The following is a 979,386-nucleotide window of genomic DNA, read 5'->3' as shown; positions in this document are numbered from 1 at the left end:
TATTCGGTAATTAGAGTTGGATAAATAAATAATAATATTTTGTAGAATAGTCGACTTTTTATAACCTTTTATTATTAAATTATCTATCGACCTTTCGTCTTGAATTTTTAATTTATAAATATATTTAATATTAACGGAGATTTTTTTACTTCTATTCTTTAAAATAAAAGCTCTATTAATAAAAATATTATAATTAAGTAAAACCTTATTCCTAATTAATAATTATTTATTAATTTTATTTTTAGGTAAATCCTCCGGCTTCCTATTTAGTATATTGGGACGTACTTATAGTAATCCGGGGCGATATTTAATAATGAAATTAAAATAAGAGAGAAAATAAAATTAATATATATAATAGGGAATAAATTATTTATTAATTATAAAAGTCTTTAAACTCTTATAGTCGGTTAGAATTTCGAAAAGTTCTTAGGCTCCTTCTAATTCGGGGCGCCACTCTTTAAGGGCTTTAATAATAATTAGTAACTCCTTATTATAAATATTATAGTTATATTCAACTGAAGAGTGCTATTAATTAAAATAGGCAACCGGGTATAAAATACCCTCCTTATTATATTAAGATAGAATACTATTATAAATCTAATTTGAAGTATCCGTTTTAATAACGGTCTATTTCGACTAATTATAAATCCGGAGTATTAGGCTACTATTAAAAACTTTTTTAAAAATTTTAAAAGATTTTTAGTAGCGGTCGGTTTACTATTATTCCGCCGACTTCTTTATTAATTCGTATAATAGACCGGCGATAATTAAAAAATGTTTAATAAATTATTAATAGAAATTAATAAAACCTAAAAAACGCTATAGTGCCCTCTTAATTTCTAGAACCTCCCAAATTATAATAATAGATACTTTATTAGGATTTATTTTAAATCCTCCTAGGGTAATAATTAAATTAAAATATTTTATCCTTATAATATAGAATTCGTATTTATTAATATTAATTTGTAGCCCGGTTCGAATTATTTATTGTAGGACTTCCCTAATGTAGTTTTCGTAGTCTTTTTTATTATTTAAATAGACTAGAATATTATCGAGATATGTTATTATATATACATTAAAAATATTATATAGAATATTATTAATATAGTTTTAAAAGGTTCTTAGGGCCCCTTAGAGGCCGAACGGGTAGATAATAGATTCGTAGAAATTGAAATAGGTAATAAAAATAATAAATTATTTATATTCTTCCTTTATACGGATTTTATTAAATATAGTAATTATATTGAACTTAGTGAAAATCTTTACGTAGTAAATAGTATTATGGGTCTCTTTAATTAATAGGAGTAGGTAATACGTTTTTAGTATTATATTATTAATACTATAGTAATTAATATAAATACGAATACTACCGCCGGGCTTCTTTATTAAAAGGATAGGAAATACGGCCGTAAATTATAATAGGTGAATAAAATTCTTTTTTAAATTTTTATTAATCTACTTTTTAACGACGACGGTTTCGATTGGGGATATGCGGCGCGGGTGCGCGTTAGGAGGGGTTATTCCTAGCTAGAATTTAATTTTATAATTGTATGAATAATTAAGTGGGATTTCTTTAATTAATAATAGGAAGAAGGCTACTACCTTATTAATATATTATCGTCCCTCTAATTCTTTTAAAATAGTAAAAATCTTATCCTTTATTTTAATTAAACAGTCGGCCTTATTGAGAAATTTCTTTGTATTTTTATTAAAAACCTTAATTAAGTATATATAGTGGATTATTTCTTTGTAGAGTGGGGTATTTTCGTTGAGGTTTCCGGTAAAATAAATCGCTTTAATAAGGATTGTAGCTTTTTTAAATTCCTTAGGGGAGTAAGTATTAGCTAAGTTATTAATAAAATTATAAAGGAGTGGGGGAAGACTTTCTTTAAATTATTATCCGTTACCTTTTATTATATTAGTAATTATTTCCTTAATTAAATTTATATCCTAAATTTCTACTACGGCCGTTAGCCTTTCGATTTTAATATAATTTATAATATACGGCTATAATTACTAGAATTCGTAAATAAAATTAAAAGTAACTATATTGAATTTTTTAATATTATTGGATTTAATAGGAGAAGCGTTATTAGGGTTATAGTAATAGCGGGTTCGGGGGCGCTTTATATCCGCGGAGACGTATTGGCCGTTAAGGTAGATATAAGGTTTGTAGGGCGTTAGATTTTTAATTTTAATAAGAAGTGTAATTGTATTTGTAATACCGATCTTAGACCCGGCCCTACTAGTTATTAATATTTTAATAGGGGTAAAAGTAGATTAATAATTGGCTTCGAGAGCTTTTAATATAGGATTTAATAGCGTTAGTACTATTTAATTAGGGTTAGTAATTTTATTAATTGATATTAGCTTTAATGGTACCGTAGCTATTTTAGTAGGGGTAGTAGCTTTGTTCCTTAGGGTTAATTAAAGAGTTAAAATTAGTAGAGGAGTAGGAATAGTCCTACTATAGATAACCGCGATTGAGATTCGGTTAGTAAGAATTTTCGGGGCTGTTAATTAATTTTTAGTAAAATTAATAGGTAGGTAGCGGCCTTTATAAATAAAATTAGTAAAATATATTCCGCTTTAATCGTAGTCGATCTTAGGCTTATAATATTATATTTACGGGAAATTTAGAATAACTGGGTATTTCTTTGAGATATTATAAATTAAGAAGGTAATTATTTTATTATAGTACCCGATACGGAGCTTGGCTATTACTCCTTTAAAAATAATATTTTTAATAATTTTATTAGCGAAGATAAATTTTTTTACGTAGCGGAGGCGGAAATGGGGAAGGTTATATTTAATAATAAAAGAATAATTAATAAAAGTAAATATAAAGTAGCTAGTATTAATAAGGGAAATATAATAATCTTTGTATAATTTAGTTATAATGTAAAATAATAAGAGTATTAAATTTAGGGAAGTAGAATTATTTAATAATTATATTCTAACCTTTTTTAAACCTTCTAATTCCGAAGAGTTTGAAATTTATTTTTATAATAATAACCGGAAGGGCTTTTATATACGATTAGGTATAGAAGTTAAGCATTTTTTAGTTTATTATAATATTCGCTACTAGTAGCGGCGGCGGCGGGGGTTATAGCGGGAGTAGCGGGGGTAGTAACGGGCGTAGCCTTAATACCGCGGACTTCCTTTCTATTATAACGGCCTTTACTACGGCCCTTACTTTTATTCTTCTTACTTTTATTGTATTGGGGGCCCTAAGTATTATAATTAATAAAAGTAAGGTAATTACTAGTAATATAACTATTGTTATTATAATAATAGTATTTACTATTATAGGTATACTAGTTAAAAATATTTTTATAAATAAAAATAGTAAAGTTAATAGTATCGAAATTTATTTTATTACTACCCTAATTAACCGGGATATTATTAGTATTATAGGAATTAGAGGTACTACTTATATTAATATTATTATTGGAACTTCTATAAGCGGTGGGGGCGTTATTATTGAAAAGACGAGTATTTATCTTATAGCGGTGGTTAGTATCTTCTAGATTATTTACGATAATATAGTAGATTGCGAGCTACTTTTTAAAATCGTTGGCCTTAGGAAAGTCGTAATATATAAGGGTATTGCGGAAGTACTTATTAATTTTATTATATAAGTAGTAAACCTTTATAGAATTATTAAGGTCGTAGAGGTTTATTAGATTAGTAAGTTCTAACTTAAATTCTATAAAAAATATATTCTTTATAAAGAATTCTTCGAAACGATAGCCAACGTTTATCTTTAAATTAATATTTTAGAAATAAATAATTAAATACTCTATAAATTCGATACCGGTCTTTTAATACTAAGAATCTATATTTCCTCTATTTTAAATAATATTTAAATTATTCTAAATATTAAATAAAATTTTAAGACCTAATAGTATAATAATATAAATAATTTTAATATCTTTATTAATATAAAAGAAAAGGTCGTACTTCTATTAAGATAAAATACAGAAATGCTATACCTTAAAAATTTCGTATTTGCGGGCCGTACTAATATTCTCCTTATTAGTAAAGATCGGCGGATTTTCTATAATTTACTTTAAAAATAATATTTTACTAGTATTAATACTAATAATTTTATTAAAGTTATTGAATAAGGACCGGATATTAGTATTATAAAATTTAAGGGCGGCGTAATCTATGTTGAGGTTATTGTATTTCTTTTAAAAGTCGTTAAATTCGATTATTAAATTGAAATAGTTAAGGTTCTTCTAATTAAAATTATTTTAGGCTTTAGTAATTATTTTACAAATAATCTTTAATTTATCTTCGCTACGTTTAAAATTGATAGTAATATCTTCGTACTAAGTAAGGTTGTTGTAATAAAAGTAACCGAGCGGGGTAATAATTAATTAGAAAGTAGAGTTTTAAGTAATAATATTAGTTGTATCGAGGTAGGCGCGAAGGATGGTTTTCTTCTCCTCGTCGTTGCTAATACCAATAAGAAGGTTATTAATTACTATTGAAGGAAGGAGTTTAACGAGTGCAACTTAATAAATTACAATATTGGTAATACTAATAATTTTATTAAATACTTTATAAATATTATTTAAATTAAATAGTATATTCCTAGGAGGAGTACTAAGGTTAATAAAATTATTAGTACTATTAATAGGAGAGAAGGACGTATAATCGCTGCTCTTATTGTAAGATATAAGAAAGGTAATTATACGAAGCGGTTTTTTATTTTTTAAATAAAGAGTATTTACCTTTATTTATTAAATAAAGGGAGTGAAATTATAATTATAATTATTGTAATTTACGATTGTCGGTATTTAGGGTATTAGATTCGGCGATTCGACGAGTGAGGCGATTTTTGTACGCGCGCTAATTGAGAATTAATAATATAATAAAAGAAAATAGATTTGTGCTATAAATATAATAGTTAAAAGGTGTTATTAATTATTACGGGCAAAGGGTAGGTAGTAAATGTAATTATACGTAATTGTACGAAGGAGAAAGGAAGAGAAGTGTAGCCGAGTGTTTAGAAGGCTGGCCTTATGAAGGTAACCGCCGGCGGGTCTAACAAACCCGCGGCGGGCAGCGTTCTAACTAATTAGCTGCTAGTAATAGTCGGTTTGCCGGCGGTAATAATAGCGTACGGCAGTCTTGGAAGCTGCTGTACGCTGGCACTAGGCATAAGGCACACAGGCTAACCCTATAACAAAACTCTATAAATATTAGAGTAATCATCTATACCTTCTTATTACTCCGCTATACAATAGGGAAATTATTAATAAACCTTCTATTTTTACCGAATAAACGAGGGTTCTTTATATTACCTAGAACCTATAAATTAAATTTGTATATACCCGTTATATTAATATAAGGGAGTATAGTAATTCTTTCCTTCTTTTTTTTAATTCTACTTATAATTTAGTAGCTAATATAATGTTGGGAGTCATTAATTAGAAGAGAATGATCTCATTAGTATTATACGTATTATTAGAACTATATTATTCAATTAACTTTTTAATTTCCTCAATCCTCTCTTAGAACCCCGCAATATTAGCCGATCTACTTTTACCGGACTACTTATACTTTTTAATATAATAGTAGCGTTTAAATCCGTCGAACTAATTATTAAAAAAAAAGAGTACAACAAGGAACCGGAAATTAAACATCTTAAACTATAAAGATTTAGCCGCTTCTTTAATTATATCGCTAGAAATAGGAAATTAGTTATTCTCTATTCGAATAACCTACTTAAATAAAGCCTTCTCAAGGACAGGGAAGTCCGTTGAATAAATTTTAAAAATACTAATAATACCCCTTATAAATACCTTCTTATTTAAATAAACGAATTTAGGCTTTAGGGATTCGGATATAGTAAATTGGTTAACGGGGTAGTCCAATTCTTTAATAGCCTATACAATAACCTTACATTAAGTATATTTAAGATTATCGTAAATAAACGCGCAAATCTTCTAATATTGAAGTTTATTAATAGGGTAATAATAGTAATTTTTTTAAATAAGTATAATATTAATTTTAAAATCTAATATAAAAGAGGGCTCGTTTCTAATCGTAAGAGTAAACAAATAATTTTAAAATATAGTAATTTAAGTAAATTAATAAGAGGGACGAAACGGTTGGGCGGGGTATGCTAGCTAATATTAACTTCTAGAGGGTAAAATGTGTCGGCTGTTAAGGGGTTAATACTCCTATTAGTAGATGTTGGGAGCTGGCGGGAGCTGTTAGACGGTTGTAAAAATAACGATTTTGGTGTATTAGTCAGCAATAATCTTGATCTAAATCGTAAATCAGAGGTTGATCGTTATTACTATATTATTGCCATACAAATCTGCACTGTTCCCCATAATCTGAACGTTATAGACAGAATATCGTTATACCTCTAATCGCTAATTACAGGGTTACCAGTATCCCTGTTTATGCAATCCCGCCAAGCCATTTGACTTGCACTACACTACATGGTAGTTTTGCAATTTGAGGTGGGGGAGGGGGAAGAGACTCCACTCTTTACCACGCAGTCGATAAGGGGTTCTGACAGCCAGTGACAGCTTTGATAAGAGGTGACAGGGGGGGCCAGAACTCTCTGTCAGGCCACTGTTAGCTGTAAGTGTGTATTGCGGACCGGCTAGACGGCTTGCAATTAGTAGTTAGCAGGCACTTACATAGTAAAATGTTTCGCGCACGAGATTTCTCTGCATTACATCCAGATGAAGTTGCATAGGGTGCTTGTACAAGTAGAGGTAATCACCGTAGTGTAGTGGGTTGGTTTGCTTTTCCAGAAGCACTGATCGCGCCCCCAATACCCCATTTTACAGCGGACAATAGTTGTGGAGGGGTTTTGTTTTAGGACAACCGAACCGGAAGAGCCCCAGGGGCCAATTATGACGGGAGACAGCGTCGCGGCTGGATTTCGACATGTGCCAGGTGCACAATGTCCGCCATTTCTGGCCATGGTACCAACGGTATCTGTACCACAGTATCCAGGTAATAAATCGTTGCTGTCAGAGTCATCGCAACTTCACTACGGTACCGTCGTTCGTCCGAAGGCAAAATTCTGTCACAGGGTTGCCATCTATGTTGACTAGAGTCATACGTAAGCTGTGACTGTCGAGACCGGTGTCGGACGCCGATATAGCTCCGCAATATCTCTTGGCTTTTGAGCACGTTCTTCTAAAACGCCATTGACAATTGTTTCGTTGCGATGTCACTGTCCTCAGTTAGTCAGCAGTTGCGCCTCTGGTCGTCTCGAGTGTGCTCAGACCTGGTGACAAACCCCGGGATATAGCCGGCATTGTTGGGTCTGCGGCGGGTTTCCCTCTCGGGGTCCAATGGGGAACTACGGGACTCAAATCCCCCCTAGGATTCTATGGCAACCACAGTGGTGTAGGAAGGGCTTAGAAATGGCCTACAGCCGCGCCTAGACGGGATGGAACGGCCTGAACGGGGTCCCCGGAAGAGACATAGGCGAACTGGCCACTCAACGCGCACGCGATTGATTTTTTTTCGATATGATTCCACAGTCGTTTTGCTGCGCTGGAACTCGTGCGGCATGTCGAGACCACAACCCCACCGGGGTGGCCCCGGGCCTCGTCTTTCCGGGGCAACAGCCGAGCTAGAGGACGAAGGATACAATTGCACCATGATCCCGCCTGCCTGATCCTCCGATTTGATAGATGTAGACTAGTGCTCTGTGTATATCGTCCTTGCTTCCTTCCTTTCCCTCTTTTTCTTCCCCTCGTTGTTGTCAGTCGCTGCTGCTCTGCTCTCATCCTTCTCCCAATTTCCTCCTCTTCATCGTCCTCGCTACTTTTGAGAATCAACAACTTGAAGGTACGCATCAAAGTGACCTTTCCTCCACAAGACGTTGGTCTCCTGGTTCCCGTCAGTTCTCAGCCGTCTGCTCGTCGCTTCTAGTTCGGACACTGTCGAGCTTCGGTGACGCCAAGTGATGCGCGATCTCTTCCCATCTTAAACAACATAGAGGGACTCGCCATGATAAATATCGAGAGCGACGATGATGCTAACTGGTCTCCTTCCGCATAGATGGCCGCCTCCCGCACTGCCACCCGCACTCTCCGCGCTCTGCGCACCTCGACTCGTCCTGCGCTCACTGCCGCGCCCCGCGCTGCTTTCCGCCAGGGTGGTCGTCGTCTTTACTCTTCTGAGCCTGCCAAGTCCGGTGGCTCCAACATCTGGGCTTGGGCTATCGGTGCCGGTGCTCTCGGTGCCGGCGGTCTGTGGTATCTCAACCAGGACGGCGCTTCCGCCACCCCCAAGGTTTTCGCTCCCAAGTTCGACGACTACCAGGCCGTTTACAATGAGATTGCCTCTCGCCTCGAGGAGAAGGATGACTACGACGACGGCAGCTACGGCCCCGTCCTCGTCCGTCTCGCGTGGCACGCCAGCGGCACCTATGACAAGGAGACCGGCACTGGTGGCTCCAACGGTGCTACCATGCGCTTCGCTCCCGAGTCTGACCATGGTGCCAACGCCGGCCTGAAGGCTGCTCGTGACTTCCTCGAGCCTGTCAAGGGTAAGCTGCCACCATTCTTGAATTGTGGGATTTCAACTTACTGACGTCCTAAACAGCCAAGTTCCCTTGGATCACCTACTCCGATCTCTGGATCCTCGGCGGTGTTTGCGCCATCCAGGAGATGCTTGGCCCCCAGATCCCCTACCGCCCAGGTCGCCAGGACCGTGATGCTGCTGGTTGCACTCCCGATGGCCGTCTTCCTGATGCCTCCCAGGCTCAGGACCATCTCCGCAACATCTTCTACCGCATGGGCTTCAACGATCAGGAGATCGTTGCTCTTTCCGGTGCTCACGCTCTCGGCCGCTGCCACGCAGATCGCTCCGGCTTTGACGGCCCCTGGACTTTCTCCCCCACCGTTCTGACCAACGATTATTACAAGCTGCTCCTCGACGAGAAGTGGCAGTGGAAGAAGTGGAACGGCCCCAAGCAGTACGAGGACAAGAAGACCAAGTCCCTCATGATGCTCCCCGCCGATATGGCCCTCATCCAGGACAAGAAGTTCAAGCAATGGGTGGAGAAGTACGCCGCCGACAACGAGCTCTTCTTCAAGGACTTCTCCAATGTCATTGTCAAGCTCTTCGAGCTCGGTGTTCCTTTCGCCGAGAACTCCGAGCGCTGGGTCTTCAAGACCGTCAATGCTTAGGTCAGTTTTTCCAGCACCTAGCCACAAGCATGACGGACTAGAGGAAGACGCGCAATCGAGTCATACCATGACTTGGTCTTGGGGAGCGCTTGGAAAGAATTATTGGGTCAGCGATACAATCACGATCGTGCCCAGATGTTTGATGGATGGGGAAACAGTTATGATGAGCCTGCAGCAGAAAGAGGATTCTGGAAAAAAGTGTTGAGGGTTCAGATGAGGAAGGGCATAGACTTTCAAGCTACCTCCTCGTGTATATCATATCTCGGCATACTCACTTCCTTTTCCTCATGGGTTTGAGAGTTACTTACAGGCGCGTTTTGTGTTTTAGATGTTAGCGAGGACAAGATTTCGTGTCTTAATATCGATACCTTTTTCTTTTGCGATCTCGTTTCGTTCATCCTCCATTTGTGAGTGAATTGTTCAATGAGATGAGGAGTAGAATCATATCAAGGTGCGCCGCAAATAGCGACAGGATTGTTTTTTGAAGTCATCCTTGAGTTCAGATATCAACGTGTCCTTCGATACAGCTTGAGAGGAGAGAGGGGGGGGGAGGGGCTGAAAGTCAAGGTTGACTCGATCGGTTGGATCCTTGGGGACGGATAGGTCAGATCTAGTCGCCATCGTCCCGTCGATGGTTCATCGGTAGTCAATTGGTGAAAACCATCCCGTTGTGGTCCCAGGCTCTACAGGAAGCGGGGAAGGCAAATCGTGGGCCATGGTGACGAATGGGTGACCTGGGCAAGCGACAACCCGTACACGAGGTCCGTCCAATTCCAAGCAATCATATTAGCTTCCCCCGCATTCTCCATCTTCCACTTGGACCCTGGCAATCCTGACTCGCAGCCCACAGCCTCGCAGCCCTACCGGAACCCCATAATGTAGTGTATGTATGCATACCTTGATTTACGCGTGGGGAGAGGTTTTGAAAATCTTGTGGGGTTTGATAGTTAGTGAAGCACAGCATTATGCACCGCTTCACATCACGGCCCCTCTGGATTTCTGATTCCACGAGGCGAGTCAACTCAACTATCCCTAATGAAAGTGCACTGCACAATTAGAACCCTAGGAGAAACTGCATACGGCCTACATCTCAAGTGAGGGAATGAAGGGGGCGAGGTTATCTAAGGAGGTCAAGTTTGGGAAAGCTGTTGTATCCATTTGACTTCTCTAGTCAGTTGATCATCTCAGCGGCAGCGTATCGCCCGAGCATGGCGTCGTGATTGAGTTGATTGCGAGTGATGGCCCTATGTGGTGATTCTCTCAGCTTCACTGAAAGGTGCAGCTAAATCCCAGGGTTAGGGTCACATACTAGTATCTTCGGCTTTAACTTGACGTCAACTTTTCAGTGAACTTTTCCTCTTATAACTGAACCTCGGAACCGAGACTCCTCTAAAGAGCTTGCCATTTGCCGCGAATTAACCACCGCCATGGCCTCCCTTCGCACTGCGGGCATGCTTCGGCATCTCGCACACCCTTGCTCTCACGTCCGTACGCTGCGCGCCTCCAACCAACGACGATGGGCTCAAGTTCACGATGTGCGCTTCCTCGCCACGACGCAGCAACCGCGCAGTGTCATCGAGAAGTACCGCCAAAAGTTGGAGAACAAGGCCAAAGAGGAGGGCCTGCCTGATATCGACGCTCTCAAACAGGCATACAAGGACAAGATTGAGCGCCTGCGCAAGGAAACCGACGCTGCAACTAAACTACCGGGTGCTCCCGCTCCAGCTACCCCCACTGCTGCTGATGCTGCTGAGTTGGATGCTACCACAACAACCACAACCGAAGCTGCCAAACCTTCTTCCAATGCCACGCCAGAAACGCCGAAGAAACCAGTATATTCAGGCTCCGGCTCCGGCTCCGGCTCCGGTATCAAACCGCTATCCGAGATCCTCGATATGACCAAGGCCCGCGACTTACCCATCAAGGAACTCTCCGCCATCTGGCGTCTGCGCTACGCCACCAATCCACACTCTCTGTGCGCCGTCATCCCGTCAGAGACCTACTCAGCCATGGACACGCTGGCGCGCTCGCGCCCCCAGTTCGTGCTTCCTGTGCCGCACCCGGAACAGGGCGCGGAGATCCATTTCCTGCAATGGACCTGGGACGCGGCGACGGCGACGTCGACGGTGCTGTTCACGCAGCTGGCCGAGTACAAGAACCGCGGCGAGTTTGCGCAGCCGCACACGACAGTCACGCACTACATGGACTTTAGCGTCGACAAGGGCGTCGTGCTGATGCAGGGCCAGGTCATGGAGGATAGAGGCGTCAAGCCCGAGGATGCGCAGTGGTTGCTCATGTGCCTTCAGAGGTTCTACGGCGGTTGGGATGGTACTGGTGGTGAGCAGGGCCAGCAGAGGGCGAACGAGCGCAGGAATCTGTTGGATTGGTTCGCAAGTGGTGACCAGAGGTTTAGCGTGGAGAAGCTTATGGAGGAGGCGGAGAGAATGGGTTAGATGATGGTTGGATGGGATGGTGCGGTAAATGGGCAACAGGCCGTTCGTTGTAAGTGTTCAGGTACCATCGTGTATGATATTGTGGGTGAGCGCATTGTAAGAGCGTGCGCCTCCTGGTACGAATAGAAGGCTTCAGATACCCGCCTCTGGGTTGGCAGTACAGTATACAAAAACCTACCTACTGACATATCTTTCACGTAGGCATCGACATTACATCAACCCGAAGCCAGGACAGGGCAGATTCTACATATGTACGGTACTCAAAAATCGATCTTCTCAACAAACATATCTCAACTACATCCTTTTTAGAGCTTTGATCCCGCAGCACGCTCCTCCTGCTTCACTTTGTCTCTCAGCATCCTTCGAAGAATCTTTCCACTAGGCGACTTGGGCACCTCTGCAACAAATCGAACACCTCCGCGGAGCTTCTTATGAGGAGCAACTTGCTTTGCGACGTATTCCATGATCTCCTGCGCCTTGTTATCGCTGGCTTCGATGCCTGGCCTGAGAACGACGTACGCCCGAGGCACTTCGGTAGCCTGACTGCGGTCATCGACACCAATAACGCAGACATCCGTTACATCACTGTGGCCTAGGATGAGACCTTCGAGTTCGGCTGGTGGGACGGGGAAGCCCTCTGGGAGAAAAATAAAATCAGTGATCAGTCCACGTCTGTTCGGTCACGTACCGGGTGAGAAGAAGGAACGACTTACTATACTTGATCAATTCCTTGAGACGATCCACGCAGTACATGTTGCCGTGCTTATCGATGTGGAACATGTCTCCGGTCTTGAAGTAGCCATCTTCTGAAAAGGCCTCCTTTGTGCGCTCTGGATTCTTATAGTAACCCTTGAACACATTAGGTCCCTTGATCCACAGCTCGCCAACCTATCCAACATTGTCAGTTATACCAGGTTAATTTCACGTCATCTTATCAGTAAAGGTATGTCAGGACAAAAGTACACACCTCACCATCGGCAACCTCCCTGCCCTCCTCGTCCACCAGCTTCGCCTCCATATTCGGCATCATCTTGCCGCAAGAACCCATGAACTTGGCCCACTCATCCACAGTCTGGCAAGTCACCACGGGACTGGACTCGCTCAGCCCGTAGCCTTGCTTGACCGGGATCTTGAGACGCTGCCACACGGCCTCGGTGAGCTCGCTCGTCAGCGGTGCGGCGCCCGAGTGCATGACTTTAAGGGTGCTGAGATCGTACTTGTCCACCAGCGGGCTCTTGCCGAAGGCCAGCACGATCGGAGGAGAGACGTAGAAGGCGGTGATGCGCTGGTCTTGGATCGTTTGTAGGGCCTGTTCCAGGTCGAAGCGCTCGACGACGAACATCTCCCAGCCAAGGTAGAGACACATGAACAGGGCGCAGGTGAGACCCTGTAATAGTTGTTGTTACATTGGGTTAGATCCAATTTGGTTTTCGGGATCAAGACTCGACGGAGAGAGAGAGAACTCACATAGATGTGGAAAAACGGCAGCACGCCCAAGAATTTATCACCTTCACCATCCAGCCCGCCAGTCGCAGACCAATATCGCCCATCAACATCGGCCATCTGCAAGATGTTGGACACAACGTTCAGATGCGTCAAGCACACGCCCTTGGGCAAGCCCGTCGTGCCGGAGCTGTAGACTAAAAAAACGAGGTCCTTCTCCGGGTTGATTTTGGTCTTCCTGAAGCGGGTGGGGAAGTCAACGCATCTGATACTGCGGAAATGCTTGAACTTTCCCGAAGGGTCGCTCTGCTGGCCGACCAGAACGATGCGGTCGTTGGGGATGCCGGCCTTCTTTGCCGCTTCGACAGCCGTCTTGAGGAAGGGGGCTTGCGTGACGATAGCTTTGGCGCCCGAGTCTTTGAGTTGAAAGGTGAGTTCTTCGACGGTGTAGAGCGGGTTGGCGGGCGAGACGACGGCGCCGGCCCAGATGGCGCCGAGAGTGACGATTGGGGTCTTGGCGGTTGCGAGCTGATGTTAGCAAGCCTTCTTTTCCTTCTCTTTCTTTTTCTTTTCTTCCTAGACGCGAGGGAAGAAAATAGAGTACCGGCAACGGCTTACATCAATGCTATTTGGCGTATACAAGGCGAGAACTTCACCCTTCCTCCAACGCCAAATATCCTTCATGCCTTTGCCAAAGTCGACAGACGCCGCCTTTATATGGTCCCATGTGTGCGAAAGCGTGGTGTTTTCGGCGCATGTCATCGCCCTCTTGGAGGTCGGGAAGGGAACATTCTGCTGGTCAAACACGAGAGACCAAACGTCAATGTTAGTGGGGATGTCCAAATCCTTGAAGGGTGAATTGAAAGGCATCGTGATCGGCTAGCTGGGACTTGATGGGTAGTGAGGGGCGACACGACGAGATGAGGTTTTCACTTTAATTGTTACAAATAAAGGGAGAAGAGTGTAAGTGGCTATTTGCTTGGTGTCGAAAGGTTCAGATCAGACGGAAGGACCTCAATCGATATTTCCCCAAGAAAGGAAGGGATGGATCTATTTTAAAAAGGCACAATGAATTCGGATCTTGCCGCTGGGTTCACTCAGATAGATGCAGCTGGATAGATGGGTGGCCGGGCCGGGCTTGGGAACCAATAGCGAAACCAAGCTGCAGTCGACTAAATCAAAAAGGTATGTAGGATATTACGGACTGGCTATCTGACATTTTTGAAATGCTTTCCTCTTTCGTAGAGCATTTGGTCGCTCCAAGCAAGATGCCATGTTATCGAATCGGATATCAGCGGGCTTCTTGCAGTAAGAGGTTATTGGATGGATTTAGCAACCCCGAGAAGTTGGGGTAAAGTTGGGGTTGGATATGAAGTGCCGAGGCTCGTCGGACAGCATGGGCGGAAATGCATTTCCACCCAAAGATTCTTTCCTTATTTCTTTCTTTCTCTACATCACCCGGCTCCTCCGTTTTCGTGGTCTAGATGTTCGACACGTGGTTCAAATGCAAATACACTACTGAATCAGCCTGGCAATCGATCAGGGTTCCTCTTTTATCGGAGCGCGTTCCGTCAAGGTTTTGGCTCATGGCTCAATCCTTCCTCCTAATTACTTTGTCATTTTCCTCGCTTGCATCACCACTACCCTCTTACACTTCATCTATGTGATCCGCTATGATCATTAACTATGCGATAGAAAAGCTGTCTGTCTGAAATCTATCATGCTCTTTCTGGGATGATCGCGAGTAAAACAGGTGTCATGGACTGGAACCTGCTTTGTTCGTGTTTCTCGGTCAGATTGATCAATGTTTGGGCAACCGCCGTCAACTACGAGGGACCAGGGGATTACTTACAAACAATCCCATGAGAAAATCCAGAGACCAGGGAGCACCATGACGGATTCGAATCGGCTTTGGTTTTGCCCTTTACTATTTAGATGTACGTCCAAGCTGGAGCAGTTCAATCCTACCCTACAAGGCAATCTGGAACGCAACCGAAGGGGTCAACAACACCCCCATAACGCAGGGGTATGAGGCAGTCGTTCGCGTAGGTGCATCAGAGGGAGTTTAGAAAAGGTGCGACATTGTCGAGACATTGCTTGGCATCGTCAAGGGGTAATCGTCGGCTTTCACAACTGGGCAACCATGTCCAAAGTTACCCAGATGGCAACTCTAACCGCCCGCTCAGTACCGATATCATCAGGCCGATAAAGTGTAGCTGGGACCATAGGAAGACCGCTGACTGCGAATGAAACAAGTACCCAGGAAAACGCACCGGATCTTTCCTTCACCTTAACCCTCCCCTGACATCCTCCCTTGGAAAGGCTCTTTACGAGGTTTACCATGACATATGTGACGACTACGAACCATGAGTGCCATTCCGCGGAAAATGGTTCGAGGGGCAGGCATATGTTAAAATCGAGGAGGCTTTCAGTTGAAACTGGGAATCAAAGGTACCTAGATGATAATGGCCGGGTAGTGCTTCAAGCGGATGAACGTGTTGCAACCAAGGCGGTCATCAACACGCTCTTTAAGATGCCAGACCATCCTGCAAGAGAATGACCGATTTGTTTCCTTCATTCCCATTCCATTCTAATTCAAAGCTCTTCACTCAAAATAACATTCTCTTTCTGACTTACAGCTGTGCTGTCTTTTAGTTATATCTTCTTCATTCTCTACGTTCCATTCCCTTTCCATATCTATATCACCTCTACGCTCCACAATTTTTTTTCACCAGTCAAGATGCAATTCAAGTTCGCCTTTGTCTTCACTCTCCTTACCTCCGCCCTCGCTGCGCCCTGCGATGTTGACACTCGGGGCTTAAGCAAGCGAGCACTTTCTGCCCAAAGCTACTCCCAGTTCTCAGTCTCCAGCGGCGTTGGCGGTAACGCCCTGGCCGAAGTCCAGGCCAAGTTTCCCGCAAGTCATTCCTCACATCTTGCTTTTTCCCTCCCACAACACGCAGCTAACAGTTCCCACAAACAGGTCGACGAAAACAACCTGGCCTCCGTCTCCGCCGCCGACCTGGCCATTATCAAAGCCGCGCGCCAGACAGCCGAAGACGCTGAGACCAAGGCTGGCGGCTTCAATGAGGCTATCAAGGCCGCCGGCGGCACCAAGACCACGGCCGGCGCGGCGCTCCAGGTTGGCAAGATCAAGAACAAGGTCCTCAAGCTTAAGCTCTTCACTCTCGCCATGCAGATCGAGCAGGCCAAGGGAGGCAAGGACAACTCGGCCAAGATCGCTGAGGAGACCAAAAAGCTTAACAAGAACATTGAGCTTGACAAGGCGGCTGCCGGCCAGAAGAGTACTAGCGTCAACTTTCAGGGGACTAGCCAGCCTTAAATTGGGTGGTTAACGATTATGATGACGATTTAGGGGGTAGAGATTACGTGGATGACATGGAGAAAGGATCATGCAATGGGGACTTTGGTACCCGGAAAGAGAGATACCGACTACCCAGCGGGTGACGTAGAGTGGAAAGTTATTCTTTCTGGGGATGGAATCAATAAATAATACGATGTTGGGCTCATACCATTCTCCGATATCAACCGGTAATCGACGACCGTTGATGTCTTCGTGCTGAGGATCAACCCTAAAAGACCATTTGACCGGTCGTTGTGACTCCAATTGACCACCCATGGGTGTTTGAAGGCTCTCCTTCGTTAACACGCCGGCACCAAGTCCCGTGCTCTTATCTAGGTACTCTTAAAAACCACTTCTTATTGTCTCCTCTCATGAAAATGAGTGAATGGCGGGGACTTGAAATAACGAGTAGAATTTGCCATCCCGGCTTCCGATACCATGTCGCCTGAAAGGCGTTCAGCCAGAGGAGGTAGGGGTTCTTGCCTACGCAGTTTCAACCGACTATCAACATCCTCGCCAAATTTCTACATAAAACCCCCTCACATCTACTTGACAGCTCGAAACTGAACGTACCATTAGGTAAATTTGTCGAAAAAAAAATACCGCACGCGGTGGTATCCAGCTAAGAGTCCACAACTCGAGGGGTTTTTCGATAGGATTTCAAAGAAGCAGAAAGCTCGGGTTTGGCTTTTGATAATGTATATCATTCACTCCGTTCGCTGTGTATAAGAGTGCCTAGGTATTCTTCGCTGTTAACGATGGCTTGGCGTGGCCGGCACCAGTTCATGTCCTGTTAGCTTATATGGTGGTGTGCATCATGAGTTTAGCGGATACTATTAGACCTAGTTGACAACAGTAGGTAAGCAAAAGTTCATAGCGAGAGATGAAGTCAAGTAAAGTTTCAAGTGGGTGGAATGGGTGATAGATAAGGTAGGTAGGAAGACGACTAAAATTGACTGTGTTTGGAAGGAACGACCTGTTGTGCCGAACTTGAATCAGTCATTCAGATAGAGGTATGAAATCGGGATATGACCTCGCAGCTGCAGCGTTTCGACATGTCGCTCGTGTCGGTGAGTAGGTACTCAGAATATGACCAAATCAAAGTGACATCTATAATAACTCATTGATTGAAGTTCGGTGAAGGATGGTGTATAGCGCCAAAACCCCGGGAAGACATATGGCCATGGGGGGTCGGGAAGACAAGGTAAGGATAAAATTATTGGTCAATGGCCATATCTACAGTTTCTACACCGCTTTTAAACCTTGTTGAATGGATGAATGTAACATCCCATCAGCAGAGCACACTTAACTATGTATGTGCTCTGGGTCCAATCCAGAAGAGAACGGAGGCATTCAGATTTATACTTTTGGAGTAACATTTACCTAAATTAACTATTGCAGTGGTAGTATTCCCCTTGACTGCACGTCAAAGCTATTCTAACACTACCCTGCGTCACCTTGGGTCATCCTGGGTCACCGAATCGGGAGTCTAGAATTGTTTACCCGTCACACCTTCCATTCCCACTGATCATAAGACATGCGGTTCCTGCGAGCATGCAACAACAGGAACAGAAAACAAGAGTCAAAGAAACGTGGTACAACAGCTAGCGTATGTCAGCGAACCACATCGCCGGTACCCTTTGTTGCTACATACCCATGTTGGACAAGGTCATAGGTGTACCTACTCGTACCCGAGTCAAAGACGGGGAGTAAGTAGATGATATCGATGGTAAGGAGAAAATATAAGAAGTTTTAAAAACCCCTTCCTCTCTTGTTCGTAGGGATGTAATTAGGTCGGTATAAGGAAGGTCCTGGTAACCTTCTCATCGATATTGACTGTCTCTGCCACACACTCGCTCTCTTCAGTCACTCGCTCCCCTCTCACAGCCTTCGTCCTCCACTGTTCGACAGTTCGAAAACAGTAGTAAATGCTTTGCGCGAAGTCAGCCAACCACCAAGGAAAACACAGAAAATACCGAGAGGAAGTACGCATTTCATGGCAGGAGAGATAGCAATGACTGATGCTAACAGTGAAGATAGATAACAAAAGATCATCAATTCCATCATGGCCGATAAGCCCTGTGATCACCACGCGACACACGGGTGCAGGGCGGTAGTTCCAGGAACTCAGAGCCTATGCGCAAACTGTGCCAAGGGAAACTGCTAAGACGGAGGGATCCAGGGGAGATAGAGTGCACTACGTATTAGGAAGTTTGAGAGCCGCCAAAGTCCATCAAGTTTCCTCAATACATGTCCTCACCCTAGACAAAACAACACCATACCGGCGACTACGTTGGGTGTGTTGCTGTTGGGTTTGCGATGGCTTCAGTTACCACTGTGGATTGGAATTTGCGTTCGTGTATGTATGTACCTAGGTAATATTCGCACTGAGGCTGATCGAACATACAGTCTTTACTCTTGTGTTAATGGAACTCAAAATTCTGGCAGCGAAAATCTATCGCGATTAAGGAGAGTATTTGCAGAAACATCCAGCGCATTGACTCGAAGTAGGCGTTTAGGCCACTAGACATAGAGGATCGTCGACGGACCAGAGTGGAAAGTAGGTAGACTAGGTCAATGAGCCCCGATACAGGGGTATAAGTGTTCACTCCCACTATAACTTGACGCCTGGTAATGCAAATATTGATCTGGCCGTCACTGCTGCAACTACACGCAGTTAGCTGTCGCAGTACAGGCCTGTATATCTGGCGCTCAACTGGTTGTGCAATACGTAGGGTTTTAGCATGGAAAGAGGGAGGGGTTTGCAACTGCAGGGGTGAAGACTGTAGTGTACACTATGGTACACGAAAGAACGATCGACGACGTTAGTGTCCATCTCGTGGGCGGAGATCAGCCTTCTTCCTACACCACGTCAGTGAGATTATCACTAGTAGTGTACTTGAGTGAACTGATTTTATGATGGCATAGGCGGACTGAAATGAGACAAGGTCTCAAAAGCCTATTCTATCGTCCATCGGTATTTGCTCCACGATAATAAGGCTGAACTAAACATGAAACAAGAGGCTGAGACTAGTTACGTCAGTTGGGAGGAACATGGCCACACGTAAGAATCATTCAGTTCGTGACTTGTATATCCTATTCCATTTTCGGCGGCACATATCGTATGCGACATAAAATCTTTTTTCTATAGATACCATGTTTTGCCCGCCCACGATGCCGTTGGCTTAATAGATTCCTCGAAACCAACAAGCCCTTGGTGCCGAGTTCCCTTTTTCTAAAACCTTTCCAAGAATATGCCAACCAGTAGCCCCAATGAACAAATACGTGTCTGAGGATAAAAGAAACTACAGAAAGGTATTTCTTTTCTTTTTCTTGTATCAGTTTGCCCGGTTCGTGGTATCAAACAAAGAGGTTAATTCCCCATCAAAGAGCCCCAAGCCACATAACATCCCCCATTGTTTGAGAATTGAAAGATACGGGTATCATCCGTGAGTATTCAGAATCGAAAATCAAAAGTAGGACCAGAAAAGAAAGAAACTCGGATGCGGTCGTTAATACGCTCCAATAAATGGTACGCAGATGATGGTGGTTGTGATGATGATCATGCAACAGATGGCTCGTATGTACATGACCCAGCCACAGAGCGAGATCACGACACTTAAGCCAAGAGAGCGGCGCCCAAGGCGAGGGCGGACATCAAAAGTCCAGACTGGGCGGCAAAGCCGGCAGCACCAGCGGTAACGGGGGAAGAAGGACCAGCGGGCTGGCTGGCAGTGACAACGGCGCTCTGGGTCTGGGTGATGAAAGCCGAGGTGAGAGGCTGGCTGGCGGTAGGACCAGCAAGAGTGGTCGAGTTGACCTGAGGGAAGGACCAGGATAGTGTAGACGAAGAGCTGGTGCTGGGGATGACGACAATCGAGCTAGAAGAGCTAGTCTCGACCGGAGCCACCGATGAGGTGGTGAGGACGACACTGGAAGTCTCGATGGAGCTGGTGCTGGTGCTAGTGCTGGTAGCCGGAGCGTTGCCGGGGCAGTTGGAGACGGTGGGGTTGCAGGAGGTGATGGTGACAGTCAAAGTCATAGTGGCCGTGGAGGTCATGGTGCTGTCGGCGGCGTCGGCCTGAGCGGCAACCAGAGAGAGGCCAGTAGCCAAGACGGTGAGGATGCTCTTGAACTGCATTGTGAAAATGTTTGTTTGTGAAGGTGCTGTCGCTGTGCGTGTTGTAGGGCTGAGCTGTTTCGACGAAGCTGACGTTGGAGGTGTCGAAGGACGGACGGAGAGGGTAGATCCTCGGGATTCTCACTCGCTGATAATTGTGATGTGCTGTGAAGGAGCGTGGGGCTGAAGCCGGAGCGACAAGCAAAGGAGTGTGATGAGTGCTGGGATAGCGCTGGTTGAAGGGGAAAGAAAGCAGGAAGATCGAGAGAGCGGCATTAACTGGGGAAGGATGTGGAAACAGGCCCTTTTAAATCAAATCGATGGTCCCTTGGAGGGCAGCTTTCCAACGGGTGGCTTGGACGCAAAATCGATGAGCTAAATTGGCTTCCTTCCACCACTTCTTCAGGTGATTCGATTGGCCAGCCCCTGCGGCTGGTTAAAAAAGACTTTTTTCGGCACCGACCCCAGTGCCACTTGCCATGCGGCACTCAGCTGGATGTGTGCTCGCTCCGCTGTCACGCTGTGCCTGGCACTCAGAGGCCTTGTCACTCGACTATCGGAGGAGCCTGGGCTGACAACCCAAGCCTGGACCCGCCGCGGGACTGGGGGACCGCAATACACACATAAAATTTTGGTTCAAAGGCAAACCATCAGAAAGAGATGGCAGGGATCCTGTCCTGTTGCCCCGGGAATTGCCATCACCCTTGTCCCTTGTTGGGCGTCGAAGCTGGACGATGAAGAAGGCGGGACGATGTTGGAAGAAAGGCCGAGCGAACGCGCAAGCCGCTTGACCAGCGAGAATCGCAAAAAGGCGGGAACAGGAACCCCCTATCAGGTACCCTGCAACATGTGAAGCCGGTGCGGTCTGATTGGTTCGTACCTGAAAATATGCAAGGAACAGACATGGACGGGCAACTCAGACACCCGCACCACAGCCCACCGACCGCATCCAGCACATCATCCACCCTCCATCTTGAGGTGGCCCGTGTCCACCATCCAATACAGTGACACCTTCAATCCAGTTCCTTCCACTGCTGGCGATCCGGCCTCTTCCCTGACCATCGCAATTTAGCAAAATGAATGCCGGATATTTCTTGCTGACTATGGTAGTCGTACCATCTACTTGGCATGCATCGGCCAGGCTCTCGCCAGGCTCTCGCATGGTATTCAGCAGCCCAGACTCCCAAGCGAGCCCACAATCCTTTGCTTACCTCTAAAAAAGGTTTTTATTCTGGGTCCCCGGATGCGGTGAGGTTGCATCCGGCTCAGAGGACTCAACAGAAAATTGGAAGCATGTTGGTTGCCGTTGCGGTCGCCAGCCCTGCGAGAGCGTCACCGTCAAGACATGGAATGAGAGAAGGCATCCTTCACCATTGAATACGTGCCACGTCGGATGCCACCCCGCATGCTTGCTGCCGTGCTGTTGCCCCCCTGACTTCTCCTGTCTTCCACGCATTCGCAGCAGGATCAAACTCGATGCGGAGTGCGACGCCCATATTTTATGTAAATGACACCCTAGACTACATGACAAGCCGCGGATAAAGGGGACAAGGATTTCCTTTATATGCGCTTGGTCGTGGGCGGTCTGACTCAGGCCCTCAGCAGCCGTTCTGATGGACTGATGTCGCCGAGGGTTACCGGCGATCCAGACAGGCTGCTTGGTGTTCCACCTTTCTTGAAGCTGGCGACAGACTGACCTACTTGCAATTCGCCTGGGTGTCACGGGACATGACGTGCGTCCGTCACATCATCGATGGCATAGACGGCAAGGGAGAATGGCCCTCTCTGTTAGGAGCGGCGAGACGCGATTTTCAAGACATTCCAGAATATTGGAAGGAGGATTCGGTGTTCCGACCTCTGACTGGTACCTTCCCGTATCTGACGTTGCTGTGTTACTGTGTCGGACGATTATATGGACATTGTGCAAGAGCGCTTGTGGTACCTACCTGTAAATCTCTCCGAAGATTCAGCTCGGCAAAAATGTTATGCTCATGGAGTCACTAGACGGAAAGCAAAGCAAAGCCAAGCAACGCAAAAAAGAAAATCAATATCAAAGAGAGATAAAAACGCACAGTTTCCCTGGCGTGAAAAAGAGAAGTTGCAGAAGAGATACAGAAGATGCAAAAAGTAAAAGAAAAAAGGAATAGAACGACGCGAGCAGGATTTGAACCTGCGCCTCCGAAGAGATTTGATAGGTTACGAATGGGTAGTTCGAGTCAAACACCTTAGGCCACTCGGTCATCGCGCCTTGGATTTGGTTAACATTTTGTATTAGATGACTTACTTATATGGAACAGCCAAAGAGATTTGATAGGCCTCGAATGGGTAGTTCGAATCAAACACCTTAGGCCACTCGGTCATCGCGCCAATGGAAAGTTAGATACCCTAATGTGGATTTCGCTGTATCTATATAGTCCGACCTACTGCGCAATAGTTTCTTCAACTTGCACACCTTTGAGCGCAATGCATTCAGAATATACCATACCATATTCTGTGCGACTTGAACAATCCAGGAACAAAACAAAATCTCAAATGAACAATAGAAAAGCTCGAGTGGGCAAGCTGACTTCTATATTCAGGGATGGAATGACGTGAAAGCCGGTCACCTGCAAAGACCAAAAGGAACCAACACAATTCATTATCCTCTCGGCCCCTTCCAACTCTTCCGTGTGTCTCACGACCCCTTTTTCTTCCCTCAAACCTATTATAAACTGGAGCCACCGATTGTCGAAGATGCAAACTCTGCAAAATACAACCTCGAGAGATTTGATCAAAGTGGCTGTTTGCCCCGTTGTTTTCCCCCTCATAGAACGAAGCGAATTTAGTCAGATATGTAAAAGTCCTAGGGAAGCGGGTTGAGGTGTCTTGAGTTAACAAACCAGCCAGTCTTGGACTGTACATAATGTCCATACAACTGAGAAAAGACATCAACGGCCCTCGGTACCCAAGACGCGGTAAAGAGGCAGCGGGGACTCGTTGAAGCCAGGGTATGTAGACGAGGGGGTAGTTGCGTGGCCCTTTGGTCCGGCTGTTTCCAAGCAGGAGCTGTGTAATCGACGACGAAAGACTAGAGCGACCTTTACCGCAAGCGTGCTGTTTTCTCCAGTGGTAGTCGAACGAAACAAGAAACGCCCAATATATATTATATATGGTTGAGAAAAATAATTAAAAAAACAAGCGCTGTGCTGTGGAAGGAATGCTTTTGGAACATCACAAGAACCTATGCCACCCTAACAATCGTCCTTGCCTTCCTCCTCTCATCTTCACCAAGGACCCACAACATATCATCCTCCCCATCCTCCCCCCCGGCCCCATCTGTAACAATCAGCTCCTCCCACTCTTCATCCTCCATATTCGCCACCATCAATATCTGCAACGTCCTCCCAAACACCTCGCGCACCGCATAGTTGCCCTTGCTGATGGTGCCAATAATCCCACTAAAGTCTCTCTCCATCCTAATGGCGCCATACGGGCTCGCTCCCCTAGTCTGAGAACCCGCGTAGCTCCACACGCGCTTCTCCAGCCAGCGCGCCAGGTGCTGCGCCGTGTGGTCCAGGACGGTACTGAAAGTCTTGGACGTCATAAGGCGCGCAATGGGCTTCATGAGGGCGTCCCAGCCCTCCTCGAAGCGGCGCGTCACCTGCTCGAGCACGTCGTCCTCGTTTTCGTCGTTCGCAGCGCACAGGTCGAGGAGCTCTTCCTCCGTCATGGTGTAGTCGGCGTCGCGGAAGGTGTCGGAGAGAATAGGCCGCAGACGTGGTCGAACGACTTGGCTAAAAAGAACTTTGATTCCTTCGCCGAGCAGCTCTGTGGCCTTTGCTGTGAATGAGTGGTGGAGGTTGTTCAGGCGGGTTGTCACTTCTTTGAGGTCGTTCTTGAATGGGAACGAGTTCTTGAGGGAGTTGGCCTGCGAGGAAGCTCCGGTGCCGCCGTTGACTGATTGTTCTCCCGGAGTCAGGATACCGGTGATGATGCGGGAGAGGTATTCCTCGGCCATGTCGAGACTGTTGATGAGTACGATGAACTGGATGATTTTGTCTTCTGGTGGGAACCCGCCTTGAATCACAGGCTTGGGGTAGCACTCGTCGCGCATCTTGCGCTGAATCATACCGACAAAGTCCGAGCCCAATAAGCTCGATATTGTAGGGAGGACAGAATCGATAACGCCTCTTTGAGACGTAGAGATAGATCTGATGATCACGGTGTTCGCGATGTACATGACATCTTCAACTGCCGAGATGATGAATGGTGGACTGCTGTCGATAGGTTTGCTCATCCGCAAGGACAATCCGGTTGGCCACTCGTCCAACTGGAACGCTTTCTCAACAGATCGCCGGAAGAAGAAAGTGGTTAGAACATTATAGGGCATGACAAGTTTGCCTGAAACCTTTCGGTTCAGATTGGATTTGGTGAGCACCTCGGGCATGGTTAGTGGTGCATCTTCTGGAACTCCAGGCTCCTGGAAAGGCATCGAAATTAGCTCGGTTTCTCAGCGAAGAGCATGTGGAAAAACTTACCGTGCACTTTTGCGCAAGGAGATGGGAGTAGGCAGACCACCTGCTCAACATGATGGCAATCTCGCTGAGTAGAGCATCTACCTCCCTCATGTTGACACCCTCATCTTCGCTGTTGCGACCATCGGTGCCGGGAGCAGGCGAGTTCAGGCGTGGTGGAGCTCCAAACCCACGGTTCTGGGGTAGGAAGCTTTGCACAAGGAACGAGAATGGATAACTCTTCACATCCGTCAATGCTCGGTCAACACCGCGTTCATCACTCCAAGAGTCCACGATGATGCCGCCCTGCACATCTGCCTCGCCCTGCAACCGCTCAATAACCTTGATCATCTTGCCCCCGCCATAGTGCCTCTCCACCAGCCCGCCATGGCCATCGACGATCTGTGTAATATGTCCAAACAGCAGGTTCAATGCATTGGCATAGAAGATGCCGTCCTTCTTCGGCCGAAGCGTCGGCGGGGCATTAGCATTAGCCGCTCCTCCCACCGCCCCAACACCATCCTTCAAAATCGCCCTCGCCCTGTTCGCCACGCCCTGGCAGACATACTGCCCATACGCATCCAACCCGACATCACCCCGCCCAATCAACGGAAACAACTTGAAGAACCGCGTAATCTTGGCCGGATCATCTTCCTTCGCCGCCTTCCAAAACTCCCTCAAGAACAACACGCACAAGCTCTCCCTTGCGTTCTCCAACGTCACCCAAGGGGCATCAGGCACCTCAACAGTCGGCACCACCGCAGCCGCGAATCCTGATCTCACAATCTCCTCCGGGACCCTCGCGGCCCTCGCAATATACCCCGCAGCAGCCTCCCAGTCCTGCGGTGCGCCCATGCTGCCGACCACTCCGGCTACACATGCTTTCAACTCAGCCACCAGCTCGACCACGCGCAGGGTATCCTCGACGCGCTGCTTCTCGAGGTCGAGCTGGCGCACGCGGCTGGACAGGTGGCTGGCCGTGTCGGCGGCGCCGGCCAGCATGTTGTTGCTGACGCTGCGGGCGGCGATGACCTGGGAGCCGAGGCCGGCGCGCAAATTGTCAAGGCGAGAGAGCGAGCGGGCGAGGTCCTGGTGCGAGGCGAGGACGGAGGATAAGCGGCTCGTCAGGGACGATTCACGGACGTGCAGGGCGGCGAGCGCGGCGCGGATGTCGGACGAGGACGAGGCGGTGCGCAAGGCCGCGAGGACCGGGTCTGCTGCTGCTGTGGTCGGATTGCTGTTGCTGCCATTTTGGGGGTTGGTGATGCTCCTTAGTGGTAATCGAAGGGAGAGCGGTGCTGTGGTCTTATCGTGGGATTTGGTCGTAGCATTCGCGCTGTTTAAAGAGGGATTCGACGAGGAGGGGATGGTGGTGGTGATATTATTGCTGATGGCGCCTTTAGCTGCTGTACTTGTTGGAGCTGTGGAGGGCATCTTCGACGACGAAGCAGTGGTATCGACGCCATTGGAGAGGGCAGACATCGGTATTGCCGTATCGACGCTGGCAACGCATCGCTGCTTTGCACTAGATGCCCTTCGTGGTCGTGTACGTTGGGGCTTCGATGTTTCGAAGCTATAGATCTGGTGAAGGACGTTTGAGACTGGGTAGAGCGGGAGGGACAGATGTCACTGCGGGCAGTCTGGGGGCCACTAGAAACGACAGGCGGTGATTAAGCCCCACCGCAGGGGCGCCTCCCGGGATACACTACCTCTACATACCTCTACCTCTACCTACGCTAACACGTACCTAGGTACCTTACAGCTCGAAACAACAACCAAGTTCACCAACCGTTCACCAACCCTTGAACTATGTATGAACTTTCCACTTATGGAGAGTATTAGGTTTTTAATTATGTCGTCAAAGCCAATGTTGCCATTCGTATCTTGATTGAGATGTATATGAAATGTACGATGAAGCAGGCAGTAAAGTAGGTCTTAGGAACAGGGCTCGATTTCCCACCTACGTACCATCAGCCCCTACAAGGCGACTATAACCGATTTACTAACTACACTCTTCATTGCACACTTTTTTTTATCACCACTATAAACAATCATACAGACTCACAAAGCATCAGGGAAATCTCAAGTTTTGCGTTTGCTTGTGATACCCACCTACATACTGCCGTAACCCCAACACCGGCCACCCGGACTTGATGATGCCCCTGAAGTGGGAGAGCCCACGAGACACTTCATATAGAAAGCAGGAATTTCAATGAACAAGCACCATACGTATCCAAATCTGACCATTTTGAGGCCGACGGTATATTACTGGTTATAACCCAATATTGTAGTGTATCTATGAGTTCATCATAAAAGCCTGGTTCGTGACCACCTTTACTATGCCATCTTTATCTAGTCTAAGACATCCTGCCCTTCCTTCTTACACCGACCGGCCTTACTATACAGCCTGGCTATAGTTAACACCCATATGCCTCCTTGCACCGTACTTCCACCATTTTCTCAGCTCATCAGCAAAGAAAACCGTGCTACATAGCAACACCAGGTACACCAAATCAAGGAGTCCGAGCGCCTCGGTCTGGAACACCTCCTGCAGCCAGGGGAAGTAAATAACAAGCAACTGCCCTGCCAAGCTGAGCGAGACGGCCCAGTTGAAAAGGGTATTCGAGAACAGACCAATTTCGCCGCGGAGGATGGACTTAGACTCCGAGCGGCAGGCCAGGGCGTTGAACATATCGAAGAGGACGAAGCAGGTGAAGGTCATGGTAGTGTCGCGACGAGTGACCTGTCCGTCCCCAAGCATTTCGTGCTTGTAAACCAGCATTGTACCGACCATAATGATGAAAGCTTGGGTAAGCACACGGGCAATGAGAGGGTTGGTGAGAACTGCATCGCCTCTGCGGCGGGGAGGACGGTTCATGACGTCCTTATCGACAGACTCGACACCAAGAGACTGTGCAGGAGGGCCGTCCATGATGATGTCTGGAAAGAGGCAGTTAGCAGAGGTCGATAGAATGCAAGATGGAGGGAGAGTCTTACTAATCCAGAGAATTTGCATGGCATTGAGAGGTGACTTGTAACCCAAGCAAGTGCAGAGAAGCACGAGAGACAACCCGGCAGCGCTTGTGCTTAGCTGGAACGTCAAAAAGTTCTGGATGTTGTTGAAGATGGCCTTGCCCTCTTCGATGGCGTGAAGAATTGTGGAAAAGTCGTCGTCGGTCAGGATCATGTCGGCCGCCTCCTTGGCAACATCGGTTCCATGCTTGCCCATAGCAATGCCGATATCAGCTTTCTTGAGAGCAGGTGCATCGTTGACTCCGTCACCCGTCATCGCAACAATATCGCCACGGGACTGAAGAGCCTTGACAATCTTGAGCTTGTGGTCGGGGTTCGTGCGAGCGAAAATGGTGGTATGATCCATGGCCGCAGCCAGCTCTTCATCTGTCATGGCATCGATCTCATCTCCACGCAAGACAGATCTGACGCCTGATGTGTTGGCTGCGCCTGAGACCGGTGTAGTAACACTCATACCAAGCTGTTTTCCAATCGCAACGGCCGTAGTCTCAGCATCACCCGTGATCATGATCACCTTAACAGAGCCACGCATCAACTTCCTAATAGACCTCGAAACGCCGGGACGGGGCGGGTCGCTCATGCCAACCAAACCAGCAAAGGTGAGGCCCCTGTACTGTTCTTCGACAGTGCTCGTGGCAGGCGACTTGTTCTTGGCGGGTTTGGTGACAGGACCGCTGGCAAAGGCCAAAACACGTAGACCTCGCGAGGCCATCTTCTCGGCGGCGTCGATCGCTTCCTGACGTCTGTTGGTATCCATAACAAACTCCCGGCCATCCTTGGAAAGATAGGTATCGCAGGCATCAAGGACCTTGTCGATAGAACCCTTGATGTAGGCGAATTCCTTGTCCGATTTACCACCTTCCGAGCCGATAGTAACACCCATCCACTTGCGTTCGGAGCTAAAGGGAGTCTCGCTCACGCGAGGTCCAATGGAATCGCGAACATCGTGTTCCTTGAAGCGATCAAGCAAGTCGAGCATGGCAATGTCTGTAGGCTGGCCGACCCAGCGAGTATACGTGGAAGGGGCATTCTTTCCTTGAGTAGAGGAGAGAACGGCGCGGGCCCCGGCACCATTTTCGGTGTACTGCATAGCAAGACGGGCATTGTTGGCGATATTACCAATACGGAGGATTCTAAGCATGGCGGGGTCGGGTTTGGTCTCGGTAGCTTCATCATCGGAATCCACGTCCAAAGCGTCGTCGGTACCGAAAAACCACATCTTGACAGTAGTCATGTGGTTTGTGGTCAAGGTTCCTAGTCACAGTTAGTTTTAAAGCGTCTTTTGTGATGTCTTTTTGAGGCATACCGGTCTTGTCTGAGCACACAACATTGACAGATCCTAGAGTCTCAACCTTGGGCATCTTGCGCACGATGGCGTTATGCTTTGCCATGCGGTGCACTCCCAAAGCCAAAGTAACAGTGACAATGATGGGTAGGCCCTCGGGAATAGCCGCAACCGCTAAAGAAATGGAGATGGTGAATATTTCGAGTAGCTTCTTCCCTTGCAGCCACCCAACGAGGGAGATTAGACCGATAATGACAAAAGACATCTTGCTGAGCTGAGAGCCGAGATCGTCCATCGACAGTTGCAGAGGCGAGCGAGGGCTTTCAGTTCCAGATACACTAGTCGCAATAGTACCAAAGTGTGTGTTTCCTCCAGTAGCAAAGACAACCCCTTGCCCATATCCAGACTTCACCAATGTGCCCATGTATACAACGTTGGTCGAGTTATCTTTGTCGGCGGCAGGACCGGGGGCTCCGTGACGAGTTCGGGCTTCGGCAACAATTCTGACAGGCTCATTTTCTCCAGTAAGGTTGGAAGCATCAACTGTCAAATCTGTTGCCTTAGTAACTCGGACATCGGCAGGTATGCGATCACCGGTAGTAAACAAAACCAGATCTCCAGGCACCAGTTGCGCAGCCATGACCTTGGACGATTTCGCATCCAGAACATCCTCGGGTGGTGTAACCGAGCCAGCAACATCGCCAATATCGGACGAATCATCACCATCAACCGGTTTGGCCCCCGTATGTTTTCGTACCAGGTGCGCATGGTTAGGAACCAAATGGTTGAGTGCCTCGATGGACTTTTCGGAACGATATTCCTGAACAAAGCCTACGCTCACAACGATGGTAACCGCAACCGAAATGCTGACGGCATCGTCGACGTTTCCAACAAGTATAGACGCACCAGCAGAGGCGAGGAGAAGGAGGATCAAGGGCTCTTGGAACTGCTTGACGAATCGCAGCCAAAGGGGCTCGGGAGGATCGTGTGGGATCTCGTTCGGCCCGTAATCGTGTAGTCTCGAGAGGGCTTCGGCGGGAGTCAAGCCATGGGTCAGAGAGGTGTCGAGGTGGGTGGCGGCTTCGGCGGGGGTCATGTAGGAGAAGTCGTCAGCCACGCCCTGTTTGCTCGTCTGTCAGCGTCCCGGACTTTCACGATGGCGTGGAGCTTGCAGCCTACTCTTGATTCAGCAGAGGTAATGCGGTGTCGCGGTGTGTTACAGCCGGACCGCGACTGCTCGATTTCCTCGGGGGTCGCAAAGGTGCCCTGGCCGGGGGATTTTTGGTAGAAGGGAAGAACATCGTCATTGTCCTTCCACGCGCCGAGTCGGTCCATGATGGCGGAAACGGTTGTCGCCCGTGAGAGCTATGAGAAAGGCGGAAGAGAAGACGTGAAATGCGGAACTCAAGGTAGGAAGTCTGTAGTCCTAACAAGGCCCGGGCGCAAAGGGGCCCGAAAGGGATACGAAATCCAAGCCGAACGTCATGCACGGCTGCAGCGGCAGCACCCACTCGCAGACGGTGGTCAAGGTCGAGGAATAAGGAGCGTCCGAAGGGGTGGGCGAAAGGGAAAGGGCGGTTTACAACTAATACAGGCGAACAGAAAAGACGATCATGGCGGGGCCCTGAGAGTTGGAGACCGAAAGATTTTGGAAACGACGTACGGGATGGACTAGCTGGTATTATATTGATTGCAAGTATGCCTCCGGGCTTGTACACTAATCGGCACGTATGGGGTTCCCTTTTGCTGGATGGAGCTCGATCGAGGATCCAGACTCTCCAATTATTATCTAGACCAAGCCGATGAGGTGGCGGGTACGTACTCTCTGGCACCGCCCTGGACGCACTGCACTAGGGAGACGTGGAAGAGTGGGCGAACACTGCCGGTTCGAAGTGGTCATCCAAATGTCTCGGTACCCCACGACAGCGGCGCTTTGACCTTTCCTCCTGCTTGCTAAACTGTTTGCGGAGAAGCCCGCGCGGCTGGAAAGGGGCAACATTAAACAACAAGATTGGGATCTGGAAGCCTTTATAAAGGAGTTCCCGTCTGGATGTTGCTAGTAGCGGTACTAGCAGCTTGCGCCTCTTTGTTCCACTTGCGTACAAGAGGCAGTTTCTCCTCAAGATAGGTACCTTTTTGGATGAGATACTATCTGCTGGATGGATATCGAGCCCGCGGGTGCACCGGGCAGACATGCATGCTTGCCATAGAGGCAGCATGCACTCTCATCGAACCTCGTCCCTTTCCTTGCTGCATACTAGTACCCGGGTATGCTTTTACATCAGTACACTACATTTGCCTATACTTCCAATATACGACAGCTGGCGATATTTTCATGATGTAAGACGCTTGTCGCAGCTGGTACTCCCACCGTCCCTCGCTGCTCCACGGTTGATCCTCAAATTTGGGCATTTTCGAAAGCCGAACGATCGGCAGACAACGAATCCCCCTTTCACCAAAGTCAGGCATGGTGAGCTGGTGCGCAGTAGTGTAGTTGAGGTGACGAATACCTGGCCGGGGTGTACCATACCGAAGCTGGATCCCCTGCAGTGTATTACCTATGCAGTATGCCTTTCCCCAGTTTTAGCCACAACTAGAGGACGACTAAAGGTACGTACCCCCCATTCAGGCACACCGTTTCACCACGAACTACAGTCATCTTTCAGAACTGAATACCTTGAGCAGGTTGGAAAGATTAAAAGTCAAAGCCTGACCAATAAAATGGGTCGACTTAAGTGGACGGTTGGAGAGATTTCTTGACGTCGATGGCGTGCATACCTTGGCTCCTTGGTGGTTCCTGACATTATTACACTGCAGTAGTAAGTTGCCCTGTTCCGCAAGCAAGTCGAACAGTGAGTGAGATTCAGGTCCGGGTGTTATCAAGCCACTTCAAAACTGACCGTTTCCAAACGTGGCTGGTGAAACGGTTTCCTAGGACACCACTGCAGCCCAGCCTCTCAAATTTGGTAGCGGCGTCGGAATTTTGTTATGAATCCACTCCGTCGCTCGCCCGCAAGTACACTGCCCAGAACCCCGGTCTCAACCAGGTCGTCCAAACATGGCCCGTCCGTCAGAACCTAGAGCTTAGGTCGCTGCCGCTCTTGTGACAGATCCCCTCTTCTTCTCTTACATTATTCAGCCCGACAACAACACTAGCTTCATCATCGCCATCCAACCCTGCTGGTCGTCGCATCACAATCGCGTCCTTCGCGTTCGGTGCCTAAAGACCGTTGCTGTGCGATTCTTCGACAATTGACCCGTATGCGCTCTCTCTTTGCTGCCGCTGCACATGTGTACGAGTAGCACCCACGGCCCTCAGCTTGCAGTTTGTAATTTTAACGCGCCATTCCCTGCTGCGTTGCTGAGCTTTGGTTCCTGACGGAACGACGCGCTCTCGCTTGCCGTGTCCACACTACCCACTTCACCACCGCCACACCTATCATCAACACCACCACACCACCGCCTATCTGGGTATCGCGAAAAACCACGAGCAGCAACCGACGACGCACTGCTGCGCCATAGCTCGGTCGCTTATCAATACCGGCCTCGTCGCCAATTTGTCTCGTATACTTGCTGTTCCATTGCTACACCTAACAGCAAACTCTCGTCACCATGTTTTGGTCGGGCACCCTCCTCAGTGCCACCGGGCCATTGGCGAAAGCCTGGCTCTCGGCCAACCAAGAGCGCAAAGTCTCCAAAGTGCAGATTTTGCAGCACAACCTCCAAGACAGTGTCGATGCCATCATTGCCCCTAACGATGCACCGCTGGCCCTTCGGCTGAGCGGTCAGCTGCTTCTCGGTGTCGTTCGCATTTATAGTCGCAAGGCGAGGTACCTCCTCGATGACTGCAATGAAGCCTTGATGAAGATCAAGATGGTATGCCTAGTTTGTCTTGCTTGGGTTCCGCTCGCCTGCTAACTCGTCACAGGCCTTCCGATCTACCGGAAACCACGATATTCCCACTAACCTACATGTTCAAAACAGTGAATCTCTCATGCTTCCCGATCAGATCACGCCATACGATAACCTCGATCTACTACCACCCCCGAGCGCCGACTATTTGGCGTCACAGATCGAAGAGGTTACTGGCGCTCCTATCATGGCTCGCAAGGTGCAAGTCCGTGCGAGTCAGCGCGATATCAACCTCCAGGAAGACTTCAACAACAGCCAGTTTCTGAACAACACCATGATCGACGAGGAAGAGCTTGCCCTCGCCAACAACGACGACCTCGGCTTGGAACTGGACTTCGGTATGGATATTGACGAGAGGCCAAGCAAGTTTATGGACACGACGATCGAAATGGGCAGAGACGCACCTAATGCTAGAGCCGTTGAGGACGACATTTTTAGCGAGTTGAGTGCTGGGCCCGGGAAGCAGCGCGGGACCCGCGAGCCGTCACTAGGACTTGATTTGGACTACGGCGATGGCGTCCGGATCGCCGATGATGAGGGAGATATCCAAATGGGCGATGACGACCTCCAGTTCAACGTCGCGGACCACTCCGAAATTCCCGAAGGCCTTTCTACCCCAGGTGCTCCGGATATGGCTCGTACTCGCATCTCCGAGTCTCCCTTGTCGGACATCGATGACGAGTTTGCCAAGGAGGTTGAGATGGAATACAGCCGCCACAACAACTCAGACATGTACGAACCCGGCGAGGACCCAACTGCAAGCACGATAATCGCACCCCAGAGGTCGAAGAAGAGAAAGCTTCTTCAGCCTGATGAGCAGACCATGCTCTCAAATGCCCAGATCAAGGAGCAGCAGTCGAAGCGCGACAACATCCTTAAGCCGCAGTCTTTCGGTACCCAAGATCCCTACCTGATGGCTTTGCTCGACTTGCAAAAGAACGGAGCGTTTGTCAGCAGTGTTCTCCTCGAGAACCGGAGTGATAGCTGGGCTGACGAACTTTCGGACATGTTGTCTCTTAGCACTTTCCGCCCCTTTGATCTGAAGAGGAAGCGGGATAGTGCGATTGCTGACATGGAGGCGGATGACGAGGACGGCACGCGCAAGTCGCCCCGCCTCGAGCTTCCCGATGACGAATCTACGGTTGTCGGCCGTGCGGAGAGTATCAACGGCAATCAGAGTGAGACGGCCGAAGGCACGGAGATTGAACTAGCTGCAAACGACGATGGCGCTGTCTTCCATGATGAGGACCAGGAGCGACCTGGCTCAAGGAATGCCAACAGCCCGGTCCCCAATTTTGACGAGACCATTGCCCCCATTGTGCATCCCGCCGACAGCGGTCCGATTTCGATCGGGACCAAGCACGCGGTCCACATTCTCCGTGATCTCTTCGGCGCTGAGGCCGCTAACAACGCCGATAAGCGCAAGAAGACCGCTGTTGTGTTCCAGGATCTTTTGCCTGAGGGCAGGACGACCAAGGCCGATGCCACCAAGATGTTTTTTGAGTGCCTGGTGCTTGCGACCAAGGACGCCATCAAGGTCGAGCAGAAAGAGGGCGCGCTTGGCGGTCACATCCGTATCCGCGGCAAGCGCGGTCTCTGGGGTGACTGGGCTGAGCGCGAGGCTGGTGGTGAGATGGCTCAACAGTCCCAGCAACAACAGCCTATCAACCCCGACGAGCCCCAGCCTTCGATCGAGACCGCTGCTCAGCCGATCGAGGCCTCGGCTTAAATCCCGAACTTTGTAGAGTTGGTGTCGGTTTTGTCAAAGGTTTATGACCAACTTTTGAGGCACATACCCTGTACAAAAAAAATCATCATTTCTCTTGCTGTGGTGGTTACGATATCACTTTGTCAAGTCTTGTTGGTCAGTCATGGATGGGGGAGAGGAAGAGGAGGATGAGAGTACGAGAACGGAGAGGAAGAAGCGTGGCGGCTATTCTGTATTTCACTCTTTGTCTCTTGATGATGTCTTTCCTTTATACTTTTTTTGTTTTTGGTTCATCGTGTCGATTGCCTCTCTTCGTCTGGCATTTTATATCTCTCTTGTTTGGTCGTTGTCGTCAACAGCGACCAAGTGGCGTTTGTGGCGCTTCCGGATTTTTTTTTTCACGCTGGATACATTCCATCGTGATTACTTTATCTTCACCGGTCTGAAATGATACTCTTTTAGTTCAGTTGTGTCTTGCTGGGTTCCCTTGCTGTTTTTGGTTATGTGTCCGGAAAAGTTGGAGGGAGCGAGAGCGTACAGTTCAGATGGATAAAGTAGGAACGAACGATGAATGGTGCGATAGTTTCATGCCTTGTATGAAAAGCAGAAGGGAACATTGAATGAAATCATTTTGGCCAAAAATGCTTTGGGATTGAAGGCCCGTCTTACGCGTGTTTGTGTTGTGACTGCACCCACTGGCATCATGGAAAGTTTCCATATTATCGAAGCAGACGTTTACTACTGAGTCGTAGGCTATGAATTGCCACAGTCAAATTAAAAGGTTTTGGGTAATCGAAACGGACACCTGAGGCGTAGCTATGAATCGAGAACAAAAGCACTGATATGTGAAGTTTGAGATAAAGAGAAGCCTCTGGTGAAAATCGCATCCTTCTTGTGATTCGAGCCCTCCATTTGCTTCCATCAGGGGCATCTGACTACAGCATTGCTTCCTTCCCTCTTCTCATGTCGTTCCCTGCCCAAAGATATAATACGAGACCACTTCGTCTTACCGACAAGCGGCACCCTCGGTGTTCCCTAAGGTGTAGAACCACCTCTTTTTTGCACCAACCGGTATACTCAGGGGCTAGAAAGCCGGAATAAAAATAACAATAAAAAAGATAAAAAATCTGAAGTATGGTGCTTCGATGATCAAGTCAAATAGCGAGGAAAGAACAAGAAAGGCGACATTAGCAATGAATCGCCGAAGTACGAAGCACACTACGCTTAAGCTAGAGAAGAGAGGATAGACACCTTCTTCGAGTTAACAACGGCATCCAATCTCGAAGAAGCCGCAAAGCAAAACATTTCCGAGCTTCTGAGAGTGTATATGCACCCATCGTCAAGGGGTAGTTATTTTCCAACATCCGAGGTGCTCTTCCATTATTGTGCCAAACGTCTCGCTACTCAACCAAGGAATCAAATCACAATTACCACCCACCACCACCACCACCACCCAGCCAACCTCATATAGTCGTATACCTATGGACATGATCATGCTCACCAAAACAACAAAGCCGCTTCCTACATTGGCTTCTGCCTCTTATCCTCCACAACGGCTATCTCCTTTACTTCCTGCGTCTCCTTCTCCACGCCCGAGTACTTGTTAATCCATGCCAGGACTTGCTCATGCCAGACAAGACTATTCTCTGGCTTCAGAACCCACTTTTTTTGGTTTTCGGTCGCCGTTGGTTAGCATCAACGATTTCTTTTGCTGAGTTTGTTATCCCGTTGAGATTGAGAAATGAGCTGTGGGAGGTGAGGGAAAGTACTTGGGGGTAAGCGAAGGCAAAGCGCTTGCTTCACTTGCTTCATAACTCTAGGCTTCTTGAGCGCGTTGTAACGAGGAGGAGGAGGAGGAGGAGTGGTGGTCGCTGCTGGGATTTTGAAGGATCTAGATCTTGCCATTAAATTAAGGGAGTGACTGCCACTAGACTGCCACTAGACGGAAGTTTCGATTGAGTATCTGTTCATAATAGATGTTGCTTACGTGGTTCTCATCGGGAAACATGACTAATTTGCTAGGAATTCCCTTGGACTGGAGAATGTTGAAGGGCGCGAGGCCTTCGGTTATGGGGAGGCGATAATCGAGTTCGCTGTGGATGAGCTATTTCGGAAGGCATGTGTGGTTAGTATGAGTGCCAGGCAGCCCCAAGAAAATGATGATGATTGTTAAAGAGTTGAACTCACCAATTGCGGTGTGGCCCACTCGTTCACATGCTGAGCGGGATCCCACTTCTCGTATCCGGCGCGGTTATCGTAAATGGTCCCCTCGAAGTCGTGGATGGGGAAGAAAAGCTCCTCGGTGCCCCACTGATTCAGGGTGCTGAAGACACCGTCGTGACAGACGAGTGCCTTGAACTTGCGTCCGAGAGGGTGGCCTTGGATCCAATCTGTTTGCGACGAGATATTAGTACCCATCCACGGTCCTTCATCGCCTTTGGACATCCCCGGAGTAGCTCACTGATCATATAGCCACCATAACTAGCACCCAATGCGACCGCCCTGTCCGTATCTACGTACGGCATCTTCTCCTCAATGTGCTCAAACGCTTTGACCAGATCCTCATACGGCCTGCCACCCCACTGGCCCTTGATTCCGTTTTGGAGAGCCATGCCATAACCCGTACTTCCTGTCGGATTCGGGCTCACGACGACGTAGCCTTGCTCCGCAAAGACGGCCGGGTTCCAGCGGTTGCTCCATCCGTCTTGCCAGGCACCCTGGGGGCCGCCGTGAATCAGGAAACAAAGGGGGTACTTCTTCTCTTCATCGAAATTCGAGGGGCGGACCACGAGCGCATGAACGTCGTAATCACCAGCCCCCTTGAATGTGATGTCGCCAATGCTCGACCTGGACAGACCGAACGTCTTCCCTTGCTTAGAGTTCGACGAAACGATATCGGTGGTGTTGGCGGATGGGTCGACGATACTGTAGCAGCTATTATCAACGAGAGAGGTACTAGACACCAGGAGCTTTGACGAAGAGTCGGCCTCGCCGAGGAGTCTAATATCGTTAACGCTGCCGTCTGTGGTCTTGATTACCGAGGGAGTGTCCTTGGCATCAGCTGGGTTGGAAGGGACCTCCCATAGGTGGACACGGGCGTTCTTCTCGGCTGTCACATAGAGCGACTTGTCATCCGCGCTCCAGAGAATAGTTTCGGGGCGATAGTCCCACGCTCCTTCGCCGTCATCCGTTGCGAAGAATTCTTCAGTTTTGCTCAGATCGCCAATATCAGGTAAAAGCATCAGACGGGGCTTGTCGGATTCATATTGCTTGCTGCGCATCCGGGTGAACGCCACCTTGCGACCGCAGTGTGAAAAGACCGGACTGTTGGTGTAGCCTTCCAGGCCAGGTGTCTCGACAATCTGGGGCGAAGGTGGCTGCTCCTCGGTGAAGGTCTTGAGGGGAACATAGTACAGGTCGGTCTTGGTGTAGAGGGCAGGGTTGAGCTCGGGGTCCTTCGCAACAAATATCAATCCCGTGGGGCTGATATCAAAGTCACCAGTGCCTCCAAAGGGCGGTACTGGCGATTCAAGCTTCGACCCTGCCAGGGCGTTGACAAGACCGTGGCCCGTCAGCGTAAAGCGACCGTTCTTCTTCTCCAACGCAGTATACCAAAGCGAGTTCTTGTCCTCTCCTAGCCACTCGTCCCAATGGCGGACAAAAAGACTAGTATAGACCTTGGCGCTTGAATATGGCTTCTTCGCCGTGGCGGGATTGGAGAGCTGTCCATCAGGGGTAGCGGAAGCGGAGCACACAAAAGCGACGGTGCCGTTTGTGAGCTCTTTGATCTTGATGTTCGAGATCCGGGCCTTGATCGTGGTGACCTCGTATGCTCTAGATGCTATGTTTAGCAAATTGTGAACTTGTTCATCATCAAAGGGTTCTCCTACTGAGATCCTGGGCGCGCGATCTTGTCCACCAAGACGGTGGTGTTGCCCTTCTCACCACTCTTGAGATAGAGGAACTCGTCGTCGCCAATCCATGTCGGTTCGCTGGCGCTTAAGTCATCGACAAGGAGTGTTGACTGGCCAGATTCAATATCCAGAAGTCTGATCTGGGAAGTCTTCCTGTGTGTTTCGAACGAGTACGTGGTCACCTTTGTGTCGTCAAGGCTCTGGTCAGCGACGGGACTTACACACATCTCCCACCCACCATTTCTCAGATTCACATGTACTCCATCCACATTTTTGTTATGCGTTTCGCGACTCCATCTTGTACTCAACCCAACTTACTGTAAAGAGCGCCTTGGTGCCCTTGGCGTTGGGAATAGCTGGTGAACGGCGTGGCGCTGTCAGCAGTACCTCGGGCGTGAACTTGGTTGCTGTAAGAGTCATGTTTGATACTGCTATTGATATATCAGAGGCATCCGCGCCAGGAAAGGCTGATATGAGAAGGATGCAAGAAAGCACCAAGTTCCAAAAAGGGTGAAGAAGTAATAACGACCACATCCCCTCTTTTACGTCTAGGCATCTGCTACTTTATAAGGCATACACCGATGTAGCTTCTACAGAGACAAGGCGCCGTGAGGGTTGCAAGCGGGCTGCTTCCGCCGTGAGGGGTAGCCTCCGTCGCTGCCAAGGCATCGAGGGGAAGTTGTGACCCCACCCCACCATGGTGTAATTGACAGCGCTTAGTTTACCTCGCTCGTCATATACGTAATACACATGTTGTGCCTTTATTCATTCTGCAGTGATTCTCATCGGGAACTTCACCGGCCGGAAGCTTGCTAATGTGTTTTCAAGGCCCTTTCGTGAGCCGTGGTTGGCAGAAGGAAGTAGAGTTCCGGCGCGCTCGACGAACGACTATCGCTTGACGTCCAGGAGGCCCCATGGACAAAAGTGAACGAGACCATTGAGATCATCGCGACGCAGCGCAGACCACTTCCCAAGTTGAGCAGCAGGGGCAGCCAGCAGGTTGATGCCAACCAAGGATGCAGGAAAAGAACACAGTTGTAAATAGACGCGAAGCGAGACGGAGGGAAAACAAGCGCGCTTTGATGCAATGTTCAGGTACATTCTTCTTCACGCCCAGAGCCGAAGCCCAGAAGTCGCAATGAAAAAAAGTTTGATGGAAGCGCGTCAGACTTCCATCGACACCCACCCCGCCAAAGCGCCCGAAGGCAGACCTCTGGAAATCGGGGTACAGATCATCGCCACTCTCTATACAGTCGCCGTGAAGCGACCGCCACCTTTGCAGGCAGATCGAGAGTAAATAAGGACCTCACTGTTGGGCGCCGAGGATATTGATCATCAACCGCGGTGGGATCTGTGGCTCCTTTAGGGAACACAAAAGAGGACAAATACTATAGAAATGATTCTCCTGTAAAGCGCGGTGTGGTTAGTGTCATGCGTTGAAAAGTGCATCTCCCTAAGTCTCAAAGGTAGGGGGGGGCTTACTGAAGTATTGTCGACATGAAGAAAAAAAAGAAAAAGAAGAATGGAAAGGAGGGAGGGAGGACCATTCTTTATACCCTCCTAGGAGGTGCTGCACCCGGTCTGTGCGCACCTGCAAATTTTCATGGACTGCAATTTTCTGTGGGCCGTTTCAGTCCACCCAATCAGAGAACAGAGTGGGCGCCACCCAAACCCGCCGCAGCCTGCCGTCCCGTCAGGACCGATAACTCACATGCTGGCAGTTGGCAGGCCACATAGCTTCTGGCACTTGCACTCAGCTCTCATAGAAGACCTCACGATCTCGACATCAAGTGTGCAAAATAATGTTGCCATATCAAATGTCATCATCTCAACTTGGTCAAAAGATTTCACTAGCTTCCCCTGAAAGCTTACTTTACCGGGGCGTAATAGTGAGACCGCGAGGGTTCGTGGACAACGCATCTACTCTAGGCTTGGGATACAGAACCTGCAAATTGAGGGATGCTACAGTACCGTATGCGATGCTGTCCCAACTCCGGCTCCCGTTTTTTGCGCTCGCTTCCTCAAAAAGAAATCAAATTTTTTTTTTGACAGGTCATCAGCTACTGACAGATAATAAACTCGCTGTCTCGATGACTTATCTCGAATGTCGGATAAAATTGATATCAATGCCCGTCCCCAAACGCCGCGCTTTGCTTAATCCATTCAACCCATCCAGGCAATCCAAAAACGCCATGTACCATCCAATACTGCCTCCTATGCAGGATCGAGAAACCCTCACGCACAGAAACCCAACCGCAACCCAGATCGAACTCTTCTCACCCGTGGCCACAGCAGATTTACTTGCGAACAGCCCCAAAGTTCGTCCTCGCCTTCTTCGTCTCTCTCGAATCCGTCTCGCTATCTTCAACTCCCGCACCACCTGACGTCGCCGCTTTTTTCTTCTTGGAGTTCGCCTTACCGGCCGTGGCCGAAGTGGGCGTGGGCGCACTTGATGCGCCGTCCTTGTTATTGAACGATGTAGAAACCGGCGTCGGCGCGTGGGAAGCCGGGGCTGAAGAGGCTGGTGTTTGTGATTCTTGTTGCTGTGGATTTTCCAAACTAGTTAGCAAAGCAGAGTTCTCCTGTGATGGCCAGCCTCAATCAGGCGTATTCGAAATGTGAAGAGTGAATTGCATTACGGCAGGATGCGAACGAGAGGAAGAGGACGGTGATGGTGGACGGGAAAGCGTCTGTCTGGGTGGAAGGGTGGAGAAGGAGGGAAGAGAATACAGAACGACGCACAGCCGCCGGATTATACGATATCGAACTCCTGGAGAAAACACGGTTCGCGTCTGTCAATCCCGTCTTCCTGCGCTGTGCTGCGACGTTGGCGGTGCCTTTGGTGTAGTTGTCGAAGCCCGTAATGATGTTGCCCGCTGGCGTGTTTTCGAGATACTCGGTTTCTTTTTGGTAGATGGATTCTTCTTGCGCAAGCTGTTGTTTTGTTCTTGATCAGCGGGCGAGTCCGACGTTCGTGGCTGTGACCGACGGCAGTCCTACCAGACGTTTTTCCAAAAGCTTCTTCTTGTTCAGCAGCTCTTTGAGATGCTGTCGCTGCTTTTCGTAGTATGGGATACCAGCTGCGCCGTCTGCCGCGCCCATTTTGGGACCCGAGTTATCCATCATTGCAAGTGCGCCAACTCCAATCCGGTCACGGGTCGCTTGTTATGTGTGAAGTCTAATGATGTTTTTGGGGAAATGCCGTTGGTGTTGCGCAGTTCGGAGGGTGTTGCAGCGCGTTCGAGACGCTGCGATAATGGATAAGGTGGATAGCTCTTTAGCTCATGCAGGTAGGTGATGAAATGCAGGCTTGGCAGCAGGCGCACTGGCGCAAGCGGAACACAACCTGGAAGCCTTAAGGAAGTACTCTTGTACTCTTTTTGTTTACATTGACCACCAGCCCCTGAACAACGAACGACTGTTTCCATCCAAGAACTCAGTCCCCTCATCTCCAGCTGTTCATCTTCTCTTAACATCATTATTGGAACCTAATATAAAGGATTTCAATGTGGTTGAGAGTTGAGGCAGAGAGGTCTTTATTTTCAGACATATCACCTTTCTTCTACGTCCAAGAAAGGCATGGCATCAGACACTCTGGTAGGAGCGCGTTAGCAATGGCGGCACAGCTAACACTTTGACTACCAAAGAAGGTGTGGTCGGGGTACTTACACCAGGATACTCCCAATCGAAATCGACTCCATCGAGCCCGCACTCTTGGACAAAGGCAACCATGTTGTTCTTGAAGGTCTTGCGGTTTCGCAGGCAGGACAGCGTTGCCTGGGAGTGTGGTGCGGATTCTCAAACCCTCACCAATTTCCGCAGTAATCATCCCACTCCTCCTGTCCCTCAAACCACCGTGGTGGAAGCCACGCTACCAACGGCGCATCAGTGTTAGGGTTGATGCGCGCTCCCTCCTTTCTAAAGTCACTTCACAGCCCGTATCTCGTCCCATCTGGTATCAATCTCAAAGGATGTCTTCGTCTTGCCAGTTTCCCCATCGACCAGCAAAACCTTTTCCATGCTCAAGGGAAACCGGTCTCCTCCGCTCCATCCCAGTATTAGTTCTAAACCATCCAGACAGACCACGTGGGCCTCTCGGACATTGGCAAAGCTTCGAAGCTCCTTGGATTCGAAATGGAAAAAGCCTTCGTCGCGTTCGCGCGCAAACTTGATCGTTACCTTAGTACCAGATGTGGGACACATACCAGGGAAAGGAAAAAAAAAAAAAGAAAAAAAAAAGACCCGGATTGTTGGATTGACTACTACAGATCATAGAGGAAGTGGAAGTGCATATATAGCCTCAATGAACACGGTTCCGACCATTGTTTTCTTCACATACTTACATTTGTTACGTTCTCCCATGTAATGCGTGTATTTTCCACTATTCCTGACCTTGCCTGGGCTTTCCCTTGCGGAAAGATTCATTTTAAGTATGAACGATGAGTTGACGTATCCAAAGACGCTCCCGCGACCCGAGCAGTCTCCCAATTCAGAGTGTGTAGCATATTGGCATGTTTGGCCTGCTGATGCTGTCCTGACATGGACCACTCAGCAGGTAATGGTTCGGGTGCTGCACCCAATTCATGATCAAGTGTGAGAGCAGTTCAGATATTGCCATCTTTTCATCATGAAACAAGCTGGCTTGCCGTGGTCTAATTCAAAACCTGCCGGCATCTTACTGGACTCATGGTTGACGTTCTCGATCAGCTCTTTGCCTCGTGTTCTGGAATTCGGGGCTCCTCAGGACAAGTCGCAACCACTCTGCATCCTTTTGCGAGACCGCACTGGGCTTCCGTTCCAATGCTCTCGAAATCTTCATCCACCGCTGCATGGCTTCCAGGCTCATCGTAACAGGCTCGCCAGGCTCGGCGTATGAATCTCTGAACGATTCCCCTGGACCGAATCCCTCTCGGAGACGGGGGTCAAGAGGGGGATCGTTGGGTCGGAAGTCAGCCCCGCTTCGATCTTCCGGTTCGTCCCATAACGGGTCGAACTTTCGGCATATGGCGTCTATTTCTCTATCGTCTTCCATCATCTCTTCAAATTCCGAATCGACCCATTCCTCATCTTCTGGTTCTTCAAGAGATAACTCATTCAGCATAGGTCCCAGAAATCTGTCTTCGGGGTGAGAAAGCATTTTGTCGTAGTCCTGGATAGTTTCGAGGAAAATAGTCACGTCCTTGCGATAGGGTGCAACCGCCTCTTTGTACACTTTGGAAGCAAGGACCAGGAACTCTGTCATCTTGCTTTCTCCTCCCACGGGGTCGAGCACCGTAGAGAATATGTAGCCCACCACGAAGGGAAGCTGATGCTCCCTCTCTATCCAACCTGGGCCGGCGACTCGGCGAAAGTACGGGTCCACGGCGCCTTCGAGACTGCGCAAAAAGTCCCAGCATTGTCTGTGCATTGCAAGATAATCGACTGAAGTTTCACGGATTTCGGCTTCAATGTCAAGGGCCAGTTGGTGGATGAGTTGCGATGGCGTGGCCTGAGGTGTTTTCTGTGGATTCTGACTTTTCTTGTTGAGGATCGCTTGCACATCATCCACAGAAAGCTTAATTCCTTCCATGCTTGGCCTGTACTGATTATGAAACATGGAGGATACCTTACCTTGAGCCACAAGAGAGCGCGGGCCTGCTTTAGTGGGCACGAGCTTCCGTGTCTTGTTTCTGGTGCTTGCGATAAAGCTCGTTGCTGAGAAGCCCATCATCATGCAAAGCTGTTTGTGGTAGCTGTCCCGCTCTGTGGGTGCCGCGCCAACAAAAAATTTGTCTTTACCGCCTTGCAAACGATAGAAGAGATCCATGTCGTCCCATTTCGCAGCGTCGTCGATCAGGTCCTCGTTACATAAGGCATTGTAGAGATGGCCAGTGTAGAGGATCCCGCCCCAACAGCGCTCGAATTGGGTTGCAAGGAGGTGATAGGTTGTGCGGATGTAGTGAATCCAGAGACCGCAGAAAAGCGGATGCATCTTGAGAAAGGTGTGTTCTTTGTTGTTACGGGAGGTTAGGAGTCCTGTGGACTCGATAACTTTGTAGAGTGGGTTTTCAGTGAACCAGCGCGCCTCATTTTGGAGTTTGATAAGTTGTCTGTCGCCGTGCATTTGCTCCCAGCCCTCTGCCGTACACAGTTAGCAATGGCTTTGTAAGTTCTGGGGACTGAAAAGGCAGTTCGTACTGATGGTCAAGTTCTCGTAATACTCCAAATTTTGGGTGATACTGTCATCGATAGCCATATTGTACCGCATCATGGCCCAAAACGGCTTCTCAGACTGCCGTCCCAGGACGCGACGTACATCAAGATGAATGGTGGTGGCAAACGCGAGCCAGAAGGGTAGAACCTTCTCTTTCCTGGTAAGGAGAAGGCGAAGCCCGCGCAAGAGTTCGTCCTCAACGGGCATATCGGAATACAATCCTTCCGGGAGGGCATCAGGCGGGGTGGTGTTAAACCTTCCCATGAGATCGAATTGGGGCGCAACCTCCAAGAAAGCAGCTTTATCTTGCTGCCATTTGACGTCCGTCGGTGCCGAATCATAGTCGATCGTCAGATCATACCAGCCAAACTTGCCGTTATAAGTCACCACCTCGCTTGACGCCCTTGCCTGGCTGATCCATGCTTCGAGAAGAATGAAGGCAATGGTCATGGACTCGTCCAGCATGGGAAAGGCGCTGAGATTTATGTCACAGCCTGGAGTGCGCTCGGTAACATCAATGCCCTGACTACTGGTAGCCATTTGACAGTAAAACAGTGCCCAGTCTTTGGCGTTCTGTTTGTCTCTGTTTAAACGGACGCTATCAGCAGCATCTTCCTCCATAAATCGGGCAATATTGATGGCCGTGTTTGTAGCAACGGCCACGGAAGGCAAAGACAGCTCGCCCTTGGCATAGGCAGCCCATAGACTTCTGACCTGCATCCGGAGAGCGCGGACATCGCGGAAGAGGGTAGCAAAGGCGACGAGAGAGGACGCAGAGTCTTCAGCTTCATAATCAACAATGACGCCCTCATCGACGGGTTCCTTGCCCTTGGCCGCGTCCTTCGAGTTTCCTGTAGAGTCTCCTGCGAGGTCAAAATTGGGAGCATCATAGAATTCGAGAAGATCAAATGGGTTGGTGCTAGTTGTTGTCTTGGGTAGCTTGGGGAGAGCCCTCCTGACCCAAGAGTCTTTGAATAGAGGCTCGAGGATATGTCGAACCTTCTCTAAGACTGAGACGAAGTAGGAGTGGTTTTCGTTGGACTCTAGCTTCAGGGCGCGGCCATGCTCCTGGAGGAGCCGGGCAAAACCTTTGCGCACCGTGATGGCGCGCTCAATAGCAGCGGGAACAACGGCCGGAATCTCAACGACCCTTGCCTCACTCAACTTGGTACCGATGAATTCGGCGAGCGGCACAAAGTTTTTGAGCGCAAGCACATACTTCTGCCTCTCCGAGAGGCCTTTGGCCTGCCAGTGCGCTTCTGCAGCAGCATGAAGCTTTGCCGATTTTCGGGCTTTGCCCTTGAGGCGAGCGCTTTTGAGGTTGGGATTTGCGGGAGAGGCCGAGTTGGAAGCGATGAGTTCGGCGGTGCAGCCCAGCGTCTTTCCGGTCTGGGCTAGCCATGAGGCCACGACATCAGTGTCGTGCTTGTATTGGCGATATGTACTGTAAAGATTGCTTGGCAACATCATGACCTATCGGAGAAGTTGAGGTGGTCCGGCAGGTTCATGTTTGGTGGTGGCATTGGTGGCAGGCGAGATCCATCCCGAAAAGGCAGATGAAGAGTAAATACTGAGGTATACGCTAACAGCCACTAACAGACTCACATACAGGATACGCGGAGACCAGTTATTAGCTCTCTAGAGGTCGTGCATACCACCACCACTACCGGTACCACCTGCACGAGTCGCGACGAAGCTGCAGTGTTTTTTTTGTATCCAACTCTCCATCCTGGCACAGCAACCACTCTTGTGCAAACAAAACAACCACGTCCATCCGCGTGATTCACCACAAAATTTGCCATCTCAATCACATCCCTTTCACCTTGGACCCTTCTTGATCCCAGTCGACAGATATAGGTTCGTGGTTACCCGAAAACTTCTGGCCACCAAACCACAGTTCGAACCTTAAATCAGCCGGCGCTACAATCACTCTGACATCAAATTGACAGATGTAGAAAGTGACCCCGCGGGACCAGCAAGTTCCTCTCTTGTTGACTTTGACAAGCTGGTCTTGCTGGACTCCATTCAGATTGCTTTTCACCTCGCAGAGCTTATACGCTCCATCTGCAATGACTGTCAGCCAGGGATTGACTACATGACCGTGGTGGGTAGCGGATACCAACCTTGCTTCATGCTACTGGGTAACTGTGACGGAGCATTGTGAGAGATGACGATTTGAGAATTCCATGCCCTGGTCGTCTCCGTTGCGGCAAGCCGGATCTGAAAGGATTTGACCAAGAACGCGTTGGGGTTTACTTGGTCACCCTTTTTGATGAGCCACTGGATTTGGTTCAAAGCCCATTTCTTGCCCGGCTCAAATGGGTCGGGGCGGACGTCTTCGTTGAGATGCATGGCGGGTACATAAATCTCCTGGACAATGACGCCGTAACTTGCTCGAGCAATGCGGGTTGACAATACCGAGGTGGCTCCTCCCGATTCCCATCTCTGTTGCCGGTCAAGAAGAAGGCCTCTCACCACCACCAACTGAGGGTCATTGCATGGGATGACTGCCACTTGGTCGCTCGCATTGGGATGTTGGTGGACGAGGAACCGCTGCTGGAGCTGGTCACGGACGTAAGCTGAGCTGCCCAGGCCGCCCGAAAGGACCATGTAATGCACCTGGTGCAAGTGTCCCATGGTTCTGAGCCATTCTAGCTCGCCCATGATTCGGTTCACGATGCCCTCAATTTGCGGGTCAAACAATGATTGCATTTCTTGACTGTTCCGAGGTTAGCCGGTCATCCTTGGAATCACTAGACGGCTTTGCCCGACAAGAGATACTCACAGCGTGAAAACCATCCTCCCGTTCTCAATCCCCAGCCCGGCGTGGCTAAAGTTATAAGCCAACCCTTCGATTGGAATCCTGAACAGCTCTTGCATGTATGCCCTTTCGCCAAACTTGTGCTTCACTGTCCGAAACTGGTGGCTTCTCGCCAGGCGCAAGGGCAAATCAGGAGGTATATGAGCCGCAGCATCCGAACAAGCTTCCAGCCTCCGTTGCACCAAGCGCATAAACAACCGGTCGATCAGTGTAGCTCCTATCCCTACACCGTTGACGGCATGCAAGGAAGCCATCTGCGGGACTGCCATATTCAAGGAGGTAACCTGCATCAGAGCCAAATCCGTTGTTCCGCCACCGGCATCGACAGTGAGAAAGACACTCCCCATACCAAAGCTAACGGCACTCGTTTTGAGCGTGGCCACAGCCGCCGCCTCGGCTTCGGTCAGGTCGACCTGGGCTGAGTGCTTCGGGCCCTCAACCCCAAACCCTGCCTCTCTGATCACCTTCTTAAATGAGTTGACGATACTTTGACTCGTCCAGGTGGTGGGAACGCTAAACAGGAACTCGACTGCCAGGTCTGTCCAGCCGTTCCCTACCCCACGTCGTCCAACCTGCGTCTCGATGGACTCCCTGACGTGGACATAGACCTGCCGGAGAAAGTCGGTCACGAACTGTTGCGCTTCGTAGACACTTTGCGGTGCGCTGGTGAGGCCTTGCTGCTGCGCGTCTGCTAGCGTATCCGCGTCCATGAAGATCTTGAAGAATTCCCGGCGTAGTTTCGCGCCATCAGGAACCCCAGCTTCAAGCTCGTCGTCGGCACACATGAAACCCCATGACGAGAGAGTCCCATTGGCGTTGTAGACCAGCGTCGTTGGCACCTTGCGTTCGCCTCGGTCACCGCTGCCGGGCCAGTCACTGATCACTTGGATGGGGGTCTTGGGGGTCATCCATGCCACGCCCGTATATGTTGTGCCCAGGTCGACAGAGACAACAATATCCGGGCTATTTGGGTACATGTTGAGATGGATATGGTGGACTGCTTGGTGTTTGTCAAGGCAAGCTGTGCTGAAGACTGATTTTTGAGGTAAATGTACCTTTTGCATTGAACTTGGGTTTACGTTAGGCTCTTGAACTTAACGTGCGTGGAAGACGGCCTGAGCTAGCATGTAGTTCACGACCTGATATGGGAGGAAGCCAAAAGTCCGAGGGTACATGCATCACGGAGGCAAAGTTCCACACGTAACGGAACCAGCAGGAGCTTAACCCTGTATGTCTCCTTGAAGACAACAGAAAATGAAAGGTTGGGCGGCCAAAAGTGGTCTAGATCCGTTTCCGACATCATGACCGGCTGATGGGAGTGGTTGCCCAGGAATTGTCATGCACGTATCCGACAGAGACAAGGCCGCCAATCGCTGGATGAACAGATGCGACTGACCGTTCGCGAGGGTCTGCTCTACCTACGTATTGCCATGATTCCATTCTTGAACATGGGGAAGATGTGGCACGAATATTATCAGTCAGCTTTGTGGCTGTCCAGCTGAAATGCACCGGACAATACTATGCAGGTGTATCACACAGTGTGTGGATTTTCTCCTGGGTCGACGAGGCCCTGGGCAGGTGTTTCTTCCTGAAGATTTCCTATCTTATTGAAAGAAATCCATCCTCCGCCCGGTCATACCAGTTGCAAAGGATCAGTCACTCCTCGGAGTTCTTCTGGGCATTGTCCTCTTCATCTTTCACTATGGCACAGCCTTTAGTTACTACGGTAATTGTTACAACCACTCTCACGGACAAAAGCCAGGCGATCACATTCCTATCGACATTGACACCGGCACCGGTAGTAGTATTAGAGGCCGAATCCAACACTAGCTTTTCGCCAACCTGCAGTCCCGCTGTCAGTGGAAACAGCCCCGATCGTGATTCTCAATGCCAAACTACTCCAGCACCGGCTGAAGGACGAGGTGGAGTGGGCTCTGGTGCAGCGGCCGGCATAGCTATCGGCTGCCTCATCGTCGGTATTATTCTCGGTATCGCCGCCGCCTTTTGCTTCTTCTCAAGGAGAAGGCAAAGACACAGAGGTCATGGTGATGTTACCGAAGTTGCTATGACACCCTCCAAAGATGCTTCCTACGCACAGGTTGGGTCAGGGATGCAAAAGCAGGACGACAACGTCATGCCCCAACTGAAGAACTTTCTCCTCGATTCCCTCTCCGATCAGGAGCTCGCCGCCGAGCTTCGCGACCGACACCACCTCATCCAGCAACACGTCGAGAACCACTATCACTTCCACCCCTTGGATGCTACACGTATAAATCGCCAGAGCCTTGTTGCGGCCCTCTCCCAACTAGGCTTGGGTCAGGCTAGTACTGAAGGCCCCTCAGCCGAAACAATCGTCTCATTTGCCTTGGATCCGAACACAAGGCAGATAGCTCTCCAGCACGTCTTATCCACAGTCATCTTCACGAGCATTGATCCCAGCGCCCGGAGCCCGCTGTCCATGCTTCCCCCGTCCGTTGCGGCGTTTCTGCAGTCCATTCCCATGGATGAAGAGCACGGAGTCAGAAGACAGGTGCATTCTCAAGGTTCGTGTTTCCCCTTGTGCTTCCAGCATTATCGCCGCCCACAATCCGCTTTTTCGAAACCATCTTGGTAACAGAAATTCGAATAGCCTCCACCCTCGCCATTCACTGGTGGCGTGTGCTCTCCGCCTTCTTGTTGCACTCTCAACGCAGCCAGCGGACCGCCTTGACTCCAACAGACGCGGCGCTCGCGCCCCAAGCTGCTGCCATGGCGCAAGCGCTGAATAGCTTCCTGAGATACTTTGTCGAGGACTCGAACCCAGCCCGGTTCCAGCAGGAAAGTCATTTGCGGGAGGTTATCGTCGAGTGCGCCAAGTTTGGGTACCTGCTGTTTTCACAGCCGAGTGACTGGTGTATGTTGCACGTTGCTGGGCACGAGCAAGTGGCCAGCACAGTTCGCAGCTATCGGGAAGGGATAGTGTGCGCCGCTGGTCTGGTCAAGCTTACGGATAAAGATGGACGGCGGCTTGGTGGAAGTGCGCAGACAAGCGGGACGTTGGTTGTTCCGCCTGTGGTTGGGTGGCGGACTGAGTGAGCTTGTCACGCGTTCATCGACGGGAGATAGTTCGGCTTAGGTTGTGGGAATTTGGAAAGACACTGAGTACACATACGATGATAATGGACATTTCACTGGGTGCGTAATACATCTGCTCGGATAGCGAGAAACTGGCAGTTTTCAAGCAGGCAAATGGGGTTCTATCGTTAGCCAACCTCTACAGCAACATCTGATGGTCAACTTGCTGACCGCATCCAAACATGAAGTCCCTGTTTCCATCGGTTTCCACCTTCATATTTGGACGCTGGGCAATCTCTAAATCAACAAGGGACGATCACAAATTGCTCTATCTTGTTCCGGCTAAATTACTGCGATCCTCCTCATCGCATGTAACGGGCGAGGCTCTCACATGTGCGAACTAGCTGTCATCGACACTGTACCCCTTTCCCATGTACATAGGTAGTAAACACTGCGTGGCCGCAGACTTGCAGGGGCCTTGCATTGGTTTGAGTGTGAGACCCCCAAGTTGGAGGAAGGCAGCCATTAGACGCCGGTTGTGGCGTTTATAATAGGTTCCAGACTTTGTCACATCGTCACACAACTTTCTCATTCAATACCAAGAACGCCTTGAGGATGTCCGCCCCCTCCTGAAGTCGTCGTAAAAATAAACCGAGCATGGACAGTCCAGCACGGCTCGCTTTGACTAGGAAAGACCGTTACAAACCTGTGATATGGATCACAATAAATTGAAAACATATCGGCTAAAATCATCCAGACATTCTGCCATTCAAGAACTGCCTCAGAATCAGGCTTAAAGATATAATAAAGACGCTTGAAAGCGTCCTAAGTGTATACCCAAGGTGTAATGTACTGATCGCAACATGTTCGGTTTATTTTTATGACTATTCGCCTCCTCAAACTGAGGCTTATCAAAGATTTTGGTAGCTACCTACGTAGATGCTTCCACGAATGCCTTTATTACCTATGTGTCACCCCCTGTGTTACTATCCTTCTCAGCTGCTCTCGACTAAGAATTCCTAGCCAGATTAGATCAGGCTCTCAGGTCAACACCCTCAGAATGGGCCAATCAGTACACTAGAGGAGCTCATTGGCATTCATTGTCACTAGTCTGGCTACCACCTTCTCAGGTCGATAGTCAAAGACGGGTTCTGAACCACCCAGCTTTGAGCTTGGACTTGCAGCTGAAGTTGTCTTGGGCCAACCTGGCCGACCGTTCTTCCACGTTTCCCCGCTGTCTCGTTTTCATTTCCTTACACGACACAGTTGGTCCAAGGTCCGAGCATGTTTAATTTGACTCTCGCTTTATTTCCAGGGTCCAATCCTTGTTAACTTGCTGCGCCGAACCTCTTTCTTCGTTGCTTGCAAGAGGTACCTAGGCAATCCCAAATCATCAGCCCCTGGCGTCACTTTCACCACTTCCCGCCAGCCTAAAGGTTAGGTGTTTTTCTTCCACACCAGCATGGAAGCAATGAAAATACCCCCCGGCATCACATCCTCTCACAAAGCTCTCCTCTTCAATATCCCCCTCGACCACACCTCCACCGTAACCGCAGTCCGCCCCTGTCTCGAGCTGGCGCGAACCTGTGTCGTCGACCTCGAGGACTTGATCAAGCTCTGTAACGAAAACCTGCCTCTTCTGAGGACAAAACCGGCCATCTTTCAGCGGACCATCAACATCATCGAGAGCGCAAGAGGGAAAATAGCCCGAGTATGCCAATTGCTGGAGAAAATGACGACTTCCGGGCCGCCTGAGTCTTCTGGGTCTTTTGCTGAAGCGCGGGGGCATCATGACCATGACGGCGGCCAGATTCAGCTCTCTTTGAGAAACCGCTGGGGATGGCTGGTCGCCGACGCTCGCAACTTGGTCAACCGCGAACAACCACTTGTGGCGAAAGAGCATGGTGCTGTGGTCTCCGAGTTGAATTTTATAAGGCAGTTGTTGCTCATCGCTCCTACTATTGTCAAAGGACCAGGGCCAGGACTAGTACAGCAGGATGGGCAGTCAAACTCAAATTATCACGGCAGTAGCGGCCGGCGTTCCGAAACGACCGCATGGGAGAACATGGGTCTTCTGGACGAGATTATAGGCGGAGGCGGAAGCGAAAAGTCCAATCGAATAACAGAACAACGGCAGCCTCAGCAACAAACATATCCTAACCCCAGATCCGGATCTGGCGGGAACTACTTAGTACTACCACCGCCATATTCGGGCACGCCAGGATCCAAAGCAACTTCGCTCCCGCCCACACTGGGTCCCTCTCCTATGTCGTTGTCGATGTTGTCAAATGCTCCTCGACCGCCTACCAATGCCTCGAGCACGACTATATGGGATATGGGGGCGGGGTTCCAAGAGCTTCCAGCCTCGGCAAGTCAAAGTGTCTCTGCCAATGCATACACCAGGCCAAATGCCCTACACAAGTCGTTGTCATCAACGATGGTATTTGACACAGTCGGAGTGGGATTGCTTTGCGGCGATGGCCATGGTCACACAAAATCGTCGTCCCTGACATCGACGTCAACACAACGGTCGGAGCTACCTGGGCCTTTGGCTGCTGCCACTAGCAACACGCTTATCTATAATCAACATACACACCACCATAATTACCAGTGCTATCATCATCGCCATAATCATAACCAGATGGGAATCATGACACAACAGCAACGATCACAACTACAACAACAACACGGCGGCGGCCATATGATTTGCAACTGTGCCGGGGAAAAGAGTAGTAGCCATGTCCGAGTGGTAAGGGCTATCAATGAGGGGGAACCGCAGGAACTATCAAGTGTGGCGTTTGCTCCAGATCCTGTGGAATTGCCTTGAAGTGAAGGCTCATTTGTGGTACTAAGGCCTAGTTATAACAAGTTCGCTTGAAACTATATCGTGTATGTAGGGCCTAACTTAGATGGGCAATCGCTCTCAAAATATCGTCGGCACGTTGAGGGCAGAGACTCTGGAGTTGACGCAGTTCACCTGTAGGATCTGTGTATTGTAGGGATGCTTCGTAGCATTCACTCGGATGACCTCGAACACCAAAATGATTTGACCAGACCAAACTCACTGCTGATGAACATCATGAAAATACTATGCATCTGTATGTGTGTGTTATATCGGTGCTCATGCCATACAAGGTATTTAGTCTACATCGGACCTGAAGACTAGATATGATTTCAGACACTTGGAGCCATCAACGAGGGGATTTTAAGGGAAGGACCTCACAACACCTCGGCTGACCAATCCACCAAGGCTAAAATGACGCGGAAGGCTCAAATGATAGTGCGCGTGTGCTTGCGCCGACAAAAGAGCGATGCTCAGCAGCTGTGTTCATATCTTCAAAACGACTGGTTAGCCTTCATGATTCCCTTCTGCGCTTCTAGAGGACCTCATCTGCTTGATTTTTTTTTTTCCCCTTTCAACTCTCTCTAGCGCTGTTCGCAAGAGGCTTCGACATTCTGGAACGCCGGTCAGTGCCAGCCACCCCAAGCTTAGAGCCTCATTCAGGTGGTCTGACGTACCTCGTTTGCTTCGGCAGCTGCTCTAGTGTCTCGGGGAGAGCGGATTCTGTCTTGAGCGCCTGAATCATCAGCCAATCTGTCATGCGCAGAAGATTTTGCAGCCGCAGAAGAGGCCCTGCGGCTTCTACTGCCGGGCCTGGGCGTAGCATCTACGCTGCTGTCTCGGTCATCCCTTCTACGAGAGCGTCTGTGGGGGCTCCGTGAGCGGCGAGGGCTAATACTGCGGCTTCCGCTTCTGCTGCGTGATCGACGTCTAGAAGAACGGTGATGGGGAGAAATGCTGCGGCTACTACGACGCGTTCGCCTAACCGGGGTGCGGCTTCGCGATCGGGAAAGGCGAGAAGATCCAGTAGATGATACGGACCGACTGTAGCGCTTGCTTCGAGCCCTCGACAGGCTTCGGCTCCGACTCCGGCTCTGGGTTCGACTGCGACTAAGACTCCGAGTCAGGCTTCTACTGAGGCTTCGGGTGATGCTCCGGCTCCGACTTGGGCTGCGGCTCCGGGTGCGGCTACGGCTCCGACTAGGGGAAGTGGAGTAACGGCGGCGCTTAGGGGAGCGAGAGCCACGATCGGATGAAACCGAGCCAGTCCGAGATCGGGAGCGCCCCCGGTATCTGGGTCCGCGCCGTGGCGATGGTGACCTGACGCGCTTATGCGGTCCCCTGTGGGGGATCGGAGAGCGAGAACGAGTACGTGATCTTACCCGTCCCCGTCGTGGAGGAGGGCTAGGGGATCGAGTAACAGATCGCCGGCTTCCGTCAACGCTGGGTGTCCGCGAACGAGAGCGGGACCTCGACCGCACAGACGGCGACCTAGTTCGAGATCGCCGTCTCCTGTCGTCCCGTCGTCCTCCGCCACGTCTGAATGTCGGACTTCCTCGGGGAACATATGAATCTCTGAGTCCTCCTCTTGGTGGGCCACGGTCCCTTTGATCACGGAAACGCGGTGGTGAGCGAGATCGACCACCGCCACCTCGGCCTATGTTCCCTCGGGGGTCGCGGTCGTCACGGCGTCCTCCACGCCAGGAGTCGCCGCGGCCACCACCCATACCGCCTCCTCGGCCGCCGCGGCCCCTTTCAGGTCGACCTTCGAATTCTCGACGTTTCTGTCTTGCCTCTTCTGCGGCTTTGTCCGCTTCGAGCTGCCGGAAGCACTGTCAACCAACGCTCACCACAGGTTGCCAGATCGGAAAGGGAATGGAGGTGCGTACCTTCTCCTGGATCAATTCCATCTTCTTGGCCTCCAGAAGCTCCTTTGGCACACCTTGAGGACTAGTCTGCGCACTGAGTAGAAGCCTCCACAGGTCCCTGCAGAATGTCGGGGTATCTTTGTCGAGAAAGCCTGTGAGTTGGATCTGCATGGACTTGATGTCGGGCTGCCATCACCGTATCGTCAGTATCGTGTTGTGTAAAGGAACTGGGTAGTTGTAAGGATGGTCGGCGACTTACATAGCGGCCACTCTCAAGTAGGTTGAAAACCAGCTCGATAACAACATCATCCTCGTTGGCTAGGATCTCGGTGACCTTGCTGGCAATCCATCTGATCAGAGACGCGACGTGTTAGCAATTGCCTCGTAGTCATCCTCCCCTGGCAATCAAGTCCCCAGTGCATCACAGCGATGCGAGCTTGTTGGCGTAACAGTGACTGGGTGCACTTACTTCTTCATGACCTGAATGTTGACCTTTTGCATGTCCACCTTCTGATTGAATTCGGGAGGAAATTTGGTGCTCTTCAAGAGCTTGGCGTCCACTCCGGTCGCCATTGTGGGCAGTATGTTTCGATAATACTGCTGCAATATGTGGGTGAGATGGGGAGTCGATCAACGTCGAAACGGCAGAGGGGAGAAAGGATGTGGATGTTGAATTGGTTGCACCAGACTGCGAGCGACAGTTAACAGAAGATGATATCGTCGGGCGCGACGTTTTGTGGTGGATCCCCCACTAACTTACTGTGGAGCCAAACACACGCGCGCTGTCGGCAGTCCACTTGCAAGGGCCCGCTCCAGGGCCGGGGGTCGGGGTTGAAGTGGATGGACGGACGGTCGGGGCTGCATTACATATTCTAGAAACCGCAAGCCAATCACGCATATCGTCCTTCTGGAATCCGGATAATACGATCTGGATGGAAACTGATTGTGACTAGTATAATATCATACGACTGGAATTGTCCTGGAAATTGGTAGTCAAGATGGGCCATATTACACTCGGTAACCGTGGACAATCATCTGTTCTAAAGAGACTGTCCATGTTCATATTTCGCTATGACATCAACAGCTGTTGAATTCCAATGCCTCCGGAAGGACAACTTCGAGATCACAATTTTTTTGGTGGAGTTTAAGCAATTAGTCAAGGCGATGTTAAGCTTTCCCTGCAAAATATAGGAGATACTCACGGAGACATTGCAGTGGTGATGGCAGGGTGTGTCAGGTTTTTGCAAGAGTGAGTGGGTGTCAAGGCGTAAGCAAATCATAATTCAATGCTCAGTCTACTATGTATGTTCATACCCTCCACAAAGGACCGACATTCCCCCGTGCTTTTCAGAACACCGAATAGATTTTCCGGAAGACATTGCCGTTTGCCACCGGAGCCGTCGTAAGAATTCATCCTGCCCAAACGCCAAAGACGGATTCATGGGGAGAGGCACGTTCACATACCACAATGAGTGAATCTATCAGTAGGCTGAAAAGACGAGAAAAACCAAAGCCATACCCAAGCAAAACCATCTGAGCTTGTTCTCCTGGATTGCCATCGTGACTGTATATGGGTCATGAGAAATGCAACGATCTTGAGCTTTTAAAAAAGAGAAAAAAAAAAAAAAAAAAAAAAAGAAGAAGAAGAAGAAAAAAGGTAGGTTCGCGGAAGGGAACCTTGCTACACGGTGTGTTCACGAGGGTGGCGGCGATTGAGCCTTGGGATAGATGAAACGACTTAATTTGGCATCTGCGCCATCCTTCTTCTCCGTTTGGTAGCGGGATTGCAATGCGGTTATCTTGTCTCTGAGTTTATCGATGCTTGTGGTGTCTTGCTGCTTCAACTTCGTACGAATCTCGTATAATGCCATCAGGGAATGCGCTCGGTCAACGTCATCTTCGGGCTGTAGTTTTCTGAAGCTGTTAGTAACCCAGTCCTCCGATGGAACCACACATCGGGACATGAAACCTGACCTCAGATTCTCTTCGTGGAGTGCCGGGAATGGACCCATGGTTCGAGTGCGTACGGGTCATGGGGGGAGTTGTAAGGGGACGGCCGTATTTGTCATACCTGGCGGGCGAGGCCGTCCTAGAGAGTAGGGAGGTTGCGGAAGCGACACGTTGGTGATGGAGTTGATGCTGATTAGGGTGGATGGGAGGCTGCTCGGTTGATGGCTTCAGATGATGGGACAGTTCTGGAGCGGGCTGGCTGGCGCTCTTGTTTGCGTTGACGACCGCAAGTGCGGCCTGTGATTCTTGCTGTGGCGAGAGTGTCAGAGAGTAATGATCCAACATGAGCGGATCCCAACAGCAGTGCCATGCGCGCGACGCCGATAGGGGGGACTTGTTCGTCAAGTTCTGTGGGGACGGGAAAGGAGACATACAGCCGCATTTAGATCGCTAAGATCGGCCAACATCTGGGCAAGTTGGATGCTCTCCATTGTCGCGTGTGCACTCCTTGAACTCAATTAACGAATGCGGGTCGATTTGCGACCATCCAATGAATACGTGTCTAGAGTTGTAGGATAGGATGTGACTCCGAAATAAGGACACCTGGGAGTTTTAGTCGCCCTCGAGACGAATGGATCAGGGTCGAGAATGTATGTATGAATCTGGAACAAGTGGACGGTGTGCAAGAGGTGTCTCTTCTTTTGTTGCAGGTAAAAGCGGCAGAAAATCGGGAGATCCAGGAAGGAGACGAAGAGGAAGCGGCCGGGTGACCTAAAGTGGCCGCAGATGAGCGGCAGTGTTGCAATATGAAAGCCGCTTTCAAGTTCACGTCATAATGGTAATCCACCCCCAAATTGTTCGATTCCGCTTTGTCACCAGCCTGGTTGCAGACCGTCTGACCGAATGGATGGAAAGAATCCAGCGAGCGCAGAGGGTGTGTGGTGGCGGGGTGCGAGCGCGCGTATGTTATAAGGTACGACCTTGAAATGAGTGTCCGGTGAGGAGAAGGAAGCAGTGGGGGAACGGACTGTCGGTTTGCAACTGGGAGGTCTTTTCATAAAGGGATGCCCGACGGGGAGGGACGTCTCTTCCTGGCTGTGCTGGAGACATCCCAACGCGGTGCTAGCCAGGTAGAGGCAGGATGCGGTTTGGGGTAGTCGCGTGGGCGTTCTGGACATCCCTGGCATTGCCGGTAAACCACCGATTCGAGCGGGCTTCCCCACACTTTCAGTAGCGCTCCCCACTTCCCGCCCTTAGAGTTTCACTAAGTGTAATGGTTTAGGAAAGCGTATGATAAACAACTAGAGAGGTACGTTTGAACGATGCATGTCCTCCGTGTTCGGGGCCGAGACCCTTGTGTGAGCTGGCCGATCCCCGGCCTCCACTAGGTATCCTCAGGCTATTGCTGCCAAGACGATTCCTTGGCTGGTACTGTAGCTAGAGCTAGTAGTATTCAGCGCACTAGGTATAAGCTTTCGTCTCAGCGGTCGTCGTGCTTGTCTCGATAAACCCGTCGTACGTGTCCCGAATCCTCTCGGCGTTACGCAGAGCTTCAATCTAGATAGGCCCTTAGCTGTCAGCATTTAGAGCGAGGAGGTGAGTCCCAGCCAATAGCAGGGCAAGAAGGAGGTTGATCGGTTTTGTACGGGACATCTTTTCCAGCGTCACAGTCAAGATGGCCGCAAACTGCCTGCGTGCAGTTCAGCACGCAATGGAACCCCCCCCCCCCCCCCCCCAAGCCTGATACTGATAAGCAAAGTCTAGAAAGTCTCACAAGCTCTATATACCTCTAACCAGCCAAAAACCGGTCGCAACATGAGCCTCACATTCAGGAGAGGATTGACCACCATGGCCTCGCTCAAGAAGGCCTCCAAGGTTGTCTGCATTGGCCGCAACTATGCGTATGTGTGCATAAGTACGCCATAAACGCATCTGAACATAGCTGACTCATTTTCAATAGGGACCACATCACGGAGCTGAACAGCGCAAAGCCCAAGCAGCCTTTCTTCTTCCTTAAGCCTCCTTCGTCCATCATCCTTCCCGGAGAAGGACCCGTCATCCGGCCCCGTGGTGTTGATATGCACTACGAGGTTGAGCTTGCTCTTATCCTCGGCAAGCGTGTCAGAGACCATGACGCTTCGGACTTGAAGGGAGCTCTGGATGCCATTGATAGTGAGTTTTCCATACTCCATTATCCATAGTCAAAATACCAACCTTTCTCTTTTAGGCTATGCTCTCAGCATCGACATGACGGCACGCAATGTCCAGAATGAGGCCAAGAAGAAGGGCCTCCCCTGGGACATTGCCAAGGGATTCGACACGTTCCTGCCCATGAGCAAGCTTATTGAGAAGTCCCGTATTCAGGACCCTCACAATATCGAGCTCTATCTCAAGGTCAACGACGAGGTTCGTCAGAACGACTCCACCAACTTGATGCTCTTCCAGATTCCCCGCATCCTTAGCGATATCTCCAAGGTTATGACGCTCGAGGCCGGTGATATCGTCCTGACTGGCACTCCCAAGGGCGTTGGCCCAGTTGTCCCCGGTGATGTCATGCGCGCCGGTATCCGTGTGGATGGCAATGAGATTGAGGAAGCCAAGATCGAGATCGCGGTCGAGGAGTCTACCCGCTCGTACGAGTATGCTGAGACGTAAACACCGAACGAACATGGAAAATAGCCCACCCTTATATAACCTAGTGTAGTTCGATGTACATAGATTCTATACCACATACGCTCGCAGGGCGGACATTCGATAAGGCCATGAACCCCCAAGCCATGATGCAGACCCTTCCATTCACTGCACATTCGGATCCTGGATCGATCCAGGCTTGGGGCACCAATCTGCCAGCTCACCACACTTCTTACAAGTCCTCAGCTGCTCATCACCCTTAAAGGCTTCCACGGCCGCCTTGATCTGCGTTCCCAAATCGGTGCAGTGGAAACTCGCCTCGTGGACAATCTCCTTGCAGTTCTGGCAGTACCACCTCATGCGGTCGATGGTGTCGGCGGGACGCTTCTGTTCCAGCACGATACCGACCGTGTCGGCGAACCGCACCGGGTTGTGCGGGGTGTTGCCTGGCAGGAGGAACATCTCGCCCTCGCGGATAATTATATCTCTGAAGTTTCCGTCGTCGACCACCTTGAGCATCATGGCGCCCTTGTACTGGTAGAACCACTCGGGGGTTTGGTTGATGTGGTAATCTGTGCGGGCGTTGGGGCCACCAACGATCTGTGGGGGGGTTTTAGTGACGAACGGAATCAGAATTACCTGCAGTCGAGTTGCTACTTACCATGACGGTGAAATCATCATTGTAAACGCAGTAGTTGTTGATGGGCGGCTTCAGAAGGTGAGAGTTTTCTTCGAGCCTGTGTAAGCTGTGAGCGCAAGCTGATACGCTGAGGGGTTACATGTGGCTGATGGTGATGCATACCATTTCGGCAGGTTTACTGGTGAGGAAAGCATTGTTTAAGACCTGATTTGTGTTTGTGATCACTATGACTCGTTCTTCTTCTTTCTTTTATCGTTCTTTTCTCCTAAAATCAACCTCCAAGATCCTCAAGTTAGGTATGACGCTGACGATGGGATGATTCAAACTGCGAACAGCTGACTGCTTTGTCAGCTTATCCCGGCACTTTAACGATATAGGCAGGGGCCGGGAAAAACGCATACCCAGTTAACTGTACTCGAACTTTCGTGTTGACTGTAAAATGGGTTTGTACAAGACCATAGAAGTACGAATCCAGATATGTCTACTACCATACGCAGGTAATGGAAGTTTCGAACAACATGGAGCGCTAGAAACCATAAACTAAATTCCGGCAGGTATCCCAACAGTAGTAGTACCCCACTTGTCCGTTTGATGCCCCGCCAGATGATGCCCGCTGTCAGACGGAGGGGATACCAGGGCCTGCCGAACGAACTCCAGACGAGTCTGTTCCCCCCCTCAATGAGTGTTGTTGTTCGGATGCCAGACCCCTGTTTATCTTGCTCAAACTAGCTTGGTATAGCGAGTTTACGATATTCGTGCCAGCTGCAGGGCGTTGCAGGCGTATTCTCAGGTGCTCAATGTCTCCTCTGGCCGTGAACACAACGTGCGAAACTCCAGCTCCGACCTCGAGGTTCCACCAACGGAACACTTCAGTCCCCGGCCTCTTTCATCTGATGGGACACGAGGCGCTCACTCACAGCCACCTCTACCTTATAAGTCGTGATCCCCGATCAACAACTCCGCCATCTCACTTCAACTCCCTTCTTTTCTCTCCTATAGTCGAAGCAACAAACATCTCAAGGAGCAGCAAAACGAACCATGGATCACTCTGGCCACGACCACAGCACCCACATGGACCACTCCGGCCACGGCGACATGCACTCGGGTCATCCTGGGATGGGCGAAGGAGCGCCGAGGTGTAGCATGAACATGCTCTTCACCTGGAATACGGAGAACCTCTGCATCGTCTTCCGCCAATGGCACATCCACTCGACCTTCAGTCTCGTAGTCTCCCTTCTCGCCATCGTCGCGTTGGCGGCCGGATACGAGGCACTTCGCGAGGGCATTAGACAGTATGAGGCATGGACTAATAAGAGGGTGGAGACTACGCCTCGTAAGTTGTTCATCCTCACTTCCCCTTTTTGTGTCTCGGGCCCTTTAAAACCATTTTGCTTCTCTTTAATCCGATATTGCTATCTTTGCCTTGGCTTGCCATATCATCTCATTGCATCTCAAAATGTCACAACGTTACGTGGCATTAGACACACAAACACCGAATGCCTACTACATCTACCATGCGTTTGGTGTCGTATCGTATTGCTAAGATGACCATCTATCTGTGTTGGAGACCCTCGAGAACAGTATCGCGATGATGATGACGTTGAACCACAACTTGAGGATGAAGAACGTCTTGCTGAGACTACCATGCCGTGGTTACTAGGGCAAAATGTGGCTGCAGTCACCAAGCGGGCCCACGCCATCAAGTCGGTCTTGTATGGGATCCAGAACTTTTATGCGTTCATGATCATGTAAGAGATTGCCTTCTCCCCTTCCACCTTTTGCTTTCCAATTTCGTTTCCAAGCTTGCATGTTTTCTATTTCTGACCACACACACACAAAAGGCTCATCTTCATGACGTACAACGGCTGGGTCATGCTGGCTTGCTCTTTGGGAGCTGCGTTGGGATACTTCGTTTTTGGGTCCCGTACTACTGCTACCAAGGAAACTGCTTGCCATTAGGAGGTGTCATTGACGTGCTCATGAGTGCGCAATGCTCAAACGTGAGGAGAAAATTATATGGCTTGAGCGGCGAGGTGTTATGGCCACTTTGCATAGCGGCTGGTGAGAAGAGCGGCTAGAAGGGTCCGAGGAGTGCCTTCAGAGTGTTCCTAGATGTAATCGGCGGTTAATACGTTGGGACGTATGGGGTATGTATGTATATCCCCATGAGATAGGATCTAGTTGACAAGTTTTTTTTTACCGTATTATATATAATAACTGACGAATGGATGTGCATGGCTTTAAAACGATGAAGGGAAAGAAAGAAAAAAAAAAAATTAAATAAAAACTTAATTCGAAGTTTTGCGCCAGCCGCGAATCGAACGCGGGGCCCATCGATGGCAACGATGGATTTTACCACTAAACCACTGGCGCTCAGTGGCGTTAATATTAAATTTAGTGCATGACAAGTGCATATGAATCAACAACAAGATGTCTATTCTAACACCCTGTTTACCCACATTCAACCACATTACCTCCAGGTCCTCCTCTATCTACATCTTTGACGCCTCGCTAGCCTTCTTCGCCGCCTCACTCGCCTTCTTTAGATCCTCCTGCGTGAACACACTCTCCTTCTTCGTCTTCTCCCCCAACATGCCCAACTTATCCAACCCCATGATCATCCTCTCGTCTCCAAAATGGCTGTTATGCTCAAACTCGGGCTCCTCCCCATATGCCACCGTCGCCGCGTCCACCAGTATCCTTGCCGTCATTCCCCAGACCTTGTATCGCTCGCTTTCCTCCTCGTCCCCACGAGCGAGCGCTGCTGTCGGTGGCGGCAAGTCCTCGTCGTCTTCCGGGTTGATGATTGCGCTCTTGTTTGACGACTTTTCTTCGGCGGCCTTTAGCTGCTTCCGTGACCCCGGCTTGGCTACCTGCTGGTTGTTGACGGGCACGTAAAAGAAGTGTAACCGCCACCGCTCCTCGTGCCAGTTCGTCCAGCTGCCCTCGTACCACTTGCCTGGCGGCGGCTTTTCTTGCGAGCTGTCATCGTCGCTTTTCGGAAGTTCATCATTGGCTCGCAAAAAGTTGTGGAAGGGCGCGGAGAAGACGGCGGCGACTTCCTTGGCATTTAGGCGCGGAATCAGGGATTCGTCTGCCGCTGGTGCGACCTTGTCATCGGCGTGCAAAAAGGCAACACAGGGACGGACGACTAGCTCGGTGCGCGCGAGGTTCATGGGCAGATAGCAGAGGTGTTCGATGCGGAAGGGCGAGGGGAGCTTGTTGTCGTCCATGGGAAGACCGATTTCTTCCCAGGCTTCGCGGCGGGCGATTTGATCTGTGTGAAACAGTCCAAAGTTAGTGGTCTTTGGTCTCGTTACTGGTAGTCTATGTGAACGTGATAGCGGGACTTCATACATGGTGTTTCCTCTACACTATCTGCCTTCCCGCCGGGTAGTGCGGCATGCCCAGAGAAGCTGCGCATGCTCGCGGCGCGCATGGTGATGACGACACGGAGATCACCGCGCTTGTCTGCGAAAAGGAGCAACAGCACCGCGGCGCGGCGACTGATTGGTAGGCGGTCCCATAGCGGAAAGGGAGGGGGCTTAAAGGCTCTTAACCGGGCAATGGCAACCTGCAAGGTAAAATTGTGATAAGTGACATGAACGTTTTAATGATAGAATAATGATTCATATAAACTCGGAAGTCACGCAAGGGGCCGACCCGATTTCTACCTCAGGGCACCATGCAAGCCCGGGCCGGAGTCGGAGTACGAAGCCGGACACACGGCGCCGGAGCCATGCGGTCTTCCACGGGAGCAAACAGCCGACACGGAGTCAAAAAAAATGAGGTATAAGTACTAACCGCCGAGGCTGGACTAAGCGGTTTCATGGTCGAAGCATCCCAATAATGGGAAGCCTCGCTGTCGATAGCCTTCTCTTCCTCCTGATCCTTTGCGGTTTCCCCGTCTTCTTTATTATTCTCCTCCCGTCCCTCCGTTGGCAGTTCACCCGTTCCTGTTGACGTCGGAAATGAGATATCGGGATCCTGTACACCCTGAATACTCTGAGCAATGGTCTGGAACTCTTCGCGGTCTTGAGGGAAGTCGCCGGTGGTGTGTGCGCCCACTTCGTTCGAAGCGCTCATGGTATCAACCAGGATGTGCCGTAAAGAAATAGGTAGATACGAGAGTTAGGACGGGACTCAAGAACCGCGGCTGTTTGGACGGAGGTTGGGCGCAAAAGAAGAGGGTAGGCAGAACTGTGACTGGAACTAGCAGAACAACCTCAAGTTACTGTACGGTACCTCTATGACACAGTCTACGTATAAGTACACTAGAGGTACCTACCTTTGGGGATGTTGTGCGGAGAAATAGCGGGGAAGGAGGAGCGGTACCGATGGAAGCCGGAGTAATTTAGTGGGGGTCTCTTTGGGGAGATCTACTGACGTCAATGAGGAGGTTGAGGTTACCTATTTCCTCGAGTGCAGGGGCACTTGCAATTCTGTCTCTCCACCTCCAATAGGTACTTGGACAATTCCCTAATCAAATGCGAAATGGGTATTCTTCACTTTTATGTGTAGAGTATAGCTCCCATCACGCGCGTCAGTCAGTTCCACTACATACTCCAGTGTGCTGAAATGACAGTTTCACATTGCAACAGCGGTTCATCCTTTCCCCGACGGCCTCGCCCTGTGTCATGCTTGAAGCGCCAACCTACCTTTCTATGCCAGGGCTTCCCGGTGCCCTAGCATATCAAACTCGCAGCCGAACTTCCTTGACAACAACATCACAATGCAAACACCCTGTGGACAGGAACACGAGAGACCGATCGCATTGCACCACCAAACAGAGGGATTCCGTTATCCTAGGGTTGAGCATCATCACAGATTCCGCGACGCTCAAGTTAGCTCATTTGTGCAAAACAACGCCCTATCATATATTCTACAGGAGATGGCCCCTAATTGTTCGATTTCCACTCCTCATCACTTGGAATCCAGCCACCCTTTGACTTTCGCATACGTATTCTAAGTCAGCCTTACTGCACCCTTCACACAAGATCACTTCATAACCAACCCTGTCCCTCTTGCCGCGCCGGCCTCTCCGACAGCGACAACAAATCCATCCCCGTAACGAACTCAACCGGCGCTTCCACCCTGGCCCCATCACCCAGCACCCTAATGCTATTCTTCAAATCCTCCCTCTTTCTTCCCGGCTTGGTTTTCCGCGCCAATCGCCCGCCGACAAACAGCTCATTTGTCTTCTGCGCCAACGCGCTCTTCTTTAGAGTCTGAGGGAGCAGAAACCCGACGGCAGATGAGGTGGAGGAGGCGGTCGAAAAAGAGAAGGACGATGGCCCCGCAGCGTCGCGGCCATCGGCTGTGCGTGGCCGATGGACTGATGATGTTGTGCCGACGGCGGCAATAGTCTTGCAACTCTGATCGTGGTATCTCTCTGCGGCTGTTTGATATCTTATGGGGCCCCGTTCGGTGGCTGTGGCCGTCGATATGGTGGCGGGTGTGGACGTAGGTGTCGGAACTGAGGGTGATGCTCCTCCCCCTCCTCCTCCTCCTGGTGTTGATCCCGAGACGCGTCTAAAGACCTTGGAAACCAAAGAGCGTCGAAATAGAGATGTGTGATTCTCACCATCGCCGCCACCGGGGCTGTAATTGCCGTCGCTGTGGTTACGGATGTGATGACTGCCGTGCTTCGCGAATTTGGTAATCGAAGCCAAGTTATCTTCCAGTGCAAGCGGAAGCGGAGCGCCTATCTCAAGCTGCGGCGAGCCCGAGTCCCATTGCCTGCGCAGTTCGTTGTGGTGCCCGAAGGTGCTCACGCTGATGGTTTGCGCCCTGTTTCGGGGCCGCGTCTTGAGGGCGGCGTTTGGAGATGTTGCCAAGAAGGGTGATGGTGAAGAAGAGCCTGCGTGAGATTGATGGGATACCCGCGAGAATTGCGAACTGGATCGGGGGTTTGGTTCTCCTTCCTCCGTACGATCTAGATTTGGAGTCACCAATGTATCAGCCGCCGAGTCCCAGCGAGGCAGGACCAGTAGGAGCTCGTCCTCCCTCGGCGGTCGCACGGGTGGTGGCTGCTGACTTTCCCTTTTACTATCACCAGTTGTCTGTGGCGTGCCGTCCTCGCCAAGAAAGCGGGCATGACCCGGGCCTCCGGCAGTTTGAGATGATGGGATCCCGACGCTGCTTCCTGGGTGGGGGGGATGACTCAAGGCATTCGGATATGCCCAAGATCCTCCTCCTCCAGCTGCTGTGTAACGAGCAATTTGTGCGGTTGTCTCGTGATAGAGCTCACGGGCTTCAGTATTGCTGACGCCGCTGTGATCACTGTCTGTTGGGGGATTTGGCGACATGGTTCTTGCTGTCTTGTTGCTTCTTCCTTTGAGACTGCCTCTGATCTTACGTGGCTGTAAAGGTCGTGGGATAGGCGATGGTGCTTTTCTTACCATCAGTCGATTCTTGATAGTTGGATGTGGTTTTCCCCTGGGGAAGTATTCTGTCAATACGGGGCTGTCGTACCTGCGAGGTGGGCTGCTTCCGGCTAGGCTTGCTGAACCCGCCTCGGATACAGTGCTGTCTCGATATTGGCTGTAGAAACTACTGCGGCTACTGACGGGAGATATGTAACCTGTCGTATGTTTTTCCGTGGCGTTGTTCTCGCTGTTGCTGAAACGATCTTCCCGTCCGGGAAGAGAAACCGGCCCCGAGAGCTGTTTAACCTTTAAATTATGAATCTGCCCGATAGGTGATAGCGGTGGTGAGTCTGGATGCGACTTGTTGGGTCCGAAACTGCCGAGCTGGAGGATATTCGATATTGGTGATCGCGGTTGCGGTGAAATGATTTCTTGTGACAAACTCGACTTCAGAGTGCGTTCTGAGTCTGCTGGAGGGATATGTAAAGGCTTGGGTGTTCGCGGTGCCGGACACGCTGACGTTGATATTGGTGTTCCGCCCCTGGGGGTCAACTGCTTAGCAATGATGGAGTTTATCTCGGCCTCCTCCTTCTCCCAGTCAATGTCCCCCAAGTTTTGACGATAGTTGATCTTCTCAGGAGGACCGGCTCCTGTAATATTCGCCAACGTGTAAACGCTCTCTACGCTGTTCGGGTCCTTCTGGCTTAATGTAGAGGCTGCTGGCCTCCGCTTTGGCGGAATGGGCGGTAGGGGTTTTTTCTCGTAGACTGCTACGTCTTTCGGCTTTGGGGGGCTGAAACAAGACCCTGGGGGTGATGACGACGTGATGTTGGCCTCATCAGCAGAAGATGGACGTGGAGTATCGGCCCGACAGCAGGGTCGTTGGGGGGTTGTCGTCGTCTCGTCCATCTTTTTGGTATCTACTGACCGCTTCTTTTCTTCTGGAATACATGCGACTCCGCCAACCTGAAACAGCAACCTCTTCCCTCAAAAGTAGGGCATTCCCAGCCTGTGTTTATCATGCACGAGCAAATCGACGTTCGAGACCTCGAGTGTTGAATTATAAGCATTTCCACAACTCCACGACTTTGATATCTCTCCCGCGTTCTTCCGGGATAAGAAGGTTAGGTCCCAGCAGACAAAGGATTTCGTCCCTTTTGAGTGAAGATTTTCATGGGAAGTAAGCGAGCTTTCTTTCAACTTTATACTTACCGTGTCACCATCATGAGGTTGGCTTTTCCTTTGTTGAAATAGTATAACGGACAGGGACAAAGGCGAGAGAGCACATGTTAGGGATTTAAAGGGAAACGTCAGAAATGAATCAAAAGCCACTCCTCAACAAAACCTAATGGCTTGAGGAAGACGGCAGCTTTTGTCTAGAGGACAACGGGGCCTTTGCTCCGCAATACCACTTCAAGGTTTCTAGATGTCGGATAGAAGGAGAACTGAATCATACTGGTGTAACGACTACACGAGGACTTTTTGCGGTATTCGTTATCCCGTGTATCATGACGATTGGAATGGATTACAAGTGATACGCTGGAATTACGCGCCGTCCATCCTACTTGTAAACGTCTCTTCCAGATGCTGGGCTGTCATACAGACACACTAAGTAAGAATTTCGGGCAGCCTCTTGAGGGGCGGGATTGCCGTGATAGGTCCGGTACCAACGGGTGTATGAAGAGTTGTGTAGCCTCGGAAGCAACCCCGATGGGGACAAGGGTAGGATTGGAACACCGAAGAAAAAAGCAACGTGTTCTAGGATCCGAATCATTATTAGTCGTAGATTTTTGTGACCTTCCTTTGGAGAGTACATCTATATCACTGGGGTGGGTGAACCAAAAAACGACCCGAACGCCGATGTTGTAAACCAACCGTGTGACGGCGTATGATACTCGGATTTTCCAGCATTCCGTTTTCCATCCAAAACAAAAGCAAACGTCCGTAGCGGCAACACGCGGACATCCAGGTTCTGATGGTTAGTGCCGCAGAGGTATGGCAAGTGGGACTTAGTCCACGTACTCCTCGTCCTCGTTCCTGGTATTGAAGTTGCTCATCAAAATGTCGTCAACGCCGAGCCCGGTTGAAGTATTCCTGATCCATTCGGTCTCAACCCGGAAGAAGATCCACACCCACCGCCGGAACACTTCGCAAAACTCAATCAAGAAGATCGAACTCTCGAAGTCGCTAATGGTATTGAGATGGGGGTGCAGCTTGATCATCCATGTGCACCGTAGTGCCAGATCCAGTGCGATGACAAAGTAGTACACCACGGGCTTATGGATCAGCAAGCGGCGCCGCAGACCAAACGGATGATCGGGAGAATTGCGTTCCTGTGCCTCAGCAAAGAGGGTGAGATCCCAATCCTTGGCAACGTCCCAGTAAAAGCTGTAGAGTGAGTTGAGCAGACACGCAACAATCCATGCACGGTACAGGCTCATAGTTGGGGTGCCGTTGGTGTTTGCGTTACGCAACATGGCGTTCAAAATGATAACAGGAAACGCGGTCGAGTACTTGGCCGCGTTGGCAAGATGTTGTCCACCCCAGCCCGTGGACTCCTTGAAAGGGGAATTTCGCACGCGCAGATATTCGATAAGACACTGGCGCAGCCGAATAGCGCTTGGTATCGTCAGGAGAAGTGGTACGAGATAGGTGCCGCCGCAGCTGCGATCGGGTCGGTCAGTAGCAGACCCATTCCGCGTGAAGAACATGCAGAGACATATGAACAGGTCCCCAAGGACCTTGGCGTAGCTGGTGAGAACATCAGCCAGCAAGATATCCCCAAACTTTCCATCCTTGGCCTCAGCCAAACCTCCCACACTGACGCGGCGCAGAGTTGCGAGTAGTCGACGTCGACCGGAGTGCGAGACAGACAGTCTTCGCAGGGGTAGCACGAAGAGGGCTGCGGTCACTGCCAAGTTGGTCATGGGAATCCAGTCATAGTCGATAACGCGTTTTGGATCGCGCCTGGTAGACGACCAAAATGTGAGAATCGAAACAGCGGAGCTTAGCGAAAGAAGAGTCGCAAGACGGTATGTCGAGTGGTGGTGAGGGAGCTGGGTTGGGCTCGATCTTCCTGGGTACCGGATTAAGGAGGGGACGTCGATCTGGCGATTATGGAGGAACTGAAGGTTGAGGCCCCAGCCCCAAACAGCTAATCAACCAGAGATTGTCAGTTTACAACCGGGTATCCAAGAAGCAAACATACGGCAGGAAATTTGTATATACATACCTATGATCACGATGAAGGCAACCCGGTAGGGAAGAGGAAAGGTCAAGCTGAAGGAGTCGAGCTCCGGCTCAACCACGGGATCACCGTCCATTGCGCCAGGCAGCGGTCAATTTGCTGTCCGTCATGGAATGCGGAGAGGGAGAAGTAACAGATGGACGCAAAGAAGAGTTGATAAGCTTGGAATCAAATTCCCAGCAGTAACGCGTCTGGAGTTTGTCAAGTGTCAAGATGGAAATTTTAATTTCACCTGTACTGCGGTAGCTGTCGCAAAGAGACCCGAGTTGCCAAGCCCCTGTCGCGTGCACTCTTGTTGGCTTAGGGAGAAGACCCGACGTCAACCCCCTGGTCGCGGCCCCGTCCTGTGACAACCCGCTGCATCATCCCTGCCGCTAAAGCCTGGGCTACGACGTTCTGGGCGCCCCCCTGCCAATTCCTCAGCTCCTTGGAGAGGAACCACGCCTGGGGCGGCGCCGGGCGTGCTGCCCCCATTAACCCCAAGGACCGAGGTCCATCCGTTCCCGACTACCACTTTCATCTCAGCTTCAACTGCCGCCTGTCGATCTCGAGATAGTATCAAACAACAACTCGGATAATTTCAGACCGAAAAGATTTGATCCATTTACTGCCACAGCTTCGACGATTCGACTGTAGGCATACGAGCTCTCCTAGGATTCGAGAGTCCCCCCCTGAATACGTCGCCCGTGTAAACACAGCTTTTGACCCCCGACTTCGAGCCCACCCGACCCGAATCAAAACGACGACATCAATCACCATGTCATTGACGGCCACCAAGAAGCCACCTCCGCCGCTCACGAGCTCGCCATATCCATTCGCTGCAGCCCCCGACATTATCCGCGCGCATCAAAAAGATGCCTATTTCCAGGGCGTCCTCACTAACCAGCTGACCGACCTTCACCGGCGCGTTCGCGGTGCCCGCTCCGCCCACTCCTGGGCCACCGAAACCCGCACGGCTGCCGACCTGCTCTACCTATGCCTCACCACCCTCCTGGGCAACCGCACCCTAGGCGAGGAGTACTGCGACCTAGTCCAAGTCGAAGAGCCGAGTACGGGCGGCAACGGCAGGATACCAGACACCCAAAGCCCCGTCGAACCCAGCAGCGAAGCCGGCGGCCCCCGTCTGCCCTCGCTCCAGCGACGAGCCGGCTACATCGTCAGCAGCGTTCTTGTCCCCTACCTCTTCAGCCGCCTGCTGCCCTCCATCCGCGCCGCGCTCCGCAAGCGCCTCCAGGACCGTCTCACCGTGCTTGCCCGCCAGGGCCGCGGCGACACCAAGGGCGCCACCCCATCTACCTCCAACAACAAGGGCGGTGGTTTCTCAACAGTGTCAACGCTTGAGTACCGCGTGAAGCGCTACCTGCTCACACACCTGACTTCCATCACCAGCGGCGCGCACCTGCACGCCTTGACGCTGGCCGTATTCTACTTTTCGGGTGCTTACTACTCTTTCTCTAAGCGCCTCTTCGGGCTGCGTTATGTGTTCACGCGGCGCATCGAGGAGGGTCAAGGCGGTCGCGCGGGCTATGAAGTGCTCGGCGTGCTGCTGGTGGTGCAGATGCTCGTCCGGGGATACCTGCATGTGACGGCGCAGCTGTCGTCAACTTCGCCGCTTAGTGCCGAGGAGGCCAGTACCGAGGCAAGCATTCGGGAGCGCGCCTTCGGGCCGGGTGCTGCGGGCACACTGGATGTGTCGTTAGATGAGAATGCCTATAGCAGCAATAACGAGCTGCTGGTGGAGACGGGCACGCCTGGCGGCAAGTCGGGTAACCAGCGCAGTTTGGCGGAGATTGGACGGACGACGCACACCCCTGTGCCCAAGGGCGGGAGGGCGAACTACGACTTGGCGGCGAATGAGGAGGTCATGGGCTGGATCAAGGGGAGACAGCAGAGGATGTGCACGCTTTGCTTGGAAGAGCTGAAGGACCCGGCGGCGACTCAGTGCGGACACGTCTTCTGCTGGTCGTGTATTGGAGACTGGGTGCGCGAGAAGCCTGAGTGTCCGTTGTGCAGACGTGAGACGATGGTACAGCATATTCTGCCATTGAGGGTTGCTTAGAGCAGTCCTTTTATGGCGGTCCGGGGGACAAAATACTTAATATACGGGAGATATGACAAAAAGCAGGAGTCTTGCCACGTCCTCTCGAGAACACATTTTGGGTAGTATTTACCCATGACAAGGAGCGAACAGTCAACAACTGCGGTTTAGAGATAATTGTATATGCAGCAAGCATGTTGCCAGGAGAGAGAGAGCCTGTTTTCGTACATAGCCTAATGATTGAATGATCCGACATATTCTCAACAGGTCAGGGACTTTTGACAAGCTAATGGCCATATGTTGAAATATGAAATTGAATTATTCCTTGTCCTATATTAATATTTGGTATTTATTCTCCGAAAACTTCTCTTCCTTGATAGAATCATCGAGCCTCGTCCCGTTTGGGTCTTAATCAAGACCCGAGCAGCCTCGACATATGCCCAAAGGGTCATGAAATACATACATGAGGTGCGAAAGAGAAAATATGACACCTCAATGGAAGCCTCAAGTTCCGACCCATCTTCAAGCATCAAGCCACCAAGGTCGTGGTTGTCGTACTTGTGCTTCGCTGTCCCCCAACAGCTCGTGATCATGGACGCTTTCGCGTCATCAAGATCGTTGGCACATCATATGCCTCCCCTTCAACAGAAAGACCCAATTACCGCATGGAACGAGGAAAGAGCGACGGCGCGGATTTCGTTGTCGAATCAAGCTATTTCTTTTCGGAGTCTCCTGAGGAAACCCTTTGGATGAATTCTGCAATGGCCTCAAAGTAGCCCTCTTCGAGGACACTCGAGTTGTGGTCGCCGTTGGGAAGAGGCTTCCAGATCTTGATCGGGGCGTTGGAGAGATGATAAAGCTGCTTCATATGAGTGGGTCTAAGATGCGGGTGATGGAATTAGCAGACAGCTCTCATGCAACCCAACCGGTCACAACCACAGACCGTGGCTCAGAGTACCATATTGTGGGGTTACAATGAGAAAGGCCAGGACAAAAACTTACGGCACAATCTCGTCCTGGAGTCCACTCAAAAACAAAGTAGGTACCTTGACATTGCCGATCAAGGTGTCGGTAGCCCAGACCTGATGGCATAGGGATGCAAGGTACCGAGCAGGAGGGATGATGCTGGGTATCAGCTTGCGCATGCTGAGAAAGGTATTTTCCAGAATCAAGCCGACAATGTCGCCCTTGCCTTGGTTCTTGGACACGAGCTTAACACTAACTGCCCCACCAAGACTCTGGCCGTAGACGACATACTTGTGGTCCCGCGTCTCGGCACGATCGCGGAGATAGTCGAGGGCGGTTTGGGCGTCAATGTTGAGCCCAGATTCGTCAGGGTGGCCGGTGGAGATTCCGTAGCCACGGTATTCGAGCATAAAGATGTTGCAGCCCGCAGCTTGGAGCAACATGCGTGCGATGGGTAGACGGTGGCCAATATTACCAGCGTTTCCGTGAAACATGATCACGGTCACCTTAGAGTTGGACCCGCCCTTGGGGCCCCGAATGTAAAAGGCAGACAGCTTCTCGCCATCTTTGGTCGGGATAATAAGTTCTTCGTAGTCTTTGATGCGGTAGAAGCTGGGTCGAGGTATGTCCGTTCGAGAGCCGGGGGGCATGTGAGAGGGATAGATTAGAGCTCTGTAATACGGCAGCGCATTAATACAGGTGACGCGATTGGGATGGGAGATGTCAGATTGGGGACCACATACTTTTGCTTGAAGTAGAGCAGCCCAGTGAGGATGGCGGCGACTCCCTAGATAGGCAAAAGCCAAGGTCAGCGCATGAACATGAAGATTAGCACGACGTCTCCCCGGTAGAGATCACTTGATAGAGACGGGGAGGGAGAAAGCATTGGACTTGCCCCCTTGGCCAGTCGACGCGGACGGCTCAACAGCCATTCAGGCACCGGGCGGGAGAAACAGGAATGCCGGCTCATACAGTAGAGGCTATCACCGGCAGGCGCAAGTGGCTTGCGGCGCTGCTCAGCAGAGACACTATCTGCACCAGGAAAGAATTGCCATCAGGAGCCGGAGGCGTGACATTTGGAGATGACATGCTTGCCGAGGCGAGCGAGGGTTGAGGGCCGTGGGTGGACGCCTGACCGATCGGGTGCCGGCTTTGAGTGGACTTCTTTGGCTCTGTTGGCTTCCGGGCTGCAAGTCTGCGCAGATTGATTGATTGACGTTAGGTACCACGTCCAACGGAGTGACGGAGTGACGGCGTGACGGGGCTCCAGACAGGCGAGACAGGGCAACCTAGAGCAAATGGCGGTAGGGAAACAAGTCTGCAGGGAAGCTCAGCTCGGGGACCTCTTTGGCTTGACGCGGTCTGCAAGGTACGGACGGCTAAAAGAGACCCAAGCCAAAAGAACTCGTGGAAGTGGGAAGCTCCGGGATGGTCACCAACCCTCAATGCTTGCTTACAGGGAATATTATGGACGCCACGACGCCGACAGGGAAAAATGACAGTACGGAAAGGAGGGGGGTGCAACTTCCGGTCAATTGACCCGTCCATTATTTTACGAACGGATTTGGATTGTTAATGATCAATAAATGGTCGTTCTTTCCAACGTTGTAACTTTTCGACGTTTCGGAACTTCGTAGTTGACAGTACAACGCTTTCGGGCATTTTAGTTACATTTTGTAAAGTTTCTCAAAGCTATACAGTCATTTGACTGGACTTATATCGTAAGAGCTGCCTTGAACGCCCGGGTGTGTCGATCTGTTAGTGTAATCGACCAGAAGCTGCACCCCCCCTCTCCCCGTACGGAATGGAGATGTGGATGAGAGTGATGGGGCCAACAAAGGGGAGTCCAAGCTCCTAGAACTAGAAAGCGTCCCAGGGAGACGGGACCTGCGGCGGCAGGGCGCCAAAGACCATATCAAACTATACACTACAAAAAGACTCAAAATGTCAACCTCAACTCGGATAAAGACTCCTTATCCATGGGGGTCTGCTTTGTTGAATAACTTCTATCACCACCAAGTTCCTCTACTCATCACCATTGAGTAGAGACTTCACAATTCCTGTCCACAGGCTAGGGACTTCAAGGCGGGCTTTACTGTAATTGCGCTGCAGGGTTCTAGCTTCATGTTGACGTGCTGCTTATGTGCCTACAGCCCACATACCTACTCCATCAGTGGCGCCCCGCTGTCAATGTCGGCGAAGAAGGCGCGCGTGTCCCGTCGTGAAAAACCTCGAGCCATACTAGATTAGGCTAGTTCATTTCTCGCAGCGTAACCGACGGTCGAGTTGGGATAAGCTTCCGGGAGTATCATCACAACTTTTCACGAAGGCCAATGAGACAACCTGTGCCGTACTTCTGAATGCCCCGGCAGTTCATAGAGACTGACGATATTTTCAAACTATCCTTCCCTTGTAGTGTATATCCAATGCTGGGTCCTAAGTCCTATATCCCTCATTTCACCTCTGAAATTCAGTAAGAGAAGGATCGCCGACAAGGATCGCCGGCAAGGACCTCGTCAGATGGCGACGTGCTAAACCAGGCTCCCAGGTACCACTCGTACATACTACACCATGTAGACTACCTGGCGCTCATGCGGATCTGTATTGCCAAGCTCCATCAAGTCGACCCAAGATAGCTGTTTTGAATGTCATTCTCGATGACCAGCTTCCCCTTTGGACTACTAGTATTAACCTACATGTATGTCCCTCAATGCTCATTCTGACCAATCTCAGGGAAAACACATTGCACACATAGAGAAAAGAGAAATCGAGGCAGCTAAAGTCACGGTGTGCCCAGATAGAGTCACGGTATCTAAACCTAAAGGGGATGTCCCTTCATCCCGCCGTTATATACGCTGACCAGACCTCCAAAAAAATTCGGCGATTTGGCCTAGAACATCACCACATCGTTTGCGCTGGTACGAGATTGGAGTGTCTACTTTTAGTAGAATCCAATGTAGTCCTCGTTGTACCGCAGGTCAATTTATACTGGCGGTTCAAACCTGACGTTGTGAATTCAGTTCTCTCCAATCATTAACTAAAAAAATGTACCATCTGTAGCCCCATGTCGGGACATCCCCTTTAGGCTTAGATACCGTGACTTTATCTGGGTACACCGTGACTTTAGCTGCTTCGAGAGAAATAAGCCATCTCGTCCCCATATGGCCACGTTGGATTCCCTGTTCGTCTAAGCAGAGGCTTACCCCTTAACCCACTAGCTGAGTTTGGGACTCTCTGAGTATAACAATCAAGCATCGGCTGCGGCAAGAACCAGCCGGATGGAATGTCCCAAATAGTGGCCTTGAAACAGTTGAAAGATGGCACAGTCCAAGCGGCGGGTTGCCATGCGCAACACAGATGGGACACATGGAAGCCCATGGACAGAGCATCGAGGACCAACAGACATTTGCTCTTCTCTACTCATATCTATTGATGAAACACCATGCATGGACTGCAACTTCAATCCGCAGACCTCTTTGTCCAGATGCAAACTTGATGGCGTATGTACAACTCTAGAAAGGAACCATCCATGATCTATGCATGAGACGAACGGCTGTTGAACTCGTCAATACTTGGGTGTTGGTATGCAGAACATAGATGCACCCCTGATCAACCAGGTTCATGCCCCTGAATCGGCGGAGTCAGCTTAGACGTGAAGATGGTTACATACTTCTACCTGAAGGACCAACTGTATGCAGGGCGGGTTCTCTATCACACCAAAAATACTTACCACATTCCTTCGAAACAAGGACGGCGTCAATCATGTTATGGTTCGACGTGACTATATTCATTTATCTGGGTTTCAGTTGATTTCGGAGGGGAGGCGTGTGCGGTCAGCGACCGTGTCCGCACTTTCGAACTCTCCGTTACTGTGGCAGATGATATATCCCGTAATTATGTAGTTAGTACCTAATACTTATACTGCGCAGTTTCTTGGCGTGTCAGGTGAGCGGCTCTCTTCAAGTCTCGAGACCCCTCCTGCTCTGAGCCTGACCACACAGGAGAGATCATGCCTACAATCACGTCGCATGCTTCTGGTCCAAGAGGGTCATTGTAAGCCTTGACATAGGTGTTTTCGGTCTTTCGTCTTGGGTAGTTCCATCATTTCAAGACGAAGAAACCTGTTTCACAATACATATCAGAGTCTGATCACTCGTCTTGGCCGATGGGGTTAGGTTACATCTGGTTTTCCCCCTACCCCAGGGGTTGTTGTATCTACGAAGGCCGCTTTGACTTTCTTTTTTATATGAATTGAAACGCGCTTGGGGTGCCTCAACCAACCAGTAGCGCGCCTCATCCGTGTATTGTGTGTCCAGATGCTGTTAGGCGCCACAGCCTCTACACCTCCGCTCAGCGGCTGTCTGGCCCTGTCGGCTGGTTCACTTGGTTGCCCAATGCGGCCGGCATAATTCGGGAAGTCTTTCGATACAGCAACTGAAGCTGCTGTGCTCCGCACATAACAGAGGTGAGCAGCGCTAGGTACTGGTAACCCTGTAATTAGCGATCAGAGGTATAACGATATTCTGTCTATAACGTTCAGATTATGGGGAACAGTGCAGATTTGTATGGCGATAATATGGCAATAACGATCAACCTCTGATTTACGATTTAGATCAAGATTATTGCTGACTAATACACCAAAATCGTTATTTTTACAACCGTCTGACAGCTCCCGCCAGCTCTTCATCTAGCGATGCTTAGAAGGCGCCAGAAACTGTTGGTCTGGGATCAGTTGAGCGCCCGGGACGAGAAACGGCAGTCAACCATCGATTCGTACTTCACAAACAGCTCTACAGCGAAATTACTATAGTAAACAGTTATTCAATACAAGCACGTTGTTCTCCAGCCTTTTCAACCCCCCTGTCAGTAGAATTGTGGGCTCAAAATACCCCAACCTTACATTAGCGATATCCTGGCCATAACGATCAATCCACCAGAAACCGCCCTGATCGCTAATTACAGGGTTACCAGTAGAGGTATGTTGTGGTTGAGTGAGACGGACCCCCAGAGCAAGCCTCCCGTCAGGCTTTCGTTTTGCAGAAGTACTGACAGGTAAAGAGAATGTCCCGTCTGTAACAGGAACGCCCAAGGCTTGACGGTGAGGTTAATGGCCTTCAAGTATTCAGGTTGAGTTGGCATTTGGCTCTCAGCTTGGAACGCGAATCGGCAGGGAATTATTAGTAACGCCAACAAGGTGAAAGTGGAAGGGGAGCCACGAGCTAAAGACGGGCCCGGGCGGGACAGGTGGGCTACACTGTGGATTAGCGGGTGGGGCCTAAATTCCTGCAGCAACGGACCCGCTCGCGCTAAACATGCATCAACGCCTAGACTAAACTGCAGCCAATCCTCACCACCATCTGGGGCACTCGGGAAACTTTTTTTTTTTTTTTTTATCCAGTTCTTATCGGCACACAAAAATTCCGACAAGTCGCAACACCAGCCACGCAAGCGCAGAATCCCAACTAAAAGTTGTCAGACGCAAAGGCCACTCGCTCGTACATCTGTCGGCATTGGCGGGAGTTCTCAAAGTGTTAGTCCTGCCCTAGAGGTCCGTTCCGTCTGTCAGTTTCTGTGCTTCATCTCAGCTTTGGACCTGTTCGTCTGATTCGGCGCACCGAGCCACCATCCAGTCCCCTCTCATTGACTGTTGTCTTCTCAGCCCGTTTGCCTTCTGCTAGAGACGCACTCAGCCTCCTGCAGTCTTACAGCTCACTTGCGCCCCCATCTGAGTGCTGTTCGTTTCTGGCAAGATCTGCACCAGAAAGCATAGTCAAAGTTGCGTGAAGTCGCAATCGGCCTGTTGAGACTCTGCGTCCCAACATCTTATCGTCGACAAGCAACACCAAAGACGCATCGCTAGGTTCGCTTGAGCAGGCAAAGCCTTTCCTCAAGTTCAATTTAACCTTGCCAGGATTACCGACTCGCAACCTTTGATCCACTCAATCAGCCGTCAGACCAACAGATAATCCTACTCAGCCGCCCGCAATAGAGCACTTCGACGCCGGACCACACTGTGACTTGTTGACCTGAGCAAGTCGTCCTAACCTCTGCTTACTCTTCGCCAATTGGGATTAAACTTTGTTTCACCGTTAGAGACAACACACCAGACTGCAATCATGGTGTCCTTTTCTTGTGAAGTAAGTCGCAAACCATCACAATCCTAGCGTGGTAATCATGTGTCCTCGTCGATTAGCGCAGATGCATTTGTATGACATCTGTCCATGGCACGCTTCCCTCCTTCATCATGCGGAACATCCCATATAATGGTGGTTATACTACCTACATATGGTCGTCGGTCTATCACCCCTCCATCAATCCTTGACCTGCCTCCAGGTTTGACATAAAGTACATAGTACACCCCAATGCCCCAACTCTCTTCTCCCTGTCAGACATCTCGCCCCTTCTCATCCCCTTGCTGTCCGAGAAGGGCAATCTAAACTGACATCACACACATTCCCGCCCACCATCTCCCCGGGTAACCACCAACGAAAGGGTGTCCCTGTGCACCACTAACAACCACCCCTCTTCACCTTTCCGCACGCCCCTCGTTATCTAGAGCTGATCCGGCTGGTCTCCCTACCCGGCCCCGGCTCTTTCTCACCCCCTCACATCTTCTGTCGGCTTTCTGTCTGGCCTGCCTTGACTCAAACTTAGCTCATATCTTCTTGCTTTCTCTCTCAAACCTCAATTCCCGGTCACACGTATTGTTATCTAACCACTCATTTCTTGGGTTATCACAGGTTTGCGGCGACGTCTTGACCAAAAAGAAGCTCGACCCGCATCGCCAACGCTGCTGGGGTGCAAACTTCACCTGCATTGATTGTATGACCCACTTCCCGGGTACTGAATATCGCTCCCATACGGTAGGATCCCATCTAGCTCAAGTCGCGCGATGCCCAACGGTTGACGTCTCGGACTTGATCCCCGCTGACCGTTCTTTAGAGTTGTATGACGGAAGAGCAAAAATATCAGGGTGCTTTGTATCGACCCAAGAAAGGAAAAGGCGCACAAAATCAGAACCAGAATCCAAACCAGAACAGGAATCAGAATAACTCTCAAGCCATGGCGCAACCCGCGTATGTCGAGGAGGTTGCGGAGGACTTTGACACATGGCGCCAGTACGACAACAACGGCAATGCGCCTGCTCAGGCCCCCACTCCTCCTTCGGCAACTGAGGCTCCTGTCAACGTTTTCGACTACATGGTCAACCCTACGCCAACCGCCTCGCGCGTTTCCGTTGCGGAAGAGCAGCCTGAGCAGAAGGAGAGCAATGAAATGGTACGCTACGAGTCCAAGACCGAAGAGACCACAGAGAACGCTGTTGTTCACCACGAAACCCCGGCGCCAAAGAAGAAGTCCAAAGGTGGAGAGAAGGAGGTTAAGAAGGATAAGAAGAGGAAGAGGGAACTCCACATCGAGACAGACCATCCGATGACCGACGCGCCCCCTGTTTTGCATTCCGGATTGACTGGAGGAATCAGCCGCATGATGAGCAGACCCGATGTCTTCCCTCCCTCGCCAGAGTCCGCGGAGACGCCGGCTAGCCCACTCAAGAAGTCCAAGCACTCGAAGCACCACAAATCAGAGAGTCTTGGAAACAGTCTGATGGCTATGATTGCTGGTTCGAAGCTCAAGAAGAGCAAGTCCTCGAAGACGAAGGAATCGAAGGACACCAAGGAAGGGAAGGAGAAGAAGTCATCGACTGCGTCGCCGTCGTCCAAGAAGCACAAGCACAGTCACAACAAGTCGCTCGAAGTACCCAAGGAGCAAAAGATGATTGAGTACACGCCCGGTTCCAAGGACGGCGCCGTCGAAAAGGACAAGGATAACCAGGTCGTCATCTTCCAGCCTCGCGCCGAGCGCTTTCTGAGCTTCGTCAACAAGGGCCCCGAGAGCGATAAGGGTGTAAGCCTTAACAAGGCACTGAAGCGCTATCACCGCGAGCGCAGCGCGTCGGGAACTAGTGTGAGCAAGCTGGCGGAAGAGAAGGAGCTGTGGCGGTCATTGAGGATGAGGAGGAACGATAGGGGGGAAATTGTGTTGTTCTGTGTTTGAGTAGATGCCCGGGGTGGAAAAAGCACGAGGAATGTAAAACAAGGACAACAATGTAACAAAAAAGAAGGAACGAAGATGGTGTGCCACGGTGTTTGTTGGGGGGGGGGGGGGTGGGGGGGGGCACACCTGTCCATTCTTGTGTTGGAATTATACCATACCCATACCATGTGTTACTACTTTCCTATTCTGTTTACATTTCGAAAAGGGCAAATACTGGAACAACCAACAGATGCATCTTGGAGCTCATTTTCCTCATTACCCCCCTCGGCCACGGGTACAATATCCAACACCAAACGACCCCCCCCGGATGCGTGGTTCATAAATGACCCCAACTCACCAAGTATTCCATTTCCATCAATTGACAAGTGGGCATTGTGGTCGAGCGGTGCGGTGCGCCGAGTGAGCTCTCATTGCACTTTCCACCTCAGCTCACCCAGAGGGTTGCGCTACCACACGCCAGGACAGGAGTATCACCCCTGCCGCCGCACGTAGGGCACCTAGGCGACGGACGGGAGCCTAAACGCCTTCTGTGCGGGGGAAGTGCTTCCCTGGAAGTCAACTGTAAGGTGGTGTCTTCAGGCTACGCAAGATAGGGCTCTTCTACTCCCTTCCACCTAGGCAAGACGTCAGCCGTTCGATTCCTACCCTTGTCTCCATTTTTTTTGGCACTTGTTTTTTTTTTTTTTCAGCGGTGTGAGATAGTTGAGGGAAGTTTTTGGTTTGGTATGTATATATATTAAGAGGGAAAAAAAAAGAAACGGATGACGGTGATGAAGCTATCACCAGATCTTGGCGTTGACTAGCGTGTTAAATATACTGTGTCCCCTTGTCGAACGGTGGATTGTGTCTGGGTTCATCATCAGTGTGCAACGACCATCCTTGCGCGAAAACTTTGGTCGGATACAATCATGTATGTTTATCTTCTTCCTACCCATTTACCTGTGGCATATTATTTTGGCGCTTTGCTTGAGGACAAAGTGGATGTTTCTTGTACTAGTATTTGCTGATAGGAGATGTCCCTCCCTTTCGCTTTTGCACCTGGCTTTTTGATATTGGATTATTTTGTGACGGGTTCGGGCAAGGGTAGACTACTATGAAAACCAAAAAAAAGAAGAAGAAAAAAAAAAAAAAAGAGAAAAAAAAAAAAAAGAGAAAAAAAAAAAAAAGGCCATGTACAAGTAACATCTGACAGAGAAGTTCGAAACAAAGATCAAGCCTGTTATCTACAATAATCAAAATGTTATTTTGAGCGTGTCCTTCGCTAAATGATCCTTCACTAAATAATTCAAATGATCCTACACACTACAAGCAGGCGGCTCTAGTGTATAACTTCTAAGCAACCATCGTAGCCGTCACCATTTCAGTTTCGGTCTCTACCTGTTCTCCAGAGGCAGACGAACTTCCTCCATCCACCAACGACTGCTCGGGTTCCTTTTCTTCATGCACAGCAGTGCCGACACTCTGTTCTGTATCCGATGTCACCCCGTTCCCTTCCTGGACATCGCCATCTACACTGGCAATCTTGGACTGTCCTTCTGCTTCTCCTTCAGACACAGATCCCGATGTACCGCTCTTCTCCTTCTCCTGTTCCTGTTCCTCCTCCTTCTCTGCAGCAGTCTCCCAATCCTCCTCCACAACTTCCGGCCTCTTCTTCAGTTCCGCCACAGGCTTCTTCTCCATAATCTTTCTGAGCGTAACAAATGACCTCGTCAACGGAGCTGCCGCCTTCTCGGGCTCGGCTGTCGACGTCTTAGAACCGCCTCCAAGCCGTCTCCAAGACCCGCGGCTGGCAACCGCATTCCAGCCACCTGCACCTCCTCTTCCATTCTCGGCTTCTCTCCGAACCACATTCAACGAGTCATCAGCGTGGCAGAGCACCACACCGCCGGTAGCCAACTTGAAAAGAGACACTGTTTTGGTCACGGCGGATTTGAGCGTCATAAGAGCAGATTCGATGGCTTGTGGTGTTGGCGCGATGGAGGAGTTGGCGATGGCCGCTGCTGTAGAAGCAGGCACGGCTTTGATCAGGATTTCCTCCGTGGGGAGGAAGTTGGTGGTGAAACCGACGGCTGTCAAGCCGGATTTGGCCACGCTTCTGATATCGGCGGCGAGGGCCTGGTCTAATTCCTCGATGGTGAGGCCGAACCGGGGCTCCTTGAGGAGCAATGCGTTGAAGGCTTCCTGCTTGGGGGAAGCGACGACCGGGGCAGCTGCCACGGGCTTGAGGAGACTGGCGGTGGCCTTGGCGATACGGGCGCACTGCGCAAGTGTCTTGGAGGGCGCAGCGACGAACCGCGGGGTCTTGAAGATGCAGACGTGCCGATGAGGCTCGGGGTCTTGACTCTCGGAGTCGAGGCCGAAGTCCTCGGCTAGACTGTGCAGGAAGGCGCGTTGGGAGGAGGGCATGGGCTTAAATCTGAGACGCTTCTCGTCGGGCGAGGAGGCGAAGACGCGGAACTCCCGCTCCTGAGTCTGGGACCAGTTGACGTTCTCCTTGAACATCTTGAGGGTCTTGTCGGAGTAAGGGATGTGGTCGTCCGTGTGGGTGTCGTCGATCTTGAGGGCATTGGCTAGCTTGCGGTTCCGCTGCAGTCGGAGACATTCGTCGTCACATTTTAGCGAAGACTCCCGCGCCGACGACGGACTCAGCATCGTGGCCATGCAACGGACTTCCTGCTTGCGATTCTGGCATGGACAGGTGATGAAGGTTTTGGACTGGCAAGGCTTGTCCTCCTTGCAAGGATACGGAGCGTGACATTGATCTGCGCAAGTGTGTTCGCAAGACTTGCGTACTTTGCCGCAAGCCTGGGCGCAGTGGGAGCCAGGGATGCCGGCATCTTCGCAATCGCCTGGCTTGTGGCATGTCTTCTTGCACACATGTGATCCGCACTTAAGCTTCTTTCCACAAGGCAGCCCACAGTGAACTTCGTTGTTCCAGCACGGCCGATTCTTCATGATTTCCTTTCCGCAAATGCAAAGCTTGTCCATCAATGATGGACACTTCGGACAAGGAGTGTCATCTGGATGACAGGAATGAGGAACAGTAGGATGACCACATGGCTGGCGCCGTCTACACGGGAATCGACACTCGGGCGGCCTCGTTCCGCAGGGCTGAGGAGGGTAGAGGACAGTGCGCCCGCAACTGCAGCTGATCTCGTCGAAAACAGCTTCCACACATGACGGGCATTGACCCTTGTGGCAAAGTTGCTGACATGTGTGTTGACCACACTTTAGTGTGCGGCCACAAACCTGAAGACAGATGTGTTCCGCTTCATAATTCTCATTCGGACCCCGATTCTTCTTCTTGCGTCGTTCTGCGGCCTTCTTCTCGCCTGGACAACAACGCTCGCCGCACTCATGCCTGCCGCAGTTGAGTTGAACCCTGCAAACCCTGAAGCACATTGGATGTTCGATCGTGCCCTGGTGACAGGCTGACTGGGTCTCTGTCCTGCCGCAACGGCACGAGATCTCGACGACCTTCGAACACATCCCACAGGGGCCAATGTGGCATTTCTTCTCACACAAATGGCCGCAAGGAAGAACCTTCTGGCAAGGTTTATCGCAGTGAGGTATCGCGTCCTCGCATGATTGACGCGGAGGTACTGGCAACGACGTTAATGGGGTTTTTCCGCATGGGCAGTGAGTGACCACATCGGGAGAGAACGGGCAGTGTGTCGAATCTTCATCTTGTGGATGGCAAGGCTTCTGGCACGTGTGATGTCCACAGTCGTAAGTTCTGCCACAGATGCTGCTGCACCGGAATGAGCCTTCAAACCAGGAGTCCGACTCAGCTGTCTCTGCGGAATCTTGTAACTGTCCGTAATTGAAAGAATCCATGATCTCATCGCGTTGATCGCATGCTATTTCCTTCTGCTCCTTTCCGCAGTAGCATGTCGACAAGAGAGGAATCTCGCAAGCTCCGCACAGCCCAGGGTGACAGGTCTGAGAGCAGAAGTGCTCTCCACATGGGAGTAGATCGCCGCAAACCGCATCGCAACTGAAACCTTTGCCATACTCGGTCTCAATGCACCGTCTCGTCGAGGTATGCTTGCCGCAATAGCAAGTCTGAGAAGGCCCCATCAATGTACATGGCGGACAGGGTCCCGCATGACACATCGATGAACACGGATGGGGGCAAGTAGCCCGAGGCTTGGAACATGTTTGTCCACAGGTATGAGGAGGCAGTCCGGGGATAGGTTTCGGATCAATCTCCTTTTTACACCAACAGCGATCCGGTCCGGGCTTCTCGACAAGTTGCGAGTTGCAGCCTGGACACCTCCAAGACAATGGCTGGTCAGCACTTTGCTCCTGCTGCTCCGCATTTTTCTCTTGGTTGGCATGCCATTTCTTGACGCACGAAAGGTGAGTGACAGTCCAGCAGACGGAGCATGACCAGATTCGAGTATTGCGCGTCAGCTCGTTGGTGCATATTACGCATTCGTAAAGTCCTGAAGCAATATCCTCGTGGATTCGGGTGGTCAAATCAGGCGCCGAAGACTTGGAGGTATTGGATGGCGCAGGACGATGCTCCTTTTGACGTTTCGCGGCGGCAGCTCTAGGTTGTTGGGTTGGGACTGCAAGTGGTTGGCCGGGGACAAAAGCGGGAGCATCCGCGCTTAATCCGGCGCCTGATGCAGTGTCGTGCTCTTCCGCAGTGGACGGAGCCGCCGCTGTCGCTGGAGGTGGTGCCCGTCCTCGATGGGATACCACGATCGATCGTTGAGCAGATGAGACTCCTCTCCCGCGCCGAGGTCCACCTCCTCCACCTCCTGGCCTCCTTCGTCCTTCTCCTTCTTCCCTTGAATGTCCTGAGGGCGCACCCGGCGTAAGCACCGATGGTGGGGGCACGTTTGCATTCGCCGTTTCCAAGAGATTCCTTGAGGATTCGGCGGATTGCACTGGTTGACTGGCATCGCCACCGGTGTTTGGTCGCTCGGAACCATGATGACCTCTCCGCGGCCTGCCTCCACGTCCTCTGCCTCTGCCTCTGCCTCTGCCTCTGCCTCCCCTGCCTCCCCTGTCAGAACCGCCTTGATGGGTAGCGGGTTGAACGTCCGCCATGGTGATGTTTGAATTCGTCAGTCCTTGAATATTTGACGCCACTGCGATGTTGGACGACTCGTTGCGACTGTTTGCTAGGTGGCGTATCGTATCGTTGAATGCGCTTTTTGAAATACAGCGTCTTCAGAGAGTGGAAAAAAAAAAAAAAAGAGCACTGGGCTCAAGTGCACCCAAAGTACAAGCTCAAGATGAACTTGCAAAAGTGCAACAGTGAACGGGTTCCGAAGTGAGAAAAATACTTCAGTGGGCACGATTTTGAGAGAGCAATGTCGCGCTTTTTAAGCAAGCCGCAGCCGGGATAAGAACCTCCACTTGGTGAGCCTGAACTGGAGTGAAGCCTTTGAAGTTTTGAAGAGAAGGCGTGGACGGGTACGGTAAGATTACTAACGGGGACTGAAATGGCTCCAGGAGGGTAAGTTGGTGGCGTTTCCGGGCATTCTCCGCCTGTCGTTGCTGCCCGGTCCCACTAAAAGAGGGCTGCGGAATTGTCAAATTCAGCTTCCACGGCCCAAGCAGGCCAAGCAGGGAGGAGCTCCTCTCGCCACTGTGAGTCACGATTAATCATACCAGAATCATCCGCCTTCCACTTTTATGTTCGTGTACAGTCTAAACCAGGCAGAACTGCCTTATCAATTTTCGCCTTGCAACTTGCTCAACGCTAGGATACAGCCAGGCGGGTCGACTGTACACGGCATTGGATTTCTACGGAGTGGATGTAAATGGCCGACATCGACATGCAACCGCCTGTCAACAAATTGTCTGCCATTGACATAGAGCAATCATTTATCATGAAGCATCTGGGAATGCACAGTCTTACCTTTCTTCTCGCTCCTTACCCTTGCTCTTGGAGGGAGATTCCAGCATTGGGTATCAAGCTCCGTAATCGCGGTCATTCAGGTTCAGCATATCCGGAGTGGGCCCCGGCGGGTTCGACACCCGCATCTCGGCCTGGCCCCGTAGCATTGTGCCCTTCGGAACGGACATCCACTCGGGCGGGGAATCGGAGGGCGTGTGGACCCATATGCGCCAATCAGGAGAATCCCCGTTCTGCGTTTTTAACATGTGTGATCACCGGCCAACGAGATACTTCCATCACGGAGGCATACCTCTAGGCACAAAGTAAACTAATCTGAACCACTGACAAGTGCCGCACTCCATGCGCGGTCATCGCTGCCCTGGCATAATGGCAGGTTCATCATCATCCGTCGTGCATGACTTTCCGGTTCTTGCCAGTCATATACCGTATAGACTCGGGCCATCCGTTTTCAGCTAAGCATTGCAGACTGCGCAAATCTCTTCCAAAACCCAAACCCTAAGGCACGCCTGTTATGTTTCTGTAATCGCCATTGGTAAAGCTGCCAGTTAGGCCTTGGAACCTGAAAACGGATGGCCCGAGTCTATACGGTAATTGGACGGCGATTCAGACGACGTACACAATTCTGTGTAGTGTACACTACATAGTACATCTCTGCCCGGCGCCCGGTCGCGGGGGATATTTAGATCTTGTGTATTTACCCTTAGTGTAGAGCGGTGGCAAAAAGCAGGTCTTTAGTGTACAGAAGAATAGCAGTCATACAGCAAGAAATCCTAGTTTCGTGTAGGCTGCGTGTAACACTACCCCCCCTTTCTTTTTATCCTCCTTCCCAGCAGTGTGAAAAGCAAGCACAGCGATATAGTGGAGACCAATTGTGCATCGAGGCTATCGGATTTGGAGGTTTTGGGATGCAAAGGCCTGAATGGCTTCCCTGGTTTGTCAACACAAGTAGTGGCGCGCATGATTCAGTCCATTTGACTGGTGCCAGGTGCCATGGTCATCTGTCCCTCCATATTCCCAGCATGTGTTACTATGCTTTCACCGCTCGACCTTCAGGGGACATTATGCTTGCTTCATTGGAAAGCGTGATGGGGAAGACAGGTAATCAGTGGATGTACGGATTTTGCACGTGCATATTGTAGGGACTCGTCACAAGCCGATAATCCACAATGGTGATGGATTGGTTGATGGGACAAGTAGACGCACGTTTTCTCCCCTTGCCTCGACGGTTGAGTGGTTTCCACATCAACTGGTTAGACCGACGGCTATAGGCAAACACACCAGCAGTGGCTGCGTAATTGTAAATTGATAAAATGCCCCAGATCGAAGACATTGATGGCAACCCGGACGGGAGCAATGGAACAATGCCGTGCGGACCACCCTACGCACCGTCGGACCTGATTGATTGCACCTGGAATGTGATATCGAACTTGCCATCCAAAAGGGGTGTTGGTGAAAGGTGTACAAAAAGTGCTGTCTGATATCATGTCGCCCCACCACTTTCGGGATACCGGCGTGTCCTCCTATCAATAAAAGTCAGTAAAAGATTTTGAAGGTAATGTGCATATGAGCTTTTTTCAGCCGTGTCTCTTCTCCTTCTCTACTATTAAAGTAAGTACGTACTCAAGGCTGGTTGGGTTAGCCGATATGGCTTTGCATTTCAGGCTGTTATTGGCATCCTTCTGGGTTCAAGTGCTGCGTTCAACGTGAAAGCCGCCTGACCCGTTAGACCCGTCTCTCAAAGTGATGATCAACCCTGATTGAGAGGCGATGGTCCTTTGAACCGGAAAGCGGCTCCCACCGACGACCGTGAGTGTTGAAGATCCGTCACCCCCAAATGAAAGCCAAACCCCAAGAGCTGCGGTTTCGGGAGGCCGAATGGAATGTGCGAACAAGGTCGGGCGTTTTCAACTGGGTCCTGCTAGGGGTCAACAGACCCCTACGGAGAAATCATGCTGCCAGTCATTCTGTCGACAGCGCGCTAACACCTCGGGACACTTAGGCCGGGGCGTGGCAGGCTTGGTTCGCTTACGCCGTACCGGGACCGGCGCTAGGCCCAAGGGAGCGTCAATCGGGATCTCCGTCCTCCAGGGTTTTCACGTTGACGGCTTTCAGTTGGTCCAGTTGCGGCTTCCGGCTTTTGGACTACGAGGGCGCGCAAGAGCGACGGCGGCGGCAGAGGAGGAATTGGAAGGTGGTGTGCGACTGTCCGGATGTTCATGGGTTTTGCTTTGATGGGAGGATGGTGCGCTCCACTGAGCCATCATGGGCCAGTGCCAGGCCATTTGATTGGTGCATTCGACGTGTCGCTACCGGGTAAAAGACCCCGCCTCCTCCACCCCTCCACTCTGGTTCGCCGGCCTGGGGACCCGACTCCTCCTCCTGCTAGTGTACGTACCGGCCCGGGCATTGTCAGACTGTCAGATCAGACAAGTGCGTGGTGTAGTTCCATCACTCACTCAGCTACACTACCAGGCTGCCTCTAGATTTTTGTGGCCCGTTCATGCCATCGATTTGCTTCCGTACAAGCACGGGCATCGCTGCGCCATTCTTCACGATTCAAACTTTCAGGTTCATCTTAACCAAGGAAGTAGAAGCTGGCCATTCACATTCACGGGTTTACCCCAGTGGCCATCGTTTCCTTGCCCACTGAGCGCACTGCACTCGACACATTAAAGCCCAGTCTTGTCACTTGCAGTGCATTGCCCTGGCCATTGGATTTGCCCACTTTGCGGGCTAGCTTCCAGAACCGTCCCAGCTCTCCCGGTCTCTCAGCTGCAGGAATCGGCCCTGTCCTTTTTCAGGTTCTCATCCTGTCGTCTCCATTTGCCATCCGCTCTGCCAGTCGCAGCTGCAGGTGCCTGTCCCTTGAATACTTAGGTAGAGGTAGGTTCCAGGTCGTTGCGGGTTACCGTGCCGCAGCAAATAAACCACCTCCGCCCACCGCCTTTTTTTTTCCCAAGAGGTTTCCATTTTCTTTTTCTCACTGAGCACAGAAACTCAGTTTCTTACCATCACGTCAACAGAACCATCCCCCCGTCCTGTGTGCGACGCAGGCGTGGATTCACCGTCTCAAAAGCTCGCTCGCAGGCATTGTCGCGGGCACGGCACCTACCGCCAGGGCTTTCCATCGACGGGTACCGGATACATCGCCGGATACTGGAGACTGGAGACTGGATGCCCCATCCCCATTCCCATCCCAGTGACCGAGACCAGATCCAGGTCACCTAGCCCGCCAGGTACCTCAGTCCAGGCCAAAAAAGAAAACCACACCCTCGAATCCGACCCGACCCTGACCCGATTCCCAAGCATTGTTGTCGCGGAGGAAAAGACAAGGATATCTTGTTTGCTGCGCCCAGTGCAGTGTGTTGCGACAGCCTCCCGGGTTTAGGAATCACAGAAATACCTGTTGTATTTCGCTCGCGTCTTCCGTATTCCATCCTTTTCTGCGCCAGTCCATGATTTCTGTGTCAAGGTAACAACAGGTCGGGTTTTAAGAAAGCATCGACTGCCACGCCCATCACCATGGAACCCGTCCCAGAGACCGAGCGAATGGAGGAGTTCCGCCCCTCTCCTCTTCCCAGTCTGAGGGTCAACGCACCCGAGTTCGACTACTTGCGCAAGCCGCCCACCCTTCGCCGATCAACCGACCCCTCTCCAGCATCCCCCACCTCGCCATCTTGGTCGACTCCCACGCTTCCATATCGCCCTCGCGCCTCCTCCCCGCTGTCTACGCTTCATGTCAGGTCGAGGTCTGCAGTAAACCTAGCACCACCTATGGCGCGCACTCAGTCTATGCCCGGCGTAAACGGGTCCGGTCATCTTCTCTTCTCACCACATATCCGGCCACAAAGCCCTGCTCAGTCGCCGAGCCGGGTCCGTCCTTTGCGCAAACCAGTCGACGAAGTTTTCCCTTCCTCGCCAACTCGTGTCTCGGTCCATGACCTTGAAAGGCAGCTTTCCGAGAGAAACAGCTCGCCAAACCTCACCCTTGGGTCAACATCTACAGTAACTTCAACGGCCCGACTACGAAGACCTTCTTCACCTTTACGGCTTGTTCATCATGCCAGCACCACATCGTTGTCATCCGTACCATCAACTCCTTCTTCAGTCGCATCGTCGCCATCCTACCGAGCTCACGACTCGTTTTCCAGCAACTATTACACAACCTCCATGCCTTCAACACCTACTTCCATGAGATCCAGGAGCCCCAGTATTTCCAGTCTTGAAACCATCCCAGACACCCCAGATGCCGAGGAGGCCGCTCTAGAAGCCGAGAGAATCGCGCAACTGAAGGCCGCAGCGGAGGCGGCGGAAGATGGCGGTGATACCAAAAGCAAAGCGAATACGGATGCTTTGTCGCGAGGCAGGACATTAGGGTTTGTTTCCAGAGACAAGCGGAAGCGGTGGAGTGTCTGCGGTGCCGAGAGGAGACAGGATCTCGATTTGGAGACTATTTGGGAGGATTAAACCTTTCGGACCTGTTAGTGGTGTGTTTCTCTTGGTCCGGTACAGTACCAAGAAACGACGCCCGTCACAGTAGCGACACCCAGACAGGCAGATGCGCCCGGTGTTCCCGATCTGGGTACGAGGACGAGGTTTATCTTGTTTGCATACTGGGCGGCGGCTTTTTTTCAGTCTTTTCTTCTTTTTTTACCAAGCATATCGGCATCGAACTCTTTCAACCATTGGGAAATATGGGCGGCGTTTGGTGGGGATGGAATTGTTCCCTTCGATACCCTCTCTGCATGGGTGTCCGACAGTCGAAGGACGCCTATGGCAGCAGCCGTTCTTGTGCGTTGGGTAAAGCAAAGCACTTTGCGATGAATGTGGTGTGGGTTTTGTTTTCAGCCATCATCATGAATGAGGTCAATTTGTCGTTTTTTTTCGCGGCCTTCTTTTTCCTTCGCTCGTTTCGTTTAGCGACTATTGGTTGGGGCCTTGGAATGGAGTTGGACTGTATGTTACCATCGGATTTCCCTACGGCTTGAATTAGTTAGTCATAAGCGCTCTAAAGGATTTGCCTAGCCCTCTCCATATCATCATCAAACTGGATTGTGATTTGTTGTGGAATGTGCTTTTTGCTCCGTTGTGGCTTCCCTAGCGTACCCTCCTTGCTCATCCACGCTCGACAGGTTGACAAATAGCAATCTTATACGGGTACGGTGGTGGACATGCCGAAGATACAGACAAGCTTACATCGTAGGCACAGCGCATCTGAAAGGAACATGATGTCGTACAGTACTTCGTCCATTCACTCTTGCTATTCCCTCAGCCTCTGTTTACTCAAGATAACATACTCATTTCTCCACAATTCTGCTACCTGATTCATCGTCGAAGAAATCGAATACCCGGTCCAACCTAATGACAACCTATGACGGCGCAGTTACGCGGAAGTGTCAGACCCTAAAGTGAACTTTGTCTGGCTTTGATAACCTATCATACCGGCGTAAGACCTTTAGCGATATAGGATAGTTCGTGAGCATGTTAGTATGGCCATTGTAATTTTTGCGGCTTGATTATTACTCTTGATATAAAGAGTGACGTCGAGCAGATATAACACGAATATGATAAACATTACACTAAGATATAACATCGACCTCAGTCAAAAGGTATTCTTCTCAAACTCTCCACCTGTCCCCTCTTCCGCATTTCCTCCGCCGCCGCCAGACTACTCGGCACCTTGATACCGCAGCAATCGCCCCAGCCAGTCGGCTGATGAACATGCCTCTTGCCATCACTATCGTCGTACACCTCCACCTCGCCGCCCTCCTCTTCATTCTCCTCGCTACCCAAGGCATTGGGATCTTGTTCGCTCATACCCTCCGCCGCAGGAATTAGCGATCCGAACAAGAAATGCTGCATAACCGGTAACTTCTTCAGCACCTCCGAAACAAACATCCTCCTCATGCCGCCCTCAATTTTCTCCCAATTTTTGGCGCTACTGATATCATCCAGCATCGGACTATGCCACCTCAAACCTTTCACCGTCTTGGTGCTATTGACAAACGCCACCTGGCCCAGGTACAAAAAGTCATGCCCGAACTCCTCCAGCGTCAGCTCCTGATGGATCGCCCGTGGCGTGATAAAGTGGTGATGCAACAGCTGGCTGGCACCAAACAGAAATGGCAAGAACTGGTAGTCGTCCAGCCCCCACACGCCGTGCGAGCCTGCTGGCTCGAGATAGTACGTCATCTGAATCAGGCGCATAACTTCTAGGTAGCGGGCGAAGATGCGGAGCACGACGGCTTTGAAGTCAGATTGTTCGAGGACCGAGAGCTGGTACAGGCACAGCAGCCACATGATGAAGTTGAGCTCGTGACCCGAGCCGTAGTCGATGCGCGTGCGGTTGCCGAAGGACTGGTTGAGGTAGGCTGAGGCTTCAGTGACGGCAGCGTCGGGAAGTTTGCCTCCCAAAAAGGCGGCGTGCCATTGATGTCCGCGCTGCTTGACCTTGTCGAGAAAGAGACGGAAGGTCTTGTTGCCGAAGCGGGAGCCGCCTTGGTCGTCTGGTGGCGACTCTTTGCACAACGCTTCGGTCTCGTCAAGGATGCGAAGGATGGCCTTCACGGGCTCGCTTAGGTCAGAGTCCTTGATAGCCGAGATGGGCGTGTCGGCTACGGATTCGGAGAGGGAGAAGACGAAAGAGAGGATGAGATTGTAGGAGGGAGAGGCCAGGAAGAGCTCGTGGTCTTTTCGGAGAAGAATCCGCCGGACGGGCGTCTGGAACTCCAGAGTGGATGGGTTAGGGCGCGGAGGTAGGGCGGGGGTTTCTGGGACCGGAGTCGGGTTCGATGGTTCCTGCTTCCGTCGCCTGGGCTCTAGCTTGGGGATACGGTCTCGTAGATTCGGGATGGCCTGGCCGGCTTTGGAGATGGGTTGTCCTGGAGCTGCTGGCGATCCTTGGCCGGTGCCTATGCTTGACCTTCCTGTTGTCGCGGATGATTCCATGATGGATGAAAGCTGGATGTACTAAGCAGTGTGAAGGTGGGCTTCTCCGTGGTCGATATTGCAGTTGACCGTACTCGGTGTTTTATATAAGATGACTGATGGAAGCTGGGGAGATTGGTTCCGTGATGTAGGTGGAAGGGTCCGAGTGTGGATGTTGGAAGGGAAGTTTACCTACCTACCCTAACGTAGTGACGGGCAATCCCCTGGACGCTGTGAGCATTCTAGTCTACCCCGCCGTAGAGCCATCGTGGGGCAGGCAAAGTGCTGACGGCGGAAAGCGTAATGGCGTTCTTTGGCTGGGCTGCAGCTTTCTGAAAGCTTGGCAGGCACTGCGGGCCCGCCGCTGGAAAGGAACGGAGTGGGGTCACCTCAAAAGCTAGCGCCCGGGCTGCAGATCCCGTCGAGGAGGAACGACCCGCCTTCAACATCCCGCCTTCAAATCTTCACTCGCGCCTCAGAAACAAGCTCGCTCACCACTTGATTTCAACCGCCGTCCGTCAACCAAATTCTAAGCCCCGCCTACCGTCACACCGACCCAAATTCTACTCACATCATGGTCACCGTGGCACCTGAAGCGTCTCTCAACGCCCTGCCCCGGGCGGATGGATCGGCCAGATACTCATATGCTGGGTACACGGTCACGGCCTCTGTTAATGGACCCATCGAGGCTCAGCGTCGGGACGAACATGCTTACGAGGCTCACGTTGATGTAATCGTACGACCCTCTGCGGGGGTAGGAGGTGAGAACATCATAATGGCACCACCACCCACGCGAAGGACTACATCTCACCTACTTTACTTTTCTATATAGGAACACGAGAGCGCCATCTGGAATCAATTTTGCAGTCCTCTCTTTCTCAAATCATCCTTGTCAAGAACTTTCCCCGTTCCGTCATCCAAATTGTTCTTCAAGTTGAGAGCACGCCTGAAAATGCTTACGTCAACACAAAACTGGTCCAGGCCAGTTTGGTAAGAGAATTCGAACCATTTCTCCCTCTGTCGGTAGGCTATAACTAATCCTGGCAAAAGAACCTCCCCATCATACCGGCCTTGTTCCAGACTGCCGTTCTTGCTCTTCTATCGGCTGCTGTGCCAATGAAGGCAACCGCTACATCCACAGTCGTGGCGGTGGTATCCGACGACGGTTCGAAGAAGATCGTGGCTGATCCCTCCCCCAAGGATATCAGAGAGGCAACCTCGCTACACGTCCTTGCTTTTACCTCGCACGATGAACTTCTTCTTTCAGAAAGCGAAGGCGACTTCACCGTCAAGGAATGGGATGGCGTTTACGAAAATGCCCAAAAGATTTGCTGTCAGACTGCCTCAAAGCAGGACGGTATCGATATGATGCTTGACGATGACGCGTCCAGCCCAGATATGGGCCATTTCCTTCGGTCGACGCTGGAGACCAAAGTAGCATCCGACCTCCACTGGAAGTGAAGATACATTCGGTCTCGGACTGTCTGCTCGTATCTCGTGCGTTTCAAAAGCCGAAGGGTTGAACAGTCGGCTCATGATGTTTCCGGAATGAGAACTCATAGGCCTTTTCGCCGGTTGACGGGACAAGTGCAACTTGCAATGCGACTCGATAATCCTTATCCGCGGCAAAAAGCCTGTCTGGACGGATACGAACCAGACACGTTGCAAAGATAACCGCTACCCTCTCGGCACAATCACACATCACTCGGCAAAGTGGAGATTGTGATGGCGTTGGATATCAATCAGCGCAACGGAGTGGATAACGATCTCGAGCGAGATTTTACGTGGATTATGCACGGGTTCCTTTGACAAAACATCGCCACTTCAAACGCACAAGAGGTGGGTCCGACATAGGGGTTATGTTTGAATATTCCAGGCCAGGGCCAGACCCCTGTTTCATGTCGCCTTTCCCAGGCACTGATGTCACGGGGCATTAAGGTCTTGGTGTCCCGGGTGTGACTGAAGAACCAATCGACAAGATTAGAACGGATATTATGAGTGCTTTCAATAAGGCACTGGGGCTGTGGGAGTTATCTAATCCGAATGATGGAGCCACGCAGCTGTGAGCCTCGAGCTGATGGTTTGGTGCCCCTGCGTTGGGCTTTTCGAAAGCGTCTATTCTTCGCCTCCCTATGTGTCAGGCTTGATCTTATGCAACACGCAATTCTTAGTCCCATTCCGACTCCTTGACTATTGGTTGTGTTCGCCATCTTTCTAGCTGTCTACGCGGCTTGGACGGCATCAATGCACAACGGCCTTTGTCTGATTCGAGCGGGTCAAACAGAGCTTCACGGAACACCACATCGGGCTGTCATGAAGATGTGCAGTGTAAGTTTGTGCAGTGAGAATAGCGAAACGAAAGCGCTTGTGTTGTGATGCAGATGCTGAATACCGCAAAGGCATATTGATTGATGCAGAATCGAGCTTTGCTACCCTGCCTTGCCTGCGCCCTGGCCGGAGACGGACTGTCGGCGTCCTTCGGCAACCTGTGCCGGGAGATGCTGTCTGAGCGGCTGAGCTAGCGCCTGTACCCCGGACGTTCGCCTCCAAAACCCCAGCAGTACCAGGATACATGAGACGTAACTTAACACCTCGAATTTCAGTCTACCATGCTCTGGACCCCTCCTCGCATCACAATGGGAAAAGGGGTGGGAGGACTGATGAGAAGCTTCGAGGTACGCCAGAATCCCCGAGGACGCCTCTGTCACAAGCACTGGGACCATACAAGAGATTGGAGAAGCTGAAGGCACTAGTACATACACCGTGCTGTATCCATATTCTCCTGCAGATACACCCATCTTGACACACCTGCTTCCGCGTTTCGATACCCGCCATTGCAGCTCTTTGTATAATGCTGTAACCCAAAGGAAACCGCACAAGAACGTCCCCAAACTTGAGTCCCAAATTAGAACAGCTATACATATGTAATAGTGTACACATAAGTGTTTGGTGTACACATTCCGGGGTAGCCTAGGAGCTCCAACTCCACCCCTGTGCCGCATCCGGAATGCATCGAACAGCTCCGTCCTGATCTCACAGATTGCGACCCGCCGAAACGTCTACTACTAGGTAGTGTACACTACCTATCACCGGCGCCCCACTTCTCTCCCGGATTTGTCTCGTGGTATTAAATCACAAGCACGACTGATGTTAGTTATACTGCCTTCATCGTCTGCTCTTCATTCGTGTGCATATTTGCTACTTTCGCTGTCTATACCCTTGATTCGAGGACTTCCATTCTCTCTGCATCTGGATGCAGGCTACATTGTCAGAACTCTGGTAGTTCTCACTGTCCTATCTCTATCACTTCTTTTAATACTTCTACTGTTCACAGTTCTCCGTTGGATTCCCAGACGAGTTCGAGTCATTTGACGGTCCACTTACTGTCCTAATCACGTCGAAGAACTACCACGGCACAAGTCTATCGATTAATCTTGGAACTTCTATTCTCATACCCGCACCCAACTAAGACTATTGATAGCTGCATATCAAACCCAGGTACTTTTGCCCTTTCACCTTCTCTGCAGTCTCGGCCTTTCTCTCACATCAAGCGCCATGTTGGCTACAACTTGGGGATGATCGAAAGTCTGGGCGAGTCTCGACCAGGATACCCCGAAAACCAACGGACCCGCTAACTGCTCGTTCACAACTTACCAGATTTGCCTCTGTCCTCGACCCTTCTTTGGCCCATTGTGTAGATTGACAGCGCCATCACGTTAGAATTGATTACAAAGCCAAGCTTGCAGCGAATCTCGAGACGCAAGACAACCGCCGCCGCTGTTTGATCTGTTTCCCAGACACTTTGTACTTGCTCGTGTTTGCGTCCAGGCACAGACATCTCGCTTGGAACACAAGCAGCTAAACTATCTTGGGAACGTCGCAATTCGTTCCAGCGCCCGATTTCGCCGCGTTGCATTCACCGTTGCACCGATAAGATTGCGTTGCAGCAGGTCGCATCTCACACAGACCTTTGCCTTTGTTCTGGTTCCGTGCGATCCGATAAGTCAATCGGAACGGCCCTTGCACTAATCACACACTGTACGGACTACTCACTCCAACGGTGACTTTACCCCATACTCAACCCTACAATCGAAGGGGGGCGTTTTCCCAGTGCGGCCTTCCACTGGCTACTTGCGATCTCGAATCACTCACCAACTCGACCGGACTTTTTTTTCCAGCAGTGAGCTGAGCCGGCGCATTTCGTACCTGGCTACCGGACAAAGAACTGGCTAAACTTGGGCTGCGGCAAAGCAAAGCGGACGATCTGCCGAAAATAGACAACGACATCTTCCACTACGGTAGCACCTGCACCAGAGACAGCTCCCACCGATATCGATCGATCCACCCAACACAATGCCGTTCTCTAGCAGAGAACCTGTCAACATGCCGCTGCCGGCCCCAATCCTGTCACCCACAGCGATCCACCCCGCGCTGAGCGATTCGGCCACCTCGCCTGCGCCTGGGAGTGGGAGTGCTGGGACCTCTCATCCCAACGCCCAGAACCGTTCCTCTGACTCTCCTCACCCACCATCTTACCCACACCCGCTCCTCCTTCCGCTCCCACGCACCCGCCCGTCGTTCGCATCCTTGGATCAGTGTGCCTCCGATGGAGTTCCCCAGGCACGTTTCTCCGATGATGCTGACCGCCCAAAGAGTTCATATGCAACTCTAGGACGCGCATCAACTTTGGATTGCGCGATCTCCGACGCAGATACTGCAGCTGGAACCCCCAATCTCCGACATGAAGGCCTGGACTCTGTGACACCCAGACAGACTCCCAAACCTGCATTCGCTTCTCCCTTTATCTCGCTAGATACCCCCGTGCAGACGGACTACAACCCGGTGCGAACCGCGCTCTCTCCCGCTTCAGCGTCAGCCTCCACCTTCGCTCACTCGCAACCACCACCCCACGTTCCCGGACATAAGAAGAACGCCCTGTCGATTGAGTCTGTGCCCCGGCAGACTATTATGAAAGCATTGGCATCGGTGGCCCGCAACAACAGACCTGAGCCTCTCTCTCTTTCCGGCATGCTGTCCGCACACAACATGCCTCAGGACGGCGACAACCGTCCCTCCACTTCGTCGTCGCAGAAGCTGTGCGATGCCCTCAACGGCATTGCTCTCTCCGGCAGCACTTCGCTACAGTCACCATGCTTCTACCACAACCGCTTCGACGACGCGGTCGACATCGACAAGGTGCTGGAGGAGATCAAGAACGATGAGTGGATGTCGCATTCTCGTCTTGTTCAGACGGCCACTGGTGTACGAGAAGTGTCCAAGCAGCTTCAGCGACGGCCCATTCGACGAGCCGTCAAGAATGTTATGATTGTCACCAAGGCCCGCGACAACCAGCTGGTTGTCCTCACCCGTGAACTAGCCCTCTGGCTTCTCCGAACCCCCCGTTATGGCTCTGATCTGGGAGTAAACGTCTACGTTGACGCCAAGCTTCGAAATTCGAAACGCTTCAACGCTACGAGCATTACCGACGAGAATCCACGCTTCCAAACCATGCTCAAATATTGGTCACCGGACCTTTGCTGGAGTCAGCCCGAAAAGTTTGATCTGGTGCTCACTCTGGGCGGTGATGGCACCGTGCTCTTCACATCTTGGTTATTCCAGCGTATTGTCCCGCCAGTATTATCATTCAGCTTGGGGAGCCTGGGCTTCCTGACCAATTTCGAATTCGAGAGATACAAGGATCACCTAAATCGCATCATGGGTGACGAAGGTATGCGCGTCAACCTGCGCATGCGCTTCACATGCACGGTATACCGGGACGGGCCCCTCGGACAAGAAATGGAGGAAGGGGAGCAGTTCGAAGTTCTCAACGAGTTGGTCATTGACCGAGGACCGTCGCCTTATGTGTCCAACCTCGAACTGTACGGTGACAACGAGCTGTTGACCGTCGTCCAGGCGGACGGTTGCATCTTTTCTACTCCAACTGGTAAGTCCAACCACAGTGATGAGCACAAGCAAAGCAGATCTGGCGCTAACGTGATTCTTCTTAACCTAGGCTCAACAGCATACTCCCTCTCCGCCGGCGGCTCCCTCGTCCACCCCGACATCCCCGCCATCCTTCTCACGCCTATCTGCCCACACACGCTCTCCTTCCGACCCATGGTCCTCTCCGACACCATGCTCCTCCGCGTCACCATCCCGCGCAACAGCCGCGCAACCGCCTACTGTGCCTTCGATGGCAAGGGCCGCGTCGAGCTCCGCCAGGGTGATAGCGTCACCATTACTGCCTCCCAATACCCTTTCCCTACAGTCGTCCGCACCGACGCCGAGTGGTTCGACAGCGTCTCTAGAACATTGCGGTGGAACACGCGCGGCGCGATGCAAAAGGCCTTTGACGCTTCCTCAGGAGGGACTGGAAGCGATGCGGGTGGGGAACAGGAGGAGGAAGGGTGGGATATTGATACTGATTCGGCTTGTTATGCGAGCGAGGAAGGGAGCGTGAGTGCGAGTCCGTTGAGGAGGCAGATGAGTCTTTTGGGGATGTGAAGCACATGATTTTCTTTGTTGTATACAAAAGAGTGAAGAGGACGTTGGATTCTTTGGAAAGAAGCAATGTGTTTCGAGAAGGCATAAGCGATGGAATTTTTTCTCCTTCTTTTTATTCCCCCCCTTTTTCCATATCTCATCAATGGGGGACGAGATATTCTGACTGAGGAAAGACAACAAGAATAATGAAGCAGGAAAGAGATCAGGCATGGGGAGGATAGAGGCACATCAATGCACGTGTTAAGGGATTGGGTTGAAGTTCTTGAGCTGAATTACAGTACACAGCGCCCAACAGCTCTACATGCGCTTTGATTAGAAATCTTTGGAAGGCAATGGATATACAACTGGCGTCTACGGCGTTTTCTAGATCATTTCTTTTTTGGCCTATATCAAAGGAGTGGACAGAATAACAAGATTTTCCTGAACAATGAACCCCAACGGAAGATTTCAGTGATCTCTGAATTTCTGGTGCTTTAATAGCCAGATTATGTAATCTAGGTACGCATTCCGGCGCGCCACGCCTGGTATCGTTGGAAACCCTCATTACATTTTACTCATGCAAGCCAATACGTCAGGAAGCGTTCGGTCAGGCATGATGTGCGCGCGCGCATTTTCACTATTTGCTTTATTTTGTCGATCCTCACCGTACACCAATGTACCTCTGTACATCGTCAGGGGTCGCATTATCAAGCATATCTCTGGTATATCTGATTGGTTTACAAAGATATTCACATAGGGTTTCCCTTCCTCGTCCGTTTACTCTTATACAGGACCGAGTATATACAGACACGCGCCGGCTCAAATATGGTGCGTATGAATGCAATGAAAGAGCAGCGTCCTCCACTCCCATTCCTGTTATTGTGTCATGGCAACTGAACGCCGGGCAACCGGAAACTTGCAAAACGTGTTGTTGACACGAACTTGACATGTAATATAGCACAAAGGCACCAGATAAGTCCGCCAACAGCAACTTCGCTTAGCCGCCCGAAGCAAATCCGCACTGAAGCGTCGACTGGGAGATGTAATGAAGTTCGGCAGATCTCCAGACAGGCCGGAATCACCGCCAGTTCCCCTGACTCAATGAAAGCAGTCCGGCAACAGCATCCGCATCCCCCTTCTTACTCGGACTAATTTCGCCACGCATAAACCGCTCGACCTCGTCCGAGCCATCATCCTCGAAAGGAGGAGCACGACGGGAAGCGGTGGGAGTGTTATGTTGCGTCGTCGCAGCAAAGTCTTCGTAAATCCTCAGCTCAGAACCTCCTCCGCCACGTTTATCTCCTCCACGGCAGTGCTGTCCCCTACCACCACCGTCAAGAGGGCCGGTGTTGGTACGGTTTCCGGATAATGAAAACGATGGGCTGGACTCTATTAGAGCGTGGCGGGCCGGTGTTCGGCGGGGATTCGTCACCTTGTCGTGAATTGACGACGACAAGGGACCGGAAGGGAGGAGTCGCCGGTTTGTTGGTCGAATGGCGGATGAAGGTTGGTGGTAGGAAAAGCGAGGGTTTCCGTTCTCGTCTGGGCTCCAGTTCTCCTTGTCGGACTCGTTGCCTTGTGGGGAGATGAACAGGGATGAGGACTTGGGTTTGGTGTTGTGACTGAAATCCGCCGGCGTGTCTGCTGTAAAAGACTGTCTCTTTCCCGCCCAAGTGTTGTTATTGTTGGGCGTCACTAGCCTTCCGGTGGCATCCAGCCCTTTTGTCAGTCGGGGCTTCTTGGTCGAACTGTCCGCTCGGGGAGTTATCTGGCTAATACTGGCGTTACGCTTGTTGCTCCTGCTCAGTTGCAATGGGCTGCCGCCGGCGGTACTGGAAGTCGTCGACCGCAGCAGACTGATGGCTGCAATTGCTGAGCCACGACTCTCGTGCTTGGCTTGCACCGTCAGCGCGTCTTCGCAGTTTTCCGCGTCACAAGCGAACTCCCAGGCATGAACGTCGCGAGACCTTCCGCGTGCAAGGCGAGGCAGCAATGGGACAGCATTTTGAGATGAAGGAAGACTACTAGTAATGGTGGAAATGGGTGGTAAAGTAACTGGAGATTCACTGGGGCCACGTTGGTAGCTGGGCCGGCATGCCGAGTCAAATGATTGCAGCTCTGATGGCGGGAGGCTGGCAGGATTCTGTGGCGGGGAGGTGATAACTTCTGCCTTGCCGTCCAGACCCGTCGACAGGCGCGGACGGAGCGCAGAGGTCGAAGACGAACATGATGAAGGAGGGAAGTTGTTGAAGGAATCGTCTCCTCGGTCAAAGCTGATAGGCGTTGATAGAACGTGGGAGTGGGCTGGGTAGTTCCATCGGCTGGACAGATAGCCAACCGAGCTCGGCAAATGCTGAGACATTAGGAGGGAGTCGTCGTCACTGGCGTGTCTTTGCTTTTGGGCAGGAGTCGCGTATACAGGGTGAGGCAAGCTTTGTTGCTCCTCTTGAGGTTGGATTTGCGGTTCTGGTAGAGGGAGAGTGTCCTCCTGGAGCGTGTCTTCGTGGTTCTGCTCGGTCTCGTGGTCGTCGAGTTTGCTAGGCGAGGCAACCTCCCGAGGCGAGGAGTATTCCTGATCTAAACTTGAAACAGCCTGGATGGGCGAGGTATTCTCCGGCTCGGAGGTGTACACAGGAAGGGTGTTGTCTGAGGACAGTATTTGCATGCCGCCGTATCGAAGCGCGGCTATCTCCTGAGGGGACAAGGGACGTGATTTCCTGCGATCGTTTTGTCGGCGGTTTTGGAACCAAATCTGGCATGCGCGTTAGCTTAGCTCTGTTGCGCGCGGTGAACCTATTGGTGGTGACGTTATGGCTAACCTGAACTTCTTTTTCATTTAAGGAGACGCGGTTCACGATGTCTTGACGCGCTGCCTTGTCGGGTTTGGGGTTCGCATTGTAGGCTGCCTCGAGTATGGCTTTGTCTTTTGCTCTGCGAATCGCAGTCCGGTTAGTCCCACGTGTTGTCGCAAAGATGGGATGGAAGAGCTCGGCAGCCGGCCCCGAAGCCGGTTGGACCCAAACTTACGTAGTTCGTTTTCTCTTCCCCTTTGGATGTCTCTCCACTTCTCCGGACGGCTGTGACGAGAGCTGTGGTGCTGGAGTTTGCGATTCTCTCAGCAATGGGGATTCGAAGACTTGGTTTTGACTGGTACTCTGGGAGAGCTCTTCATGTTCCACCTCGTGGGCGAGGCCAGGTACAGCGGAGGAAAGCTGAGGAGAGGGCGTGGAGGGTGTTGGGGCGAGAGTGTCCATTTCGGTTGGCGAGTGCAGGCCAAAACAATATATGGTGAACCGATCAATGCATACTCCTGCTGGGAAACTGTTCACCGGTCTGCGTCACGTCGGTGACTTCGTATGGTGTCTGTTGGGATCAATGGCGTCGGTATAGGTATGTTCTCCGAAAACAACGAACCAACGTCAAAGGTAACACGATAGTCCCCTACTGGGTATAAGACGAGAAGACGTGTACCCAAGAAAGGGTATAGACCAAAAAGTAAAGTTTGAGAAAGTTGGAAAACTGCAAAAGGTAAGTAGAATGCAGCTAAAGGCGCAAGAAGACGGGTAATGGCAGTGCGTAGGGGGGTTGGAGGATGGTGATTAAAGACATGCAATAGTAGGTAGGTACTTGACGTAGAGGGAAACGGTTATGGGGAATCTTTAACGAACCGCACCGCGTCTTCAACGCGGCATGTCGTGTAGTCATCCGAAATAGGAAATTAAGTGAGCTGGGGGTTAGGGTTATCCCTCGACCACAAGCGCACCTTAGTCGCTAAGCCGTTTATTTTTTCCCCCGATTTCGCGCTTCACGCAAGGGGACTTCGGCGCTAGCTATAGTGTAAAGTGCATGTCAGATCAAATTTGCCCCATCCTGGACCATTTTAACGCGGCCTTTTTGATTCGACGCGCCTTTTCCCAATGTCCCGTTGTCCGGTTCGATATGTCCTTGCCCTTTTGCATCAGACCTTACGACAAAGTTGTTCCTAAAGTGCAAAACTCGAACTTTCATTATGCATTGAACACCTCGTAGCTGCTTGGCAGTAACACGAACCCCAAACCCGGCATTACTCTCAAGACATGTTCTCCATTGCAGCCAGTGAGCAGTGATGCTCTTTGTCACACCCAGCATCCGTCACTTGTCCCAACTAGAACCTCAACTAATCGGTAGATGGTATCCCAACCAGGTACAACAACAACAACAACAACAAAAAAAAAAAAAAAAAAAAAAAAAAAAAAAAAAAAAAAAAAAGCATAATTATGTATATAACTTCCCCGACACCTACAATACGTGTTCATATCTCCTCCAAGATCAAACTCTACCTAAGTCCCAACACCAGCGGCAGTAGAAACCTCCGCCATGGCAAGCAACCATTCCCTCCTCTGTGGATTTGCAACCTGCCGCCTAACCCTCAGTTTCCCACCTGTCCCCTCCTAGGCTCTACCCTCACCACCATCAACACAACCATCAACATCACCAAACAACTCCCCCAACCCATCCCTCAGCGCCCGGACTCTATTAACAGCGACTTTCCGTTCCCTCTCAAGCTCTTCGATCCTCGCCTTCAGCTCCACCTCCTTGGCTTCCCTAGCCTTGAGCGCTGCCCTCGTCATGTCGCGCCCCCGCTCGACGCCGCGCATGCGCAGTGCATACGTGTTAAGCTTGTCGCGGATGGCTTGGCGGGTTGCGTCTGAAACTCCTTTTTCGCTCGAAAGGAGGCTGAGGATTGAGGTGGTGATTTCATAGTCGTCGCATGACCCTGGCCCCGTCGTCGTCGTGGTGGGTCTACCGATACCGCCGCCTGTGGGGGTGGTTTGGTAAGAGCGGCCTTGGGTTTGGCTCAGATTTGTAGATGTTGTCAGATTTGTTGTTATTATTGATGGTGGTGGCGATGGCCCTCTGGTATCGGAGAGCCTGACGCGTTTTGCTGCACCGGGTTCAGATGCTGAGGTTGTGGTGTTCCCTCGTGAAGTTGGGGTCAGCATAGAGGCAGAGGCATCATATGTCCGCTGTGGGTTCGGGGTGCGAGTGCCGGGGTGTGGCATCGCCGTCCTCGTTATGTTGCTCGTTCGTGCTTGGGATAAGGCCGGCGCTGGGACGTTGGTCCCCCTGCGTTGCTGTTCTTGACTCGGATGGGGAGGATTTGATTCCAAAATTTGAACCAGCTGCCTTTCCTCGTCCGACTCAAGGTCGCCGTACTCCTTCTCTTCACACATCGTCGCCGTCGCCGTCGCCGGACGCTTCCTCTTGGAAGGCTTGATCGCCGATATCCCGCTTGCACTGCCGTCCATGTCTTCTTTCTTCACCTTCACACTGTCCAAATCGTCATCAACCGTAGTATCTGAAGCCCAGCCGTAGGCTTCCACTTCGTAGCAGCCGAAATAAGGTTCGTCGACAAAATGCAAACCTTCGCCGTAAGGGGGAAACCAAGGAAGTCTCGGCATCAGCTCTCTACTTGTAAAGTCCGGCACGTACTCCGAATGCTGTATCACCGGCCTCGATTCCGCCTTCTTCTCCCGCTCCTGCGCTGTCTCCTCCCAAAGAAAGAACCCACACTGGCCCGGAATCGCTCCAAGGTCCCGGGGCTCTCGACACGTGTAGAAGAACCTGCCCTGATTAGGTCCTTCCTTCTTGACTTGAAGTCGAATTGCCAACTGCGGCCCATTTATACAACTGCCTATTATGTGCAACGCGAGTTGTGAGCAAACATGTCTGTCAACCTGACCTACCGGCCGTACTTGGCTGGGATTCAAAAACTCACAGTACCATCTTCCTTGCTCTCGATTATAGAATCCGGGATGAGGATTCCTGAAGAATCCGTTACCTCTGCCCATGGTTAAGGGACGCTACACAGGTATTATCTCTCCCAGGTGAGGGGCTGGATGCCCCCAGATATCTGTTCTCAGTGTGCTCAGGTCTCTCGATGAACCTCGCCCCTTAAAGTAGTCTTCCTGGCGAAAATACCTCGCTGGGCTGTGAGTGATGTTCAGAGGTTAAGTCGCAGTGATTCAGAGAGCAGAATATAGCGATGTTTGAATGTAGCTAAGATGGCCCATCTTTCATTCCCGGTAGCCTGAAACGATCAATCGAAGGGTGTCGAGATGAGCTGAGGTCACGGTGACGCTACTAAAAGATTGACTGGCATGTGCATATGAGCCGCATCAAAGAGCAACCTCTTCGCTTTCCTGGCCAGTTAGCTGTCAGGTAGGTACGGGCGTAGCTCACGCAGAGTGGTTGGTGTTAGCAGTTGCTTTGCACTAACAGGTTTATCCGCACTCATAAGCTCCCGCCGCAGGATAAAGTACCTCTGTGTACAGTGCAGGGGCACGTGCGCCTGTCAGAGCTGACGGAAATCAGGGGCAAGCCCCACCGTTCCTGTCCTCCAGCTGATGATGTTTCTCCTTCGATCTACTATGTAGATCAGACCTTTGACAGCAAACTTTACATGCGTCATGCAAATCTTCCACGGTCATCATCTGCATGAATGCACTGGCGTAGGGAGGCCTTGTGGTCCAGAAAATTATCTTTTAGCAAATACTTCTATGATATAATACAGTATGATCAACCCTCAAACAAACCGAAAGCTCCGCGTGGAGTGAGAAGCAAGGTAGAATAATGTAGATAGAACAAGATAATATAAAAACGGGATCTTGGGTATAGTGACAAAGGTGATGTAAGCATGAAGAAAGAAGGTGGAACAAAACGGAGCGCGTTGGAGTTCCAACGGAGATGCCTGTGGACGAGAATGGGAATGACATCCGTCCAGTCCAGCATCAGATAAGACGGAATCTGGAAAAGACATGAAGGGGGACTTTGGAGGAAACGGAAACCGTCGACAAAGTCCAACCATTAGCTCAGATCTCATAGTAATAATCCTCATCCAGCCCCTCCCGACTAGGCACCTGACCAGCGCCCGGGACCGGTCCATTATCGACCGCCTCAGCCCTAACATTGAGCAGACGTATTTTGAGGCCGTACTCGCTCACCAGCGTGACGAGCTTGTTAGTCTCGGCCGTAATGGGTGCCTGGTTGAGGAGCATAAGCAGGCCATCGAGCCACTCCGATGCCAAACTGTGGTTGAGGGGATGGAGCGTCAGGATCGGCTGCTCCTTGGTCTTGCCTGCCGCGGCAAGGCTGGCCAGCTCTGGTGACACATTCTCGGAAAGGCTGTAGATGGTGATCTTCGTTGTCGATTTAGCCGTTGCCGACGCGGAATTGGCGTCCTTGGTGAGACTTGTCAAGCTTGACGACGCCTGGTTTCCGTTTTCTCCTGCTGCTGCAGCATCATCCGCGTTGGAGACGTTCGATACCACCGAGCTGGTGGAGAGCAAATCGATCTTCTCCGTCAAAGCTTCTAGACCAGGATCGTGTGCTGTCTGTTCGGCAAAGTCGGCGTAATGAAGATATCGCCTGTTGTGCGAAAGCTTTGCGAAACGCCAAGGCTGGTACAGTCGGCTACCCTTTTCTTGTCCGGGTTTGAGGCTTTCTGACCTAGAGTGATCTGATCGATGAGGCTGAGGCTTGGAGAACCACGAACCTTGCAAAAGACAACGAATACGCTGCTCTTTGACGAACTGCAGTGCTTCGTGCTTAAGTTCTTCACGAACCTGGAAGAGATGGGGACCCCATTGATCCTCGAATGAGAGCTCTAGTAGATCCATCTGCAGCTCTCGTAGCCTTCCGGAATCATACTCATGCAGTTCATCTTCAACCTCCAGCACGTCCTTGCTCCTGCTGGCTTGCCCAACCACTTGATCGATCAAGATCCGAACGAGCTCTGCTACCTTGTCGAAATCGTATCGAGTCGCCCCAGTCGCCTTCCACATCCGGAAGAAGGCATGTAGGCCCGCGGTGTGTAGTCGTGACCACTGAAGCAACAGTGGGCGGAAGAGTTTGTCATGGGCTTTGCCGCCTCCGTCGATAAGCTGGTAGTAGCCGCCGTTTCTGATATCGTCCAGATCGCATTTCTCAACCTCAAAGTGCTCATACAATATCATCGTCACGGCCAAACTAGCCCGCGCCACGGGGCATCGTTCGTTGAGCGGTCTGCTAGACTGCTCGAGCAGCAGCTTCTGGAAGCCATCCTCGTTTTTGCGCACGTAGTCTGTCAGGTCCATCATGCCTAGGAAGCCGGCCACTTCGAACTCGGATGCGGGTGATTCTGTTTCGAAGCCTAACCTCCTCCACTTCTCGGGGTTATGTCGTCGGCTTGATTTCCTCCCCGCTGCAGTCTCACCGCCGGTTTCCTTTTCTCCCTCTTCCCTGGCCACAATTGTCGCGGCCGTTGATGGTCTTCCTGTGGGGGACAAGGTCGTCATGCCTCCGTTAATCTGCCGTCTTTCCGGTGCGCTCGCAAGATGTAAACCCTTCAGCGCTCTCCTGTGCTCTGGCCGCTCCAAGTCCACCCGAACTGCCCTCCATTTTTGGAGCAGGATCTTTGTGAGTGTCTGAAATTCGAGTAACGAGTGCGCGAGGTCCTGCAACGACGAACTTTGCATGAGATTGTACACCGCCTTGATCAGTCCCAGATCCTGAAGCTTCTTGATAAATTTGGACCACTCCTCACCAGGAGGCACTGTCCCCTTTGTGCTTGACACGAGCAAGGTAGGCCCACTGTCGTTGGATACCGCATCCCGTATGAGCGCGTTGATCAGCATCAAGGCATTGGCGCAGAGGGCGTGGTCTGCCGATTGCAACTGCATGATGACCAGTCCGAAGAATTGCGGGTACACCGCGACCGCAGGCTTGAGCGCCCTGAAACCAAAGGTGCCTGGCGTACGTGGCGTGCCCCCGCGGGCTGTCGATTGCGAATGGCTGACAAGGCCAACCAAGATGGACATGGCGCCCCGTAGAATGTTGACGAGCGGGTTGGTAACAATAAGCTCGACCACACGCTCGACAAGCTCTCCCGCATCGGGGCCCTCAAAGATATCCCAGCCCATGTCGACTTCGAGCAGTCGACTCAAGCTTTGTAACGAATATGCCAGTGTGTTTCCGCCAGTGGTCATTATGAGGCGGCGTAGAACGACGAGGCCGCCCGAGGCGATGAAGACATCGGCGAAAGCCGGGTCGTTGATGGACGACTGGAGTTTGAACACTGCCATCTTGCGCGCCGCATCCTCATCACTAGCGAGGCGCGAGAGCAGCGCCGGTATATCGGCCTGATCCATCCTAGGCAATACAAGTTGTCTGATATCGGCGATGGTTCAGTGCAGGCGATTGGCGTTTGTATCGATTGCGATCGGCTTCACGATGTCGTGGAACACTGGGACGCTGGGAATACTCGAGGGCTTCGATACCGATGCTGTGAGTCGTGGTGCCGTTTCTCGATCCGGACGAAAACAGAGGTGATAGACAGGGCGCGACGTGCCAGGCTCTGATCCAAACGTTAGAAGAGGGCAAGGTCATGAAGAGGTCATGTTTACCGGACTGGGATGAAGCTCCAGTTCTTGAACACTTTCACAGTCCAGCTGGAACTGGAGTCTTTGAGGTTGCGGATTGCGATGCTGGCTGGGAATGGCGCTTGCCACTCGGGATTGTCCAGGACGTTACAGCGGAGTGCCCCTGTGGGTCGGGGGGGTGATCGGTAATGCCTGGGAGCCACTTCTGCAAGGGGCGCTAAGGAACTGCACCCTTTTAGGGGAGACCCCTCCTGCGGGACGGGAGCATGTGGATCGACCACCAACCACGGCAACTTCCCTTGGGTTGGAAGTAACCTACCATGTCACCTACCCTGTCACCCCCTGAAGAAGACGGGACTAAACACTAACAGCGACATGGCATCGCTTGGCATTTCCATTAGGTTTCTTATACATTTCGTCTGTTTAGCGTTGATTAAACGTTGAAAAGTACAATAAACCGGACCCAGACAAGCAAAAACAGAACAGAACTGTGGGGATGAAAGAGGATTTTGGCTTTTTTTTTACTTCCCAATTCCTTCCTGCCTCCATCCTGTCCATACGCCTGCCGTTTGCATCATATGCTCCAGGCGCAATTTCCGCATGAACTAGCGTTACAAAACCCACGTGTGATTCTACAATCCCGACCTGGTCCGTTTGTTATGTACTTCGGTACAGAAAAGCTAGAGCCTGAATAGACTTGGTAAAGCGGCCGCGATCCCCGAGAATCAATGCTGTAAATTGGGATTTTGACGTTTTGAAGAGGACGGAGAGATGCATCTACGACGTTGAAAGCTCTGGTCGTTGTGGAAATTTTACAAATGGAGGCGAGTGACTCTCTTTCCAAGGCCAATAAGGACTATCAAATAGGTTGCCTTTTATCCTGCCCCTGTTCTTCCCTAAAAGAAGAACCAAGCTAACAAACAAACCAGTAGTGATTTGTATTGTATGTTATCAAAGACCGTCAGAAGTCCTTGGTTCTGAGGTGGTAGCACTTATACATCGTCAAGGCAGATTGTACTGCAAAAAAGGTATCATTGCTGGCCAAAGTATCCTACGTTACTCGATACGCCCTAATTATCCCCAATCATCCCTTCAGACCTAGCCAAACTAAGCCACCGTATAATCAACGTGAACTCCTTCCAAACGACACAAGAGACGTACAAAACCAGATCAAGGACCATCGCGGCTAGGGGATCGAGCACCCTTGCTCAGGAAGCTCCTCCTCATACTAGAAGACTTGGGGCTCTGGTCGGGGCTAAGTGCGCTGGATGCGTCCTGGGCACTCTCGGACGGAGCGAACCCGCTCTTGATGTACACTGTTCCGCTTCCAACCTTCAGCGCCTTTTCCTGTCCGGAGTTTGATTCGTCAACAAAGTAGACGCTCTCCCCCAAGTGATCATCGCTTCCAAAGGTGTGATGCTCCTTCGCCTCAATCTTGAACTGCGAGTCAGGCGTGCACTGAATATTGAAGGTTTCGTCGAATTTGACAGTGCCGCTCGAAGACTTGCGATGCTTGGTCTTGCCAACCGCCTTTGACTTCCCATCCTTCATTTGTGTAATCGTGACGTACACATCTGTTGAAGGAGGATATCCAGAAGCAGACACAACCGTAAAAGAAGCCGTTCCTGATGATGCTCCAGGTAACATGGCGCTACGAACAGAGGATGCACCCACACTCCTTGTCCGCGCATGACGGAGCTCGTTGGTCGATGAGCCATCACCTTCGGTAATAACTGCCGATCGCTTCAGGCCCGAAGCAGCCTCTGGCGCATTAGTGACGATAGTAGGAAGCTCGACCGAACTACTGGTCATGCTATCCGAATCATCATCCCTCTTGGTGTGACTGCGGAAGCCACGCTTGATAAAGGACGCGCCCTTGCCAACACCGTGCCCAACGGCACCAGCAACCGCGGCGCCACCCTTTAGAGGAACGCCTGCGACACCTGTAACGATTTTCCCGGGAACCGAAAATGTACCAACCAGTGTTGACGTTCCTTGTCTGGTTCTGGTGACATAGTCGGGGCGGAAAAGGAGGCGAAGGCGGAGCACGCCCGACTTGCCATCGAGAGTAAGCCGTACTTCTTGTGCTCTAAAGGGCTCGAGCTGACCGAGGTTGATGTCCGCAGCACCGAGGAAGTCGGGCTTATCGGCAAAGTCCCAATCCCACACGGTAGCCTTGAAGGTAGCTGCGGTACGACTTGGAACCGGCACTTCGAAGAACTCGTTCCACGTGGGATTCAATGTCTTCTTCACGGTCTTGGACTTGAACACCTCCTGGCCGTTGAAATCGAACTTGACATAGGGGTCGCTCTTGCCGTTGGAGTCGGCGGACGGAAGGTTCTGGGCATCCAGGACATCGACACGAAGATGGCCCATGTTGTTGATGCTCTCACTGGGGTCGAGCTGCATCCGGACTGGAACGTACTTGAGGCTAACCTTGATCGAATAGACCTTACCATCCTCGTTCTTGAGTTTCAGGGTGGTTGGGTTGTTCTGTCATGTGACTGTTAGCCATGGCCTTAAATATCTGCATTTACCCGCAAGCGATGAGACTTACGAGACATTGTTTGAGTGTATCGAGGGTGTTTCCTGACAGACGAGCAAGCGTGTTCTCCTTGCCACCTTCCTCCTGCTTTTCGGACCGCTCGTTGATCTTGATTGTCAGCTTCGAGAATTCTAGCTCACGAATAAAGCAATCGCCAATCTCATCAAAAGCGTGAGTCTTCGTCCTTGAAGTCGAGGAGACATAAGACGGGAAAGCATAATCATCAACGCAAACCTCAACGCGGCAGTGGCTCTTCGGGAGTTCTGCATCCATGAGCTTGAAAATAACCAGACCGGATTCATACTGCAGCAGTTCCTGTGGGTTGAGGTGAAGCTTGGGCGGCTCCTTCTCATCCCTGGATCTCCTCGAAGCCGCGACAGAAGTGGGAGTGACCGGCGTCTTGGGTGTAATAGGCCTCGAAGTTCCGCCGTTCTCTGGCTTGATGCTGTTGGTTCTCTCCAGAGTGGAGGAGAACTGGCCAGCATCGGAGGATCTCGGAACATCCAAGGACTGCTTAGGCTCAGAGGACTGGTCGCTTTGTTCGTCCTTGTCATCATCCTCTGGATCAGCGACGTTGAGGCAAGGGTAGAAAGCAACCGTGTAGGAGAGAACACCCTTGGCAACGCCCTTTCCGTGCATGCGTAGACCATCTTGGTGAAGTTCCTTCTTCTCGTGAACCAGCCATTCACCAGTCTCGGGGTCCTTGTGCATGTAATCACCGGCGAAGATCTCGGTAAGGCCTAGACTCCTGTCTCTGCCCATGTTTTCGGCATCCATAACGTCGAGCTGGAGGCGCTCCTTCGCAGAATGAACAGGAATGTAGAGAACTTCGTCAAAGTCAGGGTTGAGATTATTCTTGTGAGTGACAGTGCGACCACGTTCAATACCAGAGAGCAGAACTCGAACATATGGGTCAGACTTGCCGAGCGCTTCCACGTTGCGTAGGGACCTGGCATTGATGAAGTGCAAGCGCAAGACACCGGCCGGCGTGGTGTAGCCTCCAGTGCCTGCAGCAGCACCAGAAATGGCAACCGGCCTCCACTGGGCCATCATCTTCACCCGACCAGTCTTGGCACCAGCGAGGTTATACCAGTCCTGGCCCTTGGCCATGAGCTCGAGCATATCATCTAGCTTGATCTGGTATGTGCCCAGAAGTTGATCTCCGGCAATATCGCGATCATCCTTCAGGGCAACACCAAGCTTAGCGTTCTTGCGGTCCGTAATCAAAATTTCCTTGGAGCCGTTAGGCCAGATAGGTTGGTTTGTGCGCTTCATCGTCTTCGTCTTGTGCACCTCCTTGCCGTTGAGTAGAAGGATTCCGTAGGGGTTGAGCTGGCCAACCATGCTCTTTGATGCGTCCAGTTCCTTGGCTTGTTCGACAGTGAAGCTCAGAATACCAGTGTTTGACTCTGGGGGAGGTTCCACAGTGCCATCGGAAAGCTTAGTCTCCTCAAGCACGGGGAAGAAACGGATATCACAGGACACAACGCCACGAGCCTTGCCATCGTACTTGAGCTCGAGTCTCTCGTTCTCAAATTCGTTGATCTCTTCAAGATTCTCAAGAGGGAAGGAGGCGGTACCAAGTTTCTTGTCTTTTCTGATCTCATTGAAGTCGAAAACATCAATGTCGAGGGAGTCATTGAAAGAGGAGATAATGATATAATGCGTTTCGTTCCAGCGAGGATTGTCGTTCTCTTTGATGACCTTAGTTTGTGCAAGAGGCTGCCTCTTGCTGAGAGAAAGGCTAGCATAGGGATCGGGGGTTCCAGAAAACTTGTCGGGGTTCTTGAGGCCTTGCGCACCATGCAAAGTGATGGCAACCACACCAATGGCTCTGTCGACGGGTGTGCCAGCGAGCATCTTCGCAACCTCGATAGGGAAGACATTGGGCGCATACATCATTGGTGCCAACGTAGCGTGAATCATCTCCTGAATGAAACTCTCAAGGCCGGGGATGAAGTTGATGTCAAAACCGAAGGTCTCGCCTCCGAGAGGCTTGCAAACATAATCGATTTTGGGTCTCTCCAGGAAGCACATCTCCACCTTTTCAATGTGAGGGAACGCCATCTGGAACTTGATTTTCAGGCGCATCAAACCAGAAAAGGACATGTCCTCAACGATAACATCGAGACCCTTGCTAATCATGGCTTTTCCAACTCGGATCTCCAGGACAACCTTGGGATTAACCTTGTTCTGAAGTTGGCGTGCAGTCATGTCGGCGGTATCATTGGGGGTGAAGCTGAACATCCAATCCATAATGACAACCTCATCTTCGGCTTTAGGATAGGTCTTGACGTGCTCCATACGAGGCGGTTTGGAGCCCAAAGTGAAGGTCTTCAACTTCAAGCTGTCAAGGAAAGCGGGGGTAGACATGCTGAGAACCTGGTCGACAGAGTTGATGACGGTCTGAGCGAGGACCGGCTGGTAGATGGGCCAGAACTTGACGAGGAATGAGTTAATCCATTCGACGGATTCATTATCAGTTTCCAGTTTCTTGAGGCCTAGCTCCCGCGTGATATCGTCTCGGAAGTTTCGGCGCACCCGGCGAATCGAGGTTCTGTAGTAAGTCGAGCAGCAAGCCATGATTATGAAGACCCAGGCAAGGCCGCCTCCCAACACTGCTACTAGCCAAGATGAGAGACAGGCAAAAACAATGACGGCCACGTTATGGTACCATTCTGTGGGATTACACATTAGAAAGCTAGAATATTTGAAAGGATACCAGTTGAAGCTCGTACGTACCGCCAAAATAGTTTTCGGAGAGGTTAGATTCTACCCATGTTGCATGGTCCAGCAGATCCTGTTCTTCTTCGGGGTCTTTGGGCCAGCCGAATCTTGGGGCCCAGCCGACCTTCTTGATCAAATCGGCCTCAATTTGTTCAGGGGTACGGCCATCCTCAATGACATTTCCATCGGCAGTGGTTGGGAGATCTAGGGCGCCGGCCTTTGAGGGTGGGGGGAGATCGATATCGGCCTTGGTTCCATCATCGAGATCGGAAGCGATAGCTAATCCTTTCGGTCGCCGAAGGCCATCTGGAATTGCCTGCAGCGGTGTCAGGTCGGAGCAGCAGTGATGTTGCTTGAGGGCTGGGAACGTACCTCTCTGGCTTGTGCTGCCTTCTCCGCCGCGCTAGCATTAGGGTCGAAGGTGAAGGCAGTGATGCCGAGCTGCTGGCTCTCGTCAACGATCTTCTTCTCGGCGTCTTCGGCCGTGACACTGCTGTTGAGATCCTGTGCAGCTTCAATTGCGCCCTGCTGCTTCAGCTCCTGTGCTGATTGCTGCGTTGCCATTGTGTCTGACGAGGAAGCCACGTCAGCAGCCGGACTTGTAGCGTCGCTGTCAACGTCTTCGCTCGAAATTCGCTGTGTGTCGTGGATATATCTGAGCTATCGAAGAGGTGTTGTCGATATAAAGCTGGAGGTCCGGTCAGAAAGGCGCAACGAACCGTGCTGTTCAGAACAGATGGCGTCACTGGTCGAGAGCGATTGGCGCTAGAGTAATCGAGTGGCTGCAGGTGCAGTGGCAGGGCAGCCAAAGTAAAATTCAAATAATGGAACCTATTATAGGGTGTAGAGAGCGGGAGAAATCGCAGAAAGGTGTTGGTTAGAAGAGAGAGTGGGGGGAGGAAACAAGGAAACCGAACCGGTCTCCTTGGAAGGTGTCACAGCAAAGGTACACAGAAGTTGGACCTGTGCTTCTGTGAGTAACTGGATGTTTGGGGGGAAAACAGAACGGAGACGAGGGACCGGAGATGAAGAGAGGGAATAAAAACAACAACAACAAAAAAAAACACTAGCGGACGGAGTGACGAGACGGAATGCTTTTGAGGATGGAAGCCGCGCAGCCCCCAGCTGGGAAATGGCTAAAAAGGGTCCCACGCAGCTCAAGTGTGGAGGTGTCCAAGCCTCTTTCAGCTTGCTGCTCGTGCTGGTGCAAGCTGCTATTGTTGCTCTCCACGGCCTCTCCACGCAGCCTCCCAACACTCCTATTGGCCGCGTCCTGGCGTTCTGGAACTGGAGATGCCTGCCAGCTACACTAGAACCTCAAGGGGCACCCGTGAATATCCCGGGCGCTCTGTCTAGAGGTACCTACCTCCATGTGGTGAGATGGCCAAGTAAAACCCGTGGGCCCGGTCGCTGACGATCGCTGACCTCACAGTGCCCTATACAAAGCCACGAAGGGGCTTCGTTTGCCGAGCTACCCTATGGCGGTTCGTGCTCGGTACTTGACGAAGGGGTTTTACTTTGGCTCGCAAGCACAGTACCACCTTCTAAGGAGAGCTTCCATTCACGCTTTGCCTCACAATTCACACTGCTTCGAATCGATATGGAGATGTGGTAGCCAGCCACCCAGCCAATTGGGAAACGACGGATCGAACGCTAGTAGGGACACAGTACGTCAGAAGGTCGAGCTCCGCTCCCATCGAATGAATGGCGGTCCACAAGCAATGGTACCGAAGTGTGAGCTTAAGGTGTGATCCTTGGAAGCGGCCTGGACGGCGGGTTGCGGCTGGGGGGAAGAGTGCAACGCTCAAAATTTGGAGATGCGCTCCAAGACTCCCAGCTTGTCTCGCTTGCGTGGCTTCATTGTCGTGCACCTAGATAGAGCCTAGAGGTAGCCCAAGTGGCAATTAGCCCATATTGTATACTTTCATTTCTCCTGTAGAATCACCAATATCCACGAGGTATTTTACCGGCAGTTGTGCCAGCTAGGTAAAGTGTTATATCATTGAGGTCTTGGCATTAATGGCCAAAATACCATGGGAGCTTAACGGCAGTGCTAACCCAAGAGCTTCCAGTCAGTGATGAAGGTACCTACCTACGCTGCCCCGCAGATCCCAGTCCACTTATCGCCGCGCTTGCACTTGCCGGCTGAAATGTGCATGCTTTAGGCCGTGACTTGCTCCGAGTCAACAGGATCGCCAAAGCGATCACAGGGGACAGCGAAGCGCTGACAGGTCAGAGATGAAAGTTCGGCGGGCAAAGGGAAGAAAACAGAGATATAATGCGGACAAGTATGCTTTGTCGATTTCCACAAAACGTGTGTGCTGCTGTAGCATCGTCAAGATGCGTATGTCTGTTTCCGAGACCCCTTACCGGCCACAGTATCATCCGTAGTACCTAGGTATTACACCTCACCTCTATCGAATCCACACGCCCCGAACCTGACGCCGACTTGATTCGGTCATCGAATCTACATCAAAGTTAATTTAAGTCCACGACCATCAAACCGCCAACAACCAAGGCTATCCAATCTCTCGATTTGCTTCTTCAAGCAGATCACGCTCGGACTTCATCACAGTTTGAACTCTGATTTTCTTGATTCCAGCGTGCGATAATCCACGGCCATCTAGGACCTTCACCCCTCGGGAGGCCACCGCATCGACAAATCGGCTGTTCACTAATAAACAGATCCCTGTCGCAAATCTCCCAACGCAGGGGTCTCAAAAGTGCCAGAGATAGATGAAGAGTTCCCCTTTCTGGGTTGCCAACATGTGAACAAGGATAAAACGACATCATCTCACCCAACGAGGGCACCACTACAACGAACCTCACGCGACAATTGACAAATGATCTCCGGGCCTATCACCCGACTTGATATCAAAACTTTGAGACTGGCCTGTAACCAAGGGTCTGACCACACAAAGACCATTCAGCCATCCTTGGGACCGTCAAGATCGGTGTTGGCTGTCCGGTAGCCAAAAGTCCAAACAACTACAACATGACAAAACCGGGACCCGTCACAAAAAAAAAGGTAATTGGACGACAACCTACCTCATGGCTGGTAGGCCACGTTCACATATTCAACAAAGTTAAACGCAGTAAAATTCAGCCGTGATGCACAGAAACGCAATCACTCCACGTGTGAGGTCGGACAAACGCTTACCAGTGGTTGCCCCCAACCGAGCCACGTCTCTTTAGTTTTCAGAATTCAACAGTACAATTTGCGCTCCCTGGATCAAGTCAGGCCTCGAGGATAACCGGAGATGGCAACTCCTTTTGACTGACTGTCATTGAGCAACTCGTCTGGATGGAAGGGGGGAGCAATTCATTTCCCACTGAGACTCGACACTTGACACCTACGTACGTTTTTGACCGAATGCTCAGGTGTGTCGTTGTTACAATGTTTCGTGTCCGGATCTTGTGTCGTACCCACAATCTCCTACCCGCACCCGACAATAACGGATCTAGTGCCAGGCTCCATATATTGGCGTCGGGCTTCACCGGCTTTCGGTTCGCTGTGACTTGACTGGCGACCAGCCCGGCCGTCCCCCGGAAGCATCGCCGATTTCAACAACCGATCTCGTGTCTCGAGCTTGCCGGTTGCCGGGTCTGCCATGATATTTCGGCGCCGATGAGTTTCTCGATGGCAACCGCTGAACGGGCAGAAACGTAGGATGACATCCGAGTATGTATGGTGATTTTACCTAGGCAATACTGCATGACGGGATTGCGCAGCAATCTGACGACGGCAAAGTATATGTTTGAAAGACTTGCGATATTGTTGTCCATGAATACTGTAGAGCGTAGACAGTGAAATTCGCGGATGACATATGCAGTATGGCGACTTTTACGGCCACTTTACCCGTAGCAACTTCTGGACGATGCCATGTGTATGTTCGACGACCAGACCCATTCACTTGTCAGCCTCACAGCCAAAGGCAATATTTACCATTGGTCAAAACTTTAGTCAGCCACACCCATGTGGCGAAAGCTAGACGCGACTGAGGCGACGCGGCTGGGTTCAGTTTTCTACGACAGATTGATTTCATGTGCGACAACGCCAATTCCCAAATTCATCAACATCGTAGCAACCAGGCGACCGGGACTATCCAGTACTTCTCGAAAACTGCCATTCGATCAACGATATTTTTCGAAACCTTTTTTTGTTTTTGCAAACGCAACCCAACGGTCTTGCTCACGAACGACGAAAGAATACCCTCGACATTCATCAAACCGAGCAGACTGAACGACCGACTTGACTTCTCGCCATCTCTCTCCTTCTGACAACGGACTATCGCATTCAGAGTTCTCTTAGCCTACCCAGCACACAACCTATCAAACATCCCCCATACGCAGCCTCGCCATCGCAGCGAGATAAAAAAAACAAGTCGACAAAATGGCCAACTTTCTCGCCTCCATCTTCGGCACCGAGCAAGACAAAGTCAACTGCTCGTTCTATTACAAGATCGGCGCCTGCCGCCACGGCGACCGGTGCTCCCGCAAACACGTCAAACCCAGTTACTCGCAAACGATCCTGATGCCGAACCTGTACCACAACCCCGCCTTCGACCCCAAGAACCGGATGAACGCATCGCAGCTGCAGAACCACTTCGACGCCTTCTACGAGGACATCTGGTGCGAGATGTGCAAGTACGGCGAGCTGGAGGAGCTGGTGGTGTGCGACAACAACAACGACCACCTGATCGGCAACGTGTACGCGCGGTTCAAGTACGAGGACTCAGCCCAAAAAGCGTGCGACGATCTGAACTCTCGCTGGTACGCTGCGAGGCCGATTTATTGCGAACTCAGCCCCGTGACGGATTTCCGCGAGGCCTGCTGCCGTTTGAACTCTGGCGAGGGTTGTGTCCGTGGAGGGTTTTGTAATTTTATACACCGTAAGAACCCCAGCCCGGAGCTGGACAGGGAGCTCGAGCTCAGCACCAAGAAGTGGCTCAAGATGAGACCGCGGAGCCGCAGCCCGACGCGCTCGCCCAGCCCGGAACCGACTAGGAGACGGTATTAGGAGTTGCGGTGTTTCATGCTGGACAGAGTTGACGGTGGAGGAGGGACGGCGATGCGAAACAGACATGGGGATATTGTAGTTTTTTTCCTCCACGAATCAGAGAGACGAGAAGAGGAGACAGGGGTCGGTTCTGGCTTAGTGACCGGAAGTCAACGTCAAGAGGCAGGTTGCACATTTCGCGCGGGGATAGAGGTGGAATGATACATGGTTTATGAATGAGAATATGGGGATATCGATTACAAGAAAGGCTCGGTCTGTCCCAATTTGCATAGCCGGGCCAAGGTCATCAAGTTAATCTTGGAGTAGGGGCGTTCTCGATTACTACTGGAATGTTGAAGTTATGGCTTCGGCTATACATCACGAGCCTCATTTCTGGATGTGTTATATGTATCTTAACAGTTTAATAAAGGTTCTCCAAAACCTTCCCCTCTCATCACGGGCATGTCTGCAGAGTGAATGGGTTCATGTGCTCTGCTCTGATCCTTACTTTGTCAACCAAGTCCTTAATATGGGCTTTGAAAATAGTGACCGCATAATATAGTGAACTTTGGCCCCGATTATCAACGTCTCAACTCGATCATCCAAACCCATGCTCCGAGTGCTTTGTTCTACGGATCCGTCATAATGCTCAACGCTAACGACCGCTGTTACTGTAAATAGATATGATAGAGGGTATCTCATGCTTCATACTCCGATCGAGAACAGCTTGAAGCTTATCCTCCAGATCTTTCGCGCACAGCCTCCCAACATTATCCAGCTCTCCCGTCGTCTCCTATTTCTTTGGTAATCTAGAGCCTTTCACAGGTGCCGGGAGACACAAGCCGAGCTTGTCACGCTCTGTGTATCACGTTAGCACGCTGTGATAAGTAGAAGAAAGTGCTTCTGAGAGGGGGATAGGGAAAGATAGCGTCTGAACTTACCCGCTTCATTATCAAACAATATGGTAATGTCATCATGCTCTCCCGGGAGCTCAGGTAGATCTAGACACAGGAATGCCGTGTCCGCAGCCGCCTGTGCGTCGGTCACATTCTGGGGCAAGACTTTGGGTAAGGGAAACTTGGCATCGGCAATCTTGAGCCCGGCCTTGCCGCCTCTGTTGAACGCCTCAAAGATGTCAGTTCCTTTTAGAGTGAATCCCATGCACTGGCCATGGGTGAAGTTCTCGAAGAAAGTTAACATCTGCGTAACCCCGTCTTGCTGCACGATCTGGATCCGGGTTGACCCTGCCTCCCATTTCTTGTGAATCGGAACCACCATACGGCGACGAGAAATCGCAAATGCGCTAGCAATCCCATCAAAGAGAATTTTGAAGCCGGTGATAGCTGATTCAAAGGCATGGAGTTCCCCGACACTAGGGAACATGTAGGTTCTGATGGTGGGAGATTGTTGCAGGACCTCCAGGCATTCGGCCATTCCTTCGGATAGTTCACGCGGAATCTTTGGATCCGTAACTGCCAGAGTTGCGTCTGCCTGGGGCTGGCGGAACACCATAATGCAACTTGGGTTACGTACGTCCAGTCTTAGACGCAGTTCGCCGGGCGCGACGTTGATCCTGTCAGTAAATGTGCCGTCCTGGAAGTCGTATACCGCACGAAGCTTATCAGCAAGAACACATGGTGGCCGGTCACCATCATTGTCGTCATTGATCACCTTGACTCTTTGCCAGCTCAACCCAGCCATCTGCTTGAGACCGTTGTGTGCCGAATCGCCGTATTTTTCCGAGAACCAGACGACCTTCAGCGGCACCTCACAAAAGACCTCTTCAGCCTTTTGTAGTGCTGACCCAATGAGGAGGCTGTGCATTTGCGACCTTTCCTGCTCATCCTTGAAGGACAACACCATGCTTCCCTTAAGACGGCCATTCTCGAATTTCAGGGAAAGGGCAGGGTCGTTTGCCTCATTGCGACAGGAACCGAGCTGGATGAGTGTTTGCGGAGTGTACACTTGATTGACGCCGCTTAGTGTCTTGACCTTTGGTCCTGTGACAACCGCAATTCGATATCCACGATGATAGGTTCGAGGCCCGGTTGCCGCGCCTTCTTTCTTAAGGCGCTCAAACAGGGCAAACTCGCATCCAGGCGTCGCCTCCCTCGGAAACTGTCTGGCCTGTGGGTCATTGTCGACGTACTGAAAAGCACGAAGAGTTGATCTGAAAAGGCACCTCTCGTCTGGCTTCGCGTAAAGGCTCGCATGGACCTTTGCGCTGAACTCATACATGCTTCGCAGCGTTTTGAAGCTACCTTGCGAGCATTGGAGAACCAGAGCAAACCCTCTGGGTAATCTAACATCGAGGGTGAGTGTTTCTGGGCGCCATCGTACGTCCTCCCACACGGGACCCAGGCTTTTATCACCAGATATTCTAAGCTGAACAGAATCATTTTGGCTTGCGATGACGAACATGATATCCGCTTGTTTCTGTGGCCTCAATATGGATAAGAAACATGGAAAGTGAAGTCTCTGCGATTCTCTCCCTTGTTCCATTAAGAATGCCTCGATGCGGAAACGCCCAAAGGAGAAGAAGTTGTCGGAGTCACCCAATGGAAGTGCGTCTAGCATCCCAATCCCAGGCTGGTGCTGCTGCGTTGAAGCGAGCGCTGAACTCGAAGACCCCCAAAGAAGGGAGATGATATCCTGAGTCAAGGAAGGATATTCTATCCATATCGACCTGTCTATCGCTTGAGGCAGGAGTGCTTCCTCGGGTGGCATGAAACCGTTCCTCTGCATCGATCCGGCCAATTTTCGCAGGTTGGACGCAAGAACCTTTCGCACCTCTTCTACCTCCGCATCTACCAGGGCGGATGTGCTGTTAGATACCTCCGGAACCATCTTTTCTGATAACCAATACGCTTTGGCAAGGTCTGCATGAGCTTGTTGCTTAGCCAAGCTATTTCTCTGCTCAGCTTCGAGACCCGCCGGCCGTTCGCGAACAGCATTTTCCAGGGCCATTCGGCCGGTGAGGAACCACCACAACGCTGCCCTTACGAGTTGTTCGGGTGTTGATGATAGCAAGGGTCGCACACTCTCGGAGTGTAGACGAAATAGCTCGAAGAGATGGGTACTCCGGGCAGCAAAAGTACTCAGGGCATCGTCTAATGCACTCTGGTCATGGTTCCATGCTGGGGTAGGTGGTTGCTGCGCTGCATTTGGTGAAAAATTCTCCCCCTCCAGGGATCGTCCCGACGATCTAAACGATCCAAACTGGTTGATGAAGCTGGTGGGTGGACTTTGTTCCAAACCGGGTGTCAGACCGGATGTCGGTAGCGGGCTCAGCTGCGGTTGCATATGCAGCGGCGAGTGTTGTGTCTCTGACGCTAGAGCCCCATTCCGTGGCAGTTGCAAAGTCCGAGGTGAATCAACAGCGTATGTCTGAGGAGAGCGAGGAGCCTGGGCGGGTATGGGAGAAGGCCCGAGCCTGGACCGGGGTGAAGTTGGAATTGTGGGCTGACTAAGAGAGTCCGATTGTGATGGCTGGTACAGTTGAGGAAGGTCAACATCTCTTGGAGACTCGGTATATTGTCCTCGACTCGTTGAATTGGTGGCCGAAAGGGGTGGCCGCTCGGAAGTTCGAGTAGCTTGCGAGGATATGCTTGCCGAGCGGACTGCATTGGCAAAGGCCTGTCCTTCTGCTTCCCGCATCTCAGCTTGATGCAGCTCGATGAACGAACGGCGCTTCTCGTCTGGGTTGGTTGCTGGGCTGCCCCTTGGCCTCGGCTGGGGACTGTTTTTTTCTGCTAGCTCTTGTTCCCCAGTACCGGGTATATTCGCAAACCCAGTTTGTGCACGTCGCAATGGTCCTGGTGTAAAGGATGGATCGTTCTTTTGTGCTGCACCCGGTGACCCAGTAGGTCTTCCACCACCATCCAGGGACCAAGCAGGCGCAGTTGTGGTCGGAGGCATGGGTGACCTGACTTGCTTCCTTTTCGAGATCTCGACCGTGGGCACATCGCACTCGTCGCCGCCATGCCCAATAACTTCGGGGTACGCGTCGGTAAACTTCACGCTCAGGCCTTTGTTTTTGCGGATTCGTGGGCTGTATGAGCGTGCTCGGATAGCCAAATCATGTCGAGAGTCGGTGGGACTCTGCACATTCAGAGAGTTGGGATATCGTGTACTGCCGGCAGTTTTTGTGTCGAGCTTTGCAAGCGTGGGAGGCCCTGGATGGGCAACTTGCAACTTGTCTGATGAGCCGTGGAAGAAATCATTCAGATCTCCAGACGCTCCCGTGTTGTTGTGAGAAGGCTTCCGGTCGCGTTCGCGGTCTTCCTTCACCCGGCCGAAGAGCTTCCCCATTATCCGGCCCCTTTTGGTACCCCGGCCATCCTCCTGTACCGAGATAATTGGCGGTTCGTTCTCCATTCTGTGAATCGATTGTCGTGTATAGCTGTGTGTTCGATGCGCGTCATGGGGCCCCGAGCTTCCTTAGTATAGACGTTATAGCGACAGTAGGCGCGGACCGAGCCCGTTCAGGGTCGAGTATGGGAACTTTGTGGTCATGCACACCCAACGCCGTAGTACGACCAAGGAACCGGCGGGCATGGACCTCGACAACGTGATATGGCGAAGGAACAACTGAGGGTTCGGGTTGCCGAGACAGGGTGCGGCAAGGTAGGTAGAGGTAGGTACCTAGGCAGTGGTGATGTTCGGGGGAGACCCGGGTAACTGAATGGAAGTAGAAGGTAAGCAAGATGCCGGCAGGACGGTAAATGCTGGAAGGGTGGATGGGTATTGTTGTTGGTGGCCGTAAAGGTGGTGTTCAAAACTGAATTCCAGCTATGTAGGTAGGTAGGTAGGTACGCAGACAGCCACTGCGGTGGCCCCGAGGATGTTGTCGTAACGCCCGGTGCGGTCGTTGAGATGACAGCAGGAGCAGGTGCGAGCCGGGCGCCGGACAGGCTAAGTGCTGCAACCTCCCTGCAACCTGGCGCTGCTGCCCGCAGCAGGCAGGAGAGGCGGGGGCAGATCAGTCAGGGGAATCGGGAGTCAAGCAGGGCAATCTGCTTGCCAGCAGACTGGAGGACCGACAAGAGAGCTGTGATCGTCTCACATTCGTGGATCAAGCAAGGACAAACTGGAGTCCTGGATTGCGGCAGTGCCTTGGCTGGAGCGCTGCCGGTTGCAGATGTTCGGTGGACAGGTCTGCGCCTGGATTATAAAGGAGGGAGACGGCGGGCCCGGCCCGGGATGACTGACCTCCAGCTGCAAAATACGAAGTAAGCTCGTAATGTAACGATAGCTCTGGAGAAGAAATTCCAACGACGGGACTGTCAACACTGTCTCTGTAGGCCAACGTGTCACAAGACAGCCAGTTCGATATGGCAGCGGAAACCGTTTGTTGTGGGGATCGAACAGTTGAGAGAAAGCTCAAGTCAACGCAAGGGACGGGAGACGGGATCGAACAGAATTGGACCGAGCGAGCATGCGGATAGGTGTTTCGGGCAGACAAATGGCCGTTCATGGAGGAATTGAACCTGAAATGGATATCGCCCGGGCAACCTCGCATCTGCACCCGTGTTGGTTATCATAGTGCCGTGCTAGCAGGACTGCTCCTTAGCTAAACTCGTATTTTCAGGCACGGATCCGTCCCATCTCCCCTGATGGCGTCACGCATCACCTTCCTCAACAGGCAATGGGCCTCGAGGTGCAGCATTCTCGATAGTCGATTTTCTTTCGTGTTTCAGGGTTCGCGAAGGGTCGCGAATGGTCACGGATCGATACTCCGAGACTCCCTCAGGTCTCCAGTGCCCGTGAGGAGTAATGTGTCTCCACTCTGCGCTTCAAGGGTCACAGTTTATGAGCTTGGCACGCTGGCAGCAGCAACCCGCCCTAGAGGGCCACTGCCAGTTTCGCTATTCCAGGGGCAGACCCAGGTTCGTGTTTCCAAGCAGCCGGCCTTCACATCCACATCTGCGCCGGCCGAGGTTGCAGATTTCCGTCGAGTGCCCTTTTCCACCACTTGGAGTTGTTCTTGAATAAGGTATGGAAGGGATTTGAAGGCTGGAGCAATCTTTCCAATCGCCAGCCTCTTCGGCCGTAGAACCAGCAACATGATCCGTGCAACGTCGTCCATGGCCGCGGCCCCGGCCCGGAGACAAGTGATCCCCCCTTCAAGTCAAAATGACAGCCCGTCTAGAGTTTCTAAGGGCCGGACCAAAAGGGTGGTAGTCAACTTATACGGCCTCTTGTGCTGGTGCTTCCATTGCGTGGTACCATACCCGCTCAGAGGTAGCACGTGTCGGCCACCATATGGTCTTCTAGCCTGGGTCGAATGAACCTGGAAAGTCTATTCATATCACAAAAACTCAAGGCCGCCGGCGTCTCTGTACAGATACCCAAGGCAAGTGGATGGATGTTATCTCCTATCGTTAATACTCTTTGCTCAAGCCCTCTTATATCCGCATTCAAGGAGCCAGAGCCACATTGACGCGTCCAGATGCCCGAAATACCTACCTCGATTCTGCAACGCGACTCAGCCTGAGCATGACCCCATGCACGGGTCTTCAAAACCGGGCAGCCTTTCCTTGTGTTGTTGAGGAAAAGCGACTCCACAGCAAAGGTCGCTGCCAGCGGCTTTCAGAGAGCCCCAATAACGGTGAATGATACTGGCTGCTGTCAGTTGCCAAGGTGATAGATGGAAGACGATGAGGAACGGGATCGCCAAGAATGTCTAAGCCACAATATCACCTATTTACCAATTAGGAAACTCACGAGGCTGGGGGGCATCGTGAAGCCATTACGATCGCGGTCATTGTATTTTTTTGATCACTGGAACTCCAATTTGCAGCCAAATATGGGTCGCGTATGCACGACAGTGACTATGTAAAGATGAAGTAGGGACATGGAATCCTCAGTAATAGTATTGCGTTGTGGCCTAGATGACACACGTACGACCAGTTAGTGACAGGCACACAAGCTACACCATACCTTTGCCGGAGAGCGACACCGGCGGAAGGTAAGGCGATTGTTGCTCATGGTATTATCAGACTTGGATCTCCGAGGGTCGTTAATGATGCCAGGCTGAAGTATTGTGGTCCTCATTATCATGAAAGATGGGCCGCCATCAAGTCTGGTTGTCGTGATGCATATCTCTATAGAGTACCTCTACTATTCGCTGAATGGCCAGTCCCTGGAGAAGATAGGATCTGGGCTGGGCTGGGCTGGGGTTGGGTCACCCACGTCATTTATTCAGGTCCCCTCCATCGTCCTCCGCCCTCCATGTCAGGCTGCCCCGCCCCGTTCAGCAAGCCGGCTTCGCGCTTGGGGAACCCTACGAATCCCGCCATCTGCCGGTGTCCCCCATCGTCGCCTGGAGCTTCCCAAATCCCAACATCCGCCAGCCCCGGGCCGTCATCAATCCACGCAGGCATCTCATTTCCCTAGGTCCCAACAGTCCCGCCGCAACTCGTGGGAAGAAGGGGACGTGAGTGGGAATTCCCGGCCCCTAAGGTTTTGATACATACCCGATACCACCCCGCCTAAAAAGTTCCTGGACAAGAGCACCCGCATTTGCATTTGCACTTGCACGCCAGTCGCATCTCCCTTCCGACCTACGGACCCAGCGTCGACCTCTACAATCTAAACATACCTTAGTCTACCCGCCCGTGATACCTCTGCCGCCGCAAAACGCGCCTCTTCTTTGTCGCCTCCACTCTGCCACGGCACCGAACCCGTAGTAAAGCTTCAACAAGATGATGGGCCTTGTAACTGGTCGCCGTAGGGCTACATCTACTGCTAGTGAGTAGCTGAGATGCTGCGCTGAACGCATCGCCCCCGAGCGCGAATTGTCCTTGTCTGTTGCTAACATGTGTTTGTCTTCCCGTCTAGGCAGCAAATCTTCTGGTGATGCCAACCAAGATGTCGCCGAGGACGATACACTCGTTGTTGAGCCCGATCAGGGAAACGGTCTGTCGACCCTCTAACCTGACAAGCGACGCCCATCCCGCCAACTGTTGCTGACCTTGTCGCCAGTCCTGTCGCATATCATCTCGCAGCTCAGACCCGGCGCCGATCTTAGCAGAGTCGTCTTGCCAACCTTCATCCTCGAACCTCGAAGCATGTTGGAACGGATAACAAAGTAGGGTTTGGTCAATCTTGGCTCCCATGGGCAGCGGACGGAATATACCTATTGACCGACTGCTACAGTTTCATGTGCCATCCCGAGATGCTCCTACCCATCCCCGAAATCGATGACCCGGTACAGAGGTTCGTGGCGGTAGTTAAGTTCTACCTAAGTGGCTGGCATATCCGCCCTCCGTAAGAGACCTACTTCCAGCATAGCGGCACCTTGCGCCGTAGCTTGTGACCATGTTTGCTGATATTTCCTCTAGGGGTGTCAAGAAGCCGCTGAACCCCGTCCTTGGCGAGATTTTCACCTGCTACTGGGACTTCCCCGACAAGACGCGAGGCTATTACATCTCCGAGCAAACATCACACCATCCTCCCAAGTCGAGCTACTTCTACATGGTTCCTGGCCATAACATCAGAGTTGATGGCACACTCAAGCCTCGAAGCAAATTCTTGGGCAACTCTGCGGCGAGTATGATGGAGGGTATCGCAATCTTGAGTCTTCTGAACCGAGGCAAGGATCCTCAGAGGGGAGAGCGATAGTGAGTATACCCACCCCAGGAGTGTTCCGATCTACTTACTCATCGCGTGCGCTTCAGCATTCTCACTCAGCCCAACATGTACGCAAGAGGAATATTGTTTGGCAAGATGAAATATGAATTGGGAGACCACAGTTATGTGCGATGCCCCGAACTCGACCTTGTGGCCGATGTCGAGTTCAAGACAAAGGGCTGGGTCAGCGGCACCTACAACGCCATCGGTGGAACTATTCGGAGGGAGAGTACCGGCGAAATCCTGTACGAGCTGTCGGGTCTATGGAGCGAAGAGATGTACTTGCGAGATGTCAAGGTAGGTTATACATACGAAGCCCATGACGGCAGCGAGCTAACAGAAAAAACAGACTGGGCACAAAGAGATGTTCTTCAACGCTTTGCACGCAAAATCTAGTCCTCCGATTGCACGCCCGATTGAAGAGCAAGAAGAACGGGAATCACAAAAGATTTGGGCTGCGACAGCCAAGGCGGTCAAGGAACGAAACCACGAACTGGCCACTATTGAGAAAACCAAAATCGAAGACCAACAGCGCGAGGAGGCCGCCAAGCGAATCAATGACGGCGTAGAATGGCATCCGCGCCTTTTCCGGATGGTCAGGGGAGGCCCTGGCGGCTCTGAAGAGGGCGAAGAGGACCTCGAGTGGATCATCAATGCAACAATGTCAGTGAGCGATATCATGAAATTGCTTTTGGCGAGGGCTAACAAAACACAGAGATGGGGATACTCCAGAGAAGCAGGCTGAGCAGATCATGGCGATTTATCCCATTTTGAAAGGTCAGCGGTTCGTTGAGAAGAACACCATCCCCCCTCGAACTCCCGTAGCGAGTCCCAGTAAAGAAGCCCATCCTCCCGTCCCAACGATAGACCACGAAAAGCTGGGTCACGAGGAAGCTGCTGCGGGGTCAGAGCTGGTAGATACGGCGCCAAAGGTGCATCCGCCGTTGGATCCTTCCCATGAAAGCACCACGGAGATTCAAACGCTGCTTGTCGCTACGGGTGCCGTCGCTAAAGAGGGACCTCTGATCGATTTCCACGATGACATGGCTAAAGATTTGCCTCCTATCAAGAAGGTCGACACGGACGATTCGCATGACGAGTTTGTGGATGCACAGAACTAAAGGTCTGTCAGTTCGCATGAATACCAACCGACATATTACTGGCCGTGCTGTGGGACAAACGTGTAATTTTATCCAAGATACCTCTGATCATTTGCATATCTGCTTTTCCCCTTCCCCTTTTTCGAAATGGCGAGTGTCTGGGTCACCCCATGAGGTCATATAGAGGTCTGTATAATCCTACCTCTGCCCTGATACTGAGGATAACACCGACTTGGTCACTCAGTCCCGGAATTACCTGTTTCCAATCATGATGCGGAAGAAGAGAATTGATGTCACTTGCCCTTCAGTATCGTGTACAATATTTACAGCAGCTGTAAAAGTGACTATGAGGTGATTGAATCTGCGTTCCGCCCAACAAGTCCGGAAACCTATCGGACCTTGACTTTCTCACCGCCAGAATCTGTACGTCCGGCACAAAATAAATGTGAAAAGGACAATTCTTTGAAGAAAACAACATTGCAATTGGATATGCCGGGGCTCACTAATCCCAGTCCGGCGGGATTAACTTTACCGGCGCCGTTCAGATCCCGTCCCGGCCGTACCGTCCGTCTGTCCGACCCCGAACCGGCGGTCATCATCTTCTTTCCTCAACACAAACCTCCGACTGGAGCAACACCGACACTGCAACATTGTTCTGTTAGTGTATATCTCAAAGTACTACTATTAGCCATTAACCTCCCGACAGGCCCGACGGCCGGGCTCCCCATAACGTGTGGGCAAAGCACCCGGGAAAGCACCCCACCTTGATTTTCCATCCTCGAATATTTAGACATATGTAACTTGGCACGCCATTCTTCCTTTTTCCAATCAAGCCGCCAAGCATTTTCCAGCTCGCTGTTCCTAAAGCCTTGTCCCCCACATCATAACCGCAGCCGCAACCAAACACACCCCCCTCCCCCACGCTGTAACCTTGAAACAGACTTGGGAGTGTCCGAGACCTCAACTTTGTTCAGTTTGCCAATACCCGCCAAGAAAAGAACTCCAAAAACTCATGGCTCTGCTGGGATATAACTTGTTAGCGTCGTTTTTTCGGGATGGCAAGGAGCCTTTAATCTTGGCTCAAGAAAAAGCCAGTTCGTCGTCAACCAGTCTCATGTTTCTTGTCGAGCTCACCGTACCGAGCTAACAAGTTACATCCCAGCAGGTGTACCAAGACGGACAACAAGACGAACGACAACCTGCGGAAAGTCCAACTTATCCCAACTTGTTCCAACTTATCAAACCACGTTGTGCGCGGCGTTGCCCAATCGGCTAACTCTCAAACACCCTGGCTCGCTGTGAACCTGGCACTGAGCTTTCCTATGTAGTGTAATCGGAAATCCCAAGTCACAAACTGGCATGGGATGTCGTGGCCGGGGGGGCGTGTAGTGTAGTGTAAGTCGCCGAGGTGGTGACTAAGCGTGACCTTTGTGTTTCTATTGGAAGATCGATCGCGGAGCATGGTTCACCCATCAGCCGAGTTAACCGAGCGAGTTAAAGTAGGTAGGTACCTATGTATATACATATTACGTGGATGGATTTGGAAAGCGAAACCTGGGATGTGACAAAGAGGCTGTCCTATCTGGGGTATCTTATCAAATTGGGATATGCCCCCAGCCGGTCGGTGGTCCAGACACCCAGCCTTAACGAGAAAGACCTTCAAATCACACCAGCTTTGGGCGCACACATCATCAACACAATGACATGACAGTACTAAATTGGTTGATATGCTAGTGTCGAACTTGAAACATACTATGATTCCGGAGGGAAGGAAGGAGAAGGGAAAAAAAAAAAAAAAAAAAAAAAAAGGGGGGGGGGATCCTTAAACTGAGCTGAGTTTGACACTGAGATGATGACACAGAATGTCATGTCGTGATCTGGACATTGATCTGGACATGGACGGAGTGCGAGAACAAGTTATACTTTTATAATTGCACTTACCTCGCACTTCGCCCTCGCATTCGCACGATAATATCAAGCACCAGATAAAGCCTGTGAGCGTGATACAACATCACTTTGTTCCGGGCCTCTCTCTGGTCTGTGATAGACGAGACTGCATGTTGCGTGAATGGTTGGTGAGTCGTTTGCCATCAAGGTTATGTTTTGCTTTGTTCAGATTTGGTCCTAGAGGCAAGTTGGAGCTTAATTTAACTTGTAGAGGAGAGAGTAATAGGTGTTCAAGTCTAACTCCAATCTCGTCGATGATTTGATGATTTATACAAACAGTGAGGGGAGAAAAGTCTAACCGAAAGCTTGATGCAGTTCGCAGAGAGGATAAGCTCGCAAAGAAACTTTTGGAAGCTGCACTGTGAGACAGAGACTGAGGTACTGATTTCAATAAACTGTTTAGCAATGTTTCACAAGAAACCATGCATACATAAAGTATCTACGATCCATTTGGCTAACATTGTAAATACGCCCATTTCTGCTTAATGTGTCCATGTTACAGCCTTAGACCACATGATATGGTTTGCTTCGGTTTTCTTCCAATGCCTGACTTGTAAGCTCAAGTGCGCGAAAATGCGAACACTCTAGTAAGTGACCAGTAAAACACTCCCACATACTGGACAAATTGAATCCCCAGACCCGGGAGTTGGGAAAGGACGAAACCTGGCAGTTTACGATCTGACCAGGCTCGGATTGTTGACCGCCTTCTTTTTTTTTTTTTTTTTTTTCTTTTTTTTTTTTCTTTTGGTTAGTTCTCTTAACTGGATCAGCGCATGACTCGTTGGGCCGCAAAACTGCAAGTACCAGAAAAAGAGAGTTGGGCTCATAGGTCCGTTACCGGTAGCTCGGAAATTGCGGGCATCAACAAGTGAGGCCATTAAAAATAAAATATGGAAATCGAAAACCAGATAACGAACATGGTGTGTACAAAGGTGGTACAAGGCTATCACCCAATCTAGGCTGGCAACCAACGGGAAATGGAAACAAGCACAACGGAGCAGATCTGAAGACCAAGAACAAAGGTCGGAAGACCAAGGACTTTGAACGCTGAATATGGCAGAAACATGCCTGCTTTCACATCGCCAGTTAGATGGGGTATTATACAAAAAAATAATATGCCAGCCCGGGCTTCATCATCCGGGGGATAAACTCGGTGTCCATCAAACACTGTGTGACGGTATCATCCGTTGAAATAAACAAACATAGAGATGAAAAAGCCTAAAAAGGAGGTATTGTTGGAAGCCCAAATCTACCCAGGCGCGCGCGCAGGCAAGAAACCCTTCCCCTCCCGCGCTTGGTTTCCTCAGTTTTCCACATTCTCTCATCCAAGGTCCCGTAAACTCAGAGTTCTATGCATTCCCAAAACCAAAACAGAAACAGAAACCCAAAATTCGCTTGTGAAGATAATTTCGTTGCGTGGTCGCATAATTCGACGTGGACATCTTTTGTGAGATTATTCCGAGGTCGAGCCCCTCTTCTCTCGCGGTTCCTCCTCTTCATGGTGTGGGAGTTCGGACATGGTGGGTCCGTGGCGAGAGCTGCTCAACAGCTCCTGATGCCCTTCGATGCCGTGCTGAGGGACGATGATGTCGCCGTCTTGCCTCTGCTCTTTCTCTGCTGGTGTCCATGCCAGGTAATCGCGGCGAACCTGTTGGAAACATTGTTAGCCCATGGAGGTAAATAAAGAACGATCCGAATTAAACGTACCTCAACGTAGTCGTAAGCAAACTCGCCATGCTGGTCATCATCCATGCCGAGGAGCTCGGCTTCTTCGGAAGCGCGAAGGTGTAGACCTGGGATCATGTCGACGCCCTTGGCGAGGATAGCAGACATGACGAAAGAATATCCCATTGTGGCGCAAACGTAGGCGATCTGAATGTACAACTGCTTATAGTTGTGGTTGAGGAAGCCGCCGGGGATTTCCTGGTTGACGCCATCCAAGCCAATGATGTAATCGGCAGCAAAGAAACCGTTGAAGATCAGACCCACAACGCCTCCAAGAGCGTGTTCAGCGAATATATCGAGAGCGTCGTCGATGCCGATCATGAACTTGATCTTGGTGCCGAAGTTACAAACAACTCCAGTAACGACTCCGAGAATGATGCTGGCCCAAGGAGGGATATAACCGGAAGCAGGAGTAGCGGCGACGAGACCCGAGATGGTACCGGAACACCAGCCGACGAGCGACCACTTCTTGGCCAGGCGGTAATCGAGAAGGGTCCAGGTCATGGCCGCAAACATGGCTGTGAGACACGAATTCCAGCACGCCATGGCGGCACGAAGGTTGGCGCCAAAAGCAGATCCGCCGTTGAAGCCGAGCCAGCCGAACCAGAGGAAGACCGTACCAATGGTAATCAGGGAGATGTTGTGTGGACGAAAGTTGAGCATCATCTTCTCGTTACGTCGGCCGAGAACCCAAGAATAAGCCAGAGCCGAGACACCGGATCCAATTTCGACGGGACCACCACCAGCATAATCCATCACTCCGTACTTGAAGGCCCAACCGTTGACGTTCCAAGCCCAGCAACAGAGAGGGCAGTAGACCAGTGTTGCCCAGATAAAGATGAAAACCATTGCTGGGACAACGCGACCGCGTTCGGCGGTAGCCCCAACAACAAGGGCTGCGGTGACGCCGACGAATTGCATCTGTCACGTCGGGGTTAGATAAACATACCCCTGAATCGGGAAGACCAGGCCCTTGGCTGAAGTGTCTGATAAAAATCGATAGTCATCTTACCTGGTAGAAAGCATAGAGTAGCTCAGGAATGAGTTGAGAGCCGGGAGAAGGTGCACCGAGTGTGTTCATGAGACCAAAGTGTCGAAGGTTGCCAATAAAGCCGTTGGTCGCTGTGCTGCTGAGCGCCAATGAGTAGCCCCAGAAGTACCATTGAAACATGACAACACTGGAAGACATCATGCACACCCAAATGAGTGATAGAGCTGACTTTCTACGGGCAAGGCCGGAGTAGAGGAAGGCGATGCCGGGAATCATGATGAGGACCATGCATGATGCAACTAGAATAAAAGCCTGGTCGCCTGATTGGTACCATTGGTTGAGGTTTTCGGAGGCTGTTGGCGATGAAACTTGTCAGTGAGTGTCGGAGGCATTGGGTGCATGTCGTCGAGCTTCCGAAAGGACTCACCGGAATCACCGCCGTTGGGCGTCGTGCCATTGAAAGGGGTAGGGGCCCCGAACCATGAATACGACATGGCTGCGGCAGGCTGGTGGAGTGCCTGCCGGAGGCTACGGGGGCGGAAGTGATGAAAAGACGACGACGATCGCGTAGTCGGGGTCGGAGTCGGAAGTCAGGACGGTAAATGACGGTGGTAGGCGGTGAATCCGGGATGTATTAGACTATAGGAAACTGTGCGTAATAGGAGACTCGGACCACGGCGCTTCGGTAGTCGATAATGGTATTAAGGGACGGGCCGTGTGTGGAAAAAAGGTCCGACGTAAGTTGGAGAGTAGATTTTGTTTTCTTTAGTCTCAGACTCCTTTACTGAGAGAACAGGACTTGAGGAGCAAAGCCGGTATTTAGGTGGGCCAGAGAGTCATGGCCGAAGAAGGAGGGCGGGACGAGGCATGGTCTATATAAGAGTCGAGAGGTGGAAGGTTGATAAAAAGCGATGGGCGTGTGGGCAAAGAAGTGGGATCCATCCGGGTGCAGCATCGCAGCATGTCGATACTATCCGATGTACCAGCAGAGTGGGGAGGAGCGACCCGAAGGTCCATCGAGTCCCATCTGACGCAGCCCGCGCAGGGTACGGATCGCAGGAACTTGTCCAACTTAGTGCGCCCTTGGAACGACGGCAGGCACCCACAAGTCTGCCTCTGCACGCCGAAGGCGGACTCGCCTAGCGCACACTCAGCACTCCTCTTGTCTGTTTAGCTCTGTTACCTTATTCTGCTACCGCGATCAGGAACGGAGCAAGGATGTTTTTGGAGGATTCCCTCAATTGGGCCCGTGGAAACCATTACAGGCAGACGGTGTCTGGTATCAATGCCTAGGAGGTTGTTCCGAGTCGCGTGAGCTTGATGCGCATCCGGAAGTCCATCTCTCTTCCAGCCCACCTGTATACTATCGTCTACTAACCTGTCCGTGAGAGGGCCTCCAAAAACCAGTTCGTCTCAATTCGCGCCGTATACACTGGTCCGATTCCCATCAACCTATCGGTAATACGCAGTACGTGGGATGGGGGTTCCATGCCAGACAAATGGGAATGCCCACGCCGCCCCAAACAGCTAGTGGGAGCCGTAATGGCTGCCATGGCTGGCTTCACCAATCCGCGGCTGTCCCTCGATTTGTGGTGTGGGTTATCCCCTGCTCTTCTCTTCCCACTACCACTCTATTTGCATGGATGGGACAAAAAATGTGGCGAGATGCCGTTCGCGAACCTAGGATGTCTTTGCTTGAGGCTGCCAATGCCTATGGACGCCAGAAAGGGGGTTGAGAACAGAAATGGGGGATGCCGGCTGTCATTTATACAGTCATGGCCAGCTGCCCGGAGAGGCTCAAAAGCAACCATCAGATGACACAAGTACCAACAACTTTAACTTTGGGCGGGACGGTATTTTGAGGCAAAGAATGGATACAGGCAAATGCGCACACAAGGTTTTGAACATGTGGAGGGCTTCAGCCCAGCTTCCCAGGTGGCTAAACTCTCTTCAGCCATGGAGCGAAAAGAAGATTGGCTGATTCACAAGGCGTTCCACATTCACTTACCTGAACAAATATGTCAATTACCATCAGGGTCGTTTTGTATTCCGTGCACGCGTGGGCAGAGAGGGTACAGCCTGTAAGTTTTGGGACATTGCATAGTGTACAGCCGCGGCGTGCTTAACGGACTTGCATTGTACACTAGGTACCTTATCTCTTCATGTCAGAACCGAACCGCCTTGCCTTGCATTCACTTGCAATGGCTTGATATGTACATTTGCATATCCGTCAACGCACGATTTTTTTTTTTTTTAGCTGATCAACAATTTTATTTCAAGCTCGCTACATGGGCTCCGAGGCTCGAAAAGATTGAGTGGCCCCGTGATTTTACCTTATCTTTCGGCCGTGATTTGCAGACAATCTGATACACAATCCACTGATAGGGAGCTCGGGAGTTCGTTTGAAATCATAAAAGAACTTTGTTCCTGGCCAGGTAGAGCCTGCTTCCAAAAAGCTTGCGGGATTGTCATCCCAACTCAGCCAATGATAATGCAGATGTAGTACGAGGTGACAAGGGCCCGACTCCGGGAATGTGCGGTGCTGTGCTACCAGCATGCCTCCGCCCTCCATGCTTTGCCGTTACCTAGGTCCGCTGTCCCGAACCCATTCTGGGGCGGCACATTGGGGAAAATCATGATGAGCCTGTGAATTCAATGTCTCTTTTTTTGTGACTCTCTGACTTGTGGACCGACTTGCGTTGTCTCACCATTTACGTGCGGTTCGTCGTATGGGGATTGGGTTTCGAGAGGTACTGTACGTACTTATTTTGCAATTCACATAACCTTAAAACCCCAAACTACTCAATGTATACACAGTATACTCAAAGGTGCCCGATGAATGCAGGGACACTGTCAATTACAGTAGACAGCCAATGCCCGTCGATGTGATGGGACGCTCTCGCCCGACAACGGAGTGAAGATCAGGCAGAGCAGTGGCCCATATGCTTTGCTGTGATCTTCACACATCTCCAGTTCCAATGTGGCGTTATCTTGTCGATTCCAGGGCCTCCCAATTCCGGGCTGCCAAGAAACAAGACATTAGACATAGCTGCACCGAACTCGTCAACCGACTTCACGATCTTTCAGTAGGACCTTGCGCGTACACGTGTGCTTGCTCCGCTTGCTTCCTGTCACCTTCCGTGCATGCACTATTGGAAGCTCCTAAAATGGTGATATCACCAAGATCCCTCTGAGTTCTAGCGGACCCAGATAGGTAGAGTTATATAGAAAAGGGCGTCGATGTCCTCCAAGACGTTCGTATCTGGAGACAATTCTCCTCCTCATAGCCCTCTATGCTGGTGCCTCCGGGCTAAAGCATACGCGGCCGAATTGAGACAAAGCCAACACATCCCATTTAAAGCCTGTGAAGCCGAGTATAGTATCGACCAAGACCCGAACGAGCTGGACGTCTACTCGTCTGACGCGGTGGGTATGATGGAAGATATTGGGTGGCCTCGGTACCGAACGCAAACTCCGACCAGGCGCATTCCCCCACGCGCACAAGTTGACACCCCGCCAAACCGAACATCCATCGATATAGACAACAGGGGTAGTTCTGGGTTCACTTGAACGCCAATTGGATGCAATGGGATATAATACGACTTCCCCCAGCTTCCGTCGTGTGTTCCTGGGGTTTCTGTGGCGTCGATTTTGGTTTTCTTCCGTGGAAACGAGCGGCGTGCTGCACCCCAGATGACGGAACTTGCGAACAAAAGAAGGCACGACGTTGGGAGGTTTTCACAGGCCACCCCCCTCGTGGGTGGCCACGCCCATTCTGCATCCCTGTTCTTGGGTCCAGAACTTTACAGCTCCATTACCGGGCAGCCCCTGCGCTCTTAGACTGCAGGGGTGCCAGGCCGCAGCCAAGTACGCCAAGAGATAGGTTATCAGGACTTGGGGACCAATGAGAAGCCCGAGTGTTGGACAAAGGTTTCTGTCAACGCTTCCAGGTTCGGACAGATTCGGCGACGGTCAGCCTCCTTCGGGCTCCGCTATCGCGGCAGGCCCCGCCTCCCTCTTCCGGTTTTACACGATGGCCGGATGCCTGCTCATTTCACCAGCTTCGGTTGCATGGTTTCAGTTTGACTTGGATCTCGAACCTCGACACTTTTTTCGATACCTCCATCTTCCGCGACACTGATACCCTCATCTCCAGCCGCAGCCGCAGCCGCTACACCTCTTTGCAGTTTGCAGTCCCCACGGCACGAGACCTCCTCCACGGCGGGCATGGCGGCGATCCCTCCTATCCACTCGTCGTCCACATCTTTAGCCCACTTCGAGAAGGCAAAACCCCACAGGCTCTTTATGGGTTGAAGAAGGAAAAAAAACCAAAAGAGAAAGAAAACTGCGTCGGCGATAGGCTCAATTCTGGGACGCACTTACGAGCGGAAAGCCGAGGCCAGTCATCAACAAAAAAAGTGTGGCCGAGTCTCGACTCGCGGCATTCGGGCCGCTGTAAGCCGCCTGGATTGGTGATGACTGAAAGGAAACTGGGGTGCAGGTCCAGGGGCATCGAAACCTAATTTTTTTCACCAGGGTGGGGAGCGGTCCTCATATTGCCATTGTGTGTCCGGGTGAGTATTCGACATCTTTTTGACCGATCGAAATCCCCAATTTAGCGTCAACAAAGCTTCAGCCAATTGTCAAATGGGAACAGTGCTACCTACCTAGCAATTCCCTTATCAGCTACCTTGTAGTTTACGTCCAGGTTGAGCTTGCAGGTCCCTATAAAAGTGCGCCAATAGATGCATATGTGCCAATTTGGCCGGCGAGTTAGTATGCAAATAGGTAGTAATTGTACAAATTCTCATACTGTAAATTCCTTATTACGGATGGCTAGCTGTAGGCATCCAAGGGATGTTATGGATTTTCGGGTGCATGATGCACTTTCAGGGGACATGACTGCAGTGACTACCTCTAGTCGCTCCGATTTTTTTTTGATTTCTTGTCTTGGTGGAGAGACACCGAAATGGACACCCAATTTCATCGGTCAAACATGTACATAGGTGATGCACAAGAGAGGAAACACGGCACATGATGCCAATTATTGTCAACGCCGCTGATGACGTTGACGAACGACTGTCAAAACCACTGCCGAGACCCCATCGGCTGCCAATCTTGCCCGCCGAGCTACTTGAAGTAGTGTACAGTACCGCACCCGCGTCCGCGGCCGGGACTGGGAGTCAAAGTTGCATCAGTCATCTTGGCAGCCCCAAAAGCAAAGTTGCCAAGAAGCATTGAGTGAAAAGTCCACTTCGATGCCTCTCTGATGTAAGGACCCTCATTGATGAAAGTCGACGTCAGCCTTATCTGCAAAGGCAGCTGAGAAATTCAGAAGGTAAGGTACGTACACATATGCCGGCAATGGAAGATGCGAATTCTACTATGTAGCTAGTGGTGTAGACTCCAAACTTCCCATAAGGAAAGGCGGGAAGAGGTACCTGGTGGAAGTACTACCTCCGAGAACCACAACAGGGACCAGACATGTTCCAAACCACCGAAATAGGGGCCGCCCAGCTTCAATCACCAAAATAAACTGACGAGCCTCACTAAGTGCAAAAGGACACCATGCAACGGCTCCAACTGAAGTCGGGAAAAGCGCCTACTTATTATCAGTAGTGTAGTTGAACAATGGCGGTGATGCCTTGTCGTGTTGCACATACCGGAATCCTGAGAACACACACCGAAAACATCACAAGACAGGTGTCGTAAGCCTCCACATTTACACCTAGTGAGCACCTAGTCTAGCACGACCATGGACCGTGACGCTACTCCTTAGTTCCAAAGAAAAGACAAGGAGATGCCACCGCAATTTGATGACGACTTTGTTAGAGACTGTCGGTAATGTACCGGAGTCTAGGCTCTCTTCCAACATATCAGTTACGATGTCAATAATTGACGCTCCAGTCTTACCCCTATTCGGATGGAGAATAGAAAGACCAGCACGTGTCACACCTACCGATGTAGAATCTATATACAAGTTATTGTCAGCAACGATAAGTGAAGATTGAAGCAAAGATTTTCTCTTTTTATTTACAGCAGAAAACACAAGAAGAAAACAAAACAACCATCGGAAACTATGTTCACTTTTAGGGACGGCTTTGTTACCGGAAGCGCATTCTGGGTGCAGACGGAACGTGTGATGTAAATGGCTCCGCAAATGCTTCGAGGTATATGGCTGTCTTGGATTATCAGAACCAAGCTCGTCAAGATTTGAACATGAATTCATCAAGCGTTGGCATCGGAATATTGTTGCGAACAAAAGCTTCGAGTCGGCAGCAGATAGATCTAGTAAGCTTTTGGCCCTTTCGCCAGATACAAATGTCCTCATCTAGATTTTTCTTCGTTTCATGTCACGCATTTCTCCTCCAGCGTGTCTGTTCATCATCATTACTCGTGAAAGTTCACCACCCATCCCAAACAGGCGTGCTTCCAAAAAACGTACCTTTACGAATTTCTTATAGAAATTCCCCCCCCCCTTAGAAACTCCCCTACGGACTCCCACCATCAGCAAAGCACACCTCCTTGTACCTCGCCAGCCCGGGCATCTTCTCCTGCACCTTCAAAAACGTCTCAAACTCACACCATCCATCCACCCTTTCCGCATCACACTCCGGATGGCTCCACCCCAACGGGACCGTCCGTTGATTCAGCACAAAATGGACATACTTCGTCTCCTCTCCCTCATCTTCATAGCCCGACCGATCAGCCTTCAACGGCTTTGGCGTTTTGATAATCTCGATATCGAGTCTCGCGCCAAAGGGCGTCATGTGCGACACCGTAAAGTTGTGTTCGCCCGGGTATTTATCGGCGGGAAGGTCCTCTTCGAACTGGGTTAATCCAAAAGCCGCAAGGATGGAGACAATGTTGGTGTCATGCGAGAAGTCGAGATACAGAGACTGGTTGAGCGGGAAAGTGACGGTATTGTTGTCGAGGGTCACGTTGACTTGGGTCTCGGAGTAGGGGATGGTGTGATTTTGAAGGCGGGCGAGGACTTCCTGCTGAAAACCGATGCCGATGGCGCGGCCGGTCTCGGAGCCGAAGGCGTTGTTGCCGTAGAATTGGAGGTCGTGGGAGTAGCCGAACCCGATCCATTCTTCATAGGTGAAAAGGGAGCAGAAGCGGCTGTAGCCGCTTGCGACCTACAGAAAATGTGAGTTTGATATGAACCAAGTGGTAGGAGAGAGGTGGCGCTTGACTCACTGTGTCGTAGGCGCATAAGGTCTGGGCGGCATAAGTGTCATCGAGCGTCCAGTTATAACCCGTAACGAGCTTGGAGAAACGCTCAGTTGCTGAAGTTGATGAAGTTAGCTGTGTGCAACTGATATTACTCAGGCCATTTATCATCCAGAATCCGCGTACCATTCTGCAAGTAGTGGCCGACCCACATATCGCGGGCCGCAGAGCCAAGGCCGTCTTCCCTTTCGTTGGGGCAGTTCATATAGCCTGCCAAGGAGTTGTTGAGATTGGAGCCTTCGATGATGACTTCGAGGGTGACGTTGTTGGGCCTGTACAAAATCAATATCTAGATCCAACCGTTCGCAACATCACATGGGGATGGGGCGTGGAGGGGAAATAACTTACCATTCCAGGCCGAACATACCAGCCAAGAAGTTCTCAGCAGATCTCAGCATGCGGTCTTGGGTCTATGTTTCTCTAGTTAGCACCCAATTTCAAACTTGTCTTTACGGACAGCGAGATGCATACCGTCGTACGAGCGATAATCTTGGTGTTGGGGTCATAGAGCGACGAATACATGTAAGCGTGCAGGACACCAGAGTCGAACAGTTCCTGGCGACCTCTGGGGACGAGAATCTCAGTGCCCATCTGATACTTCCAGTTGTTCAGGAACTCGAGTTCGCCCGTAGCGTTGAACTTGCCAGTCGCATTGGCAAGACGGGCACCGAAAGACTCCACGTTTGAGCCTCCAGTGGGATAGCGAGAGCCATGACGAGAGACCATCTAAAGCACGGCAAAAATGGTCAGCATTGATCGCGGTACTCCTAGTGCCGCGTTACTCTCTAGATCTCAGTGCGCCTACCTGAAGCCAAATAATCTCGGCACCATCAGGCAGCGGCCACTCGTCCACGCCAAACCCTGTCGAGGGCGTGTAAGGCGTCAGAAATCCCATCATGCCGAAAATGCTCAAATTGCCCGGGTGCCAGCCCTGAATCGGCACCTGTGTCTGCAGCGGCGCATTAGGTACGTAGGTAGCAGCATGGTCAAAGGTTCTGGTCTGGGCCATGAAAGGCGCTTTGCCCGTGGCCGTCTTTCCAATCCAGGGGCCTGGGCTGGTGTTGAAGTAATCGGGTACCGTGGATGTGGGCTTGCATGGGCAGTCTTCCTCGCCCGAAGATATCTGATCATCTCGGGCTTGGAGCGGTGTCGGGCTGGCGAGCTCAGATGGACGCGGCTTGATACCGAACAGGGTGCCGTTGCACGCAAGTATGTTGAACGCGAAGAGGACGGCGAGCGAGACGGCGCCAGAAGCCAGGAGGATAGACAGTTTGCGCTTCAGACGCTGCCCAGGACTGGGTTGCGTGTCATGAGCAAGAAGCGGGCGTAACACCAGCTCTTCCTTCTCAGCTAGGCCAACGGGATTGTAGCCGGGCGCTTGAGGATTGATCGGCGAACGCATCTTGACGGTTGTCTATGCGCCCCTTGGTGGTTCGAACTGCGGACGACCGAGGGTTGTTGGATTATGGCTTACGCGGCGAAGGAGGGTCAGCATTTTGAATAGCACGGCTGGAAACAAGATCCTGGCTTGTTTGACGGAAAATATGCCCGGAAAATGAACGGTGGTGACGTGTACAGGAAGTTGACCGGCTACGTAGTACCCGACCACGAGGGGACGGCATATAGTCGCACCGTGACCATGTTACCTCAGCTAGTCGCTTAGCAGTACACTAGAGAACTGCAGTAAACAAAGGGAAGGTGGTGAGGTCCGATGATAGGCAATACGACGGCAATTGGGATGACGGTGGAGGAGGTTGGTCTGTTGAAGTGAAATGGGACGATCGGAGACAAATTCGTGCCGATAGAGCTGCAGAGGTGGAATTAAGGTTGAGCTTGCCGGCAGGCGGTTGCCAAGCGCTAACTATAAACGGAAAGTAGTGTTACATGCCCTACGGTCGCGAGCCAATCGTATCACACATACGCCAACCCCGCACCGGGCCTGGACGATCACGGTCCTGCAAAGTGCCGAATCGCCGGATTGCCAGCTATCTTCATAGTATCGTTGGACACTGGCTTCCACGTTTGTAAGGTGGTTGTACCAAGAGCCTCGCATGAGCCTCAAAAAAGGTTGGGGCAACCAGTAGACGGCGCTTTCCCCAGAGATGACCTCATACATAATTTGTAAAAAAAAATTAAATAAATTCAACAGATTAACAGTCGGAATTGTACGCTACGTTGTTTCTAGAGAGTAAGCGAAGTTGAGCAATCCAACACTACACTAGTTTGTTGGTTAGTCTGGTTCTTTGGCAATGGGTTGAACAGGGTAGGGCAGTGAGGTCCTGTTGGCTTCAATTACACTCTTCGTTTGAAGCAACGGACAGTGACCACGGCGTGATACGCTACAGAAGCTTCTTTATACCCCCCTCTCCGTCTCCTTCAAGATCTCTGAAACTGCAAGATACCAGTCTATAGCACCCATCCATTGAGAGCCCGAAAGCCTCCCCGCTTTCAGTCAAGTTGGGTGCTTTTTGTACCTGACTAACAAACAAAGCTAGGGCGGGATTGTAGAGGCCCACAATATCTATATCTTTTAGACTATACATGTAGTATATTGTCGCTTTGTGACATGCAACAATTTTGTGTAAGCATACCCACCCCTGCACCCACGCTTGAACTTCATGGACGCTTTGCAATACGCAACCGCTCTTATTATCAGTTTTGAAGGTTTCTACACCCGCTTCTCTTCAGACAACGAGTAGGTCTTCGTCGTCTTTTGTTTTCATAATGATATATGTTAAAATCGTATGGTCCAGATAATGTAGTACCAGCCTCCATTTCTTCAACGCCGGTTCTTGGCCTTCATCGCCCTCTTTGTGCAACGAGATACCGTCCGTTTTTGGGTCAGGCATAGGGGAAATGGCAATGCCATGGAGAGTACACCACGGGCGCATCCGTTTATCCTCTTCTGACCGACGCGGCAAAACCATTTCCACGCGGAATCCACGGCGTACTGGTGCACCGTAAAAAAGCTTTGCCGTCTTTGTCAGACGTACTAAGGCAACACGGCCACAGAGTGATCCGAGGACTACGAGGTTGAGCTCTGGTACGTGGAGGAGCATACCGATTCGCTGCGAGTAGTCTCGGTGGAGGTCATATGGTGACTGATGCCGGTTAAGGTGGTTGTGATACGGAAGAACTTGCCTGCAAAGCACAGGCGTACCCTGGGGATCCATGTGTAGCAAGCAGACATCTGTCGAAGAGGTCAAGAGTATGGACATATTCTTTGTCGCATAGCGCGAAAAGAAATCGCATTTACTGAACGGGACCGCAGGGGTGCGCCAGCGCGAATATCGTTCGCGTCTAAGGCTTGATGAGTCTGGAACATGCGCAAATCTCGGTACGATGAACTGAGCCATATGGATGCCGTCGTGGGTATCATCCAGGTACGCCCGAGGAGCCTGACGAGGCCTGGGATGTTCACCGCTCAAGATAATGGACCGCCGGTCGGTAACCCCAAAATCAACGTTGGTCCATGGCCTAGCCGCATCCAAAATCTCCGTCTCTTCCTCCGCCCCGCTTTCTTCGTCCAAGTCTTCCTCAATAGGGAACCCGGCGATTCTCTCCGGGCCGATGAATGAAGAATTATGGGGCGCGGGAATGAGATATGAGAGAGGATTTGCCAGATCCCTCACATGGGAAAGGCTATTGGTTGTGTCCAGCCATAATTGCGCACTACGCAATGTTCCACCTGAAAACTCCGAAGGCGGAAGACCTAAGCACTCGTGTAAGGATGCTGTTTGCTTGAAAGATCTATCAGGCAAAATCATGACGCCCCAACCGATACTGAGATCCTTGAAGTCAGTCATAACAATTCAGCTGACGAGGACAAGAACAAGGAATCATGGGAACGTAAATGCACACTCACTGTGTCGGCGTAACGTAGTTCATCTTGGACGTCTCATGCATGATATCAACTGGAGGATATCCCAGTCGCCATATGTCAAGGAACCATGTCCGCTGCTTTATATCTTGAGCGACCACGTACTCCGCACAACCTTGCTCGTCATCACAGAAAGATATGTTCGGAATATTGCTTCCACGGGAATCGAGAGGTAGGATGATCTTCCACGTCCTAGTTCGAGTCTGGAAGTCTCTCTCCAGGCCAAGAGCTGTCTGGCCGGGCCAGATCTGGGGAGATGGATCTAAATAAGATGTAAGATCATCTTTCGGTTTCTGATGTCGATGCTGGCGGAGCGCAAAAGCAAATACCGTTACTTCAGCCCTGTTGGAGCTGACAGCAAGTAGGCGTGATTCTTGATGGATCGCAATTCCCCAAGCAGACTCGCCCACATTTTCATGAAAAAACTCTCTGGGTATCAATGAGCGGGGAGGAGGTCTGCCATTCGCTTCCCTTTGTCGACTTGCTGATACAATGTAGTGGGCAATTGTGTGCGTGTAGTAGGCTCCGACATCGCCGTCATCAAAGGCAAAAAAGAGAACTTCCAGGTGGCCTAAATCACCGATCATAAGGTGGTTGATCTGGTGGCCAAACGACTGGTCGATAGCCGGTCTGACGGGCCAGTCAGTCTTCAGTTTTTTAGGTTTCAGCACCAAGCAGGGCCCGGGAAGCAAGTTCGGGCCCTTCCGGGGGATGAACGCGTGTATCTTGTTCTGATAAGATGCAAAATAAAGCTGCGTCTCCTGTCAGCGAGCGCATTCCAACTATCACCAAGCAGCCGATATACGCACGTTGTATTTTTGTGACAGAGCAGTCAAATTCAACCGCAACCTCTGAGCTCGTGGAAACCTCTGCCGCCCCTGCTCCCGCCCCATTTCCTCCTGTTGCTGGAGCTGCTGGAGCTGGTTTTGCTGTTGCGGCAATTGTAACTGGGGCAAAAGATCATCAGCTACCCCCGGCGCCTGCAGCCCTATCGGCATTTGTGGTAGTAGTGTTGGAGGCATGGTAGCCGCAAACTGGGGAAGTGGTGCCGCTGCAAATGGTCCCCAGGTAGCGACCATATCAGGAGTCACCCCTATAGCCCAGTCGTGTTCATTGAGTTCGATACTATCAATCTCATCAGATAATTCATCCTCCGTGCTGTCGTCAGAGATGTCGTCATTTATATCGAAACTATGCCACGGCTCGTAAACAAAGCTTTTGATCTCTGGGCCGACGTCTGCACCGAACTGTCCAGTGTCTCAAATTAGCACAGGGATGGCAAAACCTCGAAGATAGTCCCGGCGCCCGTGCCGTTACGCAAGAGTCTCGGGAGGGTTGTTCACAGCTTACCCTGCTTTCTGCGGTCTGGACATGGCAAAAGCGACTGACGCTGAGGAAGTCTATCGAAGAACGAAAGGCGTCATCGGCCTCGCTATCGTCTTCGCTCATGTCCGAGCTGAGATATGGCCGTGGAGTGTCGATATGCGTATACGGCTCCATCATGGGCCAATGTCAAAGCTGATGCTTCTGATGTGTGGCGGCTCCATTAAGCATCAACAGTTCGTGTTGATGATGAAGAAGAAATTGATGGGAGAGGTGGTAAATGGCTGTCTTTGACAATGAAAATAGAATTCAAAAGGGCGATGATATTCGGCATGAAAGCACATGGCAGCCACGTTGTAAGGGCGTCAGTTGTAGAGGCCGGCACGGACTGAGGTGGACATTGCGTAGCCCGCAAGGAAAAATAAAAAGCACTCGAGCGATAGATAGTGGAGGCACACTCAAAAGGGTAATCAAACCGTTGAGGTTCGATGTAGGAGAGGGGGAAGGGGGGAGGGGGGGGGGGATCTACCAAGAGCTTCGTTGCTGCAATTGGATCTGGATGTCCGAAGCTGAAATCGCAGTTTGATTGTGCAGATTCCAAGTCTTTATACCTTCCTGGCTAAGCGCACAGCGCACCTTCCCAGAAGCAAGAGCCTGAGCTGAATGAGTGCGGATTGTCGTCACCGGTGTGGGTGAAGATGTCGGGTGCAGTGAGGGACGGGACGGAAGATGAAAACGTGATTTGGCAAAGGGATCAGTGGAGCTGGGGAGTAGGGTACGAAGCGCGCTAACAGCGGGAGGCTCCTACACAAGGCACAAAGACGTACCTCTGGTGCAACCTGCATGCCTGTCCCAGTGAGCCGTATGCTAGCGGGCACTCCCTGTATGGTTTGCTGGATAGGTACCTGTGTTATGTGTGGGTGGGCAAAGCGGGGTACCTATTTGGCCTGTAGTCCTGCGATCCTCCAGGCTCCCGTCTTGCGCCGCATCTCACGGCCCAGACACCGACAACCCGCCCGGGACCTGTCTTCCGGCGCTCTCGTGACAGCCGGGAAAACATAATGGTAGTCTTCGGAATGAGGCAGCAAACATACAAAACAGATGGCCCAAGAGTAACTGCAAATATATTCGCTTTTTCCGTTCAGCTATATTGCATCTTTTACGCTTTCCCCCTAACGCCATGATAAATACTCCCAAAGCATATCAACAAACCCGTCAACTAGTTCTAGCCAAGTGAGCCCGGAAAACTGCCTTCGGAAAGCTCGCTCGCACATCCGAGCAGATACCATATCCTCGAAATGCTTTCACGCCAAAAGATATCAGCATCACTCACTGTCTCATAAGCTCCGTCATGTCCTTCATACGATAATCCAGCACCGGCGTAACCCAATCATCCTCAACGAGCGAGTATGACTCTTTCTCGTTGTCCTTTGGCTTGCGCGGGTTAATGGCCCAGTATCCAAAGTCGGCGTCGATCGCCTTGAGATATCTCAGGAGATTCTGCCAGTAGTTCGCATCACCAATGCCAGGACGGTCGGGTGCCCCAAACTCTCCAATCCAAACAGGCGCCAGCTTCTCTTCCACCAGGTATCCCCAATTCTGACGCATGGCCTTGACGAAGGATGCATATGTGCGCTTCGAATACCGCCCACCCATGCTTCCCCAGCCGCTCCACGAATAGACATGTGCCGAATACACCAGTTTGTTTGCTACGTCAAGCTCGACCGGCCGACGTTTCACGCCCGTCAAGTCGTTACCGGACTCGGTCCCACCCACAATGATCAGCCAGTCCGAGTTCATCCTCAGCAAGGCGTTGCCTGCTCGTTCTGCCGCCGCGGCCCATCTCTCCCACGGCATGGTGCCCCAAAGCCCGCGCACCTCATTGCGCAAGTCGGCCCCAATCACCAGCGGATTGTCGACGAAGCGGGTCATCACCGTCACCCAGTGGTCGATCCACTGCGCCTCCGTCTGTCGTACCCGGCACAGCGAGCCAGGGAGGAAATCGTTTGCCCAGCCAGCATCGCACGGGTCAGCGCCGCAGCACCACGTCGCCGTGGTGATGTGATTGTTGACGATAACGGCTAACCCGGCGTCCGTCAAGGCGGTTACCGTCGCTTCAAACACATCCAGGGCGCGCTTGCCCACGAGGTCCCGATTCGCCGCCAACAGGCGCAGCGGGACTTCCGGGTTCGAAATGACCATTTCGTCGCTGTACGGCATGCGCACGCTATTGAAACCAAGCGAACGGATCGTGCTGGCAATGACGTCGCGGTGTTGCACGTCAAGCCCACCCGGAATAAAAAGCTCATCGCTGGCGCCGTACCAGTTGATTGACGAGAGCTTAAAGCGTTTGCCATTTTGGTCCACGATGTCCCGCCCCTTGGTTCGTAATGGAAGCTTATATCCGGCCGAGGACAGGAAGGTCTCGTTGGATGGCGGGGGGAGTGGTCTTTGGCTGAAGGCGAGGGAGCTGTCGTCAGGTTTCCAGGGCTTGCTTAAGGCCGCTTCGGCTTTCCACATGTAGTGGAGGAAGAAGCCCAGCAGCAGAGCTGAAAACAGGAGAATCATGCGACCAGCTTTTGTGTTTGGTGGAAGTGAAATAAGTCGGCGCCGGCGGGCGCAAGAGATGGGACTGGTGAGAGCGGTGTAAGTGGATGAGGTGTGGTTGGAGAGTGGAAGCACAAGGCGGCGACCGCGGTGCCAGCCATCGGTACCAATACCGGTGCCATTATTTCCGGGTTCGGGTTCGGGTTCTTTCGGCATCATCTGACCAGTTTGCTATCTCTGCTGCAGATTTGGATTTGAGCCGACAAACGTTGGGTCCCTGGCCATGTTTGCCTCCTATCCGTAAACCAAACGAAGGGCTAAGCCGATAGTTATGGAAATCGTACATCCAACTGATATAGCGAAGGACAGTTTCATTCCGTTTCTTTTTTTTGACAAAAGTGTCCGATTATGGGCGATGCTGACAAGACAAGGTATGGAAAACTTGTTCATGAATACTGCCAAGTGAATATCAACACGCTTGATTGGCCCAAACAAACGAACGGCATCAAACCGGCATTAAAATCCACTAAATTCGGACACAACTGAAAGCCCGGGCGAAGAGCTGAACAGATTCAGATTCACTCTGCGTCGCAGTGATCCAAACCTCCGGATTCCGGATGAACCGGAGACGAAGCAAGCCAATCCCGGCTTAGGGCGTCTGTGACCGGACATTCCTTCCTTTACTCGTGCCCTCCTTCCCCCTTTGTCGAAGTTGCCAAGGGAGATCATCAAGTTTGCGGCATGTAGAAAGCATCATGGAACTCCTCTTCATCCGGACGCAACTGAAGGGGCGGTGACTCGCGCCACCAACTTCCAGCTTGGGAACCATGCATACGATGGGAAAGAACGAGTTGTCAGGTGTATATCTGACTGCTGTCTTCCGAATCCATCACTCAACGGCATCTTCGGACTTTGGGCTTTCCGTTTGTCAATACACTACATACACTATGGTAGTGTAACTCAACTCGCCTTACACATCCCAACCATACCTCTACCGGGATCCCTTCCGGTGTCCGGCCCGCCGATGGCCCGCTGACCCAACCACTTCCGGGGGCCCCGCACGTCCCGTTCCGTCTTCGTTATTCCCATCTTCCGCCGAACTTTGTCTTGCTTCACTGGGAAGATTTATTCTGGCCCTTGGAGAGTCTCAATGTGAGCATTGATTACCGGGACTAGCTTTCAATGCTTTCATCGATATATCCTCAAATTCATGCATGGCTTCTCAACCAGCATTTGGTAAGCTTCGGAATACAGGACGTTGGTATGACAGGAGAAAAAGGTCGAACTAGATCAATGCGCTTCGTCTGCTGTCATCCAGACGGTGACGAAGTTATACTGTGTATCACCCGTACCGGGAGTTCCATCCACACAACTGAGCTTGCCATTGGTCCATTACCGGACTTTGTTGCATGCAAGCATGCAGGACGTAAGCTCTGAAAGATTACCTCGCCGTCTTTGCACGACCTTGGCGTCGTGGCGAAATCCGAGAGTTCTTGGGCCATTGAGAGCTGATATGAGGACCAAAGTATTTCGCATGTCCATAGGGATGAGATGAAAAGCTCACGTGGTTGGGGATAGAAGGTACGTAAACATGCGTGTGGCTATGGATTGGTGGAGTTATTTTACTTTTGTCGCCATTCACTTCAGGGAGATATTAATACTTTTTCTTCCCTCAACTTTGCGTATTATACACCTGTCATCATTCATCTCATATCCTGTTCATTCCCATAGGTTGTTGACCATACGCTCCTTGTACCTGCCCATACGGGCTTTCCTCCGGCAGCGGAGAAGCTCTAGCGTATGTATCTCTTGCGTCCCATGTTACCGTTGGTGGCGGTGACCGTGGTGGGCGAGGGCTCGAAAAAGACCTTGTTGGCACGTGGTAGCGTGCTGTGCTGCCGAAGTAATCGGGGGTTCGGCGACCTGAGCGGTTGCCGGTGTCGTGGTAGTTGCGAGGTCCCGGCGAAGTTGTGCCCTCACCAGGAGCATTATTCCTGGACAGCGAAGGGCTTCGGTAGCCGCCGTCGCCGCCGCTGCCATTGATGGGCGACCTCATGCTGTACGTGTTGTACGCGCTGTACGTGGGCGAAATCGGAGTCACTACGGAGGGTGTTACTGAGTCGTCCATTTTTTTCCCCGAGTTTTCCCGGGACAGCATCTCGTACGAACGTGTGTCTTTCTTGAGATCGTTCATCCGTGCGTCGACGGAGACGAATTCTCGCTTGTTCCGCTGAGGAACCGTCATTAGGAGGTCGCGCCATCCCGTCACCATCGACCATCGACCGAGGAGGAGCAAAAGCCACAAGCCGTTTATCTAGCACATAGTTTATCAGGTTAGAACGTTTTGTAATTGTTTGGTAATAAAACATGGTGGTTGGAAGCTTTACCGAGAGAAGCAGTAGAACTGCGCCAACAGTGGGCATGTCGACCACCAGTGGACCGGCCTTGTCCAAGCACTTGTTCTTGTCACCAGCCATCATCGCAAGGCAGGCAACCCATTCCAGGGCAGTGCTCGGATCTCTCCTAACGGCCTCCACCGTGTTGTCCTGGAAAACAAAGACGACTGAGAAAAGGACGACGTCGGTAACGATAATCAGAACAATCGCAATCCCCCTCCATTGAAGCTGGATGACTCGGCGTACACGTCTGTATGCCTGTTTGGGCGTCATGGTTCGGATGCTGTTGGTGTAGGAAGGCAAGTTTGAGTTTTCGGTGGAGGCGCTGTTGTCGGCAAGCGATGCAAGGTAGACCTTGATGCAATAACCAAACGTCGCAAACTGAATGAAGATGGTGAGTCCGGCAAAGATCAGCAAAGGGACCCAAAGGTCAGCCAAGCTATTCTGGTGGTTGATATGACACGTCGACCCAAAGCGGAAAGAAACGCCACTAAAAACAAGGGCCATGATGATGCCGATAATGGGGATTCCCCAGCCGGTAGCTTGGGAGAACCACATAAAGTTACGTCCGACAACAACCTGCCAACAGATTTGCAGATGCAATGATAGGGAGCGCAAAAACACCCACATCACTCCTCCCCAACCTCCAAAGATCAAGAATGCGCCAGATACTGCGCAAGGTGAGTTGGTTTGCATCGAATTGGGCGTGATCGCATCGTAGCATTCATCTGGCTGAGCGGCAAGAGGTATCACGAAACCGAGCTGTAAAGTATGTCAACGCTTCGAAATCCCACTTGGCAACAGGGAATAAGCGGCCAAGTACTTACATTCATAAACAAGACTGCCGTGGTCAAGCACAGACTTAGATAATGTCTGTGAGTCTTTTCGACGGGCAGAATGATCCAGGACAATAGAAGAAAGACACAACAGGCGGTGCCAGCAACTGCGACCCATTGTGCCACCTCTCCCAGGGTATTGAATTCGTCGGGATAGGCCCAATCGGTCATGGGGCAAGGCAGGCAGCACCTAAGCCCTTTGCCTACCTCCTGACATAACCTTCCATCCACAACTGGTCGTATGTTAGTTAGCAGCAACGCTCGTGATGACGAGGTTTCGGTTCCGGTAACTTACACCCCCCATCGTTAAAAAGCGCCTCGCTCAGAAAGGGCGCTGGACAAGAGTTCGTCGCGTTGGCCATCGTGTAGTCTTTCGAAGCTGCGTCCTTGGACTTTACTGTAGAACGACTTGTGAACCCTCCTGGCTCTGGGTATCGGCCGCTACCCGCTGATATGCTTCAGCTCCCTCCAAGAAAAGGCCGCGCTCTGGCACTGACCAGATACGTATGGGACGGCGGCTTTGAGGTCTCAATAGTCGACGTGTGACCCAAAGAATCGCTAATAGGAGGCGCACAAATTTAAAGTCGTCGTCGTGGCGTAGGAAAGAAGTATTAGTCGTCAAAACAAGACCCTAGGCCGAGATGGAATAGGGTGGAGACAATGGCAAATGATAGGTTGATAGAAAGGAGTGTTCGGGGACGTGGTCTACCCGCAAAGCTAAATCGAATACTTGACACAGAGTATGGTGGGTATAGAAGGGAATACAATACACTGAAAAGATGATATCACTCAACTGCAAGATAGGGAGTGTATCAGCATGAGCGATCAAGCGCTCATGATGTGCCAAAGAGGGAACGGGGAGAAAGGGACCAAAAAAAGAATTTCCGGAAAACGAGCACCATGTGGATGGCAGCGGGTGGTGGCACCCATATGTACAGGCAACTGGGCCGAGATGGTGTGCCCTTTTCTTTTCTGTTTTGCCTTTCGGCCCTCCTTGGGGTTCCTGAGGTAGTGTTGTATGTGGTCCTCTCTTCTGTAGAACACCACCAAGCCCACACGCCCTGCTCAGTAAGGCAAGACGAGCTTTCTAGGCTCTGTGACCAGAATCGGAGTGGAGCGGAAAACATGGAAACGGGGGGCCTTCATCTTTGGGGACTAAGCCAATTGGTACGGCCATGCCCATTCAGCGTGCAGTGTTGTACCATGCGGTTGCATCCAGTCACTTTCTTTGGCGATCTTAACCAACCATGGCGAAGCATTGAGGACCACTGTTACCAAGAGTGCTAAGTGCTGCGGGGACATGTCCCAGATTGCACGCCGCCTGAGGTAGTATCAGCATGGAAAGCGAGGGCTGATGGCAGTCCAAGCGCATTCGGGACCATCTGATTCGGGGTCCCTTGGTTCGCTTGTGATCCCGTAAGAAGGCAATGTTTCCTATGGATGGGACCAGGCCCAGGCCCCCAGGAGGCCGGGTCCAGTCACAGTGGGGACCGACCGGGGGTGCAACGACGAGCGCCCTAAGGAACGCCAAGTGTTGACGATATCGCATCCATGTTCCTGACTGTGTGGTTCGTCAAGGGAACGGTTCAGGGGCGTGACCAGAGCAGCCACGGGAATTGACGAGTTGGGACGACAATTTTTCGCACTGTGAAGATTGCCCATCCATCGATCATGAAACCACTAAACCAGTGCCGTCACATCTCATTCGAGCCAGTCAGGAAGTATACAAGAAGATCATCTCAAAGGCGAAGAAGACTCACTTAATGGCTTCCTCTAGTCTCCCGAAGCGCCGGTAATCTCTCCTTTCTTCTTTTCCAAAAAACGCCATCAGATGATGCTCATGACGATGATGGCCGACAGTGTCTCAGCCGGCAGACAGCTCGGTTCGTGCTCCGTGAGGCCCACATGTATATGGGGTAAGTCTAGACCCGCTGCCGCCTGGCAGCCTTGGAAGAGAAACCAGACAGGCGTTTTGTTGACATGAAAAAGCGATCGGTCGCGCAACAAATGTAGGTGACGGCCACCCGAAGGTGCTTTGAAAGGGATTGCGGATGGCCATGATGGTGTAGAGGTCCAGGTCTGCAAGCGAAATTGACAGTCAGCACATCCTTCCGTTGCTCGGCTGCCTTTCTGTACTAGAGATACCTACCTACCCGCCGTTCTCCATACCGGTTTGCGACTGCCCTACGCCGGGGCATGACTGTAGGTATATACCTAGAATGAAGCTGAGCAGAACCGTACTAAATCATCACCACAACATGGCATGGACGCTACCTACCTCTAGGGAGGGAGAACTTGCAATTGAGGACTTCCGAGGTGGAAGGAAGTGCTGACACTCGACGAAAACGTCCGGGAACGAAGTATATGCGTACGCTAGTAGTGACTGGCTGACAACCCAACATCATCCCATGGCTCTTCAATCATCCTATGCTCAGGTGGCGATCCTAAATTACCAGATAGCTGGGCTTCCATTTGTTCGGTGCTTTTCGCATCGGAAGCTGGCTGTTGAAGGAATCATGGCATTGGATTTCAGTCCACTGTTGTTGACCGGGACTGGAAGCCCAGGCTTCTTTACGCTATCCATGGTGCGAAGAGGTGCATGCCCTACTGACGCTAGGGACTACACAGTATCGTCTACTCCTACTACCTAGTTTAGTGGCGTGCTAATAAGGTGGAAGGTACGCAGTACACTACATACCTCTACCTTAGTAGGTATGTAGACGGCAGGTGGCCTGTGCAGCCGATCGACGACCTCATCCCCAAAATGAACGCGGGGTTAATTTTGACTCTGTCAACGGGGGCAACTCTTCTTTTCCTGCCCTGTCCATTTTTCCATCCGACAGCAACATGGATTACCAACACCATATTTCCTAAGCACTGCCTTTAGTCTCCAGCACTGGCTTTGTGACTCACATTTTCCATCCAAGAGCGACTACCTGGGAAGGGATTTGTATTGGTCTTTGAAAGGCAGCGGCTCATTCCTTGGATCAAGCAGCCTCTATCACACATGGACACCTAGGATCTCATTCATCATCGGTTGTCAAATAAACGCATTGCCCGATCCGCTCGGTCATCACACAGCTGTGACGGTGTACGCAGTGCAACGACAACGCCCAGCTCCCACAAAGTTTTGCTAAATACTGACATATCAACATTAACAGTACAACAGCAAGATACCGCAATCGGCCCGCCACTCGAGCCTTAGATGTTGCATTTTACGGACGCGACGTTCTCATGCAACCCGTCACTGAATTTGAAACTCCCCGTACATGAATCCCAATTGTGCGATATCCGTGGGTGTCCGTACTGCCCCATCACCTCCAGTCACGGAGTCACGGTGTTGATGTTAGATGTCTTTAAGCGATACGGATCTGGACAACTGCCGCTCCCTGTCTCTCCATCTGCGACGACTCGACATTCCAAAATGTTTGGAGTTTGGCCATCTGTCTCATCCACCGCACAATGTCATCACCATCGCGACATGTTGAGTGGGAGAGATACCCAACCAACATGGCTATCACACAGTTTTTGCTGCTTCCAGTGCGGCAGGTAATGTAACCCTACTAAATTTTCCTCGCCCTCCTACATAAGCACCCCCTTTTTCGGTACCGCATATTCGTTCTTTCACTCTGAACACCCACAGACCTCGAACACCGGGATCTGGAACCGCTCTGTTCTGCTCTTTTCGGTTTTAACTGCCCGGCTTTGTAGTTTTTGAAGAGGCTTCCCTCTAGGCTAGCTGGGACACCCCGACTATGTGGCCCATCGCGCGGTCACTTCCCGCTGGCATCTTATCTGTCCCCTCGCTTTGCTGGCTTTGTTGGTCAGTATGTCCCTTGGGTTGCACCTCCTCACAAGAATGGTCACGATTCCGAAATTTGAAGCGGCTTGAGAACGCCACTGCACCATTCGGGCTTCTGGAACCACAAGTTCCATCCAATGCCAAGCTTCAAGTTCCAAGCCACAACCATCCAATTTCGCTACTGCAACCTCCTCCCCTAGATCTCGTACTCAAGTCTGCCCTCGCTGTGGCAGCGTGGCTTCACATTGTTATGTTGGTAACGGCGTCTTTGAAGAGCCAATGCTTGCCCAGCACACGTTAGTGCGCATTCCTGGTTCCGGTGTCCCGGCGCCAACCCAACAATATCCAAACCATCACGAAGCCGTTTTTGGCCTAGAACAGGGCGCCGTGCCACATGGATTGGACCTTGGGTGGGGTGACGCTCTCCAACGGCTTTCGGCACCATGTCCGATTTTCCTTGATGGGCTTAAGGTTTGATTACGTAGATGTGATTCAGTTGTTTTTCTCCCCCTATCTCCCCGAACCCTCTCCTCTGTTTCGGAAGACCTTGACGTTTGCAACTCTCTTCCCTACCCTCTGGCAGTTCGGATATCTTGGGCTACAGTGGTCCTTCTGGGAGTGTATTTTTGTTGGAGGGTTGTTCCCGAATCAGCTTGGCACTCCAATAATCTGGATACGAAAGGACAAACACTTCCCATTGCGATCTTCAGGTGCGCCTGGCGAGGCCGTTACCTTGGAGAATATCTATTCCTGATTTACGAAGGCAGGGTAGCCCTAACAACAACATAAATGTACCCTGATAATGTCCAAAAGGACGACTGGAAGCCGTTTTCGGGATACTGTTGGTGGTTGGTTTTTTTCCAACTCAGCTCCTATCCCTCATCTCTCCTCGAGGTTTTTCCCCTTGTAGAAAGGGCTTCGTACAGGTTTCGCTTGGACGGGTTGGAGGACCTCAGAGAGCGGTGATGTGGCTTCTGTTGGACAAGAGCAGATGATGGTAGACATCATAACGATGGAACAACTGCTACTAGTACTGGATGATGGACGGATTTGAAGTTTCTGGTGCCGGAAAGATGGAAACCCTTTGTCTGGGCCAGATCTACAGCTGTCGTCCTTCAACGGAAAGCTCTTTCGGTGGTTTAGCACTGATCCAGCCCGCAGTGCGAGGCGAGGTGTGCAAAACAATAGTTGGAACACACGTACTAAAACATACCAGATAGTATTCGGTCTTTCCTTCGCACATCTCACGAGGCTTGTGGCCCTGGATGAATGCTAGGCTAAAATAGTTGACACACGAGATTGCAACCCGCAAGCTAAGACTAGTATCGTTTCGGCGGACTCGATGTAACAGAAAGGCCCGCGCGGACGGCTAGAACACGAGGAGCATGTTGAGAAGAAATGAAAAGCCCAGCAAAAACTCGGTGCGCCACTGGCATGCCAAAAGCTACCACATGGCTACCCAATTAATCAACTTCGAAGACCATGATTCGGGGAATGGCAAGTCAATGAGAACCAACTCTTGAGCATTACTCGGTAGTGAATGTACAACACTTAAACAGCTTATTCACCTATCATACCCCAAGTTATTCAAGGAATCAGACTATGGAAGGTCGTTCACCTGATGATCGATCTCTTCCAGGTCACACCTCATTATTCACTGAAAACACCCTCTCTGTTACTGGCTGAATTTGTATCAAGTTAATCAACACGTTCTGGCTATTCGTGCGCTCTATGCCTGAGCACACGACCAAGTGCTCTGACCACGTCTCTTCAGGGGCACACCTCACGCTACACAGTGCACATGGCAGGTGTTCGTGCTGCACGCATGCATGATCCTAGTAAAAAGAATTGTGTTCCTGCATGATACAACGACGCTATCACCAAACCCGTCATGGTCCGGTCTTAGTACTCTCCCACTGCAGCAGTTTCTATGGAAGACGGGCACGGGCTCAACGGGGGAAAGAGGGAGGTGGGGCGGGCGCACCGGCTAGCGTAGGCACACGAGTGGCTACCTCTATAACCAGAAAAAGTTTCAAGGTACCGCGTAGTGGCGTGCCGTTATAATAGTTCAAAGAACAGGCAGAAGATTAGGCCGATACAGTAAAAAGGTCTTGCTTTTGCAAACGAATCCGACAGCCAAGATTATTGCAAAGGGGTAGGGGTCTGCAATAGAGAGTAGCACCGGACTGTATCCTCAGCTATTTAGAGGGTTCGCGGACAGTCAAAATCTTTAGAAAAAGGGGGGGTTTTAGTATAAGGGGGCTTGCAAAAGCAGGAGTTTTTTTCTGTATGTTTTCGGAAAGCTACCTACCTACTTACGAAGCACCCTCCCATTCGGTTCCTTTACCAGTCGACACAGGAGGCAAGTGCTGCAACGGAAATCGCAAGACATTATTAAAACCGGACCGAAATCGCTGGCCAGAAGCCCGACTAAGGGAACGGGCCTTAGAAAACCCCGTGAAGTCTTTTAAGAGTTCCCAAACCTCCAAGAACAGCTACCTCTAGGCACACTATCACGAAGTCATACTGGATTGGCCAACTCGGTTCTTCTCGTTTATTTGGTGAAAGACCATTTTGTCTTGATGGAGGCATGTTTCTGGGCCCTTTTCTCCACCTGCCGTTTTTCAATCTTTTTCTCACCGGCCGTGGCTCTACCCCACGGGGACTGTCAGTCACTCATCCTGATCGATGGTCAATCTAGACAACAAACGGATGATAATTGAAGGAGTATGGCTTGGTCTGTAGGGAACAGTCCAGGGAGTTGTGAAGATATGCAAATGATGAATGGATTTCCCCCTAAATATGCCATTCACCTGACCAACATCATCTCAGTCTCTCTCAGTTCTACTACGAGTAGCAACAGCAGTGTTACGGACTCCTCAAAGATTTCGATCACAATACACTAATTCAATCTGAAAATCACGTGGCATCAAGACATATCTGAGACACTAGCATTATAAACCCTAACTCTCTCAGCAGTAGCAAAGAATCATAATATGAATATCTTTTCACAAGCGAATCCGCTTTCGCCCATCCACACACTACGAAAAGCGCCCGAGATTTAGATTTTTTCCCGAACATCCCCATGGTTCCGAAATTGTCGTTTTTGTTTCTCTACATATATAGACAGCTTCTGTCTCACAGCTCTAGCTGGCATCTCACAATTACAATTTTTTTTTTTTTTTTTTTTTTTTCCCCTCCTCTGGTGAATGTGTCTATCATTTGAATGCTCTTCTAAATACTCCCAACTAAACGAGCCAAGTTGAGCCAGTGGCGCATTGAACGCCACCAACAGTGGGATTAGGCCGAAGTGGAAACTCCAAAAAGCAAGTCAACGGGGAAAGTTGGGGGAAAACACTGGTGCGTAGGAAAAAAAAAAAAAAACACGATCAACGTGAAGCAGACAAAGAGCAGAGTCAAAGAGAGACACTATCGAATCGAGAAAGAATGTATCTTGTTATCAAATGTTGGAAACTTCTTAGCAAAAGAAGATAATGGAAAAAAAAAAAAAGTGGACGAATAAAAGGGGGGAAGTGCCGTACTGCTGTTTGTCTGCCACAAGCCAGTCGGACAGAGAGAACACTTTGATAACTAAACATTGACTATTGACAGGAAGCGCTCATCATAAACAATGACTTATTTTCGTAGAAATGACAGGGTGCGAGCGCTTATATTTAATTTTCTGGGTAGACTCCCGAAGTAAAGAATGAGACTAACTATGTAAGAACACAGAAAGGATGAAATACTCACGAATGGAGTTGGTGAAGTCGTGCAAATGCGAAAGCAAATCAGAAACCAGATTTTCCCTTGATCGAGTGTATCGTGCTACTCAACAAATTGCAAACTCCGTTTCTGAAAATCTTCAAGACGGTTGATAACCTCTTTGAGATTCGGTCGGTCAAAGTAGTTCTCGTCCCACTCACCACGCTCTTTCATCTCATGTCGCATCTGCAAAAAGTCTTCCGCAGCTTTGACCTCTGTAATCCACCAGTTCTTCGCGACTTGAATAATCTTTTCTTCTTCTTCCTCCTCATCAGTGACAGTACCATCAAGTAAACAAGACTCTTGAGGAGTGTCTTTCTCGCGCACCAAGACCAATTTACTGCCCCGCCGCGTGATCAGGCTCGACAGAATCCCCCTTCGTCCCCTGGTACACTGATCCACCAAGTCTCGCAGCCCAGCAGGGGTTTGTCTCATCGCTGGGAACTGCAAATCAGGCTCGCGAGCATAGGACTGCCAAAAAGCGGCCTTGTCCGGGCCACTCTGGCCTTCGAAGATGCACCAGAGTAGTTTTCCCAACATATATACCACCGCTGCCTCCTGTTCCACCTTTGAGAGGCATAGCCATGCGATGTTGAAGCTGGTGTGGCCTTCCGGCCGTTGGCTGTAGTTCTCACAGGTTTCTAGGGCTTCCCAGTCTGGCAACTCCCGCGTGAGCAGAGCGGCGTATCTCGCTATGATGTCCTCGGGTATGCAGAGGCCCAGATCATTGTCTTCGAGCAAGCTGTCACTGGCTAGGATGCGTACATAATCCAGGGCGTTCACCTCAGGCGCGCCAAATTCGCACCACAGCCCGCGCTGCTCGAAGTCTACCATGACTATGTCCCCGGCCTCGGAAAGGAGGATGTTGTCAAGACGGAAATCGGGATAGTACATCTGGCCTTTGTTAAGGATGTGTAACAGACCCTGAGCCAGCTGAATCGCCCATTTAAGTTGGTCCTTGAGCGCAGGCTGCCCGTGGATGCGAAGGAGCGGTAGGGTGTCTCTGAGGCCTCCACCTGAATGATAGGGTATAATGAATCCGACGACTGCGTTTTTGCCTCCAAATTGACACTGCTTGGTCACAAGACGTACCGGACGTGAGATGACATGGGGGTGGGGTGGCATCTGCAGCAGATTACGCAGTTCGGTGTAGAGGTATTTGGTGCCGCTGGTCAAGGCCTTCAAGATCCAGAGCTGCTTCTTCTTCTTCGCCCTTGTTCCGTTGGCGACGTCGTCTGTGGCCATGGCCATCCCATTATCATTATCATCGTCTTCTATGCAAACAAGGCACACACTCTCGGTAAGTTGGCGCACGATGTGGAGCTTGAAGATGTCTATCGGCTCCGGAAGATTATCCTGAGGCAGACCAAGCTGGGCCCCGAGCTTCGAAAGTCCAAGGAGCTGTCCCTCGAGGTGGAACGTTTGGGCAATAGTAATTTTGATGTTGCGGATATCAAACTCGAGATTCTCGAAGATGATTCGGGATCCAAAGGGCAAGTTCCTGCTATACATCTCAGCACAGCTATGCTTGTTGTCGCTCTGTTGACTTGATTGAGTCCACGCTTGCAATGTTCGCAGGATATGACGCGAAATGCCGAGCCTCTGTACTCGGACGGTATCCTTGGTGTGGAAAGCGGCATCCAGGTCGAGGAGGTCCCGTAGCCGTTGGCAGCTGCCCGCTTCCTGGGGGAGGAACACATCAAACCGAAGGGGCGGGATATGGTTTCCTAGGAACAGAGGCAATACACAAAACTGAGTTCCTTGGCCGGTACACCCATCGACTCTCCAAAGGGGATTTTCCAGTAACTCGAGACTATCGATTCGGTTCTTGGGGTTCAGTTGGGAGTGGAGCCACGACTGAGATTCTGGCTCGGTGGAAGGATGGCTTGAGAACTTTGGAACGCTCGGTATAAAGGCAGCTGTCGGGTGGATAACGTTACGGATGGATGCTGAAGTGAGCTTCATTGTGTCTTACTGACTTCCAAAGAAGTCTCGCCGAAGGGGTGGAAGATAAACTGCTTGAGGTATGGTGGCCGTGAACACTATGACTTGAGAATTGCGTTAGCAAAACGCGGACGAAGCACCCGATGGAGATACTAACAGTAAGGGTTTTGCTGGTAACGAGCAGTTGTCTCACGATGTCCTTCTCACCAACAACTGGGGCTAACTGTTCAACTACAGGTAGTTGATCGCGACCACTTTGGACTCTGACACCGCAAGAGATGCGAGAAAGTGGCTAAGGTGACCGCAATAGACAGCCACAGTTATCGATGCAGAAGTGACTCAACGCCAATCTGCAAGAATACAAGGATGACACGAAGATGCTGGAAAAGGGAGCTTATTTCAGCTAGTTAGCCCATATTCAATGTCCTCGATTTTCATTTGACATGACAGTACAGGCCAACAGAATGTCAAGATCAAGAGATGATGGCACCCGAGCAGGAAAGAGCCATTTGGCTGTCTCAAGGCTTGCTCTTTCTTCCCGGAAAAAAAAGAAGAAAAAGCCAAACACCCGACGTCGTCGTCACCCGGGAGTGGGAAAAAAGAGAAAGGACGTTGGGTTAGAGAACGAAAAGAAAGCTCTTGCCTATTTCTTTCGCAGTTGTGGGCATCAGGTGTAATCGGATCTGACCGTCAGAGGAAGGTGCGGCCGGGATTTACCACTGCAGGTCGAGTCGGAGTTGTATTGAGCTGGCCCGATTGACCGAGGACTGTCAACGACGCTGGAGTCGTAAGGTGTAAATATTTCAATATGTGAGTATGCCTCCTTTGGTACTCAATTCAGCACGGTATATTCAAAGGGCCAGTCTCCTTAGTTGCTGTCAGTCTCATAACCGAGGCGAGGCTCATATCCGTCAATAGCCCACTTGCTGCATGGCCGGTACGTGATGTGGACTATCGTGGCAAGGTCTCGACCCGCCCGAACTCTCACCGAGTGTTTGCTACAGTGGAAACCATGCAGGAGTATCCCAGAATGGATAAAAATGGCAGAACAGTTGTCGCTGATTGTGTTGTTGGCCCTCACGTTGACAGCTTGCTCGCGGATCAAGCTGGCCTTCGGATATCAATGTCCTTGCGGCCATTTGTTTCCATTGGCGGTTGACATGGACATATTTTCAACTCACCTAGTGATGACGCGCAATGGGCAATCGTACTGAACCAACAAAGCAATATGGCACTTGGCGGATTGAGCAACAAACACCAAAATGGGTGCTTGGCACACAGGGATTGCTACACTCGACCTCTATCCTCATCTGAGGTTCGTTTCATGAAGCCATCCAAAGAGCCAGTGTCATAGCTCGTTCAATGAGAGCAACAGACCGTGTTAGTACGCGTGCTACGGTTCTTCCTAGATGTGGGATAATGCTCATGTCCCAAGGCCTAGATCATGATATCTCTCATATTTCAGCGTACATACAGTAATTGGCACTCCCCACGTTGTGTCTTCATGATCTTCAACTCTTCGTGACTAATAGATCCTTCTAGAGACCAGTAGCAGTCCTGCTTGAGTCGAGGAAAGAGAGGGGTATCCTGATCGAGTGCGGTTCATGAGTATAGCATCAGTTGATGATATCCGCGCTTCGTTCTTGAGGCCGTAGAGGCCGTACGGCTCGCTGAGATCCGGTTGATTCGAAAGCATGTTAGAGTAGACCAGACTTGGGAATCGACACATGTCCCATACTGCGTGAAAGGCGTTAGAAGTTTTCTTCCTGAGCTACCTATTGGACATTCCCTCAGTCGTAGCCACTGTTTGATTCTTGAAAGCAGTTGAATGACCTTTCAAGATCTTTTACACAATACTCCAAGAACAAGAGTAGTTCAGTGTCGTCATGGGAAATCCAGGCCCCTGGTCTGGGGAAGAATGAACGACGTGAGTGTTGTCCAAGGACAAAGGCTTATGTTCCCAGCTGTTAGCGATATTTCTGAAATCCGTAACCAAACCACGCTGCAGGAAAAGATCGAATTACTGTCGAGCGTTGTCTTGACAATGATTTATGGCCGACCTTTCACGAACAATGTCCACCAAGTGGCAGAAAGGTACCGCATCTGTCGTCACTGTCCGGTGGTGGTCTCCCATAGCCGATGAGCTCGAGCGAAATGTAGCTGAATCCGATATCTACGTACATTCAACTTGATCAAACAGTAGGTTTTCCGCATACATGGAAGCTTTTTCAGCTGGAGGCTCTAGTCCGCCCTAACAAACACGTGGGCTTGGGAGCTTGGTGGTATTGCAGCGGTCTCAAATTGCTGCTCTGGCAACACTTGGCTCAGTCGCCTTGTGAGTATGAGATGTGTGACCTCGTTTTCATGTAGTGTGATATGTATATCTTTACCATGGGCTCTGAAAGACGTTTTATCGCCGCGTCAATGCTGCGATGATCTACGCCGCACCGTTCAAGCTACGTCCCATTGGATGTGTCTGGCATCGACGAAAACCACGATCGCAACTGGCCAATATTATCCAGCAGGCTCTCTCATGAGCGTATCACGAGACTCGATCCGTGATATCATTTCATATGCCCTTGGTGGTAAGAATCGACCTGTCACATATCGAGGTACCCGATGTGTAGCTGCCAACAGCGTATCGAGACAGAGTCAATGGTCCCCACAGAACGAACACCACTGGAGCATATCCACATACGAGCTTCCACTCTCCTTCAAGGCCAAACCGGTCTGACGGTAGGATCGACCAAGACAGACCGGAGGCTAGTGAAACGAGTCTAAGCATCAGGGTGGGAACAACGAGCCAATGCGTCGAGCGGACGGACCTTGAAAGAGACGAGAACAGAATGAGATGCGTTGGCGAATAGGACTGCATGCACTCATTTGCCAACGGTGTGTTTTGTATGTGATGACTTCGTTGCTTGATCCGAAAATAGTTCAGACTTCCAACTGTCCTGGACAGCGTGACAACGAACGATATGTTGACCGTGGACACTGCGATGTGGTCGTATGATAGAGATCATTGCGAATACTTGTCAAAAGAAGGGCCAAGATAAACAAAAAAACGAGGGGAATGTCGTCCTGGCGAGACCGCAAGCTGCGGTTATCGGAAATACATAGGTTGTTGGGGGTCTGATGTCGAATCAAGGAGAAGACTGCGGGAACTCGGTAGGAAACCCGATATGCTGGTTCAACGAGGAGGGACACTTTCACCTTGCAACCACAATTCACGCGACTTTTGTGTTGATCAATCAGTGCGAGGGGGTCGATGGACTCCTCCTGTTGTTGGAGGCGGTTCTGGCGGCTTGAAGGAAGTGAGCAGGAAATAATCCCTCCCAATCTTTGGGACAGCAGAGTAGTCGGGTCGGGGGTCGGGGTCCGGCGTCCAGCCTACCATGTGAGTGAGGCATCGGATACTGCCTGCCCTGCCCGTTCTCTAAGGTGGCCCCTGTTCTCTCCCCGCAATGTACCCCGCAGCCGACAGTGCTCTGGGCAGGCAACTACTGTACAGTATGCACTGGACTCTGTCCACGGTTGCCCGGGGGTACTACACTATTGGGGAGCCGGCAAAAAGTGGATCGATGTCGACTATCTCGACTCCACCAAACGCGTGGATAGAAATTGAGCAAAGGCCGGACGGCCGCCTTACTGGGCTCAGCCATCAAGGTTCCTACCAAGCATTTCATTAACATTACGAAAACACCATCTGCCATCCGTGTGTGATCGATAACAGATTTATCTCCTGCCAGACGTATATGTCAAGCCAGCCTGAGGCTCGATGACCACACCTGGCTACACCCCTGCATTCAGTGATCCGATAACTTTTACCTGTCTCCTTCCATGACAAAGTGGTAACAGCACGCGATTGTGGCATGTTGGCCTGCTTCGACTTTTATCCCATTGCCAACTCACGAGCTAGTATGCCGTATGCCCGTATCCCACCACCGACGAAGTGGCGACGATAGCAGCAACCCATCTATGACTCCAAAGGCAACAATTTCCACAAATGGTAATGTGAGCGAGTGTATCAAAGGACTCGGCATTGACGGGTTTGTGGCTCCCCAGTTTATCCATGCCCACGGCCTCCCGTTTGACAATCTTGTCCTCTATACTAGTAAGCACGACATACTATATCACGGCGATACGGAATTGCCTGCCGGTGCTCAGATATTTGGGTGACGACGACTGGTTATGCAGGTGATGCGATGCGACTCGCATTGTGTGGTGACGAATGACAGATTGAGGATGCTATTTCCAACCGATTTCCAAGTGGTCAGTCAGCTGTTCCGGTAAGCATTGTTTACCATGTCACCTCCAATCTCGTCGCTATCATCTTATCCTCGTCGTTGACAACGCCTGGAATATATGGCCGACAGCCCTGCATCGTGCTCGGATGCACAAAAACATTCTGAAGACTACACGTTACTGAATCCTCAATCAGGGTCCGCTATGCCCTGGCTCCTGGCTAGAAAAGCCTGGAAGGGAACATTCCTGTGCCAAAGATTCTGGTGCAATACGCCCTGCTTCCTGCCTCAAGCTAGTGTTGAGGTGTCCAGCAACCACCCTTGGCTTCTCAGGGTGCCATGCCACACCCGTTGATCGTCTGTCTGCGAAAAAAGCTATCTCGGGGCTCTTTCGCGACGGGGTACCAAAACCACATGCTTCTTTTGCATCTGTCAGATGGACGTTGCAAAGATGAGGCATATGGCGGATCTCATATAGCGTCTCAGCCTCCAGCCCTTGTGGGCATTTGGTGTTCGGAGAAGTGTGCAAGACTGAGACTCAAACGGCTACAGCCATCGGAGACGGTCTTCGGAAAATGGTCGTCCTGGAACCGGGAGGCGATCCTAATTTGTGCGACAGACGTGCAGCAGGCTAGAGGATGGGCCGGCTTCTGTTGGAGTGAGTGGTGAGATTAGACTGGATGGGGGAACAAAGTGTCTGAGCCACATCGTCAAGTCCAGGACCCTGGTCTACGCTGGTCTACCTGGGCTTGTTGCTACCTAGAGGTAGCATTGGACTGTCGGTGCCCATGGTGCCTTACCCCATATAAACCTTACTCTTTGCAACATCCAACGGCCTTGCGCAACCTGGATCATGGGCGCCGGCTTGCCTTCTACGGAGAACGTTTTTCCGCTCGACTCCGGTTTCCCTTTCCTTCACGTCCCAATTACCGACTTTCTCTCATTTTACTGTAGATAGGCCCCAGCCCAGCCTCCAGCGTCATCTAAGCTGTCCACCGATCTTGCCTATCCCGTGCCATACGTAGGTCGTGCCGGGAAGCTGGTTGGTTCTGCCGAGCGCCAGAAAACGTGGTCAACTCGTGTCTTCCCCGCGACCGGTGAATCTCTCTTCTCCCCCTCATCTCCTACAAACCTTCACCGATTTCATCCCTCACTGCCACTACGAGACAAAGACGTCCATTCAACCTGGAAAACCCCCGCCGTCGACTCTTGGTTCTCCACCGGATGACATTGCAACAAGTTTGGGGATTCAGCTTGGCCGACGCCCGTGAGACAAGCCGACCTAGGCGCCAAAAAAAGTTCCTCCCAAGTACCTTTCCTCCCATCTACCACTGTCTGCTACCTACTGCCCGACATAGTAGAGATAACACCCGAAACTCAGTTGGCAACTCCTCCCCTGTGAGGTCCCCGTTTGTTCTTCACCGTCCTGCGGCCAAGCCGTTTCTGGGTTGAACACCACAGCATAGCGCCTTCACCGGCCAATTTACCTCACGGCCACCGCACACATTGTCTCCATCTACTGTCGTCAGATCCATCAACCTGCCTGCGGGGTGACTGATCTATCCCGTCTGCTTACTCCGGGATTTTGCTTCCGCCTTCATCGTCACTCAAATCACTTCTGGAACTGGACAGCAGAGCAGTTCGGCTTGATTTTAGCTGCATATTCTGCTGTCGAAATCTGTTTTTGTCTGTTGGACGTCTCCATTGTCTGGATATCGTCGGCTCACAGGCTTGGCCACTCGCCCGCCATCTATCTGTTTGAGCTCTGCAGACATTGGCCTCTTTGCGACGGCACCTGGCCTCTTGATGGTAGGCCAAATCAAGTCGGAGAAGGAGAGCATTTTGTTACTCGGGCAAATTAGGCGTTGGGTTGGCGGCACTCGAGCGAGAAATCTGTGCTACCGTCCACAGACAGCTCGCTTCAAGGTTGCCTCCCTTCCGGTTCCTCACCGGCACCTCCACTCCTCACCATCAGCCTTCCTCTCTCCTCTCACCCCTCCCTCATTCTATCTCAACGGGTTACGGTTCTGACACCCACAGCTGCACTCTTCGCTCCTCTTTGTCACGCTGTCTGCAGCTCTCCATTGATTCATCGTTACGGCCTGCTCTCTCCGGGGCGATGGCGCTCCTGTGAGGATGCCCGGTCTCCGCAACAACCTCACTTCAGTCCCCAACGTCCCCTAGGTACACCTTGGTACTGAAGCGGCCCTCTCCTTGCTTACTTGCAGTCTACACAGCGGTACCGGGGTGTTCTAGTGCTGGATGTCATTTGTTTCCACCGTGCTTCTATTCCACCTACTACCCTACCTTACCTAATACGGCACACCTGGCGGTACCCTTCGACAAAGTACACCCACCCATCCTCGTTTGCCCGTGTTTCTCGCCCTGTCAGACATACCTCCACAGTCTTATTCCCTCCGCCATGGTAAGAGACACAATTTCTTTCTTCCCGGTCGCGGTAGGCTGCATGGCCCCAGAACGAAGATCTCCATATCTGATCATCTTCTGTGCCTGCTAGCTAGACCGTCGAATGTTTCCCAAACTTACACTCCCCCATCACATTCGCACACACATACATACATACATGCATACTTACATACATACATACGCCTTCACACTCTTCGCTTCTTCCGGGTCATCCTACCCATACCCCTACACCAGCCCTCCTCCCCAATTTCCATGTTTGCCATGGCCCGCCTCACCGGTCCTGGCGCACCACTTCTTTGAGCGCTCACTCTCTCATCTGCCCTTCTTGTTCATCCGATGTGCGGTGAATTGATGTTACTTGTATAGAACCCCAATTTAAGGAAGCGCCGGGCTTACTGTCCCGAGCAATCGCCTGCCGAGCCAGTACTTCAGGACTTCCCTCATCGATCATCGCCCGGATGTTTTGAGACCCCACCCCTGCCGCTCAACAACTACTTGCCGCTCAACAATCAGTATATACTTAGGCAGGCCCCCGACATCGAGGTGACTATCACAGTGTCTCTTTACGATCTGTTGAACTTGCATCGTCCAGAACAGCGACAGTTGTTGCTTGAGAAAGCCGCACCGAGTCTCGAGGTCCCAGTTGGCACTCTTCTGGAACTCACCAAGCTGCAGTCGTACTCCCAAAAGAGGCCACGTCTCAATCCACCCCTCACCATGTCAACATCATATACGGACGATGCATCTGGGCATGAGAAGAGCCAAGAGAAGTCGCCACCCAGAGGGCGATCAAATCATGATCCCAACAACGAGTTCCGCAAACCTTCTATTGCCTTTGCTGCTGAGCCTGGCTGTTTCTCGCCAAGTTGGAGTGGCGGGCCATTAGCAAGCTGCCTCGGAGATTACTTGTGCCCGCCATTCTCAAGCTTTATCGGCCCTTCAGGTAAGTTCACAGGTGTTGGGAGAGATGGTAAACCCGCAATTCTGACTGTGGCTGCAGAATACTCACCCCTCCCACCTACCACACAGCATGAGTATGGCGGTGTCAGACCAGCTATGGTTGATGGCGTGGCATCCTTTCAGCCTACCACCCCAGTCTCCATGAGCTCGACATCTGTACCATCAGATCCGATAAACCTATTCGGGAATGGTGGTGATCCAGAAATTAGGGATCCTTTCTTAGCCAGTTACCCGCCACTTCAGCCTACTCCACTAACTGGAATGCAGCCTTTGACAGCCAGAGAAGAGATGATTTATCCCACCACTTCGCCAATCGCTAACTACGATGGTTCGCCTGACAGCTCTCGTGCAGCAGTGAAGAGTGCTGGTGTCCGGCCGCCCCAGCCGCATCTTGGGAGTCCCACAGTTACATCACTCATCTCAAGCAGCTATCTAGCTGAACTTGACCCTTCAGTGTATGGACGGACGAGAAGTATGCCGGGCACACATCAAGGTTATAATATGACCGAGCAAGCTTTTGGCGTGAAGAATGATGCGATCAGATACGAAATGCAACAGCGATCCTCAGCATTTGACATGTTTCCCCAATCAAGAACCATCTCAGCCAGACGTGGCCCCTTCAAGAACCACGACCAGCGTGAACAGACAGCTCACACCAGGAAAATTGGAAGCTGTATCAGGTGCCGAATGCAGCGAATTCGGGTCAGTAGTACTTTCTGTTGCATTGGTCATTGGACCACCCCTCATTAATGCAATTTTGCTCTACGTAGTGCAACCTCGATCCTGAAAATGAAAAGGGACCCTGCCTGGGATGCAAGAAGATTGCGGCAAACACCACCAAGATCTACCGGTTGAACTGCCTGCGTTGGAAGATCATGGACATCAAGCTCTTCAAGCCTGGTCAAGTCAAGGACCACAAGTGGACCGAGCGCTGGAAAGACAGCGTGGTAGATGACATTGGAAACTGGGCCTCTTCGGAAGTGAGGACAATCAGAGTCACCGAAGGGTATACCGGTAAATGGATCGAGCTCCAGGTCCGTCAGTTCGAGCCGCAGCCTGGCGACAGCCTATACAGAAAGTGGGTTTCCAAGAACGGCGAGGTTAAGCGAGCCGAAGTCCCGGCCTTTGCTATCGTCGACATGGAATCCGCCAAGACCTCGTTCAACGAGTACATCAAGCGGGCCCTGGGAAACTGCTGCACCTATCTGCTGCGCAAGGAAAGGCTCCTCCAACGTACATACTCTCTTGCCATTAAGATCATGAAGCACTCATCCACGCACGAAACCGAACGCAGGCTGATCAAGAGCACTCTCGATCTCTGGATGTCAGTAAGGCTGACAACCAAGTCGTTCGAGATCGTCGGGGAGGAGAGGCTAGGCATGCCGCAGGATATTATCGATGACCCGGACAGTCCTTTATGCGGCAAGATCCCGCTGCCCCCGGTTATGGGAGCGCAGATTGATTCCATCCTGATCCACCAGGTCCAGCCCCAACTTCGCCGAGACACGCTGGAGGAGCTGCAGAAGATGACCCAGGAGAAGAAGCAGAGAACATGGCTTACCACGTATCTGGTGACGTTTATCCTGTTACACAACATCGCCCTCATCACCAAACACGACGCAGATTACGCCAAAAAACACAACCTGGGGAGGCGATTTGCCAGGGAAGACAGCGTCAGAGAGTACAACATTGGTGAGTTACTTGGCTGCCTACCGACTTGACTTGCCCAAATTTCGATCTCCCCCGGAGCGGGGCAAATCTAGAACCAGAGTGTCACGGTGCTGTTTGGTTATTTTCTGTTCCGGGTTTCCTTGTTCGTGGTTATTGGGCCATGTGACCATGCGATGCATATTTGACAGGCACGTCATTGACTGATGAAACAAAAAACAGGGGCGAATACACTTCTCGCCTACTTCCACTATTGCAACCGGGCAATCTACCCATTCTCTGAGGAATGCAAGGATCCAGACCTCCAAAGCCTGGCGGAGCTTGACGGAGACGCCATGCGATTCGTGCGCGAGACACGGAATTTGGTAGCTGAACATAGTGAGTTGTACTCTTACAATGCTGCAGATACATTTATACCTACCTACCTTGCCCCAAATATCAAACATAGGACACATGGCGGATGCGAGTTGGAGGCTAACTTTTGTTTTTCCTCTTTTCCTGGAACAGAATCAGATTGGGAACAAGTGTTGGCGAGAGAAGAGTACGAGGACCAGTACTACTATGTCAGTCAGCTTTATGAGCCAAACTGGCAACCTCGAGTCATGACCTAGACTCTGGGATGGATGCTGGTGGTGATGGGGCTCTTGGCTGTGCTGGTTGGTAACTGACCCAACGAACGGGTGGTGGTCCATATGTTGTCGTGTGCTATCACGGTCCGTCGACGAGTTGGTTCCAAGTTTACAGGTCGTGTCGTCTGCAAGTGAGCGGAAGTAGAAAATTGAGGAGGCTGTCTCGATGCCATGGCTGGATAACTGGATATTTGTTGCAGCTGGGGGCTAGGCCAATACCAGAGAAAGCACGCAGCCCACATTACAATCGCATGCCGCAGAAGCAGGAGCAGGACCGGCGGTCGTTGCGGACACCCCCGTGTGAGTGTATTAGAGGGATGAAGATGAGGCGCATCGAGAGTAAAAGAGGGAAAGAGGTGGGACAGGGCAGCGTTTGGATTGTCCTGTCCTGGCACATCCCGGCCAAAAATCCCCCTCTCTCGGCCAAAGGACGCATCCGGTTGGGGGCGTGTTGCGTGCTGTTAAGTTGCTTGGTGTGTGTAAGGGATGAGTCAAGAGCAACAAACTAGGTTCCTTGGCCAGGAAGAGGACGACAGAACGCTGGATTTTGGCTCTTTTGCTGAGAGTGGAAGCAGGGAATAGGGCGAATGAATGTGTGTGTAAATAGGTATGGATTCGCATGATTCGTTCAGTTTGGTGTTTGTCCATATGGAAGCATATGGTTCAATAATTCACTTTGGAAGAATCGTTTCTTTGCATGACTCGAGATTCTCCGTCCAATCGTGTTGGCATGCTGTAGACAACAGAAGTGGAAGTTACATGCCTACCTAGGTTTAAAGAAATACTTGCTCTGTCTACACAAATGTTCAATCCAGTCAGTAATGACGGAAAGTGATTCGTCCTTTGCTATTGGTTGCTCGCAGGACTCGGTCTGCAACCTGGCACCTTCCTTGCCGCTGTGAGCTTCAGCGAATGCAGGCGCATCTGCGATGTGTGTCACCACTTGTCCAAAGACGGATGATTGCGCGATGACGGCGGATATATTTCTGGAGGTATGTATCAGACCTTGTGGGTGCCATTCGAGGCCTGCCACCCACGAGTACAGTGAAGAGAAATGCATGAAGCCGGCCAAGTAGTTTACATACCAAGTACCTAGATATAGGAAAGGGGGGTAGAGGTGGTCTGTCGGCTGAACAACCCGACATCAGGCGAACCAGGTGGGTGGGCCCGCTGTAGGATGACGGGGAATGCGGCGAGGATCGTCGGCTGTCGCTGTGAACATCCCCGTCAACATGATCCATGATGTTCCACCTTGGTAGTAACCCCGGCTCGCTGGGGTCACTTCATCACAGCTCAAAACGGCAAGAGAACCACTTTTCAGAACTACACAGAAAATGTTCTTCCCAAATGATAGGCTAGTGTCTTCTCTTTTGCCGCTTTACACTACCAATAGTGTAGTTTGCTAGCTATCTACGAACAACAATGCCTGGAGCCGGGATGAACGGAACAGATGGCATCTGCCTCAATCAAAGAGAGAAGGATGGATTGCCGTCTCAAGTGAGCGCAAGCAAGCACCGAGCACTCATGCATTCTCCCGATGAAGCTGTCAAGCTAAAGCACCTCTACGTACATCAAGCCAGATACAGGACTCGCTAAGTTGCAAATATTTGTTGAGGTTGTTTGCTACATGTCTCACCTTCAGTGCGGCTCCTTGCGGCGACGTTCATCGCATGTCTTATGTACTCTACCCCAGCAAGGCGGCGGGTCTGGGGTGGTGTGGGTGCACGGGGCGGGGCGGGGCGGAGCGGCCGGGCGGGGGCGGGTCGTTTCTCAGACCTCCAGTGGGTCCTTCCATCCTAGAGGTAACTTCCATCCCTGCCTTTTGATGCGCGATGCCATCCAGGCTTTGACGACTACCTACCTCCCTACCTACCTACCTACCGTCACCACATATCATGGCAGGTACTACCCATGCCTTGTTTGCACATTCCTCTGGTCTCTCCAAGCTCTAGCATCCGGCCAGGTAAGATTGAAGGAATCATTTTGCGGCCTCCAACTGAATCCCATCGACCATTTCTACATGTACACCATCCCCAAATTCTACCTCACTCGGATCTTGCCCCGAGATCCTGCCCATCCAATGAAGCCGACTCTTCGAGTAGACAGGGACATATCCCAGCTGGACTTCAAACGCCATCCTGTGAGCTGCAATTCTGCGTCTGAAGTCTTATCTGCTGTACGCCTGCCAGCCTACCGCTGCCACATCTCTCACACTATAGGTCCTGGGACCTTGCTGCTCTTAATTCAGTTCAAATCCTCGAAGACATGAACCCAGCTACCTGAATATCACCATTTCAAGTTGCTAGAGAGCAACTTTCACTGACAAAGTCAACTTACCAGCTGGTACGATCTCGCCGGTTACCTTACCCCCCTTTTTTTTTACCTCGGGAACTAGGTAAGCGAACTCGGGGGGGGGAAGTGTCTCCTATTTCTTGATGGTGTGAGCAGAAGCCGGTCCGCCGCGGCTTGGCCACGCAGTCGGCCGATTCAACATGGCAGAAGCACCGTACCGCTGTCACCACTGTGTATGCTTCGATACGGCTCCACGCAAGATTGCCCAGATTGGGCTAGGTAGCAAGACGGGCACCTACTATACATTGGACACTCACTCTTTCCTGCTGCTTCTAGACTGACTGCGCATGGCGAGCTGCTAGCCCAACAAGTTTCAATATGTTCAACGGAAAACGTCCCGGCCTCTTCCGCCATGGATCTCACCAACCTTCATGGGTAAAATTGGGTGAATCCAAAACGACACACGATCAACCAGGCACCGGTTGTCCGGACATGCCCGCGAGTCGTCTCTCATCCGTTGCTCATTGCCGACTACTCTTTGCGAAAACCTATGAGATGCGAGCCATAAGGCATAACTCGTGTCATCGGCTGTCTTCAACGGGCCCCTGCAGTGACCCGTTGATCTGTGATCGCACCCTGTACTAACTACTCAGACCTAGTCGTCACTCGGTCAGTTGTTAGGCCAACCACTCAACATACTCTCGCCTACTGTGTGTTTGCTGGTTTTCGGAAAGTGCGAGTGTGGACAACTTGGTCTTGCCGTCTTCACACCCATGAAGGCTGAAGACCAACGAAGATTGACGTGGATTCTCCAGATTCTGAACTGCAATGACGTCCTCCTTTGTTAGCCACGAAACAGAATTTGGTCACCGGTTGGCACAGGTTGACCAGACAGGCACCGTGAGTGACACCAAGTCCGGTTGCTGCCCATCTCAAACAAACGATCACACACCAACACTTGCACATCCTTTCTTTATGTACGATGCAGGATATGGTACAAATCATCCTTAATTTGATTTCCTTCATTTCGGCTCTCAGCCATCGTCCTCAATTCCACTTGGCCACTGGACAGCCCCAAGCTGAGGCACCAGCATTGTCCGGGTATCGTTCTTAACCTGTTACCTTCGGTGAGCCTTTGCTTTCAACCATCTCCCATATTACAGCCCTAGTTGAAGTTCGCTCAGTCTCGCTCAGCTGTATTTTGGGTCACACAAGTCACACAACATGGCGGGAAGGCAATGGTCATCAAGTCCCCTCCATGGTCCCTTCATTTTCTCCCTCCTCCGGGACTGACGCCGAGTCAAACCGACAGGTTCGACAACTGGTTGTCGGGACACTCAGTTTTCGTCCTCATTCTTTCCTTGTCTTTGTTTCTCACCGACCGTCAATCTGCACCCAGCTGGGTCTCTCTTGCTTCAAGTTTGGCGATGTGGCAACTCTGCGTAGCCGGACTTGCGAATCACCGTGCGGCAGCAAGTGTGCATCGTGTAGTTGTGTGTTCAGCTTGTCGCTCGGGCTGGCGCAACGACCGTAGAGATTCGGCTGTCGTGTGCATCGTGCCTGCTGGTCGAATTTGTTCTCGGCTCTTTTTCGAAGGCCCATCACAGTTTCCGCCGGCCCTGTGATGTGAGACGTTCTACTTCCGGCTCGCCACCATCGACTACTTACCTAAGTATGCTAAGGTAGGTACAGCTGGCAAGTGGAAACTCTTATCCGGTCCCCGGCGAACTCTTCCTAGCAATGTTTGACGTGATGATCACCTTTGCAATGCCTGTTCTTGCATGTCACTTACGCTACTTTGTTGGGGACATGAAGCCCGGCCCCGTCTTTACCGGGTACTCCTATATCTAGTGTATCGCCTCGGGAGAGAGCCGCCAGGGCCGGTTCCTGCACGGTCCCCGATTCCGGGCTACACATTACCATGTAGCCTAGAGTGCTCTAGTCACCTTGCTGACATGTATTGCTCTTCTTTTCTTCTTTTTGGGAATGTTTGCTACACCTGAGCTACAACAAACCTCAAACCCATGCAATTCCTATCTGGCGCTGCATGTCCTTTCCAGCTGAGCCTAGCCCTTCCGTCACCGCGGATGCCAGAAAGGTGCCATGTCACCACCGACCATGTCCTGTGGTGGCCCAGGACCGGGGATGGGACGCCACTTTCGACATCAACCCGTAGGGCTTTCCTTGTCCCGCAATATCCCCAACCATGGCTCTGGGTTTGATATCTAAACAAGAAGTTACAGTGATGCTTCTGTCCTATCTAGGCTCCATGTTGTTGTGTACTATCTACTTCCCCCAGGTTACCTCACCTATCGGCCACCCATGCCCAGCTCACTGACATCAACATGGTCATTAGGTAGGTACCTTGCACGACCCTCTTGCAGGGGAAACTGTACACTCCCTGTCAGCAACTTCTTTCTCTTTCATTTCTTAGCGGCAGCTTAGAGATCCACTGCTGTCTCCAATTCCGGCAAGTTTGACTTCGACACCAACTCATATACTGTGCTTGTGGCATGAACTCGACCTTGACAGCTTCACCGGCCTGCACTTATCCTTCTGGTTCACAACATGTCGTCGGCAAGAAGCATCACGTTGATCAACGGTACCGTTCGTACCTGCACCATCGTCGACGGAAGCCATGACGAGACTCGTGTCTCTTTCCGTATTCGAGTTCAGAAAATCCTCCTGTCAAGCTCCTAAGCGCTAGCGCAGTCGACCGAGTCGAGACTGGTTTCCTTTTCGTTGACCTGGCAAGAGGACTTCAAGTTTGACCCGGAGCTGCCTATGTGTTACGTCTATCCAAAAGCCAGTCCGGTTTTTTGATAAAAGGCCAGACATCTCCTCAATCTTTTCTTTGTGATCTTGTCAACCAGCCGATCTCACCTCAACTTAAAAGTGACTTTCCAGCTTTCCAAGGTCTCGACAATCCGAGTCCTTGCTTCAGTTCATATATTCAACAACCCAGCATCCACCAGACCACCAAGTGAGTGCCATATTCCTGCCTTGGGAACCGTGAGTCGCAAGTCTTCCTCCTGCCTTATTGAGATAGACAGTGGCTCGCTGAGGTGAGTGGCATTTATTAGGAATGTATGCAAGGGCACCCCTGAAGCTAACATTTACCGCGCAGCTATACACGAAGCACCCCACCTATCAGACGACTACCTGCACGATGTCTTCAGTCAATTCTGGGCCTGTTCTCGCCGCGGCTATTGCTCCAATCGTTGGCAACAACGACTTCCCCTTTGCCGCCGCAACCAATGCCGAGGCCCCAGCTCTTCCTAGCGGCTTTCCGTCTGAACTGAGATCCAAGTTGGCTTGGACTGGGTCTGACTTTGCCGATGAATCCAAGTACATCTTGTGTTTGACCGGCACTGACTTGGCCGAAGTCAAGCAGGCTATTGCCGAATACAAATGTAGGTTGCTCCCCATTAGGTTCCTTGGTCATCACACTGACCGCGTACAGCTCTTGACCAGGATGGTTATCTCGTCGAGCCGAATTCCTTCCAGCTTCCCACGCTCGGTTTGAAGCTCAGAGCACTTGGACAGGATGTCCATTTCGGCAAGGGTTTTGGCGTAATTCGGGGCCTTGATCGCGCAGCTTTCTCTGTTGAGGACCTGACATTGGCCTACATGGGTCTCCAATCGTACATCGCGGAGCAACGCGGTCGACAAGACAAGCGCGGTAACATGCTCGGTTAGTCAAACGTTGTGGTGGCATTCATCATGCTCTGTGGCTGACATCTCGAATAGTGCACATTGTTGTGGATGACAGCACCAAACAGGCTGCTGAACATCATCGCCACTCGAACAAGTCCATAGTGAGTGGACAACGCAGTATTGACAGGCCATTGTAAATTTGACTAACCCTTTGTTGCAGACTTTCCACAATGAGGAGGCTGGCGATATTGTCAGCTGGTTGACGAGGAGCACAGCTGCAACTGGGGGCAAGTGTATTATTGCTTCTGCGTACACCATCTACAATGTCTTGGCTGCCACTCGACCCGACATCATTCGGACTTTGGCGCGCAGCGACTGGCCCTTCTCCATGTAAGTGATTACCATCACACAGGCCTATCTCACGTTATCAAGACTCCATTTAACATGTCCTACTCAGGCCCCGCTTTCAATGCCGTCCGGTGATATTTTACGAAGATTCGAAGCTCATCATGAACTTTGGCCGAGCGGCTCTTCTTGGGAACCAGGCCCATCCCCGTCCTCAGCATCTGCCATCCTTGACTGCTCGTCAGGTGGAGGCTTTGGATGCAATTGAGGCCATCGCGAAGGCGTCTCAGATGGAGATTCAAACCCAGGCTGGAGACATACATTTCATCAACAATCTGGCTGTTCTGCACCGTCGGGAGGGCTTTGTGAACGGAGAGGACGCATCTACTAAGCGCCATCTGGTTCGCATGCGTCTTCGAAGCACCGAGCATGGTTGGCCTATTCCCAAGGAACTAACTCAAGAGTGGGACGAGGCTTTCAAGAACAAGGGCATCAAGCGCTGGCATCTGGAGCCCATGCCAGCGTACTATTTCCCCCTCCGCCAGCAGCCCAACTGAGTCACGGTGATTTTAACGAAGACGTATACAATGACACGGTATCAAGTGGACGCGTTTCCTCTATCATTTCTGCAAAGAAACAAAATAACAAAAAAAAAGCTTATCGGTCTACGGGCGCGGAGCATAGCACTGGTCCGAGGGTCGGTTTTAGGACCTGAAAAGTATTGGCCATGGATTTTCTAGGCACTAACCACTTCTCACACTAAAGTATCTCTTTTTGTTGTAGGTTAGGGAATCTTGGGAATGATCTGTGTCAACAGCCTTAGCATACCGTTTTTTCCCACTGAACCTGGCAGTTTCGGTGCGAAAGAAGCATACATATGCACGGCGGGATTAGCTGTATGCGAGGAATCAGGCCAATGGGATCCCCTCATTCTTCATTCTTCCTAGCTAGTGCCTTTGGCAAATCTCTTACAGATACTAGAGCTACCTTCGGCATAGTGATCGGGCGAGCTTTATTCCTTGGAGTGTTCAACGCCAAGAGGGTGTCTCGGACGAGCAGGTTCGGGTATCATTACAGGTGTCATTGCTATACAGCTCATATGCATGGTTAGAGAATACAGCAGTTGAGCAATCGTGGTTTCCCATCTCAGATCTTCACTACGACCCCGAACGTATTTAATAGTGCCACGCTCAATATCCGCTTGGCGGCAATAACGCTATTTTGTAGTTTGGGTTATACTAGTGTACAAAAGAGATCCGATCAAGCCAAGATCAGACGCGCAGCACTTTGATAGGGCATGGACGGGACGATCACCCGCAACGGTAGAGGTACCGAGAATGATTGATGACCAGGGGATTGGGCTCCAGGGTTAGTGACACGCAGAAGGGCATCTACAGAGTGCAGCGCAATGAGCATGCATGCATACGTTCGGTTCGGTTTTGATAACACCAGGATGATGCGCGAGTGGGAACGGGTAACAGTTCTCTAAGTGTCCGCGGCGTGCTAATCCTACAGCGTTTCGACAGGCACATTTTACACACTTCATATATCTCTCTTACGCTGGACGGTGTTGTACGGAAATGAGGTAAACGTCGGGGACCAACGAGATAGTCATTCAGTTGTTTGCCGGCGTCGAGTTCATGTCTCACAGATGGATCCCCGGGCTATGGCTAGAGTTGCTAGTGCACTGCAAGGGCAATCATATGGGGAAATGAGTACGTATTTGAATCCTCCCAAACTTAACGACTTTGTGTACAATTGCTTGGTTGTCAGACTAAACTTAGCTTGATGGTGAAGAGAAGAATTAAAGATGCTAGTCTATTCTTGCTGTAAGTTCAATTTCTTATGAACCTATTATTCTTTTGCTTCCAGGTACAAACAAGTAGCTCGACTTTGAAGAAAAGTTACACAAATATATACTCTCCCTACTATTCTAAGTGGTTACGACTACTAGAGGCTTTTTACGGCACAGGATAGAATGTACCTAGTATCAAGAAGAAGCAAAGCAAGCGGCCTGATGGCTGGATGTAAGGTAGAGGGTGTTATTGTACAGACTTTAGTACTTCCAGTACTTGTTAAACAATGCGCCTGAGTACCTATGTTGAGCCCTTCCATGATGCGCGCGGACATAATTATGTTGATACTAGATTGTATGCACTATACGAGTAATTAAATATTCCAAGACACCATCAGGAGAAAATCTGTTGAAAGGCAATCTCTTGTATCAATCGATCCGCAAATTCATGTCATTTGCATTACATGGTCACGGTACCTCTGTCATCCGCTGTCCTCAGCTTCTTAGCGTGACGGACAACTCAAAAGACGGAACTTGAATGCCAAAGTGGCAGGAACTTCTTCATCATGATGACCATGAGTGCACGCAATGTAAGTACACCGCAGGGATATCTGTTAGAAGGGGTAGTAGAGCGATGAAATTTTACATAATTAAGGTCGAGTCCCACTAACAGATGTACATCTGCTTCAGTTTTTCTGGATCTTTGCTCCTTCGTTCCTTCCCTTACTAACTCCAATATTAGCTGGGGATAATGCCACGTGGGAACTGGACTCACAGTTGTCGAGTGGTTGCTCGACGGTTAGGAAGAAGTAACGATCGTTGCAGGGAATTGAATGAACAGTTTGTTTGCTCCACCGTTGGTAGCTGAGCTCACAACGCGGTGGTTTTTGGATGCACTCCTCTCGAAAGGAGCTGGGCTTAGCTGTTGATTCTCCGGTGCAGGTGTGCACGCATGGATGTCATGGAAAAGCTCCCACCAATTCAGTATTAAGTTCCGTCGCTTGATGCTGCAGTGCCTAGGGGATTCGGGGTTGCTGAGATGGCCATGTCAATAGTATCCTACCACTGACCGTCCGGCAACCATACCACACAGCTAACATATACTGTTAAGGTACGCTGAGGGCATTGCAACCGAAAAATCGCTACCCAATTTATCACCATCGCCTTCTTCACTTGTCCTTCGTGAGACAGCTACCGTAGACCGCGCATGGAGAATTGGACTCAATATTATACAGTACACTCACCTGACTGCACGGGTCAGAAGGTCACTCGCCGCAGACTTCCGGCCCTCGATGAGGATCTCCAGCTGAGGGCGACATCTCCGGAGGCGGCATGGGGCTTCTCGGCTATCCTACACAGTACGGAGAGGGGGAAGAGTAGTCGGGACCATGGTGCTGCACTGCAATGATGGCTGGGAGTGAACATCAACCGAAGTATCATCAGGCTCAGATTTCACTGGAAGCCAGAACTGCAACTGAAAAGCCGTGATATTGTTCGAGTGCCAGGCGTCTAACCGATCTGATCTTATCCATGACTCCGTACAGCAGTACTCGAACACAGAAACCTCATCATCCATCCATGACGAATCGAAAAAGTAGTCCAAATCCCAAGTGCACCAAAGAAGTCATGCCAGAATATGACCCGGCTTAGAAAAAAAGGAATCACCTTTGTCTCCTCGCCCTCATTCCCATGCTCATACCCATGCGATATATATCGTAGTATCCTTCACAACCCAAGTATGACCTTGCAAACCAGAAGAAAACGCCTCCAAAGACAAAACCTCTATGCCAGAGAGGCCGTCATGCATGAGAAAAAAATGAAGTGCTGATCATGCAAACGTGATGGTTAAAACAGTATGCTGCATCTCGCTCGCTGAATGCTCCAAGTTTGCTTGCTGCCACTGAGAAACCCAAGACTCCCAAAGGCATAACCCTATGCTCTTGAACGCACCTTTTCTTTTTGTATCTCAAATGAATCATGAAGCCAATGAATCGGAGCTTTCGTTTGTAACTCATCAAGTGAAGTATAGTCTCTTGACTCATGAGAATGGGGTCACATCCCACTTATTTTACGCATTGCCGATACAGCGGCCGGACTGGTTGTCGAGTTCCCTATACTCCCAACTCGTCCACTCGTCTTTCGAACACCAGCTTCTCTGACGCTCCCAGGTGGATGGCGTTTCGCACTAGTGTTGCCTCGTATCTTGGTCAAAACTCCAGACGCGGAACTAGTGCGTGGAGCGTGGTCGTGGGCCTTGATTCGTGCTGCGGCAGTACCAATGTTCTCGATATCGTTCGATGCATCATTATCCATGACTTGATAAACAGTCGTTTTCGTGGTAGCGGTTTGGTGGGTGACAGACCGTTCGGGGTGTTGTCCTGGTGAAGTTGGAGCGGCAGACTGTCTTCGCCGAGATCTTCGAAGATTCCATTCCTCCTCTGAACTCGGCCCTCTTGAGCTCTTGTGAACTGTAATCACCTCGGTTGTCACTTCTGTCATGGGAACGGGTTCTTCCTCCACAGTGGTCTGAATAGTTCCCCGGCCATATCCTTTCTGGCGATCTACTGCGCCCCGCTGCGTCTTCCTTGGCTGTCCTGGCGTAGGTGCGGGGAGGTAATCCTCTTGTACGCCGATGTGATTGTCACGCGCCGAGTCCCGGTCGATCTCGCCTAGCGGTGTCCGAACTGATCCTCTGTTAGAGGGTGTGGACACGCCGTTTTTGCTAGAGCTACGACCAATACTCGTCTTCGACACGGCACGGATAGGGGTGCTGGGATGCGCTGTCCCGTTAGCTTGAGCGGCGGCGGCGGCGGCGGCGGCTGCCATTTCTTTGCGCAGCCTCCGCTCAACCCGCTCCTCGATCCACCATTCCCGGAAGATGCCCTGGTTCAGATGTAACCAATGCTGCTGAGGCCCTACGACCATGCCTGGGCGCATAAAGCGCATGTAGGCAATGACCTCGTTTGCTGTAAATCCATGTCGGTAGATCAGGTAGGCGCCGATGAGGCAGCCTGTACGGCCGAGACCAGCTTTGCAATGAACAGCAATGCCCTTCTTCCTAGAGATGGTTTCATGGGCCATGCGGATAAATTTCCGTACGGTCGAAAGGGTAGGACATGTTCCGTCCTCAAAGATCATGTCGATGTGGTTGATTCCTAGGGCTTCGAAGTACGAGGGATTGTAGAGCTGCGAGTTCAGCCTAACGACAAGACCGATGTCTCGCTCCGAGAAATGCCTGAGGACATTTTTGAAGGGCTGCGGCAGCGTAGGATGTGCGTCGACGGCGGCTAGGGTCTTTGGCAGAAGTGACCACTGCTCGGTCCCCTCAGGGGTGGGAGCAACCGGGGTATGCTGAGGAGAGGCAAATGCCAGAAAGTTGGGTGTAATCCAGTTGAAGTCGCCGTGCTCAACTCTCTCAAACTTTTCGTACTCGTCAAGGTCGAATGTCTCCAACACGCAGCAGCCTTCCTCCTTGGCCTTCCAAACGCCGTACACAACGTCCTGAACCGTGATGCCGTAGTCGGCCTGGCTGTAGCCGGCGTCTCTGAACGGCATTAGAGGGGGGTCGACCTGGGCGACCGGCGCCAGAGCCAGATGCGGAGGCCACGATTGGATCAAAACCATGTAGCAAGCTAGTAGACAAGAGGCATTGGCACGACCTGAGGTAACATTGGTCAGCAATCATTGCTGTTCTCGAGGAGGCGGACTTAGATGACCTACTGCGTGGATCGGCCCTGCTCCAGAACACTACCGGCCTGTCTTTGTTCTCCTTGGCCCCAAGGATTTCGTGAAACTGCAGGGCGAAGCGGTAAAGGTGGCCGATGTGGAACGGGCCAAAATCGTGGTGGAAGGCATTATATAGAAGAGTATCGTCGACAGTAAAGTAGTATGGCTTCTTACGCTCCGCGACCTGGTCGATTGTTCGTTGAGAGCGCTTGCGCGGGGACCGTGGTTCAGGATCCGGGTAGGGAAACAAGGTATGCTCGGTAGGAGGTTCAGAGTAAGATGCGAGGTACAATCGGTCTGTAAAGGTTAGTATACTGTAAGGCAATTGCTGATATTGTAGAGGATATTCAAAGGTGCACATATTGGGACGGGCAGCTCCGTTGCGGAGCGGTGAACATGGGATGCGGGTGGATCATGAACATGGAGTTTTCGGACAACGGAGCCAGAAGCAAAACAAAAAAATGTAGCATCGATTAAGAGGACCGGAGCGGCGCACACATAGTTCACACGTACCGGGAATGTACTCGATGATTTGCCCCAGATTGCTGGAGTATCTGGAGGAAGGAGCCATGGCGTCGTGGCCTGGGAGGCTCAATAAGTCGACTGTTTATGTCGAGAGAGCGATTGGCGTTGCGACAATGCGCAGGCGCATGTACCGGGATAGTGATGCTGTGCAATGCAGTGAGCTATAGGAAGGCGGGAGCGAAGGATGTTAAAGTCCAATTCGATGTTTTGTCGTTAGGGGGCTACACTTTAGGTCGGCCAAAATTATGGTCGGATTGATTGACGGGAAGAAGGTGAGGTCGAGATCGCAGATCGTTTGCGAGCGATTGTGTGCCAACAAGGGAAACCAAGCAGCCAAGCTGGGCTAGGTAGGTATACCGCGAGGCAAGGGACTGTGTACTGCACTGCAGGGTGCGGGGTGGGATGAAAGGGCCAAAAACAAGAGCTAAAGCATCCAAAGAAGGACAAGAGGACACCGGCGGCGAGAATGCAATTCTTGTAAAGAACGAAGGCACCGGAGGCAGGAGAATTGAAGAAACAAAGGAGTGGGCAACTCGATGATGATGTGCGAGAGGAGGTCAGAAAAGACCGGTGGGTATGAGCTGGTTGCGGAGAACAGGTTTTGTAGCAGGTACGGCCTTTACCGGTACTTACCAAGAGCGGTGTTTTTGCTGGCAAGGTTGTATGTCGTGTGTGTATTGTCATTGGCAGGGACCCTGGCGAACTGGAGAACGAGCGAGGCCTTCACCTCACCTTCCATGCAGAGACCGCCTCCAAGTCGTAACTGATCTTGCCCGACCGCTGCCTGCGCCCGGGGTTTATTAGCGTGGGCCAGCGAAGAATTCGGGGGGCTTGGTATCTTCCAAAACAATTCACCGCCCAATAAGCGCGTTCAAAGCTCCATCTCACCCGCCGTTGTCCCGACAACCTTCTCTCTTGGCATCCGCAGTCGCGCCTGGACCAGTAACATCCAATCACTTCGCTCTGACGGGAGATCCCCCCCCCCCCCCAGAGCTCCACTTTCCAGCTGAGGTAGAGAGGGAGGTGTTGCCGGAGCTTGTCCTTTTTCTGTAAAGCCGCCATGATGCCTTTGCGCCCAGCACACGGCAACAACCGAATATCGAAACTCGCTCCCTGTTCAGCCAGCCTGCCGCCTACGACCTTGCGATAACTGTAGACGATAGTAACATCACTGCGGAATTGCCAGTGTGAGATACAGTTTGAGGTTCCTACAGAGTTTCGTACAAGGGCCTGTTATCGGTCATCACAGCCCAGGCACACTGTCGAAGAGCGCCTTTGGCAGACGCCGCGGCGGTTGGAATTTGACATTCGTCATCGGGTAGCGCTTACCACACAAACACCCCTAACAACCATTGAACGAGTGCCAGTTTGAAACCCTTGGTTCACGACAACATATTTCTTGCAAGTGTTTACTACGGGGTTATCAAAGACCGCAACCATGGCAACCGACGATAACTTCCCCTGCTCGCTGTAGGTCATTTGTTTTTGATTGTTACTTCATTCCTTCTTCTGATATGTTTTGATCATCTATTTATTTCCCAAACTTGATTTTTTTTTTCTATTTTTCATTTTGTACCACTCGTCTCATAAGACATCGTCACATCCTTGCTTCACTCAAACTCTGCATACCTTTCAAGATAATCGACACTGACACAGCAACCGACAAGAACACTTCGAGTGCCCTTCCCTGATGCTCGGTTAGCTTCTGTTGCCCTCCAGGCTTTGAGGGTGGACAAGGAGCTCTCCGGCCTCGTGAAGCGGGAACTTTCGACCGTTGCGTCTCCTGGCAGCGAATGTGCTGGGGAGACGGTCCTGCAAGTCGACTACAAGGCCACCACAAACCGCATGCTCCGCGTTGCCGTGAATTCCTTCATGGACAGCCTGGCGTTGGTGTTGGAGGTGCAGGAGGAGATGGATGTGGATGTCATTAAGTCTGAGAAAGCCAGCATCTGAGGGCTGCTTGTGTCGAGACTCTTACGGGTTCATTCCTGCTGCAGCAGACTCAATTCGCCCACTCTCCGCCCATTCTCATCTGAGGCAATAGATGATGCGACAGACATGGCGCCATGCCTCCGGACACCGAGCGGTTAGCAGGTAGAGGCAACAATGGTGGCTGATCACTAGAAGTACCTGTACGTATGCCTATCTCCTCGGGTATGAGGTGTTCCTACGACGCTTTGTCGGGACCTGCCATTTGGACTTGCTGTCTCTGGGCATCACATGACAATCCGCACCTGCTTCGAGTAGGCGTGTCATCTGTTCATAGACAGGCGGGTAAAGATACGAATCAATACAGTCACCAAAACAACGCAAGGAAGCTCCAAAGACATATCTATCCCTGCATTCAACCCTTAGCAGCGTTTGAATCATGGGATAAAGCTAGGTAAATGGGGTATCTGGTTTTGAGTGTGCTCTTACTTTCCTTGAAACAGTGGTCAGGTATCAGTCAACCTGTGCGCGATGCTATAGGTCATCGTCACCCATGGCTTCGTTGATCTCAATTCCTCTGCCATTGCCATGACCATTTGTCCCATCGATCGCACTGATGCCGTTCGGCTTGTCAAATTTTAACCGGCGTCCATGCTTTTTCCTCCGCACATTCTTGTAAACCTTGATAGTGCAATCCTGCCCAGAACTCACCATGGTGTCGCCGTTGACATCCACCCAGAAACAGACTCCCTCGTGGGCCTTCTCGATACGCTGTACGATTTGCTTGGATACCACATCCCACATCACAATATCTCCGTCTTCACTGGCTGACACGACAAATGGCTTGCCTATATTACCATGCCGGTAGTCGTCCTGTGTATCCTTGTTGTCGATCACCACGCCAAAACCTCCGCCTATAGAAAAGCCGCTGTTTTTATGGCCTTGGTATGTCTTCTTGACGGTTCCGGATACATAGTCCCAAAGACGAATGCTGTTATCGAGGTTAAAGGCGAGTACGAAGCGGCCGTTCGGGCTGAAACAGACATTGGTGACGGCGGGGTTGTCCTCGTGGACGAGCGTTCGGAGACATTGGCCGGTGGAGGTATCCCATATGCGACTGTGCACACACACAAAAATTAGCAACCATACACCATGAAGCTCGTGTTTTTTTTTTTTTTTTTTTTTTTTTTTTTTTTTTTTTCGGGCAGGGGAAAGCATACATGAGTCCATCCGTAGAGCAACTGACAACCAGTGTCCCATCACAGCAAAAGCCGATGCCGCTCACTGGGTCACTGTGAGCGGGCAAGCTTCGCATCAACCGACCAGCTCGCACATCCCACAGAAATACGGCCTCGTCATAACTCCCGCTGGCCAGAATATTCCCTTTTGGCGAAAAGGCGAGGCAGTAAACATAGTTATGATGTCCCAGTAGCGGACCCATTCCTGTTCTACCTCCGCGTGCTGTCCTAGCAAGCTGGCTGCCACCTCTAATGTACTCTCGTGGTCCTTGGCCACGGTTGCTTTCGTCCCCACAAGCGTGGGCGGGACTGGCGGTCACCCGGTCCCAGAGGCGGATGGCCTTGTCATCTGAACCGGTAGCCAAAGTGTTGCTGTCCGGTGCCCATGCCAAGCATGAGACTCCGGCCATGTGACCTATGAGGGTATCGAGGTTGTTGCCCGTGGTGGCGTCCCAGATCTTGACGCTGCCATCGGCGGAGGCGGAGGCGATCCATTTTCCGTCTGGTGATATTCGAACCTGGCTGATGGCAGCAGTGTGGCCGCTCAGCTCTAAGCGGGGTCGATAATTTGGTCGAAGCTGTTCGGCATGTGACTTGGACGGACGGCGGCCTTGGAAGCGAGAAGGCGATACGGAACGGGAGCGGTCGCGTATCGAGCTTGTTCGGGACCGTGACCGCGTGCGCGATCGAGAGCGAGGAGATCGGGATCGGGTTATGGAACGCGAGTACGAGCGACTCCTCGAGCGCGACGAGGTTCTGGACCGCGATTCGCGAGAGCTAGTTGCTGACCTGGAGCGGTATCGCCGTTGTTGTTCGTCTTCGTCAGAACGGGGACTGGTGCTTCTGGTTCTACTCCTCCCACTTCTGCTTCTGCTTCGACTTGCGCTTGCATCCCTGGTCCTGTTTGGGCTTGTAGGGAGACGGTCGCGGCGCGCTAACGGCCTGTGGGCACGAGATCGACCTTGGTATTCTGTTGTGTCTTCGTCGCGGTTCATTTCTTCGGCGGGTGAACTATATCGCGGCATCGAATTGGCGTCGTCGTTTGGAAGTCTACGGCGTTTGGGGTGAGGCGGCTCAGCAGCTGTGCCTGCGGGGGAAGCCCGGGCTTTGGGCATGTCGAGGGGAAGCTTTGCTTGAAAAGATGCCGTGCCGTCTAGGGACGAAAGACGCGGGCCTAGCTATTGATAGATGATGGAAGTCTGAGCTCGTGGGAACGCCAAGGTAATAGTAAAAGATAGAATATGTGGTTATAGATTCGTTTGTCGGGTTCTGTTGGCATCAGTCGGAGAGTGGAAGAAAGCTGAAAGTGGATGCGCGCGCACGCCAAGGTACCTTACCCGACTGTTTTGGGGGTGTAGGGGCGTGGGGCGGGCCACAAGTTCACTTGTTATCGGAGTCCATGTGCAAACCAAAGCCAACGGCGGGGCCTTTGTTACCATTCATAACCATGAATGGAAAGTCATTAATTTTGCTATAACTTGATGAGAGGAGCATGTTTCTTTGCCCAGATTGCAAGTTCGAGGTTTTTGTTTCTTTCATGTCCTCTGCTGTGAGATCCACCAAAGTCTGGATGTTCTTTTACGGAGGAGTCCGTATCAGAGGTACACTAATAAGACCACCTGTGTACATAATTGGTCAATCCGTCGGCTCCAGCCGTCGTTGAAGTTCCCGGGCCGTCTTGATCTCTCAAGATTTGTGGAGAGCCTCCACACCAACTCGGCAATATGTACGCCAAACCTAGAATGGTTTAGTTGGGCGTGTTCGAGGATCGAGAGATAGCCGCCGTGACCGTAATTTGGAAGGCGAGTGCACTTTGATTGTTTTCCAAAGTCTAACTAACACTCTGTATCATTATTGAAGAGCTTTGCTGACTTTCACTCATTCATTGCGGTGCATCCGTGTGGGCCTCTGATGAAGTTGCGGCTCCTCATTTGACATGCCATCTGACACGTCCTCTACTTATAAGAACACATCAACCGCATCAGACGACTTTGCTCATCAAGAACCATACGAACCCTCAGTCACGATGGCCGAGTTGCCCACCGAAATCTCCATCGTGACGCTCAACTGCTGGGGCTTGAAATACATATCCAAGCTTCGCCGCGAGCGTCTTACAGAAATCGGCCGCCAGCTCGCCATCGCTGACCCGCAGCCCCAGATAGTTGCGCTTCAGGAGTGTTTCTGCCACGAGGACTACCTAACCATCCGGCGCGAAACCCGCTACATCCTGCCATATGGCAAGTTCTACTTTGCCGGCGCCTTTGGCGGCGGTCTGGCCATCTTGTCCAAGTGGCCGCTTGAGGAGAGCACCATGTACCGCTACCCGTTAAACGGACGACCCACAGCTTTTTGGCGCGGCGACTGGTATGTTGGAAAGGGCGTTGCTTGTGCAAAGATCCGGTACGGCCCGGGGCCAAAACACATTATCGAGGTCTTTAACACACACACTCACGCCCCTTACGAATCCGGCCCCAAAGACTCATACATCTGCCACCGCACCTCTCAGTCCTGGGAGATCTCCAAACTCCTCCGCGGCGCCGCCGAACGGGGCCACCTCGTCCTCGGCCTGGGCGATTTCAACATGCTTCCCCTGTCCCTCGAGCACCAAATCGTCACCTCTCATGCGCCTGTGCAGGACGTCTGGCGCGTTCTCCATCCTGACAGTTCCGTCGGCCCAGCCTACCACCATGCCGAAAAGGCTCGGGGGCGGGCCGTCCCCACAGCCGAGTTTAACATCCTCGAGAACTGCGCCACCTCCGACGGGCCGTTCAACACGTGGCGCTGGCTGCCCAAGCAGCAGAAGCGGCTAGGTATCGGCAAGCCGGTGGTGACTGTCGACCCGAGCACGCCTGACCTGCGCGGAAAACGGCTGGATTACATATTTGCCGGAGCTGGGGACGTGACGGCTAATGGCGGGGGATGGGTGGTCAAGCGTGCGGCGGTTGGGATGATGATGCGGCATCCAGAGCTGGGGTGTTCGTTGAGTGATCACTTTGCTGTTGAGGCGACGCTCAAGTTTGTTCCTTTAAAACAGCAGCGTGATAACAACAACAATAACAACAGCCCTTTTAGCAACAGTCATCAAACCATCGAACCAACCACCACCCTCCTTAATGACGCCGACAACCATCTCATCCAAACGGGCACCTGCCTCCAGGAACCATCATCTCAAGGCACCAGTGTCGCCGAGGCCGATGCCGACACCGACACCGACGACAACCTCACCTACACAAAACAGCTCCTTGCCTTCAACTCCCCACCACCTCGCCTACCGCCCAGCGGCTACGACCAAATTCTCAGTCTAATCCACAAGTACGTAGCCCGCGAGCGGTCGCAGCTCAAGTGGCGAGCGTACCACTTCTTCTCATGGCTGGGAGTTTCGATCGGGTGTCTCGTCGCGGTATGGTTCGTCCCACGCAACTTTGTTGCCTTCATCCTCATGCTCGTCAGCACGCTGGGCTTGGTGGGCGGTACGCTAGACGGTCTGATGTCGCTTTTGTTTTTCAGGAGCGAGTTGCGGGCGCTGAAGGAGTATGAGTTCGAGATCTTGACGGCCAAGGCGCTGGCGGAGGGCAAGACGCCTGTCGTACAGCAGGTTGGCACTGGGGAAGATGTTGATGCCGGCAAGCAATGGTGACGGTTTCTGAGCCGGTGTGGCAACGCTGGCTACCAACAACTCCCAATGGATGAGTTCGAGCGTCTTCATTGAACGTCAGTCACTAGGGGAGCAGAAAGCAAGCGGCTCCCCAGCAACCAAGTTAGAATAACTACTAATGCTAATACTCTGTATTCCTATTTCTCTGACTTCGCACTTCTATCGGATATTCAGTTACGCAGTGTTACTAAAAAGCAAAACCTACCATGGCGTCTGATACTCGCGTTCGCCAACTCTACATCTCCCACTCTCCCCCGGCTGATCGCTCAGTCTTCTGAACAAATCGTCATCCAAACTAGAGCCAGCTCAGTCTTCCCTTGCGTAAAGCTTTCACAGCAGCGGCGCGATCCTCTTCCCACTCATAGCCAGCATGATTCGCATAAACACTTTCGGTATAACCACCGCTACCGCCAAATGCAACACCGTCAGCATCGAATGTGCCATCTTCGCCCCTGGGATTCCCATCGCTCGCAAAGGAACCAACGTTGGGCCAAATCCGTTCCAAGCCCTTTCTCACGGCCCCGTTACCGTCGTGGTTCATCCGTCGCCAAGTGTAGCCCATAAAGGCGGTCCTCTTCCTCACATCCATGACCACTGCCTTGGTGTTCTTGTCCCTCAACAGCTTGTCCCTGGGCCTCTTTCGATCTTTCTTTCCATAGACCCGCACAAACTGTTTCAACATCTCCCGATCTTCCGAAACCAGATCGGCAAACCTTTCATCAATTTGCGAGTCAAGATTGTGTAGGCGATTTCTGTCATACGGGGTTGCAATGGCCGTGAGAGCCCACTTCTCAACATCACGTCTGCAGCCTTGAAGAGCTTGCTTAGCCACAGAAGTCGTTTTATGTTTGGGGTTGGGGGGACGGCTGCCTATACTAAGGTCCTTGAGAGATCCAAGCATAGAGGGTGTTGTTGGACTGATGGGACTTGAGCTTCCGTATGGGTCTGAGGTGACCGGAGAGCTAAGATGTGTCGGTGAGGGATCCTCCGGCTCTGATTCCTCGCTGCTGTTGCTCCAATCGCTGATAGGATCCTCGTCGTCGAAATAATGAGTATCATCAGGGCCTCGTAGATGCGGTATGTATGGGGGATCAATCTCATGCAGCCTTTCCCAAGGAACTCCCCTGAACCACCTGTGCGCCTTGATGTCTTCAGCATCGTAAGGAAATACGTAACGGCCGGCGAAGTCTCGTGGGGCTACCGACTGGGGCTGCTGCTTCCGATAATGGCCACAAGAACTCGTCCCTATACTGGGTCCTCCTGTGGTTCCTAGATTGGCTGATTGGGCGGTGATAGACATGTTGATGAGATCTTTGAAGCGATAGCGTTTAGAGCAGAGCCTGTTTTCTCTGTTGTCTATAAGCGATGTGATCAATTGCTGACATCTAGCAGAGACAGCAGGTTGACGTGGAAAATGGAACGTCTCTTTGTATCTCTTGAACGTGAAACGCAGTCAGTGATTGTAACTTTGCCACGCTGGGTACCTGTACGGAGGATATGGGGGGGGGGGGGGGGTTCCAAATAACTTACGAGAATGTTCTGCTTCGTCATATGTCTACCGGCATCGGAAATAAACGGTGTACGACCGTAGAGACATTCGAAAAGAATAACGCCGATACTCCACTAGTCACACCGAGCATCGTACTTCTTCCCTTCAATGACTTCTGGCGCCATATACTGGCTAGTGCCGACAACACTCATAGCAGAAGTGCGGTTGCCGCATCGATTACGCCAGCTAAGAAGGGGCTCTCCATCATCTGTGATTTTTTTCTCGTGCTTGTCGATCCCCGTCATAATACCGCTTGCCCATTTCATTGTGGCCTGCAGACTGCGACCTTCGGCCTTGTCTTGGTCATCACCCTCGATGTGGATGCCCAACTTGTTGAGCAAGCTATATCGGTGACAGTTGAAGTATGAGGCGTCATGCGACCAGTGACCGTCGAATGCCAGCCCGAAGTCACTGATCTTCAGATGACCTGAGGCAGAGATGAGAAAGTTGTCCGGCTTGATATCTCGATGAATGATCTTGAGCGCATGTGCCGCCTCGACACATAGTATCATTTCGGCAACGTAGAATCGTGCTACAGACTCGTGTAGGATGTTCTCCCGAATTAGAAGTCCAAGAAAATCACCACCTGGCATATACTCCATGACAAGGTAGAGATTGGCAGCGTCCTGGAAGCTTGCGATGAGTGGTACAATCCTACGGCCTAGTCAGTATCGGCTCAAATTTCAGGATGCTACTTGGAGCACGTACCATTTTGAGCCCTCAGATGCAACAAGAAAGTCCCTTTCGGCTTTCAGATGACCCTCTTGGCTAGTCCGAAGCATGTCTGACTTTCGTATAACCTTCATGGCGTATACCTGTTTGCTGCTAGCTTCGGACGAACTATCAGAGCGGCCATTGGGACCTTCATCACGATATTGGGATTTTTCCCGAACGAGTCGTACCACCCCAAAGCTACCTTTACCCAGAATCTTCAAGACATCCCAATCCTTCTCAGCGCTGGCTTCAGGGGCACCCCGTTGCGCCACGAGTGCGAGGGTACTGCGGGCTTTCAGTACACGAGTCTTGCGTAGATGCTCGCTTTCTCGACGGAAAAAATCCGCACGCACAGCTTTTATCTCCGAAGGGCTCACTTTACCATCCAACGCACCGCAGTTGATCAGATGTGTCTCAAGCAAATGAAGACGAATAGACCGCGGGCTGGGCCCGGGATTCAGCAGCTCATCGAAGTAAGTTTCAAGGTAAATCTTGGCCGCGGCTGCCCGCTCGACAGTCAGTACGCTAGGAGACGCTTGATCTAGGGCAGTCTCTTGAATCGTAGTGAGATTGCTTTCAGGACTAGAGAGTGTATTGACGCCGCGGCGGGTGGCATGCGCACAATTCAGGACAGGGTGCTGATGACGTTGTAGATGCTTCTTCTCAGAAGCCCTTGTACTAACACTCTTAAAGCAAGAATTGCCGGGGGGTGATGAATAGAATCTGGAATCTAAGGAGCTCTGAGCGGTCGAGATCTCGGGAGACATACTTGGGTTGCTGTTGCTATTCGTAGGACTGTTCTTGCTGGATTCAGTATCCACGTCTCCTGTAATTGGTGATGCCGGTGGGGACTGAGGAAACTGTAGCAAAGTGGTCCTGTTGTCGTCTGCTGATTGGAATGCGTGGTTTACTGGGATTCGTCCCTTCGAATGTTTTCGATGAATGATTGTCGGTTCTGCTACTGCACGAAAAAGTGCTCCGGACATTTTGCCTATGCGCTGTGAAAGGGTCGTCGTCCTGGGTCTTGATAGGTCAAAGGTCAGCGACCTAATCTCGTTGTTGGAGACTGGTTTTTCTGTTTCAGAGACTGATCAGTATTTTCTTCTGTATCGGGGCAAACAGATAGCAATGATACATTCTCACTCAACTGACCGTTGTGGGTGAGTGCTCCTAAAGCCAGACCAAGCCTTGACCTCTTCCAGTGAGATCTCGATGGGCGATGGGCACCTTGACTGGGTGAAGAAGAAGCGAGAGACGACCTATGCGAGCAGTCGTCAGGCCTAGTGGGATGATAAACCGGGATGGTGGTACCCAAATGACTTGATGTCTGAGAAGAGCTCCTCTTCATGTCTCAAGCTCGGTCCTGTCCATTGAATGGTAGAAACCGCTACGGCGTCTAAGTTGGTCGATCGTAACGCACAAGGCCTAGTTTGGCGGCAGTCGGGAGTCGCGGCGGCTATGATGATATTGAAAGATACAATGATGATACCTAATGAGAGATGGAAGCAGAGCGGGGAGGTGGGAAGACGTGGATGGACTTTGTCAGTGTGTTGAAATACGACAAGGTGCAGTGAGAAGAGGACGACTCGGAGTAAGGCAGCTCCATACCTAGGTACCTATGCATCACCTGAACTACCCATCAGATGCGCCTCCCTTGCCCCAAGTCAACAACACTGACCTCTTGAGGCACAGACAGGGCAGGTACGACTACGATTCTGAAGAAGCCACAGTGTTTGTAGCCAACTGTCACGCTTTCCTGGAAGTTGTTACCGTCCGTCAATCACAGACACGTTCCTCGACAGCTTGAAACATCCAAGTTTGCTGAGTCCGAGTCGAGTGTAGGTAACGTAGAAATGTTGCGCCTTTGCAATTGATAGACGCAGTATAGAGTATATCGTGTCCCATGAACGATGTACAACCCAAAGTACAGAAAGAAATCCAGACCCAATACTTTTGACATTATGCTGTTGAAATGACATTCCCACTTCCTTGACCAAACCCAACATGAGCGCAAGGAAATATGTGCTGACCAAAGAAATCCCAAGACTTGCTAGCCATAGATCACGAAAGGTTGCGAATGACAACCGCCATAGAAATCGCAACGCTAGCCAAAGCCTTCCTACCCCACGCTTCGAAACGTCACAATCTACTTGATCTCAAGGAGCTTGACGTCGAAGATCAAAGTGCTGTTGGGGGGAATGCCGGGAAGGGCACGGCTGCCGTAGGCAAGGTGCGCGGGGATGGTGAGACGACGCTCACCACCAACAGCCATGCCAGCAACACCGATGTCCCAACCCTTGATCACCTCACCCTTGCCGAGCTTGAAGGAGAACGGGGCACCCTTCTTGTTGGCTGTATCGAATATTAGTCTCTAGTCAATACTGTGAAAGTGATGATATGGAAAAGTGAGACTTACAGTCGAAAACCTTGCCGTTCTGGAGCTTTCCAATGTAGCGCATGCCAACACGGTCACCGTTCTTGGCGGCACGGCCGGAACCAACCTTCCTGTCATCAATGGTGACGCCCTGGACAACCTTGACGGTAGAGGTAGGCTTCTTGTTCTCAAGCTTGTCCTTGGCAGGGCCAGTAGGGCCCTGCTCGAGATTCTTGGCGAACTGGACCTTCTTGTCGGACTTGGTCTCCTTCTTAGGCTCCTCCTTCTTGGCCTCCTCAACCTTCTGCTTCTTCTGTTGCTTCTTGCTGAGCTTCTTGTCGTCCTTGGAGATCATGGCATCGAGACCCTCGGCATCGTCCTCGGCGGGGCGCTTCTTGCCCTTCTTGCTGGTGTCGACAAGCTTGGGAGCCTCCTCCTCATCTTCCGAGGTGATCTCCTTGACACGGGGGGTGCCGTCGAGCTCGTCGAGCTCGTCGCTCATATCGTCGGAATCGTCATCCTCGCCACCAAGGGGAAAGTCGTAATCCTCGTCGTCGGACTCATCCTCATCATCCTCGCTGTCCTCCTCGTCATCCTCGGGAACAACGAAGTTACCGGTGAGATAGACAGAGTGGGTACCCTGGACGCAGAAAAAGACCTTCTCGCCCTCACCGATGGTGATGTTGATGGGCTGCTGGTAGTTCTGTATATGGGCAATCAGGTTAGCTCCAAGAACTCAAAAATGCGATCACCGAGTGGAAGGGGCTTCTTACGCGCTCGGTGTCAAGGGTGCAGACAACATAGTCCTCAAGCTGGAGGTCATCATCGCCGCAGCAGTCGCTCTCCTCGTCGCTCTCCTCCTCGTCGGACTCGCTGGCCTTGCCCTTTCCCTTGCCTTTCTTGCCGTTGGGCTTGGCATCCTCCATCTCCTCATCAGACTCCTCCTGGGTAGCAGCCATAAGCTTCTTGATGGCAGCCTCCTGCTTGGCCTTCTTGGACTTGGAAGGGTCGCTGGGACCACCATTGGCCTCGTCGTCAGAGTCGCCGCCGCCGAGGAGAGACTGGAGGTACTCATCCTCCTCCTCATCATCGTCGTCATGGTCGTGGCCAGTGGCCTTGATGATCTTCAGGGTCGAGCGGGGAAGCGCGGGAATGTTGCCTTGGCCGTCAGCCTCAGGAGCCTTGGTGGGATCGAGGGCAGCCATGGTGATGTGAATCTGGAATTCATGTCGTTAGCTCCGTGTAACCCAGTCCAGTGGAGCGCCATTGCCTGCGACCGAGAGGGCCAAAGGCTCCGAAAAGTGTGCACTTACGATAGCAGGGAACTCAGAGGCGGCGGGAATGAGGATCTCGCCAGGAGGAACCTCCAAGCCAAAAACGGCGACAGGCATAAGGGGGGCCATTGTGAAGATTGGGTGGTGCTTTGCGCCGGGGTATCAAAAAGTCTAGATTTTAAAGAAAATTAAAGGGACAGGAACTCGAAGTCGTCGTCGGAAGTATACACTTCTAAGATTGAAAGAAGATGAATGGGCTGGGTAGAAAAAGTCGGAAGATGGATGCGACCAGTTTGACTTGGGAAAGGCAGAGAATGCGATCGAGGACGAGGGCGGTCGACAGGAAAAGTTCAGGCGAACTGCACTTGGAATCCAGAAAAATTTCGGCACCCCACTGTCTGTACCGTCTGTTACTGTAGCGATAAGACTTCCTTATCGGATCACTGCCACTCTCCCGCTCCCCAGGCCAAGCTAGCAAGGGTATGTCGGTCAATGCAGGTCGGTCGGCTAACAAAAGCGGGGAAAAGTTCGACAAGCTCCGCGCTAACGTAGGTCGTGCGCGGACGCTTGATGTGCCTAGAGCTGGCATGGGAACCTTGCGACGACGGGATGTTCAAACTGCAACTCGTCATCACCAACTCGAGGTTTGAAGGTGGTCGCCGCGGGACTGCGATCTTTTGCCATCTGCAGGATTGATTGGTGCCAGAGCAAAGTGCATCAGGTGCGAGGTATGAGAATGAACACCATGCACCACAGGTACATGTCTGGAGTCTCCCGGCGTTGCCATCCCACATCACATCGGTCCCCCCGGCTCACGGTTCCCTCCACCTGAGTGAGAGGATTCACCGACGAAAGCATTTCTAAGGGATCAAAAGCAAGATTAGGTAAAACTCTGGCTGAACCTTCAGGCACACCTTGATAACCCAGCATGCCACAGTCATCCCATCATCAACGCAATAGTCTCTAGAGCTTGTCTCGATCTTCATGTCTCTGCGGCCTCTCATCCACCTTAACGAGCTTCAATCCCGACTTAGCCACTGGGCCCGGGAAGTGACGGCTCTGCCTCGCGTAAGCCGCAACGAGATCATTGCCGTTGGTTACGCCTTCTATAGGATTCATCGAATGTCAGCCCAGTCATCTGGGGCTAGTCAGGAAAGGATGAAAACAAACCACTAATGGAGCCAAAGATTCCCATCCCCCACCCACCTCAACTTCTCCGCCACCCGAATAACGTCCTGGTCCTCGAATCTCGTCCGCAGATCTTCTTGCAACCCTCGCGGTCCACAGGCTTTCTTGCTTTTGAGGATCCCGGCCGCACCGCAGAGGTACACTCTAGATGGCCGAGTAGACGCTTAGGATGTCTGTCATTTTCGTCTGGTTATTACTGGTGTTGTTCGCATGCCCTGCCAGCCACCACAAAGCGGCTGGGTCCTCTTGGAGGTCAAGCTAAGGATTCCGGTCCCGGAATCAAGACGATGTCAAGCTTTCCTGGTGCCACTTCAAAGAGGATGTTTATGGAGGCTATCAGAGGGATTGGGTGATAAATAGTTGGACTCTGCTGATGTTTTTTTCTTTTTTTTTGGGGGGGGGGGGGGGGGGGGGGGGGGCAGTCAGCTATCATTATCACTTCCTCTAGCGGTAGGTTTGTTGACCGCGGATCATCAACTGGAACCATTGAGTATCGCACGAAACTATGTAATAGAAGATCTCCACACTAGGCGCCAACATGGAAATAGGCAGGGGTACCATCCCCTCCCTTACCATTTCGAAGTACTCTCCGCTCATGGAGGCAAAGATGTCGATACATGCTGTGTCGAACAGTTGGGCGTTCTAGGGGGTGAAGACGCCTATGCGCACCACTTACAGTCGCTTGCGGCTGAAGGGTTGTTGTTCATCTTGGCTAGGACGCTTTAGGGAGGTAGCGCTGTATTGGCCCGAAGAGACTGGTCGAGTTGTGGTTGTGTTGAAGGTGAGTTCTCTATATTGTGATTATCACAGCTGGACATTACACGGGCTGTGTCGTGTGTGATATAGCGGATCTATGCTTCTGGTGTTCTTTCGGTCACTGCTGTGTCTCTGATCAAGCATCGATACTACCCGCGATCGTAACCATCTTCTTCACGATTACCCCCCTCCGAACCAATGCGGCATTGAGAGCCATTCGAAATTATTACACAGTTGAACACACTGATGGTCAATACAGCTCCATCAACCAGCCCAAGGTCTTAGCGACGCAAAGAGTCGTATCAGCCACTGGATGGCCGGTTTTGCAACCTCCGAGCGCGCCCAGAATTGAGATTCAATGGGGTCTAGTAAGCTTGAATATGAAAATTCTTATGCTGGAACAGGATGAAACTTGTTCATTTCTGGAGTCTGTGTACCTTGTCCCCAGTTACGGCTCAAACAGGTATGCAATGCGAATGTGTCATGGTTGTACAATTCGCTGCCCCGACTTGATCCGGTCTCTTCCTCCTGTTAGCACTACATGTCCTATGTTGGTGCGAGTATGCACATCATTCATGACATTCGCGGGCTCGACTGTCTGACTGTCTTCTCTAAGCGATGAACCAATGTTTCGATTTTGAACCATGGGAGAAGTACCAGATGCTGTCTGTTCCAGAAGTGGTTCTCAATGCTGAGTATAGATGCAGTTTTGAGTGTAAGCTACTCATAATAGATGAGCCCTTGTCAACTTGCAAATTTTTCCAAGCTTCCAGCCGCATCGTGGTGACTGAGGTCAAGGTCCCCCTTTTGTTCAGTGCAAGGTCCAATTCGATTCTCACGCCTGATGATGACCTTCCGTACTCCTCATGTTCCCTCCTTTTGGGCAAGAGACCAAATCCGGAAGAGTAATATTAACATTATCATTTAGCTTGCCTCAAGGTAAGTCGCTTCGTTTCCCAATTACCTCACCAGATCGATACCGAAACCCGACTTTCGAATCTAGATGCGAACTTCAGCTCCCAGCCATGCAGAGCAAAACCGCAACGTGACCTCTATGTACATTAAGCCGCCCCGTAACCCCTTGGAGCAGAAATTTGCCACCGGAAAAGTGTATAAGAAAAAGCATCATGGCGTAATTGTTGAACGCACTGAACAGAGGCAGCTGATCTGAGGCTCAAGCAGTCATTAAGTAGATAAAGTAAGAGTATGACTTGCTGCTTCGTCATCCATAGGGCTGTCAGGCGACAACGCTAGGAATCGGAAGAGATGAAGAGGAAAACCCCCGATGAATTGAACGACACCACAAATTTTCCCTCCTCGTCATACCATTGTCTCAACCTTCTTTTCTGGTGTTGATGAGACTGATTTTCCTCTCTGTCGGGTCACCTTTTTGCTCACGGTATAGACCAGGTCCAACGTCCAAAAGTGCCAGATCAGAGCTTGAGCGCAAGGAAGGGAGCCGTATGCCGTTGCAACTAGTGGGACCATGAAATAATCGATCCAGTTCTTCTTGGGCGCTCGGTGCGAGAAATGCATGCCTTTGGTGAGGCCGGCGTCGCTCATCTCCTTCTCGCGAGTTTCGACGCAAATCTTGTGGAACTTTTCGTAGAGGAAGAGGTATAGGCCAACCTCTATGAATCCCAGAGTGCGTAGGACGTTGCAAACACCAAATATCCATCCTATGCCAGGCGCATCAGCCGCCCCGTCTACCAGCCACAGGTACAGCGTAGAGCCGATCACCAGGATAGTCATCTGCACCGGCAAGAAATGGGCTTCGAATAGTCGATGAAACAACACAAAGATACGGGTGTAGTCTGGCCCTTCTAACGTATCGGTGACGATATCCGAGAAGAAGCCAGTACGGTTGGATATATCGAGTTGGGCTTGGGGGATGTAGCCATCGGAGCCGTCTCTAATTAGATTGGACTTATGTTAGCGTATCCTTTCCACGTACAAAAATGGATGCAGATAGTACTCACGGAGAAGTATGAAGCGGGCGGAATGCGCGCGATGTATGCTTCCTTTCCCTCCAAACCTCAGCCATCTTCCTCAATGCGTAGCCCGTATCCAAAGCGCCCCACATGTGACGTAGCGCTTGTTTATACCGGGCCCTCATGTCCATGCCGATTCCTCTGAGACCCTTGTCGCGCCCGCCGCCGGTAACGTTGGTCTGGCTGACGGGGCTCAAGACCGTTCGGACGGTAAGGTTTCCGTTGAGAGCGAAGAAGCACTTCAAATACATGTGAAGGTCCTCTCCAATGGCCTCTGAATCGCAATCCCAACCCCCAACCCTGTCGACCAATTCGAGTGGCAGAGAGTACACTGATGTAGGGGGCGCAACATACGACCCTTCATGTAATCCCGACATACCGGCGGCGGACCACATGATGTCCGCAACCCGGACTATAGCAGGCACGTTGTGAGCATTACGGTCGAAGATAATCGGCGCGGAATACAAGGTGGTCGTCGCCGTTCGGGGATGTGCCACGTGCATTGTAGTGACTAGCGTGAAATAATTGGCCAAGAGATGGCTGTCGGCTGCATTGTAGGCGTGGCTGGTTAGCGAATCATGATGCGCATTCAAGCTTGCAAGGAGCCAAGAGCGGAAGGCGTGGGATTTAGGAGCGGGAAGCCACCCTCCAATCGCGACGCCGCGGCACTTACCATCGATTCCAGTCACAATCACATCTTTCCGTTGAGCAGGTGTATATCTCTGGCTGAGCTGTCTCGCGGCCCACGCAAGGTTGCTCCCTTTTCCAGCCAATTCTCCCGGGATGCTTGACGGATGCACGGTAAAGCTGATGGACCGAAATCGTCTCATAAACTCGTTTACGAGCAACATGGCTTTGTTCTCCACATCGCTTTCCCGCTGTTCCATGGCTAGGTAGACCTGGTAAAGAGCCGTCAGTCAGAGTCCATAACTTCACTCTTTTCGCTTCGCTCCTTAAAGCCCTACTAACGGAGCCCCAGGGAATTATGCCATCGCCGGGAGAGACTTGAGTTAGGTACGGATCTGAGATGGGAAACTCACATCGTAGGTGGCTCGTGCTTGAGGGTGCGATGCCAAAACCTCGAGTGTTTCCCTTAGCGTGTCGTTTTCTTCTTTATAATTGGGGATGACGATGGCATGGATGATCATGTTGGGCGTCATTTCGGAGTCAACGCTGAGCTCGATGTCGGATTCTCCAGCTTCGCTGCACGAGCTTGAGGTCAACTCCCTGGAGGAGGTCAGAGTTTCGGCGCTGGATAATGAGGTCGAAGAACCGCGGCGCTGATGGGCCAAATCAAGGTCTCTGCTGGCGGTCGCAATGTGCGCCATCTTCTGAAGGCTCTTCGTGATAGTGAAAAGGGCCCAGTTCGAACGAAGTGGGAATATGGCGACGAGCAAGTGGATGAAAAGACAGTAGTAGGCGAACACGCGGACCCGGTTACTGGGGCCGAGGAGGTTGTTGGTAGGCGCATTAGAGGCAAGACTGTCGATTGATTCATTTTGTTTGTAGCCATGTAGTTGATGCCCGCGTTCTCCAGAGATAACCCAGTATGTTAACCATATCGTACCGGCCATAGCCAGGCCGCCGGCGCGCCGGGAACACCACGTAATGAGGAACATCTGGATATGAGAAGAGGCGACAAATGTTTCCAGGTAAAGAAAAGGAACAATAAGTGTCGTAAGAAAATGAAGTGGTGCAGTCGAACCAGGACTGAAGGTTGTGCCTTTGTGGTGGCCGGCGAGCAAGACAAAGGGAAAAGGTCGAAGGAAAGCCCAAAGATCCAGTCAGGATCAGCCGCGGCAACAGGCAAACGTGGATGGTCCGGAAAGTGGTTTTGAAATGGCAGATGTTCAAACAAGCGCGACCCTTGCAACAGGACTAACCCTAGAATTTTACTTTGCACGAGTATCATCATGTATTTCTTCTACGTTACGTACGGACACGACTGGAAGGGAGCATTGCCGGTCTGCCCCTCGTCGAATCCTTCTTGGGAGACTTCCACTTGAATCGGACCACACCACGCTGGGATCTCTTGGCCTCTGTCGTCCCTTCTTTTGATTTGGTAAAATTCCTTGGGCAAGTGCCCGAGTGCTCTGTCGCTGTCCCTGAGGCTGAGATTCTAGTGTATACGGTACCTCACCGCCGATAACGAACCACGGCTCATTTGTGGCTCAGGACACAACGGTTCTGCCTGGACATAGCGGGACTTGAGAGGAACTTCCTCGGACACGTTCCAAATCATTCAACGGGGATTGGTGCCCGGTCAAAAGGTACACGTGGAAGGAGCACGGGAATAGGAAGCTGTGGGAATGATGGGGAACTTCAAGGATAATCGACGTCTAACGACTGGGAAGACCCTCGGGGAGAAGAAAGGGAGTGGCGGTTCGGGAGGCGGTGCAGTTGGTTGTGCTGCTGGCTGCAACGGCGCCGAAGGTGGTTGGGTGGAAGTGTGGTAGCGGCGGCCGACTGAACGGTTCGTTGTACCTGGCCCAATCTGACTCGTAACGGTGAACCATTTCGACGGTGAGGAATTTGTACCGCTCTTGCGATGTACAGGAAAGATCAGACGACCGGATACCTCTGTTAATAAATGTCTCGCGGTGCGCACTTGATACACTGCAAGCTGACGGCGCTAAGTAGGTAGGTAGACATGGGGGTTAAGCGATGGCTTGGATGGAGCCTTCACCCCCAGTTTCAGAAACCTCATTTCGAAGCTAGGACCTCCCCCTGAAATTTCGTCAAATTTGGTCGCTCTTTGAAGGACACATTCAGAAGGGATCTTTCCGTCACCTCGCAAGACCGGACCAAAGGATATTGATCCAGCATACTGAGTCATTTAATCGACCGTTGCATCCAACGCCGAATTGATCACAATGGTTGGTTTATCCCAACACGTCTACTGACTCCTAGCCCACAGCAACCACCCGACTGCGCCTCTGTTCAATACTGTGGATACTTTGGATGGTCAGACTTGACCGGGCTTTGTGTTGGTATGAGATCTCTTCAGGTGATGAGAATGTCGGTTGTGTTTGATGTTCTTGTTTCACATGTCCCTATGCGTTCTGCGCGGTATGAGTGGGAAATTATCTTGACGGTTACTAGCCTGCAAGCATCCTGATGTTTTCTGCTCATGGACCCTTGAGATCTCATTGACCCTAGGTGTTGATCCTTCCACATTCGGTTTCTTTTGCTAAAGAGGGGGGGCTGAAAGGCCGTCACCCAACCCCTACTAAGTAACCCCCTTTTTGGTCCCTGCGTATGGAAAGCCTTGGCAGTCTAGATCTTCTACAATATGTAGCACTCTGGCACTGCTTCCACTTTCTTCGCTCAATGTGATCTTGCTTAACCAATCTTGTAACTGGATCATTTCAAATGAATCTTGTAACTACATGAACTTGCAAGAAGTGGATTCGTCAGAGCCAGAAATTGTCGCGCTGTAATTCATGTGGACGTTGCAGGGCGCCAAGTACCTACAGGTACACTTTGAATCAGACAAATCAAGCTTTCCCCCAGGAAAAACAAGCTTCGCCAAGGGCGGGAGGGAGAAACCTTCACCCAAGAAGCAGCGACGAACTCCACTCGACGGGACTTGCACGGTGCAGAGTGTAAGAAGTAGACTCAGCTCCGAGACCGCAAAATCTCACCCATAACGGAGATGCTTCTCACGCAGTAGGTAGATCGTGCCAGGACAATGAGACAATCCAACTGACAAGATGTTGCATTTGCAGATAAGAGATGGGCAAATCAATTGTCTGGACAAATCAACTGTGCGATTTTTTTGGCGGGCTTGTCCCAAGGTTACATAGTAGTTTGAGGGTTAGCGGTTAGGGTTTGGTGATAGGGCTAGTTCCGGGTGCATGATGTGATGCGAACGAGAGCTCAGCGTTCTGAAAAATGGTGGTTTTGAGCTCTCACTGTCGTATTTTTAACTGTGTCCTTTGGTGAGGACTTGGTGATGGTTGCTGTGCCAGAGTGATGCCTAAAATGCAAGCTTTGGGTTTTGGCCGCCTCTACTGTGAAAAGTTTGTGTGGGCTCCACACAATTGATTTACACCGTGACTTCTGCTGGGATGTAGTTCTTCCATCTCAGTACCGTAGCTTGACAACTACTATGCAGTAGGCAAGAGACTGACAACAGACTGGCTGTTTCTTGAGCCAAGATTCAACTTTGGCACTCCGAGGAAACAACGCCAACCAGCTACGCTATATCCCAGCAGAGGCGTACTGTATACGAAGTTAGAAAGCTCAAGCCTCTCACATACTAGAGGTAGTAGTATTTCTGTGTAGAGCGTCCGTTTCCTTTCCGACAGAGCATCTCCGTTACCTCTATCCGTTTACCTAACGGTCAGTGCAAAAGTTTTTAGCGTCCCCACTACATAGGTAGATACGCAGCAGGTATTCAGCGCCCTAGCTCGCCAGCTAAGGTAAGGAGCTCGTCAAGACTAGTTGCGAACGCTAACAATGCAATTCGAGCCCACCCGGATAAAGTGCTGTACATTATAGCCCTGGAAAGTTTGTTAGCGTGGTTCTTGCCCCACATTCTCTCAAGGGGGGGGAATTGAAAGGCGGGACAAGTCTATCTACGAGCGCTGATTGGCTGAAATTGCTTGATGTCAAGGTGAGAATCGGCTAACAGAAGGGATTCAAGCACACACACAAACCCGCTTTATACCGGCTCAGACTCGTAGAACCATTGGTTCCATACCCTGTCGCCTTCCCTGTCGAAGACCCCTGTATGTACCGAGCTAACGAACTTTCCAGGGCTCAAGTGTATGTACACCTGTGTGGGGCCATACGAGCTGAGAGCCAAGCTCAGCCAAGACCTTAACTGAAGCTTATACACTATTAAGTTCGCGCCAACTTCGCGACCGCAGGAATTCATTAGCGTACTACACAGTAATGGAGAATTATATCATCTTTAACTACCTAGGTAGGTAAGCAGCTAACGTACGACAACGAGACCCGAGTTCAAGAAGGCGTCGAGCTCTCATTTCACACGCGGGAGCCTCTCGCCAGCCTCCTGCCCCCCCCCCCCCCCCCAAAAAAAAAAAAACCAACCCTAACTGCAACCTTAACCACTACTGTAGTGTAGGTACTGTGGTAGAGGTGACTTTGACCTTGGATCCACACAGGCAGGCCCTTTGGAATCACGCACAGTCGTTTGTCCGGCTTCATTCGAGCTCTTGAGCCACTGCAGAGGTAGCATCATGCCGCGGCGCCAAGCAGTACTCTGCATGAATCTGAAATGATTGATTGGCCACAGCAAGTGTGGATGTGAAGTTACATCTGCATCGTCAAAGGGATGAGTGAGATTTTAGTGGTATCTAGCATCGTGATGTAAGTGAAACCACATTGAGTAAAAAATATAAAGAGAGAAGCGGTATGCCGTCCGTCGGTTCAGTTCGGTTCGGATGCGTGAAAACCAGATATGGATACGTAAGGATTGGGTATCTCTCGGTCGGGAGTCCCCATGTCCAATGTCTTGCCGCTTGAACATCGTTTTTTTTAATGCTTGGCCAATTGTGCGAGCCAATTGACACGGCCTTTACCATACATGTTACACAGTACCTGTGTACTGTAGACCGTCTTTCCCTGTGGTCCTGGGGCAGATCCGTCAAGGGCTTCTGTGGCTGGTGGGATTGAGGCCACGGTACAACAATTCGATACTGGTTGGTTTGTTAGTTTGGTTCTTCAGCCATGGGTTGAACAGGGGAAATCTGGAACTCTCACACTAGCCAGGGTTAAAAACGCCACAAAAGCCTTCTTATGCCTCTCTTCATCTTCAAGCAAGGCCTTCAAACCCCAAAAAGATATAAGACAGCAGTCCCCGACGGCACCCGTCCGCTCAAAAGTGAAATACCCTTCCATCCTAGTAGTACGAGAGTGGAAATAGGCGTTTCTTGTATCAAACCAACAAGCAAACCAGGGTTAAATTGTAAAGTCACTCGTATTTGGTTGAAGACCACAATGCGATCCGTGATGCTCTGGGTCCCTTTCTCTGCCAGGCCCAGGCCATGTCGGTTTGTACCCAACTGTGTCAGGCACTACATCTACACAGTACATGACTCCCTCACATGTGTTGTATGTAGGGCCTTGGAAACGGTTGAAGTCTCCATACATTGCCTCGCAGGTTGTTGCTCGGGCTGAAGCACTTATTGTACCGAGGACGTGGCCGAAGAGTCCTCAATTGAAGGTCTCTTTTGTTAGCATATCTAGACCTTGGGTGGTGATCTGATTTCGCTGTTGGCGATCTAGATGGATTGCAATAGAGGAAGAAAACACAGGATCCAGATGTTCACCAGATGTGATTACATACTCATAATGGTCTAACGCATTATAATACCATTGTGCATTCTCCGAGTCATGAGATCAACTGCCACTGTGCTATGGTAGTCGGTCGAGAATGCAGGTACGCAACGCTGTAACCACAGAATCGGACAGGTTACATCTGTACTGTTTGCTCCTGCTTGGCAATAGGCTTTTGGACGCACGTGGGCTGCTGCTCTTCAATCACAGGCTTTGAGACTTGACGATGGTCTGATCGAACACAACGGGCAAAATGACCAAAGAAAACCCAACAAAACGACTTGATGAGCGAGGAAAGTGCATAGTAAATCATGGTCAACTTAACAGTCCGCCTAGTCGGGGGAAACCGCGGTTGGTTTCGGGTCAATCCTCTGCGCCTTCAGAACTTCACTGAACCAGGTACTTGGCACACAATGATGGTCTGGGCTACCACACATGTCCCAAGGTGTAGTAATCTCTGCCGCGGAGAAATCGCGAGCTTGCAGAAACCATGTTATACCGCGTAAAACGGTTGTCAAACCATATATGCAGGTACTGGTAGAGATCACAGCCCTGGAAGATGAGAGGGGATGAAATTCAATGAGGACTTCGAGAACAAATCTCTCTTATGGGTCAAGCGTCATGTTGTAAACCGAAATGTTCATAGGGAAAGTTCAGTCCAATTCCTGTCCTCTTCCGCTTAATTCCGCGTACCAGGCTGGAACCCAGCTTACGGTGCAGACATCACCCAGATGTTGTGTTCTACTGTATCCAACCATATCCTTGCAGTTGGAACTTTAACGATACCTGCACCGGCGTGCTTATAATAATGGGCGCGCTTATTGTCCATTCCTCCCTTAATCCACGTAGCTCGTAAGGCTAGCGAGCACCGGTGTGATGACCGTCGTGGCTTTACTCCATATTTTCCCTGACGACAGGATTGACAAGTATGAGCTTCATCATTCTGTGTAGGCACGATTTCAATGTCGACGTAACCTTTCAGAAGACATCCTTCTTCGACATTGATAGAAGGGCCTACCGAGCGGGCAATCTCCATGGTAACATCAGGCCTGGTCATATCTTAGACTCGAGGCGTGCCCGGTCCCAACAAACAACCCAGCCATGTTTCTCCCTCGAAACCGGTGGGCGAGGAACAAACCATAGTAAGGCTGGCAACCTTGTGGCAATGCGGATCTGGCGTTAAACACTCGAGCTTGCATCTCATGCGATACTCGATGGCCATCGTCTTGTGTGGCGGTATTTAGCGAGTTTTAGCTGCTTTGAAGGCGTCTTTGCGGGTATAGACCTCGATGTGTCACGCATATCCTGCAAATGGCAAGGAGATGCTGATTGAAACAGCCATGTAACTCGTGCACAGCACTGAGGTGCGATGCATGATGGATTGCCGCCTCACACAACCTTCTCGAAGAGCTTTTGGATGGGTTTCGCGGCCTAGACTTGCGTTAGTCAAGCTTTCACGTCACAAATCTACAGAACGGGACCAGATTTGAGCTACCCACATCGATGAATTTCTCCAAATCCTTATCCAGATTAGCCAGATCGTCGCGTCGCTTTTTGTTGTCGGCAATCAGTTTCTGTTTGCGCTTCTGCAACTCGACCCTTTGCTGCTCAAGTGCTTCTCGCTCGGTTCTCTCATGATTGATGCGCGCCACCATGAGGTCGTTTTCATCGTCATCAGCATGCTCGGGATGTAGAGCTAGGAACTCCTCGACAGGAATCAGAGGAAGCTTTTGATAGGTATGCCTGAAAGGAGTTTTTGTTAGCGAATCACTGTTGCGCAGAACGATAACCAACAATGTTTAGAGGGTACTAACTCAAAGGACTCGCAAGCTGCAATTTCTCCCTCCAGATGCCTTTGTTCGTAGTAGAGATTTTGTAGTTGAAGATGGAGCACGTCGACCTCATGGCGTACCTCTGCTGTTTGACCTTTTGTCTCACGCGCCTTGAAATGAGCAGACCGGTGTAGACCGCGGAGCTGGGCGATATTGGTGTTGAGCAGTTTCTGTTGCTTTGAGATTTCCGCCTGGGCTTCCAAAGGTAGAGGCCCGTTGCCTGCAGCATCAAGAGCTTCTTGGATGCGATCAATGAGAACCACGGCTTGCTCGCGCGCGGCTCTCGACGTGTCAAGAACCGTAACGAGCAGGGGATCGGTGATGGATCCGTCGGCGGCCATGGTAATCGTCAGTATCGTCGTTGTTGTCGGTCGGTTGCGACGGCAACGTTGAAGTTGCTAAAGCTGTGAATGGCACGAATCTCGATAAGAACACGACTCAGCAGGTCCAACTGTCGTGGAAATGTGTAAGCCAAGATTGATTTAAAACAGCCCAGTTTCGACTGACGACAATATTCGAGAGAGGGTGAATGCAATTACCCAGAGTGGTTTAACGGGCAGAGGTTGTGAGGTCGCAGTTTGGTTGATTAGCCACCGTCAATCCTTCTGATTTCGCGGGGAAGATGATGTCGCTTGTGGTTTCTGGATGAAGCCATCTTTGGTCGATCGATTTTCGCCCTGGGCAGTAGAGGCAGGCACGAACAAAAGACACCTAGGCTTGGCGGACACTTCCCGTCGTTCGTTAGTGCGCCTTGGATCAGCGTCACAGGCTCGAAACAGCGCAGCAGAGGTGGGGGTCTGAGCGCGGTAGGGCCGTATTACCGCGACATCATTGGCCAGGAATCTTTACAGGTTTTCCCTGCTTGCGCTAGAACCATGTGCGGTTTAGGCGGTTCTAGGCGTTCCCCTTTCAGGAAGAGAACAAATGGAACTGAATGGTTCCTCCTGACGACCGCCAAATGCACCGCGATGATCGCCGCTCAATGAGATGCAACTGCCCATGAATGGCAGTTTACCAAAATGCCCGGTTTCTCCATTGCCTCTCACCCATCATGGCCCATTTCGACCTGCCTGCGAGAGAGACTTTAGCCTGCAAAAGGAAGACGGAAAAAAGTAAAGAAGAACGAAGGGAAGGTGGGAGAAGTTGTGGCCATTACTACAGGAGCCCATCAAAACAGCACACCCAGCAACGAAAAGAGGCCGGCGGCTGGGCACGCTCGGCGCGCTCTGCGGGCGACTAATAGGATGAGACGGCGAGGGAAAAAGTGGAAGCCTTCCACTTCCCTGGAACTTTTGGGAGTCCGAGCTATTTCTCTTGACCCTTTCCATTCGGTGTCTCCTGTGTCCGTGGTTTCTTCCCGCTTTCCCGTCTTGATCTCCACCCTGGTCTCCTTTCTAAAGTCTTGTTCTCGAAATCTTCTGCGCTGTTGTCTATAAAATCATTCAGAAGTTGCGCTGTCAACTATCACCAGACGGTATTTGCAAAGAAGCGTCGTGCGTCGAGATACCTGCAAGTCAAACCGATTTACCAACCAGATTGCAGTGCGGACCCACGCAAATTTTTGCCTTCTGGAATTCGCTGTCTTGTTTCCTCCGAGCAAATCGAAATCCCCTGAAGCGCGCGAAGCCAGTGGTCAATCGGTACGGCTAGTACGCTTCTGTCGGAACTCAGAGCCCCTCCCGTCCCGACATCCTTCCCACCTCTGTGGCAGACTTTGAACTTCGCCGACTCCTCTGTGTCACCACCCCCAGCTTCCGCTTCCGATACCGTGTCTTGACATCCTTCGTGCTGCACATGATAACAAGCTCACCGGTTGACGCCACGACTGTTCGAATTACAGGCCTGGATCACACAGCGTTTCGGGTAACGACCAGTCCGCACACGGCACTCGCCTCTTGCCAAACCTCGAGTAACCGACCGAACAACCGAACAACCGCACAACCATGGAGTGTGCTTCCCCCTTTTCCTTCGCCGCCCATGATGACAACACCGAGGCTCGGGCCTCGGGCGCGGCCAATGCCCCCGAAAGACCGGCCCTCCGGAATCGCCGGAAATCCCAGCTCAATGCCCGGCGGAAGTCGTTTGTCAACAGTATCGTGGATGGCGAAGAGGCCTTGCTGCTCAAGATGGATGCCTTCCTCGTCGAGCTAGAGAGCCGGCTGGAGTACTGGGAGAACTATGGAGAACTGACTCTCGACTCGTCGATCGAGGTGGCCCTGTCTACGCTGCAGGCCGTACGAACAAGATGTTCTCACGTTTCGGAGGAAGTGATGGGTGCCGGACGCAGACGTCTCCATGTTCTGGTCGAGACCCTAGAGACGAGCTATCACGAAGCCATGGCCGCCGCCGGATCGCTGAACGAAAAGGCCAAGGTCGGCATCGATCTGCTGGACGGGATGCTGGAAGACTTGGAGACCCAGGCCGCCAAGCTTCGTGAAAAGGGACTGGCCAATGCTGCCGAGAGTCTCATGGGCGAGGGCAAGAGAGTTATGGAGGAGGGTATTGAGAGGGCCATGCGTGCTGCCGAGAACCTCGAAGACCATATTCAGCGTGCCATTAATCAGGCGAGGGAGAAGGGCTTGATCAGCTACGAGGAGCTCCCAATCCCGTGGAGGATTAATCCCCATATTCAAAAAGGCTACCGGTTTTCCGAAAACAAGCTGGCCTGCATCAGGTCAGCTTTCACTTTCTCTAACGAGCTGATCAACATCTGGTCCCATGCCATAGGTCTCATTCTCGTCCTGGCTGTTGCTTTCTACTTCTACCCCACCAGCATCAACTTTTCGCAGAGCACCACGACCGACATCGCCATCGCCGCCATCTTCTTTTTCGCGGCTTGCCAATGCCTGGCCTGCAGCGTCATCTGGCATACCATGAACTCCGTCGCCGATGTCAACCTGATCTCCATGTTCGCCTGCGTCGACTACACCGGCATCTCGCTTCTCATCGCTGCTTCCATCATCACCACCGAATACACGGCCTTCTACTGCGAGCCCGTTAGCCGGTGGGTCTACATGATCGCGACAGCTTTCCTTGGTGTCGGCGGTGTCATCCTCCCGTGGCACCCTCGCTTTAACGGGCAGGATATGGCCTGGGTGAGAGTCGCTTTCTACATCGGTCTTTCCGCCAGCGGTTTCCTACCCATCTTCCAGATCTGGCTCACCCGCGGTGGCATGTCGGTGTGGGAGCACTACTCGCCTATACTCGAGTCGCTCTTCGTCTACTTCCTCGGTGCTCTTGTCTACGCCAGCAAGGTCCCTGAGAGGTGGTGCCCCGGCATGTTCGATTATGTTGGCGGCAGCCACAACCTCTGGCACATTGCTGTTCTCGGCGGCATCCTGTTCCACTACAATGCCATGCAAGAGTTCTTTTCAAATGCCTTCAGGCGCGCCCAGGATGCTTGCCCTATGTATTAGGTCGGATGACGGAGGAGAGAAAGGCCCCATAAGTTTCATTGGGGTACTATTAGAATTCAGGTTCTTGCCGTTTTTGGAACGAGAGCGGGCATATTTCCAGTCACATATCGCTACGTCAATGAAGTCTATCGCCACAACAAACGTTTCGCTCCGAATCATACAGAGACAGCGAGTGAAAACAAAGGACGGGGGATGATAGGCGCATTCGCCAACACTCCAAGAACATGACTATCTTGATACTAGGTTTCTCCCATCTCGTCATCTATTCAAAGGTCGGTGAGGCCGCCTTGGCGGCCTAGCCTAGCCGTCATCCCGCCATGGCTCAGTCAACCTTGAACAGTCGACCAGTTCCCTGGAATTCGCCGTGACGGTGGCAGAACGGCAACATCTTGCCCGGCCTGGATGCGGAGATGAAGAATATCTTTGAGGCCAGGAAGCGGAAAATCAGCAGATGAAGGAAGTCGCATAGAGTACGGAGTAGCGCTATTGACGATAGTGATTGTGTCTTGAAAGTAATTTTGGTGCTGAAAAGCACCGACGTACATCAAAGGAAGCGAGGGCAAAGCGATAAAACGGGAACTGAAGAATAATACGGCAACTGGTGCATAACAACAGCATTTAAGGCGCAGCGATACATGGTTTAATTTAGATGTTTATACGAGTTTTGGTGTATATATGAAGCCCGTGGCACAACGAAAGAACTGTGATGAAGGTGTTAATGCCAGTAGACGATCAATCCGGCATGTAGACCGGTTCTATTGAGGGTTTTCTGTTGAGATTTGCTGTACCAACGTTCTATCTGGAGTCATCTCGCTATCCTACGTTCGCTTTGAGCCAATTGCTAGTAAAGGCCTGAGGATCTATACCTCTTTCCCTTACTTTCTTTCCAGCTCCCTTATCCCTTTTGACCTGGGAATCCGCCACATCAACATCATTTTGCTATCTCCATTGTTTCTGAGGACTATGTCATCCTCTGGAAACCGCGACGAGCGTATTCTGCATTGGCCCGCCTCGTGTTGACGTTTGACGCTATATGAGCGGCCATCACCCCCGCGAGCGGGAACTCCGATGGCTTGGGCAGTCAAGAGATGATATATCCACACCCCACACTACACCTTGTATGCAGAACACCTGTTCCCAGGCCGCCAGTCTGTCGGAGTGATAGGTGGATCAAACCAAGCGATTCCAAGTTGTATTAGCAAGGTCAAGCTTGAGAGGACCGCGACTTCAAAATGCCTGCTGCAGAATTGAGGGGAATGCCAATTATCCGTCCCTTTTGCTGTATCTCCGCGGATGGAGTTCGCCCTTTCGGATCTCCAATCAGTCCTCTATCATCCCTTAACTGAACTTACTTCTCGAGTCTGAGAGAAGGCAGGCGCTGCGAGCTCTTTGATCTTGTTTCACAAAGAAAGTTTCGCAAGCCCACGCTAGACGCGCCCACATGATATACTCGGCGCGGCATTTACTGCTTATGCCAGCACTCAGCAACCCGCAAGTAAAAGGCACGAAACCCGGACAGCGGAGAGGCATGGCCGCTTCATCCGATCTTCGCCAGGTAGACTGTAGTCGTAAAGAGCATCACGACACGATTTGTTGTTTGTGCGAGTCAAGTTCGAGTGCAGGTTTACCACGCTTGGTGCCGCTCGACACTTCACGTCCATTTTCGCTCTCTGAAAGTCTTTTAGCGAAGATGCTGCATGCATATGAATTTCTGGAAGTTCCATCACTTGGCATGAACCACGATTTCAGCGTAGACATCGTCGGGTATCATTCGTATCACGGTCAAAGTGGTCCGCTTGATCAAATCAGCCTGAAGGGCAGGGAAAGATCGGAGGAGTTTGTTAGGACTGGGCAAAGACCAGCATGTCAGCATTTGAAAGTCCACTTCAGAAACGAGTTATCGATTGGAAGGATGTCATACCTAGGCGATTCCATGATCTTTGTGCGTATCATGATCAGCTGCGCAACGATGCACAAAATGTTAAGATGCGGACCGTATGCGAAGAGGAAGTCCCACAAGCGTAGGACCTCGGGCAGAGGTGGCGTGCATGCGCACAACGTCAGTACGGAGGGGAATGCATAGATCTCGGCGGAGAGGTTCTTGGACATCAGGTAGAGACTGAGTTTTGGATCCACGATCGATAACACCTTGTCAACCAACGCCAGCCCTTTGTGCACTCCGTCCATTGCGCCGCGAATGTAGCCGGGTAACTCTTGCGTAAGAAGCTGATGGAAGGCGACGAAGGCTTCGGCTTCGCTACGTGCAGCATACAGGAAAGGCGCGGCCAGCACGTTCATTCCTTGTACATAGGTACCCGGTTCAGAGGCGACACCACTGGCCTCGGAGCCTTCAGTGGTCAAGGTCAAGGCACGCGCTCGACTTTTCGATGCCGGCGAGCCAGTGATGCTGTCGTGACCACTAGTTCCCGGACGACTTCCGGGTTCTGATGGCGCCGAGCGTCGCGAAAGACTGACAATGCTATGGTCTCGGGTTCGGTCCCCGCGGACATCGTGTAACCTCCAGGCGACGGCGTTAAGTAATCGAATTAGACTGGCCTCGCTAACGCGGCGTCGAAAGAGAGGATCGGTCGTAAGTGTACGGAAAGTATCATTGCGGATTTTCGAGTAGGCAGGGGATGCGCCGCGATGAATGAGGGAAAGGTAGGTGTCGGTTTCGATGATTGGGGCGTCAAGCAAGATCAGCCATACGTATATGCGAAGGGAGGACTGTTTGGGATTGCTTGTTAGCGGTTGCGCGCGCAAGCCAAAGCGCCTTGATGAAGGCGAGTATGTGTCTCTTACCATGCCGTCGCTATCGGATTTGACGCCCTGATCGAGGATCTTGAGTCGTGTGCTTTCGAGCGCCGTATCAACATCGCCGTTCGGGGGGCCTTCGCGCAACAACTTTTCGAGGGACATAGTGCTGGCAGTGGACGAGCTTGTGCCGCGCATGGCGCGCCTATTTGCGGCTGCCATGGTGCTGTATTGATGGCCTAATGGAATCGGCACAGGCGGGGCGTCACTGTTGGCGCGACCTCTTTGTGGTGTCGATCGATAGTTGAAACTTGCATGTCTAGTATGAGGCGAAGGCAGGCCTGGGAGTAGGCAATGTTGATGTTGGGGCTGCTGCTGCGGTTGACGACGCGGTTGGGATTGCGGTTGCCCCTGGTGTTGCGGTTCCTGGTGCTGTTGCTGCTGCTGTTGTAACTGTAACCTCTGCTGGGAAATTAGGGACGGCTGAGGCAAGGCCTTTGCGCCGAGGCTGTGAGCCGATTGCAATCTCCTGAGCGACCTCTGGCCATTGAGGGTACTACCAACCGACAAAGTCGCAGTTTCATTGCCAGCAGCAGGGGATGGGGGTGGAAGGTGTGGAAGCGGGTGGAACGCACACATCGTCGTTGCCGAGGGGGCGGGTTGTTGTGGAGGCCCTGTCACTGGATTGCCTGGCGCCGTCGACAACAACGGCATCGCGTTTGTGCCTGGATCTCTACCTCTAGCGCTGCCCGAGCTGGTGTTCTTTGTCGATAAGTTCATGGTGTCAAGTCGCAGATCGTGTGGCAAGACACTCTGGTATGGTGCTGAAGCTTATTGCCCGGCAAATAAAGTTGGGATGTAGCGTGGAAGATGTGAAGAGGGGAGTGCGGACGCTGTTTGATTTTCGCCGTGCCTGGTTGCGCCTCGTTCCTACCTTGGCCGGGCAAGGTCTGTTCCAAGATTGCTGTTGGGCGTGCCAGAGAGGTTGGAGTGGTTGGGTGTTGCAGTTCGCAGCGTTGACAAGTTGATGTGGGAAGCGTACCTCCTTATTGGCGACCTGGAACTGGCACCTCAGATGGGCGAGTTACGCACGAAGCACGTTCCACGCAAGGTACCCGACGTATGCCTGGAGTATTTCCCAGCTGAACTGCGGGTGGTTCGCCGATGTGGTGTCACCAACCCAATACTTGAAATTGGGACGCTGGGTGAAGTCTGGGACTACGAGAGCTCTTCAAAATGACTATATGAGGAACCGATAATGTCTGCGCCTTATAGTCGGTATAGGAAAATATGATACCTAGGCCATCATGCCCGCAACGGTTTATAGCAACTATAGTACACTACACTACAAGTAGGCCAAGACGGGGTGGGGTAAGATCCGCGGAGGGCAAGGCCATGGTTTATAATTAGATACATCGATGTTGCTGAAATGGGGCTGTTGTAGTGTACACTAGGTACATGCGTAGCGTAGTTCGTTGGTGATATACACTACACTACATAGGTAGCATGAATATAGCATAGTACATTGTGTTGACCGGTGGGGGTTCGTTATTTGTTCGGGCTTACAGGAACGATGGCCCACCTCGGACGACAGCAGATCAGGCACTTCACCTCCTGTCCTTCTTGTCACAGCAGGGGTGGATGTTTATCTTTGAGGCATCAGTTGTTGAGGCTCTCACCTGTATATCATTTCATTGGTCCTGTCTCGAAGTTCCGTCTTGCCCCAGGCCATCTTGAACCGTGCCAATCGCGAGGGCTGGCTTCGGAGCTTCGTTTTCGTCCAATGCCGGGATGCGCAGGTAATAGCCCTAACCCTGCAAATGCCCCTAAGTTTGCTTCCGACTGACATTCCGCGTGCAGCGTTCCTTACGTTGACAAGTCGCCACCTTATCGGCTTATCGAGCTCGACTTCCTGAACCGGACGGGTGCTAACATGCTATTGGTCAGCACACAGCGGACCGTTCTTGATCCGATAACGTCATCTTGACAGGCGGCGGATGTGAATGAGGCTGCGGATTAACTCTGCTCGGAATTTTAAGCCGAGAGCCCTGGGCTTCCCTCGATTTCTGGCCCAATCCAGCTCACTGTGCGTTGCTGCCAAGTACGAAGCCCTCATGGAGTGAGGTCTGGCCGTACAAGTCACCGCACAATATGATTCAGTACAAGTGTACCAACAATACACCTTGACCGTTGCTCTACACTAGAAAAGAGGTCTTCCTATATCTCTCACATGATAAAATTTATCCTCTTTGTGAATGAACCATCTCCCAACGCAATAGGCTTTGTGATGGAGCTGGGTGAAGGTTCAGGGCGGCCGTTGTTTTTCCCAAGGGCGGAACCAGCCGAGTGGCAATCGTACCTCGAGTATCCATACCTACAAAGACTTGCGCTGTGAAGAACTTCCGACCAGTTGATCACCAGAAGCACACAGAGCTGAATACCAAGCTTGACAATTCAAGGTTTATTAAAATAGTGTTTGTGATGGTTGTCGATTTTGGTTGCGACACATTTTGAAGAAAAAGAAAGGAGAAAGAAAAATCCCCTCTGATGCTTTTGTAAGCAAGTCTTGGGGTTGCGTTGGATGTGGACGATCGGGAGCTAGGCACTTGTCACCGGCACAGAGACGTCCAACGGGAAGCTCACACTCGATCGACAAGCTTTGCGGCTGCAATTGCACCATCGATGGTCAAAGTTGCGTCTTCGCCTCTTGCAGGCGGCCCCTCCTTTCGAGGCTTCCACACAGTGTACTCTTGACATCCAGAACACCCCTAGCTCCGACAAACTCCCATGATCCATCACCATTTCCACCATCGCACATCTCCATGTCTTCACCCATTCTGGCACTTCTGGAAGGTTACATCTTGCATGGTTGTTGCTGATGGCTTCCGTGGGGTGCAGTGCAAGTGTCTCTTCCCGTCGTCTTTTACATCATCCCGCTGTGTGACCATGACATCCGGTGACCGGGGCACATATATACACGTGCGGAAGCCCAACTGCACGCAAAGCTTCCATCCTATCGCATGCCCTATTGGTGGGAAGACGTTCTATATCCACGTATGATTATCAACCGTTTGGTATGCCAAAGCAAGCACTGGTGTGATGAGGCACTGTTATCTCCATGGGAGAGAGATATAGGTCGATGAACATTATGTTAAAATCTCCAAGCAGACCGTCCCATGTGCGGGAGAGCGGGAGCTCCCATAAGCAGAATCCTCCCCGCAAACCTAGCGCGGTGAGAGTTAAGATGACCACTTTCAATCATCTTGATGTCTCAACTACCGGCGTCTCCCTTCTCCCGAATACCGACCGCGGAGACTTGGCAAACAGAAGACCGGTCTCTCCTGAGGTTGGCATGCCAGTTACAACCACTGGTACAGTGGCTGGAGTGGAAATCGGCAGCGGAACCGCGAGCAAAGCGTGTATAACATTTTCGATACTAGAGTTGAAAGGGCAAAGGCCGATCACGTCATCATGGGAGTGCCCACCTTTCTACGCCTCCTGAACTCCGCTTCCCTGCACTTTCTGCCTCTTCTGCAGATGTGAGCGTTAGTAAACAGATTCCGGGCACTTTCCTCCCTGCCTCACCCCGGCCCCCCACACCCCGGTTCCTTGGGTGACGCCGCAATGCCGCCCGTGTCGGCTTTTTCCTAGTGTAGCTTTACTTGCCCTTTTATAATTTTCCATGTTCCTGTTTTTGCTTTCCCTTACACTATTCGAATCATATCTTGTTTAACGGCGGCGGTCTACATCATCTCATCTGGCCCTTTGTTGCCATATCCAGCCTTTGGGCATACCGTATAGAGCGATCTTCAACATCGTCCTAGACTTCTCGACTTCGACTAGTTGCACTTCCTCTCTCAACGAGTCTCCAGCGCAACTATAGACTTTTACATTTTACGACACACATAAACGACGTTATTTTCCCATTGGATATCTTTCCGGATCAAGCATCTTTGAGAACAACCTCCACTCCAACCTTGGTCCATGCAACACATATTTGGCAAGCTAGGATCACCTTGATACAGCCGATACCAGCACGGACTATATCTCGAATCAGTCTGACGGCTTCAGGCATCATCCTCTTGTCAACAATCATCCCCATCGTTCTATTAGAAGGACCAAGCCGTCAACATGTCTACGGCTTGGGGGAAGGCCGGGCGCTTCACAGCTAAAGCACTTGGCATCAAACTCCAAGACAAAGACCCATACGATGAGGTTACTCGGGGCGAGTCCATCGTATCCAACCATACAACCAGTACCTTCGTGGAAGAACCACCTCATACAGTCGAGTTCCTGAGGGAAATTGTCCCTTCTGGACGGCAGTTGGGGGACTACGCTCTTTCCCTCTTCCCCTTCACATCTTGGATTGGTCACTATAACCTACAATGGCTCCTAGGCGACCTTGTAGCCGGTAAGATCACACATCTCTTGTCCATGTGCTTTTCAAATTCAGTATAGCTTACTCCTTGCCCAGGTATTACTATCGGTGCCATTGTCATTCCACAGGGCATGGCCTATGCTCAGCTTGCCAACCTTGAACCCCAGTTTGGTCTATACTCGTCATTCATGGGCGTCTTGATCTACTGGTTCTTTGCTACTTCGAAAGATATTACGATTGGTCCCGTCGCTGTCCTTTCCTCACTGACCGGCGATATCGTTGCCAACGTCATGGCCGAGCTTCCCAACGTTCCGGGCCATGCTATCGCTTCTGCTCTGTCTATCCTCGCCGGCGCTGTTGTGCTCTTCATTGGCCTGATTCGGTGCGGTTGGATTGTCGATATTATCTCGCTTACTTCTCTTTCCGCATTCATGACCGGCTCGGCCCTCAACATTGCCGTCGGACAGCTCCCGACCTTGATGGGCATCAAGGGCTTCTCAACCAGAGATCCGGCGTACCTGGTCTTTATCCACACCTTGCAAGGCTTGCCTCGTACCAAGCTGGATGCTGCAATGGGCTTGACAGCACTGTTCATGCTTTATGGTATCCGGTCGCTTTGCAACTATATTGCCAAGCGTTGGCCGCAACACCAGCGGGTCGCCTTCTTCCTTTCGACATTGAGAACCGTGTTTGTAATTCTCTTGTACACCATGATCAGTTGGTTGGCCAACAAGGACCTTCCTAGAGGAACTTCGAAGTTCAAGATTCTCTTTGACGTTCCCAGAGGTATTTCCCACTCACATATTTTCCATCAATGCACCAGTACTGACTACATTCAACAGGTTTCAAGAATGCTGCTGTTCCTGTGCTCGACAAGACACTCGCAAGCAAGCTCGCTGGTTCTCTTCCTGCCACTGTCATTGTCTTGTTGATCGAGCACATCGCCATTGCAAAGTCGTTCGGCCGTATCAACAACTACACTATCGACCCGTCCCAGGAAATGGTGGCCATTGGTGTCACGAACATGCTGGGCCCCTTCCTTGGTGCCTATGCTGCAACAGGCTCGTTCAGTCGTACCGCCGTCAAGTCTAAGGCGGGCGTGCGTACGCCCTTTGCCGGCGTCATCACTGCCATCGTAGTGTTGCTGGCTATTTACGCGTTACCTGCCGTGTTCTACTACATCCCGAACGCAGCTCTAGCTGCGGTCATTATCCATGCTGTCGGCGATTTGATCACACCCCCCAACACCGTCTACCAGTTCTGGCTCGTCTCGCCCCTCGAAGTTATCATCTTCTTCGTCGGTGTTTTTGTCACCATCTTCTCCACCATAGAGAATGGTATCTACTGCACAGTCTGCCTGTCGTTCGCCGTGCTTCTCTTCCGCATTCTTAAGGCCCAGGGCCGCTTCCTCGGCCGCGTCAAGGTTCACTCCGTTCTTGGCGACCACGTCATCGGCGACGATCCCAGGAAGCCCGTGGATGGAGGTTACGGCACCTTCGCCGGCAGTAGCTCATCAGATGCTCCCTACCGCAACATCTTCCTCCCCCTCACGCACGCGGACGGCTCCAACCCGGAAATTGAACTGGACAACCCTTACCCAGGCATCTTCATCTACCGCTTCTCCGAAGGCTTCAACTACCCCAACGCCAGCCACACACTCGAGTACATGGTCCGGTACATCCACAAGAACACGCGCCGCACCACGCTCTCGCACTTTGACCGGCCCGGCGACCGCCCCTGGAACGACCCCGGCCCCTCCAAACGCAAGCTCAAGGCCGCCACGCGCGCCGGTATCGACTCCAACGAAGTCGGCGTCGACTTGCACCTCCCCACCCTCAAGGCCATCATCCTCGACTTCAGCTCCGTCAACAACATCGACATCACCTCGGTCCAACAGCTCATAGACGTGCGCAACCAGCTCGACCGGTACGCGAGCCCGGACGTCGTCGACTGGCACGTCGCTTGCATCAGCAACCGCTGGACCAAGCGCGCCCTTGTCTCCGCCGGCTTTGGATACCCCTCAACTTTGCCGGACGGCCAGATCCGCAGGTGGAAGTCCATCTTCAGCGTGGCCGAGATAGGGGGCGAGCAGAGCGCTGCTGCCACAGCAGAGCAGGAGGTCAACGAGAAGGAATTCGGCCCTACCTTGTCCTCTCGCGGACGTGCTGCTCAACAACACCAACGTGGCTCGTCGATGGATATCGAATCCGGCTTCAACACCGATGACGCCGAAGCCGCAGGCAACCTCAAGGCCACGGCCTCGGGCTCCGAAAGGATACCCGCTGCTGCTGCCGCCGCTCGCTCGCGGTTCGGCGGTAATGGTGGTGGCCGCACCGTGGCCGTGCACGGCATTAACAGGCCGCTGTTTCACGTCGACTTGACGAGTGCGTTGCAGAGCGCCATCGCCAATGTGGAGGCTAGGGCGGAGTTTACCGCTACCAAGTCTTCTATCAAGGGCATGGAGCATCTTGCTACACCCACGCCTACGTCCCAGAGTCAAGAGAACATTCAGGGCGGCAACACTTCCGATGGATCGGCGACGACGAACTCGAGGTCGACGCCGGGGGCGTCGCTTCCTCCTTATGACATGGTTGATCCTCAGAAGGAAGGCTTGTCATCGGCATGATTTATGGAGCGGATGAGCGGAGTATGCTTTTTCTTTCATTTTTCCTTCTTCTTTAGACGTTTGTTTTGTTCTTTTTTTTCTTGGGTTGTTTTGAGTGTCGAAAAATGATGGTGCATTGAAAGCAAGCGTTGACTGTTAGAATTTATGTCATTCAAGGGGGGGGGGGGGGGGGGGGCGGCAAAATGGGACAGGATTGTATCTAATGTGGCTCGGATCATGGGTTTTCAAGGGGATCATGGGTAGACACCGAACTGGTCTGGATGTTGCTGGCATTTTTGTGGTTCACGGTCTAAAATACCCCTTTGCAGTTGCATGTTTTGGTTTTTATATACCATTATCTTACACCGATATAGAGAGAAAGATATAGAGGACTGTCAGGATATGTGATGATAAACCAGTGCAATATCTACCATGTGTTGCTCCGAGTCATGGCTGGTGGTAATGATTTGAAATAACGGAGAGTTGAGTACTCGCGTCTATCAATCTGAGTAAACCAAGTTCAAGCTTTCCAAAGTCCGTTGCTGTTCGCCTGTTTTTCCGCATACGTCTGGGTGTGAAACTGATGAATTATGATTGCGCAAGAGAGCCAACAAGAAAAAAAAAAGTTAAAAAAAAAAATTTTTTAAAAAAAAAAGAAAAGTTGGAGGCACTACCTCCTATATAGATAGTTCTGCTATCCATAAAAATGGTACATTAAAGCCATGGCAAGCACCCCTCCAATCCACCCTCATGTCTGTCATGTAAAGGATAACGCCATATAATGATACCCCATCCTGCCAGAAATAATGCATTGCACCCACAGCCACATTCACATCCACCGCTCGCTCCTTCCCCACATACCATATACACAACTTCCTCTTTTAAAGTGTCTCCCAGCCACCATTATTGATGTCCCCCTCAAGCTTACGGCTAATGAAGCTCTGAATACCATGGCTGAGCCACAGATTGCGCAACATGGAATCATACCGTTTCTGATGGAGATAAAGCAGCCGTCCGTGACGGAGACCGAGATCCACCTCGCCGTACTTGTCGATGTAGGGCGCGTTGCTGAAGGATCCTGAGAGGCGATGGAGGTAAAAGATGCAGCATCTTCGGATATTGAGGAAGAGACCTATGTTCTTTTGGCACCTGATGAAAAGGAGTAAAAGGTTGGCATTCGACCGAGTAGAATGAAGAGGGGTATATGGGGGGAAAGGGGGCAGTTCAAGTCAAAGCTGAATGTAGAACTTACTTTCTCATGTGTTGCTGGCAACCGCCAATCCTCATGGTTTTGCCTCTGCCTTCCCTATCCTCCACCGCGCAACAGATGCTTTGACCGCAGAACAGATCTCCGCAGAAGAGACAGAGCATAGGGTCAGAAAGGTCCTTGCCCTTGGTAGGACACTTCCTCCGCGTACACTCCTCAATGAGCGTGGCGTAGTTCTTGGGAAGGCCGACAAGCTCGAATATGCCCGGGTGGCTCAGCACTGCCGAAGGCGGCAACAACTTATTGTCGTCAGCGGCGAGGGTTGAATGTTCTGCGTCCCAGCAAGTCTGATGCTCTATCCAGCCAGATACGAGCTGGGAAATTCGCGAGTCCGGCGTGAGGGAAGCTAGCATTGCGTCGAATGAGGGAAGTTTCAGCGTCTCGGTGAGGCGCTCGAGCTCCTTCTGTTCAGGATTGGGCGACACGCGGCTGTTGAAATCGACATTGTACCTTGTGTAAAGCAGGATGGCGCACTTACGAAGGAACGTAAGTGCATAATTCCTGATGAACCGGTACCAACCCTCCCAGCTGTCCAATCCAGGCTGGTCGAACGCCTTGTTCTCCCCAGTAGAGCCTTGGACCCTGTACCTCTCGGAAAAGCCCAAGTCCATCCGTACAACTGTTTCGCAAAATGAAGCGAAGTTAGCCAGTTCAGGCGACATTTCGTCTTTGCGGTCGCTGAAAATCTTTGACATCCACATAGTGGCAGGCATGTTGCGGCCCATGTGGTAAACCACTTTGGTGATCTCGGCAAGGTAGCAAAGCCTCACGATGTGGGCGATTTCAAACCTTTGTGCTGGGACAACGCCAAAGACACATTCGCACAAGAAAACGAAAGGATCTTGGCTGAGAAGGGGAGGATACTCCTGATAAGGTTGTCTGGCGCTGTCGGTTTCGGCATCCTTATATTGTGCGATGAACAGCTGGCAATGCTGACGTTCGCTGTCTCTCCGAAACTCGGTGTCGATCCTGTTGTCTCCAGCCTCTCTGAGTCCGCCTACAGTGATGAAAGTCGTCACTGTCTCAGTCAGAATACGGAGGTGGGTAAGGACTTGCTCAGGAATCTTCTCGAGTAGGGTCATTCCATAGTCCACTTCCACCCCGCGCTGCTGAATTTCAATAGCTGCAATAGAAAAGCCCACCGAGCGAGCAAGAGCATCACTGCAAGCCAGCTCATCATCTCGCACAGTCTCCGGAAGGTCATGGTGCGAGTTGATGCCGTTTTTCCGCAATGTATCTCGAAGACGACGGTACGCAGAGACCAGCTCTCTCATCATGCTGCTCCCTTCGGCAGGAGTAGCCCCTCGGCTGCTAACCTCAGTAGCTGAGATGATCGAGAAGGAGTCACTGAATGGCGTCCCGCTTGACCTTGAACGGGCCCCTAGGTCTACCCAGGCATCGCCAAACAGCTGAGCTGAATCTTCAGCAAGACTGTGGACCATTGTCCTCGACGTGTACGTTGCAAACGAATGCTGGATTTGGTCTGGAGGCCTTGCCGCTCCCAGGACATAATATGCAGAATGCAGCTGTTTGTCCAGCCATGTGTTAAATAACTCACATGGTGATAATGGACCAGGATAGGATTCTTCTTGTCCTTTCCAGACGATGGGGAGGAATGCATTGCCTAAGGCCTTGCACAAGGGGCATACAAACTCCAGCCTATTCGTGTCCTCAGGCGGATGTCTTGCGATCTGCTGATTATGACGGCGTACAGTGGCATCGAAGTATGCTTCAAAGCATCCATAATGCATGATATGGCCGCACCCAGTCGAAACAGGGCCGGAACGAGACAGGTACGATGGGAAGCCTTTGCCAATAACGGAGCGCTCAGCCTCAAATATCTTTCCCTCCTGGTCAACCTTTTGAACAATCTGGCGGTTCTCATGAGCAAGTCCAAAGGGCCGGATACTCTCTGCAGACCTGTCCAAGTTTTCAGGTGTCATGAACGCTTCCCTCACGAAATCCGGATCTTGGAGATCAGTCTGCCGATAAATGTTGCTCTCAGTGAAGAAGGCGAAGGATCCGTAAAGGCGACGATCATCTGTATCTTCCTGGCACAGAATGCATGTTCCTGATGGATACTTCCAAAAGTTTTTATGCTCCTCGGCAGCTGGTATGTCCTCGTCCTCATCGATATCGTCCACATCACCCCAGTTGATTTCTCCTTGCTTCTCCATGAAACTCTTTTGCTGGGCCTGGAACTGTGCCATAACACGAGCTTGACGCGCTAGTGCAGCCTTCTTCTTCTTCTCGCGCTCCTCGTCAGTGTTTTGGCTGTCGGGCAAACCAGCGTCAATATGGTCTACTGAGAGACCAAGGCTATGGTAAGCAGACTCGAACTCATGGGGCCGCTGTTGCCGCATCTTCTTCAGAATCAAGTGGATCTTGGGGTGAATCGTCTTGAAAGCATCTTCGGCGGTAAGGAGGTTCAAGAGTGCCACGATGGTCTTTGCCGTAGGGTTCTCTGGCATGAAGTTGCTGCGTGCCTGGTGACTGAGACAACGAGAGATGAATGACGGTCGCTGACCATCCTCCTCACCCGTTTTATCTTCCTTGATGGCGATCAACACCAGATGCAGGACAACTTGAAGGAAGGTCTCAACTCGAGTCGTGGGCACCTGGGGTGTAAACTTGGAGGATGAGAGAGTGTAGAGCAGGGAATAGTAGATAATCTGCGCGAACATGCCTGTCCGGGTAAAATCAGACAGCCCGGCAAAGACTCCAGAAGTGATTGGACGAAGATTGGGCTCATACACGACATCTTCAATCGACTGCCCAGTCTTCTTAGCCATGCACTTGCGCCATGCCATTTCTGACTCTTCGCGTTGGTTCTTGTTGTAGTGCGCAATGTAAGGATCCACATCCTCAATGAACTCTGGCTTAAGCTCGAATGTGCCAACATCTGTCAGTCCCTCGGGTGCCTTATAGATGGTCATTTCGTCCAACAGCTTGTGGAAGTCCTCGTGTTCGTGAAACTTGTCCGGCAATTTGTTGCAGATTTCCGAAAACGACAACGGTTTAAAGCAAAGGACGTGCGTGAGGTCACGTCGCATGGCCGCGATGAGGGGGCTGGCTTTGAGACGCATGGCCGAGTTGAGGGGCCTAGCTTCATCCTCATCTTGAGTAAGAGATGTACGGTCACTTACGAGGACAACGAGCAGATGAAGCATATCTTCCACAACATCCAAATGTTGACCATCGTCTTGGGCCTTGGACTTTTGTTCAAAGAACCCTTTGATCCACATCTCCATGCCGTAGCGGTCAACGATCGAGGCAAGAACACGGCTTGGGTCGCAGACAACAAGAGCGGTCTGCAATAGAAATACGTCCCTATTGTGAGCAACATCTCTCTGGCTAACACCGCGGTAAGTCCCTCCTTGGTGACGCAAGCTCAACCCATTCCTCACCCACATGCCCGCCTTCATCTGCGCAAGCCAGGCACATACCCTGAGCGGAAAATCAAAGGCCACAAGGAGGTAATCTTCCGGTGTGAAGTTACCGCGAGGCATAGACTTTCGACCCATCGGCTGAGGTTTTGCTAGCAAATCGCAGGTTTCGAAAGTAAGGAGCTTGCGCAGGTCGTCAACGCTCATCGATTTGCCACACTCGATAAGCCACGACAAGGTGTAGTGAAGGGCATGATGAAAGCTGTTAGGTTGCTCTTCTACCACAAAATGGACGACCTTGAAGCTTCGCCCAGTTGGCTCAAACTCAAAATCTGTAAGGTTTCTGAAGGAAATCTCTTCCTTGATTTCTGACTGGTTAAATCGGTGACGTTCAGCACCAAGGGAGTTGATAATGGTAACCTTTGCAGCCAGTCTGATTGCATTGTTGACATATTGCAAACCGTGTTCCTTGACGTTCCGGAAGGATTGGGCGAACTGTCTGCAAAGTCTGTTGATCTCCCGTGTGACAAGAGACGCGCTGATCCAGCTATCTGTCTCATATTCGACGTGTTCGCCGACAGCCCTGACGTTCGGGCAGATACCTTGATGCAACTTGACAAGGTCGAGGAACTGCATCATATATCGCTCCTCTGTCCGAAGGCGTTCCTGAACGTGCGGAGACCCAAAGAGATACTTGAGATCTAAGAAGAAATGATACATGCGCCGGTTCGTAACCGAGCCTGAATCGAAGGACAAGACTGCGTTGCTTGCCACGTCCCAAGGGTGCCCCACTTGACGAGTGGTCAAAAATGTGTATAGAATGGCCATCAGACTGGTAAGGAAATTTCCCCGCTCAACGATTTCAGCAGTGATGGAGGGAGTTGTCAACATCTGTAAGGAGATGTTGATGATGGAGTGATCAGGCTCACGATCGCCGATGAGGTACAACTGAGCCAGAGTGGTGTAAAGGCCAGCAAACCGCAAGCCGAGTACACGTTTAAACTCGGGGATCGTAACGACGGTTGAGATGTATAATGACCGAAGATCACAGCGAACCTTCTTCCACATCCGCAAGTCAAATAATATCAGCCAGTCTAGACGGACTCGCTCGAAAAGGTCTTCGGCAACCGGAATGTTACTTTCCTCCACGTAGCCGGCAGGAGTCTGCAACCAGTAACGTCCAGGGTTCGGAGGCGATGTCTTGGCTTTCGGACTGCCTGGGGTCTTTGGAATGTCGAGGTGGGCCTTGGTGTAGATATTCGGCGCGATGAGCGGCTCGGCGGTATCGGAATCATCAGGAGTGTGCTCGCGTTCCCGAATGGCTCGTCGGTGAGCCGTAGCAGTAGTCGGTGCCGGAGGGGGAGGTGGCGGAAGAGGACGGCCACCAGCAGCGGCCGGGGCTACCTGCACCACCCTTACTTCTCGCCAATCCGTCATGGCAACATCATCCCCGGCTGCGTCGCCTTGTTCGTCAAGCATCATGACATCTTCGTCCCCCTCCTCATCTTCATCCATTTCTCCACCAGAGACAATGATGTCGTCCCCGTCTTCATCGTCTTCATCCCCTTCATCTTCGCCAGCCTCACGAGCCTCTGCCATCCTACGGGCAGCTTGACGTGCCTGAAGCAAAAGCCTGCCTTGCTGCTCGTAGAACCCGCTTGGTACGTTCTCTTCTTGGTCAATACGGTCTTCATCGTCAATGCCATCTTTGCCGACAATGGCATGTGCCGCAGGGCTACCTTTCCTCCAAGGCTTAAGCATTTCCTCGCACACGATGTTTCTCAAAAGCTGATGGTCGTGGCCAACTCGGCAGCCAGAGATATCTCTAAGCCACTCAATTATGGTGCCGCACATTTGCTCTCTGAAGGTATCCCTGGAAGAGCGAATGGTAACGGTAACCCTTATCCTCTCAAGTACCTCGGCTACTTCGAGTAGCTTTTCCAGACTGCTGTCGTACATCAGGATACTCCTACCAATGGCATCGGTCTCGTAAGCAGCTTTCAAGCCATTTGCAAGCGTGGTGTTGCACGCCCGAGCCACTTGGTCACGCACATCGACCACGGTGTGCTTTTCATCATTCCATAGCAGAACGGCATATTCCCCCGGCGAGTCAGTCTCTCCACCGCAGTAGGTTGATGATAACCTCGAGAGCCTCTCATCCTCCTGGATAGACTGAACAGTTTTGGTTTGGCGGAGCTGCTCGGGGGCGCAAGAGATGACGTCGCACATGTAGTCGAAGACGCGGCCGATGGTCATCCTGATATTCCTGACCAGATCCTCTGGAAGTTCTGTCGCTTTTCCCTTGCCCTTATCGCGGTCGCCCTCCCACATCGAATGTATTGTACAGAACATGGGCCGCTTCCACGCTTCCAAATCTCCGCAATCGCAACATCCGCTGTTTCCGGGCGAGATACTGATTCGCACCATATGGCCTGTGTGGTCGGTGGCTTCGAAGCACTTGCTGCACAGGCAGCAGGTGTCGTCTGCGCTACAGGTCTTGCACGCATACGATGCTTCTCCTTGTTTGAATATGTGACCGCAGGCCTTGCCACGCGCGGCTTCGGTGTATTCGGCGCCCTCGACCGCGCCTTGGGCATCCCTGAGCTTGAGAGAAGTGTTTCGTGGATCCCCTTGGGGAAAGAAGAGCTTCATGTATTCGTTTTTCCCACCAGCCATGGACCAGAACAGGGTGAGAAGAAGTTCCCGCGATGCCTCTTCGCTGTAGCGGTATCGGTATTTGCCAGGCATCGCCAGCAAGGCCTGGCAGAGCTGCTGCTCCTGTGTCGACATCTGGGCTTCCATGGTGGAAGAATCGTCGGTGTTCGGGTCTAGGTAGCGCTCGGTATAGACATCCAGGTGGCGTTATCAGGTTCTGAGGCGAAGACTTTGTCGATGTCAGAGTCGTGCATCACAAGTCGTCTAAGGATCGGTGTTTGGGAGGTGGATGCGATGGTGTCGGTGTCTTGAGGGTATGATGATGTTGTTGTTGCGCGAGACAGTAGAATCACTGACGGAGTGTAGCAGTATGTATCCAAGGATCCTATCTGAAGCGTCCACCGCTTGTTTGCGTTCGAAAATCGAGGAGGGTTCCAGACCGGTGACAAGATGGGCGAAAAAAGGGCCTGAGCTGAGAGCGATGACCAGCACGATAGAGGGGATCGCGGGGTAGACGGAGCCAGCGATAGGCAGGCACCCTGGTATTTATTAGCTTTGAATGGTTGGCGCCGCCTCAAAGAATGTGTGGTTCTGTGACGTGGTAGTTGGATTGTTAAAGTGTAGGTAGGTATGTTAGGTTATTCTGGACCTTTCTTCGCCTTCCCGCCCGTCCAATATGATTGTTGGCAGCCGAGGGCAGTCGGACTTTTGAATTTTGGGCCCTGTACCTGAGCGAGCTGGGCTGTTGGCTTGTTGTTGGTACCGAACAGCGGTTACAGGGCAGTTTTCCCTTTTCCGTGGGGCTGGCTTTGAAGACTATCGATTCTAGTTGAGTCAATTAGGTGGCGTTCTGTGACTCGTCGATGGATTGGCTTCTGTCGGTTAACCAACACCGTCAGGACCGTTCCTCCGAGTTCCTTCTGAATTGCAGATCCTGTGGGGGGGTTTTGTCGGGCTTCTATGGCCGCTGTTGATCCATTGCGAGTTCCGTTGGTGCCATTTGGCCTAACACCCAATTCAATACTCGTAGGCATGCCGTCGGAGCAATGTTACCCAGGTAGGTTTGCAGTCCTGATTGCACCGACACTTGAGACTCCATCAAAAGCTCCTACCATCTTTGACCATAGCTCATTCCCATTCATATCTTTACCTATCGACATTTGCGAGACAGATCCTGCAGCGAGCTTCGGTATTTTGCGAACAAAAAGGTGCACTGACGCTCGTAAAGGTACGTCAGTGGGGGGCCGCACTCCGGGCCTTTAAGTAGAGGTAGAGGTAGGTAGAGGGTACTGGGAAGAGTGAAGCCCGGTTCCCTTCTTGATGTACAGTTATGAATGGTACTGCTTATGGTAGGGAGCAACTAAACACTAAGTGTACAACTGGGCCACGCTTACCCTCAGAAGTACGCGTGTGCTTCCGCTATAACCGAGCAACTTGTTACAAACTGAATCTCCCGTCCTGTGTCGTCTGCACCGGGCATATACTGATAGTCATCATTGTGCATTGCACCGTGTTCCTCCCGATGTACCGGTAGAGGTACGGTAGGGACAGAACAAAAAGTTAGGTCATATGTAGAGGTCCCTCGCCGAATAATCACCATGTCGAGTACCAGCCGGCAGGTACCTCTATACTCTACTACCTCTACATACCACATACCACAGGCCACAGTGCCAGCTAACGTAGCTTGCTAGGGGCTGGCGCTTGGTGTGTAAAAATCCATGCCATCCGACCGACCCTCAAAGCCGCTGCGTAAAGACGTCAGATATTGCGAAGGTCAGCTCGAATTGCGCAGTTCATCGAACGCTTCAGCCTGCTACGCAACGCTGGGAAATTTAAAGCAGATATTGCCCACACATACACACGTCCGAAATCCAGGCTGGGCCGTTCGGTTGCCGGGCTTGCTTCATGTTGAGGTTCCTCAGATCCAAAAGCTGGCAGAGATAATTGCTAAATGCTCTTACTCTTCAGCCTCGTAGTCGGGCTATGGTCATTCGTCTATGTGTCTTTCGTCATGGTGAATATTGATTTTGTACAGTACGGTAGTAATAGGGGCTTGGTAGGCAGAAGCGTCAGGAAAAGTCGTCCATTCCTCTAGTAATCAATGGCCGTCGACCACGTCCCACTTTCTCCCAGAGGCTGTCGTCTGATCCTCATCGAGTCGGCGTTTCCATGTCTTGAAAAGTTGCTCCCAAGTCGTCATGTTTACTCCTCAGCCTCGACGTACTTGTGGCGGATGTCCTTCCATTGGCGCTGTTCTCCTCGTCAGCAACTGTTCCACGCCAGTGTCAATTCAGTCGTAGGCTCGTACCCCCTTGTTGATCTTGTCCCAGACCTTGTCCATGCCGTTGTCATAGGCCCTAGATGGTGCGATTGTTCAGCGACACATGATTTCCTGTTATATGTTTATCCGACTGTCGTGGGTACGTACAACTCGAAAGCGAAGGCACCAGCGAAGACAGCACCGACAAAGGCGGTGTTCCTGCGGAAGATGAGGCTGGGGTGTAGGTTAGCTATCGGTGCTCGATTTGGCTTTGGGCCGGGCAATGGGGTCGGGGCCGGTGCCGGGCCGATGGGGGTGGGAGGCGTGTGAGCATGCGCTCGGCGTTGCGGGGATACTTGCTTGTACAAAGCGGACTAAATTGGGAATGCGCGATTAGCATTGGCACGTTCTGAACCGACGTGAGGGCGGATAGATGCTCACCATTTTGGCAGATTTACCGAGGCTGTAAACGGTGGTTCAGCTGCGTCTCTGACGGTGACGTTGTGCGGGAGATGGGCGTCGCGAGCAATCACGATGTTTTTCGTTGCACTGGACAAAACCGACCCAGCGGAACCTAGAAGATCGCAGATGTCGCCGGCCGGAACCATCCGGAGCAAATGCAGCTCCCCTGATTGGTCGAAGCTATGACCCACTTTCTCCAAGTGCCTCCAAGGCTGCTGGCACCTCTCACAAGCGTGCCAAGCTGCAAGCGGGATCAACCTCGAAACTACAACGTCGTCCTCATTTTCCAATCTCTTACTTCTTTCTACAAGCTTACCGATTGACGTGTCCGACGGATGCGCATCAAACTGTGCGCATTACGAAAGCAACAATCTCGACACGCGAGTTTTAAGCTCCGGCGAATCAACCATTAAATATTTATACGAAACTCACTACTTCCGAGTCGTCGAACGGCATCGCCGTAACCCTAGCCGAACCCCTCATCGAACATCAACAATCCCACCACCATCTTGAACCATGTCTCAGCCAACAAACTCCGGCATCATAACTGACAAAAACGGCGAGCGTGTCATCCCAGAGTCTAAGAGAGCCGACGGGAGTACCAGAAAAGCTATCAAAGTCCGCCCCGGCTACCGCCCGCCTGAGGATGTCGAGGTGTACAAGAACCGCACCGCCGAGGGCTTTCGCCAGCGCGGCAAAGGCCCAGTGCCGGGCGCAGAGGGATTGAAGGAGGACAGGTCGGACCAGCAGCTCAGTGCGGCGACTAACAAAAACGCCAAACGTCGGGAAGCGCGCAAAAAAGCCAAGGCTGCTGGCGAAACAGAAGGCGTGGATCAGAACACAGCTGTTGCAGCGGTGCCTGCACTCAAGCCAGAAGAGCTCGACCCGGAAGCCGAGAAGGAGAAGAAGGCCCGGAATTTAAAGAAGAAGCTTCGCCAGGCCAAGGAGCTGAAGGACAAGAAGGATGGTGGAGAGTCGTTGTTGCCTGAACAGATCGCCAAGGTTATCAAGATCAACGAACTCATCCGGGAATTGGATGCCCTTGGTTTCGACTCTGAAGGGGAGCCAAAGACCGCAAAGGCTTCGTCTGAACCAAAAGAGGACTCCACCTGAAGCAGGAAAGTGACGATCGAGGATAAAGATCATTAGCATTCAGGTCCTGGCCGGCAATTGCCATGGCCAAGTTACAGGGACACTGCTCCGCCGGTTCAGTTGATACGCCACACTCGATTCACGACGATCTCTGAACAATCCTTCAGCATGAGCCTAAACCGGGAAGCCTCTCGACACTTTTTGCCACTGCATGCCGACCTTTGAGCCTTCTGCCGCTCCGCGCGCCCGCGTCGAGGGCCTGGGGGGTATGGGATAGCTGTATGAATATGTCATGACGGCAAGTGCTGCCGCCTTGAACGTTGGGATCGGGTAAAGGCGAATTATCCAAGGAGACCGTGGAGATGAAAGGGACGACGACGACGATAACGAGTAATGGCTTCGAATGCTGCTGGATGTTCAGGGTCTGTATAGTCAATCTACAGTTCCAAGACGAGAGAGATGTCCTGCCCTGGAGGGAAGGTAGGGTCAGATAACAGGGAGGCAACGGCCTGGCGAAAGTCACGTTAAGCGTCTAACAGCAACTTAGAAATATGCGCCTGTACATGTAATGTCAACTCTGACAGCGAATTTCGCCCAATGGCCGTCAAAAGAAAGGTTTGGGTATAGTTCTATTGTAGAGGCGTTTGGCCAGAAATATAAAAAGAAGCTAGCTTTCTGTCCCTCTTTTTCCAAGGTCTCCTCCAAGGTCCGGCGTCACGATGCATCATGGATGGCACTTCCTCATTGAGATGAGAAGACGAAAAGAAATAATAGTCATTCTCTGAACTGGAGGAGGTCTACAGCATAGGTACGGTCACTATTACGAGTGTGGCATATAAACATCCTTGGCGCTATATGCGTGGTGAGCCCGGTGGGAAAAGTTGGGCTTATATAGTGGGTTCGAAGGTCACAAAGGAAGGAGTGAGGCGGATCTGGAAAGAGCGAAAATAAGATTTAAGCAGGAAGCAAGAGGTAAACTACCAGTAGAGAAAAGTCTTTGACTCCAAACAGCGTAATGATATAGAACGTTGAAAAAGACGAACCTGGCTGTTCCACTTCAAGAAAATGTTGTAATCGAATTCATTGTACAGGATGATTAGGGAAAGAAACCCTATGCATGCCCTGTTATTTGACCCTCCCACTCCAGCGTGATCAAAAGTGTCGTCTAGAAAGACTGTACACTTCTTCGAGCCCGCTCATCGAGGCAACCCTTCTCTCCAAATATGATGTTCACTTCCGAGAATACGATGAACCATACATAGCCTTGACATGACGACAATGATAGCAAAGCGGATTCAATACTTCATTCAAACATGGCATCTAGGACGGGTTGCTATAATGGGTATCATTCTTTTTGTTCTTGAACAATGTCTTGTTATACAGCTCTTCGTACATGATTTCGTGCCAGGCCGTCCATCCTCGTTCATGCCGGAGACTTCATGCTGCCATCACTTGAAGGGTTTTCGGCCACAAAGGTCCGGGGAATCAAGCCCTCAGCCATTCTAATAGCACCTTCCATATCATTCTTGTTGAACTGGAACAGACCCTGAATAGCCGCCGTCGAGGTATGTCTCTTGGGGGCGTCGGGGTCCTGGTTGTTCTCGCCAAAGAGTCCGAGCTCATCTAGCCTGTTGAGGAACCTTTCGCGGCCGGAATGGTCTGCGTCAATGTCACCATAGTAGCGATCCCACATCTCGGCAGCCTGGTGCCTGGTTGCCTCGCCAATGCGCATCATCATGTCGACACGGCCAGGGCGGATCAGGGCCGGGTCCAAGCGATCGATGTGGTTGGTGGTGAGGAAGGCTATCCGGTTTTCGCCGGCAGCCAAACCGTCTAGGGCATTGAGAAGACCGGAAAATGTCACTGTGGCGCCGCTGTAGCCATCAGAATCCCTCGGTCTCCGGTTGACGAGCGCGGCGTCGACGTCTTCCAGAACCAAAATGCTCTTCTCGGGCTGCTGGGTCAACAGGTGAGCCAGCAAATCATCCGTGATGCCGACCTCGCTGAGGTTGATCATGGCAACGCTGTAATCCAACTCGCCCGCGAGCGCCTGGATAAAGGACGTTTTCCCAGTACCGGGCGGGCCATAGAGAAGGTAGCCACGACGGTAGGGCACGCCTCTGTCGGTGTACCACTGCTGAGCCGCCAAGAACTCCTTCACATCGTCTACGATGCTCTCTTTAACGCCCTTGTCGAGAATGACGCTACCAAGAGGCCGCTTAAGCCTGGGCTTGCCCAATGGCATCCACTCCATGCGCTTCGCCGTGTAGACGACCGTCTTGCCTTCGTGGAAGCGGTGCGCCATCTGGTGCGCCTCTGTAAAGATCTCGCCCAGCACATGTCGGTGCGGCCACAAGAGGGTGAGGGTCAGCGTCTCGTGCGGCTCGCCAGTTGCCGTCTGAGTCGTGCTCGCCTTCTCCCGGTTCACGGCGATGTACACGCCGGGTTTGTGCCGGATGATGTGGCGGCCAAAGCCGGGTTGCACGCGGAAATCTGCATGCGAGCTCCCTTCGTCCTTGCCGGGGTTGATAGACTTGGTGGTGGTAGAGACGGAGAGGTTGCGGAGCCGCGTCAGTCGCTGGGCGATGAAGCCGGTGTTGTCTCGCGGCAGCGCCAGCCAGGCAAGGACCCAGTTATAGGAAGGATCACGCTTGCTGATCTCGACATTGACCAGCATCTGACGTTTCAGTAATCCGGCACCACGGATGGCAGCCCGGCGACCAAAGGCGGCAGCGGCGCCAAGGCCGGCGAGGCCCATACCACCGGCGAAAACGGGATTGTTGAAGAGCACATCGAGGTTGAGAATTGATCCCGCTGTAAGCGGGGTTTGCGGATCGGTCGACATTGTGGTCGAAGTTCTCTATTCTACATGGCTTTGCGGAAGAGGTTGAAGGCCGAAATGGGTCGGCAAGAATTGAGAGGGCTCCGGGTCGGATGAGGTCTGGGATAAGGTGGAATTCATCCGAATTTGGTTAATGTTCGACGTTTAGCTCGCCGGGAGCCATGCCGACAATTGAAAATTTAAGTGGGTCCGACAGTACGGTTCTTGCCGGGCTGCCGGTAGATTCCCAAGAGGGACGCTACAGTATCGGAACGAAGGTAATCCAATAACTCGGTGTTCCTCGCCGTGATCTCCAACGCAATGGGACATCCGGAAGCTCACCTTTGGGCCATGTACAGCAACAAATACACATGACTCTGAGCCTCAATGCACCCTTTTAAATGTCATAAGAAATGAAGAGAACAGAACCTGGAAGCGGATCGGCATGCGGTCCCCTTCCGGGTATCCTAACATGCAATTCAATGACAGATTCTTTATTATACATGACATGTACACGACCGCCAGCCCATTGCTGCCAGCCAGGCTGTGACGGCTCCCCATCCAGTTCTGTCCCCAAGACCAGCTGCACTCGCTTAACCCAAACGTCTGGGCTTCTTGCTCCTTGTACCACCGAACTTGAGGCGTGTGGCATCGCTGACACGTACGATGGAGCTGCGCAACATCCTTCCTTCATTTCCAAGCAGGACCTTGATGACCGCCTCTCTGCCAGGGCCGAATCCTCGTAAGACCACCTCCATCTTCTTGATCTTATTGTGCAGGTTCATCTGATGCATCTTGTCTACCACGTAGGCGCCCAACTGATATGCCGAGTCGTAGTGTTTGCGATTAGACTTCTTGAAGCCAAGGTTGCCGCACGAAAGGGATATGAGAGCGTCGCGATTCGGCTTGGTGACGGTAATGTGAGTGTTGTGCTTGTGCGAGTAGATGTGGAAGTGGTATGGCTCGTCCTCGGTATCCCTCAATCCGATGTTGGTTGCAAGCTTGTCACCGGTCAAATCGGTGGGATCTGCGGCCATGCCGACAATGCCCCGAGTCAAAGACTCCATCAACTTGGCTGAGCTTTCGGAGTCGGCGTCCCTCCTTGCGGCGGTCTGTGAGAACGCCCGCGTCCATAGTGGCGTGGCGCTGGGGAAAACGGGCTTGTTGAAGGCCTGGAAGAGGTTCTGCGCCAGAAGGCGGCCGGTAGAGAAGCGGCTCATCTTTGCTGGCCAAATGCTCCTCGGAGCTGTCGCGACGGTGGGGTGGACGACAAAGGAAATGTGACCTTGAATGAGCGGGTGGAAGAGCAGTTGGCGCACACAATGCCGGAGTTGGGGGAAGCGAGTCGCACAGGTAGTGGAGAGGCCGTGGCTCCGTGGTACGCGGTGCGCGTGCGAATGCCGTGAGTGGGTGGCTCCCGTCCCGTTCGCCGACCGGAAGTTCAAAGGTCCTCGAAATTTTGAGTGGATGGCCGCGGGGCAGGCAACGCAAGCGGCAGCGCTGCAGAACCAAGGGCGACCATGAGACCGGTCGGCGGTGGGGCAGGAAGTGGTGAAAAAAATGGGGGGCGTCACTAACTACACGCTTGTCTTTTACTAGCAACCCCACCACACTACACCAACCACACCACATTACACCATACTTTCTAGAGTGCTGAGCTCGTCGTCGTCGTCGCATTTGAAGCTATCTATAGATTTATCGTTCAAATTGATCTTTATCTTCCTTATTGTCGTCGTTGTCGTTTTTCTTAGGAAGCTTCTCGCGCGCTACTATTCGACCTCCATTTTCAATTACGTTTTTATACCTTTGTTGGACCGATTGTATCTAGTCGTTGATAGTATTTTGATTTAATTCCTCCCAACCCTCCCTCGCTCTCTTAAATAATTCGTTAAATGTATTTGAGAATTTCGCCGTTGCATAAACGTATTAGTTCGGCTTCCTCTAATAGTTTTTAATAGGGGATAAATTAGGGGAGTAAGGGGGGTTGAAGAAGTATTGTAATCCTACGTCTCTCTTCTACCGTTTGATAATAAAATGGCGAGAAAACCACAACAATAACACCAACACTACCACGACTAGCACGATATATAAGGACCGTAGTTCTTAGCTATCTAATTAAATAGAGTAGTAAGTGATTTTTAAGTCTTTTCGGATAGTTAAGATGGGAGGTATTAAGTTAAATACGACTTATTAGAGTTACGTATTTATTAAATGGCTTAATATTCAGTTTTCGCCGGAAAATGAGGGTAAGTATCGGATCTTTCGGCATCTTTCTTTCGGACGTAAACAGGGATACGAATAAACATTTCCCTAAGAAGGATAAAGGATTACTTAATATATTAAATAAATAAAGATAAATAATTAGCGACTATTAAAAATTAATTTTATATAATTAAGAATTACTAAAGAGCTAGAAAAAACTAATTATTTAATTTAATGAAAAATTAATATTTTATTCATCTCCTATCCTATTTCCTTATATTCGATCTCCTTCTTTTTCTATTCTTTTTCTACACTAACTGTCTAAGTTTGTTTAATTTAGAAAGTACTTCCCTAATCCTATATACTTTAAAAATTTTTAAAAAAAATCACTACTAAAAACTAATATATATATTCCTATATACTACCCCAAATCAAATCTTCCCTTTAAATCTATAATAAATCCCCTAAATAGACTCACCTTTACATACATATATATATATAATTAGTACCTTCTTTTATTATTTCTATTACCCCTATATCCTCTCTTACCTTTCGCAATCAAATATTTTTTTCTAACGCCTTTAATAAAGAAATAGTTATTTATTCTCCAAATAATATTATTCTAGGTCGTTCTAATAAATTATAAAAGTCCCTATAATTTTAAATGAATATTTAAATTAAATCTTTCCTTAAATTCTATTTTAATTTGGGAAGGGTCATTAGGATTGTATTTAGGAAGGTTATCCAAATTATACTTTATATAGCGAATAGAATAGACTAAAGAATTTACTATAAATTTATAGGAATTAAAATTAAATAGTACTATTATCTATTATTAATTAATTATTAGACTTTAACTAGTAATAGGAATTTTTCTAGCTAAATAAAAGCTTTCAAATTTAAATACTAGGGATAATCCTTACCGTAATATAAGTATAGGGTTTAATAGTATACGTTTGTATTAAAAGGAATTAGAGGGAGTAAATGGGTTCGAAGGTTTCCTAAAATTTAAAGGGATTAATAATTAATTAATCTTCCTTATTTAAATAAATATTTATACTAAACTTATAGGTAATCCTAAGGCACTTAGTAGACTAATATTTCTTAGAACTAATAGAATTCTATTTTTTAATAATAGTTTAAGAGTTCCTATATTTCTTAATAGAAGAGGAATTTATAACTATATACAATTTATTAGAGTATTAATAGAAAGAGCCTCAATTTCCCTAGGAGGGTTGGATATAATTAGTATTAGGCTATAGCATATTTAATTATTAATAATTAATTAAATAGAAGCGTTTCGTCTCCTAATTAAGTAAGGATTAAAAAGTAACGATACTATTAGACGAAATAAAATTGGAGTAGAGGCCGGTTAATTTATTATCTTTAAACTTTGAAAATGAATTATAATTTATTAAGGCGGAATTGGGGTTAGAATTAAATTTCGGGAAGAATTTAAGGGTAAATAAATATTGCTTAAAGAAGAAGTTAATCTTCTAACCTCTTTTTATTATACTATAAAAGTAAGAGAGGAAAAATTAAATAATAAAAAACTAAATAATGAAGAACTTTCGTTATTATTTTCCTTAATAAATTTAATTAATATATATTAAAATAGAGGAAAGTTAATTATAGTATTAAGACTATTATATAATTAGTAGCGAGGAAAGATTTCTATACTTCCGAGCCTTTATAATCGGTTCTTTTCAATTTAAATAATATAATTTTTAAGCTATATAAAATATTAGGGCTTTTCTCTAGTACCGTATATATATTTACTTTATTAGGAGAGGATATTATTGGATCTACTATTTACTATAAATAATACTTCCTTTAAAGGATTCTTAAATAGGCCTTTAAATTACTATTACTTTATCCGTAAAGTATTATAAATTATTCTTTAATACTATTGTACTATAACGTTCTCTCTCTATTTTTATTTAAATATTGTATACTTTTTTAATATTATATTCTATTTCTAAGTTTTGGGTATAAGTATTTAAAAGTTTGGATTATATTCTATTAGTCTTATTCGTACAATTTCTATTACTATTAATCTACAAATCTAATTAGATTTTTAGGTAATAAAATCGATTTAACAAATAAGAAGGCCTAAGTTAGATTTTATTACCCCCCAAATGTTAAATCTTTAAAATAATAAAATTAAAATTAACTCTATATTCTTTAGTATAGAACTATATAAATTAAAATTATAATAATCCTATTAACCTACTAATTAATTAAAGATAATTACTAAGAAATATATATTTTATAGGTAGATAGGAATTACCTAAAACCTTTTTTCCTTTATAGGTAATTTAATATCGTTCGAATTAATTGTATATTTTAAAATTTTATTAATGTTATTTAATTGAGTATATTTATTTAATACGAAGATTATTCTAGACCCCTTTCTAATTACTTATAAAAATAGGGCAATTAAATTATTAGTATAAGTAAAGGTATATTTGTTGATACTATACTAAAAGTTAGCTAGGCGTACCGTAAGTCGCTTTTAATTATAAAAACTATTTTTATTTAATAGGAAGGCGCTTACTTAATTAAATTGCAATTTAGAGCAGAAGAATTTACTAAATAGTTTATTAGTATCCAATTCGTTATAAGGTAAATTAAAATCAAAGCGCTAATTTAATTAAGTATTATTTAATTAGAGATAATTAAGAGGTATATACCTATTCTTTGACTTCGGATTTCGAGGGGGGTTAAGATATATTTTATAAACCTTATACTTATTATTATACTTTAATATCCAATTACGTAATTAATTTATTCTTATAATACTCAACTATTTATTAATTATTTTTAATAAATTAGGGAAGAATTCCTAATAATTCTAAATATACTAATTAATAAAGTTTTAAAATATAGTCTTTAATAATTGGGGTATAGTATTAGTATTTAATTAAAGTATTCAATTAATAATATTCTAATTAAGCATTATTTTAAAAACTTCCTAAGTTTATTTAAATTAGAAGTTTAATAATAGTATAATTACTTATTTATTAAATTAATTAAGGATTGGCACTCTACTATACCCTTATAAAAGTTAAAGGCTACGAATAGGAGTAGGCTATTAGAGTTGTCTATTATTAATATTACTAGATTTTACTATTTTAATTAGGTTTAAAACAGTCTAAGGTTTTTTACCTTTAGCCTTATTAGATTTATTTATATTATTATTATTTAAAATAGCCTAAACCTTATTATAGAAAGAAGTACAGTTATTAAAAAATATATTAATAAAGTAATACTATAAGTAATTAATCTATAGGTATTAGAGGAAGAAAAAGCTGAGGTTGATATCTAATATTTTAAAATATATTGAACTATATATAGTGAAAGAATTAATAATATAGGTTATACTAAATTAAAATTACTTTAATAGAAAAGAAAAAGTTTTAAAAATTTTTAGGCTTTTTAATATTATTATTATAAGGAGAAGAAAAGGAAGGTAGGGAAAAAGTTAGAGGAAGAGGGTATTATATAGATAGTTCGTAAATTATCCAACTATTAAATTTAAATATTAGAAATATCTTTTCGAAACTATTACTCGCTTAGCTAGTAGTACAATACTTAACCTTATAGTATTTACTTCTAATATAGTCGATTTATCCTTTCTTTTAAAACGAATACTTAAGCAATAAAAGTAATAAATTATAAAGGTTTAAGGTAATAGGAATTTTTTATTTTTTCTTTTTCTAACGGTTATAGTAACTTTAATAATTACTTAGAACGGTAAAGTTTCTCTAAGTAATTACTTTCTCCTAAAATAGTAAATAATAAATTAAGTATTAATAATAATCTACTATTAGAGTATAAAAACTTGCTTCCCTCGGTCGGATTTCCCTTCTTACCTCCTTCCTTTTCCAATTAATTCCCTATTATTCTATTAATTTTCTTCTTTCTATATTAAATACCTATTATTAAAATATTTATTTATAATTCTAATTAATTTTAAAAACGCGTAAATCCCGTACAATTTCTTCCTCCCGCTATTATTAATTAGCTAATTAATATTCGTTAGAATGCTTATAAATATAATATTTATCGGCCGTAGTATAATAATATTTTTAAACTAATCTATCCCTATTCTATTTCTTATTAAATTTAATATAACGATCGCTCTAAAGTTTATAAATTTCTCTATTTACGAGTCTAGTAATAGATTAGGCTAGGACCTTTACTTATAAATACTATTTAGGGAGTTTATATATTAATAGAGGGTATAAAATTAGTTATTATTTATCTAAGAATCTATATTATATTCTACCCTCCTAAAGTATTATATTTTATTCTTTTATAGGGATTCCCTAACCGTTAGGAAGCGTTTTTATAAATATTCAGTAGTTTTGGAGCTAAGGGATAACTTCTAAATTAGGTTAAATAAATAATAGCTTCCCCTAATTTAGTATTAAATTCAATTTAGATCGACACTAAGGGTAGTTAACTATTTAATCACTATACCTATTATATAATTCAATAAAATAAGCGGTTGAAAGCATTAATTATTCAAATCTTTAATAAAAAGTACGTATTTCTATTTAATTAATTAATTCTCTACTAATTTTACTAGTAATTCGCTATAATATAATTATTGTATTTTAATATACTAAAAAGAATATATATTAATATTCCGCGGTGCCTCTAATAAATTTAAACGGGCTATAATTATAAGTCCTTTTACAGAATATCATTTATTTTTATTACCTAACTTTAAAAATAGTATTTATAATAACTATATATAGTATTATAAAATAGCCAAAAAGTACACTATAAATTCTATTTCTTTAGAGTTTATTTTTAAAGTAGGTAATTCTAGTAAATTGAAAGTTAGATAGTATAATAATCGGAAGGTTTAAACTATAATTAATATTCTTCTTTTACAATTTCGTACTAAATTATTCTTTAAGGGTGAAATTAGGCCTTAGATTAAATATCTTCAATAGGAAAGGGAATTACATATTAGGGGTCCAGGGTTGGATTCCTCTAGCATATAAAGGTCAATAAAATAATTAATATATTTGTATAGTATTCTAAGACGGGAATTCTAATATAGGAAATATATAAAAAATTTTTCTCTAAGGGTAATAGGGGTAGTTATTTCAAACGTTTTCAAACGTTTTAATTTTTCTTTTTAATTTCTTATATATTATTAATTAAGAATAAAGTGAATTTAATAGTATATAGAGAGATAGTAAATAAAGTCTATAAAGAATATTTCTTAGTATTATAATAATATATAATCCTTTTTATCTTTCTCTTCCCTTCGAAAGGAATAATAATATCTACTCGGTTCCTTTCGTACGAAATAGCAAATTAATTAAAATTCCTTACTTTCAAGCTTATATATCGGTTTCTAATTTTTAAACTTCCCCTTAAGTAAAATAATTTTAAATTTCCTATTATTCTATTATACTATCTAACGTATTTTCCTCCTACTATTTTATTTAATTATATAATTTATAGTTTTTCTAATAGTATTTTTATAAATTATAGGTTCCTCTAAAATTTCCTTTAAGTATAATAAAGGAAACGTTTCCTATTTAATTATATTACAATCTAGTTCTAACTGTATACTAGTATATAAAAAGTATTTTCTTAATTCTCTTAACCGGGTAAGGGTTCGTAATATTAATGCCGTCTAAAGTTTTTAAAAGATATTCGTATTTAAAAGTAATTTTTCTAATACAAAATAGGCTAAATTAATAATAAATAAATTTTCGGACTAAATTTATATCAATTCGTTAAATACAATTGTAAATTAATATAAAATCCCCTACCCGTAATTTTACAATATTAGGTCTAATCTTTCCTTTATTTATTATATTACGGTATTTTACAGCCTTCTACCATACTATAGAAATTCGTTCGGCTATAAGAGTAAATTTATATTTATTATCTTAAAATAAACGGATTCTAATAAATATTAAATCAAGCCGGGCTTTTAATAATTTATTATCCCGTATATTACCCTATTATATAATTCTCTAAGAAGGTAAATTAAATTTAATTAGTAAAATAGGATTATATCTATAACCGAAATAAAAAGGAATAAAACTATAACTTCCCTAAACTATAGTCCAATTTATAAATAGGACGTAAAATAATTAAAATTTCTAATTAAATCCTATACCGCCTATAATTTTTACTAGTATTACTATAATTGGGAAATACTTAATTTCATTCACCCTATTTACTTTAAAATTATAAAGTAAGATCCTAATAAAAGGAATATTAAATTTCTTTAATAATTCTTTATAATCTTTATAGAATTCCAATCTACTATTAATAATAATTAATAAGGGAAGGCCCTATCGATGAATAATTTATACTTTAATAAAGCGAACAACACATTTCGAATTCACTATAGGGAGGATATTTACTTCAATATAACTAATAAAATTATTTTATACTTTAATAATCCTTATCCTTTTTCTATTTTTACCCGGTATATACTAAATATCCAACATCCATTTACAAAATAATTATAATAACAAATTAATATACTAAAAAGTATTAATAAACTATTTAGGATTTTATTTCTAATAATCTAAGCAGGACTTAATATAGTTTTCCACATAGGAATAGATGCCCTTCTACTAATAAAAGTTAGTAATATAATAGTAAATTACTTTTCTTCCTTTATAGCCAATTTTATAATAATATTTGCGGAAGATAATATTGCGATTAATATCGTTGTTTATAAATCTATATAGCGCTTAATTAATATATATAGGTTGTAACTATAAAACTCCTTCTTAGAAGAAGAATTTTAAAATTTCTATTTTAAAGCGTCGTTATTCCTATTCGGTAATTAAATTAGTAGGTAGTTTTAGCGTTTAAAGGTATTTAATAATCCGTTAAGAGTTATAAATCTAATAATCCTTTAAAAGTTCCTAAATTTTCTTCCTTTAATCTAGTATTCTATTAAATTTAATTATATAAATTTATTAATATATATAATTATTAATATTTTCTTTATTAACCTTATTCTATTAATTTATTACTAAAGGAAGTATACGGGAAAGGCTATTAGCAACGATATTCTTTTTCCTAAGGATATATTTAACTTCGAAATTAAATAGTCGGATCTAAATAATCTAACGTATAATTATTATTATTAGGATATTAAACATTGTACTATTTAATTAATATACTATAACCTACATATTAATTTCAATAATAAAATAAATACCAAATAAATAGCGCTTTAACTACTTTAAAGTATAAAGCAGCCCTCGAAGTTCTTGTTTAATAGTATTATATTTTTTCTTAGTATCCGACTAAATATTACTCTTAAATCGATAAGGGTAGTATCGGCTATTTAAATCAATTTATTTAAGGACCGCTCCCTAGCCGATTAGTAATATATTTATTATAAGGAAAATTTCGTTATAGTAGGTATTATTATAAATAATAGGTATAAGATAAAGAGTAAATAAAATTTTATATTGTAAATATTCTAAGGTAAATTGTTTATTTTTAATTTATTATTATCTAGTATTTTTCTTAAATAGAGTATATAGGGGTTAAACGATAGTACTAAAATCCTTAATTTAAATTCAATAATACCTAATAATCCCTAAGAAAGCTCTTAATTATTAGAATTCTTTACCCTTCTATTTAATAAACTTACAATCTTCCTACTAAAGGATTCTAAATACTTTGAAGGGAGAAGGTCGTCGATTATTCTCTAAATAAAAGTATCTTATAAACTTAATTTCCGGTTAATATTATTTAAATTTTCTGGCTATAATAGTATAGCTACTAAGTTCGATATTGACTAAGACCTTATTAATATTTACTAAATAATTAAAAATATACTTTTATATTCTAGGTCTAACTTTAAATTCGTTATAATTTATAATTATTAATTTAATATAAATATTATTTAGGTAGGGCCGATAAATAATCGGAATTAAATTATATAATACCCTAATTATTATTCTTAAAAATTAAACAACGGAATTTATTCCTCCTTAAGGTAGTATAATTATTCTCTTTATTCCTATTATATTCTAGAAAGTAATTATATCCCTATTCTTTTTATTAAGAGGGATTTAATTATAGTTAAAAAAGAAGTCGAAGAGGAAAAGCATTTTAAATCCTCCGAATTCTTTACTAAATTCTTTATAATTAAGAAGGATATTAAAATCCCGTAAAGTAATAATATTAATCTATTAAATATTATTAATCAATCGAAAGCCACTATCTTTTTTAAAGACTAGGAACTAATTATTCTAGTAGGCGGTATAATTATCTTCTAACATTCTTCGCTAAATTTGATCCTTTAGCAATTCGTAAACTTTCTAGTAATTAGCCTTTAATATTAGAATTAATCTATATTACCATACTGAATATAGGACCGTCCTGATTTTTTAGGGAGGGAAAATATCGGGTTTAATTTTCCCTACGTAGTTAAAATCCTAAGTAAAAGCTATTTTATAATTATAAAGAATGTAAATAGATATTTTTTATTCCTTTTTAGTTAAATTATTATATAAATCGTTAAATATAATTTGAAGGCGCTCGGGGGTTAGCCGTTCTTCTTCAAATATTTTCGAGAAATATAATATAATAATTTTATTCTATAATAACGGATAAATCTTTTTTCGTTATTTCAATTTATTTTTTAAAATTATAAAACGCTATAACTTCTATTCTAAATTTCTTTTTAATTTTAATCTATTAGAAGGTATATTGTCGATTAGTAATACCTTCTAATCTTTTTATTTATATATAATATAAGTAGCGAAATTTTTAAAGGGTATTATATTATTTAGTAATAATTAATTAACCTTCCTATTAGTAAATACAAATTTATTACTTTTATAAATTTTCTTTCTTTAGTCTATATACTTCAATTATTGTACTGACGTTTAATATTAAATAAAATTATATATTTATTTTCTAAATTCCGTTATAAACTTCTTTTCTTTAATTATAGATTAGGGAATATTCTTTATAATTATTATATTAAGTATATTACTTAATTTATTATAATTAATATTATTAAAGTCCTTAAATAAAAGTTTTTCGAATTGTTTGATATTGAGTGGTTCGTCCTATAAAAGCTCTTAGAAGAATCTTAAGACGGCCTTTTTTAATAAGTAACGTTTTTTCTAAATATATTATAAATATTTTAATAATTTATTAATTATCGAATCTTCTATCTATTTAAGGATATTGTTTTAAGCTTCGCTATTATACTAAATAGGAGCTAATATATTAACTTTAAAATTAATCCCTAAATAATTAGCGAACCTATTTAAGAGAGACAGCTATTTAGCGAATTCCTAAGTATATAGTAATACCTATATATTTAACTTTGCTCTTTCTTTCGGAATTAGGGCAGTTTTAACGATTATTTCCTCTATTAATATATTTATTAATTTGATACTGCTAATTAAATAATTTAATTTTACTTAGGTATCTTTAAAAAAGGGCTGCTTAAATATAATATTATAATACGGTAGGCAAATAGTAATAATAAAGAAATATATTTCCTATAGAATATTAATTAATTATATTTAATTATATACTTCCCTAATAAAATCCCGTTTACCGCTATTACTATTTATATTTAATATTCTAGTATTAGTAATAATTAATTTATATTCCTTAGTTAAATTATAAGTAATTATATTTACTTTTACGTTAATATTAAGGAGGGTTCTAATTTTTAACCCTTTTTACTATAGGGAGATAAATAAGGTTAGTAGAATAAATATCCTAATTACATTCCCTAAATACAATAGGTAGGAGAGTTTGTATAAGTAGGCATATAATTGTATAAGAATAATTACCTCTATTATATAATTAAAAGCGGATTTCAATATATTTTCCCGAATAAGCTTAATTGTACCGTCTAATCTTTAATTTAAATAATAGATAGAGGTTTTAGTAGAATCCGAATTTTCTATACTATTGTTTAAGTTTCCTATAATAAATATACTATTAATTTTATATTGGGTTATAGGAATAACCTTATTTATTTCTTTAAATTAATTAATTATTACGCTACCTTTATAAGAAATTTTAATAATATTCTCCTTATTTAGGTTAACTTTATACTAGATTAGAATAATAAATATAATTACAAATTATTAATCTATATAATATAATTCCCTAATTTAATAAGGAATATTATAATTAGTAATTTTAGAAATAAAAGGGTATTATTCTTTTACCTATTAGATAGCCTCCTTCGTAATAACATTAGTATTAATTATTTTAATAGGCTTTATAAATAAAATATTAAATCTTATATTTTCTTTATTAAAATCGAGGGTTAGTAGATTAATTATTTTATTTTCTATAATTAATTTAAAAATCTTTATTGGCCGGTTTACTAGAAGTATTTAATTAATTTTTAAGGAAGGGGGTTAAAGCAGATTATTCTCAAATATAATAGTACTATTATTAATAATATCCAATTACTATAACTGCTTAATTAAATAGTTGGAGAAGGATACTTCTCCTATAAAATTTATAATTTATTTACTAAACCCTCTTATATTAATATTTTAATTAAATAGCCTCGGATTAATTATAATATTAATTAACTTCTAATAAGTATCCTTAATTTTATAATTTAAAGATTATATTCTTTAAAGGAATTATACTTAATCTACCTTAAACTTATATAATATTTTTACAAAAACTATAAAAGGATTTCGATATTTAAATTATATGGAGGAATTTATAGGGGCTTCTATATAGTGTAAGGAAGAAAGTATTTATTTAGTAAATATAATATCGTTTTCCAATTTCAATATATCTTTAAGGAACGTATTTAGTAAGTTATTAATTAAAAGTAATAATAGCCCTATAGTAGTAAAATTAGACTCTTCTAATACGTTCTCTATTTCTTTAAGTACTTATCCTTCAAATGATAATTAAATTAAATAATTTTTAATAATATAAGATTAATTTATAAAGTAATTACTAAGATTTTAGGGATATTCTACGGACGTTTAATAAATTGTAACGACTTTATATTCGATTAGAAATCTTTAGTATACTTTTTAAATAATATTTAATTTATTAATTATATAATAATAATTTAATAAATTAATATCCGTTATATTTATAAAGGTATTCGTACTATTATTCTATTACTATTATCGACTACGGGTATTATTAAGTAGTAAGGAGAATTCTAATTCGAAGTAATATTTTTCTTTAATATTTAAATATTTTTCTCCTAATAATTGAAAATAGCCTTATATTTAGGAAATATCCTATAAATTACTATTCAAAATTATATTAAAAATTTTAATTTCCTATCTTTAATAATTAATATTAATAATTTATTAGGAATAAAATTATTATAATCCTCTTTATTACTAATAGTAATAATTATTTAGGAAGTGTATATAGGATTCCGAAATTGAAAGACTACTAATTTACCCTTCTAAATATTATCTACTATCTTTTAATATTAGTTCTAATAATAATTACTACCGTACTAATAGTAACGGATCTAATAAGAATTTCTACGGCTTTAATTCCCTCCTCTATTACTTCTCTATTTACTTCTTATAAAGGAGCTGTTTATATATCCTCCTCCTTCGTTAGTAGTGCCTCCCTAATTAATTATTAATAAATAATTAATTTAAACTTCCTCCTTTTATTTCTTTACTAACTTTTTATTAAATTAAAATTATATAAACTTTATTTAACTAAATTCTTTAATTATTTTATTAATATCCAATTTCTTAATTAAATAGGAAATAATAAGTATTAAAATAGTAGTTTAATTTACTAAAAGAATTTTTTTACAAAAAAGTTAATTAGAATTGCTATTTAATCCAATTAAATTACCTCTCTTTTTAACGACTACTAATACTTTCTTTTCAATTTAATTTATATTAAGGCTATTATTTAATAAAATAACTACTTCATCGTCAATACGAATATTATTTTTAAAGTCGAAATACTCGTAAATAACCTTAATTATTTTAATATAAAATTATAATTAAATTATTTAATAGACCTTTTCTTTAAAGCTTATAATTATTATAATTATTCGCCTAGGCCTCTTCATAAATTTTTTATAGAAATTGTATACTATTATAAATTAAGTAAAATCCTTCTCCTTATCCAATTACTTTATTAAAAGTATTAAATACCGAAGTACTACTTTAACAATCTTCTCTCTATTATAGAGAACTAATTTACTATAAAAGACTTTCAACAAAGTAGTTTTACTATTTATTTAATTAAAGTCTAATACTAAGAATTCTCGTTTTAAAAAATAATAGAACTTTTTCTATATCTAAATACCCTTATTAATAGTATCCTTCGCTATTTTTCTACAAATCTTTCGAACGTCCAATATATACTACTAATACTAAGTATTTAATTTAACTTCGTTAGAAAAGCAATAATTTTAAACCCTATTATTAAATTCCTTTAAGTATATAAATATATTCTTCCCTTTAAATTGTATATTAAATATATAATCCTTTATAAAGGAAATTATAAAAGTCTTACCTATTAATATTTATATTAAATATATATTAAATAGACTTTTAAGCGGGTCTATACTTAAATTTTACTATAATTTATACTTAGGCTCTTACGGCTATTCGGACTATTTAAATATTATAATACTTAGTCCTAATAATCCTAAAGAAGGATATTAATAATTATTAAAAAAGGTAGAAGTAAAAGTAATAGAATAATAATTTTAGGAATTCGAAGGATACTATTTAAATTTAAAACCTTAGGAATAACTAATTTTTAATTTAATATAATAAAGTCCTAAAAATAATTAAATAAATCGTAAAAAAAATAATATAAAGAGGCGGAGGCCGGGTTCGAACGCTAAGTAAAGGGGTAAATAAAATATATAAATATAAAATACGAATAGAATTAAATAAGTTTAGTAGTAAATTTTAAATAGTAGGCTAATTATATCCGCTACTATCCCCGTAATAAAGGATCTAATAATAATCTTCTTTATTTAAATTAGGTAAAAAATTCCCTAAAAGGATCGGCAATAAGTTTCTTAATAGGATAAATAAAGGCGTCGGAGATTAATTAAATTTTAGAAAAGGAAAAAAAGTAATTTTTAATATAGGAATAGAAGAAAGAAGAATAGAATTTAGGAGAAATAATAAAAATAGTTTTAATACTAATATAGGAGCCTAATATAACGTTCCCTAATTAATATCTAAAATTAAGATTATAAAAATGTTCCGGTTATTTTAAATTTTATTAATATTATTTATACTATTTATATACTTATCTTTATTATATCTTTTATTTTACCCTCCTTTCTTTTCTTTTTCTCAATTAAGGATCTTTATTCCTCTTTTAATTATTTCTCTTCTAATAAAATATTTATATACCTTTTCTAATTAGAAATCTCTTATTAGCATTCTTCTTTTTATCCTTCTAATATCCCTTTTTTCTTTCTTTTCTTAAATAAAAGGAATTTCTTCAATTCTTATTTTCTATTCTTTTCCTTCTTATTATTTCTATTATTAATATTCGTAAAAGGTAATTCCTATTTATATTAATAATATTATTATTAAAGCCCTTCTAATAAAGATTTATAATAATTAATTACTTCCTCTCGGTTCTTTAAAACGTAATAATAATAATAATTACAATCCCGAAAATCTATTAATAATAATAGTCGATATATTCCGTAAAGGAGGAATTCAGAAATAATAATTAGTACCCTTCCTTTTAAAGAATTAATTATAAGCTTTCGAAGAAAAGGGTCTAAGGGCTATCTAATCTTTCTATATTTAAGTAAAGGTTATATACTACTAATTTAAAAATAGTAATCCTTAAAGGCCTAATATTAATATTTACTTTAATTATCGATAGATTCTTTTATTATTTATTATTCTCAAATAGTCTTTCAACTAAACTACCGCTTAAATAGCCTATTAATTATCTATTCTTATTATTATTTAAATATTATTAATTAAATATTCATTTATTTATTAAATTATATAATTAAACTACTACAATTTAGTAATTTATTTATCGTCTATATTTCCTTACATTCAATTATTATCGCTTAAATATTCGTTTATATATTTTTTTTATTAATTAATTATACTATTATTCGTACTCCGACATTATATCCGAATAGTAATTAGGTAATTATTAATTAGTTACGTTATTACTAATTGTAATATAGCTACTAATATAATTATATATCGGTTATTATCGAAGGCCCCGGACTATAATAAATATCTGGTACTAAGGATTTTTATTCTTTTTTAAAATAAGGCTATTCAAGTTTTTTTGTAATAATTAATCAAATATCGTTAATAAATATTAGGCAAACCTCAACGAAGATAGGAAATTATAAATTCCCTATATTCGTTTTAATTAATTTAGTATAGAGTTTTAATACTTATTTCATTCTTATTACTAATTTAAAATAGTAAGAAAATTATAATAATAATACTAATACTACTACGACCAATACGATGTATAAGGACTGTAATTCTTAGCTATTTAATTAAGTAAAATAGTAGGTAATTTTCAAATCTTTTTGGATGGTCGAAATAGGAGGTATTAAATTAAATACGATTTATTAGAATTATATATTTATTAAATAGCTTAATATTTAATTTTCGCCGGAAAACAAGGGTAACTATCGGATCTTTCAATATCTTTCTTTCAAACGTAAACGGAAATACGAATAAACATTTCCCTAAAAAGGATAAAGGATTACTCAACATACTAAACAAATAAAGATAAATAATTAGCGACTATCAAAAACTAATCTTATATAATTAAAAATTACTAAAGAACTAAAAAAAACTAATTATTCAATTTAACAAAAGGTTAATATTTTATTTATCTCCCATCCTATTTCCTCATATTCAATCTCCTTCTTTTTCCTTTCTTTTTCCACACTAACTGTCCAGGTTTACTCAATCTAGAAAGTACTTCCCTAATCCTATATACTTTGAAAATTTTTGAGAAAAATCACTGCTAAAAACCAATACATATGTTCCCATATACCACCCCAAATCAATAATATTATTACCCCTCCCTCTACTATAGCCGGAATTATTATCTTCCTCTAATTAGAAATCCCGATTGCTTTTATTTAATTATTTATTAATTACGGGGATTAAGATTTGATTTAAGTATATTTGTAAATTTATCTTCCTATTTTTATTCGTTGTTTAGTATCTAATTAATTTAAATTTAAACTCCAAATCGATAGTATCCTATACATATACTTTATTATTATTTTTAGTCTCGGGAGCTAGGCGTTTATAGATATTCTTAAGTTTATTTTGTTGACTTTGCTTCTTTAATATATATTAGCGACCTATAGTCTTTTGTTTCTAGCTAAAGTGTAATTCGTTAGAGTAATAAAAAGTAAAGAAGTTTTTTTAGTTAAATTATTTAAATATTCGTTTATATTGGCTAACCCGGACCTTATATTTTTTAGGAGAAATATATTCTTTTATTTTAATGATAAATTTTTTATATTTATACTAGTATTAATTAGGGTTTCCCGAATTTATTATTGGTATTTAGAATTAACGTTTTTCACTTACCCCTCTTCTTTTATCGCCTAGCGAATCGTAAGAATAGAAGCTTTAGTATTATAAATGTTGGCCAATTGGGTATCCTATGGCAAATCCGGTACTTCTTCTAGATATTTATCATACATTTGTATGATTTTATTGGTGTGCTTCCGGCTTAGCTTCCTCTTTCTACTGCGAGTTTCGCTATATGCGGTCGGAGTTGTACGTCGGTTGTTATTATTTCGAATGCGGGTTACTATCCTTCGACTATAACCAATATATATAGTTAGATACCGGTCTGTAAAGCTTATGCCCTTGGTTTCTTTAAGGAATTTAGCGAAGTCGATGACGCCTTTGGCGTGCGCCTTCGTTGGAGTATCGAAAAGATTAGGCATTTTAACGATAATGAAAAAGATCACGAAGTAGACAATGGAAAGAAGCTAGTATTTATATTACTAGAATCTATGACGCAGATTAGGTGGTGACGACGTGGCTGTTAAGCGAGCAGTAGCCCCACAAACCAAGCGTAACCGACGCCCCCCATTTTTTTCACCACCTGGGCAGGCACTTTTCTTGGCATCAGTAACAAGGGTGAGCCGACAGCGGGGGACTGAACGAAATGTTCTGGGGCAGTTTTGGAGCAGTTTTGCGGCCGAGCGGGGGCAAAGAAGCCAAAAGATTTCGGGGGACCCTCGGTGTCCAGCCGACCAATTCAGCGCGCATTGGATCGATTTGGCCATTGGCATTGCAGCAGAATTTCCACCGATCCATTTTCCCTAGGTTGCGCGCAAATTCTAAGTTCTGTCCTCGGCCCTTGATTGCCCTCCGTCCGCCAACTTTCCGCACTCCACTTCCGTGCTTCGACTTGTTGTCTGCATCAGCTTGAAGGCTGCGTCTCCCAGGTTTTTCCGCAGGACGGTCCAGCTGGGATAGCAAACATGAACGCATATAGGCATGTCCTAAGGACGTCGCCGGGGGCTCCGTTGAGAGCCGCGGCCGTTCCTCATACCACCCATGTCAGGTCACCGGCGACCAGCCGGCTCTTGTCCAGCCGCGCTTCCCGTGTCAACACCACCGAAATTCGCATCTCTCCCGCCACGCCCATCTCCGCGCAGGAGATTCCTCTACTAAGGTCGCCTTTTACCCCTAACGCGATACAAGCCCGCTCGTTCCACGCCTCGTTCCGCGCGCTGCAGCAACAGGAGCAGCCTAAGCAGCAAACGCCAGAGACCGAACCCAAGGCGCAAGAAGAGCCCACTGAAAAGAAAGAGTCCAAGTCTGAAGAAGCAAAGGAGGAGAGCGAGAATTCAGAGGGCGAGCCCAAGAAGGAAAAGAAGGAGGATGCGCCGCCTCCACCTCCCCACGGTGACAAGACACCCTGGCAGGTCTTCATGGAGACCATGCAGACCGAGTTCAAGCAGTCTCAGGAATGGAACGAGTCAACCAAGGCATTGGCCGCCTCCGCCAACCAGATCGCAGAGAGCGAGGCCATTCGCCGTGCACGACAGGCGTACGAAGCCACCTCTGGTACTGTTTCCTCTACGGCTGGCAAGGTTGTCAAGACCACCGCGACTGCCGTCGGCAAGGGTGCTCAGTGGACTTGGGAGACGCCAGTGATGAAGGGAGTGCGTAAGGGCGCCAACATCACCGGAGAGGTTCTGGACAAGGCGACGAAGCCTATCCGCGAGACTGAGGCTTACAAGAACGTGAAGGAGGTCATCGATGACGGAAGCAGCTCCAGATATGGCGGCTGGGCTGAGAAGGAGGAGCGTAGGAAACGCAGAGAGAAGTGGCTGAAGGAGTCAGCTGGCAAAGGCCCTCAGATCTTTGAGGAGGATCCCAAGTAAGAACAAGTCCTGCGGACATATCTGGTTGATTTGCTAACTGTTTTAGTGCCGGAACCCACGTCACTCTCCACAAAGATGCTGCTTGGAAGGAGGCATGGAGGGATTTCCGCGACTCCAACAAGTTCGTCCAGAATGTTTTCGGCTTGAAGACCGTCTACGAGGAGTCGGAAAACCCCCTCATCTCCACTGCTAGGAGTATCACCGACAAGATCGGCAGTTTCTTCGCCGAAAACGAGACCGCTCAGGTCATCAAGAAGCTTCGCGAATTGGACCCCGGCTTTAACATGGAGAATTTCCTTATGGAGTTGCGCGAGTACATCCTTCCTGAAGTCCTCGAGGCGTACGTCAAGGGCGATGTTGAAACACTGAAGCTCTGGCTCTCGGAGGCCCAGTACTCCGTCTATGAGGCTTTGACCAAGCAGTACCTCCAGGCTGGTCTCAAGTCCGACGGACGCATTCTCGACATCCGTGGTGTTGATGTTCTCAAGGCGCGGATGCTTGAGCCTGGTGACATTCCTGTTTTCGTCATCACGTGCAGGACTCAAGAAGTTCACGTTTACAAGAACGCCAAGACTGGAAAGTTGGCGGCCGGTATGGAGGACAAGGTTCAGCTTGTGACCTACGCCATCGGCATTACTCGTATTCCTGAGGATGTCAACAACCCCGAGACCAGGGGCTGGAGATTGATCGAGATGCAGAAGAGCGGGCGTGATTACATCTAAGCCCGCATTTTTCCCAACGAGCGTGTCTTTTAAGGTGAAGGAGCACGCTTTTGCCACATCACCACTCGGCGTCGAGCGCTTGTTTATGTTCACTACACTATTATCGGTTGCGGCAACCAAGAATAAATGTATCATACCAAAACTGGGATCTGGTCGCATGGGGGCCATTGGGAGTTTCGGAATCTTCGTCGCACATGTATAGAAAGGCAGGCTACGGAGCGGGCGCCTTGAGCATTTCCAGCATAAACACACCACTCTGAATAAGGGCATACGGATCAAAGATTGGTGCCATGACGAAATGGTCACACTGTACAATATAATAGCGGGACTGAGGGCAGTCACAAAAGAGCTGTGGAGCGAAACAGATATAGGCGTTTTGAAGCGATACCCGCTTTTGTACAGAACAATGACATTGGTTCTTTGGATAGGACGTTGGTATCGATCCTCTGCCTGTGCTTAAATCATCTCCCCCCTCCCGAGCCTCCTCCGTTGGTTTGTTTTTAAGCTGAGTAACCGCCTCCAATGGCCTTGTATAGTGCATGAAAAAATATTTCATTAAGCAATTATACGCAAAGGTACCGTGCGAATGTAGACCATAGCTGAGACTTGGTGTCGTTAATTCTCTCGATTCACCAGATCTCACATGTGATAAGCCCCAGTACATTGGTCGAGACTGTCAAGTGACCGGATCTCAGCAAGACAAAAACACGCGCACGCCGGGAAAAAAAAAAATCTCCAAAAAAAAATATTAAAAAGTCAAGGCATCTGGTACAATGTTGATGCAACGAAAACGAAAAGGCTTTCTGAGACTCAAAAAGTCAAAAGAATTGGATGCACCGCGGATCGAACGCGGGACCGTCTGTAGAGCAAGATAGAAATTTCAATGCAAAACAGAAATCATACCACTAGACCATGCACCCATGGTTATTAGATCATAATTCATTGATACCCTATATTGTACCAACACAATTCTCTCCTCAAACGGCACCATATGCTTGCCATTTTCGCCTCATGAACGAGCGCTTTTCTCGGCAGCATTCAACATCAACTGTCTATCTAGAGGTACATAACCGTGGGTGTGTGGTTGGGGCAAGAGAGTGGGTGTTGCGTGCTTCTACAGATATCCCCAACCACACACCCACGGTTACAATTCTTGAGGTGGTCTGCGTCGCGTTTGTCCCACCCGACCTGCATACCTATGCTACACAGCCCAGGTACTGGGCCGAAGGGCGCGGCAGGTATTGTCTCCGGCCTTGCCATGCTTGCCCATGAAACCCAGCATTGCCGGTCATTCATGTACGCCGCCTCCCTCCTACGAACGTTGTGTTGCCACACAATACGCCCATACCCATTCCCATCTGGCACGAGTGTCGTTCCAAACTGGGAGTAGGGCAAAGCCACTTTGCGCTTCGTCACTTCTATTTACGGGGTATGACGAATCGCTGATCTCGAGCGGTCTAGACAGACTGATGGCTTATATGAAGCATTCAAGAAAGTCGTTTCAGTCGCAGGCCGGGCAAATAAGAACACCGGTGATAGTGCCTAAATGAAAGAGATAGCCCACGATGGCGGGACCGAATAGGACCGAGCCGGACAGAAACCGAAGTCGAGATTATTCGGATCACCGCCGACGCCAAGGCCGGCTTCGGGGTGGAGCACGCGGAGCCGAAAACGACACGGGCTTCGAACCGGAACAAGCTTTTGACAGCGAGTTTCTCTCGTTTTGTTGAGAATTACCATAGGCTTGTAGTCTGAGACCCCCTTGACGGGCTGGTCGAGCACCGTCTCAAACACTGCAACACGGCGAAGCGGAAGTTTGCTCGGGACGACAGTTCGACAGGGTTTGATGGGTAACTGTCTTCCCTGCTGTGCACCAATTGCATACTCGGTGCAACGCGAAAAGGATGCTTGCCGTCCTACTTCTTATCGCATCGACTCCAGGCCCCTTGGCCAAGAGCATACACGTCCTCCCTATATACAACGCGAAGCATCGACAAAGCAGGGGATAACCATTATGCCTTCATTGTCATGTTGCTTGTTGAAGCACGACAATCTGCCACATGGAGCGATTATTGTTACTCTTGCAGGCTCGCTGGCAATGTAGCAATGGAGATCCATAAGACTGCTCTCGTTGCTTCTCCTTCCGTTTTCTGTGCGGGCCTCTCTCCGGCGGTCAGACTGTCTCAGTCCAGATTGACCAAGGTGTTAATCACTTTAGCCTCTTACAAACATGATCAGAAATACCTGTCGGAATGTATGATTCGAATGGTCCCGAAACCATCTCATGGAGTCAACAGCACAAATTTTGTCTTTGTGTTGATCAAAAGTGTGACGACAGATGCTCACCGAGACTATTAGATGCTTGGCGGAAATAACAGGGGTCAATTCGCAAGAGCAACAAGCATCCCAACCTCAAAGGCGCCACTAAACTATGCTGGAGGTCAGGAAGAAGGAAAAAGAGAATATGGCCATACCTACCAAGAGCTAACAAGTCCCGTCGATCGAGCATGGCCTCACAAGGCTCTCCTGCATTCAAGTCTGAAGACTCTGCCAATATGGGTGTCGACGCCCACATTGGGCGTGCCTAGGGTCCTTTGCACACCGTCTCTTTCTTTTCACGCGAAGCATGCCAGCTGGGAAGCCTAAGACACAACGGGCTGCTCCATCGCACCAGACGCCTCCATGTCCGACCCACGAGATGGTGTGGAACAAAAGCTTAGACGCCGCCGGGTTGGCTTAGTTGTGTAACGTACAATAACTTTGTGTCTTTTTTTCTTTCTTTCTTTCATTTGGCTAGTTGTCCCAACACCATCCTATCATATTCTCCTACTCGTTCGCGACGTGGCAGTATTCTTTTCTGGTTGCGCTACTCATGGTAAGCCTTTCCTGCTTCTGATGTCTTCGCAACAAACAGCCTTATTTCCAACTGTCAGATACCATGCATACTCCCACACATCCGCCGACTCTTCCTCTCCTCTTTGCACAATAAGCCAGTCTTCATTTATGCCGACCCTTAGTTCGACATCTTTCGATATCGAAGGACAAGCTAGGCTTGGACATACACGACATCAAACAGCTTCCCAACTTTCAAAGTTTGCGCATTGCAAGCTTACAGAGGATCCGACGTGGTACATTCATAGTACGCATCGGGACAACATATATAAGGCGTTTTTTGTGTCAAGCAGGCATAGTGAGGGCTTCATTTCTGCCGCGCTCTGTAACACACTATGCTCATTGTTAGCTCGGCAAGGAGAACCGACTCATAAGCGGCTTGTCCCGCATATATGGCAAGGTTCAAAGAGTCATCGATAACTCTCTAGATCCGAGCGGCTCGACGAGGCTTGAAAACCCAAGGAATCATCGACGTCAGCCAAAAAAAAAAAAAAAAAAAAAAAAAAAAAAAACAAGACATAGGGATATAAACGTGCTACCAGACAGAAAGGATCACTCTAGGAGGCACCAGCAACTGTTACAACAACACAGAACACGTGGAAAGGAAGCCACCACCAGAAGAAACGAGCAGAGCCCCAGGACAAGCTAGTAATCTTCCAGTTTGACAGGAATCAGATCACAGACAAGGCTGGACTTTTGCGATCTCTCTTGGGCCCGTTTTTTTGGCGAAGAAAGCATGGGTACGAGCAGTTTCCCAAACAGACATTTGGTTTGATCAGCTCAAAAGCCTGGAAACAGAGGATAGCCCAGTTTCTTTTCCGCTGAGGAAACAGTGGTTGGTCAAAGTTGGGAGTAGTTGTGTGCCAGGGCCATTCAGGTGTCTAGTGTACTCTCATCAAGGCGGCAAAAAGGTACAACGGCCAGAATCCTCAAGAGCAAATATCCGCCGCTTCGTATTTCGTCAGTTAGACAGGCAGCAACGGGAACTTTGCCAACCACTGATCACAGCCGTTGGGGGGCTCCTCAATTACATCACTGCCCCTGGTGCCTCTGGCTCAGCTGTTGAGGTCGCCCTTGCCTTCCTCAAACTCAGCCTTGCAACAGGATTACCGACATTTGGAAGCGTGCCTTCCCTCTCAACCAGCTGTTGTGTTATTGGCTGGACGACGGCTGTGCCTGGACTTCTTTGTTGCGGCCGCCTCGCGCAGTACTACACCTTCCCTTTCAAAGAAGAGTGACATAAACCTCCCGTTAGTTCCCCTTCACCCTAAACTCGGACGTATTCCCAAACCAACGAATTGGAAGCTCCCAGGCGGCGCTTTTATCCAACAATATTAGGGAAGGTACCGCTGCTTCCAAGTGAGCTCAACGTTGCCGTGGTCGATCCGTTTGAGACACAACTCCCATCGTCTTCCCCTCCATTTCTTCTTCGACTACCACCATTTCCGAACTTCTAGCCAGAAGCTGTCCGGTACCTCGACGTGAGTTTCAGGCGAAACCAGCTGGCCTTGTTGACCATCTTCCAACACTTATGATCTCAGAAACGAACTTGGGCCACCAGGTAAAGTCCCTTCCCCTAACAAGATCCTCATATGATTTTCATGAGCTGTTCTTTTGGGAAAAGCTAACGAAGGACAGCAGATTAGTTCTGCTTACCCACCAACATAACCCACCTTACTTGGCCGAATACACACCATTCATCCTTGACACGACAGCACTCAGCGGCATTGCTTACAGGAGCCTCTGAGCTGACGCTCGGCTGTTCATCAAAACGATGCCAAACTTTGAGGACAGCAGCTTGGCTCACGCCAGTTTTGATCCTCGGGTCAAACAGGCATTGTTATGTCTTCATTACGGTTATCCTACGGCCGTGTTTACCTACTACATTATTTCGACAACGCTAGCTGTGTGCACGCTGCAAACAAAATCAGCACAAGAAAACCATGGTCGTCGACGTTCTATACTCTGGCTGCTCGTATTCATCATCCTCACATACGTGTTGCAGCTCATCGATTTGGGTGTCAAATTCTTCATCCAACACGGATTCCCTGCCGAGCAAGACGTTACCATTGGCCTCCTTTCCAGTATTCTGGTGTTTGGCGTTGAGTTCGCTGGACTCGTACACTCAAAAGCCCCCGTGTGGTACCCCTTCATTGGATCGTTCGTCATGGCATTGCTTCTCGAGCCCCTAATTGCGGCCCTGTCTTTCCTTGCTCGATCATCACCCACCCTGAGTTATTCCGATATCTTCAGTATCTCCACCATTTCCGCCCGGTATCTTGCTCTTGCCCTAGCAGTAGCGGCTCACATCACAGCTACTTGCAGCTTCAGGCGGGAGAAGGGTAGTGATGCCGAGAGACAAGGGTTGCTGAAGGCATCAAATAGCAGTTCGACCACCGAGGTATTCGCTAATCAGGACGGTGACAACTCTACTAATGACTATGGATCTACCTCGACAAATTCAACCGACGAAAGCTCATCCCCTCCGAATGATCGCGTCGAATCCCCTTACGAACGACGACAGCGACAGGCAGCCGAGCTGATGGAGAAACGCTTGAAAGAGAAAGGAAACTGGGTAACCTACGCCAAGAGCTTCATGGTTCGTTTTCGAGGATTTCGCTTAAAGCCACATGCTCATAATGCTGATGATTCGTTTAGATTTTCTTTCCGTATGTCTGGCCCGTCGGCAACCGAGGGCTCCAGCTTCGAGTCTTTCTCGTTGGCTGCTGCTTGATGGCCATGAACTTTATCCATGTGCTGATTCCACGACAAATAGGAATTGTCATGGACAGTCTTGGGGGAGTCAATCACAAGGATCCGTGGACACAGGTTCTCATTTTTGCAGGCCTCAAACTTACTGCCTCCGAAGCTGGCATTTCGCTGTTACGCCAGTGGTTATGGATTCCAGTTGAGAGCTACTCCACGTCTCGCATCTCCACGGCTGCATATTCGCATGTTCTCAACTTATCATCCGATTTTCACGACTCCAAGAGCTGTTCAGATATAGAGATGGCGATCATGTCGGGTACCAGCATATCAAATATGCTTGAGTCTATTTGTTTTCAAGCTATTCCCATGCTCATTGACATGGGAGTTGCCTTTATCTACCTCTCGGTCACATTCGGCCCTTACGAGGGTTTCATCACCATTGCGACCGCAACCGTCTTCTGTTATATCACGGCGATCATGCTGTCAGGACTAAAGGAGGTTCGAAGGAGTCAAGTGAGCGCTTACTTTGAGGAACATTACGTCCGTCATGCCGGGATTCAGGGCTGGTCAACTGTCAGCTCTTTCAATCAGATCAGCCATGAGGAAACCCGCTATTCCGACGCTGTTAACAACAACGTGGGGCATTATCGGAAAGTCCTTCTGGGATACTATCTGGCTTATGCGTTCCAGTCGATGGTTTTACTTTGCGGTCTTCTAGCTGGGGCTTTCCTTGCTGTAAGCCAGATTACACAAGGGCAAGCGACTCCAGGCCAGTTCGTGATGTTGTTGACCTACTGGTCTCAGTTGGTTTCCCCGCTTACCTTCTTTGCTTCGCTTGGGAAGAGCATTTCGGGTGATCTAATTCGCGCTGAGTCCCTATTGGACATCATGCAAATGAAGCCGACTGTCCTCAGCAGAGAAGGGGCACCGCCACTCGACTTTCAAGGAGGACATGTTCAATTCGAGAACGTATCCTTTTCCTACGACAAGAAAAAACCGATATTGAAGAGCGTCAACTTTGAGGTAGATCCTGGAACAAGTGTGGCTTTCGTCGGGGCTACAGGAGCAGGAAAATCAACAATGCTCAAGCTTCTCGACCGCTTCTATGATGTAACCGGTGGCTCAATCAACATTGATGGGCAAGATATTCGGGACGTTAATCTGTTTAGGTAAGTATCCATAGAGGATATCTAATGGGCCGAGGAGCTAATACCAACGTGTAGCTTGCGAGCCCGAATCGGTGTCGTGCCGCAGAATCCTATTCTATTTGATGACACAATCATGAACAATGTTCGCTACGCAAAGCTTTCAGCCACTGACGAAGAGGTTCACGAAGCTTGCAAGGCAGCCAGTATCCACGAGCAAATCCTGACCTTCACAGACGGTGAGAAGATAATCTGGTCTGCGAAGTTGGATTCTTAAAGCTAATGGTGTCAAAGGCTATCAGACCCGTGTCGGCGAGCGTGGTGTCAAACTCTCCGGCGGCGAGTTGCAACGGGTGGCTATCGCGCGTGCCATCCTCAAGAGGCCTGCTATCGTATTGCTTGATGAAGCCACGTCTGCAGTCGATACCGAGACAGAGCAAAAGATTCAGGAAGCACTCGGTAAACTATGCAAGGGACGCACGACGTTCATTGTTGCGTATGTTTTGATAAAACCACCACCGTTGTGTGCCATACTAACAGAGATTTAGGCATCGACTATCCACTATTATGAACGCCGACAAGATCATGGTCGTTACCGGCGGAGAAATCGTGGAGGAGGGAAGCCACGAAGACCTGATCCGAGCAAATGGGAAGTATGCCGAGCTTTGGTCCAAGCAGATCTTCATCAAGCCGAAAGTGAAAGACGCTACTGAGGTCAAGCCAACGTCAGTAAAGAAGACCTCAGGCATTGTCAATGACTTAACCCCTGACAAAACCAAGTTGGAATTGGTGAAAGTCGAAAGCTCTACGGCGCTAAAGATTAGACCTGCTAACCAGCAGCAATCTCCGGCAACCGAGACAAAGAACACTCCAAGCCATCAGAAAGAGGTATAGATCGACCAATCATGTATTATCCTTACTTTAAGCTTGATACATGCTTGGCTGGTTCTAACCATCTTCCGATGTAGCATTTGAAGTTGAACCCAGCTGCTCCAACCTTCACACCTCGATCGGTCGCTGCATCATCTCCGCGGGTCACTATAAGTCCAATGAGGCTGAATTGCAACAGCGGAGAGTACATCGAGAACGTGTCGCCACTCAGTCCTGCTGGGATTGCTCCGGCCCAACTGATACAACACTTCCCTTCTCCGGTTATGATGGTCGCAGCGCCGTATCAGTTATTCCAGACTATACAGCCGCCCGCGAAAGCCGGGTGCAGTGCAGAACGATTTGCAAAGATTACAACCGCGACCGGCGAAGAGGAAACTAGCTCTCAGACTGGGCAATCCGGGGGAGCTGCTCCTAGTTATGGAGGACTAAAGTGCCCTGTTTATTCTCGAAGGATTCAATCAAGGAGCGAACCATTGGGACCAAGTGTCTCTCCAAGCGTCTGATTTTTAGAAAGGCGCTGTATCATTGTGCATTTTTTCTCGAACATGGGCACTGCATGCTCATTCCTTTTCATTGTACCTGACGGCGGCGTAGCATATTACCAGGTTTTCGTGACTAGCAATGAGCAGCACAATCATACATTCAATAGTCAATTCAGCACGGAGGGTTGTTAGTATGCACCTGGTCGATAGACGGTTTAGGTGGCTGTTATTCTCGTCCAACAGTCTTATGCCCAGATTTTCATAGCTCTCGTCCAATTAAACGACTTCTATTAACCCTAAGTCTCACGAAAGTGAAGACTCTTTTCGGCCATTTGATACATCAAATTGGCAAAACTGATATGCGTCGTCTCACTCGATCTATATAAAGTTCTTTGGAAGACTCAACGGCCGCACGTTTGCTGATCATACTATAAGCAAACCCTTTACCTGTTATTAAATAATAGCGGGTTTAGCTCAGTTGGGAGAGCGTCAGACTGAAGTCCACTTCACTCATAAATCTGAAGGTCGTGTGTTCGATCCACACAAACCGCAATTTTTTGCTTTCTCTTTCTTTTTATCTCTTTTCTTTTCTTGTTTTCGAAGGTCACTGGTCGTGTTTCTAGTGCCCTGTGTATATTTCCCTTCTTGAAGGCTCAAGGCAGGGGAGTGAGAATAGGTGGTGAATGGTGGTAGTTATAAGGATAAGGGATGGTAGGACTTCTCTTTGGACAGACGAACGGTTTATTTGACTGAGAATGTCTCCAACCCACTCATCTTTTTTGGGGGGTATTCTTTTTTCCTTTGTCCGAATATCCTCCCTTGACCATGTTGACCGAAGAAATGGATTTATGAATTTTTGGGTACCCCTTTTGGAAATAGCGGATTGGGGCAGCATGGAGGTTGTGTAGAATACTGGCACAAGTCCATGTCGGCGTTAAGACTAGCTTTCGATCAATCACCGTCGTTTCGTTATGATTGACCGTAGCGGCTTCAGCACTTGCATCTTGCTGAGGGTACTTCTTATATCGGAACCTAAGGCAGACGACGTTCTCGGGAGGCATGCCGATTCGACGGAGAAAATCCCCAATGAAACACCAACCAAGAAAACTGTAGACCCTAAATCTGTTGGCTTGCGCGGCCTTGTGTCTCGGACAGCGTTCTAGCTTACAGGATAACTCGATGAGACAACTCAGGAGGAGAGATGATATAAAAACTCCGGTCATCTCTTGTCAAACTAAGATATCTCAATCGTCTACATCAACTCCTAACTCCCAACTACTGTACCTGTTCCGTTATAGACGGAGATATATATTCATCCGCTGCCTCATCTTCAACGCCATCACCTACACCGCCCTCAGATAGCTCGGACACGATGTTACCATGGTCGAGAAGATGTGTCTCATGTCCCAAAGGGTTGGCCGGCACATACGTAGGAATAGGGTCATCGATCGGTACAATACCATGAACCGAGTCATTCCATTCTTGACATGTATCAATACGTTCCCTGTTTTTGGCCCAGCATAGAAGCCCTTCGTCATTAACCTTGAGCAACCTTGACAAGGTAGTGCTGTCGCTCCTCACAAGAAAGATACCGGATCCATTCACGCTCTAGCTGCTCCCGGGAACATGCCCTCAGATCATGCACCCGACTTTCGCCGCGATCAAGCCAGAAGAAAAGCTCTCATCCGTGTCGGATTGTTTCCAGGCCTCATGATACACGTTGGCGCCGTATCGGTGTTTCAGAATCACCATCTCGAGAAGGTACTGGAGCCTTATCATTCCTGAGGCAGCCTTTTGCCGCTCCTTGGCTTCGTTCAAAGTTTTGTGTGCTTTCTGTTTTCTCTGCCTCTTTTCTTGATAGAATTCTGTATCGGGCGATGGTGATGATGATGGCCGAGACGAGGAAGAGCAAGAGTCGCTGGAGTAACCATCATCATCAATATCCACACCTGCACGACGTGCAATAGTGGTTGCATTCTTCTTCCAGTTCAGCCGTGCTATCAATGAACGGCTATCGGAGGAAGAGCATGTTGCTCCAGACCTCCCATCACCCGGTCTGCTTTTCCAAATATCCAACCGTTCAAGGTTGCTTCGAGGGCGAGGCTTCACCAGCTTGCGCCATTGAGCCTCACGGACTGCGTGCTTCCATGTCGTAGAAGGGTCCAAGCCCAGACAGGCCTCTGAGCTGACGATGGGCACGGGAGTCCCGATAGGTTCGCTGGACCAAAGCAGCAGCGTTGGTACGAACGCTAGTACTACTGTCGGCTCTTTGGTGTGTAAGTCCTAAGCGGTCGGCGATGGAAAATGCTCCGGAGCGGCAAGATGATATAGGCGCAGACGGGTTGTTATGATCCTGTGGCGGCTGCAGAAATTTCGAGCGGAGTTGGGCCTGTTGTTCGAGACATCGCCGGCGGAGCTCGAGCTGCTTCCTTTGCGTTTCGGCTCCACGCTCAGCCTGGATCGTAGTTATATGATCGAATTCTGTATTCGTTGGAGGCACAAGAGAGCCCAGATAGCCCTGTCGAATGGCTGACCCTGGGAGTGAGAGGCTAGCCTTGGTACTGGTTGATCTGGTCCGAGAGGCATTAAATTTGGGCTCTGATCGTGATTGTGTTTTTGGATCCCGAGTCTCGGGCGGTGATGGCCCTAATACTTACGGCATGGGTGTCCCTGCCGGTGATGCGAATGTTGATGTTACTGCTTTGTGGTGGGCCATTCAGGAAACCAGAGCGTTGATTAAAACACATCTAGTTATACGGGACGGGTGCTATAATATGACCTTGAGCGAAAACTAATTCAACAGGTACACATTCCACTAGGAACGAGCCGACGCTCAAAGAAAGAGATCAGCAAACCGTTCACTTAAGACGCAAAGAGATTGATTATCCATAGAAGAACGATGTCTCCTGTCTTACCGCGCCCAACAGGAGTTCCTGCTCGGCGCTTTCGTCACAGCCTTACCAAGTCCCGGCATTGTGGGTTTATTACCTTAGCGCTGAGGAATGATGACCATAATATAATCTTAATGGGACGGACAACAAGCGACTCTTGTGCCAATGGACAAGGCGATAGGTGCGGCCGGTGTAAGTCACGTAAGCCCCTGTGCCGTCCACGCAATCCTTTGTATATTTGTTCAATGACCCCTGGTGCGAGGCCCAAAGTCGACAAGTTTTTGCTCATTGTTTGTCTGTTGATCACCAGGAGTGTCGATACAACCGACAAGTTTAGACAAACACGGACCACACGTAGGAATCCATCAACCTATACAGTTTCTTACCGAGGGCCTTTCTGCGGCGCAGACGGTCTTTCACTCGAGTGCCGCTGCCTGGTGTTGCGGACTCATCATTGTGTGGAAACCCAATGAAGAGTTGATGCATGCATCCAAGCAAGCCCCGACTCTCTTCATGCTGGATATCATCACAGCAAACACTTTTGCACAGCAATGTTTTACAAGGCCAATTTGATGTCCTGAAAAAAAAGTTTAATTAGTGACGACTCATGTGAGAAGGGGTGAAATTACAAACATACCTGTTAAGATCGTGGCAACGCGCCGACGTGTCCTTGATTTTGCTTTCTTTTGACGACACATCGGCTACTTGAGCGTAGTTCTTGGTTTACAGGTTGTCTCTACCTGAACCCGACTCTCTCTCCAATGCTCTTGTATCCTCTGTTCTCATCGATTCCCATCCATTTTGGCTATTGTCCGTTCGGTTGAGGACCAAGATAGCGCTGCAGCAAGCCTTGCTATTCCAGTATGATTCCACCCACCCTTGGAAAACTCCAGCTGGCTGGATACTCCTTGATGTTGTAGTTAGCGGGAATATAGCAGCCATATGCCCAGGCTTCAAAGGCATTTCCTTCCTCCCATCCCATTTTTCGCGTAAGACAAAGACGCATCGAGATGTTTTATCCCGTCATCACTCGTCCCTGCCAACGGGGCTGCGGCTCCTACTCCGACCACCCCTATTGCGGTTGCCAGGACCGTTGCGTCCGCCGCCGCCACCACCACCTCCACCACGGCCGCCGCCGCCGCCGGTCTTGCCTGGGGGTGGTCGCACAAAGGCAAAGTCCACCTGAATGGTCTGGTCGAGGAGCTTCGTCTCGTGGGCACCGTCGATGGCGGCGCGCGCCTCCTCAAGCGTCGGATACTCAATCAGTGCGTAGCCCTATTTGCGCATCACGGAGGGACATGATTAGTGACTCTTTTTTTTTTATTATTCCGAGAGCCTACGCTAATAGGTGATAGAAAATGAAAGCGCAGCCACAAACGAACCTTGACGTAACCGCTTCGCCTGTCCAAGTTAAGATGCAAATTCTTGATCTCGCCAAACTCGCCAAACTTGTCCTGGATGGCTTCCTCGTCGGCCTCCTCGTGTACGTTGGTCACCATGACGATCCAGCCTTCGATGGAGCGCACGGCAGTCGCCTTGGTGTGGGTTTGCATGGCCGCAACCTTGGCGGAGTTGGCGTTGACGCCGCCGGAGGCAGCAGCATCCTCCTGCTGAGGCGAGAGGGGCGCATTGTCAACTTCCATGTCGTCACCCATTTTAGCAGCTTCTACGTTCTCGGGTTTGTTGAGTGCAGGTGGTCGTAGATAATTTGATGTAGTACGTTTGGAATAAGCGCGCTGAAAGTTGAGGTATATGGTCGGAGTTAATGTTGGTGGGTGGGAGAAGTGTTTCGTTTGGCACGCTGAATGTAAAGTGGTTTCGATCTAATGGTGGATGCGCGTGCCTGGCGTAGGTACCTCAAGTCGTGAACTGGAACTGAAGTTCAGGCCGCGGGCCCTGCCGGTGGCAGCAAACTGTGTGTCGCTGCAGGTAGGCAGGCTTAGAGGTGGACAGCTGGCATCGGCCCGGTAGCAGCTTCTAGACGCCTGGCTCATCATGATCAGGAAAGGGGCTACGGACATAAACATAAACAAACAACAGCGAGCATGACTTTGGTGAAGCTGGCCATGTACGACATGCAACAATTTGACTCCAGTAACAACGGACTGTGGTGGGACCGTTTTCGCTATTGATTAATGCTCTCTTCAAAATGAAAGGCTACCAGACTACCTACAACCCATCAAACTTTCCATGCCCCTGCTTTCTAAGCTCCTGAAACAGAGTCGATGGATGGTTCGCGGACAACACAAAGGTATACGCAATCGTTGCGGTTCATCAGGAAGACTCAAACCTCTTTTAAACCCCAAAACGGATTTGTCAATTCTATTCGTAATCCTGTAGCCTTCCTATAATCCCTACATCAAATAACTCGAACCATGCTCCCGAGTTGCGACCGATACGACCACGGGGAAAGTCATACAACAAAATTATTCCTCATGAGAAAAAGACCTGACCAAATCCCATACCATAGCAAACAAGCGGAAACGCTTTTGTAACAATCCCTTCGCCTTGCTCGACATTAAGACGGAGAAAAGCAAACCAATTGCTCAACGCCGAGAAATAAAAGCAGACCCATGCAATGTGCTCCGAAGAAAATGCTAACGCCCCTGACGAAACTCATCATCACCAGTACCACCGTCTCGTCTGAGTTTACTCATCAAATCCATTCCATGAAGCTTCCCGATTGTTCTCAGTCGCGCCATTAACGCGAAGCAGATCACTCAAAATGGTGATATCAAGTTCAGAATCATCCATCAGCTGACCGGCATTCTTCTGTCCTTCAAGAACATCATGCAGCTTGTACAGCTGCCCGCTCTTTGTCTCAAGCTCGGCTTGCAGCTTCTTGATCTCTCCCATGACCCGCCTACGCTCGCGCTGTCCGGTAGACTTGTCCAGGCTGAAGTAAAGCTCATTCATATGCTTCAGCTCCATCTGAAGATGCTCAATTTCATCGCTAATCTCCTTGATTAATACCGCAAGCGCATCACCTGGCGCCATGGCGGGACGCATGGTTGGCTCCTCCTCATAATTACCATGGCCCTTGACTGCGCGGTCCGAGACAGGGACAGGTCTGTCCACGCGAACAGTCTTCTTCCCCTTTCTCATATCCTCGACAGTAATTGGAGCCTTGGTGGACGGGCTAACATGATGTCCGTTCGCCGCGATACGAACACAGACATTGCAGTTATCTGACTTGTGCTCGCAGATTTGATCCAGTACCCGGCGAGCCTCCTTGCTTAGCGCGGGAATCGAATGGCCAAGGCTAGACTGTTTGTCGGTCTGCGTGGTGATGGTGGGGTTGTCCGAGTTTCGCCGCACGCGAGATGCAGGTCGCGGAGTTTCCTGACCCTGAACACCCATCGATGAAGGCCGGCGGCTCTTGCTGGTAGTTGCAGTCTTTACAGACTCGTCTTCACTGTGGTGACTGGCAACGCTGAAACGGCCAGTATCTTCGTCGAACCCAAATCGACTCGACTTCTTAAGGATACCGACCGGTTGGTTCTTAGACTGGACAGCATCACCTGTTTGAGACGGTTGTGTGGTATTATCATTTTCGCTTTGTCGCAGCCGATCTTCGAGATCTCGGTAAGTTTGCCTCAAACTCGCAATCTCGTTATCCATGACGCTGGCAAAATCGGTCCCTTGGGTCAGGTTAAGTTCCCTTGTCGGGTCGTCGTCAACATTCATTGTACCGCTCTTGCCAGTCAAATCGTTCGCAGCATATCCAGTGCTAGTGCCATTTTTCGGCTCGATGATCCGAGTGACCTTTGTAGGCTTGCCCAAAAGTTCCCTTTGTGAAATCTCGTTGATCTGGGCTGTCAACTGTTTGACCTTCTTAATAGCTGCCTCCCGGCGCTCCAGCTTTTGACGGAGAGATGCCTCCTTATTCTTGAAGTCCTCCTCCAAGCGGACGCAGTCTTCGGTATTGTCGTTCATGGTCTTCAGGAACTCAGTGTTGTTCTTAGTGAGGAGTTGGTTGAGTCGAACCACCTTATGACGATCATCGATCCACTGGCCCTTCAGCTCCTCATACTCGGCGCGAAGCCGCTGGTTCTCTTCAAGGAGCTTCTGCTTCTGATATTCTAGCTCGAGATTCTGCTCTTTGAGCGCACGAATCCCGCTTTCTTTTGCGCTGATTGAGCCATCTCTATCATCAGTCCTGGTCGCTTGATTTTGCAGCTTCTGCTTCAAACGTTCGATTTCGGCCTCCAGCTCAGCATTGAGTTCAATGATTGCAGTGTTTGTTGTCAATCCCCCGATGTTGTCAATCATCTGGTCCCGAGTGTTGATTCCTCTCTTAAGATCGGCGATATGTTGATCCCTGGCGGCAATTTGCGCCTGAAGCTTCTTGGTCTCCTTGAAGTAGCTCTCATTGTTACGTTCCATGCTCGCATGGTCCTGAACGATAAGCTTCTTCTCCTCCAAAATAGCATCATACTTCTTGCGCAAAGAAGTAAGCTCCTCTTGGGTGGAAGCCAGGTCCTTTTGTGCCGATAGGTGCTCCCGTCGGAGTTTGTCGTACTTGTTGGAAAGTTCTTGGTTCGCTTGCGAGAGAGCTTCGTTCTTCAATTTAAGCTCCTCATTGATAGTGCGCAGAGTGATGTTCTCATTTTGTAGGGCGTCCTTGTCTTTGCGGTACTGAAGGGTGAACTCGAGATCTTTTTGCGTAGACTCAAGCTCAACCTGTAGTCGCTTCGCTCTTTCGCGAGCAAGTGACGCCTGATGCAAGGCTTCGTCACGTTCCGCCGCGAGTGCTGTGCTGTGGATGTCTTGTACTCCAACCTGCCTGCTGGCCTGATCGAGACGATTCTGTAGCTGAGCAATCTGAGTCTCAAGTTGGTATCCATTCGCCTGAGCATGTCTGCCAAAAGAACCATCGGAGTCTGATCCTATGGCACTGTCTGATGGTCTCCTAGTCTTGTAACGCTTAAGCTCAGACTGGAGCTGATTGACTTCTCGCTGAAGCTTCTCCGCTTCGCGCTGGAGCATGGCGTCATGATCATGGAGCTCGCGAACCTCCTCCTGGAGCTTATCCATGGAGACAAAGATTTGCTCATCCTCCTCAGGAATGCCGACAGCATTGATAGATTCGTGGTCGCCGGACTGACCGAGCCGTACGCCGTTCTTACCAGACTTGACGAAAACAGGGACACCATCCTTCATGGCATCAAATCTGAGGGCGCCTGATGTCCAGTCGGGCAGATGTCTGAAAGCCGGAAGAAAGAAAGATCGACCTTCAGTAGGGCCCACATTAGTCTGATCCGCAGCAAGGTCCGAGTTCAGGAAGGCGTTGAGACTGGCATGTATAGGCCGAGATTGTTTCGGTGGTAGCGCGCTTTGGGCTAACTGGTTTTTGTTGGCTTCCTTCTCGGTACGAATCTTGGAAACGATATCCTGGAGAGAGCGCTTGGGGACTTCTGGTGAAGCGGCTCTGTTTTCCATGTTGGCGTTGCTGAAACGAGAGCGACGAGCGCCCCGGCCAGGCGATCTGGACAGAATGGTTGAGCAGTCGGACTCGTTCTCAACTCGAGGTTGCATCTCCACACGGGTCTTCTTTTTAGGATCCAACCCGTAGTTGAGGAGGTGCTCCTCCGTTAGCTCGGTGATGGGGCGGACGTTCTCTTTGCGGTTCTTAACTTCGGGATATGGATTGTAGCCCATATTGGTGTCGAAGTTCTGTGTTGTTGGGGCCGTGTCGTTAATTGGGCCGGTCCATTCAGGAAAGGCGCGGCCGATGGCCGAGGTGTTTAGCATGGTGGCCTGTTGCTGTTCTTGTTGCTGCCGTGAGCCGAAACGGCCGGAGCGAGTAGCGTGTCGCTTGGTAGGGAGCCTGTAGTCCTCGCTGGCCTTGCGAGTGCCCTCGTCGTCGGGATTAAAGGAGAAGGCGGACAGGTTACGTGAGAGGTCCTCGGTGGTGGTGCTAACCGTGTCATGGTCGCCGGTGGATGAGGGCGGGGAGCCGAAAGGGTTGTTTTTGAGCCGTAGTTGGTACATCTCGCGTTTTAACCTAGAGATATGCTTCGGTTTGCTATTGTGGGATTTGGTATTTCTGTTGATGTCCATAGCAAGTTGGGAACCGAGGTCGGAGGGGCGCGTCGAGCGTGGTGTTGGCCAGCGTCCAGTCACGGTCGGTGGACGGATCCCTCTCTTAGCCAACCCGGAATCAGGGCAGGCGCAAGCAGCGACAACACACCGGCAAGACTTTCGCCGCTCGAGCGCGTTGCGCTTTCTTTTCAGCGGGTCGCAAGTAGCCGCAATGGAAGGGGTATCCGTGGGAATGGTCGAGTCGAAAAGGAAGCACAGCGATCAGGAACGAGCGCTTGATAATTCAGCTGAAAACCGATATACTGTGCGCATGCTGAATCGGGGAGCGAGATCGAGATGCGGCGCGATTGATTGAAGTTGCGAGTTCCCAAAGAGCCCAACGACAATGCTGTTACACCCGGCAGGGGACAGGGCCAAGCGGGTTTGGATGCGACTCGGTGGAAAGAAAACGGGATGTGTGGGTGCAAGTGGAAGTGGCAGGCTGGGAATTTGGAGAAAACGCGATCTGATGGAAACCGGAGCTCTCATTTGTCCATTTGCTGCTGCATTTGTTTACATCCACTATAAGGGAACTTGAAGGTGGGGCAGCCACGGTCGGCGTGTTCCTTGTGGTGGACACCCAACTCGGAACCTGCTCCGTTCACTGCCCTCAACACTAGTGTACCGCTGTTAGCGCTTCCCCTATCATTGACTGGATGGATCGCCTAACGTCTATCTGCTGGGTATGTACCACTTGCAGCTCCTCTTTGATGCCAAAGGAAACCTCTGCCGCCTTCCCCAAACACATGACGATTCTACATCGTGAATGCAGTTCGCACATTGAAGTATTTTGTATTAAATGAAGGCAAAAACCACCAAAATTGAAGAAGTCAGAGCATTGGAGACACCATCTCTCTTGCATTTTCGTTTCCGCCCGCCTATCGGGCACCAAGCACGGCAGCAAGGAACCATCGGCATAACCCGCACAGCATTCAGGTCCATCCACGTCTCACCTCGTTCCCGTTTGAGGTGACCGAAGCAACCAAAGAGACGAGGTTCAAATTGCGATCGTTGCCAGCCACCTCACTTTGTGACAATCCCGCGGTTCTTGACCATGGTAAATTTCCTAGATAAAAAGCAATTTTGGCCCATTGATGCTCCCTTACTTCCTTTGAAGCAGTCGTGGGATGGCCGATGTGCGGCATCATCAGACCTCACAGAGACAATCAAGCCGCCACCACCCTAGGCAACTTGGAATTTTGACCCGTTCTTGGTACATGGTCTGCATTTCTAGTTTTGCCTATCAAATCAGTCACGCTGTGGTATATATGGGTGATAATCTTGAGCATCCCCAGCCATTCTTAGCGTGCAACACAAGTCAGTCGCACATTGACCGCTTGCAGACGCCTAATTATGGAAGTATTCGTGCATCGATCTCCAAATGTGCATCTTTGCTGCTTAGCGTTCCCCCGCAAGACGTCTGCTCTGGACCTCTCCAAGAGCCTTAGTGCCGCTCAGCACGGTGACGATGCCCACCACGCCAGCAACAGGAAGGATCTGAAACAGGTTCCAGCTGGTATAATACATGAAAAACACACCCTCCATGGCCACGATGGAGCCAAAGAAGGTAATATGCGACAAGGGCGCGGCGCCGAGAGCCTTGGTCAGGTGGTTGAGGTTGGCGCCGAGCAAAAGCCACTGCCGAAGGAAAAAAAAATATTGTTAGCACCAGCAAGAACACTGCACGTGTTGACAGGTGGATAATGAACATAACAACTCACGCTGATGAAAAGAGCCGGAACTGTAGCAGCCACAGCAAGGGCGAAGAATAGCGAGATCACCTTGGGCGGGCTTTGCGGATCAGGGCGGAATATGTGGTGAATCTCAGGCTTCTTGCCGTAGCGGATAGGCGCTTCATACTTGGGCAGCGGGGTGTTGGGATCCGTCTGGATTTCGATATCAAAGACGGGGGTGTTGACAGCGCGAGCTTCACCGAACGAACCGATGACCACGGAGGCCTTGAGTGGCTTGGGCGACAAGAGAAATTGAACGGGGAGATCCTTCTGGGACTGTATTGCGCCGAACTGTTAATTCCAAGCTCTCAACGATCCGACGTTGCCTTTCGTGGAGTAACTCACAATCTGTACCACCGCCTTGCCGGTATCCTTAACTGTCAAAGGAAAAGGGGCCTCAAGGCCAGTTTCCTGTTCTTTGATGGTCACAAAGGCCTGGTGAGGCCGCTTCGCCTTGCCATCTTCCTTCGCAGTCAAGATGATCTTGACAGTATCGGTGCTTCCAAGTCCAACGGGTTTCGTAAGAGGGGTCTTTTGACTGAACCTGCGCAAACGGGTGTTAGTAATTGAGGTCTGTGGGAGGGGCATATAATCCCATGGTCTTCGGGCGCGAACCTACTTCTCCTTGATAGCATCACTGCCTTTCTTGGCAGCAACCGAGATACTGGCGTCGTCGAAGCTCCAAGACGATGCTGCCTGTGCAGCGCCCGCCGCAAGCAGCAAGATTGCCTGAGTTAATCGCATATTTCTTGATGTTTGCTAGGAGTTCTTTTGTCGAAACAGAACACAGTTTCGAGGGAGAAGCGCAATCGATTCGTAAATTCGTAGATGCGCCAGTGGTGAAACTTTGGTGCATTCAATGAACACGTTCAGCTTCCAGACGGCCAGAGCTCCCATCCATGCATAGGGAAAGGACGTACCGCACCCGCCAAGACAATTACGTGGAGGGTAATTACTTGATTCACGCCCGGGGTCCGCTCAAATACTCCCATCACTTACACATTCGATATGATCATACTTTCTTCTCAACTTCAAAACTCGTCGATACAGTCACTGTTACGGTGTATGTTTTCACGGTAATTATTTTTTGTCCATGAAAATTCAGCGTATAATTGTAGAGATTCTAGCCAGACCTAACTAGCCCTCCCGTATCACTAGAGCTCGTCTTTCTCCATGCTCCCCCTGTCTTTATTCTTCTGCGCAGCGCAGCTTTCCTGCGAAAGCACCCCATCGAGATCCATCCACTCAGCAACAAACGCCGTCATGATCTTAGCCCAATCCCTCACAGTCGGCAGATCAAGATGTTCCCCATCATCATCCATAGTATGCCACACGGGCGGGAACGGCGTGGGTATGATATGCAACACCTTGACACCACGTTCCATGAACGGAACATGATCATCCTGTATATACCCCCTCGTAAACCGGTTATACGGCTTCTCGCTATCCGGTAAGAATGGCGAAGCGGGTGCGGTTTCCAACCCCCCCAGCTTTCGTAGCCTGGTCTCGATCTTGGCCAAGTCTCTGTACGCCCCGTGCGTGTCCCAGAAGTAGGACGGAATCCGGGGGTTGCCCGCTCCCAGGAGATCCAGGAGCACGAGCAGGCTGATGGACTCTAGCTGGTTGGAGTGGGTTGATGAGGCCTCGTATGGAGATGATTGCCACGCTTCGGCCAGTGCTCTGCCGGGAAAAATAATGTGTTCATTAGTACGGATTCCAATGATTCCATCATCAACACAGCAGAGGACGACATCCATCCCACTACAGTAGTAGTAACCACATACCTAGAGCCATAAGTCGAATCCGTATTCGTCCACCTCTCCCAAGCTTCCTCGCCATCGAACAGCACAATCTGCACTCCCTTCTCCTCCTCCTCCTCCTCCCCGCCTTCCTCATCCTCCAACCCATCACCAGCATCCCGCTCCCCACCTGCCTCCCTCTTCTCCTTCGCGGCCATAACCCCTTCCCACCGTCTCCCCAACGCCCCATCCACCGCCCTCGCCACCGCCATCAAAATAGCACAAGGCGCCGCGCTATCCACAGCCCCGATAAACCCCTCCGGTCTAAACAAACTATCATAATGCGCCGCGAGCGTCAACCTCTTCACATTCCCGGCCTTTGCCCAAGGTGGGTCCCTTCGTAGAATCAAGTTCGCAAACGGGATGAGCTGGGACCCTGTTGCGGGCGTCGTGGAGGTTGAATTCTGCCACTCGAGCGTCCAGTCGGGTAGTTGGGAAGAAAAGAAATCGACAAAGTGCTGTTGGACGAGGCGAGAGCCTTCGGTGCCGGGGACGCGTGGGATTAGGATGGGGGCGAGGAGAGAGCTAGACCCGAAGCCATTGTGGATGTCGAAGTCGGAGGAGGGCCCGGAGGGGAGGTGTTGGAGGGTGCAGGTGGAAAGAGGGGTGTAGGCGTGTACACCCGTGGTGATGGTGGTTGTGAGAAGGAGGGCGGAGAGGAGATGGCGTGAGAGTGAGGTTGAAGAGCGGTGCCACTGGTGGTTGTTCGGGTCAAGCCCAATGTGCCGTGCCATCGTCACCATTTCCCTAGTCGTTCCGGACGCGTTGCAACTTGAGTTACGGTTGTGGTGCTGTTGACGAAACAAGTTGTCTTGCGAGTTTGTTTGGTTGGCCGGGTGACAGGTTGTCTAGTAGTCCATGGTTGGTATTAATTCTGCAGGCCAATGTTTATCTCTAAATCCCCCCGGAAACTCAAATGCAAGAACTCAAACACCGGCAAACTATCCGGATGGTACAATGGTCTAACTTCCACAACTTCATCCTACTGAATCAAGTGAGGTCTTTCCTGGCATAGAAATGAGATTTCAGACGCGCCGAAGAAAGGTGTTCTCGACGGACAGGGGTGGTCTAATTCCTGGTCCGGGTGTGCTCTACACTAACAGCCCCTAGAAGTGATGTGCGGGGAAAGGGGCCAGATCGCAGAATCCAAACATCTCGTTCAGTTGGTACCATCCAGATCATGGAACTGAGGGACCACGTTCTGTTAGTGCGGCTTATGAACTCCTACTTCAACTTCTGACGTCTCCAAACGTAGAATCGAATCAACGAAAGCGACATCGAAGCGCCCAAGGGAGTGTCGCTGTATTGACTATTAGCCCACAGCCTGATAGGTTCTGCCAGCCATTGTATATTTAGTGGAAGCCCTTCTTTCATGTGTTGACCAACTTCATTAATGAGCCATCTCGACTCTGTCATACTCATCCCTCATCCTTCATGAATCTATCCCGATTATTTGGTACATCCACACTGACAAACCCAACCAAAGAAAACTGTCCTGTCCACTGCTTTTCCAAAATGTGTTGCCCTTGATCCCGATGTTTCCACGCACTGGTTCCTGTTTTCGTTTTTCTTGATCTTTCCTGACATTAAACCCATAACCTTGAGGGTATCTGATATATATGTCGTGATACCGATGCATTCCGAGCTCTATATGCAAAAGGTAACGCTGCACACGCCAGTCTAGCCTTTTTGGCCGCTCTATGGTGTAATTCGATTCTAGTATCTCTAAGCTTCTATCCAAGCCAGATTCAAAATAGGTGCAAGAAAAGAACTTTCGGGTCTTTGCGTTGCTTTTGTGCTTACGCGCTATACTTAATCCTTCTTCGCTGGGCCCACGGGGACGGCGGCAGCAGCCTGCGCCGCGATCTCCCTGGCGATCTGTTTGTTGGCCATCTGCTTCTCGAGGGGGATGGTAAGGCAGTTGATGCCAAGGAAGTCGCAAATGCTCGTGGTGACCAACCAAGCCCAGCGAGAGTAGACGACGAAGGCAAACGCCAGGTAAGCCCACAGGTAAAGGTGCTCGAATTGCGCTGTGACAGCAGGAAGCCCGAAACGAGGGAGGTTTCCGATCAAGGCACCTCCGATCAAAGGCCAGAGCATGACGGTCCAGTAGGGGAAGGACTGCTTAGTGAGATGAGCGAGAATCATCTTGGTGGTCATGCGGCCAAAGACGAAGCTCATGGTAACACAGAAAAGCACCAGGTGGTTCTCATCCATCAATGTCGAGTATGGGCTATAGAGCCAAGTGCCAACGCTGAGCGTGAAAACGACTATAGGGGTCCACTCGAGGAAGACCGGAAGAAGAGGCTCGTTGCGCGACAGGCGGGCATTGACTACGTTGATGATGCAAAACGGAATGTGGAAGAACATGGCGCCAATGAGGAAGTAGACCCAAATGTCCTGAAAGGAGGTGTCGCCCAGGTTCTCTTCGTTCAACCCGAGGAAGCTGAACAGGTGGAGGTTATCGGCTAGTCTTTCGGACCAGATTTCAGGGCCATACCACCCGCTGATCGCCATCAGCAAGCAGGCGATCAGGATTCCTTCTGTAGGTCCGTTGATGTATCCAAGGTAGAGGGTGTGGGTGTGATATGTTTCCCAGGTCGAGAACCACATGGGCAGGCAGGGACATAGCGCAGTGAAGACACCGGCCTTGGTAGTGCCCAGGCCCATGGCGGCAGTTTCGAGCAAGCTAGCGAGTGTGCAGTTGAGACTGTCGATGCCATGGTCGAAGAGCTCTCCGAGGCCGCTAGAGGTTCCGGTGCGTCTCGCCTGTTTGCCGTCGACATTGTCCATGGTCTGGTACGCGAAGAGGCCGAAAGCGAAACTGAAGTATAGCCATGAAGGACCCTACCCGGTAAAATCATGTCATCGGTTAGCAACGAAACTGCTCTCGATGCCTTGGGTAGTTTCGAGGGTCTTACCGGGCCAACCAGATCTGGCATGAATATCAATAAGAGGCCGACATTAGCCACAATAAAGGAGAACCCAATCAGGGTTACCATGTTGGGGGCAACCCATAGTGGCAGGAACTCGACGAAGGCATTCCACTACCGCCTCAATCTTAGCATTTGATGTCTTTTGCAATGTTCACAGGCCTGTCGAGACGGAGGGAGGCGCTCGTGTTGGGGCAAACATACGTAGGGCTTAAGAATGTAATTGGAGACGGGCGACTTGTCGACGGCCGAATATTTGTACGTCTTGAGGTGGATAAGCGCATCGTCCGAGACGCATTCGGCGGCAGCTTTCTCTGCAGATATCGAATCCTTCATGTCAGCAAGCTGGAGGGAGGTAACGACCGACTTGAATTCCCTGGTGGACGATGCGACGGAGATGGCAATAACATAGACCACCCAGTGAGTGGAAACTCAAAGTAGTAACCCGTCTGCGGTCACGGTCGTGGTGACATGTGCCCCGGAGAGTGGGTCTTGGGCAGATGGCATTCGCGCGGGCAACTTCGGGTGAAGGGCAGGCAACTGCCTCGCCTGGACAATGGCCGACGGGGGGCAGGTTGGTTGGCAACAGGGCAGGTTTGTTAGGGGGCCAGGATTGTTACAGAAAAGGTAGCGCACTGTTACTTCTGAGCAAACTGGGAGTGGCCATTTTGCTCGATTCGCCTACCACGGCCAAAACAGCCAGGCAGACACAGGGTGGTCGGGTTGGTTTTTCGTAGTTCGTTTCCGCCGCCACTTGAGACCGAGTTATGCGGGAAACCGTGTCTGCAGTGGGTGGAAGTTTGTTGCGGGTGACGAGAGGCGGAGTGCGAGAGCGCGGGGCGCGATGTTGAAAGGAGTTGTACCAGGAAGGAATTCAAGGCTGCCAGATCGAACCACTACAACTCTTTGCATTTGGAGCAAGGCTACAAAATCCCGAGAGCCAAAAAAAACCGGGGGGCAAGTTTGGCGGTGACAGCACTCCAAACACAAAAACATTGGTTACGTGTATTACTCAAGGGCCCAAAAGGGTGGTGGGCGAGCTTCTGACTCTGGGCGCCAAGGCTCTCTTCCACCCTCTCCTCAGTATAGCCTTGGCACGCCTAGGAGCCGCACTCACCACCCTTGGGGCCTGATCGGCACGCGTGACCGTAACCTGAAAAACGTAACCTCTTTTTCCTGAAAGTAACTTGTGTGTGGAGTGCCAGTTGTCAGGGGTTGGAGCTCGTACCTAAATTTTAGTATGTGGAACTAACTAAAACCACCTAATCCAAATGAAAGTTAATCTACTAGAATACCACAAAGGTTACTAAGATTCTTTAAACTACTACTATAGATTATACCGCTATATAAGAGAGGGGTCGTAATTCTTTTTTAGTATTAAGGCTCTACTATAGATTTGAGGTCTTGATTAATAATATATTAATATCAATAATAAATTAGTACAATAATTAACAATCCGCCTAGCAACCCGCTAAAAATAACTACAACCAATACAACTCCTAATATAAGCCTTCTCTATACTTGTGAGAGCACGTAACGAACGAGGCAGGGCTGCAGCGTTGTTGACGTTCAACATAGAATTTACGACTAAAGAGTAAAACAAAAGGTAAGAGTTGTGCGCGCAGCTGGCGATGGGAGATATGCTCCCAGAGCCAGGTCTATTGCGGCCCACTCTTCCTTATCTAATCTATAACCAATTATATCAATCGTATCCGCGCGATGTCCTCCAGTGCAGGGCATAACCCATCCGACTGGGCCATAACATCACCCCCCCCCCTTAAAGAAGATTCTGCCCTCAAAATCTTAATAGTAAGAAAAAAAAACGAAAAAAAGAAATAATCCAAGCGTAATTCGAACCTATAGTCTTACAATCGCTTTCCAAGTAGAGGAGGGATACCTTCGGGGTAGCCTATAATACAATTTAGGGGCCCTCAATCCCGCCGCTATACTATTAAACCAATTCTTCGAATTACTTTTTTATTAAAGGAACTTTTTATTATAATTATTTATAAATTAACCTATAGACCTTCCTTATTTACATAAGCAATTAGACCTTTTTAACGGTTTATATCGAGTAATACCTTCTTCTAGCAGGTTATTATTATTATAATCCTCTAATACTAAATCCTTTATTTAGGCGCCTTTCTAAATCCGGAGGTGCTTTAGTAGACCGGGCTTATCCGGGTTGGTATTATAAAAAGCCTTAAATAAATTAAGGGAGTTTTTAAAATCCCCGGCCGGATACTAAATAGGGTTAAAATCTTATCCTTTCTAATCGGTTTAGTAGTATAACTTCCTATTAATTAACCGAACAATTATAATACCTTTTACTTCCTACTCTTTTTAATCTCCAACGAATTCTCCGGGGAAGTTTTTATTTATTTAGCCGGCGAACGGGTTATTCGGGCATTTCCGAAGATAATTAATATAATAAACTCTTGCCCCGCACTAAGTAGGAGGGAATTCGAATTTATACGAATATCCCTTTATTACTTTAATCGGGTAAGAAATACATATAAGGAGGAAATCGAATTTATCGCTAGGTTTATTGATTAATTATAATTTTTTAATAATAAATATTCTATCTTTTACCCTAAAATCGGAGTCTCGCTTATACTTATTTATTTAAATCGTTTATTTTTCTTAAACCTTAATTATTATAGCACGTACGGACTTTTAAAAACCGTATAGTATTCGTAGGACTTTTTATACTTTTTTATAAAAATATTATTCCTTTATTAGAATAGGGGTAGTATAGTAGTCCTAATAAAAGGATAATAGTATTAGAAATCCTATAATAGTTTTATAGGGGGATATCCTAATATTCTTATAATATAAGGAAGTTTAAATAATATTTAAAGTGGGGAAGGTAATAGATTAATTATTTTAATTATAATTAATAAATAGGTATAAACGTTAATTAATATACTAATTTATAATTTCAACCTATTCTACTATTTAGGAATATCCTAATAATAATAATTTCTATTTAATACTAAGGATTTTAAATATTTTATTAATAAAGGAGGAAATAAATTAAGGTCTTTAATTATTTACCACTTCCTTTAAATAATTATAAATGCGCTATAGTCCGTAGTAGTATAAATAAGCAGTTTATTTAGTAGTAATAGTATTTTTGTAAGGGATGTATTAAAATACTTTAAATAAACGATCTACTATAACTATTATATTATTATATCCCCTTTTATCCTTCGGTATACTTTTAAAATTAATAGTAATATATTGCTAAGTTCGATTGGGAATATTAAGCAGGTATAATTTACCGAGAGTTTTATTGCAAAGTACTTTCGAAGTTTTATATATTTAGCAATTATTAATAAAATAGTCGATATTATTAAATATACCAACTTACTAATATTATTAAAATACGAGACGTCGAATTTTATTCCTTCTAAAGTAACCAATAATTAATTGGGTGTAAGTTTTATAAATAAATATGTAATAGAAATTATTTTCTAAGACTATTAAATAATTCTCTTTCTTTAATAATAGTCCGTTATCCCGTAAATTAAACTCTATATCGCCTCTTTTTACTTTAAATTAATAAATAAATAAAAATAAATCTTTTTAGTTCGTTTTTAAAAAAACATCTACTAAATCTATTCCTAATAATATTAGAGGCTCCTTCTTATTGTTTAATAAATATAATTCGGCTATAAAACTTTCTATATTACTACTAAATATTTCGCCTTTATCCTTAACGAACGAATATATTCCCTTTCTTTTTTAATAAAATAATTATAAGGTATATTAATCTTCTTTTTTATCTTTTATTATTTAAAGATCTTCTAATTTCTTTAAAAGAGTATTAGTAATAATATTCTTTTTTCCCGGTCGGTACGTAAATTTAAAGGTATATTAGAATATTAACTCTACCTATTTAATTTATTAGGAATTAAATAATCGCTTAATTAAAAAGTATTCTAGGGCTTAATAGTCTATTATAATAACGAACGAATATACGCCGATTAATTCTACCTACTAAATTATTAAAATTTTTATAATTGTAAGTAACTTTTTATTATAAATAATATAATTTATTTCTATTAGGAGTATAGTTTCGGAAAAGAAGGCTACTAAATACTAATTGTTATTACTTTATTATAATTAGAATAAAATATTTATATAGATTCTATTTAAAATATCCGTTTCTACTTATATAGGTTTATTATAGTAGAAATATATTAAAATAAGTACTTTTAATAATCGGTCTTTTAATTTATTAAAAGATACTTAATATTCTTTAATCTATTAAAAGAGTATATCCTTCTTAATAAATTAGGTGAAGGGGCGGGCTACCCGGCCGAATTCCCTTACGAATTTACAATAGAAGTTGTAAAATCCTATAAAGGATTATACTCCTTTAATACTAATCGGTTCCTTCTAATTTTAGACTATAACGATTTTTTCGGGGTTTACTAATACCCCTTCGGTTAAGATAATAAATCCTAGGAATTTGGTCGAGGTAATATAGAATTTGTACTTCTTAATATTGGCTTAAAGTCCAGTATTTTAAAGCCGTTCTAGTACTTTCTTAATATAGATTTTATATTCTTCCTCTATCTCTAAGAAGATAAGAATATTATTGATATAAACGTTGTAGAAATTATTTAAATATCCTATTAAAATTTTATTAATAAATTATTAAAATATTATTAATTTATTAATTAGTCCGAAAAATAAGATTTTATATTTGTAAGTACTATAACGGGTACGGAAAATAGTTAAATCATCATCGTTTAAGAATATCCGAATATAGTAAAATATTTAACGGATATTGATTTTTATAAAGATCCTAGCCTTAAAAAAGCGAATAATAGTTTCTTTAATTAGGGGTAGGGAATAACAATCCTTCTTAAATAAAGTATTTAATTTTTAATAGTCTATATAAAAATAGAGTCCTCTATTCGCTTTTAGTGTAAATAAGATAGGTGTTGCCTAAGGTATAATATTAAGTTTAATAAATCCTTTGTTTAGATTTTTAATAATATAATTTCTATATACCTCCAATTTTTTAAAGAATATTTTATAGAGTAGATTATAATTCAAATCCTCCGGGCGAGCGCCTTTATTTAGAGGAATATAATAATTAATATTCGGACGTAGGTTAAGAAGGGCGTCCGACTTAATTTTATTAAAGATTTTAAGGAAGTTATAATAGTAATTAGGGACTTTTTTTAAAATCTATTATTTCAATTCCGCTTTATTAATTTCTAGGGACTCGCTATAAGCGACGTACCGTTCGTTAATAAAGCGGTCTAATTTATATAAATTAATTATACTAATATAAATCTTTTTTATTATTTTATAGAAGGGGTCTACGCTAATAAAGGCTAAATCGGCGGGACGATTTTTAATTTATTCTTAATTGTATTTTAAACGGTATCAGCCCTATATATTATATAATAAATAAGGATCTTAAATTGGCTCGGGACGAGATCGGCGGGGTTTAATTACTTTGGAGAATTCTTCTAGTTCTAATAGTATTTTATCTATTTATTCAAAGAATTATCGGTCTATACGGTTAAAATAATATTGAATTATATCTAAAAATAGGGAACGTATTAATTAATATTATAAAATAAAGAAAGGGCGTTAGGATAAAGCGGAGTTAATAAATTCCGGAAGGGAATATTCTAATTTAACGATTTTAAATAAAATTATTTATAAATTATTTCGGCCGTTCCGTCGTTACTTATCCTCTTTCTACATTAAAAGTTCTCGAACTTCAATATCTTTCTAATAATTTAAATATTTAAATAATTCAAAATCTTTACCCTTATTAACCTTAAAATCGCGGGAGAAGTCTTATTTTTATAAAATAGGAAAGAATAAACGCGAATAAGTAGAATTAGTAAGGATATTATTCTATACTAACTATATATTACCGATAATTATATTGTACTTTAAATTTGGGAGGACGATAATCTATTAATTAAGGATTTTATAATTTTAAATTTTAATATACCCTTTAAGGACAATTTTAATTAAATTGGATTTAGTTTTTTTATAAGGTATAACGTATTTAAGGTTAAAGTCGTTATATGTAAGTAATTTTAATAGCTTCCGTAGCTTTCGGACGAAAGAGAGGTTTATAATAATATAAGTATTAGCTCTAATATTAATAAGAGTATTAGAAGTAGTAATAGTAATTTTATTAAGAGTTATACTATATTTAATAAGAAAGGAGGACCTTCCTCTGAAATAATTACAAAGGTCGAAGTTTAGATATTAAATATTAGTAATATCGGTCGACCTACCCTAAGGGGAGATTTAACTTAGGGTATTTAATTTCCTTTATTAGTATTATCCTTTATATTTAAAGAAGATTCCTTATTAGAGGTTAGCGTATTAATTAATTCTTTAACGCTAGAGGAATCCTTACTTTAAATAGTATTAGCAATCGAATTTAAATAGGTATTAAACTATTTGGCGAGCTTCTTCTTATAAGGGTACTTATTATTTATATATCCCTTCTTATAGTAAGAGAAACAGCGACCCTTACAATTAAGCTTATATATTTCCTCGGGGGTTAAACGGTCGAAGGCCTTAGTAGTCTTAACGACGGGTTTAGAAATAACAACTTTTTTAATAGAGCCGGTAGTACAACGGAAACTTTATTTACCTTCGTACTAGCGGGTCTTTTAAACGTTTATATAATTACCCTCGTTTAAGGAATTAAAGAGAAGGATATAATCGTTGAATTATTTTAACGAATTTAAATAGGTTAATTCTATTATTTAATAGAGCTCTTTAGTAATCTTATAACGAAGGTCGCTTTTTTACTAATTATATAAGCGGCGGTACTAATTAGCTAAATATTAAAAAGTATTCTTAAAAATTTAAAAGTATTTATTATATTTTATTTCTAAATTGTTAAATTCAACGAAAGCTTTTTCGTAGGTACTATAATCGTAGTATTCGTCCTATAAGTATTTTAAGAGTTTATTAAAGGTAGTTAGGCGATTAGAATAATCGGGGTCTAGATATAGTAATAACGTTTAAGCGGCTTTACTTACTAAGCGGTTAGTAATATATCCGAATTTTTAGCAATTATTATTAAAATAATTAATATTAACCTCGAATTTAGTTTTAATCTAATAGTACTATATATTGAAGGTAACCTTATCTTCCTTTTCGTTATTATAAAACTTACCGGCACTCTCCTCTTTCGCTGAATACTTATTATCCGAGGATTGGATTGTAATAGTAATACTGGGAGTATTAAATTAAAAGCGACCGTTAGTACGGGGAGGGCCGTTTTTAAATCCCTTTAATATTTTAAATTTATTAGAATTTTTATTAGAATCGTCGGAATCTTTATTATTAAATATAATCTTACTTATAATATTTAATATAACTTTTAAAAAAGCTAATAAATATTTATTTTCTTTTTTAAAACGTTAATTTTCTACAAGCGCCTGTTAGAAGCTAGCATTTAAAGCGTAGAAAGACTAATCGGTAGGGGGATCTAAATTAGTACTAACAATTTTCTTAAATAAATTTATAGTAATGGAATTAAAGTAGTCGGTTTAGGTCTTTATAATTTAAAAATCTTTATCGATTTAATTAAATAATTTAATAAAATTATTAAATTAATCGATAGTAGCTATAAAGGAAGCGGTACGTATATATATTTCTAGGAATATAATTTCAAGGGTTTCTTAAAATAGGGTAATAAATTATTCGTAGGTTATAGGGCCGTTGAAGGTTTTAATTTTAGAATTACCCTTACCTTCGGCTATTATAGGAGTAAATAGTATAAAGGCGTTATTATTATAATATATATAATTAAGGAAGCTAAGGAAATATTCTTTTAAATTACGGATAAGGACTTTTTTATTAACGAAATAGTAAGTATAATAGGCGATAGATTAAATATAATTGAAGTAATATTTATATAATTCTTTAGGAGTTAGGTTTGATAGGTCGAATTTATTATTATTATTATCGATGTTAATAATATAGGAAACGGTTTTTTAAAAATTAGGACTATAAAAATCGTTAGGATCGAGGGATTTACATTTAACTTTAGAGGAGGGGAATTTACCTTCTTTTAGGGCATATTTCTTTAAAATATTAGGGTTAAAATAGACCTAGCGTAATTATATAGCTTCAATATTATTACGGGCTATCCTAGTAATTAAATAGTTCCTTCTTATTATTTAATTAATTGGTAACCTAATTAATAATCGCTTTAAACTCCTCTTTGGAAATCCTTTATAAAGGATAGGGGGGATCGCGATATATTGCGTGTCGGATCGTTTACTTATTTTAATTGTTAATTTTAGTCGTTAATTACTATATTGCTGCGTTGTAGCTTTTTTCAATAGTAGGATATTTAAAACCGTCCCCGGTAGAGAGATGAGTCGTAAATAGTGTGAGAGCACGTAATGGGCGAGGTAAGGCTGTAGTATTATTAATATTCAATATAGAATTTACGACTAAAGAGTAAAATAAAAGGTAAGAGTTGTGCGCGCAGCTGGCGATGGGAGATATGCTCCCAGAGCCAGGTCCACTGCGGCCTACTCTTCCTTATCTAATTTATAACCAATTATATTAATTGCATCCGCGCGATGTCCTCTAGTGCAGGGCATGACCCATCCGACTGGGCCATAATAATACTCCTAATAATAATAGTATAGGGGATTCTAATTATCGTAATATAGGAACTCCCAATATAGGAATCTACTATATATAGATTCCTCGCTACCTTAATATAGGATATAACTACCGCCTCTTATTAATAATTACCCGGTTGCTACATACAATATAATTACGCTATCGTCCTTATTATTTATTAACCGCCCGCTACCCTACTAATATACTATATAGAATATTATTAACGACTATATAGAATATAATTTCCCTAGTACGCCTATATTCTTTAATAATACTACGCCTTCGCTCGTCGATACTCCCTACCCGCCCAATTCCTATATAAGACCTATTAGGGTCAATAATAATAATAATAATAATATAATAAAAATAAAGAGCGAAGTATAGAAGTAATCTTAGTTATTTAATAATAGAAAAGTAATTAATTAATAACCTAATCGAAAAAAGAAAACTACTAATTTGAATATAAACTAAGGACTATATTATTAGTCTTTTAAGGTATACTACTAATTTATTCTTATTATTAAAGATTCTTATTTAGACGGGTTTTTAATTATAATAAAGGAGGGTAAAGGGTTTAAACGTAACTAATACAAACACTAGGTAGCAATATTAACCGACTAAGTTCGTGAAAATAAAAATAGTAATAGAATTATTATTTAAGAAATATATTAAAGTATATTTACCCGTTTTAAAATGCGTACTAAATATATAAAATAAATAGTTAAAGGTCGTACTAGTACGTCTTTTAATTACGAAACTAATAAAATCCAATATTCTAATACACATTAGGAACCCTTCGTTAAAGAATTTAATAATAAGGGTAACTAAATAAAATTAGATGCGTACGTACTTAATAATACCGATAATTACTCTATTTTAATAAATATCTTTACAAACAAGCAGGCGACTAAATTATTTATTTAATTAGTATATACTATAATTAACGATAATAATAAAGATTTATAATTGTTTACCCCGCCGGTAGAGCGCCGTAAATTAATTACTGTAGAAAAAAAGAAAATCCGTATAGAGTAAGCGCGAGAAAAGCGGACGGTAAAGCGCGCTTTATAATAGAAAACTATTAACTCCAATTTCTAAAGTAATAAAAATAATAGTAGCGAACCGGATAGAAAGGACAATAGTAGATTCTAAATCTTATTTTATATTCTATCGACGTAACCGACTAAGAAAATATCTATTAAGTAAGGTAATGCTCTAATTATAAAATTTATTAACAAAGTAATTAAATTAATTAATAATATAAAACTAATCGGTATAGTCGATATTAAAACGGCGGTATTAAACTTCCAAATTAATTTTACAAAGAATTTATCGCCGGAAATAATTATTAATATATTTTAAAAACTAATAAAGAAAGAAATTATCTTATGGAACGTAATAGATAATAAATTTAAATTTATTAAATTAAGGCGGTTAATAAGGGTAATTAAATTTAAGAAAAGGGTACGCAATAGTAATTTTAATAAATAGAATAGAATAGAATAAAGGGGGTTAATTACTTATATTTAGAAATATTAGAAATTCTAAAATTTCTACTAAATTTAAAAAATTGGATTTTTAATATATTAATATATAATTAAAGTCTATAAGAACTATTTCCCTGGATTATTTTTAAATATTTACTACTTTTAATAGCCCGTATACCCTCGATACGGCGTATTATATTAATCTAAAAACTTTAGCGTATATTAATTCCCGTTTTAGTAGGATAAATTAATATTATAATTCTTCTATATTCTAATGCTTTCTAGTATATCCTTCTATAAATCGAAAAATTAAAATTTAGAAGTAGATTATTAATATTTTATATACTTCTAATTAATTAATAAATTAATTCAAACTTACTCTCTTTTATACTCTTACCCCCTCCCTCCCTTCTTTTAGAAATACTATTACTATAACTTCTACAACCCGTTTACAATCCGGACGTATATAGTAATAGGATTATTAAAAAAGAATTTATTAATACGTTTCTTTACTAATACTAACAATTAGATAAATAATTCCTCCTCCTCTTTTATCGATTTATAACGCTAATAATAAATAAAATTATACAAACCTATTATAATATATATAAAATCAATCTACGTATTAATAGGGTATTTAAGCGCCGACTTTCGTATTAACTTTACTATCCTCTTCAACCAACCAAACACTTACTCAACCAACACACAATTCATACTATACCTCAAATTATACAATTCTTTTTTTATTATAGGCTGCCTATTACCCGGAGTATCCCTCTAATTTTAAAAATAATATTGTACTATTAAGAACGGAATTAAAATACCTCTCTATTAATTAAAGCCCGTATCGGTTAAATAAAATTACTTAAAAAGTATTTTAAATCTGTGAAATAAGGCAATACAAAGTAATTTCGCATTTTATATCGACCCCTCTATACTAGCTAATATATATAAGAAAGTGCTATTAAATCGGACTATAGTAAATATATTCTATAAGATAAATCCCTTTCTATTATACTAGCGGTTCTAGTCTTTTACTAGCACTTTAATATAAATATAGGTACTATTAATAATACTAATTGTATTACTAAACTGTTAATTACCCGCAACAAACTCAATCTCTAATACTATATAGTCATTATCTAATTGGACTATAAATTCGGTATAAAGTTTAATAAAGACTGGTATTATTTATGTAATAATATTCAATACTGTCGATTAGGCTATTATAAAGTAGTATACTATTTGCTATTAAATTTCGTTAAATATAATAGTTTAGATAAATATTATTAATTTAAGCTCAATAGTCTAATATTTAGTATTTTATACACTACCACTTTCCCGTATCCACCTCACTAAAACTATAAACTCTACTTTAATTATACGAAAAAATTTAAAGAATTATTTATTATACTTATTCAAAAAGTATTAAGCTTTCGCAATATTAGTTTTTAGGCCGCCTTCGTTAATAATTTTAAAATCGAAACCTTAATTCCGTCTAATCGAAGTAATAATAGTAACGATAATAACGAACGTAATAAAAAATAAAACTTTCTTTTAGTATATTTCTTCTCTACCCTCTCCCTCCTTACCCTCTACTATTTAAATATACTCTTTATCCTCTACTATAACCGCTAACGTATATTAATATAATCGTTTATCCTACTTTATTTCTTATACAAATTACTATTATTTAATAATAGTATAAACTATATATATAATAATACGTACGAACGGTCGTATAATTACGTAGAATAATTAATAAAACCCCGTAGTCTCCCTATGCCGCACTACAAATTATCTCTCAACCACCTACTTTCTAACGATTATATCTACTTTAAAAAAGGTTATAAGTTACGTAGAATACCTCAAAGGTATTCTATATAACCTCTTTATTAGGCGGGGTAATAGATCTATAAATAGAGGCATCTATACCGCTTTTAGTATGCGATAGCTGGTTGCTATACTATATAGGGACTAGCGCGCACTTGCTTAAGTACCTTTGATTTATTATTATATTAGTATAAAGCGATTTTGAAAAAAGGTTACGCATCTACTCTGTATAAAACGTAACCTCTTTTTAGATCTATTTGTGTGGGTTTTGCCCGTATATATAGGGATATTTGGATCTATATTAAGGTCTTGGCTTGTGTATAATAAAAGAGGTTACGTTTTTCAGGTTACGGTCACGCGTGCCGATCAGGCCCTTGAGTGAAGAAGACGACGGAAGATATCAAGCATGTATACTACTTACAGTAAGCAACTATATTCCACCTTTGCGGTCTCCAATCCCAAGTGCGGTCCCACACAAACGATTCGCAACCCGAAGCTTTACACTGAATTCTGGTATGGGGTTTCTCTTTTTTTTTTTTTTTTTTTCCTTTTTTTTTTTTTCCTCCCTCCACAATCCGCCTCCCTCACAAGCCGACTGCTCGCTGGGACTCAGGTAGGTAGCCCAGGCTTCATCCGAATAAGTCTGTGCCATGGAATCGTCGTAGAAGTCCCATCTCAGGCGTGGTTTGAAACGAAGCAAGACCAAGAGCAGGGCAGCCCCGGTCCTGCCAACTGCCTCTGCGAAAACGCAGTCCCTGAAGTGTACGCGCACGGCGGCTGGGCAGGATCTGCACCCCTTGTCCCAAAAGTTCGCTGGCGTAAACTGGCACGTGAAAACCCCCTGTCCATGATGGCTGCTTGAAGCAGTCACCGCCTAATCTCTGTGTCCATTGACTATGTGCTTGCATCTTCATCTACACTACCTGACGACCTGTTTCAGGTTGAGCTAACTTCTACCGAGTATACTATCAAGGTGTCTTTTACTCCAAAACTGACATACAACTAGGTACAGCCCGAAGTACAGCTGGCATTATAGGAGAGATTCAGCTCGTCGGATAGTATAGCCTAAACCGCCGCAGAACACTGAGGGCCAAGCAATTTCAGACAAGATAGGCGAAGTTGCACAAGGTGATCCGATGCCAAATCCAGAAACCGTTAATCATGATGTGACACAATAAACATTCCACAATTAGGCGTGTTAACCACAGTAGTCATGTACATAAAACTGAGAGAAACGCCCCGCAACCGCTTGACAAAATGATTTCCCCTTTCCATCCAAAATTCGCAAGATGCCATAGTGCTCCAGAAACGCCTTAAAAAAAGGAAGGACTGTCCATGCGCTTGTTGTAATATTAATGTAGTGTCGAGGATAGCGTGTCGTGGCTCCGTGAGGGCATGTGATCGATGACATCCTCCACTGCTTCATATCCTGAAAGCTCCCTTTTGGCCTCAACGGACTCTGCTGCCGTCCATCGGGCAGCAATTGATAGTCCGTCAGAAGGTCAATCTTTAACATTTAAGTCCCTCCCAAAAAGCTCGACGCACATCCGGTATGGTCGCAAACGTCAAAATAACGCTAGCCTAGAGCATGATGGCGAAACCAGCAAAGAGACTGCCGAAGATGAGGGTTGCGCTAATCGACTCCAGCATATGGGGAGCAGCGTTCTTTTTGTGGCCGCCATTGTTGCTCGAATCCGCGTCATCGGTGCTACCACCGGCAAGGCCGTTATAGACGCCAGTGCCTGTGCTGGAAGCGGTTGGGCTCGCGGTAGCAGAAGCAGTCGACGTCGTGGTCGCGTTGGATCTCTTGGGGTTCTTAGCACCGCATGGGTGGTCCTGGGCGCAGGCGCCCTGCGCAATGTTGTCGCCCATGTTGTCATTGATACATTCCTGAACCCACTCAACGCAGGTGTGGTAAGGAATTGTCAAAGTGTACTCAGTCAAGTTGGGAGTCTGGCCGTTGCCGCAAACGCAGGCGTATTCAAGGGTGTCCTGATTCAGACATTAGCAACTTTACAAGAGATAGGCCATTCGGCTTCGAGGAGGGCTTCTTTATTCACATACAGCATCGCAAAGGTTTTTGTCGACAGGACCAAGATCCTCCTGCTGGCAAATAAGGGGGCAGCTGGCCAATTCGTTCATGCACCAGTTTCCTGATTGCCCGGTTAGTCTGTGTTTACCGGTAACGCTCCGATGGACGACTTGATTGGTACGTACGCTTTGTGCCCATGTCGATGTTGCTTGTGTTGACCCAGTAATCGGCGGAGACAAGGGTCAAGGAGCTGGCAAGAGCCAGGAGAGTAGTGCTGTAGGCAACCATTATGAAAGATTGGACTTCAATTATCGTGTACCGGTGGATGAGTGGATGGATTTATTATGTTCGTTCACTGTGTACAAACTAATAGTGAGTAATCATGCATCGCCATGGAACGTCTTGGTGTAACAGAAACTGGAGTTTGATGATGGCGTTGTCCGGGAGCTCTATGAGATGAATGGACATGCCATTCAGCACCGAAAACTCAAGGCAACTGCTCAGATCTAGAAGAAACCAAGGCTTACTTACAGAAAAGTCGGAATGTACGGGGGAGCACGCGCAACGACAACGACGGTGGAGTGAAATAACGGTATTTCGACGGTCCTGAACTGAACTTGAGGAGATGCGAACGGAAACGAGAGCAAGGGGTCAGGCAGGTGAAGAGACCAGAGCGAGTGACAGCACCACTTGAGGACTTTAAGAGATCAGGAGAATATCCTAGAAGCGGGCGACAGTCCCAAGGGATCGGGAAGGAAACGACCAGACTATGGGGGAGATGAGAGGAAATCACTGGGGCAGTGGAGATAGAGGAAGGAGCGGAGAGAAAGCGTGGAGGACGAGGAGGAAAGGGAAAAGGAGGCTAGGGTACCCTGGTAGGCCAAGCATCAAATTGAACTGACGGATTTTGATGGCAAGATGGTTCTGGATGGATCATCAACGCCCGTGGCTGCTCCCGAGGCCCAGAACCCACTATTCGAGCTCTAAATGCCGAACAACTCACGTCCGTTGGTTGATAGGTTTAGATGGTTCCATCCCTGGAGTGTTGCATCGCGTCGACGGTAGCGAGCTTGCTGGGCAGGGATGAGCATGTCACCCTACTCCACAAGTTAGCCCGGACTTTCGCACCGCCCGGTTTGTCCAATCGCAGCCAGTCAATTCCGCCGCTCGGATGCTAGATGCCCAATTCTCGTGTGATGGGGATGGACTTTTGATCGATAGCTTCGATGGATACGGACTGCTGGAACCTTCACGGACGTCTTGTCACGTTCGGATGAACCTGGTGCTGTTCTTGGACACATCGTGTTCTTCCAGTTATATAGAGGCTGGTATGACTTGTCATGTTTATTTGACATGAGCATAGGCATCCGAGAGACTTGGGACGAACACCATAGGCAAGAGCAAGAAAACCCATGATATTGCCGTCTTAAATCTACCCTGCTTTAAACCAAATGGTAATTCAACTTACCCCGTCCAGATGCTTATCGTGTATTTTTTTTCATCTTCGAAATTACCGGGACCAGGGTAGCCAGCATCAACATCACGCATCCCCGTCCCGATAAGGTTTACGGCGATTGACGCTTCCTTCTGGAGGTGCACAACTGCATCGACCGGCATGCACTGAGCGGCGGCCGGTTTCCATGCTTGCATTTGCTGATGATTGCTGCTGTGCACTGTCGATCCGCAATAATTCTCCCGGATGAAACATCTCGGTCAACAAGCTCTTGACAACAACAACACCGAATTCCAGGCATAGAAACACAACAACCGGAGCGGATAACCAATAACTATGCGGCATCACAATGGTGGTCCCAAACATGAAAGTTTGTCTCTTGCAACCTACACATGTCTTGTTGGCAACAATGGTCTGCCTGCGTCTTGATCGTCTCGTCCCCTGTGTACAGAGAATGGTAAAAGCGGCAAGCAACTCTGCTATCGCATCCATCGGACGCAACTGGCCCGTTATGGGTAGGTTGCAGTGCATTCCTGAATGCATACTGCATAGAGGTACCTCTATCTATGTACACCTTTGACAAGAGGAGAGGGAAGACCGACTGACTGCTCGGAGGCAACTACATATCATTCATACGAGATCATAACAGTTTGTCCGAGTGATCTGAGTGAACTGAACACTTTGGACTGAAAATAAAACCCCGGGCCGAACGGGGACAACACGGGGTTACCTTCAAGGACCTCAAACCCCACGTCTCTCCCGACTGATACCTTTTCACACGGCACACTCGGGACACCTGATTTGCAACTTGTAAAGAAGCGCAGACCGACGGAACAGTTTTGATGTGCACCTGACGGTAGGATTACAACGGTTGTGCGTATCTGCATCGACCTCGTATTCGCTGTAGTGATGAGGCAGCAAGTGATTCAGTGGCGAAAGCGGAGAATGGCGGGGATCCTCATTCATGATGGCCGCCCACAAGAAACCTTTCCGCATTTTATCTCGTTTGGCCCTTCAACATTTGGTCATTCACCTTCCTTACTTTTTTGCTTTAGTTGAGGTGTTTTCGTATCGGTATTCCCGCCTGCATGTACATAGTATAGCCGACTCTCCACCGGAGCCCGAGAGGTCCGCCTCTGCTCAGAATACGGCAACGGCTGGATTTGCTGGGTCAGACAAGTCTCGGGGCTATTGAGACTTAATACTTAAACATTTCAATTGTAGAACTGGTCTGACTGCGTATAACCCTCAGCAGTTCCTCCCCCACAGCCAAAAGTCATAGTCATCACTCCGCGCTATGAACAGCGCATTGGGAACGTGGGGGCGAATTGGTCTCTCGACTTGCATTCTATAATAAAGCAGCAGAACCTCGATTTAGATCGATGGTCTACCCCATAATCCTATCCGTACTAAGATGCCATTCCACGTTTTAAGCACACCACTACACTATATCTTCTGCCCATTCACGGGGTCGATCTGCAAGCAAGCAGGCAAAAAGCGGCTGAGGATTTTTTTTCCTTCTTGATTGCCCAAGTAGTGTACAAGACGGGAAACGTCAAGAACTTTGGACATGTCAGCTGAGACCAACGGTGAAACTGGTTTTTGAACAAAGCAAACTGCCCAGAGCCGACTGCGACATTGGCCTACTGTGGATAGCTTCTTTTTCGGCGGCTCGATAACCTGGGCTTAGAAGGCGATATTGGGGGTGGTAGCTACATTGCAGGGGAAAGAGAAGAGGCCAAACCCATCTTCCATCATGGACCCGGAATCACAGCGAACTCCAGAAACTCTAACTATCTCAAACGTTTCAAGGTCAAACAGAGCAATGTCGATCTTGAAGACATATTGTATAAAACGTAAAACGGGTCCAGCCGCTTAGCATTGTTGCGACATGTCTCTCCACGCCCTAGTGTAGCTTCCAGTTCATCTGATTGCTTTGCTCACGAGAGTCTCGGTTCTCGGGCATCCCGTCCCAATCCAGCCAATAAGCCAAGGCGTCCGTGTCCCGTTCAAATCATCACCGTCATCATCGTCATCATCGTCATCGTAATCAGGCCATTATCCGTGATCTGGTCAGGAATTATTCACATATTACCATTGCCTCATCGTCGAAACTGGTAAACTTCGTTCATCCTCTGTTGCGTATTTTCCTTTTCTTCTTTTCTTTTTTCTTTTTCTTTTTCTTCTTTCACGGATGGTATCTTTACGAGAAGAGAAACTCCTTCAAAACAGGAGATCCAGAGAATTCTGGATTGAGTAAAATGCAGCTGTTGTTTTTCATAAGGGAGTTAGTACCGTATCTCTAGAGCTCTGAGGCGAGCTATTAAAGGAAGTCAGGTCATCCTGGAATGCGTACGTACTTTAAGAAATACTGTAGTCCGGCCCTCCTTTTTTCGAGAAACTTGGGCTGGAACCTGTGTAAGATGCTCTTGGGAGGTATTAGAGGTACAGCCGCCTCGAAGTTTGGAAAAGTCTGGACGAGACGTTTCCTGAGACTGTCGAACTCGGAATATCGTTTCCTTATGTTCATTCGCGAGCCCTATAAGAGAGAAGTTGCTGAGGGTTAGTCAAAGTCTCCAACTCCAAGGTGCAAAAAGTTACCAAGAAACTGTACGCACATTCAACGTCTCAACCTTGATATTCCAAACCACAAACGCCCCAATATTTGCCGTCCCCCCATTCACCAGTATATAGTCGACAATATCCACCTTCTTCGCCCAGCACGCCCGGTTGCGGTCCCGTCCATACACGTTCGCTCCGTCTGGCCCGTCATCGTGCTCATTATCCTGCAGCGTGATGGCTCCCGGTAGCAGATCGCTTTCCGCTGACATGCTTGACATCGTCCTTGCATGCCGCGTTCCCCCTGGCTATGCGTGGTGTGTCCGTGTGCCCAGTAGGGCGGCGACGTCACTGATGGAGAGGTTACTAGCTCGGAGCTGGCATCATCTTGGGAGGAGTCGTCCGCGGAACTAGTGCCTAGGGCGTTGTCTGAGGAACATTCGTCGTCATTGTTGGAATATAATGGTTGCGCTTGCGGTGGGCACGCGCCGGTGGTTGGTTTCGTCGACGGCGTCGTGGGTCGTGGAGGTAGGTCGTTTCCGTTTTCTGTTACTTCTTCCCCTTCGGTTCTGCCGATAAGAGCGAGCTCCCGCTGCTCCTCCTGCTGTGGTTCGTGTTGTGGTTCCGTGTCTGACGCCATTCAAGCCATCATCCGCGCAGGGCAGTTGTATGAGGTATGCTGGTGTTTCTTTGCGCCCAAGGTCGGTCCTGGACGTTACTTGCTTTGGATGCGCCTGCGCTGGAACGACGTCGTCGAACCGAAGAGTGATGGAAGACTGCGGTAGGTCGTGAATCCCGAAGCGGTTCGTATGGTCGCGATTGGGTTGATATACTTGACAGCCTAAAGATAATCAGTAGCCGAGAGTACGAGGAGTATACGGTCGAGGATTGATCGGCCGTGACGTCGGATGAGAGATTGAAGAGGTAAAGTAGATACGAAGTTGAACTGAATGCGACAATGAAGGTGAGAGCAGGATCAAGGACAGATTGCCGAACAGGAACAAGTTCCTGCCCGTCACATCAATGTTCGTCATATCGCATCCCCACTAAAAAGAACGATAGCAGCTTATCTAGCATATCGGCCTCTGTGGCCTTAACCAATCAGAAGCACCGGTTGCGTCTAGAAGAAGAACGAGAGATTCCTCGCCAACAGTGAACAAGCCTCGTGTAAAAAAAAAAAAAAAAAAAAAAAAAAGGACATGTCCATTCATCAATCGTCAAATCGTCATCTAGTAGCTACTTTATCCATCTGTACCTGCTTCACGTGTACTTTAGCTCAGGTACATAACTGCCTCAAACCCAATCCAAGACTAACGAATAGTGAAAAGCACATCCCACCCAAAATTAACCATAGCATTACACCCACTACATCCCGTCCCATGTCATCATTTCCTATCCTCATCGTCGCCCATTCCTTTTCAAACTAAGCAACCGTCTAAGCCCTCCACCACCACCAGTGATAGGCTTCTCCTCCATCCCCATCACCAATCCCATCTCCATCCCCATCTCCGTCTCCGTCTCCTCCCGCTGCCTAGACTCTAACGTCTGCACCTGCCCCGGGCTCGACGTACGCTCCTCCCCAACCATCGCATTCATCTCCGGATCGTGATCGTGGTCATGATCCTCGCCCTCATACTCATACGACAACTTGGGCACCAGCAGGCGGTACGGCACCGTGCTGCCTCCCGGATCGCGCGGGCTGATCTCCACGTTGAGGGTGACTTCCAGTGCGCCGTCGGCCATGATTTGAGGTATGGCGTCTCCGCGCTTTATGGTTCTTGTGTCACCGCCTGTTGTTCTGGAACGGCACATACTGCCGCCACTACGAGGTGAGGGTTGAGAAGGTGCAAAGTCCCGTTCTGGCAAGGAGGCGGATGTTGCTTGGGACTGGAACATGCCCATACCCATGCCCGTGGGACCACCACGGCCGGTATTACTGGAACCGGTCATTGGTGAAGAGGGGTATTCGCCACCGGTACCAACTCCACGATTGTGATCAGAGACCGGTTTGGCCGTAAAGTAGCTCTCGTCACCGGCAACAAACTCGTCACCACCAGTACCAACGGGCACGGGGGGAGTAGGATGGTATTCACCCCCTCCACCGCGCAAGCCCACACGAGCAGACATGCCATCACGAAGGCCACCGCGGATCTTAGGGATGTTATACTCATCTCCAACATGGGCATAGTCATCGTAAACAGCCTGTTCAGCGTCCGATTCCGGAACCCAAGTCCCGTTAATGCCCTCATCACCCACACGCGGCCGCTGGGAGCTGATGCTGTTACGACGGCGGAAGAAGTCGCCGACTTTACCGCTTATGGAGGAACCCGAGAGCGTCCTCTTCAACAATCCGGGGGGCTTTCCTGCTGCCGCTGGGCTTCCGCGGCCGCCAGGAACGACTTGATCAGCGCTTGCGCTTGGTCCGCGGCGGGAGAGAGTGCGGAGCAACGCGTTGGAGATGGGTGGGCGGGTTCGGTCGCGCACGCTGTCGGGGCCGCGGTATGTGGGGCCGGATTGGCTTCGTGTTTTGGAAAGTGAGAGGCGACGTAAAAGGCTGGGTCCGTTGGAAGGTAGTCCGTAGGCGTTGATACCAATTACAGACTGGCCGGGCGTGGAGTCTGGTGTGTTCCCGGGGTTATACAGCCGAATTGAGCACCAGTTGCGGCGTGGAAGCAGGTGCTTGTTGTTGCGTGGCTTGCCATCGACACCTTGTTGGAACATTGGGATCATGTCTTCGTCCGTGTCTCGGTCGAAATGATGCACCTTGTTACGTTTGTTGAGCACGTCGGCCAACATATCTGAAGGCGGAGCGTTGACGATAGCGGAGGAGATGACGTTTGGCATGTACCTGAAGTCCTTGTCCTTCGGGATGTTGAGCTTGGGGTTCGAGTAAAATTGCCCGATGGCTGCTAAGTGGACATCACCGCTGTAGAAGATGGTCAGCTTCGGGACGCTCACGGAGAGTGCTGGTTTTGCGGTGGACAATTGGTGCTTACCTGAGAATAGTAACTCTGACGGACTTGTCAGCTGCCAGGTCCTGTAGATCTTCGATCACAATTGCCCGCTCCTCCTTATGGCTTTTGGCTGTCCAGTGGTCGTCCAAATCATCCAGGACTTCAACGCCTCCATCGAAATGGTTCAGGAAGTTTTTGAAAAGGCCGGCTTTTCCAAGAGCCTTGACAGGATCCATCAGACGAGAGGTCAAGCTAACAAAAAACGGGGTTAGTAAAACAAGATTGTGTTTCCTGGAGATCAGAGCAACGCTTACATATTTTCCAGCCAGACCAGCCTCGGGTAAGCGACCGGCACACCAAGGAGGACCAGCAGATGCTCTACCTTCCCGTTTTCGATTTCACCATAACACCGGTCCATAATTCTCTTCCATGTATCTTCTCTGATGACTTCCTCTCGCGTTCGCTCAGTCCGTGCGTCAACCACCAGTAGTGCAACCTTTGCGCCCAAGAACATAAACATACTTCGACTGACCTCCTGGATGTACGGACCCGGTTTATCACCCAAGATCCAGCTTGGCTCGGATTTCTCTGTTTCATCCACCACGCTCTGATGCTGGAACAGCATATAGTACTTGAAAGCAACATTGCCAAGTCCCGAGAACACTGGGGACTTCATGAAATGATGGGGATACGAGCCAAAGCCGTCAATGATGTCGTGGTCATCATACATGTTGACCATGGGAATTTGTGAGGCTGCCATGCCAAACAAACCCTGCGAAAACCACATGGCGTATCGCTCCAGGTAGAAGCGCTCTAGCTCGTCTTGCATCTCCGCGCTGAAGGGAGTGTTATGCTTGTGCAATGGGTTCTTGATTAACAGCCATTCCTTGAAGAGTTGTGTCTCTTGCATGCACTTGTCGTTGTAAATTTGGTCACCACCACCGATCATCACATGGAACGGTTGGCTCTGGTGAGTGTTGAGCACGTCGCGCCACATAGGGTCGGGGCCGCTGAACTGGTTGGGATCGACGCTCAAGCTAAAGCCGTTGCAGCTGTGGAACATAATGTTCATTGCCTGTCCTTTGGCTGGGACCCAAAACCCCGTCGCCGGTCCCCTGTTGATCCGATAAGCGATGCGTTGTTGTTTTTCGCGGAGTTCGACTTCGATATTAAATCGCCAGAAAGTGTATCCTCGCTCGGCGTGAAGTCGGAAACCTCGGACGTCTTTGTACTTTCCTACTTTCTCACCATCAATCCTGGCGCGTTTCTTCCGGGCGTTGAACGAGCCGGGCGGGTCAATTACGCCGGCCGGAAGAGACTCTGGCGCGCTTCTCGACTTTTCGAATAATCCGTTGTCGGTCTCATCCCGGGAAAGATCTTTGCCTTCGTCCAGGTGGTCGACCGGTCTGACATAGAGAGTCTCGCCCTTGCGTCCTAATTTAGGATGGCCTGCGATGGGGTCAACATACTCTGCAGCTAAAGGCTCATCACCATGTATAATTTTTGGCGGAGGGGGTAAGAGTTCCACCGGTTGAGCAAATAGCCTTAGTGTCGGGGCAATATCGTATGATGAATCGGCGTCTGATGTGACGATCATGACTGAACCGCGCCATATCTCTTTCTCTAACACAGCCCCGGGTTTGGGGGAGCGGGTGGCCACACGGTCATGCCGGATACCGCAAAACCGAAGAAGAGGGCCACATTTGAGGTAGAGTGGCGGCTTGAATCTCGTGGGAGCTTCACAAAAAGGAGTGAGTTAGTAACTAGAAGCCGTTCATAGCACGCCATGATAAAGGGGAAAGTAAGAAGGAAGGAAAGAGGAAAAGTGAGATGGAAGATAGAAGAAGGAAGGAAGGAAGGAAAGGAAGAAAGAAAGAAAAGAAAGGAAAGGGACGATGCCAATTACTAGGTGACAAGGCTACTTGTGATGTTACTGTCATTTCGCGAACAAGTCAGGGAGCGATTACATACCATAAGTGTCATCATACTCCCCATCAAAAGCTTCACCTCTCCTTGGCCGCAGTCCCCCCGTACCTCGTCTCCGAAACTGGGGTGCGCCCTTATCTCCTGCAGGCGATACATTACCCAGGTCAAGAAGCGGGCCGCCAAGAGTACCGACTGTGCCATTCTTCCACTCTTCTAGGTATTTAGTCGGTTGAAACTCGCCCTGCCCGGGTTCGAGGTCATCCCGCGCATGGTACAAAATATTAGAGATGTGATGGCCAGGCTCAGCATCATCGCGGTCGCGTCTGAGATCTCTCCCTTGGTCGTCACGTCTAACATCTCTTCGTGCCTGGTGCTGGTGTTGGTGCTGGTAGTTAGGTGGGTGAGGATGGTTAGGCCCGCGCATGGGCATCCTTTCGGTTGTAGCCTGTAGGGTTTCGGCAGGAATGATGGGACTTTCGACGGGAGGTTGGGGGTCGGGCTCGGTCTGAACTTGGATTTGTCGCTCCGTAGGTGTTGTATACTGCTGAGGTTGCTGGATGGGAGCACGACCAAGCATTTTGTCCGCCTTTCTCTGGCTCGCTACTCTGGCTGGCTCTGCGCTTGCTCCAATAGTGATATTGCCGAACTGCTGACTTTGGTCATCCTTGACAGCCCTTTCGACTGTATCCTCCACTGGTTGATGATCTCGAACCTCTGCTGACTCCAGGGCCTCCTGCTTTTCTTGGCTTTGCCTTGGCCATGGCTCTGCTACCGGCTTCTTCACCACCTTCCTTGGTGTGGGCATGGGGCCCAAGGCTTCATTGATACCATTGGGCAGCTTGGCCTCCTGATTAGCTGCTCTCTCGCGGAAACTGAGGTTGCGCTGTGGCAGATTAGAAGTCCTGACGGCCGCGTTCATGGGAATCCGTGGGTCAGGCACCTGAGTTCTAGCAACTCGCCCACCGTTTGCTCCATACGTTCGCCCTTCTTCGGGAGGATTCTGCGAGAGAGGTCCCTTTGCAGCCGCCGAACCTTGGTCAGGTCTGGTTGAAGTCGTCGAACTTACCGGCATAGTCTGTGAGGGTTGATCCTGACGTTGAAAAGCGAGCGCGACCTGTTGAATCTGGACAGGCACTTGCGGCGATATCGTCTTTACTTCGGTCTGTTCATATGCCGAGTTCTCTGGCGCACCTTTTCGTGTTGGGCCGTCGGTGGCTTCGGCTTGTGGAGTAGGTCCTTCCCCTGATTCTTCTTTTGCTATGCTGTCCAGGGTCAGCTGGAGCCTCTGAAGTGGTGAGCGGTCGTCTGCGAACATTCTCTGTCGGGTTGCTGGCTGGCTCGCTGACGAGCGCCTAGTACTCCTCTGTAGAGGCTGGTCAAGACCAGAAACCCTGCGTCGGTGGCTGTTTGCTCCCGCAGATGGTGGCATGTTTGCCGAACGCGTCGATCCGTTAACGATACGCTGTGGTCGCCAGCTCGTGCTCGCATCACTCGTGTCCCGAGATGCTTGCTGTTCACCGGCCGAGGTTTGATTCTGGTAAAATCCAGCTGAGCCCACGTCTTGGGTCAAGGGGGATGATCCCGGAGAGGAATTCAAGTACGAATTTTGTTGTTCAGCAATGGCAGCGGGATATCTGTAACTCATGGGAGGTCCTGTGGGAGCCTCCGGGACGGCAGGCGGCGGTGGGCCAGTATCGAGTGCATAGTCTAAGTCATAGTCTTGATTTTGGCTCCGACGGCGAAGGCGCTTTTCTAGTAACTCGGGCGGATACTGGTTGCCGGCACCGTATGGCACTGGTGCTGGAGGAGGCGCAGGTCCGTGGCCCATAAAGCTGGGAGTGGTCGGCGATGCGAAAGGGCTGGAATTTGAGTCAGTTTGAACTTCCGACCTTGTAGTCTGGACCGAATTGCGATCCGGTCTGTGGCGGTTCTGCGAGTGGATATCGAAGGACTGGCGAGAGTCGGATGGGGTTGTCGGCGTCACATCGCCAGACATGCGCCGACTCCTAGCAACTGTAGCTAGTGGTGGGAGCTGGCCCCAGTACGGAGCCGACATTTTGACGTGTTTGTTGTCCGTTTCGTGACTAGTTGGTGAAAAGCTGATTGTGTGTTACGGTCCCCGAGGCTGGCTGACCTCGATGCCAGGGCACGACTGGAGGCTGGTAACTATCACGAGCGCGCGGTTGGTGAAACAGCGAGACTAGCCATAACTAGCAGCCAATGTTGAGCAGACACATGCGCTCTGGCAGCGAGTCCAATGTAGGTACCCTCCAGTTTGTTAAGCAGCTGCCGTGCAGTATGTAGTGTGTCGAAGTCGTCTAGAAGATCTTTACAGCAGCATGGAATCTGCCCCGGGAATGCAGTTGTCAATGTCTTTCAGCGGCCCCACTGAAGAACTTGGAGACGAGGCAAGAAAAAGATCAGCTTGAGTGTCAATGTCAGGACGGGAATCCTTACTGAGATGACGAGTATATGTACCGGAGACCAAGGGACCTGGAGGACTCAGCTTGAAAGAGCTTGGGCGGAGCTGACGAGGTTACTTTTGGGCGCGAATTTCTTTCCAAGGAAGCTCTCACGATAGTGGGAGCTCTGTGTGTGTATATTGTACCTGTGTACCTCGACAAATTTGTTGATCAAGGGCAGGACTGAGGTGCATACTATCTCAGCTAGAAAGGTTCAGGCAAGCCAGTCACAATTTGGCACCGGTCGTGAATTGGGCTCGATGGGCTCCCGGTCAGGTTGCTCAATGCCATGCCATGCCATGCCCTGCCATGCCCTGCCCTGGACAATTGACTTGAGCTGAATGGCTGCTCGCTGCATACTGCAGACTGCAGTGCAGTGCCTTTTGCTGCGGCAGGGCGGAATTCGGGATCGGACAGTCGGATAGAAATCCAGTCGAAATCCAACCTCCAGCGCAAACTGAATCACGTTGCAGTCTGCCGTCCCATTCTTCTGGGCGGAAGAATGGTGCCTGCCATCCCGTCCCCAAGCACACGGTCATCTATTCTTTACGCATCGATCTCCAAGTTGAGATGCTTGAAGCTTGATTGCAACTTCCATCTGTCGTTTGTGACAGGCGGGTTTGCGGGGACTGAAACTGCAACTTCCTTGTCGCAAGGAAGGGCAGTCCCGAGAAACGAGAAAGGCGGATCCCGTCTGCCAGACCTTGGTTTAAGTGCCGCTAGACTTTTTTGGGCAAGGTGAAGAGGTTGGCCGTTAAGGTCAGGGAGTGAGACTGGCGAGACCCGACCCGCGCTGACCGTGAGGTAACCCAAACACAGCAGCGCATGGATAGCCGATAGTGAGCGGCCGTTGCCCTAAATCAAGAGTTCCCGTCCCGTCTTGTGCTTCACAGCAACATACTTGCCGAATTTCAAAATGCCGGTGGCTGGCACCTCGTTACCGGGCAAGGAGACATCAGATTTCCGACGACGTTTGTCTCGGGAGAGAGATATTGTATCTGCCAATGTGCAAGGCCTACTAGAGGTACAGCAGGCCGTTGCTGGTGCAAGAAGGATCTCGATGGCCAATCGTTTTATGTCTTCTGCTCCGGGTTTGATCTCTACCCAACGTTATCAAGTTCGACCACTGCATCGAAGGTCGTGTCTCGCTATTGTTCCCATTCTGCAGGACCGGATTGATCCCTTAAGAATAACCGAAAGGAACTTACCATGCTGCTCGACTGCCCACACAAAGACATCATTCAGCATCCAACAATGGAACGGGGCCCTACAGAGTCAGCACTAGAGGTAACCCGTAGATGGTGGCCGGGGTACTTGTGCTATACATGACGCTGAAGGGCCGTACAACTGGGTAACCAGAGGTACCTTTACGGCTCCATGATACTGGTACAAGCGCCGCGTTGCCTAGTAGAAGATTGCTTACTAGAGGCAAAACAAAGAAGTAGGTAGGTATAGGTACAGTGGTTCACGTCGATACAGCCCACCAAGATCTCGCCTTCCGTCTCCCTTTCATTATACGACTCTGAGTTGTCTGTGGTTGTTTGGCCGGGTTCGGTGACCTGTTGGCGGGAAGCCTCTTCGATTCTTTGACAATGCCGAACGAGTACCAACCTAAGGGAGCAACACCATCATAGAAGCCATTCATCCTTATTGAGGTGAGAAAGCGGAAAGGCCTAACTCATACGCAAACGCCTCGTTTCACAAACATGTTTCCGAGCCACGTTGTTTTTCGCAGGCAACGTGAAGACCGTCCACCTCTACCGCCATGCATGATATGGGAGGGGTCAATGGAAATGCTGTCGTCGTTACCATCTTGTGTGTCGGAACCAAAGGCTGAGATATGCACAGTATTCTATAGTTTTCCCAAGATACCATCGATGATAGTGGGAATTTTTGAGCCTAGATGATCTTCAAAGTTTCGTCTTGTCTCGCATGGCGAATACGGCTGGAATGTCGGTTGAAGACAAGACGAAACCCGGAAGATGGGACGTTTGACAGTGCACTAGGTACGGAACATTACTAAAACCTCATCCCTGAGCAGCGCCTTGAACATGGAAAACTGAGCAAAGGTAAATCTCGGTGATCGTTCCAACACCACAAGGTATGATTGGTATAAAGACGGTTCTATGGTGTCGAGGGGTGTAAATCAACATCTTGTAACGGCGCAGAATACATGTGGAATGCTGACACTGCCCCTGCCCCATGGGGTCCCCCTTACAAGGAGCCCCTACGCAGTCTCGGCCCCACCAGAACTGCCGCCTCATTCAGGGTCCATACCTCTTGTTGAGGTAGGTTCCGTCCTTCTCTCTGCCCCTGGAGGTGTTGTTTCTCGCTTGGCAGCTGCCCTGTACCTACCTAGGTAGGTACCAACCGGTCCCAGCCTGTCGCCCGGGCCACTTGCGCAGCCCGTCTGTGTGCATTGCCCCTGCGCTGTGGCGGGATGGTTTTCTTCTAGGCCACATCGCCAGATTGCCGAACTGAACTCCCAACAAGTGAATTCTCCATCTCCAAATCAACCCATCTTCCTAATCTTTTCGTGGTGAAACGGGGAAACTGTGCCGCCTTTCTCATTCCCAGCCTATACAGGATTGCTCAGTGGGCCTATCTGATTCTCGACCGCTGCTACGGTCGCAACTGGGCTTCGTCCTGTATGCTGTGCCCTCTCCCTCCTTGATTCCGTTGCTTATGCAATAAATAGCTGTCTGACCTGTTCCGCACGAAGCCTCCATGTCCGTTCGACAGGGACGAGCTTTCGATTCGACCTTCCAGTCTCTTCTCAGTCGCCGGGAACCGATGCCGTCTTCGTAACATCATTCTGATCATTGGCCAACACCGTTGCTATCCCTGGCGCTACTATTCAGCCATAGCCGAGATCGAACAAGACACTATTCTGCTTGTCGTACAAATTCGTTCTTGATGCTCGACACCGCAACCAACTGAAAACACTCACACAACCTTGCGCATCCCCTGCGTAGTAGACCGACCTTGGGCCGCTCCAGATCATTTACCCGAACTCAGCTATGAAGCTCTCGGCTATCGCAACGCCGCTGGGCTTGGCCGCTCTGGCTATAGCGTCCAATGTCCTCCCCCGCGACTTCAATTCGAACGATTACTATGTTCTCCATCTCGATGCCCGAACGTCACCTACTGAAGTTGCCAAGAGCCTAGGACTGTCTCATGAGGGGCCCCTTGGTGAACTCCAGGATCACCATCTCTTTGTTGGGAGGAAAGCCGAGCACGATATCGTCAAGAGAGAATTGACGGAGCGCCGGCGCCGAAAACGATCATTAGGCGACGAGCCCCATGTTCTGGATAGTGTCCTCTTTTCAGAGAAGCAAATCTTGCGGAAACCTTGGGAGAAGCGCATGGTCCCCCGACCAGCAGGACCCTCTAGAAGGGGACTCTTTTCCGACCAAGAGGTTGACTGGGCAGTCAAGAAGCAAAACGAAGTTATCGGGAATTTGGGCATCAGAGATCCCATATTCAAGGAGCAGTGGCATCTTTTCAACACTGTCCAGACTGGACACGACGTGAATGTTACCGGGCTTTGGCTCGAAGGCATCACTGGAAAAAACGCCACTGTCGCCATTGTCGACGATGGCTTGGATATGGAAACCGATGACTTGAAAGACAACTACTACGCCCAAGGGTCATGGGACTTTAACGACAAGGGTCCTGATCCAAAGCCCCGATTAAGTGACGACAAACACGGAACTCGCTGTGCCGGTGAAGTTTCGGCCGGGAAAAACAAAGCCTGCGGTGTGGGAGTAGCATATGACTCCAGGATTGCCGGCCTGCGTATCTTGTCAAAGCTGATATCTGACGCTGATGAAGCCGTTGCTATGAACTACGACTTTCAGCACAATCAGATTTATTCGTGCTCCTGGGGACCCCCTGATGACGGGCAGAGTATGGATGCTCCCGGAATTCTCATCAAGAGGGCTATGCTCAATGCTGTCCAGAAGGGCCGTGGTGGGCTGGGCTCAATCTATGTCTTTGCCAGCGGCAATGGTGCAGGAAACGGAGATAATTGCAATTTTGATGGCTACACCAACAGCATCTACAGCATCACCGTCGGAGCCGTTGACAGAAACGGCGACCATCCCTATTACTCTGAATCGTGTTCCGCGAATCTGGTCGTGACATACTCCAGCGGCGGCGGTGATTCGATCCACACGACTGACGTCGGGAATGCTTGTTCTGATACTCACGGTGGTACCTCAGCTGCCGCTCCGCTCGCAGCTGGTATCTTTGCTCTTGTTCTGCAGGTTCGCCCAGATCTCTCATGGAGAGATATGCAGTATCTTACCGTGAACACTGCTGTTCCTATCAACCTTGACAGCGGCGAGTGGCAGACGACTGCTATTGGCAAACAATTCAGCCATATGTATGGCTACGGTAAACTCGACAGCTACGCCATTGTTCAGGCAGCCAAGACCTGGAAGAAGGTGAAGCCTCAAGCCTGGTTCTACTCTCCTTGGATCCATGTCAACAAAGCAATTCCCCAGGGAGACACGGGAGTTGCTGTCAGTTATGAAGTTACGCAGGCAATGCTGGATGAGGCCAACGTCGAGCGCCTGGAACATATTACGGTTACAATGAACATCGTGCATACTAGACGAGGAGATCTTAGTGTTGATCTCATCAGCCCCAACAATCTGGTCAGCCATCTTTCGGTCAGCCGGAAGAACGATGAGGCCCGCGCTGGCTATGATGACTGGACATTCATGAGTGTCGTTCACTGGTAAGCGCACGCGTTACTGCGATTATCCGAGGTAATCTTTGCTAACTTGTACATAACCAGGGGCGAAACCGGCGTCGGTAACTGGACAATCATCGTTAAAGACACCCAAATCAACAGTCACGAGGGCGTCTTCACCGATTGGCACCTAAAGCTTTGGGGCGAGAGCAAGGACGCCTCCAAGGCCAAGGTACTCCCGATGCCGACCGAGGAAGACGACAACGACCACGCCGCCATCCCGACGACCACCCTCCCCGCTACCACCACCACCCTACCACCTCAACCCATCGCCACCGACACCAAGCCTACCACCGTGTCTGACCATCCCAACCGCCCGGTCAACTCGAAGCCAACTCCCACCGACGCCTCCAACCCGTCACCCACCTCTGACGAACAAACCTCGGAGACCACCACTCCTGCAAACAGCACCTGGCTCCCCTCCTTCCTGCCCACCTTTGGCAAGTCAGCCGCCACCATGGTCTGGGTCTACGGCTCCGCCGCCCTTATCGGTGTCTTCTGCATCAGTCTGGCTGTCTACTTCTGGCTTGCCCGGCGCAAGCGCCTGCGCAACAACCCGCGTGGCGACTACGAGTTCGAGCTGCTGGACGAGGAGGAGGCCGAGGGTCTGGCCGGCGGCGGCAGCAGTGCTGAGAAGCGCAGGGCTGGCGCTGGCGGCTTGGCGGGAGGCAAAAGAACGCGCGGTGGGGAGTTGTATGATGCGTTTGCTGGCGGTAGTGATGATGAGGATGCTGATGATGGGGTTTATCGTGATCGGGTTGATGGGGTTGGCAGCGGGAGTGGGAGCGGTAGTGAACGTGCGAGTGGAAGTGGTTCTGGTTCTGGTTCGGCTGGCAATGGAGGCAGGCAGGCAAGAGCTTTGAGATCGGATAGTGATGATGAAAGTGGACATCATGTTGTGGGGGATGATGATGATGATGATGAGAGTGATAGCGACGATGGTGGGCATGGGTCGAGGCCATTGCGGCGATAAAGTGTCTTCTGTCTTTCTGCGGTAGTTATAGAGAGGGGATCTCATAAAGTCAATCGTCATGAGTTGAGTTAGGCGTACCTTTACTAATCTTCTTCGAAATTATGGAAAAGACTTGAATGGCGAATATAGAGCACCACTTCTTTTGCTTGCGCGCGTCTTTGGCTTACAATTTGTATCGTGCTGAGCTCGACTGTGTCCCTTCTTGAGCTTGGTGGCATGGTTGCTGCTGAGGATTGATATCACCGAAACACAAATTTGATATTATCCTACGGAGCATCATGATGATTTTACCTTGGTCAGTCGTAGGCCAACCGCAAATAGGAGCCATGAATCCCTCCCCATTTTAATAATAAGGGCTGCCAATGAGTTTAACAATAACATCGCTGCGTGCTATCGCAGCACACCTGATAGCAATGCAATGCCAATACATAACCGATCCTGCGTAGTAGCTATTCATTAGGAAAATACACATCATCTCCTTGTCGTCACACGGCCAGTCCTACGGTGGAGTTGTCCCATTCTACGAAACAGGCGGAAGGTCCAGCAGAGCCTTGTATGTAACAGAGCTCAAGAGCCGTTGGGTCCCGGCACCACATGCCAGTCCATATCATTCCAATTCGGTGGTGATAAACCTCCGCCGTGGTTCGGGCCTCCCCTATGTGCACCGGCCCCAGCACCAGCACCAGCACCAGCACCCTGCTGATCTCTCTCGTTGTCATGGTGGTGGTATTCATGACTATCCGCCCACTCTTCCTCGTCAGTCGTAGTATCCTCTTCCTTGATTTTTGCCGCCTCCCTAGCCTTCTATGCCGGGAGGACGACCCCCTCCTTCTCCATCTCCATCACGTACTGCTCCCACACCGACATGACTTCACCGTAGAATTCAATATGCGCGTCCGCCAGCCCGCTGAACTGGCGCTTGAACTCGACGCGCTTGATCCAGTCGAAGCTCTCCACCTCGCGGCTGACCTGCTCCGCGAAGCTCTCCGACTCGTTGCGCGCCACCTCCACCTCGCGTGTGAGCTCTTCAATACGAAGCTCGAGCTTGCGCTGCCGGTCGCGGCGCGCCTGCTCGTGGTCCACGCCGCGGACGTCTTCGATTTTGGAGCGGATGAAGCCGCCCGCACCGCTCATGAGCGCCGAGCCGGTGCCGTAGCTCTGGCCTGACGCTAGCATGTCGCGGTCCGTCCTGCTCTTGTTGAGGTACTCGGTCAGCTGCTCATAGTCGAGCTGCTTCTGCTCGCGCGCCTTGAGTAGGTTCTTGAGGGTGCCGCTGTATGCCACCATGTCCCGTAGCGAGCCAAGGTAGTCCTGGTCAGTATGGTCTTTGAGCTTCTTGAGCCCGGATGCGGTGTCTTCCACCGAAGCGGCAAAGGCACGCACAGCTGTCTCGACTCCGGGCTCCAAGGTAATGAGCTTTTGGAACTGCTCGGCTAGGTCCTTGAGGTCTGACTCAATATCGGCTTCCCGGCGGGCCACCCGCGCCACTACCTTTTCAATATGGTTGAGGTCTTCGTCCAGCTTGTCGCTCTTCTCCTTGATCTCGATAAACCGCCGGTCGGGCTTGTGCACTTTTGTGAATGCATTCATGAAGCTGTCCGCAAACGTATCAAACACACCGCCGCTACCGCCCGCTGCAGCACTTCCACCGAGAGTCGAATCACCGATCCCGCCGGGCGACGCTAGCGATCCCCGGACCGACCGGCTGCGCATGGTAGCATTCCAGTCGGGGCTCTCCAGGAAGGCATGGAGAATGTCGGCTTTCCGCAGTATCGGATGAAGGGCCAGACGAGCCAGGAATCGCTGCAACGAGTATGCTCGCCTCGCGGTGAAGTCAGTGCCGAACCTGTCGCCCCGCACATATTCCATTCGCTGCTTGTCCGGCAGCGGAGGGACGGCGCAAGCCTGGTAGTCACGGCATAGGACCTTGTAGAGAAAAACGAAATCGGTGAACCGTCGTCGTACGGTGGTTTTGGGTTTCTGGAAGGAAGGAAAAGTGGTCTACAGAAATGACAGTAAAAAAAAAGGGTATGTTAGCCTGTGGGAACCCATGGTAGGAGGAGCCTCGGCCTGTAGAAGCCCGAGAGGGCAGTGACCCAAGGCCAATATCGTATTGTGTAAAGAAATGGCACGTACATTTGTCGTGATTAGATAGGATACATAGGCATCTTTGGTGCCATCGTTCTCCTTGTGCGGGTCAGACACAGTGCAGTCGAGGATCTCGCCGCCGCTGTGATCAAGCTCGTCGTGTTCCATACCGGCGGCGTTGTCACCAGGCCTTCCGTCGTCTGGTCCGCTTCTTGCGTACTCTGGACTGCTGTTGGACTCGTGATGGACCTGCGCGGTCGAGGCTGCCGACTCTGCGTTCTGCTCACTATGCCACGAAATGTTGGAGAAGTTGTCCTGGTCAATGACCGCCATATCGATGGCCTTTTACCAAAACGTTGACGACGCCGCTGCGCCACTATGTATGCCCGCTTGTCTGCTCGGCTTTTGCTTTAAGGTAACTGGTTTGGCAACTTGGTTGCAGGCCGGTACTGAACGGTCGTCTGGATGTAGGAATGTGCTTGCTAGTCGCCCAGGAAGGGAGTGCGGTTCAAGATTGCTCAGAGGGAGATATTGTATAACAAATGCGCGTCTCATAGACTTGGTTCGGGTAATGTCACTATGTATTGCTCAGAACTAATCTTTTTAAGAGTCCGTCGGTCAGCGCAGCGTGTTGGTGTAGAGTGGGAAGGGAATATGGTTGTCTTTCGCAGACGGTGGGATTGACGTATGGCATGGCGGGGAAAGAGCCAAGCAGGCCACACTGCAAGTTGGAGGCGGCCTATCCCCAGTTGGTGCTGCAAGTACGTTCTGAGGGGAGGGTACCACTGGATCGCAGCGTGTCAAGGACTTTACTTAAAAAAGGAATAAAATTTTTTTTTTAAAAAGTTAAAAATAAAAAAAGAAGATGCCCAGTATACCTACCCCTAATGGTGAGCATTTCGATATACACAGTGGATTACAGTGGTTCTGAAATATAGCCTAGATTTATGACGGTGAACAGATAGAAGGAAAATGCTGGAGTTGACGTTGGTACTTGGATGTACAGTATAACATTTCAGTAGGCATTTTGCTATGACGCCCGAATGTAGAGGAAACCCTGCGAGTACATCTAGTCTAAAGGTACCATAGTGTACGGGGCCTACCTGTTTCGGTGATGCCGCCCTTGCGTCCCGTGTTTCTACCGTCCATGAATTTGGAAATACCTCTATCGAGTAACGGTACTCAAGTTATGCATCTTTGACATCTTGGCGACATCCCTTGAAGTGATATGCCATTTCACCTCATCGCCCTGAGCGCCCCTACTTGCCAGTATGGACCTGGGCGCCGGTAGTTGTTCTACAGTACAGTGTTACATTTAGTCTTTGTCCGCATTCACAACGCCGGTCATCTCATGATTTTTGGGGTGCAATCGCTTGCTGTTTCTACTTGGTTGAGATGCGTTCCTGTGTCTAGTATATGTTATATCATGATCTATGCATGCTGTCCAGAATGAGTGAAAAAGTAGCAAACCATGTGACATGAATGCAACAAAAACCCTTGATTCTTCCATCGTCGCGGTTCGCCGGTGCCTGTTCCATGCCTAACCATACAAAGCCTACACCGTCCCGAACCGTAGGGCTGCTAAATACCCGCAACCAAAACATCCAACAAAGGAGAATTCCAAGGTCCCATGGACGTCGAAGTGAATTCGAATTGCCGGCACCCGCTTAAACTCCTCCCAAAAACTTTCCTCGTTCACATTTTGCTTACTTCTCCGTAGTCTTCTCTGACTTCTGCTCCCCCGCTTGGTCAACACGGGCTGCTGTGAGGGCCTCCTGCTCGGCATCTACCGCCTCGCTAACTTGGGCCTTCTCAATACCGTCAGCCTTGGCCTGCATGTGCCTCTCATGATCCTCGTCAATGTCCTCCGTATCTCTCGGCGTGGCAAAGCCAGTCTTCTGATTCTCCTGATCTTGCTGAAGCTCTTCGTCGATCAGCTCTTGCTGCTCTTTTAGTACCTCAAGTCGTTGCTTATTCGTGGCGGCGCCCTCCGCGTTGTGAACCTCAAGCTCAATCTCATGGAACAATTCCTCGGGGATCGAGGACAGAACGCCTGTTAGAGCCTCAATTTGGCTGGAAACTTCGCCATCGGTCTGGCCATACATGTAGGCATTGCTCAGCACCAACAAAGTGGAAGGAACACCTTCCCGAAGTCTAAGATCCAGCCAAGTCTGGAGATCCTCTCTTAACCTGGCAGGTGACACACCGTAGCTTTTGATGCCACGGCTGGCGCACGCGACTTGGAGTTCAGCGACCGACAAGGTCTCGATGCCCTCGTAGCTGATGGCACGGTCGTCTCTCTTGATTTGCCTCATGCGGTGGCGGAGCTGGTAGCGAAGCATCATATCGGTGCCGAAGGTGTTAAGGTTCAGGTAGCGGCACATGGACACGAGCTGCGGCCTGGACAGGTTGTCGAGGGTCAAGTCATCCTTGAAGATCTTGCAGACCTTGATCACGTCCTGAGCAGTGGGCTTCTCGCCGGTAGACCGGACCTTGCGGAAGAAGTTACTGAACTCCTCCTTTTGCGCCGTAACCTGCGTCAACGGGAGACCGGTTTCCTTCATAGTCTTGCGCAGGAAGTCGCTAACCTCCTTCCGGGTGGCCCGAAGCGTAGACGCCTTCTTGTCCTTGGACTTCTGTTCCTCGTAGGTGCTGGGAAGCATGTTGGGGAACAGCTTAAGCGCAACAGGGAGAAGTAATTCGGCGAATGGCACAATGACGAACATGGAAAAGGGAACCAGGCGACCCAAGTCCTGAACAGTTCTCCGGAGTTGGCGGTTCTCTCGCCTAGTCAGTTCGTAACCTGCCGCCATCTTGATCGCAAGCCGCGAACTGATCCTAACCTCGGCAGCCAGCAGCTTGGTTCCATCCCAGTAGTGTTGTGCCTCCTTCTTGATCTTTTGTTTCAGGGTCAACTTGGGCTCCTCCTTCTTTCCTTCGCTCTTTTCGGCGCCAGCCTGCTTCTGTTCCGCAAGTTGGCTTTGAGACGCTTCAGTCCCGGCCAAGGCCTCAGTCGTTTTCTTAGTCACCTCCTGCACCTCGCCTGCGATGGTCTTGCTCTTAACAGGAAGCGTCGCGGCTTCTCTGGGAAGAGGTTTCTTAGCTTCCTCCGCGTTGAAGCCAGGCGGGGGTCCGGCCGGCGGCCCCGATCCATGAGTGCTGGTTCCAGATGTGGTAATTGGGCGGACGGGAAAAACAAGGGCAGAAGTCTGGTTGTTAAGCATGATGTGCCGCGAATTGCGCGCAAGAAGCGTCGATGCGGCTAGAAGACCTTGCCTCGGTAGAGCAACGCCTGGTGAATGCGGTTCAGATTAGCAGGCGTCCAATGACAACGGCGCAAAAAGCGCGTAGTCGGGCAAAGTCTTACCGGCACCCAGAAATGGGTTCACGACCAAGGCCCTACGGGCGACTGTAGATGAGGCGCTCATTTCTGAGAAGCGGCGTGCTGCGGGTTTTCGAACGATTGTTGTTCACAATGCCAAATGAGAGATGCTGCTGGAGTGAAAGAGTATGGTAGACGGGTTTGCTGGGCGAAGCGATATGCGAATGCGATAACGGCGGAGTAAATAATTCGCCCCCTTGACAGTTGCGAAAGGCGGGATGTACAGGTGCTGGAAGAGTTCGGATAAAAGGCGGAATCACGTCGAGAAAAGGAGTGTCGATGGTCGTCTGGTGGTGTAGAATAGACAAGAGTCGAACTAATTGAGATGTTGTAAAGGGGATGGAGAGATCGAGCAGAATGCAAAAGGGGCGGGACCGGGTTTGTCTGTCAGCAAAGAGAAAGACCTGGAGCGATCGATATTGATGGATTCGGTGACATCAAATTCCAGCCTTTTTCGCGCCTGCATTGCGCTGTCCATGGCTGTCTCGGCCGCTCACCCGCAACCCACCGGTGGGCGGTCAAGCCAACACGAAGGCGGCACGCGCGCGGTGTGGCCGAGCTGGGTAAACGAACTGTGCTCTTCTCCTGAGTGACGGTGTGGCGTCTTCAGCATTCTCACTGTGCATGGTATTTCCCCAGCTCAGGAACCTCGAGCTTCCTGGCATCGGACCCCGAATCTCAGTATGACAAGGGGACACTATTTGGCCAACGAGCAGTACATGTAACATGATCCTAGGGAACTCTTCAGTTGCAAAATCGGATGAGTGCCATAATGCAGGGGGTATCAGAGCCTTCAATTGAGCTTACACCCTCAAAGCGGGCTCTCAGTAACTCATTATGTTATCCCTTTTTGTGCTGGCTCCCAGCCGCTAGTTCCAGCAAGTAGGATGATTACTGCAGGTAAGTACTCAGCTATTAAAGGACTTATATCTCAGCCCCACACAGTCATCTAGCTAAAACATCACAGTCTGGTTACAAGTTCCGCATTCTGTCCGTAATCACGTGATTTCGAGTAATGCACTAAACTCGCACGGGCGTTTCTCCCCACAATCGGACCCCTTGTGAAGCAGCCCAAAAGGGGCCAACGCATTTCGTGCTTTTGCAGCCAGCAGCGAACCACTGACGAACTGGAGAATGGACTGGCTCTCAAACTTGCCACGCTCTCACCAGCGAAACAGCTCCATCAACGATTATGCTCCACGTTCTCAACGTGATATGCTCATTGGTGATAACGGCACTTGCTTTGTCGCGTGCCGTGCATGACTTGGTAGTGTAGACATGGAGAAGACAACGGTAGAATTGAGGAGTCGAGAGCGCGGGGCTTTCTTTACACTGCTGTACACTGTTGTTACTATCGATATGGTGGTGCCAAGGTGACGGAAACGATGTGGACGTTGGACTACCGCTGGGACTGGCAAACTTCTGGAAGCTCTGAAGCTTCCAGCTTTGTCAATGGTCAGTCAACCCAATTTTTTGTCCATTTTCTCTCTGGAGCGGAATTATCTGTGATGTGCCAAGTACATACTACATATAAGTGATTCATGCTTGACGTTAGTGAGAGCAACACCCACTTCACTTTCTTACAGCTGGTGTTGCTTAAAGGCCAGCATTGGCTAGCTCACACCTATGTACAGTCGAAGTTTTCTTGCAGTATCCTGGAAAGCCGAGAAGATGAAGAATTCTGCCCTAGTTCTGGGTCTGTGAATGAGAGAAGAGATGGTGCACAAACGAGTTTCCATACTATCGGTTCAATCACAATTCACATGCTTCTGACAGCTCTCGGTTTTCTCAGGCTGACCCGTTACCTCGGCCGATCGCTCTTGGTTTTGGGGTTGTACTGACCGGCAATGAGATCAACTGAAATTGAGGATGTTCGTCTCAGGGAGATTACAAACACGCTGGCTGTAAATACCTACAACGTAATCAGGACAGCGTGAAACAGAGTTGCGCACTATTTTTTTTCTTCTTGTTTCATTCGTTTCCGTTCTAATGATTGCTTGGTACATTCACACAATAGATAGCCTATGGGTGTCGCTGGGTGAATCTCAACGCCCATGATTTTTGTTGAGGGGCGAAATACTAGTCAAAAGAACTTGGCATGACAGGGGCAGCTGATTCTTCCACGAGGACTTTGGTTATTATTTTTTTATTTTGTTTTTCTAACTACAATGACGGCTTGTGGTATCATTGTCGAGGATTCTTTGGATGTCCGAAGCCATACATATAACGTTTTGCTTCGGCTGGTCAATACGTTTATCAGGTTTTCTGGTTATACACTAGTACGTGAGAAGCTTTCCATGGCGTTTGGTAAGAGTTGAGGTCCGACCCGCTACCGATCCCAAATCCCCACGGTTTCGCTTTCACGCTTTCCCTCTTTTGGGCTCATTGTTAGTGCAGGGCCCCGGGTTCACACTTGCAGATTTCAATCCATATTGCTCCATCCAGGCCCTGCTCCAACTCCAGTGACTGGATTATGGAGTCAGCTTGATTTGTGAGCGCCTGCGTACGCAATTGCATGCCACCGATCATCGCCCGTTCCCCGCATCCGCGCTCGCATCAACCTGACATTGGGGCCACAAGTACCACCGCGGAACTTCTTTTTATCTGCTGCCCGGGGGTTTTTCGTGTTCTCGTTGCCAGCTCCTCCCGTCTTCTCTTCTGCACGCATTGTTTTCCATCGCTCGCTCAATTCACCTTCACGAGCCGCAACCTACCGGAAAATGGCCCTACGGCGAGCTGCCCGCGTCATCCTTGTTGGCGCGCCTGGTGTCGGAAAGGGAACACAGTCGGAACGCCTTCTCCGGCGGTTTCCTCAACTGTCTTCCATCAGTTCGGGAGATCTGCTTCGATACAATGTCCAGCAACGGACTCCTCTCGGTGAGTCTTGGGTTCCGCGATCATCTATCGTACGCCCTACACCCTCATTTATGTCCTGAATCCAATGCTGATTATCACGCGCAGGTATCAAAGTGGAGAGTGTCATGAAGTCCGGCGGTTTGGTATCAGATGACATTATCCTCCGCCTCATTAGCAACGAGCTCACCCAGCGCGGATGGCTTAATTCGACTCACCCTGCCGGCAACGTCCTGACGCTTGCTTCCTCGGCCCTCAGCGCCGAGGGGGCACATCCTTTCCAAGACGATGCTGAAGTTGCAGCCTTCCTCTCCTCGCCAGCGCAAGCCCGTGGTTTCATCCAGTCTCAGCTTTCCAATGACCCCGCCCATTCTTTTCTGCTGGACGGTTTCCCGCGCACGGCAACCCAGGCTAAGCGTCTGGATGAGATCGTTCCCATCAACCTGGTCGTTTCCCTTAAGACGCCCGTCGACGTTATCCTTGAGCGCATTTCCGGACGCTGGGTCCACGAACCGTCAGGCCGGGTTTACAACACCACATTCAATGCACCCAAGGTCCCTGGTGTCGATGACGTTACCGGCGAGCCCTTGGTTCGCAGGGCGGATGACGACGAGAAGGTTTATCTTGCAAGGTACAAGAAGTTCCAGGAAACAGCCGAGCCTCTCCTGGAACATTATGCGCGCCAGGGCGTCCTTTGGGAGGTCGAGGGCATGAGTAGCGACGAGATCACACCAAAGCTCATCAGCGAATTTGAGCGCCACTTCGTTGAGTAGAACGGGCTTTGACCATGACGTTTGGAACCCCGACATTGTATCGGGAAACGATAATCGGCTGACTTGATGACAAGGGGGTTACTTGGGGCTTGTTAGATGGCGTTTTGGCGACGGGTTTGGGTGATTTATCGAGAGTCTTTTGGCTTTCAAGCAGGCGTTTTTGGGAGAACGGGTGGAACATTTGTTTTGTATACCATATCAGCGAAGAAGCGACAGGCAGGCGGTTAAGTGTTGCGAACATGTGGATGGTCTCTTCATGTTATTCACGAAAAATAATTGCTGCTCAAAAAAGCGTCATGAAAATCGGGACTTCATCTCCCTTGAATAAAATCTCCAATGACAGCTCCTTGAACCTCAATTACGACAGCGTCAGTTTCTACTTGCCTCTTGGCTTCAATATCCCGTAAGGATAATGTGAATTGTGTTGTACCGTCGTATAGGAATCAACAATGAAGCTTCCGATATCGGTAAACACGCAGCTTATTGCTTGCTTATCCGAGTTGAGCGCTTTTCCGTACGCTTCGAAACGTCCAAATGTACCGTCCTTTCTCGACGAGATTGATAGACAGAGGTACCTAGTCATCGGGATGTATGTCTTCTAGCTACGCTCTTGTGGGTATTAGAACTGCAACTGTAGCCATCTTCTGCCTCAGTACCTCATATATTCAGCCTATAAGCAAATGTACCGAGCTTCAGACTCAAGGTCGTCCGCTACAAGTTACTTGGAACATGGAGCACTTTATCCGTGCTTAATCTATTGCTGCCAATACCGAATACATAGCGGAATGAACAGACATGTGTCTGAGGTTCGAGACACATGCTGGGGTTCGGATTGGAATAAGTCGAAGGGGCCTCGAACTGGGCACAGACAGGGCATCGTGGGGAGCACGGGGGTGCAAGTGGGCAAAATCGCCCCGGCAGGCAGCTCCCTTGCCCCTCGGCGAGGTGCTCCGCCCTCCGCGAGAGAAAGAACCCGCCCGTTGCCGGACAGGCACCCGTTGCCGGTTTCAGGAACACTGCCAGCTGCCAGGGACAGCCGCCCACCCATTGGTGCAAGGGTACCTACATCCTGGCTCACCTCGCTCAGCTTCAAGGGAACTGGAACAAGATGGCTACTGATTCGACGACAGCCACACCTGGCAGCGTCTTGTTGGTGTGTCGACCAGGCAAGCTGACCTTGGCATACACACAGCCTGAACTGAGGGATGAATCCCCATGACTGTTGGTTGTTCAGGTTGTGCTCTACTCTTGCCCACCCACTCGAGGGTTGGCTGGTTCGATCGCATCCACACTCTCCCCCCTCGTCGTCGTTGGAGTTGGATCCAGTCCGATAGCTACTTCCAACTTTTACTTGAAGTCTTCGCCGAGGGCCTTTAGGTCTTTGCCATTTTCTTGCCCCGTGCCGTGAGTTTCACTTCCCAAGTCCTGACCAAGCTCATCCTCAATCGTTACCACCCTCCCACTTCTCGTTGCATTGGGTGATTCCGAGACACATATCATCCACATCTGTCTCGTGGATCTTCGTGGATCATCGCGGATCTTCGTGGATCATGAGCTCTACCTAGTTCACGATGAGGGAATACCAACAATCTTGGCGGAATGGGCAACTAGTGTACAACTGACTGTTGTAGGCGCTCGATTCGCTTGTTTGCTTCTTTCGCATTTGACGAACCCGAAAGTGTATAAACTGAACTGCTGTCCCGAGGGATTTCTGGAGTTGGATCCTCGCAGTCTCTTGACCCTGGGAACGACTATATCTGTTTACGGCCACCTGGTGCCCACCGATCTGGACACTATTTGAACCTCATCATTTTACTGCTTGGTCGACAACATGTTAATCCAATGGGCCAAAGTGGCTTTTCTAGTCACGGCTGCCTCCGCTGCCGAACAGTCCTTCTCATTCCTACCTCGTCACCTGGGGAAAGATGATCCGGTTATCGTCAAAGGACGAGACTACGTCTTCAACGTGACGTTATTCGATGAGATGATGAACGCTATCGATGTCATGCAAGAAGTCTATTTCCAGCCATGGGTTGGCACATGGCCCTCTGCTATCGACTGGACCGCTGCTGTCTTAGGGACACACATTGCCGGTACACTTGAAACTCTACATCGAAGCCTCGAGATAGCGGCGTCAAGGGGGATCGAAATCTCAGAGGGGTGGTCAGCAACGGAGAACACGATCTCTCTTTACTTCTCCCAGTTGATCGGCTTTTACTTCGGCCAGAACATCTTTGCACTCCGCCAGGAAGCTTTTGATGACATGCTCTGGGTTGTATTGGGCTGGCTCGATACCACCAAGTTTGTTGATGGATATAGCAGTACATCCAGCCGGCCGCCGTCAGACCTTGGTGACGGCAATGGTGTTAAGTTTCCAACAGAAACGTTACGGAATCGTACTTGGCACGGGACTTTGTGGACTCCGGCGTTTGCTCACCGAGCGAGGATATTTTGGGAGCTGGCAGCCGCTGGCTGGGATACGACACTCTGTGGCGGAGGGATGAACTGGAACCCTCGATTGCTGCCGTATAAAAACGCCATCACCAATGAGTTATTCATCGCCGCATCGGTGATGATGTACCTCCATTTCCCTGGGGACGAGAACAACTCACCTTTCATCTCTTCTGAGCATAGCCAGCAGCCCAGGTCTCCCAGTCACTCAAGAGACAAGAAATGGTACCCACATGATCCCAAGTACCTCGCCGCCGCGCTGGACGCCTACAGCTGGTTGCTTTCCTCCAACATGACTAACGAACTCGGCCTCTACGCCGACGGCTTCCACATCTCCGGCTACTCCTCCGGCAGCAACAATACCAAGTGCGACGAGCGCGACGAGATGTTGTACACCTACAACCAAGGCGTCCTTCTCACCGGGCAGCGGAACCTCTTCAGCGTTGATCCCGATCCATCCTACCTGAAGGCAGGCCACACGCTCATCCAAAACGTCATCCGAGCGACCGGCTGGGACCTGGCGCGGGACTCTCCAGTTGATGACCTCGACAACCTTAAGCCAGGCGAGCTCCCGCCCTGGCGCGGCTTGGGCCGGGCGGGTATCCTTGAAGAGGTCTGCGATGCGAAGGGCGAGTGCTCGCAGGATGCGCAGACTTTCAAGGGGATTTGGATGCACCATTTTACTGCGTTTTGTTCACCCATCACCCAACAACCACAACTACGCCACACAACAAAGACAAGTACAGCACCACCTCCCGGTCCTGACCTCTGGAAAAGCATAGCAAAAGCGCACTCAGCAGCTTGCCTACGGTATTCCGGCTGGCTGAAGCACAACGCGCATGCGGCAGCGCGCACCAGGGACAGCCAAGGCAAGTTTGGTATGTGGTGGACAGCTGGTTTGCTGAACGTCAAGACATCTGAGCTCCGTTTTGGGCGAAATTCGTTGGCTCCTATGGAGCGAGTCATTGATTATCGGAATCAAGGGGTCCCGCAGACTTCCGAGTGGGTTCCGGCAGGAAAATTGCTGCCTGGAGGCGGAGGCGGAGGGCCAGGAGGCCCAACGGTGATTTATAAAGATCGGGACAGCAATGTGCAGCGTCCGTTGACTGGAAGCTGCCAGTTGAGCGAAGGGTCGGAAAAGACGGGTCTTAACGTGGCTGAGGAGTGTAGCCGGAAAGTGGAGGATGATGGTGATCCGAATACTCGCGGTAGGGGCAGGACGGTGGAAACACAAAGCGGGGGGTTGGCGGTATTGAGAGCGTTGTGGGAGCTTTCTGTACAGGATGAGTAGAGTGGTGGTCTTCTAGAGAGAAGTATTGCACATAGGACCTAACTTGAATAAATTTATTCTATCAAGGCCTTATTTTTCAAACCTTATATAGACTTCAGTAACACATCAAGAATGCTTCCGACCGTCCTAACAAGATTGACCTGTACATTGCAAAGTTGATGTAAAACACAGCCATATCAGTCCTCTGTCTTTGTGGATATGCCCCCCAACTTGTTCACCTGGTGATATTGCGAAACTGGTTCCTTTGTGATGTTGAAACCACCGGCATCTTCCTGGCCGTCACTTCCTGATAATAACCTTGGCATCAGACAAAAAAAAGATTTGGGCGTCCATATGACCAAATACTGATAATGCCTAGTCCATACCCAAGAAAAAAGCGATCCATCAACCCATTGACCATTCGTAAGAGTCAAACCAAACGTCAGTCATTCCGTATTCCATGCCTCCTAGCACCCTATAATCAGTCATCAGCCCAAGCATTATCATGATCCCTCCTGTCGTCATTGTTGTTCTTGTTGTCGCTCGAGTTACCGAGTAAAGGCGCCGAACCTCCTGCCCGCGACGGCGACCCATCGTCATCGTCATCCAGGGCTCTCGCCAAGTCATCCGGATCGTGCATCTTAGCGTCCGGATCCAGGGCCTCCGTTACTCCATGATCCTCCAGCGACTGCTCATGATCAAGCACACCGTCATCGGCGCTAACTGAGATACCACGAGCACCCCACTTGGATCTCGGCGCCGAACCACGGCTGTTTCCGTTGCTAATGCCAATACCGTTGACCCCGCGTCGTCCTCCTAGAGCAGGGGCGCTCTCCTCGTCGTCATCCGCGCTGTGCTCCCCAGTGATACGCTTGTTGCCGAAGATATGAGTGAGAAGCCACCCGCGCTGCAGGTCATCGGAGTCGACAACGCCGCCGTTCCGCAGCTTGACACGCTGGCGTGTCCAGTAGACCCAGGCAAAGTCGGCGTATAGGGCTGTCTGGATGAGGCCAAAGACAATGGAGATACCATCAGGCTTCCGGCCATTGATGTCGAGCGCGCGGACGATCCAGTTCAGAATGTAGAGGGCGCGGTAGGAGCCCAGGAACACGATGTATAACGAAGTGATGACGGTCGGAACGGTGGTCTGGCGGAGGAGGAGGAGTTGAGGAAGTACGCAGACGGATTCGAGGATTTGGGAGAATACCCAGAGCCACTGAGAAGGGGAAAGAGACTAGTAAGTAACCAGTAGGATGGAAGGGAGGAAGGGCGAGACGTAGCGGCATGGTGTACTTACCTCTCGAAAACCCCAATCCTCCTTGGGCTTACCGATCATCATCACGAAAGGTGACAGGAGCAAGCTCCCCCCCAGTATGATGGCGCCGAACTTCCAGGCCTTCTCTCGCTCGCGGGTCCGTGGAAAGAAGAACTGCATGGCTGCAATGGTGTAGAATGACGAAGAGAGGTAGAAGATCTTGAAGAGGAAATTCCACCAGTCTAAAAATCCCCCCCACCAATTTTCGCCGAAAAGGTCTGTGTAGCGCGTGATAAAGACAAGCGTATAGAACACTTGTGTGATGAGAGACACGCCTACAGGCCAGTGTTAGTTGGAGGGATGTAGTTGCGTCAATAAAAAGAGAGGGGTATAACCTTCAGCGCTCCTATTGCGATGGATGGAGTATAGGAGGATGCATTTTGAAATAAGATGAGATAGATCAGCCGCCCACCTGAAAATCTACCAGTACATGTCAGCTTCCCGTGATCTATGCGGCTTCGAGGTAATCGGGGATATGGAGCGCTTCGTGCCGCTGTGGTGATGCTGGTGCCGTGTCTGGCTCTGTTCTAATACTTACGCTGATTCCGTGTATATCTAAAAATCCCATCTTGTGCGACGGGCACTCTACTCGCGCTGGAGTGGTTTCGTGTCAAGCTTCTAGCAGATAGATGTTTTCTCTGGGGTTGAAGGAAGAAGAAGGTCGAACGTAAAAGTGTTCAAGTTAATCCGGACGTTCGCCGGAGAAGTGACGTATCACGTACTGCACTTATACCCGAGTGGAGGTGGACTCAGTGGAGCAAGCCGTAGAGGTGCTCGGGCCTGGGGGTGTTGCGGGGTTTGCTCTGTTTGCTTGTGTTGTCGACTAGGTGCGGCGACGACGATTGCGGGAAGTTGTTTTGTCAAGAGCGGCCAGAGAAGGGTTCATGAAAGAGTAGGAAATTGAAGCTCGGGAGGCTGGAACTCGAATTAGGCATAGGTAGGTAGGAGGAGTATGCACAGCTGAGCTAAAAGGCACAGCAAATGCAGAGAGGTACGTAACGGTAAGACCTCTTAGCTCTCGATTTGTTGACGCTCGTTTGTTTGGTTTCGGTTTCGGAGTCGTTGAGGGGAAGGCAGCTCTTGACATCCCTGCACTGTTGGAGATATCGAAGCACGACGGGAATCTTCCCTAGTGACCAGGGCATCTTACAATCATTGTTTCTGCTCCCTTCTACTTCCTTCACTCCACGTTGACAGGCTCGCGGTGGCTTCCTGTCTGCTACTGCGAAGTCTCGCTATCCAGTTTTCCTGTCCCAAAGCACCTAAAATCCAAGCCCAGATGAACTACCTAGAGATATGCGGTCTATGCAATGGAAACCCCTAAAATGGTACCTCTAGGCATAGAGGTATAGTGTACAGGATCAACCCTAAAAGTGCAACCTCCCAAAAGTGCAGAACGAGCGGCCGAAATTGTTTTCCCATATAAAATCTTCAAACTGCAAAGTACAAAGACATTGGCTAGGTAGGATTTATACCTCTACCTATAGGGGCCTAAATTGGTAGGAGGGAATTTTGTACCCAATTAGCAGGGCTCTAAATGCCCACTCTTTTTAGTATCGTTTGTGGGCGCTCTTTAGTAGCTAGAAGGTGCTTAATCAACTACACGATGGAATGGAAAGTACAAAGATGGAAATCTGGCGGTCCCAATTACCTTCCTTGCTCTCATTTTTTTTTTAATTTTTTTTTTTATTTTTTTTTTTGCCCTGTTTGCCACAGACTTTTAAGTTCAGGAAGTTCGACACCCGATCTTAGGATGACTTTGTTGTCTTTTCTGAGACCATAGAAGAGGGACGTATCAAGATGGTCTCTCGGGCGTTATGAGATGATACACTAGTGTATTTCGCGCGACGATGATTGAGTTTGTTTCTCCCCGCTCCCGATACGTTGACGTGACGACAACCCCAAGGCCGATTCCCAAGGACCACATGAATCGAGAAAAGTGGAATGGAAAGAGAAGAAAGCGACATAGAATAAGGCGAACAACACTCCTTGCTCCATCTCTCTGAAAGAATAGCAAGTGACTGCCTGCCCCTTTTGAATGGAAATGATGATCCGCCTGGGCCGCGCATTCCCCAGAAGGCGGGCCGTTACCATTCATCGGAGGGTGGGTGTACACGTAAGCTACATGGGCCGTCGGCCCTCGGGAACAACAAGCTTCCACAAGCACACAGCGGCCAGCCCGCATGCTGAAGCCCGACGCTTTTCCCAAGTCATCTTTCAACTCCGCGCGTAGATATCAGCACTCTTTGTCTCTTCTCAGCGACAAAGTCATCTACTGAAAGGTTCTGCAGATTGTGAACCGATATTTTGAGAAAACAATTTCTTGTTCGGATCCAGACGTCGCTGATCGCTGGCGCGACCTCTCTTCAACTTTGGCGCATCTTACCTGTGCGCATGTGGTCATCGAGAAGTGCCGTCCAAGTTCCCCGATGCTCGCTTGCAGAGCTACCAAACACTAAGGTGAAGGAGCACTAGTTCAGTCCTGAGCAATCGATAGACGGTAAGTGTGATGAAGATTCGATCTCGTCTACCCTACATATTGTACCTACCGCCATGGGCCACGTACGACAGAGACTTGACTGTGCCGGACAGAGGATACAACCAAGCTGGCGTCATTCCTAACCTCCATTGATTGACGATATCAAACCTTTTCTGGCAGATCTGGGGTAAAGAGCTTGATAATTCTGACCTTTGATCGGACCTTGGACACCAGCAGGAAAGCACAAGCAGGCAGACTTCTAAAGTCCCGGAGTCCTGATCATGCATATGCCTTTTCCTTCGGACACAGGGTAAATTTGAGTGAAATACATTCGGAAAGTATGGCACGTATCGGTTGAGCCTAGAGGTAGGTACCTTTAACTACTAGCCGTCGTGATGTCGTGTGCTCTCTCGTTACGTTTCAGGAGGTTGGAACCCTAGGAAAGAGCTGAGCTGGGATACCCAGCTCAAGACGGTGCGTCCCTGCTTCCCGGTCTGTGGGCTGTTGTGCCTGGCAGTTCTCATCTCCCGATCTTGCTTGCCTTGAATGGAAGGTAGAAGTATTGTTTTCACTTGAATCCTTACAAGTTTGCGGCTCTTTCACATCCCGTTTGACATGACGGATACAACCCAGGTGACTACCTAGCCCACCTCAGACGCATCGCCCATACTTCCTCCGCGCTTTATCTCCCCCCTCTTTCGTCTTCTGGTCTCCGCCAGACGAATCTGGTCTCTTGTCTCCTGACCCGATGAGCCCCGGTTGCTGCTTCTTACATACCCGAACATGGGACGCGTCACCAGTATTTGAATCTCGCTGTCTTGGCTCCCCAATGTGTGGGGCCATGTCATGAGTAGACATGTACATCGGGGAAACACCGATGATACCGAACCTTTTGACAAGCAAATGCAATCAGATATACGAAACTCATGAGCCGTGGGTGTACCTACCCGCCAACCCAATCCCTTAGGTACCCAAGCCATGCCACCAGAGGCACGGATATCACAGCCGTAACACTCCTTGACATTCCTTGCCCTTGTGATAACAGCATAGATAATCTCTGTATCACCTTTCCGATTTCAACCTCTCATTTCTCCATTCCTTCTCCTCGTTTTCCTTTTTTATCTTTCCTGTTATATCCTTTGTCCCTTGTCTTGATCCTCAAGGGCAGGCCAAAATGCTCTTAAATTGGCTCCTCATTGTAACGACGCTTTTTCCCCTCAGCACATGTGCGCCTATAGAGCACGAAGATGCCGTAACGGTAATGGGCATGACCGGCCAGAAGGACATGAACGGGAAGGCTGGAGATCCTCCTCAAAAATATTTCCGTAGGTGAACCCACAACAGCAAGAAGGCACCACCGCCAAAGTGTCCAAAGTTCTCAATGAGCTTGTCTCTGGGACTGCATGGTATCAGACCCTATGCCGTAACTCGCGGTTGGATCATGCTGAGAACAGAACGCTGACCAACAAACAGACGAGTCAACGTAAGAGAAACACCACTTGTTAACAGATAAACAGCAGAGCTCGTCGGCTAACGTACAATCACCGCGTAGCTTCGACCCACACTATGATGGCCGGTATGACGTACCTCCTGTTGATCTGGCAGTCGCATTGTATTCGCGATACTGACACGGCGGCGCAGGTTTGCCGAGAAAGCGCTCGGCTACCAGGAACAAAAGGCAGCACTGAAGAATCTTGTCCGGACATTCCTTGAGACAATGAGAGACCTAGGCATTGAGACCTGGCTCATGCACGGTAGTCTGCTGGGATGGTGGTGGAACAAGCAGGTATAGCTGACCCTTTTCGCCCGTGACGGTTGCTTGAACTGACATGCACCCAGATCATGCCGTGGGACTCGGATGCCGATGTACAAGTCACCGAGGCCAGCATGTATTTCCTAGCAACCTATTACAACATGTCCGTCTTTCATTATAAGACACCGAGGTTACCGGCCGGCCGGAACTACATGTTGGAGGTTAACCCTAACTTCTCCAACGGAGACCAGTCGGACTGGTTGAATGTCATCGACGCCAGGTGGATCGATACCGAGTCCGGATTATTTATCGATATTACAACTGCTCGGTACAACCTGACACACCCGGCAGGCGAGGGCATGATGAGCTGCAAAGATGGCCATGAGTTTCGGGTAACTATCTCCACATCAGTGAAAAGTAGCGACGGTGACTAACAATAGGTAGGATACATACATCTTCCCCTTGCGGGACACCATCTTTGAGGGAGTTGCAGCCAAGATCCCGTACCGCTACAAAGATTTGCTCGCAAAAGAGTATGGTGACTGGTCACTTACCTTGAAGGAGTTTGCCAAGTATGTATGACCATCCGGTCAAAGAGAACTATGCAAGCTAATGGCCCTACAGCCACATATTTGACGAGGTAAAGATGGAATGGGTGCCGAAGTTGACTACACAATGATGTGCGGGCGGAAGAGCAAAAATTGATACCCTACAGATGATGATGAGGTGAACTTAAGCGGGTTCGTAGCCTCGGAAGGAGGACGAGATTAGATCAGCAACAAAATACAAGGAGACCCATGTACAAAACAGATGCTTAGTCTGCCACAGGAAGAGGTGAAGAAGTAATTATATTGTATAAATTAGAAGTAATCGTTGATGAGATCGTTATCATTCGATGCCGGCTGGTGATGTTGTTGATGTTTCGGTTGTGGTTTTGCTGTGACTGTGAGGCTGAACTAGGGACCTGGGGCCTTCAAGGGTCAAGTGGTGCTTGGCAACAGCCACTCCACCGCAAGGATAAGTAGTGCAGGCGGAACCCACCCTCTGGAAGCTCGGCGGTTGCGGGGGGATGCCTCCAAGGGACATCACCAGGCAAGGACGGGAAGCAGCGAGCAGCCTGCCAACGCATCCACTGCCGCCAAGCCGTGCAACCCCAGTACTATCGCGTCTGTCAATTGATCCAGCGCGTTCCAATGCCGTCAATTGAACTCCTGCGACTACCTCTATTCAAGATCCTCTCTTCACTAACATCACACCCGTGCCACTCCAGTCTGTCGGCGGTATAAAAGACAGCTGCCACGCCTACCTAAGAATGTGATCCGCTCCAGCTAAGGATTGATTCCTTTCTCGAAGCCATGGCGACCAGTAAGCCTCTCAGTCCAGAATGCTTTCAATTGGTAATAGACTGACCTGAGCCAAGGTCGGCAGGAGCGCATGCAAGAGCGCATGCGCGGGGCGCAGTAAGTTGTTGACGATATCTTGTCTTTCTGCGTCATCTCTGTCATGAGACTTTTCCCGATTTTTAATGACATCCAAACAGTTCTCATCAGGTTGCCGATATCTCTTTCAATTTCGAGATCCCTCTGCCCGTAGAGGAACCCTCGTCCGAGGAACCCACAGGTCACGATGAAGCGTCTTCGCCAACCAAATCGCCAGACACGGCTCTTGCTCCAGCTCCTACAGTAGAGACACAGCCTGTAGCTGGGCAGGTGTTGACACGTCCAACGCCCAATACGTCTGTCAAAAGGAGTCGTAGGAGCCCCCCATCAGCAACGTCGATAGCCGCGATACATACACAGCCCCAGCCGCCGCACCCTCGAGCTACGAGCCCTTCAGCTGCGTCTGCGCAGTCGGGCTCTCCCGACACGAACGACGTTTCTGCCCACAATAACAAAGATTCACATACCGTCATCAGCGAGCGATCAACTCGGGAACGCTCCTCTGGCTTACGACGCACTTCTCCTACGCGGGCGAACCATGGACCAGGAGATGTGACATCGCCGATAGTCGATAAACATCCTAGCCCAGCTCAGTCACAGTCGCATCAGCACTTGAAATTGCCCGAGCAACTCCCACCACAACCAATAAGCAGTGCAACCAAAGCCCATCGCCGGCCTCGCTATGTCTCGCCGACTGCTCTGACGGAAGAGGTAGACGAGAGTCCGGTCGATGCTCCCGGAAGCGGAAGGCGTCGACCATTACGGGTTGACGAACCTGGAAACGCAGTGATTGGATCCAGCGCATTACTCCAGCAGGTTCTAAAGGAGTTGGATGATGGGACCGAACAAGAGCCAGAGCAATCTTCTCCGCTCGAGCGCGCGGCATCACGGAAGAGTGGGGATTTGTTCGCTGTAAGGAGGGTGTCGGCCGAAACGCGGAGGAGCTCAAGACTCTCGGGCAGTAGTCCTCCTGAAAGTGTGGCGAGCCAAGACTTGGGCGAAGAGCCCTCGCCGTCGAAAGCAGCGCAGCAGGGCGGAACTGAGAGGGACAGAGATCCAGGGTTAGAGGCAGGAGACAGACAACGAGATACGCGCAGTGCTGAGCGTACCAATGACGGCGTCGAAAACGAGCGTCCTAGCAGAGGAAAGGGGAAGAACGGGGGCCAGGAAGACGACACCGAAAAGGCCTTGGAAATTAGCAGCAAGGAAGCTGCTCAGCTTCTCGGCCGGAAACGTCCTAGACGAGCTGTCCCCGCGCCCTCCTCACAGTCAGAGGCAAGACCACCTGAGGAGGAGCCTCTGCTTAAGCGACGCCGTAGACAAATCGAGCCAGCGGATACGGCCCAACAGAAGCCATTCAAAGCACGAGGAGAAAGGCTTGAGCGCGCGCCTACTCCGGTATCGAGTCCTCCCCAGGAACAGCAGAAGCAACCAAAGCAACAAACGGCAGCCGCAGGCCGCAGACGTACGACTCAGAAGACCCCGAAGGCGAAGAAGAGCAGAAAAACATCCAAGAAGGATGATGCAGAGGACCAAGGAAAGGGGGAGAAAGCAGAAGCCGTTCCGATTACCGTCCAGCGCTTTACAAAGCCGCCCAGAGCCAGCGACGATGCCGACGAACTAAATGCCAGTGTTCTTGACGCCGAGATTCCATTTGCGAACAGAGCCGGCGTCAACGCCATAGACGTCCTCTCCGAACTATGCGAGGGTCTCATCGCAGGGTTTCTAGCCAGGTTGGAGGAACGAGCCCGAGCTGCAGATGATGCAGCAACAAAGAGGGAACAAAAGACCAAGTTTCGCACCATGGAGGCGTTTCAGGAGGAGCTGAGGACTAGACTACTGGAACGTACTATCGCCCTCGATACGCTCCACGCCTTGCGCAAACGGGTAAGGGTGGTGCAGAAGGAGAAGCTGGGATTGAGAGAGGAGATATTGAGGATACGCGCCGAGAGAGATCAAGTTTCGTTGAGGATGGACGCTATTCGGATTAAGCATGAGGTGGATAGTAAGGAGGCGTTGGTCAGTTCTTGCCCCGATCCACTTTTTCTCTCCTTTCCCTAATGGGGTTTGCTTGCTGACCTTCTCTTCTTTTTTGCTACTAGCGACACATATCGCTCTCCTCTGCCATGCATGACATAGACCTTGCGGTGGAAAGAGGTCAAGCAGCTCCCGAACTGTTGCCGGCTGAGCAGAAGATGGCAGACCTGGCGAATTTGGAGTTCCTCATCAGCAGGGTATCGGGTGAGGTGTGTAACAAGGGTAACAGCGGTGGGACATTAAAGCAGATCAAGGATTTCAATGCTTTTTTGGAGCGAGCGGCAAGTGTTTTAGAGGGCAGGTAATTGGGTACATCAATTCAATAGCATCTCGACACCACTGGACAAAATCGTCTTGCCCGGGATGCCAGTTGTGCACCGATTCGAACTTGGTATTTGATATATCTCCATGTCAATCAATATCTCTACCGTGTCCAAGTACCTCCTGCTGGACTATATCACTGACCGATGCCTTAGCTGGCCCAAGTATCCGCAGCAACACTCTTCATAAATTTGACAAGGTTATTTTGTGAATCTGATGTGTCCACATTTAGGTGGCTAAGTCGTACTGTTATGTCCGGAATCTGTTGTTTATAATACATCCCCCTTCAACCCAACGGGATTGTCAAACACCCCTTTCAATAGTTCGGTGTTCCAAGAACCCGCTTGATTTTATCTCCAATCGTCTCCTTACCCTCCATTCTGCGTTGCTCTCTCTCCTTGGATTGCTCGTTCCACAACTCCTGGAGATTCTTGGCCATAATCGCCTTGGCCCTGTGCTCAGCTCTGAGCGCCTCCTCTTCCGCAGCGCGCTCCGGCTCCGGAAGTTTGGCCAATTGCTCCTGCCAGGATTCCACGATGGCCTGGCTTGGTTCGTAGGGGTCCTTCCCTGGTTCTGTACCTGCACCAACTGCTGATGTGGACTGAGGGGCAGCCGATGTTTGAGTCGGGTAGACGGGGACTTTGTAGGTGCTGTTTTCGAACAGCGAGGGGAACGCAGGAACTGGACGGCCCTCAGCTTTGCACTTCTCGATCTCCGCTTCTTGGTCGAGCATCCGATGGTACAAAGCGTCGGCGTGCATTTGGATGTCCTCGTCCACTTCAGGCGAGCGGCCGTAGGTTTGGAGGTAGCCTAAGGCTTTTAGTAGTTTCTTCAACATCATTAACTGGTCAGCAACTAATCGAAAAACAATAAGAGACAAACTGCCAGCTTCGAACAGCTTGCGCCCAGGGAACAGGGCAGTAATAACGCATAACATACCGATTGCATATTATAGCACCTCTCAAACTTCCTCACCGTATCCCGGCACATGGTTGCGCGATCCGCCCAGCTGCCGTGCTTCATACAGTTGTTCCAGTCCAGCTGTTCCTCGGCGCAGTTCTCCAGCGCCGCTTTGCCGATCATCGCCTTGCGCTCCTTGAACCCTTCCAGCACGTCCATTAGCTTCTCGTGGTCCGTCTTGGTCTCGGCCTCAATCTCGTACTGCGGCCGGTAGGTTTTCCATAGGTGCGCGTAGCGGCCATCTTGGTAGAGGGAGGCGCGTGGTACAGCTGGTTGTTGTTGTTGTTGTTCCTGTTGTGGTTGTTCGGTCGCTGGTACTTTCGCTGTCGGTACGGGCGCCGCTGGAGCGCTGGCGAGATGCTGTTTAGCTTGTGACTGTTGCTGTTGTTTTTGTTGTTGGTGTTGTTGCTGCTGCTGCTGCTGTTCCTGTTCTTGCTGAGTCGTGTACTTGACGGGGGACTCCCGGGCAAGGAACTCGCGGAGCTTGGGATCGAGCTTCCCCAGGGGATCTGACTCGTCGCTGCTGGAGCTGCTTCCGAACCACCCATCAAACCAGCCCATTGTTGTCGGGTTCCAATGTTGATCCTAACCAACCGCAGAACTTGCGCGTTGATAATAGTCTTTCAGCGACAGGAAAGCTGGGCTAAGGCGCAAGTCTGGTAAATACTATCGCGTTTGTGGCACCATGAGGGAGGGGTAACTTCTGTTCCGTTGCCCTGCGAGCTATCGCGAGCTTGCAATTTGGGCGGACCAAGACGGCAGAATGACCGGCCTCGGGAATTGCAAAGGGTGGTTGATCTAACCCTAACCAACCCTAGACTACACTCACCAGAACATCGCCCGTTCGCCTCCGGCTGTGGAAGGAGGAAAGGGGCAACCTCTGAACCTCTCTCAATCTGGTCCTAGTGGTCAACAACTTGCATCCGGGCACTTGCACTTCTTGGTAGCAGTTGAAAACTTGACGTTACGCCTTTGCGTGTCAGTACGCTATGTAACATGCCGCGCTTTTCTCAAGACTTAGCATTCAAAGATTGAAAATGTTTCTTTTACATTTGCTACTAAATCATAACGCTACCTGGGCCTACGCTGATCGCCCGCTCAAAGCAACAGCATCCCCAGCACGCTCCCCGCACCAGCAATCAAAGCAGCACCACCCATCAAATCCATGGGCCGCCCGGCTCCTGAGTTTGATCGAGTAGTCGCGGTAGTCGACGCATTCTGAGCAACTCCTGACGTTTGTGATGTTATAGCTGTCACCAGCGTCCGAGTCATGCCATCCGAGACGGTGGTCAAAGTAGTAAGGCTACCTGAACCGCCTCTGCTGGCTGGAGCTGCAGTTGATAACCCAGAAGTCTGTGTCGAATTGCCGAAATGAACACCGCCAGAACCAGAAGGACTTTTCGAAATCCCGGTGACCAGCGATTGAAGGGCAGCGCCAGTTCCATGTGGCTTCCCTCCGCCGACTACGCTGGCTCCTGGAGTAGTGCTGTTTGTGATGGGGAAGAAGCCGGGTGGGCGGGAGGTTATCGCAGCTTTGGAGGTCTCTGCGGTGGCGGAACTAGCGCTGGCTGAAGACTCGGCAATAACTGAGGTGAGGAATCCGTTGGTGGCTGCGGTCGATGTCGCGTCCGCACCAGCTGTTTCGTTCCTGGCTGTCTCGGTCGCAGATGCCTCAGTCGTTGTTGTCTCGAGTGCAACAGAGCTTGGGAAAGCTGAGTCCTCGGTTGTTGTCTCGAGTGCAACAGAGCTTGTGGAAGCTGGGTCCTCGGCAACGGCAGTGCTCGAGGCTTCAAGGCTCGACAACCCAGCGGTTGATATAGCAGCTGAAGTCACTTCAGTGGACTGAACCGGAGATACCTCTGATATTTCGGCAGTCGTTGAAATCTGTGAGACAAGAGGGATAAGCTCACTGGTTGTACTAGCCAGAGTAGCTGCCCCATCCACCGCCTATAAGAAGTCAGTTGCGATTCTCTCTTGAAGGGGCATCAGGTCCAACATACCGACGAAGCAAGGCCTGGAAGAGGTCGCAATTCGCCTGCGGCAGCCTCTGAGGCAGCGGGGGTAGCGATGGATCTCAAAGACTGAATGCTTTCCTGGCTGCTGGCTATAATCTCTGCCGGAATTGTGGTGTCGGGAGCAACACTGGCACTGGGAGCAGATGTCGCAATGGGAATAGTCGTTTCGCTGTTCACACTGGAACTCTGAACTGGAATAGCTTGTTGCGTGGCGAGCGTGTCGTGAATACAGATGGCCAGGAGACAGGCCACGAGGTTTCTGGCCGAGTACTGCATTATGGCTTGTCCTTCGTGTCAACTCGTGATCGGGATGCGAACTTGATCCAAACGGGAAGTTCCAAGAGAACCAAAGGGGTATAATGAAACGAACGGCAAAGCAAACTGTCCAGTGGTAACGAAAAGACGGAGTGCAAGCACTCGGATGAAAAAGAGAAAGAGACGACCGAACAAAAGCAATTAGACACTAGAGCATGGATTGAAGTGTCAAAGTTGGGGGATATGGGAAAGAGAGCGTATAACCATAACAAGTCGGACAGAAAAGATGGATATATGAATCTAGGCCTGTTCCACGACGTATATCACCGGCACTATCCTTCCAGAATGCACATGGCATGCCATGAAAATCGAAGCACCGGAGAGGGGTCACTGTCTCAGGATAGCTCGAGCACCAGCGTAGCGTAGGGGGAGCACAAGAAACAACTTGGATAGTCAGATACAGGTGGGATCTGAGATCCAAACATCCTGGTACCTCATGTGGCAAGGCAGAGAAGTTGGGACGAGCAAGGGGTTGTTGACGGCCATCCAGAACCGGGAGGAAAGCCTCCCGCTTCTGCGCACACCTTGAACCTTCCGCCTTGGCATAGTCTTTTCTACTATTCTGGGAGTCTCGTGCCTCCGTGAAGGTCTTGGATCACTGGTGGCAAGGTAAAGATCCAAATCTCTGAGACGTAGAGTAATAACAGCCTTGTCATGGTGAAACCAGACTGTTACCTAACTGAGCACGGACATAGATGTTAGCGAGGCGAAGGGGTAGCATGCTACAGCACCCAGTATAGTCGTACTGTGATACGATCGGAAAGAAAAAGTGTGAAACATCCAAGTTTCTTTTTTGTCATTGTTTCCGCTCAAGGTTTTGAAGCTCACATCGCAAAGTTTCCCAAAATCTAGACAAGCTTTCGAATTCCAAGTCGCCACCTGCTTGCCAGCTCACAAGTGTTCTCCTTGTCCAACAGCAATATCAGGGAATCGTGCCCTTTTTTTAGGGGCAACTTCGAACACATATCAAGAAAATCCAAGACAAGTGACCTAGCAGGCGTATGCCTTAAAGGAAATCCGGTATTTCTCAGAGCTTATATAACAGAACCGAAGAGAACAGATATCTTCCAACACTCTGCAGATTCAGCTGAGTAAAGAATATTTCGAATTCAAGTTGAATCAAGAGCAAGTGATACCCAGCAATACATTCAAATGAAACAACCAAGCGCATAGCTCGACACGATTCAGGTCTCAACCAAGCCTTTCACGTCACAACATCCTCAGGATTCTGGCATACCAGCCCGAACATTAGCATACCTACTAGCGGGATATGCCAACAGATTCTTCGTCTGATCCAGCCTCTTCATCTGAGTCGCCAGCGTTCCAATCAAGCTCTTCGCACCAGTCTTGTCACCGCTTGCCTCCCAGAACACCGCACCACCCAGTCCCCTGAGGAAGATGTACTTCGTCTTCACCAGAGCGCTCAGGACATTGTCATACGTGATGAGCTCGCGCGACGATGCGTCGTAGCTATAAGTGGCCTTGGCCAGGTTGTCGTACTCCTCCTTCGCTCCGGGGCGCGGAAGGTCTCTGTAAACCCAGGTCCCTGGCTCCAACGTGCCGGCGCCGATGCCACTGTACGGCTTACCCAGTCCGTCAGTGTCTTCGAACGAGCGGCCGTATAGTGGCAGGCCGAGAACAATCTTGTTGGCTGGGATGCCGCGACGGACGAAGTCGCGGACGGCTTGATCGGTGTTAAATCTGGTTGTGAGGAGATTCTTGGGATTGGGGAGAAGGTTGGCCTGGTGGCCCGTGGTGGAATCCCACGAGCCGGCGTAGTCGTACGCCATCAGATGCCAGGAGTCAATGTACGGGTTCATGCCGGGAAGGTCCATGACGCCGTAGTGCTGAGGTCCGGCGGGTGCGGCGATGGTGATGAGGAAGTGATAGCCAGGGGCGTATTGCCGGGCATAGTCATCAAGGGCTTGTCGGCAGGCCCGGAGAAGGAGGACAAAGTCTTGTGCCTCGCGTGAATTGGTCGGATATTCCCAATCGATATCGAGGCCGTCGAAGCCCCAATCTGAAGGGTTAGGTTAGATTTTTTGGTGCTCATCCTCGGGATAGAAGTTCCCTGGAGCTCACTCACCTTGCACAAGCTTCACGGCGGAAGAAGCAAACCTTCGTCGTCCTTCCTCAGTGGCGGCGACTGGTGGAAATTTGGATGAATACGTCCATCCTCCTATGGAAAGGAGGACTTTCATATTCCTGTTCCTCTTCTTCAGAAGGTACATTTGTTTGACGCAGCCGTAGGCATTCTCGCCTGGTTCACTCCACGAGTCGCCAGGATAATGTTTCTCAAGGTCTGCGTAAGTGTCCGAAGATACTCTGCTAGGTGTCAGTGCCCTTTCAAAGTCTATATCGTCAAGACTGTGAGACCTACACCTGTCCGTCTGGTTTGATATCTGCGAAAGAATATAGCACGTGGGTTATTTGTGAAGCAGGAAGCTGTTGAGGCTGGAAGTTGGCACCGTAGATACCCCTGTGATGGTTAGTTAGTATGCCCGTCCTGAAGTTTCTAATCGTTGATAACCTACCAGTTCGTGAAGTAAACGGCATTGCGATATGAAGACACTGTCGTGTTCCCAGCAGATTGAATCTGGAACTGGCTAGTCGCAGCTGCTGCTGGCGTTGATATCACCAGCAGAGGGATGACGCAGGTTATGATAGAAGACAACATGATTGCTATTGAACCTTGGAAAGATCTCCCCAAACAGTAGCACAAGTCGACATTGGGCACATCAATAATGCTTCCTACCTGGGAGTTTTATAGCTCAACTCGACCTGATTTACAACAGTCAAGTATATTGAGAAGTCCTGATGAATGTCCTCGACTTCGCGATACATCACGTCGCCAAATAAGACACAACCGCGAGGCATTGGAATGTGGACTCGCGTGCTTCCAGCCCTGGTCTCGTGTCCATGCTCAAAATTCTTCGGGCCGGCGAGAATGCTTTCAAGACGGTGTTGGAAGTGGCAGAAGTGGCAGATTTTTCAGTGACCCATCTCGTCACCTTCAGAGCATGACACGATTTGCTAGAGTAAATGTCAAGGAAGCGGAAGACCGCGTGCAATAAAGAAACAGACGAGTCGACGTGCATTTAAGTGGTGTATCCCGTGAGGAGGGTTTAACGTTCCACCATGAAACGGAATATTAGAGGTCTATAGTACCGTCCATACTTTTTAAAGTCATCGAAGAGAAAAAAAAAAAAGGCTATCTTGGTGAAAATTCCCTGACCTTAAACCCTCCGTATGAATTCCTGATACCGATTTGGAACTGTAATACACAGTGCTATCATGCGTAAAGTGCAACATTCCAACGACATGAGCATTTGGTCGAACAGGGCGATAGCTCTGAATATCCCTCTACGTCATGCCCAACGCTCCCTTCAGGTGCGCGGCAATTGAGTGAGAGAGACACTGCTCTGTTAGCAGTTGGATTCCCATCTACACAACGTAGCGTATCCCCAGCCCATTGCAGGATTGCATAATGACCCTTTCATTGACAATAAGATAGCTTCATCGCTTCCCAATCATTCCAACGATTCTCAGTATTCATAAAGTCCATCAACCACCCAACCTCTAATACCTGTAAGCTCCATGCCAACACCTCCCAGCCTCTACTTGTCAATAGTGCAACCCACTACATCACCGCCTTTTCCTCGTTGATAGTCGGTCTGTAGAGATAGACACAGACTCATCAGCCTCAATCCTTTCTATTACAAAGAACCGAAACACCCAGTACCCAAAGGAACATCAAAAGGGGTAACCACTTACAACTTATGCAGCACCGTCTTACATCCATAATACCCAAGCCGCAGCCGCAGCCCTCCTGTTCTATTATCCATCTTTTCCTCCATCCTCTTCTCCGCCCTCATGAGCAACACTGGCATCACTGCGTACATCACCATCCAACCTCCCCAAGCCACGCCTGCCACGCTCTTCATCTCCCCCCACATCCACCCTCCATACCCTTCCTCATACAGCACAAAAGCCACCACCATCTCAGCTGAGACCATGAATGCCAGCGCCATGGAGCAGATGGCTAACCTAAAATAGGCGACGCGGGGTACCTCGAAGTGGCGGAGGACAAGGTGAGTCCATATTGCTGAGGTGATGGTTAGGAGGATGGTCAAGCAGAGAATGCGGTTGTTGTGGTCGGGGTCAGAGGAGGAGAGAAAGTGAGCGAAGATGGTTATGGGTATGAGTTCAGCGTAGGCGATGTAGCCGAGGAGTAGGCTGGTGAGGAAGGTGAGGAGGAAATAGTAGAAGGAGACGCGGATGACGAAGACGGCGAGGGCGATGTCCCAGAGGACTTCGATAATGGAGTCGGTGGTTTCGAATAATGGCCTGGAGCCCTCCATATGCTGTCTTTATATTTATATAGCTTATTGTGTATATGGCTTATTGTGTGTTATGGGCGGCGATTTGGCTAAGTGACCGTTCCTGTATACGATGAGGACTGGTGTGTCACCCCTGTCAATGGTGTGTATGTGTTTGCGTATGTGTGTAGGTGATGATGAGGCAAAATAGACGCCAGTTAAACAGCAGTCGATGTAAACTTCCACTTGTTATGAATGACTTTTTTTTTCTTCCCACACCATCGGCCTGTAGAGCATCTATATATACATTGCGACCCAAACCTACACCGAGGCGACGTCGATGCTTAATCTGGTGACAGGAACAAGCCCCCTCATGGGCCAGGAGATGGGGTGACTTTTATGGCGTGACACGCTGAGCTGCCCATTCCAACAGGTCATTGGAAAGTGACATGACCAAACAGAAAACCACTGAGCCACCGTAAATCCCAGGAATCAAGCCAATGCCATTTCTTGCCAGTTATCGTAAGGAACAAAGCCGTGTCAATGCAGTCGTTACAGACATGTGATGTTTACACCACCTCATCCAAAGGGGGTAGGTAATTTATAGTTGAGCGGCCCAGTCGCTGTGTCAAACCCCTGAGATTTACAGACAAGGACGTGCCAAGAAATGATGACGGCGCAATGAAAGGGCATCCAACACGATACAGGACAATATCTAATCTATAATCATATCCCCAAACTCCCGTCGTCGCTTATCTTGGGTATCGTCTGTGTTTGTCTCCATGAAGAAAAGAGAGTTCTTCGTTGCGCACTGTTTCAGTTGAGTTGAATTGTCCAAGCACGTTAAAGACATGCTTAGAGTTCGGTCTTGGCCAGTTTCTGAGCAAGCTCATCAACCTCCTTGTCCTTAACCTGAACAACTGGCTCTTCCTGAGCCGCCTCGGCTTCCTTGATGAGCTTCTCTGCCCTCTCTTCGACTTCCTCCTCCTCCTCCTCCTCCTCCTCTTCTTCTTGCTCCTCCTCATCTTCCTCCTCAAGGTCGCTCAGGCTGTCAAGACCCCATTCATCCTCGGCGACAACATCGCCACCAAACCGCTCCTTGCGCTCCTCGAGAAGATCTTGCAAAGCAATGATGGCCTCATCGTCCTCGGTGAACTTGTTGCCGTTGAGTTCGATCTTCTTCAAGGCAGGAAGAGCCTCCTCAGCGGCCAGAGCCAGACCCTTAATGCCACGGGCAGTAATCTCATTGTACTGGAGGCGCAGGATCTCGAGCTTCTTGTTCTTTCCCTTCAGAAGCGCCTCCGACAAAAGAACACCGCCCTTGGCAGAAAGGAGAGAGTCACCGATGCCAAGTTCGATGAGCTCAGTCCAGCCGGGGGTCACCTTTGCAAGAGCCTTAGCTCCCTTGAGGGTGAAGGTGTTGTCTTGGAGGTCGAGAATCTGGAGCTCAGAAGCGTGATTAAGACCCTCGCTCAGCAGATGGGATATGCCCTCTTGCCGAATACCGTTTTGGACCATCTTAATCTGCTTAACTTTGTTATGGAGTCTGAAAGTCTTAGCCCACGCGGTCATACTGCCGTTCTCCAGACGGTTACGGCCGCAAATGACGGTCTCGAGGTAGGGAACATCCTGTCCCTGCTTGCGCGCTTCTTCCTTCTTGGCGTGGAGTTCGGACAGAGCGTCGGCAATCAAAATACCGGCATGGGGACCCAGGCCGTTGTTGTTCAGATACAAGTGCTGGAGAGGGACGTGTGCGGCGAGGAAGGCAACAAGGGGCGCCTGGGTATTGAGGCCGAATGCATTGTCGTTGAGGTTTATCGTGTTCAACCTGGGGAGGTTGAGGATGGAGGTGAGGAGCGAGGAAAGGGCCTCGGGGATCTCGTTGAGCAGACGGCCGGTGAAAATATCGGCAAAGTTGGCAACCTAAAAGGCAACAGGTGGTTAGCCGCCGTCCCTTCTTCGTAATGCGCCGGGGCGCATATATGCACTTGAGAACAGCTAGACATACACGAAGAGTCTCCTTGGTCGCGAGAACCTCACCAAGCAACTTGCAAGCGCCGACGCCCAAAGTGTTTCCCAAAAGGCGGACTTCCTCGACATCGTCCATGGCCCGGAGGGGGGCAATATGGGCCTCGAGATCCTCGGCGGTGTCGAGCTTCAGACCTTTCCCCTCGAGGGAGAAGACCTTGGTAGAGACGGTCATTGTATAAGATGTGTGTAAGAAAAAGCGGGCTTAGTTTCGGGAAGAACTCGAGTAGCACAAAGCAGACGCGAAGACGGTGGAAGCGGGAGGGAGATGGAAATCGCGTTGACGCGGTGGACGAGTGCAGGATAGATATGCAAGTGCGCTCAAACAGCCCCGAGTTCTAGCGGGGGAGGGGTTGACAAAAACTGCCACAGCGGCCGGGTCTAGGCGCTTCTCGCGCCTGTACACTACACTACACTAGGCGTCTTATGCTGTAGTGGGGGCATCAGTTAGGCAGCTAGCGAATGGGATGACGCACTTGCTTGAGATGAGCTGGTCATGAAGCCCCAGAGAGATCATGAAACAGAGGGAGGCAGGGAGGCGATTGCCCCCCATACACCACACTGAAACGGACGAAAATCTGGGGCTCGGTGGGAGCCCAGGCAGGGATGGGGCCTGACCTCCAAGCCAGCCAGCTCAGGCGGCCGCCAGCTGTCGCAGGTTGCGCTTCCACTTTGCTGATAACGGTCATCGCCCTTCTGAAAGATGCGGCCGACGGCACCAGCAGGCGCACGGGGGGACCCATTACCCAGCCGTGGACGGGGCAGCTCCGCGTCGACAAACCTGGGGAAAATGAGGAAGGTCCGAATTCTTACCTAGGTACATACACAGTAGACACAGCTGCTTCTTCGATTCAACAGTTCACCTCAAATCCCTCCCGCTCGACTCTTCACTCGAACTTCGAACAACCTAGGTAGCTCACACAAAACCCCGAGCAGATCAGGGCCACACGGTAACAATTTTACACGGACCCCGTTACGAAACGACATCCGACATCGACTCGTGGCGCGACGCCATCACCACCATCGCCAACTGTCGTCCGCAACTACGGCGCATTATCACCACATCTCTCCTTCTTGAACATATCCGCCTTGTTTGAACGGGCGTACACATTGAGAGAACAAAACAACCCGATCTTCTATACACGAATCATTCAGCTACAATGACTCGAGAACATTCTCCTGCGGATGACTCGCCGCTGTCATCAATGGCGTCGTCCGACGAGGAAGAGATTTTCGCGGACGAGGTGCCAGAAGCCGTCGACGAACCAGAGGAGCCACCAACAAAGCGTATCAAAGTTACCACCGGGTCGACAGCCTCATCGGCTGTTATCCAAGAGCCCGAGGCAGACCCAGATTTTCCAGACGGCATGTCTGATGTCTCCTCCGATACCGATGGCGACATCCCGAGTTCCCCAATTAATGCGCGACAAGACGAAGATGACTTCCAGGAGCAAGTCACTGTCTGTGCTTGGGAAGGTTGCAAAGTTGGGGATTTGGGAAATATGGATAGGCTCGTTGAACACATTCACAACTCGCACATCGAAGGTCGACAGAAAAAGTACACGTGTGAATGGATCGGGTGTAGTAGGAAGAGCTTACCGCATGCCAGCGGCTATGCGCTCAAGGCGCACATGCGATCTCACACGAGGGAAAAGCCATTTTACTGTTATTTGCCAGGTAAGCCGCCCTCCTTTGGCAGTTAGAAGATGGATGGATGGCCTTCTGATACTTACGTGACGTACCAGAATGCGACCGCGCTTTTACACGTTCCGATGCCCTAGCCAAACATATGCGGACAGTCCACGAGACCGAAGCTCTACGACCTTCTGACCCGGTGCCCAAGAGTATGCAAGCAGGGGGCGGTCCGGCTGGAAAGTCAGCCAAGGTAAAGATCATCATTCGAAGGCCGGATTCTCATGCGGCCGGACAAGACGACTCAGTTGACGATGCTAGCGGCGGAGACGACGGGGCTGATTTCACACCCTTGACTGAAGACCACGGTTTCACTACCAAGGAACTCGACATGCCGCTCGACAGGTTGATGAAGCTGTGTCGACTACAAGTCAAGTTGGTAGAAGCGGAAGGCGAGAAGCTGCGCAAGGACTGCAAACTCTGGGAAGAGCTGTACAAGCAGGAGTGGCTTGAAAAGGAAATCCTCCTCGATCAGGTCGTACGCAGCGAACAGGCCTGGCACGCACGCCGTCAAGCCGTGTTAAAAGGTATGGCGGACGTTCAGCTGCCGGAAAAAGCTGTGGCAAATGGGGCAGCTGGTGAGGACGATACAGCCGAGGCCGCCAGACTCACTGTGGAGGAATAGGTGCCGGTTCGGTGCTGCTAGGGCTTAGGCGCCGTACCGGGCAAATGCTTCAAACCACACCGTCTGTTACCCTTATGCGTCTAGGGTTTTGGAACGCCTTGTCACACTCGCATAAGCCGTGACTTGGCCTTCAAAAAGGAATAACAAGGCATGCTTGGCGCCTTGTCACACTCCGCCGATGAGTGTGCAATCCTACAGCGGCTGCTGGCCTTTTATCCATCCACTTCTTCTTTCGTTTTTTTTGTTCGAAAAAGCCGTGACGAGCATTATTTAATAATCTGAGGTGTATGGAGTAACGGGATTACAATTGAGCATGGTTATGGGTTATGGATTACTTGTGGGTAAACTGGTATTATGGGTCCGACAGCTTTTTACAGTATCAATCAATGTGCCTGCTTGTCGCTGGTAAAGCAGGATGCATCTGCTCGTAGCCAACGTTTGTTCCTCGCTGGAAGTAACATGTGGACATCTCAAGCACAGCAGTATACTGTGCATCTTGAGCGTGAAGCGACGAGGAATGAATGTGAACATCAGCCAGGACTCTGCACATGTTTTGGTAGTTGTTGAACCAAAACCCTTGACGTTATATAACCGCAATGCTGCGCCAAGTGATCAAAACGACATAAAGTACATAGTCAAAGGTTGATGAATACAACTCAAACCGAAAACAGTAGTCCATGAAATCTCACCAAATTCCGGGAATACTAAATGACCACTAGGTAAGGAACCGTTTGTTTTTCTCCGAAAATGGAAAGAGAAAAAGCCCTTTCCCACACATACACGCGGCAGGACTTAAAGCACAAATCCAGCGCCTAGATCTCCTTACGAGTGACCCTCTTCTTATCACCATCAAACCTTTTTTCAGCCTCAGCGTTCTTGAAGGGGAAGTTGCTCGTCCTCTTATCGGCACCAGTCGCAGCATTGACCTTGGCTTGCTCACCGGCAAACATAAATAGCCAGAGGGCGTATGCGGACATGATGGCACTGCCGGTGAAGCCGAGCAGGTAGCCGACGTGGCCGCCGCTGCTGGTGTAGCGGCTGTAGCCGTAGGCGGCGCCGATGGTGTGGTAGAACATCGAGATGAAGACGACAGCGTTGGCGTAGGGGGAGTTGGGGTCGTTTGGGGCTGTAAAGAATACATGTGTCAGTATGTGTTTTCAGGGCCTAGAATGAGCGAAAGGTAGTAGGTAGGTGAAACTTACAGGTCACGTTGGTGGTGAGTGGTAGAGCACCGGATAGGGTGACGATGAGGAGGCCGATGGCCAATTGGGAGAAACCGAGGTATCGGGCAAAGTATGTCTCTACGACGTTTACCACGGCAGGAGCATGAGCATGTCCGCCGTTCTCTGTGAGCATCGAGCTGATGAAGGTCGGCCAAACGATGAGCGGCACTGCTTGGAGGGAGAGCCAGCCCAGACTCGCAAACGCGTATGTCGAAATGGACTACAAGTAGAGACGGTCAGAACATACCACGGGAATGCTGGGATTACTGGAGGTTTTCCCATCACTTACATCGTTTCCCATGGTTGCTGATGCAGAGATTCGGTATCGAGTGGAAGATGAATGTGGATGTCCAAAGATCTCGGTCCAAGTGAGAGTTGAATAAATCAGTGTTCTGCTGTTATGGAAGGGAGAATCGTGGTTCTGAGGCAAGATACGGTCACGCAAAAGGAAAGAAGTTTCACAAGCAGACACCGTCACATTCTTATAAAGTAAATATTTCCGTCCCCAATGACGAATTGGAGCTCCAGTAACCCAGGCACGAACGGCCAGTACCACACCATGGAAAACGTGAAAAGGTAGGTACCTGTCACTGCGGTAGCCGATCATCAATTGAGGGTACTACGTCATCGATAACGACTGCGATTGCTGATAAGTAACCTTGCGCCTGCCGGAAGATCCCTGCGCGGCTAAGATCAGGCAGATCTAGCGGAAATGCTTACTGTGATGCCGAAGACAACCTAAGCCATAGGGGATTGCTATCTTATATCATTTAGGTTTTGAAAAGCCTTGGAAGAAAACGGAGAGAGGCTCAAGAAGGCTTATGTGACGTTCTCAAACCTGGCTATTGTCCCATGACGCTTCAAACGGAGGCCAGTCTCTCTCTCTGAAGGCTAATAAGAGCTTCAAATCTCCCCTGTTTAACCCATGGCCGAAGAACCAAAGTTACCAAACTAACAAACAAACCAGCATTTAATTGTACCTTCCCACGCAAAAACCCCCCAAGTACCAGATACTTTCCAGGTACTATTCCCAGCTTTCCTTCCAACCATTGTATTCACTTAACCACAGCCTGATGAATGACTTACCCGTATAGGCCGATCTCTTTTGGGTGCGCCGAACTTACTGCTTTGATCAGTTTTCCAATGCAACATTTCTTCGTGAGATTGTGATGCAGGCATCAAAGACGAGTGACTGGAGTCGATTACATAGCGGCTTTCCAACGGGGGAGTGGGGAAGGCGTCCGGCGAAACTCCGAAGCGTCGCACGGGACAGTGGACACTGCAAGTAATGTAGTGACAGAAACTAAAACCGCCACTGAGCAAAAGCCGATCTCGCATTAACCCCCTGCATAGTCCAATCAAGCCTCGAGGAAATGTCAATTTCAAAGCAGTAACCGCAGCTTCTGACTGTCGCCATCAGCAGCAAAACTTCTTCGGAAAGAAACAAACTATAGCATAGGCTTGAACAGATCTGATTCCTGCTCATTCCTTTAGACGATCGCAGTCCTTGACAGTAAAAACAAAGACAGAAAGAAAGAAAGAAACCTTAAGCAAAGCGTCCGTGGGTTTCTGGGTTCAGTGGGGCACTTGCGACTGCATCGATTTGTAAGAGCACGGCTTAGCAACCCAGCACACTTGACTTCCGAATCACTACCTCTACCAACACGAACGATATTTCTCGACAATTATCTACCGATCCTATCGAAACCCAACCGTTGACCTTCGCGCTTACGATCATCAGGCGCTTAGCCTGCTAATCCATGAATAATCATGTCCGCGATTCTCTCCGTTGACGACCTCAACGACTTCATCAGCCCGGGCGTAGCCTGCATCAAGCCCATCGAGACTTTGCCGACCGCCGCGCCGCCTGCAAGCGACGTCAACTCCTCACTCGAAGCGGAGGTTATACTTGACGGCCAGCAACCAGAAGCCAAGAGCAATGCTCCGCCGGCTGAGATCTCGCTTACCGACTGTCTCGCCTGCTCTGGCTGCGTAACGTCTGCCGAGGCGGTACTAGTCAGTCTACAAAGTCACAACGAGGTTCTCAACATGCTGGACTCCGCCCCGGCTTTGAAGCTGGTAGGACCTGATGCGAACGGAAAGTACTCGGTTGAAGGCCTGGAAAACAGCGCCGCGAAGCTATACGTTGCCAGTGTGTCTCCTCAGAGTAGAGCCAGTCTGGCTGCAGCATGCGGCAACGGCGTTACAGAACAGCAAGCTGGTCGGATGATCGAACAGCTCTTCTTGGGTGAACAGGGTCTAGCAAGAGGTGGAAAATGGGGGAACAAGTTCACGTGGGTGGTGGACACAAACACGGCGCGGGAGGCAACTCTTGTCCTTGGGTCTGACGAAGTCCTTGGAGGCTTGATAGCGCCGTCCGACAAAGCTGCTACACCAGTTCTTACTGCTTCGTGCCCTGGTTGGGTATGCTATGCGGAAAAGACACACCCCTACGTACTACCGCATCTTTCCCGAGTAAAATCACCCCAGGCCCTCATGGGCACCCTTTTGAAAACATCCCTCAGTCGAATCCTTGATATCGCCCCCGAGAGGATATGGCATTTGGCTGTGATGCCATGTTTCGACAAGAAGCTCGAGGCTAGTCGTGAAGAGTTGACAGATGCTATATGGGCTGGGGATGGCAAGCCGGGCAGAGGAGTACGGGACGTCGACTGTGTTATTACAAGCAAGGAGGTTCTCATGCTTGCCGCATCCAGAGGCTTTGACTTTTTCAGTCTGTCGGCCTCGATGTCGCCCCAAACCCCCCGATTTCCTGACCAATTAATACACGACTTTCTATTTCGACCTGGTCACCGTCAACAGTCACGTGAAGCTGGCACATCCGGCGGTAACATGCACTTCATCCTTCGCCACTTGCAAGCGAAGAATCCGGGCTCACAGATACAGACAGTACCAGGGAGGAACGCCGACGTTGTCGAATACAAGTTGATCGCGGAAGCGGGCGAGGTTATGTTCAAGGCAGCGCGGTATTATGGGTTCCGAAATATTCAGAACTTGGTCCGTAAGCTGAAACCCGCAAAGGCATCCCGAATGCCTGGCGGAAAGCCGTTTGGTAGCGCCAAGAGACCGGCAGGCAAAGCCAGCGGTTTAGACTATGGCTATGTTGAGGTAATGGCTTGCCCAGGCGGCTGTACCAATGGAGGGGGCCAGATCAAGGTAGATGACCAAGCGGTAGTTGATCGGAAGGGTCTCGCTGTAAAACCAGGACCCCAGGAGCAGAAGGAGTGGCAGAAAGAAGTCGATGAAGCGTACTTCTCGGGAGACGAGCAAGGCTCAAGAGCCCAGGATGAGAGTTTGGATCTGGTTGTTGATGGCATTTCCCCTTCGCATATCCGAAATGTCTTGACCCACTGGTCAACATTGACGGGGATACAGCTGGAAAAATTGGCGTACACAAGCTATCGGGAGGTTGTCAGTGACGTTGGCAAGGAGAAGAAGATGACTGATACTGAGAGAGTCGTCCAGCTTGCGGGGAAGATTGGCGGAGGATGGTAGAGCGCCGCACACCAGTCAGAGACCTATCGGGGGACCGTCAATATGAATAATAGACGTCATCCAGCTTAGCCTCCACGGCGAGCGAGTCCAAATCCTCCTCTTCCACTGCTATCTGGACCTCTCGGTGCTCGAATAGCTTGATCTTCATCTCGTCGAGAATTTGATTTGCTAACGTTCGGAGAGTCCTCTCCCGACCGCCTCTGGCTGGTTGAGCCTGGCTTCGTCGAATAGTTTGGGTCGAACAGCTCTCTGGGAGTTGATTGCATTTTGAGCGGTAGGCGGCGAGTCTGGCTTTCCGGCCGGCTGTCGGTACGATGCATACCTCCACGTCCTCTTCCCCGTCTGTGGTTTGGTCTGTCGCTGCGGGCCCTGTCGGTCCTGTCGGTTTCTTTTGGCGGCGTAACGCTTCCGGGTGTTGACAAACCAGAGGAAGGACTGGATTCTCCAAAGATCTTCGCCCGTGCCTCATCGTATCGCCGTTGCTTCTCCTCCAGTTCTCGTTGTTGGCGCATCCGAATTTCTTCTGGTGTCTCTTGCTTCTTGTTCTTACTCTCGTCATCGTCTTCGTCGTCCTGTAGAGTTAATCGCTCTAGTCCAGTTACCGGATCTCTTTTCGCGATTACCGGTCTGCGGCTGAGAACCTTCATGGCTGGCTTGAAAGGTGTAGTCAAAGGCACCGAGCTGGTTGCCGCGAGAAAATTGATCTCCTTTTCCGATTCCCTGAGCAGCGAGTTAACAAGGCCCGTTGTCCGTAGGGAGACGGAATATTAATGGAGGGGTGTCCTACGCTGCTTCCCATAGCTTCCGCTGTGCCTCGACGTGCATAGCTAATCTTTCTGCTTTCGTCATTTTAACTTCCTTCTCTGGTTCAGGCGATGGTGCTTCTTTAGCCGCACGATCCGCCAAAGATTCCCAATCATCATCCCAGGCGTCAGGGACACTGTCGTTCTTCCTCATCGTGGGAGGCGCTGTACCGAGTAGTACGAAGTAGGTGGATAATGTGCAAAGGATGTGTACCTCAGGGTCGAGATTGATGATCCATGTAAAAATATACGAACAGCAATGGATTGAATGTCAAAACCAGCAACACCCATAATCGAGTTGATGGATAAAGTTTTGTTCGGGGACAAAGACAAGTTAAAACAGCTTCAGGGATGTGGTCGGTGCTTGCGCAGTTCGCAGCTTAATGCAGCAATTGCACCCACCACAGGCAACTTGAACAGGGAGACAGGGTACCAGAAAGTGGGGCTTTCAGACTAAGATCACCAACACTTGTGCACGAACCTCAACACCTTGACCTCACGTCGTTGACAAGCTGGAGATGCCACATTCCCAGATTAACATCTAGATAATTGACTTGGTGACCATAGTGCACGATTCTTGAGCAGCATCCTGCGTTCACGTCTATGGCTAAACGGTTTTCTAATCTCAATACACAACAATAAACTGCTCAATTCTCAATAGAGGCTATGTGTCGAATCGTATTTTTCCCTGCAGCATGTAAAGTTGACAGTTACCGCAGGGCAAGTTTGATGGGGGTGGTGGCCTTTGTTCTCTTCTGTTACAGGTTTGTCCCCACTTGCCTTATCCTTGTATATACCTTCCTGCAACGACCTCGACCTTGAGCAGATGCAATGGACATTCCTGTCTCCGCAACGACCATTCTCATCAAGCCCTCTCCATAAGACTCATTCTTCGTAAAGTCACCCAAGACCTCAAGTTTGTTATCCTTTGGAAAAACTTCTAGTTTAATAACCATAAGCTTCGAAGATGAACTCAGACGAGTTGATGCCCGATTCGGCTGCGGCTACCATTCCCGCCAACAATAGCATCGGCAATGGTAACAGCAGCGCTGCAGTTACATGGAATACCAAAAAGTTCAGGGACGACTATGATATGCTCAAGATAAGATTAAGTGATCAGAGATTCAGCTCAAGTAAGTAGAACTGTTCAATCTGCTCTTTTTTCCAGGCCCAATGATCCAACCAGTCAACCCACTACCACCATCTCTTCCTACCATCACTGTTCCCACATACATTTATCTCCTGGTCAAAATCCGGTTTACGGCAGGTGGTCGTTCTTCTGGTGTCCAACGCACGAACACGTTTCCATGATGATTTCTACTAGCATAGATTCTAACACATTTTGATGCTTCCCTTCCAACAACAGCCAACTTCAGAGACCCTCTTATGCCTTGTCCTCCCCATCATAGGCAATACCCGGGACATAACACACCTGCAGTAGAGAAGCGTCTGAAGGAGTTAATAACCAGGATTAAAGGTAGCCTTGGTGGTGATTTTAGGTGATACATGCCTACTTAGGTATCACAGGAGCACTGAGAAATGGAAAAGGATTACTCTGTTTATGTTTTGGAAACACCTAGCAGGAGAATTCGCATAGGCACTCAGATCCATCGAGGTTAAAGAGTATTATATACACATCCAAGATCAAGTACATCTAGGCATAAAGAGCCGCATGTCTTCGCAAGCACATGTATAACTTCTGCCCTTCAGGTCTAGAACATAGCTACCCCCAGGTAGATGAGAGATCGAACATGGTCACACCTACCTCTAGTCATAAAGTTGTCTTATCCTCCCAAATTCATGGGACACAAATATCACATGCAAGTGATAAATTGTTAATGCGATGCGGGAGCATCCTGTCCGAATGCGCAGCTAACCGCTTCTTGAATCCTGATCATTCCTTCTGACCACTCATTATCTGGAGGTGACCCTTGGAAGAAATGAACTGCGCAGACAGCCGAGTGACGAACTGGCTTATAGAAGGAAAAAGGATAGGGGAGTATGTATGCATCTATCCAATTTCCGTGGTTCATCTGACCCACCTACATACTAACAACTCTGTAGAATCTTATATAACATCGCAAATCAGAAGATGCAAGAGGCAAGCTATAAATCGCAAATCAAGGCAAGTAGTACGTGTATCAGGAATGGTGAAGATGGTTTACTAATCCCAAAAGAATTGAGCAAAAGAAATCACTAGAACTGACTGCTTATCACACCAAGATCGGGGTTTTACGTCGAGGTAGGTACATGTATAATTATTTGCCTCGCGAGGGGCGGTTTGATAAAGCAATGCAACTTGAAGTTTGATACAATGACACTATAGACTACCTCTTAAGGGTCGATGCAGGAGCCGGTTGGGTCGATGGAGTGCCTGCTCCTATGCCACCTAGCAAAGTGGTTGGATGGAGGCTTCGATCCGGCTTCGGTTCTCAGAAACGATCTTCAATTCATCGCGTTATTGAATCCACGCTAGAGAGGAACTTAATATTTGACCGTCAGAGCTTGCGGTTATGTCATGTCGGGGTTGGCCAAGCAGCATGTTACGACGCTTCATGACAATGGGGGAGAAGGAATTTCGAGTAGATTTCCCTACTTACGTGTCATCAACTGAGTGAGGTGTTGCCTGAATCTTTTTTTCTATTATATATCCGTCCATTACCTGATACCCTGACAGGTAGGTAGGTGTAGTCTGAACGCGGTCGACAGCTGACTTATCTGAACTCAGCAAGCATGCTTGTAGCATAGGTAGGAGAACTCTCTCCGCGGAAGTACGACACTGGGGAGGTAGAAGGAAGACACGCTGAGTTTGAGGGCATGTCTGTCCACATGGTCAGGGCCTGGAGACTAGATCCAAGATCTGTCCCGACAAGCGCCATGTCTTCACTTCTGCGCTTCCCCCAAGTACAATTAGACTTATTGAGGGGTAAGTATAAGCGAGAAACTGGATGCTTGAAGCATAAATAGCAGACACGAACGTCATGCCGTATAGCATCCTTTATCAACCACTCACATATACTATTGTAGCGCCTCAGCTGAGACGGTTAAGTACCTTGAAGACCTTTTTGACATTCGTCTTGACGCAACACCGCTTTCCAGAATCTAGGTAACAGTACTGTCGTTTTTTTTTTTTTTTTTTTTTTTTTTTTTTTTCTTTTGACGGTTGTTCCTCGGGGAGATCACAAGTTACCTAGTCGATAAGAATTTCGCTGTTATCAGACTAGACGGCGCCTAGATAAAGTCCATGCTTCACTGAGCTCGTGGCAGGACCAGCGCGTGATGACTGCGATGCCTCTTGACTTGTGTCTCATCTGCCGTCATCCGCGAGGGTCAGAGACACCCGAACGTGCCGAATATGAATCGAGGCGGTGGAACTAGGTTGTAATCAGAGGAGTGCAAGTTGCGAACTTTGTTCATTGGTTCTCATGATGTTGGGTTGAAAGGCGGTATTTCTAGAAGTTACGTTGTCTTCAAGCCCCCAAAGCGGTCATAGAAGCGGTGATGCTAACGCGGCGGTAGGGAATAATTTCAAACCCGCCATCTTCCTCTTTATGACGTGCCCCCTTGCAGCTTGCCTCTCGATCTGTGGTACGTATCTCAAACCCTTACAACTTCAACTGGGACATGCAAGGGGGGCAGAATCGACAATCCTTTTTTTTTATACGTGTCCGGCGGCCAACATGTTTAATTTCCCCTGTCAATAACCAACGAATGTTTTGAGGCCGCCTCTGATACGTTCATGATCCGGTCACTGATTTTATCATTGCATCCTGGTTCCTATCCTCCCAAGGAACATCAACACTGTACTGTGTATACTATGTAATCCCTTTTGTCCATCCTATGCCATTTGCAGGGCTTCCACTGCATGCTGGTACTAAGTAGGTCCTATGATTTGTACACAGTGCAGTGTCGAATTTGCCATTCTACCTATCAGAGCACTTCTACGTGCGTGAGGTATGTACAACTACATCGCATCTCTCACCACATTGACCCCGGAGGCCGATCAAGTTGTCTTCGTCCCAATCCAGCGCAGCAGATGCAGATTCTGCCAAATTTGAGGTTGGAGTGATGCGTGTGGATGTGTGGTCGGTGAAAACTCCACAAGCGCATTGCCTAACCCTGCGCGGAGTTGACCACACGGAGTATCTTTCCCTCTTCGGTGCTTCAGTTGCCAACCACCGAAGCAAGATGTGGACAGAGGAGGAAGAAGAACCTGCAGACCGTGGTGATAGATTGAAACGCAGCGCGGAACAACGGGACTGAGCAACGAGTTAGGAGAGGACAAGTACCAGACTGAAACAGGTGTTGTTGGGCGGCTGTCACAAGCCTTCGTCGACTGAGAGTTTTGAACCCCGCTGCCTCTGGTCCAGGCCAACACCCGGACTCGCTCGGCGAGCAGTTCTACACGTTGGGTCGGACCTGCCCTTTCACCTTTCTACACATCAGTCCTTAAAAGTTTGTTAGCCTCCTACATGCCCCACATCTTCTTGTAGGGGGGTAACAGGGTGGTTGCAAGGCCGGACACGACTATTTACGCGATTTGATTGGCCGAAACTAACCTACGTTCAAGGAGAGAAAGAGTTAGCCGAAGAAATCTAAACACCCGAACACAAACCTCTCAACCAGTATAATCGGGCACCCACCACCCAAGGCCTCCCTCCTATCTTCTATAGTTGGTAAAGTTACAAGGCATTTATAGGTCCCCTGCTTACGACCCTCGTAAGTACCACGCTAACGAACTTACCAGGGCTGATGTGTACATACATAGCGTCCTGTCTCGCGCTTTTGACTGGACGACGTTGGCTTGACCCCGAAAACGAGGGTCGGTCCCGTCTCCGCCCGCTAGGAGGTCATTTTCTGCCCCACTTCTTGACAGCCTGCCCGAGTGGGTTTCTCGAGTTCTGGCACTGTCTCTTCGGGTGAGTAACGCCTTTCACTCGTTACGACAAGGGCGAAACAGAAGAGACAGCGCGCACGGCGAGCATATCTGTATAAGGAAGCGCGGGGCGGAGCCTCTTTAGGTGTGCAGCAGTGCTTTTTGGGCACAAGTGGAAGCCTCCATTCATACAGGGCAGCCCGTTCAGGTTGCCGTCGGTTCGGGTTTCGTGGTCGGTGCCCGCCTTCACCTTCGACTAGCACCGGCAAGTGGAATTCTTAATGCTGGGCTGCTCCCACCCAGAATGGAAGGCCCCTCTCCCGCTACGCTTTAGACTCCCGTCTTACCCCGCGACCTTTTTAGCTGCCACCGCAACCATCGGAGTCTGACAGACAGCACATTACTATCCGCCGCCTTCTCTGAAGTCGTTTATAACTTAGCTCTCCCGCGCCCGGGGGCATATCGGTACTCTACAAACACCTGCACGAAGCGACGACGTCAGATACCGTGTACATACCCGGCGACCGCAACATCTGCAGCGGCCGTGACAGCGCCGATCTCCCAACACAGACGCGACCGACGATCGGGACGAGAGCCCCGCGAGCGACACGATACTGTGATCGCGCACGGGCAGTACTCCAGGAAAAGCAACATAGCAGCCATCGACAACGACCCGGTCCGAGGCGGCCTGTATATCATATTCGCATCACATCCAGCCTGGCAACTGGCGTTTTGAGTGCTCGCTACTCGTGGAGCAAGAGGCAACATGTCAGGCCCCGCCGAAAGTGCTGCCGGACAGACCGCGCCCGCTAGCCACTCCGCCGGTTCTCACGGTCACGGCCACGGTCACGGTCACGGTCACGGTCACGGTCACGGTCACGGCGCCGGAGGTTTCGACCTGCTCAAGAGGGCAACCCAGGCCATGATGTCGTCCAGGTAAGTGTGCGGCTTTCCTGTACAAAAGAAGTTGGACGCATGGAGAATATCACTCACCCAAGCCCTTCTACCTATCCTGTATTCCCAAGCACCTTTCCATGCACTTCTGGGCCCTGGTTTCGTTGCACAATGCCTGTCGTTGGAGTTCCACTGCTCTGGAAGTCCCAATTACAAATCGCATTTACTCCAATCAGTGCACCCTACTTTACCCTTATCATTGCCGGCTTCCGTTGGGCTTCTGGAAGCCCGAGCATCGTTTAGCCACAATCTACTCGACGGCCAGACTTTAAGGGTTTCTGCCGTTATTGTAGTGTAGGTGTTATCCCAAGGACCCTGAGATCCGATCCAGGTTCTGGGCACCTACACCTGCGCTGTCAAACATCGCCGTCCAAAAGTCAGTATGAAAGCTGGATGCACTCTATTCGAGGCAGTCAGCATGGGCGTTGCGGTGGTAACGTCAAGGTGTTGTCAGCGGACTCGAGTTGATGCTCAGCCACCCAGATGATGTTATTTGGATGTCGCAAATCGATTTCCCCCCCTTTCCCCAAACCCAGTTTTCGATGTCATACCTGATGGTGCTGCCAGACAGAAACACCCCTTCTTTTGCTTCTCCACCACCATCAAGAACTCGCAAAGTCCATCAACTCATGGCTCCATCACGACGTCCTCCCCCCTTTCTCTTCTGGAGTCCCGGCCGTCACCGTCTGGACAGCCCTTTGCATCACGTTGAGTCAGGCTAGCGCCGTCATCGCTATAAATCAGCGGATCTCCGTCCAGACAGGGCGGGACCAATCCCAGGGTAGGGCCCCGCCTACCGGAAACTCCCTTGTGCTGGCTTCTGGCACACTGGCACACCATAGGTGCATCGGCGTGCGGATATGCCGCATCAGCATCCCCTTTGGCAATGCAAACCCGCTGTGTTACGTTTCCTGAGTCCTGCCAGGTGCTGGAGGGTCTGCGGTGGTGATAGGTGCACAGCCTGAGGTTACTGGAGTTACAGAGACAGCGAGGATTGACATCCTGAGTGGTCTGACTCGCTGACTGATGTCCACGATGCCCACGAAATGCCCTAATCTTTTTCCGCCCACCCTTCCGGTCTTCCCCCCCTTCTGTCCGACCTGATCTTCTCGAGGCCTTGGAACTGGGCAAGTACCCGCTCTGTGTGCCTCTACATAGTTGTGGACCTGCTTCCTTGTGGCTCGAGGGCCAGGCACCCCACCCATCCTAATCGGCGGCAACCCACATGGCAAGCATCAAGGGTACTTTGGTCTACATCCTCGCGCGTTTGAAACCGATTTTTTTTTTTAGTTTTTCTAGTATTTTTTTTTCTTTTTTTTCTCGGCTCGAGAAAGCAACGGGTTCTGTCGTTTCCAGGCGCTTTTGCCTTGTTGCATCGGATGCTTTGACTGGCTTTGCACTTTGAACAGGCTCTGAACAGGGAAGCGTCTCTCTGGGCTTCTGGCTTTGGGACGATCCCTTTTGAGCAAACCAGATAATTCCCCGGTTGCTCTCGTCATCGATGCCCTGTATATCCACCCCTCCGCCTGGGACAGCTCATCAGGGGCAAGCTCACTGGCTTCACTACCCCCAGCCCACTCAATTTCACGCAACTATCCATCATGAGTTAGCGGATTTCCCACCACGAACGACTGCTTTTTTTTTTGTTTCTTTCCGCTACATACCAAACCATACCCGACCTCACCTCTGTTTCCCCTCACCCCCACAGCTTTTTTTTTTCGCCCCATCAAAGCTTAATACTCCTGTCATCTTGTGTACTGTCTAGACTTCTATCATCATGGAAGATATTAACAAGCGCAGCAGGCCTGCCGCAACCGAGGAGGACGGATCGGACCAGATCGGCTTAGACTCACCACGCTCAGGGGTCGCAACCCCGCAGCCTGATCTCCATGACAAGCGGCTGCCGGGCATTATGAGCTATTTCAACCAGGTTCGTTCCCAAAGCTCCTTTTCGCGCTTCCTGCCCTTTAAGGCGAACGAGCAAACCACAGCTGCCCCCGAAGCCGTTGCGCCCCAGACCGAGGAACCTCCTCGGGCTAGCCTCACCCCTCGGCTCCCATTGAGTGCCGTTGAACAGGAAACACACAGTGTCTCGGGAGACGAGGGATCGCTTCTCCTGGCTCACGAGGCTTTGGGATCCGTGGCAGATGTTACACTGCCAGCAGATGACCAAATGCACCCATACCCAACCCCTCCCACGTCGCAACGGTCATCGGTGCGCAACTTCAAGGGCGACGCGGGCAGTGAGAAGCCAAGAGATGCTACTCCCCCTCCAAGCTCACGACCAGCCAGCCTTCATCAAATGAACGTGCCGGACGGTGGGAGGGGAATCGGTGTTGCGCGTAGGTCGTCGCTGCTGGCGCCCTTGACGGCCACAGTTGATGGTTCGAGCGTGCCCGCACCTCATCTGTCAAATCCTGCTAGCCCTGCCCCCAATGTCCCAAATCCCACGAGTTTCTTGCGCGGTAGTTCTGGAGAACCAGAAGACCTTTCCTATCCGTCTCCGTCTGTTGCGCATCTTACGAAGCTAACAGATGTGACTGCTACAAAGAGCGGTGCTTCTACCCCGACACGTGCGCTTTCGACTACCCAACCGTCGCAAAGTGAGGAAAAGCAGCCCGAGGAGACGAGCAGGACGAACAGCGAAGGAAGTACTGAGAGGGATAACCGCACAGCATCCCAAACACCAACACCCTCCACATCTTCTGGAGGAGCGCCAGCATCGAGGGGAAAGCTTACAATCAAGGTCGGAGAGGCACGGGGTTTGAGGAGGTGCCGAGATCCATATGTGGTCGTGGTCTTTCAGCGAAGCGAGCTGATTTCGCCAGGCCCTCGCCGTGCGGCTGAAAATGACGATGACGCCGCAATCGCAGCCGTCCAGACAGGCGGAATTCCTATTCAGCGTCAAAGCAGTGACTCCGGCCGACCGATGGCAATTCCCATGCGAAGTCGGCAGAGTAGCAACACAAGTCTTACTGACTTCAACACGTTTCGGAGGCGCAACTCGTCCCAATCTCGGCGGTCTTTCACTAATCCCACCTGGGACGCTGAGGCCGTTTTGTAAGTGACTCGATATGTGGCGTTATGCTTGGAATACTGACCAGTCTCTAGTGATGTGGTAGACTCGGACATGCTTGTCGACATCTCCGTATATGGCCAAGGGCCATCTGGTGAGGAGTTTCTTGGACACGTCGATTTCCAGGCCAACAAAGCCGAGCCCATTCGAGGTTGGTTTCCCCTGCAAGGCCATGCCGACACTATGGCCGAGAATGCGCCGACGGGCGAACTTTACGTCGAAGCGCACTACCAGAGAGCCGAACAGAAGCATTTTGGTCCCGAGGACTTCCAGATTCTCCGACTTATCGGAAAAGGCACATTCGGTCAGGTGTATCAGGTTCGGAAGAAGGACACCGGTCGGATCTATGCTATGAAGGTGCTGTCTAAGAAGGTGATTGTCCAGAAGAAAGAGGTGGCACATACAGTGGGCGAGCGCAACATCTTGGTCCGTACGGCCATGTCCGACTCGCCTTTCATTGTGGGGCTGAAATTTTCTTTCCAAACACCATCGGATCTTTATCTTGTGACGGATTACATGTCAGGTGGAGAGCTATTTTGGCACTTGCAGAAGGATGGCAAGTTCGAGGAGAAGCGCGCAAAGTTCTACATTGCGGAGCTCATCCTTGCGATCCAACACCTACACGAAAATGACATTGTGTACCGCGATCTCAAGCCGGAGAACATCCTTCTGGACGCCAATGGCCACATCGCTCTTTGCGATTTCGGTCTTTCCAAGGCCAATCTGACGAAGAACGACACCACAAACACTTTCTGCGGTACAACCGAGTACCTAGCACCCGAAGTCCTTCTCGATGAAGCTGGTTACACCAAGATGGTCGACTTTTGGTCTCTGGGCGTTCTCGTTTTCGAGATGTGCTGCGGTTGGAGTCCATTTTATGCTGAAGACACGCAACAGATGTACAAGAACATTGCCTTTGGCAAGGTTAGATTCCCGCGCGACACACTCTCTTTGGAAGGCCGGAATTTCGTAAAGGGACTTCTAAACCGAAACCCCAAGCACCGCCTTGGCGCTACCGACGATGCCGAGGAGTTGAAGAGGCATGCCTTTTTCGCCGATATCGACTGGGATGCGCTCTCCAAGAAGCTCATTACACCGCCTTTTAAGCCGCAGCTCAAGAGTGACACCGATGTGTCATATTTTGACCCTGAATTCACGAATGCTCTCAACGCCAACGGATCACTCAATGAGCGTGCAGCTGCGCTAGCCAGAGGCTATGCCACGTCCACTCCGCTCTCACCTTCGGTACAAGCCAACTTTCAAGGCTTTACGTTTGTTGACGAAAGCGCGCTTGAAGAGAACATGCACGATCGTCACTATAACAGATACGAGGATGATGAAATGGACGACGTCGCGGATCGCCGGAGGACAGATGATTGGGAAGACGTTCATGGGGCCGACCAACGAGCTGCGAATCGAATGAGCGGTGTCGTTAAGTCTAACACGACTGAAGACCAGATGTTTGGCGGAACCAACTTCGACCCTTGAATGGCCTACGCCGCACAGTTCTTCTTTTGTTCGGTAGCGAGTTATTTCCTCTGTCTGTTGGCTTTGATGTAGCTCTCCCCTTCACCCGGCTTCAGATATGGTAGCGGTATAAGAAAGAAGAAAGATGGTCATTCTTTTTTTTTTCTTTTTTTCGTGCTGATGATGACTTCAACGAGCATCAACCATGGCAAACATGCATTTCTCAAACAAAAGATGGTTCAAATACAAATTGGTATATTATTCGGGTATCTGGCTTGCAACTGAACAGCACACTTTCTAGGCGGGGCGTTAACGGTGGTTGATTGGTTGATTGATTGACTGATAGGGCGTTTCTGAGCCTGCTTGTTGAATGAAGCAGGAGTTTGCATCGCACGAGAAAGCATGATTAAACAAGAAAGAAAGAGAGAAACAAGAGAAAGGAAGGGAAGTGTTGGAAGGCGATTGTATTGTGCGCGTCGGTTGCTTCTTTGGTGAAGCGTGGTTTTTGCGCTTACTGTCTGTCCTCGCTTGCTTGGTGTTGCTGTTGTCATAAAAGCTTCTGTTTTGTTACGGGCGGATGAGAAGAGAGATGCGTATTGTTTGTACCCTGTCAGGATGATGGAATCGATGAGCAGACATCAGCATACATATACGGGCAACTATGTGATCAATGGGTGAGTGAAGTGAATGGGAGAGGAGTTTGTATCATGTATTTTTCATCAACATAGCGCTACCTGAATGACAGAGTACCGAGTACACCTGGCTTGTCAACGCACATTGGAAGAAAAAGATGCTGCTGGGCTTGTCTCTCTCGCTCAACCCGACAGGAGATCGGAGAGATTGGATTATTACAGGAACATTATTCGAGCAATGAAGTTTCTTGTTAGTGTCATTTGCTTGTGTAAACTGTAGCGTCTCAGTAGACGCTACAGAACAAATAATGCTTGTTCGTGAAATAAACCAAAGTAGAACACATCAGAATACATGAAGAGCATTGATACTGGATTTGTATTTCGGCATTGACTAGTAGTATTATGTCGAGCACTGAACGTCGAGGTAGCATAAAATCAACCCCCCTTTCGACCTGGTCCGTTTAACGGATGAGTTTCCAATTCTTCAAGGCCGTATTATCTTGCAGGCTTCATGCAATTTATCTTTTCCTACGGATAAGCAGGAACGAAGAGAGTTGTGAGTGTCACAAAACAGAGTTCGAGGGCTGACCTGCCAAAAGAATTGACGAAAGTCAGGAAGCTAGTCTATATCAGATGGAAGTGTTGAAGGTTCTCATGTGTCATGACAGATGGGATTGGAAGCCCAAAGACCAGCTTGAAGCCCTGGGATTTGGTAGGTGCTGTAATGTGTCATCACGGTGGTGATATCTGGGGATACAGGTCATGATATTTTTTTTTTTTTTTTTAAAAAAAAAAACCCAAAAAAGAAAATAAAGAAAAAAAGAAAAGAAAAGAAAGGTACTCCATTAGGTCCTGTGAATAGTGTAAATGGGCAGACGTTAGAGAGGCGTTTGGGAGAGGGGATATCTTATGTTTGAGAATGCAGACAGTATCATGACACCGGGTATGCAAGTACATGCTAGACACTGGCGCTGGCAAACTTTCAGAGTAAGAGGATGTATGGAGTTTACTGCCATTTACGTTGGCCGATTGGATGACCTCTAAGAGTTAGGCCGAGTTGCTCGCGTCCTGGTTATTGCATGGGTCTGATGTCGACTCATAGGATGTTAGAAAACATGTACTGTACTCGTCAGTCCTACAGCTCATGACTGCCTATACTGTAAATTGGAAATTATACAAGTAATTTTACTTCTCTACGACACACGGAGCTGGCTTCGTTCAACCAGTAATGGGCAAGAGGTTCCTCTCCAGTCATGAAAGCGCCATGTGAAACATGCGCACACCACCATCAAACCATCACCAAGCCCATGTCGTGTCGGTAGTTGGCATTAGATGGAGAGCTGAGGAAGGAGAGGCTGGAAATGATGGGATGATCCGCGCATGGGATATATCAAGACACTGGCTGGCTGGGAGGTATCGGTCGATCGCAACATCTGTTTCCATCTTTTTCGTAGACTTTTTTCCGTTCTCTTCTTTCTTTCTCAAAATCTCGGATTTGGGTCTATTTCGAGAAGACTGGGTTTAAACGATGTCTGGATTAGATGATCGGGAGCGAAGCGACTGGATGAGTACCGAACGAGATGAGACGAGTCGCTTAGTGGTGGGCACCCTCCTCCTCCTCCTCCTCAACGAGCCAGTCCTCGACAACGGCGGCGGGGGCAGCGGCATCGGCACCCTCCTGACCTTCGACCTCGACGGCCATGTTCTCGTACTCCTTCAGGCTGGAGGCGAGATCGGCTTCCTCGGGGGACTTGGGGGGCTTGGGGAGGTTGAAGGTGGCAACCTGGCCGACAGCATCGGACTCCTTGATGGGGGTGGGCTTGTACGCCTTGAGCTCCTTGAGGTAGAGCTCCTGGACGAAGTCGGCTAGATAGAAGAACACGGGCAAATGATGTCAGAACCAACTGAAGATGCGCAACAAGGAACGGACGGGTAAATGTATAGGTGGGACACGTCGGCTGAATTATATTGGGGCATTGAGAGGTTGGACGAGCTGTCGGGCGACGTGCGGCGAGGCAGGCTGGAGGAAATCGATGGCAGGTGGAAGAGAACAGGATCGCGGGTCGTCTTCCACAACAGTGACTGCTTGTATAATCGAATTGTTGACATTGATCGACATACATCGACCAAGGGATCGAGGTTAAGGGTGTTGTTGTCGTCGTTTCACATAAGCTAGTCGGATGTCGTAACCGAGCTATCCCGGAAGGTGTTCGTAAAGTCGCCATCGAGGAGTCGGGACCGTATCGTACGCTAGTCGTCGTCCATGCCCGGAGCTATCCAACCTATCCGTCGACCCGAGGGTGTAAAGTGGTTTGGACACAAGAGAGAAAGGGACGTACCTCTCCGCGAGACGGTGGGCGCGATGAAGGTCCTCATCTGGGGGCGGGCAAGGCGGGCAACGGCCGCGACGGCCTGGCGGGCGCTCTGTGCGTTGATTAGCTCATTGTCCGATTCCGATTGCTGTCGCTGTCGGCCAGCCTTGGTATTTCGATTCCGAGCTGCGACCCGGCATCGATTGCGGCAGTCGCCCAGTAAAAAAGACGTACCGAAGTCCGGGAAAGCATTTTGAATGTGCTGGGCGAGATGCGTGACGCTGCGAGGGGAGGTAGCGAACTGAAGGTCACGGTGGAGGTCGTTGCTTGCGAGACTTTTCAAAATATCCCGGTTGGACATCCATTGGAGGTTCTCGGGTCCGGCGTGCACGGACGTTCTTTCACCCCTCCCACATGGGCCATGGCAGGTGTACCAAACGCCGATGCTGTCACGTGATATCAGTCATTGACCACAGGCGAGTACCACGACTGAAAGGCTTGGAATCTACGAAAATGTTAAATGGAGGGAGTGGTCATATGAGATTCTCACAGCATCGATATAATGAACGCTGGTGCTCCGATTTCCAACATCAAATGCCAATGGTAAGACCTCATGGTTTTGCGGTTGATGAGGAGAAGCCAGGGTGGTGAGTGGGGACATCCCCAGTTTCCACTCTCTAGTCTGACATGAGGTTGGTCCAAAGTCGGCTTCCACTGTGTTCTTGTCATGACTGATCTGGCTCAACCCAAGCTTGTGTTTCATTACTTTACAATTACACAATGTTTCCCTGGTTGTTGATATTTGTTTAATGTACAGCTTTAACCACGTCTAGCCAGCGCCAGCCAAAACTTCACCACTAATCAGTAATGGATCAACATCAGATCACCGTATCATCCCATCTCTTGTTAAACACAAGCCTCCTGTCATAATTGGTATATCTCAAACCATCGTATACCCTCAAGCCAACACGGGAAACTACTGCTGACTATCTTCAACTGTTCATTTCCAAGCCAGCATAGCTATGCTTGCTGCTTTCTCACGACTTCTTCCCTTCTTTATACCCGGTTTCTTGGCCTGTAAGGTTGCCGACCAACTGGATATCGCTGTTGATGAGTGAAGTTGTCACTTTTCCGGAAATGAGGACCACCCTGACGGCCGCGGCGGATGACTGCCCATGACTTGACAATGGCGTAGATACCAAAACAGATGGCTGCAACGATGCAGTAAGCAATGACGGCCGAGTTGCTGGCATCGGTGAGTTTGAGGCCAAGACCACCGTTGACGACGGCAAGAATCAGGAGAATACGACCCCACCAGATGTGAGCATAACTGACCGCACCGCGTTCGCGGTACTTCACGAAGTATTTGTGGTGCATGATTCCGAGTACTGGCTGGACAAGAAGGAGGAATACAATGGCTGTTCCGAGCTTGGTGTGTGTGTTGTTGAAGAGCTTTTTGCGAACTGTCAGCAGCTGTTGTTCACCCTTGTGTGCGGTTCAAGAACAAGCAAGAGCCAGCGCTTTACATACCATATTCCTCTCTTGCGCAACATGAATACCGAGGCCGAAGCCAATCCACATCATGACGAAGGCAACAGTCTGCCAAACGGCGTGGGCAATCCAACTTCCGGCTAGAGGCATGAGCATCGAGCCCAAGGGATAAAGAGCCGCAAAGGTGGCCGTCATGATGCCAGAGTGTGCAACCAAAGCCGCATCCCTGCGCCTACCGCCAACAACAGGCGCGAATGGATTGCCAGGTCCTACAACATCTCCAGGATCGTCGCTGCCGCCTCCGCCGTTGCTGCCGCCTCCGCTTCCGGTTCCCGGTTCTTCGACGTCTGCCTCGAGGAAGGGGTTACTATCGGAAGAAACAGTCGCCTGGGTGAGATCGAGTTGGAACTGGTCATGGTCATCATGCTGACTGATGCTTGCGCTCTTGCTCGTAGTCGCCAGAGATGATCCCGACTTCCACGCAGCAATCCATTTCGACGCAGTGTCCGTCAGGCTGAGCGAGCCTCCGTTCCAAGTTTCACAGTTTGGGCAGACGACGTTTGCAACCATGACGCCATTTGCCACTCCGCTTCCCGCAAGCAGACCCAAGGCTGCCGCCGAAGAACTGGTGTCCTCCTCTGGCATCGAATGCCCGGTGCCAAGGCGGGATGATAATGTCAGGTTACCCGACCCATCTTGGTACATCACGAACATGTTGGACCCCTTCATTTGATCGCCCGTGCCGAGAGCTACCCATGAGTATGTCGACGGCGCTTGAATTTGGAAATATATGTTGCCGGACCCCGAGTCGGCGGATGATTGGGGGATGCCAAATCGAAAACAGACATTGTCGGCACCGGTGGCGCAGTACTTTGGTGTGGTAGCGTAGACCGCAATGCTGGCTACAGAATTTTGTTCGTCCATGAGTATCAGACTGTTTGTGCGTGAGAATATGTGATGATGCTGAGATTGGACCTACCAATTAGCCCTGAGGCTAACAGCGACATCTTAATGGTCTTCATGATTCAGGTCAATTGTCGTTAAGTGTAAGTTATCAGGCCCAAGCTGATAGGATATAGAGGCCGAGTCTACAAATGATTGAACAATGTTGTAGGAATGAATATATCAAGTAGCGTCCCTGGGCGACAGAAAGAGTTGGGTTGGCTCAATGAAATGAATGTTTGGATGATGATCAACTCGAACAAAAGCTGGCACTTCGTTGAAGTCTTGAGACAATGGCAGGCGCGAGGGGAGGGGCAGATACACATCCATATACCTACTTCAGCTGTATGTGAATCTGGTCTCAAACATGGCACGGCCACACAAAGATACGCATGTAGCTTGTCAGCCAGCAGCAGATGCCAGCCCAATTTCCTTTCATCCCTTGGCCCACATCAAATCCAATGTACATACCTCGGTCACCACTACATGTTTTGGGTGGAGGTTCATCTGCAGAAGACTTTGTGGAATGCAGGGCGTCGTACATGCTGATGACTGACGGCTGACTTGTGAGCTCGCGAACCGACGAACGCCAGCTGCATAAACTTCTCAAGCCATCCAAGCCATGGCTGGAGCGCGAATGCATCGGTTTATCGCACTTGGCGGAGTCCGTCCTCGAGGAAACCTTAGGAACTTGGGTCCTGTAATGGGATTGTGATTCCACGGTTTCTCTTACCTACTCCTTATACGTCTCTGCATGCCTTACCTTGGCATACTTGGTATATCAAATTTGAGCAGCAGGCAAAACCAGAAAGGGTTTGATTTCCTCGTGTACCCGAGTCACAAACGCTGAAGACTGCTTGCTACACAAAAACCATTGTGTTTCAAAACTCGAGTTTGTACGGCACGTTGGCTCTCCAAGATTTCACCTCAAAAGAAAACATTAGACCTGCCTGACCCATCCAATGGTTCTAGCATCTCTATCCAGGTACTTGGTTACTGACAATCACGGCACAGGCACAGCCGCTCCACCGGAAAGAGATCCGTATATATACCGGGCCGCACCTACAGCTGACGTGGTTGCACACAACACCATTCAGGACTGTCACTAGCTACAGACAGAAAGCGTCTGCTCGACGATTCCTGATTCGGATGCTATGTACGTGTAATTCGTATTACGGTATACCTTTATGTATCAAAAGTTTTCCGAATCTGTATCTGCTCGCTTCTTTCTGTGTTGAGCATTCGGCTTGCTGCTCCAATAAGAAGAGAGAAAAAAAAAACAAAGAAGAAGAAGAAAAAAAAAAAAACCGAACAAAGGCATCGAGGGAAGGAACTCTCCACAAAGCCCAAGGAGTAAAAGGTAAAGAAACCAAAAGTTTATGGGTTGACAACTTGAAACCACATCTTTCCTAACCGACTTGGTCTGCAACCTTAACTTCACCCAAGTCCCACCATGAACACCAATGCCCGTCAGTTCGGCTATGCAGGCTCGGCAGGGTACACTAGAGGTAGCTCTACAGGGCTGAAATGCATAACAACTATAAACAACTCTAGCGTGGTGTAAAGTACCACCTTCTTAGGTTTCAGGACAGGCAGACAGACGTTTAAATGACGGTTGATTCAACAAAATACTCTACATACATATGCAGAAGATTCAAGGTTAGGTAAGTATTGCTACACTAGTGCAGTGACGGTGGCATCCCTGTCGATCATTCATGTCCAATTGCCAACTACGTGTAGTGAGGTAGAAATCCTTAACATCTTCACATATGTCCCCCACATACGTTCTTCGCACTTTCAATGGTTGGCATTAGGAACCGGATCGGACTTTCGAAGGGGAAGCCCCGAGAGCAGACAGGAGCTGCTAAGATAACCAAGCATTAGAAAACCCGATAAGCCGCGCGGCCTTTTCGGTTTCGGGCTCGTGGCCGATTTGTCCCTGAGGCTTCAAGGCTTGTCGAGGCGTCTCGAGGTGTGTCGGTTGGACAAGAAGCTAGGTATCGGTCAAGAGCTGTGGTGCTGATGTGCATGAGTGCAGATGATGGTGTTGGTGGTGGCTGAGTAACATGCGTGGTTGATCTGTTGCATTTGGTGAATCGTGAAGGAGGTTTGACGATGGATGAGTGACAGGCATATTGAGAGGACGCGCGTCCATTGAAATGATAATTTTGGTTCCCACAAACATTTGCCATTGGAATATGTTCCTGTCCTTGCCGATCATTCTTTTGTTTAATGGCATAAAGCGCGCGAGTCTATTGCCTGAGCTATCTAATTTGTCTTCGTCCATAACTGAATGGAATATTCAATCGCCGAACACACGAAAAAAACGAGAAATAGAAGAAACGAGCAGAGGACCGACTGATCTTATAGTACTGTATTGCTTTGGTCCGTTACCCTTATCATTATTCACGCTGCGCTGGTGCCTTTGCCATAAATCATGGCGCACCAGCTGAATAGCACTTTTCCTGTATTGTCCTTAACTCCCCCAAACCCAGTCAAAACAACAGAATGAGAATGATCTTCAGTGTCCTCCTTTTGGCTCACTCTCACCGCCAAGTTTAGAGCATGTTGGTCCCGACACGCATTCCAAAGCCATCACCATCCAAGAGACTGTTCGATGCAACAAAGCTGAATCCTCCAAAGAGATCATCCTTGGCAGCGGCAGCCGCATATCGCTCCTCGAAGCGACTGACAACTGGACTGAGGCTCAGCTCTGTGAACTCGGGCGCAAAGTTCTCCGCAAGCTCTGGATCCGTAATCATGGGCTGGATAGGAGGCTCGAGTTCACGAGCCGCAAGCTTCTTCCAGTCGATCTTGCGGAAGAACCGGTGCTTCTTGATGGTGTCTAAATCCTTGGGCATGTTTGAGCCTAAACGCTTGGCGGGATCCTTGCGCAGCAACCGCGTCAGCAGGTCCTTGGCCTCCGCAGTCAGGAAGTAGGGCATGATGAGCTTCTGCTTGACAATATTCTCCTGGATCTTGGCATTGTTCCCTCCACGGAACGGAGGATTGCCCGTCATCAGGTCGAAGCCAAGGGCACCGAGAGACCACCAATCAACCGAGCGGCCGTATTTCTTGCCCTGGATAACCTCGGGAGCCATGTATTCCACGGTACCAAGCATCGAGTTGCACTCCTCAGACTCAATCGCCACCTTGGAAAGGCCAAAGTCGGTCAAAAGAAGGTGGCCCTCGGAGTCGAGAAGGCAGTTCTCGGGCTTGAGGTCTCGATAGACGACCCCCAAGGTGGTATGAAGATGGGACAGGGCAAGAACCATCTCCGCCATGTAAAAGGCTGCCGTCGACTCCGAGAACATCTTTTCGGTGTTCAGGTGGGTGAAGAGCTCACCGCCTTGGCCGTATTCAAGAATGAGATACAACTTTTCCTGATCCTGAAAGGCGTAGAAGAGCTTAACCACAAAAGGGTGGCGATTGACGCTTTCCAGAATCTGGCGTTCCGTCTTGGTCTGCTCAACCAGCTTCTTGTGCACGACGAGAGATGCTTTCTTGAACTGCTTCTGCGCAAAGAGACGGCCAGTGGTACGTTGCTTTACCAGTAGAACGGTACCATACGTTCCCTTGCCCAGGCATCGCAGGGGCTCAAAGTCATCCGCAGTCATCTTCTGCGAGCGGGCAACGCCACCGTCAGAGCCAATCTCCACGGCTTCGGTTGAATCAATTGTAGTGCTGAGGTTCCCATCGACGGCAAAATCGTGCTCCAGGTTGATTTCGTAGCTCTCGGTGGCCACGGATGCTGTCTCATCCCCAGAACTGGTGCCGCTGCTGTTGCTGCGCTTGTAGCCGGTTTGGCGGGCCGGGCCGCCAGAAAGAACACGGCGACCAAGCTTCGACGTCATGGAACTAGCACGTGAAGAGGCAGCAGTGTCGAGGCTGAGGGCCTGAATATCCTGGTGCATCCGTAGCATGCTGATTCCGCTCATGGCAGGCGAGACAACGGGCCTCAAAGACGGGCTGCAATTGGCACTGACAACATCGTCCACCATGAGCGTACTTCTGCTGCTCTTGGTTGCCAATCCCTTGCGAGGGTCGGGCGAGAGACAGCAGTCGGAATCCTCATCGTCGGATGCAGCCGGGGTGCTGTGGAAGCCACGTACCGTCTTGAGTGCGGGAGTCGCTGGAGATCTGAACATCTTGGTCGTAGTCGTTGATGGGCCAGCAGTAGGATGGTGTCGTGTCGCTATGATGGACTATAATCGGTAGACTAGATAGCTCTCGTTATAGCTTGACAGATACGATCCCTCAAAGCCTCTGTCGGCCTTCGTATTCAAGGCTCGCCTCTGCGTCGCTGAGCGTCGGCGCGGTGTTCGGTGGTCAAACTGGGTCCTTGATGGCTTGGAATCGCACGCATCTGGTACTTGAAGAAGGAAGTGGAATTGTCGTCGACGGTCTTCTCGATATGCATTGAGGGTGAAAAGTCTCGATAAGATGTGGTTTTTTACTGTCAAGAAGAGAGAGAGAGAAAGAGGAAAAAACAGAAAAGAAAAAAAAAAAAAGAAGAGAGTTGCAACTGGGGGAGCGTGCGAAGAAAGAGGTCGACTATGGCGACAATGAAATGGAGTTGTGGGAAGCAGAAGTTAAAATAAAATGGAGCCCGGACTCTGCACCTGCAGTCAATTAGAACGGGCCTGGACCGGGTTTGTTACCTTGGGTATTACCTATGTGCAATTCAGTACTTACCCCTAGGGACTGGAATGCACTAGCCGGGCAGGGGGCCGCGTCCGCCTCACCCAAATATCCCGCCATTGAGCCAACCACGATAAAGAGAAAAGGATTCACATCATGCGTCACGGTCTGGGCAGGCCGGGCAGGCCGGGCAGGCGAGCAACTGAAAGGGCGGAAAGGCCAGCTGGATTGGTCTGGTGGAAGGAAAAGGAGGAATTGGCGAGAGCACGTGAAAATCGGGTGAGAGACATGTGTCTCACGCGCATAAAAGGGAATGCACCATCGGTCATTTTCCAGGCTTTTTCTACACTAGCTTTCAACCTGGAATGGCCCCATGTTGCTCTCCATGTCCAGAAATGAACCTCCAATACCATACGGCAGGTGTCGTGTGTGTATAGGTAGTGTAGTGTACCAAGGCCGCTGAATGCCGACCCTGATCTTCAGTTTTGATAAGTCTGGGGAATCCGAACAGCCGGGGCTCGATTGGCGGTCATTAAACCGCATTGGTCGACGGCTGGGAAGGGGGAACTGGCTGCACCATTTGTGATCGCACTTCCATGTCACCTCGGACCAAACCTACCGTGTGCGAAGTGGGTGTCGACGGATGTTGATGCCAACAAGGAATCCATCACATATCACATAAAACGTTGAAACTGTACGTACCTCTTGAATGATCGGTGAAAGTTTCATGGCGATTCGTTGGTTCACTTTTGAATATGAGGTGCCCGCGGTGCTAGGACTGAGATGAGCGCATTCAGGTGGCTCGAGGTGGGACAGTTTGTTGAGGGTTAGGGTCGAAGCCAGATGCGCCGGAAAATTTAGTGGAGCTCCCGCAACAGCAACGGCGCCAGCATTGTAAACTTCCCTGTGATTGCATCACCTGCTATTTCACGACAGCAACCAAAACACCGAGCCCGCACATCAAACGGTCCTTTAGCAACCACAAGCCGAATCCGAATCACCTGAATTTACTCGCGTTCAAGTGTCCAGAAGATTTAGCAAGCGACCAAACACCGAAAGTTCAGCACTATGCATCCGGCGCGTAGAGCCTACGTGGAGGAGGCCGAGCCTGAGGTAAGACCCTGCTCTATTTGCGCCCCTCGCAACATTGAAGGCACCTGCTCAACATTGCAAACAGAGCCCGGACTGACCTCCCCTGAAGCAGGATCGCGGAGGCATGGATTTAGACTCCGTCCGTAAGTCCTCAAAACACTTCTTGTATGGCTCTCAACCCATGACTGATCTGCGTGTTAGCCCTCGATCGCGACTACGACATCCCCGGTGCTGGGGCTGGTATTGCCCCAGAGAAGGCCTCTGTTCTTCTATCACAGTTCGAACGAAAACGATTAGCGGCTTCGATTGCTGTTCCTACCGACGATGGCCGGGTACGAGCCAAATTGCGAGAGATGGGCGAGCCTGTCACCCTCTTCGGCGAGGGTCCGGCAGACAGACGCGACAGGTTACGAGAACTCATGACACAACAAGCCGAGAAGGGAGGCCAGGAAAGCGCTGACGTGGAGATGCGGGACGCCGACAACGAGGAAGATGAAGCCGGTGACCAAGAAGAGGAGTTTTACACTACTGGCAGCCCGGAACTGCTCCAGGCCCGCATCGACATCGCCCACTACTCAATCCCGAGAGCCAAGAAGCGCATCGAGTTCCAGAAGAAGGAGTCCGCCATCCCACTGCGGACACATGTCAAACACCGAAAAGAGATCAAGGAGAAGCTTCAAGGATTTGAATTGCAAGGCAGTCAAACGGCAGGAGAGCGGCACATCAGCATGACAAGGATCTCGCCTGATGGAAAAATGGTCGCAACTGGCAATTGGGGCGGACAGGTTAAACTCATCGAAATCCCAACCCTTGAGCCAAGGAAGACTTTGAGGGGCCACACCAACAAAGTCAGCGGCCTATGCTGGATGCCTGGAGCTACACTGCCCGAGCGCAATGTTTCTCCCGACACAGTCAATCTCGCTTCTGGAGGAGCGGAAGGCCAGATCCATCTCTGGTCTTTGAACCAAGACACGCCTTTGAGAACTCTCTCAGGACACTCGCAACGAGTATGTCGTGTAGAGTTTCATCCATCGGGCAAGTATCTGGCTTCTGCCTCAGAAGACACCTCATGGAGGATGTGGGATGTTGAAACCGGCACCGAGCTCCTTCTCCAGGAAGGTCACTCTCGCGGTGTATACGCTGTCAGTTATAACAGTGACGGATCGCTACTCGCTAGCGCGGGTTTGGACAGTATTGGAAGAATCTGGGATCTGCGGACAGGACGGACTGCCATGATTCTAGATGGGCATCAGGACGGCCATATCAAGCCTATTTATGGTTTGGACTGGGGCTCGGACGGTTACAGGGTGCTCACGGCGTCTGCTGATGGTTGGATCAAATGCTGGGACGTTAGAAAAGTGGAAAGAATTGGAGGCATTGGTGCCCATACAAGTGCAGTGGCCGACGTGCGGTGGTTTAAGGGGTTGGATGACCCGTTGGAAGGAGTGCCTCCTGGCGAAGATGAAAAGGGAATGCAAATTCCCAAGAAATCCGGCACCTTTATGGTGTCGGCAGGCTTTGACCACAAGGTAAACATATTTTCCGCTGACGACTGGGCCTTGGTTCAGTCTCTCAGCGGCCACACAGGGCCTGTTGCGAGTGTTGACGTTAGCCGGGACGGAAAATGGATTGTAAGCGGTGGCCATGACCGGACGGTCAAACTTTGGGGAAGAAACGACTCCAGGAGCTTGTATGATTCCTGAGCAGACATCAATCATGTACGCGACAAGAATCTTGTCGTTGCCTCTTACATAGGAGCAACACACTAAGGAGGGCGTTCAGCAAGCGACAGGCCAGGGCTTGGCTTACCGCTCGACGAGAGACAGTATCGGCAGATAGATTGCATAGAAGCCGTCTGAATTTCGTAGATGAACCACCACAACTGGGTGCCCATATCAAGCTGCGTTTGGTACATGCGTTTGAGTCGCCTTGTGGTTGCGTTTCACTGACCCGGTAAGAATAGGGGGGGTCACCTGACCGCGAAAGTGGGCCTGCTGAGATCCCTTCTCCCTTCTTTTCTGCAGTGACGCGGGCAGGGTTGGGCGGGACACCTGCCGCTCGCGTTGGTTGGCGCTTGTAAAGTCACCCTGGGAGATGGTGACGCACGGTCCATCGTGCGAAGCTTGGCTTTCTGATAAAGGGCGATAAAACAATGGCAGCAGACGCCATCACCGGGAACTTGTAGAGTTGGTCCGTTTTCGAACTTTTGACTTCTTCGTTTCTCGCATTTCTGCATTTTCAAGTGGTTTTATCCCCAGCCGGTTATTATCGCGAGAGACGCCATTCACAATATCCTCAACGCACAGCATCCGGGCAGCTCAAGTCCCCATGCGCATCAACCCGCTCAAAGCTGTCTGAAGGGCGACACGGGGAGGATTCGCTTATTTGGGAACGAGCCAGAACGTCAACCACCACATTGCATCATGTCATATCGTCCTCCGCGGGAGGGCTACCAGCCACCATCGCTCGGGCTCCCCGCAAAGCCTCCGCCGCCGGTTGACAATCGTTTGTCAAAATCGCCGGTGAGAAGACGCGATGTGCCCCCTGCCGTGCCATCGCCACCTTCACATTCGACCCGGACGTCACCTCCCCGGCCACACTCGACTAAGAGCGTAGCGTCACCGGCAACAGTACGCCCACCGTCGAGCCCTCAAAAACTACCGGTCGCGCGTCCCGATCAATGGTACTTCACGCCCGACGAAGTAGCGAGCACACCCAGCATCATAGATGGACTCTCTGTGTCAGAAGAGCGCCTACGAAGGGCCAAAGGCGTCAACTTTATTTTTCAGGCTGGCATCATGCTTGATCTCCCGCAAATCACACTGTGGGTTGCCGGCGTGTTCTTCCACCGCTTTTACATGCGAAGAAGCATGGTGGAAGAGAAGGGTGGCATTCATCACTACGTAAGTCTTTTCATGTCCTCTAACCAATTTTTATGGCGCCCGTGTTGGAAGTCGTGTTCAGCAACCCGGATGTGGTCATTCAGTTTTGAGGATGCGCAACATCAACTAACCCATTTCATATATGCAGAATATCGCTGCTACAGCGCTCTTTCTCGCGAATAAAACAGAAGAAAATTGCCGTAAAACAAAAGATTTGATCATTGCGGTCGCAAAAGTCGCCCAGAAAAATACGAAGCTAATCATCGACGAACAAAGTAAGGAATATTGGCGGTGGCGCGACAGTATTCTTAACTACGAGGAGGTGATGCTGGAGCAGTTGACATTTGATCTCATGGTCGGAATTCCATACCACCCACTATACGAGTTTCTTAACATGCTAGAGCAGGACATTCCTCTGCAGCAACAAGAAAGCAGTCAACCGCAGCAAGATTACTCCAAGCAGAAGCAGCATCTGGTTCGCAACAAGGCCTTCCGTAACGCCGCTTGGACTTATTGCAACGACTTGTGCCTCACAGTCCTGCCCTTGCTACTCAATGCGCGCGACATCGCCATCAGTGCCATCTTTTTCGCCGCTTCCATCCTCAAAGAGAAGGTAGACGATGTCGACGGGGAGGCGTGGTGGAAATACCTCAAGGGCGACGAGGGCAAGGTGTGCATGGCTATGGATGTCATTACGGAGTTCTATAAGGAGAACCCATTGAGGAAACAGGATAACAGGATGTCTCCGTCTCCCACCTTCAACCTCGAGAGCACTAGGCGTAGACTTGGAACGGCATCTAGTCAGCAGGAGGGCGATGGTACTCCGATGGAGACAGACCGTAGTACACAGAGCCCTAGGAGCTCCAGTGGCCGTCATCGTGTCAACGGCAACACCAATGGCACACTGGAGGAGTATGAGGAGAGGTCGCAGCCACAACATATTAAGCAGGAAGGCGGGATATCGGCTTCGGAGGCCCAGAACGGTTCAGCGACGAAGGGCTCTTCAGAGGCAAAGTCAGCTTCCGTTATCAAGAGCGAACCGGACAGCGCTACTTCGGGACTTGATGCAAGGATGGAGCAGGCGCCGGTGTCGTCCATTTCGCACAGAGGAGATTCCGACGCGTTACTAAAAGAAGCCGCCAACAATCTGGCAATACATGAACGAAGGCCGAACGACAGCAGACTACAGTCACCCCCCGGGGCGAAGCGTAAGAGCTCCGTATCCGATCCGGCGGTGGAAGGTGAACCGGAGAATAAGCGGGCGCGGACGGTTACGAGCGATGAGGATGAAGGAGAAATCAACAGGAATTAGCGTTGCAGATTGGGAATCTTCTGCCCGCCTCCGCCAGATCTTGCAGTTGCTGCTCCAAATTCGGGTTTATTACTTTGGCTTATAGGGTAGTCGGCGGTATCAGGCGTCAGCGGTGGGGGGCTACAGGAGGCGCTCTTGAAATTACATGGAATGAATTGGTTGGCGAGCATGGAAAATGCATTGGGTATTCTTTGGTCAAACTTCCCCTGGCTCGTGGGTGTAACGGGGGTCGTTTGATCAAGCAGTATGGCGACAGATCATGACGGTGTCAAGTTGTATGATATCCTGTAAATTATATACACAGTACACCTCTGCCGGCTTTAAACTTATTAGTGTGGTACCACCACTTTACAGTATTCAAGGATTTAGAAGTGGTCAAACTAGCCATCCTTTGTACGCAAATTAGAGTTCTTGCCACTTGCAAATCACCACGCTAACAAGTTTAATGCCGGCAAAGGTGAGAGAGGTAGGTTTTATCCCCTCCATTTCAGGCTACAAGCAGCGGGGGGCCTCGTTTGAGCCCACCAGTAAACATGAAGCTATGGATCAACAGGACTTCACGCATTAACCATGGCTCAATCCCCATGGATGCCTTGTTCTATTCAGGGATTGCCATCTTCCATTCATAAACAACTGAACTCCTTCAAAGTCAACCTGGCTCGTTGACACAACTCACACCGCCCTCCTCAACCCAAACTCATCTCCATACCCCTTCTCCCTCGCCTTCTCATCCAAGAAATCCACCAAGTCAACCATATTCGTGCAACTCAGCATGGCGTTGCGCTCCGGCTTGCTTAGCAGGGCATTCTTGTTCGGTCCCATGCCCGGCGCACACATCTCGCTGAGGTGGTGCTGCACAAGCTTGAAGGGCAGCGGCGCCCGTGCCAGGTGGCTCATGAACGTCTCCACGGCCTCCCACGGGCATGCGTCGTAGCCGGCGTAGAGGGCCGGGTTGGCGAGGATGGCGCGGGCGGACATTAGCCCGGAGAGTTTGGGGAGGTTAAGCAGAGGGGATTGTGGTGTTTTCTTTTTCTCAACATTATCGGTGGTGATGGACTTGCTGGTGAGGGTGGGCGTGTTGGCTGGGTCTAGCAAAGGGGAGGTGAAAGGGAGAGAGTTGAGGGTGAAGACATCGCCTGAGAGGAGAATGGGGACTTTGTCGCCGAAGGTGGTGGTGAGGATCTCGAGCGCTTCGACGTTGATGGGTGTGCTGGAGGGGGTTTGGCGGGTGCGAGGGTGAATAGTAAGCCAGTCGATGTGGCGGTCTTGCGAGGGGCCGAGAACGGTGGTGATGAAGTCCATCGTTTTTCTGTTGCATGGGGGTCTAGTTAGTTCCCGATTCCTGCTACCTATCCCCGAGATCATAAGTATGCACCGTGTGTCACTTACCTCAAGTCTTTGTGAACACGGATTTTGACGCTGACGCTCCTTCCCTTGGGGTTATCGACATCCCTCTCCTTCCCAACACCCCATCCATCTTGTCTCAGATACTCTCGAGTCTCAATGACCATGTCCCGCACCAGTTCTCGCTTTTCCATCAGCGCGGCACCAAGCGTCTCAGCGCATGCCCATGACTGAGGGCATCCGCAGTTCAGATCCACGCCGCCGGCGTAAGGAGCTACGAGGGTAGACGCTCGGGCTAACTCTTGGGGATCGTTGGCACCAAATTGTACCACTGTTGGAGGTTGCGGTCCGTTTGTGGAGATAGTGAGATCACTGTCTCTGGCAAATCGGTTCCTGTTGAACTCTTTGGCCAGAATCATGGGCGTCCAGCAAAGATCTGTGCCATAATCATGTACTGTTTGACGGAAGGCAAGCTGTTCAGCTTGTTAGATTATTATGATATTCGTAATGGGAACTCGGGAAAAGAGTGTTGGTAGAGGAGGAGGCCACTTGCCTTGCCATACCTCACCATAGGCGCCAAAGTGTAAAGAAATCTTTTTTCACTCTTTGCAATGTCAAAGAGCTTGAGCGGACTTTCTCAAGACGGGAACAAGTCAGTTAAATGCATTTCGTCCCTGTATGGTATGGTCTATGTACAAAGCACAGGCAGTAATCGACCAGGCTCATATGTATAGTCTCCTCAGCTAGAGCACAGGGAAGAGACCTTCAAGATCGTAGCACTTGTTGCAGGAATAATAGAGAAGGGTCGGTAGGCCTTACTGAACAATATCCTGGTTAGATCTTTCCGGGGTGGCCTCCATCTTGATGACAGTCCTAAGCTTTTGATATCATGTGGAAGGATAGAGTGAGAGTGGGCGACTTCCGTGGATGCGCCGGAGGGTCTGTGAAGAGGTGCAGTTCAGTTGCAAGTGAAGGTGCTTGGGCGATCAGCACCCGCTTTTTTTTTTTTTTTTTGCTTTTTTTTCTTCTTCTTGGTAGTGGGGGTTTTGAGGCTTTGATAGCCGCCACGGCAGTTGACTTGATTGACGTTCACAAGCCCACGATTTACGAAGCCCGAAATCTAGATAACTTGGCGATCCAAGATCGCTGGATGTGACGTCTTGCGAGACACCCAGCGGTAGTAATTTTCTTTGGGCTAACAAACGTAAACACCTAATTACCAGGAGGAAATATCGTAGAGCCACACGTCGGAACGGATGGAAGTTCATGAGTGACCCCTACATTAACAGTTTCCCGCTATCGGTGCTTCATCCCCCACTACACGTACCTGATCTGACCCCACTAGCAGCTTCAGTTGCCCCGGTTTCACGGTTTTAACAAGGCGCAAGACCCCCTGTCTTATATGACTCTTGCGCAGCCCCCAGCGGCCGATCATCGCTTCTCTCCAGGTTTCTTCAGCTTGTTAAGTTGCGGCTCATTCTTCAGCTTTTTCCTTAGGTTGAGCAAGAGTCATCTGCTCACGCCAAATTCATCCCGATGAGCCTCAGACAAAAATCCGACAAGATGGGAAGCAGCAACCCGGTCATTGGCCTTCTCGGTGGCGGCCAATTGGGTCGTATGCTCTGTGAGGCCGCAAACCCCCTGGGCATCGACATCGCCATCCTCGACGAGAAGAACTCCCCTGCTAAGCAGGCCCATAACACCAACCGCCATGTCACTGGCTCTTTCAAGGACCCGGTCAAGATTCGTGAGCTCGCTGCTCGTTCCGACTATCTTTCTGTCGAAATCGAGCATGTCGAAACCGAGGTTCTCGAGGATATCGAAAAGAATGGCGTCGAGATCAAGCTCGCCGATGGCTCCGTTGCTATTCACAAACCGCCTATCCATCCTTCCTGGAGAACCATCCGTCTCATCCAGGACAAGTATCTTCAGAAGGAACACTTCCGGACCAGCAAGACCAAAATCCCCATTGCTGATCAGATGGCTATTGAGTCGGGCGAGTCGGCTCTCAAGTCCCTCCAGGAAGCTGCTGACCAGTTTGGTTTTCCCTTCATGCTCAAGGCCAGGAAGGGAAGCTATGATGGAAGAGGAAACTTCAAGGTCAACAGTGAAGAGGACTTCGCCCCTGCCATCGAGGCGTTGGGCAAGCTTCCTCTCTACGCGGAAAAGTGGGCTCCTTTCGTGAAGGAGCTTGCAGTCATGGTCATTCGTACTGAGGATGATGAAGGCAATCTGAGAAAATGCGTCGCCTACCCTGCCGTTGAGACCATCCATGAAGACAGCATCTGCACGAAAGTCTTCATGCCGCCCAGGGGAGTGGATGACAATGTCTGTGAGCAGGCTAGGAAGCTGGCCTGTGATGTGATTGGCACCTTGTGGGGAAGGGGCGTCTTTGCCGTTGAAATGTTCCTCCTCGAGGACGGTAAGTAGCAGCATTTGGTGACAATTTTATTGAATGCCTACCTCTAGCATGCTAACATATCGTTCAGGATCGTTGATGATCAACGAGGTCGCGCCTCGCCCCCACAACTCGGGCCACTACACCATTGAGGCCGTTCCTTACATGTCCCAATACAAGGCGCAGCTCTATTCCGTCCTTGATTTGCCTATCCCCGACGAGCTCACCCCCAGAGTCTCATCTTCTATCATGCTTAACATCTTGGGTGGTGCCGCCCCCAACTCCCATCACAAGCTCGCTCGTCTTGCCAGGACGACGTACGGAGATGATTTTGATGTCTACCTCCATCTCTACAACAAGGAGTCCAAGCCTACTCGCAAGATTGGCCATATTACTCTGACAGGATTCTCCTCAATCGAGGATCTTGAGCAGGCTGCTGAGCCTTTCATCAGCATGGTCGATCAAATCAGAGAGGAGCGTCTTGCTGCTTCTGCTGAGCAACTTCGTCCCCAGGAGGAGGCCAAGGCTAGTAACAAGACGAACCCCGGAGGAGCTAACCCTGCGGAGGGAAATAACTCGGATCAGCCTTTGGTACTGGTCACGATGGGCTCTGACTCCGACTTGCCCGTCCTCAAGGCCGGTCTTGATATCCTGAAAGAATTCAAGGTCCCGTATGCGCTCGACATCACCTCTGCCCATCGTACTCCCAAGTACATGATGAAGGTTGCCGGCGAGGCAGCGAAGAAGGGCATCAAGGTCATTATTGCTGCTGCTGGTGGAGCCGCTCATCTTCCTGGCATGATCTCCTCGGAGACTCCGCTCCCTGTCATTGGTGTCCCTGTCAAGGCAACACACCTCGACGGACTTGACAGTCTTTTGAGCATCGTGCAGATGCCTGTAAGTTTAGCCCCACCATACCAGCGATGTTACCGTCCAACCATTAACTGTTAACAGAGGGGCGTTCCCACTGCTACTGTCGGCATCAACAACTCTACCAACGCCGCCCTTCTTGCCATCAGGATCTTGGGCTCCTTCATCCCTCAGTACCAGGAGCATATGAGTAGATATCAGCTTCAAATGGAGGAGGCCGTCATTGAGAAGGGTGGCAAGTTGCGGACCGGAGGCGATGTTGCGTATCTTGAGGGCATGAAGAAAACCAAGTAAAGAACACGGACAGTGGCCCAAGGGGCAATGAGAATGTGATGCGCAGTTTTCGATGTAGCTATTATGACGATTCAACTCGCGCGGGGACACACTTGGATGCACGAATAAAACAAGGACCGAGCTGAGCGAGCTCTGGGGGTTACGGCGTAACACAAGTAAAAGGAACAAAGGAATGGTTATACCCGGAAAGTCGAAGAGAAGAAAATGTCAAGAGCACGCTACGTTTATGACTGTGAGAATCTAACCATGACAAGTACCTGTGCAACCTTCTCACTCGTTAACCAGTCAGTTACAGTTTAAGGAGTGCTTGGCTCTTGCAACGTCGCAAATAAAGATTTAAATGTACGGAATGCGTCAGGTGTACTGTGTAAGTGAATCAATCCAGGTAAGTATTCCCGGCGAGCCTGGGTCTTCAGAAACATCCACAACAGCAATCATCGCGAGTCCCCGCATTCGCTGCCAAGACCATCTGTGGGGCCCGTAAATGGACCGTGCACGCGACGGCCGTGGCAGAGTCCCGCAAACGGAAGTCCAGAGCTTCCCCGGGAGAGGTGTCTCCAACCTTGCCCCAGCTTCGAACGTCACCGTCCGGACGACCATCAACCTCACGCAACAAGTCCCGAGACCGGCTTCAATTTCCGTTCTATACACTCATATAAAATGTCTTCCAAGAAGGATATGCGTAGGGCAGACCTGAGTAAGTTCCTCATTCCAGTTTCTACAAGTGCATCTTGTCCGGTGTCAAAGTCGCGAAGCATCAAGCTGACCCAAGTCAATGGCATAGTTATCCCCTATCAGGAACCGGCCGCGAAGACCGACGCCCCCGAATTCCAGTCGACTCTCTCGTCCACATTGCCCATGGCTGCTATCTTCATGCGCAACCGCTACATTGGATGGTAATTGGACCTTCACATTACGACCCGTTGGATGCGCGCGCGCAAAACACACTATGCGACTCCAAGCACAGCCATAGGGAGCTTCGAAAAAAGCTACCCGCGATCTATATGGATTTGAAAATCAAATGCAAGCCTTGGTGGACCGTTTGCTGATGCAAATTATACTTCAGGGCTGCTGTCGTCTTTGCCGTCCAGAGCTGGCTCGGCGAGAGCGAAGACACCAAGAAGAGCACCAGCACACCCGGATACTTCTCCGTGGGCATGTCGTGTACGTTTACCGGGACAAGCAACCCATCTTTGCGAGTCCGCTAACATATACCTAGTGATGTCTCTCGCCGTCACCTACCTCCCGCTCTTCCTGCCTCCGCCACCGGGCATGCAACAAGGCAGCGCCACCGACGCCGCTCCTCCCGTCCCTGCCTAAAGTGTCAGCTTATCCGATAACAGAGGGTCCTTTCAGAATGCTGAAGACAAACGAACAATCTCGTCTTCTGGAACGATAGTCTCCCCAACACCAAAATCTTGAAACTTGGGCGAACTACCTCCATGAGCGATGCCACTGGAGAGCCTCATACGCCATTGAGAGACCCGGAACATGCGAATTTTTTCTCTACACCATATGTAATACCCGATTAATTCCGAGGATGGTAATGATATTATTAACGACAAGAAAAGGGAGGATGAGGCTCAGGTAAAGGGTGTCCATCTTATTCACAAAGACTGGATCCCGGGGTCAGAGGATTAGAGGAGTACTCGGCTAAGTACTCCAGTCTGATATTCGTCGCTTCCTAGCTTTGATGAGTCGTACGACAGGAACGGGCCAAGGCTATTACGATCTTTCGATGATAATGAGCTAAACGCTGCATTAAGTTCGTTCTTGGGTACATTAAATGGGTTGAAGAAAGGCGAAGGGATGAAGACGGCTTTATTGCTGCTGGCTTAGGACACGGCCCAAAGGATCACGTCCTGGTTAGCGCCCTTTCTTAGAAGGTTTGGTCAGTACAAGTCAGTTGTACATCACTATCACTTACTCTACGTGCTCATGACTGTGGTGCATGGGCCACTCATTTTGTCCTAGGATTGATTGCTTAATGGTGAGCTGATACAACGAAGTAAGGTTAGGTTGAGAGCCCATAAGGTTGTCTTCCCGTTAACAGAGATACAAGCGGATACCAAACATCACCTTTCCTTTTACCCTCTCCATTTCGTTCGTCGGCATGAGTTACCTTTCTCCCAAGTCTTAGGGATAGCGTTCCCTGTCATGGTGAAACGCCGAGGTGGTCAGGGGGCTGCTAAGCGCCCGTCCCTCACGGGGTTTCAGATGCGACGCCTCGTGTGGTCAAGGTAACATCCTCCCACGGCCTTCCACTACCAATTTCAGTCAGGAGATGCTTCGAGGCCCAAGCGACACAGCCTGGTTCATACAGGTCATTTTATGTTTTGCTTCATATCAGAACTTATTTTCTCTCGTCGCCCTTTGTTCCGTTTTTAGCGTCCCATCCTTTCTGTTTCCTTTTCGCGTCTCGTTCGTCCTCAAAGTTAGGTCGCCGCGGAACGGTTGTTGATACGTGATACGTACTACGGGTACTTGTTACTCACAACAACTTCACTCAGTTCTATTATTGTTTAATAAATTCATCAGCTGGTCTGAAATTCGAGCCTGATAGGAACTTCAATCGTTCGGACGAAATACCTCACCGATCAGAACATTCACTTTTACCTCATCTCAACAAGACAACGCAACTCGACTCGTCCCGAGAAACAAAACTATCCTCCTACGACACAAGCCAACATACAAGTCAACATGAAGCCAGTCGCTCTCGTCGCCGCCCTTCTCTCGCTTTGCGCCTCCCTCGTCAGCGCCGGTGTAGTCATCACACCCATCAAGCCTGAGCAAGTTGTACCCAAGAATGCAGGTGACTGCTTCTTTGGCGTGACAACTCCTCTAGGTTGCGGGTATGTTCTATCTCTTATCTCACGCTTTGACACATCAGGCGGTCACGCCTCCCACATGCATGATCACTAACAGTAATCATATTTAGACCCCTTCGTAACACGAAGGTGTAATGAAGGAGCTGCGACTACGAGTTTGAGTTTTCTTCACGGATGGGGAGTTTGATGGCTGGGTGCAGGCCTATAGGCGGAAAATGGGCTGTTCACTCGGGGCGGATGTGGATGATAACATGGAGGACGTCGATCGGCGACAAGATAGATGGATGATGGGCCTTGTCTGGATGCAGTCATAGGATCTCTGGGGTTTTAACCACCGACTATGGGCATGAAGTGATGATCTATCAGGGATCAATATTATCTCGGCGGACAACCTCGGCTTGGTCATGTCCGGCTTGATCATGCCAATGGACATGAGAGACAGACAGAGAGTACGAAGATACCCGTATCTTGGATGAACCCTGGTTGCGGCCGGAGGAGGATGAAATCACCACTAATTCTACGGAGAGAAATGGGCGTCTGTGCCATTCAAAAACATCCTGTCCTGTCCTGTCCTGTCCGTACTCGAGGAGCAATGCGATGTAAATTAATACCCAATTGGATCATCCTACAGTAAAGGCGCTCTGTTCAACCTCGAATTCAGCCGTTACGACTCTGTTCAAGCTTGTGATTAATGATGATCGCACGAAGCCATCATGATGTGATCCGAGATAACTTGGCGGCTAGCAACATCGTTGCGCAGAAAAATCGCAAAGATGTGAGCTTCTAAGTCGGAGAGTCATCTACAACTTCCGGGCATCGCGGAGTTGACTGGCAAAGCAGACAGGCATTTGCAATTTCATAGCATGGTAGAAAAATGTGCCCATCGTTCGACCCGCCCTCACATGTGGTGATTCTAAGGCAGGAGATACAGAAGGGCTGTTTGTGGCATCAATCTGCCACTCAACTTCGGAGAAACCTAATGAAAGGCCCCCCAAGACTCCCGCGATACTGTTGGGCTGCAGAGCAGCAGCAGCAACCGCGTCTCTTCGTTGAGTGGTTGATGAGAAAAAAAAGGAAATTTTGGGGTGGATGGACGTCGAGTTTTGACCACTTCGAAGCTTCGCCAGTGGCCCGTGCGTCTGCACGTTTGTCAGGCGGGGGACGAACAACAAACCCACAAAAACGAAAGCTTTGGCGGGGCCGATTCAAAAGACCACACCGGTCCGAGGAACTGCCGGCTCCGCAAGCACCAAACTTTAACTTCATTTCAAAATTGCCGCTGCAACCCTCGTTCTTTTTCCCAAGTTTACTACTTCTCAACAGACTGGCAGTTCCGCGAACCACAGAGTCCCTAGTCATGGCGATGGGATCTATCGGCGATACCCTTTGGGATGTCGTCATCTGCGGCACCGGACTGCAGCAGTCTCTGCTTGCACTGTAAGCAAACTTTTCTTTCGCTCTTCTTCATCCGACTTTCATCGTTCTCCTGTCTAACTGACCGACTGACATAGCTGTTCTCCGCCTTGAAGATCCCTCTCGCGATCGGGCAAGAACATTTTGCACATAGACCCCAACGACTACTATGGCGGGGCGGAAGCGGCTTTCAGCCTGCAAGAAGCTGAGTCCTGGGTTGACCGTCTGGCCACCGAGGACAAAGGCCTCTTCAGGTCCGCGTCCATCACCAAGCCGGATGTCGTGGGTCTCTCCTTCCCCAGAGCGTACTCGCTGGCACTGGCACCGCAGTTGATCCACGCCCGCTCGGAGCTGCTATCTCAATTGGTTTCTTCCCGGGCGTACCGGCAGGTGGAATTCCTCGCCGTCGGATCGTTCTATATCTTCAAAGCACCCATTGGCCCCGAACAGCAACCCAGCCTTGTCCGCATCCCTTCCACCCGCGAAGATGTCTTTTCAACCACTGCTATCTCGGCCAAGGCGAAGCGCGGACTGATGAAGTTTCTACGGTTTGTGCTGGACTACGACAGTCCGGAGCAGAGAGATGCCTGGAAGCCTTTTGCCGATAAACCCTTGGTGGACTTCTTACAGGAGCACTTCAAGATGGATACCGAGCTCAAGACCTACATCATCACCCTCACGCTCTCGCTGGATGGCCGGATCAATACCGAGGATGGATTGTTCGTCGTCCATCGCCATCTTACTTCTATGGGTCATTTTGGCCCCGGCTTTGCTGCTCTCTATCCCAAATGGGGCGGTATTTCCGAGATTGCCCAGGTCGCCTGTCGAGCCGGTGCGGTTGGTGGTGCTGTTTACATGCTTGGCGCTGGTATCAAGTCAATGGATACTGCTACTGACGAGATCGAGCTCGAGCTGACCAGCGGCGATAAGGTGAAAACCAAGTTGCTCGTGCGTGGAGACGAAAGCGTTGGTGACGAGCCGAGCATCAGCAGGCTAGTGGCCGTTGTTGATTCTCCGCTCAAGATCTTGTTTGAGTCTACCGTCGACGGGGCGCCGACTCCCTGCGTTGCGGTCGTCGCTCTGCCTCCGGGCTCACTAACAACACCTGGCGAAGCAAACACTGACCCAGTCTATGTTTTCGCTCACTCGAGCGGCACTGGTGAATGTCCCAATGGTCAGAGTAAGTTTCCTTTATTTCTTTGCTCCCTTCATTTTACCCATTTTGAGTACTATGATGATCCACATCTTGAATACTTATCTACATTGTCCAAGCCTCGGCGTTGACGATAACTACCTCTGACATTCTGATCGTACTCCCATCCGTTCAACCTTTTCGCATCATTCATCACTTGTTGCGCTCAAATGGCTGACTGGAAACCAACAGGTGTCTTATACTTGTCCACAATGGCGACTTCCAACTCCAAGGAGATCTTGAGTCGCTCTCTTGAATCCTTGCTTTTCGCTGTGGACCGTGATCAAGTCCCCCAGTGCTTGTATCAGTTATACTATGAGCAGGCTGCTGGTGTGAAGCAAAGCCGACATGATGGGTTGATTCTTGATCTGCCAGGCCCATCTCTTTCCCTCTTGATGGACGACGCATCGCTGAATCATGTCCGTGAGGCGTGGAAGAAGGTCGTTGGCGACGCAGTTGATGATGCAGAGTACATGGTCTTCACTGCTCGTGAACCCGTGGATGATGATTATGATGAATGATTCTTGGCGATGACCATGGTAAGGGCTGGTCTCTTTACTATCTTATGCACCGCCCTCCCCACATTCCGTAACATATTTGAAAAAGATTAATATCAATCTACTTCTATCTTTCAATTGCCAATCCATCTCACTGCTATCTGGTAACTGATTTGCTGTGAAATTGCTCAGTTGCAAAATTACAAGCTTGCCTTCTGTCAAAGTGAGCCCCAGCGTGTTGCAAAGTTGCCGTTTGCCTGAAGTCCGTTGTCCCCTTCCCATACTTCTCCGAAGATCAGCTCCCTATATCCTCCGCAGAAACTGTGATCCTGTCTTCCGCATGCGCCAGAGGGTTTTTGCCAGAGGCATAATTGCTTAGCAAACCATTCAAGATGGTAATCCCATCTGGCCCTTTTCCCAATCATAATCTCACAGCGTAGGGGAGCACATGCATCCTGTTTCCCATTTACCCACCCGACAACCCGAACCGGAAAATAATAATAGATAAAAGAACCGCAAGATTGGCATCGATTGCGCCGATACGTGTGCATTCTTCGCAAATCTCCGCATCACTCACTCGTCACCATCCTCCTCCATCAGAGCTAGCATCTCAGCCTCCGACACCTCAACGCCCACGCGAATTTCGCCAAACGGCTGGAAGCCCTCCATGTCCTGCTCTACCTTGATCGCGTCTTTGGTCGCGAGGACCAAGACGTTGTAGAAAGCCTGAGTCGCCACCTGTCGGGTTCTGTCTCTAGGTTCATCCAACAGCTCGTCAAAGGCAACCCACTGTCTGAGAAGTCTGTCGTTTCCGTCTCCGTGGGCATGGGAAGAAGAGGGTGGAGCAACGCCGCCGCCAAGGGACCGCGTCTCCCCTCTGGCTTTGGCTACCATATTAACGTAAGCCAGGAAGTTGTGGCCGTCGCGGTCTAGAGCGTCGCGCATTACTTGGGAGGTTTCGGCCGCAGCCTGGGTAGCAGTCGTTTCAGCTTCGCCGGAAGGAGTACGGCGCAAGAGGTCACGGCCACCCTGAGGACCGCCAGGCAAATGCGGAAGCTGCGGTTCATCCTCTCCAGGTGGCATGATGGGGTCGGATGAGAAACCAGGGGCGCCGCCGGAGTGCAAGAAGGGCGCGTAGGATCCTGCGTCGCTGAAGCGATCGATGGGGGGGAGGTGGGCCAAGTGGCTGCCGCGGCTGTGGAGGGGACTGGCGCTCACTTGGCGGCTGGATCCGCGGTGGTGATTGTCGCCTTTCACCGATGAGCCTGGGACCAGGGAAGAGGGTCGGTTCCAGGGTGCGTCGGAGGGAATGTCGGGCAGTGCTGAGCCATCTCTTCTTCCAATCTCGGCGTCTTCTTCGGCTCCTCCAGTAGGCAAGCCGCCACGGCCTGCCTCAGTCTGCGGCTCGGCGTTTTGCTGCGCTTGCGCTCGATGCTCTTCTCCGTTTTCATCACTAAGGCGACGACGTACACGTCTCTCGGCACCTTCCTCCTCTAACTCGAGGGCTTCGAGGGCGGTGCGTCGACGGCTGCGTCTTCCCTCGGCTTCAACCTCCTCATCGATGTTGACGCCCAAGGCCTCGCTAGCAAAATTGGCGCCGGAAAACAGAGCTGCCAGTGGATGGCTGCGATGGTTTCCGAAGTTAAGACCGCTTTCAAGGGCGCCTACACGGCCAACTCCACGACCAAATATGAGCTCGTATGCGTGTTTTTTGGCAGTAGTCGGGTTCATGGCTGCAGCGCGTACGGCAGCGTTGTTCGCCCGCTCGACATTGACAAGATAATCGGTGCTCCACGACTTCAATTCGTGGCGACTGATTTTGGTATCATGGTCAGGTACCAGCACAGTACGGCGGCGCTGACGACGTTGGACAGGTGTGGCGACTGTTTGAACCACAGGCTCCTCCGCAATGACTTTTGCTTCTTCGACATCTTCCATAAATTGGTCTTCCTGAGCTTGCTCGACTTGGTCGGGGACAAGGCCAGGAATTTCATCGGCATCGGGCGGAGGGGCCGTACCTCCGCTCATGAGCAAGTCACCTTGGTCGTCAAAGGATAATTCCGACTCATCATGACCTTGGCCAAAGGCAGTGACACGAGTTCGCTCTTCCTCGGGGCGAGGAAGAATAGGCAGCTCAGGCTCGTCGACAGTTGCCATCACGTTGCCGTCAGCGTCAATCTCGATTCCCCAATCGCCAAAGATTTCGGCGTTGGCCTCGGATTCGCCAAACTCCATCATATCGTCGTCAGGCTTATGTTGAGAAAGAGGCCCCAGGGAGTAGGAAGAATGCTGAGAATACAGCGGGTCGGCAGGAGAAGACTGAGGGAGATCAAGGCCAAGAAGAAAGGAACCGCTTCCGTCCGGTGTGAGATTGAATCTGTCCAATGGAGAGAACTGGGACGAAGTCTTGCATGAGGCCTGACTCTGGACTAGGGAAGCCAGGTTTCCATCCTCGTCTAAGCGGAAGGCTGGGAGCCCCATGTTGACCTCGAAGTTTGGATCATCCGGGAGGATGAGTTGGTTGCGCCTGCGAATGTGAGGTTAGATTGACACATTTATCTGGTCACGGGCAAGAAGAAGGGGGTAGACATACTTTGCTTTCCCGGCTTGCGGATCAAGGGCATTCCCGGTGCCTCCCAAGACATTGTAGAAGCATCTCATGTGCATATGGATCTTCTCGGCGTCGGTGAGCACATAGGTGCACTGCTGGGAGAAGACTCTAGAAACGCCATATAGCAGACTTCCCTGCAGCCGCAAAGCAATGGGTGCGCCCGGCTGGAGGATGGTCTCGCAGGCTTTCCTGACATTGACTTCTTGGATTGCCTTACGCGAGATCTTCCTGTTGCTTGATCTTAGACCAAAGGTCGAAACCAACCTGGAGCGAGAGTAGAGCTGCGTTAGCTGAGTTGTCTCACCTAGAAGTCACAGAAAGGTTTACTGAGGTTCGTCCAGGTTCACTTACCACACGGTGGCAACACCATACTGCTGGTTAGTCAAGACTGGTGAAGGAGTCAGTAATGCTTCGCCCTCGTCTCGTCGTCGAATGAGAAGTGAAGCTACTTACTTTCGTGACTGTAGAACATGGTAGCGAGGAACGGCTGCGTGAGATTGAGAGGTTGTTATTCTCAAGTGTTACTTGATGAAGGAGGCCAGGGCCTCGAAGGATACGATGCGTGAAGGTTGATGATAAGGTTTGACTAGAGATATGAAGGAAGAACAGAGTATGGGGGAGAACCTTGGTAAGGGGGAAAAAATGGAGAATGAACGCGGGTGAAGAGGGGTAGTGGGTTAAAAGATGCTCGGGGTCGGGTATGAGAGCTTGACGCGTTCTACGTGGACATGGCCGAAATGGGATGAAAAGACACGCAAACAACGACTGGACCAGAATACAATGGGTGGCATGGACGAAACCAATTTGACGGAATGAACATTACGGTGGGCTGTTCAAATTGAAGAGCAGGATTGGTATCAACGGAGTGGTCGAGTTCTTGTTTCCCCCCACAGTTCTCGATACTCGGGGGGAACTTGTGTTCAAAAAAGGAAGGAGCGGCTCGTAAAACAAATTACTCGGACCGTCCATCTTCAAGTCAAATACTCTCAACCCAGCATGGCCTGAGCTTTGGACCAGACATCGTCCATTCACTACCAAGCAATTCCATTACTTCGCCCTTGGTTATCGGCCAATCTATCATATCCCCCGTTTGTTGTCTTCCCGAAAGCTACGAGACACTCGCCCACGCAACAACTTTTTCTTCCCAGAACATCTTGTCTGATGAGGGCCGGGAGTTTGTTCGACAACAATTCCAATACCAAACTTTTGTCCAGAAGGCTCTCTGTCACTGTGGCCAACGAGCCGTTCTCCGCTCAACACTGACAAGTCCTGCGTGACATCGTCGTCCCTGAGACTATTCTCGCCGGCAAAGAGCTATTTCAACTCCTCTTGATGATCTCGCAATGAGCGACCATCAATCCCGCCACGGCCGCCGCGACTCTCCGGTCGACGATCGCGAAGAATCTGTTCCGTACGTTAGCTATGCGTCGACTTCTGTCGCGTCAAAGCTGCAAGCGCAGTATATCCCAACCCAGTTTCCACCGGGACCTCAGCCTCCACCGGGAGCCGTGAGATATGTCCCTCCCATGGCAAACCAATTTCCTATGCACAGCGCTTCTGGCTACATCGAGGGCCTGTATTCGACACTTCCATCGCGTTACACCAGCTTTCCTCTTGCGACAAGTGCTCCCCAGCCCTATGATCAATTCGACAGTACGAGTTACAGACCTCCTACTCCCAAGATTGTCCAGTTCACCACTGCCACGACTTCGTTTTCACGGGTTTCCACCCCAGACTACGAGCGAGAATTCGACAACGAGCCTATCGATACTGTCCCAAGAAGTGTGAACGGTTCTCCGATCCCTCCGCCCGCAAAGGGCTCGGGCACATTTCATACTACTCCTGAGGTTCCCAGACCTCCGCCTCCTAGCCCGGAAACCTTTCATATCCCTTTGAAGTCACTCAAATTGAACGACCTACGCTCGTCGGCTTCGATTGGCTATCCTGCTCCCGGAGATAAGAGTGCCGCGTGCCAACTCTGCGACTGGCACGGCCACACTGCAAAGACCTGTCCGCTGGGCTCCGACAAGAAAGACAACAAGCAACCTAGCAATGATGCTGTCTTCACAAACAAGGAACAGAACGAGTATCAGGATCTTGCGCGCAAGGTCAGCCATATTATCCAGAACGTTGTCCCGGATAGCAATCAACCACCTGCGACCAACGAGACGATGATCCAACATATCATGAAATGCTTGGCCAGTCATCCAGGAAACCCCGAATATGTCCATAAGCAGCTGGGCAAGGAAGAACACCAGGGCCAGTGGCTCTGCATCAAGGCCATGTGCGACAATAAGTGGGAGGGCCCAGTGTCCATGGCAACCAGAGAAATCGACTGCAAGTACTGCAAGAAGAACCTCGCTGGTGATCCGGTCACCCTTTGCTACCAGATCAAGCCTAGAGACGGCCGAGTCGCACTGTATCGGGAGGTGGGTACCTTGAGAGTTTGAGAGTTTCGGGCCAGCATACAGGCAAGAATTTGGCTTACATAGGTGTGAGAGCTCAGAGTTTCGCTCAGAATATTGGGGTACTGGCAGCTGGGGATCTGGCATTTTGGGGTGGCTACTTTCACATTCACAGGAGAAGATGACGTTTGTCAGCTTTTTGAAGAGCAGTTTTGTGCTTTCGGCTTCCGTATACAGCTCTGCACAATACTATCTCCCCCCCCCCCCCCCCCCCCTCCAAAAAAAAAACATAAAAAAAAAAGGAAAAAAGATATATAAAAAAAAAGGTCACACGGGATGTTAACGATCTTGGGTGGTAGATGTCTGAGGAATGCGGCGTTGTTCCCGCAACTCAGTGGTAAAAGCGTGGGGCGGAGTCAGGGGATAACTATCGTCACGGCTGGCCTCCAGGGTTTGCCAATACCTTTGGTGCTCGAAAGGTCTTTGAGATATGAGATCCCAGAGGAAGATTAAGCAGATAGCTTCCTGTAATCCTATTCAAGAAGTCACATTATCTCAAGGTGAAATGTGAATCGACGCTTGAGCCTCGCCTCAGTCCATTTGAGAAAGTAAACAATTGTCGCCAGTGCTGATGCTGCAAAACATCACCAAGGGTTACAGAGCCAAGAAATCTAGAAAACGACTTAAACGAAGTCTGACCAATCAGTAGAGGCGATGGGTTGGTCAAAGTATCGTGAGCCCCTCCTCCGCTCCAAAATCCCTTGTCTGATGCAACGCGTTGATCATTTTATGATTTGCTTTTCTCAGTTTCACTTCGCACAGTTTATCTATGGCTGGCGCATTCATCGATCCTCAACCCAATCAAAGGTTTGCACTCTCTGCCTACCATCGTGAGGTTCAAACCTGTTGGCGCTGCTGCCGTGATTTCCTCTTGCGACTTCCCCGCCCTCGGCACGCAGTGGTAGTAGCTCGTTCTGGTTATACGCAGTACTTGTAGAAAATATCCGGATCTCCACTCCGGCCGCTTTCGCCATCGATCGCACGACAAACCGAAGTCATTGCAACTTTATCGCTGTCCCTGTCCTTGTAACTTCATAAAGACCAATCTTTCTCTCCTCATGCTCATTTGTATAGATTGGGCCAAACTTTTCATTTAACATCATCTGGGGAAACCCCACCGCTTAACATGGCGACCGAGAGCAACCCGGCGCTCGCCTCCCTCCCGTCCAACGTGCGCGAGATCATCGAGCTCGCCAGCCAGCGCGATGGCGGCATTCCTTTCCGGGCAAAGACCGCTCATGTCCACAGAACCTGGGCTGGCACTTTCACGAGCTTGCCCGAGCTCTATATTCAACCCGAATCTGTCCAAGAAATTCAAAAGGTCGTCCGCTTGGCCCGTCATGCCCGGCGCCGTGTCACTACCACCGGCTGCGGTCACTCTCCTTCAGACATCACTTGTACCTCGTCCTGGCTCGTCAACCTGGACAACTTCAACAAGGTTATCTCCGTTGACCATTCGACCGGTCTCGTTGTTGTGCAGGCAGGTATCCGTCTTTACCAGCTCAGTGACGAGCTGGACCGCCGCGGGCTTGCTTTGCCTAGCCTCGGCAGCATCAATGAGCAGAGCATTGCCGGCGCCATCAGCACGGGCACGCACGGCAGCGGCATCAAGCATGGTCTTGTCGGTGAAAGCATTACTGAGCTCAAGATTACTCTTGCCAATGGCGAGACGTTGTCGTGCTCCCCAGAGGACAAGCCTGATCTCTTCCGGGCCGCCTTGATCTCCCTCGGTGCCTTGGGTATCATCACCGAGGTCACTTTCAAGGCTGTCCCAGCTTTCTCACTTGCCTGGAGCCAGGCAATCGACTCGGATAAGCGCATCTTTGAGCAATGGGAGAAGGATCTCTGGAGCCAGGCCGAGTTTGTGCGTATTTGGTGGTTTCCTTACATGCGCCGCGCCGCTGTTTGGACTGCCCACGTTGTCGACCCGGTCGACTTGAAGACCGGCGCCGTCAAGCACCGTGAGCCGCCAACAAGCTACTACGATAGCTGGCTGGGCTACTATGTTTATCACAACCTTCTTGCTCTCTCCAGATGGGTCCCGCGCATCACGCCTTGGATTGAGTGGTTCGTTTTCGGCATGCAGTATGGTTTCAAGAACGGCGAGGTCACGAGGATTGGCGCCGTTCAGCCCAGCCAGAAGGCCTTCCTGCTGAACTGCCTATACAGCCAATCCGTCAACGAGTGGGCCATCCCCCTCCACAAGGGACCCGAGGCTCTACAGCGTCTTGGTGCCTGGCTTCAGAACCTGAAGCCAGGCGACCCCGGCTATGTTGAGCACGGCATCCCCTACAGCGCCGAGGGTCTCTGGGTTCACAGCCCCGTCGAAGTGCGTGCGAGCGACTCGACCGTCTACACCTCGCGGGAGGCCAACACGCGCCCCTTCCTTGACCCCACGCAGTGTGACGGCCCCACGCTCTATCTCAACGCCATCATGTATCGCCCCTACCACCGTGAGCCGACCTACAACGCCACGGAGCGCTACTATCTCGGCTTCGAGTGGCTCATGCGCGAGCTCGGCGGCAAGCCGCACTGGGCCAAGACCTTCACCGCGACCCAGGCCGACCTAGCAAGGTGGTACGGCGAGGACCTCCAGCGGTGGGGCGCCGTCCGCGAGAGCGTCGACCCCGAGGGCATGTTTGTTGGGCCCTGGCACAGACGCTACCTGCTGGAGCCCCTACAAAGGGACAAGCTCCTCCCGCTAGAGGAGATTCAGCAGACGACTAAGAAGGTCCCCGCGAGGCAGGGTGGTGGTATCGAAGTGATTGGCATCCAGAACCTCGTCGCGCCGAACTAGGTGATCGGGAGAATTCTGGGTTCTCCGCTCAACAGGATGAAGAAGGAGGCCGAGAAGGAGGAGACCAAGCTAGGTGGCAGGACGCTGCAGACTGCTGAAAAATTAAAGGGGATTCGGAGAGAAAATAGGTTAGGTGGAGTTTTTGAACAAACCACTTGATGAAGACTGAATTCAGATAGGCATCGGGAATTATGGCCAAAGAGTGAGAAAGAGCGTTTCATGGAGTCTTGGGATATGTACCCTAACTTTTCATGATTATTTTGGGATACCAGGCTGGTTCGAAAGGAAGGGAGGAATGGCAAGAAGCTTTTGAATATCGAAAGGCGAATACGTTGTACTCTACAGATACCACAGAAAAGTACTAAGATTGCGATTTTGAACGAACGATTGTGGGTTCTTCCATGCTGCAGTGGAAGTAATTTGAACACTAGTAGCTGTTTACGCCTCCTAGTACCTCACACACAGAATGCGTAATTCATGTCGTGTCATGTCATTCATTATATCCCCAGGCCATTCCTAATACCGCCAACGCCACAGAAACTCCCTGGAAGAATCTGATTGCTCAGGAACCATAGTCTGCTTCGATTACGTTGCCACTTGATCTCTCTAGAACCATTAGCCAACGCCGTAGCCAAAAGATGACTTTACAGTAATCACCAGGTTGAATAACAAGCTCGCAAGAGGGAGGGCAAACCGCTTCCATTCCGTTACGTGCATGTATACGTGTACATGCCCACACCCAAGCCCGAGCAGAATGTGGTCCTTTGTTCGCTTTTCAATCCTTCTCTCTCTTAATTCACTCTTTCACCTCTGTTACTTTTCCACCCGTCTGCTCTCCCCTTAGCCCTAACGCCATGCGATGATTGATGCGATGCCTATGCATTTGCTGATCCAACTTGAATCTATGCCAGAACTAGAAGCCGAACCAGAAAATGCTTTGATGAACCCCGAATGAAAAATCGGCAAGGAGACAGAAGTAGCCGATGATGGGTGTCGATGATGATGACGATGATGAAGATGAAGGAAGCGGGCGGGCGGGCGAAGCTGTCCATTCAATCAGTCGGTCTAGCTCTGACTCAAATTCGATGCCGGCCTCACAAAGCTCGCCGGCCTTTTCGAGGTCTTCACAATAAACGGACTGGGCATTTCCTCCGTCTCCACCTCCCGATTCCATACGGGAGCTACCGGCCATGGCATCGACTTTGTCCCAGCCCCAGTGCCCGTTCCAGTGGCGCTGCCGCTGCCTGCGCTGTTGGAAGAGGAGATGCTGTTGGTATTACTCTGCTGCTGCTGCTGCTGCTGCTCAAAGTTTGCGGTTATCGGTTGGGGTTGTGATCGTGGTCGGGTCGGTAATTGCGACTGTCCGCTACTGCTGCTACTGCTGCTGCTGCTGTCCACTGCTGACGCCGCGATTGTCGCGTGTTCCTTAAAGGCGCGTAGTTTGGCTTCGTTGGAAATGATCGCGCTGATGGGCCTACCACCGGCGCGAGCCTGGTGCAGCTCGACAAGCGAGCTTCCGCGAATGTTCTTGGCGGCCATAAGTCCGATCTTCTTAAGAGGCGGAGCTTGTGGCAGTGACTGTTGTGGTTGGTTGTTTTGTTGCTGGCTGAACGACGATTCATCGCATGTGGACGACATCCGCTTGAGACCTCTTGTTCTGACGGTTATGTTGGACGTGACGGTCGAGGATGGGGCGTCACTACCGCCGTTGCTGCTGTTGTTGATGTTGTTCGCGCTGAGTCTTCTGCCCACGCCCGTTACCGATGGTATCCTACTGAGTCGTCGGGTTGGGCTGGGTTTGCGGTCTCGCAGGGAGGGAGCGCTGGGTGCGGAACGAAGGGGGTGTTGTCCTATCGACGAATGTCCACTAACTGTCTTAGAGCGGGTGGCTAACGTCTGTTTGGAGCGTAAACCATGGATTGGAAGAACATTGGAGTTTTGTTGCGAGTTGAGCGACGGCCTCGACCTGGTTGTGACAGTACTGAAAGGGTTCTTGCTGGATTTAGTGATACGTTTCGGTGAAGGAACCAGAGCCTCCGCTTCGGACTCGTCGCCAGAGTCTATCATCTCTGTTTCTCTTGGGACCTCCCAGTTGCTCTTGTCTGTAGAAGTTGGCTCCTCGCCAAAAATCATCCGTGGGTTTGTGGTCGGCGCTTTTGTCAAAGCCATCCGACGGGGCGAAAGGGAGAGGGAGGCGATCGTGATAGGTGATGGTGAGGCCATTTCAATGTCCATTGGCGTGCCAAGTACAGATTCAGCGGGTGCGGAAGAATATGTCTGCGCTCTGTGGAAGGGTGTTCGCGGGATTTTCTTTGTGATGTCACAGCCATCAGTCGACTCGGCAATCGAGATATCGGTGATGTCCGTAGTAGAAGGGAAGTCGCCGTCACCGCTACCGACTGAGGACAGGTTGTAGTCAGACACCAATGTAGCAGCAGTCGAAGAAAACGAGCCCTGCTGGCCATGACTGTTGAACATGGGTCCTCTCCCGTGGCGTTGTAGCTCTGCTTCTACCCGCGCCTGAACCTCCTGCTCGAACTTTTGTTGTAGAGATTCGATTTCCTGGGCCACCAAACGGTCAATCTCCAACCGCGCCTTGACTTCCCATTCCCTTCTCAGTGAGGCATCGATCTCGGCGCGAATGGACGATTTTTCGGTTTCGAGTGCGGACAACTTGCTGTCAAGCTCGCGGATACGCTTGTTCAGGGTCTCCTCTTTCGTTCTGAGAGTCCTGCTAAATTCCACAACTTCCTTTTCCTTCCTCATCAAACGTACAATCGGCAGGTTCAGAAGTGTGGCTGTGTCTGGCCTTCGATCGGGGTTCACGCGCAGGCAATCCTTGATTGTTGCAAAGAGTTCTCCCGAGTAAACGGAAGGTAATGGCGCAATCTTGCCCTCCTTGATTTTCTGAACCAGCTGGTAATGCGTCTTGGCGTTGAATGGGGGCTCTCGGGCGCAAAGCTCGTATATGATGCATCCTAATGACCAAATATCCGACTTTAACGTGTATTTCTCTGCCGCGCAGATTTCCGGCGACATGTAGAAGGGGGTGCCAACGTAGGTCGAGGCAAAGTCGTGCGACTGCATGACCTTGGAGAGTCCAAAGTCACCAAGCTTTACCGAGTTGTCTTCGCCCAAGAACACTACGAGGCAGCACGTTAGACCAGTCCACGTACGCATCACAGGGTCACCTACCGTTCTCTGGCTTGAGATCGCGGTGCAGAATAGTCATGCCACCCGAAGGAGGTTTTGGCCTTGCTGTTGAGCCCAAACCAAGGACAGTCTTGCCGACTTCTGGAGGGTCGACGCCATAGTGGCAGCGGTACAAAGCGGTGACAAGCTGGGAAAAGATGCTCCAGACGAACGATTCCTCCGCGTACTGGTTATTCTTAATAAGGTTGCGGATAACACGGCCCAGGTCGCCATTGCCACAGTATTCCATGTAGAGATGTAGGTCTTGGGTAGCTTTGAGATGTTCGCGGTGGTAGTATCCGACGATATTGGGGTGCCGTAGGGTCGAGAGAATCGAGAACTCGGCGTGCAACTGTTCACGCTCTTTTTGCGACATCTTGAGGTAACTGATCTCCTTGCGGCAGAGGATCATGCCGTCGGCTTTGCGCCGCACCTTTCGAATGATGCCAAACGAGCCATGGCCTGTGGTTGTCAAGCAAATCGTTGTCAGCCATCAATGTCACTGCTACCCTTTGTGCATGTGCATGTGGAGCGCCGTTCGATGGTTGGGAGAGGGTGTTTTCGCATACCGATCTTTTCTAGAAGCTCGTACTTGTCGCTCTCCGACATGTTGGCGGTTGACTAGATCAACGGGACCTCTGACAGGCTATCATGAATTGGGAAGAATATGCTGCCTGATCCATAAGACAATCGTTTCGGGAAGTGTACCGTGTTGAAGGATAGGCCCTGTCGTCTAAGAGGTGCCGGTAATGCAATAGCAGCGTTGTATGCGATGGATGTGATGAATGCGATGGTGTATGGTGATTGCGATGGGTGTATTCTAGTGCCGGGAAAGGATGCGCACGATTGCGTGTAACCAATCGAAGTTAGGTTCCGGGTCTTGTTGGGCGGCCCGGCTGGTCGTGGACGCTTCGGATGGGCTGCCCGCCTGCGAACCTGTCAAAGGGAGAATCCCTACTACCAGTCAACATCGCGTTGCCCAGCAACTGGCGCGGGGCGGTGAGGCAGCGTACCACCTTAAACATTGAAAGAGTACCTACCAATACCTGTAAGCCGCCGCCTGCCAGCAAACCTTATCGATAACACCAGTAAGCTATGATAAGATAAGATGTGTACTGCGGTTGCGAGCCAAAGTAAAACCCCCTTGTCACGTACCTGGCACGGACCACCACAGCCAACGCTTCGTGAGCACTGTGTGGTCGACGACCTGGCCCACGGGTTAAACTTACCCATATCACCATAGTACACTACCTCTACCTAGGTACAACTCATCGGCTGTCCCGTCGACCATCCGGTGGCGATCCGTCACGACTTCCCGCATCGGCTCTTTGGTCCGTGCTAGCGCCCCGTAGCCGACCCGATTGCGTTGGTCGTCCGTCTGCTTACATATCTCCGGCACCCGAGATACCCATTTGCGGTGCCGCCACCCTCCTTCAGTGCAATTCTCCTCCGAATATAAACTTCTCGTTCTGTTCCTAGTTCCTTGATAACGATACCCCTTCCTTGTAGCATTCAAAACTTGGCAAAACCAAAGGAAATATACGCACAGAAAAGATGGTACTTCGCAAAGACCAGCTCGAGCTCAAGCTCAAGGACGATGAACAACTAATTCGCCAAGGCGTCCTCCGCAATGAGCATCCGTTTGATGATTCCCCAGAGTTTCATGAATTCATACAAGCGTGCCGTCGAGGCGATCTGAAGCACTGTCAGGAGTTGATCTCAGGTGGCGTCAACATCAATGGCAAAGACAAATATGACTATACTCCACTCATTATCGTATGTGATGTTCTCGAAAGCCACCTCAGGCTCTTTGAATTCTGCAGTAGCACTAATATTTCAAAAGGCAAGTCTGTGCGGGCATTATGAACTGGTGCAACTCCTGTTAGAATCCGGTATGTCCTATCGCAAAGCGCCAACTCTCCACCATCCAGTCACTTACACGCAAGTCCAGGTGCTCTGGCCGACCCCGATTCATTCGAGCGAGAGCGCGCGGTCTACAACGCTCTGAACAACAAGATTCGGAATTTGCTACTTTCCTATGATTACACCAAGACTGCGGATCCTTTACAGGCTTGGTCATCCCATATCACCTCGTTGCTTGTCCGCGAGATTCCGAAGACGACAGACATCAGTCTCCTCACAGCTTCTGAATCGTTCCATCTGCATAAATTCATCCTCTCTTCCAGGTCGCCCTATTTCCGAAGAAAATTCGCCGACGCTCCTGAAACTAGCACTTGGAAACTATCCCACTCCATTCCTGTCGAGGCTTTTCGGGTCGTCATAAGATATCTCTATCTTGGTGAACTTCCACGCGACCTTGTTGGACCTCGGAGTACAGCCACTGAGGAGGAGGTTTTCAAGGGGATCGACAAGCTCTGCAAGCAGCTCGAAATTGCCCACCTGTGGGAAGCTGTTCTTTCAACGACCGACCGACGCTTGGCGCGCCAGAGGCATCAAGATGAGGTCCAGCGTGCTCAGGCTCAAGTAACTGCTTACTTCCGAGACACGGTCCTAAAGCACAAGTTCACAGTTGACACTTGTCGGGTGGGGGACGTGAAATGGCCCCGAGACAACGCTTTTTCCGCAAACTGTTTGTTGCGTGCGGACGAGTTCGACGAGGGTGAAGGAGAAGATGTCGTTGAGCCCGCGGAAGAGGCGCTCATATCTCGTCATGGTATTCCCATTGGCCCCACAGCGGCGTTGAACTCAACAAACGGAACTTCGAATGGTGCGAAAAAGCCCAAACGCTCAGTCCTCTTCCCGGTGCACAAAGCCTTTCTCATCCGCAGTCCCTATTTTGAAACCATGTTCTCCTCCGAGTTCATGGAAGCCAAGGAAACCGAGCATCTCCACATCATCAAGGTGGACTGTCTTCCCGAAGTTCTGGAGATCATCCTAACATTCCTCTACACCGAGAGGTCTGACTGCCCGCTCGAGCTGGCTCTGGATCTTCTCTACGCGGCGGACATGTTACTGTTGGATAAGCTCAAGACCAAAGCCGCGGTGGCAATCAGCACTCTAGGCAGCGGTACCAGCAACGCGCTGGTAGACCGCACCCATGGTGGGGCCGCGGAAGAGCTACAATCGCCACCACCCGCAACGTCGACTTCGGCACCTTCGAGCGGGCAGCAACAAACACCAACTGGATCATCGCCGGAAGCGGATGGACAGTCAGTCGAAGTGGAACCCATCAACGTCTACGATGTCATCCACGCCGCCTGGGACCTTAAAGTCCAGCGTCTGGAAGATTTCGCCGCCCGGTACCTGGCCAGTCGATTGGAGGACTACATCGACGAAGAGGAGTTCGCCGAGTTGATTCAGGAAAGTGCGTCCCGGCTCAAGAGGCGTGAGGAGACGGACACTATCGAGTTGCTGGACGATATTCGGTATTACCTGGGCGAGCGATTTCGGTTCCGGTTCGAGGGTGATGGCATTGAAGAGATGTTGAATGAGGAGGGCGAGATTGATGCTGCTCAGGTAGAAGACCTGGCATTAGAGGCTGAGGATGGGGAAATCCGTCTCGAACAGCCTTCTGACGGCCAGAGGGAAGTGGGAGGAGAGGAAGTGGGGAAAAGCACTGAACGTGATGGTGAGGAGGAGGGAGGTGGTGGTCTACGAACATTAGACGGGAAGTTGGTTGAGGATGAGTTTGTGTCGGATGCGGTCAACTACCAGATCTTGCTGGAAAAGATCGATAAGATGCTTGACCGTCTCAAGCTGGGTGCTTGAAGGGCTACGAGCGTTTACAGGAAAAGATATTGCATCAACGCATTAGGTGTAACATATGTTACGATTGGATACAACGGTGGTTTTGTATCAATATGGTTCGCATAGAAGTTGGTCGTTTGTTTGAGGTGTCTCTCTCCCCCATCGCAGCGCCAAAAACTGAACTCGGTTTTTCTCGCAACATCCTCTCTTTCCAGAGCAAGAATCGGTAGGCCAGCAACATCATCGTCTTGCATTGTAAGCGCAGCCACGTGTCTTTGGTCAGAGAAAGAGGGAAGGATCCCACAAAATGTGTTGACAGTACTGAGATATCTGTGGCACCAGTATCGCAAATATTGCCTTCCTTCCTTTACGCCATGCTCTCAATACTTGATGCGGGCTTCCGCCCCAACGACGAACGTTGTCTCCAATTACTCTACCCCTTGCTTATATCCCGATATCAATATAACAATATTCTTTGCTTTTCATCAGACAGGCTTCTTTCTTTTCGGAAGCGGTCGCGAAGAAATTGTATCATCCCCTACATACTAAGAAGTGAAGAAAAAAAACTAAAAAAACTACGACTATCTATCAAGTCAACATCTTAAAGTCCCATTGCCATCCATCACAAACGACCCTGAGCTGATGTATATTGAGTTACCTATCCAATCATTGACTGTTCCAACAATCAGCCGCCCTCGGGAACCGGCATGTAACACCACCAAAAACAATTCAAAAAAGACGGGGCCCAGGTAAGGTTGCAGTAGGTAGGAGTGACCCATGATTTCCGGTGCCGTTAAATGTTTCAGCAGCAAGTTCATCAACCAATATCACAACCACTAACAAATTATTCAAAAGTACATGGATCATCGACCAACCCTCATTATAGACTTGCCGAACCTCCTACCCGTAGTTATGTACTATGTATACCAAGCACGGCACAGATCCCTCCTGGCCACGGCCACGGCTAGCCCCTGAATGACCCCCCCCCTTCCCTCAAGTCTTCTCCACGACCCCATGCTCTTCGGCAGTTCTCTAAGCCGGGGTCCTTGTTGTCTCGAAGCTGTGGATGCTAGTGAGAAAGGAGAGAAAGCAGGGGAGGATTGATTTCAAGCCTCTTCTGGTGGTGATGATTACTAAGATAATTAGCCCGCGCTCTGGAACATGCTGCCTCTCTTGCATCCATAGTAGAAGCTATGTAGCGTGTATACTGTACATTGGATATCTGAAGATGCGATAGGATAGTCGTGGGTTGGAGTTTTGAAACACGGGACGGCGGGGGACGATCTCCCGCGCTCGCATCCGGCTGTGATGCTTGATGTACATTGGCAACTGGCACATCTGCATTTTTGATTTCATTTACGCACTACAGCCAGCAAAGGGGGGATCTCTTGTGTGTAGTCAGCTGCTTTCTGATCTCTGATCTCTCATCTCTGACCTTAATCTTGTGAATAGCCGCTGAACACAATGAAGGACAGCTCTGACAGGACTGTGTGCGGCTTATCAGCCGTTCGTTCGTTCGTTCATCGTTCTTTGGTATTTATGTGTAGACTAAGTAGGGGACCTGATGCGCCTGGTTTACGTAAGCGGTAGACGCGCAAATATAATGTTGCTGGCGTACTTACTACATAGGTACGTAAAGAAATGTACTAAGCAATCGTATCCAGAAACACCGAGCGCACAAGCGCGCCTCATCCACTGAAGTCTTTCCTCCCTATACACTACACAGAGTACAACCCACCACTCACTCATCACACTCGTATTCACTTTCACACTTACACCTGCTCACGCGTGCGTACGCACATGGCATGGCACATCACACTACAGTACTTGCTTACTAAATAGCGACAACGACGGCAGGGGAATGTTTGAAATCGCGATGTGATGTGATCAATGTCTCGGGTCGAAATGAAGCCCTCCACGTCGGGCACGCCCAAAACACCCTTCGGGACGTCTAGTCTCGGTTCCGACTTCCTTCTTCGCTTCCCCCGTGGACCCAGTATCATGGTTTCCATGCCATTGTTCTGTAGTGTAGGTAGGCCAGAATGGTACCTTACGATGAGAGGAAAGAGATCTTCACTTCACGCCCGCGGCGGGGGTGGGCCTGCGGGAGAGAACTCAGGTGGCTGAGTTGATGGCGGATTTGTTGGTGGTCATTGTAGTGTAGTTCTTTGCTTTTATGTTGCCTAGTGGGTTAGACGAGATGATGAACTACATTTGATCGGGAGGCTGAACCTGGAGAGTCGCACCGTTTTCTTTCGTCGAAGGTTGAAGGAGATGGTGGCTGTGTTGTGGTTGACAAAAAGCTGATGCCTAGCATCTTCCCAGGTTCCCCCAAGTTGTTACCTAACAAGGTGGTGAAACAAGGAGGCTTCTCGGGAACGACTCCCGGAACAACATTTGATTGTGCTTCTCCTCGTGCCTGCCGGGTGCGTACTGCGGTACATGTACTTTACATACCACAGTACTAGCGAGATACCATGGCCCCGCTGTGGGCAGTTGCAGGGATATAAAGCGTTTAAAGGCCCCGCAAGGAAGCTTTCCGTACAGTACAGTACAGTACAGTACAGTACAGTACAGTACAATGTAGCACCGCTCTGTGGCACCTACTGCGCAGTACACACAGAGTAGCAGAAACTACCATTCAAGTTGCCTTGTGCGATCGATAGAAGGGAGAAGAGGAAAAAGGGAAACAATGGTGACAAACTACCAAATGTTGGAAACAAGGCTAAACGGGTAGCAGTACCCTGTGCCTGGGCCCTGGTTGCCTGTCCATCTCACGATGGCCCCACTATTTGTATGCTAGCCCCTGACTCGCGAAGTCCCGAAATGCCATGGGAAGCGAAGCGATGGCTGGGAAGAAGCTATCGTCCGCTTCTGGACTTAGCTTCTAGAAATATGTCTCACTCTGTCGACGTGATTTGTATAGCCGAGTCGCATTATGTATCACTTCTTCGTCCGTCAGTATCTTTTTACTGTTGTCGTCGTCGTTGCCGTCGTCGTTTGATACCCGTCTCCGTGAGCTTCTAAAAGGACTGGTTATGCAAGTGAAAAGGAAACAACAATATACAAACACTACTATAATTGCCTACCTCTCAATGACGGGCAAGCAAGCAAGGGCATGGAAGAAAAGCAAAGAACGAGATAGGGTCGAAAAAACCAAGCAGTGTCAGGTAACTGGGGAACCCCATCAGCCTATCTGTGATGTGCCATAACAATGAAGAAAGTTGGCTGCTGATCCAAGGCGGGACTTGACGTTGATGATCGCCAACGCCATGCAGAAAGCCATCGTTTCAGCCGACTGAAAAGAGCAAAATGCCGCATATTCTCAATCAAACCGGATTTATCTTATCCCCTTTACGGTCTAGTAAAATCCATGAAGAACCTTCGCGTATGCAGGGCGGCCAGCGGGGCCGGTAAGCTGAGCATACCACTCAGAGTGACTGGCAAGTCTGGCCCCAAGTCTGTCACGCAAGTGACACGCAGCCGATCGGGCGACAGCTGATGTGCTAAACTCTGTTGAGCCTAGTTCCCGTGTTCAGAAATCTAGGTTGAATTCAAAAAGCGGAAGCTGACAGCTGGATGCGAAGATGGACTCGAGACATTACCTATGCCGGCATATAGTGCACTGCGTAAAATGTTAGCGCTGTGGTTTGCAAGTGGCAGCGCCTTGATTCTCGGAGAGATGGCTGGGACGCTCACCTCTCACCCGACTCAGATATAACTCAAAGATCGTTTAAACACTATATGATCGATCTCTATCAAGTACATGAGTCTTTGACACCGTCAGTCAATGCTAGAATTCTCTGCGCAATGGAAAAAATGAAATTGTGACAGAACTAATGGAGCTCGTAACGTTGTCGGCGGCCTCCTGATTGGCACAAGAACCCCGTATTGGCCTAGCATAGAGTACCGAGTACCTGAAAATTACAATCAAGAACCCCGGTAACGGACTTGATCATCATTCACAGGGTTAACAGTATTCCCTTTGATGCGCGCTGCGGATGTATCTAACTGGGCAATTTATCGAATATCATCGATCAAGGCACAGGGGGAGAGAGACTTGGCTCAAGCCCTCAACACGACACGTTTGCAACGCTGCTAGGGGAAACCCGGGCTATCATCACGTAAGTTTAAAGCTTATTGAGCGGAAATCTCCGTGAACCCGAATCAGCACGGGGTTTTCACGGCATCGAAAACACCTCGAAAAGTTCCATTGTCGGCTTCGATGACTACGCAGCGAGAAGTGAACACGATTTCCCGTTGTCACATGTGTACCTCAACACAATAAAAAAAAGTCGCGATTCAGGGGTTGCTGGTCTTGACACAATATGGAGCCCTGGCTCGGCCGTATTGTTGCTGCTCTCGGTCTTTCGGCTTGATGGAAGCTGGAGCACCCGCTTGCGACGGGGAGCTCTGGATCCGCACGGCGCACGGAGTGGAAAGTAAATATGCTGGGAAGCCATAGATCCCTGGAACTTGCAAGCGGAAAGCGGTATGTGTTGCGCGGCCGATAATGGCACAATGGCTCGATAATCTGCATGGATCAGACAGATCGTGTGGGGTTTTGGGTTCATTTCGACCTTTGTCCATCTTGGAACGAGTTGCTGGAATTGTTGATGGATAGATAACTGGAGGCGTCTTCGTATCGATAACCTTGTCAAGCATACGCAGGGTTCATGTTCGTTTTTATCTTGTCAAACCTGGACAGATGGAATACTGCGACGGCAATTTTTATAAACTTCTTTTTCATAGTGTACTTGATAATCTTTGATTCATTTACTTAATTGTCTTTCTTATTGGGACGTAACAAGAGATCCCACAACATGATGGATGGTTGCGGTTTTGTTGGTCGTGTCAGTGGCCACCAGGTGAAACAACAGGCATCGAGTCACCGCAGAATGTTTGAGCTTTGGGAGGAACCTGACTTCATATCTTCGAGACCTCGGCTCATGGCTTCGGTTGCACAGACATGGCGGGAGGGTTGTTACTCAGCATAAACAGTAGGCGTCGAGACTAATGAAGAGGCGTCATGAGCCTCGCGTGACTTAACCGCCGTGTTTCAGTGATACATTATTTAGGCGGGCCTGGAGAGAAACCACTGTTGAACTGCTATTCCGCTGTCAATGTCTCAAGTCAGGCTGTGGGTGAATTTCTCAATCTCAAAGCCAACTGCGTAATACAGGGTGTGAACGAAGATCATTGTGGACGAGGTGAAGTGATAGAAACCCGAGTACGCTTCACAGCCACAGAAGGCACGACGAGACGAGCCTCATTCGTATTTGCCCGTGACCGGCGCTGCCTGTTTTGAAAGGAAACATGCCGTGATGCAATAAAGGCTAATGAGGTGATAAGGTTGACCCTGATATCGCGAGTTTGGCAGACATGCAAGTGGAAGTGCTCGACTCACCACCGGTCGGTTCTGTGAATGTCAAAACCACACAAATTCCGCCGCTTCCGTCCCGGGACCACCAGCAGGCATCTTCCAGGCTGAGGCGTAACCAACGAAACCATGCGTATTGCTGTCGAAGACTATTCGTCGATCATGCAATATTAGCAGGGTCGATAGCAGGAATAATCATGGAAAAGAACATTGGCATAATCTCATGTTGCCAATGCAAATCGATGCCAATGATGCTTCGCCATGAGAAGCCACAGAAGCCCCCCAACAGGGAGCTAGAGGAATTTCTTAGTTATACACTAGCGCTGACTGCTGAGCGCTCAGGTCACCCGCCTTGGTAACGGCAAACTTGTGATACAGAACACGATACATAGTAGTAACGTACTGTGTCGTACGCCCATGACATCAGCACCTGGCAGCTTTCTTGACAGCCCCTCCGTAGCAGCAACCGCCATCTCGGCAGCGGGCGGGCAGGCAGAGAAGCAAATGTTGATCCCATCCACATGGATTGGGGAACATTTTTGAGAACAGACAAGGATATGGAACCCCGGTCTCGCTTGGCGAACAGGCTGATCGACGGTGATCAACCGAAATGCGACAAGGGGGCAGAATCTCATTGCTCAGTTGGCCGATGCTGGCCCATGCACGAGAGGAGGGGTCGGAAGTGTAGTCTGGTCGTCGAGGGAGGGGGGTCGCAGGTAGACGAGGGATGGGAGGGGTGAGAAAACGAAGACTGCAATGTGGGTTGATAGTAGGAAATGGAGGGAGCCATCAGCATGAAAACTGGTGAAATGGGTTGGTACTGTATGCTTTCTGGGCGCTAACCTCGAATGGTACGCAAACCCATCACGGGCTGAAATTGTACGGATGATAGAGAAGGGCGCTAGAAATAAAAATGAGACAAGGGTCGTGAAATGGAGGCATGACGGGGAAGGACGACCAACAAGTTGACGAGTCTACGACGACGATGACCACCCCCCACCCCCCCTGCCCCTAGGTCCCCTCCAGCCAGCGACGCATGAGCTGCAACGGGCCAGGGAGCCCCATTGGTGGAAAACGACGTCGGACTCGAAGTTGCCTTCGCTCGTCCTAACGGTCTTTCCATGCCTTCTATTCCCCACCCCGCCACATCCCACGGCAGCTTTGCACCGAGCCACGGCAGGACGTGATTGGCGCCGTGGCCCAGAAAAAGCAAATGGACAAAAGAGGTGCAGACTCTTCCAAGAGAAGGCCACTTTTGCTTGCCTTGCCGTCCTGTCGTCGAAAGACCACCACCACTCTTCATCATCATTGTCGAAATTGCCTGCCGAGAAAAGTGTACCTATGTCCCTAGGTAAGACAACATCACCCCAAGCTAGCGATACCATTATGGCTGCTGACGAACCTTACCCAGAACGGCGAAATCTCCGGTAATGTACATATCCCGTAATTCATCTTGCACATCACCGCCAAGGGATACTCGTGAATGTACTGCGTATGGTGAGGCTCTTTTCGACCAGCTGCAGCGTTCCATGAAAGGAACTGCAACCTGAAAATTATAACACAGGTACCATCTATGAAATAAATGGGGCAGGTACCTGCAGTGTATTTTACCTTGACAGAGTGCCCCTGCGGCCCCTCCTCCCCGTTCGAACCTAGGATCTTCCGCAGGGGTTGGGCATGACGCTGACGCGGATGAATAATTTGAAAGGGAGAGGGGGGGAATGGAAGATGTGATGGGTAACTTAACTCACCCGAGGTGGATGATGTTTCTGTTTCTCTTCTCCCACTCGCTTGACATTTCATCATTTTCCCCCTCGTTAAGTACTGTCCACACTTTTCACTTGTAAGGCGGTGGTCGGTGCAGTGGTGCTAAGGCCAAGAAAGTGCTCAGGTGCTCAGATGCTCCATCCCCCTCAGTGAGAGGATGCACCGGTTCATCTTTCTCCCACATTCCTCACCGCCTTCGTCAAACTTCCCATTCTGTCGTCCACAACCACAACCACAATTACCGTCCCGTCACGGGGTTCGCGTAGTCCACTAATTGCATGATGCGCAAATCCTCGACCGACTAGCGCAATAGTATAATCAGTAGCGTCATTAGATACGGGGGCCGTCCGGGGGTAAATACTCCAGTGCCCGAAATATCGGCCAACTACGAGTCTACTGGCACCACTGCACTAATGACCGAAATGTGAACTACTGGGCTGATAGTGTCCCACGCTATTGCCGTACACACCTACCGTTCGTTACTGCGTACCTAGATTACCGATCTTCGCTTCCTTCTGACGGGCTGGCGGGTTGCTGATGCTCGTGCTTGAGCTGTCATTGATCACCTGTTGCCGTGTCTGGGTACCGTAGTCATATATACCTAAAATCGAAGCTAAGTGATTACCGATGTGAGCATCTATCTCATGGAGATCCAAAGTACAACCCAAACAACGGTACAAGGAGCGAAACATTCCACGACCTCCATTCCCAAAATTGAAAGGGCTTGCAAAAATCCACAGCCAAGCTTTATCATGTATGTCATGTCCAAAGCTGCCATTTATTCGTTTCCCGCGATTTTTTTGGTGTTGCCCGAACCGGCCGCCCCCTCGGGCTGCTCCCTTTATTTGCTATGTTGATTTGCCGCTGTCTTTATAACGAGAAGGAGAGACAAAAGAGACAAGCAGCTGGATTTGCGTGTGTACTCGCGAGTAAGAAGACGTACTACATATGTACGTAGTTCTCATAGGTGATTTATGACGTAGATAGCAGGCGCCGTGCCCGCAACCCAGGAACGCCTCTCTTCTTGGCTGGCCGGCTAGGGGTTTGCGGTACTTAACAATAGACGCTGTTCTGTTCTATTCCTGAAAATGAATCTCGTCGACGTCGAGTCCGTCCTTGGTAGGTTGCGTGCCTCCCCCCCTCCTCTGAGAGCAAAGAGGGGTGGCTGTCTTTGCTGGGCGTTGGCTGGTTGGTCGCTAACAAGACTTTAACTTCCGGCGTCTTCATGCGTCCTCGTCATATAATTTCCCTTTTCAGTGCCTCCCTCCGGACCTGGTCCATGTCGATATCCACGCACTTGGTACCCTCTGTGTAGATCATGCGACGGAAATGAGATCGGGGGACGGGGTAAGAGAGGGATGATCTTCGTTCCTTTCTCGACATTTTTGTGATCTCTTGATCAGTCAGCAGTAGCCATCGTGATGTTCACTCCCCCTCTTTTGCTGCTTTGCGGTTTAGCCCATGAAACCGTTTTTCCCCTTGCCGTCAGGGGTTAGGGCAAATGCCCGCATTTTGTTTGATGTTGTCTTACAGAGGGACGAAGAATTGCCATATGCTTCAAGCGGCCGGCCGGCCTTGTCAATTTAGGTCGTTCAATCAAAGCGACGGTAGGTTGTTACACGCTTTAGAGAAACTGTTAGAGTTGCAACAAAAATTGCTGGGCGTACAACTGAAAGATTGCAGTGATTGATGCCATGTGAAACGGCGCACATTGTGGTAGGACTGTGTAGCGAACAACGTACAAAAACTGACGTCGGTTCATATTTCTGGTCCAACAGCTACAATACGACAAAGGATGCATTGTTGCACAAAACTCACTTGACTATAAACCACCAGTCGTGTGGCTCTTCGTTCGGGCTGAAGAAGGAAGTCTGTAGTTCCCACCAAACCACATTATTCAAGTCATTCCACCAAGCACATCTGTCAAAGTCATGTCAGAGAATGGACAGATCAAAACCCAGTGCTTCAATTTTTGACGATTTCTCGCTCGTATCAAGTTTAAGTGTCGAACATTTTGCATTGATAATTTTGAAGTCCGCCCTATCCATCCTCATGCAACGTTGATCCCCGGCTTTGCTCCTCAACTTCTTCTGTTGAAGGGCAGCTCGTAATGCTAAATTTACAATCGCCCATAAAAAGGCATCCCGCTCCATAGACATTATGTGAACGTGTGGGGATATGAAAGAATTGAAAAAAATAAAAAATAAAAGAGAAAACAAAAAACAGCCGCCAATTCATGCCAAGTGCGAGCCATTTCTTTGGTTCTCGCATGTCATCTCCGCGTGAACGCCCGTGTAAATGCTGAAGCAAGCCAAACCCGTTTCGCGCCGTGGGAGCTTTTTCGTGAGTAGCCAACCCTAAAGGTCATCCCTGAAACCCCTTTAGACCCTGTAGTCCCTAGACCGTGACCTGCCGTTCCGAAAAGAGACCCCGATCTTTTGAGACTGTAAAACGCATACAGGTCTTTGTGTGTACCTGTTGTTGAACGATATGAAATCTCTGCCGGCCCCAAGCAGTGATGCGCTATTTGTATGCGGTGATTTGTCGCCCTTTTCCCCGTAAACACATGCCAGGCTTTGTAGGAATGATCCCTGCATATGAAACCCGATTTCCCATGCAAATGGTGATAAACACTTCTCAAAACCTTTCATGCCAATCCGGACCGTCTAGGTTGGTTGTATAACGTATGAGGTGTGAATAGAAAAGAAACGAAGATTGGCCGCCTAGGCAGATGCGCCGTTGTTGCTGTTGCCACTGATTCTGCCGTTGCTGCTCTCAAAACTGTGGCAGCCACGCTCATGACGCTTCATGTTACTGCGAACGCTGAAGGCCTTTCCGCAGCCTGCATGGGGGCACTTGAAAGGCTTCTCACCAGTGTGAGAGTGGCTGTGGATTCGCAATGAGCTAGGTCGAGAGAAAGCCTTGTTGCAAGTCTGGCAGATGTACCGGTCTTGAGACTGCGGAAAAGATGCAGTGGAAGAAGGAGCAATATAGTGGTGATGTTGCCAAGGGTTGGCTCCCGTGACTGGTGCGAGAGTGACTGGAACTGGCACAGCAGGGGTGAAAGTCTAAAGCAAATGTTAGGTAACTTTCATCTGTTGGATCTGGCTGATGGTTCTCACCTGAGGAAGTGGTCGCTGATAATATAAGCCCGACATCTGCTGCTGCGGAGGGGGTGTCGGCTGCATGGGAGGGTAATAAGGGTTCATGCCTGACTGACTCGAGTAGCCGGCTGACGACGGGTACTGTGTTTGGAAGGTTGATGACTGAACAGGGGCTCTGGGTGCAGCAGTGGCCATCTGCCGGGAGTCGGCTTCATGCTGGCTCAAAGGCGGCGTGGTCTCATAGTAGTAGTTGGAGCTGCCCTGAGACTGGCTTGCTGGCTTGCTTGAAGGAGAGCGGTATCCTTCAAAAGAAGCTTCCGAAGACATGGGAGGACTAGGGGGGAGGTTCGCCCTGATCGATGCTGGGTTGCCAAACTGGGAAGAGTTGGGACGGTTGTCAGGCTTTGAGAAGTGCACTGAAGAACGGTTAGTCTTGTGCAGTTCCCTGATATCAAGATAGGTTGACCGGTCATACATTGCTGAGACTGAGGAGATGTCTCTGAGGTAGGAGATCCCTGATCGGCCATGACAAGCAGGTTCGAAATCGAGGGCAGAGAGCACTTGTTGGAGTCGTCCAAAGGAGGGGAGGGTGGCGGAGCGAAGCCGTAAGGCTGGGCAGGATATTGAGGCGTTAACGTCGTGGGTGCCATTTTGATGTCGGTGTGTGAGGTTGAAGTGTAGTGGACCGGTCTATGTTGACGATATTACTACTGCCTTTGATCGAGACGAAATGGTGCGTGATAAAAAGTATCGCTTGGTGAAGTCGGATACGTGTAGTTGATTTTGGTGGTTCAAAGCAGCAACAGTGATGATGTCGTTTCTTTGTCTTTCAGACCCAAGCTTTGAAGCGGGCAGGGAGGTGAGAGGAGGGGGGCTAGCTTATGTATGCCGAAATCCAAAAGAAGCTTGTTGACGGTGGATGGGGTGGACAAGGTTGTTCAGTACATGGTACCATTTAGATCTCCCGAGGGCATGGAGACAAGAGTGGATGATACGGTGCCCCCTACAGGTTGATCCCCGGAGGACCAAGGCCATCAGTGGGTCAATTCACTTGTTGTCACAAATTATGGTGTGGGTCTACCGGGCGGTGGGCTTGGGGCCTTCCAGCGACAGAACCTTGGGTGGTGCTGTGCAGCAGCAAGGCCAGGGACCAGGCCTCTCAGGGCTACAGGTGAGTGCTGATCAGATGGATAGAAGGAGTGGGTGAAGTGTACCGTAAAATACAGAGTACCTGGTAAGTAAGGGAGCCTGCAGTGTCCAGCAAAGGTACTGGCATATATTAGCTCCTGCTATATGCGACCTCTGACATCGGCTGCATCGGGGTTGCCCTTGTTGATACCATGTGCTCCCTAACCCGTCGTCTGTAAACACGGATAACTTGCCGTCCGCATACAGAGCTGCGATCTTCTCGAAGGACAAAAGGGCTTGAGAGGCCGCATAGGCTCGCCAAGGTTGATCGATCTCCAGAGACACAAAACGGTCGAGACCCAATGTCAGTGAAGGACCCCCGAGTTGGCCGAGTCAGTTCCTTCTCAAACCTGATTTCACAGCCGGGATCCCCACGTTTCTTGTGTAATTAAGAAGTCGGCAGGAAAGGATCATCATGATACACCCACCTCTCCCAAACTAGAGGGGTTTTCAAGTACGCAAGGCGGAGGAGTCCTGGGTTCTTAGAGATACGCCTGCGGTAGCAAAACAGGCTCGCAAATTCGACGGAGGTCTGTCTGGTCACCACACCCGTGATGTGTTGGAACAGAAAGGATCGTCCTTCCACAGTGGGGATCCCTTGTACCAGCCAAGCCAGTGTAGCTTGCCGTTTTGATGGGCTTGCATACGCCGTGAGGCGCTTGACTGAAAAAGGATACATGCCCGTTCTTAAGAACTGGTCTGTGTCCACCATCAGCCCCTGGCTGTCACGAACGCGCTCTGGGCGTCTGGGAACCAGAGGACCCCTGAAGCTTTGGGCAAGACTTGAGACGAGGAGCAGCACCGACATTTTATAAGTCCGATCATCTGCATGGATATGCGGATTCGGGCGAGCCGCCACAGCTTTCAAGAGTGCAGTCTCCGGGAACGTGCTTGGCTTCTGCTGTGACCGGATTGTCGACATATTTTTATGCCGTACCCATCTTCCCACCCTGTCAAACGGCCTTTCAAAACAAATACCACTTTTTTAAGGTTAAGATGGCTCGTGTCCCTGTTCAGATCAGAATATCTGGTTAAATCGGGGGTCTGGAATGGAACTTTGTACCCTATAGCAGCACCTCGGGTATGGGCTATCGCACAGACTACCTGATCTTCCTCATCCACGACGTGGAAACAGATGCCCTGCTTCACTTCCTGACAGTTGGTGTACGTAGACCTGTACACTAGCGTACGTCGTTCACACTGATGCCGCTCTGCAGGCCGTACTCGATCAACAATTGACAGGACAGAAAAGTGACCTATCTCTTGAGGCGCAGGCGACGCCATGTAGTCCTGGCGAGCATCCTCAATAATCGAGAAGAAATTGCTGCACGTGAGGGCCATGCGAATCTTGGAATAGAAGCGCCGATCCTCTGTTTAACTGGAGTGTGGTGCATACGTTACGCGGGTGGTAGAAAGGTTACGTACATCTACCCAGTACGGCGACGATCCAAAAACCGGAACAGCGAAGGAATCGGTGACATCCTCAGATCTCTGCGGAGCAAGGGTTGCTCACAATGATCCCACTGAAGGGTCCCGTTTCGGTCATTACCGTGACTGCCGTGGCCAATGGCACGGTTACGGTCGCTTGCGAAGTTGCGTAGCCCAGGAATCAGAATCACAGCATGGAGTGCTACACGAAATGCCCCAACATCAGTACGCAATAACCCATTTACAAAGCACAAGAACTATATACATACCGATGCGGTATTTTACCACCGATAGTTTGAGAACGTTCTGACCGGTTGCCGGTAGCTTCGTGACAGTGGTTCTCGTATTCTCCAGAGTATGTATACAGCCCTGTGTTCTGGGTCGAGCCGTCACATCTGTCAAGGTCATATCCTGTGGAGAGAAGCGAAGCTATATTGATATCATCCTCAGACGGTTTCTGGAGAAATAGTCTCGGGGGGTTTCCAGAAACGAAGCTAATCTCCAGCGATCGTCGGTTGTGTAATCCGGAGGGCAGGGTTGCTTCGGGAAACAATATGATACTGTGTACATCGTTCGGGTACATCGGTGGACGCTATACTTGGGAGTCGGTCAGACAGGGGGCTTTGTCTGGGGCACGAGATTGGTACTTACGTGGTAAATGGGTACATGGGGGGTTGGGGTTTAGGGGTCCGTGATCGACGGTAGAAGCGAGTCGTGATAACTGGAGAATGCGACGGAAAGCGGACAGCTTGTCTGGTCCTGTGTTTGATATTGAGCAGGGGGTGTTTCCAGCGGCAGTGGGAGAGGCCTGGGTGCAGATATGACTGCTCTCCCTCTGCTTCCGTCAGGCATTTGCGTCAAGACAACGGCGGCGGGTCATCAATCGCTGTGGCACATCCGTGGCAGACCACGGTCCGGTGTAGGGCGGTTTTGTTGCAAGACGATTGATGGCGGGCTGGCGTTCCGAAGAAGGGCAGTCTGTCACCGACCTCGATTTAGGCCGGTTCCCCGCGCCTGTGCCACTGCCATGCGACTCCCGCGGGAATGACAGACGTGGATGTAGACTAAGTACCTTGCCTTTACATTCTAACAGCCTCTACAGCCCGGGCATGCCAACAGAGGGGTCTGACGGGATGGTTGGGCGGCCCGGTGACAACTTTTGTGTAGCCATGGCGGACTCGGAGGCCACTTTAGGTTGTCGCGGGTCGCTTGTTACACTGGACAAGTAGAGGAAGGACCTGGCAGCTGCAGCCTTACGAAGGTAGGCCGGCATGAGGTCATCCGGATGGCCAGACGGCTTAGCATCCAACCCATCGTCTCGGGCATCTTGATCTGAATCTCCATCTGTCTTGCAATGTCCAAACACTACGCGGTGTCGTAAGCGTGCAGCGCCACACGATACACTGGACCACAAGCTCGGGATGCCCAGTCTGAAGCGACCTGGAGGTGGTCGATGTAAGAGGATCAGACATGGCGATCATAGACAGCGCGAATGACGGGAAGCGAGCGAGGTGACGACAACGACAAGGCCAACAGGAGATAGAAGAAGAAGCTGAAGGAAAATATGATGGAAGTGCCCGCCCGCGTTGAAGCCTGCTGTGACTGCGAGCGGGAGTGCCAATCAAAGCTCGGTCCCCAGTTTACCAAATGTTCTGTCAAATGGAAGCCAACCATCCACTCCCATTTTCCTCGCTCCTTCCCTTTTTGGTGACGGAAGGCTTGTCAGCGCTTGGGCCACCTCACCTTCCAAGTTCCATCGCCTGCATCCCACCTTGCTGACAATTGTATGTAATTGTGGCCTGACTTTTTCTCCAATGGGGCAAAGCACCGCCTGGAAACCGCTCGCGGAGCCAGCTACCGCACGCAGCGACGACGACGCGACAGTGCGAGATCGCCAAATATCTCCCGCCTACACTTTGGGAGTTCCGTCACACTACTTAGGTCTTTGGCTTCCTCACCGATCATCGATGCCGCGCGCCGGTGCCCGCAAGGCCGTATGCATCTTTGCCTTGTACCTGGCCCGTCCAGATCACTGGACTCTTGGGAGATGCACAATGGAATCATTCCTGCATCCGCCTACGGAGCCCAAGAGGGAGCTAAATCACCTAGGGCCGTGACCAGCCGAGTCAGCTAAGAGACCCTTCGCACCGATTCGTTACGATAGCTCCTCGTCCATGCGTTCTGCAGGCGGCCGGAGGATTTTCAGGACCCAGGCACTGACATGCCGGCCTCAGCAGTGGAGCTGCTCCCATACGCCGGCCCGGCCGTGGTTTGCATCATGGGCCGAGGAACCGGACGCCAAGCACGACCAGGCACACCCAGGGTCCTAACAGACGGCCCGCCGAAGGCGGCTAAGAGCTCGACCGATCCCATAACCGGACCTTTCATGATCTCGGTGAGACATTGGCGATATAAACATTTCGAGTCTTCTACCAGGCGACATGATTTGCAACGCTTCATGTGAACGATAGGACACCACCAACTCTGACCGGAAACAATACGAAGGGAGTGGGTGACTCTCGTCGGACCCAAGAGAGATTGCATATAAGAAGGGAGGTAAGCACCACCCGACATCGCTACAAGTCCGCTTGACAGCCGTGAGGCAAGGCTGGGGAATTGGAATCTGGAAGTAGGAGATTTTGCCTCGTTTTTCCTTCCTCCATCCCATGTCGCGTTTCGCAGACAGTGCTCGGCAGGCGATGAGCAGACACGACATGAAACATTTACCGGCTGCCCGCGGTATCTCGGGATTGAAGGAATTCTCTGTATCTTTCATCTTCATTTTTTGGTTCAAGAAGGTGCGTGTGTGCTTCTTCTCGCCACAGCCGGTCAAACGGATCATTGTAGTCCAAGATTTGGCGGTACAGCCTCTTGGTGGCCAGGAGCGGTGATACTTCGGTCACTCTTTTTATTGACACTCCTATAGCATAGGCATTATTAGTCGAGACGGTGCCCTGCAAGATTTCAGGTACTCTACCTACCTTGCATATGTAGTGTATCGCTAGCTGTTCGGGCAAAGGTGAGTAACTGTCCTTCATTCCTTAAACAGACAAAGTATCCTGTCGCTGACCTCTGTCACCAGCTCGACCAGCTAGTACCTCCCTTGGGGTGCGCACAATGACATCCAAACACACAGTCATTGATCAACCCTACTGTACGCTACAGGTACATATCCCAAGTTTTGCCCAGCCCAACGTCACTCCTGTTCAGCATGATGACGATACTTGGCCATTGTGTCCTTTCATTGATCGACACGCCCCGCAACCCCTGCTCCTAATACTGGCGTCCCAGTGGACGGATGCGATCCGGCCTGCGGTGATCGCGTGGCGCTGGCGTTAGCGCATGCTCGCTTAGGCCAACGAGAGGAGAGGGTGGCTTCGAGAACCACAGACGTTGGAGAGACCGGCGTGATCGGCGAGCGTTTTGGACGTTTTGAACCAAAGTTGCCTCGGGAAATATGCCACGCCCATTGCACGTTTCTCGCGCATCCCGTCAGGCAAGTCGTTTTCCTCAACCAGCTTCCTCTTTCGGAATCTTGTACAAGACAACATTATGGATCTCACCATGGCAGCACCAAACTAATTGCATCACCACCGACTGACATCTGACTCTCGGGGCACCATATTGCACAGCGAAGGCTATTACGTCCCTGGGAACTATATAGCTCCCTCTAATGTTGGTCTGCCAGTAAATACATAGCAATATTTTGTGGTTGTGCAATACATCTGAGCGCCAGCCAGCCTCGAACACATCAAGCGACATCGACATCACTTTTTTTGGGCGTCGCTAAAAATAACCACAGGGAGCTAGCTATTCGACAGAGATTCCCACACTCCGCCCGACTCATCGCCCTTCGGGAACCAGAAAGATGCAATTATCCAGATGAGCAGTATACGTACTAGACCGGCTTGAGAGGGCGAGAATCGTATAGGTTGATTTCATACGTACCGGCTTGAAAAGGTAGAGGGAGTCTACCGTCTGCCAAGGTCAGTTCCGTGGCATATATTGTTGAGCACATCGTACATACTCAGCTTCACCAACACACCGGTTAGCGATCCGTCGATCATCACCAGTGGGATCTACCCGACACAGCAAACGAAGCTTCATGCTCCTTGCCCTGCGAGATTATGTTACTCTTTATCACGCATGTCCGGAGTAACACGTCGATCATGAGTTAAAAGAACATCTGCGCGGGCATGCAACGCTGCCATGCTCGTATACAAATGAAATCATTGCTGGGGCTTTGTCCGAAACCGGTGAATTGTCCATTGTTATCATAATTGGGAGTGGACGGATCCATAAACAGCTGAGTCGGCCGAGTTGCCACTTCTTCATTCACCTTTCTCCAAAATCATCCCCTTATCAGAATCTCGGCGGATCCCAGTACCAATACCACCGTTGTATCAAGTTTTGCTTCTGCCCAAGCAGATAGAGTGTGTGTCACTATTTTCCGTTGACGCCTCACATGATCACCTACCAACACCTGTGATGTTAAACCTCTTCCTAACCAAACGGCGCAGAAGCTAGTTTTGTGGCTTCCAGTTCTAGCTTTATCTGTAGGTTGTCCAAAGGTCGCAACGGTGAAGGTATTCTTCCCGTTTTATCACATTCTCGTGGCGGTATGGGTGATGAGGCTAATTGACTTTCATCCGTCATATCTGGCAACCCCGTCCTTCGCACAGAGTCATGACAACTTCTTACCTGAACCTGAACTGACGAGTCAAAGCTGTCGACAAGCCTGCTACACCAGCGTCATATCAGATGACACCATTCGGGCAACATAAACGACACCTTTGAATCAGGGTTATTCCGCACCTTTCCGTTTTTCTTTCCCTGACGAAGTGATGATTGCAAAACAAACCTCCATTGAGGTATTACTGTAGGCCCCTACTGTTGCGCACTTTTCTGCACAAGCGCTGACGAATAAAGCTTTTCCCCAGAAGTCTGCCGACCACATCCACGAACGTTGACTTATCTTGTGTATGATGGGTCGCTCTAGTCTCGGCCAGTGGATGCACTATTCAGATGCGCCATCTCTACCCCTTGGGATACTACCACCGTTAGCCGACCATGGTAACCATTGAAATCTTTGGGAAAAGTGCGTTATACGTGTGCTAGGTTATCTGAACACAACCTTAGCTCTTTCCTGAGGAGTACATGCTTGAGAAAGCGAGTTCCTTTCCTCTTTGCCTCGGCCATCAAAGATCGGGTGGCGTTGTAGTACTACATTCACGTTCACACCCAGGATGTCTTCTATCCAGGGGTCTGCTCAAGCGGGGTCTGTTGAGACTTTATCCAGAACAAGCCCAAGCGATTGTCTTGGCCAATAATCGGGCTTGCATTGCCCCGAAAGACCATCTCCTTTTTCACACACATGTAGATGGACGCAGCCTTCCAGGCCTCTCAGAAATGGAAGCATTGAAGAGCATCTGGAAAACCTAGGGACACAGCACAGGGTTGATGGGAGAAACATATCTTCGTTTACAAAGCAAATATCCAACCATCCTTAGTCTCGGACGTCACTTAACGTCTTGACACCTAGACGCCATCAATATCCCGAATGATGAGGCAGGTTGCGGCTAGGACCTATCCCCGACGTTGATCACCTGCTTCTGTACCGACAACATGCATAAGGTGTCATTGGAAGCATGCAAAGAGACACATCTGATGCCCTACGCCGTAATTCAAGAGCAAACATCGAGATGGGTGAATAGCTTCACTCCCACCACGATGCTGGTTCCCCGCTTGCCCACGGGACGCCGCCGTTGTCTGTCGGAAATATTGACCAGACTAGATGAAATGCAGGTGGGAAGGTGATCATCCCCTCGACGTCCCTCGACGTCCCTCGACACACCCACTTTCCGACCATGTCTGTGGAGTTTGACAAAACTTTTTTTTGCAGTACACAATGACCCCTCTCGACACAGACTGAAAGCGAAGCTAAGACGATACCAGGGGTTCTGATTCCAACTATGCCAGGCTGGCATCACCCTGCACGCTAATTTAAGACGTCCTTCCTCTTCCTCATCAAAGCGCCGCCGGCTTCTCGTCCCACACGGGGTCAGGAAGTCGGTTATAGCGGCCGCAGGATACCTTTTTGGGCAAGGAACAGGCTGGACTAAGATCAAACTCCTCCAGCGCCAATAACGATCTCGTTAAAAGATAATCGTGATCTAAGCTCGGCATCGGCATTTATGCTGAAATACCTCGGAACAAGTAGGAGTTCACCGCGTATCGTATGTACATTCTTACCCCTATCTGTGATCACCCCGGAGTGTGCCATGGTACCGTATCCGTTTCACCGTCCGCAAAAGGCCATCATGACGGCCCTCTTGATCTTGTAGCAATGCTATGATGTATGTTCGGTGCGAATATGGCCTGTATTTTGAAGCAGCGCTGCCACATTGAGCAACGAAGTCTGACTAGTAGAGAGGCTGATGTAAGGTACCTAGTCTCCTACAGATGATAGGCGTCCTTCAAGATTCGGGTCACCAACATCCCACGGAACCCTGCCAGGGCAATGGAGGAAAGACAAGATAAGAAGCAACCCTCACCTGCTGCGTTCGTTTTGTCATTACACAGCAAACGGCCGATAGCTCAGAGGTGCGGTGTAGATTCGGAATACGGATGGGCTCCTTTTCGATCGGTCATTGTTACTGTATAGTAAAGGTTGATTATAGTTGGGATGGTAGAAGCCTACCGGTCACAAAGATGAGCGTCGATACTTCCTTGTGCACATAACCCGTTTTGGGCCTATCGAGTATCGACAGCTTTGTTTTCTTTTTCTTTGTATTCTCCTTTTCTTGGTGCTATCCTTCGGGTACTGCAGTCTGTCTGTCGAGTTTAGCTCTTCGTCAAAATCCCCTAACGATCCACCCCTCCAGCACTAAAATTGTACTCTACTCTAGGCGCCGTTACTAGCGTAACGTCTTTCTGTCTCACTATACATTTCCCCATCTCTTTCCTTTCTTTTTTCTCTTTTTCAACCGAGTCTGAAGTAGGGCGCTCATTGGGTGAGCCGTGTATTGTCTGCCTCAAGAACTCACATTACACTACTTCATCACAACCCCTCCCCCTCAATTCCACTCTCCCCCACTTTCAGCCGGTGGCTGGCCATTCGTTAATGAGCTGGTGTGAAATCGAGACTGTCACCTCAGCATATAAGGGTTGTTGTCGGTTCGGTTCGGTTCGGTCGGTTGCCCTACTTGCCCTGTCCTGTCCTCTGAAACCCCCTTGCCCCTGCATCTTCCCTGCCCGCAGAAGGTTGAGCCAATCGGTGGTAACCATTTTCCTGTAGGATACTTTTTGATGTTGCAAAGACCATAGCGTTTACTAGCAATGTAGGCGGAATGTTTAGTTAACAAGCCACGTCACCAAGCCCTCCATGTATGTATATTGCGGGGCTCACTAAAATGTCAGATTTTCACCGTCAAGGGGATTTGCTGCTTATTACTCTCTTTTACTCTTCGAGCATTGTGTCTAACTACTGTACGTTAGGTGTTCGTATGGACTGGGCTGGATTCGCAAAGCGTTGCTCCGTTACAAGGCTCTTCCCGACCCGAAACAGCCATCGTACCATGTCAAAGATCATAGGCAAATCACTTTCCATGCGTAGCTTGACCGCTACAGTTCGGATGTCACCAAAGACCAGGACCCCAGAGATAGCAATTGTTCAACGGCCCGAGTGACCGGCAAGACCAGATACTTACTAGGTATTTGTTTATTTTCGTCCAGCAATACTGACCGGGTCAGATTAGGGGTGCAATACTGTACTGTAGTGTATAGGGTTAACACTAAAGTGAGGCAGATATGTTCGCCAGGTCCACCAATACTTCGAATGCCGGATTGGCGGGGAAAGGGGGAGTGGAACACGGAAATCGTACCATCTTCTTTCCTTTTTACATTCCCTTGGGACATCGAGACTCGACGCCGCCGCCGCCACCGCGGGTGACGCGTAGGCTCTGCCCCTAGGAGACTACGTACCCAACAGAGATGGGGCGAACCAGACATGGAGCACACTAGGTATGTATGTATCAAATCTCCACCATCGATCACCACCACCGCGGAATTATGCTCCCTGTTACTGCAGGCGCCGTTACTGCACAACCGAAAACTTTCCCTGGACTTGATCAAGTTTGTCAACTCCATCGCCAACGGCGAAGAGAAAGCTACAGTAGTGCCACTGTCACCCCCCACGTTCCTCCGAGGATACCAGTGTTATGCTATCGACCGGCCCCTGGCCGTGCAAGGGAGCGAGTACGTACTATGGGTGTATTTTTGGAAATTGTCAGTCTATTACATGCGATGCCTACCTGTTTACCTACCGGCTACCGTACCTCTAGTGTACTTTCAATATCCGATCGACGTGGTATTTTGGGGTTGATGACCAGAGGATCCCTCCCGACTTGGTCTTTATTGCCGATGCCAGTGCCGTGGCTTCCTCATACGTGACGTTCAAGGCACTTAAGAAATGTCCAAGCCGGAGGGAAAAAGGGGGCAAAATAAATGAAATGAGGAAATGAAGTTTGGTCATGAGGGGATTAACAGTTATTCCATACTCATTCATGCTCTGAGTATCTGGAAGCATGCACACCGGAATCCAAATAAATGCAGGTCCATCCATCCATCCATACATATGGGTAGCTGAGTGGCTCGAAGTAGGTATCAGCTAGGTATGTGAATATGTGAAACGCTGGGCTCCGCAAGCATCGAAAACACCACATACCTCAGATACGTCGACGTTGACAACGACATAAACACACATGAGGGATGGGATGGGATGGGACGATGGCACACTCCAGAGGATGGGAAGCGTACAGCGAGTGAAAGCCACTGCGTGAGGTGCAGTATCTCCCAACTAGTATAATCCAGTACAGTCCCGTCCATGCCGTTCCGAACTCCCGGTTGACCAAGACCCAGCTGAACATATATATGCGGACGGGACAGTGCAAGTATAGGTAAGGGAAGTGAAGATCGCCGTTGACTTTATCATTTTCGGTTTCCCCTTTTTCTTTTCTTCCTTTTTTCCAACGGTGATAATGGGATGATATGGTTTGGAAGTGTTCAAACGAGGATGGGAATGCATCCTATACGGTGTGAGTATCCGTCCATCGTGCAATAGAAACTCCATGTCAATATCTAATTCAGCCTAGCTTGAGCCTGGAACCAAGGGGGGCGTTCTTCAGAATGTAATGTGATGAGGTCTATGCCTGTCCGTTACGGCCGGTGGTGTTTGTGAACCAGTCGGGTGGTCTCCTTGATGGAAGTTTATCAGTTATCATAGACGACAACGGGATTCATGGACACTAGCGATGGAAAGAGTGTAGCGTGTGGGAAGCACAGTGTTTACAATTTTGGATGAGACGTGAAATCTTCATTGATGGGAATTCTGGGTATATCTAGAATCTAGAAGTTGCCTACTTTGAAGCATGAACTGGCGTTTTCTGGAGCGAACAACGGCTGATGATTTTCAGATACAATCGTAAAGGGGCGTACACGGCATAATAAATGATTATAAAAAAAATATGTATACATTTGTGGTGATATGTAAGGGTTCGAATATTGTAGTGAACATAGAACATGAGTGTATCGTAAAGAAAAAAGATAAAGAAACAAGAAAGAAAAAAACCCGGTTGGCAGTGCAGAAATATAGGATAGTCTAGCATCTAGTCATATTGGACCAAAGATCGTTGGTTCAAGTGTCACGACATCAGCAGTATCAAATCTAGTAGAGTTTGGCGTATTCACGACGAGTCTAGCTTATCAGGTACACGAGTTGAGTTATCCAACGTAAGACCTCGAAGGCAACGATGTAGTTAGGAATGTCCGTCATTCGTGTTGTGCCGACCAGTATACCCGCACGACTCACTCTAACCGTTTCCCCCAGCCACAGACGTCTGATTCAATACCCAGACTCATCATTCCAATACTCAGTCTCGTGGAAGACCCTACAAAAAGGTATATCAGCATTGCAATGTCGCTGGCGATCTGTAAGGTCCAAGGAAAAGAAAAGGAGAAAGAAACTTACTGAGGCCCAGTAGCATAAAACTCCCACCCAAAAGTCATTTTAATAAACTGCTGCAAATGACTAGCAACCTTAATAGCCCCTACATCCGTAGGATGCCACTGGGGCCCGATATCATTATGCTGCATGATGCCCGTGGTGTTGAAGTAGTGCACAAAGGGCTTGGTCTTCTTGCCGGTTTTCAGTGTTTTCTTTGTCACTCCATCGTATACGATCGGGTTCCGGAGGTAGTCATCCGAGTTGAACCACTTGTACATATGGTAGATCTCGTTGACGAAGCCCTGGGGCGCATTGGGAAGGTAGGTGTTGCCGGATTGGTAGAAGCCTAACCAGAGAGACTGTGTAGGAGAGAATCTGTGTAAGTGGGGTGCGGAAAGTATCAAAGGAATGGAGTTATTGAGGCGGGACATACCATGACCACAACATGGGCTTTGGGCCACTTGCCATGGATACCTTGAATGATTCTTGTTAAAGCGTCGATGTAGATAGTTGTGGAGACGTTGTTGTGTGAGTTTTGATCGTTGGTGCCGATATTGATGACGACTATGTCGGCGGCTGGGCGCTTGCTAAAGTCCCATGGCTCGGGGTTGTCTGTAACACATGTTAGCTTGTATCCATATCTTTAGTTTAGGGTCTCAAAGGCACGATGAGGTTCCAAAAGTACCTCCATACATGACAGAGGCTCTGGGGCTCGTATCCGATGTATAAAACCATTGATGGACCTGCCCGTGAGGGTTGCCCCAGCAGTTTTGATCTGCCGCGCAGATGCCTGGATATGCAGTTATACTATATTCTGTGTCTCCAAAACCTGCACCAAGTCCGCTGTTTTGACATGTTAGTTGTATCTGCCACAATGTGTCAAGCTTGTGGCTCAACGCTTTTCACGGGGGTTTCCGCGGGAAACCCTTCTCCAGAACATTGACGCCTTTGTGTAAGAGAAACGAGACTTACTATGCCCAGCTCGATAGTCCTTCGTACGAGGTATACATTCCCGAGGCAAGACTGTCACCGATGACCTCGATACAACGACCATAATCAGGAATTCTGATCAGCTTTTCGCCCTTGGCAACGTGCACGGACTCGATCTGAATTCCATATGCCCAGTTCGTCACTCGCAACTCAAAGATTGAGGGACTTATGGGCGCCATCAAGTCAGACCCTGGGGTCTCTGGAGACACAAAGAGGTGTGTACCGCCCGCCGTGACGTTGGTGAAGATCCAATCCAGGCCGGAGATACGGTACCCAACAAGAACACCATCGCTGGTCCAATTTCCAAAAGTGACTGCCACTGTTTGCCCGGTATATCCGAACTGGATTCCGGGAGCCCTATATACCCGTTAGAAACTATGTCCATGATATCGGTTAACAAACGACTTACGACCACCAGGAAACGTATTTGGAATCCCATCGCCCTTTGTAGGAAATCTCACTCGCATTTCGCGGGTGCGTGTTGAAGGAGTATGACGACGGGTCAATCCGCGTGTCGGGGAAGTTGGTTATCCGTGGTTGACCGTTTTGGAGAATAGTGGCCGAGGTTGACAAGAAACTCAGGCCAAAGACGGTCAGTCTTGATAATGACCACATAATGCTGCTCTCTGTATGTCTCGAGCGGGCAGCGAAATGATACTGGTCCGGGAACTCAAGTTTGTCTACAAGGGAAAATCCGACATGACATCACCGAGAGAGAAGGAGCGGATGATCTCATTCTATATCCTCGGAGGGAGCAGCCCGGGTCAAGAGCTTATAGGATCGATCCGTGACGGTCCGGAAGAAGAGGATGTCGTTGCCGCCAGCCCAATAGTCTTGCATTCGGTGTCACATCGCTCGATGTGATATTTTGACTTTTGAAGGGAATAAAGTTGCTTTTGCCTTAGCCCTGCATCCCTCGTCTTGCTTCATAGCCATGGAGCTACACTGCGGTCACCGGCACATGCGCTTTGTCTAGTGTTGTTGGGTCACGGGTTTGACCGAACCGGCATGAACTATAGTCGGACAACATGAGAACAAGGCGCCTTGCGTACCTAAGGAAATCTACCAGGTCAATGAAGATGTGCCGAACTCGACGGGAAAGCTAACAATCTTCCTATAATCCTCTCTCAACACCAGTGTGACTGCGAATATTTTGGAGTGCCGCTGACCTCGGAAGAGGGCGCTCCGGTTGCCCCGATTAAGAACCCAGAGGGTACCTTTAGCAAGATGATACCGATGGAATTCCGGTTGACGAGTCTCGTTAAAGCCCAAAGGCTTTGCGGATGTCTAATCGCTCGTATACGCACATATACAAAGCGCGCGAAGGTCCAGATGTGGCGCACAGAGGTTGATCGTGTCGTGCTTTGATCGAATGTGTGGATGCAACCAAAGATCGTTTTCATCCTTGGACACTCATCGCCGCAGCTATTGAATGTTTGCCAGATGCCTAGTAAGTTTCAAGACCACCTTGGAAAGCGCCCCAAAGGTTGGCTGGTAACACACTCAAGTCTGGTGGTGGGGGGACTTGGCAGCCGATGGTGTATCAAACAAGGGGGTCGATTAATCTTGTCTGACAGATTTAACCACCTACCCGTTTCGCTCGGTTCGCTGACCACCTGTCAATCAACTGCTGTCCATGAGGCGCGCACTTGTTTCTCCCTCAAACACCCAGTAGAGGAACTGGAAAGTAAGTAAAGGCCGTCGCCGGAATTCTAGTCCTGCCCAGAGCCGGGACCGTCAGAACCTTCTCATATTTGAACCGAACGGGAAGCACCGTGCATGTCTCGGAGCGCGTCGTAGATTGTTCGGGAAGGCAAAACGGTATGCAGACGTGAAGAGACGGTCAGGTTCGTTGACGGCGCCAGATCCCACCACCTTACTTAAATCCTATACCCCACGATCCCCACGATAAGGAAGGTCACGGTGTACCGACATCATCACGTATTCAAAGAGCGCGGGATTTGGTAGAGAGCAGCAACTTCAGCGGCTCACTTCGGATTGCGTATCATCAACAAGAAGGAGAAGGAGGAGGAGGAGAAGGAGGGGAGGAGGGAAGGCATTGGGAACTCACACCGACCCCGACACCGAACCCGAACTTGACGGCCATCCCTCGTTACATTTATCGTCGCAGCGAACCTCTGATTCCCGCCCGCCGCCACTGTTCCTCTCAGGCCTTGCTTCTGATGAGCTCGATTATAACGCGTATCTAGACAAGGTTGCCTCCACCCGCGAGATAGGACAATGAAGCCACGCGTGCAACGGACGTCGACGAGGCTCAAAATAGTGGTGATGCCGTGCCAGCTTGTGGAATTCAAATGTCAACAGGTTCAAAAATCAAGACACGCCGTCCAAAGACCATCTCTACTACGCTTACCCCGCAGTGCCAACCCCCGGGGTCCCTCGGTAAACAGCGGTTTGGCGCATCGCCTTGCAGCAGCAGCAGCTCCGACCTCCATGTATGAGAGGCACCGAGTTTTTCGAGATCGAAACCGAGAACTTTGCACGTTCTGCCAACCCCCGTTGCGCCGTGTCCCCGCGTGGGACTCCGGCCCCTTTTCGCGATTGGACGCCGAACTCCACGATACCGTGTCCGAGCCCCGAGTCCAATCGCATCATAGGCTCTACCGACCTACCGATTTCCGCCCGCCGGGACGCTAGCCATTCCTGGCTTTGAATCCTCCATTGGCCTACAATACACCACGAAGCAGCACGATTCGCGATTCGCGATCCTCTATTTTTGGTAACATACCTACCTAAGCTCCAACGCGGGGAGCAGATCTTCGGATCCGCAACCGCCACCGCACCGGTCCCCCTGCGGCGTATCCGACAGACCATTGCGGCATTGTGGTACATACCTAGCCGTCTTCCTCCGTCATGTCGACCTCCTCACACGTCCCGGGGAATGCCGTGCCTGACACGCAACTAGGACTCAGCAATGAAGAGATACAACTACTACGACATGGCCAGCAAACCGTGGCGGCCGCAGGGGGCGGCGGAGGAGGAGGAGGAGGAGGAGGAGGAGGAGGAGGAGGCGAATCGACCTCGTCCCGCGCAGCGAGCCGCGCCTCATCTCAAGGCCTGCTCGTTATGGACCCTTCCTCTCTGGCCGCTCTAGGCCGGCACTTTGACCGGGTCATGCAGCGCATCCAGCAGCAGCTCGAGTATTTGATAGAGCAGTCCCAGCAGGTCAACCTGGAGGTGTACGACCGCGCCGGCAACCTGGTCGATAATGCCGACCGCGAGATTGCGCGGTACCACAGCCTCATGGCCCAGATCGACGAGCTCGAGCTGGATTTTGATCGTATATCCCATATTCGGGAAATCGTGGCCGGGTTTCGTCAGCGCGCCGAGGATCTAGAGCGCGAGTTGGAGATATCGGGGAGTGGTGCGTCACGAAGGGATCGCCATGGACATGGGCATCGCCACTCATCGCATCGCAGTCATGGACATCATCATTCGAGCTCTGGGAGGCAAAGGAGTTGAGCAAGTCGGAATCAGAAGGGTCAGAGACTCAAGGTAGATGAATTATCCTTTCGGGTAACTCACTAAACGACGAGCCATATTACGGGTCAGAGTGCCAGCCAGCAATGGAAGAAGGAGAATACCACATAGGACGGAATATGATATACAACTTCATGCAACAAAGGCAGCAACAGTACAGCCATACATCGGAAAATATGAGGATATCCTCCAGGTCATGAAACAGATAGAAGGCACCAGGTCCCGCGACCATCAGCAAAACATGTCATGGAAATCATTTGGGCGTTTTTGGGGGTCATCAGGAAGCATATTTAGCGATATTCGGTGTGCACGGTGTTCAAGCTCTCGCCATTTATGAGTACGACGACGGGTCGACGGAGAACAGTACCGCCAGCTAAAAGGTGCAATACAATCACGTTCAATTATTGAAGGAAGACGGCGCTCAGGGGAATGTGGTCACGAGAGTGAAGTCCTCAAGGGCAGACATAGAGTTGGTAAAAATAATTGGGGGAATTTGTAACGTCATTTACTTCCGTTTCTGCTTCTCCTCTCCTATGTGATCGCACCGTGCCTTATCTAGAAAGACGGCGAGACAGGCCCCGCGGCTTGTGACATCTGGCATACTTATCAACGGCTTAGCCAGGCTTTACTCACTCCTTTCATTCCTGTCTATATCCAGTTATATATCCCAGATTATGAGCAAGCATGTTCCATGTGTCATGTTGCTACGAGTGTACTAGCAAAGGGTCAAGGCGCATAAACACCTTCAATAATATATGTGGTACGACCGGCTCTCCACGCCGGTCGATGGCGTAGTTTCGCTGTAGTTCGTTTGGTCGACCATAAGAGGTGGATATCCACACGGATCAAGGACGATAGCAATGACCTCTCCAAGCGACAGTGTCACCCTTTGATATATCACTCACTGACCACCCATCTCCTCATCTTCATCACTCATCTCCTCATCCGAACTGCGATAAAGCACCACCACCCTATTATCCTCCTTCATTTTCCTCCTATACCTCCCCGCCGCACTAGCGCGAACCCTTGTCTCGGTATCCAACTTCTCCTTTGCCTCCGCCGCGAGCTCCTTCATGGTGTGCTTGACATTCTTGGAAAGGATCCCCATCCAACCAGAGTGTGGCTTGCACTTCTTCTTGGTGCACATGCCTGCCGTCAGGGGGTCAATTTTAGGAACACCGTTGATTCCGTTGCGGCGGTCCCAGCCATTGACGCCATTGACACTACCTTCCTCATCTTCCTCATCGTCGCCGTCTTCCTCGTCGTCTTCATCTTCGTGCTCACTCTTGATACGCACCGCAGATTCCGACAACAAAGCCAACAAATCTGTAGGCGCGTCCATCCGTCCCCTCTTAAAAATCGCTTCTCCCTCGTCGCTCTTCAAAAAGACACTAAACGCGTGAATTGCCCCGACTGTGTCCAGCCGCGTGTCGTAGCCGCACAGATCCTTGGCCGTGCCCTTCCCCGCCATGATGGCCGCCTCGCGTCGCTTCACCGCCATGTCGAGCAGCTGGAGCATCTTCTTGCAGAGCCCAATCTCCTCGCCCAGAGCGTAGCGGTCGGCGGCGGAGCGGTCGAGGATGGACCGCTCTTCTGGCGTGAGGACTACTGAGAGGTCGGCGGTGTTCCAGAAATTTGGGGGGACGCCTGTGAGGGTGGGTTAGCTTGGTGTACCTGGAGGGAAAGGGGAGTGGGTTGGTGGGTTGAAAAGAGTGTGATGAAAATGTGGGTGGGAAATAAGTTTGGATATGATGAGTGGGGCGAGAAGATGAAGGTTGACTGATGAATGAAGTATAATGACGTGAGAGCCACATACCGAAAGGTTCATCCCCAAGATGCCATGGCGGATCATCATGGCCTGGTTTACTATCCGGCGGATTCAAGAGTCCCATAAACTCCTGCCGAGTCAATTTGTCCATGCCCACCTCTCTTGTTCGTGGCAGCGTAGCAACCAGCTGATCCCACCATGCATTGCAATGTTCCGGCGAGCAGAAAATGCTGCGCTCCTCTCTGGCATCCTCGTAAATCTTGGCCGGCTGGTCACACCCATCGAGCGAGCACATCTTCTTGTACCGAGTAACCAAGCCACGGCCGGGAACGGCACACCTGGGGCAGATATATCTCTGCACCAGGTTCTCGCCTGTGTACTTGTCCATGTCGATACACTCGCCGTGGAACCAGTCCTCGCAACGGTCACATGCTATCATGAACCGATGATTGTCAGGTCCGCCGCAGATACAGTAGGGGCCGCTGTCGGACTCGCTCATTCCGCTGCCTCCTCCGTCTTGCCTACCGGCTAGGCTACCGGCTGGACTACCTCCGTCGTCGAATTCGCTAGGTAGAGTCGTCGCTGATGTGTCGATCTTCTTCCTGGTTCCGCCTCCTCCTGTTGTTGTTGCTGCTCCCTTGGCCGTGCCTTTCCTGGCCCCTCCGCCTGCTGTCCGTGCCCGCTTGGGTGCCTTGATGGTAGTTGCAGTACCCCGCCTCCTCGACTTTGGTGTTTTTGATGATGTCGTCTGCGACTTGGCCATAGTTGCTGGTGAGCCGAATTTATCATCACCCATTATATGGTCACCGTCCTCGTCGCTACTAGAGTGTTCGGAGCCACCGTAGAAGCGACGATCACCTTGTTGTGAAACATCGTTGATATAGTGAGATGCGGATGCAAATGACATTTTGTTCTTGCTGGCGTTGGTGCTTTTAGTTGTTTGATCACTCTCGGCGACCGAAGGACTGGTTTGTCTCCCGCTTTCATCCGTCGTTGGACTGGCTGCTGCCTCTGATGCGGCCGGCTCAAGAGTAAAGAAGGAATTTGAAAATGAGGAGGCCATCCTGGTCGATTTTGAATGACGTGAAGTGCTAGCAATTGTTACTCAACCTGCGTGGCAGTGGCAGTGGCAGCTACCGCCACTTCACCAAACTACGGGTGCAGGTGCCAACCTGGAGGCAACCTGAACTAAATTCGCAGTGCAGAGAAAACGCTGGGAGATTCGTGCTTAACATTCGACGCACGGCATCTTGATGCCAATTGCCTACCGAAGCAACGAAGTTCAACCGGCAACACGCTTGAGCAATTTCGCCAAGGGTGATACCGTTTGAACGATAGTGACCCTGGCATGAAGATTGGGATCAGGATAGGGATGAAGGTGGTTTGAGTGGACGCGATCCAAAGGCGTCTAACATGATACCAACGGCTTGGCAATATTCGCTAAGCGCATAGCGTGTCAACCCGACGACCCTGAGCTTCAGTGCCCCACTTTATTTTTGATCCCGCGGGCCGGGACCTGGAAGCTTTTAGAGCAAGCACAGGCCGTGCCGACTGCCGCCCGTATTGCGCGGGGAGATTTTGCGCTGCAAGCCGTCTGGAGTCCGGACTCCTCCGTTAGCCTTCCTCAAGGTCACCTCGCCGGTCATTTGTCATCCGGTCCGCGTCTGATTTTTGGAAGTCAACATTCGAGATTCCACTTTGATTGTCAACTACAACGAACAATACCACCGCGCGAATGAACATGTCGCACGCCATTGCGCCCATGCGCACCTTTTCCAGTGTCCTCTCCAGGACCCCCGCGAGGCAATGCCAGCGGTTCATCTCGACAGCTACAACCACCCGGCCTACCGTCCCGAGACTCCAAGCCCAGCTCCATCAGCCAGTGGCGCAACGCAGGACTTATAAGACCGTTGAGGAAGCAAAGAGCAAATACCGTTCGGGAGTACGTCTGCGTGTCGTCGACTAGACGCGTCTTCCGCCTCACACATTCCCTACGACAACAATCAGCTGACACTAGCGACTGTTGCGGGTAGCCCTTTTCCTGGAAGGCCGGCCTTCTCTTCGTCCTCACCGGCGCCGGCTTGCTATGGTACTTTGAGCACGAGAAGCAGCGCATGCAGCGCAAGAGGATAGCCGATGCGACCAAGGGTGTTGGCAGGCCAAAGGTCGGCGGCCCGTTCGAGCTGATCGACCAGAACGGCAAGCCCGTGACGGAGAAGGATCTCAAGGGTCGCTATTCCTTGGTTAGTTTGATCTAGACGCAATCTTTTGCAACACAAAGCCCCTGCGCTTTCACATTCAAGCTCGCTGACCAAATCCTTTACTTTCTTACAGGTCTACTTCGGCTTCAGCCACTGCCCCGACATCTGCCCCGAGGAGCTTGACAAGATGGCGGCCATGTTCGAAAAGGTGGAGGCCGAGCGTCCTGGCGCTCTCAAGCCTGTCTTCGTTACCTGCGATCCGGCGCGCGATACCCCCCAGGTGCTCAAGGAGTACTTGGCCGAGTTCCACCCCCTGTTCATCGGCTTGACGGGCACATACGACCAGATCAAGGCCATGTGCAAGGCGTACCGCGTCTACTTCAGCACTCCCTCCAAGGTCGAGCCTGGCCAGGACTACCTCGTCGACCATAGTATCTACTTCTACTTGATGGATCCCGAGGGTGATTTCGTTGAGGCCCTCGGCCGCCAACACTCGCCTGACCAGGCTGCCAAGGTGATCTTGGACCACATGAAGGATTGGCAGGGTAAGTGGAAGAAGGATTAGGCGGACATCTGACTTGATACAAAAGCAAAAGATACAGAGTGTAGAAAACGTGTACGATAAATCGCCTTCGGTACTTATACATTAAAGGATTTCTTCTGTCGGGCAGCGATACCGAGCGATGGTGCCTCCAAGTTCTTGGATATGCGTCGGGCGGGCTCGGATTTCTTTTGTCACTTTAGACAATTTCGGGTTCTGTTCGCATCCCGGTCTTCAAGTATAACAAGATGCGCCAGTTGGGCTCGATGACCAAGTCGAATGTCTAATGGTATGCTAGAATACGGACTAAGGTCCTTAGCGACCTTGCAGCTACAAGCCAAATTGTAAGGCAACCTTAACACGGCATGACATAACAGGCAACATATTAATTGTGCTTCATCAAGTAGTTGATGTAATGGGGATCAAGAGAAAGGATACGGCGTACAAACTGGTCGCGTGTCAACCGTGAGTCGTGACACCAACACTCTTATGTACTCGGCAACGGAGCCTGTCGTATCTTATCGGATGTTACGTCATGGTCAGCACGTGCGGTTTTTCCAAAGCTGTGGTAACAGAAGGTGGGGTCGCCGTAGTGCAGTGGGTTTTTCCATTCGTGCCTTTCTTTTTTTTTCTTTTCTACCTACCTAATTGACAATCGATGTTCCAACCATTGGCGGCGCCTACTCCCTTGCACTGCGCCAACGAGAAAGGGCCCTGGATTTTTTTTGCTCTTTCCTGCGATCGGTGCCCCCACGTCGAGTGCATCGCAGTCACTCCAAATCCTATCGTTTATGTCTTATTTGCTGTGTTGAAAAGATTGCTCTTCCTTGTTTCCATAAGTGATACGGAAAGTTTAGGTCATACGTAAGGTAAGGTACAGTATGTGAAAGAGGGAAGACGACTTACATGCATGGTTGGGCAGTCGTACACTACTACGGTAGATAAGGACTCATTGGACCGTGGAGCCCGAAACGCATCAATCAGACATCTTGTCTTTAAACAACACTTTAACACTTCTCGCAATTTTATCTATTTTCTTTGCCTTCGTAAAGTATCTCATATCGGAGTAGATTTACCATTTGCGATCTTGGCTGAGATTCAGAGGCAATAGACCGGCGTGGGGTTTCCCTCTTCACTTCATCGCCGGCGTGATCTTCGGGGCTCCAGGCCGACAAACGCACCCGCTCCAGGCGACTTCCAGGCACACACTACCCACTCGAGTCGCCGACTAGTGTATCGTCTCACCCGTGTGGAGCCCCTCGTGAAAAGAAAGAGACGGGTCGGCTCGGAAGGTCGCGGTCGCAGACGACATATCTTCAGCCCGTGGTAATCTCAAAAGAAAACTTCTACATTTGATCTCAATCGCGCCATATCGCTTTGACATTGACCAACGCGACCTCCATTTAGTTACGCTGGTTTGGGCAAAATTCCCATCTGTTTCATCCAATACCATGTCGGCGCCGTCCTCCGTTAACGAATCCACGAACGGGTCTGTCAATGGACCAACGATCCGCCCCAGACGCTCGGCACTCAAATATGAAGGCGACAGTGACAGAGTACACTCTTCGGGCGCATCTTCCAAAGGTTGGTGGTTCGCTCTCTTTGTTTCTTGCTTCTTTCTTTCTTTTGAGACTTGTTTGCACGACCCATGATGCGTGTACGTACAGTGAGCCACCCTTTATCGTGTGCCACCCCAAGATAAGCTCTCGCTACCAGAGAAGTCTGACGGCGAAAACGGCAGCCTGGATGTGAGCATTGTTCGTCTCATGTATCACGATATCGATCAGATGAATAGGCGGATGTGGGCATTCCAGCCCATGTCGTGTTACCAAGGGAAGCAAGGGGGTGAGTGGGCAAAGCTCACTTTGCCAATCTCAGAAATTTCCGTATATATAACACAAGTTTATCCCGGGTCAGAGAGTTGTGGTTGACTTTGCGTAGCTGTGCAGATTGCGGAACCTGAGACTCCTTCTGTGGAAGAGCACCACGTTAAGAAACAGTTCTCTGCGGGCGTCGCCAAAAGACTTGGTGGCCGACCTGCACCCACCTCAACCCCATCGAGAACCTCACTCGCTTCTGGTACCAGCCAAGCGGACATCGACAACTCCGGCAGTCCGACTGTGCTGACTGCATCACCTGCCCCAATGGATGAATCTCCGGCACACGGTCCACAAGGTCGTCACCGTAGCAAAATAGACAGGATCAGTGAGCGACTGGTCGCCCAAGTAGCGGAATGGATTCAGCATGAAAAGACCAAGAGGGAAACTAGAAAGACAGTGAAGCTTCTTCGACGGCGCAAGACACCACCCATCCATGTGAACGGAGAGCCTACCGTCTCCTCGCCTACCCGCCCTCGTTCGGATTCCATCAGTACAGACTCGAGCGAGGTTTCTTTGGACAGACTGCAAAAGATCCTCAATGACGGCATGTCTGCTCTCGGCCTAGACCAGGTCCCGCAGCTAGGCCCCCGTCTCGGACGCAGACGATCTAGGAGGAGTCTCAAGGCGCCTCCTGCCCGCACAGCCTCTTCCGACACAGAATTTTTTGATGGCGATGTCGTTGTTCCTAGCTGTGACGTGTTCCTCGACAACTCGAAGACCATGAGTTACTCGGGCGGCAAGGCGACCACCGAGGATACGCCTTCACAAGCCAGCCGTAGGGAAGAGAAGGAGAAGCAGGCTTGGCTCACGTTCAAGAACGAGATCATCAGGCTGGCACACACTCTTAGGTTGAAGGGGTGGAGGCGCATTCCGCTCAACGGTGGTGAGACAATCTCTGTTGAGCGACTCAGCGGAGCGCTGACGAACGCTGTGTATGTGGTGTCACCGCCCCCTGAATCTATTTTGCCTCCGCAGGAGGGCAAGAGACAGCCGGAAAAGGTCTTGCTCAGAGTCTACGGCCCTCAAGTTGAGCATTTGATCGACCGAGAAATCGAATTAGGCGTTCTCAAGCGCCTGGCGAGAAAGAAGATTGGCCCTCGGTTGCTCGGTACCTTTTTGAACGGCCGCTTCGAGCAGTACTTCAACTCCACCACGTTGACGCCAGAGAATCTTCGTGAGCCTGAGACATCCAAACAAATCGCCAAACGCATGAGAGAACTCCATGACGGCGTTGAGCTTCTTGAGCATGAAAAGGATGAAGGTCCTGGTGTCTGGAGAAACTGGGATAGGTGGCTCGACCAGGCTGAGAAGACGGCCATGTACCTCGACAACCAGGTTGCAGCCCAGCTTCAAGAAACCACTCGCCACAAGGAGACTTGGAAGACTAGGGGTTTCGTCTGCGGTGTCGAGTGGCCCGTATTCAGAAAGATGGTTCAAAAGTACCGCAAGTTCCTTGAGGACTATTATGGCAGCCCTACCAAAATAAGGGAAAAGTTGGTCTTTGCCCACAATGATGTTTGTCACCGCATATCCTGTTATTCACTAAGAAAAATTATTGACCGCGAATCTAGACTCAATACGGGAACATTTTGCGCATTCGGCCCGACGATAAGAAGTCGCCTTTGCTGCAGCCCGCCAACGAACACAAGCAGTTGATCGTCATCGATTTTGAGTATGCCGGAGCGAACTTGGCCGGCCTGGAGTTTGCCAATCACTTCTCCGAATGGACCTACAACTATCACGATCCTGTTACGCCACACGTTTGCGACGCTACCAAGTATCCAACCCTCGAACAGCAGCGGCGGTTCATCAAGGCCTACGTGGACCACCAGCCGAAGTTCCCTTCGGTACCTGGTGTATCAACACCATCGGTGACACCGTCAAGCACGGACACGCCTAGGCCCGGCATGCTTCAGAGCACCAACTCGGCAAGCTCCATTGTGGAATTCATGTTGGACGCCCGCGTGCCGCCAGGTGGGTGGAAAGAAGAGGACGCCCGTCGTGAAGCCGAGTCGGAGAAGAGGATCAAGGAACTCTTGGAAGAAACCCGGCTCTGGCGAGTTGCCAACAGCGCTCAATGGGTGGTATGGGGCATCATCCAGGCGAAGATTCCCGGACTGAATGATGGGGCGAAAGACGTGGTAACGGCGCCGGAAGGCAGCGTGCCGGACGAGGAGCTTGAGGCGGAAGAGGAGGCCGATGCGTTCGACTACCTGGGCTACTCGCAGGAGAGGGCCTTTTTCTTTTGGGCGGACTGTGTACGCCTTGGGCTTGTCACAGAGGAGGAGTTGCCGGAGAACGTTCGTTGCAGGCTTAAGTTTGTTGAGCAGTGATGAGGCCTCTGAGGCTCTCAAGATGAAACAGAAAATAGGAGGTGATTCCGGTAATTATGGAGAAGGGATATGATAAGGCGAAGAGGAAGAAGTGGGTTAAGGCCAACGCATAACGTCAGTGGCTAGGCCCGGAGCGGAGTGGCCCGACCTATATACCTACTGTTGAGCCTTTTGCATATTTACATATACAGCCGCACGTTACAGCTCGACGGCTTCGTGCGATGCGAGGGCGCTGACGTGACCTGCATAGCCAGCCAGGGCCTGCATAGCGTAGCAGTTGGTAGTTCCAATGATATGGGAAAGCGGTGTATCTACGAGCATGCATGATTTACAGATTTGTATGTACATTTAGAGCCCTTTGCTCACACCGTGAGTGTCAACATTTACTGTCGAAGTCTACTCCACGTTGTATTTCAACATGGGCGTTGTGACACAGGTACGTACCTTCTAAGTGATGCCTGCGTGTCAATGTGCACAGTTCCGATGTATGAAGCCTCCCCCGCAATCATTGCACACGCCGTTGCAGTTCATCTCAACTTCCATTTATGAGGGCACTGTGTTAATAGTGTAAGTGCCCAATTCTCAATGCCAAGACATGTTTGATAGCTTTCACTTATTGCGGTTCATGTCTCCTCCCTCTTCAGTTTTCCTCCCTCTTGTCCTCAAATCTCTGTCCTCCATGATTGATCTTATTGCTTGAAAGAGATGACTCGGCCCATCATGCACACAGCTCTGGATCGTCTGAACCTGTGTCAAATCTCGAAAAGAATTAACTATGTAGTTGAACCTTCCGCGTTACATGGCGTGTAATACCGAGAGACACCAGAGGCCCAACAAAAGCGCGAAAACCACCAATGTCCACGTTGAAGGAAAGCGGGGGGCTGGCAAGGCTGGTCGCGGCTCGCCCAACCACCGGAGGCAATACGAAGCCATTCGGGCAACGTCCTTCCCAACCTCCACAGACGTTGTCATAGGGCGAGCAGGGCGCGAGTCGGCCAAAAGGTACAAACGGAACGCATTTGCGACATTGTAGAGAGGTCGCCTGCATCATCATCAACAACTTGCTAGTTGGATGGATCCTCATCATCGCCTCAAGAGGACCAAAAACGAATCGACGTTTGCGAGTCCTGCGCGCTTCTCTTCCTTGTTCTTGACCTACAGGCTACCTCCCACAGGTGACATTCAATCTCTAGCTCCACAATCTCGAATCCCAATTCGTGCATCCCGTTTTGGATCCGGTTCTGGTTCTGGTTCTGGTTCCTGCCCCTGTTGCTAGTTCCAAGCATGAACTTCGACAATCCAGATGCCAATTATGCCGAAGAGCTTGATTCACGTATGTAGGCCTGCGTCATATTACCAAGTTGACGGCATATCAAAGCAGTGTTCGATTTTTTTTATTTTTTTCTTCCTTGTCTGTAGCGAGCTGGATGCACTAACAACTGGCACTGCCCACCACTAGTAGCCCGAGGCCCACCAGATCCGCAGTATCTCACCGCCGATCCAAGGCCGCCGTCGAACCGATCCGGAGGCACGTTTGGCCACCCGGAAGAACGCCGCGTCGGTAGTAGTGCTCTTAACTCGGACTCGTCGTTCACATCTAGACCTGCTTATTCGGCAGCCGCTGCTGCTGCTCAACCGACGCCGTCTGTTTCACACCCACCATCAACTATTCCTCCGTCCGAATTCGATCGAAGCTCTGCCGAAAATAACAACACGAGCGAACAACAAGTGGATAGCGGAGCCACCGACCACCGCCGCCACGGCCACGGGACGGGAGCCCCAACCACTGCCGGAGGAACAAGCCGAGACCATTTAGCCCATGCCAGCCCCATTGTCATTCAAGGGCCACCGCGTGTCTTACCGGACTTACCACCTCTGCCGCCCCCAACTATTCGACTGCAACAACAACAACTTCTTCAACAACAACCTCAAAAAATGCAACGAAATCCATACCAGCCATTGCCAGGGGGTCTACCTGTAAACGGTGGGCTCGCAGCAGCAGCAGCAGGTCCGGTCCAAGACTTCAAAGACGATCTCGCCCGGGAAGCTGGGGTGGTCACCCCAGGTGTCGATGACACGCCCTATGTCCAGTACGCCATCGAAGCTCTCACTCGTGGGAACAGAGAATCAGGTTACTCGGGGGATGGGTCGTCGGGTAGTGAATGGGGAGCTGGAGGAGGAGGAGGAGGAGGGCTAGGTCTAGGGACTCTTCCTGTTGGCTATGTACCCGCACAGCACCAACAGCAAGAACGACATCAACCTCGAGAAGGGGAATCGACTGAACCTTCATCAACATTAGATCCCGCACTCAAACAACGTTTCGAAGAAGACAGACGCCTCCTCCAAACACCCTTCCAGCCTAAGAACCCCGCCGTCTCAGCGGACTCGCTCGCATCAACATTGTTAAAAAATGGCCCACGGCCAGCGCAGCCGCACGAATGGCGGCCGCTGGACAGAGACGCGCTCATAGCCAAAGTAGGCGAGCCCCGAGCCAACGGCCTCCCAACACTCGACTTCCTCCCGATGCCCCTAACAGCGCGCTCGCTGGTCGCCTTCATGCTGATGTGCCTCTTCATGGCTGCCGCGCTGATTTTCTCGGCCGTATGGTCACACATGCAGAACGGACTGACGGGATACGTGAGCATCTACGGGTCTTCCTACTTTCTATTTCGGATCCTGCCGCAGTTCCTGGGCGGATTATTATTGTTATGGGCGCAGTTTATCATCATCACCGCCTTTCGAATTCTTCCCTTTGTGCACCTGGCTTCGCCTAACATCAGGGAGCGAGATGGCGCGCTGTTCGAGGATATGTATCCCCGCTCGTTCCTCTGGCCGCCGCAGTTTATTGGGGGCTGGAAGGTTTGGGTTCCGATCCTGGCTACTTGGGTTTTTGGGATGACTCTCCCGTTGCTTAGTTCCCTGTTCACAGTTGTCTTCGTGGATGATGTCTGGATGTGGGCCACGGTCCAGGGCGTTGCGTGGACCGCCGTGGCGCTTTATCTGGTGATGTTCATCTCGACCGTCATTCTTTGGAGGTACTTTGCGACGCTACGATCAACGGGACTGGCGTGGGATCCGCGATCCCTGGCCGACATAATCGCTATCGTCTCCGAGACTAACACGGCGGACGAATACCGAGGCACCCAGCTAGCGAGCAACCGCGGGCGCATTCGCTTTGCGCTCCGCCACCAGGCCAACGTCCGACTGGGTTACTGGACGTGGAAGGACGGCCGGTCTGGCGTATGGTACACGTTGGGAAGTCCCATGGATCAAGGCTTCATCGCCGTACCGCTTCCCGACCAGCTGACCGGCAAAGGGATGACCAAGTTTCAAGAAAAGCAAGGTCTGATGGCCGCCATCAACATCAACCCCGTCGCCGGCAGCAACAGCGGCAGCGGGACCGGCACGGGCATGGGAACTGGCACCGGGACCGGAGAGGACTACGACATGGAAGCCGTCTCAGATGGCACCCCTTCCCCACAAGGCCGTTATCGCTACCTCCCCTGGTGCCTGCGCACCTCGCCTCTCCTACTGCTCCTAACCGGCGCTTTTATCCTCCTCCTCGCGCTCTTCATCGTCTCTTTTCTCCCCGCGACCCGCATCACCAAGGGGTTTCTCCCCGGCCTCCCCGCCGCTCCTGTACAGGGCGCCTTTTCAGCCGCCAACTTCCTCTACTCCTTCCTTCCTTCCCTGCTCGGCCTCAGCTTGTATCTCCTCTTCCAAACCATCGACATGCACCTCCGCATACTCCAGCCGTGGGCCGCCATGTCCTCCTCTAACAGCAAAGGCGGTGCCTCAGCCGACGCCTCTCTGCTGGCTGATTACGCAGCCTGCGGTCCGGTGACGGCCACCTTTCACGCGCTCAAGAACGGACACTGGCGCATGGCTTTCACCTCGGCGTGTTCGACCCTGTTCATCCTGCTTCCCGTCCTGGGTGGCGGCATGTTCATGGCTCTGACGCAGCCTGCCGGCTCGCTGGTAGACGATCACGATGTGCCCACCAGGGAGGAACAAGTCCTAATGTTCCCCAACTTCCCCGCCTTCGCCATCGTTCTGGCGCTGTGCGTGCTCTACTTTTTGGCTCTGCTGTCCTTGCTTCCCGCAAGGAAACCGTTTCGGTTCCCACATGGCGTCACCTGTTTGGCTGAGATCATTTCTTACTTGGCGAACGAGGACCTGCTGGGCGATTTGGCATTTAAGCATTGTCGCAGCAGGGAGGAGTTGAAGGAAAAACTTGGGGTGGGCAGGGGCGTGCCGGAGACGAGGCCGAGGTGGACGTTTGGGTTGGGGTACGGCGGCAGTACCGGTGTGGCGGGCGAGGAGACGCTGGGCGTGAGGAGGGCGAGGAGGTTTACGGTGAGGAAAAGCCAGATCAAGTTTGGGGGGTTAGATCAACCCTTTTTGAGTTGAGTATCTTGCAGCAGGTGTGTTTACTATGATCTTGGATGGTGGTAATAATGATGAGAAATGTATTATGAGGATATGGTCATGATGTTTTGGTTTTAATGAGATCATGAAATTGTTTGGTGGACATGTTTTGTTTGGGTCCTGGGAGGCTCACCGCGGGTGTTACTGCACCACCCCTTTGACGAACTTTTTCAATCTTCTTGACGAGTATCAACTTCTTTGTTGGTCGAACTGTCATGTTTCAGACGCACGTTATAAAGCCTGGATGTGGTCAAAGCATTGCATTGGAGTTCGGGTTACTATTAAATTAAACCAGCATGTTGTGGTGATAGCAATCAATTACACTTTAGGACATCAAAAACCGAAGAATATTCTGTTATCAAGCATGCGTTCGGACTCGGCACATACCGATGCTGCCTTTAGCACAGACATACTCATCTCGCTGTGAAAGGCATAGCTGTGCCTTGATATCTCGGCTGTTGATATAGCATTGAGAGCAAAGGAACATGGATTGGGGGCCTCCGGCGAGGGGAAGAGCAACAATCCATTGGAAGTCATTCAGGCCACTATGTGAGAGGAGTGACCTGCACTCACACAGGACTGCGTCCCACGAGTTTGTTGACGATGTTCCGAAATCTGACCGAGATGAAATCAACTTCTCGACCGTAGTGTACACTTGTACTGGCGTACTCTTCGAGCTTTCCTTCAAAGCCTATCTTCCGGTGATGAGAAATTGGGCAAAGAGCATCAAAGGGTGTCATCAAGAGGCTCGCAAACTCCCAATGTCTCTCCCGCTTTATTAACGAATCTGGTATGATTAGCATTTACCGGGTTGGTCTGCACCATGAAATCATGAACCCCACTGGGACCGTTGACGATTCGGATCCCATGCGTGGTGAGGTAGATATAGGAGCAGTCCTATAGACGGCATTCTCACGTTCGTTCCAGGAAGAATACCCACAGACATCTTCATATGGATCTTCGATTCAACAAGGTATTCAAACCACTGTAGCTCCACAGTGAGAATGTTCTATTTCGCATCCAGAACTTGGGAATCGAGTCGTGAGAGGGAACCCAGTGGGTAACATCGACGTCAGACAGGCGTGGAGGCCATGCGATTAGGATGAGGTACGAAGGAGGCAGGAGATTGGCCGTGGTGAGAAGTAGGGCCTTGTTTGACAATCTTCGACGTTGAGAATGGGACCATGGTTGGGGCTAAAGCGGGTTCTGGGCAGCCTGCCCTGAACCATCCTCTTGGAATCTTGGGGTTCTGAGACAGGTCAGCGATTGGAGAATGCAACACTGGTGCATGAGTTTCGTCACATCTCATGTACTGCCAACGCATCGATTTCATCCATTCCAACTTCCAGCTGCCTCACATCCAGGCTACCCAGCCAGCCGCTCAATCCGAGCCAACGTGACTTTTTTAGTATTCGCCTCCGGTGAAAGTGTTAACTTGTTGGTTGTGAAGAAGGCAGGAAGGGTGCCCGGATAGAAACAAGTGTGTACATACGTACTGTACGCAAAGAACAGGCCGATATCCAATCTCGATGACTTTTTGGGAGAGGGTCGTCTTGGCTAGAGCTTCTCTTTTCATACTGATAGTGTCTGTTGATGGCTAGTGTAATGAGCTGTGCCTTGAGCTGTGCCTTGGGCCCGTTCTTTGTGCAACGACACTAGCACGCCGCATCTCCAGATTGTCTGAACGGGCCACTTCGTATCGACCGACCTACCCGTGTCACGACCGTTATGCCGTGACAGGATGCTGCGAGTCTGCTCCGGTTGTCCGACCATGCTGCCTTGCAAAGATCAAGAAGTTCTCGACAGTTTGAGCAGCGTTAGCCAGATTGATTGATTGCAGATATATTGTGGCAACTCGAGGAAGCTAGGCCGTCTTGTAGTGTCAGGCACTCGCCAGTTGTAACTTGACCTGGAGGAGATAGGATAACTGATTACCATACGGAGTCGGCCCACAACGCTCTGTGTAGGCATGATGGAACTGAGAAGAAGAAAACGAAAATTGAAAGTCAAAGAAAGATTGGCAAACAACCAGACTCGTTGGCCTGTATCTGGCAAAGAAGAGGAAGGAACGATTCAGTTCAACAGAAAGACCCATGACGTTTGTCTCAAACTCATGGCAACAGGCGGGGTTCACCTCCATTTCGTGCTTCCTGTCTGCCTCTACCTGGTGCCTTCCCGAGCGGGAATTTCACATCGTTCTGCAGTGCTTTGTGTACAACTGTGCCTGCACTTGTAAGTCAACTTGCATTGCCGAACGGCAAGTACGTGGTGAAGAGGACCACTCATTCATAAGGTCGGGTGTTGTCCAGTCCGGGAAAACGACCGAGGGTATCGTCGACACCTACCTTACAGCTTCCTTTCTCAACTGGGGCTTGAGCATTCGACTACGAGGCTTTCGCCCGGCTGAACGAATCGACACCAAGTCAAGCCATTGGCGCCCGAGTCAACTCCCTAGCGACGCCTCAGCCATTGCGCATTGACGAGTGCTCAGTTTGTCGGCTTGGCAAAAGGTTGACCGGTGCCCTGGTGAGGCGGTGAGGAGAAAAAAAAAAGGGCGGATGTGGTTTTGTCGTGACGGTCTTTACAAGCGGTCGGGCAGCGACATCTTTCCCTGCTGGACAGAGTGAGGTGCTATAGCTGGCAGTGTGCAATACCCTAGGGTCCCCGAGGAGGGGCGCATGGGGAGGCGCCCGGGCAGGGAAGCATCTCAGTGTGTCCATGTTAAGGTTCCAGCCGGTCCTGTCCAGGGTTGATGCTGAGGACAGTCCGGGCAGCAACGTGGGGGATCTCTGACCGGCCTGGAACAACACACTACACCATCATAGCATCACCTCACCCTGCTGTCAATCCATCAGCCTCATCATCCATCCCGCAGCTCGTCGTCCTCTGGTTGCCCGACACGACTACACGAGTTAACAACGGGTACCACCTTCAAAAGGGCACCCACCCGGTCGACAGCGCGGCTTTGACCTTTGGCTCTCTTTCTGCTCTTCAACAAACCATTCAGTTTCCTATTTGACCAGGCCAGACTTCATCACCGTTGCTGACACCCCGGACAACCAACCGACAACCTGCCTAGACCGGAACCCGAATTACAAGTACACTACGGTACAGTGCTAGTGCTGTCCGATCGGCCGCCTGTTTTGGCTGTTCAAACACTCGTCACCAAAACTCACCAGCCACGCATTTTTCCACTTCCATCCCATCACCAAACCCGACCTCGTCCATTTTCGCAACAGCTACCTCCAATCCACGATTACCCACCAGACTTGTTGCATTACCCCTGTTCACTGTTCACTCCACACTAGAAGAACAGGAATATTCCCTTTTGCACTTCCATTCCTGCCAGGATATTGCTTTCATATCCTGTCATGATTCACGGAACTCCGAGCTAAACAGAGACATCAAGGTGAGTGGAGAGAATCGAAAAGGCGGACGGTTGTCGCGCCGTAATGTCGGTACGGTGTGAGGGTGTGTACCTTGGTAACGACAAGCATGGACACCACCACCACCACCGATCCGTCCACAAGCATCTACAGTCTGCTTTGCAGCAATTTCTCCTTCCTCTGTCTTTGCGCATTGCATGTAACGGCAGCATCTGACCCGAATCGCAGCCTTCGGCCCACCATCCCAGCCTGCCCTCCCTAGCCTGCCTACTAGGCGCGTCGCATTTCGTCACCACCAGGGTGGTGACCCTTCAACTTGTCAACCACACCAGCGCCCGCTGGCGATGAGGGAGATATTGCCGCCGGAACACACCAACCTCCACCTTCCCAGAACCCCCGCGATTTTTACAATCCGATAACGCCCACGCAGCGTCAGCAGCGCACTCTTCCTCTCCGGTCAGCCACGGCGACACCTGCATCGGACGACGCATCCCTCACTCCGTCTTCTCAGCGAACGCTCCGTCGAACACCGCGCTTTCAAGCCGCTCGCAGTCCGAGCCCAGCCCCGAGGCCATCCCGATCTTCGCGCCGCATTCACCTCGAGGCGGCCAGCGTTGGCATCGCACCCCAACCTATCTTCGCAACTGCTGGTCCCCCTGGACTTGGACAACCCCCTCAGCCACACGGAAGCTTTCGGCAACGCCCTTTGCAAGATAGCAGCGACGATCTCAACGAAGACACGTTCCCGCCCCAGCCGTCGTTTATCCCGGAACGGACTTCATCCTTGTCCCACTCCAATCCCCTTCGCCTTTCTCGACACACAAAGAGTGCTATTCTCTGGGCTCTCGAGGAAGCTCTAAGGCAACCGTATTCCTTCTCCCCAGATCTGGACGAAGAAAACGCTTCGATGGCGGATCTACTGAGCGGCGGCGTCGGCCCTGCTACCTCCAATGGTCATGCCGTCCCATCGCCGCGACCTACCGTACCTTCTCAGACTGGCTCCCCCCAGCAGGTGATCCGTGGCCCTAGGATGATCATGCGTGAACGTGCTGAACGAGAGGCAAGACAAAAGGCCGAAAGGGAGCAGATAGAGCGTGCTCGCGCCGAAGAGGAGGCGCGTATGCTTGAGGAGACGCGTCGACAGAACGCCGAAAGGAGAAATGCTGCTGCTGGCGCTGCACCAGGTGGTAACATAGCCACCGACCCGGCCACACAACGTAGGCAAAAACGAGCTCAAGATGCCCAAGGCGGTCCCCAGGTACAGCCTGGAAATCCCCCGCAAGCGGACGTACCGCAACCTTTGCGCCCAGCTCGCACCGGTCAACCAAATCAGGCACCACAGGGCTTTACACCTGCCGCTGGGACTGGTGGTACAGCGCCTGGGCAACCAGCCGAGCCGTCAGCGCCAAATGCCGGTACCAGGATGAAGAACTCGTTCCCTCATGCCTTTGAGCGATGGGAAGCCCTGTCAGCGCACTGGGAGGGAATGACCAGCTTTTGGATACGAAAACTCCAGGAGAATACCGACGAATTCGACCGAAACCCAATTTCCGCTCAGCTATCCAGGCAGGTCAGCGACTTATCAGCAGCGGGTGCCAACCTCTTTCATGCAGTTGTCGAGCTGCAGAGGCTACGCGCCAGCTCCGAGAGAAAGTTCCAGCGCTGGTTCTTCGAAACACGGTCGGATATTGAGCGCCTGCAGGAGACGAACGCCATGCTCGAGAACGCCTTGGAAGAGGAACGGCGAAGTAGAACTGAAGCTGCCCGCCAAGCTCAGGAGCAGGAGCGCGAAAACGCGAAGACCCAGAAGTTGCTTGCAGAGATGCGGAAGGAGTTATTGATCTCGAAAGACGAGGCTCGTCGCGCGTGGGAAGAACTTGGTCGTCGGGAACAGGAAGAACGGGACCGGACACTTTCCCTTCAGCAGGGCCATCCAACAATAGTAGGCGGCGTCCAGGTCGTGCCGATGACACAAGGTGTTCCTAATCGCCAAGCGAGCACGCGGGATCATCAGAGGACCCAATCCGACACTTCCGACTATGTCGCCGCTCCAAATCCCCAGTACTCTCAGTATACCCAAGGATCCGCTGCCCAACCGAACACGACTGCCGCTGGCCAACCAAGTGGCGCATATTACCAGCAACAACCTGGTGCCTCCACGCAACAACCTGGAGATTATGGGGCCAGTTCAGGAGCAGGCTATGACGAAGGTGAGTTGCACTGGCGATATTGATGACCACTTTGTCGAAGATGTCGACGAGAGACAATATCCCTTACCCTAGCACCCCGCCCGGAAGCTCGCCAATCTGACCAGGCGACAGAGGATTTTGAAACCCCTACGTCGAATCCCGCAACTAATTATCCCCCATCGAGTTCGCAATACGGCGGCACGTACCCTGAATCATCCGGATATGGTGGACAAGGCTACGCAGCGCCTGGATGGGAAACGATGCCCCGACACCATCATCCAACAAGGTTAAGCGACGTGCTGGAAGAGGACGAACGTAGTCGCACTTCGGCAAGCCGAGTCAGCCAAGCGTGACAATGAACTGTCGCGCGGTCAACACACCGCACGACGCACATATTCGGAACAGCATATTAACACTCACAACTTGTTCCTGTTTGGGTGATATAGCCTGCTTAGGCTCTCGCAACTTTTGCTTCAATATTCGCTTCCGACTTCGACGGAACATTGTCAGATTAACAGTATATATCCGTGTATCCATCGCTCGGTTTGATGGCGGAAGATATTTTGGGCATCGTCGGATGGCATGGCAGAAGAAATTCCCGCAAGCCATGTCGATTCTTCGCTGTCATTGCATCAATGAGACGTATTCACGCTTCTTGAGAGTTCAGCAGCATATGGCCAGATCTCCACACGATTCGTATAGCGTCTGACGTTCAGTGAGGGTCTGCAAGGCATTTGCAAAAGCAAAAGTCCTTGTCGCCCATCAGCAGAGTACCTCTCGGTCCTGGAATTTGTGCGAGTATATGACTGAAGGAAGAAAAAATTGGGAGGAGAGCAAAGAAGAAGGGGGGAGGAATGGACTTTTGTGATCGTTTACTGGCTTTTTGTAATGCATATGATGATGTTTATTCAGCGTGGAACAGATAGGGCCATGGAAAGCTGGTGTAGGATTTGAGGTGTAAAGGAGATTCAAGATGTAGGGCAGAAATATGAGGGTCTGTCTCAGTGTTTAGAACGGGAGGGGGCAACAGGAATGAACGGAGAGTGTAGAGTGCCATACCGCCATACTCGTGACACGTATGCGCGCGTGTTTTGCTTTGGGCCGTCTTTGCGATTCATTGAAGTTTCTTTTAGACGGGAAGGTGTAGTAGCACTGATGGGCCATAAAGGGGTGTTATAATTGCACGGGTGTTGTTGATACGACGGGTTTTTTGGGTGTTCAGCTTCATTTTCCTCGATTGTATCGTCTTAACTCCGCATGTGGTCGGTCGCAAGTGGCCTGGTATGTTGAGGTTTGCAATAGACGGTAAAGGGCAAGAAAGGAGCAAAGGGTGACAAACAGACAAAGAGCTGGAATAGGACATAGGATGCAAGCAAAATGGGAATGATATATCCTCGATGGAGGAGGCGTTGGGAAGTGCGAAAGCGTCAATATGGCGTAAGTTTTGGATCACGTCTATGGGCGGACTGCCTGTCGAGCTTCATAGAATGAAACGGAAGCAAAGAAAAGAAGCGAGGCACTTGAAAGCAGATAACTAACCAAGTAGCCGCGGTGGCGTTAAAACGAAGAAAATTCCACATATAATTCCACTTGGTTGTAACGCTGATGGGAATGGTGTGTGTGGATGAACTTTTAATGAACTGGAGACAATCTAGGACGGCTGGATGGACCTGAAGAGGATCAACTCTTTTTTGGGCTCCGGCCACCTCTAGGCTTGCCTGGCAGTACCTAGGGTAGGTTATCAAGTGACGTTACGATACCGGCAGCAGCACAAATGGGCGGCAAAGTCGTGGACCTTGTAGAGGTAGCCCAGCAGTGGTGCCTCTTAGGACATAATGATACCTGCCTTAGAAACAAAGGGATGTGGGGGTGGATGGGGAGCGAACCGGCTTACTGATGGGCATGGAGAGGACGTTTCAGGCTGCCTCTCTCATATCTGTCGTCCTATTTCTAACAGTCTCCCGAAGAACACGTAAAGTGTCGCGCAGTGTTTGTTAGCTACCTCTAAGAGTCTAGATGCTCCATCCCCGAACTCATCCACCTCTTACCTTCGCTTGTGGAAAAATAACAAGGCTTAAGGAGTCACACAATCTGGTCCAGGCAGCTGATTCGGAGCCTTGTAAGACTCTGGAGGTGGGTGTCCAGGGAGCCGGAAACGGTCAGCTCGCTGCTGATCTTGATCAGCGCACCCACTCAGTCAGTTCTGTCTCTTCGTGAGCTTCGAAGCGGACGGGAAGAGGAAGAGGAGGAAGAGCTTCCCCTGTCGCTGTCACTTTGTGGGTGGGGCAGTTGACAGGAACACTGTCAGGAACATTTCTTGGCATGCAGCTGCGCTCCGGTGCTCACAGATGCACATTTCGAGCTCCGTACCTCGCCGGGTACCTCAGGTTGCACACACCTTGCCCCACCTAAATGATAAGATCAGGGTCCCGTCTGCCGGCGGCGGGCTTGCATCCGAAAGCCGCCGATACCGGTCGATTTTGCCGGAGGCCCTCAATCATGACGGGGATCGTGGATACCGGACGGGGACGGATGGGCTATCGTGAAACCCGACGCTCCATACGGGACGAAGAAGAATACTCCACCGAAGTCCATCCCAACCATGTGATGACGACATCTGTTTACTTGTGATCTATCCTCTACACCAGAATCGATTAGTATTTCCCGTCTCATACGATCAACTATTCCATACGTACCCCGAATTCGAGATCCATTGCGTCAGTTCGGTGCTATAAACATAATGAGGACCTCACGCATCCTGGGAAGTGCTGTCGCCCGACCAAACGTTAATGCTTTGACATCGTCGTTGCCCTTGCCTTTTCAAATATCCCGTCATATATGTAGCGCGGCTTCCGGTTTACCGCGCGCAACGCAGAAGCATACACGAACTGCCCAATTTCATTCCTTGATTGGCAAGACTGGTGGCCTGAGCAGGAGTAACAGTCGGGAAGCTCGCAAATACAACACCAAGAGCACGCCGAGCGAGGCACCTCCATTTGCCTTCGCCTTCGAGTAGGTCACTCCCAGGTACACCCACCTTGTGGTATTACTCCGTCGTCTCTAAACAATCCCCAAACTGCAGTATCGATGGCGTCCTCCTCCACGTCGCGACGCCCATTCCCGGCGCTCCCGAGGCCCTCAAGTTCCTGAACGACAACGACATCCCTTTCATTCTCCTCACCAACGGCGGTGGCAAGCACGAGACCGAACGAGTAAAAGACCTTAGCCAGAAGCTTGGTGTCAAGCTCACCACCGACAACTTTGTCCAATCGCACACGCCGTTTCGCCAGCTCGTCGAAGGGCCCGACAGCCTGCGGGAGAAGACCATCCTCGTGACAGGCGCCAATGCGGAAAAGTGTCGACTCATCGCCGAGGACTACGGCTTCCGCAACGTCGTCACGCCGGCCGACATCCTCAAAGCCCACCCGGAGGTTTTCCCTTTCGACCCGCTCCTCGACACCGTCTATACCGCTACCGCGCGCCCGCTGCCCAGGCCCATCTTCACGCCCGGGTCCGGCATGCGCCTGAGCGACGCACTCAAGATTGACGCCATGTTCGTCTTCAACGACCCGCGCGACTGGGCCTACGACATCCAGCTCATCGTCGACCTGCTCCTCTCGCAGCAAGGTTACGTGGGCACGTACTCGCCCAAGAATGGCGACGCCGCTCTACCCTCGTGTGGCTGGCAGCAAGACGGGCAGCCGCCGCTGTACTTTAGCAACGCGGACCTGCTCTGGAGTACGGGGTTCCACCTCCCGCGTTTCGGGCAGGGCGCGTTCCAGGCCGCCGTGGCGGGCGTCTGGCGGCGATTGACGAACGGTCATGAGCTGCAGCGGCGGGTGATTGGCAAGCCGTACAGCGAAACGTATCAGTTTGCTGAGAGGGTGCTGACAACCCATAGGCACGAAGTACTGAGGCGCCGCGGTCACCACGAGCCTGGCACGCTGAAGAGCGTGTATATGGTGGGTGATAACCCGGAGAGCGACATCGCGGGGGCGAATGATTTTCAAAGTGAGGCTGGAACGGAGTGGTGTTCGATCTTGGTGCGGACGGGCGTGTGGAGCCCGGAGCATGCGGGGGAGAAGGCACTCCAGGGGAGATTCAAGCCAAAGGTCATTGTGGATGATGCGCGGGAGGCGGTGAGGTGGGCTTTGAAGAGAGAGGGTTGGACTGGTCCGGCGTTGTAGGGCTAGAAGATGGGAATGATTTTGATTTCAAGTTCAGCGCATTTCACGGCATCCAAAGCAACTCTACAACATTTCAACCACGTATATACGTTTATCTAGAATCTACGAGAATCGAGAAGTTCCAAGCCCGGCCTCTTATCACTTTGGTTGAGTATCATCAGTTGTGCTAATCCACAGTCAGATACGAGAACAATCTCCAAGGGAGGAGGACATAGACACTGACTTGGATCACTCGACGGCATCCTCCGCAGCACCGGATAGTCCCGCAGATTCATGACCACTATAACATTATGAGGTTCCGATCGACACAGTATAGTGCTTCCTCGGGACTATTTGGTATGGAACAGCATATCTTGTCAGTTTTGATCGACGTATCGGGCATTTATCTTTACAGCCAGCCATTATCTGGTGTCATGTTAGTAACGTTCTTTGATCACTAACGACGTCCAACGTAGTGTTCTGCATGACATCAGTCTCGCTTCGTTTGTCGTCTCTATGAGCTCCCTCGTGACTTATCACGTCACGTCCAGCAGCAGCAGCAGCAGTGAGCCACTCTTCCAACCAAATGAACGAGAAGCCAGCCCCAACGCAGCGCGTGGCCGGCGGTCAAAATGCGCAAATATGGTCAAAGAAACAAATGGCAAAAAAATAGCAAGTGTTTAGTGCAGCCATTTGGTGATTTCGGTAAGATCGTGGCGGGCAAAGGGCCGTTATCAGCGCCATGTTGCAACGTCGAAAGAAGAAAAAGAAAAGAGAAGGCGCAAGGAAGGGATGACCTTTGTTGTGCACTACTCAACGCAGCGGAGGCCCTGACTGCAGATCCTCTTTCAGACGTCAAGTTTGCTCCCTTTTCCATCATCAAACATGCTATTCGAAATCGGTTTTCAAAATAACCGCTGGGAAATCCCCTCGTACTTCCACTTTTACATTATGCCAAGCCAAGGTTTATATTGCACGACTCATGACAAGCCCCGACATAAGTCGACTTTTCGACCGATTTGCAGCAGTCAAACTTCCGGAATCGAGCCGACTAGCCCTTGCTCCATGCACCGCTCATCCCATCTGAGACGCCAACCCAAAGCTCCGGCTCAAAGCCGAGGAAGCAAATTCCCTCGTATGGATGGCAGTTTGACTTTTCGCCTTGTATCATGAGGGTTCAGATTGAAGGGTAGGTTGCTGGGGAGACAAACCGAAGCATAGCGCAGAGAGGCGATTGTTGTCTCAATGTTTAGGCAGCTTCTCATTCCATTGTCTCGGCCATCGGTGGCATTCATTCCCTTTTGTTGCACTAGCTATCACCACGGGTACCTTCAGATCGGGAGGTTAGATGCATCATCGCACCCTTTGTCGCTCTCTTTTGTGGCTCAGGAAGAACACATGATGGACTGTTTGGACCCTTTCCCGCCACAGCTTGAGGGCTTCCCGACGTGGACGTGCTTGGTAACGGGGGCACGGCAATCAATTCCCTATCACGTACAACACCACTCTCCTTCCAGCCCCGTCCTCCCTTGTTTGTCATGTCACAAACAAAGTGCCACTTATGCCCTAATCCGACTTCAGCTTGGACCAACGACGTTTACGAGCCTCGAAGTGGCCAAAATAGAAATCCTGGGGATGGTTGGGTGCATATTATACACAATAGGGTAAGCTGGGGAGTCGATGCCGTGGTGACACGGAGTTGCCCGGGGCTACTGCTGCGTTCCAGTCGAAACTCCCATGAATTCAAGGTTCAGCCTCGACTGTTATATGGCGTTCCAAGCGCTTGGTTTAGTAACGCGACGGTGCGATGTGGAGAACTTGAGCCGACTGGGTGGCTGAGAATGCGCTTCTTTCATTCCTTGTGGAAGGCTTTTGTTTTTGTTTGGATTCGTCCTTTCTCCCGGTGTTCCATGCAACAACGTCGAGTACATATACGCCTTGAGAGTGTACCCACACCTGAAGGTGTGAGACTCAAGCGGATCGTCGACGTGAATCCCGCAGGATGCTTTGATCTCTTTGCTTCTTTATGGTATATCACAAATCACTGCCCTGTCCGGATGAGCCGCAAATAATTTGTTTTACACATTGATAAACTTCCCGTCACCCTGCTCCAAGTTTGCTCACACTGATGCCTCTTTCCTGTCTTGTTTTACAGATACTCAAGGCATAAACAATGGACTTCCACAGCCAGCTTCCCGGCCGGGACCCACGTCCAACCCTTCAAGTCATCACCACGTATCCTCCCCAGTCCCAAACATCAAACTACTCCTACCCCTCATCAGGAACATCTCCGGGCCGCGAGTCTGTTGGGTCCGATATCTCATCTGTACCGAGCATGGTCGAAGACCAAGGCTCTGATATCTCTGCCGAGGAAGAATACCAGTATGACCACACCTCCAGGACGGGGGGGTTATGGAACTGTTTTTGGAACAACACTCGAGCACACGAAAAGGATCTCCAGACGACAAACACTTTAGCACGGCCCATTAGCCACCATGCTGGTAGCTGCACAACCGACAGCACACCGGAAAGGAAGAAGAGCAGCAGGCCAACTTTGACTTCGTCACGGCCGGATAGTGGCTTCGCCCAGGGGAATAACCAATGGCCTCTGACTCCTCCATATACCAGTCACAGTCACCAGGTGCCTCGGACATTCAACAAGCCCCTTCCCACCTCGACTTACTCACTCTTCCCGCCAACGCCGTCCTCTGTTGATAGTAACTCTTCTTCGGTGCCGCCACCAGGGAGATCATCTTTCGCCCGGCCATGGACCTCGGACACCTTACGGCTGGAGCAAATCCCACCACCACGATCCCCAGTAGTGATGCGCAGGAAGTCGGGCTTCGGCAGGAAAAGGAAACTGGGGGGCGAGCCGCTGGCTGTGGCCGTCAGTCCACATAGCACCAGGTCGCCAACGACCTCAACATCAGCAAGCCTGGTCTTCCGGGCAAGGCCATCCATCATCCCTGTCCCCTCTTCCACAAGCAATTTCTCGCAGCAGTCGGCTCCTACAACCTACCAGACAGAGCCGTCATCTCTCTACCTTCAACCTCCTTACCTCAACCCAACCGATTTCCGCCGCCCATCCCCCACCAATCTGCATCGCAATTCCTGCAGTGGTGCCTGTCCCAGACCTCTTAGCAGCAGGGACCAGCACCAACAACAATTAAGGACGCATCAACAACAAAAGTTAGAAGAGCGACCTCTGCCCTTTCTCCCCCTTTCCGTCCAACCACAACAACGACCACAACGACCTCCTCGATCATCACCTCCTTCGCCAGTAGTTTTCCCAGCACCTCCAAAATCACCACTGCCACCTCTGCAACCACCATCACCGTCGCCGCCACCACCTCCTCCTTCTGCTGCTGTTACTGTTCCTCTTCCACCTGTCGTCTCAGTTTTCGAAACCGACTCGGACGATGAAGAGTTCGACTCAGACTCTGGATCAGACGAGCATAACCATTTCGGTGCTGGAGGGGTTGTGGAAAGCTTTGCGAGGCGGCTTATGAGGAGTATATTCGGAGCTCAAGGGCACCATTCCCGTCACGACACAGATCGTCAGACCCAAAAAAGCCATCATCATCAGCGGAGTACTAGTGATTATACCCGCAGTGCGACAACTACAACAACAGCAACAATAACAACACTGTTTCACAAGGCTATTCACCTGAGGCGACCACGGTCTGATGGGGGCCGCAACCAAAGTCCACAGCTCGGGGCGGTGATGGAGGAGGCTGAACACGGATATAGGAAGAGTTGTAGCAATGCCGATGAGCGCGAGACTGGGAGTAGCGCGAAGCAAAATGTTTTAGGAAGGCGCGGGAGGTTATGGAGGAGGAATGGTAGTCGGTCATGACTTTGGTGTTAGATACAAGTGACTGTCGTGGTCAGTTGGTGACATGTCATGTGGGGAGGTCCTGAAAAGACGGCGGGAGGTTTCACAGTTCTTGTTGATATACATTTTGGGAGTTGACATGGTTTGGACATATTGATGGATGGAGTTGGCGCAATGGGTAGGGTGTATACAGGACATTGGAGGGGATCGGGTTTACATACCTAGGTAGGCACTTACCTACAACACATACATAATTCGCCCATTGTCACTTGGGCGACGTCAATTTTACATATGATCACCTCTATCTATGCACAGTGAACTTCATCTGCTTCTTTGATCTCTTGATTTGTGTTTGTGTGCTGTGCCCAGTTTAGTCCTCATTATCATTGTCGTACAACTCAAATCAAAAGAGATGAAAGCGCTCGGATGTGTGGAAATGGAGCTGATGCTTGTATTAAACGCTGACAATGCACTCACGAGAAAGGAATGAAGTATCGGCCCTGAACCTATCTTTGGTATGAATATCCAAAAGGTTGGTTGAGAGAAGGATTGAGCCAACGTACACATCAAGTAACGGCGTAGTGCAGTCGGTCATCAAATCTTGCGGTGCCTCACGAGTACCAACTGAGTTCATTTCGATAGGACGACTGATCATCGGATACCAAGAATTGTCTGTGTAATGCGTATAGTGCGGTACTCTCTCTCTCTCTCTTTCTTCTCGATCTTCGATGCAGTGTTTCGGAGAAACTCTCGGTTTCCCACATGTCTTCAGCTCCTTCCTCTTGTCAATACAGAGAGACGGAGAAAGCATAGGGCATTGCCGCAGCTGTTGATACTCTGCTGCGTACAACCAAACCCTGGGTGGTGGCGCTCTCGGCGGACTTAGAAAAGAAGAAAAGAAAAACCGGAAAAAAAAACACGGAAAAGTGAACAGCGACGGGCCACGTTGAGGAAAGATGCTGAGTGGACTGAGTTGGGCAACATAAGTATATTAGCCAGATCTTGGGCGTCAGTCAATAAATTTAAAGCTGATGCTATTTGGGTGACTGAGCGGTCTCGGCCACTATCGTCTCGGTCATGTTCGTGTGGTACAGCCGTATCTGCGGACGAAGTCAAGACACCCACCGTCCTCAGAGGAGTTCTGAGGAGTGATGTTTGGAGGCATCGACCTAATTCACAGACAGTTTTTGGAAGTCGGTCTTGATGCATGCATTCAAAAAAAAAAAAAAAAAAAAAAAAAAAAAAAAAAAAAAAAAAAAAAAAAAAAAAAAAAAAAAAAAAAAAAAAACGACTTTGATAACGATGGAGAGAGAGAGAGCGGTACCTGGTGCCAATGATTTGTCACATGGCTCGTTGGAAACTCGACACCCCAACAGAGCTTATCGGACGAAGAGAAGAGTAAACTCGTTCGGCACTCGCAAGATAGTAGCCGACCAGACTGCCCTGCCTGCACAACACACAGTACGAAATTTTGGGATTGGTTCAGGAGAAGCGAAGGATAGGTCATTTGCTGGTTATCGTTCATGATATGTAGACAACATCATTTGGCGTCTCGGCGGCGTGATGGAATGGAAAATGAGGGGGGTGGACCTGGGCAAGAATGCAGTCAGTGGTAGGAGTGGGTGGTTGAGAACTGCGACTGCCACAAACTGGAACCAAGACACAAGCTGAGATGGCGTGGATGCTTGGAATTGACTTGGAAGGGGTACAGTCATGAAGTTGGACCGCTCCTGGACACACTTTCCAGAGATAAAAGAAACGTCTGAGATTGGTTCTGGAGGCTCGGCGCAGGTCTTGACCGTCCGTCTTGGACGAAGGCGTTGATAGGTACTTTGTATCGAGGCCATATCTCGAAATTGCGTGTTCCGAGTGCCGGCGGTTCTGGGTGGACGATGCCTGACGAGAGATTGGAGATGAGATGGAATCCCGCTCAAAGGCTGGGCAACCACAGGGCATCTGCGGGGCGGATAGAGACGGGCAGTTCCTTCTCAGTACATTATCTCCTCAGACCCCGAACGGTGGAGACTTCCCACTGGTTGTCGCTCCCTGTAGCGGGAGTAGACTGCAGTGTTCTTTTCCATGTCCCAACTTGGGATGGAATCAAGGACATTCCATCTTATTTTCACATTCCATTACATACCTGACCTTACATAACTCTGCTCGGAATCCTCACCGGCTACAGTCCCAGTAAACGAATCTAAAACGCCTTTCACCTAGGACTTCGTGGTAACATTCCCGATCCCATCACGACGATGTAATGCGCCCGGGCTAGTGGCCCGCATTTTTTAAGCATTTGCATGCCCGCCGTCGGCCGTCGCCTAGTCAAGCACTAGCTTGAACCCATCCCCACCATCATGGCCACTGGACCACTCAGAAACCACGGAGAAACGGTGGCACGAACGGTACACTTGCCGGGATCGATCCTATGAACCTACCAGATTCCCCAGAAACGAGAGGCAGCGAAATTGATGAGAAAGTGGCAAGCCGTCCTCCTCAGAACTGCTGCGCCATATCGCCCCAGTTGACGGAGATGCGAGGCAACTCCGTTTTCCGCTGCTTCGCCGGCGCTGTCTGAGACTCTGAGTGCTATCTGTAGTGTATAGCCACTGCTTGCCTGTTGATTCAACAAGGCCAGAGAGCCACTGGTGCAGGACAGAACAGCAGCTGAAGAATCAATGTTAGGTATATATTTTCAGCAACGAGACACAGGGGCAGCTATCAATACGAAGGCGGCGCCGTCAGAGTGCAACATTGCCATTTTGCTCTACTTCAAACACTGCTACCAGCAATGGGACGGATCAAAAGGTCCTTCATCGGCCTTATCAAGATATCCCAAACGAAACGCTATCCGCACATCAAGAGCCGACTTTGTGAAGTCACCATGTGTTTCGCGGAATCCATGGGCCCATGATATTCGAACAACATCGCCGTCCACAGACTGCTAGTATCGGTCCCAGTACCCATTCGAACAATCGATCCATATTCCCCATAATGATCGCCGAGGTGAAGTTTGGACAATCATTCCAGCCAGTCAGCACCCGCCCAGCGACGGGGACCAGAGTGCGAACCGGAAAACGCTCACGCCAGCCTTCTCCTCCATCGTCACCCTCTGCCCTGAGCCTCTTTACCCATCGAGCCCATGTGGTTGCCCCCGCTTCAAGATACCCTCAACCCCTGTCGGTCTCGCTTGAACCCACCCTGTAGTTGCCCTTCGCAGGCCCTCGGGCCCATTTAGGCAGGTCATCACTGGCTGGGGCTGCATCTTCCGCCATGGCTAGTGCTTCCAGAAACGGTACAGTTCGATATCATGCATTGCCCCTCCCACATTTTCAACCGCAACTAGTGTACTGGCTCCCAGCACTGCCCTGGCCGACAAGCAAGTGAAGAAAGAGGTGTGGTGCCCTGAGGAGGTGATGGGTATGGTGGTGGTGGTGGTGGTGTTGACCGTGTGAGCCGTGTCACCCACTGGACATCCACGCACCCACGACATCCATATCTACACAGTATCTTCACACCACGCTAGTCCATGCCACAATGAGGTGCGAAAGGCCAAGACTTCGACCGGTCTGAGAGAGGTCCGAAAGAGAGCTAGAGAGACGAGCCAAAGAGAACCCGGGACTGGTCCAGAGACCGGCCTGGCGTGAACTCGGAACCCACATTTTTGCTATCTCCCTATCATCTCATCCGTCTCTCCTTTCATCGTCGTCTCCCTCAGTCGACATTCCATTTACAACACTCTTCCTCCGTCATAACCCTTTTGGATTCTTACCTCTTCAACTCACATCGTAGCCTTATGTTCTAAACGTCGACGGTCGCTGGAGTCGAGGCAGCGATGTTTACGCTTCGATCAGCTTACTAACCATCCAGCTGTCAAGTTTTATCCGTCGCTTCACGGAATTGCCCCATCAGATCGGCACGAACCCGATCGTGTTCCCGCTTTGCTTTCCCGGCTTGGTTGCATGGGAGGCATAGCGAACCACGCTTTTGCTCCAAAATGCTTCGCAATTTTTTTCGACGACGGCACGGCGATGAGGATGTTATGCCGGATATGGTAGACGATGGATCGCTCGAAGGTGACTCGACTGGCATTGAGGCCTTGACTGCACTGAAGCGGTTCGAAAAGATGCATCGCCTGGACCCAAACCTACCATTGGACGAGCTGGACGAGGTCGAAACGGCTTTGAATAGCGCAAACATCGAGAAAGGAACCGAGATCGACCAAATATTGGCTGAAGACAATTCCCCATATCCAGAAGTGAGATATCCCGCTTCATCGCTCTGCGTGTCATGATCAACACCGATTTGGGTTCTCTCTAACACCGACTTCAAAAGGTTCGAGCTTCAGTACGAAATTACGATGTCGAGATGCCCGTCAACACCATCCGGGCCTGGACTATCGGCATGTTGCTTTGCACTATCGGTTCCGCTGTCAATATGCTTCTCTCGCTGCGAACCCCTAGCATCTCGTTGTCGACTTTGGCTATCCAACTCATAGCATACCCCATCGGCCTGGGCTGGGATCTCATCTTCCCCGACCGTGTTTTCACCGTATTCGGCATCAAGTTCAACCTCAAACCCGGACCATTCAACTTCAAGGAACATGTCATCATTGTTGTCATGTCCAATGTACGTCTGACCTTCTGTTATGTTAAGCCAGCCGCTAACTCCTTCTTCCTTAGGCTGCGTATGGCGGTGGTGCTTTGTATGCTACTGATGTCATTCTTGCTCAGGAGATCTGGTACAAACAGTCATTCGGCTGGGCCTGGCAAATCCTCTTCGGCATCTCGACGCTCTGCACTGGCTATGGGCTTGCCGGTTTGGCAAGAAGGTTCTTGGTTTGGCCCGCTGCCATGATATGGCCCGCGGATCTCATCAACTGCACACTCTTCTACACCCTCCACGATCACTCGCCCTCGGATCCGGCAAGGACAAATGGTTGGTCAATTAGCCGATACCGATGGTTCTTGATTGTCATGGCTGGATCATTTGCGTGGTACTGGTTTCCTGGCTATCTTTTCCAGGGACTATCTTGGATGTGCTGGATTACCTGGATCTGGCCCGACAACGTCATTGTCAATCAGCTGTTTGGCGGACAAAGCGGATATGGGCTATTCCCTATCACTCTTGTGAGTGGTTTACAATTACTGGGCGAGATCAATCTCGTGTGCTGACTCTCTTTAGGATTGGTCTATCATCTCTGGATATCTCCTGTCACCCCTCGCGTCGCCATTTCATGCGATCGCCAACGTCGTCGGCGGTGTCACGTTTTTCTTCGTTATTGTCTCCCTTGGAATCCAATATTCGAATATATGGTACTCGGCTTATCTGCCAGTCCAAGAGTCGCACTCGTACGACAACACCGGAAAGAGGTACGACGTTTTGCGCATTCTTAACGAAAACCTGCATTTCGACGAGGCCAAGTACCACACATACTCGCCGCTTTACCTCCCCACCCAATTTGCCCTTGCATATGGGCTGTCTTTTGCAGCTGTCGCAGCCGTCATTGTTCACGTTGGCCTCTACCACGGCAAGGACATCTGGAATCAGTGGAAGTTGGCCCGCCATCAAGAAGACGATGTCCACATGCGCCTCATGAAGAAATACCGTGACGCCGAGGATTGGTGGTATATCATCCTATTTGCCGTCATGCTTGGTATGTCCTTTGCCGCGGTGTGCGCCTGGGACACCGGCTTCCCATGGTGGGCGTTTATCATCTGCATATTGATTCCGGTGGTGTGGACCATTCCGATCGGAATCATTCAGGCCATTACCAATATCCAATTAGGACTGAACGTCTTGACCGAGTATGTCATCGGCTACATGCTCCCCGGCCGCCCCTTGGTCATGATGATGTTCAAGAACTACGGTTATCTCGTCATGTCGCAGGCGCTCTATTTCATTCAGGATCTCAAGCTCGGCCATTACATGAAGGTGCCACCTCGTGTCATGTTTTGGTCCCAGCTGATAGCTTCGGTTTGGTCCGCCATTGTCCAGATCGCCGTCATGAACTGGGCGCTCGGGGCAATTCCCGATATTTGCACAGACGGCCAGGCCAACCAATTTGATTGCCCCAATGCCAAGGTATTTTTCACTGCATCCGTCATTTGGGGTGCGATTGGACCGGCTCGCATGTTCTCCGGTAAAGCACTGTATAGCTCTTTACAGTGGTTCTGGCTCGTTGGTGCCGTTGCTCCCGTGATTTCGTGGTTTTTCGTTCGACGGTATCCGCGCTCGCTTTGGCGCTATGTCAACTTCCCGCTGGTGTTTGGCGGTTCAGGCTGGATTCCGCCCGCAACTGTTTACATCTACTACTGCTGGGGCATAGTCGGCACTGTTTTCAACTTTTTCATTCGCCGTCGGAAGACGGGTTGGTGGCTGCAGTACAACTACCTCACCTCGGCCGCCCTTGACGTTGGCCTTTTGCTGTCGACTCTCGTTATTTTCTTTTCCCTTACACTATCACACACCAAAGCGCCAGAATGGTTTGGCAACACAGTGGCTAAGAGCACCATGGATTCGACCGCCAAAGCGGTACAGAAACTCGTCCCGCCAGGAGAGATCTTTGGACCTCGCGAATGGCCATAGTTGCAAGTCACGAGTCATAGCGAGGGATCGGACGAGACAGGAGGAGTTTTGGAGTTTGGTTAGGTATTTTTCTCGACGGAGTCTATGATTTGGAATACCTTCGGGATTGGCGGGAACTTCTGGGGATTTTGGCTACCTATGGACGGAAATTGACAGGCACAGCCGGCACATGTATGCCGCGCACAACATGAAGGGGTTTTTTGACATTTACAGGATATTGGCTTAAGTGAAGGGGCTTACTCTCGTGGGTGTCCATGGCCTTCGGATGGTTCACGGAATATTATGTAGCATTTTCGGGTTTTCGGTGAGGAGATTGAGGACGTCCCGTGCTATGTGTCCTCGGTAGGGACCTGCGCAAAGCTTGGGGGCTTGGGTTATGACGATACGCATATTTCTCTCAACGCTACGGTGCGATAAGTAATGATGTATTCCATGGAAATGTCTGACGGTTGACATATCCCTGCACCGGTCTGCTGATGCCCTGCCTTCCCGCTTCCAGTATCCATGAGCATCATGACAAATGTGGGTTCTCTACCGCCAAACTCTCTACCGGACTAATCATCCTCTTTCCTTGCAGTGTCCGTACCAGTCATATATTGTTACCAATGGAAATAACAGCAAACCTTTCAACTTGTTCTTTGAAATGACTGACCGGTCTTGATGATCGTCATCACCATTGACCCATGAAGCCATTCCGTACGTCGGCACAATTGCAAGCAAGTCGACCATGGGCTTGCGTCACCTCTCAGTCGACTGAAGGCATCTTCCCCCAACTCAGTGTTTCCCAACGCTCTGATTTATCTTCTTTTCGAAACACGCAATTCCGGACTCCGTTCGCTTCGTATGTACCTACGGCATCCGACTTTTCGATTCTGTCGGATCTCGATTGTTGAACGCGTACTGTAAACTCTTACTATCCCGCAAAGTTCTCACCCATGTGTGACTAAGAGGCTTTACAGGAAGGAGGTACCCTGATCATACAGGATAAGCGGTGTGCCACCAGATGCCATTCCACGCTTCAGTGTTGATCCGTCTTCGAGCTGCCCTGCTAAGGATACCGCAAGAAACGATTATGCATGGCAGGCACCATCGCCAATGTCTCTTGAAGACCTGCTCCTTCCTTTCTTCTCCTCCTCTGCATTCGAAAATGAACTATCTCCCATTATGTGGCCCCATTCCCCTGGATATCACCTCACTCAGGGCATCGACGACCTGGGAAGGGCTGTATCCAGTTGTTTCTTTGTTAACAAGGTTGTCGGGGATTGGAAAGAGGCCGTTATCCCAGGTAATCCCATCCCTTGCTCTAGGAACAAACATCGTTTCTTCTTTTCTCTCTCTCTCTCTCTCTCTCTCTCTCTCTTCGTATTTCGACAACAACCACCTCGATTCGGTCGTTCGTTCTTCTGAACGCCGCTGCTCTTTCTTCTAAAAATCTTGAGGCAGACACACAGAAAAATCACCACCTCCCAACACTTATTTGTGTCACGTCAGCAAGACAGTGATCCCACCGCAAGGTGACAGACACTCTGTAGCAGAAGCAAGAAAACTGCTCTACACGTTACAGGCACCGGACCTGTTTCTACGAAGCAGTCATCTTCAAGCACCACGGCCTCGGACATCATCTTTCTCAGCCGGTCACTGATCTACTCCACCTGTCAGTCGGTCACCGACAACCACACACACAGAATCACTCACCCTCAAACACCTTCAAACTTCCAGATTTTGTTTCAGACCAAGCTCTTTATTTCCATCAACCAGCCAGCTAAGTCAGCCTGTCTGCCCGAAGACTTCTACTCGAGATACACAAGTCACACTCACTGCACAAACTCCCACCCTGTTCTTCGACCGGCAAAATCCTAACCCAGCCCAACATCTCACCATCCGGCTACCCATCAAAACCATGCCCCAGAGGCCGCGGATCAGGTTATGACTTTCCAAAGCCGATTGGCGCCTGTCCGCCGCCGAAGCCTTCATCCGGTGCTGGCACTGGTGTTTTGAAAGGCGGCAGTGATGATGGTAGTGAGGGGAGGGATAAGGAGAAGGGTACTCACGGCAGTGGAAGTCACGGTGGAAGTGAATCGAAATAGTAGTGGTGGGGAGAATGAAGATGACGTGCTTATGTATCGATGAAGTAGGGGGTTCTAAAGGGAAAGGGGATTGAGACAAATGCAAGGCACGACGGAGAATCTACGGGAAGATAACAAAGGAAGTGTGTCTGTAGCAAGAAATTCAGTAACTGGGATGGACAGTTGGTAAGAGTAATCTGCCTTTTATCCCGAGGAAGATAAATAATGATGGGGATGAGGTTATGATTTGCTTTCTGATTTTTGTTTGTTAATTGGTCAATGTTAGCTTTATGATCGACGGCCTAATGGACATGTGTGAAAACAAAGACAAACGTGATACAGAGGATGTTGGAATTCATAGAGGTGCTTGCCTCTAATATAGATCCTGGCTCGAAGAAAAGAATAGAGATGCTGAAGTATAGACATTTATAACATCTCTTACTAAAATCCGTCGGTTCATCTCCCCTCGGACCATTTCTGTCGTCTCGTCATCATATACACGTTCCCGGGCATTCGTGCCTTCCAAACTCGCGCTATCACTACCACCCTCTCCCCCCTCCCAGTACTAGAGGTACCTTTCCCTATCAGCTCTCCCTATCATTTCCCCCGTTCCCGCTGCCGCCCTCGTCCCCCTTCTCATCCACCTCCCCTTTCCCTATCCTAGGCTCATCAACCTTAACCCCCACCGCACCATCCCTATTAGCCCTCCACACCCCTCCCCCCTCGCCACCAAACTCCTCCCGCTTCCACACCTCCACTTTGGCTTTACACTCCTCCAACGCCTCTTCCCCCGCCCTCCATGCCGCCTGTCTGTGCGGAGATGATACAGCGATCAAGATACTTTCCTCTCCGATGGGGACCACACCTAACCTGTGTACCATCGCTATCCCCTTCAACCCGTGCTTGGTGAGGATGGAGCGGCATATGGTTAACATGGTGCGCAAAGCGAGGGGCGCATAGGAGGTATAGGAGAGGTGCTGGACAGGGAGGGAGTTGAAGTTGTTACGGGTGGTGCCTTGGGTAAGTGTTAGTTAATTAGTTTTATGGAATGAGAGAATGGAAGTAAGAGGGAACAGAAGTGGGGGAGGAGGAGGAGGGATGAACGAACCAGCAAAGACAACAATGGCCCCAGCTTCTGGGGAGCGGACTCGGTCTATAACGAATTGGTAGTTGAGGTGGTCGTGGGTGAGGGCTACGTAGATGCCGGGTTCTGAGATCTCGGTGGGCATTGCTGGGTTTGTCTGTGGCGGTTGAGCTTGAGCCGGATCATCGGTTTGGGTTGGTTGTTGCGTTGCCATGCTTGATGACTAGAGTCTTGATGAGGCGTGAGATGTTTGACTTTCTGGTGGTGTCCTAAGCTGTAGGCTTCAAGCATGAATCTGTTGAGTCAGGAAGTGGTTATTGCCGTGAGCTATGTGGAGTGAGAACTGGGAAGTTGGTAGATGTGGACTGGATGTGTGAAGCGATAGTAAGATGTGATTGAACGGTCTTCCTAAGTAAGTATTAGGTATATATCAAGTTAGATGTTAGTCAGTGGTGGACATCAAGGTTGTAGTCCACTTCGTTCCTTGTACCTCAAGTGGGACTTGGCGGAGCATAGTGTAAGATACGGTCACGCATGCCGTAAGTTACCCGATAAGATAACGAGCGGGAAGCCATTGTTCGTTACCTACAATCAACGAGCTCTCGCAACTTCTCGCAATTGCCATTCACCAACCACGGAGACAACTGAAAGCTTTCCATCACTTGACGGAAGATTTCATTTTCGTAACGCGCAACTTCAGTTCATAAGAAAATCATCCGATCGCAGAACACCTCCAAAATACGCGCGTCAAGCAACCCACCATTCGCGCTTCTCATGAACCCGCGCCGCAATGCCTGAGGATTACGCTTCCAGGGCGCGTGACACAGGTGGCTACCGCCGTCGCAGTCGTAGTCCACCACCATCATACTCGCGCCTACCGGGCTCGAACGATCTGAGACCAAAAGACGGCGAGTACTACCGGTCGAGAGAGGGTAAAACCTGAACAAGCCTGGACGATGGCCATTTTTGTGCCTACTACAAGTTGCTGCCGAGCTTGCCATGGCTAACTTTGGTTGTGTCTGACACGTAAACAAGATGCTCTAAGTCCGTCAAGAAGCCTCAACTACGACGATGACGGCGAATATCGCGAAGGCGGCGAAGACAATGATGGAGATAGAGGCAGGCCAGACAGAGGAGGTGGTGACAGATACGGCGGCGCTCATCGGGGAGACTGGGGCAGACACGGCGGTGGTGGTAGTGGTGGTGGCGGTGGTGGAGGAAGACACTACGACGTCGACGATTACCGAGGACGTGGTCGAGGGACAAGCCCAAGCGGCCGCCATAACGGAGGGTATAGGGAAGGTCAATCTTCCAGGCGACACAACGATGCGCCCGCGCCCGCGCCTGGAGGCAAGATTGTAGTTCTCCAAGGTATTCCAGAGGACGCCACCGAACGCGATGTGAGTCTACCCCCGTATCTGTGCATTCATCGTGTAGCTTTACAGAGATCCTAAAACGCATTCTTCGAACCCTTATAGGTTCTCTACGGCCTCAATCTCGTCACTCAAGATCCGCACATGTCTACCGACCAGATCAAGATCGTTCGATTCCGATACGACAGCGCCGGCCGCCGCCTTGCGGTCGTCGAGTTCAAACGACGCGCGGATGCAGAGACATTCATGGAACAGTATCATCCCGATATATCGTTCCCTCTCGAGCACACCCGTGGTGCCAACTCGGAATATATTACCATGGATATCTTCTTCGAAAGGAATCGTAGTGACATGGACGACTTTCGCGGAGACGATGAGGATTGGGACTGCTTCAAGTGCGGTGCAGTCAACTTCTCACACCGTGCTGCGTGTTTCAAATGCAAGACAGAGAGACCTGGTGGGTTTTCGTCCCGTTTTGCTTGTCCTGGCAGACTGTTAACTAACGGGCGCAGATGATGCCAGTTACGGCTACGGTTATGGGGGCCCATCAGCGGGTCCTCTCCTAACAGGAGAAACCGACGAAGATCCTCAGCAAATGCCGTCACAGTATCTCGTAATCAGAGGTCTGGAGGCGTCAGTGACCGAGGAAGTTCTTGCCAGGGGCGTCATGAAGCTGTTCCGCGAAGAAACGACAAAGGCGCCTACCGGTACCCACAAATTGAAGTCGACAGCGCCGGGCAGCAACACTGCAAATCTGGGCGCAAAACCCGGTAGCCTACGCCGCGTCTTTCTGATACGGAATCGGAAGAGCAATGAGTCGTGGAGATATGGTTTTGCCGAGTTTGCGACGGTTGAAGACGCCAAAGGTGCAGTCGCAAAATTTCGCAATTCCCCTAGGTTCACAATTGCGTCCAGAGCGGTTGTTGTTTCGTTCATTCACACGGGTGTCTTCATTCCGGCCTTTGAGGTTGGCCCGGACGAGGATCCACGCTTTTCTTTCCAGCCCATTTACAACCCTACTATTCGACTAAAGTATTGGGACGAACGTGTTTATCCTAGCATCCATGTTGTCTCGGTTGAACCTAAATCTGAGCCTGAAAGCGCAAATAAGTCTTCCTACCTCAAAGATGGCAGCGCTACGGACAATTCTCTTACCCGTCAGGCTAGCCTTTTGAAGAAATTCAAGAAGAAAGAGCCTGCCCCTGGCGAGAAGGGCATCGCCATGGCGCCTCAAATGCAGATGTGGGCAAAGAAGGCAGCGGAACTACATGGAAAGAAGCTGGCTGCTGCTGGAGGGGGCTTGGGTACTGCAGAATTGGAGGCGGAGGATGAGGATCAAGAGCCAGACGGACCTTTGAATCCCCACTGGACTGATCAGTACCTCTCATATGCCGACTGGGACCGCATGATATGCCTTCTTTGCAACTGGAAGGTCCCTTCGCAAGAAACCATCAACAACCGCGGACATCTCCCCTACACGCGGGAGGACCTCCTCATCAGCCACGAAGTCATCGTTCACAACCACTTCAAAGATCCAGAAACCAAAGAAAAGGCCGCCGCCAAGCTCATCTCGCTCGGCAACGAGCCCCGATCCATCGCCCGCCGCACCCCTCGCCTCAAGCACGACGCCCCGCCCGTCTACACCTCGTACGCCGACTTCGACGCCCTCTACTGCCACCTCTGCCACCGTGCCTTCAAGCACGCTGGAACTTTATGGCGCCACGAGCAGGAAAGCGAGCTGCACAAGCGCATGCTTTCCGACGACCAAGCTAAGAAGCGCGCCGCCGCCGAGTTGGCCGCAAAGGGCAAGGTGCTGCTCACTATGGTCCCCGACAAGAAGCTCCGTCGGGAGGAACAGCGCACTCAGCGGTACCGCGACAGGGCGATGGAGCGCCGGCAGGCATTCCTGCAGCCCAACAAGCCAGGTGGTCAATTGTCGAAGCAAATGCTTGCTGGGCTAGGCGCATCCGTTTCTGCTGGTGGAGACAAGCGCAAGGAACAGCAACATCAACAACAACAGCATGCAGCTGATGATGAGGCGGCAGCAGCGAAGAAGTCCAAGGGCGCGGGTATGTTAGCCAAGATGGGCTGGACTACTGGCGCAGGTCTGGGTGCTGAAGGCACGGGACGCACACAGGCCATTGCGACCGAGGCGTATGCGCCTGGTGTTGGACTGGGTGCGGAGGGAGGCAAGTTGGGCGATGCGAGCGAGGAGGCGGCGAGGAGGACGAAGGGGCAATTTTCGGACTTTGTGGAGAAGACAAGGGATAAGGCTAGGGAGAGGTTCGAGAAGTTGCAGGAGTAATAGCTCGCGGTGTAGTTCTCGAACGACTATGGGAGTCCCGCCGCTAGCCGACTCTTCAGTTGCCCAACAGTTAGTTCACTTGCTTGAATGACATTTTATACCCGGATGACTGACAACCATTTTTTCTTATGTTCTTATTTGTCATAAAACAACCCATTACCATCCACCCGTAACAGAGAATAAGATTATTTGATTAAGCTTCCTGATGCAGTAGCATATTTTGCACTGGTAGTCATGTACAGTGACCGCTATCTACGCTACCACTAACCGCCCTTTATATCCAAGGTAAGCGGTATGTAAGTGATTGATCCTATATTCAAAACCACAACCGTCGTATCTATATGTAGTGCAAGATATATCCGCCTTAGAGCAGGTTGTGTATGCAACTACAGGGCAACAACCGCGCCTCCAACAAGGGCAAGGAAGCCCGTGAGCGACGCAACGGCCAAAGCACCAACAGCACCTCCCCTTGCACTTAACCCGGCCGCGGCGCTATCCGTCTCCTTGGCCCCCGAAGCAGCTGTCCCCGTAGCAGCAGTCGACCCAGCAGTGACAGTCTCCGTCTCCTTGGCGCCGTCCTTATCCGTAGAAGAACCCGATCCAGATTTCGCATTGCCCGATGGATCATTGCTTGTCTGCTGCTCCTTCACACCCGTCAATCCACTCGGCAACCCGCCATCCGCCCCGCTAAGCTCAACAATATCGGTCGTCGTGCTGTTCAAGTTCGCCTGCGCGATGCCGATCTGGTGGTGGGTGAGGTCGTACACAACATAGGCAGACCGCAAAAAGGTCTCACCGAGGAGGGCCCAGTCCTCATCGAAGTTGTCCTCTTGGAAGCCGGCGGTGCTCTGAATGCCAAAGATGCAGGCGTTCTTGAAGGGCATCTTGAAGGGGAGCTCGGATTGGGTCTCGCCTAGCAGGTCGAGGACAAGTTCCCAAACGGGCACGGAGATGGTGGCGTTGGCGCCAAAGGTGAAAGACAAACGCAGGTCCGGGTTGGAGGTGAGGTACTTGCAGTCGATGAAAGTCAGGCCGGTCCAGATTTCGTCGACGTAGACGGATAGTTTGGTGTGGATCTGGTCGGTGATCTTGGAGGGCAGGTAGGAGAGGGTGGTGCCGGAATCGAGGATGGCGATGGTCGAGGTTTGGCTGAGGGAGGGGTCGGTGGAGATGATCTTGGTGGTCTTGCCGTTCTTGGTCAGGGCGAGCGAGACACTCTGCATCTCGACTTCAAAGTGGATGGGCTCGGCTTGCCCCTTGGCCAGGTAAATGGGCAGGATCGACAGGTCGCCAATGAACTTGTCCTTGTCGATGCCGCCAAAGAGAATGCTACCCGTGTCGCTGCGGCGGTCGTTGAGGTAGAGAGAGTAGGCCTTGGTGGTGATGAGCTTTTGCGCGACGAACTGGTCAATCAGGTTGGGGTAGCGTTGAGTGGAAGCCACGTTAGAGGAGTAGCCCACGCCCAAGATGCCGGCGCCGCGGACGGTCTTGGTCGCATAGCCCATCTGCAGAGACTTGATAGTGGTTCCGCCAATATTGAGGTCGTCCGTAATGTAATCACCCGCGGCAGTGCTATTGTCGAGGTACCGGATCTCGAAGCTATCCTCCTCTAGGACCTTGTACGAAGAGCTCTTGGTCGGGTTGTAGGTCTTATCGCACGAATCCCCCCATTGCCGCTGAATTGAAGGGTCGGTGCATAAATCCGCCTTGTAGCTCACAACCCAGAGGTCGCTGCTTCCCGTATCCAACACAACGCTGACTTTCTGGCCCGGAGTGCCCACAGTGACCTCGGCATAATAAGCACCGCCGGTAATGTTGTTGATCAGGGCCTGGCTGTAGGTGTCGCGCTTGACGTTCTGGCGCACGTTGCCGACCCTGAAGTGAGGCACGCCTCTGTTGAGAGGGAAGTTGACGACACCATTCTCGGCAACGGCTACTGAGGCCAGGGCCAGCAGAGTGGCCAAGGTAGACTTCATAGCAGCAATGACCCCTTTTCCAACGGCACAGGATGCTGTGGGAAGTTGAGACGGAAGCGAAAGGGGTTAAGTAGATCGCATTAAGGCGGAAGCCGTCAACAGATGTCCACAGTTGTTCACGCGGTCCAGAACCGGTATGGAACGGGCTGGCGAACTCGACCGGGTCCTCCTTGAATCGGATCGGATCGGTGTGTAGCCTCGTCGAGGGTGGATACAAAGATGGGGGAGAGGAGCGGAGCCGCTTTGCAGAGTCTCGCGAGTCTCTGGATTGCCGGTTGCTCGGGTACGTCAAGCGCAACAAAGGTTATAAATAAGAAAGTTGGAGTGATTGACGCTCTTTTGATGTTGAGGAGCAAGCCGAAGAGCCGGCCACCTGGATGATGGAAAGCAACTCAGGAGCAACCCCGGCGGCGCATAGCTCTTTTGGTTAGCCTTGGGCGTTGCAAACCGAAGAAAGACTTGGGCGAAAACCAAACATTGGGGTGTGGCGTGGACGGGGGCTCCCCGGACATCTTTCAAGGCAGCCCTCCAGGGGCAGAAGCTTCCAATTTCTCCATGGGCGCCGATGAAGCCCTCCTGACCCTGGGAAAAGAGCCACGGGGAGCCAACGACACAAGAAGCCAAGAAACTACTGCCCGTATCCGACGTTCAATAGCAACGTGCCCGCCTGTCAGCTGCTGTGATGCCAACCACGGCCAACCTATCAGCCAACGACAAACGACCACCAAGGCAACTGAATACCACCCCCAGAACCTGCCATTTCCTCAGCACTCTTGGGTAATTTTTCTTGACGCGCGTACGTCCTTTGTCTCGTGCGAGAAAGAAAGCAAGAAGAAGAAGAATGAATTCTCGCCCAGCATCAATCCAGCTTTGTCATGCTCCGGCCTCCCACTCCGAGGCTCCATCCTCGCAGCGAATACCACTGTTCACGTCGTTCCAGCCTGCGTTGATACCGTCAAGGATCCTGCGGTGTAGGTCGATCCTCTCTGACAATTTCCTTCCGATCGAAGCGCGGTCGTGAGGTTGCGCTGGACGCTGCGTCACTCGAAAATTGAAATGAGTGGTTCGGTTGGTTCTGCACTAAGCGAACGGCTCCAGGTTGAGGCTCGATTTGTCGAGTCACAATCAAAAATTTTCCCTCTAGAGATAAGCCGGGTTGGGTCTGGAGGCTAGCGCCAGTTCACCACTTTTCGGTCTAATCTGGGCAAGGGTTGTGAACGAAGAATCCTATCGTCTGGTAATGCTGAAGATCGTTGCTGAGAGATGAAGGTAGGTAGCAGAAGAGGGTGGGGAGTCTCGGAAACCCAAATCATGGAAGTCAAATGGAAGACGGTAGACTGTGGAGGGATGAGACCAAGGGAATCATCTTCAAGGAATCGATGCCAAATCTTCAGACACACACACGTTCGGCCCCTCACTAAGTTTATACTATAGTCACTGCACTACACACACAGGGGCATCTGCCACCGGGTCCACCGACTGCTTTGTTCCTCCCCCCGTTCGCCTGCTTGTAGGGCTGCTTCGATGTTCTTATACAGCGTACATCGTCTGATAAAAAAAGAGGCCCAAGCGGCCCACCTAGGTTCGGCAGTTTTGAGGTTTCCATGGCAGTGCAAGAGTGCGCCACAGCTTTCGGCCCAGATGTTCAGGTCTTTCTCCTCATTTTATAACAACCAAACACACAAGATCCAATATCATGGGCCGATTCGAGTCTTGAGAACAGACCTGGGACGACGTTGTCGTTAATGGTGGTGGTGGTGGTGGTGGTGGTGGTGGTGGTTGGACGATAAACGTTGGAGGTGACGGTCAAACGAGTCCTCAACGGTCCCCGTCGGACGGATACGGTCCGGCGCTGATCAGACACGTGGGACGGCATGCCACCACGGACTCTGCTCGGCCATGGTGTGCAACCAGTCTGCATTGTGCATTCATTGTGCAGCAGCCCTACGACACTAAAAAGACACCTGAAAATTTTGTCCTGCTTCGCTAGTGAGCTGGACTGGAGAGGGGGGTCAATGGGTCATTCCACCGTCGCCGAAAAAGAAGGCCGTCGACACCCGGTCCACATCCCGAGGGGGTTGCAACTGGAGGTGCGACCCGCTCTTGTTCTTATCAAAAAGAGTCATTCGTTCCTGAAGGATTGATCCGAGCTACTCATCGAGTGATCTCCAATCGCACCTTCCGATCGCCCCATAAAGACCACAACATAGTACTGCACTGCGCAGTTTTGCTTCTTCTGATCCGTCCAGTTCCGTCCCGTCCACCACCACCAACAAGGCAGATCACCAACAACAACCGCAACCATGTCGACTCCCGTGGTAACCACCATTGAGCTCCAGTCGCTGCCCAAGTTGACCAGCGGCAAGGTCCGCGACCTGTATGAGATTGATGACAAGACACTGCTGTTCGTTACTACCGACCGCATTTCGGCGTACGATGTCATCATGGCCAATGGTGTCCCCCAGAAGGGCGCCATCCTCACACAGCTTACTGCTCACTGGTTCAAAGTCCTCGGGGAGCGGATTCCGGGTCTCAAGACGCATTTCATCAGCCTCACTCCTCCCCCCTCGGTCAGCGATGAAGATAAGTCCTTGATCCGGGGCCGTAGCATGCAGGTCAGGAAGCTCAAGGTCTTCCCCATCGAAGCTATCGTTCGTGGCTATATTACTGGTAGCGCCTGGAACGAATATCAGAAGACGGGCACGGTCCACGGCATCCCCCAACCTGCCGGCCTTCAGCAATGCTCTCCTTTCCCTAAGCCCCTGTACACCCCGAGCACCAAGGCAGAGCTCGGCGACCACGACGAGAACATCTCCCCCGAGAAGGCGGCCGAGATTGTTGGAGACAAGTACGCGGCGCGCATTGAGGAGTTGGCGCTCAAGGTCTACTCCACTGCGGCCGAGTATGCGCGCGAACACGGCATCATCATCGCCGACACCAAGTTCGAGTTCGGCCTGGATGAGGAGACGGACGACATTGTTCTCATTGACGAGGTCTTGACCCCTGACTCGTCACGCTTCTGGCCGGCCAGCGAGTACGAGGTCGGACGAGACCAGGACAGTTTCGACAAGCAGTTCCTGCGCAACTGGCTCACTAAGGAGGGGCTCAAGGCCAAGGACGGCGTCGAGATGCCGCAGGAGCTTGCTGAAGCTACGAGCGCCAGGTACAAGGAGGCCTTTAAGCTGCTCACGGGCAAGACATTGGAGGAAGCCCTTGGTGAGCTTTGAGAGTTCTATAGGATGGGGCTTGTTTTGTTGGGTTTGCTGTTGTTACTATCTGATTGATAGTTTGCTGGGAAAAGGAGTGACCGGGAAAGGCCTTCAAAAGGACTCGGCACTGTAACGAAAATACTGGATACACTCAAAAACAGGAAGCTGAGAAGGGGTATTGTGATAGACGCAAAAAAAAAAGACGAGGCGTGGAATTTGTCAGTCGGGGTATGGCAGGACAAGCAATTCCCAGGCCGAAGAAAGTATCAACAGGTTATGTCTGACCGCTGATGATAATGGAATGGTGAACTGGTATAAGACCAGAATCAACGTTAACAGATTCCCGGTCAAACTGTTGATCGGGTTGGAACTTGGGTTAACAGCACGACCACGGAACATTCGGGTCACCTCAGGTTTGACACAAGTACCTCTAGACGGAGGATCAGTCAAGGAAAGCTAGGTTGATAAAAAGTTCGTGTTCTCGGAAAAAAAAGGGGGGTCTTTTGTTTATTTTAGAAACTGTTGCAAATCATCATCAGATACTACTGCAGCTAATCAACTCGTCGAGCTGGCATGTGCGCTCCAAAATCCAAACAGCCAACCCTCAGATCTGCGGCCACCATTCCGGCCTGCCCGCCCGCCGTTACTTCCGTAATCCCGCCAAATGAGCATCTCCCGGCAATGTGTTATGACGGAAGGCATGGAGGTGTCCCGTCGAATTGATGGAGGCTTTCGAGGAAGCTACTACAGCTGTCATCCGAGGGCGTGCAGACAGGAGGTTCAGGTCTAAATCAGATATGTACAACTACAGTGAGTCGCATCTCCGGTCTTGATGAGAGACATTATGAATCTTGTGACGGTCGGTGATGAACGGGGCGTCTCATGTAAACTGACCTTCAACTGGCCAGTGACACTGCAGCCCAAAGTCCTTGTACAAAGAAGCCAAGAAGCCAACACCCAAATCGGGCCGCGATCGCCCTTCCTCCATAGGGTGGTATTCCACTGGATTCAAGGGTTTTTGGGGCATCCTGCACAATTCGGTTGCATTTCCCACTGGATGCTTTTCCCATCCGTGCCCATCCACCTTTCCCAGTTTCAATTTTGCACGGTATAGCACGCGCGAAAAAGGACGACAGACTCCGTCTCTCCCAAGAGTCTCCAGCTTGTAGTGTACATACCTACACCTTTCGCCCTTTTTTCCTCCTCGGTAGCATCACGTTGCCCATTCTGGGCCCTACATTCTTGCCCTCCATTTCCTCACAGTCTGCGATTTCAGTCCAACATCCTTGTGTACTAACCAGCCTACCGCGGACGGGGATACTTGCTACCTGGCCTGAGCCCAATTCGACTTCAACACCAAACAAGAAAGGGTCGGTATCAACACATCAACTGCCCATCTCCTGCGGTCAACCTACCTATTCGATAACTACTCCGGGTTTTAACCCCCCGGGCACCTGATTACTCACTCACCGGATATCGTGACGGCCCGGGTATAACCTGACTGCCAAAAACGCTCGCCAACCCTGAACCCAAGGCTGGAAACGTGGAACCTCAATTCACCTTTACCCCATACCTCACCTCCACTAATCATCCCATGTCTACCAGTGCTTGCGTGTATACACATGGGATATTGTGCTAGCACCGAATAGCACCGGGCCTACAGCAGCAAAATACTACGACACGCCACGATTCCAAGGTCCTCCAAGGTCCCCTCCTGTCGGTCCCCGTCCCCCGATTCCCCGGACCATCTCCCTATCGTCACCTTTCAGGTCGCGCGTCGGCGCTGCGCCTGCTACACCACTAACCAAATCTTCGTCCCTGTCGCCCATGTGACCTTTCTAGGTTCACCTGCTTGGGCCTGTTTTCGCTCTTTTGGTTTCCGAATCCTGTTTCTTTCTTCTTTGGAAAGGTTCGGTTGGTCGCGGATATTCCTTCAGTCCTTTCAAAAGGTTCACGATAAGGTATCCCCCCTCCCATCCGTCCTGTCCTTTGACCATCAACACCCAAAGCGGGAACGAACGACGGGAAGCCTGCAATCCTGCTGGAGATTCAGGAAAAATTGTGGCCTAGCTCGAATGTCGAATGCGTCTTTGCGCGCCTTTCGCCAACAGCAGCATCACGATCACCACCACTCCATCCCCCAAAAGCTGCCTGCTGGTGTCTCGCTCCAGCCTCCAGTTCAGCGTCTACCCCTACCCTTGATACTATCGAGGTTTCCGTGTCTACGTCTAGGTTCTATAGTCGTAGATCGCAAAGTCGCAAGTCACATTCGTTTTTTGTTGCGTACAGTATCACTGCGCTTCCAATTTTGGCTCCCTAGCTCACCCACTCCGCGTCGGTCACCACCGAGAGGACGTATATCGAGGAATAGCTTTCTGTGTCGTGTATCTCAGATCCCGCGTTCGTATCAGACATATCACTTTCCCCGCTGGGTATTTCCCCCCGGCTTGGGTGGCTTGGTGGATCACCAGTCGCAACGTCCAGTCCAGTCCCGTCCAGTCTTCTCAGGCTCTCCAGCCGCAGCGCCGTGCCGGTTGGGAGCAAGCAAGCAAGGCACCGGCAGCATTCATACTGAGACGACGACCGTAACCGACCCCGTCCCTACTGGAGCATCTTCTCCCCGCCGGTGGAAATAATGCATCCGTCCTTCCTGACCTCCGGCATTATCGATCTGCTCGAGGCCGACCAGCGCCCGTCCTTCATCGTCGCCCTAACCCCGCACCCGCCCACCATCGTCTACACGAATCCCGCTCTCGATGCAGATGCCCGCCTCCCGGACGCCATCACCACCCGCAAGCGCAACAATGTCGAGCTGTGGGAATGGCTTACAGACCTGTCCGGTGTCTGCCCCAGTAGCACCGGCCAGGCAGCTGCCAACTTCTCCTTCATGAACATTTATTGGACCCGTACCATCGTTCGCCCTGACATGGTCGTTGTGGGCGCAAATGACCAACCGCCCTTCTCTGAACCACCGTCACAAAGTCAAGTCGACGAAGCCTCGCCTGTCGGAAGCACGGTCCCTCCCCCGGTCCGCCTGATTCCCGTCAAGGATGATGCGCCCGAGTCTATCCAGACGTCTGCTGCTACCACTGCTAGTACCACCACCATCGCGGCTACCCTTGCAGTACCATCTTTAACATCCTCGATGAGCCTGGCACCTCCCGACTACACATCACTTAGCCGGACCAGATCTGGACCGCCAACTCTTCCTTTGGGCTCGGCCGAGTACCCACTGGCTTCCCCAGAGATGATCCAATCTCTCAAGCGTTCGACTACGGACCCGGGTTGGATTCTACCAGATATTTTGCCAGGTATGTGTCCCTGCCTCTTGTGCTGGCCCAGCTATGGCTCCATGAGTCTCCAGCTGACCTCTTGATGATGAAGAAACACGGTCCTTTCTCGAAGTGATACACAGTGTCGATTGGGCCGCAACGCCACTGGGGCCCATAAAAGACTGGCCCCCGACTTTGGAGCAGACCTTCCACCAAATACTCGCTGACAGTCGCCCCATTGCCATCTACTGGGGCACCAACTATGTGACCCTCTACAACGAGGCATTTAGTAAACTATGCGGCTCTAAACATCCGTCACTACTTGGAATGACTGTGGAAAATGCGTGGCAGGAAGCCGGCGAACAGCTGAAGGATGCCATGTCGCGTATAGCACGGAAGGAAGACCCGACGATCGAGGATGAATGGAGGTTCTTCATCGAAAGGGAACCCGAGGTGGAAGGAGGTCCCCACTGGCTCGAAGAGACATACTTGAAATGGTCGCTCGTCCCTATCCTCGAAAAGGAACGGTGCGTAGGATTCATACATCCGGTCGGGGACACAACTAGTGTGCGATTATGGGAGCGTCGCATGCAGATGCTCGTTGAGCTTGGTGAGGACCTGCCTGCCGCACGCGATGTGAATGGTTACTGGAACAAGACACTCCAGGAACTTGCCGACGTCGATCCTTGTTACGATATACCGCTTGCGATTCTATACAGCGTGGAGGCTTTTGAAGAGGGAAGCGCTATGAAAATCGGCAGCGATGGTCCCACAAAGCAATGCAGACTGGCCGGAGCTTTGGGAGTGCCAGAAGGCCATCCGATTGCTCAAACCGCGATTAACCTCAGCACAAACGAGCATGCTCTAGCACCAGCGCTTAGGGAGGCCGTAACAGCACACCAGCCACTTCTTCTTCAGACCAAGGACGGCACGCTTCCGCAGGAGTATCTCCGTGGTCTGCAGACGAGGGGTTTCAAAGATGATCCGTGCCGGGCTGTTGTGATCATGCCGATTCGGCCAACAAAGAAGGAAGACGCAATGGGGCTACTTCTTCTAGGTCTAAACCCAAGACGCCCTTACGACAACGACTATCGTCAATACATACTACTCTTGAGCCAAAAACTTACCACTTCTCTGGCCTCCGTGGTCCTTCTTGAGGAGGAAGCACGAAGAGGACGCAATGCGGCAGAGCAGGCTGCTTATGATCAAGCCATGCTCAAAGAAAAGCTGGCTATCCAAACAAAGGAAGCGAACGAGTCGATAAAGATGTTTGAAGCTCTTGTTGAGTTCGTTCCGGTCGGCATGTGTTTCGGCGATCCCCAAGGAAACATAACATTTGCGAACGACGCGTGGTACAAGATGACAGGCTTCCCAGGGAACGGCCCCATCAGAAACAGTGGCTTCCTTGCCTGTGTCAAAGAAGAGGACCGCCAAAACATTGTCACCGCACACGAGAAACTGAAGACGGAGCATTACGTTGAATACGAATTCAGGGTAAAGCCAAAAAACCACACGAACGTCACTCCATCTCTAACCCGCAACTCTCCGAGCTTCGAGAAAGCAGGTCTGGATCTCGTCCCTATCGATCAGTCTAAGGAACGCCATATTTTTGCCACCGCCAAAGCAGAGCGCGCCCCAGATGGAAGCATCATACGGACCATGACATGCTTGACAGACGTTACGGCACACAAGCACGCTGCTGAAGAGGCGGTTCGACGAGCACAACAGGCTGAGAACCTCAAAAGGATGGCCGAATTCGCAACAGTTGGCATGTACGATATGGACCTTGAGGGGCGCCTTCTGGGCGCCAACAATGTTTTCTACGAAATGTGCGGATTGCCGAAAATCGATCCAACCGAGGTTACGATTAGACCGTTAGAGACGTGCGTCTGGGCAGAGGATGTGGGCTTGGTGATGAAGAAACTCAAGAAGATGGTCATCGAGGATAAAGTCCAGAATGTGGAAGTCAGACTCCGCACAACATGGACTGCCGATGACGGTGCGGGCCACAAGATGGTTATGCCGCGATGGGTACAAGCGACGCTGATGCCTGTACGATCGGCCGAGGGTGTCATACAAAGCTTCACTGGTTGTCTGAGCGACGTTTCGTTACAAAAGTGGCAGTTGGATAGGGAGAAACAACGGAAAGAGGAGGCGATCGAGTCCAAGCGCCAGCAGGAGAACTTTATCGACATGACATCCCATGAGATGCGCAACCCCTTGAGCGCTATAATACATTGCGCAGACGCCATCACAGCCACGCTCTCGCGCGTTCAAGAACTTGTTGGTGGCGACCATCATGGGAGCGACAGCGATGCGCGGAGCTATGTGAGCGAAGGTACTGCCGACAACCAGCCAAATCACGAGCTTCGTGCAGAGGTTTGTGAGCTGTTGGACAACGGCATCGACAGTGCAGAGACTATTGTTGGGTGTGCTCAACATCAGAAGCGCATCGTTGATGATATTCTCACAATGTCGAAGCTCGACTCCAAGCTGTTGGCTATTACGCCCATCACCGTGAACCCGGTTCAGATGGTCAAGGAAGCGCTCAAGATGTTCGAAGTCGAGGCTCGGAGAGTCGATATCAACCTAAGCATGGTTGTTGACCAGTCATATTACGATCTTGGCGTCAAATACCTGGACTTCGATCCGTCACGCCTGAAACAGGTTCTCATCAATCTACTGACCAATGCTCTAAAGTTCACCAAGACTGGTCCAACCCGCAACGTCACCGTCGGGCTAAGTGCGAGCTTGACACGCCCAACCGAGGCCACCAGTTCGGTACAGTTTATCCCGAGGTCCCAAGAGAGTAACGCCGAGGATAGCGATACAGCAAGCGTCCATGACCGTGGAGAACCCATGTTCCTCCTCTTTGAGGTCAAAGATACAGGCCAGGGTCTGACAGAAGACGAGAAGAAGAGTCTCTTCCAGCGCTTCGTCCAGGCGTCCAGTCGTACCCATATCAAGTACGGAGGCTCAGGTCTTGGATTGTTCATCAGCCGTCGGCTCACGGAACTCCAGAATGGCGCCATTGGAGTGGCCAGTCAACCGGGTGTCGGTAGCACCTTTGCTTTTTACATCGAAGCCTATCACCCCAATGAAAGGTCTCTCCGTGATGCTGAGGCGACGGCGGTGGCAGCAAAGGCTGTCATGTCAGACTTGATGACCAAGGCTCCAAATATCCGCTCGATGCGCCCCAGTAATCCTCATAGGGGTTCGACATCGTCGCCGCGGCCAAGCCCAGTACCATCCAGTCCTGTAGTTGAGCTTGGCGGATTGGTAACACCGCCACCCCAGATTCGTGGCATCATGGTTGTTGAGGACAACCTGATCAACCAGCAAATCACGCGACGTGGTCTCACCAGTATGGGATTCACTGTTGATGTAGCAAACCATGGCCTGGAATGTCTCGATAAACTGCAGCGGACTGACCGCTATGTGAGCGACCAGGGTTCTGGCACTGCCCTGCCCATGAACGGCAGCATCAATAACAAAAACGCCATTCCCGCTCTGAATGGGACCATCAGCCCATTGCCACCGCCAGTCAATGGCAGTTTCCTGAATCAAAGCCAAGCACCACCAGCAACGACAACAATAGCCACACCAGCCACCAAGTTCCCCTTGTCAGTCATCCTCATGGACATCGAGATGCCCATTCAGGATGGGCTCACGTGCACGCGCAACATTCGCGAGCTGGAACGCCAGGGCAAGATCACGGGCGGGAGGTTACCAATCATAGCCGTCAGCGCCAACGCCCGCATAGAACAAATCCTCGAGGCCAAGGAGGCCGGATGCGATGACGTGCTGATCAAGCCATATCGGATGCCGGAACTGCTGGAGAAGATGCGGATCGTCATGGGAACGGTTGCTAATGCTAATGCTGTTGCTGCTGCTGCTGCTGCTGCTGCGGCTGCTGCTGCTAATGCTGGTCCTGGTGCTGGTCAGACAGGTTTAGCTTCAAGCTCGGCTGCTTCAGGGTCAGGATCGCCAGGTGGATTCGGCGGGCTCGGCGAGTCTGTTGTTCAAAGACAAATACCGACAGGAGAGAAGGAACAGAAACAGGATATAACAACGCAAGCACAGACAGGAAGTCAGAGCCAAAGCCAGCGGCAGCAAGGAAGCGAAGAGCATGAAAATCAGCACAAGCAGGCAGCTGGGCAGTCACAGGCACAATCACAGGCGCAGGCGCAGACACAAGCACATACGCAGACGCAGACGCCGAATCAAGGACTTTCACCAGATGGCAAGCCGATAGAAACCCCATGGACCTCCCCCTCCCCAAAGCAGACAACACAAACCAAGGTGGAGTTGGTATCGATGCAGCAGCTGAGTCCGTGACTCGGTTTTCTCAGATCATCCGTAGCCTTAGGTCGATAAAGTCTCCTATTCGGTGGGTAGGGCTCGGACGGTTGGGGGTGACAGCTTGGGAATGGTTAGGCTCAAGCTTGGGCATTTCGACTTGGGAGTTGGGAAGTTGGGAGTTGGAAATGGGCGAATGATGGAAAGCTTGAAATGTGGGCGGGTGTGTAAGAGAAGGAAGGAAGGGAAAATCGGTCGGCATTGTTGTTGGTATTGTTCGAACAATTGCGGGGCCAGAGCCAGGAAAAGCATATTGGCAGTATAGATTTTAAAGTCTGCTTCCTTGATTTTGATTATGTTGCTGCGGTTGCTGTTGTCTGTCTGTTTTCGTGGTTCCGTCATCTTCCGTAAGCGCGCGCCTTGTTCCTCCTCTTTGTCGTCGTCCTCTAGCATTGCTCTGGCATTTTGGATACGGGTCCCCTGGTCTCGTTCGGCCGATGGATATGTTCACTGTTGGTGTGGTTTAATGACATTGATGCAGGCTGGCTGGTCATTTGTCCGAACTGAAGTCTACCTACCTAGGTCGGAATCTTCCCTTGGACTCGGGATCGGATCTGTTAGATACGGTTGATGCGATTACCCCCCGCGTCTGCGAACAAAGCACACCGATTTTACCTTACTTGAGCGGACGTGGCTGGTCAGCTGCCAGCCTGATATGGAGATGTTAACCTCACATACATGCATGTTGTCTGGCCTGAACGAGTCTAGGTATGCAAGAATGATCGACGTCCCATGGTTGGTAAGTCATACTTCCGAACTGAACTCTTTCCATCCTCAACTCACCTCAGACGTCTCCCATGGTTCTTGAGGCTCACATTCGAGGCATTGTACCACTGTCAATCTGGAATTTCCCCACCGGTCAACTCCTGTAGTACACTAAGATTTATGCGTACAGTATTCGCATTCATTATGGTGTATCCGTGCAAATTCCGAACTCGATGATATTGTGGACTGGTGGCTGGTGTAGATGCCGTATCTTTCGAACACCAGTGGCTAGGTAAGTAGACTTGCTGTATATCAGTCCAAGCACAAACCGCAGTCGGACATTGCAAATCGTGGCTCCCAATCTCGCACCTACTTGCTTGCTGCTTTATCGTCCTCGGGTTCCTGTCGTGTCAGCCCAGCCACTTCAGCCACCTGCCAGGGCGATGGGAGGACAAAGACCAGAAGGAGGTTTCACGATCTTGAAGCGGCGGGCGGGAAGAAGGAGCATCGAAGAACTTCCGACGTCTGACTTCCGACGGACCTCTGGACTTCGGTTTCTGATCTCAAGTGTCCAATTGAACACCACGACAACACAGGCACAGGCGCATTCCTACCTTTACCTCAGCTAAAAGTCTTTCAATGCACACTGCATGCGCTTTGCTTCCCGAAACCAGGTACCTTATCATTTGTCTCACTTTCATGACACCTCGATCGAATCAGGCGACTGATGCCTCACGACATGACATGCAGTCGGTAAAGAAACACGCCCCTTGGGTAGAAACTGACTCGGACTCTACGATAACGCTGCCGCTTTGTCATGAAAGCCAGACCTGTTGTAAACACAGCGGTGGCTTGGTAATGGGGCTAAGTGCGCGCGAAACTGCGTTCAGTAGAAGAGACGACGTCGATGCCATGTACCAAGGCAACGGCCTCTTTCATGCCATATTCATACCTCTAAGTACCGCCACTCATCTGGCAGAGCGAGAAGCAAAGAGCAGTGGCCGTGTTTCCTTCCAGTTCGTTGGCCAACTTCGATTGTTCCTCCGCCTTGCATGGTCAATGAAGATTTCTCTGGGTTATAAGATACCTCTGCCTACCTTCCTCTACTAGTAGACAGGTAGTTTTGGCTTCGCTCACCATCCGGGCTACGTCTCATCTTGTTCTCCGTCCTCGAAAGAATTAATTTCACAACTTTGAGAAAAACCATTATCTTTTTCAACTTGCCATTCTCCGATTCGTTCACATCACTAAGCTCAGTCTCACGCCCGTCAACACCAGACCATTGACAACATGACAGCCGACAAGCGCGGTCCCCGCATCCACCGGATGACACTGTTCAAGATTCCGGATGAGACGAATCAGAAGAGGTTGTTAGATGCGTATCATGTTGTTGCGGAGGAACAGAAGAAGGTTCGTTGATGTTTTCACTGAGCTTGTTTTACTATTATATCCGACCGTCCCAGTCAGTTGCCATACTACTCCACCTTGATTAGGTACCTATCATGATCATGATGCCTGCAGTGCAGTGATCTTAGTTCGCCTCTCGGCCCATCCCGATCCGCTCCTTCCCCTTCAGTTCTCTTCCTCTTCACACTGAGTGGTATTTTCAAACTCTGTTCTTCCTCGCTCGCACCTTCCTTTCCCAGCTACCTCTCCAGTCTCCCCAATAGTCAGTCCTACAACCCCCCCCCCCCCCTTCTCTTCTCTCTCCCTCTCTTTCTTTTTCCCTCTCTTTCTTTTTCCCTTTCTTTTCAGTTCCCTTTTCTGTCCGTCCTCAGCTGCTCCAATCCATCTCAACCCCCCGCCAGTCAAGCAAATGCAAACGCAAAGTCAACCTACCTCTACTATTCTCACTCTGCTAACTTATCAGCTCGCCTCCCAAAAGGACGGCAAGCCCTACATTCTGCAACTGACGGCCGGCAAGACCCTTCCCGACCAAAAGGCCCGCGGCTACACCGTCGCCTCGTACATCGAGTTCGCATCCATGGACGACATGCGCTACTACGACAACGAGTGTCTCGCCCATGCTATGCTGAAGGAGATCGGCCCCAGCTTGAACTTGTCGGAGCCGCCCACTATCTTGTGTTTTGAGAAGAGCAATCTAGCGGCTGCGCAGGAGCCGTAGAGGGTTCAAGTTCTGGTTTGGGATGGTGGCCGAGAGGAATTTTGGGAGGAGAAGGGGAGGGGAAGGGGAAGGTGCAGGGTCGAGGTTGATGTCTGAGCTAGAAATATTTGTTTCTTTTCAAGTTAGTTCATTGAGCGTTGGGAAATCAATGGCTGACGAAGGATACCTTTACTAGTATATTACAGTCCACACAGGTATAAGATGACGGACGGATCAAGTATTCCTCTTAGTTCTTTAAGTGTAGTTGTTCTTACTCCTTCATCATCTGACCAATTTCCATCAAACGCCCCAAGCGCTACGCTAACCCAAACGTCCTTTGACCAAAAGCACTAAAGTTATCTCTCCCGTCCCTTTGCAAGTCCCACTGTTCGTCACGCAGAGCCACTTGATATTGCGACGCGGCTACCGGCCAGTAGTGACACGCCTCCCTCTCTGATAAGTAGAGGTAGAGGTACGTACGATACAGTGCAGTTACTTTGGTCATGATCTCTTCTCCATCACTTCCTTCATCTCCTCCGGAACTTTTGGATAGAGCGAATAAGTCGGCTTAAACCTGACAGCCTGTCTATCCGCCACCGTCTTCTGCATATGCTCCCTAACAGCCACCATATCCTTTTCCGAGGTAGTCTCACCACTATGAAGCCCCAGCTTCTTCCTCACGTCGCTCCACACGCCAAACAATTCCGCGATTCTCTCCAGAGCCGCCTCTTCCGTCCACTCGCGCCGGAATCTCTCCAGACGCTCATCATAGCCTTCCTGCTGCCGGAACTTGCCCAAGCGGAGGTCATGCGAATAGGTCTCCTCCGCCTGCGGGAACTTGTTTGCCTGGTCTTCACGTTTCAGGTTTTCTGCGTAGAGGAGGTTGTCGGTGTTGGCCTCTTCGATTTCCTTGTCCAATACTTCTTTCAGGCTTTCTCTTGCTTCGCTTGACAGCTGCTGCTGCTGCATGCGCACCTCGTCGTCGTCGTCGTCGTCGACGTCGCCGCTTTGAACTTTCAGCTTGAGCCACTCTAGGCCTCGGATCAGCTGGTAGAGAAGGTACCAGTGATATTCGTCGGCGGGGGTTGTGGCCCTTGATTGCAGCAGATCAAGCTCATCTAGTGACATCTTGAGCTCTTCAAGGTTACGTTGTTTTCTTTGGGGAGTATGTGTGAGTTGGGGATTGCGAGGCCGAGGTGAGAAATGATGAGGGTCGGTGCTGTTGAGGCTTGGAAGTCAGGGAGCTGGTGACAAGATTTATTTTGGATTTTGGACAACTTAAGGAGACAACAAACAGTGGTGGTTTTGTGGATTGAAAGAGATGGAAGGCTCTAGACGTCGTCTGCGAGAATACCAAACGGCAAAGATATCTCGGCGGGAAAGGTTTTCGGTGTTTGCGATGTGACTGAAAATATATCTCTCGCTTGACATTCTGTAATCCGATGAGTTGCTGAGATTTTGCTGAAAGGTTTGGTAGGTCTGGACAGCACACAAATGGTCAGGCAGATGGGACTGAAGCGGTTATTACCCAGTGCTTGTTAGAGAGCCAACACATGTTTTCTCTAACTGAACACATATCGAAATTGATATTGTTGTTAAGCATCCCATCACCAAGTGCTCATCTCATGCTCCAATCGCCGTTGAAAATGGATTGATAAGTGCATTTATCAACATCAAATACATCGCCAAAGACCACTACAATAGTCCTTCTTTTTTTAAGGAGTGCCCGTGGCGTACCTAGGTAGATGTGAGAGCCCAACAATAAAATTCGTTGCAACAAGATAACGCAAGACCACAAACACCAATGTCAATGAGATCTACTAAGTACAAGAGCTGCTCGACACTTCATGACAATCCATCATCGACGTATTTCAATTAGGCTTAACGCAAGCAAGCAAGAAGTCCCAACGCTGGGCCGTGCCTTTCTTCATCACCCCATTCGTTATCCGACTCTTCGTTCCAGATATTCATGAAAGCACTAAGTTCAACATATTCGATGAAAGAATGGCAAGACCCTCCGCCGATAGACGAGTCCTCACCCTCAATACCCTCGGTATAAAACCATGGGAGACGGTCGCCACCTCCCTTGACGTACTTGGAATACACCTCGACATATCGACGTCCATCGTGCCCATAGAACACCTTTTGGTCATTAATGGGCTCTCTCTTGTCTGTTGGTGTGTTCTCCTTGAGCTTGAGTCGATAATCAATGAACCAGACAGTGTCCGCTCTGGAGTCCACGAGTTGTTGGATGGTCGAAATCATTCGGTCGTAGATACTGATAATACCGATAACCTTTCCTGTATGATCACGAGAATACTGATCGGTCGCTTCAGGCTCTTGCTCCCAGAGCGGGTCGTACTCAAATGCGAGACCATGTTTTCCACCGAATCCGAAGTATCCCCATTTCTTCGAGCCAAAGGGGAAGCCAACTGCGAGCAGAGACCACATGTTTTTTATCTTCCACGATGAAGGCCGCATTATGAAGAGATCTTGATGGGGAAAGACACTGAAATAGTGTGGGGAGGCTGTGACTCGATGATCGGGTCGGTCTGCTTGGTTCGTTCGAGCGGATGACGGCGAGGAAGAAGAAACTGGTGCCGATAGAAAGAACCCCGTGGCCGGTATCAAATCGGTTTCGTGTTCTAACCCTTTATATGGGTCTTCGAGAGCTGGAGAAGGGTGTTGTAGTGCTCGAAGGTGTGGAGGAACGAACCTATACCTATAAAAGGAATCCAAATAGTACTCTGGGTAGGCCCTCCTCTTGGGATCCCACATCTGGTGTCTGAACACCCTTTCCATTACCGCTCGTGATTCCTTGCAGGCAGTCCAAAGTCCACCATCAATCATATATGTGGACACGTTACCAGCAGGTCCGGATGACATGGTTGCAGCCGGAACACTGATGTGAAGATTGGAATCGCCAGATTCCAAAGGGATTGGGCCGCAGATCACGTCGCATTCTTTGGGTTCAGAATCTTCCAGTTTCCGCTCTTCTATGCAGAAGATATGGACTCCAGGGCGGTCAAGCGGTCGAATAACAAGGTCCCAGATGTCGTAACGAAGCTCCCATGGTAACTTGGGAAACGGGTGGAATGTGGTCAGAGGCCCCGTGGTGACGCCGGGCAGTTGCGTGTGATCTGACATCCTGAAATAATAACCAATGGTAAATCGATGTGATTTCAAGGTGGGTACGATTGTTGGACCCTTGCGCCCAGGTATGAAGGGAGGCTTTGTCGAATCGGCAGCCCGGCCCTGTGGATATGAGCTTCACAGAAACGCCGACGCTGAGAGGAATGTTGAAGGCGTGAATGGGGGAAAGGGGATGAAGAGGAGAGAGGACAATGGGGAGGATGATGGAGTAAAGATAACAAAGGACTGGCTGGAATAAGAACAACTCCTTACCATCGAAATACTGCCATAATTGCCATTCAGTTTGTGATGGAAGGTGCACCAGTTGTCCCCCACCTGCCCGTCTTGCTCGTATTTCGTTTTATTAAGAAGGCACAGCACAGTCGCAGAGGAGAGGAGAAGGAACTGAACGAAACGGACACGAATGACCTGAATATTGGTCCTAGCGACACAGTCACTTGGGAGAGGTCATTGCTACCCATCATTCTTGGTTGCGGATGTCCATGTATGTAGAGGTAGTCAACGAACTAGACTATACCGACACATCATTGAGCTGTTCAACCGTCATACGGTTTTGACTCGCGTTCAAATTACATTTCTCACTACCTACTTTTGGCCACGAGGTTGTGCCTAAAATGATCATCGCCGTTATCATATTGCTGCTCAGTTAAGCAGCGTTAATATTCGTTATAAATTCCGGGCCTCATGCCACTTGGGGGAGCTATTTGGCTGCGTGAAGCGCACAATCCATATTGGAAATCACACATGACAATGACTGTAACCTATGTGAGAGCCCAGTCTCCTTGAACTTTCATAACCGCCTCAACGGCTAGTATTTCACCAACTCCTCTTCTATCGAGTGTCAAAACAGCCTAACTCCTTCGTGACGCAAAAGTTACAACTGCGAAACCCCGAGGTTAAACATCCAATTGACCCAGAGCCCGCAATGCAGTATCGCCCTCTAGGCCCAGACCAGTGGATAGAATCCCGATCACGGAGATTCTGAGTCCCAAAGACGACTAACCTATTCTGCTCACATCACACATAGCGCAGCGCCTGACCCCATATAATTTGCTTCCTCTCATTCCCAACTACTCATCGCTTGATCTTGTGCTCTGTTTTATGTTTGTCAAAACCTACACTACTGAGTATTTGTGAAAGAGGTCAACTAGGAGATATGAAGGAAAGGAATTGGGATGACCAACATGTGATTACATTAAACCAGCCACGGTTTCAGAAACCCGCAAGGAACCCCTTGCCAGATGCATAATGTATAACGAAAGATCAAGTGAAGAGAGACCAACCAAGTCAGATACAGCAATCCCCCGGTAGATTCCACAGGTCTTGAAGTGTCCACTGCCGCTATACAAGCCTAGGGCAGGCAGGCCAGTAGGCCAATATGCGGAGGATACCTCGAGTAATTTGAATCGACCGACTCGTCGCTGTCGTAGAGATCCCCAAACATGCGAACCTCAAACTCTTCAATAAACCAATGGCACGATCCTTGGCTCATGGCTGAGTTTTCACCATCAATGCCCTCGGTGTAATACTCATTAAGATAACCACCGCCACTTTCAACAAACTCGCGATACACTTCTACGAACTGGCACCCGTCACCTCCATAAAACACCTTCTGGCTGCTATCCAGCCTTCTGATGGCTGCGGGTGTATTTTGCTTAGCCTTGAGTCGGTAGTCAATGAGCCAAATCGTCTGAATCTGCTCAAAGTTTGAAACGGCCTTGTAGATACTGTCCATGACACCAACGGTACCGTCAGGCAACTTAAAGGAACCATCATCAAGCCAAATAGAGTCATCACGCCAAGTGGCGCCCCATGTTTGCCTTTCGCCCCAGCTTGGATCGTACTCAATGGCAAAACCTTTCCATCCGCAAAATCCAGGAAAGCCATATTTCTTTGCCCCAAATGGAAACCCGTGTTCAAGCGCTTGCCAGTAACCCTCATGTATATGCGGGGTCCAACTCGAGGGCCGAATAATGATGAGATCCTGCATTGGAAGCACAGTGACAGAACGCGGGGAGGCTGCAGCCTGACCTTTGGAATGGTCCGCTTTGTCCAGCTCATTGGAGCGCGGCGAACAGGGCAATGAAGGTGATGACCAAAAAAATGCCGTTGCCGGTACCCGAAGATATGAGCGCTCTGCGCCGTAGGGGTCAACGGGCGTGGGGGGCCTCTCGCGAGGCGAACGTGGAGGTCGAGGTGGAGAAGGAGACGAGTCGTCACTGCCAGGTGAAAGAGGAGGAGGAGGAGGCATATCGAAGTCCATACGATCTAAGAGCGTATCTTTCCAAAGTTTCCAGTATGCTGGGTATGCCTTCCTTATCGGATCCCACTTCTGGTGGTTGAACGTATGTTCCATCACTGCCCGTGACTCCTTGCAGGCGGTCCAGAGTCCGCCATCGACCATATACGTTGAGGGATTACCGTCGGGTCCGGACGACGAGGTCTTTGCGGGGACTGACACGTGAATGAATTTCTCGCCGATCACCAAAGGCGGACGCGGACGCTCAAAATGTAAAGGCACTGAAAGAATACGAGGGCATTGTATGTCATGTTCCTTTGCTGTATCATCTTCCGGCTCCCGCAGGTCCAAGCAAAAGATATGGGCCCCAGGGCGGTCAAGTGGGCGGATAGACTGCGTCCAGATCTCATTGCGTAATTCCCAGGGTAGCCTCGGAAACGGGTGGAAGGTCGCCAGAGGGGACATGGCCGGCTGAGAGGGATCTGACGTATTAACTAACGGTGGCGTGATTCGACGTGACTTGAAAATGAACGGCAGCTGGGCTCTCAAGAACGGAGGTATGCTGGAATAGTTGGCCTTTTTGAACGCAAGCCTCCCAAACGCTGAAAGACGGGTGAGTCGAAGACGTGGATGGGGGGAGACAGAATGCCGATGAGAAGGGCGAAGGGCTCAATATCAGAGGCGTAAAACTTTTCACCACTGGCTGCATCGTCATTTGGAAAACGGAAGGTGCGGCCGGTTAAACCTCACCTACCTCCACTATAATTGCATGATACTTCATGAATTGCAGTGGCCATTGAGGTACTCACTTTGTCAGAGTGCCGTTCCTTCCTCAGGGTTGGGATCTCAAGGAAGGAACAGCCATGGCCCTTCTACATCCAGTCAAGAGATATTCCCTTGATAGCAACAGGAAAGAGCCTGAGGGTAACCGACCCCTGACCCAACGTCCTGACCGCCCTGGATAGGTATGCTGGCTCTCTTCCACTTTCCTTGCTGCCCATGGTCTGCTGAACAGGCTCGTTCGTGTTGATGTTGTCGTTTTCACTTTCTCGCCGCCCCTGACATTGCCTTTGAGAACTTTGCGTAGGTCTGCCTTCATGATCATGTTGGTAGAACATCGTGTTGGTGGCAAAGCGGCTATCGAGGTATTATAAGTTGTTTCAAGACTAATGGTGATAATCGCGACCACTCTGACCGTGCATTTGTCCAACCGTACATCCTAGGGTATCAAATCCGTTACATTGCTCTTCTCATTTCGACGCTCGTCCATGTGAAAACTCGTGGAAAGGACAAGCCCGAGATGCCTGTCTGCCATAGACCGACACTCTACTTCGACGCCTCCTTCACCTCCTGCCACCTCCCCTCAGCAACACCAATGAACCCTCTCATCAACTCTCTCCCAATCACCGTACCGCCATGCTTCTCAATGCTCTTCACCTTCGTCTCTTCCCCGCTGCAGTCCACCACCACCGTGACCGTCTCCTTGCACAAGCTCTCCTCCAACCTATCCGGATCCAGCAAGATCCAGTGCCTGCTTTTCCTCTCTGCCGAGGTGCCCGAATCATCTCCGTGCTCCTTCTCCAGGAACACCGTCGCAGTGCAGGCAACCGGCAGTCCACGCACACCCAGCGCCATCTTCGCCTCCTCGCTCCGCGAGCACACCACCGCCTCGCGATCTGGATCCCACCGCGCCTGCGGCAGCTTCGTGTCGCGCAGCGCCGCCATGACGGCTGTCCAGGCTGCGTCAAATGGGTTTCCGTCGAAGGAGACGAATAGTAGGTCGATGTAGAGGACCCAGTAGGCCTTGAGCTCCGGTTTCCTTTCCTCCGCTTCTTCTTCCTCTTCCTGTGCCTCATCCACCTCCATCGCGCCCTCCTCCCTAGTCTCCTTAGGCGGAGTGTACCACACCCTCAGGCCCTTGGGATCCACCACCTTGCAGCTGTGCAGAAGCGAGTAGATGCGCGTGCTAAGCGTCTGCGCCAGCGTCGTGGGCGGCACGCCGGGTAGGAACTGCGGCGCGCAGCCGGTGGCTAGCTCGATGTTGGGAACCAGGAGGTCGTAGTCCTTTAGCTCATCGACATCGGCGCTGTCGTCATTGTCTTCTTCGCCGTACGAGGGCTCCCGCGGCCGGTACTGGGGGATGTTGGTGACGGGAAGGATCTCGGCGCGCACGCCGCAGACGACCGTGGTGTCGCCGGTGCGGACGAGTGCGCTACCGTTGGCGTGGGCGAGCGAGGACGTGTGGATGTGAACGGGGCGAGCCTCGTACGGGGCGCGACCGTTGGTACGGCAGGGGTTTTCGGGGTCGGTGAGGTTCGTGAGAAGGTACGGGTGAGGCGAGAGCTTGGCGAAGGTTGGTCGCGAGAAGCTCAGCGAAGGAGCTGGAACTGTGGCGGCCATTGTAACGGCTTGGTTTCTGATATTTGGTGACTTGTGGTTGTTATGGTGCCTGATGTGATTTCGGTTTGTTATATATCAGATTCAACCGTTGTCGAGTTGCCAACTGGCTGTACCAAGCTTGAAGTGGTTTTGTTTGGTGAAGGCTGCGATTTGTTTTTGGAGGAGGTTGTTTGGGAAATTTCCTCCAACCTGAAAGGCTATCAGCCTTGGTGGGGTTTGTTGCACGGCAGCCAGGATCGACCAATACGCCCCCCTGTACGAGGCTGCTTTGGGCAGCTGGATCCATGCAAAGCAAGTGCGCGCTGAGAAATCGCCTGATAGCCGCTGAATTAGCAACCTAGCGTGGCCTTTCAGGGCACTTCTACTTCCTGCAGGTGTCACCCGCGGACATGGGTCCAACATCAGCAAATCCCCTTGATCGTTTCACTGCATCAGCTCGAACCACTTTGTTTCTACTCGCACGATGAAACACGACAATGAATAATTCTTAAAATCTGCAATCACATCCAGCATGTCATATATCCTACGTATCATATCATCATATACAATGGTTTTTCCCTTGCGACCAAGTTATCTAACCCCGTGACCAAAAACCTGCCGCCAAGCCCGCCACCTCTTTTCCCTTCGTCATAACGATTTCATGTCCACCATCCATTACAACAGCCTTAAATCCATCTTCTCCCAACACTGACGTGGCGTCGTGTATCAGTTCCTCCTTGACAATTACCGGATCCGTTGAGCCAAGAATCAGCAAGACTTTTCCACCCAAAAGTCCCGGCAACGGTTCTGCCCCGGCTCCCTCATCGGCACCAGGAGAAGAAGTCTTTCGCCTAGCAGCCAAAAGCTGACCGAGCTTTAGCCAATCCTCCCGCTGTTCGTAAATGGGCGCATGCCGAATGCTGCTCATAAAAGCCGTGAGGAATCCCTGCTGGTGCTGGACCTGCCAGGCCATCACCGAGGAAACTGTGCTGTTGGGCCTGTGCGGCGAGAGAACCGCATTGTCGAACGAGTCCCCGCCGCTGGCGTCGCTGTTTTTGTGATGCTTCTTGATGGACTGTTCACTGTTGCTGGTGGCGGTTACGACCTCGCTAGCCATTTTGGCTTCGGATGTCGTTGTCGCTGACTGAGGAGTGATCCGTCGGCGTATGAGCCACCGGAGCAGACTCTCGGGAAGCAGCCCTTCGGAGTAAAGGATCCTGCTCCTTCGGCTCACGTGTTCTGACCGGATCAGTCCTGCGCTTGCCACGAGTATCAAGGACCGGATCATGTGCGAGTAGTATCTGGCGAACGAGACGGCGATGCCTCCGCCTAGGGAATAACCAATCATGTGGAATCCGTTGTCGCCGGTCCAGGGCAGATTTGAAGATGCCAAAGCCAGGAGGATCTGAGTCGAGTAAAGCCGGATGTCAAAGGGGATGTCTGTTGGAGTATCGGAATAACCGCGGCCGAAAAAGTCAAACAGCATGACTCTGTAACCTTTTTCCACGAGCGCCTCTCCAAGTATTCCCAAGCTCAAACATGGTGTGCTGATGCCGTGTAACAGAAGAACCTTCTCGCCGTCTTCAGGCCCCCATTCGAATACCTTGATGATTCCATATGGGGTCTCAACGTCCCTTGCACCTGGTAGAGCATCTGGGGGGTATGGAAGTGAGGAGGTTCCTTCTTTGGGCAACTGTGGAAGGTGGGTGGCTCTTGGCGATGGGATTATTATTGGCTTCGTGGTCGAGTTTTGGCTCATCAGCATGTGGGCACTCAACCCCAAGGATACACCCACTGCCCCAAGAACGAGACAAGATGTAGTGACCTGAGGGCGGAGGTTAGAAGCCCAGGCCGTCATCATGGGGCTGCAAGAGTGTGGTTTTGAGATCCGACTCCGCTGAAAGTTGACCCGGAAGGACTCGTCGTTTGCCTCGAAATTAGAAGCTTTCAAAGGATGAGAAAGGGCCTTGAATGTGTGGCCTTCAGTGAGCGTCCTCGGATAGGATACTAAACCGGAAGTCTACTTTTCGCGTTGAAGGTAGTGTTCTAGGCAAGTTTCGGAAGTCGATTTGTCCATCCGGTGAGGTTTTGTTAGATTAGTCATGGCATAAAAAGACTTCCATGAACCGATAACCGACGAGAGTTGTGATCGTAGGAATGGTAGTGGCTGCCAAGGAAAAGCGGGTCGGTGTCGGTGTCGGCGGAGCGGGTCTTCAAGCAAAATGCGCCTACTGTAACTGTCCTCCCCAAAGACGGAAATCCTCCGAACAACCAACCACAAGTTTGAAGTTGTCGTGATCCGTTTTCCCTGCCGCCAACATCATGACTTTTAATAAACATCACAAGTCAGCAGCAAGCTGAGGATGATCAGCGGTCCTCCTCAGGGTTTTGACTTCTCTCGTCGGTAGAAGCTCCTCAGTCTGGTGAGCTGTCGTCGTATGACACCCTTCTCCTTCTCCCCGTCACTATCCGAAAGCTCCACGGAGAACGACGGCCGGCCGGAGCCGTTGGGGTCTTTGACCAGCTTCCGAGGAGGTGGACGCTCGCCAGTTGAAGAGGAGCGTCTTTCGGCGGCACTCAACCACGTCCGGTGTGAGACGTCTTGTCCAGAAGTTGCAAAGCCTTGCATCCATCCGCTTGGTGTGGATTTGGTCCGGCGGTGTTCTGGCGGCTCCATTGCGCGCACCATGGGATCCAGCAGCGAGGAGTAAGCCGAATCATGGTGATTGTCCGAGGAATTGTGATGCTCTTGTTCTGAGAGAGGCATAGAGTCTGGAGGGCTCATAAGCTTCAGAGAGGTTGACCGGCGCCCAAAGATCCTGGGCATCTTTGCGCTCCTGGGCTCGATGAATAAAATTGATACAGCTTGGCCGGATGGTATCGTCGATGAACAGGTTGTTCCTGTAATCTGGGCTCGATCTTCCTGTCTTACTGTGATATATGAGGCGGGGCGGGGCGGCAGCTGAGGGCGGGATAGAAAGGAGGGGTGATGATCTTTCTTTTTTCGTCTAACGAGGCGGAACAAAGGGTTTGTGGGGAATCTTGTGGTTGTCTCTTCCAGGTTTTCGCTCGGCACAACCGGAATGCTTTGCACGCTCCTGAGATAATCCAGCTCGATTACAACCTATCTTGTGACGAAGTCGAGGTGATGTAGTCTCAGCACATGCCGTGAGAGAGAGAGGAGAAAAAAAAAAAAAAAAAAAAAAAAAAAAAAGCGCCGGCATACTCATGTCATGGGGTACTTATGATCCATGCCCCCAAAAACTCGCCCTTTTTACGCGGGGCAACTTCACGCGCCAAGGAGGTCTGGAGGTCGCCCAAAAATGATCTGCTCATCCCCTGACTTGCCTTTTTTGGGGGGTGTGAAGCCTGTCGAATGGAAAGCTGTGTTTCTGTCGTCGGCTTCTGATTCGATCACGGCTGGGTAGGCGCACTTGTACATTTGCGTGCATCGAACCCGTCTCTACGGCATCCCATCACAGCTTGCACATTCGGTCAGGGGACAAAGGCGGTGCTACCGACCTGCTTCAGCTGTTCTAACTGGCTGCAGTCGTTGGATAGGAGCTGAGAACAAACAAGACAGTCTTAGGATACGAGAACAGGCAAAAGTTTGGTGGACCATATGGCATACATACTCTTTCAACAGCGGGCACTTGAATATATCTTCTTATGGGAAAGGTTTAGCTCCTTTCCTCGTCCAAAGTTATGGCAGCTTTGGAAGTTGGGAAGGTTGCAGCCTCTTTTGCGGACCAGTGCTGATGTTGTTTGCATCACTTTCCCTCAAACCTACCTAGATGCATATCGTTTTTGAAGCATCCAAACGCAGAACGATTTTTCAACTTGCGCTCTGATCGAGTCCCCAACTTCGCTGCCAGCTTGCTTGTCAAGGAACATACACTGTGACAAGTAGGCCAGGGTGCCAATCCAGTTGCTTGTTTGTAAGTTGTGATTTCTTCATACACAGTCACCAAGCGTCTGATTGCACCCCCGTTGGCCGTATCAACACAGTCTCAAAGCATCTTTGTTGCATAGCTGTTTCTCCTGAGATAGGGCGAAAGTTCGGCAAAGTTGCGGAGCTGTATCAAGTGTTTCCAAATCCGCTTCTCTAAGATGGTGGGCATTGCCTCGAAGATAACTGTGATTCCTCATCTCGAGTATAATATCATTAAAGACCTGTGAGCCTAGGATTTGGCGACTGAAGCGGTAATTTTCTCGATGAATTCAACAATCGTACCCATCCATCGGTTGCGTCGAAGGGATTGCGGGTTTCATTGTGCCACCACAGCGGGTTATGCGTAGCATCAAGGACGTTGGTGTTATAGACATGCTTCATGGCTCCTCTCACTTCCCAGCTCAAGAATTGTTCTTGACGAGGGATGATACCGTCTCCTCGATTTGCTGGTCGGACAGACCTAGAACCATCTGGGTTAGTCATCGGTCCAAATAAGATGTAAAAGGACGCCATAACCTACCTTCCAGCGACTGACTCTTCTCCTTACCGAACTCTGCAAAGACCGAGCGTTAGAAGGAACACCAAACAGTAGAGCATGATATCATATGGTCTGGATCCACCAACCGAATCTCGCATAGACCTTGGGTAGCGTGCCGGACGCATCTCGAATCAAAATCGGTGTCGCCGGGTTATCCTTCTTCATGGCAGGGTAGTTTCGGAGGAGGAACGATCTGGGTTGAAAGAATTGAAGTTAATCTGGGGCTCATTCATCTAATCAAATCAGCGGAGGCGGGTATTGCTCGAGTCATTCACGCTGCTGTGTTGACGGGAGACTCCATCCGTAGGGCTGGGATCATTCACCTTGTGGCAGCGCTGTGCTCGCCCGTCTGGCAGAACAGGAAGCGGACCTCCTTCAAGCCCTTGTTGAAAGCAAATCTGCCTGACATGATTGCGATGAAGGCAATCTCGAATTACAGAGGCGCAAGAATTGGCAGATGGGGGTATCGATTGAGTGGTCGTCGTTGTCCTACGGGCAGGGGCACCTTTGCGACAAGCAAGCAAGCGGGGGAGGTTGCCGACCAAAAGCTCCACCTGGGATTTGAGATGCACAATTACAGCCGCCTGCATAAGAAAGCTCTTTGCACAAAGATTTGAGGAGGGCGCACAAAGCCGGGCTTCCCCAACGGTGCACGAGCCACAAAATGCTGAAAGACAGAAAGTCCATGTTATCTCCGCAGTCCTCAACAAGAGACAGCGGTTTCTTTGCCCTGGGCACGAAATGATGACTCGTCGAAAACCTTCAGCGTCTTCAGCTTAGAATATTGGTCAGATAAGAAGTGCTCTGAAAAGATTTCAAGACCATCGCGCTCATCAAGTTTGCACCATTTCAAGGTGCGTGCATGAGATTCTGTTATGTACCGATAAGGTGGCCCGGGGCGGGCTGTTAACGAACAATATTGAATGTGCTGCTCACTCTGTACTGATGTACAGTCCCTGACTAACTAAGTCGCCGACTCCGAAATTCAGACCGGACTTTGGGAGCTCCACTTTCAGCTCCAATCCACTTTCGCCCCGGCGCCCTAAGAAGTCCAAACCTCCTCGAGACTCAATTCGGACATCCCATCCCCAAACCATCCCACCTCGAGTCGAGTCGCAAGTCCCCTCCGGCACAATGGCCCCGATGAACAACTTCTTCCGCGCGGCGCGCCCCGTTTTCCGCAACACCTTCTTCACCTCCAACGCCGCCCGCAATGGCGGCAAGCGTTTCCAGAGCACAGCGAGTTCGGAGCAGGCGCAAGAGTCCTTCTTCAAGCGCATGTGGAACAGCCCGGTTGGCTTCAAGACGGTGCACTTCTGGTATGTTGTTTTGTTGAGGAACCTTTTAGGCCTTTTGGAGTCGGCGCAACAGCAGCAGTAACAACAACAACGACAACGCAATGATCAACATTAAAAAAAAAGATTCGGACAAAGATGCGTTCCAATGAGCAAGAGCAAAGGCTAATCCATGTCCATTTAAAAAACAACAGGGCCCCTGTCATGAAATGGGGTCTCGTCCTCGCAGGTATCTCCGACTTTGCGCGCCCGGCCGAGAAGCTCTCGCTCACCCAGAACGCCGCCCTGACTGCCACCGGTCTCATCTGGACCCGCTGGTGCTTGATCATCAAGCCCAAGAACTACCTGTGCGTTTTCCTTCTTCCATCTTGTCGCCCTTCGTTTTGACCCTACCAACAAACCTACGTCATCCCATTCCCAACAACAATCACCACCACCAATACCATCTTGACGTCCATCTCCTGGTCCATACCTATCCCTTCTTTCTCCCCCAATATAACAGTCCTACTCTCTTTTACCCAACCCAGAACTAACTTTTCTTGTTTTCTCACAGTCTCGCCGCCGTCAACTTCTTCCTTGGCATCGTCGGTGTCGTTCAAGTCTCCCGCATCCTCATGTGGCAACAATCCCAAAAGAACAAGACCCTCCCCGCCGCTGCTGAGGAGGTCAAGGAAAACGTTAAGGAGGAGGTTAAGAAGGTCGTCAAGGCCTAAACTTTCGAACGTCACGAAATCGATCGATTGATGACGAGCCATTGAGGTTCTGGTATAGTCGGTAGTCGGGAGTCGGTAGTCGGGAGTCGGGAGTCCAAGTCCAAGCCGAAGTCAAAAAGTCGAAAACACGTAGAGGCTGGCATTTCGTCAAAAAAAGGGTTTTGAAGTGATACGACAGGAGCTGAAATCACATGCCGACTGTGACTATAAGACTGCGGCAACGGCAACGGCTATAGCGAAGCTGACGTCGATGGAATGTGGAAGGGCAGCGCCACGACTTTGAAGTGTCTGCATCGACGGATGGCGGGGTGGACGGACTTATGTCATCGGAAGGAGCCGGGGTCTTCATATTGGTGATGTGCTTGATTCTGATTAGATCAGATACAAAGTCTTGACGGTGGATGTGTAGGTGTAGGTGAAGATGAGGTACAGTTCCGGAGGCGGCAAAGTGCGCGGCTTATAACGATCCAAGGCGAAGGCAACTTCACCATGTGATTCATCTCTTATGCTGATTTCGGCACTAGATATTATAACATTATTTCTATTTTTCTCTTCGATGGGATCCAATATCTGCGCCCGTTCTATCATCTGCAATCATGGAAATGTTCCCTGATGAACAGTTGGACTCACCAAAGCTTTCAGGCGGTTGCAGCATTTCGAAAACAATAGGAATTATGTGACTGTTTCTTCTCTAGATTCGCGCTGCTTCCAAAGCTTATCCAGGTATCTCATAACAAAATGGGTCGCCCAACGTCGAGCGCTGACGATACAAATACTAGAAAGAATATACAATAATGACCAAAAAAGGCTGCCCCCAAAAACCAAAAGCTTGCGCTTGCGTCGTGTATCATCTGGGATGAGAACACCCATCGAACAAGAAATAGAGATACAAATCCAACGCCAGCGATGAAGATATTAAAAACATTTGAACCTGAATAAGAACCTTTACATCCTTCTCTCTATGACGGGGTATCCGCTTTTCTTCCTCTTCATCCTCAATTCCCATTCGAGACACTGGACATGGCAAACCGACGGTAACAAACATCGATATTATTCATTGTCAACGTCCCTCGTTCTCGTCCGAGCATTCATTCGCGCTTCCATGGCGGTAGCCTGATCGAAGCTTCCCCTACGGCCCCAATTCTGAGGCTGCCGCTTGAGGAACGCGCCGACGGCTCCTAGGTAGCCCTCATGTCTGAGGAAGTAAGCCTGCTTGGCGCCCTTGCTCCAGAACTTAATGGCGTAGCTGAGCGTGTTCATGGTCTGCGGGTGTCCCCTGATGAAGGACCCACCGAAGTAGATGTTGCTGAGTTCGTGTATCTGGCTCTGCAGATAAGCGAGCTGTCCAATGTTGTTACTGATCGCGTACAGCAACGAGACCGAGACATCGGCACTCGAGAAATGCTTGTTGCCAGGCAAAGTTGTTGATGATGTAGAGGGGCCGCCGGCCTCGGTGGCGCTGGATAGCACCTCGTCAACGTCGACCGGGCTAAGTCCACCGCTGTCCTCGGCTTCCGTCTCGGCTTGTCGCTTCAAACGGAACACCTTTCCAAAAGAGCTGGCAATGGTAGTGCTCTTGAGGCCGATCTTGCCATAGTCGGTGCCGTAAATGTCGCCGACCAGCATGTCGACTTTACTGTTGTCACCCTTGGATGCCATATCTAGCATCTCATCGAAGCTACGAGCTCCGGTGAGGAGACTTAGCAGGCCCCAAAGCGTGCCGCCACCGAGTGATGTACCGCCCACACGCTGATAGTCCCGAGGCCCTGTTACTTTTAAGAACGAGACTCCGGACCCGATATTTACCAGGAGGTATGGATATCTGTGGGTAGAGGGATCGACGAAGTTCATTGGGTCTGCTTCTGAGTAGGTGAAGACTTCGCGGGGGATTTCAGTGATGAAGAAGTCGAGTCCTTTAGTTATGCCTATTAGCAATAGTTTCCATGCTAGTATGCATGAATGACATACCTATTATCAGACACTCCATCTCATCTTCACGGATGACATCGACTCCCAAAACGTCGCGAATCATGTCGTAAAACTTGTATGCGCCACCGCCCGTAGCCATGACGCACAGCTCGGGGCCAATGTTAGACTCATTGAGCATTTGGTGTTTGTGCTTGAGGGCGCGCATGAACTCGAGACAATCATCAATGTGGTCGGTTTCGAAGCTGACGAAGTTGAGGCGTCCACCTGGTTCCGTGGAGTGAGGTTCGCGGGAGAAGTACACCAGTTTAGCCAAAGAACCGCCGATCTATCCGAGGTATCAACCATTAACAATGCGTCCGATAGGATATCAACGGGAAGTAATTGTGAAAGCGTATCCATACATCAACAGCGATATGGCTCACTATCGCAGTGTGGTTCGGTAGTCTGATGTCCTTAGACTCTTGACGGTTTGGTGAACCACCGCGGCTGCTGCTTCCACTTGGTGTCTGTGGCGGCGAAGCGCTGCCGTGCTCAACGATGAATGCGCCCTCGACATTGATGCGAACAGAGCCCGGATGGCTCAAAGCAGTGTCGAGCTCAATTGGACCAGCAGTAGATGCGCGCTGGCGGTTGGCTGATGGGGGTGACGTTGTCGCGGAGGTCAAGGCTGTGACAGGAGTCGACGCAGTCGCAATCTCAGGGCTGGTAATGGTAGGCGTTGTAGCAGTGGTAAGCGCAGCGTTCGGAGAGAGATGAGTGGTCAATTGGCCGGTCTGCGATGGTAGGCCGTCATTCCTCAGCTCTGGGTCGCGAGATTCGGGTTGTTGGTGGTCGGCTTGTGGTCGCGACGATGGTTGTTGCAGGTGGGGAGCAATAGCCTCGGCTTCGGCTTGGTTGCTCTCTGACGACATGTTGTATCTGTTGTTGTTCACAACACGGAGAAAAAGGGTAGGTTGAGGTTAGAACAACAAGAGCGGTTCAAGGAGGCATGAATGTGTCTTTGAGGGCGGCCATTCGGAGAGCGCTTTTTGGACGAGACAGACTTGTCAGAGACCTTTTAAAGGAGGAGGGATACTGAAAACTACATTGTAGATCATATCCCGGGTGTCTTTGGTGGTGATCTACTGTGTAGTCAGAGGTGGGCCACAAAAACGGCCGCACGGGTTATCGATAAGGTGCTACTGCAAGAAGAGGATCCACATCAACATCCCATGGCTTGCAGGCCTAGTCCTGCCGATTCCAACCCTGTCTACGAAAACCCCAACAAATACCGTGACGATTGTGAATCCTTTCGCCCGAGACATTGCACATCATGATCCTTCCGTCTGGAGGGTGCAGGCGTCACATTGTCATCGCATGTTCACTTTGGACTGGATTTCACGATTGAAACGGTCACTAGCATGGTCTGACCTCCAAATACCCGAGCCTGCTACTCAAGTCTTCGTCTGCGCCGTCTTCCGTGCCACCTATCTCTCGTCAGCCTGAGCGTCGCGACAACCGGTTCCGTACTTGTATTGTAGATCCCTCCCGGGCAGATGGGAACATGTAAGTAACACCACTCAGCGCAACGGTGCAACTAGCCATCCGCTTATTTATTTAAAACCAGCAAAGGCATGTAATATGTGAAACCACACTTTGAAGGATCATTACGTATTGCCCATTTTTCTAGCCCTACTGTGCTGTCTGCCGTCCATCCCTCCTCCTCGTGTTGCTCCTCCACAGCTTGCAGTAATCATCAATGCCATCCTGGCGACTTAGCACAAGCTACTCCGACTCCGACACAAACCAAAATCAAGACCGACAGAAACAGAATTCCAAATCGCCCTTCCAGCATTTTGTGCACAAGCCCCCAGAATAACCCCATAGAGCCCGCCGGTTTCGTCCATCAACCATCGACCCACAAAGAGTGTAGCGTAAGCCAAAGAAAAAAGAAATAACCCGCCGATAAAAAAAGAAGGTCATGATACATAAGCCTTGCACCGGAGGGGAACATGCCTGATGCTCCGACATGCGACTGTGGGGAAATGGTTCGGCTCGGCGCAGGTACGTCGACTCCACAGCGCCGAAAATACCGAAATCGGTTTACGTTTTCCCCAGAGCGGGGACAGAATCGAACGGGGAATGAAAGGTGATTTGATGACAGCCGACAAGCCGGCGGCATAATGGCGGGGGTTCCCGCACGTCCGAACCCAGAAAGGACAGTGGAAGACCACCCCGCATTTTCACACGGTAAGCTTCCGTCATCCACTGATGCAAACAGTCTTGAGGTTGTCTTGACCCATTCCTCAATCCGGTTATCAGATCGATCATTTTAACGAACCATACATAGCAGATATCTGAAAAACATTGTAAGAAATTCAAGATACTCAAAACAAGTCCCCTCCAGGCACGGCGACAAAGATGGCCGTCAGGATCGCCGACAGCACCACGGCGCACAACATGCTCTGCACCGCAATCGTGTCTTGAATCTGGCGAAGCATGGGCTCCTGGATCCACACCTCTCGATCAAAGATCTTGCGGATCACGTTGCGCTGCTGGTACCGGACCAGCCACGGCTCGTCCTCATAGCTGTTGCCGGACCCGAAGCTATCAAACGACCGCTTCGCCTTGCCCTCTTCCCCATCCTCCTCCTCCGCCATGAACAGCTCCCACGGACGAATATGTCGGTGGTGCAACCCGTGCAGGACCACGCACATACCCTTGTACGCCGCAATCAGCGTGGAGGTGCCCAGCACCCAGCCGATGGCCGCCAGGGCGCGGTAGCCGCGGCCCGCGTTGGACAAAGCCAGCACGATGGCGACCATGGTGCTGATCAGGATGAGCGCGACGCCGAGCCCCCGTGCAAAGAAGACGCGCGCCGGGTTGCCGTTGCAGATGGACCAGCGGATGAAGTTGGGGTGCGCCTGACGACGCAGCGCGGATTCGATAGGCGTGATGATGATGCGGAATGCGGACGGGTGCGTCGTGTGTGCAAGCGCTTGAAGTACGGCTTTTTGCTCCTTGTCGGAGAGGTTCAGCTGCCGGGGCGCGTCGTCCATGATATAAGTGGCGATCACACGGTCGATTTCTTTTCGGAAGGGTTGTATGGTGACTGTTTGGTTTGGATTCTCCGTCAGTCAACATTGCCCCCTTCGATTCGGTATTCGACAGCAGCTATCGCATGCATATCATGCCTCCGTGGGAGTGTGGCATATGAAAATTCGGAAAAAAAAAAAAAAAAACGAGCAGGAGACGTATGCTTACACGGTGGCTTGATGCCTGCTGTGGCAAAGGCATCGCTCGCTTGCGTGCGGTACGTTGTCGCCATACTGGACCCGTTATACTCGGAGGAAAACGTCTCCTGGTGGTAGCCACGCGGAGTGTCCGGCGGCGTTCCGAACGGGTTGTTGCTGCCCATCCGAGTGCCCTCGGGTAAGTCTGATGTACTTCGGCCTCTTGGACTGGACAAGACTGGGGTCGACCCCTTTTCGAAATCAGTACCCTTGAATATCTCGACAGTCACGTCTCCTGTTTTGCAGTTCGGCTTCTTGCGGGCCTTCTCAGCCTGCTCTTTCTGAATCTTCTGAATGGCTTCCTCCTCCATGGCCGGTGTCCATTCTGGAGCAAGAGCAAGGTCCCACGTTTTGGCTTGCTCGAAGCGCTTCATGTAGTCACGATACCACAAAAAAAATTGCAAGTTCTCAGCTGACCGCTCCACGTATATCAGGTAGTTCATAAAGTCACGGACGGTACATGGCTACATACGGCTAGTCAGCCACTGGTCTGTCTTAATGTGAGGCAGGATCAAGCACTGACTGGACATGTTCCCCCCTCGATAATTTTATCAAAGCTCAATGCTGTTGGGATTCCTGCGATGCTACCCGGGTTGACTGGCCTCAGGCTTGGTTCTGTCTTCTCTGATCCTGCTTCACTGTCTCTGGCAGGGGAGTTGCTGATGGTGTTCTGGCCGGTGCTGGGCTCGTCACTCAGTGAGTTGTTGTTCTTGTCGACGTAAGCTGGACGTCGGTATGTGAGAGGTAGGAGACCCATCGTGATGGGAGGTTGGACTGCTGTTGATGGAGGAACACTCGCCACTGGGTTTGGGGTTTTGAGGCGATAGGGTGCCAATATGTCGTGCTGCAAATCTCCAAGCGATAACATGAAGGGGTAAGGCAAAACAAAAGAGAAGGAGAGGCTAATTGTTTATATAGTATCGTCTTGTCCTGGAGCAAATCCTAACTAGAGATCGCCTTCGTCAATCTCGATCTTGATCAGGCATCATCCATCCATGTGTACCAGGCACTCCAGGGTGGGCGGAAGCGGGATGTCGAAAATGACAAACGGGTACGAGAAAAACAAGAACATGGCATAAAACTATTCAAGCCGTCAGCCCCTAATTGGTCTGCCAGGCCTGAATCCATTGCTTTTTTGAGACCTGGACCCCTCTCGAAGTCAGGGCAAGAGGGCTTCCAATGCTGTTGACAGTACACCACATGGCGATATCAGCATGCGTGGCGCATTCAACGAAGCAGTATAATTTGGTATCAGTGTCTTTTCGACGCGCGAGCTGGCGAAGGAGGCGTTACGTATCAGGAACAAATGGGTTTAGGGCGTCAAGATTTTCCTCCACAAACCAACCATTGTCGCGGACGATCCAAGGACCAGCTTTTCACTACGCCCTTCTCGATCAAAAGCAATAAACATCGGGAATATCGACACTGGGCTGTTAAGCTGCAAAGGGAAAGTATCACCGTAATGAGGCTGTCTGGCGACTTCGTGATTGGCGGGATTCGGGACACCCGGCCGGCTTGGCTCTCGAAGTCCGCTCTTGAGGTTTTACGCACAGTCTTTTTTTTTTTTTTTTTTTTCGTTTTGATTATGACATGCATCTGCTATGATTGCGCACATGAGAGCGGAGAAAATCGAATTGTTCCCAGAAAAAGTCGACAAGTCAGGCACGGGCATTCCTCGAGAATTTACTTCCGTCGTCGTTTGTCACTGTTACGGCAGCGCTGCGGCGAAGTGGAAGTCTTCGATGACTTCAACCACGTCGTAGCAACGTCCGACCCGAGAAAGCTTTCACTATGGTTGAAGATCGGTGGAATGGCTTTTTGATCTTCGATGCGACCCTTCACTGGGAATGGGATCCCTTAAGATGAAGCCCGATCGGAGCGGAGCCCGGCCTCTTTCAATGGTGCCCTTCGTCAGGACTAAAGTGCCGGTGCCGTGGAACTGGGTACTGGCATTTCCCTCCATTGTTTGTGGACCAAACAACAGCTAGGGACCAATTGTATCTGCTGGAAACGACAAGGTCGTCATCCGGTTAGTCGCCGTGCTGTGCTCGGACACGAAAGATAATCTTAAAAAGTTGAAAGACAGGATGTCAATGTCTCCCAAGAGATAGGAATTGCTTTCAGACACATGATGTCAAGGAGTACACCTAATGGAAAGGGAATATGGGTTAGCACACTCCAACCACGCCTGAATATCACACTGCCGCCAACCAACCGCCCCCGAACATGCAACAATGACAGCCATACTCGACACCGACGTTACGCATCCATTCCCGCCAAGAACATCCGACATGAAGCTGCTCCGTCCCCTTCGCCATGAAACCCGAATGGTCTTTTTCCCCGTCCAGAGTTCGGTCCATACGCAATTTGATCGGCGGGGCGGCAGCACGAATCTGCTGCGCCTATCAGGGGTTCACTTTTTCCAGGGAGACTCTCAGAGGCCCCGAAGGGCCTCGGTGATTGATAGTGGCTGCAGCACATATTCCTTTTTCTCGACCTACATACCTTGAAAGACTTCAATGTGGTTGCACCACAGCAGCTGGCTGCTGACAAGAGCTCCAATGGATTCACTTTTGTCTCTCCCGCTTCTGGAACAGCAAAACACCAATGTCTGAGGCGAATAGCTTTTGTCTTGAGAACAGACTCGCTCACTTGCTCCTCGCTCCTTCACTCCCTCACACTGGCTGCGTATTTTCAGACTTCTGCTGTTGATCATTCATCCCCATCCCCATCCCCTTTGTTTCACCAACGTTCAGCCAGCTCCATGACACATGGAGGCCGGTGACTGCAAATCACCATGGACAATATCTCGGGGATACTCCGGAGCATAAGCTCCCCGCAGGGTGGACCGGCGGAGGGAGTGCTGTGCATGGACTCCGGACTAGTCAAATCACCCTTTCGGTCCCGTGGAGCCTTTGAACCAAACACATGGTGCACAACCACGCAGTGAAAGTTTATCCTCTAGAACAATATCTCAAAAGACACCTGGACCCTTGTTTTCGCCCAGTGCCCCAGTCGGGCCCAGCACGGATGTCGATGTACACTAATGTCTTACTTCGCTTCGCTCGGACTACATCCGAGGTAAGACATCCCTTTGCTTCTTGTCGCCTTTTCGTGCTCGCTTACTTGTCCTGATTTCCTTTTTCCATCTTGTTTCCCCTCTTTCTCCACGGTCGATGTTCGTTCTGGGGGGTTTTGGCCGACCTGGTTAGGTTGTGATTCAAGACAAGTATACTGCGTACGGTAAAGTCCATTGTTTGTCTGCGCGGGCGCGTGTGCTTGTGCCTGAAGCTACAGCTAGCTGCCACAGAAAGCTGTTCTGCTCGAACGTCGTTTTAATTTAGTTCCCTTCTTTCTTTCAGGTTTCTTTCAGCTCTCCCGCCTGTTTGTCTTCGCCGCATCAATCGTCTCAATGGGAGACTCTCTAACTTATTGGTTATTCTATAAAATTCTTCTGTTTCAGAGGGGAAAACTAGGGCAACGTACATCAACAGGGTGAAAAAGGAAGCCCGAATTTTCCCCAGAGTAACTCATGGAGACCGCTTGAGATTCCTCCCATCGCCAAGCCGCTCTCAGCTGGTTTTACTTCTTTCTGGTCGCTCGAACCTGATCATAACAAAGCCACCGTCCCTGCTATCGTTCCCGCCGCCGCCGCCGCCGCCGCCCGGCCGGCCCTCTTCTTCCCAAACACCAGATGACAATGAACCCCGCCCGCCCTGCGCTGTCCTAGATTGGACCTGGCGGCCCAGGCACCGGCGGGCACATCAAGGTCCATTATGTAGCTCCGATGCCACAACGGGGCGGACCGAGTGGTCTCATGGTTTAATGGTATACCTGATGATCAAAATGCGTAGTACTTTTGTGAAGTCAATGGCAGCTGGGACAGTGCTGTTCGTTCGACAAGATTACCTATGCAACTTAATGGTTTGGCGGGGGCATGGCTGGAAATGAGGGTCTGAGTTGGGGTAAAACCGGGGTTTGTTTTCTTGGATTACGAGCACTTTACCACTATCACATACCTACCGGAAACATCCCAGTACAGCAAACCTTTTTGACGTTTACCTTATCTCAGTTAACTGACTTTGTGTAAGCAGTTTCTTGGCCGGTTATGAAATCAAAAGCTTGTGTAGTTTATCAAAAGAATATTCTTGCTTTTCCTGTCATTTACTGATATACTGCTTTGCTCGGTGGGTTAGATGGTTTTGTTGTTTATGGAACACATTTCCACGTCCTATCTTGACAAGCTCACATGCTTTAGACCAAACGCTTTACCTGGGGGATGCAGAGGCGTCATATGACTGTCCTCCTGAAAATGCATCGTACTGAAAGCTCTTCAACCGACTGGCCATCATCTACCAGAGGCTCATATGCCTACATATGATGCACATCCTGAAGTTAGAGTGTCCTCAACACTTTGCTCTGACACCTCCCCGCGACCGCCTACTACCCGCAGAATCATCAAATAACATCCAAAACATCTAAATTTCCGCAAGCCCCTCACTACAGGGTAATTTCTTTCACAAATTCTTTCCTCTTCCTAATAAATATGTGAGAGCTTCGAGTAATCAACGCCCGTGATGCTGCAACCTGCGTACCCGGTGAGCCCGACTATGTACCCGAAGGAATGCTCCAAGCCCCTGTCTTTCCCAGCGGGACGGTCCGAGCCGCCCTGTTGGTAAAACGCACCCTTGACAGAACCACAACTCCCAAGCAGGGACTATGGTGATCGTTATCAAAACAGGCTCGCCACAATTTCGAACAGAGGTCAGTTCCCCACTCTTTTAGGGCCAAAAGGTCCAAGCGCCGTCCCAGTTACCTGGTTGCTGGTAAATGAATCGTAAAGTTGTGTTCCGAGTCATTCTGCTCGTTCAGTTTGTCAGTCTTAAACGGGGTGAGCTCGTGATCTCTAGGCAAGTTAGTTATCCCAACTTTCATCTTCTGCTGAGTTGGCGCATAAGCACGAGACTTTGTAAGATTGTTCCTTCTTTTCTGCGCTGCTATGTCCCCTTTCAAGTTCAGAATTGGAGCTCGAACTATGGAAATCTCACTGTCTTTTGCGCGGTTCGATAACTCCACTCCGATTAGTCTTGAGATAACAGGTCATGGACTTCTAGACTCGACGAACATGGAGCTTCGACTGGAGACTGTCGTGGTTGAGAAAACCCTAAACCATGCGGTAAGGGCGGGATGCGAAATTGCCATGGCAATGAAGAAACCTTCTCGCTTTGTGTTTTGACGCTTTTTTCGGTTCTTGGAGCCAGCTGTGTAATTGCTCCGACTGGTGTATCAACACCTGGTACTTTGGACTTCTTACTCTGCTTTGTGGTGTCTTCTGGGCCAGGCTCAGCAATCTTCCTCTTGTGTTTTACCAGACCCTTGTTCTGAAGCTTGGGACGTGGTAACCGTTCAGGGTGTAGTCCTTTCTGAACAACACAAGACAAAACTCTACATTTGATTTCGTGGGTTGACCACATATCGTAGATCTTGGTCAATTCTGGGAGAAATATCGTTGCTGACACGGTGACGTTACAGCAAATGCCGTTCCCTAGTGTAGCAGGAATTTTGATGCCCTCACATGCTTGAGGAGCGTCCCTCAACGTACCTTGGAGCAGTTTGTGGTTGAGTTCGAGCCCTGTTAGGTGTCGTATAGGCCATTTAATGGAGGGGTAAGACTGAAAGTGCCGGTTGAGAAATTGGCAGATGTCAGCGAGATTACCTGACAACGACCGTGTCCATCCATGTCGGAGGCAGAGCAGATTTTGCAACGTTTCTTCTGAACGCACAGGTGGACTCCGGTAGCGCTCAATTGCCTTCGGATCGGGGAAGCAATTTGGAATGGCCACGGAGTGATAGCCGTTGTCCTTAAGAAAGGCCCGGAAACGTGCTTGCCTTCCAGATGTCAGCGATGTCGGCTTTCTGAGTTCTCGAATCGAAGTGTGACTAACCATTTATTCCTCTCCATCCTGTTCCCATCATCACTGAAGACATCACACATTGTTCCAGCCAGCTGCTTGGCGTTCTGGGCAATTTCGAGGGCAGCCTCATGATTGACTCCCGGAAGGCCTTTTGAATATTCGCATCCTCCAAGCAGGAGCCCTAGTATGAGACTTGGCTGGTCGAGATCCCACTGTTGCAGCAAAGCCAGAGCATCGCGCTTGTTAGCGGACTCGTTACTTAACCCTGCACCCTTCCAGTGTCGGTGCTGCTCTTTGAACATGACAATCTCTCGGCATCCACATGTGAGAGCTGCGCTGTGGTGCGTCCAAACGGCATCAACAACACCTAGATGTTGGAGTTTGACACATGTGGGTGCTGCTTCCGCAGGTGCCTGATGGAAAGGGACGCCTAGATAGTTTAACATGTCTTTCAGCAAACGTATCCTTTCCGGCTTGATTGGATTTGGATCTGGTTCGTATTGGCTGTAGCGATCTGGGCCATCAAAGACGAAGAGAAGGTGTATGCTCAGCTCCAGCAAGGTCATAATCTGGTACATGATCGTTTTCTCGACCGCATTAACCTCGCGAGAGTCTGGTGGAATTAGATGTCAGCATTTTGCATCGCCAAAGTCTAGTTATGGACGCCCATGGTAACAAACTTTTGCGTAGCCAGTCGACTTTGCAATCATTCTCAAAGTAAACTTGCCAGCAATGTGCATCGATAGCGACTCTCAGAGGCCGACCACGTCGCTGAAAATGATCGGCTGACCATTCCGCCAGTTTCAAATTCACGCCCGGAGGAGCTATATCCCAAATACTGTTCGAGTCGGTCAAGTTGCAGAAAGATGCCGCGCTGAATCGCGAGTGTACCGACCTAGGGCTGGGCTTGAGCTGTGAATTTCCGTTCTTCGACATATTGAAATAATTGTGAAAACCCCTGGTTTTTGTTGGTTCCCAAAGTAGCTACCGTTTTTCGATGGGAGCAAGTAGAATTGGACTACATCAAGAGCAGCGGGGTTGAAACCCAGGAGATTGTGGGTTAGTCTCGCTGAAATTGTTCGGACGGAAGAGGACGTCGATAACGTTGGCTACCCAACTGACACTTTCGTAGGATGATCCCACCACCCGGCTCAGGTTTTCGGTGTTGTAGTGAATGGTAGATAGGAACCTGCCATAAGTTCTTGCACACCTATGCTCGGTCATACATTGAAAGCTCTGGTCTATGTGCCTTCCCACCAAAACCCGGACCAGGACTTGCCATATGCCAAACTTTGTAGGCCGTACCTTGCAGCTTCTCGTCATGGAAGTCAATTACCAGTGTTGCTCAGTAATTGCAACTTCGTTGACATCGACACCCTCCTTGAACCATCGCTCTTCTTCTGCAATCTTCACATCATTCCCACTCATCTGCCGCTTCCTCATGAGACCATCGTCGGCAAAGGTCCAGTCCTCAAGGCCATATGTCCGCCACCACTGACCAGATGCGTCATACCACTCGTACCAAAACTGAACTGCGATCTGATTTCAGTAGACATGGCAGTTAGCTCTGGGCAGCAATCCTACTTCTGACCTGCCGCCGCCACCAGGAAGGAATAATGACTGACTTTGTTGTCTGTAAAAGCAAACAGCTCCTTTCTCAAGCGATATCCCTTCTCTATTGACCACTTGTTCTTCAGAAACTCGACAATTTCTTGGCGCCCTTGCAGGAACGTATCGCGGTTTCTCCAGATGGAGTCTGGAGTGTAGGCCATCTGGACCGCCTCCGCATTTCTTGAATTCGACCAAAGTCAGCCAACGGCAATCGGATTCAAGAAAATAGCGAAGGGATAGTCACTTCGTGTTCCATGCATCCTGCGCGGCCTTGACTTTGATCCGAGCTGTCTCGGTCGTGGACGGCGGAAATGGGGGCTTTGACTCAGCTGTCATGGCGATGGCTGAAGAATAGGGAAGGTATTATCAAAACAGGGGTAACAGTGGAACTCGAATGATCATAGAACAAGAGGGTGAATTTTCTCTCGGATATTTCAAACAAAATGCAAGGTTATCAAACAAACAAGAAAACCATGTGAACACCTGGCTTTAATACAACTTAATCAAAGGTCATCGTAGTCCAGTGATTATGAATTCCGTGTCGTACGTGCTGACGGCAGACAGTAGTCATAGAACGATCCGAGCTGGTGGGGTTCCGAAGCGAGCCGCTACAGCTCCGTGCCGGACACCTCTTTGAGGCAAGCTCTTAGTATAGTAACAAACGAGAAGATATAGTTCAGGGGATATAGTTTGAGCGACAGGTAAAAAATGTACCTATGACTATCTCCAATAATAGGACCACCAGCGTTCGTGGCCTGAAGATCCGGGAGAAGTGTTTCTACAATGACGGGTTATAGAGACATCAAGGTCCCTCACTTGCCTGAAGTCCGGGCAATATCCAGGTCATACTCGCCTTTTGAGTTTCCCCCTCTCTCAATTACGGCGCAAAAGGAAAGAGGAGTGGGAAGGGAAAGGCCGTTGTCGGAGATGAGGGATCTCGAGGAGAATTCAAGTTGTTGTGTTGTCGGCCAAATGCAAATTGCAAGTTTCTGGAACTTGGAAAAGAGAATAAGTACAAGAGGCCATCCGGTCGCTTCAGTTCTGATTTTGGCACATGCAATGAAGCCCGGCGATCGCGCAATCCAAGGCAACAATCCCCGGGCCCCCCGAGGTCTGTCCCATTCCAGCGTGACAATGGACAGAAATCGCAAACCCTGGAAGTTATTGACGTTCACTGAGAAAGGGCACCTTAACGGCCACCCTTTCCAGGGCAATTGATCAGTCTCCACTGTTCGATACCTTCCGGTTGATGTTACTGGAGGCTTCGCAGCGGTTCCTGCCCGCCCTCCCGCCGAACCTCCGGAGAACGGAGAACCCCTCCAAAAGCGAGCAGGACCCCGCTGTGATTGGAGATACGATCTGATAACAATACATCGGCTTCCTCCGCTTATAAGCTCACCTCAAGCTTCGAATCCAACCAAAAGAATCTCGCACTTTTCTCTTCTCAAGGACAGCAAGCTCAAATCTCACGAACTTCACAATCTAAAAACCCCTTTTCAACAAAATGTCTGCTCTTAAGGCCGGTGACTCTTTCCCCGAAGGTGTTACTTTCACCTACGTCGCGCCCAGCGGTGACACAGACCTTACCGTCTGCGGTCTTCCCATTCAGTATGATGCCAGCAAAGGCAAGTAAACATGTCATGGCTCACTCACAAGGATCCCTCACATCATCTTTGACTTGTTTTTTTCTCCACATCTATATACTAACGCAATCTCTTACCCACGACGTAGAATTCGCGAACAAGAAGGTCGTCCTCGTCGCCGTTCCTGGTGCCTTCACCCCCACCTGCCAGCAGCAGCACGTCCCCTCGTATCTGGCCAAGCTCGAGGAGTTCAAGTCCAAGGGCGTCGACCAAATTATCTTCATTGCCAGCAACGATGCGTGGGTAATGGCCGCTTGGGGCAAGGCCAACGGTGTTAAAGATGAGTCTATTGTAAGTAATGAATCATGTCCCTCCTGCTCCCCCCCTCCCCCCACCCCCAACCCCAAACCACACGTAACTGACACGCAACGAATGCTTAGCTTTTCATGTCCGATGCCGACTGCAAGTTCAGCAAGACCATCGGCTGGACCCAGGGTGACCGCACCAAGCGCTATGCTATTGTCATCGACCACGGCAAGGTTACCTACGCCGAGTTGGATGAGGTGCCTAAGAGCATCGCCAACACTGGTGCCGACGGTGTCCTGGCTAAGCTCTAAATAGAGAAAAGGGGGCTTGGAAAAGCCAAGGCAAAGAAACAAAACAAAGGCAAACAGTAATCATCAACACCGGCAAAACTCATATACTGTGGTTGCGAGCAAAAGTAAAAACCACCCTGCCAGGCACAGCACTTTTTTGCACAGACAATATGTGTTCAATACCTGCTTCACCTAATTAGACTTACCCACCACACCAAGTAGAGAAGTAATGGGAACCAAAACAAATGTCAAGGGGAACGCGATGATAGTCGCGGGATACTCTTGTTTAACTGGGTATTTGCTTGATAGAGTATCACGAGGTACAGAGAATAGAAGCCGCGTGATATGCCTTTTGCCCGCTGAAGCGCAGCGTTATATTATGATTGCCAGATCCCTGTTTCTTCGTCCCAACGGCCCCAAAACTTTCTCTCGCCTCCCTAGTATCACAGGGAGGTGGGTTATGGATTTTGTTCGTCCTTGACCAATGCATAAGTCGGCATTCTGTTAAGCTACCCATGCAAAGCGTTTGATGTCATATCCGTTAGACGCAGGGATCCATGCAACCGGCCCTTCCAGAAACCAAGCTGTTGTATTGTTTTCGTTAAACGAGACGAAAACCCTCCAGCTGAGTGCAGGCAAAAAAAAAGAACCGAGAACCGACCAGACCGACTCCGCGTATCCCTTCCAGCTTGCCACGCAGGACCGTAAAGACATTCCATTCTCCCTTCACATCATCGTGTCCCCCGACCGACAAGACCGCATTTAACGGGACTTGGCAGCGACCTTGACGGGCGCACCCTTGGCACCCTGCTTGGAGGTGACACGGGCCTTGGGGTTGGCAGCGTTCTTGGCCTTCTCAGCCTTCTTGGCGGCCTGAGTCTCCTGCTTCTTGGCCTTGGACTCCTTGATGGCGGCGAGACGAGCGGCGGAGCGGGCCTCAGGGCGCATGGAGCGGCGCTCCTTGATCACCTCGAGGGAGGCACCGACGATGGCACGCTGGGCCTTGACGGTACGGCGGGAGCGCTTCTTGGCGACCTCCTGTAATGGGTGTCAGTCATCTGCTTCGCGCAACGGTTTCCCCCCCATCGATCCCCTTCACCCAGTTGCGCGCGCGTCCAAAGTATCCGTATTCGCGATATCCCTCTCCGTCATAATCTCGAAGTCTTCGATATTGCTTCGGCAGAATCGGTAGAATAGGGGGCTGGTGACGGTGTGCGCAACGGGGGAAGAAGAATGGGCCCGAGTGCGGATATGTGGTTTCTTGCGTACCTCAGAGATACCCTTCTTGTGCTGGCGGCGGTAGAGGACAGTCCAGGCAATGCGGCGGGGGTTCTTGCGCTGGAGGAAAAGCGACTCGGACTTGCCGTTCTGGAAACGGAAGATCTTGCTGTCGCCACGGACGTACAGCTTACCCTAACGGTGTCAAAGAAAACATGTCAGCACTTTTATCACGGTGGCTGTGTTTCCCTCCTCTTGTTGTTTTGGCTCGCCCTTCATAATCCCCCTCAATCAGAATATCGTCGACGTCGCGGGGACGAGATCCGTCAATATCTCTCGCTTGCTTTCGAAAAGTCGTTCCCTCCCCAAATCCAAGACCAAGACCAATTCCCCACGGGTTCAGATCCCGGTAGCATTTTCGAGCCGCAAATCATTTTGGACGGGCAAAAAAACCGTACCTTTCCAGGGTAGATCCTCTGGCCGGAGAAGGTATCGTCGTACGTTCTCATTGTGGCGGTTTGCTGTCGAGATTGTCGGTTGTCGGGAGATGCTTCCTCGAAGGTGCAATGTTCCAGCGTCGATTTTCCTCAATTTCTTTCCGCAGCGAGGTTGTGCGATAGGGCTGCCTTGTGATAGGCTGGCTGCACGGACCATGTGGTCCACCTCAGCGCTGGGGTGGCTCAAGTGGGCTGGCAGCGGGCTGGCAACGCGGGCAGAAACAATCGCCGCCACTTATCTGCCAGGTGGTCCGGGCTGTAGGACGTCATCCTCAAGCAAATCGATAGCCCAATTTACCATCAACAAGTGCAGAACGAACGACGGGCATCTGGTTCACTTTTGGTTCGCAAGCGTCACCGCTATAACTTGCATGTTGCATGAACAAGGTGCACTCATTTAATCGCTCCGGAATTCCGTCTGAACAGCTGTGTGATTTTTATGTTTTACGTCTGGTGCATGCGGTTTGCTCCATTGATTTGTCGTACTTCCACGTCAAGAAATGGTTATCAATGGCTAACCCCAACCCTTGTCAAACGATAAGTGCTTAGTCTTCATAGGAGTTTGGAGGCTGTCCCAAGTTGTTCTTTCTAACGCATGCAAACATACGAAAACGTCAAAGACATACCGACCTTAACTTGCAAAGCTATAATGATTGATGCAGACGCAATTGCCTCTGCTGTTCTTGAAGAGTTTAGCAAACTCCCCGCGAAACGGAAGCCCAGTGTCCGCGACAATGGTCTTCACGAATGGGTTCCTATGGCCGGCATTGTAGCCAAAGGTGCTGCTCGTTATATGCCTAGAAGAAATCCAAACTCCTGACTGATACAATCTCTAGGCCCAAACGGACTGAAATGTGTAGCTTTGGCGTAAGTACGTACAATGGACCGCCGGGACCACTGAAGTGTCCAATGTGCCTCATGATCACGCAAGATCAGTCTGTTGCTGGAGCTAAGGATGGATTGTTGGTCATAGAACAGGTATGAAGTGCCTTCCGGCATCCAAGCTGCCCCAAGCCAACGGAGTGGTCATTCATGACTGGCACGCCGAGATACTTGCTATACGAGCCTTCAACCGGTTCATCCTCGAAGAGTGTAAGCGCCTCGCTCTTCAGGGGGATGGTGCCTCGCAATCCGAGTTCATCTACCGAAGGACAACAGCCCAACATGAAAACCAAGGACAGCAAGGAACAGCAGAAGTATGGCAAGGACAACCGTTCGCCTGGAGGGAAGATGTGAGCTTACACATGTACTGCTCCGAAGCGCCTTGTATGTGTCCCCGCTGCCCAAACCCCCCCTTCACCAGAGACGACTCGACCCCGGTGAAGCCCATGACTAACACACCAATCTACCAGGCGGGGACGCAAGCATGGAACTAATCATGGCCGCCCAAGACGACGCCTCGCCCTGGGAAGTCCCACCCCCAACACCAGGGGACCTGCCAACCCAAGCACAAGCACCAACCCCAGCATCAGCAGACAACACCTCTCTCCCCGGCCGCGCCTACTTCTCCCAACTCGGCATCGTACGCCGCAAGCCCTCACGCGGCGACGCCCCTCCCAGCTTATCCAAGTCCTGCTCCGACAAACTTGCCCTTAAACAAGTCACCTCGCTTCTGTCCTCTCTCACCAGCGCTTTGGTCTCGCCTGCGAACGCATACCTGTCCAGCGTCATCTTGCCCGCGTCTCAGTGTTCTGCCGTGGCTTGTAGTCGCTGTTTCTCTTCCTCATCTGCTGATGGGGGGCGGATGGCACCCTTACTGGACGCGAGCGTGAGCGCGAAGCTGGAGGGTGCAGGATATGTCTTTCGGGAGTTTAGGGTTGAGACGACGAAGATGGAGTTTGCATTTTCTAGGAGGGCTATACCCCCTCCAAATAATTCCTCCTCAACAGATATGACGGACATGGCAGACGTCAAGGACACAAAGCCAAAGAAGCTCATAGCTAGCAACCTCGCGACATCATGGACGCTCAACGGCCCGCGCGATGGGGAGGGTTTGGTGGGTGGCGTGTTGCAGGGCCGGAAGCAGTTTGATCTACGGGGAGCGAGTCTGGTCTCTCGGCGGAAGATGTGGACTTTGGCGAGGGAGGTTTGTTCGATGATGGCGCTCGATGATGATGATGGCGAGATCAAGCGAGTCCTGGGAAGTACGGACCTTGTTTATGATGAGATCAAGGAAGGAAGTAGCTTGCTTGAGGGGAGACGGAGGGCAAAGGAGGAGACGAAAAGGGTGGCGTTGAAAGGGTGGGTGAAGAATACTGGGGGTGGAAGCTTCACACTTGAGTAAATCAAAGGAGTGTTGAGGAATGATTCAGAGAAGGATTGCTGGAAGATACGTGGTCACTATACAAAGCGTGAATGAGTGACGTTTCACTTGCGCACTTGAATGCACAGCATGTCTCGTCTCCACATCATCTTTGTCTCGTTGTCATATGGGACACAATTCCTGATTCGTACTTCTCCAATGTTGGTTCGAGAGGCCAAGCTTTTTCTTTTTTCCAGCGCTTGGTCAGTTGTTTTGTTTTGGTTATTTACATCGTTCTGATGTAGCATGCGTTGTTCCTATAACCATCATTTTAACCGCAGTCTTTCTCTGTAAGAGTCCAGGAGCAAACCGAGATGGACGAAGACAATTAAACACGTCTTTCCGCCTCGTTGCCACATGTACCAAGTAACATCCTTTCTCTTTGAGCTGAAAGATGAGAGCAACATTGCCGCCCGAAGAGCATTTCCCAGCTTCACATAGATTCATATGCCATCATGAGAAGACATTGAACAACTAAAGGACGGGTTGAAGAGACCCCGTGATTTCCCCAACGCAGCACGCCATGATAAATGTCACCGCAAATATGAAGATAGGAAAACCCGCGCTTTGGGGGAATCAAACAGAGAGAGGGAGTATTTTATTTTTTTGTAATTTACTCGACCTTGCTCTCGAAGTTCTCGCCGGCAACGAGATCGGGGATATCATCCTCCTCAGCGTCCTTCTCGTTCTTCTGCATGTTCTGGTAGCTCTCGGCAAGCTTGCGGAGGGAAGCGAGGGAGTCCGGGCCGAGCTGGTTAAGGATACCGGGGACGAGCTCAGTGAGCTCCTTGTCCTCACCGTTGCCGTAGATGGCGAAAGTGTTGGCAGGGACAGCGGCGTGAACTGTGGTACAAGAAACACAACTTGTTAGCAGACAAGCCCCCAAGCAACGTTTGAAGCTTAGCTGTAGCAATATGTCAAGAGGCCGCCTGACTAAGTAGGCCATAACACTCTTGCATATATAACGAGTTTTGACCAAGCCCAGTCAAGGGGGGTCCATATCGCGAAATTGGAACTGGGCGTATTGGTACGTACCCTTAGGGGCGGCGAAGTGGATGACGTTGCCGTCGCTCTTGAACATGTTCACCTCCTCGATGGCCTGGATGGGCTGAACATTGACCTTCTTGAGGGTGGCCTGGAGCTTCTTGTCATCGCCAGCGGAGCGGGCAGGCGCTCTCTTGACCTTTCTGCGGGGAGTACCCTTGCCACTATTTCATTTCGAAAAAAAAGTCCATTGTCAGAAATCAAAAGCCTCTCATGTTGTCTGCATCTGCATGTTGCTCATCGCCTTTCGCTGGGCTCGCGGGGGTAGGTTTTTTGTGTGGGAGACAATCGAGGGCGCGCGCGAAAGAATGGAGGGGTAATTCGGTGCTGGCTCGTTTTTTTGTGCGTGTTGTGTGCGAGAGCGATTGACGAGTGATATTCAAATTTCTACATACCCTAAAGCGGAGGGAAACCACCTTTGTTAGCCTGTCGAACAGAACCTCATCCTACAGAGCGAAAACATGGGCGACGACATACCGATACGGGCCGAGGCGCCCAGCTTCTTCAAACGCTCCTGAACATCCGACATTTTTGCTGGCGGTTTGTTTGGTGATGAGAGGATGTGAGATTGATCTGTTGTGGGGAAAAAGCGAAAGGTGCGGGAGATCTCGGTGAACCTTAGAGCTCAGGGTTAGTTTGGCGCTGGGACCTCATCAAGGACCTGTGGGCGGCAGTGTGGGCTCTGGGCTTGCGGGCTGGGGGGGGGGTTCATGCTGCTGGCTGAGAAGAGGGGTGATGTGTGAGCGTTTCGCGGCGGTGCTGGATGGGCAGTTGGCCCGTGCATACTTAAAATCTTGTCCTTCAAGAAACTTTCCTCTTACCTACACCCCCGCCGCCATGTTAAGCTTATATGGCATAGTTCGAAACGGTCAAGTAAACAAGCCTACTACAGTCACCGGGAGTTACCTTCGATCTATATAGTGTTGATATCGAGCTTCACCTTCATCTGCTTTTGGACGTTGAGGAATAAGTCTTGTATGCCGGGCCTCGTATGTCCAGCTAGCGGAACCACATCAAAATTCTACCCCACCTGCTTTGGTGCTCACCTTGACTTGTTTCCAGTTCACCGCGAAAGTAAGCTCGCCTCACCTTGGGACTTGACATCATCGTCTGTTATGATGTCCCTCATAGGATGATATCTGCCAACGTGGTTGTACATGGGACAGTTCGCTTCACTATATAGTTTAGGTTAGATGATGGTCCTATACCCTCCATTTCTTTTCATCGAAGCAGCAAGCAGTCTTTCCAGAGAACATCGTGATATTGCACAACTTCGAGACCATGGGACTTGGAACCAAAAGCTGATCATCTCCGTCCTAAAAACCCAAGACCCTTTTGAACGCCTTCTCTTTCAATACCCATCTTAGAATACACAGTAGTTTTGTACAGAATCATGATGTTACAACCCAAACCGCCTACGTGTGACCACTTCTCAACGTAAGCTAGCCCAACCACTACTTCTCAAGCGGAAGACCGGCCTCACGCCTCATAGCCTCCTTCCTAGCCTTCACCTCATCCGCCAATGCCAGACTCTTCTGCACCGACGCCCGCTGCTGTCTCTCCTTTTCCTCGGCCTCGGCCTGAACCGTCCAGACTAGAAAAGTCAAAGTTAGCAAGCTACTCATCTCACTTATCTCCATCTTCATCTTGCTTTGCCCCATTCCCATCTCTCTTTCTTCCTATCCACATCCGCATCCAAATCCCCACCTCTATCCATCTCCATCTCCATCCCAACGAAAACTCCAACAGAATTGCCAACAGACGGACAAAAGGAACAGAGGAAGAAACCTTACTTGGCTTATCAGACTTGGAGTACTCCTTCAACTTGGTAACAAAGTCATCAAACTCCTGCTGACGCTCGAACCGCCTCTCCAGACTCCTCTTCTGCAGCTCCGGGTTGTACTTTTGGAAGAGCTCCTCGTCTGTCGGGGTGAGCCAGTAGGTGAATGCAGGACCGCCGACGCAGATTGCTGCTCCACTGTTTGTTAAGGGTAACAAGAGTTTGTTAGATCTCTCTTCTTGAATTTGACTTGTGAGACGTGAGAGGAGGTAGGCATGGAAGAGAATAAAATCTTACCCGAGCAGCATCTTGGTCCAGAGCCACCAGTTGACTGGCTTTTTGGCGGCCATTCTTGCAGTGATCTTTTTGAGTGCTTGAGGTGCTTTGATGCCAAGACCTGAGATAACTGCAGCTTCTCCTGCTGCTAATAAGTGAGCAGGGAGAGTTTGTTATAAGGTTTACGTGTGGTGAGATCCGCGCAGATACCACACTTGGTTGATCTTGTCAGTTTGCTGTGTATATTCATTCATGTGAAGGTTTGGTACGTACAGTTATCAAAGTGACGTCGTCAATGACAGTAGAACTCGGGTCTGAGCTCTCAAAGCTTAGGTCAATCAGTTGCTGAATTGCAGAGAGGCAGGCAGGGGGAGCCAACCAGGAGGACCGACAGGCGGGGAGATGCGGCAGAATGCATACCGACAGCGTAGTGTGGCTGACCGAGGTGAGCAATACGGTTTCGTGTAATGACAGTACGTGTATTTACAGGTCCCTTGAAATCTTGGTAGGAACAGCCACACATATTGCCCTCGTTATGGTTGATATCAGGGATGGTAGTTCAAAGACCTACCTACTTGCACTTTGTTTTCATGAATCTCGAAGGTTTAACCAAGATGTCATCCGCTGAAACAATTTGACTTCGATCGTATAGATCTTATTCCATTCCAACATCAACCGTCTTCCAGTATTTCTATTTACTTTACAAAGCACACCATCCCCAAGCTTTCTCTTTCTTTCTCTCTCTCTCTACTCCCCCAAAGCCCCATAACTCTTGACCCGACTGAAGAAGAACGGCTTATCATGCTTCAGTGTAAACTCGCCCCAATCATCCGTCATCCTATCATAGTTATAAAACCCCCTCCAAACAAGCTTGTTGTTCTTGGCTCCCATCTTGCCCGCCGACTTCAGCGTCAGATCCAAGCGATATATGTACTTGCCCACGCCCTCCGTCTCAACAATCAAATCGCCTTCGATCTCATTCAAAGGAGCAGCCGGGTTATCCGCCGCCGAGGCCAGACGCCAGCGGCCCTTGAGGGCGTACTGCATCGGCGCGCTAGGGAGGTGTGTAAGCGCGGTGTTGTTAGCGGCCTGCCTCTTACCGGCATGCAGCGCCATGGCCTCGCGGGTGAGGTGGTAGACGACGTCGGCGGGCTCGGCGGTGGTGAGCAGGCTGATGGCGGTGCCGTCACGGAAGAAGCGCAGGTAGCGGTAGTAGGTGACGATGTGCACGGGGCTACCCCAGGTGGTGGCGTTAGCATTGGCCTGGCCGGTGCGGATGTAGTTCACGGTGCTGATGTAGCAGCCATTGAAGCGGATGCGGGGACGGAGACGCCACATGCGTAGCCAACTGGAGTTGTAGACGGTCTTATAGAAGACTAGGGTGGTGGCTCGCGATTCTTCTGCGTGTTTTTCTGCTCGTTGTTTGGGGGTCAAGGGGAGTAGCAGGGAAACGTCTGGGGTCTCTGCGGTTTTTTCATCATCATTTACATCCGCAGCGCCCTTGTCGAGCTCCGCGGCCTTTTCTGCTCGGGCTTTCTCCTGTGCTTGCATTTGCTCCTCAAATTCGGTGAGAAGGTCTTCCTCCGTCAGCGGTTCCCAAGTGATTTGCCGCTGCCAGTGATAATGCATGCTACCAAACCCGAACTCGTCGCCCAAGCAGATGCGTCGCCAAATTCGATCTTCGGTGGCCACCAAAAAAGCGAACTTCTTGCAAACTTGCGCAAGGCGGACAAAGTCAGCAACATCTAGAATTGCCACGTCACGCATGATGTGAACCAGAAGTTCTTCCGGAAGAGAGGCAATGGGACACGGAGGCGGCGGCATCCCTTCTACAGGAGGACCTTCCGGCTCGATCGCTAACCCTGCGAAGCTGTTGATCAGCTCCTTCATGGTCTGCGGCTGTTCCGCTGACGATGGCGCGGTGGCAGCACTCTCCGCACCGCCAGCAGTACCAGGAGAAGCCGTCGCAAGCGGCTTCGCCTTTGACTTGGGAAAGTACTTGTTCTTGTATTTCTGATCCACGGTATCGTCCATCTATGAATATCCCTGAGTCAGCCAATCAATGGACATCGATAAAAAGGCAGAATGTCGTAAAATTCGTGAGTTTGAAGACATACCCTAAACGCCTTCCTGTAAAGCTTCAGACTGTCACCCAAGCTGCCCGCGGCCTCCCTCTCCACAGCTTTCTCATAATGATCAAGCGCCGTGACCGGATCCTTTGTTGTTTTCTTTACCGTCCATTCCCCTTGTGTCGATGTGGACGCGGCTGCAGCTTCATCGTTCGGTGCATCAAAAGACCTCGGCTGAACATAGTCGTCTTCGTAGTCCTGACGTGGTGCAGCAGCCTTTTTGGCCGGTGCAGGCGGAGGTTTCCGGGGGTGAAGATGGTGTTCTGCCGCAAGCTCCGCTGCTGATAGTGTCGGTTGTTGTTGTTGTGGTGGTGGTGGCGGTGGCGGTGCTGGTGGTTGCTGTTGGGAAGAAGATGAAGCTTGTGTTGTTGGCAGTCTAGCCCGAACCTCTGCTCTCCATTGCTCACGGAAAGACTCGAGGTCAGGATTGGCTTCTCCGGACGTATCCATCTTGCTTTGAAAGGGGATTGGTGGTAAAGAGCGACTAGACAGGCAACAAAGTGAAGTAAGAAAAAGGGAACTAAAGTCGAGAATTATTCAGCAGCATATATTATGTAAGAGGGCAAGGCCAAAAGGAGGTACATCAGTTTGTCCTTCTTGTTTGGAATGTAATAGAGGTAGTCGAACTCAGGATATCGGTGGATGTTCGTCCTCTTAATCTATGTGAAAAGATATGTCACGAGCTTGTTTCCGTGCATCATACCAAGTAATTAACGAGATACAGCTACCTTTTTGTACGGTGAGATGGAGGAAGTGATGGGGTTGGATGGAAGTAAGTGGTTGTGTCATTCGGTGAGTTAGTTCTTAGGTTGTCGTTGATTCGGCAGCTCGAGATAAGATAAGCACTTGATAGCGGCGTCGGGTATCAGATCGGGAACAAAGCCGCGGTACTTGGCTTGTGCGCAGATCATCAAGCACGTCACGGCAGTTGCGAGGTCGGAGCTCCCTTTCCAAACTCGTTCACCAGTTGTGAAATGCGAGATACATTTCAGGACTCGATAGATTTAAAAGAATATCGACATTAGCAGTAGTCATCGGCATGGAATCTCATCCGGACGTTTTCGCAGATCGTACTCCCTATATGAAGCAGTGGATTAATTCGTTTCATACTCGCCGGGAACTGGTGTGGCACTAAAACCGCTCAGTTACCTATAAGGCCACAGAAAGGCCAAATTGCTGTCTACTCCATGCCTGATGCTGTATATGCTCAAAGGACATATCGGCGCTCAGAGACCTCATGTACAGTAAAGAGATGCCATAACCTTTAAATATTTTGTGTATCCCATCCCTCACTCGCTCTGTACGTGATGACGTTTATCAATATTCGATCCCTCAAACCCAAGTGTAACCATAACACCTATTCCGCTGCTCCGTGTAACGCTTTTAAGACAAACCCCTATCCCTTTGTAATGCAGCATGCCGAAACGCAGACATATCGGCCAGAAATGATGATTCGGATAGAATTCTCATGTCCACTCCGTGGTCCGGTTTCAAAAATAATCAGAATAACGAATGACGGGGGCCATTTCTTCAAGAACTAAACTCATAAATTTTCGACTGCTGATCAATTAATCATGAAACTACCATTCCAGCCAGGCCTAGTGGTGATGATGGCCATCCCCGTCATGAGAATGGGCGCTCTCCGGCCTCGACACGCCCGGCACGACGCAGCAGCCCCGGCCCGAGCAATCCTCCACGCAGGCAAGCAGGCACTTCCCATCCGCCTTGCCGCATCCAGGAAGTGAAGACGACGAGTCGTCCGGGCGGGGCGAAGTCGCGGCCTCCTCAGTGTGGTTGTGTGTCATGTCGAGGCAGAACTCGGGCTGGATCGTAGCGCTGTGGATTCCATATTCGTGCAGACACTGCCGGACCTGCCTGGAGAGCTCCATGTACTTGTCACCGCCGGCCGCGGAAATTGGGAAGTCCACTTGGATGTGCAGCGAGGCAACGAGGCTCGTGTCGTCGAGCTGCCAGACGTGGACGTGGTGGCAACTGACTACACCCTCCAGATCTTGGATATCTTCCCGGATTTGCTTGAGGTCGATGTGCTCGGGCGTCGCCTGGAGCAGGATTTTGGAAGCCGCAAGAGTGAGTGGGATGGCTGAGCGGAGGATGATGACGGTGATGAAGAGCGAGACGGCAGGGTCAGCATAGAAGCGTCCCGGCCAGTTGGTGAGCCAGATAATCAGGGCCGTGGCTATGACACCGACGTTACCCAACGCATCTCCAATGACGTGAAGAACCATTGCATTCATGCCCATATCAGCATGGCTGTGTCCGTGTCCGCCCTTGCTTGCCTTCTTCGGCTTGGTGTGGTTGTGCTCGCGATGAACGTTCGAATTCCGTCGCCCCTTCTTTGACGAAAATGAGTGTGCGCCATAATGTTGGTGATTGTGTCCATTCGATCCTCCAATCAGCGGGGTGTTTTCGGTGTTGGTGTCCTCATGTCCGCCGTTTTCGTTGTCGGAACTATTCTCACTGCTAGATTCCTCCGGCTGGGACCTGCTCGCCTCAATGATCTCTTGCCTGAAGCTAGCCGGATAAATTTGCATGTCTTCGATGCTCGTGAAGCGGGCGTGTCTGGCGTTGCTCGACTTCCGGGCTCTACCCGTCTGGTGACTATGCGCATCGCTCGCTGCCCCCGCGCGGCCTTCCTCGGCGACCGCGCTGTTCTCATATCCATGGTTGTGCTCGTGGGCGTCCGCATGGCCATGCGTATGTTCGTCGTGGCCGTGGTCGTGTCCGCCAGGTCCATGGGAGTGGCCGTGTCCGCCGAGAACGACGAAGCCAACGAGGTTCGAGGCAAGACCAAGCGACCCAACAATCAGAATCAGTTTCGGGTTGTCGATCGTGGGAGGGTTGATGAATCGGCCGAGGGCTTCAAGAACGATGGATACGCAAAGCGCAATCAGGAATACCGCGTTGAAGAAGGCACCGAGAATTTCCGCACGTAACCACTAAGACAGCCACGCCCGGTTAGCAAAGGATTATGGGAACGGGAATCACACCGGATCGCAAGACTTACACCGTAGGAGAACTGATCTGTTGTCGCCCGCTTGGTCAAAGAAAGGGCCCACAATCCGACAAGTAGAGAAATGATATCGTTTAGCTACATAGGATATGGTGTTAGTCACAGAGTCTTGTTTTATACACAAACCGTAACGAAAGGGTTCAGTGAGTCCCAATGTATCCCGGCGTATGCGACGTACCATGTGAAATGAGTCCGCCAAGAGTGCAAGTGATCCGACAGCGAGACCGACGGACAATTCCAGGAGGAAGAACATGACATCGATCGCCAGCATCACTTGGATGCGCGTCGTCTTTGACCACGCCATCTTGGCGACGATGTGGTTGAAGAAGGGCGCCTGATCTGTTACTCAAATTCCCAGGTGGAGTGGATTGGACTTTCTGTGTCGCGATCGGGAGAGAAGATTCGAAAGGGGCGAGAAGAAAAAAAGTAATGTTGAGACTTGTTTGCTGTGGTGGTACTTGGCAAATCGGGGGTACCGAAAGGGATGGAGTTCAGTTTGATTTAAATGGGGAGATGGACGCTGCGCTGTGCGTTGAATGAAAGCCGGATTTGTTGCTTTGTGAGTGATAGAGGTACAGGAATTCGCCGCTCCTTCGTTTCGTTGCGTGTTTAATCGGTCGCGCTATCACGTCAGCTGTTGCCAGGGGCAGTACAGGGGCTCCCGGTCGCAACAAATGACCTGGGAAAAAAAGGGTTTCCCCAATTCTTACAAATATTTCCTGACCCAATACGCTAGGTACGTATCTGTTGGATGAAATAATGCCCGCAACGACACAAATGAGAATGAGCTCTGCGAGTGAAGAGCAAGCGAGAAAGGAAAACGACAGGAATTCGAGATCAACCTCGCCACAGTGATTAACTAGTTCATCCGCAGAAGGTGTGCACACCAGCAGCACATGAAAGGTTTAGTAAACGTCCACTTGCATCGATTACAAAGAATCGCCATCACAAAGCCGGACCCTCAAGACCTCCTCAGTATCCATTCATACACAGGAGTACAACTCATCATGCTTCCCGCCGCAGCGTCTGGATTGGAGAACGCACTAGATCCAGACGATCAAAGGCTCCTTCCACATTTCCATTGGGATCCGTTAGTGCAAAAAAACCAAAAGCTCATCAAGGTGAAGCAAATGCGCTTTCTGCCAGGTCACACATTGCATGCGTTACCAGCCCAGATTAGAAGGGAAGATAAAAAAATTTTGTTTAGATCTTACGCTCTTCCCTTACTTACCCTGCCGGCGTGGATCGAGGCCCCCGAACGGCTCCCGGCCGAGAGTCAACAAAGAACCTTGGCCACGAGGGCCGAATCCGATCCGCAGCGCCGAAAAAAAAACTCGCAATCACAGTGACATCAGCCGGCCGAAGCCTCCCATCGGTCCGCCGGAAGTCACAGTTTAAGGTTTTAATTTGCAACGGAACATGAGCCAGGTAAGACAGGGTATGGCAACATGCTGTGTATGTAAGTTGCGAGGTTGTTTGGCATTCATCATCCGAAAGTCAGGCGAGTTGCCATCAACATCGAACTACAAATGTCCAACGTTACCGTTCGACCATTCCAAGCTATGCTCTCGCCATCTCATTCATTAACTTGAACGTCAGTATACGCTCATCTCAGGGTTGATTCAGTGAGAACATAGTGAGGATAGTCAAGATATCACTGCAGGACAAAAACACCATGGGAGGTTTGGGCTGGGAAAGAAAACGAATCGCTATCCAATATATATATATATCGCTGGCACATGAGGGCTATGTCTCCTAACGCTAACAAACATAAACGGACAGAAACTGGAATGACACGTGAAATCGATCGAGCATAAGAACCACCTCCCAGACCCCTTCCACCACTCACTCATCCGTCTCGTCCATCTGTTTCCCTAGGATCTCCTCCGCAGTGGCTCATCCATTTTTTGGATCTTGCTCCTGTTCGGGCTCGGTAGGCGTCCCCCTCTCTTCGGTATCCCCCTCAGAGTCAAGCTGCGGGCTTTGATCGGCCGACTCGCTACCGTCACGGGAATTCCGTTGTGCACCTCTGAAGGCACCCTTTTTGACCGACGAGCTTGTTGGTGGTGATTCCGGGACAGGTTCTAGTAGCGTTGGACGATAAAAGTTATAAGCCTGCTTTTGCACCAACTCACGGTGATCAGCAGGAACAAATATACCCATGTACGGCCGACTGTAGTGAGTGGCATGATGGTAGAAATAGGCGATATCTGTGCGAGGAATGCCGCGGACCAGCGGGACAATGGGTTGAAAGCTATCTTTCAAAGAAACGGGAGGAGGGAGAGTATCATCCACAAAGTAGAAGTCCTTTGGAGGGTTGGGTAGCTTTCTTTTCCGGTCGTGGACCATGTACCGCAGATTGTCATCCATCCGATATCTGTAAGGTCGGTTCTGACGCGGAACATGGCGTCTGCTACCACGGTAGAAGAAGCATCGGCCTGGTGTCATCCCCCAAGGCTGACGGTCATCGGGAATAACAATGTGCTTCGTTTTCGGCAAATCGTGAGAGGGAATCAATACACCTTCGCGTGGTCGATAAGGGTCCGGAACAAAGGTCCAGCTATTCCATGTCTCGGGCTCTTCGCCTACACAGATCAGGTCAAAGGGAGTCGGATGAAGCATCACGGGCGTACAGAAGACTTCATTGTTGGGGTCGTTCGGAGATACATGCCCCAACGGGAGGAGAGTGCCTGTATTGTAAGCGCGACCCTGCCTGACAAAAAACTGGTAGGCAACATTACGTGAAGGGACACCTTTTTGACTGTGAACACGAAACCTCTTGGCGTGGTAGTGTGATTCCACCGGAAGAGCGAGACCCCAGGGTCCATCAGGCATTTCAGGTCCGTCCCATAGATGTGTCTTAAAGATTTTGGCGTATTGATCACGTCTCAGCCCTCTCGGATTCGGCCGTGGCCAGTCGTCGCGGAGGAGCGTGGATAATAGTGTCGGTCCCGGTTTGCCCTTCACTGACAGGTCTATGACCTGTTTAGCCACGTTATGCATGTTTCGAATGCTAGTTGTCCAAGGGTTCAAGAAAAGGGGAGTGTGCTCTTCTTTGGACTTTCGCCAGGTCGTATCACCGAGGACGGTAGCCAATCTTTTCAGCATGGATTTCTCCTCACTTGCCGTGATCCTTTGTTCAGACTCCAAAACGAATTGACGTGTCGCGACGCCCGTCTTCCATTTGCACCTCCCACCATTCGGGAGTGCGGCCTCAAAAATAGCTAAATCTGTTTCCTCGGGACCATCGCCACCGTATCCCTCCACTCCCAAATAGGTACGCAGCGTGTGAAACGTGCGCCAGGAGTTGATTTTATCCTCTGGACTAGAATCGCCATCTGACGATGCTACCACAGTAAGCTCGCGAGACAATCTGGAGGCACTGCTGGAGTTGACGTCTGCCGTAGCTTGAACTTGCACGCCACGCCAACGAGTCGGTGGGTCAAAGTCGGGCATCAGTATCACTCGCAAGGGAAAGTGTTTTGAGTCATCGTCCTCCTCCACGTCGTTCTGTCCGACGCTGGTTTTGCCTTTCCTGGTCACGTCTGCTGGAGCATCTTCCTTCGTGAGATTCTGGGGCATGTCAAAAGCGTGGTCAGGATCCTGCCACCTGGAACCGTCCTCCCACTCAGTTCCTGAATTCTCTGGAAGTCTCAGATCCAATAGTGCGTCGATCAGGTCGACTCGGGAATAGTATGCGTTCATCGGCTCGTGGATACCCATATCGATCCTCATCACTCTGGGCTCGGCTTCGGTTTCGTCAATCGGCAGCCAGAAGGTCACACTCAAACCGCCATGCCAATTTAGATGCATCCCAATCTTTTGCAGAACTAACACTGCCGTCTGGTTATGAGCCGATGTTTTGCGGAAATGGGAGGTGGTTTCTTGCTGCACGGGGAGGAGGGTCCAACCATGCCATTTCTCCAGCTTGCCGTTGTTGAAGATACCCTGGGTCTGGTGCAACTAGCCTATGGAACTCAAGGTATTCGTAGTGATGACGAATTCCGTTGCGCTCTTGCGTTCGTCCTCGAGAATGTAGTCTTCCAGCTGCTTCTTCGACCGGATGCGCACATAGACTGAATCCGACCCTTCCGTACGGTCCGTCAACATGACCGGATAGTTTCCCGAGTCTTCAATGTAGCCAGCAGTCTGCATGATTGCGTGTTGGGAGTTGGTCTCCTTTCCGAGAGAGACCCAGGGATGGTGCCAAATCCCAAGGTCCCTCAACATGCGATACATTGCTAGCTTGTCCACAATGGAGTGAATCGACGTCAGCCTGGGAGTATGGACGCATATACCGCGCCGCCTGAGTTCCCTGATACGAGCTGCGAAGACGGCCATAGTATCATGCTGTGGTATGATGTAGTGAATATTATGTTTATGGCAGATTTCCACAACCGCATCGTACCACGACACATAATTCTCGTATCTCGAAACCGGCTTCAAAAAGTGCATCTTGTCCACGGGGTATGCGAGCCTCTTTCGCTCCGTCGGCGGGACATTTGGGGGAAAATAGCCGGGTGGGTAGAGGGCGTGAATTCGATAGTGCCCCTTTTTGTTGAGGATGGTGGCAATTTGACGGCCTGTGGGTGTGGCGCCATCGGTGATCAAAATGGACCCTGATCGGAATCTCAAATGCTTCTTGTGTCTGTTCTCATTTGCTTTGCGTTGAAGTTCGACATACTTATCGTAGAATGGCAGCTTGGTCCAAGGGTTGTTTGTCGCGCCATCTGGACCGGATGAACTGGGCAAACGATCCATTCTTTCGAGGAAAACTTGGATCGACGAAAAGATATAGTGGTATTCGTAAGTTTGAGGTACTAGAAATGCTGGCGTTGAGATTGGGCGACGTTGCCTGGAGGATGGAAGCTCGGCGAGAACTCAAACTATACTAGGATGTTCAGGTTGCAGAAGACAAATTCCAGGTACCACATTTCTCATATGGTATTTCTGCTTTTTGTGCAGTATGGGCTTCGGGCTTGGTATAGTAATTGCCTGATGTAGACGGGGCATGTCATGCTAGTAGAAGGCAAGAAGTAACAAGTTCTGGTTGCCCCGTCTCCAATTCCTCGGTTGACATCGTTCTGAAGGTAAGTGCGGACGAGAGCTCACACATCCGTCCGAGATCATCTGGATATCACCCCCTTGAGGTCAGAGAAGCCACACAACAGCTGCCTGATTCCGTACTTTGAGAAGATGCAGAGCAGAGAGACTCCCCTAGCCCCGTTCATCAGATGACATCCCCCAAAGAGTGAAATGGGACCGACGATGGTGCCAGCTACCTATTTGGTCAGCCATAGGGCGAATGACTTCCACCTGTGCGAGTATTTTCCTTTGACAGGATACATGAATGCCTTTCTCGCATTTCTCTTCCTGTGTATCTTTCATCTACGAACCATCCGCTCCTTCACTCTCGAAGCTTCTGTGTTTACCACCACGCTCTGTTTCCTGAGCTGTTTCCTATGGACAAGGAGTGTCCCACATCTTCGCCATGACCATAACCAAGCAACAAAAATCCAACAAAGCCCCCTCGCGCACTCGCAGTTTTGTGTGGTATTAGGGCACTTCGATTACAAATTATTGTTCCCTGTGGTCATTCGGAGTCCTCTCCAGGCCCCAAAACCAAAGGATTTGGCGAGGTACGTACTTCTAGGTAGGTGCAAGTATCTCCAGCTCGAAACGAACCAAGAGTCTCAGGTTCGCAAAGTAGCAATATGTGCCCAGCCCGTAGAAGGGTAGCAACGATAGCAACTCTAGGGAATTATATGTCCACTCCAGGCCGGGTTGACCAACAGCAAACTCCGAGTCGGACGTACTGCCGATAACGGAGGAAGGAACTCGAGAGAGGAAGCCGAACTGCAGCATAACACCGGCTAGGAAGGAAAGAACTAACAGGAGATACCGGAAGCAACTGAATGGCAAGAGAAGGTGCAGACGACAACTGCGACTGACCCTTCCAGTTCTCCCCGTTTCTTCGTTTCTCACTGTTATGGGCAGAAAACAATGGCTTTCTAAGAGGAGATTCGCGCCTAACTTGCATCAAGTTTTCGATTCCCTGTGGTCCATTTATGATGACACCTTCGGGTTCCTGCCACTCATCTTCTGGATGTCGAGAACGGAGTTCACCTAGAGGTAAGTGAGTAGTACCTCTACCTCTTGACCCTCATTTGCTACCGCATGATTTGCTTGTCTCCGAAGGTACTGTGTTCAGAGTTACTCTCCCCAGAGGCGAGTGCTTCAGGGCCAGCAAGATCGTTCGATTTGTAACCGGGCAGCAAGTATTGAGACCTTGCCTCATCGTTTCCTGACTGGAGAGAAAGAGCTTCCATACAATCCCAGTTTGCTCTACATGCAAGTGCAATGCTCAACACGATCACTCACGGGCTTTAAGGCCAACCGGGCAGTTCTTTCATCTTGATCCGAAGCGGAATCGCAACAACCAGTATCCCCCGCTGCCCTGTATGAACCTTATCGAGAGGTACTTCCAGACCTCCTGTCTTGGCTCTTTTTTCGAATCATATCCCGCTCTGACCTTTATTCTTTCCTTTCCAGCCATACACGTATTTGCCCATGATCGAGCTACCTCTACCTACCTCTACTTCAGCCCCGTTACTCTGTACCTCCTGCCGTGGTCGCCATATCGAGCTAGACGTCCGTAGCTGCACGTATGGATGGAGCGCCGACCGACCATTCCGCCATCTGCTCGTTCAGGCTCCGCGATTTAAACATTAAAAGCCAACCGGGGTCGGGGCGGTCATAGCCTCAGCCTCTTCCTTGCTCGTAGTTTGGACCCCGGTATCATAGTCCAACGGCAAAGACAAGAAAGAGGCATCATGCCACACAGAACGAGAATACACCCTGGAGATATTTGCGGCGCATGAACGACACTGCTAGTTACGTTAGTCACCATTTTATGTAAATAATAGCTTAGGGTATTAGTATCGAAAGATCAAGCACGAACAGAAATCGTCAATGAATGTGGCAAGACTAACACACTTGTTGAGCTCCATGACCGCGTGTCAACTTCCGCCCGATAGCCCGCGAGCCCTTCACAGTCGATATTTTTGACGGTGCCGTCGTGATAGGAGCTTGAGCGAGATAGAAACCCGCGCTCCTCATCTATTGCTCGCCGGCTCCGTGTCGACCGCCGCTCCAAGGGGGAGAGGAAGAGTCCCGGGTCGTGTTAACCAAGCAGGGCGCTGTTCAAACCAAGCACAGCTCGCATCCCAGACTGGACATTGCGAACAGCACCTTCCCCAATCCGATAGAGCAGCACCTAGCGCGCTCATGCATTAGGTGGTAGAGATAATCTACGGCCCACCGTTTCCATCATCACACTTGGCTGCTCACAATGCGTTGGAGCCGAGTCGATACAATATTATTTTCCACCGGCTGCTGACATGCCGAACCTCAGTGGGCCATGGAAAGATATCCACCCATTTCGTGCAAGAGGGTTAGATGCCTAAAGTGAATAAATGGCCAAACATATGAGAGCTGTAGCGACGGGAACAACCAGCTAGCCAAGCAGAGCAAAGCAAGAAAGGTCGGCAATAGATCATTCAACAACACTATTTCAACACTTCCCTGACCTCCCCGAAATGCATCCAGTGGCGTGTGTCACTGCAGTCCGGCAAGCTGGAGAAGACCAACAGGAAATAGTCGTCTTAAGAAACACACGAAATGGGCAGCTCAGTGAGGTAGGTATAAAAAAGTGGAAGGGGTCATTACCAAATGTAGGTAAGCACGACGCTACCTTGAAGCCCCAAAGGCCTTACATTTCCCTCCTTCTTCATTTCCTTCGTTGGGTTTTGATTCTCCCTCATTGTTCACCTTGTCCGTATCTGGTGTAGTGGGCGTACAAATCGGCTCAGTATAAGTGCCCAAAACCCTCAAAGAATGGTGCGTGAATCCAGACACGATGGGAATGGCAAGCGATTTCGGAAGTAACGGCTTGATTCGACGCTTGAAGATAGATCGGAGACCTGGCTGCTTTGAGTGACATGCAGCATATTGTTGCCGCAAGATATTGACCGGCATATTTGTCACTGTACCGGGGGGTGAACAAAACAAAAACTAAACAAAGAACAATGGTACGCTTGGTGATGGTGAATTAATGACTGGGCCTTTGAAGCTTTGTCACACCATAACCTGTTAGCCTGGTTGTCCGGGAGGCATAGATCTTTGGGTAGGAGGAGCTGAAGAATGATAAAGATGGACGACCAGAATTTACCCAGACCTCTGGCGGAATGAATGCTTAGGCGACCGGCGCGAAGTCACCTTACCAGGTGATACGCAGTTCGCTCTCTGCAGGTGTTGCTCGGCCGGTTGATCGGGTTGTTTGGACAAATCGCAACATGCAGGTAGCATTTTGTAGTGTTTATGGAAGCCCAGTTGGCAGCGATAGACGATGACAATGGTTGGACATAGCAACAGGTAGACGAGAAATGTCACCGTATCCTAAACCAATAAAGCCGGCATACCTCACGTATCTTGAGCAAGTCGAAGCGAATTTCCTGCATAGCCATAACCAAAACTACCCCAGAGGAGGAAGAAGAGGCATAGGCATTCTGGGGACCAAGGAACTGAACTTCCAATATCCAGACATAAGATGGCTAAAATTCAAAAGAGTCAGCCCGTCGGCGGAGTTGGCACACCTTGGGTTCATCACTGGGCTGGACTGTACAGGTCAAGGAGAATGCGACAGAAGAGAATGACACTGCCGGGGTGTGATGTCGAAATGCTAGGTGCGTAGCACAGGAACGTAGTCAAATGCAACGGCGGCTTGACCGAGCGGGCCGCTGTGTTGTTCTGGCTTCTTGTAGACAGACTGCAACAGGTGAGATGCAGACGGTAACACATGGAGTGAGGGGATAGACGGAAAAAAGAAAGGAGCTGGAGAGACCAACAACAGGAGCTTACGCTATAGGGGACGTGTTGATTGGAGGTGTCCAAGAGGTTTGGTATCACAGGTATCAATGCATAAGGTATAAGATGGAGAGGGCGTTACCACTGGACAGCATGGCGTGGGGAAGTAGCCTACAAGGCCGGGTTGGTTAGGTGTAGGGCGTATGGGTCCGTAGCCGTGCACGCGGGTGAGAGGGTGTGGCCTCTTCCGTACCCAAGTCCGGTGTGTATGCGAGCACACCGTATTCTGCGGTCTCGTCCCCGGTACTCCGTGGTTTAGTCTTTCACCTGGCGCTCACCTCTCCATCCCGCTCATCCGCCGATCTGGGTTTCGTGCGGGACAGAGGTAGACTGCCGACGAGAGAACCACCCAACAGGGGCAGAGAAGCCACAGAGGTGTTCATAAGTTGGACCGGTCCATTTAGTCGAGATGATATGCACATGCAGCTTGCAGCATATGAGACGTCGGGTGCGGATGAGGAATTTTTGGAACTCGGAATGGGACACAGAAAGATAGCGGATGGACTTCTCTGATGTAGCCACCGAGGTCTGCTTCCTTCCAGGTAAGGCAACCCGTACCTCACAGGTCCACAGCCGTGCATTGGACGCTTATCGTGGTGGGATTTGACGCGTGCAGACCGGCGCCGGATTGGTGGTGGGTGGCTGAAATCTGTAACGCTCAAGAAGTTATACCGAGCCGTCCAGACGTCGCTCACAGACACGATGGTTTCTGTTTATTGGCATGAAGACCAAGACACGTTGTTATGGCCTGCTCTGTGCGAGTCCACGGACGGTAGCAGATGACGTTGTAGTAGACGTCGTGGGCGGGTACGGGCCAGTGAGGACAAGACGATATAAACATAGCTGGGCTGTTACCCAAGGGGAGGTGCTTGCAGATGGTACGAAGCACAAGAGCGTGGAGTTGACTGGCGGCTGGTGTAGAGAGAAACCTCCAACAGCGTGTGGACTGTTCGCCAAGTGTAACCATTGCGACCGAGACGGATCGGGAGCCCAGGTTTCGGAGAGGCGTGCCGGTGAAGGTCTGGAGAAGGCCATTCTCGAAGCTTACAGGTCATCTTGGATATGTAGTTAAAGCTCCCCGAGGACGGGATCGAGTTTCAGTACTGTGTAAACGTGGTACTGTATACGGTCAACGCAGATGCTAAGGCGCCATGAATCCAGACCGGGAGTCCAGGACCGCAGAGGCCGACTTTGGCCAGACGTTCGAATGTTCTGAGCCTGGCATCGAGACGAACTGTTGCTTTGCCATGTCCTATCGGATGTAGCGTAATCATGAGGCTGGCGGCATTGTTCCGTGAGTCTTGACCATTGGCTCTATCCGGCATCGACTATCAACTGCAGAGCGGCAGCAGAAGGGAACCTCAGAGTGTAGAGAGAATCCATGAGTGGTGAGGTGAGCCTTGGCATCCCGAGTATAAGCAGGTCCAGCAACATGGACGGCACCGCGAAGTGGAGGGGAACCGAACTCGGGGCTTCCCCGGTATCTAGCCTCCTCTGCCTCGTAGTGGCTGCGTGTCCCGTCTAGTGCCCGGAAAGTACGGATATCCGGCGGCGCGGGGGAGGTGTGAGCATGATCATGATATTATGCAATGCGCCAGTCGTGGGCGATACTTCGTTCCCGTTGGGTGTTGTGTTGGAGTTGGCCCGCCGTCAGATCAGATAGGAGGTAGAGGTAAGTTGTAGACAGCGACAGCGCCAAACGAGATGTTGCCGGATGAGATGCAGTGCGTGCTTTCCCGATGCTGTCTGGTCAAGGCAAGAGCAGGTGCACGGACCTTACTTTACTGTCAGGAAGGAACAACATCACAATAAACTGTTCCGGTGGAATGACAGCCGTCTTGATGCCTTATTCCACGTTCACTATGACCGGCTGGTTTGAAGTTGAACAAGGTAAAGTCAAGAATGAGGTAGACGTAGGACGGTGATTCGCAAGTCTTGTCAGCGTCGGATCGATCTAAATGTCAGTGGCCAGAGCAGGCAATTTTGCGTTGCATGGTGTGGTTTTGTCACCTGTAGCAATGCCCGGTGACTGCCCTACACCTACACCTTCCAGTTCCTTGGCTAGTTGAGGTGCCTTGCTTCCGTCTCAAGCCTGACTTTGCTAGCAGTAATAATACTTCAGAGGTAGGTGCATCCGTGGACGATTAAGGATACAGAGGGGACAATCTCGACGTTGTCCCTAGAGGTACCCTCGTTCTTTAGATGAAGGGCTTGATGCGATAGGTTGGTTGGAGCTCCCCGTGCTTGTATCGAAGCACGTACCGGGTATGAAGAGGGAAGATGCAGATAGACGGGTACTTTGCCCAGCATTAATAGACAGCATTTATTTGAGTATATGCCTAACTTGACCAGTACATAATACGAAGTCACATTACCAGAACGCACACCTGCGTCGAAAATATTTCGACCCCCGAATCGGCCCCTCAACGACTGAAGCGGGACGGGAGCTCACCCAATCCAGGTGGGGTCCGGAAGCTATCTGCTCATGCCGTTAACGGTTCCATCTGGCTAGTCTTCAGACGGCGTTCTTGATGTCTTCCCATTGCAATTGAAGACGCAATGGAAGGCCCTTGTTCAATCTACTTGTCTGACCTATCTGGGCTTCCTTTTGATAACACCTCGACACCCATTTAAACCCGAGCCGACGCAGCATCGCCATGTTCTAGCGAGATCTGAAGATACCGACGTCAAGCCTCCGTTCGACGTTGTCTCCATTTTCTGTCAACATCTTTCACTCCGCTGAGCAGGAGCAAGGTACGTCTCATAGCTCTTTACCTCTCAGTCTCAGTCAAATTGCTTACCTCATTCTCTCGTGATGCTTTATTCCAGTTTGTTGCAGTACTTAGTTCGAGTGATCTTTCGATTTGAAACAGACATCAACATCAACACGATCATCAGCATCGCATTAGCATCAATACTACTGTGTCTGTCAAGCCCCATTGCTGATGCTTCTCAGGAAGGGAGATAGGAAACATCGTTGACTGCCGTGCAACATTCCGCTGGCTTGTTAATTGTTGCGTCCTTTAACCCACTGATGGCTTCTACTGCTCCAGATTTCTAGCTAGGTTGTTTTCCCTTTCCTCCTTCTTCTTGTTCATATTTGTCGGCTCCTGGCGAACAGTTCCTAAATTTCTCTCGTATTTTCCTCAATCTCTTACCAGTACAGGCCGGAACGCGGTTCAGATCTTGATATATCTAGGGTTCTTCTAGTCAACCCTGTCTAAGCTTGACTATCTTTGCAAACCCTCATTTTCTGGACGGTCTCTTAGTTGCTTTGGTTTCTTCAGCGTGCCCCAAAATCCTCACCTCCATCCATTAACACGACCCTGGACAGTAAACGTACCCCTTTTGCTACCCCAACCCGCTTCTGTACCTTATCGAGACTGGCCTTATCCCTTTACAGTCAACGCGGCCAACGTAACGTTCGTCTCTCGCCTTTTGTCAACAAGAGCTCCGTCGTAGCGTTACCGGCCCTTCGGCTATACGGTCCTGCTGGCCTGCTACCTACCTTGGCTCAACCGCTGTCCTCTAGTGGGTATCGAAAACTTACAACCTCGCTCGTACATTGGCCATACTTTTCTTCCAAATATCTCACCTTCTTCTCTCACCGGGGCCTTCGCCTTTCAAGCTGAGTGTCGCCGAAGGCTAAGTGCCCAGGAGATCCAGATCAGCAGATCGATACTTTGCCTCATAGACTCAGCACATTGACTTCCTGCAAAGTGCCATAGTCTCTGTGATTGGAATAACCGCTCATCATAAACATCGCGCATTCACAGCCGATTAGTCACAATTTCCTTGACCAGGACGCACCTTAGACTCGATCCCGGCTTTGGTAAGAGATTGGCAAACCCTTCTCTACGAGCGATCATCCTTTGTGTTGAGGTTCAGGGGCAAAATCATCGGCCAGACTGGTGGCTGTATCATCATTTCACCAAAGTTCAAAAGAAAAGAAAAGAATCTGAGCAAGAACGGCAAAATGACTACACCAACGGCTTCTGGCAATCCAACGACGGAAACGGTGCATACGATATCCTCTCCGCTTGATGCGCCTCTTGAGGGTGACGTGCATCACCCAGGTCTGGGAGAGCAAGAATCGCAAGCGGAGCAGTCGCAACAGCCGAATGGAGGGCAACGACAGAAACAAATGCACCGGGAGCAGCATGAGGAAAATACCGAGGAACAGCAGCAAGGTCAGGAACGACACGAGGAACAGCACGAGGAGCATCACCAGGAACAACGCCCGGATCAAGTTCATGAACAACATCAGGAACGGCAGCCCGAGTATACCAGTCCAGCGGTCTTGCATGTTCCTACTGCTACCAACGGAATTGTCGAGAGCCATGGTCACTCGCCGCGGGCGAGAAAGGACACCAACTCCTCCATATCGACCATTACATCTGCCGCCACAGCTGCTACATCCTGTAGCATCGGGTCCTCCCCCTCCCTCACTCCGACAACCGCTCTGCCAACGCAAAACATTTTTTCTCTCAAGGACGGGAACGCTCCTTTGTCTTCGAGTCGAAACAGACGGCGGACTGGCCCCTTGGCGCCCGAGGCAAGGGGAAAGGCCGCTCTGATCCGAAAACAAGGTTCATGTGCGAACTGCAAAAGGAAGAAAATCGGAGTGAGTGCAAAACTTGGAAGCCGTCCAGGCCAGTTCACTTACTGGGCTTGTCCTTATAGTGCGATGCCCGACATCACGGCATGACTTGGGAAGAACTCGCGCAAAAGTTTCCCACCTCTGCAGAGATGCAGCAGCTTGAAGCCATTGTGCCGCCGACCCCTAATCTTCATGCACAAGAATCAAGAAAGCTCAATCTGAGCACCCCTTCGCCAGAATTCATGGACATTGATTCCTCTCCAACACAACAACAGATCCGTTCATCGTTTAGCGAGTCGCGTGTGAGAACACCTCTGCCTTCCAAGCCTCGTCAGGATCGGGCATCAACTGTGTTGTTCCCCCAGTCCCAGCCCAACGGTGGTCTTTCCAACGGCCACATTCTGACGTCGAATTCGCACGGGGCTACAGTCCGAGCTTCCGAAGGCTCTGCTGGGGATCGCTACAGAAGAATTTCAGTCTTGTTTCTTCGCTGGCAGAATGACGAAGACCCTGCGTTGAAAAACTCGATGGATGAGTTCAGAGAGGTGCTTGAAGAGTACTACGACTGCTCATGCCAAACCAAGATTATTCCATCCGCGAATCAAAACCACAACGTTTCCATGTGGGTTTTGGATGAAATTATTCAGTTTCTAAAGACTGATACAGAGGACGAGTTGAAAGTACTGTATTGGTCAAGTCACAGCTACTTGGACGCCGATCGACAAATGATTCTGGCAAGGTATGACTTAGCCGCCTCCCACGGAATTACACCACATCACCGAAATGCGGATTTTTGTTTCTCCAGGCTGACCGTATCGTCACGTTGATAGCTCGAGAAGCAGCGAGGCGCAACCAGCGTCGTGCGTACGATGGTCTGCCATCCAGGCTCTGCTCGATCATGCTTCACCAGATGTAGTAGTCATCATGGACGCAGCCTACTACCCGAACCAATACAGATTCATGAGGAGGACCAACCGTTCATTGGAGCTTCTCGCCGCATCTACTCAGGCAAACCCGGAGAGAGGTGTTTTCACTCGTGCTTTGAGCGACCAGCTGAGGATCCGAGCTCACCTGAAGCTTTTGGGGGGCATCTCGATCGCTGATCTTCATGCTAGAGTGACAACATCCCCTCTCCTGACCATGGGGGCTAGAGTCCAGGAACTGCTCGGCTCGGGCATGGGAGGAATGTCATTGTCGCCGCTTAGTAGCTGTCCTCCTGTTCCCTTGTATCTGCAATTTGCGGGCAGTCCTAGGACATCAAGCATCATCCTGACACCGAAGATAAACCGAGAGTTGGCGGTGATGGCTGGAGATGACGAAGCTAGTGGAAGAAAAGAAGGAACAGCAGGACTTGTTTACACGTTCCGCGTGCCCGCGGGTGCAAATCAGGACATTTGGGAGGAGTATCTCTCGACGTTGCCTGACGACATCAAGGGGAGACTGGAGTTCGTGGGGGCAGGCTAGGTGAAAGTCAGACGATTTTGGACCAGAAACGGGGGCTCTCAAGAAAAAAAGGGGAAGGAGATGACACTGTGGTCGGATGTATAAGAACCGCAAGACTACAATCAGGCAATTATCCCGAGACATTTCCTGTTTCCTTCCAGTGCGCTTTTGTTGTAACGTCCCAGAGATGTTGCCTGGACGTGGATGTAGGTGGTCTGACTGACGGCCGTGACCACCGAAGAAGGTTACTCCCACCTACTCTCGGTGGAAGAATTACAAGCACCCTATTGTGGGCTGAGCGAAAATCAATGAGTCGTTGCGAAGATATACCGCCCTCTATCGCATACCCCAGATACCGTGATTACTTGGGTAAGACCAGGCTGAGAAAAACAAAAGAGTCAAGGACTCGTGAAGTTGATGACGAGGAAGTTAGTATCCAAAGCGCACTCGCCCAAAATCATCAGTGCAAAAAACAACAACAGAACACAACTCCCATCGGAGTTCGAATGCACCAGCTCGCTCCAGTTCCTCACTTAACGCGGCCTCTAACCCTCCCACCTCCAAAGTTTGGAAGTACCAAAAGACACAAAAGAAAAGGCTACTAACAACCGCTCGATCGAGTTTAACCATCGAAACGCCTCCAACCTTTTGCATTTTTTTTTTCAACCAAAAAAAAAATACGCGATTACCTTCTTCTGTCGCTGCAGAAGTTACACAGATCCCAGAACTGGAGGAGACGGTCTAAGATGTAAAACGCTCTTTGGGTTACTTGAACGTCTACACCCCCGTTCCCAAACCGACAGGTAACTTCGATGGTTTGGTTAACCTGGGTGATTAGTGTAGACGGTAAACCGTTATGCCACTCGACCAAGCGATTTATTGGTCAAAGGAGCGGCCACCTCAAGGAGGTAATCTATATACCCGGTAGGCACTCTGGTCTGGGATGAGATGGATGGAAAGGAAGAAAGGAAAAGAAGGAAAAAAGGAAGGAGCGGCGAGCCAAGACAGGTGTGGGCAGCTGTGCTGAAGTCTTTTTTGTGGCACTGAGCATCATAACTGAAGAGGCTCATCCGACCACCGTTCGTTGCCTCGAAGAAGTGGGCAGTCTATCGGCATCAACACAGATGGATGATACCTCGATAACCTCCCTCAGAACAAACAACCTCAAGGTCCTTCCAACCCTAACAGCGAAGCAACAGGAGTATCGATCCATTTTCGAAAAAAGATAGAACACCAGGATGGAGTAAATTGATTGTTGAACGTAAATGCCAAAGTATACTATCAATAGAGCATGCATGCAGTGTGGTATATCCATCATCCAATATTCCCGTCGTTCCATGATCCATGATCCTTCATCCATCATGACATTAACACCACGCATCCCTTTCCCTCCTCATTCTTGGCGATGTCCAGTCCAGTCTCAACTTGATCAGACTGAAATATCATCATGTCTCCCCTTCCCCTACAACAACAAAGTAGCCGCCACAACTCCCACCACAACCGACGACCAGACATTCACCATCTTTCCGATAGCAACAGCACCCGAGTCCTGGGCATGCGCATCCGCAATCTTGAACTCAGGCATGTAAACCCCCGTATCTTTTGAGTTCACTGTGCCATTCCAGCAATACCTCTCAAAGCAAGTCTTGCACGCGGCTGGCGTCTGCCTGCCCAACCGATCTAAGCTCCTGCTGATAACCGCGCAGGCGACGCAAGTAGGCCACTCCGAATCCAGCGTGCCGTTCCCCTGTGTGGCTGAGTTCCATCCGTTGCCGATGATGTCGTTGCGCTGAGACATGGTGTATGACGGATCGAAGGTGGACACGTTGCTCAGCGCGGTATAGGGCGCGTTGGGGACATAGACGATTAAGGGGGGAACCTTTTGGTTGGCATTCAAGGTAAAGTTCTTAACATCGCAGCCGAAGAAAGAGGGGCGGTTATTGAGGCCTAGGTTTACAAAAGTCCAGTCGTCGGGGATCGAGGGGAAAAGTGTCCCGTTGGAAATAGAGCCGAAAGTGCGCTCGTAGGTGGCGCGCAGGGCGGTGCCATTGGGCCAGTTTGTCACGTCGGCGGACGAGTCGACAGCGAAGATGACGTCCACGGCGCGTACGGGTTGGGTGAGCGGGTTGAGCGGAATATTCTGCAGATCTTCGCCGCCGTCGACCAGGTCGAGCTCGAGCGTGTCGGCGTTGGGGTTGGTCCGGTTATTCCAGTCCAGGAACGGATTAGGGATGATTTGGGAGACGTCGTCCCTCTTCGCGCCGATTTCCTTGAGGACAGAAGTCACGGCCTCGATGAGCACGTCTGGCACACCGTCGTAGCTGGAGATGTTGGCCAAAAGGAACTGGTTGAAGAGCGTGCTGCTGGTGCCCATGACGAAGCCGGCTTGGTCGAGACCCTGAACGCACTTGCCTCCCGATGGGATCACGCCGTTGCTGAAGTTGGCGCCGAGGTACTTGGTCGGCGCAAAGCCAAAGACGGTCGGGTCCCAGCTACCCGTCTCGAACGGGTTGAACTCGTAGTTGGTAGCATTGAGGGAGATGATGGTGTCTCCAGGCGCGCGGCCGTCAGCTACCAGAATAGGGAACGGCGTTTCGGCCTTCTGGAAGTTGTCGGTCTGGGCAATGCTGGAGAAGGTGTAAGCCGGGCCGCCCATATCGGCTCCGATCAGTTGGTAACTCAATGCTCGGCCCCAGTAGTCTGTTATACTTGTCTCGAAGCCAGCATCCTTCTTCTTCGCAACTTCCTTTGCCACTTCGGACCAATACTGGATGCGGTTGACAGTACTAATGCCAGCCTCCTTGGGTCCTTTAAAGATGGAGTTCTCAAAGTCCCAGACTTTATTCTCGCTCAGCAGGGTCTCAATGCTGCTGAAGTTGTTGGAGAACAAACTGCCGACAAGCCAGCCACCACCAGAAAGTCCGGCCCTAGAGTTGCGTTAGCAATTTACGGTCACGGTCCTCGATTTTTTTTTGATTTGAGGAAACGAAAAAGGGGCATGGAGTCCAAGACATGTTCACCAGCAAGGTCGTCCACAGCCGCCCAACTTCGAACTGGCGCAGTTGACATTCGAAAACGAGATAAGAAGAACCAAAAGAGGCATGATTTTACATACAAATATGTGCTGGACTGCAACAAGCCTCCAATACCACCTGCGCCTGTGGTATTTTGAATCCGGTTATCCGCAGCAGCAACGAAGCCGGCGCCGTTCATGAGGGCACGATAGCCGCCTCCTGAAATGGCAATGGCGACATTGGGCAGTTGCGAGATGTTCTTGGCGGCCTCATTCATAAAAGTCTCGGAATCAAACCCAGTGATGTTGGCCCTCTTCAGTAGGTCCCTCATGGGCTCGATGGTGTTCTTCCTTCGGATCGACAACCAGTCCTTCTCCTCGTTCGACAAATCCAGGGCCTTCCGGAGCGTCGGCTTGGTCTTGGGACAGTCTACAACGGCGGGGGCATACCCACCGCTGGGCGAATCCGGTAGTGCTCGAACGGCAAGTTGCTGTGATGTTGATACCACGGAGACATCGCGTTGGGGTATCCTAATGGGTTCGGCCGACACATTGGCGAGCAAGGGAGCTGCGATGAGCAGCGACGATGGGAGATGCATAATTGATGATTTGCCTCTTCTTTCTCAGGATATCAACACAACGTATATCGTTAGTAAACCGTAAAAACTGTTCCGTTCGTCTGCCGTGTCAAGAAAGAGTAGTTTAATGATATCCAAATAAAAACATCAAGAGAAGGTAAGTGGCTTGTAGTGGTCAAGAGCTAAAAAGTCGCACCCAAGCCGCCTGGAAGAGCCGGAATTGTTCTGTTTTTGGTCCTCGACCGAACCAAGAAAGGGGATAATGAACGGAAGGTAGTCGTAGAAAGAACGACAGCGACCAGGGGGAAGCAAGAACAGATATAAAAAGTCGGTCGCCCAAGAAAAAGAGAGTGAAGATCAACACAAGTACCCAGATCAAGTGTTGGTTGCGCCAAGTGGGAAGAAAGAAGGATGGCAAGGGCAAGAATTGGGATCCAATGCGGATTCGCTCACTCGGTACCGCGGCGGTGCTAAGTTCCTGCCGTGGATTGGGGAATTGCGCGGACGGTGGAGTGCTTACTAGAGCTAGGTACCCAGTTGCACACCAAACGGTGCCCCTGTGCCCCTGCGTTTAGGTGTGTCCTGTGAGCAACTGCGCGGCACCGGGAAGCTGCGGGATGGATGATTGGCGCCAGCCAGATCCCCGGCATCACCTCAGCACATGGGCAGAGAACTAAGGAATCGAAGGGTAGAAGATATTCCAGGGTTTTCGCTAACACAACTTCCAAGCGCCTCTACCGCTACTCCACACACCCACGCTGGCAGAGCCACTGAGGCCTAGCGGTCACAGCTCCCCGTAACCACGCAGTCCAGCGACCGAGGTCATTATGACACTATGACGACAATCTGGAGATGGGACTTGGGAAAATCGATGACGGGCACCTACCTTGGGAACGATAGAGCAAGTCCAGTCAACGCCCTAGGGAAGGGGAAAAAAAGAGAAAGGGAAAAAGAAAGAGAGAAAAAAAAAAAAAAAAAAAACAAGAGCCCGCCGCATGTTTGCTGAATGGTGGTGTACAAACTAGATCGAACAATATCGACGCCAGGAAGCTTGGGAAATTTGGATATCCACAGCTCCCGTCCCACTGCAGCCGCTGGGCATTCCCACAAGGAGCAACACTGTGGTGCTATCATAGTACAAGCAAAGTCGGGATGTTGCTAGAATCCGTCGGCTACGTCGGTAGATACCTCCCATAGGTAAGTATCCATTTTATCGTTCCGCGTATTACTTCGTCAACAGGGCACAGCAAAGCCAAACAGCTGCAGTGTCTCGCAACCAACACCAAGCAATAATCTCATCCATCCATACAGGCCCTCCCATAATATCTTTACATGCGCACTTGCGCTGTGTTAGCAGTTTAGGTTCCACTACCAAGGCTGACACGAGCAGCACTGACAGCAAACTGCTGCTTGGGGCCAAGAGAGTGGCAGTTTGCTGAGCACCTAGCAGTACCTACCTTACCATGTTTGCTTGCTTCCACGTCCCTGGCCTCGAACTATCCTAGTCTTGATTTTTTGGTTTCTCAACGCAAAGGCCATTAAGGTTTCTCATGTTCAACCCTTTGGATGGCGATGCCGTCCGTCCCAGGACCTCATGACCTTTAAGAGATGAGAAATATATCCCAAAGCAACTTCTACTTATGGACAAGCCATGACGGCCTACAACTCATATCTCGCGTAATCATCCAAACGCTAGACCCGAGTACTCTACTGTTCTCGAGACACCTACCATAATATGTACCCAATCGGACATGACAACAGTAACCATACCCTGATCCGGCCGAACCCTGACATCCCTAGATGATGGTTAAGGCACACAAATGGAAAACGGGACTCGTCGGTTAGGTGGGAACGCTTGTAGTGTAGCCAGCCAACCGACTCTCCTCGTCCCTCTCAAGTCCCATTATTGCCGACCCAGCCGCCCAGCCGCCAGCTGAGGGAGCCAAGGGTCTAATACCGTCCAACGGCCCCAGTGATGTTTCAAACTTGATTGACAGCGAACAAAACACCTGAAACCCGTTATAGATATGTATAGATTTAATGGGGTAGCTTGGCCCGGGGCTACACTAGTAACTCCATGCCAAGCAGTCGGACGGGGGTGCCTGAGACCCGCGCATTCTGACAGCAGCGTGTGGTCACATACATAGTGGGGGAGGAAGCATGGGAATGGATTCTTCCATATGTATGGATGGATGGCTGTGAATCTTAGTTGCTTTCTTTCTTCTCGAAATGTAACCACTGAAATAGCTCGGAAGGAATAGCAGCAGATCATGAAATGCAAGGGTGTTTTACTATGCTCACAGAGCTTACACTACACGACCGGAGAAAGCGGCCGTATATTGCACCTATCAGCGCATCCGACCGCTCGCTCGCTCGCTCGCTGTAGGCTTATTGTCCGCGGAAGACAAGGATATAAAACGATCCTCAGACTTGTATGAATGCGAATCCCTAACCTCCGAATCTGGGTGTTGGCACATCAAATAGGATAAAATAAAATAAAATAAAACAGATCTTTAGTCGGACTTCGGCAAGACATGCAAAAACTCCCTCTCCATCATATCGAGGTATCAACAATGTCCCCGGCCAAGATGATGCCCCGAACTATCATGATACAGTACCTAGTTTCTCCTCTCGAATCACCCAAAATGTTCCCATCTTCAAATCCCTCCTCGCCTATGAGCTGTCCCTTTCCCGCTCGGGTAGGCCGGATGTCAGGAAACAAAATTCTCCAGCTTTCAGTCCCTGTAAACAGGGAGGCACAGAGTTCGTGGGACCGACCGAACCTCGGGTGTGGCGCTTGTTATAAGGCTTTGTGGGTGTGGGGGAGATAGATAGACCTGGTGTCCCAGTCAATGTCAACATCGATGAACCTACTATACCCGGGCGAGCACGGCTATGGGGTCTAGATGCCAAAAGAAATCATTTCCCACCCTCTCTCCGATTTTTGTCTTGTTTTATTCCAATTTTCGCCCTCTTTTATTCGGTTGTTTGGGAGGTTCACATGCAAAGTGCAAGACTGCAAGTACGTTGAGATGGGCGCTTCATGCAATGCAGCATCACTGCAGTGACATTGTGACATGCACGTTTCGATCGTCTGTGCTTCCCCATTCATGTACGCATTATCTGGAAAAATAAAAAAATAAACAGTTGATGTAATAATGAAAATAAAAACCAAGGGACGAACACCTCTTCTGGAATAGGGAGAAAAACTAAAGGGACGTTTGGGTCTCTACATTTACCAACAGATTCATGTACTGACCTTCAGCCTGTACAGAACAGTACAATGACCAAAACTCGTTATCATTACTCTATGTGCCCAAAATGACCCAGATATACATCAACCCACTACATCTTTTTGTTCTTGTTTTTTGCTACTTCGAAAAGAACTTCCGTCTAGTTGCTCTTGCTCATGTGCTCAAGACGGATGCTGACCGCCCTCCTGTGAGCCTCGAGCTCCTCAACCTTAGCCAACTGCATAACAGCCTGGCCGACGTTTTTGAGACCATCGGCAGTCAAGTTGGAGCTGGTAATGTGCTTGACGAACGAAGCGAGGTTGACGCCAGAGTACTGCTTGGCAAAGCCATAGGTAGCTATGTGTCTTGACGTTAGCAGAAGAATTTGTGAAGCGGGGCATGTTATGATATAAAACTTACGCAGCGAGTGGTTAACACCAGCAGAGTAATCGCCAACGGATTCAGGAGTCCAGGCGCCAATGAAAACACTACCGGCGTTCATGACAAGATCGACAGCCTTCTCGGCCTCCTTGATCTGGAGGATCAAGTGCTCAGGAGCGTACTTGTTGCTGAGCTCCATGGCCTCCTCGACGGTCTTGACCTGCACGGTGATCGAGTGAGCGATGGAGCCACGGACAATCTGGACGCGAGGAAGCTCCATAGCCTGACGGTGAACCTCGTCCTCAATAGCCTGAAGATGCTCCTCGTCGAGGTCAATAGCGATCAGGATGACCTGGCTGTCAACGCCGTGCTCAGCCTGGGACAGGAGATCCGAGGCAACGAACGCGGGGTTGGCGTCCTTGTCAGCAATGACCAGCACCTCGGAGGGGCCAGCGGGCATGTCAATACCAACGGCGGCGTTGGTGTCGTTGCTGACGAACATCTTGGCAGCAGTGACGAACTGGTTACCGGGGCCGAGAATCTTGTCGACCTTGGTGATGCTCTCGGTGCCGTAGGCCATGGCAGCTACGGCCTGGGCACCGCCGGCAAGCACGATGGACTCGGCGCCAACCTTGTGAGCGACGTAGACAATCTCGGGAGTGATGGTTCCGTCGGCGCGGGGAGGAGAGGCGAACACAATCTTGTTGCAGCCGGCGACCATGGCGGGAACACCCAGCATAAGGGCAGTGCTGGGGAGAACGGCGGTACCGCCGGGGATGTAGCAGCCGACGGCCTCGATGGGACGAGAGAAACGGCTGCAGACAACACCGGGCATGGTCTCGACCTGGAGGGGCTTCTCCTCCTTCTGGGCGGCGTGGAACTTGCGGATGTTCTCGAAGGACACGTCGATGGCAGCAATGGTCTCCTCAGGGAGCTGCATAAGCTCCTTGGGGAAGGGCGCCTTCAGGACGGGGCTAGTAAGAGAGGTAGCCTTCTCGAACTTGTGAGTGTACGACAGAACAGCCTTGTCGCCGTTCTTGCGGACGTCCTCGATGATGGGGACAATGATCTTGTAGATGGCATCGGACGACTTTTGCGCAGGACGCTTAAGAGCAGCATCGAGCTCCTCGGTAGAGACCTTGGAGGCGTCGAAACGTCTCATGGTGATCTTCTCAGGGGTGGTCTCCTGGGCGGCCTCCTTGGTGACAGGGGCCGAAGTGGCAGCGGGAGCGGACGCCGCAGGCTTGATGCCCTCCTTCTCAGCCCACTTACCCTTAGCATCTCCAGTCCTGCGCTTGACCTTCCAGCTCTTGGCGTCAAGGCTCCTTTCGATATCGGCAAGAGTAACGCCGGCGGCAACGGCCCTGGTAAGAGCAAAGTAGAAGAGATCGGCAGCCTCAAAGGCGATTTCCTGGGGGGTCTGAGCGGTGCAGAGCTCCTCAGCCTCCTCCATGATCTTGGCCCGGACTAGCTTCTCATCGGAGAAGAGACGGGCAGTGTAGGAGCCCTCGGGGGCAGACTGTTTCCTCGAAATCAAAGTCTGCTCGAGCTTGGGAAGGCCTTTGAGCTGACCAAAGCAGCCGGACTGATCGAGGTGGCAGAAACGGCCCTTCTGCTTCACGACAAACTTGAGAGCATCGTTATCGCAGTCAAGCGAGATGCGGACGAGCTCCTGAGTGTCTCCGGAAGTAGCACCCTTGTACCAGAGACCGCGCTTCCGGCTCTGATAGACACCAGTCTGTGTCCTGAGGGCCTCGTTCACACTCTCGGCACTGCTGTAGACCAGACCCAGAGCAGTGTCGTGCTCATCAACGACAACGGTGGGGAGCAGACCATCGGGACGGTCAGACTTCCAGACGCTCGAGAGGATGGTGGAGATGGCAAGCTTTCCGGTCTCGTCCTTCTTTGTTGTCAAGCCAGTGGATGGCAGGATGGGGATGGCGTTAGCCTTGGCGGCGACCTGGATGAACTGTTCGAGATCGGCCCCAGGAACGGGCTTGATGAAGAAGGGGGTAATTTTCTTGTCTCTGGCCTCCTCCAGAAACTGTGCAGCCTCGGAGGCAGTCTGATCGAAGCCGGAGAGCAAAAGGCCGCTCTCGGTGGCGGAGGAAAGCAGAGCAGCGCTGCTTCCAGTGACAATGGGGGCAACGCGGGAGCCATATGCGGAGAGGTCGGCCAACTGCTCGGTCTTGACAAACACCTTGCGGGCGCCGGCGTCCAGAAGAGTGATAATATCATCGATCGACTCGAGGGCTGTTACATCGAAGTAGGGCTCAAATTCGACATTGTGACGCTTGAGGAATCGCAGGATTTTCTCAAGGGTCTGGGGCTTGACCTCGAAGAAGACGCAGCCAAGACACGAGACTTCCTCCCGGCTGAGGCCCTCCTTGATGTCATTCAGTCCGGGAGGAACACTGACACCGACGAGGAAGGGGAGGGGAAGTGTTGTCTCCATGGTGTTTTCCTCTGTTTGATTTTCTCGTTTCTGGTATCGTGCTGCTCCCCAATTCGTCGATATGTCGGGTGAAGTCTGACGTGGGGTTGAACTCAAGGTCAAGTGGGATATGGAGATGGAGTATTACAAGCTATCAGGCTATGAAGATGAGGCCCGCTTCGAGTGTCGCTTATGTACAGAAAAGACTCGGGCTTTATGAAAATCGGGTGATTTGGTATGACTCTTTCACAATTCACACCTCTTTCCGTCGAAAACTCGGCAGGCAAGGTTTGATACCAGGATCAGTACGTACTGTGTACCTGAAAGTTACCAGGAATTACAGGTTTCTCGACTTCGCGCTCCATGTATCGACAGACGCTATGGTGGGGTTGGGGTTCGCAGTGTGACGGGAGGCAATGCAAATGCCCCTCATCTCATGCATTGGGAACTTTTCCGGGGTCCCATCCTGTCGGTGCCAGAAGTCTTTCCTTCCAGATTTCTCCTTGTACCGCTGACGTTGGCCGGCAGCTGGCAAGCAACAGACGGGTTGCTTGATGCCGTCTTGCCGATGTCAGTGCCGCCGTCGCCCGTCCAGGTGAAAATAAGCTATGGTCTGTGCTGTTACGGCAGGCTGAACTGCCCTGGGGCTTCGTCGCCCTTGTTTTGCGGCACGGTGCGAGTGATCTCCAGTTGCGATCTACCTGTACATCTACTAAGTAACTGCAGTGCTGACGGAGTGCGCTGCACTGGGTCAGTGACCGTGCCGCGGCTTGGCCTTAGCGCCCGCTACGATTCCCGGTCGGCGGGCGTGAGAATGAACGAACCGGAACTTCGAACTTCCATCACACGTCGTCTAAAGGTACCAACTTTCCACTTGCATCCGAACTCAAGCCTTCTCCTTTCGCCGAAGCTCCCTTCCGGAACACACCCGATTCTTTCAACGCGCCATCCCAAGATACTCCGCGATTATCGGAAGTCACATAAACCTCACAACCAATCGCGCCTTACACACGACGCCAGCTATTAGATCTATCTCGAACTGTGAACAGAGCTACCTAGCTCCCCGCGCCGAACATCAAACCGACCTCGATATTAGCCAATCCATCTGCTTGCTACAAAACCACCAGGAAACATCACACAAGTACCAGTCACCGCGCGAGCTGTACACTACTCAGCTTCGCCCCAAATAGCATCTCTCAGCACCAATTGACCAAACCTGCCCCCTCCATCGGCGGCAGTCACCAACCATGTCCGCCGCCGCCACAACCACGGCTCCCCTCCCAAACGGCAACCCCGCGCCCGGCAGCCAGAATAACGCGTCGGCAGCGTCATCATCCACGGCCGCAACCTCTCAATCCCAACCCCAGTCTCAACTAGCCACCCAGCCCCCCTCCGCCTCCCAAGCACCACCACCAACGACCACAACAGGGCCCGCAACAACATCAACAGCAGTAACAACATCAAACCCCAACACCCTCTCCACCGCTGCTGCTGCTGCTGCCGCCTCCTCAGCAGCTTCCAACCCCCGCCCCCGCGACGCCCGCACAATCGAGCTCCTCCTAACCGCACAAGGCGTAACAGCCTTCGAACAGCGCGTCCCGCTTTTGTTGCTTGACTTCGCCTACCGCCACACCTCGGCCGTGCTCTCAGACGCTTTACACCTCTCTGCGGACCCGTACACATCGCACGCGGGCGCCCGGCCCTCGGCCTCTTCTGGCGCGGCTCCCGTCAATGTGGGCGACGCGACTATTACAAGTAACGCAGTGCAGCTGGCTATTGCCAGCCGGCTGAACTTCCAATTCCGTGGCGGAAGCGGGGGCGGGAGCGGTGGTGGTGTCAGCAAGGAGTGGATGATGGAGATGGCGAGGGAGAAGAATAAGGTGGCGTTGCCCAAGGTCAGTGCGAATGAGTGGGGGGTAAGGTTGCCGAGCGAGAGGTTTGTGTTGAATGGGGTTAGCTGGGGTTTGAAGGGGGACGGGTGGATTGCCGGCGGGGATGAGACAAGTGGCGATGAGGAGGAAGGTAGCGATGAGGACATGGAGGATGCGATGGGCATTAACAAGAAGGGTGAGAATGGTGATGCTATGGAGGGGATAGAGAGGGAGGATATTGGTGGGGATGGGGTAGAGGGTGGCACGGTGGATGACTTGTTTGGGGATGATGATGGTGATAATGATGAGATGGAAGATGTGGATATGTTTGCTTGAAAGGGGCTGTATTATCTTTACAGTTGGCTTCGCGGACACCGGTTCCTGTTTCGGGGCCATTGATGATTCATTGTCAGGGGAACAATTTTCCTTCTTTCTCACGGTTTACTGTTGTTTCACCGGGTTTCTCTTCACGGTGTCATGGCGTTTAGGAGTAGGGAACCGAAAAGGTGACAGCATCCAAAGAGTGAGCTCAACTTCCAAGCAGTTAATAAAGTTTTAATCCCTCAGGAAGAACGGCAGTAGAAATTCGGATATCATCTTCGACGCCACTTCGTACAAAGGTTTTTCGCAAGAGTATTCCACGTCGTATACGCACCTACGCCGGATGGGTCAGGAGGTTGTTGTCAAGCCTAGATGAGTACTCAAAGAGTATTCTGGAGATAATCGGACCAGGCATAACTAGAAAAAAAAAAAGGTAGACGTTACTAGGAGTAGTGATGTAATAAACTGGCACCGTAAATGTCAAGTACATTGTATTTCCCTTCCAGTTGCGCCGCGCTATGCAATGTGAGGGAATCGCCCAAGGATCACCTCTCTTCCATCCATTTTCCTCCTCCGCCTTTCCTCGGGTGTGTGTTATATATCGCTGTTAAAAGTTTCCAATAGCATCTTCCCTCTTCATGGTAACGATACTTGATCACAAACCCTCCTCTCGTTATACATGCTTCTTCTAGCTCACTTCCTTCTCAACAGTAAGATCCTTAATCCCAGTAATAATTTCAGCATCTGCATCTGGCTCAATCACCTTGGGCGAAGCCGATGAGCTTGAGCCGACCCTGGACTGCTGCTCAACAGGCACTTGCAATTGAGCTTCAGTTGGTTCCCTCTTCCTCTCCTGCTCCTTCATCGCCTGTTCAAGATCGGCAGCGGCACGTCTGAGCCCTTCCTCTTCCTCGGCGCCGAGTCCTCCGTCTTCCTCCTCCACGTTGTCCACCTCTTCTTCTTCAACTATTTTCTCTCCCTCGGCGTCCTCGTCGTCAGTGATTCCCTCATCCGCATCTGCATCCACATACACGCTCTCCAGCATAGCCGAATCAACCATATGCTCGGGCGCAGCCTCCTCATCATATTCTCCCTCCTCTTCCTCACCATCCTCACCATCATCCTCTCCATCATCTTCTCCATCATCTTCTCCATCATCCTCTGCATCATAATCCCCATCCTCACTTGCCACGCTTCCTTCCTCGTAATCATCCACCGAGTTCCTCGAGATGTAGCTGTCCACAAGACCGTCGCCAACCTCCTCCTCGTCATCCTCCTCGTACTCACTTTCATGATCATCGACAACAGCCGGAGCAGATGTCTTTCGGCCACCGCTGCGCTCGTCCTCGGTGTCACTGGCAGAGAACTCGTCAAGATCCAAAGGCTGGTCTCGCCAATACTTGAAATCCGTATAATCCTCGCCACCGCCTTTGATGAGCGTGGTGACAGGTGGGAAGTAATGGTCGACGACCTCGGTCATGTTGACGTAACTCAGCTTGAGTTTGTTGAGACTCAGCAAATCGAGTGACACCTCTGCATTAGAGTTGATGGTGAAGATGCGGTTACGGGGCACGTCGACCGTGCGATACGAGATTTGGTCCGTGAAACGGTTGCCGAACCCGGCGTAGAACGGTGTGCGATCGGGCCCGTAGAGGTTGCGGATGTCACGAAGCGTGGACATCTTGAAGATATGTGGTTTGCGGAGATAGATCTCGCGACGGAGAGCCGCCATAGTTCGGTCGGGTGAGAGAATGGTAGGTCCGCGTGGGAGACGGTACCCGTCTTGAACGATACCTGCGAGGTAAGTTCGTGTAGTGTCGGCCTGGCCGACGGACCGACTCGTCAGATACATTATGTTGTACCCGTTGGCTACAATATCAGTATACAGCTTGGCTACACCAGCATGCGTCCAGTCGCGCCCGATCATGTTCAGCACGTGGCCAAGCGCATCAGACTTTGTAATGGTTCCATCAATATCCGAGATGACCACGGGTACTTCGTGCTTCCATAAGAACATGTAAGCCTGGCAGGTAGCCTTGTTCACGGTGAAGCTCATTGAGTTCTCGCCGGGCTTCAGATTCAGGGCCTTCAACTGGTCGCTAGTCAACCTCAAGGTCTTTGCGTAGTTCCGATTGGGATCACCCGCTGCCGAACTGCCAGGAGAGCTTGGGGGTGTCTGCAAGGTCATCTGGCCGACATCAGAGTCAGCTCTCCTGTGGATCGGTAGAGTCGTGGCGGCTGAGGTATCGCTGGCATCGCTCTGATACCCAGGGTCAGAAGCGGCATCAATGTTGCCCATGTGAGATGCAGAGCGTAGGGGGTCCATCGTCCTCTTCATGGCGGCTTCCTTCGCCTCGATGCTGCTGTAGATCCAAAGGTTTCCATGCTCGTCAACGCCAAAAAGTGCGCCGATGTCGTAGTTGCCATCAAGCTCCTCCGTGAGAATCTTGCGCGCAAGGATCTCGGCCCTGAAGGCGTCTTCCTCATTGTTTTTGAACGCAGTCATATCTAACATGAGGTCTCCGGTCTCGCTGATGTGGTTAGGGATATTGGCGGCGGCGAGCTCTCGAGAAAGGTTCATTGCCCTTTGAAGAGCTTCGGGGGCTGTAAGCGGCGGCGGGCTGCGGGATCTTTCGGTGTGGCTATCGCCTTCTTCTGAACCTTCGTGGGTGCTGCCATCGCTTGGCATTCTTCGCGCTGATTGCCGCAGAAGGCCGTCGCTATGTGGGCGAAACGGAGACCATTCGCCCTTGATAGGATCTGGTGATACGGAACGAGGTGTGAGCAACCCTTGTAACCCATGCTTGTCAGTATATGTCGATCATGGCGGCGTGGAAGCTGGACCAAGCGCTTACCGTCTCGTGCTAGTAGAGCAGTGGGAGGAGGCCTGTGGTTGAAGCTCGAAGAACGGGTTTTGCCTTCTACCGAGTTCAGATCGAGTGATTCGGGTTCTTGTAGAGGCCCTGACTGGTCGGCATTGAGCGGAGGACTAGAGGCGGGCGACACGATGGGCGACGTCTGCATGCTCTGAGGGATGGTGTCTGTAGTTTCGAAGACGAAGAAGGCCTCGCCTCCCTCGCCCAGCTTCATGGCATAGTCCTGCTTGACGCCATTGACCCTGAATTCGACCTTCTTTTCGGATGGGCGCAACAGCGAGAACTTGCCAAAACGCACGTGAAAGGGAGAGCATGCAAGGGTGCCATCTTCCTGCTCAACGACTATCACGTCGATGGCACCGCTGAGGGTCGCAGGGTTGATAGAGTTCCAGGCGGTAGAGACAGAGTCGCCGAGACTCCTGACGTACTGCATGGTAGGCAATCGCAACTCGTTCTGTCGTCGAAGGATGTGTCCCTCTTGATGGTCAAAGGGGAAAGGAGGGGGTATTTGTTGGTTATGTCGGTATATGGGGGGGCAGTCAAATGGCAAGGCTACATGCGGTCTGGACGTTTATGTAATGTCGACCGCAATCTCGATTCTCGACTTCGAGTAGGCGACCGGTAGGCGACCGGTAGGGGTTCTCTAGTGTGTTGGGCGAGGTCGGGAAGGCCGGATGAACGCCCGATATGCGTAGGGAGATATTAGGCTCTGACCACCCGGCCTCAATTGCTCTGTCGTCTTGAATGGATGGTTACTCAACGTGGTGTGCGTGAGTGAATCCGACTCGTTCACTTCCCGTCTGGTGGTGCGAGTATGCCAGGAGAAAAGTATTGAGGAATGCGCCGTGTTGGGGGACTTTGCCCAGTGAATGCGGATCTGATGACGAACGTGTGCCGCGGTTCAAGCAGTGAAAGACAAGGAAGGTAGCAATCCAAGTGGGATGCTGGGTGCTTGGGGAGTGGATATTGCCAAAACGACTGTGGTGGCTGCAGCCCGTGTGGGATTGATTATGCGCAGTACGGTAAAGCGCTGTGTGAAAAGTCCGAAAGGGGCGTTTAAATCCTTTCTTCAGAATCATACCTATGCATCGAACTAATGAACCAAAATCTACATGGCAAGAGCTCGTGTTGTAGAAACCTTTTGTTTTTTTGGGGCATGGCGAACGGATCGCGATCCGCCGAGTAGAACTAAGGAACCGGCTTTGTTCGTTGTGCAGTCCAATACTGGTATGAATGTTAGCTCGAGACCTCGGGTCAACTTCCCCGTGGGTTTTTAAGCGGCGACTATGCTTTTTCCAAACCAAATTGCACTGTATTGAATTTTGTGGATGCCGTTCGGATCTATATCCAGCCATTCATTGAGTCCTTGACAGGTTGGGGACAATTCAGAAGACATCTCATCCAGTGTTCTACGAGCGAGTGCCTAGGTACCAAGTTAACAACAAACCAGTCGAACTACAAGACAATACGTAGGTATCCACCTCTACACACCCGGTGAGGCGGAAAGAGAAACGGGATCATCCCCAACGCCCAACCTTCCAGAATCACGAGGGCGGTTCCCTTCTCAACAATCAGATCTAATTCTGTCTTGATGAGTTCGGCCTCTTGTCAGGGCAGCAGACAGGCACAAGGGACTGCATTTGCACCGGCTGTTCCCCATCATCAACCCACGCGCACTTTACCGACTTGGTGCAAGTCTCTAGCGATACCCTGTAAGACGGCAATATAGTCATTTACCAGCCTGGTACCTCGGCGGTCTGCAACGAGCTAACACGGCTGGCCAATCCAACCGCACAAATTGGTGTCATTAGCGGTCACGGGGATGTTTGTTATGCTGGACTACCAGGTACCCTTCAAGTTCCCCTGATGTCCTGCTGACTGACACTGACACCGCGAGTTTGGAAATGGAACTTTTGCGTATTATCACCTTGTCAGTCTCGTTTGACTGACGTTATATATAGTGATCCAACGAGCCGTCAACAAGCGGTTGTCGCTGTGAAAAAAGCAATCGCTCGCTGAGTGTCCATTGTCTGTTCCCGGCGGTATTACTCGCTGTGTATCCCGGGTTTCTATCGGCTTACGGGTACACCTGGTGACACCAAACTGTACCCAAGGGGCGAGGCAAGATACATACACTATCTACAAAGGTGCGAGGCCTCTGAGGATACCACGGCTTATCCAGCGCCTTTTTTCTTCGTCCCGCATACAGTACAAGACAGAGCCTTACCCCAGCTGCGTGGAAGACGTGTAGTACCGAATGGGATTATGGACGGCAATCCTAGCCTGAGTGTATTGCCCGGTGCTGAGGATCACTACGTCCTCAGTCCTTGGGGGTGGGTGGTGATAATTGTTGGGAATTCCGGACGCGTAACGGATCGATTTGATGAGTAGAGCCCTATCCCCAAGCAAAAATGGTGTGATGCTTTATAGTTAGTTGCCTTCCAGCTAAAGGCAGGCTACAACATATGTATAAAGCAAGTAGTGCACTGAGAGGCACCTTTTGTCTTCTCAACGGGATTCAGTTAAGATGGCAGGCTGATCCGGGGGTCCGTCCGAGGCAACGACTTTGTATTTCAGTCTTGTGTAAGTCACCACCCGGCTTAGTGACGGGAACGGTAGGAAATCTCAGGATAGGTAAAGAAGAAGAGTAAACTGTCAGCAGACTCTCTTTGGCCATTGAAAGAACTAAAATATTATAGGGCAGATTGCGCAACATCTTACAAGCATTCCACTCAAGCTGCTATGTATTCTCAAACTTGGGAAAGCCTACATACCGGTATCAGAGGCCAAGACAGTTCTTTCCCGATCGCATATTTAGCAGTTCTGGCTCAGGACGAGAGCTACCTTTTTGCGCCCATATGGAACCCTCTGGGATATCACCCGAGCGTTTGCAAATTGAACAAAGACCCCTTCAATGATCTTGGTTTCACTTCCTGTCCCAGACCCGATTGTTCGCGACTAACGAAAAGTGGTACCATGACAGAACGGCAAGGCGGTGTTTCCGCGTGGCTTATCAGATATATCCTGTCCACCATCTAAAGCGAAAAGAGGACTATAGTGTAGTACACGTACTTGGTGTGATGGGTAAGTTTAATTAGGTGGGGTAGGTACTAAACGCATAGTGTCCGTGCAAAAAAGTACCTGACAGGGGGGTTTTTACTTTCGCTCGCGACCACAGTAATATCCCGCGAGCATTTGGGTGAATCCTTCTCTCCCGCTTCCACACACCAGTCCTTCTTCAAGCGAGCAATATCGACTGGGCAAGCTGGGGAATAATAGCGGGGAAGATGAGCAGGCGGCTGGCGGGGATGGGATAGGCGCATCATCGCGAACTTCCATTCCATCATGGGCTTTCGGTTGCGGGGATCCTGGAGGGCCGGGGAACATCAAACTGTTGTCTGGAGTTACGTACCGTCCCTTGGTCTGATCGGCTTTGAAGTCAAGTGGAAGTGCGCCGCATGGCCTGATGTCTACGATGTTTCAGCATGTAGTGTACCAGCCCATGGACTGTTAGGAGTTCCCTCAGATACTGATATATTGCACTAACAGACATGTATCCACTTCCCCAGAGACAATGCAGGGGACGTCAGGATGTGGATATCCACTGCGAGAGAGAAAATCCTTTTTGCAGGGAAAGCACAGCCGGACAGCCTGCTCTGCTGCTGCTGCTGCTGCTGCTGCCACCGTCCGCCCGCCGAGCGCTGTGAGGTGGCTCATGATGCCCCCTCACGCCGCTGTGACTTGTCGCTTCCTATCAAACTTTCCACTTCCGAGATGTCTTTTGCACCCACCTCCACCTCTTTCCAGCTGGGTTTCCACTCTGTATGCAACGCCCCGGGCTCCCATCAAGACGGAGTCTTTGACAACTCGCAACCACCTGGCCCAGAGTGCCATAACATTGATTTTCCTGCCGCTGCCCTGTCGTGGGCTTCAGTCTCCAGCTTGGACACATTTCACTTCACTCCAGTTCTTTTGCACGCCAGCTCTACGCAGTCGACGGATGACAGGAGGGAACCTGTGGAAGTCTTCTCAGTACACATTCTTATTTTCTCTTTTTGTACAAAGATACACGAGTATCTTCTTGCCTATCCTTAAACCCCTTTTTGGTGTTATTTTTTTCTTTTCGTTGGCTGGAATTGGGTCCGTCGCCCGTCGCGAAACCACGACAACCGAATTTCCTCTATTCTCTCCTCCACCACGATCCAAAGTCCTGCTGTCGCCAACGTCATCGCGCCCTCTCGGGCTTCGCATCTTCGCTCGAGACCTTGAGACTTACCTATCTCGGCCCGACCCTTCGGAATATCGACATCAAGCTGGCCTATTCGCACTTATCGTAGCGCTATGTTATGGACCTCATGGCCATCGCTGGTGACCACGGTTCTCATCTCCTCGGCCGTCATTGCTTGGTGGTTTACGGAGTCTAAGACCACGGCTCTCAACCTGGTGGCGGCCGGTAGTCTCTTTGCGTCTTGCTGGGCCGTTGCTCCGGACCGCGTTCGCGTGCTTGCGACGTCTTTATACGCTTCTGCGCTCAACACCATTACGACGGCTCGCATCGATCTTTGGGTTTTCAGGCATGCCAGCATGCTGCTGACGGGTGGAGCTGTCTTTTGGTAAGTTGGACCCGCACCTGTCATCCCATCACGACGTCGTCTCGTTCGATTCGGTCCAGGCTGTGAGCTAACTGCGTGCGCATGCGCTTGTAGGTTGGTGCAGCGGGCATGGCAGACGCTATGGAAACCAGTTCCTGAACTGATAAGCATCCTCGGCGTGGATGTGCCAGATCCTCCAGAGGTTTCGCTTGCCGGTATTAAACCTAACTCGGCGACAGTCAACTGGACGCGCGCACCGCCCAATCGCTCTGTCCAAAAGTTCCTCATTCAAGTCAACGGGGTAGTTGGTGAGTAGGCGCCTGGAACAAATCCCTTTGGAACTCGGTGGCAACCAGTCCGCCACGCAAAAGGCAAAACCCTAACATATTCATATAGTGGGGGATGTTCCGGCAAACCAAGATCCCGCAATAGTCGTTAGCGGTCTCAAGCCAGATCACTTTTATAACGTCCGCGTCATTGCCGTTGGATCCAACAACTTCCAGGCCGGCAGTCGGGTGGTACGCTTACGCACCTTCGCTCAAGACGGACGACCCCAGCTCGGTAATGCCCGGTTGCCCTCCAGCTTTACGATCGAAGAACCCAGCCGCATGAAACAATCTGAACCGTTGGATGAGAATGCATCTTCACGACCTCCCATTCTTGCATTGGAGACCGCAACAGCTCTGGAAGGTAGTGCTTCCTCGACCCGGGATGGAATTTCTGCTGCTGCTGCGGGGCCTCGCCGCAATACAGTTACCAGACGTCACTCGCCGTCGACAGCCAGCCTTGATCAGCCTCTGGTACGGGAAGAAGCTGCGGAGGATCCTACACAGACGCTGCCAGAGTTAACACAACGATTCGAGAGCATTAGGAAAGAGACAGAAGAGGTGACACAGCTGATGACCAAGGAGGAAGATGACATCAAACGCCTGTTGAACGAGTTAGAGGCTGAAAAGCAGGAGAAGAGAAGAGAGCAGAAGAAAAAGGAGGAACAGACTGAAAAGCTGAGGAGAGATGTCAACCTTACTGATCGGGTGATGCGTAATGCCCTCTCCCGGAAAGCCCACAAGGAGAAGGCTTATAAAGAAAAGCAAAACGAACGCTCCAAGTTTCACGACGACATCGCCAAATGGGAAGAGGACATTGAGGATATGCGCAAGGGGAGGGAAGGGTTCGAGCAGGAAACCAAACAGCTACAAGAAAGTCACGATCAAGAGGTGGAGCGACTGCGTGACGCTAACAGTGACCTTCAGGCGTCCTGCGTCGGTTTAGAAGCAGAGTTGAAAGAGCTCAGGGAGCAAGTTCGGGCTCTAGAAGAAGCTCGCAAGAAGCTTCCTGGTGGCGAGGAAGACGCGGAATGGCGTGAGAAAGAGGCCGAGCTCAGGAGAAACTGGCATCGGCGCCATAGAGAACTCCAGGAGACTATGAACTTCGAGAACAGGACTACTCGGCGACTTGATGATCATCTTCGCTCCCTGACGATGCAGATACAGCAAATCCCTCCCACCCCTTTCGGTCTTTACAGCCAGGCAAACACCTCGGGCTTGGAATTTGAGAGCGGAGCACTTGGCCAGACCAAGAGACGAAGCAGAACGACCAGCTCACTTGCCAATGTGTCGGTACCGTCTCCGTTACCAACATATTCCCAGCTTGATCCGACTGTACCTGTTAATGGCGGCTATGCCAGCGTGAGATCGGCAAATGCGCCCCCCGGGTTTGCCCAAGGACCGTTCATGATGGGCCTTTCGGCGGACATGCAGTCGCGTCACGACGAAAACTCCAGAGCCACCTTTGCTCCTCTCAGTCCATCCGCTACGGCCTTGCTTCCTTCGAACATCTTGGACGACCTAGACGATGACGAGCCGAGCCCGGCAGCCAGATACGCACATGATAACTTTGTTTCACAGTCAGGCAACTCTGTGGACAACGAGCCGCAATCGCCTACATCTTCAGGGGAATCTCCCAGCTTGGTAGGTAGCCCTCATGGATCGTCTCTGAACTTGGCCTTTCCCACCCTCTCTGGGGATCACCCCGATCCCCGGTCGTTGAACGCAACAACCGGAATAGGGTCGCCCAACACAGCGGTGGGCTCAGAGCGCAAGATAGGCAGCCTCTTCACTTTCCCAAGGACCAGGGCTGCAAAGGTCATGGAGACCGAGGGGCCAATGCTCGGGAGCCTCAAAAATGGACAGAGCCAGTCTTTCCCTCGCCAGACGGACGAAAACGACGCGTTGGCCAAAAGTCGACGTATCAGTCTCTCGAGCACATGGACCGTGTTCCACCGACATTCGGCTACCCCTGAAGTACTTGATGGCCCATCCCCCGCTTCGCGCATGTTTTCGACACGCAGCTTCAACCCCTTTGCGAGCTCTTCAAGGCCGGCTGCTGGGATCTTTGCTGAACGTGACCCTAGTAGTCCTCGACCTGCTAGTATCGCGTCGAACGAGTTCCCACGGCCTTCGACGGAATCCGGGTCGATTTGGGGCCCACCCCTCGCTTCGGACGGAGCAGGACTTGTCAAAAACAGCCGAATATGGCCGCAAGACGCACCGTGGTCTCGGAATCCATCTCGCCGGCCGTCCCTTCATGGGTCGCCGTCTGCGCTGAAAACGACGCTAGCCTCTGCTGACGACGAGATTCTGGACGAAGGACCACTGCCCAATGTTCATGAGGTTGGTGTTATTGGCAGACCTCCGCCACAACATGCGTCCAAGGACAAGGATAAAGCCATTGGACGTTTGAACCCCAACGCTCCAGCCTTCAGCATAGGGTCATTGTTTAAAAAGGAGAAGGAAAAGGATGGGGCAAAGAAAGCTAAGGACAAAGGGAAAGACAAGACTACCAAGAACAAGGAACCAGGTAGTGCATCCCCGAGCCACGTGACTCCGATTGTAGCCTCAATAGAGATGTTGCTGGAATCTCCTACGGAGTCCCGTAAGTCTCGCGATGGGATGTTGCTGGAGCCTACGCGGACGTCAGTCTCGATGACGGAATCTCACGAATCTCTTTCCCTCGAACACTCTTTCTCAAACACCCCCTCGGAGGCACTGAGCACTGGCCTGTCAGGCAGCTTCAAGGAGGACAACGTAGTCCGCAAGCTGTTTCGTAAGGGAAGCTCGGGCAAGTTCAGCCTTGCGGGCCGTTCGGGGGGTGGTCTCTTCAAGAAAGGACCCGGAAGTACGGCCAGTGCTTCGGATAGAGGCGTTTCGATTGGTGATCGGTCGAGCATGGATAACCTCGAAGATCTCGGCGAGGACGCGCTGGGCCCAGCATTCTTGGCCCGCAGCTATGAAAGTGTCACCAGTAGTCCGAACGTTGGTCCGTCGGCCTCAGCCAGCAACGTCAAGGACAAGTCTGCAAAGGAGAATAAGACTCCTGGCGTGAGCTGGCTTAACTTTGGCAAGAAGGGAAAGAAGGAAAGGGAGAGTGTGGAGCTGGAAAGGGAGAGGACTCAGGTCATGAAGCCAGAGGTGTAGAAGCCAACGGCTCAGGACGGTGATGAGATCGAGGACAAGAATGGCTGAAAGGTCGTTATTGTTCATGTGCGTCGTCTGTATATGCCGGGGTTGTGTCTTCCCCAACATGTTGTTGACCCCGAAAGATCAAGCGTATTTAAAAGGCTGTCTGTCTATACTACTCGTCGTCATTGAAGCGGAGAAAATACTTTAAAAAAAAAAAAAAAAAGTCTTGTGTGTATTACCAAATTACCAAAACATACGAATTACAACGTAATTGAAGCTCTCCTGGACCAAAGTAAACGGAGAGTTTGAATTTAGTACACACCACAGCTGATCCAGTTGTAGTGTAGCACGATGCACCGGGCGGAATGGGCGGATTCCACTGCACGGATGGCTTGGCATCGCACCATTTGCGGGTGCCTGGTGGGGTTCAGATCCTGAAGCTCAGAAAGGTGCTTTGTAGTTCGTAGTCTGCCGCGGCAAGTACTGTGTAGTTCTAGTCCTTCATCATCTTGACGGCTCGTAAACAGCAGCATCACCAAGCTGCATCCGACAGAGCCTTTCACCACACGACCTGCCGTTGTGTCCAACTCGAATCCCAGGCTACGCTCCAACAAAGAGGTCATAGTCGTCCCTTCGAGACCCCGTCCCGTCCAAGCCAATCGACCCGAGAGAGCTCGCCATCCTAGGTATTCGGACTCGAATCTTCTTCCTCCACCCTCGACGACAACCATTTTCAACACAACCACCACTTGTCGTCGCTTAAACGATCACCATGGGCGGCGATGTTCCATCAACGTTCGGGAGCGCCAGCAGCAGCAGCCGCAGCAATGGTCAAACAGACAAGCAAGTAGAGCGCTTGCCGATGCCCTCCAGGAACCCTCTGCCTCTCTCGGCGTCACAGGAGGCCCAAGTCCGAGACATCTTTTACGCCAGGGTCAGGAGGCAATGTGCTGAGGAAATCAAGGGTTGGTTCTGTTCCTTGGGCTTTGCGTCTCTTTCCCTGTGTGATTCCTTTTGTTTTTTTGTTTTTTTTTTTTGTTTTTTGTTCTATGTTTTTTTTTTCCATCTCCCGCCCCGTCGGCGGTAGCTGGTAGCTACTCCTCAACCCTCCCTCCTACCGAGCCTCCACCACTCAAAGCCCTTTCGTCCTTTTTTTTTTTTTTCTTTTTTTTTTTTTCGTTTCCTTCTCCTCTTTAGCACTCAATAGTTAACCACATGTCTTCACAGCCTTCGCCGAATGCGCCCTAGGCCGCACCTTCTCCGTCCCCTTCGCCTGCCGTGCACCCCACCGGGTCATGAACAACTGCATGAAGTTGCACGCCACGCCCGCCGAGCAGGACGCCGCGCGCGAGGATTGGTTTGCTTTACGTATGGAGCGCGCCCGGGAGCGCGAGCGCAAAGCCAGACGCAAGGCCGAGCAAGAGGCCTTTTTGCGCGAGTGGTGGGGTTTACCCGAGAAGGACCGTGAGGAGGCGCGCAGGGAGCTCGAGAAATTAAATCAGAAGGAGAGAGTGGGTGGGTATGTGGGGAACAATCGCCTGAGAGATGCTAATGAGGCGGCGGCGAAGAAGAGTAAGTTGTTGGAGCAGGCGAGGTTGGAGAGGGATGGGATCGATCGGGATTTGCATACGTGAGGCGGCTTTGGGGGAGAACAGACGGGGAGAGTGAAGGGAAAGAGCAAGAAAGAGAAAGAGAAAGCGGGAGAGAGGGAGGGGGGAGGGGAGGGGGTTCCGATGAGGACAGCGAGATGGAAAGTCCGAAGGGGGAAGAAGCGAAGCGCGGGAGTAAGACAATTTTGCGCCCTTGACTACAACTCGCCAGAACAATAAGAACGACAAACTCGAGGTGCAGTGGTCCGGGGTTGGATTGGTGCCGCAAGGCTCTGAGGCTGTTGCGCCGAGTCCTACTTCCGGTCAAGATTCGAGTTCCGGCTTTCGGACGACAATCACTCTCGACGCTTTCTAACAGTTCCGCGGGTTTTGTTTCATACAAACTCTGAGAGGCTAGCCTCGCAGCTGTGCTGTTGAAGAGGAAGGTGCATGTGGGACTCTACTCTGTACGCTTCGGTACAAGGGCAGTCAGGGGTTTGTTTACTTGACCAGCGGGCAAGGAGTGGCTAACCGAACCACGGTTGGTTTGCAATGGCGTTATGTTTCATAAATCGGGGTTGGTTCGGGAAATGGCACGGCAGACAAGGGAGAGGGTGAACTGCGCACATCTACGAAGCATCTGTATAGTATCAAAAAGGAGCCGGAGGGGGACGGGATATAGGGAAGTCTTGTAAGAATAGAGCCAATCGAACAAATCTCTTTATAACATAAGGTAGGTACAATTAGGTTTTTTTTTGTCCCTAGTTTCTTTTTCTCAAACACGCTTCTCTTTTCCTTCTGTCCCCCGTATGAACATACTTACTTCCGTTTACTCCCCTCAACCTTTGATTCATCCTTCCTCCATGTTGCGCCTGTTTATGCCCTACCTACAAGTTTATATGCATCTATGTTGCCCATCAACCTCCCCAAAAGATGTTTTCGAGAACCTACAACCTCACCTTCCCACGCGATGCTAACCCATCGAGAAAGGGTGAAAACACAACGATAGAGGGAATAGCAAAGCAGTCTACTTCGCCGCCTCACTTCGACTTTTCTTCACCCTCACCCCCCTCTCTCACCTTCACCTCAACCATCGGCCTCGGTACCCTAAACGGATGAGCCTCGGTATTAAACACCCAACCATCCAAAGTCACCCCCTCCTCCCCACCGGACCCTTCCGCAGCGCCATCCTCGGGACTAAAAATCAAATAGAAATACTTCAAAGTCTCCGCCATCCAAAAACTCTCCATCGAGTCGGTTTTGGTGGTCGGCTGTCCCGGATTTTGAATGTGCACATCCTCGATGGCGGAGAAGGCAAACTTAGTTTCTGTGGCCTTGGTGATGGATTGGAACATGCGCCAGGCGATGTCCAAAAGGTCCTTTTTCCCCGTTATGCGGTAGAGGACAAAGAGGGATTCGATGGCTTCCGGGCGGAGGAGGTAGTGGGGGTCGAGGAGTTTGGTAAAAGGTTTTGGGAGGGTGGTTTGGGAGTTGGTATCTGACGCGAAACGGGTGTTCATTGCAGCTGCTGTAGCGGCGGCGGCGGCGGCGGCTGCGGCTTTCTTTTTCTTTTGTCGCCATTTTGCTTCGTTCCATGGGCATTGGGCGAGATGGTCGTCATTTTCTTCGGCCTCACGCTCTACCTTGTCACACGGCACAAGCTCGGAAACCTCAGGCATGATGCCAGTGGAAAAGGCTTCATACGCCCATGCACAGCCCCGGGCTAATTGCTCGCCGATTTGCACATGGTCGGGCCTGTCAAAGAGCTTACCGCCCAGCGCAAACATACCGCCGGCAAAACAACCGAGGTGTTGGACGCGCGGCTGGAGATTGGATTTATCGCGTTGGGTGGACACGGCGTTGCCGGAGAACAGGATATCGGGAGGAGGAGACCCAGCTTCGTATGTATCGTCGTCGCCGGACGGGAGCATGGGGCGGAACAAGAGGTGCTTAACGGCCGCGTCCATGGCTTTGACGTGCATCAGTTCGTAGGAAGGGTCGAGGCCGCCGAGGAGGAGGTAGGTCTTGGAGAGGTATTCGTAGGCGGAATCGGCTTGGGCGCCGAGGGTGAAGAGGGTGTCGGACTTGGGGCGGGTTCCTCCTATGAGGTCGATGTACTTTGGCCAGAGGCCGGGGAGGTTGGTTTGCTCTTGGGTCTTTTCAAGGTCCTTTTTCAGCTGCTCCACGATGGAGTAGTACTTGGGGTCACCGGTTAATTGGGAGAGGCGGGTGAATTCCATGGACATGGAGCCGAGGACTGCAAGGGACTGGCGTGATGAGGCACTAAGCTCACCATTCTTAGCCCTCTTGAAGTCATAAGAGTTGGCAGGTAGGTGGTTGGGAGTGTCAAAGCCTGCGAAGAGCATGTCACCTAGCTCTACCGCTTTCTTGAAGAGGATCTCCCGGCGACTCAAGTCGTAGGCTGAGAGTAGGCCGCCGAGATATCTGATGTTTGTTTCAAACAAGCTGCATTGCGAAGACGATGACTTATTCCAGTCGATGGCCCCCACCGCGCGCACAGCTTCGTCGAATTCCTCCCTCAACCCCATGATCCAGAGAGTGTCGAGCGAGTCCACCAAGGTAGCACCCCATCCAGCAAAGCTATCCTTTCCAGTCAACGACTGCGGAGCGAGCTCGTCATGTCGCCAGGCAAACGCTCGGTAAGACTTCCATGATTTTTGAGCGGCCTTTCTGACGGCATCCCTTCGATACCATTGGGTCTCGTTATGCGCCTTGCCAAGTTCGTCTGTGGTGAAGGCATATTGAATACGCGGAAGCTCACGGGGAGGGCCTTTGGGAAGCTGTACAAGTGAGGATTCAGGTATCGGATTCTTCATTGGCCGACTTGCCCAGTCGAAACTTGTTGGTATGTACTCTTCAACTGGTTCTGCATCTTGCCATCCCTGAGATCGAGATAATGAAGGATAGGAGAGGTAGGCAAAGACAAGGAAGAAAACGACTAGGAGAAGCAGACGCTGAAGCCTACGACCGCTTGCCAAAGGGGTCATGATTTGGGTGAAGAGCTTGGCGCATTGCTGAGCCAACTCTTGATATGCCAAGATAACTTGAGGAGAGAAAAAAAAGATGAATTGCAAAACCCACACGCGTAAACAAGACAATAGAAAAGACTACACCAAGCCGGAAGGACCACCTGCGCAAGCTGTCCATGTCCATTGCTGGACATGAAGCTGGGTCAAACCTGCTTCCATCATGCCAGCCGCGCGTTGGCGGAGCTCGAGGACCACACTACAGTTCAAGTATGCATGCCCAGAATCTTGGAGGGAGGGGGCTGAGGTCAGTGACGCCTTGAGACATCATCAAGTCTCTTATAAGACAGAGCCTCAACCCCATTTCCCGCGAGATATTGCTTTCGTTCCACATTTGCCGATCATCATCGAGGCTGTTCTCGTAGCTCGCTTGGGCGTTAGTTGTGTCCAGGGACACTAGCCAGACTCAGAACCGAAGCATCCGGGAATTTCAGACGAAAGTGGGCTTGGTATTGGTGAACGTCATCTCTAGATGTTCCAATGCCCGAGAAAGGCATAGCATGCACAGTGGGCATGAAGTTTGGAGTCGGCACGGGTTGCTAGTAAGGTCCTGCAAGAAAGACCTGATGAGAGTTTCAGCGACAGATATCGTGACCTCTGCAGGTGGTTGAACACATGAATTTACTGTATTGGACGTTGGAGAGCGTGGTCAACAGCGAAAACGAGTCGCCAGCATTGGGAAAGACTTAGAAAGACGGAGCGAACTAAGTCGGATCGAAGTCCCGACTGTATGAAACAGCCCCTGCACTGTCCGATCAGTGCATCCGTCTGCATCTGAAGTCGTGCTTGGAAGGCCCGGAACCTTCCCGTCGCCAAGCCTACCATGGCCCACTCTCATGCAGGCCCTTTCCTAGGCGGTCAGCGGGGTGAATCTCTTATCGCTTATCGCAGGTCCAGGCTCCTCCAAATTTTTGGAACCAGCCAGCCACGCTGTGGAAGACAGCGTTCAGCGGCAACCAAGGTCACTTTGCAGCCGCCTTCATTGCTTCCTTCGATTGACTCCCTTCCCTTTTGCTGGCGTCTCTCCCGGATCATATCTTACCTCTCCCACATAATACAGACGGACATCAACCATGTCGTCGCTACGGAACAGGTAAGCTCAGGTTTCCTCCTTGGAAGTCACTTGACCAAACGGAGACTAATCCGTCGTTACCAATTGCAGCGTTCAGCGCCGCTCCCATAAGGAGCGTGCCCAGCCTCTCGAGCGCCAACGTCTCGGTCTCCTCGAAAAGAAGAAGGACTACCAAAAGCGTGCCAAGGACTACAAGAAGAAGCAGGAAGTCCTCAAGTCGTTGCGCCAGAAGGTCGCTGAGAAGAACGAAGATGAATTTTACTTTGGCATGATGTCCCGCAAGGGACCCGGTTCCGCCATCACCTACGACGGCAAAAAAAGGAACTTTACCGGCACGGTCGAAGGCGATCGCGGCAACAAGGCCATGGACGTGGAGACGGTGCGCCTGCTCAAGACACAGGATCTGGGTTACCTACGGACGATGCGGAACGTGGCTGCCAAGGAGGTGCGCGAGCTGATGGAGAGGGTCATTCTTGCTGGTGGCGCCGACGTGGACGACGATAGCGAGGACGACGACGATGACGACGATTTCGAGGACTTCAATCAGGGTATGGGCGGCAGCAAGAACAAGAAGAAGAGCTCGAGCGGGAGGACAGCACCCAAGAAGATCGTCTTTTTCGACGCGGCAGAGGAGCGCCAGCAAAAGTTACAGGCAGTGGAAGACCAAGAGATGCAAGATTTCGATTCAGAAGAGGACGAGGAAAAGGCAAAGGAGGCGGGTCGGAAGGCGCGAAACTTGGCGAGACTGCAGAACAGGCTCAAGCAGGCCAAGAAGAAGCTCCAGGCCTTAACGGATGCTGAGACGGAGCTGGAGATCACACAGGCCAAAATGGCCAAGACACGGACGTCTGGCGGCATCACAAAATCTGGTAGGAGGATCAAGGTTAAGGAGAGAAAAAGGTGACGGACTCGACAGAAGGTTTCCGTTTCTTTTCTCCTCTCTCTTTGTTCACTTCCTCACTGGTGGGCTGCTTTTCTTTGTTCCGATTTTCACTGGGTTCAATTTTTTCCAAGGAGCGATTTGACGACATCAACACAAATAGTCTCGTCTGAGGGTTTCATTCAAATCCGTCTATAAAGACAGCTAGGTAGCTTCCATAGCTACTGCTGTTGGTGCGGTTGATGATGATGATGCAAAATACCAACCACAATAATACCCGACCCATCATCAAAACGCCTGAAACAAAAAATATACACCTTTTCATGAGCTCTATCAGCATGATTTTTCTTTGGGACCTCCAGCCGCCACTTTCAAGGTGTCCTTGTTGGGGTATTGCCAAGTTGCGTGGGTTGCTATCATCCTTTTCTGATTTAGGATTTAATTTCAGCGTGTTCCCTTTCCTACATCATCGCATATCTCGTCAGTCAAACGCCTCTCATCATCGCAAGGGGCACTTCTTCGGGAGATTCTGCACTTACCGCATCCTTTTATGAGCAACATGAACACCTTAAACACCAATGTCGCGCACCAGATAATAGCCTTAAAAGCAAACTTCAAGACGGCAATAAGCCCCCTCGTGCAACCCGGCATTTTCTCGTTCTTGGCCTTCATATCCGCATTCACCTGTGCCTCGATATCGAGCTCGAACTGCTCGACCCGGGTCTTGATCCCCTTGACCAAGTCCTTCTCCCTCTTCTTCCTCTTCTTCTTATCATCCTTATTGCCGTTCTTCTCATCCGAGGTATTCCTTCTCAGCACAGACGACAAGGACTCCGCCAAGCTCGACCTCTGGCTTCCTCCAACGCCGGCACCACCACCAGCACCCCGCAACAACGACGGTGGCGGCTCAAAGGTCTCCACGCGCGTAAACTGCTCATCAGCATGCGCCACCAGCACCAGTGCAGCAATGGCCACATCGATCAGGTACACTGCCTCGACATGGCTCGCAATCGCCGTATCAATCTCCAGCCATCCCTGGCCCGTCCCATCCCGCGTCAGCCGGCCCAGGTGGTTGGGCGACTCGATGTGCTCGAGCGTGTACTCGGTGCGGCTATAAGCCGCGTTGCGCTCGACCGTGATGCAGAATGGCATCGCCAGGGCCGCGTGCACCAGGTAGTGGTTGCCCGAATCCGAGTCCCATACCAGCCGGCCGCACTCGTTCTCGGCCGCCGCCACCGTCGCCGCGTCGGTCGTGGCCCGGTCGGACACCAGGCGCGCCGCTGTGAGGGGCCATAGCTGTGCGACTAGCCCGTCGTTGGGCGGCTGCTTGCGCGTGGCAGCTTCGAGGGTGGTGGAGATTACTTCTTGCCAGTGCTTCGCGTCGTGTTTCTTGGTCTTGGTGCTCTTGCTGCTGGCGCCGCCCAACGCCCCGCCGGAGCCGTCTGGGTTGCGGGAGAAGACGGATGAAGGACGGGGGGAGGGCGTGCTGGACGAGGCGCGGGCGCTCGGAATAGGCGAGGAGGAGGCCGAAGAGGTGGAAGAAGCAGAAGAGGCCACGGCCGAGGCGGCGGAGATTCCCACCGCCGCGCTGGTGGACTTGTCACCCTTGAAGGTCTTGTTGGGGTCGTAGCGCGAGAGCGAGACCAGGGCGGACGCAGAGGTCGGGTCGACCCGCAGGCAGTAGAAGGGCTGGTTGGAGGATGAGGAGAGCGTGTAGACGGGCGCGTAGGCGTCCGACGCCATTTTCAGGCAGTATTTCCGGCCTTCGAGCTGGGTGGCTCGCCATCCGTTGGCGGCTTTCCAAAGACCACGGAGTTCCTCGGTGGTGTTCACCGTCGGTATCACTGGCGGCTCATGGCTGCGCGTTACAGGCCACCGTTGGTTGGCTGATCCAGAGGTCACCGACGGGTTGGCTACTGGCCGGTTTCTGGGATGACTGGGACCATTCATACCAGCATTGGTGCCAACTTCACTTTGCTGATCGGTGTCACGGGCTGAGTACATGGGTCTGCTGATGGCGGACTGGGGAATATGTGTAGGACTGGCCTGGGTTGGGTAGTAGTCCTGGCGATCTAGGGGCAGTTCGGGGTTATATCGTGGGAATATCGATCGAATGGCAGCTGGCTGTGGTGGCTGTGGTGGTTCGGGAATGGAGGTAGGAGCTGCTACCGATGCTGTGTTCGAAGGTTCAGGAGTATATGCAATCGGTGGGTTGGCGAACGAGCTTTGAGCTCCCCTACTCTGCTGCCCGACCAGCGTCTCTGCCTCGGACAGTGTCGTCTCGCAGCGTGGAGGCGCGTCTGCTTCGGAGATGGGCGCAGCAACACTGGTTTCGACGATTGGATCCGATGACATGTTCTCAACTAGTGGTGGTCGCTGCGGTTGCTCCTGAGGTTGCTCTCGATGTTCCCGCTGCTGTCGAGCCGAGTCTAGCGCTGACTGCCAAGGGTTGTTGGAGTTCGAAGCCGACCTTTGCTTCCCTTCCCGTAGTACTACCCGTCCAATTGGCGATTGCCTTCCTGCCTCCCGGGACGATGATGGTTCTGTTGATGTCGAAGGTCGACCTTGAGGTGTCGCAGCTCTCGACGGCCTTGAAGGTGGTCTTGGTGTGACGTTGGTGTTGGGGAAGAGGGAGAACCCGCCTCCTGCCTGAGTTGTTGTCGCTGTTGACATATCTGAAAGTGTGATCCTAATGATTCAACGGAGGTTATTCCAGGCGTAGTGGTCGTTATTCGTAGGAATCGTCGATCTTCTTTCCTCTCCGTCTTCGTTGAACTCAATGACCGACCCACGAAAGGTCAATAGAGGTATCACAAGGAAATGGCAGTCGACCTGCTACCGAGACATGATCGCAGATCAAATAAAACGAATAACTCAAACCCACGGATCTGTCAACAGATATCCGGACGATGGCATCAAACGGCTCCCGGGAGCAGAGAGCAGAGAGCAGGGACAGGACCGGCGAGGCGGGAATAAGGTTGATAGAAGAACCAATCCGTCGGAACACGACAAGAAGATCTTGTCATCGGCACAGGAAGACTGGGCCCCCTCGATACATATTTGTTCTACCATGTGGTCTTGCCCTGCCGTGGGTGTCCGCAATCATACGCCTTACACAGTGCTCTTCCCGCTCTCGCTCCCAAGCTACACGCATTCTCTTACACCCGGGCGAACTAGGGCTCACAGACCGGCATAAAGACCGACGCTACCCAAGAAAAGGTCACTGATCAGGGTGGAAGAAGAGCAGCAGCACCGAGGAGGTGCAGCTCATTGCTGTGTGGTCTGCCCTGGCTGGCCCCATCCCTTCCGAGTGCGTGAGATCCTTCCAATCGCCATGTATTCTAAGCGCTTGGTTCCTGGCTTTCGATGTGGGCAACGACTCCAACGGGACCGGGGGGGGCACCGTGGACTGAGAAGAGACCAGTGGTCGGAGTGGTTGTTGAACTTCCACTTGCGTTGGGTGGGCAGACAGGAGAGCTGTGAGTGGTCGGAAGCAACTGTACGGCGGGAAACCAGGTGAAAGATAGAAGGAATAGCCGCCCAAAATAGCTGCTAGGATCAGTTCTGATCCATTCTGGGGAGTTGCCTGGGGTTGCTGGGGTGGTGAGACCCTCTTGGACCCCTGGCTCCGATGAGACGGACTTGGGGGCGAGTGGCCAATCAGCGACCGGATCACGCTGCATCTAGACGCCCTTTGTCAAAGTCGCATCGAGCACCACTTGAGCGAGCAGCGACATCACATTTCGCAAGAGTGTGTACTGTCCTCTGGCTGGCGGAAGTGGTTTCCATATCGACAACCTTCTCCAATACCGCCAAGAAAGTTTGGTCTTTTCTTCACTGCTCTGACTGCCCGCTCTTTGCGTACCTCTACGCGCAGTTGCATTCCTGTCCCTCCCGTCATCCTGAATGAGTTCTTTCGCAGGAAGTCTTGGCATTTACTACATCTGGCAGTCGTTGATTGCTGTGAAAGTGTCATGCTTTGGAAGATGCGGCGAGGTACTGATGGTGTCTTCATTTACGGTTAAGATGATTAAGATGATGAAGATCAGGTCCAGGCTCTGGTATACAGATGCAAGTGTGTCAACAAATCATACCACTTGATGCCGTCCCGAGGGTATGTGACCCGACAATGTCACTTGGGTTGCTGTTCAACAGAGTCAAATTTCAGTGATCTCCGCCCCAAAACCTCCTCAGCGCGATTCAGCCGTCGCAGACACATGTAGCGGCTGTCTGATTGTGATCACGACTTATCAGCTGCCGATAGGGTCGTTGAAGCGCAATTTGGCCCTTGTGCTACCTATAACTAATGTACTAAAGGATGGCCATCAGGAACGGCCGCCGCGTTGACAAGGTCGCTTCAGGTGGCCGCCTTTGCCGCCACGAACAGAATAACCGTGTTATCGCTGTCGAATGGGTACGGTGATAAAGACCGCTTTCATTTCCGAGCGGCGTTGTGCAAATCAAGGAATATCCGTTTCGTGGGATAATGAGCCTTTGTACGTCGGCCGAGGGCTGGATAAGCTCACAGTCTGCACAGAAACCCCCTTTTTTTGCTTCTACACTTCTGGGCTGACTTCCAAGGTGAGACGGACTCCTACAAAAGTTCAACTAGGTTTCTCCGGTTCTGTATAAACCTAAAGGCCATTCTCAAGTATCGATTAACACGAGCTCCGTGCGCGGCTTGATTAAATCCGTCCTGGATTTAGTTCTCCTTCGCCGGTACGGAGATCCACGGAGACAGACGAGATGCGTCACTCTTTACTGGGAACGAATATCACCTGCGAGTCATAACCGGCTGTTACCTTTTTTTTTTTTTTGTTCCCCTCCCCTTCACATTTCTATTTCCGCGCCCTGACTCCCCGCATAAGTCAATGAGGCAAGCTCATGAATTTCTATTATGGTACCGGCACGAGAGACTCCCGGATAAAGTCACATCTATTAGTTTCGCGATGTCGTGCGTGGGCACCATGCACAACTTCTTCATGGGTTGCGGTGAGCTGTTGTTACCTACCGATTCGTTTGCATGGATGGATAGAAGAAGGAGAAGAAGAAGAAAAACATGCTTCTAGACATATATTGACCATCCTTTCATTCTCTATCTCCGCGGTCCCGTGTCTGGAATTCGCAAACGAAGATCCACTCAGCATGGGCATAGTGTACGGTCTTGGGGGATGAGTTTTGACACTGATTTGAATGCAAGATCTTCGATGCGACATTCCACAAGTATTTTACACTCTGTTGGATCTCAAAGCGAAGGTGGTTGGCTGGTTGCATGGACTGCTTGGTAGTTGCTGACTGGGCTTCTCTTTATTTATGTCGTAGACTACTATGTAGACTAGATGCCTGACGCAAACCGTTTGAACATTTGTTCATGTGAGAAGAAATTTGGTGAAGAGTAAATCGAGAACTCACGTTGGATTTTGGGAGATGAGATGAACCAAAAGAATGAAGAGTTCGAAAGGCGTTGCCATGGTTAGCCCTCATTTTGCTACTATAGTCGCAGACGGGTGACCTAGTATAAAAGAGCGATGCACGATCTTGAGTTCTTATATCTTCCCGATTTTCCATTGGAGATAAATTGATGTCCACCTGTCGCATTCTAAATAAATTTAATTGCTTCCCCTCTCCCCCCTCTCTCCCCCCTCTGTCCCCCTTTCTTTTTCGGACAAGCTCACAAGAAATAGCAACCCTTTCCAGTCGCCTCCGGGGTCAATTTTCGGAGAACTGCCAATCCTTTCGTACTGTTCGGCCCAAAGTGGGGAATTCCGGGCGGTCTTCGAGCCGGGACGGGGCAGCCGCGCTCTTAGACCGGACTTTGTCCGTCAGGCCACCACTACATACAATCTGGTGCTGGTTTGTTTGTTAGCTCGGTACCTACGTCGGTACACTGGACGAGATCAATTTTGATTTTGAATTGTCCCATACTTTATAACTGAATGAGTAGCTAGGTAGGAATCGGAAAGGGAAGTTGACCTGAGACCTCGAGCTAACAAACAAACCCGTATCGAACTGTACATACCTCTTAAGACGGCTGGCTGGCTGGCCGCGCCGCATTCGTTCCATTTCCGGAATGCTTCCCGAGTCTGCCTTACGGTCGGGTCATTCCACGTTTTCTAGCTCCTCTTGGCGTCGTGTGCTTGATTTGAATCGTGCTCTGCATATATGTGTGTGGGTTATCGTGCCATGGGCGACACAGTTGATTATCGTTGGCGATGATTGCGAAGACGGAGCCTTGTGTTGATACCAACCGTTGACGTATCTGAAATAGTATATAAGGTCCCCAAGAACCCTTGTATTTTTGATATTGGCAACACCTTTCACGACTTACAAGACTCAAGGATCGTCGTGTGAGTTAGTCAATCCACTAATGCATTTGAGGTTTCCAGCCACCACGACATTTTCCCTCAGACCGTCTTCTACTCGAACCTCGCCGCCTCCTCTGATTGTGAGCTTCGCCCAAAGACATTCAGCAGTGTGCTACACCACGAGTCCACGGGAATTATTTAGCATCAACATGTCCAAATCCAAGGGGCATGTTGTCGTTATCGGGTTAGTATGACATGCATCATGAATAGCAAAATCATTGCTCTGGATACTTAATCTAACATGACTCCAAAATCCAAGCGCCGGCGTAATCGGCCTGTCCTCCGCCCTCGCCCTCCTCGAAGCCAACTACACCACCACCATCCTCGCCAAAGACCTTCCTGCCCCCTTTGAATCCATCGATCCCCGATCCCAAATCAACTTCACCTCCCCCTGGGGCGGCGCCCACAACCGCTGGGTGCCCCCCTTCCCACCCTCCTCCTCCACTCCTTTAACCCCCACCCAACAAGCCGAGCACGCCCTCCGCATCCGCGAACACGCCTTTTCCCTCTCCACCTTCCACCGCATGCAACGTTTCCAGAACCAGGGCCAGGACCAACAGGCGGGCATCACCTTCCTCAAGGGAATCGAATACCTCGAATCTCCCGGGCCCGAGTACACCTCCCTGACCGCCCAGCGGGCGTCACAAGAGCTAGGACTACCCGGCCACTTTCGCGTCCTGGAGTCTCACGAGTTCCCCGATGACAAGATTCAATGGGGCTGCGAGTACGACACGTGGTGCGTAAACCCGATGCAATACTGCTTGTTCCTCTTGGGGCAGATCATTGCCAGGGGCGGGAAGGTGTTTAAGCGGGAAGTGCGTTCTGTCGGGGAAGTGTTCCAGTTATTCTCCGACTCGGTCCAAGAATTCGGAGCGACAATCCCCCAAGCGGACGCGGTGGTGAACGCCACCGGCATCGGATTAGGTGACGACGAGATGGTATTCCCCACTCGGGGACAGACGTGCTTGGTGCAGGAACCGTGCGATGCGACGGTGACGAGACAGAATGCGGATGGGACCTGGACGTTCTGTGTACCCAGAGGGTTCAAGGCGGGCACCATTATCGGCGGGACGAAGGAGCCAGATAACTGGGATCCGAAGCCGGACCCGGAGGTGAGGGAGAGGTTGTTGAGGGCGTTTGAGGGGACGTATCCGAGCATATTGGCAGATGGGAAGACGCGGTTGACGCCGGTGAGGGATATCGTGGGGAGGAGGCCGACGAGGAAAGGGGGGTTGAGGCTGGAGGGGGAGGTGGTGGATGGGGCTGGTTTCGTGATGCATGCCTATGGGTTGGGAGGGAGAGGGTATGAGCTGTCTTGGGGTGTGGCGGAGAGTGTGGTTGAGGGCATTCAGGGGCATCTTGAGAGCGAGAAGGGTTCGAGGTTGTAGAACCACGGCTCGATGTATAAGTCAACATATGTCATGAAATTGAATTTTCACTTCACTGACTTGTTGCTGAAAGGGCATTCTAGTCCAATCGTTATTATTGTCTATCGTATATTGACGTTCTAAGCTCTGTATGGGCGCCTGGCCCTTCATTCTATCACCCCCGGTCAATTAGTTAGTAGAACTACCGTGGCGAGGGCACCCGTCCCTGTGTTTATCGGCAGCTTCAACCAGCTGGTACCCCCGCATCAGTCATGATAGGGTTCTTCGTCATCGTCCTCCTCATCGCTGCCAATATCGTCATCTTCGATACCCTGCTTGAAGATCACCTTCTCTGCCAACTGCAAGGTTTTCCTAATCGGCAACCCAATAACATTGTCCACGCTACCCTCAATCTTGTCAATCAGCACCATACCTCCGATTCCCTGGATAGCATAGCCGCCAGCCTTATCCGCACCCTCGCGCGTCTTGACGTACGCCTCAATTACGTCATCGGGCAGTCCGTCACGGGCCTGCGCAAAGTAAACCTCGGTGTCTTCCACGTGCGTCTCTAGCTCATATCCCGGATGGGCTGCGTTGTCCTTTGGGGCGAGGACGCACACAGCCGTCAGCACACGGTGCACACGCGTGTCACGAAGGTGTTTCAGCATGCGGATGTGGTCCTGCTCGTCGCGCGGCTTCTCGAGGATCCGACCGGAGCGTGTAGCGATGACGGTGTCGGCGGAAATGACAAGGGCCGGATCGGCAGGCCTCTCTACGTTCTTGTTCTGCTCGTCTTCTTCTTGTTGCCTGAGGGCCTGCTCGTACACGTGCAGGATTTTGCGGCGGGCCGTCTCGGCAACATATTCTTCGGGAGTAATCTTGCCCTTTTCGACGTCTTCGGGCTTGTCTGATGGGAAGATTTCGACGTCGTTCAAGCCAAGCTGTTTGGTAAACTTGTTAGACCTGAGTAGATCGTAGTATGAAGAGGATGGCTTACCTGGTTGAGGAGAGCTTTTCGTCGAGGCGACGCCGACGCCAAAATTACCCTCTTGGTACGTAGATGATCAAGGATGGGAAGCTGGAGGGGCATAGGGCCCCGTTTGATGGGGGCGCTCTGCCGGAGCGGTATTCCATGCCGGCGGGCTGCGGCGATGTAAGCCGGTGGGTTCTCGGGTTCAGGAGCAGTAGGATCCATGGCTGGTGTCTGTTTGGGTTATAGGAAAGTAACTAAGACGATGTTTTGCCAAAAGTTGTACGTAAGGTAGAGGTAGCAATGGAATGGGATACATAGGGGGGTGGAACGGGTATGGTGCCCCTGGCAGCGGTGGAGAGCTCCCGGTCCCGTTGGTGCCGGTGGGGGAGGGGCTCAGGGCTGCTGTTCCCTAGCGCTGCTTCAAGTGCTGGGGGAACTGGAAGGTGCCCGGCGATCGTCTTGTGTCAACCGAAGGAAGCTCTGGAAGTGGTGCACGACAGGGGAGTTAACAAATGGAAGCCCGCTGGAGGAAGGAATGGTGGCCCCACTTCACTTTCCCATGTACACCAGCGGCGGCACTGCGTCATCGCCGGCACTTGCTCAACGTGCTGTGATCAGCCTTGCTTGACCGTCACTACAAAGCAAACAAGCAAGTCACAATTTCGAGATATTGGACGGATTGCACGACTGGCAACACCAAGGAACAAAGTAGGAAACCTCGTGCGACGCCGAGACAAAGTGGTAGCTTACGCAGAACGGCAGGCAATCGTTCATTCGTATGCATCTACCTTGGTCTTCATGAATTGCAGCAGCTCCTCAGGCGCCATGACGAGGTTCTTCTGCGCCGGCTTGTCGCCTGTCTGAAGACCGCCGGTAGCATCAACCGTGACAGTGCCATTGGCAATATCCTTGGGGCCGACCACGATGATCATACCGTAACCCTTGGTCTTGGCCTCGCGAATCTTGAGCGACAGACTGCGCGCACTGTCATCGAGGTCGACAGCAAGGCCCGACGGGGATACGTGAACATCTGCAGAGTCTGTACCCAGCAGCACCTTCTGCGTATTGCGCGCGAATTGTAACACCGGCTCACTGTCGTTTACTGTGAGGACAATGCCCTGTCTGGGGTTCAGCCAAAATGGCCATTTGCCATTATAGTGCTCAATCAGCAAAGCGAACATGCGCTCCGCCGAGCCTAGAACAGCCCGGTGGATCATAACAGGCCTCACGGGTCCGGAGACAGCAAGGAGCTCGGGGTCCGTAGTTGTCTCGCCCTTGGCCTCCAGTTCGGGAGCTGGCGCCTGATACTCGAGCTCGAACCGCTTGGGTAGCTGGAAGTCGAGCTGGATGGTGGCCGTCTGATGTTCCTTTCCGTCCGAGTCCTTGAGGATTACATCGATCTTGGGCCCGTAAAAGGCACCATCTCCCTCGTTCAAGGTCCATGGCTCTCCCGAATTATCCAACGCTCGCTTCAAGGATCCTTCTGCATGCTCCCAATCCTCCAGACTACCGATATGGTTTTCGGGTCTCGTGGAAAGCTTCAAACGATACGATCCCAGGCGGAAGTCCTTGTATACGCGTCGGATGAACTCGAGGGTCTTGCTGATTTCGTCCTCGATCTGACTCGGTCGACAGAAAATATGGCCGTCGTCTTGGTGGAATCTGCGAACACGGGTAAGGCCACTCAATGCGCCCGAAATTTCGTTACGGTGGAGGGGGCTAAAGTCGGCGTAGCGAATGGGGAGGTCGCGATAGCTCCGTTTTTGCGCCGCGAATATCAGACAATGGCCAGGGCAATTCATGGGTTTGAGTCCGTACTCGTCGACTTCGCCGGCCTCGGTAACATCGGCGCGCGAGGGAGATGTGCTCGTGACGGTGAACATGTCGTCGGCGTAGTTCTCGAGATGGCCCGACTTGGCCCAGAGCGCCTTCTTGTAGATGGTCGGGGTAATGACTTCCTGAAAGCCATAGTGAACGTATTGCTTGCGGAGGTATTCGACAAGACGGTTGAAGATGCGGGCGCCATTGGGCAGGAAGATGGGCGATCCAGGGCTGTAGATCGAGGTCATGAAGAGCTCCTGTTGTGTTCCGAGATCGCGATGGTCGGGCGCTGCCGGCTTCGTGGGGACGGGGTTCGCGCTGGCGCAAGACGAGCACAGCCGATGGCGCACCTGGACTTGGGAGATGGCAGGACGAGCGAGCGGTCTAGCTCGGGTTAAAAGAGCCCGCGAAGTCCATCTTGTAAGCCGTGGAGAGAGCATCCTCCCGTCGCCTCTCCACACTGTCAGGATGTGCGGTTGTCGTTAAGAGGTGTTGGAATTGGGTGTGATCACGGGAAACCCGACTTTTCCAGACAGAATGGAAGCTAGGTCGGGCGGCTGGCTTCTTTGTCGCGCTTGTCTTGGCGATAGCGATCGGCTCATCCCATATGCCCCTGCCGCTGCAAGGAGTCCCCGCCCTGGACACCACTGGGCCAGCCCTCCAACCTCAACCCCGGCTCGGGGCCGTTTGCCGTCAACACATATCAGTGGGGCACCTGTCTGCCGGGCGGGGGCAGGTGACTTGGGGTGATAGAGTGATAGGTACCTCTATGGAGGTGTAAGTGAGACACGCGGTGCTGGCCGTGAATCGTGATTCTTCTCGACGTCACTCACCACTTCAATGTTCACCGAGTCACCGTCCTGCTGCTCTCTGTGACCGACCGAAGTCGACGATACAAAGCAAGGTCACCAGAACTCTTTCTTTCTTTACATCATCCCGTCCCTGTGACAGGATATGCGCTGCGGCACATACATACACTGTAGCAGCGTGCATCGGTACCTTACACCACCTTGACTTGACGTTTAGTTGCCTTCAGTCTCCCTTCTCTTCTCCGCCTACCCTACAGTTTAACCTTCACCTAGTCCATTTCCGTCGCATTCCAGTTGCTTGGTTTAACGACATCTCACTCAGCCTCATCTCTCTAGGGCTATTTGCTGGACTATCAAAGAACATACCCATCTCTCTTGTTCTTCTATACATCCTGTACCCGCGGAACAGTCACCTCTGATCTCACGCGCCTCAGCTGATAGTTCCGTTTTCACCACTTATCCCCGTGCATCGGTGCCTTATCGTGACTCCTCTACACGGTATAGATCTGTGCGCCCCTTGCTTTTGAGCGACTTGAAGCCTGGAATCGACTTCACGGTAAACAAAGAACCAGTTATCAGTTGCCGTTAAGAATTGGCCGAGTCCCCCCGCTGTCAACAATCAAATCAAATCAGGACACCTACAAGAAGCACTGTTGCCTAAGTTCACACACACCAACCAACAATCCCGACGTCCTTGGATCTTTACGCTCCATGTTATCGCGATCCTATCTCTATAAAACCTTGACTTCGCAACTTTTATCATAGCTTCCCCACGAGCTCATTCCATGGTGTTTATGTAACCATGTCGGGACGTCAACCACCAGGGCAGCCGCCCAATGTATCGAGTTCGTGGCGCATGGTCGAGGGAGGCGAGAATGATAGCTTCGACACCTCATTGATGCCCGACGACTATGATGGCAACGATATGATCCTGTCCAGCCAAAGCGATCACTCGCATATAGACGGGAGCCAGCCCTTCAGTTTGGACGGATCTCAACCGTTCAGTATAGGAGGGTCACAGGACGAGAGTCTCGAGAGTTTCCTACACAGAGCCGAGGACGACGATCAAGTCATCATGAGAACTCCCTTCCGGCCTTCAATTCCACAATCTGTCCGGCACGCTTCTCGCGAAAACATGAGACACCGGATCCAGCCATCACCACAGGAGTTTTACATGCCCATGGTCGATGTCGATAGCAGACTTGTCGACAGCCGACGATCCAGCACACGGTCGTCCATGACAGTGCGACAGTTTCCGCCTTCGCTGCCCGGTCTACGCCACCGACAAACACATCGCTCCGGCCGTCACGCATCAACAGACTCCCGTAAGAATCATCAATCGTCAGGGGAGGAAACCGAAGTCAATGCGGATATTGAAGAGAGGATCGAAGAAATGAGGAGGTCTAGACTTGGGACATCAAAACGACAACAGGCGCCAGAGATTCAGGGGTTTTTTGACCGATTTTTCGACTCAATACCGGATGCCGTTTTCAACACTTTTTCTTGGGCCTTGGGAGTCGTTGGCCTTGCGTTCAAATATGCGCAAAAACCCATCGCCATTCTGGCATCTGTATATCTCATCTTTGGACTCCTTTCCATGGTCCAGAACATGGCGACATTATCCCTCTATACGGCCCTATCACCAGTATGTCGTGTACCAGGCGCAAAATGGCTCAACCTGCCATTCTGTCTCGATATGTCTGCGAAAACAAACACGCACATCCAATTCGACCCTGTAATAGAGATTCAGGATCGCTTTGAGGGGGTTCTAGAGAAAGCTGCCGAAAGTGCTTCGTTGCCTTTGGAGATGAAGCGCTCCGAGCTAGCTATCCGTGACCTGCGTACCATGGTCCGCTACAGCCAGCTTCACGGCAAAGAGCAACTGATACTTGAATTTGACGGGTACATCGATGCCGCAAGCTCGGCAACTTGGGATCTTCAAAGGTTCAACACCCGCGTGGGATCAACAATAGATTCCATCATCAGCGTCAACCGATGGACATCTCGGTACATCGATGAACTATCGGATGACATGAAGCACCGCGGCATCTTAGGCGAGTGGTGGGACTGGGTCTTCTCCCCTTTTCAGCCATCCGCCTACACGGAGCGCAAGCTTCTGGACCAGTACATCGACCACACGATCCGCGTCTCGGACAAAATTGCCAACCTGATAAGGGAAGCGCAAGCCGTCCTGATTACGTTGCAGAGGGCAGAAGACCATCTCGAAGTCATATACGATTTCGTGACTAGAACTCAGGAACACATACAGGCGAAGAAGGAGGAGGTCTTTTGGGAATTGTGGACCTACATCGGCATCAAATCCGAGAACCGCAAGAGCTACAACAACCAGCTGGCGCTGCTTAGGAAGGTTGAGGACCAGCGCTCAGAAGCCGTAAAACAGGTCAGCGAACTCATTGTTGAGCTGCAGAACATTCAGGCCAGCCTGAACGGGCTAAGAGACCGGGTTGGAGAGCCGGAGGTGGCGAGGGATGCTGGTCTTGATATACCGCTATATGTACATGTCGAAACTATCGACAGGGGAGTTGAAAGGCTGGAATCGGCGAGGAATAAGATTCGGGATGTCGAGAATGAGCGTGTGCGGGAGGCGTTGGCTAGGGGGAAAGAGGAGTTGCCGGAGTTGGAGGCAAAGGCGTACAATAGACGTATTCCTGGTCTTAGTTGGTAGACAATGTCGAGGTCGCAAATGGCAGGTTACATATGTTGGAGCAGGGAAAGAGTATTCCTCGAAGCGTTCTACATGTACTTTTCTTATTTCTCAGGGGTAGTTTGGGAGTCGGAGGAGTTTGGAGTTCAAATTTAAACATTAAGTAGCTTGCCGTATAGATGAGTTTCTTGGAAACAAAATCCAAAGAGAAAATTCGCATACGCAATATCCTCAATCCATCATGTTACTCGTGATACAGATGGTGTTTCTTTTTCTTTGTCAGTGTAAGTGTGGCTACCCCTATCATCGTTGCTGGTGCCCTTTGGAGTTGTAAACAACGAAAAGGTTACATACACTGAGCTGTTACTAACAATATCCGCCTTATCAGTAAAAGTGTGCGGGGTACAGCAATCTCTGGGACAACATCCCACCGCAGTCGGTGTCTTTTACCGCGGTCGCATCTAGAACGTTGGAGGCGGACTGATAAGCAGCTGGTACAGAACCACGCGGGGGTTAAAACTAGCAGTCCTCAAGATGTTAGTGTCATCGGGGCAGAGGGCGTCATTGACCTCTTTTTCTTGACCTCGTTCATTGTCGAACTTGGATCGAAACTCTCGTCAACATCGACAGGAACAAGATGCATCTGATTCCCAAAGAGGTTAGTGGTAGTTGTTTTGTTGTGCCCCCGTTGATCCTTCACATCTGCGTTTTACAAGGAGACCAAGACACGTCGGATCACGGTTCAAACAAACGAAGGAGTCACGGACATCGATCGACATTGTGTGTATAAAAGCGCAAGATGACATTGCTTTACCCTGTGTGACTAGGCTGGACTCTATTAGGAGTGTGACGACTTCATAAGAAGGATTCATCCCAAATAGCAGCAAGTCCGCATCGCTAACCTCTTGACAAAATCATGTCTTGCTTTCCCCTTGACAGCTCGACAAGCTCGCCATCTCTCAGCTAGGATTCCTAGCTCAAAGACGTTTAGCAAGAGGTATAAAACTGAACCATTCTGAAGCCACTGTATGTTTCTCTCTTCCAGATCTTTTTCCTCTCACTTTCGCCTCACTATAACACACCCACTCACCCAACCCAGGCGCTCATCGCCAACAACCTCCAAGAGCTCATACGCGATGGCAACCACACCGTTGCCGACCTCATGGCCCTGGGCGCCACCATGCTCGGCCGCCGCCACGTCTTGCCCGAAGTGACCTCGACCCTGCACGAGATTCAAGTCGAGGGCACTTTCCCTTCCGGAACGTACCTGGTCACCGTGCACAACCCCATCAGCAGCGACGACGGTGACCTCGCTCGCGCCCTGTACGGCAGCTTCCTGCCGATCCCGCCCAATGACGACTCCGTTTTTCCCTTGCCTCCTGCCGCTGCCTACGAAGCCAGCAAGCAGCCCGGCGCCGTGGTTTGCGTCAAGGAGGCCAAGGTCAAGCTGAACGAGGGCCGGAAACGCATCCGTCTTCGTGTGACCAGCAAGGGAGACCGTCCGATCCAGGTCGGCAGCCACTACCACTTCATCGAGACGAATCCGCAGCTGGAGTTTGACAGGGCGCGGGCGTACGGGTTTCGGCTGGACATTCCCGCCGGCACCTCGGTGCGGTTCGAGCCCGGCGACACCAAGACGGTCACGCTGGTGGAGATTGGCGGCAACAAGGTCATCAGGGGCGGCAACAACCTGGCCTCAGGCAAGCTTGACTTGAAAAGGGCGGAGGAGATCATTGCCAAGTTGCAGAAGGCCGGGTTTGCCCACGCGCCGGAGGAGCCGGTGGGCGATGCGGCGACGTTCATCAGCGAGCCGTTTACCATGGACCGGAGGGCGTACGCGGTCATGTTTGGCCCGACGGTGGGTGATATGGTGAGGCTGGGAGCTACGGATCTGTGGATCAAGGTCGAGAAGGATTACACTGTTTACGGGGACGAATGTAAATTCGGCGGCGGCAAGACCCTGCGCGAGGGCATGGGGCAGGCGACGGGTAGGTCGGATGAGGAAACGCTGGATATGGTGGTGACGAACGCGTTGGTGGTGGATTGGACGGGCATCTACAAGGCGGATATCGGTGTCAAGGCTGGTGTCATTGTGGGCATTGGCAAGGCTGGTAACCCGGATGTGATGGACGGTGTTACGCCGGGCATGATTGTGGGAAGTTGTACGGATGTGGTGGCGGGAGAGGGCAAGATCATCACGGCGGGAGGTATTGATACGCATATTCACTTCATCTGCCCTCAACAGGCGGCTGAGGCTCTGGCTGCTGGTATCACTACTTTCCTTGGTGGTGGAACTGGTCCAAGGTATGTTTTCTCTCTTTCCCTTGCTTCTCCCCCTTTTGTCAACGCATCACGAAACTAACTTGCACCTCCCAGCGCCGGTACAAACGCAACCACCTGCACCCCCGGCGCCCATTACATGCGCCAAATGCTTCAAGCCTGCGACTCGCTCCCTCTCAACATCGGGATAACCGGCAAAGGCAACGACAGCTCCCCCTCCGCCCTTCGGGAACAGATCCTCGCCGGCGCCTGCGGCCTCAAGCTGCACGAAGACTGGGGCACCACCCCTGCTGCCATCGACTCCTGCCTAACCGTCTGTGACGAGCTCGACGTGCAATGTCTAATCCATACCGACACTCTGAACGAGTCCGGCTTCGTTGAATCGACCATCGCCGCCTTCGCCGGCCGCACCATCCACACGTACCACACCGAAGGTGCCGGCGGCGGGCACGCGCCGGATATCATCTCTGTTGTTGAACACCCTAATGTCCTCCCCTCGAGCACCAACCCCACCAGGCCGTTCACCCGCAACACCCTAGACGAGCACCTGGACATGTTAATGGTGTGCCATCACCTCTCCAAAAACATTCCCGAGGACGTGGCCTTTGCCGAGTCGCGCATCCGCGCCGAGACCATCGCCGCCGAGGACGTGCTGCACGATTTGGGCGCCATCAGCATGATGAGCAGCGACAGCCAGGCCATGGGTCGTTGCGGCGAAGTCATTCTTCGCACCTGGAACACGGCACACAAGAATAAACTCCAGCGTGGTCCCCTCCCGGAGGACCAAGGCACCGGGGCGGATAACCACCGGGTGAAGCGCTACATCTCCAAATACACCATCAACCCGGCCCTCGCGCAGGGCATGTCGCACCTGATCGGCTCCATCGAAACCGGCAAGCTCGCCGACCTGGTCGTCTGGGACCCAGCCTGGTTCGGCACCAAGCCCTCCCTCGTCATCAAGTCCGGATTAATCGCCAGCGCGATGATGGGCGACCCTAACGCCTCAATCCCGACGGTGCAGCCGGTTATTGCTCGGCCCATGTTTGCGCCCATGGTTGCGAAGTCGAAGGTGCTGTTTGTTTCGCAGGCGAGCTTGGAAAGTGGTGCGATTGAAGGGTATGGATTGAAGAGTAGAGTGGAGGCGGTGAAGGGTTGTAGAACGGTGGGCAAGAAAGATATGAAGTTTAATGAGAGGATGCCGAGGATGAAGGTCGACCCTGAGAGGTATACGGTTGAGGCGGACGGGGAGGTGTGTACGGCGGAGCCGAGTAGCGAGTTGCCATTGACGCAGAGTTATTTTGTTTATTGAGAGAAAGGGGAGAGGGGAAAGGAAGTGAGGTAACTAGAGGGGCAGTTTGTTTTTGCCAGGCGGGAAGGAGGAGGCAGTCATACATACGGGTTATTGTATACTCGGGCAGTTAAAGAGATTTGAGTTGCTTCTTCTTCGTTCTCCTCGTATGCCACTGTCGGTCGTCAATTCCAGATTACCGTGATGACTTGCTCCATCCACATATGGTACCGTTGCTAAGATTGTAGACGAGCTCTTCCTGTGACCAACACCTCCTTAATGTACATGATATCACATGATCAAGCATCATAGGTAGGCTCAAGTTCAGAAGCATGTATTGTACTAATCAAACATCGCGTAAAGACAAACACAACTCCATTTGATCCTCCGTGAATCAATGGGTGACCTCTTTGCTCTGCCAGTACCCACGGCATCAAAAGACCAAATCGTTATTCGAACACTGAAATTCATTCATCCACCGGGCCCATACATGCTATGTAGAGCTAACCGCCTTAAGTACAACATGCGACAGCCTCATATCATATCTTCAGCCGAATTTCGCAAAAAGAGCAGACTCCGTTTATCCTTAACCCCATATTTTTCCGTTTCGAGCTTGTTTTCGTAGATGGAGAACCACCAATTCCTCTTTAGCCGTTCATTGAATCATACAGGACAAGTAAAGTGAACCAAAGACCGCCACTTTAACAGAGAGAAAATAACCATGACGCTGACCCGCGCTTGTTGACATGGATACGCACTCCCCTTTCCTTTAATAGAGGGAGGGTATCGTACAACGGAAATGAAAATGAAAAGGAAAACAACCCAGGTTGTTTGCCACGAGGTATCATGAAAGAACCCGGCAAGGGACAAGCGTGAGGTGGATTAAGAGCGCTTCTAGGCCTTGGTCTTCTTGCGCCCCGACTTCTTAGGTTCCTCCACCTCAGCCGCCTTGACGTTCCGCTTGCGCTTCTTGTTCTCTGGGCTAGCGGGGGCGACCACGGGCTTAGCGGGCTCGGCCTCCTCAGCGGGAGTGGCAGTCTTGCGCCTGCGGGTGTCCTTCTTCTTGATGGGGGTCTTGGAAACGGGAACCGGTTGCTGCTGCTGCTGCTGCTGCTCCTCCTCTTCTTCAGAAACCTCGGGCACAACGTTCTGCTGCAGCTGCTGAGCAATGGCGTCCTGGTCGGTGGGGACCTCCTCGACCTGAGCAGCAGTGGGCATCTCGATATTGTACTCATCAGCATACTTGAGGGCCTCGTCATCGGTCATGTTCTTGGCGTTGGCATTGCCGTGCTTGTAGGAGTGCACACGGGCGTTGTAGAGGCGGAGATTGTACTGGTAAGCGTTGTTCCATCCCTGCTTCTCGGCAGCACCCATAACGGACCAGCGGCGCTGGCCCTCTTCCTGAACGGCACCCTTGGGGGCCTCCTCGCCCAGATCATTGGCAATGATGGGGCGAGCAGTCTGCATGTAGAGGAAGTAAGGGGTCAAGGGACGCTTGGGAGCGTTGGGGTCGTGGGTACGCTTCTTGCGCTCCTTCTTCTCCTCGACCATGGGCTGCGGAGCAACCAAGAAGCCGGGGAGCATGCCGGTTAAGGAGGTCTGGAGGTGCTCGAGATCACCGCCATTCTCGAGAGTGGTGCCCTCTCCGAGGAGAAGGTTGGTCTGACGCAAGTAGTCTTGGCTGAAGCTCTTAATCAAGTCCTGGATGGTGGAGAGACGTTGGTAGACCTTGGGAGGAGTTAGCCAGTCATGTTTCAAGCGTAACACATATTCTTTTCGGTATCATCTCGCAAGAAAACTCGGCAGCTTTGGAGCATGGCGTGTAGTTGACTGCGCGTGCATCTCTCTGAACGCTTGGTGTAGTTTGGCCCCTACGACGCGACAGGGCGTGATCAAGCCTTGAGGGAGTTGTGTCTATGTGCAATGTCCATTGCGCACCAAACAACAGACATGTTGGCTTCGAATCCGGGATTCTGGTGGTGGGATGGGGGAAAGGATACGGGGGGTGCTGTGGTTGGGAGAGCTGGTATAGGATGTTGAAAGGTGCAAGGCTTACCGAATCGCGGACACGGATGAAATTGTCGACGTCAATGACCCTCGCAGGGCCAGGCGCAGCGATGACTGGCTTAACGATCTCGGCGACCTTGTTGCTCTTGGGTGGGCGCGGCATGATGGCGGTTGGTTGATGGATAGCTGGTACTGGTAGTGATGCTGGTGGGCTCTGGCAGACGGTGTTGTGGTGGTGGTAGTGATGGTGTAGGGGAGCAGTTAGGGCTCAGGTGGAAGCTTGAGTGCGGGCGCGGGTGCGGGTTTTTAATGGAAACAGAAAGCTCGGACGGTTCCTGCTGAGTGGGTGCCTGCCTGTCGTATCAGGGCGCAACTGCTGAAAGGCAAAGGTTGGCGGTGGGTGGAATCCGGGGGGTCGGGGTGGTGTGTGGTGCCCGGCCGTCTGCTTGCTGTGTGTGCTTTGGGGGTGCTTGGGGGATGAGGACGCCGGAAATGAACGGAGAGAAGGGGAGGAAAAAATTCGCGGCGAATTTTGGGGGATGCGGGGGGATACCGAAATTTGTAGCTGCAGCGTGGGTTCCCAGCACTCAGCGCTGATTACCCCCAAGACTGGGCGGGCCAGAAAATTTGTGCACTGAGATGCAGCCTGATTTGGGCGCCCCCCAATGGAAATGGGACAAGGGGATCAGAGACCCCTCCCCGCAATGCCCACTGGGTCTCCGTTTTCCATCCGCGGGCGGGCAGCTGGAGTCCCGGCAGGCGATAGGTGTACCTCTAGCGACACCACCTCACAGAGCCCAGCCCGCAACGGGCGGGAGGCCAGGCAAGCAAGCCTGGAGCAACGGGAGCAGACACCCGAGCTCAACATGGAAGACAAGGGGTGGGCAGAAGAATGATTGCAAGGCGTTCTGATCATGAGGTGTCCTGGATCCATGGGCTGACAAGTAACACTATCGCGCATCGCAGACAAGACTTGTAGTGATTCTAATAGAGCCCCTTCCGACTTAAAGCGTTGAGTGAGCGGGACCATCAATTTTCAGTACATCAGGTAGGGTTGATTTCAATCTCTGGGATGAGTTCCTTGCAAGTGCAGCGAGGACGCATTGAAATCAGAAGACCCCCATCATTGCGCTTGCGTTTCCGGGGCAAGCATTTCCATCTAGAGGTACCAAGACTCGCCCAGCTCTCTTTTACACTACACCGTTCTCACGCAATAGGTACCGTACCTACTTACCTACAGCCAATGCCAAATACATCCGGTCTTGTGAGGTACCTACGAGATACCATCGTACAGAGAGGCCTGGTGCAACCAGGAGGACAAGGCTCTGGGTTGCTACCACCTTGGCATAACTCCCATCTTGAACTCTTTTCTCACAGGCTGATGCTCTCAAGATCTGTGAGGTGGTCATCTCCTTCACAGAGTCTGTGTCCGTCCTTGATGTACTCGAACTAATAGATGTACCTTCCAAGGTGGCCTCCACCTTCTTCACCCACTGCCATAGAGGTACACAGGTCATTGTCACTTTTACCTTGCGGTTCAGTTCTCTCTTACCATGAAAGCCCAGGTAATTACTGATCGTACCTCTACTGGAAATCAGAACATGATGTACAGCGTGAGTGTCATTATGTCTTTGTAACAGCCAAGCTGATCATGTTAACAAGTCTGAAGAAAGTTGATATGTCCTCGGGGCTGTTGGTATCTGAAAGACACCACTGTGTTGCAGCGATACTGGACTGGTCTGGATGCTGAAACCTCTGACGACGCGTCTGTGGTTCAGTGTTTTTGGCAGCAGGCCTTCGTTGTTGCACGCGAGCATGCATTTTCCATCCAATCCCATAGCGCGCTTTCTCTTCAGCGCCTTGAGACACGACAGTGTGTTGTTACCACGCCTCCACATCCCAAAGTAGCAAGGGTGCGCGAGAAGAGGGGCATTGCCTGAATTTTCACTGGCATCCGGTTTGCTGTGGAGTCCCGTCAATAACCCTGAGGTGTCATTGGCATTGGCGCTAGGGAACACCTCCTCAGTGATCTCACTCGCTCCCAGTGATTCCTGGGAGTGATTGACGACGACTTCCTGAAGCCAGCCGGCTGTGTCCACCTCCCGTCTAGGTCACCCACTCCCGCCATCACTGCACCTGCTCCTCAGGTCCTCAGTTCGCCCAAACATCCCATCCAGTTGCAATGTTCAGGACTTTCCTGGTAAGGCCACTAGAATAGAATAGAACTGGACGACCACCACCGTTCACGATAATTGCGGCATAGGAGCCCTGTTATTACAGTTAACAGTGTTCATAATGCACGGAATTCCGAAACTTCCTCCTAACTACGCTGCATGTAGAACAACCAAATCATTGCCTTGACTGAAGCACACATCGCACCCACGTTCAAATATCGCGAGGGTGTAAGACGACGCCCGTAGAATGCTGGAGGACTTTTGACTGCTGCCTTCCCAGACTCCAGTCACTTGTAAACAGTGTCGTATTGTAGGATCCGGTGACAATATGGGGGACTCCCGGTTCTCTTCTATCGTCACAGGATTAACGGTCGAGCTCTAGCAGGTTAGCAGATCCTTCCCAAGCAATGTGTCTCAGCCTTACAATCTTCGGTGTTGTGTTTCGCAAGGTGGTTCTGTTATGATTTGCCTATGGGCAGAAAGAGGCACCGAAACTCCTATGGATCTTCAGGATGAGCGCCTGCTATAAGCTCATCGGATACATTCGGTGATGTCCATATCTCGTTATATACAGCGACACAAACCTTCTACCTGGTAGGCGATCCTAAGCAGCGGGTAACTGGCAACTGAATCAAGAACCTAGGTGATCCACAGCCCGGCATCACAAAGGCTTACCCGCTGAAGGCGTCAGGTTGTTACGGAACACCAACCAGCGAATGGAGTCGTAAGTATAACTTAGCAGTGGTCAGGCACTCGTCTTTCTACCTTGACGCTGGAAAACGCGATACAGTATCATTCAGCGGTCCTGCAAGATGATGTCTGAAACGTCCATCAGCGAGAGGGCTATGAATTCCAAGAGCGTTTAGTAGTGGCTGACGCTGGTTTGTGTTGTCTCTTCCGCCTGCAACGGAAGCTTGAGTCCGGTTAGCTATGAATCCCAAAGTCTCTGCAAAGATATCTGGACGGTCTCGCCATGATGCGACAAACGGACTGCCTCACAGCACTACCAGACCGAGTCTTTGGCTTTCCGCCACGACCCACGATGATATCAGCATGTCCAAGCTCCAGAATTGCCCAGCTTGGATGGCTTGATACCATCATTTTCTCGCGTACAACCAAAAGACACTAAACTTACAGAAGAAGCTCAATCACAGCCTCAATCCTCAGATGAAACATTGTAGATAGAAGTGAGATGACCGATCACCAAGGTCATGTATCACTCGCATCCTCGTGCATGGACAGACAGCTGCCAGCCTCGGTTCTCCGCACTTTAGAATGTCGACATTGCGTTGAACGTCAACTGTACAGGTGACAAGGGGCCCGCTCCTACATGACGACTTTGAAGTCCCGGCAGGCGCCGCGCAAAAACCTTAGCTTCGCTTCAAGTGAATACCAGCGGTAGCAGCTCGGGTTGTCAGTTGGTCGGTTTGGCGGTTGCCGGTTGGGAGAGCTGACTGCAGCCCATCGAACGAATGGTCGGCTACGGTGAAGGACTGGTTGGAACGGGGGTTCACGATGTTGAACGGCGCTAGAACGGGAGTTTGGGATGGGTGCCACGGTGGTGGCAGGTGCACGAGGGTGTTCCTTCCACTCCGGCGTCGAGCCACTCACAGCGGAGAACTGGATTGATGCAGCGGAAACCCCTCCATGGCCCGTCTGCGCATCGTGTGAACCCCTCTCCGCTCATGCCCCAGCACCCCGAAAAGGGCCCCTCTCTGTGCCCCGCTATGGTGGAAGCTTGCTTGGTTGGAAACAAACTGGGGGCGCAGCGCTTGTTCCAACCCTGGGATTGCTGGTCGACGGTCGGGAACGATGAAACGACCGACAGTAGTCAATGAGAAACCAGAAGAGCGCTTATGACGGTGGACGTGATGTTGTTCTACAAGCGCTGTCACGGCGTTTGTCGGTTGCCGTTCGGGGACAATGAAGTTGAGGACGGGAATATGGCATGATTGATGTACATACCTAGCGGGAACGCCATCAGCTTTCTACGGTTCTCGTTCTCGTCCGTCTCACAACCGTACCCGGCTAGCTAGCCACTTCGATGGAAATGGGTTGGAGGTTGGTACGGCAAGAAAGGTAGTTGGCTGACTCTCCTGACATGTGCCGACGAACCCCCGTCCAGTAATAGCAAGAATCAGCATCATGCGGTTTCAGCTCCTTGACCTTGGAGCACTGCATTTGAGAGAACTTTTCTGGTTGCCTCCGGCTTTTGATTTTCTGTTAAAGGCAAACAGAATCCATCTTCATGAAAAGTGTTCACCTCCGTCCTCTTCTTCCTCTGAAACCCACCGGCGGGGTTACCTCAGAACCTATCCAGTGCAGACGACAGATACACATTTGGTATGTAAAATGCAAATCCCATCATCTTTCACGTAGTGTACTACCTACAAGTAGATGGCACGCTTCCCAGGACGGCGCGGGCGAGGGCGAATTAAGGGTCGAGCTAGGGAGAGGGGTGCTTTCGCGGTTTCCACTCCGTCCCATTCACTTGCTAGGTCGGTAACTTCAGCTAACAGGATGACGACGCCGACAGACCTGACCCAGCGCGACTCGACCGCCTGAAACGTACCTGGACTTTTTCCCCTTTCCCTTCTTTTCGATTGAAAACCAAAAAAATCATTGTATAGTCAGTAAAAGCACTTGTCGACCATACGAAGCCAAGATGGCGACCTTCAAACCTTATCCATTCGTTCTCGGGTTCCTCGTTATCTACCTGTTCGCCAGCCCCGCCTTGGCCTTTGGTGCCGGTAACATTGCTGGTATCTCCAAGATCGAGGGCCAAAACTGTATGTTTCAATCCACCTATATGCTTGGGCTGTTGTTAGTGGTGGTGCTAATCAAGGAAACAGGGCGCCACGGTGATATTGAAGATGCCCTCCTCAAAATCGTCATGGCCCGCGCCATGGGCGGCAAGACTTTCGACAAGCTCTCCGTTTCTCGCGTCTACTTTGGCAACTGGCTCCGCGACTATTCACAAGCCATCGATGTCGGCACCGTCAAGGCTGTTTCCGCCGAAGCCATCCGACTGCTTCTCTGCGTTCTCGGTTTCTTGACCTTCGGTTATGGTAGCCGCGAGTTCGAAGTCACCGCCGACCGCCTGGGCTGCTATCGCCCCGAGGATCATATCGACAACCCCAAGAACTATGCCGACAACGTAGATGCTCGCGACTACGATCCCCGCCTTCGCGGCCCCGTCGACGAGGAAACTGAGCTGGCCATTGACCCCGAGACCGGCATGAAGAACTACATTGCCAATGAGAACATTGGCATCATGTCCTCTGCCGAGCATGTTCGCAAGCTCTTCTCCAAGTGCATTCGCCTGGGTCGCTCATACAAGGAGACCAACGACAAGACCGAGCTCTATGAAGCCTTGCGCCTTATGGGTACTGGATTGCATTGCTTGGAGGGTAGGAAGACAATTACAGTACCCTTTGACGACGATTGTGCCTATTGGCTAATATCTTGCAGATTACCTCGCTCACAGTAACTACACCGAGCTCGCTCTGATTGAGATGGGCGAGCGCGATGTGTTCCCTCACGTCGGCCGCGACACTAAGCTGCGCATCCCGGGCGCTCGCCACTCTGTTTACCCTGTTGTCACCGGTACTTTCGGTGGTGTTGATTTTTTGCACTCCGTGACCGGTGAACTGTCCGACAAGGTGACCCAGAGCGAAATCGAAGATCTCGAGGGAACCCTGAAGGCCGGCCGCAACGGCGACACCAGCCTTCTTCGTGACCTGTTGGACATGATCCCCGATGGCTTGATCGGCGGCGACAAGAAGAACAAGATTGACGAAATCCAGGAAAATGCCGCCAATTCGCAGCTTGAGAACATGAGCGTGTCCCCCAGAGAGCCTGAGGAGTTCACTGTTTATGTCCAGCAGGTCTACCGCCAGGTTATGCCTGTCATCGAGTTCCACGACGATCTCCTCCAGACCATCTCGAAGGCTATTGAGAAGATCCCCGTCCTCCCCAAGATCATTGAGCAGCTTGAGGAGCAGCTTTCTCTTTTCGTTTTCCAGATCATTGCTCCGGTTATCATTCCTCTTATTGACCAGGTCAAGAATGAGCTTGCCACTGGCTCCACCGAGATTATCAACAGCAGCAAGAACGAGCAACTCGTTGTATTCGATGATGACAGCTGCACGGACCCTACCCACTCCATGTTGGCCAAGGACCATTTCTCCAACGTGAGTTCGCTGAGCTGACCCGTGGCTCGATATCTGACTGACTTGGGTTAGATCCTCAACGAGATTGCCGGTCGCACCGCCTCCAAGGTAGTCGGCTGGGTTGTGCCTCAGCTGATGGACGCCTGGGACGACGATGGCGCTGATGTCGACCGACTTCTGAACAGAATCATATACGGCATTCTCCATCACCCCGCCCAGCGTGACATGGGCGAGGATGGTGCCCGGGAAGGTCGCCAGATGATGTTCTCCTCCGTCGAGGAGTGGTGGAATGACCTGGGCGAGGACGCTCGCGAGGAGTACCGCCAGAAGCTCAGCCGCGATGGCGTGTTGAACGGCGAGAATCACAAGGAAGGCGTCCAGGACTGCGGTCACGGCTGCGGCAAGCCTCTGGGCATGCACAAGAACTTCAAGAACGAAGCGCCTGAGACCATGGAGGATCGGATCGCCGCTGCCGCCGCCGACAAAATTATGGGCGGCGTCAAGCAGGGCTTCTCAGAGTTCCTTAGCGGCCAGGCCAACAACAACCAGGGCAATCTCCTCGGCGCGGTCGCCGGCGGCATCCTAGGCGGTGGTTTCAATAACGAGGCGACCAGCGCTTATCGTTCCAGCGGCTACACGCCCGATGGCGGATACTCGGAGACCACGACCGAGTACGGTTACGATGGCAACCGCTACGGCCAAGCCGAGTACACCGAGACGCGGTACGATGACGGTAGCCAGCGCCAGGAGTATCGTCGCTATGAGCAGGACGACAATGGCGGCAACGACTACGGCTATGAGGACCGCCGATACCGCCGTGACGATGACGAGTACCGCGAGGAGCGCAGGTACCGTCGCGATGACGAGGAGGAGTATGGTGGCGGAGGCGGATACTCCCGCCGCCACGAGGACGAGGATCTGGCGTACCCCGATCCGGAGCGTCCCTCGAGCCCCAGTCTCCTGGATAGGATTGCCCAGCGGGCTAAGGACGCGTTCGAGGAGAGGAGGAGGGAGTACGAGAGCGGAGAGCGTGAGCGTCGTTGGCCATTCTAGGGGAAGTAGGCATACGTATCGTGGATCTATCGCCCGCTGGATAGGGAGGATTTGGGAACTTATAATGACGACGATGATTGACCAAGAGAGTCAAGTCATTTGGAGATGTTTCACACTTGAGGAAGGGAGGAAGAAAGAGTGAGGAAGAGGCTATGATACTGGCAATGCGAAGCTATCGAAGTTACGAGCTATGATGAAAACCAATTTGAGATTCCCCTTGTACCCTACTGCTTCATGGTGAATGAGCCGTAGCTTTCCGGCTGAGGTATGCGCTGCTCTTGCCTCGATCTGATGCGATGAGTGTATCGCGGGCTTATATATTTTCTCTTTGACTGGCTTATCTGCTGGTTTGCAGTTAAATGCACTCTGGCGTTAATTTGCGGTGCCTCTTGTCTTCGTTGACTTGCTGTTGATGTCCCTCGGCTTATAGGTCGTCCGTTTCTTTTTATCTATGCGATAGCGAAAGAATGGTGCTTTAGAAACGAGGCGGATACCACAACGAGGCGTATTACTGAGTGTCCAAGTAGGAGTGACTTGGCGGATGATGGGTTAAACCTGGGCTTTGTTTACTTTCCCCTTTTTATGACATTCCAAGTGGATAATGCCAACTCGGACTGCCCGAGTATCTGATCACGACAGAAGGCAGGATGCGTATGTGAATACTTGTCGATTGAAGTTTTATCGCATATAACGGGGCTTTCTTGGGGGTTTTGAGGTTCACGAGTAGAGGTGAACACGTAGAAAAATCAGTTGTCGTAGGTTTGGAGAGGAAGGAACGAGCTGCTCCGTGAGTTGGAACGAGGTTTAACTCGCCAACGCGTCATCAACGAATCTTGTATATACTCAGATTTTCCGACTTTCACGCATTAAATATAGTCCTCTCGAGGCTCCCCTCAGAGTCAAAGGGCATCTCGGACTTCATATAGGAAGGTATTGTTATGCTCAAGGCAACTGATTAAGTTCCCCTTTTCACACTTAGTATGTCATATGATAATTTCGTTACCCGTTACCATGATCAACATCGATATTTAGTTGTCCGTACTCACAAATATATCGAAGACCGCTACCAAAAGACGACACGAGTTAATCTCTGCCACACTCATCATTTCATCCTTCCCTCAAACCATACCCACCACCCACCACCAACACTCAACTCAGGCTTCAAACCTCAAAGAAGCTCAATAGCCTCCCTCCTCTGCGAAATCATCCACCTCATCAAGCCACTCGTGCTCCGATTTCCGTAAGTACTCCGCCTCATCCGGTCCCGGTTTTTCGACCACATACACCCCCACCCCCGAAACCTTGCCCCATAGCCTTCATATAAAGCTGATGCGCATTGCCATTCAATCCCGGATCAATCCTTTTGTTAATCATGGAATAATACACTTTTTGGAGGACGGATGGCTCTCTGAGATCCCGACATGTCAGTTCGCGTGATCTCACCCAGTTACCACTCACTGCCACTGTAATTGTCCTGGGACCAAGCATTAGGATATTTCTAGTGACGGATCGCTTGAAGGAGGCCTGGGCTTCCTTCCGATCTCCCCAACGGGTACCACCTTTATATGTAGGTTGGCGCCATGTTGCATTTAGCTCCGTGGCTGTCACCTTCATGATGGTCCTTCGTGTAGGCATGGTGTAGGGCTGTGTCTTGCTGTGCTTTCCAAGTGGACATCGAATATCGCCCGGGTGAGGATTCGGGATGCCCCTTCCTTGCCTTCGGATGCCCGTGGTAAACTCGGCCGGAAGGTTTGGAAGGATTCCTGATGAGCATGAAGTTGTGTGAACAAATACATAGCATTGACTGTCGGGGTGTCGGGGTACCGAGGCTCGCGAGGGTGTTTACTGGCCGAAAAGGTATATAACGGCAACTACATAGCCAGGCGAACCAGATTACCGGAGGGCATACACGCCATGCAACTCCATGATGGTATGGTGATAGATCTGATGCTCGAAAGAAGATCACCGGGTAACTCCATAGAGATGGGCAGGTACTTATGGCCTGGTAATTTGGTGTTGTATCTAGGTACCTTTCGTTTCTTCAGGTCATGATTCTGAGACATATTTAGTGAAAGACTTGGAAGCCGCTCATGAGGATGACCCTCAGAGGCAAGTACATTGGTTACTTGCCCTGTCAAAGAGTTCACTGTTGGGGAAGGTGTACGTCTAGACAATAGGTACGAACTTGCCTGCCAGGTAGCCACTCATCCCTTTGAAGTTGAGGCAGTTGGCAGTCATACTTTCCCTTCTGTTTGCGTTGACATTTCTCGGTTGGTGCGTCTTGAGACAGAAGCTGGAGATCCTTCATGACAACCGGAACGAGTGACCGGTGGATGTTTCCGCGTTTCTTGGACCTTCCTTGCTGTGGGGTGATAAACGTCAACAACGTTGATTTAGCTGAATAGATGTTCTAGCCCAGCCCTAGAGGTAGGTCCGTCTCGATCCCATCCATCATATGTTCTAATGTATGATGTACATTGCATAGAGGTAGAGGTAAGTATAAGTATACCGTAGGACCCGCTGCTCCACAACACATATGTATGAGCATGATGGGCGAGATCCCGTGCTGTTACATAAAACGATAGGTTGCCTCGGTTGTCAGGGCAGCTTTGCACTTGCCAGGCATAACATCGCCTACTTTCCTCACAAGGCTCCATTGTAGGGACACAAGGGTCCGAACAAGGATCGCGTGCCGGCTACGGACCAACCAGAACCCCTCACGGTAGACCCCAGCAAAGCCTAGCAAAAGCCTAACAAAATCCTAGCCTAGCGGCAAAGGCTCCCTGCGAACTGAATGCGTCTTGCGCAGCCCGCGTCTGGCCCCAGGTATCCAACGTCCATCATCGCTGACGGCCAACGGCATTGCATTCTCCATCCCACCATCTGATCCTATCCACCCGACTGCAATCCGTCTTCAACTGTCCCTCTCCTCCGGCTCGCGCCATCGCAGGTCCCAATCCGAGCCGTCACCATTTCTCTAGCAACAACCTCGTTCTGGGCTGCCAGCGCGCAATCGAGCGTGCTCGCCTTTCCCAACACCACCGCAAACATGGCTCGTGTCTACGCCGACGTCAACCAGAACATGCCCCGCGCATACTGGGACTACGACTCTGTTAACATCAGTGAGCTTCAATCACCCTATCGACACGCAAGATTTTTTTCTACTTTACTGACTGCTTTACGCGCATAGGCTGGGGTGTTCTCGAGAACTACGAGGTCGTTCGGAAGATTGGTATGTGCCATGCGCCCCCTTCCTCAATGTTGAAAAATAAAAAAATTAAAAAAAATAAACAAGCGCCGAATCTAACAGCCAACCCACTTGTACAGGCAGAGGAAAATATTCCGAGGTGTTCGAGGGTATCAATGTGGTTAACTACCAAAAATGCGTCATCAAGGTGTTGAAGCCCGTCAAGAAGAAGAAGATCAAGAGAGAGATCAAGATTCTCCAGAACCTGGCGGGCGGCCCCAACATCGTCGCCCTGCTCGACGTCGTGAGGGATAGCCAGAGCAAGACCCCCTCGCTCATCTTCGAATACGTCAACAACACCGAGTTCCGCACCCTGTACCCCAGGTTCAACGACTTCGACGTCCGCTACTACATCTTCGAGCTCCTCAAGGCCCTCGACTTCTGTCACAGCAAGGGCATCATGCACCGCGATGTGAAGCCTCATAACGTTATGATCGATCATGAGAACAGAAAGGCAAGTTTTGAGAATCTCAGGCATGAAGCGCGCATCAGCTTCGAGCTAACACATTCTCTTGCTTGTCACAGCTTCGCCTTATCGACTGGGGTCTCGCCGAGTTCTACCACCCCGGCACCGAGTATAATGTCAGGGTCGCCTCTCGCTACTTCAAGGGTCCGGAGCTACTTGTCGATTTCCAGGAATACGACTACAGCTTGGACATGTGGAGTTTGGGCGCCATGTTCGCATCCATGATCTTCCGCAAGGAGCCGTTCTTCCATGGTCAGAGCAACTCGGATCAATTAGTCAAGATTGCTAAGGTCCTCGGCACGGACGAGTTGTTCGACTACCTTGATAAGTACGAGATCGAGCTGGACGCTCAGTACGATGACATTCTCGGCCGCTTTCAGAGGAAACCCTGGCACAGCTTCATTAACGCCGAAAACCAGCGCTTTGTTTCCAACGAGGCTATTGATTTCTTGGACAAGCTGCTGCGCTACGATCACAACGTATGTTTCTGCATGCGAATTTGCCTCGCTCAATACCGCTGTAACACTAGAAACTGACATGATACTTTTTTTAGGAACGTCTGACCGCAAAGGAGGCCATGGCCCACCCTTACTTCGCCCCTGTCCGCGACGAGGCCACACGTGCGCGGTATCTGGCTGGTGAGACCATCAACTAGATGGGCAAATTGGAGAAGGCCACCTGCTCTTGTAGTTGCAGCCGAAATGATCGACTTTTATATACCATCGCGCGTGTCATCCGTTACCGTCGAAGTACTCGATTATCCAGCGTTGTTTTGCCTGCGAACAGAGGTTACAACTCGCCACGACATGGAATTCCAATTTCATTCAGCGGAAAGACATGCGTTTATAAGCGCGGGCTAGGGTTTCTAGGTGCTTGGTTTAGTTGGGGTTGAGCGCTGGAGAGGGAAGGGAAGATCACAGATGAGGATGTTCAGGCAGCCAGATGGAGTAAAAGGAAGCAGGAAAGAAGTAGGCAGGAATTGCTTGGGAAACTCTCTCTTTTTTTTTCTCTTTTCTCGAAATGGATGGATGGATGGATGGAGTCGGTTTGGAGTGTTGGTTGTGATGCGTGTTTGGTGGTTAAACACAGCAACATTGGAAGTACGTTCCGAGCAAAGATTCCCTTTAGGTTTTGACGTTAAAGATTATGGTTCATGATATAGGATCATTGATGGAGAATTTTGAAGCGGTTTCCCTCCCTATTCACCTCATTTGCCTTTACGTGGTGCGTGACCAGATGACATACCGATAACAACACCATAGCACAATTGATCAATTCATGACCAGGAGTTTGTTGTACACAGTAGAAGGTGTGCGCGGGAGGAAGCCACGTCGAAGCTCCTTTCAACGTTAAGATTTCACGGCCAAGTCTGTATGATGTAGCTGATAAATAGTTGGCTAGGTAACACGAGTGCGTAACTCCTTTTCCCAGTGAACAATCACCACACGCCAATGCCCATATCGATCATACGTATCCATTAACCATAGCACCTAACTCTACTTCAACCTAATTCCGCGACCGAAACACTGTATCGATAACACTCCCCTCCGCCACCCACAACATCTCCGAAACAACACTCCACCCACGATTTCCGCAACAACCTCAAGCACCCTAGTAACAAACACACAACTCACAACTCACAACACAGAAACACATACATCACACGCACAACTACAAACACCCAAAGCAAAAATCCCTGTCACACCTGAATCCAGCCTCACCGCACCGTCTTAGCGTCCCACCTGGCGTCTGAATCACCTCCGATCCAACAAACTCTTCTTCTTCTTCTTCTTCTTCTTCTCCCTCAGCCTCAGAGTCAACACCAGTGGGTGTCACGGCACGGACAGCAGTTGGAGAGGAAGTTGATCTCCTCCCAACACTAATAGAAGAAGCAATCTTCGCCAAGCTAGTTGTTTTTCTTATTCCACCACCAGCTGGAGGAGGAGGAGGAAGTTTGCGGGATGGAGTCCGGAGGAGCGAAGCCAAAGGGATAGTAGATGCAGCTGTCTTTTTCGTTGTTGTTGTTGTTGTTGTTGTTGTTCTTGTTGTTGCTGTTGTTGCTGTGCTGCTAGCGGGCTTAACCCCCTTCGAGATGCCTGACGGTGTGCCGCCAAAATCAAGAGTAAGTTCGTCTTCATCGTCCGTGTCGGAGGAGATGAGAGAGAGGATGGTGGTGTTGTTGTTGTTGCCCAAAAGAGATTTGGTGGATTTGGTTGTGCCAGGGGTTTGGACTTGGCTTTGTTTTTGGAGGGTGCCAGTGAGGGTCGTCCTTGTTCTTGAGGATGTCATAGGGGCGGTGGTGGTGTTGGTAGTGCGTGTGGTAGTGTATGTAATGGTGGAGGGTGTTTGGACCTTTCTCTTGCCTGGTTGTGATCCCGAGGCGGAGCCTGTTTTGGTCTTGACCTTGGTGGTTGTGGTGACTGTTGCTGTGGGGAGGGAAGCGGCAGAGCTTGGGCGTCCGCGCCTTGACCTTGTTTTCACAGGGGTTGTTGGTTGTTCTGGTTCCTTCTGTGGTTGAATGACTTCAATGTCCGGTTCTTTTTCCTGCGGTGGAGGCGAAGCTGAGGGGGCCGGCATCCGTTCAGAAGGAATGAGGACTTCCAAAAGCGTCTCTGCTGTTGGCTCCGGTGGTGATGGTTCGTGGCCGAGTATTATCGATTCAGGTTTGGGCGACCAAAATCGTTGACGGGCTATTGCCTCCTGAAGCAAGCTGATTTCCAAAAGTTCTTGATCAGCAGCCATGGTCTCTATCAACTTCGGAGACGCAGGAATGGTCGCAGTCAAGGTTGGGCTAGCTGGGCTTCCAGCCTTATGCTCATCTACAGACTCGGGTTCGGGTGTGCCTTGTGGACTCTCTTGAATGACAAGAGACTCATCTTCGTGCTGGGACATCGTAGCCGTTGCATGTTGCGGCGTTGTTGACCCTGCAATTGTGATATCCGAATCCCGCCTTCCCCTTGATAACCTCAAACTCTGTCTTCTAGGCCGAGTAGACGCTGAAGCGGTGATAATAGGAACCGGTTCAGATGGCTTTTCTGTCACGGCAGGTGTACTCGTTGCCACCGCTGAGGCGGTTACGCTCAAATCTGTCGAAGTTCTGGGTTTCCTTCCCCGCCTAGCCTTGATAACTTGAACAGGCTTGGGCAGTGAAGGTCCTTCGCTGTTGGTGTTGGTCTTGTCGAGAAGTGCGGAGCCTGCTGATGGCGTTTGGCGAGCAGTCTGTGTGGTCACAATTGCTGAGATGATTGGAAGTTCCTCCATCGGTATTTCCGCTTCCGGAGTAGCTTGAGACTCAGTGGACTGACTGTTACGGTCAAAGGACGACGCTGGTGTGGGTATCCCGAATTCTTTCACATTAGATTTCTCCGTGGTTTTGGGCTTGGGGTTGGGTCGAATGGGTTCAGTTCGTCGAATTCTAGCTTTTGTTATGGCTGGCTCATCTTCGTCAGAGAAGGCATATGCCGAGTCAACAACGTTCCTAGTAAAGACCTCATGTGACAGATCGTTCGATGGGGGGCTTCGTTTTTCGACAGCCTCTGCTTGAGTTTCATGGTCGCCATGAACTTGAGGTTTGGCAACGCCATTCCTCGCCATCTCCTCTACTGCCAATGTGTTTGTAGTTTCTAGTCCTATTTTCATTGCTGGGACTTCTGGTATCAGATTGTCGTCATCGACAACAACTTGAAAGGCCTTAGGGTCCAAGGTACCATCCACCGGTATCTCGACCCAAAGTTGCTGGTTGCTTGGCTTTGTGACAAGTGCGCCGCAGCTGGGGCTGTAGTATTTCAAGGTGGTATTCGCGTTTGTTGCTCCATCAAAGAGAGACTGCTCATATCTCGAGGCAACTTGTTTCCTTGAGGACCGCTTGGCCCCAGCTGGAGAAGACTGGCCTCGCATCGAGAGTCGCCTGTTCCTTCTCGCCGTCCTTGAATCCGCAGAACTCGGTATCTCTGGAAGATCGTGATTTACTGACTTGGTGATTGTTGTTGGGATGCTTGCAGACTGGTCTCCATCGCCCTTAGCGGAAGGAGGCTCGATTTCGGCAACGGCACCTTCGTCGATAGAAGTCTTCTCCACAGTTGATTCTCTTGCAATAGTCTCTTGAACATAGGGCTGCCCGGGACCATTTTGAACTGTCAAAGAGGATTGAATCTCAACGACAAGTTCAGTCCCGACTAAAGGCTGCTCAACTGTAGGAGGTAGCGCGGGCCGGTTGCTATCACTCGCCGAGGGATTGCTGCTTGGCCCCCCAACATGTTGTTCCCTTGTTGAAACCCTCGTTCGAGTCTGCCTCTTCGATGTCTTTTGACCTGTGCCAACAGCAGGTTCCTCGACAACAGAGGCCTCGACCCTGGGTTTTTCAACAAAAAGCTGGCCAGACTCCTTTTCAATACTAGGTTCGTGCTCAACGATAGGACGAGTCTCAAATTCAAGCTCTGCAAAAGACTCTTTCGCCGCGGGAACAGGAGCAGATTTTACAAGGCTCGCCCTCAATAAATCAGCGCTCTGCTCTAAAGAAGCTTTTTCACTTGTTGGTGTCTTTGTATTTGGCGTCCTTCTTCTTTTCACCGCTCCAGTATTTCTCACAATAGAGACTTGACCTTCGATAACTGACTTCTCAGCAACTGGCGTCTGCTCGACAGCAGGCTGTGTGTCAGGAACGGGTTGAGTGTCAGCCGAGGGACTGTCAACTACAGGAGACCCAGCGATCTGTATGCCAGATTCGTCCACCAGACTAGCGATACGTTCTTTAATAGCCTTCGTTTTCGCTGGCGTCTTTTTTGCTGGTGTCTTCCTCTTGGTGTTCTTCTTTTTCTCTCCATCTGCCTTCGCAACATCAAAACTGTCAAGTGACTTTGGTGTCGAGGTAGCTGCGAATGTCTTTAGCTGGTGATTGGCTGGGGAAGAGACGTTAGATGGAGGACGAAAGGGTGCCAGCTTCTTGTTGATCACCGGGGTGTTCTCGGTCGCCTTGGTGGCTCCAGTGGTAGAAACATCTAGAAGAATGTCATCCTCATCCTCACCCTCCTGATCATGATTAGTCCTGGCAGCAAGTTGTTGCACCTTGGCGACTGTCTTGAACCTGGATCGGGTGCCAGGAGTCCAGAACCCTCCCCAGGGAACCGGCGGAGGTAGGTCAGGTGCTCTCCAAGCAGGATCGATCGAAGCGTTTGCAGAACTGAATGCACCGAACGGCATTGGGGGCGATTGGAATTGTGTTTGTACGGGGTACATCGTGTTCGACAGTAGCGGAGGTCCTCCTGGAAAGGAGTTGTAAACCGGACCAAACGCGCCGAAAGGTGATGGCGGCGCCATGGAGGGCAGAGGTCGCGGAACGGTTTGCAATGCAGTCGCATTCTGCTTGCTTTCTTGTCCGTGTGATGTCGTCTCCTCCTCGTTTCCCAACTCGGATTCAGATTCGTCGTCATCATCGCTCTCGACACCAATTGTCGTCGTTTTCAGAGACTTGATGTGGCCGTTGTCGACAACAATCGCACCAGTCCTCAGATCGATTTCGTCGCCAATGCCGTCAAAGTCTTTCCCATACTTTTCGAAGATGTTCTCAAAAGCTGACTTTAACTTGAAGGCAGCGAATGATCGGGCCTGTTCGAGTTGGTAGCCTGGGTCTCGTAGCTGGTTGACCTCCTCGGGCTGGTGGTTGAGCTCATCGCCAACAATCTCTTCATCGTCAAAGGGCGCAGGGCCAGTTCGCGATCGTTTGGTCGGTCGTTCCATCGAGTCGAGCTGTCGAAGTGATTTGCGCTTGGGCGGTTCGGAGCTCTACTACCGATGTTTCGATGCTGGACGGACATCCATCTGGTGTAAGGGTAGAGTTTCGTGAGAATCGGGTATTGGGACAAGGAACAGTGGTTGGCAAAGAGGAGGTTCCGACGCGCACAAAGTATTGTCGCGTAAATTGCTTCAGTCGCAGATGGAGGTTGCGACTATGCGACAGCGATCCTTCCGTTTGCGACAGGTACTGGACCTGCACACACACCCTTGAACTTCTAAATAGTGGACTGTCACTGGACCATACGTAATGACGCGCTGTCATAAGGCTGCAAGGATCCCTACAGAAACTGTTAGTCAGCAACTGATAGGCCACTGATAGAACCTAGCTATCAAGGTACCTACCTACCTCCCCCTCCAGCGTCAACGGGTTAGAATATGGAGAATAGGACTTCCTCCGTTCCACCCCAACATCACCAAACCACATCGAAGCATAGCTCAACATTCACGATACTATACCTTGGGCGTCGTACTATCACTCAAAGGAATGTTCCTACGAATTGTCGACCGTTGCCCAGCATGAACTGCCAAAAGTGTCGCACCCCACTCAAGCTGGACAGCTCCTTAGAGGACTTGAATCCAGCAGCATATGATCTGCTCGTGGGTACGGAATCTGTCATTGTCCACTACCGATTCTGCGGTCCTGCTGCGTCATGGCTATTTTGGGCTCCTCCATATCTGACAAAGTCTAGCCACTCACTCTCAACAAACGCCCAAGAAAGCGCTGTCCTCTATCTCCGAATCGTCGACGACACACCGATCCCTCCATGAGCGCGAGAGGAGATCACTCTATGAAAAGGCGTTGCGGTCATCGCATCAGCCCATGTTTAAGAGGCATGCCGGACCAGGCCGAGGAGGAGGAGGGGACGGCGCACTACGAGACAACCCAGCCATGTCATTTGTATTGCTCACTGAATCTCAGATTGCGTCCTCCGACGCGTTGTCTCTCCAGAAGAACAACCGCTCATCAGCCCAAGACTTATCCTCCGATACATATAGCAGCAACAACAACAACACCAATAACAACAATGTGGGAGCATCTGAAGAAGACGACATGGCTAATGCCCATCTGTCGGACCAAATGGAGCGCATTCTCAAACTGTTCGAGGTCATTAGTGCTCGATCCGACATAGACCACCCAATATGTATCGAGTGCTCCGACATGCTGGTGGAGGAAATGCAAAAGAAGCTCGAGGCTGCCAACCGGGAGAAGGACGCATATGTCAACTATCTCAAGGAGCTAAAAGCCTCCGAGCCAACGGACGAGGAGATTCGAGCACAAGAGGAGGCCACCCGCAAAGCGAAGCAGGCAGAAAAGGAGTTGCTGGAAGAACTCAAGGCCCTCGAGCAGGAACAGGCGGCCCTGGAGAGGGAGAAGTTTGAGCTAGAGGCGGAAATACGCGAGGTGGACATCAAGGAAGAAGAGTTCTGGCGAGCGCGAAATGCCTTCAACACCACCCTGATCGATTTCCAGAACGAGCGGGACAGCATCAACAGCAAGTTCGACCATGACTCCCGGCAGTTGGAGAAGCTCCAGCGCAGTAATGTTTTTAACGATACATTCTGCATCAGCCACGACGGTACCTTTGCCACCATCAACGGCCTCCGTCTCGGGCGCATGCACAACGTCCCCGTCGACTGGCCCGAAATCAACGCGGCATGGGGCCACGCCCTCTTGCTACTCGTCACCGTGGCCGAGAAACTCAACTTCCGCTTCGAAGGCTATGAACCGCAGCCCATGGGCTCAACGTCGCGCATCGTCCGCATCGAACCTGCTTCAACGTCCATGGCATCATCCTTCTACCCTAGCCGACCCGTGGACGCCAACGCCCCGCCGCCGCCCGCCAAGCGGACCGTCCTCGAGCTTTACTCCAGCGGTGATTTTCCCCTCGGCTTTACTTTTATTCATCGCAAGTTCGACACGGCCATGGTGGCTTTTCTCGAGTTGGTGCGCCAGCTGGGCGTTCACGTGCAGGAACAGACGCGGAGGGAAGGTAATCCACTTAGCCTCCCTTATCAGATCCAGGGTGACAAGATATCGGACGTCTCCATCAAATTGGGCGTTCAGCAGGACGATAGCTGGGCTAAGGCCTGCAAGTTGACGTTGACTTGCTGCAAGTTCTTGCTCGCGCATGCAAGTAATGTGAGTGCGTCATCGACGGCGAGGGCGAATGCCTTGGGGTTGTAAAACTTTTGAGTATATCGTTAGGGTCTCGGTGTTGGCCTTATTTCCCGGGATTGGGAAAGGTGCATTGATATGGATGTTACGAATGTGTATGAACACGGAATTGGTTGCACGATTATGATTACGAGGCGTACGAAATATTGGACTGTAATCTGCGGAACATTCGCTTGGAAAACAGTACGTAACGCATAGATGGGTTGTAGGAAGAGCGAAGCAATGTTATCTGGAATAGGCGCGATGACTTGAATGAGGTAGGTAGAAGATAATGGGAACCATAATACCAACGAGTCTAACAATTGGACAAACTCATTACTCGAGGTAGTATCCCTTGAATATCTTACCCGAAGAAGTAGACTATCTGAGCCTGAAAAAAAGATCTACTTCCAACCACTCTTAGCTGTCAAACTCGTTCCCTCACCACTTCCTGTCTGCCTCTTCGATATTATCACCAGCCTTCATTCTTTCTAGAAAATCCGGATTCAGAGCCCTGGGATGAATATCCGCTTCCTATAGAGAAAGGAACAAATAAAAAGTCAGCAAAACACAATGAATTCCATCTACTCAACCTCAAGCCAACCATCAACATGGTGCATGCAATATAAGCGTTGGCGTCTTACCAGGATGTTCATCATCTTCATCACTCTCCTCCTCTCCTTGTTCTCCATCTTCTTCATCCGCATACTCCGTACCATTGTCGTCATCATCATCATCATCATCCTCATCCACATCGACGCCCGCTCTCAGCAACGCCGCCTTCTTCCCCTTCCTCCTGTTCCTCTTTACCCCCTTCATAAACGTCTTAAATCCACTACTCATACCCACCACGGCCTTCAAATGTTTGTCCATCAGCGTGATCGTTGTCGTTGATGACAACCCTCCCGGATGCGACTCAGCCGCCTCGGTCTCCGCCAGCGCCACGGCTGTTTGTAGCGCGTTGCGAATTTCGCGCCCGTTCCATTTGAGCGCGAGGACGGAAGGGTGGTGGAAGGCATATTCCTTGGTTGATTGGGGAATGTAAAAAGATCTCTTTCCTCCTCCAACTTGGTTATTACCGTTTGACCCATCTGACCCATCCGAAGCGGAAGCAGAAGCAGGGGAGGAGGAGGAGGAGGAGGAGGAGGAAGAGAAAGATTCACGTTCCAATCTCTCAAACTGATACCCCCAAATCTTCCTCCTCTCTTCCTCCCCCAGCTCAGGATAATACAACGCCACGTGGATTCTGGAGGTGAACGCATCATCAAAGGCTGCGACTCTGTTCGTCGTCAGGAAGAGGACCCCGCGGAAATACTCGAGCGCTCGCAGAAAGACGGACACCAGCCCGTTCCGCTTCAAGTCCCTGGTCCGGCGACGTTCCAAGTACACGTCTGCCTCGTCCAAGAGGACCAAAGCGCCGAACCGCTCGCCTAGTTCAAGAAAGTAAGAGAGGCGGCGCTCAACGGAGGAGGAGGACATGGACGTGGACAAGTCGCCACTGGTGAGGGCCAAGAGGGGGCGCCGAGCCAGTTCGGAGATGCATTCCGCTGTGCAAGTCTTGCCTACACCGGGGGAGCCGTGCAAAAGGAAGATGCGGCCGAGACCTTTGTTGCGGACGAAATCGGTGGGCCAGGGGGCTAGGGCTGAGGAGGAGGATACTGTCTGTGGGGTGAGGATATCTTCTCTACCCGCCGGAAGGGGGGTTTCCGTTGTTGACGAAGAAGGAGCGGCGGCGAATTTGCCGATCAAAGACTTGACGGTCAACTTGATGGCCGGGTCCAAGACGAGGTACTTGAATGCATCGAGATCAGGACGGACGGGGCCGAGACCAGAGAGGTGGATGTAGGCCCAGCGCCGCTCGGAGAGGACGAAGGCTGGGATGGTGGGGGAGAGGACGTGGAGATATAGAGAGGCATTGTCGGGAAGGGAGTCGGTTTTAGGGTTGAGTTTGTCGAAGCCGACAAAGGGGCTTGGCTCGCTTCGTTGTTGTTGTTGTTGTTGTTGTTGTTGTCCGCGACCCTCGTTGGGAGGTGAAGATTTGTCGCTACAGCAAGCAGAGCAAGCGCACTTGGACTGTACCTGCGGAAGGATATCCAAGTTCAGATGATTCCGGTTGTGCCGCGGTCGATCTCCGTCGCCGAACCGCTCCCAGCCTTCGCAGTCGACGATGACCCGGCCCGTCGTCTGATACCCCCTTCCGCTCGCGGTGTCGCCGTTGGTCACTTGCCCATCATATTCCATGTACGAAGGCTGCTTAGCCAGCTCCCAGTACAGCCTACCAAGCTTGACATTCTCGGCGGCGACTTTTGTAGCATGAGCGACAAAGCGCTCGGGGATGACAGACAGGGAGTTAATCAGTCGCTCACCTCGCCATGCCGAGATGGTGCACGACTTCATGCGCCTGCGCAACAGGCCACGGCTGTACTGGATATTCCAGAACTCGAGATAGTAAGTATTGTTGCCCTCACCGTTGCCTTGGGCATCATATGGGCCCTCGAGACGGACGAGACTGATGATGTATGGCACCAGGGTGCCGTCGCGGTCGCGGTAGATCACGGCACCCGGCTTAAGCAATGTCCAGAAATTATCGAAGGTGGCCATGGGACCGCGCGGGTCCTCCTGGCGGAGTCGTTCGGCCGCGAAGCGCTCGGAGAAGGTCATCTTCAAGAAGGAAAGGAGCACGTCGATGTGTTTGGTTGTGGTATCTGCGTACTCGGCGTCGTGACAGCTGGGCTGATTGAGCTTATATAATTCCAGCTCCTTCCAGTGGTCGACGAGGACTTGGTAAGGGGCTCGGACGATACCGTGCTCAGGGGAGAATTCGCGGCAGTAGGAGACGACGGCGGAGAGGGCGGCTTTGAGGTGGTCTGAGTGAATAACCATCTCGGTACGGTCTTTGGTATGAGGCTCCCGGTTGCGCCGGGTACGGGGTAGGTTGTCGCTGCAGTCGCTGTCGGAGCCGGACCAATACCGATCAGGCGGAGGATAGTGCGGCTCATCGTAGTAGTCACTGCCGTTATATCTGGCGTAGACGGTGGTTCTGATTTCGAGAACTGGGGTGGGCTTGGAAGTCTCCTCGAGGTCGGTGTTGGAGGCCTTGGGATCCAGGGGCTTTGCGCTCTCCCGTGCTGTTTTCTGTTAACTCTTGTTCTTTATTTCGATCATGAAGGTACCTCTACGTTATGGTTTTGGCAATACTCACTTTCCATAAGCCGTCCGTTACTGGTGCAGTACTGGATGCTGTAGAGGATGTCCGGCATTTCATCATCCGGAATCCGCTGATGCTTGACGGCCTTGAAGCCAACGGCCTCGAAGCTGTCAACGGACCCTGTTTCGTCGACCTGTGTGGTGTTAGCATCATGTCATCTATGTTGAGTTCGTGATCGAGATGAGACATACATCCATCGGAGCAATTCTTATTCGAACAATCCCGCTTATGTTGACTTCTTTTTAAAAAGGCAGGAAGAAGACAAAGCTTGACTGAGTAGGAATTGAGATGGAGAAGAAAACACATAAGAAAACGAATTGGTTACCCCTCTTAAGTAGGAGCGGAAGATATTATACATCGACGCCAAGGCAAGATTGTGAAGTCCTACTGTGCCACTTGACGACACAGCCTACATGCGGATTTGTCTGACTGCAGATGTGAGTCGACAATCCTACGATCCAAATGTACAGCCCAATACTAATTTGTTTGTTAGCTCGAAGCCTTGAATCAACCTTTAAAGGCGTTTTCATAGTCAATTGATTCGTTTCGTTCCGATCAAGGCGGGACCTTACCTTAACAATACTATTCCTGAGATTCGATATGTTATACTGAATCTCGTTGATAACTTTTTAAACTATACCTAGTTATTCGTTTGATCCATGTGAGTTTTGGGACGATTTGAGATGGATTTCGTCCAGCATACCAGGAGTACCAATTTAACAAACAACCAGTATCAGCTTGTATGCCATTGGTTCCCGCTTTTGCTACGTGAGGTTTCGTTCGTGCTTGATATCGGATCTACACTTCTGCCTACACGTATCTGCTCAGTGGGCGTGTCTGCCTAGGAGGATATGACAACGAATGTAAGCCGTGTACGGTAAGCTTGGAACATGCCGAGACGGCGAACCATATGGAACTTGTGAGGTAGTCGTGCATAGTATCAGTTTCTATGAACGGAACGACGGTTGCACTGTTTGATAGCTCAAGTATAGACGGTTGTGAAGTGATGCCAACCCGGGAGATGGTGTCCCTCCACTGCGTTCCGTATTTCATAAACTATATGTGATCTTTGGTAGGTCTAATGAACACTAAAGACGCCAGAAGAGGTACTCACAGTGGACGCCGGATGCTTTGTGTTGCCGAAGCCTGATGTTCAAGTGATATGATACATGCCAAGGTCAGACTGCGGGCCTCACAATTGATCCCTGGGTATCACCACAGATACTCCAGAAACACAACTTGTTGCTTTGGGATCAGTACCATACTGACGTCGGGTCCTGCTTCAAATGTTACAGAGCCACGGCCTTGCTGAAAATCTGGGCGGGGTGTTATCCCCATAGAGCATGTTGTTGAACAGTTATGATACTGCACCCGTTGAGACATGCAAGGTCACAGCCCCTTCCTATCGTTCAAGAAGCACTTCCCTATTTGCCAGCGTTAGGCCAAGGAATGCCCGACTGGGGCTTGGTCTGTATCACAGAGAGGGGTTTGAAGCTTCCCCAAGGTAGGCTTCAGCTCCCTTGAGCTACCCCGGTTCCCTAAGACACTGAGCGATCAGATCAGTTGGCCAAATGGGGCAGGTTTGGCAATGTTTGGCATATTTTCTTTGATATTTCTGGTTTCCGCGGTAGGCAACTTCGTGTACTGTTGTCTATCTTCAATAATGGTTTTTTTCTTCATAAAATGACCGACCAATTTCGTGGCCGTGGTGTGGACTCCACTGGAGGAGACGAAGTGGTGAGATCTAGAGACAGCCGCTCCAATTTGCTGCTAAGTGTCTTGCCCAGTCTCACTGCGTCGGGATTCTGATCGAGTCGAACGACAAATGTAGGCCAATCCGATTGAATAGGTTGCTCCAGAGGAGCAGAGTGTATATCCGTGTCGGCCTCGACGTTAGCGAACTTTTTGAGCAGTTGCACGTCTTCGGGTCTCATCGCACTCGTCAGTACACGTAATACCGCTCGGGCAACGTAGACACTCTGGGCTTGCTCCCACATCCCCTTTGTTGCGAGAAGGACCGTTGACCGGAGCGTCTCAACATGGGGCGCCGCTGGGTTTTGGGCGATCGCATCAATCGTCATGTAGGCGAGCGCGCCCAGGAACTGCATCAAAAAGCTGTCCAAGGCTTCGAACCCGTGGCGAAGGTAATAAATGCGGATAAGTGTTTCGAATCGAACGGTAGCATTTATGTAAGCGTCGTGTGGCGTATAGGGCGGGATCGTCTTACCCGACAGTGTCCCGTTCCTCCATTCAGACGTAACTATGGGTCTTAGTATGTTGATGAGGATGAAGTAGAAGTGCATGTGCAGCTTGATTTGGTGAGGCGTCACAATTTTTCGCGGGGAAAGAGGTTCGGGTAGTTTGTGCAGCCAGTCAACCAGCCTGTTGTAGAATCCGAGGACTTGAGGGATTGGCAAATTCAAAGGGAGACCATGATCCCGAAAGGAAAGGAGGGAGAAGTCGTTCATGATGGTCCAAAGTTCAGCTTTCGCCTTGAATAAGAATCCCAAATGTGTGGGAAACCGTGATTGACTTGCGGGGTATTTTACCCAAATCTCACCGTACCACTGCGGATTCTCGATGGGATCCGGTAGGGGCACCTGAGGCGGATGCCTCATTATGGGAGTCCGGAAGTAGTGGTATGAGTTTACACTAAGAAGGTTGTGAGCAATCATGGCCGGTGAAGTGGTTCAAGATCCTTGATAAGACATACCTCTGCCATGTAAACACTACCCAAGCCGTGAACTCTCTGACATCCCGCATCTCCCGGTCCATTTCAGGTTGTGCAGGCCCGAAAAGGTTGATTTCATGGGCCATCTCGATTGCACGAAGAGAATAGCGCCATCCGATTTTATCGGAACCGTTAAAAAGATAGAGAACGTTTAGGAGAAGCCCGGCTTGTATGGTAGTTAACCGCCGTTCTTCCCATTCCCTCAGTCTTCGCTCTCCATTTGGATCATTTGACAAGGGTATAGGCCTTTCGAGTTCCGAGTCGATCTCAAAAAGCCTCTTGGCTTCTGCCAAGAACAAGTAAACAATATTTGCGGGATTCCAGTACTCTGCCCGACCTTGGAGCCCACGATGATGGTACTTGAGAGACCTGTCAGCAGTGAAAATTTCTAGGACCTGGAGATACGTACTGATCCTATGCAGAGAACTGCATTGACGAGGAGTCTAGAGCAAAAGCGATGACGGCCATTCGCCATGTCATCAAGAAAGTAATCAAGATGAAGGAAGTAATTCCAGCCATAGTCGTACATTATGTAGTCATGAAGAAACTTTCGCAAGAGGGCATCATCAGTGCTCACTGAGGTCCACTGGGATGGCTGCATTTTCTCTAATCGTGAATTTTCCACAGTGGCGGAGTGGTATGGCTTATGATATGGATCGCTGTGTAAGTCAACGGCAGAACCGTGGGCCACATAGGGGTTAATGCTTCGACCTGCGGTCGCGACCGTACAATAAGGTTGTTGCTGAGAGCCGGAAAGAGGTGGATGTGTCAGATGCTGGCGGTGCTGGGCATTTACAGCAGGAATACCGGGGGCAGACCGCCGTAAGACGCAGGCATAAACTTCGGAATCGAGATAGACGTTGTCGTGACGCTGCAAGAAGGCAGGCATGTCAGGCAAGTAGGGGAACTCGTATCGATATCCTGTCTCGGGGCCCAAGGCAAGCTCAATGAGAGCATTACCGAAGGTTATATGGCGCAGAATGGCGGCGGGATCGGCGCCTCTCCGGATGCGCTGGAAGACCTCTTCAGCCTCCTTTTCGTCCCTCGTCTGGAGGATTTCAAAGACTTTCTCGGCAGCCGATTTTGAGTTTTGGAGTTCATCATACTTGCGCTTGAGAGCTTGAGCATGGGTCTCGGCCACATTGGTGTCATACTCACAGTCAGTGCCGCGGTCATGACAGGCAGAGCATCTTGGACGCGTGCCATTGCACTGCACAAGGAGGAAAAGGTGAGCCAGTGACCACTTGAAATGCACACACAGCGTCCTGTGTCTCAACTCACCTTGGACTTGCGCCTCCGACATGCACCACAGGCGGCAGTGGTTGCCTGTCTTTTTGACCGACCTGTTGGGACAGCGGACCGAGCTTGGGTTTTGGTAAGTGTAAGTTGTTCGGTAGAAGTACTACTGGGCGAGGCCGAGGCGGTCGATCTGACGGGGGCTATGGGTCGTGAAGCAGCCTCTTCCAACCCGACTGGTAACAAACGCCGCAGTGAACCCGAGTTGGTGAGAGTAGAATTGAGATCGTCTGATGAAGAGGAACCAGCCTGTGTGGGTTCGGGTGTCCTGGCCATAGTCAAGTTCGGGAAATCTGTCGGGTTCCGGATTGGGATATCATCATCAACGGGATGTCGGTCGGGTCAGAGTCCAAAATCGGTAAATGGATGTAGTCGGGGTTCGTGGTCAGTTAAAGTGTGAGTGCGAGTGTGTGAGTGGCGCGCGGTAGTGACTCGGGTGATGAGGTGTGAAGTTGTGTTAATGTCAAGTTGATGATGTCCAGAGGTCTCGAGGTCGCAGAGTGCTTAGGTAGCCTTTTTTTCCCTTTTTTTTTTCTTTTGTTTTTTTTGGTGGTTTTGCTCCTGTGTCTTTTCCAGCCAGTCCACGGTGCGGTAGAATCCTACAGTGTTCGACTGTGCGAAGAGTGCGTCAGTGTGTACAGAGCTGAAAGTAGGTGGTAATGAGGATAGGATGAAGGTAGGTAGTTGGTAGTATATGGAAGAAGTACATGAGAGAAAATTCCAACGCCGCAGATGATGCGTAGGATGGCCGATCTACATGGGAGGTAGGTAGTCTTGGGGGGGCACGTTACGGATAGCACCGCGAGTCCGCGACCCCTAACAAAGCGAGCCCCCCAAAAAGAATAATTTCATGATGGCTTCTTCTTCAACAAAAGGGCATGCGGATCCCTGAACTGACGGGCAACCATGACGGAATGTAGCTTAGTTCGGACTTTGCTCCGACTGCCGAGGGGATTCGCCATCCGTGAGTGGTTGCTGTTGGTGGTGTTGCATCTCCACGGCTATCTCCTGGTGAAAACTGGCGGCGATCCTGTGTGCAACCGCTTTTCCATCCACTGGTGAATCCAGTAGTCGGGCGGTCCAGTCCATTCCACAGCTAGTGAGCTGAGGTGGCGGGTGTGGAACGGGGGTCGTCGGGCCCGGGGGAGGGGGGGGGGGGGAGGGGCAGCAGTTGTTGGCAGGCTATGGCGGCTCGGACGGGTACGTAGGCGAATGCCCGGGGGAGACCGGAGATACAAGGGAAGGACCAATGTGGAAAGTCAAAAAGGGAACCCTTAGACTATAAATTCTCATAGGGTTTGCCAAGCAAGCCCGACCTAGGTACCTCTACTCTACCGTTGGACACGCTGGCCCGCACATGAGACATCCATGGACGAGTCGGCTGGCTGCCAGCAGAATCCATCTTTGGGTCCAGCGAGCCAGCCTTTCCAGGTCCTCGGATCCTCGGAAATCTCTTTTGGATTGTCCAGACTTCTCGTCCAAGTTCCCGTCCAGAGTGCTGATGCAAACAGGCAAGCCCAGAAAGGGGTTAATTGGCTGGGGGCTGCTCCGACAAAACTGCGAAAAAGTCATGACTGCAAGGTGTGAAGATACTGGGCAGCTTCGCTATATTTACACTGACAGTTGCCCAAAGAGGTCCATCGGGCCAGTTGCCGTCCCACAGGGGCACCCATTGGTCAGCACTTCCTGGCATATTAACACATCACAACATGTCAATGTTCAAGCCGATGACGGGAGTCGCGATATATGTTTAGACAGCGAGTGGGATTCTGCTTCACGATTTGAAAACATGTGGTAGTAAGCATGGGGAGACCATCAACCATGAACCTGATTACCTCTAGGGATTAGAGGCATTCGACGTTCTGTACCAAGGTACCTCTCAGAAATGCACGCTCACAAAAATAATATGGGGCCAATCCTCCAAGGGGCACTGGGGCTTCCCGTCCCTCCCCATTCTGCCAGCCTGGCCCTTCCCAGTAAATCGACTGTCTTCTCATAGTAGACCGACTGTCTCTAACCCAAAAGAGCAGGCAGTCTGGAAGGCAGTCTCTCGTTTAGCTACGCTAAGTTTTTAGCGCATGTCAGCCACCGCTAAATCCCCCGCAATGGAACATTACCAAGCAACCCCCAGTAGCCAGCCACATATCTGATTCCACCGTATATATACCTGATTTTTGAACTTAACTATTTTGAACTTTTAATTCTAGTATTTTGCCCTACTATTAAAAATCGCTAGTAATTAACGAAATTAATCGCCATAAACGTTACTACGCTTCTTAACCCTATCGGTAGTATTAATAACCCTATTTCCCTATCCGATAATAACTTTAATTACAATCTATTTACTAGCGATCTAAACGATAGTAATGTCGAGTGTAATAACGAGAAGGTTAGTAACGAACTGTCTAATACCCCGGATTTTTTTCCAAAAACTACGACTATCCTCAAATCCAACTTTAATATACTAGGCGACCGTATATAGAATACGTTTAATACCCTTATAAAAAACGTAAATAAAATCGCTAAGAAAGTTAGTTTCTTTATTATTAAATAGTATATTGCTAATTATTATAATAGCGTCCCTTATCGTACTAATTTAATTTACAATTAGGGAAATAAGGTTATATTAAAGAGTAAGGGTATCTATAAAACGAAATTATTAAAGAAGGATTATAAATAGAAGGCCAAAATAATTAACTTTACGAAGGTAGGGTAGAAGTTCATCTTCTAATGATTTGGGGTAGTACATAGGAACATATACATTGGTTTTCAGCAGTGATTTTTTTTTCAAAAATTTTCAAAGTATACAGGATCAGGGAAGTACTTTCTAGATTGAGCAAACCTAGACAGTTAGTGTGGAAAAAGAATGGAAAAAGAAGGAGATCGAATATGAGGAAATAGGATAGGAAATCAATAGAACATTAACCTTTCGTTAAACTAAATAATCAATTTCTATCTCTTTAGCAATTTTTAATTATATAAAATTAATTTTTAATATTCGCTAATTATTTATCTTTATTTATTTAGTATATTGAGTAATCCTTTATCTTTCTTAGGGAAATACTTATTTATATCCCTATTTATATCTAAAAGAAAAATATAGAAAAATCCGATAGTTACCTTCATTTTCCAGCAAAAACTAAATATTAAGCCATTCAACAAATACGTAACTCCAATAAATCGTATTTAACTTAATACCTCCTATCTCAACCATCCGAAAAGATTTAAAAATTATCTACCACTCTATTTAATTAAATAATTAAGAATTATAATTTTTATACATCGTACTAATTGTAGTAGTATTAGTATTATTATTATAGTTTTCTTACTATTTCAAATTAGTAATAAGGACGAAATAGGTATTAAAACTCTATATTAAATTAGTTAAAACGAATATAGGGAATTTATAATTTCCTATCCTCGTTGAAGTTTGCCCGATATTTATTAACGATATTTAATTAGTCGTTATAAAAAGGCTTGAATAGCTTTATTTCAAAAAAGAATAAAGATTTTTAATACTGGATATTTACTACGGTCCGGGGCCCTCGATAGTAGCCGATATATAGTTATATTAATAGCTGTACTATAATTGGCGATAATATAATTAATTAGTAATTATTCGATTACTATTCGGATATAACGTCGGAGTACGAATAATAATATAATTAATTAATAAGAAAAATATATAAATAAATATTTAAATGATAATAATTAAATGTAAGTAAGTACAAATAATAAATAAATTATTAAATAGTAGTAGTTCGATTGTATAATTTAATAAATAAATAAATATTTAATTAATAGTACTTGAATAATAATAAGAATAAATAATTAATAAATTATTTAAATAGTAGTTTAATTGAAAGACTATTTAAAAATAATAAGTAACGAAAGAATCCGTTAATAATTAAAGCAGGTATTAATATTAAACCTTTAGGGACTACTATCCTTAAATTAATAGTATATAGCCCCTACCTAAGTATAGAAAAATTAAATAGCCCTTAGACCTTTTTCCTTGAAAATTTATAATTAATTCCCTAAAGGGAAGGGTACTAATTATTATTTCCAAATTCCTCTTTCGCAAAATATATCGACTATTACTATTAATAAACTCTTAGGATCGTAATTATTACTATTATTATATTTTAAAGAACCGAAAAGAGGTAATCAATTACTATAAATCCTTATTAGAAAGGCTTTAATAATAATATTACTAATGTAAATAGGAATTACCTCTTACTAATATTAATAATAGAAATAGTAAAAAGGAAAAAAATAGAGAATAAGAACCGAAAAAATTCCTTTTATTTAAGAAAAGAAAGAGAAAAGGAATATTAGAAGGATAAGAAGAGGAACGCTAATAAAAGATTTCTAATTAGAAAAGGTATATAAATACTTTATTAAAAGAGAAATAATTAAAAAAGGAATAAAGATCCTCAACCGAGAAAAAGAAACGAAGGAGGAGGGTAAAATGAAAAATACAATGAAAATAAGTATACAAATAGTATAAGCAATATTAATAGGATCTAGAACAACTAAAACATCTTTACAATTTTAATTTTAAATACCGATTAGGGAGCGTCAAATCAAGCTCTTATATTAATACTAGAATTATTTTTATTATTTTTCCTAAATCCTACTCTTCCTTCTTTTATTTTTATATTAAAAATTACTTTTTTTCCATTTCTAAAACCTAATTAATTTCCGACGCCTTTATTTATCCTATTAAGAAACCTATTGCTAATCCCTTTAAAAAGTCCTTTACCTAGCTTAAATAGAAAAGATTATTATTAAATCCCTTACTATAAGGATAATAGCAGATATAATTAACCTACTATTTAAAATTTACTGCTAAACCTACCCGGTTTTATTCGTACCCTATATTTATATACTTTATTTACCCCTCCGTTTAATATTCGAACCCGGCCTCCGCCTTTTTATATTATTTTTTTATAATTTATTTAATTATTTTTAGAATTTTATTGTACTAAATTAGAGATTAATTATTCCTAAGGCTTTAAATTTAAATAATATCCTCCGAACCCCTAAAACTATTATCTTATTACCCTTACTTCTACCCCTTTTAATAATTATTAATATCCTTCTTTAAAATTATTAGAACTAAACATTATAATACTTAAATAATCCGAACAACCGTAAAAACTTAAATATAAATTATAATAAAATTTAAATATAAATCTATTTAAAGGTCTATTTAATATATATTTAATATAAATATTAATAGGTAAAACTCTTACAATTTCCTTCGTAAAGGACTATATATTTAATATATAATTTAAAGGGAAGAATATATTTATATATTTAGAGGAATTCAATAATAGGGTTTAAAGTTATTACCTCTTTAACGAAATTAAATTAAATATTTAATACTAATAATATATATTAGATACTTAAAAGATTTATAAAGAAATAGCGAAGGATATTATTAATAAAAGTATTTAAATATAGAAAGAATTCTATTATTTTTTAAAATAAGAATTCTTAATACTAGACCCTAATTAAATAAATAATAAAATTACTTTATTAAAAATCTTCTACAATAAATTAATTCCCTATAATAAAAAGAAGATTATTAAAACAATACTTCGGTATTTAATACTTCTAATAAAATGATTGGATAAAGAAAAGGATTTCGCTTAATTTATAGTAATATATAATTTCTATAAGAAACTTACGAAGAGGATTAGGCGAATAATTATAACGACTATAGGCTTCAAAGAAAAAGTCTACTAAATAACCTAATCACAATTCCATACCGAAATAATTAAGGCTATCTATAAATACTTCGATTTTAAAAATAATATTCGTACTAATAATAAAGTAACTATCTTATTAAATAATAACCTTAATATAAATTAAATTAAAAAGAAAGTATTAATAATTATTAAAAAGAAAGGCAACCTAATCGGATTAAATAATAATTCCAATTAGCCTTCTCGTAAAAAAATTCCTTTAATAAACTAAACTACTATTTTAACGCCCACTATTTCCTACTTAATTAAAAAATTAGATATCAATAAAATAATCGAAGAATTCAACCAAATAAAGTTTATATAATCCCAATTTAATAAAAAATTAGTAAAAAAATAAAAGGAGGAAATTTAAATTAATTATTTATCAATAATTAATTAAGGAGGTACTACTAACGAAGAAGGAGGACATACAGGCAACTCCTTTACAAAAAGTAAATAGAGAAATAGTAAAAAAAGGAATTAAAACCGTAGAAACTCTTACTAAATCCGTTATTATTAGTACAATAGTAATTATTACTAGAACTAATATTAAAAGATGGTAAATAATATTTAGAAGGGTAAATTAATAATCTTTCGACTTCGGAATCCTACGTACGCTTCTCAAATAATTATCGCTATTAGTAATAAAAAGGATTATAATAATTTTATTCCTAATAAATCACTAATTTTAGCTATTAAAAATAGGAAATTAAGATTTTTAACGCAATCCTAAATAGTAATTTACAGGACATCTCCCGAATACAAGGCTATCTTTAACCGTTAGAAGAAAAATATTTAAATATTAAAAAAAAAGTATCGCTTCGAATTAGAATTCTCTTTACTACCTAGTAATACCCGCGGCTAATAATAGTAATAGAATAATAATATATATATTAGTCTTATACACGCTAACTAGCTATACTAGTCTACCCAGGGGGGTATGCGGTGCTGCTTCGTTCGTAGTCTAAGGGAAAAACCGTATTGTTGAAATCCGGATGAAAACCCTCAGCTTCTCTATATCCAACCCTAACCCTAACCCGAACCCTTCGTCCCACCTCACCGTAGGGGGCCCGGGGAGCCTTGGTTGCTTCTTTCGTCTCTTCTCTCAGTACGTTATCTCTTTAGTCCCGGTGGACTTCGCGGCTTCTAATTGGTCGGTCCCTTAAAGCCCCACTTCCCTACCCAACGCTTCGGTAGCGTTTTTTCTTCATTCCGGAAGCGGGTATTCTTCTTTCATCCTATCTTCAGGGTAGGGGTAGGGAAGTGGGGTCTTTACTTTCTTTTTAGTCGAAATCTTCGTCTTATTTTTTTAGCCGGGATTTTTGGTGAGATGACGTTGATTGGTCCAATGTCGTAGGACCAGACGGGTTCCATCCGAGCGGAACCGTAGCTCTGGAATGGATTTCGGAGGTAGGGTTCCAATTCCTAAACCCTATTGGCGGAACGGGGAGGCCGGCGCGTCTTCGATTGGGATAAGATTTTTAACACGTGCCCAGTCACGTGCACCCAGGGTTTTGGACCAGGGTGGGCCCCCACATTTGATTTCGCTGTAAATACTCTTCTTCTTCTAAGAGCGCTTAGTGGAGCGACAGCGGGGAAGATCTTTCATCCGATCCGGCGGCGAAAAACCGGATGAAAAGGGGGGGGGAGCGGGATTCGAACCCACGACCTTTCGGATGAAACCGAAAGGGGGCCAAGCTCAGATCTTCCCAACTGAGCTATCCCCCCAGAATAATAATACAAATACCTTTATAAATATAATAGGTACTAATTTATTAAACTACTATTATATAACTAACGGATTAAATATTACCTAAAAAATATATTAGAAATCTCCAACTAAATATAAAATTATTATAATCTATTAAATACCCGTAGAATATCCCTAAAACCTCAGTAACTACTTTATAAACCAATCTTATATTATTAAAAATTATCCAATCTAACTATTATTTAAAGGATAAATACTTAAAGAAATAGGAAATATATTAGAAGAGTTTAATCCTATTACTATAGGGCTATTATTACTTTTAATTAATAACCTACTAAGTATATTCCTTAAAGATATACTAAAATTAGAAAGTAATATAATATTTATTAAATAAATACTTTCTTCTTTACGCTATATAGAAACCCCCATAAATTCCTCCGTATAATTTAAATATTAAAATCCTTTTATAACTTTTATAAAAATACTATACAAATTTAAAATAAATTAAGTATAATTCCTTTAAAGAATATAATCTTTAAATTATAAAATTAAAGATACCTATTAAAGGATAACTAATATTATAATTAATCCAAAACTATTTAATTAAAATACTAATATAAAAGGGTTTAATAAATAAATTACAAACCTTACAAAAAAAACATCCTTCTCTAACTATCTAACTAAATAGCTATAGCAATTAGATACTATTAATAATAATACCGCTATATTTAAAAATAATCTACCCTAACCCCCTTCCCTAAAAATCAATTAAATACTTTTAGTAAACCGGCTAATAAAAATCCTTAAATTAATAATAGAAAATAAAATAATTAATCTACTAACCCCCAATTCTAATAAAAAAAATATAAAACTTAATGTTTTATTTATAAAGCCTACTAAAATAATTAATACTAATGCTATTACGAAGGAGGCTATCCAATGAATAAAAGAATAATACCCTTTTATTTCTAAAATTATTAATTATAATATTCTCTATTGAATTGGGGAATTATATTATATAAATCAATAGTTTACTATTATATTTATTATTCTAATTTAGTATAAAATTAATTTAAATAAAAAGAATATTATTAAAGTCTCCTATAAAAGTAGTGCAATAGTTAATTAATTTAAAGAAGTGAATAAGGTTATTCCTTTAACCTAATATAAAATTAATAATATATTTATTATAAAAAACCTAAACGATAATACAAAAAATCCGGAATCTACCGAAACTTCTATCTACTATTTAGATTAAAGATTAAATAATATAATTAAATTCATTCGGAAAAATATATTAAAATCTACTTTTAATTATATAATAGAAGTAATTACTCTTATATAATTATACGCCTACTTATATAAACTCTCCCACCTATTATATTTAAAGAATATAATTAAAATATTTATTTTACTAACCTTATTTATCTCCCTATAATAAAAAGGGCTAAAGATTAAAACCCTCCTTAATACCAGTGTAGAAGTAAATATAATTACCTACAATTTAACTAAGGAATATAAATTAACTATTACTAATACTGGAATATTAAATATAAATAGTAATAGTAATAAACGGAATTTCGTTAAAGAAGTATATAATTAAGTATAGCTAGCTAATATTCTACGGGAAGCACATTTCTTCATCACTACCACTTACCTACCGTATTATAATATTATATTTAAATAGCCCTTCTTTAAGGATACCTAAATAAAACTAAATTATTTAATTAATAGCATCGAATTAACAAATATATTAATAAAGGAAATAATCGTTAAAACCGCCCTAATTCCGAAAGAAAGAGCGAGATTAAGTATATAAGTATTACCGTATATTTAGGAATTCGCCGAATAGCTATCTCCCCTATATAAACTTACTAACTATTTAAGGATTAACTTTAAAATTAATGTATTAACTCCTATTTAGTACAATAGCGAAACCTAAAACAATATCCTTAAATAAATAGAAAATTCGATAGTTAATAAATTATTAATATACTTATAACATATTCAAAAAAGACATTACTTATTAAAAAAGGCTATCTTAGGATTCTTCTAAGAATTTTTATAGGACGAACCACTCGATATCAAACAATTCAAAAAACTTTTATTTAAGGACTTTAATAATACTAATTACAACGAATTAAATAACGTATTTAATATAACAATTATAGGGAATATTCCCCAATCTACAATTAAAGAAAAAAAACTTATAATAGAGTTTAAAAAGTAAATATATAATTTTATTTAATATTAGGCATCGGTACAATAATTAAAGCGTATAGACTAAAAGAAGAAAACTTATAAAAACAATAAACCTACACCCACCAATAGGAAGGTTAATTAATTGCTATAAAATAATATAATACCCTCTAAAAATTTCATTACCTATATTATATATAAGCAAAAAAATCAAAAGGTATTACTAATTAACAATACACCTTCTAATAAATTAAAGCCTAAAGGAAACCTAAAATAAAAGTTGTAACGTTTTACAATTTTAAAAGATAAATTAGAATAATAAAAGAAGACTTATTTATCGCTATAGGATAAAGTAATTATACTACGTTTCTCGAAAATATTTGAAAGAGAATAGTTAACCCCCGAACGCCTTCAAATTATATTTAATAATTTAAATAACAATCTAATTAAAGAAGAATAAGAAATATTTATTTATATTCTTTACAATTATAAAATAGTTTTTATTTAGGATTTTAATTACATAGGGAAAATTGAACCTAACGTTTTCCCTCCCTAAAAAATTAGGACGGTCCTACATTCAGTATAACAATATAAATTAATTCCAATACTAAAGGCTAACTATTAAAAAGTCTATAAATTATTGAAGGATTAAATCTAGCGAAGAATATTAGAAGACAACTATATTACTTACTAGAATAATTAATTCCTAATTTTTAAGAAAGATAGTAGCCTTCGATTAATTAATAACATTCAATAAATTAACGCTATTACTTTACAGGATTCTAATATCCTTCTTAATTATAGAAAATTTAATAAAGAATTCGGAAAATTTAAAATACTTTCCCTCCTCGACCTTTTTTCTAAATATAACCAAATCCCTCTTAATAAAAAGAATAGGAATATAATTACTTTCTAGAGTATAATAGGAATAAAAAGAATAACTATACTACCCTAAGGAGGAACGAACTCCGTTACTTATTTTTTTAGAATAATAATTAAGATATTATATAATTTAATTCCAATTATTTATTAACCCTACCTAAATAATATTTATATTAAATTAATAATTATAAATTATAACGGATTTAAAATTAAATTTAAAATACAAAAGTATATTTTTAATTACTTAATTAATATTAATAAAGTCTTAGTTAATATCGAACTTAATAGCTATACTATTATAGCCGGAAAATTCAAATAGTATCAATTAGAAATTAAATTCGTAAGATACTTCTATTTAAAGAATAATTAACGACCTTCTCCTTTCAAAATATTTAAAATCCTTCAGTAGGAGGATTATAAATTTACTAAATAGAAGGATAAAGAATTCTAATAATTAAGAACCTTCCTAGGGATTATTAAATATTACCGAATCTAAATTAAAGATTTTAGTACTATCGCTCAACCCCTATACGCCCTACTTAAAAAAAATAATAAATAGTAATAAATTAAAAATAAATAATTTACCTTAGAATATTTATAATATAAAATTTTATCTACTCCTTACCTTACACCTATTATTTATAATAATGCCTACTATAACGAAATTTTCCTTATAATAAACGCATTACTAATCGGTTGGGGTACAATCCTTAAATAAATTAACCTAGATAACTAATACTACCCTTATCAGTTTAAGAGTAGTATTTAATTAAATATAGAGAAAAAATATAACGCTACTAAACAAAAACTTCAAGGGCTATTTTATACTTTAAAACAATTAAAACGCTATCTATTCGGTATCTACTTTATTATTAAAATTAATACGCAAATTATAATATATTAATTAAATAGTATAGCGTCTAATATCCTAATAGTAATAATTATATACTAGATTACTTAAATCCGACTATTTAATTTCAAAGTTAGATATATCCTTAGAAAAAAGAACATTGTTACCGACAGCCTTTCCTATATACCTCCTTTAATAGTAGATTAGCGGGATAAAACTAATAAAGAAAATATTAATAACTATATAGACTAATAGATTTATATAATTAAATTTAATAGAATACTAAACTAAGGGAAGAAAACCTAGGAACCTTTAAAGGGTCGTTAAATTTATAATTCTCAATAGATTATTAAATACCTTTAAACGTTAGAACTACTTACTAACTTAATTACCGAATAGGAATAATAACACTTTAAAACAGAAGTTTTAAAGTTCTTCTTCTAGGAAGGAGCCCTATAATTGCAACCTATATATACTAATTAAATACTATACAAATTTATAAACAACGATATTAATTGCAATATCGTCTTTCGTAAATATTATAATAAAATTAGCTATAAGGGAAGAAAAGTAATTTAATATTGTATTACTAACTTCTATTAATAGAAGGGCATTTATTCCTATATAGAAAACCGTATTAGGTCCTACCTAGATTATTAGAAATAGAATCCCAAATAGTTTATTAATACTTTTCAATATACTAATCCATTATTATAACTATTTTATAAATAGATATTAAATATCTAATATATACTAAGCAAGAATGGAAAAAGGATAAGGATTATTGAAGCGCGAAATGATTTCACTAATTACATTAAAGTAGATATCCTCCCTATAGTAAATTTAAAATATATTATTCATTTTATTAAAGTATAAATTATTTATTAATAGGGCTTTCTTTTATTAGTTATTATTAACGGCGGATCGGAATTCTATAAAAATTATAAAAAATTATTAAGGAAATTTAATATTCCTTTTATCAAGATCTCACCCTACAACTCCAAAGCAAATAGGGTAAATAAAATTAGACATTTCCCAATTATAATAGTACTAATAAAGATTATAAATGGTATAGGATCTAATTAAAAACCTTAGCTACTTTACATCCTATTTACAAATCGGACTACAATCCGGGGAAATTATAGTTTTACTCCCTTTTATTTTAATTACAAATATAATCCTATTTTACTAATTAAATTTAATTTACTTTCCTAGAGAATTATACAATAGAGTAATATACAGGACAATAAATTACTAAAAGCCCGGCTCGATTTAATACTTACTAGAACCTGTTTACTCTAAGATAGTAAATATAGATTTACCCTTACAGCCGAACGAATTTTTATAATATAATAAAAGGCCGTAAAATATTATAATTTAATAAATAAAGGAAAGATTAGACTCGATATTATAAAATTACAAATAAGGGATTTAATATTAATTTATAACTATATTCGATAAATTAATATAAATTTAGTCCAAAAATTCACCTATCATTAGTTTAATTTATTTTATATTAGAAAGATTATTTCCAAATACAAATACCTTTTGAAAACTTTAGACGGAATTAATATTATAAACCTTTACCCAATTAAAAAAATTAAAAAATACTTTTTATATAATAGTATATAACTAGAACTAAATTGTAATATAATTAAATAGGAAACGCTTCCTTTACTATACCTAAAAGAAACCTTAGAAGAACTTATAATTAACAAAAACACCGCTAGAAAAATTATAAATTATATAACTAAATAAAATAATAGGAAGTAAATATATTAAATAGTACAATAGAATAATAGGAAATTTAAAATTATTTTACCTAAGGGGAAGTCTAAAGATTAGAAACCAATATATAGGCTAGGAAGTAAGGAACTCTAATTAATTTATTATTTTATACGAAAGGAACCGAGTAGATATTATTATTCCTTTCGAAGGGAAAAAAAAAATAAAAAGGATTATATATTATTATAATACTAAGAAATATTCCCTATAGACTTCACTTACCATCTCCCTATATACTATTAAATTTACTTTATTCCTAATTAGTAATATATAAGAAATTAAAAAGAAAAATTAAAACGTTTGAAGATATTTGAAATAATTGCCCCTACTACCCCTAAAGAAAAATTTTTTGTACATTTCCTATACTAGAATTCCTATTCTAAAATACTACGCAAATATATTAATTACTTTATTAATTTTTATATATTAGAGGAATCCAACCCTAGACTTCTAATATACAATTCCCTTTCCTATCGAAGATATTCAACCTAAAGCCTAATTTTACCCCTAAAAAATAGTCTAATACAAAATTATAAAGGAAGAATATTAGTTACAATCCAAACTTCCTAATTATTATACTATCTAGCCTTAAATTTATTAGAATTACTTATTTTAAAAATAAATTCCAAAGAAATAAAGTTCATAGTGTATTCTTTAATTATTCTATAATACTACATATAATTACTATAAATACTATCTTTAAAGCTAGATAATAGAAATAAATAATATTCTACAAAAGGACTTATAATTACAGCCCGTTCAAACTCGTTAAAGGTACCGCGGAATATTAATACATATTTTTTTTAATATATCGAAACGCAATAATTATACTATAACGAATTATTAACAAAATTAATAGAAAATTAATTAATTAAATAAATATACGTACTTTTTACTAAAAATTTAAATAATTAACGCTTTTAGCTACTTATTTTATTAAGCTATATAATAGGTATAGCAATTAAAAGGTTAACCACCCTTAACGTCGACCTAAATTAAATTTAATACTATATTAGAGAAAATTATTATTTATCTAACCTAATTTAAAAATTGTCCCTTAGCCTTAAAATTATTAAATATTTATAAGAACGTTTTTTAATAATTAAAGAATCCCTATAAAAGAATAAAATACAACGTTTTAAGAGGGTAGAGTACAGTATAAATTCTTAAATAAATAATAGTTAATTTTATACCCTCTATTAACGTATAAATTCCCTAAATAACATTTATAAATAAAGGTCCTAATCTAATTTATTACCAAATTCGTAAATAAAGAAATTTATAAACTTTAGAGCGGTTATTATATTAAATTTAATAAGAAATAGAATAGGGATAAACTAGCCTAGAAATATTATTATACTACGGCCGATAAATATTATTTTTATAAGTATTTTAATAAGTATTAATTAGCTAATTAATAGTAGCGGAAGGAAGAAGTTGTACAGGATTTGCGTATTTTTAAAGTTAGTTAGAATTATAAGTAAATATTTTAATAGTAGGTATTTAATGTAGAAAGAAGAAAATTAATAGAATAACAGGGAATTAATTAGAAAAGGAAGGACATAAGAAGGGAAACCTAATTGAGGGAAATAGATTTTTATACCCTAATAGTAAATTATTATTAATATTTAATTTATTATTTATTATTTTAAGAAAAGGTAATTATTTAGAGAAAATTTACTATTTTAAGTAATTATTAAAGTCACTACAATTATTAGAGAAAGAAGAAATAAAAAATTCCTACTACTTTAAACCTTTATAATTTGCCGCCTTTACCGCCTAAGTACTCGCTTTAAAAGAATAAATAAATTAATTATACTAAAAGCAAACACTATAAAATCAAGTATTATATTGCTAATTAAGCGAGTAATAGCCTCGAAAAAATATTTTTAATATTTAAATTTAATAATCGGATAATTTACGAATTATTTATATAATACCCTCTTCCCCCAACCTTTTCCCTACCTTCCTTTTCTTCTCCTTATAATAACAATATTAAGAACTTTAAAAACTTTTAAAATTTTTTCTTCTCTATTAAAACAACCCTAATCTAGTACAACCTACATCGTTAATTCTTTTACTATATACAATTCAATACGTTTTGAAATATTAAACATCAATTTTAATTTTTTTTTTTCTAACGCCTATAGATTAATTACTCGTACTATTACTTTATTAATATATTTTTTAATAACCGCATTTCTTCCTATAATAAAGTTTAAATTACTTTAAATAATAATAATGTAGGTAAATCTAATAAAACTGAAGGTAAAAAGCCTTAAATTACTTTAAATCTAATTAAGGCAATAAAATTTAATAATATTAATAATAGACAACCCTAATAGCCTACTTTTATTTATAACCTTCAATTTTCACAAAGGTATAGTAGAGTACCAATCTTCAACCAATTTAATAAATAGGTAATTACGCTATTATTAAACTTTTAATTTAAATAGATTTAAAAAATTTTTAGAATAATATTCAATTAGAATATTATTAATCGAATACTTTAATTAAATACTAATATTACACCCGAATTATTAAAGATTATATTTTAAAGCTTTATTAATTAATATATTTAAGATTATTAGGGATCTTTCCCTAGTTTATTAAAAATAATCAATAGATAATTGAATATTATAAGAATAAACTAACTACGTAATTAGATACTAAAGTATAATAATAAATATAAAGTTTATAAAACATATTTTAACCCCCCTCGAAATCCGAAATTAAAGAATAAATATATATTTCTCAATTATCCCCAGCTAAGCGGCACTCAACTAAATTAGCACTTTAATCTCAGCCTACCTTATAATAAATTAAATACTAACGAACTATTCAGTAAATTCTTCCGCTTTAAATTATAATTTAATTAAATAAACGCCTTCCTATTAAATAAAAATAATTTTTATAATTAGAAGCAATTTATAGTACACCTAACTAACCTTTAATATAGTATTAACAAATATACTTTCACCTATACTAATAATCTAATTGCCCTACTTCTATAAATAATTAAAAAGGGATTAAAAATAATCTTCGTATTAAATAAATATATTTAATTAAATAATACTAATAAAATTCTAAAATATATAATTAATTCGAATAATATTAAATTATTTATAAGGGAAAAAAGGTTTTGGGTAATCCCTATCTACTTATAAAATATATATTTCTCGGTAGCTATCTTTAATTAATTGGCAGGCTAATAAAATTACTACAATTTTAATCTATATAGTTCTATATTAAAAAATATAGAATTAACCTTAGTTTCGTTATTTTAAAGATTTAGCGTTTGGGGGGTAATAAAGTCTAACCTAAACCTTTTTATTCGTTAGATTAATTTTATTACTTAAAAATCCGATTAAATCTATAGATTAATAATGGTAGAAGTTGTACGAATAAAATTAATAGAATATAATTTAAATTTTTGGATACTTGTACCTAAAATTTAAAAATAGAATATAATATTAAAGGAATATACAATATTTAAATAAGAATAGAAAAAGAATATTATAGTACAATAATATTAAAGAATAATCTATAATATTTTATAGATAAAGTAATAATAATTTAAAGGTTTACTTAAGAATCCTTTAGGAGAAGTATTATTTATAGTAAATAGTAAATCTAATAATATCCTCTCCTAATAAAGTAAATATATATACGGTACTAGAGAAAAGCCTTAGCGTTTTATATAGTCTAAGGATTATATTATTTAAATTAAAGAGAACTAATTATAAAGGTTCGAAAGTATAGAGATCTTTCCTTACTATTAATTATATAATAGCCCTAATACTATAATTAACCTTCCTCTATTCTAATATATATTAATTAGACTTATTAAAGAAAATAGTAACGAAAGTTCTTTGTTATTTAATTTTTTATTGTTTAATTCTTCCTCTCCTATTTTTATAGTACAATAAAGAGAAGTTAGAAGATTAATTTCTTCTTTAAGCAATATTTATTTACTCCTAAATTCTTCTTAAAATTCGATTCTAATTCTAATTCTACTTCGATAAATTATAATTTATTCTTAGAACTTAAAGATAACGAATTAACTAGCCTCTACTTTAATTTCATTTCGTCTAATAGTATTATTACTTCTCAATTCTTATTTAATTAGGAAACGAAGCGCTTTTATTTAATTAATTATTAATAATTAAATACGCCGTAACCTAACATTAACTATATCTAACCCTCCTAGGGAAATTAGGGCTCTTTCTATTAATATTCTAATAAATTGTATATAATTATAAACTCCTCTTCTACCTAAAAATATAGGAACTTTTAAATTATTATTAGAAAATAAAATTTTATCGGTTCCGAAAAATATTAGCCTACTAAATACCTTGGGATTACCTATAAATTTCGTACAAATATTTATTTAAATAAGGAGGATTAATTAGTTATTAATCCCTTTAAATTTTAAGAGGCCTTCGAACCCGTTTATTCCCTTTAATTCCTCTTAATATAGGCGTATATTATTAAACCCTATGCCTATATTGTAGTAAAGATTATTTCTAATATCCGGATTTAAGAGTTTTTACTCTGCTAGAGAAACTTCTATTATTAACTAAAGCCCGGTAGTTAATTAATTACAAGTAGTAATACTACTTAATTTTAATTCCTATAAATTTATAGTAAATTTTTTAGTCTATTCTATTCGCCACATAGAACGCAATTTGGACAACCTTCCTAAATATAATCCTAATAACCCTTTTTAAATTATAACGGAATTTAAGGGAAAAATTTAATCCAAATATTCGTTTAAAACTATAAAGACCTTTATAATTTATTAGAACGACCTAGAATAATATTATTCGGAAAATAAATAATTATCTCCTTACTAAAGGCGTTAGAGAAAGATATTTAATTACGAAAGGTAAGAGAAGATATAAGGGTAATAGAAATAATAGAGGAAGGTACTAATTATATATATATATATATATATAAAGGTAAATCTACTTAAGGGATTTATTGTAAATTCAAAGGGAAGATTTAATTTAGGGTAATATATAAGAACATATATATTAATTTTCAATAATAATTTTTTTTTCAAAAATTTTTAAAATATATAGGATTAGGGAAGTACTTTCTAAATTAAGTAAACCTAGATAGTTAGTATAGAAAAAGAATAGAAAAAGAAGGAGATCGAACATAAGGAAATAGGATAGAAGATTAATAGAATATTAACTTTTCGTTAAACTAAATAATCAATTTCTATTTCTTTAGTAATTCTTAGTTATACAAAATTAATTTTTAATACTCGCTAATCATTTATCTTTATTTATTTAGTATACTAAATAATCCTTTATCCTTCTTAGGGAAATGCTTATTCGTATCCCTATTTATATTCGAAAGAAAGATACAGAAAGATCCGATAGTTACCCTCGTTTTCCGGCGAAAACTGAATATTAAGCTATTCAACAAATACGTAACTCCAATAAGTCGTATCTAGCTTAATACCTCCCATCTCGACTATTCGAAAAGACTTGAAAATTATCTACTACTCTACTTAATTAGACAGCTAAGAACTACGGTCCTTATATATCGTACTGGTCGTGGTAGTGTTAGTATTATTATTGTGGTTTTCTCGCCATTTCACTAATACCTATATTATAATTATAATTTCGATTTAGAAGTTACTAGGTATCTACCTAGTTACCGTTGGGTAGTTAGAAATAAGGATATTATTGCTAGTATTATTCGCTTATCTCTTTAGTTAAAAGTAATTATTTTTAATATTATTATTATTATTAAGGCTGAATTCCCTACTATTGAAATTAAAAATTAGGACGTAATTAATATAATTAAAATTTATAAGATAAAGGAGGCTAATCCTCTTTCGCCTATTTAATTATTTTTTAATTGTTTGATTATTACCTCCGGAATCTTCTATAAAATATACTGTTAGAATAATTAGAAAAATAGTAAAATCGCGCGGGTCTTTTGGACTTACAATTAGTATATTAAGTAGTAGAAGAAGAACCTAGAAGTTTAGGTGATAGATTGTACCTACAAAATCAACCGGTTCGATATACCTTTACTATAGTTTTATAGTATAATAGCTATATATATAATTTTTAATTTCGAGTATTATTTATTAAATAGTAAAAAAGAGGAAGATTTTATATAGGTACTAAGAGTTATAAAGGAGATTCTTATTTTATACTAAATCCCTCGCCCTTATATAACTATTATTAACTATAATTAGGTATTTAAGAATATATTATATATTAAATTCAATAACGTTCAATACTAAATTTATATATAATACGTTATAAAGAACGTCGCCTTTAATATACGTAAAAAATAGGAAGGCTCTTTTAAGGGTACTATACTTAATAACTGTGGTAGTACTAGTAGTTATTTCCCCGACGAAACTACTATTTAGAATAATTTAGCAAACTAAAATAACCGCTTTCATTACGTAGGCATATAACTTTTATTGTAAAATAATTGCGTGTAATATTTTAGTTCTAATATTTGTAATACCTACGCTGTTAATATTAATAGTAATTCTCCCTCCAGTGAGTGTAAGTGGTTTAATAACGTAGATAGCTTCCTTTTAATGTAGAACGCTATTATTTATATTAATATAAAGGATATATTTAATAAGGAATAGAGAATTTTAATAAAAGAATTCAACGATTAATTAGGTAAGTTACCCTTCTATTATAATTATTTTTACTAATTGACTGTATTTTTTATAATATTAATCGAGTATTTATATAATACTTACTTATTAGTCTAATGCGAGTTTGCCTATTATTAGATTAAGAGATATTGTAATTTTAATATTCGAATTACCTCTCGAATAGAAAGCTCGTATAGCATTTTTAAATGGTTAATTAAAAACTATTTTATTAATTTAAATACTCTTTTAAATATTATTAATAAAATCTTTATAAGGTTGAAGTGTAATTATATTGCTAACTATTAAAATTAGATTTCTAAAAAGGTAGTTAATTATAACTATCGAATAATAAAGCGCCTTTATTACTTAATTGGCTTTATAGCGCTTAATTTAATTAATAAGTAAATTAATCTAGTAATTAATATTATATAAAGGGGTAGACCTAATATTAGTTATACTTTTTACTTCTGCTGTTAATATAGCTTGTCTTATTAGTATAAATTTTATATATTAATCTAGCGCAATATATAACTCTCCTTAAGTAATATCGATAAATATTAGTATTTTAAAGAATAAATATATATTTAGTAATATTATTTTTATAAGAATCCCTATACTAATAATATTGCCCAACCACCGTCAGCTCAACTCCTTACCCTTTACAATAAAGATAACCCTAATCGTATACTATTAAAGTATTAGTAAATATAAGTACGTAATAACGCCCAATTTCTACCTAACAACGTATTTAATACTCACAACCATCGTAATACTTCTATTTAATACAATCCCTTATATAATACCCTATCTAATAAGAGGGTAAAGACTGCAATTATAAAGAAGCCTACACTTATTTAGAAGGTAATATAATTAGAGCGACTAGTATTGACGCAATAGGAGGGTCTAATAATAATTTCAAATATATAAGAGAATAGCTTTAATACTATAATTACTATGTAGATTATTTAGAGTATACTTTCTAATATACAACTGCCTCCTAATACTACGTCCGCTATAGTTAGTAAGGCGGTTATTAAATAGAAGAAGACGAAGGCCGCCTAATATAGAGAAATAATTATCTAATTTTAAAGTATAACTACTAATTTATATTATTATCTATATAAATCTCAACCCTTTAAAATATCGTCTTTTTACGACTATTATATAAATTTCTAGCATTAATTCTATGCCGTGTGTGTTGTGCAGTACTAGGTACGTATCTGTGGCTGGTTTTTTGACTATGCTCTACTGTGGGAGATTTGGCAGGGATCGATATTGCTAAGCAACTAAACGAGAGACTGCCTTCCAGACTGCCTGCTCTTTTAGGTTAGAGATAGTCGGTCTACTATGAGAAGACAGTCGATTTACTGGGAAGGAGCCTGGCGGGCCCTGTTTTCCCGCAGTGGCAGTGACTCAATCAACCCTGGCAGCCCATCCCGCAGGCCATGCCCGATCTCGCCCTGGCCCGTATAAAACAAATCTCTCCATTATCCATCTTCAACTTTCTCATTCTTTGTTTTCCATAACTCAACGTCCCCTTCACAAAATGGCCCCTACCGTTCTCCACCTCCGCAGCGAGACCAAGCATCTCGAGCACCGGTCTGCGCTCACCCCCGCCACCACCGCCGAGCTCATCAAGGCTGGCTACATTGTCAACGTCGAGCGCTCCCCCGAGCGAATTTTCGACGATGAGGAGTTCGAGAAGGCTGGCGCCACTCTGGTGCCTGAGCACAGCTGGGTCGATGCTCCCAAGGAGCACATCATTGTTGGCCTGAAGGAGTTGGAGGAGAAGGATTTCCCTCTCAAGCACGTTCATGTTCAGTTCGCTCACTGCTGTAAGTTTTGCCACGTCCGGCACTTTTTGGTGGCCAGGAGAATCATTGCTGACTCGAGACAACACAGACAAGCAGCAAGCCGGTTGGGAGAACGTCCTTGCCAGATTCCCCCGCGGTGGCGGCACTCTTCTTGACCTCGAGTTCTTGGTTGATGAGCACGGTCGCCGTGTGGCTGCTTTCGGCTTCCATGCTGGTTTTGCCGGTGCCGCCCTTGCCCTCGAGGTGTGGGCTTGGCAGCTCAACCACAGCGAGCCCTTCCCCGGCGTCGAGAGCTACCCCAACGAGGATGCTCTGATCGCCGACGTCAAGAAGGCTGTCAAGGAGGGTGTTGAGGCGGCCGGCCGTCTTCCTCGCGTGATCGTCATTGGTGCCCGTGGCCGTTGCGGCTCCGGTGCCGTCAGCGCTCTCAAGAAGGCCGGCATCCCCGATGAGAACATTCTCGACTGGGATATGGCCGAGACTGCGAAGGGCGGTCCTTTCAGTATGTTTTGGAACCAGCACACCCCTAGGACTTACCCAGATCTGGAACAAAAGTACTGACTACCATCACAGAGGAGATCACCGACAGCGACATCTTCGTCAACTGCATCTACCTCACCAGCAAGATTCCCAACTTTGGTATGCGTATTCCCTCTCCTTTTCCCCCTTTTTCTCGGGGACAAAGTCACTACAAAGCCGGAAATTCGGCTTTACTCTTAGCCTGGCCCACATCCACATATTCCAGCCTCCAGCAACAACAGCCTTCCCCTCACCAAAACAAGAACCGGGAGCACCCTCACTAACAAAGTACCAGTGAACATGGAGTCCCTCCAGGTCCCCGACCGCCAGCTCCGCGTAGTCTGCGACGTCTCCGCCGACACCACCTCTCCCTTCACCCCGGTGCCCATCTACACGGTGGCCACGACCTTCGACAAGCCTACGGTTCCTGTCGACGGGCTGACCTCCGGTCCTCCTCTCTCCGTCATCTCCATCGACCACCTCCCCTCGCTTCTGCCGCGCGAGGCTTCCGAGGCCTTCAGCCATGACTTGCTTCCCTCGTTGCTTACGCTTAACGACTGGCAAAACTCGCCTGTCTGGGCGAGGGCGAAGCAGTTGTTTGATGAGAAGGTTGCTACTTTGCCGGAGAGTGCCCTCCAGAAGTAAGGCCTCTCTCCTGAAAAAAGAAAAATGAGCACGGGCGGAGGAAAGTACGGACTTGATCGCTTTTATGAGGAAAAAAAAAAGAAAGGGACGTATGCAAGGACCGAAAATTTTCAAAATAAAACGAAGCATAGAGAAAAAGGAGAACGGATGTGAAACAAAATTCAAAAGACACTGTACATGACAGAGACTAGAAGGAATAGCTCATGAAGATATGACGGACGAACTAAATCAATAGATGTCGGCAGACGACTTCATTCTTAGAAACAGGTAGAAGTAGAAAAGGGCAGTGTCAAGAAAGGCACGACAGTAGACTTGGTCATTTCACTCTACTAGGGAGACTGTTCACGCAAGTATGAATATCACATATTTGGACATTGGAAATTCTCCAAGCACTATTACTTTAGTTTACGATGAGGGTCTTCAAGAATAAGTCGGTTTTGTTGAACAATGCTGTTGAACATTTCGATAATCATCCTTTTTCCGTCCGGAAAATACCGCAAAATCATGACATTTATCTTCACAATTGTCCGGGCTCGAATTCTCCTCTGACTCCATAGAGTACGGAGAACAGCGCGAACCATGAACATCGCAGAATCATCACGCCACTGGCAAAAACAGCGAATATCATGATTGTATTGCAGAGGATGAACGGCAACAACTGACGATCGCATCCATGATCAAGTAGCCAGATGCAGATCGCGTACGGGGATGCGTCGATACACGAACCCACAAAAAGAACACACACACAAACGCAAACGAGCACATGAATAATTCAGGACAAGCGAAAAATGGTGTGATCCATCAAGAACAAGTTCCTTTTAAATTCCGGGCAACGTCGCCTATCGACGTGCTCAAGCCTTCTCTTTTGCAGGCTGTATCTATCTGCGTTCTATATATCGCACAACCATCTTGATTTCGTGTGATCCCTCAAAAAGTTCCCATTCAACAATCCCATGATATCGCCACCGAACTCCATTGCAACCCGCATAACCCTTTTTGAAACCCAATCATCCAAATCCACCGACCATTCGGGAATAAAAAGCTGAAGCGTTTAGGCGTAAAGCTTCTTCTCATAAGACTCCATGTTAACGCCGCCTTCCAGCTGGGCGCTAGCAGTGCGGATCTCGAAACGAACAGTGCCGTTCTCGACACACTCGTGGAGCTCCTGGAGGCTGGTCATGCCGCAATCCTGCAGAGAGTGTTTCAACCCAGCAGCAAGATAAGGGACGAACTTGTTGATAGATCCTCTGTGAGCGACAGCGCCAGAGACACCCTGGGCAACGAGGATGCTGTCACCCTCAGAGAAGTAACGAGCGGTACCAGCGTTGCTCTTCTGGGCGTCCTTGCCACCACCACCGGCCTTCTTGTCTTGCATGGCGTCGATGGAACCCATGCCGCGGTAAGCCTTGACAAGCTTACCCTCACGGGAGACGAAGGAGGTACCGGGAGATTCGGTGGTACCGGCAAGGAGACCACCCATCATGACAGTGGAGGCACCAAGAGCGAGACCCTTGACGATGTGGCCAACGTTCTGGATACCACCATCAGCGATGCAGGGAACGCCGAAGCGAGCAGCAAAAGAGGATACGTTGTAGACAGCAGTAGCCTGAGGACGGCCAACAGCCATGACCTCCTGGGTAATGCAGGCGGAGCCACTGCCCATACCGATACGAAGACCGTCGACACCAGCAGCGATCAAAGCAGCAGCCTGCTCGCGGGTAACAACGTTACCGCCGATGACATCGAGATCAGGGAACTCCTTCTTGATCCACTTGATCATCTCAATTTGGTACATGGAGTTACCCTGAGAACTGTCAAGGATGACAATGTCGAGGCCAGCGTCGACAAGCTTGGCAAGGCGGTCCTTGTCCTCGGGACGGGTACCAATAGCAGCGGCGCAGATGAGCTGCTTGGAGTCCTTGGTCTTGGAGGCAAGGGGGAAGTGAAGGTTCTTGGTAAGATCGGAGCGGGAGATCATAGAGACAAGATTGCCCTCCTTGTCAATAATGGGGAGCTTGCCCTTCTTGGACTGGGCAAGGATCTTGTTGGCTTCGAGAAGATTGACACCAGCGGTAGCGGTGATCAGGTCCGTAACCATGACCTCCGAAACGGGCTTGTCAAGATCAGTCTCGAACTGAATGTCGCGGTTGGTGACGATGCCAACGAGCTTGGAGCCAAGGTTGCCAGATTCTATATGAAGCAAAGTCAGCACGAGCTCCCAGAAGCGAGGTAAGAATTGTGCTGCAAAAGGTTTCAAAAAGTAGGGTCCAATCAGGATTTTCAGTGTATTTGTTTCCTCATGACACATAGGTCGATATGGTGGAACGAAAGTTATGATTTATAGGTTTATCATCAGGAGGACCAGGGGAAAGAAGAGATCAGAACGCGGTGGGAATGGAGTCTTACCAGTGACCGGGAAACCACCGAAACCCCACTTCTCCTTCAAGGCCTTGGCCTCGCCGACAGTGGTGTCGCGGGTAATGACGACGGGGTCGAGAATGAAGCCGTTCTCGTAGCGCTTGACCTTGCGGACCATGTCGGCCTGCTCGTCGGGCGAGCAGTTGTGGTGGATGACACCGACACCGCCCTGGAGAGCCATGTGGATGGCCATCTCGTGCTCGGTGACGGTATCCATGGGAGAGGAGACCAAGGGGGTCTTGAGGGTGATACGCTTGGTGATGGGCGAATCGAGGGTGACGGCCGAGGCAGGGAAGCCAATGTAACCCGGAAGGAGCAGGAAATCATTGTAGGTAAGGCCGCCCTGAAGCTTGGAGTCCATGAGGTCACGGATGTCGAGGCCATCGCGACGCTCATACTCCTTGAGGACCTCCATGGCGGAGGTGTGGTCAAGAAAGGTGTTGTTGCCGTTTACTGCCATTTTCTGCAATCAATGAAGATGAGAAGGGCAAAATGATGCAAGGGCAAGTGATGTATATTAAAGACAAAGGGTTGATTCTTTGGGGGGAAGCCAGCGACGGGTATGTAGTGGTTGGATCAGCCGACTTTTCCCCCCCCAAGAAAACGAAGAGGAAAAGACAAGATCTGGGAGTTTGCCTTCGAAATTTTTTTTTATGGTCCAGACCCTGCAGCCCCCGGCCGCGGGGCTTTCTGCCGGGCGGTGGGTGGTTTGAAGAGGGTCGCATGTGGAGTATAGCGTGACTCGATGAATTCCCTTCCCTCTGTGTCACTATCATTGGGCTGTGGGAATTAGCCTACGTTTATGTTAAGACCGGACTTTTGCATTTCAACTTCAGTCTGGCGCTGTGAAGAAGCAGCGCCGATTTAACATTTCATCTCATGTCAGTCATCTCATGTCACTTCCATTGCTGTCTATCTCTGCAGATGAATTTCGATTGCCGTTTTCCCAGTCGGGAATTTCTCCGTTGATTCAGTTTCTCTGATCATCCTTCGGATTGCTTCAGCGGAGGCAAGGAAAGAACATCATGAAGTTGTCCTGAGTCATCCGAGTCCGGCTGCCTCGCTGACTAAACCTCGCTGTCGACTGTCACCAAGTACATACTGCCTGCCTCCGGCTCAAGACACAGAGAAATTCGATGTTTCGGCCATGTTGGAATTCGGCGGACCTGGCTCCGCTCGCTCCGTTGTGCGGAACGTCCGTGCGGCAGTTTCAAGTTTACAGTTGCGCCCATTCGGCCCTTGCGGTCTTTTGTAGGACCGGCAGCGGGACTACAAGTAGGTGGATGAGGTCACCCGCCAAGAGGATACCTAGGGTAGGTAGCTCGGGAGGGAGCACTTGGCTCGAGCTCAATCTGGTCTCAGCGAGCTCGAGCCTCCCGTCGAGGTCTCCCCTCGTCCCGTCTCTGGTTGCTAGGGCGGCACAGGGCGGGCAGGCACATGGGATGGTAAACAAATGGGCAGCAGCTGCAGGGCAAGTGCAACGGGCAGGGCAACCACCGTCCACGACAGGCCACCACAGGCAGCCAACCACTGCCGGCCGCCGCATCCAAACCTCGTGTTCCCCTCCATTTCCCAACCGCCCACTTTCTTCTTCGTCTTCCAAGCACAAGTGGAGGGCGGGTACTGCAAGTCACTGGACACCCCCCATGTCCGTCTCGCTTCTCCAAGAGCCTACAGCCCGCCAAAGCCGCCTCGCACTTGCCTTGCCTCGCCTTGCTTGCCATTGCATTTTCCAAAGTCCCGGTTGTCTGTTTTGTTTTGGTGCAGGAGAGCAGACGGAATGAAGCTATTCCCATCATAGTGTCTTGATCATTACATTTTGTCTCGTAGGTGTGCCAGTTTCCCTAGAGATATCGATTCCTTCACGTGCGCTGCGCGCAGTCAACCTTCCATTTCCGAACTCGACCCACGAGTGAAGAGACAGATCGGAGCCGGTTAAGCGCCCGCGCGCCATGTCCGCCAACTTCCAACTGCCATCATCCACCACTCCGTACTTGTTGGTTAAGTTTTAGGTTTTAATATATCATCGCCCTCACTATTCGTCCCGTACGCATGCCCGATTCAGTTCACGCCTTTCGCGCCCCCCAATCTTTACTCGCTCTGACTAGGCGATAGTGAACAACCGTCGAGTCGTCCCCCCGACCACCCGCTTGGCACTCAACTCGAGCCTGATCTTCGGCCTGCTCCACACTCACGGCAAGACGAGGGACGATCCGCGCAACCGCATCGCAAAGCCGCTCGCTCTGATGTGGCCGGCGACCCTCGGTCTCTACGAAACGATTCCCGCGTCCAAATCCTCCTTCCTCCGGTAGCCTCGACAACTCGCCCAACATGTCGTCGTACAAACCACACCCCCTTCGTCAGACACAGACCGCCGACTACTCGGTTAATAGACAGTCCTCCACCACATCAACATCATCATCGGGGTACTCGGCCTCTTCCATAGGACAGTCGGATATCAGTCGACCCATTAGCTCCTTGTCTACAGCAACCAGCGTCTACTCCCAATATGGACACAAGCGGGGCCAAAGCGAGGCGAGCCGGCTACCCCCAAGCCTGTCTGGTGGCTCACACACCCTCCCGTCCACGCCGACAAGCGACAATATCTACAAGAATGCCCGCCAGTCCCTCCGACCGACATCTCAAGCCTCTACGGGAGCAGCGCCCGCCAGCAGCAGCATATCGACTGCGGGTTCGAGAATCGCGCCGCGAACGCCCACACCAGGCCACCACGATCGTGGAAAAAGTGTCGACATCAGCAAGCTGTCCATCGGAGAGTATGGGACCTCAACTACCCATCGCGAACGCGGTCAGAGTCTCGACAACGGCAAGCCTCTGGCGACTGAGCGCCCACGGATATCGCCTACGGGAACTGTTCATGAACGTCTTGCAAGCTTCGATGTCGGCAAGTCCTCGGTACCGGAACGTCCGCGGATATCGCCTACGGGTGCCCTCCACGAGCGCGGTCATAGCATCGATATCGGCAAATTATCGATTGGCGATAATACACGTACTTCGTCAGGCATGTCTCCGACCGTGACATCGCCTCCGGCAACTTCTCCAACGACCCCTTCAACGCGAAGGCCGGCTTCCATGTTTCTATCCAGATCAGATTCTGTGCGTGGAGGAAGTGACAATGGGTCAATGGCTCTGGTACACGCACACTCGAGTCCCATTGCCCTCGCTCGTCCGGATCTGGAAAAGTTAGGTCGTTCATCGACAAGCCAACTCCGAACACTTTCTCAGTTCGCACAAGACGGAACGGCGGGAGAGCTTGCCATGATATCTCCGTCGCAGGAAGTTGTTGGTCTTCGCGGACGCCGTAGGTTGCAAAGAGCTGACAAGTCTGTAGCGGCGCGTCAAAAGAATGGCGGCTTTGGTTGGGAGACGAAGTGGATGGACAAGCAACGGCAGTTTCTACAGGCTTATGAATACCTTTGCCACATTGGTGAAGCGAAGGAATGGATTGAGGATATCATACAGCGTCCGATCCCCCCGATTATCGAATTAGAGGAAGCTTTGCGAGATGGAGTTACTTTGGCCGAAGTGGTCGAATCCCTTAACCCTGAAAAGAAGTTCCGCATTTTCCGCCATCCTAAGCTTCAATACCGCCATTCAGACAATATCGCCATTTTCTTCCGTTACCTTGATGAAGTCGAACTTCCCGACCTCTTTCGATTTGAGCTTATCGATCTGTACGAGAAAAAGAACATCCCGAAAGTTATATACTGTCTCCATGCTTTGAGTTGGCTTCTCTTCCGGAAAGGAATTGTCGATTTCCGCATCGGGAATCTGGTCGGCCAGCTTGAGTTTGAAGACCATGAGCTGGAGGCGATGCAGAAAGGCCTCGATAAGCTGGGGGCTAGTATGCCTAGCTTCGGCAATATGGGCGCCGACTTTGGAATTGAGCCAGCTGAACCCGAAGAGACGGAGGAGGAACGCATTGAGAGAGAACTGGCCGAAAACGAAGAGGCCATTGTAGAGTTACAAGCTCAGGCCAGAGCGGCGCTTCAAAGGATACAGCTTGGCTACACTATGCAACATCTGTGGGATAATGAAGACTGGATCATTGATCTCCAGTCTCGTATTCGTGGTGACTGGGCTCGCCAGGTGGTGGATTACAGGCTCCAGATGAAGAATTTCGCGGTCCAGCTTCAAAGCGCAGCGCGCGGTTTCCTCGCCCGCTATCGACATGCAGAAACAAAGGCACAAACAAGTTTTGCGATCGAGTTGCAAAAGACAGCACGTGGATTTATCGCTCGTCAACAATATGCACAAACATGTTTCACGATTCAGCTACAAAAAGCGGCGCGTGGATATCTTGCTCGTCGCCAGCGGACACAAACCGAGCAGCAGTTCAAGGGCAACGAGGATGTGGTCTTGCAACTCCAAAGTATGGTCAGAGCGGCCAAGGTCCGCAATGTGATTCGGGAGCAGCATTCACAGTTGGAGACGGCAGCGGGACCCCTGCGAGACATTCAAGCGACATTTCGAGGATTTCTGGCTCGAAAGCAGCTCGCCGTGCAATATGAAAAGACAGAGAGCGAAGGCGCTACGATTGCTCAACTTCAGAGCGCAGTTCGTGGTATGATATTGAGGAAGAATCTGGAGGAAGAAAGAGCATCCTTGGAGAGCAACATTGAAGCCATCACTAGTCTTCAGGCTGCTGTAAGGGCCATGAAAGCGAGAACTGAGGTTGATGCCCAGCTACAAGCCCTTGAAGGCTTTGCGCCGCAATGGACAGCCATCCAAGCTGCCTTCCGCGGCAAGGTTGCTAGGTCCGACGTCGATGCTACTAAAGAAGAGTTGCAGAAGCATTCAACTGAGATGGGCCTTCTTCAGTCCCACATTAGGGCAGCGGCAGTGCGGAGGGAGATATCAGAGCAGCTTGAAAGCATCGGGGAGACGGAGGATGCCATCATTGATCTTCAGTCCATGATCCGAGGTATGCTTGAACGTATGAGGTTATCGGACGATCTGGATGCTCTTACTCAGGAGACACCGAACATCATTGACCTTCAAGCACACATCCGCGGATGTCTTTATCGCAAGGAGTGTGGCGAGTTGTTGGACGAGCTTGCAGTCAATACCGAGGAGATCACCGAACTGCAAGCCCTTGCTCGGGCCATGTTGCTTCGGAGCGATGTTGCAATGGTCTTGGATGAACTGGAACAAAACGAGGAGTCTGTAGCGGCATTCCAGGCTGCTGCCAAGGCTTTCGTGGTCAGAGCCAAGTACGAGGAGAAGAAGCGCTTCTTCCGGGAGAACATGCAAAAGGTTGTCAAGATTCAGAGTTTCGTACGAGCCAAGCTTCAGGGTGAAGCCTACAAGAGCTTGACATCTGGAAAGAACCCACCAGTCAACGCCGTCAAGAACTTCGTCCATCTTCTGAACGACAGCGATTTTGACTTCAATGAGGAGGTAGAGTTTGAGCGCCTACGGAAGACCGTTGTCCAACAGGTTCGGCAAAACGAGATGCTGGAGCAATACATCGACCAGCTAGACATCAAGATCGCTCTTCTCGTCAAGAATAAAATTACCCTTGATGAAGTTGTCAGACATCAGCACAACTATGGCGGACATGCAAACAGCCTTCTCGCCAACAGTGTTATTTCAAATGCCAATCAGTTTGACCTTAAGGCTTTGAATAAGAGTTCCCGCAAGAAGCTTGAATCCTACCAGCAGCTGTTCTTCACCCTTCAGACACAACCTCAGTACCTTGCCAAGCTCTTCAGGCGTATCCGCGAGCAAGGAATAACGGAAAAGGAGTTAAAGCGGATTGAGCACTTGATGATGGGGCTGTTCGGCTATGCGCAAAAGCGGAGAGAGGAATACTACTTATTGAAGCTTATTTCCAGGTCGATAAGGGAAGAAGTCGAAGCATGTGCCGCTCTGCAGGATTATCTGAGGGGCAACTACTTCTGGACCAAGCTGCTCCAGAATTACACCCGATCCCCTCGCGATAGGAAATACCTCAGAGATCTCTTGGGACCCCTCATCAGAGACAACATCATTGAGGATCCAGCGCTGGATCTTGAAAGCGACCCCATGCAGATCTACCGGTCTGCTATCAACAATGAGGAGTTGAGGACCGGTCGGCCCAGCCAAAGACCTCTGGATGTCCCTCGTGAGGTTGCCATCAAGGATCCTGAAACCAGAGAGCTCTTCATCGATCATCTGCGGGATCTCCGAGAGATCTGCGACCAGTTTCTCCTTGCCCTGGAGGACCTGCTTCCTCGCATGCCTTACGGCCTGAGATTTGTGTGTCGGCAAACGTACGAAGCTCTCTGTCAGCATTTCCAGAGGGATCACCCGCAGAATGTGCTCCAGTTTGTAAGCAACTGGCTCTGGCGCTTCTACCTCCAACCTGCTCTCCTCAGCCCAGAGTCATACGGTGTCACGGAAAAGCAAATGAGTCCCCTCCAGAAGCGTAACCTCGGCGAGGTTGCAAAAGTCCTAGGCCAGATTGCATCAGGCAGACCATTTGGCGGAGAGAACATCTATCTCCAGCCTCTCAATGCTTTCGTCGCCGAAGCAATCGAGCGCTTGGCTCACATCGCAAATTCCCTCATTGATGTACCTGACGCTGAGAAGACATTCGACATTGACGAGTTCAACGATCTCTACGCCAAGAACAAGCCAACACTGTACATCAAGATGGCGGATATCTTTTCCATTCACAATCTCATCGCTGCCGAGTTGCCTTATCTGTGCCCGAGCAGAGATGATATGCTGCGCGAGATCATCCAAGATCTCGGTAACGCCAAGAATAATGAGAATGAAATGACCGCAGGCGGGTCCGCTGATATCCAGCTGTTCCTGACTCCCAAACTGCACGATATGGAGGATCCAGAAGCTGAGACTAAGGGGCTGTTTATGGAGACCAAGAGGTGCATTCTGTACATCATCCGGGTGCAAACGGGTAACAACCTGCTTGAGATTCTTGTCAAGCCAATTACCCCGGAGGATGAGCAGAAGTGGAGGACAGTTCTGCGCGAAGACTTTGGTGACAACTCGAACACCCGAGGCGCATATTCGGAGGCGAACATGATTGATGTTACGCGCATGAGTTACTACGACCTGAAGAGGACAGCACTCGAGAACATCCTCAGGTTGGAGCAGATGGGTCGTATCTCCAAGCAAAACTACTACCAGGATATCCTCAACGCCATTGCGCTGGACATTCGTACAAAGAGCAGGAGAAGGGTTCAGAGACAGAGAGAGCTCGAGGGTGTCCGTCAGACACTCGGCAATCTTCACGAGAAGGCAAAGTATCTGGAGCAACAGCGCAAGAGCTACGATGACTACATCGAGCAGGCTATGGCTACGCTGCAGAACAAGAAGGGGTACGTATATCATCACCATCACCAATGTCTCCCCCATCTCTGGTGGTTCGCATGCTAACAAGTCCTCACTTACCCCCACCTACAGCAAGAAACGTTTCCTTCTCCCCTTCACCAAGCAATACAACCACCAGCGCGAGCTCGAGCGCTCCGGCCGCGTCCCCAAGTTCGGCTCCTTCAAGTACTCGGCCCGCGCCCTCTCTGATAAGGGCGTGCTGGTCTCGTGGACGGGCATCCCCGAGCGCGACTGGGGTCAAATCAACATCACCATCTCGTGCGACGAGGTCGGCATCTTTAGTCTTGAGGGCAGCCGCGGCCACATCCAGATGCCCGGTGCCAGCGCCCTGGTGCCCATCGAGGACTTGCTACAGGCGCAATTCGAGGCGCATCAGTTTATGAATTTGTTTGAGGGGCAGCTGAGGCTGAACGTGAATTTGTTGTTGCATTTGTTGTACAAGAAGTTCTATCGGACTCAGTAAGTGGGGTGCGGGAGAGGGGAGGGGAGGGGGTGATTAAAAAGTAAGTGAGAGTCGAAGAGTAGAGAGTATCATGGAAGATTTGGGAGGAGGAGGAGGAGGAGGAGGGGAACTTTCTACGTCAGGGGAGGGAAGAGAGCATAGGATGGATGGCATGACATGCATTGATATCTCTCTCAGCCGGCTGGCTGGCTTGGGTTACTTACTCTCTACACAGTCTATCGCTTTGCATTTGAATGCATGGACGGATGGACGGACAGACGGTGTCTTATGGAGGATTAACAGTGTTGATGTTTGTCTTTGTTATTCGGTTGGGAGAAAGTTGTGAGGTTTTTTTTTATTTTTACCTTTTTGATTGATACCACCAAGAACTTTATTGGGTTTTCTTTTCGTTGTAGCCTAGGTTATATCACTCTTCCTTTTTTTTTTCCCCCCATTCATACTCATTTGTTGAAACTGGGTTGTTGTGCTACTCAAGCTAAGAAGATCTAGAGTAAAGCTTGCATCGCACTACATTCTATCGATGATGCAGTCATGGTATGGTATGCTATCTATAGCTCAACAGCTTGATATCCTCTTTCCCTCTTTTTACCCCCCCCCCCCCCCCCCCCCCCTCGTCGCTTCTTCCAAAGTTTTGCTTCGATTGACCAATCTCATTATTCTCTCCAACTCACATTTACAAAGCAATGTCCAGGCAATGCAAGGAAGAAAAACAGGCACAAAAATTGATAACAGATGCACACGATGCGAGAACAATAAGAGATGGAAAATGGTCTAACAGTGATACGCACACACATCCAGGAACACGTGTAGAAAGAAGGATGGAGAAGTATATACAAGAGCAGAAGCAGCACAATGACGCGAGCGCGTGAATGAATGAAGGGACGGACGGACGAAGAAGATAATAAGAAAGCAAGAAAGGTAGGTAGTGAAGAAGAAGAAGCCAAAAGAATGAAAGGGGGGGATGGGGAAAGAATATGGATAATCAAACACTAAAGATAAACATTACATCAAAGAGACAAAGGTAGATAGATAAACATGAGAGGAGAGGAAGAAACAGATGAGAGAAAAGCTTTCTTCATCCCTTTCGGTCAATCCTCCCCACCCCCCCTGCTTTGATTTTCTCTCTTTCCCTCTCTTTTTTTTCTTCTTCACCTTGGCTCCTCTCCTCACGCCCCCAACCAACACTTCAGTATCCCAACCTTTTTTCTCTCCAAGTTAAACCAATCCACAAAAAGCTATAACGACCCAACTATACAACCGCCAGACTGTCCGTCCTTCCATCAATCCATCCGATCAATGCATACACCAGGAACATGATGACGATAATGATGGGGATCGGAACGCAAACGCGCGATACAAGAAACTTTTTACAAAGTCACAGACGACTGACTGTTGCCCCAGCTCGACCGGGAAAGAAGAACCAAAAACAGGAGAAGAGAAAAGAAGTAAAAGAAGCAGAAGTTGATTAAAAAATAGACATTGCAGCCTTTTCTTCCGCAATTCTTGACTTCATGCGTAGTTGTCTTGTCTTATGTTTTGGTATCATGCAAAGTCATCAGCGCCATCATTCATACCGGCGGCCGCCAACCGATCCACCTGCTGTACGAGTTCCTTGGTATCCCTGGCGAGCTCGAACGCGATGGGCGGCAGCGTCTGCGCCCACATGCGCCACTCGCGGCTCGTGGGGCTGCTACCCTGGGCGTCGAGGTCGATGCCGTGCTGGCCGGCCTCGTTGAGCCGGTCGCTGCATTTGCTTAGCCTGCGCACGACGTCGACAACAGTGCTGCTCGCGCTGCTGCCCAGGCACGAGTCCGTCTCGGCGACTACCTTGCCGACTACGTCAGTAATGATGGCGATCTCGCCGCTCAGTTGGTTGATATTGGCGTCGCTGCGAATCAGCTGGACCAGGTTCTGGATCGTCTCTACCATGACCGAGGTCTTGTCCTGGAGATAGAACTTGAGGTCCTCGACCCGGCGAGGGTCCGGAGCGGTGGGTTTGTTGTTGGCGTACGACTCGCGCGGCGAATTGGCGCTACTGTAGGCAGACGAGTCGACACTAATCCTGCTGCCTCCTCCTCGTCCTAGCCCTTGGAAAGCCGGGGGTTGCGCTAGCACCTCATGGGCAGAGGCGACACTCGAGGTCTGGCTTTGGCCGTTGCGCGGAGAAAAGAAGCTGGCTGAGCCGACGGGAGTTACTGTCCCATCATCCTCCTCCTCTAATTCACCCGCAGGCGTGGTGCGGATTTTGGCGGCTCGGAGCAGCTCGATGACTGCTGCAACCAAGTGAGATGCAGCTGCATCAAGCAGAGATACAGGGGAGATGCCCGCGGAGCTGGCAAAGTTCTTGGATGCGGTGATCAGGTTGTTGGCAGTCGATGATACCCGAGCCTTTAGCTTGGCCTTCTCTTGGAGAATGCTGTCGTTTTGTGGATTCTCGTCGATATCCTTAGCGATACGACGGACACTGACTACGACTGCTTTCATAGAGTCAATTACGCGCTCGGGGTTATCGTTGCGAGCGCGCTGCAGGAGCTCGTCTATCGCAATCTGGAACTTGGTAACGTGAAGGTCCTTCACAAGCCCAGAGTCTTCGACAAAACCCTTTTCCCGTACGTATTTGCCGGCGTTCTGCTCGAGTGGTACACCCTCTGACGAATCACGCATGCTGCGTAACTGTGTCTGGGTGCGTGCATATCGACTCCTCCATTCCTTGACTTCCTTCTCCAAACTCTCGATCGTCCTCTCCAACTCCGTTTGTCTCTCCCAAGCAGCCCCGCTTTGTTGAGACAGCGTCCTCATCTCCCGCAAAAACTCCTGGGCCTCGCGACGGACCTCGTCCGTTATTTGCTGCTGTTCTTGTAAAGATTGTCGCAGTTCCTCGTTCTCTCGCGCCAGATCGCCGTCTCCTTTCGGGCCAGAGCCGCCTGATTGTCGACCATCCTCGAGTCCTTCCCGAAGCTTTCTCGTCTCATCCTCATGCTCCTCCCTGATGCGGTCGAGTTCCCTTTGCAACGAGTCGTTCAGTTCCTGGGCCTCTGCTAGTTTCGTCTCCAAGCTTTGCCTGGTCTCGTCCCAATCTTTCTTGTTGCCATCCCCGGACTGCATGTTATTCAGCTCCTCGTCCTTCTTCCTCATCTCCATCTCCATGTTGTCGACCTTTTCCTGCAGCTCTCTGACCTGATTTTCGTAGTCCTGAATAAGCTTCCTGTCGGCCTACGTTGAGTTAGCACATGATAGTATCCCCGAAGGCAAGAAAAGAAAAAAAAAAAAAAAAAGACAGAAAGGAGGGGGGGGGGAACGACTGACCTCGAACGCCTGGCCCATGGACCTCCTGCCGTTGCCATACATATCGCCACCCTGACCTGGGCTCATAAGGTTGCCCTCGTCGTCCTCCTCGACCATGGTACTCTTGTTTGGAACGATTGTGTTGCTCTGGAATTGTTTTGGCATGGGACGCCCATAGTCGCCATTCGGCGGCAGGCCAGGAGATGGGGGAACGCCGTATCCACCATTCATCATAGGGGGCATCGGAGGACCGCTCCGTGCACTTCGTACTGAGCTCGCCTCCGAAGGGCGTCTGTGACTTTGACCTCTGGGAGGGAAGCCGCCCATTCCGTTGTTTGGTGTTCCCGAGCGGCTTGGCGGGCCACGCATCGCAATCGGGCTGGCATTGAGAGGCATCTCCAGATTGGCGAAGTTAGGATACCGCCTCTCCAACTCGCAGAAGACATCGGTGGCGAGATCGCGAAACCTAGGAGGACCTAGGGACGACAGTTTCTGACGAGCTTGGTTCCGTTTGGGATGGAAATTATCCTGAGGCAAAAGAAAATCGGGCGGGGCAGTCTCGGGGGGAGCATTGGGTCCTCTTCGGGCCACCTGTTCGCGGCGCTTCAATTCATCATAAACATCGGTACTGAGCTCAAGAAACTGCACCTCAGTAAGGCGTTGCAGCTTGTCGCGGGCCTTGTTCGGCGGCGGTTTCGGATTGCCGTCGCGTGAGGTGGCTGACAGATAGCGCTTGAGCGAGATGTAGTGGTCGGACAGAACCAACTCCTGATTTTCCCCTTGTTGACTCTGGCTCTTTACACTCCTCGCATACATGCCGGTGCTGGATCGGCCAACGGACGGTGGAGGAGAGGGTGCCCCATTCGGGCTCTGAGGCATCGGGGAGAAGCCGCCGTTCATAGCGCCGGCAGGGTTCGCGGAGTCGGGAGGAGTATTGTATTGTCCGAGATTGTTGTCGTTCGGCGGGTAGTTCCAGTCGCTTGGGGCGCCTTGAGAGATTGGTGACAATGGTGCATTGCGAACATTCATGGTATTCGTTCACCGCCCGCTTCCAATCGACCAGTCGGACGCAATAGGAAAGATGGGCGTGGTGCGCAAACGACAATGGAGGCTTGATGCAATTATCTTGTTGTCAACCCGTGTGTGTCCCTAGAAAAGGCGAAGGTAGCCGGTTCGTGGATGATTCGCCGTGTCTCGGCAGCAAGTAGAGGTACAGGCTCCCAAAGAACGCGGACTGTCGCAGAGCTGGTATTGAGACAAATCGAGCATATGCTGTGCGCCCTCGACAGCAGAAGGGTCTCGCGGGTGTTCCTCGTGGCAGGACTTTGTGTTACTGTGGGAGCATGAAACGCATATCGGTCAACCTTTGAATTCCCCTTTTGGAGGCGCGAAAGGGAAGGGGGACAAAGGGAGCGGGATCATGAACAGGGGGGGTGGTACACTACACTTATGCGATGCCCTGCGCGATGTCGCCAAACAGTGGCTGTTCCAGTTGCCGATCGAAAGCCAGGAGTTGGAATGATGGGAGAGGTTTCGCCTCAGAAAGGATGGACTGGACGACGGCTTGACTCGTAGCGGTGTTTTCAGATGCCCCTTCTTTGGATGATGGATCGTGGCGATCTTTTGGGTGGTAATAGAGGTAGCCCTCAAGGTTAACGTTCGGCTTGGCGGGGGGTGTACCGAGAGTGTGGACAGCGAGTGGACGGCGTCTTTGCTTGTTAGTGCCACTCAAATCAGAGCAGCTCTAAGACAGGCGAAGGGACGTAGCGCCGGGTAGGGTACGTAGATGGCGTCCAGATCCAGACGGTAGATGGCGGAATTGGTGCAGTCGCAGGACGGGAGAAAACGAGAGACCAGGACGGGATTGTTGTTCGCTCGCTCATTCCCTTTTCGCTTTTCGCTGGCCAGTTCCTCACGATGCCGGGTAGCGAGGCGACCACGATTCTTGGGAGAACGACTCCTCTACTGTGTTCCGGGGCGCGCAATGGATTGGAAATGAGGAACCCACGAAGAGCCCACCACGACTTATCCAGGATCGAATCCAGCAGAGCCCCTGATCATTCAAGGCCCCAATATGTACAGTGGACGATGTTCTCCGAGGAACAGTAGGAGGCACAGTGAATGGTTTGAGTGAGAGCGCCCGGGGGCTCTGACCACACTGGAAATGGTGTGGCCGTTCAGCCAATCAGAACCAATGCCTGGTATACTTTGACCCATCACTGCCGGCGTCAGGGGTGAGTTCCCTTCCTATTAGTCGCGCGCTACGGCAGGTACGGATTCCCACAGACAATGGAAGCCGGCGCAATTACCTTAGCTTCCACAAACGTGCTTGGGCTGCCAGTGCATGCCTCTACGTAATTACAACTAGTGTGGGCTGGGAGAGCGCGGAGAGTCATTTCCAGAACCAAGGTCAACCACCAACGATAGGTAGTGAGTGATATCTTGCACATCTCGGGACGTCATGTTGTTACGGGGACGATAGGAGTTGGCTCATTGCGTGGTGTCTGACGGCAGTGAACACGATGGACGGTCAGCACTCCACCATTTTCCACATTGCCACGGACTTGTCGTTAGACTTCTTTATGTACAACACTGAGGTTTGAGATTATATATGTGGTCGCACAAAGAAGCAAAGCGCCAGGCACTGTTGGATAAGAAGCACTGCCCTACCAAAACCATAACAACCGCATAATTAGAGGGGATTCCGAAAGGACCGGGACCGGGACCGGGACAAAGGAACCGAGCCACCATGGTCTAAATGGAAAGGGAACTGGACCCAGATCCATTCCTCGCCGGCCTCGAACCCCCTCATTTTCGCGTCTCGATGTCGGGCTTCCTGGGCCCTAGCCCCGGCCGTCGACGTACAGTGGGAAGTGGGAACAAAAGCCTGATATCAATCTCGGCCTGGCACTTTGTAGGCGACCAAGCAGCTGTTGTTCCCTTTTCCCCATGGGAGCAATTTAAACAGTCTTGTGAGACACCCCGACAATCCCCTCTCGAGCCCCTTTCTCACAAGGTATCCCGGCCTCAGAATGCGTCTTCATCTCTGACGGGATCGCCAACTTCAAGCCCCCTTCGCATCTCTACTATGGCAGGTCTCTCATGTTAGTTAACGGTGATCAACTTTACGCCGTTGCAGTGGTTTATCATTCCACTAAACCGTCTCGTTGTGAGACAGCCCATGACCGGCCATCGTCTGCCGAAATAAAATGCAATTCTTACTTGAGACCGACGATATAGATACTGAGATTTATCCACATGGGTACCTATGTAGGCATACGGGCATCACATCAAATGCCACCTCGGCCTCGGGCACTCCCGCCCAACACCCCAACATGATAGTGACAACATGCATTAGCAGTAACCTTAATGGTCTTTCGACTTCCAAGTGTGTGACCAATGGCCACAGCCCTATCTCATTTTTGACCTTCGCGTTTGGTTGCATTGTCACAAGTAGGCCTGCTCACTGCGGGGGCACGGCCGGTTGTGCATGTTTCGATATTTTCTAGATGCTGGCAACCGTTGAGTAGCCCAGATCCCAATAGGCAAGAAAGATCTCCAAAAATTCTTCTATATTTTCTTCGCATCCAAGATTGCTTATAATGAACCGTGCGGCTCGTCATCTTTAAACGCTTTTTGGGAAACCATGCAGGGTACTCGTCAGGTGGGCCGATGAACTCCCATCTCCGAGCATATATGCATGCGATATTATTATGTTTGTGATAGAAGTAAGCATATGCGTAGCAAACAAGATGCTCGATTGGCGGTCTGGCTGGTGGAAGAGAAAATGGCCTGCCAAATCATGGAGGTCGACATATTCTGAGAAAACCAAGAGGGGTGCGACCTCACAAAATAGCAAGTTGAAGCCAATCATGGCAGCAGCAGAGTTCATAAATCCCGGATAACAACGGTTTGTTGATAGAGATTACGAGTCCGAATCAGCATTATGTTGTGACGGCCAAAACGTCTTGTTCGTCTGTGTTGTTTGGTCATCAATCATGAACCCAAAAAGATGTATACCCCCACCCTGTCCGTAACCGCGATTACGCCCGCCAGGCAATAAAAAGAACATCCAACGCCTTACGATGCACGAGCTCAAACAATACGCCAATTCAATGCTTAGAACCAAGCCAAAGTCCATGTCGCAGGAAGATTCGGCCATCTCTCCTGCCACTCGGCCAGGACGTCCGGTACGCGCTCATCGAATCCCGATCTGGCGCCTACGCTTCCCGAGTCAAAGGCAGACGCGCCAACCTTCTCCCGCTCCTCGGCAGCAATCTTGTTGAGTGAGTCTGCCAAATCGACAATGGCTCGCCCTCCAACGGATGCCTCTTCATGGTTATCCTTGATATCGATGTTGATGACGTGAACAGGCCTGTTAAGTGGCGAGCCACGGTTGAGAAGATCTTCAATCACAGCATCCCAACAGCGTTCCTCACAGGTGATGACAACATCAGCTACGCCGCCCTCCATGCCATCAGCTCCCTTGTCATCCTTGTGCTTGGTTCTAGGCATTCCAATCTGCCAGTCCTGCCATCGCTCAGGGCCCCACTTGACTTGGCGGTTTCTCCCAAGCATGTTTAGCAGTCCATTTGCGCGATATAAGCGAGGGTCTTTGGCTTCCAACTCCCGATATATACTATCGTATGATGTTTCGTTGAACTTGTAGACATTGGGTTGTGTGATGGACGGCCCGGGGAGACGGACAAGAGAGCCTGTACCAAACGAAATCACGGGATAATTTGCAAGAGAGAGTCGCAAGTGACCTTCCATGGAGCTGGTGAGGGTTAGATGGGGTCATCCAGTTGCGTGACGATGCGATGCGTATTATTGCTCACCGATTCTGGTTACTGGCGCAGACGGTGCAAAACTTTAGCTTGAAGCCGCCAGAGTCTTCACGCCCACCGTTTTGACCATTCTGCTCATTCTGGTCCGGCTTCGAGGAATTCGCAGCACCAGTTGTGGTATCTACAGCAGACATAGCCGGCAGTTGCAGGTGACTTGTTACTGTGGCAGATGTGGCATGCTTGACTGGAAAGACCTAGAAAGCGCAGGATGCCAATGTTAGTTGTCAATGCGATACAGACGACATGGCAAGTGCAAAAGTGTAGGTTGTCCTCGGTACATATCAGATAAAAAAGCGTATGTAAAAGTTTGTCATCAAACGCCAGACATAGCAGGCTACAGACAGCTCCAATAAAAAGATCATCATAAAGGAAAGAGACTGTTGACGAAGGAAAAGCGGAAAAAGAGCGCAGGAATTACCTTTCAAGCTTCAGCTGAGCGCAAAGCGCAGACAGATGATGATTAAGTTATTCGAGGTAGCCTGCTACCACACGTGTATAACTTGTTAAATGTTGTTGATGTTCAAACCTGTTCACCAGTTGTTGCTGGCGCGGAGATTTTGGACGGTGAAAAGTGGGATGTGGAATTTGGAACAAATCTGTTTGGCTACCGACTGCGAGGGACAAGTGGTGGTCATACGCACATAGTGCCCCATCTGACCGCTTTCCAAAATTAGAACGCTTCAGTGTTTCAGAGTGAAATGGTGGGTGGCTCGTGCGTCTTGCAGCCCGTTGCCCTTCTTTCCGTTCTCGTCAACTCCCCCCACCTCTCGAGTCTGCAGCGGTCCGCGGATATGCACTGCAGAATCACAGTGAGACGATCCGTCCCCAGGTAGTTTTTTTTTTTTTTCCCAGGACCCAAACCTCACGGGCCTCGAGCCTCGGTCACCATGCGTATCGATGCACTGTATTTTCAGAGCTCCAGCTGCCCGCTTCTCATCGAATATCGTGCACGAGAACATTGGAACCTCTTAAAGGTCCCACATAGGGAATGCGCAACTCATAGCTAGTGCCTTGGGAAATTCCATGGGTACCACGTTGCTGTTCGGGACGCATTTACGGAGCCAATCACTCACATCGAAGGCATCGAGAACATCCAATGGTGGACACAAACATGCAGTGATAAACATCCCTGTTGGGACGGGAAGTTGAGAGTTTCGTGCGAAGTTTTTCTTCGTTGGAACATGTTAACCAACAATAGAGGCACACGTAGAAAGTAGATTTTTAGATGGCAGTTTTACCCGCGTGGTACAGTTCTATCGCATGCCTTTTGAATCTTCAATATCCTGTTTCAATATGTGTTAGTGCGTAAGTTGGGCGTAAAATCAAATTCAAGTGTTATTTGACCTCCGATGGTTGACACACAGGAAAAACTGTCCTGCAAGTTGCCCGCCTTTGTCAACGAGAGCTGCCCTCTGAAGTGGACTTTTGGGCCCCCCCGTACCTAACCCCGATTCGTTACCCAAAAAAATTGCCAGCCCATCGTCTACACTAGGTACAGGATAAGCAAAGAGGTTATGTTGGTCGAAGGCGACCGAGTCCCGTTCTCAGAGGTTCGACTGACTGATTGCAGGTGACCAGCGGTTGCTATTTGCCAATGAGAGGAGCAGGCCTAAACCTGGAGTAATCCTGCGGCAGCGCGCTTAACTTTGTCGAAGTCGTACTAGAGGTATCCCGTCGTAAGTGTAGTAACTTGATGCGGCGCACCCCCCCAAATCTACCTACTCCTGCCTGAGATTCTGCTTCTTTTTCTTCTCCTCTTTTCTTCGAATCCCCCTCCGTTCCCACCATACCCTGTCTATATTGACACCTCGCAATCGCTCATCTCATAGCCGACCACACAAGGGCTCTCCATGTATAGCTATACAAGCTCTTTAAGCTGACAATTGCCCACCTTGCTACCCCAGTGTGCCCCTTCGCACACCTCCGCCATCTTTTCTACACTGCGTCCCTCACGCGGGATCCCTTAACGAATCCGGCCCAAAACCGAAACACTCAGAATCCAGAGTCCTTGCATCTCCGAGACTTCAGACGACGGACAAGCGAACCGTTGAATAAGCCGTTGGTAGTTGTGGCCGCTTTGCAAGCATCAGACATTTGCAAATCGATGTCCGTGGTCCACACAGCTACATGCCTCATCTACACAATCGGGCGCTATAAGTTTACCGTCTCCCTAGAGGTAGCCCTACGAATCTACGATAGACGGACGGACCTCAAAAACCATACTTATTCCCCGCCTCGACAGCACAAGGCAAAGCATTTCCGTCCGTCCACCACAGGCCGGCCAGCCCTTCCCTTCGCTGCCTAGAGGTACTTTAGTCTTCTAACCAGACTTGAACCCTGGCCAAAAAAACACCCTGGTTCCCACGGCAGCGACGGTCCGGCGCCCTGGAAAGGATCCACAACAACAATTGATTGTCCGGGCGGCGCATTCCAGGCACGCCAGGCACTGCTAGGCTATAGGCTTTGCTAACCCCCTATCTTTTTTCCTTTGCCTCGACCATGACGGCGATCATATCGCCAGCCTCGTCTCCAGCGACCTCTCCGCCCGCCATCAACACCTCGGCGTCGACCTCAGCCGCTCATCCCCCACTTCCTCCGCTCATGACCTCGCCGCCCGCTCGCAGGAGCGCGCTACCGCGGCCAATGTCGCACGCGTCCAAGAACCGCCTGTCGCAGTACTCGACTGTGAGCTCGATTCCCTCACGCTCCCGGCCGCCCTCTCAACTGTTCCCCATCTATCCATCCAGTCTGCCGTACACGCTGGTGCGAGACTTCGCCTACCCCGTGGGTCATCCTATGCACTATGGACCCCCACCGGAACCTTCTCGGCCACCCTCAGGCATGACTACCCCAGCCAGCGAGCAACGGCGCCTATCTGACCCTCCGACATCTTGGGATCGCCATAGCTGGGATAACTCATGGAGCAGCGACGGCTGGGGAAGGGCGAACGATCTCCCCGCGATGCAGTTCGCCGATGGTCCTCCGTGGAGCGAGGATGAAGATCTTCAAAGTCCTGTGGTCAGTTCGCGACATAAGAAGCACAAGTCAGCTGGCGGCAGTGGCGGCAGTGGCTATGGTGCGGGAAGGAGCGGTGGTGGTGGTTCGGTCATGAACCCGAGCAACTACGACCGGGAGAGGGGTTACTACGTTGGCACCAGTGGGGATGGCAGCGAGCGCTACTACGTGAACCAGGGAGGCGAGGCCAACGGGCCAGGCGGCGAGTACGTAACGTATCCGGCCGATCAGGCACGCCACAGCGCATACCAAGTTGCCGACCAACAGCCACGCCAGTACGAAGACGATTACCCATCCGACTTGGACGACTCCAGCCCTGGTGGCTATCACGAGACGGACGAATCGCGTTACTCGCGTGATTACCAGTTTACAATTACCTCTCCCGATGAGGAGATGCACGGTAAGGCCGTGGCGCTGTACGACTTCCAGCGGGAAGACGAGAACGAGTTGCCTTTGGTTGAGGGTCAAATCATCTGGGTGTCGTATCGACACGGACAGGGCTGGCTGGTTGCGGAAGACCCCAAAACGCAAGAGAGCGGACTTGTGCCGGAGGAATATGTGCGGCTGCTACGCGATATCGAAGGAGGTATGAACAGCCTCACCGGCCAGCTTAGCGAAAGCCCTGTTAGCCCGGTGGAAGCTGGAACACCGACTCAGGCGGAACACACTGCTGCTACCTCTGGCGTATCCTTTGGCCACACTCCTACACAAAGCCTAAGCTCCAACAGTGGTGGCGGGTCTGGTGTGAATGGCAACAACAATAGCAACAGCAGCAACAACAACAACAATAATAACAACAACAACAACGACAACAACAACAACAACACCCACTCGACACCAACTTCAAGCTCCAATACCAATGGGTACGGGCACAGCCACTCTGGGTCCGATTACAAGTACCATCAGCCGGTCGTATCAACCTTCTCAACGTCAAGCAAGGACCTCGATCCCTATCCGCAGCACCTTTTGGGAACACAGGCTGGCCAAGCTCCACCGCAGGTCGTCCACTATCATGGACAACGGGGTGGCAGTCAAGCGAACACGCCCACGAACTTATTTCATGATGCCGGTTTGATGCGCCGCGGCAGTCAGGACACTGTCGGCAGAAACGAGAGGAGGGGTAGTGAGCAAGGGACGTTGCAGACTTTGCTTGGCGCGAGGCTGGAAAAGACACCGAAAGAAGGTGCAATAGAAAACCAGAGTATCAGCGAAGAGGCTGAGCCGGAGGTCGCGATGGATACCAAGCCCCAAAAGACAGGGGAAGCGGGAGCGGAAGCGGACAGGTGATGAAGGTGGAATATGAAAGGGGTGGTGGAGATGATGATTGCTGTATGCGACACGACGCAATGTCCTGCTGAAGACTGACGCAGAAAGCGGGCTCAGTCATTTAAAGCGAAGGGAGTATAAGGTTGGAGAGGGAACGGTGATAATGATCAAATAATCCCCATGTAATGGACGATAGGAAGAGGCTACTGACTTCAGCATACCTTATCAGGAAGCGATGTAGACCGGAACATTGCGACTTAATGGCGTCCACTTTCTTGCATACTCATCCATCGTTCCTGTTCTCGCTCTCTTTGCTCTTTCGTTGGAAGTTTGCGTTCTTCTTCTTCCTGTTATTTTCCGTCACCATCTGAATTGGGTAGCAGAGCAATCGAGATAATCAAGGGCCGAGGAGGAGCTAGAATGGGAGAGGCAGGAGTACGAGGAGCTAGAGTAAGCCTGGATATCACTTATTGTCTTAGCAGTTGTTCTGTGTACAGATTGCAGAGCCTGACAGCATGGCCTGGTCGAACAAAAGAATTAATACGGTGCTATGGAGGCTATACGTAATGCACAACCCTCAAAAGTCATTCGTCATATTCCCTAGCCACTCCCTTTGGACTCAGAAATTGATGAGTGAGCCAAGGTGCTAGGAGCAGGCGTCAAATCAAGAATCAGTACATAAAGACTAGGACCATAGTATGTCAATCGAGTCTACCCGAACTGCACCGATATCTCCGCATCCTTTTGTTGGCAGCCTGGGTGGTAACTACGCAGTATACTGAGAAACCCGCCTTGGATATACACAAAGTGTCAGGAAGATGCGAATTCAGAATAGTAACGGTTGCGGAGTTGGTTGAAGCTGACAAACCCGTTTCTGCCGCCGGTGGAAAAGAATCCGATGACGGCTTGGAACATGAGATTTTCGATCACGCCTGGAGATCGCTGCATGACGTAAGCCCCACCCACCCGAACCAAGCTCCCCACGCTTCCGAACCCGCGATTGAAAAAGGTACGGGGACCCCAAAGGAGGGAGGAGTCAGTGCCTCTATGCATTGCACTGACTGCACTGGGCGTACCTGAACCTCGTCCGATCTTCCCCTCCTTCATCCAATTCTTGCTTTCCAGACACTGCATGTCAAAATGAGTCTGTTCGTTGCTAGCACCAGATCCGCCTTCCGGGCTGTCGCCCCCATCAAGAGGGTAAGCCACCCCTTCTCTTCTTTCGAATTTACTGTGGCTCTGAGAAGTGTTGCTGCTTCGAGGTACACAATCCTGCCGTCACGGGCAGTTCTGGTGGTCGTCGGACGCATATACGGCATCATGAATGCGCCTTGAGCAAGATTGGAGCAGACGCACGCGCAGCGCACCATGTGCGACAGCTTCACGCATCACTTGACACATTGACCCTAAGCACAACCAGCAGCCGTTCTAGAAGTCATGAAACTAACTCCCGTCCTTCCCTTTCACAGTCTTTCCAGACCCGCCGCTCCTATGCGACCGAGCCTTCCAAGGGTGGCAGCAGCAGCACCATCCTCCTCGGTGCCGCCGCTGTTGGTCTTGCCGGTGCCGGCGCCTACTTTTTCTCCGGCGCTGGTGCCGCCAAAAAGGCTGAGGCCAGCGTTAAGCAGGTGACCGAGAAGATCACCCCCGGCGAGATCAAGAAGGCCTTCGTTGGCGGCGACCAGGGCTGGCTTAGCCTCAAGCTCGAGGAGGTTGAGCTGGTCAACCACAACACCAAGCGCCTGCGCTTCAGACTCCCTGAGGACGACATGGTATCTGGCCTCCACGTTGCCAGCGCCGTCCTCACTAAGTTCAAGCCTTTCGATGCTGAGAAGGCTGTCCTCAGGCCTTACACTCCCATCAGCGACGAGAGTAAGTGTTTTCGTATTGACTCATTGGTTTCCCATGATAATACGTTGACTAACGTCCGAGCAACAGGTGCCCAGGGTTACATTGACCTCCTGGTCAAGAAGTACGAGGGTGGTCCCATGAGCACCTACCTCCATGACATGGCTCCCGGCCAGCGCCTCGACATCAAGGGCCCTCTTCCCAAGTACCCCTGGGAGGCTAACAAGCACAAGCACATCGCCCTCGTTGCTGGCGGCACCGGTATCACTCCCATGTACCAGCTCATCCGCGCCATCTTCAACAACCCCGATGACAAGACCAAGGTTACTCTCGTCTTCGGCAACGTCAGCGAGGAGGACGTTCTCCTCAAGCACGAGCTCGCCACCATCGAGAACCACTACCCCCAGCGCTTCCGCGCTTTCTACGTCCTCGACAACCCTCCCAAGGAGTGGGCCGGTAACAAGGGCTACATCAACAAGGACCTCCTTAAGACCGTCCTTCCTGAGCCCAAGAACGAGGATATCAAGATCTTCGTCTGCGGCCCACCCGGCATGATGAACTCCATCTCCGGCAACAAGAAGAGCCCCAGGGATCAGGGCGAGCTGACCGGTATCCTCAAGGAGCTCGGCTACTCTCCCGACCAGGTATACAAGTTCTAAGCGACTCGGAACTTTGATGCATCTTGCGTGTTATAATATTACCGTCTTATTTAGCTAGAATAGCGCGGCGTCACTTGAGTTTGCCAGTGTGGGATTGGCTTGGTCTACGATACTCGTGCTTGACGAGCACACGCAGCGCACATCCTGCTGCGTATAGATAGAGGATAATAAAAGGCAACAAAAATAAGAAAACAAAAATAAAAACAAAAACAAAAATACGGACATGAGCTTGTCAAAGCGACAGGATCGAGTCATGTCAAACTCTTGCTTTTCTGAAACGATGCTCAGTTTCAGTTGCAGTCGACATCCAAGTAAACACAAAGACTGCGATGGCATCCGTCGTGGCGGTGATGCCGGCGTGGCTGATACCGACGTGGCTGACAGCCTAACTGCTGGTCATTCTGAAGGTGCACGTGGAGACGTGACACTGCAGCGTTTCTGCAATTGCCGGCCGGCAAGTGTAGAGCTCCAGCATTTCTTGGCTTGAGCTTCCAATTGATTTCCATTCCCCATTCCCCGTTGTTCGCTCTGATTCCCACCGAACAAGCACCACCAAGGCAAAGCAGCTAAACAGGCCGTTTGGCCTGCGCCTGTAACAATGGCAGCGCTTTTGCCATTCAAGGTGCCTCAAATCAGCGAGGTATGTTTCCTTTTGTTTCGTGATTCCTGTGGTTGGCGATGATCAGACATTAACGCGTTACATCATCTATCTCGCAGGCTGATATGTTTGCTTTCCATGAAGCCCACTTCTCCAACCTGTCCACAGGCCACTTTGAGTCTCATTTCCTTCGTCCAAATGACTCGGTTGTCGCTTCTGCCAGCGCCACAGCCGATGAATTGGAAGGGGGCCATGCCGAAGAGGAGCATTACCCTGAAGAATACGAAGAAGATTACTACGATGAGGATGATGACGGCCTGGGTTATTACCCCGACGGCGTCAAGCGAACTCTGACAGATGAGCAAATTGCCATCTTCCGGCACTCAGAACTCGAAGCCATGCGTCGTGTGAGGGAGTCTGCCAAGATCAAGAAGGTCATGGATCCCGCGGCGGACGGCGTCGTTGTTATTGAGGGTGCCATAGGGGAGCAGCTCTCTGAGGGCGAGGTCGATTCTTCCCCAAAGGAAGCGGGGGTGGGATCTTCACAGCACCAGCAGCAGCAGAAGAAGAAGAAGAAGAAGGATAGTAACAACAAGAATAAGAACAAGCGTCGCGGAGGCAAGAAAAATAACCACAACAGACCTGATGGAGGTGAGCAGATCGATTTGCGCAAGCGCACGTGGGACGTTGTCGACAAGGGACTTGCTTCTTTGGACTACGGAGAGGAAGAACATGGCCAGCATTCCGACGAAAGATCGATGCCGAGACGTCGGATTTCGTATGATGATTGAAGAAATGGCTTCAGCACTTTCTTGATACAGCATGCGCTGGCGGGGTAACTCACCCAACGCAGTCTACGACAGGCCACCAGGGCAGTCAGGTGCCCCTGCGAGCTCACACATGAGATTTGGTCGATGATTTTGTAAGTTCCTCCTCTGTCATAGTTACCCCCATCAGCATGCTTTCTACATGATGAAAAACCATATCGTATCGTCATCCTTAGTCGGAAGTCCGGGCAGAGATGCTGCGGTCCCTTAAAAGGTCTGCAGTGTCTTGATAGCTGGAATATGTCGAGTTATAATCTTCTCTCTGAAGCTCAAGCATCGGTCATTGCCACTATTCATGTTTGGACTCTAGCAAGAATTGCGCTGACTGATTGCTTAGACAGATGTTTGTCCTGATGAGAACGCAAGATTTTACAAAACACTTGGTTCAGTAACGGTTACGGCGTCGTCGCGGGTTTGCGCTATAGCTCTAACATGATACCTCCGAAATTGCAACGAGTGAAGTTGACTGACGCCGTTCATGGTCATTGGGTTCTAACAAAAGTGTATGTGGATTGATGAACATCATCAGTCTTGGGGGGGGGATGGTCGTTGCGCTCATCTACATAGTAGAAAGTAGGGGAGATACCTCCGGGCATTACTTACTACTGCTGTCCGTAGAGGTATTCTATGTTAAAGTAGATGACCGGCCTGTTAACTGCATGCTATCAGTATCTTGTACCTCGTTTGGAACGAGGCGTGTGAGGGTCTATTACTTCACCGCTTGTTCTCGTATCTCGTGCAGGCTTTAGACTCCCAAATGGATGCCTAAATTTGATCACCTTATACCCGCCCCCCCAGGCGAATAGCACTGGCTTTATTGGGATGATCAACTAACAGAGGCAGCACTGACTGTCGTCATCGACGATAGGGCTGAAAGGAACCTTTGCATAGAGTTCTTAGTCAGCATGTCATTTCTGACTCGCGAGTAGACATCTCATACACAACTGAAGCGAGACATGCTTTAGCAGTCCTTTATGAGAGGCTTATCTTGTCAACAACTTACTTCAAGGTGCAAACCCATACATTCACTTTTATAATTACTGGTTACAGCTTTCTTATTGTATTCCAAGGACTTGCTCAAGTCCATCATGGTTTTGAGTTTACAGCCGCGCGAAGACGGCCCGGTCAGCTTACAAGTGCCCAAAGCCAGCCAAGCGTGCATCAATTGTCGTAAACAAAAGTATGAATGATACTTGCCCTCATCCACCATCACACAAGCCCGATTTCGAAAACATCACCATCCATACCTACCATCCATCACCTCTCAAGTTTGAAGCTTGTTCCCTACATTAGACCACTCACATAGCCACAATTCATTTGCTGACTTCATTCAAAGGAGGAAATGCGACAAATCGGTCCCATCATGTGGGCTTTGTGCCAGGATGAACCGTCAATGCGACTACAGCGACTCATCATCCGTACCCACCGCAACTGATGTAGCCGCACTACAAGCCCGTCTCGCCGAGCTCGAAAACCGGCTCGCCTTAGCTGGCGGCAAGGAAACCACCAGCACGAGCTCATCATCCCCCAGCACCAACCTATTCACACCAGAGACCACCACCACCACAAACAGCCGTGACAATGCCGCCACCACCCATCCAGCACCAGTCATCAACTCTCGCGGCCCCCTTTGGCTCCCCGCCGCCAGCCGCTTCCCCTCCGCCCTCCTCCTCGATGTCGACATTTTCAAATGGGCCCAACTCTCCGTCCCGGCTCCATCCGTCGCCGTCCCGCGCGACGTCTACGACATCCTCAGCAGCGGCAAAACGGTCCAAGACTGCGCCGCCGAGTACTTCGACACGGTGCACCGGTGGTTCCCCTTCATCTCCAAGAAGCGCATGACGCTGGGGCATACCCTATGGGAAGCCGGGCCGGACTTGGCCATGTTGTTTTTGGGCATGAAGCTCATCGTCACGCTGCCGGTCGAGGGCATGGACAGTGCGGATAACCCGGTGTATATGGCAGCCAAAAGGTTGCTGGCCTTGTTGGAGAGTGGAGGGTGTGTGAGTTTGTTGTGTTTGCAAGGGATGGTATTGGTTGCGTTGTATGAGTACGGGCAGGGGATATATCCGGCGGCGTGGATGAGTGTGGCGGCGTGTGCGAGGTATGCGGAGATGTGTGGGTTGCCGGGGTTCAAGGAGAGTTGGGCGGTTTTGGGGGCTGTGGTTAGTTCTCTTTTTTTTTTTTTTTTTTTTTTTTTTTTTTTTTTCTTCGTGGAAACCTAAAAATTCGCATGAGATCGTGTGCTGACTTTGTGCTGGGCGGATTAACACCTGCCCTCTGATCTAGGGATAGACGACTTGGACCGAGTCTGAGGAAAGGAGAAGGGTCTGGTGGGCTATTTACATCCTGGATAGGGTGATCTGCTTGGGAAACAAGAAGCGGTTTGTGGTGCCGGAGCCGGAAAAGCATTATCTCTTGCCCACGGATGATGATGCTTGGGTAAGTTTTCCTCCTTTTTCTTTTCTAATCCAATACCTAACTAACTCCTCCCGTCACAGGACAGCGGAGATCCAGGCCGTGCCCTCAGCGCAGGAATCACCACCCCTCTCGAGCAGCCACAAGGTCGTTTCGCCCGTCTAGTCCAATCATCCATGCTCGTCAGCAGAACCATAACCCACGTCCGGACCACCCTACGCAACCATCAACTAGGGGGTGACATTGATCCTTTCGACATCAACGAAGTTGACGACCTCATCAACACCCTCACCTCCTTCAGCACCCTCATTCAACAAGAACTCCTCCCCAGCCTCGCCGTATTACGCAACCAAAAATCTGCAGAGTCAACTTCATCAACCTCATCATCAACCTCCCCACCCCCGCCGAACTGGCACTTTCTAACCCCCAGCTCCATCCCACTCAACCCCCCATACCACTACCCCCCCTCTCCTTTCGATTTCTCTTCTTCCTTATCTCCCCAACCCCAACCTTTAGACCCCCACTCCCTGCCCCCTTTAAGTCTAACCCACTCCGCCCTGTTCCTCCTCTACGACGTCCACTGCTGTCCCGAGAACCTTCTTTGTGGGACCGGTGCGCAGGGTTTCGAGAACCTCCAACCAAAAACCGCTAACCAACAGGCCTTGCAGGTGCGGGCCGTAGCAGGCCTGCGCTCGCTTTCGAGTGGTGTCATCCGCGAGATGTGCATGGAGTTGTTGGATGCGGTCATGTTGCCGCAGGGTTTGGCGAAGGTTAGTCCGCTCTGTTTAGACGGGATATATAACGGGATGGCGACGTTGAGGTGGTTATGGAAGGAGGGGGGTGATGATGGTGGAATTGGGTTAGGGGAGAACGGGTCCCTTGGGGAAGGAGGAAGTACAGGAGGGAATGTGGGAGTGTTGCAGGCGGCAGAAGATGTGGGGAGGTGTTTGAGTAGATTGTCGAGTAGGTGGAGGGTGGCGGAGGAGTATTTGGGCTTGGTTGGGCTCTTTTGATGTGGGCGTTGCGATTGCCTGGAATGGTGGGAAGTCAGGAATTTGCTGACCAGTCGCTGCTGGCAACTTCTCGGCCGTCCCTGCCTCTCGCTCCCTCTTGTATATCCTTCGACCGCCAGTCTGGACAAGGAGCGACTCGACGAACTAAGTTGTGATTGGCGACACAGAAATCTTGGAGCAGTGGATGAGAAGAGAAGGGGGGGTGGGCTCAGGCTCTTGCTCGTGGTTAGGACCAGGACGTCGTCGGCGTGTCTCTTATGGCGTGTAGGAACTTAAGGTGTCTCCCCTCATGTACAAATAGTGGGCGGATGCTAAAGACGGAAATTGGCCTGTACACATACATAGTTGTGGGTCGTGGGCGGTTTGGTGAAGCGCATAACGGGAGTTTCGCTTCCACAGCCACTGTTACACAAGACCTACAGAGACGAGTCACTCATATGAGTATTGTACCGGGAGTAGGTATGGGAGGTGGAAGGTACCTAAGTATGCTGTGTAGAGGTATGCTCCCAAGCTGAAACTGGTAGCGAACGAGAAAGTTAACGAACAAGGGTGACACGAAGTATCTTCATAGATACAGAACAACTCTACTCGACAGATCACTTACTCACTCATCGACCGGCTCGGCGTACAAAGAATGTATTATCTCGCGATATATAACCTGATCTGTACCCCTGGTTCCCTGAACACTTTTACCAGCTACCCGCCGGCTTTTCTTCTTTTTTCTCGCTCATATTGGTTCGCCGGTTAAGCCACCTCGCACCGGGACATCTTGGGATCCTCGGAGGCTGGATCTACATCTTCAGCCGTACCACTGAAATGCTTGATCGGGACGTGACGGGACTTGCACATTTACACTCTTTTTGGACGGCAAATTTACTGGCTATCTGTCTAGCTGTTGGTGTACACCAAATGTATTTTCTCGAGCTCTTCCTGTCCTCTTCTAGGTGTACTACTTTGTTTCGTAAGGCAGACTTTGGTTCATTTTCTTGTCCTGGCATGGGTGTGCCTGAATGTGGGAACGCCACATATATTCCAGAGCGGAAGACATGTACGATAACATTTTGCATACAACAGGAGGAGATATCGACGAGCTGAGTAGGGTAGAGTCAGGTAGGTGGAGGAGAGGCTTGGGCGGTGGTTGAAAAGGGGTGACTACCTTGCCTCCAAGTCCAGGTCTTTCTCTTTCTAGGGGTCTCGGGATGTGTTTTACTCAACCTTTTTCCTTTTCTTTGGGCATCGGGACAATAGTTGTGTAGCCTGTTGAGCATCTTCCCGACCTTCCTTCTCATCAGGAGATATTGGCAAGCATCAAACATCCTGTGCAATCTTTCCTTTAGTCTCGGGTTAGCAATCACCAACACAACAAGGCCAACAAGTCATCACGAAAGCCCACCCAACTAAGATACGATGGCATACTCCAAATACTCTTCCGACCGTGCTCCCGGACGGGAGCACATCCCCCTCTACCCCAAAGGCTTCATCGCCATCCGCATCATCCAACTCATCATCGCCATTCTCATCGCCGGTCTCTCCGCCTTCGGAGTACACATCTTTGCCTTTGACGGAGACGTCTTGATCCTAGCAGTTGTATGTTTTTTCCTCCTCCGGTCTCAACTTATCCATCCATCACCACACCCACCACCATTCAAAACTCCCTTCCCTTTCCAACCTTATATAGACTCACCACTAACCCACCCCTCTTACCTCTCCTGGATGTGGGCAACAGGCCGTAATGACTCTCATATCATCAACCTACCATCTCATCACGCGCTTCTCCACCCCCAAAGCCTACAACTACTGGGCCGTCCTCGCCGTCGATATTTTGGTTTTGGTTCTATGGCTCGCCTCCTTTGCGCTGCTGGCTTCGGAGATCATTTGGTTCTTCACGCTTTGGACGTATTATGGCGATTTTACCCCCGATGAAGACTCATATGACTCTTACACATATGGGATTTTGGCCGCTTTGAAAGGGGCGGTGGGGAGTAAGGCGAGGTCGGGTGCTGGCGATGATGGGAGATATGGTGACAGTGGGTTAGATGACATCTATGATAATGGTGGATATGATGAATCCGCGGCCGTGGCAACGTTGGTGGCGCCAATTTGTGTTATTGCTGCTGCTGCTGCGTTGGGGGGGATTGAGTTGTGAGTTTCGTGTTTTTTTTTTTTTTTTTTTTCTTCTTCTCGATATTCCCGTTTTCCCCTCTGTTGTTCTCCCTTCCCAATTCCTGAAAGATCACACCATCACCCCTTCACAAACTCTCCTCGTTAACAGATAGACCAAACACAGCATCCTCCACCTCATATCCCTCATTATCCACTCCGTTTTCCTCCACCGCCACCGCGCCGCCGGACTACACAGCAAACCCGTCCAATCCTCTCCTTCCAGCAACAGCGGCACCGACAACAGCAATACCATCCTCTTTTCCCCCAATGCCGTTCCTGCCCCCGCAGCCATCGTCACCACCCCCAACGAGAAACTTCCCTATCATCACCAGGAAATCGACTCGACGCCCATCTCTGTTCCGTCCACCCACAACCACCGCCAGAACCACAACCAGCAGCCGTCAGCCCCAGTGCCGGCTTACACCCCGGTATCCAGTCAGCAACACCAACACCAACAGCAACCGTACCTCCAGCAGCAGAACCAGCAGCAGCCGCACCATCAAAGGCAGTACCAAGCATATCAACAACCACAAGACCAGGGTCAAGGACAACCATCGGTTTACTACTCACCGGTGTCACCGCATTCTACCGGAGGAACGATGAATTATACGCAGTTTCAACAGCCGTGGGCGGTGTCGCCTGTTCCGACGACGCCACCTTTGCCGACGCATTACGGGCCAACCGGAGTGCGGGCGGGAATTTATCAGTTGCCGTGAGTAGGTAGCTAGAAGTCGTTGGGTGAATAATAGCTGGTGGGCGAGGATAGGGGGATGACGGTTGTTGGCTTCACGAAGAAGAGAACTGAAGGAAACCCAGGAAGAAGAGCGAACACGGTGCGTGTGTGCGTAGAGAGTGGAATAAGCGGTTACTGGGTGTTATTCGGTTTGTGTGCATACGGCTCCGCAGTCTGAATATATCACGACAGAGAATGTGCTCGTGGGATGGGATTGACTCATTGTTGAGGACCGAGTTTTGATGTTAAGGCGAAGGAATATACAACCACATAATCTGGGTACAGTCGAGGAGAGGATAAAATGGATCATTCAAGATGTGCGGTTCTCGTTTGAAATATCTTTGTGAACGTCATGTCTCGCTCAATGTTAGCTCAATGGCAACGTCGACAATTTAAGACCATAGATACACCGAAACCCCAAAGCGGTTTGATTTGAACCTACACATCACCTTACCTAACTTTTCCAATCATCAAGTCACAACTTCCTCGCCGCATTTTTAATGCAAGCCTCAATGATATCTACCCATCTCTCAGCATTACTCCAATCCCTCGCATCGATGCTTTCAACGAGCCCAGGGAACACCGCTATAGAAATGATTCAGTTAGCATCAAATCATTGAACAATGCCACGCAAAGAAGGGGACTAAAAAGAAGAAAAGAAAGAAAGGATAAAACATACCTCCAGAATACCCAGTCCACAACCCCGGCGCAAACACTACATGCTTGAACCACGGTCTCCCATCCAGCCCTTCGCTGAACAAAAAGCTCCTCTCGATATACTTGTACTTGGTGTTAACCTTGCGGATCTGATACCCCAACCTGATCTTCTGGTGCCAGTGGTACCACGGGATGTGCTCGCGTGCCTGGCTCCTGAGGTCCTCTGCTTCGGCGTCGAGGCGGGCGGCCTTTTCCGTTAGCTTGTCGACTGCGTCGTGGAGACGCTTGAAAGAGTCCCGGAAGGCCTTGACGGCGGCCTTGGAGGTGCTGGATGCAATGGCAGTGCTGCTGCTGCTGTTGTAGTGGTTACCGCGCAACTCGGAAATGACCTGCTCGGTGAGGGTAGAGATGTCGACCTCCTCCTCCTTGGGTGGGTGGAGCGCGGCGTTCAGCTTGTCTTCTATCTGGGTGACGTAGCCGTCTAGCGCCGTAGCGTAGCTCTCGGCGCTGAAAGCGAGCACAGGAAGATGGGCGAGCTCGGCGATAAGGAGGCCGAAGATCTGGGCCATGGTCCGGTGGTAGACGAACCCTGGGTCACCGTACTTCTTCATCCAGTAAAAACTGTCGTAGTTGCTGTGGTAGTGGTAGACCGGGTCGTCTTTGCCAGCACCGAAACCAACGTCTAGGGAAGGGATGCCGGCGAAGTCCTGGAAGGCGGTAAAATCACTGCCGCTTCCCATGGTATCGATCTTCTTGTCCCAATTCTTCTCGAGGATGGAGTGGCCCGGATGATCGGGGGACTCGACGGCTCCGGTGGCGGAGTAGATGATGCTGTTGAGGAGAGGAGCGGCAGAGGCTGAAAAGACCTTACCCCGGACGCCGACGTCGATGTTTAAATAGGCAACATTGGCGGCACTCAACCAGGGAAGATACTCCTCAACCCATTCGGTGGATCCGACAAGACCGTATTCTTCACCATCCCAGCTAGCAAAGACGATGGTACGCAAGGGCTTCCAACCAAGACGCAAAGCTTCTCCGAAGGAACGGATAACCTCGTTGAGAACTGCAGAGCCGCTATTCGGATCACCAGCACCGCCCGCAATCCAGGCATCGCGGTGGTTGCCGATGACTATGTTACAAGTCAGTATTGGGCTCACGAAGGGTACGTCTCCCGCATGTCCAGGGGGAAGATGACTCACCAATCACCTCATCCGGAATGGTACCGTTGATGATGCCGATAACGTTCCACAAAGGAGTAGTAACGTATTCCTGCTCGTTGTATAGGTTCACAACAACGTCATCCGGCGTCGGTCCAATGTTATAGTGAACGCCCTTGTGGCCTAGACCAGTCCGAGCAGTCCACCACTTGTTGAAATCCGAAGCCTTGGGGCCATGACCATTGAGGGCCTTGAGAATAGGAAGAGCTTCGGCGTAGGAGAGAGGGATCGAGGGTATGCTGGGAATAGCTCCGTCAACCGGCCCCCGAGGGACCCCGGGTTTGGAAGGATAGCCCGGCGTTGTCCTGTTATCAACGTTAGTTCTCTTTATACACGACTGCCAAAACACAATGACTTACGGGTCGCCTGGAGCAACACTGAGGAATTGGGTACTTCCCCGCTGGACACTGCTAGGTTGACGAGCCGGTCCTTCGGGGTAAGGAGCGTAGCCGTTCTCTTCCGTCATTTCACCATCTTCACCGGGATCAGTGAAGATGATAACGCCGATCATCCCCAACTCCTGCGCCCTCTTGACCTTGAGCCCACGGAAGATGAGGCCATAACGAGCAATGGCGATCTTCCCAGCAAGGCTGACGTTGGCCTTGAGCAGGTCCTCAAAATCCTGGTACGTGCCGTAGTTGACGTAGACCACGGGTGCGGTGACGTTGCCGGAGGCAGAATAACCGTGGAAGACGGGGACTCTATCGGGCAAACTTGTGCTCGGATCCTCATCGAGGATGTCCTCTTCAAGTGTGGCTTCAAAAGAAACCTGCCAGTTGTCCGAGCTGCTGTCGTTCTTCTTGTCTTCCTTATTCAGGAGTGCCAGGCGATGGTCAACTGGGTAGTTGATGTAGACCTCATAGTCGACGATGTGTGACTGGACACCAAACTCTTCCCACTTTTCCTTTGTCCAGAGTGCCTACAAAAGGAATGAGAATGCATGGCTTTTGACTATTGTTTTTGAGGGAAACGCTAACATACCTGGGAGTAGTTCTTGCCAGCAAGATGGGGCCCGGCAGTGTAGTATCTCTGCCACTCCTCGGCCTTTTTGCTACTAGGAGTGTCGAGAAGTAGCTGTCGCAACTGCTTATAGTCTACCTTGCTTCGACCATGACCACAGCCAGGCCACGACGAAGGACGGGGAAGAAAAGTGAAGGAGGCGATGAAGAACAAGAAGAACCAAAAGAGGATGGAAGAAAGTAAAAGGGTGAAGAATCGGCGGGCGACATGGTGGGAATACCGACGCCGAGGAGCAGCCCCAACTTCCACCGTGGCGATGAGGGGGGTATGCTCCGAGGGGGTACCCATGTTGAAGCTTGCTTAAGCTGTATCTATATTTGAATATCTAGTCTGATGAACACTGCATGTTGAGGGTCAGTAGCTGAAGGAAAGGGTGTAATCGATGGAGGTTGAAGAGTATTGTGAACATCCAATAGGAAGTAAACCGAGGGTTTAACGGACCGAGAGCGGGAAACGAGAAGCCCATATCGGGACAACTGGTCTCGTGAGAGGGTGTGAGGGGAAGTGGACGAAGAAATGTTTAAGCGATAGAAGAGGGTGCGATGTCTCACTTACACTTTGTCGGATGTCCATGGAGTGGAGATGATGGGGTTTGGCCATGCCACGATGAAGACAGATGGAATTCACAGTGACGAGATGAAAAGAAAGGAAGTTGAGCGAGTTCCATCTGAATGTACGTCGTCACCAAGTCACCTCCTCACCTAACGTAACCTCACAATCTACTTAACTGTAGTGACAATTGACTCCCTAGGACTCTCTACCTATTGGCAGGTCTCGCAAGCTAGGTAACAAAGTCCGAGTCGCCTGCAGCCACGGGAGGTGCCGCAATATCCGATTGTGATAACGGTGCGCCTACCAATCATAAGAGTTGCTCGAGTCGAATTGACGTTCTTCCATGAATTATCGACGGTGACATTTGCAACAATTCCTCGGACTTTACGGTTGGCGTCATTGCAGGGCTGGCCGGCACAATCTTGCCTGGCCAGGCTTTAATATGTATCGTAGCAGTGACCCCTCATGGTTTGAGGGTTGAAGTTCAGTTCCCCGCACGATGTAAATACAGTACGAAATCACGGTCATCATCACACTCTGGCACAGTGATTGACCGTTGGAATTGCCGTTGGCCAGTGACAGGAGGAGTTGGATTTCCGTTCGTTCGTTTTGGCTGACGCCGATCCGCAACCGAAGCCAAAAACGAAACAGAAAAAAACACGATCCAAAAATTTGATATTTCCCCTCACTAAGTTTGAACAGTCCGTCTAGTGTATCATCTGATCACTTCATCAAAAGCCATTGAACTGTAAGCCTCGAGGCCTGGTGGCCATGTTGACTTTGGCGCCCTTGACGCGGGAGTCAATAGCCTATGCAGCAAACAAGGCTTGTTGAAGGGCGGGCAAGAGTTCCGTAAGTGCCTGCAGGTTTGAGTCACGATGCTGTACTGACAGATCGATGAAAGGCGAAGGTTGTACTGCGTATAGCATGTAAGTAAGCCGGCGTTCCAATGGCAGCCAATGACAATTGAGGGTGAACGTCAACCCTGTGATCTTCGAGGCCGACCACGGCTTCGGACACACCAACACAGAGGGCGGAAAGCCGACGGGTCCCCCGAATGTAATATGTGCGTGTGACTGCTGAGACAGAGAAAAATGCGAGTAATATGCATGCAATATCTCACAACGTCAACAGAGTATGGTGAGTTCTGACACATACTGACATCGATGCTCCAAGAGTCCTCACCGGTCGAGTCACAGCCGAACTACAGCTGACCGCCGTTATCAATTGGATGTACAACGCTTGACAGAAGCAAGAGACCATCCATTGAGGATGGTGGTAAAACTGGAAGGAGGCTCAAGCAATTCTTTGCCATTTATTGTGTTCCATGGCTGGGAAGGACAGTCACAGATAAGTGTAAATCTCCAGCCAAAGTTTCTTTTGTACCTGCAGTGAATTAATTCCTACAGGAAGCGAATGGTGGACACAATGGAATACGGTGGGCTCCAGGCAGCTTTCTCAATGGCTCGGCAAGGGTCCTTTTAGCGTTCCAAGCACTGCAAAGATAGGCAATGGAACATTGTCCATCCGTACCTCCCGTTAGTTCCGCATAAAGCCGCATGTGACGAACAGCGATCCTTTTTCTCGACACCACCGTCCTACGCCTCTTTTTGGCTGATAACTTTTTTTTTTTATTTCCGGGGTCTAGGATTCGAGTTTCTCTTGCTGCAGCGCTTTCTTCAGTCTTTAAATACTTTTTTTTCTTTTTGTAGTTTATCTTCTTCCTGATCCGCTTTCTGCCCCTCCTTCGTCCGCATTTCAAGGGCCTCAAAATCCGACAACCTTCACCGATTCTGCCCTGCCACCTCGTCCAGTCATAGTCGCCACCCCGTATAAGATAGTAGACTCTGGCGCTTCTTCTTCATTGCTCAAGTTATTTGCTTGAGCATTACGTTTGTTTCCACTTCAAAATATACTATCCTGGAATTCATTTTCGCATCCTCGAATCCAGAATTACGAGTTATACAGAGTAGACCATTGCCATCATGGTAACGAAAAACAAAGATGGCCCCAAACTGCCAAAGCAACAGCTGGCAATTCTGGGTAAGTAGCCATCATCACTTTAGAATCACATCATGCTGTTGAAGAGCCCTTTAGTCCCCTCTGCAAGTAGTCATATCTCATCTGAGTGAACACTATGCTAACAATCATCAACCACAGCCATCGCCAGATTCGCTGAACCCCTAGCCGCAACATCCATCTACCCTTACCTCCCCGAGATGATTAAGAGTTTCGGGGTTCCGAAGAACGAGGTGGCGAAATGGGCCGGCTTCACAGGATCCATCTTCTCAGTTGCGCAAAGCATGGCCGCCGTGCCTTGGGGGAGAGCATCCGACCGGTTCGGCCGCAAGCCTATCATTCTCCTCGGTATCACAAGCACCATGATCTGCTTCATCTTATGGGGTCTGTCGACTAGTCTCACCATGGCCATCACCGTGCGGTTCATCATGGGAGCTGGAAATGGAAATGGTAAGAAAGAGACCTCGGTATGCTCAAACAAGGAAACACTAACATATGGCGTTCAGTCGGCATCCTCCGAACGATGGTAGCAGAAATGGTTCCGGAAAAAGAACTCCAACCCAAAGCCTTCTCGCTCATGCCTCTCGTCTGGTCCATCGGCAGCGTCTTTGGTCCCGCCTTTGGCGGTTTCTTCGCCCAGCCCGCCAAGCAATACCCTTCTCTCTTTGGCAACATCGACTTCTTCAAAAAGTACCCCTTTGCGCTCCCCAACATCGTCGCCGGCATCATCTTCTTCATTTCCCTCATGACCGGTCTCCTCTTCCTCCGTGAAACGCTCGAAAGCCGACGCGGCCATCGGGATTGGGGTCTTGCCTTGGGGGAGAAACTCACTCGCCCCTTTAAACGCCGTGGCCCTCACTATCACCACCACCACCGAAACAATAGACGACACTCTTTTGTCGACGACGGCGCCTCCGCCCCCTTACTCGCCCCATCCTCCCTCCCCACCTCCATAGCCTCTGTGGAAACCGACCCTCCGACCCTCCGCGAGATTTTCACCCCGCAAACCATCATCAACCTAACCTCCTACACCTTTCTCGCCCTTCACTCGGTAACCTTCGACCAAGTCCTCCCCGTCTTCCTCAACTACCCGCGCTTATCCCCGCACGACCGGACCCCGTCCAACACGCACCTCCCCTTCAAATTCAGCGGCGGCTTCGGTTTGGGTTCGGACAAGATCGGCACCATCTACACCGTGTACGGCATCGCGTGCGGCGTCGTCCAGTTTTTCCTGTTCCCCTGGTTCTGCGCCCGGTTCGGGGTATTGAGGTGTTTCCGCGCCGCCACCCTCCTGTTCCCCATCGTCTACCTGTTGACGCCGTACACGGCGCTGATAGAAGACACGCACACGCGCTACGCCGTCTTCCTCACCCTCATCTTGATCAAAGGCGTTGCTGTCATTATTGGCTTTCCCTGCACCACCATCCTACTCACCAACTCGGCCTCCTCCCTGCGCATTTTGGGAACGTTGAACGGATTCGCGACGACTTTTTCGGGGTTGGGAAGGGCGATTGGTCCCGCCATGGCCGGAGCGATCTTTACGTGGGGTGTGACGGGGAGGGATTATATCATTGCTCCTTGGTGGTTTTTGAGTCTTGTGGCGGCGATCGGGGCGATACCGAGTTGGTGGATTGTGGAGGGGGAGGGGCCAACGAGGAGTTTGCAGACGGATTCTGAGGAGAGTAGTGAAGAGGAGGGAGAGGAGGAGGAGGAGGAAGAGGGAGTGGAGGTGTTGGATGAGGGGAGTACGTTGGTTTCGAACTCTCAGGGATCGAGGGCCGACTCGACTATGGATGGAGGGTACGGGACGATAAAGAAAGATGCGCAGGAGGCGAGATAGGCGGTGATGCCTTGAATGAATCATGAGAAAGGGGGTATTGACGGATGGTAGATTGACAACGATGAGTGGAGGACGGGGCTGAGAATTTTCTTGGTTATTGAGCACGGCATGGCGTGGAAGAAGCGTTGCTTCTCATGATACCCGTGTACTATCAATGTCGGGTTGACCATGGTTAGATTTCACGTATATTTCTGGTTGGATGGATCAAGGCGTTGCGGGGGTATCAAAAAGAATTGATTTACTGGTTTCTCATCATTTCAATGAATTTTAGGGGCTGGGCCGTGGCTAGATATGACAATTGTTGGTCCACAACGTCAGCACACGTCGATCTTGAATACATCGTTGTCGTAGATGGTAACAACAGATGCAATATGTCAAGACGTCATGTCACCTATGAGCAAGGATGCCACCATTCACATAAAACAGTTGTGAGAAACATGAGAAATGTGTTGACGTTTTTTACCATCATCCACCGCTTATACCTGTTTGTATTGTGACCCCCTTGGAGCCCAAAGTTGTTAAAGCGCTTGGTTTAACAACCACCACCAGCATTGTCACCGCAACAGAAGACCTTGCTTCTTCCCGGTTCCAATTTTCGCAGCAATTTTGCTTGTATAATCCACACAGACTTCTGTCTGGTATACAAAAACTCTCAACACATGAAATTCGTCTTCCACCCTCACCCTCATCATCGTAAGCTCACCGACTTTGTCTGGTGACTGTGTCAACCCTTTTCAAGCTCCTCCTGAGCAATTTATGCTCCCTGACCACTTCCCCATTTCGAGCACTTTATGCTTGCTTTTCTCGTTTCTTTCTTCTCATCACCAACACTCGAAAACCTGATTCTCTCCAACCTATATAATGCGCACCCTATCTGCACCCCTCTTCCTCCCCCGTCCCGATTCCTCTTCCTGTAAGTGTAGAACAGTTAGTCCCTGTATGATCAAAGAAAAAAGAAAGGAAAAGTAGGATACATACATGCGCCCCAGATTCCCCTTGACCCCGACCCTGGCATGTAGAAGAGTTAGTAAAACTGCGGTAAATAGAAGGGGTTAGGCAAAAAAGTGAACATACCTGTCGGGCCCTTGGCCCTCAACCTGCCCGGAGGCCAAGCTATCTACAGCTATTCTAGACAAAACTACCAAAAAAAACCACGCAAAAACACAACCCACTTCACACTTCTCCTTCCACGGCGTGCATCCGACCCACGGTCAAAGCCGCCTTTGGGATCACGCCTTCCCCTCTTCCAAACTACCCTCCACCACGGCATGTGTCCGACCCACGGTCAAGCCGCCACGGGGACCACGCCTTTAGTTTTTTTCCTTTTTTTTTTTTTCTCTTTTTTTTGTTCATTTTCTGTAAAAGCAGTCATGTGCTTATACTGCTGCCGCTCCTCCTCCTCACCACCACTTAAAGATCAACCACCACTTTTGTTTCTTGTCTCAACCAAACGACATGATTCATTGTGCCATCAAGAAGATTGACTCAACAGCGCCAGCGCGCTCTGAAAAGCCCTCACCACCTCTGTCAAATGCTTTCTCCTCTGCGCCAGATTCTGTTCCGAAAGGCGCACGTACCGCTCGCGCGTCTGCAGACGCTTGACGGCGCGGTCCGTGTCGTGAGCCGAAGAAGATGAAGCCCACACGTTGAAGTACTGGACCAGCTGCTGGAATTCTTCAAGGAGTTCTTGCTCTTGGGCGTCGGCGGCTGAGAGGGACTCGGTGTAGCGCGTGACGAAGTCGTCCCAGTCAAAGTTGGGTAGAGTGCCTGGAGTGCTGGGCGACGAAAGAGTGTGCGCGGCGAGAATGTTCCGAGGGGTTGGGTTGATGGAGGTTTTGATTGGGTTGAGGGTCTGATAAAGGCTGTGGTTGTGGTTACCTTGGTTGCTACTGTTCTGGCTGGTGATGGTAATCGGTTCGTTGGTGGGAGTGGTGGTGTTGTTGCGCGGCTCAGGAGTCTTGACCTGGGGGCGCTGTGAGTTGTGATTGTTGTTGCTGCCTTGGAAAACTGTGGCAGGGAGGAAGGGGGGGGAGGAGGAGCGGTTTTGTTGATCCTGTTGGAACTGGGTGACTGTCGGCTCTGCGTTATTGCCGTGGTCACTGGGGCTGTTGGCCAGGTCGTCATCGTCGCTGTCTGGGCCGCCGCTTGTGTTGCTGTTGTTGTCCATGATAGGGACGATGGGCGTTGAGCGCACTGGTTGAAGAGGCGAAAGGAGCTGAGGCGACTGAGGCGACTGAGGTGATCGAGGTGATTGAGGCGACTGAGGCGATCGAGGTGATCGAGGTGATTGAGGTGACCGAGGCGACTGAGGTGACTGGATGTTGTGGTCAAAAGAGTCGTCCCCGCCAAAGTAAGAGCTGCGGTTGTGCTCGCTGCCGGCTGGAGAAGCGGTGCTCAGATCCGAATCAGGCGACTCTGGCCGTTCTTGCCGTATTTGAGGCGGGGTAGATGCCATGTTGTTGGTTTGTGTGGACAAGGGCGGAAGGCGCTGGTAGGCGTGAGTGAAAGGCGTGTATTGCTCTTTCCTTTTGTTGTTGTTTATGAGTTGTCGCAAGTGATGCCGCTTTCACTTTGCTGTTGATTGGATGTTTAGTTGTTGTGTCTCTTTCTTCTGGGAGACTGACTGGTACTTGTTTGTAGACTTGGCCGATGTCTTGAGAGTATCTGCTGCCCGATGAGTGCGTTGTTGCCGATTGGATTGTGCTACACTGCAAGTTTTGTGCAAGTGTGTGAGTGTGACAGAGAAGTCGAGGTCTCGTCTTCGTCGCTTCCTTTCTGTGACCTCGCTTGGATGAGAGGACGTTGAGGTTAGGTACCTCTACTTTTGGTGAGACCGGGAGCCGCCGAATGGACGCGGTTGCAGCTGTGGAGGATTCGCTCACAGCGAGTGGAGGGCGCTGGAGCCTCTGGAAGAGGGGCCGAGAGCGATGGGCGGCTGGCGAGCTAGGCAAGAGCGGGAAGTGGGTCGGTACTACGCGCCAATCCGGGGCAGGTAGCAGGGCGTTGACACTTGACCAGATGCGGCGAGGATTGTGACTTGATGCTGTGAAACATGATCCCGGTGACTGGTCCTCGGATGACGCCCAGGGGCGTGTGTGTGTGTGCTGGAGACTGTTTTTGATCTTGTTTATCTCCTTCTTGACACCAACACCGCTCCGCTTCTCTCTCTTTAGATGATTGGTATTGATCGATATTCATTCGTCTTGTTTCATCGCCGCTCGTCGGTATCGGTATTGCTTTGAGTGTATCTCATCGGGCAGCAAACATCGGCCGTTTCGTCATGTCATCATCGAGTCTTTGGATGAAGATCTGTTCCATCGATAACCACCAGCATAATAAGTTAGCCCCTCTGTTGCTGACATCCACGAGACAACCCTTTCCCTCTTCGCAACCAAACTCACCACTTTGATTTTCTCGACGAGGCCATCTTTCTTGTTCCTGTTCAAAATGATTTGTTGCAGTCTTTGCGACCGCTCCCATCATGGAAGGGTGCCTTTTCTCTGCGCTGTTGATGCGCGCAATCGGCTTTACCCGCTCCGAGTGCAGAACGCACGAGTCCTGATCGAGAACGAAGAGTTAGAGCGCACCGTCGGAGAGGAGGAAGCAGAAGGACCATGCAGGAAGCCTTACCTGGACCGACTCAAGTCGGAAGTGGCTGCCGCTAATGCTCGAACCGCCGAGATCATGGCGCAGTGTGAGCGCTTGAAGAGACAGACCGAGCAGACCAGGAAGGAGGTCGAGAAGAAGAAGGATGTTCTCGCCCGGAAGAAGTCTGATTTATCGGCCATGTCGACTGGAGTTGCAGCGAGGCGAAACCGCCAGCTGGAGGAGACCCAGGAGTCGATCCGCCGTATTCGATTCAAATGGGCTGCTTGTGCTGACACCATGGCGTCGACGAGATCGTTTCTGTGCGAGGAGGCTGCCAGATTGTTTGGACTTCGGCAGATTCGCAAGGGTTCTTCGAAACGGTATGAGCTCGGCGGTGTCGAGATTATCGACTTGCATGCTCTAAACAGTGAGTTAGCCCCTTTTTCTCCCAATGCCTCCGAAAATCAGCTTGACTTACTTTTTTTTGTGTGTTTCTGTAGGCCTCTCACCGGAGGTTATCAACACATCCCTAGCCAACATCACTCATTTGGTGATGCTGACCTCGCATTATCTCGCCATTCGGCTTCCTTCACAAATCACACTTCCACACCAAGACTACCCGCGACCCACAATTTTATGGCCACAGGCGTCTTATCAATTAGAGGAGCCACCGTTTCCGGCAGCCATGTTATCTGGTCAACACCAGCAGTCCGGGTTGGAGGGACCGCCAATCGATGTTGAGAAAACCAGATCTTTCCCCCACCGTCCCCGTCCGCTCTGGATCGAAAAGCCGCTGCCCGCTCTAGTCAAGGAAGACCCTCAGACGGCCGGAATGTTTATTGAAGCCGTCTGCTTGCTGGCCCACAATATCGCCTGGGCCTGTTGCACGCAAGGTCTCCCGTTTGGTTTTGATTCGCGGGATACCTACGATGAGCTGTGCAACATGGGCCACAATCTATATCGGTTGTTGATTGGCGATAATCTCCATCGGCGCTCGGTTGATCCGAACATGTTTCCAAAAAGTCCAAGTCCCAGTGGTCAAGGTAATGAGACGACACCGTCTGAAGAGAGTACGACGGCGAACAACAACCCGAGATTGGTTATAGGTCGCTGGTCTCATGGGACTATCCACAACTTCCTCGAGAGTTTGGAAGGGAAGGAGTGGTTGGACAGGTGCAGACTCCCCAGTCCGCACCGGATGTCGGATCGGTTGAAGAAGAGGTTGATTAACGAGGCGCCGATGTTGGAGTGGGAGAAGATCGAGGGTGACGAGCTGGACGATGCTTTCGAACATGACGACGGTCGTCTTGGAGTTTTGGTTAAGCGACGTCGTCGAAGAGAAGAGGTTGGTGGTAGAGATGGACCGGTGAACGGTGATTTCGGGATTGAATCTGTTTCGACTGTTGTTGGTGCCGGTGGTTTGTCGGGAGCCGTTGCCAGAGAAAGAGGGAATTTTGGTTCGAGTGGTAATGCGGCTGGCTCGACCGACGCTGCTGCTGCTGTTGCTGGAACGAGTACTAGTAGTGCCAATACTAGAGGGACGAGTGGCTGGACGAAGCTCAAAAGTAGATAGTAGTTGAAGAGCTTTGTCGAGATGCCGCCATGGATGGTTGAATGTCCGTTATTCGTTACCTGGTTCCTGATTTTAATTGGATTTGGTTTGGTTTGTTTGGTTCATTTGCAGCAGCAAAATGTCCGGCTTTCTGTTGCAGACACACCCAAGTCAGTAAACAATCCCAAACAGAGCGACAGAAGGAGAGACCAGGTGGTACATACATTGACAGTCTGTTGAGTGTTGCTGATTTTACAACCTGGACAGGCCAACTCAACATAAAACAACACGAATCTGTACTAATCGTTAGCCATTTGCTTCCTTCATCATCAGTGATCGTGTGTTTGTTGATGCCATGGAACTTACTTTTTTCTTCGGTGTTTCGTCAAGCTTTGCTCTCGAATGCAATTTATGCACCCATAAAAGATGGTCCAACTCAACAATGATATTTTTTTTTATTTTTGGTTTGAGTTCAGTTTGCATCATTTGGACCATCCTTCTCCCTTCTTTGGGGAGCCCCTTATTTGGGGTATCGATCTCGACAACAATGGGAATCCTCGACGTCGTGAATGAGTGATTTGAGCAAGTGGTGGTTTGGTTCGATATATGGTTTTGTTTCCCTCGAGGCCTGTTACAACATTCATCGTTAGCTTGTCTGATATCTGAGCTGCGCGAGAGGACGAAGGAAGAGAAGGAGAAGGGGGGCAACTTACCCGAAGCTGTCGAATCGCTGGTGTTGATGGTCCAACTCAACATGTTTTTTTTTTGTTTTTTTTTGTTTTTTGTTTTTGGTTCTGTCGTCATTGTTAGCTATGCCGCTCGCCCGTCAAATCAAGAAAGTGGTGAGATAAGTGAGGACTTACTGCAGTCTATCGTTGAGTTTGCTTTGGACCATCTGGATTTTCTCCTTTCTTTGAGGAGCCCCTTTTTTAGGGTACCGGTCTCAACTGCGTGTGGGAGTACTCGACGTGATTGATTTGGTTTGAGTGTGTTCAATTTGGATTTGTTTCACCGAGTCCTGTCATCATTGTTAGTCATGTGTCAAACATCTGGAAGAAGGGAGATGGGAAAGATGATTCTTACCCGAAGCTGTTGAATCGCAGGTGTTAATCTATGCCACAAGATTTGCTTTGCTTCTGGTCGACGAGTTGTGATTGGTGTCGACCAATGTTGCAAAGCTTTGCTGCCGGTCGTCAAGTGTAGGTTTTTGTCTTTTTGACCAGGCATGCAAAGAGGGGAATCGTCATGTCCCGACAGTGTGAGTTTGAAATTAGTTGTTCACGGTTTGAAGTTGTTAGTCGAGACATGGTTGATTCGGGTTTTCGTTCGGACTGCTTGCTCTTTTTTGGTTTAAACGGAGCTTTGAGATTTTGGTTGGTCGTTTGCAGTCCTGAACATGCCACATGTTTGGACATCCTGAGTTTGGAAGTTTGAGGACGTCGCTGATGTCGAGACGATCTGAAAATTGATTTGGGTCTCGGCATGTTGGTTTCTTTCGCTCGGGTCTGCTGTCACTGCTTTTTTTTTGGTGTATGTGATTGAAGATTCGAAGATTGAAGAGTTGGTTGGTGCAGACCCAAACTTGTCACATTGGTGAACATCCCTAGTTGATTGAGGACGTTCTTGTTGATGTCTCGACAAAGTAAATCGTTGATGTCTTGACATGTTGGTTTTGTTTCGTCAGCTGCTTCCTGTTTGAGTGAAGAAAGTGATGAAGCGGAGCTGAACTGGTCACGCGTTGTTTGTTTGTTTTGGAGTTCTCGAGCTACTATGCGAGAGATGTAGCGCTGCTGAACTGGTCACAATCAATGGTTGGACATCCGAGAGTGAGAGAAAAGATGCTCATAGTGAAGTGTTGCAATGTTTGTTTTGGTTTCATTTTTTTTTTCGTGCCTTTGAGAAGAAAGAAGATTGGCGGCACTTAGTCATATGTTGTCAACGTGCTTGAGTGATTGCACATTGATGGTCGCTATGATCTGGTCGAAACAGCCCTGAGTGTCAAGATGCTGGTCTTCGACATAATCGTTTCGTCGGTATGCCTTGGCGAGAAAGAAAGTCGTCGGCAAACTGACGTGGTACTTGTACAGTTGTCGTCAGGTGATGATCGTACATATACTCGCATATTTTTTGGTGATTGTTTTCCCTTTTCAAATTTTTTTGTCTTGTTTGGTGTTATCTGATTGATGGATGTCAAAAGATGAGTTGTCATGTAGGTACGCTGTCAGTCTCATATCACTGCTGCTGTTTCGCCTTTCGAGAGTGATAAAGATGCTGCAATGAAATCCGGAAGATGTGGATAAGTCTGGTAAGAAGATGATGCTGACAGTAATCGTGACAATGAATCGCAAGCAGACATACTTAGGCCTGAAGCTGGTAAAAGATGATCTGAAAACGACGAATGACTCGAACAGAAAAATAACAGATAATCTGACAGAACGTTGTCGATTCGCCTTGCGAATGTGAGCGTGACTGACTCGGTAACGACAATGTTGAGGTTCGTGTTGCTGGTAGGACAGAAGGCAAGTGTGACTAGCTTGCCAACATAAGTTGTCGATCCGCAAACACGTAATGTCTCCGACTATAGGCGTCGAGAGATCAATGAGAAAATGCTTCCGATTATAGGCACCGGAGCTGATATCAGGTTGTCTTATTGCCAAGCGTGACTTCTTGGTTGCGACATATCGAGAAACAGAAAACTGTACTCCCTATTTCTGGCCATCCCACCCACCCTTACCAGAAACCTGATATAGAAAGATTCGCAGCACCTGTTCCCGAATGCGGCCTTTCGGTGGCGACTGTGCGAAGGAACTCTGTAGCCGAATGTACTCAGGGTGACCGCTGATGTCGACAATACGAGAGTGAGAAATGGGTAGTTGATTGATGATCATGAGAGGACAGGAATGACCAGCCTGTCATCATTTCACATACAACCAAACTCCCTGGTTCTGGCCAACCCGCCCACCCATGCCTAGAACCTCTTATTTAAAGTCGAGTCCGCTGGTGAGAGAAGTGTGTGTCATCGATGTAGAAGATTGTCGGAAAAGGGAAGAAAAAGGTGACAGTTCTGATGGAAAGGCGAAAAAAGATCCCGATAGACAACACACTCTCAAACCGAACGAACAAGACTGACAACAACCGAACACAGATCAAGGAATTCTAACAAGCTGGGAGTTTTGCTTTGCGCCCCGCAAAACAACCCAGGTTCTCTGGCTCCTACCCATACCCGCCTCATGCTCGAGAGAACAACGACAAGCTGGACTTATGTACGAACTTGAGTGGCGCCCGCCCGGGACCACCCATGCCGTTTATGCCATATGCTTATGTGTCGCCTTGTGATCCTTGTCTTAATTGCCGGTGTTGCTGTGTGATGGAAGGTTGCGACGCCTTCTTGGTAGTTTTGCGAGGGGCCTGCGCCGAATGACCTCCTCATCGGCCCTCTGAGGGCCCTCCTCGTCCTCGCTGACCATGCCCAAAAGCTCCAGTTCAAGGTCAGTGAAATCCCTCTCGGCGTCCTGCTCCTCGCCAGGCGAGTCGCTGACAGCCGGAGGAATAATCTCACCGGCAGGGGGAGTTGCCGTGGTTGAAGGAGTGACCGGTGCCGGTGCCGGTGCCGGTGCCGTCGCCATCGCTCTGCTCGCCCGCGACCTGGGCATGGCAATCCTGCGCTGGCTGATCGGAATCCTAACCTCCTCGTCGGAGCTCTCGATTGAACAATCAGAGTCTTCCTCATGCTCGGTGTAGATGTCCGCCCCTTCGGTTTGCCGCATTATCTCCACCTGCAAACTCGCCGAGGCAACATCCGCCTGAGTGAGCCTCTGACCAACCAGGTAGGCCTGATGCATCCTATCCACCTCATTCATGGTCCATACCGCCTCATGCAACCGGAAATCGGGATCATCCGGGGTGGTATGATCAGGCCTGAAGTCTTCTCCAAAGATGTTGGAGGGCGAGGCCTGGTTGGAGCCTGGTGCAGCAGCGGGAAGAATTGGCTGGAATGTCGAGACCGAGGTGAAGACCGGTGCACCGACAGGGAGAGTTGGCTGGAACACCGCATTGGTGAAGTCCAATCCAGTAGAGCGAGGAGGAGTGGGCGACCGGTTGGGGGGAGTCGGCGCCGAGCAAACCGGAGGAGGGCTCCCGAAGAGCGAATAGTCCCACGACCGAATGGAAGTAGGTGTGCCCGGTGGTGACAAAACAAGAGAGCCGTTGCTTGCTCCATCGTCAACGTCAGGGGTGAACGTTGGCGAGCCCATCTCCTGCGTCTGATCGATCTCGGCCGGGTGCTCCGGGGGCTCAGGGTACTCCGAGGCTGATGGCTGTGGAAGATCGGGATACTCTGATTGCCAGTTGTTCTCTTCCGCATCGTGTTCGAGGACATAGTTCTGGAGCACCTGGAGCTGAGCCCACGCCTCAGGCTCGCACACCTCAACGCCTGGGTACTCGTCGGTAGCCGGGGCTGACTGAGAAACCTCCTGTTCAGGTTGCTGTTGAGGAACATCCTGCTCTGATGGTTGCTCAACCGCCGGCGCGATACCCTGAGTTACTGCCACATCAAGCGGCGTGTCGACGTACCGGAGATCTGGATGAACCGAGTTGATGTCGAACTCGGGAAGGATATCAGCAACCACCGGCCTCTGCTCGGACGTTACAGGAGAAGCTCGGTTGTCAACAGCCTGAGAAGCTGGAGTAACCAATCCCATGCCAGACTCTGCGGTAACGGAAACCGGACTAGGCTGAGGAGCCATTGGCGAGACCACATTGTCGAACATGTTGTCAAGATTGGGATCCACCAACATGTTGAAGTCAATCGTGTCGGAGACCAGGACGCGATCGAAAGTAGCTGCGGTCGGCTGCTCAACAATGTTCCAGGGTTGTTGCTGTTGGCCGGGGGTGAGCGCAGGGGGAGCCGGATAATCGAAGTGACCCTCCATAGTGGTATCGGTCTGGACGAAGTTGAAAGGCGATGTCATTTCGACCATGGGATACTCAGAAAACGTCGTGACCATGTCTGACTGGGGAACATCAACCATGTCGTGCTCAACGTTTTGGGGCTGGATCAAAGAGGGCATCGTGAACTCAAAGTTGAAGTCGGTCTGACCTTCAGGAAACACCGAGGGAAGTTGCCAGATTGGTTGCTGAGAGCCGAGCGGGACAAGTTGAACAGCTTGCCCACCAAAAACGATAGTCTCAGGAGATTGCTGTGGCGGAAACAACTCCATGTCCGACGAGACTATGGGCGACTCTTCGTGCATCCAATCTTGGTGGCTGTCATCGCCGTCTTGCATCTGCTGGTCGTCGGATAGACCAGCGTTAACCGTAGTCGCAACTTCGATGTCCGTCATGGCCAGATCATGGTCCGGAGACACTTCACTGTGAGCCACTCCGTTGGACACAAGTCCTGCAAGAGACAAGACAGATGAATCCTCACCCATATCCACATCATCGTCCGAAGGACGAGCTGATACCGGCTCCATCAAGACGGAGTCTTCCACCGAATCAACGACAGAAGGAACGAGGTCATCAGCGGGTGATGCGAGGGTTGCAAGAACGGGAACCTGGAGAGGCGACTGAACGCCATTTCCAACAGTCTTCTGTTCGTCTACAGATGTAGATACAGCAACAGAAGGGGAAATTCGCAAGACCTCAAGACGAAGTCTAAGATCCTCGATCTCCTGCTCGGACACGGTGTTCCGCTCGCTCAGCTGCAGTTGGGATACCACAGAGGGCGGAACAGAAGAGACCGTGACAATCTCCTGAATAGGCTTCTCCGTCAGGATAGGCTCGGGAGCGAGCTTGTCGGGCATGCTGGAAATGCCACTGCCAGTAATCCGATCCTCAACAATGGTCCTAGAAACCAAGACTGGGGAGGGTGGTGTGATGACAATCTCCGGGGGGGTGAGCTTCATCTCCGCGTGGATCGGCTCCGGAGCGACAGATGGTTCCGTGATGACAACCGGTTCAGAAATGGGTGCTTCAGCCACAGCTGCCGGCCTCGACACTGCCACTGCCATGAGAGATTCAGGAACCATCTCCTCATAGACAGAGTCCGATTGGAATAAATCATAACGGGGTGCCGGGACGTGGCGGCGAGACTTGGACAGCTTCTTCAGCACACGCTCGTAGCGGGTGCTCCGTACGGGCATCGGCTGAGGAGCATGCTGCGTGTCGGCCTCGGGCAGTTGTGGCTGGTTAGGCGCTGTCGAACCTGGCGCGGCCTCTTCAACGATTCTCGGGGATTTCGTTGCCTCACAGTGGGCCTTGAATTGCTCGACTGAGATGCCCATTTCGCGCGCGGTCTTCTCCATTAGCAGTTCCAGACCCTTGACCCGTTCTGGAATGGACGGACGAGGAGGGGCAGGACCGGCGTGGACGACATCGAAAGCAGAGACGGCCGTGGTCGACTTGGCGACTTGGATGTGCTCAGCCTGTTCCGGAATAACAGGGCTGGCAATTGGGCGGGCTACGTCTTCTCTGGTGCTGCGGTTCACGAGATGACCATCATCAAGATTCTCAGAACCCTGCCAGCCCTCGCGCTGGCAAAGAAGGTACTGAGGGACAGCCTGATGTTCCACGGTCATCTCGGACTGATCAACAGTCTGGTTGTCGGGGGCAATGGAAGGTGTTGGGGTGGGCGGAGGAACATATCGAGGAATGATAACAAGAAGGTACCACTTGTCCAAGGATAGGTATACCTTTCCGGTGCGTTGTTGGCGGAGACGAACGGCTTGGGAGAACCGGAGAACCCATTGCGAAAACACCTTCCAAGCAGAGACTCCCTTGGAGGCGACAAACCAGACAGTTTCGGCGCAGCGACTGATTCTTCGACAGACCTTGCGATACCTGGGATGCTTCAAGCCGATACGAACCAACTTGGTGACAAGAACCGCAAGAACAAGGCCAGTCGAAACCGAGAGAAACAGCCGAAAGAGGTAGACGAGATCAACATATTCAAGGAGCCTCTCGACGAGCTTCCAAGAAATCACCTCGGCTTTCTCCCACGCCACGACGGGGTGGGCGATTGCCATGGCTATTTGAGGGAGCATTAGTATCACTGATTGCCTGTCCGTTCTAGACTAGAAAATATCGACTTACTGCAGAGAAAAAAGGCACATAGGCCGAAAGGATAAGTGACAACGGTGGTGAGGGCGCAACCCCCCAACCACACGATGGTGAGGAACCAGCTCAGGTGGTCTTCCATCTTGCTGGCACACTCAAAGCGAGGGTGCGATTGTTGTTGCTGTTGCGGTTGTTGTTGCTGCTGGTGCTGCTGTGACAAAGGCTTGCTTGAACGATCGCGAATGCTGTATCGACGTTAAAAAAACGGATGGTGCATGAGAGAAGAAAAGAGGAAGAGGAGGAAGAGGGAGAGAGATGGAGGGGTTTTTAAAGTACCGTCCACAATACTCTGCGGCCGCAGCATTCACTCAAATCGTAGTTGGAAGGTGCGCCAACCTGGTCGATATGCTTGAGGGAGGCCGACTTGGGATGAAATCGCTCCCAGGGCGTCGTCTGGTTGGTCAACCGGTATGGTTGCTCCGTGGTTACTATGGCAAGTGACCGGCGACCTTGAAAATAACGGCAGACCGGTCGAGTGAATGGCTCCTGGTACGTACTTGGCAGGTATTGAAACCTTCAAAATCGTCACCTGGACCCGTCGTCCGAACTTTCAGGTCCGCCTCACTTTTGGGCTGGCACTTTTCGACCGCGGGGTAAGGATCCAGGTTGGCAGAACCTTCACCTTGATCTCACCTTCACTTCCGCTTGATCAGGTGGACTGTTCAGTGGCAGCGAGTCTATTCAGTGAAGAGGAATACCAGAGGTTCAGGTTCAGGTTAGCCATCTACTTACTAGGCATGTTGCAGAATTCTGACAGCCACTTTTGCTTCACTTATGCTCTAATCTGTGCTTCCGTATGTTGGTCCTGATCCCACGGGTTTGCTCCCATTCCCTGGACAGTGTTCTTGATCTCTACAAAGGAAGGTACCTCTGAGTATGCTTCAAGATAGCCGTGTTGTCGTCAAGACCCCGCCAACACGAGGCAGCCCCTCCTGCGTAATACCTATCTGTTTGAGGTAACCGGGGTGTATTGAATCTTTCAACAATTCAGGTTATCGCGGGGTCGTCTTCACCTCGAGGCTCCGGCCAGTGCGTATCTTTTTGATGGCAGATTGTGGACACTCATCCTCCTATCAAGACGTATCAGTTCGGAGAGGACCTTGATGGTCGCTCCGCCTTACTTTTGACTCCTCGGGTCGCTGTTTGTAGTCATCTGCAGATGCGGTACTTTGGATACCCCATCGATGGGTCATGCGATCTTGCATTTCCTGCTACCAAGGGTGAAGATTACGAATTGCAAAGTGAGATTTGGGTGAGGTCGAGCTCAGACCTTCGAAGTTGGGTGATGGGGAATGTCGAGACTGGTAGAGGGTACCTCTACCTTGAGAACTTCGTGTCCAGAAAGACAGCGGGCGAGTGAGGATATTTTTATGCACAAATGAATGAATGTGAGTCAATATATCTAGTGTAGGTGGCTGTTTTGGAGCTGAGTGCCAAAATGGTGGGAGATCTCGTCGCTGAACGCAAAAAGCCCAGCCCGTGAAGCATACTCTCTGGTCTTTATACGGGGTTGAAAGGGTGTGTCAGAGCAAAGCATTGGGAACCAGATTAGCTTTATGGATCACAGCGCAAAGGAAGCACGCAGGCTAGATGAGGAGCTCAAATAGGATGCTATACGGATCTTCAAGTCAATTGTATCGGCGGCATTATATGTTGCTACGCGCGCAAACAGTATTGCTCCAAGCAATCAGAGGTACACCAGAATGCCTTTGGTCGTGACAGCCTGGCGTGTCACCCTTGACCAAAGGGGTTTTTCCCCCTCGTATAACCATGATTCATCGTGCAAACAAGGAATGGTCATTATGTATTTTTGATGATACATCATCACAATCAAGAATCCGTTGACTTTTGCTGCCTGCCACTGCGCGGACACTCTCACGTCATCACCCTGGGATTTGTGATGTTGACAGGAAAAATTGTCGATTACACCCATCGCATGCAGTAATAATTGAGAGAATTATTTTGGCAGTACGATGCGTTAGAGTGGTATCTGCGTCGAATGGTGATGATAGCGTGAATTTGCTACACTTGGAGTCCTTTTTTGACACTCCCTTGACACTCGCACTCCACCGTTTGGCTTTTCGTGTTTGCTTGAAACAAAACACTACAGTCCACAGGAAATCAAGATTTTACTCTCATGGCCATTCACTTCATGCATAGTCCTCCCTTTACGTCGTCTTTGTTGGGCGTTTTGTGCGATGACGTGGTGGAGATGGGGTTCTATCTTGGTGTTCTCGCTACTATCATGACACTCAAATTCAAAGGCCCCAAATCAAGCAAGTAAATGCAAAAATAGATCAAAGGCAAGGAGTCAAATTGATAATGAAGAGGTTTCTTGCAAAAACTTTGAGCTTTTGCTTGGTCGTTGAACTTGATGCTGATGGGGATTCATTTAATGGTCTGGCATCTGCTAGCTACCTACCATGCACCGGCATCCTAGGTTGATTTTGTTTTTTTTTGTTTTTTTCCAACACCCACTTTCCGTTCCCCACCATTTTGAACTTGCCTCCAAATACCCCAAACCAACTGACTGCCTCCAATACGCTTTCGTCAAACATCAAGTATATCCTCAGGCAGTTTTCTTGGCTTCATGTGGTTATAATGGGCGATTCGGTAAGGGGTGTTTTAGACATAGAGAACCTAGAATGGAGTATGCCGTATCGCAAACTACATCGTGCAATTTGTACGAGACCTGCACGATCCGATCTACCCAGACATTAGAGGCCGTAAGTGGGTAATTTAAGAGGCGGTTCATTGCAGTGTGCGCATGCCTGGACGAATTGAGATAGATAGGTAGAAAGCTGAGTCGAAGCCGTAGTGTGCACCGAACCATAACCGCAATGAACATCTGCAAACGTTTAGTTCGCGATCATTGTTCCATGTCGTGCATTCTGCTACTAAGATCCAAAGATCCTTTTTTTTGGACTATGGTCCATTATCAAGATCAAGATTGGAGGTACCGTGTGTATACACCATCATGCCTGGTAAACCAACCGGACGAGTCGGAACATGGTAGTTAGTCAACTGAAGGGTCTGGTCATCGCCGCAAATATCATCTATCACACCGATGCGATAATTTAAATGATGTGGTCCATTTACTCTGAAATTTTGTCTGCCTGCTGCATACGTCATGTCAGGTCCTCAAAGATGCAGTAAACCTTCAACTCCATGTCTGTCTTTCAACGATGCTAACACTTTGAAGCGCCGTTGCTACACCGTTCAGTTTGATCTTGGTTTAATATTTATGGTTCTTTTACAGCTTTTACTCTTCAGTCTACATTGAAGCCTGGAATCTGTTCGGTCACAAAAACATTGTATGCCTACCTGCATGCCTGGTGGATAGTTCGTGAAGGTCAATTGTAAGAAAGGGAAATCCGTAATCGTTGGAATCTTGGTATATGCGCAACAAAACGTGGGCGGATGAATATCTTGAAATTGAACAACAGGGTAGGGTAGTCATCTATATCCTCCAATTTTATGCGTCGCGGTCGTCTTGACGTCTCAGCCCCGATTGCTTCTGCATTGCTGAACGCGAGAGTTGGAACAACCATGTGATAGAAAGCGTCCCCTGGAATTGAGACGAGAGAAGTTTTCTTTTCTTTTTTCCTCTCCTTGGTCAAGGCTCGTGGGAGTAGGTTATAGGACAAAAGCCAGCAGCCAGCCAATAAAGGAAATTCAGCTCGAGGGCACACCAAGGAATATATGTATATCAAGAAGTCCACAAGCAAAGTAGACAGACTGAAGACCGCCGAGTTGACCCAAGCATACCTCAAAGAATCCATTCATTGTCCATCAAAAGCGTGGCATTTGACATTCACAAAGCGAACCCCTCATCACCATAGCATATTCCCAGAGACAGACATTAAAGACATGGTCAATCAAACCGGGACGATCAGTAGCCAGTAAACCATATAATCTAGCCAAGGGTATCTATCATCATACCAATACTCGATACTTAAAAGCCATACTTGAACATCCTTCATCCGTACAATTCCCCATCCATCCGATTTCCGGCATTTAACTGAGACAACACGGCGCTGTCGTAGTGAACATTGTGTCGAGTACATAACGGGTCATCCTATAAGCGTGCAGTCATTCAGCCGCTGTCGAACCCCTGCTCCATCCACCATCCACCTGAGCCACCCGAATTCCCAAACACCCAAGACGTTTGTTTACTTCAGCGCCACCCCCTGGTCTTGTAGGCCCTGCAGGTGCTGCGCATTCGCACTCCCATTCGCCAACTGTGTCTGCCCAGAATGCCCCACCTTAGCACCCTTGGCCATCAGCCGCTTGTACAACTCTAACACGACCTCACTCCATCCATGTTGCTGCTGTTTCTTTTTGTTGCCGCGAGCTTGCTGCTGTTCCTTTTTCCCAAGCACTTGCTTCCCGAGCTTATTCTTGAGAAAGTCATTCAACTTGGACTTGGTGAACTGCTCGCCGTAAAGGACCTTGGCGTCTGATGTGACTCTTACGTCGAGAGAGTCGTTATTCTTGTTGCTGAAGATTTTCTCCAGGGCTAGACAAACTTCGACGCGAGTTTGTAGAGGTGCCAAAAGCAGCGAGGAGCGGACTTCGAGGGTTGTGTCGGATGTCCGAGTTACTTTGGTGGGAAAGCTCAGGTTGAGAAGCCGAATCTGCTCGGCTGCTGCGTCGGCTTTGTCCCACGCGTCGCTGACAATGGTGAGTAAGCGGTTAACGGATAGAGAAGATTTTGAAAGAGCTTGCAGGTGGCTGCTGATGCATTCGATGAAAAAAATTCTCTCTGGTGTCAAGGGAATGACGTTGCCTTCGCGCTTGTGTGCGATGTATCGGATGTCGATAGTGGATCCTTGTTTGTGTTGTTGCTTGAAGGAGGCCAAGTCGAAGGCGAGCTCGATCTCTCGCTTGTAGGTCATGAACATCACCGAAGCTTCGATCTTGTTGATGGCCCAGCCGGATTTCTCCTCCAGTTTGTCGACACGAGCTGCTGACATGTAAGTATCTGCTAGAACTGAACCTGAGCAACACCATAATGTAAACACGTACCTTTGAGTGAGCTGATCTCCGTCAAGCTCCACCCCCTGCACTCCTCCCGAATCTTGTCGGCCGCCGTGATATCATCCAAGTACTGCTGCTTCTGATCAGCCAGGGATTGAACGTCCGTCTGATGTTCCTCGACCTGTTGGCGAAGCTCCTCAATCTTCTTGCTCTTCTCGGCAATGGTCTTGTCAAGCTCGGTAAGCTCCGCGCGAGCAGCCTCAAGGTCCTCTGGGTCGCAGTCCTCAAGCTCCTTTTCGACAGCCTCAAGATTTTCCAACTCGCGCTCAAGAGCTCCGAACCGCTTGGTCAGACTAGGAAGGACTGATGACAAGAGCTCCTGCTGCTTCCTTAGAAGCTCGTCGTCCTTGTCCATTCCTTCCGAGATCTTGAAGAGCCCCTCTTTGAGTCCTTCTTGTAGCTTCATGCGCCATTCGTACCACATCGCCTTGCTCAGTAGCCGCGCGTGGCTCTTGACGTTCTTGAACTGGTTATCCATGAGGAGCTTAAGCTCCGGAGTGGCCGAGATGTACTCCTTGAACAACGGCGGGTTTTCCACAAAGGTCTCGGTCTCGATATCGCGCACAATGCGGCGTCCCTCTGAGATGTACTTCTTCAGTTCACGACAGGACTGTTTGATGGTTAGCAAGGGACATGAAATTGTGTTTTGCAAGGTTGACCTACATGCTGGTACAATTCTAGCATAGGCACCGTACAGGCACCAGCCACCACGCAACTCTCAAAGGTAACATCCTTATCCTCCGCAGATGTGCTGTCTCGAGAAGCCCCTGGGGCAATAGTGTGTCTTCGTTTAGTCGTAGTGAGCTCCATAAACCGAATACTCGTCATGTTGAGGAAGTCTTGCAGATGAATGCGCTCTCCGTCGTCATTTCGTTGCTCCGCATTCTCATCAATGTGGCCGGTGTGGTCAAAATCCATTGTAATTGTAGGCTGGTCATTCGCGACATCCTTGAAACGACCCTGATTTCTAGGCGTCATTGTCTTTGTGGGAGAAGAGGGTATAGTTGGTGTGGCAGTGTTGTTGCTTGTTTGGTCGACAGCCTCAGAGACGGTCTCTCTGCCTGTTGTGGTCTCGGCCTTGGACGGAGGCGCCTGCAGCCTGATGTTCTTGACTGGACTGCCTTGATGTCCCTTCAACCGTTTTACTCCATCCTTTTCTGGAGTATCTTCATCAATATCCTGGTCCAACTCCACGGGCCGCTTCCCCAAAAGGCCTCTTGCACTTCCTACGGCCAAGCTCTTTCGGCCACGTAAAGGCTTTTTCTTGGGTGTGAGCCCCTGAATCATCTCCATCAAATTGACAGTGGCATCTCGCTCTCCATCCGTTTCTCGCTCCAAGATCCGGCGACTGTTCTCTCTTTCTTCTTCCTCTCGCCTCTCTTTGTCAAGCTCAGCTTCCATTACTCGAGGATCCGCAAAGGCCACAGCTCGGCGCTGGCCATCGGGTTGACTGGGAACAAAGTCGGGAGCTGTCTCTCCAATGGAATCTCGGCGATCGATAATTTCTGCAACTTTAGGCGAGCCCAATCCCGGTCGGTCAGCGCCAACTCCAGAAAGACGGCGGTTCTGTGGTGTCAACACAATGCGTGGAGTGTTAAGCCCAGTAGAGGGATCCTGACGGAAGAGCTTCGATTTCAGGCTGAGTGGTGTGGTTTTCGCCATGGGCGAAGCCGCGCGTATAGGTGAACTTGATCGGCTCCCAATCATTCTAGGTGCAGGTTTTGATACCGGAGTGCCCAGCTGTGTCTCCGGAGCATTTCCTGGCGAAGGCTGTCTTGCAAGAGGGCGCCTGTCCGGAGAGCTTCGAGTCGGCAGAATCCTGGTGGGCGAGCTCCTCAACGGCGAGCTCTGTAATGGCGAGCTTGGTGCGTCATTAGACAGCCCCCCCGCTGCCACTGAGCTCGCAGGCGGCAAACTTTGACGGAGACCATTGTTCTGGAAGGCAGCAAGGCCAGGGCTTCCATTCTCATCTACAACCGCCGATCTCCGCCGCTTAGGAGAAGTTCGAATCACAGCCGTAGATGTGAGAGGACGGACATTCTCTTTAGCTGTAGGCCCCGTGATTGCTTGGCTTGTCGAGCCCTGCTGAGGAGTTGGGGCTGGTTTGATGATACCACCCACTACCGCTGTAATGTCCATCGCTTGGGTGTCGTTTGCCTCGTTTTCGGACCTGTCCCGTAGAATTTGGCCAACACTGACAGTCATATCCATCATGGAAGCCTCGTCTTCTTCATCGTTCGTCCCATTGTTCGTCGTCGACCGGGATTCCTGAGGAGCGTTGCCGAACGAGGTCCCGCCCAACACCGCACCAATTGCCGTGGTTATCTCCATCGACATGTCCTCATTAGCATCCGTGTCGAACTGGCTCACATCCGAAACCCTGCTGTGTTGGGTTCCTCCTACTGCTGTTGGGAGCTCCATGGTTCTATCACCACGCGACGTTGTTGAAACTTCAAGCGACCTGGCACCCGGTCTGGCGGATTGCTCTTGAATGGTTGATGGTATTGGTTGTGCAATTATTCCTCCTATTGCCTTGGTAACGTCCATCGACATGTCCATGTCATCGCCATCGTCTCCCTCAGGTGATGGACTCATCCGTCGGATGATTCCACCCACGGCGGTGGTCATATCCATATCCGCATCCATATCCGTGTCCGGTACCTGATCAACCTGTGTGAGGTTGGAACGGGTGTGCTGACCACTGCCTTGGCTTGAGCTTCCCTGCGCAATGTTTTTCTTTCCCCATCCTGCGAACCCAGCAATAACCTCTTCGTCTTCATCCAGTCGTTGGGTTACAGCTCTTCGGGCCGCAAGTCGGAGGTTTTCATCCAAGTCCCCACTCGAGTCTGCGCTGAAATGCGAGCGTGGTGTTGCTATAGAGGCCGAGGTCAACTCTTCTGCTTCTACCGTCATCATAGTGCCGTCTTCGACATCCGAGTCATCGCTTGACCCGGTCATCTCCTCCGCTTGAATCTCAGCGACACTATCGGCATGCTCAAGGTCGGAATCGTACGCAATGGTGTCATCTTCGGCGTTATCGGGAGCAGGCAGTGGTTTAGAAGCCTCCAAGGTTGAAGGGGCAGGGGATGGAGCGGTGGTCGAAGATGATGCGCGGCGTGTTGTATCTGTAGACGTTGTCGAATCTTGGGGAAGTTCGATCTCATGAAAGGTGTGCAGGGTGGCTTCGGCGGCAAAGGACACTCTCCTGTTGGCAAGTGACTTTCTGCGCGCTTCCCTTCGCTCGTTGTTGTCCTTCTCAACCTGTGCCCGCTCCTTTTCCTCGCGCTCTCGGGCAGCTGCTTGCTGCTCCTCCTCAGTGCGTACGGCCACCCTGGTCCCGCCCTCGCCGCTGTCAAATGAGCTCGTCGATTGATCGGTGCCGCTGACCTGGCTTCCGGCTTGTCGCGATTTAAATGTAGGGATTTCTGGGAGCGAGGTCGGCTTGAGAATGGACCTTGGGGGTGGACGTGATGGTACGGCCAGAGACTACAGTGAGATAGCTATTAAGTGTCATGTCTAACTACCTAACCAGGAAGGGTTCAGGGGTGCTGATGAACGTACGGCTCTGCGATTACCATTGCCTGACTTGAATATGTCAAGACTACCTGGTCCCATGCTCTTACTGCGCATCTTCTTGCGACCAGCGCCCATAGCGCCGATATCAACAGTTGCATTGTCCTTCTCTGCCCTTTTCTTCGTCGGTGAGCCGCCGCTTAATGATTTGCGCGGGATCCGCGTCGGGGGAAGCGTAACATCTTGTTGCGACGTCATGTCGACTTTCTGCCGTTGACGGGTTTGGCTCTTCCTCTCCCAATTCTCAATTGGAGTCTCGTATGTGGTGTCCGTTGTTCATGGGCGACAGATGAAGTGGCGCACCAGCATCGACGAAGTGTGGGCAAATGATTGTATAGTTACACGTTCTTTTCCTAGGTTTGGTAGTCGACGCGACTTGCCCCTGCTTGGCGGCGCGCATCCGCATGACATTCCACAATCTTTGGATTCAGGCTAGGTCGGGCAGGTCCTCCAGCCGCAAGGGTCCCGTCGGCGGGGCAGACTTGTTTACTTTTGCAACAGTGAACACGCGAATGGTAGGGGGGTGAAGGGCGCCGTAAACACAAATCTCAGGGCGCTGTTTCACGACCCAAACTGCCCCGGCAACTCGTAGGTACCTACTGAGTGCGGAGGGGGGGGGGACTGTGGTGCGCGGTTCTGGACATGTCCCGCTATCAGCCAGTCGCAAGTGGATAGTGCGCGAGGCATGTGTGGCTAAGGCACACTTGTGGCTGGTGTGGTGCAATTGCTGGCCCGGTTCGAGCGCCAAGACACCCCTCAGTGGGCAGAGTTTTGCGGTGCTGGTTGCGGTGCCTGGTGGTCAAGGCGGCTCAAGTGTGGCTTTGCACCGCCGCTTCCACACTTTTTCGGATTTCAAGCCCCAAAAAATATCCCCAACTGGCAAAATTGTGAGCCCCGTGGATTTTTGACCTTCCTGCCAATCTCACCTCTCACGTACCATAGCACCATCTTGGGCATCACCCGACCGGCAAGATGGCTACCGAACTGACCGTGCAGAGCGAGCGCGCTTTCCAGAAGCAGCCTCACAGTGAGTTTTTGCACCTGGGAGGAAATGCAAGGGAAAAGATGACAATGGGGAAATTGGGCGCGCTGACAAGCTTCGATTTTCAAAGTCTTCCTCAACAGCAAGACCAAGGTCAAGTCTGCCCGTCCGGGTAAGGGTGGCCGGAGATGGTACAAGGACGTCGGCCTGGGTTTCCGTACCCCCGCTGCCGCCATTGAGGGCCAGTACATCGGTACGTTTTCATGAACACCCGTGAAACGAACGTCTATCAGATCAGCCCGACTCTTCCTCGACCGTCCCGCCGACTTTGTTGCGAAATGCGAACCGACGAGCACAGAACATGCGACAGCACGAAGCTTTGAAGGCGAACAACAGCAACACGACACAAGAAGAGCAATATCACGAGCAAGCGAGCGGTGACGGCAAGGAAGGGGGCGATTTGACGAGAGACGCAATGAGACGAGAAGGAGGAGCAAATGGCTGATATGAATTGCCTATTACTACAGACAAGAAGTGCCCCTTCACCGGCCAGGTCTCCATCCGCGGCCGTATCTTGTCCGGTACCGTCGTTTCCACCAAGATGCACCGCACCATCATCATCCGTCGCGAGTACCTTCACTTCATCCCCAAGTACAACCGTTACGAGAAGCGCCACAAGAACCTCGCCGCCCACGTCTCCCCCGCTTTCCGTGTTGAGGAGGGTGACAAGGTTACCGTTGGCCAGTGCCGTCCCCTTTCCAAGACTGTACGTCCATATCCCGATATTAACCCTCCCGAGAGGCCGAGGACGACTCCTGAAATATGGCGCGAAGCACCAAACGCGTCAGGCTATTTCGAGCGATCAACCGGTTCTCTCTCTCTTTTTTTAATGGCGAGGCTGACACCATATGCTTCCAGGTCCGCTTCAACGTTCTCCGCGTCCTTCCCCGCACCGGCAAGTCCGTCAAGAAGTTCGCCAAGTTCTAAATGCAGTCTATGAGAGTGCTGAAGGGTGGGGGCTTTTCGGAATTGAGCATTTCTGGCGCGGTTCTTGCTTTGAGGGCTTGTTAAATCAGTTACAATGGGCCGGTCCGGCAGGGGAAAACTGCACGAAACAGTACACAAGTAAAAATGTGTCATAGAGGCAGTGCCGACTGAATGAAATCCGCCGAATGAACTTTGACGAAGAGTCAAAACAAAATGGATATGATACCTTGTTTCGGTGGTTTTGGCAACACTTCATGAGCCCATACGTTGTACTTGTCACGAGTTGCTGGTTACTGATGAAGAGTTCTGATATCAAAAGAACCCAAATGCCTTATGGATCAGATAACGATATATGGACAATCACGATGTTCGCGTCAAGACTGCTCCAACTACGATAACGCCACGACACAACACGACATGTCACGACATCCACTGCGAAGCCCGAGATGGGGATCGATGGACGACATTGAGCGGCCGGCACAAAAAGGCATACGCGTTACTCCCTTATAGTCATTTGGTTGAATAGAAACAGGATGAGCCAATGTGGTACCTACAATACTCGTGCATCTGTAATATAAAGTTTCAGAAGGGTATCTGGAAGTCCCCTTCCAGTCCAAATTGCGATGGCAGTTACTCTTAATTTTACGGCCACTCGCCACTCCCCTGCTCAACATCAAACTTCTCGATCTCCGACAAGGTGTTCTTCCAATTCATTAGTAGAGAAAGGGAAACGGGAATCCAATTACAAACGAACCCATGGCCTCAGTCGAGGACAGTTTGGCAGGCCTAATTTGTCTATAACTAGATGCACTTAAGTAAGTACTCTCTTCCAGAGAAAGTCTCCAGGTTTGTATTCCAGGCTGTGTGGCACAAGCCTTTATACTCACGGGTACACTACACACGCAACAGGGAAAAAAAGAAAAAGAAAAAAATTAAAAAAAAAAATTTAAAAAAATAATTCCGGAAGCCTTATGACACGAAGCAAGAGTAAACTTGATGTTTGATCTATAGTAGCACTGCCATGCCATGTTTCCATGAAGTTTTCACACCGTCAAAAAGTGGAATGCACCTTGATCGAAATGTACACATCTTATATATATATTATACTGAATCTACGAATACAGTAAGGAAAGGGAGTGGTTTAGGGGACCAAAACATTATAATAAAACCATCTAGACAAAAAACTGGAACCGCGATAATTGCAAGCGGTTCGATCAGTGTATACCAAACTACATTAGTTTGTTCTTTTCTCCTTTTCGTTGCATAGGAGTATGGGATGCTCTCTACCTGTTACCGATTCCGTACGCCTCAATCCTCCTAGCGCCCCATCAACATGAGCGGGCACAAACGCACGCCGATATGATCAGTTATCCTCACCCTGAATGACCATTACTCAACAAGTCACCAGAAAACAACTCATACTCAAGCCCACCACCTGGTCGCTTGTACCACCATTTGAATCTTCGGGCCAAACTAGGCCGTCCCGTGCGCTATATGGAAGGATAGCAGCAAGGCATTCCGCTCTTATGGGTCTCCTTGGGGCTGAGTTTACGGTGACGGCTTCTCAATGCTTCAAGAGCCCTGTGGGCAAATAATGAGCGCTGGACGGTTTGACTAGCTCTACCCTTAACTTCCCGCGGTGAGCAACAAATTGTCCTTAGCAGAAGTCCAGTGACGAACTCTTTCAGGATGGGCTGGGCCACAGAGTTTACTTAGACGTTCCATCAACTCGTCAACGGTTTTGTAGGGTAAAAGGGAACTTTGGATATTCTTGAAGCTACGCCCTTCAGACTGAGCGGTAAGCAGAATCGTGTCTTGCCAGCTAGTCCACAAGCGTGTGATAAAAGTGCATTCGTGCTCGTACCGATCTATAGGTTCTGGAGGGAAACAAATTCTATTCGTATCTCTGCATAGCCGCGTCCTCGGAGTGGGCTTTAATGAGGGCTTTGTCGTCCTCCTCGGTTCCATGAGTTCATGGATCTCCACGCTTGTCTGCCAGGCTTTGATTTCGTCCCTCCAGGTCTTGCTGTGTCTGCTGCGCTGATTGCAAGGAAGCGTTGGTACCAGTATCCGCCTAGACAGGTGGAGTGTTCCCGGCGCTACCAAGTCCAGCTCCGGGAGAGGACTGGTCAACACCGGCACTATGGCTGATGCCGTGGAAGGCATCCCCAAACGCAGAGTCCTCCATATCCATGTTCAGATCTCCCAAATCATCGCCACCTGGCCCAACGCTAGGCGGGTCGTAGCCAGCGAGGGCCTCGCCGGCGGTATCCAGATCGCCTAGTGAGCTGAAGTCAATACCTTCGCCTGATGGGGTGGGCGCCACTGATGCGGGTTTACTCGAAGGTTGGGTAACCTGCTGAGCAGGAACGCCAACAGCATCACTGTGGCCAGCCGTCGTTGGCGGTTGGGGGATAGAGGCAGTTGTGGCACCCGAAGGGTTAGAAGCAGCGGGTACTTGATCGGGCGCAGATGTTGCAACCTTCGCTGAGGCTTCTGCGTCAGCGTCCTCCATACTAATGTCATCCCCACCCTGGTTAGTTGCAGGTGGTAGAGGTGAGGCCACGTTGGGGGCTGAAGGAGTGGCAGCACTCGAAGGGTTCGCCGAAAGATTCAGAGCTTGAGGGGTTGATGCTGTCGAGAAACCGCCGGCGGTATTCATCTGGTCAAGCAGGCCGGCCGCAGTACCTCCCATATCGATGTCGGAATCACCAATGATCGCACCGCTAGCTTGAGAGCCGGCTTGCGATGGCTGGCGAGACATGGGTGGGGCCTGTCCTACCGGTGGAAGGCTGGGTTCTGGCTCAGGAGCTGACTCTTGGTAGCCACCATCCTCAACTCGGTGAACATCATGGACAACCGTGGCAGGCTTTCCCACAATCTTTTCAACGCTGGCAAGAATCTCTTCCAATGCTTTGGCGTTCCTTTGACCCTGCCGGCTACTGCCATCCTCGTCATCTTCGAGACGTCCCTCAAGGCGCCAGGCTTCTGAACCAGTTTCTTGAACCGCGAAACGCAAATCTTGTTCTGCTTGCATGATAGCCGAATGCTTTCTCAGGCTCGCTAGAGCCTTTTCGTGGTCGGCCTTCATCCGCGCAATCTCTTCCATGTCGGCCTTGTTTTTCTCCAATACACGCTTGCGAAATTCGTCTGCCACCCCTGGGGCCAAGTGTCCCGTATAAGGCTTTTTAGGCCCATGATCTACCGCCTCGGTACTCTGTGCCTCAAAAATACCCTCTGTAAGCGAGGCAAGCGCGCCTTTGCGTCCCAGTCCCAGGTCGGAAACTTCTATCTGGCCAATTTGATAGGGGGAAGACAAGATTTCCTCCATCCATTCGTGATTTTGTTGATACCGAGCGATGCTCACTTCGCGTGGCGTGAGGTGGTCGAAAAGGTCACCACGGGACACATCCTCCTCGTCATCAAAAGCACCTTCCAAGCTTTGCAGCTGGCCTCCTGCCATCTGGTTCGGATGTGCTCCTGGTGGCTGTCCATGCCCACCCCTACGCTTGGATGAGCCGGCCACTGCACCCGGATGCGGAGGGTAAGCCATTGTCGGAGGAATGTGGCGAGGCGGCATGGGCGGGGCGTACATCGACTGACCCCGTCCTGGAAGGGGAAGTTGTGGCCAGTTCACACGATCCGATAGCATAAACTCCTTCTTGACGATCTGGCCCATTTGGAAAAGTTGCTGGCGATAGTTGATGATCTGTTGCATCTGGGGGCTGACGGAAACCATTTGTACATGGATCCTATCCTGTTTGTCGGCAGGTCCATAATGCACAATCCAGAGATTAGGGTCCACCTGTGGTGCATTCGGCACTGGCGCTGGGCCGGGAACAAGGCGAAACCGTTTTCGAGAGTGTATCGTGTGTTGCTCCCCTGGTCTGAATCCCGATCGTTGGATGTAAGCCTCGAGCACCTATTCGCCAAAGTTAATTCTCACGCCCAGGAACGCCGCAAGCTCAGAAAGAGTGTCATACCAAACCGTTACCGGCAGGCTGATGGTAATAGATCTCGGGACCCGACCATATATATCCATCGCTGGAGAACTCAACGCCTCTACGGGCGGAAGGTTGCCATGTCAGATATATGGACCCATCGTTGGGGCAGTCGAGGTATGTCCAGAAGAATGGAGCCGTGTCACGGGCGATTTTGGGTGCGGCTGTCAACCACTTTGTGACCTCTGGTAGTTCGACCCTAGGCTGAAACGCATAGCGGAAGGTGGAAAGGAGGTGAACATGAGGAAGCTATCGGGAAAGTTTGGGTTAGTCGTCTGTAAAGGCATAACATAACAATCGACAAAACAATGGATAATGCAGAGCTATGCTGGTAAGGAACATCATACCAAGTCCTGGTGCACGTTTTGGCTCGGATCGCCAGCCATTGTGCTTTGGTCGAGGTTGAAATGTGAGGTTTGTTGGAAAGAGGAGATATTGTGAAGTGAGGATTATTCCTGTGTGAACATGTCAATCCGGAGGGCTAGCAGTAAAGCTAATATTATCTTCTGGCGTTGTCAATGGCGGATGTACTAGTGGATGGTGATTGGAAAACGAGGTGCCTTGTCCCGTCGCGTTTGAGGTGGATTTCCGGGGCGTTGCGCGCTTCGTGGATTGACAAGGGAACTTTCCGTTCAGGAACCAAGCTGCGTAGGCGGGTAAGTTCCAGCCAGTGACGGCGGCAGGCAATAGAGCCGCTTGGCGGCGGCAGCCCCACAACAGTACAGTTACACGTGACTACCTCCTGGCTCAACGAACCTAGCCAACTCCATTCAAATACTCACGGGTGACCTGCATCTTGACAAAACCATTTTAATAATTTTTGCCATGATTGAAACAACCGCTGCTGGCCTCATGCCGACTCGAGCCTCTCAGTGGCACTGTTTCAGCCTGGTTACAGAATCGCTGCATACAATATCATTCGACAGGATGGAGCGTGGAAAGGTACGGAGAGGACATCTCATAGATAGCGAAGAACCACCATCCATAGTCTGAACCAACGGTTTGCCACTGTATTCCAATGCTCAGTGTCCGTCTCATCGATCTCGTTCTTCACTGTTCCTGAGCCGCCGGCAGTAGCCAGTCTTCCGTCCCTGCACGATCGGACGGGCATGGATCGCAGGTATTCTTCACTGGTTTCAATGCGGTACAGCATCATAGTTCTTGTTCACTGCGAGTGGGAGAAAAAATTCGAATTCCAGTTCATGCTAAAGTACCACTTTTTAATTCCAGTTCATACCATAAATCGGCATCTTGGCTGATGCATCTTGCGTGTTTACCCTTTCGTTAGTTGCCAAAACATTGAAGCAACCGTTCCCAATGTCTAGACCGTCTCCTCACCAACATATCGTGTTCATTCCATACCGTACTCTCTTTACGCCTGGTAGGTGGAAGCGGAGACGTTGCCGCCGCGGCCAGTCCAGTTGACGTGGATGTACTTGCCCTCGGGGTACTTCTCGCTGGCGTACTCGGGCTTGACCAGGAAGGTGTGGGCGCCGAAGTAGTCGCGCTGAGCCTGGAGCAGGTTCGCGGGGAGGTCCTTGGTGCGGTAGCCATCGAACCACGACAGGGCAGTGGAGAAAGCGGGAGTGGGAAGACCAAGGAGAGCAGCCTTGGCAACGACATCACGCCAGCCGGGCTGGGCCTTGTGGATGGCCTTGTTGAAGAAGTCGTCGAACAAAAGGTTCTCGAGGTCGGGGTTCTTGCGGTAAGCAGCGGTGATGTCCTTCAGGAAGACGGAGCGGATAATGCAACCGCCGCGCCACATGAGGGCAATGGAAGGCTTGTTGAGCTTCCAGCCGTACTCCTTAGCAGCCTGTGATCAAAATAGCGTTAGCAATCGCACCTCGGGGATGGTCTGTTCTGCGCATCCACATACCTCCTGCATGAGCATGAAGCCCTGGGCATAAGAGATGATCTTGGAAGCATAGAGAGCCTGCTCGAGGTCCTCCAAAAACTGCTCCTTATCACCCTCGAACTTGTTGGCACGGCCAACGAACTCGAGCTTGGTGGAGGCCTTGACACGCTCCTCCTTGATGCCAGACAGGCAGCGAGCAAGGACAGCCTCGGCGATGAGGGTGACAGGCATGCCCAGGTCAAGGGCGTTGACAGCAGTCCACTTGCCGGTACCCTTCTGGCCAGCCTTGTCGAGAATCTTCTCGACGAGAGGAGTGCCATCATCGTCGTTGAAGTACATGATATCCCTGGTGATCTCAATCAGGAACGAGTCGAGAACGCCCTTGTTCCACTTGGCAAACACATCGCCCATCTCCTTGTGGGAGAGGCCGAGACCGCGCTTCATGATGTCGTAGGCCTGTACCAAGTCATCAGTTACATCGGTGTCCTCATTCGCCTCAAAACCACGTATGGCAGAGTGCATTGGGGCTACTGACCTCGCAGATGAGCTGCATGTCACCGTACTCAATGCCGTTGTGGACCATCTTGACGTAGTGGCCAGCACCCTCGTCACCGACCCACTCGCAGCAGGCCTCGCCATCGCTCTTGGCAGCAATGGACTGGAAGATGTCCTTGATGTGAGGCCAGGCAGCCTCGTCACCACCGGGCATCAGCGAAGGGCCGTAGCGGGCACCCTCCTCACCACCAGAGACACCGGAACCAACGAAGTGGAGGCCCTTGGAGGCAAGGTACTTTGTCCTGCGGTTGCTGTCGGGGAAGTGAGAGTTACCGCCATCAATGATGATGTCGCCCTTCTCGAGGAGGGGGAGGAGAGTCTCGATCCAGTCATCGACGGGCTTGCCGGCCTGGACGAGGAGCATGATGCGGCGGGGGGACTTGAGCTTGGAGACAAACTCCTCGGTGGACTTGGCACCAACGATCGACTTGCCCTTGGCCTCGTTGGCAAGGAAGTGGTCGACCTTGGAAACGGTACGGTTGAAGGCGCAGACGGTGAAGCCATGGTCGGCCATGTTGAGGATCAAGTTCTGACCCCTATTACACACCACGTTAGCGAGGCCCCGTGCGGCACGGTTGAGGGGGATGCTCGAAGAGCATTAACTTACATGACGGCCAGGCCGATGAGGCCGATATCAGCGCTTGGGGCATCGTTAGCACTTGTCTGACTTTGAGATTGGGACTGGGAGCCCGGCTTCACAGCTCCGCCAACAATGATGTTCGCTAGGCGAGCGCTGGAGGCACTCAGTTGGTATGCAGGGCAAACAGGGCAAGCAAGCTCTTTCCGTCACACATCACGGCGAGAGGACTATCGCTTCTTTGAAAGAGGTCCCTCGTCGACACACAGTCACATCCTGACCGCCAGCAGAATGCGCGCCGTGGCAAGATCGAGAGCTTCCAACAGAGAACGTTCACAGGCGGGTAGAGCGGGGGAGGCGGGGTAGTGAAAAGGACTTACACAGGTCCAGACATCTTGTAGGCTTTTGTAGGGTATCTTGGTTTACGATTTCTCAAGCGTTTGGTTGTTTGGAAGAACAAGAAGCAAAAGGCAAGATAAATAAGTTGGAAAAGATGAGATTACTCAACGAAGAGGGATTTCCAATTGGAGGGGGGGGGAAGGGAGGGGGTCAAATAAAGAATGTACCTGCGAGCTGAGGTAATGACGAAACTTTGGAGAGGGATCCTGGAGCCTTCGACTTCGGAGGGGTCAATGGGCAGTCAATCAGCGTGGCAGTGGGCAAGCCAAAATGTAACAAGTGGAAACACTTCCAAAATCCGAACAGGCCCTGCATCATCTTGGCCTGTACCTTTCGGTAGAATATCCCTAGTTGCAGACCGGCGATAGCACACAAGTTCCACTCTTGTCGTCCGCTCCGGACATCTCACTTTTTGACATTTGCACCCACAGAAGGACAACAGCCAGTCGCGATCGCCGTTGCCTCGCTGCATCATTCAATCGATGTTATGGAAAGTCGAGTGGACAAGTGTTCGCCCTCTACCATCTGTGATCCCGAGGACATGGAATGGGGTATTCATCCTTCCAAACTGGATCTCCGTACGGTGCGATGATAGCTGCAGAATGGATAGCCCGGCATTTTCTTCCGTGGACCTGGAAGAAATTATTCCGCCGTCCTGCCTCAGAAAACCCCCGCGGCGGGATCGGAAGGCTCCATGTCCCATTTGTTGGTCTGGATCAACCATGGTACGAAACGATCCACTCACTCACCACTTCGTTGAGGTCAACCATTCCAACCTAGAGAGCTTGGCTTTTGATGCCAATGTGCACCGAGCCGGCACGAGAGGCAAACCCGGCAAGGTATATCATCTCAGCACCATACATCTCTACCCAGAATAACGGTCAAGAATGTCAAGCAAGCTGGTTATCGGGGATGCTCATAGAGGTCATTGGACTCTTGTTACTATGTACAGCAAGGCCGGTAGGCATATCCGTCGAGCACTCACAAAGTTGACTGAAGTAGCACAAGGATGACAGCTTTGTTTTTATATTTGTAAGTTTGTTCACCCCCGGCCACCCCTGCCAAAGCGTGTTTTTAGTCTGTTGCGGTTTCGCAATCCCGTCCTTCCTTCATGCTCTCCAAACCTATGACGGACCAAACGGAAACGGTTAGGTTCATCGCCCGCGACCCCTAGTTTGGTCTTTGCGTGCCATTCAAGCTCCCAGCCGTCCCAACACCAATTACGATGATCGTGAAGCATTGCTTTGTGGCTGTCAAGACAAATGCCCCTTTATGGCAAACTGTCTCGGATGACCCAGATGCTTACTGGTCACCTTGCATATTCGGTAAGCTTCACTATGAAGATTTGCGATTATGTACAGTAGCTTGTGTTGCTTTCCGCAGCCTCTGGGAACTTTTCGTCCATTCCGCTTGGCTCCTCATTCTACCAGTGTCCCGATGCTCACCCATTAATATCTGGTCATAAGCATCGATAGTAAGCAACTCCGGATGAGCCGGCATGGTTTTAGCCACCAACTGCCGAGCGCCACGGAATGGAAGCCACTATTGTCATAGCATCATGAGTTGGCCTGGTATTCCAATATGCTTGTTCATGGGACCCGAGGAATTTATACGCCAGAATTTGACAGCAAGAAGGACATATGGACCATTGGATTCAGGAATAGCCTAACAACCAATATAAAAAAGCCCAACTCCTCCTTGCATCAATTGTCCACATTTCCATTGTTTCGCTCTGCTGACCCCCATCCCCCACACGATCATCTGATTCCCGTGCTGCCAAAACATATGCAGGCTTACCCAGCTTTATCATCGCTTTGCTGCGGAGTCATCGCTATTTGGACACTAACAGACAAACCACAGATAGAAGTTCAGTCTTCGGTATAGAGCTTGCTATCTTGCGGCAGAGATATCAGACCTCGCGGGAAGTTTCTGCTCGCGCCTTATCCAGATCTTGATATCAAGTACCTCTAGTTCTTCATATTACCAGTACCGGGCCCCCAAATAGGTCATGAAGCTTGGAAGTCGGGGCCAGGAGTGAGAAGAAAGAGTCCAGACGAGGGGTAAGAACAAGGTGCAGCTCCCCACGGGCCCCTCCTTTGATTTCACATGGTAACTTTCACCTGACCATGATGATAACTCTTTAAAATACATCGGCTACAGTTACTTCGGGAATCCTTCTAATCAAGAACTTCCAAGAAATCAGATTCATAGGTATATTAAAACGCTTGGATACTGAATAAAGTATACATTAGGTGTAATGTGCTGGTCGTCACCTGTCATTCGACTGCCTTACTGGCACCTCGAAATAGGAATTGTACACTGCGATAGTTAGCAGACGTTGCAGTACGATACATGCAGATGAAATTCCCGTCATAACTATACCCAACCCTGAAAATTGGTGGGGGCGTGGGGGTCAACCTCGTGGATGTTTTTCCGTCTACTGCATACTTGTAGTCCGTCAGCTCAAAATGCGTATCCACCACAACGGGTGTGACTAACCGTTGCGAGGACGATGATTGATTTTGTTCTTCGCAACTGAACTCGTGAATTGCTTCGTGATTTTCGTTGCCACCCATCTTTCTTTCATCGTCATCCGCAAGGAGTTTGGAGAGAGAGCACCGCCACAATGTAATTGATTGATTACGTATCGATACTGGAGAATCCAATCTTGGCTTGTGGCTGATCGGTCCGAAAGGCCCTGCACTGCGGCACCGGTGAGGAGTGAGGGATGGAGTGAGGTGACCAGTGGTCACAGTCCGGCCGGGGTGTGACGGATTGGAAATTCAAGTTGGAGCGGAAGTTGCCAAGCCAAAGGTTCACCGTTCACCTCGGATTGGCGACCGGTCTCCAGTTCACCGCGACTTCAGCTGGTTCAGTCAGTTTCGGCCGGACTCCACAAATGGAATTTAGCCGTCCCGTCCATGGCCTCGCTGTAGTCTGCACTGACAAGCAACTTCTCCATCAACCACCGACGTCCGTGCCTGATTAGGTCAACTCGCGATCCCGATTAACAAAACCACAACCCATATCTCTACAATCTCTTGCCTGCAACTCTCGTGAGCCAACTGTTGACCGGACAAGCCCGACAGTACCTAATCACAGGAGGATACCTACCACAAAGCGCAAAACACTGCCGGGCTGGGCTCACAGGTACGTGAAACAAGCACCACAAACAGACTTGAACCAAGTTGTGTCTCTCTTTCTTGTCGGCGCGAGAAATTCATCATGTCGTACCCCGGTCCTCCAGGTGTCTCCAAAAGCACGACCCATCCGTCGCTGCCTCCCCGACCGCCACCAGCAAAGCAGCCCGGCGGCTTCAAGCCTGCCTTCCAACCCGCGATCCATTCTGCGCGGTCCTTCAGCGCCGCCCCATCTCCATCTCCAGTTCCAGGCTATCCCGCAACCCCAACAACCGCGGCAGCAACCTCGTCGTATACGGCGGCTCCCGGCTATGGCCCGGCTCTTGGCGCCGCCGCGCCCGGCACAGCCAGCTATGGCGCGCCCACCTCATACGGCGCTCATCAACCAGCCGTTCCCGGCGTAGGAGATGGCCGTGGCGGCTATGGCCAAGCAAACATGACATACAGCAGTTACCCCCAAGCAGCAGGCTATCAACAACAAGCCGCATACGGATACGGCACCCCCGGCACCGGCAGCTATTCCACCCCGCCCCAAATCCGCAACCCCTTTCCCGTTCCGAACGCCGCCCCGACCGCCGGCCACCATGGTCATCACCATGACGCCAATTACGACCCCGTCGAGGCGGCGCAGATAGCGGCGTGGCAGAGCGCGTACATGCCCAAAGACCCCAACGACCCCAACAATGCCGTCAACAAGGTTGGCGGTGCCGGCAGCGTTCCCGGTGCGCGCGCTGCAGCCGGTGCCTACGGTGCAGGTGCCGCTCAATACGGAGCCGCTTACGGTGCAGCGATGGATCCCGCGGCGGCCGCCGCCGCCGCCGCAGCAGGAGCAGCAGGAACATCAACCGACCCCTACGCAGCCCACAACGGCAGCGGCGCGACGGGCGCCGACGGCGAGAAGAAGAAGACAGTAGTGCGCGAAGGCGGCGGCAAGAAGTGGACAGACGACACCTTGCTTGAATGGGACCCCTCGCACCTGCGTCTCTTCGTGGGCAACCTAGCAGGCGAGACAACAGATGAGTCGCTCCTCAAGGCCTTTTCACGCTGGAAGAGCGTGCAAAAAGCGAAAGTGGTGCGCGACAAGCGGACGACCAAGAGCAAAGGGTTCGGGTTTGTCAGCTTTAGTGACCCCGAGGACTTTTTCCAGGCGGCGAAGGAGATGAATGGCAAGTATATCCAGAGCCATCCGGTGGTGGTGCACAAGGCCAAGACGGAGATCAAGCCGACGGTGCTGAAGGACGATCGAAAGGGCGGCAAATGGAAGGATAAGAAGAACACTCAGAATAAGGAGAAGAAGAGTCGCAGTGGGATGGGCGCCGGTGTGGGTCATGATGGAGGCGGTAGTGGTGGTGGTGCGGGCGGCGGGTATGAGCCGCATCTTGGACCTGCGCATGGCAGTGGAGTGACCAAGCCTGGTCAGAAGACTAAAGGCGGATTAAAGTTGCTTGGCTGATCGTCTTGGCCGGGTTCACTTTCTCGTGCTTCACCTCAGGGCATTAAGGAGCATTGCGTATTGAGGTACTTGTGCATTCAGAAGAACTATAGGGGCGTTATGGATGTCTGGGCTTAGGAAGCGATTGTTGGAGACGGTATGTTGATATCCCGGCTTTCGTCTGGTGTATTCCCCGAATCAGAGAACACAAGTGTCAATAAGTGGTTCTAATGTATGTCGGATGTAACATGTGCGAATATCAATGTTACCAGCCTTGTAGTATATCACCAATGCTTGTTTCTACGGTTTCACGCATTTAATTTCGTTTTTTTTATTTCTTTATTTTGCAAACATCACCGAATCCTCACTCACAATAAGAACTAGAGCAGTAAACCCCACTTTCAGCCAGTAGAGATCGAGATGATCTCGACACTTCCCCAAAACAGTCAGCGAGTACCTTGAATCAGTCAAATCCAATGCTCACTAGTAGCACATTATCGCTCCTTTCAGAACAGACAAACCATCCATATCATCATCATCATCATCATCACGTAAGAGACAAACCCCCCTTTCTCCTCTTAATGGTTGAATTCGCATACACGATCGAGGTTAAAAGCGGCGCTGATGAGCGCCAAGTGGCTGAAAGCCTGCGGCGTGTTGCCCAGCTGCTCGCCGCTGCGCGAGATCTCCTCGGAGAACATCATCAGGTGGTTCGAGAAGCTGAGCATGTTCTCAAACAGGTTGATGGCCCGCACCATGTACTTGGGCTCGTAGACGCTGGCGCGCGTCAGGGCTTCGACGAGCCAGAAGGTGCACATGGAGAAGGCACCTTCGCGGCCTCCAACGCCTGTTTGAATTGGTGTGGTGTGTCAGCTGTAGCTTATATGAAGAAGGCATCAGGAGAGAGGATTGATCATTTAGTGTGACATTCGGGTTTGTGATTATGGCTTGGGAAGGGAAGGGTGGAAGGCAAAAGGGAAAAGGAATCTTTTCGAGTGGCCGAGGTTGATGATGACTTACCATCTTCTGATTGCTCGGTGTCATAACGGTATACCAGGCCGGTGCTGGTCAACCCACCCTTTTCGGGGGGCAGCATAATACGGTCCATGGTGTTCAAGAATCGCGGGTCGTTGGGCGCGATAAAGAACACGAGTGGCGCGATGAGGATGGATGAGTCCAGGATCGTCTGATTCTCGTAGCTTTGCACGAAGCACTTCATCTCCTTGTTGTACGACTTCTCCATGATCTCCTCGTACAATGAATCCCTAGCCACGAGCCACTTGGCCCGGTTGGGGCACGGGAAATTCCTTTTCTCAGCCAGACGCAAGCCGCGGTCAAAGGCGACCCACAGCATGATCTTGGAGTAAGTAAAGTGCTGTTTGTTATTGCGCACCTCCCAGATGGACATGTCCGGGTCGTCGAGGATGGTGAGCACGTAGTCGAGCATCTCGCGGATCGAGCACCACAGGTCCCAGTGGATCGGCTTGCCGTACTTGTTGTACAGGTAAATGCCATCCATGAGCTCACCGTAGATGTCGAACTGCTGGTGGAAGGCCGCCCCGTTGCCCACCCGCACCGGCTTGCTGCCCCGGTACCCGTCCAGATGCGTCAGCTCCCGCTCGGGAATGTCCGTCTCGCCCCGGATCGTGAACATGATGGGTAATCCGCCGTTGGCGAAGCGCGAACGACAGAACTGGTCGCTGATGAACTTCATGTACGCATCGGCCTCCTCGGTGAAGCCGAGCCGGAGGAGGATGTAGATGGTGAAGGAGGCGTCGCGGACCCATGAGAACCGGTAGTCCCAGTTGCTGTGGATGGGGTGCTTGATGTCAGAAGAAGGGTACGTTCAAGTGTTTCACGTGCGGGCAGGAAATGGCAATAAATATTCGAGGATAGAGGGATGATAAGGGTTTGACTTACCGGACACCGCCAATATCTTCGGGAATGGAGAATGTTGGAGCAGCAATGATGGCTCCGGTCGGTTCGTATGTCATGAGCTTCAGAATCATGAAGCTCCTTTGAACAACCTCGCGCCAACGGCCCTTGTACTTGCACTTTGAGATCCAGTTGTACCAGTAGGTCTGGGTACCGTGCTGCTGAGTGTCCAGAACCATGTTTGTGATCTGCTCCGTGACGTGATTGGGGATGTCGTTGCGAAGAATGAATGAGACAGCTTGGCCTTCCAACAGGTTGATGCTGGCAACAACACCTTCACCAAGCATGCCGGGCTTCATTACCTTCCTGAAGCGGACGGTTGGATAGCTATGGTACTCTTCCTCTCCTTTATCAATACTGACATCGAGCTGGAGCTTGACGTTCTTGCTGTGAAACGTCACAGTCTTGCTCTCGGCAGCAAAGGGCACGTTTTCTTCCTGTAGAATCGTGGTGGTATGCGGCTCTGTGGCATACTCGAACGCAGGGAAGATTTCGACGTCTAATGTCATGTAAGTCATAAGATCTGTGTGGGCAGGGCACGGAATAGCAAGGATTTACCCAAAGAGAACTTTCCACGGATACATTCGACACGGCGGACCAGCCATTGCTTCAGCTCCTCCTGGACGCTTGTCATCTCACGATAGGCACTCGCCTTCAGTCCTTTGATGACAGTCTGGGTTTTCATGGGCCTGGGGAAGAAATCGACAAGATCAACGACACCATCCTCATGGATGTACCTGGTTTGAAGGATGTTCGAAGAAGGCAGGTATTGCTGCTTGGTGGTGCATCCGAGATGGGCAGCAGGATGTATGATGAAGTAGCCTCCTTTGTCCTTATCCAGCAAACGGCAGAAGACGGAAGGTGAATCAAATTCAGGCCTTAAAGACGTTAGTAGAGACATGGCTATGAAGCAAGGCTGTGAGAGTTACCAGCACATAAAGTCCACACTGCCGTCCATGCCCACAAGGGCGCATGTTCTCATGTTGCCAATCAGGCCATAGCTCTCGATAGGAAGATAACCTCCGCAGCGTCTCCTCATTTGAGCTTCGGCGCTCTGTGTTGCTCCCGCGGTTGACATGATGGAAGAGAAGCCGCCTTGGCTGAAGCTCTTTTCTGTATCGTGTGTGTAGTGGTGTTCAAATAGAGCGCTCGGTTTCAGTTGTGAACTGAAGCTCGGGTGTTTGATGAAGACTGCAATACGGGAATTTGTCACCCTGGAGATGTTGAGATGGCATTGAGAAAGGAAGGAACAAAGGGCCTTACGGCTTGAGTCCGCAAGTTATCCAGATTCGAGTCTGCTTTGGAAGACAGCAAAGCAGGAAGATACAGTACAAGGTACGGTTGTTTTTATGATGACCCAGTAGTAAACGGGAAAGGTGAGAAGCATCGATGTGGTAGAAAAGATATTTTATGTTTTATCTCACCATAGGAGCTCTTCGTCTGAAGACGACGAGGTTGTGCGCCCCGATCCATTACAGCTCGTGCGTAGGGTCAGCATCATTCCTGACTCAGCATCGTCTTCCAAGTTCCCCAGGTTACCACCTCGTGTCTTTGCCTCTTTTGGGACTTTTGTCGAGGGTATTGCTCTGCGGCTCCTCACAAGGTTGAGTGATCATAGTACACCAAGATCGATTTGCAGGGAGCGCGGGAACGACGATCCAGTTCCATGGAGTTACATCCCCGGATGTGTGTCTCTCAGGAGCTCCGTCACTGACCAGCTCAGTTCGGTTGTTGGCTTTCTGTCAACGTTCTTCGATAACCTTTCCTCGAAATGATCATCTTCATGACAGAAGTTTGCGGGCTCTTTTGTGAAGGTTCGTTCCTGACGGTCGTGTACTTAGATTGTACATCACCAGCCACTTGACGGTTTTCCTCTGTAGTGAATGTCAACTACATCATACCTGGACTTGAATCTCGAGAGACCGGGGTTGGTAGCTTGACGGTTCAAGTGGGGAATCCCGGCGCACCGGCGCACCAGGCCACAACCAATACCGTCACACCAAGAACCACTTACACGGGCGTCAAGTCAATATCAGTGACTCTTTGAGTATCGTGTCTTCGATAAAGGGATTTTTTAATGACGGTTGCTCTTTTGTCTGGAATCTTAAACAGCATTTATTTCGCTGTCCTCATGAATGCTAGGCTCGCTAAGCCAGTCAACCGAGCCATCTGAGGCAGCCCAATTTGTTATTTTGTAGGGAGATACCCAAACCCCGCCTCCGGGAAGAATCTCCCTGAGTAAAAGTGGGTCTCTAAGCGTAATAATCGACACCTCCCCAAGCTCTTGGTGCTTGGCCTAGAGGTATGTCTCGGTTCGCGGTAGGCCGATTCTCACGGTAGGTAGAAATTCCACTCGAGCCATAGTGACACAGCGCGGCGATCTCACTGCATTCGAAACCAGAAGTGGAGGGTCGAGACTCGACAAACGTGACTGGGCGGTGAGAGGTCGATTGATCTTGGAGACACACGAGCCATCACCAGGGACTTTGTGTACATTCCAGACATGACGCTAGTGGCGCTACAGGAAACTAAGGCTATAAGATGATCAAAATCGCTATTTCCCGTACAGGCTGCCACCTGGGTTTGAAGGCTTCGTTCAGTTTGCCACCCCCAGAGATCGCCCAATTCACGAGGTAACTGCGGACATTTACAGACGTGTGATGCTTCCATGTGCTTACACTACCGTCGGGCGCTCAAAGAGGGAAAGCTATGAATTTGCCAGTTGACCGAGTTCCACGGTATCTAGTTCAACCCTGGGTTGCTTATTAGCGAGGCTCCTGCGACACAGCTAGTTGCGAAGAGTGCGTAGTGAAGTCCCGCACTAACAAACAAACAAACAAATAAAACCAGGGTTGACGTTATGCGGGAGTGTACACCACACGACCACCTCATGACGCTGCTGCAGGGGCGTTCGGCAGCTGACTGAAATCAGAATTCGAAGTGGAATGGAAACTGGATTTCACCACCCAAGAGGTAAACTTTTACCTAAAGGGTCTTGGCGCTCCTCGATACCCTTTTTTCTATCGTATGAAACTGGGGTGCAAAGCCAATGACTGCCGCGATCTCCCACCACTCCACCGCTCATCTGGCCTCGCCAAGTCGCCAACTCTCGAGCGTCGCAAATCTCAGCCCATCTCGATATGCTTCAGAGGCTAGCACGGCTAGCAAGGGACCGCTCCAACTTCTCAAACGTCTAGTCGCACCGTGTACCTAGAGCCAATTGAAATCCCCTGCCCCTAATAATGCATCTCCGTCCATCTCGTTGAAATATCATGTCTCCTCCCACCCAAGAAGGAACATCACCGACGACGCTCTCCGTGCTCTCCCTAGACGCAACCTCTGCCTCATCCCCATCACCAACCGGCGATAACACCCCACACGCCCTCCCAGGAACATCCTCAGCCTTCACAAGCGGCATCGGCACCGCAGGCGCAAGTGGACACGCGACACCCACAGGGTCTGCACGACGCACAGGTACAGGGTCCTACAATCTCGACATCAGCGGAGAAGAAGACCCACACGTTACCGTTAACACCGTTTCCGTCCCTGCGGTCCTGAGTACCACTCCATCTGCAACCTCGACCCTTAAAAGTAAACAACACTTTGATCTAGCGATATGTGCGGACGACGAAGCTGTTAAACACACAGACGCAACACCATATCTCAACTCGGACTCTTTCGAAATCGAAATGGCTCCCATCAGTGGAGTAGGGGGCGGCCACCGGCGCCGGAGAAGCAGTCTTATGAATCCCGTTGGCGCATCCAGCAGCAGCAGACACCGATCTCCGAGGCCACGATCATCAGCAGGAAAGGGGATCGATTTCGACGAGTCCAAGTTGGTTGGGGAGGATACAAGGGTACAGGAAGTTGCGGGACGCTATGACGGACCTAGCGATGACGACTTATCGGACGAGGACCTCCATATCGACGAAGAGGCCGGCTTGACAGGTGCGGACAAACGGAGGAAGAGCCGCAAGAGAAGTCGCAACACCCGGCTTGACCAGAGGATAGCGAGGGACAGGATCTCGGAAGCAGAGAAGCTAGAGGCGGACAGGGCGGTGCTCAAGAATGCTGTCATCAACGTGACACTGATTCTCCTCTGGTACTTCTTCTCATTAAGCATATCCTTGGTAGGCAAACACACACCCTTCCTGCTTGTTGTGAACAGACAGATGCTAACTTTGCTTTCTACTATCACCAGTATAACAAATGGATGTTTGACCCAAAGAAGCTCAATTTCCGATTCCCGTTATTTACCACCGCTACACACATGCTCGTGCAGTTCTCCTTGGCATCCATTGTCTTGTTCTTCTTTCCCTCGCTACGACCAACAAATGGGCACAAGTCGGATCTGGGCCAGTCGAGGCATGAACCGGAACGGCCTGTCATGACCAAGTGGTTCTACCTCACCAGGATCGGTCCCTGCGGATTGGCGACCGGCCTCGATATCGGGCTGGGCAATGCTTCGTTACAATTCATTACCCTCACCTTCTACAGTAAGTTGCTCTGCCGATGACCTTGTAACACTACCTCGTGTTACAGCAGTATTCCGTTGCTAACCATTCTCTCAGCCATGTGTAAATCCTCCTCGCTAGCCTTTGTCCTCCTCTTCGCCTTTCTCTTCCGACTTGAGTCACCCACATGGCGACTAGTAGCCATTATCGCAACCATGACCTTCGGCGTCGTGATGATGGTCGCCGGCGAGGTCGAGTTCAAGCTAGGCGGCTTCCTCCTCGTCATCTCAGCGTCGTTCTTCTCTGGCTTCCGCTGGGGTCTGACCCAGATCCTGCTTCTCCGCAACCCGGCCACGTCCAACCCATTCTCCAGCATCTTTTTCCTCGCCCCCGTCATGTTCCTCAGCCTGATTTCCATCGCCATTCCCATCGAAGGATTTTCGGCTTTGTTTGCCGGCTTGAAGATTATCGCCGAGGAACACGGCATGCTCATGGCGCCCTTGCTCATCGTCTTCCCCGGAACCATCGCCTTCCTGATGACCGCATCCGAGTTTGCTCTGCTGAAGCGTACCTCGGTCGTCACCCTGTCCATTGCCGGAATCTTCAAGGAGGCAGTCACCATCTCAGCCGCGGCCATTGTCTTTGGTGACACCATGACGGTCATCAACGTCATGGGCTTGCTCGTCACTTTGGCCGCCATAGCCATGTACAACTACCTAAAGATCTCCAAGATGCGTCAGGATGCGCAGAACAACGTCCACATGGCTCACATGGTCGGCGGTGGCAGTGGCAGCGGGTCTTCGTCTTCTGCTTCTACCAGCCGCAGTGGAAGCAGGAGTGGAAGCGGAGGCAGCAGCAGTGAGAGAGACGGAGAGGGCGAGGATGTCGAGGACGAGGGCAGGGGATTTCTTGACGGTGCTGTAGCGGAGACGCTGTTCACTGCGGATGGGGATGTGGTCAAGCGAAGCCCGGATTCGCCTGCCACGAGGGACAGGGGGCGGTCGGCGGACCAAAGGTATAGGGCTGACTGATTTTGTTTTGTCATGTTGATCTTGGGTTTCCCGTTGTCATCAAGGGTCGGCATCCATTCCATTGGATTCTTGGTAAATTATTTAAATACAAACATAAATCTGTGCTAAAAGTAGCAGATGGTTCAATCCGTCATATCTGTTAGGGCTGTGTTTGGTCTTGGTCTTGCCGCATATTAATGGATCAGGCACTTACTTGTTCGAAGAGTGATACCGACCATGTGTGTTAATCTTCAAGAGCACAACACTGCGCTGACAAGAACGTCATAATGCTTCAAGCTCTCAAAACAACCGTCTGTTAAATGATACCATGAAATTCACTTTGAGTCGTATTCTTGGCAGTACTCGTCAAGGACCGAAATGATGGTCAACTCTGTTCATCATCCTGTCCGTTCCCTATCATATACAACAACACAGTACAGTCTTCCAACTGCTGCCCTATCATCCAACCTGGGTATAAAGTCCATGCTTTTCCTTGCTGCAAGCTGATACTGCCCTTAATAGGATATAACACAACGCAAGCCACTCCCCACCAAATAGTTTTCTTCAAATGCTTCGTCTGAGTATCCAGAACGCCATCGCTATGCTTTTTGTAAACCGCCAAAACCCAACTGGAATGAAACATCTCGACTTTGCCTTCAGTCTTTCCACTTATTCTCTTCCCAACCTGGTCCGGCGTGAGGACCCTCCCCTGCTGGTTCCTACTGCAACATACGTTAAAAAGTCCATTGGCGTTCGCCTGCAGCCTCATAATGTCGGCATCGATAATTCGGGCATAACGTCAGGTCCTTCTTCCACCTCAGGCAAATGACCCGAGTCTCAGCCAAACTCCAGGACCTCAGTGTATTCGCTCATTCCAAGTCCATGGGGTCGGCTATGCTCTGGTCGCCAATCGAGCTCAGCCCGGAGCTTGGCGGGCGCGAATCTTCCCTGTCGCCGTTGATGTCCTCCGGCTTGTCTTCTTGGGGTTGTGGTTGTGATGTCGGTCGTCGCGCGGCTTCCTTCATCTTCTCCTCCCATAGGGCGATGCTGTGGTATTTGCCACCTTCCACCTCGACGTTGCCATGTTCGATGCATTTGCCGAGGAGCGAGCCCGTGTAGCGAGAGTCGTCGTCGTTTTTGCTGTGTTTTAGCTTGAGAGCTATAGATAGACTGCTGTTAGCTGATCGGATCGAGTCTGAGGTGAACCTATCTGCCGGGACCTGGATACAGGCAGAAGATTGAACTCACCATTGAGATAATCCGTCGCCTCGTCACTGTCAAGTGCTATCCTCTTGATCTCCTTGCTGACAGGACCTGCCGCCCACGCGACAAAGGCGTCCACTCCCCGAGTGTCTTCCACGCCGTTATACAGCTGTTCCAGTTCCGATCTCTCGGGTAACAGAGCGCCGATTTGCTGCAGGGCCATGCGCACGTCGACTATCGTTGGTACCAGCTCGCCCGTCTCGGGCTCTTCGTTATTGTGCGCGGCGAAGGTGGCTGTGAGGCGACAAAGCGCGTCCAGGTAGCGGGCGGCCATGTCCGTTACTGAGTCGAGGACGGAGGTGCGGGCGCCGTGGTAGCCGGCTGCGCGGAGGATCTGGAGAATCGAAGGCCGAAGGAGGGCGTGGTAGAGGTATGGTGGGGGTGTCATGTTGGCGAGAGTCGCTCGGTTTCAGCTAGGTAGGTTTGATGTCGAGGATGGCGCCGCGTTGCTCGAGAAATGTCGTTGGGAAAGGTTGTTGTCTACAAAGGTGCCAGGTCTGATTGGATATGATGGCAGTCAAGAGGGTAGGTGAATGGGCGCGCTGCAGATCTAGAACTGCCATACGCGCCTGGCCTCGTGCACTTGTTCTTCGTTATCGAGACACTGTCTTCGAGGTTTCGTGTCTTTCTGCTTGTCGATGCAGTGGGGACGACAAGTAGTCAGAGTCGGAGACTGATCAGCTATACCAAGAAAAATGACGTGGGCTGAACCGTGGCGATAGCAGCGCGTTGCTGGCAACAGATGGAAATTGGTTTTCCTCCAATTCAATCGCAGGCGACGAGGTGGGTTAGGTTTTCGAGGGAGTTTGCGGGCTTGCGGCAGGCAGCTCTAGTGGGGCGGGGATGGGTATCGTCACTGCCGTGCAGTGATCTTGGAACTGGGTCCTTTCAATGCTCGCCGGAGGTAAAGGTCACTGCGTAACCTCGAAGAAGTTACAAGCCGACGAAGAGTGCCAATGCATGCATGTTAGGAAAGTTTTGTTTGTTGATTATGGTTGACAATATGGAGAGGAAATAAAAGAGGATTGGATGAAAGACAGAAGCCATAGAGAGTTTCCGGGCTCTTGGCGGGTGAAACTGAGGAGACATTACAAGTAGGTCCACATTGTCACGGCATCGTGCTCTATTCAAAGTAGTGTAAGAGGTAAAATAGTATCTTGGAGGGATACAAGCTTCTTGACAATACCAAACCTTCTTCTCACTTGGGCCAGTCGCATTGATACACTAGAATGGGTGATTTTCATCAGAAAAGCACATGTCAAGTCGAAGTACACAGGACGTTCTGGAACAGTTGGACAGCGGCACGTTTCTATTGTACCCCACCTGCCGCTGAGGAACCGTAGTGGAGTCTTGAAAGCCAAGCTCCGATTTGGACCGTGCAACCACGGACTTTAGCTAAAGGGGGCCCACCCACTTTAACATTTCGCTGACGCTCGTTGCATCATTTCCACTTTCAGAACGCGCTTGTCGCAACAGCGGCTTTGATAGCTGCACTGAGCGCGCCTCACCTCCCGCCTTCCTCCCCGCCCACCAAGAAACCTCCCGCTCGCGCCCAGGCCCGCCAAAGAAAGCTAAGGAGAGCATAGGTACTTACGGACCTCATACCTTGTTCAATCCACAACCCCCGGCAGCAACAAAGAGGCATCGCGCCTGTCCGTCATCACCTCGCCCTCATCGAAATCTTGACGGTCAAATCATTGTTCAGTCACGACCAGCCGCCCATTCTTAATACCCAGAGGTAACCTCGTGCCGGTGCCTTCCGCCCAATTCGACGCCGACTATCCATACCACGCTAGTACTCAGCGATTGAGCATTTGCTCCGAGTGCTCTCGGGATCATTCGCTTTATTCCCCAACGTCCTCATCGTCACACGACCTCAAGACGCCGCAGCAAACCACTGAAACGGATTACCAGAGCGCCTTGCGCAACGACAAACAGCAAACATGGACCCACCAGGGCCAGTGAAGCGGACATTGACGCTCAAAATCAACACTCAATCCAATGGCTCATCTCAAGCAGGCAGGACGGGATCACCGGCAGTTACACCTGGGCCTGGCCATAACCTCTCTGCCGCCTCGCCACCTCCTCAGACACCGGGGGGCTCACAGGGCCCTCGCAAGATCAAGCTCAACGTCAAGGGCACATCCTCACAACCACCAACGCCAGCCGGGCCGAGACCGCCGTCGCATTCTAACACTTCATCTCAGCCGACACTACCACGGATATCAACAGGAAGCTCGGCTGCTCCCAACATCTTCATGTCCAAGCCCAAGACGGCAAGTAAAGTCTTCTTGAATGCGGCGGCGAGAAAGAGACCGAGAGAAGAGAGCGAGGCGGAGGACGGTCCGACAGCGAATGGCATTGGGGGAGAGTCAAGGCCCAAGAAGATCACGATCAAGGCACCTTCGGGCACAACCCCGGTTCAAACTCCGCTTCTAGCTCCCAAGGTTCGCCTAAAATCGCAGGGTAAAATACCGACGCGGCCGCTGGGGGAGGGTTACGATTCGGAGGCCGATGATAGGGAAGTCGACCCAGTAATTGAAGAGCAGCTGATTTTACGCATGATGCCTGGTGAGCACTGCGACTATCTGCGGAAAGCCGTGGCTGAAAGGAAAGTGGGCGTTCCAAAACATCTGGGTGGCGCCGATGTTACAATGAAGTTTCTGGATGAAGAAGGACGGCGAGTAATGTTTGTTATTCAAGGGCAACCGTACGCCGCCATCCTGGTTGATCTACCCACAATCACCGAGGGCATGAAGACGTGGGACAAGAAATCCATGGTCAAGTCAGCCGACATTTGCCAAATGATCCTTGTTTTTGCTAAGGTCAAAGACGAGGCGGAAGCCAAGTCGGTTCCTTTGCCCAAGGCTGTCGAGCATGGCCACAGATGGCCCCATGGTATCACCCCGCCGATGCATGATGCACGAAACCGGAGGTTTAGAAAACGCCTCAGCAAACTGGAAATCCAGAACAAGGAAGCCGAGGTCGAGCGGTTGCTGGCAGCAGACAGGGAAGCCCTCAACTCCAGGTACGAGCTTGTAGCAGAGGGCGGGCACGGAAATACCGCTGCGCCCGAGTCCGATCACGAATACGGTGACGAGGACGGAGGCATGGGAGGTGAAGAAGACCGACTAGAGGACTATTTCGGGGACGCAAATGTGCAGAACCAAGACGACGACAACCTGTTCGACGATCTCGAGGCAGAATTCGAAAACGCGGCAGACACACCTGCCGAAGCAATGGACGCCATGGACTTTGGCGCTGCCACGCCCACGGCGTTAGGCGGCGGCATGGATCTTCCCACGCCCCCCACCGCCAACACGGGTACGCCTACCGCTGCACAAACCGAGGAGAGTGCGGCCGAAGCAGTCAGCGAGGAGGACGAATCAGATGAAGACGACGAGGATGATGAGGGTGATATGGACGACGACGGCGATGAAGAGCGCCATGATGAGGTGGCGGGAGTCAAGGCTGAGATTGCCACACTGAGGAAGCAGCTGGCCTCGTACGAGGAGCAGTTGTCCAAGGCAACAAGCATTATCATGAAGAAACGTCTGGAAGGCAGTATAAAGAACATCAAGTCGGAGATTAAACTGAAGCAATCTTCGATCGGTGAGGTGTCCGAGGAAGATTGAAGGGGGTATTAAAGCTGTGCTGTTATGGACCTGGAATCTATTTCAGAGAAAGGATTATCGTATGGGCCATATTATATCATGCTAGCCAGAAACTCACAAGTCGCAGTGAATAGCACCAACTTTAGAATGCCCAACGAGCGGCACAAAAAAACAGCATTTGTTAGGCAATATATTTACCGAATCTTGGGAAGCAAGCACACGAGCAAAATTCTGACCTGTTGTCCAAACTTTCCAAATATCTATGGTTACTTATCACATGTATTTGTACAGAATCATTTTTGGATCTAACCACAGCAAATGGCTCTCTGGCTGTCCACTTCAAGGCTCTCAGGCCCTTCACCCTCCCAAAGCCGTATATAGTTTTCTTGCATTCAGGACAATTCCCCCATGTCCATGTCCGCTTTCGTGCCCGTAGCCATGCCATGAATTCGTTCTTGGACGATTGGATGTTAGTAGTACACACACGAACCCACCACATCAACTCGGCTGCTGCTGCTGCTGCTGCTCTAGCCGTCCCTCCTTCTCTCCCTCCACGTGCCCCCCCTTTGCTTTTTCTTCTTTCCCACCCATCTCCTCCCCTGTTTCGTCGTCCTCCTCCCTCAGGCCTTTGCCTCTCGAACCACCACCACCCCTCATGCTTACATAGCCTTGAGGTAGTTACTCTCCTTGATCTTGGCCTTGCGCTCCTTGCGCATCGCCTTGCGCAGCTCCTCCCGCTTCTCGTCCGCCAGCACCGCGTCCTGCACGCCGCCGTTCACAGCTCCGGGAAGGTTGACCGACTGCTTCTGTAGCGGGATCTTGGGTGCCAGGGCCTCGAGGTCGCCGGAAGCCAGAATCTTGGCCTCTTGGGCGCGCGCGCGCTTCATGGCTAGGCGACGCTGTTTCTTGGATTTGGCTTTTGGAAGAAGGAGATTGTGTTAGTCTGGATTGCTTTTTTTTGGGAGGGGAGGGAAAAGGAAGGTAGGGAGGTAGGTAGATGGGTAGGTTGGCAACATACAGAACTCATCGCCAGCGTCCGCATCAGCAGCATCGTCCGTCTTCTTCTGCACCTCCAAGCACCTCCAGAGCCACTCTGGGTACTCCTCGTCTGGCAGCGCCACGGGATCCGCCTTGTTCTTGAAGTAGTTGAGACCGTTAAGCTTGGTGCCCGCCGGGCAAGACGAGATGGCCGCCTTGGCTTGTTCTGTCGTCGCGGCTCCTGGTACTGGTGCGAGGCCGGCCTCGGCTGTGGAAGTTGCTGGTGCGGCGGCGGCGGGGGTCGCTGCGGGAGGAGTGCACACGCTGAAAGTGGTACTGAAGGCGGCGCGCGAACTAGCGGCAACCATGGGCCTGGTGGCCGCGGCGGCGGCAGGTCTGGCGAAGCCGGAAGCCCGGCGCAAACACGTTCGGCAGATCATGGCGATTATCCCGGGGGATGGTCGGAGGGTGTATGTGTGTGTTCGTCGGCAGTCGGCCAGCGGGAGGAAATAACACCAAGGATCGGATCGGTTGGACAGAAAGACAACTCGCTAATCACCTTGACGGGTGCGATTGTAAAAAAGGAACGCCGGCCGGAAGTGGCTTTCGGCCTGGGGAGACGGACACGGGATGCGCGCGACGAATTGGAGGGGTGGGACGGGAGCTAAAAATTTCTACGGCGGGTGAAAAGCACCACTGAGGCAGTTTTGATATTGGACAGGAACAGCTGCAACTGTCACTAGGGCCGTGACAAAGCACTTTATGTATTCTATAGTCTAGATCTGCGAACTGTACTGACAACATACGTGCAAAAAGAATAAATAAAAATGGAGGTCATTATTGAGTCCTGTTATTCCTCTAGTCCCCCGTGTGTCTGTTGTTGCCGAGTTCTGTTGATATTTACATGCCTGCTCGTAAGTCTCATTAAAGGGCCCGAGCACTCCTCTGGGGGTTGCTGAAGCCGGACGTCTGAAAGGGTGGTCCGCGATGTTATGGAGCCCCTTCCCGGTTCGACCATGACTGACTCGCTCTCCGGTTCTCGAGCGCACTGCCCTGCCAAAACTCTCGCTGCCCAGATCATTTCAGCCCCAAATCAGCTCGCTCCAGCTTGTACCCTCCGGTCTGCTCCCAGAATGATGGTGGAGAACTCATTGCTTTGGCTGGTTCGCGAAATGGTTCTGCTGCTCGAAAAGATAACCCTGGACACGGTTTTCGGAGAGTAGTTGGAGGTAGCGTTCTGTGTCAGAAACAAGTCAGCAAAAGAAGGGGGAAAAGCACCATCGCATGGCTGATTGCATGCAATTGCTGAATGGGTCTGCCGCCGAAGAGCCACGGGAGATGCGAAGCACTCTTGTACCCACCTCTCAAATGTCCGCACTTCTCCAGATGGTTCACGCCCTCCCTATAATAGCACTTGGACAACTCCTCCCGCACCAGGCGACCCATCATAACTCGGACCCATTGCTCGCGGATAATGGCATCCTGGGCCTGCTTCAGGCGCTTCGTATCATTGTAGTCGACGCCGTCGAAGGTGGGCGGGACGGTGGGCTTCTTGGCCAGGAAGGCCGCCGATTCGGGAGTAGGCATTGCTGCTAGATGTGGGCGACTCGCGAGAGAAGACCGAAAGCACAAGTTGTCGTCAAACAAAGCTGTAGAGAGGGAGAGAGACGCAGCTTGTCGTCCCGCACTTTCGTCTCGTCGATGATGCCGTTGCAACCAACACGGCGCATCTCTAAGCTCCAAGTGGTGCCCCGGTCGTATGGTGGCTCGAGCTTTACAGCACACCTGGGAAACCAGGCAGGCAGGGGCGCGCTAGCCCAAATGCTGTTCGTCTCTTGCACCATGCAGTAAAGTTACAATTGACTGGGGGTCGTGGGCCGTGGCAGGCATGGGAAGGAACTTTCAGGTGGCACGAACATCCCCACCGCGGCTCGTGCGCGGGCCACCGCCTTCGCGTGTGTACATAACCTCCACCCGGATCCTCCACTGCCCCAGGTCCCCTGCCCCACTAGAAAGTCCCATATCAAAGTGTGATAACGATTTTTTTTCTGCCGTAGGTTGATCAGCCAGAGATTTTACGGTACCCGCCACCCTCTGCTCCCCATTTAAACAGCAGTCTTCCCGACGAAATTTCTTTTCTTCAGACGCATCCTTTATCCCATTCATCATCTTCATCCTTCCTTTTTCTTCAATACCCTGTAGCGGATTTCATCACTTCATCACATCACTTCACAATAACCGCTATCATGGGCAAGAAGGATTCCGTCAAGGCCACCAAGGCCACCAAGGTCACCAAGGCCGAGCCCGTCAAGGCTGCTAAGCCCGTCAAGGCCACCAAGGCTGAGAAGCCCTCCAAGAAGTCCAAGAAGGAGGAGTCCTCTTCCGAGGAGGAGGAGTCCGAGTCTGAGTCTTCTGAGGAGGAGTCCAGCGAGGAGGAGTCCAGCGACGAGTCTTCCGATGAGGAGATGACCGACGCTCCTGCCGCCAAGGAGACCAAGAAGGCCGAGTCTTCCGACTCTGACTCCGATTCTGACTCTGACGACTCCGAGTCTGAGGAGGAGACTTCCGAGGAGGAGAAGCCCGCCGTCAAGGAGGAGAAGAAGGAGAGCGTGAGTACAACACAACCTCCTCTTCTTAGCACACATCTGCTAACCCACGTCTGCTTATAGTCCGATGATGAGGAGAGCGACTCCGACAACTCCGATTCCGACTCTGACTCTGACTCTTCCGAGTCCGAGGAGAAGTCTGAGTCCGAGGAGCCTTCCAAGAAGCGCAAGGCTGAGGAGTCCTCCGAGGAGGAGGAGGCTCCCAAGAAGGCCAAGACTGAGGAGGTTGCTGATGACAAGAGCACCCTCTGGGTTGGTAACCTCGGCTGGGGCATCGATGATGCCATCCTCTTGGCTGAGTTCGAGGACTGCGAGGGTGCTAAGAGCGCTCGCGTCGTCACTGACCGTGAGTCTGGCCGCTCGCGCGGTTTCGGCTACGTCGACTTTGCCACCAACGAGCAGGCGCAGAAGGCTTATGATGCCAAGAGCGGAGCTCTTCTTGAGGGCCGTGAGATGCGTCTCGACTTCGCTGCCAAGGATGCCGGCAACAAGCCCCAGGACAAGGCCGCCAACCGCGCTGCCAAGCACGGCGACACCATCTCTCCCGAGTCCGACACCCTCTTCGTCGGTAACATGCCCTTCTCCGCTGACGAGTCTGTCGTCTCCGACTTCTTCAACTCCGTCGCCTCCGTTGCCAGCCTCCGTATCCCTACCGACCAGTGAGTATCCCCTCCATACCTATGTGTGTATCTTTGCCGAGCAGAGTTTTAACAGTCTTCCAGGGAGTCCGGCCGCCCCAAGGGCTTCGCCTATGTTACCTTCAACTCCGTTGAGGATGCCAAGAACGCTTTCGAGCAGCTGAACGGCTCCGACCTCAATGGCCGTCCCGTCCGTCTCGACTACGCCAAGCCCCGTGACAACAACGGTGGCGGTGGTGGCTTCGGTGGCGGCCGTGGTGGTGGCCGTGGCGGTGGCCGTGGTGGCTTCGGTGGCCGTGGTGGTGGCCGTGGTGGCCGTGGTGACTTCGGTGGCCGTGGCGGTGGCCGCGGTGGCGGACGTGGTGGTTTCGGTGGTAGCCGTGGTGGCTTCCAGGGCAAGAAGACCACCTTCTAAAGTGGTCAAGTGGGATTCCCGCACACATTGGGGAATGTGATACCATAACCTGAGGGCATTGAAACACAGATTCGCACTGGAGGGCTTAGTGGGTTGTCGGCTTTTGAAATCTTACAGTGTCTCCTTCGTGGGAGATCGTGGGCTTTTTGAGAGATAACTGCTTCTCTGCTGCGTGGCAGGGAAAGCAAGCGATACCTGAGGGCTTGAAGATGGTGGTGAGCTGGTAGCTCTTTGACAGCTCGTTCGTACATGGCACGTCTGTTCTTTCTCTCAACAGGAAAGTTAGGACCTCTGCCGGTGGGCTTGTTGGCTGGTTCCATGACCCTTTCGCGGTCGTCTGCACTTTGGATTCGATGCATACCAGAAGATTGATGGGTTCCAAGTACTCTGTGGGCTCGTGGGCTCTTGTGGGCTTTAGCTGACAAAACGGAAGAACGGAGCAAGCGAGGACCTGTACTTGCACATGCCACAAACATGTGTTCACACAGCCTTATCCAGTCTGTGCTTCGGGGGTGGTTCATCGTTTCCTGTTCTTTTCCGCATACTATTGTCATTGCTTCTTCCTGTGGGGTTACTAAAGAGGGCATCTAAAAGTTGGTTTGGGATTTTCCGGTACAATCACGGGGTCACCTGGGGGCACTTAAAATGGGTTTCGGGTCTTTTCTTTTTCTTTTTTTCATATCAGCATTTGCCCTTCACGATACATCATCGATGGCGTAACGGTACAGAACACGGGTGATCCTTCTTAACGAACATTACCCGGTAAGTAATCTGATACTCTTCCCCTGTTTCATATACCCAAGTCCCAACGGACTAGAAGTAGCAAGAAAGAAGTATTGTTCAGTAACTGTGATGTTCCAAAGATGTGACTTGACGTTATATTGGTCATGTGGTGCTTTGAGACGTAGACTTGTGTGTATGTCGATAGGATCTTCAAAAAACTGCTCGTTCACAAACGCCTTGATCATTCGTTCGGTGTTTCAATATGCTCACAGTTGACCGTGATAGCTCCCAAAGTGTCACAAAGCAAATCCCCCAAAAAGTTGATTTCAATGAACTCGGTTCGTCTACAAGTCATCTCAACAGTCGATACACAAAGAAGCCCAAACTAAAGCCAAAGTCACGCAACACCGGAAAAAAAAAAAAAAAAGAGAACCTAGACCTGCAACCAAATCGGGTAACCAAAAGAACGCGACCAAATCCGAGTCCCGAAGAAAGAAACAACCAAGATGGGAAGAAAATAAGAAGAAAATAGCAGATTAAGAAGGTTAATGATGCGTGTATGCGTATGGCTGTCCCTATGTTGCCAGATATTGGAGGTAAATGTTCTGCATACGGTCGTTCTCTCCTATCTTTGCAGCATTTGTTGGGGAATATTTCCTTCCAACGTCGTCCATCGACTTGAATTCTTTGCGTGAAAGACCTATTTGGCCTAGCACTATCGGTATGATGAATGACGAGAGTTAATTCCCGCCGTAGCCGTAGCCGTAGTTGGTAGCAGCCAGTTGCCGTTATCGTTAGTGCTTTAGTGGATAATAATCATGAAGCTCGTGTTGTACAAGAGCATGTTGGCTGGCTGACCAGGAGTTCTGTTCTCCCTCCTTTTTTTCCTTTCATCTTTGAAGCCGATCGATAGACATGCCGCTCGTCAAAGTCGTAACGCGTTGCGTCGTTCAAGCAACGACACTCCTTCCAACCGAGCCCCACCTAAACCTCTTCAGCGTTCCGCTCGTCGTAGACCGCACAAACTCCTGGCCGCAGCTCGAAGAAGCGTTCGAGGCCGCTGATCCAGCAGAGGCCAGGCTTAGAGCGCTACTGCTCTCTTGTCGGCCGACTTCCCGTCCAATGACGTAGCCGGCGCCGAACCCGACGACTGACACGAGAACTACCACGCCGGCGCTTACCACCCATGTCAACACGGTCGGGCTTAGGAAGAAGGGGGAGGCGACATCGTTATCTGACACAACCCCCGCTGGCGAGGGTGAGTTTGCCCTCCTCTTCTTCGCGGTACGCGCTGGTTTCGAGGCAGGGTTAGCTCCCCGCTTGGTCCGTTCGGTTGTGGCAAGACCTTGTTGATATTGCTGCTGTTGCTGGTCCCGGCCAGAGCTGGCGGATCGCGGAGCGCTTGGTGCACTGGAGTTGGAGGCGGTCCTTGCTGGTTGTTGTGCCTTGGCCTGGTTGAGCGGCAGCCCTATTCCGGAAGGACCTTCGGCCATGAGTTCAGACTCTGGCACCAGGCGGAACTCCATTGGCTGGGAACTGGGCATTACGCCGGTACCAGCAGGACCTGGGCTTGCCTCTTCCCCCTTGGGAAGGCCGCGGGCGGCAGCGGCACATGACAAGAGGGTGGTGAGGGAAGCACGAAGCGCGGCGTCGTTGTCGGCTTGCAGAGCTGGGGACAGAAAGTTGTGCGATGCACGATGCGACCGGGATTGCGACCGGGTTGGCATGGATGGCCGGGATTGCGCGGGATGATATGGGTGGGACGGACTTGCGGATTGGTGGCGCTGCATCATGTAGGATGGTGGATGAGAGAAGGCGTTCGGCTGCGGCCTAAAGGCACCCCGGGCCGTGTTGGTTGGCCGGCCGAGAGCAGTCGCATTTTCATCATCATCCGAGTCGTCCTCCGAGTCTACTGGTAGGCCGCTTCGGAAAGCAGTCTGTTGACGGGGCAAGCTGGCTGCTGGATGAACGCCTTCTGTCGAGCTAGTCATGACTCTGTCCTCCTCGCTCTCAGTTTCATCGTATTCATCCTGGCTGCTCGTCCCGGCAGGGGGATTCGGTTGGCTGACGATGAAAGAAGCAGGCATGGGTGCTTGCTGTTGGGATCGTCTCCGTCTTCGAGGGTATGAGTTGTTGCCGACCCGGAGGCCCGTAGTTACAATCTCATCTCCTATCGACGACAACGAGGATGACGATGGTTGCGATGCGATCTCAACCCAGGAATCTAGTGATGTGAGCGCGTGTTGTGGTAGGTTACTGGAGATATTGAGGGCCAACTCACCATCGTTACGACGGCCATCCACCGGCCGTCGTAGAGGATCGGGGGATGCCATGGTGAAACTCCGGAGGCAGGACACGTAGACGGGTTTGGTACCGTGAACGTCAGCACGGCAAAGTCCACTCGCGCAATGCTCACCGACAAGGTGAACTTGCTTAAACCAGTCCCCGGAAGACGTCCTAGGGGAACCAACAACTCCCGCCTCCGAACGCGGGAAAGCACAGGAATGAACGCGGTTTCGTTAACAGGGGGCGAGGAATGATGTTGGCAATCTGGAAAGAAGAGAAGCCCAGTCACGGAGCAAGTACGGAGGGTGGTGGTACTATCAAAGCGGACGGCCGAAGGGACCTCGTGAATAGTTACGTATTATCTGTGGAACTGCATCTAATGGAAGTCAAGCAAAGAGGCACACCAAAAAGAATGAATCTTGGAGCCAGATACCCAGGGAACGGAGGCTTTGTTGGGGTTTTCTTTGAGCACGCGAAGCCGCCTTGGGGGGATGCGTGCGAACAGGGAAAGGTGTGTTTGGGAGGCGTGGTCTTGGTGTAAATGGGGGAAGTGGAAGCCTGCCGTGCCAAGGTGAGGTAGGTGGTCTGAGCGGGCGGACACTTGAGAGAGGGGGGGGGGGGGGGGGGGGGGGGGGGAAGGGCACCTGGGCAGCCTGGGCTGTGGTCTGGTGGACGCTGAGCCATGGATGTTTTAGCGGCGGAGAGCGTGATCCATCCTCCGGAGACCTGTCAGTTGCAACTGGACCTTCAAGCGTGCAAGTCGAGGGCCGTCCCTGCTTCTGATTGGCTTTGCATGCTGATCTGGGGATGGTCGCCTGCCCATCGTCAACCCCAAATGACGTGCTTATCTGGTCGAGCCTGGCTTCAATGGACGAACTTCCACTTGTCATGGATAAGAATCGATAAGACCCAAAAGCTTCCACCAAGTCACTAGAGATACCAAACGTCACTACCTCCGGCCGACAAACCTCAAGACCTTATCCTCGTGTGTTCAGTTCATGCTCGCCATCTTATCTTTCTCGAAGTTCGGGCGCTTGCAACTAAGGTATGTAGTTCGTCTCTTCAAAGAGATCTCGAGCCTCACCACTGTTGTCTACCCACTTCGACGATCACGGTTCTGTGATGTAGCGATATGATGTACCTATGGCGTAAGTCGGCTTTTCGAATGTTTGAGCAGGAATGTAGTACCATAGTGTAGGAAAGCCGAAGCCTGTCTGAGCTGGCCATTTGCATTGGCATGAGTACTTATCCATGCTCCCCTTATCTCACTGAGCAACTTTGATGTTCGTCCCATACACTGTAAAAGACTGTTTGGTCGGCGAGCGGTCGAAAGGTAAGTCGAATACCTCACGGTCTAATAACACACCTTCAGGATATTCTTGCACGAATCCATGTGTGTTTATTGCACCTGTGGAACGAAATCTGAGACATGTTGAGAGTCAAACCATTCGTTCCTTACAGACCCTGGCCGACGTATTTTCGGCTTGATACGAGTCACAGCTCTGCAACGGCCTTTCCTAGTCAAAGCGAATGGTATTGGATTGAACATGTTCTGTTGATTCTTACGATGATATGGCCGGGAACGCTGACTGCGACGCAACCAGAATCTTCAACTTCGCCTGCGTGTCGGTACAGTATCCTGACAACTACGGTCGGTCACTTCCATCTCGCACGCTTTTTTTGACCCTTCAAGCTCGGTTCCATCTTTCCTAGCTTGAGCACTTACTTGGGTATCTACTAGCCCACTACAGAGTATTTCATGGTCCTTTGTCTCTTGTCAAGCTCAGCCTTTCTGTCCAACTCACGGCGCTGCTTCCGAGTAGAGTTCCTTACTGGATGCACGGAAGCAATCATCGTTCCGCTCCAGTGCCGGTGTAACCATTTCAAGCGAATGCGAAGCACTGGTTCATTGACCCAAGTACCCGTTCTCGAGCCGTTCTCCCGTCTTCCGTCCCGTTGTGCGGTTCCTACCTGGTTGCCACATGACAGTTCGAGCATAATTCGCCCATTACACACCCATTCCGTTCATTGACCGCTGGAGCACGACGTATCATCCACCTTCACAGCCGTGTCTGGTCACCCCCTTCGACGCCGTACAGAAGAGGATACTCCAACCATATAACAACACCTACCTCCTATATACGGTTATTCAAATGAGCTAAGCGTACCCCACGCTCTATGCAGCTATGTCACTAACTGCCACTCAAGGCGCGTCATTGAGCCCGCCAACGGTATCTTCTTCAAGCCGGCTCTGACGTGGCAATCGTTTCCGATCTCGTGCTCTGAATGGGGAATGTCCTGTCCTCGCTTCTCAAGTCTGCAATAACCCGAATAGCGGCGACGAGAGCGGAGATTGTATAAGGCTGGGTCACGACCAACCTCAAGTATGTCAGCACTCTGATCGCATTGGAGGTGGTACGAGAGGGCCTCATAACCGGCAGCTTTGAACGACCACTCCCCGTTTGGCAGTTATCGCCAAGATTGACGATGTGGAGGATTTGCGAAAAGCTCAGAGGCCGGCACTAAGGGCACCTTCGACTGACCTTTTCAACCGCTCTCCTTTGGTGAAGCTGTGTTGATGACTTGAGTGGGACCATTTCGCAAGGCTCAGATTGTCCACCGGATGGTCGTCAAAAGAGACATCCTTCATTCACAAAGTGCTTCGAACAAAACACGGTTATAAGCGGGACTAGTGTGGTTCCGCAAACAAGGCGAGACAAATCAGTGTTATCTGACATTGGACTACGCGTTGGACTCCTGGGTCCATGGTTCCCTTTTTCGGAATACAACAAGTCAACAGGTTCGCAAGGGCTCTGGTTGACGCTCAGACCATATCAGGGCTGCCGTATCTCGAGGTATGCATTTCTAAATCCACACACATAACCTCTTTTACGCAGATGGCACTCGCCCTTCCACGAATCCGAACTCACCACTCAACTATTTCATATCGTCCTTCTTCTCTGGTGCCACGTCTACGATCTACTAATCCATTTCATGCCCCTGATGTTTGCGGCTCTGCGATTTCAGCGACCCTTTCAGAGATAGGCAACTGTATGCAGGACAACTTGCACAACATAATATTCGAGAATCGAAAGACTGCCGGGTCTGTTTTCATTCGCTCTTTAGTGCGGAGCGACAATCCAAGCCGGGGCAGGAATGCTTCCCCTGCAACTAGCACGTACCGTTGTGTGGTGCGGGCAGAACCAAGATTCTGGACACCCTCCACATACCCACTGAGACGTTGCGTACATGCAGAGATGAGGAGAAGAAGTGTGATCGGGGAACGGGGGAACGCAAACTCCCTGAGTAGTGTATGGAGGTTGAGGCTCTGCGAGAGACGCTGTCAGAGCATCGTTCGAACCACCGCGATCCTTAGGATGGTCTAGAGATGCCGTCCGGAGCATAGTGTGACTGCCGATAACCGGACAACAGTGATGCATCGGTACACCTACAAGCAGGTGGTATGGCAATAGAGATGAACTGCTCTCATGATTAAGCTCGGGAACCCCGCTTGGTGAGGATGTGTACGTACTTGAGGCTCAAAAGGGAGGATCTTCAGAAGTATAAATATCAGTACGCTTGCACGAGGAAGTGAATAATGACTAGTCACACCGACATCGACCTTCAGAATCATCTTTGGTTAATTTACTTGCGATCGAGAAGTCAAGAAACAATAAAAACAAACTCACCATGAGCCAGTCGAACCATCATGAATCAACCCCAAACCACGAGAACACTCTTGAAAACACCCCTCCTACCGCGCCACCTCCCCCTAGAGATGGAGACGATGATCCGCAGGAAGACGATCCCTTCTACGATGACCCGAAGGTATGAAAAGACTCCCATCGTTAGTCCCAGGCCAAAAAGCAAGCCTGAACCAAAAAGAAATCTTCTCATTAACAGGACAGTGACACTCCCATCCCTCTCCCCAGCCACGGGGGCGCCGGTGGTGTGGACTCTACAATTTCTAGGCGAATGTCAGGACAGATCTGACAGCGTAAGCATGATCTTTAGTGAGCCAGTCTCTCTTAGTTTTCTCATTAACCCATATCAAAACCTTTCAATAGGAATTATCCCAATTCTCAAGACAAGAGAACTAAGAGCGAACGGCCTCGCATAGCTACGCACGCACGCACGCACTACGCCTGATAACAGACACCATACCATGAAGACACCCCCAATTCTTTTCTTTCCATGCCAAGTCTCCCATTTCTCTTTTTTGTGGAGGAGGAAATATCTACGTTGGGAGGAACAATATCATTTTGCTATACCCTGATTTTTTCCCCGTTGTTGTTTTCCCGTGATAAGTTCCCCTCTCTCTCTCTCTCCCTGATTTACCATCTTTCTGCTTTTATTGTCTTCTGGTTCCTATCGGCAATATTTCTTCTTTGACTTGTTTATCTTCCTTTTTTCCTTTTCTTTTTTTTTTTTTTTTTTTTACTATTCTCCTCTTGATCCACCCAAATTTCATGTTTTCTCTACTCTTGCAGTTCCGTTCAATCCGATTTAGTTTCGTTTGGCTTACTTGAGAGCCGCTTGTCATTTTGTACTTACTTATCTAGCTGTTTTGCAAATGCTTTTTATCCTGCGCTATCACATGCATACCTAGGTATCTATCTATCCACACAAGAACTCCTACCCGCTATTAGTAACAGTGCTACGGACCACGTTATGTATGTGTATGTATCATGATGTGTACACCTACCCAGTTACCTACCTACACAAGGCCCCAATCTTGATATGGTGCGATGGCGGTGATAAAAATTCACTTTCAGAAGTCATGTGTAGTGCTTTGGTAAAATCTGCCTTGTGTCCGTCCAGCTCGGGTGGTTCCCTAGCATGAGTCCGCCATGTTCATCATGGGAACTGGACTCAGTTATTTAGAGTGTCCAACTTTCCTCTCGGAATTAAAGCTACGTAACAGTGGCATCTCAGTGGAGAGAGAGAACGAGGGGTGACTTTTTGTCTGTTTGTTTTTTTCTCAAAGAGAAAGTAAAAAAAAAAAAAAAAAAAAAAAAAAAAAAAAAAAAAAAAAAAAAAAAAAAAAAAAAGAAAGAAACGCAGACATCAAAAAAGGCACAAGGCAAATCATTTGTCAAACAGGATGCGATCCAGTTATTCAAGTGTATCTGCGGCCAGCAAGGCTAGCAGGTATGATATATTATACTATATGCAAGAAGGTATAAGAAGGATGCAAGCCAGTATCTGCGCAAGACGATGCCACCACAAAACTGTCAAGTAGCATCTGCGCAATAAAAACAAACTTGACCGCCTTGCGATAATGTCAACTTTGACGTCCCTCCTTTTTTCCCAACTCCCGTCCTACGCATTTGTCACCTACTACTCGCTTAGTCCCTCAACAATCATCCATACCCCACCCAATCTCCTCTAAGTATCCCATTTCGTCTCCAAGTGCCGGTCCTACAAGGCGCTCAAATCCAGCGGCACACTGCTTCCCCTGCCAGCGCGATACTTCCTTGGCCCGCCAATGAACTCCCTGGGTTTCGGAAAGGTATCCTCGCTCGCAAACTTCCACCTGGGATCCTGGACGACGTATCTCGCACTGCCGCCACCGGAATGCACTGGACTTGGAGACTTGTTTCCGCCTGTACCGTTCGGTGTAAGGATGAAGTTGCTAGGATCGAGCATGGACTTGATGCCGGAGCCTGATCGTGCCGATCTCGTCGAGGGCGAATGGGAGAGTGGAGGAGGAGCTGGGGCCGAGGATGGCGGCGGTGGAGGCGGAGGAGCGGGAGCCGAATGGGAAGGGCTTGATGCTGTTGAGCGAGGAGGAGCGCTGGGCGGAGGTGGAGGAGGGGGTGCTGCTGGTGAAGAGGCGCTGCTCGCAGCACGGATGGCGGCTTGGACGGCAATATTCTGGGAAAGATTGCTGGTCGACGAGGACGGCGGCGGCGGTGGAGGGGGCTGCGAACGTGATGGAGCCGGTGGTGGTCGCGGGGCGGCTGTTGGAGGCGGCGGGGGAGGTGCTGGAGGAAGAGATGGGGCGGCAGATGAAGGCGGAGGAGGAGCGAATGAGGGTGGTGGAGGTGGCGCTGAAGGAGGTGCCGAAGAGTGGATAGCCGCGGAAGGCTTGCGGGAACCTGGAGGAGGAGGCGGTTTCTTGCCAACTGGCGGCGGAGGCGGCTTCGATGATGCCCCATTCGCAGTCTTTTTGAGGTTGGGCATGGATGGGTGGAAAGTAGGAGCTGATGGCCGTCCAGGGATTGTCGGGGCTGCGCCGGGAGGCGGGCGGGGGGCCGAGACCGTTGGTGGTTTCGGTGCTGATCTGGATGTTGTTTCCGGGTCGGAAAGATATGATGCATCCCGGTTGGCGCCCGTGTCTACACCACCACCCGTCTTTCGTAGCTTTGGCATGCCTCCGGCGAAAAGGCCTCCAAGCTGCGGTGCAGCCTCCATGCCTGTTGATCCACCTTGATTCCGGTCGGCTACATCGCTATCGCTACGGGCACGGTTTCCGGGTACTGGAGGCGCAAGACCTCCGGGAGCCTTGGGAAGGCCAGGAACAGGGGGAGCCCCCCCTAATGGAGACGGACCTGGTCCGCTGCCCGATGTTGGGGCGATGATGGGTGCTGATCGATCATTGGTTACTGCTTTCTTGAGCGCCTTGCCCTTGGTGATATCTGTGAGCAAAGCACCCTATGAACTAGTCAGTACATCTCTCATGATGCGGGCTCGTAAGACCGAAGGTGTTCTTTTGGCGCACCCTATTAGGAAGACCGGCAGGTGGTCGGCCTGGAAGTGCTCCAGGGGGAGGTGGCGGCGGCGGCGGAGGTCCCCCCATACCCGGAGGCGGCGGAGGGGGAGGAGGTGGTGGAGGTGGCATGGCGTATTGATTTTGTGTTGGCGATGCGAGGGTTGAAGTGGAAGTCGATTAGAAAGTGTCAGGAAGTGAGAGACTTTGACGCTCAGCTTGTTGCCTTAGGTATAGTTGCGGGTCGAACCGAAATTACCGGTCGATTGGACGTCTGCAGTGTCTGAAACGGGACAGCGCCACAAGTATTTCGAGCTCGGTACGGGGGTTCCGGCGCTGGAGCACTGGCAATCGTGTGTAGTGCGGTGGTTGTTGAAGACGGGACGAGATCAGGTCGGGTGCGTATAAGTCAAAGCACGTGCCAGCGTATGCGAGTGTTGGATTGTTCCTTTGTGAGATTAAATGTCGAAGTGGAAGTTCAGTGGTTCGTTGTCTCCATATCCCAGTGGAAGTGGAAGCAGGCTGCGTCACTGCACTCCTTTCGAGGGCGTTGGCCGGCGGTTGCCTGTGGGTCAGTGCGCTACAGCGGGGTTCCTTGAATGCCAAGCCTGCAGCATGAGACTGAAGCTTAGGGGCAGTTTCCACTCTGCGTAAATCCGAGGCAGGCTCAGCCACCTGGGGCTCAGACACCAGCCCCACGATGGAGTTATCCATCACATTGTCTGAATCCAGTCAGGACCTTGAACATTCCCTTCACTTGGATTGATTTTCTCATCGCCCGCCCTTCAATATTCTTGAGCCAAAGCGCCACTCCGTCAACCCTTCCAACCATGGCTGTCAAAGAAGGAGGGAATAAGAAAGACTGACACAGCTGCTCGTGCTTCCTCGTTGTTTTTTCATCTGGATACCTAAGTACTTAGTCAACCAGTCACCACTTACCTCAAAACTGATTCTCTGGCAGCTTCGCGCACCTCAAAAAGAGCGAAGGTACGAGACAAAACGCTTGCTCTGGGCTGCTGGCTGAAACAAAGATTGAACAGTAAACATAACGCCTCCAATCGAGGTTAAAGAGTCCCCCCCAAAGTGATGAGCTCTTGAACTAAGCTTTCTAGAAGCCGTTCTCGGAGTAGATCTTACGTAAAGACCTAAAGACGTGCGAGATATCACATCGGCTTTGCGCTCCCAGTCTCTCGGACATGTTGTGTGACATGCTGGCTACGGGCATCTCCTCCTTAGTTGCATGTGTCCATCAGCACCGCTATCTTGCTGGCCAAGACTGACCCAGATGAACCGTCCTGTCTTTTGGGTAGGATTTCGGCTACTCGTTTAAGCTAGCGTATAACACCGTGGCACGGAGACCAAGAGGCCAAGAGCACACCCTATGCACCGATCTGCATCATCAGGTCTAGCTCTTCCAGCTCTTTTTTGACCGCAGCACAAACCAGAGAGCCAGACACTCCGGCCTCACGTCCTCAACTCCAATCACCACCTTTTCTTGACCCCTTTTCCCAATACCGCCGTCTGCGTGCTTGTTTGCCCCTGCGCCTCCAGATCTCCCAGGCACTCTCTGGGCTCTCCACACCGCACGCGCCTGTCCTCCACCTGCTCTCCGTTGGTGACTCGGGGCAGTGGATATCCCCGACTTTCCCCACCAACTCTCCCCACGGGGTCGGGCGGGTCCCATCTTGACTTGACGACGGTAACCCGGTGTGTCTACTTCACCAAATCTACTGCAAGGTCTAGGTCTTCAGTTCGCCTACCATGCTTCTCCGTCCTCACAACCTCAGGGCCACCACGGTCAACCTCACCACCGCCACCACCGGGCGGCAGAGTCGTCAGACCTGCGGCCTTATCTACTCCCGTCAGCAACATGCCCGACCGGCGTTTGCGCCCGTGTCTGCGCCGTTTGCCAAGCGCTCCCTGGTGACACGGAGTGCCGGCACACAGCTGGCCAAGCTCACCCAAGAGGGCTCAGCCGTGTCGATCGCTGCTATCCGTATGCTGAGTACCACTAGCTCCCTTTCAAAGGTGAAACGGGTGCCGTCTCCATTGCAATCCGCCCAGAAAAAGAGTCCCAAGGCATCCCAGTCGCAGAATCAACCATCGTCTTCGTCGCCGTCATCGCCTTCTGCATCTGCTTCCAAATTCACGTCCCCGCAGAAACTACCGAATGCCCAGCAGCCGCCAGCCACCGAGACCGCACCCCCTCAAGCCCAGGGGCAGCATGCCACTCCGGATCCTGACCGTGTCACCAAGGAGTTTCTGGCCAAGCAAGGTATTCCGTCAGAGCACATGACCCTCACCGCTCTGCGCGCCTTGGTCCAACCAACCGTCCCGTCAGCGGCTTCTGCCTCTGCTGCTGCTGCTGCCTCTGCCTCTGCCCCTGACTCCTCCCATGATAGCCAGCCCCCCGCAGCCGGTGCAGAGGCCGATCAGACGGGTGCTTCTGATCTGCTTGGTCTGGATGTTGACGGCCGGAACGCCCGGGCCTCGACGGCTGCTCCTGGGCAACCTCAGCCTCTTACCTACTTGAGCTTCAACAAGGATGCTGCTGACAAGATCTCAGATGCGGCCTTTGCAATCATTTCGCATCCTCCTGTTGTCATCACCCCGCTGCTGCTCAGAGAGTATGTTGCTCTCCAGGCCTCTCTTGGCAAGCCCAAGACACTGCCGTACGTTTTGGGCCTATATGCGTACAAGGCAGCCCCCAAGCTTAGCTCTGGAAAGCTGGCTTACAAGAAGCGGAATCCTGACATGCCGAAGAACGCGGTGGATCCCGAGGTTGCTGAGATGGCACTGGACGCAGCACTTGATGCCAAGGACCTTGATGCCGCTGTTGGCATTGTCGAAAATACGTACGCTACCAAGGCTTTCACCCGCGCCAAGTTGTTGAAAAAGGCACTTGTACCCATGACCGGCTTGGGACTCACTCCAGTCGCTGCTTGGGCTCTCGCCAAGAACTATGGTACATGGCAAGATTCAATGGAGACTGTTATGGCGACCAACGTAGCCTTCTTCGGCATGCTGGCCTATATTGGCTTCACTGCGACCATGGGCATTGTGGCCACTACCACGGCAAACGACCAGATGAAACGGGTGACCTGGGGCCCGGGTATTCCGCTGCGGGAGCGATGGATCCGAGAGGATGAACGGGCCGCTTATGACAAAATTGCCTGCTCATTCGGATTTGGGGAAGTGCTTCGTTACGGAGAGGAGGAAGGAGAAGAGTTTGACGTGCTCCGTGAATATATTTTAAGCAAGGGCATGATCCTTGATGCCGTCAACCTGATGCCAGGCATGCAATAAACCGCGGCCTATGGCTGACTTGCGGCATCTATTTAATCGAGAGCCAGAGAACGGCATTCATTCCCCACGCCCCCCCGTGCAGCTTGGAAGAGTCTTGGCACCATGTACTGGTGGCAGTGAAGACTTAAGAGACTGAGTTGTCGAGATGACCCCGGCTTTCCTAGCTTGACCTCTTTACCGCTTGGTCACCAAGTACCTTGGTTGCCAAGCTAGCGATCGGCGGGAAGACTTACATATTCACAACCCTCAAGGTTGCCAAGGTAGTCTAAGAAGTCCCAATAGATAAGAGGATATTAAATCAGTCTAGCATGCCTACCGCCCAAAATGGACACCAGACTCGCTCGCCTCCCTTTCCGTGCAGAGGCTCTTCTGCGGCTTCCCGTTGCCTTGATGTAAGCACGGTAATACAGCTAGAGTGTTGAAAAGGGAAAAGAAGCAATCATCTGCCGGCTCTTACTCTCTCATCTCTATTTCATCTTGTACCGCATTCTTTGAGACTTTGCATAGATTTCCACCCAACCGACCGTAGTCCGTCCCACGTCTCCGTTCCCCACCTAAAACTAGGATGTTTCTCCATGCATCCCTAGTCAACACTTCGATTACTAGTGTACTCCAGTAGGTTGAAACTACCGCGACTCAAATCTGATCTGTGGCTTTGCCTAGTCGACATTTCCCCTCTACGTCACCCGAGTTGCTTGGCGTTTATTCTCTATGCCTCGTACTACTTGTCCCTTCTCCCTATTCCTTATATATATATAAGTACCATTTCCCCCATGCTGTGCGTGATTGGGAATGTGTGATCAAGAGTTCTGAAGCAATCACACATCTCAGAAATCGTTCACTTGTACCTACCTTATCAAGTTCATCTTCCTCACAAGTCCAGTAGTTTCATTATTCAGCCTAGCATGGCCGGCGGTTTCGAACCCATTGACCCTGAGCAGTGTCAACATTATGCCCACTTCGCCGCACATCTCAACCGGACGGCCTTTGATGGGATATACTGGTCCCTCTTTGTGTTTGTCATAATCATGCTTTTCCTCGCCTCATGGAAGTACTCAGGGTATGTTATCCCCCCCACACGTCTCTTTTCTCCAACAGTCACTAATGCGTTCCCCAGGACCTGCGAGGCACTGGCGAATTCCAGAGCTGGGACAAAGCACTACCGACACAAGATGCAGCGATGCTTATTGATCTGCACCGGTTATTTTCTGCTTTCCATCATTGCCCTCGTCATGGAGGTTTACGCTCTGCTGGCCTTGCAATTCTGTGATGGAGAAGACCTCATGTCGCTGTACTGGTCTACTTGGACGATGCTACAGGTTGGCTCGCTCATAGCCATCTTGGGCATTATCCTAGCTGCCTTCAACGCCATTCGGGATAGAAAGAACCCGTAAGTTTTCTCCATCTTCTCTGTCACTCAGTCACAAGAACCAACTACTAACATCATACTACAGACCTTGGGCACTAGCACTCGGTACTCCTGTCCTCGTCGTTGCCGGTATCGGTCACGCCTTCCACGGCGCCATGCGCAAGCGTGTGCAGCGCGTTCGATCCAGGAGCTTACGCTCTCGGAGCCGGGGCAGATCAGAGAGTAGCCTCAATGGAATCTCCACCAACGATTTGCCCATGAGCAGGGAGTACGTATTGCCCTATTTGTCTTTTGCCTTATCTCTCTGTCTCTTCCCGGCACAGAATCTGAAAAAAAAAAACCAGCCACAGAAACTAACACAGACTTTCCAGGGAGACGATCCGCGTAGAAGAATGTCCCAGCGGTGATAACAACAACAACGAATACCGCGCCAAACTACTCGGCTACACCCCCGAAGGCGCCCCAATTCTCCAGTTCGTCGATGACCCCGGCAACAGCATCGATCCCGAGCGCGGCACCATCTTGGGGAAGAACACGATGAACGGACAGATCATTGTCGCCTTTAAGAAGTCTATGATTATGGTTTCGGACGGCAACAGCAGTGACTTGTCCACCCCAAACGAAAAAGCGGCGGCTTCACCATCATTACTGGTGCCTCCCCCACCACTCCCTTCGCCAAGGCCGCCACCGGTCGTCAGGATTGCTGCTCCGTGCCGTCCATCAGACGAGGAAGTCGAGGAGGCCGAAGTGCATGTCTCCCCTGTTTGAGACGGGAATGTCTTTGATTTTTTGTCGGACGCCACCCACTTTCCGGATTTCCCTTTTTTTTTTTTTTTTTTTTTTTTTTTTTTTTTTTATAAATTTCTTTCTTATCTCATGGCTTTTTGCTCTTTTTGGCGCTTGTTTGTTTCGTGTAATATTGTGATTTTCTTTTTGCTTTATCTTGGGGTTTCAGGCATTTATGATCGACGGCGGCGGCGTTGGGCAACAAGCAAGCCAGCAAGCAAGCGGGACAAGGGCAAGCAAAATTACGACATTACGAAAGTTCTCTTTTGGGCATAGCGTTCGGTATAAGAAAAAGCAATTTGGGTTATTGGGAGTTCCATTTTGTTTTTGCACTTCCTTCTGTTTTTTTTTTTTTTTTTCGCGTTTCTTGTCGGGAAATGCCATACTCAGATGTCCATGTGTTTGAAAAACGTTAGATTAGCGCCTTCTTCCCGCGCGGCTGGGCTTGCGTTATCTAGATATTCATGGCGGTGCGTGAGAACTGAGATTGAGTGTAGGGGTGGGAGTAGGGGAAATGACATCTATGCATGTCAGGCTTATCAATCACAAACCTTGTTCGAACATCTACACTGCGCTGATTTATCCCTTGAATTTTGATTGACAGCCGTGTGTTATCTGGGCTTTCGTAACCATGTTGGAGTGAAACAGACTATTTGATACTCGGTCCTTCTGTCGTTTCTTACCCTTCAACCAAACTGATTAACATGACGTCCCTTGTTTGCTCTGAAGGGTAGAAACTTTACATTGCCGATCACTTTACACAAATACCTCAACATTGATAGGACAGTTGACAAGGCAAGGTAGTTACCCGTCATTGCACCTCCTTTGTTATCCGTCATCACTCTCGCTCTCTGCTTCTCCGAGAAGTCGCATATATACATGCATACCTCTACTTACATAGTGTATATATGAAGGACCTGCCAAAAACAGAAACGAGGTTGGGTTGTGTAGCATACAATCTAACCCTGGTATGTTTGTTAGTTTGGTACAAAAAACGCCCATCTCCACTCGAGAGCCCCCGAAAGTGAAGAAGCGTTCGATTTTCCAGTGATTTTCAAACAGATAGGTACTAGATGGGGACTACCCTTTTATATTTTCCTATGCTTGGAGGTCTTCAGGAGACGGATGGAGGTATAAAAAGAGGCATTTGTGGCGTATTACACCCTGGTCATTGTTGGTCTCTCCAAACGAAAACTCCAAGGAAGCCAATAAGAGCTCTATATCTCCCCTGTTCAACCCATGGCTGAAGAACCAAACTAACAAACATACCAGTATTATATTGTAAATGCCAAGCGGGAAAACTGAGACACGCCCTACTTCCGGCGAAACACGTGCTGACAGTGAAGGGTACCAAGAGATGCATGTCTTGAGTACATTTTTACTTCAGAGTATGGAAGGGTTTCACGTACCAAAGCCATTCAAGCTGCTCATCTGCAGTGTCCCAACGTTGGCAAAGTCAAGGGGCGCATGACCACTGTGTTGTTTCCGGTTCTGATGAATAGTGTATAGTCTGTTACTATATCTATTACAGATAGGTTGAAGTGTTATCACACTTGGGAGATCCGAAGTATCGTGAAACGGGAGGACAACTCAAACTGTTTATCAAGCAAAATTGATCGAATGTAGAACGAGTATCGTGAAAAACCAAGGAGGAAGGAAAGCGAAAAACTAGATACCTCTACGCACGAGTCTGGAACTGAAAATTGCGCCCGTTTTACCGTCCACGTGGCTTTGCTTTCAAGGCAGGGGCTTTGGTAGTATGCAAGCTGTACTTAGAAAAGAATATCTGAATGGCAAGAATACTTTGTTCTTGACAAACGTTCGTCTTACAAATTGGAAATCTACCTTGCACTATTACCCAATGCTGAGATGCACGGCAGAGTTGGCAAAGTAGTTACCTAGTAAATGGGCCAAGCAATGGAACGGAATATTATCTTGGAGTTTAGCTTGACACACAAGTGGAAAGGGGGACGGATTACCTACATCGTCTCTCCCCTCCCTCCTCCGTCCTCCGTGGTCCCGGTCGGTTTGCCTACCGCAGGGCAGCCACGCGTACAAGGAAGGTACTTACACATGTACACATGTACACAATGCAAGAGTTCGGAGGATATGTAAACGTCCGGCTTGGTACTTTCATTTCCTTTCCCCTGTCATCCAGGATATCATGTGAGATGAGTTAGCGCAGAAACTTTGATATGCTAGAATGTGAGATGGATGGACACTTTTCTTCTGGGCTTCCCTATCAAGGACAGCACCTTCGGTTTCGTCGGTTGGTGTCTGCAAAGGTAAGGTTTCACACAGCCACCATTGATAGGGAATGCCAGATTCCGGGGAAGACAAGGGCAACGTTGATCCTAAAAGATATTTTCGCCTCTTGGTGGAGTTGTTGGTTTCGGATGTGGTCTGGTGTTTTGGATCTCAAGTTCACAACGCCAAGCGGTGGAGGTCTTTGAATCTGGGGTGCATAAATACGTATTCTCCATAGTCAAGTCGATCTTTCTTATCAACCTGCACTACTAGTGCACACCTTTCCACTTTACACATAACTGGTGAGCCCCGTACGTATTTAGGTACTGTCTTCATTTCCATACCAGTGACCTCGGTCAGACACAGTTCATCTCATCTATCAACTCCTCTCCCACCGGGATGATATCAAGCGCCCGACTGTGAGTGAAGACGCAAGTCGGTGTTATCTGAGACTGGGAAAATAACACAAACTTCCAAGCAACATGTTGAACACCACAGACAATACAAGATCTTGGCCCTCTTCCAGTCTCAAATATAGGGGACACAGAGATCTTGGCCCACTATAGAAATATACAAAGTGCAACCCGCGCCGTGCCCGGCGCCGGCGCATGCCAGACATCCCAACTAAATCATCCTCGTGGTCAAGCCGAAACAAGTGATAGGCTCTTGAGACTAGTGTACGTCGTCATCATTTTCTGGCTAAAGAAGCGGGTACCGGCATCCCCCAATATCGGGCATACCAACCTGACAATTTTCAATACAGTTAGTAATTCATGATAAATGCAACGGAGTAGTTTAAGTCAACAACCAAGCACCTTCGTACACTTATTCACCCTGTTGGTCTAGATTTCCAGCTATACACGCATATTACCCATCAAGCTTTCTTTCTTGGGGGAGCCTGGGTATGTGATTTGCGAGACCACCTTTATACAGGCACATAAGCCGAGTACTGTACGTAGTAGACCCAAGACCGAGCCAAGAGAGTTTCCCCGACCAAGGAATATGGTATAAAAAGGTGTAATGTGGTGGTTGTTGATGGTTTTTTTTATACCCAGGTACAATACCAAAGTACACACAAACATACGTAGGGGGGTTTACGAACAAGCAAAAGAAAGGGAACAAGGGCTGGCTGGTTTGCTGCATTGTTGACTAAGCGGCAGCTGGTGATCAGGGGGTGGCTTTCCCGTTCCCGCTATCGTGGGAGGAGAGGGGGGGGGAAGGCGCAGTGGTGTATATCTATCTTACTGTGTACACTACGTAAGTACTGTGGTAGGGAATGTAGTGTAGAGTAGTATGTATGTTGTCGGTGGAGGAGACGGACAGACGGGTGAAGAAACACCCAGCATGTAAGCAAGAAGGAAGGAGATCTAGCGGGTAGACTCCGATTGATGACGGTGTCAAGATGGGGATAGGAGATCTTTGAGGCAGTGCATGCGAGATGCGAGACGATGGTTGCGTGGGTCAGTTTAGTGTAGTGTACTGCGTAGTAGCTTGTCGAGCTTGTTGAGCTTGCCTTCCCGTCAGTTGTCACGCTTGGCTCTCCTCCATGCATTCCATGGATCCAGAGATCCTATCCAGGAAGGGTGTGAGTGTGTAGTGTAACTACCGTGTAGTGTACATACGTACATCGTACGCCAATCATACACTAGATATGGTAAGTAGGCCAAGAGGCGGCTGAAGCTAGTATATCGAAAGAGTAATCATTCTCATCGTGATCTCTTTCTCGTCATTCTGCACCCTCTCAGACATTGTGAAAAGAGTCAAAGGTGAAAGGAGCTGAACTCCCAACGAAGGAGTCTGATCGGCTGGGATCATGATGACTTCTTGCTCTTCTTCTTTTCTTCCCTTTTTCAGATATGGCAATCTAAAATCACGGTCCCTGATCGATCTCACCGCCAACGAAATCCGAGCCCAACTATCAAATCCGAGACAGCCAAGGAGGGCCAAGGAAAGGCCGAGATAAAGCCAAGAGCCAGGTCGCGTACAGCACCCGATCAAAAAACTGATATGTTTCTCACGGAGAGTATTAGTCATTCCGTTTCAGAATGGGCTAGACTGAGGGCGTAAGGCTGGGTGGGCATGACGTGACTGGGGAATACCTATATACTATATTGCATAGAGAGATGTTTTCGACTTGTATGTAACCGATGTCGCTCATCCTACTACACGATATAATATCAGCCGAGTCTCTACTAAAGTCAAACTCAATTACCTGTGATCTTCTAGTGTAGACTTTGGTGTTTCTCCGATATCTTGCCATTGCTTGGTACAATTTGTCCCAGGTCCTTCCCGTCCTTGATCTTCGGAGGCGGCCTCTAGCCTACCTCCACTGCTCCGTAGCTGCCGAGAACCATTACCCATGTATGTCCTACCTTGATAATTGCTTTGAAACCGGGAGTGATCAAAATCAACGCTTTTATGAACCCCGTGCGTCTATGGCGTCGTTCTGGGCTTCCGAGTGAAATTGTGCTCTGCCGCTGGTTGTGCTTCTAGGCCGTCCTACACCGCAGTAATTATCGGGTCCAAAAGCTGACCTCTTCCGTGTCCCGTTCCTTGGCGGCGCTCTCGGCGAAAACAAACAACACACGGAACAGGACAGGTTCGAGGCACAATCAACTATGGAAACCTGACATACTTCCCTCGCTCTTTTTTCGCTTTTTTTTTTTCTAGCCCGGTACCTCCCTCATAACCTTTAAATTACTACACCCTTCCGGCTCGGCCGACCTGCAAAATCTCACCTGTTGGCCGGTCATCGCTCCGTAGCACCGGCCAAGAGCTGCCGTCTGCCTTCCACAACGTAACCTCCAGCTTGGTGCCGAGGATCTTGTAGCTTGACTTCTCAGGGACGATGGGCCCAAAGAGCGACACCTCCGTCTTGTACCTTTTTACGGGGCTGTCCGTCGTGGGCAGATCCAGAACAATGGAGTTGGGCTTGAACTCAACCTTGGCAGCGTCCTTATTGATCTTCTTGAGGAAGAAAGATGCGATGACTGACGAAGGGGTCTGGTAGAAGTCGGTCCTGAGAGCAAACACAGGTCAGTTGAGCTGCAGTGGAATGGCAGGATCAAGCAGATCAAAATGAAAAAGAATGTTTGCAGGACACAGCCATCCTTGGCCGACCTTGGCTGCGAAACATCATCACAACGGACGGAACTTACCTGACCGTCTCCAAGATGTCCTCGCCTCCTGATGCGGCCGCAGCCTCCTTCTTCCCGCTACCGACAAACAAATGCCGATCCTTGGTCTTGCAGCCCTCAATCTTCATGAACTGGTCAAACTCAAGGACGCGGCGCTTGCAGCAGCTGTACCCCTTGCTTCCCTCGTGGAAGATGGGAGCGCCGGGGTGGTGTACACACTTCTCGCCCTCGCGGCTGGCGCCCTTCTGGTAGGTCGCGCCGCAAGCCTTTCTCCTGCACACGCGGCCATCCGGAATCTCAATTCCTTCCTCGTCATCATCGGATTCTGGCGCCGGCGGCGGAGGAGTGGGAGCATGTTGCGCAACAGGCACGGGCGTACGGGTCGGTGGCGGAGGGGTGGCGGCCAGAGACTCGAGCAGTGCTGGATCGGCCTCGTTCTTCTCGATCTTGGGGGGAAGATCGGTGGTACTGTGCTTGCCTTCGGTACAAGGCTCAATGGTCATGAACTCTTCGAAGGTGAGCACGCGCGGCTTGCAGCACTTCCATCCTAAGCAGCCATGTGCGTTAGCCGGGGCTATCTCTACATCCCGCCGAACTTGGACAACATCAAATTGGACATTACTTGCCCTTCTGGCCTTCGTGGAAAACAGGGGGTCCAGGGTGGTAACGGCAGACCTCCTCGGGGTCGGTGTAGACCTTGCCGCAACCTTGATGGACGCACTTGTTGGCCTCGGACATGGTTATCCAATTATGCAGGTGTGAGAACCTTGAAAGACAGTCAATGCAGATTCGCTTGACGCGAGTGATGCGCTATCGAAAAGAATACCTAGAGAATGCAGACTGTATTCTGTTGACAGAAAGCTTGGTCGATGCTCATCCAACGTTAACAGGAGGAGGGGAGTGGTTTGTCTAGAAATAAATGGAGTACGAGATGGGCCTTGTGGAAGTTTCCGTTCAGAAGAGCGTAGAACATTCCGATCAAGCTTTCTACAGCATCAGCGGCTTCCTGTTCCATAACAGCCAGCGTGCCAATTCCCAAATACCAGTGCCGGCGCGCCGTCGGGCTAAGAAGTGGGGGCGGGGAAGCACCCCGGAGTCGTGAGCTCGGACCCGTACTGTCGTCACTTCGAGGTACCTCTTCAGTGGTCGCGTGCTGCGCGTACAGTGGGTGTGCCCCGACGGCAGGCAAGCCAGCCCTAGGCAGGTACATGCTTTCCTCTTGTTAGCAACTGAAGCGCTACACAGTATGTCCGACGTCAGCAACATCCGATCTACCTAGTTAAGCCAAGTACAACAACACCATACATCCTCGAGACAACTAAACGCATCTCGCTGTGGTTACCTTCACAAACTTTGATAGTAACAACATGCGTTTTACAAGTCGGCTACTTCAGTCCTTTCCGTCCCGGATCACCTTTTTCAGGCGTGAAGGCTGTGGTTTGTGTGTTCAGGCAAGATCCGTCTTGTCCGATGTCTGGGACCGCCGGCCTTTCGAGTACAAGGAAGTCGACATTGTCAAGCCAGAGTCTAAGGCCTGGAGAGATCTTTATGACTTTGATGTTCCAGTGGTGAGTTGACTCAGGTCGTCGAGCCTTAGGTGGAAGTTAACACCAGTGACACCTTGACAGATTCACATCAGCAAGGCTCAAGCCCCAGAAGAAGACCCCCAACTCTCCTCCAAGGCCGTCAAGTTGATGCACCGCTTCACGGTCGAGCAGGTTGAAGCTAAAATGAATCAAGTCGAAGAGTCATGAGAGAGGCTATCCTATTATTGGCACTCGTGTGCGTCGATGCCAGGGCCTCATTCTCGTTAATACGATGCCGGCTTGTCCTGCTTCCCTTGGCCCCGCGCAATGCTTAGGCTGTCCGCCATTGCAGCTCCCAACAAAGTGTAATCCGTTGCGACACTGATCATATGGAATCCCTTGTCGGCATACTGTTTGGCCTGCTCTCCGCCTGTGCAGAAGATGCCGCACTTTTTGCCTGCCGTTACGGCAGCCTTCAGGATCCTCTCAATAGCCTCATCTAGCTCCGGATCCATCTTTCCCTCGATAATCGGGTGGCCGATATTGTTACCCAAGTCAAAAGGACCGATAAAGATGACATCCACAAGCGGAGCAATCTCTTCAACCGAGTCCAAGGCTTCCTGTGTCTCGATCTGCACCATGGTCAAGAGACTCTCGTTCGCTTGCTGGAGGTATTCGGTGAAGGTTGGCATGGGGTTGAAGTTTTGCATGGCGATGGGCGATCCAAACCCTCTCTTGCCTTCTGGTGGGAACTTTGCCGCGGTGACCAAGTTTTTGACATCCTCAACGGTCCTGATGAGCGGTGCAAGGATCTGGAGCACGTCAGAAAAATGTCTCCAACACAAAATACTCTTATACACTCACTCCATGGGCACCACTATCCAACGCTCCTGTAAAGGGTACATCAGTAACCGTCCGAGTGGCAAGGCAATACGAATGGCACTCACGCTTGACCATCGATGGCTGAAGGTCTGGGATCCGGACAATAGGAGAAACGCCCAGGGCGGCAATGGCCGGAACTGCTTCGTGCATCGCAGCATCTGACCAATATCGTTCAGCTCAACAAACCCCATTATACACCACCGTATTCCGGGTTACCTACCGTCAATGTTTCCATGCTCGCAGTCAACCATTACCCAGTCAGCCCCCGATCGAGCGAGAATCCTCGAGATATTGGCCCCGGGTAGCATCTGCCAGACACCCATAGCAGGGCGGCTTTCCTGGGTGAAGATTTACTTCAACGAATTGGCCGCCAGCATCTTGGAAGTTGGGTTACCGGAAGACATTGTACGGAGTTGGTAAACCGAAGTGACGTGAACGGCTATGTTCAGTGAAGAGATATGATGCTTCAGGAGTTTTGAAGTACGAAGGGGAGGAAAGGCATGCCGAGTCAGTGGGGATACAGGTGGAAGCTCGGACTAAGTCAACCCGAACACTTTTAAAGCAAATCCGATGACACACAGTAAACACTAAGAAATCAAAGTTGATGCGCAGCTCCGAACCACTTTCCGGCCGCCACATACTCGAGGTCAACTGTAATAACCTGACGGCAGATGGCGAGGAAATGTACCGGCTGCGTTGGGTGAACAAGTTCAATTGCTGGCCAATTTGGTACACCTTCGGGAGATGTTCGTCCCCTGCCTTCGTCCAAGAGATACACAGTAGGGCGGGGCTCCTACTGCGGGGTTCGCGTCTGTATCTCCCTCCGCATTCGGTTCTACCTAGGCTGTTTTGACTGTAGATACCACAACCTCCGCCGGTATTCGGATTATTGACATATTCAAACTTCCGAGTCACGGGAACGGCAGGTTCAATGGGTTTGAACGGTCTCATGGAAGTCAATTAAGCCAAAGTGGACGTTGACATCTGCATCTTGGCCCTGCTATACGTATAAGCTTCCACCGAATTTCCATAGAGCTCTTTGAGACTGCCGCAAATCAGCGACGAGAAGCGCCAGGAAGAGAAAGCGCTACATTTCTGATGGTAGACCATACGATGATAATGGCAATCATCCAAGCAGCAACCGAAGATAGTTGAGGGCTGCATTGACACCCCAAAGCGGATAAAAGTAAACAAAGCAACCCTCCCGAATGAAAAGGGGCAAGCCGATGGGTGAGCGTCGCTTTTGCGGCAGGCAATTGAGTGGAGAATGGATCCGCTTCAGAAGCTCCAGCCTTCACTACAGTACGTTGTCTGCCGTGAGCCGTCGTCAGTGATCTGGGCTTGGCGATTCTACTGCGTATGTACGGAAGAACAAGAGAAGCTCCAGCTTCACGGCGACGTTCTTGTCCCATCCCCACGATTTCACCACATCCCTCCCCGCCAGCATTACGTACCCACTATTCTTGTTTGACGCGGCGCGCCGACCAGGTTGTATTCCTCGTTCGCGATCGATCAACGAGAAACGAAAACATCAATAACCACGAACCAATTGCCCCATTCGAAGCGACAAACGACCAAGGGACCCCATCCGGCCGGGCTTACCAAGATCACACGAAGCGAATAAGTTGCCCTTGAGTTGAACCGACGACTTTCTGTTTGCAATTCAAGTTAGACCGTGGGCTTTACGTGATACTTTGCTTATCATCGCGGTCTTGGGCCCGCGCATTGCCGGTACGAGAAAACACAAAGACTAATAGCATCCACTCATCCGTCACCATGTCGGCGGGCTTGGTAAATTCATACCTCAACAGTTGGTCTACCCTTCTACCTGAGCCCTTGTGCTTCTTCGATCCCTCTTCCTCTTTTCTTTATTGCTTGGTCGCAAGATCAATTGGTCATGGCATCCCAAAGTTCAAGGATATTCGCAAGACCAGAAAGCTAACAGATCCATCTTTCTTCACTTTAGAAAAGGTTTGCATAATCACAGTCGATGGCCGCACCCTAGTAGGCACACTGATCTCGGTAGACATGAGCACGAATGTGGTCAGTATATGCTCCCTCCCAATCCATACTTGGATATAGTTCCTCTGCCACCTGATAAATTAAACAAAGCATATTGCGAACGACAACTAACCCTCCAACAAAATAGTTCCTACAAAGAGCTGTTGAACGAGTCATTCGCTCCCCCGATGACGACGAGCCCTCGGCCGAGATCGAGCTGGGAACGCACATGATTCGCGGGGACACGGTCTGCCTGGTTGGGTTGGTTGATGAGTCGCTGGACGAGAGCATAGACTGGACCAAAGTCAAGGGGGCTACGATTGGGACGACAAAGCATTAGAATATACCACCGAACCATAAAACCGTTTCTGCGCTATACCTGAGCGCGTGAGGCATGGTGTCTCGCTCCCTCAAAAAACCAAGAAGAGGAGGCAGGAGAAGGAAATAAGGGAAAAAGACAAAAGTCGAACGGTGTGGCGGTCGCGGGCAGTTGACATAAAGGACAACACCGGTGAATAATGGGCGTGGCACAAGATTTGGTTGCATCATTGGCATTTGGTACGCGGAGCTACAGGTTTTCTTTTACTACATTGGTATGCCCAATCGACGATCTTTCTTCCCCTCTTACTTCCCCGTTAAGACTTATGCTGACCGAGGAAGAAAAATAAGACAAGGTTTCACGGGCAGGTCCAGCTCTCGTTTTGAGGAACCCAGCGAATATTGATTTCAGATACCCCAGATCTCAAAAACTCCGCGTGGAATAGATTCGCTTTCTATATACAAAAGAAGAAGAAAATCAACAAGTGCTGCCGGCAGATTTAACCAAAGAGTCTATCCATCAGGATGGCGGCAAACTTCTCGTCGCCGGGGGTCTTGACCATCCTGTTAATTCTGTTTCCCTTGTTCACGCTTAGCCAGCCCATGTCGTCTCCGGGGACATCGTCAAAGGTGGTCGCATCCAGAGGATCTGACGGATGCGTCTCCACCATGCTTGACTGCTCACCCGGCTTCGCCCTCTGTCGTCTGTCGACGACATGCATGCCCCTGGTCCATTGGCCGGAGGTCTCAATTCTGATATCTTCCGGCTTCGCCACGGGTTCCCATGCGGGGTCATCCTGGGTCAGCATGTACCAAATGCACGCCGGGTCATGGAGAGACAGACCGGGCTCACTGCCGTCGCCAAGCATGGCTTCGACTTTGTTGAAGATGCCTGTCATGAAGGTCTCGATCCACAGCGCAAGCGGGCTGCCGGACTTGGTGATGGGCTGGATGGTCTCGTAGAAGTACTTTTTCCTCAGCTCGAGCGGGGTGGTGATATCAAGAGGGAAAAGGGTCAGCTTAAGCTGCTTGGAAAGCTTGGCGGGGTAAGGGGGCAAAAAAGATTTGCCGTGGATGACGGGGGGCATGGTCGAGATCGGGTTGGGCGAGGTCAGGGCGTAGACGCGGGCGGCGGCAACGGTATCGGCGAAGCAGTTGAACTCGGCGACGGGGGTCACATTGCCCTCGACGTTTACAGCACCACCCATGACAACCAGCTCCTTGGCGCGCAGGAAGGTTTCGGGGTCCTCAGCAGCGGCCAGCGCCACGTTTGTCAGGGGACCAACGGCAACGACGGTGACGGTGTTCTCGGGCGATTCCTTCAGGATACGGAGAATCTCCTTGTGCGCTGGAGCCTTGCTTGGGGTGAAGTACTTGGAGTACGAAGGAGGCTCAACTTTTTCACCCTGGGGCTCTTCGTCGCTGAAAAGAGAGCGCCAGGTGTCGGCAGGGGAAAGATGAGGTTGCTGGGGCGATGGTCAGGTCAAACGTACCATGACAAGAAACGCAACGCAGTCCTCGGAGTTCACTTACCTTCTCGTGGACACCATGTAGACCGTCGGCACCATCTACAATTTGTTAACTGCTCTGTTCCTGAGGGAAAAGCGGTGGGGGTCTGAGTCTGTCTTACGGAAGTGGTCGGCCGCGAGGATCTCATCCTCCAGCGCGTGCTCCGGGCCAACGGCGACAATGGGTTTATGGGTGTTGAGGGCACCGAAGCCGCGAGTGCTCTTGCCTGTCTCCTCGCGCCACTTCATCTCTTTTTCCAGCACGTGGAACAGTGCCACGACGTTACGGAGACAGCTGCGGGACGGGAAGAAAGGAACTTGAGGTTAGACAAAAGCTGCCGCTACCCGGAATTTTTCATGACCATCCACACATACCTCTGAAGCGGAACATTGCCATAAGTGACGGAGATCATAGCAAGCTCAAGCTCCTCGGGTGAGGCACTGAGGGCGAGAAGAAGAGCCAGCACATCGTCGACACCGGGGTCGGTGTCGAGAATAACACGTTGCTTGGGAGCCATGGTGGGATTTTTTTCTTCTGCGAATTATGTGTCAGTCTTTGATATGTATTCGGCTGCTGGTAAATTATCTGTATGCGAGGACGGGTGGCGGAGTGATGCTAAGCGGTTCACCTCTGCGGGTTGTGGAAGTGTATATGTGTGTGACGCCTTGAAGCGGTTGTAGTTTTCACCAGAACGGAAGGTATTTGCTGGATAACAGGTAGGGTCATATACGTACTGCACACTGGAGATGGGAGTAGTAAAAGCGAAATTGGTCTTCAAAAGGAAAGACTTTTGAGAGTGAAGTTGAGGTCAGGATAAGCACTCACCAAGCTAAGAAAAGCGCTTCAGTTTTGAAGTCTGCCAATCTGACGCGGGGTCAACAAGCCCGCCGAGTCTTGGGGTCGTTAGCACCGGCTCTACACTAGAGGTAAGACTCGCTGTGATAGGAAGGTGGGACGGTCATCGCAAGTACCCCCCTAGTAGTGCAGAATGGCAACACGACACACACCTAAGACACCGTTGAATCTACGCTACTCTAGTGACCCAGTTATTCTTTTCCCTTCCATCCAGACTTTGCTCACGCCCGGGCCGTAGGTGTGTGTAAAGCCTCCATGTCCGACTCGGTAGCTGCGCCGAATCCCGTCTGTGCCGTCACCCGTGATTTGGACCGCCTGACGGCTTCCGCCGGCCGCTGCAAATGGGGTGGACGGACCTCGACCTCAGTTCTCAACCCCCGCTGCCGGCTGGTTCCAGAACAGTGAAGGCCCGAGCACAAACAGGGTCACTGCGGTGGGGCTTTTTATGTATTCACTAAATTGTATACATTCAGTCCGCGTGCTGGTGAAACGGATCTGTGAATTGAGTCGTGCTTGCGGGTAGGTATGATAGACAGATAAGATGCGACACTCAACGGCAATCGTTATATGTTTGGCGAAAGGTACATACGTATAGAGTCTGGCGACGCTCACGTCTCAGTCCTCGGCTCTCTATGCCGCGAAGGTAGACAACAATATAGTTCGACGTTGTAGCCATGATGAGACACACAAGAGGTAGTATGAAACGTTCAACTGCCCGACCATGCGCTGTTCCATTGCCGCGTTCAATATGCACGCCGTGGCCAACAGACACACAACTTGGAACGTGGAACGTGGAATGAGATTATAAAAGGCTTCCACTTTCCCGGAACACCGCATCCATTTTTTTTTTATTTTTTTATTTTTTTGCTCCAAGCGAAGCATCAAGGCCGACCTCGAAAACAAGTACCACCTGGACTTGCAAGGTAAAGTGACGAAACATAACCCATTTCACGCGGACCACGCCGGCACGTCCATCCTTTTGAGAAGAGCGAGTAGAAAAAAGTGGCGGTTAGTCTTTGATGCTTTAGAACTTAACGATAGCAAGGTCACGTGATCTCGCACCTCCAAGGTCCTCACCACCCATTCCGCGGGTAACAGGGGTATCAACACCCCTGCCTTGCAGCCCGCAGGACCTATCCCTGCCAACACCTATCTCCGCGCGACACGGTGGCGGGCCAATGAACAGCGCAAAAGGAGCCTTTAACATCTGAACACCTTTCACCTGTGGCATCCACCCACCACAGACAAGGTCCCTCGACCGACTTCGTTTCCAGACCCAGACGAGGCCATCTTTTTCTTCTCTTCCCCAACCCTTCCGTCCACCAGCACCAATTAATCCTCCACTTTCTACTATATCGATTCTCTCCGTCTACCCATTGGTGCGGAAAGGCAGATACACAGTTCAACTACCTACCTTACCTTGTAATCATCTTGGTTACCCCACGACGTGGCAGCGGATTTATAAAGTCCTTCCTCCTATCTCGACATCGCCAGCTAAGATCACCCTACCTTATCCCCGACACCAACGGACATTTGAAAGGGTCTCCGATCTAGCAGCATACCCAATTGCCCCCACAGAAGCTCCGTTATAAAGCGACGATCATTGCTTAAACGCCAGCGGTCCCTCCCAGTGACCTCGAAGCTTGCCATCTACGCGTCCGACCCAACGTTGCGCGCTTTCATTCCACGCACCACGACTTTCACATCCCCATCCTTAATCATGGGCATCTCATTCTCTACCCTGGCCGGATGGGTTGCCATCATCTGCGTTGCCGGCTTCTATACCTACAACTACAAAGAGCAGCAGAAGAAGCGTGAGCTTGCTCGCAAGCCCTCGCAGCGACACAAGTTGGAGGAGAAGCAGCAGGAGACACGCAAGGAACCCAAAGAGAAGATTAAGAAGCAACGAACAGAACCACCAAGCAAAATCGCCGAGGAGCCGGAGAAGGCACAGAAGCCCAAGCAAAAGGCTGCCAAGGCCAAGGCTGCCCCCGCTCCCAAAGCTGCTCCCAAGGCTGCTTCCAAGGCCACCCCTGTGCCCACCACCACTAAGCCCGCAAGTTACAGCTCGGATGAAGATGATGGTATCGACAACCGCGAGTTCGCCCGCCAGTTCGCCAGCATCAAGCAGGGCACCGTCCTCAACACGAAGAAGCAGGATGAGAAGCGTCAAAAGTCGGTGAAGCAGTCCCGTGCCCTCGAGCGTGAGGTCGAGGCCGAGCCTCAACAGGCTACCCCCAAGGGTGTGTCTGCCCCCTCTTCTACTACCGGCGTCGATGCCGATGACGACGAGTCCTCAGTCGCCTCCCCGGAGGTCAAGGCCCAGGACGCCGGGGACGTTAGCGACATGCTCGAACCCACGACCGCGGGCCCTTCGGTCCTCCGCCTCACCGATACCGACAAGGTAAAGCAGAAGAAGGCAAAGAAGGAGAAGCCTATGGAGAAGGTTGAAACCAAGAAGCAACGCCAGAACCGCAAGAAGGCCGAGGCCGAGAAGGCTGCTCGTGAGGAGGCTGAGAAGGCCAGACAGGTTCTGCTCGAGAAGCAGAGGAGGGAGGCCCGCATCGCCGAAGGCCGTGCTGCCAAGGATGGCTCTGCCTTCATGGCTGCCCAGGCTGCCAAGACATCTGCTTGGACTGGCAATGGCGCGAATGGCAGCTCCCACAGCGATAGCGGTGCCGAGAACAACGGGTTCGTCTCTGTTGAGCCCTTGGATACCTTTAGCAGCAGCACTCCCGCTGCCGCCCAGCCAGCCAAGGCCCCTGCTGCCGAGACCAAGAAGCCTCAGACTTGGATGTCATCTCTGCCCACTGAAGAGGAGCAGATGCAGCTTCTCCGTGACGAGGAGGCCTGGAACACTGTCCAGACCAAGAAGTCGAAGTCCAAGAAGAACAAGGCCTCCGCCACTGATAGTGCCAACGAGTCCGAGTCCGCGGCGGCCAAGCTTCAAGAGGCTTCTACCCCGGTTCCCACCAAGCCTCAGGCCATTAATGGCAACAAGTCGTCCAAGATCGTCTACCAGCAGTCTGCTTTTGCTGCCCTGAGCCCGAAGGAGGAGGAAGACGAGCGTGAGCTCGTCGAGACGGAGTGGGACGTTTAAACCAGATCTATCCTGCGTTCTGGGTATTGGACCAAGACCATTAGTACGAAAAGGGGAAATCGGATCGAGGGGGTAATAAGCTCTATCACTAATCAACATGTGCTGTTTGCGTCCTTGGTGTGGATATGCGAAGGAGGAGGAGGAGGAGGATGCTCCTGTTATGTGACCACGTCGCGGAGTCGATCTATCTGTTTTACCATTTGATCATGGGGTTTGCTACCATTTATACAAAGACAACGTTTGGCTTTTTTTTTCGAAGAGCCACATGGGCTGGGCGAGGAGTCTTATGTATGTATGTATATTAACGTCCTTTTAAACGTTCTCGTGCGCCGGCACTAGACCTTGACGACGCTCCGCTTCTCCGCATTTGCTTACCTCGCCCCTGTTGGTTCTTGATATAGTGGCTTGATAGCTGAAATCAATTTGGTGACAAACAGTTAGTAAACTTGGACACTAGTAACCTACATACCTACCTCTGCCTCCAAAATTCGACAGTAAGGATGCCATCTCTCCTATCTAACGATGAAGAATGTCTACTCACGGCGGTATGGTGCACGGGGACGTCTACCTCTTGGTGGTTTTTCTGCTGAGCTTCGGTCCTTTTCATCGCGAAGATACGGCCCATGCAGACCGAGCGACCAGCAATCTCTCGCTTATTCTCGGCGGCCACTTTAACCATGTGCTGGTTGGACCTTGCACGGATAAACGGCAATGGATTATGATATTTCGGATATCATGTATGAAACTGATGGCGGGGTATGGTAATTGAGGTTCGGCACGTTAGCCCTGAGGCATTATGCATCGACATTCAAATACCAACGAGCCAACAACCGAAACCGTCAACATTTCAGCACAGGAAAACGGTGGCATGGGGGTCTCCGGCCATTTATCCATCCGTTGCTGGGCTTCGCTCGGTATGCTAATTTCGTACATGCCATAGACTGGGATCAGCAATGACCGGAAACCTTCAATACCTTTTCCATACGACATGTGAAATTGTAAAACTTTGCAATTGGGCCAGTTGAGACAAAGGCGAACCGCCTATAACAGAATTATGCCAAAGGTATCCGTGTCCAAGTCCCCTAGAGGCATAGAGACGTTGTTTTGTTCAATGTACCCGTGCAATCGAGTTGGCATCATGTGAGAGAACCTTTTTGTCTTTCCTGACGAGACCCGTACGCTACTACCTACACGTGCCGTTAGATCTGGGTGAGATGTCCGAGATGAGATTGTCTCTTCGGTGACACCCAAAAGAGGCAAAGCGAGCCCTCCTCTGGGTTGTTCGTTCCTGAACCCCCAAATTGCGTGGAACGTTTCGATGCATTTTCTCGGCAGCGCCAGGCTGTGCCCGGCCAAGCGTCGTCTTGGCGGTATCACGGTGCCTGCACGCAGTATCGCGGTTTGTGGGGTAGAAGTCTTTAATGGTCCCTATTGGCTGCCGGCACAGCTTTCACGGCTTGGCTTGGTGCGCTTATGGATCCGTCCAGCCGTCCAGCCCTCCATACACACACCCCCTGGTAGTAAGGTACATACAGGTAGGTACCTGTGGGCTACGAGGTCCCTTCACTTGGTTCCCTTCCACTTCAGTTATTCGTTCTCTTTTGGCTGCTGTTGCTGCATCTTTGTGCTGAGGTGAGTGGCTCGAGGCTGGCTGCCCCTGGCTGCAGTGCTCCCCAACCTTTCAGTGAGCTTCCTCCTGCCACACAATCATTTCTTTCCCTGTGGTTTATCCTCACCCCCTTCCCTTCCCTTGGTTACTTCGCCGAGCCCCTGGGTTCCGCTCAAGGGTTGGACGGGGAAAACGTTTACGGGTTTCGTCGTTAAATGGCCCCGCCATTCTTTCCACTTTGCCCACTCATCAAACGATCCGTCCATCTCCATGGTTCATTGACCATGCCCCTTTCCCTCCCGTTTCGTTTCCAAATTACCACGCATTTTTGTATCTCTACGTAAAGGGACGTGGCCACAGCTTGATTGTTACCAGCACGGGGTGCAATTGAAGTGAAAGCAAAGAGAATCCCGTCATTACATACCATGACATTCAGTTTCCTCTACTGCATCTGACGTTGACTTGCGAAGTTCCGATCTTGGTTCCCGCGATTCTCTGTCCGCTTCTCTCTCTTGTAAGCGACCGACCTCGTTCGCTCTACCTAGCCATCTCCATTTCGCCCCCTTTTGCCCTCCAGGTCTGGGCAATTGGCAATCAATCAAGCAATCAATCTTGTGCAGCTCCGTTCCTCGCTATCTGGACAAACAGCGTATTGCATGTGCATTTGGGTTTCTTCTGTATCCGCGCAACCGTCTTCCTCCAACCACTTGTACGTTAACGTGTACGCCGGGCAGCAGCACCTTGACGGTACCCCATGCCAATGCCCGGGTGCGACAACGACGCAACTCTTCCACCTCCAGCTGTGATTTGGCAGACGTGGATCCATCAACATCCACATCATCCTACGCCATCCATTGCCAACGACGACTGAGCAGGGCACACGACGCATTTCTGACCTTCTACAAACCTTCCCCTCCTCACCTAACCTACCTGTTTGTCGCCAGTAGGGTCCTGCGGAGAAGCGAGCCGGCTAGGGTTGGGAAGCACAAGACAGGCCACCACACCACCAGGCCATCGCATTACCGGTACACCGCAACCACTCGCAACTTCAGCTCACTGGTAGACGAAAGTCAGCTTCCTTTATCGCCCACGCGCCTTGCATTCCCGGATCATCCGCTACAGTCTTGTTTTGGCTCTTCAATTCCGCCCCCTATACCGCCGCCAACAGTTCCCTTGAGGGGAAACTTGTCCACATTGACTCCTTTCTCCAAGCTCGTCACGATATCTCATCTTTACGATTGATCCACCTTCAGAAAGCGACTTACATGCTAGTGTAGCTTTGCGGACTTCATGAAATACACACAGTTGGAAACTCCATCGCTATCTCCGTGAGGGACTCCAACGGCTCCTCCGGGACTCCATCAACCGTGACGACGACGACCCCGCTCGCACGAACCAGGGACACCTTGCCGAAACTTCCCACGTTTGGAATATATGATCTCGGTATATCGATCTGATAAAAAAATCATCTCTAAACAGCAAAAGAGGAGGACCGACAAAGAGGGAGTGTCAAGGTTGGGAGAGAACGGCCAGCACTGGCCATAGTGCTAGCTGAGGATGTCTATCTGCGTCGCCATCCAGTCGGCCTTGTTCTACTACCTCGCCTGCACCCCATGTCTCCAACTTCGCCATGAACACCGGACACAGAAAAAGGCAAAGAAGGAGCGAAAGGAAAAGGCACGAATCATCGCTGAGCAGCCGCACCTATATCGCCATCCGGACCCCTATAATACGAACCCCTACTGGGCCGAGGAGATCCGCATGGGGCCATGTCTTCCCAAGAAGAACAAACCGAACGATGCTAGCAAGAGTCAGAGCCAGAGGGGCTTGATGTGGGAAAGTCGAGATGGAGTGAGCATAGCAACTGGGAGTACGCATGCCATCAGCATGGCACAGCCGACGACAGCGACGCCAATAACACCGACAACGGAGGAAACCAACAATAAGCTTGTTGGGTTTGTCCACCCTCCGCTCGTGGACGTCGCAGCAGACCTAGCAACAGACGCAGAGACGGAGACTATCAGGCCAGATACAAGGTGGCCCTCTTCTACGTCCGGTGTTCCAGAACAGCATGACGATGCCGTTAGTGCCGTACTGAGCAAGACAGCTTCTGCGACAACAGTCGGCACCGACTGGAACATGAAGCGGTATCAGCGCGAAGATGAGGAACTCTGGGGCTATGACGATGAGTCCATCAGAACAAGTTACAAGTTCATGGACGCCATCAAGCAGGCTGGGTCGAGCGCTGGCCGCTATGTCGAATCCAAGCTAGGGCTCGAGAAGCAGGTGACGGAGGAGGATAGGTACAACTTTTACTTCTCCACCAAGAACCCGCCCGTCAACGACTACCATCCTCCGGTCGTCAGCAGCAAGCCTTCGCACAAGAACGCGCGTGCCTGGATGTTGCAACCCCCACCTCCCGCCAAGGTGATGGAGGGCAAGGTCCCCGTTAGCAGGAGCGCCAGCACGATGAGCGTTCAATCCAAGAGGACGATGGGCAGCACCATGTCGACGGACGGACGGCCATCGCTGGGGCGAATTGTTGGTGACAAGGCTCTTGAGGCTAAGATTCAGCAGCGAACTGCCAATGGTGACGGATATCTGGATCCCGAGTTGTATTCCGTTGCTTCGACCATGTCCCGGGCGAGATCTAAGAGAGCCACCAACGGTTCAATGGCACGGAGAACCAGCAGCCGTCGTACAACCAGAAGCCAGGACCTGTCTACGGGCTCTGACGGATCCGACGAGGACAACTCAAGCACCAAAGCACCGAAAAGACGGACCACACGGAGACGCAGTAACCGCAATGTCATGCCCGACAGCGATGAAAACGAGGAGGAGGACGCCTACATCTCCAAGAGCCCGGAGTCACTGAGCAGCAGCCATTTCCCTCCCCATGCCGCCCAGAGACCCAAGCTCCCTACCATCAAGAGCGCAGGTGATGCTCGTCTCGCTTCGGAGGATAGGACGCTGTCTTCGTCCCCGAAGGCCAGGCCCACCAGCAGATCCAGCACCAAGCTTGTCCTACAAGACGCGACCAACTCGTCGAGCTCCGTATCTTCTTCCTCTAACAGGATGAATCAGAAGGAGCGCATGATTGGCTCCATTGACAGCGGTCTTGCTATGCATGCGTAATTGAGCCTCAAAGGTTTATATCTTTGTCAGAGAGAGAATGCCAAGTGGGACAGCGATGGGCATCTTGTCGTTGTTGGTGCTGCTGCCGTTATCAACCAAAAACGAAAGCATTGCGTCTCATTTGTGTGTTTCTTGTCCCGTCATCCTGACGCACGCACACTTTCAGAGAACGGGACGATTTCAAGTCACGAGTTGTTCAATATCTAGCATAGCCATTCTGTTATTGTGTTTTTCTCTCTTTTTTTTTTTCTGCATCTTTACTGCCTTTACTTTTTTTTCGTTTTTGCGAGTTCCGTGTACAGAGAGTATTAGCATGATTGGCACGCGTACCTAACTACCTACCTACTATGTTCATTCAGCACTTTACATGCATAGGGGAAAAAGGGTGAGCTGAGCAAATGGGGTGAGCGTGGATGGTTGCGATGGATGCGATGGCTACAAAAAGACAGAACGTGTATTCTAGCTGCAATGCCTTGCAGTTCAGGATTCTCGTTGCTGTTGCTGTTTTCGTTGTGGTTTGCTTTTTGAAACAGAAGTTCGGACTCCGTGCAATTGGGATCATCTTAGGGATCAACATCCAACACGTCATGTCGGTGTAAGGGCGTTTCAGGGGTGTGGATAGGGAAGGGAAGGAAAGGGAAAGGTGTTGATCGAACCATGGCTAAAAGACTGAGACTGCTTTTGGCAGGCAGACAGGCAAGCAGCAAACTGAAGGCAGAAAATTCACCACAATTGGATTGAACGATTGGTGCCCAAAAAAAATTGTAACATGATTTGCAACTACCTTGCCAGAAGCTCATGGTCGTTGATGTGCTTTTTTAATTATATTTGACGTGGTAAGGGTGTGTAGGCCAAGGAACTAAAAGACCGGGAACTGTCTTTCATCCATCCGTCATCTCTGTTGATTCTAGAGATGGAGGACGGATCAGTCAACGGGGAGAAATATCGCAGACGGAAAATACTCCACCTCGACAGATATGCTTCCATTCACAAGTCCTGCCGCACTTATGTTCAATCTCACCCTTTCTGCTCATCATACGGAATACTGCCCTCGTGGCTGATGCAGTTTTTAGGTGCTCATTTCTTCATGTCCTGCCTGTTACATATATGCGTTCCATATACCTCATGAGGGCGCATCAATTAGAATAAGCAATCCTAGTAATACGAACCAGCGCCGATCTAGCAGAAGTAGCCCAATGCTGGGTTGTTTGTTCCTGAAACATCTAGAGGAGACGCAATTCGGCTTCTTCGTTTCGATTTAGGGAACGTCTTCAACTTCATAAGAAGACATATTGAGCTTGTTTAGATGCATCAGAAACTCGCATAGGGGTGTAAGGGAATTGACTTGTTCAATGGTTTAGTTCTTTGGCCTCTTAGGGTAGTCAGGCTCAGGTGGTGGATCGAATGTTTTCAGCTTGTACCTACCTTAGGACATGATTGATGTTGGAAACAAACTTGGAGGAATATATGAGATGAACAAACACGCAAGCACGTCATCTTCTTCAAGTGGATTGGGGTCATTGTTATCCAGTATGTCCATATCGAATGCAGCATGTTCCACGGTGCCTTTCGTGTTGCATTCCAGTCGGGTTGGGATCCGGGCGGAAGATGATGAGATTCGATTGCCCACTTGGAATGATGGATAAGTGGTCGGATGATAGCCCTACATGCTGTAGAGTAGTGGGCAGGTTCTCAACCGAGAGGAGCCGATCATCGTCTTCGGACCATGTCATCCCAACTTCTCCATACATGCCTGCCATTAGGTTTTAGGTCCAGCACGCTCACAACAAACACCGTTCGGTATGCTGGAAGGTAGAAGTGATGGTTGGAGAATATCAAGATGACGGGTTCGGTAATTTGAATCAAACACCGGACAAAAAGAAAAGAAGACTTGCGTCGTTTGTTGAAGAAAGAAAAGTACATGGGTTACGTCGTTGTATCATCCCATGTGTTGGACTAAAGACTAGGAGTTATCGCTTGTGACAACGATGATTCGAAATATATAAGGTAGAGGACGTGTTTAGGTTCTTTAAGTAATCGAGTGTGTAAGAGCTTGGAGCAACCCCCTTCTGTTTACACCCCTCTTAACACTCGAGGAAGAACCAACCTTCCAACCATAGAATTTTGATGCTCCTACATGCGTTGAAATTACCTTTATCTGGTGCTCCTATGAGAAGGGTTTGAGATTGATACGTTTATTTCTGAGGAGAGAAAAAATGAAATCAAAAGTATGTTGTGCTTAGGATGAGGGAAATCCGGCGAACTCCCAAGTCCACTTTAGATGCGCCAACACATTTGTGGCCGAAATAGTCCAAGTTTGTAGCTCTAGTGTACTATGGAATCAGGACTTACTCTTATGATAATGGCTTCTTTGCATGAAAAGTCGATTTCTCCATCAAATTATATCTTTTGTATAGTCTGGTCATTTTGATAGATATGCATTTTGGCAGTATGAAGTTAACGAGAAATGATGCATTTTGTGGGGATTGGGGGTGGTCTCAAACTTCTGAACACTAATTACATGAAGACGCAGCAAACAATCGCGGTGTCAGGCAAATGAGATGCAACGCAGGCCTGTTCGAGAAAAACCTTTAAGAAATTCTAGAATTTCCCAAGGTGGTTTGCAACCCCTTTCCCGCTCTTGCAGCATTTGTTTAAGCAACCTTCACAGCGCTGAGGCGTCCCAATAACCGAATAACAAGAATCGCACCAGAAAGTCATTTATACGCCAGTCTGCCGATCCATGCTGCAAGTGACAAGTCGTGTGTAATCTCTTCACGATGTTCAACCCCTATCCTTCTCCTTCGGTCCCTTAATCCCGTCCCTTGCCTCTCACAGGTGCATACCGCCCTCCTCCTCGTCATTTTCCCCTCCCAAGTCCCGTAGTCGTTCTTCCATCCTTCTCCTCAGCTCCTCGTCACTCAGCGAGCCACCAGCACCGGCACCATTACCAGTTCCACCTTGTTGTCCTTGCTGTCTCCTCGACCCAGCAACATCATCCATGACAATCTCTCCATTCCTAATCACTCCAGTCTGAAACGTCCCATCCATCCAAGCAGGGTGCTGTGTCGTTGTCGTTGTTGTTGTTGTTGTTGTTGTTGTTGTCGTCGTCGTCGAAGTTCCATTCGTCATCGGTTGTCTTTGCTCCTCATCGTCCGAATCCTCACCAGTCTCCACCGGTCCGCGAGCCCTGTTCCTCGCCGCGGCCGCCTCGACTTCGTCCTTCCTTTCGAACTCAGTCCAACTGAGCCCCCTGCGCTCGACCTCGTTCTTGATCAGCTGGACGCGCTCCTCCATGCGGACTATCACTTGCTCGTTCTCGCGGATGGCTTCCACGCAGTCCGGATCGGGTTGATTTTGCGCTGACTCGCCGGTGCTGGAGCCGAGAGGGGCCTCGATACCTTCGGCGAAGGGCCGCAGCTGCTCGTTGGAGTACTTGAGGTGGGCGATGGAGTTGTAGATTTCAAGCACTTTGAGATGCAGGGCCGAGACAGGGAGGTCTTCTAGAGCTGCGGCGAAAGCTTGGGGGGTTATGGGGAGGGATTCGTTGGAAGATGACATCTTTTTTGGGTGTGATGGGTATCAAGGAGGAAACACTGATACGGTTGTTGTGGTTTTGGCTGTCGTCGAAGTACTTGGGCAGTGTGGACTATTGCTAACTATTCTTATAGAAGCAAGTACCTGTCTCCCTGTGCAGGTAATCGGCTTTCTTGTGGAAGGGTGTTGACGCTGTGATTGACCTATATTCCTGAGGTACAAGAATAGAAATTGAAAAGTGAATCCGGTGTAGGATCGACAATTCGATGATTACGATGGCGAGGGAAGGCTGCACTTTGGTTGTTTGCTTTAGTAGTCGGGTTCTAATGAATTTCGAGGTCCTGACCTGACGTCGCAGCTCGATTGCCTGGACGGGAGCTCGTTCTTGAAGCTTGCTATGCGGGGCCCTTGCGTCCCGCGAAGGTGCCTGGAGAACGGCAGGGGCAGAGCATCTGAAGACGGCCCCTCTATGGAGCCAATTGAACCTCAAAGAACCAATCATACTGTACAAATCTGCCTGCCGGGTCCGGGAGCTCCGTCATTTTTTTCCCTGGCCGTTTTCCGGTTGCTCCCCCCCAGATCGGCCGGTCCAACAACTCCCGAGTTCGGACTCACCTTGATGGGCAGTTTGCGCGAAACGGCGCGATATAGGGCGCCCATTCCGTGACCATGAACTGCTCCCTGGGCGTCAATGCCTTTCGGCCGGGCGTCCAGGTCGCCGCTCACCACTTTTCCAAAGCATGTAGCCGACTGCTCGTCGTCGCCGCACCCACGACGCGATGCTTCTCTTCCACGACATTGCTCCCATCCACGGCCCAGAACCAATGGCAAGCCAAGCGGGGCCGTCTTTCTTCCTCGACACCTTTTTCTGGACCCTCTTCGATCTCGCGCATCGCCGTACGCACCCTCAAGTTTGCCGCCCGCAACAGGGTCATTATCCACTATGTAGACCTACCCCCGAACTACAAGGACGAGGAGGGCTTGCCGTTCCGCGTCGATGACCTGGCAGCTGGCGAGGTTCTTCAACTATTCGGACCCCAGATGACCACCCCTGCGGCTAACCGGTTGCTAAGGATTCTTCACGGTCGACGCGTCGCGGGAACCCTTGACGACCCTGTGCTCAAAGTCAATACTGCCGGATACACTCCTAAAGATAGGAGAATCGCACTGGACTACCTTCGCAAGAACGTCTATGTCGACGAGGTTGTGAACGCCGGCTTACGCGCCGAGGACGAGCTGGCAGCCCTGGAAAAACAACAAGAAGAAGACGCCCAGGCCCAGGCCCAGCCCGAGGGAGAGGACAACGTCACCAAGCAACTGGGGTACAAGTCACGGTTCAAGATGTACCAGGACGATACTGAGGGTGTCGAGGAATCCGAGCAAAAGAAACCCGAACCCCGATCGGTTTACGGCAAAAGCGCTTTCGATGCTATTCGCGCGCGGAACGAGGCTATCTGGAAGGAGAAGCTCAGGAAGCAGGAAGAGGAACGCAAGAAGCTCGAGGAAGAGTACAAGAACGGCAAGGCCGGGCCTCTCGCTAAAGCGGACGACACCCCGAAGCGTGAAGTCAGCGCCAAGAGAAAGGAATGGGAGGAATGGGCCATGTCTGACCTCAAGGAACCTCCCAAGATGCCTGCGTGGAAGCGTCTGCTGCCCTCGACCGTCTTTGTCGCTCTCCTCGTTGCCGGTTTCCTCACCTACTCTCAGCTCTACGTCGCCCCCAGCCGCGAAAACAGGTTATGGCCCGATTGTCCTCCAGCAGCCGCCACCGTTGCCGTCCTCATCGGCGCCAATGTTCTGATCTGGTTCCTCTGGAAGGTCCCTATCATGTGGAAGCCTTTGCTGCGGTACTTCTTGATTTCGCCTGCCACACCTAACGCGTTCAGCATGCTTGGTGCCGTGTTCTCTCATCAGGTTGTCTGGGGTCATCTTATTGTCAACATGCCTTTTCTCTGGTTCTTTGGCACCCGGCTTCACGACGAGGTTGGCAGGGCCGACTTCCTGACTACTTATATTCTGTCCGGATCTGTTGGCTTCCTGACCAGTCTGTTCTGGCTCGTGCTAAAGGGTAACTTCCATATGACTACCCTCGGCGCATCTGGCGCCATCTACGGCATCTCCGCAGCCTACTTTTGGATGCACAGATTCGAGGGCTTCAAGATCTTTGGCCTGCCTCCTGACCCGTATACTGGTGTTCAGGGATTGGCCTTTATTGGATTGTTTGGAGGTCTGAACATCTGGGGATTGTTCAGCAGGAACCATACCATGGATGTTGTATCCCATCTGGGTGGCATGCTTGTTGGTATTATTGCCGGTCATCTGATGGAACAGAAGAAAAAGGCGAGGCTTCAAGGAGCGGGAAACACCCAGCTGAACTTGAAGGACCAAAAGACAGGGTCCGGCGTTCTGGACACAATGCTGAAGAACTAAATGGTGTTCAAATACCAAACATCATGTATGACATAGAGTGTATTGTATAGTTGTATATTTTGCCTCAACATCCGCGGATGCTCCCCTTTGTTTACTTGAGTGCCGTTTTGGGCCGTCGTTCGGAGCAACAACCCCTATCCACGTCCAGAGAGGTTGGTCTCTCCATCACGTTCTTGATCCATTCCAGCTGAAAACTAGTGCGTTGCCGAGACCCGCCAGTCCCGCTGAACAAGGCAGGGAGGGACCGGCTCCCTTCGGAACAGGGGTTCCAAAACCTGGCTGCCCCATTGGACACTCTTGCTCTCCCACATGCAGTATGATGACAGGGCACAGAACCAAAGACGTTGAGAGTTGTTGGACTTTGGACTTGGCGTCGTCCAGTCAATTCGCGTCTCCAAAGATTTGGGGGAGATTTTCAAGAACATTTCCATGGACCTCACCACAGTCCGATATGAAGCTGTCCAGAGCTCGAAGTCGGCCTCTGAGCGCGCTGCTTTTACTTGTTCGATCAGCATTTCACTGTGGTAACTTGTCATATAGATGTCTTCTCAAACTCCACCCAGAAAGAGTCACTGGACTGATCGGACCCGAAAAGACGAAGATACCAATCTGATGTTTGCCTTGAGCCGGCAAAGAGTGGGTCTAAACGCGTAATACATAAGCGGCACCGCCATCGCAGTCCTCTTTTCATATGGAAGCGGAGTTTTCCTCTCGGAATTGGCCCAGAATGAAATGGCACCGGGTGAAGATCAAAAGAGATACCAAAAGATCGACGGGGGTGTTGGCGACCAAGTGAGGCCTCCAACAGCTCCCCAAAGCTCCCTAGGAATGTTCCATCAACATGAGGCATTCTGCTAACGAGCCGCAGTCCAGCCAACACAGATAACCAAACGTCGAAAGGGCGGACAAGGACGCCGAGTTTTTAACTCGCCATCTTGCTCATCTACACTACACATGGATGACTGGCCTTCTTATTTCACCGCATTTTATCTCCACGATGCCCAGAACTAACAAGAGACAAACCAATTGGGTAATGGGCACCCCAGTCGGCGTCTTCATGCCGTACCTACTAGGTCAACGTTGCTGTGTTCCATGTGTGTATGGGCTTGTGTACCAAGCTTACTTTATCCAACTTGTATTTTCAAGTGGTACAGGAGTCAAGTTGCCATGACATCCCTTCTTCTTCCGCGTTCCCCCCTCCTCCCTAGTTGGGAGATTCTTTTCCTTGCTGAACCGGCCTCAAAAACACGACATCAAGACAAGGAACTGAAGTCTTGGCCCCGAAACAAGTAAGGTGTCCCTCCCAGAATCGGCAATCTCTTAGACAAAGCTTGGTGGCTGAGTATAGCTGAGTATCCGCGACACCGTCGCCGAGCAAGTGAGTTGTGCACGACCCCCCTGTTCCCATGGCATCAATTTCGTTGGATTGAAGGTCTCCTCCCTCGTCCTTTGTAATTTCGATTTCTACTTCTCTTTCCTTTCTTTTGCCCACTTTTACTCCCTTCACCACCCAACAGGCCATCCAAGTCTCTTGTCGGCTAGAGACCAGCTTCAAGACCCCGCCGGCGCCTGAGCCTACGAACCTAACAAGCTGAGCCCTTGCGACCGCTTACCGAAGCGTTGCTGGTACTTCGAACTTGGAGCTTGGACTTCCCTGTTTTGTAATTGGGGACCCCAGGTCGCGAAAGCTTACATGTTTCTACGTTAACTACTTAACCGCTACTTGCATTTGCGACTGAAAACGTCGTGATAACGCCTGTCTGCCTGTTCGATATGGACTCCCACGAAGCGCAGGGCTATGCGCACGGCGACCAAAATGCCCAGGACCGCAATCCTCATGCCTCCAGCTCCCAATGGCGTCATCAAGAGTCGCGAGCCTTCGCCAAGTACGAGGCCGAGAGAGCCCAGCCCCAGGCACCATCCCGCCACCACCATCACCCCTCAATAGCGCGGGAAGCAGACGCACGCGGCAATGTGAACGACCTGGCCGATTTCCTCAACAAGTCGCGTATCTCCCCCAAGGAGGCTGACACTCGCCCTCCTACCGAACCAAAGTTCAAGCCTGTGGTGCTGGGCGCTACAGAAGCGAGGGAGGTTCTCAATGGCGAAAAACACGTGGCCGACGCATTGGCTCCGGAGAGTGTACCCAACGACAAGGAGGTCGCGGTGGGACCTTTGATCAACTATCGCCGCATGGAGGGAAATCAATGGGTTGGCAGTGTCCTGGTTGTGACCCGCGGGGGCGGCAGAGAACAGTCCTATAGGCCAAGCTTGTTCTTAAGAAAGGCTGCTATGATCAGTATGCGCAATGGCAATGGCGCCGCCAATGGTCACAGCAGTGAATCCAGAGTCAGTGAAAGTCAAGGTATCTGTCTTTATTCGGACTGGCGCAACACTTTCTGGAGGTTCGATTTGCACCTGGAGATGGAACCCTATGAAACCAAGTGGGAATATTGGCTGTCGGATTACCTTGTCTTTGCTAGCAACACAAAGCCAAAAGTGAATGCCTTCTTCGTGCCCGCGATCACGGAATCGATGAGAATCATGTTCCACTCCTGCAACGGGTTCAGCGTCGGTACAGATGAGGAGGACTGGAGCGGCGCGTGTTTGTGGAACGACGTTATGAGACGCCATCAAGAGGCACCGTTCCATGTGATGTAAGAAGCTGAGGATTCTCTTGAGTCTGTCGACTGCTAACAGACTACAGGATCGGTGGCGGCGACCAGATCTATAACGACGGCGTTCGAGTCTCAGGGCCTCTTCGCACATGGACCAGCATCAGCAGCCCCAAGAAACGGAGAAACTTTCCATTCCCCGAAAGTCTCCGCGCCGAGTGCGACAACTACTATTTGAACAACTATATTCGGTGGTATGGGACGGAGCCATTTGCAGCTGCGAACGGTCAGATCCCTCAGCTAAACATTTGGGATGATCATGATGTATGACCCATTCGCCACTTTTTCTTGCACCGTATATGTGGAAACACTAACACGATCCAGATTATCGATGGCTTTGGATCTTATGTGGACGACTTTATGAAATGCGATGTCTTCCGAGGAATTGGCGGCATTGCCCACAAGTACTACATGCTTTTCCAGCACCATCTGCCACCTCCAGCTTCGACCTATACCTCGGACACCACGTCCGAAGCTCAGGATGAAGCGGGTCAGGGGCTTGACCCCAATCAAATGATTGCGGCTTACGTACACCCAGCCATGACAGAACCTAACTACATTGTTGGATCCTCTCCCGGTGTAGGTTTCTTTATCCGGTGCTAGGCCAGCCAATCGGCTTGATTACTGACATTTATGTAGCCTTACGTTGCGGAACATTCACACAATATGTTTACAAAGTTGGGCGCCCGAATAGCATTTTTGGGTATCGACGCTCGAACAGAAGTGAGTGACCCGTCGAGAAGACGCAGGAAGTCACTTTTCAAATGCTAACACCTCATAGCGCACGAGACATCAAGTCAACTACCCTGAGACATATGAGGCCATCTTCTCCCGCTTGAGGCAGGAGCTTAGCCATGCCATACAAACCGGAGAGCCGTTTAAGCACTTGATTCTTCTTTTGGGGATTCCCATTGCATACCCTGTGAGTGGCAACTAACTCATACATTTACAAGCTGAGGCTAACATATAACAAGCGCTTGACATGGCTTGAGAACATTTTCGCCAGCCCCTTGATGGGTCCAGTAAAGCTGCTGAACAGGCGCGTGGGCTTTGGTGGCAGCTTCTTCAACTCCTTTGATGGAAGTGTTGATCTGCTAGACGATCTCGACGATCATTATACAGCCAGAACCCACAAGCGCGAACGCAACGGTCTGATCCTGAAACTGCAACAGATCGCCGCCGAGTTCTCGGTGCGCGTTACCATCATAGGCGGCGACGTGCATCTGGCAGCGCTAGGAAGGTTCTACTCGAACCCCAAGCTCAACATTCCGCTGGAAGAAGACTACCGCTACATTGTCAACGTCATTTCCTCCGCCATCGTGAACAAGCCGCCCCCAGCGGCCGTTGCCAACCTGCTGGCGCGCCGAAACAGAATCCACCACCTCGACCACGACACCGATGAGACGCTCCTGAAGATCTTCGACAAAGACCCCGGCGACAGCACCAAGACAGCCAAGCACAACCAGGTCACCATGCCCAGCCGCAACTTTGCCGTCATCACCGAGAACTCGCCCAACAACGGGACTCATCTACAAAATGGTCATGACTTCCACACTTCCTCTCCTCCCCCACAATCCACCCCCGGCGAAACCTTCCCCGGCCACAAAGACGGCCGCTACGCGCTCGGCAAGGGCGAGGTCAACGCCGGCACCAAGCACAAGGCCGCCGACCCTGCCGAGCATGGCACGGGAAGCGACGGTAGTCTAGATGTGTGCATCCGCATCGAGATCGACCAGCATAACCCGGAGGGACGTACGCAGGGTTACGGATTGACGATTCCGACGCTGAGCTACAAGGGCCCGAGACCGCCAACGATTGCGCCGCCGCCGGGCAGCGCAGGGAGTAGTGGGTCGAGAGGCACGGGTGGTACGGGAGGGTCGGATGTGCCAGAGGTGCCGGAGATCCCGGCGGGGGTGAGGTGATAGGTGAGAGGTGACGTGAGGAGGACGGATGAATGAATGAGGTTTTCGCGTTCATTCACTCCCTTTACGCTGGGGCAGTGGCTGGGAAATGTTTAATGGTAATCGATGGGATGGATGTGTGCGATCAGTGTCACTGTTCGTCATTCATCGGTGCAAGCCTCTAGTAGCCTGCGCGTTGGATGAGTGCGTGGCAGTCAAGACCGACGGTACACATCCTATCCCAATGTTCGCAATCATTTTTTACGTTTAAAATACCCATGTATATCATAATACCCAATAAAGCGGTAAACCTTGCCATCATCCATATTCATTAGCGTGACCAGCTTTTCCCATTCCAAATGACCCCGAGGATTGTAAGGATAGGCTCAACACCTCACGGTCGATAGTTCACACCTTGGGGATACTCTATCAGCTAGGCCTCTAAGCGTCTTTGTCAAATCTTTGGACCCAACCTTTATGCAGTTCTGGATGGAAATTTCTCTAACGAATCTTGGCCGAGGTGTTTCTGTATCAATTCGATCCCAAAAATTACAGCTTTCCGATGACCTTCCTTAACTGAAGCGAGTGGTATTTGACCGTGCAATGTCCATGTTAGGTTTGTTTTTACCCGCTCGACAGTATGTCTTGGCCGGATTTGGTATTGTAGCATGGCCAGTGGAATTGACTATATGAGTACTGACTTTGCAACATCCCCCCAGCAATCAACTACGACAGCTGAGTAACAGTTGTACATCTTCCGTAGTATAGTGGTCAGTATGTGAGCTTGTCAAGCTTGAACATCAGTTCGATTCGCTCGAGACCCGGGTTCAATTCCCGGCGGGAGAGACCAGATTTTTTCTTTCTTTTTACCTTTTTCGTTCATCCATCTATCTACCAACGGCTTTTATCTGTCGTTGCTTTCTTCCTCTTTCTCGGTTTTCTTACTTTTTTTTTTTTTTTTTTTTTTTTTTTTTCCCTTGTGGCTCACATTCATACGTCAATTTCCGGTCGTCAAAACCCATGGCTTTTTGTCTTGTGGTACGCCAACATGTTCATCGCACGCCATGTCCCATAATAGATCATGTCCCGAATCTCAAGCTCACCTGATCGCCAGAATCGACTCAACCAGATTAACAACAGGCAAGTGGAACCAAAACATCATTTCGATTGCCTATATCAGCCCCTACAATCTTGTCACGCTACACCGTCCAAGGAGCCCGAGGGAGCCATACCACATCGTACTAGGACCAGTACAGGGACAAAAAGAGAAACAGATATGACACTTGATTCCAGACCAAGTTCGAAAGAAAAGACTGACGGGTAGTATCACAGAGCTGAAAATAATGATGATGGTGATGAAAAAAAGAAGAGACAATGCATTCTGTTCTATCCCCTTCCCACATGTATCGTACAACTCACGGAAACCCCCTCAATCCCCCTAGGAAAAGACAAGCCAAGAATGACACAGTTAGGAGGGGAAGGGCCAAGTACTATTCTCCTTGCTCTCCTCTCCGTCTTGTGCTTCTTGTTCCTATTCCCATATCCATTCCTATGTGAATGTCCCAATCTGTTGTATCATTACAAACCCTTGCATTTGCCTTCCCCCAGCCCCCCTCTGTTTTGTTTTCTCTTCCATTTTCCTCGACCAGACCAGACCAGACCAGAGAATGGTTGGATGGTATGAAGGTGATTGAACCCAGAACTCATCCCATGACCCCAACCCCAATGATGTTAACGCCGACCCATTCGAAAGACGCCGATGTCAAACCCTGCTGAAGCAAAACATGAAAATATGACCAGGACGTTGTTGATGTTGTTGTTGTTGCTGCTGCTGCCATCGCCACCGAGCCCATTTCCATCATTGTCGTTGTCATCGTAGTTGCCATCCCCGTCATCCAAGAAGGAACCATCGTGGAGATGGTGTTGATCATCATTACATCCCAAACCAGTTGCACCCATATCCAAGACCAAGACCAAGACCATGGCCATGGGCAACAACAGCTAGAAGAAGCCAGCACCCCACACAAAAACCCAGCCATCCCAATCAAGACCGCAACGGCGGCCGTCAGGCTAGGGCTGACATCGCGGTCGAGCCAGCGCTGATGCAGGCGGAGCGTGCCAAGTCGGAGATGGAAGAGTTCGTCGACGGTGACGGAGTGGGTGGAGGAGTTGAGGTGAAGTTGGGTGGAAGATGGGGGTCGTTTCTGCGGTGTCTTGTTTTCGACTCTGTTTTTTTTGTTTTTGCTTGTTGTTGGACTTTGGAATCTTTGAGATATAGGTGTGGTGTGGTTGGGTTCATGGGCTTATGGCAGAGGGAGAGAGAGAGAGATGGTGGGATGGTCATGAACAAGAGAGGGAGAGAGAAAAGAAACGGGGTGTTTAGGGATTAGGGATTGGGGGGGCGAAGAGATAAACATTTATTGACTGGATAAATAAAAAGATGGGATTAGCCCCACCGTCCGGTAGGAAGTGAGATATATAGTTAGTTGGGTAGAGGAAAGAAAAGACTTACAGAAGAGTAAGCGAGACATCGCCCTGCAGTCTGGCCTTCAGCTCGAGCTCGACATCAAGGTTCAAGCCAAGCTGCAGACGGACGGGCTTGGTGTCGGCCAGACGGGGAAGGGTCTGAGGGCCGGCAAGACCGCCCTGCTTCTGGAGGGCGCCCTTGTTTCTGCGGCGGCGACGGCCGCGGGAGTCGACGGAGGAGCCGTCAGTGTTGTTGTCGTCGAGCTATTTGGTTCCAAGTCAGATCTTCTCTCCCTTTGTTTTGGTTTTTGTCTTACTACTAAATCCATAAAAAAGGATAAAAAGAAAAACTAAACACGAAAACAAGGGACTGAGGGAGTTCAAGTATTTACCTGGTGTCGAAGGTCAGCGAGCATTTCTTCCTTCGTTGGGGAGAGATAGCCTGAGCGGGCTCCGGCAGGGACAGGGGGGAGGTTAGAGACCTTAGGCATGGTAGGGTTGGCGTTGGACATCTTGAAGGTTGTTGTTGTCGCGGTTGGCGAGTAGGAAGGAGCAGTCGGAGAAAAAGAAGAAGAAGAGTCCTGGTGGATAGTAATGTAAGTCACGGACTGAACCAGAGTCCGTGTGTGCTGGGCGTAAAAGACAGGTGGTTTGCGCTTGCGCGAGTTGAGTGACTCCTGAACGAGACGAAGCGGCTGAGGCTTGCTCGAGGTAAAGACGGTCCGGGGATGTGGACGGGAGGGTACAAGTGGTGGCGGTAGTGAAAGTTTGGTGGACTGCCGTGGCGATACCGGGAGAGGAGGGTAAGGAGGCGGTCTTACGGACTGTTTGTGGTAGAGAGTGGGCGGTGGTCGTCTTTGATGAAGATAATCCACGCCGATTCGAGGCTGTGAAAGAGAAGCTGGTTTAAAGGGCTTTGGTGGAAGTTGTTGTTGACTGGTAAAGGACATGAAAGGCTACATTGGGCGAGTGGAAGACAGTATATATAAGCAAATTGATCCGGGAGGCGGAGAGAGTCGGTGGCTCCTCCTTGGGATTCCCCGGGACACCGGGAGATCGACTCGGTCTTGTCCATCCTGCTGAGTGTTACCACCGGCCTTGTCCGGCCATCGCCAAGGACCATTTCGGTATGTTGTTGTTCGATATCAGGGATATCACGTGCCCCTGGCCCCGATATCTTGTGGAACATAGGGCGATACAGGGGCATTGGGGTCCGTGGGTGATGCTTGAAGCTGGAGGCGAACCGTTGGTTTCTCGTACGACTGACGAGTGTGAAACTCCGGCTTTTCCATTGTCACATACGCAACTTCTTCGTCTAGAGAATCAAACAGCGCGTTCGGTAGCAATGTAGGCCTCATGAAGCCATTCCGGGATGGAATGAACTGTTGTGCGCCTAGACGCGCCCGTCTCAAACCTTGGGTGTTAAGCATCATCCGGGCGCTCGGTGTCGTCGACGTTCGCTTCCAGGGGTCAAAGCGCAACACAATCAATGGGACCTCTGCGCAACTGGTATCAAGATGAAACATCTACCGTCAAACTACCCTCCAACTGGTTCCATTATCTTCACAAATGGTAAGTTATCTTCGAGATGTTACTATTGGCACTTGAAAATCTATCAGATAAATTTAAAACGTCTGTCTTTCGTCTATCCATTGCCATGCTCCCCCCGGTGGCCTTTTCCTTACCGGTCTCGAAGAGCGTTTTCTCGCATAGGTAAGCCTGTATCACCGATTCATCTCGAACCATTCTGTGACGACCAGAGCCCTCGGTTGAGGCATTATTCATTTGTGCATCCTCAGCCCAGAATAACATACGCATCCCAGTCACTCACGACTCGATCTATGGAGCGATGCTGCGATTTGAAACTTTTTAACATGGAAGAGGGTGCCGAAATTCTCCGAGGACTTCCAAAGCACCAACAGGCCGCCATTCTTCACCCTTCCCATGGGCATCCTTATCCCTGGCGGACCCCAAGACCCTGCATATTCCGGTCCTGTGATCGCTCGGTTGCTTGCCGGTACTAGTGGCCGTGGATCCGGCATGTATGTAGTGTAAACCGCTCGAATTGCGAAGCCGAGCCCCGAGTCTAAGCCGACAGACAGACCCCAAGGGTAGATGATCTTATTCAGCCCAACGTGGAGGCGCCATCGAACGATCTCCTTCCGGGTCCCTCATGCGCTTAACAAGTCTCTGACACTCATTCCCCGCCCTGTTCTCACGGTTCCAGAGGCTGTGGCCGCGGCTTCAGCGGGCCTGTCGATATTCGTTGTTGACATCCGCCTATCCGGTTGCGTCTGTTGGTTCAACATGAGAAGAGCAGCCGTTGCTTCATGGTCAAGGTCATTTCGCGATACCAGGTAAGGGCTGGTCAGTGTTAGGCCCGAAACCGAGGCGGCTCGCGTGTCGTGCATGTTGCTGTTGCCGCCATATAAATGCCCCTCGGAGCCAAAGCCGGCAGGCGAGGCAATAACAGATGAGCCACTGAAGCTGTAGTGTCTTTGGTAATCGGTCGATGTCAAAGCTAACGAGATCGAATCATGTCGATCCCTTAGCGGCTGCTGGGGTGGTATTCCCGGGGATGCGGATGGCTGGTGGGAAGAGGTGATCGCGGCAAGTGGAGGCGAAGAGGCCGGTGAATCAACCCCAGACGAGTCCGACATCTCTACGTCGCCCTCTAAATGAACTTCTTGTCTTGCCGCAAAGGCAAAGACAGCCTCAGGATGGAAAGGTTCATGACCAGAGGGTGTTGGAAGACTCTTTATCCCACTTTCTTCCTCTGATGGACCGGATTGATGCCGGGCCTGGAGCTTAGCGACACAATCTTCCAAGTATCTGATATACTCTATTGAGGCCTAAGGTACTTGATCAGCTTCGATTCCAAGTATACAATCTCTGGAATATAATACTAACCTGAAGGATAGCCAGCTTATGCATCTCGCCGGTGCATGCCGGTATCATGCTTTTGAGCAGGGCGAACTCTTCGTTCATCTTGGATCTCCTTCTCCTCTCGATCAAGCTATGTGCTGTTTTTCTCGCTATCTTCCTTCCTGCCGCAGTCGATTGTTTCTTTGTGGCGCCTCCTGTTGTCGCTGGTGGTGTGGTCGACACTGGTTTCGTTGTGGTGGACACAAGATCCGAGCCCGATTTGCCAGTGGTCGAATCTTTGGAGGTTGGTGCAGGTCGTGGAGCAACAGCAACTTCACGCGGCTTCATCTGGATGATTTTGCGTGACCTCGTAGGAGGGGGAGGGAGTGCAAAATCGTTCCTGGATGGGCCTGTGACGGTTGCTGCACGCCTTCGTGACTTGACTGTCTCGCTTGGTTGCATCGGATATCTTTTCTCCGGAGTCTGTGGAGGTGTGCCTGCAGCGTTGGATGGCATAATGGCAGGTGGTGGTAGTTCGAACAGCATCTGAAGGGAGGCTAGGGGTGGAGGTTCCTGGGCTTTCATATCCGCTGATGATACTGGCGTAGGCAACGACCTCTGAGGCATCGTGATTGGCTTGTCGTTCTACCTTATTGCAATGACCTAAGGCCACCCGGCGAACAGGTCGGTAGAGGCGAACTTGGTAGTGAATGAGTGGGTGTGTATGAAAGCGCTCGGTAGGTGCGTAGAACCCTGAGCTTCAGAGTCACGTCCAAGTCGAGCCGGAGGAGCTCAGAACAGCCTGTTGCTTAGACGAAATAGGTAACTGTCAGGCACGACTGACGTTGCCGGTTCTGTATAAGATTTGGGTTTGAAGATGGCGGAAATCCTTCAATTGGTGGTTTTCACTGTGCTTCTGGCTGTGTCTGGTCAAGAGTGGACGATCAAACGATCTTCGAGTATCACCTTGCACTGGTAGCAAAAAAAAGAAGCAGATTCGAGTTCCACGATTTTGTGGTGAGTTCGCTCAGGTGTTGTCGAGAGGCACAGATGTCCCAGCATGGGATCCAGAATCTGGGTATGCCATCACGGGCAATATATGGACATTGCGCTTGCTCGTTCTAATCTATGATCCATATCAGAGAAATGGGCCAAGGGATTGGCGGTTCAGCAGAGGGCGGGGAGACGGACGTAGGAAGTCGGTAATCGTAACGTGCAGTCCCATGGAACACTATGCTAGTGTCTCCATCTCTGAAGTGCATTCCCAAGTCCCGAAGCAGTCGCGTGCCAGCTCCTTTCCAGTCGGCACGAGGTGGATTCCTTGATGCTGATTGGACAGCGTGCTTCTTAGTGTCTCGACAAGGTGTCAAAAGAACGCCTGTAAGCAATGCCGTACAAGGTTGTCCCTCTGGCTCTGGACCTTTGTCTGACGCCGGCTACAGGAAGTATGGATACCTGCCAAGTCTTTGTTATTATGCTCTACTCCCACAACCACCTTTGGCCAAATGGTGTCTTCTGTACATCGTCAGTGATCGTCAAGGTCCCCGACCCTTTCCACAGCCCCCGCCACTACCCAAGCTCTTTTAAGGCAGCCCGCACGTGGTCTTTGACAGTCAGGACGATCTTCAACACGGGGCAGAACGACGGGCCGTCCGTAACTCTCTCGAACTCACAGCACCAGGAGAAAGAGGCAACAGGGGCAAGTGGTGAAGCACCTGTGCCATATAAAGCCAGCAACACAATGCAACTTCAACATCGGGTAGTGAATTGATTCGCTAGACACCTCAACCAATAACATGGCACCCGTCTCAACGCTGCTCGTACACAACTCCGTCGAACCGCACCTATATGAACGAATTCGCCGATGCCGGCTTGATGCATCAAAACTCCTCCGAGCGAGTCCTCCGGGAGAAATTCTCCCAACTGTCGTCCGAGTATACGCTGCTCTCCATAATCTCAGTAAGGCCCTACTCGACCTCATTGCTGGGATATGTCACCGTGGTCGTCGAGTTAAACTCCTCCTTGATGCTTCTCATGCTAACAAACCGACTCAGGAGGTTGATGCTGCCGGCCTTGTCATTGGTCCCGCTCGCTCGGCTGCCACCAAATGGCTGCTGGCCTACAACAGCACCCGTACTCTTGCAGTTAATGTAAAAGTTTCCTGCCGAGTTGCGGAGTTTCTCCTCTGCGAAGCGAATAACGGTCCGGTCACTTGCAAAGATTGAGCCCGTCAACCCATATTCCGTAGCTCCGTCGACGATATCATAGATAGAGGTAGTGCTGTCCACGTAGTCATCATAGACGTAGACCGTCAAGACGGGTCCGAACAGCTCCGTCGAGAAGAGTTTATGGTCTGGCGTCTTGGACACAAAGATGGTTGGCTTGACGTAGTAGCCAACCGAGCTGTCGTATTCTCCTCCTGCAATTAGCTGGAGGTCTGGGTCTTTCTTCCCCTCGTCGATAGCCGTGCTCAGCTTTTTGAAAGAGGCGGCATGAATGACCGGGCCCATAAAGTTTCCATGGTCATGAGGCGGGCCAACTTTCAACTTCTCCGTTTCTTGGATGAGAAGCTCCTGGAAATCTGGCCAAATCGACTTGGCAACGTACAGTCGGGAAGTGGCGCTGCACTTCTGGCCCTGGTATTCGAATGCACCACGGACCGTCTGAACAACAGCGTTTCGTAGATCGGCCGACTTGTGAACCAGGTGGAAGTTCTTGCCACCGGTTTCGCCAACAATGCGAGGATATGATCGATACCTACCCTCAGCAACTCCAGCGCCAATCTGGCCATAGAGCTTGCGGAAGACGGCAGTGCTGCCTGTGTAGTGTAGAGCCGCAAAGTCCTTGTGCGCGAGCACTTCCTTTGTCACCAACTCAGGATCGCCGGGAATGAACTGAATGACATCGGGTGGGAGTCCCGCTTCGAGAAGGACCTTGTACAGAATGTAGTTGCTGAGGATCGCGGAATCGCTCGGCTTCCAGACCACAACATTGCCCAGCAGTGCTGCCACGCCTGGAAGGTTGCCCGCAATGGCAGTGAAGTTGAACGGGGTGACGGCATAGACAAAGCCCTCAAGTGGCCTGTACTCGACACGGTTCCAGACACCGGGGGAGTTATGTGCCGGTTGCTGAGCGTATAATTGCTCCGCATATTGGACGTTGAAGCGGAGAAAGTCACAGAGCTCAGCAGCGGCATCGATTTCGGCCTGCCAGGCGTTCTTGCCTTGGCCCAACATTGTTGCGGCCATCAACTCGTAGCGATACTTGGTGCTAACCAGATCGGCGGCCTTGAGGAAGACTGCCGCTCTGTCAGCAAAGGGCAAGCTTTCCCATGCCGGCTTTGCGTTCAAGGCGGCGTTGATAGCCAGGTTGACCATTTCGGGGGTTGCCACGGCATAATTGGCTATTTTCTGTTTGTGATCGGCGGGGTTCACCTGGTACTTGGTGTCTGCTTTGCTAAGCTACGTTTATGGGCGATGGTTAGCGGACGGCTTCGGATGAATGGACATTTTTGGGCACACCCTTACCGTCCTTCCGCGGATGTTAATGGGAACGTCGACAGGAAGATTCTTTGAAAGCGCCGTATAGGCTTCCGTGAGCTTGTGTCGTGATTCTGAGCCTTTGGCATAGTGTTGCTACGCTAATCGTCAGAGAGGGCGGATATACGAGGCCCGGAAAGACTCACATTGGGCTCGTTGGCCACTGTAGGGACTTTGAAGGTTGCGAGGGTAGAGTTCGTCCTGGCGATGCTGGGTATGGCTGTCCTGGATCTCTGGTTATGTAGCTGCGGCCTTAACAATGCAGAGTTGATGGTAGTCGAGGATGTGCGAGTTGATCTCAGACCACTCGAAGTGGTAAGAGACAGCCTCTGAAGCCTCCGTGCCGACATTCTGTTGACCTTGATTTGGCTTTCGACCTAGGCGGCTCTTTCTGTAGGTAGGTAGGTATGTATGCCTTTCGAGATCCCACGTGCAGGGGGGGAGACAGTTGCACAGGATCGGAACTGCCGTTGTTCAGGTCAGTACTGTAGTATAGGAATGTCGACGTTGGACTCTCGAGCTGGAGCTGCCTAGAGGAAACAGTTATATGTAAAACTGAAGATTCGACGACGGAGGTTGGAGTTGAATTAAGAGTACAGTTGGACCATTCCGTCATCGGCCTTTGGAAACCATGTATCATCGTCTTCCCCTCACAAACGGCTGCTTGTGTTTCCTGTATGAATGCCTTCAGCCCGCCCCTGTCATCCCTGCCAACCAATCCAGCCAGGTTCTGCGATTGACGCATCGCTTTGCGACGGCTTTAGATATATCAAGCTGCAACGCCTTCACCTTTTGACGTTCTCGTGCGGGGCCTTGGGGCGTTCTCATTGGCCAACACTTCATTTAAGCAGGGGCGCTGTTTGAATGCTAAGCCGATAACAAGGGTGCTGGCGCCGACTGCCCTCCGGCTATCATCTTATCGTTCGACTAGAAGCCGAGCTTCACAGGGCACTTCAACTTCAGCTCCGGTCCTCAGTCAGCGTGTTGCATTGAAGCAGTCTGGAAGGTTTTTACTTTTCTTCTAAAAGTTCGAAAGCCGGTTCTCGGAGGCACCGGGTTTGCTTGTGCCGAAATACGAAACTACATGATAGCAGGTGCAGTAATACCTCGCCCCATACAATTGAAAATCGTCGGTGCCAGAGACCATTGCAAAGGAGATAGACGCTGTCATCAGAGCGCTTTGCAATGAAATATGGTCAGAGTTGAAGATTCAAATTCAAGGAGGGAATTTCATGAGCAGAGCAAAATGTGTTCAAGGAAATAAAAAAGAATGATGGATTCTCCGTTGACGAGACTCTAAACTGTGATCGATGTTCATGAATTCGGAGGTGGAGCACTGGTGACACCTGCCCCTTCCCCTCTAGCTCCACTGTAGTCCGGGGGCGGTCCGCTGGAGCAGCACATACCTGCGGCATCATGCAAGTGTCTGACTCGTGAAGATGGGAACCACAATCTGGACCTCACGATGTGAACCTCCTTCTCCTCTTCTCATGAAAGTTGAATAAATAGTACAGCATTCGATCATAAATTTAGTGGAGTGCCTCTGCTAGAATTATCAATGCTCTACACTACCTCCAACTAGGTATATCTCTACACACTTCCTTCGTTACCTCTTTGCTTCTTCGAGGATGCTCAGAGGCCTGGATGCCCTGCATGCTGACCGTAATGCTGACATTTCCTTGTTAGTCGTTCTAGCAGTTGATATGCGATTTCCAAAGTCCAGTCCTCTCAAAACAGATTTCAGTACCAGCCCTCACAATTGAATCCGACGCGACAGCGGAAACAAACCCCGGACTAGTCCTTGATACTGAACTCTTTTGTGTTGCTTTCACGAGAAGATAGTGCATCGATAGTACAACGAGAGGGTGTGAAGCGGATCACTCCCACGACGAATCACTGCGCAGAAAGATCCTTTCACCAACCCTCCCGAGCCCTTCAGACCAGGGTCGTTACCTATACATTGGCCGTCGCCATAAGACGAGGCCGGCATTGAATACCACTTGACCACTTGAAACCCGAACCCCACCATCACCACATGGTGTTTATAATGGTTGACGATAAGCCTGAAGCATGGACCAAAAGACCACCTTGTTCAGCCCTGACAGGCTTGCCGTCACAAGGCACAGGCTAAAAAGAGGCGAGACGGCGAATCGACAACGTGAGATGGCGTCTGAGACGTCTGGTTGGCTCATAAGCTCGCTTCTTTAGACCTCTCGATTATGACCACGTCACGCAGAAACAGTCGCAGGGATCCCAGCCGCAGTCGTTCTTTCGGAGGGTTTCCCGTCCAGGTATGTGTTTGATTGGTAAAGTGCAAGCAAACTGATCAACTTGGTCGCTATGGGCTATGGCTCGGCCCGGTGCCACATAGTCGGTCGAAGAGGGGAATAACGGGTAAGCTTGATAATTGGCTAACAGGAGCTGGATGTATAATTGCAGGAGTAACTGCTCAACCATCCATCTTGGGCTTCAATAACCAGCAGAGAAATCTGACAACCAACAAACCATAGAAAACGTCATGTGCTGTTTCGAAGGATGAGTTGCAAGCCTCATCGAAAACAACGATAGTCTGTAAACTGAAAAGAGATCCTATTACTCGGGACAATTTTCGGCATCAAGAGGACCGCCATATGCAACTCGTCAGGGGCAATTAGGTTTTTCAAAACTTCAACCTTGCGGGATAGACACCAGTCGATCGGAGCCTCCGCCATCCACGTTCAAGTTACCAGTCCAACGCATGTAGGTTGTGGTGAGACTGAATGACTGCGTCTAGAACACAGTACCGCGCGCAAAGATCACCTTGACCGGCGGAGTGATTCGAGTTTGTCCCGGGAATCGACAACAGCCATTCGCTAGATTTGGGCATGTTGATGTGTGCAAACTTACCCCATTACGCCCCCACTAAATCCTTTGCATCCCTTTCAATGGTGGTGTAACTTGTGGGTGGGATGTGACTTGTGACAGCAGCAGCCGGTCAGGAGGAACGTTTAACTGTGAGTTTGTCGAACCTGAGTCCGTGTGAATGCCGAATGGGAATGCTTAAATGTTATGTTATCATGCAGCCAGGTTCAGAGAACATCACCAACAAACTTTTGGGGAATGGAACCACCTAGAAGATGGGGTATGTAAGCATGCAGCGGATCAAACAACATCCACTCCAAGCGTACACTGACCCGAGCTGTATCGAGCACAAGGTAACGTTTGCACAACAATGGGACCAACGATCTTTGCCCAGATGGGATCCGTAAGCGCGGGGGGACAAAGGATGTCGTTGAGACAAGCCAGGTTCGGCCAATACACACTGACGCTTTCCTGCGGGCGACGATTGCTAATGCAGGAACAGGATCGATTCCATTGCTTCTTTCTGTCTGCGCCCGCCGCCCGTTCCTTCTGTCAGTAGAGGCTCTCCCTCCCTTGCATCAGAGCTCAGGCCGGTCGGTGAATTGTAAGCCGTGTCTCCTTTTGCAATTGTTTATCATGGCGTATCCGTGTCGTGAAGTAATACCCCGAAGCTTATCGGGAATAACCACGACACCGGAATGTCAATCTCCTGAAAAACCTGTTATCAAGTTGATGGGGAAAGGAAAATGGGACGATGTTTTTGCTAGTAGGTAATGTAACGGTATAGACCGAAGCTTTGAATGTAGTCAGGAACGGATGTGGATCGGTGGGGTAAGTTGGAAACAGTGCCTGGCCTGCACAATCCAGAATCTTACCACATTAGGCCTAGCTCGTCCGAGCTGGCCCCACATACCCCAGACGTTTCGCTAAGGCTGTTAAGGTTGCCGATGCCAGATGGGGTAAAATCTCCATCGTTCCTCGGAGATTTGTTCAACTTTTGTTCACGTCCCTTGATCCGAATCAGCCGGCGATGACTTCAAAAAATGATGCCGTACCCGGATAGCGACACCCAGGCAGGGGCCCCAGCATTGACCCTGGACAAAAGCGAAGTGCCGTGGATGAAGGAACCTGAGACCGCTGTCGGATCCATCTCACGTCCGGATCATTCTCTGATAACAAAATTTCTGTTCCTTGCAACTGAGCTCAGTATGTAAGCGGCACAGCACGTACACTCATACTCCCACTTTCTACACAAGCGACGAAGCAAGAAACCAAGCCTGGCCGCGGGCTTTCTCTCTTCCCCCACCTTGGGCCGACCAGCCAATGGACATCATCCACGACAGAGAGCGGGCCCTTGGATTTTGCTGTTTCAGGAATTGCCTCTTGTCATCCACCGATTCAAGCCTCTCTTTTGCCCATTCATGGACGACTTTTGACATCTGTGAGCAATAATTCGTGCAGTCGGTCGGTCGCTTGGCCGGTCGGTCCAGGTCTCCGAGGCGGTGAGCAAACATCACATCATTGAGCAGAAAGACAATTTTGCTTGCATTGGGTTCGCAATGTCATCAACAAGGGAACACGACGTTTCAGTGCCTGGGAAGCTCCATAATTCCATTTCGTTTCTGTTTCTTGAAACGTCCGTCGAGTTCCCGTCACCATGCTCACCCCCCCTCTTCTTCTTTGAATATACCCCGCCGCCCAAGCACGCCATAATGAATCGGACGGTAGCAGCTCTTTAAGTTTTCCATAACCTCACCTGTGACGGTGCGACGTAGTGACCTGCGCCGCCTCGCCGTGGTCGCATGAAGCCGGCTGTTGTCTGCTGTGTTCCTACGATTGCATCTTGCTTAGAGCTATCATTGTTGTCATATTTACGCAGCTAGCAGGCCGCACGGAGAATCTGTCATCGAAACCATCCGCTGTTGACAATGGACTCGTCTAGATACTGATATATCATCAGCCGTTTACACACTTGGTCCCGTGAAATTCCCCCAAGTCAGAGTGGAGATGGCTTTTTGGGTTGCTTTTGGAATTGTACACTGCGTACAAACGTAGGTATACCTAGCGGCGTACCGCCCCGGTCTCGGTCAAGTGCCCGGGAGGGTGCCATTGTCCTGTCCCTCCTCAAGCGGGGCGTGTCTGATCCCACGACCAAAGATATCTCTGTCTGCTCTTGACCACCCATTCCGAGACCATCACTGCAGCTGACTTTGCAGGCCTGTGGCACACGCAATGCTTCCATTGTGCACTCGGCCCAAGCCAGACATGGGGGAACATGACCAACAACCTCTGAACAGCTTTACGAGGATGTTGTCGAGGATCACACACCTCGAGACTCCGACGTTGGGTTTACACATCCACAAAGAAACGGCGGGACTGCAGGTGCCCTGAAAGGGGTGGGAATGGGAGATATGCAAGGTACTAGGATCTCGAGTCTTCCTGGTGGGCTCATCACCATCCACCCACCTGGTATCCATCATAATATGCACACCTCACCACACCCCGCCCGGCTAGCCCGCCACTCCTGCCCAGGATGGGATAGTGCCCGTCTTTGTTGATGCGCCTGGATCACGGACTGGGAATATACATGCCGGTCATTCCTTTTCTACACTAAGTCTTTGTCAGTTTTTTTTGATAGCTATAACCGTACAGGATACGCCACCTACTTCCGACCTCGTGGTTGCTTTCTTGCTGTTGCGTACACTGGATGTCAACTGGTTGGGGATCAGGCTTGCTCTGTACTTCAAGCGGTTTGAACATCAAAGATCCCTCGTTTATCCCACTCTTTCACCTCTTCTCTTCCAAGCACTCCAGACCACAAGGCCTCGGTGCCAATGGTTTGCTCCCCGAGTTATTCGACTCCTGGTTTCTGGTTGTCCCTGCACGGTTCAAACAAGCTACTTTCATCACCGCTCCTCTTGCTTTCGAGTTCCTGATCCGCTTCATCAAATCAAATTTTATGATATACAGGGCTGCTCTTTGAAATCAAGACAAAGTTCAATGACATCTTGAAAAGGTAAAACATAGTTTATTTTCTCCAATCCACCCTTCACCCATGGCTCGCTTTCCTTAATCTTTCCCGTCGCTTGTATTAAGCGAAGCATTGTATATTACGAACTGCCAAAAGGTGAATCATATGTAAAAAAAAAAAAACTGTCGAGGACCAAAGGTCCGAGTTCAAGCAAAGATTTGGCACTAATGAACATATCTGTTCAATAATCTAGTCTGACCGAGCAAACCTGCTAACATCTTTGTCATCAGGCATCTTCACGCTAGTCATACTTACGAAGCTCTTTGTTCCGTCCGGTTTAGGCTGTTCTAGCAGCTGGCAAGGAAAGCAGCATCCTCAAGTCTCCATAAAGTCGACTTTCCGAACGGCAAGGTTTTCTCTTTTGCGCCGCGTTTCTATGAGAAATACGGCAATCCGTCCTCGGCTTCCATCTGTCTTTTTCTCTCCACACGTCACTTTATGTCCCTATTATGCCCCCGATCACGACCTTGGCGAGGTTTGTCGACGCCGTTACAAATCAGAAAAGGGGAGAACCATTCGACAGCGACGATGCCACCAGCATATACACAGGAGGAAGGCTGCTCATCATCATCCTAAGCAGCGCCATCCCAGTCGTGGCCATCTCCTTGGCGGCTGTTGTGCTCTGTCTATGCTGGAGGAAGAAAAGACGGCAGATACGAGTCTTTTCGCGAACCGTTACACCTGTCGATGATGAGGAAATTGCAACATGGAAAATCCCAAAGAGTGAGGAGGCCGGGTTTACGACCATGGACGACACCGACGTAGAGGGAAAGAGCAGATCGGCAACAGGGGATCGTTTAAACACCAGCCATGGGAAACAGCCATCAACAAGCTCGGTAAAGAAGCCGGCAAGCGTCATCGTCTACATCAACCCTGACGATCAAGCAGCTGGAGAAACCCGGAAATCATTCGACGAAGGCTTCATGCCTCGGTCCGCCGCTCATAGCACCCACAGCGGCTATTATGGAAGAACGAGCATCGACCACACGCCACTACCACCAACCCCTATCCTCGCAAGGGCTCCCAACTCCCGAGCCGGGCTCACAGACGACACGGTCCCCGGCGATGTTCCATTCATACTGACGCCCAAGCGCCAGCCCTCTCGGCTGCACAAGCTACCGCCAGGTGCACATGCCGTCGTATCATCACCAGGTCCGAGACATGGGAGGAAGAAGAGTTCCAAGAGCAGCACCAGCAGCATAGGTGGTTATTCAAACTTCAACAACAACAACAACAACAACAACAACAACTACCACAACAACAACAGGGCGGCATACTACCGAGGCGGAGGCTATACATCCGATACAGGAAAGGGGTTTCCTGGGCGACATTCCATCGACCACGCTCGCACCCGTAGCATGCACCATTCACGTCTTCAGTCGGGAGTGACAGTTCCTCCGAGGCTGTCGCTTGGCGATGATGCGCTTTCAAGGAGACAGTTTTTGAGAGAAGAAGAAATCGGACGGGCCATTGGGTGATTTGAGTTATTGCCTACGCTTTGACTCTCTCTTCCAGTTCCATCTCCATCTCCGGCTGGCTGGAAAGCCATGTTCATTTTTTCCCCCCTACAGATCCATGATCGACCAATTCACACCGAGGTGCTGGAAGCTACCTTACTCAGTTTACAAAAGTTCTCTGGATCTGAGGCCTAGTTATGCCTTGGACACATTAATGCTGGCTCATTGCCAAAATGCAGGAACATTTTTTTTTTGCTTTTCTTTTGTTGTGTCTTCCGGGATGACAGACAGCCAGCCTTGACTGGCTGTTCGAATTTTTTTTTTTCTTTTTTAGGAATGAGGAAACTTATGTTGGATATACCCTTTGCTGAGAGACGTTCTTGCTTCTATTGTATATATTTTTATTTCAAAATTTCCGTGCCTTTTTTCTTCTTTCCCCCACCCATGGGGTTGATTGGGGAGACTGTCATCAGAAGAGGAGGACGTCAATTCAAATACAATTTTAATTGACTATGTATGCCGCGGGTCTTTGGGTTTACTTTGTATGATCAAGGTATATCGAGGGCGTTATTTGTGGTGAGGTTTAACCATGTGGTTGTTTGTGAGTGTGAAAAAAGCGGTGATAGTAGGACGACACGAGATTTCGAGTGGCTGAGAGATAACATGATTATGAATATGCCCCAGAATTAGACTCGATCAAAATCAATTGCGTCTAGACGGGGAGCCTTATCCTGGCTTGATCGCTTCATGTATTTAAACTGCTGAACGTGAAGAGGAAAAGGGTGAGAGATAGGCCCTCACGATAGTTGTCGAAGCTACAGTCTTGTGCTGATTTATGTGTTAGCCCGGTACTTCGAAAGAGACTTTCTTAACTGCTGCAAGGACACTTGCAAAGGCAAAAGCAGCTGATGAAATGCATCATCTATATTTATTCCAAAATCAAATACATTCAGCGATGCCAACTGGCTTAGATAGAATGCATAACCTCGGTTTTGAAACGCCCAGGCAAGTTGACCAGAGGTTTCGCGCGAACAAAGTGTCTGGGCCAACTCGAGGCCATTCAGGGTTATTTTCAGGAGAAACAGACATTGGCTCGTGCGCCACTAACACCCTTCACTTTAACGTCCCTAGTTGTTTAACGCGTCCTCCTCGGGTGACGCGCCGCAATTTTCTCCATCCCATCCCATCCAATGCTCCTCCCCCATGCCCCCAGTCGCAGTTGAAGTCATTCTTGGAAATCGCAAAGTATTGTTGCACTCCCAACGTCCACTGGGACTTCAGCACATTTAACCCCTCTACCCAGTTTCTTCGTAAGATAACCACTACAAGAATCCACAACTACCGTCATTGTGAACAGCTCGTCCCGAATTTCACCATCGACGTACCCCTCCATTAAACAATTTCAAACTACCAAGTCACAATGCCACCGAAAAAGACCGACGGTACTCGGCGCAGCGACGTCTCTGTAGCACGCTTCGTCATAGCCGACGAAGACACGACAATGGCCACAGGCGAACCAGCTCTCTCTGCCAACCCAGCCTCCGCCCTCGCCGCGGCCGCCATCGAGCGGGATGAACGTCTTCCACCTATACCCACAACCTCCGAGAAGCAGTCTACCCCAGCACCTTCGACATCGGCGTCGGCGGCGGCCGCTGCCGGCCGCGCCTCGTCAACCACGGGATCAGCAGCAGCAGGAGGAGGAGGACCAACATCACCATCAGAGTCTAAGCGGGGAGGAGGAGGAGGAGGGGCATCAGAGAAGGATAAGGAACGGGAAAGGGAAAGGGAAAGGGAAAAGGAGCGCGATGCCATCACAATTGAAGATCTCACGCTTCCGAAATCGATCATCACCCGTCTTGCCAAGGGGGTGTTGCCTTCGAATACGCAGATACAGGCAAATGCGATTCTGGCTATGACCAAGAGCGCGACAGTGTTTATCAGCCATCTGGCCAATGCGTATGTTTTTCTGCATGCAGGCTCCAGGAGGAGGACGAGGGAGACTGCTCCCCCCCTTCCATTATATTCACTTTGACACTGGCGCTGACTGAAGGGACTCAACAATTACCAGTGCAAACGAACATACCGTCTCATCAGGAAAGAAAACCATCATGCCAGCGGACGTGTTCAAGGCTCTAGACGAGATTGAGTACGGGTTCATGCGGGAGAAGTTGGAGGCCGAGTTTGCGAGTACGTCATACCCCTGATACCTCCTCCTTGTCCCTCATATCTTTTCTTCCCCCCTTCCTTCGCCATGTTCCCCAGCCTGTGCACATCCACGGAACCCCAGGCTCATAGTAGCGTATCTACAACATGTACTAACCGCCTACACCAAAAAAAACAACAGAATTCAACGAAATCCAAACTTCCAAACGATCAGTCTACCGCAAAAAAGTAGCCGCAGCCAAAAAGGCCGGAGGTGGCGGTTCCGTTTCCGGTTCCGGTGTCGGTGGTCCTGGCAGCGCAGCCGGCGGCGGTGACGGCGGCGGCAACGAACCAGGAGGCGGCGAATCACACGAGCGAGCTGTTGGCGACGGCGACGACGACAGCGGTAGCAATCAGCAAAACCGAAACCAGTCCTCCGCCGCGTCCGGCGTAGCAACAGCGACGACGACATCGACAACAGACAGAGAAGCTGGACCTAGGTCAGCCAAGAAGGCCAAGGTGGATACGTCATCATCAAAGATGGAAGTAGACGGAGAAGAACAAGACCAAGATCCGTCGGATGCGGAGACGGTTCCGGATGAAGAGGTTGAGGAGGATGAGGAAGAGGAAGAGGCGGAAGAGGACGAGGATGAGGAGGAAGATGAGGAGGACGAGGATGGGCAACAAGGAGAAGGAGAGGAAGAGGATGACGAGGAGAGGGCGGGACCGCCGGATGAGGACGAGGCGCTTGATGATGATAGTGATTAGTCATAATCAGTTGGTCGGTCCTGGGAGACGAGTAGTGAGCTTGGGGAGGAAAATTGGGGATGGGGGAGCCCTGATGAGGTTTTGCACTACGGCTAGAAAAGGAAAAGAAAAGGGAGAGCGGTGGGCTGGAGAGTAGAGGAAGATACCCTGAGCCCCATCATCCGTATACAGACGGATGCTTACTAGAACGTCATGGAGCTTAAAAATGAAGATGCCATGATACAAGGTGTTTGATATTCATATATTCGTATAGTTATCATCTATCTTTATGCAGCTCTTTCGCCTTCCCTTCTGATTTCTAACCCCTGAAACGTGCTGAATGTACGTAATTGCTGTATTGGGTATGGGTATATGAAAAATGTCTTGAACCACGCTCCACAGCATATATATCCCCCCTCAGGAATTCATGCCAAATCATCATCTGTATCATCCCAGCCCAGGCGCTGGTATATACTAACCGGCGAGTTGTTCTGCTCTTTCTTGATCTTCGTAACTCCTCCAACACCGCCACCGCCGCTAGCACGACGACCATTACTGCTACTGCTGCTGCCGAATGGGCGGTCATTCTCACTCCCCCCTGCCCCCGTCGTCATGGAGGTAAAAGCACTCGGAAGTCTGGACTTGATGGGGGTGTCATCAACAACGCCGCCGGCGGCGGTGGTTGACACGGCTGTCTTCGTCTTTGCGTTGTTCAGCGGGGTCTCGAAGAATGCGAACCCAGGGGAGGAGGGAGGGAAATCCGCTGTTGTCATCGCAGCTCCTTCATTACCGGAGCGGTTGCCAAGGGGTGTTGGAGGGACTAAGTGTTGCTGTTGTTGCTGCTTAGCGGCCCTGTTAAACGGGGACGCGATCGTCAACCTCTTTGCGAAGATCGGAGAGGACGAAGGGATGCTGTGGGTTAGGGGATCGTCTTCTTCTACGATCTGAGGCAGTGACTGTAGAGATTCCTTGCGCATAGGTGTTCCTTGAATGGCTCGTTTTCGTTGAGGTGTTGTTGTTGCTTGTACCTGTAGATGCCCCTCGGGGCGAGGTACTGGTAGTTTCTGCTGTGTAAATCGCTGTTTGCGCATTGGCGTTGCTTGAACATGTAGGCCCTCCATGTTCTTCGGCGGTACCGGGGTCGCCTCTTCGACTTCCTCGTCAATTTGAGGGAGCGAGATATGTGGGACGGACTTCTTCCTTAAAGGCGTCTCTTGCATTTGCTTGCGCGGCGGGAGCTGTGCGGTTCCAATCCCTCCTTCGGAAGATGGGTTGGCGCCAATGTTGGGGGTAGTGGAAGTGGCAAACACATTCGTGAACTTGCGAGGTAAAGTAGACGCAGGGACTACTGAGGCGCTAGACGGTATGGGGGGACCGTCCTCTTCGAAGAGATGATTCAGGTGTAGAGGCTGCGATTCTGTGGCGAATACGTCCTTGAAGCGATTGTTCGCTGGGGTGGCCTTGATTTGCACGCCGGCGGCTCTTGGTTGCTTCTTGTTAAGCTCTGGGAGGGTTGTTAGACTTGCCCGATAATGATGGGTATTGAAACATTACTTACTACTCTTTGGCTGAGCTGTGCGTCTCTCAGCCTCCTCTACAATCTCCTTACCAGCCAAGGCTCGGTTTGGCTTTTTGAGTGCAGAAATGGCCTCCTTGAGCTCGGCCTCGAGACGAGCCTTCTTTCTTGCCTTGGCGTCTTCACTGTTTGCCGAAGGCCCAGCACTCCGCGAGAATATGGAAACGTTCTTCTCTTTGACCGCTACAGCCTCGGTCTTGGGTATCATCCCCAGCAGAGGCTCGCTACCCTCTCTTTTCAAGCCCGGGATTGCAGTTGCACTCGCCGAGCGCAGCAGTGCGATCGTCCCAGACGGACCCCTTGAGACACTTCGTCTCATGCGCTCATTGGAGAGCACGCGCTGAAGAGTTCTTTCATTCTCCTTTTTAGTAGCTGCAACTCGTTTCCCAGGGGCCCCAGGCTTTGGCTTGGTTGCTGCAACTGTTTTCGCCTTTTCTTTGGGAGCTTGTATCACCGGACCGCCTAGCTTACGGTTGATGGAATCGCAGAGCTCCGGTAGACGAGCAGAGAAACTGTCGTGGTTTTATCAGCATCCGAGTTATTCAGACGGAAATGGGCCATGACTTACAAGGGGACGATGATGTCGACACAGAAATCTCGTAAAGGATCTGAATTATTATTCTCTGCTGGCGCCTCTTGTTCCTCAGCAGAGGGCGGTGATTCTGTCAATGCCTTGACCTCGTCTAAAGTTGTGCTCTGCCAAATGCAGAGACGATCAGCATGCATATCCAGCAACAGCGGCAAGTTGGCCGTTTTGTTCTTTTTTTTGTTTCCTTCTGATTTGGTGCCTCCTATTGTTTCTTGCGTTTCCAAGCCCGGCAACTCGTTGTCCTCTGTAGCTACTACTGGTCTGTTCAAAGGCTCAAGAGCCAGTATCTCGAGTATTATGATCATTTGCAGCTGAGTCTCCCGACGCCGCAGAGCCGAGATGTGGTGTTTGGCCTCGGTCGCCGCGACCATTTTCTCATCCTCTTGTGTAGTACTCGGCTTGTGAGTCACCCACCATCGCTCGATATGCTCTTCTTCCGACGGATAAAGTCCATCCTTGCCTAGCTTTTGTCTTTTTACTCTCTTTTTTCTGGGCTTCGACCGTGCATGCCCTTGCTCGGAATCCTCCACGATAGTCTTCATTTTTCCGATAATTTCGGGGAGAGTCTCCCGATACTTCTTGTCTATTAATGCTGTCGTCATAACAAGACCTCTCAGGAAGTCAATGAGATGGCTCATTTCGAGGTTCGAGTCGCAGTCTAAGTGGAATGCCGCTCGTGCCCTAGAGAGCGGTCCCTTTGCAAAATAGGCCAAGGATCCCTTTGAATGGTATAGAGCTTCAAAATATTGCAGTTTGATGTTTTGGAAAATCCCTTCGGCGGTTGGTTGCGACAATACGTCCTCCGCAGGATGTGGAAGAGTAGCGGGCAGATCGGGTTTGTTCGACACTGTCGGTACCTCGGTTGGTTCCGCGATGCATTGAGATTCACAGCTCTTGGATTCAGGACTCCCTGATGTTGGTGTAGGCAGGTGAGACAAAGACTCCTGCTCGGTAGTTGTCGTGTTGGATCGCTTTCGAGTGAGTGACGACTGTATCTCCTCTATCGCAAGCTTTCGACGCTTCGTCTCCTTGTACATTTGTGGTGTGATGAGGGGCCCTGGGGCAACAACCTCCAGCTGCGATGGCTTGCAGCTTTTCATTCGTTGGCTCGATACGACCGTTGCGGCCTGGGCCAAAACATCAACGTCAACCCATGATCCAAGCTTGCATAGTGTGTATAGACCATCGCTTTCCCGCTCAATCGCATATAGCATGCGATTGGCCTCAGATCGGGCAAGAAGAATGTTTGAGCCCAATCGACCTTCAAGGTCCAAGATCTTGATACGCGATTCGTAGAAGCGGCTGGGAGGGAAATCGCCCTGCGGTTGAAGAAGGTCAAGGGCAGACAGAGGCAAGTGTTCTCGTGGAAGAAGCATCAAGGGTGATAGAATGCGCGGCTTATCGGTCGGGGTGGAAGGATGTGGCTGGGAAGACAATGGACGGTCAGTTCCTTGCAGTCATAAAGAGAAAGCGAGTTGACATCAGAAAGGCGCAAACATACCCTGAGCACAACAGAAGCCTTCAAAAGCCCATCTCCCGCTTGAGAGAAGCCTGTTGCCTCCCTCTTGCGCTTTCTGCCATCAGAGGAAGCCTGACTTTGTCTTGTAGGCGAAGGTTGTTTGACAGGTGATGCAGGTAGTGCTGGAAACGGTAGTCCTGTTGCGGCCGTTAAGGATGGCGTCGGTGCAGATATAGATCTGGATGAAGTTGGACGCGACGCGCCAGAAGTGCGTCTAAGCGAAGAGGACATATCGATATGCTAAATATGTTCGCCATTAATGTTGTTGTTTGTTAACTCCTCGTAGTGATGATGGACATGGCGACTTGGATGAAGACGCAATGACTGGGTGCGCAAATCCGTGGGAATCGAATAAAGCTGTGTCTGTTCTCGTTGCTAAGTTTACCTAGTAGTGTGCTGTACTGCCCGTCTCGCCTTGATGCCTGCCTGGTCAGGTCGGCCTCTCAGGTCGGCACCTTGTGGCCGGTTCCCCATTCCGTCGCGCTCGACGCGCAGTGAAGTGTCCAATTAAGAACTACGCGTTGCGCTTAACTGCCAAAGGAAGCGTCATACCTAGGTTTGTGCGCTGCTAAGGCGCATGTAGCCCAAGGGAAGCTCCCGCCACATCTACGCAGTACGCTAGAGGCACACTACACACACTACAGTACGCAATGCCATGTACCTACACTAACTGAGTCTATGTGGAGATGATCACGTTGATTGGTTCATTCAAGAGACTGCGGCATGCTCCGCAATTCCGTGTGGCTTAGCAGAAGCTTGCAGGCTTGGATTCCGTCAGTCTTCTTGCGACTGCTCCCATCTCACCCAACAAAAGTCGACTCTTCCACAGCAACGACAGCAGAGCTTCGATCCAATAAAAGGTCGGACGCTGGACGGGGAGATAGCCGGTCAATTACATTTTATCTATTGTTTCAAGATGCTCATATCGAATACGACAATTCAGAAGTCCCATTCTTTTGGATCTCCCAGGCAGATACGATGGCAAGATGGTCTAGATGGTTCGTCAACCTCGGGTTCGATCACGATGTTGTGGTCAAGTGCGTTGGTGGACGCGGTGGCAATTCCCGATCGATCATGTCGGCCGGGTCCAATGTCCGATTCCCCTACAGAATTGAGATCTTGGGCGCTTTTGGGAGACTCCGGCTCTGAAGTGGAGGGCTCACGCACTACCAGCCCGGCCAGCCTTGTCGCACGTGTTTTGCTTTTTGCGCGACCGGGACTGGCAATGACTGGCTACCAAACCGTGGGATCGTTATCCAGGTCTAGACAATTTCCTATTGCCTATCTGGGCGAAAACCACAAACCTGGTTAGAACGCATCATATCGTTAGTGCACACAGAACTCAATCCTCCATTCGTCATCTCATTTCCGGCCTTCTCGACGTTGCCAGGAGGAAGCAAGTAGAAAGACAAAATCGAGTCAAAGCAAGGGAATTTAGAATGCCATGCGCCCTTGACGGATCGGATGAGGGCCCGGCAAAGATCAGCCATAATTACCTTACTGTAGCCATCTCGACCGCATCACCCCCAGTCAACCCACCAGTCTTTGCCAGGGGCAATGTCCTTCCTGCTCTTGCCCAGAAAGCGAGGCGGCAGGTGAAAGTCACGATGCTGCAGGTCAGGGTTGCTCCCGAGGTCTGCTTCACCCCCTGCCGCTGCACCGTGATTACCACCTGTAAGGCCTCCTCATTTCAAGGCTGTTCCCAACTGTCTTTAACATGGCCTGCAGAGACTGTTGGTTCGCGAACAAAGGCAAGGCTGTACGAGCTGGACTGACCATGGAGCCAAGAGAAGCACACCAACACCAAGACTCCGCCAATCTCCACAACCTAGAGGTATCCCCAATGATTTCGGGCAGTCGGTCACCGTTGGGATATTGCTACACTACTGTTGTACTAGTGTACACTATGGGCTCTTTCGTGCCATTCAGTGCAGACGGACGGAGCTAGCTGCCCGCTCGTACCTAACCCCCGCCGAGCTGGCCTGCAGTGTGCTTGTATGGGTGCCGTCGGGCCACAACTTGCATTCCTGTTGCCTGTCAAACCCACCCCGGATTATTAAGAAGGTACAGGGGCAGCTTGAGCCATGAGGAGCCGAAGGCCCAATCAGTACCTTGGTACCTACCTACCTCGATCTGGGCTGCCCCCTATGCACCTGTACCTCTACTCGGCAAAGTAGGACTTTTCACCTCTCTCCACCTTCTCTGTCAGAGCTCCAGAGTTATTATCACGAACTTTCTCTCCTTTGACTTGTCGGCGACACACCAGGCACCTACTGCTGTCCGACGGCCCCATTGTCGATATCGATCTCTATGGTGGGACCAGTGCTACCTCACAGGACAGACCGCCTGACAACTGCCCGCTCCTTACCTCGACCGCACTACCGCACTGCCCTGCCCCTGGCACGGACCAAACTGGACTAAGCCGGACTCTGGTGGTAGTACTGTACCTACCTACCTATCTGACCTGCCTAACCCCGACCTTAACAAGTGGAAAGCGCCCAGGTCCCAATTGACCTTTGAGGTGACGACGGCCGGGACCGCCGTGGACGTCGCTTGCATCGCTGCATTCATCCACTTCCATCCCGACGCAAGGACTCCCCCTATTCCGCCGCCACTAGGGGCTCCAGGCCGCGACAGTCTTCGAACCCGAAACACTGGATACAGCCGTTTTCCGTTGTTCACGCCGCTCGCTGACATACCCGATCAATTGATCGAGCTCTGACGGCCCTCCCCTCATTCTGGCTTGCACCCCATGGACAAGCAGGGCCCTGGTGTCAGCCTTGTTTCCCCAAGCAGTGGGTGATTTTGCTGCAGCCTCTTTAGCGAGACAGACATACATTCCTTGACTTGACATCGACAACGACGACCACCGAGGACTCCAACAGATAGACGACGACTCCGACGACCATCATTTCCAACAACAGAAACACACGCCGAGCACGAGACGCAGACACTGACATTGACTGATACCAGTCTTCCGAACTTGACATCGACACCGCCATCGACCGCGGCCGCGACCGACCTCTCCGGGACGGACAGCCTCGTATCGCATCGGGCGGTAAACAGTCGACGACCATCCGCTGACAATCGACCATCTAACCCCTCATTCCATCCCTTCAACCTACCATGGCCAGCGAGCTTTCTCCCCGTGCTGTGCGCTTCTCGCAGACGGACGATGAGCCGATTGCCCGGCTCGACAAGCACAAGACCGTGTCCCGACCGAACCCCCGTGCCAACGACTCGGATAATTCCAATTCCTCAACGGACGCCCACGATGATCTCCACGTCCGAGAGCAGATTGACGAGCTGGGTTCTCTAAGTCGATATGTCGAGAGTCATTCTGGCTCGGTGCCTTCTCTGGTGCCCGGGTCCCTGACCAGCTCCCTGCCCCTGACCAATGGATCGAGCAGTCGCCGCGGTGCTAGCTCAGAGACCTATGCCAATGGGACTCCGTCACGACCACAGCGCCCAACCGCCCCTGCCAGGACGCCTTCCAACACTTATCAGCCCTACAACCAGCGCAGGCCCCCACAAGGTCAGCCTTCGTCCTATATAGCGAATAATCCCCACGCCCGTGATGGCTCCAGACCACGCCCCTTGGCCGGCACTTCAACCTTCAGAGCCCAGGAGAGAGAATATGTGCGCAGATTACGACAACAGGACTACAACAACGACTACTTCGACGCCTACGGCTCCGGCGAGCAGTACGATTCCGATTCCGAAGGCGAGACGCCATCTTCCGAGGGCGCCTTCGACAGCTACGATGATGCGCATATCATGTTCGCCAGTAACGAGGATATTCAGATTACCGAGGAAGACCTGAGAGATCCGGAGAGCCGCGAGAGACTAGAATGGCACGGCATGCTGGAGGCTGTGCTCACCGGTGATGTTGTGCGGCAAGAGAAGAAACGTCTCATTGGCTCCAATGATGAGGCCTTTGGAAAATCAGCCCACAATGTAGAGCTATGGCTTGGGATTCGGGCAAGGTTATGTGGTAGACACCTGCCAGTCCAGAAAAGGGTCGTCGAAGATGCCCGTGCAGCGCTGGACCGTTCCATTAACGACATCATCAACTTTGCGATTGCCGGAGAGAGCGAGGCAGGGAAGCCGCCATTTGAACAGGTTCGCGATGTGGTTAACAAAATCGAAAGAATCGAGAGCCTCTACCCGTCCAGTAGGGAACTCATGACCGCCCTCAAGCCTGGTGTTTATTCGGCCTATCAGGAGACCTGCGACGCAGTGATATCATGGTACAACGTCAATGAGATGATCAACACAGAGCTGTCGATCTTGAAAAAGTGGGTCGGCAACGATGCTCTCGACTTCTCCCGCACCAAGGAAAAATCGCCCAGCGGGAATGGTCTCAGCGATGAATCATCTTTCCTGGATCGTCTCATGAAGGAGGAGGGTCTCAAGTCACTACACGAAGACAAAGGCTCCGAACCGAAAAGCCTAAAGAAGAAGAGCCGACTCGACGGCATTTCTCGTGTCATTACCAAGGCCAAGGACACACTTATTCAAAATGCCGAAGGTTTCCAGAAGCGCCATCTCCCGCCTTATATCGAGGAGCTGCTCACCCTTATCAGTTTCCCTTCTCGCCTCATTGAGGAGATCATCAAGATGCGGCTGGCTTATGCCAAGAAGATGAAGGACTCGGCACAACAAAACCCCATGATGCAGGATCAAATGATCTCGCAGTTTCAAGTTCTTCTCAAGCTCGCCATCAAAATCAAGCGCGAGTACATGGAAATCGCTCGACCGGAGCCCGGTTGGGACTTGCCCCCATGTATCGATGAGGATTTCGACCGCGTCATCCTGGAGGCGCTCAAGTACTACTTCAAACTGTTGAACTGGAAGCTCAGCGGCAACAAGAACACCTTCAAGGAGGCCGAACTGCTATTCCAAGAGTGGGGTTTTGGAAACGAAATCGGGCGTTACTTGGCACACGGCGATGTGGAAGTCGCGGAACAGTTCAGTTCTCTAACCTACAAAGCCTGGAACCGACTGAGCCAGACTTTTGAGAAGGAGGTTCAACGAAGGCCAAAAGAAAGCGTGGCTGAGATGACCAAGCGATATAAACAGATCCTAGACTCCGTTCGGGTTCGGCAGCGAATGCTGCAGCGTTTCTCTAGAATGTTGAGCGACAACTATGAAAATGCATGCGATTACACAATCGCATTTGAGCAGCCTCAAATGCTCCACCAACTGTACGACCGCCTGATAGAGACGGGCCATTTCCAGGTTTATAGTGCCAGTCCTGAACACAAAGACATACTCATCATTGCCTCCCCGACACTTCATAACCGCGACGATGAGATCCAAGTGCTGATGGGCACTTTCACATATGAGGCCGCTATTGAGGACCCATCGGATCCCTACCTTCTCATCATTAAAGCCGAAGATCCACCTCAGTGGCTCGGGCCCGTCCACACTCTCAGAGTCCGCAATGAGCCCCTGGACATCAAGTTGGGGCACATGCGACTCATTGCCGGCGGCTGCCAACCCAGACTATTGAATGCGCGCAAGGCCTTTGTCGACAGGATCGATATGCAGGTCGACCCAGTGGTAGAGCAGAGGTCAAACCTGCAAAAGGTCAACTTCAGGCTCATGGAGATTCGCAAGGTTGCCTTCAAGCTCTCGAACGCTTTCATGGACAGTGTGGAAGCCATCCGACGACAAACACGAGGTCTCAATTGCCAAGAACTAATCCAGACATGCTTCATCTTTGCAACCGAGTTCGGCCAGCGGTCTTTGCTGTACATGGACAACAATCGACGCACAATGAATAACCTGAAACTCACCAAGCTTGCTTTGGACTGGGTAAGCTTCATTTGTGACGACTGCATCTCTTCAGACCGGAAAACCTTCCGCTGGGCCGTGCAGGCCCTGGAGTTTGCCATGGGAATGACGCGTGGAAGACACATTCTCGGCCTCGGAGAAGACGAGTATGCAAGATTGAGGGCCAAGGTTGCCGGGTGCATGGCGCTTCTGATATCTCATTTCGACATCATGGGTGCCAGATCCAGCGTGGCCGCCCAGGCGGAGAAGAAGCGCTTGGAGGGACTCGTCAACCAGATCAAGCGTCTGAACAAAGGTCAGATGTTGGATGACAACGAAGCAGCCAAGTACTACCAAGAACACCGCCTCGAAGAGTTGGCAAAAGTCGACAACTACAGAAAGGAGATCCTACTGCAACAATCTGCCATGGGCAGAGTCTTGGAGGCTTCTAACGAGGTGGATCGGTCGCTTGCATGGCTCTCCTCCACAGCGACCAACTTCACCATGAGATGGCAGCAAGGTCACTTTGTGGGCGGTGGAACTTTCGGCAACGTGTACGCGGCTGTAAACCTTGATACCGGCCAGCTGATGGCCGTGAAGGAGATTCGCCTGCAAGATCCTAAACTGATCCCCACTATTGCTGGTCAGATCAGGGATGAAATGCGGGTTCTGGAGACGGTCGACCATCCCAATGTAGTTTCTTACTACGGTATCGAGGTCCATCGAGACCGCGTGTACATGTTCATGGAGTTTTGTTCCGGAGGCTCTCTTGCCAACTTGTTGGAGCATGGCAGAATCGAGGACGAACAAGTTATCATGGTTTACGCGTTGCAACTTCTCGAAGGTCTTGCGTACCTTCATGAGCTCAAGATTGCTCACCGTGATATCAAACCAGAAAGTAAGTTTGCTTTACAGTTGCTTTTTCTGCCTAGTTGTTCTGTACTAACTGCGTATTAACAGATATCCTCCTCGATCATAACGGCATAATCAAGTATGTCGATTTTGGTGCGGCCAAACTCATCGCCCGCCAGGGACGGACGTTAGTACAAGACATCGCCAGCACCAAGCCCAACAAGTCGATGACAGGTACACCCATGTACATGTCGCCCGAAGTGATTAAGGGTGAGAATGCCGGTCACTTTGGAGCGGTTGACATATGGTCTCTTGGCTGTGTCATCCTTGAGATGGCAACTGGCCGAAGGCCATGGGCGAACCTGGACAACGAGTGGGCTATCATGTACAATATCGCCCAAGGAAACCCGCCCCAGCTACCCAGCCAAGACCAGCTCAGCCCTGAGGGCATCGATTTTCTGAGACGCTGTTTCTTGCGGGATTCCACCAAGCGCGCAACTGCCATGGAGCTGTTGCAGCATGAATGGATCATGACTATCAGGAACAGAGTTGTCGAGCCTGCCACCCCTAGTAGCGACGCAGGTTCTTCAACGACGAGTCAAGGCGCGCTCAACCCGGGCAATTCTTCACGAGGCGGCTTTCCTGGTGATGGAATGTACTGATGATTTATGAAGTGCTGCGAGTCCGTCCGGGGTCTGACTGGAAAAAGAGAGAGAGTGTGTGTGTGAATAGCAAGAGGAGGACAAAGTGTTGGCAATTGCATGGTCCTATGGCTCCAAGCAACAACTACCTTCACTACCTGGCCAGCCTCTAATCGCCCCATCTATTTTCTTATGTAACACGACAAGCGCCAACAACAAACATTTCATCCCTTTTCGAACGGTACATGCGCGGATACGATACCCCCTTAGCTATCTATATTTTTTTGGGTGACGAAAGACAGAGACAGTGAAAAGATCACAAAAGGGCTGTGAAAGTTTTGAGGATGATGACGAGGCAAGAAGACAATATAAGTGGAGCAGCCCTTTGATTGAAGGGACTAACTGGGTCGGCAACGTTGCTTTGGGTGGTGGGGAGTAGGTGAAAGCCAGGGAAGGAAGGGTATCAAAAACTCAAAGGACGGTCAAAAAGATGCAATTGGAGTTTTTCTACTACGAAGGAGGGAGGCATCCGATAATTCGTGCGTTTAAGATAGGATAAAGGAGGGGATAGGGTGGTGGGACGGAGGTTTCTTGCATGTGCATCTTTAACTCATGGAACGAACCGCAGGGTTCGCTTCGCGCCTGGCTTTAGTAGTAACAAGTTGTGTGTGTGTGTGTGTAACGAAGGGGGTTGTCAGGCAGCGTTAGTGGACAATTTGACGATGTCTAAAATGTCACCAAGCAAGCATAGAAGGCAAATGTAATATCTTTCTTCGACCACTTGTGGTTTCCCTATCTATGAGTCACCACGACGGCAGCTCCGCATGTAGTGTGACTGGTGACTATTACATACTGCTATGCAGTATATCTTCATCTAAGATTTGTACTAGGTTTCGACTCCTGTTCATTCGGTAGTTCTCCCGGACTGGTCTTGCCATGTTCCCGTCACTTCATTACACGGCAGTTGATACGGCATTACGGCATACATGTACATCTCAACCCCACGACACAAGGAAGAATACCGGTAACGGCAAGTACTTATGTCTAGAATTTTAAGGGTACCTACCTCTACCGGAATGGATATCCAACTTCCTAGCCGGGACCGGTATCATATTAGGCTCGGTTCGGTACGGCAACGGTACTGGGCAGCCCGCCCGACAGGGCACCACCATATGTATCCATACTCGCAGGGGAATTAAAATGGGGTGCTTGTAACTATGACAGGAATATGTTAGTTATTTACTTCAAACCCTCGTTCGAGGGTACTTCCTGCGGTTTGGTTCGGACAAAGGCAGACAACCACCCTCGCCACACCGGCCAGCCTATGGCGTTTCATCTATAGCATTTAATATAGAGTTCGGTACTGTATGTAGTGAGTGCTGTTTTCCAGACTTGAGAATGGACAGCTTAGGGTAAGTGCTAGTCTAGGCGGGAGATATGTTCTTTAAGGTGCGCATGGGGAAGGTGGGCGAGAGTGGCTTGGTGAGTGTGTGTGTGTGGCTTTAATGTATCAATCAAGCTTTTCGTTCGTTTAAGTTGTGTTTTGTGCTCTTGTGTGTGTAGAATACTGGCAAGTTGCACTAACCATTGGACACCGTCGGTTTTCCTGAATCGTGACGGACGGTTTCAGCGACAAGTTCGGATGTATCTACGTATGTCAATTTCATTTCAGTTCATTGTTCCATGCCATTCTATACTAGGCTCGAGCTAGGCAGGCATTTGGCACGCTCTTTTCACTGGCATGCACATTGATTGCATCCGGGGATCGTTCGGGATGTTCTACCCTATCTACACTACTACTACATGGTACATTGCGATATTCCCGGAGGTTCGTCCGGTTCGGTCGGTCGGTAACCCCACAAACGGCAAGACCGGATGACGATCACGATTTGATAAATTAGTCAATAGTTACCCGGAACTATTGAAACGCGAAATGTGGAAAAAAAAAAAACGTGGGAATTAAAAAAAAAAAAAAAAATATATGTGGAAAGCGGATAGACCAGAAAAGAAAAAGGAAAAAAAAAAATTAAATTCTCGGAAAACAAAAGAAGAAAAAAAAAAGCTTAAATTAATCGTTCATCCCATCCTTTCCTCCTCGGTACGTCCCGTTGTTGGTCGTCAAGATTAGGTTTCACGTGTCGTCTGTTCTTTTTCGGACGAACGAACGACACACATCGATTGATGTCGTCAAAAGAGGATCCCGCCGCACTTTTTCCCCGCTCCCACCCTACATACAGACAGGTCCCCTGTTCAAGCAACCCCCAGTACGAGCAACCCCCCCTGTTGTAGCAACCCCTATGGCGAAATCTGGCATTTTTTGCCTAGTAAGCGCAACCGGACAACTAGCAACCCCGGAGAGACAAATTTGCTGTTAATTTATATGGTAAATCGGAAAAACGGGGTCCGCAATAAGGGAAAATTGGCTTGGCATGCCAGTTTTGGTGCATTTTTTTAGGCGGTTTGGAAGGAAAGTGGTCTGTGCACGACACCACTTCCAGCAAACCCCCCTGTTCGAACAACCCCTTTAGCCAGATTTTTGGGGTTGCTGGAACAGGGGACCCGTCTGTACTAACTTCCCACCACCCACCCCCCTATGTATGCCGATCCCGTTACGAACCCGAGTCCGGAGCCGCAAATTCCATTCCTCTTTACATAAAACTCGCACAGCCCCTGCCTGCCTGACTGAATTCCTCCCCCCCCAAAAAAGAGCTGAAAACTTGGAAGAAGCTGGTTGGAAGAAAATCAGCAAGTTTTGGGGTTTAGATGGATCCCCCCCCTCAGCCCCACTATCTATCTAAACCTTACCCCGACGAGCTGACTGAAGAGCTGACGTGACCCAAGCACAGAGAAACCCATCGAAGTCTTTCCATATAAAAAAGGAAATCAGAAGCTTTTCAGTTCCTCGAGGGTTCCCAGGAAGGACCGATGCCGATCACGCATTTTGGGTTTCTGGGGTTTCTGAAATTCATTTCCCAACCCCAGCTCCAACAGTGTCCCATTTCAACGAGTTTGTCGGTCTGCTATCGTCACTGATAATAAAAATGACGACGAGAGAGTCACAGGTCCTATTCCCAATTTTCGTTGTTAACGACAAAAAAGGAAGCTAGGTCACAGGTATGGTGTAGTGTATCTGGGAAGCTGAAGAGGTCAAGTTCCCAAGGTCAAGTATGTATGGTTTTCGGTGGGCATCCATCCTCACCAGGCTACTACTTCCTTTGTCGCCCTCCGCCCCCCCTTTTTTCCTCAAAACGTTTTGATATTCGAACTGATTACTTCTCCCAGGGGTTTCCTCAAGTCGATCATCGAACAGGATGATACCTAAACCGGATGCTTCAAACGCGTTAAGACCACTCACCCAGCAGCAAGTTGTAATCGACCACCGGCCCCGTAAGGTAATTACTTTACATCCCCCCGCGCGAACCTCCGAACCTAATTTGAACCTCAGTTGACCTTACCATGACGCGTCACATAATTGTCAAACCGCCGAGCTCAATGGTATGAAATCTGATTTTTTTTCTTCTTCTTTCATACTCGAAATATCGTTCATGTTCGCTTGTCATCTCTTGATTCCGCTCCCTCATGGCCAGTGACAAAAGGGCAGCCGAAAGAGATAAATATTACAACGCGAGAAGCAGAACGGACCAAGGTGTTCTGCCAGAAAGAGCAGACACTATCCCTCTCCTTCCACTTCCGTATTTCAAGGCCCATAATGGGCTAATCATGGCATTAATTTCCACACCGGACACACACACACACACACACACATACACAAAAAAAAGGATAATAAAAAAAAAACACCTCCCACAGGCCCCTTTGCCTCCCTTTACTCCCATCCCAAGTTCCTTTGCGTACGGGTATCCGTGGCCTAAACCCAGTTCTCCATATGTCTCCAACCCAGAGAAGTGCGGACAGGCGCCCACAGAAAGTAGCCCCGTCGTTTGTATGTGTGCCCTTGATGTAACCCATCGTATCAATGCATTCAAGATGCTTCTTTATCACTGGGACTTGTCACAAGAAAACCTTGCATCTCGCCAGCCCTTCTCTCACGTCCCTCTCAAACTGTTTCGCTATTTTTGGACCTTGCCCTATCCTAGCGGGATGTATAGCGGTTGATGTTATCTGAAGACTCGTGAGCCCCGTGTATTCGCGTTTGCGGGTACGCTCCCTTTATCTCTTCAACTTAATGGCGTGGGAAGGGGGTTCGTCGCAGAATGGCATCTCTCGGTCCTGGGAAAAAAAAATCGGCCAATGCAGAGAGGAACAAAGTTCGATCCTGCCTTGGGACAAATGTCACCTGATCTTCGAGAGCAGCCTCATGCGACGAAATGGCGGTATGCAACTTATATCCGCCTCAGTAGTAGTGAGGACAAGATAAGATGCTGCAAAGAGGAAGTGTTGGCACATTGCGTCCGAAAGAGGACCACAACAGGAATGAGATGACGGCATCTCAAAACATACGTCAACCCACGTGAGGAGGGAAACCAGCAGCACACCAGAGGAGTCTGCCATCCCAAATGTGTGATCAAAACAGCCTGAAAGAAAGACGCCCAGCAAGCTGCGCCTCAGTCCGGCCGGCTATTTCTTTTGCTTCTTCACTTTTCATGACTAAAGTCTTGAGGCGTGACGTTTTGAGCAAACTGGAATTGTTGTTGTTTTGTCCTCAACTGGCCAGCCGGCGAGCACCGTGACGAAGATTCGGGTTGGTACGACTCCGGGAAGGTATACTCGGTATTTCTAGCCAGATGACTTCCGCCGTTGGTTCCGTATACGTTGTTATAAGTCGGTCCGATGGCGGCGGCAAATGAAGGGGTCACAGGCTGACTGGTAACATAACCAGACAACTGCTGTTGCGGCGCCATGGAGTAATCCAGCTCAGAGCCCCCATTGCTGCACAGGCCAGGGGTGGGTAGAGGCTCATCCGAAGACACGTAACCCCAAGCGTTGTCAGCCGGGGCCGAGTACGCGAATGGATCACGGAAGTGAACACCTAGCCCAGGCGTCCCAGGCGGTGTCTTGATTCCAGCTTCGGATTTAAATGGCGGCATGGACGACATCCCACTGACCGCCCCACAAGAGCCAAAGGTGTACGCTTGCTCATCATCTGAACCACCATTGGTCATCGGGGACATGGCGCTGTTCAGAGACGCCATGATAGGGGGTGGTTGGACGTTCTGAATGCCCTGTAGCAGGGCCTCCTTCTTTCGATCGATGGGGAACGGAGAGCGTGGTCCTCCTGAGTTCAAGGCCAGAGATTTTTGTATGCGACCTGTCAAGCTTCCGGTCGCCGAAGACATCCTCCTGATCGTGCGTGCGTTGTCCATCCGTCGGGGCGCAACATCCATACCTGTCTTTGGTCCGTTTCCAACGCAATCGGTCCGGAGCGACAGAGGTCCCAGCGGCGCTGGACGCCGCAGGTTTCTGCGGCTGGCAATGTCGGAAGGCGGAGGCGGTGACCTGAGGCGCAGGTCCGCTATCACTGGAGACGAACCAGTGCCCGATGAAGGAGACATGTTTTCCGAGTTGATCGCACCCTCGATCGACATGCGGACCATTGGATGGTCAGCAGTGCCATTTCCAGTTCCATCCTGGCCTCCCATTTGCGATGTAAATGGTCCGTCGGAAGGGTGCATAAACATGGTCCGCTCAGTGTAAGATCCAAATTGATTTGCTTCACCAAGCAGACTATCATGCTGTGGCATGGTGGTGGCTATTGGAAGACCATCCACCGGTCGTGGTGGCTCATTTAGACCATATGGAAATGGGGCTGGCTGTGAATACTGCATATGGCTCGAAGCTGAGCCGTATGAATTCGAGACGGTTGTTGGTGTAGCATGGCTGACAAGCCCGTATCCACGCGGTCCGGACGAGTGTGGCGTGTTGTAATCAGCAGGAGCAAACCCATCGCTATCTGATCCAGATGGGGAGGCGTTACTTTGCGTAGCCGCTGCCGACGCATTTCCAGCCAAAGCCAGATCTGACTGCTCGAGATTTGGGCGCTGCCGATCAGACTGGTCGTTGTTGGCGCCATCCTCGCTCCCGATGGAAGCGGTCGATAGGCCCAGGGGCTGATGGCGGTTGCTTAGACCATAAAACTCGGTGACGGCGCCTTGGTCCTGGTCGTCGGAGGGTTTGGATTCGGACTCTGCTCTTTCTCTCGCTTGTTGTGCTTCAAACTCGGCTGTTTTCCTCATCTGCTTTTCCTTCGCTCGTCGATTTTGGAACCAATTCTAACAAACGAATGTTAGCTCACGACACAACCGGGGCATCATTTCTCGCGAGAACAAACATTGATCCTTGGAACCTCAACACCCATCTGTTCAGCCAGCTCACGTTTGAGACTGGTGTTTGGCTTCGGGTTCTTGGCAAACTCTCGTTCCAGTAGCTCGACCTCGTCCTTTGCCAACCTAGGCTTGGGCTCTGTTTGCTTCGAGGGGTGTAAGCTTCCTGGCCCCACCATCATCGCTGCCCTCTGCTGTTGAAGAACCGTCCATTGGTAGCTGTTTGGACTCCAGACTTGATACTGGGGCCCATGGTGTTGTGTGTGTTGTGGGCCAGCAAAGCCCATGCCCGGGTAGTATTGCTGCTGGTAATACTTCAATAGTTCCGGATCCATTGTCCCTAGTTCGTCGACACCGCGGAGATGGGCAAGAGGCAGATTAGTGATTCTGCCGACTAAATATGGCAGTATGAGCGATCAAGTCAGAGACTCGAGTTCCAGAGCTACAGCATAAGAGCGATCCTGTTGTCAGTCAAGGAAACCCAGGAGACCGGCTGGCGTCTATACAAGTGCTCTCTCAGACGACTCTCTGTCTCGAGTTGGGATGATGATAAAGGGCTGATGGGTTTGCAGGAAGGAGTGACTGAGGGTCAGATGAACGAGAAAGCGGCAGACTCTCGGTTGTTATGAAAGAACGTGTGGGTCAAGCGGAATACCAGGGCTAAGAAGGAGCAAGGGGGTGAACTGTTCGGGGGGGAGGGGGCTTAACCAGTTTAAGAGTGAGCAAGCCGCCCGGAGGGGCGAGCTGACAGGGGCTACAGGGTTCGATGAGATTGGGAAGATACGGGCGGGAGCGGGAGAGCGAGACACGGGCGAAGTGACGATGTGTCGGCTCACCTTGGTCTCGCGGATCCCTAGTAAGACTGAAGGCGGCAAGGACAGGCAACCTGAATCCAGGAAGACAAATCACAACAGGGACTTACAGGACGAGAAGAAGTGAGGGAGCGAGTCTTGTCTGGCCTAGAAGCAACCTAGAGTGGTGATATCGGCGGTTGAAGAAGAAGGAGATGGTTTGATGACAAGACGTGCTGTGATTTGCGCCGTGTGAGGTGTTGCCAGCTCAACGGGGATGAGAACAGGAAGAAGAGGATCCAGACAGCAACACAAGCAAGGTGTACGCCACGGAGTCTTGTACATTGTGCAGGTCTAGTCAACATGTACCGCTGGCCTAGTGTCGACGACCAACGCGCACAGGCAAACACACGTTGAGGCGGCGCTAGGCCGGTACCTGACTACTTCGTACGTGGGAGCCTCCGGAGGGGGGGGAGGGGGTCTCTAGGGCGGAAAGTGGAATGGGATGGTCGGGAGGGAAAGTGCTCCAAGCAGTGTGGGTGTTCATGGACAGGGAATCACAAGTGATCCACGTCTGGGCACCGCGGAGAGGGAGCAGGGGGGGACTGCCCTGGTTGTCGCCCTGATCGTTCTGGTGAGATACTTTTTTTTGTTGACTTTTGTACTGTAAAGACGGGATGGCGCTCCAGGCCAAAGTTTCCGTGCATATACACACCTATAACATCCCAAAACATCTGTGAAGTGTCTTAACATCGATACAGGCATTGGTACTGCACACCTTTTGCAATCGCCAAGTCATGGCTGGCTAGACTCACCATACGGGACAGCCGGATCGAAGGTCTCTGGTCTATAAGAGTAGCACATGGATAGCTTTACCAGTCATCACGACATCTTGGGTTGGTTAGCCGACCCGCTGACCAGCTCCCCGGGGCATTTCGTGCTCTGATGGATGAGAACCAGAAACTGGAAAGACCGGGTACCGGTACATGACTGGCAAGGACGTAACACAGTGTGTGTAATGAGAAAGGGGGCATGGGGTGTGGGAACTGAAGCTACTGTAGTTGGTGTGGTTGGGGTTGCGAGGTCGAGAGACCTTCAGTCATCAGGGAACGATTATCGAGATTTAAAAAACGCACGCACCTTTTCGCGCCCAGGCAAAAGCCCCCATGTCCTGGCTACCTTTGGCAACTTTTCTTTCACCCACGGCATTAAGCTCGTTACAAGCCGAGCGGGAAAAAAAACCTTTTTGGGCGCGCTGGATTTTGCTGGTGCAATAAGTTTCTCGACGCAGTTGTGAGGAAAACATTTAGTAGGAGTGACCGGGATGGGCGCTGCCAAAGGCGAGAAGGTACATGGATTTTTGTATCCTGGATAAACGTTACCCTTCGCCAGCCAGAGTTATGCCGCGGAAAGGGGACAATGGGGGAATGGAAGGGTCAAAGGGGAGCTGAAAGAGACAAGAGAGCGACGGTGGTCGGATCCTTTGACATGCATCATCACTGCGCCCTGGGAACAGCAATCCCACACCTGCAGAGCCCAGAGAGTGAACGACGACGAACATGGCATCAGGGGTCGAGCTGATCATCTGGATGGAGGCTGGCTATAGGCACTCCAGAGTTCAAAGTGCCAAACCGGCCAGTGCATCGCATCTCGTCCCTGGCCATTGGAGAGACTGGAGACAGCACCGTCCCGCAATCATCGCACAGCAGGCCCAATATACATAGTACATGGTAGACTGCTATGTAGACACCAGTCCCGGCTTTTGCTGAGCAACCCTTGGGGATCGACTCTTGACGCTGGCTTGCGGCTGTATCCCTGGTCCTGATGCAGGCTCAGTGCAGCTTTAATGAAGAGTCCTGAACCTCAGGGAGATGCATGGGTGCAGGCCCGTGTTCTTTGTCTTGCAAGCAACTGGTTTGCAACACCGTGGACGACGACGACCGATGTGTGGGCTGGAGCTGACTGGGCACGCTGGGGACTGGCGAGTCCAAGAGACAGGCCGAACTGTGGAGGGTGTCGAAGTCACCTGGCAGTGTGCGTCAACAGCCAGCTTGCCAGCTCTGCCATTGGAGGCGCGAGACGGCGCTGCGGACCTGGAGAGAGCTTCGGTTACGCGGTTACGCGGTTACGTACAACAAAAGTGGTAAGTACCTTAGATGATGAGTTGTATGTGGTAGTAGCTCTTGCGATGTAGCCGAGACAGCCTATCCGCTGGGTGGATACAGCCGAGTCTTTTAGTCTCGCCGTTGAGCGCGTGTTTGGTTTTTTCTTAGGCCCTGATCGGCTACATGTTCTCGGGGCGAGTGCACACAGTTTTGGGTAGTGTACTTGGGGAGTGTGGAGCTTGGATGGGGTAGAATCAAAGTATCGTCGTTGTGTGCTCGATGTTGTTGTGCACTTTCTTGTAAACGTCATGGTGGTCTGGAGCCTCTTGCTCGAATCGTCTAAACAGAGCCAAAGGAAAACAAAAAGAAGATCGAGTCAGAAGCCTGATTTCGATTGGTTCTTGGCTTTAGAGGTGGAGAGGGTAGATCAAACGGTACATTAGCTCTTGGCGAATGCGAGTGCAAAGCCGACAACACCAAGGCGCTAGGAGAGAATAGGGAAAACTACGGCCCGAGCGTTGGCCAAAGGGAAGCATGGCTGATATGGCCCGAGCTGAAGAGAAAAACCGTTGTGTGCTGCGGCCGGTGGGGGGATGTGGGACCGCTTGATGACTGGGGCAGGCAGAGACCTGAGCGAGATGAGGAACGGCGGAACTCTGACATTTCCTTTGGAGGAGTTGACTGGCTTAGACTGGACGGCTTGACGATTCCTGCGCAGGAACCGCCCAATCGGGAGACTGTGATGACGGACCAAAAGTGGGCGTCTGCTGTGTGGTACGGTGCAGCGCGTGTGCCCGTCAATCGCACCCCAAAAAGCTGATTGAACTTTCGAAACGAGGTGACGGACTGGATGGCTGATCTGCTCAGCGAGCTTTCAATCAGTTGTTGAGCCAATTGCAATACCAATTTCCAAGTGCAGAATTTTCTCCAAGTCGATGACGTTGTCAAAGTCTGCGCCATGTGCTTCTGATGAGGAAGGGATGACCGCTCATGAAGTCGGTCCGGAGGGCCAGGTCCAGACACGGAGCTGGCAGGCACTAGTGTAGTCTACTACGCAGTAGGTGCCCGTACCGAGTACAGGGAATGCTCGAGTTCCCAGTAAATTACCATAACGGACCTCTGTAGTGTACATGCAAAGTTTCCGAAATTTCATCTCAAACCTTACCACACTGTGTCCGCACAGTTAGCCTCAAATCATGATCGATTGAAATGCCTGCGTGGCACATGGTTAGGCATTCAGTGACGGATTTTACAGAGCCGTGCACCGCACTACAGTTCGGTTGCCAGTGCGGGATGAGTGGAGTCGGAGGTCTACACTGTTCAAGTCGGGCGATTTGGGTTCTTGACTGGACTGGAGTGGTTCAATCACTGCAGAGCGCACCTTCTTCGTTCCTGTCTGGAACTTCACTCTTTGCGTCGGAGTGTTACGATCTCCCGCACTCTGTCACGGTCCCTTCCTCGTCTTCAAGCTTGTCGTCCCGCCCGTCTACCGCAGTACACACGCCTTCAAGTCGTCAAGTGGGAATGTTGACCTCACCGCGTATCCCTGGTTCCGCCTCTGCTCACCACTCAAGTACCCAGATCGTGATCTCTATTTCACCCCTTTGCTCATCTCGCCGGCCCACCTTCGGCTTGGAGATGACGGGGCCGTTAAAGGCTTAAGCCAATCAACTGTTTGGCAACACGGAGCAAGCCAAGATGGGACGCTGGGCTGGTGATGTGCGATCGGGACCGCCTCGGACCTTCGCACCAACAGAAAGAGACGGGCCAGATGCCACACGATACGCACCAGCTGACGAGGCGACCAATCGCAAGCAGAACCCAATTCATACTAGGAGATGGGGTTCAGCATCTTACGTACCGGTACATGCTCCTGCTATCAAGTGAATCACGTGCAAGGAAAATCCATCTTCTAGACGTGCTTCAGTTCTGGGTAGGACAGTTTCGATGCGCTTACATGTCGTATTGACAAGACGAGAAGAAGCATCACTTCTCAAATAAACAACAGTCAGGCACTCTTTCTCTCCCACTGGCCACGGGTAGAAACTGGCTGATGGCGTGGCGCCACCGAGACACAACAATCACATATGCTTCGGCAACCCTCCCAAGGCTCGATCAACGCACCTTACGGCAACATTTCTCTGGTAGGGGTCTATAGGGGGGTCTCAGTCAAAAGACTCACACTGGGCCACCTCGCGCAAAAAGGTCACTGTTTCTACGCCTACTCGGCCCAGGATCCTGCCAAGAGATGGGAATCCCCTAAAATACCAACACATAAATCTGAAGCGAACGAGTCAAGTCCATGCTTGACAGACAGCCCGGTCTCCTCATTACTCGATTAATGCGCATCGCTCATCCTTCGGGAACAACAGAGAGACTGATGATTCGCTAAACTGAAGTTGCACAGCGGCCCGGCGGCAGCTACCTTTGCATAACCCGATGCTGTGTTACATGGCTGTTGAAAGGCAAAGGACTCGGGACATCAAGTTTCCGCTGGTCACTTGCTCACTGTCTACATTTCCGTCTGGGCCTCACACTTTGTCTTGACCGGTCCTGCTGAATCTGGTTGGTGTTCTGTGGACCAGTTCGCTTACTCCCACTCTTGATTCGTTTCTTCGTACTCGGGGCTTTTTCTGCAGCAACCCGGCCGGTCCCAGTTGCGGTCACGGCTGAGCAAGCTGAAGCCTGCTCAAAAGCTCCCTTCTCCCGATGAACATGAATATATACATACTCCATGCGGTACAGTGTCCGTACATCTCTAGCACATTTTGTTGTCACCGACCACGAAGTCGCATCTCACTGCCAATTTCTTGTCGTCCAGAGAACTGTGCTTGGAAATGACTGGTTACACAGCCATTGTGGTGTTCGTTGCTCTGCCAGGCAGCCTCAAGGTAGGTCGTTCGCCGCTCCAAGATCGCTTGGTGCCATTCGCTGATGAATACCAAGTCATGGTATTTACACACAACCTTGGGAGTATCATGACTTTACACACTCATGATCCCTGTGAGCCGCAGTTGAGATCCGACGAACCGGAGCCGCGGTATTCAAGCGTCCTGCTGACCGTCATCATTTGTTATGGCTCTACAAATGCACACGCAAGAGACACGGCGCGACGCCGCGACGTAATACGACATCTATGCACCCGCATTGAGGGCTACACTTCTATTTATGGCCTTCACTCATATATGGCTTCCCTGGAAAGAGAGGTGAAGAGACTCCATGATTGGAGAACCAAAGGATCAGATTTATCGGCGCACTGCGTCGCATCAAACCTCTGCCCGCGATGAGCGCCAACATCGAGGTTTACCACGGACGGGACAGCTGCATCATATCGCTGATAATTAACAGTCAAGGCTACCAGGTTCTCACCCGCAGGCCCTAAACACCCACACGGAGAATATGATCATGTTAAAGATGTCAGGGACGCGGAAGACCAACCGCTTTTCGCATCTGAAGAGATATCTCCGGTACCGCGTGTTGGACAACCTTCTTCTTCTCCCATCCCGTCGTTCAGCCCCCGACTAAACAAGCTGCCTTGGGATATGAGATAGTCTTTCAGTCTTCAATAGGCAAAAGGCTCCTCATCACTGGTCCCATTGTGGTAGCCTGATCGCGGGGAAGCCCCCACGTCCTCATCACCCATGTTGGCCGCTCTGTTCTACACGTACAAAGTTGACTAGGCGCTCCGAGAATGTGTATTGGCCATCATCGAAGCTCGGCACGCCCCAACCAACATATAAGGACAGGCAACGGCATGCTCTTATTCCCGGGGCGCTGCACAGTATTGCAACTGAACGACCCTGACTAGACTCTAGAGTCGTGTACGGTTCTTCCCGCTCTGAAGATGATCAAGAAACGTGGGGCACCTCAATCAGCAAGCGAAATATGCTTTCGCACCGAATCATTAGCCAAACATCGATCATCCTATGATGCGCGATAGACCAATGCACTGGATCTTGAGCGTCTGTTTATCCAAACAGCATTTGAAAAGCTACCAAAGCTCAAGGCTCTGAGGGAGCTTTGGAACATCTGCAGCGAATTGCTCTTAACTGATTGCTGCAACAGTAATAACCCCGCTGCTCTGATCTCGGTAATTGGTATATTCATCAACGAGGAGCGAATCGCAGCCAGCGTAGCCGCGCGCATCTCTCTCGCGGCCATTTCACCATCCAAGGGTAGGATCCGGTGATAGGATTCGTACGCATTATACGACTAGGTCTGTCTTGAACAACGCAACTGCTTACTACAGAGCTGTTGGACCCTGCCTGCAAATGAGTGGTTCGACATTTCGCTCTCTTGCGACTCTGATCACGCCCTTGCGAGATATTCGACAGAAGTTGAGGGCGGCCACGTGGTTCTGAAGGGAAAACTTCAATCCCTCCGAATATCTCAGTGCGCGGACGCATTAAGCCTTCTTCTGCCCGAAAATGCCACCGCAAAAGCTCGGCCTCGATGGGGGGAGCCGTGAAGACGGACCTTTCAGGTTGAACACTCAAATATGGATATTTGGACGCTGAAGGGGACAAAGAAACCCGAGAGAATGTGCCTCTTCGTAGGGGTCGTCATTGCAGGCGTGGGGGCCGTTGTACGACAGATGTAATTACACAACATCGACTCTAATTTCGTCCCGCGATTTGAGCCGCAATCTAGCTCTTCGACATGCCCCAACACGCAATCCTTCGGTCAAGTGGTTCAAGCAATATCATTGAATCGCCAACTACCCGCAAAGAATATCAAGATTGACGCAGCTTGCTCGTCTGTTTCATGTTCCTGCAGCAAGCAACGCCCGACTGAAGCAGGACATCAGTAGCCGTCGATCACGATAGCTTGCAGAGGTGGCGTAGCGAGCTTCTCCGAGGCGTCATTATAGGGCCAGGCTCCAGGCCACAAGGCGTTCTGTTATGTTGGCTAAATGTCCACTACAGTTGCTACAGCGGTCTTGGTTGTGCTTGCTAGCACCGTGTGAGATGGAAATACCTACTCCCATCTGGACTTCACTCTGGGGCTTGTGGAAGTGACTACATACACTGATCACTCAAGAGAATCAGATGTCAACTGGCGGGTACGCAAAGCGCCGACTATTTCCGGCAATTTGTCTGTATCCGTTCCTGGTATGATGTCAATCTACACAACCGTCTATAATTCAACCCTGGTTTGTTTGTCAGTTTGGTTCTTTTGACGAGGTAAAACAAGGGTGGAACAAGGCCAACTTAGAGACCTTTTTGACCTCAGGAAGAGAACAACTCGTTCCCGTTCGTAGAGTTTCGACAATGACCAGGGCTCTCAACACTACAGAAGCACTTCTCCGTCCTCTCCAGAACGTCAAGATACTAATTCACAGCGTTTATTCGCGAGAATTTCGGCCCCTATCTTTTGCGGTCGACAAATGAATTGGAGCATGCAATTGCCCGAGGGGGTCATAGTTCTTGGGCATCGAATTTCGCAAGCTCCGTCGCGCCCGTGGAAGGCCGATTCTGGCGCACGAACCGATTCAGCTTCTTAAAATGATGGTTGATCAGCTCAGGGCCGTTCTATCACCTACGAAAGGCAGTCGGGACCTTGCAGGAGCTGTTCCGGTGTCATTTCATCATTAACGCCCGCCTGTTCTTCGGGACCGGGTGGCCGATGTCGTCCCTCCATCTATGTTCATCCCTGTCGAGACAGGCGGAAGTGCGACAGTGCACAAAACATGAAGGCATACTCCAGTTCATGATAAATTTTGGGCGACTGTTTACCTGCTCCAGGAACAGCCACCAATCTTGAGTCCGAAATGTCTTACACTTGCTTCCTGAACAAATTGCAGCCCGTATACCAGACCAATTACACGCATACAGGCATCTATCTGGATGAAGAAATCTCTCCAGTCCAACGGCGTGAGCGGTTAGAAAGTTCCAACGTTTTTTTTTTTTTTTTTTTCTTTGTATTTTCTCTTTCCCCCCCTTTTTTTAGGGCAGTTCTACAAGTTCTCGACAAACGTCGTAAATTTTGTGTATAAGCTGACTGGCGAGCTTCGGGGGCAAAATTATAGCTTACCGTTTGGTTGGATTGTCGTTCACTGCCGATCACTGGCAGACACAAATATCTGCTATGAGGTAGACGAGCAGCAATTGATGCGCAAGCGCAATTTGGACTGAACATTCATCGTGCGAACGCGATTCTCATATCACAGGTTTCCTGGAAAGTGGATATAAACCGTTGATATGGCAGCGTGATTTTCAGCCGCAAACAATTGAAAAAGAAGAAAAAAAAAAAGAAAAAAATCATCGCTGCTAACGGGCTCGTTTGGCTAATGGTACAATGTTGCGGGTAAAACGAAAATCCCTGGACATGAGTCTAGGCTGCGGGCTCGAATGATGTTGCCACCGCCACTCCTCCTCCGGGAACACCAGGACGACTTAATTTCCCCAAACTGTCGCAAGGTCGACATCTAGGGCAGTCTAGAAGACCATCACCGGCATGACGACGGCGCGAAACTTTTTCACCAGCCATTCGTGTCAATCTGCTCTGCAACCATCTTCCACTCTCTCGTTTCTCTTTTTGTGTTCATAGCACGTTGTTCAGCGAATTGAACAGAAGAGTGCGTACGATGCTTGGGGGGCAATTCAAAATTCGCGTTCTGACCCAAGGTTCTTTCCTAGTCCCCGTCTTTTCTCCAGCGGATAACATGGCCAGACCCGGGCTCGAAGGGTAGCCTGGTAGGGCTTCAGCAAGCCCACAGATACCGTTTCACGCAGATGGTTGAAAAACGCTCAGCTGATCAGCTTCAGGCCTCGGGGGGCAAAGTGATTGCTCCGACCTCATGCTCTGGGAGACATCGGGATCAGCATCAGCCTACCTAGGAAGAAGAGCTCCTTAGATCAACTTTTTGCTCTTCAATACGGGGGTGGTAAGCGTACATACACAACTCAGAGCTCAATGGCTACCAGAAATCATAACAATATGCTAGCAGGGGTAACTGAAGGAGAAGCTCTTCCCTTCGCCAAACATGGGCCACGAGGCATGGTGTTTTCTCATCCAGGTCTATCTGTACCCCATACGGGGACCCCCCCCTTCTCGCCTTCATATCCATACATCTACGAACACGATTGGCCCTACTCGTCGCCTGTTCCATCTCAACACGGTATCTCACCCGTGTCACCCTATGTCTCGGCACCCAGAACCGAGAGCAGAGACAAAAAGAGAGAAGAGACAACCAGATGGAGGGAGAGAGAACGGGCTCTGAGTGCTGTCTCGGGGGGAGTATTCGGATGTGACCTAACCCCCCCTCATGTTGTTGCTCCCCACAAAGCCACACAAAGGTCGGCGGCATTGGCTAAGCCTGTACTGTCGCCAATGACACCATCTTCAGCAAGGAGTTCGAGGTCGTTGACGAATGGCAGGTAAGAGGGAGTTTTCCCCTTCCCACATTCCCTGCTTCGAGGCGGCGGGTAAGGAAGAGGGGTATGGACACTGACGAGTTTATGGAGACTAGGTGGTGAGCGTTGAATGGACCGATAATGGATGCTGTACAGAAGTACACTGACTTGGACAGGGGGACACACACACAGTGCTGTGTACATACCTCTCCTCAACTGCCTGACGACTTGGCTACAGCTACCTATGTACATGAGGACGGGGAGGGGGGCCTTTAGTTGGCTTCGGCTGGGTGTAGATGGAGACCGGTGGATGATCAGTATCCTACTCTGCCTCCTCATCTCATCGGCCTGGAGGCCAAAAACAGTTCAACCTACGTTAGACGGGAGCACGCCAAGAGCTGATTGCCTGCCCATCACCTATCGTCGTGTCACACTTTGAATGGAAACTCAGGTGGGAGGAGGCGACAGAGTAGTGACCACGCTACGCTACGTCTCGGTAAATGTCGAGGCGGCGTCTTGCACAGTACGGAGGAAAAAGGGATCGGGTGAAGCTTTCGAAACAGGATAACAATTACGACAATGCGCTGTGGAAACCCAAGCTGTTGTCGTTTTACTTGCTGGGTCCCCCCGAAAATTCCGGCATATTGGTCGTGGAGAAGGGGGCCAGGCGGTGAGGGCATCTGGGACCCCCATTCGAGAGATTGAGTGGAGGAAACCCGGGCGTCATCTTCCGGTTGTCAGAGGAAAATGGGCTTCTTTGATAACGATAACCCTTGACTACCTACCTACCTGCCGATAAGACGGTACCTACTTCTAAGATCGTACCTAGGAAAGCGGCGGCATGAGAGTCGCGCCCTACGGAAACAAACCACGGCTGCTGATTCTCGCTTGCTTGCTTGCTTGGGGGGATGTTGGAGAGCAAGAGATTTTGCGAAGAGACACGGAGACACGCTAGCGGCGAGAACTCGTTGGCACACTTAAAACTGCAATCTTGAAACTTGAGGGATTTATGTTTGCGGGTTGGGTGAGTCGCGGTGGTGTTGTTGGCAACTTTGGTTAACACACATGACCATCGTCATGCCGCGATGCTTAAATGTCTGACAAGCCTTCTACCGCAAGCCTCCCCCCCATTTCCACCTCCTTGCACTATGTACACTCCACGTTGTCACAAGTTTCAATGCGGTTCGGTTCGGTGCGGTGCGGTGCGGTGCGGTGTTTTTTGTGTTTACCTTTTAACTGACATGCTGGTCCAAACAGAAGAAAAAAAATTCTACGTTTTAGTGATGAGTGTGAATGTAACCTTCTCTCGTAGAGGCGAAATAAACTAACTGCCGTTGTGGATAATCTTCGCGCGTCTCCTTCTTCTGTCTTGGTGTCTTTTCTTTTTTATTCTTATTTTCTGTCCTATTATGTCCGTTTTCCACTCCTTCCTACCTACTTACCTATGAAGCGTGGTCTGTAATTCGCCACCCTTAGTTCCACTTCTCTTTTGCACAAGGACCGGTCTACTGGGCCTCGAAATTTGACCACGTACCAGTCAGTACAGGGAATACCGATGGTTGGGAATTCATCGAGGTGAAAAGGGCTCAGATTGGGAAAGTCAAAAAGTGGCTTTTCCTTTCGTCCATATACGATGCACGCACCTTCATGCGTACACTCTCTGTCGGACTGGACTAGACCATGGGGGAAGGGGCAAGGAAGGAGATCCAGATGAGCCTCGTACGTGGTGGCTGGGTGTGCTCTTCTCTTCCTTCTCTTGCCATGTCTTGAATCCATCTTTGTAGACGAGCAAGCAAGCAAAAGAGCAGAGATGAGCATTTGCTATTACCGTATGGTAACACGGCATTTCCCAGTTGTTTCTCCAAGTCTTTGAAGTTGTTGAGGGAGAAGAGAAATCCATTTGGAACTCCTCGGCAAGATAGGTAGGTAGGTAAGGAAGCCGAAAACGACAAAGGAAAACGAAAGGGTGCCACTTCATGCCGAGAAGACGGGGAGTGAGAGTTGTTCTGACATCAAGTCTCCTATTTCTTTCCTTTTTTCTTTTCTTCAACGCCAAGGCGCTGGCTTCATGATGGAGACATGGTTTCCACAGGACATCAAGTTTACCGACCGAAATCCGGCACTAAGATGAAACAGCCCCTCATTGTTCGTGAGCGAGATCGACTCTTCCAAGGACCGGAAGAGAGGTGAAGGTGAAATGAACACACGGGTGCATAAGCCGTCGTCATTAGGTAAGAGGAGGCTCGCTTGGGAACCGCCTGGATGGGGAAAGGTTGAGAAAGCTTAGCTTCGCTTCATTCGTTGACAAACTGAGCTTGGTTGAATGGAAACATATATTTCTGAATGAGCCCAAGATACCCGGGTGACTTCGCAGCCTTTGTTATTGAGACGAATCGGTCGGAATTGAGAAACAGGTGATGTGAGGCGAACGCAAATCGACATGAGAGACAGAGACTCGGGAGCGGATATACCAGGCTACAGAACACCTGTTCGTCTTGGTGGTGCGATCGTGTCTCGAACCCTTATTTCTTGAAAGCCGTACTGGTGTCTAATTAGAGGTATATGGGTGTCTGACTGGCTGTTTGCCTCTGTCTAATGTGTATGTCTCTCTATATGCCTGTCGGTATGCCTGTCTGGATAAATAATCCTGTCTTGGCTGTCTGATGTCTGATGACGGAGCCTTGGCGTGATTTTGTCTCGTACGACATCATTCCGTGAGCAGGAGTACAGTGTAAGGGTAGTTTAAGTGGGAGGCGAGTCTACCCAGAATGTGAGTGTATGTTGTCTTAAGCCAATGATAAGACGAGATGAGAGAGAAAGAGAGAGAGGGATGAGAGATTCGGCCTCACTTCGGGAGCGTTTCTTACACTTGACGGTAATGAAAGAGCAAGAGAATATTCGACCGACCGTCCCAATCGGTAGACATATGCACGCCTTTGACATCTCAACAACAGTCGATTCGTCTACAAGCAAGGAGTAACCTCTATTCTATATGGCTTCACCGACAGCACTCTCCTCTAATTGCAACTCCAAAGTCTAATCTGCCACAATCAATCCAGCCTTTCCGTTCTTATGTTGCCAACCTCCAGGTCTAGTTCTTCAAGACCAACGCATCCCTAATCTCCAAAGTAACCTTCCCATCCCCGCTGCTCTCTGGCACAAACTTGACACTGCTTAAATCCCTCACCACCCAATCCGGACCTGCTTCCAGCACCTGCTCAACCGTATGGCTGGTGACCAAGCCAATGACCTTGCAACCCGCGGCTTTGCCGGCGCGAATACCCGCGGGCGCGTCTTCCAGCACTAAGACCTCGACGTTTGGGTTTGAGAGGCCGAGGCGTTCGCGACCGAGCAAGTAGCAGGCAGGATCGGGCTTGCCGTTCACGACGGATTCGGCGGAGATGAGGTGCGCGGGGTGGGGGAGGGAGAGGACGTCTAACCACTGTTGAGGTGTTAGCTTCTAGGTTGGATACGAGCAAGTGGGAAAGTGGTGGTGAAGTGTGAGGTGGTAAGGAGGTCTTGACGGGGGGTAGGATGGGTTTAGGGAAGTGATGTGGGAAATAGTTGAGAATTGAATGGTTATCAGGTACCAGGTAGGTAAGGAGAAAAAACAATGGAAGGGATGTGAGGGAAGTTAAGGTAAAAGTCAAATTAGGAGTGGATGGGGTGAGGAGATAGATACTGATAGCTGGATGGGAGCGGCGCAAACTAGGTGAGTGGGTGTATAAGGGTGGAAAGGGGGATGACATATGGGAGAGTAATTTGAACCGTGAAAACGATGATGAACATTAGAGAGTATGGTACGGGGAGAATGTAGGGGGCCATCTTGGAAGTCGATAGGACGGGGATGTAGTGAAGGACAAGGGTAAACCGATCAATAGTGTTGGTAGAAGAGTGGTTCAAGTGATAATTCAAACATGAGTCTGATGGGTGAATGCGGGAGAGCAATGGCACCTCTGGCAAGAAGACCATTGTAAAAGAAGTGTGATAACTTGTATGAAGGATTGAGGAACCCAGCTGAATGACAGAGGGCCATTGATAACAAAAAGCACGGATGAAATGATGCGTGTCTCCCAAGAAACAGCATGAAGATTATGTCAAATGAGAGAGGTTATGTGGGGTGAGATATGTGTAGATGTGCAGAAATGGAGAGTGAAGAACATATTCGAACAAGGTTTGCAAACGTTTAACGGGGGGAGTGAATGGAGTAACAGCAGCGAGTTCACTTACCCCAGAAACGAGCGGCAAAGTACCTGAAGTAACGATGGCCCACGGCTTCTTACGATCTATCAAGTCCTGAAGCAGGGCGCGGGCACCGGGGATCTCAACCGCGTCGTTGCCATACTTCTTAGGGAGAAGACCCTCCATGTGCTGAACGTCTGGCATGATTCAGTGTTGTTAGTGCGGTGTATTGCCTAGGTTTGGTTGACTAACTGCAGGCCAGCCTGCGGCCCAGACTTCAAACTGACTTACACTCCAAAGTTGCCTTCTCCGGGGCAAGTTCTTTGAGAATATCAATGGATCTTCTGCCATGGGAGGTCCTGGATCATAGGAGATTAACGGGTCAGTTGGAAATCATCGGTAATCGTTGAGTGACCGGGAGGTATGGTGGTGGTGATATTGACTTACTGGAGGATGACCTCGGGCGAGTGCCCGATCTCCTTGCCGATGCTATTTATGTTGACATTTGTCAGTAAGTCTCATGAATCGTATATACGAGATCAAATTCACGAAGTGATGACTCTCAATATCTTCGTGGTAAAGGATACTCTGCTTCCCTTCTTGACCGTCTTGCCTTGTGCTATCTGCATCTTCCACGGCCGGACAGACACTCGAGTGTATCTCCGTGTTGGGCTCGTGAAACCGAGCATACTTGCTATTCTACGCCATATAGACGTAAGAGGAATTTAGACTTACGCCTCCCAGTGTTTCTCAACAGCAGCGGTAGAGTCAATGATGGTGCCATCCATGTCGAACAAAAGGCCGTCGAAGGTGACCTGAACGGGGGGCGCGGAGAAGTCCGCGCCCGAAGTGTCTATAAAGGTGCTTCCCATCTTGCCTACACCAAGTGTCAGAAGAAACAGATGATATTGCGCCTTTGCATGTCTTTCTCTTTGTGTCGCGATCTAGATGGAACACCCAAGTTGGCAGCATGACGGTGCATTTGGGTGATTGTTATTAGTCATGCCGGTGTCAACGTACCTTGAGCCTACTGTTCCCCACGGACTGAGTAGTAGCTCGAATATCCAAATGATTCAGAAGATTGACGGTGCACCTGGCTGCGGTGATCGGATCGGTTGACACTGTGAAGAATCGGGCAGGGGAGACGTCGTGGATGACTCGGGGCGGGCGGACGGCATCGGCAGCCAAGTACATTGGCTGGAGCCCTAACCCTCTGCGGCATTGTTCGCATCGAATCGGCAGTCGTTATCCCGGTTGACGAACCCCTCATAGTAGTCAGCCACTTGCCATTTTTTGTTCGGCATTAAGCAATCCGCAACGCATGGCTTGGCCCCCGGTGATAAGGTCATCCACCCGTAAACACCACCTTTGATCACGTCAGCCCTCAGGCAGCCAAGCCGATTACCTCCAAGGTTGAACTTGCAAACACTGAAGAGCGGCGGTCAAGCTTTGCCATTATGACACAACCGCTTTTCTAGATCGTTGGTCGCTACGTTAGTCGCCTAGGCTGTTGATGGCCAATTGAGCCTGCTGCCCTGCCTCGTTATTTGGAGCCTCCGAGGCTGAGCACCATTGTGGTGTGGCACGATTGGCAACATCTCGAACGAAATGGACGGTCAGAAGCCGCTCACAACCAACGGGGGATTATGCCTTGGCCATCGGGCGGACTGTGACTCTTCATTTTTGACATTATCAAAACCCATGAACAGCTGAAAATATACCCGATTGCCGTCCTCTTCATCTCCCTTTCCACTTCTGATACCCGACCTCACGCACAGTTACGCTTCCCGATACCCCAGCTGATTTCACTTGACTGTGCCTGATTCCAGTAAGTCGCAGTGAATGAGTCCCGGTAATTTGTTTCCATGGCATTGCTGACATCTCCCCGCTCTCAGCGGCCATGACTACGAACAAGCTTGATAATGAAGGCCACGAGGCTCAACACCTCGATGTTTCTCGCTCGGTGCTCCACCAGATCATCACAGGGGTTATCGCGGCTACAAAGGTGTCTGAAGGTATTTCAGAGCACGCACGATATATCATATCAAACACCGGGCTCATCATCCAGCCGAAGAGGGACACTTTTACGATAAGGGAATGGCTCCATAATGCCGTTCTTCAAACCCAAGATAACTCACCCGTGTGGCAAGCATCATGGCAACTGATCCATCTCGCACTTGGTGTCTCAGTGCTGCGTCACAAGGCTCGACAGGGCCAGCCTATTGATGGCGCCGACCTAGACTTCGTATGGGGACTTGTCAGAGACGCAGTTACCGACCCAGTCCTTGCGTCACTTCTACCGGGCGCGTCCCGTAGTGCACAAGGCTTCCTCAGCGTTCCTCTTTGCAGCCTCATCAAAGACAATAGGATTGATGAGCTTTGGCGATTGCACGTTTGGCTGCCGGATGGTCACAGAGGAAACCGTGACTTTGCTATCCATTCACACCAACCTTTTGCTCAAAGCTGGATTCTTGCGGGTGAAGGCCGCGATTACCAATATGCGGTTACAGATTCGGAAGCCAAAGGTGCGCTGGACACGCCATATGCCCAATACAGGATCGCCTGGAGCGGCACAGGGAAAAGCCACGGGACAGCCTATGTGCCACATCAGTCTTACTCCATCGTCGAGAATACCGGGAAGATTGTTCACATCAAGCAGGTTGAGACTGCGCTTCATACTCGCGATATGAGCTACACTGTTGGAGCCGGTGTACTCCACAGAACCAAAGTGCCAGCAGATACCTTGCATGCGACTCTCTTCTACTTTGATTCCAGCCGAGAATTCATACAAGACGCGCCAGTGCTTGGGCCTGCGGATGGAGAATCTTACAAACAATATCGGGACGTGGGTAGCCAGCCACCTTCGTCGCTCGCCAACATGGTGGAGGTAGTCCGCTCCTTTGAGAGACTGATGGGAGAAGGACAGCAATGTATGCATAGCGGAAATCTGGAATTGGCGCTGCGTAACTTCAACAGTGCGCTTGCTCTTTGCGAATCAGGGGCTGCTTCCGGTGCCATCCTGAACGGTGACCGTTACAAACAGTTGGTTTTTACCAAACTCGGTGGTACGTACAAACGCCTTGGCAAGTATGAGCAGGCAAAAGACTTGCTCGAGCAAGCAATGGCCATGTCAGCATCAAGTAAGCTGCGCCTCGAAGCCAGTGGCGAGCTTGGTGTTATCTATCGGCACATGGACCTGATGGATGATGTAAAGCGTGTGCTTCGGGTTCAGTATGAAACAGCAAAGGAGTTTTAGGCAGAGCGGTTCGCGTGCCGGTCAATCGGAAACCTCGGTATGGTCAACTACAAACTGTCCCAGCAGCGTCAGGATGAGTCGTCGTTGTAATTAGCGACAAATTAGCTCCTTGAACGCGTTGAAAGGGCCCATCAAATCAAGGATACAATTGACTCGCAAGACATGGATGCAGTTACAAGAGAACAATGATTGAAGGTTGCGATAACTTGGGAAACAATCGGCCCCTCCCGTTTTTCTCTATACTATGCAGCACGAGAAAACACGAAGCAGGCGGATCAACCCGCGTACGAAGCCCTAAAACAGGTTCGAACATTTGAGGACGTGAATGTGGTGGCTAAGGGTCGTTTCTTTTACGGACGGGCGCTCCTGCTCGACGGACAGCAGGATGTGGCCATGCAACAGGTCAATTCTCACGATGAATGCACGCCTTCCCTTGCTTTATGCAAGGAGCCCTCCGACGAACATCGCCAGTACCTGCGAGAGCTCATCGATGCCGGTGCAGACATGAGCGTTACTGATGGCCACGGCTATAACGCGCTTGATTACGCAACTTTCACGGGAGATGCTAACGCGCAAAACATCGTCTTTGAAAGCCTTCGCCGTCAAACCGGAGGCTTGGATGACTCTTAACATATTGAGTCTGCTGCACAAGGAGTCAAAGCTCCGCAAAGGATATTGAGAGCTGCTTCAAGATCGGCTGCGGCCTGTCCTGCTTGCTGGAGGTAGCGATCCGGACAAGTCCATATCAGAATTCCGACGTGTTTACGCAGAGTCTTTAGCCGAAGACGCTGATAAGAGAGATATGTTTGAGGTCTTAAAGCAAACTTTCACGGTCGAGTGACGGTTTGGCTCAGGAGTTCAAGGTCTTGAAGACTCCTGGATGTACCAGCGAGTCCAAGAGCTCGGCAGACTATCTGATATTTTTCTCGTATCGATGGATTCAGGAGGAGCCGGACGCAAAGACACCGGATGATCGCAACCATACCCAATTCCGACAAATGATTGGGGATATCTACTGAAGAGTTTCTGAAGATACACCCTCATGTGAAGCGTGATAGGCTTGGTGTCTGGGTGGTATGTTACCTCCCCACCATAACCCCCTTTCTTGGTTCGTATTCGATGCTAACATGCTATTTTGCTTCAGGACTTTGTCTGCGTAGGCCAAGATGACCCAATGTCAGGAGTGTCTGCTCTGCTGATAATTATTGCACAGTGCAATGCCGTTGTCAGCTTAAGCGACAGTCAATCACACGAGCGGGCATGGTGCTCTGCCGAATCCATAATGATCCAAACTCCAAACTCCAAAAAAAAAAAAAAAAAAAAAAAAAAAAAAAAAAAAAAAAAAAAAAAAAAAAAAAAAAAAAAAAACCTTCAACGTCCATGTGTGCGTGGTATGAACAAGTGCTTGACGACAGAACTGATGGCATTCAGAACTGCACCTTGACGGACGGTCCGATGGATTTGAGCATCGTCATGGCAGACAAGTGTTTGATTGTTGAGACGGACCGACCTAAAGTCCTCTTTCTGGAAAGGCAATGCAAGTTACTTGCCTAAAGAGTAGCAATAAATCCTTGATATAGAAATCAAGCGCAACCACACCATAAGTGTATCATTGTAATTTACATTCCACGTTTGGTTTAACACCATTCAAACATACAATACGACTGTAACTTACAGGCACGCGTATCTCCACACACGAAGCGGGGACTTCTGGAATCTTGGTGGAGTTCAACACGACGGATCCCTGCTTTATCAGAGCTTATCTAGGCGGTCAGCAGTGGCACAAACCGTCCCTCCACTCTAATTTTTTGACGACCATCAATCAGTACAGCCGTCCATAGCAACCGGATTTGCTGCTTTACCTTGCTGTCCCATCCTCAATTCTCCTCCTGTACCTCCTTTTTTGACATTAGGAGCAGCATATCTTCAAAATGGCCGGATCGATAACAAAGCCCAAAAGTCAGTCAATCTTTCGCTGAGAACGACATATTCCTCCAATCAACACATTGACTGACGTTACTTTACAATAGAGCCGAAATCGAAGCGTACACCCGTACGCCTCAGGCACAAGATCCAGAAGGCCTCGGCCGCGAAGCAACGCAAGGACAGAAAGCTCGCCAAGAAGAACCCAGAATGGCGCTCAAAGCTCAAGAAGGACCCGGGTATCCCGAACCTTTTCCCCTACAAGGAAAAGCTGTTGAACCAGATCGAGGAGGACCGCATTCGGAGAAAGGAACAGGAGCAGAAGCGTCGTGAGATGGCCAAGGCGGCCAAGACCGGCCAGGACACCAAGACGGGCGCCGAGGGCGATGTCGAGGCGTTCGATGACGATCTGATGGACGACGACGATGCTATGGAGGAGGATGGTAGCGACGTTGACGATGAGTCGAACCCCCTCGCTGCCTTGGTGGCCAGCGCCAGGAAAGCTGCCGAGCAATACGACCGCGAGCTCCAGAGCGGCGACGAGATGGACGATGACGACGAGTCCGACGACGAGACCGACGGCGAACCCACACAGTCCGGCGTTATTGAGGTTCCCGGCGGCGCCTCCTCGCGCAAGGCCTTCGACAAGGTCTTCAAGCAGGTTGTCGAGCAGGCTGATGTCATTCTTTACGTCCTCGACGCCCGTGATCCCGAAGGCACCCGCTCGAGGGACGTCGAGCGCGCCGTCATGGCTGCCGCCCACGGTGGCAAGCGTCTCATCCTCATCCTCAACAAGGTCGATCTGATCCCTCCCCCGGTCCTCCGCGGCTGGCTCACCCACCTGCGCCGCTACTTCCCCACGCTGCCGCTGCGCGCCTCCAACCCTGCTCCCAACGCCCACACCTTCCAGCACCGCGACATTACCGTCCAGAGCACCAGCGCGGCTCTCTTCCGTGCGCTCAAGTCGTACGCCGTCTCGCGCAACCTCAAGCGCTCCATCCAGGTCGGCGTAATCGGCTACCCCAACGTCGGCAAGTCGTCCGTCATCAACGCCCTCCTGTCCCGCCTCAGCAACAGCCGCGGCCAGCACAACGCCTGCCCGGCCGGCGCCGAGGCCGGCGTCACCACCTCGATCCGCCAGGTCAAGATCGACAGCAAGCTGACGCTGCTCGACTCGCCCGGTATCGTGTTCCCTTCCACTGCCGGCAACTCGACCTTCACCCCCAAGAACCAGACCGAGGCGCACGCCCACCTGGTGCTCCTCAACGCCATCCCACCCAAGCAAATCGAGGACCCGGTTCCCGCCGTGACGCTGCTGCTCAAGCGCCTGTCGGCCACCCCCGAGCTCATGGACAAGATGATGAAGGTGTACGACCTTCCCCCCTTGCTGCGCGACCCCAACAACGGCGACCCCACCATGGACTTCCTCGTCCAGGTTGCCCGCAAGCGCGGCAGGCTGGGCAGGGGCGGTATCCCCAATATTCAAGCCGCTGCCATGACTGTCGTGACCGACTGGCGCGACGGTCGTATCCAGGGCTGGATCGATGCTCCCGTCTTGGCTGTGGCTGGTACCGCTACTGCTCCTGCTCCTGCTGGCGGCAAGTCTGCTACCGCTGATGAGCCCCTAGCGGATCAGAAGGTGATCGTGACCGAGTGGGCCAAGGAGTTCAAGCTGGATGGTCTTTGGGGAGATGAGGAGGAGACGGCGACTCCGGATGTTGAGATGCAGTAAAGCGATTCATTCCCCTTTTTTTTGTGTCTGTTGACAGTTGTTGTTGAGCATTTCACTTTCTTTTTTTTTTTTTTTTTTCGGTTGCGTCGGTGGTCAATGTCGTAATGAGTATTTTGTTGTTTTGCATGTCAGAAACACAATACAACGAACCCCGGAGCTGGACACATCTTTGTGAAGAGGCGTTTTGGCGTCAAGGTGGGAAAGAGCAAAAAGGGATGTCTGACAGGCTGGCTGGCAGAAAATAGGTCAAATATAGCCTGATCATAAACACCTCTATGACAAAGGCTTTTGGAAGTGAAGCTTTAAATTCTTTTTGACAATTCCTGCATCGTTCATCATACCGAACTGGTTTTCAATGGCATACTAACGAGTCCGAAAGTAACGACATTTCGAAAATGACTTCATGAACGTTTGGATAGCCGAAAGTCAAAAACAATGTATTGCCCTACCAAAGTCCATCATGGGTATTCCTAACCTGTACCCCTTCTCAAATACTGAAGCAACCATCTCCAAATCTAATAAGTACTAACAAGCTCCATCTTGACCCCCCTCTTCCCCGTCGTCTCATCCTTCTGATCCGTCACCTTCACCCTGACCTTCTGGAACAACTCCACCTTAACCTCCCTGCTTCCCGACGTGGTCAGCGTGTACGTCTCGGCATCATACGTCGCCGCCGGCTCCGGCTCCGCCAGGTCACGCAGACGGATCAAGCTCTCGATACCGAACTTCGGCACGAGCACAACAAAGCCATTGCTAAAGATCTTCATGACGAAGCCGTCCTCCTCCGTAGCCTTGCCGCGCAGGGCCTGGCCGACATAATAAGCAATGCTGGCACGGCCGGCCAGCTGAGCATTGCGGTGGCGCACGTTGATGTTCTTGCACACGGCCTCAAGGCGGCCACGGGAGCGGACGGCCGGGTGGACGGCCTCGTACTCAATCGCGGCGGCGAGCTGCCGATGGGCAACTAAATCGGCGTAGCGGCGGATGGGCGACGTGAAGTGCGTGTAGATCTCGGAGGCCAAGCCGTAGTGGCGGAACTCCGGGTAGGATTGGGTGCCCGAGCAAAAGTACTCGGCCGACATCATGCAGCGCGTGGCCATGATGCGGATGAGCGTGTTGAAGAAGGGTTCCTTGGGGTCGACGCACAGGTCGAGGCTATCGGCGAGGGCGCGCGAGGACTCGACGGAAAGGTCGAGACCCTTCTTGACGCGCAGCTGGTTGGCGAGCTCGTCGAAGTTAGTCTTGGGTGGGGCCGCGTGACGACGCAGGATGGCGGTTTGCGGGAAGGCTTCGTAGATCTTGGCGGCCACGCTGGTGTTCGCGAGAAGCATGAACTCTTCGACGAGAGACATGGTAGGGAGGTGCTCCTTGGTCTTGACGTCGATGGGATCGGAAGTCTCGGACTCCATGTGGACCTTGATCTCGGGGGAGGAGAGACTGAGGGCACCGGCGTCCAACCTCTTCTGCTTCAGCTTCTTGGAAAGCTCAAGCAGTGTCCGGATGCTGTTTGTGAGCTCGTCTTGCTGCGAAGCATCGTCGATGCGCAGCTGTGCTTGTTCGTAGCTGAAGGCCTCACGAGATTTGATGACCGACTTGGTGAATCTCGATCCGACAATGTCGGCGTTGGAATTCATCTCCCAGATGACAGAGAAAGCATAACGCTCGACGTAGGGCTTGAGCGAGCACAGATCAGTACCCAAAAGCATGGGCAACATGTCAATACGCTTGTCGACCAGGTAGACCGTTGTGCCACGGATGCTGGCTTCGGTATCCATGGCATTGTTGGGCTTCACGAAGTGGGACACGTCAGCAATGTGCACACCGACCTCAAAGTTGCCGTTGGGGAGAGCGCGAGCGTGGAGCGCATCGTCAATATCTTGGCAGCCGATAGGATCGATACTGCAGATGAGAAGGTCGCGAAGGTCTTGTCTGTCTCTCCATCCCGGGTCGTCCATACTTGCAGGTACCTTCCAATCGTGACCCTCCTTGGGGAGGCAGTCAAGGACAGTCTTGGGGAAGGGCCTATACTGCACATCGTACTCAAGCAACAACGCCTCGGTCTCAGCAGCCTTCGTCTCGAGCTCACCAAGAGACCGGACAAAGTGACCGGTAGGGTGGCGAGATGTTCTGTCCCAAGCATCAATCGTGACGAGAATCCTCTTTCCTAGAAGCTCGGCGACCTGCCTGGTACGCAGGCGGATCTTGGGAATCTTCTTGTCCATCGGGATGACAAAGACACTGTCTTGCTTCCGTCCTTGCGCTGCCGATGAACTGACTGAAGACTGGTCGATATGGCCGACATATTGACGCCAGTTCCGTTTGATTACGCCGACCACCTTTGCGGTTGGCAGAGCATGACCTTCGGTGGTTTTGGCCAACGTCCGCTTGGCCTCTTCTTGTAGCACCTTGCGCTCCTTCTCTGAAATCAGGTCAGATCCCTCTTCCGTTGGATTCTCGTTCATAGTGACAGCCTCCTCCTCGATGACCTGGGTTGACGGCTGCTTCCATTGGTCCTTTGGCAGAACTTCCACCACAACCAAGTCACCGTCAACGGCACGGTTGATGTTTTCTCTGCCCAATATTAGTAGCGCCTTGGGGAACGCAGGAACTCTGATGGAGCCTTCCAGGTAGTTGTAAGGCGAGACGTTGAAGATACCCTGGTGAAGCAGGCCATTCTTGACGCCCGTGTTCATCTTGGACAGTGTATAGTGTTCGGGGTATAGAAACTGTCCGGGTTTCTTTTCGATAAGCGCATCGCGCTCCTCCAATTCTGGAATCATATCCAGAAGCTGCTCGCCATCCTTGAGCTGGCTGACATAGTCAGCCAGAGAGTAGGCCGGGATATCGTCCTCTTTGGCCTTTCGCAGGTTATCCCGATCATTACTCAGCATAACCACGGCGGGTGCCTTCTTGGATGTCTTGGAAAGATGTTCGTTGTACCACTTGACGGCTTTGCGTACGGCGCGGTCATTGCGGTCGTTGACGGACTCGTTCTCTTCGCGGGTGACGTAGGTCTCGAGGCGGAACTCGTTGAAGAAGACGTAGAATCGCTTGTCTTCGCTCTTGGTCAAGCTGACGAGTCGGTTGTACAGCGGCAGTGAGCGAGCTCGGACTTCTTCGAGAACAACTTGTAGGACGATTACATCGTAGAATGCAGAGCTCTGCTCGAAGAGGTCCATGGCGCTGAGGAAAGCGTTGGTGTCGGGGACGATGTAATGGCCCTGTGTGAAGACGCTGGTGCCGGCGGGCTTCTCTGAGAGTACAAAAGAAATCGGACGGTTGGCGGCATCTCTGGGCGCAATCTTGAGGCAGGCATTGCAGAGCTTGGAAGAACAAGGGATATCTTGACGCAGGTAAACCTCGCGCACAATCTTCTGCACCTTGCCACTCTTCGTCGAGCGCACGTAGACTTTGCTCGAAATGTTCTGGGCAAACGGGTCGGACTCGAAGGATCTCTTTAAGCTCGCCATGGTTGCAGTCGTTGTCGTCAGGATTGACGGCAGCCGGGTGGTTCAGCAAGCGGGCGAAGGAAAAGTTGAAGTTGTTGATCTGGGAATGGAATTTTTAGGTGGTGATGGCTGCCGCCACTACCGCATGGACGATTGAGGTGGTTGCCCTGCACTATCAAACCAGGACTTAGGTAATGGTGGGGGCGCTTGTTCAGCTAATCAGCGACCGGTCCGCGCTTGACTTAGACGCGTCTTTGTAGCCGCTCCACTGGGACTTGCTCCAAGTTACACACCAAGACGTACGTATTGCATACCAAAAATACATGAATACGGGCAGCATGACAAACGGACACTCCCGCCGTTCGTCACTCTCGGCCATCCTGTCACCATCAATCATCTCATCTCGGTGGCCGGCCACTGGCCCACTCACACACACCTCACCTCCATTACCTCTACACAGTACACAGCAGCGTATGTATAATTCGGTAGGGTACAGGGCACCTAAAAACCGACCTGGGGTTACAGTCGCACATCTCGAACTTCAGACTCGGCACCTCACACATGCACGCACATAGCAACCCTCAGCAAGTGGATGCAAGCACCCGGCGAGTGTCTAAAAACGTAGACTTATAGGCGATGGAATCGTCCTGACCGACATGCCCCGAAGCCTAGAAATGGTTTATACCGCGGGAGACCTATGTTGTACAAAATCTATTGGGCTTATAGTCTGGATGTGGTGAAAGCATTCTCTTGGCTCTATCAGATGAGATCAGATCAGATCAAGTTCTGGCTATAAGACGACATGCTTGGTGTTGGGCAATCCATCAAAGATAAGATGAGGATAGGTCTGTCCACCGTGGACTGTGCGTTTATCTCCTATAGACCTACTCAGCTACACATGTCCATTCACATATCTCCATCTATAGCGGCCATGGGTAGTAGGGGTTGGTCCGACTTCCAATTGCCTTTCTACCCTTTTGTCGTCAGTCGCGTCAAAGTGGCCAATGTAAAAAAGCGGCATTCTATCTGTCTCCTAGAGCCGTTATCGAACCTCTCATCCACCCACCCACACATCCATCCATCCACAAGACCTGCTGAACCGGTCATGCATACCCCCATCATGTTACACATCTTATATGCAGTATAACTACGACAGCTGTCAATATCATCTGCAGGAGCTCCCCCTTCCCAAAGATGCTAGATATTTCGTGTTACAGAATCAGCACCTCAGTCTGATATGTGAGTAGCGGACCCCTTGACCCCGTGACCCCGGCCTTGATCTATCCACATTGAATCTTACCATTCCGTTCGGGCAATCTGTAACAGAGGTTTTGGAGATCGTTATCATAGAGCGTCAATGTTTCGAGTGCTGCGCAGTTCAAACTAGCAAAATCGACCCCAAATCATATGATCTGCACTCAACTTTCAACCGGCCTATTTTTCCAGATTAAAGCTTGGGGGGGTTGGCATGGTCGCATCATCACAACCCACTGCAGTGCGGTGCCTGCGGAACTCACTCGCTTCCAGGAAGACTTGAGACATGGACTTGGGGCATTATAAGATGTCAGGATGTGATGAAGATGTATGTAGGCATGGTACGTAGAGATTTGGAGGTGTATGCATTACAACGTGCTGCATTTGTCTCGACTATCCAGTAGCCTAGTTTGAAGGCATAACGGCAAGCAGGGAGGGACTGTTAGATGGGGAGGCGGAGGGGGGCAAGGGGGGGCGGAAGGGGTCGCTAGGCCGGTCAAGTCGGGTGTAACCCTTCCGCAACATCCTTTTGATTGAGATCTAACCACGCTGGTGTGGACTGGCAGGTAGGTAGTCCGTGCTTCGTGGTACCATAGGCTTCACGATATCCCTGTGACTCTTTGCATTCCACACATGAGAAGAGTTATGGAAGGCTTGTTCTGTCTGAGACATTTCGATGCAGAGGCGTAAGTTTTCAAGATTTTCCTAACTTGTCAGTTCGTTCGTCATTATTTTTTTCGGTCTGGGAGACTGCTGGTATCATTTGTTGCAGCATTCGCTCTGTAGAGTATAGCAAAGCCCCTCTGATTTGGCCAGGACGGTCGGATAAAAAGATACAGTAGCGGAAACGATCTTCTTGCCCGTCAAGTGAACTATGAGCTTGCTTCTTTGCCTTGGCAAGCGCCGAAAATAGACAAAGACGAGGTCATGATGGCCGATAGAAGCTTAACATGATGGACATGTAAAGATGGAGCCGGTTCATCACTCGCGCCAATCTTACCTCATTTCAGAAGCAGTGGTATCTTCGTAGGTTTGGGCAGAGGCTAATAAGCCGGTTGACGTAGGTACAATGTCCCCATAGACACTTCAGCACCATCAGACGGCCATCTCGGCCCAGATCTGCTCAACTCCACCTTGCTCTTTGAGGATATCGCGGCATTCGAAACTAACTGTTCACGGTACATGTCTGGAAGATGGGATAGCTATAAGGGATGACTGGGGGTAGAGGCGAGCAAGGGTAGGTAGATCTTCCAGAAGAAAGTGCGGGAGAGCAAAGGAACCAGAGGGTCAAAGTTAGGTCCATTGTGCCGTGCGGTGCCGTTCCAATGATTGCTTTCCGATGTTGGTCGGACGAGGCACTGGATCAGCGAGGGATGTTGTGACATGCAGCCATGATATGCACATGAGTTGCATATGTAGTATAGGTAGAGGCGCCATTATGAGAAGAGGGTGCAGGCCTATAACTCCAAATGCTAGGGTCCCGGAAGTTATCGAATATAGTAGTGCTTCCAAATCCAGGTGGGCTGCTTACTCCCTGATACCACCAGTGATGCATGCCTTCGGATCCCGGACTGAATTTTTATTCTTTTATGTGGCCTATATTTCCGGGAAACTGATAATTCAGGAAAGTTTCGGGTATCAGTTATTTGGCTGTTGAAACTGAGCGTTGGCATTTCAGAAAGACGAGTCGCGTACCTAGTGAGGATGGAAGGGGAATGAATCTCATGAACCGGGCATCGTTGTCAACCTTTCTCGCTTACCGTCGTGTTTCCTCGCATGCAGAATTTCCGCTCACACATTTCTGTACGATATTAGCATCTGCTTTCTGCTGCGCAGGGCCACAGAAAAATATTCTATGGATATGGAAACCTTCGGCGCTGATGCTGACATTCACCCGAAGTTATTTTTTTTCTTCTTCTTTTTTTTCGGCGATAACTGGATGAAGTCCAAGTAGCCACGCGGGCCACGCGGGACAAAGGGAACCCGGAGGTTCCACTCAGACACTCGCTCACAAGGAACGTTCACTTCAAGGTTCCGAAGGTTGGAGTCCGCATGGGGAGCTGGGGTTGACAACCCCGGCTGCCACGCCGTGGTGGTGGAGGTCGCGGCAGTAGGAGTGCGGTTTACTGGTTCGTGGACGGTGTCGTTCGTGATTTGCAAGTTGCAGTCTGCGTCAGCTGCTTGCCGCTGTTGCAGACAACATGCCAATCAGCATCTGCGCAAGTCATGACTGATCGTTTTCACCCCTGCCGCTCCATATGCAATGCATCACCACACCACCTGGCTCCCTGGCTCCACGGTTCCTTGGCTTCGACCATCTGCTCGGCCCCTCACCTCCATTAACAAGTCAAGGGTTGAGCTCCCAAAACCACCCCCTCAATAAGGCCTCGCGGCTTCTCCCACACCCTCTATCTCAATCTTTCGCGCTGGGCTCTGGTTTGTTTCAATTGGCATTATTAGTCTCCAGGGTTCATGGAACATCATTCTTTGTTGACTCGGGTCTCCGGATCGTAAATTGTTGTGATGAATATTTGATATGCAAGTCGACCGGCGAGTCCTAGTTTTCATATGCTCAGTGAACAAGGAAAAGCCGACCTAGCAGGCAAAAACGGGACAGATGACCAGAAAGAACAGTTGTGCTTGCCGTCACGTTGAGTTCTGATTTGCCTTGCAGCAGTGAGTCAACCTTTTCAGGTTCTTCCTCCGGACGGAGCGATATCGTGCCTAGGCAACCAGGCAACCGTACTCTTGTAATGTGAAACAGCCTATCGCATGTATGTCGGCAGCTCATCAATCCCCTACTTTCCCCAAGGCTTCGTATGCCCTTCATATGATGGTATGTGAATTGTAAATGGCTTGACCCAAGGCTCGACCTTGCGGGGCTGCAACCTTACAACATGTGCTTTCTTCATGATAGGCCTGCCCACTGGAGACTTTGACCCCTGGATCTGAACCTTTCCAGCCGTGTATATGAGTCTCATCATGATCACGTCCATCTTGTCCTGAGCACCTGGCATAGCCGAGAGTAGACAGGCTGCCTTGACTGACTCTCGCTTAAATTTATATCCGCCAAGTCATCTTGGCGAATATCCGGAGATATGTAAATCTTTGTAAGTCACGCACCGATGCACCACAAGTCTTTGGACGTCGTTAGCGGGGCCCGGATCCAAACTGGGGTGACTACACAGTAAGACAAGGGAGGGACAGCCCAAAATGCACAGAGACTAAAAGGCGCACCTTTTGAACTCGGCTGCAGCATTGGTGCCAATGTGAGGAATGGAAAGATGATGTCGTGTAACCAGCGAACGGTATCTACCACGCGAAGCGTGTCTTGAAGCCTCCGAGATATCTGGACCATTTACCAGTTTACTATCTCGAGTTGATGAAAGAGTAGTGAGACGTTGAAGTCCAGTACGAGGGGCCTCTGTCCCGTAGCCACGAGCATGTGTCCGCGACACCAGTGGTTTCTATCCGCAACTTGGAGATCTGTGGAAAGTTGTTCCATCAGCAGTAAAGCTACCTGCTGTACCTTGTATACGTTGCGCGTTGGTTCTTATTTTGGGTTGTTGTTTGTAGTTGGAACGAGAAATGCGCGTATATGGGCACGGCCTTGAATCAAAGCACCAAACATGGTGGCTATAGCGAACAGGTCCTACTGTAGTCAAATCAATACCGCCGTATGTCATACAGACAGGAAGCGTAAACTACCTCTAGGTACCGTTACATAAACCTTAGGCCAGGAAATATTTTGTTCAAGATGTTTGGCTGGACCTGCGAGAGTGCAGATCGTGGAAAGCTGCCACTCCGAGCTGACATCATCTGGTCGGCTCGAGTTTCAAACGGCTTTCCGGGACGACTCCCACTCGGTTCGGTTCAATGTTTTCCATCCAAGTGAAGGCCATGCTTGAGTAGAGATACTGGGTCACAATTCTAGTCGGACTTATGTTGCTCGCTTGGAGTGAGCGTCAAATACCCGCTTTCGAGCCATCCGGCAGTCATACCCATTCGGGATTGTTGGATGTTGAGACGACCCTGGTTGTCTGAACTGTGACGCGCAGGACGCAGTGTTGAAGCTTGACTTGACCAATGGCAACGCGCAGTTTACTCGCCAGGGAAGCCAGTCGCAGAAATCAGCTACACTACACGACGGACCGGGTTACATAGTGAGCCCCTCAATCGCCGCTGAAGTAGGATAATCGCCGTAACTTGCCTGTTTATTTTCAGAAAAAGGTAAAAAGACACCATCATTTGCTGAGTTCGTATCTCTTGATTTGTACCCAGCGACTGAAAGGAGGATAACGAGAGGCAGAAGAGGTTGGCAGTGCATTCAGCAATCAGACATTGTCAAGCCGAACTGGAAGTCAAAGTGGAAGGCACAGCCAGGATTGTCAGGGAAAGACATCAGATGCCCCACTGCGCTGATCGGAACCGGGCGCGGCCTGCCAACCACCTACTGCGTACTTCACAATCTGCACGTCAACAAGGCTGGTAGGGTGTTGTAGATTTCGATTTGACGCCTGGTTGCTGGTCTACACTACGAAATTGAATTCATACATACAGTACCTACCACTCGATGTTCCGCAGTAGGTCATACCCCCCAGACTGAAAAGCGTCCACCTCTGCATAGTTGGAGCACGCTTCAATGAACAGACCTGGTAAGGTACTGTAGGTATTTTCGACGTGCCATGGTAAAGAACGTGTTGGCAGAGTGGAGATTGGCATGCCCTTTCTGTGGATTTGGTCTCGTTGACGAGGGTCTCTGATAGGTACTATGGATACTGTGGGCTACACAGTAATCGCAGCATTTACAACTTCTGTCATCCCCACAAAATTTCCCCCAGCATCCACCAAAAAGATCAAGGCTATACCCGCATACTCCTACGTTCAGACGACCTCGAGGTCATCAATTTCTTGATACTTTTCCTGCCATGGCTTCATTCTAGCAAGTGAATGCTGTACGACTCAATATTTGGCTACGCTGTGAAGCTATTGAGCGGGATTTTCTCAACGGCAAAAACCTGGCAGGTCATTATCAATCATTCTTGTTCTCATGACTACACTACATGAGGTAGCAATGTCCATGCTCCCTAGCAAATGCTTTTGCTGCACATGCTCGACATGGTACATACATCTGCATCGAAGATTGAGATCGCAGCGGTCTTCCATCTCCTTACAACTATCCTAACTCCATTTGTATACTTACAGCTTATCAGATACACTCAGTGACGGTATCCTTGTACTCTGTATTGTTTGGGTCGCTGGTAGCTGTCTACATAGCACATCCTGCATTCCATATCTCCAGATACCCTACGCCCGAAGCTCTAGGCGTCTATCTAACATCGTGGCTTGTAGGGGCCACCTTTCCCCATGTCTCTTCTCAACAGATGCGGTCGCCCCACTTGTATTGGCTAGAGCGCTTCGTCATTGTAAGCGGGGAGGTGTTCCAGGCCAGGGTAGGATTCATTTCATGTCCTGTGATATTATTCACGATGCAGCTGACGGCGTGACGCTTCACTCCCTGTATTCTTGCGAATATTGTGCGACCCATATTTAGTACACTCTTCGTTCTCCAACAGTTCCATGGATGGAAATAGAGTCTCAGAGAACTAGAAAACGGTTCTCAATTTGTAGTTGATCACACATCTCCTGCGAACATTGGGCCCATGATATGTATGTCGCGTGGTGGTCAGGATGCAGCAAGGGGAAAAGTGCAGTATGCAAAGTGTACTTGGAAATTCCGCCGCTTCCCTGCAGGTGGATATGTACTTGGAAGGTGGTTTGGGCCTTTGCATTATTCGAGAATTTGCCGACAAAGCTCGTGGTCTCTCAGATTCGACGTCCACACTAACAGCATACCCGGCTCCCGTCCCAAGACGTCCCAGGAGGTCGTTCCGCACCCTCCTATTCCACGTCAAGGTTGCAAAGTCACCCTGCCGCCATACTCAACTGCGGCTACAAGGATTTTTTTCACGAGAGCGACGACAGTCCGACTCGCACTTGGCACAAGACGTTAACACCGCTCTTGGAGTGTCTGTTCTAACACGAATACGATCGATGCTATACTGCGTAGACTTCCTCGCTGTCGCTGTCGATATCACCTCGCCTAGAGTCATAATGACTGGAGACCCTCTAGGTACGACTAGGCTCCGGTAGGGCTTACATCTGTATATTCAGATCGTAACAGCGTAACGTATGCTACCAAGGAAAGCATAGGTGTAGGCATCTCGGGTCGGACCAAGACAATGGTAGCAGGGTCCATGCTGGAGCCAACCGAGCTTGACAATCCTGGACAAAACCTAACACGGCCGGGCTGATGGACCATGCTGCTGCTGTTACTGAAACCGTACCAGAGCCATTCGTCACGGCATGAACCCCACTTTCTCCAGACTGCTAGAACTGCTTCCCGCCCATCCTCACCATCATTTAGTATGAAGTGTGCTCGTCCAAGCCGTCCATCCTCACCCATATTGACGCGACACTGGTACTTGATCCACCACACCTCGGCGCCCCGAACCACCCTCCTCCAGCATTTGGACCCTTCCCAGCGGGCACCGCAACCGCTACCACTTCGAGATTGTAGCTTTGTCAAACTCTAATGTGTATGGAGAAGGAAGAGATTCAGTTCGGTTCCAGCTTCTAACTTTGTCTTTGTCCCGCCACGCGCCCGCCCGTTCATTCTGCTGCCGCCACAACCAACAGCGAGACGAGATTCGCGGGCATATGACTTAGTACCCCATTACCAAGCAGGCCGAGTTCGACCTGATCTTACCTTGCCCGCCTTGGTACGACATCATACAGGCAGCTTCTCGGAGCTTTACTGGATGCTCTACGTATCACATCGCGGCGTTGCCTTGTTATGAGTGGCCTGGCGACTGCTATGTACACGCCCCCTCCCTTGCATTCCCATGTTCGCACTCTCCACTTCTGTTTAGGATGACCAGTCTGACAGGGGGGAACCTGGAACATGGGCTGCAACTGCCTGCAGAAGGCGGTCCACATGCCAAGGCCCCACCATGTAAGCTACGCCTGCCTGCACTTGCCCACCCAAATCCTAGTGCGCTTGCGCATCTCATTGTGCTTTGCGAGCAATGATCATGGAAGGAACATGGCGACCGTACATACATGGAAACATGAAGCTATACAATAAAAAAAAGGCTGATATTATCATGTTTGAAGCCAAGGCTTAGGTCACGCTCTCGTGCCCTTTTTGGGGGGAGGGATGACACCCCGGGGAACTAGCACACGGTAGTGGAGTTTGAGGTTATCGTATCAAGATCCGTCCAAGCATGAAGGTGAAGTTACAAGTTCAAGTTCTCAGAGAAAGCGATAGACACACCCGACGGCGCGCCCGGCGGGACCCGGGAACATGAGATTCCAAAAGCTGAGTGAGCGACCGGACTTTACGTACTTCTTTTCCCCCGAACTTTTATTTCTAAAAAAAAAATTCCATCTTGCCTCTTGTTCCCTCACTTCATTCGTTCATTCGACCGGGCGAACGAAGTCCATTACCTATCATCATATCTGGAGCCTGTCCCCCCCCCCTTCGCCGTGCCATCACTGCAACAAGTTTCGTTCGACTGGTCAGCTCGTGGTTTCTCTGAATTGCGCCAACCAACCGTTTCACAGGTCTGGCTACCTAGCTGACTCTTGTGCGTCTTTCAGTTCCTTGCGAATCCTATAACCCCATGTGCACAACCTAACTTTCTTTCTGCATCACCCAGCGCTCGTGCATTCCAAATCCGAAATCAGAGCTTTGGACTCGGCTGTGACACTTGGTCCCGCCCTTGGCTCCTCCCTACCCCCTCCCCCCCCTCCTCCGGTGCGCGAGTGCTTCCACCCCCCGGCCAACCCAACTATATCAAGACACGTTGTTTCGCAGACCCGTTGACGTGGTTGACGTCGCCTGCACTCATGTACGCAGCACAGCCAAACGGCGTTGATAGTGCAACGATCAATCCCGCCGCGCTCAACACAGGTATGCCACCATCACATTTCTTTAGTGTCTGCCCTGCTCTGGGGTCTTGGAATATTTCCCGAACAGTTACCCCCGTGTCGCTGGTCCCTTGCGTGTGCGCGCCTGCCCCTGCGACCGGGACTGCGTGATGGGTGTCACGGTGCGTTTGCGTTTGCGTTTGCGTGTGCGTGAACCATGACGGTGGTGTTGGAGCCGGACGAGGCCCGGGCAAGGGTGGATCCAGTCCAATATCAACCCGACTTTGATGCCGACCCTTTCGACGGGATCCGGACGGCAACGATACTGAATCCTTCTCATCCTCCTCCGTATCCATGTTTACTACGGCGACGGGATGGCATCGAAGCGGGGAGTGCCTTCATTCTACAGGTGCTCGCGGGCCCAGCGATGCGCTGCCTGGGCCTAGGCCGCCCGCTGGGTCTGCGACAATGATCAAGTCATCGCCCCGCAAACCCGTCCGCTCGGCATCCACCAGCACCCCCTCCCCGCTCCCCAGGATTCGCGGACTGCTCGCGTCTAGGCACTTCATCCCCGTCGCGTCGTTAGATTTGCCAATTGCTCTGCAATTTCGTTCTCTCTTCTTTCATCTGAAACGCTGCCGCAATATCCTTGCATGTGAAATACTGACGTGCGTGTCCGACCAGACTTGAGCGGGCCACCACGGACTCTCAAACGGGAACGTTCTCCCGACGATTATCATTACTCAGGACCGCCAGGGTCCACTGGTGATGACGGTATGTTGTGCATTCCATCCTGATCCTGTGTATCTGTGTCGTCTACAACTCGGTGTACCTCGTCCCTGTTACATGTTTAGTCGTGCTACGAGGTGCTGCCGTTGAACACGCTGACAACGTTTTGCGCCCTGAACAGGTGGTGATAAGCAGCCTAGAAAGCGAGGAAGACCGATGAAGTCCAGACCATCTGGGGGTGTCCCCGAGCCCGTCGGCCAGGGCCCCGTTGCGCCGTCTACTCAACAGACACTTCCACCACAGACACCACAGAGCCAAAGTGCTCCTCTCCCACTCCCGACACAAACACCCACGTATGCCCCCGCACCCGCGCCCGCCCCCGCAGCCACGCCTCTCCAGGCCTCGCCTCCCAAGACGACCCCAACCAAGACGACCCTGAAAGCCCTGCCGACCGTTCGCGACCACACAACCGACCAGCTTGGGCCTGGCGGAGATGAATACTTGCCAAGGGAGATTGACGAGGCCGGTGAAAAAAAGGTTATGCCAAATGGGCAACTTACCGGAAATCGTGAATACAGATGCCGAACCTTTCTGGTACCCAACCGAGGGGACAAGCTTTTCATGTTGGCCACCGAATGTGCCCGAGTTCTCGGCTACCGCGACTCATATCTGCTTTTCAACAAGAACAGGTCACTGTACAAAATCATAGCGAACCAAGAGGAAAAGGACGACCTTGTGAACCAGGAGATCTTGCCTTTCTCGTACAGGTCACGCCAGATTGCCATCGTCACGGCCCGCAGCATGTTCCGTCAGTTTGGTAGCAGGGTGATTACCAACGGTCGCCGCGTCAGGGACGATTACTGGGAAACAAAGGCACGGAAACAAGGCTTCACCGAGGCTGATCTGGCCGGAGAAAAAAGACCTGGGGGAACCAAGGCCCGGGAAGCAGCCGCCGAAGCCAACCAGAACTCTATGCTCGGTGGACCTCACGGGGAGATCATCTACAACACGAACCCAGGCCCGTATGGCGCCCCTCAGCCCCTCGTACAACCAGGTATGATTGGACCGCCGCCAGCAACCTCGACCAGAATGCCCGTGATAACACTAGGACCAGATTACCATGATACTAGGAGCCGGGATTACTCAACTATTCTGAAGACTGGCCCGCGACAAGAGATTACTGGTCCGCCGTACCAGGATCGGACCCAGACTACGCCTCTATCCGAACTGCATGCGCAAGCTCACCATGCAGCCGAGTTCAACCGGGCCGTTAACCAGCAACGTGAGATGCGTGGTGATTACCTCCAAAACCTGTGGCGAAGGCCGCACGATCAAGCCACTGCCACGAACCTGAACCAGCCGGTCGGCTCCGAAGCATCTGCTGTTCCTACCAGCCGGCCAGCCGCATCATCTCATGCCCCTAGTTCTGGATTACAGCAACCTGCCATCGTGCCAAACCAGAGCCCTCAAATGATGATGACGGCGGCACCGTACTCGCAGCCCCTTCACGCACAGGCTTCGGCCACTCAAGGTACAATGAGAGGTATGGCTCCAGCTCCAGCTCAGAACAGCTCGAAGCCGACAAACTCTTCGTCAGCTTCAAGCGGAAGCATGCCACAACCCGGCCAGAACTACGGTTATACCAATTCCCAAATGTGGCCCCCGACGCCCCAGACGCCGCAGCACAGCTACTCAGCCTACACTGCCCAGCCCCAACAGCCCCACTCCCAGCAGTCCCCTGCTCCCCAGTTGCGACATTCGGGTTCTGGAAGCCAGGTTCAGCCAAATAACATGTCTTACTCGACTATGCCCAGCATGAACCAAGGCTATGGTGCTCCCTCTCAGGGGATGTACTCAAATGACCAAACTCCGCGCCAATACATGCACCAGAGCGCACCATCCCCGGCCGTTTCGCAGCCATGGACCCAACAACAGCAAACTCCTGCTACGTGGTGGACCAACCAACCACAGTAGGTGAGGACGACGCTGTGATGGTGCGCGTTTGGTTTGGTGTGACCAGCCATGTTGTTGATGCGGCGCCATTCATGACACTTCTGCCTCATTCCAGGAGGGGAAAACGATTGCTAAAAAAATACACGCCTGCCGCCCGGTCATCCTTGGATTTCCGAGTTCCAAACGTTTCAAAGATACCCCAGTATTCGACTCATTGGAGAGACGAGCGAGCCTTTTGTTGGGCGGGCGTGCAATTGGTTTGCAGCATTCGGTTTTCCGATATCGGATCATAGAGGAGTACATGGTGGGTGGAGGGCTAGGTACATATTTGTCGGTTCCTTTTTATTCTTTTTTCGGATGATACCTCTTTTGTTGGCGTGCTGGATCTGCTGGCTCTCCAGATCCCTACTCTCTTTTCCCCAACTCGCGAAGTACTCAACGGCTGTACACATGAGCTTTTTACCGACTCGGAAACTCGGGTGATTGGCGATTCTGTGGTTATTATGGCTTTCCGTTATATGATTCCCGGCGATTTCGTATGCTTGGGGCGCTGGGCAGGGGTACTCAGCCCTGCAGTGCTTGGTACGAGGAGACAGGAGGAAGGAAAGGTTTCTTGGTCACATACGAGTGTTATACCCTGTTTTTTTGCGGTGGCAGAATGTATTTCTTTGCGCCTGGGTCTGGCTTCAGCTCTTTTTCCCTGGCTTTTTATGACCCCTTCTTTATTTACTTTCCAAATATGAATTCTCCTTGGTTTTGTTGGGTTAGCAAGGACTTGTTTGGATAACGCACCATGTAGCGGTTGAGGGTACGCTCTTCTCAAATTGGATTATCCTTTATGGCGACGCTTCAGTTTCTGTCTTCCGTTACTTCCATGTTTCCGCAACCCCGTGTTGTGTTTGACTATCGATGTACGGGTCTTCTTCGGCCCCTGTTCAGCTCCTAGCTCTTCATGTCTTCCAGGCTGGGTGCAGATGTATACCTGCGTTGACGGTACCTGCGTTGACGGTGATATCAGCAGAGAAACAACTTTCTCTCTTATCTGGAAGCATGAGGCCAGCTATATCGTGTTACATTTCTTCGGGCACTTCAGCTTGTAAGTAACTTTCGCTTCTGGCACCCCAACCTCACTGGATGAGGGGGGTGACCGCCTCAATGGCTGTATTGATCTCCCTATGTTTAATCCCTGGTTTCCTCTCAAGAGTGGTATCCCCGATATTGGCCGTTGACCGCTTCGAACACTTCTTACATCAAAGTATGTCAGATATTTGAGTATGCTTGACCCACTAGGCTCCCTGGGCCCGCTAAGGATATAGCAACTCGATCGGACTCCAATTTTCATGACGTTATCTCGTCCTTGAAAATCTTCCACAATATTTAACGACAACAGTGTGTGAATGCGGACGACAATGATTATGTTACTGAGAAAGACCCAGTGACCATACCCGATTAGTCATTCCAAGTTCATCTCGCCATTCGCTGTGCTATTCTTCGCCGGCCCGTATCATCACAAAACAATCGCAATGGCATTGATATCTACTTTGACCACCCGGTCTACCAATCTCAACTAGCTTCCATCCGTCATACCACCAAGCAGCTCACAATCATGATCACTTACCGCCCATGAAAACCATCATATCACTCCACAGACACTTCCTCAAACACCTCCCTCTCACCACCCTTGGCATCATCCCCCTCCTTCTTCTCCCCATCCTTCCTCCCTGCCCTAACAACAATAACAGGCAACTCCCTAACATCCACATGCTCCTGACTTCCCAAATCCACAATCCTCACCGCCTCAATCCCCAAGACCCCCTCTTTAAGCGCCAAAAACCTCAGCTCCACCACAGCGCACGCATTGGGAGCAAGGGGCCCCACGCGCGCGTCCGCAGACAAACAAACCACCTCGGTGCTGTCCACCACGCTGCTGCGCTGCATCGCGTGCACCACGCTATCGTCCAGCACGGCGTCCGCGATGAGCGGGTCGCGCTTGTTAGAGGGCGCCGCGGTGGATAAGGCGCGGTGCGTACGGACTTCGTTCCGGCGACGTTTAGGGAGGGCGTAGAGGGCTAGTTTACGCTGGGAGGCGGGAGAGCCAGAGGTGGTGGAGGTGGTGGTGGTGGTGGTGGTGGACGGGGTGGTGAGAATTGTGGGGATACCATCGCCGCCGATGCCGCTAATACCACTGATGGCGTTGGTGATGCTAATGCTGTTGCTGCGAGTGGTGATGATGCCGTTGGTGGTGGTAGTGGTGGTGTTGGTGTTGGTGGAGGTGGAAGTCGAAGAGGTGCCAGTGGCGCCTTCTGGTTTAGTGCGGTTGACGACAAACACCGTCCAGGCAAATTCCTCACCGGCGTACACGGGCCGGTCGGGCCCAACAAAGGTCACGGTGATGCCAAAGTCCGGGACAGGCGTCTCGAAAGTGCGCTGCGTGGTGATGGAGGCCTCGAGCGAGGGGAGCGCGTCCGGGCGGGTGACGGAGGGCGAGACGAGCGGCATCGAGTCGACGCCGCCCGAAATAGAGAGCTGGCTAGGCTTGTGTCTGCGCTCGATCGGCTTCGTCATGGGCGTGCCGAAGCCTGGGTTGACGGGCAGTGTGAAGTCCAGCGGCGTGGTCCAGGACATGGTCAGTTTCGGGGTGCAGGGGTCGGCGCCGCTAGGCTGGACGAGGACGGCCACCTCGACTGTGATGATGAGCTCTCGAGAAGGGTGCTTACTGATGATCTCGAGCTGACGCGGTGCGAGTCGGTAAAGGAAGGTGAGATGGTCGTGGGCGACGCAGTGCAGGGGGAGGGCCATAAGATCTTGGTTGTTGAGATCGTCGACTGTGCCGTCGGTTACGGCTAGGTCGATCTTTTGCAAGGCGGCTTCGCAGTCGAAGAAGGGGGTGAAATCCACCTCAAGAAGGGCAATTAACGCTGGACTTGGTGGGCTTGTGTTGGGCCGCGCGAAGCGTACCCGCGTGTGGACGACGGGATAGACTCGAAGTCTGAGGCTTTGCATGCCCCTGAACAGACGCAGTGGTTGTTTTGTTTGTGTGACGGGAGCGACTCTGGATACTCGGAGAGCGGAAAGACGGGGCTGAATCCCGCCTAACATTGGGTCGTCGGCAAAGGACTCGAGAAGGTTGAGGCCTGCTGGTGCGCAACTTTGCATGTAGCCCTCGTCGGCCATGTCTCGAGATTTCCTGGGATCAAGGAGCTTCAAGCCGGCAGTTGCTGCAAAGACAATAGAGGGCGCTTGTAGTCTGATCCTTGGCCGTGATACGAAGACGGGCATCCTCCAGATGGCATAAACATATAAATCCTTTCCATTATCGGCTTTGCTATCCCCATCCTCTTCGGCCTTCTCCTTTTCATTCTCCTCCTCCCCAGTACTCAAGATGATGGCATCGGCTGGATCTGGAACGAGTCCAGTGTAGATAATTTCTGCTGCCGGGGGACCTTCACGGTCGGATCCATGGCCGTTCACGATCTGAGCCTCTAATGTAACGACTATACGGGATAGCGAAGATCGTAGTGTGTCCTCATATTGGCGAGGGGTACGGAGTACAAGATAGACATCAGCCGTCTCATCTGCAGTCAGGGAATAAGTAAAGTGAGAAGACAGGGCGGGTACGTGATGCCAACCTCATACCGAAAAAGAGCACATCTCGTTGACTGATGCCTTCTAGCAAGCTTGGTGGTGAATTTGTATCTGCCTTCAAATTGGAAGCCGAGGGGATGATGTAACTGAAGTAGGATTGTTCCAAAAATGCTTGGCCATCATCGTGGGTGTCGTCGTCGTCATTCATGTTATTAACCATTGCGTTGTGGAGATATGAGTGAGTGTCGTGGGTTCGGTTGTTTGCCTCTCCTGGGTCTTTGTGTGAGGCCAGCAGTAAGGTACTTGGCTGGCCAGTTACGGTGAACGCTGGTTATGATGATGAATTTCCGCTCCTCTGGTCTGAATGCCGTGTTTCCTGCTGGTCCAATCGCGGAACATACTAAAGATGCCCCGTCATGAATCGTGTTCTTCCAATACTCTAGATCAGATATGTGGAAGGTACTACAGTGAAGGCATTCAGGGGTTGTAGGTGGACTGAATCGGGCGCCGGTGTTAAGGTAACCGGGACCGACTGAGAGGTTGAGTAACACCGCAAGTCCACGACACAACGAACGGCAAGGGCCCGGCCGGCGTCTTCTGAACCGGGCACGGCAGTGACAGCGACAGGCCTGAAGTGCCAGGGGCGACCCTAGAGTGACAGCCTGAGCAATCCACAGCCCCACGGAAGCTGGACGGGAATGGTCTGTGCCACGCACTCCCCGGCTATGGTCTTGGCATTTGAATCGCTGGACCGCAAACTGCCAAACTGCAGTGGATCCGTGCATTTTCCCGTCACTCTTTCGCCTGTCGCGCCTGCATTTTCTTGGGGTCCCGGCCTCTTCCAATTCGCAGCCTCCAAAGATTTCTTCAACCCCACGACCGCATCGCTTCCGGACCCCCGACCACCTATAACTGGGCGGAAATATTTACGGAAAGGAACATATCTTCTTAGTATTGACCACATACTCAGTCACGATGAATCCGCTGCCCGGCGGGCCGTTCCCGCAGCCAGGCTTGACCTGGCAAGAACACCGTACGCCTGATGGACGTGTATACTACTACAACTCCCTGACGAGGGTCACGCAATGGACCAAGCCGGAGGAGCTGATGACTCCCGCCGAGGTATGTTAATGGCGCTCGCAGTCCATCGCCGAAACAGAAAGTACTAACAAGCTTCTAGCGTGCGCTCGCCAACCAGCCCTGGAAAGAATATACAGCCGAGGGCGGCAAAAAGTACTGGTACAACACTGAAACCAAGCAAAGCTCGTGGGAGATGCCTGAAGTCTACAAGCAAGCTCTTGGTGTCGGAACCACGACACCGACCAGCGCTGCGTAAGTCCTTGGTCCATGCGCCCTCGGTCAGGCAATTCAGTAACTGACATCTTTCTCAACAGTACTCCTACCGGTCCTTTTTCGGCTCCCGGAGGTGGCCATCATGGTGGATATGGAGGCGGTCAGTCTGACAACTACCGCCCCGACCGCGATCGCGACCGTGACTATCGTGATCGGGACCGTGATCGTGACTATCGCGATCGGGATCGGGATCGGGACCGTGACCACCGCGACCACCGCGACCACCGCGACTACCGAGAGCCACTGGGAGAGTCGCGTCAGTTGACGTTTGGCAACAACAACAATTCAGCTCCAGCTTTCGTTCCTGCGACCGCCGATCCGGAATACGCGACACCAGAGGAGGCGGAGGCTGCCTTCGTCAAGCTTCTGAAACGCAGTGGCGTCCAGCCTGATTGGACTTGGGAACAAACCCTCCGAGCTGTTGTCAAGGATCCTCAGTTCCGTGCTATCAAGGATCCAAAGGATCGCAAGGCCGCTTTCGAGAAGTATTGCCATGATGTCATTGTTCAGGATAAGGAGCGTGCAAAGGAGAGACTAACCAAGCTACGCGCCGATTTCGCCACGATGCTACGGAGCCACCCGGAAATCAAGCACTACACACGCTGGAAAACTGCTCGGCCCATGATCGAGGGCGAGACCATCTTCCGATCTACCAATGACGACAATGAGCGACGCCAGTTGTTTGAGGACTACCGGGTTGAGCTTAGAAAGGCACACAAGGATCAACAGATCGCTTTGCGCAAGAGTGCCATGGACGGGTTGATTGAGCTTCTCCCGAAACTTGACCTTGAGCCCTACACTAGGTGGTCTGAAGCTCAAGGCACTATTGAGAGCACTGCAGAGTTCCAACAGGATGAGAAGTACAAGTCCCTCAGCAAGTATGATATCCTGACCGTTTTTCAAAACCACGTCAAGGCTTTAGAACGTACCTTCAACGACTCTAGGCAAGAAGAGAAGAACAAGAAGCTTCGTAAGGAGCGCAAGAACCGCGACAATTTCTGCGCTCTTCTTGCTGAGTTGAGGAAGGATGGTAAGATCAAAGCAGGATCCAAGTGGTCCAAGGTCTACCCTCTTCTTGAACACGATGAGAGGTACTTGGCTATGGCCGGTCAGCCCGGCTCTACCCCCATGGAATTGTTCTGGGACGTCGTCGAGGAAGAAGAACGTGCCTTGAGAACCACCAGGAATGATATCCTGGATGTTATTGATGTGAGGACACTGGCAACCATAAGCCTACTTTCGGATCTCCGCTAACGAAGGATGGCAGGATAAACGGTTTGAGGTCACTCCCAAGACTACTTTCCAAGAGTTTGAAGCAATTGTGAAAGATGACCGCCGCACCGCTAACATTGAGCGCGATATTCTTGAGCTTATTTTCGAGCGTGTAAGTGACCTACATTTACCCAGCGCGGGAACGAATATCTAATTACCAAAAAAAAAACAGCTTCAAGAAAAGAAGGCCAAACGGTCAGCAGATGACGACAAGCATTCTGAACGCCAGCAGCGTCGTGCCTTGGACGATCTTCGTTCATACCTTAAGAGGTTGGAACCTCCCATCACGGTCAATGAAACTTACGAGCAGGTAGAGGGTCGCATTGCTCAGAGCAACGAGTTTAAGGCTGTTGCTTCCGACGAGGCTCGCCGCAGTGCCTTCGAGAAACACATTCGCCGCTTGAAGGAAAAGGAAGAAGAGGCCGAAAGAGACCGACTGCGTCGTCGTGATCGCGGCGACTTGTATCGGGACAGAGGTGAGCGCTCTCACCGCAGCAGCGCACGCTCCGTTCGCAGCCGCAGTCCAGAACACGATCCGTACGAGGCGGACCGCCGCAAGGCCATCGCCGAGCGGGAACGCAATTTCCGCAAGTCCAGCATGGCAGAGAGTCTGCTTTCGGACCGCAGGTCAGTAGATGGTCATCATGACTCTATTCGAGACAGAGATAGGGATCGCGATCGCGAGCGTGATCGTGATCGTCGTGACTATCGTGACCGTGATCGTGAACGGGAAAGAGACCGTGATCGTGACCGTGATCGCGAGAGAGACAGGGACAGAGACCGGGACCGAGACCGGGAGAGAGACCGGGAGAGGGATCGCGATCACCGGGACAGAGACCGCGACCGTGAACGTGACCGCGACCGCGATTACGATCGCCGCCCTCGCCACGACGAGCTCAATCACTATGACCGGGAACGACGCAGTCGCGATGAGGACAGGGAGAGAATCTATCGTAGGCGAGTAATGGATCGCGATGTTGATGAGCTGCCATATGGTGACGAGAGACCCAGCTCATCCCGCCGCACCCGCCCCGAAGAGGACGAACACGACCGCCATGACGGCAGGCCCCCGGCGAAGAGAGTCAAGACCGAGCCTAGCACCACCGCTACTCCTGCCGCCGGCGTTCCTGCCGCTCCCGCCACCGCCCCCGCCGTTAAGGATGAGGCTACTAGCCCCGCTCGTGATGGCGTCAAGTCGCCACAGCCCCAAAAACAGCAAGAGAAGGAGAAAACGCCGCCGCCACCCGCTGTCGTCCGTGCGGGTAGCGAAGAGGGCGAGATTGAGGAGGACTAAGTGCCTGACCATTCCAGGCTGGCTCCAAGCCAGGATTTGTCGGGGTTACGGAAGGGTTATGTGTACCTCCGCCTGAAAGCGTTGGGAAGTCCGGATGGCTATATATGCAGTCTGAAAGTACTCTCGTACGTGTTTACCACCACCACTTCCCATTCCTAATCATCAATAGCAAAATCCTTTTTTTCTGTAATCGTCTTTTTTATCTGTCTCTCTTTTCATCCGCCTTCGTTATGGCTTTGGCCAGGTAGAAAACTATGCACATAACAAAGAAAGTTGTATAGAACGAGCGATCGATTGGATGGTTCATGTGTTAAAAGGACGGATGTTAACAGACATTGTCCATTATCGGTGAGTAGACTATATCCTTCCGATCCAATGTTTTGTGTCGTATAGTTGCTTAAATTTCCAGAATCTTTGTATATGTCATCATCTACTGGTGAGTTTGGCTTCCTACTCTACTGTCGAATCGTCGACTACCTAACGGCGGAAGGAAGATCACACATCATTTTGTCTTCAGGTGAGTAGAATGGTTTCTGTACGCTCAAGTGAGACTATTTATCGTGTAGTGCATCCCAAGTAGTAGAAGCAACGATCATGGGAAGCAAGGCAAACGGGAGTAAAGAAACCAGAAAAAAAAAAAGAAAAAAAAAAAAAAAAAAAAAAAGAAAAAAAAAAAAAAGGGAAACTCACAAAACCGTGAAAGGAACCTGGATAGAAACTACAGCCACGAAAGACCATGTAGCAACAATAGTAGCACAAACAAGGTTCAAAAATTGAGCAAGTAAAAATTGTCTCGCCCATTTCTCTGTAGTAAATACCTACCTCGGCTTCAGCGCCTGGACACCGTCTGTCCGTCCGTCCGACCTGTCATCTAACGTAGAAACTCGCGCCAGATTAGCAAAAGACTATCTATCATCCCTCTTTGGGCGCCTGACAGTAAGCATAGGAGGCAGGTAGGCAGCATACAGAATGTGCCTCTGCTGGCCCAGTTTTTGAATGTAGCAAGTGGTACCTACAGTCAAAAAGGCCGACACACACACACACACACACACACACACACACACACACACACACACACACACACACACACACACACACACACACACACACACACACACGCACACGCACACGCACACACACACACGCACACGCACACATATTTCTGTATAGGAAGCCGGACGTGAGCCTTATAGGACTGTGCTTATTCTGCTCATGCTCAGATAACCTGGTTTTCTAGCAGTAGAGATTTGCCAATCTGGCGAGTTTCTACGGTAGGTACAATACTTATGTGGTGGCGGCAGTGTGAAGGACGTGTCAGATTATTGAGATTCTCTCCAATATGCATCATCGAACCGCCGCTATAAGTCATGCGGGTTGGGTAGCATGTGCTACTGTCATGAAGGAGGGTTGCGGCTTGGGAAAGCGTGAACAAGACCAAGGGGTAAGATCAATCTGCCTTTGGGCTGTTGGGGGTCTTTCGTAGTTCGCGCACCGGGATGGTACTTTGTCTAATTTAAAATTGCCTCTGCCTTTGTCCTCGCAACGCAGTACATAAGGGACGAGGCGTTTCTCGTCCTGAAGAATGCCTGCTCGGCGGCAGGAGAAGCGCGATACCATAACTTGAATGGATGCAGTTTACATGTGTGTATATGTATAAAGAGAATTCGGATATTCCCACTTAAAATTCAACGTGTATTCATCAACTAGTCAGATCAATCGCCTCCCTTGCAAACCTCCCCTTATCCCATTCTTTGTGCTTTGGTCCCCTCAAAACAACCACTTGGTTCTGAGAGTTCCGGCGGCAGTCGCCCTGCTTGACCCGTTGCCCCTCAATCTACAAAAAGTTCCAATCCAGGTTGGTGGGTTCCCCCCGTCCGCTGTTGTAGTCGACCCTCAAGCAAGGGTTTCGCCAAAACCAAAAAGACAGCGCAAACTTTCCCATAAAACATGTGACGGAGGGGTATATCTCTCTCTTTTCGTAGGACCAGGCAACAGGGAACAGACTGCCGCCACCGGGGTTAATCATTCGGCGCGCCGTCCTCAGAGGAAGAGGAAGAGACAGTTTCGAGATCAAAACCAAAACCGCCGCCGCCGCTACCGCTACCATCCCCGGCGCCGCAATGAATGGAGGAACTACCATTTTCTTTTTGGACGCCTAGAACGCCGGAATCCGATGCATCATCATAACAACGACGGTGGCGTTTAGTATTGTTGCCTCTGCCGCTATTTTTATTATTCTTGGGAAGAACATCATTGGAGATGCCGTCTTTAACTGCTCTTCTCGGGATCGTCCAAGAAGAACTATAGGGGAAAACAATGTTAGTATGAGGTCGCAGGATGGGAAAACTTTTCCGAAATTGAAACAGAAACAAAACTTACGTAGTTGCCACTGAGCTTCTGTTCCTGGTCAAGCTGAGAGTTCAGCTTGTTGATACGAGGGCGATAGTTGGTAGGATCACGGCGGAAAGTGACATCAAGGTTCTTCAAGAAGGTGTTGCAGCCAGTAAGCAAAGACTCGGGCTTGTTGGCGTGAGCGTCGATACCAGGCTTGCCATCAAAGACAATAACACGGTCGGCAAGGTAAGTGGCCATGATGAAATCGTGCTCGACGATGAAGGCAGTCTTCTTGGCGTGCATAATGAAGCGCTTGATAACACGGGAGGCAATGATACGTTGCTCGGAGTCGAGATCTGGAAGAAAGTTAGAAATGCATTTCAAGGGGGTGGGAAAGAGGTTCACGTACAGGCAGAAGGCTCATCGATGAGGTAGATATCAGCAGGAATACCGAGAGCAAGAACGATGGCAACTCTTTGAAGTTCACCACCGGACAGATGCTTGACTTCCTGGTCAATGAAATCATCAAGCTTCAAAGGCTTAACGACATCAGTCTGGAACTGAGGGGACAAGAAAGCAGCCTTGATCTTCTTGAAGAACAGCTGGCGAACGGTACCCTCGAACTTGGGAGTGATGGTCTGGGGCTTCATGGAGATCTTCATCTCAGGAACCCTCTTGGTGCCGTCAGGCTTAAGAACACCGGCCAAGAGACGGCAGAAGGTGGTCTTTCCAGTACCGTTCTCACCCATCATGACGATAATCTCGGAATCAGAGAAAGAACCGGCGTCGATGGACAGGTGGAAGTTGCCCATGGTCTTCTCCATGGCAGGGTACTTGAAGGCGCGCGACTTTTCCTGAATGAACTCCTCAGTGCCTTCGGCAATGCGGAAGGTCAAGCTCTCGTCACGGAAACGCAAGTTCTCAGTAGGGATGTGACCATCGAGGAAAATGTTGATACCTTCACGGACGGAGTGAGGGAGGGTGACGACACCGTAGACGGCAGGCTGGCCGTAAAGACAGCAGACGTAATCGGAGAGATAGTCGAGGACAGACAAGTCGTGCTCGACGACAATGACGTAGTCGTCGGGGCGGAGGAGAGAGCGAATGATGCGAGCGGCACTCAATCTTTGCTTGACATCGAGATACGAGGAAGGCTCGTCGAACATGTAGACATCGGCCTTCTGAACGCAAACGGTACCGATGGCGAAACGCTGGAGCTCACCACCGGAAAGGAGGGTAACATCACGGTCGTAGATATGGCGCAACTCTATTCAAGATCAGCTAGGGCGTCCAAATAAGCAAATCACAAAGCGCAAAGCATGTTGAACCTACCAAGGGTGTCGAGAACCTCGTCAAGGTTATCGAGAGAACGGCGGCCCTCAATCAGGAACTTGACGCTCTTGTCGGGGGTGCGGATGGCCTTGGGGATCTGGTCGACGTACTGGGGCTTGACAACAGCCTTCAGGTCATCCTCGAGCAGCTTGGTGAAGTAGTCTGCGATTTGTCAATCCTCTGATCTCCTTCCAAGGTAAGCCGTATTCCTTACTCTGCAACTCAGAACCGCGGAAGTACTTGATGACGTCCTCCCAGTCAGGTGGGTTGTCGTACCTGCCCAGGTTGGGCTTAAGCTTTCCGGAGAGAATCTTGAGCGCGGTACTCTTGCCGATACCGTTCGTTCCGACAAGACCCAAGACGTTGCCAGGGCGGGGCATGGGAAGACGGTGGAGCTTGAAGCTGTTGGCGGCATAGCGATGGGTGATCTGGCTCTCGAGGTTGGTGGGCAGGTTGATAATGGTGATGGCGCCGAAGGGGCAGCGCTTGGGGCAGATACCACAACCAATGCACAGCTGTTCGGAGATGAAGGCAATGCGCGACTCGGGAGACACCTAGATATCGGATGTCAGGAGGATGTTGTCGCGCAAAACACGGGAATCGCAAGGGGTCCGGAGAGATATTACCTCGATCTGTTAAAGAACAGTTAGCTGTTTGGTCTTGTTACCACAAGAGGACTATGGAGAAGAGGGAAGCTTACACAGAGTTTACCGGAGCGCACAACAGGGCATGACTTCTTGCATTCCTGGCGACACTTCTTGGGCTTGCACTTGTCGCTACTGACGATAGCGATACTACAGAGACGAAACAGGCGAAGTCAGCAAGGTGGAAGCCAGACAGCGCATACAGCCAGACCAGCACAAGCCAGTCTCGGCCGATGCTTCTATAAGCAGAGCACACATGCGTGCGGCCTTGGAATCGTGAACGCACCGAGTGAGTTTGTCCGACATCTTGTCTGTGGTTTCGCTCTGCGGACTGATCGAGATGGGTGACTGTGGGCGGACCGCTATCCTAGGCGCAAAGCGGGAAATGGGGGAGGGGGAGAAATTCTCAAGGTGCCGCACGTCTCGGAATGCTACGAGCAGAGTGGAGAGGGCCAAACAAGGCGGAGGAGGCTGACACTCTTAAGTTTCTCCAGAGGCAAACGTGGGTCGACGCCGGGTTGTGGACAATGTCAGTTCCCTCGTCTCAAAAAATGTCGAGACCGCTGCACCGTGCGCCGAGTCTGGTGGCAGGGCGGATCGTTAAAAAAAAGACCCCGCTTGCCCTGGTCGGTGTGAGCAAGTGAGGTCGTCGGGCTTCCTACTTAGAGGTAGGTACCTCTAGCCCCGCAACGCTACCAACATGGCAGCAGGGTTGGAGCTACATAAGACCTCGAGGTGTAAGCTGAAATATGCCACGGTTGATAGGTTACCTTTCAAGGTACCAACTTTACCTGGTAGGTAGGTACCTAATGCCAGGCGAAAGCCCACTGTTCCCGTCCCGCTGTCATTGCTTAAGTTGCCTTGCCCCGTGTGCACTTTTTATATAACGACCGTCCATATAAGTACCTAAATTCCACCTCCCCAGTCGGGCAACTCTCAGTCCACCCCATGATTTCTGTCTCAGGATTCTATAACATGACAGGAGCTTCTATCCTATCATTGCGGTTGCACCAAGTATCTAGCTGATGTTCACGCAAGTGGTCGTCCACATTGGGTTCCACTTTTACTATTGTTCCTCTTCTGTCCTTTGTTCTGTTTCCGCTTCCCATTGACCTCCCCTTCATTTCAGTACAACTTCTGCCCAAAGATTCTTACAGTGACCCAAGTGGCATCGTGGAGAGTTGAATAATCATGGGCGTGTACTTAATGTCTTGCTGAGGTCAGTTTGTGCTCATCATCAGCCAAAACAGATCCGATTTCTGCTGAACACAGCCTTACATCGCCTATTTTCCCGAATACATGGTCATCGCTTCCATTGGACGACTATAATGCGGATGATGATGACTAGACAGTTTCATTGGTATTGCCACTTTCTTTGTCCTGGTGATGATAGTTTCCTCCGTGGATGAACACATCCGACCCATCCTTCACAAGTGACCGTTTATATCTAGTACTCCCTCGGCTAAAGATAATGCGTCAATGGCGGCGTATTGTTTGTTTGGAGGGGAGTATGACCCACGACATCAAGCTTAATCATGACGCTCGGTGGGAGGAGGTGCATAGCTAGTTAGGGTTGGCAACTAAAAGCGCTCGGACTCCTCCCACAACCGTACCTAGGTATCGTTCAAGGAAATCACTCGCAGCATGACGGATGCCGTCAACGATCACGATGCAGAGAGGCGCAGGGTTACTGACATCAAACCGGACTTCCGAACAGAGCTCTGGCTGCCTGTCGACATATATTTCCTGCACCCCGGCCGGGCAGTGACTCACAACCAATCTACTCTCATAGTAGTCTATTCCACATGTTGTCGAGGCAGAAATGATATCGGCATCAAGACATTGAAGATATGACAGTGGTCAATGTTGGCAGTCAAGGAAGGCTGGTGGCCCCAGCAGCACGGGATCGTGTGGGTCCATCGTCCTGGACGGATCTGCTCCAGCTGCGTCAGGGAAGCGGTGCCTCTACCCTCTTGGACATACAATGTCTGTCCCCATAATCTGAAGGGAGTTTAAGACTGGTATTTTGGTCAGATAGGCATGAGACGGGAATAAAGTCTTTGATTAGGTATATCTGTTTCTCTCTAACACTTTTGGGGGTTCTCGGATTACGTTTGTGGAATGGGTTAAATAGAGGTGGCCCTGCACAATCACCTACAAGATATTGTCGGCCTGACTGCCCGCCTGGGCTTGCCTGCGTCGGCTCGCAGTAGGTTCTCTTCGGAGCCGGAGCTCCAGTGGCGGGAAATCATCCAAATCACCTTGATGCCGGTGCTCGCGGTGTAACAAGTTGAAGTGAAGCACCAGGAGAGACCAGTGCATGGCTGGCACCTGCACCGGAGCTGACAAAGAAAACCCCTTCGACGCCAGCATGCCTACCTAGAAAAACCAGGCGACGTCCACGTACCGGGAGTATTCTCAGCTTGTCGTCCGTCTTCCATCTTTCCCACCTTGTTGATTCCCAAGTCGCACTGGTACACAGTCGATGTGCCATCAACCGACAACAACACTTCTCTGAATCATTTGTTGTTGTATCAACCACATTCCATCCTTGAACTTCTTCCAGTGTTGTATAACCTGGTAGCTGAACAACCATAACCATACATACCTCCAAGCAATTGAATCGAAAATCGCCCGCTCTCACCTGCCTCACACCGCCCACGCCGTCTGGAAGGGTACGATCGGAGTGGGCAACCAACGAGCTGGCAAGCTCCAGCAATGATATCCGACCAGGCTCGAGCCGCGTTGGGTTTGTGTCCTGTTATTCGTCCTTTCCAAACCCAAACTTACAAGAAACATTGATCTTACAGATCCTCGTCACACAACTGAAATTCGTGCGTTGTGAGCAAAACGGGCAAGGATCGTGACAGCGCCCATCTCACTGGATTAGGCAAGTGTACTTCCTCCTGGCGCTACCATCCAGTGAAAGAGAACATCATTGAAGTGGTAAGATCACAAGACGCGCGTTACATTTCGGTTTCGGTAATTACGGAGCTGAAACCTTGCAGTCTGGGTATCGACTCTGGCGGTCCCACACTTGAGTTCGGAGGTTGCTTCCAATGAAACTGACCAATCAGAGAGTGGGACCGAGCAAGCATTGAGTTGAGGGCAAGCGGGCCTCGTCTGAAGCACAAGCCAGGCAGTGGCCCACTGGCGTTGCTGGTTCTGGTTCACCATTTTCATGGATTCTTCTCCTCCGTCCATCACTGCGATTTTCCGCTACACCATCACCACTGCCAGCCCCCTCCCAGGGTCTCCGGCCTTGACCATTTCCCCCACCACCACTCCTCCCACGGCACCGCGATTGTGAATCTCGGACTTGAAGATTCACTCTGCAGTCTGCTGCCTGGAGGCTCTTAATTCTTCCATGACTTGTGAGTCCAGCCACAGCCGCCCACTGCCCACTGCCCACTGCGTGCCCTGCCCTGCGTATTCGCCTTGCATTTTCCCCATCATTTCGCCCATCGAAGCGGGCCTCGTCGCCCTTGATATCCATCGTCTACCAGCTTGTAGAGGTCGCCAGACCGTCGATTCTTGATGAATATCGCCTCTACAGCTGCCCTAGACCATGGTCTGCTCTCCCGTGCCCTCAAGGCGCCCACACGCGACTGCAATCGCCGTCGCCGTCCGCCTCATCATCCACAGCCTTGTCTCCATCACTTACACGCGAGCCAATGCGACAATCATCATTGAGACTCGTCCGCTGCCCCGATACCGGATTTCTCTGATGATTCCGGGTCGCAAGAGTGGCCTCTTTCCATCGCCCCAAGTAGTGATTCGTAAATGACGCGTACCGTTGGCTGACATCGTCGTCTTACAGCAGGCAGCCTCCGCGTCTAAGTCTCAAAATGTCGACATCTCCCGAATCCGGTCCGGTGTTCGGGCATGTGTCACCGCCGGCGGATGACAGCCACTTCAACTTTACCAACGATACCGAAAGCACGAGCGACCTTTCAGACGTTAATGCCGCCGAGGCCGACCCGAATGACGACGCCGACGCCCAGTCGTATCAGCCTGCCGACGAGGCTGTCTCGCCGATACAAAAACCTGAGCTGACGCTCGAGGAAGCGTCCGATTCAGCAAGTGATAACGACGCGTCAGATGACGGAGACTTTGACGCCCCCGATAGCCCCAGGTCTGCTCAGAGCAACGAAGTCGTGTCTGCCTCGTCGTCCCGCACCGTCGTGAAGCGCAAAGTCGCCCACGCGACCGAGGATGATTACATCAGAGAGAACCCTGCCCTGTATGGGTTGAGGAGGAGTGTACGAATATCCCGCATTCTTGTTGTGTTATACCATGCTAACGACCTACAACAGTCACGCCCTACACAACGCCGTGCGCAGATCGTAAGTGGATCAAGATGAGCTCTCATCGTTACGCCTCTCCTAACCGAGTAAACAGATCGACTCAGATGAGGAAGATGAACCATCCGAATCGGATGCCACACCGGTGTCTAGAAAGCCTGCGAAGAGACGTCGGGTTGAACGCTCGTTGCCTGGTAAGTTTTCATCCGTCATACTCCTCGCCATTTTGTTTCACTGTTGACTTGTCGTTATTTCCAGCTTCCAAGCGTGGCACTCCTGCTCGCCAACCCTCAATCGATGATTCCGACTCGGACACATATGGAGGCGCCAAAGCCCGCAGCTTCCAAAGAAAGGTCCGCAGGCAACAAGAACAGGACCCTGCCTTGGCTTTTAGCGAAAAGAGATGGTCTAGCCGTCGGGCCGCCCAGGTCTCAGCCGGCGCCTACCAAGAAAGTGACGCGGAAGAAGATGAAGAGGACGACTCCGAGCTTACCCCCAACTACTGGTCTGCCAATGTCGAGGATAACTCGCCATACATCGAGAAAATCCTCGGTCATCGTCCTAAGGAGGGTGTCGAGGTCACAGTGGATTCTACGCGACACGACTTTGAATACTTCATCAAGTGGCAGGGACAATCATATCCCCACAACACCTGGGAAACTACGGAAACTGTCGCAGGCTTCCGAGGCTTTCGCCGCCTCGAAAACTATTACAAGAAGGTTGTTGAGTACGAACTGGAGATGCAATTCGGTGGCGACGATATCAGTCCGGAGCAGAAAGAGCAGTGGTACCTGGACAGAGAACGTGAGCAAGAGGCCCTCGAAGACTACACAAAGGTCGAGCGCGTTGTGGCTGTCAGAGACGGTGATGAGGGCACCGAGTATTACATCAAGTGGAAGGGCCTGCAATACGACGAGTGCACCTGGGAAGCCGAGTCTCTCGTGGCCGAACTTGCTCAGGACAAGATTGACCAGTTCCTCGACCGATGCAACCGGTCATGGCAGTCCGACCGCAAGCAAACTAACCCCGATACCCGGTCGAGGATGACCAAATTGGAGAAGCAGCCTGACTATATCAAGGGCGGCGAGCTTCGCGAGTTCCAAATGAAAGGCCTTAACTTCCTTGCTCTCAACTGGGTAAGGGGCAACAACGTCATCTTAGCCGATGAAATGGGTCTGGGAAAGACTGTCCAAAGCGTCTCGTTCCTCAGCTGGTTACGGAATGAACGCGGCCAGGAAGGACCGTTCCTTGTCGTCGCTCCTCTTAGCGTCATCCCCGCTTGGTGCGATACCTTTAATCATTGGGCTCCGGATCTCAATTACGTCGTTTACCTGGGCCCGGAGGCAGCTCGGTCCAATATCCGAGATTACGAACTTTTTGTGGATGGTAACCCGAAGAAGACCAAGTTCAATGTCTTAGTCACTTCCTATGACTACATCTTGGCCGATGCGGATCATCTCAAGAACATCAAATGGCAAGTTCTCGCTGTTGACGAGGCCCACCGTCTCAAGAACCGAGAGTCACAGCTCTACATCAAGCTCAACAACTTTGGCGTTCCTTGCAAGGTCCTCATTACCGGCACACCCATTCAAAACAATCTGGCCGAACTCTCAGCCCTCCTCGACTTCCTTAACCCCGGAAAGGTCGTCATTGATGAGGAGCTTGAAGCGTTGTCTACCGCAGATAACAAAGGTCCGACTGATGAAGAACAGGATGAGGCCAGGCGTATCAGGACCCAAGAGAAGCTCCGCGAGTTGCATCAGTCAATCGCTCCTTTCATTCTGCGTCGTACCAAGGAGACGGTCGAGTCGGACCTCCCCCCCAAAACCGAAAAGATCATCCGAGTTGAGTTGTCTGATGTGCAACTTGACTACTACAAGAACATTCTCACACGCAACTATGCTGCCCTCAGCGATGCGAGCAACGGCCACAAGCAATCGTTGCTCAACATCATGATGGAGCTGAAGAAAGTCAGTAACCACCCGTACATGTTCCAGGGGGCCGAGGAGCGTGTCCTCAACGGCAGCACACGCCGTGAAGACCAGATCAAGGGTCTCATTACAAGTAGCGGCAAGATGATGCTTCTTGATCAGCTGCTGGCGAAACTTAGGAAGGACGGACATCGTGTTCTGATCTTCAGTCAGATGGTCAAGATGCTAGACATTTTGGGTGACTATCTCCGTGTTCGCGGATATCAATTCCAGCGACTCGACGGTACCATTCCTGCCGGCCCAAGACGTATGGCCATCAATCACTTTAACGCCGAGGGCAGCGATGACTTCTGCTTCCTTTTGTCTACCCGTGCCGGTGGCCTTGGAATCAATCTTATGACGGCCGATACTGTCATCATCTATGATTCGGACTGGAATCCCCAGGCCGATCTACAAGCAATGGCTCGAGCTCACCGTATCGGCCAGAAAAGACCTGTCAATGTCTACCGCCTCGTGGCCAAGCAGACTATTGAAGAGGAAGTTGTAAAGCGTGCCCGCAACAAGCTCTTCTTGGAGTATCTTACCATTCAGGCCGGTGTGACAGATGAAGGCAAGGCTCTCAAAGAGCAGTTCAAGGAGCGCGGCCTCAAGATGGACGAGGCCAAGACTGCTGAGGATATCTCGATGATCCTCAAGATGCGTTCCCAGAACCTGTTCGAACAATCCAGCAACCAGCAGAAGCTGGAGCAGCTCGATATCGATGCTATCCTCGAGAATGCCGAAGTTACCAAAACTGATGTCGATGACAAGATCAACCTGAGCAGTGGTGGTATCGACTGGGATAACTGGATGCAGGTCACCGATGTCAAAGTTGACGATCTCGCTCTTGACTGGGACCAGATCATTCCAGCCGAGCAGCTTGCTGCGATCAAGGCTGAGGAAAATAGAAAGAAGGAAGAGGAGTACTTGGCAAGAACGATAGAGGAGAATGCTCCTAGAAAAGCTGCGTTGAAAGGCTCCAAAAAGAGCGCAGAAAACGATCGAGCTGAGCGTCTGGCAAAGAAGCGACAACGCGAGAGGGAAGAGCAGGAAGAGCTCGAAGAGCAACGTGCATTGCTTTCTGATCCCAAACGCCCCCTCAACGAGAAAGAAACCCGAAACCTTATCAGAGCCTTCTTCAGGTACGGTTCCTTGGACGACCGCGAAGAAGAGGTTGTCCAGGATGCTCGCCTTAGTGATAGAGATCGGGACTTTCTGAAGTCTATTATCGAGGACCTTGTCGTTATCAGTCGCCGCGCTGTAGATGCGAACAACGAGAGACTTCGCGAAGAAGAAGCCAGGGCTGGCAAGCCACTGGCGAAGAAGGATAAGAAGGCTGTACTTGTCGATTTTGGCGAGGTGCGGAAAGTCAACGCAGAGACTGTCGTGGAGCGACCCCCTCAGCTCAAACTTCTGCGTCGCGTCCTCCGGGAGCACGCAGACATTCTCAGTTTCAGGCTTCCCGAAGCTTCCAAGGCTGCCGCATATACTTGCGACTGGGGTGCACGTGAGGATGCCATGCTGCTTATTGGAATCGACAGGTACGGATTTGGTGCGTGGACGCAAATCAGGGACGATCCTGAGTTGCAGATGCACGACAAGTTCTTCCTGGAGGAGCATCGTGTCGACAAACGGGAAGAACGAAAGAAGACGGAGGCTGTAGGGATTCAATCCCCTGGTGCTGTTCATTTGGTCCGAAGGTCCGAGTATCTCCTGTCTGTTCTGTTGGCCAAGCACTCTAATGATGCTGCCGCGAAGAAGGCAGTGGAGAACCACCATCGGAGCAAGAAGCTTCTCACGAACAACGGCCATCGACGCGGTGAAGCTAGCTCCATCTCCGGGTCCCCTGCACCATTGGGCGTTAAAAAGTCTATTCCTCACCGGGACCACCACCATCGGACTCTCAGCAACGCGAATGACCGGGGGACCCCCAGGCCAGACCACAAACGGAAGTACACAGATGATTACGAAGAGCGCAGCTCGAAGCATCGTCGGGTGGAAGACGAACGTCGTGGTACAGATAGCAAACTCGACAAGAAGAAGGACAAGGCACCCAAGGTCGATCCCGAAACATTGGAGAAATGGAAGCGGGACAGGCAGAAAGCGGTGGAGCGCTTCCATGAACTTGCCAAGTTGAATAATGATGAGATCGATAGCTCGGACAACTTCCAACTTGTTTGGTCTCTACTTCGGCCCCTCAAAGCGAACATGGAACGCATCATGTACTCTAAGGAACGTTTTCCTGCGGCCAAAGAACGCGCCAAAATTTTGGGAGAGGAGATTCGGGCATTTGGTAATTTCCTTAAGCAGCTAGAGGAGAAGAACCCGCTGGATGGTTTGGAGCCACAGTTCTGGTAAGTCTAGAAACTCCCTCAGATTGTGCTTTCACATTGGCTAACGATAGATACAGGGAATTCCTTTCTTCGATCTGGCCCATCGGTGAGGTCAAGGTGTCGGGCCGAAGACTCCAGCGCATGTTCGGCGACCTTTGCAAAAAGGACAGCGAGAACAAGGAGGATAGATCTCAGAATCTGAAGAAGCCGAGCCGCCAGGATCTGGAAGATGGCGAGATTGCCAGCGATCGCGACGATCGAAGATCTCGTGACCCTTACCGCGACGACCGGCGCGAGGACCGGCGCGAAGAGCGACGAGAGGAGCCTAAGCGGCGCCCGAACTATTACGAGAATGGCGATCGACTCAACTTTTATCGCCATCGTAGGGACATCGATAGGGGAGCACCGATCCGTCACTCATGGCAGAGCAGCCGCAGTCCCTCTCAGCAGCAACGGCCTTACTAGGGGAACCACCCTCTTCTCCCATCTATAATTGTTACTCAGCTCTTGCATTGTCTGGCGTACGGGTTTAGATATCTCGACTGGGGTTGTTGTTCTGATTTTCTGCTCCTCTATCCTCATCTGGGAATTGACAAGTACACGGGCGGGCGTGGTGTTACATTGGAACGAGCGATACCTGTAATGAGGAATTATTGATGTTACAGAAAGGGCGCGCGCTTTTATGAAGGGTTCAGCATTATCCTATCGCTGATGATGGTTGTTTTCGTTGTTGTGTATGGTTTTGCGGAAACCGCGTGCGCCGACGTAAAAGAAAGGCACGCAACCGTTCTACTCGTCAGGCACTCATCAACATGCCTCAAACAGTCTTGGTTTTCTTCTTTTTTTTTTTTTTTCCTTTCTTTTTTTTTTTTTTTTTTTTTTTTTTTGTTCAGTTATCTCAGCAACATAAAATTGAGGGGAATGGATGGATGGTTGGTTCTGAGAGCGTACAAAGAAGGGAAATAACAAAACTTGATCGAATTCCTCTCGCAAAAATTTGAGGATCACATATTTAGGACAGCGGGATGATGGTGGAAAGAGAAGGGACCGTGCGTCGTCATTGTGTTTTTTTCCCCCACTTATCTTCAGTCGCCGAACACGCCCTAAACTTAGAAAGAGAGAGAGGAGAGACATTGAAATGATATCCATAATAGCATCGTCGATCTGTACTTTTCTCTTCTGTTTAGTTGTGTGTTGGGGCGTTCAACTTCATGATGGTAGGTAAAGATAAAATATGAGTGTGTGTTGTTGTTCTCTATCTGTCTATCCTCACCTGCGTATCATTCGATGGAGGGTGTATGTTTTGGGGTCGGAGAAAGGGATGATGACAGAGAGTTATTAGTGACAATAAATGAGTGGTTTGGCATTCTCGGTATCGATGGTGGCACTATGAGGCCACGACATACACGGGCTCAAGACGGGTTGCGGGCGATGCATTTACGATCACGGTTATAGACAGGCACGCACGCTCAGAGGCGAATACCACGGCATATAAGCAACGTCCAGGTATGTTCGTTCCATGTTCTTCATTATTCCTGTCTTGAACATTTTCACCCCGCTATGCGTTTGTTTGTTCAATTGACTTTCTCCATGACCATTTCACGTTCACCCATCCCAATTCACCCCTGACCTTGTAAACAGCCAACTCAACGCACCATCACAGGAGCTAAGTGAATTCAGCTCCAGGCCCGAATGATATAAAAAAAAAAAAGGGCCCTAATATGCAAACTTGAGCGACACGAAGGTATGTTGGAGAAAAAAAAAAACATACAGCACCTGGGATTCGCTGGTCGTCACCGACCCAACTACTAGTCAAGCGATTGGTGGCTTATCTATGGGAGAGCGGACGGGATCCCGAGTTCTCCACCATCTATGGCCGTATGTGCTAACTCTTACTCAACTAGAAGCTTATGTAGTACAGAACCTCATGGTAAGCCGGCAGGATCGTACTGTGTAATAATTGTGCAGTGGTAGCTGGATGGACAGACGGTAACGAGGGTCGGAGGGAAACAGTTCTTTCTTTGGCTGTGTGACTTGGCATGCCCTGAACACTCGCCCCTACCGATGCTATATTGTCTTGCTTACTCCATGTTCACGGTCTGTAATAAGTTGAGATTAGTCTGCCGTAATTTAGCTAATGATATATACGCCCCAAGGCAGCTGGGTGCCATCTCACAGAGACACACTTGACGCACGATTATATCATGAACGAAACCAAGTCGTAAGATTTCTCCTTGTGTATTTCCACCATTGTAGGACGTCGTGTCCTACAATGATGTGCTTTGACCTTGCTTGGTATTCTCTGTCCGTCCTCTTAACGTACACCTCCTAGAAGAAAGGAAGAAAATGAAGAGAAACTGAACCCATCCATAATCAACCACCCAACCAAACCGACCATCCGCTACCCGTGACTCTGTCCGTCGCTATTGTACATCGACGGGGAGAGACCGGATACTTGAAAACGTAAAGATCGCCCATATGCCTTTTGCTTGATACGAGTTGGCTCCTTGCAAAACCATGTGCCCCAAACCGCTCTCATGTTTCTTTATGGTCAAGACTGCCGAACCCCCTCACATATTTTGCCCTCTATAACCCTAAATCAATCATGTTTCACCCCACTCCCGTTTTGGTCCAAGCCTTAGTCGATCAGATGCCCTATACCCCGAGGCTTCGACTTGGGCGAGATAGTCAGCGTAATGTCCCGCCCCGAGCCCGGTGCTCCCGACTGGCTTGAGCCGACACTAGGTGTTCGAGACCTGCTTCTCGTAGTCATGGTTGGGCGAGGAACTTTCACCGCCGTTGGCCGCAGGGACGGAAGCACTGTGGGCACGTCCTTGTCGAAATCTCGAGGCGGCGAGGACAGATCTGAAGACGTGTCTGGGTCAAAGGGAATCTGTTTCGCGTTTTCCTTCCCTGGAGCAGCCACAGCTTTTGTGGCCTTGAAGGTACGGTTGATGGCGTTCTGGGGTTTAACAACCTCCTTCTTCTTCGTCTGCCGCGGCTTGCGCTGAGGAGCAGAGCCAGGCAAGGGTTTGCGCCCAGTGGCAATCGCGGCGCTGACAGGGGTCGTCTCTTTGGAGGACGTGGTTTTGCCAAAGTTAAGAATGCTCTGCTTCGCTGTGGCCTTGGTCGTCGGTTTCCGCGCAGGAAGAGTGGCACGGGGCTTGGGGCTCGCGCTTGGTGTCGGAATCCCGCCTTGTTTCTGTGTCAACACCTTCGCAAGCAGCTTTTCGTCCTCGTCGTCTGACAAAGGTGACTTGCGCTTGCGTTGAAGGAGTACATCAACCCTGCTCTTGCTGAGCGTAGCCTCTAGCCTCTTTTCCTTCTTCTCATCCACCAGCCATGTTGTAGGATCCCCTATATCCTGCTGATCCCATCTCGGTAGATTTACCAGCTCAGCTACATCGTCGCATTTCCCCCTGATGACGTAGTCCCAGCAATCTTTGAATTCCGCTCCTTGAGGCTCTGGGTCAATGTTGATCCAGGCTGTGATACCATCCCGACGGCTCCTGGTCAGCTGACACATCTCCTTGACGAGCCTTCGAACGCCAGGAATCTTCAGAGTTGTGCCGACAACGATGACTGCGTCCGGAACCCTCTTCAAATCCGCCTTTGAAACGTTTCCGATGGCCTCCTCGTCAGGGTTGTACTCGTTGTACAACACAATTCTAGGCCGTAGCCTGCCAATGCCGTGACTCCGTTTGCCGGCAAATGTTGTCCGTACCTCATCCTGTTCCTTGCACTTTGCGCACAGAGGAGCTTCAGAGCCTTCGAAAAGCTCGGCATTGAAGGGCTCCAGGTGACTGCACTTTGTGCATACCATCTTCTCCAACCCACCGTGCAGCTGGACGGTAACTGGCCACGGACCCTTCGCGTTCAGAGGGACGTTGGTGGCTAATGGTGGCATCTGGGTATCTAGCGTATCTATATTTTGGGTGTAGAGTCGTAGTAGTCGCCCCTCCTCAGCCATGGAGGCTAGCATGTGATGAAATGGTGTAGGCTTCGCCTGTGACGTCAATTGCGCCAGTTCGCGCACCATGGTGTGGAAGGACTCAGTAGAGTCATCGTGCTTGTACACAGACGCGTCGAAAAGATGTTTTCCGGAAGCCTTCAGCTTGTGCTGACCTCGTAGCGTCGCGAAGAGACCGGTTGACGAGCGGAAATCGGGGACTAAAAAGCGCGTCAGCAAGGTCTGAGAAGAAAATGGCGCGTCATGGACTATCCAAGATGCGGAGATATTGAAGGGAAAGTGAAGGGGGGGGAGAAAAAAAGGGGGAGGAGGAGTGTGAGGGAATGACATACTCCCAGCTGAGACGGATATGCCAGCACCAGCAATGACGACAATCTTCTTCTTTCTCCGCAAAGCCGTCAATAATCTGTCGAGGTTCTCATCGGCCTCTTCCACACGATTTTCAAGATCGATCCGGTCTGTGGTACGGGGCCTTGGCGGTGCGGCGGTGCGGCGACGCTTCGTCGGAGGAGGTCCATCTGTGCGGACCTGGATCTCCTGGGCCGAATCTGAATCGGGCCCCTTCATGGGGGAAGCACTGCCAGAGGGTATCGAGCTGGAACTAGGGGAGGGATAGCGGTTCGAGGCATCGAGCAGCAAAGGCGTAGGAGGCAGAGAAGGCGACTGAGAGAGAACTGAGAGAGGAGAGGAGGGAAGAGAGCCTGACGAGGAGGAGTCGGACGGTTTCGGTCGCAAGCAGTCCATAGCTGCTGCCTTTAAAGGCGCGTGTCCCACTGCAGGTTCAATTGCTGCTACGTCTTCTCCAGCTGCCCTGCAGTATCTGAGCGTGACTAGTGTTGGGCGGACGAGGGGGTGGTGACGGAAAAAAGCGTTTGCGGTTTGTGGGTCAAAGGTTTGGTTTTCGCGATGCTATGTCATGGCTGAATCGGGAGAGGCTCTTCTTCAAGTCGATTCAGGTTGTTGTCGCGGTCGTCTCAATGGGATGGACAAAGGAGAGGCAGCTGAGTGGCTTGGTAAGTCGATGTCTTGACTTGAAAAGATGGACGAAATTGGAGAGCTTGAGTCGAGGTCCTGCAACTTGGCAAAAGGATCGATCGTATGGTGCTGAACCGTGCCCCGGAACGGTTGCTAACAATGTTAAGAATAACTTGAGAAGTTGCACTTGTGCCGGCTGCAGTGGCAGACAGACACCTTGCTTGAACAATCAAAACTCGGAGCAAGAATTCAATGGTGAGGCGCGAAGGTCGCGGTTTGCGTACAAGTAGGTACGTATCCACCTGCACACTAAAAGTCCTTGGCTGCTGTTGGTGGAGGAATGAATTGGCAGCGTTCTATGCAGACGGTAGGTCATCCGAGCGACGGGAAGAGTATTACAGATTGCGGGCAGGCTTGCATGTGCGCAAGGAGATTCTAGCGGGCAACACGATTGGACCAGTCGGATTCTGGGACAGGGAGGTTATTAACAGAGCTGGAATCCAGCCTTGGGCATTCTGAGAATGTGCAAGAGACAAAGAAGACATCAACAGCTGTTGGTTGGGGTAACGACGACTCTCACATCAGTACCATTGAAATTGAAACTGAAGAATGCTTCACCTCTTTTGTCAGGGAGGTACATAGTACATCTCCACAGAAAGCAGAGAAAACCTGGTTTATTGTCGTTGATCATGGCAGACCCTCGAGGCATGGCGCTATTAAGTAAAAGATCCGGACATGAAAGACTCAGGTCCGTCGGTACAGAAAATATACTACTGAGAACATTGGGTTTGGGCTTCCATTGCGTGTTCTCACTGAGCTCAAGAAGGATAGCAGAATGGAAAGTATCCAACCCTCGAGACCGCAATTCAGGCAAAAAGTAGCGCCCCGAGAAAACAAGGCGGCTTCCACACAACAAAGGAACGAAGAAGGCCGGGGCTTGTCACCGCGCGGTTGCCGGGAAACACAACCTATCCACGGGGCGGACCCACCTGCAGCTCCCGTCTTAGTGCCGCCCTCCCGCCCCCCCGGACCACAGATCAGGGACCGCGCTACTTACCTTAACAGCTCCAGGAGACAAGCCAAGACGCAAGCCATACGTGGCTGGAGAGGGCTTGTGCTATCTTCGGTAACGAACGGCAGGCCTTACGAGGCGTTACACCACTCTGCACGCACCATACTGTGTAAGTACAACTTCAGTTCGTTGCACACAACCTACGACGGAGTTGCAGGGGGTGGAGACACAGTGCCTACTACTGCACCCAATGTGACTGTATCGTACCGTCGCGAGCTCAGCTGTCGCGATCACCGAAACGGGGACTGGAGCTTCGTTCGGCACTCAACGACACTGTATTGCTTCTTCTGTTAACATCCAAGCTGGGCTTCGATTCCTTTGTTTCTCTCAACGGCCTCAGTTGCGCGGCCAATCTCGTGCCATTTTGAATAACTCAGTTTCACCCCGTCTTACGCAAAAAGCCCGGTTGTTTAAATAATTGGGAGATTAAAAATATCGTGTACTCACTACACACATACAACATCTATTCAGTTGGTCAGCCGTTGTCTCAGTTCCTGCACACTGCACATACAAACGCCATCCAACTCAAGTTCTCGACCAGCATCAAGTCTCTTTTCATCGGCAATCTCGAGTTTCCAAGGCTTCCGACCTGGTCAGCATTGTATCGGCACGACTAGACTACAGTATATAAACGGCAATTGGATAAGTTTTGGTGGATAATTTCTGGACGGCGCTTAGCATCCTCATCACTGCCTCCCATTCTTGGAGACGTCCCAACTCGAACGACTTGGCATCACCGGATTCGAGCTCTTAGGACCCAAAAGACGTCTTTCACTGTCGGGCATCGAATTTGACGCGAGGGTATGGTCTACGGTGACCACGGCAAGCTTGGCGAGTTAAGAGTCAAGAGACTCCCTGGGTCCATAAGCCCCCAAGCCTGGAAGGAAAGTTCACAGCAATGAGCGGCCACGACATACCCATCCAGCTCTTGGATGGGGGCTCCATCGACGTCCAACACCATGATCAGATGAACGCCATGGATACGGCCATGAACCTCGACGATGTTGATGTTGATCTCTTTGGCGATTCTGTCATGGTGGACACCGCCTTGGATGGCTTGTCTGCCCCGAGGCCGATGCCGTCCAAGCACCTACGCCAACGGCTGGATGATCTGAGAACCCATGGGTGCCACCAGGCCATCGCATGGTCACGCCAGGGTACCATTGCCTCCATCACCAAGGATGGCCGCTCGGTCGAGTTTCGCTTCCTAAGGTGCCGTCCAGAGGATGCCGGTTGGGAGTTGAGCGAACCATACCTTTATAGTCCTGCTATTATCCCTATGCATACGACGGCTGGTCCTATTGTTCATCTGGCCTGGTCCACCACCACCGAGCTCGCTGTCGTTGACGCTGTCGGCCGCATCACCATCCTCAGCCTCACCATCCACCTCAACCGCCCCTCCATAACCCGGAAGTGGGATGCCGACCCTGTCGACGACCTTCATGCGGTTGTCGGTTGTTACTGGCTCCCTTTGCTCAATCCAAGACAGTTTGGCGTCATGTACGGGCCTGCAGTATGGGTGCAGCCCGAAGATGCTAAAGCCCCCGGCGATGGGCTGTACAAGTATGAGAGCTCGTACACAAAGCCTACAGGCCCTAACCATCCTAATGCAAACAAAAGTGCCCTGGTCTCCATCACCACAAACGGTCTTCTCAGACTGATGTTTCAGAACAACAACACTCGCCTGGAGGAGACTGCCATTGAGCTAGAAAGCATCACTTCCTCGGACGATCTAATTACTCATGCCGCTCTTTGCAACGACAAGAATGCTCTCTTGATAGCCCTTGCTACAGCCTCCAAGCAATTGCGGATCGTCAAAGCCACGATCTCATGGGGAAACGACAAGCCTGCCGAGAAGCAGGCACATCCACAAAACGCAGCTATAACCGCATCTATCTCAGAGCAACATGTCGCCGTCGCACCTTTGCTCCAGCACGATTCCAACAATCCAGTGCTGGATGACTCCATGTCTCAACTGTCCCATATCGAATTTCTGCCATCTATTCCCAAAGACAAGAACCTACAGGCACATCACAACCCCGTTGTCCTCACGGTTCGCTCTCACTTGCCAGCGGAAGGCGCTTCTCTGTACGAGCAGGAACCTACTAGTGTCATTGATCGGTGGGAAGTTGTGAGCGAGCAGCCACAGACTTTGCACCCGGCCTTTGCCCAACTGAACACCGGAAACAGTATGACGAATCCCAATGTAAGACGTCTTAAACCATGACAAAATCTTAGTCTAAGCCGCTAACTTTACATATAGTCCATGACCCGCCTACGTAAACTGGACTCGGTTGTGATACCGAAAATCGTGGTTTCTGTTCAGGTCATGTATCTAGGCAAGGTGGTATGCTTTGCCTTCAGCGATGGCACCATACAGTATCGCGATAGGGTTACTATGATGGTGTTGTTCAACGAGCAAAATGTTCACCGCGTCCTCAGCCCGCATGACGTAGGGTTCCAATACGTCAACGACACGCCATGTACGCCTCTTTACTGTCCTTGAACACTCATCCACCGCCGCTAACCACTCACTCCTCTTTGACCAGGTCTCCAGGTTGCCTTCTCGCCGACTAATTGCTCTTATGTGCAAATATCCGAAGACTGGGATATAAAATGGAACAGCATGCGCTATACTTTGACAGATGCCAGTACTGCGTTACAAAGCGGTGGGTTCTAACCTTGAAAATGGTTATTGGATGTTCTTTGCTAACACCCAGTAGCCCAGCAAAGCGCCGTCATGGCAGCCCTGACTCTTGCTTTATCCTCGGCCGTCACTACCTCGATAAATTTTGATGATATCCTGGCGCTGGCCCGTCCCTTCAGCGAGAATCCACGTAAGACCATATCTGGAGTTCCTCGATTCAGACAGCCATATACTGATACGTGTAAGTAGAATTTGCGGCCTCTTGGGTCAAAGATTTAGTCAACCTGCTTAAGCTGAATTTTGACTTTTCCGACGAGGGCCATTATGACTCATTGATTCGAAGCCCTCTCTTCCAAATATCTCTTAGCATCCTCAACCACATGGGCTTCCGCGGCGAGTTCCGGCCCCGGCCATTTGAAGGAAAGCTATCTTTCCTCATACTCCAGATGCGAAACTTCATCGTTCTCGTGAGCCTTTCGCTCAACGCTCCCAAGAGCCTCGGGATCAGTCCACTGGACGAGGCAGAGGTCATCGAGGTCTTGGTTGGCTGCGTCACATGGGCGCATACTCTGATGGGGTGGATGGTTGACTGCCTCTTCGACCTCGCCGACGACCCGGCCTTCATAAGCATCTTGAATGAGCAAAAAAGGTTTCCCGATCTGGCCAACTTCCTCCGGGCCCGCGGCGATGTATCCCTGCATCTCCTCTGCTGCTCATCAGCTCGTGGCTTTATCACAGCCGCCTGCCGCAGATTAGCCCACCTCGAAGGCATGAGCAACCGTGCGATTCGCTACTGGGAAGCCAATCGTCTTAAGACCGAAAACAACGACGGTAGCGGCGGCGGCGGCGGCGGCAAAGTCCTTCCCGACAGCCTCTACTTCGCCTACCGAAAGATGCAACGCGCCACCAGCGCATCTCTGATCAAAGTCCAGGAATTTAATGAGATCCTGCAAGGTTTCGCCCAGGACGTGCGCACAGCCTACCAAGCGAGCCTCTCCCGGCGCCAATCTGGCAACAACCAACCGCAACAACAGCATGCATCCCCACAACAAAACAAAAATCAACCGCAACAGCAACAAAATGCCGAAGACCAGTTTATCAAGAAAGCACAGGCCCACTGCGAACTCGACATGCTCCTGGGCGCTAACCCCCCGCCTTGCTTCCGCGAGGTGCTCCTCAAGTTCTTCACCCAAACTTTGCCGGTGTTCAAGAGCCATGTCGACCCGGCCAAGCTGTATTTTGCCAACTATGAGGTGCTGGAGATTGAAGAGAATCCGAGGATCTTGGCGGCTAGGAAGGCTAGGCGCAAGTACATTGATGTGTTTACAAAGCGGGAGATACAATTTCCTACTTCATCAGGGGACGCCCGAGGTGGAGGCGGCATCGGCGGTGGTAGTGCTGCTGCTGCTGCTGCTGCTGCTGCTGCTGCTGGTGGTGGTGGTGGTGGTGGTGGTGAAGATGATGGTAAACGAGGAGGTACCACTGGTGCGGGTGAAGGTCAAACACCCAGCCAAAACACTCTCGCACCAGGTGGCGGGATTTCCATCAAGATCGAGCTCGGCACCGGATCCACCCCGAACCTCAAGGGGGTTTCCACCCCGGCGGGCGGCGGCGGCGGTAGCGGTGGGAACGCAAAAACAGCTGGTGGGAACAATGCCGCCGCTGTGGGTGCGAATGCCGCCAACGGAGTAGGAGGAGGAGGAGGGAACATCAACAACAATGACACTACTGAAAACACCAGCAATCAGTGGCGGAGATGTGTCCGGTGCACGGCGGTCATGGAGGATTTCCCGGGCAATCATTACAGGGCTGGGTTCACGTTTGTGATGGCGCAGCAGAGGAAGTGTGCGTGTGGTGCGTGGTGGGCGTTGGTTCCTAAAACTACGGGGGAAGGGGCTACGGAGGGATCGTGAATAGGATGCATACCCGGGCCTTTATGGTACTGTTATTGGAATCACTCGACTTGGGGTCCAATAAAGGGCGTTTCATGGTATAAGAGAAGGTGATTTGATGAGGATGGGGTTGTCAGCTGAGAAGGGATGGCTGTGAGGAATGTGAGCAGGATAAATCAGGATAGGATATGCTAGGTGTGTTTTTGTGAAGAGAATGAAAATCCATGAGTTTTTGTTCATTGTAGGCAGATATCTGTGTCTCGCATAGTCCCAGGGTCAATCATGGTACACGACGTATTCGGCTTGGGACAAGGAATAGGTATCAGGTACGCTGCCCCTGACCAGAACATGATAAGTGACTGCAGCAGGACAATTGGGCCATTTTTTTTGCTTCCATAGGAGATATAAAGATCCAGAGAACGGGGAAACGTGGGCAATGCCAGCAGTCGTTGGAAGCCCTCTGGCCATAACCGTTGTGGTGGGATCTCTCCATGCCGAGGAAGTGGTTCTTGTACGTGTACAGTACGGGGTAAGAAGCCCGGGATAAGGGGCAATTTATGGGGCGGTTGAGTGCGGGGGAGGTGATATTGTCCGCTAATATTTCCTATTTCCACACCAACCGGGTCAAGGTTTCACCAAGGCATAGTATGGCTCGGTGACAACTCAACCGCCCCCATGGGCCAAGCACAATGTTTTTGATTGGGGGTGATAGGTTTAAAGGAAGACATCTTCCCATCGGGAGGATCGTCTGTGGTGACTCAAAACGTCTCCTCTCTTCAAGCCGTTGACATTGTCAACAATCGATGTATCACGGACCAGTGCCATCCATCTTTAACTTCAACACTTCCTTCTCACTCTCAAGCGTCAAGGTTATAAAGTATCACCACCAAGATGGTCAGTGACAGCGGCCATGGCGCCGAGTATCGCCAATACCTCCCAGACCTAAACATCCCACGCTTTACAGCTATGCAAAAGCAAGATGCCCATGAATACGCAAAGGATTTCATCAAGGGAGGAAATCCTCCATGGCTACACGGCCTCTACTTGCACTGGAGAAAGCTCTTCCAAGATCCCTTCAAGGGGGTTACCAACGACGGTTAGATCACTTACCCTCTCCATCCTCACTTAACACGTCTCGTCCATTCATTTACTCACAACTTTTGCATAATAAAAATACAGGAACTGTCCGCCCCAATCTCTTTACCCTCCAAGACGAGGGCATGCCCATCGACTCCATTGTCTCCGCCACCACCAATCTCCTCTCCCTCCTCTCCCCCCAACAGCGCTCAGCAGTGACCTACCACATCGACTCGCCAGAATGGCGCACCTGGTCCAACCCCGAATTCTTGCTCAGCAACAAAGGAATCCGCCTCGATGAGGTCCATTCCTCCACCCGGGACGCCGTCCTCGCCGTGCTACACTCCACCCTCTCACCCGAAGGTTACGCCAAAGCCCTTGGCGCCATGCGTATCAACGGCTTCCTGGGGGACCTAGTCCAAGCCCCGCGTGTCTGCAACGAGTTCAGTTACAACTTTGTACTCTTCCAAACCGCCTCCGGCCCTTCCACTTCCCAGCCATGGGGCTTTTCCTTTTATGGCCACCATTTGTGTTTGAACGTGTTCCTGTACAAAACCCAAGTGGTCATCTCGCCCTGGTTCACCGGCGCAGAGCCGAACCTGATCGACGCCGGGCCATATAAGGGCACCCGTATCCTCCAGGAGGAAGAGAAGCTGGGGTTGCAACTGATGCAGAGCCTCTCGGCTGAGCAGCAGAGGCAAGCTCAGGTGTACAAGCTCCTGCGCGACCCGGCCATGCCCAAGGGGAGATGGAATCACGACGACCAGCGACATTTGTGCGGCGCGTACCGGGACAACCGCGTGGTTCCGTACGAGGGGGTTTCCGTTGCTGGCTTCACAGAAGAGCAGAAAAGGTTGGTGGAGGAAATATTGGGGCAGTACCTGCTTTATCTGCCCGCGCAAGCTAGGGAGATTCGCTTAGGCCAGATCAGGGAATGGTTCGATAAGGAGACGTATTTTTGCTGGATTGGCGAGTTTGGCGATGATGATGCGTTTTACTATCGGATTCAGAGCCCCGTGGTGATTGCTGAGTTCGATCACCATAGTGGTGTATTTTTGACGAACAAGGAGCCGGCCAAGTTTCACATTCACACGCTCTTGAGGACGCCGAATGCGGGGGATTATGGGATGGCGTTGAGGGGGCTGTTGGAGGGCGAGAAGCAGGAGTATGTTTGGGAGGGATAGTTAAGTGATGGACTGGAACCCCCGAAACCTCGAAGCCAAGTAACAAGAGATGATCAGGTCCTTAGGATAATTGGTATGACAGCTTTGGCTGTTTTGTCGTTGTGGGCAAAAGATAGGAGGGTGGGAAATGCTGGACAGGGAGAGAAGGGGGGGAGGAAGAAAGAAGCTGAGAGGATGCACCCCCCCCCCCCCCCACTACCATGTCGCACCTGCCATATGTATCGGCGATTGGCAGCTAGAGTCGCAGCTTCCTAGACAAAACTTTACACAAGAGATGGAGATTTCCACATGTGGATGCACAGTCTCTGTGTGGTCAAACGGGAGGGGATGCTCTGGGTCGAGTTCTATGCGTCCGTCTCCTCCCTATACCAGTCGGGCCAGCGCTCGAAACATGGAATGTCAACATCGACTTCGACACCGCACAAAGCCACTCTATGATGCCAATGGCTTCGGCATCGCAATTGACCTCGCCCTTCTTTAGCCAAGAAACAGCCAGTACCAACAACAGCTCACAGTCGTCATTGCTATCTTCCCAAGCCTCGCAGCCTTCGACACAACCCTCTCGGGCTTCGTCACCACTTGAGCCCGATCCGGAAGCAGATCTTGACCAGGAATATTTAGACGAAATCGACGAGCATCCGCCTGACGGATGGACCGGCTATTTGAGCGCCCAGTATCAGACCCATATCGTCGACAATCTGAAGCAGACCGTGTTCGAGAAGATCGACCAGCTCAAAGCCTCCATTACCTCCCTCCAGCAGAATCATGCCAGTCAAGAGAAAGCCAGCGCAGCATCCGTCAACGAATTCAGAGTCACACACGATCAGATTTTCAGTACCCTTCGAGACCTCAAGCCTATTCCAAGCCGGCTTTCCGCACTAGAAATCAATGTCAGGCAGAACAAGGAACAAGCAGGCTATGCCCTGTCCAATCTCGACGACAAGGTCTCGAGGCTGAAGACAGATCTGGGAGTAAAGTATGACGGAGCCATGAGGGGGTTGAAAAGCGTCCAACAACAGAACATGTCCCTCCTTGAGGCACTCGAAGTCCTGCAGGGGAAGATCGGGAATTTGCAGCAACAGCAGACGCAGACGAATGAGAGACTCTCCTCTTTCCAAAATGAAATGGAGAAGACTTTAGCACCATATCAAGGACTTTCCCATGAGGCCATGGAATTATTGAGACAGCTCCACTCTCGTCGCGCGGACCTCATGGGACTTATGGACCGGCCGACCACAGCTACGAGCGGCTCGAACGTGCCACTTATTGAAGCAGGTAGGTTGTCATATTCCTTCCGTAGCCGGCTCAATATCTGACAGTTGTAGCGCCCCAAACCCATCTGCCCTGGAGATCGCCCCAAAATACGGCCAACAAAAGCAACCCAAGCCAGCTAGTTCAGGCAGTTTCCAAGACCAGAGCAGCGCAGAAAAGAAAAGAGTTACCACCAGCACTTGATCTCACGGGTTCGGAACCCTCTGTCGAGAAGAGAGCAAACCCAAAGCGAAGGAAAATCGACTTACCTGCGGTCAGCTCGAATCAGCAACATCTTGATGACACGAACAGGCTGCCTCTCGCCACAGCTAAGAAAGCGCTTCCCGCTCGAGAGAAACGACCATCTGCCACGACTAAGCAGCCCGGCACCACGAAGCAGAAAGCCCCCGTTGCAGACATGGAAACACCTCCTGTCAGAGCAAACGTTCAAGACATGAGGTTGCTCTTCAAGAAACACAACGATGCATACAAAGCAAGACCGCCCAAAGCCGAGTGGCTCTTCATATGGAAGTTCATAAACGAGATTGAGAGTCCAGAGAAGCTGAAACATCTTCAAGAGCGCTTGTTGGAACTTTTACCATACCATATCTCGCAGAGAAGAGCGTCACATCGTCTTGGAGATAAATTTATCCAAATTTCGAGATCGCTGACCTGGGGCCGGTTTGCGAAGGCCCTTGCCGAAGTGTAGCAACAGTAAGGTGGCTCTGTGGATGGAATATACGATATTACAAAATGTGGAGGAGAGCTACCATTTCACAGCCTTGATCGTATGAGGAGTGTGCCATCTCGATGGTTTGGTAATCTGTGACATACCTCGGTCTCATATATGTGGTATGTTGCAAGTCGAGTGGATCAGTATCTGGATGCGAAGATGGTCAAAGGGCACCCGAAGGACGTACAGGGAGGCGCACTATGCCTATACTTGGGACCAACTCCATGTCATTCAATATATATATCAACAGTATGGGGCGGGGTAATGGAGTAAAGGTAGGAGTATCTAGGATCGGGCTCTAGAGAACATATAACAGAGAACAAATGGGTGTCATGTAACCGGAAGGCCAGCCGAGTTCGAACCAGATCTATCCAATATATTATTTCCTCAGCCCTCTTGCCATTTCAAATCGATGGCGAAACGAAACATATCCTTCATAATCCATTTTTCTCATCTATTCCAAATCCTAACCTGCCGGTGATTACCATTCATCGAATCAACCACCCAACACGCCTCCTTGACATGGCCCGAATTCGCTCCCATATCATCCTCGCACTTTTTCGCCAACCCCTTACACGTCGCATCCTCATCCAATACCGCACCTGCCCAATCTCCACAAAATTCCGTGTTAAAGACGATACTGTGGTGCTTGCGAATGGTACCGGAGCGAACACCCGCGGTTAAATACGGATGCGGTCAGCGGCGTTCCGAAATCTGGCGGGTCTGCTCTCGGTACAGCCGAAAAAACGCCATGCGCGGCCGTGTTAGTTGAAAGGGAAGATGAAGAAAATGTCATGTCTCTAGTGATAGTCATCGTATTCCTGGCTAATTTCGTCGCGAGACCGGATCCGCGCAGGAAAATTCCAGACTTTGATGAAGCCTATTGATCCTCCCCCCCCCTCCTCCTCCTCCATCTTTCTTTTTGTTCCCACCACCACCGCCACTCGAGTCCTTCCCAGAAACATCATAAGACCACTCAACAGCATAAGCTTTTCTACGCCCAATACAAAAAATGGGAACAATAGAAAGCCTCACGAGATGTTGAGGATGCTGGAAAAAAAGGAAACCACTGATCAGATGTGCTTATACATACTGATATGCTCGAGAGGAGGTCAATAGCGAATGTATGTATACTTCAACCGTGTACAAGCAGTCATGAACCTCTATTCTTCAACGTTTGGGGTTTGTCCATGAGTGACTGATCTACCTACTTGTATAGTGTGATGAATAGAGCCACTGACTATCTTATAGAGACACCTATAGGAGAAAACTTACACCCAAAAAACGAAGCAAGCTGTTCGTTCAGGTACCGGGAATCGATCGCTTCGTCGTTGAGCTCTGTGAAGCTGCAATGATCAGGATTGACCGCAAACGACAAGATACCGCTTGATACTCACCTTTCCCGCGAGATCTCGCGATGAACACTGGGACACAGATCCGTGAAGCATTCTTAACGGGCGGATGTTCTTTTGTACCAAAGTAAAGCGATTGCCCATAGGATTTCGAGGATCTAGGTATTCTTAGCACTCACGCACTCTCTATGTACATGCAGACCGCAGAAAACCGCACCTACCCAGCCTCCCAGCACCTTTCCCCAAGGTCAGCCACCGTGGTCTAGAATCACGGACTTCCAAGGCACCAAAGTTTACAAAGAGATGCCATGATGTTTGACATTGGTGAGAAATTTGGAAAGTTCTGGATAGTAGGCTGTCGTTCTGCTTAATCTTGTGTATTCCAAGACCTCTCGCATTTATTCTGCCCTCTGTAAGATTCCCAGGGGGCATCTATAACACTGAGGCAGCCTTAGTCAACGATGACCTCTCCGTAGTGAATGGAGCCTGTCAGACGTGCATTGTCCTTCTTGATGACCGTATTGTGTCCAATCTTCCTGTGATACCTTCCTGGCAATGCTGTCTGCAAAAGACGTACCTGCAGATGGTCAGTGTCTAAACCATGTAGGTAACACTCATCACGCAGCATTGGCAGCGGAGCTCAAACCCAAAAAGATGTCCAAATCTCGCGTCTACTTGCTTCCAGCGGTTGGTGCGCCCGATTTGACAGGGTCATGGTGTTGTCTACTCTCTTCAGACGGCTCTGTAAGTCAACTCGAGGCTCGTGGAAGGCATCGAGTAACAAACTTGCATGCCGTATCTGCGGCAGTGAAACCTGAACTGGTTCGATGCGGTGGTCGTGTCTGTCTGGTTCCTGTTCGCTGAGCCCATTCACCCATGTAAGAGACAGCAAGTGCTGTTTATAGATTGAGCCAATGCGCCTTAATATGCCTCTACAACACATCGCTGATGCTCGATCCCTTTGCCATACCTAGGAGTAACAGCTGCTGACGTAGGTTCGTTTACTTCGTACAAATGTGATGTATGTGTAGCCACAGTAAAGCCCGTAATTCTTGGCGCCAACACTTTCCCGTCACCCAGCCTGCGTGAAGATTTCGGAACAGAAACACAAGGAGGACTTGGCGTGGGACATGACAATCATTATTCGTTCCCATACATAAGTCTAAGATGAGAAGCCACACCCCATAATTCAAATTGCCCACCGGCTAGAAGGACTCAGGTGAGTGAGTCGAAGTGCAATGGGAACAGAATCGAGAAGAGAAAAGGGCCCCGCGATTTCCGATCGGGGAACCAAACATTATCATGGATATTTTCTTTTTCCAGCAATGAGATAGTGAACCTCCTTTCTCAAACATCCCTCATTTTGATGTAATAGGCGTATACAAAATTGGGGTATACAGAATTATATAAAGACAACATGGGAAGAAACTTGATTATAGACGTAGTGTCGCCATTTGTCGGCCAAACCACCTCTAGTTGCTGGCGGCGTACCGTGGAGGGCTCAACACAACTTTAACTTCGAGCGATCGAATAGAAACGTCGTGAGGATCGTGTCGTTCGCATCAGGGTTTCAAGACTGTAGGTGATGTGTTTTAGAACTTGACCTTCTTTCCGGTCAGCTTGAACCAGATCCAGCAAAGGAGGTCCTCCTTGAATCGTTCCCACAACGACCGGTTGAGGTGATAGCTCAGCTCGCGGAAGTTGTACATCTCACCCCAACAGTCTCGGCCCCATTCACATCCGGCCATGTTGACCAAGAAATCCCGATCCTTCTGGTCGTAATGTATGCGCGGATCGTTGCCCTTTTCAGAGCAGGCGCCTGTAGGGAAACTGTTGATCATGCGCTGCGGAAGGAAGGCCGTACTCTTCCGAATCCAGGGTTGCGCAGTGTAAAGCTGCTCCAAGGCATCTTGCTCCTTGTGTTCCCACTCCATGTGCTTCTGTTCGTATGCCACAGGATCCCACCAAACATCAAGTAGATGGTCGGTCCAAGTGCCGCGGCGCATGAAGAAGGAACCCAAATTGAATCCAGAGCAATCCTGCGACAGCATGAGGTGAATCGAGTTCGGGTTGCCATCTCCAATCGGGCTTTTCGAGAGTTCGTCGAGGTAAGGGTCGGCCGGGGGGTGAGAAATGTTCAGCGGATTGTACTCGTTGATGTCGCGGTAGGTGACATCCTCGATGTGGTCGAAAATATGGTCCTGCAGAGACTTCGATGGCTCCATAATGAAGGTGTTGAGGTCAAGCCACCAAACCCTGGGAGAAAATCAGCCACAGATCACATCCAGGAAGCAACAGAGTGGGAACTTACCATTCTGCCTTGGGATATTTTCGCAGAGTGGAGCGGATGAAATCAACCTTTTCCCAGCTCTCGCGCCATTCATGCGCATAGCGTTTCTTTGTGCTCATGTCGACAATCTCGAGATCGTATCCCCACTTGGCAACGTATTTCTTCTTGTTGCGAATCGAGTCCCTCTCGATTGCCCATTCCCTGGCGCCCTTCCACTCCATGACACCACCGCCAACGTTGGCAGCCAGAATGATGACAAACTTTTGACCCCCACCAAGCCATGACGTTCTTCGGTAGTAGTATACCAGAGCTTTCCAGGGTGTTAGGTCACTGTATAATCGATTCAAGGTGGGGGGTTGCAAAGACTCACGAGTGCTGTAGAAGATAATGTATCCTAGCAGGAACAAGAGGCCAAAGGCTAGCAGCATCTTGGTCCTCCTGCTCATCCTCCCCGTGATGCCTCGTATCCTGCCGAGTCGTGGCATGTTCCATCGACCGTGACCAATCTTCTCTCTCTCGGCGCCATGGGTGTTGTCGGCCTTGAATCGGGGCAGCGAACTTGATATCCGACGCATGTGGCGGCTGAAGAAGCCCTGGTTCTGTGTCGAGAAGGACTGGTATGCGGCGCCGCCCATGTTTTTTTGCCTTTCCCACATGACGGGCGTCCCGTTGGATCCGGCGTAGGCCTTGGTAGGACTCGATCGACCGCTCGGGCTGAGGTTGTTTGTAAGGCCTGGACTTGCCCAGCCACCACCGGGAACGGGAGAAGGACTGCGGGACAGCGACATTGCAGTGATCGGGGTGCCTAGAGCAGACGGAAGGACCAAGCGACAGTCAGTAACACGCGGATGACATCGGACAAGTGCCCAACGGCCAGACGGGTGAAAGTGAGACGACGGCCGTGAGACCGCTGGTGGCAGTCACGGGCGTGGGACAGGGCAAAAGGACACAACAGGGACCCCTTCAAAGCTTGGACAAAGGGAAGAACACGTACCCGGGATGGGCGAAAGGCTGTTGGGGTCGTAGTTGCCGTTATGGGGCTCAACCCCAAGGAGGAGGCCCGAAGGAGATCGGCGATTGTCCAATCGGAGTTCGCTGGGAGGGTTAACGGCAGACGACCGTCTTCGGTGATGGGAGCGGGCCGGACGGTCGCTGTAGGAGGACGATGTCCCGTTGCCGTTGGGGGAAAGGGTCGCCAGCTTTGCGGATTTGCGACTTCACCAGGTGGCACTATGGGCCCTCTGGTGATATCGCGCAGGGGTGTAGGGGGTAGCTGGGCTTCCTTGCCGTGGAGGCTCAAGGGCCCAAGCCAGAGGCTGACGGACGGACTGACAAAGTGACGGCTGAATCCACGTTGCAACGGAGGGCCGCCTGACTCGAGATACGGTACGTCGGTACGTAGCGGTTGGTGGTTACGGTGGGCTGGCTGGCCTTGGTGGCTGCGCTGCGGACGGTCGGATGGGTGTCCGTGGTAGTTAGGCTCTGCCCAAAGAAGGCAGACTGCGTGTACTGTCGAATATTGGTTGTGCTCGTGCGGTACAACCGAGAGGATCTGGTTGTCCAAGAAGGGGATGTGGACGGATGGGGATGGGACAAAGGGGACCAAGGACCCGGTGTGTCGGAGACGTCCGAGTTTCGGGTTGGGTTGCAGGGCGCGCAGGCTGCTGTTGGAGGAAGAGACCCGGCGCCTGTGGTGGCTCTGGATGGTAGACGGGTGCTGCAGAAGCGGCACCTGGACACGATATGCCAACCTTGAACCCAGCCAGCTGTTGCTTCCCTTGAAGATGCCCGGATTCGGCTGTATGCCGGGCAGATGTCGTTCAGTGGATCGCTCGCCGCGCTCGATTACCTAACGGTTGCTTGGATTATGCGTGTCTTGGTGGACGGGAAGAAGAAGTAACAAACGAGATCTTCAGAGACAACTCAACGCAGATTGTTTCACTAGGAGAGTGAATCTCTTGACCGTTTCAGCTATGGAAGAATTCCAGTGGCCGTGGGCTAAAAATCACTTCAGATGAACAGCCCTGCCCGTCCACTAAATGGCCAGCGTGGACAAGCGAGCGAACAAGCCAAGAACTTTTCTAACGTGTTTAAATCTTCCATCCTCCCCAACTTCATCGCGACCCCCGGCCGTCCCCAGATATTCTAGGGGCTTTCTCCATCAACAACATTTTTTTCTCTTCTTTTAGCGGCCAACTTTTCAACAGCTACCCACGCCAAGATTGCCCCGACACATGCAGGGCACCACCCAGGGCCTGTTCACTGCGACCCCTGTCTAGGTACTTTTTGGAGTTTACACAGTACACTACGGTCTAGGGTGGTTGCGACTAATTGCGACACCTGGACGGTGATGGCATGCAATTTCATCTAGAGCGGGAATCCTTAACACGTTCTGATGACGGCTCGCGGAAGGCCCAATCCTTTTCCTGAATGTCTTCACCGTCTTTAGGCTTAAATCTTCCAAAGCATGGAAAGGGGGAGCAGACGCTAATGTTGAACAGGGATGTCGGGCGCGGACTTGACTTGCTCTCGTTGGGTGCCTTGCAGCCTTCACGGTACTACCGGCGGGCAGTACAAGCGCATCGGGCATTGGACCCCTTCAACTCTCGGCTTTTTTTTTCTTGACAATCCTGGGGCTGTAGTGTACCTGACGGCTCTGCAACAGAACGCAGGAGCCAATGACAACGTTCCAATCCAACTAATTACGCGCTTGGGGCAGCAACTTGGGGAATTTGAGGGAGACCTCCAACTTCTCCCAAAACTGTTTTGCTGACTGAATTTGGTTCCTTTTTCAAAATCCCCTTCTCAGCCAGGCCAAGGGCACTAGTTACAGAGAAATTACCGGATGTGGGACAAAGCACAAGCATGTTTTGGCTTGCAGTCTTCGGCCGATTGCGCAACAGAAAGCTAATTGACCAACCCCCTGCTTGAGATGGTTATCTCTTGGCTTTGATCCGCCGCTACGGAAGACTGACGCGGAGTCGGTTCGCTGAGCGAACTGGGCCGATTCTTTTACCCCTTGTCTAAGCCAGAACCGAATACTTGGGGGTTAGCGGTGGAGTCTTTTGCCAACCCCCTCTCATTAAAGAGGGGGAAAATTTTCTGTGGGACAACCGTTTAATCTAGGACAAGCGCCGATCGGTACCATACACAATCGGCTATTAACGCTGCGCAAAACCACTTTTTAACATCGTACACACCGGCAACACAACCACACTCAAACTCGCTATTTCTAACCGCCGACTCGCACTCTATACTCTAAAACTATAAAAGTAAATAGTCTATATATATCCATAGATTAATAGAAGTTAACCTACTATTACACAATAGATTTTAATAAATATTTTACTAAAATAGGGGAAGTGCCCGTTGGCTACCGCGGTACGCGTATATATTTGACTGCCCGCCAACATATTGAACGCTTTAGAACATTGCGCAAGCCGTCGACTATTAGAGAAATTACTACTATTATTAACAAATCGCATACCTCTATATTTCGCTATATTAAATCGCTAATAGAGTATAGTAAACTAACTATATTATCGCGTTCAAAAGGTCGCCCCCGTATATTAATAGCCGCCGAAGAGGATGCTATTATATCGTACGTAATATTCTACTTCTAGGGACGATTTCCCGCATTATATTAAATAATTATCAACGCAATAAATCGGTTACAGTTATTACAAAGCGCTCTAAAGACCTACAACGCAACGTAGTTAACGAATTTCCTTAAAGACCACCTAGAATTGAAAACTACGATTTACCGCGCCATCAATATTAAAAGGAGGTTCTAAAAATTAAATAAAGAATCTATTAATAAGTAGTTTAACGACTACGAAGCCGTACTCAAAAAGTACAATATTATTAGGGAGGACATTTAGAACTATAATAAAATAAATATAAAATTCGGTTATATAGCGGGCGGATACGTAAGGGTAGTTGTGCTAAGGGATCTAGCGAAGCAGAAGGTAAATCAACACATTACTTTACTAGTAAATTTATATAAGGGTAAATATTTACCGTTTCTCCCAACTAAAAATTAACGATATTACCAACCGAGAGTCGGCTACCCTTATAACTAGCATAAACGCAACTGGCAAGACTATCCCCATTTATATAATATTTAAAACTAATCTAACCGAGGATTTTATCGCTAACGACCTTAATAACGCCGTCCACTTTACTAAATTACCAACTAGCTTTTCAAATACCAACCTCATACTCAATTAATTAAAGTATTTCAATTAATACTCCTTCTACTTATCTCCAACATTTACAAAATTAAGGGAGGAGGACGGCCATAAATTGGGAAATAAAGGGTTCTCTTTTCAAAACTAATTTGGGTATAACCAATATAGGGTTAACTATACTAACAAGAAGCTCAACGATCTAAACAATAGAGTGGGGTTGAGAAGGCTATACCGACTAATTTACCGTCTATTAATTATCAATAGATTTAATAGTCACTATAGTATAGAAATTAAAGAGTATATTAATACCTTCAATATTATATTAATAGTATTACCTCCCTACTTAACCTATATAATACAGCCACTTAACGTTAGAGTATTCTTATCTCTTAAAGCTCATTACTAGAAGGTATTACAACAATTCATTCAACGTAGAGAATTCAACTTTACTTGCACTACATTTATTAGAAAACTCAAAGTTCGCTCCCCCCCCTATACCCTCATTTCATATCCCTATTAATTATAACATCCCCAATACTTTAGTATATCCTTAATAGTAGTATAACCGGGTACAATATCTTTAACAGGTTTTCTAATATTAGTATATAGCCAGTTAACCGTACGAAAATCCTAATATAAATCCGAACGAAGTAACCTAAGAAAACTAACCCCGCCTTACCCTCATTACTCCCCAAAGAAGACCGCTTTCAAGAAACTACTAAAATCATTACCTATATTAAAGATAAATACTACTATACGTTCAATTCGCCAACCTATGCCCATTATTACGCCATTAAAATCGTAATCTATAAGGCGCTATTAATATATAATACCGTATAGGAGTACAACCGTTAAAACTAAAAGAAAGCGGCTAACCTCGACCATAAAATAAAGAGACAAATATATAAATTACCATAAGAGGGTGAGGTATTGAGTTTTTTAAAGGGAAATTTCAACCAACGTACTATCGAAAAGCAATAATAAGAGTAGTTGGCTAAGGAGAAGAGGTAATTAATGGCCGTTAAATTATACAATAAAAAAACTTAAAAGCAGGTTTACAATAATTAACTCAAAGATTTTATCAACAGTAAGGGGAAAGTTATATAGAGAATCTACCTTAATAATTAGAAGAAGGAATAGTTAAAGAATAAGTATATACTAATCTACGAAGAGGATATACTCAACGAAAGAGAGGAGGAGGATAGGGATAGGTTATTTACACGTAACACAGTAGGTATACTAGTGCCAACAGTCTTTAAAAAAGTATAGGGTAACCCCTCTTACCTTTTCTCTAACAACTCAATTAATATTAATCTAAGTAATAATCCTTCTACTATACAATTACTAGAACCCTCATCCTCGCCTCCTCACCTACCTTAATAATCTACTATTAAAATTACTACCAACATTATTAATCATCTCAATACACAAATAGTCAATACACTCTTTAAAAACAAGACTACCTTTATTAACAATAATAATAAAATTAACTATAGAGAATTATACAAGGGGGAGGATAATAGGGATAAGGAGGAGGAGGAGGATAGAAGTAAGGAGGTCGACTTACCACTAATCTAATTAATCAACCGCTATCTCTTTAACCCGCCCGCTACGCCTAAACCTCATACTATATAAACTAGACCGTCAACGCCAACCATCCCTTCTACTTTATTACAATTACAATCTTTTAAATCAATACTATACTATAGGGTTATAAAGTACGTTAAGAGTATTGTAAGACCTTAAATATAGGTAAGAAAGCAAGCTGCACGTATTAAGACTATACTAGTAAAGTAGGAGGCAATAGTAAAGGAGGTGCCGCCCGTACCCAAACCAGTACTAGCGCTACTAATAGAGGGAGTACCAGTAGAGGGGGCACTAGTAGAGGGGGTACCAGCACTAGAAAATAATAAAAAGTAACTATAATTCGTTCTTTTATTTATTTACTACCTTATTAAATAATATACCGGGTTTCTAATAGCTTCCAACAACGTTATTGTAGTGTATAATGTAGTAGTTTAGTATAGGGATAGGTCAGATTACTAGTAAAATTCTATGTGGGCTGTCCCAGATTAAACGGTTGTCCCACAGAAAATTTTCCCCCTCTTTAATGAGAGGGGGTTGGCAAAAGACTCCACCGCTAACCCCCAAGTAATGTTGCGGGTGATGTGGTGATGTTCGCAATCTAAAGGGGGTCAAATCTCCTTGTCTCCCCTCCGATGTTTCACCATTCTAGCACCCGCACAAACCTGGTCCTCAACGGAGATAGAGGTCATGGGGGTCTGCACTTAATGAACGACTACGGGGTACCCCACGGCACGCCATCTCGACCCCTACCTAAGACGATGCCAATGACGATACATTTTCTGGATAACAGGTGGTAACCTATGGCAGAAATGGCATCTCGACCTCCAGATGTCAACTCATATCGAGGATGGCTACGGTACCCATGAACCTTTGGTTTACTGTGGTGGCGTGTCGCAGAACATCGCTGGTAACCCACCATCGGTTACCAAACTTTTAGCATTATCAACGGAGATGGCAAACCAACTAGACGTACTCTCGTAGGGGCCCCACGATAAACTGGATCAACTGGCGGAGTGATTCTTGACGATCCTCCTTTTCTTGACTACCCCAGGCGTCCTGGTCTTGAATGAGAGGACGCTGGAGCTACTCGGGATGTGGCAACTTTTGCTAGAAGCTTCAGAACACTGATCATAGTCTCCAGCCCCTGCAATAAGAGAAAACCAAGCTTATGGCCTAGCCGCCCTGATGTTTGGACAGTTTGTTTGTCAAACACACATAATGGATGTGGAAGAACACATGTCCATCTTCAATATCCATGATGCCCAAGTCTTCTTCAGTGTTAATAGTAAGATCGAAGCCACCAAGATCAACCGCCGCTATCTAGTGTATTGATACAGCAGACTCGACAACATGCAACCCGTAAAGGTTTGTTAGCGCGGTTCTTATGACAGGGTCTACAAAGGTTTGCAGAAAAACAACGGGACAAGGACATTCGGTATAGAAAATTAAGTCAAGTGTGTAAAGCCCCCAAAACGCAACTACTTGATACCAACTTCTTGCATGAAATGTGGTGGAATGGTGGTTGATAGCGAGGAGTGTGTTGTAAAGTCCCGCGCTAACGAACCTTCCTAGGGGGGATATACATAGTATACAACTACAGGCTCCTCCTGTCCAAAGACAAGTGGCTTTTCAATAAATCGACGGGAAAAATCATACAGATTTCACAATGCGACCATCATTCTATATAGCTATTCGAGCTGTGATGATTGGGGGGGAAAAAAACCAAAAAAAAATCGAGTTCGGTGTCGGTGCCTTTCGCGGGCGGAACCAATACAAAACCCCGCACGCACTAGACTTTAACAGCTCGTATGGCAGCCTTCACAAAGCAACCCCCAAGCTCGTTAGCACTATGGCTCGCGGCCAGCCACTTGGCCCTACATACCTACCTATTTCCACCAACACACTTTGCGCTTTGTTCCACCTGAGAATTAGCTAGGTAGCTTTTCTATTCCGCCTAAATCAATGAAGTAAATAAGTTGGAGTAGCTCGTACCGTGACCTCAGTGGATGCAGATAGTCTTGGACACTGAGATCCTACAAATGCCTAGGTTGAAGTAGTACTTGCCATTCCCATTTTCAACGCGACTTCACTCGGTGACAACACTATGCTTAACTAGAGCTCGCTGGAAGTTGAGCCACCTGCTTGGGACCTTGTGAGCTCAAGAGATTCAGTGCTGGATCATCCCGCCCATAAAACTCGTCAGAATGCTTGTAAGTCATGACATAACGTGTGTGACAGATGCTTGTAGCCGACGAACCATCCTCTATTTTTTCAATTCTGCACATGTTTGACCGTAAAATGTCACAGACATAACTTGTGATGTCGATAATGTGAATGTTTCAGGTAACGTTTCCAATTGAAGCAGGCAGCAAAACCGATCCACTCTCAAGGCGTACGAATACTTAAGCGAACAGTTCTGTTGGCAGAAAACGGTACCTACACTTGCCCCTGGTCATAGCAAAATTCTAGACAGCTAGTGATTCGTGACGTTGAGGTCATAGCGAAACCGATTTTGGGCAAACGCTTCGGAGTTCGGACTACACGCATAAAAGGAAGAGATCCGAATATCCCTTGACTATAGTAATCGGGAAGGTAGCACATAAGCCGATAGCGCTTTTGTCCCAACGGAAGAGTCCGGGAATAGTATTTGCCTGTGGTTGGATTGCTCCTGCCCACATCACCGACGATACGATGTCGTGTCAGCCGACCCGCCGACCATCCGACAAGTCAGGGCAGGGAGGTAGCCAGCGACCAATGCCATTCAAAACTCCCAGGTCAGAATGCAAGTTGGTTCACACACCTTATTCGTTCTTACGCGTCAGCGCAATTTGCGGGGCCCGAATAAATTCCCATAACTCCTCATCTGGTTCATTCCTACTTGCTCTCTTCCGTTTTCTGTCTCTCGTACATTTACACCGACTTAACAGCCTAAAAACACCTACGTCCATTAAACACCGAGTCAAGAGAGATCAAGCGCCAGTTTAAGTCTACTACCGTCTTCTGCCCCACCGCGATAGACCTACAATCATCCAAAATGCCCTCTTCCACCGACAACGTTCCCCAGCCGCAACAATCCATGGAGATGGTGACCCCACAGGACGCCATCATCTCCCAGCAGCCTGTAGGTCAAATCCTCGCCAATCTGAGCATCCACACACTGGAAAGCGTTGGATCGTAAGACTAACCAAAGACTTTGAACGTAATTCAGACAACTGAGCCACAGCCCGAGATGACGACCGAAGGAACATTGCGCGGCGGCTTCGTCGAGGAGTGCAGCTGCTGCTGCTGTTCAGAGGAGTGCGCTTGCTGCTAGAGATCTTACCGAGCCATGGGCCCGGCGAGCTCGGCAGAGGTGAGATGTGCGAAATGATTCCAAAGAGCTCGGTCAGGCTTGCGAGGGAGAGGCCGCTGGCTGAGATGAGGTCTGCCTGAGTGCCCTCAGTAGTCAACTTCGTTTGTGCGGTTGAATTGAATCACTTTCTTGTCATGACAAGTCAAAGCTTGGCTCCCTTACTACCTGATGTGATGTCCTATTTCTTGCTGCAACAAGAGAAGCGTGGAAAGGATGTATAACCTTGATCGGAGTGATCTCTCATCGCGTCGACTTCAGGCCGGCCCTACAGTTTGCCATTGGGAATTAGGTGTACACGTACTCGGGTCTAATTGTTGAGGATCCTTGCTGTGGTGACGACCAACTTGGCATACCAATCTCCACTTAGCATCTACGTCTTGATACTCTAAACTCGACCCGATATTCACGAAACGATCAGATGTTAGTCTGATGAATTTCTAGGTGTTTCCTCCTCGTCGTTGAAGATGACGTCTGAAGCAGGGGAAATACCTTGGCAGCTTGGCGAAAAAAGCTTGGTCTAGCGCCATGAAGCTTGGCAATCTTGGCAGGCCCAAGTTAATGATGGGTTTCAAGATACTGTACACTATGGTAGATGTTGGAGGGTGACCGCTTGTTGCTCACTCTGTGTGTGACCAACGGTGCAGCGAACCAAGGGATTTCGAGTTTTATCCAACCCAGCTCTCCAAAGTACCAACCCAGCCACACCGGAGCTTTGAACAGAGAATGAGGCTTTCCATGGATAATCCTTTTCACTATCTAACGGTCCGAACCGTATTGATAGAAGGGGCACTTGATAGTAATCTCCTCTCCTAAAAGCCGCGATGCCAAAGATGCTACCTCTGAGGTTTCTTGGCTGCGAAAACAAAGACAGCCACCCGTCAAAGAAAATGAGTGTGATGTCCGATGGGTACACAGACAACGCGCCTGTAAAGCCCCCGAGAGGATGAGGGTCTGAAGCCATCTGCAACCGCAAACACAAGAGAGAGATGATGTGCGACCTCACTGGTTAGGTAGCAAGACATCACCGTCACTACCTAGATATATGTAAAGTTGCTAGGCTCGACCTTCAACGTAACAACATGCCAAGGTGGGGGATTGCAGTCACAAGTAGATTGAATTACAGAGACCCGCAACCTCAACATGTCATCCCGTCTGTGCCTAGGGCGTACTGCGTTGTACGTGGTGATCACGAGCCAAAGGACGGACGGGAAGTTCCCACACTTTGAAGGTTGGGGTTCTGGACTGTCAATAACATTGTCAATCCAAGTGTCAAACGCGGTATCGCGTCTCTGATTGATATTCTAGCGTGTTTCAGCGATGGTCGATACATAGGTAGTGTATAGCGGGGTGAGTGACAAGATGGGGTTGGAAAATGGACTTGCTGGTCTGGAATCATTGGGTGGCTGGAGGTGCTTGATGATAATTGGGGAGGAAGTGGAAAGGAAGTGGAAATGTTCTTCTCTCTTCTTCCCGCCGCCAAGAATCCCAGGCGGACACAGGCGGTGGCTTGGCTTGAGCTCCACACAAGCTGACCAATGAGAGGCAGACTGTACAACAGACAGATGCCAAGAGCTGCCAGGGCCAACAGCTTCCAGCCAATCCATCACCAGCAAAACAGCATGGCGGCGCTTATTCCAGACTACATCGTTCCTCGGCTGCGCCAAACCTTCTCCATGACGGCGCTTTGCTCAACGACGAGACACAGTTTTAGATGAGTCGACCGGCCACTCACGCGTCTGGTGGTGCATGCCCTGTAACAATTGGCACGATGGACGAAATGACTGGAATCCGCCATGACCAAAGACATGGCCTCTCTTTTTCTTGACTGGGCCGCCCTCCTCCTCCTTCTCCTTCTTTCTCTTTTGCTTCGGGTTGTTGCTATTATCAAAGTGTGTGTTGTGTGTATGTACGTGTGTTCGCGGGTTCGACAGTCTTTTCTTGTTACGGTTCTGCCTCAGCCACGGGATGGAGAGGGAACCCATTGTTCATTCGTTCTAGTCTTTCACCCGAATCATTCTGTCCACTCCCCCTTCGGTAATTCAGTCCGATCTCGAATTTCATTCAGACAGTATCTGGCAGGTCCTGTGAATAGGTAGTCACACCTCCTATTGTTTTATCTTTTTGGCCCACCCAACTTGTCCACCCGCAAACACATGGCTCACTCACTCGTCTCACACCTTTGGGACCGAGAAAGTGTTTTTGTCTTTTGATGACAGGACAGGACTCCAACTTGATCTCTCCTTCAACAACTCGCTTGCTGGCCATCCGAGTCTACTGCGAGCTTCCCGACCATTCACACTCCTTTTGATGAGTCGAACGACTTACGCAACATTACATTGTTCACGATGGCTGTCAACATGAACGGTCCGATGGCGCATCCGGGTCCCTCATTTCACCATACAGTCAACAATAGGAAGGAGGAATGGGAGGACTGGTTTGACGATGAGCCATTCACACCGATTCAAGAGGAGGAGGAGGAGGAGGAGGGTGAGCTTCCTTCCCTTACCCCAACCTTCAGCAGCCCCTACGACACCAACAATACCAACTATACGACGAAACCATCAACACAACGTACATCGTCCTCGACGGCTCGCCTTTCCATGCAGAGAATCAGGCGTGCAAGGTCACGTCAGAGGCAAAAGGCACAGAATGCCAAGGCTGGCATCACGTTAATCACAGACATGACAAAACTGAGGCAGCAGCAATTACAACAACAGCTAGCCAACCAGGAGGCTTTGAACAAAGGAAAAGGACTCGACGGGAGTGGAAAGTTCGTGGACGCGGCTGCCCTAAACGCACTGGAGGGAATGGCTTCAGACGAATCTATCGGCACGTTTGCTTGGCTAAGGAAGAAGAAGAGCAACAGCCCAGCTTCAGCTACTCCGATTGAGAGAAGGATGGATAGGCTAGCGGTAGATACGCCTACTGTGGCCGAGCTTTCACCAAGTGTTGGCGGCATCATGATCGGATTCGCCATGCCATCAGATTCAAACGTCGTCATCAGTCCACAAACTGCCGTCGTTGCTACACCGGTTGACTTGGACAGATACTTCTCTCCGCCTCCCACAACAAAACAGCCCGTCTCAGTCTGGTCACCAGACACTCCGGATTCCCAATTTACCATCAACTCGTACAGGACAGCAGGCCCCAGTGCCGGCACCGTGCCGGCTGTGCCTGCGGTTCCCAACAAGTATAGACATACCGGGGCAACAGAATTCTATTTCAGCGACAATGAAGAAAATTTGCTCACTCCAAAGGGATATGGAAAATCAAGCCCGCCAAGGCTTATTACCACGGTCTACTTCAGTGATGATGATGACGACATGGCCACTCCGGTCACTCTGTTTGAAGAGGATGGAAGTCCTTTGGCGGTGCGACAGAGGTCTCTCACCAAAGCAAAGAGTCCCGTATCTGCGACATTAACCGCACGGTCACAACAAGGTTGGTGGGATCAGATTACTTCCCCATTCACGCAAAGCCCGGTAATGTCAAGAACCCCTGTTACCAGCATTCAAAAGGAGGACGACAAACAGGACTGGTGGAAGATGGGCAACAATGGGTCTTTGTCTCCCAACAACAATACCCTTGGTCAGGGGTCCTCGGGAATTGCCGTGGAAGCAAATCGGTCACCCAGAATTGTTATTCAGGATGTCTCGCAAGTTGAGGCTTCTTCCTCTTCTTACAACCCCTTCGCGACATCATCAACGGCGACAGCATCCTCCTTACCAACAGCAGCAGCAGCGATGCCAACAACAGTACCGATGGTTTCGCAGCCACAATCCCATGCCGAGAAGGCTCGCATATTGATTGAGGAGAACGAATCGACTCTAGCTGAATTGCCTCCTCCGTACTCGCCCCCGAAGAGGAACCAAAACGTCCGGAATGCCCAGAATGTCGAGAACATCCGATACCGAGCCGTGTTTCCTTCCAACCATCCGCTGAACTCCATGTACCCACCTTCTCCGGGTCCAGTGTCTCCAGGTCTCGCGCAGACGATGACCTCGCAAGGCGCGATCGATTTGCCCTATGTTCCTGCGAGGCCACCTCCTGCCAGACCTGCGTTTCATCACGGAGACTTCCCAAACGGGCCACCCGGTTCCTTCGTCCCCGCTGCTCAAAGGCTGAAGGTCGAGCAAAAACGGCGCCGTAACGAGAAGGAGGAAGCTGTGGCGCGCAAGATCGGTGGAATGTGGAGAGGACGTGGCTGTATTCCGGAAAACGGCTGCTTTGGCCGGGCCGGCCGAGAAGGCAGGAAGCGTAGACGGTGGTGTTTGGCCGTCTTCGTCGTCACTCTCGGGTTGGTAGCGCTCGCTGTGACGCTCGGGGTCGTCTTGTCGCGTCCCAAGGCTGGCAAGCCCGCCCCTTATTCGCCTTGGCTTAACCTCACGGATTACCCGCCGATCCCGACGGGCATTTCCACGGTCATTGGCACCGATTCTGTCACTGATACCTCATGTGCTCAGGACCCGCGCTTCTGGAGTTGTGCACTGCCCAGAGACCAAACTGCACAGGCGGAACCCTTTGCTGCCGATCAGCCCAGCTTCATTATCCAGATTCAATTCGACAACAGCACACAACCAGCGTGGAATGTCACGGGCCAGACAATCCCCACGCCTATTCCCACTCAAGATGCTGAAGCAGCTGCTTCGCCGTCCCAGACTGGGAGCAACAAAAGCTCCGTTACTAATGGTACCGAAGCAAACAAGACGAGGGGACAGCGTCCACAATCTGGCGGCGAGCCGATGGGCTTTATTTCTGTCGTTAAGAGCCTTTTGCGTCGTCAAACCCAGCAAGCCCCGAGCCTTGGGTTCATTCCGCGCCCATCCCCGCCCGAGTTTCAAGATATTTACTTTTTGGGAAACACGACCGACGGCATCATGTCACAAGACAAGGCTGGAGAGCCGACTCCATTTTACATCAGCATTCTACGAACTCTCGATGATTCTGTTGGGCCCAATGCCCTCGCTCGTCGTGACGAAGACTTTGATTCTGCCTCCAATCAGCTGAACGAGCGGCAATCCAAGAGCGGCGGCGTCGATCTTTCCTTCATCCCGCCTGTCCTGAATCCCGACGGAACCGGCGCTCCGGCCGTCCTCATGCCCTTCCCTACTCAACAGCCTCTCCGCCTCTTCGACCGCGGCTTACCGACCGAGCACTTCGGCTTCTACACTTACTACAACAAGAGCGTTTACCTCACCGGCGACGCCTCGTCAGACCGCGTCGGCGGCTCCACGGCCTTTGACTCCAAAGCCATCATCACCTGGCTCTCGGCGCGATACAAGGTGGAAATCTGGACGCGGCAGGTCAACGCCACCCGTCTGCTGGGGTCGCAATCCAACGGTGGAGCTGCAAGCAACAACAGCACACGTCCGGGGACTTTCCCATACCCCATCACAGTCACGCTGGATACCCATGGTGGAATTCCAGGAAGGAAGTTTGCGTTTAGTCGTGGGGTCGGAGCGGGCGGCAAGATTTTGATGAATGACACCAAGTTTATCTTGAACAACATGAACCAGACAGGTGACTGGGTCAACCCCGGCGCGACATTTGATCCGAGCTTTGGAGGGATGGATGGAGGTACCGGAGGGTGTCGGTGTAGATATACCAACTGGGTGAAGCTGAATGCAGGTGCTGCTTGATCTCATATGGGATATAGACCTGGTGGACGAGCTTCAAGCCACAAATGCATGGCGGGCGCAGGAAGTTCAAAATTATTGCTTTCAAGGTTTATTGTTATTTCTCGCTTTTTCTTTTCGTCGACTTTTCATCAGAGACCACGTCTCTATACCAGAAGCGTTGAACATAGATGTTCGTATGGGAGATAGGAGAAGTCACTCGGACACAAGATACCACAAAATCGTTCAAGCAAATTGTTAGTTAACAGCCAAAAACCGACCCGTGTCAAATGTAAATTCAGTTGTGTATAAAACAACTTAATTGAACATTCCAAGCGAGAAGGCAGAATGTACACTGGCTGACTGGCAATTTTGATGTTTTGAAGCAAGAGCTAGTGAAAAGGGGAAGGAGCGTTCACCCCCTGATTCTGGCAGCTGGACAGCAGCCGTTGCCAGTTGCCAATGAGTGCCCTAGCTTTTGTTTCTCACCTCAACAACACCATCAACCCATCAACTTGAAGTTACTCCATCGTCAACACATCCTGCGGTCGGGAAGTGACCTTTTTCTACACCGGGTAATATTTCATGGAATCTTTACCAAAGACTTTCGACTTGGAGGTTAGGTGAGCGCGGTTTGACTCTCAGGTGAACACCATCGTCGCTCCTCAGCCGGAAGCCCGATTCGGCAAGTGTCGCATGGTGGACGCTCACTCACTGCCTAGGTATCTACCTATTTAATCTATCAGATGAAGAAGAGTCGATAGAGGAAAATAAACATGAGGCAACTACGACTTTTCCACGGTACTGGAGTTCGAGCATGGACAGTAAGAGGAAGGCTCGGGACAGGTCGTGTTCGACAAGAGCGACCACAGCAGCCATGGTGTTTAAGACGAGCATCTTCCCCCAAAGCCATGAGCACATCTCATGAGCCAACATCAACACCAGCGTTAACTCAAGCATCAACACCGGAATCAACATCAAACATGCACATCGCCAATTTCACAAAAATTCAGAACACTATGGCTGAGCCACGGCACAAGCAGGAACAGAACAGACTTCTTGGACATGTCACGCAGTTCAAGCGCCAGAAAGGACTCCTCACCTTGGCCATTGAGACATCCTGCGATGATACGTGCGTTGCCCTCCTTCAGAGCTACGAGAGCACCGAGAGGACCGAGAAACCTGAGTTGGTGGCCCGCCTACTCTTCAATAAGAAAATCACGTCGGACCAGCGCCAGTTTGGCGGCGTCCACCCGGCCGTTGCCGTCGAGTGGCACCAGCGCCACCTCGCAACCCTGGTCGAAGAGGCCATCCGGTCTCTTCCCGAAGGCAACACGTCGGCTTCCCAGAAAACCAAACTGCCGTACCGGACCCCAGACCTCATCGCCGTCACCCGTGGCCCCGGCATGCCCACCAGCCTGGCGACTGGCATGGAAGTAGCCAAGGGTCTCGCTCTGGCCTGGGGCATCCCGATCGTGGGAGTCCACCACATGCAAGCACACGCTCTCACGCCGCAGCTCGTCGAAGCTCTCGACCGCTCCGCTGCTTTCAGCGTCGCATCATCACCATGGGAAGCACGCCAACGGGTCGATGCCGAAGTAAAAGCAGCATCAGGACAGCAGGAAGAGGCTCAGCACCCCAACCTCGATTACCCCTACCTCAACCTGCTCGTCTCTGGTGGCCACACCCAACTGGTCTACTCGGCCTCCCTGACGTCGCATCTCATCCAGTGTACGACCGATAACATCGCCCTGGGCGACATGCTCGACAAAGCCGCGCGCAAGATCCTTCCGCCCTCGATGTTGAACTCGGGTCAAAATGTCATGTACGCCGCCGCGCTAGAGCGCTTTGCTTTCCCCCGCTTCCCCATCGGCGCCGACGAGAGGGAGTACAACTTCAAGTACACCCCCCCAGCCACGCGGGCCGCCGAGATCGAACAGCACAACTCGCCCTACGGCTGGCACCTCTCGCCGCCTCTGTACGCCTCTAGGAAGATGGAGTACAACTTCACCGGACTCGGATCCCAAGCGCAGCGGATTGCCGACTCTCTGGACAGTTTTTCTTCGTATGAGAAACCCACGGAACAAGTCCTCTCGCTGGAGGACTCTCCCGAGTCCGGGTCCGACTTGGCGCCCTCACCCGACTCTTCCACCACTATTCTCTCCCCCGCCCTCAAAGAGGAAGACCAGATTGAGCAGCGCCGCTACCTAGCCCGCGCGACGATGCAGCTAGCCTTTGAGCACCTCGCCTCGCGCATTGTCATGGTGCTCCAGCAGCAGGCCAAGACGTCGGGCGAGCAGCAAAAGGTCAAGACGCTCGTGGTATCGGGTGGCGTGGCGAGCAACCAGTTTCTGAGGCACGTTCTCCGTCGCGTGTTGGAGGTGCGCGGGTTCGGACACATTCGGATTATGGCTCCGCCTGTAAACCTGTGTACGGACAACGCGGCCATGATTGCGTGGACCGGGTCGGAGATGTGGAGGGCGGGCTGGGTGAGCAAATTGGACATGTTGCCAATTAAGAAGTGGAGCATGAGTTCGACCGGCGAACAGGGCGGGATCCTGGGAACGGAAGAGAAACCCTTTTATGTGAGGCGTTGAGCCGCGACCGTACGGGTAGGATTAACTGGGAGTATCGCGACTGCTAGGTTGAGAAAGAACACATGCTGTGTGCATGGGTGATGGGTGTTTGGGGCGCTAGGGTACTTTGTTATGTCTTTGTGTAATAACAGTTCATCTGTATGAGAGCAGCAGTCAGAAGCGTAAAATGTATTATTATTATTATTGATATGGATACAGCTCGGTGGAAAGGGGCCATCAAGCGTGCTTTCTAGACTTGGGACGTCAGGGCTTTGATTGCTTTTGATCACCCTTCTTGCACAATATTTTCACATACGTATAAAGTAGGCATACGGCCTTGTCGAGCTGATTCATTCCAATGTCGCATTGGCTGTAAGAATCTAGAATGCTATGGGGACCCATTCGTTGCTCATATCGTTTCTTCATCATGTGTAGTATGCTGCTGGCCAAGTGCCCCTGCCTCCCTGACATCCGTCCATTCAGTCCCAGGGCAGTCAAGCCATGATCACTACTTTCTGTCCCTCATTCCTCTTCCTCTCTTAAACGCGGGTCGAATCATCCTCATTGAAGTCGCTGGTGACGTTGCTAAACTCGCCCTTCTCCAGCTTGGTCCTCCAGAAAATGGGGTTTGTGTCGTTGAAGCCGTGCTTCTCCCATCCCGACTCCTTGACGTGGTACAAGTTGATGAAGCCACCAGAGTAAGCATCACGATGTGTAGCGGCCAAAATGCTCCTGCTGCCCAGTTCGAGCGCCTCCTCCACCGTCAGGTCGTATCTATACTCGGCATCCAGGACGCCATAGGCAAAAGTCTGACCAGACCCAACGCAGAACAGGTTACCTGCCAGCCGGGTGCCGTCCGAATCGATGTAGTAAAGCGCAGGTCCTTCCTCCTTGGTGACGCCGGCGCACATGGTGCCCATGGACAGGCCCATGCCCTTGTACTGGTACACCAGGTTGGCCAGGATCTTGGAGGCCGCCGCGACGCTGATGCGGCGCTTGTGCCGCAACTCGTGAAGTCGGCACTGCATGCCCAGCCACGCCAGCCAGTACTGGCAGTCGGCTGCGCCGCCCGCCATGGTGCCCAGCAAGTCGCTGTTGATCTCGATCACCTTCTTGACTGTTTGCGAGGCGATCCAGTTGCCGGCGGTCGCGCGAGAGTCCGTCGCCACCACGATGCCGCCCTGGAACCGGAAGGCGAGTGTGGTCGTGCCGTGGGCGATCTTGATGGGGCACGAAGGGTTGGCGCGGTCGTCGGTTGCGGCGCGGAGCCAGGAGGAGGGCTGTTGTGGGTAATGAAGTTAGCTTATTGTCAAGACATCATCACCATCGTTACTGTTGTCGTCGTCGTTGTGGCTCGTCATTGACGGAGTCTAGCTAGCTAGCTAGCTAGGATGGGGCAAGCAGGGAGAGAGATGAGGCCGGAGGGGTACTGGGAGAGATGTACTGAGGAGGGGGAGATCAGGCAGACAAGGAGAGACGAACATGAGCTACTGGAGGCATGGCAAACTTGAGAGACAGAGGAGGCTGGGTTTCGCAAAGATCTTGCTGTTCCTCTTCCGAGAAGAGCTCATTCTGCTGGTAAGCCGGACGGCTGTACCTTGCGACAAGCGCATCCATGATGGTCGACTAAGTTGTTTGAAAGGACGAGGATTCGATGTTCGGTATGCGGTTCGGCGATTCCCAAAGACGGTTCGGGAAGCTATAGATTGTTGCGAGGGGGAGAGACGTTCGGCGGGAGGACGATGGAAGTTGGACAACTGGTTGAGATGATGGTGACGATGTTGAGGTTCGAAATGGGCTGTCAGTGGAGGCGTTCGTTCACTGTTGTTAGCCTGGCAAGGTAGCAGCTATGGCGGCGTCAGCGGCAGTGGGTAGCAAGTGAAAGGCGGGCAGTTTGGAGCTCCCTACACGCAGGTGCCCACCAACCAGGCAGCTCCCACGCACGCGTTCACCAGCTTCCAGGTTGGGCGGCGCCGCCAGCTGGCAGCATATGAGGGAGGTATCTTTGTACTTTCTTCGCGGCATTGAATGTCGTTTTGGATGGTATGGTACGTACCTCTAATATCAGCCTTTCATAATGAACTACCAGCAAGCCAGATTACACACCTATGGATGGGACTGCAGTTCGGAATATGCTAGGTTCTGGCTGAGAATCTTTGTTAACCACTATGCACAGGATGTACAGTGGTGTTTTCAATTACTATGAGCCACATGAATAACCCTCACTTTCAACCAAGTACCGGTCATAAGAATGCCTCCACCATTTTTTGCGCCGCCGTAATATGGATAGGAGTATGAATGTTAACATGAGCTGATTTGTAAGATAGATCCAGACACACACTTTTTTTTTCCTTTTGGTTTCTCCGTCCAACGCCATGGAAATGCATCTGGCGCTCGAACGCCACCCTCAAGTCCTGAGAGCTGAATTCCTGACCATATCGACTTCACTTTTCCGCCTGAGGGCAAGGAGTATTATCCAAGGGCTCAAAGAGCAAATGCCGTTGTTCTCCCCTCTGCAGATTTTTGTCTTCCCCCAACACCAGAGCAAAGCCAAGTAAGAATTCCAAAAGCCTGCGGTATAAGCCTCCTCAACCCGTTACCGGAAACCCGAAACCGAGCCGAACCAAGCCTATACGTCAGACATGAAGCAAGACACAACTCGGAAAATGGTATTGATTGTTTGACGATCGATGTGACGAAGACCTAGTGCATCCCTCCCTGCGCCAGGCTCTCCCCCTGCCAACTCTGAACCGGGTGGTTTTTGAAAAACAAAGTGGTAGGAAGGAGGAAAAGAAAAAAAAAAAAAGGAAAAAAAAAAAACCAAGTACCATTAATGTAACCCTATAACACCATGGCAATGCATGCTTTCGCGTTGTCGTGATCAATGCAACCGGAAGGCCCCTCGGAGACCTTCCGGGGTATATCTGCGGTTGTTGCCGCTTCGAGATAATAATGTTGGCAGGTCGTCGTCGTGGTCGTTGTTGCGGATCCACTTTTGCGCGCCATGCTCTGGCATCAGATGCGATGTTTGGATAGTAGCCCATCGAGCGGAATTATTTTGTGTGATTGTTCTTCAAGTTGAAAAAACTTCAGCCGAGTCGAAATCGTAGTGTGTTCAAGTTATTCGCCGTGGCCTCCTTCTGAAAAATGGATTGGTTAATAAGAGTTGTCTAGCCAAGTGGTAGATTATCTCTTCCACCCAACGTTCCAGATAACGTGGACTATGTCCCGGGCCGTATTTACCGTATCAATGACCCGGCCTAAAAGGCCTTCACTGTTGGAGTCTTCGCCTTGTTCGTATGGCATGAACATGCCCGACTCAGTTCTCCTCATGCCAGCTGGTTCTTTCAAAAGACTGGCAGACGAGGTTGAACGACGGAGCCCGCCGAGCGAGCCTTCCGTAGATTTCGCAGAGGACCAATTTGACGTCGGTTCGTCGTCTTCATCGTCCTCGTCATCGCTGTCAACGAAGAATCTGCCGGACTTCTTGGCCGGACGTAACGTCTCCTGAGACGAAGAAGGGGACAGTACTGTTCCCCTAAACACACCAGTGCTGTGCTTCATGGCCGATTCCGCTGGTTCGGGGGTGTCCTCCCGATACTTGAGCGTGGTGGAGGGCAGCATGGCAATTGTCCTGCTCTCTCCACCGCTGTGGCTGTGACTTTTTGTCCTTTTTAATACAGGTCTCAGCTTCTTCCCCTTCGTCCGCTTCATCATGATTGCGTCGTCATCCGAATCGCTGTTGTAGTTGATCTCGGGCTCGACGTCGTCTTCATCGTCGTCCCCTTTGATTTCCACAGCAATGCACTGTGCTACCTGCTCATTGAAGTGAATATGCTTCCGTTCACCACTCGGAGACACGAGACCGGAAGACACGGCTGTCGGAAACAAACTATTGTCATTACTGAGACCGCGAGACGAGAATGGGAAGGTAACAAAATCAGTGTTGGCTCGGTCTAGACCAGGTCGTCGACTAGTCTTCTTCAGGCATCCTTTCTGTTGTGCTTGTACAGCTGCCGCCGCCTGTTTGACGAGCGAGGACGCGGACAGAGATCTCTGAAGCATGAGCTCCGACATACTCCTCTTCTTGAGAATGGGCTTTTTCGCGAACGAGTTGGTCTTGGACATCCTTGCGCTGTCGTTACTCGAGGTATTGGAGTGTATCGAAGGACCAGTCTGCAAGGGCCCGTATAGCCATGTTACATCGCAATCTTTCAACCTGTGAAATCATCAGTTACCCAGAACGTGACGGCGCAAACCAGCAAGAGAACATACCAGTTCAGCGTCTCCGGAGAAACTGTGCCGAGGTTATTCTTAGACTTCATCCATGTCCTCCAAGAGGCATTCTCTAGCCGAGCCGAGTTGGCATAATCTCCCCTTCTGGCAACAATATGCTTCCAAGATGACCAGATGTCCTCCTCGCGCCAATTGTGCGAGAGGTAGTCCACATGTCTAGAAGGCTGTATCTTGATCGCTATATCGTCCTCAGCCCTATCGTAAACAAGCTCCGGAGACTCGGGTCGGGAGGTGGGAGTGGACGTATCATTTCCAGACGGCGAGGAAGTGTATGACTGATCCGTTCGCGGACTGGGTGGGGGTCCCGAATGCTCCACATGGTTGAAATAACCCACAGCCTCCTCATAACGCGACAGGCGGCCCCCAAAGCCTCGCCTCGAAATCGCGGCTTCTAGAACATCTTCGTCGTCGCTGTCCGAAGTAAGAGAAGGGTTCGTGACAGGCGTAGAGGAATCCGACAGCTCGGACGACTCAAGGTGAATGCCCCGAGGGGAAGAAGGCGCCGAAGACAGGGTCGAGTGGTCGAAGGCCTTTGACGAGTGGTGATAGATGTCGCTGAGCCTGGAGGTTGACGCCGACGTATGGAAACCCGAGCGTTTTGTGTTGAACTTGGGCTGCGACTGAGATCGACGCAAGGGCGACCCGAAAAACGTATCGTCGTCAGACGTGATGACGACGGCCATGGCTGAAAATTCTGAAAAGCCTAGTGACCTGCAAGCCACCTTCTCAATCCTTCTCCAACGTGCGACCAGAAAAGTCCGTCATAAGGACCCCGTGGACAGGAGGTGAGGCGAAGCGATGTCGGATTTCGGCGCAAAAATTGGGTTGTCGTCGCTTTGGTCTTTGGTCTCGTAGCGAGTCTCGCGAACAAAGAGGGCCAGTAGTGGGTGCAAGAATAGCGCCGTCAATCAAGATGGGACATGGGCATGTCGCGAAAAGACAGGGCAAGGCTGGCACAGGCGACAGGCTGCTAAGGTAATGATGGGCTAGCGTAGTCCCAAGGGCAAGAAAAAGAAAGACAAACAAGAGAAGCTCAAGCAATGAGCGCACCGGGTTCGGAAAAGCCAGAGAGGGAGGAGTTTGCGTAAGGGAGGTAGTGGACGGAGAGAGAAGTTCCTTTGAAAGGGTGTGCAGGTGTATGGTGACCGGTCCCCCGGAGTGTAAAGGGAAGTTGGGTGTAGTTAAGTGAAAAGGCACTAGAAGGAAAGCGGGTGTGGGTACCAAGAAATGCCCGTGGTCGTCCGTGGTGGGCAGGCCCTGGTCCGGCCGCCCCTGTCCACAGTGTACGGCAGAACCTGAGAACGTGGGATAGTTGTCGTGGGTCGGTGGGCAGACAGTGGGAGGGGCTCGTCGCTGCTTGGTCGACGGGGGGGCGTGTGTTGCTCGGCGGCTGTTGGGGCCCAGGTACCATTCACTCACTCATTGGAGGTATCTTCCAGCGAGCGGGCAAGTACCTACACTTCACCTCACGGGTCTGGCAACCAAGGTCGCGCTGAGGTTGCCAGAGCATGGGGTTCCGCCGCCTACGTCGAGGGTGGCATGTCTGCTTTATACCACAGACTGCTTGTCATCAGGTCGTTGCAAGCATACCTACGCGACCGGTCGCACAACTCGGCCATACGATGGTGCCCAAGTGGATGGGAGCATGGCAGAGCTACAGGCTGTCGCTGGGCACTCAACACCTGTTTTTGACGACGAGATGTTATACAGACCGGGCCCTAGGTGCTCGACCTACCGTACCTTGTTCTTACAGATGCCCACCTCTGCAATGTAGGATGTGGTCCATACAGCGAGTGAGCGCAGAGCCAGGCAGCTACATCCTACATGGCATTTTTTGACATCCAATGAATGTGGAAGGCGTCCAGAGTCTGGCCGATCACTCCTCTCGACAACCGCAGACTTATGTGTGGGTCAGAGGTCACGATGGGCTAACCGCAGTGTACTATGTAAGGTGATTGTCCAAAGTATGATCATACAGTTCGCAAACGGTCACAGTGTACCTACAAGCTCATTTCCAGCCTTGTCTACTTTTACTTTTCGAGACGTATGGAAGAGCATAAAATGACTGGCGGTTGTTGAGTGCTGGTCACCGTAGTAAATCAACCTCACCTTACGGTACTAACAATCTGGGGAAAAGAAATGGAATTGCATACCTAGGTACAATTCCCAGCAAGCAATGGGGTACAGCGGCCAAAAAGCCTGCCAGAGTCGCTCGGGGATTCGCGATTGGGGGACGACGTCCAAATGAGGAGCAGGGATTTCAGGGTAACCTAAGAAGCGAGCTACGCAGGCAAAGAAAAAAAAAAAAAAAAAAAAAAAAAAAAAAAAAAAAAAAAAAAAAAAAAAAAAAAAAAAAAAAAAAACCGTCCCCCAATGCTGCTCTATTCCGTGTGCTGCCGAACGTCGAGAGAAGCAAGACAACGGCACCAGAGGCGGTCTGGAAGTGCCCGTGCATCCAAAGGAACAAACCCAAGCAAGCGTGAACTCGAGAAGGGGGAAGGCGAGTCCAAAATCTGATGAAGCAATTTCCGGCACCAGGTGATGAGTGAGTTTCTTGAGTCGGGACTGAGAATCCGTTGAAGCGTGGAAGCCCTGCCGCAATGTCAGACGGCCTGATGAGAAGGGCATTTTGAAGTTTTCTGGGAGATAACGCGGACACGGCGGACATTGACGAGGGCCGTCTTTCGTGACTTTGGTGACTTGGGTGAGCTTCGGGGCCACCTAGAATGACGGAGGCTCGCGGTTGGCCCGCTTCACCACGTTGAAGCTGAAGTGTTCTGGATGGTCCGGATGGAATGGAATGAAGTGGACAGGGGACAATCAAGGCACGCCTGGCCCGTGTGACCTTCTCGACTGCTCTGCCTGGTCAAACGGCTGTTTCTCTTTTAGTCACAAAGACGGGAGTTTGTTGTCCGGCGCCAGGCGTTCAATCCCAGCATTGGTTTCATGCTTTCATTCATTAACTCGGTCCTCGGTCCCTTAAATTGCATTGCGCCTGTGCGGGTTCCATGCTTTTCTTTGCTCAATTCAGTCGTCCGCGGGTTCTTGGGTTCAACCAAGGGCAATTTGTGATGCCACCCTCCGTCAACTTGTCAAGGCCCTTGGATCACCTCTTTGCTCACCGGTCCCAAAGTTCCGGCCTACACCGAAGGAGAACCTCCAGGTAGGTTGAACATATTGACTTTCAAAGACGACAGCCTCGATCTCGAGTTATTCCGGAGCGCCGTACCTTGCGACCCCCGCACCAGCACAGACGGGACGAAAATCGGGCGGATAAGTCGAGCAAAGAGCACCCTCGTGCCTGTAAACTTGTGAAATGGTTCAAAGTCCCCGGCCGTTACGTCGCACGGCAACCCCCGCGCTTCGGACCGTCATGGGGGTGCACAGTGGTACTCGAGAACGGTCGTTTTGGTCATCAGGGCCATCCAGAAGAAAATTTCAATCTCAACCTTGGATGGCACTCAGTCGACCGACAGTGTCTCATTGGTCGCCCCTCGTCGCTACCTACTCTCGAGTCACCCTCTCACCCCAGATGAAGTTTGATTCTTCAAGCACAGGGCAGATTCTCCACCTGTGATGTACCGGTACCTGGGAGTCTAGAAGGGAGGAGCTAGTCTACTGGACACTGGACAGGTACACTAGGTATGTACTTGCCATCCATGATCTTCCAGAGGCCCACGGCGAGGGAGCCAGGGAACAACAGCCCGGCCTCGCTTGGACAAGTTCGGCCTTTCCACTTCGACACTTCTTCGTCCGTCTGCACATCCCTCCCTTCCAGAAAACCGAGAACGACCGAGACCCCCAAGACGACATGCAAGCAACTCGGCAATTTAGCATTTTCATACACTGCCTGTGGTCTGTCCCTTAAGGTTGGCACGTGATATGAAGACACCTGCCGACGGAACGGCATGTTCATATTCAAACATGCTCAACCAAAATCTACCTGCGTTGCTCCGACTTCTCCCGCTGTCCAGACAGGATTTCCCTCGGCCAGATGGTAGCGCTTGGATATGGATCATGGCCATCATGGCTCCGCCCGGCGAACTCATCAAACATCCAGTGCCGTTGCCGAACAGAAGAAGAGCAAAAAACTGCACGTTTGACTGATAATTATGTCCATGTTGCCACGCTACCCTATCACACAAGTAAACAAGTGTGACACAAAAAAAGGGCTTATTGTTCTCGAACCAGGCTTCTTCTAGAGCATCATCAACAGCCGGCCCCGACATCTGAAAGGGGCTGACATGCATCAAGCCCTTTTCTCGCCATTCAAGATGCACATTTGGAAGTACATGCCCAATCTACCCCGCTTTTGACAATTGAAACCCGCCCCAAGTATACGATAGGAGATCTGGAGATGCTCGTGACCTGTTAATTACCTGGTTGTACCGGCAGTCAGCAAGCAACAAGCAGCGCTCGCAACTCACGACAAGTGGTTTGCAGTGGTTTGGCACCCTCACCCCGGCAGAATCGGACAGCCCGTGAGCCCATGCCCGTCAAACCAGCGTATGGGCTTGGGTTGCGAAAGAGAAAACCATGGTGTTGAGCCTGGGGGATTCGTCGTCACGGGAGCAAATTTCTTAACCTGTTAAGGCGGTTACCCCGGACTTTGATCCCCAGAAACTCCACTGCCCCCTCCATTTCATTCTTCCATGCAGTGCCTGTAGTGTACCACGGGGCGTTAAATTGCGGAATGTGTGGAGCGATCCACGAGCTGGGTCCGAGAAACCAGTTGAAACCGATCGGCTATATACACAGCCTTCCAGGATACATAGATTTGCATAGATTTTGCTCTATGCTGTAATCGTCACCACTATCCATCAACATGTTCTTCGGGTGAGCGGGTTTGGTGATCCCTCGGTTTTTACGCAGTACTTACGCTCGCTATCGGTTAAAGGGCGGAGGTAAAGACAAGATGAGGTGATGACGACGTCGGCAGCACTTTCTTGGCTTTCATCAACCCAAGCTGGCCGACAGTAGTTGTCGGCATTAAAGCAAAGTTGGGAAACAAACACAAAACCTCCCCCCGCCCTCCCCAACGGGTACCTTAACATAACAGCAATTAGCATACGCGCTCAGATTGGCAGCCCAGGAGATGTAAAGGAAGTATCAAGTTGAAAGTTCAAGGCTCGCTCATAAAGCTTCTCGAAAGCCTGCAGGCGCCAACCACCCTGTGTCTTGAACACGCAAGCCTAATAGGAGTTGATCACCCAGATATTATAAACTTACTTTCTATGGGACCAGCACCGGATCTCCAGGCTAGAACAAATGCCCGGAAACGAGAAATGAGGATTGTTCTGGTATGAAGGGACCAGAATTGTTACCGTGAAGGGTATCCATCTCTTCAGGTCAGGAACGGCACGGCTTCACAAGAGATACAGGAGCACATATCGACTAGCTACGGAAGCGCAATTGCTACTGCCCGACAAAGAAGGTAGACATCTACCGTCCACTCACGTTACACAAGAAAGTAACATGGATCCTATTCGCAGTACACGCATAGGTTAATGAAGTAGATGCCGGTAGGTGAACCCCACCTCTTCCAACTGGACAGCCCCAAGTGGAATTGAGATAAGTACTTAGTCCTATATCAAGGGCCACTGAAAAACGGAATGAAGGGCAAAGAATAGCGATCCAAAACTGCTGACTACTATTCATATACCTCTAGGGATTGCTCTACCGATCAACGACCAAACAAAGCGGCAGGGCAGCACAATGTCGTCAGAGGGTAAATCGAAATATCGAATGCCAAGACTAAACCCCATTGGCCGGATATAGCAAAGTATGTACCTACCTCTGCATATATTTAGAATCTCACGAGTCCAGTGATAAACCTAATCATTGCTAGACATATGGAGTAAGTAAAACGGCCATGGGCAAGGTGGTTCGTCGCTCGGACGAACTGAGCCGAACCGATGGTCGAACGAACATGGAATGACAGCATGGGGACCCGGCAAGTCGGGACTTCTGACATCACCCTATTTACCGTGCTTGGTTGAGGGCCTGAGGACGGAAGACTTCAGTATGAGGTGACGGGTAAAGGTTTGGAGCCTTCATTTGCCTTAGTTCTACGCCTGCAATGATAATATATTCCAGGATCTTCTCAATGTCAACACCGACGGGTCCTCCCATCTTTCTTTTCTTCTCTGTACCTAGGTTTGACACACAGGTAAGGGAATACATACATACGACTCGAGAGGTGTTCATCCGCTCATCTTTGATTGAATTAAATGATAACTGCGGCTCTTGCCAATACCCACCGCCAATAAGTTTTTATCCTCATGTTCTACCAACTACGAGTCTAATGCACGGAGATCCTGATAACGTGCAGTGCAATAATCTAATCCCATCTCTGCCGTTTGTATAAGAGCTCCTCATTATTGGCAGAAGAAACCGTGTGGTCATCTAACCAATGAAATGCTTCATCTTTTGAAGCTTAATTCCTAGGCATTGAGACGCTGTCCGATAGACTCGACTCAAGGTCATTATTTGAGTGTTGACTTGCTGTGCTCGGTCACAGCTAGAGCGATTGGATGCCGGTGATTGGCCAATCATCCCCCACCCACCTTTAGAGATACTTGGGTCCGATAAGACTTCATAAACGCGCCATCTACTCAGAAAGCCGCTCATTGTTCCCCATCCCGGAAGAGGATTTGGTGATCATCAGCGGGACGGGAACGGTACACACACTGACACGGAAGCGAGGGGACATGGACAGATGAGATCGGAAAGGGTACCGCGAAGGAGTATTAGACCCCTTGTTCCCCTATCGGTGCCTTTGTTGTCCTTCTGGAACATCGTCAAGCAACAGGAAACCCGGTTGTCTCAAATTCAGTTTTTCCTTGCCCTATCTTGCTTTGTCTTTACCGTTCCTTTCCCCGCCCCATGTAGTCAACAATGTCTAAACAAGCAGTTTTTCAAGACATTCATGACGAGTTCAATAGCTCCCGCCCGTCCCCTATCACCGCACTTGGGCCGTCACCAGGCCACCGAGTTGGTATTCCTTTGCATACAACGTTCCCTAGTTCCTTGCCATCACATACATGGTCCTTCTACTAGTATTGTTGCATGTAATGTGATATGTGATACTTCTTCTCCGTACCCTCCACAAAATACTGTGCACACCATACACTGTTCAGAAGATTTTTTGTAAATGTGCAGTGGACTATCAGATAACTGAGTTCAACGAGCACAAAGACATGCGGGTATGCGAACTCGGCCCGCGGATGTGATTATCCTTGGGTATTGATACTACCACACCCTGCCATCAACCACGATGTGCCTGCCTCATTGACCATTGACTGCATTTCCGGGGAGTCTCATTGCATCAGTTCCTACCCTCATATACTGCCCTAGTTGGGGTGAAAATTATTTGAGTCGAATTTGACAGCCTAAGGAGAGGGAGATTCTCTCCGGCCCTATCATACAATTTGTGTAGTCAGTAGTTCCTCCTCCTCCTCATTCCTTGACTTTCAATTTCACTCGCGCACATATCCTCGTCTAGCCTTCTCTTCGGGTCTCTATTGGTCGGTAAGTTTTGGGGGACCGCCTATTCTCCAGGGATTTCCGCAAGGATCTTTGCAGCATCAAGGGCATTGCGAATAACCTGTTAATCATTGAGGTGACTTCGCGATGAGGACTGACGAGAGACAGACGAACGTTGGCTTTTGAGAACACCCTTTGACCACACATTATTGTGCCATAAAGAATGTCATCTCCTTCTCCTTGATCTTCAACTGAAAACATTGACTAGCCCGCTAGTCACAGACATGTGGACGTTGAAGAACTATAGCTTCGTATAACCCATGTATAGAGAACTATTCGTGACACCAGGCACCACACACCTTGTTGGTTCCAGGACTACCAACAGTAGCAGGTATGCAATTCATCAGGACATAAGCAGTCAGTTACGCGGCAAGACACTGATTGACCCTTACCGGTAATGTACATCGACAGATTCATCAATTCCCATTACACCAACACAGCATGGATTTTCCGACGTCTTACGGAACACAACAACACCATTACATACCTACCTAGAAGATGATACGACTGCACTAAAAAGACACCTGCGCACACGCCGAGGTGCACTGACGGAAACGCCATGCGTTGACCGAGACATGCAAGCAATCTAAATCTCTACAACCACACCACCACCCGCTCATCTATATAGAGGTGTCCGTCCATCTATCTATCGACTACTATGGTACCAAGGAAGCTCGAACTTTTTCGCTGATAACACCCAACGATGGTTCCCCTTCTCGTTCAATCGATATGTCCACTATCCGATCGAGACTTGCTCCAGCTTCAGATGTGGTGATGGCATGTTTCTTCCAGCCCACCCTCGGGCCGATGCGTGCAATACAAAAATAGTGGCAGGTAGATGCCAGCCGAGAGATACCTACTTCGACGGCACATGAGCTGACCCGCCGGTTCGGACGTGTGTTTAATCCAATTGATGCACACAGGCTTTCAATCAAAGGGAGGGCCAAGCACTTGAGGCTCGCGGTGGAACCCAGTGTCTTGCGGACCTTGCATATCGCTAGACTTGCAAAAACATGACGACTACATACCTAGGGAAGGAACATGACAAACGAATTGGATCACGTATTCCACGTATCGGCATCGAAGCACTGGGTGTCGAGAATTGTTATGAGCGTTCGTGAGTCTATTTGTACTGCAGAAGCATCCAGGGTATCATTCTCTAGCGCGGAAGTAGCCATCCAAAGTGCAATGACCGAAGAGGACCGTTGAGTGCTATCGCAAGCGACACTTCCAGTTCACACCACCTGTTGGCCAATGCTTGCCGGTTTCCGTCGTCTGCACTTGCCAACTCTCTTCAATGGGAAGAGGTTGAGATCGGCAAAGACGGGAAACTTAACCAGAATTCAACACAGTTCAAAATCTTGAAGGCTTCCTGGAGAGAAACGGAAAGTGCTAAGGACAAGGCAGCTCCTCCGGCTGTGCAAGATCAGTGTAATTCAGAACCTCTGGCTTCCATTTGAGAAGCTGTGGAAGCTACCTCTACTTAGTTGCAGGTAAAGTACAGGGCTTCAACTTTTAGGCCAGTGTCGCTTTTAAGTGGTTCCTTCCCTGGCATGTCCTTCTGGACATCACCACCATCCTACACCCACTCAACAACAAAAAAAAAAAAAAAAAAAAAAAAAAAAAAAAAAAAAAAACACTCTCCCATCCCCTTCTTTGCCCCGAGCAATCCTGAAGCAGGAAGGTTCAATGGCTAACAGTGCTGCATCGCTACCTCTATGGATAAGAAAGTTCAAGTACCGGAATGGATAAAATGGGAAGGGGGAAAGCCAGACCGCCAAGCGACGCCGTTCGACTTCGTGGCATGGCCAAATAGGCTCGCTAGGTACCTGAGTCGGAAATAAAGCCAACACTAAACTAAAACCTAGACGTAGATCCCCGACGGTCATGCAGAAGCAGATAAAAGAAGACGAGAAGCAGGGTTTCAATATGGAGATTGAATGTTTCACCGTTACCGGAGCGGTTGACCGACTGATAACATACCTACCTCTACACAGCAAGACCTACAGGTTAGGGGGAAGTACAGTAGCTAACGGTTATCGACCGATGACGACTTCGACAGGGGAAATAAAACGAAACGAATCATGAGATGGCAATTGAGACCGTGTTCAGCCATGACAAAAACATGCTAGTCTTGAAGCAGGGATTCTAACAACGGTACCTGTCTATCGTCCATCAGGCTTTCCTCCCTTCCTTCATCACATGCCCGCGTTGTCCAATGTTGTAGTAGGAGGAAAGCTGAGGTGGATATGAATGACACTAGCGCCCGCTCTCTTCTCTCAATACACACCCCCGAGAGTGTGCCCATCGATCACATCATCATCACCTTCACACTCCAACACTTTTCTAGCGAAACTAGGTTGAAGTGGACAGACTACCAAAAGAATCGAGTCAAGACGACTGGAGTCGGCTGTACAGCGGGATGACCCGCGAGATTCGGTTCACTAGCCACGTGTCTTCGAGTCGATTTCCTTAGCTCATTCGGCGGAAGTAGTAGTGTCAAAGGTTTGTCATTGCCTTCGTTGTCGCTCTCATTCAGTCACGGTGATACTCGAATGACACAAACTTGTTGAGGGTGACGATAAATCCCCTTGCTTCCAAGTCACTCATACATGTCTCTTGAACTTGTTCCTTTTCCCAGCTAGCTCACAGCGCAACCTAGGCAAGATAGTTTCTAACTAGCTAAACATAGAAGTCCCCCAAGATCGCCGACGAACAAGACCTCTTTCCCAAGCGTCTCCGTGATATCCGGGGTATCCATCCATGCATGCTCTTCCAGCTTGCAATGGACCAAAGTCAACAGTGAAAAGCCATAGACCACCGATCACGTAGGCATAGCGTCCAGTAGCCGGCCGTTCAGCCATCCAGTTGGCAAAAGCCGCAAAATCGCTACCTTAAACTCTCTCCGCAAATGCAACCTCCCTCGGAATCCTAAAGCTAGCGCAGAACATCCTCTTAGCCGGCGCCACGTCCCTAACATCATGAACCGCCACCTCGCCCTCGACATCCGGATTACCCGGTTTAACAGGGAAGCCCAAATACTTGGTGATCCTCTCACAAATATCGTTGAGGGGTGTCTCATCATCAGCCTTGAAGGAGAAGCAGTGGACATGCACGAGGGGCAGTTTGCGACCGCTCTCGGCAGAGAAAAGGTCCTCGTGGCCGGCGTACACACCGCGGTAGCACCCCAAGAACTCGATGGCGGTGGCGGGCAGGTTCATGACGAAGTGCGAGATGATGGGCGGGATGTCGATGCGCTTGGGCTCGGGCTTGGGAGCCTTCTTGGCGCGCGAGGGCGGCTTGGGGGCGATGAGGACGTGCTCGCCGTTCTTGTGGGCTTCAAGGATTGAGTCGGCGGCGTGGTGGATGAAGGTCCGGCCATCTTCGCAGAAGGGACGGACGTATTGCGAAACCTGGGTGCTAGATTAGATCCAAAAGAAAACAAGAGACAATAGAGCAGGATCTGTGATAATAGAAAAGATCATACCTTGTTCCTGTTGATGGCCACCTGCATGTACTTGTTGCTCTCGGGATTCATGTCGTTAGCCCAGACAAAGACGCCCTTCTTGCCAGCCGGAACCGCAAAGGGGCCTATGCCAGCCATGACATCACACACCACCTCGCCGGGCTCGAACATGTTGATGAGCCTACGATGCTCCGCTTCCAGCTTGCTGTTCCAGTACACCTTTGAGTAGTCAAACTCGAAAGAGCAGGCGTTCTCGGTGACCTGAACCTGCATGTCGTCGGGACCAGCCAAAACCTCATACTGGAAGGTCCTGAACTCGGATTCGGCTCCGACATTGTCAACCTTGTTGATGACGGTTCGGATGTTGGTGGTCTTGTCCAGGATGACCTCGGCAATCACCTTCTTGTAGGGGATGTAACGTTCGCGTAGGTTCATGTGGGCTGGACTCTGGTTAGAACAACAAGCTGAGAGAAGGGCAGGCCAGTGTCCATTCTCACTCACCGACATGGCCAGCGGTGTTGAAGCCAGAGGGGATATCGTCATGAAGTTCCTCTGGAAGAATAGAGGTGATGATATCATCTGCAGGCAATCGTCAATTAAGTGAAACTGGTATGAGGAGGGTCTTGATACAGGTTTCATACGATATGTCCAGTAGTCATAGTTGAGCTGGAGCTCATAAGGAATAACAGACAACTCCTTCTTCTGGACACCTTCCTTGAGAGCAGCCCCCCAAGTCTCTGGTTCTGAAAGAAGAAGAAAAGCAGACAAAGTGATTAGTCTTCGATTATGTTTCTGATAGCCATGATTTTTCTAACCTGGTGCCTTGACGTTGGGGCTAAGAAGCAGGCATTTCTTTCCTTGGTCGGCGAGGGCCTTGTCTGGGTGATTCACAATAGGGGACAGTCTGTCCTGGCGCAAGAGCTCCTTGTTGTGCTCAAGCTCTTTTCTGTACTTGGATATAAGACGGTTATCGTTAACGGCGGCGGCAGCCAGGTTGACAGTCTTTGTGAACAGAGCCCGGTTGAGGGCGCCAGCGCCTGAGCGAACTACGGGTGGGCTGAAAATGGCCATATCTTGAGTCTTCCCTTCCCCACTCCCCTGGTTTTCCTTTGCTGATTGAGACATGGTTAGTGAAACTGGTTTAGACAACTCATTACACTACCGTGTCCAGTGGATTGGTGGAGTGTCCTGTCTTTTTGGAAGCTCAACTCACCTTTCGTAAAATACAAATTGGGCGAATGAAGTGAAACTTTGTTACGGGGCAACCGCAAGGCTAAACTGCAATAAACAGAGAGCCCCACACCAAGGTGTGGCTGAATTATCTTATCTCTGCTCTTTAGGACAAGGCTGCATCGTAGCGGAACGTCATGAGTGGCTGATACAGGCATATGTCCTGAGCCGACCACTTCAGTCCTGTCCTTTTGATATTGACCATTGTGTCTCCTTACATATCACATTCTAATACTGTTTCTTGATGTCAGCCAGTCCGAGTCGCGAGCCATCGTTGGGTGATCAAAATCTTTCTCCCAGTTCACTCTTGTCTCCGACTCAATCATATCTCTCTCCACCCGAGTAGCAAATATCCCCTTTCAGTTAAGGACACTTCTAATGCACCAGATAGAATAATGATAAACAGATGAATATTCCCCGCTCGCATGCTTGCAGAGTCGTAAATCTATAATCCTTATGTGTTAACCGCCAATTGAATCCAACCACTGCGTTACTCGATTAAGTCGATTGCATTCGGATTCCAGCCACTGACCACTTGGCACCGCTCGGTTCTACCTTCCCCAGCGCATTTGTGCGCCGGCATACTTCAAAAGCCCCCGATAGAAAACCTGATAATTGACCCCCTCATTGTCCTGGACATGAGAGATCTCAGTCAAGCGAACTTGCCATGGAGGATAGCCAACCAGTTCGACACGGGGACCAAACAACAGAAGGAGGTCCGGTTCGCCCATGACACTCTCGCTCAACTCCGCATCGACTAGTTCAATTGTGATATCCGAAGTCGAGATCTTGCCCCGCTGAGACATATCAGCGAGGGTTTTGGTAAGATCGACTATGGAATCGCGGCCGTCCTCCGCTGATAGAATCATGACTGAGAGATGCTTGATGCCATCGTTCTCGCTACGGCTTGCGGCAAGAGTTGGGGCCGTCTCCATCGAAGGGCAGTGAGGTGCTCTAATCCCAATGCCGGGAGTGTTCGGTCCGAAGTATGCGGCAAGCTTTTGTGTCATGGATCTGTGAACGCGAGGAAGATAACCCTTCAATGTTCCTGATTGGTGGGAATGATATTAGTCTTTTCTTTCTTAGCCCGTCAAGCTCCGTGTTGGAAGATCCACGTACCGGTTTTTTCATAGATGGATAGCTGAGGAATCCGGGCACTTGCGCACCAAGCAGCAATGTCCGAAGCTTCCTCAATCAGCTTGGCCAGGCCGGTACCGCCTCTAGCGTCCTCGTCCAAGGTCAAGATAACACTTAGGTGGTTTGGTAGCCTTCGCAGGTCCTTGACATCGTTGTAAATCAGATCGGGCGCCCGGTGGTGGTGGTGATAGATGGAAGACACTTTGTTGAACACTTGGTGGTATGCTTGGCGGATTCGGATGTAGAGCGAGAACAGAGCATGTATAATAGTAAAGACCAGCAGGTGCCAGTGCGTCTTCAGAAAGCGCCGTACTCCTAGCCTCTGTTGCTCTTCCATTGCTCGTTTGCTGGCTTGCTCCGAGGGGTGCAAAGGGGGCGAAGGCAGATAGGGCTATCCCAAAGGTTAGCAATCAACTCTTCAAGCCATGACGCATCAGGAGCAGACGTACCTTGAGCAGCCTTATCCTCTCTTCGGGCGTAAGCATTTTGTGGCCGAGTTTCTCATCGCGCCGGTAGGCCTCGATATCCCGTGGTTTGAACATGTTGACGTGGAGGCTGTCGCGCAACGGTCGTCGCAATGGGCCTTGTCGCACCTCGGCCGGAAGACTGTGGCAATACCTATGTACGATATAACAGGACGAGTGTTGGGACGACGATGGCGGGGGTCTTGGGATAACCGCAGGATGCACGGGCCGACACAGAAAAGGAGCGCGTTGAGGAGGAGGATGGCAGGATGCAGTTCAGAGTCAGTCCACCGCTGAAGGTCTAGTTGCGCATAAAACGAGCGAGCAGAAAGAGAGGCTGACGAGGAAAAGAATGGGGCCAGCTGGAAGTTCTAAAAGATAGGCAAGTGCAGGTTGCTGAAGGTGGATTCAGTTGCTTGCAGCTATCATACCCCAGTTGGCTACCGCAGCACCGTGGTCAGTATGTACCTAGTGCGCGGGAAATCATCCCAAAACCACCACTCTGGCAGCTTCCCTCGAACCGTTCACGAGATCCCTGTCTGATGTCAGATTATTTCGGGAAAGAAACATCTGAAAGTCCCCCCTCTGTTCCCCACCAAAAACCTGTCCTTACGACTGGTAACTGTGGCTGAAGAAAGCGCAGGGACCAGGTTGAAGTTGGGCCACAAAAAAGTGGGACACAATCCAACGTACGTTGCCCGAACGGCGTGGTGGTGGGTTCAATCATATGGAATTCCCCAATCCATGCCCGCAGAGGTACCGCAGGGAACGATATCCTCACGACGCTCTGCAACTCCCCCGGACAGCCCCTGGCACCCCTCCCGCTACACCTCCTCCACCCCAGGGCAGCAGGCCTGACGGTGACCACCCACCCTTCCACGCCGTGCATACACACCTTCAACTCCGCGGTATGGGTTGATACGACAACAGCTCAGCATCGTCGCGTAATGCATCTACGACTACACCGACAACCATTTCAACTTCAATAACTTCGACTCTCGAGAATCACAACGTCTCCCATCGTAAACACACACCCAGCTTGATGCGCTCTCTCGATCTCCCTGCCAGGTGACACACGCCGCCATGGAACGCGGCGGACCCGGCAGCACGAGGTCCCCCGGCCCCGGGCTCTTCCCCAAGGGCCCCAGCTTCACCATCGACGACTTCTCCAGTAAAGACTTCATTGTACGCGACTTTGTCGATTCCCTCGCCGACACTGCCTTTCCAGCGAACCGCCGCTCCGGCCCCACGAGTGCGAGCACCCCCTTTGACCCCAAGCCCCTCATCCGGACCTTCGAGAATGCGCTGTCACAGTTGGGCACTCTGAGCGAGGAGTTGCAAGAGAAGGAATCAGAGCTCTTATCACAGGTTCGGCGAGCAGAAATTCAACATGACCAGACTCTCGATACCCTTGGTCGGAAGCTAGACCAGTCAATGGCCCAGTTCGAGGCCCTCGACTTGACCCTGAATAACTCCAGCGCAAATAGCGGCTCCATGAACGGACACGGCCGACCTGATGGTGGAGGAAACATTGCCGTCCAGATTGGAGAGAAGCTGGAGGAGCTGGATAGGAAACGGAGGAAGGCGCAGGACGCTAACTTCCTGATTCAGTGCTGGACAGAGGTTTCCGAGACAGGCCAACTCACCTCGCTCGAGGAGATTCAGAGACAGGGCGGTGCCGAGAACAAGGTTCGCTGCGCCGTCATTGCTCGCCAGCTTATGCGCATCAGTCAGAGACTAGACCCTTTGTCGTGGGTAACAGGTGGCTTCCGTGCCAATGGCATCGCCAACGGTGCTACGCGGAAGCACAATACTAGGGAGGCTCTTGAAAAGTTCTGCGAGCATCTTGAGCAAGACCTTCTGAAGCAGTTCAACAACAGTTACCGCCGGCAAAATTTCGACGACATGATGGAGTGCGCAAAGGTCCTCTACGATTTCCACGGCGGTGCCAGCGTCATCGCCGCCTTCGTGAACCAGCACCAGTTCTTTATCGACCGAGACCAGCTCATCACCGACGAGGTTACGACGGATGGCGAGATGTGGGAGCAACTGGCTGATCCCGATTCCGACCCACCAGGTGTCGAGCCCAGTCTGCAATCTCTTGTTGACGAGGTCAAGATCGTGATGCAGGAGGAATCTTTTATCATTAAGCGTGCCTTCCCATACTACGAAACAGTCCTCATCAAGTTTATACAGCGTGTTTTCCAGCAGTCTATTCAACAACGGCTGGAGATGCTACTGGACAAAGCGACGACAATTTCATCGCTCGCCTATTTGCGCTCCTTGCATGCGTCGAGATCTTACATTGGTGCCCTGGTGGAAGACCTCAAAACCCACGGTCTTACAGAGCACCCGGAACCATGCTCTGCACAAATATCACAGACTCTTGATCAGCAGCTAGAGGAATTATTCGTCCCCTATTTACTTCAAAACTCATACATCGACAGGGAAAGGAAGAGTCTCGAGGAACTGTACAACTCGTTGCTCTTCAAGTTCACCTTGTATCACTCACGCAGAAAGAAGGCTCCCTCGGGCTTCATGGCCGCTATTGCCCAACAGGGCACTCAGCTTTTGGCAACCGCTAAAGATGCCTATATGGAGCGACTCGATTCGTCAGACCTTACACCCACTCAGAAGCGCATGATGTTGAGGGTTGCCGGTCTGCAAGACAATAGCAGCAACAAGAACGAGATCGAAGTGTCGGAGGAACACGGCCGCCTGAGCGTACAGAACGCCAAGCGCATGATTGTCTGGTTGGCCGAAAGCGTGCGCAGAACGCTCGAGATGGGTTCGGGAAGCGAAACCCCCAAAGACATCAACATCTTGCTCAACCTTCTCCTTACCAGCATGGGCCAAGTCTACGTTGAGACTGCCCTCGATGCCGCCTTGGACACTGCCACGTCGCAGGAGAACATCAAGACAGAACCTGACCTCTCGTACCTCCCTCACATCAAACCGGCCGTCACCATCACGAACCTCATGTCGCGGTTCATCACAACTGTGCTGATCCGGCTTGCCGAGTCCAACACAGCCCTGCGCCGCAGCATGGAGGCCCAAGCCAAGCAAGCCATCGAGGCCACGGAGCGGAAGACCAACGCCGTCCTCAAGAGTACCATGGATGTGGCGGTCAACTGGGTCGCTAAGGTTCTGGCGGGCCAGAAGAAGACGGACTACCGGCCCCGCGACAACGACCTTGAAGGCTTCGTCGACCTGCAGACGCCCACTTGTCAGGCTATCTGCACGTTCTTGGCCTCCAAGGTGGCGGCGCAGGCCGCGCTGGCTATCGACGGCCACAACCTTGAGCTGTTCAGCTCCGAACTCGCCCTGGCCGTCCACTCGCTCTTGTTTGAGCACTTCAAGAAGTTCTCAGTCAACGCCACCGGTGGCTTGATGGTGACTAAGGATATCGCCAAGTACGTGTCGACAATGAAGGAGTGGCCGTTGACCAAGGAGGTACAGGCAATTGTCGAGCTGCTTACCGAGGTCGGATACCTCTTCATCATTGGACCCGAGGCCCTTCGCGAACGTTCCAAGTTCTTGGCCACCGGCAGTGGTGGTACTGGGGGAGGAGGAGGAGGAGGAGGTGGTGGTGGTGGTGGTGGCGGTGGTGCCGCTGGGGGTGCGGCGGGCGGTGGCGGATCGGGTAAGAAGTTGCAAAAAGCAGATTTCAAAGCCTTTGTGCAGAAGAGAGAGGATGCCGCTACTCCCGGTATTCAGGGTGTACTGGCTGGACTGTGAGAGGTGTGGTTTGCTTGTTGTGATGAAAGAAGATATTGCAAGTTTTGGTGGGGAAGTAGTACTTTACCTGGACTGGAGCTTAAGCGATATCTATATTAGTATATAGTAATTTGTCAACCAAACATTCGGTCTTCAAATCCCCTCCTCTTCGATGTGCAGACCATAATTTCAAGTGTACCAATGATCTTTGTGATTTCGGTCACGGTCTACTGGCATTGCGAATGTGATCACCATCTCAGTCATCCATAGAAAGCAGGAGGAAATTTACTGTATTCCTTTGCATATGTTTCACGGTCAAGGCTGTTTGGACTTTCATCGCCAACAGCGAGCAATCTTACTATCTTAGCCATCCACTCCTTTCTCATCCTCCATAGGAAAGACCACACTCAAACCCAAATTACGCACTCAGAAACTCATCAACTCGCGCGTTTTACCTCTTCACAAATGACCAAGAAAAAAAAACACATTTACATTGCCATCCCCACCATACTTTCGTCCTCGGCCTCTTCCTCAACAACAAGCGGGACAACAACTGTTGGTATTCCACCCTCCAACCTCGCCTTGATCTGCTCGAGACTCACTTCTTTGCGCTGTTTTTGTTCTTCAGGTGTAGATGACGGTGAAAGTCGACATTCAGATGTAGGGGTAGGTGAACAGATAACGAAGTTGACCTGGTCTAAAATCTGTCCAATGGGGATTTCTTCCGTCGTTGTCGGAGGAGTTTGGCTCTGGGTTTGCGACTGTTTGTTATTGCTGTCGTCGGTGTCTGTGCTGCTATCACCATCACCATCACCACCACCACCACCACCACCACCACCACCACCACCCCCTTGCTTGCCCTCCTCCTCCTCCTCCTCCTCCTCCTCCCCATACCCTCCAAGGAGCAAAACAGAGCCCGATCCTGAATTCACCCCGGGTCCTGAGGCCCGTTCATACGCCAACCACAACTCCAAGTCCGCTTCAAAATCGGCTTTCGACTTGAGTTGTGAGCCCTGATTTATACCCGCTTCTGGTCTACCTTTACTGTCTGTCTCGCTCTCAGATTCGAGAGAAGAAGAGGTAGAAGAAGAAGCAGAAGATGAATCCTCAACAGACAGAACAGTCTGATACAAAACCCCACTGAGCGTCAACACGTTGATATTGGGGTCATAGGCAATGCTGATATCCCGCCGCTTGGCGCCGGGGATGGCGAGCTGGATGGTGAAGGATGTGGGGGAGGATTGGAGTATCTCGAAGGGTAGGTTGACGAGGGGGAGTCGATTTTCTTCTTGGAGTTGGCGGTGTGATTGTCGTTGCGGGTTGGTAGTCGTGGTGGTTTGGATGGTGATGCTACGGAACGATTGGCAATGATGACAATGATGATGGTCGTGCCACTCGTCGTTATCAGAGTCATAGCCGTCGTTTTTGTTGCCTTTTTTGCTGTGGTGTTTCGCGTTGTTGCTCTCACTTCTGTTTACGTTGCCCTTCTTGTCTTCATTTTTTTCGGTGTCCTTGTTGTCCTTGCTGCCCTCGTCGTCATCGCTGTCCTCCTCTTCGTCACTAGAGGTAATTTCAACGAAGTACCAGCTCTCATCATCTGAATCAGTCTGCTCCCCTAGGAATGTGACAATAACGTAGTTCTCTTCATCGTCATCTTCTCTCTCTTTTCCTTCTTCTCTTTTCCCCTCCTTCTCCTCCTCTTCTCCTTCTTCTTCTCCTTCATATTCTTCCATTTGCCCCTTTTCTTCCCCTTCCTCTCTTCCCCCGTCCCCATGACCCTCACTCTCCTCCTCACTCTCTCCCTCCTTAAAAGAGCACCCATTATCACTGACCCCATCCCCAGCAATACGTTCCAAGGACCCCCTCATACCGAGATACTGAACTTCATGATACCAACCCGCTTTTCCCAAACCACCACTCAAAGCACCCCCCTCTGCATTGTTCATTCGTTCGCCGAAGACTTTCATTCTCGCTACGTTGGCCAGGACCTGGAAGAGTTCGGTGTACTCGTCTTCCTCTTCTTCGTCTTCGTCCCCGTCGTCATCATCCTGCTGATAATCATCATAAATATCATCATCGTCATCATCATCTCTCTTCTGAGACTGTAGCTGTGGCTCTGGCGTTTTCTCAGCATTCATATCTCCTTGTCCTTCATCATCGTTTTCCGTGGCTTCTTTATCCTTTCCCTTCACCTCGCCAGTTGGTTGTTGACTGTTGTTGGTTGAAGTTGAAGGATCAAGAGGTCGTGAATAATTCACTAGCGTTGAAGAAGGCGTTGCGGTGCTTTGGAGATTCGAGGATGGATGAGAGAAAGGGTGGGTGCACGGAGGAGCTGTTGGTTTTTCTGTCCCCATGACTACCTACCTACTCACTCAGAAGCGATTTGTTCGTGTTTGTGAGGCTGTGTATAGCTGTGGAAGTGAGTGAAGATGATACTAAATTCGATGGCCAAGCGTGGTTGGAAAAATGCAGTAAAGATGAGAGAAAAGTGGTTCGGGCATGCTATAGATTCATATCTTTCGCCTAGCGTCGTTGCTTGAGGAGATGAAGCAGTCTCCATGCTCAAGCAGAGATGATCAATCTGTGTGATAACATGAATTATCATGAAAATTATCATGACCCATCTCAATCTCATTGTTTTGAGTTTAGTCAGGTCAAGCGAATGGTTGTTGCACAGCTATGACAAGCCTTCATTCAACTTCACCTGCGTGAAGAAAGGCCAAGCGAGCACTTCGCGAGGACACAGACACCGGTAGCACCAGGAAGCCAAACACCCCTCTCAGGTAGGTAAAACGCAGAACAATCCTGGTTTGCCCAAGTACAGATCATAAATCTCGTGTTACCTCACCCCATCAAGCGCCATCATCCCGTTCATCATGACTCCCTAATTATTTCTATTTGAGTACTCCTATTCTAAGAGGAGGGGTATATCCAAACACCACCGCCTGTATGTTTAATTAACCCCATAATCCACCCGCGGGAGATGTTTACCTTGTATCATGAAAGCAAAAATCTCGCCCACTCTGAACACCCGCATGATTATACCCAAAAGTCAACCAACCCTTTCTCTTTTTTGCCCACTTATACACCCGGCTCGCCTGTTTGTACACGCCAGATTAGTGGCACGTGCTTTAATCCGATCTTGATATCTTATTCATCCATCGCGTCACCACCGCCAGACTTCAGGTCCTCATCCACGACCGGATTAGCCTCCGTGGTTGGAGCACCCAAATCACCCGCATCACCAACTGATGATCCGGACCCCGTCGCGACGCCTCCCTGCATCTTCATCTCCACCAACTTCCTCTCTGCCTCTTCCGCCCTCTTGTTCGCGTCCGCCACCTCCTTCTGCAGCTGCTTGATATACTCAATTGCCATCTCCACTGTGCTCGCCTTGCTATTGGGTATCCCCCCTCCAGTCTTGTCCTTATCCTTCTCCCTCTTATCTTCCCTGTCAGCACCCCCGCTGCCACCGCCCCCACCGCTACTACTATGACCGTCTCCATCCCCATCTCCCCCCTCCTTCGCAGGAGCTTTGGGGAGAAGCGTGGCGATCTCCTGCAGCGCGGAGTTGATCCTGTTCCTCCTGCCTTGCTCCGCGATCTTGTGCGACGTCCGCTTCGATGTGAGGTTCGTAGAAAGCTCGCTGGGATACGAAACGCCGGGAACTGTGTTGCCCTCGAGAATGCGTTGGTAGTTGGATTTGGTGGCGAGCAAAATCGATGCTGCGTCTTCGGCACCCGCAGAACCTCCTGGTAGCAGAGGCTTGATGCTGGGCGAGATCTTGGGTCGAAGGGCCGGGGACATCTGGATGGAGGTCACGCTTGCACGCTTTTTGCTGCTTCTTCCCATGGGTGCAAGCTGGGGTGTCCGTTTCAGGCTATGAGCGGAATCGGGCTTCAGTTGTGGACTGGAAAGAGCGGCGGAAGGAAGTGCCAGAGGCTTGGCCACCACAGGAGAAGGTGGTGGTGGGAGGCCTGGCGTTTGTAGAGGCGCGGCGGCCTTTTGGAGAGGATCGAGAGCCGGTGTTCCAAGAGTGGTAATTATAGGGGCGGGTTTTGGTGCAGACGAGAAGTTGATGGAGTCCGGGAGCTCAAAGTTCTCAATGTGGTCGGGATCCATTGGGTCATGAGAGCCGGTTCCTACCACTGAAGGGTTGCGATTGCTCGGCGAGCTTAGTTTCATCAGTGATGCTGGTGTTGCAGGAGAGGCAATTCCAGGCCGTCCCGGCTGAAGGTTAATAGGCATAGCACTACCGCTCGCTTGAGGTGCCAGAAAAGGGGACGGTTTGGCGGAGCGAGGTTTCGGAAGTGGTGGCGGAGGCATCTCGACCGGTAAGACAACATCGTTGAGATTTTCGGGGGAGATGGACCCATTCTCAGAGTCAGTTACACCAGCTGTGGACGAAGACGAGGTCGGTATTAGCGGCGTAAGAGGTTGTTGGCGTTCCTGACTTGGTGCTGCATTCTCAACCAGTTGGTTCAAAGCTTGGGGGTTAAGCATCGGGGTGGTGGCCGTCTTTCTACGTATCGGCTTCGAGATGGGAGACTGTTTGATGCCACTGCCGCTCTTTGCCCTGGCCTTCACTGCGTTCTTGCGCGTCTTCCTAGCCAAATCGCCTGGGCTAACGCTCGCTTGAGACATGGCAGGTGGTTCGAGTTCCATCTCCCTTGGCGAGCTCCCGCTCATCATCCCGAGCCTCTGGTCAATGATACCCAAGGCGTCATTTTGCGCGTGCAAGGCTGGCGAGGTAAGGGGGCTGAAGTACGCTCCAGGGACGGCAAAGGGAGTATCAATGGGAAAATGGGTCTCCAGCGGTGTCACAGCCGGTGATACCAACGGGGTGAAGGACATCTGCCATGGTTGGTTAGTAATTTTTTTTTGTCTTAACTTGGACGGAGCAGACGTTTGTGGACCTACATCATGCTGGTCTTTGATCCTTGTATATCTGTAGTCGATGGCTTGTTGCGGCTGCTGCTGTTTCTGTGGCCCGGAGTGGTGTTGATCAGATAGTGTCGACTGGGCATAGTAATTCTGACTAGATCCAGCAGTGAGTTCCAGGCTCTGAGGTGTAGGAGGAACTATGTGGTTCTGCTGAGAAGCGAAGAAGGCGGCCTGTTGCTCTTGCAGTTGCTGGTGCTGAGCATGCAGCTTCTGCTGCTGGAGGAACTGGATTTGGGCATCGATGGTGTTGACGATGGCCTCTGAGGGTGTGGATGGCTGTATCAAGGCCGCCGGGGCGTTCTGATATGGCGCAGTCGTGGTAATGGTGGGCATCTGATGTTGCTGGTGTTGCTGATGTTGCTGTTGCACCCCATGTCGGAGCATGGCATGGTCTACGGGCGATAGGATCATGGGCATGTCGGTACCAGTCATGGGGGTGTCCAGATGCTCTCCCCCCGACGGATGTAGCAGATGGTCGGCGGCATGGCGGCCAGCATGGTGGGCAGTATGGTGGTCAGCCCCAAAGTCGCGAAAGTCAAAGTCCAAGGCGTCAGATAGATCGCCCATGTCGTTTATATCCAAGAACTGGTGGAAGTCATCATCGGCTGCGGTGTGTAGGGCCGGGTGGTGACTGTGGTCCGGGGCACTCCACGATGAGGAGTTCATCACGTCCGCGCCCTCCTGGGGAGGCTTTGTCCAAAGTCCGGATTGAAGATGGTTCGGGGACGGCCGGCTGTCCGGCACGGGTGCGGGTGCGGGTGCGGGTACGGAAACGGGTACGGCGCTTTGGGCGGAGGCAGTCCAGTAATTTTGACACCGGCTGTTGGGTGATCAGTTGAGTCGAAGGACGTTGAGGCCAAGGCCAGGTGGTTGGGGACTCGGCTTTGATTTTGGACTTTCTCAGGCGGCTCTGCAAGTGGCCTTGCACTTGATTATTGATCGACAATGCGATGACGGATGACCGCTTAAAGGGCCGGATAACCTCGACGGGCTTCGAGTCTTGGCCGGGCCAGTCCCGTCTATGGTGACTCCGTAATTTAACGGTACCTAGCGAGGACCCGAGATTATTGCCGACGACGAAACTGTTCGGGTTCGCGATCAGGTCTGCGCGACCCGGCGAAAGATTGTCAGGATGTGCGCTACTGATTGGTAGCTCCCCAGAGACCCTTTAAACGGACGCGTCTGACGGGAATATAGAGAGACTGGATTCGTCGATGCTTTCTCTTTTCTGTCGGTTGGATTGAAGTATGTAGCGATGTGGGACTCCGTCTTTACAATTGAAGAGTCTCAGCGGTTCCCAGCCCCGGGCGGGCGTCCCAACGTCCCCTCGCAGCGTGTGAAAGAAGGCAGAGAAAAAGGCCCGGGTCGATCTATTCTAGACCCCGCCCGCCCCGCCTACCAATTGGATACCTCCAGGCACCCGCCGATGTTAACTTCACGCCGCCTTCAAGACCTCCCAAGAAATCAAAACCGACGGAATCCAAACTGCCCGGGCAATACGCAGAAACGATGTCAACATCTGACAAGCTCTTGTAGCTATTGTTCCTTCTAGATCAGACCATCACTCTCAGTTATCGCGAGACAGCTGCTTCGACCTTCAACACGAACCCCCCCTTCTCTCTCTCTCTCTCTTTCGAGCGGCACCTCAGGCCGTTTGTCCGCACGCTGGTACAATCTAACCCTGATAAGCTTGTTACTGTAGTGTACACTAGTACTTGGAGCAAGCACTTTACTCTTTTAGGTTGGTCAAATAGGATCTGACGGCGGGTCAACATCGCGAGTAATACTCGAGCTGTCGAGGTAGTAAAAGGAAGTGGGGCTTCAAGCGGTTGATGTGTGTGGGCTTGAAGTGTGGTTCTCCACCTTTGGAGGGCATCGGCCTGCAAAGCCAATCAGTTCTTCTGTTTCTATACCCTGCCTACTCAAGTTCAGCGCTAACAAATTTTGCAGCATTGAAGAGGTATTGTAGCTCCCCGGGTTAGGCAGTGGGGCCGACAGTCATCTCACAGACTAGACTAGGACCGAGGGCTACCTCTACTGTGTCAGAGGTGAGGTGACACCTTCCAGATCCATTCCATCCCTCAGTGGTATTGTGACGAGAAATTAATTTGCGAATGGCAAGCACGTGGGAGAGAATCCTTCATCGTTTCTTCAGCTACATTCGTCCAGAAACATTTGTCCGTTCCGAGCGAAGAACGTTGTCAAACGAAGCTCTAGAGATGATTCCAAGACCTTCTTGAACGATCTCAGGAAACATAATACCGTGTTTCTACTACAAACCAACTCTCTAAAAAACGGCAGATGCTCACTGAAACAACCACCCGCAGAAGAATCCTAGTTTGACAATCTTTTTATAACTGCAGCAGTCTTTCTGCGCAGTCCCACGTCCAGGAAGTGGGGGTTCCACCAGATGCATTGCATGGTAAGAGGCAACATCATGCGCCTCCTCCAACCCCATTGGATTTCTCGTCTTGGTCGCAGTATCACGTAGTGTACATGCATTATGCACACCTGTACACAAAGAGTGTAAAGTACTGTAAAGTCCCCTAAAACTGCATACAATCCAAACACTACTAGGGACCACCAGATATTATGCACCAACTGCTATGTATTTCTGCAGAATAGGGAGCTAGCCTTTGGTGGGAGACAGAGACTTGTAATATCGCCTGGCGATGCAGTTGTGGATGTCGAGGGCATATTTGGGTGTACTGCGTATACCTTACGCATGCGGTTCCAGGGGACTCTGCAGTATGTACAGTACATAGAAGAAGACCTTGGTCCCCCTGAGTCCTGACAACCCGCAGGTCTTGTTCTTCTTACGCAATCGTAATGCAGACCACAACGGGGAGACAGACACAGGGATTGCTGGACGAGAAGTAGTTCATATTGGAGAAGGAAACGGGCCACTTGACCCGATGACCCGATGACTGCGGTAGTGTATAGCTACATTTCTGTTGTTGTTGTTGTTGTTCAGTTGTATAGCTCTTCGCTGGTGATTCAATCAATTGACTGGGGTTTTGGTGTAGAGTGGTATGATGGAATATATGATATATGTCCACTACGCCTATTCTGACAGTACTAGACCGAGGGAGAAAAAAATAAAAATAAGAAATACGAAGAAAGATAACTATCTGCGAACGAACCTGGGTCGCCAAAGTTGATGCAATGCAACAATGCTTGCTCAATGTAAGAAACGGAAAGTGATAAAACAACGCCTAAAGTTTAAGAGACTACTAAAGAAGAAGAAAACGACAACACGAGAAAAAGAACAGAACTGGCAGTTAGAGATGATGATAGTAATGATGGATGATGAATAACGCCGGATCTACCTACATGGACTAACTTAATAAACAGCATGACCTTCCTTCCTTTCCTCCCTTCCTTCTTACAACCGGCGCCGCGTCTCTGACCTAGAACTACACCTCTGCTCCAGCCGCTTTCCTCTTTGGCCACAACCACAGCAACAGCACCAGCACCAGCACCAGCAACAGATAATAACAGGGTATCCGAAACGATAGTCGGAAAATAAAGCGGACAAACAGTACATTTCTTTCCGCCCCCTCCTCATCTACCTCTTCCTCCGAGTGTTCGTTGAGGAGCGTGGGCAAGTTGTTCATACCCAAGAGCAAGCGAACAACAGCAAATTACTGAACTAACGGGAGTCCGGGATATGCCGCGATTACAGGATATTATTGATAGCATCATCCATCCTTCCATCGAGACAGCCGGAAGAGTGAGCGACGAGAAGAACAAACAAACAACAATGAAAGAGCAACAGCGACCTTCAACAGGCAGCCGACCAGACGTTTTTAGTGAAAAAGAATTGACAGAAGCAACAACCGAGTCAGAACCCGATCATGGGCCATTTTTTCCGCCCAAGTTAAGCCAGCTCATGTCATCGCGCACTACCTGCTGACGCGTCCCCTGTTGTTGGTGGACAAGCTGAGACGGCACCCTCCCCGCAGGCGCCAGGGGAGTCGTGTAAATGCTTGCGCTGTACGCGCTGCTGGGAGCGCGGTTAGCGCCCCATGGCTTCGTGAACTCGGTCGGGTCCCAGGTGTCGTGCACGGAAGCGGGAATGCCGCTCGAGTATCCCGAAATGGAGCTCACGCCGCTCACGGGCCGGGGCATTTCGATCTGGCCACTCATACCCTCGTACAGCTTCTCGTCATCGTGGTCGCGATGCGCGATGGTTGGGCTGCCCGAGTTTACGCGGTTGAAGGACACGCGCGGCTCGTAAGCTTGAAGTGGAGGCACTGTCGCGCTATCCTGGGTCATTCTATGTTGGGTATTTTTGCTGTAGCGGGAGCTCACGTCCGAGACGACAGTGGTTCGTTGCGAGCCTTGGTTGATCACGGCACTGTTGGTGTTGTTGCCGAGTCCGATCACGTTCAGGGCTGAGCCGCCGGACCAGTACCGGTTCCATCCGGAGCTGCGCCGAATCTCGGGGTCGACGTTGGCAGCGGCTGCAGGATTCCGTGGCATCGGCTGGGCTGGGCTGGGCGCGAACGATACTTCCTTTTCGTGTGCCGCCAAGAACGGATTCTCTGGTGGCTCGGCGGATATGGTTTGCGAAACGGGAACCGGCTTGCTGATGGAGCTCTTGAACGCCTTAAAGGTGCTGTCGTCCGAATCGCGCCTGCCGAAGGCGTTGCTGATACTGAGCTTGTGGCCAGGGGAAGAGCGGCCCGGTTTCTGGTGGTTTGTACCGTAGCCGATCATCGCCAGGGATGACATGGAGCCACATGAATCCTGCGTCTGGTGTCCATGGCCACGGAAGGGACCCTTGGTATCAGGCGGGAACCCGTAACCAGCCTTTTCGTCGTAAGCTCCTCCAGGTCCTCCGCTCCCACCCCTTGCACCGCCTGTCTGGTTGCGTGCCTGCTGCCTACCCTTCCTCTTGATGCAGAAGTAGATGGCGAACAAGACAATGGCAAGTCCAAAGATTGAACTCAGTAGTGCGGCAAGGATAATATTTGTGTGGGATTTGGGTTCGTTCGAGCTCTCAGCGTTGCTGCTGACAGCCGCAGTAGCGGCACTCACAGGGGAAACCGAAGAAGCTGCAGTGGGGGTCGCAGTGACCAGCGTCGTCGAAGCTTCCGACTCTGGAAGACTCGTAGAGGTTGTCCTCGAAGCAGTCGTGGAAGCTACCGTCGATGTTTCCAAGGTTGTCGAAGAGGTGAAGGCGGCAATAAACACCTGTTGATCCACCAACATGTCCGTCGTATTATACCAAGTGTTGTCCTTGGCATTGAACATGGCTAGAGGTTCCTCTGAATTCCCTCCCACAAAAACAACCATGCCATCGGCATCCTGCGCAATCGCATAATTACTCCTTGTGCTGGTGGGTGCCAGGGTTGCGTTGTAATGCGGCCAGGTCAACACGTTCAGCACATCCCTCTTTTCGCTAATCGACCGTTCTTCCTCCTGTATCGTAACATCCCGCTTCTTCGCTGGCCCAGCGTTCTGAATAGGTTGCTCGGGGCCAGTACTTAACAATATCCGCTGCACCATGTTGGGTGATTGTGTCATGTCAAAGGTATAAAGGTTTTGTGACCCATCATCGCCGCGCACCAATGCCGCCTTGATTGCTGATGTGTCCTTCGCTATAGGATTGGCAAGGGTTGCTCCCGAGTCTCTCCACCCTGTCTCAGGCTTGAACAGCATCACCTGTGTGTTCGAGGTGCTGCCACCGAGCATAACAGCCTCGCTGTCCGACCATGGCAAAAGAATCGGGTTGATAGCAGGCGGTACGCTGGCCTCGAACGATCGCACATTATACGGTGGAGACGCGCCGATGGCATATGTCTGTGTGGATGGGCCAGTTGAACCATCCTGATTGCCAGCGTAGACAAGGATGGAATCCGTTGCGTTCAGATAGATGGCACCGTGCAGTAACCGATTTTGTGTTACCGGTGCTGGCAACTGAAGAGACTCCCATTTCCCTGTCGAGTACGTGTACTTTTGGATGCCCTGGTAGCCCTCCGTCTGGCCCTTCCCGCCGACGATGAAAAGTGAAGACGTCGCTGCCGTGCCTGTTGTCGCCCCTACGCAGACGCCGCCCGTGACCTTCTCGCCCTGCTCCAACTTCTTCCACTTTGCGCCTGGCGTTAACTGTAGCGACTGAAACGCGTCGGCTGAGTACGTATAAATCGTGTTGTCGAAGATGACAGCGCACGCATTTGTCAACGGAACTTCCGGTTCGGGAAGGGGCATTTTTGCTGTGATGGCGGATGTCTCCCCGTGCCAAACGGGGAGAAAATGGTGTCGATATTAGGATGAATCCGCCGGGTCGGAGAAAAGAGGTCTTTGTTAATGATGTCCGGGCCAGCTATAGCGACATGTTGAGCTCGCAGAAAATGAAAGAAAATGAGTGACAGTTGATGATGCTGAGTAAATCTCTAATCAAAGAGAAGGTTGAGAACAATGAGTGAATGATGAGTACGCGTTCTGGAAGTCCAAGAGGGCCGGCCCTTGTCGGATCAAAGGAGAATTATTGATTGACGGAACACCTGTTGGATGTTTCCGAGAGAACAGATGGAAACAGAGAGCCTTTCGCAGTTGGCCGGATCAGGTTGTGTCGCGGGAAGAAACGAGAGCCCGTGACTGTGTGTCGCAGGGTCGGGGGATATGAAGCGGACTCTTGGACTGAATCTGGTCGGTTTCCACTCTGGCGAGAATCTGGTGGTACTTGCAAGCCCCTGGCAGATTAATGCTTCTGTGCTAGCGTCGTCGTCGTTGTCGTCGTCGTACAAGCAGATGCAAGGAGATATTTCATGGGTTCATCAGCGTGAGACAAGGCAAGGTCTCGTAGCAAACTTTTGGTCGTCCTCACTGAGCTCCCAGGACTAGAAGAGTCGAGCACCACAAGCCGGATCCCAGACGGGCAAAAAAGCGAAAAGAACGAGAGGAGAAGGAGGAGGAGGAGAAGAAGATAGGAAGCGATTGGTGAGACGAGGCCTGAAGGACGGAGACGAGAAAGACGGCAGAGACTCGACGAGGAGGATGGCTCAGCGGGACCGAGACACTGGAACGACTGGACCAGGACGAGAACGCGGGAGATTGTGCGGACGAGGTAGTCGCCCACTCGAAGCATGGGATCTGGCACTCTGGCAGGGAGGGGAGATGGCACTGGATGGTGCCGCGAGGCAGTCGTCGGCGAATCAGAGGCGCCAATGGGCCGGACAGGGGCCGGAGCAGGAGACGGCACAGGCACTGGCAGGAGACGCTTGATGCGTTGCATGTATCGTTTCGCGTGGGATACCTAGGATCGCATAGACGCCAGAGCCAAGGGGGAAGTAGCCGGTCTTGGTCGGGACATGGCAGAAACACCTAGTTGGCGACTTTGAGGGTATGAAAAGGGGGCTCAGGCGCAAACAGAAAAATTGGCAGTGCAACGCTGAAGTCTGAGCAGCACAACAAACCTAAATTACCAACACGGACTTCGCAGCTGCTACCTCGGCTACGCTTGGGGCATTTCCAGCCTTCCGGTCCCTGGCGAGCTCGCGTGTCCGCCCAGAGGCATGGTGTGCAGTGGCGCGTGATGGGAAGGCGACTAATGCGGTAATGCTGAGACGAACTAGAGTATCTGTCGTTGGAATCGGGATGGGTTGTGAATGTTCTCCGCAGATGCTAGATCGGGATTCGGCTGGGTCTGAGACATTCTCTGGCAGGTGGAGACGGATGCAGTGCAAAAAGAAGCGAGTTAGGACCCTGGTCAGTGGACGGCCTCCATCAAGCATGACTGATGAGTAACGGGCAATCCGGTAGAGCCTCTGGTCGTCATCAGAACCAATGACAAACAATCAACAAGAAAATCAACAGGACACTCTGCCAATATTCACGTCGATAGGTAGGCTGCCTGTCAACCAGATCCGAGGTCCGATCGCCAAATACACATCACCCCTGGAAAGTTCGTTAGCTCGGTACTTACATAGGATTTTAACAGGGGGATAACAAGGGGGGTAGCAGGGAGTAAAACTAATAAAATATAGAAGGTAGTAAGGGGGGCTCTAGGTGATTTAGGCGATCCTTAGCCAGTAGAGAAGGTTTGTGTGTGTGTGCTCTATTTACTCGTTCTTACTTTGAAATTAGGCAGATTTAACCAATTAGAATTCGTAAATAGACGTGTCCCGCCTTGCAACCCCCCCTGTGAAAGTATGTGGGGCAGGAACCACGCTAACAAACTTTTAAGGGTCAATATGTATGTATGTTGACCATGTTGTTGCCGTGATGTAGCATCCATCCACTTCCAGAATTGGGCGAGCGAGCCAATACGACAGGAACCACCTGCATGATGCATGTCGATGCGAGGTTGGATGCCCATACCCATGCCCAGAATAACAAGGAACTGAAGAAAAGCCGGAGCCAATGCAAAAAAGCAATCACTCCGACGAACTCCTCATGCGAACTGAGCTTCATGGTTTCTGCCCCTGTAGACAAGCCTTCAGTTGCTCCTCTCGCTTTTTTCTTTGATCGTTCGTTTTGCCTTGTGCCCTTGTCCGCGACTCCCCTCGCTAGAACTTGAAACACCACCTGGATGCTCCACCTTCCAACCATCCCCCGCTTGGCAGGACAGACAGGTGGAGAACGGGGAATACCCTCGGTGGAGCTCAGTGTGGGGTCCCTTCTCTTTCGTCTGTCGCTTCTTTTCTTCATCATTTCTCTTCTCATTTGTTGCATTGGCGGCATTGCGTGTGCTTCGAGCAGTTCGGAGATGGAACACGAACACCACCACCAATGACCGGTTCATCCCATCATATCATCTTGCACAGACCAAGAGTGGCTCCCCCCCTTAAATGAACCATTCGGCAGCAGGCCGAGCAAGCACAAGCAAGCAGCCTCCAGCCAAGCAAGCAGGTCGGCAAAGCAATCAACCAAGACTGAGCCGAGCAAACCCGTAGGGAGTCAAGGAACCTTACACACAATGTCAGATGTACTTGATATCCGGAAGATGACGTTTGCGTCAGCAATCATAATCTACCGTAGTCAGTGCTAGTACTATAATGAGGTATCGACCTTCCCAACGTAGAACTCTCCACATGCAGGTGTTGTGCATTTTGACGGCACAGTGTGTAGGTAGCAGTGGGTGATGTGTCTGCCCTTCCTGGTATGTAGTGTACCTGACTAGAGGTACTTGTACGACGTTGTAAGATCATGGCCAAGTCGAGTGCTTCTAGCCAATCTTCCATCGAGAAGTGCGATAACAAATTCAAGTTATTTACATTCATCACCTGGGGCAATACGGAGTGGGAATGGATGGGCGCCATCACAAATTCCTCAGTTAGCGCGGAAATGCCATCTTCCCACAGGCTTGCGCGCAAATTTTTGAGTTACCAAGGGAATGTGATAAGTAAACAACTCCATGTTTTCTCTCTGTTTTTGTGGAATCTGAGAATGGTGGCCAATTGTGGGCGAGAATGCAATGCGAGACGAGGAATGGCGTCCTGGCGTACGGAAAGGATCAATAGAAATTCAACTTTCCCCGACCATTGACATGCAGTGATGGGTTCTGGCTGGAGAAAACAATCTCACACTTACTTAACACAAGGTATCAATTGAAGGATGACAAGTCGCAACTCCCGCGATTATGTATTCACATCCGCTTGGTCGTCTCTCATCTAATCGATCACATACCTTTAGCCAGCATATGAAGTGTCGATCACTCCCACTGATGATAGATAACCGATCACCTAACCGATCGCCGAAAAGCGAAAAGCGCAAAAAAGCCAATCCTCAACGGAAATTTTATTCCTGGCTCTCACTCAGGTTCAAGTGTCGAACATGATTGTTTCCCCATCGTAAGTCGTAACAACCAAGATCAATACAAGTAAGCGCCCATACTACCCCTCATCCGATAAAACTCTTACCGCCGCCCATTGGACGAGGCCAAACAGGTGATGATGACTGCTCATCGTACCAGGACCACTCAGCATTTTCTCCCAACGCCGCCCTATGAAAGATCGACAGATGCAGGTACCGATCAACTGCCGGGGTGGCAGTGGCCGCAGTGGAGCAGCGATTCAAGAAACGTCGCATGATGCCGGGGAAACCAACAATCAGATGCTCACCACCAAACCCCAATCGCCAAGAATGGCGCGCGGCTTCGAGATCTCATTAGCTGTGTGATTTCGCACTTATCACAACCGTGGTTAACAATTTCACGGTGGTTAAGCTACTGGGCCTAAGCAGCATAAACGTTGTGTCCCAATTACGCTCGAGCATCTTCCGTAAGCATCTTCACCCGATCAGCGGGGAAAAAAATAATAAAAGAATCTTATAATTAGATGAAAAACAAAAAACAGTGAATGTGGGAAACTCTTTGGCCAAAGCCCAAAAGAGCTCCAGGTATCTCAATTGTTAACGCACGCTAAGTTTCCGCAATATCAAATCAAGTGACCGCCCTATAAGAATTCCGCTAGCCGACCCATTCCGTTGCCCCCTTGAGATAGTATGGCAATGCAAGTATTGTACAAAGTTAATCGTTGATCCTTAAAACCTTTCCTCTTTCCCAGTCTTCGTTCCTTGGCCTTCAGTAATTTTTATCTTCCTTTTCCTTTGTCTCCAACTCATCCAGGCAGAGGGTATTTACCCAACTAGCGCTGATTCCACCATGAACTAACAAACCATGCTGACGCTGGTGACCTGCGCTGTCCCCTAGACAGCGTTGATAAAGGCCGTGGGCGGCAAGTTCGCCCTCTGCTCCTCGAATGACTTGAGTGCCATCTCAAAGTTCCAGTTGGCAGTGCCACTGAGACATAACTCTGAATATTCAGCTGTCATGCCAGTCCGCTTCATTACCTCCTGAATCAGCTGGTTCTTCGTGGCGTCATCCAAAATGACAGGTTCTGCTGGAGGCACAGCGTTGGTAACCGGAACCTGCGGGACCTGGTTGGCGACAGGGGCCTGACCAGCAGGTGTCTCCGCGGGTGTCCAGTCATGAAGGGTGAGTTGATCGCTAATAACCCGGTATGGGTGCACCGGCGGCGGGTTGCTCGGCTTGCTGGGTCCAAGAATGAACGTGCGCGTGAAGGTGCGCTTTCCGTAGAGGTTTTCGGTAGTATCGGACTCTTCAAACTGGCCATTGACGGTGATGAGCAATCCCGTAGCGAAGCCATGGCCGGTGGGGTCCGCGAGGTTGGGGAAGGTGTGGCAGTCGATGAGCCAGGCACCAGGGTTCTCCATGCTTGGATGCCGAGTACTGGGGAGAGCCTTCCACATGTCCGCAATGAGATTTCCTCCAGTGAAGAGACGTTGTACCGTCGCTGGATTTTTCTCTCCCAATTTGTGAACGTTCCGGGAGTATTTGAGGTAAGTTTTCCAAGGAAGATTACGACCAGAATTGGCAATAGCTTGAATCGAAAACCACGAGTCGTCGTCGTAGAACTCAGCGGCGAGGCGAGCTCTGTCGGTGTCGAACATGGGGAAGAAAACTTGGACAAAGATGCTCGCCACATTGGCCTCTCCGTCCCGTAGGTTGGAGGGGAACTGCGGTAGTGGCGTGGGGTGCATGCCCTTGAGGGCCTCAGCAACCTCTTGTGGGCTGCGAACAATTTGTCCGTTGATGTTCTGTAGCGATGGGAACCATTTAATGAGTTCTGCCACGAAGTCGGGCTGGGTGGTGATGGGGTTGCCCGTGAGATGAAGCTCTTCGAGGTACTGGAAGCGGTGCTGCCACTTGGAGATCTTGGACAAACTGTCGAGGTTGTTGCTGCTCAGGTCAAGTCTCTTGATATCTGGAAGTGACGTAGCAAGCGTGAAAACCTGCATGACGTCGTTAAGGCCGTTGCTGGCAAGGGAAATGGCCTGTATCCCTTCACGCTTTTCGGCAGCGGTCTTGTACTGCTGACTAGCAATAACTACCAAGACCTTGAAGGCCTTTTCGGCCCGATCCTTGGAATCAAAGGTGCCCATGCTGCTGAGGATGGGATCGGTTCCAAGAGAAGATAAGTCAAGCAGCTTCAACTCTGGATTGTAGCGCGCAGCTAGCACTGCTGTCAATTTTTGTTTGGTCTCCTCAGCAGCCTTGGAAATCTTGTCTTCGGGGCGAGGCATCCTCTCGGTGGTTTCCGTAATCGTCAGGGGTGCACCGGCATAGGTGAATCCATTGAGCCTCAAGATCTCCGGGGCATCATCTTTTCTGACCGTGATCCAAACATAATCACCGTCCATAATACTCTATCGATGGGTTAGAAGGTGTCGTTTATCGCAGTTGCAGAATATTGCGCGCTTGGGGATGTCGGTGGATGGGAAAGTATACCTTGCCGATTGTAACTGCTTTGTCTTTGGAAGCCTTCCGTTCCAGAAAGGTGAGAAGGGACCGAAGCCCTCCGTCGCGATTACCGGTAGCTTTGCTATTGCTCATACCGTGAATCTTCAGTGTGGCCATATTGGACTGTGTTTTGCCGACGGGACCTCCGCTGACGTAGTTCTGTAGGTTCTGCACGACCCGGGATGCTGTCCGGGAGTTCACCGCACCTCTTCCACCTCGAGCATCTTTGGAGCCACGTCCTCGACCGCCGGAAGCCAACCCACCCCTGCCAGAGCCACCAGCCGGAGCATCCATTGACACATCTCCATCTCGGTCCGTCCTCGGGTTTGCGCGACGCTTCTGGATTCCGCCACCGCCGCCTGTTGCTCGGGGTCCACGAGGAGGAGCCCTTCCAGTTCCGGCGCGAGGACCAGTAGGAGGTGCCATGGTTGTTCGTTGAATTCTGAAGAGAAAACGATGGTTGGGAGTTGCGGGTGATTTTTCCTCGCCGAGTTGTTGATGAAAGGACAGGGAGTCGTGGAGTTGCGAGTTGTACTTGTTCGCCGACTTCTTCGCTGCCCTGATGGTTAAAGTTCCGGTCGTGGTCGGGGTAACTGGTGAAGGGTACTAAGATGCAGAGCCGGGGCTTACCTTTGGTGTCGCCGTTAGGCGGGAGAGCAGCCTGCTTAAAAAACAGGCGGCCGATGCCGACCGGGGATTGATCACCGCTGGGTGGATTTCAGACGCTGTATTTGAGAGTGGCCCAGATAGGTGTCAAAGGACACTTCGCTAAGAGTCTAGGTGCGCTTCTGCAAAGGGATTTGTCGAGGTAAAGAAAGATGTAAAAGATGCTTCAGTTGGAGGTGGGGCGACAAAGACGACGCGGAGGTCCAAAGGTACGGGAGTAGAAGTAGAAGGCCGCCGCTTCGCTCGTGATCGTTTGTTTAATATGCGTACGGAAGCTGCTAGCTCTGAAGCAACGGGCGAGTACGAGGATGTGCAAGAGTCATCAGCCGGTCAGTACTGAGGAGGTTGGGCTGCCGATGCCACCTGTGACGACGCGAGAAGGTCGAGAAATGAGGGAAGGTTTCGATGACGGATTGGGGAATGGAAGAAAGAAGGTTCAGCCCGCCGGACCTCCAAGAAGGAAATACCTTAGCGGCGGCAGTGGAGGAGCATGCAACTCAACGCAATGAGCCAAGCTCCGACCAGTGCGCCAGGCTCCAGCGGACCATAGAGACAAGCGATCGGATTTTGACGCAAACCTGCCCCACCCAAGATGCAACAGCCCCACTCTGACGCTGTTCTGCTGCGAACTCCCCAGGCGACAGCATCCAGACTGCCCACACCAATTCACGTGTTATGGCGATTGAACGTGTCAAGGGAATAGCCCGTCCATTAAAACAGCGACGCGTCTCATAGCAGGCTTCCTTGTGTGACGATAGGGTCGGTCCATCGATGCAAACGGACTGCTTGTGAATGTCAATTGTTTCACTTCTAAGAACTTCATCCAACAAGCCTCATCGCCAGAACAGGAAGTCAAAGAAAAAGGAAAAAAAGAAAGAAAAAAAACCTGTCGGATTAACGGTCCAAGCAACGGCGCATCGAATCTCGAATCGTCAAGGTTCTTTCTTTTCTACAACCTCACATCTCTCAAGTCATGGATGACGATGACTTTGACGATATTCCTGACGAGGATTTGATGTTGGCCTTTACCCAGGCCACCAGCAACATCACATCACATCACCCCAGCAACAGCAAGCAGCTTGCTTCGTCGGCAAAACCACCAGCACAAGCGTGGCCAATATCCGATTCTGCAAGACGAATCGTTACTCCAACCGTATCGCAGGGTCAGGCTACAGCTACAGGGCGTGCCAAAACAGCAAGCAAGCCGACCACGTCAGCGACAACGTCTCGCCTGTCCCTAGCTCAGTCTAGCCAGCGTAAGAATCTGCGTCAGACGACACTATGGGGTGGCACGCTGGAGGAGGATGCGCAACCCGCCCCGCAAGCGGTGTCGAATCGACCATTCCGTGCCGATATGCCCCCAGAGCAGCCCACTCACCATGAGATTGACATAGAAGAAATGAAAACATGGGTTTATCCGATGAATCTGGGACCTATTCGAGACTACCAGTTCAGCATTGTCAAAAATGGCCTCTTCAACAATACATTGGTCGCCCTCCCCACGGGCTTGGGAAAGACATTTATTGCTGCGACAATCATGCTCAACTACATCCGCTGGACAAAAACCGCAAAGGCTGTCTTTGTTGCTCCTACGAAACCCCTGGCTTCACAACAAGTTCAAGCATGTCTCAGCATAGCTGGCATCCCGCGATCTCAGGCGACTCTCCTAACCGGAGAGACTCCTCCTGTTCTACGTGAGGACGAATGGGCGACAAAGCGCCTGTTCTTCATGACACCCCAAACACTAATGAATGACCTTTCCAAGGGCTATGCCGATCCCAAGTCGATTGTACTGCTGGTTATTGACGAGGCGCATCGTGCGACTGGAGACTATGCATACGTCAAGGTGGTCGAATTTTTAAGGCGTTTCTCCAAGAGCTTTCGGATTCTTGCTCTGACTGCTACACCAGGATCGTCTCTCGAAGGTGTTCAGGACGTCATTGATAATTTGGGCATTTCTCACGTCGAGATCAGAACCGAAGAGTCGATTGACATTCGTCAATATGTGCACTCAAGAGACATCAACACGATAACATTTGACCCCTCTGACGAAATGATGGAAGTCAGAGACTTGTTCTCCAAGGCCCTGAAGCCCCTTGTGACCAAGCTGAGTTCACAAAATATATACTACGGCAGGGACCCTATGAGCCTGACTACCTACGGCCTGATGAAAGCCAGGAATGACTGGATGGCAGGTCCGGGTAGGCACGTAAACCAAGGAACCAAATTCAGTGTCATAGCCACATTCGCGATTCTCCAGAGTTTGGCGCATTCCATCAAACTACTCAACTTCCATGGAATCAAACCGTTCTACAATAATCTGGCCGAATTCCGCACCACCGAGGAGGAGAAAGGAGGAAAGGGGTCAAAGCTCAAGCGGCAAGTCCTGGAGGATGAGAACTTTCAGAACATGATGGATATGATAGAGGGTTGGATGAAGATTGATGGGTTCCTCGGACACCCCAAGCTGGAATATCTTTGTGAGACCCTGGTCAACCACTTCATGGATGCTGGCGAGGGCTCCAATACCAGAGCCATTGTCTTCAGTGAATACCGAGACAGTGCCGAAGAGATTGTACGCATTCTCAACAAGCAACCCCTTATCAAGGCCACAGTCTTCGTTGGACAAGCGGACTCGAAGAGAAGCGAGGGCATGAAACAGAAACAACAAATTGAGACGATCGAGAAGTTCAAGAACGGCGCTCACAACGTTCTGGTCGCAACATCCATTGGCGAGGAGGGTCTTGATATTGGCCAAGTGGATCTCATTGTCTGCTACGATGCATCAGCGTCACCGATCCGAATGCTTCAGCGTATGGGTCGTACCGGTCGCAAGAGAGCGGGTAACATTGTACTTTTGTTGATGAAAGGGAAAGAGGAAGACAAATTCAACGAGGCGAAGGACAACTACGCGACCATGCAGAGAATGATATGCGAGGGGAGCCGCTTTACCTTTCGTCACGACCTTTCTTCACGTATTGTGCCACGAGACATACGACCTGAGGTGGAAAAGAAGGTTGTGGAGATTCCACTTGAGAACTCCCAAAACCCAGAGCTCCCAGAACCAAAAAGATCTGCCGCAAGAATGAGGGCAAAGCCGGCAAAGAAGAAGTTCAACATGCCTGACGGTGTTGAAACAGGGTTCATCAAGGCTTCTTTCCTTGGTCAAGCTGGAGCTAAGACAGCCAAACCACCCGCTAGGCCACCTGCGCCTAAGGAAACTGACTTTATTGCCGAACGGCCCAAAATCGAAAGCGTTTTGCTGAGCACGTCGCAGGAAAACGAGCTCCGCAGAAACTATACAAAGATACCCCTCGGACAATCGAAGGTTGAAGAGTTGGATATAGACTGGTATCGCCATCCAACATCCAGACGAGTGGTTCAGAAAATCGTCCATGTCAAACACGGGGAATATACCAAGCGATGTGTGAAACTGTTTAGGAAACTGGCAAAGTCTCAAGCTCCTGCGAATAGGTATACTAAGCCATACGGTGAAACAGACACGTCCTCCTGGGAATTGATACCATTGCCACCCTTTGCGAACGAAACAGAAGGAGAAACGCGAAAGGGGCAAAAGAAGAGGCCGCGCCTCGAGAGTGGGCAGGAAGCAGAGGAAGCAGAGCAATTTGCCGCACCTAAGAAACGTCAAGCGACAGCAAAAGCCAAATCTACCGGGGTCTCCAAACAGACTAACAAGCCCCGAGCACGACATACCGCACTTATCAGCGACTGCGAAGAGGGTGGCAACGAAGATGATGACAATGTCGACGATGACGAAGTAAGTAGGCCCCGAAACTTTCGCAGTAAGGGTCGTGGACGTGGCAGCGGGCGGAAAAAAAAATCTCAACCTAAACAAGGAGACCCCAATGTGGACTACGGTGACGACTGCACCCGCACCAGCGACATGGAAATGGGGACCGATGGCTCTGATGACGGTGCCGACCTCGAGGACTTTATCGTCAGCGATGGTGAAGTCACCTCGAGTTTACAGCATCGTCCCCGCGAGTCCACCTCGCCGACAACAGCTCCTGGCGCGGGGTCGTCTTCCTTGCCCTCGAAAACGGGACGCAAGCAGCAAGTATCAGATTCCTTCGCGTCGGATGAAGATGATGGCGATATGTTTGGATCCAAATTTGTACCGGTAACCGCGTCGGCAGCTCAAGGCTCGTTGCCATCAACAGCGAGACGCGAGAAGCCCAAGCCGTTTTATGTGCCGGTAGAATTACCCGCAACCCAGGACACCACGGACGGAGACGACGACTTACCCGATATCGAATTTCTGTCTGTTAAGAGAAAGAGGGAAGGCACAGGTACGGGGATGCGAACGGGGAGCCCGGGACATGCCAAAGTTGGTGACACCTCGAAAGGGGGCGGCGGCGAAGATCAAATTCGAGAGAAACCTTCTGGTGGTGCGGCGTCCCATGCCAGAGCGAGGAAGCGAACTGTGGTGATGGATAGTGATGACGACCAGGAATGAATGGCGTCCGTCTCGTTGGCGTCATGGCCTCACGAGGACATCTACATGGTCACACCATTCATTATTCGCTCGGTAGGGTCACAGAGATCGGTTTTCGGGGTTTCGGGCGGTTCACGAGGAGAATCGGGACATAGGACCGGCAACATAGCGGAGGCCATTGATCTATAAAACGTGGCGATGTCAGCAGGTTCCCATATCGACATGGTCGCTTGCGATCTATGTCATCGACATCGCCATCAACTTATTTCTTATATGCCTAGTGTGATGAATGACAATGGACCAACGTCAGCAATGAAGAAAGCCACGATGTGTGTACAGTCGTGAACTAGGTCCTAGTCTTCTTGTTATTTGTGAGCTGCGACGTGCATTTTGTCATGAAGTGAGGTAATTGTGCAACATTGAACATGAACTGGCGTAAAACTAATGTAAAACACACTGGCAAAAGAGGACTTGCAAGACGGTATAAGCGAAGCTGCGCCACATGTGGCGGTGCCCGACCTTAGCTTGAACAATCAAATGAACGTTCCAAACAACTTGTTCCAAGGGACTTCGGGTGATCACAGGCAGGGTCGTGTTTTGCTAGCGTCTGTGGTTGCCACCGACAACCAGAAACTCCACTTCCGTCACTACACTTTTTGTTTTCCAACAGCTGCCCTGCCTGCGTGTGTGTCTGACCAACTTGGCGATAAACCAACATCGATTCCTTCCTCGCTTTTCCTTCATCAATATCTATTATAGCCAGCTGTTCCACTTGTACTAAAACTTATCAACGAATGACAGGAAGCTACTTGCTCTGGTCATCGCATTCATTGTAAGGCCAAACCACCAACGGCAAGCAAATCATTTGCTTGCCCGTGCTGTCGAACAAAAGCGCGACGATTCGACGACACGCTCGATAAGCTTCCAGCTCCGATCAGCGTTCGGTAGACCTTCGTCATCAGCAATCTTTTGTTGCCTACCAAGCCGGGAGTGACAAGAATCGCCCGCACACGTTCCGTCACCCTCTCGAAGCTGTTTGATCGATTCCAATTTCGTCGCCATGTCGGACGTCGAGAACGTTGATTATCTCCAGCCGGGCTTCGACCCTCGGTCGCTGACCGTCCCGCGCCTGCGCTCTATCCTCGTCACCCACCAGGTGTCATATCCCAGCACGGCAAAGAAGGGCCAGCTCGTCGACTTGTTCAACGAGCATGTGGTGCCTCTGTCCAAGAAGTATCTAGCGAGCCGCACTGCTAAGAGGTCTAGCAAAGGTATTGTCGATGCTGACACGCAGAGCTCGGCGAGCACCGACTTCGACCAGGAGCTGCCGCCTCCTTCTCGAAGCACCCGTCGCTCGCGATCGCCGCGCAAGGTATCGAGGGTGAAACTGGAGGAGGATGTCCAGGAAAGCCACGCTCCTGTGACGCCGGCAGCTGCTCGTGGGAACACAAGCCAAAGGGTATCCCGCTCTGCAGCATCACACGTATCTCATGCGCCGAGTGTTTCCGACACAGATGATACAGGCCACGAGGCAGAGACGTCTTTCCAAGAAACGTCCTATCAAGAAACACCATCTACGCTCGGTAGGAACTTGCGTACGACGCCGGCTGTTAAGAACGAATCCGACGACGATTTCTTCAAGCGAACCACCGCGACTGCGAGCGTATTCACGAATGACAACCCCTTCCAGGCCGGAAGTCCTGCGGCACCTCCTTCGGCCATGAAGACTCCGAGCCATCGTCGCAAAACGAGCGCGTTGGATTCTGCTTACACCAGAACCCCTTCTACTGTCGCTTCGCGAAGACGAACAGATGGCCCGCAATACGAGGAGCTAGAGACGCCCGACACGACATCATCGATCAGGAGTTACGAGCCCAGCTCGACGTCTACGGTCAGGACATACCAATTGCCTTTTGGCAAGCACTCGATGCCCAAGACCCCGAGGTCACCCGAATACTCTGAAATGTCCATGATGTCCAATGTTGCGGACTCCTCGTATATCGCGGACTCATCATATGTCGAAGCGGGAGAAGAGTTTACTCCAGATGAGCAGTTGGCTTTAATGCAAGAGGAGATAGACAATCCTGCTCTGGCTGTGCAACGAAACAAGCAAGTTAGCCGTAGGGAAAGAAGTCCTTTGACCACTCCATTGTGGGTCCTCCTCACCACTCTCTTAGTCGCTTACGCGGGCTGGTACCGACAAGAGAAGATCGCGGTCGGGTACTGTGGTCTTGGGCGCGAATCGCGCCAGCTTGTCGGACGAAGTATCAAATTGCCTGACTGGGCGACAGAAGTAACCGACAAGATTGGCCTCCACGATTTCGAGGTCCCTGAATGGGCTGGACCGTTCCTCGAACCCGACTGCGAACCGTGCCCTCCGCATGCCTACTGCTACGAAGCTTTCATTGCCCGCTGCGAGCCTGGCTTCGTTCTCAAGCCTCACCCGCTCGCTCTCGGAGGTCTCATTCCTCTGCCGCCTACTTGCGAGCCCGACGGCGAGAAGGCGCGCAAGGTTCAAGCGGTTGCCAACAAGGCCGTTGAGGAGCTGCGGGACCGTAGAGCCAAGTACGAGTGTGGCGAGCCCTTGGAGCCCCAGGGTAAGCCTCTGGAGAGCCCTGCGATCGACGAGCAAGAGCTTAAGGAGTCTCTGAGCAAGAAGCGGAGCAAGCGGATGGCAGCCGAGGAGTTTGAGGAACTTTGGGCCGCGGCCTTGGGAGAAGTCAAGGCTCGGGATGAGGTTGAAGTCCACGTAACGGACTCCTACTACGAGTAAGTTCCCAAGAAATACTTGAACAGTGTTATCATGACAACATAAGCTCTTTTCTGACCACGCCTGGACTAACCAGACCGGTTGCTTCCGAACCTTTAGAAAAAGAGATACCTCTGGCTTTCCAACCACCAAGCTATCGTCCAGCTCTCTCGCTCGCCTTCCGTACACCTGCGCGCTCCGCCGATCCGTCAAGCTTGGACTGGCTCGACATCGACTCAGCATTGGTGGAGTGATCCTATCCCTTCTCTCCCTCATCTACGGCCGCAACGCCTACCGCACGCACCGCGCCGTCGCCCGCCAGATCCCCGGTCTGGTCGACCAGGTTCTCGACCGCCTGGCTCTCCAGAAGGAGATCGCCTTTGAGTCGGAAGGTGATGATGACGCCTTTTTGTTCTTGCCCAACCTGCGCGACGACGTGCTCCGGTCCGTGCACCGCCTCGCCGAGCGCGAGCGTGTGTGGAAGAAGGTTGCGGCTGTCGTGGAGCAGAACAGCAACGTGCGCACGGGCCAGCGCGAGAGCAGCAGCGGTGAGATCGCCCGCGCGTGGGAGTGGATCGGCCCCAGCAGGCCTGGGATCACGGGCGGCGAGGCTAGGAGGCGTTTGAAGTCCAACAATAGTTACAGAGTTTCTTGGGGCCCGGATGTCAAGACTGAGGCTGAGGTGGAGGAGGAGCAGCAGCAGCAACAGCAGGTGGTGAAGGGGGAGGAGGATCAGCAGAAGTATGAGACTCCTACTCATCCGCCTGCGAGGGCCGGCGGTAGTAGGTTTGGTTTCAGGAAGTGGACTGAAGGGAGGCCGATTTACTAGATGGCTCATGTCATGTCCGTCCTTCTTACCAGATACGGAAGGCACAAACGGTTCAGTTATATTTGTACATATGCTTGATGTCCGTTCATTCACCTGTACATTTTTTTTTTCCCCCTGGGCCTTTCTGTTCCTTTTCGGCACTATGGTCGTCGTTTTGTGTGTTCATAGACCGTCTTGGTTGTCGACTGTTAGGGAGGAATTTAGGGGCAAGAAAGCAACCTGGAAGTTAAATGTGAGGAGCAGGTTGAATTGTTTACCTCCAAACTGTTCGAAGACTTCGTTCAATGGACCAATTGTTGACTATTTGTTTTCCCATAATACGTCATGCTTTTGACACGCGAATACGACGAGTAAAGCAAGTTGGTTCAGAATACCCCCGTTAACGCCGTTTCTCGTCTTCGAATAAAGGTCACCGAAACAGTCAGGTCAGCATAAGCCTCTTCTTCCGCATTTTCACCACTTCAAGGATGCCAGATATCTTGAACCCAGATCACCACACATCGATACCTTGTTAACCCTCATTTCAATCCCCAGATTCGCTCTAATTTCCAAGCTAGGCTCACATAAATGCTTTTGTCTCCATTTTTATTTTATTTTTGCCTCTTATGTCCTATGTTTCTCCTATTTAATCACTCATGCCCTGCTGCCACGGGTGTTGTGAATATCGAGCACAATAATGTCGGTGGCACCAACGGTGGTCAGGTCGTCCATAACAGTGGCGATGCGCTTCTTCTCTACCATGGCGCTGACGGCAACCCAGCCCTCGGTCTCGAGCGAGGTGATGGTGGGGGCGCGCTTGCCGGGAGTGATTTGAGTGGCGTCGGCCAGACGGGTGCGCTCAACGTTGTACTGGCAGAGCACGTATTTTTGGGCGGTGATAACGCCGCCAATACGTGCCGCAATCAGATCGACCATCTCCGGGTTGCTGGGGGCCTTGGACTTGATGAGGATGGCGGAGGAGTCAACGACGGTGTCGATGGCCATGAGGCCGGCGGCCTTCATGGTCTCTCCGGACTCTGTCGGGGCGAAATATGTTAGTTACTGCGCCAGAGGTGGGGAGAGCCGGGGGCGGGGGTATTGGCTGGATTACTCACCAACAAGATCGACGATACCGTCGGCGACGCCGAGAGCGCAGGCAGCCTCGACACTGCCGCTGAGCTCAATGATCTGAGTCTTGAGCTTACGGCCGGCGAGCTGGGAGGCGTCCGCATCCACAAGACCCTCCTGCTCCAGCTCGAGACGGGCAAAGTATTCTTGTGCAAGGTGAACAAAGCTGGTGCCGATGTTCTTGCCGATCAAGTCCTTGCCAGTAGCGTACTCGCCCTTAACGGGAACCTGGACCTGGAGCTTGCAGGCGCCGAAGCCCAGCTCCATGACGGTATCGCAACCCTGAGGCTTGGCCTTCTCGCCATCCTGGGCGCTCCACTCGCCGCTCTGACGGCGGGCGCGGGCAACGGTGCGGACGCCGGCATCGTGCTCCTGAACTTGGTCATAGCCAGTAATGCCGAGGTCGACACGGCCCTCGCCGACGAAGGTGGGGATATCGGCGGCGGGAAGGAAGACGAGGGCGATAGGAAGGTTCTTGACAAGCGCAATGTCGAGGCGGTTCTCGCGTCTAAACTGGATGTCGGCGCCCTCAAGGAGGTTCAAGCAGGCTTGCAACAGGCGGCCCTCTGCAGGAAGTTACCGCGTTAGATATGTATTGACCAGACGCTCGGTATAGCATGTCGTGACTCACTCTTGGGCACGGCAAAGAGAAGTCTGCCTTCGAGACTTTGGAAGACGTCAGCTTGAATGCCTTTTTATTGGCCATTGTAGATGCGGCATCGACGGCGGCGGGGAGTCGGATCGATTTCAGGCAACGGTGGCCGAGAGGACATGACTAACTGGTTTACCAAATCCATGAAGGGCTATGTAGAGTAGAGGACGGATGAAAGAATGGGTATATGAGATTCGCGCAGAGAAATCGGCGTCGGTCGAGTATACGTGGACTAAAAAAAGTTGATGGGGATCACCAGTTAGTCTCGTCTGCGAATTGGAAACAAGCGAGAGAGAGTTCTTGGATACTGGCAGGACTTGAGAAAAAGAGATCCCCGTAAAAGAAAGTACCAAGACAGCATACAAGTACAAGAGGGGCTGGCGGGGGTGGATGACATACCACGGGAGACACTTCAGACGATTGTAGCTGGGTATGTAATATGGATCGAATTGAAATAAATGAACGTCGGCAGCACAGATGGGGATTGTCCTGGACGGGCAGGTTTGCTGGAATCGAATGCCGGCTTTCTGGGGCCGCTTCTCTGTGGAAGTCGGAATTTTCCTGATCTGGCGCATCCAGGACAATGGAGCCCACCAAAGGCGGCCAAAGGCCCACGTTCCTGAATCGGAGCTAAAAGTTGGTGACTGGAGATTTGTCTGTGTGACTGGGTGCCCCTCGCCGGTTCCGTCCCGCGTTGGTGATCGACCAGGTGGTGGACAGTGGGGGCTCCCAGCAAAACCGCTCTGCAGGCGGCGGGGCTCCCCGACCCGCACAAGTCGGGCATCGGCCTGTCGGAGTGACGGCCACCGGCCCAAGCCGGATTTTAGTGTAGCTAATCGGCCAAGTACACTAGTGCACCGCTGTACCATTGTCGTCATAACCTCGAATTGGGTTTCCATTTGGCTTTGAAGATATCCCTTTCCCATCCCTTCAAAACAAGTCCATGTCGATTCGAACGGTGATCTGCCTCAACCGCACCCTGAAGCACGTGTCGGAGCGCTCTCCAGTGAGATCTGCAAGGTACAGTGCAGATGATAAATGTCCCTGGCTCAGGCACTGGATGAAAGTTACCGTGTATCCCAATACACCGGATTTGGGGTCCTTCAGGGTCCAAGTGTACAACAGGAGCAGATAGATAGGTAGTTACCTACGTATACATTGACTACCTAGGAAGAAACGTCACATACTCTCATTCCACCATGTAACTTTATGTACGCGGTGATTTTCTCCTGCGTAGAGGTAGGTAGCAACGCGAAGGGAGCCATCCGTCGCCAAAGACCCCTGTCAAAGTCCCGACACTGAGGATACGTCACCCCTTTCACATCTCTAGTGTGCACCCAACGACCCCCAAGTTTCATTCACCGGGGATCACTCCTAACGGCCCAACACTGGGCAACTCTGGGCTGTTCCTCTATACGAATCCCGTACGTAAAGATACTTACTGTAACTGATTCGACATACTTGTAAAGGCGTAGGGGGGGCTCGCAGGGCTGGGCGGCAGTGTTCCATCATTTACACCATCCCCCTGATAAGACAACCAAGACACTTTGTTTTTTTTTCGAATCGCATACATTTCCATCTTGACAAACGCCTAAACATCCGTCGTTTCTGACCACCTCACTCGCTTTCTTCGTTCGCTTCCCACCACGTTTGTTCTGCTTTTTATTCCTTCAAGTCTCTCGTTCAGTCGCCCTTATCTCCATCTACTACCGTACCGCATAGTTGTAGAGCAACCCCCCCCCCAGCTATCGCTTGTGCTCCCGAAACAGCACCAACCATCATTCCCGACTCAGACAGAAAGCGTATACATCGGCTGAACCGCATGCGGCACGATCCACGACAGCAGGCGCAACCGTATATTGTAGTCCGGCCCTTCCTCACATTACGCATTCCATCCCTTTCGGTTGAGGACAAGCAGCCCGCTTAGTGTATTGCGCATCGGCTAGGTAAGCGAAATCACCAGAGCTCCTTTGGTCACTGCAAAGATCCAGAAGCCGTACTCCATGGACACGACGAACGGCATACGTACGGTATCGGGGAGCAGCAGCAACAGCAACTACACATACCCTCCCGGGCGAATTGAGATGGACGCGATGCGCGCCCATCATGTCCTATATCGCAACGGCGCAATGACTGATTCGATACCTCCTACAGACGGCAGGACTCCCGATAACACCTGTGCGCCTTTAGAACCACGGCAGAAATATTCCACCACACAATCACCGCTTCCCGATTGCGAATTTCCAGTAGAGCAGGGCAGCCCGTCGTACCAAAGGGAAAAGCCATTGGACCGTCATTGCAAGGAGGAGGAGGGCTTGAGTCCCAATCAGTGGGCGGCTTCCGGTGAACAGGAAGACAACAGTGGCAGTTACTCTGAAGGAGAGAACGTCGAAATGTCAACTTGGAGGGGGAGCCCGTCGGTGAAGGGGAGTACGGAGACCATGCGCATGCTCTTGCTGACATGTGTCTCGGTTGGCATCACGTTAGTACATGTGAAAAACAAAGAAAACTAGGAGGCTGTACGGTTACTGACGTCTCACTAATCACAGCTTCACATGGGGTGTTGAAATGACTTGTAAGTTTTGGGTATCATGATTGTTATCCCGGAATTCGGAGACGTTCGCTTACCAGGCACTTCTCCCAGACTGTACGCCCTACCTTCTCTCGCTGGGACTTACCAAGGGCCAAACATCGCTCGTCTGGGTTGCCGGACCATTATCTGGCTTGATCGTACAACCCATCATAGGCGTCATCGCTGATCAATCAAAGTCACGATGGGGCAGAAGGCGACCTGTCATCGTTATTGGATCCATCATCACAGCACTCGCTCTCATGGCCTTGGGCTTTACTAAGGAGATAGTGGCCTACTTTATTTGGGATCCGACCTATGCAAGAGCGTGCACCATCGCTGTTGCTGTCCTTTCGCTCTATTGTGTTGACTTTGCCATCAATGCCGGTAAGGCTTATTGTAATGCTCTTGGGTTCCAGTATCGAATGTACTAACCTGTTCCCTCCTCAAAGTAATGTCTTGCGCTAGAAGCTTGGTTGTAGACACTCTGCCTATTCAAAAACAACAAAGTGGCGCAGCATGGGGTACGTTTTCCAGATCATATCATAGACGTTGTGTTATCCTAACTTAATTTTAGCAAGCCGTATGGGCTCACTTGGACATATTATCGGCTATGGTATGGGGGCGATCGACCTTCTCCAGCTCTTTGGAACGTCTTTGGGAGACACACAATTCAAGCAGCTTACCGTCATCGCCGCCCTGGGGATGCTCGTTACCTCTTCCGTAACCTGCTGGGCAGTGACCGAGCGGGTTCTCGTCACTGTCCGGCCCGATCCTCGCCGCCAATCGGGTCGTTTCAAGGTTGTGCGCCAAATCGTGTCGACCCTCATCACTTTACCTCCTCGCATCCGCGCCATCTGCTATGCGGTCTTTTGGTCTTGGATCGGCTGGTTCCCATTCATCATCTACAGCAGCACCTGGGTAGGCGAAACCTACTTCCGGTACGATGTGCCCGCCGACACCCGAGACTCGAGCGACGCCCTGGGCGACATGGGCCGGATCGGCAGCACTGCCCTGACCGTCTACTCGACCGTGACCTTCATCAGCGCCTGGATATTGCCACCCTTCATCCGCGCGCCCGAGGACAACACCTTCACCCACCGCCCGCCCGCCAGCATCGCCAACCTCGTCGAGACGGTCAACAAGTACAAGCCCGACCTGCTCAGCGCCTGGATCGCCAGCCACCTCATGTTCGCCTTCGCCATGTTTCTGACTCCCTTCGCCGCCTCTTTCCGCTTCGCCACTGTCCTGGTCGCCCTATGCGGCATCCCCTGGAGCATCGCCATGTGGGCGCCCACCACGTTCCTGGGAGTCGAGGTCAACAAGCTCAGCGGCGCTCCCGACCCTATGTCTCCAGGGGCCACCTCCGCCACCAACCCATCCTACAGGAGACTTTCTACCAGCAGTATCGAGATGCGCTTCGTCGACGAGCCTGCCGCCGGCGCTGTTGAGGAGGTCACCGCAGGAAACAGCTCAACCGGCGAGCTAAGCGGCATCTACTTTGGCATTCTTAACATCTACACCACCATCCCGCAGTTCATCGCGACATTTATGAGCAGCATCGTCTTCGCCATCCTGGAGCCGGGCAAGAGCCCGGAGCTGGCGACGGATGCCCATCCAAGTGAGCATGCCAAGACGGACGGACCGAACGCGATTGCTGTGTGCATGTTCATTGGAGCCATCAGCTCGTTGGTGGCGGCGTACGCTACTGCTAAAATGAGGGATATATAAAATGGATGGGTTTTGCTTGGTCATATAATCAAATGCGTTTGGATTTTTTTTTCGCAGTCATAAAAGGACGGAATAGGATATGACGCACGTCCTTGGGCCACTTACTTGTCTCGGCTTGAATAAGTGATGTCTTGAGTAGTATGAAAAATTGACAGGAGAAAAGAGTCGGCAGGCTCGCACTCGTTTGGGATGAATGCGTCTTTTCACAAAAGGCGTAACTCCATGAACGTGTACCCCCTTTCCGCCAGATGGAAAGGACATTGAATGGTCAAGCCAAGCGATAGAGTTGGATTTTCCACATGTACAATATGCGTCGGTTTCTTATTTTTTTCTTCTTAATGGGGGGATTGGCTTATGGGCTTATTAGTCTTGTTTTAACCTTCATTTGTTTTTGTTGATGCTGTATATATCTCTTGGCTCTTCAATTAATCTTTCCTTTGGGTGTCACTTCTCACATCCTCTTTCCCACCCTGGCCTCGTGGTATCATAAAGGAGGTCTGTGAGACGTTCTTCCGGCAGATTAAGTGATGCTTATACTACAACGGACTGTCACTGAAACGGGCTGATTGTATTGTTCATCAATCCTTGCTCACACAAAACCGTACATCGTCAAACATGTCGAGGAGCCTGGAAGCAAGCAGAAGGTTACCAGTACAATATAAAGGTTACAGGCGTTTAACCTGCTCTGACCATGAACAGTTCAAATTGATACTAGCCAGGAAATATTATTATTCTACTTCTCATTCGTCCTCTGCTCCCCATGCTCCCAAGCTGGACTACTTCTGCTCAATCCCATCTTGCTTTTCACCTATCTCCTCCCTCCCTCCATGTATCCTCGTCCCAGTATGTACAAAGAGACGACGTACTGTACGTTTTGACTCCCAATCCCTTTTCCATTTTCTTGGCCCAACCGACCCTTTTCACCGCCTTCCCTCTGTCACTTTTTTCTCTCTGAATAGTTCCCATGGTCTGTGTCTGACAGACAGACAGACAGACAGACAAGAACCACTTCCATTCCCGCCGAGAGTGCGAAACGAATGAACAAAATCCAAACAACCCCGCAGCCGAGTGCAACAGAAAATGAAGAGTACCCACACCACACCATTGTGGAAACGCCGAGGTTTGAATTGCCGTGGATGACAAAGTTGAGAGAAGGTGTCGTATCTCCGACCATGACTTCTCTTTCCTCGAACGACGGCCATGCAAATGCATCAAAAACGAATGTACAACACCGAGTTTCAGCGCCCGGGCTGTTAAGACTGAACAGGTTTTGTAAAAGCCAATCTTCGGCAGTGACGGCCAGAGTGCCAGAGTCAACCCTTTATAGATAGAGAGAGGGAAGAAACAATCAAGTTCCTCAACAACTCACAACAACTCCTTCATCAGGGTTGCATCTCCGAAACACTATGAGCTGCCTATCGCCGTCGCAAAATGAGGGAGAAAGCAATGATTTCAGGGATTTTGAACTCGATGGCGCAGTCGGATGCCAGACACGTAGCTGAACTCATGGATCGAGATGATAGCCAGTAGAGACATTGTCTATTAGACAACCCCTGAAGCAGGAGCAAAACAACTCTTTGTACGAGTGGTAAGGTCCACGCGCGGGTATGCAAGGTCGAAAAAGAGACGACGACTAAGGGTATCCAAAAAGGAAAAATAAACCCGCTCGATCACGAACTGGCTGGCTGACTCGTGTCGGCTTCGCCGAAACAGCGTGAGCAAGGCATCGAATTCTGTCTGGTGTTTGTTGGTCTGCTGGTGATATGAAAGGTCCCGTCTCTTACATGACGATGCACTCCTTATCATCCTTTTCCGCACTCTTCTTGATCTTAGCATTTCGAGCCGGAGCGACCTCCATAGGAGTTCCTCCGCTGACGGCCGCGCGGATAACTGCCAACCGCTGCTTGGCGCGCTCATCGCCTGCCTCGGCCGCCTTGACGTACCAGAGGTTGGCTTCCAAAATATCCCTTCGGCATCCTATGCCCATTTCCGTGAAGTAGCCAACAGCATATTGTGCTTTTACATACCCTGTCAAGTCCGGATTAGATTTATTCTTCCAGCGACATCATGTCCAGAGTGGTTGGAGTTTACTTACCAAGCTCTGCGGACCTCTTGGCCCATTCATATGCCTCCTCTTCGTCCTTTTCTAGGATGGGATCTGCTCCAACCAGGTACCAAGCGCAGAGTCCCATCATGGCAGCAGGATGGCCACGCTCCGCGGCGCCCGTGTAGAAGTGGACGCTAAGAGCAGGGTCTCTTGGGCAGTTGAGCTTCCCGTGCTCGTAGGCATCGCCCATCCTGTAATTGGCTTCGGGATGGCCCAGATCGGCGGCTTGGGTGAACAACTCAGCCGCATAACTCTCGTCCTTGAAGATGTCGTCACCATAGCCTGTCTCGTACAGGCATCCAAGCTGATATGGAGCGGCATTATAAATCGCATCAGCAGATTCGGTGGCCAGCTTCAGCCACTTGACACCCTCCCTATATCTCTTCTCGCCCAAATCACCCGACAGACAGGCCTTTCCTAGCCTTGTCATGGCGCCAGGGTGCCGCTTGGAGGCTGCTGTTCGCAAGAACTGCACAGCCTTGGCAGGGTCCTTGCGACAGCCCCAGCCAAACTCGTAGCATAAAGCAGTGCGATAACCGGACTCTGCGTGGCCATGCTTGGCAGCTAACACGAACAGAGGGAACGCCGAGTTGTAGTCCTCCTTCCCCTTGTTGAACAAACCCGAGGCATAGCCGTCAGCGAGATAATACTGTGCAAAAGGGAAGCCGTTGTTGGACAATTTCTGTAGGATGGCCCGCGCTTCCCGCACTAGTTCGTATGGCGAAGATTGGTTGGCTTCTGCGGATAGAGTTTCTGAAGATCGCCCAGGTTTGAGATTCTTAGAATTCCTGAGTTCGTTAAAGTTCAGGCCCTGCTCCTTTGCTGTATTGATCAGAAAAACGGCGAAGGAATACTGAGTAGAGAAGTCCGTGGTTTTCTTGACATTCTGCCTGTACATCTCCAACGTTTTCTGGGCGCTGAGAAGAGAAGCATTAGTGCCAACTACACTACGTAACTGTGAGTTATCGAGTGTGAGGGGTGCAGGTGCCGGTTGGGGATATGGAACGTTCAAAAGCTCGGCAAAAGACTGTGGTCGATTATCAGGTGAATTTCGAGAATTTGCGGATGGTGTTCGGTTTTGTAGACCAGGGGATTGTCCCCGAGACCCAAAGTCCGAGTACACCGAATATGCAGACTGCGGACGTGGCACTGAACTTCGTCTGTTGAAAGAGTTGGGCGTTAAGTGACGGTTGATGGCACCACTGGTATCAACAAGGCTAGAGTTTGACCGAGCTCTTAGGTCCTGGTCTACAGCTATGCTAGCCGGCCGCGGCAGGAAAGCAGAATGATGGTAGGCGAGCTGGGGCACCTGTTCCGCCCGAGCAGAGTCATCTTCGAGGATGGAGCTCTCAAGAGAGATATCGCCAGAGTTGTCTGGACAATCGGAAGCTTCAATGACGCCAGACACCGAACTTGCGCTGGTTGCCGTTGATGAATCGTTCGAGTTAGGTTGCTTAGACGTACTAACAGTGGTATCCGACTCTCGACTTCGACGACTGGCAACTCTTCCATGGCTCACTCGCGAAGAATCGGATGAGAGATCGTCTTGGCCAGAGGCTTCCAGCTTCAACCTGGCCACACTGGGCAGTTCTAGCCCCGGCAATGGCTTCACAGACTCCTTTCGTGCTGACTGTGCGCTCCGAGCCTCCGAATGGCTAGACGTCTCTTGCCTCGGCTCTTCGTTTAATAGGGCATGGGGCGGAGGAGTCGGAGCATTTGGGGTCGCGGGGAGGGCACGATCGAGGACGCCCGAGATCGGCTGTAAGCCGTCGCACGACCGGTCTGTTTCGATATTGGCGTTGGACGGTTGAGCCCAGCCGTCGGATTGGAAGTTAACCTTCACGGGCGTAATAGGCGACTCACGGATCCGAGGCGATTCGGCCAGAGAGACGCCGGGAAGAGAAGGCGCATTGTCATTCCATTCGAAGCGGTCGATGGAGGCAATGGCGGGCAACCCTGTCGTAGGAACAGGTTTCCTACGCGGGCTGGTGGTTGTCGAGGTCGGCGACGCAGCCGGCGAAACAGTGACAGCCGCCATGACAGGCGGCGGGGGTTATCAGGGTCGTCTGATACAGCAACCAACTGTCAAATCGTACGTATGTAGTTGCAATGCCTGCAGACAGCTGCAGCCCGTCAGACTTGTTTTCTATGCTTCCGTCCTTGTTGAACTTGCTGTCACCTTCCACTTGCTGCAGTCGCAAGCATATGCCGTACTTGAATCTTACAGCCGTCAGGCTTAAGCTGTGATATGTAGGGATGGAGTTTATGCGCTGTTGTAGTAGTCGACTTCCCTTCTCCAAAACCAAAAAGGCGCCGTAGCGGATCGAAGTCGCAAGGACTGGGAGGGCGCCGGTGGGTGTTGAACGGACAGGACCCCGTTACAGACAGTTAAGTGGGGACGGCCGGAGAAGTGCTAATTCGCAATGGATGGGCAGACCCAGGAGCCCAGGGAGCTGAGCACGCGCAGACAGTCGACAGGGGGCCGTGACCGCGTGAGGATGATCGTACTAAGTATTTGGTGATGGCGTGGGTGGACGGGGACTCGTGGATGGTGGAGAGGCGATTTGGCGATCTTTTGGGCAATAATACGAACAGGTGTTTCCCAGCCTGGGGGATACGCGTCGTGGGCTGTAGCCTTTGAAAGATTGTGAGCCTTTGGAGAGCCTTTGAGCTTGCCTCGAATGTACGTACACACTGACACACGAAATGAAGGCTGTAGCGAGCGACAGGGTCGAGAAGAACCTCAGGGCGACGGAGACAAAATAAAAAAAAAGGTCACTTCAGCGAGCGTTGATGTCTTGTCGGTTCAGTTGCAAGTGGTTCAGTTGGAAAGGCCCAAGGGAATAATGATTGTGCCTATGTAACCAGAGATCAAGCCTGGGCGGTCAAAGAAAAGAAACTAGTATGGACATGTATAGGTAGTGTAATCAGCCAAAGTCGAAACGCCAGCCAAATCAACATCCAGAGAGACCGGAGGTCCAAGCTACCTAGGTACGTATCGCGGTGGTGGATGCCTTTGGTGGTTTTCTCTGGTCTTTCCGGTTTAGCCCAGACGCAGGCAGTGCCCGATGCAGTGGACTGATGTTGGGATTGACGGCGGCAGTGGGCAGCGGTTGACGGCGGGGTGAACTAAAAGCACACATGCAGCAAGGTGCTCACTGCCCGACAGAGAGCACACAGCGCCGCGCAAGTGAAAGACGGGACTCCAAGCCCTGGAGACTACAGTGGAGATCAGGCCAATCCAGGGGCAGAGCAAAGTGGAAGCTCCGCATCGTCCGACCCCTAGAGGTAGGTACTGTGTACAAAGGGACAAGCTGTACACTGCAGGCGTGAGTCTCTTCTATGGGCGCGGAACAGGCATCAAACTTTCACTTTCATTACCTTTAGAGGTATATTACGCCAATTCATCCGAGCTAGTATGAACAGAGTAATTTCATTACTCACACTTAACGGTCTATGCAAATCTGCCGGTACTTACATTCGCTGGTCACGCGCATCCATACCTCTTGTTCTCCCTTTTTCTCTTGTTCCATCCCCCTTTTGCTTCCGCTTCACGAAAGGAGAGAGGTTGGACAATGGGCTAGCTGGGTCACCACTGTGGCCTGGTACGTCGCAGGATTATACAAGATTGATTACACAGAAGGCTCCGCGGCAGAAGTGGAAAATGATATTTCACTTGTCAAGGTCACGGCAACGAATGCCAATCCCCTCTCTTGCTTCAGGCACGAGGCACCTAAACTCCTTTCGGGATCAACAACCTTTGCTCGTCTCCCGGTCGGTCTCATATTCGACTTGACAGGACGATTCGTTGCGCTTCATCAATAGCTCTCTGAACGGTCACTGAGGGTAGACATAGAGAGAGGTACCTACCTACCTATGCATTGTATGTACTTTGAATTATTTACCCCTTCCTTGCCACATCGTTCAAGGAACTGTCCCTTCCCCCCCCTGTGAATATGGCATTGTGTTATTTGCGGCTACTACCGGTAAACCATGAGGACCCCGGCCCCTCTTTTCGGCCATGGCAAGACAAAAAGAAACTGTCATCATTCCATATCCTCAAACTCAATTGTTGGCAGACTGTCTGACTCCAGGAATGATGGATGACGATGGTAGTCTTTGCTTTGGTCTGGATCGCCTTTAAGCTTTTGCTTGTGTAACGTGCTGGCTGAAAAGGCTTGCATCATCTTGTGGCTTGCAGGACCTGCATCTGGGGGCACCATTCCTTTTTCTCAAATCTCGCTTCCATTGGCCTTTTCCTCGCCCCTCGACATCTCAGGATGACTACCGGCGACCCTTGTGAACTACATACATCGCCTAAACATACCAAGAACACTTTGCGATATAGGCAGACAGTTGGCGCCTTCCGAGACAGGACGGCGGCTGAATGACTCTGTATCCGGATGGCTTGAGCAGCAGAGGAGTCAATTTTCAGTCCTCAGCTGTGAGAACTGCCCATGCTTCATCAGTAGGTAGGTATCGCGTCAGTGACTAGGCTGACGGCAAAGCCAACGCCAACATCGAAAATAAGTTTCCCGAACCATCGGCACACATCAAGATTTAACACAGATTGCGCAACCACCTTGGCAGGAAAAAAGCTAGTGAAAGTGAACGTACCATCTCCTTGGGAAGTGCTACGCTACCTGCACCGTAGCTGGGCAGGCGCACCAAAGGTAGGTACCGAGGGGCGAACAAGCGATGTTCTGACATAATGGCTAATAATATCCCAGGTGACGACGGCGGCTTCGTACGACAAAGGTTACCGCCAAGCTGGTAGATGAGAGACAAAAGGCGACCTCACCCAGCCTGCAATCGCACACGTTACTCGCCAGACATGCCTCTTTGGGCACAATATGCCGATTTGCGAATCCCTACAGCTGTGGTCAAGCCCTCCGTTCAAATATATGTCGCAGGATGTGGTTCAGCTCCATGCAGCCTCGCGAGCACACTGGGAATATTTTACATCTGCATTGGGTACCTAGATATAGTGATGCCAAGCGCCAGCGATAATGGACTTTTCACTCACCGAACAGCTTTTACGGAAAGGCGCTATACAACTACTTAACGCTCAAGTTTTTACCTCCCGTGGTTTGCTTTACTGTGATAGAGGAGACTTTCCAGGGTCCCGGTGTTTAGCCCACCATTGTTACTGTGCGGAGTGCTTCATTGCACAAAGGGAACTCCATCAGACGGCCGGGCTTCCGGACTGTCGGGCATGAAGGTCCCCGTCCGAACTTCCGTGTTCATTGGTTCTCACAAAATCTTAAAAAAAGAATTGATAGGTCTGGTGCTGACGATAGGGGTGCAGTTTGGCTAGGCTGCTAGGGTACTCTAGCTACTCTAGCTTGCTACCTACACAGGGCTAGTGAGACTGGCGGGATTTTTTTACCCTTGGGTGGGTGGGACACCACTGCCAGTAATCGACGGGCAACCCAACGAGCCAAGCGATCTTCTGCCGCTGAACAAGAGCGGCGGGGTTAGTGTTCACCAACCCGGGCTTCGTAGCACCCCGCGCCTTCCCCGTGGCCTTGGGACATCGTCCCGTTTGTCCGTTCTCCCGAGCTTGTGGATAGGCATCTCTATCATGAAATTTTCACAATACAATGATGCTACACGCTTTACAGGTAACCCCACGGCAGACCGTGCAGGACAACACAAGAGAAAATTCATGAATTGTCAAATGCCGGTCCCTAACAACATCGGGTAGAAATGTGCTCCAGCGGAGACGGTGAGAGAATCCCTAGCTCGGATATAATGAAATGCGGCTTGTATTGACAGTGAGAGGACCTGTCTTTTGTTGCATCGTTCGCTCAGAGTCAGCGCAACTTCGTATCGATGGATGGTGTCGAGGTCAGCGTGACCACCATCACTTTGACGCCCATTTCGCGCCATACGAAGCTGACGGCTTGCCCTTTTGGGGAACTGAGAAAGGATGTGAATCACAACTTTTTGATCCTACACAACCCCCTTGCTTTCATAGTATTCGCCATCGACGTTTCGACAGTTGAAACGCACGCTCAACACAAAGACGATGAACAACAGGGATATAGACCTCGTATGGTTAGTTCTTCTTCAAAATTTACACCAATATTCATTACAGAAAGACTTCTTTCGACGTGCGAGTCGCACGTATCCGGGTAGACTATCAGGAGACGAAGAGCCTACTCTGGCCACCTGCAATTGGGTTGCACGACGCGGTGTAAGGAATGTGGGATGGATGGCTTTGATTAGCGATCAAACTGACTGAAGAAGATCGCTAGTACTTCAATATCAACCCCGTGGGGACGGCCCTGTGTGAGGTTTTCCCCTTCTCGCACGGCTGTGGATGTTGGAATCTGTGAATTGCTACCAAGAGTTGGTCCGTCTTTTCCGTCCAAGAACAACCACAAAATCCAAACAACACACAAGGATGCCGAGCAAGAGAAGAACTCGTCTCAAAATTCTGACCGCCACATATGGACGTGACATCTACTATGTAGTGTAAAAGGGGATGGGGAATAAGCGAGAATATCTCGCGCGCTCCATGCAACACACTGGGTCTCCGTAAACTTCTCCCTGGTGGTTTGCCCAGACAAGGCGGGGGAAAAACGTGGGTACCACGGCTCGAGACTGGGGTCATGGAGGTTCATGGAGTTCATCTGAATTCCAGGGTCCATAAGTGACAAACTGCATTACTTTCACACTAGTTTACGGTGGGGATGTAAAGCGAGATTGACGCTCCCAGACGGCCTCATTCGATGGAAAATCACCGAAAATGAGGTAGCCCCGCCTTGACCGACTGCTACCGGGCTTAATATTGTTAATCAGTGATCTAAGAATGAGGAGGGGCTACATCGGATACAAGAGACCTCATGCCGTCCATTCTCTTGTTTAGTTGTTCAATATCCTCCAAAAGCGTAACCATAAGAGGGGGCGGGTGTCTCACGTGAATGACACACAGCACTAGTGCTCATTTAGTTAGTGTACAATACAGGGAAGAACCAGTGCGGTGGATCCGGGGTGTGCCCCGCGTTATCCCGACGTCAATGACGGTGAATGTCATGCATGCCCGGCTCGGCTTGTTGATGCACATCTTTTATGCATATAATACTATATCTATATAAAAATTCCCCATTGCACTATGGGTGACTGCGTCCGGAAAGACACAAATCAGGATGTACACAGTAATTTTGAAACCAAAGAACTCAACTGGACTTCCCCAAGGCGCCACGGTTTGCGAGCGAGTTGTGGGCGGGATCACACGGATCCGTGTTGGCTGTGCTCATCTTTTCTCCAGCCGCAGCTGAAGCTCGCTCCAGTCAGTCGAGCACTCCATCGCCGGAAGGCTACCGGAGCTTTACACACTTCTTGATTGAATTGTGAGATGCTTTTAGTGGGCGTGACCCGCGCCAGCATTTGAGCGCGGTACAGCCACTTAATATACCGCAACTTGATTTCAATCTTGCCCCAAGGCTCCGGGTTAGTTCGGGGTAGGTGACGATGGCGCAATTAAGAAATGAAATGAACGATGCGTCCCGTGGCCCAGCGGGGGACATTGATTCACCAAGAAAGAAGAACTTGAAGTATGCATACAGTGGGGAGTTTCGTGAGGTTCCAGAAGCGCACCGTGTCATGCGGCTGGGATTCCACTGGAGAGCGGAGCGCAGATCGCCCAAAGCCACCTCACTGCCCCTGCACTTCGTTGTGGCAGATCATCAGACGAAACGATGAGGCAACTGAACTGAACTTCAACTGCCCGTGAATTCATTGCCAGCTACCTACCTCTATGTAAATAAGCCGGAAACTTCCCTCCAGTCTCTTGTCACCCCGAACATCATGCCGACCACACTTCATCAACCCGTGTCAGATGTTGCAACTTATGCCGTCTTCCGTTCGCCGACACCTCACGATAGTCCATAACCGCTATTTATTATCGTTCCAAGACTGCCCTTTGCCGTGCCGTTCGGACACAACCCGTTCCTGGGTGAACCTCATCCAATCTCTGCGCTTTGGTCTAGAATTGAGACTAGGCCACTTGGAGTTCCCACTGCCATCCTAGCTAGAATAGTTCAGAGCGACATCCCAACAGGCACAGAGGCGGTGTTGCGCATTTTAGTGGTTCGAATTCCCCACCGGCTTCACGAGCTCTTTACTTTTCTCTCTGTCGGATTTTGTCCATACTGTAGCTCGTCGTGAGGTTATGCTTTGCTTGTACTAGTAGTACGGTTGATGCCTCTGTTGTCGACCTCATCCACGCCGTCTCTGCCCTGCACATTAACACAACCACCGAGCTACTGCATGGACTAAGCAAGTACGGTACCCGTAAGATCGGTGCTTGGTTGCATCGACCCTGCCTTCCCGCCGCCATCCCAAGTATTCCCTGGCACTTGTGCCTACCTAGGAGAAGACGCCCGGCAGCTTATCAGAGCAGGGACCATTACGCTGGAACGGTCCGCTCTGCAGAACGTCGAACTTTTCGGACTTTCGCAGGGCAACCGTGGCGAGCTGGGCGCTGTGGTTTATAGCCACGCGCTGGCGCGGTAAGTGTTCCCTTTGAGGGAGAACACGACCTGTGAGAGTGGAATCGAGGGAGCTGGATTGGAAACAGGGACAAGAAAATCGAGCGGGTTGGGCAAAGTTGCCATAGAGGTAGTGCGCAGCTGATTGCCAAGTGGAATTCCTTCCTGGTCGTCGGGTTTCTCTTGAGGCTCCTTGGCTCCGTCATGCCCTGGAATGAAACTGAACAGTCAGGTTAACAGGACGGCCGTTTGTCATTGGTCCAACTGTTAAGAGCGCCTGCGCCCCCCTCTCCCCTTCTGCCCTTCCCGTCTCCTGAAAAACACCGTTCGACCCTGCTTTTAGGCCTGCCTGGGCGGCCCAGTATCCCCAACCTCCCGTCCCTCGTCGGTTCCGCATTGCAAGCAATTGGACCTGGGACGAGCCGCGATCACAAAATTTGTAAGTTGGGTTCTCCATACTTTACCTCTTTTCAGTATGCTGCTATTCGGTATAGCTTGAACTGTGCAAAACGACCGACAGTCACCAGTTCCCTTGTCTTGGCGGAGGCTTATCTCGTCATTCCCTGGGCCAACCGACTGCTCCTTGCTCCAGGTTGCGACGCGACCAGTGACGTTGGCTCTTCCACGACAAACCTTCTTCACCAAACATACCAGCAACTCTTCAGCCTTGCATCGATCCCGGACTCACTAACCGTCCCGCTCCATACAGCATCATGTCTCTTCCTCGGAGGCCGGGGCCGTCGCCTCCGCACGAGGAGCCACGCCGCTACCGGCAAAGCGGTTCGCGCCGCAGCCGACCACCACCCGCCGATGTCGAGGCCGGGTATGCCCCCATGGCAGGAGAAAGACCAAGCCAGCAACAACGCGTACCATCGATATCTTCATTTCCGGAAACTCTCCCGTCCCCCAACCCCAATGTCGAAAGAGACCCTTTGGCGCCCACCCCCGAGCCCGCACATCCATCCGGCATACCTCAGCGGAAGAGGAGTTTGATTCGACCGGAGCGCAACAGGATTGGCAAAGACCACCCCAACTACCACTACAGAAAACATGCGGCCAACATGAACACCCTGCCGTCGTCAACCGGACACGACCCGATATATGAGGATCTGGAGGGAGCAACGGACGATGTATCGGGATCTGGCTCGAGGAACGACGACGATGTTTCCGAGGAGTCGCCCCCAAGAAGAAAGCACTCGACGAAAATGCGGGTTATCGAAACTGAAAAGTCCGGTGATGAGAGACGACGTCGGCGGAAGTCGGATACCACAAAACATGGCAAAATTGTCAAGGCTTCCAAGGGAAAGCGCGCAAAGCCCGGAGGACTCCCTACCCCGAGCTTTTGGAACATCTACTGCGGATTCGTCACCTTCTGGTGCCCTGGCTTCGTCCTCAAGTGCTTCGGCATGCCCGAGATGGCTCAACAGAGGGCGTGGAGAGAGAAGATGGGTCTGATCAGCATTATTCTGCTCATCATGGGCTTTGTTGGCTTCATCACTTTCGGCTTCACCCAGGTGGTATGCGGTAAACCTCCGCTCCGTTTGCGCATCAATGAGGTCGGGTCAGGATACATGATCTTCCACGGATCTGCATATGACCTCACCAAATCTCACCATCCTCCGGCCGAGGGTATCCCGCGCCGTCCGGATGGTTTGGGTGCAAACGTGATCTATGACTTGCCTCAGCATTACGGTGGACAGGACGGCAGTTTCTTGTTCCAGAACGTCAACGGCAAGTGCAAGGGTCTCATCACCAAGCAAGAGAAGTCCGATGTGCCGAGCGATAAGAGCGGCAATCTGGCGTGGTACTTCCCTTGTACCACGTTCAACCAAGATGGTTCATCCAAGCCGAATACCACGATACCTTATTACCTGGGCTATGCCTGTCACACGACCGCTAACGCCAGGGACTCTTTCTATCTCGGCCTCAAGAGCTCCGCCGATGTCTACTTTACGTGGGATGACATCAAGAACAGCTCTCGAAACCTTGTTGTGTACTCTGGCCATGTTCTCGACCTTGATCTGCTTCACTGGTTCAACGACACTCAAGTCACGTATCCCGCCCGCTTCAAGGAGCTGAGGGATAAAAACACTGCTGGAAACCAGGCTATTCGTGGACGCGATATCACCCATGCTTTCCAGTCGAGCAAAGACAAGCAGATTGCTGAATGCTTTGAGGAGATCATCAAGGTCGGTTCGGTGGATACCGAGACAGTTGGCTGCATTGCGTCAAAGGTCGTTCTCTATGTGTCCCTCGTCCTTATCCTCGCAGTCGTCCTCGCCAGATTCGTCCTGGCTCTAATCTTCCAATGGTTCATCAGCAAGACGTATGCGGCTGCTAAGACCTCCCAAACGTCTGACCAGCGAAAGCGAAACCGCCAGATTGAAGACTGGACTGAAGACATTTACAGAGCTCCCCCAAGGCTACCAGGAGAGGTCGGTAGCAGTGTCGCTGGAAGCTCCGATCGTCAAAGCAAGCGCAGCAGTGCTTTCTTGCCCACACACTCTCGTTTCTCTACCGTCTACGGCAATGAGCGCGGCAATAGGAAGCCCGGACTTCCTACAACCATGGCCAGCCAGAATGCCGCTGGTCAACTACTCCATCCTGGAGCCATATACGGCCAAGGAAACGAGAGTCGGTCAAGCTTCCTCAAATCTGATGCTTATGGATCAAGCAGCAGTCCAGCAGACGGCCCAGGTCCTGCCGGATTTATTCATGAAGCTGTCGTTCCTCAGCCTCCTTCCGACTGGATGCCGTTTGGTTTCCCCCTCGCTCACACCATCTGCCTTGTCACAGCCTACTCCGAGGGTGAGATGGGTGTTCGTACCACCCTGGACTCGATTGCAATGACGGACTACCCCAACAGCCACAAGGTTATCCTCGTTATTTGCGATGGTATCATCAAGGGCCACGGAGAGACACACTCAACCCCCGATATCATTCTCGGCATGATGAAAGACCACACGATTCACCCCGATGACGTTGAGCCATTCTCTTATGTTGCGGTTGCAACTGGTTCCAAGCGCCACAACATGGCCAAGGTCTACACCGGCTTCTACGATTATGGCACCAACTCTGCCATTCCTCTGGAGAAGCAGCAGCGTGTTCCCATGATGATGGTCGTGAAGTGCGGTACTCCTGCTGAAGCCTCCAAGTCGAAGCCTGGAAACCGTGGCAAGCGTGACAGTCAGATCATCCTCATGTCTTTCCTCCAGAAGGTTATGTTCGACGAGCGTATGACGGAGCTAGAATACGAGATGTTCAATGGCTTGTGGAAGATCACGGGCATTTCTCCCGACTTCTATGAGATCGTGCTCATGGTTGACGCTGATACCAAGGTCTTCCCCGACAGTCTCACGCATATGATCTCGGCCATGGTCAAGGATCCTGAAATCATGGGTCTTTGTGGCGAGACCAAGATCGCCAACAAGCGAGCAAGCTGGGTTTCCGCCATCCAGGTATTCGAGTACTTCGTCTCTCATCATCTCGCCAAGGCTTTCGAGTCCGTCTTTGGCGGTGTCACCTGTCTTCCCGGATGTTTCTGCATGTACCGCATCAAGGCACCCAAGGGTGCCCAGAACTACTGGGTCCCTATCTTGGCTAACCCGGACGTCGTCGAACACTACTCAGAGAACGTTGTCGATACGCTGCACAAGAAGAACCTCTTGCTCCTTGGTGAGGATCGTTATCTCAGTACGCTCATGTTGCGCACGTTCCCCAAGCGTAAGCAAGTATTTGTGCCTCAGGCCGTTTGCAAGACCACTGTCCCCGATGAATTCATGGTGTTGCTTTCGCAGCGCCGCAGATGGATCAACTCGACCATTCACAACCTGATGGAGCTCGTTCTTGTGCGCGATCTTTGCGGTACCTTTTGTTTCAGTATGCAGTTCATTGTCGGTATCGAGCTGATTGGTACCCTTGTGTTGCCTGCCGCCATTGCCTTTACTTTCTATGTTGGTGAGTAGCCACCAACCCCAGTTTTTCTTCCTTTCTTGACCAACTGAATGCTAATGTCCGATACCTAGTCATTATCTCAATCATCAACTCCCCGCCCCAAATCATTCCCCTCGTCCTTCTTGGTCTCATCCTCGGTCTCCCAGCCATCCTCGTCGTCATCACAGCTCACAGCTGGTCCTACATCATCTGGATGTTTATCTACTTGCTCTCCCTGCCCGTGTGGAACTTTGTTCTGCCTACGTACGCCTTCTGGAAGTTTGACGATTTCTCATGGGGCGACACGCGCAAGACGGCCGGCGAGAAATCAAGCAAGGGTGGCCACGGAGAAGCCGAGGGAGAGTTTGATAGCAGCATGATCACCATGAAGCGCTGGGCCGAGTTTGAGCGCGACAGGCGCGTCCGCAGCACGTACTGGGCCGGCTCGAGGGACAATGTCATATCCGGGGTAGGGGGTAGTAATGGGTGGGGAAGCAGCCAGCCGAGAGGCCATGAGCAGGGGAGACACTTTGATGACTACTTTTCGGACGCTTAAGTTTTGATATGGTGTTGCTGTGTAGGGATGCCTTTGTTTTAAAGTATTACTGTTGTAGGGTAGGTAGGGTCTTTGTCCGGAGGTCAGGTGTTTGTTGGAAAAGAAGGGATCCGATTATCGAACCTGCCGCCCTCGGTTTCTTTTCATCACGTTCATCATGGACAAGGGCGATATTAATGTGGTAGTTTTGGTTGATCGGTTGGCGGGTGGGTTTTTTTCTGTTGATAGGATTAACTCTTAGAGATTATTATGTGGAAAAGATTTATTTTTCTTGGCATACATTCGTGATCGGATACCATCCCTTCAAGACGTTCATCTATCCAGTCACAATAACCGCTCATGAACTTCGCCGTACTGCATCACTAAGGAAGTAAGCACGAGCACAAAAAAGCGCCACAGTAGGCTGACTACCATGTATGTTTTCCCATATTAAATGTAGCTATCCGAAGGCAGACAGGGGGCAGCTACTATCTAGACAGTACCTCTGTTCTGGTAAATTTGCATCGATGTTTGGGAGGGCAGAGCAGTTTAGGCCAGGCGAACAATGGGTCAATTCTCCCTTTGACTTTTATTAGCCTGTTGGAAGTGGTTGCCAGTAAAAGAGGGGGTCACATCATGAAGTGAGGGAGGGTGTAGTGTAGACAGTCTTTGTCAGATATCTGGAACAGAGTATTGGATGACCTGATCGACCAACTGACTAACTGACGACGCCATTTCTTGCGTAACCTCCAGCGAGGAAACCCAGGTAATAATATTGGCGCGCCGGGGGGGGGGGGGGGGGGGGGGGAGGGGGGAGGCGACAAGGGTACAAAAGGCAAGGAGAAAGGAGATGGAGGGAAGGGTGTGCGAATATGCGAATGGCGTGGTAAGCGGCGACGGTCTGCATAACGGGCAGATATAGGTGTAGGATACGCATGGTTTTTGTGATATATACTTCAGCCATGAGAACGCGTCTCTATCTCAAACTTGAGCGCTCTAACCTTTTATCCCGGGCGAGTATGAAACCAGGAATTGAGACGTTTTGACAAACTCAAAAAGCCAATTTTTGGCAGGTTATAGTTACTTTCCATCGAGATCAGCGACTTGGGAAACATGATCTTTCATGCGCCGAGGCCTTCAGTTGCTGTAAAATCCCAGAAATCCGTATTCCCCGGCTTTTTTGGTGTCGTGTGTAGGAGCAGGCGGACCCCCGCGCCTGGTGACACTTTGCTTGCCCTCGCCTATATGATCTGATCTGATTTGACACCAGTACACCAAGATATAGTTCTATGCTATTGTATGCATCGAGCGGCATGGGCAGCCTGATGGCGTAGCAAACGGACGGCTCGTCGCTAGGTGCGGGTTGTTAAGTGTTGAAGTAATCACAAGATGTCATGCACGGTCACCGCAGCCCGGGAGGGCAGGTCGAAAATTGAAAGTAAAGAGCCGGGAGAGGGGACGACGGCCGACGACGATATGGTGACTGACGGGCGGGAGTTTGGCCAGTGAAAGCAATCATTCAATTATGTAACCTGCTTTACTGTGTAGCCTCTGCCCCGTTCCCCACACTAACGGAGTCCCTCCATCCTTCCTTCCATTTTCCGATGATTCGGAACTTGTCTAGTACAGTTCACCCCTAGAAAGTTCGTTAGCTCGGTACTTACAGGGGTTTTTGACAGGGGAATGACAAGGGGGGTTACAGGGAATAAAACCAATAGAAATGCACATGTGGAACCCAGAGATTTTGAACAGGGAGAAAAGAGTTACGGAGAATCATTACATTTACCATACTAAAACCAGGGTAATCCGAATACCATTTCGTAGCCGATACATCCCTTAATATTAAATATACCCTCCCTTCGCCTCAATAACTACCTAAATTCTTCTAGGCATCGAATACACTAATTATAGAAGGTAGTTTTATAGAACGGTTTCCTAAACTTATAATATAATAAACTTAAAGCTATTCCCAATCGGCCGTACTAGATATTTACGCTTAATCTACTTCTTTATCCAACTCTAAACGTATTCAATAGGGTTGAGGTCAGGTGAGTACGGTAGCTATAGGATAATAGTTGTACTAATAAAAGTCTAAACTATAAATACCCGTATTGACTTTAAATTGTAGGCGGGGGTATTATTTTACTAAATTATGCAATTCGGATTCTACTACTAAAATTGTAATAAAAAAAGAAGGATATATTATTAATAAAATATATTCTTAATCCTCCCCCATTTCTTATCCTAAATAATAAAAGTACTTTTTTAGTTACTTATAAAGTAAGCCCAAAACATCTAGCTATATACTTTCTATTTAGCCTTAATAAAGTCTTCTATTTTCTTATCTTTAAAGAGGGTAATAAATTAATAACTTAAGTTAATACTAATTACCTATATCTTATTGCTCTAAATCCAAGACTCCTATTCGAATAGGGTAAGGTTAGTAAATTATAAAGCAAATTTAAAACGAAGGCGGCGGATTCTTTCGTCGAGGGGGATATACGTAGGTTATTCTACATAGTGGACACCTTATTACTCTATAGTTACTTAAATTAAGTGTAATTTATAAGGGGCGAGTTTAGGAATATATTTTTACAATTTGTACTAAAATAAGAACCTTTTCAATTTTATTAGGGTATTTATATATTAAAAAAGAATTATAACCGTTTCTACTAGAATTCGAAGAGGTCTACCGCCTTAATAATATCGAGGGATAATTTTGTAAAAGCACGTATATTACACTTATCTATCCAAATATTAGTATTTCAATACGAATAATCTCCTTATTAAAAAGTATATATTTACTTTATAGTAAGGTTGAAGCACGTAGTAATATCCTTATATTCTATTTTGGCGTATGTGCGCAATACTTTATATATAACGTACTCCTCGTATATAGTAGGTACTAATTTCCTTCTACCGTTAGGGGATAGCTGTAATATAAAAGATAATTTAGTAGTATTAATCGATAATTATAATTAATTAATACTTATACTTAATAATAAGGAGGACAATGGTTTTTATAATAGTAATAAAGGTAGTACGCAATTGTAATAGGG

General features: G+C 50.5%; 268 protein-coding genes, 5 non-coding genes and 1 pseudogene across 274 annotated transcripts; 120 read left to right on the top strand and 154 right to left on the bottom strand.

Annotated features, from left to right (window-relative positions):
* Positions 1–7,947: 7,947 nt before the first annotated feature.
* B0T23DRAFT_68828 (cytochrome c peroxidase mitochondrial precursor) lies at positions 7,948–9,524 on the top strand. The gene is made up of 2 exons (XM_062841649.1): positions 7,948–8,539; positions 8,596–9,524. Exons 1-2 carry the CDS (start codon positions 8,050–8,052, stop codon positions 9,180–9,182), a joined length of 1,077 nt encoding a protein of 358 aa, XP_062695171.1. The 5' UTR covers positions 7,948–8,049; the 3' UTR covers positions 9,183–9,524.
* Positions 9,525–10,509: 985 nt separating this feature from the next.
* B0T23DRAFT_68803 (ATP11 protein-domain-containing protein) lies at positions 10,510–11,926 on the top strand. The gene has a single exon (XM_062841648.1). The coding sequence runs from the start codon at positions 10,610–10,612 to the stop codon at positions 11,633–11,635; it is 1,026 nt and encodes a 341-aa protein (XP_062695170.1). The 5' UTR covers positions 10,510–10,609; the 3' UTR covers positions 11,636–11,926.
* Positions 11,837–14,261, bottom strand: B0T23DRAFT_372988 (acetyl-CoA synthetase-like protein). The gene is made up of 5 exons (XM_062836770.1): positions 13,697–14,261; positions 13,103–13,591; positions 12,603–13,022; positions 12,349–12,523; positions 11,837–12,272 (listed from the first exon to the last, which is right to left on the bottom strand). The coding sequence occupies exons 1-5, from the start codon at positions 13,946–13,948 to the stop codon at positions 11,941–11,943; spliced, it is 1,668 nt and encodes a 555-aa protein (XP_062695169.1). The 5' UTR covers positions 13,949–14,261; the 3' UTR covers positions 11,837–11,940.
* Positions 14,262–15,818: 1,557 nt separating this feature from the next.
* B0T23DRAFT_426079 (uncharacterized protein) lies at positions 15,819–16,421 on the top strand (the record flags this gene model as incomplete). Its single annotated transcript, XM_062839956.1, has 2 exons — positions 15,819–15,977; positions 16,062–16,421. 2 exons carry the CDS (start codon positions 15,819–15,821, stop codon positions 16,419–16,421), a joined length of 519 nt encoding a protein of 172 aa, XP_062695168.1.
* Positions 16,422–20,061: 3,640 nt separating this feature from the next.
* Positions 20,062–20,583, bottom strand: B0T23DRAFT_393219 (uncharacterized protein; the record flags this gene model as incomplete). Its single annotated transcript, XM_062838064.1, has 1 exon — positions 20,062–20,583. The coding sequence occupies one exon, from the start codon at positions 20,581–20,583 to the stop codon at positions 20,062–20,064; it is 522 nt and encodes a 173-aa protein (XP_062695167.1).
* A 2,128-nt stretch (positions 20,584–22,711) lies between these two features.
* B0T23DRAFT_t75 lies at positions 22,712–22,810 on the bottom strand. The gene has a single exon. It is a non-coding gene; the product is annotated as a tRNA-Ser (tRNA).
* Positions 22,811–23,658: 848 nt separating this feature from the next.
* B0T23DRAFT_332198 (COG4-domain-containing protein) lies at positions 23,659–26,718 on the bottom strand. Its single transcript, XM_062835737.1, has 2 exons — positions 25,080–26,718; positions 23,659–25,021 (listed from the first exon to the last, which is right to left on the bottom strand). Exons 1-2 carry the CDS (start codon positions 26,535–26,537, stop codon positions 23,783–23,785), a joined length of 2,697 nt encoding a protein of 898 aa, XP_062695166.1. The 5' UTR covers positions 26,538–26,718; the 3' UTR covers positions 23,659–23,782.
* A 692-nt stretch (positions 26,719–27,410) lies between these two features.
* On the bottom strand, positions 27,411–30,915 carry B0T23DRAFT_68663 (calcium-transporting ATPase type 2C member 1). Its single transcript, XM_062841647.1, has 4 exons — positions 30,553–30,915; positions 29,395–30,493; positions 28,053–29,342; positions 27,411–27,995 (listed from the first exon to the last, which is right to left on the bottom strand). Exons 1-4 carry the CDS (start codon positions 30,706–30,708, stop codon positions 27,454–27,456), a joined length of 3,087 nt encoding a protein of 1,028 aa, XP_062695165.1. The 5' UTR covers positions 30,709–30,915; the 3' UTR covers positions 27,411–27,453.
* Positions 30,916–32,733: 1,818 nt separating this feature from the next.
* On the top strand, positions 32,734–35,388 carry B0T23DRAFT_68568 (Rec8 like protein-domain-containing protein). The gene is made up of 2 exons (XM_062841646.1): positions 32,734–33,249; positions 33,302–35,388. The coding sequence occupies exons 1-2, from the start codon at positions 32,986–32,988 to the stop codon at positions 35,012–35,014; spliced, it is 1,977 nt and encodes a 658-aa protein (XP_062695164.1). The 5' UTR covers positions 32,734–32,985; the 3' UTR covers positions 35,015–35,388.
* Positions 35,389–36,514: 1,126 nt separating this feature from the next.
* B0T23DRAFT_402127 (Alpha/Beta hydrolase protein) lies at positions 36,515–39,441 on the bottom strand (the record flags this gene model as incomplete). Its single annotated transcript, XM_062838642.1, has 6 exons — positions 36,515–36,655; positions 36,981–37,097; positions 37,181–37,383; positions 37,455–38,827; positions 38,884–39,089; positions 39,226–39,441. The coding sequence occupies 6 exons, from the start codon at positions 39,439–39,441 to the stop codon at positions 36,515–36,517; spliced, it is 2,256 nt and encodes a 751-aa protein (XP_062695163.1).
* A 1,763-nt stretch (positions 39,442–41,204) lies between these two features.
* Positions 41,205–42,009, bottom strand: B0T23DRAFT_426073 (histone acetyltransferase subunit NuA4-domain-containing protein; the record flags this gene model as incomplete). The annotated part of the gene is made up of 3 exons (XM_062839955.1): positions 41,205–41,450; positions 41,650–41,841; positions 41,908–42,009. 3 exons carry the CDS (start codon positions 42,007–42,009, stop codon positions 41,205–41,207), a joined length of 540 nt encoding a protein of 179 aa, XP_062695162.1.
* A 1,113-nt stretch (positions 42,010–43,122) lies between these two features.
* Positions 43,123–46,615, bottom strand: B0T23DRAFT_352296 (uncharacterized protein). The gene is made up of 2 exons (XM_062836088.1): positions 45,085–46,615; positions 43,123–45,024 (listed from the first exon to the last, which is right to left on the bottom strand). The coding sequence occupies exons 1-2, from the start codon at positions 46,568–46,570 to the stop codon at positions 43,592–43,594; spliced, it is 2,919 nt and encodes a 972-aa protein (XP_062695161.1). The 5' UTR covers positions 46,571–46,615; the 3' UTR covers positions 43,123–43,591.
* B0T23DRAFT_372969 (uncharacterized protein) lies at positions 46,609–49,350 on the bottom strand. Its single transcript, XM_062836769.1, has 3 exons — positions 47,886–49,350; positions 47,224–47,819; positions 46,609–47,164 (listed from the first exon to the last, which is right to left on the bottom strand). The coding sequence occupies exons 1-3, from the start codon at positions 48,983–48,985 to the stop codon at positions 46,908–46,910; spliced, it is 1,953 nt and encodes a 650-aa protein (XP_062695160.1). The 5' UTR covers positions 48,986–49,350; the 3' UTR covers positions 46,609–46,907.
* Positions 49,351–49,917: 567 nt separating this feature from the next.
* On the top strand, positions 49,918–51,337 carry B0T23DRAFT_372964 (uncharacterized protein; the record flags this gene model as incomplete). The annotated part of the gene is made up of 2 exons (XM_062836768.1): positions 49,918–50,464; positions 50,551–51,337. Coding segments are annotated over exons 1-2 (920 nt in total), but the record flags the coding sequence as incomplete, so codon positions are not given.
* A 1,031-nt stretch (positions 51,338–52,368) lies between these two features.
* B0T23DRAFT_426069 (uncharacterized protein) lies at positions 52,369–52,878 on the bottom strand (the record flags this gene model as incomplete). The annotated part of the gene is made up of 1 exon (XM_062839954.1): positions 52,369–52,878. The coding sequence occupies one exon, from the start codon at positions 52,876–52,878 to the stop codon at positions 52,369–52,371; it is 510 nt and encodes a 169-aa protein (XP_062695158.1).
* A 1,523-nt stretch (positions 52,879–54,401) lies between these two features.
* Positions 54,402–56,258, bottom strand: B0T23DRAFT_426068 (PWI domain-containing protein; the record flags this gene model as incomplete). The annotated part of the gene is made up of 7 exons (XM_062839953.1): positions 54,402–54,431; positions 54,495–54,681; positions 55,200–55,474; positions 55,547–55,615; positions 55,707–55,871; positions 55,945–56,035; positions 56,155–56,258. 7 exons carry the CDS (start codon positions 56,256–56,258, stop codon positions 54,402–54,404), a joined length of 921 nt encoding a protein of 306 aa, XP_062695157.1.
* A 1,078-nt stretch (positions 56,259–57,336) lies between these two features.
* B0T23DRAFT_372959 (uncharacterized protein) lies at positions 57,337–58,092 on the bottom strand. The gene is made up of 2 exons (XM_062836767.1): positions 57,660–58,092; positions 57,337–57,589 (listed from the first exon to the last, which is right to left on the bottom strand). Exons 1-2 carry the CDS (start codon positions 58,065–58,067, stop codon positions 57,380–57,382), a joined length of 618 nt encoding a protein of 205 aa, XP_062695156.1. The 5' UTR covers positions 58,068–58,092; the 3' UTR covers positions 57,337–57,379.
* A 955-nt stretch (positions 58,093–59,047) lies between these two features.
* On the top strand, positions 59,048–60,400 carry B0T23DRAFT_451276 (uncharacterized protein). Its single transcript, XM_062841115.1, has 4 exons — positions 59,048–59,231; positions 59,400–59,536; positions 59,596–59,807; positions 59,863–60,400. The coding sequence occupies exons 2-4, from the start codon at positions 59,451–59,453 to the stop codon at positions 60,288–60,290; spliced, it is 726 nt and encodes a 241-aa protein (XP_062695155.1). The 5' UTR covers positions 59,048–59,231; positions 59,400–59,450; the 3' UTR covers positions 60,291–60,400.
* A 2-nt stretch (positions 60,401–60,402) lies between these two features.
* B0T23DRAFT_372955 (3-hydroxyanthranilate 3,4-dioxygenase) lies at positions 60,403–61,424 on the bottom strand. The gene is made up of 4 exons (XM_062836766.1): positions 61,308–61,424; positions 61,069–61,241; positions 60,928–61,003; positions 60,403–60,866 (listed from the first exon to the last, which is right to left on the bottom strand). The coding sequence occupies exons 2-4, from the start codon at positions 61,098–61,100 to the stop codon at positions 60,432–60,434; spliced, it is 543 nt and encodes a 180-aa protein (XP_062695154.1). The 5' UTR covers positions 61,101–61,241; positions 61,308–61,424; the 3' UTR covers positions 60,403–60,431.
* Positions 61,425–61,944: 520 nt separating this feature from the next.
* Positions 61,945–62,865, top strand: B0T23DRAFT_426064 (Ctr copper transporter family-domain-containing protein; the record flags this gene model as incomplete). The annotated part of the gene is made up of 3 exons (XM_062839952.1): positions 61,945–62,239; positions 62,474–62,654; positions 62,748–62,865. The coding sequence occupies 3 exons, from the start codon at positions 61,945–61,947 to the stop codon at positions 62,863–62,865; spliced, it is 594 nt and encodes a 197-aa protein (XP_062695153.1).
* Positions 62,866–63,208: 343 nt separating this feature from the next.
* Positions 63,209–63,279, bottom strand: B0T23DRAFT_t74. Its single transcript has one exon. It is a non-coding gene; the product is annotated as a tRNA-Gly (tRNA).
* B0T23DRAFT_372948 (NUDIX hydrolase domain-like protein) lies at positions 63,274–65,348 on the bottom strand. Its single transcript, XM_062836765.1, has 3 exons — positions 64,711–65,348; positions 64,264–64,480; positions 63,274–64,183 (listed from the first exon to the last, which is right to left on the bottom strand). Exons 1-3 carry the CDS (start codon positions 64,990–64,992, stop codon positions 63,399–63,401), a joined length of 1,284 nt encoding a protein of 427 aa, XP_062695152.1. The 5' UTR covers positions 64,993–65,348; the 3' UTR covers positions 63,274–63,398.
* Positions 65,349–65,882: 534 nt separating this feature from the next.
* On the bottom strand, positions 65,883–68,521 carry B0T23DRAFT_68369 (uncharacterized protein). Its single transcript, XM_062841643.1, has one exon. It carries the CDS (start codon positions 68,181–68,183, stop codon positions 65,910–65,912), a length of 2,274 nt encoding a protein of 757 aa, XP_062695151.1. The 5' UTR covers positions 68,184–68,521; the 3' UTR covers positions 65,883–65,909.
* Positions 68,522–69,213: 692 nt separating this feature from the next.
* B0T23DRAFT_68245 (EXS-domain-containing protein) lies at positions 69,214–70,796 on the bottom strand. Its single transcript, XM_062841641.1, has 2 exons — positions 70,507–70,796; positions 69,214–70,428 (listed from the first exon to the last, which is right to left on the bottom strand). Exons 1-2 carry the CDS (start codon positions 70,595–70,597, stop codon positions 69,284–69,286), a joined length of 1,236 nt encoding a protein of 411 aa, XP_062695150.1. The 5' UTR covers positions 70,598–70,796; the 3' UTR covers positions 69,214–69,283.
* A 180-nt stretch (positions 70,797–70,976) lies between these two features.
* On the top strand, positions 70,977–72,857 carry B0T23DRAFT_372946 (Pex12 amino terminal region-domain-containing protein). Its single transcript, XM_062836764.1, has one exon. It carries the CDS (start codon positions 71,279–71,281, stop codon positions 72,578–72,580), a length of 1,302 nt encoding a protein of 433 aa, XP_062695149.1. The 5' UTR covers positions 70,977–71,278; the 3' UTR covers positions 72,581–72,857.
* B0T23DRAFT_372943 (Alpha/Beta hydrolase protein) lies at positions 72,858–75,017 on the bottom strand. The gene is made up of 4 exons (XM_062836763.1): positions 74,498–75,017; positions 74,269–74,312; positions 73,562–74,197; positions 72,858–73,437 (listed from the first exon to the last, which is right to left on the bottom strand). The coding sequence occupies exons 1-4, from the start codon at positions 74,612–74,614 to the stop codon at positions 73,272–73,274; spliced, it is 963 nt and encodes a 320-aa protein (XP_062695148.1). The 5' UTR covers positions 74,615–75,017; the 3' UTR covers positions 72,858–73,271.
* Positions 75,018–79,641: 4,624 nt separating this feature from the next.
* On the top strand, positions 79,642–81,580 carry B0T23DRAFT_402113 (uncharacterized protein; the record flags this gene model as incomplete). The annotated part of the gene is made up of 3 exons (XM_062838641.1): positions 79,642–79,662; positions 80,266–80,388; positions 80,468–81,580. 3 exons carry the CDS (start codon positions 79,642–79,644, stop codon positions 81,578–81,580), a joined length of 1,257 nt encoding a protein of 418 aa, XP_062695147.1.
* Positions 81,581–82,804: 1,224 nt separating this feature from the next.
* Positions 82,805–86,962, bottom strand: B0T23DRAFT_372936 (uncharacterized protein). The gene has a single exon (XM_062836762.1). The coding sequence runs from the start codon at positions 86,639–86,641 to the stop codon at positions 82,913–82,915; it is 3,729 nt and encodes a 1,242-aa protein (XP_062695146.1). The 5' UTR covers positions 86,642–86,962; the 3' UTR covers positions 82,805–82,912.
* Positions 86,963–89,333: 2,371 nt separating this feature from the next.
* On the top strand, positions 89,334–90,195 carry B0T23DRAFT_402111 (uncharacterized protein; the record flags this gene model as incomplete). The annotated part of the gene is made up of 5 exons (XM_062838640.1): positions 89,334–89,351; positions 89,391–89,652; position 89,845; positions 89,942–90,045; positions 90,134–90,195. 5 exons carry the CDS (start codon positions 89,334–89,336, stop codon positions 90,193–90,195), a joined length of 447 nt encoding a protein of 148 aa, XP_062695145.1.
* A 679-nt stretch (positions 90,196–90,874) lies between these two features.
* Positions 90,875–92,039, top strand: B0T23DRAFT_68089 (uncharacterized protein). The gene has a single exon (XM_062841640.1). It carries the CDS (start codon positions 90,981–90,983, stop codon positions 91,923–91,925), a length of 945 nt encoding a protein of 314 aa, XP_062695144.1. The 5' UTR covers positions 90,875–90,980; the 3' UTR covers positions 91,926–92,039.
* Positions 92,040–92,875: 836 nt separating this feature from the next.
* Positions 92,876–94,827, bottom strand: B0T23DRAFT_372930 (rotamase PTPA-2). The gene has a single exon (XM_062836761.1). It carries the CDS (start codon positions 94,404–94,406, stop codon positions 93,057–93,059), a length of 1,350 nt encoding a protein of 449 aa, XP_062695143.1. The 5' UTR covers positions 94,407–94,827; the 3' UTR covers positions 92,876–93,056.
* A 132-nt stretch (positions 94,828–94,959) lies between these two features.
* Positions 94,960–95,846, top strand: B0T23DRAFT_402108 (uncharacterized protein; the record flags this gene model as incomplete). The annotated part of the gene is made up of 3 exons (XM_062838639.1): positions 94,960–95,146; positions 95,218–95,375; positions 95,436–95,846. The coding sequence occupies 3 exons, from the start codon at positions 94,960–94,962 to the stop codon at positions 95,844–95,846; spliced, it is 756 nt and encodes a 251-aa protein (XP_062695142.1).
* Positions 95,847–98,768: 2,922 nt separating this feature from the next.
* On the top strand, positions 98,769–100,889 carry B0T23DRAFT_426052 (ATP-NAD kinase-like domain-containing protein; the record flags this gene model as incomplete). The annotated part of the gene is made up of 2 exons (XM_062839951.1): positions 98,769–100,329; positions 100,399–100,889. 2 exons carry the CDS (start codon positions 98,769–98,771, stop codon positions 100,887–100,889), a joined length of 2,052 nt encoding a protein of 683 aa, XP_062695141.1.
* Positions 100,890–101,874: 985 nt separating this feature from the next.
* B0T23DRAFT_67995 (uncharacterized protein) lies at positions 101,875–104,266 on the bottom strand. Its single transcript, XM_062841639.1, has 3 exons — positions 103,896–104,266; positions 103,688–103,799; positions 101,875–103,620 (listed from the first exon to the last, which is right to left on the bottom strand). The coding sequence occupies exons 1-3, from the start codon at positions 104,120–104,122 to the stop codon at positions 101,947–101,949; spliced, it is 2,013 nt and encodes a 670-aa protein (XP_062695140.1). The 5' UTR covers positions 104,123–104,266; the 3' UTR covers positions 101,875–101,946.
* Positions 104,267–105,093: 827 nt separating this feature from the next.
* Positions 105,094–107,038, bottom strand: B0T23DRAFT_372919 (uncharacterized protein). The gene is made up of 2 exons (XM_062836760.1): positions 106,627–107,038; positions 105,094–106,542 (listed from the first exon to the last, which is right to left on the bottom strand). The coding sequence occupies exons 1-2, from the start codon at positions 106,697–106,699 to the stop codon at positions 105,299–105,301; spliced, it is 1,317 nt and encodes a 438-aa protein (XP_062695139.1). The 5' UTR covers positions 106,700–107,038; the 3' UTR covers positions 105,094–105,298.
* Positions 107,039–107,312: 274 nt separating this feature from the next.
* On the bottom strand, positions 107,313–110,377 carry B0T23DRAFT_372916 (ELMO/CED-12 family-domain-containing protein). Its single transcript, XM_062836759.1, has 2 exons — positions 110,291–110,377; positions 107,313–110,241 (listed from the first exon to the last, which is right to left on the bottom strand). Exon 2 carries the CDS (start codon positions 110,033–110,035, stop codon positions 107,720–107,722), a length of 2,316 nt encoding a protein of 771 aa, XP_062695138.1. The 5' UTR covers positions 110,036–110,241; positions 110,291–110,377; the 3' UTR covers positions 107,313–107,719.
* Positions 110,378–111,107: 730 nt separating this feature from the next.
* Positions 111,108–116,386, bottom strand: B0T23DRAFT_67944 (tricalbin). Its single transcript, XM_062841638.1, has 4 exons — positions 115,911–116,386; positions 115,554–115,854; positions 112,824–115,489; positions 111,108–112,759 (listed from the first exon to the last, which is right to left on the bottom strand). The coding sequence occupies exons 1-4, from the start codon at positions 116,100–116,102 to the stop codon at positions 111,437–111,439; spliced, it is 4,482 nt and encodes a 1,493-aa protein (XP_062695137.1). The 5' UTR covers positions 116,103–116,386; the 3' UTR covers positions 111,108–111,436.
* A 3,173-nt stretch (positions 116,387–119,559) lies between these two features.
* Positions 119,560–120,728, top strand: B0T23DRAFT_67925 (uncharacterized protein). The gene has a single exon (XM_062841636.1). The coding sequence runs from the start codon at positions 119,932–119,934 to the stop codon at positions 120,556–120,558; it is 627 nt and encodes a 208-aa protein (XP_062695136.1). The 5' UTR covers positions 119,560–119,931; the 3' UTR covers positions 120,559–120,728.
* A 486-nt stretch (positions 120,729–121,214) lies between these two features.
* Positions 121,215–125,070, bottom strand: B0T23DRAFT_67928 (uncharacterized protein). Its single transcript, XM_062841637.1, has 2 exons — positions 121,479–125,070; positions 121,215–121,395 (listed from the first exon to the last, which is right to left on the bottom strand). The coding sequence occupies exons 1-2, from the start codon at positions 124,912–124,914 to the stop codon at positions 121,331–121,333; spliced, it is 3,501 nt and encodes a 1,166-aa protein (XP_062695135.1). The 5' UTR covers positions 124,915–125,070; the 3' UTR covers positions 121,215–121,330.
* A 2,679-nt stretch (positions 125,071–127,749) lies between these two features.
* B0T23DRAFT_372905 (uncharacterized protein) lies at positions 127,750–130,631 on the top strand. Its single transcript, XM_062836758.1, has 8 exons — positions 127,750–128,289; positions 128,380–128,457; positions 128,524–128,629; positions 128,698–128,808; positions 128,883–129,161; positions 129,219–129,468; positions 129,521–129,834; positions 129,887–130,631. The coding sequence occupies exons 1-8, from the start codon at positions 128,244–128,246 to the stop codon at positions 130,290–130,292; spliced, it is 1,590 nt and encodes a 529-aa protein (XP_062695134.1). The 5' UTR covers positions 127,750–128,243; the 3' UTR covers positions 130,293–130,631.
* A 2,752-nt stretch (positions 130,632–133,383) lies between these two features.
* B0T23DRAFT_67807 (ammonium transporter MEP1) lies at positions 133,384–135,590 on the bottom strand. Its single transcript, XM_062841635.1, has 4 exons — positions 135,362–135,590; positions 134,956–135,287; positions 133,926–134,864; positions 133,384–133,866 (listed from the first exon to the last, which is right to left on the bottom strand). The coding sequence occupies exons 1-4, from the start codon at positions 135,426–135,428 to the stop codon at positions 133,672–133,674; spliced, it is 1,533 nt and encodes a 510-aa protein (XP_062695133.1). The 5' UTR covers positions 135,429–135,590; the 3' UTR covers positions 133,384–133,671.
* A 557-nt stretch (positions 135,591–136,147) lies between these two features.
* Positions 136,148–136,778, top strand: B0T23DRAFT_372898 (uncharacterized protein). The gene is made up of 2 exons (XM_062836757.1): positions 136,148–136,223; positions 136,313–136,778. Exons 1-2 carry the CDS (start codon positions 136,220–136,222, stop codon positions 136,750–136,752), a joined length of 444 nt encoding a protein of 147 aa, XP_062695132.1. The 5' UTR covers positions 136,148–136,219; the 3' UTR covers positions 136,753–136,778.
* A 2,378-nt stretch (positions 136,779–139,156) lies between these two features.
* B0T23DRAFT_67794 (uncharacterized protein) lies at positions 139,157–139,563 on the bottom strand. Its single transcript, XM_062841634.1, has one exon. The coding sequence runs from the start codon at positions 139,445–139,447 to the stop codon at positions 139,238–139,240; it is 210 nt and encodes a 69-aa protein (XP_062695131.1). The 5' UTR covers positions 139,448–139,563; the 3' UTR covers positions 139,157–139,237.
* A 1,538-nt stretch (positions 139,564–141,101) lies between these two features.
* Positions 141,102–143,987, bottom strand: B0T23DRAFT_332112 (histidine phosphatase superfamily). The gene is made up of 6 exons (XM_062835736.1): positions 142,976–143,987; positions 142,642–142,896; positions 142,519–142,580; positions 142,297–142,442; positions 142,138–142,226; positions 141,102–142,076 (listed from the first exon to the last, which is right to left on the bottom strand). The coding sequence occupies exons 1-6, from the start codon at positions 143,570–143,572 to the stop codon at positions 141,426–141,428; spliced, it is 1,800 nt and encodes a 599-aa protein (XP_062695130.1). The 5' UTR covers positions 143,573–143,987; the 3' UTR covers positions 141,102–141,425.
* An 867-nt stretch (positions 143,988–144,854) lies between these two features.
* Positions 144,855–147,550, bottom strand: B0T23DRAFT_426042 (uncharacterized protein; the record flags this gene model as incomplete). The annotated part of the gene is made up of 4 exons (XM_062839950.1): positions 144,855–145,953; positions 146,036–146,802; positions 146,860–147,297; positions 147,401–147,550. The coding sequence occupies 4 exons, from the start codon at positions 147,548–147,550 to the stop codon at positions 144,855–144,857; spliced, it is 2,454 nt and encodes an 817-aa protein (XP_062695129.1).
* A 716-nt stretch (positions 147,551–148,266) lies between these two features.
* On the bottom strand, positions 148,267–150,610 carry B0T23DRAFT_372891 (glycoside hydrolase superfamily). The gene has a single exon (XM_062836756.1). The coding sequence runs from the start codon at positions 150,137–150,139 to the stop codon at positions 148,703–148,705; it is 1,437 nt and encodes a 478-aa protein (XP_062695128.1). The 5' UTR covers positions 150,140–150,610; the 3' UTR covers positions 148,267–148,702.
* Positions 150,611–151,628: 1,018 nt separating this feature from the next.
* Positions 151,629–153,514, bottom strand: B0T23DRAFT_426040 (uncharacterized protein; the record flags this gene model as incomplete). Its single annotated transcript, XM_062839949.1, has 4 exons — positions 151,629–152,234; positions 152,308–153,078; positions 153,144–153,385; positions 153,448–153,514. 4 exons carry the CDS (start codon positions 153,512–153,514, stop codon positions 151,629–151,631), a joined length of 1,686 nt encoding a protein of 561 aa, XP_062695127.1.
* Positions 153,515–160,621: 7,107 nt separating this feature from the next.
* Positions 160,622–162,681, bottom strand: B0T23DRAFT_451250 (uncharacterized protein; the record flags this gene model as incomplete). Its single annotated transcript, XM_062841114.1, has 1 exon — positions 160,622–162,681. The coding sequence occupies one exon, from the start codon at positions 162,679–162,681 to the stop codon at positions 160,780–160,782; it is 1,902 nt and encodes a 633-aa protein (XP_062695126.1). The 3' UTR covers positions 160,622–160,779.
* A 2,049-nt stretch (positions 162,682–164,730) lies between these two features.
* On the top strand, positions 164,731–165,496 carry B0T23DRAFT_67609 (uncharacterized protein). The gene has a single exon (XM_062841632.1). The coding sequence runs from the start codon at positions 165,002–165,004 to the stop codon at positions 165,392–165,394; it is 393 nt and encodes a 130-aa protein (XP_062695125.1). The 5' UTR covers positions 164,731–165,001; the 3' UTR covers positions 165,395–165,496.
* Positions 165,497–170,048: 4,552 nt separating this feature from the next.
* On the top strand, positions 170,049–172,570 carry B0T23DRAFT_393181 (uncharacterized protein; the record flags this gene model as incomplete). Its single annotated transcript, XM_062838063.1, has 4 exons — positions 170,049–170,274; positions 170,332–170,993; positions 171,062–171,983; positions 172,182–172,570. The coding sequence occupies 4 exons, from the start codon at positions 170,049–170,051 to the stop codon at positions 172,568–172,570; spliced, it is 2,199 nt and encodes a 732-aa protein (XP_062695124.1).
* A 3,684-nt stretch (positions 172,571–176,254) lies between these two features.
* B0T23DRAFT_393180 (uncharacterized protein) lies at positions 176,255–177,233 on the bottom strand (the record flags this gene model as incomplete). Its single annotated transcript, XM_062838062.1, has 4 exons — positions 176,255–176,540; positions 176,673–176,789; positions 176,896–177,105; positions 177,190–177,233. 4 exons carry the CDS (start codon positions 177,231–177,233, stop codon positions 176,255–176,257), a joined length of 657 nt encoding a protein of 218 aa, XP_062695123.1.
* Positions 177,234–178,049: 816 nt separating this feature from the next.
* B0T23DRAFT_312323 (Clavaminate synthase-like protein) lies at positions 178,050–179,439 on the top strand (the record flags this gene model as incomplete). Its single annotated transcript, XM_062834680.1, has 5 exons — positions 178,050–178,293; positions 178,344–178,574; positions 178,631–178,698; positions 178,758–178,927; positions 178,995–179,439. 5 exons carry the CDS (start codon positions 178,050–178,052, stop codon positions 179,437–179,439), a joined length of 1,158 nt encoding a protein of 385 aa, XP_062695122.1.
* Positions 179,440–182,491: 3,052 nt separating this feature from the next.
* On the bottom strand, positions 182,492–185,072 carry B0T23DRAFT_67440 (tyrosine-protein phosphatase CDC14). Its single transcript, XM_062841630.1, has 3 exons — positions 184,917–185,072; positions 184,398–184,700; positions 182,492–184,336 (listed from the first exon to the last, which is right to left on the bottom strand). Exons 1-3 carry the CDS (start codon positions 184,972–184,974, stop codon positions 182,730–182,732), a joined length of 1,968 nt encoding a protein of 655 aa, XP_062695121.1. The 5' UTR covers positions 184,975–185,072; the 3' UTR covers positions 182,492–182,729.
* Positions 185,038–185,678, bottom strand: B0T23DRAFT_67444 (uncharacterized protein). The gene has a single exon (XM_062841631.1). The coding sequence runs from the start codon at positions 185,610–185,612 to the stop codon at positions 185,172–185,174; it is 441 nt and encodes a 146-aa protein (XP_062695120.1). The 5' UTR covers positions 185,613–185,678; the 3' UTR covers positions 185,038–185,171.
* A 544-nt stretch (positions 185,679–186,222) lies between these two features.
* On the top strand, positions 186,223–186,906 carry B0T23DRAFT_67432 (transcription factor Pcc1-domain-containing protein). Its single transcript, XM_062841629.1, has 2 exons — positions 186,223–186,398; positions 186,596–186,906. The coding sequence occupies exons 1-2, from the start codon at positions 186,367–186,369 to the stop codon at positions 186,879–186,881; spliced, it is 318 nt and encodes a 105-aa protein (XP_062695119.1). The 5' UTR covers positions 186,223–186,366; the 3' UTR covers positions 186,882–186,906.
* Positions 186,907–187,391: 485 nt separating this feature from the next.
* Positions 187,392–189,090, bottom strand: B0T23DRAFT_402088 (WD40 repeat-like protein; the record flags this gene model as incomplete). The annotated part of the gene is made up of 2 exons (XM_062838638.1): positions 187,392–187,974; positions 188,078–189,090. 2 exons carry the CDS (start codon positions 189,088–189,090, stop codon positions 187,392–187,394), a joined length of 1,596 nt encoding a protein of 531 aa, XP_062695118.1.
* A 1,031-nt stretch (positions 189,091–190,121) lies between these two features.
* On the top strand, positions 190,122–191,732 carry B0T23DRAFT_309601 (Endonuclease/exonuclease/phosphatase; the record flags this gene model as incomplete). The annotated part of the gene is made up of 1 exon (XM_062834528.1): positions 190,122–191,732. One exon carries the CDS (start codon positions 190,122–190,124, stop codon positions 191,730–191,732), a length of 1,611 nt encoding a protein of 536 aa, XP_062695117.1.
* A 313-nt stretch (positions 191,733–192,045) lies between these two features.
* On the bottom strand, positions 192,046–194,999 carry B0T23DRAFT_311701 (kinase-like protein; the record flags this gene model as incomplete). The annotated part of the gene is made up of 4 exons (XM_062834651.1): positions 192,046–193,185; positions 193,281–193,305; positions 193,384–193,953; positions 194,008–194,999. The coding sequence occupies 4 exons, from the start codon at positions 194,997–194,999 to the stop codon at positions 192,046–192,048; spliced, it is 2,727 nt and encodes a 908-aa protein (XP_062695116.1).
* A 956-nt stretch (positions 195,000–195,955) lies between these two features.
* B0T23DRAFT_67398 (uncharacterized protein) lies at positions 195,956–197,873 on the bottom strand. The gene is made up of 4 exons (XM_062841628.1): positions 197,701–197,873; positions 197,161–197,604; positions 196,430–197,090; positions 195,956–196,365 (listed from the first exon to the last, which is right to left on the bottom strand). Exons 1-4 carry the CDS (start codon positions 197,788–197,790, stop codon positions 196,160–196,162), a joined length of 1,401 nt encoding a protein of 466 aa, XP_062695115.1. The 5' UTR covers positions 197,791–197,873; the 3' UTR covers positions 195,956–196,159.
* Positions 197,874–198,272: 399 nt separating this feature from the next.
* On the bottom strand, positions 198,273–199,668 carry B0T23DRAFT_410391 (uncharacterized protein). The gene is made up of 6 exons (XM_062839402.1): positions 199,526–199,668; positions 199,314–199,469; positions 199,136–199,158; positions 199,047–199,092; positions 198,835–198,991; positions 198,273–198,718 (listed from the first exon to the last, which is right to left on the bottom strand). The coding sequence occupies exons 1-6, from the start codon at positions 199,554–199,556 to the stop codon at positions 198,625–198,627; spliced, it is 507 nt and encodes a 168-aa protein (XP_062695114.1). The 5' UTR covers positions 199,557–199,668; the 3' UTR covers positions 198,273–198,624.
* Positions 199,669–200,719: 1,051 nt separating this feature from the next.
* B0T23DRAFT_67361 (glycosyl transferase family group 2-domain-containing protein) lies at positions 200,720–203,492 on the bottom strand. The gene is made up of 4 exons (XM_062841627.1): positions 202,637–203,492; positions 202,270–202,495; positions 201,585–202,143; positions 200,720–201,517 (listed from the first exon to the last, which is right to left on the bottom strand). Exons 1-4 carry the CDS (start codon positions 203,213–203,215, stop codon positions 200,926–200,928), a joined length of 1,956 nt encoding a protein of 651 aa, XP_062695113.1. The 5' UTR covers positions 203,216–203,492; the 3' UTR covers positions 200,720–200,925.
* A 5,051-nt stretch (positions 203,493–208,543) lies between these two features.
* Positions 208,544–209,157, bottom strand: B0T23DRAFT_67304 (uncharacterized protein). The gene has a single exon (XM_062841626.1). The coding sequence runs from the start codon at positions 208,957–208,959 to the stop codon at positions 208,612–208,614; it is 348 nt and encodes a 115-aa protein (XP_062695112.1). The 5' UTR covers positions 208,960–209,157; the 3' UTR covers positions 208,544–208,611.
* Positions 209,158–209,291: 134 nt separating this feature from the next.
* On the bottom strand, positions 209,292–210,075 carry B0T23DRAFT_311132 (Fms-interacting protein-domain-containing protein; the record flags this gene model as incomplete). Its single annotated transcript, XM_062834625.1, has 3 exons — positions 209,292–209,333; positions 209,402–209,645; positions 209,717–210,075. 3 exons carry the CDS (start codon positions 210,073–210,075, stop codon positions 209,292–209,294), a joined length of 645 nt encoding a protein of 214 aa, XP_062695111.1.
* Positions 210,076–211,369: 1,294 nt separating this feature from the next.
* B0T23DRAFT_67244 (HlyIII-domain-containing protein) lies at positions 211,370–213,313 on the top strand. The gene has a single exon (XM_062841625.1). The coding sequence runs from the start codon at positions 211,678–211,680 to the stop codon at positions 213,148–213,150; it is 1,473 nt and encodes a 490-aa protein (XP_062695110.1). The 5' UTR covers positions 211,370–211,677; the 3' UTR covers positions 213,151–213,313.
* A 1,463-nt stretch (positions 213,314–214,776) lies between these two features.
* Positions 214,777–216,807, bottom strand: B0T23DRAFT_67241 (rab-GTPase-TBC domain-containing protein). The gene is made up of 3 exons (XM_062841624.1): positions 215,953–216,807; positions 215,072–215,877; positions 214,777–214,997 (listed from the first exon to the last, which is right to left on the bottom strand). The coding sequence occupies exons 1-3, from the start codon at positions 216,682–216,684 to the stop codon at positions 214,874–214,876; spliced, it is 1,662 nt and encodes a 553-aa protein (XP_062695109.1). The 5' UTR covers positions 216,685–216,807; the 3' UTR covers positions 214,777–214,873.
* A 2,914-nt stretch (positions 216,808–219,721) lies between these two features.
* Positions 219,722–222,926, top strand: B0T23DRAFT_67224 (sulfate transporter family-domain-containing protein). Its single transcript, XM_062841623.1, has 3 exons — positions 219,722–220,315; positions 220,379–221,068; positions 221,125–222,926. The coding sequence occupies exons 1-3, from the start codon at positions 220,036–220,038 to the stop codon at positions 222,906–222,908; spliced, it is 2,754 nt and encodes a 917-aa protein (XP_062695108.1). The 5' UTR covers positions 219,722–220,035; the 3' UTR covers positions 222,909–222,926.
* A 595-nt stretch (positions 222,927–223,521) lies between these two features.
* On the bottom strand, positions 223,522–230,575 carry B0T23DRAFT_67213 (uncharacterized protein). The gene is made up of 2 exons (XM_062841622.1): positions 224,140–230,575; positions 223,522–224,036 (listed from the first exon to the last, which is right to left on the bottom strand). Exons 1-2 carry the CDS (start codon positions 230,340–230,342, stop codon positions 223,769–223,771), a joined length of 6,471 nt encoding a protein of 2,156 aa, XP_062695107.1. The 5' UTR covers positions 230,343–230,575; the 3' UTR covers positions 223,522–223,768.
* Positions 230,369–232,102, bottom strand: B0T23DRAFT_402076 (uncharacterized protein; the record flags this gene model as incomplete). Its single annotated transcript, XM_062838637.1, has 3 exons — positions 230,369–230,502; positions 230,549–230,734; positions 232,054–232,102. 3 exons carry the CDS (start codon positions 232,100–232,102, stop codon positions 230,369–230,371), a joined length of 369 nt encoding a protein of 122 aa, XP_062695106.1.
* A 295-nt stretch (positions 232,103–232,397) lies between these two features.
* Positions 232,398–232,899, bottom strand: B0T23DRAFT_393166 (ubiquinol-cytochrome C reductase; the record flags this gene model as incomplete). The annotated part of the gene is made up of 4 exons (XM_062838061.1): positions 232,398–232,445; positions 232,504–232,552; positions 232,624–232,829; positions 232,897–232,899. 4 exons carry the CDS (start codon positions 232,897–232,899, stop codon positions 232,398–232,400), a joined length of 306 nt encoding a protein of 101 aa, XP_062695105.1.
* Positions 232,900–233,170: 271 nt separating this feature from the next.
* B0T23DRAFT_67150 (uncharacterized protein) lies at positions 233,171–234,304 on the top strand. Its single transcript, XM_062841621.1, has one exon. The coding sequence runs from the start codon at positions 233,434–233,436 to the stop codon at positions 234,028–234,030; it is 597 nt and encodes a 198-aa protein (XP_062695104.1). The 5' UTR covers positions 233,171–233,433; the 3' UTR covers positions 234,031–234,304.
* Positions 234,305–235,094: 790 nt separating this feature from the next.
* On the bottom strand, positions 235,095–237,145 carry B0T23DRAFT_67146 (BCS1 N terminal-domain-containing protein). Its single transcript, XM_062841620.1, has one exon. The coding sequence runs from the start codon at positions 236,852–236,854 to the stop codon at positions 235,433–235,435; it is 1,422 nt and encodes a 473-aa protein (XP_062695103.1). The 5' UTR covers positions 236,855–237,145; the 3' UTR covers positions 235,095–235,432.
* B0T23DRAFT_372825 (uncharacterized protein) lies at positions 237,014–238,367 on the bottom strand. The gene has a single exon (XM_062836755.1). The coding sequence runs from the start codon at positions 238,048–238,050 to the stop codon at positions 237,424–237,426; it is 627 nt and encodes a 208-aa protein (XP_062695102.1). The 5' UTR covers positions 238,051–238,367; the 3' UTR covers positions 237,014–237,423.
* Positions 238,368–255,430: 17,063 nt separating this feature from the next.
* B0T23DRAFT_67138 (uncharacterized protein) lies at positions 255,431–257,246 on the top strand. Its single transcript, XM_062841619.1, has 2 exons — positions 255,431–256,414; positions 256,465–257,246. Exons 1-2 carry the CDS (start codon positions 255,510–255,512, stop codon positions 257,138–257,140), a joined length of 1,581 nt encoding a protein of 526 aa, XP_062695101.1. The 5' UTR covers positions 255,431–255,509; the 3' UTR covers positions 257,141–257,246.
* A 722-nt stretch (positions 257,247–257,968) lies between these two features.
* Positions 257,969–258,060, bottom strand: B0T23DRAFT_t73. The gene has a single exon. It is a non-coding gene; the product is annotated as a tRNA-Ala (tRNA).
* A 3,746-nt stretch (positions 258,061–261,806) lies between these two features.
* B0T23DRAFT_393161 (uncharacterized protein) lies at positions 261,807–265,280 on the top strand (the record flags this gene model as incomplete). Its single annotated transcript, XM_062838060.1, has 6 exons — positions 261,807–262,631; positions 262,691–263,910; positions 263,965–264,125; positions 264,181–264,382; positions 264,435–264,774; positions 264,855–265,280. The coding sequence occupies 6 exons, from the start codon at positions 261,807–261,809 to the stop codon at positions 265,278–265,280; spliced, it is 3,174 nt and encodes a 1,057-aa protein (XP_062695100.1).
* A 442-nt stretch (positions 265,281–265,722) lies between these two features.
* B0T23DRAFT_t115 lies at positions 265,723–265,811 on the top strand. The gene has a single exon. It is a non-coding gene; the product is annotated as a tRNA-Phe (tRNA).
* Positions 265,812–267,387: 1,576 nt separating this feature from the next.
* B0T23DRAFT_402070 (uncharacterized protein) lies at positions 267,388–268,233 on the bottom strand (the record flags this gene model as incomplete). Its single annotated transcript, XM_062838636.1, has 2 exons — positions 267,388–267,701; positions 268,221–268,233. 2 exons carry the CDS (start codon positions 268,231–268,233, stop codon positions 267,388–267,390), a joined length of 327 nt encoding a protein of 108 aa, XP_062695099.1.
* Positions 268,234–268,929: 696 nt separating this feature from the next.
* Positions 268,930–270,012, bottom strand: B0T23DRAFT_67052 (uncharacterized protein). The gene is made up of 2 exons (XM_062841618.1): positions 269,533–270,012; positions 268,930–269,425 (listed from the first exon to the last, which is right to left on the bottom strand). The coding sequence occupies exons 1-2, from the start codon at positions 269,803–269,805 to the stop codon at positions 269,177–269,179; spliced, it is 522 nt and encodes a 173-aa protein (XP_062695098.1). The 5' UTR covers positions 269,806–270,012; the 3' UTR covers positions 268,930–269,176.
* A 431-nt stretch (positions 270,013–270,443) lies between these two features.
* On the bottom strand, positions 270,444–274,651 carry B0T23DRAFT_372817 (uncharacterized protein). Its single transcript, XM_062836754.1, has one exon. It carries the CDS (start codon positions 274,211–274,213, stop codon positions 270,800–270,802), a length of 3,414 nt encoding a protein of 1,137 aa, XP_062695097.1. The 5' UTR covers positions 274,214–274,651; the 3' UTR covers positions 270,444–270,799.
* Positions 274,652–275,180: 529 nt separating this feature from the next.
* Positions 275,181–276,954, bottom strand: B0T23DRAFT_410375 (Oligosaccharyltransferase subunit Ribophorin II-domain-containing protein). The gene is made up of 4 exons (XM_062839401.1): positions 276,587–276,954; positions 276,313–276,511; positions 275,956–276,243; positions 275,181–275,872 (listed from the first exon to the last, which is right to left on the bottom strand). The coding sequence occupies exons 1-4, from the start codon at positions 276,709–276,711 to the stop codon at positions 275,633–275,635; spliced, it is 852 nt and encodes a 283-aa protein (XP_062695096.1). The 5' UTR covers positions 276,712–276,954; the 3' UTR covers positions 275,181–275,632.
* A 167-nt stretch (positions 276,955–277,121) lies between these two features.
* Positions 277,122–278,509, bottom strand: B0T23DRAFT_402066 (uncharacterized protein; the record flags this gene model as incomplete). Its single annotated transcript, XM_062838635.1, has 2 exons — positions 277,122–277,647; positions 277,752–278,509. 2 exons carry the CDS (start codon positions 278,507–278,509, stop codon positions 277,122–277,124), a joined length of 1,284 nt encoding a protein of 427 aa, XP_062695095.1.
* Positions 278,510–279,491: 982 nt separating this feature from the next.
* On the bottom strand, positions 279,492–281,667 carry B0T23DRAFT_66998 (CDP-alcohol phosphatidyltransferase-domain-containing protein). Its single transcript, XM_062841617.1, has 4 exons — positions 281,336–281,667; positions 280,904–281,013; positions 280,688–280,813; positions 279,492–280,613 (listed from the first exon to the last, which is right to left on the bottom strand). Exons 1-4 carry the CDS (start codon positions 281,364–281,366, stop codon positions 279,579–279,581), a joined length of 1,302 nt encoding a protein of 433 aa, XP_062695094.1. The 5' UTR covers positions 281,367–281,667; the 3' UTR covers positions 279,492–279,578.
* A 12,128-nt stretch (positions 281,668–293,795) lies between these two features.
* Positions 293,796–295,330, bottom strand: B0T23DRAFT_66963 (uncharacterized protein). Its single transcript, XM_062841616.1, has 3 exons — positions 294,880–295,330; positions 294,727–294,815; positions 293,796–294,654 (listed from the first exon to the last, which is right to left on the bottom strand). Exons 1-3 carry the CDS (start codon positions 294,980–294,982, stop codon positions 294,244–294,246), a joined length of 603 nt encoding a protein of 200 aa, XP_062695093.1. The 5' UTR covers positions 294,983–295,330; the 3' UTR covers positions 293,796–294,243.
* A 3,020-nt stretch (positions 295,331–298,350) lies between these two features.
* B0T23DRAFT_426010 (Phox domain-containing protein) lies at positions 298,351–298,978 on the bottom strand (the record flags this gene model as incomplete). Its single annotated transcript, XM_062839948.1, has 3 exons — positions 298,351–298,414; positions 298,508–298,686; positions 298,766–298,978. The coding sequence occupies 3 exons, from the start codon at positions 298,976–298,978 to the stop codon at positions 298,351–298,353; spliced, it is 456 nt and encodes a 151-aa protein (XP_062695092.1).
* Positions 298,979–300,104: 1,126 nt separating this feature from the next.
* On the bottom strand, positions 300,105–305,642 carry B0T23DRAFT_402062 (uncharacterized protein; the record flags this gene model as incomplete). Its single annotated transcript, XM_062838634.1, has 4 exons — positions 300,105–301,632; positions 301,703–301,912; positions 301,975–303,109; positions 303,632–305,642. 4 exons carry the CDS (start codon positions 305,640–305,642, stop codon positions 300,105–300,107), a joined length of 4,884 nt encoding a protein of 1,627 aa, XP_062695091.1.
* Positions 305,643–308,970: 3,328 nt separating this feature from the next.
* B0T23DRAFT_66840 (peptidase S8/S53 domain-containing protein) lies at positions 308,971–311,862 on the top strand. The gene is made up of 2 exons (XM_062841615.1): positions 308,971–310,792; positions 310,853–311,862. Exons 1-2 carry the CDS (start codon positions 309,069–309,071, stop codon positions 311,778–311,780), a joined length of 2,652 nt encoding a protein of 883 aa, XP_062695090.1. The 5' UTR covers positions 308,971–309,068; the 3' UTR covers positions 311,781–311,862.
* A 484-nt stretch (positions 311,863–312,346) lies between these two features.
* Positions 312,347–314,310, bottom strand: B0T23DRAFT_66831 (sorting nexin-4). The gene is made up of 2 exons (XM_062841614.1): positions 313,917–314,310; positions 312,347–313,781 (listed from the first exon to the last, which is right to left on the bottom strand). The coding sequence occupies exons 1-2, from the start codon at positions 314,199–314,201 to the stop codon at positions 312,585–312,587; spliced, it is 1,482 nt and encodes a 493-aa protein (XP_062695089.1). The 5' UTR covers positions 314,202–314,310; the 3' UTR covers positions 312,347–312,584.
* Positions 314,311–315,228: 918 nt separating this feature from the next.
* On the bottom strand, positions 315,229–317,733 carry B0T23DRAFT_410366 (LETM1-like protein-domain-containing protein). Its single transcript, XM_062839400.1, has 2 exons — positions 317,236–317,733; positions 315,229–317,160 (listed from the first exon to the last, which is right to left on the bottom strand). Exons 1-2 carry the CDS (start codon positions 317,294–317,296, stop codon positions 315,575–315,577), a joined length of 1,647 nt encoding a protein of 548 aa, XP_062695088.1. The 5' UTR covers positions 317,297–317,733; the 3' UTR covers positions 315,229–315,574.
* Positions 317,734–319,531: 1,798 nt separating this feature from the next.
* On the top strand, positions 319,532–321,064 carry B0T23DRAFT_66791 (P-loop containing nucleoside triphosphate hydrolase protein). Its single transcript, XM_062841613.1, has 2 exons — positions 319,532–320,127; positions 320,212–321,064. The coding sequence occupies exons 1-2, from the start codon at positions 319,971–319,973 to the stop codon at positions 320,874–320,876; spliced, it is 822 nt and encodes a 273-aa protein (XP_062695087.1). The 5' UTR covers positions 319,532–319,970; the 3' UTR covers positions 320,877–321,064.
* A 150-nt stretch (positions 321,065–321,214) lies between these two features.
* Positions 321,215–324,684, top strand: B0T23DRAFT_410364 (Six-hairpin glycosidase). Its single transcript, XM_062839399.1, has 5 exons — positions 321,215–321,465; positions 321,658–321,769; positions 321,802–322,029; positions 322,254–322,284; positions 322,742–324,684. Exons 1-5 carry the CDS (start codon positions 321,326–321,328, stop codon positions 324,616–324,618), a joined length of 2,388 nt encoding a protein of 795 aa, XP_062695086.1. The 5' UTR covers positions 321,215–321,325; the 3' UTR covers positions 324,619–324,684.
* Positions 324,685–326,269, bottom strand: B0T23DRAFT_372785 (ER lumen protein retaining receptor-domain-containing protein). Its single transcript, XM_062836753.1, has 2 exons — positions 325,895–326,269; positions 324,685–325,813 (listed from the first exon to the last, which is right to left on the bottom strand). The coding sequence occupies exons 1-2, from the start codon at positions 326,030–326,032 to the stop codon at positions 325,079–325,081; spliced, it is 873 nt and encodes a 290-aa protein (XP_062695085.1). The 5' UTR covers positions 326,033–326,269; the 3' UTR covers positions 324,685–325,078.
* A 1,308-nt stretch (positions 326,270–327,577) lies between these two features.
* B0T23DRAFT_372782 (uncharacterized protein) lies at positions 327,578–327,946 on the bottom strand. Its single transcript, XM_062836752.1, has one exon. It carries the CDS (start codon positions 327,877–327,879, stop codon positions 327,661–327,663), a length of 219 nt encoding a protein of 72 aa, XP_062695084.1. The 5' UTR covers positions 327,880–327,946; the 3' UTR covers positions 327,578–327,660.
* Positions 327,947–329,565: 1,619 nt separating this feature from the next.
* On the top strand, positions 329,566–331,100 carry B0T23DRAFT_437571 (LicD family-domain-containing protein; the record flags this gene model as incomplete). Its single annotated transcript, XM_062840631.1, has 6 exons — positions 329,566–329,716; positions 329,901–329,967; positions 330,033–330,177; positions 330,231–330,536; positions 330,589–330,716; positions 330,769–331,100. 6 exons carry the CDS (start codon positions 329,566–329,568, stop codon positions 330,821–330,823), a joined length of 852 nt encoding a protein of 283 aa, XP_062695083.1. The 3' UTR covers positions 330,824–331,100.
* A 311-nt stretch (positions 331,101–331,411) lies between these two features.
* Positions 331,412–334,361, top strand: B0T23DRAFT_66468 (uncharacterized protein). Its single transcript, XM_062841610.1, has 4 exons — positions 331,412–331,509; positions 331,565–331,604; positions 331,685–333,602; positions 333,686–334,361. The coding sequence occupies exons 1-4, from the start codon at positions 331,500–331,502 to the stop codon at positions 333,923–333,925; spliced, it is 2,208 nt and encodes a 735-aa protein (XP_062695082.1). The 5' UTR covers positions 331,412–331,499; the 3' UTR covers positions 333,926–334,361.
* On the bottom strand, positions 333,951–335,730 carry B0T23DRAFT_66484 (uncharacterized protein). Its single transcript, XM_062841612.1, has 2 exons — positions 334,881–335,730; positions 333,951–334,770 (listed from the first exon to the last, which is right to left on the bottom strand). Exons 1-2 carry the CDS (start codon positions 335,460–335,462, stop codon positions 334,258–334,260), a joined length of 1,095 nt encoding a protein of 364 aa, XP_062695081.1. The 5' UTR covers positions 335,463–335,730; the 3' UTR covers positions 333,951–334,257.
* Positions 335,731–338,451: 2,721 nt separating this feature from the next.
* On the bottom strand, positions 338,452–339,908 carry B0T23DRAFT_310706 (chitinase 1 precursor; the record flags this gene model as incomplete). The annotated part of the gene is made up of 4 exons (XM_062834601.1): positions 338,452–339,251; positions 339,318–339,621; positions 339,653–339,710; positions 339,766–339,908. The coding sequence occupies 4 exons, from the start codon at positions 339,906–339,908 to the stop codon at positions 338,452–338,454; spliced, it is 1,305 nt and encodes a 434-aa protein (XP_062695080.1).
* Positions 339,909–340,351: 443 nt separating this feature from the next.
* Positions 340,352–341,801, bottom strand: B0T23DRAFT_372763 (uncharacterized protein). The gene is made up of 2 exons (XM_062836751.1): positions 341,017–341,801; positions 340,352–340,819 (listed from the first exon to the last, which is right to left on the bottom strand). Exons 1-2 carry the CDS (start codon positions 341,590–341,592, stop codon positions 340,811–340,813), a joined length of 585 nt encoding a protein of 194 aa, XP_062695079.1. The 5' UTR covers positions 341,593–341,801; the 3' UTR covers positions 340,352–340,810.
* Positions 341,802–341,998: 197 nt separating this feature from the next.
* Positions 341,999–344,073, bottom strand: B0T23DRAFT_66477 (RNI-like protein). Its single transcript, XM_062841611.1, has 2 exons — positions 343,559–344,073; positions 341,999–343,473 (listed from the first exon to the last, which is right to left on the bottom strand). Exons 1-2 carry the CDS (start codon positions 343,751–343,753, stop codon positions 342,406–342,408), a joined length of 1,263 nt encoding a protein of 420 aa, XP_062695078.1. The 5' UTR covers positions 343,754–344,073; the 3' UTR covers positions 341,999–342,405.
* A 665-nt stretch (positions 344,074–344,738) lies between these two features.
* B0T23DRAFT_425995 (uncharacterized protein) lies at positions 344,739–345,895 on the top strand (the record flags this gene model as incomplete). Its single annotated transcript, XM_062839947.1, has 2 exons — positions 344,739–345,255; positions 345,324–345,895. 2 exons carry the CDS (start codon positions 344,739–344,741, stop codon positions 345,893–345,895), a joined length of 1,089 nt encoding a protein of 362 aa, XP_062695077.1.
* Positions 345,896–346,707: 812 nt separating this feature from the next.
* Positions 346,708–347,419, bottom strand: B0T23DRAFT_402047 (uncharacterized protein; the record flags this gene model as incomplete). The annotated part of the gene is made up of 3 exons (XM_062838633.1): positions 346,708–347,021; positions 347,098–347,338; positions 347,408–347,419. The coding sequence occupies 3 exons, from the start codon at positions 347,417–347,419 to the stop codon at positions 346,708–346,710; spliced, it is 567 nt and encodes a 188-aa protein (XP_062695076.1).
* A 1,118-nt stretch (positions 347,420–348,537) lies between these two features.
* Positions 348,538–350,667, top strand: B0T23DRAFT_66397 (iron hydrogenase). The gene has a single exon (XM_062841609.1). It carries the CDS (start codon positions 348,889–348,891, stop codon positions 350,632–350,634), a length of 1,746 nt encoding a protein of 581 aa, XP_062695075.1. The 5' UTR covers positions 348,538–348,888; the 3' UTR covers positions 350,635–350,667.
* A 135-nt stretch (positions 350,668–350,802) lies between these two features.
* On the bottom strand, positions 350,803–351,800 carry B0T23DRAFT_417921 (uncharacterized protein; the record flags this gene model as incomplete). The annotated part of the gene is made up of 3 exons (XM_062839668.1): positions 351,422–351,800; positions 350,957–351,354; positions 350,803–350,921 (listed from the first exon to the last, which is right to left on the bottom strand). Exons 1-3 carry the CDS (start codon positions 351,589–351,591, stop codon positions 350,803–350,805), a joined length of 687 nt encoding a protein of 228 aa, XP_062695074.1. The 5' UTR covers positions 351,592–351,800.
* A 497-nt stretch (positions 351,801–352,297) lies between these two features.
* Positions 352,298–353,011, top strand: B0T23DRAFT_66388 (uncharacterized protein). Its single transcript, XM_062841607.1, has 3 exons — positions 352,298–352,331; positions 352,397–352,570; positions 352,804–353,011. The coding sequence occupies exons 2-3, from the start codon at positions 352,405–352,407 to the stop codon at positions 352,938–352,940; spliced, it is 303 nt and encodes a 100-aa protein (XP_062695073.1). The 5' UTR covers positions 352,298–352,331; positions 352,397–352,404; the 3' UTR covers positions 352,941–353,011.
* Positions 353,012–359,044: 6,033 nt separating this feature from the next.
* B0T23DRAFT_393132 (serine/threonine-protein kinase sck1) lies at positions 359,045–361,831 on the top strand (the record flags this gene model as incomplete). Its single annotated transcript, XM_062838059.1, has 2 exons — positions 359,045–360,327; positions 360,379–361,831. The coding sequence occupies 2 exons, from the start codon at positions 359,045–359,047 to the stop codon at positions 361,829–361,831; spliced, it is 2,736 nt and encodes a 911-aa protein (XP_062695072.1).
* A 2,205-nt stretch (positions 361,832–364,036) lies between these two features.
* Positions 364,037–365,006, bottom strand: B0T23DRAFT_393131 (ATP synthase complex subunit H-domain-containing protein; the record flags this gene model as incomplete). Its single annotated transcript, XM_062838058.1, has 3 exons — positions 364,037–364,308; positions 364,782–364,866; positions 364,989–365,006. The coding sequence occupies 3 exons, from the start codon at positions 365,004–365,006 to the stop codon at positions 364,037–364,039; spliced, it is 375 nt and encodes a 124-aa protein (XP_062695071.1).
* An 804-nt stretch (positions 365,007–365,810) lies between these two features.
* B0T23DRAFT_311124 (CBD9-like protein) lies at positions 365,811–367,731 on the bottom strand (the record flags this gene model as incomplete). Its single annotated transcript, XM_062834624.1, has 3 exons — positions 365,811–366,146; positions 366,285–367,179; positions 367,655–367,731. The coding sequence occupies 3 exons, from the start codon at positions 367,729–367,731 to the stop codon at positions 365,811–365,813; spliced, it is 1,308 nt and encodes a 435-aa protein (XP_062695070.1).
* Positions 367,732–369,562: 1,831 nt separating this feature from the next.
* On the bottom strand, positions 369,563–371,490 carry B0T23DRAFT_66149 (serine/threonine-protein kinase psk1). The gene has a single exon (XM_062841604.1). The coding sequence runs from the start codon at positions 371,333–371,335 to the stop codon at positions 369,746–369,748; it is 1,590 nt and encodes a 529-aa protein (XP_062695069.1). The 5' UTR covers positions 371,336–371,490; the 3' UTR covers positions 369,563–369,745.
* Positions 371,491–372,576: 1,086 nt separating this feature from the next.
* B0T23DRAFT_372736 (WD40 repeat-like protein) lies at positions 372,577–374,888 on the top strand. The gene is made up of 3 exons (XM_062836750.1): positions 372,577–372,941; positions 373,030–373,063; positions 373,122–374,888. Exons 1-3 carry the CDS (start codon positions 372,897–372,899, stop codon positions 374,621–374,623), a joined length of 1,581 nt encoding a protein of 526 aa, XP_062695068.1. The 5' UTR covers positions 372,577–372,896; the 3' UTR covers positions 374,624–374,888.
* A 455-nt stretch (positions 374,889–375,343) lies between these two features.
* B0T23DRAFT_309656 (cyclin-like protein) lies at positions 375,344–377,114 on the top strand (the record flags this gene model as incomplete). The annotated part of the gene is made up of 2 exons (XM_062834537.1): positions 375,344–375,823; positions 375,951–377,114. The coding sequence occupies 2 exons, from the start codon at positions 375,344–375,346 to the stop codon at positions 377,112–377,114; spliced, it is 1,644 nt and encodes a 547-aa protein (XP_062695067.1).
* A 336-nt stretch (positions 377,115–377,450) lies between these two features.
* B0T23DRAFT_66105 (uncharacterized protein) lies at positions 377,451–378,934 on the bottom strand. The gene is made up of 2 exons (XM_062841603.1): positions 378,504–378,934; positions 377,451–378,423 (listed from the first exon to the last, which is right to left on the bottom strand). The coding sequence occupies exons 1-2, from the start codon at positions 378,875–378,877 to the stop codon at positions 377,787–377,789; spliced, it is 1,011 nt and encodes a 336-aa protein (XP_062695066.1). The 5' UTR covers positions 378,878–378,934; the 3' UTR covers positions 377,451–377,786.
* A 636-nt stretch (positions 378,935–379,570) lies between these two features.
* Positions 379,571–382,346, top strand: B0T23DRAFT_372731 (phosphoribosylaminoimidazole carboxylase). The gene is made up of 3 exons (XM_062836749.1): positions 379,571–380,880; positions 380,948–381,753; positions 381,811–382,346. Exons 1-3 carry the CDS (start codon positions 379,995–379,997, stop codon positions 382,018–382,020), a joined length of 1,902 nt encoding a protein of 633 aa, XP_062695065.1. The 5' UTR covers positions 379,571–379,994; the 3' UTR covers positions 382,021–382,346.
* A 334-nt stretch (positions 382,347–382,680) lies between these two features.
* Positions 382,681–383,340, top strand: B0T23DRAFT_425985 (uncharacterized protein; the record flags this gene model as incomplete). Its single annotated transcript, XM_062839946.1, has 4 exons — positions 382,681–382,717; positions 382,805–382,916; positions 383,087–383,184; positions 383,240–383,340. 4 exons carry the CDS (start codon positions 382,681–382,683, stop codon positions 383,338–383,340), a joined length of 348 nt encoding a protein of 115 aa, XP_062695064.1.
* Positions 383,341–386,028: 2,688 nt separating this feature from the next.
* Positions 386,029–387,995, top strand: B0T23DRAFT_66020 (GDP dissociation inhibitor). The gene is made up of 3 exons (XM_062841602.1): positions 386,029–386,285; positions 386,378–387,441; positions 387,646–387,995. Exons 1-3 carry the CDS (start codon positions 386,206–386,208, stop codon positions 387,972–387,974), a joined length of 1,473 nt encoding a protein of 490 aa, XP_062695063.1. The 5' UTR covers positions 386,029–386,205; the 3' UTR covers positions 387,975–387,995.
* A 528-nt stretch (positions 387,996–388,523) lies between these two features.
* Positions 388,524–391,448, bottom strand: B0T23DRAFT_437559 (Rec8 like protein-domain-containing protein; the record flags this gene model as incomplete). The annotated part of the gene is made up of 4 exons (XM_062840629.1): positions 391,015–391,448; positions 390,913–390,949; positions 390,544–390,825; positions 388,524–390,477 (listed from the first exon to the last, which is right to left on the bottom strand). Exons 1-4 carry the CDS (start codon positions 391,031–391,033, stop codon positions 388,524–388,526), a joined length of 2,292 nt encoding a protein of 763 aa, XP_062695062.1. The 5' UTR covers positions 391,034–391,448.
* A 456-nt stretch (positions 391,449–391,904) lies between these two features.
* B0T23DRAFT_393122 (uncharacterized protein) lies at positions 391,905–393,011 on the top strand (the record flags this gene model as incomplete). The annotated part of the gene is made up of 1 exon (XM_062838057.1): positions 391,905–393,011. The coding sequence occupies one exon, from the start codon at positions 391,905–391,907 to the stop codon at positions 393,009–393,011; it is 1,107 nt and encodes a 368-aa protein (XP_062695061.1).
* Positions 393,012–394,152: 1,141 nt separating this feature from the next.
* B0T23DRAFT_393121 (putative D-arabinono-1,4-lactone oxidase) lies at positions 394,153–395,823 on the top strand (the record flags this gene model as incomplete). Its single annotated transcript, XM_062838056.1, has 1 exon — positions 394,153–395,823. The coding sequence occupies one exon, from the start codon at positions 394,153–394,155 to the stop codon at positions 395,821–395,823; it is 1,671 nt and encodes a 556-aa protein (XP_062695060.1).
* A 617-nt stretch (positions 395,824–396,440) lies between these two features.
* B0T23DRAFT_66000 (G2-specific protein kinase nim-1) lies at positions 396,441–399,729 on the bottom strand. The gene is made up of 3 exons (XM_062841601.1): positions 399,585–399,729; positions 399,019–399,477; positions 396,441–398,966 (listed from the first exon to the last, which is right to left on the bottom strand). Exons 1-3 carry the CDS (start codon positions 399,622–399,624, stop codon positions 396,889–396,891), a joined length of 2,577 nt encoding a protein of 858 aa, XP_062695059.1. The 5' UTR covers positions 399,625–399,729; the 3' UTR covers positions 396,441–396,888.
* A 685-nt stretch (positions 399,730–400,414) lies between these two features.
* Positions 400,415–402,751, top strand: B0T23DRAFT_65965 (uncharacterized protein). Its single transcript, XM_062841600.1, has 3 exons — positions 400,415–400,791; positions 400,859–400,907; positions 400,967–402,751. The coding sequence occupies exons 1-3, from the start codon at positions 400,570–400,572 to the stop codon at positions 402,742–402,744; spliced, it is 2,049 nt and encodes a 682-aa protein (XP_062695058.1). The 5' UTR covers positions 400,415–400,569; the 3' UTR covers positions 402,745–402,751.
* A 9,389-nt stretch (positions 402,752–412,140) lies between these two features.
* B0T23DRAFT_437555 (uncharacterized protein) lies at positions 412,141–413,624 on the bottom strand (the record flags this gene model as incomplete). Its single annotated transcript, XM_062840628.1, has 3 exons — positions 412,141–412,938; positions 412,993–413,390; positions 413,450–413,624. 3 exons carry the CDS (start codon positions 413,622–413,624, stop codon positions 412,594–412,596), a joined length of 918 nt encoding a protein of 305 aa, XP_062695057.1. The 3' UTR covers positions 412,141–412,593.
* Positions 413,625–416,686: 3,062 nt separating this feature from the next.
* On the bottom strand, positions 416,687–417,062 carry B0T23DRAFT_425977 (uncharacterized protein; the record flags this gene model as incomplete). Its single annotated transcript, XM_062839945.1, has 2 exons — positions 416,687–416,934; positions 416,993–417,062. 2 exons carry the CDS (start codon positions 417,060–417,062, stop codon positions 416,687–416,689), a joined length of 318 nt encoding a protein of 105 aa, XP_062695056.1.
* Positions 417,063–418,304: 1,242 nt separating this feature from the next.
* On the top strand, positions 418,305–418,929 carry B0T23DRAFT_393117 (uncharacterized protein; the record flags this gene model as incomplete). Its single annotated transcript, XM_062838055.1, has 4 exons — positions 418,305–418,388; positions 418,585–418,609; positions 418,673–418,698; positions 418,756–418,929. The coding sequence occupies 4 exons, from the start codon at positions 418,305–418,307 to the stop codon at positions 418,927–418,929; spliced, it is 309 nt and encodes a 102-aa protein (XP_062695055.1).
* Positions 418,930–425,313: 6,384 nt separating this feature from the next.
* B0T23DRAFT_372691 (SGNH hydrolase-type esterase domain-containing protein) lies at positions 425,314–427,294 on the bottom strand. The gene is made up of 6 exons (XM_062836748.1): positions 426,993–427,294; positions 426,566–426,940; positions 426,279–426,436; positions 426,027–426,205; positions 425,618–425,952; positions 425,314–425,537 (listed from the first exon to the last, which is right to left on the bottom strand). The coding sequence occupies exons 1-6, from the start codon at positions 427,196–427,198 to the stop codon at positions 425,492–425,494; spliced, it is 1,299 nt and encodes a 432-aa protein (XP_062695054.1). The 5' UTR covers positions 427,199–427,294; the 3' UTR covers positions 425,314–425,491.
* Positions 427,295–429,349: 2,055 nt separating this feature from the next.
* On the top strand, positions 429,350–430,105 carry B0T23DRAFT_65311 (uncharacterized protein). The gene has a single exon (XM_062841599.1). The coding sequence runs from the start codon at positions 429,458–429,460 to the stop codon at positions 430,064–430,066; it is 609 nt and encodes a 202-aa protein (XP_062695053.1). The 5' UTR covers positions 429,350–429,457; the 3' UTR covers positions 430,067–430,105.
* Positions 430,106–430,985: 880 nt separating this feature from the next.
* B0T23DRAFT_312351 (uncharacterized protein) lies at positions 430,986–432,759 on the bottom strand (the record flags this gene model as incomplete). The annotated part of the gene is made up of 2 exons (XM_062834683.1): positions 430,986–431,731; positions 431,901–432,759. The coding sequence occupies 2 exons, from the start codon at positions 432,757–432,759 to the stop codon at positions 430,986–430,988; spliced, it is 1,605 nt and encodes a 534-aa protein (XP_062695052.1).
* A 653-nt stretch (positions 432,760–433,412) lies between these two features.
* B0T23DRAFT_372685 (protein sco1) lies at positions 433,413–435,015 on the top strand. The gene is made up of 3 exons (XM_062836747.1): positions 433,413–433,794; positions 433,886–434,095; positions 434,187–435,015. The coding sequence occupies exons 1-3, from the start codon at positions 433,588–433,590 to the stop codon at positions 434,616–434,618; spliced, it is 849 nt and encodes a 282-aa protein (XP_062695051.1). The 5' UTR covers positions 433,413–433,587; the 3' UTR covers positions 434,619–435,015.
* Positions 435,016–436,045: 1,030 nt separating this feature from the next.
* Positions 436,046–438,807, top strand: B0T23DRAFT_393112 (kinase-like domain-containing protein; the record flags this gene model as incomplete). Its single annotated transcript, XM_062838054.1, has 4 exons — positions 436,046–436,178; positions 436,311–436,439; positions 436,536–437,989; positions 438,046–438,807. The coding sequence occupies 4 exons, from the start codon at positions 436,046–436,048 to the stop codon at positions 438,805–438,807; spliced, it is 2,478 nt and encodes an 825-aa protein (XP_062695050.1).
* A 1,186-nt stretch (positions 438,808–439,993) lies between these two features.
* Positions 439,994–443,255, top strand: B0T23DRAFT_65081 (uncharacterized protein). Its single transcript, XM_062841598.1, has 2 exons — positions 439,994–440,140; positions 440,270–443,255. The coding sequence occupies exons 1-2, from the start codon at positions 440,092–440,094 to the stop codon at positions 443,215–443,217; spliced, it is 2,997 nt and encodes a 998-aa protein (XP_062695049.1). The 5' UTR covers positions 439,994–440,091; the 3' UTR covers positions 443,218–443,255.
* A 3,432-nt stretch (positions 443,256–446,687) lies between these two features.
* B0T23DRAFT_393110 (uncharacterized protein) lies at positions 446,688–449,163 on the top strand (the record flags this gene model as incomplete). Its single annotated transcript, XM_062838053.1, has 3 exons — positions 446,688–446,706; positions 446,954–448,831; positions 448,904–449,163. 3 exons carry the CDS (start codon positions 446,688–446,690, stop codon positions 449,161–449,163), a joined length of 2,157 nt encoding a protein of 718 aa, XP_062695048.1.
* Positions 449,164–451,232: 2,069 nt separating this feature from the next.
* Positions 451,233–453,124, top strand: B0T23DRAFT_451188 (HAD-like domain-containing protein). Its single transcript, XM_062841113.1, has 2 exons — positions 451,233–451,822; positions 451,893–453,124. Exons 1-2 carry the CDS (start codon positions 451,551–451,553, stop codon positions 452,995–452,997), a joined length of 1,377 nt encoding a protein of 458 aa, XP_062695047.1. The 5' UTR covers positions 451,233–451,550; the 3' UTR covers positions 452,998–453,124.
* Positions 453,125–455,028: 1,904 nt separating this feature from the next.
* Positions 455,029–456,982, top strand: B0T23DRAFT_65005 (uncharacterized protein). The gene has a single exon (XM_062841597.1). The coding sequence runs from the start codon at positions 455,150–455,152 to the stop codon at positions 456,830–456,832; it is 1,683 nt and encodes a 560-aa protein (XP_062695046.1). The 5' UTR covers positions 455,029–455,149; the 3' UTR covers positions 456,833–456,982.
* Positions 456,983–460,553: 3,571 nt separating this feature from the next.
* Positions 460,554–463,583, top strand: B0T23DRAFT_64903 (putative isp4 protein). Its single transcript, XM_062841596.1, has 4 exons — positions 460,554–461,066; positions 461,144–461,437; positions 461,491–461,937; positions 461,993–463,583. The coding sequence occupies exons 1-4, from the start codon at positions 460,806–460,808 to the stop codon at positions 463,394–463,396; spliced, it is 2,406 nt and encodes an 801-aa protein (XP_062695045.1). The 5' UTR covers positions 460,554–460,805; the 3' UTR covers positions 463,397–463,583.
* Positions 463,584–466,046: 2,463 nt separating this feature from the next.
* On the bottom strand, positions 466,047–466,987 carry B0T23DRAFT_451185 (Molybdopterin biosynthesis MoaE; the record flags this gene model as incomplete). The annotated part of the gene is made up of 2 exons (XM_062841112.1): positions 466,571–466,987; positions 466,047–466,477 (listed from the first exon to the last, which is right to left on the bottom strand). The coding sequence occupies exons 1-2, from the start codon at positions 466,758–466,760 to the stop codon at positions 466,047–466,049; spliced, it is 621 nt and encodes a 206-aa protein (XP_062695044.1). The 5' UTR covers positions 466,761–466,987.
* Positions 466,988–467,149: 162 nt separating this feature from the next.
* On the top strand, positions 467,150–470,378 carry B0T23DRAFT_372652 (uncharacterized protein). Its single transcript, XM_062836746.1, has 4 exons — positions 467,150–467,478; positions 467,582–467,946; positions 468,025–468,376; positions 468,432–470,378. The coding sequence occupies exons 1-4, from the start codon at positions 467,337–467,339 to the stop codon at positions 470,222–470,224; spliced, it is 2,652 nt and encodes an 883-aa protein (XP_062695043.1). The 5' UTR covers positions 467,150–467,336; the 3' UTR covers positions 470,225–470,378.
* Positions 470,379–470,417: 39 nt separating this feature from the next.
* On the bottom strand, positions 470,418–472,310 carry B0T23DRAFT_64808 (acid protease). Its single transcript, XM_062841592.1, has one exon. It carries the CDS (start codon positions 472,198–472,200, stop codon positions 470,611–470,613), a length of 1,590 nt encoding a protein of 529 aa, XP_062695042.1. The 5' UTR covers positions 472,201–472,310; the 3' UTR covers positions 470,418–470,610.
* A 358-nt stretch (positions 472,311–472,668) lies between these two features.
* B0T23DRAFT_64820 (uncharacterized protein) lies at positions 472,669–473,595 on the top strand. The gene is made up of 2 exons (XM_062841594.1): positions 472,669–473,171; positions 473,299–473,595. The coding sequence occupies exons 1-2, from the start codon at positions 472,756–472,758 to the stop codon at positions 473,342–473,344; spliced, it is 462 nt and encodes a 153-aa protein (XP_062695041.1). The 5' UTR covers positions 472,669–472,755; the 3' UTR covers positions 473,345–473,595.
* Positions 473,596–474,312: 717 nt separating this feature from the next.
* B0T23DRAFT_64813 (putative phosphoribosylaminoimidazole-succinocarboxamide synthase) lies at positions 474,313–475,569 on the top strand. Its single transcript, XM_062841593.1, has one exon. The coding sequence runs from the start codon at positions 474,504–474,506 to the stop codon at positions 475,425–475,427; it is 924 nt and encodes a 307-aa protein (XP_062695040.1). The 5' UTR covers positions 474,313–474,503; the 3' UTR covers positions 475,428–475,569.
* Positions 475,570–477,715: 2,146 nt separating this feature from the next.
* Positions 477,716–483,177, top strand: B0T23DRAFT_64761 (uncharacterized protein). The gene is made up of 2 exons (XM_062841589.1): positions 477,716–478,720; positions 478,794–483,177. Exons 1-2 carry the CDS (start codon positions 478,045–478,047, stop codon positions 483,017–483,019), a joined length of 4,902 nt encoding a protein of 1,633 aa, XP_062695039.1. The 5' UTR covers positions 477,716–478,044; the 3' UTR covers positions 483,020–483,177.
* Positions 483,178–484,945: 1,768 nt separating this feature from the next.
* On the top strand, positions 484,946–486,078 carry B0T23DRAFT_64794 (uncharacterized protein). The gene is made up of 2 exons (XM_062841591.1): positions 484,946–485,155; positions 485,616–486,078. Exons 1-2 carry the CDS (start codon positions 485,036–485,038, stop codon positions 485,868–485,870), a joined length of 375 nt encoding a protein of 124 aa, XP_062695038.1. The 5' UTR covers positions 484,946–485,035; the 3' UTR covers positions 485,871–486,078.
* Positions 486,079–486,125: 47 nt separating this feature from the next.
* B0T23DRAFT_352022 (uncharacterized protein) lies at positions 486,126–486,977 on the bottom strand (the record flags this gene model as incomplete). Its single annotated transcript, XM_062836087.1, has 1 exon — positions 486,126–486,977. One exon carries the CDS (start codon positions 486,975–486,977, stop codon positions 486,351–486,353), a length of 627 nt encoding a protein of 208 aa, XP_062695037.1. The 3' UTR covers positions 486,126–486,350.
* Positions 486,978–487,453: 476 nt separating this feature from the next.
* On the bottom strand, positions 487,454–489,032 carry B0T23DRAFT_372643 (uncharacterized protein). The gene has a single exon (XM_062836745.1). The coding sequence runs from the start codon at positions 488,994–488,996 to the stop codon at positions 487,731–487,733; it is 1,266 nt and encodes a 421-aa protein (XP_062695036.1). The 5' UTR covers positions 488,997–489,032; the 3' UTR covers positions 487,454–487,730.
* Positions 489,033–490,353: 1,321 nt separating this feature from the next.
* B0T23DRAFT_402013 (uncharacterized protein) lies at positions 490,354–491,358 on the bottom strand (the record flags this gene model as incomplete). Its single annotated transcript, XM_062838632.1, has 1 exon — positions 490,354–491,358. One exon carries the CDS (start codon positions 491,356–491,358, stop codon positions 490,354–490,356), a length of 1,005 nt encoding a protein of 334 aa, XP_062695035.1.
* Positions 491,359–492,456: 1,098 nt separating this feature from the next.
* B0T23DRAFT_64742 (ribosomal protein S5 domain 2-type protein) lies at positions 492,457–493,803 on the bottom strand. Its single transcript, XM_062841588.1, has one exon. It carries the CDS (start codon positions 493,639–493,641, stop codon positions 492,568–492,570), a length of 1,074 nt encoding a protein of 357 aa, XP_062695034.1. The 5' UTR covers positions 493,642–493,803; the 3' UTR covers positions 492,457–492,567.
* A 315-nt stretch (positions 493,804–494,118) lies between these two features.
* Positions 494,119–495,740, bottom strand: B0T23DRAFT_64740 (alpha/beta-hydrolase). Its single transcript, XM_062841587.1, has one exon. It carries the CDS (start codon positions 495,479–495,481, stop codon positions 494,216–494,218), a length of 1,266 nt encoding a protein of 421 aa, XP_062695033.1. The 5' UTR covers positions 495,482–495,740; the 3' UTR covers positions 494,119–494,215.
* Positions 495,741–496,537, bottom strand: B0T23DRAFT_64739 (uncharacterized protein). The gene has a single exon (XM_062841586.1). It carries the CDS (start codon positions 496,445–496,447, stop codon positions 496,001–496,003), a length of 447 nt encoding a protein of 148 aa, XP_062695032.1. The 5' UTR covers positions 496,448–496,537; the 3' UTR covers positions 495,741–496,000.
* Positions 496,538–497,973: 1,436 nt separating this feature from the next.
* On the bottom strand, positions 497,974–498,519 carry B0T23DRAFT_425955 (NADH-ubiquinone oxidoreductase 10.5 kDa subunit; the record flags this gene model as incomplete). The annotated part of the gene is made up of 4 exons (XM_062839944.1): positions 497,974–498,032; positions 498,093–498,125; positions 498,197–498,303; positions 498,434–498,519. The coding sequence occupies 4 exons, from the start codon at positions 498,517–498,519 to the stop codon at positions 497,974–497,976; spliced, it is 285 nt and encodes a 94-aa protein (XP_062695031.1).
* A 371-nt stretch (positions 498,520–498,890) lies between these two features.
* On the top strand, positions 498,891–500,325 carry B0T23DRAFT_64675 (uncharacterized protein). Its single transcript, XM_062841585.1, has 4 exons — positions 498,891–498,964; positions 499,064–499,429; positions 499,600–499,752; positions 499,959–500,325. Exons 2-4 carry the CDS (start codon positions 499,245–499,247, stop codon positions 500,116–500,118), a joined length of 498 nt encoding a protein of 165 aa, XP_062695030.1. The 5' UTR covers positions 498,891–498,964; positions 499,064–499,244; the 3' UTR covers positions 500,119–500,325.
* A 468-nt stretch (positions 500,326–500,793) lies between these two features.
* On the bottom strand, positions 500,794–503,152 carry B0T23DRAFT_372631 (fumble-domain-containing protein). Its single transcript, XM_062836744.1, has 3 exons — positions 502,449–503,152; positions 502,087–502,372; positions 500,794–502,031 (listed from the first exon to the last, which is right to left on the bottom strand). Exons 1-3 carry the CDS (start codon positions 502,956–502,958, stop codon positions 501,169–501,171), a joined length of 1,659 nt encoding a protein of 552 aa, XP_062695029.1. The 5' UTR covers positions 502,959–503,152; the 3' UTR covers positions 500,794–501,168.
* A 1,261-nt stretch (positions 503,153–504,413) lies between these two features.
* On the bottom strand, positions 504,414–506,076 carry B0T23DRAFT_393092 (uncharacterized protein; the record flags this gene model as incomplete). The annotated part of the gene is made up of 3 exons (XM_062838052.1): positions 504,414–505,138; positions 505,291–505,783; positions 505,843–506,076. 3 exons carry the CDS (start codon positions 506,074–506,076, stop codon positions 504,414–504,416), a joined length of 1,452 nt encoding a protein of 483 aa, XP_062695028.1.
* A 330-nt stretch (positions 506,077–506,406) lies between these two features.
* Positions 506,407–507,359, top strand: B0T23DRAFT_64621 (uncharacterized protein). Its single transcript, XM_062841583.1, has one exon. The coding sequence runs from the start codon at positions 506,626–506,628 to the stop codon at positions 507,139–507,141; it is 516 nt and encodes a 171-aa protein (XP_062695027.1). The 5' UTR covers positions 506,407–506,625; the 3' UTR covers positions 507,142–507,359.
* A 3,041-nt stretch (positions 507,360–510,400) lies between these two features.
* Positions 510,401–512,373, bottom strand: B0T23DRAFT_437519 (PIN domain-like protein; the record flags this gene model as incomplete). The annotated part of the gene is made up of 5 exons (XM_062840627.1): positions 511,915–512,373; positions 511,265–511,847; positions 511,036–511,208; positions 510,922–510,951; positions 510,401–510,813 (listed from the first exon to the last, which is right to left on the bottom strand). The coding sequence occupies exons 1-5, from the start codon at positions 512,168–512,170 to the stop codon at positions 510,401–510,403; spliced, it is 1,455 nt and encodes a 484-aa protein (XP_062695026.1). The 5' UTR covers positions 512,171–512,373.
* Positions 512,374–513,363, bottom strand: B0T23DRAFT_64588 (uncharacterized protein). Its single transcript, XM_062841581.1, has 3 exons — positions 513,090–513,363; positions 512,860–513,025; positions 512,374–512,773 (listed from the first exon to the last, which is right to left on the bottom strand). Exons 1-3 carry the CDS (start codon positions 513,179–513,181, stop codon positions 512,567–512,569), a joined length of 465 nt encoding a protein of 154 aa, XP_062695025.1. The 5' UTR covers positions 513,182–513,363; the 3' UTR covers positions 512,374–512,566.
* Positions 513,364–514,206: 843 nt separating this feature from the next.
* Positions 514,207–515,149, top strand: B0T23DRAFT_64551 (putative peroxisomal membrane protein). The gene is made up of 3 exons (XM_062841580.1): positions 514,207–514,470; positions 514,577–514,779; positions 514,869–515,149. The coding sequence occupies exons 1-3, from the start codon at positions 514,350–514,352 to the stop codon at positions 515,043–515,045; spliced, it is 501 nt and encodes a 166-aa protein (XP_062695024.1). The 5' UTR covers positions 514,207–514,349; the 3' UTR covers positions 515,046–515,149.
* A 637-nt stretch (positions 515,150–515,786) lies between these two features.
* B0T23DRAFT_393088 (putative ribosomal protein L24.e.A, cytosolic) lies at positions 515,787–516,751 on the bottom strand (the record flags this gene model as incomplete). Its single annotated transcript, XM_062838051.1, has 3 exons — positions 515,787–516,062; positions 516,294–516,437; positions 516,701–516,751. The coding sequence occupies 3 exons, from the start codon at positions 516,749–516,751 to the stop codon at positions 515,787–515,789; spliced, it is 471 nt and encodes a 156-aa protein (XP_062695023.1).
* An 888-nt stretch (positions 516,752–517,639) lies between these two features.
* B0T23DRAFT_64426 (adenosine deaminase/editase) lies at positions 517,640–519,065 on the top strand. Its single transcript, XM_062841579.1, has 2 exons — positions 517,640–518,005; positions 518,092–519,065. The coding sequence occupies exons 1-2, from the start codon at positions 517,720–517,722 to the stop codon at positions 519,021–519,023; spliced, it is 1,218 nt and encodes a 405-aa protein (XP_062695022.1). The 5' UTR covers positions 517,640–517,719; the 3' UTR covers positions 519,024–519,065.
* A 361-nt stretch (positions 519,066–519,426) lies between these two features.
* B0T23DRAFT_64363 (nascent polypeptide-associated complex subunit beta) lies at positions 519,427–521,042 on the bottom strand. Its single transcript, XM_062841578.1, has 4 exons — positions 520,872–521,042; positions 520,559–520,702; positions 520,077–520,249; positions 519,427–519,884 (listed from the first exon to the last, which is right to left on the bottom strand). The coding sequence occupies exons 2-4, from the start codon at positions 520,612–520,614 to the stop codon at positions 519,655–519,657; spliced, it is 459 nt and encodes a 152-aa protein (XP_062695021.1). The 5' UTR covers positions 520,615–520,702; positions 520,872–521,042; the 3' UTR covers positions 519,427–519,654.
* Positions 521,043–521,495: 453 nt separating this feature from the next.
* B0T23DRAFT_64343 (uncharacterized protein) lies at positions 521,496–522,482 on the bottom strand. Its single transcript, XM_062841577.1, has 4 exons — positions 522,415–522,482; positions 522,163–522,355; positions 521,879–522,063; positions 521,496–521,679 (listed from the first exon to the last, which is right to left on the bottom strand). Exons 2-4 carry the CDS (start codon positions 522,213–522,215, stop codon positions 521,540–521,542), a joined length of 378 nt encoding a protein of 125 aa, XP_062695020.1. The 5' UTR covers positions 522,216–522,355; positions 522,415–522,482; the 3' UTR covers positions 521,496–521,539.
* Positions 522,483–522,733: 251 nt separating this feature from the next.
* B0T23DRAFT_410314 (uncharacterized protein) lies at positions 522,734–525,064 on the bottom strand. The gene is made up of 2 exons (XM_062839398.1): positions 524,259–525,064; positions 522,734–524,175 (listed from the first exon to the last, which is right to left on the bottom strand). Exons 1-2 carry the CDS (start codon positions 524,718–524,720, stop codon positions 522,889–522,891), a joined length of 1,749 nt encoding a protein of 582 aa, XP_062695019.1. The 5' UTR covers positions 524,721–525,064; the 3' UTR covers positions 522,734–522,888.
* Positions 525,065–525,839: 775 nt separating this feature from the next.
* Positions 525,840–527,901, bottom strand: B0T23DRAFT_64316 (cation efflux protein). Its single transcript, XM_062841576.1, has 3 exons — positions 527,480–527,901; positions 527,296–527,379; positions 525,840–527,227 (listed from the first exon to the last, which is right to left on the bottom strand). The coding sequence occupies exons 1-3, from the start codon at positions 527,603–527,605 to the stop codon at positions 525,869–525,871; spliced, it is 1,569 nt and encodes a 522-aa protein (XP_062695018.1). The 5' UTR covers positions 527,606–527,901; the 3' UTR covers positions 525,840–525,868.
* Positions 527,902–528,923: 1,022 nt separating this feature from the next.
* B0T23DRAFT_437505 (uncharacterized protein) lies at positions 528,924–532,093 on the bottom strand. Its single transcript, XM_062840626.1, has 2 exons — positions 531,301–532,093; positions 528,924–531,249 (listed from the first exon to the last, which is right to left on the bottom strand). The coding sequence occupies exons 1-2, from the start codon at positions 532,060–532,062 to the stop codon at positions 529,198–529,200; spliced, it is 2,814 nt and encodes a 937-aa protein (XP_062695017.1). The 5' UTR covers positions 532,063–532,093; the 3' UTR covers positions 528,924–529,197.
* An 8,109-nt stretch (positions 532,094–540,202) lies between these two features.
* Positions 540,203–542,290, top strand: B0T23DRAFT_393081 (uncharacterized protein; the record flags this gene model as incomplete). Its single annotated transcript, XM_062838050.1, has 3 exons — positions 540,203–540,850; positions 540,910–541,565; positions 541,657–542,290. The coding sequence occupies 3 exons, from the start codon at positions 540,203–540,205 to the stop codon at positions 542,288–542,290; spliced, it is 1,938 nt and encodes a 645-aa protein (XP_062695016.1).
* A 1,208-nt stretch (positions 542,291–543,498) lies between these two features.
* B0T23DRAFT_410309 (lysophospholipase) lies at positions 543,499–546,337 on the bottom strand. Its single transcript, XM_062839397.1, has 2 exons — positions 545,385–546,337; positions 543,499–545,196 (listed from the first exon to the last, which is right to left on the bottom strand). Exons 1-2 carry the CDS (start codon positions 545,879–545,881, stop codon positions 543,732–543,734), a joined length of 1,962 nt encoding a protein of 653 aa, XP_062695015.1. The 5' UTR covers positions 545,882–546,337; the 3' UTR covers positions 543,499–543,731.
* A 2,602-nt stretch (positions 546,338–548,939) lies between these two features.
* B0T23DRAFT_451158 (histidine biosynthesis trifunctional protein) lies at positions 548,940–552,329 on the bottom strand. The gene is made up of 2 exons (XM_062841111.1): positions 549,514–552,329; positions 548,940–549,450 (listed from the first exon to the last, which is right to left on the bottom strand). Exons 1-2 carry the CDS (start codon positions 551,927–551,929, stop codon positions 549,254–549,256), a joined length of 2,613 nt encoding a protein of 870 aa, XP_062695014.1. The 5' UTR covers positions 551,930–552,329; the 3' UTR covers positions 548,940–549,253.
* Positions 552,330–553,045: 716 nt separating this feature from the next.
* On the top strand, positions 553,046–554,275 carry B0T23DRAFT_64113 (TFIID-31kDa-domain-containing protein). The gene has a single exon (XM_062841575.1). It carries the CDS (start codon positions 553,156–553,158, stop codon positions 554,113–554,115), a length of 960 nt encoding a protein of 319 aa, XP_062695013.1. The 5' UTR covers positions 553,046–553,155; the 3' UTR covers positions 554,116–554,275.
* A 257-nt stretch (positions 554,276–554,532) lies between these two features.
* On the bottom strand, positions 554,533–557,823 carry B0T23DRAFT_351970 (LNS2-domain-containing protein). The gene is made up of 2 exons (XM_062836086.1): positions 556,956–557,823; positions 554,533–556,890 (listed from the first exon to the last, which is right to left on the bottom strand). Exons 1-2 carry the CDS (start codon positions 557,407–557,409, stop codon positions 554,789–554,791), a joined length of 2,556 nt encoding a protein of 851 aa, XP_062695012.1. The 5' UTR covers positions 557,410–557,823; the 3' UTR covers positions 554,533–554,788.
* A 2,994-nt stretch (positions 557,824–560,817) lies between these two features.
* Positions 560,818–565,515, top strand: B0T23DRAFT_372568 (uncharacterized protein). The gene is made up of 3 exons (XM_062836743.1): positions 560,818–561,589; positions 561,683–561,876; positions 561,965–565,515. The coding sequence occupies exons 1-3, from the start codon at positions 561,318–561,320 to the stop codon at positions 565,042–565,044; spliced, it is 3,546 nt and encodes a 1,181-aa protein (XP_062695011.1). The 5' UTR covers positions 560,818–561,317; the 3' UTR covers positions 565,045–565,515.
* On the top strand, positions 565,451–567,045 carry B0T23DRAFT_64043 (cytochrome c oxidase biogenesis protein Cmc1 like-domain-containing protein). Its single transcript, XM_062841573.1, has 2 exons — positions 565,451–565,994; positions 566,257–567,045. Exons 1-2 carry the CDS (start codon positions 565,802–565,804, stop codon positions 566,661–566,663), a joined length of 600 nt encoding a protein of 199 aa, XP_062695010.1. The 5' UTR covers positions 565,451–565,801; the 3' UTR covers positions 566,664–567,045.
* A 582-nt stretch (positions 567,046–567,627) lies between these two features.
* Positions 567,628–569,727, bottom strand: B0T23DRAFT_64045 (seven-hairpin glycosidase). Its single transcript, XM_062841574.1, has one exon. It carries the CDS (start codon positions 569,624–569,626, stop codon positions 567,659–567,661), a length of 1,968 nt encoding a protein of 655 aa, XP_062695009.1. The 5' UTR covers positions 569,627–569,727; the 3' UTR covers positions 567,628–567,658.
* Positions 569,728–570,602: 875 nt separating this feature from the next.
* On the top strand, positions 570,603–571,750 carry B0T23DRAFT_64003 (U3 small nucleolar RNA-associated protein 11). Its single transcript, XM_062841572.1, has 2 exons — positions 570,603–570,758; positions 570,828–571,750. Exons 1-2 carry the CDS (start codon positions 570,739–570,741, stop codon positions 571,639–571,641), a joined length of 834 nt encoding a protein of 277 aa, XP_062695008.1. The 5' UTR covers positions 570,603–570,738; the 3' UTR covers positions 571,642–571,750.
* B0T23DRAFT_437487 (uncharacterized protein) lies at positions 571,719–574,290 on the bottom strand (the record flags this gene model as incomplete). The annotated part of the gene is made up of 2 exons (XM_062840625.1): positions 571,719–572,078; positions 572,157–574,290. The coding sequence occupies 2 exons, from the start codon at positions 574,288–574,290 to the stop codon at positions 572,062–572,064; spliced, it is 2,151 nt and encodes a 716-aa protein (XP_062695007.1). The 3' UTR covers positions 571,719–572,061.
* A 3,502-nt stretch (positions 574,291–577,792) lies between these two features.
* Positions 577,793–579,493, top strand: B0T23DRAFT_63935 (FAD dependent oxidoreductase). Its single transcript, XM_062841570.1, has 2 exons — positions 577,793–578,166; positions 578,242–579,493. The coding sequence occupies exons 1-2, from the start codon at positions 577,985–577,987 to the stop codon at positions 579,368–579,370; spliced, it is 1,311 nt and encodes a 436-aa protein (XP_062695006.1). The 5' UTR covers positions 577,793–577,984; the 3' UTR covers positions 579,371–579,493.
* Positions 579,493–580,784, bottom strand: B0T23DRAFT_63991 (Maf/Ham1). Its single transcript, XM_062841571.1, has 2 exons — positions 580,347–580,784; positions 579,493–580,290 (listed from the first exon to the last, which is right to left on the bottom strand). The coding sequence occupies exons 1-2, from the start codon at positions 580,542–580,544 to the stop codon at positions 579,616–579,618; spliced, it is 873 nt and encodes a 290-aa protein (XP_062695005.1). The 5' UTR covers positions 580,545–580,784; the 3' UTR covers positions 579,493–579,615.
* Positions 580,785–581,044: 260 nt separating this feature from the next.
* On the bottom strand, positions 581,045–582,890 carry B0T23DRAFT_372560 (uncharacterized protein). Its single transcript, XM_062836742.1, has one exon. The coding sequence runs from the start codon at positions 582,581–582,583 to the stop codon at positions 581,093–581,095; it is 1,491 nt and encodes a 496-aa protein (XP_062695004.1). The 5' UTR covers positions 582,584–582,890; the 3' UTR covers positions 581,045–581,092.
* A 673-nt stretch (positions 582,891–583,563) lies between these two features.
* Positions 583,564–585,747, top strand: B0T23DRAFT_63917 (uncharacterized protein). Its single transcript, XM_062841569.1, has one exon. The coding sequence runs from the start codon at positions 583,755–583,757 to the stop codon at positions 585,636–585,638; it is 1,884 nt and encodes a 627-aa protein (XP_062695003.1). The 5' UTR covers positions 583,564–583,754; the 3' UTR covers positions 585,639–585,747.
* A 359-nt stretch (positions 585,748–586,106) lies between these two features.
* Positions 586,107–589,379, top strand: B0T23DRAFT_372557 (putative urease). The gene is made up of 4 exons (XM_062836741.1): positions 586,107–586,275; positions 586,557–586,643; positions 586,717–587,921; positions 587,994–589,379. The coding sequence occupies exons 1-4, from the start codon at positions 586,255–586,257 to the stop codon at positions 589,204–589,206; spliced, it is 2,526 nt and encodes an 841-aa protein (XP_062695002.1). The 5' UTR covers positions 586,107–586,254; the 3' UTR covers positions 589,207–589,379.
* Positions 589,380–589,944: 565 nt separating this feature from the next.
* On the bottom strand, positions 589,945–591,593 carry B0T23DRAFT_63822 (uncharacterized protein). Its single transcript, XM_062841568.1, has 2 exons — positions 591,242–591,593; positions 589,945–590,913 (listed from the first exon to the last, which is right to left on the bottom strand). Exons 1-2 carry the CDS (start codon positions 591,353–591,355, stop codon positions 590,080–590,082), a joined length of 948 nt encoding a protein of 315 aa, XP_062695001.1. The 5' UTR covers positions 591,356–591,593; the 3' UTR covers positions 589,945–590,079.
* Positions 591,594–596,031: 4,438 nt separating this feature from the next.
* Positions 596,032–598,591, top strand: B0T23DRAFT_312507 (Het-C-domain-containing protein; the record flags this gene model as incomplete). Its single annotated transcript, XM_062834692.1, has 4 exons — positions 596,032–596,155; positions 596,219–596,776; positions 596,838–597,559; positions 597,611–598,591. The coding sequence occupies 4 exons, from the start codon at positions 596,032–596,034 to the stop codon at positions 598,589–598,591; spliced, it is 2,385 nt and encodes a 794-aa protein (XP_062695000.1).
* Positions 598,592–601,640: 3,049 nt separating this feature from the next.
* B0T23DRAFT_401982 (casein kinase II alpha subunit CKA) lies at positions 601,641–602,959 on the top strand (the record flags this gene model as incomplete). The annotated part of the gene is made up of 5 exons (XM_062838631.1): positions 601,641–601,713; positions 601,782–601,823; positions 601,919–602,292; positions 602,364–602,783; positions 602,858–602,959. The coding sequence occupies 5 exons, from the start codon at positions 601,641–601,643 to the stop codon at positions 602,957–602,959; spliced, it is 1,011 nt and encodes a 336-aa protein (XP_062694999.1).
* A 666-nt stretch (positions 602,960–603,625) lies between these two features.
* Positions 603,626–608,277, bottom strand: B0T23DRAFT_372547 (uncharacterized protein). The gene has a single exon (XM_062836740.1). The coding sequence runs from the start codon at positions 608,038–608,040 to the stop codon at positions 603,976–603,978; it is 4,065 nt and encodes a 1,354-aa protein (XP_062694998.1). The 5' UTR covers positions 608,041–608,277; the 3' UTR covers positions 603,626–603,975.
* A 197-nt stretch (positions 608,278–608,474) lies between these two features.
* Positions 608,475–610,311, top strand: B0T23DRAFT_372545 (autophagy protein Apg6-domain-containing protein). The gene is made up of 2 exons (XM_062836739.1): positions 608,475–608,698; positions 608,787–610,311. The coding sequence occupies exons 1-2, from the start codon at positions 608,614–608,616 to the stop codon at positions 610,280–610,282; spliced, it is 1,581 nt and encodes a 526-aa protein (XP_062694997.1). The 5' UTR covers positions 608,475–608,613; the 3' UTR covers positions 610,283–610,311.
* Positions 610,312–610,554: 243 nt separating this feature from the next.
* On the bottom strand, positions 610,555–613,657 carry B0T23DRAFT_437449 (uncharacterized protein; the record flags this gene model as incomplete). Its single annotated transcript, XM_062840624.1, has 3 exons — positions 610,555–613,380; positions 613,455–613,593; positions 613,652–613,657. The coding sequence occupies 3 exons, from the start codon at positions 613,655–613,657 to the stop codon at positions 610,859–610,861; spliced, it is 2,667 nt and encodes an 888-aa protein (XP_062694996.1). The 3' UTR covers positions 610,555–610,858.
* Positions 613,658–614,853: 1,196 nt separating this feature from the next.
* On the bottom strand, positions 614,854–617,860 carry B0T23DRAFT_63586 (uncharacterized protein). The gene is made up of 4 exons (XM_062841567.1): positions 617,473–617,860; positions 616,601–617,401; positions 616,174–616,550; positions 614,854–616,112 (listed from the first exon to the last, which is right to left on the bottom strand). The coding sequence occupies exons 1-4, from the start codon at positions 617,761–617,763 to the stop codon at positions 615,137–615,139; spliced, it is 2,445 nt and encodes an 814-aa protein (XP_062694995.1). The 5' UTR covers positions 617,764–617,860; the 3' UTR covers positions 614,854–615,136.
* A 7,021-nt stretch (positions 617,861–624,881) lies between these two features.
* On the bottom strand, positions 624,882–624,968 carry B0T23DRAFT_t72 (annotated as a pseudogene). Its single transcript has one exon. The product of its transcript is annotated as a tRNA-OTHER (tRNA).
* Positions 624,969–638,856: 13,888 nt separating this feature from the next.
* B0T23DRAFT_401977 (Saccharopine dehydrogenase) lies at positions 638,857–640,288 on the top strand (the record flags this gene model as incomplete). Its single annotated transcript, XM_062838630.1, has 4 exons — positions 638,857–639,145; positions 639,213–639,626; positions 639,698–639,763; positions 639,939–640,288. The coding sequence occupies 4 exons, from the start codon at positions 638,857–638,859 to the stop codon at positions 640,286–640,288; spliced, it is 1,119 nt and encodes a 372-aa protein (XP_062694994.1).
* Positions 640,289–640,913: 625 nt separating this feature from the next.
* Positions 640,914–643,298, bottom strand: B0T23DRAFT_372534 (inosine-5'-monophosphate dehydrogenase IMD2). The gene is made up of 2 exons (XM_062836738.1): positions 642,695–643,298; positions 640,914–642,478 (listed from the first exon to the last, which is right to left on the bottom strand). Exons 1-2 carry the CDS (start codon positions 643,164–643,166, stop codon positions 641,340–641,342), a joined length of 1,611 nt encoding a protein of 536 aa, XP_062694993.1. The 5' UTR covers positions 643,167–643,298; the 3' UTR covers positions 640,914–641,339.
* A 298-nt stretch (positions 643,299–643,596) lies between these two features.
* On the top strand, positions 643,597–644,784 carry B0T23DRAFT_63256 (uncharacterized protein). The gene has a single exon (XM_062841565.1). It carries the CDS (start codon positions 643,843–643,845, stop codon positions 644,488–644,490), a length of 648 nt encoding a protein of 215 aa, XP_062694992.1. The 5' UTR covers positions 643,597–643,842; the 3' UTR covers positions 644,491–644,784.
* Positions 644,785–645,037: 253 nt separating this feature from the next.
* On the top strand, positions 645,038–650,528 carry B0T23DRAFT_393057 (uncharacterized protein; the record flags this gene model as incomplete). Its single annotated transcript, XM_062838048.1, has 2 exons — positions 645,038–650,052; positions 650,138–650,528. 2 exons carry the CDS (start codon positions 645,038–645,040, stop codon positions 650,526–650,528), a joined length of 5,406 nt encoding a protein of 1,801 aa, XP_062694991.1.
* Positions 650,529–651,908: 1,380 nt separating this feature from the next.
* B0T23DRAFT_63230 (uncharacterized protein) lies at positions 651,909–655,337 on the bottom strand. The gene is made up of 3 exons (XM_062841564.1): positions 655,254–655,337; positions 653,835–655,146; positions 651,909–653,741 (listed from the first exon to the last, which is right to left on the bottom strand). Exons 2-3 carry the CDS (start codon positions 654,840–654,842, stop codon positions 652,071–652,073), a joined length of 2,679 nt encoding a protein of 892 aa, XP_062694990.1. The 5' UTR covers positions 654,843–655,146; positions 655,254–655,337; the 3' UTR covers positions 651,909–652,070.
* A 2,105-nt stretch (positions 655,338–657,442) lies between these two features.
* B0T23DRAFT_372525 (RNA polymerase II subunit A) lies at positions 657,443–659,245 on the bottom strand. Its single transcript, XM_062836737.1, has 3 exons — positions 659,079–659,245; positions 658,652–658,854; positions 657,443–658,590 (listed from the first exon to the last, which is right to left on the bottom strand). Exons 2-3 carry the CDS (start codon positions 658,792–658,794, stop codon positions 657,933–657,935), a joined length of 801 nt encoding a protein of 266 aa, XP_062694989.1. The 5' UTR covers positions 658,795–658,854; positions 659,079–659,245; the 3' UTR covers positions 657,443–657,932.
* A 1,817-nt stretch (positions 659,246–661,062) lies between these two features.
* Positions 661,063–663,044, top strand: B0T23DRAFT_63174 (uncharacterized protein). Its single transcript, XM_062841563.1, has one exon. The coding sequence runs from the start codon at positions 661,160–661,162 to the stop codon at positions 662,960–662,962; it is 1,803 nt and encodes a 600-aa protein (XP_062694988.1). The 5' UTR covers positions 661,063–661,159; the 3' UTR covers positions 662,963–663,044.
* A 794-nt stretch (positions 663,045–663,838) lies between these two features.
* Positions 663,839–665,792, top strand: B0T23DRAFT_372522 (uncharacterized protein). The gene is made up of 3 exons (XM_062836736.1): positions 663,839–664,141; positions 664,411–664,813; positions 664,880–665,792. Exons 1-3 carry the CDS (start codon positions 664,082–664,084, stop codon positions 665,446–665,448), a joined length of 1,032 nt encoding a protein of 343 aa, XP_062694987.1. The 5' UTR covers positions 663,839–664,081; the 3' UTR covers positions 665,449–665,792.
* A 254-nt stretch (positions 665,793–666,046) lies between these two features.
* B0T23DRAFT_310741 (uncharacterized protein) lies at positions 666,047–666,837 on the top strand (the record flags this gene model as incomplete). Its single annotated transcript, XM_062834603.1, has 2 exons — positions 666,047–666,088; positions 666,166–666,837. 2 exons carry the CDS (start codon positions 666,047–666,049, stop codon positions 666,835–666,837), a joined length of 714 nt encoding a protein of 237 aa, XP_062694986.1.
* Positions 666,838–667,961: 1,124 nt separating this feature from the next.
* On the top strand, positions 667,962–670,304 carry B0T23DRAFT_401968 (uncharacterized protein; the record flags this gene model as incomplete). The annotated part of the gene is made up of 5 exons (XM_062838629.1): positions 667,962–668,053; positions 668,210–668,827; positions 668,882–669,038; positions 669,169–669,315; positions 669,375–670,304. The coding sequence occupies 5 exons, from the start codon at positions 667,962–667,964 to the stop codon at positions 670,302–670,304; spliced, it is 1,944 nt and encodes a 647-aa protein (XP_062694985.1).
* A 1,237-nt stretch (positions 670,305–671,541) lies between these two features.
* On the top strand, positions 671,542–673,263 carry B0T23DRAFT_63133 (uncharacterized protein). Its single transcript, XM_062841562.1, has 3 exons — positions 671,542–671,891; positions 672,031–672,446; positions 672,592–673,263. The coding sequence occupies exons 1-3, from the start codon at positions 671,712–671,714 to the stop codon at positions 673,181–673,183; spliced, it is 1,188 nt and encodes a 395-aa protein (XP_062694984.1). The 5' UTR covers positions 671,542–671,711; the 3' UTR covers positions 673,184–673,263.
* A 239-nt stretch (positions 673,264–673,502) lies between these two features.
* Positions 673,503–676,694, bottom strand: B0T23DRAFT_372514 (uncharacterized protein). The gene is made up of 6 exons (XM_062836735.1): positions 676,650–676,694; positions 676,056–676,434; positions 675,434–675,993; positions 675,057–675,379; positions 673,880–674,986; positions 673,503–673,785 (listed from the first exon to the last, which is right to left on the bottom strand). The coding sequence occupies exons 2-6, from the start codon at positions 676,380–676,382 to the stop codon at positions 673,676–673,678; spliced, it is 2,427 nt and encodes an 808-aa protein (XP_062694983.1). The 5' UTR covers positions 676,383–676,434; positions 676,650–676,694; the 3' UTR covers positions 673,503–673,675.
* A 1,937-nt stretch (positions 676,695–678,631) lies between these two features.
* Positions 678,632–680,505, top strand: B0T23DRAFT_310072 (major facilitator superfamily domain-containing protein; the record flags this gene model as incomplete). Its single annotated transcript, XM_062834564.1, has 3 exons — positions 678,632–678,689; positions 678,807–679,115; positions 679,172–680,505. The coding sequence occupies 3 exons, from the start codon at positions 678,632–678,634 to the stop codon at positions 680,503–680,505; spliced, it is 1,701 nt and encodes a 566-aa protein (XP_062694982.1).
* Positions 680,506–681,976: 1,471 nt separating this feature from the next.
* On the bottom strand, positions 681,977–682,960 carry B0T23DRAFT_310739 (uncharacterized protein; the record flags this gene model as incomplete). The annotated part of the gene is made up of 1 exon (XM_062834602.1): positions 681,977–682,960. One exon carries the CDS (start codon positions 682,958–682,960, stop codon positions 681,977–681,979), a length of 984 nt encoding a protein of 327 aa, XP_062694981.1.
* An 868-nt stretch (positions 682,961–683,828) lies between these two features.
* B0T23DRAFT_62828 (UV radiation resistance protein and autophagy-related subunit 14-domain-containing protein) lies at positions 683,829–685,785 on the top strand. Its single transcript, XM_062841561.1, has 2 exons — positions 683,829–684,520; positions 684,594–685,785. The coding sequence occupies exons 1-2, from the start codon at positions 683,953–683,955 to the stop codon at positions 685,664–685,666; spliced, it is 1,641 nt and encodes a 546-aa protein (XP_062694980.1). The 5' UTR covers positions 683,829–683,952; the 3' UTR covers positions 685,667–685,785.
* A 3,204-nt stretch (positions 685,786–688,989) lies between these two features.
* Positions 688,990–692,843, bottom strand: B0T23DRAFT_309622 (uncharacterized protein; the record flags this gene model as incomplete). Its single annotated transcript, XM_062834533.1, has 2 exons — positions 688,990–692,672; positions 692,738–692,843. 2 exons carry the CDS (start codon positions 692,841–692,843, stop codon positions 688,990–688,992), a joined length of 3,789 nt encoding a protein of 1,262 aa, XP_062694979.1.
* A 3,745-nt stretch (positions 692,844–696,588) lies between these two features.
* On the bottom strand, positions 696,589–701,980 carry B0T23DRAFT_372509 (Spc7-domain-containing protein). Its single transcript, XM_062836734.1, has 4 exons — positions 701,363–701,980; positions 698,465–701,287; positions 697,790–698,411; positions 696,589–697,727 (listed from the first exon to the last, which is right to left on the bottom strand). Exons 1-4 carry the CDS (start codon positions 701,570–701,572, stop codon positions 696,934–696,936), a joined length of 4,449 nt encoding a protein of 1,482 aa, XP_062694978.1. The 5' UTR covers positions 701,573–701,980; the 3' UTR covers positions 696,589–696,933.
* Positions 701,981–702,182: 202 nt separating this feature from the next.
* B0T23DRAFT_62754 (ribosomal protein S17-domain-containing protein) lies at positions 702,183–703,614 on the top strand. Its single transcript, XM_062841560.1, has 4 exons — positions 702,183–702,401; positions 702,487–702,609; positions 702,884–703,122; positions 703,275–703,614. Exons 1-4 carry the CDS (start codon positions 702,347–702,349, stop codon positions 703,341–703,343), a joined length of 486 nt encoding a protein of 161 aa, XP_062694977.1. The 5' UTR covers positions 702,183–702,346; the 3' UTR covers positions 703,344–703,614.
* Positions 703,615–705,177: 1,563 nt separating this feature from the next.
* B0T23DRAFT_62736 (DUF1750-domain-containing protein) lies at positions 705,178–707,948 on the bottom strand. The gene is made up of 3 exons (XM_062841559.1): positions 707,692–707,948; positions 707,327–707,593; positions 705,178–707,265 (listed from the first exon to the last, which is right to left on the bottom strand). Exons 1-3 carry the CDS (start codon positions 707,728–707,730, stop codon positions 705,418–705,420), a joined length of 2,154 nt encoding a protein of 717 aa, XP_062694976.1. The 5' UTR covers positions 707,731–707,948; the 3' UTR covers positions 705,178–705,417.
* Positions 707,949–708,519: 571 nt separating this feature from the next.
* On the bottom strand, positions 708,520–711,020 carry B0T23DRAFT_372502 (6-phosphogluconate dehydrogenase). The gene is made up of 5 exons (XM_062836733.1): positions 710,712–711,020; positions 710,362–710,394; positions 709,735–710,290; positions 709,221–709,655; positions 708,520–709,157 (listed from the first exon to the last, which is right to left on the bottom strand). The coding sequence occupies exons 1-5, from the start codon at positions 710,723–710,725 to the stop codon at positions 708,717–708,719; spliced, it is 1,479 nt and encodes a 492-aa protein (XP_062694975.1). The 5' UTR covers positions 710,726–711,020; the 3' UTR covers positions 708,520–708,716.
* Positions 711,021–713,631: 2,611 nt separating this feature from the next.
* B0T23DRAFT_62659 (RNA-binding domain-containing protein) lies at positions 713,632–715,791 on the top strand. The gene is made up of 2 exons (XM_062841558.1): positions 713,632–715,459; positions 715,692–715,791. The coding sequence occupies exon 1, from the start codon at positions 713,956–713,958 to the stop codon at positions 715,321–715,323; it is 1,368 nt and encodes a 455-aa protein (XP_062694974.1). The 5' UTR covers positions 713,632–713,955; the 3' UTR covers positions 715,324–715,459; positions 715,692–715,791.
* Positions 715,792–715,880: 89 nt separating this feature from the next.
* B0T23DRAFT_393040 (Six-hairpin glycosidase) lies at positions 715,881–718,315 on the bottom strand (the record flags this gene model as incomplete). Its single annotated transcript, XM_062838047.1, has 5 exons — positions 715,881–716,149; positions 716,323–717,110; positions 717,223–717,736; positions 717,796–718,115; positions 718,167–718,315. 5 exons carry the CDS (start codon positions 718,313–718,315, stop codon positions 715,881–715,883), a joined length of 2,040 nt encoding a protein of 679 aa, XP_062694973.1.
* Positions 718,316–720,111: 1,796 nt separating this feature from the next.
* On the top strand, positions 720,112–722,909 carry B0T23DRAFT_331763 (TPT-domain-containing protein). Its single transcript, XM_062835735.1, has 3 exons — positions 720,112–721,367; positions 721,439–721,733; positions 721,809–722,909. Exons 1-3 carry the CDS (start codon positions 720,510–720,512, stop codon positions 722,720–722,722), a joined length of 2,067 nt encoding a protein of 688 aa, XP_062694972.1. The 5' UTR covers positions 720,112–720,509; the 3' UTR covers positions 722,723–722,909.
* Positions 722,910–723,550: 641 nt separating this feature from the next.
* On the bottom strand, positions 723,551–724,529 carry B0T23DRAFT_62612 (uncharacterized protein). Its single transcript, XM_062841557.1, has 2 exons — positions 723,950–724,529; positions 723,551–723,860 (listed from the first exon to the last, which is right to left on the bottom strand). Exons 1-2 carry the CDS (start codon positions 724,350–724,352, stop codon positions 723,571–723,573), a joined length of 693 nt encoding a protein of 230 aa, XP_062694971.1. The 5' UTR covers positions 724,353–724,529; the 3' UTR covers positions 723,551–723,570.
* Positions 724,530–725,410: 881 nt separating this feature from the next.
* Positions 725,411–727,814, top strand: B0T23DRAFT_372489 (TAFII55 protein conserved region-domain-containing protein). Its single transcript, XM_062836732.1, has one exon. It carries the CDS (start codon positions 725,908–725,910, stop codon positions 727,597–727,599), a length of 1,692 nt encoding a protein of 563 aa, XP_062694970.1. The 5' UTR covers positions 725,411–725,907; the 3' UTR covers positions 727,600–727,814.
* Positions 727,815–728,237: 423 nt separating this feature from the next.
* On the bottom strand, positions 728,238–728,924 carry B0T23DRAFT_310838 (mitochondrial ribosomal protein L37-domain-containing protein; the record flags this gene model as incomplete). Its single annotated transcript, XM_062834612.1, has 2 exons — positions 728,238–728,494; positions 728,597–728,924. 2 exons carry the CDS (start codon positions 728,922–728,924, stop codon positions 728,238–728,240), a joined length of 585 nt encoding a protein of 194 aa, XP_062694969.1.
* Positions 728,925–729,261: 337 nt separating this feature from the next.
* On the bottom strand, positions 729,262–730,355 carry B0T23DRAFT_372485 (NADH-ubiquinone oxidoreductase 12 kDa subunit, mitochondrial). The gene is made up of 2 exons (XM_062836731.1): positions 729,918–730,355; positions 729,262–729,793 (listed from the first exon to the last, which is right to left on the bottom strand). The coding sequence occupies exons 1-2, from the start codon at positions 730,141–730,143 to the stop codon at positions 729,705–729,707; spliced, it is 315 nt and encodes a 104-aa protein (XP_062694968.1). The 5' UTR covers positions 730,144–730,355; the 3' UTR covers positions 729,262–729,704.
* A 176-nt stretch (positions 730,356–730,531) lies between these two features.
* B0T23DRAFT_351862 (uncharacterized protein) lies at positions 730,532–732,215 on the top strand (the record flags this gene model as incomplete). Its single annotated transcript, XM_062836084.1, has 3 exons — positions 730,532–731,165; positions 731,226–731,821; positions 731,885–732,215. Exons 1-3 carry the CDS (start codon positions 730,803–730,805, stop codon positions 732,213–732,215), a joined length of 1,290 nt encoding a protein of 429 aa, XP_062694967.1. The 5' UTR covers positions 730,532–730,802.
* Positions 732,216–733,679: 1,464 nt separating this feature from the next.
* Positions 733,680–735,372, bottom strand: B0T23DRAFT_62526 (uncharacterized protein). The gene is made up of 2 exons (XM_062841555.1): positions 735,220–735,372; positions 733,680–735,162 (listed from the first exon to the last, which is right to left on the bottom strand). Exons 1-2 carry the CDS (start codon positions 735,269–735,271, stop codon positions 733,889–733,891), a joined length of 1,326 nt encoding a protein of 441 aa, XP_062694966.1. The 5' UTR covers positions 735,272–735,372; the 3' UTR covers positions 733,680–733,888.
* Positions 735,373–740,342: 4,970 nt separating this feature from the next.
* Positions 740,343–742,463, bottom strand: B0T23DRAFT_417826 (uncharacterized protein). Its single transcript, XM_062839667.1, has 2 exons — positions 741,949–742,463; positions 740,343–741,881 (listed from the first exon to the last, which is right to left on the bottom strand). Exons 1-2 carry the CDS (start codon positions 742,066–742,068, stop codon positions 740,646–740,648), a joined length of 1,356 nt encoding a protein of 451 aa, XP_062694965.1. The 5' UTR covers positions 742,069–742,463; the 3' UTR covers positions 740,343–740,645.
* Positions 742,464–743,697: 1,234 nt separating this feature from the next.
* Positions 743,698–745,242, top strand: B0T23DRAFT_401950 (uncharacterized protein; the record flags this gene model as incomplete). Its single annotated transcript, XM_062838628.1, has 1 exon — positions 743,698–745,242. The coding sequence occupies one exon, from the start codon at positions 743,698–743,700 to the stop codon at positions 745,240–745,242; it is 1,545 nt and encodes a 514-aa protein (XP_062694964.1).
* Positions 745,243–746,147: 905 nt separating this feature from the next.
* On the top strand, positions 746,148–747,379 carry B0T23DRAFT_401949 (uncharacterized protein; the record flags this gene model as incomplete). The annotated part of the gene is made up of 4 exons (XM_062838627.1): positions 746,148–746,302; positions 746,360–746,632; positions 746,697–746,879; positions 746,983–747,379. The coding sequence occupies 4 exons, from the start codon at positions 746,148–746,150 to the stop codon at positions 747,377–747,379; spliced, it is 1,008 nt and encodes a 335-aa protein (XP_062694963.1).
* Positions 747,380–752,344: 4,965 nt separating this feature from the next.
* Positions 752,345–753,519, bottom strand: B0T23DRAFT_401948 (CS-domain-containing protein; the record flags this gene model as incomplete). Its single annotated transcript, XM_062838626.1, has 3 exons — positions 752,345–752,663; positions 752,803–753,328; positions 753,408–753,519. The coding sequence occupies 3 exons, from the start codon at positions 753,517–753,519 to the stop codon at positions 752,345–752,347; spliced, it is 957 nt and encodes a 318-aa protein (XP_062694962.1).
* A 629-nt stretch (positions 753,520–754,148) lies between these two features.
* Positions 754,149–754,535, top strand: B0T23DRAFT_425888 (uncharacterized protein; the record flags this gene model as incomplete). Its single annotated transcript, XM_062839943.1, has 2 exons — positions 754,149–754,349; positions 754,410–754,535. The coding sequence occupies 2 exons, from the start codon at positions 754,149–754,151 to the stop codon at positions 754,533–754,535; spliced, it is 327 nt and encodes a 108-aa protein (XP_062694961.1).
* Positions 754,475–755,652, bottom strand: B0T23DRAFT_62208 (Phosphoenolpyruvate/pyruvate domain-containing protein). The gene is made up of 4 exons (XM_062841554.1): positions 755,410–755,652; positions 755,255–755,347; positions 755,172–755,197; positions 754,475–755,119 (listed from the first exon to the last, which is right to left on the bottom strand). Exons 1-4 carry the CDS (start codon positions 755,510–755,512, stop codon positions 754,592–754,594), a joined length of 750 nt encoding a protein of 249 aa, XP_062694960.1. The 5' UTR covers positions 755,513–755,652; the 3' UTR covers positions 754,475–754,591.
* B0T23DRAFT_62196 (uncharacterized protein) lies at positions 755,466–756,344 on the bottom strand. The gene has a single exon (XM_062841552.1). It carries the CDS (start codon positions 756,138–756,140, stop codon positions 755,580–755,582), a length of 561 nt encoding a protein of 186 aa, XP_062694959.1. The 5' UTR covers positions 756,141–756,344; the 3' UTR covers positions 755,466–755,579.
* Positions 756,144–756,736, bottom strand: B0T23DRAFT_62206 (uncharacterized protein). The gene has a single exon (XM_062841553.1). It carries the CDS (start codon positions 756,599–756,601, stop codon positions 756,245–756,247), a length of 357 nt encoding a protein of 118 aa, XP_062694958.1. The 5' UTR covers positions 756,602–756,736; the 3' UTR covers positions 756,144–756,244.
* On the top strand, positions 756,737–757,530 carry B0T23DRAFT_437414 (uncharacterized protein; the record flags this gene model as incomplete). Its single annotated transcript, XM_062840623.1, has 2 exons — positions 756,737–757,232; positions 757,339–757,530. Exons 1-2 carry the CDS (start codon positions 756,966–756,968, stop codon positions 757,528–757,530), a joined length of 459 nt encoding a protein of 152 aa, XP_062694957.1. The 5' UTR covers positions 756,737–756,965.
* Positions 757,531–758,008: 478 nt separating this feature from the next.
* B0T23DRAFT_311946 (nucleoside hydrolase) lies at positions 758,009–759,534 on the bottom strand (the record flags this gene model as incomplete). The annotated part of the gene is made up of 4 exons (XM_062834661.1): positions 758,009–758,974; positions 759,042–759,076; positions 759,139–759,311; positions 759,392–759,534. 4 exons carry the CDS (start codon positions 759,532–759,534, stop codon positions 758,009–758,011), a joined length of 1,317 nt encoding a protein of 438 aa, XP_062694956.1.
* A 2,058-nt stretch (positions 759,535–761,592) lies between these two features.
* Positions 761,593–763,741, top strand: B0T23DRAFT_310066 (uncharacterized protein; the record flags this gene model as incomplete). The annotated part of the gene is made up of 3 exons (XM_062834563.1): positions 761,593–762,940; positions 763,232–763,268; positions 763,501–763,741. The coding sequence occupies 3 exons, from the start codon at positions 761,593–761,595 to the stop codon at positions 763,739–763,741; spliced, it is 1,626 nt and encodes a 541-aa protein (XP_062694955.1).
* Positions 763,742–765,683: 1,942 nt separating this feature from the next.
* Positions 765,684–767,998, top strand: B0T23DRAFT_62171 (uncharacterized protein). The gene has a single exon (XM_062841551.1). It carries the CDS (start codon positions 766,139–766,141, stop codon positions 767,714–767,716), a length of 1,578 nt encoding a protein of 525 aa, XP_062694954.1. The 5' UTR covers positions 765,684–766,138; the 3' UTR covers positions 767,717–767,998.
* Positions 767,999–770,108: 2,110 nt separating this feature from the next.
* B0T23DRAFT_331732 (uncharacterized protein) lies at positions 770,109–771,682 on the bottom strand. The gene has a single exon (XM_062835733.1). It carries the CDS (start codon positions 771,275–771,277, stop codon positions 770,549–770,551), a length of 729 nt encoding a protein of 242 aa, XP_062694953.1. The 5' UTR covers positions 771,278–771,682; the 3' UTR covers positions 770,109–770,548.
* Positions 771,683–771,761: 79 nt separating this feature from the next.
* On the top strand, positions 771,762–773,829 carry B0T23DRAFT_372440 (uncharacterized protein). The gene has a single exon (XM_062836730.1). It carries the CDS (start codon positions 771,923–771,925, stop codon positions 773,681–773,683), a length of 1,761 nt encoding a protein of 586 aa, XP_062694952.1. The 5' UTR covers positions 771,762–771,922; the 3' UTR covers positions 773,684–773,829.
* A 1,502-nt stretch (positions 773,830–775,331) lies between these two features.
* B0T23DRAFT_437400 (uncharacterized protein) lies at positions 775,332–778,582 on the top strand. Its single transcript, XM_062840622.1, has 6 exons — positions 775,332–776,340; positions 776,391–776,622; positions 776,683–776,937; positions 776,998–777,081; positions 777,140–777,280; positions 777,333–778,582. The coding sequence occupies exons 1-6, from the start codon at positions 775,457–775,459 to the stop codon at positions 778,278–778,280; spliced, it is 2,544 nt and encodes an 847-aa protein (XP_062694951.1). The 5' UTR covers positions 775,332–775,456; the 3' UTR covers positions 778,281–778,582.
* A 430-nt stretch (positions 778,583–779,012) lies between these two features.
* On the top strand, positions 779,013–779,105 carry B0T23DRAFT_t116. The gene has a single exon. It is a non-coding gene; the product is annotated as a tRNA-Asp (tRNA).
* A 482-nt stretch (positions 779,106–779,587) lies between these two features.
* Positions 779,588–780,149, top strand: B0T23DRAFT_372435 (uncharacterized protein). The gene has a single exon (XM_062836729.1). It carries the CDS (start codon positions 779,719–779,721, stop codon positions 779,941–779,943), a length of 225 nt encoding a protein of 74 aa, XP_062694950.1. The 5' UTR covers positions 779,588–779,718; the 3' UTR covers positions 779,944–780,149.
* Positions 780,150–780,487: 338 nt separating this feature from the next.
* B0T23DRAFT_62115 (uncharacterized protein) lies at positions 780,488–781,839 on the bottom strand. Its single transcript, XM_062841550.1, has 3 exons — positions 781,208–781,839; positions 780,772–780,989; positions 780,488–780,683 (listed from the first exon to the last, which is right to left on the bottom strand). The coding sequence occupies exons 1-3, from the start codon at positions 781,673–781,675 to the stop codon at positions 780,677–780,679; spliced, it is 693 nt and encodes a 230-aa protein (XP_062694949.1). The 5' UTR covers positions 781,676–781,839; the 3' UTR covers positions 780,488–780,676.
* A 983-nt stretch (positions 781,840–782,822) lies between these two features.
* On the bottom strand, positions 782,823–784,597 carry B0T23DRAFT_62038 (uncharacterized protein). The gene is made up of 2 exons (XM_062841548.1): positions 783,636–784,597; positions 782,823–783,577 (listed from the first exon to the last, which is right to left on the bottom strand). The coding sequence occupies exons 1-2, from the start codon at positions 784,215–784,217 to the stop codon at positions 782,897–782,899; spliced, it is 1,263 nt and encodes a 420-aa protein (XP_062694948.1). The 5' UTR covers positions 784,218–784,597; the 3' UTR covers positions 782,823–782,896.
* An 862-nt stretch (positions 784,598–785,459) lies between these two features.
* On the bottom strand, positions 785,460–787,644 carry B0T23DRAFT_62068 (delta-1-pyrroline-5-carboxylate dehydrogenase). The gene is made up of 3 exons (XM_062841549.1): positions 787,276–787,644; positions 787,112–787,225; positions 785,460–787,051 (listed from the first exon to the last, which is right to left on the bottom strand). Exons 1-3 carry the CDS (start codon positions 787,477–787,479, stop codon positions 785,558–785,560), a joined length of 1,812 nt encoding a protein of 603 aa, XP_062694947.1. The 5' UTR covers positions 787,480–787,644; the 3' UTR covers positions 785,460–785,557.
* A 5,387-nt stretch (positions 787,645–793,031) lies between these two features.
* On the top strand, positions 793,032–794,727 carry B0T23DRAFT_62004 (uncharacterized protein). Its single transcript, XM_062841546.1, has one exon. The coding sequence runs from the start codon at positions 793,451–793,453 to the stop codon at positions 794,477–794,479; it is 1,029 nt and encodes a 342-aa protein (XP_062694946.1). The 5' UTR covers positions 793,032–793,450; the 3' UTR covers positions 794,480–794,727.
* An 882-nt stretch (positions 794,728–795,609) lies between these two features.
* On the top strand, positions 795,610–797,609 carry B0T23DRAFT_451100 (uncharacterized protein). Its single transcript, XM_062841110.1, has 3 exons — positions 795,610–796,414; positions 796,527–796,645; positions 796,803–797,609. The coding sequence occupies exons 1-3, from the start codon at positions 795,879–795,881 to the stop codon at positions 797,366–797,368; spliced, it is 1,221 nt and encodes a 406-aa protein (XP_062694945.1). The 5' UTR covers positions 795,610–795,878; the 3' UTR covers positions 797,369–797,609.
* Positions 797,610–797,611: 2 nt separating this feature from the next.
* On the bottom strand, positions 797,612–801,579 carry B0T23DRAFT_331714 (DNA replication regulator SLD3-domain-containing protein). The gene is made up of 4 exons (XM_062835732.1): positions 801,014–801,579; positions 799,492–800,936; positions 798,906–799,435; positions 797,612–798,851 (listed from the first exon to the last, which is right to left on the bottom strand). Exons 1-4 carry the CDS (start codon positions 801,260–801,262, stop codon positions 797,773–797,775), a joined length of 3,303 nt encoding a protein of 1,100 aa, XP_062694944.1. The 5' UTR covers positions 801,263–801,579; the 3' UTR covers positions 797,612–797,772.
* Positions 801,580–801,668: 89 nt separating this feature from the next.
* On the top strand, positions 801,669–802,562 carry B0T23DRAFT_372418 (uncharacterized protein). Its single transcript, XM_062836728.1, has one exon. The coding sequence runs from the start codon at positions 801,755–801,757 to the stop codon at positions 802,178–802,180; it is 426 nt and encodes a 141-aa protein (XP_062694943.1). The 5' UTR covers positions 801,669–801,754; the 3' UTR covers positions 802,181–802,562.
* A 1,459-nt stretch (positions 802,563–804,021) lies between these two features.
* B0T23DRAFT_61945 (uncharacterized protein) lies at positions 804,022–808,660 on the top strand. Its single transcript, XM_062841545.1, has 2 exons — positions 804,022–807,707; positions 807,770–808,660. The coding sequence occupies exons 1-2, from the start codon at positions 804,158–804,160 to the stop codon at positions 808,321–808,323; spliced, it is 4,104 nt and encodes a 1,367-aa protein (XP_062694942.1). The 5' UTR covers positions 804,022–804,157; the 3' UTR covers positions 808,324–808,660.
* Positions 808,661–811,671: 3,011 nt separating this feature from the next.
* Positions 811,672–812,070, bottom strand: B0T23DRAFT_372412 (uncharacterized protein). The gene has a single exon (XM_062836727.1). The coding sequence runs from the start codon at positions 812,008–812,010 to the stop codon at positions 811,846–811,848; it is 165 nt and encodes a 54-aa protein (XP_062694941.1). The 5' UTR covers positions 812,011–812,070; the 3' UTR covers positions 811,672–811,845.
* An 824-nt stretch (positions 812,071–812,894) lies between these two features.
* On the bottom strand, positions 812,895–815,716 carry B0T23DRAFT_401935 (uncharacterized protein; the record flags this gene model as incomplete). Its single annotated transcript, XM_062838625.1, has 4 exons — positions 812,895–814,529; positions 814,589–814,974; positions 815,503–815,539; positions 815,600–815,716. 4 exons carry the CDS (start codon positions 815,714–815,716, stop codon positions 812,895–812,897), a joined length of 2,175 nt encoding a protein of 724 aa, XP_062694940.1.
* Positions 815,717–817,211: 1,495 nt separating this feature from the next.
* On the top strand, positions 817,212–818,296 carry B0T23DRAFT_312426 (uncharacterized protein; the record flags this gene model as incomplete). The annotated part of the gene is made up of 3 exons (XM_062834687.1): positions 817,212–817,514; positions 817,566–817,627; positions 817,888–818,296. Coding segments are annotated over 3 exons (774 nt in total), but the record flags the coding sequence as incomplete, so codon positions are not given.
* Positions 818,297–827,922: 9,626 nt separating this feature from the next.
* Positions 827,923–829,885, bottom strand: B0T23DRAFT_425872 (HAD-like protein; the record flags this gene model as incomplete). Its single annotated transcript, XM_062839942.1, has 5 exons — positions 827,923–828,273; positions 829,062–829,210; positions 829,305–829,372; positions 829,461–829,502; positions 829,749–829,885. The coding sequence occupies 5 exons, from the start codon at positions 829,883–829,885 to the stop codon at positions 827,923–827,925; spliced, it is 747 nt and encodes a 248-aa protein (XP_062694938.1).
* A 691-nt stretch (positions 829,886–830,576) lies between these two features.
* On the top strand, positions 830,577–832,466 carry B0T23DRAFT_61697 (uncharacterized protein). Its single transcript, XM_062841544.1, has 3 exons — positions 830,577–830,841; positions 830,909–831,028; positions 831,088–832,466. The coding sequence occupies exons 2-3, from the start codon at positions 830,936–830,938 to the stop codon at positions 832,267–832,269; spliced, it is 1,275 nt and encodes a 424-aa protein (XP_062694937.1). The 5' UTR covers positions 830,577–830,841; positions 830,909–830,935; the 3' UTR covers positions 832,270–832,466.
* Positions 832,467–834,200: 1,734 nt separating this feature from the next.
* On the top strand, positions 834,201–835,924 carry B0T23DRAFT_425870 (P-loop containing nucleoside triphosphate hydrolase protein; the record flags this gene model as incomplete). Its single annotated transcript, XM_062839941.1, has 2 exons — positions 834,201–834,228; positions 834,300–835,924. The coding sequence occupies 2 exons, from the start codon at positions 834,201–834,203 to the stop codon at positions 835,922–835,924; spliced, it is 1,653 nt and encodes a 550-aa protein (XP_062694936.1).
* A 56-nt stretch (positions 835,925–835,980) lies between these two features.
* B0T23DRAFT_372385 (mitotic control protein dis3) lies at positions 835,981–839,510 on the bottom strand. Its single transcript, XM_062836726.1, has one exon. It carries the CDS (start codon positions 839,392–839,394, stop codon positions 836,440–836,442), a length of 2,955 nt encoding a protein of 984 aa, XP_062694935.1. The 5' UTR covers positions 839,395–839,510; the 3' UTR covers positions 835,981–836,439.
* Positions 839,511–848,776: 9,266 nt separating this feature from the next.
* On the top strand, positions 848,777–851,262 carry B0T23DRAFT_393008 (chromatin remodelling complex Rsc7/Swp82 subunit-domain-containing protein; the record flags this gene model as incomplete). Its single annotated transcript, XM_062838046.1, has 3 exons — positions 848,777–849,017; positions 849,244–849,333; positions 849,470–851,262. 3 exons carry the CDS (start codon positions 848,777–848,779, stop codon positions 851,260–851,262), a joined length of 2,124 nt encoding a protein of 707 aa, XP_062694934.1.
* Positions 851,263–852,593: 1,331 nt separating this feature from the next.
* Positions 852,594–855,400, bottom strand: B0T23DRAFT_417803 (TRAPP trafficking subunit Trs65-domain-containing protein). The gene is made up of 2 exons (XM_062839666.1): positions 854,878–855,400; positions 852,594–854,816 (listed from the first exon to the last, which is right to left on the bottom strand). The coding sequence occupies exons 1-2, from the start codon at positions 855,044–855,046 to the stop codon at positions 852,880–852,882; spliced, it is 2,106 nt and encodes a 701-aa protein (XP_062694933.1). The 5' UTR covers positions 855,047–855,400; the 3' UTR covers positions 852,594–852,879.
* A 401-nt stretch (positions 855,401–855,801) lies between these two features.
* B0T23DRAFT_425866 (uncharacterized protein) lies at positions 855,802–858,745 on the top strand (the record flags this gene model as incomplete). Its single annotated transcript, XM_062839940.1, has 5 exons — positions 855,802–855,948; positions 856,007–856,158; positions 856,221–857,388; positions 857,447–857,563; positions 857,624–858,745. The coding sequence occupies 5 exons, from the start codon at positions 855,802–855,804 to the stop codon at positions 858,743–858,745; spliced, it is 2,706 nt and encodes a 901-aa protein (XP_062694932.1).
* Positions 858,746–860,687: 1,942 nt separating this feature from the next.
* B0T23DRAFT_61472 (P-loop containing nucleoside triphosphate hydrolase protein) lies at positions 860,688–863,120 on the bottom strand. Its single transcript, XM_062841543.1, has 6 exons — positions 863,112–863,120; positions 862,688–863,043; positions 862,412–862,573; positions 861,489–862,346; positions 861,125–861,435; positions 860,688–861,046 (listed from the first exon to the last, which is right to left on the bottom strand). Exons 2-6 carry the CDS (start codon positions 862,824–862,826, stop codon positions 861,014–861,016), a joined length of 1,503 nt encoding a protein of 500 aa, XP_062694931.1. The 5' UTR covers positions 862,827–863,043; positions 863,112–863,120; the 3' UTR covers positions 860,688–861,013.
* Positions 863,121–864,851: 1,731 nt separating this feature from the next.
* On the bottom strand, positions 864,852–865,854 carry B0T23DRAFT_393004 (uncharacterized protein; the record flags this gene model as incomplete). The annotated part of the gene is made up of 5 exons (XM_062838045.1): positions 864,852–865,056; positions 865,214–865,430; positions 865,463–865,526; positions 865,664–865,813; positions 865,846–865,854. The coding sequence occupies 5 exons, from the start codon at positions 865,852–865,854 to the stop codon at positions 864,852–864,854; spliced, it is 645 nt and encodes a 214-aa protein (XP_062694930.1).
* A 756-nt stretch (positions 865,855–866,610) lies between these two features.
* Positions 866,611–872,493, top strand: B0T23DRAFT_61433 (P-loop containing nucleoside triphosphate hydrolase protein). Its single transcript, XM_062841542.1, has 5 exons — positions 866,611–867,317; positions 867,372–867,401; positions 867,457–867,553; positions 867,618–871,683; positions 871,740–872,493. The coding sequence occupies exons 1-5, from the start codon at positions 866,904–866,906 to the stop codon at positions 872,125–872,127; spliced, it is 4,995 nt and encodes a 1,664-aa protein (XP_062694929.1). The 5' UTR covers positions 866,611–866,903; the 3' UTR covers positions 872,128–872,493.
* Positions 872,494–874,300: 1,807 nt separating this feature from the next.
* On the bottom strand, positions 874,301–876,199 carry B0T23DRAFT_311848 (DHS-like NAD/FAD-binding domain-containing protein; the record flags this gene model as incomplete). The annotated part of the gene is made up of 2 exons (XM_062834657.1): positions 874,301–875,832; positions 875,965–876,199. The coding sequence occupies 2 exons, from the start codon at positions 876,197–876,199 to the stop codon at positions 874,301–874,303; spliced, it is 1,767 nt and encodes a 588-aa protein (XP_062694928.1).
* Positions 876,200–878,337: 2,138 nt separating this feature from the next.
* B0T23DRAFT_61374 (mediator complex subunit 16-domain-containing protein) lies at positions 878,338–882,367 on the top strand. Its single transcript, XM_062841541.1, has 5 exons — positions 878,338–879,885; positions 879,943–880,162; positions 880,229–880,348; positions 880,403–880,516; positions 880,576–882,367. The coding sequence occupies exons 1-5, from the start codon at positions 878,578–878,580 to the stop codon at positions 882,237–882,239; spliced, it is 3,426 nt and encodes a 1,141-aa protein (XP_062694927.1). The 5' UTR covers positions 878,338–878,577; the 3' UTR covers positions 882,240–882,367.
* Positions 882,368–882,864: 497 nt separating this feature from the next.
* On the top strand, positions 882,865–884,673 carry B0T23DRAFT_331679 (uncharacterized protein). Its single transcript, XM_062835731.1, has 2 exons — positions 882,865–883,314; positions 883,398–884,673. Exons 1-2 carry the CDS (start codon positions 883,110–883,112, stop codon positions 884,477–884,479), a joined length of 1,287 nt encoding a protein of 428 aa, XP_062694926.1. The 5' UTR covers positions 882,865–883,109; the 3' UTR covers positions 884,480–884,673.
* On the top strand, positions 884,626–886,854 carry B0T23DRAFT_372363 (uncharacterized protein). Its single transcript, XM_062836725.1, has 2 exons — positions 884,626–885,754; positions 885,805–886,854. Exons 1-2 carry the CDS (start codon positions 884,914–884,916, stop codon positions 886,437–886,439), a joined length of 1,476 nt encoding a protein of 491 aa, XP_062694925.1. The 5' UTR covers positions 884,626–884,913; the 3' UTR covers positions 886,440–886,854.
* A 2,553-nt stretch (positions 886,855–889,407) lies between these two features.
* Positions 889,408–890,893, bottom strand: B0T23DRAFT_309763 (galactosyl transferase GMA12/MNN10 family-domain-containing protein; the record flags this gene model as incomplete). Its single annotated transcript, XM_062834543.1, has 3 exons — positions 889,408–890,071; positions 890,127–890,415; positions 890,476–890,893. 3 exons carry the CDS (start codon positions 890,891–890,893, stop codon positions 889,408–889,410), a joined length of 1,371 nt encoding a protein of 456 aa, XP_062694924.1.
* An 8,023-nt stretch (positions 890,894–898,916) lies between these two features.
* On the top strand, positions 898,917–899,195 carry B0T23DRAFT_425859 (uncharacterized protein; the record flags this gene model as incomplete). The annotated part of the gene is made up of 2 exons (XM_062839939.1): positions 898,917–899,003; positions 899,091–899,195. The coding sequence occupies 2 exons, from the start codon at positions 898,917–898,919 to the stop codon at positions 899,193–899,195; spliced, it is 192 nt and encodes a 63-aa protein (XP_062694923.1).
* Positions 899,196–901,455: 2,260 nt separating this feature from the next.
* On the top strand, positions 901,456–904,945 carry B0T23DRAFT_61295 (uncharacterized protein). The gene has a single exon (XM_062841540.1). It carries the CDS (start codon positions 901,580–901,582, stop codon positions 904,871–904,873), a length of 3,294 nt encoding a protein of 1,097 aa, XP_062694922.1. The 5' UTR covers positions 901,456–901,579; the 3' UTR covers positions 904,874–904,945.
* Positions 904,946–905,832: 887 nt separating this feature from the next.
* Positions 905,833–907,446, top strand: B0T23DRAFT_309358 (glycoprotease family-domain-containing protein; the record flags this gene model as incomplete). The annotated part of the gene is made up of 1 exon (XM_062834517.1): positions 905,833–907,446. The coding sequence occupies one exon, from the start codon at positions 905,833–905,835 to the stop codon at positions 907,444–907,446; it is 1,614 nt and encodes a 537-aa protein (XP_062694921.1).
* Positions 907,447–907,705: 259 nt separating this feature from the next.
* Positions 907,706–909,451, bottom strand: B0T23DRAFT_61177 (proteasome component PRE2 precursor). Its single transcript, XM_062841538.1, has 3 exons — positions 909,334–909,451; positions 908,908–909,272; positions 907,706–908,705 (listed from the first exon to the last, which is right to left on the bottom strand). The coding sequence occupies exons 2-3, from the start codon at positions 909,040–909,042 to the stop codon at positions 907,965–907,967; spliced, it is 876 nt and encodes a 291-aa protein (XP_062694920.1). The 5' UTR covers positions 909,043–909,272; positions 909,334–909,451; the 3' UTR covers positions 907,706–907,964.
* Positions 909,452–910,573: 1,122 nt separating this feature from the next.
* Positions 910,574–912,579, bottom strand: B0T23DRAFT_61182 (uncharacterized protein). Its single transcript, XM_062841539.1, has 2 exons — positions 911,701–912,579; positions 910,574–911,644 (listed from the first exon to the last, which is right to left on the bottom strand). Exons 1-2 carry the CDS (start codon positions 912,402–912,404, stop codon positions 910,612–910,614), a joined length of 1,737 nt encoding a protein of 578 aa, XP_062694919.1. The 5' UTR covers positions 912,405–912,579; the 3' UTR covers positions 910,574–910,611.
* A 7,700-nt stretch (positions 912,580–920,279) lies between these two features.
* B0T23DRAFT_392994 (uncharacterized protein) lies at positions 920,280–920,785 on the top strand (the record flags this gene model as incomplete). Its single annotated transcript, XM_062838044.1, has 3 exons — positions 920,280–920,383; positions 920,501–920,697; positions 920,760–920,785. The coding sequence occupies 3 exons, from the start codon at positions 920,280–920,282 to the stop codon at positions 920,783–920,785; spliced, it is 327 nt and encodes a 108-aa protein (XP_062694918.1).
* A 963-nt stretch (positions 920,786–921,748) lies between these two features.
* B0T23DRAFT_372341 (Met-10+ like-protein-domain-containing protein) lies at positions 921,749–923,939 on the bottom strand. Its single transcript, XM_062836724.1, has 5 exons — positions 923,548–923,939; positions 923,374–923,475; positions 923,234–923,311; positions 922,754–923,172; positions 921,749–922,679 (listed from the first exon to the last, which is right to left on the bottom strand). Exons 1-5 carry the CDS (start codon positions 923,855–923,857, stop codon positions 922,161–922,163), a joined length of 1,428 nt encoding a protein of 475 aa, XP_062694917.1. The 5' UTR covers positions 923,858–923,939; the 3' UTR covers positions 921,749–922,160.
* A 272-nt stretch (positions 923,940–924,211) lies between these two features.
* On the bottom strand, positions 924,212–925,877 carry B0T23DRAFT_61035 (Decaprenyl diphosphate synthase-like protein). Its single transcript, XM_062841536.1, has 3 exons — positions 925,549–925,877; positions 925,082–925,490; positions 924,212–925,010 (listed from the first exon to the last, which is right to left on the bottom strand). Exons 1-3 carry the CDS (start codon positions 925,639–925,641, stop codon positions 924,514–924,516), a joined length of 999 nt encoding a protein of 332 aa, XP_062694916.1. The 5' UTR covers positions 925,642–925,877; the 3' UTR covers positions 924,212–924,513.
* A 458-nt stretch (positions 925,878–926,335) lies between these two features.
* Positions 926,336–929,438, top strand: B0T23DRAFT_410232 (exocyst complex component Sec10). The gene has a single exon (XM_062839396.1). The coding sequence runs from the start codon at positions 926,647–926,649 to the stop codon at positions 929,299–929,301; it is 2,655 nt and encodes an 884-aa protein (XP_062694915.1). The 5' UTR covers positions 926,336–926,646; the 3' UTR covers positions 929,302–929,438.
* Positions 929,439–929,768: 330 nt separating this feature from the next.
* B0T23DRAFT_351764 (uncharacterized protein) lies at positions 929,769–931,634 on the bottom strand (the record flags this gene model as incomplete). The annotated part of the gene is made up of 1 exon (XM_062836083.1): positions 929,769–931,634. One exon carries the CDS (start codon positions 931,632–931,634, stop codon positions 929,769–929,771), a length of 1,866 nt encoding a protein of 621 aa, XP_062694914.1.
* Positions 931,635–932,233: 599 nt separating this feature from the next.
* On the bottom strand, positions 932,234–935,141 carry B0T23DRAFT_60992 (phosphorus acquisition controlling protein). The gene is made up of 2 exons (XM_062841535.1): positions 934,201–935,141; positions 932,234–934,134 (listed from the first exon to the last, which is right to left on the bottom strand). The coding sequence occupies exons 1-2, from the start codon at positions 934,888–934,890 to the stop codon at positions 932,431–932,433; spliced, it is 2,394 nt and encodes a 797-aa protein (XP_062694913.1). The 5' UTR covers positions 934,891–935,141; the 3' UTR covers positions 932,234–932,430.
* Positions 935,142–938,079: 2,938 nt separating this feature from the next.
* On the bottom strand, positions 938,080–940,440 carry B0T23DRAFT_310843 (uncharacterized protein; the record flags this gene model as incomplete). The annotated part of the gene is made up of 1 exon (XM_062834613.1): positions 938,080–940,440. The coding sequence occupies one exon, from the start codon at positions 940,438–940,440 to the stop codon at positions 938,080–938,082; it is 2,361 nt and encodes a 786-aa protein (XP_062694912.1).
* A 144-nt stretch (positions 940,441–940,584) lies between these two features.
* B0T23DRAFT_60966 (uncharacterized protein) lies at positions 940,585–941,558 on the bottom strand. Its single transcript, XM_062841534.1, has one exon. It carries the CDS (start codon positions 941,465–941,467, stop codon positions 940,934–940,936), a length of 534 nt encoding a protein of 177 aa, XP_062694911.1. The 5' UTR covers positions 941,468–941,558; the 3' UTR covers positions 940,585–940,933.
* Positions 941,559–944,880: 3,322 nt separating this feature from the next.
* On the bottom strand, positions 944,881–946,921 carry B0T23DRAFT_392987 (uncharacterized protein; the record flags this gene model as incomplete). Its single annotated transcript, XM_062838043.1, has 2 exons — positions 944,881–946,401; positions 946,484–946,921. The coding sequence occupies 2 exons, from the start codon at positions 946,919–946,921 to the stop codon at positions 944,881–944,883; spliced, it is 1,959 nt and encodes a 652-aa protein (XP_062694910.1).
* Positions 946,922–947,855: 934 nt separating this feature from the next.
* On the top strand, positions 947,856–952,048 carry B0T23DRAFT_372326 (P-loop containing nucleoside triphosphate hydrolase protein). Its single transcript, XM_062836723.1, has one exon. It carries the CDS (start codon positions 948,135–948,137, stop codon positions 951,636–951,638), a length of 3,504 nt encoding a protein of 1,167 aa, XP_062694909.1. The 5' UTR covers positions 947,856–948,134; the 3' UTR covers positions 951,639–952,048.
* A 629-nt stretch (positions 952,049–952,677) lies between these two features.
* B0T23DRAFT_437366 (Man1-Src1p-C-terminal domain-containing protein) lies at positions 952,678–955,479 on the top strand (the record flags this gene model as incomplete). The annotated part of the gene is made up of 2 exons (XM_062840621.1): positions 952,678–954,386; positions 954,487–955,479. The coding sequence occupies 2 exons, from the start codon at positions 952,678–952,680 to the stop codon at positions 955,193–955,195; spliced, it is 2,418 nt and encodes an 805-aa protein (XP_062694908.1). The 3' UTR covers positions 955,196–955,479.
* A 4-nt stretch (positions 955,480–955,483) lies between these two features.
* B0T23DRAFT_60843 (ATP phosphoribosyltransferase) lies at positions 955,484–957,280 on the bottom strand. Its single transcript, XM_062841532.1, has 4 exons — positions 957,083–957,280; positions 956,934–956,968; positions 956,290–956,868; positions 955,484–956,211 (listed from the first exon to the last, which is right to left on the bottom strand). The coding sequence occupies exons 1-4, from the start codon at positions 957,097–957,099 to the stop codon at positions 955,829–955,831; spliced, it is 1,014 nt and encodes a 337-aa protein (XP_062694907.1). The 5' UTR covers positions 957,100–957,280; the 3' UTR covers positions 955,484–955,828.
* Positions 957,281–958,904: 1,624 nt separating this feature from the next.
* B0T23DRAFT_60694 (uncharacterized protein) lies at positions 958,905–961,283 on the top strand. Its single transcript, XM_062841530.1, has 5 exons — positions 958,905–959,436; positions 959,504–959,529; positions 959,599–959,910; positions 959,976–960,047; positions 960,101–961,283. The coding sequence occupies exons 1-5, from the start codon at positions 958,958–958,960 to the stop codon at positions 961,252–961,254; spliced, it is 2,043 nt and encodes a 680-aa protein (XP_062694906.1). The 5' UTR covers positions 958,905–958,957; the 3' UTR covers positions 961,255–961,283.
* A 1,381-nt stretch (positions 961,284–962,664) lies between these two features.
* Positions 962,665–965,640, bottom strand: B0T23DRAFT_60717 (uncharacterized protein). The gene is made up of 2 exons (XM_062841531.1): positions 963,350–965,640; positions 962,665–963,282 (listed from the first exon to the last, which is right to left on the bottom strand). The coding sequence occupies exons 1-2, from the start codon at positions 965,397–965,399 to the stop codon at positions 963,035–963,037; spliced, it is 2,298 nt and encodes a 765-aa protein (XP_062694905.1). The 5' UTR covers positions 965,400–965,640; the 3' UTR covers positions 962,665–963,034.
* Positions 965,641–972,319: 6,679 nt separating this feature from the next.
* On the top strand, positions 972,320–976,711 carry B0T23DRAFT_60600 (chitin synthase 4). Its single transcript, XM_062841528.1, has 2 exons — positions 972,320–975,816; positions 975,885–976,711. The coding sequence occupies exons 1-2, from the start codon at positions 972,573–972,575 to the stop codon at positions 976,346–976,348; spliced, it is 3,708 nt and encodes a 1,235-aa protein (XP_062694904.1). The 5' UTR covers positions 972,320–972,572; the 3' UTR covers positions 976,349–976,711.
* Positions 976,712–979,386: the final 2,675 nt, after the last annotated feature.

Source organism: Neurospora hispaniola (genome assembly GCF_033458365.1).
Source record: "Neurospora hispaniola strain FGSC 10403 chromosome Unknown B0T23scaffold_2, whole genome shotgun sequence".
Taxonomy (NCBI): Eukaryota; Fungi; Ascomycota; class Sordariomycetes; order Sordariales; family Sordariaceae; genus Neurospora; species Neurospora hispaniola.
Note: the sequence above shows the minus strand (reverse complement) of the source record. Positions and strands in the feature narration are given on the sequence as shown.

What these genes read in the sequence shown, in the direction of transcription:
- B0T23DRAFT_68828 (XM_062841649.1), top strand. Translation starts at nt 8,050, where the DNA reads ATGGCCGCCTCCCGCACTGCCACCCGCACTCTCCGCGCTCTGCGCACC. An exon ending in CTTCCTCGAGCCTGTCAAGG is followed by an intron (nt 8,540 to 8,595) that starts GTAAGCTGCCAC and finishes CGTCCTAAACAG; the next exon opens with CCAAGTTCCCTTGGATCACC.
- B0T23DRAFT_68803 (XM_062841648.1), top strand. Translation starts at nt 10,610, where the DNA reads ATGGCCTCCCTTCGCACTGCGGGCATGCTTCGGCATCTCGCACACCCT.
- B0T23DRAFT_372988 (XM_062836770.1), bottom strand. Translation starts at nt 13,948, where the DNA reads ATGCCTTTCAATTCACCCTTCAAGGATTTGGACATCCCCACTAACATT. An exon ending in TGCCGTTTTTCCACATCTAT is followed by an intron (nt 13,023 to 13,102) that starts GTGAGTTCTCTC and finishes CAACTATTACAG; the next exon opens with GGTCTCACCTGCGCCCTGTT. An exon ending in CAAGGAATTGATCAAGTATA is followed by an intron (nt 12,273 to 12,348) that starts GTAAGTCGTTCC and finishes TTTTTCTCCCAG; the next exon opens with AGGGCTTCCCCGTCCCACCA.
- B0T23DRAFT_332198 (XM_062835737.1), bottom strand. Translation starts at nt 26,537, where the DNA reads ATGTCTGCCCTCTCCAATGGCGTCGATACCACTGCTTCGTCGTCGAAG. An exon ending in TCCTTGCGCAAAAGTGCACG is followed by an intron (nt 25,022 to 25,079) that starts GTAAGTTTTTCC and finishes ATGCCTTTCCAG; the next exon opens with GAGCCTGGAGTTCCAGAAGA.
- B0T23DRAFT_68663 (XM_062841647.1), bottom strand. Translation starts at nt 30,708, where the DNA reads ATGGACCGACTCGGCGCGTGGAAGGACAATGACGATGTTCTTCCCTTC. An exon ending in TGTGTGCTCAGACAAGACCG is followed by an intron (nt 29,343 to 29,394) that starts GTATGCCTCAAA and finishes AACTGTGACTAG; the next exon opens with GAACCTTGACCACAAACCAC. An exon ending in CATGCAAATTCTCTGGATTA is followed by an intron (nt 27,996 to 28,052) that starts GTAAGACTCTCC and finishes GCCTCTTTCCAG; the next exon opens with ACATCATCATGGACGGCCCT.
- B0T23DRAFT_68568 (XM_062841646.1), top strand. Translation starts at nt 32,986, where the DNA reads ATGTTTTGGTCGGGCACCCTCCTCAGTGCCACCGGGCCATTGGCGAAA. An exon ending in CCTTGATGAAGATCAAGATG is followed by an intron (nt 33,250 to 33,301) that starts GTATGCCTAGTT and finishes AACTCGTCACAG; the next exon opens with GCCTTCCGATCTACCGGAAA.
- B0T23DRAFT_352296 (XM_062836088.1), bottom strand. Translation starts at nt 46,570, where the DNA reads ATGATGTTGCCAAGCAATCTTTACAGTACATATCGCCAATACAAGCAC. An exon ending in TTACGAGAACTTGACCATCA is followed by an intron (nt 45,025 to 45,084) that starts GTACGAACTGCC and finishes TGTGTACGGCAG; the next exon opens with AGGGCTGGGAGCAAATGCAC.
- B0T23DRAFT_372969 (XM_062836769.1), bottom strand. Translation starts at nt 48,985, where the DNA reads ATGCAAAAGGTACATTTACCTCAAAAATCAGTCTTCAGCACAGCTTGC. An exon ending in GGGAGGATGGTTTTCACGCT is followed by an intron (nt 47,820 to 47,885) that starts GTGAGTATCTCT and finishes ACCTCGGAACAG; the next exon opens with TCAAGAAATGCAATCATTGT. An exon ending in ACCCAGTAGCATGAAGCAAG is followed by an intron (nt 47,165 to 47,223) that starts GTTGGTATCCGC and finishes CAGTCATTGCAG; the next exon opens with ATGGAGCGTATAAGCTCTGC.
- B0T23DRAFT_372959 (XM_062836767.1), bottom strand. Translation starts at nt 58,067, where the DNA reads ATGTCTCCTTTCCCGTCCCCACAGAACTTGACGAACAAGTCCCCCCTA. An exon ending in CTCCACGAAGAGAATCTGAG is followed by an intron (nt 57,590 to 57,659) that starts GTCAGGTTTCAT and finishes AGAAAACTACAG; the next exon opens with CCCGAAGATGACGTTGACCG.
- B0T23DRAFT_451276 (XM_062841115.1), top strand. Translation starts at nt 59,451, where the DNA reads ATGAGCCTCACATTCAGGAGAGGATTGACCACCATGGCCTCGCTCAAG. An exon ending in TGCATTGGCCGCAACTATGC is followed by an intron (nt 59,537 to 59,595) that starts GTATGTGTGCAT and finishes CATTTTCAATAG; the next exon opens with GGACCACATCACGGAGCTGA. An exon ending in AGCTCTGGATGCCATTGATA is followed by an intron (nt 59,808 to 59,862) that starts GTGAGTTTTCCA and finishes TTTCTCTTTTAG; the next exon opens with GCTATGCTCTCAGCATCGAC.
- B0T23DRAFT_372955 (XM_062836766.1), bottom strand. Translation starts at nt 61,100, where the DNA reads ATGCTTTCCTCACCAGTAAACCTGCCGAAATG. An exon ending in CCAGTAAACCTGCCGAAATG is followed by an intron (nt 61,004 to 61,068) that starts GTATGCATCACC and finishes CAGCTTACACAG; the next exon opens with GCTCGAAGAAAACTCTCACC. An exon ending in ATGATGATTTCACCGTCATG is followed by an intron (nt 60,867 to 60,927) that starts GTAAGTAGCAAC and finishes ACCCCCCCACAG; the next exon opens with ATCGTTGGTGGCCCCAACGC.
- B0T23DRAFT_372948 (XM_062836765.1), bottom strand. Translation starts at nt 64,992, where the DNA reads ATGAGCGCTTCGAACGAAGTGGGCGCACACACCACCGGCGACTTCCCT. An exon ending in CGCTTAGTCCAGCCTCGGCG is followed by an intron (nt 64,481 to 64,710) that starts GTTAGTACTTAT and finishes TTTACCTTGCAG; the next exon opens with GTTGCCATTGCCCGGTTAAG. An exon ending in TAGTGTAGAGGAAACACCAT is followed by an intron (nt 64,184 to 64,263) that starts GTATGAAGTCCC and finishes TGTTTCACACAG; the next exon opens with ATCAAATCGCCCGCCGCGAA.
- B0T23DRAFT_68369 (XM_062841643.1), bottom strand. Translation starts at nt 68,183, where the DNA reads ATGGACGAGACGACGACAACCCCCCAACGACCCTGCTGTCGGGCCGAT.
- B0T23DRAFT_68245 (XM_062841641.1), bottom strand. Translation starts at nt 70,597, where the DNA reads ATGGACGGTGATCCCGTGGTTGAGCCGGAGCTCGACTCCTTCAGCTTG. An exon ending in TGCCTTCATCGTGATCATAG is followed by an intron (nt 70,429 to 70,506) that starts GTATGTATATAC and finishes CTGGTTGATTAG; the next exon opens with CTGTTTGGGGCTGGGGCCTC.
- B0T23DRAFT_372946 (XM_062836764.1), top strand. Translation starts at nt 71,279, where the DNA reads ATGTCATTGACGGCCACCAAGAAGCCACCTCCGCCGCTCACGAGCTCG.
- B0T23DRAFT_372943 (XM_062836763.1), bottom strand. Translation starts at nt 74,614, where the DNA reads ATGTCATCTCCAAATGTCACGCCTCCGGCTCCTGATGGCAATTCTTTC. An exon ending in TGCCGGTGATAGCCTCTACT is followed by an intron (nt 74,313 to 74,497) that starts GTATGAGCCGGC and finishes TTGCCTATCTAG; the next exon opens with GGAGTCGCCGCCATCCTCAC. An exon ending in CTCCAGGACGAGATTGTGCC is followed by an intron (nt 73,438 to 73,561) that starts GTAAGTTTTTGT and finishes CCCGCATCTTAG; the next exon opens with ACCCACTCATATGAAGCAGC.
- B0T23DRAFT_372936 (XM_062836762.1), bottom strand. Translation starts at nt 86,641, where the DNA reads ATGGCGGACGTTCAACCCGCTACCCATCAAGGCGGTTCTGACAGGGGA.
- B0T23DRAFT_68089 (XM_062841640.1), top strand. Translation starts at nt 90,981, where the DNA reads ATGGAACCCGTCCCAGAGACCGAGCGAATGGAGGAGTTCCGCCCCTCT.
- B0T23DRAFT_372930 (XM_062836761.1), bottom strand. Translation starts at nt 94,406, where the DNA reads ATGGAATCATCCGCGACAACAGGAAGGTCAAGCATAGGCACCGGCCAA.
- B0T23DRAFT_67995 (XM_062841639.1), bottom strand. Translation starts at nt 104,122, where the DNA reads ATGGACACTCTCGCCCCAACACCCTCCACGCCCTCTCCTCAGCTTTCC. An exon ending in GGGAAGAGAAAACGAACTAC is followed by an intron (nt 103,800 to 103,895) that starts GTAAGTTTGGGT and finishes TGCGATTCGCAG; the next exon opens with AGCAAAAGACAAAGCCATAC. An exon ending in TAAATGAAAAAGAAGTTCAG is followed by an intron (nt 103,621 to 103,687) that starts GTTAGCCATAAC and finishes CGCGCATGCCAG; the next exon opens with ATTTGGTTCCAAAACCGCCG.
- B0T23DRAFT_372919 (XM_062836760.1), bottom strand. Translation starts at nt 106,699, where the DNA reads ATGGGCAGAGGTAACGGATTCTTCAGGAATCCTCATCCCGGATTCTAT. An exon ending in AGAGCAAGGAAGATGGTACT is followed by an intron (nt 106,543 to 106,626) that starts GTGAGTTTTTGA and finishes TGCACATAATAG; the next exon opens with GCAGTTGTATAAATGGGCCG.
- B0T23DRAFT_372916 (XM_062836759.1), bottom strand. Translation starts at nt 110,035, where the DNA reads ATGGATCAGGCCGATATACCGGCGCTGCTCTCGCGCCTCGCTAGTGAT.
- B0T23DRAFT_67944 (XM_062841638.1), bottom strand. Translation starts at nt 116,102, where the DNA reads ATGGCAACGCAGCAATCAGCACAGGAGCTGAAGCAGCAGGGCGCAATT. An exon ending in CTCCGAAAACTATTTTGGCG is followed by an intron (nt 115,490 to 115,553) that starts GTACGTACGAGC and finishes GTAATCCCACAG; the next exon opens with AATGGTACCATAACGTGGCC. An exon ending in ATACACTCAAACAATGTCTC is followed by an intron (nt 112,760 to 112,823) that starts GTAAGTCTCATC and finishes GTCACATGACAG; the next exon opens with AACAACCCAACCACCCTGAA.
- B0T23DRAFT_67925 (XM_062841636.1), top strand. Translation starts at nt 119,932, where the DNA reads ATGGCCAACTTTCTCGCCTCCATCTTCGGCACCGAGCAAGACAAAGTC.
- B0T23DRAFT_67928 (XM_062841637.1), bottom strand. Translation starts at nt 124,914, where the DNA reads ATGGAGAACGAACCGCCAATTATCTCGGTACAGGAGGATGGCCGGGGT. An exon ending in ATTGTTTGATAATGAAGCGG is followed by an intron (nt 121,396 to 121,478) that starts GTAAGTTCAGAC and finishes CGTGATACACAG; the next exon opens with AGCGTGACAAGCTCGGCTTG.
- B0T23DRAFT_372905 (XM_062836758.1), top strand. Translation starts at nt 128,244, where the DNA reads ATGATGGGCCTTGTAACTGGTCGCCGTAGGGCTACATCTACTGCTA. An exon ending in TGAGCCCGATCAGGGAAACG is followed by an intron (nt 128,458 to 128,523) that starts GTCTGTCGACCC and finishes CCTTGTCGCCAG; the next exon opens with TCCTGTCGCATATCATCTCG. An exon ending in GGCTGGCATATCCGCCCTCC is followed by an intron (nt 128,809 to 128,882) that starts GTAAGAGACCTA and finishes TATTTCCTCTAG; the next exon opens with GGGTGTCAAGAAGCCGCTGA.
- B0T23DRAFT_67807 (XM_062841635.1), bottom strand. Translation starts at nt 135,428, where the DNA reads ATGTCGTATTCATGGTTCGGGGCCCCTACCCCTTTCAATGGCACGACG. An exon ending in GCCCAACGGCGGTGATTCCG is followed by an intron (nt 135,288 to 135,361) that starts GTGAGTCCTTTC and finishes CATCGCCAACAG; the next exon opens with CCTCCGAAAACCTCAACCAA. An exon ending in TTGCTTACGACTACGTTGAG is followed by an intron (nt 133,867 to 133,925) that starts GTACGTTTAATT and finishes TGTTTCCAACAG; the next exon opens with GTTCGCCGCGATTACCTGGC.
- B0T23DRAFT_67794 (XM_062841634.1), bottom strand. Translation starts at nt 139,447, where the DNA reads ATGCCCCTGGACCTGCACCCCAGTTTCCTTTCAGTCATCACCAATCCA.
- B0T23DRAFT_332112 (XM_062835736.1), bottom strand. Translation starts at nt 143,572, where the DNA reads ATGCGTTCGCCGATCAATCCTCAAGCGCCCGGCTACAATCCCGTTGGC. An exon ending in CGGCCACTACTTGCAGAATG is followed by an intron (nt 142,227 to 142,296) that starts GTACGCGGATTC and finishes CATCAACTTCAG; the next exon opens with CAACTGAGCGTTTCTCCAAG. An exon ending in CCTTATGCGCCTACGACACA is followed by an intron (nt 142,077 to 142,137) that starts GTGAGTCAAGCG and finishes CATTTTCTGTAG; the next exon opens with GTCGCAAGCGGCTACAGCCG.
- B0T23DRAFT_372891 (XM_062836756.1), bottom strand. Translation starts at nt 150,139, where the DNA reads ATGATGCCGAAAGAACCCGAACCCGAACCCGGAAATAATGGCACCGGT.
- B0T23DRAFT_67609 (XM_062841632.1), top strand. Translation starts at nt 165,002, where the DNA reads ATGAGATGTGTGACCTCGTTTTCATGTAGTGTGATATGTATATCTTTA.
- B0T23DRAFT_67440 (XM_062841630.1), bottom strand. Translation starts at nt 184,974, where the DNA reads ATGGCTCCTTCCTCCAGATACTCCAGCAATCTGGGGCAAATCATCGAG. An exon ending in AATCATCGAGTACATTCCCG is followed by an intron (nt 184,701 to 184,916) that starts GTACGTGTGAAC and finishes TAACCTTTACAG; the next exon opens with ACCGATTGTACCTCGCATCT. An exon ending in GAGCAGGGCCGATCCACGCA is followed by an intron (nt 184,337 to 184,397) that starts GTAGGTCATCTA and finishes ATGTTACCTCAG; the next exon opens with GTCGTGCCAATGCCTCTTGT.
- B0T23DRAFT_67444 (XM_062841631.1), bottom strand. Translation starts at nt 185,612, where the DNA reads ATGACAATACACACACGACATACAACCTTGCCAGCAAAAACACCGCTC.
- B0T23DRAFT_67432 (XM_062841629.1), top strand. Translation starts at nt 186,367, where the DNA reads ATGGCAACCGACGATAACTTCCCCTGCTCGCT. An exon ending in GATAACTTCCCCTGCTCGCT is followed by an intron (nt 186,399 to 186,595) that starts GTAGGTCATTTG and finishes GCAACCGACAAG; the next exon opens with AACACTTCGAGTGCCCTTCC.
- B0T23DRAFT_67398 (XM_062841628.1), bottom strand. Translation starts at nt 197,790, where the DNA reads ATGGCCCCCCTTATGCCTGTCGCCGTTTTTGGCTTGGAGGTTCCTCCT. An exon ending in CCTCTGAGTTCCCTGCTATC is followed by an intron (nt 197,605 to 197,700) that starts GTAAGTGCACAC and finishes CATGAATTCCAG; the next exon opens with ATTCACATCACCATGGCTGC. An exon ending in GCACCCTTGACACCGAGCGC is followed by an intron (nt 197,091 to 197,160) that starts GTAAGAAGCCCC and finishes GCCCATATACAG; the next exon opens with AACTACCAGCAGCCCATCAA.
- B0T23DRAFT_410391 (XM_062839402.1), bottom strand. Translation starts at nt 199,556, where the DNA reads ATGAACAACAACCCTTCAGCCGCAAGCGACT. An exon ending in CCCTTCAGCCGCAAGCGACT is followed by an intron (nt 199,470 to 199,525) that starts GTAAGTGGTGCG and finishes TGTTCGACACAG; the next exon opens with CATGTATCGACATCTTTGCC. An exon ending in GGGAATCTTTGGCTCCATTA is followed by an intron (nt 198,719 to 198,834) that starts GTGGTTTGTTTT and finishes CGCGAGGCAGAG; the next exon opens with CCGTCACTTCCCGGGCCCAG.
- B0T23DRAFT_67361 (XM_062841627.1), bottom strand. Translation starts at nt 203,215, where the DNA reads ATGTTCCTCATTACGTGGTGTTCCCGGCGCGCCGGCGGCCTGGCTATG. An exon ending in AAGCACGAGCCACCTACGAT is followed by an intron (nt 202,496 to 202,636) that starts GTGAGTTTCCCA and finishes GCTCTTTACCAG; the next exon opens with GTCTACCTAGCCATGGAACA. An exon ending in GATTGTGACTGGAATCGATG is followed by an intron (nt 202,144 to 202,269) that starts GTAAGTGCCGCG and finishes CCTACAATGCAG; the next exon opens with CCGACAGCCATCTCTTGGCC.
- B0T23DRAFT_67304 (XM_062841626.1), bottom strand. Translation starts at nt 208,959, where the DNA reads ATGACCAGGCCTGATGTTACCATGGAGATTGCCCGCTCGGTAGGCCCT.
- B0T23DRAFT_67244 (XM_062841625.1), top strand. Translation starts at nt 211,678, where the DNA reads ATGGAGTGTGCTTCCCCCTTTTCCTTCGCCGCCCATGATGACAACACC.
- B0T23DRAFT_67241 (XM_062841624.1), bottom strand. Translation starts at nt 216,684, where the DNA reads ATGAACTTATCGACAAAGAACACCAGCTCGGGCAGCGCTAGAGGTAGA. An exon ending in AATCCGATAGCGACGGCATG is followed by an intron (nt 215,878 to 215,952) that starts GTAAGAGACACA and finishes AATCCCAAACAG; the next exon opens with TCCTCCCTTCGCATATACGT. An exon ending in AAGATCATGGAATCGCCTAG is followed by an intron (nt 214,998 to 215,071) that starts GTATGACATCCT and finishes GTCTTTGCCCAG; the next exon opens with TCCTAACAAACTCCTCCGAT.
- B0T23DRAFT_67224 (XM_062841623.1), top strand. Translation starts at nt 220,036, where the DNA reads ATGTCTACGGCTTGGGGGAAGGCCGGGCGCTTCACAGCTAAAGCACTT. An exon ending in CCTAGGCGACCTTGTAGCCG is followed by an intron (nt 220,316 to 220,378) that starts GTAAGATCACAC and finishes CTCCTTGCCCAG; the next exon opens with GTATTACTATCGGTGCCATT. An exon ending in TCTCTTTGACGTTCCCAGAG is followed by an intron (nt 221,069 to 221,124) that starts GTATTTCCCACT and finishes TACATTCAACAG; the next exon opens with GTTTCAAGAATGCTGCTGTT.
- B0T23DRAFT_67213 (XM_062841622.1), bottom strand. Translation starts at nt 230,342, where the DNA reads ATGGAAGCCCAGATGTCGACACAGGAGCAGCAGCTCTGCCAGGCCTTG. An exon ending in TGCCAGCAACACATGAGAAA is followed by an intron (nt 224,037 to 224,139) that starts GTAAGTTCTACA and finishes CCTTTTCATCAG; the next exon opens with GTGCCAAAAGAACATAGGTC.
- B0T23DRAFT_67150 (XM_062841621.1), top strand. Translation starts at nt 233,434, where the DNA reads ATGTCTCAGCCAACAAACTCCGGCATCATAACTGACAAAAACGGCGAG.
- B0T23DRAFT_67146 (XM_062841620.1), bottom strand. Translation starts at nt 236,854, where the DNA reads ATGTCGACCGATCCGCAAACCCCGCTTACAGCGGGATCAATTCTCAAC.
- B0T23DRAFT_372825 (XM_062836755.1), bottom strand. Translation starts at nt 238,050, where the DNA reads ATGAGCCGCTTCTCTACCGGCCGCCTTCTGGCGCAGAACCTCTTCCAG.
- B0T23DRAFT_67138 (XM_062841619.1), top strand. Translation starts at nt 255,510, where the DNA reads ATGAACGCATATAGGCATGTCCTAAGGACGTCGCCGGGGGCTCCGTTG. An exon ending in ATCTTTGAGGAGGATCCCAA is followed by an intron (nt 256,415 to 256,464) that starts GTAAGAACAAGT and finishes TAACTGTTTTAG; the next exon opens with TGCCGGAACCCACGTCACTC.
- B0T23DRAFT_67052 (XM_062841618.1), bottom strand. Translation starts at nt 269,805, where the DNA reads ATGGGTGACGACATGGAAGTTGACAATGCGCCCCTCTCGCCTCAGCAG. An exon ending in GGCGAAGCGGTTACGTCAAG is followed by an intron (nt 269,426 to 269,532) that starts GTTCGTTTGTGG and finishes ATGCGCAAATAG; the next exon opens with GGCTACGCACTGATTGAGTA.
- B0T23DRAFT_372817 (XM_062836754.1), bottom strand. Translation starts at nt 274,213, where the DNA reads ATGGACATCAACAGAAATACCAAATCCCACAATAGCAAACCGAAGCAT.
- B0T23DRAFT_410375 (XM_062839401.1), bottom strand. Translation starts at nt 276,711, where the DNA reads ATGCGATTAACTCAGGCAATCTTGCTGCTTGCGGCGGGCGCTGCACAG. An exon ending in AGTGATGCTATCAAGGAGAA is followed by an intron (nt 276,512 to 276,586) that starts GTAGGTTCGCGC and finishes CCGTTTGCGCAG; the next exon opens with GTTCAGTCAAAAGACCCCTC. An exon ending in GCAAGGCGGTGGTACAGATT is followed by an intron (nt 276,244 to 276,312) that starts GTGAGTTACTCC and finishes GGCGCAATACAG; the next exon opens with TCCCAGAAGGATCTCCCCGT.
- B0T23DRAFT_66998 (XM_062841617.1), bottom strand. Translation starts at nt 281,366, where the DNA reads ATGGCCACTCCCAGTTTGCTCAGAAGTAACA. An exon ending in ATTACATTCTTAAGCCCTAC is followed by an intron (nt 280,814 to 280,903) that starts GTATGTTTGCCC and finishes TTGAGGCGGTAG; the next exon opens with TGGAATGCCTTCGTCGAGTT. An exon ending in TGCCAGATCTGGTTGGCCCG is followed by an intron (nt 280,614 to 280,687) that starts GTAAGACCCTCG and finishes TTTACCGGGTAG; the next exon opens with GGTCCTTCATGGCTATACTT.
- B0T23DRAFT_66963 (XM_062841616.1), bottom strand. Translation starts at nt 294,982, where the DNA reads ATGGTTGCCTACAGCACTACTCTCCTGGCTCTTGCCAGCTCCTTGACC. An exon ending in CATCGACATGGGCACAAAGC is followed by an intron (nt 294,816 to 294,879) that starts GTACGTACCAAT and finishes CCGGGCAATCAG; the next exon opens with GAAACTGGTGCATGAACGAA. An exon ending in ACAAAAACCTTTGCGATGCT is followed by an intron (nt 294,655 to 294,726) that starts GTATGTGAATAA and finishes TGTCTGAATCAG; the next exon opens with GACACCCTTGAATACGCCTG.
- B0T23DRAFT_66840 (XM_062841615.1), top strand. Translation starts at nt 309,069, where the DNA reads ATGAAGCTCTCGGCTATCGCAACGCCGCTGGGCTTGGCCGCTCTGGCT. An exon ending in TTCATGAGTGTCGTTCACTG is followed by an intron (nt 310,793 to 310,852) that starts GTAAGCGCACGC and finishes GTACATAACCAG; the next exon opens with GGGCGAAACCGGCGTCGGTA.
- B0T23DRAFT_66831 (XM_062841614.1), bottom strand. Translation starts at nt 314,201, where the DNA reads ATGGCGGTCATTGACCAGGACAACTTCTCCAACATTTCGTGGCATAGT. An exon ending in CCTATCTAATCACGACAAAT is followed by an intron (nt 313,782 to 313,916) that starts GTACGTGCCATT and finishes TCATTTCTGTAG; the next exon opens with ACCACTTTTCCTTCCTTCCA.
- B0T23DRAFT_410366 (XM_062839400.1), bottom strand. Translation starts at nt 317,296, where the DNA reads ATGAGCGCCTCATCTACAGTCGCCCGTAGGGCCTTGGTCGTGAACCCA. An exon ending in GAACCCATTTCTGGGTGCCG is followed by an intron (nt 317,161 to 317,235) that starts GTAAGACTTTGC and finishes CGCATTCACCAG; the next exon opens with GCGTTGCTCTACCGAGGCAA.
- B0T23DRAFT_66791 (XM_062841613.1), top strand. Translation starts at nt 319,971, where the DNA reads ATGGCCCTACGGCGAGCTGCCCGCGTCATCCTTGTTGGCGCGCCTGGT. An exon ending in CCAGCAACGGACTCCTCTCG is followed by an intron (nt 320,128 to 320,211) that starts GTGAGTCTTGGG and finishes TATCACGCGCAG; the next exon opens with GTATCAAAGTGGAGAGTGTC.
- B0T23DRAFT_410364 (XM_062839399.1), top strand. Translation starts at nt 321,326, where the DNA reads ATGAAGCTTCCGATATCGGTAAACACGCAGCTTATTGCTTGCTTATCC. An exon ending in CACCTGGCAGCGTCTTGTTG is followed by an intron (nt 322,030 to 322,253) that starts GTGTGTCGACCA and finishes GAGGGCCTTTAG; the next exon opens with GTCTTTGCCATTTTCTTGCC. An exon ending in TTTCTTGCCCCGTGCCGTGA is followed by an intron (nt 322,285 to 322,741) that starts GTTTCACTTCCC and finishes TGGCTTTTCTAG; the next exon opens with TCACGGCTGCCTCCGCTGCC.
- B0T23DRAFT_372785 (XM_062836753.1), bottom strand. Translation starts at nt 326,032, where the DNA reads ATGCAGTTCTTCTTTCCACGGACCCGCGAGCGAGAGAAGGCCTGGAAG. An exon ending in AGGATTGGGGTTTTCGAGAG is followed by an intron (nt 325,814 to 325,894) that starts GTAAGTACACCA and finishes TCCCCTTCTCAG; the next exon opens with TGGCTCTGGGTATTCTCCCA.
- B0T23DRAFT_372782 (XM_062836752.1), bottom strand. Translation starts at nt 327,879, where the DNA reads ATGTCGCTTTCTTCTCTTTCCATTCCACTTTTCTCGATTCATGTGGTC.
- B0T23DRAFT_66468 (XM_062841610.1), top strand. An exon ending in GAGCGCATGCGCGGGGCGCA is followed by an intron (nt 331,605 to 331,684) that starts GTAAGTTGTTGA and finishes ACATCCAAACAG; the next exon opens with TTCTCATCAGGTTGCCGATA. An exon ending in TGGATAGTAAGGAGGCGTTG is followed by an intron (nt 333,603 to 333,685) that starts GTCAGTTCTTGC and finishes TTTTGCTACTAG; the next exon opens with CGACACATATCGCTCTCCTC.
- B0T23DRAFT_66484 (XM_062841612.1), bottom strand. Translation starts at nt 335,462, where the DNA reads ATGGGCTGGTTTGATGGGTGGTTCGGAAGCAGCTCCAGCAGCGACGAG. An exon ending in GGTGCTATAATATGCAATCG is followed by an intron (nt 334,771 to 334,880) that starts GTATGTTATGCG and finishes ATGATGTTGAAG; the next exon opens with AAACTACTAAAAGCCTTAGG.
- B0T23DRAFT_372763 (XM_062836751.1), bottom strand. Translation starts at nt 341,592, where the DNA reads ATGGAGGGCTCCAGGCCATTATTCGAAACCACCGACTCCATTATCGAA.
- B0T23DRAFT_66477 (XM_062841611.1), bottom strand. Translation starts at nt 343,753, where the DNA reads ATGACCGTCTCTACCAAGGTCTTCTCCCTCGAGGGGAAAGGTCTGAAG. An exon ending in CGACCAAGGAGACTCTTCGT is followed by an intron (nt 343,474 to 343,558) that starts GTATGTCTAGCT and finishes GTTGCCTTTTAG; the next exon opens with GTTGCCAACTTTGCCGATAT.
- B0T23DRAFT_66397 (XM_062841609.1), top strand. Translation starts at nt 348,889, where the DNA reads ATGTCCGCGATTCTCTCCGTTGACGACCTCAACGACTTCATCAGCCCG.
- B0T23DRAFT_66388 (XM_062841607.1), top strand. Translation starts at nt 352,405, where the DNA reads ATGAACTCAGACGAGTTGATGCCCGATTCGGCTGCGGCTACCATTCCC. An exon ending in TGATCAGAGATTCAGCTCAA is followed by an intron (nt 352,571 to 352,803) that starts GTAAGTAGAACT and finishes TTCCAACAACAG; the next exon opens with CCAACTTCAGAGACCCTCTT.
- B0T23DRAFT_66149 (XM_062841604.1), bottom strand. Translation starts at nt 371,335, where the DNA reads ATGTTCAGATCTCCAGCGACTCCCGCACTCAAGACGGTACGTGGCTTC.
- B0T23DRAFT_372736 (XM_062836750.1), top strand. Translation starts at nt 372,897, where the DNA reads ATGCATCCGGCGCGTAGAGCCTACGTGGAGGAGGCCGAGCCTGAG. An exon ending in TGGAGGAGGCCGAGCCTGAG is followed by an intron (nt 372,942 to 373,029) that starts GTAAGACCCTGC and finishes CCTCCCCTGAAG; the next exon opens with CAGGATCGCGGAGGCATGGA. An exon ending in CATGGATTTAGACTCCGTCC is followed by an intron (nt 373,064 to 373,121) that starts GTAAGTCCTCAA and finishes TCTGCGTGTTAG; the next exon opens with CCCTCGATCGCGACTACGAC.
- B0T23DRAFT_66105 (XM_062841603.1), bottom strand. Translation starts at nt 378,877, where the DNA reads ATGATTCTGGCCAAAGAGTTCAACAGGAACCGATTTGCCAGAGACAGT. An exon ending in CGTGTTCACAAAGACTTGAG is followed by an intron (nt 378,424 to 378,503) that starts GTAAGTGACACA and finishes CCCATGCAACAG; the next exon opens with AAAAACGATGGACTTCATCA.
- B0T23DRAFT_372731 (XM_062836749.1), top strand. Translation starts at nt 379,995, where the DNA reads ATGAGCCTCAGACAAAAATCCGACAAGATGGGAAGCAGCAACCCGGTC. An exon ending in AATGTTCCTCCTCGAGGACG is followed by an intron (nt 380,881 to 380,947) that starts GTAAGTAGCAGC and finishes CATATCGTTCAG; the next exon opens with GATCGTTGATGATCAACGAG. An exon ending in TGAGCATCGTGCAGATGCCT is followed by an intron (nt 381,754 to 381,810) that starts GTAAGTTTAGCC and finishes AACTGTTAACAG; the next exon opens with AGGGGCGTTCCCACTGCTAC.
- B0T23DRAFT_66020 (XM_062841602.1), top strand. Translation starts at nt 386,206, where the DNA reads ATGGCGATGGGATCTATCGGCGATACCCTTTGGGATGTCGTCATCTGC. An exon ending in CAGCAGTCTCTGCTTGCACT is followed by an intron (nt 386,286 to 386,377) that starts GTAAGCAAACTT and finishes TCCGCCTTGAAG; the next exon opens with ATCCCTCTCGCGATCGGGCA. An exon ending in TGAATGTCCCAATGGTCAGA is followed by an intron (nt 387,442 to 387,645) that starts GTAAGTTTCCTT and finishes GGAAACCAACAG; the next exon opens with GTGTCTTATACTTGTCCACA.
- B0T23DRAFT_66000 (XM_062841601.1), bottom strand. Translation starts at nt 399,624, where the DNA reads ATGTCGGAGAGCGACAAGTACGAGCTTCTAGAAAAGATCG. An exon ending in CGAGCTTCTAGAAAAGATCG is followed by an intron (nt 399,478 to 399,584) that starts GTATGCGAAAAC and finishes TGACAACCACAG; the next exon opens with GCCATGGCTCGTTTGGCATC. An exon ending in CGATCTCAAGCCAGAGAACG is followed by an intron (nt 398,967 to 399,018) that starts GTAGGTGACCCT and finishes GCTGCCTCGTAG; the next exon opens with TGTTCTTGGGCGAAGACAAC.
- B0T23DRAFT_65965 (XM_062841600.1), top strand. Translation starts at nt 400,570, where the DNA reads ATGGTACTTCGCAAAGACCAGCTCGAGCTCAAGCTCAAGGACGATGAA. An exon ending in ACTATACTCCACTCATTATC is followed by an intron (nt 400,792 to 400,858) that starts GTATGTGATGTT and finishes ATATTTCAAAAG; the next exon opens with GCAAGTCTGTGCGGGCATTA. An exon ending in GCAACTCCTGTTAGAATCCG is followed by an intron (nt 400,908 to 400,966) that starts GTATGTCCTATC and finishes ACGCAAGTCCAG; the next exon opens with GTGCTCTGGCCGACCCCGAT.
- B0T23DRAFT_372691 (XM_062836748.1), bottom strand. Translation starts at nt 427,198, where the DNA reads ATGTGGTCATTATCAAGACTGACCGTCTTTGGCCTGAGTTTCTTGTCA. An exon ending in AAATACGTTTCCTGGTGGTC is followed by an intron (nt 426,941 to 426,992) that starts GTAAGTCGTTTG and finishes ACGGGTATATAG; the next exon opens with GGCTCCCGGAATCCAGTTCG. An exon ending in AGCCTCTGTCATGTATGGAG is followed by an intron (nt 426,206 to 426,278) that starts GTACTTTTGGAA and finishes CATGTGTTACAG; the next exon opens with ACAACCCCGAGCCATGGGAC.
- B0T23DRAFT_65311 (XM_062841599.1), top strand. Translation starts at nt 429,458, where the DNA reads ATGTCGACCTCCTCACACGTCCCGGGGAATGCCGTGCCTGACACGCAA.
- B0T23DRAFT_372685 (XM_062836747.1), top strand. Translation starts at nt 433,588, where the DNA reads ATGAACATGTCGCACGCCATTGCGCCCATGCGCACCTTTTCCAGTGTC. An exon ending in AGAGCAAATACCGTTCGGGA is followed by an intron (nt 433,795 to 433,885) that starts GTACGTCTGCGT and finishes TGTTGCGGGTAG; the next exon opens with CCCTTTTCCTGGAAGGCCGG. An exon ending in TCAAGGGTCGCTATTCCTTG is followed by an intron (nt 434,096 to 434,186) that starts GTTAGTTTGATC and finishes ACTTTCTTACAG; the next exon opens with GTCTACTTCGGCTTCAGCCA.
- B0T23DRAFT_65081 (XM_062841598.1), top strand. Translation starts at nt 440,092, where the DNA reads ATGAACTTCGACAATCCAGATGCCAATTATGCCGAAGAGCTTGATTCA. An exon ending in TGCCGAAGAGCTTGATTCAC is followed by an intron (nt 440,141 to 440,269) that starts GTATGTAGGCCT and finishes CACCACTAGTAG; the next exon opens with CCCGAGGCCCACCAGATCCG.
- B0T23DRAFT_451188 (XM_062841113.1), top strand. Translation starts at nt 451,551, where the DNA reads ATGAGGACCTCACGCATCCTGGGAAGTGCTGTCGCCCGACCAAACGTT. An exon ending in CCATTTGCCTTCGCCTTCGA is followed by an intron (nt 451,823 to 451,892) that starts GTAGGTCACTCC and finishes CCCAAACTGCAG; the next exon opens with TATCGATGGCGTCCTCCTCC.
- B0T23DRAFT_65005 (XM_062841597.1), top strand. Translation starts at nt 455,150, where the DNA reads ATGGACTTCCACAGCCAGCTTCCCGGCCGGGACCCACGTCCAACCCTT.
- B0T23DRAFT_64903 (XM_062841596.1), top strand. Translation starts at nt 460,806, where the DNA reads ATGCTTCGCAATTTTTTTCGACGACGGCACGGCGATGAGGATGTTATG. An exon ending in ACAATTCCCCATATCCAGAA is followed by an intron (nt 461,067 to 461,143) that starts GTGAGATATCCC and finishes CGACTTCAAAAG; the next exon opens with GTTCGAGCTTCAGTACGAAA. An exon ending in TCATTGTTGTCATGTCCAAT is followed by an intron (nt 461,438 to 461,490) that starts GTACGTCTGACC and finishes CTTCTTCCTTAG; the next exon opens with GCTGCGTATGGCGGTGGTGC.
- B0T23DRAFT_372652 (XM_062836746.1), top strand. Translation starts at nt 467,337, where the DNA reads ATGCCTGAGGATTACGCTTCCAGGGCGCGTGACACAGGTGGCTACCGC. An exon ending in AGGACGCCACCGAACGCGAT is followed by an intron (nt 467,947 to 468,024) that starts GTGAGTCTACCC and finishes GAACCCTTATAG; the next exon opens with GTTCTCTACGGCCTCAATCT. An exon ending in ATGCAAGACAGAGAGACCTG is followed by an intron (nt 468,377 to 468,431) that starts GTGGGTTTTCGT and finishes TAACGGGCGCAG; the next exon opens with ATGATGCCAGTTACGGCTAC.
- B0T23DRAFT_64808 (XM_062841592.1), bottom strand. Translation starts at nt 472,200, where the DNA reads ATGAAGTCTACCTTGGCCACTCTGCTGGCCCTGGCCTCAGTAGCCGTT.
- B0T23DRAFT_64820 (XM_062841594.1), top strand. Translation starts at nt 472,756, where the DNA reads ATGGGCGCCGATGAAGCCCTCCTGACCCTGGGAAAAGAGCCACGGGGA. An exon ending in ACCGTCAAGGATCCTGCGGT is followed by an intron (nt 473,172 to 473,298) that starts GTAGGTCGATCC and finishes GAACGGCTCCAG; the next exon opens with GTTGAGGCTCGATTTGTCGA.
- B0T23DRAFT_64813 (XM_062841593.1), top strand. Translation starts at nt 474,504, where the DNA reads ATGTCGACTCCCGTGGTAACCACCATTGAGCTCCAGTCGCTGCCCAAG.
- B0T23DRAFT_64761 (XM_062841589.1), top strand. Translation starts at nt 478,045, where the DNA reads ATGCATCCGTCCTTCCTGACCTCCGGCATTATCGATCTGCTCGAGGCC. An exon ending in TCTACCAGATATTTTGCCAG is followed by an intron (nt 478,721 to 478,793) that starts GTATGTGTCCCT and finishes TTGATGATGAAG; the next exon opens with AAACACGGTCCTTTCTCGAA.
- B0T23DRAFT_64794 (XM_062841591.1), top strand. Translation starts at nt 485,036, where the DNA reads ATGACAGCCGACAAGCGCGGTCCCCGCATCCACCGGATGACACTGTTC. An exon ending in TTGCGGAGGAACAGAAGAAG is followed by an intron (nt 485,156 to 485,615) that starts GTTCGTTGATGT and finishes CTAACTTATCAG; the next exon opens with CTCGCCTCCCAAAAGGACGG.
- B0T23DRAFT_372643 (XM_062836745.1), bottom strand. Translation starts at nt 488,996, where the DNA reads ATGTCAGATCACACGCAACTGCCCGGCGTCACCACGGGGCCTCTGACC.
- B0T23DRAFT_64742 (XM_062841588.1), bottom strand. Translation starts at nt 493,641, where the DNA reads ATGGCCGCCACAGTTCCAGCTCCTTCGCTGAGCTTCTCGCGACCAACC.
- B0T23DRAFT_64740 (XM_062841587.1), bottom strand. Translation starts at nt 495,481, where the DNA reads ATGATGACGGCCTGGGCTTCTAACCTCCGCCCTCAGGTCACTACATCT.
- B0T23DRAFT_64739 (XM_062841586.1), bottom strand. Translation starts at nt 496,447, where the DNA reads ATGCCCAGGATCTTTGGGCGCCGGTCAACCTCTCTGAAGCTTATGAGC.
- B0T23DRAFT_64675 (XM_062841585.1), top strand. Translation starts at nt 499,245, where the DNA reads ATGGCCCCGATGAACAACTTCTTCCGCGCGGCGCGCCCCGTTTTCCGC. An exon ending in TTCAAGACGGTGCACTTCTG is followed by an intron (nt 499,430 to 499,599) that starts GTATGTTGTTTT and finishes AAAAAACAACAG; the next exon opens with GGCCCCTGTCATGAAATGGG. An exon ending in ATCAAGCCCAAGAACTACCT is followed by an intron (nt 499,753 to 499,958) that starts GTGCGTTTTCCT and finishes GTTTTCTCACAG; the next exon opens with TCTCGCCGCCGTCAACTTCT.
- B0T23DRAFT_372631 (XM_062836744.1), bottom strand. Translation starts at nt 502,958, where the DNA reads ATGTCGTCAGAGAGCAACCAAGCCGAAGCCGAGGCTATTGCTCCCCAC. An exon ending in TGAGCCATATCGCTGTTGAT is followed by an intron (nt 502,373 to 502,448) that starts GTATGGATACGC and finishes TACCTCGGATAG; the next exon opens with ATCGGCGGTTCTTTGGCTAA. An exon ending in GATGGAGTGTCTGATAATAG is followed by an intron (nt 502,032 to 502,086) that starts GTATGTCATTCA and finishes GCATAACTAAAG; the next exon opens with GACTCGACTTCTTCATCACT.
- B0T23DRAFT_64621 (XM_062841583.1), top strand. Translation starts at nt 506,626, where the DNA reads ATGGGTTTAGGGCGTCAAGATTTTCCTCCACAAACCAACCATTGTCGC.
- B0T23DRAFT_64588 (XM_062841581.1), bottom strand. Translation starts at nt 513,181, where the DNA reads ATGACAGCTGAGTCAAAGCCCCCATTTCCGCCGTCCACGACCGAGACA. An exon ending in CAGGATGCATGGAACACGAA is followed by an intron (nt 513,026 to 513,089) that starts GTGACTATCCCT and finishes GTCGAATTCAAG; the next exon opens with AAATGCGGAGGCGGTCCAGA. An exon ending in TTGCTTTTACAGACAACAAA is followed by an intron (nt 512,774 to 512,859) that starts GTCAGTCATTAT and finishes TACTGAAATCAG; the next exon opens with ATCGCAGTTCAGTTTTGGTA.
- B0T23DRAFT_64551 (XM_062841580.1), top strand. Translation starts at nt 514,350, where the DNA reads ATGTCTGCTCTTAAGGCCGGTGACTCTTTCCCCGAAGGTGTTACTTTC. An exon ending in TCAGTATGATGCCAGCAAAG is followed by an intron (nt 514,471 to 514,576) that starts GCAAGTAAACAT and finishes CCCACGACGTAG; the next exon opens with AATTCGCGAACAAGAAGGTC. An exon ending in GTGTTAAAGATGAGTCTATT is followed by an intron (nt 514,780 to 514,868) that starts GTAAGTAATGAA and finishes ACGAATGCTTAG; the next exon opens with CTTTTCATGTCCGATGCCGA.
- B0T23DRAFT_64426 (XM_062841579.1), top strand. Translation starts at nt 517,720, where the DNA reads ATGAAGTGCCTTCCGGCATCCAAGCTGCCCCAAGCCAACGGAGTGGTC. An exon ending in GTACTGCTCCGAAGCGCCTT is followed by an intron (nt 518,006 to 518,091) that starts GTATGTGTCCCC and finishes CCAATCTACCAG; the next exon opens with GCGGGGACGCAAGCATGGAA.
- B0T23DRAFT_64363 (XM_062841578.1), bottom strand. Translation starts at nt 520,614, where the DNA reads ATGTCGGATGTTCAGGAGCGTTTGAAGAAGCTGGGCGCCTCGGCCCGT. An exon ending in GCCTCGGCCCGTATCGGTAT is followed by an intron (nt 520,250 to 520,558) that starts GTCGTCGCCCAT and finishes GAAATGAAATAG; the next exon opens with TGGCAAGGGTACTCCCCGCA. An exon ending in CCACTTCGCCGCCCCTAAGG is followed by an intron (nt 519,885 to 520,076) that starts GTACGTACCAAT and finishes CTTGTACCACAG; the next exon opens with TTCACGCCGCTGTCCCTGCC.
- B0T23DRAFT_64343 (XM_062841577.1), bottom strand. Translation starts at nt 522,215, where the DNA reads ATGGCCGCCAAAAAGCCAGTCAACTGGTGGCTCTGGACCAAGATGCTG. An exon ending in TGGACCAAGATGCTGCTCGG is followed by an intron (nt 522,064 to 522,162) that starts GTAAGATTTTAT and finishes CTTAACAAACAG; the next exon opens with TGGAGCAGCAATCTGCGTCG. An exon ending in CTCCAAGTCTGATAAGCCAA is followed by an intron (nt 521,680 to 521,878) that starts GTAAGGTTTCTT and finishes TGACTTTTCTAG; the next exon opens with TCTGGACGGTTCAGGCCGAG.
- B0T23DRAFT_410314 (XM_062839398.1), bottom strand. Translation starts at nt 524,720, where the DNA reads ATGGATACGTCCGGAGAAGCCAATCCTGACCTCGAGTCTTTCCGTGAG. An exon ending in TTTACAGGAAGGCGTTTAGG is followed by an intron (nt 524,176 to 524,258) that starts GTATGTCTTCAA and finishes GGATATTCATAG; the next exon opens with ATGGACGATACCGTGGATCA.
- B0T23DRAFT_64316 (XM_062841576.1), bottom strand. Translation starts at nt 527,605, where the DNA reads ATGGCGTGGTCAAAGACGACGCGCATCCAAGTGATGCTGGCGATCGAT. An exon ending in TGGCGGACTCATTTCACATG is followed by an intron (nt 527,380 to 527,479) that starts GTACGTCGCATA and finishes TATCCTATGTAG; the next exon opens with CTAAACGATATCATTTCTCT. An exon ending in CAGATCAGTTCTCCTACGGT is followed by an intron (nt 527,228 to 527,295) that starts GTAAGTCTTGCG and finishes TGGCTGTCTTAG; the next exon opens with TGGTTACGTGCGGAAATTCT.
- B0T23DRAFT_437505 (XM_062840626.1), bottom strand. Translation starts at nt 532,062, where the DNA reads ATGGATCGTTTGCCCAGTTCATCCGGTCCAGATGGCGCGACAAACAAC. An exon ending in GCAAGAGCGCAACGGAATTC is followed by an intron (nt 531,250 to 531,300) that starts GTCATCACTACG and finishes CACCAGACCCAG; the next exon opens with GGTATCTTCAACAACGGCAA.
- B0T23DRAFT_410309 (XM_062839397.1), bottom strand. Translation starts at nt 545,881, where the DNA reads ATGCATCTCCCATCGTCGCTGCTCATCGCAGCTCCCTTGCTCGCCAAT. An exon ending in TTGCAGTCCAGCACATATTT is followed by an intron (nt 545,197 to 545,384) that starts GTATGTAAAATC and finishes ACGCAACTCTAG; the next exon opens with GGCCGGACTTTCTGGTGGTG.
- B0T23DRAFT_451158 (XM_062841111.1), bottom strand. Translation starts at nt 551,929, where the DNA reads ATGGAGACAACACTTCCCCTCCCCTTCCTCGTCGGTGTCAGTGTTCCT. An exon ending in TGGTGTTAACCACTCGCTGC is followed by an intron (nt 549,451 to 549,513) that starts GTAAGTTTTATA and finishes CAAGACACATAG; the next exon opens with CTACCTATGGCTTTGCCAAG.
- B0T23DRAFT_64113 (XM_062841575.1), top strand. Translation starts at nt 553,156, where the DNA reads ATGTCCGCCGCCGCCACAACCACGGCTCCCCTCCCAAACGGCAACCCC.
- B0T23DRAFT_351970 (XM_062836086.1), bottom strand. Translation starts at nt 557,409, where the DNA reads ATGCAGTACGTCAGGAGTCTCGGCGACTCTGTCTCTACCGCCTGGAAC. An exon ending in TGCTCTACTAGCACGAGACG is followed by an intron (nt 556,891 to 556,955) that starts GTAAGCGCTTGG and finishes ATGGGTTACAAG; the next exon opens with GGTTGCTCACACCTCGTTCC.
- B0T23DRAFT_372568 (XM_062836743.1), top strand. Translation starts at nt 561,318, where the DNA reads ATGTTATGGACCTCATGGCCATCGCTGGTGACCACGGTTCTCATCTCC. An exon ending in ACGGGTGGAGCTGTCTTTTG is followed by an intron (nt 561,590 to 561,682) that starts GTAAGTTGGACC and finishes ATGCGCTTGTAG; the next exon opens with GTTGGTGCAGCGGGCATGGC. An exon ending in TCAAGTCAACGGGGTAGTTG is followed by an intron (nt 561,877 to 561,964) that starts GTGAGTAGGCGC and finishes ATATTCATATAG; the next exon opens with TGGGGGATGTTCCGGCAAAC.
- B0T23DRAFT_64043 (XM_062841573.1), top strand. Translation starts at nt 565,802, where the DNA reads ATGGGCGGCGATGTTCCATCAACGTTCGGGAGCGCCAGCAGCAGCAGC. An exon ending in ATGTGCTGAGGAAATCAAGG is followed by an intron (nt 565,995 to 566,256) that starts GTTGGTTCTGTT and finishes ATGTCTTCACAG; the next exon opens with CCTTCGCCGAATGCGCCCTA.
- B0T23DRAFT_64045 (XM_062841574.1), bottom strand. Translation starts at nt 569,626, where the DNA reads ATGACCCCTTTGGCAAGCGGTCGTAGGCTTCAGCGTCTGCTTCTCCTA.
- B0T23DRAFT_64003 (XM_062841572.1), top strand. Translation starts at nt 570,739, where the DNA reads ATGTCGTCGCTACGGAACAG. An exon ending in ATGTCGTCGCTACGGAACAG is followed by an intron (nt 570,759 to 570,827) that starts GTAAGCTCAGGT and finishes TACCAATTGCAG; the next exon opens with CGTTCAGCGCCGCTCCCATA.
- B0T23DRAFT_63935 (XM_062841570.1), top strand. Translation starts at nt 577,985, where the DNA reads ATGCATTTGAGGTTTCCAGCCACCACGACATTTTCCCTCAGACCGTCT. An exon ending in GGGCATGTTGTCGTTATCGG is followed by an intron (nt 578,167 to 578,241) that starts GTTAGTATGACA and finishes CCAAAATCCAAG; the next exon opens with CGCCGGCGTAATCGGCCTGT.
- B0T23DRAFT_63991 (XM_062841571.1), bottom strand. Translation starts at nt 580,544, where the DNA reads ATGGATCCTACTGCTCCTGAACCCGAGAACCCACCGGCTTACATCGCC. An exon ending in GAAAAGCTCTCCTCAACCAG is followed by an intron (nt 580,291 to 580,346) that starts GTAAGCCATCCT and finishes TTTACCAAACAG; the next exon opens with CTTGGCTTGAACGACGTCGA.
- B0T23DRAFT_372560 (XM_062836742.1), bottom strand. Translation starts at nt 582,583, where the DNA reads ATGCTCTCTCCACGGCTTACAAGATGGACTTCGCGGGCTCTTTTAACC.
- B0T23DRAFT_63917 (XM_062841569.1), top strand. Translation starts at nt 583,755, where the DNA reads ATGTCGGGACGTCAACCACCAGGGCAGCCGCCCAATGTATCGAGTTCG.
- B0T23DRAFT_372557 (XM_062836741.1), top strand. Translation starts at nt 586,255, where the DNA reads ATGCATCTGATTCCCAAAGAG. An exon ending in TGCATCTGATTCCCAAAGAG is followed by an intron (nt 586,276 to 586,556) that starts GTTAGTGGTAGT and finishes TCCCCTTGACAG; the next exon opens with CTCGACAAGCTCGCCATCTC. An exon ending in GGTGGTGGAACTGGTCCAAG is followed by an intron (nt 587,922 to 587,993) that starts GTATGTTTTCTC and finishes TGCACCTCCCAG; the next exon opens with CGCCGGTACAAACGCAACCA.
- B0T23DRAFT_63822 (XM_062841568.1), bottom strand. Translation starts at nt 591,355, where the DNA reads ATGCCGCGCCCACCCAAGAGCAACAAGGTCGCCGAGATCGTTAAGCCA. An exon ending in TCATCCGTGTCCGCGATTCG is followed by an intron (nt 590,914 to 591,241) that starts GTAAGCCTTGCA and finishes ACTCCTCCCAAG; the next exon opens with GTCTACCAACGTCTCTCCAC.
- B0T23DRAFT_372547 (XM_062836740.1), bottom strand. Translation starts at nt 608,040, where the DNA reads ATGGAACGACCGACCAAACGATCGCGAACTGGCCCTGCGCCCTTTGAC.
- B0T23DRAFT_372545 (XM_062836739.1), top strand. Translation starts at nt 608,614, where the DNA reads ATGAACTGCCAAAAGTGTCGCACCCCACTCAAGCTGGACAGCTCCTTA. An exon ending in AGCATATGATCTGCTCGTGG is followed by an intron (nt 608,699 to 608,786) that starts GTACGGAATCTG and finishes GACAAAGTCTAG; the next exon opens with CCACTCACTCTCAACAAACG.
- B0T23DRAFT_63586 (XM_062841567.1), bottom strand. Translation starts at nt 617,763, where the DNA reads ATGGCCAGGACACCCGAACCCACACAGGCTGGTTCCTCTTCATCAGAC. An exon ending in CAGTTCTCTGCATAGGATCA is followed by an intron (nt 616,551 to 616,600) that starts GTACGTATCTCC and finishes AGGTCTCTCAAG; the next exon opens with TACCATCATCGTGGGCTCCA. An exon ending in GTAGTGTTTACATGGCAGAG is followed by an intron (nt 616,113 to 616,173) that starts GTATGTCTTATC and finishes CAACCTTCTTAG; the next exon opens with TGTAAACTCATACCACTACT.
- B0T23DRAFT_372534 (XM_062836738.1), bottom strand. Translation starts at nt 643,166, where the DNA reads ATGGCAGTAAACGGCAACAACACCTTTCTTGACCACACCTCCGCCATG. An exon ending in CGGTGGTTTCCCGGTCACTG is followed by an intron (nt 642,479 to 642,694) that starts GTAAGACTCCAT and finishes TGCTTCATATAG; the next exon opens with AATCTGGCAACCTTGGCTCC.
- B0T23DRAFT_63256 (XM_062841565.1), top strand. Translation starts at nt 643,843, where the DNA reads ATGTTTCGGCCATGTTGGAATTCGGCGGACCTGGCTCCGCTCGCTCCG.
- B0T23DRAFT_63230 (XM_062841564.1), bottom strand. Translation starts at nt 654,842, where the DNA reads ATGAATGTTCGCAATGCACCATTGTCACCAATCTCTCAAGGCGCCCCA. An exon ending in CCATGGGCCAGGCGTTCGAG is followed by an intron (nt 653,742 to 653,834) that starts GTCAGTCGTTCC and finishes AACTCAACGTAG; the next exon opens with GCCGACAGGAAGCTTATTCA.
- B0T23DRAFT_372525 (XM_062836737.1), bottom strand. Translation starts at nt 658,794, where the DNA reads ATGTCTGCTGTAGATACCACAACTGGTGCTGCGAATTCCTCGAAGCCG. An exon ending in TGCGCCAGTAACCAGAATCG is followed by an intron (nt 658,591 to 658,651) that starts GTGAGCAATAAT and finishes AACCCTCACCAG; the next exon opens with CTCCATGGAAGGTCACTTGC.
- B0T23DRAFT_63174 (XM_062841563.1), top strand. Translation starts at nt 661,160, where the DNA reads ATGACGGCGATCATATCGCCAGCCTCGTCTCCAGCGACCTCTCCGCCC.
- B0T23DRAFT_372522 (XM_062836736.1), top strand. Translation starts at nt 664,082, where the DNA reads ATGAGTCTGTTCGTTGCTAGCACCAGATCCGCCTTCCGGGCTGTCGCC. An exon ending in CTGTCGCCCCCATCAAGAGG is followed by an intron (nt 664,142 to 664,410) that starts GTAAGCCACCCC and finishes TCCCTTTCACAG; the next exon opens with TCTTTCCAGACCCGCCGCTC. An exon ending in CACTCCCATCAGCGACGAGA is followed by an intron (nt 664,814 to 664,879) that starts GTAAGTGTTTTC and finishes TCCGAGCAACAG; the next exon opens with GTGCCCAGGGTTACATTGAC.
- B0T23DRAFT_63133 (XM_062841562.1), top strand. Translation starts at nt 671,712, where the DNA reads ATGGCATACTCCAAATACTCTTCCGACCGTGCTCCCGGACGGGAGCAC. An exon ending in ACGTCTTGATCCTAGCAGTT is followed by an intron (nt 671,892 to 672,030) that starts GTATGTTTTTTC and finishes TGTGGGCAACAG; the next exon opens with GCCGTAATGACTCTCATATC. An exon ending in GCGTTGGGGGGGATTGAGTT is followed by an intron (nt 672,447 to 672,591) that starts GTGAGTTTCGTG and finishes GACCAAACACAG; the next exon opens with CATCCTCCACCTCATATCCC.
- B0T23DRAFT_372514 (XM_062836735.1), bottom strand. Translation starts at nt 676,382, where the DNA reads ATGGGTACCCCCTCGGAGCATACCCCCCTCATCGCCACGGTGGAAGTT. An exon ending in CTGGCAAGAACTACTCCCAG is followed by an intron (nt 675,994 to 676,055) that starts GTATGTTAGCGT and finishes TTCCTTTTGTAG; the next exon opens with GCACTCTGGACAAAGGAAAA. An exon ending in GTGGACTGGGTATTCTGGAG is followed by an intron (nt 673,786 to 673,879) that starts GTATGTTTTATC and finishes TCATTTCTATAG; the next exon opens with CGGTGTTCCCTGGGCTCGTT.
- B0T23DRAFT_62828 (XM_062841561.1), top strand. Translation starts at nt 683,953, where the DNA reads ATGATTTGTTGCAGTCTTTGCGACCGCTCCCATCATGGAAGGGTGCCT. An exon ending in CGACTTGCATGCTCTAAACA is followed by an intron (nt 684,521 to 684,593) that starts GTGAGTTAGCCC and finishes GTGTTTCTGTAG; the next exon opens with GCCTCTCACCGGAGGTTATC.
- B0T23DRAFT_372509 (XM_062836734.1), bottom strand. Translation starts at nt 701,572, where the DNA reads ATGACGTCGCAACAAGATGTTACGCTTCCCCCGACGCGGATCCCGCGC. An exon ending in TGCTAGAATTGTACCAGCAT is followed by an intron (nt 698,412 to 698,464) that starts GTAGGTCAACCT and finishes ACCATCAAACAG; the next exon opens with TCCTGTCGTGAACTGAAGAA. An exon ending in GGAGATCAGCTCACTCAAAG is followed by an intron (nt 697,728 to 697,789) that starts GTACGTGTTTAC and finishes ACATGTCAGCAG; the next exon opens with CTCGTGTCGACAAACTGGAG.
- B0T23DRAFT_62754 (XM_062841560.1), top strand. Translation starts at nt 702,347, where the DNA reads ATGGCTACCGAACTGACCGTGCAGAGCGAGCGCGCTTTCCAGAAGCAG. An exon ending in TTTCCAGAAGCAGCCTCACA is followed by an intron (nt 702,402 to 702,486) that starts GTGAGTTTTTGC and finishes CGATTTTCAAAG; the next exon opens with TCTTCCTCAACAGCAAGACC. An exon ending in CATTGAGGGCCAGTACATCG is followed by an intron (nt 702,610 to 702,883) that starts GTACGTTTTCAT and finishes CTATTACTACAG; the next exon opens with ACAAGAAGTGCCCCTTCACC.
- B0T23DRAFT_62736 (XM_062841559.1), bottom strand. Translation starts at nt 707,730, where the DNA reads ATGGCTGGCGATCCGAGCCAAAACGTGCACCAGGACTTG. An exon ending in AAAACGTGCACCAGGACTTG is followed by an intron (nt 707,594 to 707,691) that starts GTATGATGTTCC and finishes CTTTCCCGATAG; the next exon opens with CTTCCTCATGTTCACCTCCT. An exon ending in AGCCTGCCGGTAACGGTTTG is followed by an intron (nt 707,266 to 707,326) that starts GTATGACACTCT and finishes TTTGGCGAATAG; the next exon opens with GTGCTCGAGGCTTACATCCA.
- B0T23DRAFT_372502 (XM_062836733.1), bottom strand. An exon ending in ACATGCAGCTCATCTGCGAG is followed by an intron (nt 709,656 to 709,734) that starts GTCAGTAGCCCC and finishes GACTTGGTACAG; the next exon opens with GCCTACGACATCATGAAGCG. An exon ending in GCTTCATGCTCATGCAGGAG is followed by an intron (nt 709,158 to 709,220) that starts GTATGTGGATGC and finishes TTTTGATCACAG; the next exon opens with GCTGCTAAGGAGTACGGCTG.
- B0T23DRAFT_62659 (XM_062841558.1), top strand. Translation starts at nt 713,956, where the DNA reads ATGTCGTACCCCGGTCCTCCAGGTGTCTCCAAAAGCACGACCCATCCG.
- B0T23DRAFT_331763 (XM_062835735.1), top strand. Translation starts at nt 720,510, where the DNA reads ATGTCTCCTCCCACCCAAGAAGGAACATCACCGACGACGCTCTCCGTG. An exon ending in TCTCATTAAGCATATCCTTG is followed by an intron (nt 721,368 to 721,438) that starts GTAGGCAAACAC and finishes TACTATCACCAG; the next exon opens with TATAACAAATGGATGTTTGA. An exon ending in CATTACCCTCACCTTCTACA is followed by an intron (nt 721,734 to 721,808) that starts GTAAGTTGCTCT and finishes CCATTCTCTCAG; the next exon opens with CCATGTGTAAATCCTCCTCG.
- B0T23DRAFT_62612 (XM_062841557.1), bottom strand. Translation starts at nt 724,352, where the DNA reads ATGACACCCCCACCATACCTCTACCACGCCCTCCTTCGGCCTTCGATT. An exon ending in GGCGACGGATTATCTCAATG is followed by an intron (nt 723,861 to 723,949) that starts GTGAGTTCAATC and finishes GTCTATCTATAG; the next exon opens with CTCTCAAGCTAAAACACAGC.
- B0T23DRAFT_372489 (XM_062836732.1), top strand. Translation starts at nt 725,908, where the DNA reads ATGGACCCACCAGGGCCAGTGAAGCGGACATTGACGCTCAAAATCAAC.
- B0T23DRAFT_372485 (XM_062836731.1), bottom strand. Translation starts at nt 730,143, where the DNA reads ATGCCTACTCCCGAATCGGCGGCCTTCCTGGCCAAGAAGCCCACCGTC. An exon ending in GAAGTGCGGACATTTGAGAG is followed by an intron (nt 729,794 to 729,917) that starts GTGGGTACAAGA and finishes TTTCTGACACAG; the next exon opens with AACGCTACCTCCAACTACTC.
- B0T23DRAFT_62526 (XM_062841555.1), bottom strand. Translation starts at nt 735,271, where the DNA reads ATGGCATCCCCCGATCCTCTACGACGGCCGGTGGATGGCCGTCGTAAC. An exon ending in GGATGGCCGTCGTAACGATG is followed by an intron (nt 735,163 to 735,219) that starts GTGAGTTGGCCC and finishes TCACATCACTAG; the next exon opens with ATTCCTGGGTTGAGATCGCA.
- B0T23DRAFT_417826 (XM_062839667.1), bottom strand. Translation starts at nt 742,068, where the DNA reads ATGCCACCTCCACCACCTCCTCCCCCTCCGCCGCCTCCGGGTATGGGG. An exon ending in CTGCCGGTCTTCCTAATAGG is followed by an intron (nt 741,882 to 741,948) that starts GTGCGCCAAAAG and finishes ACTAGTTCATAG; the next exon opens with GGTGCTTTGCTCACAGATAT.
- B0T23DRAFT_62208 (XM_062841554.1), bottom strand. Translation starts at nt 755,512, where the DNA reads ATGGGTGTCTGGCAGATGCTACCCGGGGCCAATATCTCGAGGATTCTC. An exon ending in CGAGCATGGAAACATTGACG is followed by an intron (nt 755,348 to 755,409) that starts GTAGGTAACCCG and finishes GATATTGGTCAG; the next exon opens with ATGCTGCGATGCACGAAGCA. An exon ending in TCAGCCATCGATGGTCAAGC is followed by an intron (nt 755,198 to 755,254) that starts GTGAGTGCCATT and finishes TACCCTTTACAG; the next exon opens with GAGCGTTGGATAGTGGTGCC.
- B0T23DRAFT_62196 (XM_062841552.1), bottom strand. Translation starts at nt 756,140, where the DNA reads ATGAGACCGTTCAAACCCATTGAACCTGCCGTTCCCGTGACTCGGAAG.
- B0T23DRAFT_62206 (XM_062841553.1), bottom strand. Translation starts at nt 756,601, where the DNA reads ATGGGACAAGAACGTCGCCGTGAAGCTGGAGCTTCTCTTGTTCTTCCG.
- B0T23DRAFT_62171 (XM_062841551.1), top strand. Translation starts at nt 766,139, where the DNA reads ATGTCTATCTGCGTCGCCATCCAGTCGGCCTTGTTCTACTACCTCGCC.
- B0T23DRAFT_331732 (XM_062835733.1), bottom strand. Translation starts at nt 771,277, where the DNA reads ATGTCATCTTCCAACGAATCCCTCCCCATAACCCCCCAAGCTTTCGCC.
- B0T23DRAFT_372440 (XM_062836730.1), top strand. Translation starts at nt 771,923, where the DNA reads ATGAACTGCTCCCTGGGCGTCAATGCCTTTCGGCCGGGCGTCCAGGTC.
- B0T23DRAFT_437400 (XM_062840622.1), top strand. Translation starts at nt 775,457, where the DNA reads ATGGACTCCCACGAAGCGCAGGGCTATGCGCACGGCGACCAAAATGCC. An exon ending in GAGGCACCGTTCCATGTGAT is followed by an intron (nt 776,341 to 776,390) that starts GTAAGAAGCTGA and finishes AACAGACTACAG; the next exon opens with GATCGGTGGCGGCGACCAGA. An exon ending in TTGTTGGATCCTCTCCCGGT is followed by an intron (nt 776,938 to 776,997) that starts GTAGGTTTCTTT and finishes ACATTTATGTAG; the next exon opens with CCTTACGTTGCGGAACATTC.
- B0T23DRAFT_372435 (XM_062836729.1), top strand. Translation starts at nt 779,719, where the DNA reads ATGACACAGTTAGGAGGGGAAGGGCCAAGTACTATTCTCCTTGCTCTC.
- B0T23DRAFT_62115 (XM_062841550.1), bottom strand. Translation starts at nt 781,675, where the DNA reads ATGTCCTTTACCAGTCAACAACAACTTCCACCAAAGCCCTTTAAACCA. An exon ending in CCAACCCTACCATGCCTAAG is followed by an intron (nt 780,990 to 781,207) that starts GTCTCTAACCTC and finishes GGAACCAAATAG; the next exon opens with CTCGACGACAACAACACTGA.
- B0T23DRAFT_62038 (XM_062841548.1), bottom strand. Translation starts at nt 784,217, where the DNA reads ATGCCTCAGAGGTCGTTGCCTACGCCAGTATCATCAGCGGATATGAAA. An exon ending in ATAAGCTGGCTATCCTTCAG is followed by an intron (nt 783,578 to 783,635) that starts GTTAGTATTATA and finishes CAAGTACCTTAG; the next exon opens with GCCTCAATAGAGTATATCAG.
- B0T23DRAFT_62068 (XM_062841549.1), bottom strand. Translation starts at nt 787,479, where the DNA reads ATGTCGGCACGGAGGCTTCAGAGGCTGTCTCTTACCACTTCGAGTGGT. An exon ending in CAGTGGCCAACGAGCCCAAT is followed by an intron (nt 787,226 to 787,275) that starts GTGAGTCTTTCC and finishes CGATTAGCGTAG; the next exon opens with CAACACTATGCCAAAGGCTC. An exon ending in TCCGCGGAAGGACGGTAAGG is followed by an intron (nt 787,052 to 787,111) that starts GTGTGCCCAAAA and finishes CCATAAACGTAG; the next exon opens with CTTAGCAAAGCAGACACCAA.
- B0T23DRAFT_62004 (XM_062841546.1), top strand. Translation starts at nt 793,451, where the DNA reads ATGCCCCCGATCACGACCTTGGCGAGGTTTGTCGACGCCGTTACAAAT.
- B0T23DRAFT_451100 (XM_062841110.1), top strand. Translation starts at nt 795,879, where the DNA reads ATGCCACCGAAAAAGACCGACGGTACTCGGCGCAGCGACGTCTCTGTA. An exon ending in ATCAGCCATCTGGCCAATGC is followed by an intron (nt 796,415 to 796,526) that starts GTATGTTTTTCT and finishes AACAATTACCAG; the next exon opens with TGCAAACGAACATACCGTCT. An exon ending in GTTGGAGGCCGAGTTTGCGA is followed by an intron (nt 796,646 to 796,802) that starts GTACGTCATACC and finishes AAAAAACAACAG; the next exon opens with AATTCAACGAAATCCAAACT.
- B0T23DRAFT_331714 (XM_062835732.1), bottom strand. Translation starts at nt 801,262, where the DNA reads ATGTCCTCTTCGCTTAGACGCACTTCTGGCGCGTCGCGTCCAACTTCA. An exon ending in GTCGACATCATCGTCCCCTT is followed by an intron (nt 799,436 to 799,491) that starts GTAAGTCATGGC and finishes AAACCACGACAG; the next exon opens with TTTCTCTGCTCGTCTACCGG. An exon ending in CACAGCTCAGCCAAAGAGTA is followed by an intron (nt 798,852 to 798,905) that starts GTAAGTAATGTT and finishes CAACCCTCCCAG; the next exon opens with AGCTTAACAAGAAGCAACCA.
- B0T23DRAFT_372418 (XM_062836728.1), top strand. Translation starts at nt 801,755, where the DNA reads ATGCTCCGCAATTCCGTGTGGCTTAGCAGAAGCTTGCAGGCTTGGATT.
- B0T23DRAFT_61945 (XM_062841545.1), top strand. Translation starts at nt 804,158, where the DNA reads ATGGCCAGCGAGCTTTCTCCCCGTGCTGTGCGCTTCTCGCAGACGGAC. An exon ending in CCGTGATATCAAACCAGAAA is followed by an intron (nt 807,708 to 807,769) that starts GTAAGTTTGCTT and finishes GCGTATTAACAG; the next exon opens with ATATCCTCCTCGATCATAAC.
- B0T23DRAFT_372412 (XM_062836727.1), bottom strand. Translation starts at nt 812,010, where the DNA reads ATGGGCCTTGAAATACGGAAGTGGAAGGAGAGGGATAGTGTCTGCTCT.
- B0T23DRAFT_61697 (XM_062841544.1), top strand. Translation starts at nt 830,936, where the DNA reads ATGAAGGCCACGAGGCTCAACACCTCGATGTTTCTCGCTCGGTGCTCC. An exon ending in GGCTACAAAGGTGTCTGAAG is followed by an intron (nt 831,029 to 831,087) that starts GTATTTCAGAGC and finishes ATCCAGCCGAAG; the next exon opens with AGGGACACTTTTACGATAAG.
- B0T23DRAFT_372385 (XM_062836726.1), bottom strand. Translation starts at nt 839,394, where the DNA reads ATGGCGAGCTTAAAGAGATCCTTCGAGTCCGACCCGTTTGCCCAGAAC.
- B0T23DRAFT_417803 (XM_062839666.1), bottom strand. Translation starts at nt 855,046, where the DNA reads ATGGTTAATAACATGAATGACGACGACGACACCCACGATGATGGCCAA. An exon ending in ACGAGATGTGCTCTTTTTCG is followed by an intron (nt 854,817 to 854,877) that starts GTATGAGGTTGG and finishes CCCTGACTGCAG; the next exon opens with ATGAGACGGCTGATGTCTAT.
- B0T23DRAFT_61472 (XM_062841543.1), bottom strand. Translation starts at nt 862,826, where the DNA reads ATGCCGCCAACAGCTTCAAGCTCCACCGTCTTCCCATGCCCCGCCCTG. An exon ending in CTTAAGCCCAACCTGGGCAG is followed by an intron (nt 862,574 to 862,687) that starts GTACGACAACCC and finishes GACAAATCGCAG; the next exon opens with ACTACTTCACCAAGCTGCTC. An exon ending in AGAAGCTCAGTGGCAACTAC is followed by an intron (nt 861,047 to 861,124) that starts GTAAGTTTTGTT and finishes TTTCCCCTATAG; the next exon opens with TTCTTCTTGGACGATCCCGA.
- B0T23DRAFT_61433 (XM_062841542.1), top strand. Translation starts at nt 866,904, where the DNA reads ATGTCGACATCTCCCGAATCCGGTCCGGTGTTCGGGCATGTGTCACCG. An exon ending in CACAACGCCGTGCGCAGATC is followed by an intron (nt 867,402 to 867,456) that starts GTAAGTGGATCA and finishes CCGAGTAAACAG; the next exon opens with ATCGACTCAGATGAGGAAGA. An exon ending in GGTTTGGAGCCACAGTTCTG is followed by an intron (nt 871,684 to 871,739) that starts GTAAGTCTAGAA and finishes CGATAGATACAG; the next exon opens with GGAATTCCTTTCTTCGATCT.
- B0T23DRAFT_61374 (XM_062841541.1), top strand. Translation starts at nt 878,578, where the DNA reads ATGAGCGGCCACGACATACCCATCCAGCTCTTGGATGGGGGCTCCATC. An exon ending in CAGTACTGCGTTACAAAGCG is followed by an intron (nt 880,349 to 880,402) that starts GTGGGTTCTAAC and finishes AACACCCAGTAG; the next exon opens with CCCAGCAAAGCGCCGTCATG. An exon ending in TCCCTTCAGCGAGAATCCAC is followed by an intron (nt 880,517 to 880,575) that starts GTAAGACCATAT and finishes ACGTGTAAGTAG; the next exon opens with AATTTGCGGCCTCTTGGGTC.
- B0T23DRAFT_331679 (XM_062835731.1), top strand. Translation starts at nt 883,110, where the DNA reads ATGGTCAGTGACAGCGGCCATGGCGCCGAGTATCGCCAATACCTCCCA. An exon ending in CAAGGGGGTTACCAACGACG is followed by an intron (nt 883,315 to 883,397) that starts GTTAGATCACTT and finishes ATAAAAATACAG; the next exon opens with GAACTGTCCGCCCCAATCTC.
- B0T23DRAFT_372363 (XM_062836725.1), top strand. Translation starts at nt 884,914, where the DNA reads ATGATGCCAATGGCTTCGGCATCGCAATTGACCTCGCCCTTCTTTAGC. An exon ending in CGTGCCACTTATTGAAGCAG is followed by an intron (nt 885,755 to 885,804) that starts GTAGGTTGTCAT and finishes TGACAGTTGTAG; the next exon opens with CGCCCCAAACCCATCTGCCC.
- B0T23DRAFT_61295 (XM_062841540.1), top strand. Translation starts at nt 901,580, where the DNA reads ATGGCTGTCAACATGAACGGTCCGATGGCGCATCCGGGTCCCTCATTT.
- B0T23DRAFT_61177 (XM_062841538.1), bottom strand. Translation starts at nt 909,042, where the DNA reads ATGGATGCGCTTGTCGCAAGGTACAGCCGTCCGGCTTACCAGCAGAAT. An exon ending in CCATGCCTCCAGTAGCTCAT is followed by an intron (nt 908,706 to 908,907) that starts GTTCGTCTCTCC and finishes TACCCACAACAG; the next exon opens with CCCTCCTCCTGGCTCCGCGC.
- B0T23DRAFT_61182 (XM_062841539.1), bottom strand. Translation starts at nt 912,404, where the DNA reads ATGGCCGTCGTCATCACGTCTGACGACGATACGTTTTTCGGGTCGCCC. An exon ending in TCTCCGGAGACGCTGAACTG is followed by an intron (nt 911,645 to 911,700) that starts GTATGTTCTCTT and finishes ATGATTTCACAG; the next exon opens with GTTGAAAGATTGCGATGTAA.
- B0T23DRAFT_372341 (XM_062836724.1), bottom strand. Translation starts at nt 923,857, where the DNA reads ATGTCTCAATCAGCAAAGGAAAACCAGGGGAGTGGGGAAGGGAAGACT. An exon ending in CTATGACTACTGGACATATC is followed by an intron (nt 923,312 to 923,373) that starts GTATGAAACCTG and finishes GATTGCCTGCAG; the next exon opens with ATGATATCATCACCTCTATT. An exon ending in TGGCCATCAACAGGAACAAG is followed by an intron (nt 922,680 to 922,753) that starts GTATGATCTTTT and finishes TCTAGCACCCAG; the next exon opens with GTTTCGCAATACGTCCGTCC.
- B0T23DRAFT_61035 (XM_062841536.1), bottom strand. Translation starts at nt 925,641, where the DNA reads ATGTTCAAACCACGGGATATCGAGGCCTACCGGCGCGATGAGAAACTC. An exon ending in AGAGGATAAGGCTGCTCAAG is followed by an intron (nt 925,491 to 925,548) that starts GTACGTCTGCTC and finishes CCTTTGGGATAG; the next exon opens with CCCTATCTGCCTTCGCCCCC. An exon ending in ATCCATCTATGAAAAAACCG is followed by an intron (nt 925,011 to 925,081) that starts GTACGTGGATCT and finishes CCCACCAATCAG; the next exon opens with GAACATTGAAGGGTTATCTT.
- B0T23DRAFT_410232 (XM_062839396.1), top strand. Translation starts at nt 926,647, where the DNA reads ATGGAACGCGGCGGACCCGGCAGCACGAGGTCCCCCGGCCCCGGGCTC.
- B0T23DRAFT_60992 (XM_062841535.1), bottom strand. Translation starts at nt 934,890, where the DNA reads ATGAACTCCTCATCGTGGAGTGCCCCGGACCACAGTCACCACCCGGCC. An exon ending in GGATCAAAGACCAGCATGAT is followed by an intron (nt 934,135 to 934,200) that starts GTAGGTCCACAA and finishes CAACCATGGCAG; the next exon opens with ATGTCCTTCACCCCGTTGGT.
- B0T23DRAFT_60966 (XM_062841534.1), bottom strand. Translation starts at nt 941,467, where the DNA reads ATGCAACGCATCAAGCGTCTCCTGCCAGTGCCTGTGCCGTCTCCTGCT.
- B0T23DRAFT_372326 (XM_062836723.1), top strand. Translation starts at nt 948,135, where the DNA reads ATGGATGACGATGACTTTGACGATATTCCTGACGAGGATTTGATGTTG.
- B0T23DRAFT_60843 (XM_062841532.1), bottom strand. An exon ending in TCTCTTTGCCGTGCCCAAGA is followed by an intron (nt 956,869 to 956,933) that starts GTGAGTCACGAC and finishes AACTTCCTGCAG; the next exon opens with AGGGCCGCCTGTTGCAAGCC. An exon ending in CGGTATCGTCGATCTTGTTG is followed by an intron (nt 956,212 to 956,289) that starts GTGAGTAATCCA and finishes TCGCCCCGACAG; the next exon opens with AGTCCGGAGAGACCATGAAG.
- B0T23DRAFT_60694 (XM_062841530.1), top strand. Translation starts at nt 958,958, where the DNA reads ATGGACACGACGAACGGCATACGTACGGTATCGGGGAGCAGCAGCAAC. An exon ending in TGTGTCTCGGTTGGCATCAC is followed by an intron (nt 959,437 to 959,503) that starts GTTAGTACATGT and finishes CACTAATCACAG; the next exon opens with CTTCACATGGGGTGTTGAAA. An exon ending in ACAAAGTGGCGCAGCATGGG is followed by an intron (nt 960,048 to 960,100) that starts GTACGTTTTCCA and finishes ACTTAATTTTAG; the next exon opens with CAAGCCGTATGGGCTCACTT.
- B0T23DRAFT_60717 (XM_062841531.1), bottom strand. Translation starts at nt 965,399, where the DNA reads ATGGCGGCTGTCACTGTTTCGCCGGCTGCGTCGCCGACCTCGACAACC. An exon ending in CAAGAGGTCCGCAGAGCTTG is followed by an intron (nt 963,283 to 963,349) that starts GTAAGTAAACTC and finishes CGGACTTGACAG; the next exon opens with GGTATGTAAAAGCACAATAT.
- B0T23DRAFT_60600 (XM_062841528.1), top strand. Translation starts at nt 972,573, where the DNA reads ATGTCTCTTCCTCGGAGGCCGGGGCCGTCGCCTCCGCACGAGGAGCCA. An exon ending in TGCCTTTACTTTCTATGTTG is followed by an intron (nt 975,817 to 975,884) that starts GTGAGTAGCCAC and finishes TCCGATACCTAG; the next exon opens with TCATTATCTCAATCATCAAC.